This window comes from Microcebus murinus, chromosome 9, assembly GCF_040939455.1.
Source record: "Microcebus murinus isolate Inina chromosome 9, M.murinus_Inina_mat1.0, whole genome shotgun sequence".
NCBI lineage: Eukaryota > Metazoa > Chordata > Mammalia > Primates > Cheirogaleidae > Microcebus > Microcebus murinus.
The window spans coordinates 79,927,832-80,975,182 of record NC_134112.1 but is presented as its reverse complement, the minus strand read 5'-3'; the positions used below and the strand labels follow the sequence as shown (position 1 = coordinate 80,975,182).

At 44.4% G+C, this 1,047,351-nt stretch overlaps 17 protein-coding genes, 2 long non-coding RNA genes, 2 other non-coding genes and 2 pseudogenes across 38 annotated transcripts; 9 read left to right on the top strand and 14 right to left on the bottom strand.

Moving 5' to 3' along the window:
* Nucleotides 1-3,953: 3,953 nt before the first annotated feature.
* Nucleotides 3,954-31,513, bottom strand: FLNC (filamin C). 2 transcript variants are annotated; one of them, XM_012789164.2, is made up of 48 exons: nucleotides 30,921-31,513; nucleotides 26,642-26,890; nucleotides 25,006-25,103; nucleotides 24,734-24,884; nucleotides 24,529-24,647; nucleotides 24,263-24,340; nucleotides 23,914-24,076; nucleotides 23,545-23,745; nucleotides 22,103-22,240; nucleotides 21,666-21,792; nucleotides 21,373-21,509; nucleotides 20,965-21,158; nucleotides 20,754-20,867; nucleotides 19,977-20,120; nucleotides 19,650-19,773; nucleotides 19,397-19,557; nucleotides 19,040-19,130; nucleotides 18,782-18,951; nucleotides 18,470-18,587; nucleotides 18,124-18,386; nucleotides 17,135-17,732; nucleotides 16,318-16,491; nucleotides 16,057-16,219; nucleotides 15,622-15,782; nucleotides 14,733-14,900; nucleotides 14,533-14,656; nucleotides 13,881-14,037; nucleotides 13,615-13,804; nucleotides 13,490-13,513; nucleotides 13,129-13,376; nucleotides 12,605-12,703; nucleotides 12,185-12,284; nucleotides 11,876-12,016; nucleotides 11,471-11,599; nucleotides 11,203-11,376; nucleotides 10,394-10,555; nucleotides 10,112-10,315; nucleotides 9,488-9,640; nucleotides 9,272-9,394; nucleotides 8,904-9,146; nucleotides 8,461-8,730; nucleotides 8,226-8,363; nucleotides 7,873-7,988; nucleotides 6,568-6,700; nucleotides 6,303-6,479; nucleotides 5,886-6,104; nucleotides 5,027-5,236; nucleotides 3,954-4,869 (listed from the first exon to the last, which is right to left on the bottom strand). In XM_012789164.2, the coding sequence occupies exons 1-48, from the start codon at nucleotides 31,273-31,275 to the stop codon at nucleotides 4,682-4,684; spliced, it is 8,181 nt and encodes a 2,726-aa protein (XP_012644618.2). In that variant the 5' UTR covers nucleotides 31,276-31,513; the 3' UTR covers nucleotides 3,954-4,681. The 2 variants fall into 2 exon arrangements, with proteins under 2 accessions (XP_012644618.2, XP_012644617.2); XM_012789163.2 differs by lacking the exon at nucleotides 12,605-12,703.
* Nucleotides 31,514-37,884: 6,371 nt separating this feature from the next.
* On the bottom strand, nucleotides 37,885-66,292 carry CCDC136 (coiled-coil domain containing 136). 3 transcript variants are annotated; one of them, XM_012789160.2, is made up of 19 exons: nucleotides 66,145-66,289; nucleotides 65,325-65,432; nucleotides 63,493-63,744; nucleotides 63,327-63,401; nucleotides 57,645-57,968; nucleotides 54,800-54,911; nucleotides 54,041-54,209; nucleotides 53,628-53,768; nucleotides 53,169-53,327; nucleotides 52,703-52,873; nucleotides 52,115-52,276; nucleotides 50,205-50,399; nucleotides 49,444-49,674; nucleotides 47,595-48,065; nucleotides 46,978-47,196; nucleotides 45,602-45,883; nucleotides 44,592-44,912; nucleotides 42,652-42,758; nucleotides 38,134-38,221 (listed from the first exon to the last, which is right to left on the bottom strand). In XM_012789160.2, the coding sequence occupies exons 1-18, from the start codon at nucleotides 66,200-66,202 to the stop codon at nucleotides 42,657-42,659; spliced, it is 3,552 nt and encodes a 1,183-aa protein (XP_012644614.1). In that variant the 5' UTR covers nucleotides 66,203-66,289; the 3' UTR covers nucleotides 38,134-38,221; nucleotides 42,652-42,656. The 3 variants fall into 3 exon arrangements, with proteins under 3 accessions (XP_012644613.1, XP_012644616.1, XP_012644614.1); XM_012789159.2 differs by lacking the exon at nucleotides 42,652-42,758 and having other exon boundaries at nucleotides 37,885-38,221; XM_012789162.2 differs by lacking the exons at nucleotides 44,592-44,912; nucleotides 45,602-45,883; nucleotides 46,978-47,196; ... (4 more) ...; nucleotides 52,703-52,873; nucleotides 53,169-53,327 and having other exon boundaries at nucleotides 37,885-38,221; nucleotides 66,145-66,292.
* A 5,777-nt stretch (nucleotides 66,293-72,069) lies between these two features.
* TRNAP-AGG (transfer RNA proline (anticodon AGG)) lies at nucleotides 72,070-72,141 on the bottom strand. Its single transcript has one exon. It is a non-coding gene; the product is annotated as a tRNA-Pro (tRNA).
* Nucleotides 72,142-82,771: 10,630 nt separating this feature from the next.
* On the top strand, nucleotides 82,772-85,535 carry OPN1SW (opsin 1, short wave sensitive). Its single transcript, XM_012789156.2, has 5 exons — nucleotides 82,772-83,128; nucleotides 83,431-83,599; nucleotides 83,946-84,111; nucleotides 84,392-84,631; nucleotides 85,416-85,535. Exons 1-5 carry the CDS (start codon nucleotides 82,774-82,776, stop codon nucleotides 85,533-85,535), a joined length of 1,050 nt encoding a protein of 349 aa, XP_012644610.1. The 5' UTR covers nucleotides 82,772-82,773.
* A 1,092-nt stretch (nucleotides 85,536-86,627) lies between these two features.
* CALU (calumenin) lies at nucleotides 86,628-117,540 on the bottom strand. Its single transcript, XM_012789155.3, has 7 exons — nucleotides 117,384-117,540; nucleotides 108,227-108,458; nucleotides 102,436-102,629; nucleotides 97,075-97,241; nucleotides 96,104-96,164; nucleotides 91,094-91,293; nucleotides 86,628-89,410 (listed from the first exon to the last, which is right to left on the bottom strand). The coding sequence occupies exons 2-7, from the start codon at nucleotides 108,445-108,447 to the stop codon at nucleotides 89,306-89,308; spliced, it is 948 nt and encodes a 315-aa protein (XP_012644609.1). The 5' UTR covers nucleotides 108,448-108,458; nucleotides 117,384-117,540; the 3' UTR covers nucleotides 86,628-89,305.
* A 6,954-nt stretch (nucleotides 117,541-124,494) lies between these two features.
* Nucleotides 124,495-144,479, bottom strand: GARIN1B (golgi associated RAB2 interactor 1B). 6 transcript variants are annotated; one of them, XM_076006599.1, is made up of 9 exons: nucleotides 144,309-144,479; nucleotides 139,006-139,182; nucleotides 138,375-138,762; nucleotides 137,057-137,241; nucleotides 135,338-135,686; nucleotides 131,766-131,887; nucleotides 129,233-129,276; nucleotides 125,953-126,126; nucleotides 124,495-125,005 (listed from the first exon to the last, which is right to left on the bottom strand). In XM_076006599.1, the coding sequence occupies exons 3-9, from the start codon at nucleotides 138,618-138,620 to the stop codon at nucleotides 124,992-124,994; spliced, it is 1,134 nt and encodes a 377-aa protein (XP_075862714.1). In that variant the 5' UTR covers nucleotides 138,621-138,762; nucleotides 139,006-139,182; nucleotides 144,309-144,479; the 3' UTR covers nucleotides 124,495-124,991. The 6 variants fall into 6 exon arrangements, with proteins under 6 accessions (XP_075862714.1, XP_012644602.1, XP_075862715.1 ...); XM_012789148.3 differs by having other exon boundaries at nucleotides 135,338-135,644; XM_076006600.1 differs by having other exon boundaries at nucleotides 139,117-139,182.
* A 10,086-nt stretch (nucleotides 144,480-154,565) lies between these two features.
* On the bottom strand, nucleotides 154,566-162,225 carry GARIN1A (golgi associated RAB2 interactor 1A). 2 transcript variants are annotated; one of them, XM_076006190.1, is made up of 5 exons: nucleotides 162,202-162,225; nucleotides 159,220-159,404; nucleotides 158,125-158,374; nucleotides 156,749-156,867; nucleotides 154,566-154,926 (listed from the first exon to the last, which is right to left on the bottom strand). In XM_076006190.1, exons 2-5 carry the CDS (start codon nucleotides 159,381-159,383, stop codon nucleotides 154,731-154,733), a joined length of 729 nt encoding a protein of 242 aa, XP_075862305.1. In that variant the 5' UTR covers nucleotides 159,384-159,404; nucleotides 162,202-162,225; the 3' UTR covers nucleotides 154,566-154,730. The 2 variants fall into 2 exon arrangements, with proteins under 2 accessions (XP_075862305.1, XP_012644591.1); XM_012789137.3 differs by lacking the exon at nucleotides 162,202-162,225 and adding an exon at nucleotides 161,917-162,187.
* Nucleotides 162,226-164,916: 2,691 nt separating this feature from the next.
* On the bottom strand, nucleotides 164,917-171,017 carry HILPDA (hypoxia inducible lipid droplet associated). Its single transcript, XM_012789136.3, has 2 exons — nucleotides 170,848-171,017; nucleotides 164,917-169,963 (listed from the first exon to the last, which is right to left on the bottom strand). Exon 2 carries the CDS (start codon nucleotides 169,893-169,895, stop codon nucleotides 169,701-169,703), a length of 195 nt encoding a protein of 64 aa, XP_012644590.1. The 5' UTR covers nucleotides 169,896-169,963; nucleotides 170,848-171,017; the 3' UTR covers nucleotides 164,917-169,700.
* Nucleotides 171,018-171,081: 64 nt separating this feature from the next.
* IMPDH1 (inosine monophosphate dehydrogenase 1) lies at nucleotides 171,082-223,478 on the top strand. Of its 6 annotated transcripts, none has more exons than XM_012789134.3 (16): nucleotides 171,082-171,542; nucleotides 212,097-212,198; nucleotides 214,208-214,256; nucleotides 216,129-216,230; nucleotides 216,352-216,426; nucleotides 216,730-216,936; nucleotides 217,088-217,175; nucleotides 217,985-218,184; nucleotides 218,728-218,818; nucleotides 219,053-219,148; nucleotides 220,444-220,587; nucleotides 220,691-220,835; nucleotides 221,130-221,273; nucleotides 221,404-221,487; nucleotides 222,034-222,050; nucleotides 222,720-223,478. In XM_012789134.3, exons 2-16 carry the CDS (start codon nucleotides 212,101-212,103, stop codon nucleotides 222,818-222,820), a joined length of 1,641 nt encoding a protein of 546 aa, XP_012644588.1. In that variant the 5' UTR covers nucleotides 171,082-171,542; nucleotides 212,097-212,100; the 3' UTR covers nucleotides 222,821-223,478. The 6 variants fall into 6 exon arrangements, with proteins under 6 accessions (XP_012644588.1, XP_012644584.1, XP_020145331.1 ...); XM_012789130.3 differs by lacking the exon at nucleotides 171,082-171,542 and adding an exon at nucleotides 207,787-208,051 and having other exon boundaries at nucleotides 212,100-212,198; XM_020289742.2 differs by lacking the exon at nucleotides 171,082-171,542 and adding an exon at nucleotides 207,787-208,051 and having other exon boundaries at nucleotides 220,712-220,835.
* Nucleotides 185,511-185,614, bottom strand: LOC142873228 (small nucleolar RNA U13). Its single transcript, XR_012921268.1, has one exon. It is a non-coding gene; the product is annotated as a small nucleolar RNA U13 (small nucleolar RNA).
* A 19,737-nt stretch (nucleotides 223,479-243,215) lies between the features above and the next one.
* Nucleotides 243,216-254,573, top strand: PRRT4 (proline rich transmembrane protein 4). 2 transcript variants are annotated; one of them, XM_012789126.2, is made up of 5 exons: nucleotides 243,216-243,334; nucleotides 244,721-245,445; nucleotides 245,537-245,641; nucleotides 246,676-246,795; nucleotides 252,251-254,573. In XM_012789126.2, the coding sequence occupies exons 2-5, from the start codon at nucleotides 244,794-244,796 to the stop codon at nucleotides 254,068-254,070; spliced, it is 2,697 nt and encodes an 898-aa protein (XP_012644580.1). In that variant the 5' UTR covers nucleotides 243,216-243,334; nucleotides 244,721-244,793; the 3' UTR covers nucleotides 254,071-254,573. The 2 variants fall into 2 exon arrangements, with proteins under 2 accessions (XP_012644580.1, XP_075862304.1); XM_076006189.1 differs by lacking the exon at nucleotides 243,216-243,334 and having other exon boundaries at nucleotides 244,686-245,445; nucleotides 253,506-254,528.
* Nucleotides 254,574-259,951: 5,378 nt separating this feature from the next.
* RBM28 (RNA binding motif protein 28) lies at nucleotides 259,952-290,247 on the top strand. Of its 2 annotated transcripts, none has more exons than XM_076006598.1 (19): nucleotides 259,952-260,218; nucleotides 264,463-264,621; nucleotides 264,934-265,028; nucleotides 265,695-265,770; nucleotides 266,201-266,293; nucleotides 267,033-267,104; nucleotides 267,642-267,876; nucleotides 268,019-268,161; nucleotides 269,934-270,006; nucleotides 273,857-273,966; nucleotides 277,391-277,464; nucleotides 278,268-278,403; nucleotides 279,656-279,720; nucleotides 281,564-281,722; nucleotides 283,627-283,776; nucleotides 284,114-284,188; nucleotides 286,461-286,717; nucleotides 287,680-287,779; nucleotides 289,729-290,247. In XM_076006598.1, exons 1-19 carry the CDS (start codon nucleotides 260,101-260,103, stop codon nucleotides 289,861-289,863), a joined length of 2,325 nt encoding a protein of 774 aa, XP_075862713.1. In that variant the 5' UTR covers nucleotides 259,952-260,100; the 3' UTR covers nucleotides 289,864-290,247. The 2 variants fall into 2 exon arrangements, with proteins under 2 accessions (XP_075862713.1, XP_075862712.1); XM_076006597.1 differs by having other exon boundaries at nucleotides 267,639-267,876.
* Nucleotides 290,248-323,899: 33,652 nt separating this feature from the next.
* On the bottom strand, nucleotides 323,900-326,038 carry LEP (leptin). Its single transcript, XM_012789083.2, has 2 exons — nucleotides 325,883-326,038; nucleotides 323,900-324,259 (listed from the first exon to the last, which is right to left on the bottom strand). The coding sequence occupies exons 1-2, from the start codon at nucleotides 326,024-326,026 to the stop codon at nucleotides 323,900-323,902; spliced, it is 504 nt and encodes a 167-aa protein (XP_012644537.1). The 5' UTR covers nucleotides 326,027-326,038.
* A 143,740-nt stretch (nucleotides 326,039-469,778) lies between these two features.
* Nucleotides 469,779-895,303, bottom strand: SND1 (staphylococcal nuclease and tudor domain containing 1). The gene is made up of 24 exons (XM_012789123.3): nucleotides 894,989-895,303; nucleotides 860,480-860,629; nucleotides 854,150-854,270; nucleotides 850,028-850,106; nucleotides 847,248-847,408; nucleotides 846,009-846,100; nucleotides 845,222-845,380; nucleotides 843,812-843,918; nucleotides 841,494-841,584; nucleotides 828,196-828,309; nucleotides 739,687-739,776; nucleotides 704,775-704,875; nucleotides 663,278-663,388; nucleotides 648,328-648,400; nucleotides 625,704-625,845; nucleotides 569,109-569,218; nucleotides 485,723-485,911; nucleotides 479,586-479,727; nucleotides 476,292-476,415; nucleotides 475,377-475,446; nucleotides 474,135-474,248; nucleotides 472,370-472,573; nucleotides 470,491-470,535; nucleotides 469,779-470,382 (listed from the first exon to the last, which is right to left on the bottom strand). The coding sequence occupies exons 1-24, from the start codon at nucleotides 895,064-895,066 to the stop codon at nucleotides 470,317-470,319; spliced, it is 2,733 nt and encodes a 910-aa protein (XP_012644577.1). The 5' UTR covers nucleotides 895,067-895,303; the 3' UTR covers nucleotides 469,779-470,316.
* On the top strand, nucleotides 529,907-534,698 carry LRRC4 (leucine rich repeat containing 4). Its single transcript, XM_012789124.3, has 2 exons — nucleotides 529,907-530,711; nucleotides 530,908-534,698. Exon 2 carries the CDS (start codon nucleotides 531,008-531,010, stop codon nucleotides 532,967-532,969), a length of 1,962 nt encoding a protein of 653 aa, XP_012644578.1. The 5' UTR covers nucleotides 529,907-530,711; nucleotides 530,908-531,007; the 3' UTR covers nucleotides 532,970-534,698.
* Nucleotides 618,615-645,890, top strand: LOC105884835 (uncharacterized). Its single transcript, XR_001160395.3, has 3 exons — nucleotides 618,615-618,720; nucleotides 620,604-620,684; nucleotides 645,662-645,890. It is a non-coding gene; the product is annotated as an uncharacterized LOC105884835 (long non-coding RNA).
* Nucleotides 781,390-781,494, bottom strand: LOC142873120 (uncharacterized; annotated as a pseudogene).
* Nucleotides 895,304-901,613: 6,310 nt separating the features above from the next.
* Nucleotides 901,614-901,814, bottom strand: LOC142873097 (uncharacterized; annotated as a pseudogene).
* A 1,924-nt stretch (nucleotides 901,815-903,738) lies between these two features.
* Nucleotides 903,739-927,915, top strand: PAX4 (paired box 4). Its single transcript, XM_076006223.1, has 12 exons — nucleotides 903,739-903,842; nucleotides 905,266-905,359; nucleotides 911,996-912,074; nucleotides 924,120-924,250; nucleotides 924,535-924,750; nucleotides 925,062-925,137; nucleotides 925,714-925,839; nucleotides 926,059-926,141; nucleotides 926,473-926,542; nucleotides 926,788-926,843; nucleotides 927,115-927,256; nucleotides 927,779-927,915. Exons 1-12 carry the CDS (start codon nucleotides 903,739-903,741, stop codon nucleotides 927,913-927,915), a joined length of 1,314 nt encoding a protein of 437 aa, XP_075862338.1.
* A 5,303-nt stretch (nucleotides 927,916-933,218) lies between these two features.
* FSCN3 (fascin actin-bundling protein 3) lies at nucleotides 933,219-940,841 on the bottom strand. 2 transcript variants are annotated; one of them, XM_012789109.2, is made up of 7 exons: nucleotides 940,529-940,841; nucleotides 938,936-939,632; nucleotides 938,470-938,588; nucleotides 936,614-936,773; nucleotides 935,978-936,148; nucleotides 935,448-935,648; nucleotides 933,219-933,916 (listed from the first exon to the last, which is right to left on the bottom strand). In XM_012789109.2, the coding sequence occupies exons 1-7, from the start codon at nucleotides 940,670-940,672 to the stop codon at nucleotides 933,594-933,596; spliced, it is 1,815 nt and encodes a 604-aa protein (XP_012644563.1). In that variant the 5' UTR covers nucleotides 940,673-940,841; the 3' UTR covers nucleotides 933,219-933,593. The 2 variants fall into 2 exon arrangements, with proteins under 2 accessions (XP_012644563.1, XP_012644564.1); XM_012789110.2 differs by having other exon boundaries at nucleotides 935,448-935,653; nucleotides 940,529-940,836.
* A 56-nt stretch (nucleotides 940,842-940,897) lies between these two features.
* Nucleotides 940,898-970,550, top strand: LOC142872929 (uncharacterized). Its single transcript, XR_012921025.1, has 3 exons — nucleotides 940,898-940,982; nucleotides 966,026-966,142; nucleotides 967,064-970,550. It is a non-coding gene; the product is annotated as an uncharacterized LOC142872929 (long non-coding RNA).
* On the bottom strand, nucleotides 942,427-945,451 carry ARF5 (ARF GTPase 5). The gene is made up of 6 exons (XM_012789111.2): nucleotides 945,278-945,451; nucleotides 944,676-944,756; nucleotides 944,240-944,349; nucleotides 943,691-943,762; nucleotides 943,031-943,156; nucleotides 942,427-942,907 (listed from the first exon to the last, which is right to left on the bottom strand). The coding sequence occupies exons 1-6, from the start codon at nucleotides 945,342-945,344 to the stop codon at nucleotides 942,821-942,823; spliced, it is 543 nt and encodes a 180-aa protein (XP_012644565.1). The 5' UTR covers nucleotides 945,345-945,451; the 3' UTR covers nucleotides 942,427-942,820.
* GCC1 (GRIP and coiled-coil domain containing 1) lies at nucleotides 948,036-953,064 on the top strand. Its single transcript, XM_012789105.3, has 2 exons — nucleotides 948,036-949,486; nucleotides 950,353-953,064. Exons 1-2 carry the CDS (start codon nucleotides 948,452-948,454, stop codon nucleotides 951,646-951,648), a joined length of 2,331 nt encoding a protein of 776 aa, XP_012644559.1. The 5' UTR covers nucleotides 948,036-948,451; the 3' UTR covers nucleotides 951,649-953,064.
* Nucleotides 970,551-1,047,351: the final 76,801 nt, after the last annotated feature.

Below are 1,047,351 nucleotides of genomic sequence, written 5' to 3'. Positions count from 1 at the left end.
TGGAGTGGTGGAAGCAGTGAGAGAATTATTTAAAAGATTGAAGGAGGTTTAATTTATTCTGGGAAATCCTTGAGTAAAATCTAGTCTCTAGGCTGTAAGTGCTGCGGTCCCTTTAAGAAGCGGTTCAGTAAGTTTTACTGCTGGCAGGTAGGTGCCAGGTAGGGGTGGTGGAGAAAGACAAGGGAACCAAACCGAACATACTAATTTTTATCTCCTGAAATCAATTTTTACAATTTTATACACCTGTCTCTTTTGTAATAGCTCTTAGGCCCTAGAGAGGATATGTAAGGTTGGGCCAGGTGGAATCTAGTGGTTTAAATCCTGGAGATAACCCTGTTATTTACTTAATATTACTTCAGTGGCTTTGGAAAGCAAAACAAGAGAATTAATGTTTTAAATAAAAAGTCATAAAAAATTTTAGTTTTTTTCTATGACATTTTCCAAAGAAGCAAATCTTCAACTGTAGTTGATTATAAACTGTTGTTTAAGAAGAATTGGAGCAAAACAACAACCATCCATAGATGGTAAAGGTTCCACAATAGTCATGGTTACAGATATAAAGGAGGTTTGGTTATTTTTGTGACACACACACATATATATATATATATATTTTTTTTTTTTTTTTTGAGACAGAGTCTCACTCTTGCCCAGGCTAGAGTGCTGTGGCGTTAGCCCAGCTCACAGCAACCTCAAACTCCTGGGCTCAAGCGATCCTCCTGACTCAGCTTCCCGAGTAGCTGGGATTACAAGCATGTGCCACCACGCCTGGCTAATTTTTCCTATATATTTTCAGTTGTCCAGCTAATTTCTTTCTATTTTTATTAGAGACAGGGTTTCACTCGCTCGAGCTGGTCTCGAACTCCTGACCTCGAGCGATCCTCCTGCCTCAGCCTCCCATAGTGCTAGGATTACAGGCGTGAGCCACCATGCCTGGCCTCCATTTCTTAAATAAGCAGTCATTTAGAACAAAAAATTCCATACAGGATCCTTTCTTACCAAATATCTATTCCCACACTTATCGCCTCTTTACATCTCTTTCTGTCACAGGTTACTTTCTATTTTGTTTTTAATGAAATATTTGATGTAAGCCAATTAGTATATTCTGTCCTAAACATACTTTTCGGGTTTCCACCTGGAGCAAACCTAACAGACACGTAGTTAATTACTCAATACATATTTGTTCAATTATAAAGGCATGAACAAGTTAATGATACTGTCTAGTGAGGCAGAGTCAAGGGAACAGGCAATTACAAAGCCACGTGTTAATGTAGCACATGTGCGTGATGAGGGCTGATGGACCAGGAGGATGAAGGGGTTAGAAACAGGACAAAGGGTGTTCTAGGCGAGGAACAGCATATGCAAAGGCTTAGTGACTAGAGGGCATATGCACCCTCAAGTTAAAGAATCTGGAAGTTACCCTGAGGACTAAGTTATTTTGAAGCCACTGAAGGACTTCAAGCAAGAGGCTGCCATCGCCAGACTTATGTTGTAGAGTTGTCACTGTCACTGTTATGTGCAGAGGCAAGACTGAAGGAGGAGAAACCAAACTGGATGCCACTGTAGTGAGAGATGATGGTGGCCGCAACTCGGGTAGGGATAGTGGGGAATGTGGAGAAGTAGATGGAGTTGAGAGACATTTAGAGCTAGAATAACTGGTTTTTGGATCCTATGTGTTTGGGGAGTGAGGTAGAGATCTAGGTGACTTCCAGGTTTCCAGCCTGTGCAGCAGGTAGATGGGGTTAACATTACTGAGAGAGTGAACTCTGAGACAAACAGGTTGAAGGGGAAAGGGTCACTCTTTCTCCTCCTTTTCAAATCACTGGGGAAAACTGGGCACATCTGAGGCAAGGGAGGGAGGGCAGATGAGGGGTGTTCAGGTGGTGTGAGGGGAGTGGGATAGGCTGCTGGGTGAAGGGGTGGGGAGGACCCACAGTATGTGCTGAAATTCAGGGGATGGGTCTAGGATGATCAATTGAATGAAATGCTTCTTTGCCCTGCTCCAGCTAGTCAGTCGCTCATTCATTCACACCTATATTAACTTCCCAGGGTCAGGGAGCTCAGTCTGGTAGGGGAATGGTGAATACATGGTCATAGATCAGGGTAGTAAATGAAGCCAGAGTTGTGCCCCGGGGCAGTAAAGGAGCTGGGGGCACTGGTACAAGAGGGGCAGGGAGAGGTCCAGGAGAGTTTCCTGTTGGCCAGGAAGATGAGGGTGGAGAGGCAAGGGTGTTTCCGGGCAGAGGCCCAAACCGAAGCATGGGTGCCCAGGATACTAGAGGCAGCAAAGAGGAGTTGGAGGAGGAGGGTATGATGGGGAGTGGGTGCACTGCCTGTATCACATGGAGCAGGGGTGGGGATGGCTGCTGTCTGAACCTGGGGGTTGGGAAAATATGATTGAGGAATTAATGAGATAAGACCGTTATTGTATAACCCAGTATTGCTGTATTAAAGACAGAAACAGGAGTTTGCAGGGTTTTGCCCTGAAGGAATATGTGAACTCAGTGGTTCACTTATTAGAGGCTGCTATCATGGGAGAGCTCTCAAATCTCCAGTAGGGATGTTTTCCAGGAAGGCTTCCCCGTATCTCAAAATTTGTGAGCTTCCCTTCCCTGTGTCTTGAAAGACAAGACAAGGCAAGGCAAATATGGCCCACAGGATGGGAGCTGGAAACAGTGAGTGGCCTTTGCCCAGAGATGCACCCCAGTGGTTATAAACAACCTGTTTTATAGAGATGGGTTCCCTGCCATCTCCTGTCTGTCTACCTTTAAGTCCACAATAACTAATCAAAGAAATATAGAGTCACTATACCTCTTTTGTTATACCTTTGCTAATTGACAATTACCTCTTAAAACTTAGAAGTTAGCCCCTAAAAAACTTTGTACCCTTTGTTCACCTAGATAGAGTAGAAGCCCCTTGAGAGGACTTTTGACCCCAACCCACTACCTGTATCCCCTAGCAACTACTTTCCCAGATATGCAAATATATTACCTTGACAACTGGTTGATGTCTGTGATTATAAAAACCTGTGTGAATCTAACCATATTGCTGGCATTCATGGGGATACGCCAGTCTCCTGAGTACCCCACTGTGTTATATCTGATCTTTTTATATAAAACTATAAACTATACCTTAGTCTCTGTGTATTCTTTTATTCTATTTCCTATCTGTTTCCTTATCCTCTGTGGCGACCCCTATCATAGGGACTTGGCTCCTGTGGAGAAGTAGTTGATCTCCTGGAAGGCCTGCCTCAAATACTCTCCCCCTGCCCGCCCCCGCACCTGGGGGCCTTGGAGGTCTCATTAGGGAGAGGAGACTTTAGCCTGGAACAGGATGGAGCCACAGAGGGCCCTAACTGGAGAGGGGCAGAATTGCTCTAATGTGACCCCTTCTGGCTACAGCATGGAGGGTGCAATGGAGAGGCTGGCTAGGGCCAGAGAGGCTAGTTAAGAGGCTAGTGCAGGAGTTTGGAAGGGAGGCCCTGAGCAAGGTCAGTGCTAAAGGTGGGGGCGTAGCAGCCCAGGTTAGCCCAGGAACTGCCCGGAGGACAGGTTCCTGGGTTTGCAGATAGTTCTGCCTGCCTGTTGGTTGAGGAACGTTTTTGTTTGAGTCAGCGCTCACTGTTTTAAGGTCTTAATTTGAAAAACATCCTTGAGGTCAGGCTGCACTGAAACTCACCCTGTTCTGGTCCTAGGGCAGTCTTACAGAACATGGTGTCCACCCCTGTCAGCCACCAACCCTCCAGCTGTCTGTAGACCAATCCCTGAGCCCCCGCCCTTGGCTCTTTCAAGCACTGTGCCAACATCCCAGACCCCACCTCTGCCCCACGTCCTTCCACTAGGCCTGGGTCAGTCCTCCTGGGGACAGTCATCCAGCCTCCGCCTCCCCAGGGTCTCATTTAGTGTTAATGGGCCAGAAGGCAGCCCGCCAGAGAGAACACACAAGAAACAGCCAAGTCTCTGCGACAGGCCGTACTTTATTTGGAGTTTTCCACCTAAGCGGCTCCCAGCTGAGCCGCATGATGTGTGCAAAAGTCCCCCCAGAAAGCTGGGCCTCGCAGTGTGTAAAAAAGGCCCCCCATGGGGCAGAGCTGTGCAATGGTTAAAAAAAAGAAAAGAAATTAGTCCCCCAGGAAGCCTGGCTTGGGCGGCATATACACTGCTTGGGCCAGTCCACAGGCCACTCCACTGCCGCATGCTCTGGGTCTGTTTTCTTCTCTGACTGTGCTTTCTTCTCCAAGTCCTTAACACTCTGAGGTGTGGCCACCAGAGTGGCCACAAGGAGTCCTCAGGGGCAGGCGATGGGCCGGCAGTACAGTTTGAGGGAGAACTCTCTCTCACACACAGACACCCCAACACAATACTCCCCTAGTGGCCTCAGCCCCACCTGAAAATTGGGGTTTCTCTGGCCCCCAGGCCCCTGTCCAGCCCCTGACCCTGGCCCTAATCTGCTCTCATGTCACATTCCAGGAGGAGGACACTGCCCTGAGACAGACAAGGCCCTCTCCGAGGGCACAGTGGGGAGGGGAGGCTGTGCCATTCACTTCACCCCGGGCAGGTGTTTGTGGTATCTGATTCTGCACTAGCGCATCTGGGTGTGGCGTCTGTGTGTGTGAGTGTGTGTGTGAGTGTGTGTGTGTTTGGCCAGAGGTGGGGGCCGAGGCTGGGGGAGGCACTTCTGGGATTCAGGGCACGTTGACTTTGAAGGGGCTTCCAGGGACACTTTCGTCGCCCCACTTGACGATGAGGATGTAGTCTCCTTTCTCCTTGACAGTGTAGGTGACATTGTACACCCGGTTCCCCATGTGCTTCACATACACCTCCTCACAGGGGGTCTTGGGCCCATGCACGCCCACCATCATCATGTTGGTGCCTGGAGAAGGAGGCAGAGGGACGCGCTCACAGCAGGGCCACCTCCACCCCAGGCTCACACCCTGCTCCCCAATGGCTTCTCACTCCCACCTGCCCCATCCCTGCAGACAAGCCCACCCTGGGACAGTGCCCTCCTCTCCCCTCCCCCTCCAGCCTGCCTGCTTTGCTGCAGTCCACGGTGAAGGAGTTCTTCTGGCCCACAAAGGCCTGGGACAGTCCGGGGCCCCGTGTCACCACCTTGCTGGCATCTGAGGAGAACTTGGGGATGGAACTGTAGCTGGAGCCCCGGCTTGAGGATGACTTGGTCACAGTCTCCACCAGAACCGTGGATGTTTCGTGAAGGCTGTGGCCTCCAGACAGTCGGGGACCTGAGGGGCAGATCCAGGTGGTCATGAGGCAGGTCAGATGGGCTTCTTGCCCTTCCCCTGGAGTGGATCCTCGGTGGCACTGCCACCAGGTGGGACTCACTGCCTGCCTCCCTCCAAGGGCGCCCAGCCCATTCCCAACCGGCCCATTCCCAGCCAGCCCATACTGCCGGCTCCAATGCCTGCCTGGCTCTGGGGCTTGGGCCTTGAGGCTACGTCCCTCATCCTTGCAGGCTCTGGGAGCCCAGCTAACTCACAGGGCAAGGGTCTTGCTTAGGAAGGAACACGTGCCCAGCGCATCCTTCCAGCAGACTCAAGAAGGGGAGCTTGCTAATAAGCATTGACTCTGAGGAATATTTATTCTTGGAAGCGAGGACCACAGGTGGCCAGAAGGGAAGGAAGTGGACCTAAAGTTTGGGAGCCCCTGCGGGAAGAGCTGAATCGAGTGGGGGACCAGGATGAAAAGGACTAGATTTTTAAAATGGTCCTGCAGGACTCCACAGGATGGGTACTGTGGAAGGCCAGCCCACCTCCATTCCCAGCAACTGGACCATGATGTTTGGGGACAGACTAGGACCCAGAGGGGAGTGGCCACTGGAACCATCTGAGTTGGGCTGCAGGCTAGACAGACCTCCTCCCACCTGGCACTCACCTGTGACCTTGGCCTTGAAGGGGCTGCCCACGATGTGCTGGGGGCCACCATACTTGATGGCAATGAGGTAGTTGCCAGGGGCCATGGGAGTGTAAGTGACCACATGCCCCTCAGGACACTCCCGACAGTCCAGCTGCACCTTGGAGGGGCCATCGATGGTGACAGACAAGGCCCCTGAGCCCGCGTTCAGGGTGTTCACAATGAACTCTGACGACATGCCTGGGGGCCAGAGGCAGCAAGGCTGTAGGCGGCAAGGGCACGTGGCCCAGAGCGAGGCCGGGCCCCAGGATCCCCCAGGCAGCCCGTGCCAGGACTTTGGTGCTCAGGAGCATTGCCCCAGCCTCCAGAGCAAGGCAGTCCTGGACTAGTGGCCGAGCACCCCCAAAGGCACCCTGCTCCCCACCTCCAGGCACTCACCAGTAGTGCCTCCCTCGAGCCCAGGACCATAGGCTGACACCAAGCCTGGGTCCCCAGCCTGGCTCTGCTCTCCAACACGGATCTTGAAGGGACTTCCAGGGATGTGGGCACCATTGAACTTGACATCGATGGAATGGACACCATTCTCGTGGGGGATGAAGCGGATGGTATGCTTGTCTGTGGGTAGAGGGTTGGTGGGTGAGCCTCCATCCTCCCTCTCCCCTTCCCAGAAGGTCCTGGCGTGGCAGGGGCTGGGCCAGCTCACCACTGTCCAGCTCGGAGACGTAGCACTCCTCCACGGCTCCTGAGGGCGTGTGCACCCTGGCATCGATCACGCCCCGTGCACCATTCAGCTGCACCGCAAAGGACGCTGGCTGGTTCACCTTGAGCCCCGTTTCCTGCAAAGGCCACCAAGATGCTCAGACTCCTGGGAGGGCCAGACTGCAGTGGTCTTGGTGGAGCGCCCCACTGTTCTCACCTTAAGCCCAGCCCAGAGGCTCCACTGCCCCTCCCCAGCCCGGCGGCCCCTGCCTGCCAGCACACCTGGGCAGGGAGGAGCCAGGAGCTGGTCTGAGACCCTCAATGTCCACTTGCTGTGAGCGGCAGCGCCCTAGCTGTGCTGGGTACATGGGGATGAGAGACGATGTGCCCTGTCCTGGCTGACACTGTGTGAAGCAGGCTGACGGTGCAGGGCCAGTGCCTGACAGTGCTGTGTGGGCCTCAGGTGTTCTAATGAGGGAAGCAGCATGTGGCTGGATTGGCCTAGGAGGACTGCCAGGAGGAGGTGGGCCAATGGGGAGGACCAGAGTGAGGACTCTGGGGGAGGGGAAGGTGAGCCTTGTAGGGGGGAACCTGGTCCTGGAGTAGGGGGAGAAGATGCACAGGGCCTCTCCAGGGACTGATATGACCACCCTGAGGAGCAGCTGGAAGGTTGGGAGGAGGGGTCTGGGGCAAGGCCAGCTCTGTCCCCCTCGCATAGCAGGCTCCTTTACAGTGTGTCCCCTGAGCACACAGCCCCAGTTTGCACGTCAGTGTGACTTGTTGGGAGCCTGCCTTGCGCATGTTCCCCGTGAGAGAGTGGAAGGCAGACACCATCTCTCTGGAAATCAGCAACAGGAGAAAGCAAGGCAGGTCCCAGGGCCAACAGAGTACCAGCCCAGGCTCTGAAGGCCATGTGTGTGCACTTACAGATTAGCCCTTCAGGTACACTCTGCAAACCAGCTCACTCCTATTTTCTATTCATTTTATGCTACATTCTCATAATTTTGGCATCTAGTGTTAGTAGAACTTTCAGAAGGAGGTGGAACAAGAAATTACAGGTGGCAGTAAGGACAGGGAGACAAAACTGTAAAAGGTGGAAACAAGGCATGGAGTGCCTGAGTGCAGGGTCAAGCCCACAGGGATGGAGCCCACCGTCCCCAAGGGCCCTGCCTTATGCAGTTATAGACAGGAGAGGGGACTTCTGACTGGCCCTTCCATGGTCACTGCTAAGTCCCTGGCCCCGCAAGCCTGTGGTTTTTGACTCCTGCCCATCTCTCAGGTGACAGAGGGACCCACCCCAGGCACACACCTGGAGGCTGGTGACCGTGAGGCGGCGTGCATCATCCGAGAGGGAGGCCACAGGCACCACAAAGGGGCTGTCTGGGATGTGCTCATCGTTGAACTTGATGGAGACCTCGTAGTCACCTGGGGAAGGAGGCCAGTAAGCACAGCCCCTGGGGTGGGGTTGCCAGGGATGGAACCATCCCACCCAGCCTTGTCCCTGGAGGGGCTTCCTGGTCAGGCTCAGCTCTGGAGACAGACACATGTGTGGGGTCCTGGGGGAGGGGAGTTCTGTAGCCCTAGGGACCTTCTGCCTAGCCAGTAAGCAGGAGCCCAATCTGGGCAGGCAGGCCCAGCCCCATACCCCAGGTGGACACCTACCTGGTTCCTGGACGACATAGGAGACGCCACAGGAGCCATCTTTTCGGTCCTCAAATGCAATCTCCGCCTTGCTGGGACCCTCCACAGCGATGGACAGGCCCCCAGCACCTGCTTCCCGGGTCCAGATGCTGAACTCGGCTGCAGACAGGCAGGCAGGCAGGCAGGGCTCTTCAGCACCATTGGCCTCACGCGGGCCTCCCTGACCCATCTCTCCTCCCGGTCACCTGCCCCTCACCTGGCACTCCTGCCACTCCTCGCTCCAGCCCCGTGCCTCCGGCCCGCACCTTATGGGCACCACCTTCGCCCAGTGGCCCCACCGTGAACTGGAAGGGGCTGCCCGGCACGTGCTGGCCACGATACTTGACAGTGACTGTGTGAGGCCCCATCTCCTGGGGCACAAAGCGCACGCTGTACGCGCTGTCCTCTCCCTCCACGATCTCTGCGGCTTCCATCTTGCCTGATGGGCTGGTCACCTGCGCGGTCATGTCCTGAGAGCTGGCCTCACCTATAAGGTTGGGGTTGTCATGGCGACACTGGCACTCTTGCTGGTCCCAGCCCTTCCCTCCATCCTAGGTAAAACCCCCTCCCCTCTGCTCAGACCGGCCCTGGCCGTCCAGGGCCTGGGCACCCGCACCTCCCCCCCCTCCCCGTGAGGACCACCCCGCCATCTCTGCTCACCCTCCTGCTGCCGAGTGATGCTGCCAAAGGAGCCCAGGCGCTCCCGGCCTAGGAAGTCCCCGAAGACAGCGGGGAAGGGGTCCCCGCCAACCTGGGTGGACTCCTCCACCCGCACCTCACGCTTGGTCTCCCCGCCTCGAGTCTTGCTGATCTCTGTGCGCTCCGTGCGGGTGTACGTGTGGCTGCTGCGCGTGAAGGTGCGCGTCAGGCGCTCCTGGGCAGATACCATCTGGAACCAGTTTCCTGTGTGACCCAGGAAGCCAGGGTGAGTGGAGGGAGGTGAGGAACGAGTGAGCAGGACAGGGACCCCAAGAGCAGACTCGCTGGGGCGGCCCTCTCTGCCCCAGCCCAGCTCTTCCCCTGCACACCTGGGATCTTGAGGTTGAGGTCACAGGTGCTGCCAATGGTGGCGATGGAAGGCGCCTGTCTACGCCGGGTGATGCTTTCCTTCATGCGGCCCTCGCCAGTGACCTTCACAGTGAAGGGGCTTCCTGTAGGGGCAGTTGGGGTGGGTCAGGCGCCTCAGACTGCCTGCCTCCCAGCCTCTTGGCCTCTCCCCACTGGGCCTCAGCCCAGAGCCTTACCAGGTACGTGCTTGTCAGCAAACTTGATGTTGATGATGTAGGTGCCGGGCTCAGTGGGGCAGTAGGTGACTTTGCACGTGCCATCCTCCATGTCCTCGCAGTTGATGTCCACCTTGCTAGGCCCCTCAATACTCAGCCCCAAGCCCCCATAACCTGGGGGCAAGCGAGGGACACATCTCCCTTAGTCCTGTGCCACCCAAGCCACTCTGCTCTCTCCTCTCCAAACTACAGGCTCCGCCAAGAATGGGCCTCTGATGTGTACAGTGATCACTAGCAAAAATGCCTCAGTGGGGGCTGGCGGGGAGCCAGGCACTGTCCCACTGTCCCAGGCAGGGCCATGGGACAGACTACCTGGAAAATTCCCTAAGGTAGGCCTCTTGGATTCCAGTAAGCAAGGGAAAGACAGAAACTCATTTTCTTAGCCTCTCTGGGAGAAGTTTAAAAGTGAAAGAACTGGCATGGGGACATTCACTTTCTCCCAAAGGGGCTCTGAATGTGAATCCCAACAGAGACGGGGCCAGGGAGTTCAGGGAGGAGGGTATGGCCAAGGGGTGCTGGGCAGGAGAGGAGGTCAGTGCCCATGGGATGCACCAGCGCAATGGAGACCTCTGGGGCAAGAAGTACCTGCGTTACGAGTGTCCACGATGAATTCCGCCACCTGGAAGGTCTGTCCCTCGGACAGGCCCTTGCCCCAGACCCGCACCTTGCTGGCGTCCCCGATCTCAGACGGTCCCACCAAGATCTTGAAGGGACTGTTGGTGACGTGCTTGCCACTCTTGCGCACGCTCACCACGTGCTCCCCCACCTCCTTGGGGGTGAAGGAGATCCCTGTGGAGAGGGGGCGTCAGGCAGGCAGAGCCTCCCTCCAGGGCCCCCCACGCCCGGGCCGAGAGGCCCCCTGCTCACCGATGTGCCGGTTGGGCAGGCGCTTCAGCAGGCAGGGCTCCTCGTTGCCTGAGGGGGCACGGATGCTGGCCGTCAGCTGGCTCAGATCACTCTCGGTGATCTTCAGTGACACGTCGGTGGAGGTGCCCACATTCAGCTGTGAGGTCCGCATGGAGTCATCACCTAGAGGGGGAGTTAGGGCATCAGGCCGTTGTGACTTCAGGCAGGCCCTGCCTACAGGGCTCAGGAAACTTCCCAGGCAGACCCTGCTGAAGTCAGCAGAAACTGGGGACCGCTCCCAGGCACACAGAGGCCCAAGGCCCAGAAAAGCACAGTGTGCATTCACACCATAGCTACCAGAGACCACGATGGGCCCGCACCCAGTTCACCGTGCTGCCTCAGTCCTCATGGGCTCAATTCCCACAGGAAGCTTTGTGTCTTTGAATCCTGAGGCACATGGTGGTGTGGAAACAGAACACTAGCCTGGACCACACAGGCCCTTCCTGGCTGGCTAATCAAGTTGCTCAACCTCTCTGGGACAGGTTTCCTCATCTACCAAAAGGATTGTCAGCACCCTAACTTCTCAAGAGTTACTTTAAAGACTAAATGAGATAATGTCTTCTGAAGCACGGGGAGGGGAGGGTTGAATGTTTCTTAGCTGCTGTGGAGGATAGAGTATTCCTTACATTTATCCAAAAATGACCTCCTCCACCTCAAGGGGCCTCTGCCCTAATGTTCCAAGCGACATAAATAGGATGGGCTTGTGCTTACATCACGTGCAGGGGGTGTGTATCTCTCGTAGGTTTCACGTGCCTGTGTGTCCACCTCACCTGTGATCTTGGCTGTGAAGGGGCTGCCCGGGATATGCTTGTCATCAAAGCGCACGATGATGCTGTAGTCTCCAGGCGCTGTGGGCAGGTAGGACACAGTGCAGGTGCCATCCTTGTTGTCCTTGCAGGTGATCTCTGCCTTGGACGGGCCCTCTACGGCCAGCGACAGACCCCCTGTAGGTGGAGGTGGAGCTTAGATCAGGGGTCCTGCCCTTGCCCCCACACCTGGCTAGATCCCACCCCAGCCCCTGCCTGCAGCAATCCTCACCTTCCCCAGCATCCTTGGTGACAATGGTGAAGGTGGCTGGCTTGTTGACCATGCCATGGCTCAGACCTGGCCCATAGGCACTGACATGGCGGCTGTTGATAGCATCCACATAGAACTGCAGGGGGCTCCCTAGGGTAGACAGAGAAGGGGCTGGGTCAGCAGAGGGACAAGGCTTGCCGGAGCTCACCTTGGCCCCCAGCACCTTCCAGCAGCCTCCCAGCGGAGCTGTGAGGACCTGGCTCCTAGAAGGACATCTGCCTCCCACCAGGACATAAGCCTCCCAGGGCCTCACATGGTATCTGTACACAGCAGGTACTCAATAAGTATTTGTTGAAGAAAGGCAAGCAGGCTGGAAGTCTGTTGGCTCCTCTCACTGAAGCCCAAGCGTGCTGGCCCCCAACTCACCAGGGATGTGGTTGCCGTCGTACTTGATCCCCATCTGGTGCAGGCCTTTCTCCGTGGGCGCGTACCTCACCGTGATGGTGCCGTCCTTGTTGTCTGTGATGTTGGGCCTTGCCGTCTTCCCGGAGGGCATCCGCACCTCCCCTGCAGGGCAGACAGAGTTAGGGAGGCCCCGGTTTCTCCTCCTACAACCTCCCTGCTGTCCTAGGCCCGCTCCTGTGTGGTTCTGCTGCCGCCCAGTTTTCCTAAGACAAGCGGCTAGGCCAGGAAGAGGATCTCTGAGCCCGCATGCCTGGGGCCCCAGGAAAGTACCTGTGAGCTCCCCTTTCTGTACAGCGAAGGGGATGACCAGGTTGAAGGGCCTCAGCATGGACTCCATTGGCTCCACGGGCAGCACCGGCTCCTCTGTGGCCTGTGGCAGGCGAGAGGGAACGGTCATTAGCTGGGGAAGGCCTGGGAGCTCGGCCTGCACCAAGACTGAAGTCAGAGAGAGTGAGGAAAGAACAAGATAGTTGATGGTGAAACCAGAGTGGCAGGAAAGGTACAGCAGCTGCAAGAAAAGGGTACTGTGCCCAGCTGGGGTTCCATCTGCCCAGCCTGGCTCCCACCTGCTCCCCAAGAGGCCCCCAAACCATGCCCCAGCCCTGGCTGCAGAAGGTAGAGGGAAGAAATGAAGGAAGGGGAGGAGGAAGAAGAGGAGGTCGAGGTCTGCCCAGTGGGAGGCGGCAGTACCCAGTGTGTGGGGCAGGTGCCGGGCCGGGGAGGGGCGTAGGGCTGGCGCAGCTGCGGCACTTCAGAGGGCTCCTCCACATGGGGCAGGGGGTCACACGCCTGGGGAGGCAAGGCACAGGGGGCACAGGGTGTGGCAGGCTCTTGGGACCAGGAGCGACTTAGAGAATAGCCCAGGGACCTGAAATCCTGGGTGGACATCTCAGGTGCCTAACCCTCTGAAGGGCTTCATCCTCCTGCAGGGCCACCTCTGGGGAGATAGAGCCAGGGACACTGGGCCTGAGAGTCAGAGAGGAACACACCAGTTCCTCGAGAGCTGTGGCCACCAGGCCAGAGGTAGGGCTGTGCTCACCTCCCACTTTGGGAGGCAATGAGGAAGCAAAAGCTTGATTGTGGAACACTGTGGCCCCTGGCTCCATCCAATAGGTTTGGGATTCCCTGGGGACAGCTTCTGGGCTCCCCGCAGCTGTAAAGGGCGGGGCCCACCTCCTCCACCTGTCTAGTCCTGTTGTGGCCACGGAACTCACCAGCACGTGGAAGGGGCTGTTGGGGATGTGCTCCCCTCCGAAGCGGATGGTGATGACGTACTTGCCGGGCTCGGGCGCTGTGTAGTAAATGTCAAAGGTACCATCGTGGTTCTCAACCACATCCACGTCGAGCTCCGCCCCATCCGGCGTGGACACGGTGCAGGTCACCTTCCCCTCGCCAGCTGCCTTGGCATCCACAGTGATCACCGTCTCCTCCCCGATCTGGATGCGGGGGCCTAGGCAGGCACCTGCCATGCAGAAGAACCTGGTCAGGCGGCTGCAGGGGCTGGGCCCAGCCCTCTCTGTTCCCAGCGGCCCCTGCCACCCTGGGCCACAGCAAGGGAAGGGGAAGGGCACTCACCTAGGCCGTGGCCTCCAATGGACACTGGAAAGAGAGAAGAGTGTGAGTCTAGGCTGTGCTCAGCTTGGGTTGGGGGACTGGGGAGCAGCTAGGGGCGGGCAGGGCAAGGGAAGTAGGGTACCCACCTGTGACAAGGCACTTGCTGGCATCCCCAGTGGGCAGGGCATGGATGCGGAAGGGTGAGTAAGGGATCTCGTCGCCGCCGTACTTGATGGTGATGGTGTACCGGCCACTCATGTCCGGCAGGTAGGACACAGTGTACGTGCCGTCCCCATTGTCTCGAATATTGGCCTTCTTGGGCTTACCCTCGGGGTCCTGGGGGCAAAGCAGAGGTCAAGACCTACTGTGCCCAGAGCCTGAGCAGGGAAATCAGGGCTGCACGGGGACTCACCAGGATCTGGACGGTGAGCAGCCCCTCGCCAGCATCCCGCGCATCAATGGTGAACTCTACGGGCAGGCTGGCAGGGATGCCCGAGGCGTTGAGGCCGGGGCCGCTGGCCCGCACCTTGCTGGCATCATGGGCTGGAAGCACCTTGATCTTGAAGGGGCTTGGGGGGCAGAAGGGGTAGACAGTTGGCTGGGAGTCAGGGGTGAGGGGCTCTAAGTCATTTTGGGCCTGGAGTCCTCTCCAGACAGGGGCAGGAGGACTGACTCTGTGGGCAGGGAGTGGGAACCAGTTCTTGGAAGCTGTATGACATCCTGAATCTCAGGGGAGGGTCACTCCCCATCCTGGGAGCCCCGGACAGAGCCTGAGCGCTTCTCCATTCCCCAGGAAGTGCTGTGGTTTGTTTAAAGTGGAGGGTCCTAGGAGGGTGCCCTCACCCAGACCTCCTGCACTTTTTTTCCTAAGGCGGTCATTTTGGTGTAAAAGCCCCTGGGGCGGTGTGGCTTCCAGGCAGAGAGCCCTGGGGAAGGGTAGGATGGGGCCGCTGGAGGGATCAAGCTCAGACAGGTAGGGAGACTCTCCCCTGGGCCTGGCAGTGGCCCTGCAGGTGTGGCCCCGGAGCTCAGCCACAGCACAGGAGCCCAGGGCGGGTCCTCACCTGCGTGGCACCTCCTGGTCGGCATACTTGACAGCTACTGTGTAGGGCCCATCGGTTGCTGGGGTATAGTGGACGGTGTGGGTGCCATCCCCTTTGTCCCGCACCTCCACGGGCTCGGCCACACCTAGGCAGGGAGCAGGGTTAGCAGAGCCTCCTAACACCCACCCACCCGCCTCCACCCTACCCCAGACATTCTGTACCTGTGGGGCCCAACACGGCCACCTGCAGGGGGGCCCGGCCAGCTTGACTGCAGTCCACCGTGAAGGTCTGGGGTACCCGAGCCCTGACACCGGCTCCCAGACCTGGCCCTGAGCACTTCACTTTCCCAGGGTCTACCACGTCCTTCACCGGTACCCGGAACGGGCTCCCTGCAAGGAGGACGTCAGTTTACCCACCTGCCCAGGAGGGTTTCCCTGACGTTGGGACGCCATGGAGAAGGGGGCCTTCCCTGCCTTGCAAATGCCCACGGGGAGGTCAGACAAACACGTAAAAATGCTTAGGAACTTGCTCAGAAAACATTAATGAGAATAAATGAACTTGACCACAGACTGACGCTGGGTAAATCGCATTCATTTGGGCCTGGAGGAAGGCCTCCCTAATGAATAAAATGTGAAAAATGGAATACTTTTAAACAATAAAATGTATATTTGACATTGTGGCTGATATAATAAAAACTGTGTAATTAGATAAGTTATGGGGAAAAAATTTCCAGTCATGGCAGGCCTACGTCATGCCATATTTGAAGACGTGACACGTCCAACCAGCACAGCCCGCAGGAGGGCACAGGCTGTCTTCACGGAGCTCTGAGGGGCCTGGGCTGAGTGGTGGACCCACAGTGCAGTGGACCTGCACGACCAAGGTCTGGCACTCTAGGCCAGCGTCAGGCTTCTGGGGTGAACTGGGGGACTGTCACACCAGCAGCACCTGCCGCCTGCCTCCTCCATATCCTCCCTGCCCCTGGGCTCCCCCCAACCTGCTCTAGGGGGTCCCCTCTGTGAATTTTCACATCTGACTTCCAGTGTCCCTCTGGAAGCATGTGTCCTGCAGCCCTCCTTTACCCTCCCCAATGCCCCCTGCCCCTCCACACACCTGGGATGGGCCGCCCCCCGAAGGTGATGTTGACGTCGTAGTCTCCAGCAGTGAAGGGGATGTATTCCACGGTGCAGCTGCCATCCTTATTGTCCTTGCAGGACATCTTGGCTTCTGAGGGGCCCTCGATGGCTAGGCCCAGGCCCCCTGTGCCAGCTCCCCTGCAAGATGACACCCCCGTCAGCTCTGCTGGGACCAGTGAGCCGGGATGGAGGGGCAGCTAAATAGGAAGGAAAAGGAGGGCAGGCCACCGGGGCCCAGCTGAGGAGGGACGAGCTGCAGGGGCTGAGCTGGGCCCATGGTGGGGTGAGTTCCCTCGTCACCCGAGAGAGGATGTGGGACTAAGGCACAGACAGAAGGACAAACGGGGAGGGTAAGTTGGCTGGCAGCAGGGTGGCCACAGCTTCAGGTCAAGGTTAGGAAAGGGGAGGATACCTGGTCTCCACAGTGAAGCGGTTGGCCTTGTTAACCAAGCCACTCTCTAGGCCAGGCCCGAAGGCCCGCACGCGGCTGGGGTCACAGCCCTCAGTCACGCCCACTCGGAAGGGGCTCTTGGGCACAGCAACGTCATCATACAGCACCTCCACCAAGTGCACACCTGGAAGCCAGCCACAGAGAGTCAATCAGAGGTGTGTGGCGCCCGCCTCCCCTGCCCACCTGGAGGTGCCATCGTCAGATTCCGGCCCTGCCCCTCACCCTCTTCGTAGGCCGTGTACTGCACTCGGTAGGTGCCGTCCCCGTTGTCTGTCACATAGGTGTCTGTCTTGGCGCCAGAGGGGTTGAGCACGCGAGCCGTCACGTGATTCCCACCTGTGGCTGTTAGGGATCTCGCATCCACAGTGAACTCGGTGGTCACCTCCCGCAGGACACCTGGATCCCGAGAGGGGCGTGCTCAGCATGGGCTGGGGGCAGCCTCCACACAGGCCCTCCCCTGCTCCCCTCCCCCTGCTGACTCCCAGGCTGCTCTTCCAGGCAGAGCCCAGCCCTTCTCTGCCCCTCCGGGAGCTCCAGGTGGTCTCCCACGGTCTCCCACAGCCTCACCTCGCTCTCCAAGCTGTGCACCCTGGAGGCCGGGGCGGGTCCTGTGTCCCCTGCCCCACCCCATGCCCAGCCCAGGCTCTGGCCCCAGCAGATGGCCACTCACACATACTATCTCCTGCCTCTTGTCACCCTCTACCCCAGAGCTTTCCCTCTGCACCCTCCAGAGCAGGGTTCTTAGCTTTTTTGGATCAGGGATCCCTTGAGCTGATGAGAGGAAGACTCTCCCCATAAAAACACCCATGGACAGATGCGATTTTGCTCACGAGAGCAAAGCCCATCTCTGAGCCAGCTCTTCCCCTCAGCTCCTCCTTTGGGGTGTCTGGGCTCATAAGGACTCCGGGGCTGCCCCAAGGGCCCGCCCTTCACCCCAGGTTGCCCTCCTAGCCATCGGCTCTGCCTCCCTCCCTCTTGCTGACTACTCAAGCTCCCTGACCCACAACTTGACCCCTCCTGGCTCCTCCTGTCCACTCACCATGCGGCTCCACACCGGGCCCTGAGACCTTGACACCACTGGTATCGATGGCGGGCTGCACGTGGACGCGGGTGGGGAATTTGGGCACGGGGTGCCCGCCGTACTTGATGGTAATGGTGTAGGTGCCGGGGAAGGCGGGACTGTAGGTGATGTGGTAGGTGCCGTCGGCGTTGTTGTGGATCAGCACCTCGGCCTTGACGCCAGCATCTGACAGGATTTCGATGGTCAGTTCAGCCTCGCCGGCCTCCGAGCAGTCCACAGTGAAGGTGGCTGCCTCGCCAGCCTTGCCTCGCTCCAGGCCCGGCCCGCTGGCCCGCACCTTGCTCGGATCGAACACAGGCTGGATGGTGGCCTTGAAGGGCGAGCCGGGGATGTGGGCTTCGGCAAACAGGATGTTGATGGTGTACTCGCCCGGCTCTGTGGGCAGGTAGCTGACAGCGCATGAGCCGTCCCCATTGTCCTGGCACTCGATCTTGGCCTCGCAGGGGCCCTCCACAGTCAGCCCCAGGCCACCTGTGCCAGCCCCCTTGGTGTCGATGGAGAACGGCGCAGGGGTGCCCACCAGTCCACCCTTGAGACCGGGGCCATAAGCACAGACCTGCGGGAGGAGCAGATGTGTGGGTTCCCTGCACCCGGCCTCTCCCAAGCCCGGCCTTCATGGCTGCCCACCCAGCTAAGCACCTTCACCCACAGCTGCTACTGTGGACTGAGTACTTACAACAACTCCAGGTGAGGCCATGGAGGCAGAGAGATTAGGTAATTGGTCCCAATTGGTGAGCCCAGGATTCAAGCCCAGGTCTGATTCCAGGGCCAGGCTCTTAATACTAAGCTGTCTCCAAGGCAGGTCCTGTGGTGGGGCGGGCCTTGGCCCTGAGACCTCAACTGTGTCCACTCCAGGCACATAAGTTTCTCTGGCCTCTGCCCCTAAGACTCATCCATTTTCCCCACAAGCCCCCAACTCCCAGCTCCCACAGCCCCTCTCTCCTCACCTTAGATGGGTCAGGGGGCAGGACACCCTCTACGGCAAAGGGGCTGCCGGGCACCGGGTGACCATCATAGGTGATGTCCACCTTGTAGGGCCCCTCCTCTGGGGGCATGTAGCGCACAGCCTGGGCTTCAGCTCCACCCCCGGGCTCCAGCTTGCAGGGGATGGGTCGTCGAGAGGGCGAGGTCATCCGCACATCCAGCTGGCCCTGACCACCAGCCCCTCTGGTGTTCACAGAGAATGCTTGTTCCTGCCCCACGGCCACCTCTGTGTGGAGGGCAAGTGACACCATAAGCAGAGACTCCAGCCCACCCCACCCTCACTCCCAGGGTGGCTCCTGCTCCACTTACTGCTGTTGAGGCCTTGAACTTTAACTTTGCTGAGGTCCAGTGGGGGTGCCACATTCACCACAAAGGGGCTCTTGGGGACAGGGTCCCCACCATAGGTCACCGTCACTGCCATATTGCCCTATTGGGTACAATAGGCCAGAACTGGGTGTAAGACACAGCCTGGCAACACTGGCATGGCTGATGTGGACCTCTGAGGCTCAGAAATCCACAGCAAGAGGATGGAGGCAGGGACAGGGCCCAGGACCCAGAGTTGGTCCTTGGGGATTGGAGAAGGGCGTGAGGGGAGAAGGGCGTGAGGGGAGCAGAGCACACCTGCTGGACGGCCGTGTACTTGACAGTGTAGGAGTAGTCGTGGTTGTCTATGATTTCGAAGTCCCGCACAGCCTCGCCCTTGGCTGCCCCTGCAAACTGCACGTCCAGCTTGGCCTTGCCGGCCCCCTTGGTCAGCACCGTGAAGTGAGTGGGCTTTCCAACTTCCACACCTGGGAGCCCACCCAGAGACAGTGGTGAGGGCCTGCCAGCCACCGAGCCCCCACCTCACACCAGCCCCGGCCTCTGCCCGACACTCACCTGTGCGGTTCAGCCCAGGGCCCTCAGCCTTGACCTTGCTGGCATCGTGGGACGGGTCCACCTTGATGTGGAAGGGGCTGGCGGGGATCTCCTGGATGGGAAAGGCTTGGTCAGGGCTCTCCAGAGGGGACCACAACCCTGTTGTGGGCTAGGTACTGGGTCAGGATGCCCCCAAGGGACCCGGTGTGGACAAAGGAAGCGTCCCAGAGAGCCCCCTTTGTTTCCTCTGAGGCACCCTGCCACACACAGGAAGCGCCCCACCTGTGTCTGGAATTGGACTTCCAGCTGCCTGCTTAGACCTGGGAGGTGCCGGTCGCTGTGACTACCAAAAGCCTAAAAGCCGAGGGGCCGGAGTACCTGGTTGGCAAACAGCACCATGATGGTGTAATGGCCGGCTCCTGGGGGCGTGTACTTGACTGTGAAGGTGTCGTTGTCATTCTTGATGATGTCGAAGTCGATGTCAGCCTCTGCCGGGCCCACCACGCCAGGGGCGCACTTGATGCCAATGCTCACATCGCCTGAGGGGAGGCAGGCATGTGGCCATGAGTGGGGGCTCAACAACCCCCACCTGGGGCCCCACCCAGGCCCCGCCTATCCAGCAGCTGCACACCTTGCCCTGCCTCGCTGCAGTCCACTGTGAAGTAGGTGGGCTCGTTGGCCTTGAGGCCGGTCTTCTCCACACCGGGGCCGTACACCTTCACCCTCTCGGGGTGACTGCCTTCACCCACGTTGACCTGTGGGTGGGTCAATGCTCAGCCCGGGCCTTCCCTCAAGGCTCCTTCTGCACCCCAGCACCACCCGCCCCAGCCTCAGCTGGACCAGCTTTGGCCTCTTCCTGGGGGCCTTGAGGTGGGGAGGGTGGCAGTGGCATGGGACCCGGGACAGCCCTCCTTCTGGGACCCCGGCAGTGGGCACCGGGCAAGCTTGGAGGACGCACCCGGAAGGGGCTCTTGGGCACGTTGACGCCTCCCCAGGAGATGATGATGGTGTGCTTGATGGGCTTGGTGGGCACATAGGAGCAGCGGAAGGTGCCGTCTCCGTTGGGGATCACCTTGATGTCGATGGGGCAGCCGTCCGCGTCCTGTGAGCATTGCCCAAGTAAAGGTCCCAGCTGTGGCCTCCTTAGAGCGCCCTCTGCTGGCTCCAGGCCAACTCGGCGCCTCCCCCCTGCCTTCACCAACACACTCGCCCTGCCCCCGCCACTGACGTCAGGCCCCACCAGCCTAGTGCCACAGGCTCTGGTGGCCAGAGCCCACCCTGGAGGCCACCTGTGTGGCCTGCTCTCCCAGCCTAGGTTTCCTCATTTCTGAAAGGCCTTGGTCAGGGAGGGGCTGGGCTAAATCAATGTTCCTAAAATTGAATAACGAGCCTTTTCAAGAAGAATCATCCTCTTGGAGCCTCAAGAACATGGTCATTAACCTCTAGCCTGAGAAACTGACTTGGGAAACCAGTCTTATTCAATGAAATCATCTTTCAATTGCCAATTATCAGTATAAAAAGGAATTTTGGGTAAAATATGTTCTTAAGACTATCATCAGTAAAAAAATACAAAATTTAATTTCCATAGCACGTATAGGGCCATGAGAATCAGTCCTGCCTGACCTTCTGTGATGCTATAACTTCCTTCCTGGAGGCTCCAGCCTCCAGCCTGGCCCCACCCTCCTGGGGTCCCTGCCTTGGTGGCAAGGGCAGCAGAGAACGGGCAATGCCCCACCTGGGCATAGAGCTTCAGGTCTCCCTTGCCAGCCGCACGGGCATCAATGGTGAACTCAGCAGGCTTGTCCACGATGCAGCCAGTGGGCTCCAGGCCGGGCCCAAAGGCCTTCACCTGTGTGGAGACAAGAGTGGCGGGCTGGGTTGGGGACTGAAGGAGGCCAGTGCACCCCATCCCTGGGCCAGCTGGCATGCAGGAGCTGGGACCCTACCCTGTCTGGGAAGCAGTTGGGCGGGGCTGGCTGGATGTGGGCAATGAAGGGCGAGTCACGGATGTCCTCATCGTCACAGATGACGTGCACGGCGTACTCCCCAGGCTCCGTGGGCCAGTACCGCACATCGCAGGAGCCGTCCCCTTTGTCATCACACTCGATCTTGGCCTGTGAGGGCCCCTCAATGGAGAAGCCTAGGCACGGTGGGGAGGGTCAGGGAGCACAAGAGGCAGCTTGGACACTCAGGCAGGTCCCCCTCCCCCCCCCCCCCCCCGCAGCCACCCCCTTTGCCATGGCCCTGCTCATCCCAACACTCCCCAGCATGTCCATCCCCATCCCCAGTCACTCTGTCCTTCCGCCACACCCCTCCCCCACGGCATTCCCACCTTTGGCCACCCAGACACTTACCCAGTGTCCCCACCTCCGTGCCAATGGCCTCCACCACGAAGTCGGCTGACTTGCCCACCTGGCCAGTCTCTAAACCGGGCCCCCAGGCCCGTACCTTCTGCACTCCTGCCTCTGGGCTCACCTGTACCTCAAAGGGACTGGGCAGAAACGGAGCTGGTGTCCAAGCTGAAAAGTGCCCCTGCAGAGGCACCCCCTCCCCTCATCTCTCCAGTCCTCATGCAGCCTCCTCCCTTCCCCTCTCCCTGTGATGGCCCAGACAGGAGGGCATGGGGGCGGGGGCGAATGGTGCTTACCTGCGAGGGATGGCATAGCCGCCCCATGTGATGGTCACCACGTACTTCCCAGGGACCACGGGGTAGTACTCGCACTCGAACACACCGTCCCCAGCCTCCCGCACCTTCACCGGCTCCTCTGTACCCTCTGGAGAGATGGGGGGATCAGCATTCTGCAAGCCCCATCTCCTCAGTCCCCTCAAGGAGCCTGGACCTAGGCCCAGCTCAGGGCAGTGCTACTAGTGGGTGGTGCTGGGACTTAGGACGGGTTGTGTCTTCCCTGTGCACAGCAGCCCAGTGTAGCACTGAGGGCTGAGAGGATCATTCCCAGCTTGCAGACTGAGAAACTGAGGCACAGAGGAGACAGCATACTTGAGATCCACGGTGCTTCTGCTCAGAACTACTAGCCACATTTCCTCCCCGCTCCCCTTGCCCCCTGCCCTGGGTCTGCTACTCACTTGGCCCCTTGACTGTGACCTTGAGCTCCCCACTGCCAGCGCCCTTGGTGAACACCTTGAAGTCAGCCACCTCTTTCACGCGCACACCCTTGGGCTGCAGGCCCCGCCCAGAGGCACGGCAGGCGTTGGGGTTACATGCTGGGGGAGGAGGAGAGGGGAGGTTGGGGGGACTCAGGGGGCCTGGACAGAGCATCAGCCACTTGCCCCCAACATCACTGCTCAGTCCTTCTAACCCCTCACAGGTACAAGGCCATGGCCTGTAGCCCTGCTCTGGGACCCTCGCGCCCCCGCCATGGTGGGTGGAGAGCTGGCTACGGGCCTGGATCAGACAGGTTCCAAGAAACCCTTCTTGCTAGGCTCTCAGACCCAGTGCCACTGGGGGAACATATGGTAGAGCTCAGGTTGGGAGGGGGCTCAGAAAAACAGGGAAGGACCCTTTATCCACCCCCAAGGTCATCCACCTACAACCATCTGGGCCTTCTCAGAGCCACTAAAGCAACATAGGATCTAAGTCATGCCACAAAAAAGTCAGCAATGACACGGAACAAGAGCTATGCCATGTAACACGAAGCTTGCCATTGAACAGGCAATGCATAGAAATCAGCCTGTTGCAGAACACGGCTGGTGACAATGAGCCCTGACCTTTCCATGGAACATAGGCAAAAGAATGAGAATCTCAGCCTGCCACGGAACCCACAAAATGGCATGAAACCCACAGGGTGCCACAAAACAGGCAATGACACATAATGTAGGACAACCACGAATGCAGGCGATGGCCCCATCCAGGGTGTGTCATGGAACACAGGCGATGGCACGGAATTTATCACAGAAATCATCAAGCAAATGGCAAAGACACTAGATCTGCCACAGAACACAGACAATGGCATGGAACGTGGGGCCTGCCACAGAATGCCACGGAATGGGGGTGATTCCACATGGCCTGGGCCATGCCACCCAGCACAGGGTGGGCCAGTCAGCTATGGCCATGCCTGGCCCCACCTCTGCTGGAGAGTACCAACGTGGCACCACTCTCCCGGCCTGGTGGACGACGGCACTGAGTGCAGGGAGAGAACAAATAGGGGCGTTACCACCTGGGGTGCAGAGTTGGGGGCTCACTGTATATGCCCCCACCCAGGTAGCCCTGTCACTCCCCCTCAACCCTTCCAAGGCGGCACCTGCTCTGGTACCCTTCACTGTGGTCTCCTGACCCTCTATGGGTTCCAGCCACCTCAGAGTGGGGGTAGGGGTGATAAGGAGGAGCTCTCTCCCCATCCCCCACCCCCGCTGTTCCTCCCGCCCACCGCAGCCTCAGCCAGCTGCACCCCCGGATTGGATTTCGTGCTTCATTTCCTATCAATCCTCAGACCCAGAATTTGGGGGCAATTCTCTTTGTACCCTGGCTTTGGTAAGGGCTATTGTGGGGATCCATGTACGGTCCTTACCTTCTGACACGTGGACGGGGAAGGGACTACGGGTGATGGGGGCACCAGCAAAGGCCACATGCACCGTGTGTGGCCCCTCCATCACAGGCCTGTATGTGCAGCGGAAAGTGCTGTCACCCTTGTCCTCCAAGGCTACCTCCACTGTGTCCCGCCGGCCCTGAGGATCCACGATCACCACAGCAACATCACCAGTACCAGCCCCTGCCACAGACAAAGGCCATCAGTGCCACTCTGGACACACACAGCTGCTTAGGGCTCCCTCATCCTGAGACCACCCACCCTCTGGCTGGGATCTCTGCCCCAGCCCCCACCCATACCTGCCCACAGTCAGAGGCTGCCCACCTGACACCCCCTGGGGCCTGTCCTTACCCGCGGTGTAGATGTCAAAGTAGGTGGGTTTGTTGGCCACGTTGCCCACGGGTTCCAGGCCAGGGCCACGGGCTGACACTTTGTTGGCATCTCCCAGGGCCATGCCTACATTCACCTCAAAGGGACTGCGTTCAATGTTCTGGCCAGCAAAGAGCACGGTCACCTAGGGTCAGAGGTCAAAGGTTAGCTTCTGGGGTGAGTGGTTCTGAGAGGGTAGAGGGCACAGCAGAGCCGAGGAGGTAAGAGGTTGGGGCACCAGGCAAGGGTGAAGTGTGGCCAAGAGATGGGTCAACTCAGCCAGAGCCAAGGCTGTGCACAGCAGGATGGCAGGGGGCTCACAGGGAGATACCTTGTGTAACCCAGCGACCTTGGGCACGTAGGAGACAGCATAGGTTCGGTCCTTGTCATTGTTGGGAACCACCTTGGCCTGTTTAGAAGATAAAACATTGGAAGCCATTGTGGCTGCAGCTCCTCCTGACCCCACAGTCCCCCATGGTGACACTTTCCTCAGACTCTACAGCATGGGGTAGCTCTAGCAGCCATTCCTGTTGCTAGCCCCATGCTCTCTTGTTCCAATCCCAAGTGAATCCCTTTTCCCTAGAGGCCTCCCCATACCTCCTCGGTGTGGCCCTCAGGATCCTCGATGTAGACCAGCACCTCACCCACACCGGCGTCCACTGTCTGCACGGTGAAGTGGGCAGGCTGCAGCACAGTGTTGCCCTGGGGCTCGATGCCTGGGGGTGGGAGCAGAGCCCAGGTTACTCACAGAGATCCCACACGTGCCAGCCGCCCAGGCGGGACCACCAGGGGACACACATACCTGGCCCATAGGCGATGGCTTTCTTGGGGTTCAGCTGCTTGGAGCGGACAGGGGCACCAGGTTTGAGCTTGGCCTTGGGGAACTGGGACAGGTAGGTCATGACAGAATGCTCGTCCACGTTGGGGTCCACGATCTCCTCGGGAGCAATTACCTGCCATGGAAAGGAACGGTGTTACCCGGTGCTCCAGTTCCCCAGCAGGCCACTCTCACCTGCATGCTGCCAGGGGTCCTTGCGGCTCCTCCTGCTGCCCCTGCTCCATCTCAGTGTGTACCTGGGGCACCCCGAGCCAGTCGTCGGCCTGCTGCATGGCCTCCCGGGCATTCTCCACGGGCTGGTTGGGGTCCCAGGCCTCCCAGTCAGGACATAGGCCTGGAGAGTTAGTAGAAGGAGAGGATGATGAGGGGGAGCACCCAGCCAGAATGCAGAGCATTTGTTTTGCGACACCCTGGGAGGCTATGGCTTCACCCCGCTTCCCACCCAGCTCTAAGCCCCTGACCAGCCAGGTTCCAGTGCCCATCACCATTTAGAGGCACGGCAGCCCTCCCTGCGACCAACAATGAGGCCTTTCTGCTCCAGCTGACGCAGCCTGGCACCAACCCTACCAGCAGCCTCCTGCCTGCCCAGGCCCCAGCACAGACCCTGAACAACAGCCGCCGGGAGGACCGCCTTCCAGATCTGTCTGGCCTCATTAGATGCCTCAAGGGTGGGTGGAGGAGGTCAGAGTCCCTGTCCTACATTTGCCTAGGACCTATCCCCTAGAAGGTCTCCTCAGCTGCCCTACAGTCCTAGATCTCTAAGTACTTCCCACACCAGCCTCAGGGCATAAGACTCCCTCTCCCTCCCTAACTGCCCGCTTGGGGAAACTGAGGCATGGAAGGGCCTATGGGAGAGGATGAGTTCTCCTCCAAGGCCATCAGCAGCCCAGCCCTCCTTACGGGAAGAATGCAGAGGCAGCCCCAGATCACTCCTGTGAAGGGGTGCAGGGTGATGGGGTGCTTGGTCCAGGCTGGAGCTGGAGGAGGGGGACCACGCACATTTGCGGGGAGGGGGCCGGCTCACAGGCTGGAATCTGTGACTGGCTGGAACAGCTGAGCTCACTGCTGGCAGCCACACCAGCTGTGGGCAAGGGCTCAGCAGCTGGGAATGCTTCCCAGGCGGCCCTGCCCCCGCCTCCCACCCCCTGCTCCGCCGCTGACCCCAGGGTGGAGAAGGATTCTCCCAGGGGGCTGTGGCTCCCCCAGGCAGAGCTGAGCAACCCAGGAGGACCTGTCTTCTCAGGAGAAGAGGGTCTGAAAGGAAGCTGTCCGTGGGGCAGGGGTCTAGCCTGAAATGCCTCAGTTTTCTCATGGACCCTGGGCTGCCCCACCTGACCATGGCAGGGCCCACATCAAGAGGGGGCAAGGCTGGGTCACCTGCCACCAAGCAGTACCACAACAGCCTCAGCCCACACCATCCTAGGCCTCAACTCCTCAGATCTGTCCCAGGGTCCCACAGAGAAGAGCCTTCTCTGGGTGTGACTTCTGGCCTTCTTGCTACAGCCCGCCACAGTGGCCTTTTCTCAGCTCAGCGGGAACAGTGCCATGTGGCGAGGCAGAAAGTTCATGGGGCAGCGAGTCAAGGCCCCGGGCTCCAGGGGAAGTAGCGCCACAGATAAGCTGTGTGCTCCCGGATAAGTCACTGGCCCTCTCTGGACCTTGATGTCCTAGTCTATAAAATGAAGGGTGTTAAATCTTTTCCTGCCCCTGCAGAATGTGGCACACCCTCGGGCAGGGCTGACTCCAGCAGCAGTTCTTGGATGGAGGAGAGGCAGACCCTGCAGGTGACAACCACGAGCCTAGGCACCCCCAGCCCATCCCCACTGTCCTTCCAGGCTAAGGGCTCCACAATGTGCCCACTGGCCCACTCACCCGGGGCACAGTTGTCCACCAGGGCGCCCAGGGCTTTGCCGTCCTGCCAGTCGCGGTTGAAGTTGGTGATGGGCAGCTGCGGCACCTTGTTCTGGATCCAGCCGAGCAGACGCTGCTTGGGGGTCTGTTTGCGGGCATCCTCGTCGTCCTCATCCTCCCACATGGGCATGGAGATGGAGTAGTGCAGGATCAGAGTCCAGATCAGGCCCAGGATCAGCTTCAGGTTCCCATCCACGATGGCTTTGCTGTCTGCAGAGTGGAGGGAACAGCTGGCTCAGGGGCCCCACCCTCTGCTGCCCAGACAGCTTTGCCCCAGGGGGCCCTCCCTCACCTGCCCTGCTCCTGAGGCACCTGCTGGGGCCCAGGGCCCAGGCCTCCTACTCCTGAAGCCCACCCCTTCTCTGCCTACCAAATTCTCTCCCTCTTTCCCGGAGGCTGCTTCTCTCTGTGTTCTTGTGGTAGGTACTGTCACCTCTGCCATGGCACTTGAGTCTGTCTCCTATCCATGCAGTTATCCTGCATTTGTCTGGCCCTCCTGGGCTGCAAGCCTCTCAGGGGCAGATGCTATTTTGTTTTGTGATCAGTTTTATTGAGGTATATTTGACATGCTACAAACTGCACATTTTAGAGAGTGCAGTTTGAGAAGCTTTGACAATATGGATATATCCACAAAGCCGTCACCACAAATAAAACTATTCCTCACTCTCCAAAGTGTCCTTGTACATACCCCTTTGTAAGCCCTCCCTCCTGCCTGCTCCTGTCCTCCCTTCTAGGTAACAACCGAGCTGCTCTCTGTCACAGTGGATTAGTTTGTTTTCTAGAGTTTTATATAAATGGAATCATACAGTATGCTTTTGGTCTGGCTTTTTTCACTCTAGATACTGGGTTTTATCTTTCTACCTTGAGGGACTTGAACTTAGTAGGGTTTCAATAAACATTGGTTGAATGAATGAATGAATATTTTTAAAACTGAAGTTGGAGAAGAGAAGGACCACCCACATTCTATCCCGAATGCCATAAGGGCTTTTGGAATCAAGGGGTTCTGGGGGGAGCATGGGAGGGGGGGTCCAGCACATGCTCCATTAAGGCCTAAATTCACGTTGTCAAATGTTGGGGCCTGATGAGCTCTCAGCTGGGGCCTGATGGGAGCCAGGGGATAGGGCAACCATCTGACTCGAGTCTCAGGAGCTGAGACACACTCTACCCATCAGCCTCTCTGAGGAACACTTTGGACCAGAACTGCTTCCCTGGGATTTTGGGGGCCTAGTTCCCCTTTAACAGTCAGAGGGAAATATCCAGGAGCCCAGGGTGACCTAGTGTGTAGGCAGATCTTTGGAATACAGTTTCTTTGTGAAAGGCAATGCAGGCCTGAAATCCATCAGCTTCCCTGAGCACTGCTTTCAGGAGGTTGGGAGGGGGCGAAGAGTCTTGTTTACTGAGGTTGCCAAGAGATAGGAGAGGGTGGGGCTGGAGGCTCCCCTTACACAGCTTTTCCTACCCTGACTTGACTTCCCCAGATCTTGGGAAGGGTGTTAGGAGAGCACAGCTGGGGAACCCCAGGCATCCTCCTCCCTTCCCCCTGCCCAGGGAGGGGAACCTCAGTCTCCTGGTCCCTCTGGCTGGGGCTCTGGCCCCCTGGGCCCCCCCACCCTGCACTGATTCATCCTTCCTTCCCCAGCAGCTCCCAGCCCGCCCCTTTCCCCTGGCTCCACTGCAGCACAATGGTTTGGCAGCTTTCGGATTCCATGACACACTCACTCCCTGCCTCCCCGTGCTTTCTCTCAAACACACAGGCCCACAGCACTTTCACACAGCCTGGACGCCCCAGTGCCTCGGGCCTCTCGCAGCCCTGACAGCCGCAGTGCTCACACACACTCACAAGTGCTTCTTGCAAACCGAGCCAGACCTCTGGGAGGGAGGCCTTAAGGCTGTGGGGAGGTGCGGGGGTGGTCATTCATGTTTGCTGGAGAGAGAGGTTTCTCCCCAGCAGCTGGCCCTGGGCCAGCCAGCCAGTGGTCCAGGCTCCGGGCAGGAGGGGGGCAGTGGGGCCCAGGTCCCATTCTGGGAGCAATGACCCTCCTCTCCCTCCTCCCCTTTGGAGGCCGGCAGAGGAGGTTGGGCTCACCTCTTGGCCTGCCTGGGGATACCCCCAAAGGGGTGGGAGGAGCCAGACAGCTAGTCCCTGAGGCCACCCCAGCCTCAAGTGGAGGGGGAGGAGGAGAGAGGCTGGGCCTAGGGAGGTGCCTGGACAGCTGCTGCCCCCTCCAGCCCCTCCCTCCATGTTGGCTCCAGGAGAAGGAATAGCAACTGGGGAACAGCTGCGGGACAGAGCTGCCTCATAGGCCCCTTTGTTCGGAGGGGCTGAGGGGGCGGTGGGGGCCAGGACAGGGCGGTGAGGGTAAGCAGGGCACACAGCTCCTTCAGCCTGGCTGAGGACCCCTCTTTCAGGTGGACTTTCAGGTGGTCTCAGCTCCCAGCTCCCACCCCAGACCCTGACTTCCCTCTGGAAAGAGAAGTGAGGAGTCTTTTTGACACCCCCCCACCAGGTGTTCAGAAGCTCTGTCCCAGTCCTGAGACAATGCCCGGGGAGCAGCCCCCTGGACAGCCCCCTTCCCACCACTAACTGGGGTGCAGCGAGGGGGGGGCACCCCTCACCCTGAGGCCTAGCAGCCCAATTGTGACAGTTTATCTCATCAGCAAGAGTGAGCCACTTGGCTGAGTGGGGACGGGCTCCCCTTCCTCTCAGAAGGAACCGGGGCGCTTCCCTCCACCCCCAAACCAGAAGCATCTTTGGCCCCTTCCTCTCCACTATGAGCCAAGCCTCCCCCCCACCCCCAGCAAGGCTCCACCATGGGGGAGGGGAGAGGTGTGCTCAGGAAGGATGAGGCCTGGAGAGGGGCTGACAGCCAGAGGGAACAGGAAGAGGAGGCCTCCCCCGACCCCAACTGGGACTGTCAGCCTGGCCTTCCCAATCCCAGGTGCAGGGATGCCGCCAGCTCCAGGCTGACTTGACTGACCCCCCACCTCCACCCCCTCAGTGGCCCTCAGTACACACCAGGGCGCCCTCCCCCACCCCCTGCCCTCAGGCTTGTCCTTCTGGAAAGCTCAGAGGCATCTGCTGTGTCACGGAGGCAGGGCTATTTCCAGGCCAGGGCAGGCGGGTGGAGTGGGGGGGCAGTGTCAGGGCAGGAGGGGTAAGGCCTAGGGAGGGGACTGGACAGGGCAAAGGGCCCCGGACTGACCTCAGCTGCTAATTCAGGAGGCCTAGAGATGGCCCTGAGGGACAGTGGGGGTGGACAGACATCCCATTATCTGGGACAGCGTGTGTGGGGGTCCACCTGGCCCCATGTGAAACTCCCCTCCTGAGGTCCTGGGGTGCAGGGGCCAAACGGCCCCTTCCTGTAAATCCCAGCAGGACTCTTAAGACAGAGAGGACTACAGAGCTGTGAGGAGAAGGGCAGCCTCCGGCCACTCCAAGCCCACCCTTGGTTCCCGGCTATCCAGCTCTGAGTGCCGCCCCACCCCCACCCAGCACTACACACCTTCCAAATCTGGTTACACTCAATGACTTCCTCCCCTGCCCGGGCCTTCCCCTCCCTCCCTGCGCCCGGACCGTTAGCTGCAGCCAATCCCAGGCTTTGGGGGTGGGCTGGGGCAGGGCCTGGACATGGGGAGCCCCCTCCCCGCAGGCTGAAGCCGAGGAGGACTGGCAGGGGTTAAGGCTCCCTGCGCTCGCTCAGTGCCTTTTTAGGTTTCTGAGGCTGGGCCGTGCCTGCCCCGGCCCCGGCCTGAACCCAGCTGCAGAGCACATGCCTGCAGAGGGCCTCGCGAGCTGCGGCCACCAGCTTCTCGGCCTCAGAGCCCGTGGATAGGGTGGCTGGGACCTATGTTCAGCCCGCCTCTGGTCTGTGGAGGGTCTGGGAGCTGGGGGGCCATTTGCTTTGCTGTGGGGAGAGGCCCCCAGGAATCACTCGCTGACACTGGCCGCGTCCCCTCACGCATGGGCCGGGGGATTGTCCGAAGGAAGCGGGTGGGTGAGTGTGCGCGGGGAGGCTTTAGCGGGAGAGCTCGGACGCCGTCAGGTCTCCTCCCCCAGCGGGTGCTCGCTGTCCCGAGAGGGGTGTGCACAGGCAGCGCCCGTGTGGCCCGCGTCAGGGGTGCCGTGGGCCACTCTCGGCCCTAGCTCTCGGCTCCCCGCGCGCCCGCTCCGCACCTGTGTCCCCTGCCCCAGGGGACACCCCTCCCGCGCCGCGCCCATGCCCCGGCCGCCCGCACTGACCGATGGACACGAGCTTGATGTGCTCGCGCTCCAGGAACTCGAGGGCCACGGACACGTTCTCCAGCTTCATCTGGCGGAAGTTGGGGCGCGGGTGGAACTTGCGGTACATGCGCTTCTGGCTGAGCACCTCCAGCAGCGCGATGAGGCGCAGCCCGTCGCTGAGGTCGCGCTGCAGGTCGGTCAGGCGCTTGCCCACGCACTTGAGGTGCTCGTTGCACCAGCGCGTGAACGTGTTCTGCTGGATCTTCTTCCACGGCGCGTCCTCCGCCAGGTCCTTCTCCGTGGACGGCATCTCGTCCGCCTCGTCCGCCAGGCCGAAGCCGGCGGCGTCCGAGTAGCCGCTGCTGTTCATCATGCCGGCGGGCGGCGCGGGCTGCGGCGGGGGCGGCGGGCGGCCGGGCTGGGCGCTGTCGGGCGCTGTCGGGCGCTGTCGGGGCGCGACCGCGGGACTCGCAGCGCGGCGCGGCGCTCCTGTCTAACTTCTCTCGCGCCCTGCTGGCGGGGCTCGGCGGGGCTCGGCGGGCCTCCTCGGCTCCTCGGCCGCGGTCTCGCTCTCTCTCCCTCCGGGGGCGGAGCGGTGCTCGGGAAGTGCGCGCCAGGCCGGGGCGGGGGGTTTAAGAAGCCCCCGAGCCGCCGCCCCCCCGCCGCGCCCGCGGCCCCCGGGTCCACGTCAGAGCGCCGGCCTCCCAGGAATGCCGCCCGGGCCGCGGGTGGGGGCCGCGCAGAGCCGCACGCCCCGCCTCCCGCCGCCCCTCCCCCGCGCGGCCCGAGTGGAGCGAGCGGGTGGGGGGCCGCTGCGGGGGCTCGGGAAGGTGGGGGGTGCGGGCAACAGTTCCCCACCCGCACGCAACACCCCAAAACTAAGCACTGTAAGTCGGGGATGCAATATGCTCCCTCCACACCCCGCAGGGACTAAAGAGGTAAATGGGGAAACTGAGGCCAGTGGTTAGGGCTAAACCCACTGATCTGGTGTTGACAGAATTTTCTGGAGGAGTTAGTTAGTGGCAGGGCTGTTGACAGGACTTGAGAGTCCTGGCTCCTAGCCCAGGGTATTGTCCACCTGTAGACAGGGAAGGGAAGTGCGTGCACTTGTTCAGAGATGGCCTGAGAGGAAGCCGGGACATTGCCCAGGCCAATTAAGAAGAAGACTTGGAGGGGAGACTGCCTCCCCTCATTGCTCAATTTTACAGGTAGAAAAGCTTAATTCAGAGCCCAAACCCAGAGTCCTAGGGGAAAGACCAAGTCTGCTGCCCCTGACTCAGTGTCCCTGTCACCAGCCCATTTGGCCTCATCGCCTCAGAATGAAGCTGAGCTCAGGAAAAGGGTACCCAGTGACTCACACTCTGTGCCCCCCCTTGTCTGACTCAACCAAGGTGCTGAGAGGGGAGGGAGGGACTCTGGCCTGTAGTGCCAGGGAGCCCCCTGGGCAGCATGCCTATTTGGGCCACAGGGCGATCCTCCCGGGGAAAGGGTGGGTTAGCCAGACAGAATCAGGGAGAGCCCAGGCCACAGCAGCCAGGGGGAAACGTGACCAGGGAGGGTGGGCAGGGCCAGGGCAGAGTGGTCAGGGAGGGCTGCCAGCCAGGATGCCTAGGCAGGACTGGGCTCTGGGCAAGCCAGAGGCAGCTGGAGGCCTGGGGGATGGGGACTGCAGGGAAACTGAGGCACCCAAACAGGCAAGCGGGCCTGAGATGAGGAGAAAGAGCTACAGGATATATTTATATAAGGAGAAGATGTGTCTCATAATTCTGTAACATACGTATCTGTATCTCCAGCCCCCCACCCACTCCCACCTTTAGGCCGTGCTTCCTCAGCTTTCCCAGTAAGTTTAACTGAGTTGGGTAGGAGGCCATATGTGTGCCTGAGAAGTTTCTGCAAGCCAGTCCCCAACTCAAGCCATGTGATGATTAAGGTTTGGGAAGCTTCTGGGACCTTTTAGAGGAATCATTCTACCTTGTTGGTCTTCTCCCTCAGGCCTGGGGAAAAGGAAGGGAAAGCAGGCACCTTTGGGGGCTCCCTTCCCAATGGCCAATTGAGGGTAATCCCCATTATGGATCTGAGAAGGAAGCTTGTGGGTTTTGTGGGGGGCAGTGCTTATAGTGACAGGGGTGCATGAATAATTTCTTTCCCTTCTCATTTAATGAGACTGCCTGGTCTTAGGTAGGGAGGGGGAGGAGTAGAGAAGGGACCAGAAGCAGAAAAGGGACCTGCTGTGAGTGGCTGGGAGTGGGGGGAGCCCTGGGGGCCTTGATAGTGACAGGCGAGGTATAAATAGCTTGGGCCCTGCAGCTCATGTTCTGTCGGCTGCCTGTGACGAGGTGCTCAGGAATTCCACTCTCCTGTTGGCAACCCCCCTCCCTGTCTGTAGAACTCTCATTCCCCCCAAGCCACCTCCATCCCATGGCCAAAACCACCATCAGGGCCTAGTGCTGTCCATGTATCTGACAGGCTGAGTGCTCCTGTGGAGAGATGCCCAGCTCCTGGGACACATAGCTGGGTCTCACAGGGGAGCTGTGTGTGTGTGTATATATAAAATAGTAGACTTCTGGCCGCCAACCTGAGGTGCCAGGAGCTCAGGGTTCAGCAGTGTTGCCTCTGAGGCCCTGAGGAAGAAACTGAGGTACAGATCTGAGAAGGAATAGAGTCCTCTCTTTGAGCTGCTGGGGAGGAAGGACACAGGTAAGGTAGGTTACCTCGGAGCTGACAGCCCCTGTACAAACCCCAATGGTGGCTCCCAATCATGCTTTATGGGCTTTATCTGAGGTCGCCCAGTCAGCTGAAGGCCCCTGTTAAGGTGGGAGAGGGATGCCAGCACGTGGAGAAAGAACCCTGAGTATGGTCTCCCTTGCTCTCCCTCTTTGCTTCATTGTCTTGCTCCTGGAGAGGAGAGGCCGGTGTGTGGGCCCTAGGGGAGCGAGTGCATGGTCTCAGCAGAGGACAATGCAGAGTGCCAATGGATGGTTCCCGTCAGCCCCCTCACCCCCACCGCCCCCAGAAACCTGAGCCTGTTGCTCTCCAGGATAAATCGGGGCCTGACTCAGGCCCCAGCAGCCAGTCACAGTCAGCCTGACCCAGGCGCAGACTGGTGACTCAGCCCTCAATATAGCCCATGAGCCCAGGCCCCAGGCCCAGCCAGGCAGGCCGGAACAGACCGTGCGCAATGCTGGTCCTGGGGCCTGCCAAGTAGGGCCCCCTCCCTGAGGAGCCCACGTGTCCCTCCCCAGGCCAGGCAGGCACACAGAGAGGGGCTTACAGGGGGTTTCATCAGCTAGGAATTTGGGGCAGTGCTGGCTGGGGCTGCAGGCCTTTTATAGCCCCCTGACTCACTACCCGCTGACCTCTCTCAGGAGACCAGGTTGCCTGGCTCTTCACCTGGCTCTGCCCCTCCCATCAAGGGGCACCACTCATCAGCCACTAACAGTGGCCATATTTAACTTGGGCTGAGCCAAATGCAAGTGACAGGGTCCAGTGGGCAGTGTTTGAAAATCCTGTTTTTCTGGAAGCAGGGACACATTTCCATGGTCACCTCGGGATGATACTGGACTGGCCAGGCTCACAGCAGGCAATTTGACCAATCAGTGACACTGATTGTAGCTCTGACCCAGGTTCCAGGGACAGTGTGTTAGAGTGGAAAGATCCATGGAATAAATTCCAGCCGCACCACTGCTGGCTCTGTAACTTTGGGCAGGTAATGTAACTCTTTTGGGCATCTGTTTGCTCATCCGTAAAATGGAGTTAATAATACCCTCCTCATAGGGATTTTTTTTAATGTGTGAAGATGAAAGGAAATAACATGAAAGATGATTAGCATGGTGCCTGGCATCTAATAAGTGATCCAAAAAAGTCAGTTTGCTTCCTCTACTGGTATCTGGGAGACTGTGTGGGTTCTGGTGAGTGACACTCTTCCCCAAAGCTCCCTGTCCACAGCCCTGTAGAGACCACTGCCTGGATCTCCACACTGCTCCCTTCTCCCCTTTCCTGTGTCCTAACACTCCACCTGCCAGGATCTGAGCCAGCAGTACCTGTGATGCGTGAACCACCCGGCCTGCCCACAATAGCAGCTGGTTCTTGACAAAAGTGATAGGTGGCGGCTGCTCTACCATGTGGCCTGGGGAGGGAAAACAGGGAGGCTGGCTACAGGGAGACAGCAGAGAAGCAGCAGTTTGCAGAGGACAGTAACAGAGAGAGATGGAAGCTCCTGAAGTTGTTCTGAGTCCTTGGTTCCAGCTGTACCAAGGCCTGGGTGCATGCCTGCCTGTGGCTTCCAAGAGACACTCCCATAGATTTAAAGTCAATCCTTCCTGGCTTTTTTAAAGCTAGCTGAAGTCAATGTTTCACATTCAACAAAAAAGCCTCTTGAGTATACTTTGGAAACAGTGTATCACTAAGACAGAGGCACAAACCAACTGAAGAGGATGAGGTTCTAAAACTGTGGCCTCCAATCCCCAGGCTGCAGCCCAGTACTAGCCTGTGGCCTGTTAGGAACCCAGCCATGCATCACCACCTGAGCACCATCTCCCCTGCCCTCCAGCTCCCTGCTCTGTGGAAAAATTGTCTTCCATGAAACTTAGGAACAGGGGGCCACAGAGCAGGGGGTGAGGGGTGGGTGAGTAAGCGAAGCTTCATCTGTGTTTACAGCCGCTCCCCATTGCTGGCATCACCACCCAAGCTCTGCACCCCCCACCCCACCTCATCCGTAGAAAAATTGCCTTCCATGAAATCGGTCCCTGGTACCAAAAAGGAAAAAGGTTGGGGACTGCTGTTCTAAAATGAGCAGAGAGGGACAAGTGTCTTAAAGAGAAGAGCTCTGTGTTCCAAGCAAAAAGGCTGGGGAAGAGCAGGCCCACATTCCTGCCATTACCCAGGCTCTAGATTCAGGTCCTCTACCAGAATGTGGCCTTGGCTTGTAATTCTAAGTTAAATCAGCGATCCTTGGAGTCTTCGTCCATTTGGGCTGCTATAACAAAATATGATATACTGAATGGCTTATAAATAACAGGAATTTATTTCTCACAGTTCTGGAGGTTGTGAAGGCCAAGGTCAAGATGCCTGCAGATTCCGTGCCTGGTGAGGCTTTACTCCCTCATAGACAGCCGTTGTTTCATTGTGACGTCCCATGGCAGAGAGGGTGAGAGATCACTCTGAGGTCTCTTTTACAAGGGCAGTAATCCCACTCCTGAGGGCTCTGCTGTCATGGCCTAATCACCCCCAAAATTCTCCCCTCCAAATATTATCACCTTGGGGGTTAAGATTTCAACATATGAATTTTGGGGGAGACACAAATAGTTGGACCATAGCCCTTGGCTATAGGTAATCTTCCAGTCCTTTCCACTGCATATGTTCTTCAACTGGTGGCTGGAGTAAAGTGGATAAATACTAGGGTCTCATACTCAAAGCAAGTGGCCAGTGGCATCAGGTAGGTTGTGAAAGAATTTCTTTAATTAGCTTACAACTGAAAACACACAACCTAATTGACTAGGGCAGGGCTTCTGAAATTTTACTGTGCATAATAATCAACTGGGGATCTTAATAAGAATGCAGATTCTGCGACAGTAGGTCTAAGTTAGGGCTTGAGATTCTGCCTTTCTAATAAGCTCCAAGGTGATGCTGATGTCACTGGCCCATGGGCCACATGAAATAGCAAGGAGCTAGACCACCCTGAATCAGGACTCTCTTAAAAGGGACATGTGGCACTGTTCTCAATTTGCCTGGTTGTAGCCATGTTTATAGGGAGCTGGTCACAATTTCAGCACTGACCCAGGCCTGCTAGGATGGACTCTCAGTTCAGCCTTGTCACTTCTCTGGGCTGCATAAAATTTAAACATCTCCTAATTCTAAATGTCCTTACTACTAGCCCTAGGAAAGGACAGGGGAAGAAATGAACTCAGTGCTTGGCAGTGCCACCACAGTACACACTCTGCACACATATTGCTTTGGATGTTTGGTTGAATGGAACAAAGTCCTTTGGCATCAGGTATGAGGGAGGCGGAAAGAGGGGTCCCAAGGAAACCAGTAGTGATGGGGGCCACTCTGTCCACTGTGGTTGATGAACATACTTGGCATCTTTCACACCATACTTTTATGATGAGAACACCCAATCACAAAGGATTCCACAGCAATGAAAGTAAACAGGGGCACACAGAAATTATCTGAGTCATTTTGCTGTCCCCACCTAGATCCATTCTCAAGCTGCTGTTCTGCTCTGAGCTCCAGGAGGCTGACCTGGAAAGATTATATCACCTGGGCACCTCTGCTCTCTGGGTCCCTGCTGGGTTTAGCCAATGAAAGGTACCAATAGGAAACTGGCAGGAGGGAGGAGAGGGCAGGCAAAAAATGAACTTCCTACTTCATTATGATTCTGGCAGGGGCTGCAACCCTGTAGGTTCCTCCCCTTTCCCTTCAGCCTGTGATGGTAACAGCTTCCACTGCTGCCAGTGCTTGGTGCTTCACTATTCCATGCTTATTCTCGTAACTCTGCCTTTTGTACATAGTCCCTTCATTAAACTCTCTTCAGTTAAAGCGTGGGGTGTGCCACCTGTTTACTGCCAAGACCCTGACTGATTAAATAAAAGTCATCTCTGAGGACGGATCCCTTGAAAAGTCACAAGGACTAAGCCACAAAGGCTCAGGCGCAGATCTTCATAGGGCATCCTTCTCATATAGATGGGTGACAGCATGGAACTTAAGGGGCGGTTTTTTGTCCCCCCACCCCAAGGTATCCAGTTCATTCCATTTCTCCATGCTCAGGTGAGTTCCTTGAGATATGGGCTAACAGGTACAGACCAATTCATCTGTGATTCAGCTGGCTGCATAAGGAGCCAGCCTCATTTCTGAGGTCATCTGTAGGGTAAGAAATCATATTTAGGAGCTAGGCCCTTATGTGAAGTACTTGGTTAAACGGGAACTGCTTTGTTCTGGTTGTGTTGTGAGGCATTCAGCAAATAAAAAGCCACAAAGTCTCATGTAATTAGGTTGACATTTAATTACAAGGAACCCAGGTTCTTACACAAAGCAGGAAATGGGAGCCAGCTGCTCCCCACGAGCCTTTTCAGCCTGGGTGACTGAGGCTAAGGAGGTGGGGACACATAGAACATATGGGCAGGGTGAGGGTCCTGGCACAGTGTGTCCTGCCCAAAGCTGAGGGTGGTGGCCACTGGGGATCTGCCCTCTCGGCTGGCCCAGGTCTGCCATCACTCCATGAGGCAGAACTCTGGCTCCTGCGGTCGCATGTTGGGTAACACATACAGAGCCACAGCTGCAATAGCCAAGAATACCATAGGCTTCCATAACCCAAACATGTTCTGTGGGGACCAAAGAAAAACCGTGAGTGCCCAGCCTTCTGAACCCTTCCCTAAGCCAGAAATCACCTGCCTACTGGTGCCTGAGAGATACCTCAGGAACATCATGGATCAGTCACTCTTATCTCCTGGGTAGCCGGTGGAGATAATGGGCTCTCTTAGTCCTGGCACCACTAGACATGTAGCACAATAATGTATGCATCAGCTAGGTGACTGCCAGTAGTCCTGCCTCCATTGCTGCCCATGGGATGAGAATACTAGTTCCTAGGTGTAGAAGCAAGCTTGGAGGCCAGGCTTCAAAGAGTCTCCAAATGGTTGCAATGAGAAAGGACTGGATGTCATAGCAGGAAAGAAGATAGTAAGTTTGGGCCTCTGGGAAAAGCAGCAGTACCTCATTAGCTTTATGGAGGAGACATGAACTCAAGAGTCAAGAGGATGCAAAGAGGGAACAAGCCTGAGGGGGATGTGAATGGGCACTGTGGCATGCAGGGAAATAGGAGATTCTTGGGCAGCCAAACCTTTTGCACAGAAGGATGTCGGGTTCAAGGAAATTCCAAGAAAACTGTTACTGGCCCTGGGTCACTAAAACACCCCAATCACTAGGTGTGCTCATTTCCTGGTGCACATGCTACAGTGTACTAAGGCTTCTCGACACTACTGACCACTATCGAACCCTGCTGATTTGTGGGACAACAAAGACACCATGAGGGGATATCCAAAAAGCATCCTTTAGCAAGTATGAAAATCTTAGACAAGAAAATACATACTTGGGGAAATAGTTTGCATTTTTATTATTTTTAAACTCTATATATTACTTGAAAGGCAAAGTTTGGATTTTGTTATAAGCTATGGCATAATGTAACAGAAGGATGGTTTTAGGTAAAAATGGAGGACAGCCCATTAATGCTAACAACACATTTGCTCAGAGAATAATTAATCTAAAAGAGGATTTTAAGCCAACCATAAAGACCAAGGAAAATCTCCTGAATTTGTGGAAATAGTTTCCTAGAAGAACCAAAGATATAAAATGGAAAGGAAAACAATGTTAGAGGCCGGGCGTGGTGGCTCACGCCTGTAATCCTAGCACTCTGGGAGGCCGAGGCGGGCGGATTGCTCCAGGTCAGGAGTTTAAAACCAGCCTGAGCAAGAGCAAGACCCTGTCTCTACTGTAAATAGAAAGAAATTAATTGGACAACTAATATATATAGAAAAAATTAGCCGGTCATGGTGGCGCATGCCTGTAGTCCCAGCTACTTGAGGAGGCTGAGGCAGTAGGATTGCTTAAGCCCAGGAGTTTGAGGTTGCTGTGAGCTAGGCTGACGCCATGGCACTCACTCTAGTCTGGGCAGCAAAGCGAGACTCTGTCTCAAAAAAAAAAACCAAAAAAAAAAAAAAACAATGTTAGAGGTGGATATACAGAATAGTTCATGTAAATAAACTGAGAAGGGAGCTAGAAAAAATATTCACATGCTCAGATGTTTATATCCTAATGTACATTGCTAAAAAGGTCAGTATGATGCTCTTAAAGGAGGAAAGGGCTCAAATCCATACAGGAGAACTGGCGCACTTTACATGGGGCAGAAGCAAGCTTCCAGATTGGATGACGAAAGGGACAGTGTAGGTGTCCCAAAGGGTTAAGTCATGTCAGGCTTTCCTTTTAGACTGGGTTACCAAAGTGACAAATCAAGAAAATCATGTTTTTGGACTTGAGTTGATAGACAAGATTTTCCATGGTATCCTTACAGATAATATGAGGAAATAAGAGTAGGATGACAGCACAGTTCGTTGTATGACTGCTTATTAAATGACCAATGAGCTGAATAAAAGAACCTGGAGAGACAACACTCTAGAGGCTTTATCCTCACTTGTAACTTAGATGAAGACATGAAGGTAGGGTTTTCACTTCTGAGGATGATGTGCAGCTGGCAGGGGAAATGAACATTTTGAAACCACAGGGTCAAGATAAAATACACACACACACACACACAAAACTTCATAGGTAAGAACAATGGATTATATCTAATAGGGAAGAATGGAAAATTCTGCCTTTGGATCCATAAAAATCAAATGTAAGTACAGAATAGGGAGAAGATGCTTAATATATGTAATATGCACAAGGGTTTTATAAACAATATATGAAATAAGTTAGCCATATATATTAGTTACCAAAAGAGCTAATGTGATCTGAGGTTACATAAACAGAAGTATGGTGTCTTTCTAATTACTTGGAACTAACCATGGAAAATTACTCAAAATCAGGGGCGATGACAAGGAGAAACAAGATTGGAATTTTATCTGTTGCTAATATTAAGTTCTTATAATCTAATTCGCAATATCCTGGCTTTTACCTAACCTAGATATACCTTAGATTAATCATATATAAAATGATAATAGTACATAATAATATGCCCTTCCTCATAGGCTGTTATAAGGATTAAATTAGTTAATATATGAATAGTGATTAGAACAGTGACTAGCATATAAGATGCATTATATAAGTATATGCTCTATTTATTATTTATGTGGTATTTTATTTTATTTTATTTTATTTTATTTTATTTTATTTTATTTTTTTGAGACAAAGTCTCACTCTGTTGCCCTGGATAGAGTGCAGTGGCGTCCTTATAGCTCACTGTAACCTCAAACTCCTGGGCTCAAGAGATCCTCCTGCCTCAGCCTCCCAAGTGACAGGCTAATTGACACTGGCTAATTTTTCTATTTTTAGTAAAGATGGGGTTTCACTCTTGCTCAGGCTTGAACTCCTGACCTCAAGCAATCCTCCCACCTCGGCTTCCCAGAGTGTTAGGATTACAAGCGTGAGCTACCGTGCACAACCTATTTATGTGGTATTTTATAATTTATTAAAGTACTTTCATATACATTAACTCATCTGATCCTCACAAAAACCCTGTGAGGAGGGCAGAGGTTTTATCATCCTTTGTTTACAATTGAAGACACAAAAGTTCAGATTATGCATTTTGCTCACTGGAACAAAGCCTGTAAGTAGAGAAAGACTCAACCAAGTTCTTCTGACCACATGTCAGCCACACTTTATACTATGCTGCTTCAGTTCCGGGGTGAGGGGGCAGCATATCAGCGTTCACCAGAGCTCTGGAATAACAGGCTCCTCCAAAGGCCCCTTCACCAGCCGTTCTTTCCTCTCACTCTGATCAGGCCCAGCCGAATGCTCTGGGTCTCACCCATAAGGACTGAAGATGTCTGGGAGTGGACAGGGGAGGAACAGGTATGGGGAGAGGCCCTGGGCACTAGAGCAGTGAAAGACTGTCCATGGAGAGTAACTAGAATGCCTAAAAGGAGGAAGTAAGAAGAAGGGCTGAAGAGGAGGAAAAAAAGTGGGGGGGGGGACAGAAAAGGAAATGGTGAGAAGAGCCACCAACAAATGCTTCAGCTGTCACTCTAAACCTATGCATGATAGTGACTACACTTCGTTTACAGGGATGTGAGAAGAGAAGAGAGGATGGGGCAGGTGGCAGGGAGAGGATGAGAAAGAAGCCAGAACAGTATGACAGAGAATAGCTTATGGGTTCCAGAAGGCAGGTGGAACTGTAGGGTTCTCCCTTAGGCATGAAACCACATTCTGCCTCCTGAATTCAGTACCCTGTTGACAGGACAGATTACATGGGCAGGGGCCAACTGGAAAGTGCCTGGAATGTATCAGTCTTGATTTCCTGAGAACATGTACACTCTGGCTAGTAGAAACTTTTCATGAATACCACATTCACTTCAGAAAACCTAGCTTGGAAAGCCAATTACAATGGAATCTGGCCCCAAAAGAGATAAACAGAGAATAAACTATTTCCTGGCATTTTGTTTTGATTTTTCTGGGAACCAGTAGTCCTAAACCAGAGAACTTTTCAATAGAAAGTGTATGATATGGTAGGGGTTCAATTCCATTTTTATCAAGGTTGAAGGACCAATTGGTGTTGCCCTCACACAAATGCCCTTGGGAGGAATATAAGGATCAGAACTCTTAAGACCTCCTCTCTCACCCAACGGGAGAGTGAGTGATTCCTTATTATGCCATCCTGGGCGGCAACAATAATGAGAACTTGGCTCTGCAATTAAAGAAAGACCAAGAGAGCCCAGGCCAGCCTTGCAGACAAACATCGGCTCATCAGAAGGAATCAGGCAGCTTTGACTGTATCAACAGTGCTGGGCTCATCCAAGTTATTCCCAGCCAAGGACAGAAACTCAAACCATGTCTCTGCTAAGCATTCCAACTCCCTATGTGTTATGAAGACATGCTCAGAGATGTTACAGGAAAAGTAAGGACTAAACTCAGGCCTGAGCATCACCTGCTGTAAAATGGCAAAGGCAAGACGCAAGCAGCTAAGAGAAAAGGGAAAGAGGAGAGGCCAGGGCACCTGCACCCTCCCTCTGTCCCTCAGAAGGAGAGGAAGCAATACCAGTACCTGTGTTAAGACGACATCTCGGCCCACCAGCACCAGAGCAAAGCCGATATGACCACCAGGCCTACAAGAGGCAAGGAGAAGATGGGGGGGTCGGGGGTAGGGGATGGCTGCAACACATCAAATGAGAAAGAAGCACGAGGATGACCAGGAGATGAGAGACATAAACACATGAATCCAACAGATAATGAAGATGAGAAAACAAAGGGAAAAGAGAAAGGAATCAAGAGGTTAAAAAACAGGTAAGCTAGAGTTGTAACATTTCTTTTCTACTGCCTGGGCCTTGGTTCTTTCCACTGGCAGCCTGCAGAAATTGCAAAACTGAATGGGTTAAGCAGCAGCTAGGTCCAAATCAGGTGGTGAGTCCAGTTTTCTGTCTTGTCATATACCTCTCATATCCTGTCAAGCAGTACTCTGGAAAAGTGAAGCTCCAGAGAGCAAATAGCATTCTTAGAGATGCAGGGCGAATACTTTTCTTAGATCACTCTAGAAGAGCCAGTCTTCTACCAGGCCACCTGTCCCTTTGTTAACTCCCTTGTTCTGGTCTGCTGTCCATCAAATTTCTTAGTATTTTGGGTTCTGGTCCCTGTGATCCTCTAAGAGTCTAATGCTGCAGTTGTGAGACAGAATGCACTACAACAAGCTAACATGGAGAGAGGCTAGTTCTTTCACTGCAACAATCTTCCAGAGAGAAACTGAATTTGCAAGCAGTAACATGCCTGTAGAGCTACCCGCAAAAGATGTGGCAATGGGATGTCTCTGTATGTAGACACAAAGAACATACTTGACTTTGAGGTAGAAAAATCAGGTCTGGCTTTAGAAGTGTAGCACCCAAGGTAATGAAACCCATGAGGCCCTGCATCAGCATGTGGTGGAATCTGATGTGTTCAAGGACATTTAACACTGGGGAAGGAGCTGCAGTCGCTCCTACTTTTCACATCCTAAGTAATGGTCCCCTGGCACCGGTTAGCAGAGAACTACATGCTGGATCCTTAGCCAGTGCTGCAGACTGAACTGTGGAAATTCCAGATACCCTTACAGTTGACTGGGTAATCCCACAAGAGACTTATTGTCTTTCCTTTAGAGGGACAGAAAGAACCTGTTACTGTAACCTGAGGACTTAGGAAGTACTCAAACTCTTCAGGGAATCAGAGCCCCCAGTTAAAAACCCATGGCAGAATTTAGTTGAAACATACCCATACAGATGTACCAGTTGTTAAAATATGGAACTACTTCTGTGCAGTTGGTAAACTACCCCTGCCATCCTGGCATATCCCCAGGACACCTCCACCTCAACCTCTCAAAGCTCCAGCAACTAAAGGGTTAGGGGCTGGGGCTGGTCTCCCTGGACTAGCCAACGCCTCTGCTGCACAGACTGTGAAATATTTGACTATCACTCCTGATCACTCGCAGCCCCTACCCTCATGTTCTGTGACATACGGAAGCCAGTAGGTGACATGAGCCTACAAAGAGATTATCCCCCTCCCCACTCTCCTGACAGCAACAATAAAGGTTAAACCTAACAGGGCACCACAGGAAAACTAGACTGAGTGACTTGCTCAGGCTGAAAAACACCATGAAGAAGGCCTCACACTGTCAATGTCCTTCGTGCAGTGCCAAGGAGATGAGGAAACCTTCTTGACATAAGGAAGGTAAAAAGGGCTACTATGTAAATGAAAGGAGACAAGATTCCAAAGAGCCCACCGTGGCTCCCAGAAAAGGTGGCCTTTGTGAGATGGCTCCACAGCGAATTGGTCCCAGCCTGCCATTTCCCACGACTGCCCTCTCCAACCCCTTTTGCACATCCCCTTCCCGTGCACCATGCCTCAGAGCCTGCTGGCCTCTGCTCCTGCATATGTTCATTCTTGGCAGGGCCACCCTAACACTGGGGTGCCTGAGCCCAAGCCCATTTCCCACTTGATCTAGCCTTTGGCTATGGTTACCTTTTTGCTCTCAGAAAGTTTGAGGGGGTTGTTTTCTTCAAGAGTTTCAGGGCAAGAGTCGTCTTCTTCCTCCTCCTCTTCGTTGTCTTCTTCTGTATCTTCTTGGTCTTTGTACTCTTCACATTCTTTCTCCTGATTTTTCTTGGACTTAACTTTCCCAGGATCTGATGGCTCAGTAGCTAGTTGATCCTGGCACTTCTTTGTTTCCTCCTCTGTTTCTCCCTTTTTTTCCTTCTCCATCTCCTCTTTCTTTTCCTCCTCTTTTTCTAGCTCATCCAACTCTGTCTGGCTGGCCTTGTAGTACAGTACCACCTCCAGACTCTGTGGGGTGGGGTAGGGCAGGATGGGGCTGCAGTTACCTGTGAAGACTCCTACTCTCACAACAATGCTGTGCTATCTACAGAAAACACTGCTCCCAGCATGTTACCATGCAAGCATGCAGCACTGCGTTCCAGGACTGCAGGCCACTCACCCTGAGCATGTGGGGACAGTGACACCTCACCTCTCAGGACCCATACTCTATTTGGCCAGTAAGTCCCAACAGACAGCTCCCCCAGCTAAGGCTTTTGGGCCCCACACCTTGACTGTTCCTTCTCTCACCTATGGCGACTCGTCTTTACCCAATCCTCTTTCCCGTATTAGTACACAACTACTTTGAATAAATTCCTCTCTCCTTATCTATTTGGACCCTCTCTTGGGCATGTAACACAGGAAGAACAGCGGCCCCGGAAAATGGGGCTGGGCAGATTGAAGCAGTCATTCAGCCGAAGGGTTGTGGTCCTCTGGGGCTGCACCTCCAGCCATGAGCTGTCTGTATTCCTCTCTCCTCACAGCTTCATGGGAATGGGAGCACCAACTTTCCACTAAGATGGAACTACTGTAGACACTTTTGAGATCCCAGAAGCTTTTCTACAAATCCCTCACCTGGCTGAAAGGGCGGTAGAGACAATGTTCCTTCCCACGATCTCCTCCACCTTTCTGCTTATCTGGCTACTAAGGTTACTACTCACCTTTCCAGCCTCAAAGCTGCCCTCAGAACTGTCCGAGCATAGCTTGGTCACCTTTTTAACTTTAACCCCATTGGCATTCTTGTTCATATTCTTATTAACATTCTTCCCCCGGGCTTCTTTGGCAGCAGAGGGCTTCTTCTCCTTGAGCTGGCGGAGCTCTTCCTGGCAGCACTGCAGCTGCCCCTCTAGCTGCTCCTGCACTGCCAGGAGCCGCCCCTGCTCGTCCATGCTAGCCTGGTACTGCAGCTGCAGCTCCCGTAGCCTGGTCTGCAGCTCCTTGATCTGTGGGCAGTGGGGGGCCAGTTACCCGGAGCTGGGCCCATGCCACCAGCCTGGGCCCTGCTTAGGGGTCATTGCCTCAGAAATTTCTCTGCTGGAGCCCGTGGGAAGCAGACAATAAAGAAATCATCAAACTGTGGAAACTGAGCCTCTTAGACAGTTTTACAAGTAACTCCCTAACTTGAGGTACCTGTTGATTTACATCTAACAGGATCAAAAAAATGATCATTTGTTATGTTTTTTACTGTGATCTGTCTGGGGAACAACTACAGGGCTGCTACCACTTCTGAACCTCAGGGATTTATTATATGATTGTTTTTATGGGGACTCCTACTTCATCCAACCCATTTCCCTGATGGGGACAATTACTTAAGGAACTGTGTTACACACTCCTGAGTGCGCTGGGCTCCTGCCCCGCTCCCCGGAAGCAAAGGCTCGTTACAACCCTCCTCCCTAATCTCTGATTTTGTCTTCTTGGCTGATGGCAGCACAGCATGAAGCCCTCAGTACCTTAGTAGGTACCAACACTAATCCATCTAGGCCCACATGTTCACTGCCCTCTGAATCTTTCCCTGTGCATACACAGCGCCCCCACTGCACTGTGAACTACTCCTGGCCAGAGACAACGCCTTCTGTCCTACTCCTAGTGGATGCAGAGCACTCTTCCTGCCATTATGAGAGAACCGAAAAAAGGAGACATGGCCCTGTCCTTGAGGTGCTTACAATCTAGATGGGGAGACAAGACAGATATACACAAAATAACAAAAGAAAATTGGCAAGTGAAAAAATATAGCTCTACAGGAGTCCTTTAGGACACAAAGCAAAAGAGGAAGGGAAGTGGCAAAAAGGCAAAGAGAGAAAACTTATTCAAAGAGAGGAGTCTTGAGGACTGTAAATCCCAGCACCATGGGCACTTGGGAAATGTACTCCAGCCTGAGAAATGTCCATCAGCGATGGAGCAGACTGCCCGGCCCTCTGGGATATTCACTCTCCCTCCTCTGTGCCTCTCTCTTTAGCCTCTCTGAAACGGCCATGAGCTCTTCTGGCTCTCCCAGAGGGACTCCCAGAGGAGAGCATGCATCCCCAACAGCAGTTACCTCATTCTTGTCGCACTGGGGGGTCTCTTTCTCGCAGCAATCCATGCACTCCTTGAATTCCTTTTCACAGGCGTCCAGCTCTACCTTCAGCATTTTCTGCTTATCTAATAACTTCTTCATCTGCTCTTGCAGCTGGCAGTGCTCCTCCTGGCTCACCTGGTACATGGCCTGCACTGCCTGCAGCTTGGCCAACACCTTGGCAACCGTTTCATCAAAGTGCTGTGGGGGCAGGGGAGCAATGATGGCAACCAGAGAAGCACCTGACCTCTGCCCCACTATCTTGGCTGGGCCCTTCCTGGGATACCAAACAATGGCCACAAGGATCTGGAGCTGCCTAGGGGAATACTGTTTTTCTCCCTATAAAGAGCACCATGACTGTGTTGATGAAAAGTGCTGGAATCTCAGGCTTGTGTCCAAATGGGGGCACTCCATATGAGATGGGCCGAGGGGAGACAGGGCTGCTGTGGGGAGAGGGTCTTGCTTATTTCCAGGGGCTCCCCACGTCAGCTCTGATCCCATTCCCACCTCACTTCTTGTGCCCTTCCCCTGATGATTTATCTCTTAAAAAGATAAGAGCCCATCTTCCCCTGCCTGACCTGTCATCTGGTGACTTTTACCTCCATGTCTTCAGGCTCAGCAGGCTGATCGTCAGCGCTGCTACTGACATAACTCTTCTGAAAAATGTCAGAGCCACTGGTGCTGCCATAACTCTTCTTATAGGTAATGCTGCTGCTGCTGCTGCGGTAACTCTTTTCGTAGGCCTCGCCGGTACTGGTGCTGCTGTTGTAGCTCTTGAGAAAGCTCTCGTTGCTGGCCTGCGTGCTGGCGTAACTCTTTTGGTAGCTCTCGTTGTCACTGCTGGGGGCAATGCTACTACAACTCTTCTTGTAGGACTCAAGGCTCATTTTTATAGATGGGGACTGGAGCTGGAGTAGTTGTATTTCTTCCAGGCAGAGCTGCAAGTCTGCCTGCAGCCTCTTCCGCTCCTCTAGGAGCCTCCCCTGCTCTTGATGCAATAGCTCCTGCTCTGCCTGACTGCTGTTGTATAGCGCCTGCAGCGCCTGCATCTGCTCCATGAGCAACTTGGACTGTTGAAGGTAGGGGTGGGGAGACATTATCATTATTCTAAGACATTTCAGTCCTAGCAGCACCTCTCCTGGTGCAGATGTCTGAGAGCACACCTTAGAGAACCACACACCTACACTTCAGCCTCACCACAGCCAATGTCTTTGACTTAGCCTACAGGTAAGTGGCATGTGTTAGTTTCTTGCTCATTTGGGAAAATCTCCCCAGGGCATATGAATTCCATGATTTCCAGATTCCCATTTCTGCTGATTTCTGCACTCTGGTATATCCCTCTCCTTAGAGCAGTGCTGAGTGGGTTTTAAGAACACCCTAGCTCCCTACCGGACCCTCTTCTCAGTCAGGGGTACCCATTATCCTGACCATTAGGCTCAATCCCCTTCCCCACTCCCAGTCTAAAATCAGCTCCACCCCTAATGTGGGCATATGAAGAATCCTTTCCTTGGAAGATGAGGACTTGGAATTAAGGTCTTACTACCAGTCCCTGAATCTCCTGTCCAATTCTGAATCTGGCCTCTGGGTCTGGCTTCTTGGCTGCTGATACCCAGGATGAGATCTGATCAGTTGAGGAAATATTTTATACCTGGTTCCCAGTCTCTGTTACCCAGGCTTTCAGCCTGGATATCTGATGTCCCTGCAATATGATCAAGTCTCACAGTTTGGACTTCTGCTATTCCCTGGTTCTCCCTGTTCAGGCTATGATCTGAACGAATAGATTCAGCATAAACTGAAACTGTCCATCTGCTCTTCCTTGCCTACACTAAGACCTCAGACCAAATTTATCCCCCAGCCCTAAACAGACTAGAAATTTCTACCTCTGACACCTCATCTGCATAAGCCCCCCGCCCCCAACCTGGCTCTGTTATTGCCACCAAAGTTCCAATGAAAACAGTGTGGTCAGTACCAAGAATCCCATATACTAGGAATTCTCCCCTTAAAAGTAGACAGGCTCATTTGCCTCATATAGAAAACCATAAGATTACAGATTTTGATAATCGAGGAGTATACTTTCCCACTCTTAAGAAAAGGATGGCACGTTTAGAGTCAGTCTAAAGGAATCCAAACAAACACTAAATTGATATACATCCTGAAAATGATATGTTCAAGAGAGTGAGTCCAGTGATCAGGTTATAGACCTCTGGGTCATCCCAGCTCTAAGTGTCCACTGTGCTTCACTTGGGCATGCATTTAGGTGAGGTCTTCAAGCTGTATCTGAAGCACATCTTAATGAAGCCTGTGTGTGGTCATGGCTAGTGAAGGCAGGGCTTTAGCCTTATCCTTATTCCTGGCCAAATGGGCCTTCCTGACCCTGCTGTGAGCCCCCTTTCCCTGTGATGCTGTTGTGCTCAGAAGAAATGTCTCCCTACTTCTTGCTATGGTTACCTTGTTCTGATCATATTTTGAGGGCTTTTGAGCCTTTTTGGAATTCTTGGGATTCTCCAACACTTCCTGGAAATGAGACTCTTTAAAACGTTGCAGCTCTTCGTGTGCCTCTAATTGTTCTTTTAATACACGTTGTTGGTTCTGGACCAGTTTCTTCTGTTCATCCTGCATGCCTTGATAGAGCAGCTGCAGTTCACAAAGGTCTTGTAACTTTGTAAGTAGCTCCTGACCCTGATGGCATGGAGGAAGGAGGCAAGGGATTGTGGTGATTAAAAGGAAAGACCCTGCCTCCTGCCATGCCTCACCCCTGCTGGGAACAAGTCCCTAAAGAGCCTCTGTGTTGGCTTCACACAGCCCATCTGGGGATTGGGAGGGGGAGAGGAAGGGGGAGGGGGAGAGGTCTTCTCTGAAGACCTACTACTTAAGTGGTAATGATCTCTTACATTTGGATGTATTTTGTAGTTTCAAAGTGCTAACAGGTGCATTTTTCTCTAGATGGACTAAATATCTAAATATAAAATGCTACACAGATTCCAGAGTATAAAATGTATTGGAAGATTTTTTAAAGCCCTTATAAGAAAAACCCTAACTGGCTCTATAAAGCTTTTAGGTTTGAGGAGTTGGTGAAAAAGTAAGGAGTGGTTAGTTAGGAAAAGACAAAGGTCGATCCCTACCCTTTTATTTGTCCCCAGTATAGGCACACTGGGAAGCTCCTCAGAGCAGCTGCCCCACAGTTAGCAGCCACCCCTGGCTGGGGTTACCTTATGGAGGAGACCACATTTGGGCGTCGGGAACGTGAGCTTGTGCAGCTCTTCTTGCAGCTGGCCTTGCTCCTCTTGCAACCTCCTCTGATCCTCCAGGAGCTCGCACTGCTCCATCTGCAGCTGCCCTATCTCCTTCTGGCTGGCCTGGTACTTCTCCTGCAATTCTGTCAGTCTGGACAGCAGTGTGTCACACTGTGGTGGGGGTGGGGTGTGGAGGGGTGGTTACTCTGTAAAGAAGCTTCCTAGGTGGCTAGCAGAGCACTTCTGCACTTTCCCGCCTCTTAGGATTCACCAAGATCTCTCTGGCTGTAAATTCGCCTTGGAATGATCACTGCAAGCCACACTGCCCAGGCAGACCAGCGCTCCATGCTGAAAGGGGAAGCCCAGCGGGCTGCTCTTTCAGAGCAGTTGCTCTGGACTATGTTGGCTGTGCTCTAAATTCCCACTCCCATTCCCTTCTGAGAGCAGTTCAAGAGGGAGTGCTGTCCATGCCCCTCCCTTCGCACTTCCCATCTTCCTTTTCTCTGGGCCTTTCCTTTGGCACACCATTTTCCTGTCCTGATGAGAACTCTAGCTGCTGTTATTCTCACTAACCTTGGTTGTTTTTGGACCTAATTGTGCTCCTTGCCAATAACAACTTAATTTCACCCTAATTTTTCCCATTTTTGTTACCCTAATCATCTCTTAAAATCTTTAGAAAGGTATGAGCTATTGCTGAATTTGGGTTGAGAAGACTAAATCATCCCATGATCCCCAAAACCCAAATCTTCTAATAGCAGATGAATCCCAATGCTGTTTCATGACGAGAGAGAAAGCTGGCTCTGTATGCCAGCTTGCTTCTCCTTTCCTAGAGCTACTTTCACTAGGAGAAGAGGTGATGAGCAAGTCATGGTCCCTGAGACCCCCAAATTTAGTGGGAGTGAAGGAAGGGGTAAATGTGAGCCTGGGCATAGAAAGGCAAGTAGACTGTTGAGATGACCCAAATAACCTTCCCAATCCTCTATCTCCTGAAGGCCTTTCTCTAGAAACACACGGCTGTTAGCCTTGGCAGGAACTACTGAGTATTCCAGCAGAATGTGACCAGTTCCACCATCTTTTGAGACTCTTATGCCTTTACTCCAACATGCTTCAACACCTTCCACTTCCTATCAGTAATCAGGAACTGAAAATGCTCAATACGGTATATGACAGCAGCTTGTGTTTTACATACTATGAAAAAGAAAAAGGAATAAGGCCTTATTTATCACTACCAGGATTTATTACTAAAAGGAAATGAGATAAGAGTAGTATCTGTTCAATTTAAAGATGGCACAATTCAAGCTTCGAAGATTTAACTACTCCAAAGTCACAGAATAAATCCTGGAAAAGCTGACATCCTTCTACTACCCAATCAGCACTCTTGCCCTGAGACCTTGTACCATTATAAGAGCATTTGTTATTTGTCACAGAAAACTGGCCCCTCTCTCCCATCCAAGTACTAACCAGGCCTGACCCTGCTTAGCTTCCAAAATCAGGTGAGATCAGGTGTGTTCAGGGTGGTATGGCTGTAGACCCCCTCTCAAGTTCTAACAATAATAGTTGTGTACATGGGGCTATGTGTATGTTCTTCTCCACGAATGACTAGTTCTAATACCAACACATAAATGTCCACACATATGGAATCATGTGTAAAACCTTCAGGTGTTCAGACTGGGATCCAGATGTACTGATCCTACTAAGCTGTGGCTCTGGCTCAAACTCAAGGTAAGGGCAAACTGTTTTAAAGTTAACAGCATGTGGCTTGCCTCTACTTCCTGCCTAGGAAGCCCATCAAATCCCTCAGTTAGGCAACTTCATCTTTTGCCTCCTGTACCTCTTCTCTCCAGATCAAGTACCCAGGAGCTCTCACCTCTCTGAATTACAATTACCTTATCAGCACACTGGGTGGTCTTGAGCTGTTTCAGCTCCATCTGGCTGAGCAGGAAGTCCTGCTCAAGTTGGTCATACATGTGCTTCTGCCGCTCCAGCTCCTCCTTGCTGGTCTCGAACTGCCGCTTTATCTCCTGAAGCTGGGCATGCATCTCTGCATTCTGGGCAGGGGAGGCAGGCCTGGCTGTAACCCCAGGCGCCCCTGCTGCTGCATTCTCTCCTCTCAGGCAAGGACTAAAGGCACCCATTTTCCCCTGTCTTTCCCAACCCCAATTTCATCCCAGACAGATTTACCCAAGATTGACCCATCCCCAACAGGCTTGGAACATAGATCTTTTGGGGCTTCCTTTTTTGGGAGGTGGGTAGCGGAAAGGGCTTCTCTTTTATAGGCTGCTTTTATAATTTAAAATAAAAGGAAGCTGAGAGCGTTGTGTCTCCCTGAGATCACCTTTCTCCTAAGCACCTCTTTGGCCCCTTACCACCAGCCCTTCCACAGGATTCCTGCCACTCCCACTCCTCCTCGATGCACTCAGCCGCACAGAATATTCTGCCTGGCTATATTTTCCCTCACCTGGGCCTTCTTTTACCTTTTCTTTGGTTTCTTGCAAACAGGCCACCATCTTCCTAAGGTGCTGCAGCTCTGCCTCATGGCACCGCAGCTTCTCCTGCAGCTGCCGCTGCACTTCCAGCAGCTTTTCCTTCTCGCACATGATGTTCTGGTACTGGAGCTGCATCCTCTGCAGCCGGCACCGTAATTCCTACAGTGGAGGGGGCTCTGGGCAGTGCCTCTGGGTTCCTTAACCCACTTACTACTCTTCTGCCTGAGTCACTGTCAGACACTGACAGTCTAAGAATTTACTTCCCCCTGCCCTTCACTTACCGGTTGTCCTCTCATCTAACGAAGTACTTGAGGGGAGCTGGAGTTCTCAATCTGCAGTGCTGCCTATTTGGTAGCTGGAGTTATCTAACTTGCTAGTCTTATTCACCTTCCCCAAAACCTCAGACAAATGCTCTTAGTGCCTAAGTTGTCCCCTCACCTCTGGTTCTTGTTACCTTCTCACTTTGGCTTTCTACGACTGTGGATTGCGTGATTTTGAGCTGCCGGAGCTCAGTCTGAAGTTGTAGCTGCACCTTCAAGAGCTCATTCTGCTCATCTTGGCTATCATCATACTTTTTCTGCAGAGTACAGAGTTTGGTCTTCAGTTCCTCATTCTGTGGTGGGGAGGATGCGAGTAGAACAGTTACTCTCAAGAAACAGCATATCTCTCTACAGATCACCTTGGTTCCTTTTCAGAAGCAGACATCTTGAGGATGGTTTGGTTTGGTTTCTTCTGTGAGACATACACACAGTAATGGCTACTGTTTCTAGAATGCAATGCTATATGACTTCTAAATTGGTTTCCAGTAGACTGTGCCCTGGTTGTAAGGCAAGAGTCAGTGGAGCATCCCCCGGGAGCAGTGCCTCCACGAGGCCTTCTGCCCTCCCCAAGTGCCTCCCCCAGCAGGATTTACCTGGATGACACTGTGGGAGGTCTGAAACCGAAGCATTTCATTCTGGGCGCACTTGAGCTCCCTCTGCAGCCGCCTCTGCTCTTCTTCACTGACCTGGCGATGATGCTGTAGCTCTTGCAACTCACAACACAGTTTCTTGCACTGTGTGGGAAATGGAACAGGAAGACTGACTTACTACAGGTATCACATGCACTCCAAGAATAGGCTTGGAGAAAGTATGGCTTGGGGAAAGTATTCCTTTGTTTGGAATATTACATCAGGCAAACAAGCAAGCCCCACGAGTACTATCTCCTGTCACAGGGCAGGACTCCTCTGTTAGCCCTGTGCCTAAGGGGATGTTTCTACCACAGGCCAAGAGAAGGTGCAGGAGAGACAATGAAAGGTGCCCACCTCCCCACTCCTCTATCCCCTACCTTGCTCTGCATGTCATGCATCTGCTCTTCAGCTCCCAGGAGCTGCTGTCGCAACAAATGCATTTCAGGATCAGGCTCTAGGAAATCCATTTCTGAAGTCTGAGACTCTGTTGACATCATGCTCCTTAGTGTTTGGGACTCCAGCCACTTCTCTGTTGCTCTTCGTGTCCTGTAATCCAGAACACCAGAGCCATGCTGAGAAGGGGCTCTGCCTGGTATTACCAACCAAGTGTGCTCAGTCCTGATGCCTTCATTTTAGGCCAAAGATAGTAAGGGGCCTTTTATTGTGATTCACCTCTCAAATAAACATGTTTAGAAGATCACATAAAAAGTCTCCAGCATCTCAGTCTGCAAAGGTGTGTTGGCTCTGAGAGACCCTAAGAGTGCCAGTCCAGTTGGTTTTGAGGGTGGGCCTGGCATCAAGCCAGCTCCAATCTGGAAGCACTGTGCCAATAGACTGAATCAAATCTGTGCGGAAAACAAAGGAATCTCTTCTGAACTACTCTAGGGCAAAGCAAACCAAATCCCAATACCTAGAATGGGAGAAAATTAAACTTTAGAACTCACTCACTGTAGTTCTAAGACAACTAGATTGGATCCTCATGTCTGCTTCTAGGCAGTATCTGTATCCTCTGGATACCATAAAAAGGACTGGGTATCCGGGATCAGAGGAACATTCTTTACCCTGGCATCTGCCTTCAGGGGAAAGCCCAAGGCAAGGAAGAGTCCTACAGAACCCCATTAGCATCCTGGCTGTACCTGTCGCTCTCCAGATCTGCAAGCTGCTCTGTGAGGCTACTGTTGCTCTCCTGCAGGGTCCGGTATTCCGCATTCAAGAATTGGTAGCGTTCTCGCAGTTCCTGCAATTCTTCTGCAGAAGACAAGCAGAGAGAGATGAGACCCTCAGAAGGAAAGCAATGATGACAAGCCCCGTTTTTGTCTAGAAACCTGAGAGCAGAACGCTGAATAGCTTCTCTTTTTCTGAAGACAGAAAAGAGATACTACATGCAGAGGCTTAGAAGACAGGGCCCAGAAAATTTCAGTGCAACAATCTTTGTCCTCTTTCAGGTTGCTGTCCTTCTTCTCATCTGCCCAGATTTGTCCTGTGTGCTCATCTTCAAAGCCTTAACCAAGCAGGGTCTTGAGCTTTTGAGGGTTTAATTAACGTTTTGGTTTATTGTATTTAAAGTTTTTATTTAATTGTTTATCATTACCTTCCTGTTATGCTTTTATTTTATTTTTTAATTTTTTTTGAGACAGAGTCTCACTCTGTTTCCTGGGCTAGAGTGCCATGGCATCAGCCTAACTCACAGCAACTTCAAACTCCTGGGCTCAAGCAATCCTTCTGTCTCAGCCTCCCAAATAGCTGGGACTACTGGCATGCACCACCATGCCTGGCTAATTTTTCTATATATTTTCAGTTGGCCAATTAAGTTCATTCTATTTTAGGTAGAGACGGGGTCTTGCTCTTGCTCAGAGCTGGTTTCGAACTCCTGACCTTGAGCGACCCTCCTGCCTTGGCCTCCCAGAGTGCTAGGATTACAGGCGTGAGCCACTGCACCCGGCCCTGTTATGCTTTTAGTACAAAAAGCTGATAGATGTGAACTGTCAGATGTCATACTGCCAGTTCCTGCCTTTTAGGAACAACCCAGGCATTTTGAGTTTCCTTTTACTTCCTTTATCACCATATCAAAAACATTGGCCTGGATGTGGTCAAGAATTCTAAAGGTCTTTTATCTGCCGATAGAAAAGTCTGTTCCATCTACAGCCATACTACCCTGAACGTGCCCGATCTTGTCTGATCTCGGAAGCTAAGCAGGGTCGGGCCTGGTTAGTACTTGGATGGGAGAAAAGTCTATTCTAACCAGATCCACATATTATCCTCAAGCATTAGAAGAGATCTGGCTGAAATGCCCCAGCACATGTCCCTAAGCACCAGTCACCAATACTTTTTGATGCTTTGATGATACAAATACCCATATCTGTTTTGTTTCTTAATGATTAAAAATTATATCTCTTAGTTTGTCCACATGTGGTTTTGTAAAAAAAAAAAAAAAAAAAGACAAAAGTTAAAAAAATAAAAAAGAATATTAAAATAAAAAAAATTTAAAAAAAAAGAATTATATCTCTTAGAATACTAGTTCCACTGATATTTGAGGAACATTAACTTGCTCTAATTAGAAGACAAGACCTATCTTACTTGCTGGAAGATTCAACATCCTGAAAGTGACTTCTAATGTTTCCTCTTAATTCTAATCAGAACTCCTTAGAATACTGCAGATTACCATAGAAGGAAGGAAGGAAACTAATCTTTAATGAAAACTAACCATGTGCTAAGCATTAGACTTGATGGTTTCAGCCTCAGATTTGGTCAGTGTGCAAGTATGCTTCACATTTCATTTAATCCCCAAAATAGTAAGTTTTTTTTTCTTTAAATAAACTTTTAATTTTAGAATAGTCTTAGATTTAACAAAAGTTACAAAGAGAGTAGAGAGTTCCCAGGGAGAGTTCTCACCCAGTTTCCCCAATTGTTAACATCTTATATTACACTGGTGCAGTTATTACCACCAAGAAATCAACATTGATACATTATTATTAAATAAACTCCATACTATATTTGGATTTCTCTACATTTTCCCTAAGATCCTTTTTCTGCACTAGGATCCCATCTATCAGTAAGATTTTACTGACTAATTTTGACTCAATACTCCAGATATGGAAAGTGAGGCTGGTTACTGAGTTTATTCTGCCAATTAGTAGAGCTGAGATCCTGAACTCAGGTCTGTTTTGCCCTAGGCAAGCCTTCCCCCTGTGCTAGCCTCCTCCTCCTAGCACCACCAGTTCAAAAGTTCTTCTGAGAGGCTTGACACAGCTGGCAAAACTTGCAGTTCTTTGATTCCTTGTTGATTGCCTCTGCTTGACCTGGCCAAATATAGGGCCTCTATTATACTCAGATCATAAATCCAACCTCAGAATAAAGGCAAATTCTCTGATGTCATGAATCCTAGCAACTAGCTAGGATCCAAGAGACTCACTGTCTGAAAGCAGGGCTCTAAGCTTTTGAGTACCTCATGTATTACCAGGAATAACCTCTCTTCTTCTCCAGCTGTCTTGTGTTCTGATTTGTTGCCCCCTAAAGCTTCTACTTTGGGGAGGGCTAAAAGAGATTAAGAATTAACATGTGGGATTTGGGAAGCAGGACCAGAGGCTCCCCATAAAGTGGTCCAGGCAAAGTGCCATGATTCCAGAGAAGCAGGAAGGGCTTCCCAAGGTGACAGGTCCCAACAGGGGTATAGATACCCATCCTAGAACTCGAAACTTTCCTAGGAAGAGTTTTCTCATAGTCAAATCAACAAAGACCCAATGGCTTTCTGAAGAATTCCCAGGGTACATCTCCATGGTACTATTTCTTATACTACCATGAACTGGTTATATAACATCTGGTTATTTTTCTCCCTTACAGTCTCGAATTCAACATGCAGTTTTTTTCTAGAGGTTCCCAATTCATGGTCTAATGCCACCTTTTACCATTTTCCTATATATTAACTCTTCTTCTCTGCTTGACTTAGTACTGACAGACAAGGAGGAGGGCTTGTTCTCATACCTTGCAACCCAGAGAAATCTGAGAGACTTAAACTATTGGATTGTTGAGACATCTTCATTTCCATTTCTGCACGGAGGGAGGTGATCTCCATCTCGTAATCTCCCCGAATGCGATCCATGTCATTGAGTTCCTTCTGCATCCGGCAGAGATCCTCCTGCAGGGATGCTATGTCACTCTCATGTTCAGTTGCGGAATCCTCTGCTGCTTGTCGCAGAGTCAGGATCTCAGACTGGGCCAAATGCAATTCCCGTTCTATTTCCTTAAGTTCAGTTTCTTTCTCGCGCTCTAACAGGGAAATCTCCTCCCGTAGGGTCCGCAGCTCACCTGCAAAGCCCAAAGGTTGAGATGGTCAAGAGAAGTGAAATAATCTACTGTGTTCTGGAGACACAAAGTTAAAGGTAGGCTTATTGTCTGGAAACTCCTGACAACCTAGTCTCTATCCCATCAGAAAAGTATAGCATGATGTAGTATAAAATAAATAGAGTACCTAAGAAGGGAACAGAGAATGACTCCATGTAGTAAGGTGTGGTAGAAAAATAGATTTTGAGGCAACAACTTAGTCTATTATAAAGAAAAAGCATTAAGTGCTTCTAAGGAGTCACCCAACAGTTAAAGACCAAACCTAATTTACTGTATTAATATCTTGAGTCTTTCTAAAAATTCCGTGACTAAAAAAATGTATACAGACTATTTTCACCTTTTCAGTCTGGGAGCTCAGAAATTACGGAGCTCATAGTTCTCATGAAATCCTGTGGTAAGTACTGGACCCAAAACAATGTGCATTTAGAGTTCACAGCTGAAATGCAAACATAAGTTCACTGCATGATAACCAAACATGGGATAAAAACCTAAATAGTGATCAATAAGGGATTGATTAAATTGATAATAGTTAAATAGAATATCATGTAGCCATTTAAAAGAAAGTAGGGGACCTATAGTGAAGACATAAAAAAAGTTTCCCTATTAACTAGAAGGAAAAATAAGCTGTAAAATATACAGAATTATCTAACTTTTGCAAAAAATATTTTTATGTATAGTATAAAACACACAAATGTACAAAGATAGGAAAAGGCCTGGAAAGATCCATGCCTTGAACCATAAAGAGTAGTTGCTTCTGAGGAGTGGGATAGCATGTGATAAGGTCTTTTACTTTCCATATGTATATGTGCTGTTTGAATCCTAGCAAGCCTATATTTTATAATATACATATATATTTTTTTTAATTTACAAAAGAATGTGTCTGAACTCTCTGTATCTATGGAGCATCTCCGGGTTTCTGGACCCAGATGAGAACCTAAAAATGGAGACAGAACAAAAGGCACTGACAAAACAGTAAATTCAGGATTTGGGGGCCAGGATTAGGGAATTAAGCATTGAGTTGCTAGGGTCAGGACCTCCCATAAACCCACTGCAAGACACATTCTCCCATCCCTTGCCCCAAACCTCTGCTCTTTCTACTTACCATTCAGATTTCAACTTTTCCTAGCGCCTCCTCCCACCTCCTCAAAAAACTAAGAGAAGGCCTGTATTAAATGCTCTCATAGCACCCTGTACTTTGCAGTGTATGTGTGTATTTGGCCTCTCCTTCCTTTGGTTATAAGCTTCATGAAGGCAAGAACATGTCTGTTTCACTCACCATTACAGCTCTAGGATCTGGTATTGTGCCTGCATAAGGCAGTTCAATAAATATTTTCTATAGTCATGCATAAATGAGGAAGGGGTTCATCCATTCAACAAACGTTTACCGAGTCTATGTATACAGAATTACATGTTTGGTATTTTTTTAAAAAATTAGACGAGAACCTAGACATTTGAAGAAAAATCTGGACATGTTTCAGATATAAATGCTGAGTGGTCAGGGCATCCCAGGGGAAGGTCTCCTGCTCTACTCTCCTGAGGTCACATGTATAGCTCTGGGCACATCTTTTGCCAATTCTTCCTGCTCTAGAATGATCCCAGCTGCCCCCTCTCCCTGGTCTATTCAACTAATGTTAACTGATAAACGCTGTGCCAAACCCAAGCATCTCCACTTATATTCTTTGACTTCCTATTTGAAAGGAAGAAACTCCTTGCTTTGTCCCCACTGCTGAACAGCACAGGAGGTCCTGTCTTGGAGCTCAGTCAAATGGGGGAGACACACTGAGAAACTGGCCATCAGGATAAAGGCCCAAGTGTCCGTGGCAGGATTTCTGGGAGTCCAGACCAACCTCCACTTCCCTAATATGCCTTGGACCTTGAGGTTCAAATCTCCCTTAGGCGCGCCTCTAGAGGCTGGCCTTAAAAACCAGCATTCTGAGGCTCGCTGGGTAATGGAAGAAGGTGCAGGATCTCCGAGGCAGGGTGTGGGGCTTATTCGGAAGCGGGACGGGGCGGTCCGGCCTGCGGGAGTTGAAAAGGCCCAACCCGGGTTTTGAAGAGCGGGCGCCCGTTGACTGAGGGGCTGGGACAAAGGGCCCGGCCAAGGGCCCTGGAGTCGGGCTGCAGGACAGAGATGGCGATTCTCACTCACTGGTTATGGCCTCCATCTCGCCGGCCCCCCGCTAGCGGTCTCCCTGGGGGGCCTCCCCGCCGCCGGGCCGGTCCCGGCCCCGAGGGGCTGTGGCCGCCGGAACGGCCTCTCAACACCAGCTACCTCTGAGGCCGCGCGCGCTCCCTCTTGGCGGAAACCGGCAACGCGCGTGCGCCGGAGGCCTCAGTCGCCTGCCGCGGGGTGACTGGGGTGACATCGCGTCTTAGACTCATGCTGAAGAGGGAGGCGCTCCAGTTCTCACCAGCATCTCGCTTAGGCTACGACTTACCTCCTATTTGAAAGGATGAAATGTTCCTTCTCCAAGCAAAGGCCATTGTCTTTTTCTGCCCTGCTGGATCTTTCCTTTCATGGAACAAACGTGATCTAGCATTTCCTACATTAAACAAACTCTCCCTTGACCCCATTTCCTTTCCCCTTCTTTCCCTGCTTCTCTTCAGAACAACTACTGGAGTTATTTGCACTCACCTTTTCCATTCTACCTCTCATTTCCTCTTCAATCTCAATCCAGTCAGGCATCTATCTGCACTGAAATGGCTCAGGGTCCTCCATCTTGCCAAATCCAACTGCCATCTCACCTGACTTAGCAACTTTTGATACAGTGGATCATTATCTCCTTGAAGCACTGTCTGTTCTTGGCTTCCAGGGCATGAAATGCTTCAAGAGTTCCTCCTACTTCATTCAATCCCTCTTATTCATTTCTCCTTCTGGACTGGAACTCTAAATACTGGGCTGGACCCTTTTCTCTCCTCATCTGGTATCTCCCATAGGACTGCACAGTGATCCCATGGATTCTAAGGCCTATGTTAATGACTCCCAGATTTGTATCTCTAGCCCTGGTTTCTCCTCTAGTTCTGGATTCATATGTCCAGCTGCCTTAACATATTCATTTGGACGTCCACGGTCACTTCAAACTCAACAGGTAGAAAACATGCTTTCACTGGTTCCCTTAGTCCCCAAACTTCTTCTTTGCCAAGTCTTCCTCATCCCAATAAGTGACAGCATCATCTACCCATTTTCTCAGGATAAAGTCATCTTTCATGTCCATGTTATCTACCCATCTAATTCATCAGCAAGTCCTGATGGCTCCACCTTCCAAATATATTCTGAACCATCTGCATTTCTACTACCCTAATCCAAGTGACCATCATCTCTTGACTAGACTATTGCAATAACTTGGCGACAGGACTCACTGCTTCTAGTCCTTTTCCTCATCTGGTTTCCACACAGTGGCCAAAGTAATCTTTTTAAATGTAAAGCAGATCAGATCCCCCCCCCCCACCCACCCACCCTAGTCAAGACTTTCCTGTGGCTCTTTGCTACCTACATTTAAAATGAAAGCCGAACCTCACAGCTGACCCACAAGACCCATGGTAATCTGGCCTCTGCCTGCCTGGCCACATTCTCTTACTAGGGTCCTACATATGCTCTTTGCTCCTGCCACAATGGCGTTTGTTCTTTCCCACAAACACATGATGCTCATTTTCACCTCTGGGCCTTTGCAGCTGTTGTTCCTTCTGCCTGGTGTGCTCTTCTCTCAGCTCTCGGATGTCTGGATCCTTCTCATTGTTTGGGTCTTAGCTCAAATGCCATCTTCTAAAAGAGGACTTCTCTCACTGCCCTGTCTAAAATAAACTCCCATCCATTCCCTCTCTATAGGTCACATTATTATATTCATAGCATTTATTGCCACCTGCACACATGTTGTTTATTTTTTTACTTTCTGCCTCTCCCCTTTAGAATGTACTCTTCATTAAGGCAAGGATCTGGTTTGTCTCATTCATAATTGGTCCTCCAGGTATAAAGGCACTCAATAAAAAAGTGATAAACAAAAGAATGAGTCCTATTTTATAGATAATAAAGATATCAGAAAGATAAAAGTGACTTGCCCAAGATAACAAAGTTTGATCTCAGACGAAGTGGTAGAACGAGGTCCAAGAATCTAGGTGATTTGAGACCAACACCCACACTCTTCCCTGTGCAACCCATTTCCTATCATCTTCCTCCTCTGTGTGACTCCTTCACTGTCCACGCTTCCTGCATCTACCTTTGATACATCTCTGTCCCTTTCTCTTCTCTGTTACACCTCTGCTTGCTCCTCTCTAGGCCTGTTTCCCGGGCTTCCTTTTTTCTCCATTTATACTTTTCTTTTGGCTTGATCTCAGTTCTCCCTAGAGAGTCCCTGCTGTTTTCTAGGGCAGCTCCCCTAAACCTTCTGGAAGCCCATAGAAGTAACAAAAGCTGCCTCTTTATTTGCTGGTGCAGTGGAATGTGGGACACCTGACGTGCTGCTTCCCAGAGACAAAGGGACGTGGGTGTTGGAAGAAAGGGATTTGGGGGCCACAAGCTCAGGTCCTCAGGAGCAAGAGAAACACTCTCATTTGCCTCCCTTAAAAGATGCAGAGGCCAGGCAAGCAGTGGCTCATGCCTGTAATTCTAGCACTCTGGGAGGCCAAAGCGGGAGGACTGCTTGAGGTCAGGAGTTGGAGATCAGCCTGAGCAAGAGCGAGACCCGGTCTGTATAAAAAATAGAAAAATTAGTGGGGCCTGGTGGCATGTGCCTGTAGTCCCAGCTACTCAGAAGGCTGAGGCAGGAGGATTGCTTAAACCCAGGAGTTTGAGGTTGTAGTGAGCTATGATGACGCTACCCACACTCTAGCCTGGGGACACAGCGGGACTGTCTCAAAAAAACAAAAAGATGCAGAGAGGCCCCTCCAGTCACTTCTCATTGGCTCTCTGCTCTTCGCATGCTGTCCTTTGGAGGGACAGGAAAAAGAAATCTGGCTTGGAATTCAACTCTGGTGACCCATCCCTGGCACTGGCCAGGAGTACAAAGGAAAAGGGGTACAGTGTGAGGGAGGAGGCTGCAGGAGAGCAAGAGGAAAGAGCCAACAAGGGAGGAGGTGAGATGGCAGAGAAAGTGGGGGAAGGGAGGGCAGAAAAGCCAGGTGGAGATGCAAGGAAAGGAAACCGGAGAAAGAGGAGAGTGAGGAACAAGGAGAAGAGAGAAGAGTGAGAATAGTAGAGAAAAATGAGGTAAAAGTACTGAATTAGGTTATTTTTGTTTGCTATGCTTTAGTCAAACCCTCAGGACAAAAGTATTTGGGTGACAACTTGGATGGCCACCTCACTCCAGTCTGAGTCCTGGGAATTACCTTGGAGCTGCTGAATCTGCTTGGTGAACACCTCTGCCTGCTGCGCGCTGGCCAGCCGTTCATCCTCCAGAAGTCCTGCAGGGAGTGGGGGCCAGCGTCAGGCTTGGATCCAAAGGAGCACAGAACCTTTGGACCCAGGCCCCCTGCCCCCATCCCAGGCACTCACCCTGCAGCTCCAAGGAGTCGTCCTCATGCTGCCCTGCCAGTTCCCGAGTCTCCTCCAGCTCTGCCACCAGCTGGAGCACCTGAGCCCTTAGTTCCTCTAGCTCTGTCTCAGTGAGGCTCAGGCCCCGGTGCTTGCTGACTGACAGGGAGCCCACACTGCCACCTTTCTGCTCTTGTTCTTCTTCTTCTTCTTCCACCTCTTCTTCCTCCTCTTCCTCTTCCTCCTCATAGAGAGCTGGGAGTAATACCTCCCCTAGGAGAGACCCCAACCCATCTGGGAGTCAGCACCAACTTCCTTTCCACAGTCCTTCCAGAGCCCTCAAACTCACCATCCCCAGGCAGAGATGGTATTGTAGTGCCACCTGGTGTCCCCCAAGGATCCCCTGGGCAGGACCTGTACTCATGATGACTCCTCAGGTGTGAGGGTCACCTTTGGAGGCAGCCCCTCCCCCTTCCAGGCCCTTCCTGTGGTAGCCTCCTGCTACTTACTGCCTGGGGGCAAGCAGGGCAGCAAGTGTTGGGAGTGTTGGCTCAGCCACCTGTGGGACAAGCAGCCAAGAAAGGATTCAGACACTGGGTGGGTCTTTAGGCCAAATGGGGCAAGATATATAGTTTAGGGGTTTGTAGAAAGTCAAAAAATTATCCAGGTGTCTTGTGAGAAATTAGCCTTTCCATAACAAGAAAGCATTGCTTATCAGTACGTGAAAAAAAAAAAGAAAAGAAAACATCAGAAGGAAATTATTCTAGAGGTTTTACTGGACAAACACTGAGGCCCTTTCACATGTATATTAATTATCAAACACCTTTCTGAAATTTTCCAGGAGTCCACCTTGCTTTTCCCAGCTGGGTGCCATGAGGTCTCTTCCCTCACCAGAGCACTGTGAGGCGCCTCCTCCCCGCTGATCACAAGGCTTTCAGGGGAAGTCTTAGGTTGTACTTGTGTGTAAAAAGGAAGCCTGCCATTATAAGTGCATTAAAACACCGGGCTTTGGTGCTGGTCCCCAGCCTCTGCTTGGTGAGCACCCCCTCCTTTACTGCAATGCAATTCCTGTAAACAGCAAAATCTTGTTTGGATGGTGATTGTTTTACTTTGTTTTAAAATTCTGAGTCTCTGGTCTTATGTTGTCTAATATCAGCAACCTAAGGTTCATCCAGGAGCACTTTCTGATCCCCTGAGGAGGAGCAGGGTTGCCCACACTGAATGTGCAATGTGCAACGCTTCGCAGGAAGTCCTAAAAAATGGACCAGCATCCTTCCAGGGACCTGATTCTGGCAGCAACTGCTAAGTCACATGGGTGTGGTGGGGACACATGTGTGTTGGGAGGTTGGCCTTCTTACCAGGCCCCTCCTAGGCTCTCTCTTTTAGGCAGTAAGATATACTAGAGGACCAAAGCTGTAAGGCTTCCATTGGACGTTAATAGTGGTGGCCCCAGAAAGACAATCCACATGTCTCCTTCCTTGCTTTGTAAAACAAGAGACAGCTTGGGATCTGGGTCGTCGGCAGGCAGTGAGAACAAACCCCCTGCTGAAAGGCAGCTTCAAAGCTTTGTCCAATGAGGCCTCTTTCTCCGTCTGGCAGGTCCCCCGGGACATGCAACCTGGTTAGCTGGGTGATCAGGGCCCCAAAGGGATACACCCTGAACTTCTGTCAAAGCCTGAGCCCTGGGGAGGGCTGGAGCCCTGACTTGAGAGAGGAGGGGCTGAGGTGACCTGAGGGAAGGGCCATATCCTGGCTCTGAGCTCTGGGGGTCAGAAGGAGGAGGGACGGGAATTGAGGGAGAAAGAAGAAGGGAAGAAAGCCTTTTGGGGAAAGCACTCTGGAAAAGCACTCACCCTCCATAGCTTGCATGCCCCGCCGTTCCAGGGACCCCCAGCGTTGGCCCTTCTTCCTCTCACAACCCTCAGACGCCTCATAGGAGCCTAGAGTGGTCACTGTGGGTCCTGTAAACAGAGAGAGAGAGGGGAAGGGTTGTGGGATGCCCAGGGTGGCTGGGGTGCTGAGGAAGAGAGGAGGACATGCCTTCTAGCCCCTGGAGCCCTGGGGTTCGTAATCCCAGTGCAAGTGCCTGACTCATTCTGCTCCGTGACTCCCCTCCCTTGGCCACCTCTTGCCTCTCCTGCCTGTGCGGACCCCTGCCCTGTGGCTCAGCCTCCTCAGCACCCCCTGTTCCTGGCTCCTCTCCCTCACACAAAAAGAGGGGGTGTGTATATTTAGCCCAAGGGGACAGGAGGAGAGGGGCAAGAATGGAAGGAAGAGGGCAGGAGCCGGTGAGAGGCTGGAAGGGTGAGGTGGCCTGGGGAGGGGAGGAATGGGGGGCGTGCGGGAACGGGTTCTGGGCTGCGGCGGCCCCTTTGCTGTCGCTGGACCTGCCCACCCTGCCCTCGCCCGGAGCTCAGGGGCCTTGGTGGCTGGAGGGGTTGCAAGGCCTGGAGAGACAAGATGGGAAGGACTGCCAGGGAGGATGCGGCCGGTGTGGACAAGTCCCAGGCCGGAAAGATGGAGACCGCGCGGGGTGGAGGCCAGGGTTGAGGGAGGAAGACTTCGGGCGGAGAGGGGGGCGCAGCGGAGGCAGGGAGCCCTGGGGATCCGGAGGAGGAGAGATGGAGAAAGGAAGGAGTGGCGGTGGAGAGGTGAGGGAGGGGCGGCTCTGACCTGGGCCCGGGCAGCTCCAGCCCGCAGCTCCCGCGCCGGCCCCGGCGCCCGCCTCCATGGCCGCTCCCGCCGCCGCCGCCGCCGCCGCTGCCTCCCGGAGCAGAAGCCGCAGCCGCGAGCCCCAGGACCCGGAGCCGGGTGCGCAGGGAGGAGGGAGGGCGGGCCGACGGGGCGGGGCCTGGCTGCCACCTGACACCTCCCCCCGCCGCCGCCGCCCGGAAGCCCTCCCTGCTCGCGGCTCCGGTACGCCCCTGGCTCTCCCGGGGGGCGCGCAGCCGCCGGCCCACGTGAGCTACTCGGGGCTTAAGACTGCCCGGGGCAGGCGACAAGACCCACTGATTCTGGAGGTGGGCCCCGCCCGGCTGGGCTGTGCGTGAGGACCCCTCGGCACCAGGTGTTGGGCCCGGCCCTCTCAGCCGTAGGGGCGACAAAGGACTAGGATGACTGCTTCCCCAGACGCGCAGACACGCGCGCTCCCACCCGCTCCGCGGTCAGCCCTCCCGGCCCCACGAGGCCCGGATGTGCGAACTGTAGGGCCCTGGTCTCTGCTTTCCCCTCGCCCCCAGCAAGCCAGAGCCAGGGTCTTCTTAGGAGCGGCCCTCCGGTGGCCTCCTCCAGCCTCTAGTGCCTGAAGACCGCCCTGCCTTCCTTCCAGGTCCCACACCCTGTGGGGTGCCAGCCACCCCCACCGTAGGTTCAGGCTGGGCACTGCTGATTATCACTCACACAGAGGGAGATCTGGAAGCCCAAAGAGCCTATTTCACTTCTTCGATCATTCATTCATTTATTCATTCAAGGACTGTCTCCCGGTGCTGGCTATTGCCCAGGAATGCTCACATCTCTGCAGGTCTCAGCCAGGAGGGGAGTGTGTGCGATTGGGAACCGGGCTTCCCAGCACATCCAGACAATTGTTGGGAGATTCCGAAGCCAGGGACACACACCAGTCCTTTCTCTTGCATATCCACACACAAGTCGAGGCACGTACTGTCTGTGTTCACACCGCAGGCTCCCAGGTCCATAAGCCCTCCCTGTTCCACAGCAAAGAAGCCTTTCTGTGCCCAGACATCCTTATTTTCCTTCAACTCTCAGTTGGGGGTCACTTTTAGGCAGTCTTCCCTGATGCCAGTCGCTACCCCTGCTGTGGCCCCTGCCACAGAGGCCCCTGCTGTGCTTCCCCCTGCCTGCCTCTCTGTGGCAGCACCAGCTACTCTGGGTTGTCAGGTTCCGTCTGCCCAGTTTCTTGAAGGTTGGGAAGTATTTTAGTCATCTTTGTGGCTCCAGCATCTGACAAAGTGCCTAACACATAGAATAAATGGGTAAAGATAAATCTTCCAGCTACACAGTTAATGCTCTATCTTATCATTTAACAAATGACTTCATATTTGTGGAGTTAAATGTTGCCCATTAACAATAATATCGTCTATAAGTCTCTGTCCCTCCTGTACTCTCCTTCCCACCCCCCCCCATTCCCTGCAGCCTAGTGCTCTGAGAGATGATAAGCAGAGATCAAGGATGTTTCACTTGCTCCCCAGAGGACAGGATTCCACTCCGGATCCTGTGGCCCGGGTCACCCAGTCATGGGGAAAGGCTGTTGAATAAGCCAACCCCTTCTGCAGATGGTTTGCTGCAGATGCCAAGTCTGTCCAGACTTGGGGAGCAGGGCCTTTCCCAGAGATAGTGGAAAGGGGCTGGCATCGGGGATCTGAGGGATGTAGAGCTCTGGGGACTGGCAGAGACTAATTCTGGAAGCCCAGTGACTGTACATTCCATCCCAGCTCCTTCTGGTTCTGCTTCGGCCAGCAGGGTCAGGTCCAGCAGTTGGCCTTGACTGCTGACCTCTTGGTGAGTAGAGTTAGGCATGGAGGCAGGAGGAGTTGTCAACTGTGACATAAAAAGGTCCAAGCTCTCTTCATGGGGCTCTGATCCTGAGTATTAGGACTAATCTCTCCCTGGCTACTGAGGTACAGGTCACTATTTACTCTTGATTTTGGGAACATTCAAGAAGACCTGAACTAGTCCATTTTTGGAAGCCAAACTTGGGCAAACCCTGGCCAGACCAGTACCGGGTTGAGGGTTGGGGAGAAAGTGCTTAGGAGATATGAGGGAGGTGGGCTGTGGACCAGGGATGTGTCTCTGAAGGGCTAGGGGTGGTGGGCATGCCAGCTAGGTGATCAGCCTAGGGGGATGATCTGAATTAATCCACATAATCCCTGGGCTCGGGACTCAGCCTCCCTCCTAATCCCATCCCAGGAGATCATCCTTTCTGAGGACTGATGCAGCCATTTATCCCCCTTTACCCTTATTACTAAATGATCCTTTCATTAAAAATAAAAAAAAGAGTATTTGAAACATGCAAAAAAGTACAGCACAGAGAATAACATAATACATATCCATATACAGAACTGAAATTCAACAATCATTCCGATCTTGCTACATTTGATTCAGTGCTAGCCCTCTCTGTATGGTTTTATAGTCCTATTTTATATGTATGTATCCACAAACAATACACAATTTTGATTTGAATGCTTTAGTAATCCACGTAAATAGTGTTGTATTGTGCACATTCTTCTGCAAACTTTCTCTTGTCCCTCAATTTGTTTTATTTATTCATGTTGTTCCAGTTCATAGTTTTCAACTGCAGAACACTATTTCATTGCTGAATATACCACGATTTATTTATCCATTGTTCTGCTAATAGGCATTTAGGCTGTTTCCAGTTTTCCATATTAAAAATAGTGCAGCAAAGGACAGCTCTGTGCATGCCTTCTACGGTAGATACCTAGAAGTGGAATTTCTGGGTCATAGAGTAGGTGCATCTTAAACTTTACCAGTTCTTGCCAAATTGCTTGAAAGTAGTTGGACCGATTTATAACACCACTAACAGTGGCTTTATTTATTTTATTTACCTTGTTTATCCCTTGGCCCCCACTGATTTGGAAGTTATATATTCTATTTCTATTCTTTTAATGATTACTTCTTTATATATTTTCTAAACATTCTTACTTAAGTTTACAATGAATCAAGATCACCATACTTTTCCTGAATATAGAAAGTCCTTAGACATGTTAACTCTGATCTTCTTTCCCATATTTCTATTATTTTAGTTTCACCTTATTTCTAACCACCACCACCATCAGCAGCAGCATCCCAATGCTTGTTTAGATTGACTAACATATTTATACATTTCTCTGCTTACCATTCCTTCTTGCATTCTACTCCTTTCTTCTTATTTCCATTTCCTTCTTATGATGTATATCCTTTTGTGGCATTGCAGTGAAAGTCTTTGAGGAGTTAGCATTCTTGGTTTTTGTCTTAAAATGTCTTTATTTCATGCCCTTTAAATGGAAATTTAGTGGGCATAAAATTCTAGGTGACAGTTATTTTCTATTAGCATTTTGAAGATATTTTTGCCCCATAATCTTTTGCTGCTAATAAGCAGCAAAAAGATTTTTTCTATAATCTTTTTTAAAATAAATATTTTCTATAATTTTTTGTTGTCTATCAGTTTTTTTCTATAATCTGTTATTGCTAAGAAGTCAGCTGCGAATATAATTTTTATCTTTGTAGGCAAACAGGCATTTTTCTTTTGGGTTGCTTTAAAATTTTGTCTGTTTCTCTTCAGTATTCTGCAGTTTCACAGTACATTTATGAGCTCAAGACTTTTCAGCCTGAGGACTTGTATCTTTCTTCCATTTGGGAAAATTCTCAACCAGTATCTATTGGAATATTACATTTGCCCCATTCTTCCAGTTACTTTCAGGAACTGCTATTAGATATATATTAGTCTGTTTCATTCTTTCCCTTATGTCTTTTAAACTTATATTTTCTATTTCATCACTTTTCCCCTTTTTCACTGTGAACGATCTCATCAGCTCTGTCTTCCAGTTCACTAAGTCTCGACCTAAGTTCAGTCCACTGTTAAGTACATCACTGAATCTTTAATTTCACTGAATCTTTAATTTCAATAGTTATGTCTTTCATTTTTGTTTGTTTGTTTTATTTGAGGTTTTCCCCCTCAATAATCTGTTTTTTTCCCCAACTGCCCTGTTTTCCTTACAGTTTATTTTCTTATCTTTCATACTTTAAAGTATACCTTTATAATGTTTTTCATGTTCTTCCATTATGTGCAGTTCTTGGAGTGCTCTCTTGTTTGTTGTATCTGCTAACTCTTCCTTATGATGGATTGCTTATTTGTCTAGTTTTGTTACTTCCCAGCCAAATCTGTGGCTGGAGTCACCTGAAGAACAGCAGAAGGAAGTTCCCACAAGGAGTGCTCCAAACTGTCCCAAGATGGAGCTGATTGGGATCCCAAGAAAGAAGCACTAAAGGGTGATTAGCCCAAAGCATTTATTGGGGAATATAGGTACAAAGTGGGCTGCTGTATATCCTCAAGGTGGACTGTGAGACAGAGTATGTTCTACCTACACATGTCCACAATGAGGGGTCAGGTTGTGGACTTTATATGAGGGTTTAAGGAATTTGGCTGGGGACAGGGCTAGCTTCTATGTGCTTAGCAACATAGTTGGTCATTCAGTATTTTGAGCAAAAATCTAAACACCTTTATCAGTGCCTGCAAATATTCAAGGCCCTAGCTTGGGTTCAGGCCTACAGGGGAAAATGTGTGGCTAGCCAGGTCACAGAGCACTTAAGGCACTGTATGTTTCTCAGCCAGGACAGAGGAAAAAGTGGAGGAAGTTTATAATATTTTATTGTGAGCTCTTCTTCAGCAGATTTGGTGTTGTTTGTTTGTTTGGTTTGGGGGTTTTGTAGTTTTGTAGTTTTTTTCTTTGTTTATGAAGAGTCCCATATGCCCTGGGTTATGAAAATGTTCTTACAGAACTCTCTCTTGCTTCTGGATGCTGTGTGGTATTATTCCTAAGGATTTCAAGCATCCTGCACCAGGTTTATATTTAATTTCTCTGCTTGGATCCAGCACCATGAAGATCACATAAATGCAGATACAGCGCTGGTCAGGTTTGGGACTTCACTTTCTCAGGGTTGACTTGCATTTCCACCCCTTTTCTCTGCTTCCTTGGTCTGGTGGATGTAGTTTTTAGTCCTCTTTTAATGGATAAGGTAGATCTTTGATATTCTCATTTTATGCCGGGGGTTCAGTTCCAGTCTGTGGTGGGCTGAGGCTGGAAGGATTGAAACATAGTTCCAGGTTCGTGGGCATTTGTCTGTGGCATGGGCCATGGGTCCAACTCCTGATTTTGCTTTGACTTTACATTTCTTCTTCAATTCTAGTATCTGGGAATTTCCCTTTTTAAAAAAAGGTTGTGATTTCCATATTTTAATTTTTAAATTTGACTTTATCCAACATCTTTGTGTTTGGGGGGGCTCTGGATTTGGGGATAGCTACATTAGTCCAGTCTGTCATGTTGCTACAAGATTATTCCTGACAATCCCTATATCTGTAAGGTTGTAAATCAGTTTCTGATTTAATCTTCCCCACAACTCTGAGAAGTGAGTATTATAGTTCCCGTTTTAGTGAGGGAGAAACTGACACAGAATCATAGCTGTAATCCCAGTTTTCAGACTCAAGTCCAGTGTGTTCACAGCTCGGGCTCTATATCAAGGGCTGCTGCCTGTTCTTGACCTCCAGCTCAGGCCCAGCCCCTAACTTGTCCAGGTCCCTTGTTCTTCATCTGGGGCCCTCTGATAGGTTGTCTTCCTGCCAACTGAAATGCAGCTCTTTGGCTCCAGCCTTCCCAAGCTTGGCCAGATGCTATGCCAGTCCCCTCTTGCTCAGTTTGATCTCAGTGGAAATGATGGGGTACAGACAAGGCCTGGCTAGTGGAGACACTGACTGGCAGCTTGTCCTTAGCGTCCTTTAACCACACACCCCGAAGCCATCATTTTGCTGCCTCTCTGGAAAGGGCAGGCAGTGTATGTATGTATGTGGAGTGGGGACAAGAAAAGGTAGGGCTCGTCCGGGATTTGAACCCGGGACCTCTCGCACCCTAAGCGAGAATCATACCCCTAGACCAACGAGCCACCAGCAGTTCTTCCTGGCCAGATGTGTCTTCCCTGCCACATCAGCAGCAGCCGCAGCAGTTTGTGGTTCCTAGAAGCTGCCTCTCTCCTCCCAGTTCGTCTGGCTCCCGGCCCAGGCCGCTGGCACTCACCAGACCTTGCTCCCGGGCTCTCTCCTGCTCCTCCCAGCCCACTGCGGAGACACGCAGACCCTCTACCCGCATGCTCCAGGCGGGCCCATTCTTCCCCAGGACCATGCCAGACCTTGCCCAGGACTCCCAAGTGGGGTTTGCAGAGGAGCTGCTGGGCACCCCCAGGGCTGAGTGAGCCTGGCTGGGATCTCTTCACCAATTACGAACCACCCTTCCTTCTTAGCTCATGATCAGATCACCAAAAAAATTCTTCGAACCCATTAGACTCCTAAGTGAGGACCCAGATGACTGTCCCGGCTTGCTTTCAACTAGGTGACATTTGCTAAATTACTCAGTTTCTTCATCTGCCGGTTGGGGACGGTAACACCCGCCCTATCTACCTTACAAGGTCATTGGGCGGATCAGGGTGACAACTATGGGAAAGCACTCTGCAAACTGCGAAGTGAGGCACAAAGGACATGGGTTATGACGGCAACACGGGGCGGGGAAAGACACACCAGGAGAGCCGCTACTCAGCGTCCACCGTGGCCCGGGCAGCGTGCTCTGTGCTTTACAGATCTCACCTAACCTCAGAGCAACCCTGGGAGATCAGCGTCACCCCCGTGGTAAGATGAAGAAACTTGCCTCAATTCAGCTTATACTTCATATTTATCTGAATGCTTAAACTCTCCTAAATTCAGCTTATTCACATTTATCTGAATCCAAAGCCTGTTTTAAATGCAGCACACACTGCTGCTCAGACTTTCTAGAAGATGAGGAATAGATCCTGTAAATACCCACACGTGCTCCCCTACCCCAGCCCGCCCTGCTCACCCTACCCAGGAGCTGCCTGGGAAGAAGCTGCTAACAGCCTGAGTCGGTGATAGGTGGGGACCTTGAGGTTGGGGGGTTCCCAAAAGAAAGTGAAGGGGGAGATGTCACCTCAGACACTGGGGCCTTGTAGGAGACTCCAGTGGGCTTGGCCGGGCTCTTTCTCTTTTGTTTCCTCTGTCCCATATCATCACACCTAGGGACCCTTGCTCCCTTCTAGAAGGGTAGTCTCTTCTGTGAGCTGGGAGCTCCATGGGGGCAGAGGCCTGTTTTATTGGTCTTTGGGTCTAGTCTGGCCTTGGCGACTCTGCTGACAATGCAAGTGATTCCCAAGCATTTCTGTGTGCCCTGCCTTATGTAAGCACTCTACCAGGTTCATCTCACTTAATCCTCATAGCACATCTGCTGTTGTAGTCATCGCTCAGCAAATGTCTGCGGAATGAATGCATGAGCGAAAGAAAGAAAAGCTCAGGCGTGCGCACAAAAATCACTAGTGGCAGCAGATATTCAGGTGGATCTCACCACTTGGCTTGAAGGAGAAACCGTAAGCCTGGAGAAACTGTCCCATGCTCCACCCTTTTAAGCAGGCGTCCTCCTGAACCAATCCCTCCCTCAGATAGGCGGGAAGAACGGCCTTCACGTTAGAGGATGGCCAGCATTCCTTTGTACTCAAGGGATGAAGTTTTATTATTTCCATCCAGGAGCATCTGGACCAGACAACTGGCTCTGCTAACTAATCATGGCAACAGCTCGTGTATTCTATCACCAAAGAGACCTTTTAGGGTAGTTGTTCCCCAGCTTTAAATTGGCTTATAAATAACAGCACACTGGACATGCCCTTCCTTTCCCTCGGCACACATTCCCTAAATTGTTCCTCTTGGTGGGTGTGCCAGGGAGCGATGTTGCTCAAAGCTAGGGCTCCTAGGGGGACTTTGCCGAAAATGTTTCAGAGCTGAGACCAGAGTTGGGTCCCCGCCAGTGCTTCTCTCTGGGGGTGCTGTTGGAATTTGGGGCAGAATCATTCTTATTTGTGTGGCCTGCCTGGAGCAGCATCCTGCCCACTAAATACCAGTAATCCCTTGTCCGCTGTTGCAACAGCCATACCACGCCCCGCGTGCTTCCAAACGCCTCCCGGATGGTGGGGTCAGGGGAGAGGGGCACTACCCTGGTGGAAATCCACTGGGGCCCACCGTAAGATGACTTCCAGGCTAAAATTACTGTGGCCTTGATCCTGCAGTAGGAGTGTCGGCCTCAATGGCTTGTTTGTGACTGCATTTAAGAAGCCACAGATGGAATTTTCTAACGAAAATCATGGCTCTCCCTCCATTGCTTCCTCACTCTCCTCTGGGGCGAGAGGATGCTTTCAGTCAGGCAGGTCCTCGGGTGAGTCCTCCTGTTCACAAGAGCACATCGTCAGCTCTTGCCTATCTCATCCTAGTCTGGGGAGCCTGCTGAGTCAGTGTTTACGGGACAACACTGTCACACACATCAGCTCACGCTCACTGTCACCTCCTACATATCAAAAACACAGCAAAAAGCTACCACTAGTTGCTTCTGAGAGGGGGAGCTGAGTAGCTGGGAGGCTGTTTGGGAAAGAGACTTACTTTTCACTGTATATTCTTTTGTACTGTTTGAATTTTGAGCTCTGGGCATGTATGTGTATATTCCATTCAAACCAAAAAATAAATAATAAAAAACTGAGCAGAGAGAGGCAATAATCAGGGTGGGGAGAGATGCACTTCAAGCCTCCAGATGGCCGTCATTCCCTGTGGACCAGAGGCGCTCACAGCATCCGGGCCTCATCCCCGTGAGTGTGCAGTTTCCAGCTGTGGTTCGCGCTGGGCCGAGTCTCTGCTGAATCCTTGAAGCTGGTTTGTGTCCATTCAGGGATGTTGTTGAGGACGTTGTTTATTACATCACACCAGTGTCTCCTTTGTGAAGTCCCCAGGGGGCCTTCTTGTCTGTCATAATCCTAAAAGCAGTTGGTCTGCATTTTCTCTCAGGACACTGAATTATGTAAATGAGTAGCTGCTAGAAGGCATGAGGCTGAATGTAGCAATTCCACAGGGTTGGCGTGTTTCAATTTCATGCCTGACTCTTTAACTCCCTACTGTTTTTTCTCTTCCTTTTGTTCCTGCGTTTGATTCATGGTTTCTTATTGTGTCCCATATATTCCAGTAAGCCTCCCTTAAGACAAGGGAGGCTGGGGTGCTGTGGCTCATGCCTGTAATCCCAGCTCTCTGGGAGGCCAAGGAGGGAGGCTCGCTTGAGGTCAGGAGTTCGAGACCAGCCTGAGCAAGAGTGAGACCCCCATCTCGACTAAAAATAGAAAAAAATTAGCCAGATATCATGGTGCTTACCTATAGTTCCAGCTACTAGGGAGGCTGAGGCAGGAGGATCATTTGAGCCCAGAAGTTTGAGGTTGCTGTGAGCTATGATGATGCCACTGTACTCTAGCCCGGGCAACAGATCGAGACTCTATCTCAAAAAAAAAAAAAAAAATTCTGGAAAAACCCTGAAAATATTCATTCAGAAAATATCTTTTTCTGGACAATTAGAACTACTAGAAAAACAAATGTTCTCTTGAGTGTTTTCTATTTGGTTTTGGGTATTTATAAGTTTAACCCTTTGCACTCGCTTGCTTTTTTCTCGATTCCTTTATTCTACTCAGGATTTAATTTTTTAAATACCCCAGATTTTACAAAGCATGGCAGTAGAATAAAAAACTGGAGTTTCTTTTCATACAAACTTATTTATTTGGATTTTTTAATATTTCAAATTATTGATACATTCAAAGAGTAATTTTAATCTCTATAATTTTTGCTAATCATGTCGAGTCACACTCGACATCCGAGTGCAAAGGGTTAAATCTAAATCAGTGACCCCCTACCTGGAGGAGAGGGGAGGGGAGTGGGGAGAAGGGAATCTTGTCTCTCTGGGGACATTTGGCAATGTCTGGGGTGGTAGTAGTGATTTTGCCAGGGATGATGTTTAACACACTACAGTGCACAGGACAACCCCTCACAACCAGGATTCCCTGCAATATGTCAGTAGTGCCGAGGTTGAGAAACCCTAGTGTAAATATACCTCGTGTGGTCTCTGTAAAGCCTTACTGTGTTATAACGTTATAAATTAGCAAAGTGACCTTAAACCTGGAAAGAGCACTGTATACTAAATGCACTTAAAATGATTCCAGTTTTTATGTTGTTACCCTCTTCTTTCACCTCATGCCACCTCCTCAGAATCTTCCCTCCTCCTACTCCATGGCTTCAATGACTCTGGAAATTTCTTGTCCCTGGCTTAGGTGCCATAAGACTCTATGCTTGGGTGACTGGGTGACACCCCTTTTAGCCTGAGCCCCTCAGGGGGCAACTGCTCTAGCTCAGCTGGGGGGCTGTGTGGCCTGGGCCCACTGCCCCTCCCTCCGATGTGGGGTGGAAGGGGGTAGGAGGGCGCTGTCTGGGAAGGTGTCAGGACAGGACCAAGTGAGGCCAAAGACGTGGCCACCTGGCCTGCACACCGGGGGTGAGAGGGCCTGGGGTGCCTCGCACCCACACCAGTTAGACTCCGTCAGGACCCCTCGCAGGGGTGGCAGCACAGCAGCGTCCTGAAAATAGCTGAGACTGACTCGTTCCACTCAGACTATGGGCCTTGCTCAGGACAGGCACCTTACAGCGGCCTCTGGCCCTGGTCCAGAGGTCCTGCCCAGGGCAAAGGAGGAGCTGACTCAGTCAATCTGGTGGAGACCAAGTGGCCTTGCAATTTCTGGACCCTTAGCTGGATCTCTCCAGTAACTGCCACCAAAGCGCTATTGTGGGTGAGCGTCTGTGTAGGGCATGCACGTGGAACATCAGGCTTTCAGAAATGGCTGCCAAGTCTCCACCCAGCCCTTCTAGCTCAGCCATGATACGACTTTGCTTTCTTTCTTTTTTGAGACAGAGTCTCACTTTGTTGCCCAGGCTAGAGTGCCACGGTGTCAGCCTAGCTCACAGCAACCTCAAACTCCTGGGCTCGAGTGATCCTTCTGCCTCAACCTCCCAGATAGCTAGGACTACAGGCATGCACCACCATGCCCCGCTAATTTTTTCTATATATATTAGTTGGCCAATTAATTTCTTTCTATTTATAGTAGAGACGGGGTCTCGCTCTTGCTCAGGCTGGTTTGGAACTCCTGACCTTGAGCAATCTGTCCGCCTCGGCCCCCAAGAGTGCTAGGATTACAGGTGTGAGCCTGGCTTTGCTTTTATGAACCCAAATAAGTATGAAGAGACTATGAGGCCTGGAGAAAGGCCAGGGGCTCTGTGACAAGTGTAGCCAAGGCCCTGAGAGCGCCAGCTCATAACAGGGGACTGGCTGGCCTACTGGATTGGCTTCTATGCTCACACTGCTGTGAGTGTACAAAAAGGAAAAGGGGAGAAAGGGAAGGAGCCATCATGAGATCACTAAGAAAAAGTCACACTAAACTCCACTCATTTCCTTTAAAAATTTTTTGATAGGGCCAATAAGATGGCTTATCAAAGCAGCACCCTAAGACCGAGAGTATCTGCTTTTCGGGGAGGCATCTGACATGTTTGTTGAACAAAAGACAAATAAATATCAGCGGGATAATAGTAGGGAGATGGAGTGGCTGAAGAACGGTGCCCAGGGCTGTGAACCAGGGTTGAGGTCTCCCGTGGAGCACCACAGGCTCTGTCTCTGGCTTCATCGGACGCTCTCGCCCTAGCAAAGAAGGTTGGCACGGGGAGGAAGAGGCGTCTCCCTGTGCAGATGGCTTTCTTCTGTACTAATATGTTCTTAGAGGAGTAAGGCCACTTCTGTCATTCAGCTTGGGTTGGGTGGATAACCCTGCGAGTCAGCCAGGCTGGAGCTTTACCTGCGCCCTTGCCTGGAGGGGAGTGCGGCCACAAGGGTGGGAAAGGGGTGCGTGGAAGGTATAAATCGGTGGCCCAGTTTCCCTCGATTTCTAGCAAAGCACCTCTTGATGAATGCTTGCGCTGAGGGTGAGCAAGGCCGGGAGGGGTTTCAATCTTGTCTCTGCTTGGACTGAGGAGAAAAGGGAGCAGCAGAGCCATTCCTCTGTTTGCTGCGGGAGCACGGGAGACACCAGGGTAGGAGGACAGCCAGGCAGAGGCAGCAGGTAGGCTGGACATGCCTGGGGACATGCAGGACCACAGGGAGGCGGAGGCCCAGCACCACACCCCACCCCTAAGCACACACGCAGGGCTTTCCTTCCAGCAGGCGCTTCCCTCCTGCCTTGGAGGACTGGTGTCCTGGGATGTAGGTGGCCAGAGTTGGGAGCAAAGCCAACACACTGGTGAGACTCTGCAAGGGTCTGGCTATGCTGGAATGACAGGACACATCCAACCAGATGAAACTCAGAGTGAACACAAGGCCTGCACTTGGCCCCAATCCACAGGAGCACTTATGTGGCCCCATGTGTGATAAGGATTTCTTTTTATTGGCTGCAAGTTCACTGGGAGTCAGTCCACAATGTACATGGCTGCCAAAAAGTCCAGTGCAGGCTCAGAGCTGATGACAGTGGCCACAACACAGGGGAAGGCATGCTCACCCCTTGCTCTGCCCAGCCCCTCTGCAGGAGAGCTCCTTCTCTAGGCCCTGCAGTGTCAGGCAGCAAAGGGCCTCCAGGCCTGGCTTGTGCTTAGGCTGAAGACAAGGAAGTCCCTGGGGACTGGGGAGTCTCTGGAGAGTGGCTGTGATGAGGAGGGGGACGAGGTCAACGAGGGAGGCTCCAAGGGAGAACGAGAGTCAGCAGGGGAAAGTGCTAGCAAGAGAGGTCTGGTCTTGAGATGGAGCAAAGACCCCTCGGAGGGCTGCTGGTCCCCCAAAGCATGGGAATAAAGAAAAATCTTGAGTCCTTCTGGGGAAGTTTTGGGCACCAGGCTCGCCTTGAAAAATGACTGGGCAACTTGATGAGAACAATGGCCCTCTGATGGAGCCAGAGTCAGGAATATTTTGGCTCCTTATGGAAGCTAAAAGATATAAAAAATGACATCTTAACATATGGTGGATTTTTGTTTGTTTGTTTTTCAGATGGGGTCTCACTCTTTCTCCCAGGCTGGAGTGCAGTGGCACGATCATAGCTTACTGTAACCTCAACCTCCTGGGCTCAAGTGATCCTCCCACCTCAGCTTCCCAAGGAGCTGGGACTACAGGTGTGTGCTACCATGCCTGGGTAATGTTGAAAATTTTTGTAGACACAGGGGTCTTGCTACATTGCCCAGGCTTATCTTGAACTCCTAGCCTCAAGCAATCCTCCAGCCTAATCTTCCTGCTTTGGCTTTGCAAAGTGCTAGGATTACAGGTGTGAGTCACCTGTGCCCAGCCAGAATCTTAACATATGTTCTTAAGTTGTTTTCCAGAAGCCCCCACAGATGGAAAATGGAGATAAGGGGGAACTAAGGAACTGGTCTGTGACTTCATTCTTTGTTCTAAATTTCCACCCCCCAACCCAGGGCATGTCACACCCTTTTAACATTCCCTTCTGCTAATCCAAGACTCTTAGAAACCATCTATTATTCCATAACCCCCCCTCCCCCCACTTTCTTTCTGGGTCAGGCCAATGTATAACCTTCATGCATTGATTTGTAATTTTGCCTGCCTGAAATGTACCCCTGCCTTTAAAAACTCTGGATTGTAAACCATCAGGGAGTTTGGGTTTTAAGTATTAGCTGCCTGTTCTTGCGTGGTGCCATGCAATTAAAATGCCTTTCTCCCCCTGCAACTCTTGGCTTCAGTGTCTGGCTTTGCTTCAACAGGTGAGCAGACCCCAGTTCAGTTCTGTAACAGTCTCACTACAAAGGAGAATTTTCTGTCTGTTGGAGCTGTCCAGAGATGGATCAGGTAGCCTCAGAGGGGAGTGAGAGCCCTGATTATAACAGCAAGTGTACGTTTCACATGTCCTGTGTGCTAGGCCTTGGGCTGACAGCTTCATGAGGGATTTCTTATCTAATCCTTCCAACAAACTTGTGATGTAAGGCTATTGTCAGCCCCATTTTGCAGATGAGGGAATAGGCCTAGGGAGACCAGGTGCCAAGGCCACATGGCCAGGAAGTGATGGAGCGCAGCTTCCAACCTGGGCAGTCTGACTTTGGAGCCCCCGTTATTACTCACCATGATATTCTGCCTCCTTGGTCCTGAAAAACTAGAGCCTGGGCTGGAGAATGATTGTCAGAGACTCGTTCATATATTCAAGCAACAAAAACATCAAGGACCGGCAATACGCTGCAGGCGCCATGCCCAGAGCTTGGATAGAATGAATACAGCACAGATCCTGGTCTCAAGGAGATTATAGCCCAGCACAGTGTTGTGCTCACAGAACTCTGTGTCCAGCTTCTCTTTCTGCAGCTGGGTCTCCTTTGGGCCTGTCCCAGACCCCAAACACTGAGAAACATTGCCATTTTAAACCATCTTGGTCTTTTGGAAGCTTGAGGGAGGATTGGAAGACTTAGGGTGCATACCAGTCAATGTGACAGAAACTTGGCACAACCTTGACCTTTTGAGGGTGGTGGGTTGGGAATCAGGAGACCTGTGCTCCATATAAATTTGTCAGGCAACAATAAGCACCTCTATGGACCTCAGTTTCCTTGTTGGCAAATTTCTGAGGTTCCTTTCAAAGTCCAAAATTTGGTTTAATTTTGGAATGGGCTTGTGTGATATTGTAAAATATATATTTGGTCATTTACCTCTATTCCTGACACACAACTCTTAAATCCTTAGATTCTCCAAAGTGATGTCTTTCTAATGTGAACGAGTAGACTGGTGGCTGGCAGCCCCTAGTAGGGTATCTTCAGGATGGGTCCTGGTCACCTGGAAGACCAAGGTATGACTACAGGGTTAGGACTTTCAGCTCCAGTCCCCAACCTCCGGAGAGAGGAGAGGGGATGAAGTTTAAGTTGATCATGAATGACCAATGGTTTAATCAATCATGCCTATGTAATGAAGCCTCCATAAAAACCCAAAACGACAGCGTTTGCAGAACTTCCAGATGGCTGGACACATGGAAGTTCTTGGAAGGTGGTGTGCCCCTTCCCACATGGCTTATCTTAAGCATTTTTTCATCTGTGTCCTTTGTAATATCTTCTATAATAAACTGGTAAATGTGTTTCCCTGAGTTCTGGAAGCCACTTCTTTACTAATATAAATATGTAAAGCTATAAATTTCTAAGTATTGCTTTAGTTGCATCCCTCAATTTCTGATACACTGTTTTTATTGTTACTCAGCTCAAATTCTTTCAAATTTCTCTTATCTCTCTTTTGACCAATGGGTATTTATTAATAGATTATATTGCTTATTTCTAAGCAGTTGGGCATTTTTCAAATATCTTTTTGTTATTGATCTATTAATGGATCAATAACAAGTTCAAGTTCACTGATCCTTCTTCTGCTGTTCAGTCTGCTGTTAAGGCATCCAGCGAATTTTTCATTGTACATACTGTACTTTTCAGTTCTGGAATTTCCATTTGGTTCTTTTTTATTCTTCCCATTCCTCTGTTGAGATCTGTTAACTCATAACGACCATTTTTTCCTTTCAGTTGTTGAACATATTTATAATAGCTATTTAAAGTGCTTTCTGCAGATCCAACTTCTGGTCATCTCAGATTCCGTTTCTATTGACTGCTTTTTCTTTGGCTATGGGTCACATTTCCCTATGGGTTTTTTCTTTCTTTCACATGCCTTTTAATTTTTCATTATATATTAGACATTGTAGATAGTATACTTTAAAGACTGGATTCTGTTATCTTCCACTGAGGAGTTGATTTTCATTGTAACAGGAAGTTAAATTACTAGTTGATTACCTTGGACTTGTTGAAGCTTGGTTTTATCCTTTGCTAGTATGAGTCAGCTTTGATTTTGACCTTAGTCTCAGAAAAAAGTGTTAGTCCTGGGTTATAGATTTTAGCTATACCATGTGGCCTTTGGGAGTTTTAAATGGAAAGCCTTAAGTGTTTATCCAGCCTTTCTAATGTGGTGGCTTTCAAACTCAAACTCTTTCTCTGTTGCAGTGGGTAACAATTGAAATCTCTGTTAAGCTCTTTCAGACCTCCACTTGTTGCCTTTTGCTGGGCTTCTTGGAGATTCCTCCATCCATAGGTCAGCAGTCAGCCTACAACTTGAGGGGGGGTTATGTGTATATTTAAAGGCTTCCCCCCGTCTGTGGCTTCTTTTATTCCACCTAGTTTTCGGGTGTTCTGAAGTCTCAAACTCTGTCCTCTGACTCTTAAAGCCAAGAAAGACTGAGGCTTTCTGCTTGAGCTCTAGCTGTGCCATGCCACTTATACTGGGGAGTGCTCTCAGGAAAAAATCCATTTAGGTATAGAGGTTCCTTTCATTCAAGAGTTGAGTCCTTTTCAGTTTCTGCCTTCTTTTGGATACTTAGGTGCATTAAAATAGTTTTTTAAAAATATTTTGTGCAGAGTTTATAACTTATTACCCATAAGGTAATAAATCGGGCATATCCTGATTTTTTTATCCTCTGAAGAACACAATCGGCTTTGGGACCACAAAAGGAGGTTTAGGTAGGGGATTAGGGATCCCTAATCCCAAACTTCTTTGTCCTTGAGAGACTTAGGATAAGTACCATCATTCACAGAGCTCAAGTGTCTTTAGAGGAGGGGGGTGGAGATGGAAGGATAAATCTATAAGAGGAATCCAAGGCGGTGTGGGGCATCCCATGAGTAAGATGTCAGGGGAAGAGGAGTTTTATCTATTCAAGAACCTCTCCTCGGTGGGGCCGTGGGATGGGCCTCAGTACCACATTGCCCCTGTCTGGACCTTCTATCTCCAGGCAGTTTTCATGGGCTTTGTCTTCTTTGCAGGGACACCACTCAATGTCATGGTGCTGGTGGCCACACTGCGCTACAAGAAGTTGCGGCAGCCACTCAACTACATTCTGGTCAATCTGTCTTTTGGAGGCTTTCTCTCCTGCATCTTCTCTGTCCTCCCCGTCTTCATTGCCAGCTGTCGAGGATACTTCCTCTTTGGCCGCCATGTTTGTGCTCTGGAGGGGTTCCTGGGCTGTGCAGCAGGTACTGCAGGGGAAGGGGCTGGGGGAGGCAAAGGACACTACTCCAAAGGGGCAGGGTTTTGGGTTGGAGGGGGTCCCCAAAGGAGTCTGGGGGACAGGAGTTTGGTGCTCTTTTGAATACTGGGGTACAAAGCAGCCCAAACTAAAAGTTGGACCAAAGTGGGATGTTTGAGTCTTCACTACACTCCAGACATCAGTGCAACCCTCCCTGTCTTTGTGCCTGCTCCACCCCATCTGAATCGCACTCTGCCAGCCAGGCTGGCCAGGCTCTGTCTACCCCATTCTCCTCATGTTTTGCCACAGGTCTGGTGATAGGCTGGTCACTGGCCTTCCTGGCCTTTGAGCGCTATGTTGTCATCTGTAAGCCCTTCGGCAACTTCCGATTCAGCTCCAGGCACGCGCTGATGGTGGTCCTGGCTACCTGGGCCATCGGTATTGGCGTCTCCATTCCACCATTCTTTGGCTGGAGCCGGTGAGTATAGGGCAGTGGTGCTGACTTAGCAAGAAGCTCATGCTGGCGTGGGTGGAAAGAGAGCTCGGGCATGTCAGTGTTTGATCTCTATTTTTAAAAAAGTTGAGAGTTATAGGTGAGGTGAAAGGGCTGTGGGAGATGAGTGCTCATGTTTGCTATGCAGTTGGAATTGCTGTAGCCTCTGCTGGTCAGGACAAAATTCCCTAGCCCGAAGCCTGTTGGCATTCTCTGGGTTTTAAGTGGAGAACATGATCCAGGAATCTCAGCTCCCACTCCACTAATGCTTGTGGAGAGCCCACAGCAAGCAAGTCCTTGTCCCATGGCTGAGTGCCTTGGTCCTTTGCAGGTTCATCCCTGAGGGCCTACAGTGTTCTTGTGGCCCCGACTGGTACACCGTGGACACCAAATACCGCAGCGAGTACTATACCTGGTTCCTCTTCCTCTTCTGCTTCATCGTGCCTCTCTCCCTCATCTGCTTCTCCTACTCTCAGCTGCTGCAGGCCCTGAGAGCTGTGAGTGGCTTTTGAGAGAGTCAGGGAGAAGTGGGTCAGGGGGCTGCAGGTGAGGGAAGAGTGGGAGACTACTCTAGAACATAAGACATCTGGGCATCTAAAAGAGTGAGGGAAAGGGGGAGGAGGGAGAATGATTAAGGAAGGCCAGAGGAATTAGACCAGAACTGGGACGGAAGAGGGGCATTAGAGTGGATCCCCTACCGCCAACAGACAAGCATCAGGACACCTGGGAGCTAAGGGCCAGGAAGAGGAACATGGTGCTCTCTGCGCTCTGCCCCAGGTTGCAGCTCAGCAGCAGGAGTCAGCTACGACCCAGAAGGCCGAGCGCGAGGTGAGCCGCATGGTGGTGGTGATGGTGGGATCCTTCTGTCTCTGCTATGTGCCCTATGCTGCCCTGGCCATGTACATCGTCAACAACCGTAACCATGGGCTGGATTTACGGCTTGTCACCATTCCTGCCTTCTTCTCCAAGAGTGCTTGTGTCTACAATCCTATCATCTACTGCTTTATGAATAAGCAGGTAAAGCTCTCTACTCATATTCCTACGAGACCCTGTTTCTTTTCTCGCCAATGACTTTTAACTTGGAATACTCTGGACTCTACTCAGAGGGTTTCTAGGGGTGGGACAAGGGAAGCCCTGGGTAAGCACAGGAGGAAGATGTGATCAAGATAATGGAATCCAGGGAGGATAGAACTAGAGCCAGAAAAATGGAGCTGCTCCAAAAAGCAGGATGAGAAAAGGTTTCATTTTATTGAAAAACTTATAGATCAATAATTCTTGTACATTTCTAGTCCCTGCATTTCACGAAGTCTTAATTCTTTCCCTTCCAACTTCTAGCTTGCAAGTGCATGTGTGAATCACAGATACCACAACACATGCATAAATCTCTCAGTCTTTTAAGGCAAAAAACCCTACTTTCAGAATTGTTATTTTGTTTCCTCAATCAAAGAGACAGATTCAGAAGTAATTTGAGATCTACTGGATGAAAAAGAATCAGCAGTCCTTCCCAGCTGGGAGCACCTTCTAGTAATGGTGCAGTGTGGGGGGCACTGCTGGTTTTTGAAGTTTCCCAACAGTGAGGCCTCACTCAGCCAGAATGTTTGGGGATTATCATTGCAGACCCAGGAGTAGTGAGTAGTTCTAGACTCACTAGTCTACCTAGTTTTTGGGATGGGAAAGATACATTCAAAACCACCTGGGACTATCCTGGGTATGTGTGAGCTTTGGGGATACAAAGAATGAGATCTTTTCCCTCGTATTTCTCCCCTGCCAAGGTTATCTCCAATTCTGCCTTTCCCTCCAGTTCCAAGCTTGCATCATGGAGATGGTATGTGGGAAGGCCATGACAGATGAATCTGACACATCCAGCTCCCAGAAGACGGAAATTTCTACTTTCTCTTCTAGCCAAGTTGGCCCCAAATGAGGAGCCCATATTGACCTGTTAACAACAACTAGAATTTTACATTTAAGCAAGTTTTCACTGTCTTTTTGTCAGAAACCAAACTACTAATAACACAGAAAAAAGACAGGAAGGAAGTGATAGCAATTTGTAGTCAATTTTTCATTTTACTACTATTCCCATTCTGCCTAGAAGCTACTGTTCCCAGCTGGGTCTATTTCAGACCACCCAAAGATCATTTCAATAATCCTCAGTTCCTACCCCTAAGAGGAACCACTCACAGCACTTGGAGAACCAATTTCTACATACAAGGCAACTATAAAGGAGTATGGCTGATTTTTCAGTGTATAGATAACAATTACTTTCCTTTTTAGTAACATCTTTTTTATTCTGAGATGATGTACTCTGAATTAGAACTTAAGAAAACCCTCAGAAGTAGGAGAGATATAAAGAAAAAAGAAACAAAAAACCTTTAATAGGCCCCAAATATGAGTTTGAGAGAACTTTATGCTATCTCTGCCAATAATTGCTATAGCTTTGGCAGGAACAGCCATGTCCACAAGCCCCTGGGCCAGCATAAATTATTCCAGGTGCTTCCTTTTCCCCCTCCTCCTACTTGGCTAAACCTGTATTTCTCAAGCTGTGTATTTACTGAAGTTAATAGTTTAATTCCCTTGATGTTCTCAAAATGCATTTGTATATCTTAATGCCATTTATAAACTATACCAAAATGTTCAAAAAAAATTGTTCTTATACTCTATACTCTTCCTCCACTCCTCAAAAGAGACTTTTTGAAATAAAAATCAAGATAAATGTGTGTACATTCAGGAATGGCTTGTGTCTGGTATGAGATAATTATGTAATGAGCAGCTGGGGTCCTTTCCAGTTATACAGCCTAAGGGAAATAGACAAGGGTTAGAGCTGTAGTGAGAAGGATGCTAGAAGATATTAGAAAACAGGAGGAAAGAGTAACCATTTGGGAGAAGGCAGTATTTTTCTCTGGGGTTGGGAGAGAGAACTTCTAGGAGAGTTCCTTTTCTGTGTCATTTTATAGCACCCACGATTCTAAGATAGAGTTCCATTTTTTAGAGAATGAAGGTCACACATACCCCCATAACGAATGTAAACAGTTTTATTTAGAAACAGATAGGTACCTGTTTGCATTGCAGGATATAAAACTTGGTTTACACTCTATAAAAAATAACCAATATCCAAATTCAAGAGAGCTAGCATTCACAGAACACACAATATGGGTGTGTAGCTACTGTTCACCAGCCTCAGGCTTGATTTAAACAAATAAAAAAAATAACCGAAGGGGATCACTAGAGATTAAATTACAATGCTTGCTGCCGAGTCCCCAGCATTCTGAAGTTGCCATCTTGGCAGATTAAGTTTTGCTAAGTGAGTGATTTTAATACAAAGCCTGAGCTCTCTGCACTGAGTGAGCTTGGAAGCTCTCTCACCACACAGTTCATGATGCACCCTAACTAAGCCAGCGCTGATAGCGTTATTAATTATCTCTGGTTTTCTTAACAATAAAAATGGGGAATCCGGAAGGCAAAGAATTTCCATCACTTTATATTGGAGTTAAACTTCAAAAGAGTATATCTACTATCAAGAGCTCAATACAAAGGCTGAGGAGAAGTTACATGAAACCTGGCTTTTTACTATACCAAGGAGCCAACCTCAACATGATTGTGGAAGACCAAAGGATATACCTAAATTCAGATTATAATAATCACCCAGTGCCACCTGAATGTATTACCCCAAAAAGATACAGGAAATAATAAAGGTTATATATACGTAAGTTTATCTTGGTAACCTGAGGGCTATAAAATGGAATACCATAATTCCTCTCAAGAGAGATCCATCTGTAAGAAAGGAACCAAAAAGAACAGTGTTTGCGTTGCATAAAACATGGGTAAAGTGGAGGTGGGAACAGAAGGTGGTTTCTTCAGCTCTTTCTATAACATCCCTCTCTTTGGTTTTTTGAGACAGAGTCTCACTGTTGCCGGGCTAGAGTGAGTGCCGTGGCATCAGCCTAGCTCACAGCAATCTCCAACTCCTGGGCTCAAGCAATCCTTTTGCCTCAGGCTTCCGAGTAGCTGGGACTACAGGCATGCGCCAACATGCACGACTAATTTTTTCTATATATTTTTTAGTTGGCCAATAAATTTCTTTTTTTTTTTTTTAGTAGAGACAGGGGTCTCGCTCTTGGTTCAGGCTGGTTTCGAACTCCTGACCTTGAGTGATCCACCCACCTTGGCCTCCCAGAGTGCTAGGATTACAGGCGTGAGCCACCGCGCCTGGCCCTATATCCCTCTCTTTGATAAGGACTTGGCAACCTATAGATCCATGATAAACCACCTTTTTTGGGGGGGGGAGGGGCAACAGGTATATGGGGCTTGAGGGGATGGGGTCAAAGGCAGGAAGGGAGAACAATGGTCCTCAAACCAAAGAGCCCCTCTGCAGGTCCTCTCATCTCTGAGTGTGAGCTCAAGCTCTCCAGCGGACACAAAAAGAGGCCTGGTAGTAAGTGGTTTGCATTCTGAGGTATGAGGATCCCTGGTAAATTCAGCAGCATGTGGTTTTTGGAAACCAGCCCACAAGATAAGAATACTGCAACCAAGATTGTAACTAACACTGCTATTTAACTACTGTCCAAAAGAGAAAGGGAAGAAAAAAAAATCTCCACTATATTGGGAAGTTCTAAGCTTTAATAAAAGGTGTCCAAATAATCTTCTATTTTATCTTAGGGCTTCTTAAGAGAATTCCCATTCAATGACCATTTCTCTTATTAAAGGCACTTTCAATGATGTGATGGGAAAGGAGTGAATTTTAATTATAGTGAAACCAAGATTGAGTCCTTGGCACACCTGGGGAAGAAGAGCCGGATGGGGCACTTACAGTGATTTCAACAGGCAAATAATTACCTTGTGAGCATTTCAACAGATGCACACCCAGAAAAAATATATGCCCAGAAAACACTTGTATTTTTCCTTTAGTTTTCCAGCTGTTTCTATCTATAGTTCTTTCTGTAAAGAGATCACATTCACTACTTGATTGATTTTCAAAACACTGGCCCTAACTCTTCCCACTGCAGCTGTGCTTGATAAAATTAGCAAACAGCTAGTGTTTGGGGTGGGGGGGGGGCAGGGAATGAAATCAATTTGGGCCAAGCTTTCTTACATCATAGGGATCAGTTACCCAGATAACAGTAGGATCAGTTTGCTGGACCCATGATCAACTGAATATAATATGTGGCCCCTCCTACTTGTGAAATATCAGACTTTTTGATAGATAAGATTAAGTGTTATCTTTCTAAATATAAATTGTGGAGTATATATTTTTTTCCTTTTCTCTCTCCTGAACAATTGTTATTGATCTCAGGCTTAAAAAATTAGTTAAGTAAGAATTATAAAAATTGTATGATAAGGGTTGAGAAAGAGTAAAAGGCTAATGTTTGCCTACAAGTGTGAGTTGAGGATCTTGATCCTTCATATTATACTCCCAACCAGAGAACAAATACAAAAATAAACACACCATGTTATACATAATACAAAGTGTAAATCTATAAACACAAGTGTACTAATTAGAATTGTTCCTCAGAAGCACGGATTTCCTCCAGTCCCTCGGAGAGGAGGAGGAATGGGGACGGGATGGTTTTCATTACGCCTTTTCACGTTTTAAAAAGTTTGTAATAACAGTCTCAGTAGCGCAAACAATTTCATGTGAAACCAGAAGCTGTAAAAATAAATTACTTTTGAGGAAATGTGAGTTCCTCTGTCTGTAGCTCAGAACTCATCATGTCGTACTAGGGCCTCCCCGAAATCTGTCGCCTGGCTGCCAACAAATAAATCATACTTGTCAACAATCTCCTCCTTGGTAAGCTTGCCATCCTGAAATCAGAGAGATCAATGAATTGAAGCAGAATATATTTCTTATCACAAAATTAGAAACACTGCTAAAGAAAAATAAGGGGTTAATCAAGATTTAAGATTCTAGTTCCTACTAAATTTAAATGTAAACTCAATCCTTATCCTCCCCCTCCCTAATTTATAAAAAGGGAGGAAAATAGCAATTAATACACTTCTTTTATCAAGAAAGTTAAAAGTGGAAGGATGGAAATAATGCAACTCAACAACTCAATACTAGAAATACAGGTTTGTGTCCTGAGGAGAAAACTCTCCCTTTATATCAAAATATGGGACATCTCTTACCCATGGGTGAGAGATGGTCAATAATAGCTGGACAAATATTTCCAAATGGATCAAGTCATCCTCTAACAGGAACAGCAAATGCTGCCGATATCAAGCCTAGTCCACATCTCCACTCTGCCCTATCCACCAGTGAGGTTACAGACACAACCCCAAATGAAGGCTCAGACATTCATCTCAAAGACTATCTTGACTCCCTAAGGGATGACTATGTAAGTTTCCTTTTCTCACATATTTCAGGACACAGTACCTGGCTATTGAAGTGACTCCAAGCAAGAACAGAAAACAGATCAATGCTAAAAAGGCTCTAAGAAAAGAAACTGTATGTGAAATTAAGATTGGCCTAGATAGAAGAATGTTCAGAATACTAAAAATCCCTACCTTCAGATTGATTCTCAGCTTACTATAAGCACAACATTCAAATCTCTACAAAAGGTGACAGGGCTTAGTGATAATATTACTTTCTCTTTTCTTTTTGAGACAGGGTCTCACCGCTGTTGCTAGGGCTAGAGTACAGTGGCATCATCATAGCTCACTGCAACCTCAAAACTCTTAGGACCAAGGAATCCTTCCACCTTGAACTCCCAAAGTGCTAGGATTACAGGCATGAGACACCATGCCTGGCTGATAATACCACTCTTAATGAACAAATTGTCTCAGATAATTGATCAAGGACAATTTTAACAGACTCCAGAGAAAAGCTGATTTACAACCTACTGCAAATCTAATTTAAAAATATATATTTGATTTCAGAAGAAAATAACCAGCTTTGAGTAGGCAGAATGAGCCTGTAATAGGTAAAAGAACAAAAGAAATAACAAATAAAAAAAAATAGCAAAATTTCCTATTTCCAAAGATAACAGAGTATGCATGCTGGGCACAGGCTACATAAAGACACTCTTTTCTGAAGCCCAAGTTCCTCCCATGCTATGAGCACTAGGCAAAGGGATTTCTAAAATGAGATTAAGGCCAGGCACAGTGGCTCTCGGCGACAATATTAGCACTTTGAGAGGCAGAGACAGGAGGATCACTTGAGACCAGCCTGGGCAACAAATCTAGACCCAATCTCTATAAAAAATAAAAAAATTGGCCAGGCATGGTGGCATGTGCCTGCACTCCTAGCTACTTGGGGGAATCACTTGAGCCCAGGAGTTCAAGCTTACAGTGAGCTATAATCAAACCACTGCACCTCAGCCTAAGCGACAGAGAGAGAGATCCTGTCTCTAATCAACTGCCAAATATCGACCCTTACTGATTTAGATTAATTAAGGCCTTAAATGTTCTAAGTACTTTAACATTTTAAAGACAATCCTCTAGAAACAGACTTCTATCAAGGCTAGATTGTTCAGGCATGGCCAGACTTACCTTGTTTTGGTCTGATTCATAGACCAAGTGCCTGGCTTCTGCCTCTGCATGATCATAGTCTGAGGGGAGGATCCAGTCTTTGGTCTCTTCCTTGTCCATCTTCCCATCATGGTTCTTATCTCGAAACTCAACAAACTGCTCTCGCTCTGTCTTTACCCACTCTGGCTCATCAGCTTTTCCATTATGGCTGTACATGTCACCTGGGTATACAGACATACACACAAAAAAAGAGTTTGTCTTTTTCCAAAGATTGCCTTGTGCTAATCTGACCTAACCCTTCTTCCTCATCCATCTGTTTGGAACCTAATATCAGTTAAATGGGTATTTTAGGCCAGAGAGATCTCAGAAAGCAAGGTATTTTCCCAAGGCTTAATTTCTGAACTTGTAACAAGAATATTTCCAGATGTTGACTTTGAGTGACACGAGAACAAAGAGAGTCCTTACACCTTAAAAAAAAAATGCAGAAATAGGCTAGGTGAAGCAGCTCACACATGTAATCCCAGCACTGTGGGAGGCCGAGGTAGTAGGATTGCTTGAGGCCAGGAGTTCAAGACCAGCCTGTGCAACATAGCAAGACCTTGTCTCTAAAAATAAAAAAATTTAATTAGCCAGGTGTAGTGGCATGTGCCTATAGTCCCAGTTGTTTGGGAGGGTGAGACAGGAGGATCATTTGAGCCCAGGAGCTCAAGCTGCAGAGAGCTATGATCATATCACTGCACTCAAGCCTGGGTAACTCAGCAAAACACTGGCTCAAAAAAACCAAAACCAAAACCAAAACAAAACAAAAATACTACTAATGGGTTTTTTTACTCCACTGGAATAAGAAAAGACTAGCATCAAGAAAAAGATTAGTTGTTCCCTACATTTTATTTCACCCCAAGGTAGCTAATTAAACTGGACCACTGGTTTTCAGAAAGGTACCATTTTAAATTCTCAAGGAAGCTTGAAAAGTATGTGCTATAAGGCAAAGCTGTCCACCAACCAATTACTGCATAAAGTACGTTATACCAGTGGCCTTCACTGGGGTAACTATACCCCCGGGGAAACAAGAACATTGTCAAGGAGTACACTGGGAAAGGCTGGTCACAAGAGAATCAAATTCCAGATCCTCAATTCCACAGTTTTTCCTAAAAATTTATCAGTTTAAGAACGTATCCCTGGCCATCAAGCCTTCTTTCCCGTCTCCCCTTTCACAATTGCCCTTTCCCACTTTATAAGAGAAAGGCATATTCTCACCCATCTTCAAACTTACTAGAGTGTAAAAAGCCTCAAGATGACAAAAAAGAGACAATTAGAAATTTTAGTGTTGGTTTCAAGGAATAGATGTCTGAAAAAAATGAGTAAAAAATTCTTTTGGATGTCAAGAGGTTTCCAATTCTTTGCTTTTTGAAAAACTGAAAGAGGGCCTAATTGAATTTTAGCTAAGAGATTAAAAATAATTGATGATAGATCACATGACTTTTGGCATATAACTCAAAAGAAGTTCAAAGAACTAAGTGTGGTTATAACAAATCTTTCATTATTATCAACTTATTTATAAATTTATGTAAACAAGGTCTCTTAAGCACTTCCTTTAAAAATATGAAAACTAGGAATTGGTGAACCCTGTTTCACTCTAGTGATAAGTAATTGTCATCCATGGATAAAAAACTACTTAGAAAAAAAGTTATCAGAGAGATACATTTCTGTTTAATAATATAAACAAAATGTTTGCAATGTTTTGTTCAACTGTGTATTAATAATTGTAACTTAACCCAGAAGACTCTTTAAAAACACTTAAGAGCTTTATCACAGAAAACAATTACTCTCATATTTCAATTTACATACACAATGTTCTTGCAAATAAGTATGCTAAGGTGATTTAAAGCTTTCAAGATAAAATACTACTTATTGTCCATCTTGTGACTGATAAGTAGTAAATATTCCCAAATACCTATGAAATTAAACAAAAAACAAATGCAATTAAGCAATGGCCACATTGTTGCAAACCAAACACTATGCTATATTAAAATATAGTACTGAAGAACCACTTCCTTTTAAATTATTATGAAATAGAAAAATAATTGCTAACATTTATTAAGTGCTTGCTATATTCTAGGCATAATGATAAACATTCTACTTATATTATCATTTTTTTATTATGAAAACTTTCAAACATAAACCAAAGTAGAAAGAGTCCAAACAACTCTTATTTATCTATCACAAAACCCAAACAATATCAAGCTTTTGTCATACATGCTTTAGATTTCCATTTTATTTCCTTTTTATTTTCGCTGAATGATTTAAGACAAATCTCAGACATCACTTCACCCTTATATGTTTTAGAATGTATCTCTAAAAATTATGGGCATTTTCTTATACAGCCATAATGCCATTATCATATTTTACAAAATCAATTTCTTAGTATTATCTAATAGCCAGTCCAAATTTGAATTTCCTTACTATCTTTTTAAAGTTGGTTTGTTCATATTATTCATATGAAAACAGTAGATAAGAAGTTGCTATGGTGTTTAAATTTTATAGATTTAGTTCAGGACTGAGGTACTTTAAAATGTCAATATTACAACCAACAAATTATTCTTTACATTTTTTAAAACTTCTAATAAAATATTTTAGATGCCAACTTTAAAACATGTAAAGGAATACTGTCAAAATGTTTTTAGGAGTTCTGTGAATGAACAAGTCTGGAGACTCCTGAATTATAATACGTATAAGTGTACCTGCATTGCATGGAAGGTGTAGGAACACACCCAACAGAAGTCTAAATACTTCCTAGCAGTTCTAAGCCAAGGTAGTTATTTAGTTGGTACTGTCATTTTCCTGAACTTGAGGGTTAAGGATAGAAGTACTCCCTCTGTCTTAAACTCAAGGCAGAGAATGTTCCTCAGCGTAGGATTTGCCAATTTTTTCCCCATGCTATATACAGCACTTCCAGAAAATGTAGTATTTGTATGGTCCACTGGGCTAGGGCTCTGTCCTCACTGTCCTGAGTGTCAAGGAGACCTGTTCACAGCACACAGACTGGAAAGTTCTATATTAGAAAGGAAATTGATGTATTCTTAAAAGACATAGTTTTTAAAGAAGCTAGACCATACACTATAATGTACTTTAAAGATAGATGAGTAAAGATTAAAAAAAGCAATATTATGTAAATTTCCATTTAAAAAAGATTCAGTCTATTTGATGATATTAAGGAATTATTAATTTTTTTGGTTAAAATTATTTTTTTAGAAATACGTATGTATCCTAGAGATATATAACAAAATGTTTACAGATGAAATGAGATGATGATTGAGATTTACTTCAAAGTAAGAAAGGAGACAAGGACATGTGGCTGAGAAAGGACTGACTGTGGGCTGATGGTTAAGTGAGGCTGGGCACAAGTATGTGGAAATTCATTATGTGTGGGTTTACAATGCCCTCTAATAAATTTTAAAAATAAAAAGAATTAAACAGCATAACTCTGGGTGCTTCTTACTAATGCTGCATTTAAAAGCAAAGATCTTTTGTTTCTTTATGATCTCTTTCAACAGGGTAGAAACTGGCACATCCCTAGAAACTAGAAAGTACTGTTAGGGAGAATTTTAGGTTTCCAAAGCCCAGTACCCCAGCTGTAAAAGTGTGTGCTTTAGTCACTGACTTGCAAAAGAAAGTACCTCTCTCTCTCTCTCTCCTCACACCCTACTCCCATAGTTTTGGTTGCAAAACATAATTCTTCTGCCCTTGAATCTACATGATGTGGAGAGAGACAGAAATATCTCCTTATCTGGCCTCAATGCTTAATAAGTGGCAGTACTTAACAGTTATAAAACTTAATTCTTCTTCTCAGGAGGTTCAAATGAATTCTCTGGCTTCAGAAATGGTGATAAAATGGCAAAAGCCAAGAATGAAAAGATCGAATATTTAAAAGTAGAAAATTCCATTAATGGCAACCTGGGCTCAGTAAATGCACCCAGGCATTTATTAATTGTCCTGACGAACTCCACTAAAAAAAAAAAAAAAAAAAAAAAATCCTATCTTCCATTGCTCTTCCTTCTCTAAAAAGCTCAAGTATATCATTGAGCCTTAGAAGAGTGGTAAATATTCAAGAGTAATTCAATTGGAATAACTCTAGAATATAAATAACAAGTCTGATTAAACTACATCAAGGAGTGACTTGTTCGATGCAGTTTAATGACCAGTGATAGAGGTAGGGCTTAACTCTCTCATTCAGGCTTTAAATAAATACTTCAGGTAACTATCAGGTCTAAAAACAAATTGGCTTTCTGAAACTATTTACTGAGCACTTGAAATGTGGTGCACTCAACTGGGATGTGGTATAAGTATTTTAAAAACTCAACAGTTTATATTGGTAAGTGGAAAGTACAGTATTTTACAATATTAGGCTAAGTAACTTATATTATTGAAATTAATTAGTTTCTTTTTACTTAATGTGGCTATTAGAATTAAAATTATATATATGGCTCACATATATATATATATATATTTTTTAACGTTTATTTATTTATTTATTTATGAGACACAGTCTCACTCTCTTGCCTAGGCTAGAGTGCTGTGGCGTCTGCCTAGCTCACAGCAACCTGGAACTCCTGGGCTTAAGCAATCCTCCTGCCTCAGCCTCCTGGGTAGCTGGAACTACAGGCACATGCCACCATGCCTGGCTAATTTTTTCTATTTGTAGCTGTTTTGCCTAATTTATTTTTATTTTTTGTAGAGACGGGGGTCTCGCTCTTGCTCAGGCTGGTCTCGAACTCTTGAGCTCAAGCAATCCTCCTGCCTCAGCCTCCCAGACTGCTAGGATTACAGGCTTGAGACGCCATGCCCAGCCTACATTTATATTTTGACTGGACAGTGCTACTACAGATACTTTATCAAGACCCACTATTCATCACACTGGTCTGGCTTAATGATCTGGTGAAAGTTGACCATGGGGAAAATTGTTTCTATGGTAAATACATCTTCCAAAGCTTCTCAGCTCCTTTTAAGAAAAACACAGAAACAGAGACTTACCAATATACTCTTCTAGATCGATGAAACCATCAGAATTCTTATCTATATCCTCCATTGTTTCCTAAACAGCAAAGAATAAGAAGAGACTATTAGTCTCTGAGTGAATTTGCCAGAAGAGTGTATGGTATCTGGTTTAGGCAAACATTTATCATTCATTTAAAAAAGTACATACACACATATGTATATGTCTAGATGGTGAAAACCATAGGAAATTGATGTTTTTCTAGCTTGGAAAAATGGTAAAACATTAGCAATTTCTTATGCTTCAACCTAAAATAACTATGAGGATTAACACTAACATTGCTTAACGTTGAACTACCTGGAGGCTTTAGTCATGCTGAAGTCATACAGATAGGAGATACAACCAGTGATTATGTCTATAGCTATAGATGGTCTATGTCAGGCGTCCTCAAACTACAGCCCGCAGGCCACATGTGGGTGTTTTTGCCCGTTTGTTTTTTTACTTCAAAATAAGATATGTGCAGTGTGCATAGGAATTTGTTCATAGTTTTTTTTAAACTATAATCCAGCCCTCCGACGGTCTGAAGGCCAGTGAACTGGCCCCCTGTTTAAAAAGTTTGAGGACCCCTGGTCTATGTTATCAATAACTGCCTTCTGTGGAATTCTTCAGTCTCACCGTTATTACTACTCAGTGTCTGACCACTGGTCATTGGGATATTTAAAAAAAATAAGATTTCCCCCTTCTCTAATAATATGAAGCCACTAATGAAATGGCAAAATACATTACCTGATGGAAAGTATTATTGTGCTAAAAAGAAAGCCTAAGGCGCCTAAGAAAAATGACCTGATCAAGGTCACAGAAAAATGGTGACAGACTTGGACTATGAATCTGACCAGTACTTGTATATCAAGCCATCTTCCAAAATATACAGGAATGGCTACAGAGCAAAGATGGCATAAGCCACAAAAAGAGAAACTGTGTTCCTGTTAGAATCCTGGATCCCACCCACCTGCACTATTACATCTTTCATGTAGTCATACTCCTCGGGGTGTAGGAAAGCTGTGAACTCCTCCTTTGTGGCAATGAGGTCTCCATCCTTATTTGCCATTTGAAACCTCCGCTTGTCTCTAACCATCACCTGTTGATAGTTGAATTCATCAACAGGGTCAGGGTCATCTAGAAAACAAAAATGTAGGTCAAATCTTAAAAGGCTTTCAGAAAGCAGGAAAATGTGTGGGGTGGGGAATCAATTCCCAATAAAAATAAACCAAGCAATGAAGAAATAATTCTTTTTTTTTTTTTTTTTTTTTTTGCCCAGAAAAAAGCTGTACCAAAGAAGTAATTATTGATTACACAGGTAAAATTGAAGCAGTATGAAGACACTTAGTTTTGGGCTAAAGCTCCAGTAATCAGCCCTTAGAATCAGGTCCAAGTTCGGCGTAAATATTTGCCATTCAATATGGAACTCTGGCTTCGGTACTATTATAACTCAGTATTTAATGATTCATTATTATTGGTGTTAAGACTACTACAAGGTTTGAATTTCTTAGTTATATCTGGGAGGCAGTGGTGGCTCTAAAGCCTGTGTTTGAACTCTACCATTTTCTAGCTGTGTAGCCTTGGACAAGTAACTTAATTGTGCTTCAGTCTCCTTATCTGTAAAATGGAGATAATAATGGTACCTGCCTCATAGGATTGTTCTGAGGTTTAAATGAGAAAATAAACCTGTTCTTAGAACAATGCCTGGCACATAGTTGGCTGGAAATGTCAGTTATTGCTATTTTTATTAAACATTCAGAAAGATTAGAAAGATACCAAAGTGTCCCATATTAAGGACATTTGGATTCAAGCAACAGAATATCATCACTTTGAAAGGTCACACTTTGGGTTTTTTCAGTCATCTGAGAAATATACCAGGAGTTACAGGTATTGTTCATCCTCCATTTATGTAAAATACTAGAAAATGCAAACTAATCTAGAATTACAGAAAGTAGATCAGTGGTTGCCTACAGAGACAGATTTGGGGAGGGTGAGAAGGGACATGAGGAAATTTTGGGGAGTGATGGATAATGGTGTTTGTTATCTTGACTACAGTGGTGGTTTCTTGGTGTATACATGTCAAAACTCATCAATCCTACACTTAAATATGTACAGTTCATTGTCTGTCAATAACTTGAAAAAGCTGTTACCAAAACAACAACAACAAAAAAACCAACCAAAAAAACCCCAACCCATTGTATTACAACCAAATTGAATTTAGACCTACCCATCTGCTACAATGGTGAACTGCACAAGTAGCAGTTATCTAGTCTCTAAGAATCTAGAAAAATGAAATTTAGGTTTTTTGTTTGTTTTTTTGAGACAGGTCTTAATCTGTTTCCTGGGCTAGAGTGAAGTGACATCATCATAGCTCACTGCAACCTCAAACACCTGGGCTTAAGCAATCCTCCTTCCTCAACCTCCCAAGTAGCTGAGACTACAGGAGTGTACCACTATGCCCAGCTAATTTTTACAGTTTTTTAGAGACAGGGTCTCACTATTGCTCAGGCTGGTCTCCAACCCCTGGCCTCAAGCCATCTTCCTGCCTCAGCCTCTCAAAGTGCTAGAATCACAGGTCTGAGCCACTGCATCTGGCTAAAATTTAGTTTCTTTAAGCTGAAAAAAATTTGCAGGAGTTATATGCAGAGAAGGAATAAAAAAACTTTTTCAGGCCAGGCGTGGTGGCTTACACCTGTAATCCTAGCACTCTAGGAGGCCGAGGTGGGAGGATCGCTCAAGGTCAGGAGTTTGAGACCAGCCTGAGCAAGAGGGAGATCCCATCTCTACTAAAAATAGAAACAAATTAATTGGCCAACTAAAAATATATAGAAAAAAATTAGCCGGGCATGGTGGCGCATGCCTGTAGTCCCAGCTGCTCGGGAGGCTGAGGCAGAAGGATCGCTTGAGCCCAGGAGTTTGAGGTTGCTGTGAGCTAGGCTGATGCCACGGCACTCTAGCCCGGGTAACAGAGTGAGACTCTGTCTCAAAAAAAAAAAAAAAAAAAAAAAATCCTTTTCAATCTGAGTTGCTGTGTAAACCCAGTAAGATAATAGATATGAGATATTTTAAAAAGTAAAAGACATCACATTAAAGGTAAGAAATTATTGTTCTGCAACATATTGATTAAATAAAGAAGATCCAACACTAGGTTTACAAAAAGACCCACAGGGCCCTTTTAACAATAATGCTGCACTGCTGACCTTTGATACTGCAAGTCAGTCTTTAAGCTTAAACAAAACCAAAAACTATTGCTCTATTTGGAGAGTTGGGCTTGAAGACAGTTGAAACTTCATTCTTTGTTGAGTGTCAAAAATTCAGTAAGATAGTTTATTTAGTCATAAGGCTTTGGGACCCTACATATATATGTTCAAAGCCACAATAGGTTAAAGATGGAGAACTTAAGGAAAATACCACCTTTCTCAGATACTAATCTCTTCTAAACAAATACAAAGTTTCATTAACAACTATGTAACATTAATAAGAAAGATAACAGACGACAACTTATATTTTAAGACTAGATTCTTAGCTAAGAGCGCTCTTCTTCTCCTTGGGGATAAAATAGTGACTAGAATCAAGTAACCTAAGAGCAACATGCACATATATAATGATGGAAAAAGGAAATGCAAAACTTTATTTTTAATGACAAAACTTATACGCCCTGCTCAGAGTACTGTATCTGGCCTAAGCACTAGTTTTGGCCTTAGCTGGCCAGTACACAGCTTTGGGTAGGTTACTGATCTAGTTTGGCTATACGCAAGGTGGATCTTAGTATTTTGTATTTTACTTGTGGCAGAGACAGTGTTAACATTCTTCTTGTGGATAGTAGATTCATGGAGATAGACTTTAACTAAGAGCTATGAAGATTTATACCTGAACTCAGAACTGAATCAAGAACACACTCTCATAAAAACTGCCCTGCACTTCTCTAAGCCAACTCACTACCCCCTGAGCTCTCTTCACCCGCATGCCTCCAAAGAAAGATGCCTTATAAAGACATTGCTTCTCCAGCCAGTGCTTCAGCTTATGCGTAGTCTCAGGCAGTAGAAATACCCATTACACTGAATCATCTGCCCTGTGAGGCAACAGAGCTCTCAACAGATTTTTATGCACATAATCATACAGAGTTGAAGAATCACTCTGGGCAGCAAGTGAGTGAATAGGTCTGAGCTCAGATTTATTAACACATTATTTTGTTTAGATTATCAATAGCCTACCTTTTGCTTTATATTTATAATTAATTCCAAATAAATCAGGAAGGTATTGGGTCTCAGCCAAAGAGCAGGATGCCTCTCCATCTGTGCTGACTTTTTAATACATGTGTTCTTAATTGAGTGAAGGATATGTTTGGTTCCTGGCTAAGTGTCAAGCATTGAGAGAGATAGCCACTTTAGTCTTAGGAATGAGAACAAGCCTGACACAAAAATAAAAGTCTCTTCACCAGAAATGCATTCAGTCCAGTAATTAACAGAGACAGCTGGCTATCTAGTGGGGAAACAGACCATTTATACACTCACTATCAGTCAGTGGTGGAGAATGCCTGCTTTAACCCAGAAATTTGCCCAATTTCCAGACTAAAAATGCCATTTATACATTCTTATCTCAAATTGTAACCATGTACAATAGAGGAATCTCACTAACACTCTAGGTCATCAACTCAGTAAGATCACCACCTAGTATTCAGAAGCAGGAAAGTATAGTAAGTAAAAGAAAATTACAAACAGGTGGCCCAAGCATACAAGCTATCAAATCAACAGAAAGCAGTCAAAGTAACATTTGCCTTGAAGCAATTGCAAAGCGGGCTGATAAACTCATGGCCCAGAGAAAACAAATTGGAATTTTTTTTTTTTTTTTTTTTTTTTGAGACAGAGTCTCACTCTGTTTCCCGGGGTAAAGTGCTGTGGCGTCAGCCTAGCTTACAGCAACCTCAAACTCCTGGGCTCAAGCAATCCTTCTGCCTTAGCCTCCCGAGTAGCTGGGACTACAGGTATGCACCACTATGCCTGACTAATTTTTTCTATATATTTTTAGTTGGCCAATTAATTGCTTTCTATTTTTATAGTAGAGACAGGGTCTCGCTCTTGCTCAGGCTGGTGTTGAACTCCTGACCTTGAGCGATCCGCCCGCCTCAGCCTCCCAGAGTGCTAGGATTACAGGCTGAGCCACTGTACCCAGCTCAAATTGGAATTTTCATTTCTTCAGTAAGCAGACATGATGAAATAGTTAAATTTTATCAAGGAAAGCTATTTTATTTTAATTTTGTTTTATTAAGGAAAGACAGTAATTTTCCTCCTATTTTCACTAGTTATAAAGAAATCTAATTTGATTTGTATTTTAGGTCCAACACTTTAATGGGACCACATCAAGAGACATCTCAGCTGGGCGCGGTGGCTCACGCCTGTAATCCTAGCACTCTGGGAGGCCGAGGCCGGCGGATAGCTCGAGATCAGGAGTTCGAAACCAGCCTGAGCAAGAGCGAGACCCCATCTCTACTAATAGAAATTAATTGGCCAACTAATATATATATAGAAAAAATTAGCCGGGCATGGTGGCACATGCCTATAGTCCCAGCTACTCGGGAGGCTGAGGCAGGAGGATTGCTTAAGCCCAGGAGTTTGAGGTTGCTGTGAGCTAGGCTGACGCCATGGCGCTCACTCTAGCCTGGGCAACAAAGCGAGACTCTGTCTCTAAATAAATAAATAAATAAAATGATATATATATTAAAAAAAGAGACATCTCAAAGCCTCTTACTTTGCATTGTTGGAAAAACTGCAGCCTTTTAAATGAATCTATTCCAAAAATTATCTCTATAAGGGATGACAGAAAGAAAAAATGGCAAAATACATTTGAAATGCTAAAGATGTTAAGATGCCAGCCTTCAGAAAGCCAAAATTAAACAAATTAAAAAACACATAATATACAAATTTAAAATGAACAGAACAAGGGAAATCAGCTCAGCATTGACTATGTAATATGAGCACAATGTCTTCCTTTCCCTTACTGTGTGACCCATTTGTTTCTTTGACTCAAGACCATGGTCCTGTCGGGCTGACATTTTGCCCCTTACCCAGGTGAATGCCATAACTCCCGATTCTGTACTCATCCTAGGAGATTAAGCCATCTTGATTCACATCAAGCTCCTGCCACTGGTTTTCAACATTGTCATATATGTATTTCTTCTGGGCATGCTTAATCCAGGATTTCAGCTCCCCCTCCATCACAAACCCATCTTTATCCGTGTCTACTTTATCTACAATCATTCTACAAAACAAAACAGTTATGTTTCAAGGTGCCAGCTCCATAAGGCTTTTTCCCCCAGGTAGTAGGGACCTACCTAAAACGTAGCCGTAGGTGGCATTTTTATACTCCTCCCAGGAAACGAGGCCGTCCTCATTGAGGTCATGCCCCTTCCACTGTTGCTCTACATCCTCGTAAATCCAGCGCTTTTGTGCAAATTTAATCCAGTCTTTGAGCTCATCCACAGTGACAAACCCGTCCTTGTCGCCATCTATTTTACTTACAATCTTTCTGTAGAAAATGCAGAGAAATCCAGCAAGAGGTTAAAAAGACACAAAGCTCTGGACTTAGCCAGGTGTGTGCTGTGACCATAGGTGTTGCCCAGGGCTAATGCACAGAAATAAAAAATTATCTCTAAAACATTGCCAGAGTGGCAATTGAAAATTTTTCTACTAAGTGGTCCATTACTGGTCTATAGTGAGCCAGCTGAATAAGGTAAACACAGTCCATGGCTGGTGCCCTTGGATCTGAAAGCAAACCCAGCCTATCACTTTAGAGGTAGTTTTCAGCCTATGGTTAGAATTCGAGTGAATAGCCATTCCTATCTGGGTTCTTCACTCTTTGCATCAAAAAACATGTAAATCTTTATATGTTTATTGCTTTTAGAAGAGAATCTCCATTTCTTGGAAAATAATCACAACTACTGACTTCTTCTAAAAATTCAAAATATTTAAATCACACTTTAAAAAATTTAGCTGCTTTTTAAAAAGTAACACTTGTTAGAATATAAAGATAACAATGATAGTTCTGGGATCACTTATATCTCAAGGCAAGATTATTTAAAAGAGTATGCTTATCTAAAAAATGCCTAGCAGATTTTATATACTATGTTGCATTGGATTTTTACATATAATCATAAAAACAGAGAACTCTGAGGAAATGATGCAAGAATGTATATATCAGATTATGAAAATGTTAATAAGCTGAGAGGGTTAGTGTGTAGATTATAAAGCAAAACAACAAAGATAAAGAATCAATAACTTCTCCCTTTATGGATGTCTCTTCCAGATCTGTCATCTTAATTTAAGGATTTAATAATATGATATGAAAGCTCCTATTTAAAGATGCAATCACAGCCAGGTACGGTGGCTCATGCCTGTAATCCTAGCACTCTGGGAGGCTGAGGCGGGCGGATCGCTCGAGGGCAGGAGTTCAAAACCAGCCTGAGCAAGAGAGAGACGCTGTCTCTACTAAAAATAGAAACAAATTAATTGACAAACTAAAAATATATACAAAAAAATTAGCCGGGCATGGTGGCACATGCCTGTAGTCCCAGCTACTCGGGAGACTGAGGCAGTAGGATCGCTTGAGGCCAGGAGATTGAGGTTGCTGTGAGCTAGGACGCCATGGCATTCACTCTAGCCTGGGCAACAAAGTGAGACTCTGCCTCAAAAAATAAATAAATAAATAAACAAACAAACAACTAAATAAGCAAGCAAGCAATCACCTATACAGGGGCTAAGTCAGCCTATGCAAAATCATACAAGTAAGCAGCCCAGTTTGGAATAGGAACTTTTAATAAAAACTTTCAATAGAAGTGAAATCTTCAAATATTCCTGTTCTATTATTTGCAGGATTGAAAAAGACTGTCACTTGGTAGCAAATAATGTCTTTTCCCAGTTTGTGTTTACTTCATGAATACAACATGGGAAGTAATTAGAATCAAAGTAATTAGAATCATACTAGTGACACTACGAAAAGAGACCATCTTGATATTGATATAGTGTTAGCCATAACTATTACTTAAGTCCTATAATTACATTTTCCTTCAGAGAATGTGTGATCTTGTAGCTTTTGCTCTAAAATATTAACAGAAAAGGTAAAGCAGTAATATGTTCTCTTAATATCCACGTCTACCTACATAGACACAGGTACAAATATATATATATATTTTGAGACCGAGTCTCACTCTGTTGTCTGGGTGAGTATGTCGTGGCATCAGCCTAGCTCAGAGCAACCTAAAACTCCTGGACTCAAGCGATCCTCCTGCCTCAGCCTCCCAAGTAGCTGGAACTACAGGTGTGGACCACCACATCAGGTTAATTTTTTCTATTTTTAATAGAGACGGGGTCTCCCTCTTGCTCAGGCTGGTCTCGAACTACTGAGCTCAAGGGATCCTCCTGCCTCAGCCTTTCAGACTGCTAGGATTACAGCCATGAGCCACCAAGCCTGGCCAAAGACAAATTTTTTGCTGTAACTTTAACTCTGTAGAATTTTGACAATATTAATAGATTACATTATTCCAGTATTAAAAACTTCTGCATTATTTATAATGCGATCTAGTTTGTGCCCAGATGGTATTGGCTACCAATAGTGCCACTGTATGGTTAAGAAAAAAAGGGCAAGGTATCAGAATCCTTCCCATCCCCAAAAGATATTTTTAAACTATTATAAATAGCCTGAAGAAAGGGATTACCCAGATAAAAAAGGCATATGACTGTTCAAGACAGGCTTTTCTTAATGAAGTTAGCTGAACAGCATTCTATTTGACAGAAATATCCAAAATGCTTTAATCTAGGGGTCGGCAAACTTTTTTTGAAAAGGGACAGATAGTAAATATTTTTGACTCTGTGAGACACATATGGTCTGTCGTCCATATATATACACACGTAGGCATATATATGTGTGTGTATATACATATAAATAGCTGTCTAAAAATGTAGAAGCTATACTCCTGGGCTTAAGTGATCCTCCTGCCTCCGTCTCTTGAGTAGCTGGGACTAGAGGTGCATGCCATCAAGTCCAGATAATTTTTAATTCTTTTGTAGAGACAGGGTCTTACTGTGTTGCTCAGGCTGGTCTCAACCTCCTGGCCTCAAGCGATCTTTCTGCCTCGATCTCCCAAAGTGCTAAGACTACAGGTGTGAGCCACCATGCCTGGACAAACGCCATTCTTTTTTTTTTTTTTATTTGGGCATATTATGGGGGTACAGATTTTAAGGTTTCAATAAATGCCCTTTCCCCCCTTACCCCCACAAGTCTGATATCTCACTGACTCTCCAGCCTGCAGGCAGTTGTAGTTGTGAAAGTACACTGGAAGTGGGCACGATCTACTTTGGCATGAAGCTCTAAACTATGATGTTTAAAAGAATGTGTAAATTTGGCCGGGCGCTGTGGCTCACGCCTGTAATCCTAGCTCTTGGGAGGCCGAGGCGGGCGGATTGCTCAAGGTCAGGAGTTCAAAACCAGCCTGAGCAAGAGCGAGACCCCGTCTCTACTATAAATAGAAAGAAATTAATTGGCCAACTGATATATATATATAAAAAATTAGCCGGGCATGGTGGCGCATGCCTGTAGTCCCAGCTACTCGGGAGGCTGAGGCAGAAGGATCACTCAAGCCCAGGAGTTTGAGGTTGCTGTGAGCTAGGCTGACGCCACGGCACTCACTCTAGCCTGGACAACAAAGTGAGACTCTGTCTCAAAAAAAAAAAAAAAAAAAAAAAAAGAATGTGTAAATTTATAAAGCTAATGGTGTATGTAGTATTTTTATAACATTGGAGAGCCCTGTGGATATAGTTATTATGCCACTAAATATGCATTTATTTTTGGACAGACACAATGCACTTAGCAGACCTCGTATTGTTTCTCAAGAGAGGTAACGCAAGCCTCTACATTTCAAGGGGCACAAAGCAAACCCTTCAGTTTTTTAAGAATGTGGGTCAATAATTGGACTCTAGAAAGATACATAATATTTCTGAAATTTCTAGCATGGAAAATATTATATATGTTCATATGTGTGTACTTTCTGAGGAAAAGTCCTTAGCTTTCATTAGACTCCCACAGGGTTTGGGCCTGTGATACCCAAAATGGATAATAAGCTGCTTTGTTTATTTCTATAGCAAATAAATCAAGGATGAGAACTTCTTAACACTAAGAACCACCATCATAAAACAAACCGTTAGTTGAAGGACATAAATGAAAACTAAGTATATTTTTATGGGGGAGGGGATAATACACACATAAAAAATGTTCTATTTGTCAACATTCTTAATAAGAAAAAGAAACTGAAAATTGTATATTAAAATTGTTTTAAAATGCTTCCTGTGTTCTTTGAGATATTAGTAAGGATTTCAAAAATAGTAGTGAATCTTTGCAACTGCAGGTATAAACAATGACTTATACCTTAATAAGTACTTGCCTTATAGATAGATGGAAAAGGGGGAATCTGTTTTTCCCAACCTCTAGTGTACAGTCACCTACCAAAACAATGTTTAGAAATGCCACAGTAAATAAATTAAAAAAGAAAAAAGTTCACCTGGGATTCTTGCTTTCAACAGTATGGTACTGTATAAATTAGGGATATTTGTCACTATCTTCAACATTTAGGAGAAGCAAACAGTACTTAGTTCATTCATACAGTCCATGAAAAATAATTTTATCACCTTATTCTATTCAAATACAAAATCTGCTTATGTGCTATACTTTTGATAATATTTACTGATGACAAAAAGGAATACTTTCTACTGAAACCTCCCAGCAGAGCTACACTACCTGCAAGAGCAAGAACACCCTCATTAAAGTACCATGTACCCTAAATTATACCAGCCCTGAGTGCCCTTCATTATTTAAGAGTAATTCTGCACAGAAATACGTGCAGACCAAAACGTAGGTTGGACACGCACAGTATTATTAACAGACATGACATGAAGACTGAGAACACTCTCATGCATCTTTATTTTCAGCCTGGAATGTTAGTACAGTTATAAGATTAAAATGGAAAGTAAGGATGGTCTTTCAAAGTTAGAAAAGCAACCTAATAGAAGACAGACTTTTTGATATGTGTTTTCTATATCTACTTTCAAACGTTTGGGCACAGTACTCATTCTATATAGCAAAATCTTTTGATTACTTCTGCCAATGCTGAAGAATAAAATATTGTACTCTTCAGTCAGCAGATAACTCAATGAAAGAATAAATTTATTCTGAAGTATCTTCCAAAGCAAATCCTATAATAATGTTTTATAATCAAAGCCCTATCCATGATGGCAAAATAGTTTTGGAGATTGCTATGTGTGGTAAGACTTTCTATACAAATGTCTTGAAAACAATTCAGAAAACTGTACCAATGGTGCTCCTTGAGAAAATTTTCATAAAACTGATTTGCATTTTCTTATAAAGTGAGGCTTTGGAAGAGCGAAAAAAAAGACATTCTCAGACCCCCAGTTAGAGATAATCAACTGAGATGCTACAAAATCAATTCTTTAGGTAAAAAGCTGTCTGATGAGTCATAGAACCTGACTATGGCCCAGCTGTCACTGAAATTCACACTCTGACATAAAGACCATAACTGTTACAATCCCCTATTTTAGCTAAGGTTGGTTGTTTTGGTTTTTGGTTTTTAATTAAGCAAATACCTAAGCATGAAAACAAAGAGGGTGAAGGACACCTTTGGAAATCATAAACTTTATAAAAAATAATCCATGGGCCAATTTGCAGTTTATTAGCCACTCAAAGAGTTGGCTTGGGCAACAATGAATAAACAGGTCATGAATAGTTTTTAAAAATTAAAAGCAGCAAAGAAAAGATGCACCCCATGTGATGTTCTTCTAGGATTAAGATGATGCAGTTCAAGCTGGGTCCTATAGTATTTGGTCTTTTTATGCAAAAATGATTTTGCTTTGTAGAATGAGGTACAAACTGTTATTCAATGGAAAAATGTATGAAAGCAGGTACTTAATTAAATTTTAGTGGTAGCAATTCCATGGTTAGCTTTCAGAAGATGTAGTTGAACATAGCTTTTCTGGTGACTGAGCCAGAAAAGCAAAGCATTCACTGATTTATAAAGAATGTCATTACCCTAACTAGCCCCCTGAGAGCTGGCATCTTACCCAAGCCTTTCCTTGCTCTCTTCCGGTGTCAGCTGATCAAAGGTCTTTGCTTCTTCAGCACCCAAGAAGGCATCATGGTCATAATCAAAACTCTGAGCATCGTTGTGAACCTTGTCACTGAGCTGAGGCTCATGATGTACACGGTCCTTCTTTTCTGTGGGCTTGCTCAAGGCAAAGGCTGTGCACAGGGACAGGCACATAAGAAACTGTCGCAGGTCCATGACAATCAGATCTTAAAGAAAATGAAAAGTAATTCAGGAGGCAGTATACTTAATAATTAAACAAGAAATCAAAAGCTCACATCCCAGTTAAATTACTGATTTGATATGTTTATCTCAAATACTATTACTTAATCCATAAAATAAATATGGTGGAACATCAGACTTTCCAATTATGGTGAGAAATTTTCACTAGTTTCCTTCATCTTATTGTAGGCTGATAAGAAATTTATAGTTAAAATGTCTACTTTATAATTGTCTACCTTGAAAAGATACGGAAGAACTTTAATCTTTCTGCTCAAGATCATAAGCATTAAAAGTGAAGGACTAAGATTGAAATCCTGACTCCAAACCCTTTATTTTTTGTATATCAGTGGTCTGGTCTTCAAATGTGGCTGGTTATTAGAATCACCTGGGAAGCTTTAAGTCTGCCATATTGTAGAATCTCTGAAGCGGAATCCAGACATCTGCAGCATTAAATGCTTCTCAGGCATTTAGGAACCAGTGAAATACTCAGCAGTTTCCTTGGTTGATAGCACCAAGTTTCCCATGTCCTGGATCTACCTTAAATCCCCTTCAAAGACCAAACCATTCAGATGGTCATAAACAACAATTTCTTCATTTTTTTTTTTTTTTTTTGAGACAGAGTCTCATTTTGTTGCCCAGGCTAGAGTGCCCTGGCATCAGCCTAGCTCACAGCAACCTCAATCTGTTGGGGTCAAGAGATCCTACTGTCTCAGCCTCCTGAGTAGCTGGGACTATAGGCATGAGCCACCATGCCAGGCTAATTTTTTGTATATATATATTTTAGTTGGTCAATTAATTTATTTCTATTTTTAGTAAGACTGGGGTCTCGCTCTTGCTCAGGCTGGTCACAAACTCCTGACCTTGAGCGATCCTCCCACTTGGCCTCCCAGAGTGCTGGGATTACAGGTGAGAGCCCCCACCCAGCCAATTTCTTCATTCTTATGTAAAGTTGTATTTCCCAAACTTGTCTGGGCATAAAGAACCACCTGGAGTACTGTTCAAAGTACAAATTCCAACACCCTACTCTAGATCTTTAGAATAGCTGCAGTCACAAGTGATTTAATCAACAAGCACAGGGCTGGCACACTTTATTGAAAAATGTGACCAAAACCAAAAATAAAAACCCTGCAGAGAAGCTGCAGGATAGAAATCTGTTTAGTATAGACATCCCACAGTACTATCCACAGAGGTTAAAGTCTTAGAGAAAACTAAAATTAAAAATCAAGAGGAATGGTTTTCCCAAGCTTTCACATTTTAATTAATCTTTCACCGGTAGAACAGGGAATTCTGAATGCTTTTCCCTCTTCAGGTAAAATAAGTTTTTGCAATTTCATATTATCTCCTACTCATCTCCCTTTATGCCTAATCCGTAGCACCTGTGAATGTAACCTTATCTGGAAATAGGATCTCCGCAGATGCAATCAAGTTAAAGTGAGCTCAAAATGGATTAGGGTGGATCATAAAAATCCAATGATTGCTGTCCTTATAAAAAGAGAGAAATTTGGACACAGACACACAGAAGAAAATGCCATGTTATGAAAGTGGTCGACTGAAGAGATGCCTCTACACATCAGGGAATGCCAAGGATTGCTGACATCACCAGAACCTAGGAAGAGTCAAGGAAGAGTCCTTCCCTAGAACCTTCAGAGAGCATGGCCCTGCTGACACATATATTTTGAACTTTTAGCCTCCAGAACTGAGAGAGAACACATTTTTATTCTTCTAAACCACCCAGTTTATAGCAATTTCTTACACCAGCCCTAGAAAACTAATACAAGGCTATAGAACAGAGGGACACTGTGTCACATGAAAGTTAAATGCATTACCTTGTCCTAATGTGCAGATTAAACCAGCCAGACTTCACCTTCTGCAGGATGTCACTAATGGAACTAGCTAAACACTTACATTTTATATGTAAATCTTACAAATAAAGAAAATTCTTTCAGCATAGCTTCAAACTCAGTGGTTCTCAATCCAGACTGTACCCTAAAATCACCCAGGGAATTTTTAGAAAATAAGAGTACTAAACCTTACCCTAACCAATTAAATAGGAATGTCTTGGGATGCACCCTATTTTTTTAAAAGGCTCCCTAAGTACAGCCAGGTTAAGAACCACTATTCTAACCAAACTCTCAACAGCCATAGTAATATTTTAAGAAATCTGACCTGAGAGGGTACTTAGTATGAATAAACTGCATCTACCTGATCCTGCCTCAAGAGTTTTGGGAACTAGAATGGAGTGAATTGTGCAAAGGATGAGGAAATTAAACATGCCAATACATTACACATATTTCAATGCATCCATTTTTCTTATAACCCTCAAATAGTAGCTAAATGAAGTTATGTTGTATTAGTGTAGATTTGTAGCACCCTTTGGATTCAATAAACTAAAAGAATACTTAGCTCAAGTTAATGGTGAGCATGTTATATAAAGATCCTTAAAAGTAAAAGGAAAGTAAATAGAGGAATCCCAACACAACCTAGAAAGCTGATTACACAAAGGCACAGCTGAGGTCTCCATGAACAACTTTCAAATTTTGAAAGGGCACACAAGGGCACTGTGTGCAAACACTGGGAAAGCAGCTCAGTGGGGGAGGGCACATGGATGGACAGTAGAAAGTGTTCTAAAACAGTGGTCTCCAACCTTTTTGGCACCAGGGAACAGTTTCACAGGATGGGGTGGGGAGGTGGAGCTCAGATGGTGATGCCAGTGACGGGAAGCGGCTGTAAATACAGATGAAGCTTCACCAGCATCCCCACCCCTCAAGTTTCATGGAAGACAATCTTTCTTTCCATGGTGGGGGGTGGGATGGCGATGGCAGAGCTCTGCAGCCCAAGGAGATAATGGAAGGTGTTCACTCCCCAAGTGCTCATTCTCAAAAAAGTTACTGTTACTGATGATGCGATAGTTATTAAGACTTATTAAGACTTGAGAAAACCCATCAGAGGAAGCAAAACCACAAGACCCACAGAGAAAGGTATAGGAAGTGGTACTTTTCTTCAGCTGCTCTCACCAATGTTAGAACTTAGCTTTGTTTCTGACAAGTCCTCAACATTCTATTTCATTCAATCCCATTCAAATACTCAAATTTGTATACAAAGATACTTGTATTAAGATATTCAACGATAATAGTTTATAATGATTAAAAAATTGAAAAATTAAACCAGAGAACTGGTAAATTATATTAAATCTATATTATGGAAAAGTACACAGAGGTTAAAAAGAATGAGGTGGATCTATCTGCAGTGAAACAGAGAACTCATCAAGACATATTAAATGAACAAAAAAAGCAAGCTGCAAAACAATGCCAAGATCTCATTTATGCAAAAAACAAAGCAAAATTAAACGATCTCCTCAAGTTGTTTGTAAGTGTATAAAATATAACACATGCACAAAAATAGCATGGAAGTTACACTCATGTGTAAACAGTGGTAACATTTAGGTTCAGAGGAGAAGAGACAGGTAGAATGGGGTGGAGAGGCTAGTGTGGAAGTGAACTTTAGTACCGTACTCTGCTGTGTTGTCTAATTTTTGTAAATGGCTTACTCTCAGGCGCATTAGATTTTTGTGTATCTTACTTGTAATACATTGCTCTAGGCAAATAACACTCCAGCTGACCTTCCAATAATTGAATGGATTGATCAAATCAGTTAAAGAGTAAAGAGAAAATTGGAGATTTACTAGCTCTCTTAAATACAACATCAAAATGAGTATACCTTTATTTTAGGGCAAAATGACCTTCTATCTCAAACTACAATACAACCAAATAATTCTTTAGGTAAATAAAAATGTAGAAACAAGGAAGGAACAGGATTGTATGTTGTTGATGTTTTGTGATGCATCCAAACCATATCTATGTTAGAGGCATACAGAATCAAGTAAAATCAAGAGTCACTGTGACAAAAGACTTTCCTTATGACTAAGGGAACTTTACATTTGGAAAAATTTTATGAATGATTATATCCTCAGATAAAATACAGCATAATACCCTAACAACTCTTGTAAACTCCAAATATAACAATATGCTTAAGTCCCATACCACTATCAGGGCCTGGAAAGGATACTGTGCAAAGCTTTGAAACATGTAGCATAGAAACGTAACAGATTGATTCACTTTGCCATTTAGAGGGAAAACTACATTTATGTTTGAGGCTTAACATCTTGTTAAAAGGAAACAAGTATGCCAAAGAGTAAAGGCCAGGTGATTTGGCTTTCTCGTTATCCATTCTCTTTCCTTCCTTCTCTCAATTAAACTCCAACCCCACCCCTTGATGGGCATCTCCATTCTGTCAGTCAATACTTCTCAGGTCTCCACAACCTCCAGTCAGTCTTTCCCAGACTCTGCTATTCCTTCAAGCTTGCTTTTTCCTTTCCTTCACCCACACAGTTGTCTACACGGCTGCCTCACCATCTGTTGTTCCCCTGAAATCTGCCTTTCTATCTTACCATTGATGAAACTGCCTAAAAGAGTCATCAAGGACCACATGCTGGACAAAGCCAATGGTCCTACCTAGTCATCTTCACCTCTTTGCAGGTGATAATGAAAAATCTGCACTTTAAAAACAATTTCTACTTAAAAAAATATACTTCGTGCCCACACACACCAACTCCTGGTTATTAGAAACTTTAATAAAAGGCTGCTTCTTTTATGAATATAGAAACTAAAAACAAAACAAAAAAACTGTACCAAAAACTGACTTACTAGATTTATTCAAATTCATATATTATATAAAAATGTTCAAGTAGAAACAAAGGCTATCCTCCTAAGACAAAGGAAATTTTAGGGGGTAAGATGTGAAAAGAAACAGTACAAAATAACTTTTCATACAAGATTTTTGAAGAACTACATTAGGGCAGTTCATTTCTGAAACATCTTTCTCTTTTCAACCAAATGACAGAAAGCTAATGACGCTTCTCATTTCCTCACCCCCTTCAACGAGCTACACAACAATGGATAACATATTTTTAAAAATACGATATAAATTAAGGATATAAATTATAAGAGCTTTTCCATGTGATCTAGAAGGTAAACCAATGGTTGTGAAAAATGCACCTTCCTATCCCCATTTCTCAAATGATCTATATATTTTCTCTCTCTCAAATTCTGTTCCTCCCCAAGAGTAACAGCTAATATTTTTTCTTTAAAAAAAAAAGTCCAGGCTTGGCATGGTGGCTCACACCTGTAATCCTAGCATTCTGGGAGGCCAAGGTGCTTGAGGTCAGGAGTTTGAGACCAGCCTGAGCAAGAGGGAGACCCCCATCTCTACTAAAAATAGAAAAAGGTTAGCCAGGGCCAGTGGTCCTCACCTATAATCCTAGGTACTTGGGAGGCCAAGGTAGGAGGATCACTTGAGCCTGGGAGTTAGAGATTGCCATGAGCTATGATGATGCCACTGTACTCCAGCTGGGGTGACAGATTGAGAGACTCTGTCTCCAGGAAAAAAAGAAAAGTCTAGACCTGCACTGCACAGCAGCCACTAGCCACATGTGACTACTAAGTACTTCAAATGTGACTAGTATGAATTAAGATTGGTATGTGTTACATTTTATATTGAAAAATAGTATTTTGTCCTATGTATTAGATTAAATAAAGTATATTAAAATTAATTTCACCTGTTCTAGATTTTCACCTGAAAATTTAAAAATAATTCCACATGTGGCTTGTATTCTATATTTTATTGGACAGCACTATGTTAGATACAGAAACCAAAGGACTATAACAACAAAAAAACCAAGTAGCTATCATCCTTCTGTAGTATGTCACCAATCTTCTGCAAAGTTATTTCCATAAATTGTTCCAGTAATTTATAAGGAGAAAAGATTAAGTAAGTTTGATTTTAATAACAATTGTGAGTCTTAGGAGTCAGTTTATTTCAACCACGCAAAAATTTCCTTGAAAGCTCTAAATTTTTACCACCACTACCCTTCTTCCCCCAAACCTCATTTTTGGTAAAAATCCACTAGTCACAGAACACTTAAATTGTTTTAGAGAAATTCAGATGTTTGGATTAAATCCAACTTTTCAAGAATGTTAACACTGAGTGATCCCACAGTTATTCTGGTTGACCAAAAAGACCCATTGCTCAATGTTAGTAAGTGGAAGAAATGGGTGTAGTGGTAAAATTCCAGTTCTCTGAGCTGGATGGATATTCAGCAGAAAAGGCATTTCTCCATAATGCAGTAAAAGCAGGATCTCACTGCTTAAGTGTCTATTTCAGTTGGGGAATGGGGTGAAAAAACTGATAGCAATTTAAATACTAAGGCCCAGGCTATGACATCTAGAAGTGAAAGTTATCTGCTTATCTACTTGATATTCTTCACTCACAGACTTCGGTACAAATACCACCAATGGACTATCACATAAAAGTAATGTTATATTCTTCATGCTTTGAGAAAAGTTATGATACTGACAAACCATTTATTTAATGTTTCTCTACTGATGGAACAAATTTACATTAGTTCATTAATACATTCTAAATAAATTATTTGTGTGATACAGGGAATACATTTACAAGTCAGCTGAGTATATCCCAAATGCAAAATCTGGCTATAGAAGAAAAGCTCTAAGACTGAAACTACTACTTCATTAGTTCTACAACCAAAGCAACCCAGTACAAATTTTACATTTTTTGGCTATAAAATCAAAAACTTTTTTGTAAAAAAAAAAAGTTCCAGAAATTCTGGGAGAAAAAAAGTTTCTTTTTGGTTGATGAAACTTTAATACACAATTGTCAGAGGAATGTTATGCAAAATGCAGAGATAAGAGTTTTGGTTTCTAGTTGTAATTTTGCCATGCATGTGTAACATCCATGAAGCCCTTGAGAACTTGGTAGTTATTTTAGCTCAATCTTCCTTCAGTGTAAAATGTCTATAAATAATATTAAGATCCTAGACTAAAAGACCTATCTACTATGATCACTCTAGCTGGAAGTGATCTATACCTATTCCTCTAAACTTTTATAAAACTTGTACTACTCAATAATGATCATAGGCTACTTTAAGTTGTTATTCTTAGCTCTCCTATAGATTCTATATTTCTGGAAGAATGCTTACATCTTAGCTAATATAAATTATTGTCTCTCTATAGTCTCCAATACACTGTCTTATACTTTCTAGATACCAATATATTTTACTTGATTAATTGGGTGGTCCTTGGCAGCAATTTTGTGGTTCCTGTCTGCTTGTGCTTACAATCCCCAATTCCCCTTACCGGATCTGGCTATCAGCTAGCAACAGGCAAAGTGTTATTTCAGCTGTCTTAACTCTAATACTTAAATTACACCATCAACAACATCCATATTTAAGAGTTCATAGGGAGAGGATCTAGGCCCTTATGGCCTTGCAAGCATTTCCAATGGCTATCCCTGGCTACCTCTGTCCTTCCAACAACCTTGGCACATCCATGTTACAGAAAGTCCATGTTAACACCAAAGCAGTGATCTCCTATACTGGTGCAACGTATACTGGTGCTATCAGTAAGTAACTCTTGATACATCACTGGATGAATGGAAGTGAACAATGATTATATTGAGAGTGCTAGTGACTTGATTTCAAAGCTATATCGAGTACCATCCACTCAGGCATACTCAGTATATTTTTGTGAGCTCATGGTTCTCCTAGTTGTGATTCTCAAAAGAACCCCATTGGAAATCCCTGAATCATTGTAAAACCTCAGATTAGGCCTTGGCAAACCCATCCTCTTGACACACAAAGACAATACATAGGTTATCTCTGGTCCCTCATTTGGGCAATACCACATAAATTCTTCAGTGATAACTATTGTTTTGGTATTTGGTTAACTAAATCTACTCGATGAGTAGATTTAGTTAACCAAATATGCATTTGTCTTCCAAATTAACCAAACATGCATTTGTCTTCTGTCAAATTCCATTCTATGGCAAAAAAAAATAATTTATCAGAGATTCTAAGGTTCTCTATCTCCAAGTTGAATAAGCTACTAGAACTACTAGAAGTGACCTTATTCTCAATTCATTAACGTTGACTTTAAGGCCCATGCCAGGAAATGAATGCAATTCAATTTAAAAGACACTATTCTTGGACTTCATAGTCATGAATTTAGGTCAAAGGTCCAAAAGTTTTATTAGGAGACCCAGGGAGCTTTTGCCTTGATGCAAAAGCAGGTTTCAAAACTGCAAGCCACTCTACTATACTCTTAATCACGGCAGCTGTGGGGACCTAAGTTTACTTCTGAACGCTGCATGTCAAAAATCAGAACTAGGATTTGGGGCTAGAAGCCACAAACAAAGTAAACAAGCAACTAATCCCCTAATAAAGCTTTTAAAACTACTTTCAGTCGCTGACTCAAGTATGTAGCCAAGTATGGAAGCTCGAAACATGCACCTTTAAAAATTACAGATCTCACATAGTGTCTTCATTCGTTCTTTCCCCCCTTATTTCTACATCCTTTAATGCAGTGAACATGACTTTCTCGGCAGATGCACCGTACTGTCTGGATGTGGCCTTGGGGCGGGGCTGGCAGATAGGAAGCTGGCTGGTGAATGGGAGGTGGCAGGAGGTTGTTACAGTAACACTACCTAACTGCCCTCCGACCTTCAGGATGCAAAAAGTGACCATTCAGTCCCACGGACTCGGAGTGGCGAAGCCCAGGGACGAAGAGCAAAACAGGACCCAACAGGACGCAGAGCCGGGAGCCAAAGATTGAGGGGACCCAGCCCCCTTCCCGGAGCGCACGGGAAGGCGAGCGGCGGGCTCCATCCCTGGCTGCGCTCTGAGGGCCCTGGGATCTCGAGCAGGCTCAGGCCTGAGACCCCGGTGCCGGCAGACTCGGGCCGCGAGTGAGGTAGGCTCCTGCCGTGCCGAAAGCAAAGCCCGGGGACAGAAAGAAAGCAAATGTAGCGGCAGCGTAGGGGGTGGACACCGCCGTACTTACCTTTCCTCGTAGCCCCCGCTGCCCAGCCTGCCTTGGCCGCCGTTCACCCACCAGCTCTGCTCACGCGCGCAAGCACCGCCCAACCGGAAGCGAACCCTAGCCCCGCTCCCATCCGCCTCGCCGGCGACCTCTCGACCAGTCATCAGCAAACCCGCCGCTGCGGCGGAGCTTCCCCGGGCAGCCATTGGTCCCACAATCGCGTAGCCGGGATTGGCTGGAAATCGCCACGTCCCCGCGAGCGCGCCGAGTTGCGTGGACCGGATTCCCGCCCAACTCTGGTCCCGGGGCCTGTGGGGATGGCGGGCCCTAGCCTCCTACTTTGGGCTGGCGTGTGGGCGCGGCCGTGTGGCCGCCACGTCCCATTCACAGCGCATGACTGCCTCCACAGGGCTTCTTGTCTTAACCTGCTAGTTATCTTCATGCCCACAAGCCCTCACGGCAGAACTGATCCGATTGTATTAGTCACCAACTGTATTGAATACTCTCAATCCTCCCTTCCCTTCAGCGCTGCTGCCCTGGTGTGCTATCTACGGGAAGCTCTTCACTCTTTGGCGCCAGTGTATCTTTCAGCTTCATCTCCCAACATGCCACTCACATATCTTGCGGTCTGGCCACCACCATTTCTGTTCCTCGACAGCCTGTCCTTTCACATCTCTTTTTTTCATGAAGCAGCTTCCTCTGCTGTGAATGAGTGGCTTTCCTGATTCTCAGTCTTGTGAAGACCAGTAGAACTCTGGGTCTTGATGTTAGCAATAGAAGCTTTTCCTGACCCCACTAAGTATAATTGTTCCCTCGCTTGCCTTTACAGTTTTAGCTTCTACACAGTTTGCCACATTTTGCTATAAAACGCTACTTAGCCATCTGCTCTTAGACTAAGTTCCCGGGAAGAGATCTACCTCTTCATCTTTAAATCTGCAGCTCTATGTGTATTGCCCAGGTCAAAGTAAATGCTCAATAATGTTACGAGCACTGAATGGGTGGAACCCATTGCATGCCCCTGGTTTAAGAGGAACACAGGAAATCATCCATTTATTCACTTTTCTGTCATGAAGTTAAAACAAGTATTAAAGGCTATTATAGTTTCAGCACAAATGAAATATAAATCTACTGAGTTTTAAGCACATAAAGCCTCTATAGTTTAAAATCCAGGTGAGGCAAGTATTAACAATAAGCTCATGAAAGAGTTAAATACAAAAAATGAGTTTACTATCAAGATGAAAGCTTTCCAACTAGTGCTTCCGGCCTTCAAACAAAGGAGTGTCAGTGGCCCTTGGTGGTAGCCAGAGGAGGCTTCATAGGAAGATGTGACTCAGGCTGGACTAAGGAAGTTCCAAATGGACTATTCAGCAAGAAGAGTAACAGGAACAAGGAGAAGTGGGAGACAGAGTGAGAGGTAAATTCTCAGGCCAGGTAGGGGATAGGGAACCATGAAGGGAAAGTATGGATGGTAAGTTTGGGTAGGTGGTGGAAGGTCTTGTCAATATGAGGAGACTGAGCTAAAAGCAGTGGGAATTGTGGGTCTTTCTTTCGGCCATGTTGGGGGTGGAATAAAATTGAAAGTGGCTCTTTCATCTTCTAACAGGGATTAACAATAGAACAGGTTGCCTCAGGAGGTATTATTTCAAAAACCATTTTAAAAATACCTCTTTGAATTCAGGCACAATGCTAGGTGCTAGTGAACCCAAAGATAAATAGGACATCATCCTGCCCTCAAGGAACTGCAGCCTAATGTCAGAGCCACCCATCCTGGAAGTGTCCTAGTGAAGGCTGAACAGGTAGTAAGACTTTGCCAGGGGCCCTCCAACCCTGAGATTCCCTGTGGATAAGGAGGCAATAGACAAGGGAATGGAAATGAACCTAAGAAGGGAAAGAGAATGAAAATGAACCTTTATATACAAGAGAGCTTTTAAAAGTGGAAATAACAAGTCCTGGCTTTAGGGACCACTTGGATGAAAGAAATTAAGAGGGACCACTTAAAAATTAAGAGTTTTAATTAGACAAGACTGGGAGAATGAACTAGATCCATAGAATAAGGGAAATGAGTTAAGTTCAAGATATAATCTGGGTGATGGCAGAACATCTAAAACAAAAGAGCCAGAGGCTGGAGGAGATACTTAAAGATGGGTCCTTCGCTGAGAGGCAGCTGATGGAGTCACGAGAACAGATGAGCTTTTCTGAGGAGAGAAAAGCAGATTTGATCTCATGGGAGCCCCAGAATTAGAAGGTAGTTGGGGGAGGAAAAGGACTTAAGGGGTGACACCCAAGGCCACCTAGCCCTGGATTCTGTCTCTGAGAGAAGCATTGAAGGACTCTGCTTGTGGCAGGCATGATGGTGTCAGCTTCAAAAGGCTGATATTTTGCTCCAAGCATCCCAGCTCTGCTCATGTGGTACTCCTGAGCATTCACTCCGGAGTGTTTCCTGTGTGCAAGACACTGTTCTAGGTGCTAGGGATACAACAGTGAACAAAATAGATGAATCTCTGTCATGGTGCTTATTTTCTGGTATGTAAGTGTAGGTGAGGCAGCCCATAAATAAGATTTTTTAAAAAGCAAAATATATAGAATGAGAGGTGGTGATAAGTGCTAAGGGAAAAATTAAGGTGGGGAAGGAGAACAGGGAGTGTTGGGACTGTCAGGAATGGTGTTGCCATCTTAGAAAGGATGGCCAGGGAGGGCTCATGACAGAGTGACTCATGAGGGAACCTGAAAGTGGTGAAGAATTTTCCACGAAAAGGGAAGAGCAAGGGCAAGGCTCTGAGCTGGGAGTATGTTTGCAGTGTCTGAGGAGCAACCGGAAGCCAGTGTGGCTGGAGTACAGCAGCAAGGGGAGTAGAGGACATAAGGTCAGAGAGAGGGCAGCAGGGATGGAGAGGGGGAGAGTGACACTCTGTAGTGCCTTTAGGTTATTGCAAGGTCTTTAGCTTTTACTATGAGTGAGAGGGTATGGAAGAGATTGGCTATTTGCCAACCTGTTTCTTCTTTTTCCTGTGAACCCAGCTAGACTACATTTCCCAGTCTTCCTTGCAGTGTGGCCATATAACTGAACTCTGACCAAGGAGGGAGGGCAGAAAGGATGTACATGACCTCCAGTACTGGCCATGCAAAGCTGCCATGTGCAACTATCCAAGCTCTTTCCTTTCCTGTAGCTGGAAGGTCTGTATTGAAGATGGTAGAGCCACAAGGTAGAAGGAGCCTGGGTTCCTGTTAAAGAGCTACTCACCAGGAACACCATTTTTGGACTTATGAGACGTAAAACTTCTATTAGTAATTTTATGCCATTGATATATTAGTTTATCTCTTACAGAGATAGCATTGCCCTAACTTATGCAGAAGGGAAGCCATTTGGAAAGTTTTGAGCAGAGAAGTGACATGATTGAAGATTTTTAAAGGATCACATTAGACTGAATGGATACGGTTAGAAGCTGGCAGTGCATTAGAAGGCTTTTGCAATAATCCAGATGGGCAATGATGGTGGCGTTTTCCAGGGTGGTAGCAGTGGAAGTAGTGAGAAGGGTCAGACTCTGAGTATATTTTGAAAGTAATTTAAAAGGATTTCCTGGTGGGTTGGAAATGGGGTAGAGAGGAAGAGAGGAGTCAAGGATGACACCAAGATTTTGGGCAACTAGGAAAATGGAGCTGCCATTTACTTGGATGGAGAAGTCTCCAGGGAGAGCAAGTTTTGAGGGCTAACACTGAGAGATTAGTTTGGGACATGTTGAGATGCCATTTAGATGTTCAAATGGAGATGTTGAATAGGCAGTTGGATATGTATCTCTGGAGTTCAAAGTGGCCTGAACTAGAGGTATAAATCTGGCAGTAAGTGGTATACCTGTGGTATGAAAGCCATGCACTTTGATTAAAAGAGACCCAAGGACTGAGTCCTGGAAATTTCTAATGTTCAGAGATGGTGCAGGGGTGTTGATGAGAATGAACCAGCAAAGGAACTGAGAAGAAAAGCCAATGAGACAGGAGAAAAGCCAGGAGAGTGTCCTAGAAGCCAAGTGAAGAACAAGTTTCAGGATGAAAGGAGTAACCCTGTGTGTTGCATGCTGCTGACAGCCGGGTGAGGACTGGTTGGCCATGGGTCTTAGCAATGTGGGGATCTTTGACAGGTTCAATGGGGTTGAGGATGCAAAATCACTGGGCGGGTTCAAAAGAGAATGGGAGATAAGAAATTGCAAGCTTTCAAGGAATTTACTCTTAAGGGGGTGGGGGAATTAGGGGTGGGAGTGGGCAGAGGGGCCAAGAGAGGTTTTTCCAGGGAGGCAGGGCTGTGAGGAGATCAGCTGCTTCTCCCCATGAAGCTAGGTCCCTTAGATAGGCGTTGCCACAGAGGATAAAAAAATTGATGGGAAATAGAGAGAATAAAAGAATACACAGAGACTAAGGTATAGTTTATAGTTTTATATAAAAAGATCAGAATAATTACAGTGGGGGTACTCAGGAGACTGGACATATCCCTGTGAACGTCCAGCAATATGGTTAGATTCACATAGGTTTTTATAATCACAGACATCAATTATCGGTTGCCATAGTGACACATTTACATATCAGGGAATGTAGTTGCTATAGGAACAAGATTACACAGGTAGTGGGTTAGAGTCAAAAGTCCTCTCAAAGGCCTTCTAACAAATTCTAATCAATCTAGGTGAACAAACAAATACAAAGTCTTTGAGGGACTAACATAAATTTTAAGAGGTAGTTATCAATTAACAAAGCTATAACAAAAGAGGTATAGGGACCCTATATTTCTTTGATCTAGTTATTGTGGACTTAAGGAAGACAGTCAGCAGAGAGCAGGAAGCCCATCTCTACAAAACAGGTTGTTTATAACCACAGGGAGCATCTATGTGCAAAATGCACTCATTGTCCTCAGCTCCCATCCTGTGGGCCATATTTATTCTGCCTTGCCTTTCAAGAAACAGGGAGGTTCACAGATTCTGAGATACCAGGAAGCCTTCCTGGAAAACATCCCTACTGGAGCCATGAGAGCCCTCCCTTGATAGCAGCCTCTGATAAGGGAAAGATTGAGTTCACATATTCCTTCAGGCCAAAGCCCTGCAAACTCCTGTTTCTGTCTTTAATACAACAATATTGGGTGATACAATAAAATAATGGTCTTATGAGCCACCCCTAATTCCTCAATCATATTTATCCAGCAGGTTTTGTTTTAGTTTGTTCTGTTTTTAAATGGAAAATATTACAGTGTTAGTTGCTGATAGGAAGGATCTGCTAGGAGGATGAAACTGATGCTGTAGAAAAGGAAGAGTTCCTGGAGCAAGGCCCTTGGGGAGGTGAGATGGGATGGGGTCTAGTACAAAACAGGGGAGAAGCCAGAATCTGTGGGTCTGGAAGAAGGTAACTGGTGGATGTGGTGGCGAGAGCCTGAAATTCTCTTTCAACTGTGGCCATGTTCTCAGTGATATGGGAAGCGCGGTCACCAGGAGGCAATGGCAGCTTGAAAGGAGAGAAGGTGTGAAACACCAGTTCAGCAGAGTAAACAGACTTGAGGAAGGTAAGATAATTTCCAGACAACATTAAGGACCCTCTTGAGGCTTGTTTTGATGACTTACCAGTGAGATTGGTTAGTATATCACGTGGTTCTCTCCACTTTCTCTTGCAAGTTCAGCAGCAAGTTCAGTGGCTGGTGCAAGCATGGGGTTTGGTAGAGAGCTGGATTTAGCCAAGTGAATAGAAGAAAGTGAAAGAGACACAAAGATGTTGAGGGTGCATGCAAGAGAGTGATAATAATAGTGATTGAACTTGGAATCTAAGTTACAGGAGAAGAAAGTGAGGACATGAAGAGAGTGAGGGATAGTGAAAACCTGGTAGGAGCAATGGAGTGCAGGACTGGTGAGTGTAAAGATTATTGGACTCAGGGGAAAGGATAGGAGGTGGTATTGCTGGAGAGTGGGAATAACTGGGTCAGGTGCAGTTATTAATGACTCTAGGGTAAAGTCAGGGGCGTCAGTGGCTAAGGAGGGTGGATAACAGTATGATTGGAGGGCAGGAGTTCAGGGAACAGCAACCAGAATGTGGGGAGGATCATCTATGCACATACTGAAACAGGAAGAATTAGCACACAACTCGTCCTTGGAGCTTGGTGACCCAGGAGCCTACTTTTAAGTCCTCCAACCATTTCAGTCTGAAAACTTTTTCAGTGAAGTAAAAGACCTTCCTGGGATATCTTAAATCAAAGCAAAACATCCCAAAGATCTCCCAAACTGGAGGTTGGACAGCTTTCCTGAAATACTCATAGAATGGTTTTCATTGTGTGTGAAATATTGTGCCTTTTATTTATTTATTTATTTTTTTTTTGAGACAGGCTCTTGTTCTGTCACCCTGGCTAGAGTGCAGTGATGTCACCATAGCTCACTGAAGCCTCAGACTCCTGGGCTCAAGTGATCCTCCTGCCTCCACCTTCTGAGTAGCTGGGACTACAAGCCTGTACCATTCACACACATCTAAATTTGTATTTGTTTATTTAGGTAGAAATGGGGTCTCGCTTTGTTGCACAGGCCAGTTTTGAACTCCTGGCCTCAAGCAATCCTCCTGCCTCCCCAAAGAGCTTACCACTGTGAGCCACCACACCAGCCAGTGTTGCACATTTTAAACAAAGAGGCCAATCCATAGGCTATCTGACAGATGCTCCTTAGTGATTCTGTTGATCTAGAATTTGTGACCCCCTGATCTACCTATACTTGGAGACTGTATTTCCTCTCTCTGGAATCTCTATTTAATAAGCACTAGCAAGGTATGTCAACATTTCTAGGAGATGTCAAACATAAAAAAACAAAACAAAACAGAGCTGGTGTTTGTAGGGCTGGGGAACACCAAACTTAGGGAGTATGAACATAAAATAGAAATTCACCCTACCATACATGCCTATCTTACTACCTCCTGTGAGAACCATTCCTTTGCTCAAACCAAACCTCTATTCAGAACACCAGGGCTGGGTTAGCAAGTCCAAGTTAGGGAGCAGGCTAAGGAAGAAGGTGTAAAGCTAGAGCCAGAAGAGAGGAATTAGCAAGAAAAACTGGCAAAAAAGGAAATTGAAGGAGTCTAGCCCTTCATACTTGTCCAGAGTGGTCTCAGCAGAGGAGAAAACACGTTTCTATTTTTGGTTTATGGCTTTACTTTCAAGTTTTAAATTAGATAAATAGAAACTTGGAGGCATCTCTCAGGGATGTGTTTCTTCTCTTGTCCTCTTTATCTCGTCTACCAAGTCTCTTCTATTTCCTTCTGTTATCACTTCTCTTTGGGTCTCTCCTCTTCTCTGACTTCTTCCCGCCACCTTCCTCTTTACGTTGGTTCTGCTGTCTTCTGCCTCTCCTCTGGCCTGGTTCGCTTTCACCCCTGCCTCCATCTCTTGGTCCTGGGCCGGCTCTGGCTGTGGGATGGAGGTGGGCTGCGCTGAGGTGTGGCGCCAAGGGCATGAAATTACGCACCGCTGAATGAGGAAAGGCTCTGATGTCACCGGGAGATGATTCCAGTTTTCCCTTAGTTGCAGCTTTCTCCGCCCCTCCAGCCACTGAGCCCCTGGAGCTGAATACTGCAGAGTGGTGTTGTCGGGGGCTGAGTAGATTCTCCCCTGCATGACAAGGCGGCTCAAATGGAATTGCCTGCGAGTGTAGGAGAGAAAAATGTTTGATAGACTATAATTTACCTAAAAAGCTCTTTTATGGGCACATGCTTATGTTAATTAATTTTTTTTTTTTTTTTTTTTTTTTGTAGAGATAGGGTCTTGCTATGTTGCTCAAGCTGGTCTTTTTTTTTTTTTTTTTTTTTTTATTTTTTTTGTTTGTTTGTTTTTGGCCCCTGAGTACTTGGAGAGTCAAGCTGGTCTTGAACTTCTGGTTTCAAGTGAGGCTCTCATCTCAGTTTCCCAAAGTGCTGGGATTACAGATGTGAGCCACCACCCTGACAATTTTTAAAAATTGTCAACTATTAATAACAGGTATCTTATAAGAGTTAGTGGTTTATTAGTAATATTTTACTTTAGAAAACATACATCACCACTACCTTCTTTAGGAAGCTATCTCTGGTCAGACAGGCACATAGGAAGTACTTCACAAATGTTTATTAAATGAATGAGTGAGTGGATGAATGCACCTTGAGCATGGACAGAAAAGGGCTGGAACCCCAGGGAAGGCTGACTTTCCCCAGCCCTCCTAGCCTACCTCCTTCTCGCTCTCTGCACCCAACCCCAGCAGGAAGCAAGCTCTCCAAGAGCTCTGGGGGAGGAAGAGTGAGGAAGAATGCACAGGAACTCCCCAGAGCAGGCCTCTCCTGCCTCCCACATGTCCATTCTCGTCTGTCCCTTCAGAGCCACTTGTAGGAACTCTGGGGGCTCTGAAGGTGCCACACTTCAGGGTTTTGCTCAACCCAGTTGGTGGCAGAGAACAAAAAGGCAGGAAAAGAGAAGGTTGAGGTTGCTGTGGCCTGTGTCCTCCACCCCAACCCTACAAGCTTTCTGGAATCACCCTCAGGACCCCAGGACCTGACCCAGCCCTGAGGTTGAACTCCAGGGCTGCCCCCTGATGTCAGCGGGTTAATCCGGTCACTGTACCTATGGGTGGGGCCAGCTGTGGCCTGGTGGAGGCTGCCAGAGTGCTGAGGAGTGAGAGTGGCTGCGGCCCAGAGGGGTTCTCTCTTTCCCACTCTCCATATGTGAACGATTCCCTCCAACTGAGGTCTCGGGTACAAGGGATGCTGTCTTCGTCTTCGCGAGAAGTATCTTTCACTAGGTCAAGAGAAGGAATGCATTTATTTGTTCACAGAGCACCCACAGATTGCAACCAACATTTTGGGAGTGCTCATTACATGCCCGGCACTGCTCCAAACAATGACATGCATCCGTGTTCCCTCAGTCCTCACAATGACATTGTGAGGTCAGCACTGCCACAATCCCCATTGCAAGTGTGAGGAATCTGAGGCCCGGAGAGGGTAAGTGACTTACTGAGGAGGCAAGATCAGAATTCAAAGCTAGGCAGCTCGGCCCCAGAACTCATGTTCTTACTACATCCTGTGAGCAACACAGTGCCAGTAAAAGGAGAGACCCAGCATGGTTTGGAGAGATTAACTGAGTAGATTTCCCCAGGAGGTAAAGCTAGCTAAACTGGCAATGGTCTTGAACCCAGAAGGCCTTATGCCAGAGCCTGTTCTTTGTCCACTTGGCCCTGGCTACTCAAAGGGTGGCCCCCAGCCCAGCAGCTTTGGCAGCACTTGGGAGCATGTTAGACATGCACAGTCCCAATCCCAAACCTACCCGAACCTAAGGAATTAGAATCTGCATTTTAACAAGATCCACAGGTTTGCACATTAAAGTTTGGGAAGCACTTTAGTAGTAGGCCACTCCACCTGCTGGTGGGGAGTTGAAAGGTTCAGCCACACAGGTAAGCTGCTGGGTTTTCCACTGTAGCTCTCTCTCTTTTTGCATCCAAAATTTCCATGAGGCTGGGGTGTAACTCTCCTTTCCAAACTGAGAAGGTATGCTACCTGGCCCAATGAGAATAGAGGGTCCAGGGGCCATCCCAGGAGGGTTAATTGAAATCGACCTGGGAACATCTTGGGTGGCTCCCATGATGTCAGATATTCTGTGACCCTAAAATTCTAGCTCTTTTCTCAAGTGCCAGAAATAAGTTTGAAATATTTTTATTTCTGTTTTCCTCAACCCTAACCTCATGGGGTATGTTTTGAGTGTGTATGTTTGTTTATTTATTTATTTATTGAGACAGAGTCTCACTCTCTTGCCCAGGCTAGAGTGTCTTGGTGTCAGCCTAGCTCACAGCAACCTCAAACTCCTGGGCTCAAGCAATCCTTCTGCCTCAGCCTCCCAAGTAGCTGGGACTACAGGCATGAGCCACCATGCCCGGCTAATTTTTTCTATATATTTTTAGTTGGCCAATTAATTTGTTTCTATTTTTAGTAGAGACGGGGTCCCCGCTCTTGCTCAGGCTGATTTCGAACTCCTGACCTTGAGCAATCCTACCGCCTCAGTCTCCCAGAGTGCTAGGATTACTGGCTTGAGCCACCGTGCCTGGCCAAGTGTGTATGTTTATATGTGTGTGTGTATGTTTGAATGTATGTGTGGAAACTGAAATGAATCACCACTGTGTCATCTGTAGCATAGCATGAGAAAGCATTCCTAGACTTGGAGAAAATGTGGGGTAACTGCAGCTCTGCTCACCAGAGCTGGGGAGGCCTCCGGGCTGAATGTGACTAAATGTGGTCTGCAGATATGTTTTGTTTGCTCACTGTTAGCCTATAATGCACTTTCTTTTTTTTTATGGGGTGGGAGTCTGTTACATAAAAATCCAGATTTTGGGCTTATCTTGCAAAATCAGAGTATCTGGCAACAGCAGGCCTGGGTTCCAGCATGGTGACAATTAATTGAAGCCTTAATTGAAACCTTCACTTTCTGGTTGCCACTATCACCACCACTCCCTATTGTCTCCTAATGCTGAAACCAAGTGTCAGCTGCCATGAGTTGTTTTATTTATAATAGAATTTACAGAAAAGTGAATTATTGCTTATATCCATGTCACCCAGACTTTTATTACCACCTCCAGACATATGAGTTTGTAATCCCTTGTTTGGATGAAAGTTAGCAGAGTTCCCCTAGGATCTACAACCTCCTGGAAATTTCTAAATATCTAATAACGTGATGTTCTGACTGCTTCCTGAGGTGATGTGGAGAAATAATTTATTAGTGGCGTGGTATATGGATATTTGGTGAACTCTTATTGTGTTCCCAGCCCTGTGCTTGCTGCTGTGGCTAAGTGAGAGGTATGAAGACCACTTAGTATTCACTGAAGAAATATCCCTTTAACCTGTGAAACAACTAGGGAATAATGTAAGAGAGGTATGAGCAAGGAGAGATTAGTCGGGGAAGGAGAGCTTTGTGAGGGGGAGGTGAGGGTAGGTGAGAAGGGTAGGTGAGGTTGAGAGTGGTGCCTGGAGGAAGAGGGCGGAGCGTGGATGAAGGAGGCTTGGGGAAGCTTAGCTAAGGTTTGTTGGAGCAGGTTTGGGCTGCAGAGGGTGGCGAGGCTGAGGGCTCCTGTTAGAGCAGTGAGTGATCAGGTGAGATGGGTGAAACAGAAAGTCTGTGCAGCACCATGCATGCCAAACGGAGTAGATTTGTGCTAGAACCTGGAAACAGGGAACTGGCTGCTGTTTCCAGAATATGTCATGCTCCCTCATGCAGACCCTGTCTCTTCTTCCTGGAATGCCCTCTCTCATCTGCTTGGGCCAGCTCACCTGTACTCACCCTCTGAGGCTCAGCTCACACCTGTGCCTCCCAGGCCAGCTTCCTGGGAGAAGCGAGGGACCACCATCTCCTGCTTTGTGCCGCATGGGCACCCCAGGCATGCGCTTTGAACGCTGCCTGGAAGGAGAGGTTTTGTAATTTGGGGGTTTCCCCGCCTGACCCCACCAAATTGTAAACTCCTTGAAGGTGGTATAGTGTCTCTTGCCATGGTGAACCCAAAGCCTACAACAGTGATTGGCACTTGCAAGGTGCTTAGTGCCTGCTTTTGAATGAAGAAATGGATGAATGAACAAGTGGAAAATTGCTGCAGGTTGGGGTGAGAAAGGACTAGGCTAGGATAGCGTCTGTGGGGGCAGAAATGAAGTAAGGAATGTAAGAACCATTGCAAAGAGAGAAATTGTTAAGACTTGGTGGCAAAGTCACTAGGGTGGCCAGAGAGCCTCGAGGAATTCAAACTAAGGCATGGGAGACGATGGCAGTCCTGGCAGTGCCAGGAAGGTCAGGATGGGGAACTGCAGCGGATCTTATTCTTGCGTCCGCAGAGCAGAAAGCTCTCACGGCGCCCTGTGCCCTTCCTTACCTGAGCTGTCCTTCTTGGTCTCCATCTTTTTGCTGCTCCTGAAACTCCAGCCATTTCAGGATCAAGGAGATGAAGGTGGAAAGTAAAGGAAAAGAGCATTAAATTCATGTTTCAAATCTTGTTCCGTGTTATATTTTTCCTGATACCAAAGCTTTGGAGACAGATATAAGCATGAAAAGGCCAGCTGTGGCTATGCTGGGTGGCTGTAACACATACCAAAGTTCCAGAAGAAAGGTAGGGAAGGGGGAGGTGGAAGGGGGAGGTGGAAGGGGGTGGGGGGTGGGAGCAGAGTCCAAGGTGGGAGCTGATTCTGCTGCGGAGGGGAAGGTGGTGACTGCATCTGTCCAGTCCTGTATCTCAGCCATTTATTTTATTTGCTATTAAGTTGCATGTTGTTGCCCAATGTGCAAAAACTGATAATAATTGCAACCAGACTAGAACGTGTCTGAATGAGAAGAAAAATGGCCACCCAGGCCTTGGTTTTGGGAAACTAAAGGAACTAAAACGTCTGTCTGTACAAAGCAACTGAGATAACAGTGAAGTAAAAATTAATTCCCCCTGCCCTGTTTCTTGTATTCTTCCAATCCGCTTTGTACGTGACAGCCCAGACTAAGTTGCCATAGCTCCCTAGCTGGTCTCACCACATCTGTTCTCTCTCCCTCAAATTAACTGTCACAGCAACTGCTAGCATGACCTTTTCAAAATGTAAATTGGGTCACATCACTTCCCTGTTTAACATGCAGCTAAGGTTCCCATGACACTTAAAGTCTAAATTCCTTTGCATGGCTTCCCAGGCCCTGCCTGGTGCGGCCCCTGCCCACTGTTACTTATTCTCCTCCACCACTGCCTGCTCTCCCCGCTGGTCTTCAGCCGAGCTGCTTGCTCAGGGGGAAGCCTCAGCCTTGCACCTGCTTGTTACCTTAAACTGTCTGGCCCATTGCAACCCTTTTATCTGTGTGTTGCCTATTTCTGCTTCAGGTCTTAGCCTCCTCTGACCTTTAGGAAATATTAAAAGCTGTTGGTGCCAGAGAGTGCCAGGAGGCCCCCAGCAACCCTTCTTCCTTTCTCCCTCTGGGGCAAAGCAGCTGATTTTGTGTTGGGCACATGGCTATGCAGAATGGAGAGTACTTTTCCCAGCCTCCCGTGCAGCTGGGTGTGGCCAGGTGACTTGAGTTGTGGCCAGTGAGATAGAAACAGAAGCCGTCCTTTAAATATTAATTTAAAAATCAGTGATTTAGTATTTTGAGGCAATCAAGAAGTTGCTTCAAAATATCTTGCTATTATAGTCTAGTGCCCTCTAGCTCAGCAATTTAACATCTTGTCCAGAAGTTCCTTAATTATAGATCTCTGGTGATCTATAGAGTGACAATCTCCAGTATATATCCTTTACACTGGGCAACAGATAGTACTTTTTCTTGTGCTAATACTTTTCTAGCTCCAGCCTGAGTTGGAGTCAATACTACAAGTTAACATTTATTGACAGCTTACTTGTATTTGCCTGTAAATCTGCTGAGGAGTGTGCTAAGTACTTGATGCATATGAGAGCATTTGATCTTGACACTATCTGGATAAGGAGGGCATTATTATCATTTCTATTTTATAGATCTAAAAACTGAGGCCTAGAAAAATTAAACAATATGCTCAAGGATGCAGTTAGAACAGTGCCTTGGGCCCAGGTCTACATGAGCTCTTGGTCTCTATAAGAGATCCCTTCCTCTGAGGCCTACTGGTTTTGGTTTATTACCAGCACTCAGAAAGAAAGGGGCTTTGTTCTGCCTCTGGGTTGCTGGTCCACATGGTTCCCGTAGTGACAAAAATCTCCATGACACCTCATTTTTCTCTCCTGGTGACATTTACTAATTTATTTCTATTCTCCCTTTTCTATTAAACTGCAAATAACATGCACTAGGACCCTGGGTCCCACTTCACCTGGGACTGGTACTCTGGTTGTGGTACCCTCTGGTCTAAGTGTTCTCAACTCCTGTCTCTCCCGTACTAACCAGTCTTAAGACTCAAGGCTAAGTCATCTGTACATAGAGGCACATTTACTTAAGCATGAGGAGGATAGGTCTTGTGCCACGGAGCTTTGCAGAACAGACTATATATTTAGAAGCTCCATAAAGTCCAAGCAGGGACCAGGTGAGTGGGTCAATGAACCCAATAAGTAGATAATGTTTTGAACAATATTTTGGATATTTCTCTGTAGGACTAGGAATTGGATTAGAAGTTAGTTTTTAGAAATTAGGGTTTACTTTTCCACCTGTGTTACTAACTTATTCTCACTGTTGGAGATTTACTATTTACAGTTTATGAAATTCCTCCTCTGGAGTCAAGCCTACTATGCTTGCTCTGTGAGGTTACAGTGAGCTACAAAGCCACACACACACACACAAAAGGCTGGGTACTGAGTGGCAGCTTTCCATGCCCCCTCCCTGTGCTCATTAAGCAAGATACTTGGTTTCTGGATCTCACCGCCCAGACCATCTGGGCGCAGGAAGGAATGTCAGAGGCTGGCCTGATTTAAGTCATGTACCTGAACTGGTTCTGCTGGTGCAAGTCGGCAAAAATCTGAGAGAGAGCCTCGCTCTCCCCCTTGGCCATTAGCCGAATGAGGCTCTCACTGGGCTGGGAGGCTTGGGGTTTCTTCTGTACTAACTATATGGAGAAAAAACAAAACAAAACAAAACCAGGTGGTTAAAGCCTAAGGGTCTCTGCATAGTCCTAATACCATAGTCCAGATTCTAAATTGTTAGAACTCAAACTCTTCCATTGTGCAGCCATACCAGCTGCTCCTAGAGGCATTTCTGAGGCTGTAACTGTTTGTTTACACTGCTTGTATTGGTATAAATATCCTTCGGTGCCTTTGAACAATATATCACCATTGTATAATTTTGACATAATTTAATAGATAACCTATTCCTGTTAATATACCTTAATATAATTTATTAATAGCCTACTAATATAAACTTAATAAAGTTTATACTACATCGTTTTATACTTAAGTGTAGGGGAATCATATATTTATTATGGGAATTTAATGAATGTTTTAAAAATTAATTTGTCTAAGAAAAATTCTATGTTGAGCTGCTTTTTACACCTGGGTAAAATTAATTTCTTTCCTGTTGACTGTAATATCCTAAAGGTGCTTCAGTTGTGCATGCTGTCCATACTTATTCATTCATTCATTCAGTATCTACTGAATGCTAACTATGTGCCTGGTAATAGGGATATAGCAGTGAAGAGGACAGATAAAAATCCCTGCCTTCATGGAGTTTATATTGTAGTTCAAGTCAGGCTATGCTTATCATGCTCAAAGACCTTGGACAAAACGGCGCAGGTGGCTTCATCATTCAATTCTATCAAATATTTAAGGAACAAGTAATCAAAATTCTTCACAAACTCTTTCAGAAAATAGAGGAGAAGGGAACATTTCCCAACTGATTCAATTAGGCTAATACTAACTTGATATCAAAGCCAGGGTATCACAAAGATGTCACAAGAAAATTATAGACAAATATCTCTCATTAACATAGATGCAAAAATTCCTTAACAAAATGCTAGCAAATGAATTCAGTAAATATAAAAAACATTATAGATACCATGACCAAGTAGAATTTATTGCAGGAACACAAGGGTGGTTTAACATCATAAAAGCCATTAATGTAATATACTATATTCACAGAATAAAGGACAAACCACATGGTCATCTTAATATATACAGAAAAAGGATTTAACAAAATCCAATACTCATTTGTGATAAAAAAAAAAAAAGAAAGAAAAAGAATAACCTCAGTAAGCTAGGAATAAAGGGAACTTCCTTAACCTCATAAAGGGTATCTAAAAATATTCCATAATTAGCATCATACTTAATAGCAAAGGACTATTTGTTTTTTCCCTATGATTGGGAAATGGCAAGGATATCTGTTTTGCCTCTTCCAGCAAACATTATACTGGAGGTTCTAGCTAATGAAATAAAGCAACAAACAAACAAATTGATCCAGATTGGAAGTAAAGAAGAAAATTGTCTTTATTTGCAGAGGCATGAATGTATGTATGTATGTATCTATGTAGAAAATACCAAGGAATCCACAAAAACTACTATAACTAATAAACCAGATTAATATACAAAAACCAATTGTATTTCTATATACTACCAATGAATAATCCAAAAGTAAAATTTAGAAAACACAATTCCATTTATAATAGCATCAATAATAATAAAATATTTAGGAATACATTTAACAAAAGAAGTATAGAACTTATTTACTGAAAACTATAAAACATTTTTGTTAAATGTCAAATACTAAAAATTAAAAACATTTCTTTTAATTTAAGAGAAATTAAAGAAGACTGAAAGAAATGGAAAGAAATTCCATCTCCATATATTGGAAGACTCAACATTGTCAAAATGGCACTTCTCCCCCAAATTGATATGTAAATTCAACATGTGCTCATCAAAATTCTAGCAGGCTTTTTTCATTTTGCAGAAATTGACAAACTGATCCTAAAATTTATATGGAAATGCAAAATATCTAGAATAGCCAAAACAATTTGAAAAAGAACAAAATTGGAAGACATACCACTCATTTTCAACACTTAATATAAAGCTACATTAATCAAGACATTGTGGTATTGGCACAAGAATAGGCAAATACATCAACAGAACAGAACTGAGAATTAAGAGATAAATTCTTACATTTATGATCAATTGATTTTTGACAAAAGTGCCAAGACAAGTTAACGGGGAAAGGATAGTCTACTACTTAGATCCTTCCCTCATTCCATGTATACATATTAACTCAAAATGGATCATACACATAAATGTAAGAACTAAATCTACAAAACTCCTAGAAGAAAATATGGGATAAAATCTTTGTGACTTTAAGTTGAACAAAGAATTCTTAGATATGCACCAAAACCCTGATCTATAAAAGAAAAATTTGATAAATTACACTTCATCAAAATTAATTTTTTTCCCTCAAAAGATATCATTATGAAAATGAAAATTCACAGACAAGGAGAACATATTTGCAAACCATAAACCTGATAAAGGACTTGTATCCAAAATACACAAAGAACTTTTACAAAGCAATAAGACAAAACCCAATTTAAAAATGGACAGAAGATTTGAATAGACATATGACCAAGGAAGATATACAAACAACGAATAAGCCCATGAAAAGTTCTTCATCACTAGTCATTACAGATACCCCAATTTTTTTCTTATAGCAACCACGCAGATATCCAAATTAAAACCACACCTGCTAGAATGGTTAAATAAAGAACAATAAATAAGATAAACAATACCAGTACTGGTGAGGATGTGGAGAAACTGAAACTCTCATGTATTGCTGGTAAGAATGTAAAATGGTACAGCCACTTTGGAAAACAGTTGGCCAGTTTCTTTAAAAGTTAAACATAAACTTACCACATAACCTGGAAATTTCATTCCTTGGAATCTACCCAAGACAAATAAAAACATATGTCTACAAAAACCTGTACACACATGTTCATGGCAGCATTATTCATAATAGCCCTAAACTGGAAAATGTCCATCAACCAGTGAATGGATACAAAAATGTGGTAAATCTACATAAAGGGATACTATTCAGCAACTGAAAAGAACAAACTACTGATGGCTGTGCCTCTGCCCTGGGGTGGGCCCCATGCTACAATGTGGATGAACCTGAAAAACATTATGCTAAGCCAGACACAAAAGACTATTTGTTGTATGATAGGATTCCATTTATAGGAAATATCTAAAAAAGATGAATTTATAGAGGTGAAAATAGACAAATGGTTGCCTAGAGCTGGGAGTAGGAACAGGGAATGACTGCAAATGAGCAAGAGGGAATTTTTTAGGGAAATGGAAATGTGCTAAACTGGATAGTGGTGATGGTTGCACAATTCTATACGTTTACTGAAAGTGTTGAACTGTACACATACAATGGATGAATTTTATGGTTGTAAATGATACCTCAATAAAGCTCTTTAGAAAAGGCATAAGGCTGAGACCACCTTCCTAGGGTGCTCACATACCAGCAGGTCTAAGGTCTACCCCTCAGCTCTGGCCTTGACTGAAGGCTGGCAGTGGTGCTCCCTTACCTTGGAGTCTCCTGAGGGGCTGCAGCAGTTCTTGGGTACCAGGCAGTGAGAGACAAGAATCCTAGGGTCTTTGGTGGTGATGGAGAGACCCTTCTGCAGAATTTGAACCAGTCGGATCCAAAAGTGGAAGACGGTCGCAGGATGGTTGGGGTGGAGCTTTAGGTAATAGATCTTCTCAGTGACTGTCCTCAACCGCAGGATGCGCTGAAGACGGTCACAGACCTGGAGCTCCACAAACTTCAATGGGAGAATCCTGAAGCCACCAGGGAAGACACACATTGACAACCCCATTGCTTCTGATCCGACCCTATCTTCATTAAAACAAGGAATATCTCCTTTAGGACTGAGGCTTTGGACATAGAAGAAAGGGCACTTAGCACAGTGGTGCTGAAACATTGAGGAGATCAGATATACCTGGGAAGGTTGTTTAACATGCAGACACCTGAATACACCCTCATAGATTCAGATTTAGTAGGTCTGGGGTATGGTCCTGGCATGATTCTCATGCTGCTAATTCCTGGACCCTACTTGAGAGAGACAGCGTAGGAGAGTAAGGTGGTTGGAGTCATAGGGTTTTGTAATTTCCTTCTTGATAGCACCAAGGGAGCTGGCCCCACTGTCCAGCTTGTCCATTCATTGACCTTAATGCCTTAATTACTCTTCCCAATGGAGGTAAGGTCTAAAGAGCTGGCTTTGGATCTAATACTAGCTGGGACTGGGCTGTCCTTGCTAGAGGTATACTAATAACATAATGAAGAGGTTCGTTACTAAGGTAGCGTGGAGAAATGAAGGGTTTTCCTGGACTTCTGGGAATATCTAGACATTCTTGAGACATACTACAGATTATTCAAAGAGACTCAGGCCAGGTGCGGTGGCTCATGACTGTAATTCTAGCACTCTGGGAGGCCAAGGCGGCGGATAGCTCAAGGTCAGGAGTTCGAAACCAGCCTGAGCAAGAGCGAGACCCCGTCTCTACTAAAAATAGAATGAAATTAATTGGACAATTAAAAATATATAGAAAAAATTAGCCGGGCATGGTGGTACAGGCCTGTAGTCCCAGCTACTCAGGAGGCTGAGGCAGAAGGACTGCTTAAGCCCAGGAGTTTGAAGCTGTGTGAGCTGGGCTGATGCCACAACACTCTAGCCTGGGCAACAGAGTAAAACTCTGTCTCAAATAACAACAACAACTAAAACAAACAAACAAACAAAAAGAGGCTCACACATTAAAAATTGCTGTTTCAACCCAGATAAGCAAGATGTCATTATACATCACAGTTCTGAGAGTCCCATTCACTTTACCAGTAGAAAAAATGAGGTGCAGCAAGTGACTTGTGACTCAAAAATTGAGTTTAATCAGTTGCATATGAAGGACTACAACCAATCTGCCTCTCTCAACCCCTGCTCCATCTGCCAGAGCTCCATGCCTCCTTGCCACTCAGCCAAATGCCAAGAGCTTTCCTGAGTTCAGCGGGGTGAGTGTAGCGAGAAGGACAGTGGGCATGTAGACTGACCCCTCAACTCCTGTCCATGTGACACCTCCCTCAGCCACTTGACCTCTGTCCTTCTAGCAGACCATCTGTCTCGGATTACGGTTGACTACAACAATTAATGTCACTGCTGACTTCTCTTTCTCTCCACCCTGATTTTAGTCACCATGCAGCCTCCACTTTGGGTCTGCCCTTCACTCATGTCCTCCATGTTCCCATCTTTGTTGCTTACCTTTTCAGGATGATGTTTGGGGCTGTAGATGGTCTGTTCCATGTCTGGCTCTGCCCCCGGTGCCATTTGACGCTGGCCATGAGGAGGATGTTGGGAAGGGGCAGGCAGGGCACAGAGGAGGTCACCCCAAGGGCCATGGTGTTGGAGGCCTTGTAGATGTCTATCCAATTCCTGCCCCTTTTGACCTGCAATGCAGCCCCCAGGCACAGCCTGAGCATTTAGCACAAGCAGCAGTATGTTTCAGCCAGGGATTCTCAACCTTGGCAATGTTAGCTTTTTGGGCTGGATATTTTTTGTTGGGTGGTGGTGTCGGGGATGCTGTCATCCTACTCATTGTAGAATGTTTAGCAGCATCCTTGGCATCTACACACTGGATGCTAGTAGCACTCCCCCCCCAATCCAAATTGTGATACCCAAAATATCTCCAGACATTGCCAAATGTCCTTTGGCAGTGAGAGACAAAAATAGCTGCTTGTTGAGAGCCACCTGTTTTAACCTGTATTGGTCAAACAACTGTAACAGCATTTAAATGACCTACTATTAACAATTGTCCAAAAGAACTATAACCCAGGAGTTTTCTGGTATCTATTATATTCCTATAAATCCTCCCTGGACTGTTTTCTGGCCTTCCTTTGGAAAATTTGTCTTCTTAGCCCTTCTCTGAGGGGTCCTATTATTTCCTGCACCTTCTCTGAACAGGAATGTCCCTTCCAACTCCAAAGTTCTGTTTGTCTGGGTTCCATCTGGCCTGAGGAGAGCCCAGGCAAGGAAACAAAAATGCACTGGGTGCCTTTGCTTGCTGTATGTGCATTCAATTCTCAGGTCAATCCAACCCTTTTACAATAGAGGAAATGATTCAGGGTACTCTGGTTACTTGCACAATGATGCCTCCCCAAGGGGAAAGAAGAGGACCGGAATCTGAGCCCAGGTCTTTCTAGGTCCTGAGGACCTGTTTTTTCACTAATCAGCATTTCTGTTCCTAATCCTTAAAGGGCATTTCGTTTCACTGCCTTTTTGTTCATCTGCTTTGGATGACAACCTGAGGGATGAAAAAAACTGGGGATTTGAATACTAAATCCTCTGCTTAGAGCAGAGAATGCCTGGCCTCTCTCCCCAGGAGACCACTGTGTGCAGGAGTAGCCCTGTCTGCGGCTCTGCAAAGCCCAGGTAAATGAGGCAGCCTTGCATTCCAGGCCCGATAACTTCTCCTGGCCTCCATTCTCACTCCACTGTAGTTTCAGGGATGAACTCTCTTGGTCATATTTGGGAACAGATTTAGAAGAATCAAGAAATGCTATTCTGAGCCACCCAAGTGTACCTGGACAAAGTTGCTTTCAAACACCACGGAGTCAGGAAACAGGTTGAATTCTGGAGAATGAAGCAGCTGGCAGAGCAGTCCCTCCTCCACACCCAAGGTCACTCCAGGGTTCTGTTCCCTATCCACTGGCAAGAGGCCCCTGAATTCTTCCCAGGCATTCAGGGAAGGGAAAGTTGGATAGGATCTTGTGACTTTTACTGTCTTCTTCGATTTCCACCAAGTGTTTCTATGTGGAATTGATGACATTTCTACACATGCTCAGGGGCCTGCTGCACATTTGTCCTGGGATCTCTCTCTTCTCTCTTGGCCTTGGGCAGCTGGCCAAGCCCTGGGACCACCAGTCAGCTCACAATGATGAATGGATGACATCATGAAAACCAGCGCAGGCCTTCAGGAAAGGGAAATGCAGAGGAACCTCCCTTTTCCTCCAGAGTGCTTTTATGCCTTATTCATGCCCTGACATTCCCCAGGCCTTGTCGGGACCCCAGGACATAGCTCTCCCAGAACTTGCTGAGAAAGCAGTGAGCCAGGCAGACAGCAAGGAAGGACGGCTGTCAGGAAGCTCCTCTACCACTAAGAGGAAAATGCCCTCCCTGCCTTTCAACCCTCCCTTACTCTGAATGCAACCTACCCCAAATGACTTCCAGGACTGCCTGTCCATGGGAAACCCAGCCTTCCTGAGCTCTGCATGAGGCCGGCCCCCCCACACCCTGGTGGATCTGCAGTAGCCTTCTCTGCTTACGGAAACAGTTCTTGCCTGCTCTGTGCTCTGCTACAGTGGTCTGGTTCCTTTTGCAGGGTTTATTTCCTGTAGGAGGTCAAACAGAAGGAGCAGGAGAAGTAATTAGTTTCTTGCCCAGAGGCTGGCCTTGTTAGGGCGCCAGCTGGGAGGAGTAGAACACTGATGAGCAGCTCTGCTGGGATCAGCAAGCCATGCCCTCTCAGAGTGACAGCATCCCTCACCCTTGAGCCAGAGGAAGAAAAAGCCCAAATCTTCAGGTAGCTGGATCAAGGGCAAAGAACCAAACAGGCTGACCACTATCCTAGCCCATTTCTGGGAGAAATTGTATTCTGATTTGGACAAAATTCCAGACTTTACTAACATAAAGTATTAACCATCAAAGACAAATGTGACAGATTTAGAAGAACAGTTTGACAACCCTTATGCACAAAGGTCAAGCTGAGAGTTGATTTTTGCATCTCATTGTAAAGTCAGGGAGAGGGCTGACGCACCAGGACCTTTCTCATCTGGTTCCGTGGGCCCTCACACCTGGTCATTTAGATCATGCCGCTGCTCGAGCACCTGTTACAGCTCCCCGGTCTGTGAAGCAACTTCTGAGCTCACTTTCCACATTTTCTTTTGTTTACTACGTGGGGAGAATGTCCTCCAGGGTCCCATTCTCTAAGAATAGGGTCAGAGACCACATCCTGTGGTTTGCATTTCCCTAGAAACAGCCTGGAAAGGGACACACAGTATAAAATGATGGTAATTAATAAACAGATTCTTTGCTTTTCATAGTCAAGGCTTAACCACAACAATAAAGCTTATTGGTTTAGATAATGCAGTTTGGATACATTTGGCCAATGCGATATCCCAAAGTTAATTGAGAAGAGGATTTTTTTCTCTTTTCCATACAGGTGTGTTAAGCCCATTTCTGTGGTATTCATTAACCCTCAGTGGAAGAAGGCTTGAGTACCCAGTCTGGAAAGCTAACTGTAAGCAGGAGAGTTTTGGGCTCTAAACAAGATGCTAAGCAATTGTATAAATGATGCTTTAAGATGTCTACCCCTTCCTCCCTGCCCCCACCAAACCTCAGAAATCAGCACATGGAATTTTTTTAAAAACGATACAACAGATGCTTAGTTGTCTATCCCAATATCTATTTTCTCCAGTCTGTTAGCAATAAAATACCTGATTTTCAGTTGGGCACAAGCTTTTCTGGAAGAAAGATTATATTTCCTGGCCTGCCACCTTGCAGCTAGGTAAGGTCATGTGACTATGTTCTGGCAAAAGAGATGTAAACTCAAGTGTTAGGTACAATCTCTGGGAGGAATCCTTGTGCATTCAGTGATATTGATGCTGCCACAATCGCTGCTCTTTGCACATTGAGACCTTTGTTGACAATCTCCTCAACTATATTGACTGTCTTTTGGTTTGAGGATAAAGCCACTTTATCCTCAGTGCAAGGGGTCATTTCAAAGCTTGCACAGGAGTTACCAGGATATCTGGTTGTAAGGTTGGGCTGGTCCCAGGTTTTGAGGAACTTGAAACTTATAGAATTTTGGAAACCCTTAAAAATAAGAAGACTGAGTGGAGTGAGGAATGGGGAGTTGCTGTTTAATGGGTACGGAGTTTCAGGTTGGAAGATGAACAAGTTCTGGAGATGGACGGTGGTGATGGTTGCACAGCAACATGAATGTACTTAATACCACTAAACTGTGCATTTAAAATTGTTAAAACGGTACATTTTATGTTATATATATTTTGCCACAATAAAAAGGTGCTAGACTTTTAAAAATAAAATAAAGCCACCACAAAAGTATGACACAAAATTGCTAGAGGTCCTCCTGGAGCCTTGTACGGCCCACCTGAATTAGAGGCTCTGAAGCTTAAACTGTATCATCTTCACGGTAAGTCCGTCCCATTTAAATCTATGTCACTATTTATTCCTTATTTTTTATTTTTTTTGAAACAGAGTCTTGCTTTGTTGCCCAGGCTAGAGTGAGTGCCGTGGTGTCAGCCTAGCTCACAGCAACCTCAATCTCCTGGGCTCAAGCGATCCTCCTGCCTCAGCCTCCCGAGTAGCTGGGACTACAGGCATGTGCCACCATGCCTGGCTAATTTTTTCTATATATTTTTAGTTGTCCAATTAATTTTCTTTCTATTTACAGTAGAGACGGGGTCTCGCTCTTGCTCAGGCTGGTTTCGAACTCCTGACCTTGAGCCATCCGCTCACCTCGGCCTCCCGGAGTGCTAGGATTATAGGCATGAGCCACCACGCTCAGCTGAGATTATTATTATTATTATTTTTTTTTTTTGAGACAGAGTCTCGCTTTGTTGCCCAGGCTAGAGTGAGTGCCGTGGCGTCAGCCTAGCTCACAGCAACCTCAAACTCCTGGGCTCGAGTGATCCTTCTGCCTCAGCCTCCCGAGTAGCTGGGACTACAGGCATGCGCCACCATGCCCGGCTAATTTTTTTTATATATATATCAGTTGGCCAATTAATTTCTTTCTATTTATAGTAGAGACGGGGTCTCGCTCTTGCTCAGGCTGGTTTTGAACTCCTGACCTTGAGCAATCCACCCGCCTCGGCCTCCCAAGAGCTAGGATTACAGGCGTGAGCCACAGCGCCCGGCCTGAGATTATTTTTAATAGTGAAAAAAATTACAAAATAAGAGTGTACGTGGGCCTCTATGTCACTATTTAAAACACTCTATTTTTACATAAGCAGTGCATATGCTTTGTTGAACATTAGAAAATACAAACAAGTTAAAAAACAACCACCTAGAGAACACCGCTATAACAACTGTGTGTGCGTGTGTATAAAACCAAATATATTCTGAAGTTGTTTTATCACTTTTTAATAATCTGTTTCATTTAGTTAACACCCTCTGCTTTTGTATTTCAGTATATTTTCATCTTATCTAATTTCCAGGTCATATTATAATTTCTCCAGTTTACTCAAATTATTATTACAGCTGGTTTATATAAACCCATACCCAATCTAGGACCACACATTTCCCCTTAGTTTATTTTAATCTAGTATAGTCTCTTTTTTAGGACTCTGATTAGTGAAAGCAATTGAGTTGTCCTACAAAATGTTCCACCTTCTAGATGTGTGTTTGCATCCTTGTGGTGATGTTTAGCTTACTTCTGTAAGCCACTAATTTTCTGTAAAACAGAAGTTATATCTAAAGGATTTTTAGATTGAAGGTAAATATTTTTCTTTTTCTTTCTTTTTTTTAGACAAAGTCTTGCTCTGTCGCCCCAGCTAGAGTGCTGTGGCATCAGCCTAGCTCACAGCAACCTCAAACTCCTGGGCTCAAGTGATTCTCCTGCCTCAGCCTCCCAAGTAGCTGGGACTACAGGCATGTGCTACCACACCCAGGTAATTTTTCAATTTTTGGTAGAGACTGGAGTCTTACTCTTGGCTCAGGCTGATCTTGAACTCCTGACCTCAAGCAATCCTTCTTGGGCCTTGGCCTCCCAAAATGCTAGAATTATAGGTGTGAGCCACAGCATCTGGCTATTTTTTTCTTTTTCTTTTCTTTTCCCTTTCCCTTTTCTTTCTCTGCCCTTCCTCCCTCCCTATCTCTCTCTTTCTTTCTGTCTACTTTCTTCCTTCCTTCCTTTTTTCCTTCTCTCTTTCTTTCTCTCTCCTTCCTTCCTTCCTTCCTTTCTTCTTTCTTTCTTTCTTCCTTCCTTTCTTTCCTTCCTTCCTTCCTTCCTTCCTTCCTTCCTTCCTTCCTTCCTTCCTTCCTTCCTTCCTTCCTTCCTTCCCTTCCTTCCTTCCTTCCTTCCTTCCTTCCTTCCTTCCTTCCTTCCTTCCTTCCTTCCTTCCTTCCTTCCTTCTTTCTTCTTTCTTTCTCACTCTGTCACCCAGGCTGGAGTGCAGTGGTTCACTGCAGCCTTGAACTCCAGTCTTGAACTCCTGGGCTCAAGGGATTCTCCTATCTCAGCCTCTCAAGTAGCTGGAGCTACAGATGTGCACCCCCACATCCAGTTAATTTTTACATTTTTTCTAGAGATGGGGTCTCACTATGTTGCCCAGGCTGGTCAAGATAGACACTTTTTAAAAACTAAAATATAGTCACTATTTTTAGTAAAGATATACCATGGTATCTATGTAAGATACTACTTCCTCTCCCAAAGACTGTCGGGAAGAAAATATGTATAATGACTTCATATTGTAGTGAAATGATTCCAGGAAGAAAATATTTGACAAGAATCCTCTCTGTACTCTCAAGGAAATTAAATATAATATGGACCCTGTGAAAGAAAAATTAGAGAAACCAACATAAGATGAAAAGGGGACTGGAAAGAGTAAAGAAAGAAACAGAAAGAAAACCCCACTAAATATCTGGAAGTCACAAGAAGTGGAGTTGACAGGACAGAAAGCTGAGTCAGTGACTTGGATGATATGCGTAAGACTGTCACAAGATAAAGGTGATGTGAATATCACACAATGAAGCTGGGTAGAGAAATGAGGTGACTGGAGAGAAATCATAGATTGTAGGACAGTTATGTTGAGCCAACATACAGATAGAATCCCTGATGACAAAGGAAAAGATAGAACTCCAAAAAGTAGTCAGAAACAAAAGAACAGAGTTATTTCTGAAACTTAAAAGACTCAATTTGGTAAAAGAACAGAATTTACTGTATTATAGGTAAACTGAGTTAAGAAATCATTGAGATCAAAATAGCTCTAAAAAAAAGCATCCTACTACAAACGTCCAGGTAGGAAAAGCAGACAATCTACTAAAGGGAGTAAAATGAGACTGGCCTCAGACTTTTCCCCAGCAATTTTAGATGGCATAAGGCAATGGAACAATGTAGAAAGAATGTTGAGGAGAAAAGGCCGTGACCTCATAATTCTATAAATGGCTTAAAATTCATTCAAATGTAAAGGTAGCAAAAATAATCTTAAAATAATAAACACACTAAAATAATTAACTCCCACTAAAATAAATAACTCCATAAGCTGGTTCTTCGAAAAAAATTAAACCACTAGCTAACAGTTTAATTTTTAAAAATCTGGGCATAAAACATAAAATTTGAAATAAGAAAGCATAAATATACATAAATAAAGAGGAGGTACAGGTTTCTGGGTAAAGGTAGTGGCATGAAGCTGTGCTACTTAGGGTATAGTCTAGGTAGTCAAAGACCTCGAAACTGTTGTGACTTAAACAAAATAGAATTTTGATTTTCTCTTACATAATAGTTCAAAGGCAGGTAGTCCAGAGCTGGTACAGTGTCTCTGCCCTCCTCCACATGTGGCTTCCATCCCTAAGTCCCAAGGTGGCTGCTCCAGCTCCTGCAATCATGTTGGCATCCTGGCCAGTGAGAAGGGGGAAAAGAAAGGGGAGCACACAGTCATGCCTTTTAAGGGCATGACCTAGAAATGGCATAATCACTGTTGCTCACCTCCCATTGGTCGGAATTCAGGCACATGGCCACACCCAGATACAAGGGAATCTGGGAAATGTAGCTTTGAGCTGGGTGGCCATGAGCCCACCTAGAACTGGGCAATTATTTATTATTTAAGGATGAAAGCTGTCGGTGGACAATTAGCTGCCTCTGTGAAGAAGCTATGTCACAGAACTACTCCCGTGGCATACACATTAAGTACATAATAACTTTTTTAATAGCAAAAGAGTATCTATTGACAACTTGACAAAGAAGTTGACTCAGGCAACAAAGGGAAGGGAGAACATAAAGTCTGGGGATGGCCTGGTAATAGAGGAAAAAGGCTAGTTATTAAATTGTGCATGTTTTCACAAATTACCTGCCCCCCCCCACCAAATTGGAGAGAGGCAGTCTGAGGGAGGGAGTAACCAGCTCAAACAAGCCAAGAAAAACTTCAAGAGTAGAAGCCCCTATAAATCACAGCACTGTCTCAGCAGAGGCAGAAAAACTCAGCTGGGCTCACTATTTTGCAGATTGTTAGCCCAAGTTGACAGAAAAATTACCCCTCGAGAATAGGATGCACCCCCAAGTAGAACAGAGGACATCTTAGCTGGGCATGGTGGCTTACACCCGATATCTTAGCACTTTGGTGGGGCTGAGGTGGGCGGGTCATTTGAGCTCAGGAGTCTGAGAGGAGCCTGAGCAACAGCAAGACCCCGTCTCTACTAAAAAAAAAAAAAAAAAGAAGAAGAAGAAAAAAATTAGCTGGACAATTAAAAAAATATATATATATATATAAATTAGCTGGGCATGGTGGCACATGCCTGTACTCCTAGCTACTCAGGAAGCTGAGGCAGAAGGATCACTTGAGCCCAGGAGTTTGAGGTTGCTGTGAGCTAGGCTGATGCCACGGCACTCTAGTCCAGGCAACAGAGTGAGACTCTGTCTCAAAAAAAAAAAAAAAAAAAAAAAGGAAGGAAATCCTGCCATTGGCAACAACATGCATGGGCCTGGAGGACATTATGCTAAATGAAACAAGCCAGGCACAAAGAGACAAATGCTATATGATGTCACCTATATGTGGAATCTAAAATAGTCCAACTCATAGGAACAGAGAGTAGAATAGTGGTTTCCAGGAAGTGAGGGAGGGGACAATGGGATGATGGTCAAAGGGTACATAGAAAGTTCCAGTTATGCAAGATAAACAAGCTCTGGAAAGCTACTATACAGCTTAGTGCTAATAATAATGCTGTCTTGTATAGTTAGAATTTGCTGAGAGGGTAGATGTTACGTTGAGTGCTCTTACCACACACACCCAAACACACACGTAATATTATTACTGTTACAAATAATTATAATAAGAGGGCAAGAGAAAACTTTAAGAGGTGGTGGGTATGTCTATGACCTTGATGGCAGGGATGGTTTTATAGGTGTATACTTACCCCCAAACCCATCAATTTGTATACATTAAATGTGTACAGCTTTTTACATATCAATCATACCTCAATAAAGTGTTTTTTTAAAAAAAGAAAACTTTCAAGACAGCATAGCCCATGTTCTCTGAGCAAGGCTACAGACAGCCCCACTGAGTCCTCATCAGCCCATACAGCCCGTACCTTCAGGCTACAGAAGAGTAGCTGTAAATACTACAGCCCCCAGCCTTCAAAACTCTTGGAGCCCTTTGCATTTTCCCTTCCCAGAGTTTGATGCGGAGCTGCCCTACTGCCTGCTGTGTGGCAGCAAGGGGGGCAGGAGGCAGTGGTGTGCCCGCCAGACCCTGGGAACACAGGATGCCAGGAATGGAGATGAGGTAGATCAGAGAGCTTCCCAAAGGCAGAGGGCTTGGCTTGCTCAGTCAGGGGAGGCGGCAGGTGACAGAGTCAGCCAGTGTGGTTGGGAGACTGGTTATGTTGAACAGAGAAGTAAATATATAGAGCATAATGGTAACCGGGTTTCTCACTATTAGAGAAAGGACTTATAAACATGGAAAGTTTGGGAAGGCTAGAAAGAACCCTGAGATAGTTACAGATGCATGAGTGTACAAATGTGTGTGTATATATGAATCTATATGGGTGTATTTTTTTTCCTAAATCTGTCCATTGAGAAGGCCTAGAAGCAGGGACACCACAGCACAAGGAGCATACCACATGCCCAGATTGGTTCTCTAAATACCATCTTCCACTAGAAGGAACCAGGATTCCTTGAAGAAATGGCTGATTCCAAGATTGGGGCAAGGAAAGTACAAGACAAGACTGGAACCTCCAGCTTGCCAGCAAGGAAGGAGGTGCTCAAAGAATGAAGGGGACAAAGCAAAAGAATGTAGAAGCCAGCCTGGAGGGGCTCCCACTGGCCAAATCTGGGGCATTTTGAGTATCAAAGCAAGTAACAACAGTAATGAATTACAAATCCTTGAATAAACTCATGAGTCATACTGATGAGAGAGAGAGAGAGAGAGAGAGAGAGAGAGAGAGAGAGAGAGAGAGAGAGAGAGAGAACTCTTCTTTACAGTAGAATCCCAACTATCAATTGTAGAAGGGGTTCCAGAAAGAGAAAATCACTATTTGGCACCATCAGTCGTGGCTGATTCAGGCAGGAGCTTTCAATAGAGGCCAAGGGTGGTGAATAGAGAAGGTTTGCTGAAGAACTGGGTATTGACGCATTCCTGAAATAGCTTCCCAGAAAATCCTACTGAATTATAGAGGGGGAAATGGTGATGTTATGGTGGAAAAATCTGGCAGACAACAAAATCAGACCCTCTGCTGTGATGCTCTGAGAATAGTATAGCACCATTCCCACTGTATTCCTGCCAGCAAAACATGACCCAAGTCTGATGGTGAGGATGCATCCGACAAACCCAGGTGAACACGTAAAGCCTGTACCATCTCAAACTGTTGAGAATATGAAAGAAAAGGCAAGGCCAAGAAACTGTTCCAGTTTTGAGGGTGGGGGAGGGTACTGAGGACACAGAGAACCTAAAGTCCATGCACGTTTACGAATGTGAATGTTTATAGCAGCTTTGTCACCCCAGACTGAGAACAACCCAGATGTCCTTCAACAGGTAAATTGATAAACAATGTGACATCCACACAATGGAATACCATTCAGCAACAAGAAGGAACAAACTATTGGTTCATGCAACGACAAAGCTGAGTGAAAGGAGACAGAAAGCTACATAGTGTATGATTTCATTTATGTATGTTGAACTTTTCTCCTGGCAGTGAGAAAGCCAGCACTCGTCACCCGTATAGGAAACTATATGTTTCCTCATTTGTTCAACTGTGATATAGATGTAATAGAGTTTCAGAGCTAACCCATACCCTGGGAGAAACAAATTTAGACTAAAGCAGTGTTCCTACACTTCTTTGTCCTTTAGCTAATCACAGTTTCCCAAAGTCTCTTAGGTCAGCTCCCTTCTTCTCCACCCCCTTCAGTGGAGTTGTGCCATTCAATTGTGACACAGATTCATTTGTCATAGTCTGCATTCCACTCTGGGTTCCCCTGACATTCTGCTTTTTTTTTTTTTTCCCCTCTCTTTGCATACATTGACACTCACTCTCAGTGGCAAACATTTCTATGGGTTTTCACAAATGCAGAGTCATGTAACCACCAACATTAGGGTCACCCCTGTGAATTCCCTTGTGCTGCTCTTTTTTAGTCAAACCTTCCCCCCAACCCCCAGTTGGCACCACGGAACTGCTTACCATCCCAATAAGCACTGGCTGGAGCAGGGGCTGTAGAAGGAGTGGGTGTTTGAACTTGGTCTCATGGACGGGAGAGGACTGTTGGCAGGAACCCTCATCCCCACCGAGGGCCCAGCAGAGATTGGCGAGGAGGACCCAGTCACCAAAGCCAACAGAGAAGTGCTGAGAAGGTCAGTGCTCCAGGATACTGGTTCTCAACCCTGTCGGACCCAAGTCCTCTTTCTATGGCAAATATTTTGTCACACCCTTTCACCAGCCTGAAATAAAATTCATAGTGATTATACCCTATCTATGCATATGTTTAAAAAAAATTGATGTGCTGTCCCAACTGTAACATAAAAGGAAAAATATAATATATATGTCAATATGTAAATATAATATATATAAATATGTGTAAATATAATACAATATATATGCCAATACGTAAATATTGGCATACATATTGGCGACTCCGTTCTAAGTTATGAAATATAATCAGAAGCTTGAACCCAGCATGCAGTAGTGGCAAAAATAGACCCGTAAAGGAGTATTGAATTGGCTACTCAAAAACAGTAAAGCTCCATTACAGATTGATAAATAGGATTCAAAATAGCCAGTCGGGGTGGCGCGGCCTTACCGCGCAGTTTATGAATGGGGCCACCTGCCGCGCCCAGGGGCTGGGAGGGGCGGAGCCAGTCCCCTGGGTCCCAGCGGCGGCGTGGCGCCACCTTGTGGCCGCTTCTGCTCTGCTTACGTGGCCGTGGGAAAAAATGGGGTCTTGGGACCCAAAAGAGTGGCCCTCCACTTCCAAGGCTGGTTGCCTGCTTTCCCCTGATGGCTTCGCCCTTCCCTCCAAGCCCCACTCAGAGTGAATCCCGACTAAAATCAGGGTTGGGTAGGGCATTTGTATCCACTTATTATATAGGTTTTACTGTACTATGACCAACTTTGTCATGATTTTCCAAACTGTGAACAACTTTTGTTCAAGTGTCGAACAAAACGAAGTACCATCTTCCCCAGATTTACATGATGGTTAGTTATATTCCTGGAAAAGTCTGTATATATTAAAGTGAGAGTGGTGGGGGAGACTTTTGGCTTACTGAGTTAGGGTCTAGAGCACATCTCTAAATAAGATCGTGCAGGATCTCAACTTGGTGAGGGGTAGGGAAGGTCAGGACATCCACGTGCCACCACAGGAACATGGCTCATCCCAGACTGCACCTGCTGAAGGTTGAATACCCATAGTACACCTTTCCCTGGGGTGTGCTGGCTTAGAGGCTAGGCTGGGCTAAGCCTGCAATCCGAGGACTCAGTGATGACAGCTGAGAGCAATGGGCACAGTGGGGCAGACCCCTAAGAAGAGGCCATCGCCCCACTGCCTGCTGCACTCTGAGAATCACAGCTGCCCAGAGCTCACGCCTGCACTCATAGGGCTTATTAATCTGGGTTTTACTTCTCTCATCTGTGAAGTATAGTTAATAATAACAGCTATTTTACACAATGATGAGAATCTCATTAGATTGTAGATCTGCAGACACTATAAAAAATGCCAACCATTTATAAACAGAATGTCCTGATATGTGTGGATGACAATCCCCTACCACATTCTTTTTGCATCTAGATATGGCCTTTGAATGGCAGGGAGGGAGAGATGGCCATGACAGACGTTCCTTTCCTTCTCTGTCCAAGGCAATGTGCTTAATTGGAGACTTGAGGCAGGTTATAAAATCAACCTAGAATAGGCCATCTATGAATATTTATTTGCATATCATGGATACATGGTGTGTTTCTGATCACTATGGCAATTATTAACATCATAATGAAAAATTTTTAGTGATAGTTTACTAAAAAGCATTATCCATATCCCCCATGGAGAAAGAAACTGATTTATTCTAAGTCAGACAGAAATCAGAGACAGCAAAAACTGGAACTGCCTTCTCTCAGAATCTCTAGATTGCTGTACCTCTGGTCATTTCCATTGGAATTATATTCCTGTAAGTGGCTTTAGCCTTTGTAACTCTAAATGTTCATTTTTTGTGAAGCATTACCACTCTCAGTAGTTGAAACCATTTGTGAAAGCATGGTCTTGGATTTTGAGACTGGCCTTTTGTGTTTTGTTTTTTCTAAATCAATGGCCTGTGTGTGGCTCTGAGAGTTCATTAGTGAATCCCCAGGAGCCCCAGGGTGCAGGTCTAGGTATTCCCTGCACTCTTAGCTTCTCTGCTTCCCCTGCGGGCTGCCTCATCACCACCAGCAGAGTTCTAATGAACCCCATGTTTATTCTTGTTCTCAAGACTTCCAAGGGCACTTGTGAAGCTTTGATCTTATTTCCATCACATATTTTTAAATGGTATTATTCCCTGAGGGCATTTTCTCTTTTCTCTGAATTCCACCTCAGGAACTTTAAGATGCATTTGTACATTGTTCTGGGGATTGTTTTCGCAAATGGCCCTTCCTGGTGGATTTTAATTGACTCTGGATAACAATGTTTTGCTTCTTTTTTCTTTCAAATGGTGTGTTTACTGGTCATTAAAAGCTTTAGCAATCCCTCCTATGGTGCTATTTTCATCTGGGAAATAGTCTCTGAGAAATCAATTTCAGGGACAAGCCTGTTCAGGAGAGGTTGTAGTTTCTTCCTTTGTTTGGGGAGAGAAGGAAGAGAGTGGGGCAGCCAGCGCTGGCTGTGGCAGACGTGGGTTTATTTCACAATAAACAGACGCTGGAGGATGAGCTGGCACTGGAGGATGCACATATGAATGAGACACATGTGTTTGGCATGTTTGCCTACATGGCATCCACTTTTCTGGGAAGAGCACATGTCAATTAGACTTCATGGTTGCCCACATAGAAAGCGGCCAACCTGAGCCAAAGTGAATTTATTGGAAGACTACTGGGGGCTCTTGATGCCAACTGAAGCTGAAGGAACCAGGCATGGAGAATCTGCCAGAACCAAAAGAGAAGCAATAAGCTTCTGTCTCACAGTAGGATGGCCTGGGCAGGATGCTGTCCCCACCGCCACACCTGCATGGAGATGAGTAGCACCCCTTTGCATGATGTGCAATGCGGGACTGGCGAGGGGAGGGAGTGGTTACTGGGACCCGAAAACAGTCCACGAGAGGAACCCACCGAGAAAGGAGAGTGTCCAACTAAGGAAGAGGAGGATTTAATCTTCACTCCCCTTCCCCCTACACGCTTGCCCCTCACCCACCCTCCAAATACAGTTTTTGTACCCTTTGATTAAGTCTATGTTCATTGTTTGCAATATTATAAATAGTCACAGATATAGTACATACTTATACTCCTTTTTTGTACAATCTTTTCCCCCTGGAGTTCATAGTTAAATCACTTTTTTGTTTGCTTGGTTTCATAGCCCGATCCCTAACACGCCCCTAAACTCTGCCATACACGTGAGTCTCCTCTCGGTGAGTTCAGACACGTCAGGGGTCCCACCGGTGTGGCCTCTGCCAAGATGTGTTTAGTAGAGGCCTGGCTCCTGCTGCAGTGAGAGCTGAGTGCGGCCCACGGCCACTGCCCTGCTGTCGCTCGGGCTCTCCCTTCACCGACACCCTGGATATTCCCTTCACTTCTTTCCTGCATCGAACCCATCCCTTTCCTGGGTCCATGTTTTCCTTTTTCTGAATTGGCTTCTTTTTTTTTTTTTTTGACACAGTCTCACTATGTTGCCCAGGCTAGAGTGCCGTGGCGTCAGCCTAGCTCACAGCAACCTCAAACTCCTGGGCTCAAGCGATCCTCCTGCCTCCCAAATAGCTGGGCCCAGCCTCCCAAATAGCTGGGCCTACAAGCATGCGCCACCATGCCCGGTTAATTTTTTCTGTATATTTTTAGCTGGCCAATTAATTTCTTTCTATTTTTAGTAGAGACGGGGTCTCACTGTTGCTAAGGCTGGTTTCGAACTCCTGACCTTGAGCCATCCGCTCACCTCGGCCTCCCAGAGTGCTAGGATTATAGGCGTGAGCCACCACGCTCGGCTGAGATTATTTTTAATAGTGAAAAAAATTACAAAATAAGAGTGTACGTGGGTTTGCACAGTATCAGAGAAGGATCTAGGTCTCACAGAGATGGCAAAGAGTAACAATACTTTAAAACAATGACTAAGCAAGCAGGTTGACTTACTACAATCACATAGGTGACCAAAGCAAGACAGTCCATTGCTAGCGGCCCAGCAAACAGCAGAAACATCATGATGGCAGTACCAGTTGCCCGGCCCCCAGGAAACACAATGGCCAGAGGAGCACTGTGCATGCAATGGACCGAGTTACGGCTGAAGCACCCAGGGACGAGAGCCCAGTGCCCTTCACAGCAAACAATAACCAAACCAGTCCCTTCCCCTGGAGAGCAAGTAGTCATAAGGTAGTCATGCTTAGTCACCTGGACCTACTTAATTGCCTATGTGACTAGCTACAGAAATGGCTCCGAGTCAGAGGACATTTAGGTCTTGAAATTTGGCAGACTTAGCAAGGACGTGTAGAGATGCTAGAGGCTCACACTGAGTGCCTCTCCCAAGAGACAGCAGAGTTAGACTTTTATCGTCATTATCAGTCACTAGATACCCACTCCCCTATTTGTTCTTGTGTAACACCCTCGGTTTCCTTTGGGGAAGCCACCCATCCCGCTGCAGTGTTCGATGAGATGGTCGATTAGCCACCCTACTTGAATTCCTGGGGCCGTTCTGGTGTCAGTGCATCCAAAGATGGCTCTTCAGTTGCCCTTCGATTCTGTGAGCCAACCCACATCCTTCCAATGAATTCCTTTCGGTTTAAATTAGAGTGAGCCTCTCTCATTGGTAACCAAAGAACTCTGGTATAAAACGGTATCTGTTCTCAATGAATTCCTAGTTCCACCAAGGAGATAGGTACCTAAAGAAATAACTACGGTGGTGTGAGCAATGGTATCACACATGGCACATGCAGGGCATGACAGTAGCATAGAATAACTCCATCGATAAGGACAAGGGTCATGAGTGCAATGGGCATAGAAAACGAAAGCTGGACAAAGTGGTATATACTTGTAGTCCCTGACACTTGGGAGACTGAGGCCAGAGGGAGTCAGGGAGACCTGCTGGGCTTGCACAATAGTCTAGGTGAGAGCTGATGGAGGCACAAACCAAGGCAATAGAAGTGGGGGTGGAAATCCTTTAAATGTTCCTAAACACATTACATTAGTAGAGTGGCCATGTGATTTGCCATTCATACAGGGACAGTTCTGAGAGCTAAATGGGTATATCTTAATAATAACACTAAGACTACAGGCATACGTTGGGAAGTATGGTCACCCTTCTCACTAATCTCTCCTAAGTCCAGCTTCCAGATGTCCCTCACCAGCATCAACAATGCTCAGCTTATTTGATTGTAACATGTTGAAAGGAAATTTGTTTTGTTTTTTATTTTTACTGGGTACAGGAAGAAACCCACAAACATAAGACAGCCTCTCAGCTCAGATGTCTTTTCTGGCCAAATCCAGCCCAGCTGAGCACACACAAGGAGGGCAATCCTATTTTCTCCCCACAGCCCACAGGGCACGAGCCAAGGGATAGCAAGTCCTCCAGCCTTTGCTTACAGACTAGGTGGCTGAAATAACATGTCAATCTTAATGGCCACCCCATATCTCCAAAATAGGGCTTGGTATTTCTCCCATGCTCTCCCTAAAGGCAGATAATTTGTCCATCTGTCTTGTCTTCACTAATATACTGAGCACTGGCCAGGCAAGGTGGCTCGCGCCTGTAATCCTAGCACTCTGGGAGGCCCAGGTGGGTGGATTGCTCAAGGGCAGGAGTTCAAGACCAGCCTGAGCAAGAGCAAGACCCCGTCTCTACTATAAATAGAAAGAAATTAATTGGCCAACTAAAAATATATATACAAAAAATCAGCCGGACATGGTGGTGCATGCCTGTAGTCCCAGCTACTTGGGAGGCTGAGACAAGAGCTTGAGCCCAGGAGTTTGTGGTTGCTGTGAGCTAGGCTGATGCCATGGCACTCACTCTAGCCTGGGCAACAAAGTGAGACTCTGTCTCAAAAAAAAAAAAAAAAAAAAAAAAAATATATATATATATATATTGAGCACTGAGCACATGTCTGGCCCCTAGCAGGAGCTTGATAAATATTTATCAAATATTGTTTGGTATTTTCTGAGTAAATACCCCATCCTTGTTTAAAGGTTGGCCAAAGCTCCTTCCCCCCACAAGATGCCCGTTTCCCCCTCCCCTGTGAAACACAAAGTTGGTTTCTCCCCAGAGGCCCTTTCCTCCGGACTGGCTTTCTTGGCTTTGCTTGGCTGCTTTGTGGTTCCCACTGAGCAGATAGTAACTTTTTCCCCACTTATTTTCCCCATGAATGAGCTCCTGTTCCCATGGTACAACCTACAACAATTAGGGACTCGCTTGGAGGTTTATTGGTGGAAGCACAGAAGCACCTTGTTATAAACGCCATCTTACCTCTCCCAGGGCCACTCCGCCTGCAGTGGGAAAACAGCAGGATAGGAGGTGGTAGCAAGTGCATGGGTGCCAGGGAAGATCACCCCATTTGGCTAGGTGTCAGGGTCCCAGAAAGTGCTCTCCTAGGGAACTGGCTACAGGAACGTGCAGGAAGTGCTCATCCGGGTCCTCTTGTTCCCAGAGGCTGTGCTGCAAGGTGGCTCTCATGGGTACTTTCAAATTGACTGAAGATACCACTGGCAAGGGTGTCTTGTCCCTGATGGAACTGGATATTCCAATGGCAGTGTCGATGCTTCTGTTGGAGCCCAGAAATTTTGGGGTCATTGAAAGCAATAGAAGAAAAAGAAAACATTGTTAAAATCTAACTTTAAAACCATTTGTTTAAATCATGTCTTTTCCAGCATGAGTGCCTTGAACATAAATGGAAATATGGAAATGAAAGGCAGTGACAATATGCACATATGGAATGATGTATCTAAGAGCGACCTGCAGAGAGAGGACTAGGAGGAGGAACTGGAGCTAAGAGCTGTCCTACAAAGGAGAGCACGCAACTCTCCAAACCTTAAGCATTGCTTTGATGAGTTGAGAACCTAAGGTGTGTTATGACTCGAAGGCGAAATCCCAGGGACCAAAAATTCAAGATGAGAGAAATGAGTATGAGCTGGGGCTGCCCGAGGGATTGCCAGCCTTGGTAACCAAGGGCTGAGGTTGTCACGCATGGAGAGAGTCCTTTGTAAAGAGCTGCTGTCTCCTTCTCCTCAAGCTGTAAGAAAGGGCCTTCCTGGGGCCACCCAGAGAGCTGGAGCTGTGGCCCCTGGGCTCTGGGAGACCCAGCAGATGGGGACACAACTCCTGCCCAGGAATGTGGAGGGCAGGAGAGAGGGGACAGTGGGTTTCTCTGCTGGTGCAGTGAAGAAGAATCGCTTCTGTGTTCAGGAAAAATGGCCTTCCTCTCCAGTGGCTGGCCAAAGTAGAGAGGACATTTCTTGAAGACAGGATGTGGACTATGCCAGAGAGAGAGAGAGAGAACACACCAGCCTGGAGCCACTGTAAGGCCTACCCAAAAGGACTCCTTACAGGGGAGAGGGGACTCTGACAGTTAGTGCCTGGGGGCAGGGACCCCTGCAGAGCCAGGGCCCAAGGGAGGTGGTGGCCAGATAAAAGGAAGGTGTCACAGCATCGCCAGAGTTGCAGCTGAGTGGCCAGGGAGGGGACTTCAAAGAATGCAAGAAAGTTCCTAGAAGAAAAAGTCAGCTTTAAACATCAGGAAACAGAAAGAGAAGAAAGTGACAACACAGTCCCCCACTAAGAGAGGCTGTCTTGACAGGGGGCCAAGCTGAGAGTAAGGGATAAGATGTGATAAGTTCAGAGTTTTGGTAATTTTCAGGCACTAGACATTTTAACTTCAGAATTGAGGCTGATTTTATAATTTGAAAGGACAAAAGCACCTTTTTTTGTCTAAGAGGGGGCCCACATGCTATGGAGTCTGCCCAGAGAACCAGCTTTTATCTGGGAGCAAGAAGAAAACTTCTCCCACTGAAAAATTACAAAGGGAGGACAAAAATAAATTTGCATATGATGACCCCCTGCAAGTTGTACTTGTTCAGTGTGTTGGTTGCACTACCTTCCTTTAGGTTTCTATCCCTTGTTACAGAAAGAGTCTAACATAATTGGTTAGCAAATGAATAATACTTTGGAGCTAGTGGCAGTGTCCCTTTGTCCTGTCTTCTCTGTCAATTTTACGGAAGAGGCAGGTGAGGCAGAGCACCAGGGTATTATGCAAGGGAGCTTGTGGGCTGGGGTGGGAGACAGTAGCTAACCCCACGAATCTGTCTGGGCCACTTACACTTCTTTGAATGAATGCACTCATCACTCATTCCTTTTACTGAGCAACTGTTATTAGAAAACACTGCCATTTGCCAAGGGAATGAACACTTAGATCACGGATCCCCCCCTTTTTTTCAAGGACAGGCTTACAATAAAGTTGACAGAAAAAGTCAAACACATGACTACCTAGAATAAAAAGAAGAAACAGAGATAGGTTGACAGGGTGTCACTGACCCCATGACTTCACACTAGGGAAAAGGACACCAGAGCCAACCCCGTGGAGGGCGCACCTGTCTGCTGTGAGCTGGGGCCTTGATGAGAGTTGTGAGAAGCTGCCACTGGTCTGCTCGGCCGCCTGCAGCATGAGGGTCTCGCTGGGCTGGGAGGATGACGGGAGGCTGCTTTCAGGCTGGGTGGAGAAATTCAGAGTCAGAGGGCCAGGTCTGCTCACCGAGAGTTCTCGGCCTCCTTAGGGCAGGACTTTGAAGGAACTCGTGGGCTTGCACTTGAATTCCACAGCCCGGCCCTGGGAGCCTGCGTTAAGCAGTAAGCCCCAGAATCATCAGACCAAAAATTGGGACCCCTGGCAGGACCACACCCTCTTTCAGGGGCTGCAGTGGCTACTCTGTCCAGACAACAAGATCTGGACATTCAGAATCAGAGCAGCTGGGCTAATAAAACAGCTGAACTTTTCAAAGTCAATAATAACAAACCTAAAGCATACAACTTAAAATGAGAGAAGAAAAGCATCTCGATTCTGAAATCTGAAGGTGTGAGACAATCCCCATCTATCAAGCTCCCCTCCTTGTGCTTCCACACATGGCAAGTCCTCAAAAGGCCCTATCTGTGTCCAAAAAACACCCTAAATAAATTGGAGGGGAGGAGCAAATCTTTGAGGAAATATTTATAAAAACTTGTAATTAAAGGGTCAAAAATCTTGATGTATAAAAAGCTTTTTTTAACAAATCAATTTAGAAAAACACAAGATTGGCAATAGAAAGTTGGCCAAAGAACACAACGACAAAAAAAACCAACTATATATATATACACACACACACACACATATGTAACAATATTCGAATTCGTTGAAAATCAGAGATGTCTTGATTGACTATCCTGACTGGGGAAATAAAAAAAAAGATGTCACTTTTTACCTGTCACATTAGAAAATGTATTAAAACTTATACTACTCAATTGTGATAGGATACAGTGACACAGACACATATTATTGGTGAGAGCTTAATTTGGTGTGAACTTTATGGAAATAGTCTGGCAATATGTGTCAAGTGCCTTGAAAATGTCCATGCCCTTTGATTTCTACTTCTAAAAACCTAGCTGAGAAAGTAATAAGAAATGTGGATGATACATACACATGCTTATTTTAGCATTATTTATAATAATAAAAAATTTAAAACAACCTTAAATGTCTAATGTTAGGGAATGATTTTAATTTTAATTCATACAACTGAGTAGTATGAAATTATCAAAATGCTATTTACAAAGAACTTTTAAAGATATGGAAAGGTGTATAGGATATAATCTAAAGTGAAAAAAACAGCATTTTGAAATATATATATATATATATATATATATATATATATACATGCACCCATACATATACATGTATGTGTTTCTTGGCTGATCTTGGTGACAGGGCCCCGCTTACTGTTGTCTCGGGGCAGTTGCTGGACATCTTGGGCACCAGGCAGTGAGTGAATTGGATTCTCGGGTCTTTGGTGGTGATGGACAGGCCTTTCTGCAGAATTTTCACCAGGCGTATCCAGAATTGAAAGACAGCCTCTGGGTGTTTTTCGTGGAGCTTCAGGTAGTAGATCTTTTCTGTCACTGTCCTAACCCTCAGGATGCGTTGGAGCCGGTCACAGATTCGTAGCTCCACGTACTTCAGGGGAAGAATCCTGGGCATAATCAGAAAATTCCCATAGCAGAGCCTGCGACTTTAATCAGCCTTACAGGTGCCTACCTGGAGCTTGGCCTCCCACCTCTGATCAGGGGATGGCAAAGGGAGAAAGCTCGTGTGCTAAGACTGACTCTCTGGTTTCCAAGACCTCAGTTATTAAAGAATTTGCCCACTTCAGTAATAACGGCTGATACTGATGTATGATACCTCTTGTAATTCTCACACAACCATTTCATGAAGGAAAAATAAGTATTATTAGCTCCACTTTACAGATTTTGAAGCTGAGGCTCAGAGAACCAAGTGATTTGCCAAAGTTTAGATCTAACTAAGCAGGCACTGGAACTGCGGTGCCCTGCCTCCATTCCTAGGCCTCCTTCTCCCTGTGTCCTGATTCACCGTGTGGACAGGGGAAGGATGATGGGCGTCTTCCATTTGTGCAATATTTTTTCTCAATCTTAACACCTCAAAGCCCTATTTGACTTTATATCCCCACTTTTTCTTTGGAAACTCCCTACATCTATACTGACAAAATAAAAGCGCACAAAAGCTTCTCAGTCTATCAGTTCTACATGAAAAAAAGTACACAAAAGCCAAGATCCTCAAAATCTAGGCTTGACATAGGGATAGTGTACTGCTCTGTCCCAGCATGAAGCACAGGGCTTGGCACATAGAGATATTAAACAAGCATTTGTTAAAGGAACGAATGAATGAATTCTACATTGTTTATACACTAAAGAACACTGTCCCTTCTTTTGATCTAAAGTCCAGCTGTCATATTAATACCAAGCATATGCCAGTCAATCATCTTACCCCTTCTGACCCCTCCCTCAAGCTTTTCTTTACCTGCGGAGTGTGATGACAGGAGCATGACCAGGTGTGCTCTGGGTGGAAAACCGACTCCGGGGCCAGGTGACATTGGCCATCAGGAGGACATTGGGGAGTGGTAGGGAGGGCACTGAGGAGGTCACCCCAAGGATCATGGTGGTAGATCCTTCACAGACATCCATCCAGTTCCCGGGCTCAGTGACCTGGAAATCAGCCCCAAGTACACAGGTCAGAAAGGAGCAGGAGACAAGGGGTGAAAGGACACAGGTGCTAGAAAGGGGCCCTTCATCTCAGTGACAGGTGTGCAGCAGGACCCCAACCTGCTATTGATCCTTTTTGTTGGTCTCCCCAGATAGACTTTAAGCTCCAATGGCAATAGGCACTCTGTGTTGCATTTCTTCATGACCTCTGTTTTATCTAATTGTGAAAAGATGCACTAGTAAGAAAAAGCTGAGTGGCCCTGAAATCTTTATTACCTCATCCTTGCGTAGGAGAAGCCAGCACTGGTTTCTAATGGCCAGGACAGGAGATTATGTGAAGAAAGTTCTGGAAGGGGAGGAAAGTGAGGAAAGAGCTACTGAATGGGGAAGATCTGGACAGCCCAAGTTAAGGAAGGTTGAGGCACTTCCCCCAGGGTGAGAGAGGGCCCATATCTTGTCGCTGGGTCTTGAGTGGAATGAGGACTGTTTTCTTGAAGCACCTGTCGGCTGTGGGAGGGCAGGGAGACTGGCTGCCTGGGCACTGGGCCCAGTGTCTTGGCTAAGACACCCCCACCTCATTGTCCAAGACTGGCAGGAAATCACCAGAGCTGTGGCTACGAAGGAGCCACAGGGAGCAGGGTAAGGAATAGATGAGGAGAGACCCCTACTTTTCCCAAGGCCAGAGCACCTATTCCCAAGGTTCTAGACTTTGTGAGCCCATCGGCACCATTGCACAGCCCCTGGTGGAAGTGGGGACAGGGAAGTGCCCCAGGAATGATTGGAATTGAATTTCCTATCAGCCTGCCCAGGGGGTGCTCCAAGAAAAGTAAATTTTGATTTTTAAAAAAAGTGACATTTCTTGGAGCCCATGTTGTGGAATGAAATTCATATTCCCTACAAAACATAGAGGATTGCACACACTGAGAGAAAGTGCTCAGTGAATGTGGGTGACACTGGTTTGAGGTGATGACAGTGACGATGATATGAAGGAGGGGAGAGAGGAAGCTGTGTGACCACACTGTGACGACAACAACTGTGACCATGGGGGCTGCATCATCTCCAGCAAACTCTGGACTCTGCTTTGAGTCCGCCTCTCCCTGGCAAGCTCTGTGTTTCCTGCTGCCTGGGTCACTTAGTATTCATTCAGAGAATCCAGACAGTTTTAACATTAGGCCAAAAAGAACATTAAGAGAACAAACCTGCTGCCAAAACATCACACCCAAATAGAAATGACTAGAAATTGGATCCACGTCTGTATTTCTCATGTTACTGCTCCTTCTTCACCAAGAATGTGTTAGGAATGACTGCACCCCCAGGTTTGTCACACAACCACCCAATTACCAATTATGCACCCTCCTCCGTCCCCGATAGAGGCAACACAGGGACCACAGAACACCAGGAGCCGTGGACACAGCTCTCGGAAATCTGGGAGCTCCATTAGGCAGTCGCTCACTGCTCTGTGGAGATTTGCCAAATTAAGCCCAAGACCCACCTTGAATTGTTCCCACCTCTCTCCTACAACTCCTCCCTGCTTTTCCACTCCATTAGAATGAATTCCTGTCTGCAGACATCTCTCTGCATTCCAGTCCCCCTACCTTTCTGTACCTACATCCTTTGAAGTCCCTCTGTCTGGGGTATACTTGCCTCCACCTCCAAGTCTTCCACTTTCCAGGATCTCAGCACTGTCTCAAAGAATGGCTTACAACCCTTCTGGAAAGCCTTCAACTACTAACGTCCAGAAGGCTCTGAATGTCCCAGTACCCGCTCTCTGTACTCATGTCTTGGGGATCAGCTTGTCCAAACTAACCGACATACAGTTTGCCTAGACAGTTACCATTTTATACCAGGCAAACCAAACTTATAAGCTTCCTGGCCAGGGACACTCTCTGATCTTTCTTTGCACCTCCTGCCCTGCACACAGGTGTTTAGTATGTGCTTGCTGGATGATTAACGGGTTATGCCACGCATGCAAAGGAGCACAGGTGCATGGATTCAAGCTAGGCTGCTAGAGGGAGGCAGGCAGCACCTGGGGAAGATTTCACACATATGAAAACGACCACCCCCCCCTACTCCCAGTGGCTCCACCCCAGGCCACAAATGCTCACTTCCACTGGTAATATCACCACCCCCTGGGGAATGGGCAGGAGCTGGGCAAGGCTGATTTACCCGAATGACTTTGCTTTCATATAAAGTTGTTTCTAAACCATCCCAGAAAGAGGAGGTTGGATTTCAGAGCAGGGTTTCTACCTTCACTCCCTGTAACCACCCAATTTGGAGACTGAGCTCTATACCTTTTTGTAAGGTATAAATCCATTTCCTTAAAGCATATGACCTGCAGGGAGCTCTATCACGCTGTAGGCATAAACAGAGGTGAGCCAAGGCCCTCTGGTGCTCTCTAGCCTTGGTGGCTTCTTTGACCTCCCCAGGGCTTTCAAAGGCCACAGCATTTCCTCACCAACCCCTAGGAATAGGATTTGGAAAGGCAGACAGCTGGCCCTGAGCTGCACAAGGGTACCTGGATAAAGTAGCTTTCAAATACCACCGAGTCGGAGAACAAGTTGAATTCTGGAGAATGAAGCAGTTGACAAAGAAGACCATCTTCCACCCCAAGTTCCACTCCAGGGCCTGGTTCCCTGACCTCAGGTGGGAGGCCCCTGATTTTATTCATTGGTTTTTGGAGAAAAAGGGCTGGGTAACATCTCTGGGGCCCCACACAGACCCAGCCCAGCTCCAAGCTGTTGATGTTGGTGTGACCACTGCCCACCCCCCCGCCCCAGCTCCTCCTCCCCTCCTTACTTACAGGCTGTCCCCCAGGGCTGGAGGCCTGTCAGCTCACAATGGCAGGAATGACATCAAGGAATGTGATGGCTAACAGCAAGGAAAGGAAAAATAGAAGAGGAGAGGGAGGAGAGAGGATGCGCAGGGCTCTTTTCTCCCTGTTTCTACCAGTTACAAACCAGTAGTAATATAGCCTATCCCACTTTTGAAGCGTTCGGTCTTCCCTCAGATGGGAAAAATGACCTTCTTCAGTTGTACCAAGGCAGCAGTGGGCTGGCCAGACTGTAAGGAAGGCTCTCAGGGAGCACACAGGCTCTAATCCTCTCCCCTCGCAGCGAAGCCTCTTACAAAACTACCTCTGTAAGTGTGACTTGTTCACCTAAAGTCAGGCCCTGACCTGCCCAGAGGAGTCTCTGGGCAGGGGAATGGGAATTCCTCTTCCCTACATCATCTCATGAGATAGAAGAAGAATTTTATTTTTAAACATCAGGTTGTTAGCAAAACCAAAAGGCTTATTTATTTGGAAACAGTGGGCAGAGGAGGAGGTAGTAGCACAGTGGTACCCTGCAGCCAGCTCCAAATATGTCATGAGAACTGGTTGTTAATGTTTCAGGAATTTTACAAGCCAGTGTCAAACACAAGTGTTATAAAAATTTAAATGCTATGAACTTATAGTGAAATAACATACCAAAAACAAAGGTAATAAATTAATTTCTTAATTATTTTACTGCTTATTACTCTACATTCTTGAGGTTTTTTGCATCTATTGTATCTACATGGTAGAGATAGTGTATAATGGTGTGCTACTGTGTGTCTGCACAGCGTGTTCAGGAAGCTCCTGGTGGCAGCTGGCTGGAAACATCAGCCATGTTGGGAGTTATTTACACTGTGGGAACTGGCAAATGCTGCAAATCAGGGCTTGCTTTATTGTTTTGTTGATTGTCTAGACTAAAATGACAGAGAAAACGTTAATGATGCAGATTAAACTTGAAAGTGTCTATAGCTATTATACTGTGTGTGGGCACAGAAAAACCTGAGGAAATTGTCTTCCAGTATTTGAAGACTATTATCTAATTTTGTAAAGAAGTTGCTCATGTCATTAACAGATGCATAAAGTTCCAACATACAACTTTTTTATTTCATTTTTGCCTTGCTCATTAATGTAAATGAAAATATTAACCAATATTCATGTCAGAATTACACTTGTTTGTCAGTTGCAATCATAGGTTGGCTAGGAAAATAAGAGTTTGATGAAAATCAATAAAAGCTTTCTGTGAGAATCCACTGGCCTCATGAAATCTGCAATAAAGAGTATTGTATATTTATTATTATTTATTGTCTAAGTGTGCCATACACATTTATAACATCAAAATTTATTCAGAGAAAACATATATACTTATATGTATGCATACATAATATATATTAAATATATACATAATGGTTTTTCCCCTAGGAGAGCTGGTTGTTAAACATTTATTAGTATGCCATTATACTTTATACATTATACAAGCACCAACTTGTCCCCTTTCCCTGCTACTATCTCTTATCTTGTAACAGGACAAGAAGCTTTCATCTGAGGACTTGTTCTTCAGGTTGCACGAAGTTGCAGAAGGATTAGGTATTAGTTAATCTTCCCAGACTATGGCTGGACAGCTACCAGTCTCTCTCACCTTGGTACTTATTCAAGGAGCAAGCCAAAGGGTACAGTCAGTTCTTTTAAACTCTCAAGACACACCCTGCTGCGGTTCTGCCAGTGATTAGGGTTAAATCTCCTCAGTGATACTATCTAAGTCACTTAGTCTTCTTTCATCAATTTCATTTCAGTAGTGAAATGAAAGATTGGGCCAGATCTGTCCAATGCAATAGCAACCAGCCTACCACATGTGACTATCGAGCACTTAAAATGTCACTAATCCAAGTGGAGACATGTTGTAAGTGTAAAATGCCCACCAATACAAATACACACTTAGTACAACAGAAAAAGAATTTAAAGCATCTCATTAATAACACACTATGTTAACTATATGTTGACATGATAATATTTTGAATATATTGGCTTACATGTGTTTTAAAAATACCTTCTGTTTGTTTTTACTTTTTAATGTGGCCACTAGAAATTTTAACATTATATGGGGCTTGCATTATATTTTACTGGACAGCGTTAGACTAGATCATATCTTCCAGCCCTTACTATTCTGATATCTATCTTAAGCTTTAGAATCACAGCCTTCCAAATTCAGAAAGCATTACACAGCATAGTGTATGAAGTATTCCCTTCTTTCTTAGAGGCCACTAGATGGTACTAGAGGTCAGGCCTCAAGCTAATAATAAAGATTTAAAATTTGTATTTGTAGTTTTCTAAATGTGCTGTGCATAGGCTCATTTCCATGCCTTTGCTCACATTGTTCCCTCTACTTGGAAACTCCTTCCTAACTTGGCCAGCAATACCACAAACTTACTCATTTAAAAAAATTCAGATCCTCTTAAGAAGCTTTTCTTTAATATCCCCCTCCTGCCTACAAATAACTTAATGTACCCACTGTCTTACATTTCTATTATAAAACTATGAAACTTTATTTGTTCACATTTTCCACCATGTACACTGTCTTGTGTACATTACCTGAGGTAGGTAATGATGAGGTCTTAGCTGATGCCTGGCATCTAATAGGTGCTGTGTCCATTATATCAGTCAGGATAGGCTAAGTTATACTGCAGTAACAAAAATCCTAACTCTCAGTAGTTTAACACACAAAAAAGTTTATTTCCCACTCATTCGGGATCAGTTGAGTGCTCTGCTCCATGGCATACATACTCCACGATCTATACTAATGGAACAGGTCCTTATGGAGCATTGCTGGTCACTGCACAGAGGGAAAAAGAGGCCAGCACTGAAATGCTCTGACCTAGAATCAACACAAGTCACTTCTGCTCACAACTCATTAGCCAGAACTAATTACACGGTCTCACCCAACCACAAGGGGGGTCAGGAAGCACCTAGAAGGCACGGGCAGAAATATTTGGAGAACATCAATGACTACCACTAATGACCCTTCTCATCAATAAGCATGGAATACATTCACTACATCTCCCCCAATAGAAACAACCCAAGAATTCCATTTAGCTACAACATAAAGTTCAAATTTAAGAATCTCTGAGTGGAGTTTGAGGTTGCTGTGAGCTAGGCTGAAGCCATGGCACTCTAGCCCAGGCAACAGTGTGAGACTGTCTCAAAAAAAAAAAAAAAAAAAAAAAATCTGAGTGATGCACAAGTTTCTATACCAGTTTCAGATGCAGCTTGAGCTGGAGATCTATAAACCAAAAACATAAGTCATGTGTCCCAGCCGGGCGCGGTGGCTCACGCCTGTAATCCTAGCACTCTGGGAGGCCGAGGCGGGCGGATTGCTCAAGGTCAGGAGTTCAAAACCAGCCTGAGCGAGACCCCGTCTCTAAAAAAAAAAAAAAAAAAAAAGTCATGTGTCCCCACACATTTAATACACAGCAGCGGAATAGGACAAACTAAATGCAATAAGGGAGAAGGGGAAGAATGGGAGACATAGCAGCCTAGTAATTATGACATCCAATGAACTGAGCAGAGGTCATGTGAGCCCCTTTCCCTGGGGGATGGACTATGCTTTGCTCAGGCCCCCAATTCTGCTCCCTGGGAGGGGATCCTTAGGGAATTGTTTTAAGCTTCTGAGATTTTAGGGTTCTTGCTGCAACATAACCTAACCTAATGTGTCTTTTTTTTTTTTTTTTGAGACAGAGTCTCACTTTGTTGCCCAGGCTAGAGTGAGTGCCGTGGTGTCAGCCTAGCTCACAGCAACCTCAATCTCCTGGGCTCAAGCAATCTTGCTGCCTCAGCCTCCCAAGTAGCTGGGACTACAGGCATATGCCACCATGCCCGGCTAATTTTTTCTATATATATTAGTTGGCCAATTAATTTATTTCTATTTATAGTAGAGACGGGGTCTCACTCTTGCTCAGGCTGGTTTTGAACTCCTGACCTCGAGCAATCCACCCGCCTCGCCCTCCTAGAGTGCTAGGATTATAGGCGTGAGCCACCTCGCCCGGCCCCTAATGTGTCCTTGACTGATACAGAAACTGGAATCTGGAAGGAGGTGTTACTTGTTAAAAAACACACAACAAACTCTAATGTGTGTGACGTAACTTACATGAATGGCAACAAAGAGATCTTACTGGAGCCTGGAAGGAGGGCAACCCTGTTATGCAAAATATTGTGAAATATTTGGTAGAACTGTAGCCTGCAGTAACTTAGAAGACAGAGACTTTATTCAGTATATTTGTGTATCTAGGAGAGTCAAGAGAACAGAATTTTAGCGGCATGAACTGGTTACTGTTGGTTGCCATTGACAAAGCACCACAAGGAAGGAAGAGCTCAGAAGAGAACTGGCCGGCTTGCAAGCAGGCAGAAGGGACCTAGGGAGACTACGGAAATCGGTGGGTTTACAGGGCTGGCAGAAGCAACTGCTTCTCATTAAGTAACAGATAAAACTGAGAACTGTTTGGAGTGACACAATCCAGTTCAATCTCAGCTTTGTATGTAGGGGGACCAATTATCCTGATTTCCTCAGGACTGTCCATTTTGGCACTGAAAGTTCTACATCAGGGAAATCTCTTCTGGGCAAACAGGGATAGCAGTTGGTCACCTTACTTGCAAGAAAGACAAAAACAATGATATGACCACCACTTCTGCTGAAACCTCCAAGTGTATTAAATTGTCTTAGTGCAAAGACCTCACTGAGGTTGTGGCACACAGTTGACCACTTCACTTAAACCAAATCACTTGGTGAAGACTTAGGGTGAACCTCTCCAGTTGAAAGTTCAAAAGTACCCCCAAATTAGTCAGACAGGCATGAGAATAAGAAAATACATCAAATCTCATAAATACATTTAGAAAAGGGCAGCTACTGGCACATGAAACTGCTTGAAGTCAGAGAGAAAAAACCAACTATATATATATATATATATTTTTTTTTTTTTTTTTTTTTTAGACAGAGTCTTATTCTGTTGTCCGGGCTAGAGTGCCGTGGCGTCAGCCTAGCTCGCAGCAACCTCAAACTCCTGGGCTCAAGTGATCCTCCTGCCTCAGCCTCCCGAGTAGCTGGGACTACAGGCGCTCACCACCACACCCAGCTAATTTTTCTATTTTTTTTTTTTAGTTGTTTGGCTAATTTCTTTCTATTTATAGTAGAAATGGGGTCTCGCTCTTGCTCAGGCTGGTCTCGAACTCCTGAGCTCAAGCAATCTGACTGCCTCGGCCTCCCAGAGTGCTAGGATTAAAGGCATTAGCCACAGCACCCAGCTGCCAACTATATTTTTATGCTAACAAAGAAAGAGTCACGTAAACCCAGCTAGCCACAAAGGGACCAGCTTACCATGTGCCCAGTAGGCGGGAAACTTGAAATATTTAATAAACAGCAGTAATGACTACCACAGTGCAATACATAAAAGTGATGCCTAAACCACTGGCTTTCAAGTAGTGACACTTTTTAAAGTTTAAGAACAGTTGGGGGCCGGGCGCGGTGGCTCACGCCTGTAATCCTAGCTCTTGGGAGGCCGAGGCGGGCGGATTGCTCAAGGTCAGGAGTTCAAAACCAGCCTGAGCAAGAGCGAGACCCCGTCTCTACTATAAATAGAAAGAAATTAATTGGCCAACTGATATATATATAAAAAACTAGCCGGGCATGGTGGCGCATGCCTGTAGTCCCAGCTACTCGGGAGGCTGAGGCAGAAGGATCGCTCGAGCCCAGGAGTTTGAGGTTGCTGTGAGCTAGGCTGACGCCATGGCACTCACTCTAGCCTGGACAACAAAGCGAGACTCTGTCTCAAAAAAAAAAAAAAAAGAACAGTTGGGAAGCAAAACTGGTTTAACAGAAAACATTGTACTCCATTCTTTCCCTTTGGCAAACGTCAAATTCATTAAATGATGCACACACCCAGATGGCAGTGTAAATAGCTATATTGCCACAGGCAGGAGAGTGAATACTTTGTACATGGGACAGGGGACAGAGGAGTGGTGGATACCAGAAAAAAATTCCATTTTTAAGTGAAGGCCAAGTTGCTTAGATCTGGGAGAAAGAGTAGAAATATTCACCTGTGAGGTGTGGCCATTTTATTAGCTGACTTTGAAAATAATCAGAATCAAGCAGTCATTTTGGTAGATAACGAAAAGACATTGACAAGTACAGAAGAAAAAAGCCAAGGCTTCCTAGACGGATGGTCCTCTTTCCCACAGAGACCCAAGGTGAAGGGCTGGAAGAGGTGATCATTTTCTTCTTTACAGATGGACAGTCATGGGAGGACTGTAATACCCTTGGCCTAGGCTCAGACAACTGGTTGATACAGGGCAGACCCAATTGCTCTTGCCCTCAAATTCAGGTTTGTTGACACTTTATTTTCTTGGAGACAAGAGTTTCACTTTGTTGCCCAGGCTAGAGTGAGTGCTGTGGCGTCAGTCTAGCTCACAGCAACCTCAAACTCCTGGGCTCAAGTGATCCTACTGCCTCAGCCTCCAGAGTAGCTGGGACTACAGGCATGTGCCACCATGCCTGGCTAATTTTTTGTATATATATATTTTCTTTTAGTTGGTCAATTAATTTCTATTTTTAGTAGAGACAGGGGTCTCGCTCTTGCTTAGGCTAGTTTTGAACTCCTGACCTTGAGCGATCCTCCTGCCTCGGCCTCCCAGAGTACTAGGATTATAGGCGTGAGCCATCGTGCCTAGCTTATTGACACTGTTTTAAACAAAGTGATTAAAGCACTTTCCTTCCTCAAAGTTTTAAGATGTTAAACCTCAGATCTAGGAATTAAGACCCTTCCCTACCACTAATTTCAAGGGCAGAAGTCAACATGACACGTAGTAGAAATATGTACTCAACTTTACTGCATTAGGAAAATTAAATTAAGCCACATGGTGGCCATGATGCCCATGTCCTGAGCAGGCTTTGTCATCCCACCACCCCTTCAGTCCACACACACACATAAACACACATGCTAAGCTAGAGGAAGGACTTAAAAATGTAAAACAATGAAAACAGGACATTGAAAATGCCACCTTCCCTCTCCCTAGAGCCAACCTACACACCCTACCCCTCAACTGCTTTCCAAACATAAAGCTGTCATGAAGAGAAGCTGAACCCTTGGCAGATGTTTAGGAAACAGGGTTGAAAACATCATTTCCCAACAGCTGAAGTTGCAGCCCAAGTCCTCATCTAAGAGTTGTCAGAGCCATGCTGCTGAGCACAGCAAAACACATAGCAGATGCTGGAGAGAAGAGTGAGATCACTCCATCCCACAGCCATAGGTAACCTGTGCACACTTGTGTGTTAAATAGGTTCTTTTCCCAGGACGAGGAGCATCCAGTTGGATGGGTTCTGCAAGGCCCAGTAACAGTTACTTCCCTGGAAACACGAAAGTTCAGTTTGCCTGCTAGGAAATGGGACACCTGGCTGCACAAGTTTGGGTCAGTGTTCTAAGGTATGGCCAGTGCAAGGAAGGTCTTTATCCCACTCCTCTGACTAGATGGTCTGGAAGGCCCTGGCGGGGCGCTGGGTTGGCCAACTGACTTCTAGTGATCCAGGAGCTCCCAGGTGATGGGCTCTTCAGTAAGCTCCCCAGGGACTCCATCAGTCTAACGAAGATTGAGAGCAGGGTCAGCACCACACCCAAGAGGTAGAGGGTCAACACGTGCCTCATGGCTGAAAGGACCCCACTCCTTTGCGGAGCAGTAGAGTTGCCTTCTGCTTCCAGAGGGCTTCCGGATCCTGAGGAAAGAGGAAAGGATTAATCCACCACTTTGGAGATACGCATACATCCAGCCCTGACCCTTCTGTCTCCCCAGAGAGCTAAGGAGAGGCTCAGCCAGCCAGGGAGACAGGGACCAGTGGATGTTCTTCCACAGCAGAATCTCCAGGTACATTTACACTACAAACCCCATGCCTTCGGAGCCAGTCTTGCTTCTTGGACTAATTCAAGAGTGCTTCTTAAAACTTGTACTTCTCTTGAAGACTTTGTTTTTGCCAGGTGCAACGCACAATCCCTGTGCTACAGAGCAGGTACCACTAACCTTCCTGAGGTATAGGCCGAGTCCTTTCGTGGAGGGGGGGGAAGAAGGGAATATAAGAACGTGCCCTAGAGAAAGCAAGCTGCCTAGAAGTCTCCTCCACACCACAGTCAGATTTAACATTTCAAAAGTCAATATAAGTCTTTGAGGGTCAAATCCATGAAATTCATTTATTCAACAAATATACCTTAAATAATTGCAATATGTTAGGCACTCTGGAAGGTATTAGGGCCACACAGCAAACCTTGAAGCCATAAACGCTGCCCACATAGGGTAGTTACCACACAACACGCTGTGGTAGGAAGGAGATACTTTGGGAGGACATGCAGGGACGCCTAACTCGCCACAGGTGAGCATGGGATGAAAGGGCCACGTGGATCCTAGTTATGGCAGCCCCAGGAGAAAACTAGGGCTAGGGCGGCTGGCCGGGGAACCCGAGTGGAGGTGGGGACCAGGAAGGAGGCTCCGGCAGCGCAGCCGCAGCCAGGGAACTCCTGGCGACCGACCCGCCACAAATCCCGAGGCATGGGGGCGAGAAGCCGGGGAATCGGACCTCAGTCCGGGGAAGCACACAGGGCCTCTCACCTCGAGGAGGAAGAGCCAGGAGTGGCTCGCTCTCTGTCGCAGGAGGTCGTGCAGGAGTCGGGAGGAAAGTCGGCCAACGAGCAGCAGCGCTGGAGCCCGACCGACGCCGCCGGGGTAAGACCAAAGCGAAGACCGCAGGGCCGCCCGCGGGCGCCGGCTTATAGCCGCGGCCCCGCCCCCGCAGGCGCGCGCACGCGCACTCCGCCCTCCCGCACCCGCCGGGACGCACGTCCGCGGCCCAGACCGCGACGGGTCGGGGGACTGTCCGAGGTTGCGCGCGGGCAGAGCTGTGTGCGAAAGCACACGGTTCTGAGTCACTGCGGTCCGGAGTGGGACTAGGCGTGTGTGTTAACTGCCACTGCCTTCCCCCGATGTAGGAAACATTCGAAGGAGTCGGCCCATTTACACCCCTCAAGGTGGGGGAAGACACCCGAGGTGACCCCAGTCCAAGGGCCTTCGCGTCGGATGAAGTCCCAGCCGCGAGGGCCGGGTTCTTCGCCGGGCGTCTCAACAACGCGCGATTGTCAGGGGGCGCCAGACCTCTGGCCCTCCCCGTTTTCTCCATCTCAGGGACTGAAGAGCGGATTTTGTTTCACTTCTGGGAGATACCAGGATTCCAGACGCCACCCTCCGTTCCAAATCCCAGTTTCATTTGCGTACATGTCTCTGGAATGGTGAGGCCCTTCTGCATCACAGTAAGCTCTGCTTTTCTATGAGAGTTTGTCACGTTATCTTAAGAAAATGAGACATATTCCTGACGCTGGTGTGGGCTCCTGACTGCATGTGGGCAGGTCACTTTGTATTCACTGGGCTTGAGTTTCCTTATCTAAAATGAGGGCATTGGCCACTAGATGATCTCCAGGGGTGTTTTCGGCTTGACCTAAAGAGCTAGGAGGCCACAGTCCAGCCTAATGCTCAGATTTGGGGGCTGGGCTGCCTTACTAAGCACCACCCACCCTCCCCAACCCAGGCCATTAGAGCCAACGCAGTGGGGAATCTCAGAAAATAGAATCCTGGGGAGACCTAGGAATGGAGAGGAACGTCAGTTGCGTGAAGGGAAGGCTGTCGGTGGCTTTTAGGGTTGGCCGTTCCGTGTGCCCGGGTCAAGTGCAGGGGCTGGATGGGTGGGAACCGGGCGATCCCACAGCTCTGCGGGCTCGGCGGCTTTGTGCAAGGGACTGAACGTACGCGAGGGGAGGAGCCAAATCCCGCCCCCGCCCCGCGACCTTTCCCCTACTCGGCCGCTCTTGCAGCGGGTCGGGAAGGAGAGGGTGGGGTGGTGTGCAGGCAGGCAGGCACTTGGAAACCAATTTTCCTGCTCAGCCTGCAGCAGCTTATGGTCTTTCATTATATCAGAGTTTCGTCTGTTTTTGTACTTGACCCTGTGACTCTCAAGCTCTAAAAGCACGCTGCCAGGTGTCCCAAACGCCACCACTTGCGTGTTTGGGGGCCTTTGGTGAATCCTTTAACTTTCTTGTGCTTTTGGTTTTCTTAGCTGTTACATGGGATAGTAATAGCCCTTACCTGAATATGAAATGATGTATTCCATATAAAGCACTTAGAACAGTGCATGGCACATAGAAAACATCTATATCATGGATTACAAACTCCCAGTGGGAGACTTTGCTCATTAGGAGCCTGTGCTGGGTGAATGACTGCAGGAATTCTGCAATGACCCCCTTGGGCTCTACTTATTGTGAGCTAAATTTATATTTTCACACACTGGAAGGAACAGTTTTCTTCCTCATGTTCACTGCCATTGTCTAAAGGTCATGCCAGGTGCAGATAAGCAGGTTTTGGGTCAGTGTAGCCTGTGCTTTCTCCTCTACTAACTACAAGTGGCAGGTACTGGGACTACATGTATCAGGATTTTAGTCCTGTGTTCACCGCCTTGGCCAAGTTAATTAACCCCTTTGAGCCTTAGTTCCCTTATCTGTAAACTGAGGAAAGTAATATATAAAACCAAGGTTCTTGTGAGGATTAGAAATAATGCAGGTAAAGTGTGTCACATAGTAGAGACTCAGTAAATAGTAGCTATTATTTGACTAAAGAGTATAAAGCCACCTTCTTGTCCTAAATAAGTCTGTCATATGGTTAGGTAAACAAGACCTAAAAAAGATAACTAAGGCTCATGCCTGTAATCCTAGCACTCTGGGAGGCCGAGGCAGGAGGATCATTTGAGCTCAGGAGTTCGAGACCAGCCTGAGCAAGAGTGAGACCTCTGTCTCTACTAAAGATAGAAAGAAATTAGCTGAACTAAAAATAGAAAAAATTAGCTGGGCATGGTGGCGCATGCTTGTAGTCCCAGCTATTTGGGAAGCCGAGGCAGGAGGATTGCTTGAGCCCAGGAGTTTGAGGTTGCTGGGAGCTAGGCTGATTCCATGGCACTCTAGCCTGGGCAACAGAGCAAGACTCTGTCTCCATAAAGAAAAAAAAGATAACTAACAACTATGGCAGTATAGGGCAGTGGTTAGAAATTAGTCAGACTTGAGTTTGCATTCTGCTCTACAGTTTGCTAGCTATTGTCCTTGGGCTGTGCTTGCTTAAGTTTCTTCATTTTTAAAATGGGAGTAGTAATAGTTCTTACCTACTAAGATCGTTATGAAGATTAAATTAAATAATGGATATAAAGTGTTTAGTATATATTAAGGGCAAATTTAGTGGTAGTTGTCAATCTAATTAGCTCCTAAAGTAGACTGTGATTAATGTACTACCATGCTTGGGAACTCAGAAATGGAGGAAGAGAGAGAACTATAGAGAAATACAAAGCAAGAACATAACAAGGGAGTTCGTGACTAGCCTGAGCAAGAGCAAGATCCGTCTCTACTAAAAATAGAAAAACATTAACTGGACAACTAAAAATATTTAGAAAAAATTAGCTAGGCATGGTGGCGCATACCTGTAGTCCCAGCTACTCAGAAGGCTGAGGCAGGAGGATCGCTTGAGCCAAGGAGTTTGAGGTTGCTGTGAGTTAGGCTGGCTGACACCACAGCACTCTAGCCAGGGTAACAGACTGAGACTCTGTCTCAAAAAGAAAAATAATAAAAAAAATAATGAGGGTAGAAATACTTTGCTTGGGGAACTGGAATTTTAGCATTCACCATGGTAAGTAAAAACAGAAAGAGTAGAAACAGAATAATCGTTCATCAAGTAACTGACATGTACCAAGCATTTTGCTAAATGCATTACATGCATTATTTAATTCTCATAACATTGAGAATTTTCATAACAATGAGAATAATAAATGTTATGAGAATAAATTCTCATAGCAATGAGAATGTATTAATTGTCATAACAACACTGTGAGGTAGGACTACAGGCCCTTCTTTGTTTGTTAACCATGCTTTTTCCACCAAAAGAAAAATAGACTTCCCTTCACCTAGTCTTTTACTCATCCTTCATATCTCAACTCAACATATTTCCCCTGGCAACCTTTGCTAACCCTGAGACCCCTGTTACAGGCTCCAGTGGCATGATACACATTGCCTCCCACAGTGTTATTTACCAATAGTTGTATTAATGTTTGTTCCCTTGAAAAACCCGAAAACATTAATGAAAGGAGTGTCTGCTCTGATTTATTTCTTTTTTATTTTTCAAGCACTAGGACTAAATGATTTGATTTTCATTCCATCCCTAACATAGTAGGCTTTCAATAAGTATTTATTGAATAAGGAATAAATGATTATCTTACCCAATATCTTCTGTGAGTATTCATTGTTCTACCAAGGAAAGATGAATAAGGGCCCCAAGACAAACCCTTTTCATGTTCTGCCTCCTCTGGAGCTGCTAACCAAAAAAATCTCTTAATGAGCTGCCCTTGCTCCAAAGTTCCTAAAAATAAGTGACTCTAAAGTCTGCCCAGGTAGGCATACCATACTAAAAACACACTATTTTCACAACTTTGATCTAATGATTCAGTGGCCATTTAAAAAACATGTCCCTACATTATTCATGATTTTAAATAGGTATACTCTGTATGGAAATCAATTTGGCAATATCCATAAAAATAAAAGCATACACATGCCCTTTAGCTCAGAGTTTCACTTTTACGTATTATACTTACAGACAAACTCCTATGTGCAGAGAATGGAGTATGTAGAGGTAGTCTTTGTAGCACAGTTTGTAATAACAAAAGACTGGAAAAACAGCTCATCAACAGGGAATTGGTTAAATAAGTTATGGTACATTCATACAGTGGATTACCATAAAGTCAGCAAAAAAGAATAAGCGGTTCTGTGTTTACTGACATAATCTCTACAATATATTAAGTGATAAAAGTTAAGTGTGTAGTGTGTGTATAGTGTGCTACAGTTTGTGTTAAAATAAACACAAAATAAAGTGTACAGAGTGAGATACCACCTCCCACTGGCTAGGATGGCTACAATAAAATGAAAAAATAAACACACAAAACCAGAAAAGAACAAGTGTTGATGAAGATGTGGAGAAAATGAAACTCTTTTTTTTTTTTCTTTTTTTGAGACAGGGTCTCACTATGTTGCCCAGGCTGAAGTGCAGTGGCATGATCATAGCTCACTGCAACCTCAAACTTCTGGGCTCAAACGATCCTCCTGCCACAGTGTCTGCAATGAAGAGGAGGACCGGTGACCCAGAGTGGAATGTCTCTCTTATTCACTGCTGTGTACTGAACGTCTGAAACACGTTCAGTAAATAGTTGGTGAGTGAATGGAGGGAGTAATGGCTCACTCTCTCACTTCCTCTGGACTCTGGTCAAATGTCATTTCTCAGGGAGGCTTTCCTAATCATCTTATTATACAGCAAAATTCACCATCCTCTCCATCTCCCTTACTCTGTTTCATTTTTTCTTCATAGTGCTCAACATCACCAAACCTAGTTTTTATTTGTTTGTTGATTATCTGTCTTTCTCCCCTAGGATGTAGCTCCTCGAGAACAATGACTTGGACTGTTTTGTCAATTACTATGTACCTAAACCCAGACCTGTGCCTGGTGTATAGCAGATGCTCAACAAATATTTATCAAATGAATGAATCATTTTTATATATCTCATATATTTTATAATTTTTTTTTAAAAAAAGAACAGCCGCTCAATGACAAATTCTATTTATTGACATTTGTTGTGCAACAGTGATCTTCTCGGGGTGATATGATGATGAACTCTTTTTTTCTTTTCTCCCCCCAATTTTCTCCCATGTGCATCTGTTAACTTTACTATCAGAGAAAATAATTAAACCTTAATTAACATTTTATAAATTTATTGCTTGAGCAACATTGTGACAACAACAGTTATGCAATGAAGGGAAAATAAGGGAGTTTGGATGGGGAAATTGTGTTAAGAGTTTAGGGCATCTGGAGGTGGGAGTGAAGTGGGCAGGCCTGGCAGTGGGTACTCCAGAGGAAGTTGCCTCATGAGAGTTGGGTCCAGCCCTGAAGGATGGGCAGAGGGCACCCAACATAGGCAGTGGCTTCTTTACTCGCAGCCTGAGCCAGCAGCCTCAATTCTGAGTCTGATTCTGGCACTAACTAATCACCCACCTGGGGCCAGTCACTTCTGCAGGCTTCAGTTTCCTCATCTGTGAAACACAGTCTGAGGGACACGAGTTATCTCTCTCCAGGCCTTTCTAGATCAGAGGAGTGTGGGTCCAGCACTTGCACTGAGAGGTTGCAGTGTGGGTTGGGGGACTGGCTCTGACACTACAGGCCTCTCTGCTCCTGAGCTCCATTTGGGAAATATTGGATGAACAATGCAGAGTTGGAAAAAAACAGCATTTCAAACTATATGGGCCCTATAAGGTATCCACCTTAAATGTATGTATATATATAGAGAGACTGACAGGATATTTACTCTTTTTTTATTTTTTGAGACAGAGTCTTGCTCTGTTCCCTGGGCTAGAGTGCTATGGCATCAGCCTAGCTCACAGCAACCTCAAACTCCTGGACTCAAGCAATCAATTCTTCTGCCTCAGCCTCCCGAGTAGCTGGGACCACAGGCATGTGTCACCATGCCCGGCTAATTCTTTCTATATATTTTTAGTTGTCCAGCTAATTTCTTTCTATTTTTAGTAGAGACGGGAATCTTGCTCTTGCTCAAGCTGGTCTTGAACTCCTGAGCTCAAATGATCCTCCCACCTCGGCCTCCCAGAGTGCTACGATTACAGGCATGAGCCACTGCGCCTAGCCTAGAATATTTACTCTTAAATACTAACTTTTGTTTTCCTGTTGGGCAGGTCCTTTTTTTCATTACTCACAATAAGCACAGTTCCTGGGGCCTAGAGGCTTTTCAAGGACTCTCAAACCTATGTTGAAATATACAAAACAAAATATATTGGTTTCAAAATTTTTTTAAAGACAAATTTAAAATCAATAAACATTGAATCAATCATCTGCAAAATATGCCATATGTCAGCTGGACAATTTCAACTAAGTGCAGTAACTTCTGATGGGGGGGACCTTAGAGCAAGCATGTGTGGGACCTGTGGAATAAAGTGAGGTGTGGAATAAGGTAGATTATGGAAGTTTTATGGTTTCCTGAATTTCAAATTTTCTACTATGAACATGTATTATAAAAAGAAGAGAAAAAATTCAATGAAAAAACATGTTAATGAAAAAGCTTAGGAAAGATTTAGAGCGAAGAAGTCTCTATTTCCTCATCTCATTAAAGGCTTATGGACAGCACTGTCTTGTGTAGGTATTAATAATAAGAACCAAACAGGTTATGAGTTCACTCACTCACTTTGCTGTCTACTTCCTTCATGGACTCATAAAGCTATTAAATGTTAGAACCTCGAGGGGACTGTCCTCCTTGCTGTCATCTCATCTTGGTGGTCACAGTGGGCTCCATGGGTGTGGGAGAGCCCAGGCCAGGTGCAAATGGGCTAGGCCTGGAATGAGCTCTGTGCTGCTTGGAAAGTGGCTGAGGGAGCTACTAGAGGTGGCAAATGTCTTGCTATCCTGGCAGAGAGGTGGAGGCTGGGGTCGAGGAGTGGGAAGGCAGTGGGGTTTCTCGTGGTTTCTCTACTGCTTTCATTCATAATTACAACAGCTGCTTCGCGCTCTTCTGCCCGTGGCCACACCCACATGCCCTACACTGACAGACGTGTGTGCACGCACACAGGCACATTCTCCCTCTGCCTCGCCGGCTGGCACCTCTCCCCCTCACACAGGTGCCCAGACATTTCTGCTGCCTGCTGACTAGCTCCATGGCTCTGTTGCAAGTCAGCTAGTGCAGGGCAAGGGGCTGTCCTGCTGCCTCTTATCCCAGCCAAGGACAGGGGCTGCTGCTAGCAGAGGTGTGAAGAGGGGAAGAGGACAACCAGCCTGTGAGGAAACTTCCACCCTCTTTTCCTTTTCCCAGTTGACCTCTCCTGCTTTGGCTGTAACTAGAGGACCAGAGAAAAAGGCTGTCCAGTCAGAATCCCTCCCTTCCCTGCAATGATGATGGACCTCTCCTTCCTAAGCTCTGTCCCCACCATGCCCCTCCGCCCCTACCCTGACAGATCCTGAAAGGCAGCTAAAACTGCTTGGTGTCTCAGCTCTCAGCTCTCCCATTTTGCCCTGGAAACTTCCCCAGTTCCCCATCCCTGGTTCTTTTGCATGTTGGGTATCACTTGCTGATGTCATAACATTCAATGTTTATGCCTCTCAGTTGATGAGCATGTTCTGTCTAGGTAACCTCTTGTATTATTCTTTAAAATTATTACAAATATTTTACTTTTTTAAAGAGATGGGTCTTGCTATGTTGTCCAGGCTGTACTCGAACCCCTGGGCTCAAGTGATCCTCCTGCCTCAGCTTCCCAAGTAACCGGGACTGTAGACTACACCACTCGTTCATTCATCTCCTCTGTTAGATTGTGATTACTTTAAGAGGGCTATTTGAAGATTTTAAAATATATTATCTTGGCTGGCCATGGTGGCTCATGCCTATAATCCTAGCACTTTGGGAGGTCAAGGTGGGAGGATTGCTTGAGGTCAGGAGTTTGAGACCAGCTTGAGCAAGAGGGAGACCCCCCATCTCTCCTAAAAATAGAAAAATTAGCTGTGTATGGTGGTGCATGCCTGGTGGACTAGCTCCCAGCTAGTCAGAAGCCTGAGGCAGGACGATTGCTTGAATCGTACCAGGAGTTTGAGGTTGCAGTGAGCTTTGATGATGCCACTATACTCTAGCTGGGTAACACAGTGAGACCCTATCTCAAATATATATATAATATATATATATTATATATATGTATGTATGTATATATAAAAAATATCCTTAGTCTGTGCCCTGTATAGACTAGACACAGTTGTTATCTGTTGATCGATCTCTATTTTTTCATTTTTCTTCCTTTTTTAATGTTTTTAAATTTTTTTCTATATTTTTTTAAAAGTATTTTTTCCTTTTTTTTTTTCTTTAGAGGAGGTTTCTTTAGAGAATTGATCAATCCTTTATTGCTCACAGCACTAGAGATCAGTAAACACCCTGAGCTAATGAAACCCTTCAGCTAGACTGAACCTGCCAGACCTACCTGGTCACCAGGCTCTGGCATCACCACCTGGCTTGGAGCACTGGGCAAATCTCTTCCCTTCTGTAGCCTCAGGATCCTCATGCTGAAAGCAAAACTGACTGAGCTCGATAATGGCTTTAACATTCCCTCTAGCCCATTAGATTCTACAACCACAACCAAGTGCTTCTGTGGAGTTCTAGCAGCATCCCTTCCTCAGTTTTCTGGAATACATTCATTCTTGTCCCCTGCCTCTTCTTTCTCTGCACAACAGGGAGAAGTCAGTGACAAGGAGGATGAGAGGGATGTGCAGAGTCTCCTCTCATAGCAAAGAAAATCAGCAGCCTTGGGACTCGCTCAAAAAGGGGCTTTACCCTAACTGATGAGCTTAGAGCAGAATGGCATGTGTATAGCCCAGGGGGCTCTGAGTTGTAAATTAGGACAGATGTGTGTACGTAATAACAGGTGTGTGTACACTAGGAACCTTTGCACCTGTCAGTGGCTTGGGCCTGGGCTTTCACAGCCTTCTGGCAGGTCTCTGAGTCAAGGGGCATGTGATTGTTGGCGGCTTTGTGGACCTGAGCCCGTGTGCTGCCTCATCACTGCAGGAAGTTCAGGTTCTTTGGTTGGATTAGTGAATCACCCAGGAAACAGCAGACATGGGCTGCCTAAGCTCCCTTACTTTTTCCAAGCCGAGAAAGGAGGGAAGTCCCCCCAGCCTCTGCTCCCGAAGGCCAGCATACCCTTCCCACGATGGCAGTGCACTGTGAAGAGTCACCTTGACGCCTGAGGATGAGGCTTCATTGTGAGGCTGCTAGAGGGAAGGGCGTAAAGTCAAATTGATTCCAAGGTCTGGAGACAGGTCAAGGGCCAGTAACCAAGTGCAGTAACCAGTCCTGCAGTTGCTACGCCCCAGAGTCACCTCACCTGGTGGACCAAGGAAAAGACATTTTCATGTGTCAGACACGACTGAGAAGTTGCTGCTATCGTCAGAGCCCAGGTTTCAACTTAACCCTACTTCTAAGGCTGGGTCACCCTGACCCGTCAGGGCAGGATGGAGAGCTGACCCTGGTCTGGGAAGGACGTTGCTTTCTTCCTCCTTCTCCATCTCTTGCTCCTCCAACTCTCTTACCAGACTGCTGTCTACTCACAGAATTGGATTTCCTCCCCAAAGCGTTGGCTTATCCTCCAACCCCTTCCCAGCAAAGCCATATTTCTGCTTCCAAAGCAGGAAGTTCCCCAGTGTATAATTCTTGATTTTTCTGTCTACTTTCCCCAACTTGGGACATCTGATTGTCCTGTCAGGCCATGCAGCCATCCCTCTCCTGCCCTCCAGCTCATCTGAAAAAGGCTTCAGCTGTGCAGCTGAGTCCTTTTGCATTTTCCAACAAAGTCCTCCTTCACCTACCTGACGTCCGCTTGTCCCAGGTGGTTCCCCATGCTCTCTTGCAAAATTAGTGTGCGAAATTCCAGGAAAGGTATCTTACCAGTAGCCTCCACCCAACCATTCATTCATTCTGTATTTAGCTCTGTCATTTTTTAATTAAAGATTTCATGTTTCTTGTATCACTTTTCCAAGTTCTTGATATATTTAGGAGTTGAGCCCTTCCCTAAGGTATGTATGAGAATATTTCCCTACCTATTTGCTTTTAATTTTGTTTATGATCCTTTTCCTCTTTTTTACAGTCATTTATTCAACAACTATTTGTTAAATGTCAACTACCAAGAAGCACCAGGCAAAGCATTTTGGAGACTGAACACATGCCTTTAGGACTCTTCCTCTCTCCTAACCTACAATTATTTAACTTACTGGTCTGGTAGCTTGATAGTATCTGCCTGCCCTTAGGTGATAAGGCTCTGGGCCTTATCGCTTAAATCACTTAAACATATATGACTCATTATATGTAATAAAACCTCAAAATTAATAAAAATATACCTTATGATATCTATAGTTATAATAACTCAAAATTAGTAAAATGCATACAAAATTGGCATATGAATATGTACTAATTAACTTCCATTTATTAAATTACAGTGAAAAATAAACCTTCCAGGTCTTGTACTGATTGGTCAGTGAGTGTTTTCTTTCCTTTGTACAAATGTCCACTTCAGGACCCAAAAGAAAATAGGAAGTAGTTTAAGCTATAGAATCAGAGCTGGGGGAGCTGGCTAGGGGATCACGGAGGCCAGTGTCACCAAGCTCCTCCAGCCTGCTGTTCTCACTGTCCCTACAAGAAGAGACCCACCAGGAGGACTGGATTTTTCAAGTTGGTGTTTCAGGCATCCTGGTTAAGAGCAGCAGCTTCGGCCAGGCGCGGTGGCTCATGCCTGTAATCCTAGCACTCTGGGAGGCCGAGGTGGGAGGATTGTTCAAGGTCAGGAGTTCGAAACCAGCCTGAGCAAGAACAAGACCCTGTCTCTACTAAAAACAGAAAGAAATTAATTGGCAAACTAAAAATATATAGAAAAAATTAGCCAGGCATGGTGGCTCATGCCTGTAGTCCCAGCTACTTGGGAGACTGAGGCAGGAGGATCGCTTGAGCCCAGGAATTTGAGGTTGCTGTGAACTAGGCTGATGCCACGACACTCACTCTAGTCTGGGCAACATAGTGAAACTGTCTCAAAAAAATAAATAAATAAAAGAGCAGCAGCTTGGAGGACAAATGGACCTGGGTTCAAGCCCAGCTCCACACTTACCCACTGAGTGACATTGGTTAAGTTACTTAATCTTCCTGAGGTTCAGTGTTCTCATCAGTTTTCTCTCAGTGTGGATGACAGTGCCCACCTCATAAGACACTGTTTTTTATTTGTTTGTTTGTTTGTTGAGACAGAGTCTCACTCTGTACTCACTCTGTACTCTCACTTTGCACACTTGCCCAATTATTTCCTTAAGATTAATGCTCAAGGCTGTGCGTGGTGGTTCACGCCTGTAATCCTAGCACTCTGGGAGGCTGAGGTGGGAGGATTGCTCAAGGTCAGGAGTTTGAAACCAGACTGAGCAAGAGTGAGACCCCATCTCTACTAAAAATAGAAAGAAATTAATTGGCCAACTAAAAAAAAAAATATATATATATATATATATATAAAATCATCTTGGTATAGTTCACATGCCTGTAGTCCCAGCTACTTTTGAGACTGAGGCAGTAGTGTGAGGTAGGCTGATGCCACGGCACTCTAGCCCAGGCAACAAAGTGAGACTCTGTCTTGAAAAAAAGAAAAAAAGATTAATGCTCAAAAGTAAAAACCCGAGGCCATGCCTTTTTTAGGCTCTTGCTACATACTGTCAAATAGCCCTGCCGCCTGCACTGTATGGATGGGCCCATTTTCCAATGTCCCACGCACACATAGTCCAAATAGTATTATGTCAATTTGCAAATGAGGAATGGAGGGAGGGGAGCTGGATTAGGGTGGGCCCTCATCCAGTGTGACTGGTGTCCTTATAAGAAGAGGAAAATTTGGACACAGAGACAGAGGGAAGGTGGACATGTGACAACAGAGTCAGAGGTGGGGATTATGCTGCCACAAGCCAAGGAAGGTGTGGGGCTAACAGAGACTGGAAGAAACAGCCTCTGTTTCTTCTGTAAGGCAGGATCCTCCCCTACAAGCTTTGGAGGGAGCATCGTCCTACCAACGCTTGATTCTAAGCTTCCAGCCTCCAGAACTGTGAAAGAATAAGTTGCTGTTATTTTTAATCACCTATTAGTGGTGCTTTATTTCAGCAGCCCTAGGAAACTGATACAGATGGGGTGGAGTGGTATGGACAAATAGGGAGGAAAAGGATTCCTATGTGAACTGGCACCGTTTACACATTTGCAGGGATATGTCAGATTAACTCATTTTAGGACACCAGAGGCTGTGTTGGATCGTGGGGAGGGGGATGAGAGCAAGGCGGGTTGGGTCGGGTCAGGCAGGGGGACAGTACACAGGACACTAACAAGGGTGGGTGTCCTCTGGGCTCTGAGGGGCTGAAGGTATCTGGGTCCAGACCAGAGCTGAGCTCGGAACAGAGGCCCCAGGGACCAGAAAGAAACAAGGCCTCAGAAGAGCAAGTCTTCCAACAGTATGACCCAGGGAGTAACTCTGGGGACAGGCCACACCTCTGGATTCCCCAAAGGCAAGATTCCTACTCTTCTCCCACCAATGACTCCTTTAGTCAGCCTTCATTTTGTCTCAAAAAAAAAAAAAATTTACCAATCAGAGATTTAGGTGAACACTTGAGGACTAATATATATTCATTCGTTCACTTCCACGTTTGCCATATGCTGGGTTTGTGCTGCCAGATCGTGATAAAACCCGAGGGCAGTGACTTCTCTCTGTTCATAAGCAATTAAACTTAATTCAAATAATTCTAGTCAAAATCACATCACTCGACTTTTTGGTGCTAGGAACCCCATTGAGAGGGAGTGTCTGGATTATATCAGGCATTTTGAAATATTGAAAATAGCTCTGAAAAATAGCCCAGGGGAACTGGGCTAGAGTGAATACGCTGGTCCCTAATTCTCATGGGGGAATAGAGGCAGAATCTTTTGTTTTCCAACCTTGTGAGCCCCACACAAAATCACAGACCCTATAGATGCAAGTAAGACCAAAGCAAGGCTTAATGTCACTTCCCATAGACCTTCAGACCCGGGGGCAATTAAAAAAAAAAAAAGATGACGAGTGTTGACAAGGATGCTGAGAAATTGGAACCCTCATATTGCTGGTGGGAATGCAAATGATGCAGCCACTTTGGGGAAAAGTTTATTAGTTCCTCAAAAAGTTAAAATCAGTTACCATTAGTGACCCAGCAATTGTATTATTTAAAAGGGTGAATTTTATTGTGTGTGAATTACATCTCAATACTTAAAAGACCTCTCCAACCATCTCTGCACTAGCCATGGACTTCCCATTTCCAAAGGCAGCCACTTCCTTTTTTTTTTTTTTTTGAGACAGAGTTTCACTTTGTTGCCCAGGCTAGAGTGAGTGCTGTGGCATCATCCTGGCTCACAGCAACCTCAAACTCCTGAGCTCAAGCAATCCTGCTGCCTCAGCCTCCCGAGTAGCTGGGACTACAGGCATGCGCCACCATGCCCGGCTAATTTTTTCTATATATATTAGTTGGCCAATTAATTTCTTTCTATTTATAGTAGAGACAGGGGTCTCACTCTTGCTCAGGTTGGTTTCGAACTCCTGAGCTCAAACGATCCGCCCGCCTTCACCTCCCAGAGAGCTAGGATTACAGGCGTAAGCCACTGCGCCCGGCCAAAGGCAGCCACTTCTAACAGTCTGGTGCGTCCTGTCAGAGTGGGGAGAAACACACACACACACACACACACACACACACACACACAGACATATTCCCTTTTTGAGTACAATTTAAAAATTACTTACAAAGGAATGTTATTCCTTTCATATAAATGAATAATGTGACATATGGCCTATGTGTCTGGTTTCTTTCACCTAGCACAATGTTTTCACGTTTCATCCATGTTGTAGCATGCATTAGAATTTCAGTTCTTTTTATGTACAAGTGATATTCCATTGTATGGATATACCACATTTTGTCTATCTGTTCATCAGTTGATGGGCATTTGGGTAGTTTCAACTCGCTGGCTATTATAGATAATGCTGATATGAATATTTGTATACAGGTTTTTGTATAGGCATATGTTTTTAATTTTCTTGGGTATCTAAATGGGAGAATTGCTGGGTTATATTGTATCTATATTTAATATTTTGAGGAATTGACACTATTTTCCAAAGTGGCAGCATCATTTTATAATCCTACTAGCATTGCATAAGTGTTCTGATTTGTCTACATTTTGTCAACACTTGTTATTGTCTTTCTCTCTCTTTTTATTTTTTTATTTTAGCCCCCCTAGTGGTTGTGAAATAGTATCTCATTGTAGTTTTGACTTGTATTTCCCTAATGACTAATGATGTTGGGCACCTTTTTATCTGCATATTGGCTATTTGTAAGTCTTTTTTGGGAAAATGTCTATCCAAATCCTTTGCCCATTCTTTTTTTTTTTACTTATTTATTTTTTGGTACAATGAACACTATATTCAAGTGAAGCCCATTCTTAAATTGAGTTATGTGTCTTTTTATTGTTGAGCTGTAAGAATTCTTTATATTAATATAATCTGGGTACAAGTCCCTTGACAGATACTTGATTTGCAAATATTTTCTCCTATTCCATGAATGCTCTTGTTTTGTTTTGTTTTTCACATCAGATAGGTAACGTGCCAATGTAGTAACAATGTTTGAGGGAGACACATCTCACATGTGACTGTGAAAACTCCCTCATCATGCTTATGAACTACAAAAGGATCAATGTTCTTGATTTTAAATGCCAGTTTGACTAAGTATAAAATTCTAGTTTGCTAGTTATTTACTCTTAGATATTTAAAAATATTATTCCTTTGTCATCTAGCTTACATAAATGATAGAAAATGAGGATTTCCTGTCATTCATCATTGTTTCTAGACAATTCTCAGCCACTACTTCTTAGAATATTGCCTCTCTTGGGCGGGCATGGTGGCTCGTGCCTGTAATCCCAGCACTCTGGGAGGCCGAGGCGGGTGGATCGCTCAAGGTCAGGAGTTCGAAACCAGCCTGAGCAAGAGTGAGACCCCTGTCTCTACTAAAAATAGAAAGAAATTAATTGGCAAACTAAAAATATATATAGAAAAAATTAGCCGGGCATGGTGGCACATGCCTGTAGTCCCAGCTACTTGGGAGGCTGAGGCAGGAGGATCGCTGGAGCCCAGGAGTTTGAGGTTGCTCTGAGCTAGGCTGATGCCACGGCACTCTAGCCTGGACAACAGAGTGAGACTCTGTCTCAAAAAAAAAAAAAAAAAAGAGAGAGAATATTGCCTCTCTCTATGCTGTTTTCGCTTACGATTTTCCAGCTTGATGAATGTTAGTCCTATTCATTTTGTTCTTCATTTTTCCTTCCGATTTTCCAAATTTTTAGCGCTTTCTGCTGCATTCTGCATAATTTTTTAAATCTTAGAGGTTTTTTTTTTGAGATATAGTCTCACTCTGTTGCCTGGGCTAAAGTGCCGTGACATCAGCCTAGCTCACAGCAACCTCAAACTCCTGGGCTCAAGTGATCCTCCTGCCTCGGCCTCCCGAGTAGCTGGGACTACAGGCATGTGCCACCATGCCCAGCTAATTTTTTCTACATATTTTTAGTTGTCCAGCTAATTTCTTTCTCTTTTCTTTCTTTCTTTTTTTTTTTTTTTTTTTAAATAGAGAGGCGTCTCACTTTTGCTCAGGTTGGTCTCAAACTCCTGACCTCGAGCGATCTCCCACCTCAGCTTCCCAGAGTGCTAGGATTACAGGCGTGAGCCACCACACCTGGCCCCCTTAGAGGATTTTTCAGTTCATTAATTCTGTCTTCCATTCTATCTAATCTGCTATTTATCTTGCCCATTGAGGTTTTTTTCCCTCATTGAGTTTTTGATTTTGATTATCATGGCTTTCATTTTTAGATGTTCTATTTGATTTATTTTTCAAACCTCTCTCATCTTTTTTTTTTCTTTTTTTCCCTACTCTGATCCCATAGTTTTGGGGAAAATTTCATCTTTTTTTAATAGCATATGGTCCCTTTCTCATATTTTCAGTTTCTTTTTATTTTTCTTTGAACATTTTAAAAAATTCATATTTTTTTCTTCATACCTAATAATTCTGTTATAGGAAGATGGAAAGGATCTTGTGCTGCTTTTTATTGGGTATGCTGATATTTGCTCATGTAGACTTGTTTCCATATTTTTATTTATTTATTTTTTGCATTTCAACTCTACTTGTTCAAACTTTTTCTGTGAGAATCTAAATCTAAATCTGAATTAAGAGGCAGCTTCTCCAGAGAAGATTTGTGCAAAGCTTCTTGAAGGAATGAACACTCCACTACTAATCATTGTTAACGTTTCATTTTGTGTTTTCCCAGACCATGTATCTTATGCATTCTGTTCTCAAATGTCCTGAAGCTCGGAATTGTAAATTCTCAGGGGAAACTTTTATTTCAGGTCCAGAATTCGATTGAGACACATTTCCCTTTCCTCTCCTTTTGCAGATGGCCAGATTTCTTCCTAGCAAGTATTGCCTTGAAAGCAAAGCCTTGAGGGCCTGGCTTAATGGTAGCCCTTGGTTATCAGGATTAGGCAGCAACCCCAGGAAGCCACAGCTTCTGGGTCCACTCAAAACAACTTTGGTTTTCAGGCTTTTCTTTGTTTCCTTGCTTTGTACGTTTGTTTCTTGTCCCTGTAAGATTTTCCTTCGTTTCCCACCCTCCCCACCCCCAGCCCCCAAGCTCTGCTATGAATTTACAAGAATGTCATGTTGTAGGTGTTCTGTATGAGAGCATTGTCCTGTTACCTAGTTCCCATATTGCCTGAAACAGAACTCCCAGGGGGAAAAATGTGTTAACACAAATACACAAGCATATAATTTCCAGCCTTTTCTGGATGCATGTGCTCCAAAAGATGAGTTAATCAGGTAATGCAATTCCTATGCTCTTAGATATTTGATGTGTGACCTCTCTGGGTAATTTAGAGCCTCGACCCAATCAGAATGCATTATTTTTAAGAGGGGTCTGAAAAAGGGAAATTGGTGCTCTAAATCTTGCGAGTAGTCCGGAGGAGGGATGTTCGAAATAAAGGTGGGTTTTTCTGAGACCCTTCCATCAAGCACCTTCTGCCTAATTCTCCTACATGTGGTTCTAGGGGAAGCCCTGTGGGACATGGTACCTGCCACACAGTAGTGGACAGCCAATATTTGTGAACTGAATGTTGAAGCAAAACTGAGTCATTGTGTCACAAGACAGCTCCTTGATTTTCTGCAGTAAACTTCCCTCTACATTGATGTGACCGATCCACACCCCTGTGCTGGAGAGTAAGTTTGTTAAAGCATAGATACAGAGAAGTGAGAGTAGGTGAGTGCATGGGGTGATGTGCAAAGAATAACCATTTCAGATTAATCAAAGAAAGCTTCTTGTACCGGTGTACTTAGGGGTGAATGGTGAAAGAAAGAGTGGGCTGCTCCAGTGCTTGAGTATGAATTCAGAATAGTGATATCTAACGCTATGGAGTACTAGTACATCCCAGCACCGTCATTCTAAGTTCTCTTCATCTATCAACTCATTTAATCCTCCCAACAACCTTTGGAGGTGGGTACTATTATGACCCTACTTTACAGATGGAATCAAGGCACACAGAAATTAAGTAACTTGCTAAGAAGTGATGGAGCTGGAATTCAAACGCAGGCAGCATAGCCTGAGAGCTAGTGTGCTAAGCTATTACGCTGTATGGCTCAGTTTGGACCTTGGCTCCTGTACACAGAGCTGCATATTTTTCCACAGAATACCACAGCACTCGGGCATGGTGGCTCTCGCCTGTAATCCTAGCACTCTGGGAGGCCTAGGTGGGCGGATCATTTGAACTCAGGAGTTCCAAACCAGCCTGAGGAAGAGCAAGACCCCGTCTCTACTATAAATAGAAAGAAATTAATTGGCCAACTGATATATAGAGAAAAAAAATTAGCCGGGCATGGTGGCTCGTGCCTGTAGTCCCAGCTACTCGGGAGGCTGAGGCAGTAGGATCGCTTGAGCCCAGGAGTTTGAGGTTGCTGTGAGCTAGGCCGACGCCATGGCACTCTAGCCTGGGCAACAGAGTGAGAATCTGTCTCAAAAAAAAAAAAAAAAAAAAAAAAGAATACCGCAGCACAGGCAGCCTCTGAGCCTTGTCTGTTCTCAAGACTTGAAATGACCCATTCTTTCTTTATCTGGTGAACTCTTATTTATCTTTTCTGCCTCTGCTGAGATTGTTGGAGCTTCTAGAAGTTGACTAGTTTGGACAATGGTATCAAGGACAAAGAAGAATGGAAGAATCTATACTCTATGATTCTATGATTTTTTTTAAATCAAAAACTTTGATTATGTGAAGGGAACAAAGAAACATCCAGGTTGCTTCCTGGCCTGTGGCTTTGGAGGAGCAAGATGCAATCTTGTGTGTGTGCATGTGCGTGTGTGCGGGGATGAGGTGATTGATTAAGTCTTGTTTAGGAGTTTTCAGAAATACTATTTGCATCCCAGTTCCCAGCTTGTCTTTGATTAGGACTGTTTTATCCAGAAGGGAAACAGAAGTGATGGGTAGGCAGCATGCTGTAGTCTATTCAACACAATTTGGGTGACAATACAAAACCTGCCTGCCCAAGCATGTATTCCTCTTTGTGTGAAACCCCACCCTCTGGGATTAAGTGTTGTCCCAAGAAAGACATATTTTAAAGCCATGTACTGAGCTCCTACTATGTGTCAGTTGCCTTCATACTTAAATCGTTTGTTTGTTTTAGAGAGAGGGGGTCTTGCTATGCTGCCCAAGCTGGCCTCAAACTCCTGGGCTTGAGTAATTCTCCTCAGCCTCCAGAGTAGCTGGGACTACAGGTATGAGCCATGTTTTGTGTCATTTAATCCTCACAGTAATCCTAAGAAACATGCAATCATAAATATTAGACATTTTATTAGTTCAAATGAGGGAACTGGCCTCTAAGAAAAGGAACTCACCTAGGGCAACATAGCTCAAAAAACAGCATAATCAGGACTCAAGCCCAAGTTAGGATGCTAGAATCTGTGCTTTTTACCTATTTCTCATACTCTCTTTTATAGTTATGCTTTCCCCAAGCTTCTTGAGAGTGGAAGGGGAACCTCATGGGAGAGAATTCCTTCCTCTTTGCAATAAGTAATTGCTTTACTAGGAAAGTCCTGAACTGGGGAAGTATCACCCCTAATGCAAATGCCTGGGTGACACGTTTTGTCCCAGGAAGGAGGGGAGATTGGGAGATCTAAGCGGGTGCCCTGACATGCGGGGGCGGGGGGCGTGTCAAGGAAGGATCAGGGGCAAGCTCTGGCACTGGGGACCTGGCAGGAGCTGCCCACCCCGGAGGGAGTGAGCAGGCCAGTGCCTGAGAGCCTGGAGCTGCCCCAGCGGTGCTCTCCGGAGAATCTGACTCAGCCGGAAGCTGCCCAGGGCTGCCATAACGGGAAGGGTCTGTTCTCACCTTTGCCCTCCAACTGAGACATAGAGGCTGGGAGAGGCCGGGATGATGCAAGAACCAGAATTCCTGCTTGTGCGATAGAGGCAGGGCAGGCGCGTTTGCAGGTGATTTTGGGATACCAGGCCTGCCCTGTCCTAAAGCCAGGGACAGTCTCCCTGTCACCCCAGAAGCCACTTATTCTCAAGTCTTAGCAGAGGGATCTGTAGGTGCCTTCGGGGTCCTATTATACATTGTGCTCTGGGTGGAAGCACTTCCAAAAGGGATGGTCCCAAAACTCAGGGAGGCAGCTGCTCCACCCTTGTTCCTGCAGATGGCCACACCGCAGCCTGGGATTGCTGCAGGTAAGGCCAGGGGCTAGCAAGCTGTAAACCTCCTTAGGGTGGTAGAGCCCCATACAATTCCCCTGAGTCAGAGAGGAGTCAGTCTTTGTGTGGCAGCTTTCTACCTACACACTGTAGGGACCTACGGTGCAACAGGGAAGTGGTGAGTGTGAAGGAGGTGAAAGGTCCTCTCCAGCTAGACTGCCACCTGCACCCCTGAGGTCAGCAACCCGGGCAGGGCAGGGACGGCCAAAGGCAATGAGTGTTTCCCAAAAGCTGGGAAGGGGATTAGGTCTTGCCCTGGTCACAATCAGCTCAAGGACTGAAAGGACTGAGCAGTCAGCTCAAAGACTTCTCTGAATTAGTGTCTTTTTGGGGACGGGGCCATTTCTATTCTAATCAATTTTGCTTATAATAATCTTTGAAGAAGGTGGTGAGGCTGGTGTTTTGCATTGGGCAACTCAGGAGCCCGGAGTGGGAAAGGATGTAGATATCAGGACTTGCCTGGGACATCACACCCTGATGTCATGCCACCTGGACATTACATAGCAAACTTGTTCAGACTGACTTTCAAACACCTCCCACTCAACCGTCTATCTTGCACAATCTGGGGGCACCGAAGGTTTAGACAGAATATGCCAATCACCTTCTCAGCTGTGGTCAGAATTCTGGTGTCCAACCTTCACCTATAAAGCAAATATCATCTCTCCCACCTTTCCCTGCACTCAAGTTTCCGATGCGATCCGCAAGAGGTCTCAAGGCCCCCAAACTCAGAATGGGTGCAGTGCCACGTTGCTTTGCTGCTTCACCTCTGCCCCACCATCCCACTGCCCTCCGTCCCTGGCCACTGAGGGTTTATCACAGGTCTGACCTAAGGGTGAGACTTTTTCATCAGGGCTGCTGGAATTCAAAGCATGTCCACGGTTAGGGCACATGACGGCCAAGACTCAAACAAGTCCTGCCATCAAGGTAGAGCGCAAGCCTGGCATCACTGGAGTCTTAAGAAGGCACGTCCAGATGAGGCAAGGTCATGCTGTCGTGGTTTGCATCTGTCCTTACACACAGCCCATGCAACCCACGTGGGCAAAGGGTCCTTACACAACCCACGCAAAGGGTCTTTACACATGGAGGAGCTCAGTAAATAGTTGTTCAATGAACATTTTTGGCTAAATTTTGGACTTGAAAAAAGCGGTCCTAACCATGCTTCAGCCCTTCACACAGTTGTGAGGTGTACCCGAGTCCCATACGCCAGGCGTCCTCACCCTGCGACTTCCGCTTCTGTCTTGCTTCTCTACCTGGAATGGTCTTTCGTGGGCCTAACTCCTCCTCATCCTCTAAGTTTCATCTAGATGTCACTTCCTTCAGGAAGTCTTTGCTGACCTCTGGGTCTGGGTTCGGTGTCTCTCCTGTGTGCTGCCATGATACTGACACTTCCTTCCCGTGTTAGCATGTACCGCAGGGGCCTCGTTTCCTAGCCCGGGGCCTGCATTAGACCATAATCCTGAAGGGCAGTGATTGCCTCTTGTTCATGTCCGTGCCCTTGTGCCTAGCACAGAGTAGCCACTCACTACATATTTATGGGATGACTGTGCCAGGGACACTGTTGCTTCCTGTACTTCCTCCTGCATAGCTGACCTGGAGTTCACCCACCTGCTGGGTGAGACATGGGATTTACCTCTTGTAGAGAGAGGTCTGTTTTGTAAAAGTCTTAAAGCCCAAAGCAATAATAGCTAAAGGTAAAAGCTCAAGCACCTCGGCTGGTGTAGAGGCCTTTCTCCTGCACATAATGCCTGGGAGAGTGTGGTAACCTGTTTTGGGGCCGATGCTGTTAAGAGCCAATGGTAGGGCGTGTGTGTGTGCGTGCGTGTGCTGAGATGAATGGAGAACATTTTCAGGTCCTGAGTATCCCTTTGGTCTGGTGGCATGAGGTACAGGGATAGGATGGGCAATTGGAGACGGAGGCAGATGTAGACGTACTGAGTGTGCACAGTACTCTGGGGCTGGCAGAGGATCTCTCAATAGCAGTAGCTATTCAGTGAGGACATGCGGGGAAAGGAGAGTCAGTCCAAGAGCTCATTTTTCCGGGCGCATGGCTCACATCTGTAATCCCAGCACTTTGGGAGGCTGAAGCAGGAGGATGGCTTGAAGCCAAGAGTTCAAGGCTGCAGGGAGCTGCGATCGTGCCACTGCATTCCATCCTGGGCGACAGAGTGAGACCTCATCTCTAAAAAAAGAGAAAGCTTATTTTATTGGCTTCATTGTTCTGTCCATTTATTTTGTGCTGATCTAACCAGCCAAGATGCTGTGATTGTATGTGTATCTGAGAGTATGTATGTATAAATAATGTGTTGGAGGTTTAAGATTGGGCATAGACAGATGGTCAGATTGTGTGGTGTGTGTGTGTGTATTTCACACCTCTGTGGACACTTGTGTGTCCCTATGTCTTCAGATTTCTCATGGAAGTTAGGAAGGAAAACAGGGAGACAACAAACACTTATTGAGTACATTTTCTAAACCAGTTACTTATCTTGTTTAATCTTCACAACAACCCTGTGCTGTAGATTTTGCTATCCTCATCTACAGATGAGGAAACTGAGAATCGGGGACATTATATAACTTTCCATATGACATTGTAATAATTTGTGGTCTCAACAGTAATATTTAATTCATGTCTGCTCTACCATTTTCAGGTTGACCCCTAACTCAATGTTTAGAGTTTGGCATCTAGAATAGAACACAGAATAAAAGCCCAGATTGAGCCCAGTTCAGAGGAAGGATAAGCATTCGGGCTCAGGGGTCAGACTGATGAAAATTAAATCCTGCCTCTGCCCCTTTATTGTGTGACATTGGCATTAGGAAGGTGCTTTTTTTTTCCCAAAAAATGCCATAAATGTACCTTTTTTTTTTTTTTTTTTTTTTTTTTTTTGAGACAGAGTCTCACTTTGTTGTCCAGGCTAGAGTGAGTGCCGTGGCGTCAGCCTACCTCACAGCAACCTCAAACTCCTGGGCTCAAGCAATCCTCCTGCCTCAGCCTCCCGAGTAGCTGGGACTACAGGCATGCGCCACCATGCCCGGCTAATTTTTTTATATATATATCAGTTGGCCAATTAATTTCTTTCTATTTTATAGTAGAGACGGGGTCTCGCTCTTGCTCAGGCTGGTTTTGAACTCCTGACCTTGAGCAATCCGCCCGCCTCGGCCTCCCAAGAGCTAGGATTACAGGCGTGAGCCACAGCGCCCGGCCAAATGTACCTTTTTAAGTAAATTAAGTTGGGTCCAAACAACATAATAAGTATTTATGCCCTAACAACTGAGCCATTAAAAAAATAATGAACATACATTTAAAGAAAAAAAATACATTTTTATTTTATTCTAAAATTACTGCAATTACTTGTTAATGGGATAGCTGTGCCTATTGGGCATAGTACTACTTGTCCAACTTTGGAATGAGATGGAATACCACCACACTCATACCCTGTCCACACTGATTTTCATGCTGAAAAATCCAGGTTTGCAAAGGCATTGCATCATTGGCAGGAATGTAGCACCATCTACTGTACAAATGGTGAACTACGGTAAATTAGTACAGTAGTTCGAGTAGTGTCCCACTTATGCCAAGTATTGCTGTTTTTCCCTGAAATTTTTCAAATATCATGTGGGATCCCTTTGAATTCACTGTGGCGACTGGAGCACCTTAGCAAACAGTTTGGGGATTGTGGTATTAGGAACTATCCAGAATCAATTTATCCTTTCTGTGCCTTGGTTTCCTCACCTGTAACATGTGGATATATATCATAAGACTTAGCTGATGGGATTGTCGTGAGGCTTAAATGAGGAGGTGTTTCTATAGCCTCTACACAATGTGCTTGATGTGTTACGTTAGAAACACCCAGGGAAGATAATAAAAATACAGATGTCCGGAACCCAATTACAGATCCTGATGTAATTGGTTGGGGAGGGGCCCAGGCAGGAGTAAACTTTTTTAAGTACTGCAGGAGATTTTAATTGGGCAGCCAGGGTTGAGAATCACTGACCTAACACATATTAAGACAAAGGTAATATTTTTATTATGGTTAGGCAGAAAGAATGCAAACCCAGGTATCTTGAAGGCCTGGGTTCTAGAATTTCTTTTCCATGTACTGGCTGTGTGGTCTCGAGCAAGTCACTGTCTCTTAACCTAAAAGTTCTTCCACATGCAATGAGGACAATAATTTGTGTCCAGTTTCAATTCACAGGATTCTCATGGCCTGTGAAATAATAACTATTCTTTAAACTGTGTAGCACTGTACTGATGTAAGGCATTGTTGGGAAGTAGATGTGGTCTCTTTCCTCAAGGAGTAATCCAGAAACCTTCCAAAAAACCAGGACCACTTCCCTTTGTTGGTCTGTATGCCATGGAGACTCCTGCTCACCCCCAGCGTGAAGAGGGAAAGGGATGCCCCTGGCTCACCCAGGGCCCCTTTCCGGTGGGTGAAAGCTGAGAGCCCGCCTGGATAAGGAGTCGCTGCAGTACTGAAAAGTCCCAGAAGGGGGCAGCCCTGTCTCAGCCCCAACATGCGTTTGGGTACAGCCAAGCCAATTTGTTTAAGTGAATGTTTACAGATCTAATTTATTTTTACTAGGCACTGTACCATTATACATAAAGTAATTAAAAACTCAGGAATTAAAGCCAGAACCATAATGTAAAAACTGTACATTGTAAAAATTGAAAGCTAATTTTGAATTTGCTTAAGGTTCTTTGGTAATAGATCTTAGCAAAAAGTTTCTCTAGAGTTCTTCTTTTTATTTTTATTTTATTTTATTTTTTGAGATAGAGTCTTGCTCTGTCTCCCAGGCTTATAGTGCAGTGGTGTTAGCATAGCTCACTGCACCCTCAAACACCTGGGCTCAAGTGATCCTCCTGCATGTATCACCACACCTGGCTAATTTTTTCTATTTTTAGTAGAGACCGGGTCTCGCTTTTGCTCAGGCTGGTCTTAAACTCCTGATCTCAAGTAATCCTCTCGCCTCGGCCTCCCAGGACCCTAGGATTATAGGCGTGAGCCACTACACCTGGCCAAAGTTCTTCTTTTTAATCAAAATTTTGACTTTGATTATTACATCTATATTCATACTGGGCTTATATTTCATCCATGCAAATTAGATATGCACATGTAATGAAAATAACAATAATGAAATAGGAGAAAAATCACAAGTTATACTGAATTAGCAATAATACTTCATTCTTTTACTCTGAACATAGCCCAAGGTCAAGGGAAATCAAGTTCCAGGTCCCCAGAGCTCACTCTCTGCAGAGTCTTATGAAAATGCACAAGGCTTCTGTTTAGCTACAGGTATCAGGGCAATAATAGCACTGTTCATTAAGCGACTACTATGTGCCAGGTGCTTCATTTACAAACTGCTATTTCTCATAGCATGTTTTTAAAATTTTTATTTTTTTAGACAGAGCCTCACTCTGTTGCCCAGGCTAGAGTGCCGTGGCATCAGCCTAGCTCACAACAACCTCAAACTCCTGGGCCCAACCAGTCCTCCTGCCTCAGCCTCCCGAGTAGCTGGGACAGGCATGTGCCACCATGTCCTGCTAATTTTTTTCTATATATTTTTAATTGTCCAGCTAATTTCTTTCTATTTCTAGTAGAGACAGAGGTCTCACTTTTGCTTAGGCTAGTCTCAAACTACTGAGCTCAAACGATCCACCCGCCTCGGTCTCTCAGAGTGCTCGGATTACAGGCGTGGGCCACCCTCATAGCATGTTAACAGCTATGAGGCGCCCGGCCCCCTCATAGCATGTTAACAGAGGTTACTTTGCATCCTCATTTTCCAGAAGAAATCACTCAGAAATTCTATCCACGGTCACACAGCTGATATGGGAGGAAGTGAGAGTTTCAGCCAGGCCTTCTGTCTGCCAAGCTCCTGGTCATTCTGGCTGTTCTAGTCCCAAAACCTTTGGCTGAGGGACTCTCTGAGACCTAGTCCAAGGCCTCAGGAAGGACCATGCAGAAGTGCCTTTACCCGCAGCTCGCTGCCTCCTCCCACATGATCTGCCCTGTGGTTTCGTGACCCTGAAGTTCAGGGTGTAGCTGCTACCTACTCCCAGAAGTGCAAGTCGGGTGTGGCTGAAATAAAAATATGAATCCAAAGAATTGAGTAAGGGGCGGAAAGGGCTGAATTTTCAGTCCATTTGTTGCCAGATGTAATGGGAACCACGTTACAAGGCGTGTGAGTCCTTCCTGACTCTAGGAAGAAGGGCAGCTGGAGGGCCCGTCTGTACAGTTGTGGGGCCTCTGAACCCAGCCATGGTGTTCTGTGGCAACTGTGAGGAGGGTGTTAAACATCCTGGACAGAATTAATCTTTGGAATAATGCAATCTTTTATAAGAACCCCTTTTCACTTAGTGTTGCCCTGCGCCTCCTAAATAGCCAACAGTGATTTGTAATGCACACAGTAGACATTAAAGCTAGGCACCAAATTCCCCCCTTTCCGCCTTCTAGCCACTTGATAGGATTGCACTCTCTGACCGCTCGTGATTGGGTGTGGCCATGGACTACAGCAGGTATGGCCAATGGGATGTTAGTGGAAGTGACATATCACTGCCTGGCTGGAACATTTGATGACTTTGTGAGACCTTCAGAGCTCTCTCCCCCTCTGCCACAGCTAGTGGTAATGTTCCAGATAGTGGCTGTTCCACCAGCCTGAGTTTTGGGGGTCCATCTGATCCACAGTGGACATGCAGAATGCATGCGAAATAAACCCTTGCTGTTTTAAGCACTGAGACTTAGGTTTTGTTGTTGTTCTTACTGCGCTATAACCTAGGCTGTCCACTAGTGGAGCGTATTTACAAGCTACCTAGCAATGAGCTCCGAGTTAAGGTGGAGTAAATTAATTGAGGATTGGCGTGTATAGTAGAAAGAGAATAGATTCTGGAGACAGATAAAGTATCATTAAATATCAGCTCTGCCATTTGCAATATGTGATTTTAAGCAAATTTTAAAACCACACCTATCAGAATGGTAACAAACAAACAAACAAACAAAAACCCCTGATCCTACCAAATGCTGGGAAGGATGCAGAGCCACTGGAAGTGTGGGTGCAAAATGGTGATTACATTGGAAAATAAGCCGGCAGTTTCTTATAAAATTAAACATATGCTCACCCTATGCCCCATCAGTCCCACGCTGACTTACCAGGTGAAACAAAAGCTTCATTTTACACCAAAACCTGTATGTGAGTGTTTATACTACAGTGGCTTTATTCCCAACTGCCCCAAACTGAAAACCCCTCACACGTCCTTCAGCTGTGAGTGGTCGGACAGCCTGTGGCACAGCCATATGATGAGCTCCTACTCAGCAATGCAAAGGAAGGCCCTGCGGGTACAGAGCAACTCGGGTGACCTGCAGGTGCCTTACACTAAGTGACAGGAGAAGGCTCAAAAATCTTTGTTGTGTGATTCCACTTATAGGACTCTCTGGAAAAGACCAAATTATAGGAACAGAAAACATATTAGGGGTTGCCAGGATTAGGGTCGAGTGGGGGGAGGGTGGCAGGACTGTTGACTATGAAGGGGCAGTGTCAGGTAGTGGAGACTGTTTTATATCTCATTTGTGTTGGCCATTACAGGACTCTATACATTGTCAGAACTCAGAACTGCATAGTAAAAGGAGTGAATTTTACTGCATGTAAATCAAGAATTTAAAATGCATTAAAAACCAGACATAAAAGGCCACATACCGTTTGATTTATATGAAAAGTCCAGAACAAACAGATGCATAGAGACAGAAAGTAGATTAGTAGCTGCCAGGGGCTTGGGGGAGGTGGGAGTAGGGAGTGACTCTTAATGGGTGTGGGGTTTCTTTTTTGGAGTGATGAGAATTAGACAGTAGTGATAGTTGTAAACCTTGTGAACATGCTAAAAACCACTGAATTATACACTTTAAACTGATGAATTTTGCTTAATCACTCTGTGTGGCATTGGGAAAACCAGTTCACTTCACCGACCCCCACATTTCTTACTTGCAAAATGAAAGAATTGAATTAGACGAACTCTCAGATCCCTCGAAATCTGGTAAGGCCCTCTATAGCACTCCTTGGTCATGAAGACTCTAAGAATCATGGCTTGTGTTTATGTAGTTCTTGTCATTTTTCAAAGCACTTTCAAGTAACTTACTTCATTTGTTATTTCGCCCCACATTTCATATATTCTATCCTAATGACAGTCTTCAGAAAAGTGGGTGAGCTGAGGCCCAGGTGTGACAGGGCCGGAGCGGGGGCAGTGGACACGCTCGCACAGCGGGTCCCCTGTAGAGAGTTGCTCCAGAAGCCTGGTGTGCTCACGAGCGCCCAGCCCAGGCCAGGACGCGGGCCAGGCCCTGCTCCTGTGCAGCACTCAGGGAGACAGTGGCAGCCGCCGGCGCACGTGGGTGGGCTGGTCCCAGATGTCCATTCCAGACCCTTCCCCTGCCGGCTAGGATGCTAGGGCCATGGAAACCCACTCTTGCAGGCCACCACGTCCTACATCTGCTCTCAGTCTTAGGAGAATTTTCTTGGTTTTGTTGGCTAGCAACTAAATAGGGCAGTATCTCACAGAGCTTCGAGACTGCAGATATGAAGTCCTTTTTCCTTTCTTCAGCATATGAAGGGAGAGTGAGCCCTAGGGCATCCTCCCTCCTTCCTGCCTTCTCTCTCGCTCATTCTCTCTCTCTCTCTCTCTCTCTCTCTCTCTCTCTCTCTCTCTCTCTCTCTCTCTCTCTGTCTCATTCTCCTCTCAGGCCTGCCTGGGAGGTGAGGTGAGATTGTGCCAGGGTCCCACACCCCTGATGGGGGTAAAGACCACGTAAGACATACAATGGAAGGGTGACAGCAGAGTGAAGGATGCTTCTTATTTATTTTTTATTTTTTTGAGATAGAATCTCACTCTGTTCCTGGGCTAGAGTGCCGTGGCATCAGCCTAGCTCACAGCAACCTCAAACTCCTAGGCTCAAGCAATCCTCCTGTCTCAGCCTCCTGAGTAGCTGGGACTACAGGCATGTGCCACCATGCCCGGCTAATTTTTTCTGTATATTTTTAGTTGGCCAATTAATTTCTTTCTATTTATAGTAGAGATGGGATCTCACTCTTGCTCAGGCTGGTTTCGAACTCCTGACCTTGAGTGATCCACCCGCCTCGGCCTCCCAGAGTGCTAGGATTACAGACCTGAGTCACTGTGCCGGGCTGAAGGGTGAAGGGTGCTTCTGATGATCCCAACAAGATGTCACCTTGCCTGGGGCGGGCCCACCCTTCTCACCCCCAGGTGGCTCTAGGCTGAGCTGCAGGCGACCTGAGGGAGGAGAGGTGGTGCTATGGACTAGCCAAGAGGCCCAGGTCTCCAGGCAGGAAGCCCTGAGCATCCACTGACACCTGCCCTGAGGACCAAGGGGTGGAGACAGGAGCACAAGTAATTCCCCTTGGGTGTCCCCTCGAGGGTGTGAGTAGGTGCAGCAGGAGGGAGACATGTCAGCTGTGGGAACCACTAGGGTCTCAAGGCCTGGGAGCAGGGTAGGAGGTCTCACTTCTAGATGTACCTTTGGGCTGATTAGGTGAGTAGGAGCATTGTCTGGGGTGGAGGGAGGCTTGGGGGAGTGACATGGGCCTGGGACTACCCATCCCGTGGCTGGAACTGTACCCTTCTTCTCCCTCCCCCAACAATGGGCTTTCATCCCAGAAGGAAGCCCCAGTCCCCCTCATTGTCCCTGCCCTGTTCTAAAACACAGCAATCTGCTTGTGCGATTCAGTCTGGCAGCAGGCAGGGGGAGGTAGGGGCTTAGGCAGGCAGGGAGGGCGTGGGGCTCTTTCTAAACCTGGGGCTCAATTACCTTCCTGAACCAGGACCAGAACATCTTCCCCTCTCTGCCCTCCAGGCACCCTTTGGGCTGAAAAATACCCCCAGCAGCCACTCCTAGGCCAGGCAATGCAGGGGCCAGGCTGGGGCCTACCCCGGTGTCCTGGGCCCACACTGCAGCACCAGCACCCCACGCCCCTCTGCTTTCGAGCCCTGTGCAAGAGGCAGGAGTGGGTTGCGGTGAAGGCCAGGGTTTGTTGTGGCTCTGATAATGTCAGGGCCTCCTAGGCCAGAGAAAAGTGCAGCTTGCACATTGCTTACATTTTTCTTATGAGGCCGCACTGGGAACTGGTTGAAAATAAAAGGGGGGAGGGTGGGCACTCTGGCCTCGGAGACAGGCTGTTGGTGCCCCCTGCACCCCTAGGGGCCAGGGCAGGGCGTTTCAGTGGGGATCCAGGGCAGAGGGTGCTGTGGGCATGGGTGGAAGGAATTGCTGCTCTCGGACTGGATATTTCCTGGACCAGGGACCCTCACGGCTGCCCCAGCTCTGCCTGAGCCCAGCTTCCCTCAGAGGAGCTGCAGAAGCATGTATGGGCAGGAGACGCCTTCAGGCTACCGTGGTCCCTTTACCCTTGGGGGATACGTTCCAAGCCTCCCAGAGGATGCCTGAAACCGAACCCTATATATGCTATATTCTTTTGATCTAATGACCCAGATGGCTCTTAAGTGACTAATGGGCAACCTGTAGACAGTGTGGATATGCTGGAAAAAGGAACAATCCACGACCCAAGCAGGATGGAACAGGATGGCTTGAGATTTCATCCCGATACTCAGAATGGCACACAATTTAAAATATACACATTTTTTTAATGGAATTTCCCATTTAATTTTTGTTTGTTTGTTTGTTTTGAGACAGAGTCTCACTTTGTTGCCCAGGCTAGAGTGAGTGCCGTGGCGTCAGCCTAGCTCACAGCAACCTCAAACTCCTGGGCTCAAGCAATCCTTCTGCCTCAGCCTCCCGAGTAGCTGGGACTACAGGCATGCGCCACCATGCCCAGCTAATTTTTACTATATATATTAGTTGGCCAATTAATTTCTTTTTATTTATAGTAGAGACGGGGTCTCGCTCTTGCTTAGGCTGGTTTCAAACTCCTGACCTCGAGCAATCCGCCCGCCTCGGTCTCCCAGAGAGCTAGGATTACAGGTGTGAGCCACAGCACCCGGCCCATTTAATATTTTTGGATGGACCTTGGTTGGTCGCAGGTAACCGAAACTGCAGAAACTGCAACTATGGATGGTAGGGGCTACTGTATTTAAGCCTTACAGGCCAGGGCCCAGACAAGGAAGGGTGAGGGAGAAGAGTCATCAGGCTAGTGCGTGGGACCCTGCTCTCTCCCATCCTTGGATGTGGGTGGCTTCCAGGGGTGGGAGAGAGACCCAGGCTCGGGCCCCACCTGCTGCGTGGCCCTCTCATCTCTGTCTGCTGAGCAGGAGTGGGTGGGGTGGGGCCTGGGGGCAGTCCCTGGCAATCCACATCTCTCCTTCCCCAAATCCCATTCCTCTTTGGCCTAGAACACCTGCAGTTCCTCTTTCTTTCCTTCTGCCCTTCATTCTCCTGTTCTCCCTCTTCTGACCACACTCCAGGCAGTTTTACCTCAGGGTCCATAAATGCAGAGTAGAGAGGAGTGACACCAGGCAGTCAAAGAGACTTTCAGGAACTGAGATTGTGTAATAATTCCCCAGGGACCTTGACTGCTCCCTGCTTCTCAGATTTGCAGCAGCCTGTGCCTCCAAGTGTCTGAGTGGGACATTCCCAGGTCTCCCTTCACTCCGCCAGGGGATGTTTCTCCCCATGGCGCTGCCCTGGCCATGCTGAACATGCCTGATTTCTTCATTTACGGCGACTGCGGCCGGAAGCTGTTGTGTTGCTATTGCGTTAGCAGCTTCTCTTCCTAACTGATGTTCCACGCTCCCTGTGTGTCTGTGCTCTTGAGGCTGTGATCCATTTCCCACCAGCCTCTCTCCATCTCTTATTTAAGAAGCGCACGTGTGTGTGTGTGTGTTTCCATAGGGTGTCCTTTCAAATAAAGAGACAGTGATGTTTCAGAGTGGGACAGAGAAGAAAGCCTCTGTTTGGCTCCTGCTGGCTGCTATCAGCACAAGGTGGAGGTCAAGGCTCAGGTGAGGTAGATTCCACTGGGGGAAGGTCAAGGCCTGGGCAACAGGTGGACTGGCTTCTAGCCCCAGCTCTAGGACAATCACAGGACCTTCTCTCAAGCTTCCTGCACTTTGATTTCCTCATCTGTCACACGGAGATAACATTACCTGCCTGACCCAACCCATAGGCTGTGGTGTGAAGGCGACACTTCACCCAGGGAGGCCTGCTCACTGCTACCAGAAGCCTCCGAGTCGCTCCACCTCAGCACCTTGCCCACATTCCCTTCCTCCAAGCCCCCTCCCTTCCTAGATGCTAACACTTCTTCCAAGACTCAGTCTAATCTTTTCTTCTCTATGGAACCATCCATGAATACTCTGGCTGATAGTTTTGTGTCTCTTCTTCCAACCTCTATTACATTCATAGTTGGCACTACCCAGTGAGCATGTAATTCTTACATCAGGATTTCTCATCCTCAGCACTATGGCCATTTTGAGCTGGGTAATTCTTTGTTGTGGGGGTTTCCCTGTGCATTTTAGGAGGTTCCACAGCATCATTAGATGCCAGAAGCACCCCTCCAGTTGTGACAACCAAAAATGTCTCCAGACATGGCCAAGTAAATCCTGGGGGCAAAATTGCCCTCGGTTGAGAACTGCTACTTTGTATTGTTATTTATGTTTATTGCTATTAATGTTTCATTTCCCTGGCTAGATGCTGTTGAGTGTCCTCACCTGCCTAGTGCACTGTCATACATGTCCTGTGCTCCCTAATTATCTGTTGAACAAATCAATACACTCTTTTCAAGCATTAAAAGTGCAAGTAGGCTGGGTGTGGTGGCTCATGCCTGTAATCCTAGCACTTTGGGAGGCCAAGGCAGGAGGATTGCTTGAGATCAGGAGTTCGAGACCAGCCTGAGCAACAGTGAGACTCTGCAAAAAATAAAAAAAAATAGCCAGGCATGGTGGCACATGTTTATAGTCCCAACTACTCAGAAGGCTGAGGCAGGAGGATCACTTGAGCCCAGGAGTTTAAGGCTTCAGTAAGCTATGATCCTATAAGTATATTTGATTCAGATACTTTTTTCAAGCTGAAAAGGATTTTCTACATCATCTAAGCCAATAGTCTCATTTCTCAGATGAGGAAACTGAGGCCCAGTGAGGATACATAGTTCTTTCATATACAAAAGATTGAAACAGTCCATTGTTCAGATGCCTTTAGGAAGATGAAGTAGTTTTGCTTGAGTTCTAGTTTCTTCCAATAATTCCTCTAGACCAGGATTTCTCAGTCTTAGCATTATTGACATTTCGGGCTAGATAATTGAAGGGCTGTCCTGTGCATTGTATGATGTGCAGCAGCAGCCCTGGCTTCTACATACTAGATGCTACTAATACACGATTTCTCCCCGTAGTCTTGACAATAAAAAATGTCTGCAGACATTGCCAAATGTTCCATAGAGAACCACTGGTCTAGACATATCTGTAGATAAAATCCTTTTATATGAAATGTGGAGGCCCTCAGGTTATTTCTTTGTAATATGTTTGTTTTAATGAATAGTTTGCTAGCAAATCTCATTTGTAGCCAACAAACTCTGGAGATAAGACAGAGCCACTCTATAGTGAGTGCCACATCTCAGTCACTACTCGAGCCCTCTCATTATGTCATTATGTGTGTATGTTCATTTATTTACTGTATTCTGCCTGCTTTCAGGGGCCTTTAAAGTAGTCCTGACTCATTTCTTTCTCAGAGCACCTGGCCCTGTCTGTGCATTGCCCAGGCATCTGCGCTGTGTGGAAAAGTGTCCTTCCCGGTCGGAGCCCTTCTCACGTTGTATTCTGATTGCCTGTTGTCTCTCTGTCCCACTGGGCCCATGACAGTAAACACAATGGACCATCTTGTTCACCATTGTACTCCCAGCATCTAGTTGGCACATGAGAGGTGCCCAATAAACATTTGTTGAATGAATCTATAATAGTAATTATATATTGTATTTAACTGTGGGTCAGAAGTACAGAACTTAGCTACAGCTTACAGCTTATTTAGTTTAGTTTACAATAATCATTTCTTGTGTTTATTAAGAGCCCACTATTACCTTACATGTGTTATCTCACTAATCACAAGGCAGCCTTATTAACTCCATTTGAAAGATGAGAAATTGGGCCTCAGACAGAGCTTATGACTTGGACGATTATATAGTAAGAAGCCCCTATTTGGACCTAGGCCCACCTAACTGCAGGACCGAGCCCTAGTCTGCCTTGATATATGAGGGGTATTTGGGTTGTTAAAGTTGATGCAAAATGCATATTATGAAAAAACCATGCATGGATTTCAAAAATATTTTGCACCAAAATAAACTACTAACTTGTTATAACATGTCTGAATTTAGTCTGAGGCACTAAGAAGGATAAGACATCAGTTTGAAAAGAGCCACCAGAGCAACATGAATTCTGCCAATATTGAAAGCAAGAACAAACATTAAATGTATGGTGAATCTTGAGTGGAAGAACGGTGAAATCACTCATGCTTTAGAAAAAGTTTATGGGGACAATGCTCCAAAGAAATCTGCAGTTCACAAATGGGTAACTCATTTTAAGAAGGGACAAGATGATGTTGAAGATGAAGCCTGCAGCAGCAGACCATCCATATCAATTTGCAAGGAAAACATTAACTATGTTTGTACCCTAATTGAAGAGGACTGATGATTAACAGCAGAAACAATAGCCAACACTGTAGATATCTCAATTGATTCAGCTTACACAACTCTGAGTGAAAAATTAAAGTTGAGCAAACTTTCCACTCTGTGGGTGCCAGAACCGTTGCACCCAGATCAGCTGCAGACAAGAGCACAGCTTTCAATGTAGATTTTAAACAATAGATCCTGAAGCACTTCTTTGAAGAAGTGTAACAGGACATGAAATATGGCTTCACCAGTATGATCCTGAAGACAACACCCAAAGTGCTGGCTACCAAGAGGTGGAAGTGGTCCAGTTGAAGGAAAAGTAGAATGTTCAAGAATAAAGATCATGGCAACAGTTTTTTGTGATACTCATGACATTTTGCTTGTTGAGGAGGACCAAAGAACAATGACATCTGCTTATTATCAGAGTGTTTTGAGAAAGTTAGCCAAAGCTTTAGTAGAAAAATGCCCAGGAAATCTTAACCAAAGAGTCCTTATCCACCACGGCAATGCTCCTGCTCACCTCTCTCATCAAATGAAGGTAATTTTGTGGACATTTCCATGGGAAATCATTAGGCATCCACCTTACAGTCCTGATTTGGCTCCTTGGACTTCTTTTGTTCCCTAATTTTAAAAAAAATCTGTAAAAGGAACCCATTTTTCTCACTGCATTATCATGGGTAAATTCCCAGGATCCTCAGTTCTTTAGGGATGGACTAAATGGCTGGTATTATCATTTACAAAAATGTCTTGCATTTGATAGAGCTGATGATGAGAAATAAAGTTTATCTTTTTATCTTTTTTTTTTCTTTTTTTGAGACAAGGTCTCATTTTGTTGTCTGGGCTGCAGTGCAGTGGTGCCATCATAGCTCACTGAAACCTCAAACTCCTGGGCTCAAGTGATCCTCTTGCCTCAGGCTCCTGAGCAGCTGGGACTAAAGGTGTGCACCACCATGCCCAGCTAATTTTTCTATTTTTTATAGAGACAGGGGTCTCACTGTTGCTCAAGCTGGTCTCGAACTCCTGGTCTCAAGCAATCCTCTGGCCTTGGCCTCCCAGAGTGCTAGAATTACAGTCAGCAGCCACTGTGCCTGGCCTTTAATGAACTTTTTGAAGTCTCTTTGTACTACCTCTTCTGTCAAGAATCATAAACCTGTGTGATGGCTCTTTTTGTGTATGGAATGATCACTTTATGAACTGGGACCAGAAAAATGACTTTATCAATTGTGTATAATTTAGATCAGTCCATCTTTGTCTCTTTGGGAGATCTGCAGAGACATGGTAACGATCTTGTTATACAAAATTTTGTCTATAATGGCTTTCACTGTGACAAGATTCCACCTGTAGCTGGGAGTCAGAGAAACTATGTTCTAATTCTGATTCTGGGGAGTGGGTGTGTACATGTATAGGAAACTACCACAAAGGATAAAGTCCAAGATCTTACCATTGCACGAACTCAATTTCTTTTGGGAAATAGTTGCTGAAAAGTCTGACCCATAACTGTGCCTCCTTGGAATGCGTCTTAGCATCCATAAATCACTTAGTATTTACCATTTGTTCCCTCAGATTGCCAGATATTGTTTTAAAGTTCAGATGCTCCTCAACTTACAATGGGGCTACAGCTGGATAAACCCCTCATAAAGTAAAAAATCTTTTTTTTTTTTTTGAGACAGAGTCTCGCTTTGTTGCCCAGGCTAGAGTAAGTGCCATGGCATCAGCCTAGCTCACAGCAACCTCAAACTCCTGGCTCAAGCAATCCTCCTGCCTCAGCCTCCCAAGTAGCTGGGACTACAGGCATTCACCACCATGCCCGGCTAATTTTTTGTATATATATTAGTTGGCCAATTAATTTCTTTCTATTTATAGTAGACACGGGGTCTCGCTCTTGCTCAGGCTGGTTTCGAACTCCTGACCTCCAGCAATCCGCCTGCCTCGGCCTCCCAGAGAGCTAGGATTACAGGCGTGAGCCACCACGCCCGGCCAAAGTAAAAAATCTTAAGTCGAACTTTGTCTAAGGACCGCCTGTACATGGTATGAGAATTATCAGCTGTTTATTTTCTATTCACTCTGTCTCCTCAAATAAATTACCCGAGGGCGCGGACTCTTACTTTTCCTTGCCGTCTTTGCTAGTTGCTCAATCATTGTTGACAATGATAAGAAAGATGCAATAGGAGAAGGTGCGCGTTCTAGGCAGTAGATGGACGAGATCGAGTTGATCGTGCGCTCTGCCCCACTCCCTTGCTTTGGGGAACTCCCATAACAAGGCACGGTGTCCCCGCCACGAGGCAAGACTAGGTCGGTCCTTTTCCTTAAGGATGCTGTAGCCTTGGGCGGGGAAGAGGCAGGGATGGGAGAGACTCGCCCAGCCCGGGCGGCCGCGCAGCGGGGCGGGAAGAACGCGGAGCCAGGGGCGGAGCCGGGCCGACTCCCGGATCCCCACCCGGCCGCCCCGCCCCCGCAACACGCCCCGCCCCGCGGCCCCGCCCCCTGCCCGCGACCCGACCGGGCTGCGCTCACTGCCCAGCCGGGGCCGGGAGCCTCCAGGCGGAGAGGCTCCCGCCCGCCCTGAGCCGCGGCCTCCGCATGGAGGGGCCGCTCGCTCTGCCACCGGGGTCGGGGCCGCTCTCGCCGCCGCTGCTGGAAGGCGGAGCAGCCGCTGTTGTGGAGCCCGGAGTCCGGCAACACTCGGGACACGAGACGGCGGCGCAGCGGTACATCGCCCGCCTGCTGCAGGCCGGCTACGAGCCCGAGAGGTGACGCCCAGGGCAGAGCGCGCGGGGCGCATCCGGGGCGGGCGGCCTAGGAGGGCGCAGCGGCTCCGGGAACCTGCGGCGCTGCGGGGGAGGGGAGGGGCAGGCCCCACAAACCCTTCCCCTCTTACCGCCTCAACATCTAACTTCCTGAAACGCCACGCTCCGGGCTTAGGTTGGGGGATCCAGGCGGGCACCGTGCAAAGGATTCGGTGCTGCGTTGCACAGGAGAGCAGGGGAGAGGGAACAGTTCGTTAAAACATTCCCTAAAATCTTAGCCCTGGATCGGACCTCGATTACACACCCGACGGCACCCAGTCCAAGTGGCTCCAACTCCTGGGGTTCAAACAGTGCTTGTTGGAGTCCCTGGCCGACTTTGCTTACTCCTCCTTAGCTGTTTCCTCCTAGAACTATCTTCGGTAGTCTTACTGGCAGGTGTAGATGTCCAGAAGGGTGGCCTCCACAGGGCTAGGTGAGGACACTGTCCCCTCCTCACCATGCACTGAGGTCAGATGAGGCTGCTGTGACAGCTTACCTCAAGCTCTCTCCAAGACTCAGGCCCCCATGCTGGGGTCTGTATGGCAGTGAGGGGCACTGGAGGGAGAGTGGGGTAGTGAGCTGGGCCCCACAGGGACTGGCTGAAAAGGAGACAGCAGCTAATCTCTGGATTGCATCGCAGCTTGAAATGCAATCCCACTGTCCTTCCGGTCCAGAGGATTTGGACTTCTTTCTCTGCCCCATCTGCTGGTGCTCAGCAGCTTGGGGAGGTGACCTGGCAGCTGGGTTTGGGGGGGGGGGTGGTCTGAGGGAATTAGCCAGGCAGCTCTGCCCAGGGGCTGGTCTCTTATGTAAGAACTTTTAACGGCTTAAGGGCTGTCGGGCAGCCAGGCTGCCAGGTGAAGCCTGGCCCCTCCTGTCCTCTCTAGAATTGACACAGGTTTAGGCAACCCCATCTTTCCTCCTATCCTAGAAGTCCAGTTCCTGGGGCTCAGGGCCCAGGGGGATAGGGAGGGGCCCTGGGGGTGAGGGAGCAGGCTGGGGCACTTGCAGGCTGGATGGAGGCAGTGCCTTGGTTAGAGCAGTTATTGCAAAGGTATCGATCACTTCAGAGCTCAGGCCAGGGCCTTGCAAGCATATCCCTTGTCCAGATTGTACTTCTGCAGCAAGAGCCATCCCTACCCCCACACCCTACTTAGGCTCAGAAGAGCCTGTGTAAACCACCTGGCCTGAGCTGCAGCCAGGTGGTATGAGATTCAAAACCTGCTGGCTAGACTTCTATCTGCTTTCGCCAACCTGGAGCTGTGGGAAGAGGGCAGGGTTCCATGGGAAGTGCTGGGTTTGAGACCAGTGTTACCACTCTCTAGCTTGAACTTGGGCAAGCCATGACCCTGCCTCAGCTCAACAATGCTAATGTTGTTGTTACTTCTTTCTCCCTCAAAGTGTTTTGAAATCTTGTTCCTTGAAACAGCCCCAGGCCAGATAGAGACCCCTAGCTCCCTGCCTGGCCCTGGGCCTTATCGCCCTACTGCCCTGAGGAAGGGGCTTAGAACGGCCCTCCCACCCTCACAGCTGCTAGGTGGGGAGTCTCAGGGGACCGACAGCCCTGCCTCAGGCTGAAGAGGCCCCCTGGTTGCCTTGGTGTCTCCTCCCCAGGGAGGAAGCAGCTGGGGAAGATCAGGAAGAGGGAGGAGGCAAGTAGGGGGGGGGGAGGTGGATTAACAGAGTCTCTGGAAAAGGACAGCCTAACTCAGGGCTGAGCCCAGCAGCTTAGAGTGATGAGGAGCGCTGACACAGGTCAAAGCAGGAGGGGTGGGGGAGCAGGAGAAGGGGAGTGGGGTTGTGGAGTCTGTAATCTCTAGGAAGGTGGCCTTTCTCATACTCTGCCGGGAAGCCGCCTCGCCTTGGTCCCAGAGTTCTAGGCTGGGGCATATGTTACATTAAGGTCACCTGAGATGGCAGAACCTAGCTGTGTGCCTGAGCTCCAGCCCTGGCAGAACCCTGAATAGTAACCTAGGCATACCTGACCCATGCTGTAGGGGGTAGTGATCCAGAGCAGGTCCCTTAGAGATCCAGAGAGACCACTGGAGCAGCCTCTGCTCTGTGCCTGCAATTGGCAGAATGGCCCTGTCTTTCTCTGGCAAGAAAGGTGCCCTGGGCAGCCGTGAATGGCCAAGGCCTCACTACTGTGCTCCAGGCGGCCAGTGAAAGGTCCTAGTGCTGGTGCACCTCAGGATACTCCCTGCCTTTCCCCCTATGGCCTTGGCTCCCTGGGTGGGTCTATGAATGCTGAAGGTTTAGAGGTTCTTCCCAGGCATCCTGGCAAGCCGGCTCCAGACCCCCCTCCCTTCCAATGCCAGTGGCCCCCATCAAGAACACTCCTTTGGGCTCCATTGGTGGGGAGGGATGTGATGTCCCTGTCCTGCATACTAAGGGCAAAGAGGACATCTGTGAGTCTTTAACACTCTCTGCCACTCCAGCCTTATGGCCTGAGCTCTGTGGGAAGCCTCCCCTCTGCACACAGATGGAACAGTCTGTGTTTTCCTGGCAGGGTCCCGGGGGCATCGTGGAGGGGGGGAGAGGGGAGGCTGGGATCCCAGGGAGCCCTGTGGCTTGGAGGCCAAGCCTCCCCTGGGCCTGGCTGTCACCACACTGCTGAGAGGTAAACAAACCCAACCTCCCAGGGCCACAAACAGCCACCATGCCAAGGAGAGGACTGTGTCCCTGCCCTGCCTGTTCTCTCACCTCACCAAGAAGTAAGCTGTGGTACCAGAGGACACAGGGAGGAGGCTGTGGAGTTTGGGTGGGGGACTCACTCTCTAGCTTTTGGTCAAGGGGGAACACTGGCAGTTCTGGCATGTGAGAGGGAAAGGTCTGCCTCCTACCTTCCACCCTGCCCCATGTGAATCAGTTTGCTGCCTAGTTTTACTGCCCCATGTAGAAATCTAGGTCTTGCTGGGCACTCAGGGCCACCAAACTTCTGCTTTGGGGATTTTTCAAAAGTTCCCTAGCCTCTGTCCTCATTTCTATGCATCCTCACTTGTCTCTGCCAGGCCCATGCTCCTCCCCTCATCTAACCACCAGACCACCCCCTCCCAAATAGAAACAAACTTTCCTCTTTGGGGTTAAAACCCCTGGCATGCACACCATTTTCTGAGCTGGGGACAGGGTGGTCAGACTGAAGCATTGGGCCGGGAGTCAGAAGCAGTAACCCTCCCCTCTTCCTGAACTGTAGGTTTTGCATCTGTCAAGGGGGGATACCTAGTAATTGGCAATTAATAGATTGTAGAGTAAATGTGATCCATTATGAAAAATGCTTTGTAGACTGCAGAGGGCTCGAGGGCCCCCAAAGGTCAAGGAGTGTCACTGTTAAGAATGCCAACCCCCTAGGAATGATGTCCTGATGGCCGTAGGGGTCCAAACTCAAATGCCTGTGTGTTGGGGAGCCCAGACCAGTTTCTCAGGAGTCTGGGCCTTGATAGGATCCAGGGAGGGATTAGTACTGCAGAAAGAATGAACCACGTTAGAGGTACCCCTGGGGTTGGGAAGTAGAGCAAGAGAGACTGAAGCTGGCAGGGGCCCAGGGGCCTGGGGCGAGCCAGGCTGGGGGCGAACGGGGGGGGGGCCCGCGCTGAGGGGGGTCCTGGGACGCTGCCAAGAGGAGCGGCCGAGGGGGCGTGTCCCGGCCTGGCTCAGTCCCCTCCCCCTCTGGATAACAGCCCCCCAGCTCCCAGCCTACCTGGGCCGGCAGGGTAGCTGTGCCACCGCAGGCCGCCTAGTGCGTGCGCCGCGGCGGCGGCCGCAGGGCCAGACTCGCGGGGCCCTTTGTGCGGCGCGGGGCGGACGCGGCGGTGCCGGGGGCGGGGCGGGAGGGGAGGGCGGCGCCCTGGCCCGCCCCGCCGCTGCCGCAGCCCCCGCCCCCGGCCCGCCCGGCCCGCGGCGGCAGCGTGGCCGCGGCGCGGCGTCAGCAGCAGCGGCGGCGACAGCAGCAGTGGCAGCAGCAGCGGGGCTGCCCGCGCGGGTGTTTATGTCGGGTCGCGGGGTCTCCCAGCAGCATGGCGGACTACCTGATCAGCGGCGGCACCGGCTACGTGCCCGAGGATGGGCTCACCGCGCAACAGCTCTTCGCCAACGCCGACGGCCTCACCTACAAGTAAGCGCGGGGGTCGAGGCCCCGCTCGGTGCGCGCACCCCGCCCGCGATCTCCCGGCCCGGCCCCGGGAGCACGCGGCTCCCCCCAGCGTTCCCCGGCCCAGCAGAGTGACTAGGGGAGGGATGGCCCCGGAAGGAGGGAGGCCTGCGCTGAGAACAGAGGGACGTGGCACAGCGACATCGTGGCCCTCAGTGCCCTGACCTGTTTCTGGCCAGGTCTAGGTTCGGCCTGCCCCTTTCTCCTCTTATGGGCATGGGGTGGGGGATGGGGGCCTTGGGGGCGTGTGGGTACTCGAGGTGTGGGCATTGTGGGGAGACTTTCCTCAGCCCTTGGGCCAAGACGCCCTCTCCTAGCCCCACCCCGAGGGCAGAGGGGGCTGTGGAGCCTGCTCCGCCAGCTGCTGGAGTGTTGCCCCCAGGAGAGGCCCAGCTGGGTGGTTGGGATAGCTCCTTTTTTCCACTGTCCAGTCCAGCCCTCCTTCCACTTGTGACCCTGCCTGCCCACGGGTTGGCACTGGTACCCCCACTCCCTGCACAGTATTCTGTGACTGCCACCCCCAAGCTCACCCCATATGGGATTTTGGAGGAGCATGAAGACCTACCCGTCTGCCTCTGGCTTAGTTTGCCTTTTCTTGTGGGCCCCAGGCCAGTTGTCTTGCCGGCTGCAGCAAGGCCTGGCACTAGCCCTGCCTCCTGGCTGCAGGACAGTGTCCCTGCCAGGAAGGAGCATCAGGACTGGGCAAAGAGGGGATGCTGGCGAACCGAGAGCATCCCTGGCTTGCCTCCTGCCATCCCTACCCTGGCTTGTGAGCACTCCTGCTTGGCAGGCAGTTTCCCTACATGCCAGGGTACCCCATCACTCTTGAGGAGCGTCTCCTCTTGCCTGCCCATAGATGAGGGTGGTATATGATACCTAGAAAATGCCAAGAGTTCCAGACACCAGCATTTCTTCTCTGGCCTCTAAGTGAGCCACAAAGGCCTCCTTGCTATACAGAAGGAGGACTGCCAAGGGGTGGGAACAGCTGAAATTCTTTGTTTCTTTGTGGTTTTGGTGATGGGAGAGAGTATATCTTTGTATATTTTTCACTGGAGCCTTCTAGGGAAACTCCTAGGAGTTCCTCTAGGCCTTGGAGCAGATTAATGACCCCATTCCCATCCACCCTGTGGCTTTTCCTTCCTGCAGTAGGGTTGCCTGCTGCTTTGCTTAGCCCAGTTCAGAGTGTTCCTGAAGTGTGGGCTATTTGTTTTTGGGTGTGTCTGTCAAGACCTGCTGTGATTTCAGACAGCTTGAGCTTGTTGAGGCCCCTGGGATGTGGCACTGCACCTAGACGCACCCATGCAGGCCTCCCCTTCTGGGGTGTGCCATGACCATGGCCCACCTGAGTGTTGGCAACTGCCATACTTTACCCCCATGTCCTGGTCCCAACTGCAGGGCCTCCCTCCCCTTTCCCATTCCAGCCATATCTGTTGGCTACCCAGTCCCCAGTGCCTGCTCTGTCAGAACACACCCTGTGCTTAGCCCCCTGGGGTCTCTCCATGCTGTTCTGAACCTTGTGTGACTCAGCAGCCCAGGAACTGGGGTGTGCAGCTTGTCCTGTGCTGGGTCATGTTCATGCCATGTTGCACTACATGAATTGTTCTCAGGTTCCTTCCCTGTGTTTACTTGTCTCTCCCTATCAAGATTGAGAAGTTTTCAACGGCAAGCACTGTATTTGATGTGTATGGCACTAGACAAACTTTGAGCCCTGAAGGCAATGAATATTTTGGGCCAGCTGCCTTGCTGGTGGCCCAGGTCCACAGACCTTCACTGTCTCTGACTCTAGATCTCTGGGCTGGAGTCTGCACTAGTGAGGGGTATGGGGTAGGTTCCACCCTTATGGGGTAGCAGGGATCGGAGGGTTCCAGCCCCTGCTCCTCTGACCTTTCCCCACCCCCGTGCTGCCTCTCCTGGCGGGGCAGACCAAGGGCCTCTCCTTCCCACCAGTAACATTCCCTTTTCTATCTCCCCAGCGACTTCCTGATTCTCCCAGGATTCATCGACTTCATAGCTGATGAGGTGGTGAGTACCTCTTCCTTTCACAAGGGGGCAAGGGGTGTGCATGTGGTGGATGAAGCTGACTTCTTGCCCAAGGGCAGGGTGTGGGGAGACTTTCATTTGGAATGTGGGGGACATAGCCTTTGCTGTTGCTAGAGACACTGCACGGTGCAGTGTTATGCTTGATGGGCAGTGGCAGCTGTGGGGAGTTGGGGTGTCCTCAGTGGGGTCCTGATACAGAAAAGGCCCTAAGTGGGGGCTTGGGTGTAGCTGCCTTATTGTATAGACCATAAGGATTGAATTTTGTCTGAAATGCTGACCAAGGACATAATAGAAGCCAGTAAAAGTACAGAGACTTTGAATGCAGTGGGCAGACTTGTTCATGGATCCACAGTGTAGCAGAACTGGTGAGAGGGTGTGAGGGAGGCAGATTTTGGACAAATACAAGGAAACACTGCCTTACTTCTCATTAGGGGCTCTGCAGTGAGCTGACTCAATGAACAATTAATGTATGATAAACCTATAGAAGCCAAGGGGAGGTAGTGATGATGGCATAGGTCATTTCAAGAAAAAGTTGGATGGTTCTATAATTAGTTCATGCACATTTTGAAGAGCCTGTTTCTTTTCTGTTGCTGTTATTATCAGTATTTATTCTGGTCTCATTCTCACGAGAGGCCAGAGGGCCGAGTGTGCCTAGATCACTCATGTGTTGGGGGAACTCTGGATCAGCTGACAGAGCTGACCCAGGCAGATTTTTAGAGGGAAATTTTCACTATTCTGGATATTTCCTTTATGACAGCAACCAGGATGCCTTCTTGGTTCAGCTGTTCAGTTAACAGAGTTTACTGAGCACCCTGACTTTGTGCCAGACCATGGGCTGAGTGCTAGGAAGAAAGGGATGGAGGAGACTCTGCCTGGCCTGTGCGGTCTGTCTGTCCTGTAGCCTCTGTCAGGAAGTTTGGATCTCTTCTCCTATGGATGCTGAGGGAGGAGAAGGTGGTGTTTTCTAAATGACAGGGCCAGGGTTCTGAACCAGGGTCAGTGATGGACTTAAGGGGCCTGTGAATCTCAAAAATTATACACCTAATTCAGCGTCTGAGTGTGTGGGGGACTAGGATCCACGACTATTGACATGAATCTCAGAGGGGTCTGTGACCTGCCTTCCATTACCGTTCATGGGTAGATGACGACTAAATGTATATTTGCAATTCCAACCACTCTTGAGTGCCACACCCTTAGTCACCTACTTTCCTGGATGGCCAGGAGACTCCTTGCCCTGCCTGCCCCGCCACAGGGGGACCTAGAATCCATTCTCCACATCAAAGCCTGCATGACCTCTTGGAAACATAATCAGATAGTGTCTCTCCTTTGCCTGAGACCCTCCAGTGGCTTCTTCCCTCAGAACAGAACCTGAGCCCCTCTCCATGGCTTCACAGCTACCCTGCCTGCCTCCTGCTCCCTCCTTTCCCTCCACTCCACTCGCCTGCTCTTTCTTTCCTAAATGTCCCCAGGAGGAACAGGCGTCAGAGGCGGGCTCACACACACAGCTCCCCCAGCCTGCATGACAGTTCCGCACACTGTTCCTTCACTGGCTCCCGCCTCTCACCTCGCAGGAAACAGGCTCTCCCTGACCACCTACTTTCCTGGCGGTCACTGGCCTTGTTGTTTTTCTTCATAGCCTTTGTCCTAACTGTAATAATCTTGTCCCTGTGTCTCGTGTCTGTCATCTTTCTTTCCAAGTAGAACGTAAGCTCCGTTAGACTAGCAGGGACCTCATCCTCCTTGTTCACTGCCGTATCCCCAGGCCCGTCCTGGTGCCAGATACATGTAGGAGCTTGGTGAATGTTTGTCCACTGGATGCTAAACTCTTCACGTGGACTGTGCCTCCATCCTCAGGACCTGACTTCAGCCCTCACTCGGAAGGTCACGCTGAAGACGCCACTGATCTCCTCCCCCATGGACACTGTGACAGAGGCCGACATGGCCATCGCAATGGCTGTGAGTCCCATGCCCGGGTGGGGACTTCAGGGCAGAGGGAACTGAGCAGGGTGGGCCGTGCTGAGAGACAGGGGCGAGGAGGGTCGGCCCCAGCTCTGACCACACTTCCCTTCTACACCAGCTGATGGGAGGCATTGGTTTCATTCACCACAACTGCACCCCAGAGTTCCAGGCCAATGAGGTGCGGAAGGTCAAGGCAAGTACTAGGCCCACCCCCAGAAAGATGCCACCTGCTGCCCCCACCTGAGACACCCTCCTGGCCTCCCTTGCCAGCCCTGCAGGCTGCCACATTCCCTGGCTGATTGCTATGGGGTCCTGCCTGCCTTTCCTCTCAGTGGGGGTCACAGGGCTGAGCCCTTACTTTCCCACTGGCCCTCACTCCATCGAGCATCCTGGCTTCTCTGTGGCACAGCCAGGCCACCCTCTGTCCCCTGTGGCCAGGTTGGACACCATCCCTGGCTTTCTCCCAGCCTTTTCTTTCCCCTGTCTCTGCCCGCAGAAGTTTGAGCAGGGCTTCATCACAGACCCCGTGGTGCTGAGCCCCTCGCACACTGTGGGGGACGTGCTGGAGGCCAAGATTCGCCATGGCTTCTCCGGCATCCCCATCACTGAGACGGGCACCATGGGCAGCAAGCTGGTGGGCATCGTCACCTCTCGAGACATCGACTTCCTTGCTGAGAAGGACCACACCACCCTCCTCAGTGAGGTACCTGCAGGGCAGGGAGAGTGGGACTGGGGTGCAGGGAGGACCCTTTGCCCTGGGGCCTCAGGCTGGTGCCTGTGACCAGGACCAGAGGGAGGCCTGGCTCCTTCTCTCTCACCTGCCAACCTGCAGGCAAATGTTCCTGGCCCCACAGGTGATGACACCAAGGATCGAGCTGGTGGTGGCTCCAGCAGGCGTGACATTGAAAGAGGCAAATGAGATCCTGCAGCGTAGCAAGAAAGGTACCAGGGAGCAGGCAGGAAACCCAACTGCCAGTCCTGACTCTGTACCCTAGGCTCCCATTCCTTCCCAGCCTTGCAGCTTGTACAGCAGCCACCCTGGGCCTTAGGGAAGGTTTTCTAATAATCTCAGGCAGTCAAGAACACGATTCCTAACATCCTTCTCCTGGCTTCAGGAAACCTGTCCCTAATTTAAGCCTCTCCACAGTATGCTTCTCAAAACTAGTCCTGTGAGATACTTATGAAAAAGGTCTCTGTGGTCTTAAAAGGCTGAGAAATACTGCTTTCTCTATCCCCCATCTTGTATAAAGAATTGCACATTCGCTTGTTAAAAGCTCTGAGAAGTCCTGCAGTTAAATTTATTTGACATTGGAGCTGTTTACATAATATTCACTAGGGCCTTGTGGGCTATGTGGGAAATGCTTCCCTGGTCCATACTGGAGAGTTCTTTGGAGTTTGTATTGGCCAGAGTACACGTTCCCCCTACAAGATAGCCTTACATTTGTGTCCTGGCTAGGAGTTTTCGACCACTGTGGCCTATGGCCCAGCAGGTGAAAGGCTGCCAGCGCTCAGGGGCTGCCCATCCCACCATGGCCAGGCCGCAGGGTGGGAAGAGCCCCAGGAACCTGTTCTGCTAGGAGGTTTCTTTGCTTTCCTCTTCCTCAGGGAAGAGGGCCAGGTCCCTAGGAGTACTTCCCGGGTGGGTGCTGTCACCTAGTGGCTGGTTTGGATACTTCAGTGGAATTCTGGCTTGAGCCACTTTTATCTTCAGGGACCACGCTTGCCCATCTCACCTCTGCATTCCTTACCAGGGAAGCTGCCTATTGTTAATGACCGTGACGAACTGGTGGCCATCATTGCCCGCACCGACCTGAAGAAGAACCGGGATTACCCTCTGGCCTCCAAGGACTCCCACAAACAGCTGTTGTGCGGGGCAGCTGTGGGCACCCGTGAGGATGACAAGTACCGCCTGGACTTGCTCACCCAGGCGGGTGCTGACGTCATAGTACTGGTAGGGACACTGCTGGGGGGGTATGGGGGTGGGGGGGAGGAGTTCAGCAGAGTAGAGGGTTATGAGGACCCAGGTTCACCTCTACTAAAGCCTGTGACCCTCCCTCACTAATAGAGCTCACATTCAGTGACAGAACCTCCCCCCTGCCAGGCACTTTGCTAAGACCTTTGTGTGTATCAGCCCTTTGAGGTGCGGTTCCATTCCTGGTTGTCAGACGAAGAACTGAGGGTCAGAGAGGTTAAGTAATCTCACTGGATTAGGGAGTTAGTGGGAGCAGGATACCATCCCAGGACACCTCCTTGTGGACAGCGTCAGTCCGTCCAGTGGGTAGGAAAGGGCTGTCTGCTCCAAGGCTGTATGTGAGTGGTATTAAGCAGGCCCCGTTGAGAATCAGCTGAGGGTTGTCAAGTGACTTTTCAGAAATAAGAGCATTGTCATAACAGTTTTCATAGAATTTTAGGGGGTCTGTCCACTTGGAACCACCCTCCCCCAGCGAGGATCCTTAGCTGTCTAAGCCCTGGCTCTTCTGTCCCCTTCTCACAGGACTCATCCCAAGGGAACTCGGTGTATCAGATTGCCATGGTGCACTACATCAAGCAGAAGTACCCCCACCTCCAGGTGATTGGGGGGAATGGTGAGTGCGGGGTCCCCTCTCACCCCCTGCTCTTGTCCCCTCACTGTGTAACCCCTCTCTGTCCCTCAGTATTCCTAGGTCATGGCCTTTCTGCAGGCATGGAGGGCAGGGAGCATGATGGGCTTTGGTCATGGAAGGGGGACCAGGGGACTAGGCTGGGGTCCCAGGAAGCCCCTGGGCAGGACAGGGGGACCCCATCCTCACATTGTTCCTCTGCCTCATTCCCACCCTCAGTGGTGACAGCAGCCCAGGCCAAGAACCTGATTGACGCGGGTGTGGACGGGCTGCGTGTGGGCATGGGCTGCGGCTCCATCTGCATCACCCAAGAAGGTGGGTGTCGGTAGGAGGATGAGTGCTGGCCCCTTAGAACCCCTGCGGGCCCACACTGCCCCAGGGCCTCCCTCTTGCTCCACCAATGCAGGCCGAGTGCTCTCTCTGCCAGGTCCCTCCCAGGGTGCTGGGCTTGTCTCATCTGGTGCCTCACCTGAGGGAGGGAGGTGTAAGCAGTCAAGGGTACTGACAGGTGCTAGCTGCTTCTCAGATTCTGCCCAAGGACACCTAGGCTGGTGTGACAACCTTTCACAAGGTCTTGTGGGAAGCCAGCTCAGGGTTTGGATTAGATTTGGGACAAGGTAGTTACTTAAGACATGGAGGCAACATGTCCCTGCACACGTAAGGATACACACCCACATTGCCATGTGGTGACAGTGGGGGATTTCCACTCAGTGGCAAAGCCCTTTTGTGGGGTGGGTTCCTGATGGGGAGGGAGGAGGGGTGACCCTGACATGGGTCCACCATGAGGTTGAGGGATGCTCCCTGGAGGCTGGTGTCTGACTGTCTGACTGGTGGGGTGGCTGCCTGGAGGAGGTGAGTCCTGGTGTGGCCTGAGGGGGTGTGTCTGGCCCTTCCTGAGAAGGTCATTTCTCCAAAAACACTGAGTGACTCATTTGGCCTTCCCCTCCCAAACATCTCTCGCTTTTGGTCTTTGGAGCCTCTGCATTGTAAGTTTCTACCCTCACCTTTGCTGCCACTGTGGTGAGATGTGGGCCCTCTCTCACTCACTTAGCAAATACTGAGCACCTACTAAGTGTCAGGCAGTGCTAAGCCTTGGGATATAATAGGGACAAAACAAATGAAAGGCTCCTTCCCTAGTTTATCCAGCCTTGCAGCCCTCCCTGGTTCCTTACAATTCCTACTGAAAACCTAACACTTGAGGACGTTGGACAATTAAACTCAAAGAAATGCAAACCAATATCCCAAAGGAGGCCATAAGTACATAAATCTAGTAACAGTTTTTGCAAACGAAGGCCTTGAAGGGGAACTTGAACACCGAGGGCAGGTGAGGCTTGGGACCTGTCTGGGGGTGCTGTACTCTGAAGGCCAGTACTGCTCCCCAATCAGAACCCCCTGTAGTGCTGTTATGGGTGGGGTGGCCTCAGACCCTGGAGTTGCATTCGCCCTGGTGTTATTTGGCGACACCTCTAATATGCCTTAGAAACCCTATCCAGCCCCATCCCTCTCCAGGGTAGAGGTAGGGCACAAGGAGAAAGGGCTGGCCTAGCCCTGGGCCTGGCCTGTGTGCTGTGTTGACTCTGCTCTGCCTTGTGTGTCCCACCCTCCTCCAGTGATGGCCTGTGGCCGGCCCCAGGGCACTGCTGTGTACAAGGTGGCCGAGTATGCCCGGCGCTTTGGTGTGCCCGTCATAGCCGATGGCGGCATCCAGACTGTGGGGCACGTGGTCAAGGCCCTGGCCCTGGGAGCCTCCACAGGTGAGGGGGTGCTGCTGGGGCTTGGGCAGGTGGGGGGCTGGGAGCCAGGTGGGGCAGCAGGAGGGCCGTGGGGCCAGAGGCACTGACCCCTTGACCGCCGTAGTGATGATGGGCTCACTGCTAGCCGCCACCACGGAGGCCCCTGGCGAGTACTTCTTCTCAGACGGGGTGAGGCTCAAGAAGTACCGGGGTATGGGCTCGCTGGACGCCATGGAGAAGAGCAGCAGCAGCCAGAAGCGATACTTCAGGTGCCTCAGCCCCAGCCCAGCAGATCAGCCCCACCCCTTGGCCCCAGTGCACCACTAACTCCCCCAGAGGGCGCCCACTCCCCATATTTGGAGTCCTGGAAACCGAGGCACAGGGCAGACACAGCAGATGAGGGACCTGCCCCTAACTCAAGGCCATGCTTGCGTGTGCTGTAGCCAGTGAGTGGCTGCCTGGGGCCCTGCTGTGTGGCTGTCCTCTCCCTGTGCCCATGGGAGGTGGGATGGGGTCCTGTGAGCATCGGGCTGTGGGGCTGAGTCTCCTCACCCTCCACACAGTGAGGGGGATAAGGTGAAGATCGCGCAGGGCGTCTCGGGTTCCATCCAGGACAAAGGCTCCATCCAGAAGTTCGTGCCCTACCTCATAGCAGGCATCCAGCATGGCTGCCAGGATATCGGGGCCCGGAGCCTGTGTGTCCTGCGGTGAGTGCTGGACTAAAGGGGGTGGAGAGCGAGGATACCTGGGAGGCTCCCAGCCCCCTCCTGCTTCCCTCCTCTCTCTCTCTCCTTGGCCCTTGGCACCCCTGACATGCCCCACCTACCTGCCTTCCAGGTCCATGATGTACTCAGGAGAGCTCAAGTTTGAGAAGCGGACCATGTCGGCCCAGATCGAGGGTGGTGTCCATGGCCTGCACTCGTAAGTGTGGTGGACTCCTTGCCCTCACCTGCTGGCACGGGGTTGGGCAGGTGGGGCCAGGGCTCCGAGGCCAAGCTGAGATTCCAGGGACCCCACAGACCATCTGCAGCAGGACCCATCACCCTCTCCTGCAGTGCCCAGCCCACCCTGTCCCTTGTCCTTTTGCCTTTATGCAGGCAGGCCCCTCCCTTGCCCTCGGGCCTCTCCCCGAGCAGGACACCGGAGGTGTAGCTGCTAGCCACAGCTGGACCCCCAGCCCTTGCTTGCTCAGGAAGCTTGGTGGCTGGTGGCAGGGGGCTGGTGGTGCTGGGCTCTTGCTGGTGGTGGGCCCAGGCAGGCAGGCAGAAGATAGGGGCATGAGCCCTCTGGTGGGAAGTAGGGCAGAGAGATGGATGCCAGGGCCAGTGCCGGTGACCGTGGGCGGGGGCAGTGCTAGTTGGCAGCAGTAGTCATAGCAGGCATGCGCCCCGCCCAGGTCAAGAGGCCCGTCTCCCCAGGCATCGCGGGCGTCTAACCTGTGTCTCTTTCTGCCCCACCCTCCCATAGCTATACCTTTCTGCCGTGTAAGTAACCTCGCTGCCCGGGCCAAGCGTAGAGTAGAGCAGGGGCAGTCTGGGTGGGACCTGGGCTGTGGGGGGGTGGGCATTGGGTAGGGGTGGTGCTTGGGTGTAGTCATGGGACATGGACCCTGGGATTGGGCCCTCCTGGCCCCCTGTGCCAAACACCATAATAGAGGAGGCCAGCAGTGGCCCCTCATCTAGCTGAAAGACAGATCCCCTTCTGTGGTGCAGAGATAAGCCCATGACCCCAGGCTTGAGGCTGCCTCATCTTACACTGGACCCAGTGACCACTAGGGGCCTAGGCTGCTGTGTGTGCAGGGATGGGGTGGAGACATGGCAGCCTGGTCAGAGCTTGCTCTGTGAGGATAGGCCATGCCTTCCTGAGCTGTCTCTCCACCCCAGGCCCTGAGGACAGTCTACTCAGATGGACCTTTGGACTCAGGTCCAAAGGAGCATGACTCTCTTTGGATCTGCACAGTTGTTCAAGGAGCCCTGGCCTGGGGAGCGCAGCGGCCCAGGGCCTGCTTGCTGCCCATGCCCTGCGGCTGAGAGGCCGAGGCTCCTGCAGCTCCCTGTCCTCTCTCAAGTCTTGGGGCCCTGGGCGGGGGATTTTGGGAAGGGAGCAGGGTCCACACACCTACTCTTGGTCCCCCTTTTGCCTTGTCCCCACAGTTACGAGAAGCGGCTGTACTGAGGACAGCGGCGGAGGCCGAGGTGGTGGAGGGGAGGCACCCCAGGGTCCCCCTTCGGGCACAGCCTCCCTCCATAACTGAGTGGTCCACAGATTTGCACTACGGGTTCCCCAGCTCCTTTCCAGGGAGAGAGAAGAGGAGCCCCTGAGGGGTCTGAGGCCCCTTCCTGGGCGTCCCCTGCAGAGTCAGGACTGTTCCCTGGGCCAGGCTGCCCTGTGAGCCCTCGGTTCTCCCTTCTTCAGCCCCCTGAGCCTAGCCAGCCCGGGCTCTCAGGCCCTGCGCCTGCCTCAGGTCTTTCTCGCTGCAGCCTGCTCCGGCCTGGCTCCCACCCTGGGGCAGGCGGCCCCTCCTGGCTTCTGTAGGACACCTCCCTCCCTCCCCTCACCCCAGGAAATGGTGCTCTCCTGGCCCTGCCTCTGGCCCTTCCCGGGCTGCTGCCCTCTCAGCCATGTGGCACTTCTGGGCTCCTGACCTAGGCCAGGGGGAGGTCTCTGCCCCCTTCCCCTGTCCCTAGGCTACCCTTGGGCTCTGCTCCTCAGGCCACTCCCCCATCCCTGGCCCTGAGGAGGAGGCTGCCCTGATAATGGCCGCCTGCCCATCATTCCTGATCACCACCATCCCCAGGTGCACCATTCCTGCCCTCTCCTCAGCTGCAGTTGAAGGCTTTAACTTTGCACACTTTGGGGTCACAGTTGCATCATTGTATATTAAATCTGAATAAATCAAGCAGGTCTCAACACCTCCACTGTCTTGTCTCTGTCCCTTGACCACTCAGTGGCTGGAGCCCCATCAGAGCCAGGTTAGTGGGGGCACCAGGCCCAGCCTCCCCAGGAAGGTGATGAAGGCATTGTGGTACTCGAGAGGGCGCTGGTGCAGATGGGCCACATGGTGGGAGTCTCCCAGGCCTGTGCCCATACCGGCGTTCCTGTCTGCTGCCCCTTGGCCAGCAGCTCCTGCAGCCGGGTAGTCTCACAGAGGGGGTTATTGTGGCTGTTGAAGACCAGCAACAGAGGCCTCATGACTGCCAGAAGCACCCAGTGCAACCTCATAATGCTGAACAGTGCAGCCCGGGCACAGGTGGAAGTACAGCTTGGCTGTGGCCCTGACCGCTGAGCCCAGGGCCTGTGGTTGCTGACACGCACCTGTGGGCACAGGGCCGAGCAGAACAGCTCCTGCTGTTCACGTGTGGCTCAGGATGTGCCTCCCAGCCTCAATCCCCCTGCTGGAGGGGACAGCACTGCCACATGGGCTGCTGAATACTCCCTAGAGGTGAGGGGTCTTAGGATACTCACATTGGCTTCCTATGCCTCTGTTGTAGTTGGGCAGTGGGCACAAAGCTGTCCCACCAAGGTACAGACACCACTCGAATGGGCAAAAGCAAAGAAGATGGCCTGGGAATGTTCTGGTGGCAGGAATGAGCAGAGGATGAAGAAGATCCTAGTTTGTGGGAAATGAGATCTGGAAACATTCCCATGACTACAGGGAGGGGCTCCCACAGTCCCTGTCCCTTGTTGGCATGCCGTGCTGACATCTGCCTTCTCGAGGCCCCTTTGACAGAGAGAGCCACTTGGTCAGAGGCCAGATATCTGTGGACAGTGTATCTGGGGCCAGCTCTTACTGTACCATTTTCCAGCTTTGCGTTGCTCCATGGGTGAGAAGGAAAGAGCTGGATGCCAGGACTGTCAGGTGGGTTCAGAGCTGGTTCAACAATTGCTTCAGAAGTTGTGGCAAAGGGAGTGGGTCACTGACAGTCCCCGGAGACCTTGTGTCCTGGAATCTTTGGCCTTGGTGAGAACCAAAGAGTCCGAGGTAGCCCAACTGGGAGGGTGGATGATGCCCAGATCCCAGGGGATGGTAGCAGATGAGAGGGAATGGGCCAAAATGAGGCCATGTTTTACAGTTTGTCTTGCACATTGGTTTACCAAAACCATTCGGGAAGCCGCTCGACCAGCCATTGATATGGGAAAGGTCTAAGGGTTCTCAGATAACTGCCAAGTTGTTCTGCATCAAGAGTGTGAATGGCTCAAAGGGAGAAGTTTCCTTTTGAACTAAACCTACTTGGTCAATGGAACTGACCAACAGGAAAGGCTACCTTGTAAGTCAGTGACCTCCCCATTACTTGAAGTATGTTAGTGTTAGTGTGGCTCCTCTAGAGGAAGTTTTAGTATGGTGGTTCTCAAATTTTGGAGTGTGTCAGAATCATCTGGAGAGCTAATACTGAGCGCAGAGGCCCAGGCTCACTGCAGTAGGATGGGGTCTGGGCTGCAGAATTGTGATTCAGCCTCAGATGCTGATACATAACGCAGCTATGGAGTCTCATTTGTGAATAAAGTTTGTACTATCAAAACAAATGCAGGTTGAAAATCACTGTTTTAGAGGAAACCTGTGCATCCAATTACATGATTTCTGAGACAATGTCCAAAGCATGTGTCCTAAGAAAAGAATTTCAGGTGCCAAAGCACCCTATCCCATGCCTCATCGTGAGGATTATGTGAGAGAACATGGTTACAGGCGCTCAGGAAATTAGTCTTGTCTTCTATATGCCCTGCTCTAGCCCACATGAATGGGGGTGGGCAAATGCACATAAGTCTGGACCCAACAGCATGCTGGGTTGCAAATTCAGCCACAGTGAAGGAGGCCCAGGTGGGACAAGGGACGGATGCTCTGAGTAGGAAGGCCACATCAGGTATTCAGAGGCAGCCCTGAGCCACATTTGGGACACAGACCAGAGACACCTTGTTCAGCGGAACTGCATGTCCACCTGGAGTCCAGCCAGGTCTGTGCAGCCCAGTCCCCACCCCCAGCACACTTACCCTGCACCACACTGCCCAGGCTGCCCACTAGCAGGCTGTCAAAAATGTGGGCATCCCAGGTCCCGGCTCATAAGATGTAGCCACCCAGGAAAAGAGTGTCTACCACTCGGGGGTGGCCAGCCTGCACCCCAGGGCCTTGCAGCAACCAGCACCTGGCAGCCCACACAGGAAGTGGCTCAGTACATCAGCGTCACCAGGCCAGGCAGAGCTGCTCGTGTTTGGCCTGGGCAGCCAGGGCAGGAGCAGGAGCAGCCAGTGGGGCCAGGGGACCCTGGGAGGCCAGGCCTATAGTACAGGTGGATGGAGCAGGAGAGTGGGTGGCAATGGGGCCACCTCTGGTGGACCCATGGAGGAGGAGCTGGTCCCTTCTAGGGCTGAGATCAGGGCCCCTCAGATGGCATGACCTAGCCGTCCAGGAGGGGCCCCTTTCAGCTTCTGTGGCTCTAGTGCCAATCAGGAAGTGGGCAGCCAGCCACAGGGAGGGGTCTGCATTCCAGCTGTGTGTGGCTCAGCACCCTGGATGATCCCTCCCTCCAGCCCCTCTCCTCACATCCGGAGTGTGGTCTGGAGAGGAAGAAGGACCCAGCCACCGGGTGTAGGGATGAGGGGCTCCTCCCTCTGTGCTTCCGCTGAGCTTTTTATTCTTTTAGCATCCCTCCAACCTCAGCCCCCTGAGCCCCACCCCAGCCTTACACAGAGACTCAGCTAATTAGGGGTTAGGGGACCAGCTCTGCCCACCTCACCACACCCCCTGCTGGGGAGAGTTTGGAGGCGGGGACTCTGGGCAGAGGGGAGTGGCAGGGTGGGAGCGCCCCGCCCCCCGCAACCTCATCCAGCCTCGGCGTCCAGCCTCGGCGTCCAGCCTCTTCCTCATACCTCTTGTCCTCAGGTCAGGGCCCCTCACCTGCGGGAGCGCAAGTCACCAGCCTCGTCCTCAGCCTCCTTCTCAGTCACCGTCCTTGCGGCTCAACTCAGGAGGGAAGATGGGCGGGACCGGGGACCCTGGAGACCTGGTCTCCAGCCTCTTGCTCCACCCCCTGCTAAGCCCACTGGTGACGTCAGCTTCTGGGCTGAGAGCCAAGGTGTCTGGCTCCTGAGTCAGCTATACCCCCAGCCCAGCTAGCGCTGGAGAGCGGGCATCTGGACAGCAAGGTGCAGGACCTGTCCCTCGCCCTGTGCCTCAGTTTCTCTACTTACGATCCTAACAGGAAGAGAAGCACCCCCACTCTCCGGCACTCCAACAGCTTCCTGCCTCTTGACGCCACGCCTCAGCTCTTCCACCTCACCCCTCACCCTTCAGGGCAGGCTAACCCCAGGGTGGCGAGGGGGCAGGGGCTGCCTCGGGCAGCGCTCCACGCTCACAGGAGGCGCCTTTCTGCTTCTCTCTGTGCTGCCTGCTGGCTGGGTGGCTGAGGCTCAAAGGGGTTCCTCTGACAACTGTCACGGTAGGTAGGAAGGTTCTCTCCAGAGAAGAAAAGGGGAGTCAGGACTAGGAGACCAGGGGCTGAGCGGCTCACCAGGAGGGAATGTTGAGTGGGGACTTCGCTGTGACCCACGTCACTTTCCTACCCCCGACTTTAACCTCTGCGTCCCCACAGCTCCCTCCCCATGGAAAGCGGGCTAGTGGGACACAAAGCGTGTGTCTGCGCTGCGGATTCCGGACTTCAGAAAATCAACTAAGGGGAGAGACTTTCTGGGACCCCACTCCCCCAGGAGTCCTGCTCCCTGCCCTCTTTCCCTCCATGAGGCGGGAAGGACATCGCTTCCAGCCCTCCCCGGGGTCACAGTGCTGCCAACTCCCTCCCATACTTCTGTTCTCTGGGAAAATCTGGGGACAAAAGAAGCAAAGAGCTTTTATGTGGAGATGTTGAGGGGAGAAATGGGGTCGAATCGTGCTCCCTGCTCCAGGCTGCAGCTCCGGGCCTGGGAGCTTCGGAAGCAGTGCGACTGTGCGCCCGGCAGGTGGCACCAGCGCCCACCGACCTGTGGACCTGAGGCACGCGGAGCGGGGCAGTTTCCTAGGCAACGGGCAGCACTTCCGAAAGCCCCGCCCTTGGCAACCATTCCCCGGTCGCTGAGGTCCGCGGTAAAATTTGGCTTCTGAAGGACAGGAGGGGAATGGGGGCAAAACAATCTCTCAGAAAGGAGAGGGGCTGGCTGTGATGCGGAGAGGAGCCTAGAAGACCTCATTTTCGGCGGCCATTTACGATCATACGAGGCGCCAGTCGCCGCGCTAGGTGCGTCTTATCCTCAGCTACCCTACCGGCAGCAATGCGTATTCTTTCATCGTGGATGGGGAAGACGAGGCTCGGAGAGATGGAGCGACTCGCCGGAGTCACCAGCTGGTGGGAACCTAGGTGCGCCCGGATGTCCTCCGGCATCCTGTTCTGCCTCCTGGCGGGCGTGAGGTGTCCCGGCCCGCGAGGGGAGCTGCGGCCAGGCTTGCTGCGAAACCAGCAGCAGCTGCAGCGGGCGAAGGGAGTCGAAAAGGAGGCCAGCCCCTTCCGGCTGAGTTCTTCCCTTGACCAGCCTGAGTGGAGGGACCTCTGCTCAGGGTCTCCCCCGACCTCGAGGTGGGGCTTCTCTCTGTCAAAGGACCACAGAGGTGGAGGGAAGGGGACTTAGGAATTCTGGCGATTGTGTGAAACCTCTGAAATCAAGGCCAGGCCAGCTGTCCAAGAAGGGCACGAAGCCGGAGTGCAGGAGTATTCTGGGGAGAGGCGATGCAGGAAAGCCTTTAGTTTGAGGGACGATGCAGAGGAGGAAACCAACTTCACGTGGGTCAAGGGACAGATCTGGAGGATTCTAATTCAGTTCAATTAACTAATCTATGCTCCCTTGAGATCTCATCTTCCTGCCCATGCCACATGTCACACTGAACATAACCAACACTGAACTTCTGGTTCCCTGTATTATTAGCCTGGGTTCTCTAGATAAACAGAACTAATTACATACATATATTTTTAAACACACACACACATAGAGAGAGCAAGACTTATTGTAAAGAATTGGCTCACATGATTATGGAGGCTGACAAGTCCAAGATCTGCAGTTGGCAAGCTGGAGACCCAGGAGAGCTGGTGATGATGCAGTTCCAGTTTGAGTCCACAGGCCTGAGGACCAGGAGAGCTGATAGTGTAAGTCTGAAGTCCAAAGAAGACTGATGTCCCAGCTCCAAGACAGTCAGGCAGAGCAAATTCTCTCTTACTCAGCTTTTTTGTTCTATTCAAGCTTTCAACTGATTGGATGAGGGCCACCCACACTGGGGAGGGCAATCTGCTTTATTCAGTCTGCCGATTCTCATCCAGAAACACCCTCACAGACATGCCCAGAAATATATTTAACCATCCATATCTGGGTACCCTATGGCCCAGCCAAGTTGTCAGGTATAATTAACCATTACACTCCCCACCATCCTCCCAGACCTGGTCCTATTTAAATCTACCCCATCTCAAAACATAGCAATTCTATTCCTCTAGTTGCTCAGATAAAGAAAACAAAATATTCTTGGTCTACTCTTTCTTCCACACTCCACGTTTAAGCCATCAGCAAATCCTCTGGGCACTGGCTGCAAAACTCATCTTCAGCCTGCACCTCCTCCATGCTCTTCCCAAGCACGACTACGCCAGCGCAGAGCACCACCCTGTCCCCCCTGGGTTACTGCAATGGGCTCAGATTTTCCCAGCCCCCACTGTTGCCTCCCTCTAGAGCTTTCTCAGCACAGTGGCCAGGGTGATTCTTTTAAATTATAAGTCAGAACATGACATTCCTCTGCTCAAAACCCTCCACTGGTTTCCGTGGGGTCAAAGTGAAAATCAGTCTTCACTTTGGCCCACAAGGCCCTTCATCAGTTGGCCCCCACTCTCTTGGGCCTTGTTTTCTCTAGCTGTCTCCTCACCCATTCTGTCCCAGTCAGCCCAGTCAGGACTGGCCTCCTGGCTGCCCTCAAACACTGCCCCAGGCCGGTTTCTTCTCACTCATGTCTCATTCCCTCGTGTTCTTTAGGCCTCTGCTCAAGGGCAGCATGTTAGATCTTCTCTCTACATCACCCCCCACAAAAGACCAAACCTCTCTCACCCCTCCCCATCCCTGCCACCCCTCCTGCTTTCCATATCACATCACAAACATGCTTTCTGCTCATATGCATAGTGTCCATTTTCCTTCACATGTCTTTATCCCTCAAAATGGTGTCACTCATAAATACTTGTTAAATGAATGAATGAACACAGAAAGCACATATTCATCACCTAGTGCACACCTGGAAGTATGGCAATGCTGACCATGCAAAGATAGAGAGAGGACACCTGTTCCCTCAAGGAACTTGGCACCAAGTAGGGGAAGATCAACTTTATTTTGTATTTGTGGGCAGAACAGCGTGTACACAATGGTAACACAAAGACCTGGTACACTTGGAGGGTTTACTCTATGCTGGACACTGGGTTTACATGCATTATGCCTTTTATTACAGCCCCAGAAGTGGGGACTATTACTGTCCCCATTTCCAGAGGAGAAAACAGGCTCAGAGGGGCACGTTCATTTGCCTAAGGTCACCCAGCTTTTCAGCACTGAGCTGAGGTTGTGACTGCAGCCTCACTCGCTAGCCCCAGGGGAGGTCAAGAGAGCCCTGGGATGGAGAAGAAGAGAAGAGGGGGACGGGGGCAGGGAGTGCTTCCTGTCCAGGGGAGAATAGTAGAGAAGGATGGAGCTGGCGGGGGGCCCTGGGCAACAGGGCACTGTGCCAGCCCTGTCAGCCTCCTCCCTCTGCCCATATGTGTTCTGCAGCCCCAGGGCTGATGAGGCTCCCTCCCTGGCATCGACTCTCTTTGCCACACCCCACCCTTGCTGCTGGACTGGCTACACAGGGATCCCTTTCTAGCCCAGTCAGGCATATAACCCCGGGCTGACAGGCATCCGGGTGCTGGGGCAGCTGTGGCTGGCCAACGGTGAGGTCACAGGCTGAGCACTCCAGCCCAGCCCCTCCTCCCTCTCATCACCCGCTCAGTTCTTGCCCTGCCTGTCTGCAAAATTCCCCTGACTCCCTCCTGCCCTACAGCTGCAACCTAGAAGGCTCTGGCCTCTACCTGGCGAGTCCTAGTGTATTAGTTTCCTGTTGCTGCTGTAACAAATCACCACAAATTTAACAGCTTAAAACAATAGGAATGTATTATCTTACTATTCTGGAGGTCAGAAGTCTAAAGTGGGTTTTCTGGGTTGCATTCCTTCTGGAAGCTGTAGGGGAGCTTCCATTCCTCGCTGTTGCCAGCTTCTAGAGGCCACCTGAATTCTTTGGCTCGCGGCCCCTTCCTCCATCTTGAAAGCCAGCAGCATGTCTTTGAATCTCTCTGTCTTTCTGACCTGCATACATTTTCACACGTGCTCTGACTCGGCCACTCTTACCTCTTTATAAGGACACTTATGATTTACACTGGGCTCACTGGATAATCCTCGATAATCTCCTCACCTCAACACCCTTAACCCAATCACATCTGCAAAGTGCCTTTTGCCATGTAAGGTAACATAGTCATAGGTCCTGGAGAATAGGATGTGGACATCTTTGGAGGGCCATCATTCAGCCTTCTAAGTGTACTTATAGCACAATTACTATGAGCCGTGCTCCGCCCTAAACATTGCCGACATTATCTAATGCCATCCTTTTCACGGGGGCTTGGATCCCCACTGTACAGATGGAAAGGCTGGCTAACTCCTAAACCTGTGCACTCGCACTCAAGGGCACCTTCCCTCCTGAGGAACCCCCTTCCACCTCTGGCCCTCTGCTTTGGCACTGTGTTCCTTGGGTTTGCATCTTGGATGGACCTGCAAGCTCCCCAAGGAAGAGGTTGTGTCTTAGGTCCTGGGGCCTTGGCATGAGGCAAGGAGGAGTAGGCATGCAGGCAACATCAGAATGGAAGGAGAGAGGGGATTTTGTGGGCTGGGGTACACAGGCGGGCTCTGGAGGATCTATGACACATGCCCACACCCCAGTGCTGTGTATGCAGCACTGTGTGTCTGTCCATTTTTCTGGGCAGAGGGAGCAGAGTTTCCACCATATTTTCAGTGGGGGTTCAACCTTCCCAGATGAAGAAACTCTGCTCTGGGCTGTCCCCACCCCTTTTCCTGGGCTCCCTTCCCTGAGCCTGCTTGTCACCAGGGTTCACTCAGCACCTGGTGCCAAGGCCAGGGAGACGGTGTTGAGGGCATGAGATGAGGGGTTGTTCCCTACTGCCCTGACTCCCCACCTCTGGAAGGACCTGCCCAGACTGGCTTGGCCACAAGACAGGGGAGCTACCTGGGCCTGGTTCAAGCCAGGGCAGGTCACCAAGGTGGCTGAATGTCTATAAGGAGACGCAGGTGGGGATGGGCGGTGCAACCCTGCTCTCCCCTCTAGACAGCTCCACTCACACTTGACTGAAGTGCAGATGCTTTTCTACCAAGCACCTGGGTAGTGCCCACAGCGCTGCTGGTCCACGGACCACACTTCGAGTACGAGGCCCTAGAGGACCTAGGCCCACCCTCATTCCTTTCTCCTTCTCTGCATTTGTTCAGTGAGTCAGTATTTTTGAAGCTCCCACAATATGTCATGCTCACCCCCTGATGCCAGCTGTGAGGGCCTGGGTGGGAGCAGCTGCCCCCTCTCCTTTCCCTGGCAGAGACTGGTCCCTTGGGGCCAGAACTTGGCCTTGCTTGGGTGCCAGGATGAAGCAGGGTGCTCCTCCCCTCAGCTTCTCAACATCCACCTCTGGGTTACTCATTACCTCCCACCCTCCTGCCTGCCCTGTAGCTCCATGGCGGTCTCCACCCTCCCAGCCTTTCCTGTCCCTGCCCTGCAGACATGACTTCACTCTCCTATCAGCAGTGGCCCAGCCTGGAAGAAGAAGGGGTGTGGTCCTCACAGCTTTGCCAAGGCGGAACTGGAACACAGCGCCGCCAGCTCCCAAGGAAGGCTGACCTAGACACGTGATTAGGATTTCAGAATCTGGGATGGAGTTCGACAAATGGCCTATTTTACCTTGTAAAACAGGAAGTGTATGTTGGGCAATTTGCTCTAATGGCCACAGGCACTTGTATTTCCAGTGTGCCCCTACACCCAGGTTCTCATTCCTGGGCAGGTGTTACAAAGCGGCTCCCCCAGCGCCCCCTGCAGTCCACATGCTCAGGAGCTCCACTTGTGGTGGGGTGCAGGGAGCAGAGAGCAGAAACTTGGAGAATACAAGCTGTTTGTGCCCACAGCCTGTACCCCAGATACCAAACTGCCCACCCACTGGAGAGGGTCAAGGGGGTGCCAGGGGGAGAGAAAAGGAACTGAGGGCATCTGGAAGGATTCCTTTCTTCTCCTTCAGCAGCCCCAGGCACAGGGCATGTCCCCTACCCCAGCCACTGCCTCAGCCTCCCTGCTTAGCCTAGGTAGGGGAGGGAGACAAGTGACTCCTGCATCACCATTGCCATTTAGGAATCTGCCACTTACACGATGAAGCCTCACATCTCAGGGGAAACAAGCGTGGGGGTAGACGTGGGGGGAGGCCTGAGACAAGAGTTGCCATGAGGTTCCTCCCAGCTGTTGGCCACAGGAGGGGGGATGCCTGCAGAGGTGAGCTGGGGGCCTGGATTGGGGCTCCAGAGGGGAAGGAGGATGTCTTCCCTTGTGCACCGACACCCTGACTGTGCCTCTCGTGCTGCGTGCTGACTGGTAGCTCTGCTGTCATCCTCCCTCCACCACAAGCCCCTCAGCTGCTCCTGTCCCTGTTCTCTGATGACCTGAGGGATGGGGGGCATGCCCCAGGAGGGGAGGGGTCACAGGCAGCGGTCTCCACTCCCCTGCTGCGTGAAACAGCTGCATTCTCCTGGCACTTGTGGAAAGCCTTCAGGCTGTCAAAAGCCAAAGCCCCGCTGAGGTTTGTTCCCACTGTTGATATTGGCATTTGTGCTGGAGGAGGGGCTTGGATCAGAGCCCCCAGCACTGCCATCCACCTATCTCCCCAGCCTCCCTTATCCTGTGTCTGGGTGGTCCATGGGTCTGCGGCAGGGTGGGAGAGGCAGGAGTAGGGGGCCTCTGATCTAAGTGGGCAAGTCGTGTGCTTTTTTACAGTGACATGAGAACCAAGACACTTTTCCCTGGGGCCCACTCTGTCCTACAAAGCAAACAGATTAATCTCTTTTTTTTTTTTTTTTTTTTGAGATAGTCTCACTCTGTTGCCCAGGCTAGAGTGCCATGGCGTCAGCCTAGCTCACAGCAACCTCAAACTCCTGGACTCAAGCAATCTTTCTTCCTCAGCCTCCCAAGTAGCTGGGACTACAGGCATGTGCCACCATGCCCAGCTATTTTTTTTCTATATATATATTTTAGTTGGCCAATTAATTTCTTTGTATTTTTAGTAGAGACGGGGTCTCGCTCTTGCTCAGGCTGGTTTCGAACTCCTGACATTGAGTGATCCTCCTACCTCAGGCTCCCAGAGTGCTAGGACTACAGGCGTGAGCCACCGCGCCTGGCCAAACAGATCAATCTTGCAAGTGGTTGGTTGCACAGCTCCTACCAGCCACCAGCCTTGTTGCCTCTACCTGCTAGTGAGAGTGTACCTTGCAGCCCACCCCCTCCTCTCCTAGCCCCGTTTGTCTCTTATTCCCTGCCTGTCCCGGTGTACCCACTAATCTCTTCTGTTCACTGACCCAGGCTTCTCCACCTCCACCATTCCCCCCAGTGGTCTCATTTTCCACTCCGGGAATCACAGCAGCCAGGTACAGATAGCAGCAAACACTCACACAGCGTTTCTGTATGCCAGGCACTGTTCAGAGCACTCTGTATGTATTGACTTATCCGGTGGTCACAGTAACTCCATGAGGGAAGAACTGTTATTATCCCCATTCTGCAAGTGAAGAACTTGATACACTGGAAACAGTAAGGTTGAGTTAAGCCCAGAGGGCTGAAGAAAGGAGGGGATAGAGACCCACAAAGCAGACATTTGGGAGCAGCTGCCCTTGACAAAAGATGAAAACACTGTTGTTGTTTTAATTACAAAATAATGTGTGCAGCAGACCTCCCTGACCTTTGCCCTACTAACCTCTAATCCACAGGAGCTAAAGACACAAAGAGATGAAAAGCAGGAACTCGCTGGAGGGCCCCTCTGCTGGCCTGTCCAGCTCCCCAGCCCCAGGAGCCGGGCACGATGGGAGGAAGGGGGGACAGGGACCAGGGAGGGAGGGCTCCTACTTCTCAAGCCCCGCCCCAACTCTGCTTCTCATTCACCCCAGTTTTCTTCATCTGTCTTGGAGAGAGCAGGCAGTCAGCTGCTGGCCCTGGACCTGTGGATGCTGGGGAAGGTGTTCTGACCTTCCTGGAAGGGGGCAGCCCCACAGAGGAGCTGTGTCTTCTTCCAGGCCTGTGTCTTCTCAGTATTCCTGCCACCGCCCCTCCATCATGATATCCCCTCCCTTTGCCTCCCTGGCACAAGCCAACTCCCCTTTCAGATGGCTGGTGCATAAACCCCATGATGTTCCTGGTCCACTGTCCCCTCCCATGAGGACTCAGCCCCAGGAGTATCCCTGGAATGTGGCCTCACCCTCTGCCCTGAGAGAAGGGGCAGAAAGCCTTGGTGCATGGTCGGAGAGGGAGTGAGAGAGAGCAGCTAAGCTCAGGAAGGCTAGACAGGGAAGTGGCTGTTGGGAAGATGTGGGCCAGGGCCACTGGGAGGGAGTGAGGGAAATCCTAGTCTGGGACCCAGGGAGATCACAGGATTCTTAGGTGATAGAGGTGCATCAGGTGTTGAGACACACACCTGGGTGATTTGTATTAAATTGGAATGGCCTTTTTCCCCCTGATTAAAAACTAACCTATGGACAAGCAAAGACTGGGAGAAAATATTTGCAAAAGGTATATCTGATAAAAGACTGTTATTAAAAATATTTTGAAAACCCTTAAAACTCAATAGTAAAAAAATGAACAACCTGATTTAAAAATGGGCAAAAGACCTGGAAGGATAGCCCAAAGATATACAGATAGTGAATAAGCACATGAAAGATTCTCAATATCATATGGTGTAAGGAAATTACAAACTAAAACAACAATGAGATGCCACTAAACACCTATTAAAATGGCAAAAATCCCAAACACCAAATGCTGGCAAGAATGTAGAGCTATAGGAATTCTCATTCATTGCTGGAGGGAATGCAAAATGGTACAACCACTTTGGAGGAGAGTTTGATGGTTAGTTACAAAACTAAACATAGTCTTACCTAACGATCCAGTAGTCATGCTTCTTGGCATTTACTCAAATGAATTGAAAGCACATCCACACAAAAACTTGCACAAGGATGTTTATAGCCGCTTTATTCATAATTGAAAACCTGGGAAGCAACCAAGATGTCCTTCAGTTGGTGAATGGATCACCTGTGGTACATATACATAATGGAATATTATTCAATGCTGAAAAGAAATGAGCTATCAATCCATGAAAATAAATGGAGGAAACTGAAATGAATATTACTGAGTGAAAGAAGCCAATCTGAAAATATACTGTATGGTTTTAACTATATGATCTTCTGGAAAAGGCAGAACTATGGAGACAGTAAAAGGATCAGTGGAGACCAGGGGTTAGGGAAAGGGAGGGATGAACAGGTGGAGAACAGAGGATTTTTCAGGCAGCGAAACTGCTTTGTATAATACTATAATGGTGGATACATGGCCTTATGCAAACCCATAGAATGTTTACCACTGAGAGTGAACCCTGGTGTAAACTATGGTCTTTGGCTGATATGTCAATGTAGGTTCATCCATTATAACAAATGCACCATTCTGGGGGCAGATGTTGATAATGAGGGAGGCTTTGCATAGGTGGGTCAGAGGGGTGATGGGAAATCTCTGTTCTTTCTATTCAATTTCATTGTAAACCTAAAACTGGTATAAAAAAATCAACTCTATTAAAATGTTTTAAAATATTGAGTGACAAAAGAAAGAGAATAAAGCCAATTATCCAATGTCATTCATGTAAATTAAAAGCGCAAATACAAATTAAACAGGTTTCATGTTAAAAAAAAAGTAATCTATGTTTGGGCCAGAAACTTAGGAATACACAGAAAAATGTAAATGTAAAAATGTTAGGAATATACAGAGAAAGTAAAAACTATCCATGATCTTAGCAGCCTAAGATAGCCACTGTTAAAATCTCATCGTATTTTCTTTCTGTCCCTTTTCTAGGCATTTATGTGTATAAATACATAAAAGTAACAGTTGTGAGGCTATTGTATATGTGCTTTTATGTACTCCTTTTCTCTCTCTCTTTTTTTTTTTTTTGGTTGATATTTTAGTTCCACATGGTTTGAAAAATTAACATTGTAACATATTTATTTTTTCATTTCATTACAATCTTTGACACTTTCTTTATGACAATTGCATTAGGGATGTTTCATAATTTATTTAGCTATTTCCCTATTGTTAGACCATACAGTAGCACCCAGTGTTTTGTTATTATAAATAGTGCGAGTTACTGCTATGCATCACATTTGCTACTCTTCTTTTTCAAAGATTTTAAAAGTATTTTTGCCTGTTATTCTTACAAATGAGCTTTAAAATAATTATTTCAAATGTTAAAAAATGATATTGATATTTTAATTGGAATAGTACTAAAAATAAAAATCAATTTTGAGAGAACGAATGACCTTATAAAATATTGAGGGGTTCTATCCATAAACTAAACAAGAGTTGGCTGGATGCAGTGGCTCATGCCTACAATCCCAGCATTTTGGAGGCTGAGGTAGGAGGATCACTTGAGGCCTGGAGTTCAAGACCAGCCTGGGTAACATAGTGAGATCCTTGTCTCTAAAAAAAAAAAAAAATTACTATTAGAAAAATTAGCCTGGCACAGTGGCTCATGCCTGTAGTCCCAGATACTCAGGAGGCTGAGGCAGGAGAATCATTTGAGCCCAGGAGTTCGAGGCTGCAGTGAACTATGATTGCACTGCACTCCAGCCTGGGAGACAAGAACAAGACCCTGTATCTAAAACACAAACCAACAATCCTCCTCCCCTCAAAAAACCACAGCATTGTTTCTCCATTATCAAGTCCTCTTTTATCTCTCTCAGTAAAGTTTTGTAGTTTTCTTCACATAAGTTCTTTTCACTTCTCGACAAACTTCTTTCTTTCTTTAAGGCATTTTGTCTATATTGAATGGGATTTTCTCCTCCTCATTCTTATGTAGAAAAGCTATTAAGCTATTGATAAGAATATTTAGCTTTAATCTAACCACATTTTTTCCCAATGGTTTTCCATTTTTTTCACAAAAATGATGATATTTTGGCTTTTCCTTTCCTCTTTTCCAATATTCTGTACTTATTATTTCTCTTGCTCCTCCTCTTCCTCTTCCGTCTCCTTAATCTCCTCCCCCGCCTCTTCTATTCTATTTGTCTGCTCCTTTCTTTTGCTTCTGCTCTTATTGCATGGGTTACAACTTGTCAAACAAAGTTCAATGTCAACATCGATAGCAGAATCTCCATTTCTAATTTAATGGGAATTCCTCTTATATTTAACTCAGCATGAGGCTAGCTGTTCTTTCGAAATAGACTTTTCATCAATTAAGGAAATGTCTTTCCATTATTAATTTTTGAATATGTCTCTTGAATATCTATTAAAATGATCATATATTTTTCTGAGTTGGCCTATTGACGTAATAAATTATATTAATGCATTTACATTTTTATTGAAAAGTGAATAATATATTCAGAAAAGTACATTAAAGTGTATTAAAAAAGAAAGTGTATGTATACTTTTTAAAAAATAAGAAAATAAACATCTATGTATCTGTCACATAGGTTAAGAAATGAAATATGACCTGTATAGAAACCTCTTGAGTTCTCCTCCCTTGTCATAACCACTCTCTCCTTGCCTCCCCTACCCCAGGGTATGATTGTCTTGACTTTAGGTTAATCCTTCATTGCTTTTGTTTATGGTTTCACCACATATGAGTATATTCCTAAACAATACTGAGAAGGAAGCTTCATCCTAACCATGAAAGAAAAGGACAGTTTTGTACCAGATGAAGACTCCCAGGAGAAGAGATGCTGACTGACCAGCCCCTCTGGCTCTTGGCGTAGCTTTAGCTCCCCCGAGATTTCATAAGAACCTTTTCTAGTGATGTCAGGGCAAGGTCATGAGGAAGTCTGGGAGACACAGAGCTCGCTGCAATGAGGGCATATGGCAGGGCTGTTGTGTTGACCAGACCTTGGACATCTGGATGGAATGTTGTCAGAGGCAACTGGCTGCTCTGTGCTTTCTGCTTAGGAGCTCACTCCTATCTCCTGTCATGAGCAGGGCAAGTAGAACATTTCCTGATCAGGCAGCAGGGTATGGGGGGAGAACAGGAGGCTCATAGCACTTGGTCAAGATAAGGCAAGTACGAAGAAGAATCAGGGTCAGGCTCACCAGACTTTCTGACCTGAGGTTTCCAGAAATGGTACACTGGCAGCAGGGATCTTGGTGATGACAGCTGTCGATGTGTCTGCCTGCTGAGTTAGTTACACTGCTCCAGTCTGAACCCATGTCTCTATCCGTGATGCACAGCTGACAACCCGGGATCCCCCTTCACTATCTTACAAGGAGCTTCCTTGGCCTCTTTCCTGTGGTGGGTCTCTGTTTTTGGCATCCCATGTCTTCTACTTTCCTGCTTTACTCTCTGGTTTTAGTGGAACACTTTCTTTAGTAACTTTTTCAGAAATTGTATATGGGAGGTAAGCCTTTTGAAATCTCATGTCTGAAAATGTATATACCTGTATTCTAACTTCTTACTTGATCAATTGTTTGAATTATAGGTTGAAAGTAATTTTCTTCAAGTATATGTATGCTTTTTTTTTTGAGACAGAGTATCACTCTATCGCCCAGGCTAGAGTGCTGTGGCATCAGCCTAACTCACAGAAACCTCAAACTCCTAGGCTCAAGCAATCCTTCTGCCTCAGCCTCCCAAGTAGCTGGGACTACAGGCATGTGCCACCATGCTCAGCTAATTTTTTCTACATATTTTTAGTTGGCCAATTAATTTCTATTTTTTTAGTAGAGACGGGGTCTTGCTCTTGCTCAGGCTGTTTTCTAACTTCTGACCTTGAGTGATCCACCTGCCTTGGCCTCCCAGAGTGCTAGGATTATAGGCATGAGCCACTGTGCCCGGCCTATATGTATGATTTTTTAAAAAATAAGAAAATAAACATCTCTGTATCTTCCACACAGTTTAAGAAAAGAAATATGACCTGTATAGAAACCTCTTGAGTTCTCCTCCCCTGTCATAACCACTCCCTCCTTGCCTCCCCTACTAGGGTATGATTGTATTTTGAAAGTATTACTTTTAACTTCCAGTGTTGCTGTTGAGAAATTCAAAGCCTTTCTGAGAATTGATTCTTTGCACATTAATTTTTTTCCCTTCTTCCTGGAAGTTTCTGGATTCTTCTCTTTAATTTGTCTTGGTGTGGGTTTATTTTCATTTATAGTGCTGGGGACTTGGTGGACTCACCTGTATTGCCTGGCAACTCATGTCCTTCTGTTCTGGAAAATGTCCTCACACTAGTTAATTGATGATTTCCTTCCATTCACTTTCATCTGGTTCTTCTTTTCTTTTTGTAACTTCTGTTATTTTGATGTTGAACTGGAATTGTCCTCTAATGTTCTTATATTTTCTCTCCTATATTTTCTATCTTTTAGTATGTTTGCTTTATTTCCTAGGGAGATTTAATCAACCCTGTCTTCCAATCTTCCTATTGAAGTTTTTGTTTCTGCAATCACAATTTTATTTTCTAAGACATCATTGTTGTTGTTCTCTGAATGTCCCTTTGTATAGGATCTTATTCTTGTTTTGTGCTTACAGTATCTTCTCATCTCTCTGAGGATATTAACAATGATCTTTTTGATGCCATCTCTCTATATAACTTGTTTCCTCCAAGTTACTTTTTCTCTTTGTTTGTTTTATCTCTCTCTTCTGTGTTAGATAATTTCCTGGGTGTCTGGTAATCTTTGGTAATAATTAAGATTGGGGGGTGGGGTGTGAAGTTGGTCTGAAACTCTGAACTCATAGGTTGGGTTCGGCACAGTAAGATGATCTAGATGGGCTGTTTTTGAAGAACCCCTTATGTCAGTATGTTTAGATCTTTCTGGTATAATGTCCCAAGATAAAGTCTTCCCATCTCCAGCCTGGTGAGCATAGGTCCTGCTCCCACCACTTTGGGAGCTAGTTGTGGGAGAAGGCTCAGAGTCTCTGCCTTCAGCATTCCATACGACATGGCCACTTAATACCCTTGTTTTCAGCATTTTCTCTCTGCTCACAACTGTACATGGAGGTTTCGAAGTCTAGATACCTTCCATCTTACCTTGTTTAGAGGAAAATCCCCCAGGCTGTGGCTGCTATATGAGAAGGACTGTTGTTGCCCGGTGATTTGGAGATAGAGATCTAGGGATTCAACTGCATTTCAGCCCAGTCCTGCCTTTAGCAACCTCTTCCACAGTTCTGGAGGGACCTTGGACTGCCAGTTTCTGTGCCTTCTGAGAACCTTTCAATATAAATTGGCTCTCAGTTTTCCCCACTGCCAGTTTGAGATGTCTTTTTCCTCAGGGCTGAGAAGTCAGTAACCGCATGACTGCCTGCCATCCTGTCTCAAAAATTCTGTTGTTGTCATCTCCTTTCCTGATCTCTCTATCTTTGCAGGTTTACTTCTTGATTTGAAAATCTCTTTACTGATGTTTAACGGGGTGTGAGGAGGGAGTGAAATTAGATGTATGCATTCAATCACCATCCTAACCCCAGAACTCTAACTTGCATTTTCAATATATTTTTAAAATTATAATTCCTGGGAATAACCTTACTTGGCCATGGAGAGTTGCTATTTTAATGTACTGAGATTTGTTTATTTCTGTCTTTCCATTTAGAAGTCTTTAAGTGAATGTGATTAGCAGGAAATGGGCTTTTCTATGAGGAGGATTCAAAGAAAATGTGTCCAGTGGGATAACTTTTATTAAGTATATAAGAAAGAACAGAGGCTGAATCCCAGGATGTAGCCTCCAGGCAGCCCCTAATGGACTGGGGGAGGGGCTGCTATAGTAACCCCTGCAGGTACATCGGGAGATGCAATGTTTTGTTTAGGGACCCAGAATCAATCCCAGACTTTATCCTTGATGAATACAAGAGGAGCTCCGTTGGTGGCCTAATTTGATTTGACATCAATTGGGATTCTGTGATAAGGAAGTGAGATCCCTATACCTTTCTGAAATGCAACCCAGGGCCCAGACGGTCCTCAGAATCCTTCATTCATTCTTCACTTATCAAATAGTCATCGAGCATCTACCATGGGCAAAGTGCTATGCTACATCTTGATAACTAAGACAGAAACTGCCCTAGGTCACTCTTTAAGCAATGCTCCTCCCCTCCTCCAAAAGCAGAAGGGAGGGGTGTAGATGGAAAGGGGGTTCAGGGTCACATCTAGGGCTGTAACATGGTGGCAATAATTTCTCTCTCTCTCTCTCTGAGGCTTGTGATGGGAAATGAATGAGGAGACTCACACAAAGCAATCTCCACAGTGCTCGGCACACAGTCGGATGTATGGATTTTGAGGGGAAACTTTAAATGGAGCAGGGAGCCTCAAGTGTTTAACGTTCTCTGCATATGTTTAAATCACTAGCATTTTGGGGAGAGAACATGAACGGATATAGACACTCAAAAACACATAAGTGAATCAGTACTATTTAAACCAGCCATTACTACAGCATAACAGGATCCACGCAGTATCCACAGTGTTGGTTCCTCTGTTGTCCTGGTCATCTTCCACATGTGTCAGCTTCCCCCCCCCCTCTTCTTTTCTCGCCAGGCTGCACGCTCCTTTGATTTTACTGTTCTCCTCTCACCTCTTACTAGAAATATTGTCATCCACCTCTCACAAGCAGCTTCACTCACCATTCTTTCCAGCCGACGTTTCTGAAACTGAGTATTTTTGAAAGATACTTTTTAGCAAAAAGAAATGTTACCCGGATTGACATTTGGCAGTTCACCTGTGACCCGTGGAGGCACTCCCGTGCAGTAGTACAACTGGTGAAAGCCTCCAGGTGGCGGAGAGGGCGGGTAGGGGGACTGGGTTCGAGTCTCTGCCAAGCTGTGCGATCGCAGGCAAATTCGGTAATTTTCTGAGTCTTACCTATCTGCAAAATGGGGACACACACGGGGTTGTGGTGACGACTAATGAGATAAGGAATGTAGAAGTACCTATTATACTTCTACGTGTGGTGGAGGATGAACCAACGCGGTGGGTCTTATGGCGGGGGGGGGGGGGGGGGGGGGGAGTTGTCATCCTGGGCCAGGCTGCCGTGTGTGTGTGTGTGTGTGTGTGTGTGTGTGTGTGTGTGTGTGGCGCGCGCCCTGACCTGCGGTGTGTTTCCTGGGGAAGGCGTGCGTGTGGACGTGTGTGCCGGGCCGCCCTGGGAGTGCGTGGCGCCCTGGCCAGGCTGAGAGCGCGGCGCCTGCCGCGGCTGATTGGCAGCGCTGGGTGAATGGGCGCGCGCGGGGCCACCGGCACGAGGCCGCCGCGGCTCGGCGCTGCTGCGCGCCCGCTCCGCGGCCGGAGTGTGGCGTACGGCGGGCTGCGAGCGGGGTGGGAGGAGGAGGGGGGAGAGGAAGGGAGGGCGCGGGAGCGGCGGGGGAGGGCGGGCAGTCAGAGCCGCGGCCGCGGAGCCCCGGCGCGGGCAGCTTCGCCGGGAGCCAGGCTCGGAGCCAGGAGGCTGCGCCGCGGGAGGGAGCGCGGAGTGCGGAGCGCGGAGTCGGGCGCCCGCCTGGTGAGAGCGCTGCGGCCCGGGGCCCGAGCCGGGGGCAGAGGGTCTGCGAAGCTGCAGTCGCCCCACGAGCCGCGGGGGCGTCGGGGAGTGGGGGTCCAGATCTCCAGTCGGGGCGCTGGGCGCCGCGGAGAGAGCTGGCGAGACGCCACGGAGCGTTGCCCTGCTGGCGCCCTGGCCGCCGCGACCGCCCCTTCTCGGGGGACTTGGCTGGGAGACCTGCCTGCGGGAGGGAGCGAGAGGAGCAGGTGGGCCGGTCCGGGGAGTGTGTGCGCGCGTGTGGCCTGCGAGGGGTGGGGGGTGACGATGTGAGGTGTGTGCCTCTACAGTGTGTGAATGCGTGTGGAGGGGGTGTGTGCCTCTCCGTACTGTATGTGCTGTGGTGCGCCAGTGAGAGAGACAGGGAGGCTGGGAGCTCTCAGAGCTTGGGTCTGAACCCATGCAGGAGGGAGGGGGTCAGCAGGACGGTGTGCTTGTGTGTGCAGGGGCAGGAGTGTGCGAAGGGTGAGTGGGTGAGTGTGTCACGAGTGCTAGGTGTGGCTGTGTGTGTGATGTAAGGGTGCCGAGTGCACGTGTGTCCCTGGCTCACCCTCCCTTCCTCCACCAGATGTGTGCAGGTGGAGGGGAGAGTTCTGGGGAGGGGTGGGAGCCTACCGCAGCTGCCCCTTGCGGGTTTGGCTCGCCTGCCTGGCCTTCTCCCCCAGGAAGGCTAGATCGCCAAGCTGCCCCTCCCCCAAATACTTGCAGGGCCCTGGAGAAGAGAGCAGGCCAAGCCCCAGAAAAGAGGGGAGGGGCTCAGGGGAGGGTGCTTCTGCCCCACTGGGAACCCTGCTTCTCTGGTGGGAACCTGGGTGGCCTTCCCGGCTCTACCAGGTCACTTGATGCTGGGCTCCACCCTCCCCAGGCCCTGTATGCCAGGGTTCTGAGAGGGAGAGGGCCAGCACCTGAGATTGGGGACAGAAATGGGGGTGGGGAGGGCTTGGTTGTTGGCAGTTGTATGCCCAGAAGGGTATGTGGCACTCTGTGGGCCCCAGTAAATATTGCAGGGAGGAGGGAAGGCTCAGGGAAACATAGGGCGTGAAGGAGGGAAGAAATCTGAGCTTGGGAATCCAAGTCCATCCCCTGTGCTGTCAGTTAAGAATGAAGGCCACTGGCTGCAGTCAGACCCCAGTCCCCCCACAGCAGGTTGGGGAGGAGAAACTGCAAGGCAGGGATTTGTGCTGGGGTCTGAAGGTACAGGAAGTACCCTGATCTCCTTGGGTGGAGCACTGCATTCTGTGCCCACCACCTGCTTCTCTGTGATCAGAAGCCTCTCTCTGGGGCATCCAATCCCAGGAAAGGGAAGAAGGTGGCAGTGGCCAGGGCTCATAGGGCCTCTCTTCTTTCCAGGACCTTCGTGCTCAAAAGGTGCTGAAGAACTGAGCCCACTGCCCACCAAGGGCACCCGAGGCCAGGTGGGGCCATGGCAGGGCATGGCTGTCTGGGGCTGGGGCTTTTCTGCTGGGCCCTGCTTGCTGTTCCTGTGGGCCCCCAGCCTGCCTCCTCTGTCCCAGGTGCCCCTCTCACCACTCTGACCCCACCACCTCAGAGTGAGGACTCTATGCTCTCTCTCAACTTGGGACTTAACTTCAAATTCCATCTTCGGGGACCTGCTGCTGTCTGGGGGAGCCCTGTCACAGAGACCCAGCCTCTCTCTCTTGGGCCAGGCCAGGAGCCAGGGGGAGAGGTGGTCAGTGGGCTGAGGACTGACCCACTTTGGGAACTGCTGGTGGGCTCTCCTGGGAACTCTCCCCCAGAGTGGGGCTCCGCTGAAGGCAGCTCTATGCCCTGGGCCTCCTCCCTGCCTCCAGAGTCCATATCCCCCCTCTCTGGGCCCACTGATGGGCCCACTGCTCCCTATCAGCCAAGAATGGGCACTGTGACCTGGGACACTGCTCTGACGGCTACAGCACCTCCATCCAGTGCTCCTAGGCCTCACCAGAGTGAGCTGGAGCTGAAGTTTGACATGGCACTGAGAGCAGGAGCAGCCCCGACACTTGGGCATCGGACACTGCCCCTGCTGCCCAGCCTGCGGGCCAGTCTGGCAGAGATTGCTGGGCGCCTGGGACCCTTTGGTGAGTACCCACCCCATCCCCATCCCAAGGGAAGCCCTGCTGGGCACCCCTGGCATGTAGGAGGCAGCTTCAGCCTGGGCTTCTTTTGCAGCATTCTTTGGCACTACTCTGTCCCCACTCCGGAACTTCTCAGGCCTGAGCCCCCCAGGTGAAACTACATCCCCAAGCTCTGCCTCTGGAGTTTCAGGTTCTCCAGGTGAGTGTTTATGTCATTGCAATAAAGAATTGTGGAATACCTCTCCATGCCAGGCTCTGTGCTAGGGACCTAACCAGCACCTACTGTTCTTTCTTTTTTAATTTCAAAATTTTACAGGGGTACAAACATTTAGGTTACGTATATTGCCTTTGTACCACCCGAGTCAGAGCTACAAGTGTGCCCATCCCAAATAGTGTGCACCATACCCATTAGGTGTGCATTTACCCATCCCCTCCTCCCCCCTCCCACCTGCCCAAAACCTGATGAATGTTACACACACACACACACACACACACACACACACACACACACACACATATATATCAGTTAGTACCAATTTGATGGTAACATGTGGTGCTTGTTTCTCAATACTTGTGATACTTCATTTAGAACAGGGGTCCTCAAACTTTTTAAACAGGGGGGCCAGTTCACTGTCCCTCAGACCGTTGGAGGGTCGGACTATAGTTTTAAAAAAACTATGAACAAATTCCTATGCACACTGCACATGTCTTATTTTGAAGTAAAAAAACAAACAGGCAAAAACACTCGCATGTGGCCGTAGTTTGAGGACGCCTGACTTAGAAGAACGGACTCTAGCACCAGCCAGAATAATACAAGAGATGCTAGTTCATCATTTTTTGTGGCTGAGTAGAACTCCGTGGTCTACATATACTACATTTTATTAATCCACCCATGTATTGATGGGCATTTGGGTTGTTTCTACATCTTTGCAATTGTGAATTGTCCCATTCTTTCTTGACTCATGGGATATCTCTATTGCTTCTTCCAGGCCCTAGGACATGGGCTTCTGCTCCCATGAGGGAATCATTCTCTTTCCCATATACTGAGTCTAGTTTGGTCTTTTTTTTTTTAGCTTAGCTCATGGTATACATAAGCTTAGCATGTGGCTACAATTCTTGGGACAGTGGCTTCCTTAGGGCCAGCTCTGGGGAAGGAGAGGATTTTCTCTAAAACCCCAGAGGCCAAGGCCAGCTGGTAGGGTGGCATTTGAGCCCCATGTGCTCCCTTTGCAGGGTTCTTTGGCACAACTCTGTCCCCACCCCCATATACCCTGGAGAGGAAGCTCTCCAGCCCAAGCCTGCTGGACCCAGCTGCTTCCCCAAGCTCTGCCTTGATTGTAACAACATCACTAGGTAAGTGTCCAGTTCATTTAAACTTGGCAATTATTTGCTGAGCACTTACTACATGTTAGTCACTCATCAGTGTTCTGGGACCCCTTTATTTCATTGTCATCATAATAATCACCATTCTCTTTATCATCACCATGGAGATATATATTAATAATAGTCTGAGAACAAGTGTTGCTGGGGAGAGTCCCACATAGAGTTAAGTAATGGTCCTCTGAGAGTTTTGCAATCACAGGCAGAGCAGGATGTAGACAGAGGTATCAGGGCAGACAGACGCAGGAATTCCTTCGTGGTTCCCACAGCCTCAGCGCCAACCCCACCCTCTACTCCAGTTGGCCTGCCCTGCCTCTCTGCCCCCACCCCCACCTTGGGGCTCTCTCTCTTGCTGTCTGATCTGACATGACATGCTGTCAGATGTGGGCAGAGCTGAGCACCTCATTGGGAAGACATTGAAGAGGAGAGCTTAAGCAGACAGATGCCACCTTCATTCAAGGGGGCCTTTCAGAACATGCGCATAGACAAGCTAGTGGTGCAGAGGAAAGACCACGGGCTCTGGAATCTTGAGACCTGGCTTTTTTTATTTTTTATTTTATTTATTTATTTATTTATTTATTTATTTATTTATTTATTTATTTATTTATGACAGAGTCTCGCTTTGTTGCCCAGGCTAGAGTGAGAGCCGTGGCGTCAGCCTAGCTCACAGCAACCTCAAACTCCCGGGCTCAAGCAATCCTGCTGCCTCAGCCTCCCGAGTAGCTGGGACTACAGGCATGCACCACCCTGCCCGGCTAATTTTTTCTATATATATATATTAGTTGGCCAATTAATTTCTTTCTATTTATAGTGGAGACAGGGTCTCGCTCTTGCTCAGGCTGGTTTTGAACTCCTGACCTCGAGTAATCTGCTCGCCTCGGCCTCCCAGAGTGCTAGGATTACAGGCGTGAGCCACCGCACCCGGCCTGAGACCTGGCTTTGAATCCCAATTCATTTATTTACTAGATGAATGGCCTTGAGCAGCTTATTTAACCTCTCTGAACCTAAATTTTCTCATATATCTAGGGTTTAATAACTACTTATTTTGCTGAGTAACTCTATATCTTCCAGATAATGTAAGTTCTTGGCATGATACTAAGCACAAAGTAGAAGCTCATTGAATAGTAGCTATTAACTTTGCCTCTTTCACCTACTGCACCCCAAATATATCCAGACCCTTCCTCTCAAACACACAACCCTGGCCCCACATATCCACCAGGGCAGAGGACACAGGTGCTCCAGGAGAGGTTCTGGTAGCTGAGGCCAAGGGAGCCATGCAGAGGGATTTCCAGGCCCAGCTTTGCTCCGCAAAGGGTTTATGTGGCTGTGAAACCTGTCAGCCACCCCACACTAGCCTCGGCATGGAAACTACTAGTCCCCCTGGCTTCTTACAGCTCCAGACGTAACCCAGCGCCCGATTCTCTGGCTCACTGCAGCTGCAGTCACTACCCTCCCTCAGAGAGTGGGTGAGGAGCTGCCATCCTCCCCACGCTATCCAGCCCAGTGTGCAGCAGTGGCAGGATCCGCTATGGGGTGGGGGGCAGGCTCTGTGCCTCAGGGGAAGGATGCTGGCTGGCAGTCTGTCGGCCCCAGTGACAGTGCTGGCCAGGCAGGTTTAATGAGTCTGGACAGTATCAGAGGCAGTGCAGCTGGGCAGGCTGGTGGCCCCACCCTCACTCCTGCTCCTCACTGATGGCTGTAGGAACCCAGCCTCTCTCTGGCTGCTCCTCTTGTATAAACCTGGGAGAGCTACAGGTCTCCTGGAGACAAGGCCAGTGGCCTTGTTCGTGCCAGCAGCGTGCACGTAAGGAGTAAGCAGTTATGAGACAAATGAGCTCTCTCTGTCTCCTCTAGGATCTTTCTTTCTCTCCCACTTCCTTTTCTTTTCTTTTCTTTCTTTCTTTTTTTTTTTTTGGAGACAGGGATCTCACTATGTTGCCCAGACTGGTCTCAAACTCCTGGGCCCAAGCAATCCTCTAGTCTCTGCCACCCTAGTTAGCTGGGATTATGGGTGTGAGCCACTGCACCCAGCACCTCTAACCTAGGTGCCATTAATGTTGGACTCCTGGGCCTTCCTTGCATTAGGTGTCCTTCACCTTGGACACAGCTCATATCTAGCCATACACACCAGAACAATTGTACAGGTCATAGCATACTGAAGGACTTCTATGCCAGTTGATCAGTATCTACTTCCCTTAGTCTGTTGAGTGTTCCCCTTCACTCCCTGACCACTCTGGCTTGTATCTGTTCTGAATGGCTGGCACCTGTGCCATCCAGTTGTTAAATATTTTGAGTGTCACCCCTACAAAGAGTATCAATCCTCCGTGATCCTGAAGGTGGGGGTGGGGAGAGGGACAGGGCCAGGCTACTGACCAGGCTGCAGCGTCCAGCATCCAGAGTGATGTGACTCTCTAGCCCTTTGATCTGGGCAGCTGGGGGATAATCAGGCCTGACTTTTCTCTGAATGGAGCTGCCCCTTCCCTGCCAGCTCCTGCCACACTAGTTACTCACTCATGACATCCCATGTCCTCCCTCTCCTTGGGTCAAGAGGGGCCACAGGGCCAGAGAGGGACCTCCCTATAGGGGAGGCCTGCCCAGGAGAGGGACTCTGGGAAAGGAAGACCAGAGATCACTATCTTCTGGTGGGAAACTGAAGGCTCTTTCTGGGGAAGCCTTCAATGGGGAGTCAAGAGGTGAGGTCAAGTGGGCCCTTCAAAGGCAGAAGCTGGGTTTTCTGCCACTTGTCCACACCCATTCCTGGACCAGTGCAGAGCACACTGGCCATGCTCTGACCCCAGGAATCAGTGCCTCTAATTCAGAACTCCTTTCCTGACACTTGAGCTGCCCTGTACTTTGCCTACTTTCTGGGTTTTCTTTTCTGGATTCTTATGAATGTTGAAATTTGCTCTAGTTGCCATAGTGCTTGGGGACAGAGATGAAAGATGGGGTTTCCTGTGGCCCATGGGTGAGATGTGGCGATGGAAGACAGTGAAGTGGAGCTGGCCTCTGAGAGCTGCACTTGTCTGTACAGTGAGCAAAGGAGGTGGTGAGGAGTGACAGGCTGGGGCAGACTGTGGGCTCCCAGGCAGGGTCTCCCTGCCTCTCTGCAGAGCCCACAGAGGCCAAAGAAAGACCAAGCAAATTCCTTCCCTTTGCAGAAGTGGGTTGGGCAAGGAGCAGAGAATGAGGAGTGAGGGAGTGTGTGCATTTGATCCTGCCAGTACCAGACTGATGCCATCCCTGACCAGCAAGCTCTTGGTTCCCAGCGGAGTGGTTCCTCATTTAGTTGAGGCCTGGCATCTTAATTTGTGTTCAGGGGTGCTTAGGCCATCAGAATGGTGTTCTTTAAACAGAGTTCATAAAGTGAGACAATGTGTTGATGTTCATTCATTTGACTAATTATTGTCTAAGCAAGTTTAAGATGTGCTAAAGGCTTTTAAAATAGACCACAGCCTTTAGTTAGTTAAATCAAGAATTCATTTGAGGCCAGAAGTGGTCACACACACACACACACACACACACACACACAAAATGATGATTGATCAGTGATGGACATTAGCTGGTAACAATGACACTGACAACAATCATATATTGAAGGATTATTATGCACTGGCCACTCCAAAGAGTCTTACCCACATCCTCTCACTTATCCTCATACTGTCCTATGCAGTAGGTGTTCTTACCCACTTCAGATTGGAGGAATGTGACGGAAGGGGATGGTCACATGCTGTCATTTGCAGTTGGCAGTGACTGTGTGTATTTTTTGGCTGCTCCCTCTCTGCCCTCCCACGTTGTCCATTCCATACTCCCCTGCCTTCTCCCCAGAGCTGCCTTCTGGCTCCCTCACTCCTTTTCCTTGTCCTCAGAACTGCTGTATTTGCATGTCCCCAGCATGAACTGGCCCTGCCTGGGAGTGGGGTTGTTCCTGGGGTCTTCCTGTGTTGTCCAGCTGGGACATGGCTGGGGTGTGGCTGGGGTATGGCCAGGCAGTTGGGGCAAGAGTCTGATTGTCAGGACACCCTTCCCTCACATTCTACATTTGTCTTTTGTCCACCTCCCCATCCCTGCCAGGCTGTCCCCGTCCTTCACCTCCATGCTTTCTTCCCCCATCCTTTCCTGTAGCTGCAGTCCTGCTAAGCCTGCTAGGTGGTGGTAGGGAGAGGTTTAGCTTCCAGCATCTTCCCTTGCTGCCTGGCTATGGGGAGAATCCTTGGGTCTAAATCTTTCTAACTCCTCTCTTGCTCTAGGAGAGTAGAGTTAGGGATCTTACCTCTCCCCCTCTCTTAGCTGACTTCCCTTTCCCCAAGGGATGTGGGAAGATGTTGGAACACAGGATGGGGCTGGGGGCCTGAGTTAACAAATCCCAGAGCACCTGAGAGGCCCACTTACTCATATGGCATTTTATCCCACTATCATCTCCCCACTTGTTCCTCCCTGGGACAATTCAAGGGCAGCTTCTGAGACTCAGGTGAGTCCATCTCAATGTAACCTTCTGTAAAATGGGGGGAGACCAACGGGGCATATATATTAAGAGACTTAGACTTGGCTTTGCGATTGAGTCAGGATGGGGACCACAGCCATGGGTAAGCCAAGGATTGGGGCATAGTAGGCAGGAAGGCCGGTGGTGTTCTTCTCAGAGTGCCCGGCTGTGTGTGTGCACTTGTGTGTTTACATGTGTATGTACACACAAGTGCATAGGCTTTTACTTGAGCCAGGGTCATGAGAGGAGCAGTTGAAAAACGCCAGGGGAAGCTTCTCTTGGCACCAAGTTGGGGAGTGGGAGTCAGGGATGAAGAACAAGAGATAAGCAAACTGGTATTATGAAGAGGCTTTGCAATCCTGGCAAGGGGCTTAGATCTGGATTTTAGTTGCAGCTCTGCCAATTTGTGACCTTGGGCAAGTCATTTTGCCTCTCAGCAGAGCCTCAGTATCTTCATCTGGCAAATAAGAAGGTTCATTTATTCAATGAATATCTGTTCTGTGCCAACTTTGTGACAGAAACCATTTTAGGCATGGATATTCAGGTGTGAGCAAAGCAAACAAAAATCCTTGTTCTCATAAAGCTTCCTTTCTGGTGGGAGGATTGAACTGGAGGTGGTGTCTAAAGTTCTTCCCAACTGTAAAGTTCTGTGACTTCTTAAGAAAAACTCTTTTCAGTAGAATCACAAGTGAACAAAGCTGGGAGCTGGGGCAGGAGGATGGTGGGGTGGGAATCCAGAGGAGGAAGAGGGGGAAGGATGAGGGCTGAAACTTCAGGATGAGGAGTTTGGGGACAGGGAAGGTGAGAGGCCAAGAGGTCTGATGAGTCCCTTGTAAGACAAGTGAGTCCTGGATACTTTAAGGGACTCTCGGACACTCAGGATACTGGCTGTGGGGTGGGCAGAGGAGGGCTGCCTAACTGCCTCAGCCAAACGTTCTTTGCCCACAGACCCCACCATCCCCACCTCTGGCTCAGATGACCCCTCTTCTGCCAGCCTTGGGAACCCTTCGGTGCAGCCAGAGTGTGGGCCCGAGTCCTGCAGCGTGGGAGGATTGCCTGAACGTGAGGGGCAGCCTCCTGCGGCCTCGCTGCCCCTCTTCTTCCTGACCCTGGAGGCCGACTGGGCAGAGGCCCGGGCTCGCTGGGGGGTGGCCTGGGAGGCCCATGTGTATGGGGTAGGTGCGCTCTTTGGCCTGGTGGCCCTGTTGGCGCTGCTGGCCCTGGCCCTCTTGCCCTGGCGCTGCCCGCCCGGCGCCCCCTGTCTGGCGCTGCTGGACCTGCTGCTGCTCTCGGCTGGGACCACTCGGGCCTTCCCGCTGTTCTACGATGCCTACGGGCACAGGGAGCGACTGCCCGCGCTCGCCTGGCTGCTGCTGCAGGACCTTCCACTGCCCTGCCTGGCCGCCGGCCTGGGGCTGGCCTGCTTGCTGCTGGCCCGGCCGCGCCCGCCGCGGTGCCCCGCCGGCCTGGCCGCGCTGCTGCTCCTGGGGCTGGGGCTGGCGGCCGCCGCTGCCCTCGGCAGCGCCGCACACCGCCCGCTGCGGCCTCTGCGGCTGGCCTCGCGCGGGCTGCACGCCTTCCTCGCTGCCCTTCTTTCGGGGCTCCTGCTGGCGCTCTCCTGCTGGGGGGGCCGACGGCGGCGGGCTGGAGCGCCCCTGGGAGGGTCTGGATCCAAGGGTGCCACTCCTCTCCCGCAGGCGCGCAGCCCCTTCGCCCCGCGGGAGTCCTGGCGGCGGGCGGCACGCACGGCCCCGGTGGCGGGCACCTTCGGACTGCTGAGCGGAGCCCTGCAAGGCTATGAGGTGCTGCACGCCCTGGGCTACGGTGGCCAACCCGGCCTGGAAGGGCCCTGGCCCTGGTGGGCGTTCCAGTTGGGCCTGCGCCTGGGCGAGGTGGGCGTCGCGCTCCCGTTGGCGCTGCTGGGCCTCTACCCGGCGCTCTGCAGTCCCCGCGTACCACCGCGCTGCTGGGCCAAGCTCTTCCGCTTGTCCCCGGGCCACGCGGCCCCGCTGCTGCCCGGAGGCTGGGTCACCGGGGCCCCTGACAAGGAAACCCTGCCTAGTGCCATCGCGCGTGGCGACGCGGAGCTGTTGCAGCTGTGCGCCCTGGCAGGGCCAGGCCCGGACCTCCTACTCCAGGGCTGCAGGGGCTTCGAAAGCGCCTCGGCCAACCCGGCCCCGTCCCCAGCCTCCTCCCCCTGCAGCGATTACACCGTGGACTTCCGCCCGCCATCCCCAATCAACCTGCGGCGTAGCATCGAGGAGGCCCTCTGCAGCGAGGCCCTGTTGGCGCCTGGCCTCTTCCAGGACCCTGCCTTCGGGGACGCCCTGCCTGGGCTCGGCCTTTACCGCACTGCCTCATTGGGAACGAAGACCGGGCCCGGGCCCAGTGAGAGGTTGGAGGAGGCCCCTGGCTCCCCTGCGCCCCTGGAACTCCCCTCCCCCGGGGCTTGGCCCGCAGGCAGCAGTGCCTCCTCCAGCTCGCTGTGCGGACTTTCGAGGGACAGCTCGTCCATGCTGCTATGCTCCAGCCCTGACAGGCCCCCGCGCTGCCCTCTGGTCTGCGTCCTCAGTCCCCCGAGGCCCTCAGGAAGCAGCCCCAGCCTCCCGGCCTCAGGGTCCTACCAGGCCCTGTCCCCACCCTCCCGCGACTCCCCAGAGCCTGCTCCTGAGCTGCAGGCGGAGGAGGCCTTGCTGCAGGAGCAATTTCTGGACGCCTGCCGACAGATCGATGAGCTGAGTGTGGGGAGCGACACCATAGACCTGTGAAGAGGCAGCCAGCTCGCTGCCACGGGCCATATGCCCCTTCTGGCGCCTGTTCTGCCCCAGACCTGCACACTGTAACCGTTCTCCAATCCTGCCTGGCTCAGATACCTCTCCCCATTCCTTCCCCATTCAGGGCCCCTGGGTAGGTGGGTCAGCAACCAGGCTCTATTGATTGGGAGTCAGTGTCACCTTCTCTGGAGCCCCGGGCATTGATACCCTCAGCTGCAATTCTAGGCTGGCAGGGGTCCCACTCTCCTTGGCATTCACCAGCAATAATGCTCCAAGGTGCTCCACTCCTGACCACCACTTCCTATTCTGGTGCTGAGTGAGAGGGGCTGTCCTCCGGCCCCATGCCCAGGAATCCCACCCCTGTGAGAGTGAGACTCCCTGCTCTCCAAGTGACCCTTCCCCACAGGGGTCCATAGCCCATCTAGGAGACTTTATAGCAGTTGGGTGGGAGGTGAACGCTTTCAGAGTTAATTTATCAATAAAATATTTTCAGAGGAGAACCGTCCGACCTTCTTGGGAAAGGTTAGATGGGGCAACGGTAGCAGTGATTCCACTGGAAGTGGAAGAGAAGCAGCTTTTGGGTGGGTTGGATATGCTTCAGACCCCAGGGACCTTCACACAAGACCAGGGAGTCTTGCCTTGTGTCTGGGATGAATGAGGGTCCTGGGAGCAGCCCCTTGAAGACCTTTGTGACTCTCTGGGGAGTGGCTTTTCACAGATATAGAACATGGCCCCGAGAAGTGAAGCAGAAACTCTACAGTCATTAGTGGGATATGCCTGTGTTGCTAGGAGCCTGGGTTCAGGTCCTGGTGTCCAGCTGGCTAGGGTCTAGTTCGTGGTAAAGTCCTTCATGAAAATGTTGATACACATGCACAAGAGCCTGATCAGTGTGAGCTGGGACCCCCATCACCACCCCCTCCCCTGCCACATTCCCACAGTTTGGGATTCCCAAAGAGGAAATTACGTTCTTCACCTACCAACAGGGCCTATTCAAGTTTGGAAGGTTGGGCTCACAACACTGTCTCCAGCTCCTCCAAAGAACTCTCAACTAGCATGGGTGCAGATCCTCCCTGGAGAAAGTCTGTCCAGCCTCAGCCAGCTCCCAAAGCAGAACTCACAGTGCAGAGACCCACAAACACATCCAGCCACCAGGCGCTCCCTAATCCTTCCCTTGCCTGGAGCATTTGGCTCTGAGCTCTATAGCATGCATTTGTCACTTGGCTAAAATGCAGTGGTTGAGAGTGGCACAAAAACAGCGTTGTGGATTAGGTTTGAAAATGAAAATCTGACAGTGTTTTGGCAGATGCCCTGCACATCACAGGGAGACCTGCAGGAGCACACACACGAGGCTCAAAGTGGAGAACAGGAATCTACCAGTTTTTCTTCCAACTCTGCCCATCAGCTTGTGGGGACTGCAGAAGCAAGGAGCCAAGAGGGAAGCAGGCAGGGAGGCCGAGAGGGGGTGGGGCCCTCAGCCAGACCAGGTCCAATGCACTAGGGAAGATTCGAGCACTGCTCTCCCTGCAGATGAACATCTGTCTTGGCTAGAGGAATGTTGGGAGCTGGGACCTCAGATGGAGGAGGGGAGTCAGCGACGTTTGGGAAGAGTGTGAATCATAGTAGGGAAGAGAAATGAGAGGAAGACGGGTGCAGGCACGGCTGAGGGATGGGCCTGGAATGGTTTTGATTCTGTCTCCTCCATCACCTGGCTCAGCTTGGCTCGGAAATTCTAGCTGCATCGTCACTCTGGGCTGAGGCCCAGAAAACTGCCAACCTCCTAATTACAGGCATTTCTCATTGGTGTCATAGTGACTGTAGTGGGCCCAGCATCGAAGTTGCTTTGTGTCGTGCAAGGAGTGCTTGCTGCTCTGAGAAATTGCTCTCTTTCTTCCTCACTTACCCTTCCAGCTGTCTCTCATCTACCCCTGCTCACTCTCAGCTCTTCTCTGCCATCTCTCTCTTCCTCACGCTCATCCTTTCCAGCTGCTCCCTCTTGCTCACTCCCCCCAAGGGTCCTTGGGTTCATGCACATACCTTCCAACAGAGCAGTCCAAGCCCAAATACTCCCAGCCAGTGTCTCTCTCTCCCTCTCTCTCACACATATGCACACTCCTTTTAGGTCTGCAAGCTCTGAATGAGGCTGGTAGGGGTAGGGGGATGAGGGAATTCAGCTCAGTGTTCACCAGCTCTAACAATTATCTGATTTTCCTCAGCAAGAGTTAGCTCAGCCCTTTGACTTCAAAAAGAGGCCAAGACTTTATTGAGGTGACTCTTCTTTTCCAACTCAGGCCTCATTCCTTACCCAAAGCAGATTTCCCAGAAGGAGTCCAGGTAGATCCTAACGCATACACCCTTCAGTTCTATATCTTGGTACTGTGGAGCACTGAAAGATATAAACTTGACTTCATTCATTCATTCAAACTCTTACAAAAAAAATGTTTTTGAGACAGGGTCTTGCTCTGTCACCCCGCTGGAATGCAGTGGTGCAATCACAGCTCATTGCAACCTGGAACTCTTGGGTTCAAGTGATCCTCTCACCTCAGTCTCCCAAGTAGCTGGGATGACAAGTTTGTGCCACCACACCCAGATAATATTTTTTAATTCTATGTTAGCGATGGGGTCCTGACATGTTGCCTAGGCTGGTTTTGAACTCCTAGCCTCAAGTGATCCTCCCATCTCTGATTATAGGCATGAGCCACTGTGCACAGCTTAAAAAATATATCTTTTTTTTTTTTTTGAGACAGAGTTTCACTCTGTTGCCCAGGGTAGAGTGCCGTGGCATCAACCTGTCTCACAACAACCTAAAACTCCTGGGCTCAAGCAATCCTTCTGCCTCAGCCTTCCAAGTAGCTGGGATTACAGGCATGCACCACCATACCTGGCTAATTTTTTCTATATATTTTTAGTTGGCCAATTAATTTCTTTCTATTTTTGGTAGAGACGGGGTCCTGCTCTTGCTCAGGCTGGTCTCGAACTCCTGAGCTCAAATGATCCTCCCGCCTTGGCCTCCCAGAGTGCTAGGATTACAGGCATGAGCTACCATGCCTGGCCAAATATATATCTTTTTTTTTTTTTTTTTTTTTTGAGACAGAGTCTCGCTTTGTTGTCCAGGCTAGAGTGAGTGCCGTGGCGTCAGCCTAGCTCACAGCAACCTCAAACTCCTGGGCTCCAGTGATCCTTCTGCCTCAGCCTCCCGAGTAGCTGGGACTACAGGCATGCGCCACTATGCCCGGCTAATTTTTTATATATATATATCAGTTGGCCAATTAATTTCTTTCTATTTATAGTAGAGACGGGGTCTCGCTCTTGCTCAGGCTGGTTTCGAACTCCTGACCTTGAGCAATCCGCCCGCCTCGGCCTCCCAAGAGCTAGGATTACAGGCGTGAGCCACAGCACCCGGCCCAAATATATATCTTGAATGCTTACAATGTGCTAGGTGCTGGAAATAGAGAGGCAAGCAGGGTGGACACTAGCCCTGAATTTATGAAATTGAAGGTCTTTTGGGAGAAGGAAGACATTAAATAACTAATCACAATAGTACAAGTAATTAATTACAGTTGTGAAGAGTGCTAAGAACCAGAGCTATACTATATTATAAAAAGGTTTGGCTTGTAAGGGGGAGTGGAGCCATAGGGATGGGATCTGGGAGAAGCCTGCTGAGAACAGCCCAGGCCTCTCTTACTTCCTTCTGGGCTCCTGTACAGTGATGGGTGAAGGGGAGGCCAGCAGTTTATTTCCCCTGGAAGCCACGTTGCTGGTGTGATCCAAGGTACCATGACTCCTGCTATTTAATAAAGAATGCTGCATGTATCCTGGGGAGATGGATGAGCAAATATTCTTGATTGAAGAACCATGTGCCCTCCCTGATGTAAATAGATAGGAGGGTGTGGGGCTGGGAGACAGATGGGGAACCAAGTCTGAACCATGGGAAGAGTAGAAAACATTAGCTAGACTGTTGTCCTCCCAGAGGACCACAGAACCCTGCACTGTGGGTGGCTGCTGCCCCCTGATGGGCATAGGGACACAGTTTGGTTTTGTTCTTTAAGGAAGATTTGGCTCCAAGGTATTTAAGGGATGTCAGAACAACCTTCTCAGGGTACTTTGTATATACTGCAGCCATTCCTGGGAAGACTTTCTCACATCTGGGGTCCTGAAGCTTGCAATTTAGCATTTAGGGATGGAATTTTAATTCCTAAGGAGATGGTGGTAGGAGGGAGGCTCAGGATGGAAGGAAAAAGAAGTAGAAGGAATATAGAATTCCAAACCAACTTTGTTCAAGTGACCCATTCCATTTCCTTTGTCTATTTGTTTCTCTTTATCCTGGATAGGATTAACCCAATAGCCTTAAAAATCTGTCCTGTATTTCAATACTTCCTCTCCTGAGTTATGTTTTTAACAATAATTGATGCTATCTTTTAAGAATGTTACTTACTTGGAGCTAGAGCTTCATAAATCTGATGTTTAGTGTCCCCCAACCCCATCACTACTAACCAGTCATCCATCCACCCAAAATGTATTCAAAATGGATGAATGGCTTGAGGAGAATGTGAAACTTACTTTTCAGTGTAGTACCTTTTATACTTTTTGAGTGTTCTGCCTACCGTGTCACTACTATTTGAAAGTAATGATTTAAAAAAATGTCTTGAGTACTTTTTTAAGCTAGGTGTTCTGCAGGATGCAGCTATCTGGCACACAGGTCCGTTCTTGAGCCCAGTGGGATGGCAAATACTCTCTGTGTTCCAGGATCCAGGAGCACCCAGATCTCCCCTTGGCCAAGTGAGACCTCTTAGCCTTGGGTCTGTCCGGTGAATTGATCTAAGGGAAGATCTTCTGTCTCTGTGTATAAGCTGGATGTTATGTTTGCTTTGTGTGCTCTGATGTGGTCTCACAGTGTGCATGGTATGATTTGCTTGTAAGATTTTTTTTTTTAAGACAGGGTCTTGCTCTGTTCCCCAGACTGGAGTGCAGTGGTATGATCATAGCTCACTACAACCTCAAACTCCTGGGCTCCAGTGATCCTCCTGCCTCCGCCTCCCAAATTGCTGGGATCACAGTCATGAGCCACTGCACCTGGCCCTATTTGAAAGATTTTTAAAATTGTCTATCTTCCCCTCTAGACTGTATTCTCTATGAGAGCAGGGACTCTGTCTTTTTTCAGCTCACCAATTGTTTTTAGTTAGTTAGTTTGTTTTTTGGGGGTGTTTATTTATTTATTTATTAGAGATAGGGTCTTACTCTGTTGCCCAGGCTGGAGTGCAGTGGCATGATCACAGCTCACTGCAGTCTGGAATGCCTAGGCTTAAGCCCTTCTCCTGCTTTAGCCTCTGGAATAGTTAGGACTACACAGGTGTGCACTACCACACCCAGCTAATTTTTAGCTTACCAATTTTATGCCTAATGCCTGACACATAGTAGGAGCTCAGTAAATATTTATTGAGAGAATAATTGTGTGCAGTCTGTGTCTATGTGTACTTTAGTAAAGACAGTTTGTTTCTGAGGTCGAGGTGACAGATGTCTCATATTCTTTGAGAACATGAGAATTGTCCGAATGATGTATGTGACATACTTGTATCTGTGCTTTCTGGCTGTGTTTTATGCACATAATCTGGGAATCTGTGGAGACACTTAGAAGGTATTAAACACCCTGGGTTAGGACCAGGGCAAAAACAACTTCTGCCTGTCCTGGTGAATTTGGGGTTGCTCTCCTGGAGATGAGATTTTTAGGAAGGTAGAAATTGTTGAAACCACATTTCACTACAGAGGCGGGGGCGACGCTGGGATAGGGGGTGGATCCCCGCTCAAAAAGCTCCGCCCCCGGGGCGTCATTATTTTTTTTCATCCCGGAACGCTTTTTCCTCCCTCACACAATGTTTTCCTCCGGACTCTTTAGAGCAACGAGCACTTCCGGAATTTCCCAGCCACTGAGTGGCAACGGCGTGGTTCTCCTGCCAAATTCAGTCTCTCGTCTCTCTTCCGTGGACACAGTTTGCTCTCGTCCTCGCTCGCTTTGTGTTTCCCGGTCTCATGGCCGGCCTGACCCTGTTTGTGGGCCGTCTCCCGCCCTCGGCCCGCAGTGAGCAGCTGGAGGAGCTGTTCAGTCAGGTGGGGCCGGTGAAGCAGTGCTTCGTGGTGACTGAGAAAGGTAGGGGCGGCGGGCTGGTGTTTCTTGGGCGCGGGATCCCGACGAGGACACCTTCCCAGGATTCAGGGAGCCATATAATTCTGTACCCTCCCCAAAGAGAGGGGATAGGGAATAGAGTTTCTTTTCTATGGGTCTATAGAGGTCGGTTTATGAAAAGCAAAGCATTTCCTGACGTTTCTATAGCTCTTTCTGTTATTATGCATGCTCACATATACAGTCTTATTTGGCAATAATGAAAATAGCTAACTTTTAGTAAAGCATTAGTAAGGCTTATTGGGAATCAGCTGATTGCTAGGCACGGTATTGAGTTTGACACAGGTTATGTCATTTAATTTTCTCAACAAACTTATTGGATGGAGAGTCTTCATCTCATTTTACAGACAGGAAGCTGGGACTTAGGGAAATTTAGTAACTTTAGTTTATGTTGGTATGGCTATTAAGTAGTACAGATTTTGATCATCAGTCCTGGAGCTCTTAGCCAGTGTACTCTTCATTCGTCCTTTTATTTATTCAGCAAATACTTATGGAATGCCTACTATGTGCGAGGCACTATTGAAGGTCCTGGAGAAACAGCAGTGCACAACACCAAAGCAATCATTGCTCTTATGTCTTCAAGGTGGGGAAACAGCCAATAGACAAATAAGCCACGTATATGGGGGTAATGATGATAAATGCCACGGAGAAAGATAAATCAGAGAAGGAGTTAGGAAATCTATGTCTATTTGTGGGTAGGGGAAGAGGAGGTGAGGAGTGGCAATAAAAACAGTGACCAGGGAAGACCTGACTGAAGTCAGAAAGTGAACATGTGCTTCCCAGGGGAAAGAGCAATTAGGCAGAGGAAGCAGCAAGTTCAAAGATACTGAAGCAGGAGTGTGCCTGGTACACTGGAGGAGTAGCAAGGAGGCCAGAGTGACTGGAGTGAAGTGAGTAAAGGGAAGAGAATTAGGAGATGAGATCTGGAGTAACAGATCATGTAGGTCCTTATAGGCTGTTGCAAGGACTTTGGCTTTTACTTTGAGATAGGAGGCCACTGGTTTTAAGCAGAGAGCAGTAAATACGACTTAGCTTACATTTTGAAAGACAGTTTGTTTCTGAGGTCGAGGTGACAGATGTCTCATATTCTTTGAGAACATGAGAATTGTCCGAATGATGTATGTGACATACTTGTATCTGTGCTTTCTGGCTGTGTTTTATGCACATAATCTGGGAATTTGTGGAGACACTTAGAAGGTATTAAACACCCTGGGTTAGGACCAGGGCAAAAGCAACTTCTGCCTGTCCTGGTGAATTTGGGGTCGCTCTCCTGGAGATGAGATTTTTAGGAAGGTAGAGGTGGCTAAGGTGTTCCAAATAGTCTGTTGGAGAATAGGATGGAAGCAGAGAGACCAGTTAGTAGTCTCTTACAGTAAGCCAGGTGAGAGATAATGATATTGGACCAGGGTGGTAGCAGAGGAGGTAGGAAAAGGTAGTTAGGATGTGGACATTTTTGCAGGTAGAGCTGAGAGGGTTTGCTGATGGGTCAGGTGTGGAGTATGAGAAAAAGAGGAGTCAAGGAGTCAGGTCTGACTCCAAGGTTTTTGTCTTGAGTCCCTGGGGAGATTTACTGACTTGTGGAATAATGCTATATACTTTACATTTTGCTTAATGCTCATTATGTCATTATGAAGTAGGGTTGGCACGTATTAGAGTGAGGAAGAATAATAAAGATTTTAATGTGGAAGCATTTTTTCATCTTACCTGGACCGTTGAGGGGCACCTGAGATAGGTACGTGATGTTACCCCAAACAGACATTAGCTCTCTTCCAAGTCACCAGGCTGTTTCTCAAGGTGGCTGCCTCTTTACCTCTGGTGGGATTGGCATCTCATGGACTCCTGCTTTCTCCTCATGATATCTGAATATGTGAGTAGGCAGACTAACGTGTTAATAATCACCGCGTCCTTAGCATATATTTTGTTAGTTACGAAAGTTATGCTTAGGATTGTCAACATAGCTTTGATTGCTATACAAGCCATGGTACCTGCCTGTTCTTTGTCATTTATGTATAGAAGTAGCTGAATGAGAGAATGATGTTTCTTAAACTGCAGATCATTACCCGTTAGTGGGTCTTGAGTGGGTCATGACTAGAGTTTTGAAAAAATGAAATAGGGTAGAAGGAGTACATCCATATATGGTAAAGGATGAGTATTTGTAAAACTTTTATTTCAGTTTCAAATAAAGAATATATATGTGTACCCAGTTTCACATTCCTTACTGTGAGTTGTCTAAACAATTTGAGAAACACTGCTATACAGTGCTAGGTGGTTGTATTCCAGGGAAAACAGGCCATTGTATGGGAATTCTCCTTTGAGTCCTCAGAATATTGGCCACATGTAACCTTACCTTAAGCCTTGTGTACTTGGTATATAATTCTTAACAAAATCTCTTACTCCCTTTTAAAAAAACTATGCACTTTTCTATCCAGACAGCGGAGATGTATTGGAAAGAGTGCTGCACTCAATGGAATTGGAGGGAGGGTATGTGGAGTGAGGTCTTTGTCAACAGTAGTGGCATGTCACTTAACCTCTTTAAGGTGGGAATAATTTCACAGGGTTGTGAAGGATTCTAAATGTATAGGGGAGTGCTTTGCAGAAATGTAAAGTGAATTGGTATTTATCGTATGTCCTATTTGGGCACTGAACTCCTTTACGTTTCAGCTGCTTTATTTTTGATTGTACTGATCAGGAAGGGCCCTGAGTTTTCTTGCTTTCATTTTCTGAAGGTGAGTGGGCAGGCTTTTGTGAGGAGTTCCAAGATCGGTCTCCACATCACAGTATGCTCTCCTGGTGCCAAGTGTCACCTTTACCCAGATTATGTGGATCAGCATCCTGTCAGGCTTGTACCCTTAAGCTGATTCGAGTGTAACTGAAAGGGAAGCAGAGCACATGAGCTTTATTTCTTCTTCAGGTAGTAGGCAGACTTCTTGGTCTGTTCTTTTCCTTTCTGATGCAATAAATTACTTAACATTTCACTATACAAAATGTTAAATCAAAAACAGGGCAAAGGTGGGTTATAGTTGATACGTCGTAATTTTTCATCTGCTTGGTCCTTATATTCCTCTCTGTGGAGTCCTGTGGAAGAACATGGGGCTGAAATGGAGGAATTAATTCAGCTACTAACACCTTGTGTGACATTCACTTGCTTTCATCTACCTCTATCTCAAATTATTCATTTGGAAAGAAGGGATGATGATATTTGCTTTGCCTACCTTGAGGTGTTCTGAAGATAAAATTAGATAAGAATTCACTGCTACTTTGGAAAGGTTTAATTTGATATTGATGGCTAAGGCATTGGTAATAATGGTAATAGTATCTACAGGCTCCTGAAGCAGTGTGTGTTCTTTGAGGTTCTTTTGTCAGGGCATTTATTGCTAATCTATTCTGAGGAGGGAACTGCAATCTTATATTCTTATTTTGGAAGCTCTTGTACCATCTTAATCCATTTTCTGTTGCTTATAACAGAATACCCGAAACTGAGTAATTTAAAAAGAAATTTATTTCTTACAGTTTTAGAGGCTGAGAAGTCCAAGGTGGAGGAGCCATATTTGGTGAGAGGCTTCTTGCTGGTGGGAACTCTAGCAGAGTCTCGAGGTGGTGTAGAGTATTACTTGGTGAGGGAGCTAAGTGGGGTAACATGCTAGCTTAGGCCTCTCCACTAGTTCCTCTCTCATAATAACCTGTTAATCCATTAACCCATTAATCCATGTATTAATCATGATCCAGTTATTTCTTAGAGGCCCCACCTTTCAATACTGCCGCATTGTGGAGTAAATTTCCATCACATGAGATTTAGAGGACACATTCAAACCATAGCTCATACCTTTCCTACCTTCTCTGGTGTTTTTTTTTTTTTTACAATCTGCATCAGCAGAAGTAGTTGTTCTTTTTGATGTTGAGTTCTTCTTTGAGGGCCTAATGTATGTTATGTATCCTCTAGATTCTTGAGATTATCAGGATGGGGGAAAAAGAAGTGCTAACAGCAAAGACACCAAATTAAAAGAGAAGGAAGCCTAACAGTTTCTGTGCAAAGTGGGGAAGGGACCACTGATACCGCCCTGTTTCTTTCTCTCTTGAGACTTTTGGCAAACTGATAACAGTGTGGCTTGGCAGTATATGTGCTAGGTTAGGCTTTGTGGATTTATTTATTCATTTAGTGTTCTTGGCTTATGATGCTCTCTCCTTTTCATCCCCCACTTGCATTATTCCAGGGAATAAGGCATGTCGAGGCTTTGGCTATGTCACTTTTTCTATGCCGGAAGATGTTCAGAGGGCCCTGCAGGAGATTACCACCTTCGAAGGTCGCAAGATCAGTGTGACTGTTGCTAAGAAAAAACTGAGGAACAAGACAAAGGAAAAGGGGAAAAATGGTGAGTTTCCAGTAATCGAAGGCAGTTTTCCCTCCGGCTTAGGAGGAGCACTGCAACAATGAGAGAGAGGCATGACCAGAGCTACTTGAACTTAAGCTTCCTATGTTTCTTTTTGATCATTTAATGTATTTTGATACTCTTTTTAGTTCCTTTCTTTCCATCTCAGTCTGAAAAATCTAGTGTTCTGGGTATTGTCACACTTAACCCTGTGGTAAATGCCATCTGTCACTAGTAGCTTTTTTCTGTGATGTTTTGGCCTAGAATTGGGTGATTTTGGAGCACAGACTAATTCCATTGCTTCTTATTTTTTAGAAAATTCAGAGTCCCCAGAGAAGAAACTACAGCCTAAAAAAGCCAAAGTGGCAGATAAGAAAGCCAGATTAATTATTCGGAACCTGAGCTTTAAGGTAAGTGAGAGAGAAAACTAACACTGCATGTTCTGAAAGCTGTTAGAGCTAAGGTGTGCTCACTGGTGGAAGTCCCCACCCAAGATGGTGTAATTTGTTTAATTTCTTTTGGGAATGAACCTTAGCCCTGTTGAATTCAGAAAGTGGGCCTGTATAATAAGAATTTATTAAGGACACTAAGTGTGAAGATGCCTTCCTTTTGGGGGAACTACTACTGAGAAAGAGGGGAGAAAAAGCTCTCTGATGTCTGTCTTTTTTGCCTCTTAGATACAAAGTAAGATGTCTTCTATTCAGAAATGTTTGATGTCCTAGTCTCAAATGTAGGCCAGGAGTTCAAGACTAGCCTAGGCAACATAGTGAGACCCCATCTCTTTACCAAAAATAAAATTAACTGGGTGTGGTGGCACACACCTGCAACCCTAGCTGCTTGGGAGGCTGAGGCAGGAGAATTGCTTGAGCCCAGGAGTTTGAGCTTATAGTGAGGTATAATTGTGCCACTGCACTTCAGCCTAGGTGGCAGAGTGATGAGACCCTGTCTGTAAAAAAATAAAAAAGAAAGAAAAGGAGTAAAAATATTCAAGTTTTTCCTAATGAACTTAGTGGTTGATGTTTTGTGGTTATTTGTTATGTTAATATTTCTCTTTTCTTTCTTTACTTTGGCTTCAGTGTTCAGAAGTTGACTTGAAGACAATATTTACTCAATTTGGAGCTGTCCTGGAAGTAAATATCCCTAGGAAGCCAGGTACTAGTAAACCTTCATTTGGTGTGGGTTGGATTAAGATAATTTAACATGTCTTTTTCCATATCACCCTTGAACTAAGTACCTTTTGAAATAGAAATACAAGGTTTATGTCATACTCTTTGTGAGCCCTGGATAATATGATATATATGAAGTATCTGGCATACTGCTTGACAAGTAATAAAAACCAAAATAATAATGCTATGCTGCCCCTGATGGTATTGTCAGTTAAATCAGAATTAGTTCTAGAATACTAGTTACAGTTTGAGAAAATGCATTGTGCTCTCCAAACCCAAGTCAAAGTATAGTCAGCAAGAGGCCATCCTGCTGAGGATTTGGACCATCTTGTCAGCTCAAGTTGCTGTAATTTCCTTCTTAGTGCTCTGTTAGCTTTCTGCTGTTGCCTCTAACTTCTCTGTATTTTTACACACAGATGGAAAGATGCGTGGTTTTGCTTTTGTTCAGTTCAAAAACCTCTTAGAAGCAGGTAAAGCTCTCAAAGGCATGAACATGAAAGAGATAAAAGGTAAGTTTTCTATGCCCATAACATTGACCCAGATATTTCTGGTGTTGTGGTGAATTAACAGAGTAACATACTTTCTACATTTTCAAAAAGGTGTATGCATTTTTGAGAGGCTCACTGCTAACACTGAAGCTGTTTTGGTAAAGTATTCCTAGTACTTGATCTTGGGGTTAAACTTGAAAGAACCCATGCCAATATTCTTTATTTGGTGAGAGTGTCCTTTTAAATCCTTAATGAAAAATGTCCCTGAAATAATTGCCGATAGATGCAGGTTGATGTCTAGGTTCCTCCTTTTGGCTACCATCACTGTTCAGCATCTATTGGCTATTAAACTGACTGTGATGCTACTCTAGGTATTGATTTATTAGGTATTGTGCCTAAAGAAGGGGTTGGCTGAGAGACTTCCTAACTTATGAGTAGGGTGCAGGTGGCTCCAGAATGCCTATTTTACTTCTTGCTATTCTAACTGGAAACACTGTTCTAATTATTTTTTTACTCCATCATATCCCAGGGTGGTGGCTGTGTAGAAAGCAACATTTCTGTTTATTGATAAAAAGGTTAAGGAGTAAAAAGAGTAGGCAGCTTCTGTGTGCTTTATTTAAGGGCCAGCATTCTCTGATTTGGCAGTTTCTTTGTCTCCACTGGTTCCATTATATTGTCTTTGTTGACTAGGGATCATTTACAGGAGGAAGGGATGTTAAAAAGAGGAAAGCCTTTCTGATGCCACTTTTTTGTTTGACAGGGCGGACAGTGGCTGTGGATTGGGCTGTGGCAAAGGATAAATATAAAGATACTCAGTCTGTTTCTGCCTCAGGTAAGATGTGGTAGTATTGGGTAGCGGGGAGTTCATTGTCCTCTCTACTTGCTGTCCTTTCCCAGCTTTTCATAATAGGATGTGATGAAACATTAAGAATAGAGAAACTTAAAACTTGAGTTTTATTTAGAAAATAATTGGCTTTTAAGCTACCAGAGTCTTAGACTGAGATCAAAGTTCATAGCTTGGCTTTTCCCTGGAACGTGCACTGTACTGGCTGTGGCATGCGGTGTATGGGTGGTAGGTTGTTTGCAGAGGCTCAGTGGCAACTTCTTTCCTCCTGGGCCAGATAACCTTCAGGCTTCTGGTGAATGGGACAAACTCCAAAGGAATCTGAGTGATGAGGGTTGGTTGTTTGTTTTTGTTTTTTACCCCCTCATACTTACTCTCTCTTACTATATTATATACAGTAAGAAAAATATATGAAATTCTATAAAATGAAAAAACCAGGAACTTGGAGTATTAGTTATTCCTGTTAAAATAACCTCCTGTTAAAATATTAAATGAATTCCTAACTTTCTTTATCTCCCTCAGGAGGTGAGGAAAAGAGTCACGGACCTAAACCTCAGGAATCAGTTAAAAAGAATGGCAGATTGAAAAAGAATATGAAAGAGGAAGAAAAAGATGATGATGAAGATGATGTTGAGGTTGATGGTGATGATGATGAAGAGGAGGTTGATGGTGATGACGATGACGACGATGAGGACGATGAAGAGGAGGAGGAAGAGAGTAAAGACTCAAAGGTGATGAAGCCTGTGCAGATTCAGAAGAGGTAAGCAACTCAGCCTGTCTGAGACAACAGAGGAAGATTCAGGATTGTCTTTTCTCCACCATTGCAGAATTGACATGTGTAGTTAAGTAGAATAGGCCCCTCTCTGAGCCCCGATTCTTTGTTCTGAACTGTGCCATTGCAGAGCAGTCAAGAGAGCAGCCCCCGCGGAAAGCAGTGAAGAAGATCATTCTGACGAGGACAGTGACCTTGAGGAAACAGACAGTATTGATGGAAGAGAGGAAATGGCTCAAAGTGATGCGAGCACTGTGGGGCAAGATGATGAAGGTTTGCTTAGATTTTCATAAATGCCTTGAAACTTTAAGTTACTGAGAAATGTGCATCGGTTCTGCTCAGGCCTCCTTTTAAATAGGACATTAAGGTGTTCTATCACATTTATGTTTAAATACTGAAAAGGAAACTGTCTTAATGGGTTTGTAGTGATGTTTGAGGGTTAAGATTCTTTCTTAGGGAATTTAAAACCTAGCTTAATGCTGAGGTCCTACCTCTCTCTCTTGATTGTCCAAGTTGAATGCGTAACTGGATAAACAGGATATTGCATCTTAACACCAAGGTGGATTTTAAGCAACTCTTTTGAGTTGAGGTTGGGGTAAAGGACTGTATTATCAGTTCAGGCCGCCATAACAAGATACTACAGACTGGGTGGCTTAAACAATGGAAGCGTATTTTGTCACAGTTCTGGAGGCTGGAGGTCCCAGATCAAGGTGCTGGCTAATTCGGCTCCTGGTGAGGCTCTCTTCCTGGCTCACAGCCTTCTTGCTGTGTCCTCACATGGCCTTTCCTCCGTGTTCCTGAGGGGAAAGAGAGAGAAGGAGTGAGAATGAGCTCTGGTTTCTTTCTTTTCTTATAAGGGCCTCAGTCCTGTCAGATTAGAGCCCTATCCTCATGACCTCCTTTACACTTAATTACTTCCCTAAAGTCCCTATCTCCAAATATAGTCATACTGGAGCTTAGAGCTTCAATATATGAATTATGTGAGCACACAATTCAGTTCATAACAAGGACTTCTTTGAGCTTTTTGTAAAACTTACCAATCCTTATTGCTACCTTTATTTAGAATAAATTCAGCTTGTTTATTGAGAAAGGAGGGTCATTACAAAACAAGAAATGGCCAATACGTATTTCTTTGGTTTGTCCTGGGTAGAAATTTTTATTCAGCTATTTTCTGCTTCCATTTCTGTATGTCTGGCATGTTGGTTTGACCATATAAGAAATCTGAGGAAATAAGATTTTTCCATGAGAACGGAATAGTAGTCAGCTTAGAATTGAAGAAGCTTTTATACTGAAGGGACTATGAGACGCTGTATTCTACAACCCACATTCAGCTGTCATGCCATTCTTTCACCTGAAAAAATTTATAGGACAAATACATGATAATGGGAGAAAATTAATAAAAAATACCAATCCTAACAAATCTCCCAAAGTAACCACGGTTGTTTCTGATGTTTCCTTATAGATATTTTCTATGTGTATATAAGCATGTATGTCTGTTCTTCAAAGCAGCATGTGTTCCTTATACCCAGATCTTCAGTATCTTAGGGTGCTTCCCCAGAGACAATCAGTGTGATATGTTTCTCATGTATCTAGAGATATTTAATAATTTAATAAGCAAAAACACACATACATGCACATTACATATGCACACATACAAAATATAGTGTTTTTCGTAGTTTGTGTGTGAATGTATATGTTTTTCTCCTCACAGTTTCTATGTATCCTATACAATATTTCCAGAAAGTTTACACTGTTACAGTAGTATATGGGAGTGCCTTTTTCCCACACCTTTACCTCATTGGATTTTATCATTCTTTTTAATTTTGTCAATCTGTTTGTGAAAAATAGTATTTCATTTCTTGTGCTGTGTTTTTCTTTAATTATGTGTGAGCATTTTTTTTGTATTTAGTTGCATATCCTTTGTCCATTTAAAAAATTTTTTCTTTTATCAATGTATGTGAGATCTTTATATGTTTAAGAAGTTAGCTCTTTGTCATATGGCTACACTAGTTTTTTTCAGTTTGTTGTTTTTCTTTTTACTTTAGATGTGCAAGTCTCAAGGCAAAAGAAGAGAAAATTACCATCTGATGTGAATGAAGGAAAAACTATTTTTATCAGGTATGCCTTTCTACAATACCTCAAGAACTGCTGTTTGTGTCACCTTCATAGGTTTCTTCTCCTCTCCTCTTTTCTCTCTCTCTTTTTTTTTGAGACAGAGTCTTGCTTTGTTGCTCAGGCTAGAGTGAGTACTTTGGCATCAGCCTAGCTCATAGCAACCTCAAACTCCTGGGCTCAAGCAATCCTGCTGCCTCAGCTTCCCGAATAGCTGGGACTACAGGCATGCACCACCTTGCCCGGCTAATTTTTTCTGTATATATTGGTTAGCCAATTAATTTCTTTCTATTTATAGTAGAGACAGGATCTTGCTCTTGCTCAGGGTGGTTTCAAATTCCTGACCTCAAGCAATCCGCCCGCCTCGGCCTCCCAGAGTGCTAGGATTACAGGCGTGAGCCACCCGCCCGGCATCTCTTTTTTCTCTTTTTTCCCTCCTTCCTTTCTTTCATTCCTCCTTCCCTCCCTTCCTTTCTTCCTCTCTTCCTTCTTTTTGGCACTAGTTCTTTTACCTAGCCCAGAATATTAGATGCCTCTAAAACCATTAGTACATCTGGTCCCAGGAACATAGGGAGAATCAGAACTATATCACAGAAGGTAGATAGCATGGGTTCTAGCTTGTCCTCATTTAGATTTCATTCTTTGTAATTGGGTATCATCATTTGTAACAAATCACTTCAACTGTTGGAAACATCTCACTTCTGGCCTTTGTTTTAGGGGGAGTGCTGGGGAGGGGTGATGCCATTTGTCCCAAATGATTTCTGTCTTTATGCACAGCTTACCATCTAAACCATGTCCAGGATAAAGTAAAACATCGGATTTGTTTCCAAGAAAACTGGGGGTGGGAGTCAGGGTGGAGATAGGTTGTGTTTCATGTTGCTCTTACTGTTTCAACCCCACTCACTACAGCAGATTGGCATTTTCAGAAGGTCAGCATGCCTTCTCACACTCTTTCTTTTTCTTATAGCAAACATAGCCTAACAGTTACCCTTTCTTAAGTACCAATGTAGTAGGGTCATTTGGGTCTGATTTTAGAGGTACATATTTTATCCTCTTATACAATCTTATGAAATTGTTTCTCTTTTATAAGTAGTTTATATTCATTGTAGGAAGTTTATGAAATACCTAAGCAAAAAAACCCCCAAATTAACCTGTTTTTGTTTTTGTTTTTGAGACAGAGTCTCACTTCTGTTGCCCGGGCTAGAGTGCCATGGAGTCAGCTTAGCTGACAGCAAACTCAAACTCCTGGGCTTAAGCAATCCTCCTGCCTCAGCCTCCCGAGTAGCTGGGACTACAGGCATGCACCACCATGCCTGGCTAATTTTTATATATATATATTTTTAGTTGGCCAGTTAATTTATTTCTATTTATAGTAGAGACGGGGTCTCACTCTTGCTCAGGCTGGTCTGGAACTCCTGACCTTGAGCAATCTACCAGCCTCGGCCTTCCTGAGTGCTAGGATTACAGGCATGAGCGACTGTGCCCAGCCTCAAAATTAACCTTAATCACTACTCAGAGAACACCTACACACATGTCCATATCATAAATATTTACAAAGATGAGTTTCACCTATACATGCTGTGCTGTAGCCCATTAACAGCATGTTTATTTATTTATTTATTTTTCCTTTTTTTTAATTTCAATATATTATGAGGGTACAAATGTTAAGGTTATGTATATTGCCCATGCCCCCCTCCCCCCTCGAGTCAGAGCTTCAAGTGTGACCATCCCCCAGACGTTGCACATCTCACTCATTATGTTTGTATATACCCATCCCCACCTCCCCCTCCCACCTGCCTGACACCCGATAAATGTAATTCCTATATGTCCACTTAGGTGTTGATCCATTAATACCAATTTGCTGGTGAGGACATGTGGTGCTTGTTTTTCCATTCTTGAGATACTTCACTTAGTAGAATGGGTTCCAGCTCTATCCAGGAAAATACAAGGGGTGCTATATCACCATTGTGCAAACTGGTTCAGCCTCTGTGGAAAGCAATATGGAGATAATTTAAAGCGATACAAGTAGATCTACCATTTGATCCAGCAATTTCACTACTGGGCATCTACCCAAAAGATCAAATGACACCTACAAATAGGACACCTGCACTTGAATGTTTATAGCAGCACAGTTCACAATCGCAAAGGTGTAGAAACAACCCAGGTGCCCATCAATATATGAGTGGATTAATAAAATGTGGTATATGTATACCATGGAGTACTATTCTGTTTTAAGAAACAGCATGTTTTTAACAGCATGTTTTTCCATGAATTTTTTAGTTATGTTACTTGGAACTGCCATATAAATAACTTTGTATTCATGGTAATAGGAAGGAAGAAATGTCACATATGGAAGTTTGTGACCTCAATAGTAATGATACCATCTCTTATACATCTTTTAATTAATAAAGAACTTGAGGAAATAAAGAGATGGAAGAGAGAAAACTATGTACATGATAAAGTAAATTAGAAGAGATAATGTAGCTAGGATATGTCTTATTGCAGAAAACCTTTTTTTAATCTGGATTACTTCATGAAATATAATAATTTATGGGGCTGTTATTGAGTATGAGAGAAGTAAAATTGTAGATAGCTATGAGGGACTGTTTTTCTTACCCCTGGAAGGATGTGCATAGCTGAGGAAATGAGGAATCTTTATACTATGTTGAAATTTGGGACATTTTTTAATCCCATTGAGAGAAATAAATAGTTTTCTCTTTTTGTAGTTAGCAAGTAAACTTTTGGTAAAGTTTGCTTTTATGTTATTATTTTGAAGGATTTTCTAACTTTTATAAAATTTTAACTGAAATCTTGATTTCATAGTAACTTAGGAGAAGAAATGACTAATTGAGAGAAGGAGTTATATTTGACTTTTCTCACTAGCCTGTTGTGAGTCTTCTGGTTGTAGTAAGAGAAACTAATTTTGGCCAATTTATGTGAAAAAGGGGGTTTGTTGGATGAACACTGGAGTGGCTCACAGAATCAGACTTTTCAAAGAACAAACATCAATAAGAGGATGAAAAACTAGGCAGTTCTGGGGCCCAGTTGCCGGAGGCTGTGGGTCTTTTCTTTGGGGCACTACTTTTTTTTTTCTTTTAGGTATAACATAAAGAAACTACATTAATGTAAAGGTACATCTCAGTGAAACTTTTCATTTGTATATATCCATGTAACTACCACTCAGATCAAGATATAGAACATTTCCAGCACCCCAGAAGTTTCCCTTTTTTGAGGCACTGCTATTTTGAAGTAATCTGCACCTACAAGTTCTGGTCTTTGTATATATCTAAGTTTGAAATTCCTGGGAGAGGGAACCTGATTGACAAAAAAAGGTCAGTCAGTTGGGACCAAGGGGCAGAGTCATGTAGCAGAGGCTTGGCCACTGGGGGTATCCCTATGTATTGGGGCTATTTCTGAACAAGGAAGGGTGGTTGCAAGCAAGGGAACCACTTCAGGTGATGTCTCACTTACCTTGTACCAAAACATAGGATCTCACTTTTGTAATTGACTTTTTTTTTTTTTTTTGAGACAGGGTCTCACTCTGTTGCTTAGGCTGGAGTACAGTGGTATGATTGTAGTTCATTGTAGCCTCAAACTCCTGGGCTCAAGTGATCCTCCTGCCTTAGTCTCCTGAGTAGCTGGGACTATAGGTACATGCCATCACACCTGGCTAATTTTTTAATTTATTATTTTTTGTAGAGATGGAGTCTCGCTATGTAGCCCAGACTGGTCTCGAACTCCTGGCCTCAAGCAGTCCTCTTACCTTGACTTCCCAAAGTACTGGGATTACAGGTGTGATCTACCTTACCTGGCCTATAATTGACCTTTCTTGTGACCTTCTGGTTCTCTTCCATAGAAATCTGTCCTTTGACTCAGAGGAAGAAGACCTTGGGGAGCTTCTCCAGCAGTTTGGAGATCTTAAATATGTCCGCATTGTCTTGCATCCGGACACAGAACATTCTAAAGGTATGTGCTGTCAACTGGCCAGGGTGGAGACCACTACCATGGGCATTAATTAGTAGGTTACATGAAAGCATAATATATGCCATATCGAGGGGTCCACAGTCAATCCAGGTCAAGTTTCTGGGTTCCATAAAAGCACTAAGGATGTCCTGAAGTTGTCTTCTCTGATGTCAAGCTCAGCATCTTTAATGGTGCTGCCAGCCATAATTTTGCCTAAGCTTTTTAAGCTCTTATTTACTTTAGGGTAAGAAATTCCCTTTGTTATTCTCCTTTGAATTTCAGATATGATAACATCTCATAGGTGGTAATCATTCCACATTGCTTGAAATTACTGGGATCTTTTTTTTTCCCTGTTGCTTTTGTTAGAGATGGAAGCTGACAGAGAAACTCTGTTGCACTGGCAACAATTGGAAGGAAAACTGTGTATTGTAGGAGTGCTGCCTTAGATTTTTTTTTTCCCTAAAGATATTTCTTTTGAGTTTCAAGAGTTGACCATTCTTCATTCTAGTATACTATTGTTAGGTAAGCATCTTTTCTTGATTCCTTTGAGATCTAGCAAAAGCTATGAACCCTCTCCCCAGAGAAGTACTACTTCTGAGGGTTTGTGGGATTTCTTGAGCCTATTCATGGATTAAGAACCTCCATTCAAAACCTCCTTGTTTTCCAAATTGGTGAGACCTGATAATTTTTATTTTTTACTTGGCTGAAAATAAACATGTAAATAAGGTAGTACTGAGGAAAGAAAATACTGACCTGCTTCAGGGCAATTAGGACCTAATCCCAGCATGCCAGCTGGGTAGTTTTTGGCAAATCGTTTAACAACTGTTGGCTTCAGTTTCTTACCTATGAAATGGATGGATTTGAGTAGAGTAGTAACTTAAGGTGTCTTAAGGTCTCATGTTTGATTATACTTCTTAGACCTCTATTTCCAGAATGTTTTCTAAAAATAGGCAATTAGAATTGCATAGAATCTTCCAAGTACTGGTGTGATATTGCTTTACTTTGATAATGGCCAGCATCTTTTATCCCTTTTTTAGTTCAGTAGTATATTGGGTTAATATTTTCAGAGTGAAGTCTACAGTTGACTTACTAGATGTCCTTTTTGGTCTATTAATGTTAACAGAGTTAATGATCTTAATAAGCATGGTTTTAATTATTTTTTTCTTAATGTATTTTCCTTCTCTAGCTAATTGAATTTTTCTGACAACTTTTTTGCCTGTTCATACAGCCTTTTATGCCTACAGTTTTTTCCTCTCAGCATGCCATTTCACTACTTGGAAGAGCTAAATATCTATCTGCAGATTTATAGGGAAATGTTAAGACTGAACCTAGTATTGACCCTGGAAATTCCAATGTAAAAGTATTATCATTTAGAGAGAAGTATTCATTTTTTTTCATATTGAGTGACTAGGCTCATCTTCCTGTTAGAAACATTTTTTTCCCATGTTTGTTTCTTTTTCTTTGTTTCTTCCTATTGAGTATCTATTAATGCTGTCTATACACTAGGAGAGGTGCTGGGAATTAGAAACAGCCGATTTATGTGGTCCTTCTCCCTGGGGCATTCTGTTTGGGAAGATGCCACCTGGCCTGTGTTATAATAGAGATGTGAGTGGAAGATGGGAGGTGTCTAGGGACACAGAGGTAGAGCACTCAGCTCTAGATGGTGACCCTTGGCTTGGCCTGCCATGTGTGTCCTTCCAGTTAGTCTGCTGCCTTTCATTCTTTATAGGGGGCAGAAGATCAGTGCCCCAGTAGTTCTAGGAAATATGGCAGTGCTTTCATATATGAGAGGATATTGAAAATATAAAGGAATACTAATAAAATGTTATGAAACTTATATATATATTTTTGCAATCTAAGGTGAACTAACTTTCTTTGCTTTTAAAAGTTGCTTTTTTATCAATAGCAGAAATTCAGACTGGTCGATTGGCCCTGCATCTAACCAACAAAGACATGCCTTGTGGAGATGCTAGAGCATGAGCCAAGAATGGAGCTCATGACTGTCTGGTTTCTGGCTGTATTTGTGTAGGTGAGGCCAGAGACTTTTATCTCAGGAGGCAGATCTGTCCTTATGCCTCCCAAGTGACTGTGACACAGTGAGATCTGTAACAAATTTCAGGGTTAAGTGGTTCCTGCCTCTTTTTTTGTTTGTTTTTTTTTTTGAGACAGAGTCTCACTTTGTTGCCCAGGCTAGAGTGAGTGCTGTGGCGTCAGCCTAGCTCACAGCAACCTCAATCTCCTAGACTTAAGCAAGCAATCCTCCTGCCTCAGCCTCCCAAGTAGCTGGGACTACAGGCATGTGCCACCATGCCCAGCTAATTTTTTTTCTATATATATTAGTTGGCCAGTTAATTTCTTTCTATTTATCGTAGAGACGGGGTCTCGCTCTTGCTCAGGCTGGTTTCGAACTCCTGACCTTGAGCGATCCGCCCGCCTCGGCCTCCCAGAGAGCTAGGATTACAGGCGTGAGCCACGGCGGCCTCTGCCTCAGTTTTTAGTCTTCTAAGAGGCCCTCCCTAAGTGATGCTGAGTGGTGTTAGGCTGGAATTTCTCTTACCATTTCATGTGGATCTTTCTTATGAAGGAGAGGAGATAATGAGATTAAAGTTCTAAGAAGCATTAGAAAAGATGAAAGAAGTCATAATAAAATTTCATCAAGAGCATGTGTAGTCTTTTATTTGTCTTTGACCTTTCAGTGCCTAACATGATGCCTGTCTCATAGTATGGTATACATCACTTATAATGGGGGTATGTTCTGAGGAATGCGTCCTTAGGTGATTTTGTTATTGTATGAACATCATAGAGCAGGCGTCCTGAAACCACGGCCCGTGGGCCACATACGGGCTGCCCAGCACATTTATCCGGCCCTCTGGGTGTTTTTGCCACCACTGCCTGTCCTGTTTAGCAGTTGACTCATCCCGGGCCCACAGTGTGTCCTCTCCAATGGTCTGAGGGACAGTGAACTGGCCCCCTGTTTAAAAAGTTTGAGAACCCCTGTCATAGAGTGTACTTACACAAACCTAGGTGGTATAGCCTGCTATATACCTAGGCTATATGGCATGGCCTGTTGCTCCTAGGCTACAAATCAGTATAGCATGTTACTGTACTGAATACTGTAGGCAGTTGTAATACAAAGGTAAGTATTTATATATTAAACATAGAAAAAGTATAGTAAAAATACAGTATGAAAGATTTAAAAAGGATACCTGTATAGGGCAGCTCCATTACAATCTTATGGGACCACCATCATATATATGTGGTTTGTCATTGACTGAAATGTCATTATGTGATACATGGCTGTACTTAATAAATGGATGCCACCTACCCCTTCTACTCTGTGTCAGGCTACTGCCATTTGTAGTGTTATCTTTGGTTTCCTGGTGGGCTGTTGGAGTTTGGGATCTCACTTAATTTTGTCTCTGTGCAGGTTGTGCATTTGCCCAGTTCATGACTCAAGAAGCAGCTCAGAAATGCCTTATTGCTGCTTCTCCAGAGAATGAGGTAAGGAAGATATGTCCTTGCCTTCAACACAGGAGATAGTGGCTCCTAGCGGCAATATCTAATGTTTATGCAAAGCCTTATTACTGTTGATAATGATAAAGCTAACACTTACTGAGCACTTAGTGTGTGTGTTAGGCAATGATCTTTATGTGTATTACCTTATTTAATCATTACATCAGCCCTATGAGGTAGATAGAATTATTATCTCTACTTCATAGGTGAGGAAACAGGAATAATAATAATATATCTGATAATTACTGGTTGCTGTCTGTGTGTCAGCTTCTATCCTAGATTGATAGCATGAAAGACTGGGACAAGAAGGTATTAAGGCCATTTATGAAGTAGAGTAAGTGTTTGAGAGGAAAAAGTGTGTGGGTGACGGAGAATTTTTCTGTGTATTCTATAATGAAGTATAAATTGTTTTGAGATAAGTTAATCTGTATTGCCATTATTTCTTAAATTCTCTTGAGTAAACACTCCACCATTTCATTAGCTTTCTTTAGAATACTAAAATTTTGCCTGTTTACAGATCATTTTTCTCAATTGGGACCTATTTTAAGGGGACCAACTCCCTTAAAATAAATTCTTTATTGCCAACTGCCTAAATACACACGTGGCCTTTTGTGCAGCTATACTAAATATTGTGAGGCTCGGTGATCCACTTGTAGCCAGCTGTGCTGAGACCTCCTGGGGCTTAGCTTCCATAGCATAATTGGGTTTGTTGTTTCCCCTTCCTTGGTGTTCCTTGTCAGGGGCTTAGTTTCATTATGTGTTTTAAAAGAGAGGGCTGCAATCTGTTGTAGGGTGGTGGGCTTAAACTGGACGGCCGGCAGCTCAAGGTTGACTTGGCAGTGACCCGTGATGAGGCTGCAAAGCTTCGGACAAAGAAGGTGAAGAAGCCGACTGGAACCCGGAACCTTTATCTGGCCCGAGAAGGCTGTGAGTAGTGGAAGGGAGATTGAACCAGGCTTTTCCAGTAGCCAGCTTTTTGCCGTTACAGTGATCCAGCAATAGCATGTTTTTGAGCATGTTTAAAATTAAAAACCCAAATGTCCTCTTTAACAGTGTTGTATTATCGTTCCTCTTTAGTAGATGTGGCTTTCTGTTAGGAAACCTTCACCCATTTTGTGGATTAACCAGTCCCATTCTCTTTTCTGCCTGGTTGCGTTTAGTTTTTTTTATTAAAGGATTGGCAAAGCAAAGAGAGAGGAAAAATTCAAATTACCTTTGCTTCTTGTCATCATTTCTAATAAGAGGTTTTCATTATGTCTAAAATTATTATTTTGGATTATTCATGGATTTAAAATGTACATTTGGTATTTTTCCCTTAATGTCAGAAAAATAATCAGAAATTATCTTTAAGATAAAAAAAAAATCCCTGGCCTGGTGCAGTGGCTCACACCTAAAATCCCAGCACTTTGGGAGGCTGAGGCAGGAGGATCATTTGAGGCCAGGACTTTGAGACCAACCTGAGCAATATAGCGAGACCCTGTCTCTACAGAAATTTTTTAAAAATTAGCTGGGCATGGTAGTGCCTGTCCATATTCTTAGCTACTCATGAGGCTGAGGCAGGAGGGTCACTTGAGCCCAGGAGTTTGAGGTTGCAGTGTGCTCTGACCCTGGCAACAGAGTGAGACCCTGCTTCTGTCTGAAAAAAAAATCCCATCTTCTAGGTCACAGTATTTATCAGCCTACTTCCTACATAGGTAGACAGCCTGTCTGTTAGTCTGTTTTCCTTTGATGCTAGGAATCTGTGGTGATGTGACTTTCTAGGCTGGCTTATCTCACTGATTAGTGATGGCCCCCAAGTATATAAGGAACAGCTAAGTTCCAGGGGCAGGTTATAGGTAGAACATTTTCATTCCAAATGCCCGAAATGTACTTATATTCAGAACTTCCCTCAGTCCTTTCCATCTGACTTTGGGCATGTACAGGAACCTTCTTTGAGGAGAGAGAAGGAGAAAAGGAACAAAATCCCAAAATGTTCAGAATTTTAGTCCTTGAGAGCAGGTTTGAGCACAGAACTTAGCCCTGTAGCCTATTTCTGGACCTAACCAAATGCCACCATGTCCTGGCCAACATAGTCCTCTGGGCCCTGTACAAAGAGTTTGCATCATTCAAATCACATTCCTCTTGTTGCTCAGTGAAAATTCCCTTGGTGATATCTTGGCCTTTTTCCCTCTTTCTGCAGTGATTCGTGCTGGGACTAAAGCTGCAGAGGGTGTGAGTGCTGCTGATATGGCCAAAAGAGAACGGGTGAGTAGATTAGGCACCAACCTTCAGGTTCTGCATGGCTTATAAATCCATCAGAAATAATTATTGAATGCTAGATGTGCTCACTGAAGAGCCAAGTGTGGGTCACATACCATACTTACAGCCTTGTTAGAGAGAAAAGAAGCACATAGGTGAAACAGCAAATAAACCAACATTATATATAGTATTGTATCAGCCTCATATGCCAGCCTAAGAACTGTATCTTATTCTGTTTCCCTAACACTCAGCGCTGAATGTTTGCTGAACAGAATGCTGCTAGATTATGCAGCAGACAGTTAGAGGTTAGGGCTGCATATAATTAGGTGTCAGTATAAATGCAGAATAACATAAGAAAGGAAGACCAGTGTGGGCTGGAGTTAATAGTGAATGAAGGAGATGTAGCTTTTGGAAGGGGTAGCTAAGATGTCAGTTGGAAGGGCTTGATATCTTCAGACTATAAAATCATCTTAGAAAAATTCTATCTTATGGGAGTTTCCACTGTTAACTGATACCATTAAGTTCCTTTGCTGCTTGGTAATGTGAGTTCTCAGTAATTTTTACTTTTGCCATGTAACTTACTTTCAAAATGCTAAGCCAGCCTAGAATGGTAAAGATATATAACCATTAACAGAATTAACTATGGAACCTTAACATGCAAAAGATGAAAAACAGAGGTGACAAGATAATGACAGCAAAAGACAGTGTGTCTTTTTTCAGTGTGCATAGGTTCTAGACTAGTGTTCTTTTTTGGTAGCAGGCATCTGGAAATCATGGTATTTGGGGAGCATTTTATACCCTTTTCTCACCATAATGCAATAGTGACATATTTAATTTTATAACTAATTTTGTTAGCAAAAACCTCACTAGATTATATGTGTGCATTATAAATTCACAGCAGGTACAGCTTTTCCTGAGAGAAAAATACTCTGGTGAACTTAGACACGATAGCCTCTTCAGATGTCCCTTTAATATTCATTTCCAGAGTATTTGTTTATTTTGTGATTCATTGGTATCTTTACCAAACAAAAAGCAGCAGGACTGAGAAGACTTATAAAAGAAAACTTCAATGTTTTTCTACTAAGTTAGTTTTTTCTTTTTCTAATCTTTTCCTTTTCTTTTTTTTTTTTCCTTTACACCCTCACCTTCAATCTTCAAACTTAGTTTTAAAGAACAAATTACGAGAAGAATGTTATCTTTCATTTCATTTTAGACACAGGTCACCTGGAAACTGGTGTTTTGTGCCAGCATGGATGTGGGTGTTGCTGGAAGCAGAGTATCTTTTTGTGGTCATGGACTTTTCTTTGCCTCAAGGTGGCAGAGTTGAGACGAGATGACATTCTATCAAGTATTCTTTGACTAAGTTCCATTTCCTTTTGGAAGGACCAGATAATTAGTTTGACTTGGTGGGTTGTCGAGGATGGAGCATAGATGTTAGCCACAGAATTAATTATTATTTGCTCTGGGCTGCATTTTGAGCTAGGGATATTTTGTTTATGATCTCATTTTGGCCTCATATCAGTGGTGAGAGTTCTTGATTTGCAGTTCCATTTTGTAGATGAAAAATTGAGGATTTAAATTTTCATGCAACTGTTCTGGTTGGGGCTGGCTTTCTCTTTCCGATCTGACTCGAGAGCCCAGGCTCTTACTACCCGCTTCCCACCATCTCGCCCCCTTGAACCTTTCTCTCCCTGTGCTGGGCATTGTAAGGCTGCAAGGTGGGCCATTTCCTTCCTTTTTCTATATGTATGCTTATGGGATGGGGGTTGTGATTCTTTCCTTTTGGAGAATTACAAGCCTTCCTCTTTAAAGGGTAAGTTGTACTGTTAACAATTTGTTGTTTTTTCAGTTTGAGCTGCTGAAGCATCAGAAACTCAAGGACCAGAATATCTTTGTCTCCCGGAGCAGACTCTGCCTGCACAATCTCCCAAAGGCACTGGATGACAAACAGCTCAGAAAGCTGCTGCTGGGTGCTACGAGAGGGGAGAAGGGGGTGCGCATCAAGGAGGTGAGAGTTGACCCTGCCCATTTGGAATTTTCCTTCTCATCCTGGTCAGATCAAGCATTTATCTCAGGCTGTTGAGGTGTTGTCCTGTCTCAACAGATTTTCTTTTGGACACGTCAGCATGCAAGGCTGAGTTCAGCGGTTTCTTGGTTTTATTTTTTTTCCTTCTTCTAAGAACTGTCTTTCACATCTGACCAAATTGCAGCAGAATGTGAGGAAGTCTCTGTCCTCATGAATTAATTTAGCAAGCATTTTTAAAATGTCTGACATGTGCTTAGCATTATACTAGGTGCTGTCATGTGAATTTTCTTACAGAGAAAATGATCTGTGTGCTTTGCTCTAGAAGAGCATTTCACTACCAGTTAGGCTCTTACCCTTTGGTCAGAGTCCCCCATACTCTATGGTGAGCAGGGAACCATGTAGGTCTTCAACAGTTGAATTAGAAAAACACTGGGATCACACCAAAACTTGTTAGACTCTGTGTGAATACAGACACTCCTCCTCTCCCCCCACAACCCCCTTTGCATATCTCTGTTGCAATGCTTTCTATTACACTGGCCTGAAATTATCTGTTAGTCATTTCTCCCAACCAGATTGCGCTCATTTAGGGCAAATATTATCTCGTTATCCTCAATCCTTGGCATAGTACCTGGCACATTGTAATCTCTCAATCAGTATTTATTTTAAAGGTACCATTGCCAATATTTTGGGTCTGCTTTGGTCTATTTATCACCATAAACTGTTTTCCTAATCCCTGAAATGTATGTATTGGTATTTGGGAAATTACATGAGAGAATGTGACTATATCAGCATATATCTAGCATATATCAGCATATATCACTCTTAGTAAAGCTGCTCAAAGTATTTTTGGCATAGTTGTGTAATTTATTATTATCAGCATCTATAATATTTAGTAAATGTCTACATATTAATATTTAAAACCTGTCATAATTTAGAGAAATTTATGTATATTCTATAATATTTGCATTATATTGAAGTTTTCTTTTAATTTTTTCATATGTTTAAGTATAGTTTCTCAGTAAGATATCAGTAAGATAATAAGTGTCAGATAAGATAGTATCAGATAAGTGTCAGATAATAATAATATCAGTAAGATAATAAGTGTCTTGAGGGCAGGAACCTCATTGTGTGATTCTCTTGATTCTCCTACAGTGCATGACAGTTCTAGGCACAAGTAGACACTGGACATAAACCAAATGTGGCATCCAAGTGTCCCCACTACCATTCTCCATTACATGGGAATGACAACTTCCTGGAGTAATTGCTTGTAAATGATCAGTTTTCTCAAAATATCCTACCATACCTTAACACTCTGGGCTGCCTGCTATGTCCGGCTTAAGGATTTAGGGGAAAATCATACCAGAGGGGATCTGAGCTCCAAGCAAAGACAACTGAAACTTCTTCCTGTATTTCTGAGGCTGTATGTTGGGGAGGCTTTTTCTCATGCTGGAAGTGTCTTTTTTATTTAAAGCCATCAGGCCTTCCTTTCTTCCCTTCTTCAATAATTTCTTCCAGAGGGCTTTTTTTTAGCACTCCGTCCTAATTTGCACGAGTACCATGTACCTATCAACTTGTATGTTTTATGAATAGTTAGCTATTATAAATTTTCCTTAGAAAGTTTTATTTCATTTGTGTGCTGATTTGTAGTTCTCTGTTGATGTCTATAAACTCTTAAAAAGCAAGAAAATATAAACTTAATTGTTTTGTGCACTTAGTAGATATATTCTAATAAAATGGATGCTCATTTTGTCAGTACAGTTTTTATGACAGTGATATAAATGATCCTGTTTCAGTAACCTGATTTCTTATTGAATCTATTAAAGCAATTCATGTCTGGCAAGACTTCTCATTCTGTAATTGTTGATTCTTTCTCGTTTTACTCATAGTGTAGGGTGATGCGAGACCTTAAAGGAGCTCACGGAAACACAAAGGGTCAGTCCCTGGGCTACGCCTTTGTGGAGTTCCAGGAGCATGAGCATGCCCTGCGAGCCCTCCGCCACATCAACAACAACCCAGAAATCTTTGGGCCTCAGAAGGTGAGACCTGTTCCCTGAGGGCCACTTGGAGAAAACCAATCTTCCCCTTCCTGTCCAGTGACTTCTGACATTTGAATAGTAGGAAAGAGTAGCAAGTGGAAGTGGAGGCTAATGAGGGAAGGAATGAGTGGTGGTTCTAGGTGCTAAGATGATTAGAAGGAACTCTAAATGTATAGACTGTTTGCAGAACTGGCTCCTTACCTTTAAGTAGAGGAAATAAGCAGCAACCTCTGATTTGGGGGAAAAAGGGCGGGGGGAGGACAATCCAGCTCATTGCATCATTACACTCATAGATAAAATAGTCTAATGAATGGCATTTTGTCTTCTGTTGACACAGAGACCAATAGTGGAGTTCTCTTTGGAAGATCGGAGGAAACTTAAAATAAAGGAACTAAGGATCCAGCGCAGCTTGGTACAGAACTTAAATGGCCTTTTTTTTTTTTTTTTTGAAGGAAATCACTAAAATCTTCTGTTTCTGTTTTGTTCAGTTTGTGCTTCTGCTGCCTTAGAGTAGTTCTCTACTTAATTAGGTTTTTTGTTACCCTTTACTCCCAGTTCCCTAAGCCTCTCCAGGCCAGCTTCTCCTCTGCTGGCCCATCTGTGATAGCACCACAGGAGAAGGGAAAGGAAGGCGAGAAGAGAAGCAGACTGATGTTAACCAGTCAGCAGTTCTTGTGCAGTGTTAGGTGATGGTACATGGCAGAAATAATGGCGAGGTTAAGGTTTTACATTGCTTGTAGATTTTAGCTACATAATTATTTTTTCTTCTTAGATGGCTCTAGAAGTATTATGTCTGATAGTTTTAGTGCTGCTTTTAAACTAGTATGATATAGAGGGAAGAGCAGGGACTTTGGGAACAGGCATACTCATATTCAAACTCTGGCTCTGCCCCTTTCTTGCTACATGTTCCTTGGCAAGTTATCATCTCTCTGCTCTTTAGTTTGTAAAATATGTTAACAACATCTGCTTCACATGAATGATGCGTATAAAATGAGATAATACATGTCAGTTGTCTAGCATACTGACTGCATGGTCAATACGCAGTCGATACTCATTTTCTGACCCGATTTCCCCTAGGACACAAAGGGCTAAATTATTCTTGACCCTGTAACACTTAGAGCTCTCATTGATATTATACCTTAACTTGCATATATAGCAAACATTTGTAGTCTTTGTGATGTATACCAAGAGCATGACCAACAGATGAGCAATTTCAGAATTTCATTGGCTAATATAATGATCCTGGGTTGGAAAACCTGGGATCTGGTTTTTGTTCAAGGCAACTTTGTTATCCGAGGAAGTAGAAGTGTGTGTTACCTTTAACCATTGTTTCAGAGGTGGTTTTAAAGCTACCAGCTTTTTTTTAATATCCAAATTATTTTATTTGTTGCTTATACTTACGTACATACTGCTCTTTCTGTGTAAAAATACCCCTTTCCTCTGACTGAAAAGGATAATTCCATATACTTTCCATATTCAGTTCAAATGATCTTTTTAAAACAGTATTTTCTCACTTCTTAAAGGAGATGAGGAGCCTTGGACTTTCATGAACTCCCCTAAACTGTGTAATTTTTTACTTTGCTTTATTTGTGTATGCATCTCTTCTCCACTAGGCTGAGTCCTGAAAGGTAGACACTTTATTCTTTCCCTCTGTGTCTCTACCACTTACAAACGGACAGGCACATGATAGGCATGTAGGAAACACTGGTTATATCGGCGTACATCTGGATTTTTAAGATGAAAGGGCAGAATAATAGACACTTAACATTATATTAATTTCACTTGAATCTTTTTTTTCCACTTCAGTGCAAATAGTCTGTAACATCCTTTAGGCCTTTATTCCTACACTGTCTTTTCCTTTTTCTTGTCTTCTTCACTTCATGTATTCCTTCTCTAATGCTCTTCCTTTATGTAGATCTGAGTTTCTGGCCTAGGTCATTTTTCTTCTCTCTGAAGAAACTCATTTAGCGTTTCCTACAAGACAGGTGTTCTGGTGTCAAATTCTCTCAATTTTTGTTTGTCTGAGAAAGTCCTTCACTTTTGCAAGATAATTTCATTGGTGATTTTTTTTTTCAAAATTTTATATATCTCTCTCTACTCTTATATGATTTCTGAAGAGAAATCCAATGTAATCTTATCCTTGTTGTTCTATAGGTAAGTTTTTTCCCTCCCTCTGGCTTCTTTCAAGATTTTATCTTTGATTTTCTGCAATTTGACTATGATATGACTAAGCGGTATTGATTTTTGCATATTTATCTTGTTTGATGTTCTCTCTGGACTCCTAGCTCTGTGGTTTAATGTCTGTCATTAATTTTGAAAATTTTTCAGTCCTTATTACTTCAACTATTTCTTCTGTTGCATTCTTTCTTCTCCTGTTATTCCCCTTCACATATTTTACACCTTTGTAATTGTTCCACAGTACTGGCTTTTGAGTCTTGCGCATGTACTCTACCTATTTCTGTGTTATGGGAAGGGGATGGTGGTTGTGTGTGCCCTAGCCAATAACCATCTGTTACTATGACAGGACTTGTGAACTGCTTATATTCACTTTTCTGTAATCTCCAACAGTGGGGGGTAGAATTCCCCTTCTTTCATCCAGCTCAAATAAAGCTCCTCTTTTGCTGAGTATTTGCAGCAAACAGACCTCATCCAGAAACCAGATGGCATTTTCTTGTTTTTTGCAGCAAAAAGTGAGATCTAAGCCTGTAACCGGTGAGCCCCAGAAGGGGCAACTAGAGTCTAGGAAAGACCAGCAAAAAAAAGCAGCTCAAAACCACACAAAGGGGCAAGGCAAGGCTCCTCCAGAGCAGAAGGGGAAGGCGGGCTCTACCTCATGGACAGGGTTCCAGACCAGGGCTGAAGTGGAGCAGGTGGAGCTGCCTGATGGAAAGAAGAGAAGAAAGGTCCTGGCACTCCCTTCACACCGGGGCCCCAAGATCAGGTGAGATGCAAGAGGGCAGCATAGTAGCTTCTAAGTGGGTTTGCTTTTGCTTAGCTGTTTACTTCTTTGTGGCATTTGTTTGGGTTGAAGGGATGCTAAGTGCTGTGCTGGTCCCATATAAAGGGTTAACACACAAGTCTCCCTGTGTCAACAAAGCTGTCACTCTTGGATCAACTGGCAAAGGGAGCCACAGAGGAGCCTTCTAGGGCAGGCTGTTGTGCCATTTTTTCCTTCTTTTGAAGATCTTCTTCCTGTCCAAGTGGCCATCTCTGTCAGTTATGAAGCCATGTGTTTGAAGTTCACCTGTAGTTTCTGTTTGGGGCAACAGATAACTTCTATGTACAAAAGTAGATCTTAGCTGGGCACGGTGGCTCACGCCTGTAATCTCAGCACTCTGGGAGGCTGAGGCGGGAGGATTGCTCGAGGTCAGGAGTTCGAAACCACTCTGAGCAAGAGCGAGACCCCATTTCTACTATAAATAGAAAGAAATTAATTGGCCAACTAATATATAGAAAAAATTGGCCGGGCATGGTGGCGCATGCCTGTAGTCCCAGCTACTTGGGAGGCTGAGGCAGGAGGATCGCTTGAGCCCAGGAGTTTGAGGTTGCTGTGAGCTAGGCTGACGCCACGGCACTCACTCTAGCCTGGGCAACAAAGCGAGACTCTGTCTCAAAAAAAAGTAGATCTTTACAAAATATTCGTTAAATAAATGAAGGTTTTTGAGACGTCCATGAGATTTTAAGCAAAAACAAAATAAAAAATAAAAAGCCACAAAGAAAATTAAGTACGCAAATGTTGAGCCTTATGATAGTCTTTTGCAGTATACTTTGTTAGAATGATTTAACGTATGGGCTTAGAGCTAGTGTACAAAAAGGAATTTTATCTCTTGGGCTTAGAGAACCTAGGGGTGGGATGCCAATTAGGGGTAGAACTCTGGGTGACACTTGGCCATCTTATTTCAGGTTGCGAGACAAAGGCAAAGTGAAATCCCTTCCTCCCAAAAAGCCAAAGCCCCAGATAAACCAGTGGAAGCAGGAGAAACAGCAGTTATCTTCCAGGCAGGTGAGTTCTGCAGGTACACAGCTTTGGTATTGGGAGGCTCTGCTGGGCTGGCAGCCACTGTTGTACGTTGGGTAGTTGGCCAAAAAGAAAGGGCTTCTGGATTACAACTCCATGCAGAACTGCAGCTTTTAGAGGATGTTGAGATCCACAGTTATAAAAGTAGAGAAAAAATTAAAATGAGCCCCAAATATATCTGCTGCTCTCCTTCAGTAGTTACCATGTTTTACCTATCCCCATACATGCTCTCCCCTACCAGAGTATATTAAAGTGAACCCTACTCCACATATAAAAATGCACCTGATGTGAAAATGAGTTATATTGCTCAGAAAAATCTCAGAATGCATCTCTGACTGATTAGGCCTTAAATATACACACATACATTATGCCATTATCATATCTAATGAAATTAATAAGAAACTTTTAGTATCATCTACTACATAGCCCTTATTAAAATTTCTACAATTGCCTCCAAAATATTTTTTTATAGTTAGTATGAATCAGGATCCAGCATCCACACTTTATATTTCTTAAATCTTTTTTCTATAATTTCCACACTCCCTTACCACCCCCCCTTTTCCCATGCTGTTAATTTATTGGAGAATCCAGGTAATTTGCCTTTTAGAATGTATTACATTTTGAATTTAGCTGCTTGCTTCCTTGTGGTATCATTTAACTTGTTCCTATGACATCCCATATTACCTGTCAACCAGTAGTTGTTTGACCTAGAGTCTTGGTCAAGTTCAGTTTTCTTGACAAGAGTATTTCATAAGTGGTACTGTGTGTCTCCTTGCATCACGTGAGGCACATACTACCTGGTTGCCCATTTTTAGTGATGGTAAGATTGATCAGTAGATTTGGGGTTGTCTGCCTTATTCCTCCATTGATAAAGTTCCCTATCAGCCTTTCACCTAATGGCTTTAGCAAACATTGATGAGTGTTATCTAGATCCATTATTTAATTATGGGTTACAGAATGGTGATTTTCTAATTCTATCCTTTTGCACTTTTTAGTAGAATTCTAGAAAGAAAAATCTTCCCTTATCAACCACAAAATATCATTTGTATAGGAAAGACAGGATAAATACTTGATTTTTTCCCCGTCTGTATCAGTTTCCAGAGTAATGAGCTATTGCCCTATTAACCTCCTATGGTGACCACTAAAATTTTTTTAGTATTATGAAATCATGAGGTTTTTATATACTTGATGTGCTTCAAATGCAGTCATTATTCTTATCCTATCTTAGGCCAGCAGAAGCCCATTCAGGTTGGCTCCTGGGTCCTTCTGACATGACCTTATTTGCCTTTGGTAGTGTCCTTGCTTTCTAGTACAATAGGATGTCCTAAGCCTATCTCATATATACTTCTCCCCCAGTTCTGGCATTAGCCAGTTTTCTAAGGAGCCCTAATTCCTTTTAGTAGAAAAATGGTGGCCCTATGTTCTTAAGTGTTTGAAGTCAACCTTTCTTCTCCCCTTCCCCAGTCCCTTTCCTTTAAAGGTAAAAGAAGCATTACCTTCCCTTCCCATCTTTCTCTAGAAATCTGTCTGTGTCGTTCCTGACCTATACCATACTATATTACAGAGATATCTGAAATCTCATAAGCAATATTCTTGGTGAGGGGATGGGCAAGTGAGAATGTCCAAACTCTGGGCTAGCTTATCTGCATTAATCTGAGATTAAAGTGAGCATTTGGGATCTGGAGTGGGAGAGGCCTCCTAATCACCCACACAGCATGTTAGGCAGGCCCTGCTTCTATGCATTCTTGGTCTGATTTCTTACCAATGGATGATCCTTTTTGAGCTCTTGTCTGTAAAAGTCTCTTTCTGGAAGCCCACCTCTTCCTGGTGGACATGATCTCTATACCTACTTATTTTCCGTCTTGGGGTGGCTTAAGGGTAAGGTGATATTTAGTGTTTGAAATTGATTATGTTTCTTTTCCTTCCATTTGTAGGTACCTAAGAAAAAAGCTAAGGGAAATAAGACAGAAACCCGCTTCAATCAGCTGGTCGAACAATATAAGCAGAAATTGTTGGGACCTTCTAAAGGGCCACCTCTTGCAAAGAGGAGCAAATGGTTTGATAGTTGATAATGCCAGCAGACTGGATAAGAGCTGGGTTGTGTACTTCTTGGTGAAGCTCCCAGGTTCCTCCCTAGCCCCCATGTCTTCCTAAAGGAAAGAAAGCCCCTGAGGGCATGGTTACTCTCTTGGGAGGCTCCTTGGGCTGTGCATATCTGAACTTTCCCTCCTCCGGTGTGTGGTTGGTTACCCACAAAGAGAAATACCAAAAAAAATCATGATGTTTTCATATTATCAAGATTATTATATGAAGTTGTATCTATAATTATGACCCATTTTTCTTTGTTTCTCAAATGGAAACAAATGTGAAAAGCATTTTAGAGTGCTGAATTTTTAAGATGTATGTTTTGTTAAACGTCTTCTCTAAATGAAATATTGTGTGGCTTTCTAATAACAGACTCTCTCTCATTTCTAATGTATGTGAATCCTTTATTATTTATGAACATTCTTGACATTCCTAACTAATTTGGTTACATAGTCCTACACACTGCAGGAGTTGACTGAGCTGGAAGAAACGCTAACTTAATCTGTGTGGGTGGGAGACACTTGGAAAGTAATGGAGGATGGTGAGGCCTGGCAGAGAGTGGTGCCTGGCACCTGATAAGTATTTGCAGAATGAGGGGGTGATTATTGATAGTTGACCAGAAATCAGTTTGCAGTGGCCAAAAGATACTACTAGCCTGGTGAGAGATATTAGCCCGGTGAGAGATACTAGTCTGGTGAGTGATGGCCTGCATTTCTCTCAGAGAGCTAGTGGGTATGGTGGGAGGAGCATAAGCTTGAGGCCCAGGCTGTAGCCTAACCTGCCATCAGCCAGTGGGTGGCCTTAGGCCACATGCTATTTCTTTGAGTGTTGGTTTTCTCATCTATAGAATAAGGAATTTAACTAAATGTTTTCTTTGATTCATCCCAGCTCTAAACTCTTTTTCTAATTCATTCCCATCCATATTCAAATTCTTTCCCTTTTCTAAATTTTAGAGGTATCTCAAAGCTGGGAGAGGTGGTAAATATTAGAGAGTCATGGTCCATTAGGATCCTGATGGCATGAAGGAAAGGTTGAGTCTGATAAGATGAAATCATTGAGACAAACATAAAGCCTTGTGCTTTGGTGTAAAACCCACCTGCACAACTTCTGATGGGAAAGTTTAAGTTGATTGAATTCACACTGAAGTACCAGCCTGGCTACTGTGTATATAATAGGACTGCCAAGCTGTATTAGTAGATGTGATATCTCAGGTAAGTGAGCTGCTAGTACCCTGAGCTGGCAGCCAACCTGTAAGACGATGTAATGACTGTGTTGGTGAAGGAAATCAAACTGTCAAATGGAAGCAAAATAGCAAAATTGGTCATGAGTTGATTGTTGTCAAAGCTGGTCTTGGGTTAGTGAAGATTTGTTATGCCATTCTCTCTGCTTTTGTGAACATTTCGAATTTTCCATAATGAAAAGTTAGAAATGTCAGATGAGTAACTGAAGAAATCTGATACTGACCTGCCTGAGAAAGGAATTCTTGGGGTATAGTAGCTGATGGTAGGGCCCAGAAGGGCACATGGAGGCAGATGCATAAAAGCCACAAGGAAAAGCCACAAGGAATTTTGGCTCCAGTATAAGGAAGAACTTTTTAATGTTGTCAGAGGGATATGAGTTTGTCTCTGAAACAGTCCAAGTGTAGATGTGCTAAGGCCATGATAGTGTCCAGGAGACTCCAATACCAGAGGATTGGCTGGAGGAGATGGTAAGGACTGGTCAGCTCATCAGTGTTTGGCCCCAGAGTGACTTGGAGATGTGCCTCATGTCTCACCCTGGTCCTTGAGGCCCCTTCCTGGAGAATATCTGGCCATCATTCTTTGTGTAGCAGCCTTCACGTGCTTGATCTTCATTAGGGCTGTCCCTAGATGGTTTAACCCCTGCCTAAAACCCTCCAGTGGGCCTGGCTCACGCCTGTAATCCTAGCTCTCTGGGAGGCCAAGGTGGGCAGATTGCTTGAGGTCAGGAGTTCAAAACCAGCCTGAGCAAGAGCAAGACCCCATCTCTATTAAAAATAGAAAGAAATTAATTGGCCAACTAAAAATATATAGAAAAAATTAGCCGGGCATGGTGGCACATGCCTGTAGTCCCAGCTACTTGGGAGGCTGAGGCAGAAGGATTGCTTGAGCCCAGGAGTTTGAGGTTGCTGTGAGCCAGGCTGACGCCACAGCACTCTAGCCCAGGCAACAGAGTGAGACTCTATCTCAAAATAAAATAAAATAAAATAAAACCCTCCAGTGGTTTCTCATCATGTTGATTGAAATCGCAGCATCTTCCCTGGACATGCAGTACCCTAGGTTCTGCAACCCCTGTCACCTCTCTAGCCCCATCTTCATCCACTCTCTCCTCTTCATCCACTTTTGGCCACTTTGTCTCTTCACTCTCTGCCCCTCAGAGCCCCTCTATTCCCTCTGCCTGGAGAGCGTTTCCCTCACATATTTTGCTTATTGCTCAGATCCTCCTCCCGGAGCTGTCACCTCCTCCTGGAGCTCTTCCCAGAATATCTAAAGTAGGGCTTTTCTTCCCCTCTTCTCTGTCCTGCCCCCTCACTGAATTCTTTCACCTTCTCTGTTTTCTTTCTGGTACTAATCTCTACCTGAAGTCCTTCATCTCCCCAATTAGAATGTATGTTCTGTGAAAGGGACTTTATCTCTCTCATTCCCTCCTGTAGACAGAGCACCTAGTACTGACCCTGGCACGCAGGTGTTGAATACATATTTGTTGAATGAAAAAGCAAAGGAGGAAGAAAGAGACAGTACTAAGTAGATAAGAGAAAAAGTTGGGAATATAGCCCACAGTTCTTGATTCCCCAGTCTAGTCCAGTGCTATAAATCTGCTGTCCCCAACACCCAGGGCCACAGACCAGTACAAATCGGTACATCACCACCTGAGCTCTGCACCTACCCTTGCACTTCTTCTGTGGAAAAATTGTCTTCCATAAAACTTAGGAACTAGGCACCTAGCAGAAAGGGAGCAAAGCTTCATCAGTATTTACAGCCACTCCCCATTGCTCACATCCCTGCCTAAGCTCCGCCCCCCCCATCTGTGGAAAAATTGTCTTGCATGCAACCAGTCCCTGGTGCCAAAAAGGTTGGGGACTGCTACTATAAATGATGCTTTCACAGAACCACTGCCTAGCTAGGGATATGACTATTTCATTGCAGTATCTTGGGAAACCAGTGAATGCTCCCAAATCCCCTTATTTGGTTTAGTGGTGCATGAAGAAGAGGCTATGATAATATTTAAACCTTTTGGAGAGATCCAAAGGACAAGTGCTTTATCTTCAGGGTCACCCTGAGACGGTGTGACTTGGGGATTTTCATAGGTTCTTGCAGTCGCCTGGCAACACATCTGTCCTAGCATGGTCTGTACAGTGTAGAGGAAGTCAGGGACTTTATTAAGGGTGATTTGTTTTCCTTTCGCCAACTCTGTGCCTGTTTACCAGTTACTTTTCTGTTTGGAATATAAATATCTTTAACATTGAAAAATATATAATGTATCTTAACATTTAGGATAGATAGAAATTAGTATTCATTTAGATAGTGCTGCCAGATTGTCTTAGATCCAGATATTTCTTGTAACAGCTTTAGTAACCTAGTGTGTTAAAACCTCATTGAATTGCGTGGGAAGTTACTGCACAGTTCCTTTAAGAGAGTAATGTGAGGAGAAATCATCTTTCTCAACAACCACATTCCACCTATAGTGTCCTCCTTTGGGACACCTCACCAGAGGTTATTTGGTCAGCTCCATTCCCTTGAGAGTGAATGGAGAGTGAATGGCTCTTCACTGCAGAGCCTGGTGTGTCAGGAAATGGAATTTTCTGAATTATTATGAAGGTTGAGATACTGCTTGGTTAAACAACAATGACAAACATTTTTGTTAACACCCAAGACCAAAGGCCACCAGTCAAAACTATCAAGTTTTGGTATCAATTACTTGGTAGCCTGACTCAGTGATGAGACTGTTAATAAAGAATTGTAAGACGGTATGCGGCTGTTTCTTTGCCTTTTTACTTATTTATTTATGTTGTTTAGTTTGTAGTTTTGGAGAATCTGCTCTGCTCCAGCTGTACGGTTCCTTCTAGAGTGGCAAGGATTGTGCTTCAGCTGTCACAGAAATGATATCCATGGTTTCCTCTATTATAAAGTTAGAGCACGTGATCCATTCTTCGAAATACTTCCAAATATCCTTTGGCATGTTTTTATCTTGAAAAGAGGTTTTCCAACTAGAAATACAGAGCCTCAAGACTCCAGAGATCCCCTTTTCATCATGTACTTGGCCTTCAGTTCTTGAGGAGGCAGGGGGTCAAATGTGTCACAATGTGTGCTCACCCCCCAGAGTCTGCAGTCCTAGCTCTCTAGCTGACCCAAGTAGCCAGTTCTGTGCCTGGTATCCTTGTGACTCACTGTTTGTGAAGTGACTGACAGGCAGCTGCCAATTCTGTCATATGAGAAGCAGCTCTGCCCATGTAACTTTGAAAATTCCTACACTTTTCCGAACAATTCCTTCATGGAAATAGCCACGTTGTCAATTGTGAAGATGCCTGAGATAAGTTTGTTTTCATTTTGTCTCGGGCAGTGCTCCACTCCTGCCTTCAACTCGGCTCTAACTGGGGCTGTAAGGGCCAGGATGAGGTTTCTCTCAGGCCTAGTAAAGATTTCCAAATTTCCCTTTGCCAAAGGTTAACTAATTTAGAAGTCATCCACATGCATTGCCTTGCTTTGGTTCTTTTTTTCTTGTCCTGGTACCTCTTCCTTTCCAGGATTATTTGCAGAGTCTGAGACCACTCATTGGTTGGGATGTTATTCCGTGGCCCAGACATGGGGAGAGTTACCAGTATAATCTGCAATTACTCTGGCTTCTGATTCTGAGCTGGTGACTGGCTTCACACAAACTTCTATGTGAAGGACTATGCCAGAAAGACTGTGGAGGACATAGCCTGGGAACTAATTCTGAGAAGAAAAGTACAGAGTCACTGAAAGACCTTTTGGACCACCCCCAAATGGAGCATCTTGATAAACAGCAAATCCAGTTTTCCTTAGACTTGTTCACGCTGCCCAGGCTTCTCTGCCAGAATCTTCTTCACTGAACATTTGATAGGACAAAAATCCTTTATGTCCTTGAGGGCAGGGACTATATTTCATGCTTTTCCACATACCCTGCAACACCCAACATTGATTTACTCATAGTAGGAGTTCATTTGATACTGTGAAACTCTCTGAAGGCCATCTGTTCCCATACTTAGCTGGGCTTGTGAAGGACAACAGTCATTTCCTGGTGGTGATGTGCATGAAAGGGCCCTGGAATACAGTGATAGGAAATGCTAATAAACTGTTGGCAGTGCCTTGACTACCACCTAGTGCTTTCTGCTGTGCCTTGTCCACACTGACCTGGACACTTTCTCTTGTCCTTCTTCTCCACTCAAGTGCCATCCAGCATTCAGGTTTGGGCTCAAGGCTCAACTTCTCCTGGGACCTCAACCATCCCAGGGCATTGTGATCTCTGCCCCTAAGTTCCTGGCACACTTCCGGGCTAGCATCCTCTCACTCGACAAAGCATGTGCTGCTGTGGCTTGCTTGTCATTTCTGTAGGTCTTGTCTGCCCAAGTGTGAGGCCCCTGATGACAAGAACTAGCTCCCTGTAGTCCCAGCTCTGGCCTGGCTCATGGCTGTCCTTAGTGATTGGCTACCCAGGATGATGAAGGTGAAGGACATACCAGTCATCTGCTGTAGCAATCTTGCCCCAGCCTGCATTTATTTTGTATATTTTCCCTTTCTTTTTCTTACTCAGCCTCATTCTTAGTAAGTGCTCAAAAAATGTCAGTTCCTCCCACTCTTCCACTCCTTTTCTTTTCCTCTTCTCCCCTGCGCTGTTGTCTGGGCCCCAGTTCACCAGCAACTCCAGTCAGATGTTGCTTAATCTGCCTTGTGACCAGAGCCAATCTCATTCCTGTCTCCTTGCTTCTCGAGGGACTCCCAGCCCGTGTGCAAAGGGCTGGATGTGCAAGAAACCCAGCGTCCAGAAACAGGTTCTCCAATGTCCCCTCCTCACTCTCAACCTGTCTCCCCAGTTCCTCCTCCTTTTCCTCTCCCCTGGGTCTGACACTCCATTGTCTGCATGCACTTTTCAGCTGAAAGTTACTCACATGCTGTACTTCTGATGCTACCACAGAAAAGATGCTTCGTATTTTGGTCCATGGTGGGAAAGATCCTGTCATAGCACTTGGCACCACAAGTGGAGGAAGAGGCCCAGGACATTATTCCTGTGCTATTTGCAATAAGATGAAGGGACTAAGGCTTACCTTTTCAATAATGGTCCTAAAAACACCCCAACAGACATCCCTCCTCCATTAGCACAGGGTCTATCAGTTGCCAGAGAATGTGAAGTTGTCCAGCTCTCAGAACAGCACCAGCTCTGCTGCAGGGTTCTGTGCAGCAGAGCAGGCCTGTGCTATTTCAGAGGTAGGTAACGTCACAAATAAAATGAAAAACAATTCTTGGAGGCAGAGCCCTTCGCCTCCTTCCAAGCCAGCAGTGCCCACTTGCAGTCCAAAGGTGGCCGCCTGCGCCAGATCAGCAAAGGTTGGCAAGTGCCCCTGGGAAGTGCATGTTCTACCTGTCTCAGGATGGCTGCAGAGAGGTATGTCCAGTGCCAACTCTGCTCACCTGGATGGTACGCCTGATTCTGACCCTGTCAACAGAAGGGAAACATTCTGGCGTTTTCTGTCAGAAGGATAACTCAGCACTGAACCATCTCACATGTCCTCCCACTGACCAACAACCCATATCCATTCAATGACATGAGCGACTTCTTTGGTGAGTCAGGTAGTAATCGAACATTTATTTGTGTTCTAATTGCATGAAATCATGGTGAATTGTAACCACAGATTCCCTACCAATAACAGCAGTCTGCAAAAATCAACAAAAGTATTCTGTAAAAATCAATTATATAGAATTATAAATGGCATTGTGTATTTTATTGTTATTTGTAAATTATGTGCTGCACATCCTTTTTTATCAATGAAATTTATAATAAACATACAATATACATACATATTCATATCAGAGAACCAGTTGTTAAGCAGTTACCAGCATATCACTGCCATAAACCCTTTTTGTCTCCTGCTTACCCAGGTTCTAGAAGTGGCCAGCCCACTACTTTGAGTGTCTCCACTCCCTTTTTTAGTTGCCCAAGTAGTGTTCTGTCCAGCCTTCTAGACTCTTTTTCTTACCCTCCCCTCAAAACTATTCTGTTCCTTATGCTCATATATGTGCCAGCCCCGGGAGCACCGCGTTAGGCCTTGGCCTTCCATGGTTAGCTCCTGATGTGTGCATGGGTCTTGATAAGAGGGAGCTGGCCCTGCTGGTAACAGTACTGTGGAGAGCTGGCCCTTTCTCTTGTAGTCTTTAAGTGACAAGTGTTATGGGAAGTTGAGGTCAGATAGGTCTCCACATAGAAAGATACTGTCCATAGGAAAGAGTTTTGAACCCCCTTTCAAACCACACCTAGGGACAACTGCCTACAGGTGGGGCTTTGCACAGTCTCCCCCTGGCAAGGGGAGGATCAGCCAAGGACTAGTTTTGCAGAGTTGTCAGCATGAGGCCCTGTGATGTGTGCCAGGCTTGGGCATTGCCCTGTTCCCAGGAAGACAGGCCGAGCTGGCAACCTGGCTTAGGCTTGGGCTTCTTCAAAGCCCTTTCACGTCTCTTATCTCAGGGGATCTTCACAACAAGCCCGGGCAAGTCAGAAGGTTGCTGAGGGGCAGGGATCACCACCCGCCTGGATGAAAGCAGGATGCGGGCAAGTCCAGACCCTCTGCTAAGATCACTTGGCCACCTGAGCTAGGACAGTCCCCACCCGGCCTGAGCTGGGTCTCCAGGGCCTATTGAAGGCACTGTCTTGTATTTGAAAACTGTTTTTGCCAGGTACACCAAATATTTTCAGGGTAAAAAATGGTTTCCTGTTTTCAAATTAAGTGGTAAGAAAAGGGCATTTTCATTCTCACATTCTTTGGATGGTGAAACCTTTTAAAATTTGCTTTGTGTTATCGGCAGTGGCAATTTTTGTGACACGTTATTAACTTAAAGCCCTTTGCTTGACCGGTCCTTTCTCCCCAGCCCAGAGCAAAAGAAACGAGTCATCGCATATTTTTGTAATTGTTTTGTTTTTTCTCTTTTTCTCTCCTGTGCTACCAGAAACCAAGTGTACTCATAACATACAAATAGGTGTAAAGAGAATTTGAGCAGTGCACACATTTATTTTGCGATTTCCTTGGCAGTCACCAGGGCTCCTGTTGAGGCTGCTAATATGGAAAGGGTAGACTGGCTCTGCCTGGTTTTCTAACTGCCTTTCCCCGAATTCTGCAGACATCTCCATTCCCCTGGAGGTCAGATAATGGCTATTTATTTTCCACAGTCATGGAAATCTCTGGGGAGATCCGTGGCAATTTGACGAGGGCTATTAAAGGGACATTAGGATTGAAGTGGCTGCTCAGGAAATCATATTTCCTGAGCAGCCACTGTCTGCAGGGACAGCTGCCAGCACAAAGGAACCCAGCCCGGCTTGCCTGCCCAGTGGCAGCTGCACATGGGTGTGGCTGGTGACCAGCCGTGGGAGTGAGTCCCAGGGAAGGGGACAGGTTTCTTAGAATGACCATTTATCTCTGCTTTCTCACTCAAATAATAGTTAATAATAGCAGTTAACAATTGCTGAGTTCCTACTATGTGTCAAGCATGTGCTAAGAATGGCCTCATTAAGTAAAATGGCTACCCCATCCCCATCCCCACACCCTGAGACCCAGATGGAGATGACAGAAGGGAAGTCTCTATGTGGGAAGGCAAGGGGTACCTTGTCCCAGGAGACTCACTGCCTGCCCTAAGCACCTCTTGCATTTTCACATATTCTGAAACACACATTCTGGGAATTGGGCTAATTGACAGAGTGGGTTTCCTCTGGAAGCCCAGAGCGCCTCAGGACCCCTCAGTAGGGCCATGGGAAGTCTATTTCTGGGCCCATCCTCCTTGCCTGAGTGTCTTTCCTTCTCTCACCTGGCCCCCAGGGAATCCTTGGTAGACAGCAGGCACTCAGTAGGGAATATAGTGAGAGTGGTCTCCAGGGGTGGTCCCGCAGGGAGCTGGGGCAGTCATTTCAGGAAACATAAATGTCCGTGGGCTGGGGGCTGCCTGTCTGGGCCAGGGCAGGAAATGCATGGGCTCCCAGGGACCTGCTACAGAACCTCTTGGTCTTGATAAGGGATTGGGTCCTTGATAAGGGTCCTTTTCTGGGGCAGTGAGGTGCCAGGGGTGGGAGGAACAATGAGCAGGTCTGAGCTGCTCTAGGAGGGTGAGGGACACAAGGGGGGAAACCAGAGAAAGGCAGAGGCTCCTCCCAAGGGAGCCGAAGTCCTTAGGGCAAGAAGCACAGTGAGAATCCTGGCGGCACAGGGAGGGGCTATGATGCTGAAACCCCCATTGAGGTTTTAGGGTTCTCCTTACATATTAAGAATAGTGGCCATGTGTCATTTTGTGGCAATTATATTTCCCAGTTTGCTGTTTACCTTTTAGTTTTGGTAAAGCTATTTTAAAAATCTTTTATATATATATATAAAAAGTATGATTTTCCCTTTGGAGTTTTTCCTTTGCTTTTATGCTTATAATGTTCTTACTGCTTTTGAAAGTACAACAGACACATTTTCCTCCTATATTTTCTTTGAATTTTTAAAATGCTTCTAAAGTCATACACTTGTATTAGTTTCCCAGGGCTGTTGTAACAAAGTGCCACAAATTGGGTGGCTGAGGACAACAGAAATGTATTGTTTCACAGTTCAGGAGGCCAGAAGTCTGAAATCAAGGTGTGAGCAGAGCCAAAGTCCTTCTGAAGCCTGGAGGGGAAGGATTCTTCCCTGCCTCTTCCAGCTTCTGATAGTCCCAGATGTCTTGGCTTGCAGCCGTATAGAACCCCAATCTCTGCCCCTGTCTTCACATGCCATGTTCTTATACAGGTACCAGTCATATTGGATTAGGGGGCCTACCCTGCTCTAGTTTGCCTTCATGTTAGCTCAATTACATCTGCAATGGACCTATTTCCCAAAAAGGTCACATTCTGAGGTGCTGGGGGCGAGGACTTCAACGTATCTTCTTTGGGGTGACACAATTCAACCCGTAACATTTAACTCTTTTATCCACCTGAAATTTATTAACTTGAACATGTAAGTGTGAACAAAGTATAACTTTTTCCCCAAAATTTTAACCAATTTTCTCTGTACCGTTTATCAACACCACCTCTCCTTGCAGGATTGTGAGTCTGCCTTTATAGGACACTAACCCTTGCACACTAACTTCTGCTTGGAGGTAAGTCCCACGGATGTGTCCGCCAATTCTTGCATTGTGGTACACTATTTTCATTATTATAGCTTTATTGTATATTTAATATATGATAAGGCAAAATTCCTCATCATTCCTCTTGAACTTTTTTCTCAGCTATTCTTGCCTGTGTATTTCTTCTAAGTAAACTTTAGAATAACTGTGCCATGCTTAACAGCAACAAACCAACAACTCTCCCTAGACTTTTAATTGGACTGTGTTCAATCTATAAGTTAACTGTACAGCACATTCAGTCTTCCCATTTGGGAACATGGCATGCTTTTCCATCTAATTAATTATTTAATGGGTTTTCAAAAAGTTAAAAAACATTTAAGACATAGGATTTCATTTCCAAAACTTATTGGTACAGTGAATCCTAGGTATTTTTGTTATTCTTATTGTTGCTGTCTCTGCCCCCCCATCCACCCACCCATGTAATATTTTCTAATTGGTTATTTCTAGTTGACGAGGAAGCTATTGAATTTTGCATCCAGCCACTTTATTAAATTCGCCTGTTAGTTCTAATAGCTTTTCAATTTATTCTTGTGGGCTCTCTGGGGCTTTTTGCACAAACCAATTCAAATGAATAATTAACTCTCCAGCTGAATCAGTGACCTTACCTAAATCAGGCCTCTTGTAAATTTAGGGAAATTTGGCTGAAGGAGAATGCTGTGTAAAGGAAGTGTAAAAGGGACCTTGGAAAATTCTGGTGGCTTCCAGAATGTTCACATTCTTTAGTGCATCATTTTGCTGCTCAAACTCTGTGATCAGAATTGTGGATAAAAGAGTTTGGGTATCAAGACATGTATGGCAATTATTTTTATTTATGGCAATAAAAATTAAAGACAAACTAGTGATTAACATTAGATCGCTTAAATGAATGTCCACTTGGTTTTCACTTAAACCTTGTGACCTTTACCCTGCCCACTCCCTCATGGGCCCAGACCTCTCCCCTCAGACCCCAGCCTCTCAGATCCTGCTGCTGCAGAACACTCCGATTGTGTCTCAGAGGCCACCTTCACTGCCACATTCAGAGCTCGGCCTCTTGGGGTCAGAATCCTGCAGAACGCTCTGGGACAGAGATTTAAGTGCAAGAGGCCACTGGAGAGGACACGAGGGACCATCTTCTGCAAGGGAGTGAGGAAAGTGGGCTCAGACAGTAGGGGGGCCTGGGCTGTGGTGCGGCTCCAACAGAGCCGTCAGCTGGTCCCTTGGGGAGCTCTAGAGCTGGGGTGGCCTTTCAGAGTTGTCCCAAATAGATGTCAGAGCACTAGACAGGTGCCGTGGTTTCCAGACTGGCCATCTCCAGCTCCACCTTGGCTGGACTCATCTCCCTAACATGCTTGTCACCCTCTCCCTTGCTTACACCCTCATAACTTCAGGGTAAGGGTTCGACATGGCCCTGAGGCACTAAGAGGTCTTCCTAGTTAGGTCCAGGCTTGCTTGACCAAACCTTTCCTGTTCCTCTAACGCAATACTTCAGACTTCAGCAACACAGAACTCTTGTGGTTCTTGCCATGCATGTGCTGTTTCTCCCTTCTGTGCCTTCTCTCCAGAATTCCCACCTTCTTCCTCCTCCTCCCAGCTGATTCTCAGCTCAGAAATCACCTATTTCTGGAAGCCTTTCTCCCTTCCGCCCCCAACATCTACCACCCATGCTGGGCGCCCTTTCTGGGCATTCATTGCTATTAGGCTGTGTGCCAAAGGAACAACAACCACCACCTCTGGAGAGAAATTTCATGTCCCCTCCCCAAGATAGATTAGGGGAGGTCCTGGAGGACTATCAGCTGGCTGCCAGGCCCAGACAGAGGACTCACACTCAGAGGAGGCATCTGGGGGCCTGCCATAGGCCCTGGGGCAGAGGGAAGCTTCTGGCCTTGCATGGAAGTGAGTTAATACCTTTCTCCTTTCCCCCTCCCTCCAGCCCCAACTGACAATGTGGCCACCAGGTAAATTCAGGGACCCAAGGCTGTTATTGTTTTAATAACCATTGATTTTCCTCAGGCTTGATCTATTGGAGTAATAATACTAGTATTTAACGTCTGAGGTATAGGGCTCAGTTGCTACAGTAGTAGTGGCTGTAGTATTTAGGACATGTCACATCTGTAGTTAGTGGCCCTGGTACTTAGTTTCTGTGGTATTTAGTGGCCATAGTACTCAGCAGCTGTCCTATTTGGAATCTATCACACTATGTAGTGGCTGTAGCATTTAGCAGCCTCCTGGAATTCAATGATTGAGAGTGTGCTCTGAGCTCCCTTTGCTGCCTCTGAACAAACTGTCGTCCCAGCAGTTCTGTCTGCCCTGTCAGTTCAACTGCTCCCTGAGCCGATGTCCTCCACTCATAAGCAATTTTTCAGTCCCTTGGCACAACTTCATTTATAAATGCACTTCTCTGCAGTGCCTGAGAGATTTTTCTTCTGTTTTTCAAAGTTCAGCTGTTTTTGCATCATTTTCTTTACTTCTGTCCTCCCTCCTCACCTCCCTTGCCCCCAAATTGAAGGTCTTTTCAAAGTGGGATCTGTGGATTTTTCCACGACCTGCCTCTACCTACAGGACAAGGGAGTGGTTCAGCACGAGCTTTGTGACCAGACAGGGCAGGTGTTTGTCCAAAGGGACCATGGATGCCAGCTCCGAGCAGGCGAGAGGAAGAGGGCGACTGGCTGTTACTCCGGTCCAGGGTCTGCGACGGGCAGCTGCGAGGTGGTAGGTGCAGACTCTAAATGCGGAATGAGAGTTTGTGGCCCAGGCCCACCCCCGTTAGTGGTGTCACCCGGGAGCCTCTCTGACCCCAAAGGTGCTGATTTGTACCCTGGACACAACACTACTCCCCTGCTCCGAGAGCTTTGTGAGGTTGAAACAGCACTGGCTACTTGGAAAGTGCTCGGCACAGTGGCCTGCACTCACTGGCTGCTGGGGCAACTAGTTAGCAGTGGCTTCGCCCAGGCCAGCTTGGGTGGGGGGGGATGGGGGACAGGCAGGGCCATTTGAGGAGCAAAGGAAGACTTTTCCCACCCATTCTCCACCAAGGAAACAGGAAACCATTCTCTGAGAGCTGGGAGGCCACTATTACAGAGTTAATTAAGCTGATACCTTCTTACTTCTCCATCTTAAATTTGAGACTATAATTTTCTCATTTCAAGTATGCTATACAAATAGGATCGTACAGTATAAAACCTCTTTTGAATGTATTTTTAAATTAAGCTTTTAATTTTGAGATAATTGTAGATTCACATGGAGTTGTAAGAAACGATACAGAAATACCTTGTACTCTACCCAGTTTCTCCCCATAGTAACATCGTGTATAACTAGAACACAATATTGCAGCCAGGATATTGACGTTGGTACCATGAAAATACAGAACGTTTCCATCACCTCAGGGATCCCTCCTTTCAAAGCCACACACTCCTTTCCCCCCTAGTGCTTGGCAACTCCTCATCTGTTCTCCGTTTCTGTAATTGTGTCATTTTGAGACTGTCAAGTGAATGAACTCATGCAGTGTGATCTCTGGGGACTGGCTTTTTTTCACTCAGCGTAGTGCCCAGAGAGTCTCCCAAGTTGGTGCATGTGGTCTGTGGTATGGACGCACCACTGCTGGTTCACCATTTCATCTACTGAGGGACATCTGGGTTGTTCCCAGTGTGTGGCTCTTACAAATAAAGCTGCTATGCACATTCATATACAGGCCTTGGTATGAGCATTAAGTTTTCATTCTCTGGGATAAATGTCTGAGAGGGCAATTGCGGGGTCATATGGTTAAGCATGTTTAACTTTGTAAGAACCTGCTGTATTCTTTTCCAGAGTGGCCGTACCATTTTTCATTCTCAATAGCAGTAGGTGAGTGGTCCAATTGTCCGCATCCTCAACAGCGTTTGGTGGTATCATTATTTTTTATTTTAGTTATTCTGGGAGATGTGCAGTGATATCTCATTCAGCATTTCCCTGATGTCTAAGGATGCTGAGTGTCTGCCGTCTGCACATCCTCTTCCAGTGAAAAGTCTGTTCTTGTCTTCTGCTTGTTTTCGAATTGGATTGTTTGGTTTTTCATGGTTGAGTTTTGAGAGTTCTTTACATAGTCTAGGTACCAGTCCTTTGTCAGATATGTAGTTTGCATATATTTTCTCCCAGTCTGTAGCTTGTTTTCTCATCCTCTCAACAAAGTCATTCACTGAGTGAAAGTAATTAATTTTGATGAGTTTCAATTGCTCACTATTCTCTACTGTATAGTTTTTGTACCTTTGTCAAAAATCAGTTGGGCATACTTGTTTAGCTCTATTATAATTTTTACTTATTTATTTTTAAATGTAACCTCAAGATCTTACTGTCTTTTCTTTCTCTTTTTAAGAGACTGGGTCTTGCTCAATCTCCCAGGCTGGAATGCAGTGGCACAATCAGAGCTCACTGCAGCCTGGAACTTCTGGCTTAAGTGATCCTCCTGCCTCAGCCTCCCAGGTAGCTGGGACTATAGGAATGTGCTATCATGCTCAGCTAATTTTCTTTTTTAATTTTTTGTAGAGACAGAGTCTTACTATGTTGCTCAGACTGGTCTTTTTAATAATAGCTGGCGCTGAAAATTCTTGGAAATTTAACAATTGGCTCTCTAAGCAGATTCTGACATAAGCTTGGTCAGCCCCTCCAATTTTGCCTACAGCCTCAGTATTTGACCTTGTCCCTTGCTTCAGTGAGAAAAGGGACCCATGAGAATTCCCTTTCTCCATTTCTGGGTCTACAAACCCCTGCCTCCCCCCCCCCCACTGCCTCATCCCTGTCCCTGCCTCCACCCTGCTGCTACAAAGAAAGACCCCCATCCCTGCTGCCACCTGAGGCCAGAGCACCTGCTGCTCTGAATTCTGGCTGCGCCCACTTCCTTAGAGACACCTCAGCTCAACTTTTGTCCCTCCTCCTCTCCAGGCACTCAGAATTTGAAAAGACGTGCTTCCTGCCCACGCTCAGCCCTGCCTCCCTGAGAGCTCCCCACATCATGCACCCTTCCATAGACTTGTTCCAAACCAGTTTCTGCTTCTTCCTCCTCCACTTGCCCTCCTCAATCTACGCTGGGCTCCCTTTGGTCCAGCCCCAGTGCCGAACCTGTCCCCGGATCCTCCTGCGTGATGGCCAGTGGCAGTCTAGCAGCTCGCCCTGCCCTGTGCTCATGACATTCCCTCCCCGTGCCCCCACGTGCCCCTCTCTCTGGTTGGCTCCTCATTACTTCATCCTCTCTCTTCGTCCTTCACCTACTGGGGCTCCCAGTAGGGCCCCAGTGCTCTGCCTGGCCCTCTACACTTTTCCAGGGCAGAGTGACCATACTGCTGCTTCCTCCTGGACCCGCCCATCTACCTAGGCTGTCTCCTGGGTTCCGTCCCTGGTGCAGACTGCATCCTCCTCAAGTCCCCTTGGGTCTCTTAGAGGCACCTCAAACTCAACCTGGCCAAGCAGATGGGGCCCGGTCCCTCTTCCCCCTCATCCCCCAGCCTTCCCCATCCCAACCAATGGCCCTGTCAGTTCCCATTTGCCTCAATCATCCATCTCAGCCCTCCCTCCTCTCACCCCTTCTCCTCACCCAGCATTCCCAGATGCTGTCCACTCTGTCTGCCTCTCCCTTGAATCCTACTTTTCCCCTTCTCTGCTGCCACTGGTTCTGGTCACCACACTCTGTCATCTGGACCATGGGAGCAGTCTCCTAACTGGTCTGTCTGTCCTCTATTCAGTGCATCCTCCACACTGCAGTCGCAGTGGCCTTCCTGTAGTGCAAAATGACCATGCCCTTCCACTGGTTTCCACAGCCCTCATGGTCAAGTCCACTAGAAGGTGGCCCTGCATGATCCAGCCAGGCCCAACTCTCTTTTCATCCAGGGGAGCTGAGCTTTGTTGCTCAGTGGGCTTCGGGCCTCTCTTTTTTAAAAAATTTGAGATATAATTCACATACCATGCAATTTACTATTTTAAAGTGTAAAATTCCACAAGACTGTGCAATCATTACCATTAATTCCACATATTTTTATCACCCCAGAAAGAAACCTGTACTCACTAGTAGTCATTGCCAATTCTCCCCTCCCAGTCTTGGCAGCCACCAATCTACTTTCTGTCTCATGGATTTACTGATTCTGAACATTTCGTGTACATGGAATCATACATGTTGCCCTTTACGTCTGGCTTCTGTCACTGCACATAATGTTTCTAAGGTTCCAGGGCCTTTCTCTTGCCCTGTAAACTTCAAAAACACTGTTACTCTGCCCCGAGTGACATCCCCCCACCCCAACCCTCCACCTAGAGAGCTCCTGCTCATCCCTCAGGTCCTGGCTTACCTCTTGGGGAGCCCTTTTCTGACCCAGACCCCTGGCCCCAGGCTTGGCTGGGACCCCTGCCTTAGGCCATAGCAGCCTCACTCTTCCCAGCGTAACCCTCATCACATCGTATTGTTGTTACTGATCTAATTTGTTCTCCTGCTACACTATAAACTCCATCAGGACAGGGACCCTCTGTCCTGTTTCCTCTTGTTCCAAGGGCCTTGCCCAGGCCCGGCGCATGAAAGGCCCTCAATAACCATGTGCTGCATGAAAAAAGTAATCAGGAGCTACTGGATCTTGGACAGAGTCCACCGGGGATTCAGCACAGGTACTGGGAGGCCTCACTGTAGCCTCTCATTCTTTCCCTTTCTCCTCCCTGACCACATCAGGGTGGAATTGGGGGTATAGAGGGAAGGGCTTTGGACAAGACCCTGTATCTCATAGAATATGGAATAGTGGGGGTGGGGGATAGGAAGGGGGAGCTGCCAGCTCAGAGCCTTGCAGAGTTTTTGCAGCAGAGGGACCAGGCTCTGAGCTCCTGAAGGTCATGCAGGCCATGTTTGTCCTTGTCACTCCCATTCCCCATCCCCAGTGCTGGAGGGGAAGGAAGTGTCAGATATGTGCCTGGTGAAGGAGTCAGTGCAGACAGACTGGCCTTGGCTCTGGGATTTTCGGTAAGAGCACCCTGACTCCACCTGCGCTCCTGCAGTGCCAGGGCGAGGTGCCCCCCAGGGCCTGGCATACTACAGCACAGAGTTTCTGTCCTTCCTGTCATGCTGGCATCTCTAGGCCTCATGGCGGTGTCCTAGGGAGAGCTGTGCCCCAAGAGAGACATATGCTGGGGCCAAGGAGGAGAGGATGGGATTCTTGAGTCTGGGTTAAGGGCTCCCCGAGTCTTCTGCCAAAAAGGCAGCTGCCTCCTTGGGGAGGTTTGCGGGATGTAGTCAACACTAAAAACTCCCACAGAGGCTGAGGCCTCTGCTCTTTGAGTCAGCAGTGGGTCAGAAAGTAAAACCGGGGGACTAATTTCCAGAAGTTTCTGTCTGTGGCCCACTTGGATCCTGACTGTTGTCATCCAAGGCTCTACTAAATGGTCAGTGGGGGATGTTTCTAACAAAGATGTACATGCTGCCCAAGCAGACGCTGAATTGGATGGTAGTGGTGAGGGAGCAGGAATGTTGAAAATTTGCACATTTTGTCCGCAATTCACCCTTGAGGCATTTACATTCTCTCATCTAGCTCTCACTGTGATGGGTTAAGCTGAGCATTATTTTCCCTATTTTACAGATGAGGAAAGGGAGGCTCAAATGTTTGGCACCGCCTGGGTACCCTGGGAGCAGTATTCAGCTGGCGCAGAACCGAGGTCTCTAGACTCCAAGTCCTTCCCTCTGCACCCTACCCCACTCCCCAGGCCGGCTGTGAGCAGGGTGGGCACACGCTTCAAGCAGGACTCTCATCTCCCTGGTGGGGCAAGAGAGGGGGCCTTGGAAAGAAGCTCAAGCTGCATGAGATGCTCATGCTCGAGGGATGGTCTCACTCACCCCATGCCAAGGGGGCTCTGGTTGCAACGTCCAAGGCAGCTGCTGTGGGGGGAGCTGCTCACCAGGGCAGGGGTGGGGAGCAGGGGTGGGGGCTTGTGAATTTGGAACCAGGCTGGAACATGGGGAGGAAGAAGGAGAAGAGACTCGGGGTGAGGGTGCCCAGAAGAACAAAGCAGAAACAGGGCTACCTGGGGCTCCTGCACAGCTGGGGGTTCTCAGCAGTTCTGGAAAGGGAATTTCCAGGTGGGAGAGGCCCCTCCTGCAGTCTGGCCATCCAGCCTCAGGCTGGTGGCCCTGTGAGACTCAGTGCAGGGCCCACAGTACTAGGACAGCCAGCTTCAGCAAACAAAAAGACAGGACACCCTGTTAAATTTGAATTTGATAAATGATGGATTTTTTTTTTTGGCATTAAGTATGCCCCATATAAACAACAGATACATTTTTAGTATAAATATATTTACAATATTGCATGGAACGTGCTTATAATCATGTAAAGTCCAGACAGCTAGACTTGTCTGTCCAAGTCTGATGGAGCACAGCAATTAATTCAAAGGAAGGAATCGTGAATGGCAGATTTTTAGGCCTGAGTGTAGGGTAATATTTTTGTGGGCAGGGACCTTCCAAATATTCCCTTTACATCTTAATGCTCAGCTGAAAAATGACTGGTTTGCGCTGCTTTGTTACGTTATTATTATTGCCTGGTTTGGCTGCTGACAATAACAGTGTGGGATGATAATAGCAGCTGCTCACAGAATTGCAGTGAGGATGAAATGAGTTAAACGCAAAGCGCTTGTTAAAGGGGCGGAAGTCATCCTGGCACAATTAGCCGGGGGAAGGGAGCCGGAGGCAGGCAGAGCGCCCGCGGCCACAGGTGACCCTCGGGGCGGGCATTCAGGCAGAAAAGAGGCCCAGAAGCGCGGTCCGCCGCGGGAGGCTGGCTGGGGGACCGCGGGCACCCTGGGGGCGTCTCTTCCCCTTCGCCCCATCTGCTGCGCTGTGCTCCGCATTGCTGACTCAGGGGAAGGAGGAAAAAGAGAAAGGGCGGAAAAGCCAACAGACAAACCAACAATAAAGGGAGATTTGCTGAGCGGGTGGAATTGCCTCCCAGCCCCAGGGAGGCAGCCGGCACGGGGCGGGCTCCGGGCAGAGTGGGCGGCGGGGGTCGCGACGGCGCTTGCTGCCACGGTAAATTCCCCCCAGGGCAAAAAGAAATGCACAGACAGGCGCATCTCTGCGCTTCCTCCGTGATCTCCGCAGACCCGTCCTTGGGAGATTCCTGCTCGCCTTCCTGGAGGAAGCGGGCGGGGGATGCGCCGCGGGCGGAGGAGCCGGCAGCGCGGAGGGAGCCCCGCGCTTCGCCCCCGCCCCTCCCCGCGCCGCCCAGGGGCGGGCGCCGCCGCGGCCCGTGCCCGGAGATCGCGCGGCTCGCGCCGGGTCGCGCTGCCGAGTTGGCGCTAGAACTCGGGCGGGCCTGCCTCGGAGCCCGGCTTTTAACCCCGAGTTACCCAGTCTCCTGCTGGACCCAGACCCCTCAACGAGCCACTCGGACGGCCACCACCCACAGACCTGGGCTGACACATGCAATAACACTTGTTTTCCAAGCTCGTTCAATTGGCGCGTTGGCTCAGAGGCAAACGCCTGCAGCCGCGGGCTGGTGTGACTGGCGGCGTCCCGCCCGAGGCACAGTCTCCGTCTGTGGAACCAGAGAACAGCAGATCCAGCACGGACCCAAGCGACGGAGTCTGGGCGTCGGTTTGCCGGTGTGGAAACTGAGGGCCAGAAACGAGAACGCGTTTGCCCAGGGCCACACGGCGTTAGGAGTAGAATCGGTGTCTGGCATCCCCAGGGGCCCTCGGTAGCTACCCCGCGGGGCTGCGCTCCTCACCCCAGCCCAGCCTGGGAAGCCGGACCCAAACGCCGTCCTGGGCCCCCGGGCGGGAACGCGGGGCCTGGCGGGCGGAGGAGCCCCAGACGAGGGGACGCTCCCAGCCTCGCGCCACGCAGAGAATGAGCCTGGGCTTCTGGGCCAGGCGTCGCCTGCGGTGGAAGCCCACGCAGGGCACAAGGCCCCGTGATCCGAACACATGTCGTGGGTGAACCTGGGGAGAGGAGGACGGCCAACGTTTTCTGTGTAGCCACGAGGCACTGGGCACACGTCGGGGATAAATCAGCGTAAAGGACTGGCAATGTCTCATGGGAGACCCAGGGCCTGACCTGCCCAGGTCCTGGGGAGATCTGGTTCCCGTCTTGCCTATTTTAGATGTTCCCGAAGCTGCCTTTGCAGATGCCCAGGGCCATGAAATGTGGAAGCCACCAAGAGCCCTCCCCCCCATACGCAGGCCTTTTCTGTTTAGTCCATAGCCCCTTGAAATATTGTATTATTTTATTTTCTTTCTTTTCTTTTTCAGACAGTCCAGTTGCCTGGACTGGAGTGCAATAGTGTCATCACAGTTCACTACAACCTCAAACTTCTGGGCCCAATGGACCCCTCTGCCTCAGTCTCCTGAGTAGCTGGGACTACAGGCACGTGCCACCATGTCCAGCTAATTTTTCTATGTTTTGAAGAGATGAGGCCTTGCTATGTTGCTCAGTCTGGTCTTGAACTCCTGGCCTCAAGCAATCCTCCTGCCTTGGCCTCCCAACGTACTGGAATTACAGGTGTGAGCTACCACGCCTGGCCCATTTTCAACAACTATTTACACACACATGAATATGAACAGTGACCATATAAAACCTGCAGCAAGCACACATTGGGTATGTATGGAGAGGGCCACATGCCACTGCAGGAGGAGGACAGGAAGACTCCCACAAGTGCAGGGGGCCAGGGTCTGTCTATTCCCCTTTCCTGCCATAAACATCATCTGCTCTAAGCTGCATAGAATCTTGGCAGGGAAGCTTGGAGAGCTTAGTGACTTGCCCCAGATCACCCAGCTCAAGTGACAGGGCATAGAGCAGACCCCAGATATCCTGACCTCGGGACAGCAAGTGATTTATTGGCTACCATCTTCCAAATCCTTCCTCTCCCCCAGATCTGTCAGGATGCCTAAAACTTGCTATTATAATCCTCTGGCCCCTTTGACTACTGGAGGGTTTGAGGGCGTCACGAATTTCCTCTTCAAATAAATTATCCTGAAAGTAACTCTTTATTAATTGCTAATATTGTAAAAGGATTATGGCACCTGCCGAGATGAAGAGGGCAGGGAGTGACCCCAGAGATGACCCCAATGTGTTTCCCACAGCCCAGGAAGCCTCTTCTCCCCATTGTGCTGTTGTCTGCCCACTAGGGTATGGGCACCTCCATGTGCTCATATTCAGTTTTCTTTCTCCAGAGCCTGGCACAGTACCTGGCACATAGTAGGCAACGAGAAACGTTTGCACAGCTTCTCAGATACCATGATTTAATCTGCCTGACGCAGGACCTTCCAGGATTGGCTGGAGGGCTGTCATTTGCTCTCCTCCCACCAAAACCCCCATCCTCCCGGCAGCCCAAAGATGAGCGTGGTGGCCGGGGAGGCCACAGGATTCCTCTAGAATCCTGTTTTTCATAATCTAGTCTCCAGCAAGGGATTTGGGAATTCCTCAAACAGCCAGTGTGCATTTGGCGTAAACACTTGGCCTGCCAGCTTCCCAGCATGTCTATGAAAAGCATTCACCAAACAGCCCTCCTGGCCAGGCTGGGCTGGGCAGCCCCAGACCTCCGGGATGCTGTCCGGAACCCCTTGGGGCTGCCCGATCTGTGCCAGCGCTTCATTCCTCTCCCCAGGTCCCCCTGCCAGCCACAGCTGGCCCCTGAGACAGCAGCTGCTTGTCCTCCTTCCTGGGCTGGGGACTCATCTGCGTCTGGCAGTGCCCAGATTAATCCCATTACCTTCCCTGCTGACTGCGCTGGGGCTGAGGAGTTTCTCTGCCCCACCCCCATCCCCTGGGAAAACAAAGCCGAATGTTCTCGCAGCCAATGTCCTCACTAACCGAGGAGATTGTGGCTGCGTGGGGTTCTAGGAAGAGCAAGGGCAGAGTGTGTTCTTGGGAGGGCAGGGAGGCACCGAGGGATCTTGCAGCTCCCCAAACGGGGCAAGCGAAGCAAGGCTGTGAGACGGAGTGATGCAATATGATTGAACGAGTGGAGGCTGGGGACAAGGCAGAGAGAGAAGGCGGTGAGGGAAGAGGAGGAGGACAGCCTCTTTTGCAGGATATCTGATTTATTTGTATTCTCTTTGAAGTCAGACTTCAAGTGGAATCAGGAGGGAACGGGAGTAAAGAAGCAAGGAAAGGTCGGGGTGTCAGGCAGCTGGTGTGTGCTCTGAGTCCTGCAGTGGGACTTGCTCTATGCCCAGCCCACGCCAAAGGCAGAATGCGGGAATCGCCACACCCTTAGGGCTGCAAACCTGTAACCACTGGAGAGGGGCTTCCAGGGCAGCATGTTGCTAGGAGACAATAATGTCGTGGATCATTTCTGTCTCTAGCACAGAGCCTGGTAGACAGTAATTGCTCAATACACAATAGCTACGTGCTAGGAGCTAGTCAAAGTTCTTTGAACAGGTTAATTCTGCTTATTCTTTCACCAGGCTATGAGGTAGATACTATTAATATTATCTTCATGTTGCAAAAAAGAAAATGGAAGCACAGAGAGGTTAAGGTACTTTCTCAAGGTCACACAGTTTGAAAGTTGCAGAGCTGGGATTTGAACCCGTGCAGGCTGACTTAAAAGACTGTGCTCTTATTCACCATGCTCTTTAGATTGTTGAAAGAAAGAGAGAGAGAGCAAAAAGAAAGAAAAATATATTAGTTGAAGAGTTGAAAGAGACCGTGGATGTCATTTAAATCCAATTCCTTGTTTTATCAACTAAGGACTAGAGAGGACAAGGGACTCGTCCAAGACCCTTGGCACTAGCCAGCTACAGGGGGAGCTGGGATTAGAACCCAGATCTCCTGACATCCGGTCCCAGAAGCTTTCTGCTCCACCAGCTCGTCTTGGAAGAGAACAGCAGTGCCCTCCATGGTTTGTAAACTGGCATTTTAACAGCATCAGTGTCTGCCAGGCTCGGGAAACCTTGGAACCTGGACCTCCCCTCTCCCTTCCCAGCCCTCCCGCTACCTGGTCAGGCTGGCTCCCTTGGGCAGACCCAAGTTCTTCAGGCCTCGGCAGCAAGAAGGCATTGGAGCTGCAGGTCCCCAGAGGGTGGGCAGGGAGTGGTCCTGAGGGAAGCTGCTGAGACTGGCCTCAGGAACCAGCTCTGTCTGTGGCACCCGCTCTTCTGGGGCCCCTCAGGAACACGTGGGTGTCCAGTGTGGACTTTCCGTGCTTGGATTATGGCCTGAATTCCCAGTTCTTTGGCAACCTGAATACTAATCATGTCCAGGGTAATTTTTCTCCCAAGGCATTTGTTCTGGATCTCTAACGTCTGGTATATAAGATATCAGTTTTGATTCAACATGTTTAAAACTCGTTTTTCCCCTAGACAAGACAAATAGAATTTGTAGTTTCCCATATGGAGATTTTCAGAAGATTGGCGCTGGGATGCAGTGCCTTCCCAGAGTCGTGCCATCTGATTAGTTCTGGTGTTTTCCTCCCCACTTATGGGGGGTAGGGAATTGCAGTTATTCCAACTGGGAGAAGGTGTGATTGGATTTTTCTCCTACGAGGGAAATGCAGATTCAATCAGATGGATGAGTTTCTGCCATCTCCTATTTTTCTGTGCTGCCTGGCAGAACCTTCCGGAATAGAATCCTTCAGCAGTGCACGGCTAGGCCATGCAGAGAAGCCGTCGCCCAGGCCGGGAGGGCCGTGTTTACTAAGTCCTGTGCTGGTCACCTTGGACAGTGCTGGGAAGGCACCTTGACCTGTGCACACTCCAGGGTGGGGCAGAGGCCAAGGCTGAGTGGGTTTCCCAGAGTGCTCTGGGGCTGGTTGCTTCCCCCTCACGGGCCCATCCTCTCAAGCGCCCAGGACGCCCACAGTGGGTCCTAGAGACAGCCCTGGAAGGGCAGGAGTTGGGGCCGCTTCTGTAGGCGGTGCCATTTGCCTTGTTTGTTCAGGACACAGCATATGTTCAAATAAGGGAAGACTGCCCGGGAGTTGTCTAGGGTCATGGCAAGGAAAGGGGCAAGGAAGTCCTCAGTGTCTTGTGTCTGCTAGAAGCTCTTCCTCCCATGACAGGAGAAATGGCAGAGATACCGAATCCTCTGGTGACCTTGCCTTTCTGATTTTCTTTGGTAATGAGTAGACTTTATGGGTCGTGTGGAAGCCAAGGAGGCCTGTCGGCTGCCTCTTTAATCAGGCTTTGCAGAGTGGGAGCTGGGCAGGGGGAGAGGCAAGGCTATGGGGGGAGAGGAGAGCCCTTGGAAGGGAAGCACCCAGCCTGGGGGTTCCGTTCAGGATTTGAGATTCCCCCAGCCCTCCAGGCCCTACACATTTGCCCCCTCCCTTGCCACAAAGCCCCATCTGTACCCATGGGCCCAGCCACCAGCCTCTCTGAGGAGAGAAAGAGCAGGGCAGGTGAAGGAGTCCCTGGGCAGGGCGGAACCAAGGTGCCCTGAGCCACTGTCTGCCCTCCAGGGGGCCAGCAGGGGCTGCACCTCCCGGATCTGCTTGTGGGTGAGCCCATGTGCTGACACGCTGGGCTGGGCTTTAGTCCCAGCTGTTGGTGGCCCAGTGTTGGTGTTTTTGTCCTTCTGAGTTCTGTAGTTTGTGCACTGAAATAATAAGTGGAGTTGGAGGGTTCACCCTGATTAGCTTTGCAGCATTAAAGCCTAATCTTGTTAAGTCAATCAAGTCTTGAATAAATGCTGCTTATTCCTTGCTGATATTCTCCTGCTACCTGAGGCAACATGGCTCTGTGACCTTTAGCCAGTCACTTAACCCCTCTGAATCTATCCACAGGTCCATAGAAAGTGAGTATAATACTATTTGCTCTCCTTCCCACTGGTTATTGTGGAGATGAAACACAATAATACATGCGAAAGTCCTTTATAGATGGCAAGGTGCTGTTCCACTGGAAGAAACCATTATGCTTATTATGCTTATTGTAAAGCGACCAGAACAGCTGTCCCTTACAACATGGGGTGTCGGCAACATGAGCTCCATTATAAGAAAGGGAAAAAAAGAGCCCATTTTCCCAGTGAAAAAGAGTGACCCCAGACAAAGCAGAAAGACCAATAAAGCAACCCCAATGAGAGCAATGACAATTTGGATGATTTACTACCAAGGCCCAATCCAGTATAATCAATAACAAAAGAGTTCTTCATTCTTATCAGAAGCAGTTGTCAGAGCCAAGGACAATCACTCCACCCTTTTCTAAACCCAGGGTCAGACATTATTTTTTATTTGATGCTATGTGGTTGAAGCGAAGAGCCAGTCAGAGCCAGTTTTGGTTCTCCGTACAAAAGGGTAAAACTGAGTCTCCTTTCTTCCCTCTCTCAGAAAGAAATGCAAACTGGGGCAAGGCTCTGGAGAGCTACTGGGAATCAGAGAGGCCAGGAAAGAAAAGCTCAGAGCATTCCTGGAGGGAATCTGTTGTTTCTTCTTTCCTAGGATCTATTCCTCCCTCTTTTTGGTAATAGAGCCCTCTTTTTCTTTGGGCAACTACCCTATACCCATGCTCATTCCAAGTGCAATTTACCCCTTCCCTGTTTTGACTCAAATCTGACCAATTAGAGTGATGCATCCTCCTGGCCACAGTGATTGGTTCAGCAATAGGCATGTGACCTAAGCCAAGCCAATGGGAGTCAGCTCTGGGACTTTTGCTGGAACAATTAGGAAGGAGAATTTCTCCTTCCTGGGGAGTTGCCAAGCTGGAAGGAAGGTATATGCCTAGAGTTTTTGGTGGTCACCTTTGCCACTGCCTAAGAATGAAGCCAATATTGAAGGCAGCAGAGCTGAGAGATAAAGAATAGTTCCTGTTGGCATGCTTGGAGCACTAGTTCAACTGCATGGGAAAGGCAAGGCAACCAGGGTAAGCAGGTCTAGGATGGGCTAGTTTGAATAATTTCAGCAGGCTCTGGGGCATAGGGGCTGTCTTTAATTGTCTGGTACCTGGCCCTGAGGTGATTAGGCAGGGGGATAGTGGCCTTGACTGTGAGAGCCCGATGAGCTGGCATTTGGGGTATGGGCTCTGGATTGGTTGGTTTGCCCTGGAAAGGCATGCTTCTCTTTCTGGGAATCAGCTCACCCTGGGAGGATCAATCCCTCCAGTGTCAACCAGGTCTCAAGATGTCAAAGCATCAGAAAATATAGAAAATAAAAAACATGATTAATATGGTCAGGATGGCTGAGGCCTCTCTCCACACAGTCACTCATCCTCTTGGAGGCTAGTCTGGGCGTGTTCCCACCGTGGCTGAAGGCTTCTCTGCAGTGAGACGGGCAAGCCTCGGCGTTTTGCCATTGTCCCATTGGGCAGGCAAGTCATATGGCCAAGCCCAAGTCAGTGTGGGAGGAGAGTGGAAGGTAGCACTCGTGCCTGGTGCCATCGCTGTGGCAGTCCACCCACCCACAGCCCTTCTGTCAGGGAGCAGCTCTGATGGTAGAGTTTAAGCCAAAGTTTGCCTTCTGCTAATCCTACCTGTTGATCCCAGGCTCTCCAGTCTTGTCCACATGACAAGGCCTTGGTGACCGTATCTGGCTTGGGACTATCTAATGGACAGACTGCCAAGAATTCTACCTCCTCTCATGCTTTTCCTTTTGTTCCTAAACTTAACAGCAGAAATGCAAAGTGTACACGGGCTTCTCAAGGTCGGACACCCATTCAGCCAACAAATATTTGTTTTGCACCTGCTCCACGCCAGGATCTGAGCTAGGTGCTGGGGATATAGCAGGAAACACAACAGACCAAAAGACAATCTCTGTCTCTGGGAGACTACCCTATATTCTTTTGGGGGAGAAGAAATAGCAATTAATAAACAAATATACAAGTAAAATGTATGGAAGTGTGGAAGTGTGAATGGGCAAGAAAGAGGAAACATGACTGTGATTTAAAGAGCTTGTCACCTCAGAGAAGAAGTAGGACAGGTGACAGATGGAGGGAGCTTCAGGCAATGCTGATGGGGAGTGTGTGTGTGTGTGTGTGTGTGTGTGTGTGTGTGTGTGTGTACAGCCAACCCAGGTTGCAAGCTCCTCAGCACTTGGACACTGACATGGCCAGCAAATACTTTTCCCGATGGTTGTCTCTCTGATGGAAGGGGTGGGGATGGGCTGGCAAAGAGAAGACAGCTGCAAATCTGTATGTGTGCATGTTGGGAGAGGGCATGGGGCAAGTAAGAAATATATATACATATATGTATCTGTCACCTGGGAATTGCAAATCAGGCTCAGGTTCTAACCTTCAGACGTGAGTTGTTTTGAGGACAAGTCTTGCAAGACTTTTAAGCCTCAGTTTCATCATCCTATTAATGGCATTAATAATAAACGCCCTCTCATGCTCCCCGAAGGGTGGGAAGGATCTTGAATCCCTCCATCCTGGAGTGTGGAGGGTGTTCCTGGACCATCCGAGTGGTCCCCAGATAACTGCTGAGCTGTGCAAACTGCTTCCAGATTTGGGGTCAAAGTCTAAGCCCCGGAGAGGAAGGGAGCCTCCCCGTTCTGTGACTGTCTCGGGCCTGTGCAGGGGGAGCGGCTTCACGTGGTGCACGCTGCACCTGCTAGTCCCCCTCAGCAGAATACACACTTTACACTCAGAACAGGTGAAGCTGTAATGGCTGGTGTTTCCTTAAGAATTTTGGCAAAAAAATAAAAGGGTGGGCAGTCATCGCAACCTCAGGGTTGGTTTTCTGATGTGTGACTGGGGACATTTGCCTGAGATGATGTGTTCAGCAGCCTTCAGTGGCAAAGGGCCTGACTTAGGCCAGCTAAAGGGAGGCCCAAAAGGGGACACTTCACACATCCTCTGAATAGGCGCGTTGGCCTGTCTGGCTCTGCACTCTCTGAATCTCCTGAATTCGGGGGAATTCTCTGGGGTGGGGTGGGGCTGGGGGTGAACTGTGGTCTGCTCCCGGCCCTGGGAGGCGTGTGAAGTGAGCACGGAGAGAGACAGGAGGAGGCTGCCCATCTCAGGGGCAAGGGAGCCCCTAGGGAGAAGGTTCGTTGTGCTACAGTAACTGGAGCAGGAAGCAGAGGCAATGCCGTCTTCCTGCGCGCAGGGTCTGAGTGCGTCTCTCCCCGCACGCACGGTGTGTCTGATAGGGACGGACGGCTGCACAGTGAGAACGCCACGATCCGCTCTTGGGAGACGGAGTTGGTTTCATGGGACCCGGCGAGGCCCAGCAGGATGGGGCCGGGCTCGAGGCCCTGATACCCGCTCCTTTGACTTTTTCCTGTGAGCGTCAGGACTCACCACCCCTCCTGCATCTTGCAGCTGGCTGTTACTACCGTCTCCCTGTTTGATTTGCTCAATTTCTGTTTAGCTCACTGTTTCACACCCGCACTGACAGTCTGCCGTCCCCCCAAGGCGCTGGGACACGTGCCAGGCAGTGAACTCAAATGTACAGTTAAATACCACTCGGCTCTGCGTCATACTCTCATTCTGCCTCTTCCTGGCTGCCCCGGCAGTGGGGGGCCGGGCTGAATTGGACCTTTCCTAGAAATGTTTATTCTGAAAATTTCACCCCAAAGTAGAAGGCTTGGTACAATAGACTCCCATGTACCTGCCACCCAGCTTTAACAATTCTCAGCATGTTGCTGATCTTGTTTATCTAACCTCATATACGTTAATATGTAAAAATATTGGTTTTTGCTGAAGCATTTTAAGGTACACCCCAGACATCATGCCATCTCACCCCAAACTACTTCCGTTTGCATCTCTAATGCATAAGGAAGCATTTAAAAATAACCAACCACCATGCTGCCATCGCATCTAATAAAATTAGCAATAATTCCTTATCCTCATCTGAAACGGAACCCACATTTAAATTTCCCTCCCTGTCCCAGAGTCTGTTTTTTTATAGTTGCTTTGATCTGTATCTTGGAACTCAAAGAGGTTTGCTGAGCAAATTTAAAGTGAGCGGAATTCTAATAAGAAGTTTAACCTTTATATTAAATAGTTAGGGCTGTTTTCAGGCTTTTTGGAGAATTGGCTGACATTAAATAATGGGCTTGTTATATAAGAGTCTCAATTCTTTTGGCCACCAGGTAAGAACGGAGGCCCTACATTGTTCCCAATGCTGCACACGACGGTGGTCATAACTTTGAATATGTTTCTTCTCTCTTCATTTCCCTCCTCCCTCTTCCTTTGGGAATCTTGTACTTCCCCCATCTCAGAGCACGCCTCTTCCTGTCCTTGCTCTCTTTCCGTGTCCACTTTCTCTGGCTCTTGGTGGTTCCTGTGCCTCTCTGCGACTTTGCTTCATAGCTCGCGCAGCATCCAAACCAGTCTCCGTTTTCTTTGCGGTTGCCTCACTCTGCGTACCTCCAAGAGCAAAGCCTGAGACGAGGAGGTACAGGAGGTTTACGTGGGAGGGCTCCCTGGGAAGCAGGAGTGAGACTGGAGACAGTGAGGCGAGGCAGGGGTAGAGCCAGCAAAGAGTGGGAGAAGGCACCTCACAGCTGTGGATAGTGGGAGGCTGGGCATTTGCCCACAGACCCCAGTCCGCACTGGTGGGGACTCGCTGCCCAGGGAGTGGAGGGTGGACCTGAGAGCCCAGGGGCCAGCAGGACGAGGCCCACGTGGTGGGAAGAGATGGGCAGTAGCAGGGACTGTCCAAGAGTGAGAGGTGGGACTCAAGATCTTCCCGCGCTAAGCCATGCACTTCACGGGACTCCAGAGAGCAGGAGATGTGGTGGTGGGTATATGTTTTCTATTTTTTTTACACATTTGTTTTGTTTTATTGATCTATTGATTTTTCTGAGCGTCTCATGGTGGGACTCTGGCTCCCACAGTCTTAGCCCACGCGCTTTACATGGGGCTTTCCCATCCTTGGCAACGGGTGAGCACGTGACGCAGGCCTGGCCAGTAAGGGCCCTCGTGGACATGTTTGCTGGCACTACTGGCCGACAGTCACTGTCTCCCATGCTCCCGGAGGTGCCGGAGGCCATCTCCACCACTGGGAGAGGGAGAGGCTGCCTGAGGAAGAAACAAGTGCAGAGTTAAGAGGGTAAGAGATGGACCAGGGCCTGGACTTCTTAGCAACGTGGGCCAATGCATCCTCTCTGTTTTAATTTAGGTTGGTTGCCTTGGGTTTCTGTCACTTGCGGCTAAATGAGTCCTGACTGTTACAGAGGCCAGCCATGTCCCCAACCTGCCAAGTAACCCACTGAGGCTGCTCCACCCACACCCAGCAGCCTTCTGTGGTCTCCCCTCATGCAGGAACTTAGGGCCCCTGTCCCCAGCTAGTACACAGGTGCAATGGACTAAATGTGTCTCCCCAGAAATCACCTTGAAATCCTAACCCCAATGTGATGCTATTAAGAAGGGAGGCTTAGGGATGTGTTTGGGTCATGAGGGTGGAGCCCAAGTGCATGGGATTAGTGACTTGAGAAAGGGGACCCCGGAAAGCTCTCCTGCTCAGTGTCTTCCACACTAGGTTACGAGGAGATGGCACTCTCTCTTCTGTAATCCCAAAGGGGGCCCTCGTGAGAACCTGACCAAGCCGGCATCCTGCTCTACGACTTCTGGCCTCCAGAACTGTGAGAAATAAATGTCTGTTGATTAAGCCACCCAGTCTATGGTACTTTCATAGCAGCCTGAACTATGACAGCAGGAAAGGATCGAGAGCTGTTATCCATACTTATTGTGAGTTGACATCCATGTGTTCCTTGGTCCAGGGTCACTGACATTTAAGCCTGTTGCTAATTGGAATGGGAAGGGAGGAAACGGTCACTCAAATCCAGACATTGTGCTGAGTCATCTCATTTAACCCTCAGAGCAACCAGCAACTTTTTGGAAGAGGGGAGGGTCTTTGAAATTGCTCACGGAAATGATTGCCTTTTGGGGGGGCAGCCCTCCAAGTTCCCCGATTTGGGAGACACTGTCAGATCCTGTGTGCAACTGCAGGGTTGGCTGTGCTCTGTGCCTGCAGCAAGGAAAGTTCCCTCTTTTCTTCCACTCTACACGCCTGCTTGGGTCTATGTTATTGGGCTATGTGGGGTTTCTTTGGTTTGATTGTTTGCATGGATTTCTGTTGTTGTCGTTGTTCTTTTTTTGTTTTATAAATAATTTGGTGCTTCCCAAGGCTGACTCGCAGCACGACACTGACTGGTGTAGAATGTGCTCGTTGCCAGCTCTGGCTCCAGAGTAATCCTTTTGCCTGAATAACTGGCGGCTGGCTGTGGCCAAGCCCGGGCGGAGCTGACCCCGGCGGTGGATGGGGGCCAGCCAGGCCTTGCCCTGTCACACACAAACAGCTCTCCCGAAGCCCCTCTATGAAAAGCAACAGGAAACAAAGACTAGGGGGCAAAGTTAATTTATTTAGATTTTTTTTTTTTAAATAAAACAACAAAAAAAATGTAAGTAAAAAAAAAGACAATCATTAACATTTGGGAAGTTTCACACTCTGAGAATGAGCCATAGTGTCAGGTTTTGTGAGCAAAAGGCTTGAGACATCGCAGCCTGATTAGGTGGCCGTGATGATCTGCCGCGTTTCCCAGAGCAGGTCCCACCCTGACCACTGCACAAGCCTCTGCTCCTGGCCTTGTGACTTAACTCTTTTAGTGTCACACTTCTTTCCCCTTCAACATGTCCCTTTATCATGTCCCTTTCTCTCCCATCTCTTCTGTCTCTGCCTTTCGACATAACTCGGTGCTCACACCTTCACCTCCCTGTCTCCACGTACCAAAGCTTCCAACAAAACAGCCTCCACCCTGCAGGCCGTTCACATACCTCACCTCCTTCAAAATCTGCCTCAAAACACCTCTGTTCTAGAAAACATTCTGGTCTTCCTTGCTTCAGCCTCTCTCTCGAGAGGATTACCTGGCTCGAGGGTTGCTCTGGTGGGCAGCAGACGGGGGCTGTAGTCCTGGTCCTGCCGCCTATCGGCTATGACAGTCTTAAATATTTTCTTAATTGTAAAGCCTCAGTTATCCTGGCTACTCAGTAATAGATGCTAACGTGCCCTGAAAAGTAAAAATGCTACGATGTGCAAGCGGGGTTACCTGTGGGCCCCTTCAGCTCATGCCATCTCCCAGCTGCCGACGGTGCTCGGTGCTTGCAGCGCTCCGGCGGGGTACCTCAGCAGCACACAGGTGAGTGAGGTTTGAACATTGGGAATGCAAAGTCCCTGAGGGCAGGACTCGTTTTTAATGTTTACTTGGTGAGCTTCTCGAGCCCATAGCACCAGTCAGGGCTGAGCATGAAGCAGGAAGCAGGAGCTCAGTCTCAATGTTTATTACTTTGATTCAAGTTTCCTTGGACAGATCCACCACCCACAGCGTGACGGCTTCATCACGGCAGCAGAATGGTGGAAAAACCCAAGCCTTCTTGTCCGTCCTACTGAACGTGACCTCCAGGGAAAAGGGGGATCCTGGTGGCCTGGCCTGGGGTCCTGGCATTCACCCAGCAGTGCCTGCCTGTCCTGTCTCAGGACCAGTGGGATTTTTCTTTCCCACTGGAATAAAACTCCCCCCCAGATTGGGTGGGAGATGTGGCTTTGCTTTGGATGAGCCAATCAGACGAGAACTACAATTTGGCCTGCAAACTCCAAGCAGGGACACTGTCAAGTAATAAACCCATAGTGGATCAACCCTGGACCATTTGGAGGGTCACACCAAGGACCCTGCTCTGAGGATCACTGTCTCGAGAGTGGGACCCTCTGTCCCTGATAGGAAAGGCCACTCTGCAGCAGTGAGAGTGGCCAGATCTCACCTCCGTCCCAACGAATAGCCTTTAGCCTCAGCACCTTCCCTCCATGGGGGCTCCCCCAGACTTCAGTGCCCCCGAAAGAGTTATCCTTTGCTACTTACATGGAAAACACCCTAAGTGGTTGCAGATCAGAAAACGACCTCACCTCTTCTAAAGAACCCAACACATAAATATTATTCAGAAAACACATTCTGGATCCTTCTCCTGCCTGCCAACCCCTGGGTGCACATAGCTACATTACAGTTGACAAAATTATCTTTCTTCTTTTTAAAATAACCTGGCCCTTGGATATCTGCTCAGGGCAATGCTATTGCAAGGACTGTGACTTAAAATGCATCACAGTAGAAACAAAACCAGTTACAAGAGAACTAACTTGAGAGCCACCTCTGCCAGCTCTTGCTCAGACAATCCCAGCCCTCAAGTCACTCAAAATGGGTTTGTCTCAGCCAGACCCATTGATGAGATTGAAAAAGCACCCCAGGAGCAACCTTATCCTGGATGGCCCCCAGGAGCCTGGAAAAGCTGATGCTTTGCTTCAAATCCACTCAGAATAAAATACATAATAAATAAATAAGTGCTTCCAGCTTGCATTGCTTGGGAGTTTCCAGCTGTGCGTGGATGTAGCCTTCACGGTACTCCCCAGAATTCTCAGATGGAATCTTGTTCAGATCGTCCAAAGGCTCTGAGCCCCTCCTTTGAAATCACCCCAGGTCACACTGAAGCGTGCAGTGAGAAGGAGATGGCATGGGGAGGGGCTGAGACAACTCCTGTTGGTGGCTGAACAATTTGGTGAGAATCACAGACACAATCCACTTTTTGCTGGACGGACCCCCCCTTCCTAGTGGGAATGGGATCAGGTGTATGTATCTTTGGTTTCAAGCAACATGGAGGCTTAGAGTCTCATGCCTTTCGAAGGGTTAGAGGAGTGAGAGAAATGGACAGAGTCCTGGATACGGAGTATCCACACAAGGCTCTCTTCTCCTGGAGACACATGGAAGCCAAGATTTCCTTCCTCAACGTTGTCCTTGGGGGAAGAGCAGCCTTGAAGGCCTCAGCACCCGGGGCTGAGGTCTAGCTGCTGCAGCATGTCCTGCAGAGACCCCTGCAGCCTGCTAAGGGCCACCACCTCCGTGGAGTAGAGTGAGGCTTCCAGGACACTGCCAAGGCTCGCCAGGGTGTCCAGGCCATTGGCCCAGGGCAAGGGACAGCTCTTAGAAGAGGCCAGCAGGTGGAGAAGGTCCCGGAGATTCTCCAGGTCGTTAGATATTTGGATCACGTTTCTGGAAGGCAGACTGGTGAGGATCTGTTGGTAGATCGCCAACGTCTGGTCCATCTTGGACAAGCTCAGGACAGGGTGGACCCCAGGAATGAAGTCCAAACCGGTGACCCTCTGTTTGGAGGAGACTGACTGCTGTGCAGGAGGAAGCAGGACAGCAAGCACTCAGCATGACGGGGGGGTCATTCTCAAAGCCCTCTGCCTTCCCCATAGCCATGGAAGCTCCTTCTCTGGGCCACCTCCTTGCCCCCTTCCTCACCATTTTGGTCCAGGCCCTCATTTCCTGGGCCCAGGTAACTGCTGAGCCCTAAGCTGGCCTCTTGGACTCTTGCTCTTCCTAAACCATCTCACCCTCCATTCCAGACCAGTGTTCCCAGGCTGTTCCTTTCTCCAAATGGCCTCTGCTGAAGACCCAGCCATGATACCCTAGTTCTAGTTAGCTGAGCCTCTTCCCCAGGCATCTGCGGTCCTATGTAAGCAGCCCCTCTTCAGCTGTCCCACGCCCTCCACCCCAGCACACTCCTCCCTCCTAGACGGGATCTCACACAGCCCCTTCTCCCTGGGGATTAAGGCTGTGGCAGGGGCCACCTCCCCTCTCTGCCCATCCCACTGCCTGTAACCCTGAGGTGACTACCTCAGCAGTCACCCTCCTTTGCTTTCCTGACAGCACGTATCGATACTGCCCAAGTTGGGACACTCTGGTTCTATCACAGGCAGCCTTGTCAAATGACTATTTTGAAAGGAGACTTAAGAGTTGTTCTCTATGAGATGCTCAAGACTCTATCTAATTCCGAGCTGTCCCTGCTTCTAGACACTTCACTTCTCCCTGGCTGCCCAAGGCCACTGTCAGGCACCCACAGTGGCCAGGAGATACGGAAGTCTCCAGGTGGCTCCATGTGGGGTGGGGAAAAGGGGAGTCACTTGCTTTATCCAATTTGGGTCTCATAACAGCCTTGTGAAGACTATGCTATTCTCATTATCTAGATGACAAAACCAAGGCTTAAAGACATTAAGGAACTTGCTTAAGATGTCACAGAGAACAGAAGCGTGAAGATTCACACTTAGTCTTCCTAATTCCAAATACAGACCTCAGCTGGGAAATGGCTGGAAGTCTAGGCCTGCTGTTTGCAAGTATGCAGAAGGCTGAGTGAGAAGGAGGGTAGACTAGCTCTTCTGGCTGGCCTTGAGAGGCTGGGCTAGCAGGAATGGGGACACTTCATAGGGCCAGGGTCAGCTGGTGCTATGAGGACCCTAATGACAAGCACACCTAGAGATGGGGCAGAGGCCCAGGGAGGCTGAGACTGGGGGTCTGGGCACAGCTGACAGCACACAAGGGGTTAAGTCAGGGAGGAAGGCAAGTGCGGGAGGCAAAGTCAGAGTGGTGAGGAAAGAAGAGGCAGTGGGCACATCTCAGCTGAACTCTGAGGCCCGGTTTCCCCCTGGTAGAGTGAAAACGAGCACATGCAGCCTCCTGATACCAGAGAATCCTACGATGTTTACGTGGAAACACGTGGCAAGGTTAAATGCTCTTAGGGTGGTTTAGAATTGGAGCCACTCACCCCTGAATCCCAGCAGGAAGAGGGGCCAAAGGAAACACCCAGGGAGCCCTGGGCTTTCAAATCCTCCTCAGCTTCCAGCAGGGGCCTGGCATTCAGAAGGCGCTCAATAAATGTTTCTTGGACTATCTGGTTCCAGTCCCACTAGGAGCCAGTGCTGGGCTGGCCACAGTTCTACTTTGTCCCCCCAGGCCCTCCCTACCGTGTGTGAAATGTCATTGATCCTGGTGACAATTGTCTTGATGAGGGTTTTGGTGTCATCCTGGACTTTTCCGATGGGCACAGCTTGAACGTAGGACAGATAGGGCCAGAGCCACAGGAACTGGCACAGAGGTGCACAACGCATTTTCTTTCCCAGGATGTGCTTCTTGGGCCTGCAAACAGAAGGAACCACACGTTGCAAGGGGCTAGCATCTCAGAATACACCCAGTGGCCCCATTCCCAGGTGTGTCACAGAACGTGGGTGGAAATGAGCTTTGCTTTCTGCCCTGGCTGCCACCACCTCAAAGCCAAAGACACATCATGATCTAGATGTGCAATGATGGAATGCATCTCCTTGGGAAGAAGATTATGGCCTGGTCACTAAAACCTCCATGAGGTGTCCTGCAGAGCAGAGCAGAGCAGTGAGCCAGACTGTGACCAAAGGGACGTGGTGGGGACGATGAGGACTTCACTGTGTACTTCAAGGGAAAGATAACCGATCTGGTGTGCGTCCAGCCATTTACTCACTGCATAACTTCAGGCATATCACATAACTGCCAAAGCCCTGCTCCACCTTCATCCCTGTAATGTGCCTATCTCCAGGCTCTATGAGGACCAAAGTAGATGACACCTGTGACGAGCTGGAAGGTGTGAAATGTACTCTACCCCCACCCTATTACTGGAGATTATGTTCTTACTCGTCCTCTCCTTTACCGTCTCCCCGCAGCCTGCTGACACTGCGGTGGCCTTTACCACTGGCTTTGCTGCTCCTTGCTCTCCCTCGGGGAGCCTGAATCCCACCAGCACTCACCGGTCACCTAACACGTCGGACTAGCACTAGGAGCCACGACACCATGGTGAACACAGACGCTCTCTACCCTCGAGTGTCGGGCAGACGCGCTAAGGCAGGAAGAAAGGGCTTTGCAAGGAGAGCAAGATACCACCGGAGCACAAAGCGGGCTCCCTGGAAGAAGTGTCATCTGAGCTGAGTATCACAGACTGAGAAGGGGTTAGCACGAGTAGGGAGTAGCTGTCACAAGTGGCCGAGAAATCAGCGAGTGCAAAGGCATGGAGGCAGGAGACAGCATGACACGGTCACCCAGAATGTGTGAAACTTTCAGTCTTGGAACCATGAATTCTAAAATGAAGACTATGCAGATCCTTGATTAAGCAGCAAAGTTTTAATGAGATACACGAGGCAAAAGGTAATAAAGGTAAGTATAGGCAAGTCTGTGGCCAGTGATCCGTGCTAAGTATGCATGTGTGAGCCTGAGATGATAATAAAATGCAAGTAAATATTAGGACGAAGGTTCTGGAGATGGTAGTAAAGTTAATCTCTGATTTTTGTGTTCTTCCTCGTCTGGGTCTTGATGAAAACAGGTTAATACATTTTTTGTCCATAGGTGGCAATATTAGAATTCATTTTCTGGCAACATAATAAAAATGAGCAATCTTTTTACAGATTATTTGTAATGTTTGAACAAAGGCATTTTTAAAATCTGAATTACAGAAGAGAAAAAAATGAGAGGCGGGAGCCTTTGCAGCCCACCCCACGAGCCTCTGCAGGCTTTGTGGAAAAGCCCAAATTATAAACCACCTCAATTCCCAACCAAGGGCAGCTCCTGTGAACACGGCACTTGGAAACAAACACCCTGCTCTAGGGGAGGCTGTGAAATTGTACCCCCATATCAACTTTAAATATGAAAATCCCTTAAGTAATTTGGGAAAAGGCAGTTCAGATGTTTTTGTGCATGTTTTCTCTCTTAAAAAAGTGAAACTTCCTCTATTAACTACTTATTAGCTGAGCAATGCACCAAATGTTTGTGGAACAGAGCTCAATAGTGCTGCTCCCCAATACGACCCCAGGAGACCCTGGCGAAGGTGGTGGGGTAGTGGTTAGGCCCCGGGGCTTCAGCAGCAGGCTCTGCCCTCCTTAGATGCGTGTCTCTGGGCGAGATACTTAACTCCCCTAAAGCACTAGCTCCTATCAATGAAGTGGAGCTAATGCCACTGTCTGGCTCGATGGTAAATGAGTTGGACCCCTGGCACCCCAGCCCACGGTGTGTGTGTCCAGCACAGGGTGGGAACAGTAGATGCTGGCTTCTTTAAAATTATTACAATTTCCTGACAACACTACCTATAGCCAACTCCGAATCTAGCGTCTGGCCCGCTGCCTCCCACAGGCCATCTCAACAGGGTACTTCTGAGTCTGTCCCCAAACCCTCCTACCAAGGCACAAGATGGAGCTGTATCCTTTTCTAAGATTCATGTGTTGGTGACATCTTCCCTCCCAAGAGAATTTATTACCAGATTAACTCTGGTCATAGTCACTCTCATGTAATGGCCACCCTCTGGAAACTAAACCTAAAAACAGTTTTACAAGCCACCTCCATCACCACGGACAGCATGCTTCAGCGGGAACTGAAAATAAATTGCCGTTCCTTGAAAACACGGATACAGGAAGCTGCCGCTGAGTGAGTCTGCCTAAGAGGAGAGGCCAGGTTTAGGGGAGACTCCTGGGGGCTGCAGAGAAAACCGGTCACAGGTCCGTCTGAGATCAGAGCGCTGGCAAGAACCTGCCCCACCAGGACACGCAAACGTGCTGGTGCACACACAGAGAGAACACAGTAGAAGCTGCCAGTTGTCCCCAGTATCTAGTCCCCCTTCCTCCCCAGCAGTAGAAAATCCCAACCCTTAGGCAGGGCTGTGGCCACTCAACATAAACACTACACTTGTCAGCTTCTCCCAACCACGTGTGGTCATGCAACCGAATTCTTGCCAATTAAACACAAGTAGACGTGTCATGTGGCAGCTCTCAGGACCCTGTCGTGTGCCTTCGCCTCTTCCTTTTTCATCCCTTTCTGCATTCTGATGCCTGGAATGTGGATGTGGTAGCCGGCATTCTAGCGCTAGCTTGGACCGGGAGGACGAAGGCCGGACCTCATGGACAACGGAGCAGGGAGCCGCAGGAGCCTGGGTGCCCGAGGACCTCGGGCAGCCGAGACGCCATGCCGGCCTTGCACTGACTACTTGTCTCTGGACGTGCGCTGGGTGTATGTGAGAGACATGGTCTCTGCCTTGTTTAAACCACTGCTCTTTTCGGTGTCTGCTAAATGCAGCTGAATTTAATTCAAACTGACTTAATGCACCGCAACACGGGCATCAGAAAAGAGTGGACACCAAGCCTCCCTTCGTTCATTTGAGTCTCAGTCCCTGAGTGGGGCCTGGCCGTGGCCAAGAAGGGGAGACAGAAAGGCTGGGAAGAGCATAGTGTGGGGACTGGAAGAGGAAGGATAGCAAAAAGGCAGCAAATGCAACGTCATCGACACAGAAACTGAGACACCATGATTGCTCAATATGACGGTTGGCTGCTAATGTTCACTGATTGCCCATGATGGGCCAGGTACAAAGAATAAAGAGACATGGAACCACAGGAAAACGGGCATCAGGAGTGGAGCGGGACAGGGTAGAGGCTGGGGGTTTCCCAGGAAGCCTAGGCAGGGTACTACTATATTCGATTTTGTCAACTACTTACATATGGTATTTGTTAAAAATAAAAGTAAAGAACAAAATTGTGCCCTTAAGCAACTGGTTTAAGAATTTACATAATTAACCGCAATGCAAGGGAATATGTTTAAACAGATAAAATGCCTTGGGTAACTCACAGAAGGAAGTCATCTGCTTAAAGTTATGAATACTAAGGTTCAGCAAACTGTGTTTGAGTCTGGGTATAGGACGTGGGGAAAGTTAGCTAACCTCTCTGCGCCTCGGTTTGCTTAGCTGTAAAATGGGGGTGACAGAGTCACAATGCCCACCTGGGGCTGTTATGAGATAAAGCAAGTAAAGAGCTAACCTGTGCCTGGCACACAGCCAACCCCAATGTCAGCTGTCATCATTATTATTTCCAGTGAAGGAATCAGGGAGGTGGCGTGGAGGAAGTGGGATTTGATAAAGGCCCTGAGAGTGGGTAGGAATCAGGTTTGGGAAGGTGGAGGAGAGGGCCAGCCCTGGCAGAGGCAGAAGAACATAGGTGGGTTTAGGAGACGAGGCTCCTAGCGGGCAGGAGGGCGTGACACGAGGGTGTGATAGGCCACGAGGCGAGGCGCGGAAGGGGTTGGGCTGGATTGTGGGGCTGTGAGGCTGCCTTCTGCTCTGAGGGGCAAATGTTTTCAGCCAGTTGACTAGAGGGATGGAGACGGAAGTTGGAGGGACACGAGGAGAGGTTTGGGAAAGAGGAGGCTGGGACCTGCTGATCTGCGGGTACTGGCGGGACGTGCAGGTGGCCTGTCCAGCTGCCAGTCGGAACTGGAGTCTGAGCTCCTGGGATGTAGACCGGGAGCAGTGGCTGGGGTGGCCACAGGAGAGCTCGGGGAAGATAGGGGTGGGGTGGGCTATCGTGGGCAGGGAAAAAGGCTGTGGTCAGCGGTCAGCCATCTGCCTGGGCCACAAAGCCTTTTCTCCCCAAAAGTTTCCAAAGCAGTTTTGAACATTTCAGAGCTCTCCTTTTCTAAAACTTAAAAGCTGAACCCCTGAAATGTTGATACAGCATCTTTCTGTCCTCTGAGCACGGCTGAAGCAGAGTCTGGAGAGGGAGGGGCTCCAGGGCGGTGCGCAGCCCCTACTCTGCCATCTCCATCACGCCCTGTGCCTCTGGCTCCCCAGGGCCACCTCGCTCTAGCTCTTCCCGGGCTGTCTTCCTTCGCCTTTAATTAAGGGCCTGCTTCTCCCATCATCTCTACCATCATCCCCTGCCACGGTGCGCTGGAGAAGAAAAGAGAAAAACTAGGAAGAGAAGCCCCTGGGGCAGCCCCGGATAATGAAATGTAATCACAGAAAACAGGCTGGGGCCAGTGGGGCTGCTCAGACGGCTGCACCATCCACCGCCAGGGCTTCCGCCTCTGACTTCACCCGGCCCCACCTTTACTCACAGTGCTCCCCGTGACTCCCCCTACAGCCTCCACTTTGGCTGTTGTGGGCAGGGCTCCTGCCCCTCCCTCCTACTTCCCCAAGAAGCTGGTGGCCTCCAGACCCCGGCTGTCTGGCCTTCCCTCCAGGGGACGAGGCAGACCAAGTGGGGCCTCAGTGTCAAGGTGGGAGTGGGGGTGGACAGAGATGTCCACTCTTCTCCAGACCCAGGCCTGCCCCCAGCCTTCAGATGACAGCAGTGGGGGAGCAGGGGGGTGGGGGCAGGGGAGGGTTCTGGTCACAGGCATTTGCTGCCAGAGCCTGCTAGCCTTGGTTGAAAGTACCAGAGGTTGGCAAGCACCCAGGACACTTCTCTCTCTTCCTTCTTCTCCAGCCATCCAGTTTTTTACATCTCCCTCTCTGATAGTCCTTTGCATGCTAGTGTGAATTAAATTAGGGTAATGTGGTATTTGCTGCTAATTATGAGGAAAAAGCTTTGGCTAAGGTAAGTCCTCTTCCCACACAAATTCCATCCCCTCACCCACCTACCCCTACCACCCCCAGCCCCCACCGCCATGGGCTCCCTGCCTGTCCTTCCCTCCCAGCCTGGTGGTTAGGGAGAATTCAGTATGGTAGAGGGGTGGAGTGTGGGAGGCTGGAGAGGTAGACTTTTGGGGGCTTGATTCCACGTGTATTGGGGGACCACTGAGAGATCTGACCTACCCAGGACACACACACACACAGAATCTCTGGTGGCTGTGTTGGTATTTACACTCCAGCCCCCTTGGCCATAGCTGCCTGACCAGTGGTAGGCAAGAGACCAAGAGGCTCTTCTCTCCTGTGGTCTCCCAGAGACCACAGTCCACATGGCTACTGAGAAGTGGATTATAGTCACTGCCTGGGCTCTTTCCTGTCTCCATGGTTTTTGGTTCTGAGCCTTCATGAGACTTGGTGGCCCTCCCTGTCCTTAGTCTCCAGTATAAGATACTCTTTTCCACTTATACTAGAATAGCTTTCAACTTTCTACACATGTAAGAGAAATAAGTGTCAAGAAATAAAATTCACCCTTACTATGGGTGATGCACTATTGACAGTCTTGGTTCTTTTTTTCAAATATTGGTCACAATATACAGTTTGGAAAACACTGAGCTAACATGAATGATTTTTTCTCTTGTTTGCAACCAAAGCCTCATTTGAGAAATCATGTTAACATCCTTCACTGGTAGCCAGGCTCTGAGTATGGTGGTTATACCCTTCCTACTCATCGGAAACTACTCTCAGATCTGATCCCATTGGGGATAACAAATGCATTTCAACTCCTGTGTCAACTCTGGTCAATTGTTAGAGGCATCCTGGAGGCTGTGTGAGGGGCATCTGACACACTAGCCAGACTCAGAGGGACAGGGGGCCATGATCTATTAGTGACACCTATACTTGTCCCAGCACCTACCACAGGTCTGGCACAGAGCAGGTGTTCGTTAAATATTTGTTGAATGAATAAATGAGATATTTCTCATTCTTGATCTTCATCTGCTAACCAGGTTAACCTACCTCTATGACAGTTTACTTGTTCCCATCTTAAAGTCACATCCTAGAATTCACTTTTGCCCAGCAAAACTTCTTAATACGCTGTCTTAATTAAGACAGAAAAAGCTTCAGTGTCCAGGTCTCCCTTTCTTGGGGACCTTTGTCTGTTTCTGGCCCCTCCTATGTGGCCCCAACACCCTTCAGCTTCCTGGCTCTGCTCCATCTAGACTGTCATCCCTGGGTGCTCCCTGCCACGGACCCATTCACGAGCTTGGCTCCTGCCCCTGCCTCTGCCCTGTGCACCCCCTGCCCTTCCCAGAGACCTCTGCCCTGCTCTCCTGTCTTCCCCGTGGCTTCTCTCCTCTTCCTTGGCATCCCCCCAGCCTGGAGCAGCCCGGAGCACAGATGGGCACTAAATCTTCTCGGGTATCTGTGAAATGTCCGCATGGACACTGACTGCAGCTTCCCTTCTGGAGAGCTACCAAATTGAGCAGGAAAGGTGGAAACGTGCTGTTTGCTGAGAAAAACGACATATCCGTTGTCACAGGTGGAATAAGTGCAAAGGACTCTGTGGGCCCAGGCACCAGGTGTGTTGTTTTTAAGCAGAAACGACCTCTCTTCCTGGTTTTTCTGAGACAACTGTGTGGACAACGAAGAATTTCAAAGGTCTCTGCTGAGAGGCCAGAGGGAGCTGCAGCTGCTGGAGTTCCCAGCTGGGGACGGGGCCTACTGATTCATTGACTGACTGCTGGAGAATTTGGCTCAATTTTCCTTTAAACCACACTGCTGCTGTTCAGGGATGCCCGCACCACAAGGACGCTACCTCCCTGGAGCTTCTCTTCTCTCCATGATTCCAATGCTCCCCTGGGTGGCTAGGCGGAGGTGGGACAGTGACTTAGGAGGACAGCTCTCCCAGGCGGTCACCTTCTCGCCCTGCATGGGTCACTCAGACATGCGAGGAATCCGCCTGGGGCTCATGGACAGGAATTCACTGCAACCTCCCTGGCTCTGTCCTTGGCGCTTGGAGCCATTTCCTGGAACAGAGGGGGAGGGAAATATTTCCCCCAAATACCAAGAAGAGTTATTTTGAGCATAAGATGTACCAAATATGAGAAGTTCGCTCCTTTAGCCAACATGGAAACGTTCCCCTCAGCCCAATGTGCTCAGTTGCTTGAGAAAGGAAAGAACCTGAAAGCATCCCCTGTCCTTCCAGTCCCTCCTCCCCTGCCTAAGAGACGAATGCTGGGCGAGGCCTTTCTGGGTGTTAGAACGGGAGCGCCTGGGTCGGTAGAGCCCTCCTCTCCCCTTGTGGTTCCGGCAACCATCCTGGTGGGAAAAACATTGGTTCCCTGGTGGGAACTCTCTCCCTGGTCCCAGCTGCCCTCTGCCCGCCTCGGAATCCAACAGAACAAACACGACAAGCTGACAGAGGTCAATTCCTACACGGCAAAGCGCAGTCGGAGAGCTCGTGCTCCTAGAGTGGTGGACCAAGACCCTGCCCTCTGCCCACCTTCCCTGAAGCCCACCCTTCCCACAGGAATTAATCATCTCCTCTTCAAAGCTGCTATTCTCAAATGACAACCAGTCCATGAGTCTCACTTGGATCTAACTGTATTAGAGTCACTTTTCCAAAGTGCCACCATGGTTAAGCTATACAAACAGGAGTAAAAGGGTGACCATGCCCACTGTGAAATCTAGACCAAGCCTGGAGAGAAGGAAGGTGGTAGGTGGGCCTGAGGGTCTCCCCTCGAGCCCACATGCCAACAGTGTGTATTCATAGTCCTGGCTAGAAATTCCCTAACAGTGAGAAACACGCCAGTAACAGGCCTTTTCCATGAAACCCCATTTTATGCATCGTAAGGAAGGCAATTTGCATGGCTTTAAGGCCTTAAGTGGTAAGACCTGCCACAAGCTCTCTGAGAGCTTTGGGTTCTTCCTGACAGTTTTTCTCCCCACCTCTACTCCATTGTCACCCCCGTCCTGGGGCTGGCCTTATGCAGCCCCTCCCATTCAGGGGACAGGCCCCTCGCTGGAAAACGATGTCTGGATTCTTATCAGCAGCCCAAGGTGATGTCCACTCCTCAGAAACTGACCACTATCACCTGCATCCCCTGCACCCCCAAATTTATCCCCTCAAGATGGGGGTGGGGCACCCTGATCTTTGGGGATATGCTCGAGGCAATTTCCAAAGCATCTCGATTCTGCGGACTCGTCAAGGCAGGCGGGTCGGATGGTCTCCTGGGGCTTGCTGGCTCTACATGACAGAGTCCTAACTTTTGGACACTTGGCACAGCCCCAACCCCGAATCCAACGCTCCCCAGCTCCGAGCTCATTCCCTCTGGCTAGAACTCGGTGGAAAGCTATCACAGTCCAAAACCAAGCCATCCACCCTGCCTGCCTCAGTTTCCCCAGTCTCAAGAGTAGGGTGGGGCACTGTAGCCTGCCAAGAAAGACCAGTGAAGAAAGAAAAAGAAGCGCGCGCCGGGACCTTACCTCGCAGCTGTTGACCGCTGAGACTCCTCCGGGGCTCCATGCCTGCCCGCCCCTCTTATAGCCGCCCAGCGCAACTTGCGCAAGTGCCCGGCAGGCCGGGCGCACCCCAAGCGCCAGCTCCCGCCCCGCCCCACGAGGCAGCGTCAGGTCCAGCGGCTGCGGGCCGGGCCGCGGTGCACGCCTCGGGGCGCCTCGAGGGAGAGCCTCGGCTGCGCCAGGAGCCACGCGCTCACTCTCGGTACGTCCCGAAAGTGTGGGGGTGGCTGGCAGGAGCAAGAAATCCTCGAGGTCCCGCCAGAGGCGACTGTGGCACAGGATCTGCCGCGCGGGACAGTGCTTCCAGCAGCGCGGGGCACGGCCAGGGAACTGGGTGGCAGCGAGGGGCTTTGCGGAGCCGGCCGGGGGACAGCGCGGCGTTCCCACGGGCAGGTGGCGCACAGACGGCGAGCCCCGCGCAGCCGGCACTGCCGGGTGGTGGGGCGGAGCGAGCGCCGACGGTTCTTGGAGCCCGGGAAGCCCGGGTTAGAGGGAGCGCCCCGCCGTGCGCCCAGCATTGGGGGGGCGGGGTTCCGCTGTCCCACCCCTGCTCTGGCGGGCAGAGAACCTGGTTCCAAGGTTCACGCGGGTTGTCTCTGGCTGGCACCCCGGAAGACACGCGTCCCCTGGTTATGAGGAGTCTATCTCCAAGGCTGCGCGCAGCGCGCGCTCGGGAGTGCTCCCGGCCCTGCGGCCTTGGGGACCGCTCTGACACGCCAGGAGTCTCCCTCCTCAACCCAGTATTTGCTGTGTACGAAGGGGGGTGTCCCAGACATAGCGACATTTCCCTCACCACAGCCTGTGTGTAGGGTGGTGTTATCCTCAGGCTTCAGGGCATAGGAAACCGAGGTCCAGGGAGGTTCCGTGACTTTCCTTAGAACCCTCAGCTGGTAAGGAGTAGAGATCGTCCAGGAACCCAGGTGTGACAACTGGGTCAGGCCCATTCAAAGAGAAGCTCCCAAACCAAACCATTCGGTTAGAACCATCATACAAGGTAGGGGTCGGGGAAACTACGCTGGTGACTCAAATCCTGCCACCACCTTGTTTGGGTACAGCCCACAAAGTAAGAATGGTTTTTACATTTTAAAAAAGTTGAAATTGAAAAAAGAATAATAGTTCTGACATGTGAAAATTATAGGAAATTTACATTTCAGTGTCTATAAAGTTTTGAATTTTGTCAACAAAAAAAATGTGGAAATGTTTTCAGTCTTGTGTAAGTACCTACGTAACATCCTCGATTTAGCCTCTTGCCCTGTAAAGCCTGAAATGTCTACTACCTGGCCCTTTAGAGAAAAAATTTGCACTGGGGTCTCTCTCGCCACCACTGAAGAAACTTGTCGGAGTCACCCTCCAGCCAACTCCCCTCCTCCCGGCTGCTTTGGGTGGCTCTGTCGTGAGTGGAGGACAGTGGTGGGGCCAGCCACTTTTCAAGTGCTGGGGCCCTCATAGTGCCAAGGACACCTGGGTGCCCAGGAAAAGTTTGCCTGAACTGAACCCCGGAGGTGCCACACACCACAGAGCTAATATTTGATGTGTGTTACAGGAGTACACCGATGTTTGGAGATTCCTAGTCTAAACTCAAGGCCACTGGATTTTTTAAAAACTTGGGAAAATACATTTGCAGTGATGATGGTGTGAAGGGAACAAGGAGAGCCAGGCTCACACAGGTCTTGGAGCCTCTGGTCATACTGCGTTTGAGACTTCCTAATGGAAAGGTGATCCCCAAACCTCCGTGTTCCATGAGACAGTAGGGTCTGTTTCGTTCACTGCTATATCCCTAGTTCATAGCCCAGTGCCCAGCTCGAAGTATTTCATTTTTAAAACATATTTTACATGAAAATTTCAAACATTGAAAAAAGTAGGCAATAGTATAATGAACTACAATATACCCATCACCTAGATTTAACCGTTAGTATTTTCCATATTTGTTTTATTTATTTATTTATTTATTTATTTATTTATTTTTGAGACAGAATCTCACTCTGTTGCGTGGGCTAGAGTGCCATGGCTTCAGCCTAGCTCACAGCAACCTCAAACTCCTGGGCTCAAGTGATCCTTCTGTCTCAGCCTCCTGAGTAGCTGGGACTACAGGCATGTGCCACCATGTCCAGCTAACTTTTTATATGTGTATTTTTAGTTGTTCAGCTAATTTCTTTCTATTTATTTTGAAGTAGTGATGGGATTTCACTCTTGCTCAGGCTGGTCTCTAACTCCTGAGCTCAAAGGATACGCCCACCTCAGCCTCCCAGATGCTTCATTTATTTTTTAGCAAAATTATTTTGAAGCAAATTGCATACATCATGACATCTTATCCTTAAATACTTCAGTGCTTCATAACAAATAAGAATTTCTATATAACGGCAAGACTATTATCACACAATAATAATTGCTTAACATCATCAGATTTCTCCAAAATGTCTCTGAAATGACTTTTATGGTTGCTTTGTTTCAACTTGGTTGTTTCCCCCTTAATAATTATTTGTTGAAGACAGGAAGCAAAGCAGGAAGGAAGAAAATTGAGTTATATATTTGTGGAAATCAGAAATTGTTATGATTTATAACTATACTGCCACCAAAAAGGAGAAAACCACCTAAATGTCCAACATAGGAAACTGGTCTGACTATTAAAAAGCCACATCAGAGCAATATACAGACATTAAAATTTATTTTGTAAAATAGTATTTAATAATGTAGGAAAAAACAGTATTTTGTAAACTGGAAAGCAACAGATTACAAAGTGGTTATGTGTTTTCTGAATCTATCCATGCAGAAACACACACATGCACATCAAAATATAATGTCATTACTGGGAGTAAAATTAGGAATGATTTTTAATCTTTTCTTTGCACTTCTCTGCTTTTTAAAAATGTCCACAATGGAATTACTTTTAAAGTGAGATCTTATACACCCCACAGGAATGGTGGGGTTTGGTTTTGTTTTGCACATGTACATAGGCAGTGCAACTCACTAGGTACCAATGCTGGCTATACCCAAGTTTTCCCTACACCTTTGTAACTTTGCTTGAAGCAAAGACTTAGCTTATTTGCAGGGTTGGCAGCCTGGGGCTTGCCTGTCTCAGCAACACCTTTTCTGGGGTCACTGGGCAAGTTGGGACCTGGGGTTGTTGCCTGAACTCAAGCAACACTTGAGACCATATTGTGAGGATATGGACTGCCTGTCTATCCATACATCACCTGTCTGTTTTTTGCATTTGTTGAGTTTTAAAGTATTTTATTTTAAAAATAAATAATAGATGACAGGATTTAAAAAGTTCAAAAGGGACAATGAGATATGAAGACTCAGTTTCCCCCAAGTCCTCCTTCTCTACCTAGAAGTAACTGTTGTTACCAGTTTCTGTTGTCTTTCCAGGAATATTCTTTTTCTATCCTTGATATATGTATTTTCACTACACACACACACACACACACACACGCACACACACACACACACACATAAATGTCATACTATTCATACTGCTGTTCCTGCCCGTGTCTTTAAATTTTTTTACTTTTGAAATTTTCTCATCCCCATTATACATTTACAAGAAAAATTAGCATAACAAATCTCCATGTACCCATCATCCAGCTTCAACCATTATTAATCTTACTTCTTTCACTTAATATAACTAGAATACAATTTCCTACTGGTATACATAGAGCTGGGCAAACCTTTTTAAAGTCAGCATATATCCTATTTTATGGATGCACCACAATCCACCTAACTGTATTGTTACATACATAATATAATTAATATGTTTAAATATACTTATTTGAGCACTGTGTGAGTATACCTGTGGGAGAAATTCTGATAAGTAGAATTGAGTCAAAGGGTACGTGCATTCAAAATAGAAATATATTGCCAAGTTACAGTCCTTAGAGATTGCACCAATTTACATATGCAATGGCTGCAAGTATCAGTGGCTTAAGTATTAACAACGTGTAGTTATCTCTCCTAACCAGGAGTCTGGAGGGGGTGGATACAGTGCACAGTGGCATCATTGAGAGTCCTGCCTCACTTCTTCTATTCTGCCGTTGTGTGCTGGTGCTCATTGCTTTGCAGTTGCAAAATGGATGCATCCCATCTGCACACCAGTAGCAAAGGTGGCACAGAGGCAATAGGTTTCTCTTCTTGAAATTCTTTGTTTCGAGTCAGGGAAGGAAAGTCAGACTTTCCCTTATTTCTCATTAGCCAGCAGAACTAGGACATTTGCCCTCTGTGGACAAATCACTGGCAAAATGGAATGTGATTGCGTTGACTAAGACCAATCATAATTCTTCCCCTGGGGCTGGTGTAGATCAAACTACATCTATCCTTACTGTAAGAACTGGGGTTCCCTGAGCTCAGAAGAAGGAGAAGAGAAATGGTGCTTGCTGTACTCAACTATGATGTATTATCAAACTTCTGATAGACTTCACATTATTATTAAATGGCAAAACTTACAAACCCTTCCTGTTTAACACTGACAACCTTCACAATGGAAAAAAAAAGTAATTCTAGCACTTTGGATTTGAATGATGCCTTTTCTTTTATGAAGCACTTTCGTGATCTCATTCGATTTTGTCAGTAACCCACAGAAAGAGCCAGAGCAGGTCCTGTTTCTATGTTTCTATGATGGGAGCCTGAGATCCAGAGGGGTCAGGTGCTTGCCCAGCAAGTTTGTAGAAGAGCCTGGCCAGAGCCTTTGTTTTTGGTCACCTTTCTGGTCCCCACCTTTTTATAACATTTCCCTTTTCCAGACAGGAAAAAAGATCATTAGATGCCACAGTACTGAGCTGGTCACAGTGGAGAGTTACCAGCCTCAGCCATGAGTTGCTGCAACCTCTGGTGGGTGGTGTGGGGTCCGAAGATCATCTCATAAAGCCCCGTGCTTTGCGGAGTGACCGGTGGTGCCCTGTTGAGGGGGAGAAAGGCAGGCACAGGTTAAATCTCCATTCTGATTGTAGGCAATCCCAAGCAGCATCTCTGGTGGGAAATATGCCCTTCGACCCACACTGAGGTGGGATCTACACAGGCTTATAGATTGGACTAACAAGCAACTAGATAATTCAGTCAACTAATGGGTCTGTTACTTTTAGCAGTGCCTGGTGCTTAGTAAGCCCTTGATAAACATCTATGGGATAAATGCCCAACTAAATACTATAGTGGCTTCATGTTAAGACACTTCTGATGGGCTTGGGGTGAGGACAGCCGGTTGGCAAAGCAGAGTGATGCTTTGGGGGCCAGGCTGCCCACAGTGCCACAGACCGGGGGGGGGGGAAGCCCACCTAGAACTCCCTGCTTCCATGGGACACACCCACACTTGTAACCCCTCATCACTCTTGGTCTGACTTGTCAACTTTCTCTAGGTCTGCCTGATGGTTTTGCTCACTAACAAATGATCGATTGCATTTATTCAACTTCTCCAAAAGCTGATTTTCACTTCATGGTGCTGTGCTTGGGTGATTCCAGCTCAGGCCTGGAGTCTCCCACGGGCCTTCTGAGCGGGGGATGGTGGGGAAAGCAGACACGACCATAACCCAACCCTGACTCACTCACACTTTCTTAGAAAGGAGCTGCTTCTTATAGCAGAGAACTCTAGGGTTCCCCATTTTCTAAAGGCTCAGCTCATGAAAACATAAGGTTGCCAAGCCTGTTAGATGGTGCCCCCTGGCCCCCAGGCTGGGTCTGTTCCCTCGGAGAGTAGGGCACTGGGCTCGCTAAGGAGGGGAGGGTTTCCATTTGGTCTTGGGGCAAGTCAGTCAGCTATGACTGCTAGGGTCAGTGGGCATTACGAAAATGAGAAGCCGGGGCTTATCTTTAGGCTGTAGACAGTTCCAGCCACACCCCAGTCCTGGCCAGTCTTGCAACGGGGTTCGCGTGCATGTACACGGAGGAAGTGGCTGAGGGAGCCGAGTGGTCCCTTGGACAAATGGCCTGGTTCCTCCAGCCAGGCCCTGCTGGTACTTCGGGCTGGCCACCCTCCTGATGGGGCTCTGGGGTGCTCCCAGGAAGGGTCCTTGCTGGTTATGTAACCTTGTGCTCTCTCTCGCCCCTCGCCCTTGTCTTTTCCTTGGCTCCTTTCACCTATCCCCTCCTTCCTCCACTATGGACCTTCTTCAACAAAATAATAAAAAATAAACCACAAATTTTAGTGTGTATTTTCATATCTCTATCAGGATGTCTGTAGCTGTACCTGGGAAGTTTCAAAAGGTGTTCTTCATAGCATCTTTTCCTCCAGGCAACAAACATATAGTCTTACAGGCTAGTGAGCTATGAAACACCCTACCCCCAAAACTTGGTAGCTTAAAGCAATAACCACTTATTTAGGTCATAATTCTGTAGGTCCAGCAGTATGGCTCATATAGCTGACTCATACAGCTGACTGTCAGCTGAGAGGATGAGGGTAACCGGGATAGCCTGGATTTGGTTACATGGTGACAGTTGCTGGATTTCTAAGAGCAGCAAAAGATGGCAAACACCATGGACAAGCGCTTTTCAAGTCTCTGCTAACATCCTGCTTGCTGTTTCCCATTGATCAAAGCAAGTCAAGAGCAGAGTAACTGGGAGGAGACTACCCAACAGAACAACAAAGGGAGGCGCGATCAGATGGGGACCATTACGGTCATCAGCCCAGCACAGGAGAGGGGGCCATGCTGAACTCCTGTAAAAATTAGCCAGCAGTAAGTGCGAGCACAGGGAGCTCGCGAGGCTGAGTTGCTAAGCGGAGCAGAGCAAAGGAGGGGGCGGGGAGATGAATGCAGTTGTCCAGGACATCCAGCTGCAGGTGTTCCATGGTTAATTGGAGCTAAAGTCCAGGTGAGGGACCAAAGATGGAGGTACGATCCATACATCCTCTGAAATCAGGGCTGTGGGGACCAGCAGGCTCAGGCCAGTGAAGCGCTTTGTCATCTGCGAGGTCCTGAGCAGGTTAGTATGCAGTGAAGGGTGTGAAAGGACAGTGTGGGGATGGAATTTGCTGGTGTGAAGATCAGAAAGATCTCAGAGGAGGCCAAATGAAACAGAGGGCATGTTGGTGCTTAGCAGCCTACATAAGGCCAGGGAAAGAGTCCTGCAAGGGCCAGAGCAAGACGGTGACTTTCTTCTCCCTTTAATTATTTAATTGCTCAAATAGTCATGTGCATTGCAGAAAATTAGAAAAGGCAGAGAAGCAAAGCCAAGAAAAAAGTCATCTGTGATCACGCCATACTGAGATAACCCCTGTTAATATGTCTGCACTGCTCTGCCCAGACTTGGTAACAGCCTCCTACATCCTGGGTTGGAATCCAGCCTGGAAACCCAGAGAAGCAAATGACAGCTGAGAAGGAGACTGTGCCCAGCTCCCCCTCTGGGTTACATGCTCCTTCTCGCACAGGGTCTTTCTTCCCCATTGGAGTGGAAGGACTTGGGCCATGATCCTTTGTAGAGTTGGCTCCTGCCCAGGTACCAGGGCCTGAACAGGCATTTGGAAGATGTTCCGGAGAAGTGGCAAGAAGCCCTACAGAAAGCTGAGACCTAACACATCCTGAAGCTGTGAATAAGGTCCTCCAGCCTCACATTTTTCCCTAAAGAGGTGTTTTGCCAGACTGGTGGCATAGTCACTTAATAGACAAGCCTCTAGCAGCTAGAGTCTAGCTCAGTAGGATTCACCCACTTCTCTGCAGCTGAAGTAGTAAGGAAGGGGGGGGGGTTGGGTACCTACAGCACAAATCCCAGGGAAGATGCTATGTACCCAGCACTCTCTGGGGTCCTGGGTGGTCCCATGGAAGTAAAAGGCACAGTTCATACACTTGAGGAATCCAGTCTTCCAGGAAAGGTCTGAGCATCACCATGAAAACATGACCACGACAGCAATTGTCTGCCAAAGAGGCTGCATGGCATGGTGCCTCCAAGGCCCGATCCTGGGGCTGCACTGCCCAGGTTGACTCCAGGCTCTGCTATTCATTAGCCTGTGACTTTGAGCAAGTCGTTTATGCTCTCTCTGTCTCTGATGCCTCATTTGTAATAAGAACATCACGGTACCACCTCACAGGGTCGTTGGGAGGATCATTTGGGTTATTACGAGTAAAGCACTCTATAAGTGTTCATTATTAATTAGAGCAGGGCATCGGCAGCACACAGCATAGCGGGGCTAGCTGAGAAGGCTGCCTGAAGAAGGCACCTGCTTTGCATGGGCTGAACGGTCTGGGAGGAAAGGAGCTTCAATGTGCCTGCTCAGCTGAGTGGAACGCAGTGACCAGAAAACCCATCCATCCTGCTTTTACGCAACCACCAGGCCTGAGGTCTGGTTTGTCCCATTACAGCCTGTAACGGAGCTGAGGAGTCAGAAGATCTGTTTGCCCGGGGCTGGGGCAAGGCTGCCAGGCGCATTTCTCCTGCAGCTGGTTGCATAAGCAGGGTTGCTGCGTGGCACCCTGCGGAGGAGGGCAGGGCTGGGCAGCCTGCTCCAGCCTCCGGGGGCTCTGGGGGACTCTGCTGGCCTAGGTCTGCCCTGGGCAGTGCAGCAACTCAGCACCCAGCACCCAGCTCCTACCTTCACATGCCTCAAATAGGACTCATTGTCCTGTGTCCGGGAGATGTCATTTTAAAAAATAGACTATCTTTTATTCTGATTATATAAGCAATGAACATTTATTGTAGAAAACATCCAGAGAAGATCATTCCAATTTCTTATAATTCCACTACCTTGAATTCATAAATGTTTTATATTTTTGACCCATAACTTTTCTCTCTCCTTTGTGTCTCTAATATATGTAGATATATTTTTTTCTATCAGAAATAGGATCTTACAGCACACACTGTTTGGCAATTGTCTTAAGTTTCTTTTCATGTCATTAAATGTAATTTATAACGCCTGCGTGGTGTGAATATGCCATAAATTATTTAACCAAGTCTATGGATGAAAATTGAGATCATTTTCAATGATTTTTCCCCCTCTCATAAACAAGGCTCTCACGCGTATTCTTATAGATAAATCTTTGCAAATGCTCATGCATCATTTCTAAAAGCCAGGTTAACAGGCATGCATATTTTTAAGGCCTTGGATGCCCACTGCGAGGCTCCCTGATCATCGAGGTGATGGCTTTCTTGTCCGCGGGCCCAGGAAGGCGCAGCCAAGTCACTTCTAGGGAGTTGGGCAGATTCCTCCAAGCACCTTGGAAATTCCCCCAGTGCTAAAGGCAAGTGGCTGGGACAAGGAACGAGGCGGAAAGTGGTGTCAGTCACTGTGCAGCCAGGATATCTCCCTGCCCCCTGGAGAATTGGGGATGGTAGGAGAGCTGGTGGATCCGTGTGAATCATTCTGCAGAGGTGAATGAGGTGCCTCCAAATGGAAGAATCTAGAAGGGACAAAGTCTTCCCAGTTTAAAAACCTGCTTGTAGCTTTCAAGGGAGCCCTGGGCTTGCCCACACAGCTGGGCTATGGTCTGCTCTCCCAACAACCTGAGCTCCCCGAGGGCAGGAATGTGTCCATGCATCTCTGCACACCACACCCAGTCCAGTGATGGGCAAAGATTTGTTGAGCTGACAAGACAAACCCCACTCCCACTTCCAGTCCCTGCGCCTCCTCCTCCTGCATTTTCAGATCCAGGCTGCCGGCATCTTACTGCCTGGCTATGTGTAGATTGGAGCATCTTTTCTGGAGGACGCTTGAGCAATGTATACCAAAGGCCTTAAAATATGCATACCTCTTACAAGCAATTTCATCTCTAGAAACATCCCAAAAGTAATCCGAGATCTTCTGCCTCACATCCTGGGCTACTTGACATCCTTGACATTGGGAGAAGGGCATTCCCTGCCCCATTACCCAAACTCCGCGTCCCCTCACTGCACAGTTGAAATACTACCTCCTCGAGCAAGCCTGCTCTGACTCCCGGCCGGACCCCGTCTCTACTGTGTGTTAGAGTTAGTTACACGCATGACTTGTCTGAACTTCCACAGCTCAATCTATTGGAGGGCAGGCAGGCAGAATCCGTGTCTATTTTATCTTTATCCCTCTCTACACCTGGCTGAGTGCCCAACCAGCAGCGGTTCAGAAAGTTTGATGGAAGGGCGCCCTCAGGAAAAGCTGGTTCTCTTAAGGCCTCTGGGTCGCACCCTACGGTGCCGGTGCCGTGAAAACGCCTCCTCCTCCTGCCGATGTCTGCATCGGGTCTGAGCTGCAGAATGGCCCAGTCTTCACAGCAGCAGCAATTTCAACCTCACTCTTCAGAATCGCAATCTGAAGTTTAGTTGAGCAAATGGAGGCTAGAAGCGGGTAGGGGTGTTAGCGGCATGCGGATGGGAGAACTCAGGTGATCTGACATTAAGTTCCGGGCTCAGTTTCTGAGTTGCTTCCTATTTATACTGTGATACAAATGTGATTATTTCTAACAGAAATGAATCCATTTCCTTACAATAAGGTTTAGCATGCAGGACTTTAAATATGTGCAAAGAGTTCTCCTGAAACTCAGGGAATTAACTACAATTTGATTCACAAGAGCCAGTGTCCTGAAACAGGCTATTTACAGAAGGAAAGGAGCCTCTGTTCTGACACTTGCAGAAGCATCTTCTTATCCACACCCCCCAAAGCAGCACCTTTTAACTGACAAAAACTGAATTATTATTTGTATTAATAACATAGTTAATTACTGATGGTAAATTTGCATTTTTTGACAAGGGAAAATTACTGAGATAGTTCAATAGTTCTCAGTCAAATTACTGAGATAGTTGACTGCAGGGATAGTTCAACCCTGCAGTCAACCCAGGGTTGGCAATGAGACAGTTGAGGCTCAGAGAGGTTAATTAACCTGCTCAAAGTCGTGAAGCAGAGCTTCGATTGCAGTCTGGTCAGTCTGATTGAGGAGTCGGGGTTCTTTTCCCTGTCCTGGTGGGTCTCACCTTGCTACACGCTGGAGGCTCCTGATGCCCAGGTCTCAGTGCAGCCCAGTAAAATTGGAAACTCTGGGAGTGGGATCTGCATATTAGCATATGTACTTTTAAGCTCCTTGGGCGATTCTAAAGGGCAGCCAGTATTCAGAATTAGAGTCCAGAGGCTTATACCAAATCGCCTGTTCAGGCCTTCCCCTTCGGCCAGCCAGCTTCCAGCCTGCCCAGGGCAGAGCCCTGAGCCCCTCCCCCGGGAGTCCTTCACAGGGCTCCCATGGAAACTGCAGGGAGTGAGGATGGAGGAGAAAAATAATTGACATGCACCGATGTCGGTCTTCAAATGCTCAAAGAGAATTCCTGCTCTCAAGTCAATTTAATGGTTCTTAGCAAATTTGTTGACAAATTTACTTGACATAATCTGTCTTTACAGGAAAAGCAAAATATACGTTAGTCTTTGCTTAGAAAACTGATTTTTAAAATGTCACGAATGGAGTCCAGATGAATGAGGCTCACTGTGGAACAAAGGCAACCGGCAGACAGGTGGAGAATGGAATCTTGGGCACGTCTATTACACACGGGCTCTGTATGCAAAGCAGACAGGAGCTGCTGAAGGGGACAACAAAAGAAATTTAACAACCAATGCATAAAAGAGAGCAGGTGAACCCAGGGCAGAGAGCCCTGCTAAGAAGGCGAGCTGGGGTCAGGGAACCAGGACACTGCTGAGGCTGCACCTGTCGAGGATGGATCGAGCCTGTTTCTTCCAGACAACACCCAGGCTCCGCTGTTATCCTGGCAGGGGCCGACCTTGGCAGGACCTGTGTGTCCCTTCCCCCTCCTTCTCTGTTGGCCTCCCCGCTTGTGAAGGGCCTGAGCAGGGCATTGCCATATCCTCTCTTTAGAAGAGCATGGGAATTGCTGGGGAATTGTCATTACAAACAAAATCTGCGCCCAGTCCAGAAAATCGCTCCTCAAAGGTAGAAGAGAAAGAAAACAGTTTAATTATTGAATGAGCATTCAACTAGAATGTGATGCGCATGCCCAGCAGCCCACTAAGAGACTGCAAAGACAGAAGGGAGTCTCAGCCTTTTATACAGCCAAGCAGAGCCCACTCGCTACATATGTGTGTTCTCAGGATAAACAATAACTCGTCCTCAGGTACCAGGACTTGGCAGCACCATTTGTCACACATACTTTATCCTAGATTCACCTGGTTAGTGGGGTCGCCATCTGTGTTTGCTGAGTACCTTTATTCAAAGGAAAAATGAACTTCTCATCTCTTTGTGACAAAGAGGTAGTTTTGCAACTTATAGCTGAAAGTGGGCTCTTGCCTTCCTCCCCAAACTTGAAGATCGGGTCGCTGTGCTCCCTGATGATTGCCTTTCAGAGGAATGGTTCCCAGGTCCTTGAGAAAGACATACCTGGGCCCCAAGCTGGCAAGAGGCTTATTTAGCTTTTAAAAAGATTTACATGCCTTTCAAAGAGACAAGGAAAAAAACTGCCAGTTACGGGTTTCCTAAAGTAAGTGCCTTAGGAAAAGGAGGTGAGATGGAGCAGGAGAGTTTCTTCCATTACTTTTTTTTCTTTTTTTATGCGTTATTATCTTTACTATTATTATTATTTTAGAGACAAAGTCTTACTCTGTTTCCCACGCTGGAGTGCAGTAGTGTGATCATAACTCACTGTAACCTTGAATCCCTGGGCTCAATGATCCTCCTGCTTCAGCTTCCTGAGTAGCTGGGACTGCAGGCATGTACCACCACGCCCAGGTAATACTTTTTTAAAAATTTGTTGTAGAGACGGGATCTTGCTATGTTGCTCATGCTGTTCTCAAACTACTGGCCTCAAGTGATCCTCCTGCGTCAGCCTCCCAAAGTGCTGGGATTACAGGCGTGAGCCACCGTACTCGGCCTTTTCTGTTACTTTCAACAGGGAGAATTAAGCCTCTTATTTTTAATGTGTATTTGGTGTTACAGATTTCAGTTTTGGCTCTCACACAGTGCCTGCCTGGGAAGGGATGTGAATGTTTGGTCTCAGGGGCAGTCATCCGCCCATGATGTGAGAAAATCCAAAAGGTGGAATAGACTTAAATTGGGTTTGATTTTGTCACCTTAGGAGGGAATAAGTGTAGACTGAGGGCCTTTAGGAGCCTCCAAGTCTCGGGTAGTTTCTGGATTTGGCAAGGGTGTTAGCAAGGATGGAGTTGGAGCCCTCTGCCATCCTGCCCTTCTGGATCTCCTCTTTGTCCTGTGTGGCCCCCAGCCTCTCTGCGTGCCATCTTTCAGCTCCCTGTGGGGGAGGGGGGCTGTCTGGGGATGCTGGCCCAGTGTGGCTCCCCGGCCGTGGCTTCTTCCCTTCTCCGGCTGTGGCTTCTTCCCTCCCTCCCCTCTCCAGTACAGCTCACGGCTTCTGCTCTACTCCAGTGAGACTCTAACCCACTGGAAGCTACAGCCAATTCTGCAGAAAGTTCAGATCTTTAGGGACTTCATAAATTAGCCTTCACTGCTAAGTGTTCTCCAGAAGAAAAGAATTATGGATTGGGGGGGTGGGAGCAGTCGCAAAGCATAATTGTGTGCTTTGAGTGTTGGGGTTGCAAACAATTAAGGCAGAGCCTTAATGGGGGTGGTGGGGTCGATGCAGGGAATGCTGGCTGGCCGAGGGGCACTGGGTGGCTCTGGGCAGGTGGGGGGAGGGACAGTGCTGAGGAGCAGGTGCTATGATAGTGCTTGGCTCGTGTTGGCACATTCTGAGCAGCATCTTGAATTTCTAGTGTGTGTCTGGGAGCATGTTGGGCCTGTGGCCTTTCACGTTTATGTCAGGGAATGTAAAGCAGGAGCCTGCATTGCTGCACACATGTGTGTCTCTGAGAAAGCCTGCCGTTGTCAGTTGTCAGGCTTTCAACTGCTTGGATGAGGCCCGCCTACATGTGGAGGGCAATCTGCTTTACTTGAAGTCTACTAGTCTAAATGTTAATCTCATCCAGAACACCCAGAAGTAATGTTTGACCAACTATCCGGGCACTGTGGCCCAATAAGTTTGATATGAATGCATAAAATTAACCATCACAGTAAGGGACATAGGGGAGGGAAGGCAAATTGCTGAGTCCCAAACACTATTTCAGCTGTCCCAGCTCCCTTCATAATGAAACAGGAGTAAAATGGATCAATGGATAGATGGGAGGATGGATGGGTGGATGGGAGGATGGATGGATGAATGGGAGGATGGATAGGAGGATAGGTGAGAGGATGGATGGATGGATGGATGGACAGGAGGATGGATAGATGGGAGGATGGATAGATGGGAGGATGGATAGATGGGAGGATGAATGGATGGATAGATGGATAGGAGAATGGGAGGATGGGAGGATGGATGAATGGATGGAAGGATGGATGGATAGATGAGTAGACAGATGGGTGAATGGAGAGGTATATGGGCAGTTAAATAGATAGGGATAGAAAGACACTAAAATTGTATCTTTTCAGTCAGCATAAAACTGAAATTTTCAAAAATACAAAATCGGAGAATTGTCAACAGAGCAGAGAGGCCAACTTATCCAACTCTAAATTTCTGCATGAAGAAAATGACACCCAGAGAAGAAGAGTAACTTCTTCAAGGTCATACATGAGTTATTGGTAGAGGTTTTATTGTCTCCCAGTCTGGTGCTGGGATTGGCACAGGAATGAGGAATGTACATGCCGGGTCAGGTGAGGCCAAACTGCAGGAGAAAACTACCTCTGCAGTCTCAGAGGCCTTCCACCTCCCACACTTACCGCACACTCACACAGCTCGGCCCGCCCAGGTGGGGGGAGGAGCTCCCCCCTTGCCCTGGCATTTCAACAGTGGCCCCCGTGGCCCTGAGGCAGGGGAAGAGACAGGAGTAGCATGTTGGGTGACACTCTTAAATGCTTCAGCCCAGAAGCAATGCCTGTCACTTTTTCTCTCAGCCACATGGCCCTGGACTGATAGAAGAGAGCTATAAATGTGGGTGAGCACATGGATATTTGGTGAGAAATAAGTTTCTGCCAAGGGTAGTTTTTCATCTCTTTGTTGGGATCCCAGTGTTTCCTTTTCTATATCTTTGAACCAAATGAGTTGCCCCAGGATATCTCAGGATCCCAAAGATCTGCCTTGGGCTCTTGGAGCCTCCAAGGGGTCTGACTTACATTGCACAGAACAAATCTACTTTTTGCTATTGCAGAACTTGAAGTGCTCTTTGTGTACATGAAAGTCTGGGGGAACTCTTCCACCCTTCCATCTAAACAAGTGGAGGCTGAACCATTTACTGCCATTTTTACCCAAAGCACAGCAGCATTACCCCAGGCACATGCCGTGTCTGGTTCCCTCTCACTGTTACTCACTCACCTTTAGGACATTGGCTGTCCATATTTTCAGGCTTTGAAAACTTGCTCCTTCTAGGATGTGGTCTATTAATAAGTATTGATCAAGCATTATGACAGTTACCAGAATCTTATAAGTTCACATCACTAGTACCCCATAAACTATTCCTTTCCCTAGAAGCACCTTGCCTATACTTGGAAGAAACTACCACCAGGGAGTCAGCTGGGCTTGCATTGCTTGGCTTCCCAGAGGTATTAGTACTTAAAGCATTCTTTTCTAATGGCATTGGTGTTAAAATAAAATTTAAATAGGGCTTTTTATTAAAATAACCAAAACCAAAGAATAACACATTTTAATTTAAAATAGGATATGTAGTTGGAGTTAGATCTAAAGAAATATAAATACCTGGGCATATCCAGTATCTTCATTACTAGTGCTGTCATCCTTTATTTAGTTTAATCCTAGTTCCTCCTTAGGCTTAAGTAGAATTAATTGACTCTGAATCTTCTAACTTTCTTAGGTCTGTACCCAATCTGATCAGATGTGTCACTAGTGCTGGTCTACCGCTTCTCCCCAGCTTTGACCCCCGATGTCCAATAAAGGAACCCCTCCTGGCCCCTACAACTCCTCTGAAGAAGGCTTTGATTTATTCTGGATTTGTCTCAGCCCTGCTTCCTTGGAATCTGTGGAGAGAACGAGAGAGTAAATAAAGAGTAAATATAGTTTACTCTGATGTTTCCAGAATGTTTGAAACTTGTGACCGCCTTTTTTTTCCAAATCAGCAGGAGGGTTTTCTTTACCTGGATTCCTTTCTCAGCCTCAGCTCTTTGCTGAGTTTGTTATCACTAATCTCCACAGACCGGTCCCTTAGCAACCAGGTCCATGATAAGGTTAGGTTGTAAACTGACCCTTTATGTTGCCTGACTCTGCAAAGCCTGCTCTTTTGTAGGTACAAAGCAGGCCATTCCAGAACAGGATTTTTAAAGTACTTTAACCAGAAGGTGACACAGAGACACAAGGTGACTTCTTCCTGAGCATCCCTGTGTGCTCAGCAAGATCCCAGGGGATGGGAAAATAGAAAAGTGCTGAAGGAGCTTTCAGTCAATTTAGGTGGAGGCCCCTGGGGAGTTGGGTCCAAAGCACCACGGCCCAGATGTCACAGAGCTGACTCGATGAAGCAGACTCCCCTTGTCACGGGGTTCATCACTCCTGGGTTCAGACCACCTGTGAGCAAAGCCCTGTCTCCTGCGGCTTAAGCACGCGCTGTGGTCCCGTGCCTTCCCCAGGTCACCAGGTGCTCTTGCTCCTGAGTCAGGAAAAGACAGTTGGAAGGCAACGGGGCAGAGCCCTCCATCAGCAGATGTGGCGAGTCAGAGAGTCCTCAGGAAGGGAGTCAGAGGGGAGTCAGAGCATCGGGAAGGCCTGCCCTGGTGGGCTGTGTGTCTCCAGGCAGGGAGTCATTCTCAGGGCAGCTCAGCCTGTTTCATCCTGGGTATTTGGGAAGGGCTCGGAGAAGCCTTTGGCAGGAATCTCCATTCTCTTCTCCTTAGAAAAGCCGAACCAAGTTGGTTAATAAAGTTACCCAATACTGTTCCTATTGACAGTGTCCAAATTATGCCGCAGTTCTGTGGCCGCAGCTGTGCTGGGGGGTGGCGTGAAAACTGCTTGTGGGAGCTACCTACGTAGAAATCCTCAGCATGTACTGTCTGCGAAACCTTTCCTCATTATCTTAGGTATTAAGATGCACGGTGTTCTCCTTGAAGGGCTCATCCTGTTTGAGAACCACCAGGAGGGAGAAGAATTCAATGCGGGGGAGGTCTTGGTGCCAGGAGGAGCTGCTTAGTAAGGTGACCCCCTGCCCCTCTACCTCGGTCCCCTCCACCCACCCAGTGCCAGGGCAAGCTGCCTGTCTCTGAGCCAAGCTGGCTCTGCTTCAAGAGGGATTGTTCGCTGAGCACTGTGCCACTTTCTTGTTTTATCCTCATTATAATACAATGAGGGGAGCACAGTATTTTTGTCCCCATTTTACAGATGAGACACTGAGGCACAGAGAGGATGAGGCTTTGCTCATGATTCAGCAGCTAAAAGCTGGCAGCACCAAATTCTACTCATGTTCAATCTGACTGTTACCCCCTATGGTAACCTGCCAAGTTCTGACTCAGTCTACACGGCCCCACCCTTGGACTTCACAGTTGGGTGACTGGGCACATTGAGAATCTCAGGTGGCGTGAAGAGAGTCTGAAGAATGGGGGGGTCAATTATCCTGTAAAACCGATGGGTCTGGATTGCACATGGTGTTAGTGAGCTAGGGCTGCCTTACAGAGTACCACAGGGGGCGGTACAAACAACAGAAATTTATGTTCTCCCAGTTCTGGAGGCTGGGAGTTCAAGATCAAGGCGCCCACAGAGTTGGTTTCTGGTGAGGCTTTTCTCTTTGGCTTGTAGACACAACCTTCTCACCGTGTCCTCATGTGGCCTTTTCTCTGAACACGTGTGTCCCCAGTGTCTTTCTGTGTGCCCAACTTCCCTCTGTATAAGGACACCAGTCAGATTGGATTAGGGTCCCACTTTCATGACTTTATTTAACCTTTAATGCCCCTTTAAGGACCCTATCTCCAAATACGATCACATTGGAGGTTAGGGCTTCAACATATGGATTTTGGGGGACGCAATTCAGTCCACTGCACAGCGTATTCAAAGCTGTCTGTCCCTCCTACAGCAGACCCCACAGCACTGGGTACAGTCAGCTGCAATCTGAGTGTCAGCCCCTCTCTGCAAGGCAGGGGCCAGATGCCCCCCCCCCCACCTCCCACTAAAGCCACATCAATGAGAAACCACTGCTCCACTGAGAATTCAATAAAGGCTTTTTACAGAATATTACTACAGACTCCTACAGCTCTATACAATCCAGCATTTACATGTAATTTTCACTTCAGCTGAAGCTTTTAAACTTAAAATCACAACACAGTGACTGAAGCCGCAGCTCCCTATGCAATCAGAGTTTCTATCAATGCTAAAAGTTATCTTTTTAAAGAATCCTCAAAGCCATCTTTGGTTCCAGAGGGCTATGTTCTTCCCATATACAAAACGAATTCCTCCAATCCCATCCCTGGAATAGTTTTTCCAATGAAGGAATGGCTTTGCAAGAAGCCTCATGTACCTTAGTAAACTAGCTCTTAAAAAAAAAAGCCCTGGCCGGGCGCTGTGGCTCACGCCTGTAATCCTAGCTCTTGGGAGGCCGAGGCGGGCGGATTGCTCAAGGTCAGGAGTTCAAAACCAGCCTGAGCAAGAGCGAGACCCCGTCTCTACTATAAATAGAAAGAAATTAATTGGCCAACTGATATATATATAAAAAAAATTAGCCGGGCATGGTGGCGCATGCCTGTAGTCCCAGCTACCCGGGAGGCTGAGGCAGAAGGATCACTGGAGCCCAGGAGTTTGAGGTTGCTGTGAGCTAGGCTGACGCCACGGCACTCACTCTAGCCTGGGCAACAAAGCGAGACTCTGTCTCAAAAAAAAAAAAAAAAAAAAAAAAAAGCCCTGATTTATTCATAGGGTTTATCAATTTTCATGGGTGTCAATACTTCCAGCATAATAGATTCCAAGCTATTATACTAATGATTTTAAAATTGGCTTACAAAGTTCCAGGGTATTTTACTCTTGGCTCTCATGAGCCACTATCACATCACCGCTGGTCCTTCTCATGGTCACAGAAGCCCATTTTGTAGATCTTAACCTGAGTCAGGGGTACACTCTGAGATCTTGATCAAAATGAGGTTGACTGGCCCCTCTGGGACCCAATCTCACAATCTCATTTCCATTGTCATCATGCTTTAATCCCTGAGTGCAGGCCACAGATCCTTGTATATTTCATACATGCTTCTGAAACCTTCCTAACTTAGAAGAATCATCCATTTTCTGGAGATCAGAGTCACCCCACTGGCCATGGGAATTTCCATGGGACAGCGGTCTCCACGGGAAAAGTCCAAATCAATTAAGAGCAAATTAGGGTCAGATCAGATTGACGGCAGGTGTAAAAGCTACCCAAGCATGTGATGCTTTGTCCAGAACTGAACATCTTTTTGCTTTTTATTCAACCAGGGCTGTGGGGGCCTCACTAGTGCTTCCTGCCTGACCCCCTGATAATGACAAACAGCCAAAGTAGTGGTCAAGTTCTCCCCAGGCCCTGCGTGACCATCTGCACTCCATGTGTGTGGGTATGTTCAGGGAGCTTTCATCCCAGAGGCAAAATTGAGGAGTTCCAGGGGGGCAGGCTGCTGAATGTTCACAATTCCAAGTTCACGGCCAGGATGCGGTGTTTCAGAGGAAAACAGAGATCTGGGAGCAGACCTTGGAGAAAACTGGGCTTGGATGTAACGTACTCCACCAAGTTAAATATAAGTGGGAATTGCAGCAGGCTTTGGACATGGAACTTGATGGTTTCCAGAGCGATTGGCATAGAGAGGGAAGGGACACACAGAATTGGAATGGTCCCTGCCTCCCTCCCCGACTGTGCTCTTGCCCCTTGGTGGGAGCAGGAGCTGCCGTGAGCCGTCAAGCCCCTCCTGCCTCACAGTCTCTCTCCCCTCCTGTGCAGTCCCCTCTCCGGATTATTGCTGGGTCCCAGGCGAGCCAGCTGAAGCGGTCATGATAATACTAATAAGCTGATTTAAGGGAAGAGTTTAGCTCATTGGACCTTTGGGAAAGACCTTGGCTGGCGCTTTGCTTGGTAGGATAACAAGCTTCAGTGACTAACAAACGGGGATACCAACTCACTCCTCTGCTATATTCCTATTTCACATGCCGGAGGTGTCAGTAATCACTCCCATAAGTGAAATCTGCCTTTCCTCTGGCAATGGAAAGGCTAAATTGTAAATGTTATCTTCGAGGCTTCCTCTTTTTTCTGGGGCTTCTCTGAGCTTAGGAGGGAGGGGTACAGATGGCTCCACACGTTCCCTTGCCCTTGGGGTTCCTGACCAATGTTCTTCAGAAGGTTAAGTTGGCATTTGAAACATCAATAATGAATTATCCTTCCTCTTACTCTCCCATGTTCTGTCTTTACTCATAGGTCTATTTTGAAGAATGCATTAAATTAAAATAATTATAATCGGGCATCTACTAGGTGCCAAATGCTGTGCTAGGTATTTTATAAATATTATTTCCACACCTAATAAAAATATTATGAGAGAGAAATGATAACTGCCATTTTATAGCTGAAGAAGCTGAGACTCAGAGACATTAACAGATTTGCCCACAGTCAGTAAGTGTTCAGATTCTAGCCGAGGTCTTTTTAACTCTAAAGCTTGCAGTTTTCTACTATGTTACTATGTTATGTAAAACATTGCATCATTGAGCACAAAATTAGGTTCTGCTGCTGTTACAAGTGACCCCCAAATCTTAGTGGCTTAGACAACAAAGTTTTACTTCATCCTCACGTGTGACACATGATTCACATGCATAAAACCTTGGCTCAGCCTAGCACCCCGGGACTCAGGCTGGCGGTGCAAGAACCACCAGACTGTCACTGGTCCCCATGCTAAAGGGAGAGGGAGCTCTGGAGGGTCTAAAACTAGCAACAAAATGCCCTGGCACTGAACTGACACACGTCACTTCTACCCACAACTCCCTGGCCAGAATATTCCATTACTCTTCCAAACCACAAGAGGGAGGAAGTGCGATCCCGCTGGGCAGCTGAGAATAGAAACCTGCCATGAGTGTCTGGCACAGGGCTTGGCACCTACATGCTCAAGAAACACTATTTCATGATCCCTTTTCTTCAACTATGAACAGATTATGGTGGAATAATTCTTTTTGGACCAAGAAACAGTCTTTTTTTTTTTTAATTTTTTTTGATTTTTTCCTGGTCCACCTCAAATGGTATAAAAGGAGACAGTCTTAATACACAGGCCCTTCGTTATGTAGTCTGTTGAATGCGTTCTCTCTTCCTTGGCTTGTAACCGGATCATAGGATGCTGCATCAGATTCCTTCAGGGCCTGGGTCTCCAGTGCCTTGGTGTCTGACCACGTAACAGGGTTTCCATCAGTTGTCCTCAGTACCGTGTTGCAGATGATGGACGACAGTCACAACCATGACATATGACCCCCCCCCCAGGCATCCCATAGGCTCAGGGCTACAGGCAGTCCCTCACCCCTTCTTCTTCCTTTCGGGGAGGCATACCCCAAAGCAAGTGAGTGGCAGGAATATATTGAATTTGTTCTAATTGATAAAAAGATCATCAATCATTTGAAAAACTCAGCAGCTTGTTATCAATAGCCAATTGCCTATGACACACCTTGTAGCTGTTCCACAGGCAGCATGTCAGGACGCCACACTGAAGACCACTGGTCGACAGGATGCCAGAGCAGCCAGTTGTGAAATGAAAAATGGTGCCAATTAACTGGTTGTTTTATCTTTGTCGTGCCAAAGAATTAATTGAAAAGAACATTTTGTCCACACTCATTGAATTAGCTAGTGGTCTTGGCACCGCGTAGACACAGCCTGGGTATTAAGAATGTGAGTCGTGGTATCAATCATCAAATCACAGAATGTTGGCCTGGAAGGAATCTCGGGAGATATTTTTCATACATTCCCCTCATTTCACAGATGAGGAAACTAAGGGCCAGCAGGTTGAAAGACTTGCTTAAGGACATGCAGCACAATTGTTAACTATTGTTTTAGAAAAGAGGTAAATGCGGGCACATATTCACCCACTGCATTTTTAACATTTTCTGCAGCTATTTCAGAATCAAGATGCCTGCTGAATGACATTGCGTACTCCTTCTAAAAGTAGACAAGAATTTGAGAAACACCCCGTGGTGCAATTGGTCATTGCTTAAACTTGCTGCTGACTCATTTGCCCTCCACCCTTTCTTTACCAACTTCTTTGGTGACATCCGTCACTTCCCCTGGCTCTTTTCCCCAGCTTGTCCCATCCCCACTGGCTGGGCCGGGCAATAGGATGCAGTGACGTCACCACCGCGCGTCCTCATTGGCTGGCGGGAGGGGCTGGGGTGAGCCCTGGTGGGGAGCCCTGGGTGTGAGCTGCCTCCCAGCCTCCAGGCCAAAGCCAGCCACCTGTTGCCAGGAGGGCAGCCTGTTCTGGGCCAAAAGGAGACTGTGGAACAAGGCAGGCAAGATTTGCAGGCTTCACCTTTTTGATAAAAGACAAATGCTCCCTCCAAACAAACAACTCCTGTAGGCCACATTTTAAGTGTTAGGGGAAAAAGTCCCATTCAAAAATAGTCTTTCAGATCAGGGCCTTCCCTACTCTCACTTAGCTGTTAATTGCACTTTTTTGTTCACTTCAGGTGCCTGCCTCTGGAAATGTCTGGAGTTTGACACAGGCAATTTGGTGGTGGTCCCTGTAATCCTCACCCCTTTCTCAGATCGACTTCAGAGGGCTTGAAGGCTCCCTGCTTCAGGGCCTGCGAGGGGAGGATCTTCAGACCACCTCTGTGTGGCCCTGGGGCTGAGGGATCCAGCTCAGTGGCCAAGATGCTCTCCACGGTCACTGCCCAGCCTAGGATTTTGGCAGCTCTCCCAACCCACAGGCCCAGATGCAGGAGCAGTCTTTGGCATGGACAGAGAGCTCTTAGGCGTGGGGCCAAAAGTCAGCCCTTTACCCCAGATGAACACGTGGGGCTGCCCCTCCCCTGCTCAGCACACCTCTTTCCCTCTCCGTGGGTTTACACAGCTTAGAGAAGCGTTTGGAGTTTGGGGGCAGAGGAGCAGGGAAGATGGAACCGTAGGGTGGTATTCTGGGACAAATCTCCCCCTGACCCACACCAAATAAGAGGGGAAGAAAGGACCTATAGCTTGAGAGTAGATTCTGGGTCACATGGGTTACCCCCTCCCCTTTCCTGGGTTGGATGCACTGTTGAAAAGATGTTGTGGAAAGTCTTGCTCTTCCCAGTGCTTCTTTCTCGTTGGCTTTGGTACAAAGCTACAAATATAGACACAGACACAGACACACACTGCTCTACCCTATAACATACCAATCGTTCCTTCTTGGCCACTTGGCTGCTCTACCCTATAAAATACCAGTCATTCCTTCTCGGCCACCAAGGTTCACTAGCAGCTAATGCCATTTAGTGGGCACTGGCCGATAGTGAACCTTGGCCAGTAGGTTCCAGATTCTGGAAAACCCTGGTTGTAGAAGAACTCATGGCTGAGAAACTTAAGACTTTAAGGGAAAGTAGAGTTAGGAGAACAAAGGTCACCAATGAACTAAAGAAAATCCTTATAATTGGTTTTGCATTCAGGAAAGAACCCAATCCAAGAGCACACTGAATAAGGAACATTTTACGACGTATCACATGCTGCTGGTGGAAAGGTGAGTGGCTTAGTCAAGGCAATGAGCAAATCGACAGTGTGGTCCGCAACTGGGGATGGATGCATCCTCCCTACAGCCCGGCAACATCCTCACAGGGATGGACTCTAGAGAAACGTGGTCAAAGATGTTCACTGCAGAATCATTTGTGATGGTGAAACATCGAGAATAACTCAAATGTCCATCAGTAGGTGAGTGAATGAATAGTGGGTTCTTTGTACTGCTTAATGACATTCAGCAGCTAAAACCAATGGGCTAGCTCTATACCTATCAACATGGATAGAACTTGGAAACACAATGTCAGGTTTAAAAGAAATTCCAGAATGATAGGTTCAGTGTGATACCCCTTATGTCAATGAAGAAGCACTCAAAGCAGTGCTAGATATAATTTATGAGTAGTACCTATGTGGTAAAGTATGAACACATGTAAGAGAAAAATATCCACCAGTTTCAGGACAGTTTCTGTATCTTTGGAGGCAGGAAAAGGGGCACAATAGGGACTTCAGCAGTGTCTCTACAGTCTTACTTCTTTTTTAAAAAAATAATGTAACATAAATGTGACAATATGTTAGCATTTGCCATTTCTCGTGGTGGGTACAAGGCTTTTGTTATATTACTCTTTGTATTTTTCTGTATGTTTGAAATATTTCAAAAAGGGAAAAAGGAAAAAAATATTCCAGTGGCATTTTGCACACATTTACATGAATAGAAATGAGTATGGTACTGAGATTTTCCATTTTCATCCATACCCTGAAAGAATCTTAGGATTTCCATTCCTTGTGTTTCCAATGAAATGCTCATAAGCGTGTTTTTCTTTGTTGCAGAAATATGCACTCAGAGGGGCATTTTTCCAGCTAGTTATCCTGTGCCCTTCTGATCTCATGACTCAGAATAATTGACACCACTTCTCTGGTTCAGATACATGGAAAAGGGGAACACTTAAGGTGGGCTGCAGCCATCCTGCTGGCAGGTTCTCGCTCCACTTGCCATTCCCTGGGTTAGTAGGTCTGTCCTGCCAGAGGCCTCGTTGCTCCTCTCCTGGGAGGAAAGCCCAACGGTGTGGTTTAATTCTCTCTTCCTTCTTTGCCTTTCACTGAGTTTCCTTTGCAAAACCCTGCTCCCTGGGTACCCCAATATTTCTTTCTTTCTTATTTTTTCACCAGAGCTGACCCACTGGAAATCGATTCTCACGCTTGAGTGCATGTCAGAATCACCTGGAAAGCCTATTAAAACACAGAACGCTGGGCTTGGTCTTTAGACTTCATGATTCAGTGGGTCTGCTCAGTGGTGTGCTGGGAGCTGGGTTTTTTGTTTGTTTTTTGAAACAGGATCTGACTCTGTTGCTTTGGTTAGAGTGCAGTGGCGTCATTATAGCTCACTGGGCTGGGCTTAAGCAGTCCTCCTGCCTTAGCCTCTCAAGCAGCTGGGACTATAGGTGTGTGCCACCATGCCCAGTTGTGTTTTCTATTTTTTTTTTCTTGTGGAAATGGAGTCTTGCTATGTTGCTCAGGCTGATCTCGAACTCCTGGCCTCAAGCGATCTTCCCACCTCAGCCTCCCAGAGTGCTGGGATTACAAGTGTGAGCCACCATGCCTGGCCATGGAAGCTGTTTAACAACAGGCTTTCTGAAAGAAAAATTAGCAGTGATCCATGGTGTTTGCCAATTTCCACAGCATAAATATCCCCACCATGGCTGATTTCAAGCCCCCCATGTGACTATCACTAAATGTAAAGTTGGGGAGTGCAGAATTGGTTCCACTGAGATGATGCAAACCATCTCCAGCCCACCCTGGGCACTAGGACCTAAGAATGTGCATTTCTAATATGATGTCAGGCAATGCTAAACTGTTGGTCTCCAAGTGGTTCACACTTTGGGAACCACTACCCTAGAAGGCTGAGCACAGAAGTGCAGAGTTTAGGAAGGGATTCCTGGATTGTGTGAATGATCCCGAAACCTTGACCTTAAAAATCCCATCTCCTTAAAAGGAGGCCAGAAAGAGATTTCCTGCTCTCACAGCAAAAGGGGCTTATGATGTGGGACTGGCGCAGGTTACACTGAAGATAAAACAGCAACAGCCTGGGCTCCATCCTGCCTGGGGCACTGGCCTGGAAGTCCTGTCCCCTAGCCTGAGTGCTCCCATCCACAGACCACTAACAATGCTGCTCCCACCTCAGGCAAAGGTCACTCCCCAGGCCCACACCCTGCAGCTCATGAGCACAGCCCTGGAGGAAGGGGGCACACTGATCCCTGGGGGCTACTGAAAGAAAGAACCGTGTCCCTGAGAGTGTTCCTGGCAGAATGAGGCATCGATGCTGGGAGAGAAAAGGAAGGAAACAGAAAAGGAAGAATGGGAGAGGAGTTGGGGGCTGGGGGGTGAGAGAAGAGAGTCCAGAATAGAGATGCGGATGGGGGTCCACAACTCCCAGGGAACTTAGGGTACAGCCAGAAATGAAAGCACCAAATTGAAAGCACCAAACCACACCTGTCCGTTCCCCTGCTAGTGACATACCAGCTTCATTCTTCCAGATCTTTGACTTTCACTTCCCTGGTCCCTTCCCCCAGGCCTAGCCCAAGAGGCCACCTCTGGGGCAGAACAAAGGCAGCTGGGCTCGGAGGGCTCTGCTGGGATGAGAAAGATCATCCCGGGAGACAGACAGGATTAACACTCGGCAGTGCTGCCACACACACACGCGTGATATTATCCTGTTGGTATATAGGATTATATGTCATTAGGATTACAGGGTGTGACAACTCCAGGCGCGTTTGACATTTCTATTCAAATTGTACTTTGGGGAAACCTGTAGGGTTTCCTTGCTCGTAATTTCCCTGGCTCCTTCCTCCCCTCTTGACCTGCCTCCTGTGCCCTTGGCAGTTCCCACCCTGGAGGACAGCCAACAGCCCACAGCCGACAGCGACAGCGGACAGCGACAGGGGCCCCAGTCCTTGTTGCCTGTTTCAAGCTGAACAGCCTCAGGGGAGGAGATTGTAGCTGAAAGACCATCCAGCACCTTTCTCTTGTTCTACAGATGCAGAAGCCAAGGTCCAGACAAGGAAGGCGACTAGCAGAGGCCACTCCATCCTCCATCCGTGTGGCCCTGCCACATCCGAGTCTCAGTCTCCTGGGGGAGGGAACACCTTGCCCGGGTGCCTCTGCTGGCTTGTTGAGCAGTCAGAGAGGGACACATCAGCCACCTGGAGAGACTTCCCAATTGGCCTCTGGCCTTCCCCCCCCTTCCCTTTTGTTCTCATCTTTCCTTCACCCCCTCTGTGCCATCTCCCATCTCCTTCCTCCCTCCTTGAAAGGCCCTAATGACCCACAGGTGGGGACATCCCCTCCCAGCCTGTGCCTCTCTGACCCCAGGGCCTTGGGGGGAGGGGTTGGCAGAGTGAGCCTCTGACTTCCTCCAGCCTCTCGGCCCAAGGCCCAGGTCCTGCCTGCCCAGGTGGGCTCAAGGACTGGCGGCCACTCCTCCCCCTGGTGCCCTCAGCCCTGGGCGCACACGTGTGGGATCTTGTCTGTTCGGGTGGGTGAGGTGGGGGTGAACGGCCACGGCTGATTTCAACCAGACGACTCATTGCCAAGCGCCAGACACATCTGCACAACTGTGACACATACGCACACAGCCACGCACCGACAGCCAGGCAGATGCCTCCCCAGAGCTGACACCCCTAGACTCAGAGTCGGGGGCCCTGCTTTCTATAGTGGGGATAGTCATTCATATAGCTAGTCATTCATTGACTAGCACCCATGGCCCTGTAAGGCGGGCATTATTATCCCTGTTTCACAGAGGAGAGCACCGAAGCACAGAGAGGGTTAAGGACTTTCCTGAGGTCACACAGCGAGTGCACAGGGGATCTGAGATTTAAATCCGGATCTGATTGAGTCTGAAGTCCAGGTTCTTTCTATTAACTTTGGAAACCAGTTTTCTGAATAACTCCTCTCCCAAGCCCCTCTCCCTCCAATGGGAACAGGCTCCCTAGGGTGGCAGGGATTTGAGGGTGGGCAACGCCTGGGATATGGGCCAGGAACCGGCTTTGAGAGGCTGCCTAGACCCAGGAGAGCAGCCAGGCTGTAGACGAGCCAGCAACCCTTCCCCTCGCTCTCCCCTCCATTTCTCCTCCCCTTCTCCCACCCCTGCACTGCTCTGCACCCCTCAGGACTGCTCCTCACGGAGACCCCGGTTCTGTGAGGAAAGGTCTTCAGGACTCGCGGTCCTGGAACAGAGCCCAGCACACAGTCAGACTTCACATTCCTTGAGTGACTGCGCGGAAGGGAGCTCTCTGGGGGCTGTCGGGTGCGCTACCCATTATGACCACACGATGCCGCCCTTGAGCCGCATACACCGTCCCCGCCCGCCAGCTGACGGCAGGTGGCGGGGCGCGACCTGCTCTGCAGCTGGCGGGGACTGGGAGGTCAGGGTAGCATCAGGTGGTCACAGGCATTATTCAGCCCTCAGCTTTGCGTGTTGCTGTCCTGTCTTCTCCCCCTCCCCTGATCCCTGGCTGTCTCCAGAGGGGCTCAGTTTTCCTCACTGGCTGGGTCCGTGGGTCCAGGGATGGCCTCGTGACCCACACACCCAGCCCTCCTTCCTGAACCTCCACAGCGAACCCCCAGTTCCATCCAGGACACTTCAGCACCTCTGAGCTCAGTGCAGGCTGCGCACACACCCGCTCACGTGTTGCCTTAGAATTGCCCTCTAGTAGCTTCTGCAGGGAAGGAACCTTCCAGGGGCTTGTTTCTGAGAGCCGTGGCTCTGCTACAGGTAAAGGCGTGGGGGGCTGACACCACACCCCTCACCTTGTGCTGCCTCGGCACAAGCAGCCACCCAGGGCTGGGTAGGAGGGTTCCAGACAAGGAGGGCCCCAGAGCCTGGCCTTTTCCAAACCAGAGAGCACCAAGGTGTCCTGGGGCCCTGTCATCCAGCTCATCGTCAGTGGTGGACAATGACGTGGATGCCTGTGTGGCCATCCCCGACCTGCCGTGGCCTCACTGCAGCTGCAGCAGCGATCTCTCAGCCCCCTGGCCCCGGAGGAGGGACAGGGAATCCACAGCCACCTTAATAGGCATGACCCATCCTCTGCTCTCTTTAGAAGCAGGGCGCCCATTTACTTCTCTATTTCAAATCTCTCCGTATTACATAGGTCCTCTTCTGTGCTTTACCCGACACGGTTCTCATCTTTAGGGAAGTTTGCTTAGGCCCTAACCCCAGCCTTGTCTATGACCCTTGCCCTGGGCTCTGTCACCTGCCCCCTGGGGACTGACACCTGTGGGCTGCCCCAGGCGCGCCCCTCCCTCTGCTTCACAGCATGCAGTCCCACCTCCTCTCTCTAGAGGGCTCTGTACCCGAGGCAAGCAAGAATACCAACTCCTGAACTTAAGCAACCAAGGATTTTATTTGAAGGATTCAGGGGTGGTTCACAGGATGCAGGAGGCAGGTGGAGGTCCAGGCCAGAAAAGGGCAGGCACCAGGCAGGTCAGTCACACAGGCAGCAGAAGTTCGGATTCTTCTCCTCGCATGGCTGCTGGGATCAATCAGTGTCAGTCATTTTGTTCCCGATATTGTATCCTGCACAGGACTCCAATCCCCCGGCCTGCCTCAGGTCTCATGTCCACCCAGTGGGCAGTGGGAGGACAGGACATCTTGAGTGACAATCCAGCCAGCACAGACTGTCCACACTATGGGGGGGGGACCTTCTCCAAAAGGAGCTCCAAGGGAGGTCATCTGCATACAGAGGACTGAATACTGGGAGGGCCCAGCCACCTGAGGCCCCCACAGTGGTCTTCCCTGGCCTTAAATTGAGCCACTCCTTTTTTTTCTTACCTTGGGGAGTCTTCCAGTAGACATTGTCCACCTGTAAATAATTAAAAGTGGCACACGGAGCCTCAGCGCTTGACTAAAGTCGCTCAGCACCTCTAAAGGAGAGCCAGCTTCCCTCGCTGTCTTGAGTTTGTGTGCGACTCACCTGGAGCCCTGGGTCCCCTGTGGACAAGGCCTCCCGCAGATACTTTTTGGGGTAAGGGCTTCCTGACTACTGTTGAGAGGAACAGCAAGCCCAGACCGCAAAAAGATCCAAAGGAGACAGCAGCCACCCAGTGGCAGGAGGGCTGGCCCTTCAGGGCTCAGTGTGCACCTGGTGACCAGGTCAGGGAGGCCGAGCGGGGACCTAGGAAGGGAGGGAAAGAGAGCGAAGGGGAGATGAGCGAGATGGGAGCCCCAGGAAGCATGCAGGCAGAGGAGTCCCAGCTGAAATAGCCCCTCCACCAGCCAGTGTCACACCTGCATTCCTACCCACGGGGGACTCTCAGAGCCATAAAACACCAAGAGCCCTGAGAAGAAGATGCCATCACTCATTGAGACCTCTGAGGACAGACATGTTTGAACTCTGCTTCCAGCAGAGGCGACTCCTATGGAGAAGGCAGGAGTTCCCACGCCAGGCAGACTTAGCCTGAATAAACCTCTCCCGCCCATCTTAAACAGCTGCTCCTCAAAGGCGGCAGCTAAGCCTCCCATGTCACACAGCCGTCTCCTGCGTCCATACGCATGAGGTCCGCAAAGCTTCCTAAGTTCTTCAGCCAGCCTGGCCTGGGTCTTACCTGCTTTACCTGGAGGTCCCCCCTAGAGGCCACAGCCTCAGAGGAGGGGAGGAGGTCCCAGAAGGGTGAGCCTGGCAGGTGTGCTGGAATGGATGCTGTCTGCCTCGGGTCCACGGCAGAGCTCAGGGTGGGTTTTATCTCTCGCTTTTCTTTTCCTAAGGAGACAACAAGGCATCTGGGAGCTGCTGGAGGAGGCGGGCCCTCCCCAGACTCCCAACACAACACAGGCTTGTTGGCAGGGGCCGCCTGAGCCAGTGGCCCTGCTCTGCAGTCCAGTCCAGGGAAGAGACCAGAACGTGGAATGCACAGCCATGCATGAGAGGGTGCAGCCATGGAGCAGGCTGCAGCAGAGAACCTGGGACAGACAGGGCCCTGAGGGTACCCATGCCTGGAGGTGACTCCAGGCCAGCAGGCAGCTGCATTGTGAGGATGAGGACTTATTGTCTCCCACAGGAGGGAGGATTGCCCACAGCAGCTTCAAGCTCTGGATGCTCCCAGGGTCTGCCTGGGCCCACCCCCATCAGCACAGTCTCATGAAATCTCTTGGGACTCCAGTCTCTGGCTCCCTCCTGCCCCAAATTCCTGGCTGCAGCCTGTGCCAGCAGGAGCACAGGACAACATCGATTGGCAGGGGTGAGGGGAGGCACAGCCTCCTGGTAGGTTTGAGCGGAGCCACCTGGGCTGCAATGCCTCAGGGCAGGCCTGGCGAGGCCAGCAGGGAGCTCAGCTGGCCCCTGTCCCACCTGAACAGGTCCCATCTTTCTCTCTGGCTTCACAGATAGCCTCCTTTTCTAAGCTCCTCCCTCTGATTCTGCGTTTCTGGCACTTCCATTCATCAAGCGCCCACTACAAGCCCACACAGCCCTGTGAGCCTCCCCAGCAGGGTCCCTCTTCTTCCTACATCAGGAAATGGGAAATTTTACTTCCAGCTTTAGGGCAAAAACCTCACAGTCCTCTCTGACTCCTCCCTCTAACACTTCACCTCTTATTTCATCCTTTTTTTTTTTTTTCCTGAGACAGGGTTGCCAGCATGGGGCCAGAGTACAGTGGTGTCATCATAGCTCCCTGCAACCTTGAACTCCCAGCTCCCATCTTGGCCTCCCACATAGCTAGTACTACAGGCTTGAGTGCCACCACTGCGCTGGCTGGCGCTGGCGCTAATCAACTTTGAAAAGCTTCCCCCTCCAGGGCCCCCCCCCCAGGCTCCCCACAGTCTAGTCTCCACACAGCAGCCCCAGTGACCCTTTAAAAACAAAGTCAGGCTGGTCTCATCTTTGCTTAAACCCTCCTCCCCAGTACTTTCCCATCTGTCTCACAGTCCAATCCCCAGTCCTCACCATAGCCAAAAAGCCACAATCCTGCACTCCTCCCATCCCTGCCTCTCTGATCCAGTTCCCCACACACCAGACACACTGGCCTCTTTGCAGGGCCTCACACTACCAACCACGCCTCTGCCTCAGGGCCTTTGCACTTGCACTTTGCACAGGTGACTTTGCACTAGTCACCTTTGACTAGATGTTTCCTCCTAAATATCCCCACTGCTCACCCCCACTCCTCACTAGGTTTCTTCTCAAATGATCCCTTCTTAGATAGGCTGTGATGGTTAATTTTACATGTCAACTTGACTGGGCCACAGGATGCCCAGATATTTGGCCAAAGATTATGTAGAGTGTGTCTGTGAGGGTGTTTATGGATAAGATTAATATTTGAATTACTACACTGAGGAAAGTAGATTGTCCTCCCCCATGTGGGAGGGCCTTGTCTAATCAGTTGAAGGCTTGAATAGCATACAAAGCCCTGAGTCACAGGGCTGTGAGCCTGGCCATCTTTAAGCCAGGACATCATTTTTTCCCCCACTGGCTTCAGAACATCAACTCTTCCTGTGTCTCAAGCCTGTTGAACTGGGAGTAGAACTCCGGGTCTGGAGCTCACCCACTGCAGATTTTGGAACTTGTCAGCCTCCATATCTGTGTTAGCCAATTACTTATAACTTCTCTACACACACACACACACACACACACACACATCCTCATTCTTTGTGCCCTCGCTTGGTTAGACTTCACCATATGTATCACAACCAGACATTGCATTTTATAATTTGTTGCCATTATAAACCAAACTGACCTTACCAAATTTGTAAGGTCGTGAGGCAGGACCTTACCTGTTTTAATCGTTACTATATATCCTGTGCCTAGAGGTGTGCCTGGCACACAGTAGGTGCCCAATAAGTGTTTATGGATGAAATGAGACCACAGGTGAGGCTGTGCCTGGCAGACTACAGCGAGTGCTCAGATGTGCAGAGGAATTAAACACCAGCCCCACTATCTCCACGGCCCTTCCTTCCAGAGCTCACACACGCCCTTTCTTGGATGGTCACATACAAGCTGGCACAGAAGTCAGCCTGACCCACGTTTCTGGTTGTGCCATTAAAAGAACAGCTCCACCTGTGGGTCCTCCTGCTGCTAGAAACCTGTGCTCTCTGCAAACTGAATCTGTAACCTTTCCTTCCAAACTAGTGACCTCCAGAACTCCTCTGGCCACCTGCTTGACCCAGTCTGGGCATTCGTGGTAGGACTGGGTCTTCCTGCAAATCTGCAAGTGAGGAGGAGGCCACAAGAAAGTTCCATTTCTCTCTGCCTCTCCAAACTGCTCCCTCCTGCTGAATAGGAACAAAGCTTTCTTTGCAAAGGTAACAGGAAACACAGAACCTCAAACATCTTCCTGTTGAAGTAAAAATGGCTGATATCTGAGCCTTCCCCACATTTCACTGATGTGGAGCTGGGGAGGGGAGCAGGCCTTGCAGTGCTGAAGCAGGAGGAGGGGTAAAGGAAGACAGGGGAGGTGTGGGGGTCAGGGAACAGGGCAGGGCCACACTAGTCCAAACAGAGCCTTTGTGTGAAAAAGAAAGGTGTCCTGTCTCCCAGATGGCTGTGTGTGGCTGGGCCTGCAGCTCCAGAGCTGGTTTTAGCCTCACCCCTGTTCAAGGACAGTGGACATAGCCAAACGCCCTCCCTGAATGGCGAACCTGACTCACAGGCTTGGTCCTCAGAGTCTACTGAGATTTTCCCCTCCCTAACTCCTGTCTTGATCAGGTTTTGCCTCCCAAGGCTACCCGACCCCACCAGGATCGGTCGACCTCCTGACTGCGGCCGTCACCTCTGGAAAGAAGCTGTGTACTCTCTGCTGAGACACTCACCTTGCCAATGTCCTTCCGGGGACTAGCAAGCATAACATGAGCTGGCGCGTGGAAAGAGGTCTGCAGCGTCCTGCTCGCACTCCTGCTCCTCCCACACAGGCTGCTGCACCAGGTTCTGAAAAGGGCTTTCCTTGGGCTGCCCTCCTGTAGATGAGAAAGGGTGAGGGACCCCAACCAGCATGTATGATCTCATGGGCACAGGGGAGGTTGGATCTCCCTCTGGGGGAAATGTCTGCTCACCCTGTCCCCCCAGTGGCATCCTCTGCTTAGACAGGAGCCCTAGATCCTGCCCTGCTCCTCTTCCAAGCCCAGCCCCACGCCCTGTTTACCTCCCCCCCTCCCAATTCCTTCTTCTTCCCTTTCTCAGAAAGTCTTCATCATCACCCTCCTCCTCCATTTCCCTATCCCAACCTCTTCCTGTTCAGTCTCCATCCATTCCACCTCCTTCCTGGGGCTTCCCTTGGGCTCCTTCATCCCTCTCCTGAAATCCCTGCCACTGGCACATCTGGGCCCTTCATTTGCCCCTCAGTCGCCCACTTGCCAGACATCAACTGGTGCCTGCACATGCCAAGCCCTGTACTGGGTGCTGAGTCCACTGTAGACCCTGCCCTCCAGGAGCTCCCAGATCAGAAGGGAAGTGTGGGCATTTCCCCTGGGTGCTCCAGCCCCTCCAACGAGACATCCGGCAGCCCAGCCTTGCGCCAGGCGGCCTCTGCCAAAGGCACAGGCACAAACCATGATGGGGCAAGGCAGGCACCATGGGTGCCAGAGGAGGCCCCGGTGCCGTGGGGGTGCCCAGGAAGGGGAGACCTCCAGGCTGGATGGGGGCCAGCAGGAGGAGCCGGAGGAGAGCGACTGGCAGAAGCCAAGGCTCAAGGCGGAAGCACATTCAGGGGCCGGTTTGTAGGTACAGGAAGGGGAGAAGGGAGAGAAAAGGCGAGAAAGAATCTTCAGCCAAAGCTTGGTCGTCGGTGCCAGGCAGGAGAGTTGCATGTTCTCCCGCAGGTGATGGGCAGCCTCTGAAGGTTTCCGAGCAGAAAATCCGTGAAACTGACTGGAGGAGGGAGAGGCTGCTGGTGGGGTAGGAAACAGAGATTTGACAACCCTGACGAGGGCTGACCCGGAAGGAGAAGGAGAAGGAGAATTCGGAGGCAGCAAATTTATGGGGATATAATAGACGGGAAGGGACAAAGGTGCAGGTCACCTGGGGGGCGGGGAGAAGGGTCCCAGCGACGAGGACGGAGGGGCAGCCACAAGGGAAAAGTGAGGTGGTTGGATCATATCCAACCACCCAATTGCAGCCCAATTTAATAAGCAGACGTCGAAGACCCACCACGTACAGGGATGCTTTCAGCTCTCAAAATGCAGGACTTGATAATGACGGAGACACGTGAAGGGCAAAAGGGACAGGGGAGGCAGAAACAGAAGCTGGAGGAGGAAGGGAGACGTGCGGGCTTGAGGACCTGCTGCGCTGGGGACCCCTCCACCGTGCTCCCAGCTGAGCGCCACCAGCCGGGCGGGTGGAGGGGTGAGCAGGGCAGCCCGCAGAGCGCGACCTGAGGCGGGAAGCCCCGCCCCCGCGAGGAGCTGCGGGAGCCTCGAGCCACGCCCACGCCGAGGCCCGGACGGGGCGTGGCCTCCTGGGAGCCCACCCCCAGGGCCACAGCCCCCTGCTCTGAGCTGGAAACCACAAAGGGGCGGACACCTGGCCCAGGTAGAGAGCTCGGGGTTTCAGTCCCGCCTCTGCCCACTGGCGGGGCGACCTTGGGCGGCTCATTGCTGCTCTCTCAAGGGCCAGCCCTAACGCCCCTTTATCGTGAAACAGGACAGTTTCAGACACAAAGGAGAGGGTGCTCCATCTCAGTGGCGGGAGCCTCCATCCTCCTGGCTGCACCTTCCACTGCAGGCACCTCTACCTCCTCACCTCTCGTTTCTAATATCTCACGGTCAGACTTCTAAATGTCTTCTAAATCTACCCACCTGTCTCCTGCCACCCCACTGCCCCACACCGTAGAAGACCATTCTGTGACCGCCGTGTCCTCACGACCTTGTTGACCACAGTGGCATCATACCTGGTCCCCCCACACCCATGTTTGCCCCACCAACCCACACACGCCTCTGCATCCACGGTAATTTTAATTTTAATTTTTTTTGAGAGAGATGGGGTCTCATTATGTTGCCCAGGCTGGACCCGAACTCCTGGGCTCAAGTGATCCTCCTGCCTCAGCCTCCTGAGTAGCTACAATTTTTTAATGCAAATCTGCTTACGTTCCTCCACTGCTTAAAAAATCCTTAAATGGTTCCTTGCCACTCTTAAACTAACAGCATGTGATCACCTGCCTACTTCCCAGGCTCCTCTTGTGTCAATCTTTCCTTCTCTCCAGGTGCTTTAACCACACTGGCATCTTTCCAGCTCCTTGAACAGACCAAGCTTGCCTCGGGGCCTTTGCCCTTGCTGTCCCCTCTGCCAGGAACACCATCACTCCCAGTCGGCCTGGAAAACTCCCACGCAGCCTGCCGCAGGGAGTTTAATTATCACTCCCCGCAAGAGACCTTCCCAGCACCCAAATTCAATCCACCCTGTTAGTCTGTCACGTAGCACCCTGTGCTTCCTCCCAGCACTTAATCTCCTTTTGCAAATATATATGCACCACTGTGATCATTTCATCTGTTTAATGTCTGTCCCACTGGACTGTAAATCCATGAGGACAGAAGTTTCGTCTGTCTTGCTAACTGCCATGTACCCGACACCCACAGTCAGTGTTGATGGAATGAGAGAAGGAAGGAATTAAATAAGGAAGGAAGGATGGAAAGAAAGAAGGAAGGGAGGAAGGGAAGGGAGAGAGGGAGGAAGAGAAGGGAGAGAGGGAGGAAGAAAGGGATGAGGGAGGAAGTGAGGGAGGATCTGGAGGCAGGAAGCTGGAGGTCATCCCTGGATCCACTGTCTGCCACTATTCCAAGATTCAGGTGGACGAAGGTGGGTCAGTGTCTGATCCTTCCCCACTAGAGGACAGAGGCAGAGCAGGGGCACTGGCCCAAGCTGTAAGCTGGGTGCTCTCTCCACTGCTTCCTGACCATGCTACAGGATGGGGCAAAGAGCATCACACAGAGGGAGGCTGGGACTGGGCAGAAACTTGACCAAAAGAAAGTCACAAGCCAAAGAAAGTCATTGTGCTAGACTTCAGGCAGGACCAAGAGGGGGAACAGCAGCGAGGCATTTTGACCCAGGCCTCTGGGTCTTTTAGCCAAGTGGGCAAAGGCATGCAGAAGAGCAGCATGAGGTCTCATCACAAATGCTGATCTTGGCCATGTGTCTTATTCTAAGAGCCACATGGCTGCCACTCACTGCTCTTGGCCCCTCATAAGTGGCAATGGTTTTGCCAGCAGCGGTTGGCAGCTGAGCTCTCCCTGTAAGGGCCCTGTGCTCCTGCCATAACTGCTTCCACTTCCGTGACGCCCCCTGGAGAGCTCTGGGTGGGGGGGATCTTCAAATAGGCATCCCATCTCCCCATGCGTGTTACAACCCCACACACAGTAGGCATTTTACACTGTGACTTCATCGCCTTGTGAATTACTTTTACATTGTTCTTCATTTTAGCTTCATATTTCTTAATTTGACACCTACTTGGTGACAAGTTGTCCCTTGTAATTTTCTCCATTTAGTATTTATTTTCCTTAGTTCATGTTAAAACAGAAATATTTCTTATCCAAGTTTTACTCATAAATTTATAGGCCAGTGTTTATACTCTTTGTATCAGCTCAGTAATAATATTTTCCAGATCTATTGTAAGTTCTATTGTCTTCATCGTTTCATTAGCCATGAAATGAAACTAAATAGAGTTACGGTTGTTTTATTTAACATCTGAATCTTATTCTTGCTCAGGAAATAATTTAGATAAAAATAACTATTGTATACCCTGAATGGTGTATGAATCGACATGTGGCTGTTTATAGAATCCCATTCTATTATTAATTTTAGAGTTTCCTGGTTTCTTTCTTTCTGATGCTAATAAAGATCCAACCTCCCACTCCCACTCCACCCATCTGAACTTGCTATATCTGGGAATTTGGACTGTGAGGTGAGGAGGGACCTTAAAATCTGAAAGCTGTCATCCTTCCTGGGCCTGTCTGGGATCTGAACTCAAGGGAAAAGAACCCACATGCGAGAGAGAACTCTCTTCCCTATAGCAAGTGGAACCCAGCCCGGAAGCACCATTCTTGGTATTTGGGAGGAACAAGAAATGACAAAAAATGGCATAGCCAGAGAGCACATTGCACCCCAGGAGTGGACCTGGGAGTGGTGCTATTGCACCTGCCTGGAGAGGCCCTCAGAGATGGTCCAGGGCCTCAGAACTTTGGGTAAGGGGACAGCCAAGTAGTGGGAGCTGATTCTAACAAAAGCAGAGGAACTGGTCTGAAGTGGGTCAGGGCAGGGAGAAAGGAGCAGAGGGTCTGGGCCGGTTTTCCAACTCTGGCAGGGAGGCAGCTGGTCTAGAGGCGGCAGGCCCTGCCCCGCACACAGTGATCTCAGCCCACGCTGGCGAGAAGGTCTCTGGTGGTCAATGCAGCTTCCTGGGTTGTGGCTCCATTTGGAAACTGACTCGGCCTTGGGCAGCTGCTGGACAAGAACGTGGCAGCCTCCAGAAATTTGCCATGACTTCCTTCTACCCACAGTCAAGGAACAAACTCAACTTCAGGTTGTCTCTGCTGTTATTGAGCCAGGTCCCTAGCCCCCGGCCCACCTCTGGGAGACACATGGGGAGTTGTGACTCTGCTCTGCAAAGGCTGTTTCCAGACTTGGGGCCCAAAGCACAGACCCACGTGGAGCCCTGAAGAAAAGCCATCGCCACCCATCCTCCCCTCTTCTAGCTCCTCTGCTCTCCTCCCTGCCTTGCTTTTCCTTCTCTAGGTCTCTGTCTCCTTCCTTCTGTCCCTGCCTCTGTCTCTCTGCTGGTCTCCCCTTCAAATCCATCACCAGTGGAAATTTGACTGTCTTCTTCCTAGGGCAATAAATGAAGCTGAGGGAGAAAGAGATAGCAAGAAAAGTGAAGGTGAAGGTGGTTTTCACCCAATCCCTATCTGAGGTCTATAGCATGGGAGACCCGGGCACACTGGGAGGGAGACCCAGGCAGGCAAGGCCAGTGGCACCAGCCATTCGTTCAGTGCACAGCACGCCTGGGCATAAGGGCCAGAAAACCCGAACTCACAGACATGGTGAGGAAGGTCCATTTGGCATCAGGAGTGATCTTGACCACTGAGCCGGGGCAGAGAAGGGAAAAAGCTGGAGTTGGACTTTCTCTGCCAGGAGTGTTAGACTCACTAGCGCTGGACTTGCCCTCCTGGCCTGAGCAGCAAAACAGGGGAAGCCACTATTTCTAGTCATGGTCCACAGGCAGCACGGGACTGCCATTACTGAGAGAAGGAAAACACATGATGCAAGGCCCACACTTGCCCCAGAGCTCTACCCAGGGCACGTTTTAGATAGCACAGCTCAGACTGCAGGGCTGCCGGAGTGGCGGCCGGGATAGCTGTTATGGGCTGACTGTGTCCCTCCCTCTCCCCCATTCATCTGTTGAAGCTCAGAATGTGACCGTCCTTGGAGAGAAAGCCTTTAAGGGGGTGATTAAGTTAAAATGAGATGGCTAGGGTGGACCTTAGTGTAATCTGTCCTTCTAAGAGGATATGTGGACGCACAGAGAAACACTTTGACTTTGTACTTCCAGCCTCAGGACTGTGAGGAGACGGTGGCATCTACAGGGGGGCCCCGGGCGGTGACTGGCTGAGGGCTGGGTGGCTACGCCCAGGGCAGGACTTCGCAAGGCCCAGCGGAGGATGGCTGCCGTGGGCTGGGAGCGGAATATGGTCACCACAGTTCACGCACGCCCGGAGACGAAGCCGTGGTCTGGCAGCGAGCGGGGAGACCTCAGTCAGTACTTCAAGCATCCAGGAGTGATCCTAGACAAACCGCATTGTGGGTGCCCTACTCTAGGACCAGGGAAAAAACACCCAACAAAGGAAAAACAAGTAGTCTGCCAGGATCAAGATGGTCTAGATCCTTTCTTTTTTTTTTTTTTTTTTTTTGTTTTTTTGTGTTTTTTTTTTTTTGCCCCGTTTAAAAAGTTTGATGTCTAGATCCTTTCAAAGGAAGAAAATATAAACTAGATTCCTACAATGTCTCGTGCGCAATGTCCAGCATACAATCAAACCCTTTTGATGTAAGAAGAAGCAGGCAAGCACAATTCATAATTGCAAGGCTGTGGAAGCAGCCCAAGTGCCCATCAATCCAAGAATGGATTAATAAAATGTGGTATATGTGTACCATGGAGTATTATTCAGCTCTAAGAAACAACGGTGATATAGCACATCTTATATTTTCCTGGTTAGAGCTGGAACCCACACTATTAAGTGAAGTTTCCCAAGAATGGGAAAGCATGCACCACATATACTCACCAGCAAATTGGTATTAACTGAACAGCACCTAAGTGGACACATAGGTACTACAGTAATAGGGTATTGGGCAGGAGGGAGGGGGGAGGAGGGCGGGTATATACATATATATAATGAGTGAGATGTGCACCATCTGGGGGATGGTCAGATTTATGGGGGGAGGGGGGAATGGGCATTTATTGAAACCTTAAAATCTATACCCCCATAATATGCTGAAATAAAAAATAAATAAATGAGAAAAAAAAAAGAAGAAGCAGGCAAGTGTGACTCACGATCAAGAAAAGTAAACCCATAACTGCTTATCGTAAGCCAATAGAAACAGGCCCCTAAGTAACGGAGATGTTAGAATTAGTAGATAAGGACTTTAAAACAGCTATTATAAGTATGTTCAGGGAATTAAAAGAAAAACATATATATATATTTATATATATATATATATATAAAATGAGTGAACAAATATAGGAGTTTTAGCAGTAAAATGGCAACTATGAAAAAGATCTAGGCTGGGAACAAACAGTGGCTCATACCTGTAATCCCTGCACTTTGGGAGGCTGAGGCTGGGGGACTGCTTGAGGCCAGAAGTTTAAGACCAGACTGGGCAACACAGTAAGACCCCATCTCTACAAAAAATAAAAATAAAAAATTAGCTGGGTGTGGTGGTACATGCCTGTAGTCCTAGCTATTGGGAGGCTGAGGCAGGAGGATCCTTGAGTCCAGGAGTTCAAGGTTACAGTGAGCACTTCAGCCTGGGCAACAGAGTGAGATCCTGTCTCTAAAAAAATTTTTTTTTCCAGTGCTACAAGAAAACAAACAAAAAACCCTGTTAACCCAGAATTCTATATCCAGTAAAAATATTTTTCAAAAATGGAGGAATATAGTTTCAAAAATAAAAGCTGAGAGAATTCATTGCCAGCAGATATGCATACAAAAAATGACAAAGGAAGTTCTTCAAGCTGAATGGAAAGGATACAGGTGAAAGCTACAATCTAGGAAGAAGTAAGAATACCAGCAAGGAAAGACATGGGTAAATGTACAAGACTGTGTTTATTTCTTCTCTTATTTTAAAGACTACTGTTGGGGGCTTCCCCAGGCTTAAAAAAAAATTAAAGACTACCCTTAAAAATAATAACATATTATTGAGTAGATAGCATATACACTCCATGAAATATATGACACGAAGGATGAGGGCACCTGGAATCATTTCATTGTAAATTCTTGCATTTTACATTAAGCAGGACAATATTAAGCAAGCAACTTGATGTATTAAGAAAGTAAATTATAATTTCTAAAGCTCATTTTGAGAAATCTCAAAAACTTTATGCTAAGTAAAAGATGCCAGTCCTAAAATAGTACATACCACATGATTCAATCTATGTAAAATATTTTAAAAAGTGAATCCATAGTGACAAAAGCAGATTGGTGGCAGTCTGAGGCTACCCTGGGACCAGGAGAGGGTGTTAGCTGCAAGGGCGTGTGAAGAAATTATTTAGGGCGATGAGCAGCTCTGTATCAGGATTGTGGTGGAGGTTACACGCCAAGATGCAATTACCAGAATTCATCATCTGTATACCTAAAATGAGTGAGTTTTATTGTCTTTAAAGTATACCTTGAAAAAGCTTAAAAAGTTTCAAATATAAAATTTGTACAAAAATGCAAAGAACTTAGACTATCCAAACAATTTTGAAAAGGGAAAACAAAGCTGGAGAACTGAGACTGGATTATCCCAGCATGTGGGAAGTATGGCCCCTCCTGGAGCAATGTAGTGACCAAACCCTGGGAAGGGCAGCTGCACCCAGATCAGAACGTGGCCTTCTTCTTGGGCCCTGCACGTGGCGTCCCAGCCAGGCTCACGTGTGCAGCAGTGGCTGCCCATTTCACTCCAAGTCCTTGTGATAGCCTAGAAGGCTGTGTTCTGCCCTCCCATGTTCTCCCCAACCTCCTCTCCTGCACTCTCCCTCCATCACTCTGCCCCAGCCACATGGGTTGCCTTGCTGTCCCTCAAACTCACCAGACCCACTAAGGCCTTTGCTTGTGCTGTTCCCTCTGCTGGAGTCTGTTCCCCCAGACATCCCGGAGTTACTCCCTCCCTTCCTTCAAGTCTTCGCTCAGATCTTACCTTCTCAACTCACCTTCTCAGAGGCCTGTGCTGAGCCCCCTACTACAAATTGCCTTTTTCCCCTTTACTGAGCTATATGTCTCTGTTTTTGCTATAGCACCGAAACCTCCTAATATACTTTCTTTATTTTATTATTTTTATATCTTTTTAAAATTTTAAATTTCCTTTCCAGTTAGCTAGAAGAGAAGTCATTCATATATGCTTTCTAATTTGCTTATTTCTTCTGTCTATTTTTTTTTGTCTGTGTTCCCTGCTAGAATGCAAGCTCCAAGAGGGCAGAGATGTTCATCAAACTTACTTATCAGTTTACCCCAGGAAGTAAACTACTGCACAGTATATATAGCAGGCTTCCACGCTGAACAATGAGTACCATTTCTTTCAAGTCTTTTGCCCATTGCACTTTTCATTATCTTTTTCTTATTGATTTGTAGAAGGTCTTTATATATTACCTGCACTTGGCCTTTGCTGGTTGAATACATCACCAATATTTTCTTCCAATTTGTGACTTTTCCTTTTTTTCACTCTTTTTATGATTCATTTGATGAACAGAAGTCCTTCATTTTAATGTAGTTTGATTTACCAATTCCCTCCTTTATTGTTTGTGCTTTTTTTGTGTCTTGTTTAGAAAATCTTTCCCTGCCCTAGATCATAAAGATAATCTCTGTTATCTTCCAAAAGTGTATATAATTTTGTCTTTTAAATGACAGTATTGCATATAGACAGATTTGAGGTTTGTGAAGGCAGTGATGTATGGGTACAATTTCATTTTTTTTTTCTATGTAGATAGTCACTTGTTCCCACACAATTTATGGAACAGTCCAACGCAATCCCAGTGACTCTGCAGTGCCCATCCTTATCATAAACCAAGTTTCCATTTGTCTATTCCTGTGCCCTGACACACTGTCTTAATTACTGCAGCATTCAAATAGTTCTTGATTTCTGGTAGGTCAAATCTTCCCTTATATGTCCATTTTCTACCTATGATGTTTTGAAGTTTTATACAATGTATAAATTGCTTATTTTCTTAAATTAAAAATATAGATGCAGTAACATACCTAACTAGAAGGAAATGTTGATGATATGTAGTTTTAAAAATCAGGTTACAAATGGTTTGAATAGATGGTTTTAAGTTGAAAGAATTAAAAGATTTATTTTATATTATATATATATGTATATATATAAATATAAAAGATGGAAAGGCTATCTTCCTAAATTTTAACAGTGCTTAAACAGTGCTTTAACAGTGCTTTCTCTGCTTGGTGAAATTGTGGGTGCTTTCTTTTTTTTTTCTTTGTCTTTCTATCTATTTTCCAAATTTTATACCATGAGCATGTACTATTCACCATGAGAAAAAAATAACCTTCGAACTATTTTTAGGCGGTGCTGTGTAACAGTAAGGAAGCCCAGCGGCGCGGTGCAGGAGGGAGCGGGCTCGTCTGGGCTGGGGGCGTGTGGACAGGCAGGAGTCCCAGCGGCCCAGATGTCCCTTGCGGCGCCCAGGAGGACAGAGCCATGGGCACAAAAAGAAACCAGGAGGAGGAGCTAATTTGGGGACAAGAAGGAAATGTTAAACTGGCATTTAGACGCGTCGATTTGGAAAGCCCGGTAAGCGGGGCAGGAGGAAGAGCTGGCCCAGAGCCAGAGCCCAGGCCAAAGCTCGCAGAGTTGGAGCGAGGATCCGGGAAGCTGAGAGCAGGGGGCCGGGAGAGCCCACTGCAGCCTGGGACAGGCCAGGGGACCATGAGGGGTCAGAGATTGGGAGCTGGCTGGTGACCCGGGGGTCAGATTAGGAGCGTGAAGGACTCCAGGTGGCGGGGAAGAGGAGGATGGGAGCCAAGCAGAGTGGGCACCAGGGAAGGACAGGAGCAGCCAGCCTGACCCCAAGAGAGCAGCCTCAGGGAGAGGAACCCTGCAGAGCCCACAGTCAGGGCTGGAGGAAGGGGAAAGTCTCAGTCCATCTTCAACATGCACTCTCCCATAGGTATAATTGTTCCCATTTCACAAGTGTAGAGACTGAGGTTCACAGAAGGTCAGAAACTTGCTCAAGGCCACTGGATCGGGAGTGGCAGGACAGAGTTTAGACACAGGCACTAACACCAAACCTCTTAGGTTAGGACTGGTGTGGGGGTTACACGATTGGAGGAGGTGGCAGAAGGGGAAGGGATTCTAGAGGATTCTAAAGGTCTAGAGGGAGGTTCCCTGACCTGACCTGACCTGGAGAGAGGCAGGATGTGGAGCAGGAAGGTAAAAGACCCTCAATCAACATATCCATTCAGGGGCTAACCCCAAGACTGGCCCTGATGGCTGTGCCTTGGTCAGTCCCCAGAGCCAAGCTTGTGTGTTCAAAGCCAGGCCGATAACATCGGCTGACAAATGCATTGGGGCATGTTGTGATGCACAGACTGGATCCCCTTCTACAACTGAAGGGCTTATTCCCCAGCTGCTGGGCCTGCCGCAGCCCACAGCCCTCATCCCTCTTCAGGAATTGTCCTTGGCTACAAAGAGTCATCTCACCCAGAGCTGGGTCTCCATCCCAGGGCAAGCCACTTCAGTGACTGACTCTGGAGAGCTCTGCAGGGCTGGCTGCACGGTAGCCCAGCGTCTCCTCCTGTCTGATCCTGTCTCCAGGGTCCCCTCTGCAGGTGTCAATCCCGAGAGCGCTCCCTTTCAGAGAAGTGACACACAGTGACACACAGACTCTCTGCTCTCATCAGGAAAGCAACTGGTGGGGGAAACATAATCTAAGTATTGTCATCTCATTTTTGCAGTTGAGAAAATTGAAACTCAGAGATGGCCATCTGCCCAAGGTCACACAGCTGGCTATGGTGCAGTCAGGGTTTGAACCCAGTCTTTAAGAAGCCAAATCCCATACTCTCTGTACCCTTCCAGCATCTGTGAGGGGGGCAGCCAGGAAGGGGACGCAGTCCTCTTGGGCCTGGAAGGGCATGCCGTCCCTGTGCTCCCCAGCTGCCTGGGCACATTCAGGGTTGGACACTTCCAGGCCACCTGGAGGCCAGCCCCAGGCAGGGGAGGAGGACGGAGGTGTCTGGGCTAAGCTGCACCACTGGCCACGCAGGCAAGTCTCCCGTCAATGCCCTAAGTGCCCAAAGTGGAGGCAGGGGCTCAGGTACCCCATCACAATGTGTCGTCACGTTAGAACACTCGTCCTGTTGTCCCAACATGATGTCCCAACAGCACAGACTTTTTGTAACTGTCAAGAACGTGGCAGAGCATGAAATCCGTTACATAAGTGATCTAGCTTAAGCCATGGTGCATCCTGTTTGTTTTATAACAGGGCAGAAATGGAAAATTTTGCCGCAAGGTGGAAATATAAAACAAAGACAAACTATGATAGCCTCTCGCAAGAGGCCTGCGTTGCTGTGTCCCCGTGTCCCCATGTCCCCTGCCCTCCCCCTTGCTGACGCAGGACCTGTACAACTCCCTGGCCTCACTGTCCTCCTTCCACACTTATCCATCGAAACCCCAGCCCAGATCGGCCCCACTCCCACAGCACCCGTAGAAAGAATAATGACTGAATCTTGCAAACTGATACCACAAAAAAATCATGGTCTTTAACTTCAGGGAGCCTCTGCGGCCTATGACAATCTTCTGAGTCATCCCCATGTCTCACAGCAACTGTTTTCAACTTTCATGACCTGACTCTGGTCCTCACCCGCCACCCTGCTCACAGTCTTGATTCCACGGCCCGAGGCCCACTGAGGCCTCCAACTCTTCCCTGCCCTGGCGTCCTCCTGTGCTCAGCTGATCCGGCCTATCTTACCTGTTCCATCCTCCTTCCTTCTGGGAGCGGACTGTCCCGTCCTCTTCCTGCTCATGCCACCCGGCCACTTGTGAGCTGGCCCACTGCCTCCTCTTTCCCCTGGCACCTTGTTGTCCCCCTTCTCTCATGTCCCCAAGTTCTTCCTGTCTCTTGGTTGCCCACCTCCCCAAAGCCCATGAACGTGCTGGCAGTGCAGGCTTCCTCCATTCCCAGTCTCTCTAGAGCTGCAGCCTTCTCTCCTTCCCTGCTCAGCTCAGCTTTCCAAAAAGCTTATGGGAGCAATCTCTGCTCTCATATACCAGTATTAATGGGAACAAAATCACAATCTTACAAACAGACTCCAGCAGAAGAGTAATAAAAATAATAACATAAATGACAAAGTGAAGTTTATTGCAGGAATTTGAAGACTGTCAACATCAGAATACCTATTAATGTAATTTGTCTCATGAATAGATTGAAGAACAGAAATCATATGATCCATTAGATAGATGCCCAAAACACATTTGATAAAATTCAATATGCATTTTTTAAAAGTCCTCTTAGTAAACTAGGAATAAAAGGATAATTCCAAAGCAGGATAAAAACAAATCTAAACCAGGAACTGATGTCATTCTCCAAGATGAGACACCACCCTAGGAGTGCACAAGGACGTCCTTGTTCAGAGCTGTCATGAAATATTGTTTGGAGGTAAGTTCTAGTCAATGTAATCACAAAAGAAAAATAAAACATGATCTAATTATTGGAAAGAGAGAATCAAAACCATGATTGGCTCCAAAGCACATTCAAAGGTCAAGTGAAAATTATTATAATTAATAAGTTTAATAAGGCAGGTAGTTACAAAAGAAATATAGGCAATTTCATTAGCTTTTCTATATAGTGGCAACCACCAGCTAGAAAATATAACCAGAAACAGGATTTCATTCACAATAGGAACAAAATACAAAATATCAGGGAAAAATCTTACCTACCAAGAAGAGTGCACACCTCAGAAAGAAAAGCACTCATACTTTACAGAACAATTTGAATCAATAGGAGCCCACACTTTGTTTCAAGATAAGACTCAATATTGTAAAAATGTCAATCGTCCCCAAATTCATCTATATAGTTCCCATAATTGCAATCAAAATCTTAAGTGAAGGCCGGGCGCGGTGGCTCACGCCTGTAATCCTAGCACTCTGGGAGGCCGAGGCGGGCGGATTGCTCAAGGTCAGGAGTTCAAAACCAGCCTGAGCGAGACCCCGTCTCTACCATAAAAATAGAAAGAAATTAATTGGCCAACTAATATATATAATATAAAAATCAGCCGGGCATGGTGGCTCGTGCCTGTAGTCCCAGCTACTCGGGAGGCTGAGGCAGGAGGATCGCTTGAGCCCAGGAGTCTGAGGTTGCTGTGAGCGAGGCTGACGCCATGGCACTCACTCTAGCCTGGGCAAGAAAGCGAGACTCTGTCTCAAAAAAAAAAAAAAAAAAAAATCTTAAGTGAGTTTTGAGTAGAATTCAATGAAACGAATCTTACATTAATCTGGATGAATAAGTATGAGAAAATTCATAAGAAAATTTGAAAAAAAAGACAATTAGAGCAGGGCACACTGGTCATACCAAATATGAAAAAATATATTTTAACCTCGTAATAAGATCCTGGTGTCAGAATAAACAGACAGATCAAAGGAGCAGAATAGAAGAAAATCCTGCTGGCATTTTGAGTCAGAGGGAAAGAACATGCTATTCAAGAAATGGTGCTGGGATAACACAAAGGCTGTTTTCTCCAGATGATTTGATTTACTGAAACATTAAAAATTTCCATATTTAAAGACAGAATATAACTGAAATCTTTACAGGAAACATGATATGATGTCTAGGATTAGCTTCAAAATAACTGGGGGAGATGGCCCCGGGTGCGGTGGCTCACGCCAGTAATCCTAGCACTTTAGGAGGCTGAGGTGGGTGGATTACTCAAGGTCAGGAGTTAGAAACCAGCCTAAGCAAGACCCCATTTCTACTATAAATAGAATGAAATTAATTGGCCAACTGAAAATATATAGAAAAAATTAGGCGGGCATGGTGGCACATGCCTGTAGTCCCAGCTACTGAAGAGGCTGAGTCAGGAAGATCGCCTGAGCCCAGGAGTTTGAGGTTGCTGTGAGCTAGGCTGATGCTATGGCACTCCAGTCCCAGCATGAGAGTGAGACTCTGTCTCAAAATAAATAAATAAATAAATAATTGGAGGAGCGTCAGGTAGGGTATTAATGAAATGAAATTGACTATGTGTTAATAATGGTTAAGGTGGGATGCTGGCTATGTGGGGGTCCATTATACTATCCTGCCTTCTTTTATATGTGTTTGACATTTTCCATAATAAAAGTTTTGGATATCATACAAATTAAAAAGCCCAACTAGGGGCTGGGCATGGTGGCTCATGCCTGTAATCCTAGCATTCTGGGAGGTTGAGGTTGGAGGATCGCTTGAGGTCAGGAGTTCAAGACCAGCCTGAGCAAGAGCAAGACCCCATGTCTACTAAAAACAGAAAAAATTAGCCGGGCAACTAAAAATAGAAAAAAAATAGCCAGGCATGGTGGCACATGTCTGTAGTCCCAGCTACTTGGGAGACTGAGGTAGGAGGATCACTTGAGCCCAGGAATTTGAGATTACCATGAGCTAGGCTGACACCATGGCACTCTAGCCTGGGCAGTAGAATGAGACTCTGAGTCGAAAAATAAATAAATAAATTTTAGAAAGCCCAACTAGGAAAATATTTGCACACAAAGATAAATGTCCCCTTCTAGACATTGGCCTAGGCAAAGAATTTATGAAGAAGACCCCAAAGGCAATCACAGCAGCAACAAAAATAAATAAATGGGACCTGATCAAATTAAAAAGATTCTGCATAGCCAAAGAAATTGTCAAGAGAGCAAACAGACAACCCACACACAGAATGGGAGAAAATTTTCGCAAGCTACACATCCGATAAAGGGCTGATAACTAGAATCTATTTAGAACTCAGGAAAATCAGCAAGGAAAAATCAAACAACCCTATCAAAAAGTGGGCAAAGGACATGAACAAAAATTTTTCGAAAGAAGACAGAATAAAGGCTAACAAACATATGAAAAAATGCTCAACATCTCTAATCATCAGGGAAATGCAAATCAAAACTGCAATGAGATATCACTTATCTCCAGTAAGAATGGCCTTTATCAAAAAGTCCCCAGACAATAAATGTTGGCATGGGTGTGGAGAGATAGGAACACTCCTACACTGCTGGTGGGACTGCAAACTGATTCAGCCTCTGTAGAAATCAATATGGAGATACCTTAAAGTGATACAAGTAGATCTACCATTTGATCCAGCAATTCCACTACTGGACATCTACCCAAAAGATCAAATGACACTCTACAAATGGGACACCTGCACTCGAATGTTTATAGCAGCACAGTTCACAAAGTTCACAGTTCACAGTTCACAAAGATGTGGAAACAACCCAGGTGTCCATCAATACATGAGTGGATTAATAAAATATGGTATATGTATACCATGGAGTACTATTCAGTTTCAAGAAACAATGGTGATATAGCATCTCTTGTATTTTCCTGGATAGAGCTGGAACCCATTCTACTAAGTGAAGTATTTCAAGAATGGAAAAACAAACACCACATGTCCTCACCAGCAAATTGGTATTAACGGATCAACACCTAAGTGGACATATAGGAAAAACATTTATTGGCTGTCGGGCAGGTGGGAGGGGGAGGTGGGGATGGGTATATACAAACATAATGAGTGAGATGTGCAATGTTTAGGGGATGGTCATGCTTGAAGCTCTGACTCGAGGGGGGAGCGGGGCATGGGCAATATACGTAACCTTAACATTTGTACCCCCATAATATGCTGAAATTAAAAAAAAAGATAAATGTCCTTAGATATAACTTGCTCTTACAAAGCAATACAAATGTTCAGTCTCAATAGTAGTCAAAGACATACAATTATTTTTAATTTTCAACCTTTAAGAATAGCAAAGACTAAAAAGGATGATAATGCTTGGAACAGGTGAATGTGTGAAGAAGTGGGCCCTCTCATATCTTGGGGGGGGGCAGTAAACTGTTCCAACTTATTCTAGGGGCAAATTGTCCATGTATGTCAGGAGCCTTTAAAATATGCTTACACTTTAACTCACCAATTCAATTTTTAAGAATTTTTCTAATGGATATACTAAAATAAGTTCACAGAGACATTTATGCATATGTGTTTATCATAATATTGTTTATAACGGTGAGACATTGGAAAAATGCCCCAAATATAATGAATTATGGTGCAGCCACACATTAAAAATGATGGTGTAGCAGAGGGAAGTGGCTCATGCCTATAAATCCCAGCACTTTGGGAGACTAGGGCTGGAGGACCATTGAGGCCACCAGCTCAAGACCAGCCTGAGCCACATAGCAAGACCCTGTCTCTACAAAAAATTTAAAAATCTGTCAGGCGTTGTAGGGCGTGCCTGTATTCCCAGCTACTTGGGAGGCTAAGGAAGGAGGATTGCTTGAGCCCAGGAATTGGAGGCTATAGTGAGCTTAGATTCTGCCACTACACTCCAGCCTGGGTGACAGAGCAAGACCCTGTATCTAAAACAAATTTTTTTAGTTAAAAAAATTAAAAAAAAAAATGATGGTGTAGATTTAAATTTAATGACATGGGAAGAGATGCTATTGAGTGAAAAAAAATTGGATTAAAAGTAGTGTGCAAAGTAAGATTCCATTTCAAAAATATCAGAAAAAATATTGGAAAGAATATACATCAAAATGTTAACAGTGATTTTTCTCTAGGTGATATGACTGAGGGTGGTTTTGCTTTCTGTTTTTATCTCTTCTGTATTCTCAGATGTTTTTTATGAGAAGAAAATATTTATAATTTGAAAAATAAAATTATTTCTATTTTTTTAAAAGAAGAAAGGAAGGAAAAAAGAAGGGAGGGGAGGGAAGCGGAAGCGAAGGGAAGAAAAGGAAGGAAAGAAAAGATACCTGTATCTTGTGTGTTCTTCCAAAGATACTCTGTATCTATACAAAATATATGGCTTTTTTTAAACACAAATATAATAAGTAGGTAGTGTGCTCCACACACTGTTCTATCCTTGCCTTTTACACTTAACAGATCACAGCAAATTACTCTCCCACCAATAGTGCACGAGTATACCCCCCTGCCCCCCAGCTACACCCTTGTCAATACACTGTGCTACCAATTTTTTTTATCTTTGCTGAGTTTTGATGGAAACTGACAGCTCATTGTAACTTGAGTTTGCATTTCTCTCATTATAAATGAGATTGAACGTCTTTTCACATGTGTAAGAGCAATCAATTCTTCTTTACCTGTGAACTTCATTCACATTCTTTGCCCATTTTTCATTTTTTTAAATTGATTTGTAGTTGCTCTTTATATAGAAAAAAATGGGCATTTGTTTTGTTTTATGGCTTCCTAAGCACAGAGCCCTCTCTACTCTAAGATTTTACATATAGAGATTGTATATATACATATATATAATGCCCCATGTTTTCATCTAGTGCTTTTATGACTTCGGTTTTAACTTAAACATTTTCTCCATTGTTTGACTTAAAGAGTGAAGTGGGAATCACCTTTTCTCTTAGACATGTCCCCAGATGTCCCAGCCCTAAAAATTGAACCACCTGTCTTTTCCCCTCTGATATGAGATGCCTTTTTATAATACACCAAATTCCCATATTAATTTGTCTATTTCTGAGCTCTTTATTCTGTTCTGTTGGTCTGACTGAATATTCTCTAGTACTTCTCTATTCTGTTTCCACATACAGTAGAGCTGATCTTTTCTCATGACTCTTTTTAAAGAGAATTTTTTTTATATTTGTCCATGTTTATTTTTTCATATAAACTTGACAATAAGCTTGTCTGGTTCCAAGAAAAAAAGTTATCTAGGTATTTAAGTGTGAAGCATAATTTAAGAAGAATTAATATCTTTATAATACTTAGAATCAACATTTTCCAATTCAGGAATTTTTTCAGGTTATTCATTTCTATTTCATGAATTCTTCTATTGTACTCCTCAACAGTGCTTTAAAATCTTCATATGGACTCTGCATGTTTATTGCTATTACACTAGTTTTTCCCTTGCATTGTATTATTATTTTTTTTTTTGAGACAGAATCTCACTCTGTTGCCCAGGCTAGAGTGCCATGGCATCAGCCTAGCTCACAGCAACCTCAAACTCCTGGGCTCAAGTTATCCTCCTGCCTCAGCCTCCTGAGTAGCTGGGACTACAGGCATGTGCCACCATGCCCAGCTAATTTTTTCTATATATTTTTAGTTGTCCAGCTAATTTCTTTCTGTTTTTCAGTAGAGATGAGGTCTTGCTCTTGCTCAGGCTGGTCTCGAACTCCTGAGCTTAAAGGATCCACCCACCTTGGCCTCCCAGAGTGCTAGGATTACAGGCGTGAGCCACTGCGCCCGGCCCCTTCCATTGTATTCTTAAACTTCTTGTTGTTTTATAGAGAAATGACATTAATTACCATATTAATTTTGTATCAGCAATCTAATAGAATCTTACTATTTGCAATTTTTTCCATTTATTCTCTTGGGTTTTCAAGTTATGCAATCACCTCATTTTACATTACTGATACAGATTTACTTCCCATTTTCTAATTTGGTGCCTTATTTCTTTTTCTTATTTAACTGCTTTAGTTAATATTTCAGCTAACTGTTCCTTACTCTAGTGGGAATCTTTCTATAGTTTTATCATTAAGCTAGACAATTAATTTAATTTAAAATAAGTAGAAATAGAAAAATAATCAAAACACAAAATAGGTATTTCACAGAAGAGAAAATAAAAATGACTCATGAACACATGAAAAGATGCTTAACCCTATCTAAAGTGTTATTACCTTCCTCTTCTAATGCTAAAACCCAGACTTTTGTCCTTGGTCCCCTGCTTTTCTCACCGGATGCTCTTTGGGTGGTTGTCCCCACTGCCTACCACAGGCCGATGGCTCCTAAGTCCATAGCCTCAGGACTGACCTTTCCCCAGAGTATCCAGTCTGTATGTTCAACAGGCTCCTAGACATCCTCATCGTGCTTCCTGCAAGCACCTCGGACTCAACACATTCAAAACTGAACCAATCGTCTTGACCACCAAACCTCATTTAGTGAGCTGCACGCTTGTCATCTGCCCACACCTCCCAGGTCAAGCCTCTTCCCACTTCCTCATCCTGTCCGTGCAATCAAGTCTCACCACACATTTACCTTCCGAACATTTGCCTTAATTCGCCTCCTCCAACCCCCACCTATTGTCTTGGTTTGGACCCTCCTATCCTCTCCCACCTGGGTTATTGCAATGGATTTTCCAGAATTATTGCTGTCAAGGTGTATTTCCAAAACCCAAATTCGATCATATTGTTTTCCTTCTTAAATCCTCTAAGTGGCTCCGTGTTGCCACCAGGATCAAGCTCAACACCCTAGCAGGGTCTACAGGGCTCCAGTGGCCTGGTCCCATCAGCTGTTCTTGCTTTCCTGGCAGCCCATCCTGGTCACTCTGCTCTGGGGATACCAAAGCCTCCTAGTAATACTGTGCTGGTCCTTTCAACCACCAGCAGCCTCTCAGGCCAGGTGATTCCATCTTCTCCCAAAGCATGCTGCCTGCTATTTACTAGATTTCTATTTGAGGGTTTTGTTTATCAAACCAATATGTGCACCTGGTTTAAAAAGTCAAATTTTATCAAAAGACTGAAAATGAATAAAACCTATCCCAGGCCTACCTCTCCCATCCCTATTCCTACTTCCTGGAGGCAACCACTTTTAATTATTTTAGCTGTTTCTTATGATATTTACTTTCATATCTCTAAATAACATATTTATACAGTTATTTCCTGATTTATCAAATTTATACATGATTCCCACTTCCTATATAACAGGTGAGGATTTAGTTCTATTACGGTGCTCATACCTTGCCTCTCCTGTTCTATCACAATCTTTGGTTAAATGATGTTTACACGATTGTGACTGTATAACCATTGTCATTACAGAATCAATTAAGGTATAGGGATTAAATTTTGTGTGTGCAGATTTTTGGTTTTCCAGGGATTTCTAATTGCCTTTATTTTACTTTTATCGTGGTTTTCTTTAAACACTCCTCTATGCTTTCCTAAGCAGCTCTGGCACATAGGTACTTTACCAAGTCTTCCTTTCTTAGGGACCCGCCCTGCTATGAGCCGTCTCTGCTCAGAGCCCACACTGGGCCCAGCTCCCTGCGCTCACTCTGGCCTGGGACTTCATCCAACCGCTTTCCGGAATGGAGCCATTGTTTCTGGAGTTTTTTGTCTGCCTTTCTTGGCTTACTGCTTTATTTTGCTGGAACACATTATTAATAATTTCCATAAATAGGGTGCTGAGTCCTTACATATCTGAAAAACATCTTTATTCTACCCTCATGCTTGGTGACAATTTGGGTATTGAATCTGGGATGAGATTACTTTCCCTCTGGGTTTGGAAGGCCAGGTTGCTCTGTATTCTAGGGCCTGGTGCCACCAGTGAGAACTCTCATGCCATTGCAATATTCATTGGGGTTTTTTATTTTCTCCCTGGAAGTTTTTTTGTTGTTCCTGGTATACTGAGATTTTCAGCTGACACATTTTGTTGTGGTTCCATTTTCATTCTTTGTGAAGGACAAAGAGTGGACTCAGAAGACTTGTTAAAGATCTCTAAACTTCAGGTTGAGAATTTTCCCATGTTATTTATTTGATCATTTCCTCCCCTCAGTTTTCTTTATTCTTTCTTTCTGGAATTCCTAGGAATCCAATATGAACCTATCAAATTGATTCTCTTTTTGGTTCTATTATCTTTTCCTTTCATCTGGCTACTCTGCTTTCCAGAAGAGTTCCTCAACTTTATCTTCCAATTCTACTGACTTTTTATCTTCTACTTTCTGGGAGGTTTCCTTAATTTTATCTTTAATTCTGCTGAATATTTTATTCTGGCAGCCATTTTTAAAGTGTTTTAATTTACAAAAGCACTTTCTTATCCTCTGAGTTTAGTTCTTTTCTATTCCTTATGCTATTTCCATTTTCTTCGAGTCTTCTTTTTCTCTGTTTCCCTCAATCTCAATTACCCTGGACTCTCTTTTGGGGTGGATTAACTTTGGCTATATCTATTTATATATTTAAGAACAAGGCATTGATCATTTAGGAGCCGCATGTAAGTGAGTGGGGTTTTCTTAGTAGGTGAGCTTGGCTTGGGGGTTCTCAGTGAGAGCTGGCTCACTGGGATCCTCAGGCCCTGTTCTTTGGGGCCCCTCAATATTCCTTAGAAGGAACTTCCAGTCTACTGACCGAGGGGTACAGCCCTCCCTATATTTTGTCTGGTGTAAGGGTTGACTGTTATACAAGTGGACTTTCAAATCCTCCCTTTCTGGTACCAGAAAGGGGGGACCCCCTCTTGGGTGTTCACCAGGGGCAAACCAGCTTCTCCTTCCCATGCTGGCTTTTCCAAGCATCTAAGCTAAATCTTCCTCCTCTCTTCTACATGGCCATCCCCTACCTCTACCTCCCCCTGCTCTTAGTCTTCTAGAATTTGGTGGAAGCTTCTCATCTGCTGATGGCCTCTCTTCTTCATTGCGTGTTTTTTTTTTCCTTAAAAAAAAAAAAAACCCTTCCTATAAGTTTAGAGGGGTCTTGGGAGGGGAGGAAGCGAAGATGTATTTACTCCTCTGTTTATGGGACTGTTTCACTGCTGGCTGAGCTCCCGGGGACAACGGCTGTCTCTAAATCACCCCCGGAGCTGAGCACAGTGAATGGCACAGGTCAGTCAGCAGTGTGTAAAACATCCACCGAGCGGGACTGAACCTACTGCTCTGTCTGAAGCCTTCATGCTTTGGACAATGCCTGGATTGGCCAGGATGACAAGGGGCACACAAGTCATGTCATACACAGAATGGTGAAGAGCCCGTGGACTTCTGTCTGGAGAAGCAGCAGCAGTGGTGGTGGGTGGGGGCGGAGCATGGAGTTTATGGTCATCCACAAACATCAGGGAGTTCTCACATGGAAGAACTGACACTTTCTGGAGGAAAGACCAGGAAGTCAGAAGTGGGCGATACTCAATGACAGGTCAGCACCTCATGTGCAATCACTTTTTAATAGCCAGCTCCCTGATGACAGAGCAGGTGGCCTGGAGAGGTAGTGAGTTCCCTGCCCTGGAAGTATACAAGCAGAGCTGGACACCTGGTTACTAGAGTTGCCGTAGAGAGGATCCAACTCACTGATTGAGAGATTAGCACGAGATCTTTTTTTTTTTTAACTCTACCAGAAATAAAATACCCACATTTATAGCAAATATTTAATATCCCCTTTATTTTGCTGAAATAAAACAAAGTAAAACCTACTTTTAAAAAAATAACATTTTTTTAAAGAATCAATACAATTCCCTAAGGGATATATAAAATAAAAATGACCTAATTTGTAAGAATATGTGTTTCAACATGTAAATGTTCGTGCATGATTTCACATCATAGAATGAAATGAGATACTTGCACATGGAGAATCATCATGAATGCAACTGGTGCAAATGTAGACTGACACAGGTGTGATGTTTCAATGACTCAATTACTCTGGGGAGCCTTGCCTTCAGAGATGTGATTTTCCAAAATGACACACAACTTTTAGTAAAGTTCTGAAATACAGTCTCCTCGATTTATATACAGAAACATTCCTAGATAATTTAACTGTATCTGTTAACAATAGTTCATAGATAATCTGAACAGGTTTCTACTGCTTGGCAAAGGCGTTTGAAAGCCATGAAAGATATGGGACATATCTTTGCTGTGCAGGACTGAATTACACATTGCAAAAGGCCACGCATACCTGGCCTCTACCTACTAAACGTAGTAGCACTCCTCTAATCATTGTGACTAAAGTGTCCCCACATATATCCAAAATGTCCCCAGGGGTCACTACTGCCTGAGAATCACTGGACTAGCTGATCACTGAGGTCCCTTCCAACCCGAGGGTCCCCATTCCTTCAGGAGCTGAGGAGTCAGTGGGGGGCAGGTGAGCCTGGGTCCTAATCTCTAGAGCGACTTGGGGTGGCAGACACAGAGCAGCAGCTGCTGATGGAGGCATCTACGTGGCTTCCTCTTTCCAAACAGATCCAGGGAGGCAGCAGTGCATCCCCCATGAAGGAAGTTCGATTAGTGGGTGTGACTGGTGACTGTGTCCGACCCTCCTGAGACAAAGGGCAGAAAACACGACTCCAAAGATGAGGCCTCAATGGCGTTCTCACAGCACCCTCAGCGACTTTCCTTTTGTGCCCTTCAGCTTGGCTAATCGCCAAACCTGAAGGAAACTGGCCGCCTTCACTCTCCTCACCTCCTGAGCCTCTGTGGTTGGAAAAGAAATGCAACTGCCATGCAGGCTGCTGGGACACGTGGGTGGGGGCCACAGCCTCACAGCTCTCCTGCCCCCTGGAGCCTCAGCCCTAGGCAGGCTGCCCAGCCCGGTTTTCCCCCATGGCTGTCAGTGGACGCTTTGCCCCTTGCCAGAGCACTGGCCGGAGCTACTTTCACACGCTTCTCCTCTCTGCTCTGAATCGCATCTCCTCCCAGCACCTCTGAGATGCAACTGTGTAGTTACCTTCTCTACCTCTGAGTCTTTAACTGCTTTTAACTCTTGCCTCTCAGCCCAGAAACCAGCTAATGGCCTAATTATCAAATCCTGTTTCTAGTTATCATCTCATTCCACGAGTCACGCTCTTTTCCCTGAATGTCTGTTTTTGTTTTTGGGTTTCTGCTTCCTCTCCTGATTCATTCTTTCGAGTTTTTCTTTGCTGGCTCATTCCCACTTCCCCGACCTCCATCTCCCCTTCTCCTTTTCCTTTCTCCGCACTCTCCCTTTAAATAATGAGGCCCCAGTGTTCCGTCTCTCCTCTCCCCTCCCTTCTCTAAGTCCCACTCACTCCTGTGGCCGAAGCGACCCCTGGGAAGTGCTGACTCCTAGATCTATATCCAGCCTCCACTTCCTCAGCTCCTGTCCCAAAGACACACCTGCCTGCTCCACCTGGCCAAGCCTGCCCAGCCTCCCGTGATCTTGTCTCGCTGAAGGGAGCCACCTCTGCCAGATGCCTGCACTGCACACCGGGGGGCCCTGCTCAGCTTCTCCCCATCCCACCCCGCGTGCAGTCTGCCCCAAGCCCTGTGGGTCCTGGTCCTCTCTCAGAACCATCTCTTGGACCTGGCCCTCCCCCAACCCCTCTCCCACCCTCTCATCATTAGGCCTTTGGATTCTAAGAGTTCCAGCTCCTGGTGTCAACAGCCGCCAGGCTTTCTCTATTCCATTCTTCCACCTGCTCTTCTAGCATTCTCCAGGCAAAGGCCAAACTGACTCATGATATTCTCCTTCTTACTTAAAGCCTACAGAGGCCCCTCATTGTCCACAGCTAAAGCTGAGGCTCCCCTGAAGGGCACAGAAGTCTTTGCCATCCCGCCCTGCCACCTCTGCTGCAGCCATTCTGAGTCTCTGTGAGCCCCAAGCACCCCAGGCCCCGAGAGACGATTCCTCTGCTCTACCAGGCGATGAAGGGCACATTCGCTGCACCTCTCGTACAGTGTGCCCTTCAGGCCTCCGTGGGCACCGGCATGGCCCTTATGTCACCACTGGCAGCTGTGTGCCTGCCTGGCCCTCACCAGCGTGGCGCAGGCACACAGCAAGGATGCCCTCAGCGGTCATCAGCAAAATGACTGAATAAATGAATGAGCAGAGGCAATGACTCAAAAATTATGACCTTTTCTGCTTCTTTATCATATCATTCTCTAGGCCAAATTTGAATATGTACACAAATTACCTGGAAATCTTGTTAAAATGCATATTCCGATTCTATAGGCTTTGCATTTCTCCAAGCTCCCAGGAGCCCTTGACGCTGCTGATCTGCAGCCTGCACTTAGGGGGCAAGGCCCCCCGCCGGTCCAGTGGTTTCTCAGACTTTGCTGGATATTGGAATCACCTGGAGAGCTTTTACAACTCCAGATTTAATACTATTAGCAATTGAATCAGCACGTCTGGGGAGCAACCAGGTGTTGGTATTTTCACAGATCCCCAGTGATTGCACAGATCCCCAGCGCAGTAAAGTCTGGGAAGCCCTGGCCATGCCATCACTCCCTTCCTCAGTGGTGATCGAGAACCCTCACTGCTCATCAGAGCCACCCGGGGAGCTTTCGCTAACCACCGTTGCCCAGGAGGCACTCAGAGCAATTAAATCAGAGTCGCTGGAGGCTGCCCCTGGGCGTCGTTAGCGCACCCCAGGTGACTCAGATGTGCAGCCAGGGTGGAGCCTGTGCTTTCAGGCTGTGCTTCTAAGGAACAGCTGCACGTATGAGGGGCGGTGGGTCCACAGTAAAGAGCAGGAGTGCAGTCAGACCTGAGTACCCGCTCTCCAGCCATGCACTGTGTAATCTTGGAGAAGTTAATTTAGCCTCAGCTCCAAAGTGAGATTAAAAATACATGCCCCTCCCACTCCAATTTTAGTGGAGACTTCTGGAAGTCATCAAGCCCCAAATGGAATTTGGAAAGTTACCCCATCGGAGCCTCTCTTCACCTCCCTAATATGTGGAGACATACATGCGTCCCCACCCTTCCGGTTGGCTTCCAAGGCCCAACACTGTTGGGGAAAGTCTTTATCATGCATCAACTCCCAGCCGAAAGCCCAGCTAGGGAGCAGATGGTTCGGTAGCAGCCCAGGCCACCAAAGGGGAAGTCACGAGGACTTGCAGACGCAGAGGTGGAATCAAACACAACCCCTGCAAAGCAGTCTGGCCTGCAGCCTGGATGCTGCGTGGTGGGCTAGTTGGCCCTGTGCAGGGACAGGGCACACCCGCTGTTCCCAGCACACAATGAGGTGCTGCCACCTGACCCACTGCAACGAGCCTGCATGTTGCACCAGACTCCTCTCTTTGAGCTGTCTCTGTAAATCCACCCTGGTGCTGAGCCTTCCTTCACACACAAATGCACAAAATAAACACAAAAAACTTAGGTTCAAATCCAGCCTACTCCCAGCTGTATGAACTTGGCTGTTTCCCTGGCTGTTATTATTATTTTCTATTTTATCAGCAGCAAGATCTGCTGTCAGGGTCTCAGCCCCTCTCTGTGAATGGAAGCCCAGGCACCACAATTCCAGAATACAGAGCTGGCACAATCCTGTCCTCCCTGGAGGCAGCAGAAGCCCAGGGCCTCAAAGTGCAGGGGGCTGGGGATGGAAAAGACAGATCCCAGTGTGGGTAGGTTCTGGGTCCTAGGGATAGGGAATCTTGAGATATATTTATATTAACAATGATTTGTATTTATCTGAAATTAAAATTGAACTGGGCATTTATCTGCTAAATCCAGCAACCCTACAGGAGGGGAAAGAAGGAGTTAAAAGGCACAGCAAATGCCCAAGGCCGAAGAGCCAGGCCTGGAGGGGGAGGGCCCCCCTGGCTGAGCTGGGTTTGGGCTGAGGGCTTCAGGGCTCTGGAAAGCAGATGACAAAATTACATAAACTTTTCTGTCCCCAAGCATCTTCTGGAAATAGGCCTTGGCCAGCAAGGTCCAGTCAATTCCTTGAGGCTGGTGAGGCTGGGGACTAGGGAAGGTTCTTGACTCACACTCTCCCCATCCCACCATCTATTCGACTCAAAAGACTAAGTCAATGTGACTCTCCTGACTCCACAGGAACAAAACTGCCCACCCACCACTTGCCTTCAAATCCTCAGCCTGCATGGACGAGGCCTTTTAGTTCCACAGGTAGAATCCTTAGGATTCACAGCACAATAAATTGGAAAGAGCCTTTGAGCTCATCCAGCCCCTTCTGGTTACTGCTGAGAAGTCTGAGCCCAGAGAAGGACGAATCTGCCCAAAGCCACACAGTGAGGGAGGGGCTGCACCCCAAGTCCCCCCACCAATCTGGTCAACTCAACTCCATGCCCTTGAACCTACCCTGACCTTCAGGACAGAAATGGCAATGACTTAACATGCAGATCTATTCACCAGCCCCCCCCCCCCCAGAATAAACCAAAGAGGGCCTGAGGTCCTCTCCAGTTACATCCCAACTAGAAGCACAACTGCGGAGAATCCTGTCCTGAAAGGGGCAAAGACCTTTCCAGGGCGTCTGGAGACAGCCCCACTCACTGCACCACTGTGAGAAGCAGCCACAGTCCGTAGTGCTCTCGCTGGTGGCCGTGCAGACGCAGCTTGTGCTGTGGAGTCAGGACACCTGGGCATGGAGCCTCAGCTGGGTGGTCTTGGCTCATACCCAACCTCGGTTTCCTCATCTGTGATATGTAATTATCTCACAGGGCTGCCATGAAGATTAATGAGATTGGGCACAGGGTCTAAAGCATTGTGTCACAAGGCCTGCAAGGCCTGCAAGGGCTGCCTTGACCTCTTTTAGTTCCACTGGCCTAACCGTGAGTTCCACTGCTCTCTCCAGATGGGCCCCTCCCGCCCAGTGAGAAAGGTCCCCCACCTGGCTAGGTCCCCATCAGCCAGGCCAGCTGCACGCCACTTGGGCTCCAGCCTGAACCACTGAACCTGGATCAGCCTTTCCTGTACCCCAACTACTGCTTCCCCTCCCCATCAGCCTACGAAATTATTCAAACAAGCCAATCGCAACCTTCTCCAGGAGCCAGGGGACACCTCACACTCTTGTCACCATAAAGCTGCCACCAATAGCTCCTTGGTTCACTCAGCTCCTGGTGTAGCTCCTGAGTGCAGTGCTCTCCTGGACCTGCTTGGTGTCCTGTGTCCTCCTCCTGTGGGCTGTGACTGCATGTGACGAATAAACTGTCCCCAATTGCATCTGTCATTGTCAGGTGTTGTGTGTTCAGCCATCTCTTACTATTTAGAGTAAAGGATCCTCCTTCGGCAAGAGAGTGAATAGGAGGTGGCCAGAACAGGTAACTTGATGAGATTGTGGACTCCAGTGCTAACAAACACACTAAATCCCCGTCCTTCTCGGCAGACGGTGGTGCTGGGCTTCCATTCACAAGGGGAGGTGGAGACCCTGACAGCAGGACAACTTGCCAGGAGGGGAGAGCATGTGGGGTCTTCTTGGGGTCTCAGGGTCAACAGTGTGCACCCACTCCTCTGACACACTCTTCACTGTTTCTCACTGTACTCCACTACTGCCCCATCAAGGTCTGTGGCAGATGTTCCAGCTATTTTCATGCAGTGAGAAGAAATGACTAGTCTAGGCTGGGCATGGTGGTTCACGCCTATAATCCTAGCACTCTGGGAGGCAGAGGTCAGGTCAGGAGTTCGAGACCAGCCTGAGCAAGAGCGAGACCCCATCTCTACTAAAAATAGAAAGAAATGAATTGGCCAACTAAAAATGTATAGAAAAAATTAGCCAGGCATGGTGGCACATGCCTGTAGTCCCAGCTACTCGGGAGGCTGAGGCAGGAGGATCGCCTGAGCCCAGGAGTTTGAGGTTGCTGTGAGCTAGGCTGACGCCATGGCACTCTAGCCCGGACAACAGAGTGAGAAGAAAGAAAGAAAGAAAGAAAGAAAAGAAAGAAAGAAAGAAAGAAAGAAAGAAAGAAAGAAAGAAAGAAAGAAAGAAAGAAAGAAAGAAAGAAAGAAAGAAAGAAAGAAAGAAAGAAAGAAAGAAAGAAAGGAAAGAAAGAGAGAAAGAAAGACAGACTAGTCCAAGATCAGACAGACATAGACAGGAGGGACAGGGCTGGCCCCCTCCCCATCAGTGCCATCCCTGCACCCCGCAAGCCTCTGGAAAAGCAGAGACACTGCCCCTTATGCCGACGTGACACCCTCCCCTGCTCACCAACTTCACTCTCAGTAAAATGGCTATAGGACACCTTCAGACCCCACTGTGAGGTCTGCACAATTCAGAGGGTGGCCTCGGTCATGAGATCCAGGTCTCCTGGAAGCTCCCCATGGGGAAGAGAGCACAGTTGGTTGCCTGTCCCAGCTCACTTGGACCTTGGCTCAGTCCCCACTGGGCCCCAGGGTCCAGCTGACAGGCAGTGAGGGCGTCAGGAGGCCTCCACGTGATTTCTTGCAGGGGGGAAGACCCTGAGCTTCTTGGCCCCAAGAGCAAACATTAGGACTATTTCTGTGTTGCTGTAGAGCCTCCTGTCCTTTGGGGGCTGGGGGCTGCTAGCTAGAGTCCTGAGCTGGTGGTCAGAGCTAGGTGGCTTTGGCCAGCCTGGAGCTGTTCCTCACACATGCTTCCTGTGGGCACAGTGAGTCCCTGGTTTCTGAACAGTGGGATCTGGGCTTCCATCTACAGGGAGAGGCTGAGGCGCTGGCAGGAGGAGAGCTTGGCTAGGAAGCAGAGAAGTTACCACTGAACCTGGATCAGCCTTTCCTGTACCCAAGGCACCCTGAGCCTCTCAGGAATTGAGGAATTTTAGTGAACAAAGGACCCATCTCTCCTGGCAAGTTCTGACTTCAGATGCTAATAAAATGTTGTTTACACATACTCAGAACAAGCTCTCAGGCTGCTAGAAGCCACCTCTGCTTCAACGAATCCCCATTATGCAGATGGAGAAATTGAGGCTTGTCTTAAGGACTTGCTTAAACCATGAGCACAGGCCTGAGGGAGAATTTGGTCCCCTGTGCTCGGACCATATTCTCCTTCAGCCCCAGCTGGGTCAGTCTAGCTCCCTGCTTAGTAGCTGACCAGGTGACTTCTGAGAACAAAAGCTCTCTGGCCCGTGATGTCTGCAGTCAGGCAAGGATAACTGCAGAGGTGAGGCCTGGGCTCTCCCTGCAGTTCAGTACAATGTCAAGTGCTAGCTTCCTGCAGGGCAGGGGGCTGCATCTTCTCTGGCTCTCCTCTCCAGGGTCCCTGCTGTGCACAACCAAAGGAGAAGACAGGCTTATATCCATAAGGCAAACTTCCTTGTACCTACCTGACCTTGGCCAGCTTTCCCCTGAGGCCACGGCCAGATGTTACCCAGCTGAGCACAGAGGAAGGTGAGGGAGTCAGGTGAGCTTGGAAAGGGGCCAGGCCGATCATGGCATCTTTGCACTCCCAGAGGACCAAATTTTGGCTGAAAGACCCAGGGGAAGCCACTGTCCTTTAGTAGGAGGCACATCTCTTTGCTCTTTGTGTGTTTTGCCCACACTGCCACCTCCTTAACCAGATCACACACAGCTCTTTTTTGTCATGAAAATTAATTCATTTAGAAGAACAGCCATTTCCAGATTCCCCTTGAGACCTCTGGAAACTCTGAGAATGTCAGAGGATCTGGGCTTAGGCTTCTACCCTGTCAGAAGGAAGTGCGACTGGACTGGGGTGGCTGTCCTCCTCCACTTGTCCCCAGCCCAGGTTTTTTTTTTTCTCTCCTCCCTCTGATAGCTCAGCAGCAGGCAGAACAATGGCTGCTTCAGAGAAAAGGCCATTTCCTGCTGACAGTGTGTATATGCCTCACCCCAGGTTCCAGAGCTTCTGCAAAGAGGCCCTCTCCTCCCCAAGCCCAGATCTCCTCTAGGGCTCTGGCCTCAGTAGGACAAAGACAACATGTGGGTCTGCCCCTGGGTCACATCTGACAAGGACAGTCTATTCTGTGCTGCTGGAGAGAGGAGAATGTCTAGAGAAGTGTCATCTGATTCCCAGGCGGAAAAGGGGTGCACCAGCTCCAGCTTGCCAGGGTCCTCTGAAACAGGGTGGGGCAGGGTGGAGAGAGGTGATTTCCCTCCACTTCCTCCACCCATCCCTGAATCAGCTCCTTTCTGCTCTTCCTGGAGAGCTGGGATGACAGCAAGAAGACACATTTCCAAGGCGGAGAAGGTGTCTGGAACAATATTCCATCAACATCTCTCATGTTTTATCAGCTAAAGGAGCCAAGTGTAGAGAGAGCCACAGGGAGAGTTGCTGTGTCCTGGCTTCCACTTGGGTTGGTGGCTGTCTCAGAAGTCTCTAAGTAGCCACAGTCCAGGGAGTATGGCCTGCATGAAGCCCTTTCACCATAAAAATCACTTTTGGGGGCCTCTTGGACAGTCCAGGGCACATTTCTGGTGACAATCTACATAGACATCATCCCATCCAGAGCCCCCAAGTCCATGACATTATCTGAACCCTCTCTGACTGACACCTGAGGTGGAGACTGTTGGATTCATCCCCACCCCTCTCCCCTGATGAGGCATCGATTTAGGGAAAGAGGAGGGAGGGGCTGTGGGAATGTCTAGAAGGGGATCTCAGGGGCCACCAGTTGCATTTCTATAGGAGAATCCAGAATAGCCTGGAATCCTAGGGCCTTCTAAAGGCCAGCTTGCCTTTTGGGCAAGGAATCTGGCTTTATTCACTTATTTCAGTGAACGAAAGTGGGAAAGGGGAGCCTGTGGCAGAGCCGTGGCAGTCTCTCTTCCGAGTCACTGCCCCTCCAAGGAAGCCAGGCCTGGATGTGGTGACGCCTGCCAGTCAGCCTCAGGGACTTCCCAGGCCACCCGACAGAGGTCAGGGATGGGGAGGCAAGGGCCCAATTTGTATGTGTTGAGGGCAGGGAGGAAGGTTTAGGATGGGGTTCTGGACCTAGTTGGAAGTTGTAAAAGCCGGGGCGGGGGCGTCCCAGTCGGGTGCTCAGCGCTGGCAAAGAAACAGGCCGCTCAGGGCCAGGCGTGGAGCTGTCCGGACTACGGTGCTGAAAAGGGAGAGCGGCGGTGCAGGGGGCGGAGAGCAGCGGCAGAGCTTGCGCTTGAGCCCCAGGTGAGAGGGGGGTGGACGGAAAGGGATTCCCCCCAGCCCCTCTTCTACTTACTCTCCAAGGAGGGAAGGGAACAAGCAAGTTGGGGGGACAAGGTGAGTTGAGCATTGAGAAGTAGACAGCTGCCTGAAGCTGCGGCCAGAGTGGGGAAAATGGGCCACGACCCGGCAGTGAGTAATCTGGGCCAGCTATAGGGTGTGAGCAGGGAAGAAACCCTGGACTTGGGCCTGTCCCTCGCTGGCCTCCTACACTCCGGGCAGTTACCATGGGTGCATGGCAAGGAGGAGTGCGCGAGGGGTTCCCACGCGTATGGCACAGTCATGCGTGCACAGCAGACTTCCATGGGTACATACACGCCCCATGGACACACGGGATACGCTCCCAGAACGGGCATACACCAGGCACAAGCAAGCAGTCCCGTACGCGCCCAGCACACGGGCTCTGGCTCCCACCAAGCTGCCCAGGCTCCCGCTGTAGCTTCGCATTCCCTGGTCTGGACGTCCCTTCCGCCTTGCTTTTCCCGGCCTCAGATGGCGCCCCTAAGGGAGGCACAGCCAGTGGGAAGCCCCAATTCTAACCTGAGACCGGGGAGGGTGCTGGAGAGGAGCAGACAGCCAGCTCCTACGCCCAGAAAGAGGGGGGCGAGACAGGCGGAGCGGGTAGGTCTCAGACACCCATTCTTCTTTCCCCAAAGTCCCAGTTACGGTGCCAGGACATGAGGGGAGTGTGAACGGGAGCGAGTGTGAGTGTCTCCCTCCCAAACTGGGGACACCCCGAGGACCAGCGCATACCTGTGCGTGGGAGGCCCCGCGTGGAGCCCCCTCAGCGAGTCCGGACCTGCTGGCTCCTCCGGCTCCCCCTGGATAAAGGTGGGGTGGGAGTGAGGGTTACCCCGCCTGCCCTCCACACGCCTCCCGGATGTCCGTAGGCAACGGAGAAACTCCGTCCCGGGCGGCGGGAAGTTGCCCGGGTTCGGGCGCTGGGAGGGTGCGCCCTCCGGTCCCAGGGCTTGGCCGGGGCCTCCGCGCCCCCGCGCCCGCCGCCCTCGCCACCTCGCCGGCGCCCTCCCGCCCGCAGACTGCGCCGCGCCTGAGAGCCGGGAGCCCGCCCGCCCTCCCGGAGAGTCTGCCGCTGACCTGCATTGACGTCATTGCGTCATTAGGTTTCCCCTGGAAACACTGGCTCGCCCGAAATAGTAACACATTAATTCAGGCCGGGGGAGCAGGGAGAGACTGTTTGTAACCCTGCAGCTAACTCGGCTCGCGCGAGCGGGCGCGCGGCGGCCCCCACCCCTCGCGAGGGCAGCGCCGGCCGCGCTCGCCTACTATTTTGAGAACAAAGAAAGGCAAAATATAGAACCCTGGCGAGAGGGTGCGGGGGACGCCGAGACCCTCTCGCCTGGCTCGCCCGCACACCTGAAGACACACGCACGTATGCACAACACCTGGGACTGCCTGCGCTCGGGCGGGCGCTCCCCGCGCCCGGGCTCTTTCACGGACCTGCTGGGGTGTGTGCCCAGATCCCCTGCGCGCAAAGACCGGTCTGAATCGGGGCTCCCTCTCACCACCCCCGAGCCAGCACACCACCCTCCCTTCCACCCACTGGTGCGGGCGCAAGCGGGCGCTCCTCTCCCAGACTCAAGGGGCACCCTGTCTTTCTTCCTCGGCCGCGCACCCCGCGCATGGGGGAACCCCGCGGGGATCCAGCCGGCCACCCGCGGTCACTGCCAGCCCTCCTCGGCGGCGGAGGGCCAGGCTATCCTGCGGCGCCCCCGCGCCTCATGGGGGAGGAGGACTGATGTGGGACAGGAAAACTGGAGGACAGGATTGCTGTCGCAGGCTTCAGAATTTGGGCCGGGGAGCGACCGACTTTTCTTCTGTTGGCTCTCTGGGGCCTTCGGCCTGGCCCACAGGCGGGGGGATGGGGCAGGCGGAGCGGGCCGGCCGAGGGGGAGCCCTGGGCTTCAGAGGCTCTTTCCTAGCTGTCCATCCTCCCCTGACTGCACCCTCGACTCAGTCTCCCTGGGAGAGTGAGGAGAATGCTCCTCTGGATCAAAATGGCACGCGCTTAGCCTCGGCCGGCAGTCCGTGGAGGCGGGAGGCGGCGCAGAGCCGCGGAACCGCGGAACCCGAGCCGCGAAGGTGGCGGCGCCCGCGGGGCAGAGCAGGCCAGGCGGGCTCTCTCGCTGGCCCCTGCGGGTGTGGGGAGCAGGGAAAGGCACTGGAGGGACGTCGCGCTCCCCTGCCTCTCATAGGCCTCTCGGGAACCGGTGAAGGACGCAGAGAGGTTTCTGCTATTTCATTCCACCTTAGGCTGGTCTCACCATTCAGTGTTCTCTCTGGCCAGGGAGAGGGGTGTGCCTGGGACTTAGGGATACGTCCCCAAGGTCTGTCTGTGCGCACAGACAGCCCACTTGCAGTGCCTTGTCTCACATAGCTCCAGGAGAGATGGCCCCTGACGGTGGCCTTTGTTCCTTGTTGACCACAGAGATGATGAACAGGCTGAACTTTTTGGACAAATAAACTCGGCTGTTCCCTCAGGCAGTAGCCAGACCAAAGAACAAGTTTTGGAGAGGACAGGCTGGCCTTGTCCCCGGTGGGAGCTGTGTGTGCTCCTCCCTCTGCATGTGCTGTTCTCTTGCTGGGCTGCAGTGGCCTCCTCTGTAAAACTGGGCGCGAAGCCTGTTCCACCGGCTGCCCTGAAAGCGACAAGAGATGGTACCTAGAATGTGCTGGAGAAATGATCTGCCCTATTCTTGCCTCTGCCCTGTGGGTGGCTCTGTCAGAAATGAGTGAACCCACACTCCCCAGTATATAAGTCACATTCCCTGCTGACTTATTTGGGGAAAGCTGATCAAGGGACATTTAGGGAACAATGACATTAAGGGCCTGGCCCTCCTGTGCTCCTTCCCTGCACATCATTGGACTCTGACGAAATCCCCAAAGCAAGCTCTCTGCTGCCTACAGATTCAAGTCTGACCAAGTGGCAGGTGGAGGGGGTGTCATGATATGGCGCTGCCTCCCTCATTCTGGGCTTGTTTCCCAGTGGGACATCCACCAAGGCTGCCCTCCCTCATGCTGGCTCCTGTCCCTGAGCTGCAGCCATCCTCTACCGGTTGGCTCCCCATCTGGACCATGGCAGGGGCCACATGATACTTGCCTCTGTTCCCCCAGCTCCCCCTGGCACCGTGCCTGGCACAACTGATGTTGTTGTTTGTGAAAAAGATTGATAGTCCCTCTTTCGGGAGACTACTACCCTAGTCCCCTGCTCCCATCTGCTTCTCCATGTCAAAGTCCACATGGCCCCTGGTCAAATGCCGACTCCTCCATGCAGGTCTTTCCGGTCTCCAGGGGTATGAGCTCACCTGCCATTAGTCCTGAGACCACTTGGGAGGGCTCTCAAGACTTCGATCATATTCTGTCCTGAATTGCCTTTCTCTTACTGTAAGCTGCACGTCTTCCTCCTGCTGGGCTGCAATTCCTTGGCGTCAGAAGTGAGTCCTACCCATCTCTATGTGCTCCATCCACGTGGCTCAGCTGTGGCAGCCAAGTACACAGCAGGTGCCCAGGAAAATTGGCCAAGCTGAACTCTGCAGGTCTGCTTGGTGCTTCTCAGCCGAGGGCCTGGTCTGAGCTAGATGGGGCCATCGCTGCAGACCTGGGCTAAGAGAGACCTGGCCACGTTGGCAGAAGATGCCCGAGTCCACTCAGCCCAAGGCCCTAGGAGAGCCACGTTTCTACTTTTCTTCTGTCCTGTAGGAAAGTGCAGTGTGTGTGGCAACCTGGGAGGACAAGGGGGGAGATAAGGGGGGAGGAAGAAACACTCCAGGGTCACAGCCACAATCTGCCCAGTGAGTCATTTGGCAGGAAAGCCAGTGTCTTATAATCACAGGTCAGACCCCTGTGTCATCCCAGCCCACAGTGGCGTCTTGTTACTCAATGAACACAATGAACTAGAGACTCAGAGTGAGCGAGGGCCCCAGCCAGCCCCACCCACGCACACGCAGGCCTGGGACCAGTTCCCTGTGGCCCAGTCCTATCCTGCTTCCCCAGACTGTCTGCACATCGATGTCAGCCTGCGTCCCCAGGTACTTGAGGGTCCCCTGATATAACCCTCACTATCCTCCAAGGTGGGGAGTGGGGGGTTCTCTGTGTGGGCAGGCCCAGCTGTGCCCTGCTGCAGCCTACTGGTGTCTCTTCTGCCATCAAGGAGGCCTTTGGGAAGGGGCCTCAGGCTGCTTTGGTGACCTGGTCTATTGTGAGGAGACACGGGCAGTACAGGGGCCGGGAGTCTGGATGTGTTCAGATATGGTCATTGAGATGTACAGGGAACACTCAGAAGGCTGCTTGGGATCCAGGGGGCTCCATTGACTCCTGGGTTCTCTGCAGCTCCGAGGCAGCAGGGGCTGCCCGATCCCAGGCTGGAGTGCTGTGTCGAAGGGTGCTTGTACTCATTTGTCCCTGCTTCCTTCTGGCTTTCTCTCCACATCTCCAGCTCAAATTACTGTGAAGGGGACATTCTAAATGACTCAGGTAAGTACTGGAGTCCCTCATTAGCCAGAGCCTCTGTCCCAGGCCACCTCTAGGCTCTTGGGATATCCATATATCACAGCCCTTGGGTCAGGCATCCCCCACTGGTCCAGGCCACTGGGCTGGAGCAGGACTGGGAGACAGGAGAGGGCTGTTGCCTGAACTGAAGTGGCCAGGGCTCGCCCTCAGCAGAGCTGCAGGAAGGGAAAGGCTCTTTTGATGTGTTGAGCACCCTGGCTGGCCTGCCCAATGCAATTACGCTCTGGAATCCATCTTAAACTCCCCCTCTACTCCAGCCTGGTGAGATCAGGGTGCTGTGATCGCATGAGCAGCCAGTTTCATTGCTGAGCTGATCTTACACCAGTCTTGCCATGGTGTAAGGCAGGGGCGACCTTACTGCAGGGTGTTGATGGCCGTGGGAACAGAAGGGCCCTCATGTAGTGAGGAGCCCACCAGACTGTCACCCCAGAGGCTGCTCTGTGCCCCGCATCAGCCACTACGTAGCATGCAATATGAGGCTCAGCCGGAGAAGACCAGGACTGCTGCTGAACGCAGGTAGGCAGCCAGAGGGGAGCCCCCAGTGCCCCACCAGAGGCCTGTTCTGAGCCCCACAAAGGCAAAGTGATTAACTTGGGCAACAGAGTCAAGAAGAAAGAGGCTGGTCTAGGAATTAGGAGAACTGGCTTTTAATCCCAGCACTGTCATTAAGTCAGGGTATAACCCAAGATAAGCGACCATCCCTTCCTGGGACTCTTTTCACCACCTGCTTCATATACTGGTGGAATGGGATGACCAAGCAGTTACCAGCATGGATTGGAGACCCTCAACTTCAGTGGAAATTGGCCCAACAGGCACCCAAGCTCCTTGAGCCCAGGGGCACAGGTGGACAGGGGGCAGAGTGGGCTGCTCTCATGGGATTGGGCTCTGGCTAGCTGGGTGTCTGGTGGCCAGAGACCCTCTACTTCTCAACAGGCGCTCCATCTGACACCTTCTTTGCTCCTCTTGCCTGTCAGCAATGGTGCTGCAGCCCCTTAAGGTCTCCCCAATGATACAATGAATGATACAGTTTCTTGACAACCTCAATTGGCCCAGTGCCACTTATGCCCATATTATTCCCCTCTCAGTTGCTGTTCCTCAGACCCAAATTCTATCCCAGGCCCTGCCCAGGCTTTGCTCTCAGCATTTCCCAGCCCACAGAGCCAACTTGTCCCCTAAGGCACCATCGCCCCCATCATTATCTAGGTCTGTATCTGAGTGGCCAGGAGGACCCTCACCACTCTCCTCTCCTCCACCACACCGGTGCCTGTGCCCCCCAACCACAGTCTGTTTTCTCAAATTCTCCCCACTTTCCAATCCCTAGGAGGGGGGCACTGAGCCTAGGACACCAGTTGGCAGGACCATGAGTCCAAGTCTTCCTTTCAGTAGAGCCACAAGTGTTGCTCTTTGGGGCAGGGAGGGAGGCAGCTGAGCGGCAAATGACTGAACGTAGGAAGCCTGCCAAGGACCCCACCAAGGATCAAAGCCAAGAGCTAGATTCAAATTGAGGGGTGGGAGAGACACCAGCTTAGCTGGGGTGGAGGAGTTTGCAGGTGGTATTCAGAAAAGGGAGCACTCGGGCAGGCTGGAGAACGCAGGCAGGGCCACACAGGGAGATGACACCAGGACTGAGCCCCAAAGACAAATAAGAGGTGGGGAAGAAAGGGAAGGAGAGGAAGATAGGTGGGAGCATCCAGGAAAAGCAGCGTTCTCATCTCCAGCCGTACATTGGCATCAGCGGATTAACCTGGGCTCCACCTAAAGCTAATGGAAAGATACTCAGGCCCCACTGCCCGAGGTTCAGATTTCACTGGTTTGGGGTGATGCCCAGGCACTTATATTTTTTAATTTTTCATTTGTACTCTGTGATATGTTGGCAATTATGTGGCATGCTATCAGAAATTATTTTTAATTTGTATTTAATAGTATAGTTCAAGAGACGACAGAGTAGTGGTTTAGAGGGAAGTCCTATCTGCTGGAATCCTGGCTCCCCATTCACTGGCCATGTGACTAGAAATGATGTCCTGAACTTGCTAAATTTCATGTTTCCTTCCCTGTGGAATGGTGACAGTAATAGTCCCTACACCGCACTCGAGGGAATGCCTTCGAGCATTGAGCACTGACTCACTGGCACCATCCTGAGCAGCTGCACCGCTGAGTCTCACGTGCAACTGGGCGGGAACCTCTAGCATAGAGCAAAGGCACAGAAGTCAGGACAAAAGGGCCTCTCGGGGACTCTCTTGGGTGTGGGGAAGGTGTATATCAGAGAGAGGAGAAACCAAAAAGTTGGGTCAGATCTGTGTTACTATGGAACAGTTTAATGACATGGTGAGAGGTTGGGATTCCATCCTATTAAAAACAACAGAAACCCAAATTTGGGGGGTTTGAGGATGAGGAGTGACGTGATGAACATAATACCTCAGGAATCAGGGGGCTGTGCAGGCTTGATCGCAGGGATGGAGAAGGAGCCCAGGGAATATCCTGGGATCAGAAGGGCCGTGCAAGCCGAGAAGCAGGGATGCGTGTGAGGTGAAGTGTGAAGGAAGAGTCAGCGGGGTTTAGGGACTTGGAGGATGAAAGAGCTTAGAGAGATTGAGGGAAGAAAAATGTATGCAAGCTTTCAAGTCTAGGGGGAACTAAGGAAATAATTCCTGTGTTGGTTAGGTTATATTTAGCTGTGAATATCAGGCAACTCAAATCAACAGTGGCACAAATAAAATAGAAGTTTATTTCTCTACCAGTTAAAAGTCCAGAAGTACGCAGTTGCATGCTGGTAGGGCTCTTCTGTCCCATAGACACCTTGGAGATCCAGGTCCTGCCAGTTCACTCACCTGCCATCCCTTGGGTGTGATCATTATTCTCATGGCACCAGGTGGTGGCTCCGGGGTTCCAGCATCCATATGGAGGAAGGAGTAGAAGAGAACTGGCAAAAGGTAAGAGCCAGGTCTCTTGAGGGGGTTCCTTGTAGCCACTCATCATGTTCACTTGTATTCTGTTGTCCAGAAATTAGTCTCATGGCTATGCCCAATTGCAAGGGAAGCTAAGAAATGTCGCTTCTTAGCGTTGTACCCAGTGTTGTACCCAGCTAAAAATGCTGTCTATGGCACCTGCTATGGCAGAGGTAGGTTCTGTTTCTACAGATAAGAGGAGTTCAGATGCTGGAGGAGAGCCAGCAGTCTTCATCACTGCCTCATTCCTTAAATGGTGAACTTCAACATGGAGTCAATCTGGGAAACTTGGGCAACAAGGTGCAGACCTCTGGGCTACGGTGGGCAGAATTCTAAGACAGCTCCAGGACTCCTGACTCCTGTGCACACACTCACCCATGGGTGGGATGTGGGAGTGTGAGGGGAGCTTTTAAGGGAACATTTGGAGTGGCCTGATGGGGATCCTAGTGAAATGTAGGGAGTCAACGAGGAAATGGCCAGTGAGAAAAAGCAGGCGGCGACAACATGGAAAAGCCTCTGCACTGTACACAGAATCCTCCGGGAGTTGGCCGCTGTCTCCCTCTCCAGACTCTACTTCCACCAGTCTCTTCCTTTGAGATCTTTTCAACTCTACCCAACTGCTCCACAGCTGCTGGTCTCACCTCTGTGCCACTGGAATGCCCTTCACCTGTCCCCTTTGCTGTGGTTAACTCCTATTCAACCTCCCAAACTCAATTCAGATATTGTCTTACCAGGAAACCTTCCCTGACGCAGAAGGGCAGTTAGGTGTCTCTCTGTGGCACCCCCATGATGTCCTGACCCTCACTCCATCCCTGAATTGATCACATTTTTAGAACATTACAGCTATTTATGAGTTTGACTCCCCTCTGAGCTCCTGGAAGGCAAGTGCAGAGCAGATTGTCCTTGTAGCCACAGAACACAGCACAGCCCCTGGTGTACCGTCAGCTCTCAGGTATGTGGGCAGCAGATAAACAGAGCTCCCTCCAGAGCTGGGATCAAGGGAACACGGGGCAAGGAACGTGTATTCTGGGACTAGCAAACAGAAGGAGAGGACAAATGTGGACTGAGACCCTTTAACGAGGAATCATTTTAATCAGGCCCTACTACCACAACCAAGTAAGGCTAATTCTTGGCATTTTTAATAATTAAGCTCTAGTGAGAACTGGTTTAGGGAGTTAGAGATGTGATCTTAGTAACGAGATAGGATGGGTGGGTGTGAGGCAAGGACATCTATTTCCACAGCAAAAAGAAAATCTGAACTGACAAGAGAAAAACAAACACACAAAACCAAAGCAACATTCCATCCATACATTAACTGCAAATCTCAACTGGTATGGAGCGCTGTCAGGTTCTGAGTAGAACTTCAGGGCTCTTTCTTCCTGGGCACCCCTCCCCCAACCTCAGCTCAATTCAATTCAATTCAGCAAATATTAACTGATTACCTGCTGTGTGCCAGAGTGTTCTCTGCTGCAGCAGGCCAGGCATCCAGGATGTAGCCATGAAGAAGACAAACACTAAGCAGGTGCAGCAATTGCCAGTGCCACGAAGATGGCTGGAGGAGACTATTTGGTTCCTTGTGTTGGTTCCTCTGACCCACCTCTGGTTTCAGCCACAGCTGTGGTGGGCAGTTCCACGGGAGCCCAGACTCATCCTTGCTGGAAGCGTTCCCCTGGAACCTCGTGTACTGCCAGGTTTTCATTTTCTGCTGCAGGGTCTTCTCCAAGTCTCTGGGAGCCCTCTAGAAAGGTTAGGGGAGGGAGTCCTGGAGAAGCCCGGCTCCTTGTACACCCAGCAACCTCCATAGCACCCCCTCCTGCGGGCTCCCCCCCCCTGCACTGCCGCATTCTTGGTCTCTGTGCTCATCCCCAGTACATGACCTGCACCCAGTCAGTGGCTCATGCCTTGTTTTGGTGGCTCTAACCTGAGACAATGGAACTACAGGGTGCTCAGAGAGGATAGAACAAGGGATTTAACCTGCTGGACTTCCTAAGGTCTCCTTAGTAAGGTCTTCTTAGGAGGTGATGTCTAAGCTGAGATGGGGAGAATAGGTGGGAGATCGCCCGGGGGAGGGGCGGAGGACGCTTGTGCACAGAGGCTGACCGCGCAGAGGCCCGGCCCACACTGGGCCTCCTGTCTTTGAACAGACACCAGGGGGCTGCAGCAAGACCGCAGGAGGGAGGGGGTCATGAGGTGGGACTTGGGTGTGGAGCAGGCCTATCCCAGAGAATCTTGCACTGTAAACAGGGTAAGAACTTTTGATTTCATCCTAAGACATTGGGTAGCAACTGAAGGGTTTTAAGCAGGAGTAAAACAGATTTTTTTTTTTTTGAGACAGAGTCTCACTATTGCCCGGGCTAAGGTGCTGTGGCATCATCAGAGCTCACTGCAACCTCAAACTCCTGGGCTCAAGCCATCCTCCTGCCTCGGCCTCCCAGAGTGCTGGGACTACAGGTGTGAGCCACCGTGCCCGGCCAGATTCATATATTTTTTTTAAGATCATATTGGCTGCAGTGTGGAGACTGGATGTGAGCAGGGCAGATATAGAGACAAAATAATCCAGGGTGGTGTGGACAAGAAGCATGGCTGAGGGGACTGACTCAGGAGGCGGAGTTGGAGCACTTGCTGTTTGGTTAGCCCGGGTGGGTGGGGCCGGGGTGAGTCAGGGACGCTCAGGCTTCTAACTTGAGAAACTGGGTGGACGTGGTAGAAAATACTGGCAGAAGCATGCATTAGAGGAAGAAGACAAGGAGTTCTGCTTTTACTGAGTTTGAGGTGTCCCTGAGAATACCCAGGGGAGAGATCCCAAAAACAGCTGGAAGGAGCTCAGAAGGATGGGAAGAGACAAATCCTGATGGCCTCAAAATGTCATTTCCCCATTTTTGTACATTAGCAGTTTGCTGGCTCCGCTGGCCTGATCCGTCCAGGGACAGAAGCACAGAGGATCCCTCCCAGTGTGGCCACCACTGCCCTGGCCAGGGAGCATTCGCTGTCACAGGGTGGCACAGATGTTTCTGCCCACCTCCACCCCCGTCTCTATAAATAGGTGAGCAAGGGAACAGAGTCCCTCCCGACCAAATGGCTCCAGTCTCATCTTTAGATGTCTCCATCAATATCTGTGAAACAGAGTCTAGGAAAAGGACTAAAAAAGCTATCTTTATTTAGCCTGGAGAAGAGAAGGAGGGAGAGCTGTGATGTTGCTAGGAATAAACTGCTGCTCTTATCTTTTCCTCCTAAGGAGGCCAGAGGAGGTGGACTTGGGATACAGTCAGAGAATTGGCTCTCAAGGCTGGGGAGGGGGTTGGTGGAGAGTTTTGTCCCCGTCCCCTCCCGCTCTGGGGACATTTGGCAATGTCTGGAGGCATTTTGGTTATCATGACTGCTGGTGGCTGGGTATGGTTTGTTGCTGGCATCTAGTGGGTAGAGGCCAGGGATGCTGCTAAACATCCTGCCATGAACTGGACAGCCCCCACCACAAAGAATTCTATGGCCCAAAATTTCAGTAGCACAAAGGCTGAGATACCCTGAGTTAAAGGAATTTTAGTTGTTTAATTTCTTTTGAAACAAAGAACAAATGGCCACTCAGACCACCTTAAGGGAAAGGGTATTTGTGTGTTTGTTTGTTTTTAAGGATGTACACAGTTGGGAGCTGAGACTAGGACAGGACCGCTGTCAGGGACTGTCTCTACCATAATGTCTTTGTTTCTATTTGTGCCCCCCGCCCCGCCCTTTTCACTGCCGATTGGCCAAACCTTTTAAAATTCTAAAGGAAGCAGCCAGATGGGCTTAGCCAGTCATCACCACTCCCACAGAGACTACACCATGGGCCACTTTCCTGGGCTCTGGCCAGCCTGGGGGTGGAAGAATAGCCTTTGGCCAGTGGTCCACTTCCCCATCCAGTTAGAGGCCACTCTTATACAAGGAACAGTCTAGACATCTTACCTGGATGGGAGACTGAGCAGGACAGTATGAGTCAGAGGAGATTTTGGAATCAGACACACCATATCCGGCATTTATATTGGTCTCTCTGGCACACAGCTGTCTTATTCTTGGCATAGCAAAGATAGGGGCTGAATGCAAAGCTATGGTTTTCCTTCATATGCCCAAGCTGCGCTGTCCAATGTGGTAGTCACTAGCCACATGTGGCTATTTAAATTTAAATTATTTAAAATTAAATAAAATGAAAAACTCAGTGCCTCAGTATTAACCACATTTCAAGTGCTCGGTAGCCACAGGTAGCTAGTGGCTACCATACTGAATGGCGCAGACAGGGAACATTTTCATCATTGCAGAAAGTCCTGTTCCACAGCACTGCCCCAAAGGAAGACACTGACCAAACTGGAAGGTTGGACATGAATGAAAAAGACATTTTAGGGTTAGCCCTAAGGAGAAATCTGAGTCTTCTTTGACTTGCTCCTGGTCCTTACTGCTAGGTGTGTGTGAAATACTGTGAGCAACTGTGTTTGCTGCAGAGTTTGTGCCTTGGCTTGGTGTTTCCCCGGAGAGGCTATGTCCCTGCTCACTGAAGCAAGAGCTGGGGCAATGGTTTTACCTGAGCAGGACTGCGGTAGCTCGCCCACGCAGAAGGTGCTATCTGTGTTTAAGAGCAAAGAGTAGTTAAAAAGCTATATATGGCGCATAATCAGCTTTTCAAACACCATGACAACAGATGACACACAGAAATTTACAACTCAGGTGAACAGTGAACAAAAGCATGTGACCACAGTGTTAGCCTCACCAATATGCCTTTAAGAGCCTACAAGGTCTTTCTTTGTCAGCTCCCATCTTTCTTGCCCTCTCGGCTCCTACCCTGGTCTTATTTTGCATCTAAAGAGAACACAGTTTCTTCGCCCCATGTGGTTGCCTTCACTGCTATCCATCAGATACTCTTGACCACTCTGCCTTCCAGGCACAGGACCCTTGTGACGGGAGCCTGAGCCCACGAGACTAGCATGGCTCCCCGCACTCCTCCATCAGAGCACCCGACTGCCACTGTGAGACCAGCCGGTGGTCTCCTCCCAGCACGGCAACCAGCAACATTCAAGAAAGAACTGTCCCACCATCATGAATCCCTGAGTGACCACCATGTTCAGTGGCCCAGTCAGCTCATGATGGTGTACAATGTGAGCATGAAACAAATCTATGTTGTTTTTCAGACACCAAGATTGGGGATTTTTAAAAAATTGTAGCATAATATAGCCAATCCAGCCTGGTCACTGTGTCTTTCACATTTTCATACCCCCAGCCATACAATCTATGACATTGCAATCGGCTGTGCTTATTAGCTGAGGCTGTTTCCTGTTACTTAGAATAACAGGTGAGTGGAAACTTTTTATACTTGTACCAATCACTAAATTCAGATGTTGACATGACTAATCTTCTTTTGTAGATTGGGTCTCTTGATACTAGAAGAAGGAGCCTCTTCAGCTGCTGAGAAGGGGGCACATGTCTTCTTTAACTGGTTAAGTACCAGCTGTCACGTTGGTTCCTTGCAGAATGACCTTAAGGCTGACAACGTCTTTAGAAAACAAACTCATGGTGGTGAGCCCAAGAGGAGAATAAAACACTGAGGAGGAGTCGATGGGAATGATCTCAATCCAGAAGACAGAAGTCACCCTGCTAGGGAAATAGACACACAGCTGCTAGCCCAAGAAAGGCCTCATTCATTCGCAAATATTCATGGAGCATTTAATATGTGCTCTGCCCAGATGCGTATGCCCATTGGTGGGGGCGATAGGCAATAAACACGTAGACAAAAGTGCAGTGAAGGAAAGAAACAGGGAATGAGATGGAATGACTGGGGAAGGAGGGGACAGGGAAGGAAGGCCTCTCTGAAGGGGTGACACTTAAGCTAAAATCTGGAGAAAAAGGAGCCAGTCATGCAAAGAGCAGGAGGAGAGCATGCCACACAGAGACAGCAGTTCAGAGGCCTGAGGAGGAGAGGGCTTGGTAGAGACAATGAATGGGGGAGAGGGGACCCCAGGCCAGCAGACTGGGGTGTGGTGATGAAGGAACAGGGGGGAGATGGTCCAGAGGCAGCAGGGCCTGTGGGCCGGAGCGAGGACTCAGGGCTTCCCTCTGGGAGGAACAGGAAGCCCGTGGGGGAGACGAGAGGGGTGATGTCAGCAAACTCCTCTGTAAAGGCCCTGGTTGTATTTCCGACTCTGTAAGCCACGCATCTCAGTAGCTACTGCTCAGCTCTGTCGAAGCAGACACAAGATACCACATAAAGAAAAAGTGTGTGTGTATTCCAATAAAACCTTACTTACAGAACATAAAATCTGAATTTCAGAGTTTCCTGTGGTGAAAAATATTATTCTTCTGATTTTTTTTCAACCATTTAAAAATGTCAAAATCACTTGCAGTTCAGGAACCATGCAAAAGCAGGCAATAGGCTGGCTTTGCCTGCAGGGCCTACTTTGCAGACCCTGGACTTACATGCTCGGGCAATTCAACCGTAGAGGCAGAGAATCCGTTTAGGAGGCTTTTGCAAAATAATCCATCAGGAGGTGATGAGGCTTGACCTGGGTGGTTGTGCTGGAGGTGAGGAGAAGGATTCCAGATGTGTTTTAGGGCCAGGGTGCAGGATGTGCTAATGTACAAAGTGCAGGGGTGATAGACAGGGGATCCGTGGTGACCCAGTGCTGGGGCCATTTCCAGCTGGAGGAGCCAGGGGTTCTGCTGGGCCGCCTTGAGTTGGTTTCAATCACATCTCGATGGATTCAGCCAGACTTGATGTGTAGCCCAGGGAGTTGATAGCTCGCACCTAGATTTCCCAGAGCTTGTTGCTTACAAGCTGTATGGCCTCAGGCAAGTCACTTCTGTTCCATCTTTTTTCCTTGTCTCAGTAGGAGATAATGTTCCCTGCCCATCCCCTATCAACATAGTGGTGAGGATCAAGTGAGATGCCTCTTGAACCTGGTAAGGAATTCCTATCAGACTCAGCACCTTGGCACCCCCACCATGCACCACCACCACCAAATCCAACTTCAAATGATTGATGCATGATTGATTTTGTAAGTTAATAGAGGAGGAGTCATATCCACTCATTGCGCAGCAACACTTTCTGGAAATCTCCTTTAAATGGCTCTGCTGCAGGTGCCTCAACCGTCAGGGGTTGCCTCATATTTTTCTCCTATATTCACCCTCTCCTTGGCGTTGCCCACTCAGAACCCCCTGACTGGTGTTGAAGACATAGGGATCCTCTGGTGATGGAACTGTTTTGTGTCTTTATCAGGTTTCAGTCTGGAATATCAGTACTTAGCACGGACAATGACCAGACATGCCAAAGTAAAGCAAGCACGAAAATGAGGTTTGTTGAGTAGAGAAAGATAGGATTACAGGACAAGAGCAAAATATATATAGGCTTACAGAGTGTGATGCATACGCCACAGATAATGACCAGACCCACTGTCAAGAGCAAAAGGAAGGGTCTGTGTCTTGTTTTATGGTGCCTGGATTGGGACCTCCCTCGAGTGTCAGAGGTCACCATGGAACCACGTTGATTGGACAGTTGGCAGTTGCATGACCTGAGTCTTACTACACACACGGTGTGTTCTGGGTCTCTTCCAGACTCTATGGTACCTGTGCTGCTTGGCTCGTGGCCTAGAGGGTCCTCTGCATTCTTTTGCAGCTGGCGCACTAAGTTCTAACTGGCAGAAATGCAGGATGTTCCCTCCTCCCCCAGGTATGACAGTCACTCGGGAGAGGATTAGGGCGGGGCAGGACCAAGATAGAGGCCTGGGTCCCACTCTGGTCTTTCTTCCCAGGTAGAGCAATTGCACCAAGGCAACAACACCCACTTTTTTTTTTGAGACAGAGTCTCGCTCTGTTGCCCAGGCTAGAGTGCCATGGCGTCAGCCTAGCTCACAGCAACCTCAAACTCCTGGGCTCAAGCAATCCTTCTGCCTCAGCCTCCCAAGTAGCTGGGACTACAGGCATGCGCCACCATGCTTGACTAATTTTTTCTATATATTTTTAGTTGTCCAGCTAATTTCTTTCTATTTTTTTGTTTTGAGTAGATATAGGATCTCACTCTTGCTCAGGCTGGTCTCGAACTCTTAAGCTCTAACAATCCGCCCGCCTCAGCCTCCCAGAGTGCTAGGATTACAGGCGTAAGCCACTGCGCCCAACCAGCAGCACCCACTTTTGTCCCTAGGAGACCCGGAATCCCTTGCTATCTACCTAACATCTTGACTGTGGTGGTGGATACACAAGCCTACACATGTGATAAAATGGTGTAGACCAAGCCACGTGCACATGTGCACGTGCACACACGCCCACAGTACAAGCGAAAGTGGGGAAATTGAAAAAAGATTGTTAGATTGCGTCAAGGTCACTTGCCTTGTTATGGTATTGTATCTATAGTTTTGCAAGATGTTACCGCTGGGGAAAGTGGGCAAAGGGCACATGCAATCTCTTCATATCATTTCTTACAATGATCTCAAAATAAAAGGTTCAATTGAATAAGAAAACACAACTAAAAAACTCTGGCATGTAAACCCCACTCAACAAGTTAGAAACAGTCTAACCTTGAGAGCAAAATCCCCCCTTTGGGTTCATTGAAGGATTTTCTTTAACAATGTCTGAAATTGTTTATGAAATAAAAGTTAACAAATACATCCCCTCACTGGCCAAACATAATCACCATTTTTCAAACCTGAGGAGCTTTAATACTCACCCTAGAAATACAAAAATCCTTTTAAAAATGTTCCCAGAACTGTGTTGTGGTTAAACCAGCATGAATTGCGCACCAACTTATACCAGACCCTATGCTAGAAGCTAGGGAGAGTCCAGGAGAATGCAGGTGAGAGCAGGGAGGTGCAGGTGGAGGTGGAGGAGATGTGGGTTGGGAAAGTTCTCCAGGTGGTTAAAATATAAGATCCCTGTCCTGCCCCCTGTTCCCATGATTGATGTTGAAACTGGGTGCTTTGGGCTTGGGGCACCCTGTCACCCTGGGTCCCAGTCTAAAAGCCCTTGGCTTCAGATAGCAAAGGACGATAATAAAAATAACTATAATCCAATCATACAATATATTTACCTACAATCCGATTTCTGAAATGGTGTTCCTCAGACTCTTGTTCCACAAGAGACTTACAGGTATTCTTTGAATAAAATCCCCGGAGTCCAGGAAGTTTAGGGAACTGTGTACAGTTCTCCTGTGTAAATTTCCCCTTGGAGATTCACAAGGTGCACAGAACTGAAAAGTACAGACAATTCCTGCAATAAATCCATGTAACTTTGTTTATGTCAGCAATTCTCCAATTTGTTAGGTACCTATTAGTATATTGCTTACCCAGTGTTTGGAGGAAAGCACTTTTGCTGTAATTTAACAGGCACCTGCTATGCGCCAGGCATTGCACCATCTCGCTCCCTTTTGCTGCAGGAGCGAGAGTTCAGAACATCCTCCCTTTGCCATCCCTTTCTCTGCTGCTCTAGAGGGGTTGCAGGTTTAAGCCTTTCCAGAAAGGAGAACTAGTTTTAGGTGGATTCATGCCCCAGGGTTAAGGAGCCATCAAGTATTATCATGAAATAAATGAGGTGGGAAAATGGAGTTCCTAAGCAGGCAATTTCCTAAGAAGAGGAAGTGTCCTGCTTGAAAAGAGCTCAGAGGGGTAGACATGACTAAAGACCACTAAGGAGGATTATTTGAAACCCCAGCCCTCATTACCTGTGCAGGCCTCCCCTCTGCTCTAACAGTTATTACCGCCGTCTATACCCAGCCACCTGCTCGCTGCCCTTCCTGCAGGCGGTCACCTGGCCCACTGAGCACCAGCAGACGAAATGCTTTGTGCTACCCACATTTTAACTTCCCACACAGCCTCCCCACTCCCTACTTTTCCCAACCCCTCAAACCCCAGAAAAGCAGGTTTTGATCCTAAACTCTTAATGGGGTGGAAGGCTGGGGTGGGTATTTGGAGGATTGAACTAAACCAGTTCAAGATCTCCAGAGCTAAATCAGTGAGTACTAGCACCTCTGCAAGGTTAACATTACTATCCCCATTATATGGATGAGAAAACTGAGGCCCAAGCAATTTAAGTGATATGCCTGAAATTTATATAGCTACTCAGAGGCAAAAGAATTTGAACTCAAGTAGCTCTTACTCAAAAGCCTGGGTTCTTGACAGCAGTCAACCCCGCCCCCCACCCCCCTGCAACCCCCACCTGGCTGCGGCACCAGGCCTGTCCCTCATCACACTTATCCATACCCCTACAGCCTGTCCCCAGCACAGCAGAAGCCCAGCGTCTGCTCTACTTCACAGCAAGACTTCTCCAAAGCAGTTGTCGCCACATCTCTACCTCCACTTACTTGTTTACATCAGCAAATATTTACTGGGACTCTGTAATCACAATGCACTGCTTAGTCTGCAGGCCAGTTTATGTGTAATACTTTACTTGATCTTCACAACCTCCCCAAATGGCAAGCAGTTAAGAAAGGTTTAAATTGAAATAATATTTTAAAAAGTACAAAGATAAAGATGCCATTATCTATATTCTCACACCCAAGAAATCACCTCTGTATAACATTTTGGCATTTTTGCTCTTCTGCTCTATATTTTATATTTATACTTTTAAAAATGGCATAAATAATGAATGCAGTGTCCCTTACAAAAAAATGTTAGGCATAATGAATAAAACTGACCTCTACCACCATCCCATGCTAATCCCCTCCCACCACCAGAAGAAACAGTGTTATGAATTTAATGAGCATTTTCCAATCGTTAAAAATACATTGCATGTGGGACTCCAGTGACTGTATAAAATAAAAAAAAAAATACATTGCATGTATATAATTGTGTCCACAGAAAATATGTAGCTTTGTTTTGTGGTTTTTATTTACATAAACCAGTGTAATGCTGCACACATCATTTGGCGCCATGGTTTTTTACTCATTGTTATTTTTTGAGATCTACCCATGTTGATACACATCGTCCTCACTTATTTCTTATAACTGCTAAGCAGGGCGAGAGGCCAATCCTCAGGGATCTGCCCAGGTTCAAGGATTGGAGAGAAGAATTTAGACGTGACTGTTTTATTTCAAGGCTTCTTGAGGGTGCAAATGCACAGAACTCACTCATCTCCACAATCCACATCTGCCCCCTGCCCCTGCCCCTGCCTCAGTGGTAGTGTGGGGATGCCTGACTTTTGCAGCATCCTGTAAGGAGTGAAGATTCCACCTGGATGGAGGATACAGGGACCTTGGGCTCGCCATTTGGAGGTGGCTACATCTGCTCCAGACACCCAGACCCAGCATTCTGGCTTGTGGGCTCACAATCATTTTCTGCACCTTAGAAACAGGCACTTTCCTGTTGTACTTCGTGTGCCATGAGCACTACTCAAGATCCCAAGGCATCAGTTTAGCAATGAAGTAAGGCAAGTATCCTAGGATGCCAGCCCAAGTAAGTGCCATGGTCTACTTATCCATCCTTCTCTGATGGGACACTGAGACTGCTGCTGCGCTGAATGTCCCTGCACTCGTGTTTGGCTAGCATTGGAGCCACCACTGAATTGCCAACAAAGCCCCTGAGCCCATTTACACCCACACCAGCACTGGTAAGGGTGCTGTTTCCCCACACCATGACAACACTGGAAATTGCCACACTTTACAACTTTTGACTTAGGCTCCTCCAGCCACACAGCTGTTCAAGATAAAAACAAAATAAAACAATGAAGACAAACTCACATCCACAAGGACAAATTTAAAATCCATCTTCCCTCCCCACCCCTCCACCACTGCAAAAGCCACCAGTGTGTCTTGCTCCCTTCTAATCCACTCTCCACACAGCTGCAGAGTGCTTCCTTTAAATTAAACATTTCAAAACTTGAAACGAGTAAAGAGAATAATATAATAAAAAGCCCATGTACTCACTTTATCAATTATTCAGCTTTATCAATTTTTGACATGTTGTTGCATTCACTTCCTACCCAGGTTTTTATACTTTTCCAAATTTATATAATAACTATAATCATAAACAACATTTAGAATTGTTTTGCATATTTTGAAACTTTTTATAAATGGCATTATACAGTATGCATTCTTCTGCAGCTTGGTTGATTTAGATCCTGTGGTTTTAGAGGCATCCACAATGATATATGTAGCTCTTGTTCATTTACTCTAACTGCTGCAGTGTATTCTATTATATGGATCCATCACAATTTATACATTCTCTTATGATTCTGGTTTTCATTACTGCAAACAGTGCTCCAGTAAGGGTAAGCATTCCTGCACACAGTCTCCTTATGCATATGTATGGTGACTTCCCTAGGGACATGCCTGCAAGTGGAACTGCTGGGGGTGGAGACATACCCCTCAGCTCCGCTTCATTTTGCTGAATTGCTCTTGAAAGTGTTTTATACCAGTTTGCACTCCCAAACATTCATTAATACTAAATGTTTAATATCCAACAATACTATCTCGATGTGTATCTAGTGAGCAATTTCCTGATTACTATTGAGGTCAAGCAGTTTTTCAGATGCTTATTGACCATGTGGGCTTTCACTTCTGTGAACTGTTTGCATCATTTGTGATGAAACTTGTATCTTTAAAAAATATGATTTGTCAGACTTTTTAGTATATACTATTTTTTTTTCAGAGATGAGGTCTCACTATGTTGCCCAGGCTGGAGTGCAGTAGCTATTCACAGGCGCAATCCCACCACTGATCAGCACTGGAGTTTTGACCTGCTCTGTGTCCAACCTGGGCCAGTTCACCCCTCAGGCAGCATGGTGGTTCCCCACTCCTGGGAGGTCACCATATTGATACCGAACTTAGGGCGGACACCCAATCTGCATAGTGCACTACAGCCCAGAGCTCCTGGGCTCAAGTGAGCCTCCTGCCTCAGTCTCCCCAGTAAGTGGGACTACAGGCACCCACCACCACTGTCTGGCAGACTTTAAAACTCATTGGTTATTTGCATTGCAAAAATCTTCTCCAGTCTATGTCTTGTCTTTAACTATGTTAATGAAGTCAAATTTACCAATCATTTTCTGGAATTGGGAGCTTTTACATCTTGTTTAAGAAATCCTTTCCCTTCCGACTTGAGGTCACAAAGATGCTTTATTGTGTTTTTTTCTAAGAATTATAAAGTTTTGCTTTTCACATTAAAGCCTTTAATCCAGAGTTTTGACATGGTATCTGGGGAGATTTATTATCCCATAAAGATAATAATTTGTCCCAGCATTATTTATTAAATAGTCCTTCTTTTCTCCACTAATGTAATGCAACCTCTCTCATATATCAAGTTTCCAAATATGAGTGGGATTATTTTCTGGACTCTAGTCTATTTTAATTCATGGGGCTACTTTTCTATCTCTGTGCTAATACCACACTGTCTTAGTATAACTTTATAGTCAATCTTCATGTCTTGTATAGAAAAGTCCCCCTCCTCTCCACTTTACAATCATCTTAGCACTTCTTTTCCTCTTGTTCTTCCACATTAATATTAGAATAAGCTTGTTAAGTTCCACAAAAAAATCCACAGAAATTTTCATTTACATTGCATTAAATTTATAGATTAAATTGAAAAGAGCTGACACCTTTATGATAGTATCTTCCAACCCATGAATATTACCCAGGAACATTTAAAAATCTCCATTTATTCAGATCTTCTTTTATGTCCTTCAATAGTATTTTTGTGATTTTTCTCCAAAAAGATCTTGCATATCTTTTGCTAGATATGCAAGCATATTAAAGTTTATTATAATTATAAATGATATTATTTTCTATTATGTTTTCTAATTGGCTATTACGTGTGTATAGGAATAGAATGGATTTTTCTATGTTGACCTCTTTCAGCAAACTTGCTGAATTCTCTTTATAGTTCTATTTGCTTTTCTGTTTGCTTTCACAGTAAAGAATTCCTGGGACTTTCCTTCTGCAAGTAGCAGCCTCAACACTCTGACAAGTCTTGTCACAGTCATGTTTATCCTGCTGGAAACATGATTCCTCTTGTACAACCAAGATTGCAGGAGGTATGTGAAATCTCCAAGGGACCAAGTGAGCTGAAACCAAGTGAAGGACTAACCATACAGGAGAGATGGAGTTGCCCTATATGCAAATGTTCAAATGTATAAGAGCAGCAAGATAAATTTTGCAAGGCTAACCTTTGGGCCAGCAGCAAGGAGAAGCTGAATCAAAATACATGCAGTAAGCTAGTATCTTGGATGATGGCTAGAGTGATCAAGTTGGTCCCTTGGCACCCAGAAAAAGCAAATGTGAATTCTTCTCTGAAGAAAGTCATCTTCGATTAAGGCCTAAAGATTTCTACAGATGAATATTTGCCAATGTGAACTCACAATAAAAAATCAGAAGGGGGTGAGGGATGGGTAAAAAAATCAGCAAAGATACAAGGAAGTAAACTCCCATAATTGAGAGGCAGGAGAAACAACCAACAAAAGAGTTAAGTCCCCAAGGATGCCAGATGTTGGAATAATTAGATAGAGAGCATAAAATAACTGTGTAGGGAGTGTGTAAAGAAATAGAAGATTGAATCACAAAAATAGACTAGCAATGAAAGACTATCAAAATTGGGAAGAACTGATGCACACTGAAACAATGTATAACTTTTAGAAATTAAAAATATAATTTTAGGCCGGGCGCAGTGGCTCACGCCTGTAATCCTAGCACTCTGGGAGGCCGAGGCGGGCGGATTGCTCGAGGTCAAGAGTTCGAAACCAGCCTGAGCAAGAGCAAGACCCCGTCTCTACGATAAATAGAAAGAAATTAATTGGCCAACTAATATATATATATATATATATATATATATATATATATATATATATATAATTAGCCGGGCATGGTGGCACATGCCTGTAGTCCCAGCTACTCGGGAGGCTGAGGCAGAAGGATTGCTTGAGACCAGGAGTTTGAGGTTGCTGTGAGCTCTGACGCCATGGCACTCACTCTAGCCTGGGCAACAAGCGAGGCTCTGTCTCAAAAAAAAAAAAAAATATATATATATATATAATTTTAAAATTAAAAAGTCAGAATGTGGTGAATGGCATAGTAGATCCAAATGACTTAGTTGAGGAGATAATTTGTGAACTGGAAGATAAATATGAAGATGCCACCAACAACTTAGTACAGATGAGGACATAGAAACTAGGAAAAAGGTTAAGAGATAAGACAGTCTCATATATGTCTAACAAGAGTCCCAGAGGAAAAAATAGAAGAGACTTGAAGAGACAATGGCTGAGAATTTTCTAAAATTGATGAAAAATATTAATCTTAATTTATCTCAAGCAGAATAGATTCTTTAAAAATATCCACTCCTAGTGTGGTAGATAGAATATCCACAAATTTGTTGACACCTCTCCCTTCAAAAGGTGGAGCCTAATTCCCCTCCCCTAAATGCAGGCTTGGTTTAATGACTTCCATGTCTCTTAGTTTTTCTTTTCTATTTTCTACTTTTTGGTCCTTTCCTTCTTCCTTCTTGAGGATTTCCTCATAAGACCCTCCAGTTCACTCCTCAGCCTATAATTATCCTAACCATTTTGTTCATTTTAACTATCATATTCTCCATCCTAATATTATATTTCAACTATATTACATTTTTCATACATAATGCTCTGTTTCTGCTTGGTTTTTTGTGTCTTTATTTTGTTTCCTACTGCTTATATCTATCTTCCTTTATCTTTCTTTTTCTTTTTTTTTTATTTCGGCATATTATGGGGGTACAGATTTTAAGGTTTCAATAAATGCCCTTTCCCCCCTCCCCCCACAAGTCTGAGTTTCCAGCATGACCATCCCCCGGATGGTGCACATCTCACTCATTATGTATGTATATACCCACCCCCCTCACCCCTGCCCAATACCCTATTACTGTAGTACCTATGTGTCTACTTAGGTGCTGCTCAGTTAATACCAGTTTGCTGGTGAGTATATGTGGTGCTTGTTTTTCCATTCTTGGAATACTTCACTTAGTAGTATGGGTTCCAGCTCTAACCAGGAAAATATAAGATGTGCTATATCATTCCTTTATCTTTCTCTGCACGTGAGACTAATTTAAAAACTTTGGTCTGTCTGTTCTAATATTTATGCTTCTCATGGAATCTGAAATCCAATATTTTGTTTTCCTTTTGAAATATTTGTGCTCCTCAGTGCTCATTTGAACTGGCTACTCTGTCAGGCAACACGGAAGGCCAGACCTCTGAGCTGGTCAGTCACGGTTAGCTCTGTGGGCATGGGGGTGGAGCAAATGCGACTTAGGATGGAAAGCCCCAGATCTCAGAAAACCTCAGTCCTCACCCACAAAACAACTTCTTGTGCCAGGGCATCATTCTTCATACCCTCGTTCCTCTCTGCTGGGAAAAGCAGCGTTAGGAGGTGAAACTTGATGATTTACCAGCCTTGAGGGTTTGTAGAGTGAAAAGAAACTACCCAAAGAAAGTTAGTCCCTCTCTTTTTCTCAGCTCCTCTCAAGTGCAGGGCTTCTAATTTTACTCTTGGTGACCCATGGACCAGCGGTCTGAGTCATAGCAGCTGTGTTTAGAGCAGGTAGTATTTCTCCCAAAATAATGACAGAGAAGAAGCAAGAAAACAGTTCCAACCATTCCCAGAGATTCCTCAGAGCTTTCTTAGTGTTCCCCAGCCCCAAAACTTCCTCTGGCATTGATCTCTAGAGAAGGAGTCAGAAGTTGTGATAGTTCAGCATCTTGGTAAGAAACAGAACTGCATCCTGTTCTCATTTCATGGATACAAAACTTCTCTTTTGCCTCTAAAGGTATGTATATGATAGCTCAGCTTTTTTTTTTTTTTTTTAAGTTCTCTTCTGCTTTCCCAGTCTGTTTGTGCCTGTGTACTCTTTCCTTAATGTTGTTTTGGCTCCTTTCTTTCATGCTAGAGGCTTTCTTCAGATGCTGATAATCCTTGGTTGTTTGTTTATGACCAAAAGCAGCAAGCCACAAAGCCGTTGGAGAGCTCTGAGCCCATGGGAGGTGTGGGGAGGGCGTGGGGGTGTCAACTCTGAGCTTCTTCGTGGAGCCATCTGGATGGACTGTGTGGCGTGCCCCAGTGGCAGTACTTTCAGGGCTTTCTTCTTGGGAACCTAGCAGGGAAGAAAGCTAGACAATTTCAGTCGTCGTGAAGCATATATTATATAATAACTTATTTTCCTCTTTCTTGGCTAGTCTTCACAACTGATTTTCTCAGTCCAGAAAAACAATCCCCCAGACTTCTGCCAGGGAGGGAGGGGGCAATGCTCAGCAGTGTGGAAATGGGGGAGGGCTGAGATCCTGGGGCTGACTGCCTCCTAAATGGCTTTCAACCAATGATCCCGCTTATTATCATGGTCTTCCCCGGCACACCCTGCCCCAGCAGTAGCAGAGGCTGCCAGTTCCCGGGGCTGGATGGGTCAGCTGGTGCCCGCTTAACCAGGGTCAGGCTGGGGTGCGGCTTTCTTGCACCTGCTAAGTCAGTAACGTTTTGTCCATCTGCTTCCCCCTTTCTAAAATGTTATTGCCGGTAACTTCTCTCTGGTTTTCCTTGTCCTTGTAGATTTATGTCTAATTTTTAAAAATCCCTTTGCTATAGTTTTAGTGGCATATCAGGCGGGAGAAAAATTAAATTCATGTGTTCAATCCATCAACCTTACCTGGAAAGCTAAATTTTCTATATAGAAAATCATTATATCTGCTACTGGGAACATTATTTTCCATTTCTCTCAATTCTTACACTTTTTTCTCTTTTTCTTTTTTGTCATTTTGCATAGGCTATAAAGTGCAATGCTGAACAGATGTGGTAGTAGGAATTTTTGTCTTGGTTCTGATTTTTGTAGGAACAATTCCAAAGTTCCTCTTATGCTGTGTTTGCCATAAGTTTTTGATAGATCCCTTTTATCAGTTTTATTACACAGGTTTATATTTGACTATAAGTAACAAAAGAGCAGCTTAAACATGTTAGAAGTTTATTTCTTCTTTTTATATTTTACAGAGATGAGATTTCACTATGTTGCCCAAAGTAGAGAGAAGCAACTATTCACAGGCATGTTTATAGCTCACTGCAGCCTCAACCTCCTGGGCTCATGCGATCCTCTTGCCTCAGCCTCCCAAGTAGCTGGGACTAGAGGCGAATGCCATCACGCTGGGCTTAGATGTTTATTTCTATCAGGGTTTCAAAGCTGGATTGGAAGTTCCTAAGTCCTCAGGGACTTGGGCTCCCTCCCCACCTTCTCCTCCATCTTCAATATGAGGATCACTTCTCACGTTCCAGAATGGCTGCTCTAACTTTAGACAGCAAGTCAGCATTCCAGGAAATAGGAAAGGAAAAAGAAAGGGAAGGGCACAGCCCCGCCCTTGAAGGACTTAGATCAGAAGTTGTAACATCATTTCTGTTTACATCTCATGGACAAGAACCTATTCATTGGGCCATGCCTACCTGAGAGAGAGTCTGGAAAATGTAGTTTTAAATTTTAGACTGCTATATGTGTGGTTAATCTGATGAGTTTTAGTCTTTATCCGTTAGTGATACTAATACCGTTTTTCATTTTTAATATAACTTATGCCTTTTCTCTTATTCCTCAACCTGTTTTTATTTTTGATTCCCTTTATCATTTATTTTCTATTTCATTAATTTCTACTCTTGTCTTTATTTTATTTTCTTCCATTTACTTTTTCTTCCATTTACTTTTTTTTTTTTTTTTTTTTTTTGAGACAGAGTTTTGCTCTGTTGCCTGGGCTAGAGTGCCATGGGGTTAGCCTAACTCACAGCAACCTCAAACTCCTGGGCTCAAACGATCCTTCTGCCTCAGCCTCCCGAGTAGCTGAGACTACAGGCGTGCACCACCATGCCCGGCTAATTTTTTCTATATATTTTTAGTTGTCCAGCTAATTTCTTTCTATTTTTAGTAGAGACGGCATTCTTCCTCTTGCTTAAGCTGGTCTTGAACTCCTGAGCTCAAACGATCCACCGGCCTCGGCTTCCCAAAGTGCTAGGATTATAGGCGTGAGCCACCGTGCCCTGCCAAACACTTAATTTCATTACTGATGTATTTGAACTCATTTCTACAATTTATGTTTACATCCTTTTTCTTTGCTTCTTTTTTTCTCTTTTATTGCCTTCCATTAGATTGATCAAGTTTTCTACATTTCTTCTGCTGATTTGAAAGATAAGGATTCTATTTCTTTACCTTTAATAATTACTTTTACATTCTTAATATGCATACTTAACTATAAATGTTTCTGACATTATAAAAATTTAATAGTTCTATTCTCCTTCCAAACAGAAGTCCATTCATTTACTTTAATCACCAACTGAACATCATCCCTCCCTATGTTCATATTATCTTTTTAGAGTTTCTATCTCACCTTTTTTAAATGATAAAAGCTTTCTTTTTAAAGTTGGAAGTTAATTAAATTTACTAACATTTTATCAATGTCTATGCTCACCATTGTTTATTACAACCCACATCTTCCTTCTGGGTTCGTTTCTCTTCTTGCCAAATGACTTTTTCTTGGAATGAACATCTGTGGGAGGTAAATTCTCTCAGTCTTTGTTTGTCTGAAAATATCTTTATTTTGTCTTTGTTCCTAAATGATAATTTAGCTGCATGTAAACTCAGGGTTTTAAAGATATTACTGCATTGTCTTCTGGTATTGCTGCTTATGGGAAGTAGGTTGACAGTCTAACAGACATGGCTTTAAGTGGATTTTATCTTTTCCCTATGATGCTTTTCGATTATTTCGTTATCCTTCATGCTGTGCAGTTTCAGTACAATGTGTCTAGGTGTACACTTATTTTTATTAATATTTACCTTGCTTAGCACCTCGAGTGCACTTATAATCAAAGAATTCATGTTCTCTTCAATCCAGCAAATTCTCAGCTTTATTGATCCTAATATTACTTCTCTACTCTCTTCCTCTGAGACTCCTATTTTCTTACCTTGGAGCCTCTTTCAATCAATCATTCACATATCTTAATTAGTCTTTATTCTAATCTCTTCATCGGTCTGTGCTGCATTCTAGGCTAATTCTTTCTTACTATATTCAAATTCATTAATACACTGTTTGGTGCCATTTTAGAATTTATCCTATTGCATTTTTTTCAATAGCTAATTTTTTCCCCATTTCCACTTCTTGGTTTATTTCTGCTTATTTGAATGTCTTGTTCCTTTTTTATTTAACAGAACTATTTCTTCAGTTATTTCTTTGAGCTCCTTAAACATATTTATTTAAAGTATTTGTCAAACTATTTTATAAAATTATTGTTACCTGCAGTGACTTCATCTTCTGATTGTAGATTTTGTTGTCTGTCTTTCTTAACATTAGAATTCTTCATGTGTTTTATAATTTCAGTGGAAGATTTCAATGGTTTGTTTGGGGTTTTTTCCTCTTTCTTTCCATGTCCACCTCTCTGTTTGGCTTTTTTTTTTTTTGAGACACAGTCTTGCTGTGTTGCCCAGGCTAGAGTGCAGTGGCTTCATCATAGCTGACTGCAACCTCCAATTCCTGGGCTCAAGTGATCTTCCTGCCTCAGCCTCCTGAGTAGCTGAGACAACAGTGTGTGCCCTAGATATTTTAATATGTCATTGCCCCTGTCTTTGTGGGGCTTATATGTTAATGGGGAAGGATAAACAATAAACAAATCTACATGGCAAGTAGTAATAAGTGCTACAGAAAAAATAAAGCAGAATAAGGGGACAAGGATTGCAGAGGTGGGAGTTCATTTGAGCAGAGACCAGAAGGAAGTGACAGAGCCATGCAGCTACCTGGAGGAAGGGCACACACAGCAGAGAGAGGCAAAGGAGTCAGGAGTTCCTGCAGCCACAGCACTTAGCACATAGCACGCACATGCTAGATGACCCCTCAACATCTGCTAAATGGTTACAAGAACACAGAGGAGGGGCCTTTAAGAGTGGGGTTCTGTGTGATGTTTTTTCATGGCTGAAGTTTATGGCCCAGAGCGCGTACAATTCTCCACAAGGCAGTGATGACCGCTCACAAGGCTTGTACCACTTCCTACCCAAGCAGGAGAGGCCACCCCACAGCTGGGCCTCCAGTGAGTCACATGTCACAGTCATCTAGAGGAAGGCAGCCCATTAGAGGGCCCGGCAAGGCCAGCTCTAACACAGCCCAGGGGAGCCCAGCAACCCAGGCTGAGCTCCCAGCCCAGATGGCTCCTTCATTCAAGAGCTCTGAGGTACAGAGAGGACATTCCCTTTCCAGCTGCCTCGCCAGTGGCCTCCAGGACCAGGAATGGTCCAGGGACTCTGGGGAAGCTACTGGACAGATGAAGCAAAGGCTGCATCTCAAAGTATCTGTTTCCACAGCAACTTGGGAACACTCCGGGCCAACCTGGGGGCTGTAGCTAAACTGCTGATGTGGCCAGACTCTGGGATCCATAATGACAGGATGGGGGCTGAAGCGAGCTGCAAGGGTGCTGGAAAGTGGGGTCCATTCCAAGGGGCCAGCTGTGCCCTCTGCCTCCACCGCACTCTCAGACTCGCCACTCTTTGCTTTTGAACTTCTGGCAGTGCCCATGTCCAGATTTCTGCCAGGACCATGAGCACCCAGAGCATGCAGAGAGCAGAAAATCCAGTCCTCCATAGTATTCACTTTTAAAGTGGAGCAAGGGCACCAGCAGTGAGGCCTGGGGGAGACGGAGCAGCCCTTCTGGGTGTGGGTCACCTGCTGGCACCATCTGCATGCAGAGACCGGCAGCTGCTTGCAAGGCCAGGGCAAGAAAGCCTCACGGTGACAGAGGAGCTGCCCAGCCCAGGCTGTGCAGCTGGCTGGGGGCAGGAAGAGGGGAGAGAGGGAGAAGGTGTTCCCAGGACCCCAGCAGGGGCCGGCAGAGCCTATGGGGGAGGGGACTAGGAAGGAGCTGGGCAGGTTCCCTCTGAGAACACCTTGTCAGCCTGGCTCAGGTGGGCACACCGTCCCCAGTGAGCAGGTACTGAGCCCAGAGGTCTGTCAAGAGCCTGCTATGTGCCGGGTCAAGTTTGAAGGTCTTTACAAAGCCTCTCATTAAATTCTTACAACTACTCTTGTAGCAGGTGCCTTCAATGGTCCCATTTCTCAGGGTAACTGGGAAGAAAGACAGATCTAGAAGGTTAAATGATCTGCCCCAAATCCCCAGCTGGTTGATGGGGATTTGACCTTGAGTCTGTCGTTGTCATTACCACACACAAAGAGGAGGGGTCTTCACTCAACCCAACATCACGGGGAGCTGGTTAAGGACCCCTCCTGAAGAAGTGACGCCCAAGACCTCCCAGAGGCATGAGCAGCCAGAAACAGCCTGAGTCTGAGCCAGGAGGCGGGAATGGGGGGTGGGGGGGTGCGCTGCGGGGGAGGGTCCCCCACCCGAAACACTCCCAGGAAACTGGCCCAGCGCGAGGAAACTCCCTGGGGCCCTCCTAGCGGTGCCTTGGAGCAGAAACGGGGACCCCAGGGCCTGTGGGCCGGCTGCTCCCCCCCGGCCCCACCGCGCCCCTTCAGTGATTTCCTCCCCAGACAGAGGCCTGGAGCCAGCGGGCTTCCTTTTCCCGTGCAAATCTCCGCGAGGGACTCGGTGGCTGTAACTAGCAGCGTCTAATGCCGCGGTGACACTGGGTGTGGAGCGCACTCATTCAGCCGACGAAGACTTGCTCAGGGCCTGCAGCGCTGCAGGGGCAAAGCCCGCCCCGCCCAGGGCCGCGCGCGGCGGGGAACCCTGTGCTGCCCGCGGCCTCCCGCGCCCGCCGCTGAGCTCGCGCGCCCCCTCGTGGGGGCTCCGGGCACTGCGCGGCGCCGCCCCAGCCCGAAGGACCCTGGGTCCCCCCAGATCCGTGTCCTCAGGCCCCTCTTGGTCCCCAAGACCCCTTTCCACGCTCCAGGAACCTGGCCGCCTCATCTCCCTTCACGGAGGGGCCCCCAGCCCCCCTCTCCCGCGCCGCCGCCGCTGTGTCCAAACTGCCCTGGACCTTTCCCGGGCTCCGGTCCGCGCGGGCGGGGGCGGATCGGGGACCCGCCCGGACCCGCTTGCAGGGGAGCGTCCCACAGCCTGCGCCCGGCGAGAGGGGCTGCCGGCGGGCGCCTGTGTCGCCGCTGGAGCCGGGGCTTCCAAATACGACCCCAAAGCGAGGCTCCTGCTTTGGGCGTCTCGTTCATATTCTCTCCCCTGTCCCACAGAGATGGAAAGCGAGCGCCGACGGGCCCACCGCCAGCTTTCCCAGGAAAGGGGGCTGAGGGACGGTCGTCCAGCCTTTCCAGACTCACCCCAAGGATAATCGTGGACGAGGGCGAGGCCTTCGTTAAGAGGATGTTCACTGTGGTTGTTTCTGGAGCGTGGGTCCTCCCTGCTACGTGCATCAAATGAGGATGATTAAGATAAACCAGTAGTACAATCCACTTCAAAGAAAACCGACATAATTTGGAGAACAAAATAAAAATGTTTATATGTATATAAAGATAAAAGCTCTAGCATCCTTTGAAAGATTCAGGAAAATTTTACAGCCATAAAACAAGAACGGAATGCCATAAAGGGAATACGAGGTAAAGATTTAGGAGATTAAAATTTTAACTGCAAAAATAACAAGCTCCAAAATCCACGTAGACAGTCTATCCAGTTCTCCAACTTCTTGATCCCTCACTTCTTCTCCAGTAATTTCCACCCACCTAGGACACCTGCTCCACAGCCATATTGTAGATGTTGTCCTTGTTAATTCGCACATCCTTCCCCAATTCCCATTTCAAGCCTCCCACTCACTCATGTATTTTCAGCAAATTCCCTCTAATGTTCTGACCAACATGATTATAATCAGCTCATCTTATAATCCTTCCTTTGCATGCATCCCTCCCTTCCTGTGTTCCTTGCCCTCATTGTATTTTCCTGACCAAACTCCAACTTTTATTAAACCCAGAGTGCCCTGTCTTCCACGTCCCTGCCGGAACTCACTGTCAGTGTTTTAAATTCATGAACATAACCCTCAGAAGGCTCCCTGATTCCTGGCATTGCCTCTCCATTTCCCTGTTCATTTCACTTTCTACTCTCCTGACTGAATTTCATGCTTCTCTCCCCTCCTAGAATCTCCAGCACCTCCTCACTCTTAGCTGACAGATGCCCTTGCTTTGTACCTTACTGGGAAGCAGAGGATTCCACAGCTGCCTCCTGTAAGGTTTTTCGGGAGTGGTGAAAAGAAAAGACAGACAGAGAGAAAGAGTGGGGGCCAAACCACATGGCTTTATTATACACTCCTGGACGAGATTCTGGGGCCCCAAGAGAGGGGCCCCCAAGAGAAGTCACCTCAGTTTGAAGGGGCTGAGGCCTTTTATACCCTTTGGGCCTAGCTAGGGACTTTTGGCAGGAAGAGCTGGGGATTTTCCATTGTGACCTTGGGTGGTCATTGAGAAATAGCAGGGGCTGGAAGTATTTGTGGAATTCAGGAGCCAAAACTTCCTTATCTGGGTGGACATCTGGGGGGCCTGGCAGTTTTGTCCTTGGCGGGTCTGGTCTCATGAGCCTTTTCTTTTTTGATATAGCGAAGGGAGGGGTCCCGCCACCAGCCTTACACGTCCCCCAGCCCTTGCCTGATGGGCAGCACCCCTGTTTGTACCTACGTTCCATGCCCTCCTGCCACCTGAAGTCTTCCATCTGCATCCATCCCCTCTCTCCCTTTCACTGGACACACATTTTTTCTCAAGTAGTAGATGCTCTCTACTATCATCCAAATATGCCACCATAACAGTCATTTTAAAAGAAAAAAACTCCGTTGACCCCAGATCCCACCTCCAGGAATGATCCCATTTCTCTGACGTCTTCTGCAGCTAAACTCCTCAAAAGCTCCGACTGCAGTGGTGATCTCCACTTACCTTCCTGAATTTATTTTTATTATGAAAAACTTGTATTATGCAAATTAAATATTCCCCAAAGTGAGAGAATGGCATAATAAACCCCCATATACCTGTTATAGGGTAAATTGTGTCCCCTAAAATTCACATGTTGAAGTCCTAACCCCCAGTACCTCAGAGTGTGGCTGTGTTTGGAGACAGGGCCTTTAAAGTGGTATTATAATTAAGGTAAAATGAGATCAGATGGATGGGACTTTATCCAATATAACCGGTGTTCTTATGAGAAGAGGGAATTAGGACCATGAACAACACAGACTGAGGGACGACCATGTGAGGACACGGTAAGGAGGCAGCCTTGAGGTGGAGAAACCAAACTGGCTGACACCTGGATCTTGGACCTCCAGCCTCCGCACTCCGCTGTTTCAGCTACCCAGTCTGTGTGTGGTGCCTTATTACACAGCCAGAGCTAATTCAACACCTATTACCCAGATTTAATAATTCTCAAATTGTCTTTCTTTACATCATCTCTCCCCTATTTTCTGAAGTATTTTAAAGCCAAGTCCAGACCTCATGTCATTTCATTTCCACGCGCCTCAATTTGCATTTGGGGGAAAAAGCACATTTTCTTACGTCATTGCAATGGCTTTTGCACACTTAGAATATTAGCAAGAATTGCTTGGTAATATCTAATACTCAGCCTGTACTCTGATTACCCTGATTGCCTTTGAAATGCCTTTTTAGAGCTGGTTGGTTGGACTCAGGATTGCACTGGTTTGTTGTGTCTTTTAGATTAGTCTAGATCAGCTCCTCCTCCATTCCTGCGCTTTCATTTCTCATCTCACTGTTATTTTGCAGAGTGTGCCTCAATTTGCATTTGTCTGACGTGTCCCCGTGGTTAGATTCTGGTTTTGCACTCTGGCAGGGTATCGCAGAGGTGATGCAGCGTTCTTCTTCGCACTGAGTCCTGGCAGGTGGTACCTGACTTCAATTTGTCCCACACTGATGATGTTACCCTTGATTAGTCCACTGAGGTAGGGACTGCCAGGCACTGAAAGCCACTCTTTCCCCGTTGGTAATCAATATGCATTTTGAAGCTCTGTAATATCCTGTTACTCTTCAAACTTCCACTCACTAGTTTTAGTACCCATTGATGTTTCTTGGCTGAGTTCACTATTACCAGGAGGGCTGCCAAATTTTCTAATGCCATCATTCCTATATTTATTAGTTGGTGTTCTATTATAAGAAAAAGCTTTGTTCTCTCTCTCTCCCTCTCTCTCTCTCTCTCTCTGTCCTCCCCTCTCCCTTTCTATCAGTATAGGTTCATGGATGGATTCCTATTTTATTTACTGGATTATAATATGTTATTTTTATTTAAGTTGATGCCAAAATATACCCAAATCTGACCAGAGAGCGCCCAGCTCTCAGAGAAAGGCTGGCTTTCTGCGTCCCTGGGCACTTCCTTACTCTCCAGAACAAGATATTCCAGGTTTATGTTGTAATTTTTCTGCCTTAGCCCAGCATCAGTCATTTCTCCAGGGAACTCTGATTCCTTTTAGAGGAAAATGGCATTTGGGGACCAAGATCTGAGTACTCAGGGTGTTGTTTGCTATTGGATGGCGCTGTTCCCAGGCCCTGTCTCTCCCCAGAGATTTTCATCTATATTTCTCTATCCATCTATCTCTCTGCATGTGCGTGTACACATACGGCCATTAGTTTACACTGGTGGGACCAATTCCATCATAGGAGTCTTTCTAATTTTCTCCTTTTTATATTTATAACTCTTTTTCTACCAGCGAGAAGCTCAAACCCCATGATGCTCGCTGCATTTGCTTTTTGAGCAGTCTCCATATGTGACCCACCTCCTACTGATGCTGCCATCACACAGACACACAGATGCCCTCCTCACCCACTCAAGCTCCAGCCCCGGTCCCAGGCTGTCCCCTCAACACCTGACTTCCAGCCATAGACACTGCCTGGCCCAGCCCCAACCAATGGCTTTTGGACTGAATAATTCAGGGAGGAAGGAAAGGAGGGAGGGAGGGGGGGAGGGAGGGAGGGAGGGAGGGAGGGAAGGAAGGAAGGAAGGAGAGGGAAGGAATGAAGGAGGGAGGGAAGGAGGGAAGAAAGGAAGATCTATTTTTCTCTCGAACCCCCTGAAATCCGGAAACAGTACAAGTCCCCCAGGCCCCTCCCTATGGCCTAGTCCCCCAGTCCTGGCCTCTTGGCTCTCGCACAGCCTCCTGTTTTTCCGGCTTCAGGGGCTGCTGCTCATCTTCGTGAGCTCCAGATGCTGGAAGGCTCCAGGGGTCCTGCTCACACCTCCTTTCTTCTCTCCCCCCTCACCCTGTAGGTCAGCCATCCCTAACCTTTTTGGCACCAGGGACCATTTTCATGGAAGACAATGGCAATGGTTTGGGGATGATTCAAGCAGATTACATTTATTGTGTACTTTATTTCTATTATTATTACATTGTAATATATAATGAAATAATTATACGACAAACCATAGCAAGTTGGGGACCCGTGCTGTAGGTGGTATCTTCCAGTCCCAAGACTTTAAGTACCATATGCTGAGGGCTTCCAGACTTTTCTCTCCAGCCCCAACCTCTCCCCTAACTCCGCACTGAAACGTCCATCGCCTTCTCTCAGTGCATGTCTAATAGAAAACCCAAAGTTAACACACCCCAAACCACACTCTTCATCTTTCCTCTCAGAGCTGCTCCTTCCCCAATGTTTCCCATTTCAGAAAGTGACACCTTCATCCATCTAGTGTTTCAATTGCTTGATTTCTCTGTACCTGTATCTCTAACCTTATATCTTTTTTTTTTTTTTTTTGAGACAGAGTCTCGCTCTGTTGCCCAGGCTAGAGTGAGTGCCATGGCATCAGCCTAGCTCACAGCAACCTCAATCTCCTGGGCTCAAGCAATCCTCCTGCCTCAGCCTCCCGAGTAGCTGGGACTACAGGTGCATGCCACCACAATCAGCTAAGTTTCTCTATTTTTAGTAGAGACGGGGTCTTGCTCTTGCTCAGGCTAGTCTTGAATTCCTGATCTCAGGCGATCCTCCCACCTCAGCCTCCCAGAGTGCTAGGATTACAGGCCGGAGCCACGGTGCCCGGCCTCTAACCTTATATCTAATCCAATAGCACATTGTGGCAGTCATACCTCAAACTAAATCACCAAACTGCTACTTCGCACAGTGTTCACCACCCCCCCACATCCAAGCCACCACGTTGTCCTAGGACCCTAGGACCCCTGCACGAGTCTCCTCACTGGCCTCTCTGCTTCCTCTCTTGCTCCCACATGCACACGGCAGCCAGAATGAGGCTGTAAATATGTAAATCCCACTTCTATTTCCAGTAATAGAAATGACAAAAACCATTTTAGAATTTAAGACTATAGGACAAACAGCACAAAGGAGAATGGACACCATATAAATGAGAAAATAAAATACAATAAAACAAATAAGCAAGGTGATTTTAAAAATTAGAGAGAAAATGACAGATGGATAAGACAGGCAAAGCTTGCATAATTGTAATCCTCAGAGGAGAAAACCAAAACAATGGAACTGAAAAATATATTTTCAAATGTAATTGAAAACAATTGTTTTAAATAAGGGGATACTTGCATCTATGTATTGAAAGGACAAATCTATTCAACACGATTAACTTGGAAACATGACCTAGCGTGGCTCCAAGCACCAGAATGAGCTTCGTGACCAGAGGAAGTGAACCCTGGGAGGAGAAGACCCAGGGCCAGCTGACTGGGGGTTGGTGGAAACTGCCGGAAGGTGAGGGTACGGATCACGCACTGCACTTTGGGTCAGGCGGTCATGACTTGGGTATTTGTCTCAGGTGAGACAACGCACGTGAAAGCTCAGATTGTAAAACTAGGGCCATACTCCAGCCCTTCTGTTTGGGAGGAATAGAGAACAACTACATCTGAAGACTAGAAACCCCATCTGTGTGTCTGAGTCCCCTGGTCCCCAGCTGCACTCACTGCAAGCAATTGTACCTGGCCCGCTCCTCAGGGCAGGACGTTCATACAGACACAGAAGGTTCTCCTCCGCATCTGAGGAAAGCCATGCTCATTGACTACAATGACACATGGAAGAATTATCCCTGAGGAAACAGTTAAGAGAGTGGGCAGGAGAGAATTTAAAAAAAAATATATATATATATATACTTTTTCTTTGAGACAGGGTTTCATTCTGTTGCCCTGGCTAGAGTGCAGTGCTGTCAGCCTAGCTCCCTGCAACCTCAAACTCTTGGGCTCAAGTGATCCTTCTGCCTTAGTTTCCCAAGTATCTGGGATGCCCAGGTATTTATTTATTTTTTCTTTCCTTCCTTCCTTCCTTCCTTCCTTCCTTCCTTCCTTCCTTCCTTCCTTCCTTCCTGCCTGCCTGCCTGCCTGCCTGCCTGCCTGCCTTCCTGCCTGCCTGCCTGCCTGCCTGCCTGCCTTCCTGCCTTCCTGCCTGCCTGCCTTCCTGCCTTCCTGCCTTTCTTTTTTTTTTTTTTTTTTTTTGTAGAGATGAGGTCTTGCTATTGCCTGTGCTGGTCTTGTGCTCCTGGCTTCAAGAGATCCTCCCACCTCAGCTTCCTGAAGTGCTAGGATTATAGGCGCGAGTGCCAGCCTAAAATTAATACTAAAAATACCTTCAGAGACATGAAAGTTTATGGCATCCATGAAACAAGAACAGCTTATTTTGAAAAATATTCAGTAAGAGATCAAAGCAATTAAAAATATACTTTAAGATAAATTCAGTACACGAGAGTAACATAATGGACCTAGTTGAAGAGAAAATGAAAGATAGAGATGGAGAATTCTTCTGGAATGCAGCAAAAAGATATAAAATTATGTAGATAATGAAAGGAAAGATATAAGACATGGCGAGCAGATCAAGAATTATCATCCATTTACTAGGTATTCAAAGAAGAAAAAAGGGATTTGAGAAAAGGCTAATGGAGTATAAAGTAGAAAAACATTTAAAAAATTCCTGAAACTTTTCAGATTGAAAAGGCCTGCTGATGTTAAGTAACCTAATGCCCTAACACTTTTTTGTATAATTTAAGAACAACAAGAATAAAAATTCTAAAAAGAAAATCTATACGAAAACAATACATTACAGATTGAGCATCCATAATGTGAAAATCCAAAATGCAAAATGTTCCAAAATCCAATACTTTTTGAGCACCAATATGACACCACAAGTGGAAGATTCCACACCTGACCTCATGTACAAGTTGTAGTCAAAACACAGGGCTGGGCGCCTGATTGTGGCTCACACCTGTAATCCTAGCACTTCAGGAGCCCAAAGTGGGGAAAGATCGCTTGAGGTCAGGAGCTCGAGACCAGCCTGAGCAAGAGCAGGACTCTGTCTACTAAAAATAGAAAAATTAGCCAGGTGTCCTGGTGTGCACATGTAGTCACAGCTACTTGGGAGGCTGAGGCAGAAGGATCATTTGAGCCCAGGAGCTTGAGGCTGCAGTGAGCTATGATGATGCCACTGTACTCTAGCCAGGACAACAGAGCAAGACCTTGTCTCAAAAAACAAAAACAAACAAATAAACAAACAAAATACTACAGTCAAAACTTTGTTTCATGCATAAAATTATTTAAAATATTGTATTACATTACCTTCAGATTGTGTGTATAAGGTGTATATGAAACAAATGAACTTCATGTTTACACTTGGGTTCCATCCCCAAGATATCTCATTATGTATATGCAAATATTCCAAATCTCAAAAAAAAAAAATCTGAAATTCAAAACACATCTGATCCCAATAAGAGATACACAAGAGTAACAAAAGTAGAGAAAAAAAGAAAGAAGCTCAGTTTCTTGTCAACATTATGGGGTCTCTACATTATGGTCTGCATTCCTTTGGATTTACTAGTTAGGTGAAACTAAAATTCCTGTTTTAAGTGTCTGTTTGTCTCTGCTAGCTCAAAGCTGATATAGAGCCCAACTAAACTTCAATAAGATTTTTTGTGGAATTTGACAAACTAATTCTAAAATTTTTATGAAAGAATAAAAACATTCATATACCAGGCAGGAAAAGAGGGAAATGAGGAAGAGGAAAGAGTGGTGCCCACAGCAGGAAAGTAAAACTTTCCCAGAAATCCCCCATAGACTTCCACTTGCTTCTCCTAGACCAGAGCCAGGACACATGGGAGACTGGGAAACATAGTTTTTTCTAGGGCATTATTGTCACAAAAGTATACTTCAGGCCAAGAGCAGTGGCTCACACTGCTGGCAGCAGTTTAGGAGGCTGAGGCAGGAGGATCACTTGAGCCCAGGAGTTTGAGGTTGCAGTGAGCTAAGACGAGGCCACTGCACTCTAGCTGGGGCAAAAGAGCAAGACGCTGTCTAAAAAAAAGAAAAAAGTACACTCTAGATGAATTAGAGCCCTATATGTAAAAAAGAAAAACTTTACAGTTATTAGAATAAATTAAGAAGACCATCTTTTTTCACTTTGGAGTAGGGAAGGCAGGCTTATTTAAACAAGACACAAAATCTACAAACCAAATCATAAAAGAGATTTTTACATAAAGGAATTTTACAAATCAAAATTCAAAATCCATGTAGGGTATGAGATACCATAAACACATTTATTTAAAGGGCAATCAACAGACTGATGGCAAACATTTTAAATATATAAAAAAGGAATTAAAATCTAGCATTCATAGAGCACCTACACTTCAATAGGAAAAGGAAAAATGACCCAACAGAAAAAAAATTAGCAGTGCATATAAGCACACAATTCACAAAAGAGAAAATATAAATGGCCAATAAGCATATCAAAAGATGCTCAGCTCCAGGAGCAACCAAGGAAATGCAAATCCAAACTCCTGAGGAGATACTATTTTTAATCACCAGCTTGGCAAAACGTAATTTTATTATAATATCAAGTGCTAGTGGGGGGTGTGGGAATTGGCTTGCTCCTGTAACTGTTGGGGGAAGGGGGTTAGTTGAAACAGCCGCTCCAGAGAGTGATTCGATAGCGTAGTGAAAAGAGAAAGTGTGCACGTCCTGTAACGGAGTGATTATGCTTCTGTGTGTCACGCTAAACACTCACACGTGTATACAGGGAAACATGCCCGGGAATGATCATTGGAGTATTTCTTTTTTTTTTTTTCGAGACAGAGTCTCGCTTTGTTGCCCAGGCTAGAGTGAGTGCCATGGCATCAGCCTAGCTCATAGCAACCTCAAACTCCTGCCTCAAACTCCTGGGCTCAAGCAATCCTACTGCCTCAGCCTCCCGAGTAGCTGGGACTACAGGCATGTGCCACCATGCCCGGCTAAATTTTTTCTGTATATATTAGTTGGCCAATTAATTTCTTTCTATTTATAGTAGAGACGGGGTCTCACTCTTGCTCAGGTTGGTTTTGAACTCCTGAACTCAAACGATCCGCCCGGCTCGGCCTCCCAGAGAGCTAGGATTACAGGCGTGAGCCACCGCGCCCGGCCCATTGGAGTATTTCTGAAATAGCAAAATAGTGGGATGGAGAAATGCAATGTGGTATGTTTTTAGGATAGAAGATCATGCTGTAACCAAATGAATGAACCAGGTTTAAATCTATCAATGTATATAGATGTACAAAAATATCATTGAGTGAAAAACACAGTTGCAGAATATATATGATACTACTAATATTTATATAGGAGGGTTGCCGGAAAGTATCCAGCCATTGTTAATGTAACGAGAACGGTTACATGCCTCGTATATATTTTTAAAGCGCACACCCAAATAATAACTACCTATTTTCTGTGGGCATATCTAATAAATTTTAAAGTGTTTTTAAATATCTGAAGGATCCACACCAAAATCATAATAGTGGCTACCTCTGGAGATGGGGGAGGGGCAAAATAGTTGGGCCACTGGAGACATTAGATTTATTTTTGATAATTTTTAAGAGGAATAGATTCATGTATCTGTGTATTAATTTGTAAGTGCAACAAATTCAAACTTCAAATCATAAAAAATATAAATTTATATCAGAGTAGTTTGTATGTTGTGCATAATTGTGTTTAATAGGAGCAAACTCATTCCTGTAGTTTTCAACAAATCCTTCTTTTGTTGTCTTCATAAAGGGCCCATTGCAGCTCTCCCTTCATAGAGAGGCTGGGCCCTTCGCTCCCCAGAGTAGGCAGAGCTGTGACACAGGGTCTTTGGGGAGCGTTGATATGACAAGGCATGCTTTAAGAGGCTGCACGGTGGGGGTGCCTGCGGGAGCTCGCTTTCCTGATCTCCACAGCTCACATCCCTTGGATTCTCTCTGCCAGGGTTCTCCAGTGTCACCGGGTGTGCCTGGCAGCTGAGAAGATGGGGCCCGGGTTGTAAGTGGGGTACTGTGGGGTTGACGTTCACAGTCCTTGGGGCTCCTGCTGCTGTGTGCACGGGAAGGGCTCTGGCCGGGCTTGGGAGTGGCTTGCACTCTGGTCCTGCTCTGGGCCAGCTTGGAGGGGTCCCTCCCCACTGCTGTGGGCTCAGGGGCCACCTGGGGGACCTGGAGCCCGGTGGTGGCGGTTGCGCTGCCTGGGCAGGGAGGCCCTGTCGGCGCCCCACTGTGCCCCCAGAACCTCGAAGCTTCTCCTCTCTGCCAGGGACACAGGCTCATCTTGCCTGACGCACCCCTGCCAGCCTGTGGAGGGGTAGGGAAGGGGCAGACAGGAAGGCAGGGCTGGGGGGGCGGTGTGAGCGCACCATGCTGGCACCACTCAATGTGTCCCAGCTCCCGTGACAGGCCTGGCACACCCAAGTCACCAAGGTGTACTCACAGTCTGATGAAATATGGAAAAAGAGGTGCAAAGGGAAGGGGTGCTTCACAGAGGGGCACCCTTGTAGAATGAAAGCCATAGGAAACAGGTCTGTCCTTGTCTCTAAGTCGAATTCCCCCACTGCTCGGCCAGGAAGAGCCTGCCCCTGAGGAAGAGTCAGAGCCTGGAGCCGAGGCCACCTGTGTGATCACGTTGCTGCCCACCCAGCCTCCCTGGCCCATCCCCCCCACACACACTCTAGAGTGGGCCTAGTGGGGGGGAATCCAGCTCCCTGGGCCCCCCGCAGCCCCCCCTTGGCCTGCCCGCCCCAGCCCATCCCTGGCGGTCTTAATTAACTTCCAGAGACACTCCGTAGCCCTGGGTGATGGCAGCCATAAATCGCATAGTCTGATTAAAAATAATAATGAGACGCTTATTGCCCATTAGCCTGTGCCTGAGCCCTGAACTAGGGCTAGTTAATTAATCCGCCTGCCAGCGGCCTGAGGAGGGGGCAAGGGTTACTGCTGCCCTTTTAGAAGAGGGCAGGGGTCAGCGAGGGCTGGTGCCGGGAGGAAGGGCTTTGCCTGACCTCCACTGGACCTCTGTAGCTGCCGGGTCACAGGAGAGAGCTGGGGGCCGCCATCACATACCACCCTTCTAGGGTGGCTGCCAGCTGTGTGACTTAGGGAGGTAGCTCCCCCTCCTCCACCCTCAGTTTCCTCATCTGTAAAATTCAGACCTTGGAGTGAATTGCTGCACCTACTGTGTCTGCTGCCACCTCCCTGGGGTCTTCCTGGGGGGGGGGAGAGGTGGACCAGCCCCTGCCCTGCCCTGCAGTGACACCCTGGCTTGTTAACTTAGCCTAGCCATCTCCCGCCCTGATGCCCGCATTTTTGCTTCTGTTTCTCTAAATTGCAATAAATACATAACATAAAATTTACCATGTTAACTATATTTAAGTGTACAGTTCAGTGGCATTAAGTACATTCACATTATTGTGCAACCATCACCACCGTCCACCTCCAGAACTTTTCATTTGCAAAATTGAAACTGTCCCCATGAAACACTCGCTAGCTCCCTGTGCCCCTCCCCCGGGGCCCCGCCCGCAGCCGCCATGCTCCTTTGCCTGTCTCTGAACAGGACTGCTCTGAGCGCCTCATATGAGTGGAGTCGCACGGTATTTGTGACTGGCTTATATCACTTACCATGGTGTCCTCGAGGTCCGTCCTCGCTGTCTGTGGCACTTTCCCACCTTCCAGGACTGCAGCCTGGGTGGGTGGGGTGGAGGCTGGTCGTCGTGAGGGGCTGCCAGGCCACACATGGGCTCCTGCAAGACCTGGATAAAGGGGCACAGCCTCCAGGCTTGTCAGTTTTACTCATTGGTAGATATTGTAAGACATTGCACATTAAAATAAACACGAATACATTATAGAGCAGAATGCAACATGCACATGAATTTTAAAACTGGGGCTTGAAAGAATCTTGCGCCTGTGGCAGATTTTCTTCCACCCTTGGCCCTGGGGGAATTTGGTGGGAAGTTAAAGGAAGCACAGTTCCCAAGCCCCGAGTCCCAAGCCAAGCCTAGACACTGGTTTGCTTTGGCCTGCAGTTTGCCGGGCAGCCTAGGAGGGAGGGGGCAGCCGGAGGGGCTGTGCCTGCAGGGTGGCTGGGACCCACCCCCACTCCAATTTAGGCCTTGAGATCACGGTGGTCCTAGTGGGCAACCTCCGCCCACCGCTGTCAATCAGAGATGTTCGCTCCAGCCAAGGGGCCTGGGGCTGGGGACTGTGCATCTCGGGCTCACGGTGCTGTGCAGGAAGGATCTGGGAGGCAGAGGGGGCGGGGACTCCCCCACTAGGAGAAGCCGCCAGAGGCAGCAGCCGGGAGGGCTGGTACCCCACTGCTGGCCTCTAGGGGAGCCGCCAGGACCCGCCAGAATCCACCGCCAGGGCCCTCTCCTCAGCAGCCAGAAGCACTCCACAATCATTTGGCCTGAGAGATGAGCACCGGAAAGTTGCCGGTTTAATTTAATTTATTTCAATTTAACTTTAATTTCAGCTATTCCACATTTGCTCCCCCAGCTATCTTTTCATTCCTGAGGTTGTTAAATTACTGCAGCTCGTGAAGAAAGGGAAGATGGAAAATGGTCAGAGAGCCAGGAGGAACCAGCCCCTATGCCAGGCCCCCCACGTGTCCTGTGTCCCCTCGGGACTCTCAAAATGCAAGGCCAGACTGGGGCAGGGGGTGGCGGCCACCTCTGAGGCACCCGGAGCCCCTCACCCACCCCAGGGTGAACACGGTGGCAACACCCACAGCTCCCCAAGCATCTGCTGTGTGCCAAGACTCTGCCTCCGCTCTTCTCCGCTCACCCTGCTGGGCAGCGGGTGTCATTTTCACGTCTCAGAAGAGCAGCCTGAGGCTCTGAGGCCGAGAACACCCAGTCTCTAACTGCAAAGGACAGGGGGGGACTCGGACCGCGGGCGTGAGATCCTGTCCAGCTGCCGTGAGGAGGCTGTGGCTGGCTCTGGGCTCAACAGAGCGTCCAGGGCCACAGGGCCTGTGTCCAAGGGCCTTTCCCAACCACACAGGCAGCCAGGCTGGGGCCCTCCAGACCCTCTGCCTGAATCCCACACAACAGTTCTGGAAAGGGCACACCGTCAGGAGGGACCACAGAGGAAGCACGCCAGATTCACACATCAGCGCCCTTACCAGCTGGCTGTGTGTCTTTGAGCATGGGAATTACCCTCTCTGAACCTCAGTTCCCAAATTGCAAAGTGAGGTAATAATAATTGTACCGAAAAGGGGTTTACAGGTATGCTGGCCTCAAAAAATTAAATAAGGCCAGGCGCGGTGGCTTAGGCCTGTAATCCTAGCACTCTGGGAAGCCAAGGTGGGAGGATCACTTGAGGTCAGGAATTTAAGACTAGCCTGAGCAAGTGCAAGACCCTGTCTCTACTAAAAATAGAAAAACTTAGCTGGTTGTGGTGGCATGCGCCTGTAGTCCCAACTACTTGGGAGGCTGAGGCAGGAGAATTGCTTGAGCCCAGGAGTTTGAGGTTGCTGTGAGCTAGGCTGATGCCACGGCACTCTAGCCCGGGAACACAGTGAGACTCTATCTCAAAAAAAAAAAAAAAAAAAAAAAATTAAATAAGTGCAGAGAGGTTGTCCAAGAAAGACTGGACTTAAATGTTGTAACACTGGCAAGATTGTTCTTTTTGGATTAACAGAAACTTCTTTCTTGATGGGCAGAAGCCTGAATTTGTCTTTGAGACCAACTTTTCCTTTGTTCTGAAATGGAGCCCTTTGGAAAGCCATTTGGTTGTTTGGTGTGAGACAACGAACTTGTTGGGGGTCCAGGATGGGTGGGCACCTGCTGGGGCCTAACCCAAAAGTGGAAGTATTCCACTTGATTGATGTATTCCCACACAGGCCCTCTGCTCTGCTTCAAGATTTTACTTAATGTCACCCCCTCAGTGAGGCCCTCCCTGACCACTCCTAACCTGCAGCTCAGCCCCCACCCACAAGCTCCACCCCTTTGCCTGGCTTGGCCCCCCCACCTTGGCCCCCCCCCGCACCTCACGATCTACCTACCGTATCACGTAGTAGAGGTGTCTTGTGTGTCCCCTGTCTTAGCTCAGGCTGCTATAACAAGGTACCATAAACAGAGCGGCTGGTAAACAACAGAGATTTATCGCTCACAGTCCTGGAGGCTGGGAAGTCCAAGATCAAGGCACCAGCAGATTCAGTATCTCGTGAGGGTCACTTTCTGGCTCACGGATGGTGCTTTCTCATGTGTCCTCGCACAGTGGAAGGGCCGAGCGAGCTCTCTGGGTCTCTATTATAAGGACACTAATCCCATTCATTAGGGCTCCATCCCCATGACCTAATCAGCTCCCAAAGGCATCTTCCAAATACCGTCACACCAGGGATTAGATTTCGACATGTGACTTTGGGGAGGGGCACAGACATTCAGTTCACAACACTCCCCACTACACTGCAAGGGCCACAGGGGCAGGGATCTTGTCCGCTCTGTTTACTGCTGAGTCGCCAGTGCCCAGACTAGTGCCTGGCACGCCGTGCAGGCTCAGGAAACGCTGGGTGACTGGACTGAAGAGGAGCCTTTGCTCATGCAAGGCGCTGTAGCTGGGGGGCCAGGGGGCCCAGGCAGGCCCGGTGTTCTTGTCACCTCACACTGGAGGAAAGACCTATCTGAGAACTGGGGTGGCCTCAGCCCAGCACAGCCTGGGATGGACGGTTGGTGACCCCACGCAGGGGCTTAACTGCATAAACCAGGCTCTGGAAGGGCATCGCTGGACTCTGGGGATGGGTTTGTCAGGACTGGGACCTCCCACACTGTCCTGGGGTTACCTTTAAAAGGTACAGCTAGCCCCATGGGAAACGAGGCGGGCCCAGACCCGAGAACAGGGAGGTCCTTGTTGTGCCGGGCTTGGCTCGGCTTGGAACACTCTTGGGCAGTGAGCTGGTCTTGGCCCTGCAGAGGCGAGCTGTGCTAGGCAGGGACCCGCCCGCTCAGAGCTGGCTGGGGCGGTGCGCTCCACGGAGGGCTGCTGAGGGCGGCTGGGAGGCCTGGCCGGGGATTCAGAGGAAGAGCCAGAGGAGAGAGGAGGGAGCCCTGCCTGAGGCTGGAGCAAGGGAGGGGTCCAGGTCACCAGCAGAGGCCTGGTGTCCAAGAGAGCGGGACTGGTGACTGGAAGGAACAGAGGCAGTGACATGTTGACATGTCAGAAGTTGAAGTCGGAGCCAGAACACCCGGAGGGGCATGTGTTGGCCACATTGTCCATGAATATTCAATTCTGATATAAAACATAACAGAAGCTACTTAGAGGAGTAAATAGCTGTTGAAATACGGTAAACATCAAATACAGAATATATGCCCGTTGAGCAGAGATACAAAAAGAATGGGACAAGGCCGGGCGCGGTGGCTCACGCCTGTAATCCTAGCACTCTGGGAGGCCGAGGTGGGCAGATTGCTCAAGGTCAGGAGTTCAAAACCAGCCTGAGCAAGAGCGAGACCCCATCTCTACTAAAATTAGAAAGAAATTAATTGACCAACTAAAAATATATATACAAAAAAATATATATATACAAAAAATTAGCCGGGCATGGTGGCGCATGCCTGTAGTCCCAGCTACTCAGGAGGCTGAGGCAGTAGTATTGCTTGAGCCCAGGAGATTGAGGTTGCTGTGAGCTAGGCTGACGCTACGGCACTCACTCTAGTCCGGGCAACAAAGTGAGACTCTGTCTCAAAATAAGAAAGAATGGGACAAATAAGAACAGATTGGGTGGATTGGGTAGCCTGGTTTATGCAGTTAAGCCCTTGCGTGGGGTTACCAACCATCCATCCCAGGCTGTGCTGGGCAGAGGCCACCCCAGTTCTCAGATAGGTCTTTCCTCCAGTGTGAGGTGACAAGAACACCGGGCCTGCCTGGGCCCCCTGGCCCCCCAGCCACAGCGCCTTGCATGAGCAAAGGCTCCCCTTCAGTCCAGTCACCCAGCGTTTCCTGAGCCTGCACGGCGTGCCAGGCACTAGTCTGGGCACTGGCGACTCAGCAGTAAATAGAGTGGACAAGATCCCTGCCCCTGTGGCCCTTGCAGTGTAGTGGGGAGTGTTGTGAACTGAATGTCTGTGCCCCTCCCCAAAGTCACATGTCGAAATCTACTGATGGGTGGGAGGGGTGGAAAAAGCGGAGAGGCATTGATAGGCGAGGCATTGAGGCATTGATATCCATGGTACGAGAGGCACCTAACACGTTCCATATTCATGAGATCTTAAATCGGCCACCCACTGGCGACACTCATTCTGGCTCCACGTGTCTTATGCCCAAGAAAATTAGTAAATGTTTTACTTAAAACATCCTAAATGCTAACTTCTGTGAGCTCTTACCGTGGAAAATCCCTTCTATAATCTAAGTAAAGCACCAAATGGATTTGAATCTTTAAAAGAACTAATAGCTGCTATCAGGCTAATTGGCAAGCCAGCCTTGCTCCCCGAACCCCTCTGCTGGAGCATGCGAGTGCTGGCTCCAGGCGCCTTCAGTCTGCTCACCTCGACTCCGGTCCTCGGAACCCTACCGCCAGCTAAGAGACTGACGCAGCAGAGAGAAGGGGGGCATGTCACATCGGGCACCCCCATTCAGTGGTGCCTGCGCTCCCTCCACCCCGAGGGCACTCCAGCCGGAGTGAGTTAACTTTCCCATCTCTTTCCTCTCGCTTCTTGCTGTGTGTTTTTAATTAATCTAATAAGCCATGTAATTCGAGAATCTTCATTTAATCTGTGAGCCTTGCAGTCCAGTGACCTCAAGATAGCTCACACACAGAGGCTACCATTGCTTCAAGGTCACTTCCCACAGGACAATGTGACATGGAGGATCTTTGGGACACTCACAGATATACCTGGGTGCTAAGGTTTGAATGTCCCCTCCAACATTCATGTTGAAGTTGAACTGTCGATGTGGTGGTCCTGGGAGGGGATTAGGTCAGGAGGGCTCTGCTCTCGGCAATGGGTTAATACTGTTATCTCGGCATTAATGGGTTAATTAATGATTAAAGGGTTAGTTATTTGGGGAGTGGGTTCCTGATAAAAGGATAAGTTTGGTCCATTTCTTCTCAGTCTCTCATGTCTCTCATGCGTGTCTCTAGTGTGATGCCTTCCGACGTGTTACAGTGCAGATGTGCCCCCCATCTCAGCCTAGCCTGCAGACGAGTGAGCCAAACAACTTCTTTATAAATGACACGTGTACTCAGGATACCTGTTAGAATAGCAGGAAATGGGCTGAGACGCTGGGGGAGGGCTTTCTGGGACTCACGCCATGATAATGTGGATATGCAGGGAAGGGTTACCCTATTCTGTGGGCGTAGCCTGGTATGGCAGGACGCCTTTCAGGGATGCTATGACACTGTCTCCCATCCCATTCACTCTTTGCACAGCGTGACCTTGAAAGGTGTGAGAGAGTGAACCTGGGTAGCCCTCTGTGGCTGGCAGGGCTAGAAGGTGGCGCTGGTCAGGACGGTGGAAGTGGTGCTGTGTGACTGCTGAGGCTCTCTGAGGCTCCCTGCCAGACGCAGGGGGAGGATGGTCCCAGGACACTGTGCTGTCCTCCTCCTCTGCCCGGCTCCCTCCCGCCACCCTAGCTCTCAGGTGTGAGAAGAGTCCCGGGCAGAGTGTGCCTTCTCCTAGGGAGGCCCCAGGGAGGCTGGAGTGCCAATCTGGGTGAGCCCAGCCTCTCCTGTTGGGCTGTCCAGCATGGAAGGGACACTTTTGCCCAGGTGATCTGAATCCCTCTCTAAGCCAGCCCACAGGGCTGGGTCTGTTGGTCCTGAGAGGAGGCATTTCTTGGGGAAGACACCTGTGGTAGGTAGGTGAGCGGCAGGTGACACCTGCCCCCAGGCCTGGCCAGCAGCCCCCGCTGCACCAGGCGCCTCTCACGCCGTCTCATCCCAGTGACCAGGGCCTTGGCTAAAAGGTTGTGCAGATGGCACTGGGGTTTACCAAGGACCTCTGGAGGGCAGAGGCAGCATCATGGCCTTGGAGCCAGACTCCCAAGGCAGTCCTGGTCAGGACATGGCCTTTACTGACCCTCAAGGCAGGTGGTGCCTCCGTGAGGGCTGAGGGGGCAGCCGGGCTGCTTGGTGCCCATTTGTCAGTTCCCGTCCCTCTATCTCTCTCGGGTCCTTCTCCCCTTTCCCATCAAAATCCTTTTAACAGGAGCATTTCCTCCCCTCAGCATCCAGCCCACCTCCGGGCCTGTGGTTGCCCCCAGTTCCAGGTGGGCCTGTTGGTTTCAGTCCACTTACTTTGCCTTGAGGCGTCTCTCTGTCCCCAGTCCCGAGGCCGTCTCAGTCACCGGGAATGTGCCTAGCACAGTGCAGAGGAAGCTGTTTCTTGGCAACCCCTGGGGCCTCCCCCATCTCGCTCATCCCAGATGCCAGGGTCTGGGGTAATAGTTGTTTAGTGGGTCTCAGGATTTGCCAAGGAGCAGAGGCACCGTGGTGGGGCAAGTTACACAGCCTCGGAGCCAGACTGCCACGTTCAACTCAGGCCTTACCACTCGCCAGCTATGTGACCTCGGGCCAGTTCCTCAGCCTGTCTGTGCTTCAGTCTTGCCTGCAAAATGTGGTGTAAGGGAACCTGCGTCATAGGACGATGAGCACGTGTGCGTGACACTTGGAGCAGGCCGTACCTGCGGACGCCGAGTGTCGCTGTTAGTATTGTGTCCCGGCACTGCCAGCGGCAGGGAGCACAGACAGGGCTTGCTTCCTCCCGCAGGGGGCTGTGTGCTGGGATTCTCTCTAGAAGAGCAGGAAGGCACCCTGCTTTAACACCTGCCACAGACCGGCCTCCCCGCCCTGGCCCTCCAGCACATGCCCCATCCCAGTCTCTGTCACAGCTCTGGCCCCTGGGGAACAGAGGGGTGGTGCGGCAACCGGCAGTGCCCTGCTGCGAGCCTTCGTGGCCACCTTCCATGCCCAACACTTCTAACCCAGGCTTCCTGCTGTCACCCCATCTCTTCCTGTGGCCTCTGTGGGACGCAGGGGTCTAGGAGGCTGGGAGCCACTGGCCACGCCAGCACCGGATCCCAGAGACACGGGTGTCTACAGGACTCAATCCCCCCTCCTCCCCGATTCTGGATTTAGGGTGCTGGGAGCCCTGGGGAGTGGCAGCCCAGGAGGAGCTCTCTGCTTGGGGCCATTTGTGGTCCAGCCTGGAAGGAGGCCGCTGCCAAGGCTGCCCCTCCTGGGAAGGGCCGTGTGGTCCCCAGGTGGCCACCAGACGGTTGCAGCTCTCCACACAGAGCGGGCCATCTGGAGAGGCAGAGGAGCGAGCCCGGGGGAGCCGGGAGGTCTCAGCTGCCCCTTCCCCGTTTGCCCAGGCCCTCACCATCTTTCCAGGCCCTCTCAGGCGTTCCCTAAATCTGCGGTCCCCACCCCCAGGCCCCTGTTACTGGTCTCTGGCCTGCTAGGAAATAGGCCACGCATCACCACCTGAGCTCTGCACCACTCCCCACGACACCTCCCATCCCCAGTCCGTGGAAAAATTGTTTTCCATGAAACCGGCCCCTGGTGCCAAAATGGTGCTGCTCTAGAAGATTCTGGCATCCCTTCTTCATGGGATGTTCTATTGGGTGCTTGGGGCCCTGTCAACACATGATGCTATAACTTGCGCAGCTATTTCCTGTGTCCCTCTGGCCAGCCAAGCCAGACCAGAAGCTTCCAGAAGGCAGGGCCCTGCCACCCCCATCTCTGAATCCCCACAGTCCCTGGTTTTCGGGGATGTGGTTAGAATGACTTTCTGCTGATGTCACCAACAAAGAGGAGACTGTGGATTCTTAAGACTCTCGTCCGCCTCTGGCAACTGGTGGTCCTGGAAGTGGGTCTACACGATGCACAGGAGCTGGGAAATGAAGTTGTCACTACTGCTGCCTCCCTAGTTTTTGTCAAGCCCTTCCTCTCTGAGATGTGACTTCCTCTCCACGCTCCACGGAGCAGCTGGAGTCACGCACACTTCCTCGGGGGAAGGCAGGACACGGGCTGCTGCCAGCCCCTCGTGGAGTGCTGGAGCTGGAGAGGAGACGTGGGAACCAGCAGAGGAACGTCGCCTCCCCCACTCTGCGCTCCTCTCGGCAGACGCAGCACACCCTGCACAGAGCTGCGCAGGGAGCAGGGCCAGGTGATAGTCACGTGCAATGATTCCTGGGTGTCCATATCTAGCACTCGTGGAGCCCTCGCCATGTGCCAGGCACTGGGCTGGGCACCGTCTCCCTTGTCTCCCAGAGCAGCCCTGTGGGACAGGTCCTTGCATGCTCATTGACATCTTGTAGGAAGTCAAGAGGTTGAGACACACACAGCAAGTGGCAGTACCTGGACTTGAACCTGGCAGTCTGGCGAGGCAGCCGGACCATAGCCCTCCATCACCGCATCAGGAGCAACCTCACCCTCGCATTCAGTCCTCGCCACACCTATGGAGCAACATTCTGCCAGTGCTATGTGCTTGGTCCCATGGGGACAGGCTCCCTGGGCCCATTTGTCTCAGCCAGCTGTCGGCACAATGACGCTGTGTAACAAAGCAGAAAATCTCAGTGGTTTGTAGCAAAAATAATTTCCATCATGGGTCTGCAGGTCAACTGCAGTTTGGCTGCATTTATTAGGCCCCTGTTATGTGGCCAGCTCTGTTCTCAGTCAGACCGTCAGGGCCCAGCCACCCAGCAGGGGAGACACACAGGAAACTGATTGTGACGAGAAACGCAGGCACTGTGACAGAAGCTGTCCAGAGTGCTGGGGGACACAGAGAGAGGGAGGGACCACGTTTTCCTTGGGAAGAATTGGGAATAGAAGGTAACATGTGTCTGGGCTTCGAAAATATTCAAAGGATTTCAAGAGACAGTGACGGTGGAGAAGGTGTTCTAGAAAGTGGGAACCGACTTCAGCAAAGGCATGGGGGCGTGAAGACACAAGGGGCATTTTGGGGACCACAGGCAATTTAGCTTTCTGAGGAACAGGACACACAGGCAGGCACGGGTGAAGCAGTAGGTTGGCTGTGGCTTGGAAAGAGGCAGGCCAAGCAGTTTGAGAGGCCCTTGAACTTTTTTAAGCTGGAAAATGGACTGACCAGCTCTCAGCAGGAGGAGGCAGGAAGATGGTTGGAAGGCTTTGGCAGTTCTCCAGGTAAAGGACATTGCGAACCCAGAGCAGGTGGACCCAGGTGGTGGGGCGGGATGTGCATGATCCCAAGGGGGAGGGGACAGAAGGGTCCCCCCAAGAGTTCATGCAGCATGTGACCAAAAAGCAATATGAGGAATATTTCTGTGAGGCTCACATTCAGACTCTATTTCAAAAGAAGCGTTATGAATGTTTTCTCATCAATGGCAGCAGAATTGAGAGAAATTCATGTCTCGACCCCGAACCCCAGGTGGATGCTTTGCAGAACCCAATTCCTTACTGAAACATTCATTCTTAGTTTTTGTTGTTCTTAAGCAAAACCCAGCTCGTTCTTGGGAGGCACAGGGATCACATGCTGCACGCCCGGGCCCACCCTGGGGTCTTCTCTCTGTGGGTCACAGACTGTGCTCAAGAGCCGGTGCCAGGTGCAGACAGATGGGTCCCAGGTGCCCAGCGCCAACACAGTGCTCAGAGCGTCCTTCTCTAGGGACAGTGGGATGCTCACTGCTGGCAGAAAGCAGCCTGGCAAAGAATGACCCAGCCAAAACCCCATCTTCACACCTTTCCCTTCGCTCATCCTGCAGCCTGTACTCCCCACTTTGGGCGCCCCCACCAAGACCCTAGTCAAGGCCTCGGAGTAGACAGATACCTGCCGGGACATGAGAAGCCCACCCAGAGTCTGAGGGCCCCCCCGAGGCCAGCCTGAGTCAGGGAAGGAGGGTGCCGCTGGAGCTGGGAGATGCTGCTTATTTTTAGTCCACTTATTGGCCGGGGCTTTGCAAACTAAGACGCGCTCCTGCTCCTCGCTGATGCTGTGATTTCTCCCCACCGCCGCTGGGAATTAGTTTATTTTCCAGGCAGCCACCTCAGCAGCGGCCTGCTGCAGCGCCAGGTTGGTGTGTGTCTATTATTTTTGATTGCCCGTCTTATGGGGCATGAAATCACCTTGGGGGTGTGGGCTCCACGCCGCCCTCAAGGCAGCTCGGGAGGTGGCAGGAGGCAGCCCCTCCGCCCAGGCCACCGGGTGGCTCCAGCCAGGAATCCTGGCCCGTCAGTGCCCCCACCCCGCTTTGTGTATGATGCCTCTGGCCCTGGGGGGGCAGCGTGAAAGGCTGGTGCCCAGCGAAAGGGGAAGTCTTCAGTGGAGAGGTGGGATGCCCGGCTTCCAGCCCATCTCTGCCCTGCCTCGGTGGGCCCAGCCTTCCGTGCTTGGTGTCTCTGTTTCCCTTTCCTGCAAAATCAGCAGGGCCACACGCCCTTCAGGGGAAAGCTCTGGGGGAGAATGCCTTGCCTCTTCTAACTTTTGGTGGCTCCTGGTGTTCCTTATTTCGTGGTCACGTAACTCTAACCTCTGCCTGCCTTCTTCGTGCGGCCTTCTCCCCGGTGACTCCCCAATCCCCCGTCATTTCCTTATAAGGACACCAGTCACTGGATCCAGGCCCCACCCCACGAGTCCTGAATCCAGGCTGATCTTCCTGAGATCCTAAGTACTGCTTTTGTCTGAATGTTCGTGTCCCCACAAAATTCATATGTTAACACCTAATCCCCAATGTGACTGTGTTAGAAAGTGGAGCCTTGGGCATTGATTAGTGCCCGTGTAAAAGGGACCCCAGAGAGCCAGCTAGCCCCTTCCACCATGTGAGCACACAGCAAGACAGTGCCATCTGTGAGGAAGAGAACAACCAGCCTGAGCAAAAGTGAGACCCTGTCTCTACCAAAAAATAGAAAAAATCAGCAGGGCATGCTGTCGCATACCTATAGTCCCAGCTACTCGGGAGGCTGAGGCAGGAGGATCGCTTGAGCCCAGGAGTTTGAGGTTGCTGTGAGCTAGGCTGACGCCACAGCACTCTAAGAAAGCGAGCCTACACCAGACACCAAATCTGCCAGCGCCTTGATCTTGGACTTTGCAGCTTCCAGAACTGTGAGCAATAAATTTCTGTTGTTTATGAGCCGTCTATGGTAGTTCATGATATTTTTGTTATAGCAGCCTGAATGGACTACGACAAGTACTAACTTAATTATATTTGCCAAAACTCTATTTCCAAATAAAGTCACATTCATAGGTACTGGGGGTTTGGACTTGGACATATCATTTTTTGTTTTGTTTTCTGCTGGTGGTGGTAGGGAGGGCACTATTCAATTTGCTACAGCCAGGTATGTGTGGAGATGCTTCCTAGTCCTCTCCCCTAGCTGCAATGGGACACCGCTGGAGGGCACGAGGCCCACAGAAGAAGCAGTTTCCCAGAGAGCTACTTCCATGCTGGGCTGTTCGCTCACCTCCCAGTCCTGGTGTAGACAAGGAGTTTGGCCCAAGTCTGAGCCTGGCACTGAATAAAGGTTTACATCCAGCCCTTCTCCCTCCCCCTGCAGGGAAGTAGAGAGAAAGGGGGTTGAACCAAAGAAATCTGAGCCCTACAGAATGTGGGCCACCTGGGCAGAGAAGGCAGGGCATAAACAAGGTGACAGGTTGGGTGACACTTCGGGACCCCCAGGCAGCTCCTGGCAAACTCAGATGCTTGCCTTTAGCTCTCCTGCCTCCATTTTGGACCCTTTTCAAACTGAGGTCCTTCCCTGGAGAGCCCAGGCACCGCCCACCTCCCACCCCTGCCAAATCCAGCGTCCCACCCGCCTTGTGTGGAGGGAACCACACTCCCCTGTCTCCCATCGAGATGCGTCAGGCACCTGCCTCTTCCCTTAAGCCTTCTTTTCTCAGCTTTTCTGGTGATAGGGAGTTCATCCTACAAACAAATTCCAACCAGCTTGGAGTTAATGACTGCAACTGCTAATGACTGCTAACCACAGAGGGGTTGATGGGAGGGGAATACTTTGCATTTGTGTGCAGAAAAGGCTCTCACTTGAAGAAAGGAGTCCCTAATAGTGGCTTGTCAGTCCTATGACCGGCTGTGGGACATACTTTTGAGTGGAGGGGCTGTGTCAGAGCTCTGGACATCCTCCCACATGCGGTGACCCCACTCGCACAGCCCTCTGAGCAGCCGAGGACCCGTCCCCTCCTGCCCCGTAACAGGGCTCAGTGGAAGAATCTCAGGCAGGCCTGGCTAGGCCACACTAACACGCCTCAGGATCTATTTATTACCGTTTCCTCCTGTTTTAAAGACGGAACAGCGAGCAATGTGCCTGCTCAAGGTCACACACAGTAAAGCGTCTTTGACCTGAGCACAGGTGTTCTTCTGTCTCGAGTCAGTGCTCTCCTCTTTTCACTTACAGGGCTGTTTATCCCCTTCAGTGCCATTCCTCCCCTCCCTCTCCTCTCAAAATGACACCATCCTAACGTGTTTTGGTTTGTAAGAGCGCTTGCAAAATGGCGTGTGTTTGTGTACCTGTGCGCGTGCGTGTATTTTTATTGTGTGCCTGTGCGTGTGCATGTATTTTTAATCTATTTGAGGGGTTCGGAATTGAGAATCTCATTCTCTTTCCTACTCTTGCTACTCAGCACTGCTTTGAACTCCTCCATTTCTCTGTGAGCAGGGATTTCCCTCCTGCTGCCGAGAACCCGTGGTTTACTTCTGGCGCATCTTACCCGTCCAGCCTCTCAGGAATGGGCCCTCCGCCGCCCTCCACCTCAAGGAGTATTGTCATAGATGTCCTCACACCTGGCCCCTTATGAGAGCAGGTGTGAGGGTTCCTTTGGGGCACGTGCCGAAGGAGGAATGCTGGACCGCAGCGTGGGCATGGCCTGCACGCGCCTCCGGACCGCATTCCACTCGCCAGGTGGAATGGTCCACACCCCACCTACACTGCCTTGCAGAATTCTTCCCCACCATTCCACACAGGCTCCCTGGCTGTGAAACAGAGCATGGTGCCGTGTGAGATTGTCAAGGCTGACACTGAGTATAAGTTCTGGTGAGCCAAGAATGTGAGAAGAGAAAACCTACAAAGCTGCACTGTGTAGACGCATAAATCAGAATCACTGGTGTCCTATTCCATGGTTGCCAAATGACCAGACTGTCCAGTAATTCCCAACCTGTGCGCGTGCTGGAGGTCACCTGTCTCACCACCAGGCCTGTTCTCTCTGCCCTGCAGGCAGATCTGCCGGGCGCCACCCACAGCCCCCTCCACCTCTGACCTCCAGTTGCGATGGCCATGGAGAGGCCCCTGCAGGGGACAAGGGGGCAGGAGAGGGACGTGGGCTTTATTCCTTGGCTCGGTTCTCCCATCTCAACATGTCTCCTTCCCTTAGGCCTTCTTTTCCCAACTTTTCAGATCACCTGTCTTGGCTCTTCAGGTGCTAGCAAGCCAGGTCACCTATCTGATGCCTTCACACAGCTCCTCTCTCGGGATCTGCCAACCGTTCCCACACCTTGCCCCTTCGGGACTATGGATAGTGCAGACTTCTGTGTGTCCATGGCCCTGGGCTCCTGCACCATCTCTGTTGATTTCCCTAAACTCTGCCCACGTACCTTTGTGCATGTTCCTTTGTTGAATGGACAAGAGTGTGTCACCTGTTTCCTGCTGGGACCCTGCCGGATGTCCAGTATCTGATACTTTAAAGTAATACATAAAATGATGCGCCAGACTAGAGGATATTTAAGGACAGTATCAGCACTAACATTCTGCCTTTGAGGACAGCTACCGTGTCTTCCAATATGCCTGTCTCAATGCTCTGACCAGAAACATTGCCTGAGCTGAGGCCTTCCCTCTGGGACACACTTATCTTCATACCTGCAACTCAATAGAGGCTTCAGGACAATGCTAGGCTCCACCCACCCTACCACACCCCACACGCCTCCTTTGCACTCCCTGGACTTAGCTCTGCCATAGCTTTGATGTCCTGTCTACACCATGACTGTGAAAAGATTGTGAGCTCTCAAAGCCTGGCATGAGGTCCCAGGTTCCTGGCGCAGTGCCCAGCCCATAGCAGACACGCAGTGTGTGGAGCACTGGCTGGCCCTGCGGTATTTTCTCGGAGCCCACCACCATCCTCTCTGGCCCAATGGAGATAGTGTCATTGTGTGTCTGGCACCTCTACCACCTTGTCCTGAACCCACGGCCTGTCCCATCTTTGAGAAGGAGCTAGTGACAGAGCTGGAAGATGTGGTTGGAAGATCCTGGGGGGCTGGAGGGCTGACACTTTAATTGCATAATTATTTCCTCAATAACGATGGTGCTGGGGAAGATGAGGCCTGCTGCCTGCAGGATGGATGGTGTGAAGATGGGTGAGCTATATTTTCCCAGATAAAAGCACCGATTGCCTATAAACTCTGATTCTGCCTGATGTAAAAGCCACTTTATTGCACATCCAGAAATTACAACCCGTATAAAAGCACATTATTGTGATGTAAAAATAGATTTTTATATAATTTTTTCATGCTGCTACCTTGTAATTCCTCATTTCCAAGCACCCTGAGATTGCACTGAGGTTTATTTTTCTCTTTTAATTGTTTGCCATGGCATGCCAATTTATGGTGAGATATACTCCCTGAGATCAGAGTGGGGCCAGAGCATAAATATCAGCCATCACTGCATGGCAGGCAGGGGTCTGGGGCACTCAAGATGTCATCAAACATCGGGTTCCATGTGATGCCACAGTTTGGGTTGGGGAGGGCTGTGGTTTCACACTCATCTGAAGCCGTTCATAAGGGTGGGAAGAGGGAGGGGCTCAGTTCCCTCGTCCCCACCCAGGGAGGGTATAGTTTAGCCCTACTTTTCTGGCCCCCTGCCTGTCCGAAGGCAGCCAAGGAAAGCTGGGCTCTGGGCTGCGCCTAAGCCCCAGCTGCCTGAACCATCTGGCAGTGGGACTGCTCCTTTCCTGGTCGTGGGTAATATGGGGAATCCCCCACCCCATAAAGCTTCCCTTCCAGAACTTTGACCTTTTCCACATTGACTCTTTGCCTGGGTTCCTTTGCGGGTGGACAGCCTATGGAAGCCCTTACTTTGGGAGAGATGAACGAATTTTCTCCCCTGCAGACCTGGGGTTCCCTTGGTTGTCCACCCAGTCAGGGTTCCTTGTGCTGCAAAAAGCAAGACGCCCCTGGCCTTCCAGAGACTCTGTCCTCACTTACCAGGGGCAGAGGAGGGTCACTTTCCTGTCCTTACAGCTTGGAGGGTGGGCGCTGTGAGTGCAGCACTGTCAAGTCCAGGCAGCTTCTCCCCACCTCCCCCACCCCCACCCCAAGGGAACCTAGGGCCTCCTTTGCAGCTCCTCCTTCGCAGTCTGCACTGGACCAACCTGGAGAGCCTCTACTTGCCGTGGAAAAGCTCCTGGGAAGCGTCCTCAGGGTGGTCAGCTGGTGGGGCGCACGGGACTGGCGCTTCCCGGTGCCCCTCCTCCACTGGCAGCCCTGGTAGGTCAGGTGAAGAATGATGAGTGAAAGTGCTTAGATCAGTGGCTCCCAAACTTCGGTGTGCACCAGAATCCCCCGCGGGGCTCCGCTGAGTTTCTGTTTAGACAAATCTGGAGTGGGCCCCGAGAATTTGCACTTCGACAAGTTCCCAACTGACGCTGATGCTGCGCCTCCGGGAACCACGCTTTGAGAACCACTAGCTCGGATTATTTGTGTCTCTGTCACCCAGATGGAAGGGGGATCATTGAGAGGTGTGTGTAGTGTAGCCCGGTGGGAGGTGAGGACCAGTCAGGTGGCTGCAGGCGAGGTGTGGGGGGAGGGGAGAGTAAGAACAGGTGATAGAAGTTCCCAGAGACCTCGGGGTGGGGCAGGGACTGATAGAGGAACCAGGAGACAAACCCACGGGGAGTCAGATCCGGCGGGCCGAGAAGCGGTGGGCCTCTGGAGCTGGGGTCGTGGCACCCCGGCCGCCCAGGGCATGTTGGCTTCCGCGTCTCCTAGCGGCCCAGCTGTCCCGTGCGGTAGGAGCAGGCGCCAAAGTTAAGCGGCCTCGGAGGGTCGGGCCACGCCGCGCGGGTGCCGCCCCAGACAGCCTGCTGCCTCCGGACTGCTGCCTCCTCCCGCGGCCGCCGGACCAGGGCGCAGGCCCGCGTGGCGCCCCCGCAGCTGCACGGGCGCGCGCAGCACAGTCGCCGCGAGCGACGGCCCGTCGCGCCCCGGCCAACTCCGTGGCACGGGCCCCGGGCGCGGATGCCGGGAGCCAGACCACCGGTTCCAACCCTGGTCCTGCGGCCTTGGCCAAGGCACTTCCACTCCTCGGTTCTCAGTTTGCTCAGGTGTAAAATGGGGGTGGGGACGATGATTTCCGGCTCTGAGGCTCTGTGAGGTGGAAGGCACCGAGAAGCTCCTGCACAAACCATTCAGGGAGCCCCTAACCTTTGCTACACCCCAGCGGCGGGTGTCCTTGGAAGAACCGCCGCTCATCGCCTCCCTCCTCGGTTGCCGGCGCGGCCTCTAGGGGGCGCCGTCTGCGGAGCGTGGGCGTGGCTGCTGGCGTGAAAGACCCGCCTTGGTCCCCGACAAACTCGGGAGTAGGGTACAATTCTGGACCACAGCAAGGTGACCGTGGGATGCAGTCATGTGATGTGTGTGGCACAGAACCCAGCACAAGGAAAGAGCTCCATGTATGAGGCCATTTGGATAACAGGGTGCTGACAGCCCTAACTTGCCAGGCTCTGCCCTGCCCCTCTCGGCACAGTGGTCAGATTTAGCGTTTTCCAAATAGAATGGGGAAACATGGACCAGGAGCAATACAGGGCTTAAGTAAGGATCGCTCCTTTCCAACTAGTGAAGGCTGGCCACAGGTTTCCAGGCCACCCTGTTCCTACAAAGCCCCGCCTGGGCCTGGTGGTCATATGAGGAGGGTTGGCCTGGAATCTGGGTCTGGTCCCATGCAATGCCCTCTGTTGGGACTGAGCTGCGCTTTCCTCATTCATTCATTCATCCATCCACATGCACTGAGTACTTGTTATTGGTCTTCCAGAGGGTGTCTATAAAATTGGGGGCAATAGGTCTCACCCTCATAAGGTTATGTGAAGTGCTTAGCCCTGTGTCGGCACATAGAACTCCACACGAAACTGACATCATGATCATATTGGGTGCTAACAGTCTAGATAGCCTACACTCCGGAGGGTAGCTCTGCAGCGCTGCGCTGTCCCTGGCACTCCTAGGGCAGAGAGAGTCCTAACCAGCCCTAGCTCCTCTCCTTCAGGTGAAACTGCAGAGCTACGCCAGGGGCTCGCTCATTCCCTGATTTCTGGCTCTATGCAGCATGTCGTGTTCTTTCCCAGGCACCTCTGTGGGGACCAGGTGGGCTTCTCTGCCTCCCTATCTTCTGCTGGTAGCCTTGGGCCTGAAAGGGGGTTGGGGAGGGTCTAGCTTCTCACAGGATGGTCCTGTGGCCCAAAGAACCTTGGGGAACTGGTTAGAAATGCAGATTCTTGGCTTTGTCCCAGACTTACTGAATTATAATCTGCATTTTAACCAGATGGCCAGACGAGTCATGAGCATTGACCAGTCCTGCTCCCACCATGGAAGACTGGGCTGGGCTTCAGGAAATGCCCACAGCCTGAGGAGCGCAGCCACCTCCAGGTTCAGGGCAGTAACTCTTCTTGCTTCTGGAAAACACCCTGCCCCTGCCTTTGGGGGTGTCTCTCTTTCCCCAAGAGAATTAGCCTTGCTGAGCCAGACAAATACCTGCAGATGGTATCTGGCAGACAGGGCAGGGACTTGGCTGGCTCAGCTGTGGGTCCTTTGCCCCAGCAGAGAGTAGGTGCTTAACTCATGTCTATTGAATTGCAAAACATTCTTTGCAACTGGAACACAATAGCTGTTACAGGGCAAGAACTGAGAGGGAGTTTCCAGTTCTCTCTTGAAGCAGAAGCTGATGCCTGCTGTCAAGGATGCTATGGAAGTGACCCCTGCTTTGATGGAGTTAGATTCCAGAACCTTCTCCCCAGGAAAGAACCAAGAGAAGGATGGCATATATATGGGACACATATGACCATCCCCCTTCCCCACACTCTTGGTAGACAATAATTGATTACAGCTGACTTTCTGGCATGACCTTAGAATCCTTTTCTACATAGCGCCCCAGGGAGCCACTGTCAATTGATCAGACATGGCACCATTTGTGATCTCTGCCTCAGGTCTCCCCCTGAGAGCTGTCCTCTACCGATCAGGCCAGATGAGACAAGGCGGCCAGGCTAGTTCCCAAGGACACCATTGCTCCTCCCATCTCACCAAACGGCCCAGAATGGGTGTGCTGCTGCGTGTTGGGGAGCCCCCTCTGTAAATGGCCCTGCCCAGCTGTTCACAGCTGGCTGGGTGAAATGCAGCCCCAGATCTTTCTTTGCCCACAGGTCCTTCTCACTAGCGGTCAAGGAGATCACATAAGTGGCTCACCGTGCTGGGCCTCTGTGCAGCTCACGCCTTCCCTGCAGTTTACTAGGTTCACACCCTGTGTAACTTGGGATCAGGCACTGACTTCTCACGGTCTCTGTCACCCTGTCAAATGGGAATTCCCCCCCACCCCACAGTCATGCATTGTGGTGTCTCAGTGTGCCCCTCAGACCCCAGGATTCCAGTGGACATGAGGATGGCCTAGGACATGCCCCTACACTGGTGTCAACATTTTCTGCCTGGCACGGTACCCTCAGCTCGAGCCTGGAGGGCTCCCTCTCATAGATCTGTTCTGGCACCCTCCTCCCTCCTGGAGAAGGCTGAGAACCCTGTTTCCCCTTTCACAGCCACTGAGGCTGTGTGCTGGAGCCCAAGAGGCAGGAGTGTGGCTTTGCTGGTGATGGCTTCCCCTGCATCGAGGTGCCAGTGACCTCCAGCGTGGGGCTTCCCATTGGGGGTGGGGTGCACAGCAGCACACTGCCCTCCCAGCACTGCCCCTACTCCTCACCCCACTCTGCCCACTGCCCCCTCAGCTGCCCCACCACATGGCTTTCCAAAGAGCCACACCCAGAACAGGGGGAAGATTCATTTTCTGCTGCAAGTTATCAAGGCTGCTAATCAGAATGGCTGCTGCAAGAGACATCTGCACACACAGAGAGCTAACACCTACCACCATCTTTTCTTTCTGCCTGTGAAGTCCAGATTTTATAATAGGTCCACAGGAAGGTACCCCCGTGCAAGTTGTGGCTGGGTAAGGCATCCTTCCATGCTGAGCTGAGCATGGGCGTGTGCCCTCTCTCTAGTCCATGTGGTCAGGGACTCTGTGCCTTTTGCTGCTGCATCTTCAGCACCCAAAGGGTACCTGGCACGTGATCAGTGCTCAGTACGCATGGGCTGACTAGTGGCAGCCCAGCAAGATGGAGGGACCCAGCTCCTTCCCACCCATGCCCTGGGTGGGCATGGCTCCCACCTCCCACCACTCCACAGCTGGAGACAGTCAGGGACTCCACCAAGCGACCCCAGCTCCCTCCTCCTCTCCTGACACCCTGGCTCCTATCTGTCCTCAACTCTAAAATGCTCTGAGAACAGGGTGCTTCCACGTCTTTGATTTGATAGCATCACGAGGTCCCTTTACTAGCAGTTCTGGGTCACCCATGCTCCTACCCAGTAGGTCAGCCTGGTTACACAGGGACAGGCAGGTCGCCTGCACTGTGTCCTCCCTGAGCCGTAACAGCAAGCACTGAACACTGAATCTGTGCTGGGCCCTGTGCAAAGGGCTTTACAAATTATCTCTAAATTCTTTCATCAACCTTAAAAAGTAGGATTTTTTTTTTTTTTTTGTCTTCAGTCTACAGATGAAGAAACAGCCTCTGAGAGGTTCAAGAGAGCTCGCCTGGGGACACTTGGCCTGTGCACGGCAAGCTGGAGCTCAAACGCAGCCTGTCTGCTGTCAGAGCCCATGTCCTCAACCACTATGCTGCACAGACTCCTTGAAATAAGTCTCATTTCGAAGTTCTCTGCCAGCATCAACTCAGCCTCATAATTACTAATCTGGTTGACATCTCTCTATCGACTCAGTCCCTGAATGCAGCCTAAGGCTCAGCAAGAAATTCTTTGAAAGCCAAACTCCTGATCACCCACAGCAGAATAGGCTGGAGACAGGCAGTCAGCTCTGGCAGGGCGGCTCCTGCGGGTGCATGTGTGTGTTTGTGCGCGTGCATGTGTACTGGCCCCACCATTTCCTCTTCTGTGAACCCTCTGAGCTTGAGACACTCTTGACCACAGGTGAGCAAAGCATGTGAACGCATTCCAAAGCCAAACAGAAGTATCCTTTAGAATTGTAGCTCTGGCTTCTCCTTCCACACAATTGAGAATGTGAGATGTTAAGACCACAGGATTTGTCCCTGGGCCACACTCACTGGTGGAGTGGACCTATAGCATCTGGGTGGCTGCAGGAGCCAGCCTGAGATCTGCCCTGGAGTGGAGGGGAGCTGGCCTATCTCCTAGGTCCAGGAAGCCAGATGACTCCTATAGATCGAGGCCACCTGCTCATTGAATTGCATGAATATCATGGGCCCAGGGCCTAGGATAATGACTCCACAGAGGTGGGATGCTAGATCTGTATTGCCAGGCTGGACACAGCCTCGGCCCTCAGGCAGCAGGGCAGGGGCCTTTGTCTTCTGCTGGCCTTATCCAAGGTCCTGAGGCAGCCACAGTGGGCTGAGGCCCCTATCCTACCCAGTGTCAATTCAAGCCCCAGATTTAGGTGCTTTAGCAAAGGTACCTAGAGATTGTGTGGTCCCATCACACCCCCAGGACTCTTTCGGGGAAATTAAAGACCCTGGCACCAACAACAGCAGAAATTATGGTGAGAGGGGTAAAAACTGTCATTATCTTTCTGGGGTGCTGATGTTCTATAGCTTGATCTGAGTGGTAGTTTCAGAAGTGTATAGTTTTGTCAAAACCCACAAGCTGTATACTTAAGATCTGTGCACCTTACTATAAGTTACACTTGAATTTGAAATGTGAGGGACTTTGAAGTGTCTCCTGTAGGCCCTGCCAACTCTCCCCACCCTCACTGGTGACTTTTTCCAAAAGGTGGGGCTTCAGCCACTCAGCCCCAGGGCTGGTGAGGACAGAACCCTTACTTCTGTGGCCACATACTACACTAGAACACGGGCAGCCTTCTCAAAAGAGCCCTACCAGCCAGGAGAGGGCTTTGCTCAGTGTGTCCCCTAAACTAGACCCATTCCTCATCTGGTAATTTGTTGGAAGTTGTCACCTTGTGTCATTGAAACTTTCCACAGTCCCTGGAAGAATGAAGTGCTTCACCCCCGACTTAAGTCCCAGGAAAAGTTTTCTCCTTTGAGCTCCCATATCACTGTTAATTTAATAATGTAAAACCATCTATGGTCTTCATTTCCCAGACCAAGACACAGAACACTGCCAGTAACTTATGATTCCCCAACATCCTTCCTTATGCTGTCCCTGGGCCCGACCCCTTACCCCACCCAGAGGTGACCACCATCCCGATTTGCAAGTCCATCATCCTTATGTTTTTGATTTTATCATAGCTACACAGGTGTCTGTATGTCCCAGTTTACCCAAGACAGTGCTGGCTTACGTTTCTGGACCAAATGTAAGGATTTAAGAGTGCCCCTTGTCACTCGCAAACATTCCAATTTGGACAAAATGATCACGCAACATGTATGTATGAAGCAATGTATTACTTGATATTGAACTTTATATAATAATGGCATCTATGATACAATACCAGCCCTCTGAGATGTGCTTTATTCACTCAACATTATTTCTAAGATTTATCCATGTTTTGCGTGGCCACAGTTCATTCATTTTCATCGTCGAGTGATATTCCATTGTGAATACACCTTGTCCTGTCTGTCGTGCCCAGTTTGTTAGTAGGAACAAAGCAACAATGCCCATTCTCACATATGACCTGGTGGGTGTGTTCTTACATGTGCAGTAGCCCTGGGCCATGGAACCAGGAGGGAGTTGCTGGATAATGGAGCATGCACGTTGCCAACTCGACGAGCTAATGCCACAGCATTTGTACATACGTCAATCACACTGCTCAGATTTTTCTGTCACGAATGTTTTTCTCAGTAGACTGTGAGCCCCATGAGGGATCACTCCCCCTTTCTCCCCAGACTTTAGAATGGTGTGGAACTATTAGCTCAGTAAATGCTAAATGCCAGGAGGCTTTGGTGGCTCAGGTTAGACCCATTCCCATTCTGGGAAAAAAACTCAAAAGATGTTGCTGCTGGCAGGGCCGCAGGAGCAGCCGCATTTTTCCATGTGCCAGTTCCTGCAACGGCTCTGCACAAATCCAGGGCACTGTAAACACTCTGTGGTTGGAAATATCCTGAGGGCTCTGGGCCTGCGGCAGGAGGCGTGGAGACCTCCTCTGCGCCTGTGCAAGGGCACCCCGGCCTCCAACTGAACCAGGACCCCAGCTCACCCCAAAGGTCCCTGAGGGCCAGGCCCGCCGAGATGGACACCCACCAAGGTGAAAGCAATGATGTAGAGAAAAATCACAGGCCTGGGGCCAGGAGACCTGTTTTCTATTCCTGGCTCTGCCATTAATAAGCTGGGTGACCTTGGGCAAGTCACTTTGTCTCCTTTCTCAACTTGTAAAATGAATCTGGACAGTGATAGCTAATGCTTGAACTTGAGAAGCATCAGAAGTGCCCAGGAAGGTTGTTAAAGTGCAGCTGCTCAGGCCCCACCCCACAGGGACTGAGGTAGCAGGTCTGGAGTGGCACCTACATACCTGCATGTTTACATAAGGAATAAAAAGACCACCAGAAACCCTAGCATGTGGTTAAAAAATTCAACGGCAGATAAGGAATTAAAATAAAAAGCAGCACTCTTCACCCCTACTGGTGCTACCCTACAGGCAACCATTTTTAATCATGTTTTTGATCTGGTGGTTACCACCTTATCGCTAAATAACAAGCTAGTTTTTATCAATTTCAAACACTACCCATTGTCTTTCCTGCTATGATAGATGAGGACTTTGCTCACTTTCCCCACCCTCACTCCCAAGATAGTTGGTACTATTTCTGGAAGCTGCATTTTAACGAGCACCCAGGTGACTGATGTAGGTGGCCTGCCAGCCACACTTAGAGACTCCTTGGTGGAGACACTGAAGCTCCCACAGGGGTCTCTTAGGCCCCTGGTTTAGCTTCTGGGCTTGCTGACAGGTTCTCACTCACCTCCAGAAGCTCTGAGGCTGAGCCCTGGGTTGCATGGACCCATGCTGTTCTGGGTCGGCTGGGGGTGGAACTGCCTTGTCCTGTCATCTTGCTACCCCTTCTTGTCTACTGCCACCTCCTGTCCCCCAGCTGCATAATTAGGATGAGTAGATTTCTCCTTTAGGGCCTGGCATAGCTCTGGCCCTAGCAGTTTGTTGAACGTCTGACTTCTTTGTAAGAATCGAGGAGCGGCATACTCACACCGTGCCCCACACAGAAACCAGAATGCACAAGCTAAAACTAACGTAACCACATGGATGAATCTCACAGATATGCTGAGTCAAAGAAGTCAAGCACATAAGAACAAGTATGGTATGAGTCCACGCATGGAAAATTTAAAATCAGGCAAAACAAAAACACATCAACACAAAAACATAATGAACAAACAAAATAGGCAAAACTCATCTACTGGGATAGAAGTCAAGAGAGGGTTACCTTTGGGGGTGACAGCGACCATGGAGGGAGCTCATGAGGGGTGGAGCTCTTTTTTGGTGTGTTGCTGTTTACGTGGGTAATGGTCACTTTGAGTGCCGAGTTGCACCTTTAAAATTTGTGCACATTTCTGAATATCTATTTCCTTATAGACGTTACCCCCTAAAAAGGAATGGAGAAAAATCAGGCAGCTCCTCTTCCTCCCTCCTAAAGCAGCCCTTCCCGGGATGGGCTCAGGAAGGTTGGGGGAGCCAGACACATGCCTATGTGGCATGGAGGGGCAGGTGGAGGGGCTGGAGCCTGGAGCCCTAATCCTGCCGGTCTTGATGTATTTCTGAGTTCCCGCCTGGCGTCCCACGGAGCAGAGCCACCTGCTGGGTCAAGAAAGTGGCTGGAAATGAGACCCAAGCATGTTCCCTGGGAAGGATGACAAGATTCTAGCCAACCAAGACTCATGTGCCTTCTTCCCCACCTGCTAGCAGCCAAGCTGTCCGGGGGGAGGGTGGCGTATGGGCCCCCAGCCCGCCTCCCCAGGCTGCTGGCCAACCTAGTGTAAATATTATTACACTCCTACGCATCTGAAGGACGTTAATTATTAAAACACATGCCACCCAGGGTAGTGCACTGTAATTAGGTTCAAATTAAATTAGCATCCTCTTGTAATTAGGATATCAATAACCACTCTTGAGGCACCAGCTCTCCAGCCCCTCCCTACTGCCTCCCAATATGGGCTGATGCAAGAAAAGGGGTCCATCGACTCTCCCCAGGATGCCGAAATAATCAAACCAATAAATAAACTCGGGCAGCCACGAGAGCCCTTCTCTCCACTGCCTGCCTTGCATTCCCTACCGATCCTGCACACTAACAGGGAGGAGGGAGATGCTGGGGAGGGGTCCTGCACATCCACACTTCCCAGGTGGCTGTACCAAGCCCAGGGCTCTGCTACATCCACCTTGGAGACTGGAGACTCCTAAACGTGCCCAGAGACAGCAGTGCTTTCATGCCACCTGCTAGTCCCAACTCCTGCCTTTTTGCTGAGAACCTTCCCAGCCTCCCAGGCCAGGGCCTTGACCCCTGGAAGTCCGAGAACAATGGCCACTCTCATGGCTTGTCACAGATGTTATGGCACTTGCCGACACCTCCACACCTAGCCAGCATGCCCCTGAGAACCCAGAGATGGCTCGGTACTCACTGGACCCAACTCTGTACTTGGTGTTCCCTGGGTCTTAATCCCTGTTTGGTGGATGCATGGATGGAAGGACAGCAGGTGTTCAAGAGATTTTGTTGTTCAACTGGAAAGGTGGTTGGGGAAGCAGAACCCATGATGCTGAGGCCAAGGAGCACGTTTCTATAACTCAAGGAGAAAGGGAAGAACCTATGGAGAGCTCTGTTAGTGATCCTGGAGCAACGGGATGCTGACCGGACAGCTTTGGATGGAAACACAACGTGCACGTGCACACTGAGTGCCTCCTTCATGCTGCACCCCAGGCATGTGGCTCGCCTCACGATGGTCCCAACGTTGCCCCCATAAACCTCAGGAACTCAACAAATGTGGTAGGGAGAGAGGAACACCAAGCTGGGGCCAAAACCAGACAAACTGCAACAGAACCTTTCTGCCTGGTGACTGCTCTGACCTTTGTCTAAACCAGCCGTGGAAGAGAAAGGAAGTAAGAAGTGGGAAGGCTCACGCATAATTTCAATTGGAAAACTAAGGAGGGTTTATTCTTGGGTGCAGATGTAACCAAGGCAACAGTTAAGACCGTGAGATGATTTCAGACCCTTTTACAAAAGAGTGGGCTGGCATCTTGCCCTCTGCCGACTGTGTTCATGAATGCGCACCGACCTACCTCTGGGCCCTCTGCCTGGGCCCCACCAGGAACACCTTAGAGGTTGAGAAGTGGGTGAGATGGGCATTCTCTTCTCCATGGATAAAAATAAAAACGAGCCCATGATAAGAGTATGCTCGCCTGCTGGGGGTGGGACAGCTTCTCTAGGAGCAGGGATGATGGAGAGACTCATACCAAGTCATCTCCACACTCCTGCTGACTTCTCAGGGCCCCCCGCAGGGCGGCATGGAGTCTTGAGAAACACAGTTCACTGGACCATGAAGGGTTTGATTCAGGGAGCGTGAGCGCTTGCTCTCACCAAACCAGAGGAGCTGCAGGCAGAAACCACGAGTCCTCAAGAGGAGGAAGGAACATAGTGGTTTCTGGAGCTGAACTGACCCAACATTTCTCCCCACTGCCCCTCCTTGGTCCTTTTCACTTTCAACTCTTTTAACCAGTACCCCTGAGTACAAGCAGCACACATCTTTTTGCCTGAAAGGAGGAGTCCTGGGCAGAACCCCATGTGAACCCTGGCCAGAACAAGTGTACGTTGGGGCAGGACCTCTGGCTTAGGATCGAGAGTTAGCCAGCCAGGCCCTGCTTCCTCCTCTGACTCCCCCTATTCTGAGATCAAAGGACCAATCTTATACCGCAGCTTACAGTATCACCACAGATGAAAATGTCAGGATGGAACACGAGGCTGCCAGAAAGATGTGCCACCAGGTTTCACCAGAGTATGTGCCTAGGAAGGACAGGGCCACACAGATGATGCTATGGAGGGAAAATGAGGGGCTGGACACTAGGGATGCCAGGAGTGGTGACCTCTACCTCACATGCCTGACTTGTCTCTCCCTGGCAGTCCCTGTGTATGACAGGCCCTCACTGCACACCACAGTGGCTGTCAGGGGGCTTTCTCCTCCCTCAGGGGCTAGAAGTAGCCTGAAGATTCTAAGATGCAGGGCCAGCCCTACCCTAAGGACCTGTGAGGAGAGCTTATCAAGTCATACATAAGCAAGAGCTAACCTGGAGTATACAGGCCTCTCCTTGCTTGGGGCCCAGGTAGGTCCCTCTTGGAGAAACTTGTTGTCCCAGCCCTGTTCTCCAGTGAAGGACAAAGGGCTGTGTTCTAGCCCACTCTGTGCCGGCCCATGGCAGGGATTAGAAATCGCATCATTTCCCTCACCTGATTCCCCTTTAGATCCTCGTGGGGCTGGCAGGCCTGCCTATGGACAGGCCCAGCAACTCCCTGCCTGGGCCTCTCGTGCCACGCACATGTTCACAGTGGGTGAACAGTCCTGGGCGCTGCTGGCAGAGCTGCTCTAAATCTCTAAGGTCCTTGAGGACAGCCACTTGTGATGAGTCAAAAAAAACATGCAGCCTCTGTATGACAGCCACAGTGCCAAGCGGTGCCCACCAGGCCCCAGGAATCGCTCACTTGGGACTCTGAAGAATGGGCTTGATTTCCCCAGCAGGTTAGGTTTTAGGAGGTGGCCAGACATTTGGATGACTACCTTGGGAGTCATTCAAGTGTCTGGGTCTCCTCCTGCCTAGGACTGCCAGGACCCCAGGCTCTGGGCTCCACTATGACCAATAAGGGCTACAGACAGCATGTACTATTTTATTGGGCCTTGAAAGCTTTAAATACAGAACGGACTGGCCAGGGGGTGGAGGTGGAGACGCTGGCATTTGGGAATGGACATATCAGAGAAATCACATAATCAACAGCTGGACAGAGAGCTGGGGAGGAAGGGCAGTCTGGGGTAGAGGAGGTCACCAGCTGGCAGCTGGCCCGGGTGTTAGGATTACGCCCTCCACTGGGGACAAAGTCTTTCATGTTTCTTCCTGATTTGAGTACAATTTTTAAAAACCACAAACCCCCAAATAAAAATACAAAATCAGCTGGGAGAGACTGTGGACGGCAGTGCCCATCGCCCCAGAGGACAAGGGTCTGCCCCTAGAAAGCCTTGGGGCTCCCCTGCCCTAGCCCCAATGCCACCCTATGAGACATTTCCACACACTGAAGCAAAGCTGGACCCAATCTACACCCTTCTCTGGGGTCCGGAGTTGAAAACACCCTCCCGGCAGAGAAAGGGGTACTGGCGTGAGCGGTGCTGGGGACCAGACCCGATCCCTTCCTTAGCGGCTGTAGCCAAACTCATCGGCGTCATCGGCTCGGAAGTCTCCGTAGCGCCACAGGTTCAGCTGCAAGAGAAAGCAGAAGACAGTTCTTAGGGACGTGGGGCCTGCTGGAATGCACAGGACCAAGTCCCTCAACTCAGCACCCGCTGGGCTCGAGAGGCAAAGACTCACCCTGGCGCTCTTGGCTGACTCCTGGGCATTCAGGTACTCCGTGATCTGCAGGGGCGGGAGAGAGGAAGGGAGTGCTCAGGATGGGGACTCTGCACTGGGGCCCAGCTGACCCTGTAGGATGCCCAGGGCAGGTGCACACCACTCCTGCTCGGCCCCTCCCACAGAGTCCCCATTCCCTCACACTGAAACCCGCAGTGCACAGTCACGTTTGTCTCCTTGGTGTTCCCTCAACTCTTTGCTGTTCCATCTGCCTGGAACACTCCTCCCCTCAGGTCCTCCTGGTTCCCTGAGGCCTGAGTGTATGACAAAGTGTCTCTTCCTGATGAGGACTCCCGTGAACCCATGTAACATGAAACCATCCCCTCCCACCTGCCCTCATTTCCTTGACTCTTTTTTTTTCCCTTTTCCACTGCAGCTATCATTTTCTAACTTTCTGTTTAGTTTACTTATTATATTCATTTTTATTGTTTCCTCATGCTTGAAGGTAAGCTCTATAGGGCAGGGATGCTGTCTTTTGCTCACTGATATATGGCAGGCCCTCTGTAGGTGTTTGCTGAGAGAATGGATAAATGAATGAATGTTAAGTATTTATCTTAGGGATTGGGAAAAAATAAATTTTCTAGATACCAGAGACATTATGGGCAGCTCCATATGGGGATATATTAAGAGCTCCAGCTCTAAGGGAAACTTAAGCTAACCTCATAGGAGCCATTTTAGGAAACTGGGGGTCTTCCATGGGGGAGCCAGGGGTCAGGCTTCTCCCAAGACACAAGAGCGTTTCACACTGGTGTCTTGTTCTGAATGATTCATCAACATGCACAACCAGTGCCACTGATCCCCAAACCAGCAGTGTGCCATGGGGGCCTGAGGTGCTGTGGGCAGGAGAGGCACACTGGGCTGGGGAAAGGGAAGGCAGTGGGCACACAGAAGAGAGACAAAAAGGAGAAGAGAATCTGGTTTTTCAGGCCCCGCCTTTCTCACCCCTCATTGCTGAGGGAGTATTGGGAGGAGCTGGGTACATCCTGTTGTCCTCCTACCTGTTCCTGCCATGAGGCGGTGGCACCATGGAGGCCACGAGCTTCCCCTAGCCTGGCCCTCTGGAGGGCTCCCTGGGGAACAGGGCTGGTCTGCAACGGGGCCTTAGCTGTGGCTTGGTGAGAGGCTGGGGAGGGCTCAGATATGAGCGGTGCTGAGTGAGGGGCTGCCTAGTGTCCAGAACCCAAACTTCACTATCAATAGCTGCATAGTGCATGGGGTTCCCAGGTCGTGGCTCACTGATTGTCATGATCAGCCCCGTGAAGTGGCAAGGCAGTGAGTATTCTCATTGCACCAGGGAGAGGTAGGTCACAGGAGGTTGACTTCTCCATCTGGCAAATAGTGAAGGCAGGACTTGTGCCCAACCCCAAGTCTGAGGGTCTTTCCAAACAGACTGGAGATGTGCATGGCAGAATCCTTTTGGGTTATTTGGGGCCACTTCCTGGACAGTTCTGGCTCCAGCTGGCACTGGGGCTAGTAGTTAGTTGTGGACTTGGGAGTTGCATTTTGGAGGACAGGAGTGAGGCTGGGACATAAAGAGACAGGCTTTGACCCTCTTCACACCACCCCTGGCAAAGTTTTTGAGCCTGTCACCTGGGTGCACAAGGGAAGGGAAAGTTTCTGCTCTAGTTTGCAGCTGCATTCTCAGCCAAACCCGTAGCCAATTAATTTGGGATATAATTAGCTTTTTTTTAAAAACTCTAACAAACCCAAATCCATTATCTTTCCCCAGCAGGAGCAGCAGGATGGTGGGTTCCCTGTTTCCTGCCTGGCTCCTGGTGCAGTCCCCAGTCCCCTCATCTGTGAGGCGTCCCCACAGCGGGTGGTGCCTCTTATCACGTACCACTTTCTGGAACTGCTTCTCCTTGCGCACCTCCACCATGACCAGACCCTCCTTCACCAAGCCCAGCCCCACGTCACCCTTGGAATCAGCAAACTGCAGGGTGACATGGGGGCAGCTGGCGCTCAGGTGCTCCACGTTGAGCAGGCACTGAGTGTTCTGGATGTCCCGGACCACGCTGTCCACGGCGTCCGTGCGAGCATCATCCTGGAGCAGGGACACACACGGGATAGCAGACGGGTCAGTGGCAGCTAAAGAATAGTCACTTGGGCCTCAGGTCCTGTCCACAGAATTCCAAGAAAGCCTGGCCAGCAGGGGCCTCCAACTCACTCCCCTTTGGACCCTAATGAGGGGAAACAGACCCTGCACAGGAAGGGTCCCCTTCCTCTAGTTTGCTTTCCTAAAGCTGGAGCCTATGTGCATGTGAGCCCATTCTTCTTCTCTACTGTCACACCCCTCCCATATGCCAGTGTTTCTGAGAAGTGGATTTTTCCCACCCAAAGCTCCCCTACCCTTGGCAGCCTGGCTGGCCCTCTCACCTTCTACCTCTCTCTCGTGGGACCTTGCTCTGGCACAGTGAGCCTGTCATGTCCCCATGTCTGTCTTTACAGGGATCTCTCTCTCCCCATCCCCATAGACTTCCCCTGACCTGGTCTGTGATACTTGCCCTCAACGTCTTTTGTTCTTTCTCTCTTGCACTTCGACAACTTTGTGAAAAGGTAGGGAACAGTCAAAGGTGCTGATTCCCACTCAAGCTTTTTTTTCATTTGCACCCACCCTTCATCCGGAGGCAACGCTGACCACACTGCTCGCGCAGCTCTCACTCCTGGCACCAGGCACCTCCTCGAAGCTAAAGTCAAGGGCACCCCCACAAGCCTCAACCTGTGTGAGCTCTCTGGGGAGATGGACACTGCAGACTGGCTGTCTCCTTCTGGGAACTGGGGGCATCTACAACCTTGAACACAGCTTCCTCTCTGGCTGCACACACTGCCTCTGGGTTCTCATCCTCAGGTACTGGGACCCCAGCACTTCTTAAGGCTCTTTCCTCCCCATGGCGCTGTCCACAGACTTGCTCTGGGTAATCTTTTAACTACTCAATTCCATAATTCTAGGTCTCATCTTGCTTCCAGATTGAAAACTATAAAGCCACCTGGAGGTCCTACAGCCCCAAATTCACTCCTCCTTGTTCCCCTTGGCCAACAGCAACACATCTACACGTAAGAAATCCGGCACCATCTAGTCTCCAGCACAAACGGTCGTAACTGTCTCCCACCCATTCCTCCTATCCACAGCGCCACCAGAACCAACTTTCAGAAACCCACTGGACCATGTCACACTTCTGCTGAAAATCGTGCCACATCCCTCCTGCCTACAGCACAGTGAATGAACTCCGCACCAGGGCAGACAAGCCCATGACACTCAGGCCCTAACTTCCTTCCCTTCTCACCTCCTGCCACTGTCCGCAAGCCCCCTGGAGTTCAGCTGCAGTGGCCTAGTCTTTGCTCAAATACACCCTGGCCACCAGGCCTACCTGTTTTTGCTCAAATACACCCTGGCCACCAGGCCTACCTGTTTCTGATGAACTAGCTATAAGGCTCTAATGTTACCTCCTCGGTGGCACCTTCTCTCACTTCCCATCTCTTGAGTCCTATTACTAACACACCATCCGTGATTGTTTCCATCTTCTCCCATCAGCCCGTGAGGGCTGCAGCAGTGGCTGAGTGTCAGCACATAGTCCCCTTTGCAAGGAGGAAGGCTCTAGACTCACGTCTTGGGGCACCTGGATGAAGGCGAAGGCATACTCTGTGGCTTGAGCTGGCAGCACCCGAGTGCTGAAGGCAGGTGGCAGGGTACCCAAGCGGGTGGATGGCAAGATCTCTCTCTGCAGAGGAAGCACCAGGTCAGCAGCATCAGACACTCAACGCCCCCTCGCTCACACATGACAGTGCTGTGGCCAGGCCCCGGGGAATGCTAACTGTGGGCCTCCCCCACTCACCCCACGGCTCAGCTCCACTTCACCTCATACATAGGCTTCCCCAGCTGGTGAAGCCAGGGGAGAACCTGCCCTGCTGCTGCCAGCAGTAGCTGGGGAGCTGTGACTCACACTTTCTCACTTTGGGACTGGTACGGGCATACCTGGCGGCTCCCTTGAAAACAATCACAATGATAACTGGGTTTTAACTGCTATTTGCATTTTCTCCCAATGCCCTTCTCTGTGGGGTTGGTTCCCTGACTACTTTCCCAGAGCTGCTGGCTGGGAGATCACACCAGGACAAGGGCCCCTGCAGTCCCCAGGCCTGCCTGTAGTGCTGGCCCAGGTGTGTGGGGTCACCCAGTCTGGCAGGACCTTTTCCTTTGAGTACTCCCAGTCGGGAGCAGGGCCTAGTTCTGGGCTCTCTGCTAACAGATCTTCAGCTCCGGTCCTTGAGGAGGGCATGGGAGGAAAGCAGACCACAGCTACACCTCAGGAGTGTCAAGTTCCTCAACTACAACTTTCTCTGCTCCTCGCTGCTGTACCTACATGGAATCTCCCAGAAAATGTCAACAGACTCCCAGGCACAGCCCGAGAGACTTTTTCCCCAAGGGTACCAGTTAGTAACTGTTACCCTGTGGCTGTCCCTTCCCTGCCAATCTGGGTTTGAGGATGTGCTGGGGATTAGCAGATGGAACAAACACCTGGTTCAGCATGAACACCAGGAGCTGTGGGGCGTAAAGGGCCTCCACATGCTGTAGATGTCCTGCACCCCCTGCTGCAGGGATGTTAGGCAGAAGAGCAGTGGTGCCTGTGGCTGGGCCCTCACTTGGGGCCTGGAGGTGGGACCTATCAGGTGGGACCTGCTTGTAGCTGCTGGCCACAGACACCAGTTTTGCCTGGTCACTCAGGGGGCCTGGCCTGTCATGTACACAGCCCAAATGTTCATTGTTCTGTCGGTAGCTCAGAGGAACCTTCCAGAGATCAGACAGTTTGATCCAGGGTCCTCCCACCCCCCATCCTGGTCCCAACACTCACATTGCCATAGTCGATGTAGAAGACGTGTACTTTGGCAGGAGACTCGACTTTCTCTACTCGGGCACGATACCTGCAATGGCAGCATGAGCAGAGCTCAAGGGACAGCCCTGAGGGGTCTGGGATCCCAGGGCCTAGGTGATGGCAGGGCAGGGGGCAGAGCACCTCCCTGTCCGGGCTTCGAGGGTGTCAGAGGACAGTTCCTGGACTCCATCTAGGCCCAGCCTCGGGCACTGTGGCCACCACCTAATGGAATCAGAGCATAGCTGGGAGCAGAGGAGGGAGCAGGGAGCATGTGGAGCAGATTAATGTGTCCTTGGGGCATAAAGCAACAAGACTAATGACTAGATTGATGTCTGCTGTTTAAACCCAGCACACTAAACAGCAGCTGTAATTAGCCGGCAGATCTGTCTGGGAGGCCGCAGCAGGGAACACATCCAAGTCACTTCGTCACCCTAGGAAGGCCATGGGCCCTACCCTTGGTAGATTACACGTAAGTGACCTTCCTCCAGCCTGTGAGTGCTGCTTCTCATGTTCTAGACAGCTGGGGTGGAGGGTCAAGTGGCTGGTCTGTGCTTATTGTGGACCAGCCTCCCCTTCAGCCCCTGTGACATCATTCTTCCCACATGGGAGGGGGAGTGTGCTGGAGAGGCCTGGCCAGACAGCCGGGGCTCCCACCCTGGGCTTCCCCAGGAGAGAGGGAAGGATGTCACTTCTGTCCTTTGGGGGCTGGCTGCACTACAGAGGGCTCACAGGTCAAAGTGCAGGGCCCCAGATGGCTGTGGCCACGAAGAAGACAGCCAGGAGAGCTGGTGAGGGCCGTCAGCAACAATCCAGGGGAACTAGACTGCTAAGGCAAATGTCTGGGGCTAGCCTTAGGACAGCCTGCTATCACTCCTGCCATCCCAGGTGGCTTACCATTCTCCATCTACAAATTTGGCAATGCAGAACTCTCCCCGGCGGGGGGCGTAGGAGCCCTCTACAGGAGGGTGGCTGGTGATGTCATTGCGCATGTTCTCCATCAACTTCTCCAGCTGGGTGCCTGTTGGGGAGGAAGAGGGCAGTGAGGTCTGCAGCCGTGCTCTTTGGAGCCTCATCTTTGGGAGGGCCTGGGGAGTGAGTAGGATGTGAAATTCTGGGGGACATTGTAGCACTGGCTCTGCCCCCAACCCACACAGGGAAACCTTTTGTCCTCACTCAGGTGGCTCATGAGGCTTCACACTGCTGTCTTCAGAAGTTGGATGGGTGACTTGCTAACACATCAGGCTTTAAAGGCCCACAGAGCCTTCTAATCTCAGCGATCCAGGCTACTGGCTGGGCCCTGGGAGCCCTGGGGAATGTGCCTGGGCTTTGAGTAAGGAGGTGGAGAAAGTGAGGGGACATGAAGCAAGGCTGAGGCCAAAGAGGAGCCTCGTGTATGGGGAGAAATGGCCAGCCCATACCCCATTCCCACAAGCACCAGCTCCCGGCCTGGGAGGCGCAAGGCCTCCCAGGTGCATGAGTGGGGATGAAGGATGGGGCCCACACAGCCCTGGGTAAGGAAAGGGCCTCAGAATTTGGATCCACGAGAGATGGGGAAGGAATTCTGGGAGCAGGGCCTACAGCCTTAACTTGGCCTTTCTGACTCTTGTCACCCTGTAGGATACATGCCGAGCAGACCTTCCAGTGCCGAGAGGCTGGGGCTTCACCGTCCCATCCCTCACTCAGTGCCTCTCTTTAGCTGGGGATGGAGTCCCCTTTCCTGCCTTGTCTTTCCCTACTCACTCTGACCTCGGGTCAGCTGTCTTGCTTGTCTGCTTGTTTTTTGCCACCAATCCTCGAGGCCCTCCCCAACCCACCCTGCTAGGCATCAGTCCCTTCTGGGCCTGACTGTAGCTCAGCTTCAGACTGTTTTTGCCCCCCTCTCTCTCAGAGGCGAGGGTGACTATGAATGTGTGGTTTATCTTTGGGGCCCAAGGCCACGCTGTAACTGGTGTACAACATGTGTTTCTGTTGCTACACTTCCACAGTCAGCCTTGTAAGCTTGCTGCCATTACACTGTGAGCTCCTTCAGGGCATACACCATAGCTCACCTGTTTCAGTTTACTCAAGGCCTAACAGAATCTCCAATATATGCAGGGTGCTTAATAACTCAACTGTACTGCAAATAAACTCTGCATATGCATGCCACAATGTGTGTCTACTTCAGGCTGCGGCATGGGCCAGCAGCCTGTGGTACCGCATTCACACAACTTGTCTCAGAACAGGGACTAGAAGGCAGCAGCTGCCCTTCCCCTACCCAAAGGCAAACCCTCTATACTTGTCCTTAGCAAGTGCTCCTGGCCCACAGAAGTCAAAGTCCAGGGACTAGGAAGAAGCCTCGATATAGACAGTTTCTCTGTAACTTGGTCTACTTTTATTTTTCTGCTCCAAGGCAACAGAAGCAGGACTTTGTCTCCTGCAAACAGACAAAGCCCTCTGGGATGTCCTTACGCAGAACCTGGTTGGTCATTTGTAGCAAATGGCAGTGTTTTTGTCAGCTTCTTCCAGAAGGCAGGCTTTAATTGAGAGAAGGGACATGGAAGAAATGATGTCCCTCAAGAGCAGATAAAAGGTTTCTGAAGAGGGAGGCTGTGAATTCCAAGGTTCATTTTCATGGATTTGACGGAGCCACCCGAGACCCCACAACTCCCCAGGCACTGCCACCAAGTGCCTTACTCCCTTCTCTTCCAATATTCTAAGAACACATGGTTTTCTCTAGTTTTCTTTCTTTCCTTATTTTCTGCCTCAGACACACTCACTTCAGGGTCTTGCCTTCCTAGAACTGCCAGAGACAGTCAGGTGGGGTAGAGGGCTGTCCCATGAAGCCTTATACCCTTAGGCTTTGTCCCCTGGAGATTCAGGACACTGTTCCTATGCAAGGCGGGTCCTCTCCAGCAGGGCCCAGTGTCCAGGTGGAGCCTGCCTGGGAGTCATCGCACCCTTCTCAGGGGGCCCTTCTAGTTGGGTCCTTTGTTCAGGAACAGCTCTCATTCCCACCTCAACCACCACTGCAAGATTCCTCTCTGTCACACAACCCAGACCTGGAGGCTGCCACCCTGGGTTCATTTCCAAGGCAACTGCTGGGCTAGCCTTCATCAGGACATCACGAGAACCTAATTCTGAAGGCTCATCAGCCCTATTCCTCCTCCTCCCCTGCATTTTTCCTTCCTAAGCATAGCCAGCTCAAGGCCAGGAATGGTCAAATTTTTCCTGGTGAAACAACACTGCCACAGAAACAGCTGCCTGGGAAATATCATTAGAAGGGAAGTGGCTGAGACAAGGCTGTTGGCAATCTGGAGTGGGCCTGGACGGGGCTGTGGAGGCCAGGCGTATGTGCATCCTGCCATCCTCGGGGCTGTCCTGTCCTGATGTGACACCTTCAGCCCCCTCTGCCAGGATTAGGCTCCTTGGACCCAGAGGTGGCTTTAAGAGCTTTTTCCTCTGCTCCCAACTAAATTGTTTCCCTGCACAGGGTGGCAATGAGAGGAGGTTGCCAGGCTGACCTCCCCCAGTGGCACAGCAGGTGGAGGAGGGAAGTTGAGTCAGCTGCCACCAGCACTCTCTTCTGTTCCCTGGTCTCTAGAAGCCTCTGCCTAGAAGACCTTGGCCACAGTGCACAGCACTCAAGGACAGGAGGGAGGAGAAGGTCCTTTAGAAAGATGGCCCAGGGATGACTTTCCCTAGAGCATTGCATGTTTCCATGGAAACTGGCTACCACTCAGGGCTATGTTAGCCTCTAGAGAAGGAGAAACCCCAGCAGACAGCCCAGCCCCTCCTCCTCAAGGAAGCTGGGAGGGAGAGGGGCTGAAAGCCCTGCCTGGCTGGTGCTTCCTGACAGACTCTGGGGCTAGAGCCTCAGGCCAGGCCCAGCCAGCCCAGCCGGGGATATATGGGGGCAAACCATGACCCAGGAGCCTCAGAGCACCACGCAGACAAAATCTGTTACCTCACTGGGCCTTAGAGGACCTGCTCAGCCTCACCTACACGCCTTAGTCTACTGTACACGTGGGTTCATAAAATGACCCTCCGGCCCAGGGAGCAATGTGACAGACTTGGGGTGGGGTGGCACCAGTGTGGGCTCCCCAGGGGAGACTCTTGGACCACCAGGGCTGTGCTCCTCCCTCCCACTGGCAGAGCCCCCAGTCCCAGGTGAGGGGGGCTAGACCAAGCCAGCAGCTCCTGGGCACTCACCGGTCTCCACATCCTGCACGTAGAAGTGCAGGTCGTCAGTGATCTCTGTCACAAACACTGGCTTGTAGCTGGCTGACCGCTCCTTCTCCTCCAGTACAGGCATCACCTCCTCCACCGGCTGCTCCTCATAGTGGGCCCAGACCTGCATGTCCAGTCAGCAAAGGTGAGGGGGGACTAGGAAGTGAAGTTGAAAAGGACACTGGGAAAGAGGCTTTGGGCAAATGGGGTCACCCCAGGTGAGTGTTGTGTGGGGGTCACTGCAGGGCACTTGAATCACACTGGGCTGAGCCCCTGAGCGGGGAGGCATGCTCACTGAAGTTCTTCTCATCCAGTGGCTCTCAAATTCTGGCAGGCATCATCAGAAACAACTGGGGAACTTATTAAAAACGCAGGTTCCCGGGGCCCACCCTGAGCCTACCAAATTATAATCCAAGGGTCCCAGAGAGAGTGAAACAAGCAAAAGCAGACTCCAAGTTGGTCCTCATGCATACCAGAGTGTGAGACCCTGTTCTAATCAATTGCCTTGGCTTGGGGCTCCCCACTTCACCACCCCTGGTGCTTCGGTCCCCATCTCCCTTCCTCATGGCACTCTGTAGAGCTTACTTTGAACGCTTCAGGCCCTCTCAGTGACATAGCGCCACTGGCACTCCTCAGGCAGTCCAAGTGACAGCTCTGGCTGGGGTGGGCTCACCACTGTGCAAGAATGCCTGTCTGCAGTAACTTTTCTTCTCTCTATCCTCCTCACCTCCAGCAGGTTGCTGTGACCTCAGCTCAGAAGCTAGGCCATCCCCTCCCCACCCTTCCCTCTCTCCCCTCCTTCCTAAGCCCCGCGCTGTCAGGGCTGCAGTGGCTCAGAAGATGATTCGAGGTGACAGTGAGTCAAGTCCAATCCCGAGGCCAGGAGATTATCTAAGTAGTGACGCCTGTCAGAGCAGGGGAGGGAGGTGGCTTTCCAGTTGAGCAGCAGGAAGGGGGTCGGGGATGTGGGAGTGTGGAACCAGACCACACATGCGGTCCCCTAGACACATGCACACAGGAACAGGGGTGATAAAAGTATTCTCCCCAAAATTCCGTGCTTACTAGGTGGCCAGGAGCCATTCTAAACATTCTCCAAGTATTAATTCATTTAATCCACACCATAGCCCTCTGAACACATATTGACATTACCCTTGTTTTACAAATGGGCAAACTGAGGTACACAGGCTTGCAGCTAGAAGTAGTGAAACCAGGATCCAAACCCTTGCAGCCTGGCTCTAGAGTTCTTCCAGGGGCATTTCATTGACTGGGCATCCTGGAGAAAAAGGCGGCAGTGAGCAGCAGGAAAAGCTGTGGAGGCCTTGTGTCCCTATGGCCCTTGAAAATTAGGTCGTTACTTTGACTACCTGATCACTAAGATGATGCCTTTCAGGGAATATGTAGATTTAGATTCCTGGGGGCTGAGGAAGCACGGGGGGGGGGGGGGGGGGGGGGGGGGGGGGGGAGGGGGGGGCAGCTGTCTGTATAGGAAAGTGGGTCTATAGCTTGTAGACTTCCCTGAAAGGGCCTTAGAAGAGAGCCACAAATGTTCCACTTCCAAGGCCTATGTCCTGATGAGGGTGAGGCTTTGCCCCTGGGCCTGGATGGAAGTTCTCCAGGTAAGTGTCTAGTCAGTCAGTCATTCCAATTGACATCTGGGCCCCCAGCCCCTGTAGCTCCGAGGATCCATGGGATGCACTGCCTCTGGGAGCCCCTGAGCGGGGAGGCATGCTCACTGAAGTTCTTCTCATCCAGTGGCTCTCAAATTCTGGCAGGCATCATCAGAAACAACTGGGGAACTTATTAAAAACGCAGGTTCCCGGGGCCCACCCTGAGCCTACCAAATTATAATCCAAGGGTCTTATGGGAGACAAGACTGTCAGCCCTACCTTACAGGAGCTGGAGCTGAGCCCTTCCTGTGCTACCCCTTCTCTCCATAGCACCCACCTTTGCAATCCTGCAACCCTGCCTCTCTCTGCACACCCTGCCCTCTCCAGACCATGTGGTCAGCCCTTCCCTCTGCCCCTCTGGCTGTTCCTTCTAGCTCCCTCCTTTCCCAGCACTCAGCTGGTTCAAGGGACAGGACCCCTTGCACTGGTTCCAGAGTGGGCCCACCCTGTTTCCCCTGGCTGTGGGGGAAGGCGGCTCCTCAGCTGTGTTGATGAAATGGGAACAGTTTGACAGGCTGAGAGCAGAAACTGCTAATGACTCCTCAAGTGAAAGCGCCTTAGGCGACAGCATCAGGTTTCCTCCTGGGGGAGAGGGGGTGGAACTTCTTTCTCTGGCAGGCTCAGGTGGACAGCAAGCATGCAGTCACAGAGGATGCAAACAAAAGCCTCAGGGATGACCCTTTGCCCCTAACAATGGGGCTGGCCCTATGACAAGGTCCCAGAGCTCATGTGGGGGGAGTAGGGGAAGTGCACGCTGCCTTGAGAACTGAGACGACAGGCACTCCACACAAGGTGGCTGGCTCCTGAGGCTGCCAAGAAGCATCCAAAGGGTAGGAGACAGCTCAATCCTCAGATGAAGGAACTCTGTTTCTAAGAGATGTCTGAACTTGGCCCTTTGGACAGTGGAGCCATGAAGGTTCCTCTTCCCCTTTGGGATGGAGGTGACCAGCTGCTCCCTGGGGCTTGGCCTGCTTTAATGGCAAACTGGTAATGCAGCCTGGCCAGGTGACTTCCTGGTGGTAAGGAATCAGTCAGCTAGGCTTGGCTACCCATGTACCACCCTTAAAACAAGGGAGCATTTTGCCCATGTTGACTTACATTGCTCTTTGGCAGAGCTGGTACAAGGAGGAGACACACATGTTGACAAGATACCTACCAGACACGTGCCACTTTTCCATAGCCATTCCAACCCTCCTACAGCCCAGATCCCTTACAGGAAGCTTGTTTGGGGGAAGCACTATGAAAGATACCTTTTGAAAAGATGCAGTGATTGTGCACACAGACACAGAGCCTTCTGGCTCCACCCCCAGACTCTTGGCCTATGGAGAAGCTGGGCAGAGGACAGGGGTACTGGACCTGAGAGTTTTATGAGCCTTTGGCAGAGCGAAGCCTGAATCTGGCCTAAGTAGCAGGGCCCGGGATGCTGGGAGACCCACCCATGGAATGGGTCTGTTACTGCTCTTGGTCCACTCCAAGCTGTGTCACTAGGGAGGGCTGTCCCAGCTCTCTGACTGATGGTAGAGTTGTGGTCAGGTTGGGAACAGTGTCTTTTCTGCTTCAAGGCTGGGCCAGGATAGAGCACCTCCCTGAGGCAGGGTGCTGCTGGCACCCTCCATGGCTCTGGCTACAGACCAAGATTGAGAATGGGCTGTAGGCTGCTCTGCCACACAAGTTCCTGCCTTGCTTGGGTCGCCTCTATACTCTGGGGCTTCTTATGTCCCCGTTGCTACAGCTGCCCAAAGGGAAGGAGCCTACCACACCAGCCACAGGCAAGGCCAGGTTGGGAGTGGAGGCTTTGTCTCCTCCTGTCCTCTTCCCAGCCCTGGCCCTCCCTTCTCCCTGTACTTCCTCCTTGGGGAGCCCCAGGTCCGCCTTTTGGCAGGAGATACAAAATGTGGATTGAGGATCCGCTGGCTAGAGTCTTTCCTTTCTAAATCCTATTTAATATCGCTGCTCACAAGGCTCTGGGGGTGGGGCTGGCACAGGGCCAGGATGGCGGAGGCCTTCAAGCCTGCAGCAGGGAAGCCAGGCTCAACACAAGCCAATCAATGGCCAATCCAGCCCTGTCCAGGGCTCTGCTGTGCTCGAGTTTGGGGATAGGAGGGAGGGGGAAGGAGGACAGGCGCTTGCCATCTGTAGCTCCCTCCTTGGTTCTTGGGTCTGCCCAGGCCCCCCCCCCCAGGTGGAGGCGGGGGTGGGGTGGGGGGGGAGGGTACCCTCCTGCAGAGGAAGGGAAGGGCTCCTACCAGTCTTCACTGAGGAGGAATCCACAGGGTACAGGGAGGAATTAAATCTAGCAGGGAGGCAGCTAAGCCACTGTAGCTGGGAAACCAGCACCGTCAGGTTCCCTAGACAGACTCACTCACAAATGCACGCACACATAATCACATTCCCTCAGGACTTCTGCACGCTCCTGGTTTCACACACCCTCTCAATGCTACCTTCTCTTGGTTGGCTAGCAGGTAGAAATATTCGTGCATCCTGATGCTAATGTGATCTCTCAACCCCTGTCTTTTGACAGGTAAGGCAGCCTTCACTGCGGTCACAAGTGAGGCAAGGTTGGGCATATCTCAGATACTCAGGTTACTGTCCCCCAGCTGGCCACCAAATGCTCTCATCTGGGTCCAGCCAAGTCTGAGGGCTGCTAGGAAGTCCACCCCCCCGGAAGCAGCCCTGCTAGGAGGAGGAAAGCCTGCTTAGGCTCCTTAGGATCCTTGAGGAGAACAGGGATTTGCAGGAGAGGGACCCAGGAGGCAGCAGGCCCAGCACTGAGAGTTGTGCACTGCATTTTAATTGAACTGGAATAAAAACATGCAGCCCGTGTAAGTAATTAATCACTGGTAATTACTCCTCAGCGTCATCAAGTGGCACCAGCAAAATGGTGACTTGGGCTCTTCCAGACAAACCTAGTGTAGTAAATAATGATGCCCGGTTCAGCGGAGCACCTGGCAAGGAACCCACCCCTCTGTCTCGGGCCAGATTCCCCTCCCTGTCCTATGCTGGGTCCCTTGGATCCAAGAGGCAGCTGCGAGGCTTACTTGCTGCAGAGCCAGGAAGCAAGGCCTGGAGCAAAGGTGCTTTCAGAATCTAGGCCTTACACTCAGGTGCTTGCAACTCTGCCCCCAGCTGCTAACTCTTCTGTGAAGGTTCAGCCCTATTAACAGGAGGCCCCAGCACCGCCTCTGCTCTATCTCCCTGCTGCAGGCAGAGGACACAGGGGTGGCAATCATAAGTTCAGCTGTCACAAGCAGGAAATCCAGGAGGAAGCCGTGTGACTCCTTTCCTGTAGGAGCCAAGGCAGCCTGCTTCCCTCATTGTTCTGAGAAGACAGAGTTTAATGTCAGCAGGAGGTGGAAACCTCCTCTGAGGCCTCATGCGGGCTCCCTCCTCCAGGGCCATGGACAATCACCTCTCACCTCTCCTAGCCTTTTGGTCCACCTCTCCTTGGAGTCCTTCCATCTCCATTCTCCTGCCACCACCAAAGGGCTGGTTGTCTGCCCTAATATCCAGGGGACAGAAAGAACAGATACAGAGAGGGACTGCCCAGGAGGACAGTCCCTGGGGGAAGAAGAGAGGCCCTGAGTGAGGAGGTAGCAGCTCTGGGCTGGGGAAGAATATGGTGCTTTGGGGGCCCCAAAGCCCCCCACTCTTTTTGGCAGGTGTCTGGGCCTTGGCTTTGGGAAGTGAGTTTTGAGCCAGATGGATGCCCCATGGGGAAGGAAACATTTATTCCTGGAGCAAATTTATGGCTCAGCATGGCTGTCCCAAGAAATCCTGCTCAAGCCCAGAGAAGCTCTGACAAATTGGTGGCCGGCTGATTTATCCCCATTATCAGGGCTGGGCTGTAAGTCAACAGTGACAGGTTGAGTGCAAGGGGTGCTGGGCCCAGCTCCCACCACCAAACCACTGGGTTCCTTAATTGTCAATTGGTTTCCAAAAGCTGCTTTTCCAAAACCACCCCCCTTGTCTATTCAATGCAGTGTCTGCAGAGACGGAAGGGCTGTACACCTGCTGCCCTAACAGCGCGGTGCATCTCCTGGGGCTGTCTCCCAACGGGACACGTGAAGGAAATTCCTAGGAGGGTGCTGATGGAGAGGGGTCAGTGCTAGGGAGGGAGGGACATCCCAGGCATTTCTTCCATGGCTCCAAGGTCACCTTCTAGACAGATTTCTGCCCCAGATCTAGCCAAGCAGGCCTGTGGATCCCTGGTGATCTTGCAGGCTGGCAGCCCAAGCCCACCCCAGGTCTGCAACAGGCTACGGCTGAGGACACATGCGCTGGTAGCCTCTCCCTTGGTTGTGCGTGGCTCTCTGGTGTGGGGTCTGAGACCAGCACTTTCAGGGCTGCTCAGTGAGGGGATGACAGAACCACGTCCACTGTTCTCTGGAGCAGCTAGTTAGTGTGGGGGGTAGGGGATGGCGAGGGGAACATGCATGGGCTGCCACACTCTACCTTCTCTTTCTTCTGCTTGGCGGCCTCCTCGGCAGACAGCAGGGACTTGTAGTAGGAGCTGCGCTCAGCGGTGAAGTGGACCTTGGAGAGCGCGTGCTCCACCAGCAGGACAGACAGGTTGGCTCCGTCGATGTGCAGCCAGCCGATGAAGTTGCCGGCCTTGTCCATGCTCTCCACCTCCACTTCCACCTGGACAGAGAGACACGCGTCAGTCTGCAGGAGCCAGTCTGGGTGTGTGGGGGTCAAGTCCACGGGGAGGAGAGCAGCACCAGGGCCTTGGGCTCACAGGCCTTGGGCAGCTGCAGCCATACTCATTCCGTGGGGCAGTAACAGCTGGGATGAGGAAAGAAGAAGAGAAGGAGCCTGTTGGGGCCCCTGCACAGGGATCCTGTCTTAGTACCTTCACTTCAGCTCTGAAAAATGTTTCTAAGTATACAGCTACTCACACCCAGAATCGCCCTTGACAGACATGTCACTGATGAAGCAACCTCCAAACTCCCCTTTGTTCTCGGATCTCTTTCCCTTCCTTGTGGCAGAGAGCTACTGGGGCAAACATGACTGTCCTTACCCTATGGATGTGTGTGTGTGCGCAGCTGGAGATCAGGAGAAAGAAGAGAAGAAGGCAGAGCTGTGGGCACCTGCTCTCCAGCGCCCACTCCCAGCTCTCCAACATAGGCAGGCCTGCAGGGCAAGGCAATCCCCGGGGACAGGGAGACTGCTCTTCACAGAAGAGCTGAGTGAATTCATGTTTAATGAAGGTAATTACAGTGGCTGTATGAAAGCCAGGAGAGGACAGGTGAGGCAGAAAGACGTGGCAGGAACTGCATTAACAGGGGGCAGTTAGGGCCACCCCGGAAGGGTGTGGTCACTGCCACAAGCCCATCCTTGGTGCCACAGGCTGTGGCTGAACCTCAGAATCCTCAAGAATCCCTACAGGGCTCAAAGGCTCCTGGGCCTCCTCCACTGAGGGCCTCATCTGCAGGACCCTGGACCTCAGCAATGACTGAGTCTCCAAGAAGGCAGCCTCAGGGTCATGGCCCTGGTGGTGACTCATCTGCTCCCACGCCACGAAGGCAATGGCCCAGTATAAATTCCTTCTTTGATACTTTCCTGACCTCTTTCTTCTCCTGCTAAAGGGGCCTATAAATGTCTTTGCTGCCAAATGTAAAAACTTGTATTAATTTAAACAGCTTCAAGCTCTATTAAGCAATAAAATGAATATCTAAATACCTGGGAATTCTTGAAGTCTGGGCTGGAGCTAGTGGCACAAGGTTACAAGGAATGAGGGTGGGAAGCAGGGAGATGTTGAGTGTCTTGGTACACAGAGGTGGCCTGGGTATGCAGAGAGAAGGTAGCAGGGAGGAAAAGAAGGGGCCGGGCCAGGGAGGCGGGACTCTTACTTCCTCCCATTCTTAAACAGCATCTTCCTACTTAAGGCCCACAGTTAATCCTTCCAGAGCAATGCAAGTTCAACAGCGCCTGAGGTTGCAGTGCAGGACAGAAAGGGGATATGTAGAGTCTATTAGGGTGCTGATCTTGGAGGTGGCATGGAGAAGGGAAGGGCAGCTAATAACAGGCAGAGATGAGGGCAGAATCCAGCTTTCCCACTGCCTTCTCTACACTGCCTCCTGGCAGAAGAGACTGTCCCCTAACCCCCTTCCCCATAACCACAGCCTTCTGTTTCAGGTGCCCCCCTTCCTCATTTCCCACTGCCACTACCCAGGACTGTGGGACCTTTCAGCTCCTGAGCACAGCCTGGCAAAAGTACTGCGACTCAGTATGCTCCCAAGTTCTCTGCTAAGCTGGGCCAACCTAGTGTCCGCACCCCACTGCTGAGGGGCAGAAGCGGGACGCCTGCATCTAGTGCAGGCGTCCTCAAACTATGGCCCATGGGCCACATGCCGCAAGCTGAGGACATTTATCCGGGCCGCTGGATGTTTTTGCCGCCGCTGCCTGTCCGTTTAGCAGCCGACTCGTCCCGGGCCCACAGTGCGTACTTTCCAATGGTCTGAGGAACAGTGAACTAGCCCCCTGTTTAAAAAGTTTAGGACCCCTGATCTAGTGCCTGTAGATGTTAAAACAGGCTTCTTCTTCCTCTAGTTCAGGTAATTGACTTAACTGAAGGACTTGCATTTGTGGGAGAGAAGGGCAGGTGAAAAAATCTGAGGTTGCTCAGATTTCAACACCTCTGATCTACCCTGCAAACAGCCAGGGTGCTAGAGCACAGGGGAAGCTCGGCCACTGGAAGATTGGTCACCCCCACCAGGGTGGACAAGAACTGTGATGGGCAAAATGACACACAGAAAAACCACCTCTTATTTAATTTGCCAAGCTTTATCAAACACACTAAAGTCAAGAAGCAGCAGGTTCCAGAGGAGTTCTGGGGAAGCAGAAGGAAGAACACAGAGGCTGTCTGCCTTGTGCTGGGGGAGACACATGCCTGATCAAAAGCAAATAAGGCTAGTGCTCTTCTCAGCTAACACCAAGCCCAGACTCATGCCGGTTTCCCCACTCCCTAACCTCTTGCCTTCCACAGATGTAGGAGCCAAGAGTCCTTGCCCTAAAACCGAAGGTGGCTTCCCTGCTTAGATACAAGGCCTCTTGCCAGGCCTGGCAGCCCCCCAGACAGCTTGTGGTAGGCCAGTGTGGCTCTTGGCACTGGGTTGCTGGGATAGATGCAAGAATCTCAGAGACAGGCTGCAGAGGCAACCAGGCAGGCACTGTCATTGTCATCCTATAAGGTGCCCATGCTTAGACCTCACTCTAAGCAAACCCGAAATTCACACTTTGCCCTGGGAAGCCAGAAGCAGATGCTTGCCCCTCCTCTCTCTAAGGCTTACATTAGCGAGAACCCAGCAACTAGCAGCCACACCTGGGGCCAGCACTGCCAGGGAGCAGCCAGGTTCTCTTGGGCAGGTGATCACTGACTTCACACTTAACTAGCCTCTCCTGTAATCAATACGCTAACTTGGGTTTGACAAGTCCCTAGGCCCAGCCAGCCACAGAGGAAAGACATCTTTGGCCTTGGGCACTGTGCCGCCACCAAATCTGTAGAGAAAGATAAAGCTATTGCCTGTGGGGCTCTGTTCCCCTTTTATTACAGTTGCCATAACCACAGTAATTTCTCAATCAAATAAAGGCAATCAGGGGAAGGTGGGTTGGGCTCCTTTTTAGACAAACCCTGTGCTGTGCCTACCCTTCTGGACACACCTCAGCCTGGATGGCTGCATGGAATTCACTGTGATTCTTTTCCAGCCTGGGGAGAATTGTGGGAGTTGCAAGCAGAGGGTTGCAGGGAGCTCCCAGGTTGGTATGTATGTTCATCCTTCATCATGTTCTCTTTTACACTGCCAGGAACCTGCAGCTTACCTATAATGTTATGTGGTTCCAGGTCTGTACAAGTGTTATTTCTGTTCAACTCTAAGACTCAAATTTTTCTGGCTTTTTCTCTCAATGAAAAGATATACTGCTTTTGCTATGTCCCATATATTTTGGTATGTTGTATTTCTATTTTCATTTGTTTCATGAAATTTTTAAATTTCCTTCTTAATCCCTTCATTGACCCATTGGTCATTCAGGAGCACACTGTTTCATTTCCATGTGTTTGTGTAGGACCTGGGGGGTCACTATGTTAAGTGAAATAAGCCAAACACAGAAAGACAAATATCACATGTTCTTACTCATATGTGAGAGTTAAAAAAGTGGATCTCATGAAGACAGAGAGTAGAATGGTGGTTACCAGAGGCTAGGGAGGGTAGGGGCAAGGGAGATGAAGAGAGGTTGATTAATGGGCACAAATATATATTTAGAAGAAATAAGACCTGATGTTCCACACATCACTAGGGTGATTACAGTTAACATTAATTGACTGTATGTTTCAAAATAGGCAGAAGACAATAATTCGAATGTTCCTAGTATAATAAAATATAAATATTTAAGGTGATGGATATCCCTATTACCCTGACTTGATTATATAAATATATCAAATTATCACATGTACCTTGAAAATACGTATGCTTAATATGTATCAATAAAAAGATATACACACACAAATATATAGAGATACAGTCTATTTTTGTTATTTGTGGTAGTTATGGTCTATAAAGTGATCACAAATACTGAATTAGCAAATACTGAACCACTGTTCCTAAGGGAAGTACAGGGTTTGAGTTCCTCTGAGCCTCTGGTCATAATATTTTCATCTAATCAATATATAACCTTATTCCAATGTGTCTCTGTATAAACATACCTTATTTAATGTATGTCCTTGATTCAGTAACATTAAATTCATGGCTAACAGCACGTTAACTCATGCCTGAATGAAACTTATCTAACACACGCACTTTCTCCATAATGCGCATACCAGCCTTCTTGTACAAGCTCAGGAACATTAGACAGCACTTCAGCCCAATGCTTCAGGGACATTAAAACCGTAAAATCACCCACCCCCCAAAAGCAAAAGAAAAGTAAAGAATATGGCACTAAATAGACCATGAGAAGGATACTTGTTTATGAGAGCTGAAACTAGAAGGTGGATTATTGTCTTGTTCAACCTAAGATGGAAATGTGCTCACCAGGTGACACAAATTTTTTTGTCACTCTGTATGTGTCCATAAATGACAAAATTACCACAAGTATTGATTTTGGTGTTACAAATAATCTTGGCAAGTAGGTGAATATGCATGTACATAATCCACAGATAATGAGCATCAACTACATACCATATGGATGTACAGAGAGAGCCCTTTCCCACAAGTTACCTCAAATTGAAGATAGGAGTTGGGGGAGGGAGCCTCATTCCTGTCAAATATGCAAGAAACCTTCATCTTGCCCAACTAGATATTATAAGCATTAAATGAGATACTATTAATGGAGTGCTATATAAGTTACAGATTGCTATACAATATAGCTACTTGTCTCTCTCACATCTTACAGTGTTTCAGGAAGAGATCTGGACTCAACAGCTTCCATGGGCAGTCTCCTGCAATGGCAGGTGACATGAGGGAGCTTGGGTGACCATGGGCTGCCAGAAGGCTGGGAGTGGGCTTCATATGAGAGTAGGCATGGTGTGTACACATGTGGGTGGACATGACCTTGAAGGTACCAGAGTATGTGTATGCATGTATACAAGCAGTATTCTTTATTCTCCTCTGTTCAGTGTACATGCTGAAGCTGAGACCCAGGAAGACATGTGGCTCTGGGGGAGGGGAGTGCTTCCTAAGAGACTATGAGAAGGGGCAGGGGCGGCTTGGTGGTAACTGGTTAGGACAGAATCGCAGCCTAAATGCCTGAAGGTCAGCTGTGACCCTCAGGTGCTGAAGGCCATTGTGGTGCTGCCTCACTTGCAGCCCTGGTCAGCTGGTCTGCCAGCATCTCTTGTCATCTGCTCCTGATGCTGGCAGAGTGGCAGGGATTCTGTGATTGCTGAATACCTGGCCTGCGCTCTTCCCAGCTTAAATGCCTCTTTCTCTGTGAGGCGTCCTTCACCCCCACCTGCTGTGAGCCGCCCTCTGAATGCCTATGGGCCCACTCTCACTGTGGCTTAGGGGCCAGTGTACAGCACAGAGTTAAGAGTATGGACTCTGGCACTAGACAGCCTGTACCTGTACAAACTCTGGGGAGTCACTTAACTTCTCTATGCCTCTGTTTACTTTGCTGTAAAATTGGGATTGCAACAGTGCCTACCTCAAGAATTTGTTATGATTAAATGAGCTAATATAAATATGTCAAGCATTTAGGAGAGTGCTGGGCACATAAACGCTTCATCATAGTCATCACAAATTATTTACTTCCTGGTAGGGGCAGTTATTTCATTTCCAAATGTCTTTATTCACCAGCTACTGGACTGTCAGCTCTGTGGGAAATGAAGCTTGTTCTAGACAATGAAACTTCTCCAGAGCTGGGCAGGTGTACTGACTGGGCCACGAGGTCATAGAAAGAACATGGGTTTTGGACTCAGACAGACAGGGCTCCACTCCTCCTAGCTCTAGCTATGGATTTTGGGGCAAGTCATATGACCTCTCAGACTGTTTATCTGGAAGATAAGGACAGGGTCCTGTGTATTAAATGAGGTAACATAAAACTGTTTCCTCTTCAACAAATGCCCCAGTACCCTGGTGGTCCTGTCTCTCTGGGATGGTTACATCTAGCCACTGTCCTGCTTTGTCAAGCTGCGCACAGGGGTCTTCCCATCAGAAATGACCAACCCCTGCTTAATAAGCCCCTTTATTCCTCTCTATCCTGAAAAGCTTTGTGTTTCTTACCCGCTGGGGTCCTCATACAAAATACAAGAATGAAAGTAAGGCAAGTGGGGGCTCACTGTCCCCACACCCCTCTGAATAGATAGATACCTTTCTGCTCAGTGTGGGGATCTTTCCCCATTGCAGGGCCAGAGGAGTGGGTGCCACCAGCCAGCCATGCCCAGCGGGAGAGCAGCCAGACACACTGGACCTGGCCTGTCTGTGGGCCGGGGCAGCCAGCGGGCCCTGCTGCCTCTCAGTGGGACGCGTCCTCCTGCTCCCAAGTACATTAATGTGCCACTAATGAAATTGTTCTGGCTTATTTACCAAATTAATACAAACGGCACAGGCTGTTAATTTGCATGTCTTCTAATTACTGAGGAAGAGCTCCCAGTGCCCAGGCAACACGCACACCTCAGTGATCACCCAGCCAGGCTGCAGTCTCGCCCTTTCCAGTTGAGGGTGGTGAGGAAGGGGAGAACTGAGGCAACCCCCAGCTCCATGCTGGGAGCAAAGTGGGGGGAACGTGTGGCCAGGAATGTTTTCATTTCCTAGAGCCCCTTTCTCAACAGCCTTAGTGCCCTAGCCTCAGAAATACCCACCCCTTCTCCCCAATTGTCCCCCTTCTCCCTATTGTCTGGATTCTGTCCTGTTCCTTGAAGCAGGAACTACTCAGGCAAACAGGCAGCAGGGGCCAAGTCATTCTCCTCCTCTAAGTGAGGCGCATTACCTGCCTGGGGTGCAACGCAGGGCTGGGGAGGCACTTGGGGTTTGCTGAGGGCTTTGAAGGAAGGAAGAGAAGTCAAGGTTGGGCAAGGGCTCGTGGTTTTATAAATGTTAACACACCTCCCACCTTTTCCTGGTCCTTCCAGCCAATCAGCCTTCAGATTCTGAAATCTTTCCTAAGTGCCGTGTGTGTATGTGTTTAGGAGAGATGTAGAGGAGTAAATTCTGACTGCCCTGGGGCTCATTTAGCTGTGTCTGTCCTAACTCTTGTGGTCTGGGGGCCAAGCTGGAAGCCTAGAGGCTCTAGAGAGGGGCAAAGCTGAGGGCCCAGCTCCCCCTTCTGCAGCCTCCTCTGGATCATGGGGAAGTGGGGGTTGGGGAGGAGGGAGACCGTGCACTGGAGGCTGCCTCCATGGAAAGGCCAGTTTAAATCAGGGAGCCAGGGGCACTGAGGGAAAAGAATTAGAAAATGTAGAACAAGGGAAGACAGCAGGGGGATGCATGTTTCTTTTGAGAACTCAAGGGCAGCCAAAAGAGGTAGTCCACACAGGGGATCTACTAGCAGTGGGGGAGGGAGACCCCCAATACCAGCCTTTCCTTTTGGATTTACCAGGAGGATGGAGAAGAGGTAGCATCTCCCCCATGTGCACAGGAGTTGCAGCTATGCCTGAGGCAGCACAGGAAATTACTGAGCCTCAGCCAGCCTCAACCCCATGGGAGGCTGTGAAAGCCTGAACACAGCTGCGGAGGACGCTCCCTCCCTCCCCAGGGGAGGTGGGCCACCTCGGGCAGGACAGGCCACCCCTGCCTGGGGGCATCTGGAAAGGGAAACTTCCTGCACAAAGTGGGGTGCTGCCTGCAAGTTCCTCCAGATGGTGAAGCAGGACTACCTCAGTCTGGGCTACCCCAGGGGAGGTGACATCAGGGGCCCCAATGACAGGCTTTAGAGGCAGAAGGTTGGAAGTCTCCAACCTTCCACATACTATTTGGCCACACACCTGCTTTAAATACTTCCAAAGAAATCAGCATCAGGCACAGTAAGGGGCCTGGATTGGGGGACAGCACTGCGGAGCAGAGACAGCCCTGGACTACAACTGAGACCAAGAACCAGTCTCTCCCTCTCCCTCCTCTCCCTCTCCCTTTCCCTCCCTCCCTCCCTCCCTTCCTTCCTTCCTTCCTTCCTCCCTCCCTCCCTCTCTCTCTCTCTTTCTTTCTTTTTATCAGCCCCAAGACCTCGAATCATTTGCTTTCCTGAATAAAGCTGTGGTGCGGGGGTGGGGTGGGGTTGCAAGAGCACCAGCTATCCTGAGGCTTCTAAGGTTCTCTCTGCTCTGAATTTCTGAGGTCAGAGGTAGAGGGTGGCAGAGCTGAGAGCATAACAGGATGAACAGGAAGCTGTACCTGGAGCTGATGAGAGAGAAGAAAAGCAAGTGAGGAAGCCCCGCTCATTAATTGTCAAGTCCCGTGGGAGACCTTCCCACGGGGCGGTGGGAAATGGAGGGAGAACTGAGTATTAACTCGGGGCCCAAGGCATGCCAACTCCTCCCAACCCACTCATCCCATCCGCAGCTTTTGGTGAGACTATGAGTCGTGATCCAGAGCAACCCGCGTGGCACTGAGGTCCTTTCCTGCCATGCAGAGGAGCTGGATTTTCTGCCATCACTGATGCTGCATAAAGGCTGTCGTGTGCTGCCACAGCCAGAGCTGTGAACTCGAAGAGACACCTCACCTTAACACAGTAGCAGTTTAACACAGCCAGCTCATCCCCTCCACTCCTGGTCACGCAGAGCCACACCAACATCTTTCAGAGATGACGAACACAGAGCAATTAATATTAATAATGCAATGCTCCGAGAGCTAAGAGGCAGTGCCTATGAAATGCCTCCTGGGTCTCATTACCATCATGGGAAGTGGGCAGGCGAGCGGCACAGATCTTCTATGTGCTGCTGGGCAGTGTGGCCCCTGATCCCCCATCACCTCCAGACCAGATGACTCTTTCAAGTCCAGCCCACAGAGCAGACTAGTTTTCCAAAAAACCTTTTTTCTGACATTTCAAGCACTAGGAATGCCTGAAAGTCTGGCCTGGTTGGCACACTAACAGGAAGGGCCAAGAAGCTCCTGGAAATGGAGGGAAGGCCTGGGCAATGAGCAAGATGGCTCTAGAAGCTCAAGGTATCTTTCTCTCTCTCCTTGAATGCGTTTTCCTTACCTCAGGCATGAGGGGTGTGATGACAGGGGTGGGAATGGGGGACAGCTTCTGGTCCTGCCTGAGGCAGAGAGGCAGCAGCCAAGGCCATCAGCATCATCTGGGTCTGCTGGGAAATGTAAACCTGCTGACTCCAGGTCTTTGCAAGCGGTAACACAGTTTACAAACTGACGCAATCTGTTCCTTTGGTGCAGACAATAAGGAAAGCAGACTGTTCATCTTCCCAGGAAAGCCCTGGGCTGGAGGCTAGAGGGAGATTTAACTCTCTCTCTTCCCTGAGGTTTATGCTGGGAATGTGGCTGGATCAGGGGGCCCTCATTCTGCCCCTAGCTCCCACCTAGGGCACCATTGCTGGAGTCCTGTCTTGAAGGTTTCCTGGGCCTTAGGCAGGCTCTGGCACGTCTTCCTTCTAAGAACAGGCACACCTGAATGGCCCAGCTCCTCCTCATGCTCCTTGGCTGCCATGGAGAAGGGCAGTCTTAGCCAACAGGAGGAGTGAAGAGTGCCTTCCATCAGGTACCTGCAGACAGCATCTTTACCTTGAACACTGGCTTGAGTCAGGGAGTCAGCCACACTGGTGTTCTCCCAAGCTCAACCAGTGTTATCTCTCTGGCTTCAGACCGAGTACCTGAGCCCTAAAGTTATGGAGCTATGAAGAAGACGGTTGGCCTCTTTTCTTGGGGAGAAATCAGTGCATGACCTGGTCTGAAAATATAATAACCAAATGCTGATTGGGTCAAGTTCAAGTGCCAGCTCCCCTCCCTCTGTAGGCACCTGTACCTATATAACTGACCCCAAGGCCTGCTCTGGGGACTGGTGCAGACCCCTGTTCTGTGTACTCTACTTTGCTGACCTCAACTCTCAGGCTCCTCCTCTACCTGAACCACTGTGGGTTTCTATGCAGATCCATACTTTGCCATTAAAAAGCACTTAGGGCCAGGTGTGGTGGCTCATGTCTATAACCCCAGCATTTTGGGAGGCCATGGCAGGAGGCTTGCTTGAGCCCAGGAGTTTAAGACTAGCCTGGGCAACACAATGAGGTCCCAACTCTAAAAAAAAAAAATTTTTTTTTAATCGACTAGGCATGTGGTGTGCACCTGTAGCCCCAGCTACTTGGGAGGCTGATGTGGGAGGATCACTTGAGCATAGGAGTTGGAGGTTGCGGTGAGCTCTGACTGTGCCACTGCACTCCAGCCTGGGCAACTGAGTGAGAACCTGCCTCTAAAAACTACAACAAAACACTTAGGTTGGCATCCACAATTACTTTCCCTTCCATCCATCTTGGAGAGAAAGAAATTACCCTGGCTCTAGATCACACCCTCTCCTGAGTCCTCAGGTACCGTTTCCATAACTTACCTTATTCCATAGCATCCACCTCTTCACCTACAAGCATCTTGCCATCTCAGGGAGCCTGGCTTTGCCCTCACGCCCCCATCAAGTCTGCCTCTTTCTTCTCAGCCAGAGCATCCCACGCTTGCCCAGCCCCTTTACACTCGGGTATCCAATACGCTGGTCACCAAGGTCAGTACTCCTATGTAATCATTACTTCGAAGGTCACTCAGGACCTCTTAATTGCCATTTTAATAATCCCTTCTCAAATTTCATCACTTTTGACCTTTCAAATCATCTGACAAAGCTAAGCACCCCCTTTCTTTGGTGAAACTTTCTTTTTTAAGGCCTCTGTCATTCTCAAGCTTGGCTTTTTCTCCCTGCTTTTTCTTAGTCTGCATTGTGAATTCTTCCCCAACAACATAGCCCTGGAATATGGCTATTCCCCAGGGCCCCTTTCAGGCTGCAGACAGGCCCTGCACTTCACCACTCTCTGAGTTACAGGACACTACGCAACTTCTGCCTCCAGTCCAGCGCATTCTTCAGAATTCAGCTCCACAGGTAAATCTCAAATGTAATGAGTCTCATCCTGAATCTCTTGCTCTTGCTATGAAACCCCTGGCTCTTCCATCTGTACTCCCTAAACCAGGTGGCAGCATGAGCAGCATAGGAATCATCTGGGATCCTTGTACATTCATAACCCATCTCCAGAGCACACTGGTTCTACTTCAGAAATGTCTCTTGGATTCTGCCCCCATCTTTATCCTTATTGTCACTCTCCAAGTTCAGGCCCTTGCTTTGAGTAACAGTCCCCTCACTGTGTCCCTGCCACCAGTCTTGCCTCTCTCCTGCATAGTGCAGCCTATCACAGGTGGTACAGCACAGTGGTTAGATGCAGGCTCGGGAGCCAGACCAACCCATTTAAATCTTGCTCTTCTATTTATCAGCTGTGTGACCATGAGTCTAGGTTTTACTTTTTATCAAATGGAGATAAGGAATGCTACGTACCTCAAAGGGCTTTGGCGAAAAGTAAACTGATTCAAGCTAAACACTTAAGAAGAGTCTAGCAAATCTTAAATACTCAATAAATGTTGTTACTTTTCCCCCAAATCCCAGTCTGATCACTTCACCCTTCTGCTGAAATGCTTTCCTTGTTCTCTGCTAACATTCAGATTCCTCCGCACAGAAGAGCATAAGCTCCTCATAGCTGGGCTCTTCCTGGTCTCAGTCCCTGCCATCTGGCCCTCATTATCTTGCTCTAGTCATGCCACACGGCACCCAGCTCCACTCACATGCTACATGGTTCCAGGCCTTGGCACATACTATTCCCTTTGCCTGGATGCTCCTTCCTACTACTTCATCTGCAAACTCCTACCCAACCCACGTGTTAAGGTTTTGCACAGATGTGATTTCATCCATTTCCATTCCATCATTTCCTTAGGTAGGGCTTTTCTCCACAGCATATTGTTCAATTACCATGGCAGTATTATAATGGTCAGTTATTAATGGCACTTGGTGGGCATTCAACAAATTGATGATGAAAAGTATTAATAAAAGGTGCTAGCTTCTCCAGATCCCCAGCAGTGAATGTGAGAAGGAAAGGCCCTAGACAGAATACCATCTGGGCAAATGCAGGGACACCAAACTGACTGTGGAAGGCCTATTTTGAGAACCCCTCTGAGGTGAGTGGACTGTCTCTCAGCTGCCCCTGCTACAGCAGGCTGGCTCACAGGAGCCCAGGGGGCAGAAACCAACTCTGGTCAGCGCAGACAGCACCGATGACTCAGAGGCAGCCCAGACTTTGTGAGCAGAAGGGGCTGTTTCTCACTTAGCTCTGCTGGTACCGACCATAACTGGAGTGAGGATGGCTTCCTCTATTTATTCAGGCCTGAGCTCAGGCAGCAGCTGTGTGTGCCTCCCTCTGGTCTCCCACACATCCACCACCTCCTGGCCACCGATGCCTCAGTAAAGAAGAGTGAAGAGCAAAAGCAGACATGAGACAGCCTGGAAGGAGCTATGAGGACAGGGCAGGAGCTGATGAGATTCAGTAGAGGCAAGGTGAGGCCACAGATGCCAGGAAGCTTGGACTCCTGGACCCCAGATCACTGTCTAGTACAAAACCCTCCAACCAAGGGGTTAGATAGTGCTGCAGGCCACTGTCACCTTAGGAAACATCTGAGTACAAAGGCTGAGAAAGCCTGAAGCTATAAGTCATTTGCCAAGAGATAGAAAGTCTCAGACCCCTAGAACACAGAAACCTTTGAGGAAAGGTAATTGCTATTGGGTTTGACAGAATTTGGAGCTTGGATTGGGGAGCCAATCTCAGGTTCATTAACTTCAGAATTCTCAAAACTGGGCTGTGGCCATGGGGGCCAAAAGCTATCAGGATTGGGCAGGAGTGTAGCTATGTATGTGGGGGGCAGGTGGGGGTAGGTTGGGGGCAGGGACACTGAATGCCTTCTTTTCTTTACCATCCTGATCTCTTGGCAAAACAGACACAGACACTAATCCTTCTTGCAGGCCAGAAAAAGGCACCAGACAAAAATTATATACTTGCAGCTAGGGATCAGGCAATTTACTTGCTTTATTACACTGAATATATGAAATGCCAGAGAATTTCAACACAAAAACGTGAAATGCCCATCCCACCCCTACCAATGTCAGATCTACTACAATGAAAGGCACAGCTGAATGCATGAGAGGATGAAGAAGTGCTGTCACCAGAGGAGACTCCCCTGCGCCTCCCTCTTTTCCTTCCTCCCCATGTCTCCCATATCAACAGCCTGGCTGAGACGGTACCATCTGCTCTGAGCCTCCTCCGAGGCAGGCCCCTGCCCCTGTAGTAACCCCTACCCTTCCTTAAATCCACCCTGCAGGAGGCCTGGCACAGGCTGCTTTCCTTGCCAAGCTAGGCACCGTGTGTGCTGCGCACAACTGCCCAGGGAGGGGACCCTTGTCCGATTCACACAAAGGCACTGTTGCAGGCTGGCAGCAGCCCTGTTGACCTACACCTCTGGACAGGACACAGAAAAAAAGTCCCAGCTTCTACTTTCGCCCCACTAAGGAGCTGCTCTTAGGCCTAGTAGAGAGGAGATCTGGGCATTTTGGACTGTGCATGTTCCCAAACTGTTTCAAACCTATTAGAACACAGCAAGGAAAGTGAGCAGCCTTTGCGATGATGCTGAGCCTGAGACTGGTCTCTGAGTCCAGTGGCGCCTGTGCTAGAGGGCTGTTCCGCAGTCACTCTCCTGCACACAGGACCACTGGATTCTTGCTCACTGTGACCTGGAGGGCCTGGGATTGCTCTGGTCTCTCAATAATACAAAGAAAAGCCTGTGGGTAAAAGCCACCAATTATAAAGTTTGAGTGTTACACAGGAAGTAAGTATAAATGCAGCATGCCAGAGGCCACATCAGCCTGGTTAATGACCCTGGCCCACGTCCTCTACTGTGTAGAGGTTGGGCTTCCTTGCAGCTGACTTTTTATTGCTAATGACAATTAAAATATGGCATCGCTTACACTCTCAGAGTGGAGCTCTAATGTGCAACGACCCTCCTACATGCCTAGTGCGGGTTTGGAGTTTGTACCTGGGGACGTCTGGGTCACAATCAGCAGCCCTGCCCCATCTCCTGCCCTCCTCCCTCTGCAGTGGGCCCCGGTAGTCCCCAGTGTAGAGAAGCACTGGGGTCACATTCCTTCTTCCTCCACTTTACCCACTGCTCATGGCACAGGCTCTTGATGCTCTTGTGGCCTTGTGTTCAGCTCATAAAAGTTCTCAAAGCTACTGCAGTGAGATCAGAGGCAAGACAGGTAGAAATATTAGTGACAGGAAAGAATAACATGTAGGATTGGTCAGCAGCTTGGTTGTTGATGTGACTCTCTGCCCATTTGCTTGACAGAAGCCAGGGCCCATTCATCTCAATTACTGCACTCTCTCCCATTTCAACCAAATGTCCCAAATACAATTCAGCATAATGAGGCCCCGGAAGCCAGTGGGTGCCCCTCAGCCCTACTATTTGCCCAGGTTGATTTTGCCCTGTTCTAAGGCAGGAAGTAGCTGTCTTGTGGTCCCGTAGTGGGGCCAGAGTAGCCTCCTTTGCCCTGCTCCACCTCCCAGTTCTGTTGTGCTAACCAGAATTCCACTGACGCCTGCTCTGCACTCCACATGGGGAGCACTCCTCCAAAGTAGGTGTGTTCTGAAATGGAGAGAGGAAGTGAAGATGCTCAGTGTCTCTGGCTAAGATTTCCCAAAAGTCACAATTGAGCTTTTAAAGAGAATCCCTTTAATTTGGAAGAAGAACACTGACCTGGCCCTCGCATAAGCTAGCTGCCTCTTTTGACAATAGACACTTGGATGCAGCTACTGCTGTTGCCGTGGCTTCTCCCACTGTGGACTTCCTGCCGCACTGCCCATGGAAAAAGCTTCAAGACACCTACCACCACTGCCACTCACTGTAAATACTGTTTAAGCAATATGATTTCTTTTAATGCTATGTGGAATTGTTCTCAATTGCCCACTGCTCCTGGGCTGCTGCCTGGAGTCACTAGGCAGGAAAATTCAGAGTGGGAAGGTCAGGAGCAGCAAGTAGGAAGAAGCCAGGCCCTTCCTTTATTTTAAGCAGGTACTCACAGAGAAGTTACAGGGAGAATAGGGAAAAAAAGGCCTCAGAGGAGATTCTCAGCATCTTGTATCTTCTCAAAGAGAAAGTATATCGGATGTTGCTCATGCTCCCATCTCACCAAACTCACTTCCACTTACTTTCCTTCAAGGTCCTTCTGCTGTGGCCAGCTGATCTGCTTGTTGTGTGAACTGCCCAACCCACCTCCTATAGCCTCGCCAGTCCCTGATGCCACGAACCTGCATCATGGCCACAAAGGCAGACAAGCCATGGCCCCTGCATTGCCAAGGGAAGCAGAGCCCACACAGAACGAAATCTATCCATCTACCAGTAAAGGAGCGCTGAGGCAACCTCCCTTAGGAAGATGTTGCTCAGGAATGCAGAATGAAAATATGTGCAATTGCTCGCAAGGCATAACTGACAACTACCATTTCTGTATTCCAGGAAGCCTTCCCTGATTCACTCTTCCTAGCAAATAACTCCACCTTAGTGCTCATGCTCTGTGCTACACCAACTTGCTTTTGTTAACCCAATACGTTTTACATGTTAAGCCCTCTAAATGAGGCTGTTTTGTTGTTTCTTTGAAACCCAGCCCCAGTCCCCACAGCCTGGGTCATGTGCAGCAGGATCCTAGGTGGAGCTTGATAAAGAAAAGGTGTTGAATGCGGAAGGATCCTGGACTCCCGGGGAAGACTACTTGGCAGGGCTCTTTTGTTTCTGGGCAGCACCTTCCAGGTGGCTATATTCCTGGTTGCTGTCCAGAGCTCTCCTAACAAAGACAGCTTCCAAGGCCAGGCAAATGGCAGGAAATGCAGGCTAAAGTTACAATAGAGAACAATGTACACTGCAAGGGAGGAGGGTGGTGGTTCAGTGTTGCATGTCCAGAAAGATACAGCAGGGCTGGAGGAAGACTAGGGATACCTAGTTGAGCTGATTAAAGAGATGGGAATATCCAAAAATGATTAGGATTCTTCAAAATGAAAAGACAAATAAATGCTGAGGGAACTAAAATGCATATAAATCATTAAGAGTATGTAAAGAAACTGAGGACTCATTGTAACCAATCAACCAAGAAATAGTTATTTGGTATCTACTAAGTAGAAAAGCATTGCATTAGGACTGCAGTAGATCTAAAAGGAGAAAAAAACCACCTGTCTTCAAAGAACCTAAGATGGATAAAGCCACATGTCAGTTAGTGACAAAAATGCCATGTAAAACACATAATTGCTGAGTGATATAGCCAGCAACTGCTACATGGGTTCAAAGACGAGAGACAGCTCTCAGGTCTAGAGGGTTGGGACACTCTTTAGGGAGGGGCCTGGCCTTAAAGGATGGGACTTCACAGGTGGAGAGACAGGCAAACACATTCTAGCATAAGGAGTGGTGTGAGTGACACTTCAGAAGCAATGCATAACTGGCAGAAGGGATGAGGGTGGAATTTGGGACAGAAAGCGATGTTGAGGTCAGTGGTGGCGCAAGCAGACATTAAAGAGATGATGGAGAGAGGCCAGGAGGAGGTGCGAACAGCTCAGAGGAAAAGCTGGAGAGGGCGGACCTTGAGGGATGGGTAAAGGGGCAAGCCACAGCCCAACTCCCTGCTGGGACAGATCAATCAGGGGCTGGATTCTGTACATTCTTAGGAAGGCAGGAAGGAAAGATGGAAGGAGAGGAATCCTGTTATAGTCATGATGTTTGGGATAATGGAATGGAAAGAAATGAAAATGCATGGTGGTAGTCTGTTAATGGACCATGCTGAACTAGAGTCAGAAGGTATAGAAGAGAGATCAAAGGAGTCAGAAAAAGGAGAAAAAGGCTGAAGGCCCAGCTCTTTTCAAACCTGGCAGGAATTTTCACTCCTTCCCTGCATAAAAGAACAATGCTTTCTGCCTAGTCCCACCTTCACCCATCTACCTTAATTCCAACAGTTTTCTCCTGGTTTTGGGGTCCACAGTCATTGGCAGAACTGCACAGTGGTAACCAGTGAAGGCTCTGAAGCCAGGCTATCCAGGTTGAAATTTAACTTCTGCCATTTAGTGACCATGGGTGAGCTATTTTAAGTCGCTTTCTTCAAGCTGTAACATGGGAGTAATAAGGCTGAGTACCTCCCTCACAAGGTTTAAATGAGTTAGTACACATAAAGCTCTTAGAGAAACATCTAGTGCACAATAAGCACTTAATAAACGTTGGTTTTTCTTACTGGGTTAAGCACATGTAGTGAGAACAGAAATGTATGTTGAGTGTACCCAGGGCACAGAGTGACCAAGCTCTGTGGTTCTCCAAAGGAAAAACTGTAGGCCTTTGGCTAGTGTAAAGCTCAGCTTGCTCACTCCTAGCCTTGGCAGTGGGTCAGGCCTTTGTGACTTCTAGAACCACCTGGGAGCCTTCCCCTGAGAGAGGGGAGGGTGTGAACTAGAGGCTTTGAGTCCTGGCCTGGCAGCCAGGCTAAGGGACTGGTCCCTTGGGCAGATGCTGCCTGCCCAGCCCTGACCACTGCACTGTTCAGCAGCAGCTTTCAATACTTAGATGGAAATGTGGATCTGCTTCTCTGCTCTCATGTCCAACACCTCCTGTCTGTCTTATGCTGCATGGTCTCTTTGATCTGGGCTAACCAAACTCTGTGTTCCTTTAACAGACACTGGAGTTTCATGTCTCTATGACTTTGGACGTGCTGCATATGGTAGAGATCTGTCTCCCAGTATCCATTCTGTCCTTTTACTTTTCCTTTTATTCCAGGCATCTTTTCCTTTTATTCTAGGCCTTTTATTGGCCAGCTAACAGACTACAATTCCCAGTCTCCTTTCTCTTTGGTCACACCAGTGAGATGTGGCAGAAATTTCTGGGTGAGGCTTTTAGGAAAGCATTTGCTATCTTTGTGTTTTCTCCCTGTCTTTTGGCTTCCTGACTGAAAGGAAAAGGTGAATGGCTGGAGCTCCAGACACCTTGGACCTTGAGAATGGAAGCCATGCGCTAAGACTAGCTGATCAGGAGAATGAAGGGGCTTGGATCCCCACTGACACCACGGGTCAGTGTACCAGTTCTCGACTGTGTATCTCTGGACTTTTTTTTTTAATGAGAAAAAAATAGGCTGGGTGCAGTGTCTCATATCTATCATCCCAGTACTTTGGAAGGCCAAGGTGGGAGGATTGCTTGAGGTCAGGAGCTCAAGACCAGCATGTGGAATATAGTAAGACCCTGTCTCAAAAAACAATTTAAGAGCCAGTTGGGCATGATGGTATGCACCTGTAATCCCCAGCTACTCAGGAGGCTGAGGCAGGAAGATTGCTTGAGCCCAGGAGTTGGAGGTTGCTGTGAGGTATGATTAGGCCACTGCACTCCAGCCTGAGTGACAGAGTAAGACCCTATCTCTGAAAAAAAAAAAATAAAATAAATAAATAAATTAAAATTAAAATGAGAAAAGAGTAAACTTCAGTCTTTGTTCAAGCAAATGCTGTTTTTGATATTTATCACCAGCAAGTGAATGCAAATTCTAACTGTTGCATTGGTATCTCTCTATGGAATGCATCCTTCTTCTACCCTAGCCCAGGCAGATGTCTACTGCTCCTTGTAGACTTGGCCTAAGCAGTACTTCCTCCAGAAAATATTTTTTGAATCCCCAGTTGTGCACCACGGATCTTACAAAGCAGCCCTCCCTTATCTGCAGTTTTGCTTTCCACAGGTTCAGTTACCCATGGTCAACAGTGGTCCAAAAATATTAAATGGAAAACTCCAGAAATAATTTATAAGTTTTAAATTGTGTACCATTTTGAGTAGTGTGGTGAGATCTTCTGCCCTCCCGCCAAGGACATGTATCATCCTCTGTCCAGAGTGTCCAGGTTTAGACACTATCTGCTCAAGTGGCTGAGTCACTTAGGAGCCATCCTGGTTATCAGATTGACTGTCATGTTTTGCACTGCTTGAGTTCAAGTTACCTTTACTTAAGAGTAGCCCCAAAGTATAAGAGTAGTGATATTAGCATATTGTTATAGTTATTCTATTATCATTGTTAATCTCTTATGTGCCTAATATATAAATTAAACTTTATCATAGATGCATATGTATAGGAGATGTAGATGTAGAGTTCAGTACTATCTGCTGTTTCAGGCATCCACTGAGGGTCTTGGAACGTAGGCGGACTACTGTACACCCTGTACTCTGATTGTTGATGAGCTCCTGAGCCTGCCAATTCCTTGATGGCAGAAAACATGGCTTGACTTTGTAGTCCTAACTCTAAGCATGGTCCCTGACACACAGTAGAAGGTCAATACATGCTTGTTAAGTGAATCTAATGAAAAGGAAATACAGATGCCAATCACTGGCACTTATCTATTGATTTGTCTTTGCTTTCAAGAATGTTTGATGCAAAGAACATAAAAGGAAGATAATCTCTGAGAAACAAGGCCCTTTCTTCTTTTGTTACCAATCCAAAAGCAACCCCATCATACAGCATCTGGGACAAAGGCCTGCTCATTATGGCTGTACCTTTCCCACTATGGCCCCTGAACACAAGTTCTGTCCAACAGCCAGGCTTGGCAGGGGGTGGATCATAAATGCTCTATACCAAGGCTCTGCAGTTGTCCAATTCCACATCTGAAGGAAAGACCAGTAGTTTCTTATTATAAGGAAGAGAGAAGAGAATTAACATTTATTGGGTACCTGCTGTGTGCCACACATTGAATTAGGTTTGCAGACACACATGTTCTTTTACTTAATCCTTATAGCCATTTTGTGAAGTGGTTAAGTCTCATTTTACTGATAAGGAAATGGGGCTAAGAATAACTAAAGAACTTGCCCAAGGTTATTCAGTAAGTGAGAGGCCAGAATTTGAACTCAGTCCTGCCTTATTCCAAAGACAGGCTCTTGTCACTAACCAGTGGGCAAAATGATTCTGTTGACATCTGGGAGAATAATCACTCCCTGATGTCAAAGTTTTCTGAAGTAGCCGAGGGGGAGGGAGGCTCTGGCCCATGGAGGGGGATGAAAGCATGCTGAGCGAGGCCAGGAAGCGGACCTGGAGAAAGTCATCTATATTCCTGGTGGCCGTGGTCACTGTGCCCTCAGGCTGAGGGGTGATGTGACACTATAAAGGAAAAGTCATTAAGAAAGCCCCGATCCCCCTCAGCACAGATTTGCCTGAGCACCTCTCCCCAATGAGCCCACGCTGAGCACTCCAGTTAACAGTGTTCTGGGCTCATTACCCTCTGGGATTCGTTGAGTCTCTTCTCTGTTGGTTGCGCAGCATGAGCCCAGCCCCAGGAACTCATTGTCACTTCCCTGACTGCCTGGGAGTGGTTGGCTGCATTGTCCTCCTTGGGCCTGCATTGGAGGTGGTCAGGCTAGGGCAGCCCCTTGCCATGAGGCCTAGAGGTTCCCATTTCATTCCTTCCCGCTGCCCTGCCCTGCAGAGGACTGCTACAGCGTATGTCCAGAGAGGAGCTCCTTTACATCCCTGTGGTGGGAAAAGCTGCCACACTGAGATAGATGACAAGAACAAGGGAAACTGTGGTCCCATGGAGCTGCCTGGGGTGGGGGTGCAGGCTGTGGAGAAGGCAAAGCGGAAGGATGAACAAAACCTGGCACATCTCCCTGCCTCCCAACCCTGACTGCATCTGCCTTTTTTTATACTTTGACCAAAGCAAAACCTTCTGGCTTCCCCAACTGAAAAAACTATGTTAGTAATTGAAAAGCCCAGATAATTTATTGCTGTGGAGATGAGGAAATGTAAAACTCATAACCATTCTGCAGGCCAATAGATCAGGCAGATATCCCTCCTATTAAAATAAGTCCACACTGCAGATATCCATCTTATTCAGCCACGTGGTTAAGAAAGCCTTTCCCCACATCACAGAGATGCTGCGGACAGTTTTCTGCTCACCTTCCCGAGTACATTCATCAGCCCATTTTGCTTCCTCTGTTGAGATCAGCCTCAGAATTACAAACTGCTGAGAGCCAACAGAAGTTTTAAATTAAGCATTCATGGGCGTAGGTGAGCTTGGGAAATGATGGTGGGTCATGAGGCAGGCAGGAAGATTTAGTGCCTCATGTAGGGGAAAGGCTGAGGCTCATCAACAAGTCTGGATCAAGCCTGGGGATGTAGCAGCCACGGAGAGGAAGAAAGAGGGCTGGAGAGGAGGAGTTTAAAAGCTCTTTGGTCAAAGGGCCAGACACGCCACATGACAAAATGAAAATTATTGGAGACTTTGAATCACTGCTAATGCCAACCTCCATGCAAGGCATAAATATCTGCTATGCAGAATAATCTATGTGTGAGGTGAGAACCTTCATAGGACAGTCAGCCAAATGCTCGTGCTCCCTCCTCTTCCCTTTGGGCATTTCCAGACCCCACCTCTTCCAGCTATTCTACGTCACCAGCACTTATCACAGATATAGCACAGCCACAATTGTCTTTAAGGAACACCAACCTCTCTTCCGCTGCTACCTCTGGGCGGGATTTCTTTCCACCCCTCTCTGGTTTGCCTTAGAGGGGAAATGTCTCTCTTTGTTCCCTGCTTTCCTGCCACTGGAGGGCTGTCCCCTGGACGAGGCACCGAGTCCTGTGGTATTTGGAGCTCTGAACAAGCATGCCAGTATACATGCTGCTGCTCCATCTGACCACCACATGGGTCACTCACTCAGACCCAGAAAGGACGCCCAGGAGACCACAGACGACTTACTGACAGCAGCCTTAACGGTGATCAGTGGTGCTGGGAAGATGGACAGCAGCAAGCCCAGTTCTCTGGGGGCCCGCCCCCTGCACCAGCCATTCCCATTACCTTGTTTTATTTTCTTTTATTACAGAGCAGCTCCAGTGTGTGGGCAATAAAGCTTTGACTGCCGCACACACAGGTCTGGGGCAGGGGAGAGCTCAGTTGCTGAAGTAGGGCAACATGGAGAAAGGAGGCCCAAGCAGGGGCTGATTCTAGCAAGCGTATCCCCAGGGAAGCAACACCAGAGAATCCTTCTGTAGTTTGAAAGGCCCTTTGAGGACCAGAGGAAAAAGAAACCACTGTGAAACTAGGGCTTCTCCCCGGTCTCCCATTCATCCAGGTTCCCCATCCTCCGCTTGGGGTTTTGCAAGGTTCCCAACCCCAGGAAAAACCTCACATCTCTCAGCTGCTACGTTCCACACTCTTGGTCCTGGGTTGACCTCTTTTCCCCACTGCCCAGACATTTCACTTCTGTCTTTTGAACAATTTTGTGTTCTATAGTCTTCTAAATAGTGGGGGGAAAATATTACCCTCCAAAATGACTGGCTTCCTGCAACAGCTGTCCTTGAACCCTGAGAGTCCTTCAGGCCTTGAAGGGACGGCAGGCAAAGGGGAGAGAAGTAGCTGGCACAGCTTTTGACAGAGGTGGGAAGAGGCAGCTCTTCACTTAAGCGCCAGCAGCCTTGGGAAATGGAAGTGCTGGAGTGGCTGAGGCTAGAGAGGGGCTTCTTGAAGTTTCAGGTACACGCTTGTAGGGGATAAAAGAGGCTTTAGGGAGAGGAAAGAGAAGCAGCTAGCTGGCTTACTGCCAAGACACAGGGTGACAAACTTCTTGCAGCCCCAAATGGTTTACAAACATAGAACCTTTGCCAAAACTTGTCCTTGTCAATTTTGAAAGCCTTAAAACCCCATAATTGCCTCTCTAATGAGACCCACTAAATACACCCTTCCCCACCAATTGTCTACAACACACTTATTTAAGCTGGCTACTCCCTACTCAATATACGCTTGAAAATTTTTTTATTAAATTCATTTGATTTATGCTCTGTTTTATACCAATCAGTTTAAGATAATTATGTGTCAATTCTATATGCGCTAGACCTGCACTGTCCATAGAGTAGGCACTAACTCTAAACTGGAAGTTCCTAGAGAGTAGGGGCTGGGTATTGGTCTTTTCCACATAATTTTCATGACTGTAATTCTCCTGCCTCAGGGGACCCATCAATGTAACACTGAAGTCCTGGGGGGATTTTCAGGGCACAAAAGTAGGGTGGGATATGAGACTGGCATTCCGGACACAGCCCATCAGCCCAGCCTTCGGACAAGGAGATGAATTTCGTCTGATTTCTCTTGACGGACGAGTTGTGTTCAGCAAACAGCTCGGCATGCAGCTGTCACTCCGATGCTGAGCTCTGACAGGCATCGATCAGGCTGCAGTGTGAGCATGCAGATACACATACAGGCCTCATCAACATCCCCGGCTTGGAAGACAGCTCTGTTTGGGGCCAGGATGGCTACACCCACTCAGCGGATGCTACTGAGAGGAGACTGCACCAATGGGGAAAGGGAGACAGGATGGAGCTTCTTCAAAATGCCCATTCCTGGGTAGGAAGACAAGCTGTGACAATAAAGTGGAGTCAAAAAGGGAAGGAGAGACAGATCCAACCTTGACAGACAAGTTGCCAGGATGGGAGCTTGTTCAAACAGCTGAGATGAGCAAATAGTGGTGTTAGGCTCAAGCTGGACATAAATGGCCTGTGATCTGTAAGCTGATCAAAAGGAATGGACCACTGGCAGCTCCCCTGTGCCTGATGTACCCTACTTGAACTAAAGGTCATTGTTACCTCCCTCCTCACAACTCTGATATCAGCTTCTATCAACTTCATCTAATTCAAGAAGAGCCCATTTCGCTGTTAGGAAAGTCCTCTTTCAAGTGAAAACCCTCTAACCTGAACTTCTTCCTACTGGTCTAAGCTTTGCATTCTGAAGCAATTTGAAACAAATCTGATCCTCTCTTTTCTTACTTATCAGTGGGTGACTTTTGGAAAGTTCTCTGAACCCAAATATCACTTAGCTCAGAGGGCTGCCTTGAGGACAAAATGACAAAAAGACCCGTTAAATGGCATGGGGACAGTGCTTAGCAACAGCAAGTACACGAAAAGTGTTCATTCTCTGCCTGCTTCCACATAACAGCCATTGGTATTATTAATGTTTGCTCTGTCTTTTCTTTCCATTGCTAGTGATTTCCATTACTCACGAGACCTGAATCCCATATTCCACACCACCCAGATCCCTTTCTAGGAATGCCCTTCCATTTAACAAGAACCCTCTAAAAACACAGTGGTTAGAACTGATGACAATATTCCAGATGCTGTTTAGGCAGTCCAGAATAATTACCTCCTTCGATCCATACTATTTCTTTATTAATGCAATTTTTATCAGTCACTTCCCACTGTTGTTAGCGCACAGTTTGTAGTAAACAAAATCCCCTAGGGTAATTTTCAAATAAATTGCCGTCAAGCTAGGTCACCTTCATCTGGTAATTGTGTAGCTGATTTTTGAACTTAAACACAGGACTTGGCATTTGTTACAACTGGTAAATTACATTTCACATTGTAAGTTGCAGCCCATCTCTCTCTATACTTGCAAGAAATTTTGAAGCTTGATTTTCTCTTTTAAGAGAAAATAGTCTTGTTCATCTCAAATTCTTTTCTGGACCTCTGCCTCAGTCTTGGAAAAGGTGGGCCCAGGGGCAGAAACAAACTTGCACGATGGGTCCAAGATGCCCATGTGTAAGGATCTGGTGAGCACTGCTGAGAAGGAGGATCCCCATGCTGGTTACCTGAGGGAAACCCCGGAGGCAGATCACGCAGGCAGAACCTGGGAAGGACCAGGCCTGAACTCTACCCTCTGGGGATGCTCACCCACCTCCCTTCATACTTACTGGACCTGAGGCTTTCACACAAGTGCAGCTACTGCTGTTTACATGGACCCAGGGATGGAACTGGCACAATCTACACTCAGAATGGAGACAAGGCGGAGAAGAGCTCAGAAATATCTAGGAAATGGTGTTGCCTCCCAAAGTCCCTCATCTCAGCAGTTCTGCCTATCTTCTTAGAACAACGGTTCTCTCAGATAAGTAGAGAAACTCTCTGGAGAAGACTGGCTGGGCCACAGGTAGATGGCTGTGAGAACAGAGAGAAAGATCTTGGCAGAAGCACAGAAAGTGGATTTGCAGGTGATAAGATAAATGGAAGAGGGATTTGGACTCAAAGACCAGGAGAAAATTGTGAGGGGGGGGATCAAAAAATCAACCAGAAACTTGAAGCTAAAGTGTGCTTTCCTCCTTAATTGCTTCAATGACAAAGCTGCTGGGAATCTCAGGAACACATGTGACTTATTTGGGGTCCAGCTCCTCAGATTTTACATGGCAGTAAGGCCCTCTTTCTAGATGGATCAGCAGTAATGAACTCCCTGCCATAGTGTGGTAACTGAATTGTTCAAATCAGTGAAGGGAAAACTAGCAGAGGTTTTCTTTCTTGCTATCAGAGTTGATGCTGTCAGCGTGGGTTACGTGGGGAAGAGGGGTATTGGGAAAAAACAATGAGGTAGAGGATTCTTATTGCACCTTTTTCTTCACAACCTGCTGGATCACACTGACTCCATTTGTCTACAAATTATATAAAAATGGAGTAAAGAGGGCCAGAAAACACTGGCTTTTGCAAAAATTCTTTGTCTCCATAGGGACAAACAGAAAAAACCTCCACATGCAGAAAAGGAAGGTGGAAAAGAAAAGGGATAACTGGGTATACTGAGCATTCCATGTCTCATCCTGGAATTCCTCCTTTACCCACACCGGCTCAGCCTTCTTATGAGTACTGGGGGAAGCAATCATGTGGTCCCTGTGGCCACCTACCTAGGATAGAGAATGTCACTGAGGTCAATTCTTTGTGATTCAGAATGCAGTGTTCTCTGGGAAACCCTTCCTTTGTGTGTGTTCATCCCAGCCCCATTCAGCCCAGCTTCATTTGATCCTAAGCTATCGGCTCAGAATTTCATTCACCTTCACATTGGCCCAGAGACCCTGTACACTGTGGTGCTCTGGCAAATTCTCCCCCCATAATTCTACTTATTATTATCATTCCCATTTTATGGATGAGGAAGCTGAAGGTTAAAAGAGTTAAGTGCTTTATGTCTAGGGCCATGCAGCTAGTAAGTGAAAGGGCCAGAATTCAAAAGTAGGTCTCTGATTGCAAAGTCCATGCTGCTAACTCTATCATGCTATCTTGCTGCAATGACATGTCATTAGACTTGAGGCTCCTCAAGTCTTCTGGTCTTATCAAAAAGAGGTTCCATTCAGCCTGGAAAGCTGAATGTCCTTAGAACCATGGTGGACCTGAGGGGCAAGGAAAGGAAAAGCGGAACTGTGGGGCACTGTGTCATGATGGCACCTAAAAGAGACTGTCCTTGCTGGGAGGCCTTGGAGGCCTGGGGTGGAGTGGGGGCAGCTTGGGGGGAAATGAGCAGTTACGAGAGGAGGGGATGGGAAGAAGGAAGCTGGGACATAACATGGAGGAGCAGCAACTTGTTTCTTTTATCCAGAAGAGAGAAAACCTTCTGGTGGACTTGACAGAGTGACATATCAATCATGGAGCCATCCACAGCATTGTGAAACTCAAGCCTGGAGGGAAAGGCAAGAGTGAACATTGTGCAGGTTGAAAAATACTGTCGGTTTTGCTCCTGTAACAGTAGCAAAGAAAGAGGGGTGACACGGGAGGACTAGGGAAGGAGAACTTGGAGGGGAAAGGCTCTGGCCCCACTTCCACCTCCTGCAATGAGTGCAGGGTCAAAGTATCTAAGGCTGCTTAGAAGAAGCTCTGAAAGACTCTGCAATGCTGTTAACCCAAAGGTCACGCTCTTTGGCAGACAGAAAGATGGATAAAAACCCATGTGAATAGTTGGAAGGAGGAGCTGTTAACCAGAGAGAACATAGTCTCTCTACTAACTAAAAGTGCACTGTGCTGAGCCAGTGGGGTAAAGAAGGCACACAGAGGAGGGATGGATATTTATCTGGAGAAATGAAGATCTCTTACAGCAGCAGGGATGATACATGTACACCCTGCATCACTTAAGAACTGAATGCAGACCCTCTCCTAATAACCTTCTGCTCTCTTGCCCTCCCAAACAAAAACTAGTCCTGGCAGTGCTCTCCCTAGCCATGCAGCTGGCCAGGCGGCCACTGAGAAGCTGTTTCCAGGGGCAACACCCTCCCCTCCCTTCCTCTGTTCCCAAGGCTGTTACCAAACAGGTTGTGTTTCCCCAGTTCATCCCACTCTTTCCAATCAGTGCTAACTGAACCATTTAACTCAAAGACAATAACATTTGTCGTTTCAAACCATTAAGAAAAGCGGCTCAGTTGAGGCATCGTGCATGAGGCCTGCTCTGGCACTGTAATACACACTCACAAACATGCCCATGAATGCCCACAACTCACATGTAAACGTGCACATAGCTAACAGAACCCAAGGAGAAATTCTGCAAAGCATAGTCAGCGAGTGTCAGACTGTCTTTCTCAACAGGGTTTCCTGAATTAAAGGAAAAAAAAATTGCTGCCAGTTCTCATTTGGGGCCTGGAAAATGCAGTTGTGGTCTCATGGCCCTCTAGAGCTTCTGCTTCTTACATTCTCTGCAGTCTAGATAAGAACTGTGAAGAGGACAAATGCAGACTTCGGATCCCACTGTACTTGGTGGCAGGAGAATGTTTAGGAGTGGAGGAAAAAGGGGGGAGAAGGAAGAGGTCCTCCCCCAAGCCCCTGTTGGGCACTGTTTCCTTCTAATCTGTCCTTATCAGAAAGGGTACCTACAAGCAACAGTAATGCAGAAAGAGAAGTCGAGGGGACACAAAGGTTTACTAACACCAAAAAGAACATCCACTCTTGCAGTTTCAATGCAAGGTCCTAAGGTTCAAGGAAGAAGAGGAGAAGGCTCTGGAGGAGCAGAGCTACAGGCAAGGACAAGGTACCTGAGACGTGCCGCTCTGGTCCTCATGGGCTTTGGCGAGAGGAAAAGTAAGAACAAGAAGAAAGAAGGGGTAGAACAATGACCAGTGATGAAAGAAGAGAAAAAGAGAAGGTAGGAGGAGGTAGGGAGGGACTCCAGACTGATGTTAACACTCTGGGCAGAAGGACATACTGTATTTTCCCCTGAGAATGACTTAATATAATAAGTGGAAACAGCTCAGGGCAGATGTTAGCTCTGTGACTTCCTTATGCCCACGTGACTTTAAGGTAAGCCGTTTAACTTCTCTGGGTTTGTGTTTCTTCATGTCTAGATCGGGAATGGGATTAGATCTCTGTGCTTTCTTCCAGCTCTCAAATACCTGATTCTGATCCTTGGCTCTGCACCTTGAAGTTGCATGCTGAGTTCCATCCACACACATGTTCCTACCTGCTGGCACCAGGGCCGAAACTGCTTGGTGCAGCCCTCTGTTGTCTTTTAAGGGCTCTGCTCATCTAATTTGCCTCTTTTTGAGCTCTGAGGTTGTGTCAAAAAGGGCCGCCTCTTCTGCAACAGGGTTCCAAGACTGATGTTGTCCCTCTTAAGGTCCCGTAGTATAAGACCAAGCTAATCAAGTAACCAATAGTTGCTGGATTAGTCTGTATGCTTTGGGGGATCACAGAGAACAGAAGAGAAGCTGTTAGGATGAAGACAGGCAAATGCTGGCCTGAGCTTTAAAAAGGGGAAAAAGGAAAGAAGCAAAAGGAAAGGTAGGATGGTGAATTCCCCACAAACCACGCGTAAGAAAGTGTGCAGGTTGTCCCAGATCAAATTCCAGATCCATTTGTTGAAACATAGTTTATGAGCTCTTAGAAAATGAAGGAAATAGTGGTTAAGAGATGACGCGTGTTTATAAAAATTAAGTCTAACCTCATTTACTTTGTAGGTGGGATCACTAGTCTGTAAAACAAGGAGTCTATCTTGAACCTGCTTTTCTCTAGTGACTGAATTATTTTCGGTGTGCCAATGAGACGGCACAAAATGAAAACCATAAACTGACTTATTCCCTTTTCAGTTATCTCTCAACTGATTTTGTTAGAGAGAAAGTCTCAGTTTGCAGCAATCTGTCTTTAGCACCTCTTTAATGCAAGAGGGTTGGAGCCTTGCAGGCAAATAGGATTTAACCAGGAGTCAGTAACACTATTGTGTATTCTATGTATTTATTTTTAAGGTTTTCATTTACGGTTAGTGATACTTTTTCATTTAAGGAAGCTTCGGTTAAAAAAATTGTTTTAGAAAGAACACATGATTTAAAGAAAAATATTAAGGAGATATGATAATATTGTATAGGTATACCAGGATTTGGCAAAAGCACATAGTTGGTACAAACATATCAGAAGTTTAGAAGATACTGCTGTAAATGAAATGGAGCTGGGCAATAGCAGGGAAGGGACCACTTGGTGGCACTCAGGCTGCCTGAGTCTATGGGTACTCATTGTGGAAAGGGCCACGGGTTGCCCAATCAACAGCCATTTCCCCCTGCTCCCTGCTGGCAGGTCCCCATTCTTTTTTTTTGTATGTGACTCAGGAAAATGTTAACTGGATTATATTTTGTGCCCCTCTGGCAATTGAGGAAAGCCTATGGACCTCTTCATAGAATATTTTTAAATACATGAAATAAAATACTTAGGATTACAAAGGAAACCAATTACAGCAAAACAGTTAAAATATTTTTTAAAACTCATCAAAATCAGGATATAATAAACACATGTTTCTTTACTAACACTCTAAATGAGATCTAGCAGCAGGTCTAAAAACTACTACACTTTCAAAGCAGTGGTAACATTAAACAATATTTTGAAATTCCTGCAATTAATGTAGTATAATATGAAAATAGTTTGGATTTCTATTGATGGTAAAGTGATATATATACTAGTTTAATGATTTGTTCCATACATTCATTTCCAAAGGAGATGCTAAATTTCAGTTAGAGGTTAATATAAACAATGATGTAATTTTTTTTTCTTATCCAAATTCATGGACCCTACAAATCCCTGGTCTCAGCCAATCACTTGGGTTGGGGAGGAGAGTTCCCTTTCCTGGTCTCACATATCAGCTGAGGAGTGGGCATGTAATTGTCCAGATCTACATAATAACACATAAAACGAAGTCAGCTGAGAGGCTCATGGGGAAGGATTTTTTTTTTTTTTTTTTGCTTTTAAAAGTGCACAAAGTAAGAAATTATGCTCCTACTGACTTTGGAGATTGGTGTGTGAGTATGCAATGTCTGGAGCTATGGCAACCATCTTGCAGCCAAGAAAGGTACTTGTGGGCACAGGGAATGAATGGCAGAATAGAAAGATGGAAAGAACCAAGGTATCTGATTCTGACCTGGGGCCCTCTCTCTCAGTTAAACCAACCTTCCCTGGAGCTGTCCTACTTTGGGACTGACTTTTTATGTGAGATGATAAATCTCCTGATTACTTAAGTTCATTGGATGTTTTGTTACTTGCAGCATAAAACACCTATAGCCTAAAGTGATCCATGAGTCTTTACTACAGTTACATGTCTTTTTCAACCTCCAAAACAAATCCAGGTGGCTGGATCCTCTAATATTTGTGTATCACAGGAGTGGACAGAGGAGTGGCAGGGGTTCCTCTGTGCCAAGACTATCTCTGTCCTTTTTTTTTTTTGTTAGCCTCGCAGGCTCCTTGATATAGAGAAGAGCTGTCTAATGAGAACTGACTGGACAGAGGCCATAGGGACTGTTGACAACAGGAAAGAGAGCTCTTAGCAAAGGATGCCACCCAGAGGGCTGGAACACTGGCTTATAGCTCCATTTGGGTGCAGCCACCGGATGGGGAGGAGGCAGAGTCAGGGGCCATGGAAAGTTAGTCTAGAAGGAATAGGCAGCTCAGCAGAGTTGTAAAGTCAAGAGATAGACAAGAAGTTGACGTTTTCATGTTCTCAACTGGTTCTGATCCAAAGATCAGGGCTGATCCATTCCAATTCTTTATAAGAGCTCTTTTTTTCCTTCCCCCATCGGTCCATATCTGCCTCTAGTTTCCACGCTATCAATGTGCAAATTTCTCAATTCATAGCCATAAATCTGATAGGAAGCTTGGAGAAGACATCAGACAAACCCTATAATCCTAATCTGCTAATCCTATAATCGGGAGCTAAACCTAGGACACAAATGGATTTGCAAAAATAAGGATTTTAAAACTAAACTGGCATCAGCAGACCTCAGAGACAAATGCACACAACACCAGAATGAGATCCATCAATAGAGAAACAGATACAGTATACTGCTTCTACTCAATATGAGCTATCTGGAAAAATAAAAGACCAAATGGGAAAAGGCTGTTATATTTCTGAGGATGAGAACAAAGCCATCTCAACAAGTCCATTCTTGAAGGTTCTCTCAAACTGCGTTGGAACAGGAATAAGAGGAGGGATAAAAGGTGGGGGAAGGTAGAGAAAGGGAAGATAAGCTCCTTTTTATTATCTTCTTTGGTGTAAAAACAATGAATGATTTCAGCAAGGTAAGAACAAAGAAGGATTTTAAAAATAAGTGTGTTGTACATGTATGGGGCCCATGCAGAAAATTCTGCGGTAACCAGTTTTCAAGTCACTGATTTCACATTTTCTGCTCACCTGACCTATCCTAGGGGAGAAAGTCTCTGGGAATCACGCAGGACTGCATTTGTCTACAAAGCCTGATTCTTTAGGAGCCTCTCTGTCCTTTTGTGGACTCAGCCTGAATAAATCTTTCTGCGCTACATGTCAGGGCTGCAAAGCTCCTTGACCACATTGAGTGGAGAAGTGATACGACACACACTGCAAGTGCCACTGGCCCGAGTGTGGCAACGGAGCACTCAAGATAGAAGGTGGGCCTGAAAAAACCTTTCTTTCTTTCAACTGAATGGAAACATTTCCTTGGGTTTTCTTCTCCTCCAGCTACCCAGATGTGAAAGCAATGAGTCTGGGGGCCACATCTTTGTTCCTTTTGGGGAATAAATGCTCCTCAGGGGAAGGTGAATGCAGACAAGTGCAGGAAACCCCACTCTGATAGCTTTTGTCCTCCGACCCAGGTTCTCTCAGGCCCACAGCCCTTCCCTCTGCACTATCCTTCTCTTAGAAGCTTCAAAAATAAAATGGGGAAAATTGATTACATTATTGTATATAACAGACACTATTTAAAAAGCATTGCAATGTTTACTACATGTATGTTATTTATGATGGACAAAATATAGGCAGCTAAATATGCTTGTCATATGATAGGGGCCTATCGTAAGGTGCCTTGATCAATATATTCTGAATAATTAGGGCAAATGAGATACAAGAGAGTTTTAGCCTGGCAAAGGCGAAGGCCAGCATGAACAAACCAGCATCACTGAAATAAGATGGGGCAGGGAGAACTGGTGTCACCTCTGAGATGCAGACATTCAGAGGGCCAAAAACTGAGACCAATTCTCCACTCATTTGCCAGTGCTAATGTCCTCTAGGCTCACATGTGAGTGTGAGACCTTAGAAAATTCTTCAACACCCACTTAATTCTTTTCCTCCCTAGAGAAAATAGTACTTAATGAGAATGGTCTTGTTCACCTAAGCAAGTGAGTCAAGGTTATATGTTTAGAAAACTCATTAATAACAAATAACGTTTTAAAAGAGACAGACTCGGACAGCAGCTGGCAAGAGAAAAGTCCTTAGGAGGCATTTAAAATGGGGCAGGGTTGGTGCTGCTGGTGCTGACATGCCTGGGATATGCCTGGCCTCCTATCAGGGCAGGCACGTCTCTTGGTCTCAATTTGATAAGAAATTTTACCCTTAAGCTGCCAGATGTTCAGGAACTGAGGGTCTAATTTCTGTCCCTTTTCAGACTATAGGAGCAAAAGATGGCTTTTATTGGTTAGGAACTCAAACTGGCTTGGGCTAACATAGGTCCTGCTCGGGGAAAGAGAGAAGGACCAGTCTGGCAGGATGAGCAGCAGCAGAGTGTTGAGCACAGGCTACGTCCTTCTCAGGTGTCTGGGGAGAATGAGAATATCTCCGATTTGTTGGTTGCTCTGTTCAGGTTCATATTCTCTTTTTTTTCACTTACTATCTCTCTCACGTGCAGACAGACTTGAGCGGATCCCACTGACTGGCATTTGGAGGCAGACTGCCAGAGCCAAGGTAGGAAGGATGGAGCCTACGTTGCTCCGTGTGTCTGGGATCCCAAGATGGTCTCCTCTTGGGGAGGCATCCCCAAGGGCTCTGTGCCAGCTCCAAAGCACCGCCGAGTTGCTGGGGCGGAGAGGCCATTTTGGGGGGAGGGAGGGGAGCCTGATTCAGCTCAGACACTGCTCACTTACACAAAGAATCCTTTCAGAGTTATTGGTTGGCAGGGCTCCTCACAGGTTTTATTCAGGGTTTGTGCCCCGAATACAAATTAAGCAGCTTCACTGGGCTGTCACACAAACTGGCCACATTCACCAAGAAAGTGATACAGAACGAGGGCTCTTCTAGCCAGGCTATCAGTGTCCAGGCATCATGGTAGAAGACCCCAGAGCCCCAGCTGGTAGTCCCACAAGGTCTGGGGCTATAGGGGCTCTGATAAGAAGCAGAGCCATTTCAGTCTGGTGTCCTTCAGAGAAATAGTTTAAGTAGACCAAGATAAAAGGTTCCCTTGAGCAGCCTGCTTAGCATTCTTGGCTGACAGTGAAGCAAAAATTGAAAGATGGCGATTCATGGTAGGAGGGTGGTATTCTGGGGTAAAGGAGAATAAGGTTCAAGGTAGTCATGTCACCCATGGTTAAAAAGAAATACACAAATCTACAAATCTACCTATTAGTTCTGGCCAAATTCAGAATTGTATATGAGAGAGACAGAAAGTAAAAACCAGAGAATATGTATATGAACAGAATTTACCAACCAACAAATTGGGAACATTCTAATCTTCTCTAAATCTGATAGAGGAGCTGAGGGCCCTAGATCCTTTAGTTCACGCTCACCTATCTGCAGTTCCTGTAGACATAAAGGTGATTTCCCACTAAAAGCATTTGTAATAGAGCTGTGTCTAAAAACACGGACCAGAAGCAGGCTGAGGCAGGTACATCTAACTCCTGAGGAAACTGATATCACAATGGAAAGGAACACAGTACCCAGGAAACTGGGTGTCAGCCAACCTACCCATCGATCATTTGGAGACTCATGGAAGCCAGTGGTGTGGGGCTTCAGGCTGGTGCCCTGGTGTTCCGAATGCTGTACTCCCCTCTACCTCTAAGGTAAAGTGTTTATCCTTTTGCTCAAGGATGGGATACGGTGGGGTGAGAATGGTCACATCAGCAACCGAGAGACAAAATTCAAGCCCACATTTCCATTTTGAGTCCTTTAATTCTCCCTCTGAAACCCCTTAGATGAGACAAATGAACATACTGAGGAACTCATATTACTAGGCCAGTACTGGATGATGGCCAGAGGTCATACCAACTGGAAGTGGGAAGACCCCAGAGATAACTACTGAAAGCATATCATTGAAAACTGTTAGGAAATTGCACAAGACAGCTTGATGGCCATAGATGCTGATGCACAAAGAAACTTAACAACAGATGAAGAAAGCTGGCAGAGAGAAGGCAATGCCAACATGGCACTGCTCTACAGACCAAGGGGATTAGAGTGTCTTGGAGGCCATGGAAGAGATGCAAAAGAGACCACAGAAAAGGACACAACAGGTTTCAGGCCAAATTGAATAGATTAACAGTATGGAGAAAATTCCAACCTGAGTAGATGTCTTAAATTTAGTCGGAAATTCCATGGGATAAATATAAAAGATATGTTCCCATTTTTTCACACTTTCTAAATGCTAAGTTTTTCTCTGGAGCACAAAGTTGCTCAGTAAGGGACCTTAGGACATTCCTAGGAGAATGACCATAAGCCATGTGACTTTTTCTTACAAATAATTTCTGTGACACACCCATGGTTGAAGGAAATAGGGTCACAACATGAAGAAACATCTTCCCTCAAGGCAAAAGGAAAAGAAAGTTAATGACAAATCTGGAGAAGGACTCAGGTGGCTTGGGCTCCCAGTCAGACTCACCACACAGCTGTTTGCTCTGCTTCCACCCCCTCCCACCCTAAGTGTTTTACATTAAGAGTTTGTTGATGGAATTGTTTGTTCTTCAGTCAAACAAAATTTGGAGACTGACAGCTAATAGAGATGAAGACCCTGGACAGAAGCTCTGGACTCCTCTGCTTGCCCAGCCGGGTGCCCGCCCACTGTGCTACAGCTCAGGCACTCAGTGGGATATTTATAGCAGCCTTTAAATTTACCCAGCTCTCCATAAAGCGAGGTAATGGGGCGCCCTTTACTGCTGCTGGTGGTGATTGTCCTAACATTCTTTAATTAGCAAAAAGCGTTGGCACAGCCACTTTCAAAGCATTTGATCTTACTGTCCTGGTGTTCCCTATTTCAGGAACAGCCCCCACTCCATTTGGAGAAAATGCACTTTAGCAAATTTGAAAATGACAGGCATATGCATACACAGGCCCAGATATGTGTATTTGTGTACCTATGCTCATTCTTCACATATTCAAAACTGCCAAGAACCTGTGAGTCTTTGTAATACCTCCCTAAAACTCTCATTCATAAATTTGTCAGCAGGGGGTAGAATTCTAAAAATTGAGGACTGGAGACATCTTAAGGTCATTAGGATCCTCCTCCTTAAGTTTTCCAGTATTAAAAAAAATAAGGTTGGCCCCACATAATATGCTGAAATAATAAAAAAAAATAAGGTTGGTAATTTTTCACCTACCTTTTCAAAGAATATAAGCAGAGTAGGGGTGGGGCTAAGGCTATCGATATACCATCAGGGAGGCCTGCGCTCTTACCCACATGGGACATCACAAACAGTCCTCAACCTTCTGAAATAAGTAATTCACTACTATGATCGTGGTATCAGAGACAAGATGGAAAGGGCCTCTGCTTTCATGGGGGTATGCAACAAAGTAAACAAACACATAAACAAGATAATGGTAAATAAAATAATAAAACTGGGTGATCTGACCATGATTGGTGGGGCTATATCAGACAGGGCAGTCAAGGAAAGTCTCTCTGAGGAGAGCTGCTCCAGCAGCAGCCAGCCCCCTGAAGATATGAGGGAGAATGCTCTAGGTAGAGAAGAAAGCAAAAGCCTTGATTGGGAGACCACCTTAAGAGTATTCCAGGAGAATAAAGATGACCAGTGAGGCTGAAGTGCAGGAAATGAAGAGGAATGTGATAAAATATGAGGGCAGAAGTACAGACAAGGGATGAAGGGCCTGTGAGCCATGGTAGGCAATTTAGTTATTATTCAAATTATCAGGGGAAGACACTAGAGTATTTAAAGCAAATCAATAACATAATCTGATCTAATGTCACAAAGATCACTTTAGTTGCTATGGAAAAGAGACTGTAGAGGGCAAGAGTAAAAACCTATGTCTTGAATAGATTTCTTAGTTTTGAATAAATGTTCTATGGTCACATAAGATGTTAACATAAGAGGAACCCGGGGTGAAGGGTATACGGGAACTTAGTATTATTTGATCTGCTTGTATCTAAAATTATCTCAAAATTATAAAAAAAAACTGCTAAAAACAAACAAAAACCACTTATACCTTGAATAAAGAATTAAAAGTTCTAAATTAGGTATAATACCAACAGCAGATGAATCTAAGGGGAAAGAAAAAAAAAAGAAAAAGGATTCTTACAATAACTGACTTTGAATGAAATAGTGCCTTTCTATGGTAGTTTCCATCTTAGAAAATGATAGGTGCTACCACTACTACTGTTTGCTGACAATGACTGTGATTTCCCTCACTTCCTTCTGGTCCAACACCACCATGAAATAAGCACAGTTATTAATCCCACTTTACCTATGATGAATCTGAGGCTTCAAGAACTAACTTACGTAAACACAGTAGGCAAGAGGTTGAACTGGGATTTGAACCCAAGTTTGTCTGACTACAGGGATACTTCATACCTACCACTATGCTATAATGTCCACTAGCATAAACATACATACACACACACTCACTCTCACGTCACAAATTTTGTAGAAGTCAATTTGGGGAAAAAAACATTTGGGCTTCCCTTAACCAAAATACGAATGAATTTAAACACACATTATGCATGCTTTTGTGATAAGGCTAATAGTAATTATAGGCATGATTAACAATCAAATTTATGTTTGAGATACTTGAAAAGCCATTTTATTCATAACTCTCAGTTCCACATCTATACCTGACAGCTCTCCTTTAATCTCCAATGAACACAAAGATCAATGTCTCTAAGGACAGTTGAGCCAAATTTTGTAGCAATGCCCATGAGGTACTTTTAGTGTTGCTGGTAAATGCTTAATGTTCCAAGATCTATGGGATAAAATCTAGAGACTATGTAAAGAAAGAGAAAATCATTAAGAAATGGAATTTGAAAGAAACAGAAAGAAAATAAGAGGACTCTTTCTCTTGGAAGAGTCTGTCCTTATTGGCCTGCCCCCTTCTCTCAGCTCGTGTGATGTTTCCTGATTGACAGACCCTCTCCCATCCCAGTGGGAAGACCCCATGGCTGTACAGCTCATGTGTGGCTCCTCAACCCCTCACAAGCACAGATGTGTGGAAGAGTCACCTGCTGGTTGTCAGATGTACCCTCTCTCTTAAATGGCACATCACAACATCAGAGTGGTCTAAAGTTGGGCTCCGAATGGAGAATAAAAGCTGGCTCTATGAATGCAGAGGCTTGAATGAGCCCCAGAGAGACAGGTGCACGTCCTGATCTCCAGAATCTATGACTGTTACTCTATTTGGAAAAAGTGTCTTTGCAGACATAACTAAGGATCTTGAGATGAGGAGATCATTCTGGATTATCCAGGTGGGCCCTAAATTCAATGACAAGTGTCCTCATAAGTCATTAAAAGGAGAGTGGCAGACAGAGAGGAGGTGACAATATGACCCCGGAGGCAGAGACTGAAGTGACACAGCTACGAATGAAGGAATGCGGACAGCCAGCAGGAACTAGAAAGGGCAAGAGGCAAGGAATGATTCTCCTTGAAGGCCTATGGAGGGAGCACAGCCTTGCCACATTCTGAGCTGTTAACCTCAGAGCCGTGAGAGAATACATTTCTGTGTTTTAAATCACCAACTATGTAGTGATTTGTTATGGCAACCTCAAGAAACCAATTCAGTCACTCATTAGTTCTGTGATGCTGAAAAAGCTTCTTAGGCCAGGCGAGGCGGCTCACGCCTGTAATCCTAGCTCTCTGGGAGGCCGAGGCGGGCGGATTGCTCGAGGTCAGGAGTTCGAAACCAGCCTGAGCAAGAGCGAGACCCCGTCTCTACTAAAAATACAAAGAAATTAATTGGCCAACTAATATATATATATAAAATTAGCCGGGCATGGTGGCACATGCCTGTAGTCCCAGCTACTCGGGAGGCTGAGGCAGAAGGATTGCTTGAGCCCAGGAGTTTGAGGTTGCTGTGAGCTAGGCTGACGCCACGGCACTCACTCTAGCCTGGGAAACAAGCGAGACTCTGTCTCAAAAAATAAATAAATAAAAATAAAGAAAAAGCTTCTTAAATTCATCTGCAAAATGGGAAGTCTAATGGTACCCACTTCACAGAACCGTTGTGAGGATTAAATATGTGTAACTTAACCCAGTGCCAAGTACTTATCAATACTGCAGTGAAGGTTGCTATTAACATCATTATTATTGCTGCTATACACAGGCAATTAGAGAGGATAAACCAGAAGAGCCTGGAATGGGCCAGTGCACCTGCAAAGGTACATTTTCAAGGCTCCTGGCTGGACCTCTCTGGTCTGTTTGAACATGCAGGTGATTGTGGCTAGAAAGGGTACCAAACTATTCCAAAAGAGGTGACAGTGTGGCACTTGGGAAGTTTTCTCTATTAATCAAGCCTGGCAGCCCTTAAAGAAATTAAGCCCTGAAACTAACCTCAGAAAAGAGGTTATATTATAGTTCTTTGCCATTCATATTAAGCATCTTGTTTTTTCTTAGTCTAGGTTTTTAAAAATTGCTCTTGAAGGAGAGGATTTTTTTTGTTGTTATTGTTGTTGTTTTTGTCCACTCTTCTGATTTCCTTAAAGAGGCGAGTCCTTAAGGGAAAAGAACAATGGAGTCTGAGAACACTGAGAAGAGTGGGTAACTTAGAACAGCTGTCTTGCCCTGAATCAGTGGGCTTGAGGAATAAAATTCATTCCCTTCATGACTGTGGGTAGTAATGGTACAGCCAGGCTCACTATGGGACCACAGACAAGAATTATTAACCTTCCTTTTGCATTTCTGACTTTATCTATTAAACAGAAAGTTCAGGACTAGTTGACCCTGAGAGGTATCTGCACATGTGGGTGGAGGTGAGAGAGATACACAAACATACATATACACACAAAAGGTGTTCATTACCTTGGGAAGAAGGGGAGGTGACTATTTCCATGCAGATGATTTCTACTACTGTTTTGTTATTACTAGTTTACCGATCAACTGATATGTTTCCTTCCCTTTGTGCCAATTTCCATACTATCTTTTTCTTTCTTGTCTTTGCACTTGTTCTATTCCTGCCACTGACAGACCTACCTTAAAGGGGCCCAAAAGTCTATTAGAGGCAAAATGGTACCCTCTGGAACTGCTCATTCCCGGCACACCCAGCAAGCCATTATGGACATCTAGTGGCTGCTCAGGATAATGCCTCAGGGATACATTTCAGGTTGGGAGTGGTCTAGCCCTGGCCTATACCAGGAGCCCAATAATCCTAGCAGGGTGGGGCAGTCCTGAGTTCTCCAGATGACCATTTCTGTCACTTTCTATTAGGGGCCCAAAGTCACTTGAAATGGCAGACAGGCTCTATTGAAGACCCATCTTTATCCCAACTTAGCAAAGTATAGTAGCATTTACATACACGACCACAGAGGACAGGCATTTGGAACTATCTTCAAGCCTCAGGTTTAAATGCCAATTAGCTATACACTGTCATACTGACTGAGGGACTGAGCTCAGAAAGGACAGACTCTGATACTAATTAGTCACATAGCTTTACATAAGTCACTGTGCCTGTCTGAGCTTCATTAGTGATATCTGTAACATGAGAGGTTAAATCCGGATAATCTCCAAGGTCTTTTTAGCTTTAACATTCTGTGATCTATGAGCCTTTTTAGTAGCTAGGAAAACATAGTCTGATCTGCTCTGCTCTGGCACAGTGGATCTCTAGATTAAACTGAGAGAAGCATCCTCTCGTCAACTTTGTGGCCCATTTCCACGACTTGGCTATAATCCCAAAGGGTCGACCTTCTACACAGAACTATGTATCTGAGAAGTGGTAGGAATCATGGACTAAGAGAGTTGCAAGAAAGTTCCTAGTCCATTTCCTTAATTTTATAAACGAAGAAACCAAGGTTTAGAGCTATTTTAAGATTTGTCACATGTCTAATCAGTGGCAGAAAGGGGAGTTGAACTCAGGTAGGTATTCCAATCTTAGGGCAGGACCCATTCTATAATACCAAACTCCTGACACAGGCCTTGTCCAATCATTGCTGGATTCTTTAGCTCACTCTGGCTTTATCACAGCAGTCTCTCTGTGTGAAACTACAAGTGAAAACCTTCTCAGCTGGGCATGGTGGCTCATGTCTGTAATCCTAGCACTCTGGGAGGCCGAGGTGGAAGGATAGCTTGAAGTCAAGAGTTCAAGACCACCCTGAGCAAGAGCAAGTCTCTTGCTTTAGTCTCTACTAAAAATAGAAAAAATTAGCTGGGTGTGGTGGTACACGCCTGTAGTCCCAGTTACTTGGGAGGCTGAGGCAGGAGTATCGCTTGAGCCCAGGAGTTTGAGGTTGCTGTGAGCTAGGCTGATGCCACAGCACTCTAGTCCAGGTGACAGATTGAGACTCTTATCTCAAAAAAAAAAAAAAAACCAAGCCCCCCAAAAAACTCAATCCAGTGTTTTTTCTTCTCCTTTTCTTAAGGTTTAAGTTGCCTTCTTCCCTTATTCCTTGGTGGCATCACTCCAAATCATGTAACAGACCACTGCTAGATGGTACTTAGGCTACCAAGATAAGAAGCTGCAGCCCCACTTTCAGTTCAAAAGGGCTGTGTGCTACAATGGCCCCACTTCCTGGCTGCAGCCCAGTCCCTAGGTCTGATGGTGCTTTCCTTGCCCAGCTGGCCTAGAGGGCAAAGCAGCCCCATGCAGAGCTCTATGAAGCTCAGGCATATTCACTCTCACCAAGAGCAGTCACAAATATTTACTGTGAGACAACCTCATTACTAAGTCCTGATCTGATCCCAGTCAGCCCACCCTCCCATCTACCTCCACAGGGTTGGGGCAGCAGCTTTCATTCGTTGAGCATGGAGCTGAACAGATGTGGTCTAAGTTTGTCTACAAGGGCAGGAAACCAGCCCAGGCAGAGCTCTTCTTTTGCATGAGGGAGGGAGGGACAGCTACATGCCAATATGACATCCAGACCCTGGCCAGGGGTCTCCTCAAGTACTAGACCACTGTTAGGTTGGTGTCTGCTGTGGCAATGAGCAGAACCTTTCAGCAGAAAGTTTCTGATTATCCTTCACATATGCTAGTCAGTCTAGGTTTGTATTTCCTGGGTCTGTAAGTTTGAAGCTGAGAATATGCAGATGAGACTTTAGTTAAGAAAGAGTCTTGACAGAGCCCAGATGGAACTAAACTCTAGTGTCAGAGTTTGACTTGCCTCCATTTTTCTCTCATTCTTTTTCGTGATTAGACATCGTGAGTGAAACAAGTTCATTTTCTCAGCCCCTGTCCACCCTTCATCCTATCTCCTAGACACTGCACTGAACTCTCACAGTCTTCCCTCCCTCCTTGCCTCCACTCATTACTCTATGCAGAGTAGACACAGTGGACTCAGGGCTTGAAGACTGCACTGAAAGACTGGCTCTGTCACTTTTCCAGTGTATGAACTTGAGTAAGTTATTTGCCTGCCTGAGCTAAGTGCCTTCATCTGTAAAATGGAGACAAGTGTGGCAATTACTTCACTGGGTAAATAAAGATCGAACAAGAACAGGTTAAGTTCTTTTAGTATGGTCCACAGCACACAGTAGATAAATATCTGAATAAATGACTAATGAAGTAGATGAATGAAACCTGAGTTCTCTTCCCACTGGGAGAATTCTTTTGGAAAATCATTTTCATATCCAAGTTCTTTGACATCTGAGGTCTGCCAGGATTCCAATCCACTAACACTTCGCTAGTGACCCTAGGCAACATATTTGACCCATAAAAATGGATAATACGGTTGCTGGGAAGATTAACAGTGGTACACACAGAGAAAGGGTTCAATAAATATTAATTATTAATGTTATTATGTGGCTGCAAATGCAAATTGAAAGGTCTTGGCAAAGAATGGGGAATCCAACTTGCCGACAAAGGAACTGTTTCTCAAGGACTTCAGGGAATTCCATGGCATATTTAAGGAGGTTCAGGTTACTAGCCAACAGACACTGCTGAGATATGGGTGTGTTGGAATCCAGAGAGCTGAGAAATCCCTGACTTCCTTGTTCTTAGGTAACAGCCCACGTGTAGGTGTTGAGAGTTTAACAAGTGCTTGTCAGAAATCACACAAGGAAGGGGTGGGCAGTGAGGAGTCTGGAGGCAGTTCCTACAAGGAAGGGATATTAAACCATGCCATTTTCTACTGGACCTGCTTCTCAGGGCTTAGACACAGATTGTGTCACCCCCACTCGGCAGAGAAAGGGGCAGTCTTTTTCCGGGGTTGGAAAAGGCTGACTTAGTCCTATTCTCCACTAGTCTGTCAAACGCCCCAGGGTCTTCTCTAATCAGAAATAGGAGGAAGAACTCCCTTTCCAGTAAACTGCTACCCTGGGCAGCTACTTTAGTCTTCTCAGTAAGAGGGGCTGGTGAAGCTCACAGACCAAGAGGCTTATCCCCCGCCCCCGCCATCATTTTACTGGTGCAGGGAACAGGGGAGAGGGTAGAGGCAAGAGGCGACGCAGGGCTGAAAAGAGTGAGAAACCACTGATGTAGCTCCATGAATGAACGGGTTGTGCTGTGGGAGTTCACCTCAATCCTTCCTACCGGCCTCGATCTTGTCCCAGGTTGTCATTCCCCCACGCTCCTCGCACTTGGTCTTTCCTTCCACTGTTTCCCGCCCCCGCAACCCCCATTAAAGAAACTATCATTTAAAGCCCTAGGTAGAGCCCAGGAGGGGCGAGGAAACGAGCAAGGGACGGGGCAGGCAGGGCAGGCATCAGTGCAGCAGCGAAGCCCCATTCTCGGTCCTCTGGTTTCAAACAGCCCCGGCCGCTAGCCCCCGAGCCCCCACCATGCAGCTCCGAACTCCCGGTACGAGTGTGCTACCCGGGCGGTGCGGCGAGGCGCCCCATCAGCATTCACTGGGGGTGAGGATGACGCGGTCCGGGCGGGAGGGCGACCAACTGCAGAAGCCCTGCCGCGGACCGCCGCGCCTCCGGCCTGCCGGCCCCTGAGCCCAGCTCCCCAGGGCCAGAGGGTGCCAGGCAACTGGGTGCCGGTCGAGGGCGGGGGCCGGCGCGGCCTCTCCTGCGGCAGCGCCGTGTTGGCTCCAGCCTATCAGCGGTCACCCAGCGGCTCCCTCCGACCGGACCAAAATAGCTGCGAACGCCTGCGACTTGCGCGCGGCCCCTCACTTGACGCTCACTCCAGCTTGCTCGCCCGGGCCCGCTCCCCTCGTCTCGAGGGGGCGGGGAGGAAGCGGCCGGGGAGGGGGGAGGGGGGTGGGGGAGAGAGGGAGGAAGGGAGGAGGAGGAAGGAGGAAGGGAGGCGGACGGGCGGACGGAGGCGCGGGGCTGCGCAGCCGGCGCAGCGCTGGAAGGCGCTGGCGTTAACCCCTCGAGGGCAGGCGGCGGAGGGGGAGCTGTGTTAATACATAAGAGCACTGCATCACGCTAATCTTCTCCCCAGAACAGTATGCGTCAGCAGTACATTCACGTTCTGACTGAAGGACAAAAGGATGAGAGAGCAGTCTGCGTGGCTGCTGCCTGCAACACCGCGAGCCCGGCGCGAGGAGGAGACGGTGGGCGCGGAGCGCAAGGGCCCCGCTGCTGCCGCCGCTGCTAGCCAGCAGGGACCATGTTCCCCGGCTCCGGAGCGTTTCCTGCAGCCGCGACCCCCGCTGCTCACGCCGCTGCAGCAGTCCGCGGGCAGCGCAGCCACTGAAGGCGCCAGGAGCCAAAGCTGCGAACTCGCTCAGTCCGCACAAAGCCGGAGCCGGCGGCGCGCCGGGGGCCGGGCAGCGGCAGGCGGAGACGGGTGGTTGCGCGCCGCCGGGGGCTGCGGCCGCCGCCGCCGGACCCGCGCCCGCCCCCGGACTCACTGAAGGGGCCTGCGGTGCAGGCGCGACCGCGGGCACCTCGAGTTCCTCCGGCTAGCCGACCTGGTCCCGGCGCAGCCACCACGCCGCGGCCCCTCAGGGGGCTGGACGGATTACCGCTCCTCGAGCCAGCAGACGGCGGACTGGAGAACTAAGCTCAGTTTTTGTCTTTTTAACCCTTCTTAGAAGAGGCCAGGAGAAAAGGGGTGTGTGTCTGGGGAAGGCGAAGGCCCCGCGAACACCTCTTAACTCTCGCAGCCCCGCGAGCACACGACTGCAATCAGCTGCCGCTGGCCCGGAACGGCCGACGCTGGGAGAGGAGAGCGCAGCACCGAGCGAGCGAGCGAGCGCGGCCTGGGCGGCTTTGGGGCGCCCCCGCACCCCACTCCAGCGGGGACCCAGGGAGTGGGCTGGGGGCGCCGGAGGCACACTTTGGCAATGAGGAGCATTCCTTCGTGGCTGGAGCGAGCCGGTGCCAGGGTCCAAGGACAAAGCAGGGAAGCGCTGGTGGCGCCGCTCCTCGGGCGGAGGGGGGGGCATGCACCTGCATAGCCCGCCGGGCCTTGGCTCTCCCCGGCGCGCCTCAACTCCGCGGCTTCGCTGTCTCCTGCTCCGGATTTACTAGAAGCCATTTTGTCTCCCCCACCCCTCCCCTCCCCTCCCCTCCCCTCTGCCCTCCCCGCCCCCACTTCTTCCCCCTTTTGTTAATTAAAACTAAGAAGTCAGAATGGGACCGAGGTGCCCAGCTCCCGTGGAGAAAGCTTAAGGACACCACGCCAGTTCTTTCCTGCCTTCCTTCCAAGGTAGGTGACAGCAAATTGGGTGGGGATGGTTGCAGTGTGGGTGAGAAAGTCGTAGCTTTCTGAGGGTTTGCCTTGAGGGGGGTGCTGGGAGATGAGGGGCCGCTCTTTAGTTTGGCAGGCTTTTTTTTTTTTTTTTTTTTCTTTCGGCCGATCTGCTCCGTCTCTCTAATCGCCCCCTCCCCACCTCCTTCTCCAGATGGAAAGAGGAGCTCCTAGCTCACTTAAGCCGGGGTAGGGCTGGTTCTCCTTTCCAAGCCAAAATCCCAGGCGATGGTGAATTATGAACGTGCCACACCATGAAGCTCTTGTGGCAGGTAACTGTGCACCACCACACCTGGAATGCCATCCTGCTCCCGGTCGTCTACCTCACAGCGCAAGTGTGGATTCTGTGTGCAGCCATCGCTGCTGCCGCCTCAGCCGGGCCCCAGAACTGCCCCTCCGTCTGCTCGTGCAGTAACCAGTTCAGCAAGGTGGTGTGCACCCGCCGGGGCCTCTCGGAGGTCCCACAGGGTATTCCCTCCAACACCCGGTACCTCAACCTCATGGAAAACAACATCCAGATGATCCAGGCCGACACCTTCCGCCACCTCCACCACCTGGAGGTCCTGCAGCTGGGCAGGAACTCCATCCGACAAATAGAGGTGGGGGCCTTCAATGGCCTGGCCAGCCTCAACACCCTGGAGCTGTTTGACAACTGGCTGACAGTCATCCCCAGTGGGGCCTTTGAATACCTGTCCAAGCTGCGGGAGCTCTGGCTTCGCAACAACCCCATAGAAAGCATCCCTTCTTATGCCTTCAATCGAGTGCCCTCCCTTATGCGTCTGGACTTGGGGGAGCTTAAGAAGCTGGAGTATATCTCTGAGGGGGCTTTTGAGGGGCTGTTCAACCTCAAGTACCTGAACTTGGGCATGTGCAACATTAAAGATATGCCCAATCTCACTCCCCTAGTGGGGCTGGAGGAGCTGGAAATGTCTGGGAACCACTTCCCTGAGATCAGGCCCGGCTCTTTCCATGGCCTAAGCTCCCTCAAGAAGCTGTGGGTCATGAACTCACAGGTCACCCTGATTGAGCGGAATGCTTTTGATGGGCTGGCCTCACTTGTGGAACTCAATTTGGCTCACAATAATCTCTCTTCTTTGCCCCATGACCTCTTTACCCCATTGAGGTACCTGGTGGAGTTGCATCTACACCACAATCCTTGGAACTGTGATTGTGACATTCTGTGGCTAGCCTGGTGGCTTCGGGAGTACATACCCACCAATTCCACCTGCTGTGGCCGCTGTCATGCTCCCATGCACATGCGAGGCCGCTATCTGGTGGAGGTGGACCAGACCTCCTTCCAGTGTTCTGCTCCCTTCATCATGGATGCACCTCGAGACCTCAATATTTCTGAGGGTCGGATGGCAGAACTTAAGTGTCGGACTCCCCCCATGTCCTCTGTGAAGTGGTTGCTGCCCAATGGGACAGTGCTCAGCCATGCTTCCCGCCACCCACGGATCTCTGTCCTCAACGATGGCACCTTGAACTTTTCCCATGTGCTGCTCTCAGACACTGGGGTATACACATGCATGGTGACCAATGTGGCAGGCAACTCCAATGCCTCGGCCTATCTCAATGTGAGCACGGCCGAGCTGAACACCTCCAACTATAGCTTCTTCACCACGGTAACAGTGGAGACCACGGAGATCTCGCCTGAGGACAAAACTGGAAAGTATAAGCCTGTTCCTACCACGTCCACTGGTTACCAGCCGGCATATACCACCTCTACCACGGTGCTCATTCAGACCACCGGTGTGCCCAAGCAGGTGGTAGTACCCGCGACAGACACCACTGACAAGATGCAGACCAGCCTGGACGAAGTCATGAAGACCACCAAGATCATCATTGGCTGCTTCGTGGCAGTGACTCTGCTAGCTGCCGCCATGTTGATTGTCTTCTATAAACTTCGTAAGCGGCACCAACAGCGGAGTACAGTCACAGCCGCCAGGACAGTTGAGATTATCCAGGTGGATGAAGACATCCCAGCGGCAGCATCTGCAGCAGCAACAGCAGCTCCGTCCAGTGTATCAGGTGAGGGGGCAGTAGTGCTGCCCACAATTCATGACCATATTAACTACAACACCTACAAACCAGCACACGGGGCCCACTGGACAGAAAACAGCCTGGGGAACTCTCTGCACCCCACAGTCACCACTATCTCTGAACCTTATATAATTCAGACCCATACCAAGGACAAGGTACAGGAAACTCAAATATGACCCCCCTCCCCCCAAAAACTTATAAATGCAATAGAATGCACAAAAAAAAAAAAAAAAGAGACAGCAACTTTTGTACAGAGTGGGGAGAGACTTTTTCTTGTATATGCTTATATATTAAATCTATGGGCTGGTAAAAAAAACAGATTATATTAAAATTTAAAAACAAAAAATCAAAACAAAACTATTTTCTAACTTGTAAGTTCTATTTAAAGGGGGAGGGGGAGGGGAAATCTTGGGAATGTTGTGGGGAACAAGCCACAAGTCAACTTGCCATGCTGCCAGAAGGGATTTCTGGTATAAGGTTGAAACTGCTAAGATAAAACAAACTAAAACAACAAACATCCCTAAAGAGATAGGGTGTAGGCTGCTGAGGGGGTAGGAGGGATAGACTGAATCTGTCATTTTTTAGAAGCTGCTTCATAGGATACAGGAATACCCATTTCTACAGACATCTTTCTTAAGCTGAGAGCTGTCTTTGCAGAATTATCTTATTTAAAAAAAATACAAAAAAAAAAAGCACCATGAATTTGTACTGTGCCAAATGTTAGAGGCAATAATTTTTTTCTTCAGAGGCCAAGGGGAAGATAGATTTGCAAATGTATTTTAAACAGGAAAACCACCAAAATTCAAATGAACCTATCTAGGGGCTGAGTCTTTGTCTATGTGCACAAGTCCTCTGGGTTTGTGCACTGGGACATGCATGTGCCTTGTCTGACACAGTGCTTCAGGAAGGAGCGAAGAAGGGAGCTGGCGTAGCTCTCAGTGTAATGCTTTCACATTGCACCAGATTCCTGCAGTTGGGCTTAACCCACTCTGCAAGGCATGTGTCTATTTAGGGTTTCCCACAAGAAAGAGAAGGCCCCTGAAGGGGGTGCGGCAACAGGGGAGGGAGGGGTAGGAAGAGAGGGCAGAAGCAGAGAATGTATTCACAGGAGGCCATAAATTTGCATTGTGCCATGTCCACCTGTTGTTCCTGGTATCTGACAAATGATTGTAGATGGCATTTTATGATTTTTAAAAAAGGTTTTGTTTGTTTTAAGGTGGAGAGCAAAGAGGCTGGGAATGGGGAGCTTGGGGGAGTGGAAGCTTTTCTCATGCTTGTGATTTGGTGACTACTCTAAATGCTGATTCATTAGGGATTATTACAGCTGATATCAACTGGTTATGGTGATGGGGTTGGGCAGAACATGAGTAGAGAAGAGGAGAAATTTCAAAAAGGGCACAGGCTCATTTAAAGTAATGAAGCCTTTCCCAACCAGGATGGTTCACAAAAAAGATGTGAGATCCACAATTACAAGTGACACGCATGCACATGTGAATGAATTTTGCATGGAGTACTGTTGAATGGAACACACTGGGGGGAAGCTTCCCTCTCCCAGGCCCACCTCAGGAGGAGGTGGAAGGCAAGGGGTGGGTGTGGGTGGGGAAGGCAGAGATCTGTGTTATTCTGGTCCATTTACTGATGTAACTTCTTTCAGTTTTTATTTTAGCTTTAAAAGGAAATAAGGGGCTCAGATTTGAAAGGGGGTGGTATGGGTGGGGGGAATTGCCAACAAAAGAACACTGATTGTAATGTGAGAAAAGTGTATTTTTGTATTTTAATAAATATTGTTCAATTTTTAATTCAATGTCCCCAAAGGGTTAAATTGAGTAAGACCCTGAACCTATAGATTCTTATAAGCATCAACCAAGTCATTTCTATTTAAAGAAAAAAGGGGGTAGGGGAGGGGAGAGGTACAATGGGGGGGAAGACAAGTGTTACATTTTTTTTCAAGTATGGGAAAATGCTAAAGCTGTCAACAACCTTTCCTTAGCTTAAATAAAAGCACCCCAATTCTAGTGCACCTTCAATGAGCTAAATGTGTTAGTCGCTGGCTTTGTTGGGGGTACAACCAAATTCCCTATGCCCTGGAAGAGCAGGGGAAATGGGTCAGCCTCAGCAACTGGGAATGGGCCAAAAGTTAAATGCCACCTCAGCAGAAGCTGGTCAGGCAGCACCAGCTCTATCCAAGGACCCTGGGGGATCTGGATTTAAGAGGTCTGCAATAATGCAGTTTGGCTTAGATTTCCCACAGGCAATGCTGCTTCTGTTCTCTGGGAGCTAAACAGTCAAACATGTCTTGGTGGTGGGTGTCTGTCTCCTGATGCTTACCGAGTAACGATGGCCAAGGAGGATGCATGAACTTCAGCACTATTATTTATACTAATGCAGGGAATCAGGACTGAGTGGGTGTGAACTCCCTGGCACTGAGGAGGGAAAGAGAGGCAGGCAGCACTTTGCAGAAGTTGGCTAAGAGAGGGCCAATTCTAATCCTCTTGGGTACAGAGATCATTTCTGGGATTCAGTGTTTGTGGCAGCACATATGCATGGACACACAGTATAAACTGCCACTCATGTTTCTAGGCAGAAAACTGCAGCAGAGCAAAGGGTGGGACTTGGCTAGGACCAGTTGAAAAAGCAAGAAATTATTCCCTTTCCTAGTGCCACAAGCATTGTTTTAAATTTGGGCTGTTTAAAACAGCTTCCTGAGTATGCATTCAGAAACCACTGTGGAGGATGTTGCTGCTTCAGGATAGAGGATGGGGAGCCAGTTTCCAACCCCTCACCCCCCTTTTTTTGGTCAGCTATTTGGGCAGACAAGGAATTGTGCAGTAACTCTGCAATGACTAAAGGTCTGTGGCTAATGGTCTGAGGGGAGAGGTAGAGAAATGGGCCCAAAACAATCCTGGGGAGGAATCCCAAGAACAAGTGCCTTTGTCCTGGGGAAGAGCATATTCAGATCTTGGAATCTGTGGGAGAAGTACTTTCTAAACGGAACCTTAAAGAAGTCAGGTGAGACTAAGAATATGGATCCTAGGTGTAACTATCCTTGGAGCTGCAAGGGTAGTTCCTTTCCCCATTGGGCTTTACCCTTTGACCTGGGCACTGTTTCAGCCCTCAAAGCAGTAAGCTTCCTTTGCCATAATGTTGAGTATATCCAGGCATTTGGGACAGTTTTTCAGAGGAGTCCCATGAGCACCAACGTGCAGTTATTAATGCTCTGTTGGTGACTCATCCTTAGGCATGGCCAAGGTTTGTTACCTGGGAATGGAACATGGGTTGGTAGCTCTTGAGAGGGGTAGTTATAGCAACACGTTAGAGGTAAAGACTGTTGCTGAATACATGGAGTTAGAGAATTTTCATTATAGAACTGAAGGCTGTGAAAAATCATTTAGCCTAATCCCTTCACATTTTATGGTTAAGGAAACTGAGCCTCAGAGAAACTGGCAGGCATATCAAGGTCTCACTACTAGTTAGTGGAAGAGGTGGGACTGAAATGCAGAACTCCTGACTTGCAAGTCAATGTGCTCAGGCTCTTATTGGCTATCAAGAACATATTTCTTTTCCTGCCAACACGCAGTTAAAATGGGATCTTCCTACAGATATTTTTGTGTTCTTTTCTTCCTCTGAGAGCTGTTCAATTTCCTTCAGAACTGATTCCACTGCCCTCCAAGGCCTGACCAAAATTCTGACCACAGGGGCTCCACAGCTGGCCCAAGGGCCACATGTGCTCACTAAGGGGTTAGATTCTTAGGATTGTACATAATAGTTTCCTGATTGTTAGGCCCATTGGTAGACAGAAACTGCAGAGTCCCAAAGAGGATGATAGCTATAGGGGAAAGGGTAAAGTAGGTAAAGATGGAGTGTTTACAGTAGGAAAGGTGGCTTGGCCTCTTCTCAACCTCAGACTTGGAAGCTTTGCAAAGTGGAGGATTGACAGAAGTCTTCAAGCACCTACCAGAGTTGTTCTCCATAGTTGAGTGGTTTCTGCTTATTTGGTTCAACAGTGAGAATATTGGGGGCTCCTTAACTGCCCCCTTCCACTGTATTCACCCCAGCTCTAACTCTTTAAGTGCCAGGCTGTAGCTGTCACTTCCATAATATGCTCCAGGGCTTTTTAACACCCTTCAGTGTAATGCTGCATCCCATTACCAATGAAGGTAAAGGTAAGACGCTAGTTTCTAAGGCCTAGAGACATTAGCTTTATCATGGCTATTTAACATGTATTGAGGCCAGCAACTTGCTGGGTGGAACAATGTACAGAGAGTCCCCTGCAAGAGGGCCAGAGTCCAGGGTCTCTGGCTTCCTTTAGTGGCAATGGGTAGAGTGTGAGAGAGAACTCAGTGGGCCTTACTCACTCCAGGCTTCTACCTCAGGGGGTCACAGCCCACAATTAAGGCACCACCATTTCACTGCAACAAAGCAGCAGGGGCTTAAAATTAAAAAGAAAGAGAGAGAGAAAGAGAACATTTATATCCAAACATATGTCTGATTTTATCTCCTCTGCTGGCACTCAGCACTCCATGCCACCGGCTAATGCAGGCACTGTTCACGCGATTTCTAAATCCTGCCTCAGCTAAACTGCAAGGCAGCTTTTGGCTCAAAGCAACTCTCTTGGTCTCCATCCATTCAGAAAGCACCCTATTCCCCTGCAGGGGGAAGAACAGTTTGGGCAGTGGATTAATGTTTTCATCTTTGCTTTAAATTAAAATGAAGTAAATTACTTCTTGGAGCGGGGATAAGGGCTTTAAGAACTAGATCAGTGAAATATATACACACACATACATACACACATACACACACACACACACATACACACACACACACACAGCAATACAGCGTAGTGCTTATAAGCATAGACTCTGGAGCCAGTCTTCCTGGGTTGAATCATAGTTCTATCACTTACGAGCTGTGTGACTTTGGGCAAATACTCAGTTTTTTCATCTGTAAAGTAGAGACAATATTAGTCTATCTCACTATTTCACAGGCTGCTGTGAGAGTTGAAATTATATATATCTCACACACATACCGATATGTCACACTTAGAATAGTGTCCTACATCATATAGTAAATGCTGTATAGTGGGTAGTTATTTGACAGTATACGCAAAGGTACAAATCAACAGACAAGCCCCTATCACCCCCTCTATTCTTGAACCTTGTATACTTCCAAAGAGAGAACATGTCTGTTGAGTTACTCGAGAGAGGAAGAATGATTATATAGAGATACCACTAGAGATAGTGGTATCTATAAGCCCAAGCACCATGAAAAACATGATTATACCTTTCTTCCCAGGAAAACCCTGCCTTGTGCCCCGATCCCTAAATCAGCACTACAGCTGGCCCAAGGCACTGTCTTAGCCCAGGAATGGATTACTTTTTCTTGTGAACCAGAAGAAAGTAAAGGTGCCAGTACATAAACTGAGGGCTGGGACAAGAAATATCTACCTAGGAAGCCGTGGGCTTTTACCAAGAAGGCAAGCTTCCTAGAGTCTTCTCCACCTACTCCTGTTTCTCTATCAGGGTAAAGTTAAAGCATTCTTAAGAGGGTCAATGATAAAATCCTTCCTGATCACAGTGTGTCACCAGGACTGCGAGTGGGGAGGGGTAGGTATGAGGAGGGAGAAGGTAGCACAGAGACGGCTGTTAGGGCTTCCAAGCAGTATTGGAGAGCTTGGAGAAAAGAACGGCAGGAAAAAAAAAAAGCCCCATAATTTGAGCAAATGAGAGAGACTGGAGCTATGAGGCAGATACACAGGCAAAGGGTCTGCAATGCAGTTAAGAAGGAAAGCCAGGGAGATTCTTCTGTCTTAGCAAGCAAGAAGCTGGCTGGACCCTGGATGGGGGAGGACTTTCATGTCACGGAACAGAGCAAAAGAAAAGCAGGGAGATCAACTCTCCAAGAGAGGTGAAGAAAGAATGCATTTTGATTTCCTAATGAGAGGCTAGAATTAGATTTTAGGATGATCACAGGTTTTATCCTCTGGTACATGCCAGCTTCGCTGTCAGTACTTGGGCCAAACCACCTACCCACAACAGTCCTGTTCCCTATTCTGGAGGCTGTCCACTGCTTGGGGAAAAGGGCTGTAATCTAATTCTGGCTCTGACAGGCTCCCTCAGTGATCTGCTCTGAACCCATTCCCTCATTTCTATAAAGGTATAGTCATGGGAGAGACAAGAGGTTGCAGCTTGCTGTTTGTCCACAAAAAGAGCATTATTCCAGAGGAAGAATGTTATATAAATTGTGTTTTCCAGTAAAAATAATGATGACTATGAGTTCAGTGCACATGGACCCTTGCAGTGAGTCAGAGAGATTAGGCCTAGGCCTGTGGGGATATCCCTGGGAGAAGCTGTCTTGTCAAAGGAAGTTAGCATTTGGGAGGATGCCGTGATCTCTAGCTTATCCCATTAAGAAGAGTTTTGAACCTATAGTAGGGAAGCACTGAGATGAGAGGCTACTCTACTGCCAGGTGTGGGGGCTAGATGGACCAAAGTAGCACTTAGCCCTTCAAGTTCATTCATCCTGTGTACCCAGGAACAATGCTAGAGCAACTACTCAAGTTTAGATCAGTTACAGAATGCCAAAGCAATAGTCCTTCATTTACTTTTCTTCTATAACTGCCCATCTTCTTGTGTCTCCACTAATAAAAAACACCCTGCAATTAATTATCATACCAACATCAGCTTTTCTTTCCCATAATCCCCATTTGAGTACATTCATCTGTCATTACAGGATCTAGGAAATACTGTATGATTCTTCCATTTTGAAGAATGATGGCTTTCTCCCTTCTAATGGTTTTCATGATATTTCCTCTTCAAGGCAACTCCCTTAATCTGCAGTCTCTCTTATGGTTCCCTTTAAGATCTCAACCCTGGTTTCCCTGCATCTCTAAGCTGGTGCTGATTTAGTCACTAGGTAAGTCACTCTACCTGCTCAATGAGTCAGCAAGGATAAGTGAGAAGAGCTTTCATGCACTAACTGTTCTCTGTGCAAAGTTTGGTTTCCTGGCCTCGGGCTATTCCTACCCAGTCTTCAAGGCCCTGGCTTCCTCCCTCCACCTGCCCACTCATCCAGGTTCATTAAAACCATTCAGATAGCTTCTCCCTCTGTAGGTGAACTGAATAAGTTATAGGCAGCTTTCCATGGAGGCAATTCTAGCCAGGAACCAAGTACCAGTTCCCTGGATTATGCAGCTATGGCTGGGGGAATGCTCAGTGCATCCTTCACAATTGGCCCAGAAATGGAGCTGAGGCCACAGATACTAACAGCCTGGTTCCTGCAGCCTGCCAGCCAGTGGTTACAAGTTATAATCTATTACCATTGCAGGAAGACTTAATTTTTGGACTTAAAGGAAGTCGGATAATACTTTATCCTATTAGTGTCTGCCTGTGTGAACTGACAATGGCTTCCTTCTGATGTGACAGCATATACTTCCAATTCATCTCTTTAAGGCTGGGGGGGGGGGGAGTCTGGAATAAGAAAGGAAGGAGGAAAAGAAAAACCTAAGGGAAGAGACTGCTAAAGGAACCAGGGAAAGGGAGGACTATTTTTTCCATTAGAAACAATGAAAGGGGACTCAGAAGGATAGGACAAGACTGGCTGTTTCAAAGGATGTCTGCATTTCACTTTGTTTCTCTCACCAGCAAAGTGATTCCAAGCATTAGGGGGTGTTGTGTGTCAAATGAAATGTTCTAAAGCCACCGAGAAGTATGGTCACAAGGAGAATAAGGCACTGGCCTATCCTGTGCTCTTCCCATTTCAGTCCATTATGCCCACTGGGTAGCTTTCCTTTTCCTCAGTCCCCCTTCCCCCTTCTTGTTGGAGTCCACATCCACTCTGACTAGTGGTGGTACCATGTCAGGAAGCATCTTCACATCTTGGGTGTGTTAGCAAGGCTGGCTGACCTTGGGATGGCAATGGACACTTAGATGGAACGTGGGTTCGTGGCTTATAACTTCCAAGATGTGGAGTCAGTGCAGAGAACTTCCAAGTTAATTCAGAAAATCTAGTTGGACCTCTCATGTTATTTATGAAAAAAATAAATCCCAGGGAGATGTGACTGGCCCAGTATCACACAGCTGCTGGTATAGAAACCAAATCTCTGATCTCTGGGTTCTCACCCCAACACTGTCACTGAGCACCAGCAAGGCCACCATGACTGTCACCTCCAGGGGGCACTGTTTACAGAAATGGCCAAGTGATCCGTGCCCCTGGAGTCTGCAATTCAGTGCAATCCCTTAGTTCTCTTCCAGGAGGGGAGGGGAGAAAGGGGAAGGCCTTTCTCCCCAGCACTTTATCTGTGCTTAATGCTTTGAGACAGATGGTGCCCACTCATGATTTCATTCAAACAGCTAGAGCTAAGAAATCAGGCAACTTTTCCTTTCTCTTCAACCACAAGTGTTCCAAAGGCATGTGGGTTCTGACTGTGGCCCAAAGAGCTAATAAATCAAAATGGGCATTTGTTGCTTACACAGCCTTCTCCTTCTCCCTTCAAGAGTGCAGGATAGTAAGGTAAAGAACATCTGTCCCCATGTAGGAAAGCCTTACAGAAGCCTTTAGTAGTCTGTTCAAGGTCATGAGGACTACTGGAGCCCCGCTCCACCTCCCTTGCCTTCCCTGGTGTTGTGTAAGCAAAGGGACTCTCAGAGGAAAAGTGTGGACAGCCCAGGCTGACTCAGGGGCCCTCTCTGAAACAGGGGTCCCAGAAACTAGCAAATTGTCTCTTCCTCCCATCTCAACAAACCCTCTCTTGGGAGTTGGAGTGGCCCTGGCCATAATTTTATCACATACATTTAATTAAAATTTGTCTCCATGATTGTTTCAAGTGAAATCCCAATAGAAACATTCTAAAAGAACAGCCGCTTTCAGCCAAGGATCTCTTTTAACCAAGTTAATTTAGCAGAAATTTGCTGTTTTGCACTGGGTGGAGTTACCTCTCTTTTCAACTTCAAAGCTGAGCAGCAAAGGGAGGTGGAGAATGTAGAAAAATAAAGAGGAGGGCGGGGGCTTCAAGCAAATGAGTTTCCATCTATTAAGGAGCAGTAATTTCTGCTAGCTCCCCTAGAGACCAGTCCCCTCCAATAATGGCCTGACTCTAATGATTCCCACTCCTAAGCAACAGCCTGTGTTATGCTGGTGCTGAGACGAACTGTGCCAGAGAAATTCCCTTTCTCTCAGAGGTGCTGCTGTCATTCCGCAGGAGAGATTAGCCAGCCAGGAGGATGTGCTCTTGGTGGGGAGAGAGAAAGATAACCAAAGAGAATGCTCTTCTCTGGCAGGCTTGGTTACAGCTTACCTAGGACAGAAAAGGCTGAGTGAGAGATAGGTCAGAAAGGATTACCTATCATGGGCAGATTCTCTGGACAAGGGGGTGACGACAAGACAAAGTAAAAGCCTCGCTAGGTGCCTTCTGATGAGTAGATGAACTCAATGCAAGAGAAGCACCGGCTGGCTGGGAGGCAGGGGCAGGTCTTTGGGGCATGCAGTGTGGGTTAAGCTCAGGCATAATGGACAAAACTGATGAACATTTGAAATATGAAAAATGGTGATAAGTTCACTGGAAGCAAGAGCAGAGGAATCTATTTTAGGTCCCTAAATGTCAGTCATTTCCAGGGCAGAAGTGCAGGGATATGGTCTAACAGTTCTGAAGTTAGGGCTGTGCCTGTTACTGAGGCTTCAGTGTCGGGTGGGGGTGCGGGTGGGGGTGGCGGTTGGGTTTTCTCATTCTGCCTTCTCCATTCTAAATGTACTGAAATCTGTGGTAAAAGCTATCATCGTGGCTCCAGTTACTGCTGAAGTTGCTGCCAGCAGATCTAGAGTAGGGGGTAGGGAGTCCCCTTATTTTGCCTCCAGTGGCTTCCCTGTGATGAAGACGGACTGCTTCCAGAGGTTGCCTTGCCAGATGTGCCAGCAGGCAGCACGGCTAGAGAGCCTGCAGTGCAGACAGATGCCCTGGGCCGTACTCAGGATGGTGAGACCCTTTATGGTACTGCGGCTCGGCTCTGGGGCAGTGCCAGAGCGGCAGGGTAATGTTCCTCAGCCAGATTCATTTCCCCCCAAACCTCTTCAGATACACGGGCCATGGAGGGAGGCACATTTAATTAAATTACTGTGTTGTGAACTGGCCTTCCTGGGCAAAGGCTAGAAATGGGCTCATGCTGACATGCAAACCCATCTGTGTACACAGAGCATGCGTTTTCTTTGTGCTGGGCTGTCAGCAGCTGGATGGGCTTGGCAATGCCCAGGGCTGGACCCAGTGAGCTGGCTCCTTTGTTGCAGCAAGGCAGAGTCAACAATAATCCAACCGGAGCCCCACACAGCTCTTGTGACCTTTTCTTTTCTACTTAAAAGATGACTGAGTGGCACTCCCCCTTCCTACATCAATTCGTTTCTCCTCAGATGCCTCTCTTGCTGATACCCAGGACTTTCCCTGTGCTGTACCGGGGGAGAAGGAACTAAGCCACAGTGAGGTATGATTCAGAAGAGTGCCCGGGCAGGGTTTGTTTGGCTTGGCAGGAGATGGAGGGGTCTCCCGGGTGATTCTCTAGAGTGCTACTTCAGCAGTTCCCCACTGGCAATGCCAATGCTGGATAGAGAACCCTTGTCAGGTGCCAGGGTAAAGCAGCAAAGCTTCCTCTCCCCTGTTCCCTGCACGGATGCCACAGTGCATATGGGACTTGACCAACAAACAGAGGCAAGGAAGGTCAGGAGCAACCAGAGGCCTTTAACGTGGAAATGCTGCCTGTGTTGAACCTGTCACCTCACAACCCCAAGGTCATTTCATTTCCCTCTTGGAAGTTGAGGTCTCACTACTCAAGCCTACAAAATATCACAAGGGTAAAGATTTTGCCCCCCAAGACGTGATGCTGCTGGAGCTGTAAGAGGGCTTCCCCCTGCTGAGAAATGGCCTGAGATGAGATCAGGTGTGGGACGGGGAGTAGCAAACATTGAGGGCCATGTGGTAGCCTTTCTAAAGTTTGGAATAGAGACCCAGGAAAAATCAGCTGGGTAATGTTTTTCTGACTTGTCCCCAGACAGAACAGAGCCACTTCTCATGTCTAGAACTTCAGTGGATGCAACACATTGAGACTGTGACCTAGCCCTGTACTAGGACAACGGGAAAAATCTTCCTGGGCGATTACTAGTTGTACTTATACAGCCCCCTCATGTCCAGGGCATCCTTGCAGCAAGCAGATACCTACATGACTTGAGCAGTGCAGAGAGGTCTGAGCGCCATGCAGCCTTCTATAGGTCCCTATCTAGGCAGGTTTGCAGGCAATGCCATGTGAGAACGGGGGCAGAACCTCCCGACCCCAATCTCCGAGCCTCTGACCTGCCATGCACTCTTCTGAATCACACCTCACTGCAGGATGAGGAAGGCAGTATCCCTCCTGGAACTCAGCAGTCCCCTTGGCACTGTGCTGAGCAACTCCAGGGCGGTGCTCTGACATAATGGGGGTGTAGTGCGGTAAGGCAGTAGTGTATCTGCTACATGTTGCTGGCTAAAGTTTTTGGTTATCAATCTGATGGTTACTCTAAGGACTAAGACAGATATTGTCAATTCAGGTTCTTGGGACCCATGCCTCAAGAACCTGGACTGTGCATGTAGGTCACTCAGTCTAGCACTTCCAAATGACTAGAATTTCTGGATCAAAAACAAAAGCAAGCAGGTCACTAAGATTTGGTCAGATACAAGAGAATGGACCCAAGAGAGTAAGTCTCCTGTGGTTAAGAGGTTAAGTAATAATTGTAACAGGAAGAGAAAGTAATATATAGTTCTACATAAGGAGGACAGAGGCAGTTATGAAGAACACAAAATTGACTGCTTTTGGGACATCTATCATGTGGCTTCGGAGAGAAAAGGTTCCTGGGTGCTCTACTATAGTAAATGATCTTTCTTCCTTACCAAATTGAGACCCTGGCCGTAGGCCTAGGTAACCATGACATTTCAGTGGAATAAGGTCCTTCAATCCATGCAATCCACATGGTCTCATGTCCACTCAGGCATGCAAGAGCTCACCAAAATGACTGGCTTTAAGTTCTAGGGATAGAAGCAGATGCCTCTTCAGGCCTCTCTGTTTTCTTTAGTTAGTATATTATTGGTCTTGGATGCTAATAAAGATATTTTATCATTATCAAAGGTTTAAAAATATTCTTATCCTGAAGAAAAGACTTCAAGTTGTATAGAGAGTGGATAATATATCTCAATCCTAATATTCCTCTATAAAAAAAGTTTGCTTTGGGGACTTATATTCTTCCCTATTTAAGCAGGAAGAATTTTCTCCAAGGGAGAAAAGGCCTCGAAATAATATAATAGCTAACTAAGCATCAGGGTGAATAATGTAGATACTGGTATGGCTGTACCAATGGCATTTCAATAGCTGCTGGGATCCCTTCGGGTAATAGATGACCCTAATGAGCCAATGTGTTTGCGCTGTATGGCCCCATCCAAAGTGGAACAAGCAGTGTAGTAGGACTGCTGCCCCAGGAATCCCTCCCTTACACAGGCTGTTGCCAGAGTAGATGGCTACTACGAGATGGGACATCCGATTCCTGTGCAGCTCCGAACTTCTGCTGCTCAGCATATGCCAGCGCGGGGAAAAGCAGAGTGGTGCCTGAGGGCTGCTGCAGCCTATTTTTCTCCTTTACAAGGTCATCTACCACCCCTCTCACACTTGTTAGCAGTCACTTCATTTCTATAGAAAAGGGATAAGGAGAAGGGAAACTGATTACAGTGGTGTATTATAGGGCACTGCCTTTCAGAACCTTGAACCACAATGGAAAAGTGAGGAGCAGTACTTTGAGGGTTGCCAAAGTCTATATTAAAATAAGGAAAGGGTAGGAAAAAAAAGAAAGGTGGTCTCTGACACCTGCTCTTTCCTCTGATGCTCTCTCAGCTCCTAGTAATTAATACTCAGTGAAGCAAAATGCATGGTACTAAGGCCATCTGCAAAAACAGATTAACTCTGATGCTGGCTAGAAAGTGTTTTCTGCAAAATATGAACATAAACCTTGCCCTATTCTTCTCCTATGAGTTTCAGATAAATTCTTTTTATCATGTCCCCTAAGTTAATATGCCAGAACATGAACTAAGAGTGGTCTTCATCTTAGCTCCAGGTTGACCTGCAGGTGAGGCCTGGTCCAGCCCCTTCATCTTGGGAAAGCAGGGCAGGAGAGGGGATGGGAGTGGCAGACATCGCTGGGTACGGCTGGGGCCATCTGCACTACTGTGAATCAAGGTTGGCTCAGACAGAAGGCGCGAGGGAAGAGGTACAGCTGCTGATGGCTCAGACAGCTTGGACCTGTCCAGGCAAACAAGCGGTTCAAGTGCAAGAACAACCAGCCAAGTAGGCAGAGCACAAATACGAACTTAAAGCTTGAAATATCTAACAAGATATGGAGGGAGGGTAGGAAGCTGTCTGGAATTTCAACTGATGTCTGGCCTTGCCTCTCCCTGCTAAGGCAGGCTCTTCTGCTACCAATGGGTGGGATGTGATGCTTGGGAGCGGGTGGCATGGATACAGGCGAGCATTCCTTGAGCTAGTGTTTTTAAAAACCATCTCTGGTAACAAACTGCAGACATGGCTGTGGATTGTTCTCCCTCGTTAATGCCCCCCAAAGCAAAACAGAACCCCTGTCCACAGATATATATCTATCTCCCCTCCACTTATCTGCCCACGGTTAAGAAGAAGTGTGGTTTATGTGTGTGGGGGGGTGGGAAGCTGCACAACCAACTGCACAATGTGGGAGTTCTGTCTCAGAACTAGCTGCAGAGGGTGACACCGGTGCTCTGGTCTCCCTCCCTCCTTTGGGACAGGGAGGCCAGCAGTATACTGCTCAGGAAAGACAAGTGCTACTCCAGCTCCTCTGGTGAAGACTGAGACAATGCCTCTCAGCCTGAGGTGCATATTACCAGCACAGAGGGAACTGTTAAAAATACCAGTGTCTAGTCTCTAGGTCAAATACATCGCAATCTCTGGGGAATGGTGACAAGACTTCAATACACTTTGAAGAACATCCAGGTGATTTGAGGTTACACTCAGGATAAGAACCTCTCTCTGCTCTACACTCGAGAGGGAGGCAGGGAGAAGACTCAGTGGTTAGACTGGTGTCTGATAGACAGAACAGTCCTGTCACTAACTCCACAAGCACTTGTACATGGTTTTGCTTAAGCTGAGGTACTGTCCCGGAGGTTTCAATCATGGTCAGGGAGAGTACGTTCCAAGACAGCTGGCCAGGTGTCAACTGGCTGACTGCCTGGGACAAACAAAGAGAACCCCCTCCTATAGAAACCCCTTCTATAAACGAGTCATCCTCCTCAGAGCCCCAGGCAAGGAGGGAGAGGACAGATTGCTCAGAGACCCATCAATATCAAATGGGAGAAACCAGGGCACAGAGAGGCCACCCTTTATTCCAAAGGCAAGAAGGGAGAGTACTAAGTAGCGTGTTTCTCTCTAGCCATTACCAGCCACAGACTGTTCTCAGTCATAGGCTGCTCTCCAAGATAACTTAGGCAGGGCACTAGATCACCATATAGTTTAGATTCATACGCCCAAAAGAATGAGAAACTCATTTAAATGTGAGGTTTCTGACCCTTAGCACAGTGGCACTCGCTGCCATAACCCTTCCGTGGTTCCCTTATGCATGAGTGTGCTTATTTAGAACCAGTACAGTGGCCCACACCTTGCCAGGTACTGTGGAACAATGGAGATGAAAGATCTGATCTTGCCTGCGAGGGGCTCAGCACCCAGGGGCAAACAGGTATGACGGAGAGTCTAAGAGTGGCGACAGTAGAAGCGTGTGCAGGGGGGCACTCTGGAGGGGGCAAGCCAGAGTCAGGGAAAGCCTCAGCCTCCTCTTGTCCAAAGAATCCTGGGAAGAAATGCAGATAAAGAAATGCGTGCTTAGAGTTTTAAATTTTAGTGCCTTGGAAGTTACATGTTGTTAGGACTGTGCTGAGGAAGAAAATCCCCTAGTTTGGATTTTATTTATTTTCTTTTTTCTTTTTCTTCTCCGCCCTGGTTTATGTGGCAGTTTGGATTTTAGACATAGGCACAGGATGGTGGTGGAACCAATACTGACTCTGACTCTGTGCAAAAGAGAGAGATGCCCCAGGCCTTCCTACAGAGGCACGGGGTGACTTTTACACCTCTTTCAAGCAGGCATTGGCTGAAAGGACTGTCTCAGGGCTCCCTGAGAGTGGGAAGGAGGGCAGCCATGCAAACCTTTGGGTCGGATGTGTGACCTGGGCAATCCATAGCCCTCCCTCTGCTTCCGCACCCCTGTGCAACACACAGACTAGCTTAATGTTCAGGTATAAATCACAAAGCCCTCTGAATGAAGAAGAGCTAGCAGCCTGCCCCTGAATGAAGAAGTGCTAAGCCAGGGTCCTAAGCATGGCTGTGGTATATAAATGTAGCATAGAAGCTTCTAGCTTGAGCTCCACAGCTCCATTTACTATGGCTGCAGCAAGCTGCTGTTCATCCTACCTGCTGAGCAGCCAGAGCAAAGTAATGCTTGGGAAGTGGAACAGGCACTGAGGACACAAAGGAGCCCTCACACACATGCATGCAGAGCTGAGAGCATGAGGACTCCTGGGAAGGTGGGAGGTACAATCTTCAATTCTCTCTTCCCAGCTTTAGCCAAATCCCACCTGGTAAAGTGCTTAGCACTCCTGGGAGATCAGAGTTCTCTCATGGCATGTGTCACAGTGAAGCTGCAGCTGTCTTCCATTGCCCTAGTATAGCCAGAGAGGGCCATAAAATGGGGCATGCAGTGCTGGCAGGTGACAAGGCAGGTAAACTCGAAAGCACAAGAGCTCTCAGGGCCAGTTACAGTGAAGCCACTCTCGAATTCAGAGTCTAGATACAGGTCTAATTTGATCATTGTGACCATCTTGTCCCTTACCTACCAAGAGTCTAAATTGCTCATGGGAACTTATCCAGAAAGATCAGGCTTAGGTTAGACAAAGTCCAAAGTCAAAGTTGATCTTTCAGGGTATGGTCATCTAACTTTAATCTCTTAAACCAGCAGTTCTCAATCTTAGCTACACATCAGAATCACCTGGGGAGCCATAAACTCTTTTAAAAAAAACATCTGTAGGCTGAGTGTGGTGGCTCATGCCTGTAATCCTAGCATTTTGGGAGGCTGAGGCAGGAGGATCGCTTGAGGCCAGGAGTTTGAGACCAGCCTCAGCCAGACCCCATCTCTACAATAAAATGCAAAAATTAGCTGGGCATGGTGGTGCGTACCTATAGTACCAGCTACTCAGGAGGTTGAGGAAAGAGGACCACTTGAGCCCAGGAGTTTGAGGTTGCAGTGACCTATGGTGACACCACTGCACTCTAGCTCCGGGTGATAGAACAAGACCCTGTCTTAAAACAAAACAAAACAAAACAAAACAAAACCAAACCCCCCAAACAAGACCAAAAACCCATTTGTGTTATTAAGAAAACTTTTATGATATGAACAATTTCAAACACCAAAAATAGTAATTAATGCCCATATATGTACCCATCAGCCAGATCCAACAATTACCAAAGTTATCATATTTGCTTCATCTATCCCCTTTTTATTTGGGGAAGTATTTTAATGTATAGCTTAGACATGATATCATTTCAATGTTATATACTTCAGTATGCATCTCTAAAAAATACAGTCATTTTCTTACATAACTACAGTGCTGTTATCATACCTACCAAAATTAATGAAGTTTTTCCTTGGTATTCTCTAATATACCTGGGGAACTTGAAATAAAAAGCTGGTGCTTGATGAAACCAGAATCTTTGGAGGGGCCCCAGGCGTTAGTAGCTTTCCTAAGCCACCCTGGCCCATGATTCCAATGTGTAGCCAGGGCTTAGAACCACTGCCTGGACCAATCCAGGATCCTGCCATGGGGTCTGAGGCAAGCTCCGTGAATGTCCTCTAGCTCCTGATCACATGGTGGTACACAATACAAAAGCCAAGGAAAATGTGACAAGTCACAGACAGGATGAAGAGAAGGAAAACAAAAGCATTAACAAGTCAGCAAGGCACAGAACTGAATCCTTTGTACATTGCAAGGCTGCCCTCTCCTCAGAAGTTGAACCCCACTCACTTGATCCACCAGATCCACCAAAGGTCTGAAAGGCCTGGAATGAGGGTAGTTCCCAGCTGTCCAGGCTGCTCACAGGGCCCTTGGCACCTCTGCACTGAGCCAGTCTGTATCATTCTCCTCTCTATTTGTAGCTCTTCTTGCTTCTGTGCACACTGTCTATCTGGCCTAATATTCTGACAAACTCTGAGCCCCAGCACCTGATCTTAGAGAGGATTAATTACATTGGCCTGTGGTGAGGGGGGTGCACCAAAACTTCTTGGGTGTTAGCACTGGGGTGTAAGTACCACAGTCTTCCATTTTACTTATTTATTTCATTTAAAAAATAACCAAACAAAACATCCTGCAAAAAAAAAAATGAGGCTGTATCATTGCAGCTAAAAATACCTCTACTGAGGGCGTCCGTTCACCAGCTCCTCAATTAGAGATGCTACAGGGCCCTTTGTGAGCTGTGCAGTGTTGGCAGCTCCACAGGGGCTCTGAGCGGCTGGGGACAATCCCTGGAGCAGTGACTAGTGACTGCTGGGTGGAGGGGGGCTGGCAAACAGCCAGTGAGCCAACAAGCTCTGCACACTTCAGGTAGCTCCCAAACCCCTCTTGCTGTATGGACCCACTGCCCAAGCCAAGAAACCACTTGCCCTCTTCTGCAACAGGCCCAAATGGGATCTTGGAAATGGTTCTTGGCTTCCCTAGGGTTCATATGAGTACAAAACTGACCAGGGGCAATAATGCCAAGCAGTCTGGCTCAGGGTGTGTCTATGTTGCTGGACAACATGTAGGTGTGGGTGAGTGGTGACTAGACCCGCTTGAAGCCTCTAGGTGGCCTCAGGAAAGGGCTGCTTTACATGCAGGCTGACATCTGCAGACGGAGACTATGTGGAGGCATAGGGCTCTTTCTACGTCCTCTCAGTATCCACAGGCCATTCAGTCTAACACACTCATTTATTGGGGAAGATAAAGATGAAGCCTCAAGGAGGTGAAATGATTTTGTCAAGGTCACTGAGTTAGTAAATGAAGAAAGTCAGGACTTAAACATGGGATTTCTGATTGCAAACATGGTCCTTTGTTCCACTATACTATGTCTTCTTAATGAGCAGATTCATTATAAGCATTCAACAAGTGTTGAAAGGGCTATAGGGAAAAAGTATTTTCATTTCAAGAGCCAAAAAAACAAAGAATATCAGGAGAGTATTGCCTGGATGACCTGGGAATTCTGCAATCCCTGCAGTTCTGGGAAACTCTGGGTGAGACTCAGCAACTGAATCAGATGTTCAGTGGGAACGGTGACAACTCCGTAGATCTGTGATCTTCCGCCACAGATCTAGAGCCTTTCCCTTCTCTTCTGTCTGGGAGAGTGGGAGACACCTAGTATTAGCTTGACTAGGGGCCATGAGGAAAAAGAAGGCAATGGTAAGGCCAAGGCTGTCTGATGTGATTCAGGGATTGACCTTCTTTCTCATTTCTTGGCATTGTGTGTGATCCTTATCAAAGAATTTGGAAGTTTAGGTCAAGGGCGTGGGGGTAAGGGTAAAAAAAAAAGTATTGAGAAAACACACTCACTGGTATGGGGGAAGGTATAGATTTGTTCTGGAATCACTATGGAAATCACATTTTCAGAGTGCCCAGTGGGCCAGGGACTGTCTAGAGTCCTGCATTGTCTAACATAGTGGCCACTAGCCACATATGGCTATTAAAATTAAAATTAATTAAATTTTATTAAAGATTCTGTTCCTTAGTTGCACCAACCACATTTAAAGTGCTCAATATCTGTATGTATTGGACAGTACAGATAAAGAACATTTCCATCACACAGAGGTAGACTCGGATTGTCCTCTCTCATATCTTATTGGCTACAATGAGTAGTTTCTGAAACCCCTTTAAGGAAGGACTTAACTTGGAAAAGTTAGAGGGTACCATATTCACTCTCCAGCAAACCTACTAAACCTGGTATTTCACAGAGGCTAAGAGCACCTAGGCGCATGAATCCACAGTGTACTAGGCTCACCAGGTTCTAACCATTCTTTTCCCAGTGCCTTGTCTATAAGTATGTTCACAGCCACTCTGACCTTTGTATATTTTATTCAGATTCTATTTTACGCTGTCTTAATTGATGTTTAATATAGCTTAACTTGCGTGGTGTTCCAAGCCCCGCACCAGGGGGCCGCTCGCAGGCAGAAGCAAAATTAATAGCAGTCCCAGGAAAATTATGGCCTGTATCAAAGTTGTCATTGCACCATATAAATGCTTATTATCACTATTGAATTCTCTAGCCCTGACACCTCCCTGTGTTTACTAGGTAGCAGATAAACCTCTATGTTTGTGCCTTTTCTACTCTACCACACCATCAGGACTAAATATAGCCCTTGTGTGTATGTTTAGCTCCATTTAGCTGTGCTTTGGAAAAGGGGGTAAAAAAAAAAATCAGAGTTAATAAAATTAAATTGCCGGAAAATGTAATTTGTTCCTCCCCCACTTGACAACCCCTTAAAAGACAAACAGACGTCACTGCTAACAAGATGGGTAACCAGCTTCAGCTACAGAGTGTGAGAGACTCCCAGCCCCAACAACACAGCATGGCTGCCGAATCAGCCTCCTGTGAGGGTGGAGGAAATAGGTCCAAGAGCACAAGATACTGGGGTTCTCCAAGGGATGGCACCCGTGGGCCCACCCTGTGCCTGTCTGAATTTGACCAGAACAGAGTGCTTGAGCTGCAGTCCCACCCAGGGAGTTCAAGGGCAATCCCAGCTGGGCAATTTGACACACCCCCCCTCTCACAATTAAAAAAAAAAAAAAAAAGAAAAAGAAAAAGAAAGCAAAGAAAAGAAAAAGAAAAACACCTCGACATATAACAATTTAGCACTTTGGTTGTTTCCTTCGGGCTTGTCTGAGGCTTAGATTTGGCATGAATAGGCAGCAGCTTTTCTACAACTGCGTATCAGGAAAAGCAGTGGAAAATTCCAGGTCTGTCAGACACCTGTACTCCTCCCTCTCTGGCATGCCTCTCACCCTGTGTGTAGGTATCTTTGCCTAGGAAGAGTCTCCTTACAGAAGGCTGAGGCCCGGATGACTTCTTCTGACTTAGCCTCCTGTCCTTTTCTCATTAAAATAATACAATTTAAAGAGGATTCACTTGTTTACCTCTTCGGTTTGCCTCTGTCACATCACTTACTCCCTTTTATATGTCACTGTCATATTCTAAAATTATTGCTTGTACTTCAAGTGGATGATCAGGGGGTGGTGGCAGTTGTCTGGGAGGCACTGTGGGGATAAAGGGAAGAGCAATACAATGAGAGACTTCAGCTCTCCGAGGAATTTACTAAGTGAATGTGCCTCAGTTTCCTCAACTACTGTGAAATGTTTGTATTCGGCTATGTAACCTCTAGAGCCCTTATAGCTATAAAATGCTCTATTTCAGTATTATGAAGGCTGTATCCTTAAGTCCTTGGAAACTGAATGGGTCATACTCATTTCTATTTATAATCTGTTTATTATTTTTGCACCAATACTCTATGGAGAAATGTAGATTTCTATTCTAAATTCTTCTAGCCAACAAAGGAAATGCTCTATTTTAGTTTGACAGGGAAACGTTTGTAACTAGATTGAGTTTCCCATATTATATTTGCTTGCCTTCTTCCGTCTTTGCCTAAAAAAGGAGTTTCTAAAAAATCAGAAATGCTTTCTGTATGCAGGCATAGCAGGAATGAGGCTGCCTTGGCTGAAGGAAGAAGATGGTTTGTATCTCGAGCCCCAGTGGAGTAGGACTATTTGCCATCTGCTGCACTGGTTTGCCTTGTCTCCAAATCAGGCCTGGTCTGTAGTTTGCTGCAAATATTAGGAGCCGAGCCACTAGCACTTCCCACCCATGGCAAGCCTTGAACCCTTTGTACTCTGGCTGCCAAGATGATCTGAAAGCAGGGGGCCACTTTCCAACTTAGGAAAAAACATGTGCATTAAATGGAAATAGATTATTCTTTTCCCTCCCTCTTGCCATTCCCAGCCATTTCTAAAGCTTTAGACTAAAAGGAGGAAGACCTGTTCGAAAAAGCTGAGGAAGATGATGGAATTGTCAGGCCAGAATGGTTTATTAATGATCCATGGGAAAAAAACAATCATCCTGCTGGCAGCGTCACATGTAATTAACCAGCTTCACAGAGAGCTGGCTGCCTTCTCCAGCCCTGGCATCTGCAGACTGCAGAGCTACCTGACACAGCGACTGGGTTTCTAGCGAAACCTGCCTACTGGGAGAGGGGCATCCAAAATAGTGACCTCAACCCACTGGGCACTCAGGAAACATGACTGAGATGGCAGTGCTCCTCTGCAGAAGCCTGGCTGTGTGCTGGGGCTGACATAAGAGACTGCAACTTCCCTGATGAGAAGAACCAGCTATGGGAACTGCTACTCCCACTGGTCACATTAAATGCCCAGTCAGGTAAGTAGCTGAACAGGGTTACCCAGGTAGCCCTCCAAATACTACCTCTCCAACAACTCTCTACACAGGCAGGAGTTTCTGGCAATTGGCTCACCCTATGCTATGAAAGCAAACTTCAGCACTGATGGAGGGGTTAAGAGGCCCTTTATGGCCACACTGGGCATGGTAGACAATGGTTGCTTCTGTGTAAGAAGCAACAAAATTCAAAATAAAATACATCAAAGAGAAGTAGATGCTGGGTTAACGACGCTTGGGCTTTGTAGTTAGTGCTACATCCCTTTTAAGAGTCCTGAGATTCAAAGAACCCTTGCCTTTCCACCAGGTGAGTGAACTAGTAAGTATTTGTAATGCACAGTTTCACAGCTAAAATAGCATATTTTAGGGGATGGGGGAAAGCTCTCCATCACCTTTTCTAAGTGAGAGTCAGAGGGTGTTCCCAGTGAGAGTGAACAAAACATACACACATGTCCTCCCTATGCTTATTTCTAGGGTAGAGAAAGAACTTTTTCCACTCTTCATCCCATGGTAGATCAGAACCCTTAAGAATAAAAACCCTTCCTTCACCCCCACCCCTCCTAGGCCTGACCCTGAGAATCTCATATTCCCCCAGGGTGTGCCAAAGCTACTACTAGAAAGCTCATGAAGGGAATGAGAGAACCTTTGACCCTTCAGCAAAAATGGAGCCAGTTCACAGGGGGCATGCACTTTTCACTCACCATACTCAATTTACATTCTGTGGAAAAACAGACAACAAAGGAAGTCTAGAACAACAGACAACAAAGGAAGTCTAAAGTTCCTTTAGAAAAATGTCATATTGGTGGTGGTGGTGGAGCTGCTGGGGAAGGGATGGGTGAAACATCAACTTCCATATTGCCTCGGCTAGAGGGCACAGCACATGTGGTGAGCCCCTCAAATAAAGCCAAAGACTAGGCTCCACGCCAATTTTCCTGTTCAGTACTTGCAGTCTCCTTCCTCACCTTGCTTCGATTCCAAGGGCCAAATATGGTGGTTCTCTCATCCCTACTAAAGCAGCTTGGAAGTGGGAGTAATCCCAACTGCAGATCAGCAATGTAACAGGTAGGGGGAGAGGTCGCTGGTGGCTTGGTAGGAAATGGATGGCTCACGATAAATGAATTGGTATGGCCTGCCATTTTTTTTCTTGCCATCACTTTAATCGATAAGGGAAAAGGTGAATTGCTATTGATCTCTTCAACACCTCTCAATGATACTGTGCAAATTACAGAAACACAGGGGGGTGGGTGAAAGCATGAAAGAGAAAGGACAGATGAAAGAAAGTCTGGGCAGTGTGAAGCTGCTGTATTTTCCTGGAGGTCGCCTTCCCGTCACTGGGGGTTAGGCATGCTTGGGTGCACCTGTGTGGCAGGATGAGCCCTTTCTCACACCTGGGGGAGCTGGCCATGGAGAGCAGTCTCAATGCCTCCCTCTCCACCTAATGTGCTGATGATGTGTCACCAGGGCCACAAAGCATTGGAGCCATATGACTTCTCTTGATGTAAGGTGAGATGCTTATATATTGAGAGGTACTGTGGATCCCAAGGTCTCATAAATTTTTGAAGCTGCCACACTTTACTGGTGTTGGGCTGGGCTATGTCAACAATTGACTATAATTGTGGACAGGAAAGCAAGAATCTAAAACTTCAAGGGTAATCTCTAGCTACACCGTTCTAACCCTGCTCCTGGGTCACATGCCAAGAAAATATAGACAGGTAGCAAATAAGGTAAAACTATCTTACATCATACTTGAAAATAATGAAGATCATGACTTCTGGGGCACATGACTGTCCTTGGAAACACTTTGGGTTGGAAGACATGGCATAAATATCAGAGGTCTGGGTCAAAATGTTAGAGGTCTGTTGAAAATTTCAGGGTGAAAGGGATACTGACAAGTACTCAGGCAAGAGGATAAACTGTATATGTAAATACGGTCTTATCCAGACAACCAGGAAACAGGACATAGTGTTATGATAGATGGGCACAACAACCCATAACACAAAGACATAACATTTAACGCCTGATTTTCATCTTCAAGTCAGAGCTTAGTCCAACCAGTAGGCCACAAAGATGACTGAGAGAACACCTAATTCCTCTGGGACAGATTCTATTTAGGATATGCTGCTTATCAGAAACCAAATTCAGGACCCTGCTCCTATTAAGAAAAAGGCAATGCAACAGACAGATTGCATGGAAGAGAGAAAAGGGAATACTGACCAAAGTTAGCCCAACAGAACAGAATGGTCAGATGTTAGGGTCCCAGACCAATAGTTCTCTTACTCTACCATTTGGGCCTAATTATTCAGATGCTGGTGAGAGAAGAAACTGTGTAACCAGAGTTCCCTCACCAGGCCACACAGCACACTCAGCATGTCATCTGGGGCTGGGAACTCCTCAGAAACCTCCCCACCACGTTTGAGTATTCACCTTTCAGCATTCTCAAGGCAGGAAAGGGCTTAGAACACCCATTTTGCAGCTGGTGAAACCAAGGCAGGCAGTCACTGGTGTGTGAGAACGAGAGGCCTTCAGAACACTACTGGCACTCTTACTTAAAGCAATCTCCAGAGACAATGACTCAGGATGTAAATGTATCATTCTGAAATCAGTGACACCACAGTTTGCCAGTCTCCCCACCTTCCTCCCACAAATACCTGCTGAAGGGCTGAAATGGAGCAAAAAAAAAAAAAGTAAGTTACAAAGCTGCTGATGTGTTTAGAGTGGAAGTGCTGAGATTAGAAGGAGGAAGTGGTTAAGTGCACCCTGGGCGTTTGGAAATGGCCACGTCTGCAGCCCTGGAAGCTGATGAAGAAGGAGCTCTGGCCCTTTCTGCCAGGCAGGCCATGAGACTGGTCCCCACTCTGGAGGTGGGGAGCATGGCTATGAGAGTACATGACGATAAGAAGCAACTATTTAGCAAACACCAGTCTCCTCCTACAAGGAATCTTCCAATTCCAAAAGTGACCCTATTCTAAAATTACCAAGTGGCATGCGGCCAGGCCAAAAATCCATATCCAATCAGTGGTAATGGACTATTTCTTGCATGTCCTCATATAAGGCTGCAGCACTGCTATAAAAACCCCTGGGTCAGTAGTTTTAGATTTATTTAACTGGAGAGGTAACAGCATCCCAGCACTGCAAGAACCGTAAAGACTTGTGAAGTAACGTGGCCTACAGAGGCCTCTGGGAGGGAACGGAGCAACCTGCCTGTCTTATTTGCGTGATCTGCTACCTCTAGCTGTACGTCCAATGTCAAGACTCTTTTCTGGTAATCATTAAAAAGAATTCCACTGCATCACAAGAAGGGAAAGGGAGAAGAGGAAGGCATTATGCTAAACTGGGAAGAATAGTGGCACAGTGAGGCAGTTTCCAGTCAACCTTTCATTCCTGGTTCCATGGACAGCTGTTCTTGCTGCAGTGACCTTCCTGAACGATTCTTCTTGGGGTTCTTTTCCTATCCTTTTCAGTCCTATTTAACACCTAGGTCTTTCTTTAGGGCTCCTGCTGGCACTGTGCTGTCTTCCAACTCTCCAACTTAATGCAGATCAAAGATAGACCCATAGCAATCTTAAATTGCTGTGGTTGTGGTAGGAAGTATGGGGACAAAAAAGGGCACTGCTGCTCCATCAGAGGATAAGGAAGCCTGGGCCAGCCAGAGATCTAGATAGGTCATACAGGTATCCCTCATTTTCAAGACACAGTGACAAGGGGAAAGTAGACTGTTATAAATAGAGAAAAACCATAGAGAGCCCCTGGTGCTGGCAGATCATTCTCCAAATATCCTCATGGCAAATACCCCCTGAGTACATGGCAAAGACATTCAAGCCATTATTCCTTAGTCATCTGTGAGGTATCTGTGAAGTCCTGGCTTTATCCTCCTGCCCCTTGGTGATGGTTGGCTTTATCAGTCCATAGTCAAGTCTAGAAAAGGTTTTTTGCATAGGTTAGGACTCACTGGCATTACCTCCAGATCTTTGCTTTTCCGCAGAACGTGATACTGCCTAATGTGTAGGACCATACAGAATAAAAGGATGAGAGATGGTCTTATCTTATTTTATAGAAAAAGAGTGGCCCTGAAGGTACTTAAAGAAATGCTCTTTGGTGAACTTAGACCAAGGATGGCAAATAGGTTTCCATGCAAGTGCCAAATCCATACAACTGGTATCGGTTCCGATGAGCCCTGTTTTGAGAAAGATCTGAGCCCCAAGCTAAAGTAGCGCTGTGACTGACTAGCCACGTCTGGCATGGGTGGATAGATGGATGGGGCAGCGTATATGTATTTGCCATCACTTGCTTAAACAGACAGATCTGGGGAGTGAGGAGGACTGGAGAGGACTGCTCTTTGCTGATTCTAATATGAATGCTGTTCACAACACACATACCTATAGTCAGCCTACAACTCCATTAGGGTATAGTGTTTTGTCTACAATGAAGTTCAAATCCTAGATTTTAGTTCAGCTCTGAGAGAATATCTGTTAATAATAAAAATGATGCCATAAGCTGCTATTAACTGAGTGCTTAATATCTATCAGGTTGTGTGTTGAGAATTTTACATGCATACTTTCTTTTCACAATAACCCTGGTGAGAAAGTACCCTCTTTACACAGACAAGGCAATTACATTTAGCAGGGCTGCTGCACTGCACAATGCTAGGGACACCTTTCATATTGAATCCCAATAGGCGCCAAGACTGTCCTGGCTTTAGAGAGGCTAAGGACTGTGTCCCAAGGTCACAAAAGAAATGGTGAAGCTAGAATGAGAACTCAGATCTGACTCTTCACATGTTACTAACAGAGTTTCTGTTAAATAACCAAGAAGGAAAAAATGCCCTTACATGTCCTGAAGAGGAGTCTAAGAATGAGCTATTCCTTTCTGACTATGTGACACATGTTATTTGAGCCAGGTTAGGCTATCTGCTGTTAATTCTCAAGCTTGCTCATAATCTTATTTCATGCACCACAGCATTTCATAACAGACCATTGGTCACTTTCATTTTCAAAATCCATTTAAGTTCAGCTGACCAGAAACCGTCAAGGGTGGAGAAGCAAGTGAGGAGTTCATCAATAAAGCCAAGTTTGGAACACAGGGGTTCTTTTTAAGTCCTTGGCAACAGACATAGGGTGTGAGCATGCAAGAGGAGGGCAGGGTTAAGGTCGGCTCATCCACCAGAACAGTCACTCCTGGTGTCCTTGGGGGAGTCACATGTGAAACCAGAATGTTTGTGTTACCTGGAGAGCAAATACTGTATATAATCTGCTTATGCTTTGCTGGTGGCTCAGGTAGCCTAGCTATTGTATATTAAGAGCTGTGTCCTATAAAGATGTGAGTTGAATTATGTAACTCCAAGAAGGAAATTCAGACAGTGGGCACAGCCTACAATGTTTAGGACAACAGAGGAGGGAGGCGTAAGGCTTGCAGACACTCCGAACAAATGAAAGCTCACACTCAAGGCTATATGGCTGTTAGCCAATGGTTGGGTTCAGAAGCTCTTCTGAAAACAGGTAATAGGCAGGTCTGTATGAGGTCATCTTTAGTTTGTAAAAGTAATATCTGCTTGTCAGAAGGTATTTCCAAATTAGGCTTCCAGAAGGAAGTGGACAGACTTCACAATATAGTATTTCACCTGAAAAACAAAAGTTCTCAGCCTGGGCAATACAACAAGACCATCTCTCTATAAAAAGAATAATTAGAAAAACTAGTGTAGTGGTACAAGCCTGTACTCTCAGATACTTGGGAAGCTGAGACAGGAGATCACTTGAGCTGAGGGCAGTGTGGGGAGGGGTCAAGAATGCAGTGAGCCATGTTAGTGCCACTACACTCCAGCCTGGGTGACACAGTAGGATCCTGTCTCGAAAAAAATAAAATTCTGCACTGCTTTTCTTTAGCCCTTTGTTATACACTAAGAATATTAGCTTCCATTTTTTTTTTTTTAGAGAACCCTCACCAAAGCTCAAGAAGCAGTGAATATTCAGGATGATTGAAGAGGTAAGAGAAACAAGGAATTATTGTTACTAGGAGCATTTGATATATCTAAATGAAATAAATGGCACCCAGCTCTCCTAGCACAAACCTTACCTCTGGGGGACTCTAGCAGCCTCTTCTTCCTGATAACATTTTTCCATTTGTTGTGGGTCATAGGCCCTACACAGGTATAAGGAAAGTAGACCAGGAGTCTGAATGTGCCTGGCAATCGCCATCTTCCAGAGGGATGGCTCATAAAGAATATCATTTCATGTAAGATGGGTAGACAGTAGCAAATAGCATGAGCAACAAGGGTTCTGCTTCACAAGGCTCTGTTTGGAGGATTTTCATGACCATGTATGAACAAGTAAATGCAATGGCATTCACTGTCCACTATGCTCATGACCAGGCCTCAATTTAGATGAGGTATAAAGTACATACTGTGGACCTTTCTAGTAGAAAAATGCAAGAGGAAATCATGTTTGAGCATTTCACATCTTTACTTTGGAACTGAGCTGAGTCAGAACTAAAGACGGAGAGGAAAAGTAAGTGCCAGGATAGTCTTGGCACTGCCAAGGTTTCTGCTACTTCCACTTAGAGGAAGAAAGTGAAATTGTCAGGTCTAAGGACTGTATTTCTTTCTTGCTTTTTCTGATAGGAACAATAGTAAGAAAAATAAATTGACCTGGCAGAGAAAACATATGTCTCTTAAGAAGAGTTTACAATAGTAGGGACCAGTTCCCTAGGGGAAGGGAAGAGATGCTTCTGCTGAAAAAGATTTTCTTCCCTCGAATAGAATTATATCCTTGAGACCCTCCTACATGTCCCCAGGAAGCCAAATCTCTTGTGGTCCTGAAGCATACATTATTCTACCCCCAATCCCAACAGCCAGCTTGGGATGTGAACACTAGCCTCTGGAGGGCAGTGAAGCCTATCAAACCTACACCAGTCATATGACATAATTACAGGTAATAGGATCTTGGTCAAGCCAATGAAAAATTAGGCACAGTAGCTATTTCAGAAGAATGGATGCACTTCTATGCTTGACTGGCTATGAAAGTTCTAAGTGGAAGAATATGGAAACAGACTAGCTGAGCCAGCAGCTTTGCAAAGAGGAATCCCACTGGAGCCAGCATACTGTTGGGCACCCATCAGCACATGCTGCTCAGCTTGCTTGGGGCAGGCCACCATTGACTGGAGGCTAAGCTACCTTACAAGGGAGACCCAGGGGCAAAAATGGGGAGGATGGGACAGCATCTTCCATTCTAAATTTTCCTCTCATTTCTTCTCATTGTGATGCCCCGTTCATTTATGGTCTGGAATGGTATTCAAGGGCCCTCCTTCTAGGGCTTTTAGAAGTACTTGGCAAGGGCCAAGAGAGAAAAGAAAAGGGGCTGTGGGTAGGCAGATAACAGTCTGGTATTCACATAGTGGTTATAGCCCATCTCCAAACAGGAATTTGTTGACCTAAACTTCAAAATAAACTCTTTATCTCATTTAATAGACTACTCTATGAAAGCAGAGGACAGGAAAGATACCAGGGAGGTAAAGACAGGTAGCCTATATTAGGAGAGTGAAGGGACACTAACAGTTTCTATGTGAACACTAAAATGTTTTCAAAATACTTATACATCATTATCTTATTACCTTTAAACCAATAGGGAGAACCAGGGAGGTCAGGGTCCCATAGTAAGTGCACAGTCAAGTCTTGGTTATGGACTTTTTCAATGAGAAATTTCTGAATTAGTAGCCATGTGTCCATCCTCAGCACTCTTAAAGCCTTCTTCCCTCCCTCCCCCAACAAATGCCAAACTTAGAGAGCTTTCCCAAAGAACCACAAAGAACAGAAGAACAGGCCTTCCCCCCCCCCCCAATCTCTAGAATTAGGTCACAGGGAATTGATTAGTTGATTTAACAAATACTTATTTACTATGCATCTCTTATATACTAGGCACTGGGAATACAAAGACAAAAACATGGTTCCTGTCCTTGAGGAGGTTACAGTCTAGTGGGGAGATATTTGGGTCATAGATCCCTTCAGTACTGTTGGTAAGTGTATGATAGATGTATGCACAGGATGCTGTGGGACCAAAGGAAGGACATCTTACCCATCCTGGGAGAGCGAGGGAAGGCTTCTGAGGAAAGGCGGTGGACCTTAAGGAACAAGTATGAATAGGAAAGCAAGGAAGGTGGATGACTGATGTACTGGGTGGAGAGCATAAGTCTACCTGAGAGATAAGACAAAATGTAATGACATATAAAAGGAACTGCAAGGATAATAGGTCTGTTCTGATAAGGTACAAATTATGAAGTGAGTGATAGTAGTGAGACACAAGGTTGGAGAGGTAAACAAGGATATATGTAAACTAAGGAGATCAGACTTTATCCCAGAGGCAATGGGGAGTTATATCTTTTAAAATAAATCCTTATACATAGCCAAGTTTGTCTTCTAGAAAACACTAGAAATAAGAATATGGATACACATGAGCAAATGGAAATTAAGCAGTCATTATATAAAAAAGTAAGGCCCACAAAGGCCAAACAATAGATGAAGAAGGAGTCAGGCAGTCACAAGATACAAGAACTGTGACAATACCTCAAATCCCTCTGTAGTCTTGCAAGCACTCATGATCAGAAACCAGGCATTATAGAACACTGACTCTTCTTGGTGAATGTGGGACCTTCAGGGAGGTCCTCTACTAGCCCTTTCATTAGTTTCAGATATTCTAAAGTTGAAAAATGATAAAATATGACTAAAAGAATGACCACCTTCTAAGAGCAAAACTGGCAAAATTTGGGGGAGAAACAGCACTTGATTTGGCATGCAGACATTTGAGTTTTAGTATTTGTCTTAACACTAGCTATGCAAATAGAGGCAAGTTATTGTGCATCTCTGTTTCCTGAACTATAAAACTGGGATAGCATTTTTCTTATAGGTTTGCTGTGAGATTAAAATGAAATATATATGAAAGCACTTTTAAACTAGAAAATGCTATATAAAATTAAGGTTTGATCACTATTAAGACAGGATTTTTTTTTTTTTAACATGAGTCCTCTTCAAAGAAAATAGCATTTAAGAACAAACTCTTTGAATTTAAAGACCACTGGTAAATGATGAACTGTCAAGCATGTGTGAGGACGTAAGAAAGGCCTTAGCCCCCAAATAGCCTTTAAAACCTCGAGGGATAAGAGAGCTGTTTAGAAAGCTGACCATAATGTATTCTCTTTTTCCTGGGCAGTGGCTGAAATAATCCGGAATAAGGTGCCTTTGTGCAAATAAATGAAACACTGCCGGACAGCCTGCTTGCTTTTCCAGCAGGTAATTATTACTGGCTCAGCCAGGATTCCCAAGGGACATGGCAATCAGGGAGAGTCCGAGAGCAGGTTTCACTGGCTTCACCCACACCAGGTGTCCTTTAACCTCTTGGAATTCCCTGTGGCTTGAACAATCCTCATCACTTTGATCCAGAGATAAAACTTTGCTACTGTTCCTCCTCCCATGTGTCTACTCAACAGGGAAGGGACCCGCACAGACAGACGGAATAAAAAGGGCTAAGAGCATATAGAACGGCACTTACGGAAGGAACAAGGTGAGGAAAAGACAGAGGGGGTGTGGGAAGGAACACAGATTTAGATCAACTTTAAACTGCTTAGACCAGGTTATCTTTTTCAGACAGGATGCAGAACATTTGGAGCCAAAACAAAGGAGACAAAAATCACTTTTTCTTTTACTCTAAGTTTTCTTTCCCAGACATACCCCCCTTCATAAATATATACCAATATTCATGGGGGCCACATTCCCCTGAAACATAAATATACTTTCTTCAAACAGCAACAGTTACTTGTAATGTTTTTATGTATTTTTTTTTTTTTTTTAAAGCAAGGGGTAGGGGAGAAAGAGGAAATCCAGGACTGTGCCATGGCCACTGTAGCCTGCAGAATGAGCTCCCCAGGGGGACAGTCTCCCTTTCAATGACAGCAGGAAGAAGGGAAATAGGTCAGGGCAGCAGTCTGAGTTTTCAGCTGGGGCTATCCAGCATGAGGATGTCATTTTCAGGCAGCAGCAAAGAGCAATTTCTGAGGTCTTGGAAAGGACAAAGGGGTCATCCTAAAAGGTCTTGGAATTGATCACCAAACCCCCATATATCATCCCTGGCCCCTGTCCTCTGAGAACTGTACCTCCTACAGCCTTGAACTGTGAAGAGAGTTAAATTGTGACACTGATCATTTAATAATACCTTATGGGTCTTTCTCTAAAAGTTCAGGTTTCTCTTACACAGTTCTGTCCGTGCAGCCACCAGTGTGTGCTGACAAGCTGGCCTCCTGGAGGAAGGCAGGAAGAGATCTCAAATCACTGTTTTATTCAAAACAGGGCTTAAGAGGGGAGAAGATGGCTTGGGATTGCTAGATAAGTGTTTTAGACAGGAATACCAAGACAGGAAAGAATCACGTAGCCAGGACCACATAAAAACTAGAGTGTGAAAACCTAGGAGTTTGCACTTTTAAGTCAGATATCTACCCATTTGCTAATGCTATCTCTCATCACTATTTCTGAGAAGATGCTAGCAACAGGCACAATTCCCCATCTGGGAAATCACACCAGATCTTCCTGTCCTGGACAGTGTGGCAGGGAATTGCCTTAAAGAGGCAACTGTACACGGGGAGGGGGTGCCACCAAGCACATGCTATCCAATGGGACACAGCACTTGGCTCACAGTGACAACTATAGCAGCAGATACAACAATCCCATGTAGTATGGTCCAGAAGTAATCTAGCCTCAATGGCAGGGGACAAGGAAGCCAACTTGCACTTTCGGGTCATAACAAGCCATCTGAACCCAATTCAGCATACCCTATATAGCAGTGGCCAGCAAATGCTTTTGGAAAAGGGATAGACAATGAATATGTTAGGCTTTGCAGGCCATATATCCTCTGTCACAACTACTCAACTTTGTTGTTCTCATCTAAGTGTGGAAATGTGAAGGCAGCTACAGACAATACATAAAAGAATTAGCATGGCTGTGTTTCAATGAAACTTTATTATGAAAAACTGGTGATGGGTGAGATTTGCCCATCCCTGCTATACACCAACTGAGTCAGGCTGGAAAGAAATGCTGAGATTACTGGATTTTCTTTAAGTAGAAGTAAGTGTTTAGTCCTCTGTCAAGTCCTTCCTTGGCTGCTCTGGGCTTCAAGGTCACAAAGAGAATCAGGTAATGACACTGTTCTTCCTGCCCCGAGGCTAGCAGCACCACCAGAATGTCCAGACTACTGACCTGGAACAGTCTTCCCAGACTTCCAACTCAGGGAAAAGAACAAAAACCAATAGGAATCAATGGATGAGGAGAAGCAACATGTAAATGATGAAGAAAAAGAAGAAATGCAATGAAAATGTGGCAGGAGAGTGAGTCAGGAAAATGGAGCCGAGTGGTGGCCAGAAAAGTAGCTCTGTGCTGACTAGTGTCATTGTAAAACAAATTTAAGGAAACCAGGGTTATGAGGTCTCAAGATAATAGGGGGCCACCCAAAACTGCAGAGAAACGACCTGCCTTACACTTGTGGGCTCCACATGGGGACATGGGATGGAAAGATTATAATTCTCTCTTCACCCAAAACAGAGGAAGAGACAGGCAGGAATTCTTACAGTGCTCCCGAAGCCAGGACAATGCACTTAATAAATATGGTGTCATTTTTCTAGCATCAGTGACCATCACACAGTCCTGCCCCCATTCTAGATCCTCCTCAAATCAGTTGATAGTGTCACAGAGTGGAGTCCAACTTGACAATCAGGCATCTCTGGGATCACACAGAGGGGCCCAGGAAGCACTCTGAAATCATGAAATCTCTGTGCTGCTTTTCCATGATAATGCAGATGTATGGTAACCAGGGAAAGCATTCAGGGGATAGAGAAATCCTGGAGGAACATAAGATAATATGAACAAAATTTTAAGGGAAAGAATGGGGCAGGGTCGAGGACAATCAATCACATCTTCAAAATACCTGGTTATCTGAGCTAAATCTGATTATAAGGAGAACAGACACAAGGTGCAAAAAATCAGTTCAACTGTGGCCATTCCAGCAGCAGCTTGGCTCCGGAAGAGTTCCTGGAGTGCACGTGGCACAACAGAGGCTGACCTGAAGGTAAGAGCTGCATGAGGTGGGAGGCTGTGGGCCCACGTGCAGGTATTCATGCAATCTCTTGGTACTTCAACTAAGGGCAGGAAGGACTCTGCATCCAGACGTACCAAAGCATCATGTTGTTCTCCTTTGCTGTCTCTTTGTGGGGTGAGGGGAGTAGGGCAAAGAGAACTGTTTCCCAAGACAACTTATGAAATGAAAATGAAGATATACTACACAGGTAACAGTAAATGAATAAACCTGCAACAAAAGGAACACTTTTCTTCATTCCTACACTGTTCAGAAAAGAGTTTTCATATGTTATATGAAGGGAAATGTCCAGAACAATAGCTGCAACTAGTTCTTTTAGTGAAAATCTTGAATTATTCCTAGATTAGGCTATATTCATGTTTTCTTTGGATAATACCTTTCAAAATAGCCAGCCCAAGTAATCATATAAGCAGCTAGGAAAATGCAGAAAGGTTCTTTCTTTTAATTTAATTATCTCACCCAAAATGTCAAGAAAGGTTCTTTCCTGAGAGACCCTCAACATAGGCACATGAAAAACTGGGTCACTATAATCAAGGAAAATCAACTTTGGATTAGACTCAGACACTTGCCAGGGGCATCAAAGAAGGTGGGGGAAAAGCTTGATCTTTTTCAACAGTCAAACATTAGCAAATATACAGACAAAGGTAAGGTCTCAATAACCATGAGCATGAAGGAGATGGTCAGTATTCCCTTTGACCCCCTTATAATTTTGGATATCACCAGTGGGCCAGAAACATAATCAGGAGGAAAAGTGGCAGGGAAGACAAGCATTGAAAAAGAAAGGGAAAGAAACTTTTGGACAGTGGTCTCCAACCTTTTTGGCACCAAGGGCTGTTCTCATGGAAGACAATTTTTTTCATAGACCAGGGCTGGAGGGTTGAGATGGTTTCGGGATGATTCAAGTGCGTTACATTTACTGTGCAATTTATTTCTATTATTATTACACTGTAATATATAATGAAATAATTATACAACTCACCATAGCTTGGAGACTGGTGAGATGTGAAACTTCAGGAGATGTGAAACAACAGGAAGATGACTATTGTGAGAAATTTGATTTAGATAATAAATGGTGAGAATGCCACTAATAAATGTCTCAGGCAATCCAATGACTAGATTTCCTCCCTCTATCCAAAACATAACAAAAAACCCAAAATCTGGTGCTGCATCTTCTGTAATGTCTGTAAGTTATAAATTTGAGTGGGCTTTCCTGCTTTTTCCAACATAGTTACTCTGCAGTTCATCATCCAAAGGCCTATAAAGTCAGAGGCAAATATTTGCCGTTCACCTAATTCCTGGGCCACTTCAAAAACTGCAACAGGTACTGATAGATACGTAGAGTGTTTAAATTCTTGAACTACTTCTCTAGCAGGGGGCTATCTTTAATTGATAAGAATTCAAGCTACAAAATGGGAGAGAGGGAGGCACCTTCCATGTCAATATAAGGATTTCTATTCACAAGCATCTTCACAAAAACAAAAGAGGAGCCAACGTGAATCTGACCAAACAGTTAAGAACCACAATACCCCCGACCATTGTACAGATGGCTAACAAAGCAGATGTAGTACCCAGGTATTTGCAGTTGATGTCTGGGAAATGGAACTGAGAATTCAGGATTTGTTTTGCCACCTTCTTTCACAAAATGAGAAGGCAAGTGCTAGAGAGATCCCAAAGAGGTAGCAACTGACAGGAATAATACTGCTTTGTTAGAAGTGAAAGCTGTGGTTCTCTCAAGTTCAGAGTAGTCCAACACAAGCATCTTGGGCTGGCTTGTTCTGTACCTCTCACACCTAATGTACTTGCTAGAGATATATATCAAAATGAGATGCTGAAGCTTATAAACAGGTATTTGTATCACTGAAAATGGTAAAGAATTCCACGCATCTGCTCTCGAGGATGTACAAAGACCCATGAGAGAGATAACCTCTAGGACCCCATATTCTTGTAATTCTGTGCATATTATGATACTGCATGAAAGCTGGAAGGATTCTATAGATTGGAGTGTAAAACAAAGAGGGACAAAGGCAGATCCATAATCCTAAGCCTGAGCCTAGTACACTCCCCTACCTAGTGGGATGAATGGCTGGCATACTCCAGGAAAGAAGATGGATCTGTTGATGAGGCTTGAGCAAAATTAGCAGGTAGAAGGGCACCACAGCAGCTGAGAGCCTAACTCCTGCCTGCAAGAGCCAGCCCAACAGGCAGAAACAGAAATACAATTAAATTAAGTCAGAAAACCCGCTACAGAAAATGCAATTACTCAAAGATACAAATAAATGTTCAAAGAAAATTGGCCCCTGACAGGGTTAGTCAAGCTTCTAAATCCAGCTGGAGGCAGGCAGCTCAGGCTAATTCACCAAAGAGGAGGAATGCAAAGCTGTAGGCTCTGTGCATTAGGATCCTGGCTAGGCTGGCCTGGGGTTCACCACACATCCCAGGCCACCAGTGGAGAGGAGCAATTTGGGGGCAGCTGGCCCGGCCACTGATACAGGGCTCTAGGAAATAAGATGTGGGCAGACACAGAATGGATCATGGATGTGCAAGGCTAAGCAATGGAAAAAGCAACAGACTGATCTCTGACATGGCAGAAAAGCATTAGACCAAGGCAGCCTTGTTTCCTCACCCCTCCCCATACAAGAATCAACAGGAAGATGTCCTACCTCTCGTTGAAGCACCAGTTCCTTGGTAAAAAGCATAGCTTCCTCGCTGAAGGGTTCTCCTTCCTGCACCAAGCCTGGGAGGTTTCGGGCTCCTCTGGGGCATTCAATGCCTGTGTCAGGAAAAAAGGAGAATTTGTGATGAAAAGGCATCCAATAGGCCTGCTGTCCAGGAAGGACAGTCCCTTGACACCTCCAAAGAAGCAGGTGTTACATATAACTTCCATCCAATTCAAGACTAAGTTAGAGGCAGGGAGTAGTGGAGGAGGGGTTTAGTTCTCCCCAGATGGAAAAAACCAGCACTGTCACAGCAGCAGCAATGGAGATGGACTGTCTGCCACAGTCCCTGGGAATTATCAAGAACACCGGTGGGAAAGGAATGTTCCACATAAGATGAGCGGAAACCTCCCCTCCTAAAAGAAAAATTCTCAGTTTGTACCACTCACTCCTTACAGTCCATAGTTGCGCAGCTTTATGATCACTTATGGAAATGGCTCTTACCTAAATGTAACTGATGTCCCAGCCATTTTGCCTCCTGAGAGCCATCCCAGCTGACTCCTAGGCATTTCCTCCTTACTATCTGCCCTTTACATCACATTCAAAAGGAGTAATTCAGTGTCATTTTCTTCTTCAAATAAGCTTCCCCGCTCTGTCCTCTGGCTATATTTTGGACAATAGTGCCATTAGTTTTTCATTCAGAATGAGAGACAGTAAAAAACAGAATACTGATTAAGTGTTAGGTGTTTGGAGCCCGAAAGACCTAGATTGATATCTTAACTATCACTTATTAGTTTTGTGACCTTGGCCAAATTACTGAACAAAGTCTCAGTTTCCCTATTTGTGAAACAGACATTTATAATATACCTACTTCTTCAGGTTGCTTTGTGAATCAGGAGAGATTTTGAATGATGTCTGCCACATAGAAAGGTTTAATACATTTTAGCTATCATTAATATAATCTGTATCATCCTTATCACTTCTAGCAACTCCCATGCTCAAAATCTCAAAGTCTTCTTGAATCCTATCCTTCATACTTTTTTGTATCCAACCACAGTATTCTGTGAAAAATAAGTACACACAGGCCAACTTAGTCTGCCTTTTCTTTCTTTGACTTAATCATTCATTTTGCAAATATACTTATCACTAACAGTAATCATCTGTGACAGATGATGACATATATGTTGCATTTTTTTATCTGAATAAAACTTACAATATTTCAAAGAAATTCATACTATAGCTATAATTACGAGACAAAAAGTTGAACTGGGCTAGAGACACATGAAAAGAAATGTGATGAAAATTCAGGGGGAGGATGCATTTAGTGTCCATGTCTCTGAATCACAGGTGGTATCTCCTGCTGCAATAAGCCAGAACTGGGAGGTGCTACCAACTTATTTACAAACAGCCTCAATGGAAGGTAAAAGAGATCTGGCACAGGAGGACCAGAAGCAGGGTGTTTAGCTGATTGCAAACACCTACTGGGGGCCACAGGGAGAAGAGATCTCACCACTGCTGAGACAGAAGGTACATCTCTTTATGTATGAATATAGCAAGGTGCCTGCTAATGTTTCTGGCCAGGGCATAGTTTCAAGATGAGACAGCTCAGAAGAAAGGGAGTAGCCTATATTTTGGGCTTTCACAAGATGAAGAACAGAGCTCTCTCTCCCTGACCCTCACTCAAGGCCTCACAAATGGAAGATGCCATATCAAATGAAATGCTAGGCCAGGAGAGAGACTGCAGCAGGAGAGAAGCTGGCAGCAAGAACCATTCTCCCACCCTTGCAAAGATGGGACAGATGAAGGCCCTACCCAAGTGTCACATGGGTAAGATCACTAGGGCTGCCTGGCACTTCAGTGCCAGGCTGCAGGGGAGGAGTGAAACTTATTTTTGTAAAAGACAGCAATAAACTCGTGAGCCAAAGAGCTTGAGATTAACCCTGCAGGGAGAGATGAGGCAAGAGAAAAATGGAATGAAAGATAGCCCCTGTTTTTCACATCAACAGCCAAAAATATTTTTCGTTTTATATCTGCAAACTAAGCAAGAACAGAATTGTCAGAGAGAAAAATAAACAATTCTATTGAACTATCTTGCCACGTAACCATTGAAAAAGTATTGCTGTGCAAACAAGAATAATGCTGTCCCACCAACAATGTATAAGCGTTCCTTTCTCTCTGCACTCATGCCAGCATCTATTGTTTTTGGACTTTTTAATAAAAGCTATTAACTGAAATAAGGTGATAGCTTATTGTGGTTTTAATTTGCATTTCCCTGATGGTTAGTGACGTTGAGCATTTTGTCATATGTTTATTGGCCATGTGTCTATCCTCTTTTGAAAAGCTTCTGTTCATGTCTTATGCCCATTCTAATGTTTATTACCTCACAATTCACAATTGCAAAGACGTGGAATCAACCCACATGCCCATCAATCCATGAGTGGATTAATAAAATGTAGTATATGTATATTGTGCAATACTACTCAGCCATGAAAAGGATGATTTAATGCCTTTTGCAACAATATGGATGAAACTGGAGACCATTATTCTAAGTGAAGTATCTAAAGAATGGGAAAACAAACACCACATATACTCACTATTAAACTGGAACTAACTGAGGAGCACACATGTGCATAGAGGGAAATATAATTCCATGGAAATCAAACGGGGGGAGTGGGGAGGAAAGGATAGGCAAAAACCTACCTAATGGATACAGTGAACACTATCTGGGTAATGGGCACACTTATAACCCTGACTCAAGCATTATAAAAGCAATCCATATAACCAAAAACATTTGTACCTCCATAATACTTTGAAATAAATAAATAAATAAATAAAATAATGCTAAAATAAGTGTTCAGTTTGTTTCTGACTCTTAGCAGCCATTTGGGAGGGACAGGACTGGGGTGCTGCTGGGTGAGGCTGCTATGAACTGGGGACTAGCGCTAGGGCGCAGCTAGGGTAATCCACTGGGCAGCAGGAACTAGGGGGGAAGAATTTTCCCTGAGGGCACAAAAGATTGCTGACTCTCACTGGTTGAGTACCCACTCCTTTATCACTCACTTGGTATTCTGCAGTAGGCTGTTTTTATGCCCTTTTAAAGTGGAAGTAAGTAAACATCCATTCACATACATTCATGTCAGGCAGGTATAAGAAAAAAGAAAGGAACTTCTCTTTGACATGTCTCCTCTGAAGTAACCCCTTCCCCTAAGGGATAATGAAGCCCCACACAGGAAACCAAAACAGGGACTTAGAAACATGAAGTGAGCAGGAGGAGGCAGGCTCTATTACCAGACCAAAGTGCAAATTCAGGGCCAGGAAAGCAGGAAGGGTTTTATGATATGTGAGTGTCTGAGCATTAGAAATGTGCCGAGCCAAGTTACATCTGCAGATAAAGGATAGTGTAGATCTACAGATCCTTTTTCAAACTTTTTATATTATGACCCACATACACATTTACACATATATAGGTATAGACACCTATATAACACAAAGTTTATACAACACAATGGTTGATCTTGACTATATGTGTTATACTGATAGTCTCCTGTTCCACTTCATTAAAGAAAAAAAGATGGCTATTGACACCAAATTAAGACCTCTAGTGGGGCACAATACTCAGCTTGAAAAATGCTGGTATAGATTGAGGTGTGAAGACAGAAGGTTGGAAGCCTGGGCAGGTCCTGATGATCTTAGACAGTTCAAAAGTTGCTCCAGCTGAGAATTTATCAGTTTCCAAACTTGCTTTGGTGTCCTAAGGGATCATGCTTTCTACTAACAGAGAGAAGACCACACAAATGTTAACATCTTAAAGCTACAAAGTTACTTGTTGCTGCTGAAAACCAGGTGAAGACACATGCTGGCAGCAAGAAGAGCTATGCCCTCCTCTCCCACAAGCTCAGGGAGCAAGTCAGCCCAGCCCATGCTGAACCTTTACTCAAACAATGCCTGCACTGCTGGGCTGGCATCCCTGCTGTGCTGCTTTCTTACCAATAAAATGGACTTTAAGAGAATAAAAAAAGTTAAAGAAAATAGATAAAGGGAAAAAAAGTTGAGTTCTTAGGGGGCAATCCTGAGTCTGCTACTGCTGAGCTGGGCAGACTGACAGGCAGCAACAGAGAGCTACAAAGCCATGTGGGGCCTCGGACTGTAAATATAAAGTGAGACATCACCGGAAGTTCTCCCCAGCCAGTTGCGGAAGTGCCCATAATTCTGGATCCTGCATATTACCACTAATAAGCTGTCTTTTCTGATAATGTACCAGTACAGTGCTGCCTGCTGATAAGGACATATTAACCCAGCTGTGCTTCAAATGCCACAGGTGCACATTAAATGGCGAGTTTACCTCTGACACAAGCATTTGAGAAACAAAACTATTTTGTTTTAGTAAAAAACAAAACACACTACACCTAAAAAATCTCAAAGATTCTTGAGCATTTTCCTTCCCTATTATGAGGTGTTCCAGAACAAAGAGAGACCCCCTCCCCCTTGGGGCCTTCTCAGCTGAATTCCACTAGGGCACATACAGAAGAGGCAGGCAAGGCACATGCCCACCCTTGTGCTCCATGTGGCTCCCTGACCTTTTAAAACTTCGGGCCCATCTGCTTATTATTTTTCAAACCTTTTCTAGACATTCTGGGATGTGAGTAGTTGACCAAGATTACTTAAAACAAGACAAAATTAAATTAAATTTAAAAAAGAGGATTTTGCCTGACTTTGTATGGTTTAGGAAGAAAAAGTTTTTTACTAGCTGTCAACACATCATGGTTCTAGTTTCTACTCTGCCACTGACTATTAAACTTCTCTAGGCCTCATGGTCTCTGTCTACAAAATGAAGGATCTGCAAAATCTCATGGGACAAAAAATGTTACAGTTTCAGTATGCACTTTTGTGATTTCTCACACAGGCTTAACTCATTGAAGTACAGGGTGCCTGTCTTCAAACTTAAAATGCTGGGCTATGGAGCAATCATTCTATTAAAAAAATTATACACTTAGAGACATTGACTAACTAGGTCAATTAACATAAACACTTTGGTCAGTCAGCTTTGGAACAAGAAGTGCAAATTCTTGTTAATGACAAGATAATGGCTGTATAAGAGATTCTACTGATGGCTATTGTGAGAGTTATGTATCGCTCTGAATATTTTACACTCTATGTTGAGTTTTATGCTAATTTAGCCTCAGGACTCTAAGTGTGTTCACTTTTTCCTTTATTGGGCAGTGGGAGCTAAGGGGAAGTGTGGCAAATCTGCCTTGGCTAGAAGTACATGGCAGCTTCCCAATAGCACTTAATCCAGCAACAAGAGACCAGGCATTAGTTGAAGGAAACAAAACTATAGTGGGAACAAAAACCAGTTTGAAGGATCAGTCAATAGTGTTTACTGTATGTCCACTGTGCTCCCACCAGTGCATCGGATATCACAGAGGGAAGGGCACAGGTGGTGTGCAGAGTCTGCCTCTGCCCACTTAGCATTCTTAAAAACCTCATGGTTCACCTAGAAGACTTTCCGTAGCCCCATTTAACTAAACTTGCCAGTGCCTGCTCTGTGCTAGGCGCTGTGTGGGAAGGTGAGGATTCAATGATGAAAAGAATGCTTTGTGTTCATGAAGCTTAATAACCAGCTAAAAAAGATTATTTTCCCATACTATTGTGTAAGGTATTTACAGTGACTGACTTTGCCATTTGGCCTATAGGTTGTAGAATGCTAAGAAATAAGATGTGGTAGATAATTGGATTATGTGAGGCAGATGCATGTGTGTCTGGGAGATGCTGGCAGAACGGAATGGAAAAGTCAATGATGGGGCTCACTAGGACACATCCCTTGCGAAGGAGATAGCCTCTGGCAGCTATGTTTTCCAGCACATGACCCTGGCCTCCTTCCTCTCCCCTCACCGCAAGCTGGGAATGGGAAGTCAGAGCAGCAGGTAGGGGATGGTGGGAGGGGAGGGACAGGTGCTGCAGTGTCAGAGTCAAGGATAGCAAATCTGCAGTCAGGACGGCAGGGGGGTGGGGGACGGACATTCCATTCAAACAGAAAGGTACCAGGTGAGCCAACAAGAGTCTCTTTTTGGAATTTGAACTGGGCAGTGTGGAAAACATAAGCCCATCAGGAGTCAAAGGAAGGAGGCAATAAGCAGAAGAGACTAAGTGGCGTTAACACTGGCGATTTACGGTGAGTTCCCTGGAGCAATCTCAAACCAAGAATCTCCCTCCAAGTTCCAGGAACTGCAAGACCTGCCCCTAGCTAGAATCCTGTTAGATTTTCATGGATATTCTCTGCTCTCTCCCCTCATTACCACCATGAGCTATAAGCCAGTCTGTGAGAATCTCATATTTTCAACCAAAATAAAACTAAAGCTAAAATAGAAATTGCTTCTTAGGGAGGGCACCGTGTCATACTCAGATTTTATTCTTTCTAGCACCCAATATACTATCTAGCACACAGTGGCATTGTAGAACCTCAATAAATGTTGAATGAATATCAGTGAAAAACAGTTCTGGAAAAAGAAATGGTTAGAACTGTCAGGGTTGCAGACCTTAAATGAGGTCTAAGTCTGATGCATTTGGAGTATAAGGGTGTTTTATGCAAATACCAGCAGAGGGGCTTACAGAATCCCTAACTACATATATCTCACTTTCCCAGGGTTATATAACACTTCAAGGGTGAAAAAATACAGCACAACTACATTCATATACCCCACATTTACCCCTACATTCATTTACCCCTTAAATGGACACATGTGGAGAATGTGGTTTAAATACAGAGATGAAGCGGTCAACACTGGTCAGCAATGTCAGAGAGATCTGAGGCTAGAGCGCAGCAGAGATGTTTAGCTTCCAGTACAACAAAGGAGACAAACAATTCTAACTCGTGACCTATGTTCAGCTCCAGGAAGCTATGTGGCCACATGGAAATGCAGAAAACTGGAGCACACTTAAAGAGAGCAGGAGAAAATGACTCAGGGGCGTGGAGGCCTGCCTTTAAAGGGAAGATAAAAGGTGCTAAATCTGTACAGCTCGGCTAAGTGGTGACTAAGAGGGTGACACGATAACAATCTGCAAATATTTAAAAGGTGTAAACATGAGAGAGGAGGGAGAATGCTTAGCCTGGAAACAAGGGGTGTAATTATTAGGGTAAAGAAAATCTGGACGAAATATCAAAAAAAACTTTGTGTGGGGATGACTACTGGGATATAAATAAGTTTCCCAATGGAAAAGAAAATGTTATTTGGTCCTAAAGCTGAAAAGTGGTCACCAAGTCCACCCCTCCGCTTATAGTGAAGCTGCCCAGATCAGTGAACTGCAATTTTATTTTATATTTAGGCAAAGACCTCTTTGATAATATTCAAATCTAAATACCTCTGTTTTAAATACTGCTCCCTGAAATTTCAATATAATTTTTGTTGATCGAACCACAGAGGAGACAAAATGGATGTTTTGGTGGGACTTTCAGAACAAAAACAGGCTTTATGTGCTAGCCACATGCCTGTTAGCAGAGTGGGTCTGAGTGTACACACATGGGGAATACACAGCTGGGAAAGGGTCAGGCGTCTAGATCTAGACTATCCCATCTAGCTTTCATTTTCCTTCCTGGTCCCTAGGGCCCCAGGCAGGAATGCTGTAAAAAATTCCCAATGGGAAATTATGAGCATGTCTCCCTTCTTTCTATACACTGTACACAGTCCCCTGGAGTAACTGTCAAGGACAACTCAAGGCACTGAAAGAATACCAAAATAAGTTTCCTGTCACACTGACTGCACTCGGATACCTTCGCCTGAGTTCCTGCTGCTGCAGCTACTCAGTTTATAATCCACAGGCTCTCTGCAGAGTTTTTTTTTTTTTTTTTTTTTTTTTTTTTTTTACTCAGATTCAATTAGTTCCATTTCTATACTTTTATCCTGCCATTCTTTTCCCCACCAAAAAACAAAATTTTGAAAAGCTCCACTACACAAAGAGAGTAAGCCACTTAAACTCTCCATATAGGCTAAGAAAAGCAACACTTTTAAGCCTGTCCAGGCTGATTTTAAAAATCTCTTGGTGGGCCCAAAATGGTGGCTCTCACCTATAATTCTACCACTTTGGGAGGCCGAGATGGGAGGATCGCTTGAGGCCAGGAGTTCAAAAGCAGGCTGAGTGAGATGCTGTCTCTATGAAAAAATAGAAAAACCAGCTGTGCATGGTGCCATGTGCCTGTAATCCCAGCTACTCAGGAGGCTGAGGCAGGAGGATTGCTCAAACACAGGAGTTAGAGGTTGTAGTGCGCTATGATGATGTTGCTACACTCTAGCTCTGGGCGACAGAGAGACCCTGTCTTAAACAAACAAACAAAGGAACACCAAACCCTTTGGCAATAACAATATATAAATAGATATTCCCTTCGTAAGCATCAAAAACACAATCACTCTTTCTCTCTCTTTTTTTAAGAGATGGAGTCTTGCTCTGTCATCCAGGCTGGAGCACAGTGGCATGATCATTACTCACTATAATCTTGAACTTCTGGGTTCAAGTAGTCCTCACCCTCCAGAGTAGCTGGGACTATGGCCCATGCATGACACCTTTTTCTTATATTTGTAGAGATGGGGACTCACTATGTTGCACAGGCTGGCCTTGAACTCCTGGCCTCAAGCAATCCTCCCTCCCTAGGCTCCCAAAGTGCTAGCATTTCAGGCATGAGCTACTATGCTCCTGGCCCCAAATCAAGAATTCTTAACCATCAACCATGAAAGGCAGAGGCAGATAAACCATTTGCCTAATTTTAAGGAATGTGGTTATCACTTAAATATACAAAGCCAAATCAGTTCACATTGTTGGTTCTCAAAACTGTAACATCTCACACACTGAAAACTTGCTCTCAGTTCTTGTTCATAAGATTTAAAGCAGAAAGGATTTTGAGATCTCAAGTTGCAAATGCTGTCAATGAGTCATTTGACAATTGAAAACTGCAAGCCATCTTACTTAGGACTTTTCATGTTCTTCAGATGGCCCAAAGAGAAAGGCAAGTGGTAGACAAGTTGGTTCCTAGGAGTTAGTTCTACATGTTATAAGGCTTCGATTTGTATTAAAAGTTTCAGAAGGGTTTTGCATTGTCTCAAATTCTTTATTCTCTCTCTCGTTCTCTAAACCTCTACTTTGTTACCTCAGGGGAGGTAGCACCTTGTGTGCCAATTTTGGAACATGTCACTGCTAAAGCTCTTTCAATGATCAGAATAAAGGGATAAAATAAGAATGAAGGGCTCCTAATTAAAGGGATGAAACTCTTCAGGTAATTGCAGTCATGGGAGTCAGAACTGGGCAGAAGCTGAGACTGAAGCTGTTTTTAGTTCCTAGCTCTAGCTTTTTAGGATAGACTTTTATTAGGTTGTTCTGATTTTATAATGTCTGATGCATCTGCTGAAAGTCCAGGAACTGAAGTTAATTGGGAATAGGAACAATAAGACCAAGTCTTCACCATGCAACAGGAACTGCAGCTCCCTTTGAAGCAAGAAAGAGGAATAGAGGGAAGCATGTATAGAAAGGAAGTACAAAGTGCTTGGCTGTTAAACATACTTGAAATTTCTCCAATACAAGTCATAATAGCTGTTAGCCTGTTAGTAGTAGATCCTGAGAACAGTAGATTTTGCAGTTATTTAGGTTTGTTCTACATCCCCAGTATCTGGCAAACAGTAGATGCTCAATAATTGTTTGCTATGACGTGAGTGCCAAAGAGGAGAAAACCTAACAAAACCAGATACACTGAACCTGTTACAATAATTTCCTTTCCTGAGTTCCTTATGCATATGAGTTAAGACATGGAGAGTTGGTGAGGAATTCTAGTACTGTTTATTTGCACTTATTTCCAGGAGTTTAAGGTGTGTATTAAATGTACAATCACTGACCACAGTCAGTGGAAGAGACAAGGAAGGGATGGGTTGGATTTCTTGCTCTTAGTCTAGCTGGACAGTGTGCAAAACCAGCTTTACCAAATTTGATTTACTGTTAGCTTTAGACACCACAAAATCACTCCCAAATGGGAGAAAACCTTCTTCAGATGGAGATGGTACAACAGATAACAATCAGGCCAGTGTGGGAATAACCTTTTATAATTCGCCCTATTGCAGAGCAAGATCTGAAAACAATGATTTTTAAAGGGAGAATAAACTCTCACTGATTAACGAGGCCTTTCCCTTCCTGTGGCATCCCAAGAGCAGGCCATAAACAACCCCGCCAGGCTGTCTCTGGGGGTGTGTTTGGGAAAGGGGACTGGAGATGGTAGGCTGTCTGCTTCCCAATACACATGTTCATTTCTGGGTTTGCTATAAGCAGCAGCTGCAGTAATGTCAACTAGTAGCAGAATAAAACTACCAGGCACAGGGAATATCTGTGCCCTCCAAATTTTTTTGGTTTCTCTTCATCATCCATACCAAAACAATAATCTCATACCTTCAGCAACAAACTCACAGAAAGCAAAGGATCTGAGGTCAAAAGCTAGAGATACATGGTCTTTTTTGAATGACAAGAAAGCTCCTACATGGCTCAAGCCTTTATGTAAGATAGCACCCAACAAACACTATGTCTGAGCAAGGAGGGGGAGTTGGTTTCTATGAGAACCTCAACTTTTGCTTTTTCTGACTTATTTTAAATATAGAATTTTATCTTTATCAAATAAAACTTAGACTTTTTCCCCTTTTTCATTTTTGGCACCAAATGTTTCCTAATCTTGGTCTTTTTTATTCCATGTTAATGGATAAAGAGAAAAATGTCAGTCTGCTGTCCAGGCTGGTGCAGATTAGCTACAATGTAGGGAGAAAGTCACTGGAAATGCCCACGTGGATCTTGCAAGTCTAGGCTTCCAGAAGGTGTTCTGGCACACACCTGGCAGCCAAATGTAAAAGCTACTTACTTGCATAAATTTAGAGTGACTTTTTCTAAACCAAGCTGTGTTGTTATTTGAACAAAATGGTTCTGAGATGTGTGCAGTATACTTCCAAACTACTGCCTTTTTTGAGCTTTTACTCAAAGAAAATTGCTCTGAGCTCTTCCTCGTGAGGCAAGTGAATTCCAAATGTCTAGAGATAAGTATACTCAGGGACAGGAAAGGAAAAAAACCAGCTAGTGTCAGGTATACTTAGACCCAAGAACCAAAGAAAATGAATACATAATCTGGGAGCTGAGAAACTCTTAGTAAACCCTTCACCTCACTAACTTTAAACAAAAAGCAAACAAAAAAAGATGGCTATGAGCCTTTAAATACAAAAACAAAAACAGGAAAGGAATCCAAGATTGCAGACCAATCTTAATACATCCAGTCCTGGTGAGCACTTTGAATTCTGGGCTGTGGGTAAAGAACAGCATTCTTTTTGGTTACCTGGTTACCATACTCTAAAGTAGGGGTCGGTGGACAACTTTTTGAGGACTAAGTCTGCCTACTGTCTGTTTTTGTACAGTTCATAAGCTAAGAATGTTTTTTTATATTTTTGAATGGTTGAAAAAAAATCAAAAGCATAATTGTGACATGAAAATTATATGAAATTCAAATTTCAGTATCCATAGTTAAGTTTTATTTTTATTTTTTTTTTTATTTTTTTTTCCTTTTTATAAGCAAATTCTGACTTGTAAATAGTTAAGTTTTATAAGAACACAGCAGCATGCATTCAATGTCTATGACCGCTTTCATGGTACAAGGGCAGAATTGAGTGTTTGTGATAGAGACCATGAGGCCCACAAAGCCTAAAATATTTACTATCTGGTTCTTTACAGAAAACATTTGCAGACTTTTGCTCTCAAGGATGTTGCACGTTGATTAAAAAAAATACAGGCAAGGCAGAAAGTTCAACTTCCTATAGCTATAATATCAGTGCAGGTGACAGCATAAGAATACCTTAAATTATAATAAAAATAATACTAAAAAAACTTATGGTCATGTAACCTAGAAGGTAAAAGGAAAGGAAAAGTGTCTGAGGCAAGTGACATTAACTGAAGGTATGTGACCTCAACCTTTTTCTCCTGGGCCCTGTCTTATGAATGTCCCCTTTCCTATTCCTGTGATCAGTCCCCTTCATTCCCACTCTCCCCCCACAGACTCATATTTCCCCAGTCAAAACATACACCCCATCAGCTCAAACCCTGAAAATGCCAGAGCTGCCATTCTTTGTTCCTTATCATAACTGCTTTCCCCACTCCCTGACAATATCCCTTCACTCTCAATACTTCTTGTGCAGAACTCCTTTGCTCCTAAGATTCTGTCCTCAGACTTTACCTTTTTAATAAATGACATTTAGAAGTCCTACTAGATCTCTCTATGGCACGTACCACTGCACACCAACTCCTTAGTGAGATTCTTTCCTCCTTTTTGCTTCTCTCTGTTGGTTGTCCTATCTCTCTGGGCGCTTGTGTTGCCTCCTGCTGATGCCCTCAGTCATGTCCTTTCTTTTTTCTGTGTTATTGCTTGGCAGGCTCATCCAGTCTCACATTCTTCATTACCATGATCATGTAGAACTCACAGACATGGAATGGTCAACTATCCTCTAAGCTCGACACCCAAGTCCCAAATGCCTACCAGAGATCTCCCCTTGGATGTCCTGCCAATACGTCAAATCCAAGAAGCCTTAAAAACCAAACTCATCTTCTTCCTCCGAAATCTGTACCTCCTTCTCCTCTCTCCTGGAGTTCCCTATTCTGGTTTCAGCACTACCATCCTCCCAGGCTGAAAGCCTCACTTATCTCTGAATCTCCCTTACTCTATCCACATAACCCAATGAATGCTACATGCTATCAATTCTATTAATTTAACCTCTATCATGTTTCTCTATCTGCAACATAACTCTGCTTGTTTGGGCTCTTGTAAGTTCTGGCCAACAATCTTCTTATCTACCTGCCTGCCCTCCATTTTCCCCTATATTTATTCTGCATATACACAGCTACCAGATTAATCTTCCTAAGGTACAATATTCTGCTATAGTTTACAAATAAAATTAGAACTCCACAATCTGACATTCTAGGACTTCTAAGATCTAGTCCAATTCCTTGGGACCATATAAAACATTCATTACCCACTTGACAGCCCTTCAAGTATTTGAAGATAGTTGCAACATCTATTTCTTCTCATGTTCATGTCTTATTTTCTCTGGGCTGAACATTCCCAAGGTCCTCATGAGACATGAGTTTTGATTTCCTACCATTCTACTTTTTCCGTTTTAAACCAACATAATATGAAGGGAATCTTGAAACGGAAAATAACTTTCTAGTTGATTTAATTAAAAAAGGTCTGATAGGGGTGGTGGAGATCCTGCAGCGGGGAGCACCCTGCTTCTGCGCTGCTGAGAGCCAACTCTGGAAGCCGAGGCAGTGAATGTGCTGCTTTTGTTGGATAAATGGGCCAGGGTGTGGAGCAACTGCCTATCAGTCTGTGACCAGGCAGAGTTACACATTTACTCTAGGCAGGATGCTGTAGCAAGAGACAGCTCCATTAGTGCAGGAGGTGTCCCCAGGGTGAGAAGAAAGGGAAACCCTCAAGAGACTATGGGGGGGGGGGAAGGAGGAAGGAGGTGGAGGTGTCCTGGGGAAGGTTCCTGGCTCTATGGCCTCCATCCCAGCCCATTTTCATTCTGTCTCTCAGCAGCAGCCCCAGGCACTGTGGAGACCCCAGTGGTGTTGTGACAAGCAGTCTATTCATTTTCCTCACTCATTCAACCAGCTCTTGGGGATAAAAAGGAATAGCAAATCCAAACCATTGCCTAGAATCCACTTTGCAGAATTCAGGGAAAGACTGTTCTATTAAAGTGATTATTTTCCCCTATCTGGGAGACCTGAGGGGAACAAAAAGGACTTCTGCATCCTTTACTTTCCACTGAGGCAATACTGCAGAAACAACTACTTCAGTCACCATGTGGCTAGTGAACAGGGAAGACAAGGCGTGCGTTTAATTGAGGCCTTTATAGCCCCTGACCGTGTGGCAATAGGGCACCAAAGCACCAGGACTTGAACCATGACGCTGGACACAAAGTTTCAGCTGAAAAGGAGGAGAGAAGGGAGGACAGCAAGAGAAAAAAATCAGGTACCTGACAGAGCAGCATCCTGGGTTTTTTGCAGCTGCACGGGAGATACTAACCTGAGCCGTCAGGCTGTGCCTGTCTTCCGTAGAGAGGAAAGCTGCTCTGATATGCTCTGCACAACTGAAGGCCAGCACTACAATGGGACACTTGCCAGGAATCATGATTCCTAATAAGGGCAGGGTAGCGGAGGGAGTGGTGAGGCGTGATTACGGAGGGTAGGAGAAGAAAACGTCCTGAACACGGCTCTCAACCAAACCAAGCACATGCCCTGACTGTGATTCCTGGTGACTGTGACAGCTGAGGGGTGTGTGCGTGAGTGTGCACACTGGTGAGTGCTCACTCACCCAAGGGAAAAGGGTGGGGAGGTGGGAGAGCAAAGGAGGGGGGAGAAGAGGGAGGAAGAGGGAAGGAGACGGAGGAAGAGGAGGAGGGGCTGAAGAAACCACAGTGGCCATCTCCAAGGGCTTAGCTCACATGTATGAGCCTATGGCAGGAGACAGCAGCTGTCATAATGACCCAAATCAGAAACTGATATTTGGGAAGAATGTGGGAAGAATGATCCTGAGGCTGTACTGACCTGCCGACAGGCACAGACACTCTCAGTGGGGGCGTATGAAGTGCAGTACAGCAGAGATAGGAACAGCTGAGCAGGTGAGCGTATTCGGCATAGCTCCCATGAGAATAAAGTCTCACTCCAGGGAAAAGGAGAGGAGCCACCCCCTCTCCTGCAAGTGATCTGCCCACCTCACACCCTTTGCATTTCTTCCAAAGCTCCCGGCTGTCTGTCTGCTCCCTTTGACCACCCTGTAAACTTCTGTAGATGCTGGCTTGTGAGTGCCTTCTCATTCACTTTTGTTCTTGTTCACTCTTCACCATATCCTAGCCCCACCCTCTGTCAGGCCACTCTTGTCCAGCACTAGGAGCACAAAGAAACTAAGCTGAAGCCTTTTTGACCGTGGTTACTGGATCCTCAGGGGTGCAAGTGGAGGAGGAAATCAATCTCTCTTTCTCTCTCTCTCACACAAACATGTGCACGCATGAGAACACCAGCAATGTTCCTTCCATGTCTCCCTACCATGCCCAGTGCTGGCGTATACGTAACGGGCCTGTGAAAAGGAACCTAAATTAAAAGAAAAATGTAGGGCTGTACCTCACCTCCTTGTAGGGAACTTGGGGGAATCTAGGAAAGCTGTATGGTTTGTGTCTGTTTTACATAATGATATATTTTTGTTTCCACAGTTTTTGTCATTAAAGTAACTGGATATCTTCTAAAAACATAAGAAAAAACAAAATAAAGTGGTGGGTCATGGACAGGGCTCTTTCTTTCTGGGCACTCCCTCTGCAATCTGTCAAGTGCCTGGATGCCCTCTGGCCCAAATGGATCCCTACAGGTCAGAAGGCAATTAGATCTCCTGGCACAAGAAACACTTTGGCTATTCAACTGTGGACCCAGGGTAAAAAGGAAGACAGCCTTTTCCATCTCAGCCAGCCATCCTAGGGAGACACCAGCTCCTGAATGGCAAAGAGGACAGCTGTCACCAAGAGGGCGGGGGAGCAGTGAGGCAAATTTCACAGCCTAACAGCCAAGAGAAAAACAAAAACAAGAGAAGGATTTCATATGGAGGCTGTCTCTCCTAATGCCACTAAACTGGAAAATCCCACATTCTGTATCTCACCCACCCTTGGCAGACAGTTCAGGCTTGAGCCGGAAGGAAAGGTAAATGCTCTGGAAGGGGATTTCTCCTAGCCAGCCTGGAACTTCAAGATTAATCATCTAAATAATGTATTTTGGGCTGCCACAAAAAGTGGGCTCACTTCTCTATCTCCTAGGAAACCAATTTGCTCCTTAGGTAGTGAGTGAGAGGGCAATCAAAGTACTGCTTCAGAAGGAGCCGGGCCAACCCCACGGAAGGCAGCTCTGTATTCCGAGTATCTACAGGGCCCACAGGACCAAGGCAGGAATACATAAGAATCCTGCGGGACCAGGTTTGACCCAGACCACTGGAAGTCCCCTTGTGTGGACTGCGAGAACTGGCATCTATAATTTGATGGGGCCCTAAGATTCTTATTACCTTTTTACCAATGTTCTAGCTGAGATGCTGTAACATATTAATCTTTGTAGAAGAGTGATGTGGTTTAAAATACCACAGGCTTTGGCTGCCATTCCCTCCCCTGGGGTCTCAAAATAACTCCACACAAATCATTTTTGCTAAACACTCACTCAGGCAGCTCTTCCCTGCCAGAACACACACATCTTATGTAACTGAAGAAGCCACCTAGCTTGCTGGAAGACAACAGTGTTCCCAGAGAGGCAGTACTGCTTGCTGCCCCCGAGACTCTGCAAAGCTGGGTTTTCAATCCATCCCTGTCTCCTGTTAAAAAGCAGGCAAACAGCCTGGCCTGTGCAAGCTTCCTCAGCAAGAGAGCCACCAAGGAGGTTCAGTCGGTCAGACCAGGGGAGGTTATCCAATTCAAGGCTGCCTTAGAAACAAAGGCAACTCAGACAGTTAGTGACCAATTACTATGTAAAAGATCTGTCTGCTAGATTTTGGAAGGTAATGAAGAAGGGAAGTAACATGGCTTCTCCTTGAATCACGGCTTAGTGTGGAAGACAGGCACATTTATGGATATGACATAATACAAAGATACAGGAAGAGAACTGAAAGAATTAAGTCAGGGAATAGGAACAGTGAGTGGCTAGGGAGAGGTGTTAGTGACCCCCTCCTCCTCTTAGGTGCTTTGAAGCCTCCTCTTCCCAAATCTAAGGAGCTGATTGATGGCCCTAACCTAAGGGCTTCTGTGACATACTATGCTGCCCTTGGCTTGGCTTCTTTGTTAACTTTCTACTGGTGCCCCCTTCCTACTTCTTCTGTCTCTAAGTCTCTGCTGTCAGATCCTCTTCTGACTGTTCCAAAGCCTCAGAGCTTCACAGTGGTCTGTTCTTAGCTGCTTCCTGCTTGGAACTAAGTCCCTAGGCAATCAGATTTACTCCCTGTGCTTCAAATTCTACTATAAGCTGCTGACTCTCAAAAGTTTTAATCTCCATTTCTGACATTTCTATTGAATTCATCTGGACCTGCAAACATCCACGGCATCTAACATCAAAGGTGTCAAAATTGACCTCATCAAACCTTATATGATTTACAAGCCAGAAAACCTGATCTTTCTCTTCCTCACCCTCTATTATCAAATCACCAACAGAGTTCTGTAGATTAAAGCCCCCCTAAACAGTTCTTACGGCTGCCCTTTCCTCTCCATTCCCACTCTGCAGACTACTTCAGGCTACCACACCTCCTCCTCTCAGGTCCTTGGCAACCAATTCCCAGCCACACTTCCTCACCTCAGTTTGGGCCCTCTCTAACCTAGTCTCCATACTGTGGGCAAAGTGATCTTTTAAAAATACAGAATGCAATGAAAAAGGAGGAGCTTCTGCTATATCTAGTAACATGGATGACTCTCACAGACAAAATTTGGGTAAACTAAGATTATGATTCCATTTTTGAAGTTCAAAAACAGGCAAAGCTGGCTGGGCACAGTGGCTTACACCTGTAATCCCAGCACTTTGGGAGGCTGAGGGAAGAGGATCGCTTGAGGCCAGGAGTTCAAGGCTACAGTGAGCTATGATCATGCCACTATGCTCCAACCTGGGTGACAGAGTGGGACTCTGTCTCTAAAAAAACAAAGCAAAACTTGTATCATGCTATTTAATACTTAGAACAACTCTTATTCATATTGGAGAAAAACTAAGGCCAAAAAGACAGGTTAAATAACTTGTCCTAGATCACAGGGATTATAAAGGACAGATTAAGAATTTGAGTCTATTCTTGTAATTCTAAAATTTACATTTGAAATGAACACAGTAAGGTACATCCCTAAAAAAGTGATATATCATAGAATTTCCAAAGCTGGAGTTATTAAGAGACCATTGATCATCTCTTCTCAACATTCTCATTTTATATATGAGGGAGTAGAACCAGAACCAGAAACTGAGCAGCCTGTCTCTTAAATAATTTTCGTTTTCCTATACAACACATTACCTCATTACCATACCAGTACTTAAGGGGACATAGAACACGTTAGCTTGTTCTGTCTGCATGTGTGTGGGAGAAGCTCAACACATGCTCTTACCTTCCCTGGTTTAAGGCGCTCACAATGACTGACTAGAGAAATGTGCACTCTACTATATCCTCTTGCTCAGGACTCAGTGGTTGGGTACGTTGATCAACAGATCATGAACTTACCTACCCACCAACTATTTATTAAGTTTCCACTTTGCTGTGTCAAAACTTCAGACAAAGGAACAGCTACAAGGCAATGGACTCATGCAATGACAGAGGCAGCAGAGGATGCCACGTGAGCACAGAGGAGGTAGGGATGACTTACAGGGGAGGCCAGCTCTTTAGGAGCTGAGTCCAAAAGAACATAAAAGCTGCCCAAAGGACCATGCTTTGAGCAACTGTGAGGGCACTAAATGATGCTCCTGGTGTTTACAGTAACAAAAGGGAGCAAAAGCAATATATGTGTCCTGGCAGAGCAGCTGAGTTTCTTTTGAGAACAACAGCCCAGTTCAGGAGATGTCAGATCTGCTGCGTTATCCTTGGGAGAACACAATACTGAGTCTTCCTGCTACATTCTTGTTTCTAAGCCAGAAAAGGAACTGGCTCCATAAAACACAACTACATCCTCCTATGTAATCTTTCCCCCTAAAAATTTGTTATAATTTCAAAGACATCAAAAAAGGTAATAATTATTCAGACTGTGTGTATAACTACTATATGAACATAGCATTTCATGTTAGCAGTCAGATTTAGTTTTCATTAAATTGTGATCTGAGAACCATTATCACAGTGTTCTTCCCTCTGTCAATGTCTAATCATTAAACCTTCTGAATAGAAATTCAAAGAGAGCTAAAAGAGTAAAAAGTGGACTATTTCATAATTCATCCCCACTTTACAAAAATCTTTGACTTCCTACTACTATGGAAATGGCTTTTCTCAACATTATATACATATATCAGACAACATGGACCACAGGTCTCTGTATTACTGAGACAACTTTTAAAACCAAGAGTAGAGTGGTTAAAAGGGGACAGAGATATTTGATTGACAGTAGGTCACAATTCACTAGCAGAAGAATAAAGAACTTGTCTCAATGGAAGACTGGAATTGAAGAGCTTAAAATATTCCTTGAAAAAAAGAAACATTGTCTGACATCTGAAGAGGACAAATCAAATTGGTTTCCTTCCTCAGTCCCTGAAAAGGAAGAGGGAGGAAATGGTAAAGTGCCAGTTCCATTCCTTAATTAAGCTGTATGACCATGGACAATTAACAGCTTTACAGGGCCTTAATGTTTTCACTTGTTAGATGGCTATAACAGCCCCTCCTATGTCACAGCATTGTAACAAACATCCAGGGGAAAAAATATATGGGAAAACACCCGTAAAGTATGTCTTATTATATAAATCAATACTTATGGAGGATAATCTTCCTGGTAAGTTTATTTAACCACAGTCTAAGCCAGTGCTTAAAAATGGCCACGATGGTGATAAGAGAGCTAATGACCTCACTAACTTCAAGAAATACCTCTTGGAAATATTTTTATGAACTGTAGTTTCCTGGCAAACACAAAGTAACCATATCCTAATGCAAAAGCAGGGTACTAGAAGAAAAATCAAGTGTGGATAAATACATACAATGCAATTAAAGAATACTTTTGATTCTAAAGAGCAAACCAGGAGTAAGGATGAGCCACCAGGGGTAGGGTGCTAAGTAGGAAGAAAGGGCCTGCATCTCTAAGATCCCAGGACCTGTTTTGGGCTGAAGTTTGTGAAGCATGAAGAACAGAGAACAGCTGGGAAATCAGGAAGGAAGTAAATCAAGCTGCAGTTATTCATGCTCTCGGAAAGATACAGCACGGATGGCAACAAGTGATAGTTACATGAAAGCAGAAATTACATTCCTTGCTGATTCTCTCCATCATGATTTTGGCAAACACATTTTTTTCCACCACCCCTATCCCCGCCACTAACTTGTACATGAAGCATCAAGGAGGTATGAGAGTTTTCTCTCTGGATGCCATGTCAATAAATACCAATCCTGCTGGAAAGGAGAGTACCGATTCCTGAACCAGGAAAACTATTTTTCAGTGGTCCCTCAATTTCTACCTTCTGTCTTCTCCAACACTCCTACCAACCAACAGATCTGATGATTGTGCAACACCCCCTTGGGAGTATGTGGAAAACAGTGAGGGTGATTTATTGAGGCTCTCAATGTTTCTGATGGAAGAAGGATGCTATGACATTTGGGAGGGGGAGCTAAGATGCTATACATCCTGCAATTCATAGAAGTCCCCCATAAGAAGGAAGCATTCCACCCCAAATGCCCCTAGTGCCCTCTGTTAGAAACGTGCAACTGTGGTTGTACCTGTCAGTACTCAGACACCATCTACACTTCATACAAAGTGAACAATGTGCTGCACCCTGTCCATGCTCTGCATTTTCACACAGCTTGTAATAAAGTTGTCCCAACTTCCTTGTTCAGATCAGAACATAATGATTTTGGCTAAAGGCTGTTTAATATAGAGAAAAATAGATAAAATAGAATGCAATTATCATAATAAACTATAAAGTAATTGTTGACTTGAGTTTCTGAGAAGGAAGAAAATATGTTCTACTCCAAAATGTTCTTTAGACTCTAAGAGATTATGGTGTCCTCTGAACTGATGCTTAATGTAGCCTTTGCTCTGAGTTGAGAGCTACTGGTATAGAAAGGGCAAGTGAAGTTAAGAATATGTTATGCCTGAGTGCAAGTTGTAGAGCTGAAAGTCCAGTAGACAAGGCCCCTGCTTTGCCACACAGTTTATGACTATCACAATGCCACTCCATTTCTTTGTGCTCTGTTCCTCATCTACAGCATGAGATGGTTGGATAGTTTTCAACACCTGCTCCCAAAATGCTGTCAGAACTGCCTGCAGGGCTGAAGAATTAACAGACTAGGCTTGATTGTTTTCATCCACACCATGACCTAACCTCCCCGACTTATATATGCTAGCTAGAAAAATGGTAAGAAACAAAACTCAAATAGTTTTAAAAATTAAATATGGGAAATATGGGGACCCTTAAAATATAAAAATCATACACGTTCTGCTGCCTGTGAGCAACAGGCTTGTCTACAGTTGATAAAGGTTACCCTTTTCCATTTGAGAGATATATATTCTTTAGTTTCCTTCTTCATATGTATAATACTTTTTGCCAAAGAAGTCTGAGACCAAGGGAGTGGAAATGCAAAGACTCTTTGCACACATCAAGAGAAATATACACATATGTACAAAGAGCCTGGTTTTGTTCAGCCTCAACTAGGATCATGTATTCTTTAGCAAACACTACTCTATTTGATTTGTAGTCAGCTTCCTTACACAGCACTATTTGGGTTTCAAGGCTTAATTTATTTGACTATATTCATTTCTTTTCCCCATCTTCCTTCCAGCACAGCAATTGCAAGAAGTGAGAAAGTACATCATACTTCCTTTATGCAAAGAGTACTTCAGCTTCATATTACAACTCTCTGGAATTACTTTTTCTTTTTAGTAACAATAAAAAAAGGCATAAATTATGTGCACCAACATAGCTATCCTACCGTTAAACTCTCTTTCTAATTTTTAAGAGTTATGCAATATGATCTTGATATGCTTATAGGATCAGATCATTGCAATGCACAGGGTAGGTGGTGAAAATGGTCAGGTCAGCTCTCAAAGGCAACGGTAAGATGTCCTCCTGCCTCTTCTTCTAAAAGGCAACTATGTTATTTGTAGGAGGGTGTCCTGTTTGTTAATTTTCACATAGTTTGATAAAATGTACCCCTTTTCTTCCAACTGGGTCTCAAGGCCTGGTGAGGGAGTGGACACTGGCATTTGCACTGATTTATTCTGGTTGAGAATGGACACATAGGAAATAGCAGAAAAACTTGTTCCAACTCAAGCAATCTTTCTGCTTTCATAAGCCCATAACGATACTAAAAATGAAGCATCAGAACAAACAGAAGTTGATGATGGCAATAGAAGAAAATGAGGCTGATTAGACAATTTCACATGGCAAAAGTAGCATTTAAATGTTGGTTGTTTTGGTTTTAGGTTATGCTTTTTTCTTCCTTTCTCGAAAATGAGTGCTTTTGCACGTGTTTCTTACAGTGGCAAACAATCAAAGAATTTAATTTTATTTGTTTTGCTATCATCCTATAGTTTTTTCTATTCTCAAGTTTCAGCTTGTTTCTCAAGTAGCTCAGAACAAAGATGCCTGCATCTAGATCTCACTATCATGTAGCTTTATCTATAAAGAAGAAAATACATACAAGTAAACATCATTTGTAGTAACTGTATGAAAAAAAATTGCCATTATTTTAGAAATACACATGTCACATATTATAACTTTATCTTCCTAAATTAACCAAGTAGTATAGTTTTATTTTTGTAAAGATGGTATCTACAAATTGGATAACTATCTGGCTAATATGCTATGGCTGTAGAGAAACCAAAAGTGGGCTGGGCCCACATATGAGTGGGTTTACATGGTCTAAAAGGATAGGGGTACATTTAATTAATGTCCTCTCTTGATAGAAAGAAGGAAAGTTGACCTTTTTCGAGCTGCCTAAGCTTCCCAAGTCCAGATAGAAAGGAAAGGTCACATTTGGCACTAGAAACTCTTCTCCCAACACCTAACTTTCCTGGGGATTTCCCTAAACTTCACCCTAGGATGTTCCTAAGCAGCTGGCAGGACAGTATTGAATCTCACAGAAGTAAGTTTTCATTCCAATTTCACTGTAGCACTGCAGCATCTGATATAATCCCTTAAAGGCTCTCAAAATCTGGTCCTAATCTCTCTCCTAAAATATAACGTAGAGATGATCTGAATATAGATGGCAACCTGGTCCATTTTTGCTTCGTACATCAACAGAAATGGATCATGGTGAATACAGATTTAATGTCTATTTTCTCAGCTACTGATGTGCCTGGGGCTGTAGAACACAGCTGAATGGAAAAAAATCATCTAACTAGGCTGATTGCATTTTATTATTAAGTCATCTTTACTTAACCCCAGCTGGGGCCGCAAAGCTCCCCAGCAAATATTCTGCACTTCATCCCTTTCTAGATGACTGCAATAAAATGTTTTCTTTCTTTTACCAGAGATAAGTGATTCTCAAGGAGGTGCAGTATCAGCCTCCAAATGATGTTAGAAAAATGCGTACGCATGTGTGTGGGGGGTCATTTTTGGTTGTTGTAATGGCTGAGGCTGGTGCTAATGGCATTTAGTGAGGAAGGAGGAATGATGCTAATGGGGGCAGTCCCACACAATGCATTTACTGCCTGTGGTAGCTCCTACTGCCTATGCCTCTCCCCGCCCCTACATGGCTAGGAAATCAATAATGAGAACCTATTCTAGAAGCTTAAGAAAAACAGGGTGTCTGTGCCAGCAATTATGATATTGGCCGAGATATTGTAATATGAACCTGAGAAAGAAACAAGAGAAGCAGAGCTGCTGTTGGACCTTATCTTGCCACCCAGCAAGTATTTCATTTAGAGGACAAATGAGTAACAGCTAGTGGAGTGGATCTGTTTCTACTTCCTTCTCCACCTGAGTGAAAATAGACAGCCGATGAGAAGGGACAGGAGAATGAGAAGTGGAACAAGAGGGACCATGAATGAACTCTTCTGTTGGTTGATGTTTGCTAAGTACTAAGAATGAAATGGAAACCTACATGTATAACATACTTTTCTAGATTTCCATATCACTGGGGAATACTGTGGCTACCAGTTAGAATCTGTTCATTGAATATTTATCAACTGCTTACTATGTGCCAAGCATTATTCTACATGCTGGGGATATATACATAGTAATGAACAAAACACAGAAAAATCCTTGCCTTCTTGCAATGTAGCATCCTGGTGGAAGGAAACAAACAAACCAGTACAAAGTGTACTATGTTAGATGGTAATAGTGCTATGAAGGAAACAAAGTGTGAAAGGGGAGAGGGGACAGAGGTGGTGTTGCAGTTTTGAAGATAAGGGTTAGGGTGGACTTTACCAACAAAGTAAGATTTGACCAAAGATCTGAAGGAACAGAAGGACTGAGCTATGGGGATACCCAGGAGAAGAGAGTGCTTAGTGTGAAGGCCCAAAGGTGGGAATAGAGACAGTGAAGTGGGAGAGCAGGAGATGAGAGAGAAAAAACAAACGGTGGTGGGGGGACAGGCCACATTCTAGGCCACAGTAAGAACACAGTTTGTGCTTGAGTGAAATAGAAAGCCATTGTTAGAATAGCATCTGGTGATGAATAAATATATAGACAGCAACATGTGGGGGAATCTGTATATAAAAATGATTGCAATGTAGTCCGCCAGGGAAACACTGCTAAGTGGTACCAGGACAATCCATGGAGATCTGGCTAGCACACTGCAGAGTCCCAAGGGCCATGGCCAGCTGATGTCTAGCTATTGTTTATCCCATTTCCTCACAGAGTAAAGACACAGAGCATGCAGCAATGCCTGGGAAGGCTCTGAAGGAAATCACCCCCACCTTCTCCTGAACTCGTGGGCTGCTGCTATTACCATCACTACCATTCTAGGGTGGTGTTAAATTAGCCAATTTAACAACAACAACAAAAAGCTCCACACAAATGTAGCTTCCAATGGTATATTCATTTTTATTAATTGGCTAATTTAACACTGCCTTAGAACTGTAATAATAACAGCAATCAGTGAATATGCCAGCATGATATATGCTCTCTCTCATCATCCCTGCACCCCCCAACTCTCATCACAGGTCATATTTTTCTGTGTGTACACAGAATTCAAGGAACAGAGCAGTGACTGTTTCTACTTTCTATTCCAGTACTTGTACCTAATGCCTCTAAAGTGTTGTCTAGTAGTTCACTCTTCAACAGCTCTTGCCTCTCCATGTATTCTACAGTGGCCTAGGGCAGGGGTCCTCAAACTTTTTAAACAGGGGGCCAGTTCACTGTCCCTCAGACCGTTGGAGGGCCGGAGTATAGTTTAAAAAAACCTATGAACAAATTCCTATGCACACTGCACATATCTTATTTTGAAGTAAAAAAACAAACGGGCAAAAACATCCGCATGTGGCCCGCAGGCCGAAGTTGAGAATGCCTGGCCTAGGGGAAGGCAAGAGAGGCAACTGCTGATGCCAGGAGAACCCCACTTGCTTCTTTCAAAATGGAGTGGGCAGATTTCCATAAAGAAGGGGCAGGCACTTGGGACATATAAGTTTGGATGGAAGTGAGGTGAAATTGTCAACCTCAGATGCATCATCTTTATCCAGGGCTTCACATACCTTCACACAGAAGCCTGAACTTCTGTGGTGAACCTGAACCCTAGCCTTACAAGTTCTCTGTTATTAACTTTCCTGCCAAGCTTCACATGCGAAGGCAGAGTAAAGCACCTCAGGGTTAGTCCCAGTTCTGTGCATCTCAGGCCAACATGCTTAGCCACGTAGTACATTGTAGTACATGCAGTACACACAGGGGTAACATGTACATAGACGACTGGGCTCAGGTTCCTTACCAGTAAGATAGAGATAAAAGTGAAAATAAAAATAGGGTTAGTTATTACATGTACTAAATCAGATAATTTACTATAAAGCATGTAATAGTATTGGTAAACATCAAGGCCTTCAAAAGTAACTCACACGAGTTTCATCCTAAATTACTGGTGGCAAGGACCAGTGAGATTTGATAGGGAAGAAGCTTCCAAGACCCAACCTGAATCTTGAATCTACACAGCTTTCAGCACATTCTACTGGGGCTTTTGGTTCATATAGTTCACCTTGTACCCTCACGCCCACTAGCCTTCAACATGAATCCCTGTACGAGCCGAAGAAACAGACAAACACTTGCTGATCACAGCCCAATTAACTGCAGCCACAGTTCTTAGTCTAAGAAATCTGGCTCTGGAAGATCCAGAACCTTTACTGCATAGCTGAGGCTGGCAAGGACAAGCCTATATCTTGTTGTTGTTTAAAAGGTATATAACTAGTGGAATAGAAACAATAGCTTTCCAAGAAACACAATGATCAGAGACAGAAAGTTAGGAGGTGATAGTCTCAGTTCCCTTTTGAATCAACAGGATGGAAGTTTTGCCACCAGAAGAACAAGATGAGGGAACAGGTTTCAATTCATCAAAGGTACCCTCAAAATGATATGGCTGCCTAACTGGCTACAACTGCCCACACAGGGTCAGATTTTCATCAGGATGTTGAGAACCTATGCAGGAGAGGAGTCTAGTTAGTGAATTACCAACTAGCATTGTTAGTCTCTAATACCACCATGTTATTAATAACATTGCCATTTCTCTATTCCCATGGTTCAGAAGCAGCAGGGACAACATGGTAAGAAACTTTTGAAGAAAAACTGTACTTGGAGTTATCTTCTTGCAGAGCTGGGGACAGAACTATAGGATCATGCACTTTGATAATTTGTTGTTCCACTGGCCACAGAACACTGAATAGCAGACTAATAAATGCTAGGTTTCCAGATGGCCTCTCAGGATTTCCCTGTTTAGGGTAACGGTCACTACTGATTCAACACCCACTCTGACATAGGCAATGTTCTAGGTGCTGAGGATATGGCAGGAAATGAAACAGACAGGAATCCCTGCCTCCATGGACCTTACAATCTGAAGAGGAAAAAAGATAATAAAATAAACAAGTAAATTATACAGTGTGATAGATGTGTTAAGTGATATGCAGTAAAATAAAGAAGAAAGATAGTATCAGGAAGGTGAGAAAAAATTACACAGATACACATATGTATCATCAAACTGCCTAAACCACAGTGCCCATGGCTGGGATAATGAGATGATTAATTTGTCTTAAATTGTGGTTTGCTCCCTTTTTTTTGCAACTTAGCCATAGGCCAATAGTAATCATTGGCAGACCAGGAAACAGCCTTTAGGGCTCTGCTGAAGCTCTAGGCCCTCCAAGGAACCTCTCCTGACCACTGCAGATCTGTCTCCTCTTTCTCACGTGAACTTCCAGAGACAACCTATAATCACACCTTCAGATGCTCACTGCCTTAAGTATTTAATCAGGTTTAACAAGTACACCATCTTCTCCAACTCGGACTTACTTTTATGGATAAGGTATCTGTATATATCCTTTATAGTCCTACCATATTTTCCCGAAAATAAGACCTACCCATAAAATAAGCCTTAGCAGGATTTCTAAGCATTTGCCCAATATAAGCCCTATCCCGAAAATAAGACCTAGTGATGGGCATGGCTACGCAGCATATCTACACAACCCATGCATTTCTTCGCGGAGTGGGAAAGAAGAAAAGCAGCCCTTCTCATCTGCCCCATGAGAGCTCTATTGCTCGACATGAGAGATTGGGGCCAATGGTTCTAAAGGAAATAGAGTCACAAGAAATTTGGGATGGAATTTGGGGTTTGAGAGTTACGATGATGTTCCAGAAGAAGACGACTTAACTATATTTGAATAAATGTAGATTGTTGTGCTGTACTTAAAAAAAAATACATCCCCTGAAAATAAGACATCCCCTAGGGTGTCTTCTTGATGAAAGATAAATATAAGATCCTGTCTTATTTTTGGGGAAACATGGTACTATAAAAAAGAGGGAGGGGGGAGGGCAACTGGAGCAAGTGGAGTACCTGGGCTCTGGATTTCAGAGAGCATGCAGGGTCATGGAGGAAGGAGATGGGAGCAGAGACCTGGCGGGGGATCACCATATACAAATCTGTGTTCATTCAGCATACAAAGATGTAATACCTGCTATGTGCCAGGTATTGTGCTAAGGATTGTGCATACAGAGATGAACCAGGCATATACAGGAAGCAACAGACATGTATGCTAAACCAAGGATTCTTTGGGAACACATATCTACACCAGGTTCTGAGTTGGGGGGAGATGATGGTAGAAAGAGAGAAGGGAATGAACATTCTAAGTGGAGAGAGCAGAATACATAAGATACCCAAGGCCAGCATAACTCTTCAAGTGCCTCTGCTCAGCAGGAGGGCTTGTTAAGTGGTGCAGGTAGCAAAGCTAGAAAGATAAACAGGGTTCGGATCATGAAGGGCCATGAATGTTTTATTTTGAAGCAAAGGATCTGCTGAGAAGTTAGAAGTGGTAGAATGATGTGAGCAGATGTGTGTTTTAGGATGGTTTCCCTGGTACAAGAAAGACAGACCAAAAGGGTCAGGAGAACAGAAGCTGGAAGACTGGTTAGGAGATAGGAATCCTGTCTGAGCAGGGAGACGGGCATAAACTGACTCTATAAACACCAGACATTCCTAACAATATGCTTGAGAAAGGGGGCTGGGGGGAGTACACCAGGAAGCAGGTCAAACAAAATACGACATCCAAAGGAGAGCTTATTAGAAACTACATTTTTCTCTCTCCTGTTTTAAATCCTAGATAATTTTATCACCAAAGGCTCCCTCATATGCATAACCATGTGCCACTCCCCCCACACCACTGGCTGGGAGAGTGAAGCGGCTTTCCACACTGACAGTGCCAGTGCCCGTGCCCGGCAGGATGAGTTATGGGGATGCTCTCATCTCTCTCTCTCAAGATAAGGTGCAGCTCTCCATGGGAGATGCTGATATATATCAGTGCCCTAACCAACACAGATAAATGTCATAACTCCAGGCCCTGTCCATAAATACACAGCGGCAGAAACAACCTTAAACAGCCCACTGTGCCCAGAAGAGGCAGGATTTAGTGGGCTTAGTTACTTGCTCATGTGCTGAAAAGCGCTTTCAGGAGGGTGTTAAATAGGCACATTACACAAGCTCGTGGACCCAAAATAAATAAGGCATTCTCCTTAAGTGGACGTCGCCCACACGGAGAGGCTGCACATGCCCTGCTCAACAAGAAAGGAGAGGAAGAGACTTTTCCAAGCTGCCAGATACTGCTCTTAAGCCAGTGTCCTTCAAACCAGTGCCAGCAAGAGGGCAGGGGAGGAGAATCTTTATTGGCAAGATCCCACTGCAGACACTAGGGCTACTTATGCTGGATAAGACATGGGTCTGAACAAGAGAACTGCTCCCTTTTATCTCCTCCACACTGGCAATTTCCTGAGGTGTAACTGGTGGGAGACTTCTTGGTATCACACCCCTTATGATTATGGTGGTTGTGCTTTATTTACCCCCTTATCACCTACTTGCTGTCTCTAGGTTCAGGCCATCAATCTGGCTTTTCACACAAAGCAGGCAACTGGCTTATCTCTCAAATCAACAAACTTCTCCAGCTCCCTGGAGAGGGATATATTAAATATCATTCATGCATACTATTTTACAATATAATTAGTTTGGCAATTAATCCATAAGAAATATTGCTGTCCAGATCCTAACTTCTGCCAACACAAATACAAAGTTCTTGAAGAGTGTCACATGGATGGAGCCTGAGTCTGCGGGGAGGGTGATGGGGGATGGGGGATGGAGGGGTGGGGGGGGGTGGCTGCTCCACACAAAGCTGAAGATATAAGATGTTAAAAGATGATATGGTCTCCCCAGAGTCTCTTTCAACTCTGCTTTAAGAGATCATCAGAGCCAATGTATAAACATGGAGAAGCAGAAATCAAGCAGAAATGGGGGAGGAACTATCCTATCCAAACAGATAATAACAAAGGCTCTTCTCGTAGTCATGAGGTTTACATTCTGCATTTTGGGGGGAGTAAAGATATACATTGTCACAGCTAAAATCTTCATCATAGCACCTCCATACGAACCCCACTGTTCGCTTAATGAAGGTGAGTTTTTGTCTTGTTCCCTGCTATGCTCCCAGAACACAGTGTACATTCAACAAATATTTGCTGAAATACAGGTGGAGGGAAAGAAAGCAAGTTCTTCCAGACTCATTTCTTTGGGAGGCACTTACCTAGCCACCCTATCTACTGTCTAGTCCGCATCAATACATCTTGGCCCACAATCCCAGGTGGAGCTTGTAAGATAGCAGATTTCTTTAAAAAGCCAAATCAATTTCCAAAGCCTAAATTTGATCTGTCCTAAATCTAAATGTAGCTTTACAGTAATTGACTGACCAAACTGAAAAATAAGTAGCTACATTTACTGTTTAAATTTTATTCCCTTCCCCCTCTCCTTCTCTATGGTAGAGGAGGAACAGTGAAAAGGCTAAGAGTAGCAGAAGGAGAAACCAGAGAAGGAAGTGATAATTGCCAAATTGGATAAGCAGCCGGTGAATAAATGAAAATTAGTTAATACTTGTTTTCCAATAGCTTCAAATCTAAGTGAAAAAGATTGGCTGATGGAATAGAAGAGGGAAAAAATTTCATTCCATCAAAAGCACCTTTCTTTTTTCCTTGACATTTCTTTTACTGCCCCAATTAGTACCATGACAGTAAGCTAAATAAGGGGCAGATTGAGAGTTAAGGGAGATTAAATGAGTAATCCATGTAAAAGCTGTGAACACTAAGACTAACTGGTTCAGTCCACACACACACACAAATATTTACTTACTACTTGCCTCCTTTCCCCATTAGAGGGAACAGGGGGAGAAAAAAAATAGGGGCAGGAAAAAATGGAGTAAGTGGGATAAATAAAGAGGAAAAGGCACTGAAACTGAACAGGACTGGAAGAGAACAAAGGAATGAGAGAGAGTGTGTGTGTGGCAAAGTAGGTGGGAGGAGAAGTTCAGGGGAGGGAAGACAGCAATCCTGCAGAGGCCTCTGCTCCCCCTCAGCCGACTCCTGGGCTGGTGGGTGTGGAGTCAGACACCTCACCACAGATGCTTTCTCTTCTAACCATATATCCATAATCCTGTCTTTCTTGTGCTACACTCTCCCATACTAGGGAAAAAAGGTCGAGAGTCTACCGATAAAAAAATATGTTTTACAGGCATCTACATTATGTAAAAATGTTCTAGTTAATTACTGGCCTCAAAATATTGGGTAACTGACACTTTCAATTTTGATAAGCAACTTCAGAAAGAAATCTAGATTGTTGTAAACTGTCATGTCAAAAATGAGTTACTAGCACAGAAAGCTAAAGCAAACAGCCATAAAAATCTAACATAGTTGTTTTACTCGGTGGCTGATGGATCTACTGAGGAATCTCTAGAGGCTGTTAGCTCTAGAGGTCTGAAAAAAAAATACAAGCAACCTAAGAGTTCCTAATTTTCAGCCTACAGCTAATAGTTTCTCAGAGAAGTTTGCTTTCTCCTCTTCCTTGAGCTTGTTCCATCAATTTGCACCCTTTGTGGCTGCTGTCTGCCCTTTGGAAATTAGAGATGATCTCTATTTTTGTACAGTCTTCATTCCTGGAGGTAGAATATACTCTCAAGAGACTCTTAGAAATGCATGTTGGTGCCACAAATATAACTACGGAATGAAATTCCATGAGCATCTTGAAAATGCTACCCAATGGAAATCTAGATCAAAAGCTGCTAAAGGAATGAACTTTTATGTAAGAATATATATAACTTTCTTGTTCCTTATTTTCTGCTAAAGAATGCACAGCTTTGAAAGTATATGAAATCTCCACAACACACATTTATTGAGTGCCTACTATGTGACAGGGACTGTTAGGCACTGGGGATATAATAGAGACAAGCAACACAAAGACCTCGGGGAGTAGAGTCTGCCAGACAAGGCCTACTTATTAAACTAAGAAACGTAAGTAAGGGAGGAGAACTACAGGAACATGCAATGGGGAGGGGGGGGAAGGCCTTGTTCTACTCTATAAGCCAGGAAAGTTAAAAGTTCTCTAGGAAAAAGTGGCATTTAAACCAAGAGGTGAAGGATGAGTGGGAGCTAGCTCCTTCAATGTGGCCAATGTGCATTTTCTAACATGTAGGTCCCAAAGAGGGTCAGGAAAAGAAATAAAGGATTTTCAGCTAGAGAGAGAAAGTAGCTTTTTTTTTTTTTTCCGCTTTTTCGGATGTGAGACAATACCTGAAGCCATTTGCTGACGCTCCCACCTTACTACTAAGAGGGGGCCAGGGACCAGGATTTGTGAAAGGCCCCCTTTGTCAGGCACATTCTTCGATCAATCCAGCCTCACATTTCCAACCCCCACTTTTGACCTTCACATCCCATCCTAAACAAATTAGCTTTATTCCCTAGAAGGAATTCCTTTTCAGAAGCAGAATTTCTCCCTGCTTCCCCCTTTTAATGTGGTAAGAACACTTGAGATCTACCTTCTTAAAAAATATATGTACAAGATAGTTCTGCTAACAATAGGCATAGTATTGTACAGCAAACCTTACAATTTATTTGTCTTGCATAACTGAAACTTTAGACCCCCTCATTGAACAGCAATTCCCTGTTTCTGTCTCCTCCCAGTATCTGACAATCACCATTTATTCTATTCTTTGTTTCTATGAGTTTGACTATGTTAGCTACCTCATGTAATTGGAATCATACAGTATTTCTCTTTCTGTGATAGGCTTATGTCACTTAGCATAATGACCTGCAAGTTCATCCACATCGGCACAAATGGCAGGATCTCCTCCTTTTTTCCTAAGGCTAAATAACATTCCATTGCAGATATATACCACATTTTCTTTCTCCATTCTTGGATGGTCATTTAGGTTGTTTTCATATATTGGCTATTGTGAATAGTGCTAAAATGAACATGGGATTGCAGATATCTCTTTGAAATTCTGATTTCATTTCTTTTGGATATATACCTGCAAGTAGCATTGCTGGATCATATGGTAATTATATTTTTGAAATTTTGAGGAAACTCCATACTGTTTTTCCACAGAAGCTGCACCATTTTACAATCCCAGTAAGTGTGCACAGGGTTCCAATTTTTCCATGTCCTCGCCAATACTTGCTATCCTTTCTTTTTTTGATAGTAGCCATCTTAATGGCTGTGAGGTTCAGAATATTTTAGAGTCTGTAATCTTATATACATCTGAGATTTAATCAGCAACCACCATTGCTACTGAAAACCCTTCATGGTTGGGGGCTAATTGCCCTCCTACACCACACAGAGGACCTGACTATAGGCATCAAGGCAGGAAATGGCCACCACAGCTCTGTAAGATGTGACCACAATGACAGACTAGCCTAGTATACTCCACTAAAGGCCCAGCACCTTTGACCAAGCAAGGGCTAACCTGGGCAAGAGGAAGGGAAATGTGATAGTAGGACCATGGTTTTGTTTTCATGGATAGGAGGGAAAGCCACATACAGTGCTAGTTCAAGGGTATGTCCTAAAATGTCGCAAGGCAGAGAGAGGCCTTCCCAGATAATGGCATTGTATGTGGACAGGATTCAAGTCACGCATCAAGTTTTGGCTCAAAATGGCCACTTAGGGTTTTGCCTGCATGATACAAATGTTATGTCATCAGATGAGAGGCACCTCATAGGGATGATGTCCTGATCACAATGACAATATTCCACTTTCAATTCTTTAATGCAGAAACAGAGTTTAATGTATCTAGCAAGTGGGGAGCCTAAACTCAGACTAGGTGGAGATTGGCTCCAAAACCTGTTCTCTTAGCCACTAAGGCTTGGTGTGTGCAACGGATATTTCATAATTACCAAACTAAGGGGAAAGAAAAAGAAGGGGGAAGGAAGTCTAGATCCTTTCTACTCAAAAAAGGGGTCTGCAAATCAGCAGCATTGACATCACCTGCAAACTTGTTAGAAATGCAAACTCTCTTGGCCCTTTTCCAGACTCATTAGACACGTTTGGGAAGCACAATGCTAGAGCTCTTCAGGGTCCTGGTGACATGGCCCCTCTACAACTTTTTTGCTCCAAAGTGTAAACCGAGAAGTTCTGACCCAACATTCCAATTTTCCTTCAAGTACAGTAAGAGCAGGAGAACTGGGCGAGGGTGGGGAGGATAAGCACTCTTTGTCTTCTATTCAGCATAAAACCTGGCCCACCAAATAACAAGGGAAAGAAACAACCTAAAGTGTTAGAGTACTAAACACAGTCGGCTGACAAATTAGCCCTGATGAAGGCTGAGGGAAGCACCTTTTCCTTCTTTAGAGGATCTAACCCACACTTAACCCTGTGGCAGGCCCAATCTTGAGCAGGGAGGGAGCTTAGGGGGAGGAGGAGGAGCTTGGTTTAACAGAAATTTTGTTCTCAGGTGAAGTTCCAAACAAGTAAAGATGACTTCCGATCTACCAAGTAAAGTGTGTTTTTTAAATTCAAGATTCTACACACAGGCACACACTGTAGATGAGATGCTTTTCTGCCCCCAAAACAAAACAACAACAAAAAAGGAAACCCACGCAGTTTTTTGGTTCTTAAATGCTAAGACTGATTCAGTTTTGAATTTAATAGTTAAAGCTGTAAACTTACTTTCTCAGTGTGTATGCACATATCATCTCCTTCCAAACCTTAAGAGATTAAAATCCAGCTCTTCTAAACTTGGCTCATTAAAGGCAATCTTCCTGCTAAGTACTGAACTTGAACTGCTTGTAAGTTTGATGCAAATAAAGGTCAAACTATTTTACTTTCTTCTTAAGGATTTAGGGAAAACAAACATGTACAAGAGCAATAGGTGGAAGAACTGAATGAGCACTGAGAACCTACCATTCAAAGTAATTTAAGAGAGAAGATGGTTTCATTTATTTGCCAGCTCCCTGTCTTCTTTTCCTTCCCCTTCAAACCTGTTCACATTTGCACTGTTCATGTAAAATGAGTCAGGGAACGCAAAAGTTAAGGTTCTCATAGCAACTGTTAACAATCCCACAGTGCACATAAGCAGTATTGGCAATTACTAATTGGGCTGTTTCTAAAGGTGAACCCTTAATTTACCACATGTGTGAAGTGGGCGAACCCAGTGTTCTAAAAGAATGTTAAACTTATGTATTTCTCAGCTTATTAGTTTAAATCTGTAACCTTAAAAAAACAAGCACCTGACAAAGAATGACAAATCCTAGATAAAGCAAATGGTTAGCACAATGAAACTATAATCCCAACAAAAAGAGAAGTAGGAACAGAAGAGGGTTGGGCTATGCAAGGGCCTGGATCTTACACAAACATCTGGGAGACATACGAGCAAAGTGTGCACCGTGAACAAGCAGCTTGCTCCAAAGAAGTTGATAGGACCGGACTGTTCAACACAGCTTCTCAACTCCTCCCTGGTGCTATCGCAGAAGCCCAAAGTCCTCATCTCATTAGGACCCTAATTGCTCTTCTGAGAACTTGATCGATGGTATTAGCATTAGCCCTTGGCTAGCTCACCTCTCAGGATACTTTAAAACTGAGCTCTGTCATCCAATTAGAGTGTTTATCTGATGAACTGAGGGAAGACACAAGCTGTCTTCTGAACTGTCACCTCCTACTCATACAGATTACATTTATGTCAGGGTAAAAATTTAATCAACTCAATTTACTGATCAACTGATTTGATTTGATTTTCAATATGTAAGCGAGTAAGGAGAAGAGTTCATAAGATCATGGCATTTTAGGCCTTGAAAGAATGTCAGCTACCATTTACTATCCAAGATCACATAGCTAGGACTATAACTTGGAATTAATGATGGGGGATTGAGGATGTAGAGCCTATAGAAGCATAGATAATGAGACTCAGAGAAGTGGAGACAGACACCTGTGTGAACTTTGTTTTAAGGCCATACAGGAAGCAGCAGAGTCTGGTTGGGAAACAAGGTCTTCTAATTTCTTATTCAGTACACTTTCTATTACCAATTTTCCTTTAAAATATTTCCAGCTCATCTTTCATGTATTTTATTCCCCTAGAATTAGGCTTCCTATGCTAACCCTACTACATTGAGTACCTTCTGCTTAACTGCAAGTCACAATCTCCTTGTACTCCTCATCTACAGGATCACAGAAAGCAATGGGGGCAAAAAGAAGTACAAATGTGAAGAATGGTGGGGTCATTACTGGCACAATGCTTGCTGTTTTAAAATCAAGATAATTCACTGAAGAATAGGAAAACAGGGCTGAATGAGGCTAAAAGAGACAATCAATGAGGACAAATACACACCCCAACATGGTATTTGTTTCAATGAAAATTTAGGACATAAGACACAGAAGCGGATGGGAAAGAGCAAATATGATAGGAGTGACAATCAGCCCACTGCCCTTGGGTACTAGTTGTCATTCATGCTTCTTTAGCTGGAATGTTGGGAAGCAATGGCCTTGAGATCCCTCTTCTATCTGTGGTGTCCCTCTGTTTCCAGCAGGTTGAAATTCAGCCAGTATTTATAGTTTATCAGGAAGTCACTGATATTCTCATAACATCATTAAATAATAAAATCCAAACATCCTTTGAAGTGTATATGAATGAATCATTTTTCCATACTTCTAACACATTATTTCCTGAAATGTAAACTAGGATTATAAAACTCTTATCATATCTAGAGGCACCATGAAAAACTCAGACAGCAAACATGTGGATATCCTGGATGTGCACATTCCTAGTGGCTTACAGACAAGGCTGTAAACTATATTACTTAAATGCTCTCACCCCTGGAAACATCTGGGCCTGAAGGTGCCCCAAAGCTGTTGGAATGGTATCTTTTGAACCAAAAAGACCCACTGGCCTCACACTTGGCCTGAAATTTGAACATAGGACTTAAAAGCAGAATTTTTGCTGAAAAAGCCATTATATATAATTGCCATGGTCACCTTCCAAACTGGGGCAATATGATTGCTGAGGCCACAGAACTAGTTTGGTGACTATTTGAACTTTTTTTTATGAATATGAGAGGCCATCTGGCCAAAATCTTTTAATTCTAAAAATATGTAGAGGCCGATACGGTGGCTCATGCCTGTAATCCTAGCACTTTGGCAGGCCGAGGAGGGAGTATCACTTGAGGTCAGGAGTTCAAGACCAGCCTGAGCAAGAGTGAGACCTGTCTCTATGAAAAACAGAAAAATCAGCTGGATGTGGTGGCGTGTGCCTGTAGTTCCAGCTACTCAGGAGGCTGAAGCAGGAGGATCGTTTGTGTCCAGGAGTTTGACATTGCAGTGAGCTATCATGATTCCACTGCATTCTAGCCAGGGTGACAGAGTAAGACTTTGTCATAAATAAATAAATAAGAGATGACAAATGGGGAAATACATTGACAATTCAATTAAGGGTAAATGGAAGATCTTTGTACATGTATTCTTGTAACTTTTCTATAAAAAGTTATGAAATTATATCAAAATAAAACGGCATAAGAATTATTTTTTTTTAAAAAAAAAACTTCTGATGCTTAAATGTTGGATCTCCTGGGACATTTAATCACCATAATCATGGCACTCTGTGAAAGGTGCATCAGATGCAACAGTTCAGGAAACCTCAGCAGCCATACCTGCAGAGGAAAGCTCTTTGTTAGCAGAGGCTGTTAGCATTTCAGCACCAGTTTTATGCATTCTCCCTCAAAACTCTGCTACTCAAAGTAGCCCATTTAATCCTTTCATCTCCAAATTATAAAGGAGGGTTGGTTCCTTGGTGGTTAGTAAATATTCTGTTCCTCTAACCTGTTTTCTTTAAGCCATACTCTTAAGTGTCACCAGGACCAGGCAAGTTGCTTGGCTCTTTATTAATAAAGCAGCTGAATAATTTATAAGGGTTGCATAGGGCCCATTAGAAGTGCCAGAGCAATAATAACTGGTTTAGGACTTTGCTTACTCAGGGCTAAAGTTTAATTTGTCCATAAATGCCTTAGCTCATAAACTCATCCCACAGGTCTGACCTGCTCACGCGTGCTCTCTCTCTCTCTCTTCCTCTTCCTCTACCATCATCACATGTCCCAGTCATGCTCTCATCTTGGATATGTTTTCCTATTGGTGTCATCTCTGGGGCCAATAAAACAAATCCAAACCCCACAACAATAACTAAAAATCCATACCTCCATTACTACATTTCCTAAATAGGGCCACTACCACTGCCCCCTTCTCAAGCTTTCCTTTGGTCATCCCAAAAGAAAGGCAGTGCCAGGGTGATTCCTAGTCAACAAGAGAGCATAGGCAGATGCAGTGAATGAAGGGAAGACTGGAAATATAAGAGGTAAGGCCTGGGTAGGAGTATGTTCAATGTCAATACAGGCACTGCATTCTAAATGGGGGCACATACAATGAGATCAGGAAAATGTGCTCTGCTATTTATTTATCAAGTTGATTAACTTTTCTAGGCCTCAGTTTTCTCATCTGCAAATGAGGATTTAATGGTACCTACCACATAGGACTATGATAAGGATTAAATGAATTAAACCACAGCATATTATTATTCATTAAATAAAAGCTATTATTAGAAATTCAGACCTGGAATGAACCCTAGAGAAACCTAATCCAAACTCTTTATTCTATGAAAAAAATCCAGGCCCAGTGAGGCTACGCGACCTACTCAAGGCTCTGTGACTTTGGGGGCAGATCCAGGAATTAATCCAAGTCTCCTGAGAGCCATCCAGCTTGGTGCCCCGTGATTTCATGGCTGCTATGGTTCCAGCACTCTTTCTCTACAGGAACAGTAGGGTTATTTTGGTTTCTGAATTTTAAAATGATCAAATGTTGGCATAGAAATATCAGTGCTCATTCATTCATCCAAGAACTAGCTACTAAGTGCTGACTGAGTCAAGTACTATTCTAGGTAGTTATGGTGGTTCCAGTAATGACAAAATAGACACAGTCCTTACCCCAAGCATCTTACATGCCAGTGATGGGAAGAGTGACATGGGAGGGAGCGATGGTGGGGGTTGGAGGCAGGAGGGTGGATGTCCCTTGGCAGAGGCCATTTCTTTGCAGTGTACTCTCTAGGAAAATGGCATTGTAACACTTGTTTCAGTGTATGCATATATAAATGTGCATGGATATATGTGATAGGCAGAAATTATACAAAGGGATGTCACTCTCTAAAAATTTCACTCTTGGGCAATTATATCAGAAACATACTATTACCCATTAATGACTTTATCAGAATAGACTTTTTCTGGTCTTTGGGTCTTTCCTCCCTGGCTATTCAGAGCAGATGGGTGGGTTAAACCAAAAGGGCACCATGGTAATGGAAGCAGGTCTTATTTCACTATCTTTCAGGTAAAGTTCCTTTCTCCACCCTCTGGAGGTTGGATTCTTAGCCTTTAGCATTTGTGCTATGTGCCACGAAATCCCTGCCCCAAAAACCAGTTCAGGGGTGATCAAAGAGCTATTATTAATGTCTCAGTTTAGGCCAACTGAGAGCGGTAATGGCGGCAGAGGCAGGCCACTCACCCCTCCATTCAGCCGTCCTCTTCCACAACAGGGCCATTGAGCAGGCGCCACAATAGAGGGCTGAGAATAAAAGGCCGAAGGAAAGCATACAGAGTCCCCTTGCACAGACTCGGTCATTCATCACCAGGCAAGTGCCAATATCTGGGAACAGCAATCTCAATTTCTGCAAATCCTCCAACTTGCAACAGCTGCTAGTGACTCTGGTGGGCGGCTTTGCTGCTTACACGAGTTTCCAATACCAAGCACTGGCCCAGAGCCAAGTAGACATTACTTAGGTTAGAGACACGCTGGCTGCAGAGAGCAGCAACAATGGACTTCACAGCTTATAAAGTAGCTTACAAAGGGCTCCCGTGTATTTCAAAAAGCACTTCAGATAGCTGGTGAGAGAAGCTATCTGCACAAATGCATTCAAGCAGTTTATTCCTAACCCACTTAATTCAAGGTTTCTGTCAGGAGCCAACGACAGAGTGGAGGTAGGTGCAGAGGACTGCAAGAGGGCTGGATGGCTTGGCAGCTGGAGGAAGGCAGTCAAGGCACATCCACCTCCCTCTGGAGCACCAGCTCAGCAGGGTGAGGAGTGACTGGCAGCAATCAGATATAATGAAAAAATGAAAGATAATCCATCTGATTCCACAACTCTTTAGTGAGCTGTTTGTTAAAACTGCTTTCTTCAGTATCGTTAAATAGCATTTCTAAATGTTACTGAATGAACTCTCAGAGTGCCATCTAGATGCCTGCTGCCACACCATCCCAGTGTACCTACAGGTGACGCCAGCCAATAGCATCTCCTGTACTGCCTTACCACTCTGAAGTATCTGGGGCCCAACTCATCTCCACGACATCTAGGCCTGCCCTGTTAGGCATAGCTTATTAGTTTCTAGAGGACAATTTCATTAGGTAACAGGCACAGAGACCAAAAGAAGCTAACGACTGAGGTATAAAGGCCTATGTTTGGAGCCTGGAGTTAATGGAAGCCACAAAAGACTCAGAAAACACTGAATGTGCCAAAAATGGACCATCTCACAAAAGAAATACAGAGGTAGGTGACAATTCTTTATCAAATTTCTCTTGCCCACTAACTTTTCAAAAGAATTTCAAGAGTATTTTATTTATTAAAATGAACTAATGTGAAGATGTGAGGTGGGAAGCAGCCCTGCCTGAACTCTTAGATATGCAAGAGGAATGACTCCTCACATGACTTGGGTGCTGTTTGGAAATCTGACCACATATACTGTTTATAGTGCTGGGTGTGGGTTTCTTAGAGAACTCTGAGTCAACAGATTCCAGGATAAGAAATTATAATAATTAATAAAGTCAAAAGAAATATACAAAGCTGTATCAAATGTAAACTAGAATCTGGACTGTGAAGTAGCACAACTCAAGCGCTAGTATGTTGCAGGAACAAAAGCGATCAACCCCTAGCCCTCATTCCAATGAGTAAAACCTATTTTCTAAGGGAATAGAGAGTGAATAGAACATGACAGTATTTACTGTGAGGCCAACTTCAAAGCATGAAATGGGTCAACATCAGAGTAGGCTTAGAACGCTATTACTCCATAACCTGTAATTTCTTTTATTATTGTAGGATATGCCATGTGTAGCGATGAGATGCCTTAATGGGATCAGTTTCTGAATTAATCTATCATCTGTACTTGGATCATCAGCCTCAAATGCAACTCATCATGTCTTATTCCAACAGCTATTAGCAGAATGAGGATTATATAGGAGAAAATCTTTAGGGAGAAGGTGGAAAAATAAAAATAGTTTTTATTAATTGCAGAATTTTTGCCTGCCTACCCACAATGCACATCTATTTCTAGTGTGACTTCCCTAGATTTTTCATGTTATGTTTTAAAAATTAGAACTTGGCCTGGTGCGGTGGCTCATGCCTATAATCCTTAGCACTCTGGGAGGCCAAGGTAGGAGAACTGCTTGGGCTCAGGAGTTCAGGACCAGCCTGAGCAAGAGCGAGACACTGTCTCTACAAAACATAGAAAAGTTGGCTGGGTGTGGTGGCGTGTACCTGTAGTCCCAGCTACTTGAGGAGGCTAAGGCAAGAGGATCACATGAGCCTAGGAGTTTGAGATTGCAGTGAGCTATGATGACGCCACTGTACTCTAGCCAGGGCGACAGTGCAAGACTCTATCTAAAAAAAGAGGAGAGGAGAGGAGGGGAGAGGAGAGGGGAGGGGAGGGGAGGGGAGGGGAGGGGAGGGGAGGGGAGGGGAGGGGAGAGGAGAGGAGAGGAGAGGAGAGGAGAGGAGAGGAGAGGAGAGGAGAGGAGAGGAGAGGAGAGGAGAGGAGAGGAGAGGAGAGGAGAAGAAAAGAAAAGAAAAGAAAAGAAAACAAGAGTTAGAATTCACCAATAGGAAGGATCCCTGCAACAGAAATCAAAGGATCAAAATTAGAGATCACAGAGGAAAAGCACAATGACATGACCACAGACCTATCCACCACAGCTTGCTTTTTTGGCTCCCATCCTGCTACCAAAAACCAGCCAAAGACTACGTTATGCAGAGTTGAGTAAGCCTAGGAAGGCTCCAATCACAGATTCATGATCCATGACTGTGCATTTCTGATTTGCTTCTTGTCCCCTAGATGCTGAAGCTACCATTTGCCAAGAGCAATGGTTGTTCCAAGAGGACTTGAGTATTGGCAACTCCCACTTAAAAAGCCTACCTATAACCTAGTATTTTGTATTTTAAAAGCTTTTTGTCAAAAATAAACTCGTTAAAGACATACACTATTTCCTTTTTTCCCCTTGCAGTGCCAAGCAATTAACAAGTGTTAATAAATAACCACTGATTAATCAACTATTAAAAAAAGAGGGACATGAGCACAAATACTAGCAAGAACAAGTATCCATTACCATATCTTCCCACCCTCCACACTCTGGAGGAGAAAATTCCCTCCTCTCAAATCAAGGCAGGCTGCTTACGAGGAGCACCACGTGCAAGGGAAAGATGGCCACTCTACGCAATATGCCTATTTTCATCTGAAGGGTTGGACTGTCGTTAGCACTTCCCAATCAGTAGCACTCACAAATAAGTCTAAACTTGGAAAAGAACAAACAACAAAAAAAATTTCCCCATCAAACAATGAGAATCAAGAGTAAAAAAGAAATAGCAGTTTGCTGAAAAACAAACTAAAATAAATCAGAGCCTTAGAAGAGTTATTTCTGCATTCCCTGCACATACGACATCATTCATGAAGAAAGCAATGGTACAAATATAGCATAAATGTCGTCTGCTCTAGCTTGTAATTTAAAATGCAAATGCTAATGAGCGAACTGGTATATCAGTGGAGTTAATAACCGCATGCCTAGCACAGGGGCTGCATCCAAAACACACACAGAGAAGAGACAGACACCATGTTCCAATTTAAAAATAAAAACACCCAAATTAACCCCAGAAAAATCACTAACAGATGTACAAGCTCAGGAAAAGGAGGCACACAAGGGCAAGGAAATAGGAACTTCTCCATCAGTCGCAGACTAACTAGTTGATTTAAATATTTTCCTACATATAGTAAAGGTAAGCATGGGAGTTACTAGGGTTTATTGAGGAATGCTATTGTAAAAGCATTCCAGAGTATAAAAGTATAATAATGAAAAACTACAGGGAATCCAGAAAGCATGAATAGAAAGTTTTCTCCAAAGCCCACTTTAGAAGCCTATAAGCTAATCTTGCAGGGAGCCATAGGAGATGTAGGTCTCATTTGCTTTATCATAGGCAAAGGATGAAGAAGCTTTGGTTAAAAAAACCTAAAAACTTACAAGGTCTGGATTAAGTGGGTAATTTAAATAAATGGAAAAAGCTCTAATGATGAAATAACACAACTGAGAGAATACAGTTGTGTCTCAGATGCCTTCCGAATATGAAAGGAACTTCTATGGATTGTTCTTGCTCCTACCATGTCTGTGGTTGGCAGTCCTGCAGCAGAATCTGGGAACGCTCTGCCATGCTGAGATGAGGCGCAGCTCCTTGGGCTTCCTCAGAGCCCCCCCATGCTTGGGGTGTGAGGAAGTCTACTCTGTGGCCAGTGGCCCTGTCCAGTTCCAGGAGTGAAACTCTGTGACACCCCCCAAAGCCAAGAGATGGGTGTGTTTGCACTGGTTGCCCAGACTGGACACCTAGTGAGTTCTAATTCCCATATTAGTGCTATTTATAGAAATTTTATACAAAGGGCCAGGCTCAAACTCAGGCAAATCTAGTAAAGACTGGACAAGTGTCAGAAAAACTTTAAAAGAAACTTTGAAAGAAATTCAAGGTAAGCAATGACTTGGGGTGTGGGGGGTCAAACAGTTTTTCAAAGATGAAGAATGATTTTGTTTTTTTTTTTTTTTTTACACCCAGTTAAATCTTTTTGAAAGGGGGAGAGATGTGAGAGGTGGTTTCCACAGCAACCAGGATTAAGTCTTCCAGCACTGTGCACTGTTCACCCCAGGGCTGCCCATTACCAGATTTCAAAGCATTAACCTTTAATTTCGAATTACCAAACCATTTACATTCCCTCTCCTGCATCCAGGTTCTGCCATTTTCTACTATTAGTATGGCCAAATGGGCTCCCCCTACAGAGCTGGAACAGTGGTGAGAAGCCCAGTAGCTTGTCAACATTACTGCTAAGTGGCTGCTGGGAAATACCCATAGGTGGACAAGATGGTGTTGAAAAATCTACACTGAAATGTATTCATCTGGGAAAGCCACACGAATGGAATTAGAACAGAGGCATTTGGGCACAACCAAAGACACAGGTGCTGAAACTGGAAACAGTATAGCAGAGAAAAACCATTAGATTTCTGTAAGCTGCCCATTCTTCCCCCAATACCCACAAGGTAGAAAGCAGCCTAGACAACAACTAAACAGATGCAGAAATAACATTAAAGTATCAGGGAAGGAGATGGATCTAATAAGGAATGCTTGGGGAGAGCTCACAGGTCTGACCTTCTGGACCACTCTACTTACTAGCTCTCATTTGCTCTGTACAGAATACACCTCATTCCTCTCTAGTATACTTTCCCCCCTTGTCTCATCCATATTAAAACTCAAAACTAAGAATAAACAGTACTCGTAGAAGGCTTTAGAGTAGAAGAGTAGAAATGCTAGTCAGAGAATTTAGGAGGAAAGAATTCTCCTCACTTACCTATCCATCCAGAGCCAATCCAAAGGCCTATCATGTAACAGCAGAGGATAAATCAACATCTATCTTTTCTTGGCACACAAAACCCAACTGAGATGGTGAGGAATGAAGACCCAACAAGGAAGTCACACCATCCTCATCAGTCTGATTCCACAGAAGGTGATGCCACCACTAGGACTATCTTTCCCTCAGATACAGGAGGACCTAGATAGGCTGACATATAAATGCCATATGGGCCCTGCTGTCTCCCTCACTTCCAGGTCACCAGCATCACACCAAGATAAGCAGGCCAGTCTGACGGAAATAATTAATTAGAAAGCAGGAATGCAAGAATTCATCTTTAAGTGTTTTAGCTCCAAGGTCTGTGACTGCCATTAAACCATGCTTAATAACTCTTATTTTTATTGACAGTTTTATTTATTACTCTGCCTCAATCAAAAAAATATTTGAAATTGCCACTGAACAAATTGAATCCTTCCCTATTAAACCGTGGAACACTCCATTATGCCATGGAAGTCTCTCCTTTGATTCCTACTATTAGCCTTCAGGTATAGGCAGTTTTAGGCTACAAAATCCCTCCTGTGATCTGATCCACCTGGAGTTTGCTGATGTCCTTCATAAAAGAATGGACCTCAGATGGAACACCACGCTGCAGGCTGGCTCTGACCCCGACTGAGCCAGCACTTGGCCTCACCCCATCTGGATTATTTCTGGGTTATGGACCAAGACTGCTGTAGACTTTTTGATAGTAGAATAATATTTATTCTTATTGTTTTATAAAATCTGACTTGTTTTCATTTGTATGGTAATTAAAACATGTTTCTCCTATTTTTATACTTTCTAAAAATATTTTTTCTCCATGTTTACACATTCTTTACATCAGTAGACACAATTACTTTGCTTGAAGGCTGGAGCTATTATCATGCATTTCTGTATTCCTAGCGTTGTGCCCAGTGGATATAAAGAAAATTATTAAGTAATCATTTGACGGAATGACCCACAGTATGATGAGGCTCATTCTGGGGATGATTTGTGATGTAAATATGGGAGATAATCAGGCCATAATTGGAGCTTTGCACTTTCACCCACCATGAGCATTGGGTATGCCTGCAGAGCCTGGGAGTGGAGGGCAGAGCAGTGAATGCTCAATGGGAAGACAGCTGTGATCGAGATTTACACATCAGCACAAAAGCAGAGAGAAAAATGATTGATGAACACATCCATTTCTGTTAGGCAGCTCTTCCTGAAATCTGATATAGGCAAAGTTGTTCTGTCCAGACGAATCAAACCCAGCCTAACCAAAGAAAACGTTGCAGACCTTCTAGGAAGCCCACATGCCATCTCCCTAGGGAAAGCTTGTCCATTTAATAATTAATTGCACTCTTTCCTTTGTGCTCTCATAGTGTGTTGCTTATACTTTTGATAATTGCTCTTTTGTTTTTCCTTGTTTATGTTTTTCTTATGGCTGTATGTACCATTAGACTAAAAGATATTCAAGGCAGAAGATATCTTATTAATTTATGTATCATCCACAATTTGTCTTTTAAAGACTGTTTTTTGTATAGTATGCTTGCAAAAATCTTGACCTCATTAAAAAACTCTCCTTGAATCTGTTCACTGTGTTAATTCTTTCCTATAAGTGACCCTCTAGGATCCCCTGACATGAACATAATTCTTACAATTCCTATAATGATATATTTAAAAGTAGAGAACTAGAGCAACCCCAAAAAAGTCTCAAGTTAAGCCGCCCATTTCTAGTAATAGGACCCAACTGAAAGGAAGCAGGCAGTGGAGACAGAATCAAACTGGGAATTCCCAAGAGAATACCCCACTTTACAAATATCCATTAAGCTGCAATTCAATTAAAGCATCTGAAAGGAATTCATAAGTATCAGCAGACCCTGTAATTGCTTAATTAAGGATAGAAGCCTAGCAAACACACAACCACAATAACAGCCTGATTCATTAGCACCTCTGTGATAGCAGAATGGGATTTCTCACTTAAACATACACTGGCTTTAATTGTGTAATTTAGTTAGGCACTGGTAATCAATGGGGACCCACCATTCCTGGGGCCAGGAGATGAGGAGGATATTCCTGTTCACCTTCCCTCCCTTCCTCTCATTAGAAGTTTTTGGTCTATTAAAATAGGCAGTTGATATTCCAATTAGGATTGGCTAGAGAAGAGGCCTTAAAGAGAAAGAAAGAAATGAAGCACTTTATTCAAAGGCATTCAGGATGGAAGGACACACAGCCAAACCTTTAGTTTACCAAGCACAAAACAACCACCATTTATCAAATCCCAGATACCTAGAACCTTTCCCATTGCTTACAACTCCAGTGGGGAGTTGTAAGATAGGGGAGGGGAGGGAGGCGCAGAGAGGGCAAGAGGGCTGGAGGGCTAGAGGGAGGGAGAGTAGGGGGAGAGAGAGCAGAGAAAAGAGAATAAAATTAAAGAAAAAGAAAAAAGCTGCAGGAAAAGGAAAGTTTTATATTCTAGTCTTATTTCATACAAATAGGTAACTGGTTAATTATAAGTCACCTGCTGTGATCCACATGGGAACCCCCTGCCAAGTGGCTGCTGCCTTCTAAGTGTTTTGTACCATGAGTTTCAAACAAGGTGACTGACATCCATTCCCCAACCCCCTACCTGCCTCAGTCTGTAATTCATCATGCTTATTGCTGTACCACCTTTAAGAATATGAAAATGCAAATGGGTGGATTCACTCAGTGAGTTGGCAAAAGACTTTAAATATCTGATCTAAGACTCTTTAGATCACTTTGCATTGAAATCTCAGATTATTCTCTTCCAATTCAGGAGAAAAGCATTTGGTTTATAGGCACCATACCTTGAGACCTGCTATGCTTATCCAACAGGACAACTTTCTAAACTATGCCCACAGCATGACCCTGATACCAAGAGCTAAGAAGATAATTCCAAATAAGGAAACTTAATAGAAAGGTCATAGTAGTAAGACATACTCCATGCCTACTGGTGCTATTAAATAAAAATGTGAATCAAGGGCCAAGTGATTTCCAAATATGTGACTCAGTCTCCCGTTAGACAAGATACTCAAGTGAAGTCTGACACATATGACAAGTGAAAGTAAACTAAAAATAAAGATTGTGGATGAACTGCTTTTACTTTCATGCAAAGCAATGTATGGGGCTCACTACATGCTAGTTGAGGAAAAAGGAGCTTTTTTAACAAATGCAGGCTGCCCTGCTAACTCAGGACAAGAACTGACTGTGATTACCTGCTAGACTGAAATAAGCATGCATAGGAAGCTGCCACAGCAGCAGGCAGAGAGACCTTGGTCGGTCTCAGCTCTGATGGTGTAAGGTCACCTGCTCGCCAACCAAACCTAAGCCAGGTGCTCGAAGGACCAAAGGGCAAGAGCGCTCAGGAGGCACTGACCTGTTAGCTACAGCTGACTGTCCCCGGCCCCACCTGCTAGCCCATCTGACCACGCAATCACTCCACATACAGGGGTGCAGGAACCGTGACAGATAGGCCAGCTGGCTCAGGCCAAATGCCACTCCCTATCAAGCTGTGGGGCCGTCTGCCCAAAAAAGGCCACACAAAAATGGAAAGTGTCCACTCCACCTTGAAGTACAGAGGGCTCTCCAAAAGGCTGGGATTAATGAGAACAGCACATAAGGGACCGCTCCCAACAATTATCTGGACTTTCCCCTTGAGAGTCACAACCCTAACTCACTCGTTGCTGCAAAGAGACATCATTTCCAGCAGAATGCCATGTGTACATAATGGGGAGTGCATACCACAGGCATCTGCAAAGCTGTACTATGACAATCACCATCCCGGTGAACAATCCCACATGAATACTGACTGTGTCTGTGCCTACACTCAGTTTTAGCTTTGTAGTTCACCTCAGAGGACCAGGGGGCCTTCTCTCACTAAGGCTACTCCCCCAACCCATGTTCTCTGTCCATGCCATTCATTCTGTCTCTTCTAGGTCATTGCTCTATTAATTAGCCCCTACAGCCTTTCCTAGTTTCTTCTCAGAATTCAAACCAGTGCTTCTTAACATTTTTAAATCTTATGTTCCCCATGATATTCTCTCACTCCATCTTTTTTATAACCTCATTTGCCAAGAAGATTTTGTTGAGTTTTACATTCTATAATTGGTATTATGAAAACAATAGGTGTATAGAATAGCTTTTTTGACTATACATGCCACCTTCTTCATTCCTGAATTAAGAATTACAGTTCAAAAAGTACTAAAAATGCTGACATCCTTACAATGTAGTTACCTTGACCCTTTAGCCTTTTTTTTTTTTTTTTTTGAGACAGAGTCTTGCTCTGTTGCCTGGGCTAGAGTACAGTGGTATCAGCCTAGTTCATAACAATCCTCCTGCCTCAGCCTCCCGAATAGCTGGGACTACAGGCGAGCACGACCCTACCTGCCTAATTTTTTCTATTTTCTGGTAGTTTCTGGCTATTTTTTTCCATTTTTAGTAGAGACGGGGATCTTGCTCTTGCTCAGGCTGGTCTTGAACTCCAGACTTCAAGTGATCCTCCCTCCTCAGCTCCCAGACCCTTTAGCTTTCACTTTTCTGTACTTTTTTTTTTTTTTTTTTTTATTTATTTTTTTTTTTTTTTGAGACAGAGTCTCGCTTTGTTGCCCAGGCTAGAGTGAGTGCCGTGGCGTCAGCCTAGCTCACAGCAACCTCAAACTCCTGGGCTTGAGCGATCCTTCTGCCTCAGCCTCCCGGGTAGCTGGGACTACAGGCATGCGCCACCATGCCCGGCTAATTTTTTATATATATATCAGTTGGCCAATTAATTTCTTTCTATTTATAGTAGAGACGGGGTCTCGCTCTTGCTCAGGCTGGTTTTGAACTCCTGACTTTGAGCAATCCGCCCGCCTCGGCCTCCCAAGAGCTAGGATTACAGGCGTGAGCCACAGCGCCCGGCCTTCTGTACTTTTTTAATGTTAGCTATTTGTGAAAAGTGATCTAAATTTCGTAACTCTTTTTTAGCCCCCACATTTACTTCCCAATCTGTAATCTGCCTTTAGTTGACTCAACTTTGGGGAAATTGTACCAACAAAGGTTACCTGTGACTTACTAATTGAAACTAATAAATAATATCACTTCATAATTTTCATATATTTGATCTTTAATGTAAAACCTGACATTGCTGATGCCTCAGAATTTTCTGTTGCCTTGGCTTCCAGAATACTAACTACTCCATGATTCTACTATTCCTCTAATCGTGCCTTCTCTGCCCATATATGAATCCCTAGCCTGCTCCACCCAGGTTGGTGTTTTCCAAGTTGTATACTCCTTGTAAACTTGTCCTCTAGGCACTGAAACAGTTTTAACCACTGGCTCTATGCTGATGACTCCCTGACTTGAATATTGTGTCTGGCTTCTCTGCTGAGCTTCAACATTCCCATGAATATTCCAAAACCAAACCCCAGAGAACTGTTCCTAAAACCTGTTCTTAACTTCTGTGTTGCTCTTGATTTGTGGACATCACCATCTATCTGACTGCTTGAGTCTAGGGCACTTCACCTTCTCCCCGGTACTCAATATCATCTTCAATCCCTGACCAAAAAAGTCCAATCTCCAAATCCTGTCAAGTCTACTTACTACTTGTCCAAATCTCTCCACTTGTCTCCACTGTCAGATTTCAGGCCTTTACTCTCTTGCCTCAACTGTTCTCCCAGACTCCTGCCTCATTTATTCCTATGTACCCACCAGAATGAACTTTCTTAACCCAAGTCTGAGCATGTGACTCCCATGTTTCATACCATCCAGTGACTTAGAGGGTCCACAGCATAATTCAAGGAAGAAAGACTAGCTCCTGAATGTTTAGCTTCCTGCCAACCTCCACCCTCCCCACTCTTTGTACTCCACCAATAGTATGTGGTGGCCCAGAGGCACACATGTGTATCAGACCTCTACACCTCTGTACATGCTGCTACCTTTACCTAGAATGTGCCTCTCCTCCTAGTCCCCTTTCTCAACACAGCACACTCTTGCCCTTCAAAACACAGCTCAGATACCAGCACCTTGGGAGGTGTTCTTTGATCTCTATCTAAATAAATCATCATTCTCTCCTCAGTGCTACTTCCGTATCTTGTCCATAATTCTATTCTTTCATCAAGTGTCTAACACTACCATTTGCTTACATGCCTGTATTCCTTGAAGAGTTCCCTGAGACCTAGAACTGTGTCTTACCTGTGTATTCTTTGTGACAAGGTGTTAGGACAACACAGACTTCCTTGCTCCAAAGTCTCAAAGGGAAAAACCAGGAGCCTTCCTTTCAGTGAGCTTAGTTTGAAGGAGGCTGGCACAATTCCTTACCCTGATTTACTTCCATTAATGGAAAAGTCAAAATCTCCATGGTAGAGCCATAGCTATATGCACACATGGTACACAATCATACCATTCCAAATTGAGAGTCAATGCAAAATCCAGTTATAGAAACACTAATTCTTTGCAAGGGGAAGGAAGCATACTTATTATTTGCTTTATGGTAGGCTTGTTCTAGATTCATCTCATTAAAACCTCCCAACAATCCTGAGAGGCAGGAAATAATTTCCAGTTATAACTAATGTGTAAACTGAGGCTTAAAGAGGGTAAATAACCTCCCTAATGTCACTTATTTATATACAGTACAGCCAGGATTCAAACTGAGATCTGCTTTCTCTTAAGACTTTTCCATATCCTACATCTTTGCTAGACTTCTCAAGAAACCAAAAGATGCATGATATAACAGCATATACTATGGCAGGAGAAAAACGTAAAAGCTTATATTTTTATCATGTATTTGCCTCTGTGTAATCTATCTGTCAGAATGTAAGTTAACTCAGGCAATGCCTTTGGAATTGCTAAGCTGAGAATAACGCCAAGTACATAGAGGAATTGGCTGATGCAGAGTCGAGTGATCAGACTGCTTGTGTCTATGCAAGGTAAAATCAGAAGGATTCCGCAGAAAAACTCCAGCCAAGAGAGGTCTGTGCTCTGAGCTGATTCCACTCAGGTAGTTTTGAGTTTAAATGCCGGAACTTCAATGTTTTCTTTCTTTCCCCTATAGATCTGTGTCCAAGTTTCCCCAGAAAGAATAATACTGTTTCTCTTTTTCATCTCTGGTATAAAGCCCTACACTACTAAAATAATGCTTTTGTTTTTCAGCTACATAGCAGAGAATGAGGTGAATATATACAGGCATACCTCAGAGATATTGCAGGTTCAGTTCCAGACCACTGCAGCAAAGTGAGTATGTGAAAAAGCGAGTCACAAGAATTTTTTTAGTTTCTCAGTACATGGTAAAAGTATACAATATACTATAGTCTATTAGGTGTGCAATAGCATTATGTCTAAAAAACAATGGGCATACCCTATTTAAAAAATACTTTATTGCTGAAAATACTAACAATCATTGGAGCCTTCAGCAGAGGACAGTAATCTTGCTAGTGGAGCAATCTTGCCTCAATGTTGAAGGCTACTGACTGATCATGGTGGTGGTTGCTGGTAGACAGAATAGCTATGGCAATTTCTTAAAATAATACAACAATGAAGTTTGCTGCACTGATTGACTCTTCTTTTCATTAAAGATTTCTCTGTAGCATGCAATGCTGTTTCATAGCATTTTGCCCACAGTAGAATTACTTTCAAAATTGGAGTAAATCCTCTCAAACCTCTGCCTGCTGCTTTATCAACTAAGCTTATGTAATATGTAATAAAGGCCAACAAAATCCTTTGTTGTCATTTCAACAATGTTCACAGCATGTTCACCAGGAGTTGATTCCATCTCAAGAAATCACTTTCTCTCCTCATCCATAAGAAGCAACTCATCTGTTCAAGTTTTATCATGAGATTGCAGCAATTCACTAACATCTTCAGGCTCCACTTCTAATTCTAGTCCTCTTGCTATTTCTACCGCATCTGCAGTTCTTTTCCACTGAAGTCTTGAAACCCTCTTCAAAGTCATCCTTCAAGGTGGGAATCAACTTCCTCTAAACTTTTGTTAAGGTTGGTATTTTGACCTCCTCCCATGAATCACAAATGTTCTTTATGGCATCTAGAATGGTGACTCCTTTCTAGGAGGCTTTCAATTTATTTAACATCAGTATAATCGCTATCCACAGAAGCTATAGCCCTGTGAAATATATTTTTTAAATACTAAGACATGAAAGGCAAAATTACTCCTTGATCCATGGGCTACAGAATGGATACTGTGTTAGCAGGCATGAAAATAACATTTATCTCCTTGGACATCTCCATCAGAGCTCTTGTGTTACCAGTTGCACTGTCAGTGAGCAGTAATATCTTAAAAGAGATCTTTCTAAGCAATAGGTCTCAACCGTGGACTTAAAACATTCCATAAACCATGCTGTAAACCGATGTGCTATCATCCAGACTTTGTTTTATTTTATAAGCACAGGCAGAATAGGTTTAGCATCATTCTTTTTTTTTTTTTTTACTTCAAAGTATTATGGAGTACAAATAATTTTGGTTACATGAATCGTTTTTATAATGCTTGAGTCATAGTTATAAGAGTGCCTGTCACCCAGATTGTGTTTGTTGTATCCATTAGGTAAGTTTTTGCCTGTCCTCTTCTCCCACCTCTTCTCTGGTTGATTTCCATGGAATTTGACTTCCCTCTACACACGTGTGCTCAGTGGTTAGTTCCAATTTAGTAGTGAGTACATGTGGTATTTTTTTCCCCATTCTTTAGATACTTCATGTAGGAGAATGTTCTCTAGTTCGATTCAGATTGTTGCAAAGGCATTAAGTCATCCTTCTTTATGGCTGAGTAGTATTTTATCGTGTACACATATCACATTTTGTTAATCCATTCATGAATTGATGGGCATTTGGGTTGATTCCACATCTTTGCAACTGAGAATTGTGCTGGGGTAAACATTCGCATGCAGATGTCTTTTTGATAAAATGACTTCTTTTCCTTTGGGGTAAAGACTCAGTAGTGGGATTGCTAGATCAAATGGTGGCTTGACTTTTAGTTCTTTGAGGAATCTCCATACTGTTTTCCATAGAGGTTGTACTAATTTGCAGTCCCACCAACTGTGTATAAGCATTCCTTTCTCTCTGCATCCACACCAGCATCTATTGTTTTTGGGCTTTTTAATAAAGGCCATTCTAACTGCGGTAAGGTGATATCTCATTGTAGTTTTAATTTGTATTTCCCTGATTAGTGACATTAAGCATTTTTAAATATATTTATTGGCCATTTGTCTATCTTCTTTTGAAAAGCTTCTGTTCATATCTTTTGTCCACTTTTAATGGTGTTTGATTTTTTCTCGCTGATTTGCTTGAGTTCTTTGTAGATTCTGATTAATAGTTATTTCTTGGATATATAGCTTGAGAATATTTTTTCTCATTCTGTAGGTTGTTTATTTGCTCTGTTAATTATTTCCTTGGCTGTGCAGAAGCTTTTTAATTTAATCAAGTCCCATGTATTTATTTATTTTTGTTGTTGCTGTGATTACCATTGGGGTCTTCTTCATAAATTCTTTGTCTAGGCGTATACCTAGAAGTTTTTCCACCATTTTCCTCTAGAATTCTTATGGTTTCATGCCTTACATTTAAGTCCTTTATCCATCTTGAATTAATTTTTGTGAGTGGTGAAAGATATGGATCCTGTTTCATTCTTCTGCATGTGGCTATCCAATTTTTCAGCATCATTTATTGATTCTTTCCCCCCGTGTATATTGTTGTCTGCTTTGTCAAAGATCAGTTGGCTATACGCAGATGATTTTATAGCTGGGTCTTCTGTTCTGTTCCACTGGTCTATGTCTCTATTTTTGTGCCAATATCATGCTGATTTAGTTACTATAGCCTTGTAGCATAGTTCAAAGTCTGATAATGTGACAGCATCATTCTTAAGGACCCTAGGATTTTCAGAGTGCTCAATGGGTACCCACTTCAACTGAAGGTCACCAGCTGTATCATCTCCTAAGAAGAGAGTCAGCCTGTCCTTTGAAGCCAGGCATTGGTATGAATATCTATGAATATCCTAGATGACATCTACTTCCAACAGAAGGCTGTTTTGTCTACATTGAAAATCTGAGTTTAGTGTAGCCACCTTCATCAATGATCTCAGCTAGATCTTCTGTATATCTTGTTGCAGCTTCTACATCGGCACTTGCTAATTCACCTTGCACTTTTATGTAATAGAGATGGCTTCTTTCCTTAAACCTCATGAATCAACCTCTGTTAGCTTTGAACTCCTTATTCATCTCTCTGAGCCTTCATAAAATTAAAGAGAGTTAGGACCTTGCTCTGGATTAGGCTTTGGCTTAAAGCAATGTTGTGGCTGGTTTGATCTTCTAGCCAGACCACTCAAACTTTCTCCATATCAGCAATAATGCTGTTTTGCTTTCTTTTTTTCTTTTAAGATGGAGTCTCACTAAGTTGTCCAGGCTCACACAATCCTCCCATTGCAGCCTCTCTCAAGTAGCTGGGATAACAGACATGCACCACAACACCAGGCTTTGTTTTGCTTTCTGATAAGTGCGCATTGCTTGGTTGGTGGAGCAGTTAGAACACACACAACATTTATTAATTAGGTTTGCCATGTTATATGGCTGTGGTTCGTGGTGCCCCAAAACAATAGTAACATCAAAGATCACTGATTACAGATCCCTGTAACAGATACAATAATAATAAAGTTTGAAATACTATAAGAATTACCAAAATATAACACAGAGACATGAAGTGTGTACATACTGCTGGAAAAATCATACCAACAGACTTTACTGACATAGGGTGTGTGACAACCTTCTATTTGTAAAACACAGTATCTGCAAAGTACAATACAACAAGATATGCTGTATATCAAACTATGTAATAAGAATTCACTGCTAAGAAACTTCTCAGGTACAGAAACCTTAGGAAAAAGGCACAAAAGTCTCCATGAAAGAACTCTCTCCCACACTGCCATGCTATCCCTTGGTTTTACTACAACTTACATGTGCAGAAACAAAAGCACAGCCTTCCAATAAGGAGAGGATTTGTTGTGGTCCTTCTTTTCAATAGCTGTCCCCGAGCTTGCTGTCACACTTCAATTAGTCTCTTCAGAAAGCTTGTAGAGCTGCGTAGTGATCAAGTTCATAAGAGTGTGCAAGAGAGCCTCAATGAGAAGTGACAGCCAAGCAGCAGCAGCAAGCTTCACGGTCATGTATTCAGGGAGTGATTTATCTCACATAACTCAATCCATTTAGTTGGGGCCAGAGGGAGACCCTTATCCAGACAAGAAACTACCGGTGCCTTCTAGGAAAAGGAGACCAAGGCAATCTGGCAGGAGACAGCAAGCATGGCTCCCGTTTCTCTTTCTCCATAGCAAACTCTATTCAGGAATTCAACGCAAGTGCTGAGTCAACAGAAAAGGCAATGTGCATCTGGGGACCACAATGGAATATGTCCTTTGTGAGTGAATGAATGTTTGTGTGTGCAGGGCTAAGCTGGGGAGTGTGGAAGTGAAATGACAGCTTCCCCTCAAAGACCACAGTTTTTGCGAAGTACTGAGTAGAAATAAATAACTGTTATTTGCCAGCAGCGAAGAAATGAAACAGTTTCTTCCTTGAATGCATAAATGTAAATTGCTCAAAGAGCACAGTGCATACACAGCCTTGCTGGCTTGTGAAATATTAAACTACCAGAAAAGATAGGATAGAGAGATGTACATTTAGTCAGCAAAGAAAGGAACAAGGCTTGCCTTGGCATATCAACCTTAGTGCAACTAGAAATATTACAGACGTAGGAGCCTGTGAAAGTAATGTCATGGCTGGGATCTCATAAAGGATTGAGATCCTAATGGCATTTGAAAAGAATAAAACAGAGAGCTATGGTACTGCCTACAGAGCTACAAGGGCAGGTTTCCTCAGCTTCTCTGAGGCCTGCCCATGACTATCATGGCAGGAATGGTCGATCTCAAGTGAATAATGCCAAGTCTGAGAATTCCATCATTGAGATTTTCCTAAGTCTGGAGTTCCCTTTGCTTGAGCTATATGAGGTAATGTGCTGCCCTTTAAGCTGCTCTATTTCTTCATTCTGTACTTGGTGAAAATGAGGAGAGGGAAGAGGGTGCACCGCTGGGTCTGCAGCAACAGTGGGCTCCAATCTACAAATTGTGTGTTCATATCCCAGCTAGAGAGGAAAGCATCTCATTGGGCCCTAGAGCCTATCTAGAACACAGGAAAGGAGGTGTGTGGAATGACTTCTGAGCTCCAGGAAGAATGTTTAGAGTAGCATGTAACACACAAGACTTACCTGCAAGCAAGAAGGTGATAAGGCAAGTTTCCTTTGGCAAATAGAGTTTGAGGCGAGAACCACTGAAGACATATTCCACCACAGCTTCAGAACGACCTGCCCGCTGCAGAAAGGGCAGGAATTGCTTTGCTTTTTGGGTATCCTGATGGAGAAAAGAAGAAAAGAATCACTGTAAAGTAATGGAACCCAAGTAAATGTTTCCTTCTCTGTGGTCTAGGACAAAAAGTCTGGTAGACCACAGGAAGCTAAGCAGATAACCCTATAAAATCAGACATTTCTGAAACCATGACATAGACATGATACTCATGTGACTCAACAGAAGAACTATAATCAACAGTTTCCACAACATTCTCATTGACTCAATGCTTCCCTCTGTTCAGTTATTAAGTAATATGAATTAGGAGGGTGCTTGGAAAATGAGACTTTCACACCTTCTCCAGACAGGAAGAACAGCTCATCTTCTTTTAACAAAAATTGAGATAGGAAGACCAGAACTAGCTTTCTATGGAGGTAAATTTCACCTCTAATTTTCATTTTAAAATAAAAGTGATGCCCAGGCTGTCTCATAAAGCTCCTGAAACCCTTTCCCAGGAAACCAAAAGTAGTTCATCTTCAATTTTAAATAGGTTATGTAAGATTCAGAGCTCACTGTTTCTAACCTTGAGAAGTGGTCCGTCTTCTCTGGGCACTAGTACAGCAATTCCTGCTCTATGTGCATTTTGGGAATGTGATGGTACCTGGGGCGTACTGTTCCTACCCGGGGAAATCTATAACAGCAGGACGTGCTCCATGGAGACAAACAGCATGTCATGTCAGCATGAATAATTATAGAAACAATAAAAACACATGAAACGGCATAGCACTTTTTAAACTTTTTTCATGCATCAACACAAAGTCCATGAATTCTATCCTCATGAATACCAAATTGTGGACATTTTGGACCACAGAGCTCTCAGCCACATAGGAGCTAAGGGCCTTCAAATCCTTTCAGTCTCTCAAGCTAATTAAACAGATGATAGAGTAAGCAAACATCAAAATATCATATCCCATATGCTGGGGGAATAGTCACCGGATGTCAGAATTTTAGATTTTCAGCCCAGCCAGCAGAACTGTAAACTCCCTCTAAGGACAGCAAGTTCTACACACTTTCCTGACTTCTGTGACACAAGCAGGCTGCACTCAGCCAAGCTCTTCCTTTCTCACTCTTCTCCTAGCAACAGAGCTATTGTATCTAAATTAATGCACATTAGATAATGAAAATTTAATAAGCCATCAAGTATTTCAAGAGTTTTCACACAGCAGCCAAAGGGACTCCTCTCATTCAGAAGCAGTGAGGTAGGCTGGGCTGAAAACAATATTTATAGTAATGAGATTCATCCTTCCCATCAAACAGATTCTCAGAGAAAAAGAAAGACAGTCATCTATTCTCAGTGTCTTGAATGGCACAGTAGTAAAAGGTAAGAAAACAATGAGCTTGAGTGGGTTGGAAACTTCCTCATTGAATACTTAAGCAACATACATTCTACTCTACATATATAGCATGAAAAGTGCCTTTCTGGCAGTTGGCTGATGTCCAGAACAGTCAAGCAAGACAAATGCTCCGCGGGATAGAGCACTACCTGATTAAAATCCTTTTGTCACACTAGTCTAAATCTGGGACGTTATTCATGAGCAGAGCCAGTAAGTCAACAACAATTATCAAATTGATTATTGCAAATCATGAGGCAACCTAACGTCTCTGAAGAGAAGGCCTTTTTCAAGACTGGAGTAATCTAAATTTTTTTCAGAAACAGACTTTTGCTCATGATTGTCCTTCAGATATATTTATCTGAAAAAATGCTTATAAGAATAGCAGCAGCACACACATACACAGAGGCATGTGTTTAATGTTAACACTAACATTAGTTATAATGATATAACTAATCTCACCCCTTTTTGCTAACTATTACCTATTTTATAAAGAAAGATACCTCCCTAGACTGAGAATAATCAAGGAGAATCAAAGGGACCTTACTACTATCCATACGTAATAAAAATCAATAGATGCTCCTGATTCCTTCTAAGTCTCAAACCACAACTCAACAGCCCTATTCCAGAAATGACATATAGGAAGACGGCAAAGAGACTGACATGTCATTGATTATGACAAAGATCAGAAGTGAAAGGCCACTACAAAAATCAAAGGCATAAAAACAAATTTTCAAAGCCTACAAGAACTGGCAATGTTTATTTCCTGACATAAAATTATAAGGTAAGACATGGAGCTTCCCATCTTCTTGAGCCAAAAGCCCCAAGGCTTAGATGAGATGATATGCCTGTGGACCACCCATTAAGAGAAAAGAAGGACATTTCATCCAAGCTGACAGAATTTTAAGTTCTTATTAAGTCAACTGAATTAAATGTAATCACTAAGAGATGTCAGTTCTTTCAAATCTCAGTCACAGCCACAAAATGGTGCCTGTCTTTCCTTGTCATCTCAAGCACTGTTGGTTGGGATGTTCTTTTTCAATACAAATATTCTTAAAAACTTTAATAATTTGTTTCAGTAGCTCCAAAGAAAAGACTGGTAAGGAAGACCTGCAAGCTTCTTCAGGTGATGTAGCCATAAGTAATTCCCTGATAATTTAGATAGGAAAATTATTTATTTTAAGTATTCTGATTATATCATTATAAAATTCACTGAATGTGGTTAAGTAATGTGCCTTCCAAAGAGCCTATGCAAGTATGGTAATGTGCTTAAGTCTCTTATTCTCATTTCTAAGGCTAAAAAGAGAAAGGTAAGTAGAAGGTAAATAAGCAGGGCATGGTGGTATGCACCTGTAGTCCCAGCTACTTGAAGTCTCAGCTGGGAGATCCCTTGAGCCCAGAAGTTTGAGGTCAGCCTGGGAAACATTGAGACCTCACCTCCCAAAAAAATGTAAGCAAAAGAAAACTTGATTATGAGGAACAAGTTATAACGGAGACCAGTTTAGGTCCTACTTAGAAGGTGAAGATGGCAGATGGATTTTAATGTGATAAAGTATAAAAAAAGTCATTAAGAGGACTTTTCTAATTCTTCTCCAATAATCCTGAAGAAGGACTCCGTGACATTTAGTGAAATTAAAGATTTCTTTAGAAATTTTTCACCCCAAAATGTACTTTTAAAAATAAAGATAAAAGGCCTCATAATTGAAAGAGATAACAACATTGGGATTTGTTAGGCAGAATGCTCATTTCAAGGTAATATCAAATATTTCTTTACACATCAAAATTTCTGCTTAGACAACTACATGCAGAAACTTTCACCCTCAGATTTTCTATATTGTAGCTTATTTACATAAGGTCTGGGATTCTATTTAACATAGTTTTCTGGCACTATGTTGACGCATAGCTTTGAGAATTCAAGTAGATAAATTAGCTATGGTTTTCTGTTATCTAGAGTAATATTTCCCTCCACTGGTGTAAGTATTAATAATCAAGAAGTAAATGCATTTCTGAGCAGAGAAGTCTTCTTTTGTTGTTGTTGAACTGGTAGTTTTCACATTACCTGTGCTCCAAAACAAATCATACATAAACATTTTCCTGTATTCTTAGAAAAGCTCATTTAAGGTTGCATTAGCTACATTTAACCTGCTATTGTGGATGGCAACTCTTTAAGGAATGTTTCTGGCTCTTCAATGCACCTTGAAATTGAGAAAGTAATGATGCAACAAATGTGCCTGGGGTGACTTCATTTCCAAGGATGTTAATATCTGTATCTCAAACTTAGAGGAACAGGGTTTTGAATGACCCTCCAGAAAGGCAAGATCATCCTTAGACAGAGGCAAAGGTTACAAAGACACCTTAATTATACATTCCCACTCTGCCCTCACTTCTGACTAGTCAGGCCAAATCTCTTCCAAGCATGGTTACATCTGTCCATAGCTATAAGAAATCCCCTTCAGCAGTTAGATTGCAACTTATCTCCACAAAGTACCTTACTGTGTATACAAAATACATGCTTAAAATAATTTAGTATAATGAATTCTCAAGTGTGAGAGAATGGGAAAGTTGGTTGAGTAGGTGGGAAAGCAACAGAAAAACAATCCTTACAGAGCAGGCGCAGGTAGAAGCGGAACACTGTTTAGACAGGTCAACAGCATCCCTGAAGAGCAGAACTTACACAAATCAAAATTCTGTGAATTCTAGACCAGGGTTTTAGGTCGTCAGTGTGCATAAGATGTTTGCAAAGTGAATCCTGTGAGTTTTCCAGTGAAAATTTTCATAAGTAGGCATGAAACTATAACAGAAAGGACTGGTGAAAGGCAAACATCATAGCATACAAAACTGCATGGGGAAATGGGAATAGAGGAATTCTATTAGTTAACAATTAACCACTCAGGATTATCATGTGCAAGTCTCCAATGGGAACTGTTAATAATGAAGCTCACTAATTAGTCTCATCATCACAATCACTCTTTGATTAACATCATCGGAAAAAGAACTAAAAGCAAATACCTACAGAACTCATTATGTTACTGTGGGGGTATTCTGCCAGCACTTGAGAAAGTCAACTGGAGAGAAGCCCACCCATCACGATGAACCTTCCTGGAGGTCCAACCATCCACCCAAGAATGTTTCTTCCCTGTGAAAGCTGACTGTACTGCTAGGTCCCACCAGGGCCAACCTGAGGATAAAGGACTCCAGAGCACAGTGTTGTTTGGGTCCAACCAATCTTAACGTTGAAGTAACAAAATCCTTGTGAACAAGAGGACAAATACAGATGAAAAAGAGTGTGGGGATCAGAACTAATCGCTAAGGATACTGAAGCATATGTGCTCTCTCATTTTAAGGTGTACTGTGATCATTCATTGCCATAGTTATCTATCTTTCCAGGGCTCACAGACCAGGAGAATTACTTTTGCAGCGAAGTGGAAGACAAATCACAACTATATCCCCTACCAACAAGGCAAAAACATCATCCATCACTCCACACTCTTCCTCCTTTCTACATCCTGGGCTCTATGGCCCCAAGTGACATTTTAATTCACAGAATGAGCTTATGATTCTTTGTGAGGAGGCAGCTGTACAGCATGATAATCTCTTGAAATAAATGGGACCCTGGGTAGACAGAGTGGGGAGAACATTTGGGAATGCCCTCCAGCTCCAGCATAGCCACCAAACACTTAAAAACGGGAAACCAACTTTCCCTTGCTAGTTTTCAATGTTTCGTGGTGAGAACTGTGTGGCAGAGCCTGGGGGAGGGCATAAGCTTCAGTGAATTTAAAATTTAACAGGAATGAAGTGAACATAGGAGAGAACTAGAAAAAAAAACAAAAAACACTGACCAAAAAACTCAAAAAACACCAAAAAAATTACAACAGGAAATAAAAGATGCTGAAGGTACGCCATCAATAATCCTTCATTAAGTGTTGTCTGTGGTTTACAATTTCTCACACTATTTCCTTAGCTGGCACAGCAACTTGCTCAGGGCTCCACCATGTCCAAGCGAAAGAGTAACTACAGTGCCCTGAGCTCTGCTCCTGGGAGTATGGATTAACGCCACATTTGTAGGACCACTAAACTAGAAGAAAGCCCTGGGGTTGAGAGGCTAGCATTCTAATCTGTGATGCCCTCAACAGAGTACAACCTTTTTCTTCCATGATTCTACTCTTTCACCAATTATTAAAAGAGGATAGCCGGCTAAGCAAAGTTTCCAAAAAGGCACTTGCAAGATAAGGACAGGCCAAAGGGCAGAAGGGGCAGGAATGGCGTGCTTCCCGAACTGGAAGAAGGAAGCTTCAGAGCGTGTTAGCGCACATGTAGCTTCATCTTCCAAATATGGAGGAAAACAATTATTCTGCAATCAGACTTGCAAGAAACTAAATCTACAACTTAAGGAGCCCTACATAGGACAGGCATCTATAAATGTTTTTATTTGGTTGATCCTGCCTACTACCTGTTTCCTTTCTGTAATATACAATACTTAGAAAAGAAACCAGGACTTAGCAAATGCTATGAAGAGATGACACTTTCTTGTGTTTACAATGAAAATACACCGCACAGCATTCTGACTGATAATCATGGCAGTCCAACTATAAGAGAGTCAAATCATGTTACAGAAATAGATCAGGGACACTCAGAAAATGGCCTGGGCTTCATTTGTAATCACCGAAATCTGGAAATAACATAAGTATCCTTCAACTGGGGATAAACAAACTATAGTATGACACACAATGGAATACTAATCTACACTAAAAATAATATAGGCAACAACACAGATGCATCTCAAATACATGATTCCATTTATATGACATTCTTACAAAGGTGAAATAATAGGGACATAACAACAGGTCATTGGTTGCCAAGATGATAAAACAATCCCATTATCCTTTTTTTTTTTTTTTTAAAGAAACAGGGTCTTGCTCCATGGCCTGGGATGGAGTGCAGTGGCACAATCACAGCTCACTGTAACTTCGAACTCCTGGACTCAAGCAATCTCACCTCAGTCTCCTGAGTAGGTAGGACTAAAGGTGCTCACCACAATACCTGGCTAGTTTAATTTAATTTTATTTTTTGTAGAGACAGGGTCTCACTATTTTGCCCAGACTAGTCTCAAACTCCTTGGCTCAAGCAATCTTCCCACTCAGCCTTCCAAAGTGCTGGGATTACAGGTGTGAGCCGCCACACTTGGCCCAGTTCTATTATCTCGACTGTGGTGATGGCTGTATGTGGACATGATTCTCAAAATGCATGCTTGTCAAAACTCATAAAAAGTTAGATGCTGAAAAATGATATATATTATGCATAAAGTATACCTTAATTTAAAAAATATACAATGCAAAAAATGATCAAGACATAAAGAATATATAATATTTTATTTTTTAAACTCAAAAATCTTTTATTCCCCAATAAACTAGTCTATAAGTACCTCAGAGAGAATAACAAGTTCAAAATTAACCATTCAATAATTATGTTTTAGATCAACTACTTTCAAGGTATTCAAGTACTTTAAAAGATTTAAATAGAAAGTGGTTTAGATGTGAAAGCAAGGGGTTAGAGAAGAGCATAGAAAAAAAATCTTATTGGTTCCTTAATGTAGCACAAGAACGTCTCAATTCTTGGACAGTGGCTAAAAGAAAGCATCAGGAACATGAGGTCATCCTCAATTGGCCATACAGAGGACATGTTTTGTTTAAATAAAGAAAAAAGTTCTACTAAGTACATATGCCTACTAACATTTATTTTCTACCTTGAAACAAAATCATGTGATACAGCAGCTTCACATGAATAAAGAAATATCCAATTCTCAATAAAAAAAAATTCTACACAAGGTCAGATACTTCTTTTATTGAATGACTTTCAGTTTCCCTCATTTAACCAGCTGAAATTATGCTGTGAGAACCAATCAATTTAACATTTAGAAATGAAGTCATTGCCTTTTAATGGTACAATCTGCTTTTTATCATCAACAAGAAATATAATGCCCTTGGTAAGATAAGTTAGGCATAGAAAGTGTAGGGGATGGTATATCTATGTCTCATGTAAAAAGGGTGGAAGTAAGTATATACCTAGTTAAAGTATCAACTACATAAACTTGCTTTCTTCCTATCTTCAAGCCCCTTTCTCTAACTTGTATGAGATGTAGCCATCAAGGCAGTCCCAAAGGTGCAAACTAATGTCCCTCCTCAGGCCTGCCAATCCATAGAACTATCTGAAAATTGTGGCTCACAATTCATGGTGTCCAGAAAAGTTTCCCCAAGTAATCTCTACCTCTTCCTGCTCCCTACTTTACCCCAAAATGTATAACTTCTCAACAGATTATGATCATAATGTTTGGTTAAATTGATACTCAGAGTATATAACATCTTTACTTTGAAAATAATTGCCCTCCAAGTGGAGAGCTTCCTCTTGAGAACTTGTCAGTTTTCCTCCTGACCTCTATATGGTGGCTTGCTAGGCATTCTCTTCACCAAGACCCTGGAAATTCCCTTCATTTCCTTTCTCTGATCGTTTTTTGGACCCATGCCTTCTCCTTTTTTGGTTTACTCCCCTTTCCTTTTGTAAAAAATAAAAATAAATTTAAAAAATCACTCTTATTTCATAGAGAAATTGTCTTACCTCTCTGAAGTCAAGTAAGTAAATATAGAATTGCTGTTGCAGTTTTATCAGTATTTAGAAGAAAGACTATCGTACGTATGAGTACTTTGAATCAACAAATTCCTTTTAATATTCATCAGCAGAGTAATACACTACAGTTTGATATGACTGAATGCTTTAATAATGATGTCAAGAAAACTTATTTTAGTGTGAAACTTAATTGTATTTACTAGAAATACAGGCATAAAACACAGTGATTCAGAAATATCAATCTGTAAGAAGAAAATATTTATAACAGAGCTTAATACACTGGGAGGTATACCTTCCAATTATTTTCAGGTAAAATATTCTCTAAAATCAGGTACTTTATTCAAATTATAAGCAAACAATTTATGTCAAATAAACCATTGAATTCATAAGAAAATAGTTAAAGGTAGCATTTCTACTTTGAACTGGTAAAGATAAACACAACCAATGGGGATATAAGAAAAAGGGCATTTAGACTTTTAACATCTCTACTGTTACTTTTCTAAGACTCAAAAGATAATACATTTTTACAGGACTACCACAATGAACATCTTAGACATTTTCAGAATTGAGACATGAGACTAGTCTAAAAACAATAACTTACACATGGTATGTGGCATTGAGAATACTGAATACCGCATATCAACCAGCGTCTACAACTCTGGATATCAATTACGAGGCTAGGATTAAAAAATAACTTACAAGTTTGAAATGCTATTTTTTTCTTTAAAAGTTTTAGATCAATTTTTATCACTTGAAAGTCTCTATAGGCACGAGGTAAGAATTTATTATAGAATCAGAAAATAGCTAGAAAGATAATTAAAATAAAATGTGTAGAGTAAAGAATTTAAAAGATATCTAATGAAGCACAAGTTTCATTTCATGGGCAAATCAAAAACTCAGGGGCAAGGAAATTGATGTCATGCTAAACTGTGTTCCACCTAAGGCAAGAATGCAACTTCAGAAAAGGATAGAGGAAAAAAATGTTAGCAAGTAACATATAATAAAAAAAATGTTTTTAAATCAAAATAAAAATTAGTAAATGTTAGATGGCTAAAATAGTTTCAACATACCCTAGAAGTACTTTGAATATTCAATTTTGCCTGCAGATACACCAGTGTAGCTTCAATAAACCTTAAGTAAGTAAAAGCTTTTTTATTACATCTAATTAATCTTTTTAAAGCTCTACATTTTAAAGAGTTAATAAAAATAGATAATAATACAATTTGGAAGAGAAAGTTCTAGTTTTTTCAACATGGAGAAAAATGGCAACAGTTATGGTAGAAATTTATTAGTAATTAAAACAGAAGGTGGTCATTGTTTTGAATAACAACAAAGGCATCACATTAAAAATTCAATCAGTTTAGTCAGTAAAGATTTATAGAATCTTATTAAAAAATATATGCTATTCTTTGGCCTAGGTTTCTATTTCATGGACATGTTCTCAAAAAATAATTACAGACTATGATTTAGCTAAAGAACCAATGTTGTTTATGATAGGAAAAACAATACAAACAAGCCCAATAGCCAATAACAGGAGGCTGATTAAATCAATCATAGTAGGGTAATTTGCAACATTCATTCATCTAACAATATTTGCTGAAAACCTACTTTGTGCCAAACACTGTTCTAGGCACTGATTGCATAGTTAAGACTAACACACAGAAAGTCCTTGTCCAGAAAAAAGCTTGAAACAATTAAAAAAAATTTTCACTTCTACTTATAACCTGACCACAAAACAAACACACAAACCACAAAACAAACAAACAAAATACCTCCAAACCCCCACCTTCTGGTAAATAGAAGTACTAGCATAAAACAATGTCTAGTGATGGCAGTTCAGATGATTTCTGTTTTCTTCTTTTCATTCACTTATATTTGATATACTTATAAACAAAAATTTTGACAGAAATTTTATGTAAAGAAAAATATGTGCAAATTTTGTTTTTAAAAGAAGAAAATAAGTCTGGGTGTGGCGGGGTGGGTCTGTAATCCCAGCTACTCTGGAAATCCCTTGAGACCAGCCTGGGCAACATATCTCAAAACAAAACAGAGCAAAACAAAACAAAATGAAATAAATAAAAGAAAAAAAACTAACATTCAATACGTCTATACGTTCATGGATCATTTCTATATCCATGTTAATATTCAAGGCTGATTCAGCTTTGCCCAGATAAACTTACAAATTATTGAAGGTCAGATAATTATCCCTCCAGTTTGTTAATGCTAGCACTCAACATTCTCTACAGTGAATTAGTTCTTTTTAATTGTTCTACATATTCTGAGACAAATAAATATTATTGACATGCTAATAAAGTCTATAAATTGATACAGAAAACATCTTAATCTGAAGCTACATATGAAATTTGCTCCATAATTGCATCAACAACAGATCTAAGCATGGTGTTCTATGGGGCTGATGATATCAAACTAAGTAGTTCTTTCCTAAGAAATAAAAGTTTAATGTAGATAATTATCATTCAGAGCCAAAAAGAGTGTGGGCAATAGGCAGAAAATAAACGAAATCACACATTAGTATGATGAAAATAAAATTAAAAAAATAAACAAAATCACACATTAGTATGATGTGAGAATAAAAAACACACTCCTAGTAAAGATAGCAGCATGCTCTAAAAAGCCACAGAGTCAGGCTCAGCAAGGGATTTGATAAAGTGTACCAGACTTCCATGCATATGTAAAAAATGTGATAATAGGGTTAAATAATAACAAAACTAATTTTACCAAAAAATACCTTTAAAGTAGTTAGAAATGTAGTGTATTAGGGAATTCTAATTCTTTTTAAGGAAAATATAGACTTCACCCTAACCCTGCCCAGTGGCTTTACAATTTTAGTATGATGTAACCACATGTGGATATTGTAATGGGATTCTAGAAATGAGACTTTAGGGATCTAGTCTATCAGTGGAAAACCACATACCACAGAGTGCAGGAGTGATGGCAGATAATTGAGACAGAGTGAGTTTTGGTGATGATAACAAAAGTTAGTTTGTTCAATCAAGGACCTCACATCATTGTTATTTCTTTCTCCATCAGTGCACATGTAATTATGGATGCCTTCAAGATTTTCCACTCATTCAGAACTACACAGGTATCATTATTATGGACATCTATGCATTTGCTATTGTTAGGAAACTCCTAAAATTGTAGGTCTAGAGATGTAAGACATAGCTCCTGCTGATAACCCAGCCGGGAAGATATCTAGCTTTCACACATCCCCACTACCACTGCTTTCCTTCATTCCACAAAAACTGCTCTAAGGTCACTGGTAACCTGTGTAGCTAAACCATCCACTGGACAGTTCTTAACCTTCATCTTACTTGATCTTGGAGCAGCAGAGTCAACTCTTGTGTTGTGAAGCTCTCTCTTCTTAGTTTATATAGCACACTTGCCTGATTTTCCTCCAACAACTTGGGCAGTAACTTTTATAGTTTGGCCAGTGGCTCCCCATTCATATATGATCTTTAAATAAAAGGCTTGGTCTAGGGACTCCTCTCTTTTAATATTCTCTGGGCAATTTTGTATACTTATATCTATGTGTCCAATAGTCTTAAATTCATGCATTAAGCCCAGGCCAGTTTTCTGGGCTACTAACATTTCATCAAAAGGTTCATTAGAATGGCTCTTGAGTGCCTCAAATTTAACAAGTTTACAAATGTTTAATTTTCCTCCCAAATCTAATTTTCCAGGTGTTTACCATATTGGGTCACTCATTTTCTTATTGTTGAATTTTTTTTTTTTTTAATAGAGATGGGGTCTCACTATGTTGCCCAGGCTAGTCTTGAACTCTTGGCCTCAAGCTATCCTCCTGCTTTGGCCTCCCAAAGTGCTGTGATTATAGGTGTGAGCCACCATGCCTGGTCCCAGTGTTTGTCATTTTGGAAAAGGAGCACCATCATCAGCTGGTTATTTGTGCCAGGTATTTAGGATGCTCATGCATGACACCTGATTTCACTTCTCCTCCATGATCCCTGATCTAATCAATCACCCAATTGTAGCAGCTCTTCTACCAAACTAGAGCTCAAATTTAACTTCTCCACTTCTATTGCCACAACCTTTATTCCAGCCTCTATTCAGACATCACTGAGTATATTGCAAATTCCACCCTAACCACTGTCCTGGAGACATACTTGTCAAGTCTATCTCCACATAATGGGCAGAATGGAAAAAAATATACAGATATATACATAATATATATGTAATTATTATAGAGCTAATTATTCTACTCCCATATCAATGATTTTTCATTGCTCTTCAGACAAAATCAAATCCTTGTCAAGGACTACAAAGTCCAAATGATTCAACCATTCACTGTTATGCCTCTCATTATTATCCTCACATTGTAGCAAGACTGGCAGTAATTACCTGTTGAATCCAAGCCACCTCCCTACCTCAGGACCTTCCTATACATACTTTTATCCTTCAGACCTAAACAAGATCTTCTGCTAACTCCTTCTTTGTGCCTCATTTTAAAATCATTTAGAAGATTTTCTAGGACCACCTAGAATAAGCTGTGGCCATCAGTATATACTCTCACAGGACTCTGTACTTCTACCACGATTGTAACCATATAGCAAATTGTGTATGCCACATAAAGACTTTATCTGTCTTGTTTAATATTATATCCTTAACACCCAGCATTGTGTCTGGCATATAAAAAGCTCTCAATAAACACTTACTGTTTGATCATTCATTCACTGATTCAACATGAAAAATGCATTTAAAAAACAAGCTAGAGACGGCATATGTTAAATGTCAAAAGAGAGATAAAGAGGCAGTAAAGGAACTCAGGAGAGGGAACAGTATGATTTGGGACTTGAATTGGATGAAGGGTTTGCAATATAAACACTACCAATGATGATAATGACAGCTATCATTTATAGAGGACTTTCTTGTGCAAGGCAGAATGCTAAGCGATTTAATAACAATGAACACTGCCATGTGAATCACTGCTCTCTGCTGAGCTCTTACTATTCAACTGTTCTAAACACTTTGCATGTATTCATTCATTCACTCATTCAATCACACCATAACCTAATGAGTTAAGTACCATTATCATACCCACTTCCCACATGGGAAAATTGAGGCACAGAGAGATTAAATAACATCCCCAAGGTGACAAAGAAATAAGCAATGGAGCCACGACTTAAACTCCAGTGATGCTAGAGCCTGTGCTAATAACCATGATTCCAGACTGCCACTAAATTCTAGAACACAAGCACACTTTCTGCTATATCCCTTTACCAGCCTGTCGACTTCTATTAATAGTTACTAACCAATAGTCAATCCTGCAGCTGCAAACCAGGGTCACTTTTTACCAAAACCTAAGTTCATCTTGCTTGATCCCATCACTTGGTAAATCAAATGTAAACTTTGTACTGTAAAGAGATATAAGAAAAGATTCCTTCTTTCCTAGGAGTTTAGAAACTAGTAAGGAAAACCAGTCGACATGTAATTAAACAACCTGAGAAGTAAAAAGTTACCAATCAGTTTACCTACAAGGACAGAATGGTAATATGACTATGTAAATACTGAAGAAAGACATGATCAGAAGGCAGGGGGGATAAAAAGGGGAAACTGCCTGGAAGAAGAGGCATGTGCTGAAGGAGGAGAAGGCCTGGTAAGGAAAGGAGAAGACACAGCGTTCCAAAAGGGAGAAATGCCACTTCTTTAACACAACAAGTGCTAATTAGCAAGAGGGTCAGTTGCTGAGAACCTTAAATAGTGAAATAGATAAATATGATAAAAAAGAAAATAAACAGGCTCTGCTGTGGGTGAAGTTTCCTGGCTTGTTGCTGTTATGCACAATCAAAAGAAGATAGGTCTTCCTTCAAATTAGAAACCCTGGTAACAGCTTATACTCTTAGGCACCTTACAAATACAGTATTGTATGAGGAATTCAATTTCTTTCTCAGAACACTATTTCCTGAAGAACTGAGGCAGAAAACTAGTAGGGCATTCCAAAGCAACTCTGAGCTCTAATTCAAAATATCTGGATGTCAACACTGCAAAATTCTGTCCAAAATTCTATATGACATCTTCTTGTAGGGAAAATGTTGGGAGAATGCTAACTAAAGACTTAAAGTACAAGTAAGCAGAATGTCTATGTTAGTAAAATGACTTACTTTGAGATGTTTACATAAGCAATAGCCACAGGACAAAACAAGTTCAATCCAAGGCTAAGTTGTGTTACGACAGTGAAATGGAGAGTGAGACTGGGACTATGCAGAAATATTTCAAGTTTTATCACATCACTCAGCATTCATGGGACAGATCAGACAACGCAATCATACACCTCAACCTGGGAAGCCAGGAATTCTGTCAACTGCCTTCATAGTACACTTACATTCATCCTAGACAAGCCTGTAATGGGCTCATTTAACCAGTCTGGACCCATGAAATCACAGAGCAGTATCTACATCCACCCAGAGAATGAGAAAGAGAACAGGAGAGCATGAACCACTATAGCAGAATCTATGCTACATGGAAATCTCTTTGGAAAAAGATGTCACTTTGTTTGGAAAAAATGTTCCTGAACTCAATTCCCTTTCTCCTGTCTTTGAACAAAAGAAGAAAGGCAAACATCATTATCGCTCAGTACACTTAAATAAAACCTAGGACCCTGTTGCTGAGGAGCTCATTTGCATGCACACTCATCTGTGAAGTCATAGTTAAACAAAGAATCAGAAGGGAACTAGAAAAATTTATAGCAGAAAATTTCCTGATAACAGAATTCATAGCAATGACATACCAAGGTTACTGATTATTTTGGGATGATTTCAAACTTGACATTTTTACTCTTATAGTTTCACTATGTTTTGCATCTTTAGCAAATTCACTTCAGCATTGCTAGTAACCTATCTATGTTTGTTTTTCAGTTTCCTTTGAATCTTTCTGGTTCCCCCACTAATTAGTGAGTTAAAATAAAATTTTTGACACGTGTTCATTTTATATTTGTATAAAAGTCATGATTTTACCTTAATTGGAAATTATCTTTTACGTGGGTAAAAGTTACACAAGCAAGAGAAATACCACACTGTTTATAACAGTGGGCAATAAATGATAACAGAATTATGTACTTTGAAAACCTTTGTTTTACTGTCTCCTCTGTACCTAGAAACATGAAGACTAATTTGGATGTGAAAGGTTTAAAAAAAATAAAAATAAAAATTTCTAAAGTAAATATGTCCTTTCATTTGCAGAATGTTTGCTTCTAAGCCTGTACCTTACTTGGTCTACCATTTTGTTCAAAATAGTCCTGTTTTGGAATATTCAGGCACCGTAGCAGATAACCTTGAGGTAGTGAGCTTGTAAAGGGAAGGCAGGGCACAGTGTCTTGCCCTTTGTGGAGAGTGTCCCAGTTCTCAATTCAATTCCTCTGAGGACATGTTTGATCAGGTGACTTGCACAACGTGGAACACTATTAGAGACAGGGCTATTGCCACTTTTTATAAGAAAACAAACCACCCAGCAGCAGAATCTCTACAGAATCACATAACTACAAAGGTTTACTAGGCAACACCCAGCACTTCATTGGAAGGATACCCAGTAACCTTCTTGATCTTTTCAAAGTCCTGAACAATTTTTCTGAGACTCCCAACTAAAGAAAAGCGAGACACCATGTCCTAAATTTGGTGCACTACAAAAAGAACACAACTCAGTTAAAAGGTGGATTAAGATTTGTAAAAAGAGGTACTTAAATACAACCACCATTAACTGTAATAAATGCCAAAAAATGCAATCTTAAAAAAATTCCCATGGTACTCATAACTGCTTCCAGATTTATTTAGGAGAAAAGGATGTTCCTGCAGTTCTGGGAAGTTTGAAGAGGAGAGCTTCAAAAACCAAGAACTGGCCACACAGAACTCATGTGAACAAAGAAACTATGAACAAAAAGATAATAAAGCAATGACCTTCACCTGGAGAGTGAGGGCTACTGGCTAAAGCAAACCCTCTGGCACAAAGTCTTAATAACACCCACCTCTTTTGCACACAAGGGGTTTTATTAATAGAAGAAGGGAAAGGGAAAGAGAGAAGGAATAGCAAGGGGAAATAGAAAAGAAAAAGAAAGAGCCTGGTAGAAACTTCCAAGTTGGCTGCCACTTTGGCATCAGAGGTGCTGTGTGCATGTTTCTGTGCAGAGAATCCAAGTCAATTACCTGCACATTGCAATTCAATTGGAGTTCAAGAAACTTTAGTTGAGGGAAGAGGAAGAAGGGAATATAGAGAGAAATATCTTTTCCTAAATTAGCAACAACTTGATCTACCAAATGTAGCAGAGATGCAAGAAAGCCACCAAGAGAACCTGACACTCCACCAACCATGGCTTCCCAGCAAGAAGCCAACCATATGCAGGTAGCATGTAAGTGCTTGCTCTAGATAGCAAGTTCACCAGTGAGCTGTCTCTTTCAGAGTTCCTTTGAGATTTCCTCAGGGTAGCAAATGCAGAAAGAGCCCAGCAGTGGAGCCAGTGGCTAGTGTGTGAATGGTGCTCCAGTGCTAGGCCACCCCTACAGGTCACGGAAACCCACCAAGCAGAACCACAGGCCTTGACCTTGTGCCATCTGTATAGTAACTGCAATTGGCACAAGAGATAAATCAGAGCATCATGTGGGGCCAAGGGAGAATAAGAAACAGAAGAGCTATTAAAAAACAAAATGGTGGCTCAGCCTGTAATCCTAGCACTTTGGGAGGCTGAGGGGGGAGCATCATTTGAGGCCTGGTATTAGAGACCAGCCGGGACAACATAGTGAGATCCTGTCTCTACCAAAAAATATTAAAAAAAAAAAAAAAGTTAGCCAGGAGTGGTGGTGAACACCTGTAGTCCTAGCTACTCAGGAGGCTGAGACAAGAGGATCTCTTGAGCTTAGGAGTTCAAGGATACAGTGAGCTATGGTGACACCATTGTGCTCTGGCATGGGCAAAGACTGAGACTCTGTTTCAAAATAAAAACAACCCAAAATAACACTTAAAGAAGTAGCATTTGTGCCACCAAATACCAGAGATTAAAAAGAACAGAAAGGTAGTTGAAAGGAACTTTAGATTCATAGAAGAATAAGAAGGAAATCTAAACTAAGTGGGCCAGAGACATACAAGGGAATATGCAACTTAACACAGACCTAACTTATAAAGCCCCTGGGTAATTTTGTAGCTTTTACCTTCTTCACACTTAGTGGGAAAACCACTTTTTTTTTCTGTGTTTAATTCTCTTTAGCCAAAAAGAATATTAATTTTTTTCTTATTCCTCCACCGAGCCCCAAGTCCATAAGTAGCTAAGGAAAGGTAACTCCTTTAAAGGTCCCCAAGCCTCTTACAGAAAGGAGGACTGCTTCAGAAATTTCAAAGAAAGGAGCACAGTGTTATTCAAGTGAAAAACCAGAAATCGAAGGAAGAAATCAGGAAAAGAGGCTAAAAAAATTCCTACCCTGTCTGTCTCTAGATACCTATCTCTTATCAAGCTATCTAGTCTTACCTATCTAACTATTTTAAAGGAACACTTCTATCCTTATATGTGCAAGATAGTTAGAATCCTGCTGGTTACTTCTATAAATGTTCATTTCATGACTCACTTCATTTCATGAGTAACAGGGACCCAAAAGTCTGACGTCCTCCCCTTGCACCTCCCAGAGGTAGCCGTTGGATCAATCCAGGCCAATGGCTTAAGCATATTTTTATCAGTAATACTATGCATCTCCAACAAAATCAGTCATGGAGAGAGAAGATTATAAAAAAGTTGGTATGTGACACAAGCAAGAAATCAAGTCACAGCATGATAAATGTCTAAGAGAGCACAGCAGTAGTTAAAAGAAAAAAAAGACCCACAGATGAGGAGAGTAAATACTGTAAAAAGTGAAATTAACAAGTGAGTTGTCACAACCAACTAACATGAAAAGGCAGAATGTATTCAAAGAAAGATAATCCCCATTCTGAGATTTTCAGAATAAGACTGAAGTGGATGCTGGCCTTAGGCTCTACTTTTTGTGCCATCAACAAACAAACAAACAAACAAACAAACAAACAAACAAACAAACAAACAAACATCATAACTCCTCATGCAGAGGAAAGAAACGGAGAGAAAAACTCAAATAGTCACTCTTACCAAGTACAAATGGAAGAGGAGTGGGGTAAAGGAGGAAATCAGCACTTGCAGGGATGGCTGCAACCTGAGGAGTGGGGAGCTCGCTCTAATCTCAGAACCATAATTGATTTGTCTGAGCTACCAAAACAACAGTAAGCCATGTACCAGCCCTATTTTATTGCCTGTTTTACACTCTGTATCTGCAGGAGATAGTATTTATTACAGAGCCGCTACAGCAAAAACAATAATAAACCTAAGATAAAGAACAACTGAGAAATCTAAGATAAAGAACACTGACACACACATTCCAACTTTTTCTATGCTGGCAAAGGAGGGAGTTGAGACAGAATCAGGGAAAAACAAAGTCAACTAATAATGAAAACATGGGTATATGAAGTAAAGCAGTCATCACAGAATCATCCTCCAAAGCAAATCAGATCTATTAATAGTACCGAGCTGGTCAAATTCTTAGTTGGTTCCACATACATAGGAACATCCTGGCCCAAAAGGAAACCAGACTGTAGAAATGACAGCACTGGCTGGTACTTGTAATAGCTCACTTCCTATATCTTGAGAAACTGGAAATAAAGGAGAACTAGTTACTTCTTCAGGATCTGAGTTACCAGTTTGGCAATAAGTACTTTACTTCCTTAGTAGTTTCCCTGAAAATAGGTGCAAAAGATGCAGATGGGCCAAGTTTTATCAAAGCCCTAGACAAGCTCGGCTTTCATTCAGTTGGTGTTACATGCGCATGCTTTGTCCATCTTATGGAAGACACAACACTTAGCTGACATTACCATAAAAAGCCATTTGTAATAACAAACAAACAAACAAACAAACAAACAAACAAACAAACAGCCTTGCAGGTTTTGGCTACTGCAGAGGCTGGTGTCACCTGCCAAGGCAGGCCATTAACCGCTCAACCCACGCGTGGGTTACTTACTTCCCACCATGTGCAGTCAGCCAAGCAGGTCTCACACTTGCCAAATCTCCATAAAAAAACATTTTTTTTTTTTTTCTTTTTTTGGAGATAGAGTTTTACTCTTTCACCCAGGGTAGAGTGCAGTGGCATCGTCATAGCTCATAGCAGCCTCAAGCTCCTGGGCTCAAGTGATCCTCCTGCCTCAGCCTCCCAAGTTGCTGAGACTACAAGCAAGTGCCACCATGTCTGGCTAATTTTTCTTTCTATTTTTCACAGAGACACGGTCTCGCTTGTAGTCAGGCTCGTCTCAAACTCCTGTGCTCAAGTGATCCTCCTGCCTCGGCCTCCCAGAGTGCTAGGATTGTAGGCATGAGCCACCTGGCCAGGCCTATACAAAAATATTTTTAGTTTCTGTTTCTTTTACAAGAGAAAAGATATGGAGAATGGACAGAAACTCAACTCCTAAAGATACAGGCAGTTAACACTACAACAAAGTTATAGGTCATTTGCCTTACAACAATGGTATAACTTCTTCGATACAGCACATTTCTTGACTGTGTTTAGGAGAAAAAATGTGTGCTTATCCATGTCATTTTTTTTTCTGTCTTCAACGATGTATACTGGGTGAAGAAGAGGATGGTGAGAGGTATTATGCACAAATACCAGTTCATAGTAAATTATTTTGCCAGCATATTGGCTACCCTGTCAGCTCAGCAAAACCTCCATTTATCATGACCCACCATAAGAGGAAGATCAATCTGGGGCACTGGGGAATACAATTAAAGATTAAAAAAAAGATTAAGACGCCTTTATGAAAATATTACATATGTGTATACTATACTGCCTTTATTCCAGGTCTGACCCCACCACATGTCTACCAGTCTCTCAGATGGCGGAGTGACCAGCATGCTTTGGAAAGTGGAAAACCCATACATCTCACTTAAATGGGACAAGGGTGCCCAAATATACACACAAACTTAACACTATCGTGGAGAGGAGGGAAGGTTAGAAGGGGAAGAAAGACAAAACTCCTCTATTACAGAGGGCACAAAAAATTGCAATTCTTCGCTGAGTAATTTGTGATTTAAACAGACAAGGTCATATATGACATCTATTTAAATTGAATAGCTTTTTCACTTTCAGTCTTCCACTTGTTCAAGCTTTCCTCTTTTATTTATGTGGTAAGTGAGGGAAATTTAAGTGGCATTTATTTTTAAATAACTTAAGAACAAACCAATCCTCCAATATCCAGATGGGTATGAAACTGAGCTACAGCTTACAGGGTAGTTGGTGGGGTAGGAGTAGAAAAAAAAGAAGACAAGTTTCATGAGTCCTATTACTACTAACAACAAAAACAAAGGAATAAGAAAGCACCCGAAAACATGAAGTTAAAAGGCAGCATAAGAGTCAGAGAAAGCAATGAGGATCTTCTAGATACTACACTGGGAGGCGCTGTCCAGTTCTGACAGAGGTGCCCTTTAACCTCAAAAACCTCCTAAGAGTCACTTTACCTCACTGCCAGTGAGAAACTGGAGCAACATGAACTTGCACGAGCCAAAAGAGAGCACATATCTCCAAGATTGAATTCAGCTTCTGGAAGGCCCTGGAGTGTGCGCCCTTACATGGGCATATTTGGCCCTCACATATCTCCAAAACAGGTATTTATGACTTTTTCCCCTGCAGCTGAATAGCCAAAAAACTGCCCTCTGATTACATCTCTACCAAAAGAACATTAAGGAAAGTATTGTTGAGAATGCCATATCACACACATATAAAAGCTAATAATATATATGCAAAGAATAATTCAGCCAGGTAAGCCACAGAGAAAATAGGCTAAATAACATTGCACTGGGTGAGACCTTTTAAAAATGAGACTTAGCAGATACATCAGTCACCTGTGCCTCAAAGGCCATTAGCCACAGGTTTCTGAGCTTCTCAGTCTAAGCCACAAAGAATGCCTATCACAGTACCTCATCCACTCAACAGAGGGCCCAGCTTCTAAACTGACATTCAACTGATGCATGGTAGGTAAACACTGTTTAATTTGTACTATGCAGTGAATAGCTATAGAGAAAGAAAAGCTCACTAGAGTCCCATTGCTTAAAATGAGCGGGGTACTACTATACCTAGTTAAGGGTGAGCTGGCCAGACACATTTGTAATAAGCAATCACCAGGAATAACACAAAAAGCCTCAGCCAGGCCTGGGCACACGACAGGAAGATAATAGACTGTAATTCATCACTGCTATGGGCTAGGCTGAGCTCTGGAACCTTTTGTTTATAATAGTATAATATTTTCTTCTCAGTGCCCAAGGCAAATTCCCTGAGTGTCCAAGCTACGATTTACTAGCCCCTCCTCCTCCATCTTCCGTGGGCTATGTGGTCTTCCCTACCGCTGACACATACCTGATCCCTTCCTTAACCATTAATGACTACGGGAGTTGAAATGAATGACGCTCAGGAACACACCTGATCAAAATCTTGTATTACTCACCCATCAGCTGGTTTTATTTCTCTTCACAGTAGTTGTTACAGCCTGACATTACAATTGTCTCCCTTTCTCATTTGAATAGGGACTTTATCAGTTTTCTTCATTGTTAAATTTGCAGGGCCTAGAGCAATTCGTGGCATACAGCAGGCACTCAATAAACACTTGTGGAATAAATGAACAGACCTACTCAACTAACAAGGGGATCTATTTGGCAAAAGAGATCCTAAATGTGCAAGGGTAAAGCAAAGCCCTTATTGCTAAATTGTCAGATGGACATAGCCTTTTGGGAACTTTGTGTCACCAACTCTTCCATATAATCTACATCTATTATTGCAAAGGATGTTTACACATTTTTCCATTCTCTTCCACTTATTACAGGCAAGCAGATGAAAAAGAAGTCATAAGGAAATCATGATGAATTCTTACACTTGTCCTAAAACCTATACTAGACCTTCTACCACTAAAACTTCCCACTCACAGTGAGAATTAAACAGGAACTTAAAAACAGATATTTTGATTCTGCCTTAGGAAGTGAAGAAAAAAAGAAAGAAAGAAAGAAAGAAAGAAAGAAAGAAAGAAAGAAAGAAAGAAAGAAAGAAAGAAAGAAAGAAAGAAAGAAAGAAAGAAAGAAAGAAAGAAAGAAAGAGAGAGAGAGAGAGAGAGAGAGAGAGAAAGAAAGAAGAGGTAATTTTATTTTAATATAACAGGGAAGAAGTACCTTCTAATCACAAATTAGAAAATAAATTAGTAATTAAAAGTAGAAAAATAATCATTGACTTAGGGATCCAAAAAAAAAGACAAGCAACATAGAGATAGTTCATAGTTCAGGCAGAGAAACAGAATGAGGTTTTGAATTCTGTCTTTTCAGATCCCTACAGATTCTGAAGTGGATGCCCTGGAAAAATTCATATTCAATGTCTGAAAAAGAGTAAGCTGGAAAACACACATAAGCTGACGTCCTTCAGCAAATAACACGCACATGTTCTTGAACCCTCAGAGCTATACAGCTCCACTCAGGGATATGACTCACCCCAGATATATCTGCGACCCGGTGGATAGGCACTTCCTTCTTGCTATGCAATCCTTTGCCATTCTTAATGGCTCTGTAAAGGAAGAAGAGAAAAACTGATTAAAATAAAAATCACAATGTTTGAAAAGGGTAGAACAGTGGGAAAATGGGGATGTATGACTACACAAGTCACACTGCACAATGCTGAGTAGCCAGTCTTTGCAAGAGGATTTGCTAGAGGGAAGAATATAAGGCTGCTCTTCTTCTAAACTCAGTTACTAGTACTTGGCTGCCAGTTTTAGCTAACTGTGTACTTGATAATCAGAGGGCTCCCTTACTTGTTTCCAAATTAAAGGCTTTTGTTCCAGACACAAAAGCCTAAGAAACAGAAGTAATAACGTTTCTTTTAGTGTTTAATCACATGAAACATTTTAAATGCAAAATATGTAGCTAGTGTTCCAATTCTAATGGAAAGAAGCTCCTCCTAGGTAAAAAGTTGCATTGAATGGAGCAATTATTGTTCAGAAAAGTCATTTAACAGTAGGCAAAAAAAAAAAAAAAAGTAAATGCTACAGAACTGACAGGAAGCCTCAGTTTCAGTCAATCGTAGGTTGTAATAACAGAGATTTAACAAAGGACTCTGGGACTCCGCCAAACATTGGATCACGGGTTGGTTTGCTCCAATGTCCCAATCCTTTCAGTGGTCGTATCAGGGACAGAAGCCTAGGCAACACTGGGCATGATCACTGGTGTAACAGTGAAGGACCACAGGATAAAATGACTGGTAAATCACAAGGTTCCCACATTATTAGACAAGGCCTTCCTATATATACTGCCAGCCTGCAGAGTCTAGTAGGAAAGAGTTTCTGAGTTCAGAGATAGAGAAATATAGATTCAGGGTGTTTCCACTTTGTGGACTAAACTTTAGGGTTTTTGAGTTCCAGAGGAAATACAGAGAAAGCTGCTCAGACCAGACCAGAACAAAGTTCAGTCTGTGGGACACACGAGCAGCCACATTTCCACCTTCTTCACACGCAGGCACTCACTCAAGGACCAGGAGAAGAGCACACCACTCTGCAGGAGTGTTACTTTCAGGGTCATCAGTTTTTAAACCAAACCCACATTAACCAAATGGTGTGGGTGTTGCTCAGTGCAAAGTAGAACAGTCATATTTCTTACCTACTTGTTTTTTATCATCCACCTGAGCCCCTTCCTCCATCCCAGGGGATCTCTCACCCAGCTGATTCGAAACACTTTTGGTTCAGAAATAACAAAAGCTTTCCTGACTATCTAGTTTCTACTCCATGATGAGGTAAGTACAGAATTAACAAGGAAAAAACCAAACAAACCATACACTCTCTCATTCACTCTGATGTGAAAACTAACTCATATAAAGCATTTCCAAATTCTGTGAATCCCATGGTTCCTCCTGAATATGAATCAAGGGCTTCAGCTTTAGAAATTGCAAATGAGTCAGACTATTTCCCTTTACAATTGAGTCTAGTGATTTATCATTCAGGGGATCCTGATCGAGGCTGATTCTCAAGCTTTGCCCCTTGTCCCTTGGAATTTGGAAGCTACGGGTAGAGGACTAAAAGATGGTTTATATGGGAAACCAAAGGCTAGAAGCCAACAAACGATATAACTCTTCCACCTCCCAAAGCCCTGCTTATGTCTTGGCTGCGTCCTATTTCTATAACCTCATCTGCCACCAACAGGGTCTCTCACTTTTGCTACTGTAAACTGGAAAACACAGACTTAAGATGCAAGCCTCTATGAGACAAGGCAAGCTCCCTCCTACCCTGACAGTGCCTTACCTCCCTCAAGCCAGGCCTGCACAACTTTCTATAGGTCCTATGGGGCACTAAATGCCTACAGCCTTATCCTTTAACAACAAGGACAACCAAAATAAATAGATCTGCAGGTTCTATAAACAGACAGGTTCACGTTAGAGCACTGCTGAATTCTTGGCTTTTCCTGAGGGCTAGAGAACATCTCATACACTATGAGGAAAAATAACAGGGTCTGAACAACAAGTTAGAAAGCAAAGGTCCTCTAGGCAAAAGCAGTGAGGTAGTAAACTACAATTCTTCTTTCTTTCTGTCACCCCAAAGTAGCTCTGTGCCATAAACAGAAATCCAGCACTTAACCAAGACTGAACATGCTACCAAAGGGGGAAAAATATAACACCAAAAACTGGAAAATATGGATAATAGTGTATTTGACATTTAAAACAACAAAAATCTTGAAAATTAAATCTTAATATTAAAGAAAAATGTATTTATGCTCTACCTTGTTCCTGAAAAGCCTATTATCAGATATTATTTGCATTCAGGTATTAATTTTGAAACAATTTTCAAAGACTTAAATTTTTCACACTTAAGATATTAAATTAGATTAGATCTGATTTAAATTAGATCAATTTCCGGTACATTCAAGAGGCAGCAAGAAAGCAGCACTGTAACATCATATCTACGTTGAGAAATAGTTTTTATTTTGTTAACAGAAGAGAAGTAACATTGAAAGTCAACAAATAAGTAGTTAACTACTAAGTTCAAATAATGCCCGTCTAGGAAGCACTCCCAGGTTGCAGTGGTACACCAGACCTAGCCTACTAAGTGTGAGAGATCTGTGAGAAATAAGCAAACTGACCCATTTCAGCTTGAGACTCCTTCCTTGTGTTGAGGTTGCTTTGATTCTTGCCCCCATGTTGCTGCAGAAATGACCCCAAATGAGCTATCTGCAGAAGACTTCCCTCTGCTTGATGCAAAGCTCATGCTCTAGGGGAACTGCCCAGGACAGAAATCCAGGCCTGTATCTTAAAGAGGAAAGGAACAAAAGCCAAGATGGGCAGGCCTACCACAGCTCTTCCCCAAAGGGAGTGTACATCTATGTTCCAGGATTGTGAGGACACACGCAATGACTGACTATGAAGAGTTATACACATGAGAAATAAAATGTGGAGGTCCAGGCTCTGCTGAAAACAAGGTATGCTGCCTGGTCATCATTTCTCAGTGGGGCTCTCCTTTGCATCTCACTTAACCCAGTTTCTCTGGGATAGATTTGTGGAGCAATGTCTTTGCGACATGGGAGGGTAGGCAGATAGCAGGCTTGGTTCTATGATACCTGCTCCACAGAGCAAATCCCAACTCCCTCCCAAAACTGCCTATTCCTGCAGGCCACAACCACAGCTCTACATCCCTTTTCATTAGGCAGGGAATGAAACTCCTGACTTCTAAACTTCTCCTGCTGTGTTTGCTTGATAGCTGCTTCCTCACAAAGGCAGGCTGGTGTTCAGCCTGGCCAGGAGAAAGGAAGCAGTGGGGCAGAACACAGCCTGCTCCTCTCAGAAGCTTTCTTTTCCAAGATGCAGCAGTACAAAGACAGCAAAGACCACTAGTGTCAATAATGGACAAAAATCATCACCAGCCAGGAAAAGTGAGTATATATTCATATACATGCCAAGGGATGACAGGGCACAGAGAGATGAAAACTCAGCCTTCTAGGTGGCTTCTAGGAGCCCCAGAATTGTAGGGTGTTACAGTGCGAGAGATGAACTCCATTCAAATAAATAAAAAACTCTGTTTTCTTTAAACAGCAAAGTTTGAAATTCTAACGTATTAGATGTGACAGTCTTCCCTCTAGAAGATAAAACCTACAACTCTGCAAAGAAAGATGAGGACCTTGTTATAGTGAGAGCACCCCCATGGCCTCAGCACAGCAGGATTAGAATCTCCACACACACTTAATGCAAAGGAATGGAGTTTGCTCTTAGATTTTGTGGTCCCTAGCTCAACCAGAAAAATCTTAAGACTAACCCTTTCCACGCCAGAAGACTCAGCATCACAGTCCCTCCTGTGCCAGCACACAGGCCTTGGTCTTACTGCCAATTCAATGATGGTGGCTTATTATTCTGAACAAATATTTTTGTGAGCTTACAAAGAAACTCAAAGGATTTATGGTTAGGTCCAACCTTATCACAGTCACAAAACAGTTGTCCCATCAGGAACTCTTAACCTGGGGACATAGGAAACTACAGCTAGGATGCTAGAAATATCTGTGAACCCCCCGAAAGTATATGTGTGAATTTTCCTAGGGAGCAGGAACTTTCAACAGAGTTTTTACAAAAAGAACTACTTTCTCACATAAAAGAGATCTAAGGAGATGATGGGACAAAGGAGGCTACAGAGCTGAGAGAGATCAGGAGCCCCTGAACATGTCCCCTCATTAGTAATCTCCCTTTAACAATGCTTTCCTGGTAAACAGGGTCCAAGATGTCCCTTAATTCTGCTTTTGCTTTATCCTTACATCCAATACCTTCTTCCTTCATAACTGTGCTCACCTGACCCTTTGGTAACCTCTCGGTCCAGGCCCTCACCAATTTATTTCAAGATAACATCAGGAATATTTTAAATAAATTCAATCAATTATTTTTGATACTGCATACCACTTTGATTCAACATTGCACAAGAATGCCAGAAAATTTCTGAATAAAAATCTACTTTGTCAATTCACTCCCCTACTTATACACAAAACAAAGACCACCAACCAGCCCATGAAATCAAGTGGAAATTCTATGTTTGGCCCCAGCCTATGTATTCACATGATTTCCACATTACTCCCTTGAATTCAATTAGGCCCATTTTCTCCATGCAAGTTACTGATTATGTGTGCCCCTGGGCTTTTGCTTCCCTTTGATCCTACCTGTCCTTCTAGGTGAACACTATAGAATGAAAAGAGTTATCACATATCTGTAGCCACAACCTCACTATAATCATACAATACTTATCATAACAGAAATTCTTAATATGGGGTCATAGGTAAACTCCTTTGAATTGGTAATAAAATTATATATGTGAAAGTGTGATCATTTAGTTCAGTATATAATTAATTATAAACTAGAACATATGACTTTAAATTTGCTTCATATGTTAATGTTTATTTCTATAGCTAGACTAGAGGCCCCTTGGGGGTTAGGATTGTCCTTAGTATATATTATGGTACTAACCACGGAGCTATGTTCCCATAATTATATTAACTCGGGGCCATCTCGTTCAGTTAAAGTGTGCCTAGTAAAGCTGAATAGTCTGGGTGTGGTGCCTCACATTTATAATTCTAGCACTATAGGAAGCCAAGGCAGGAGGTGGCCAGGAGTTTGAGACCAGCCTGGACAACACAGCGAGACCTCATCTTTAAAAAAAGAAAAAGAAAAGTTGAACAAATGCCTGGTAACTGACTAATGTAGAACAATGAAAATATTTCAAACTGGAGACATGGACAATGCCAAAACGACTATATGGCAAAAGAATGAGGTCTGCTGGACCTCCTGGATCCAGTCTCATAACCTGTGCTCCAGGGCAGAAGAGAGGTTACAGCCTGGCCTCTGAGCAGAAACAGAAACAGAGGAGTGCCCAGAACAAAAGCATCACATCCCACATCAAGTCTACAGGAACAGGAGGAGATGGGGAAGCATCTGAGTGGCAGTGAGTGGGAGCAAAGTTCTGACCACATGAACAATAAAACAGAACCCTTGTGGCAGGAATGTAAGGAACTCCTACTAGACAATAAAGGAGAAATGACTCAGAAAGAAAGAAAAATTAATTCCAACACAAAAGGTTAAAAGGAACAAAGACTGAAAAACTTGCTAAATTTCTAATGTACTTCTCATTGTGTTTCAGGTCATATTAATGAACATGGTGTTTCACATGAATCAAATACAGTTATCAATGAAACAAGACAGCAATGAACAATTCCTTCAGTCTTTCTTCCACTGGTTCCTTGGCAGCTGGAGGGAGCCACAGGGTCCTGTCAATCATAAAGTCAGACACAGAGCAGGAGCAGGTGCAGAATGGTAGGTGGGAAAGGTAGGGTTATGCAGCTGCAATTCCAACGAAAATGAGAATTACTGATAAGACAGACAGAAAATATGGAAAGCGCATAGACTGGAAAAGAGGAAATTGAGTCTTACGGTCAGGAGGAGGTGGGCGGACTAATGAGTCAGTAGGTATTATGAGGCAGTGAAGCAAATAACAAAGAACTCTAGGTCATCATCTTGTCTAAAACTAATGTAAGAGAGAGATGAAGACACATGCTATTGTGCCAGTATGACAATGGATGCGCAGTGGAGTGGATCATGAGCTCCATGGCAGGGAACAACGAACCCAATGTTAGAGATGAGGGAACACAGTTGCAAAAGAAAAGCAAACTCTACTGTCCCAGATTAGGATCAGAGGGATATTGGAGCTAGGCAGAAATGGTCCTTAGTGGTCTAAATCTTCTTGAGAGGACAGGGCTTCTAGAAGATGGGATTACTCAAAACTGCCTCAACATCGATTTTATAGTTTTGGCTGCCCTGATCACAAAGTCTGTCAGAAAAAAAAATTTGAGGAAAACAATGATTCATAATCTTATTCCAAGATAAAAGCACCCTTAACATGTTTTAAGAGTGCTTACACACACATACCCACTTATATATTTAAAGAACCGTACCACGGAGGAAAAAGTTTTGCAGACCCTTTTTTCTTTTACGAGAAACAATAGCTAAATGAATACTTCCTTATGTCATTAATTTCTTTACGTCATTTTAAATAGGTGCACAGTAAATCCATCACGCACGGATGCATGTTTCAAAATTTAATCATTCCTCTACTGTGAGATATTTACGTGAATATGATACTTCTACTATGATAAATAATGCCACGAGGAATAACTTTTAAACAAACTGATGGACACCTTGCTAATTGCCTCCTTAGGATGAATTCATAGAAGTGGAACTGCTATGTTATCGGGCAAAGAAGTAGTATTTGTTTTCTATTTCCCTTTGCCAAGGCAAACCAAACAGAATATGCCTTGCCTCGTGGACTCTATTTGTGGATAACCTTTTGATTTAGGTGCTCCTTTCCCTCTGCATCACAGCTACCCATATCTATCTCCACTTTCGCAATTATTTGCAATATTTATCTGTCACCCCAATAACCAGTAGGTCATGAATTTTTGTTTTTATCCCCCAATGCCTGATAAAATATTTGTTATTATAACATAAACAAATCAGTTATAGAAAAATTTAACGTGTCGTTTGACTGAGTGAAATGTAACAGTTTTGTGACATTCAGTTTGGAAAACCATTTTCCAATGTGAGCTACATTTACTTGGACCTACTGGGAAAAATTCATTGCCATACTCCAGAGATTGGCTCTCTGGACTTGATGCAAAAGCAAGAGGAATGGGAAGTAATCATTTTCAACTTCTGGGCCCAAAGCTGGAGGAGGAGGAGTCAGAAGCAGCTTAGGATAAAATAGAAATGCACAAGGGAGTTTACAAAACATGTAGATGCAAAGAATCTTGCAAATGAAAGAGCTATGAAGCGGATTTCCCGTTCACAAGCAGCTATAAAATTCTGTGCATTGATGTGTGAGTGATTAATTATTCGAACTATAGTCCTCCTGAGAGATTTCCAAGGATTAGAGCAAAAGTAGGTTAGAGATATGCCTAAAAGAGACTGTGCTCTCCGACCCACTCAGCCACCTGACACTGCAGATGAACCAAAGCAAGAAAGCACTGCAACATGATTTCACATTAAATTAACCAAGAGCTGGTGGAGGCTACTCAGAAAAAGTTGAATTAAGGAGCCACCAATGCAGGGTATGAGGCAGAGGAAAGAGACAGGAGTCAAAGGGAATAAAAAGCCAGAATATACTATAGAAATCCAGAGCTGGTCAACTCCATGCCTTGCTCTGTTACTTACAAACATGACATATAAACACGATTAAAATGAGGACTAAATGATTAACCTGCCATAAAAGGACACAAATGGAGTTGTTTTCACAGTGGTCAGGAATTGTTTAGGGCAATGCCTTTCAAAATTTAGTGTGCATCAAAATTACCTGAAGAACATGTGGAAAGAGAATGTGGTAGGAGGGAGGGGTAGCAGCTGAGAATTCACATTTCTAACATGTTCCCGAGTGACAATGATGTTGCCAGTCTGAGGCACAATGGTTTATGGAGTCAAGTAATAAGACATTCCAGAAAGTCAAGGGTCAAGAATTATCACTTTAGTGTTACAACTTATTTTGGATTGAAATGATATTTCCAGTATAAACCAGACATATCAAATATTTTGGTGGTATGTGAAAGGAGCCTCTTACCCCAAAGAATAGTGACATGGGACAGAACAGACAAGTTGCTCTGGACAAATAAGAGGTTGTAGCTGAACATATTTCGGAAGGTGGGGTTGGAAGAGGACACAATGACAAACAAATCACCTAGGAAGGTAAATCTAGAAAAATTTCCTACAAAGGAATACAACCAGCACAGGCTAACATTACAGAAAAATCAGGCAAGGAGGATTTCTTCCCATTAGATCATCACTTGACCATGACCTGCAGAACTACTCACTGCTTGGTATGCAAGAGAGCAGATAAAGCTAAAGAGCTCCAACTATATCCCAGGCCCCTCACACTAGTCAGCAAGAAAAGTCTCACAGCTGAGTTACGTCAGAGGGAACTGGGGGTGGGGAGGGAAGAGAAGGATAGGATGGAGGGAGTGAACAGATCCTCTTAATATCCTGAAGAAGAAAACTATTTGGAAATGGAGACATTATACAGCTCTCCAGAAGTGGCCATTTGTGCTGCCTTAAATGCAGATTGATTACTGCTATTTGGATGTTGAGTGCATCATCTTTTCTGAAGAAAGGGAAAAGCTAAATTTCCCCACATTCAGCTGCATCGTCAAATCACTTCCCCCCACCAGCTCTTTTAGCACATTTTCCTGTTATCATATCCACTTGCAATAGCTGATCTTCCCTACTCCCTAACAGTGAACCCCCAACACACAATGACACGTGCTGGATGCAACTAGCAACCTCATGACCGTGGCAGCCAACTGCAAGTCCCAAATATAGTGGGGGTCTGCATTTTCAGAGTTAAAACAGAAAAGAAGCCATTAGGATATTTAAGAGAAAGGCCAGTCTCCTTTCTCTGTGCTGGCTTCCAACCTGTACCAGCATGATGTAATGCAGCTGGGTGAAGAGGGCAGCAATAAGTCACCCAACTCCTGCTTGCTATGATGCTTGAGCTCAATATCCAACAATACCCTGGTGTTACAGGAATCTATGATTAAACTTCAAGTAAAAGCTCTGTTTCTAACAGTATTCAGTAGGTTCCAGTTTTATTCAGAAAGAATTTTCTCTTGTTGAGGTCATTAGATTGAGAAATCTTGCTTTATTTAAAGCTGTACCATTAAACCACTGAGAAGATAAGAACAGAGGCCAGACAGAAAAGATGAATTTCAGGGAGATGCTCTCATGGGAAAATTTAATAGAAATGAGAGATGGAATAAAAAAGGTGTTAAGGCAAGCAGTGTTAAAAATAAGCAGGAGAAAAGAGGAAGGGCTAAGAAAACAGGTAGAGAAGAAATGGGAAAAACTGCAATATCCAGAGGTACTATTAAAATTATTTAATGCCTGTCCCTCTGAGACTGCATGCTTTGTAAAGGGTTGAGTCTATTACCTTTTTCTTTCACCACTATTATCCCCAATGCCTGGGACCCAGGGTATACTCAAGAAAATGAGAAGATATGACTGCAAAGCCATCACATGGAACCGGGCTTGAACAACTGTTCCTGACAGAGGAAAGATTTGATTTCTTGGAGAACTGATTAACCCATGTAATCTATACCTTGAGATAAGATATATTAGTTTTAAAATTTCAACACACACACAAATTTAATGCCAATTTTCTCAATGGATTGGTACAGATGAAATCTGCTTCTTCTTACCAAGATACTTAACAAATCAGAACTGTATCAAACCAGTATACAGACCTCTTCCATTTAAGAGTCTTAAGTTGTATCTTTTAACATACCAACAGAAAGTGCTAGAAGTAATCCTATACAATCTGTTCATACTTCAGTATGTGAATGCCAGTAAAACTGAAGACACAGATATGAGGTACCCTAGCAAATTTTTAAAAAGGCACAAGTCACTTCCCCCTTCCTTGAAATTTTATGGAAAAACTTTCTTATAAAATCAGAAGAAAAGTAAAGCTCCTGTGGTTAAGTCAAGACCAAGAACACTCCCCCTTCCTAGTGGTATCGAAAGTACTTCAGTGAAACTGCAAAATATATTTACCAGCTATGAACATATGGAAATCAGAAAGCCCATCAAGTCCCCAGTAACTGTATCACCAAGAGAGAGACATGATTAAAACTCTATCCCTCTTAATAATGACCACTGATATGGGTTTAGTAAAGAGTTATCAATAAGTTTATAGCCTTGAGAACAAAGTCTGTGATAGAAATGACAGCACAGATTTCCTAGATGTTCAAGCAGAGAAAAGCCTGCAAAAGGAGGGTGCCATCAACCACACTGAAAAAAAGCGAGACTGACTGGTGCTTATGGGGTTTGCAGATTAGAAGTAGAAGTCAGAAAGGCAGGAACACCAGTTGTTTGGGCTTCCTCAATCAGAAAAATGAATCCTTGAGGGGAATGGGAGGAAAGGGAGCCAAGGCAAAGCTGAAAAGAGGGCAGGTTCATGCTTGCCTCTCAAAGACAGAGGACAACACCACGGATTTCTGAATCTGCAGTCTGCAAGGCAAGAAATAGAATACACATGAAAAGATAAGAGAGAGTCTGCCCTTTTCTCTTCTCCTGAGATAACCCTAACCTCATTAGGTATGTCCAGAATGAATCTAAATTCATTTAAATCTGCTCAGACACCAGATTGTTCAATACAATTGCTTTCCCACAGTCAAGCTGTGGCATCAATTTCTTTTCTGAATATATACATCCTATCTTGAAATTACAAAATCTTAGAATTAAAAGGTGCCTTAAAGGAATAAAGCCCCAACTTCTGAACTTCTGTATTTTCTTGCAATGAGCCATAGATTCTAACAGTTTCTAGGGATTCACATAGATGATATTCCCCATATCTAAAGAAAACAGCACACAGCCAGGCTTTGATCTGACTCTGATCACATTCTGGCCTCTCCAGAATCATACTGGATGTGTTATACCAAATACATGGGATAGGGTATATGAAAGATTGTTAAAGCACCTTAGAAAGAAAGAAGGGTCCCAATAATGACTATCTTGGAAATACCTCACAAGGATATGAGATATTCCCTGAAGGAGTCAAAAACTCTACCTTAAGTTTAGAACACGTATCAAAACTAAGAATGCAGCGGGCCAGCTAACTGGGAAATACTGAAGTAAAATGAGAATTGGAAATGGCAGAAAGTCAACAAGGAGAAAGAACATCAGTTTCACACAGAACAGAAATGATGTGTCACACACCCTAAGGAGTCTACATGATGCCTCCAAAAGGGGGACCAAGTTCAGGAGTGTCACAGAGAACTGTGGGTCAGCCGCACGTAAATTCTTCCTGTAAAAAATATGGAGGATGCACGTACTGGAGCTTTCAGAACTCTGGGACAAAATCAACAGCTTTTCAATGGAGCCCATGAGAGAAACAAGACCTGAGAGTATGTGAGAGAATTCCAAAACCTTATCTTACCAGGACACAAGGTAATGAGGGAAGAGGCAGCTGATGATAGACAACTGAACTAGAAAGAAAAGCTACCTTTTGGGAATTTGAGTTTTTTAAATCTTTTAAACAAAAAGATGTGGCTTCTTCTACATGGGCTATGTACCTGAGACATAATGAGGGTTTCCCAAAAGCAGACAGGTATCTGAATGAAGGAGCCTCAACGGGTCAGCAAACTGGGCAGAGCTGCTGAGGTGGTAGAGGTTGTTTCTAGCAGGTTGTTTCATTCAGCAACAGCCAAACTGCAAATTGGTATTCTCCCCCTTCTGTCTCATCTGGTCTCCCAAAGAGCACCTACCACATCACTCCCATCTGATGATCTATAATAAGAAACGCCAGCAGATCGTACCCCCTTGCAAAGTAAGTAGGGACTGCAGAGCCCTGGGAAAGCTCATCAACTCCTCAGCAGGCAGCTGCGCTGACCTGAGAAGTCAGAGGAGTTTAACAGGCTGACCTTTCCATAAAGCTTACGATGTTTCTCTAAAGGGATTAACAACCAAGCAGAGCACTGGAAAGCAAAGTCTATGGAAGAGCACACTGCACCACTGCCAATATCACTAGTGATAACCTGAAAGATGAACAGGTTGGAGTCAAAAATAGCTATTGAAATCAACACCCTTATGGGGAAGAACTAATTAGAATGATGGGATTGCTTTGCTATCCCACCCACCTATAATTTACCTAGAGTTTGAGAATGAATGATTGATATGAATGCAGCAGATGTTATGAATTTGGCCTCTGGCAAAGCATTAGATACAGTACTTCAAGAAATTTTACTTGGGAAATTAATTCAAACTGGCTTGGTTCGATACACAATCACTGAAGATTAAACAGTGGCTCAGGGATGATAAACAAAAGACAGTTTAGTGACAGTCCATGCAGTGAGCGACTTGGGGTCAACACCAAAGCTATTCTTGTTTAGGGTTTCTATTGAGGGCCCAGAAAAGGAGTAAACAACTCGCTAATGAGATCTGCAGAGGACATGAAACTGGGAGGTAGAAAAACCGCATTGACAGGAGCATAAAATCACAAAGCAGAGTTCAGCTGGAAAAAATATAGCTAATCTATCTAGGGGAAAACAACCCTTAACTCAGATAATATTCAATAAATGACAGGATAAGGGGCAGAAGAACATGTCAAAAAGCTCTGATGTGCTGTAACGTGAGAGCAGGTAAGAATGCTGAGGGAACACAGGGAATATGTCACAAGGGAATGAAGTGCTTCAAACTAAAGGCAAACTCAAATAGAGCACTGTCACAAGATAGGTGGTCATGCAAAGGGGTCGACATTATCATTTTAAAAAGAAGGGGTACATTCTACACTGAAAATCTTTTTTAATGGCTACAAAACCACCATTCCTATGTAACAGGTGTTCTGATCTTTCTTGAATGTGACTTCACCTCCCTGGGGGTTAGCATCTAGATGATGGCACTGGGCCACCATACTGGGTCTTGCTGATGATACTGTTCTAAATGAAAACCCACTCATAGTTCATGCTGGATATTTCTCCCCATTTATGAGGCCTGTATTGCCTTATGGCAATGCCTCACAGGCTTAGGGAAGTGGTTAATTTCTCTCCATTTATTCAACCTGCAACAGTGCAATGACCCCAAAGCCAATTTTTCCACCATCAGTCTGAAAGCAATGGCTCAACACAATTATCTCTAGGCAGCTCACTGCTTTAGCAAGCAAGCATCTTGTTATATGACTTCAGCACAAAATGAGCACTAAAGAGGCTGTTTTCTTCTTAAAACCTAAAACTTAAAAAAGTTCACTATCTATGCATATTCATTAAACATTATAGCACGACATGGTTATTTCTAACAGGATAATAAAAGAGCTTATTCTGGCCTCACTTTCTGGAGCTGCTTTGCAAATTATTTCCATGCTTACCTGCCTGTCAGAATTAAATATTCACTAGTGACAGGGTGAACCCAGCATGTAAACACGACTACATATCCCACTAGACTGTAAACTGCTCCTGTTACTCTGGAAATCCATTACCTATTCTTTAAGTTTCCATCAGGTCAGGCTGAACATGACCACTATGGATCCACCCTCTGAATCCCACCTATATTTTAGTAATTGTCCATTTCCTAGAGGAGCTAGATGATCAAAAAGTACCAAGAAATGTACCACATTTCTCATCATAGGTTCTTTGGGCCTACCTGGCGTAGTGGTAACATAGGTAGGGAGAGAAGAAAATAAGTGAGGTTTATGAGAAACACCAATTATGGACTATCTATCACATTACTTTTACACGGCCATTAACGAACCTTAAACAACCAAGATATGGGTATTTTCACTGAACTCTTTGTACTTAAGAATCAGGTCCCAGATGGGCCTACTAGGAAAAGCCCACAAGAAAGAATCCAAAAAGCCATAACAGCTTAACAGACTGATTTCTCAGCTGACATTCTGTGTGATATTCTGGAGATGCTCTATCCATCAGGATGTGACATGGTGTTAGAGGTAAATGTCACATATCTGGGCAATGTTCTGGGCCAAAGAGCAAGAGAAGTGATCTCCATGACAAAGTCTGAAGTTGAGATTAGATACCATGTGCCTAAACTCATTCCTCCTCTAAATGTGGGATAATAACCTGACAATCACCAAACTTCTGGAATTAAATGGGTCCTGGAGACCAGGGTGAATTGCTGGGTGAGGCAAGCTCGTTGAAACAACAGACATATTTTGGTTGAGTTCAGTCTGCTGAGTTATCCAAGTCATAAATAGATCAGTTCTTGCTCTGCTTCCCAGGAAGTCTGGGAATCACTCAACTACCGGACTGCCCAGTAACAAAAGTCTCCCTGAGTAAAAGCCTTGAGGAATGTCAATGGCAAGAAATACTGCTGAGCAGTATGCATGTCCTTGGGGCAACTAGCCACGGGGATGAAGGACAAAAGTAAAATGTCACAGGGCTTCTCAAGTGCTCTCCTGCCAGCTGTCAGAAGTGTTTGAAACCAAAACTCATTTCCTAATAAATGTTTTCATTTCCTTTGTACATGACAAAAGGTCTAGAGGTGATTAAAGGGAGGGGCTGGGAGTAGAGGTCTCTGGAGGTAAGAAACAGGCAAATGTACTGCTCACATAAGTAGGGTTTCACTGTTAGTCCCAAGAATGATGATAAAAATATCTTATTGAGTGCTCTCATTCATGTCTCCTTTTATAACATCTATAGAAGGAGATCATATCTAATATATACCAATTTCGCATATTTAAAAAAATGGAAGCCCAAATGCACTTAACCAAGGTTAGACAGCAAGTTCACAGTGTGCCCTTCTTTTCATGGGGAAAAACTGGAATAATAAAAGGATATAAGCTTTCTCAGTATATTATTTTCTAACACATTCTGCTCAGGTAAAGGCACAATAGTGGGAAAGAAAGAAGTGGGGCTGTGGGTCCCAACGTGTTTAGTAATTTTGTCTCACCTGGCCTCTGCAGCAAGCAGTTCATCATAGTGTGAGGATCTCTGGTCATCATCCTGCCGGTATCTGATCACCGTGGCTAGACCTTTGCTGACAAGAGCCTCAGCGATGTTTCTGCAACAGAAAAGATAGGTCAGTGCACACTAGAAGTGCATATGGGGCTCAGTCAACAGAAATAATAACAGTTAGCACCTGGAGGTCTGAACGCATTCTGGCAGAGGGAGGGAGAAGCCAAGGATTTCAAGACCAATGAGTTGCTAAGCCAGAAATCCAAATAAAAGGTTGAATAACAAAGTTCCCTAGCTCAGCATTTTTCTGCTTAGTACAGTCAGATGCTATATCAATCCACACATAAAAACTAGCAGAAAATGTCTGTAAAAAGCCCACATTAGGCCAGGCTATTTACAGAATGTTAAAAACAGGCCACTACCCTCAAGAAAAGTCTGCTCTAAAATTTAGGCACATCGATAAAAAACTGAGCACATAAAAGCATGGTATAAATTTTCTCAAAATCTCCTTTCTAGCCTTTACAACTACTAGAAAATGTCTTGTTTTATTTTATTTTTTGAGATAGGGTCTTGCTCTGTCTCCCAGGCTAGAGTGCAATGGCATCATCATAGCTCACTGCAATCTCAAACTACTGGGCTCAAGAGATCTTCTTGCCTTAGCCTCCTGAATAGCTGGGACTATAAGAGATGCCACCACACTCGGCTAATTTTTCGTAGAGACAAGGTCTCACTCAGGCTAGAAAAATGTCTTGTTTTAGTTTGGCAATGTTACAAACATCAGTTTTTGGGTTTTTTTGTTTTTGTTTTTTATTCTTTTTTTATTTTGTTTTATTTAACCAAAAACATTTGTAGAGAAACATCAGTTTAATGTGACAAAATGTTTATCTTCTCATCAACTCTTGAGAGTGAATCTCCCACCCAAAGTAGGCTTGGAGAAGGCAAGAGTCATGAGCAAATGGAGAGAAGGTAACAGGTGGAAGAGAAACATTATAGTACAAAGGAAATTCTTTCTGCAAAATGAATTGAGATGGGGAACAAAGAAAGTATAAAAACTGAAATGAACAGTTTTGGAGCAACACTCCAAGGAGGCTATAGATCTCAGGTTAGAATCTAACTTAAAGCAATTCTCAAATGCATTGAGTCTTCTTTTTTAACCAGAAAAAGTGCATCCACTTTGGAATGAGAGGTACCATTACAAGTGGTACTGCATCTACTAGCTAGAGAAAAGTGCATGGGAGATGACACTCAGATGACTAAAGAAGCAAATTTGCATAGTTTCTCCCCAGCCTGGAAAGGGAACATTGATACAAACAAACTGCAAATCCAATTTTTCAAAAATTAACTATAATTAACTATAGCAAATACTGAAAAGCAAGAGGAATAGTATTACTGAGGGAATGTGGTGCTTATGTCTTTCTTTGTGTCTGTCATAATTACATGAAAGGCCCCACTCTAACCATCTGGTTCAGTGCCCTTTAGGGAGAGGGTACGGTAAGCAATAGGCTACTGTGCCATATGCTATGATTTACTATTGTTTGAAAATGTAGTTAACTCTTAACACACTATTGGTTCTTAGAAACTCATACTATGGGGATGCTGGGAGCTGAACTAATCAGTATCTGTGTATGTTTAAGCCATTTAAGAGTTCATCAAAACCCAGGAGAGTACACTTTTTTAAAAAGAAGAAAAAAATGTGCCAGTAGAGAAAGGAAGAAAAGATGCTGTGGCTGAGTATCTTCTCATTATATGCCCCTCTGCTGCCTGTTTATCTACTGCCAGCACGATATTAATATCTCCAAACTGCCACGGAATTAGCACTTCTCAAAATCCACTCCCACAAAGAGGCTGCTTTGCTGGCCACCCTGTCTCCTGAGTCACTGCATAAGCGTGCTGGCAAATGCTGTCATTATCACAGAGTTGTGTTTGGCAGCATGGAGAAGGCAACAGCCCCAAATCAGCAGATGTAGATGCTGATACATAATGAGGATTTAACTAAGATGTCACCAAGGAGCCCTAATGGGGCAAGGGGAGGGTTCTACCCTCCCAGAAAGCCAGCAAGAAGGCTGGGAGTGGCATGGGGGACAACTCCACTTTTGACAGCTTGTGATGTCCTGGCGATTTTAAATGCCAAGAGAACAAAGAAATATTTGTTGCTGTATTTTTAATAACCGAGCATTGACATTTTATAGGCAATACATGAGGTATGCAGAAGAAAACTGGAATGGCAAAGCAGGCAAGGAAAAATTCACACAAACAAGCCTCTGTATGAAAAGCTAGAAAATACTAAGCAAACCAACACAAATGTTTAATGATCCCCTACTGTTAATGCTGCTCAGATCAATTCACATAATTACTGAATACCTACCTGCCTGGACAGCAAGGAACCAAGGGCACAATCTTTCCTTATTCTTCCTAGTCCTTGCCCCTTTAACCTATCAGCAAATGTTACAGACCTGTTAAGACCTGCCATATGGAGTTCCTAAGGCCTTAGATTCCCAAATCACTCCACACCCTGCCCACTACTTTCCTTTCCCTTTCCTTTAAAGCTTATCATCTAAGCCATGTTCTCTTAGCTTCTTATCCCTAATAACAGATTTCTCCTGGAGGAACTGTTGTGGTGCTGGTGCTTAGTGGTAAGGAGAGTAAAAATACATGAAATAACAATTATCATTATGGGGCATTTACTATGTGCCAGCCATGTCAAAATCACAGGTACTGTCTTCTCCATGTGACCCCCATGTGATAAATCATAATGCAATAATATATTGTAATTATTAATTCATTATCTACCTTCCCTGTTAAATGATGAACTTCTGAGGGTATAGGTCACATTTTTCTTGCTCTGTACCCCAGTGCCTAGCAAAGCACTTTGCACAAGGTAGACAGCAATTATTTTCTGAATGGAATTATGTAGCTCATCTAGGATAAATAAAAATTAATATTTTAAAGTTAAAGCAAGTTCTTTTACTTTTGTTTTCAGACATCCAGAAAAATTTGAGATATTCTTTTAAGTATAAGAAAAACACCTAATCATTTTGGAAATATAGCCTTGGAACATAATTTATTTTCCTAGCCAAGTTTGCCCAGCATAGAATCAAATACAGTAACTTTCTATATTCCTTCACAGCTTTTGTCTTTTTCCTACCAATTATCTGAGACTTCAATTTAAAAAGAGATGGAAAGGACGAGAGACAAAATGAAATTAGCCTAGATCCATATACTTGACTGTCTCATTCATTTCTTTTGGCTGTTAATGAAAGGTCAGGAGATTTTCCCCTGGCTAAAGATGGCTCAGAACCTGACACTAGTGTGTTGATTAGTTGCCCAGTAAGAAAAGAGAACATTAAATTGTGTGTCATGACATTATGCTACTTTGGACAAATTTGTAAGTTCTGCTTTCTTGAGTGTATCAGTAATTCTACTCCAATTACAAATGTCTAGCTTGAATGGATAATTCATAATCAGCATATAAAAAGGGACCTAACAGCCTTGAAGTCTAACAGTAAGTCATTTCTCTGTACCAGTTTGAAACACAAAGAGAATTAGTGCTGGGATTAAATGCTTCTCCAAACCAAAACAGAAATTTAGGGTTCTATTAAAAGTGAACAGTTTCCACTAGTCATGATCAGGTGTTCCTGACACAAACACATACAAGTGACATGGGTCTCACCTACAGGCTTTCTCAAAAGATCTATAAGTAGTTGACATCTTCCCCTCCAACTCCTTTCTCCAGGAATCAGGCTGTAATAAGCTCATACTTTCCCAGTATAAGACAGCTGTGAAACCGTGCAGTCCTGTATTATGCCAACATGGAGAAAAGGTGTTCTATGCCCAAACAATAGAATAAGAATCTTAAGGACTAAATTTCAATTACAGTAGGCTATAATCATTTGATCACAATTTTGCCTGCTTTTTCCAGCTCTACCAATATTGGAAGTAACAAACAATATATCAATAGGTCAGATAATTATCTAAAATGGCATAGATTACTTCACAGTGTATGTCTGTACCTGCGTAATTTTGAAACCATTTAAACTTACAGAAAAGTTACACATACTGTACAAAGAATGTGCCCTCTTCTTTAAACTGAGAACAGGTGGCTGACTCACAGTACCATCACCCCAAATAACTTACCATGCATTTCCTACAAGCCAGGACATTTTCCTGTATGTTCAAAAAATGAGAACTAGGATATTAACAGACAACATTACTACCATCTAATCCACAAACCTGCTCAAATTTTGCCTCCTGTTCTAATGGAATACTTAGAATAAAAGGATCTAGTTCAGAAACAGATGTTACCTTTGGTAGTCATATCTTTTTAGTCTGGAACAGTTCTTCAGTCTTAATCTTTGACTACCATTGTCTCGACACGTTTGAAGAGTACATACCAGTTATTTTGGCATGTTTCTTAGTGACCATATTCAAGTTATGCACTAATGTGTAATTTACTGACAAAGTTAACTTTAATGACTTGATTTGAAGGGGTCTACCAGGTTTCTCCACTTTAAGGTTACTTTTTCCCTCTTTGTAATTAAAAGGCATTTAGTGAGGAGACACTTAGAACTATATAACTCTCTTCCCTCAACAAACTTCCAAGTTATTCATTTATTTACTTGTATGAGAAAAATTCATGGAATCTCATTATATTCAAATAGTTATAATCCACCAACCTCATTTTTCATTTTGATGCTCAAATTGATGCTCCCAATTTGGCCAGTAAAACTGGCTTCTGTTTCTTTTGGACATGTCTCCCTTCCTTCCTTGAACACTTCTCTGTTTTTTGGTACAACATGTTCCAGGGTCATCTTGTTCTGTCTTCCCCAGCTCTGGAATTAGCTATTTATCTAAGGATCCCACATGTACATCTGTATTTATTTCTATACATTTATTTCTATGTCTATCTGTAACTACTGAAAACCATGTGTGGCAGTCATGAAAGTGTGCCTCTTGGATCTCCAAATGCAAGAAGCAAAATTGACTGACAGTCCAGCTGTTGTGCTCTGAAATCCATCATTGCTATTTCAGCCAAAGCAATGCTTCCCACCAGCTGCTTCCAGCCAATAGCTGAGCATAGCAGAGATACCAGGACAGGCTTATTGCTGAGAGACAAGGGATTCTTCTGATGGGCGAATTTGACTCCTTATCAGTTTTAGGGAAACTTTCTTTAGAACTGCTCTACAACTTAAGGCTTTTCCTAACCCAAACCGCCTTCATTCCCTTTCTTCTCCATGTTGGTTTGATCTGCACTGCAGTCTGATGGCAATCTTAGCCTCCCGTGGCTCCCTTCCTGTTTTCTCTCAGATGAGTTTTCTCCAATTAGTCTCTTGCACATCTAATCCTTCTTGGAGAACCTGAACCAACATAACATGAATCCACACAAATACTTACAATTCAGTTCACCAATATAGGGTTCTTTCTAGTTTTCCTCTTTTCTATAATTGTAACTCCTTTCTCTGACAGTGAGAACCCTGGTTTATCCTTAGTACTTTTAATTACAGGACCAGTCTTCCTGAATATAACCAATCTTGTATCACTGATGTTACCCCCTCAAAAGTGGACATTCAGGCTCTAATGTCCTGCCACTAAGCCACCTTGCCACGTGGATATTTGCACCCAGCTTAGACTCTGATATCTTGTGTGAACACTCTTAACATCTTATGGGGCTCTGATACTCTAAGCCCAGACTACCCCTTTGAGCAGACAGGCCTCCTTTGATCTACCCGAATTGCTTTAAGACTGAATTGTTTCCATCAACACCAAACAACCACCACCAACTAATCTTGTATACAGCCAAACCATGAAGAAGCAGAGAAAGCTTCTCAAGGATGATCTTATTTCTTCATGAGAGAATCAGACTATGTGTTATACATTTGCCTATCCATATACTCATAGCCAAAAGTAATATATATTTCAACAGTGACAATAAAGATAAAACCTTCTCCATGTAGACATATATACTCCTTTCTCACTCAACTCATACATTTTGTGATTTCACAGATTTGATGCCTATATGGAGAGCTAACTTAAGTGAACATACTACTTGATAAAATATTAGAACCTGGATTAATGGATGAAGATATCGTAGGGGCTAAGGGGAATGCTCTCCTTGCCCTCTGAATGTTCCCTGAATATCAACTGACAAAAGGCAGATTAGCATGAGATAAGGCATACAAAATTTTATTTTAAAATGCACAGCATGGAGGAATCACAGGAGAGTGATTACTTAGTAACCTAGTGTGGTAGACAAACTTTTATATCCTTTTTCATAAGGGACAGGGGAGATAGGGAATGTAGACAACTCTTTGGAGGGGCAGTAAATCATTAGGGAGAATAAGTGGACCCAGGAGGTGGGAGGCAGACATTGCTGGAAGGTTATAAGCAGAGCTGCACTGGAACAAAGGTTGCCTTGTTTTTGGGTTATTTTATTTTGTTTATATTGAGCTAAAGTTGTCTTCTTAAGTAGATAAAACTTCCCAAGTAATCTCTTGGAGCTGACCTCAGAAGAACAGAGGAAAAGTGTCTGAGTCTAGTGATTAGTCTCAGTCTCTCCTGTACTCCAATGGTCTATCTTTCTTGGTTGTTTGATAAGGTCCCTAGGGAGGGAGTTGAAGGCAAATGCATTTCTTTGAGAAAGAAACTTTCTTAGATTAGGAAATTCCAGAGAACCTGCCCTTGGGTTGGGGGAGCAAGACAAGGTTAGAAGGACCTTGATTCTAAGGCAGCTCCTAAGGCCTCTCAGCGTGTCAAACTGTTAGTCTTTGGGGTATCACATCTGAGCCCCAACAAAATATCAAAATAGTGGACATAGGGAATAATACTGCAACCCCTTCACATACCCACCCCTTTATTCTCCATCTGAAAAAGGCAACAGATAACTCAGTGGCTATGGCTCATAGATCTTTATCTAGCTCTTTGAGCTTAACATTTTCCACTTAAAAACTATCTACATTTTATCAGTCACTAGGGTGTCCATGGAGATTATAAAAGCAGAATATTTTTCTTAAAGCAGACACATGTGGGCACATATTCAGAATAAAGTAAACCTATAAAGAAATGCTTTTGCAACGTATTTAAGTCAAAGTTAAAGGACCGGTCTAAAAGATAACTGACAGCACAGTATATTCAAAATACTAGTCTCCCCTCCCCCCTTATTTGCAGGAGATATGTTCTAAGACCCCCCACAAATGCCTGAAACTGTAGATAGCATGAACCCATATATATACACTATGTTTTTTCCTATACATATATGCCTATGATAAAATTTAACTTATACATTAGGAACGGTAAGAGAGCAACAATAATAACTAATAAAAAATAGAACAATTTGAACTATATGCTAGCATCAACAGCCAGTTGATATAATAACCTAGATGGCTACTAAGTGACTAAGGGACAGGTAGTGTACACAGAGTGGATACTATGCTGGACAAAGGGATGGTTTATGTGCTGGGCTGGATGGTGGGAGATTTCATCATTGGATGGGGGGGTCCTCAGAAAGGTGTGCAACTTAAAACTTATAAATTATTTATTTCTGGAATTTTCAGACCATGATTAACCATAGGTAACTGAAACTGTTGATAAAGGGAGACTAGTGTAATAATTTTATCTATATAGAGGTACATATCTCATGTAGATGTATGCATGCACACATATATACTTACTGAATGATTTCTTCAGAATGATTTCAAGGCTCTGGGGTCCAATTCTACATACGAAGCACAAAAGGCTGTTTTCTGTAAGACATTAGGTATGCATCCTGGGCCTCCCTCCATCAGCCATGACCCTAAAGGCTCCAATGTCTTAATGCTAAAAAACTGCCTCTACTTTCTTTACATATTGGCTGTACTTTTGTCACAAATACAGGCATTCTCACAAGTGCTGAGATGGAGATCCCCAGTTGACCGAGTTCCAATATTGATTTTTGACATACCATATGGCTGATCTCACTTCTTGTCAGCTATTCAGGGGATGTTCTACTGTGGAGCTGATCTACAAGGGAAGCTACAGGGCAGGGTGCTGGTGTCTTTCTCTGCAACTAGGTTAGAGATAAGGAAGGAAGGAGAGGTCACTGCAGGATTCAATAAGGAAGTAGAAAGCTCTGAAGACTGAAAAACTATTGTCTTCAGAATATTAGCTCCACTTTTGCACATACACACACACACACACACACACACACACACACACACACACACACACACACACACACACATACAGAAGACGTGGGCTCCCTATCCCAAACAGTTCAATGGCTAACAGGCCCAAGGCCAGGCTCCCTTTAGATCTTCTCTATAGGTTAACACTAAGACCTCTGATATCCATGCTCTTTGAGGCAGGAACCTGACAGTTTTAGGTTTAAGACAGACTAGGCTTTTGTAAGCCAACAAAATAAATCTGTAAAGGATGAGAGCAAAATTCTAGATGAGAGAGATCTAGGGATAATGGGCAATAAGCAAATATCTTCTATTAAGTTTGTATTTTCCAACCAGGCCTCAAACCAGGAAAAAGTCCTATGAAGCAATAGGTAGCTTCCAAAAGCTAGTAAGATGGCATCTCCAAGGAATTACATTACAGTTCTCCTACTCAATGTTTTTTATTGCGCAATCTCCACTGGCTAAATTTCTGTGAATCTGGATCACTGCTTTTTTTGTCCCTACTTTTTTTTCTTCATATACATCTAGGAGACACTTCTCACATAACCAAGCAGCATCCGTAGACAGGAGATTCTGTTTTGGAAGCATCAATAATTGGAAACATTTTAGGTGGCACACATCCTTTATATTAATAGATTTACTAAATCTCTCTCCTATCATTTTCACTATTTTTTTTTACTTCTCCCTTAAACTTACGTAGTTCTAAAAATGACTGAAATTGCTTTTTTAAATCTTTTCACACTGAACGGCTCCTCTTTCTACTTAAAAAGTCCTGTCACCAGGACTGCCACCAGAGGATCTAAATAGTGGCTAAAGACTTTGCAAGCATTCACAATACAGATTGAAAACAAAGGGGAAGATTTAAATGCTTCTATATCCATTTAAAGTTAGGCTTTAGTAACTAGGGTGAACTGAGGGGAAAATCCAGGATCATTAAGAGCTGCATTAAGGCACAGGAAGTCCTGGGGCAGAGCATCCTAATGCCAGGCTCTGAGAGTCAAAAGTCCTTATATGGCAAGAAAAGGCACAGCCTGGGCCACAGAGAGCATGACCCTAAAAAACCAAACTCCATGAATGGGCAAGTATGGAATGGAATTTAAAAGCAAAACAAACAAAACAAAACCAAAACATCACTCTTCCAAACAAATCTCCCCATTAAGTTTTAGTTCATATTTAATAGCATTCAAAATACGTACAGGTCTGTGATTCTAAATATAGCTGTGAGTTGAGAGCATTTTCTAGATACTAGAGTTGAGATAAGAAAATCAACAACTCTTGGGAAAATGACTGTGCTTTAATGAATCCTAATCATTCTTCCTTATGGGGAGGACAAGGTGGAAAGAAAACAATGAAGACTGATATGGACTTAGTCCTATTTTTAAGAACTCAAAAGGATGCACAGTTAGAATGAAACCAAAGGAGACCCATAAACAAGACTGGTAGAAATGCTTAATTAAAGAAACAATAGAAAGAGGGAAAGAGAAAGGGGAAGATAGCAGGGGAAAGAGGGGGGGAAAAAGAAAGTCATTCCATGAAAATATTACTGCTTTATGGGCATATAAATCCTTGAATCCCTACAGCATATATCCATCCAAACTTCATTATTAATAATGAACTTACACTTGAGCACCATAGAGGCCACATCTCAGTGAGCACCAAGAGCACCATTCAGTTTGGAAAGAGAAGAAATAAAACCAAAGATATCTATGGACTTAGGTTTTAAAAGTGGGTGACAAAGAGGTATCATTTTATATTCACCTTGCCAAAATAACTGTCTATTCTGAGATATCTCTGAGTCATATCCTACACATCATCTTATTTCCACTCATGTCCTACCTACCTAGGTGAGCATACCTAGCCTTGGTCTCCCGAAAGAACAACAGACAGACAGACAGAAGAAAATAAGATAGAAACATATTTGGAAGCAGAATTAAACAACTAACTCACTTCATAAATCTGGCTAGTAGAGAATATAGTGTGGAAACTATGGGTTAAAGTGATTAGAAAAAGAGGGGGAAGAAGCATAACATCAAATAGTTATATCAAACAGTTATGCTTAGTAAATAGACAATTTTATTCTGCCCTCAGGATTTCTGTAGTGCTGTAATCTTATTGCCACCTCTTATGTGATAGTTTCATTTATTCAGCAATATCATGGTTATGGCTTTATAAGACAAGTAAAACTGTGATATTATACTCCATTATGCCAGCTCCTCTCTGAGTACCACTGCACTTTTAAGTCAGCAAAATTTGTGGAGAAGTTAGGACAATGATGAATGTTGGCTGAAATATGCAGGGCATATTAAATGTAAGTGGCAATAAAACAATGTCCACCTTTAAATATCTAACATTCTCCCTGCTCCTCAACCATTACAATAAAAGAAAAACAGTGGGGAAAAAAAATGCCTGTTTCATAGATGGAAACTGCATGGACTCGTCTGAATCTCGCTATATGACAGAACATGGGATAATGTCCCCAAAGTGGCACTCCCTCTAAAAATGCTTCTCTCCCAGACCAAATAGATCCTTCAAAAACAGTAAGATCACAAATTAAATACTGGCTCTAGCTTGAAGAAAGTAAACTGTCTAATAAACATGCACTTCCAATCTAGCCAAATTGGTTCACTCATTGCTAAATATGCTATGAATTCACATTTCCAGCTATTTGCAGGACATGTGAATCTGTATGATTCATCATGTAAAACTCAGCATTTTAAAAATAAAATTCACTTCACTAGACTAAAGCTTTTCTGCATCCTACCAAATAAGCTCCTCCTCCCAGCAGTCCCATCTGTAGGACTGATGTCTCTCTCATTCCTGTACAACATATCTGAGCTCAAACCTATGTTTCCCATGAATATTTTCTATTCTATTCTTTTTCTCTACCCCAGTTAAGCTTCTCACTGCCTCCCACATGGACTATCACAGTCTCCCCTACCTGGTCTCCTTGCAATGGTGACCAATCCCTAACACCATTAGCTTAATCCTCATAAAGCATTAGGCTGAGGTAAATCTCATTTTCAAATACACCACCACCACTACACAAAACTTGTTAGAAATACTCCAAATATTAACTTATTATATCTGAAATGATGCTGGAGAAGGAAGGAGAGAAGAAGGGAGAAAAGGAAATGGGATGGAGAGAGAGACAGAGGAAGAGGACAGAGAAGCAGAGGAGCACAGGGAAGGGAAAGGAAAGACCTAGGGGACTGGGAGGAAGACTAGTATTTACTGAGCACTATTCCAAATGCTTTACATTTATTAACTCATTTAATCTTCCCAAAATTCTGATGAGACAGGCACTGTTATCATTCTCTACTTTACAAATGAGAAAGCTGAGGCACAGAAAGGTTACAAAACTTGTAAGTAACAGAGTTATAATCAACAAGAAGGCTACATATAAGGTTTTTAGTTAGCAATGTGGCATTTCAGGGATGAAAAGGACTTCGCCAATCACCTCATCCAATACCTAAATGAAAAACATCTGATGACAAAACTCTTTCATTCATTTTCACTCAAAAGATAATTTCAGATTTAATGACCATCTATTGAATGTTTACTATAGGATAAGCATTTTAATACTCATTAGCCTAGCCTAATCCTTCCAGCAGTGCAAAGGTAGTTAGTATATATTGCTTCCAAAAAAGAGTAAACCATTGCAACTTGCCACAAGTAATGTTTTTGTAAGAGTTAGAGCCACATTCAGCAGTCAGGTTTCTGAGTCCAAATCCAGATTTCTTTTGACTTAACAGCGCCACAAACTACAGGGTAACAGACTACTAAAGGCATTCTACTAGCTAGCCTTCACATACCTCTAACCCTGCTACATTAAATCCCTTCCAACTTTCCATTTTAGCCCAAATAGGCTACTCCTTAGGCACCAAACAAGCCCTGCATTCTCCCCATGTCTGTGTCTGGCTGCATCGCTCATTTGGCACTTATCTTTTACTACTGTATATTATTATCTTCTCTCTGTACGTATCTTATCTTCCCAACTAAATCATATTCCCTGCTGGTCCAAGAAGAGCAAAACACTTAGTAGGCTCACAATAAATATTTATTGGCTAGCTGATTGACTTTACTCACTGAGTTCTCAGGAGATTCTGTGGGCTGTTGGATGAAAACAAAATAACTGATCGAGCCATAAAATTTTTGAGCAAAAAGAGTCCACAGAGATAAACTAATCCAATGCCTCCATGTACAGATAAAGACAGATCCACAGAGAAACCAAGAAAAATTTTAAACAAGTTGTCTAAGAGAAAAACAGTAAGAATATCACAATGGTCATCGAAGAACCTTCTGATTCTCAGCCTACTTCCCTTTATTATACTGCTGTCCTTTTAAAATTCTATAAAACAGAAATATACTGTGCACAAAATTATCTAAGATTGCCTTAATAAAAGTAAAATGTATCAGCACATTAAAAATAATCTATCCACATTACATTATAAATTTGACCACTCTAATACTAATATGCTAGCTAAATTATATATTAAACATTTAATTATAATAATTTGTAGGCCTTCTGGGAATTCAGTGGATTTTTTTAAGTGGTGAGGAAGAAACGGTTTGAAAATGTCAGATGACTTCTCTTTTTCTCTCAAAATACACTCCAACACAAAGTACAAATGCTCATTGTAGACATATAAGCATGTTTTCTTTATTCCTGATTTTCTCTGCCCCACTTTCCTTTGAAAAATAAAAGTTCACAAAAGAATGATGTGAAGAGTATGAATAGAGGTATCAAAATGTCCTGGGCCAGACACAGTGGCTCACACCTGTAATCCCAGCACTTTGGGAGGCCAAGGAGGGAGGACTGCTCCAGGCTAAGAGTTTGAGACCAGCTTGGGCAACATAGCAAGATTCCATACCTACAAAAAATTTTTTTAAAAAAATTAGCCAGGTGTGGTGGCATGCACCTGCTATAGTCCTAGCTACATGGGCGGTTGAGGTGGGAGGTTCACTTGAGCCCAGGAATTTGAAGCTGCAGTGAGCTATGTAATCTCACCACTGCACTACAGCCATGTAATCTCACCACTGCACTACAGCCTGGGGGACAGAGTGAGACCCTGTCTCTAAAAAGACAAAAAACAAAATAAAACAAAATCTTCAATTTCTCTCAGTGATGGTGGAGAGTACGGTTACTCAGGGAACTCTTTCTTTACCCTATGGTCATCCTAGACTTCTGACTGAAGTCACTAACCTATGAAGGGTGCTGAAACAAAAACTGATTGCAGTTATTCCATACTTTTGTGCATAATATGGTCTTTAAATATATATTTGAAAGCCAAATATTTACGTATTAAGCAATGGATGTAACAGAAAATAGTCATCTCCCTTTCAGCATATCCTACTGTTGTAGTCTTAATGGAAAGCAATGCTAAGCTATACACTATGGAAGATGAAAATCATCAGATGCTCACACTTATCCCTGTCCTAGCAGATGGGGCAGAGACACAAGACAGAGCTTCCGCCTATTAAATGCTTCTGTCTGGGAAATGATACAAAATAGAGAACTCAGAAATCATCGGCTCCGGTTTCTTGGCCCTTTGCAGCTGCCCGAAACTTCATCTATTATTATCTTCCAAGCCTAAGATTCCAGCTTACATCAGTTCTATCAGTTTTTCCCCACATATCTTTCTTTTGTTTAGCATAGTTAGAATTGTTGTTGTTCCTTGCAACCAAAAACATCCTAACAGTTTTAAATAACTCATTATGAAGTTTCATTCCCCAGAGTTTAAAAATAAAAGATCCAGCTGGAAGTGGTGGTGCAAACCTGTAGTCCCAGCTACGTGAGAGGCTGAAGCAGAAGTATCGCTTGAGCTCAGGAGTTTGAGGCTGCAGTGCACAATAACTGCACCTGAGAATTCCAGACTAGGCAACATAGAAAGACCCTGTCTCAAATAAAATAAAAATTTAAAGGTCCCTAATATGGGCTACATAGGCCAAGCTTTCCTTTAAACCAGAAAACATGGGATCCCAGGCCCAGGGTGAGACAGACAATCTGGGCTCTTATCCCTGCTCGCTCTCTAGCTGTTTCACTACAAGTAAACGTGCTAAGCCCGTGTCAATTTCCATACCTATAAAATGAAGTATGGTATCTAAATGCTCTGTAAAATAACTTCCAGATCACAACGTGAACTAGGATTTACTGCTCAATCATCATGGAGTACATATTCGATATACCTTTGTCCTTTTATCCATATTTTTGAACAACACTTGATGATAATATTTGAGGCCAACAAGATTGCATAGCGTCTTAAGCATTAACCGTAACTTACAGTTTATATACATTCCTGGCTATAGAGTAGCAGTCCTCAATGCTTGGGCTGCAGATCGGTATGGGTCCGTGGCCTGTTAGGAACCGGGTTACACTGGAGGAGGTGAGCAGCCGGCCAGTGAGCAAAGCTTCATCTGTATTTATAGCCACTCTTATCACTGCCTGAGCTCTGCCTCCTATCAGATCAGCAGTGGCATTAGATTCTTATAGGAGCGGGAACCCTACTGTAAACTGCACATGTGAGGGATCTAGGTTTTGTGCACCTTATGAGAACCTAATGTCTGATGATCTGAGGGGGAGCTGAGGTGGTGATGCTAGCGCTGGAGAGCAGCTGCAAATACAGATTATCATTAGCAGAGAGGTTTGAATGCACAGAGACCATAATAAATCAATTGTTTGCAGAATCTTATCAAAAGCCTATCAATGAGTGGCAAATGACAATGGAATAATAATACAAATAAAGGGCACAATAAATACAATGTGCTTGAATCATCCCAACCCCGCCCCCCAAAAACACCAATCTGTGGAAAAATTGTCTTCCATGAAACCAGTCCCTGGTGCCAAAAAGGTTGGGGACCGCTGCTGTAGAGCACTATGGCAGCAGGAAGAATTTCTTTCAAGTCTTCCACTAGTGACTCGAAGGGCCCTATGGCCATGACCACACATAGTGCTAATAAATGGTGGAAAGCCAGGCTGCTTGGCAAATATCACAGAAAATATTTATTCTCTTCAACTCCTTAATACAAACCATTTCTTTAAGATACAATGTATTGCCAAAATGCTCTGGAGTATAATAAAGAAAAGGAAGGCATGAGCAAATGAAAAAGAGTGTAGTATATTTTCTATCAGGGAAACTAAAACCTTAACTTTTGGATTCTTTTGCTAAATACTTTTTTCATCTGCAACAAACTGACTTGGTGGATTAGCAGAAACATGTTCAAAGAATTGATTTGAGAATGAAGAACTGATTCAAGAGTAGGGCTCACATTTAATAGCGATTTACCACATGTCTTGTACTACTGTGGCTCACTCTACTATGTCAACTAGGAAGTTTACTTCTTTATCTTAGCACTGAAAATAGTGAAAAATCAAGCATTTATCATCACATTTATATACAGTCACGCGCAGCATAACGATGTTTTGGTCCATGACAGACCACATATACACAGGTGATCCCATAGATTATAATGGGGCTGAAAAAATTCCTATTGCCTAGAGACTCTGTTGTCATAGCCATTGTAATGTCATAGCACAATACATTACATGTTTATGGTGATGTTGGTGGAAACAAACCTACTGCACTGTCAACTGTATAAAAATCTAGCACATACAATTATGTATGGTACTAATACTAGAAAATAATAAACTGCTACATTACTGATTTATGTACATAATATACCATACCCCTTGTTATGTTAGAGTATACTCTTTCTGCTTTAAAAAAAAAAAAATAACTGTAAAAGAGCCTCAGGCAGGTCCCTCAGGAGATATTGCAGAAAAAGGCATTGTTATCATAACAGATGACAGCTTCATGCCTGTTAGTGCCCCTGAAGACTTTCCAGTGGGACAAGATGTAGAAGTGGAAAACAGTGATATTAATGATCCCATCCCTGTGTAGGCCTAGGCTCATGTGTGTGTATGTGTGTGTTTTAGTTTTAACAAAAAAGTTTTAAAAGTGAAAAAAAAATGTTAACAGAAAAAAGCTTATATAGTAAGAATATAATGAAAGAAAATATTTTTGTACAGCTGTACAATGTGTTTTAAGCTAAGTGTTATTAATAAAACAAAGTTTTAAAAATTTTTAAGAATTTATAAGTTACATTAATCTGAAGTTAATTTATTATTGAAGAATGAATAATTTTAAAAAATAAATTTAGTGTAGTCTAGGTATACAGTGTTCATAGAGTGTACAATAATGTCCTAGGCCTTCACATTTACTCACTGACTCGGTGAGTCACCCAGAGCAACTTTTCATCCTGTTAGGTCCATTCATTATAAGTGCCCTATGCAGGTGTACCATTTTTTAACTTTTATACTGTATGTTTACTGCATTTTTAAAATGTTTAGATGTTTAGATATACATATACTTTTCTATTGTGTTACAACTGCCTACAGTATTCAGTACAGCAAAATGCTGTACAGGTTTGTAGCATAGGAACAATAGGCTGTACCATATAGCCTAGGTGTATAGGAGGCAATACCATATAGGTTTGTGTAAGTATACTCTGTGATGTTTGCACAGCGACAAAATCGCCTAAGGACGCATTTCTGCCTAATGTTGAGCAATATATGACTGTACATTAAATGCTATATTGGCCTATCAAGTTGACACTTAAAAAATATAAGTAGCAGCAACATGTCAATAAAGCCATTATGAGATGCTTCTTAAGTAGCATTATGAGCTTGACAATATCCTAATGGCCATAGGAGATTACTGCACAGAAGTATTAAGAAGGCAGATGGACTTCATTAATACATCAGGAAAAATCAGAGTTTATTACTGAAAGAATCTTAGTGTTCTACTCCAATTCCTTCATTTTACAGGTGGCTAAACTGAGATTCAGAGACAGTGAACAATATTTCGTGATGAATGTAGAGTAGAACTCAGGTCTCAAGTCATAAAACAGGTGTCCTTCCACCATGACAGCCTGCCTGCTGCTTTCATATACAGATTAGAAGTCAACAGGAACAAACTACTGATATAAGCAATGACATAGATGGATCTCAAGGGCATTATGGTGAATGAAAAAAGCCCATCTCAGAGGATCACATACTGTACAATTCCATTTACGTAATGTTCTTGAATGACAAAATTATAGAGATGGAAAACAGTTTAGTAAATTGCCAGGGATGGTAAGAGGGGAAAGCAGTAGGAGAGGTAGCACAGGGAGAATTTTGTGGGGACTGAATAATTCTCTAGCTGGACTGTGGTACATGTGAATCATTATGTATGAAAAAAGGATAAGGAACTATACCACACACTGTAGCAACATCAAATTACTGGTTTTGATAGCACATTATAATTATGTGAGATACAACCATTAGTGAAAACTGGGTGAAAGATACATGGGATGGACCGCTCTCTACTTCTCTCACATCTTCTGTGAATCTATAATTATTTCAAAATAAAAAGATTTTAAAAAAAGTCAATAGAGCTGGGTGCAGTGGTTCAGACCTGTAATCCCAGCACTTTGGGAAGCTAAGACAGGAAGATCACTTGAGCCCAGGAGTTTGAGACTAGCCTGGGCAACATAGCGAGATCCAGCCTCTACAAAAAATTAAAAAAAATAAATAAATAAAAAAAAATAAATCAGCTGAGCATGGTGGTGAATACCTGTAGCCCAAAGAAGGAAGGAAGGAAAGAAAGAAGTAGGACTTAAATTTACTAAAAAGAGAGAAGAAAAATACAGAAGACCCTAAACTCCATTCTCAACCAGAATAATCAGAGTAATTCTCAGCCAGAATAAATCTTTGAAGATGAAAGTAGACAGAATGTGTCACTACTCCTCTACTCCAAACTCTGTAGTGACTTCTGTCTCACCCGAAGTAAAAGCCAAGTTCTCTCCACACCCACCTCTGCTCCAGCCATGAAGACTTCTTTGCTATCCATGCACACCTGCACCAGCAGGCCTTTGTCTTGGCTGTTTCGTTTGCCTTCTCCTGCTTGCTCCTTCCCATCCATAAGGTCTTTGCTCATGTGATCTTGTCACTGAGGCCTCCCTGACTCCTCCCAATTACCCTTTTGAAAATTTCCTCCTCCCAATCCCGGAATACTCCTCCGTCTACTCTTTTTAGCTTTATTTTTCTCTATAGCACTTTTTATCATCTATGTATTTCATTGTTTCTTTATCTGATTGCCCTCATCGGAATGTAAGCTCCACAAAAAACAGATTTCGCTCCACTATATTCATTGCTTTATCCCCAGTGCAAAGAACGGCACCTGGCAACATCATGTACTCAACTCAGTAAATAATCTGTTGAATAGAGGGGTAAAAAGAAGAACACAAACTAAAGCACAAAAGTGTAATGATTATGTAATGCTCATGTGGCCTAAGAAAAAGGTATAGGGGTATTGCTTGTAAATGAGGTTGAGTTTCACTTAACTGTAGAATCATGAGATTCTAAATTTCAATTCTGGCTTTAGTTAGACGAAACTCTGAGAAAGAAATTTGCCTTTTAAGTCATATTTTTCTGTTCTACCATACCAAGAGGGCTAACCTGAAGGAATCCAGGGTTCCAGACAAAGCTCAAGTTCTAAATCATGCTACATAAGGCATAGTACATCTGTATTTTAGACTCAGGCCAAACCTGGAAATAATGACATAGCCATGGAAAGAATTTGAATAGTTGTCAACTCAAAGACCCTCGATGTGACAGGAAATGTATTATATGCTGGCAATAAATTAAGTACGTTTTGTAACCTAGTGTTGTAACTGCAACGAACCTTAATATAAGTAAGCACAAGGGTAGGGGTCCTCAAACTTTTTAAACAGGGGGCCAGTTCACTGTCCCTCAGATCACTGGAGGGCCAGACTATAGTTTAAAAAAAAACTATGAACAAATTCCTATGCACACTGCACATATCTTATTTTGAAGTAAAAAAACAAACGGGCAAAAACACCCATGTGGCCTGCGGACCGTAGTTTGAGGACACCTGCACAAGGGGCTGGGGAAGGATATACACGAGGTGCCCAATTCAGATTTTAGGCAGTATACCTAAGGTAAAGCCTTCCTGAGAAGTGAGTGCTGAAGGGTGATTAAGAGCTAGCCAGGTGAAACGTACGTTCTAGGCAGAGAGAGCATAATGAATTCAAGAGTAGTGCATTTATGTTGTTTTTTACAGACATGAGGGATGAAAACAGGGAAAAGTTAAATATAAACATAGAGAGGCAGGCAAGGGCTGGATCATGGGTTTATATAATCCTAAAGACTGTGGAATAATTAATGAAGACTTTTAAGCAAGAGAATAATATTTAGATTTGTGTTTCAGAAAGAGAATTACAGTAGTAACACAGAAAATGATTGTTAGCGAGTAAGATTAGAAATAGAGAGGCCAGTAAGGAAATTGTTGAGTTATTCTATGCTGACAGCATAAACCAGAACGTGAAGAGAGAAAGGATGACATGAACCTGAGATATACCAGCAGAAATAAGGTACAGGGAGTAACAGAGGAGATAAAAATGACACTTCAATCTCTGAACTAAAAGACTATGTAAATGGTGACACCATCAATCAAGATGCTATCATCTGAGTGAACAAACAGCTTTTAAAGAAGAGATCATGAGCCCATTTTTAGCCATGTTGTGTTTCAGCATTTAAGTGATGATGTCTAGTCGACAGATGAATACTGGTGGGACACTTGGTAAAAGACTTGGGCTAGTGATGGGGATATGGGAATCAGCAGCATCTACATGCAAACTGAAGACATATGATGAAAGAGATCATCCACAGAAGAGCAGAGGGAAGAAGAGGCACAAGGACAGATATTTAAGTAGCACTCAAAACAGACTGAGAAAAAGTAAGTAGAGTTGTAGAAGGAAATCCAGGAAAAGATAGGAGAAAAAAATTTCAAAAAAGATTGAGATAAATATTAAATGCTGCAGAAAGAGCAAGTAAACTAAGGATTGAGAAGTGTCTTTGAGGGAAGCATTGGTGAATGATGTGGAGGGGTCAAAGCCAGAGGTAAAGGAATGAATAGCAAATGGAAACAGAATTAAAATGTATTTCTTTTTGTAGTAGAGACAGAGTCTTGTTATGTCGCCCAGGCTGGTCTTGAACTCTTGGCCTCAAGTGATCCTCCCACCTTAGCCTCCCCAAAATCTCTTTTAATTCTTCTAATTTACTTGGCTATGAAAAGAAGGCAAGAAGAAGAAGAAAAGTGATGTAACAGGATAGAGCACTGAAGAACAATTTTTGAAAAATTAGTTAAAAAGGAAATAACTGATGGGTCAAAATCCTGAGACCAAAAGAACCAGAATCCAGAGCATGTAAGTTAAAAAAATCAAGTTAGAAAGGAAGAAGGTAAAATCTTCTACAGAGATGGGAAGGCAGAAAATAAGAAAGTAGGCAAGAGAGCTAGGCATGGTGGATCATGCCTGTAATCCCAGGGATTCAGGAGGTTGAGGCAGGATCACTTGAGCCCAGGAGTTTGAGACCAGGCTGGGCCATCTCTTTTTACAAAAAGAAAAGGAAAAAAAAAAAAAAAAATAGCAAGCACAAGGAAAAAATCTTGGGATTGACAGAACAAGAAATTAAAGGCATTTCCCTGATAAGCCTATATTTTCTTCATAAAGAGATGATATTATGTTCTGACAGTGAGGGGAGACATAATTGAGTAGGGGGCTTGATTGAAAACAGCTGTCAGAGTCAAAAATAGCTGTTGTAGTAAAAATAACAGCAAAACGAACAAACAAACAAACAAACAACAACAACAACAACAACAAAAACCCTGACATTATGCAGGAAGATTTGCAAAGGGGAAAACCTACAGTTAGAAAAGGCTTAGATCTGACTTGCTGAGTGCCATGGAGTACAGTAATGGCAAGAGTAATAGAAAAGAACTGATGAGAGAATTGTTTAACATATAAATAACTAAATGACCACCCTTCTAATTCAACTGTTTTCTCCCAAAACCCCAAGGATCAAACACCCTCAATTATTTCGGGTCCTGGTAGGAACCAAAGCTATAGATGAGCAGCCCCCATGTTTTAGGTTTACCAGTCTAAAATGCTTAATATGCTTCTTGAACCATGGCTCATAATCCAGCTTACTAACCCATTAAATCTGAATGACCATGTCTATGTAAAGCACATCTAGAATTGTGGCCTGATCAATTCTGATAGCTGTCCAATCAACCTGTGCAATCCTTCAAAATGCCCCTTTGTCTAGATTCTTGGCTTCTCTCCAAGCTCAATGTGTCGATGTCTCATATAAAAAGGAATAGAATCTGTTGAGAGAAGACTATTTTTAGTGAGTACTATAAAAGGTGGGTCCAGCCCATGCCTAAGATATGTTTCAATAAGATACATAGGTGAGTCTGAAACACACTTGAGTTTGAAACTTTCATTTTAATCAACATTAGCATTAAGCATGATTAGCATTAACCATGTTGGCTTTGAGATGAGAGTTAAGACATATAAATGAAAATAAAAAGCAGGTATGTGGAAAGTTGAGAGTAGAGATAAGATAAAGAGAAATAAAAAAACTGATAATTCGTCAGCATACAGAGGATAGGTAAAGCTATGATTTAACAAAATATGTAAGAGTAATCATTTACAGAGAAAACATTTCAGGATCTTGACCAATCCTTAGAGAATGTGAAGCCAAAGGACTCCATTTTTAAAAATCTTGTACCAAAGGTAAAATATAGCACTTAGAGCATATTCAGTTCCTGCATTTCATTTAATCTCTTAACTTCATTTCTAAAGACAGACAATAAATGATGTTTCTGACATCTTTCTTTGAAGAAAAACTATATGATACAGTAATGCTTTGAGCTACATTTATCTAACCTATTTCCAATGTTGATCTTCCTAAATTAACCAAATGGAGAGGAAACAGTTCAAATTCTTTATAGATACAAGGAAAGAGGTCCTGTAACTTAGAAAGAGTCATGACCAAGGATTTGAAAACTATAGAGAAATTCAAGAAACCCAGCATATGTGACAAGGCCCTCAGAAGGAGACACTAATGTAATCACCAGTAGTGTTTATCTGACAACGGAATTCCTGCCTGACTGCTGATCTGGGTGCAGGCTAATTTCCCCCATGGTGAATATTGCTGTTGAGATGCTGAATTCTCTTCTATCTGTTACCCAGAATTAGCATAATGACAGATTATCTAATCCCTTACATTTAACAGATACAACTGGCTCTTCTATAACACCAGTTTATTCATATCCTCATTCCTATGATCTACTCCCACCTGATAAAAATTGGTCCTCCCACCCAGCTGGTGATGGATCTGATCTGAAATTTACCCCCAATCTTGACAAAGAGTCCAGGTGTTTTGCCAATGAGTAGCTTTCCTAACCCATTTTATTGTAGTGGAAATGCAGCTGTCATTCCAGATGCATCTGAAAAAGGGCATGCTGAAAATAAAGAAAAACTGTCTTCAGTAGACCAGCAAAACTCACTGCACAAGGAAGTGCCTTCAGCTAGATCAGATTAAAAACTTCAACAAGGTAGAAAAAGAAAAAGTTAACTCAGTACTGAATGGTGAAAGTAACAAGAGGGAAAAAGACACCAGAAAGAAACTGGAAAATTAAATAGACAGCAAAGTATTAAAATTCTAACAGGAAAGATTCTGCTGTTCTACAGATTCAGAAGTATTCTAGATAGCAAGATTTAGGTAGCATTAACCACAACGAGAATCAGATACCCAGAAAAACAGGGACATACTCACAGAATCAAATAACTAAGAGCAGAGCACAATCAGTGAAAAGTGGATGGATGGTTCTTGGTGCCATCACCAGAGGAAGTGGTGAACTGTCACATCCTCAGTGACCAGTGCAGAGCAGCTCAATGAGAGGGAAGTGAAAAGCCATCAGATTGTACCGAAAACAATTTCCAAAACCAGCCATTTTCTCATAAACTGAGCTTTTCTTGTAATCTTGCAAAAAGATTACAAGAAAATGCTAACTACATTAAAAAGTGCTATCAGATTACCTTTTAAAAGACTTAGATAAGAGAAGGAAAAAAAAAAAAAAAAGGAAAAAAAAAAGGAAAAAAAAAAAAGAAAAAAAAAAGAAAAGACTTAGAAAGTGGGGGCAATTTCTTGTTCATATCAAATATCTAACTTTTCAGATAAGTGAAATCATCATATATTTATTTATAATATTTACAAATCCACAAGTATTACTTCTGTTTAAACCATTATATTTCAGAAAAATTTCAGTCAAGTTAAACTCTGTATGAGCATATTCGACACCAGAGTATACATCATCATTAGAGACATTTTTTCAGAAAGTTTTCTCTCATCTCCTCATCTTAAAATTTTATTATTTATTCCACTAACATCCACAGAATGGGGTTGGAAAACTCATCTCCTGTTTTTGTAATTAAAGTTTTATTGGAACACAGCCACACAAGTTTATTCCCATAGCATCTATGGCTGCTTTAGTACTACAAAGGCAGAATAAAATAAGGAGACCATATGGTTCTCAAAGCTGAAAATATTTACTACCTGGCCTGCTATAGAAAAAGACTGCCAACCTCTACCTTAGAGCACTGCCCTTTAAGGTGAGCTTTAAAAAGGTCACTTTCCATGAAACTTGTAATTAGAGGATCACAATCACAGGAATAATCACTGCATTTGTGAAAAAAAAACTGGCTCTTTTTTTATGATTTTCCCATGTGCACTGGCTATGGTTGTATCAGGCTAATTCATATGTTTAAAACAAAGCACTCTGTAATATGATAGCTTCTGGAAAGACTGAGTAAGGTGACTTCCTTTCTCCTCAGCAGTTTTTTTTTTTTTGAGGGGAAAAAAGAACCTGGCATTTATTCAGGGTATTAATACTCTGGCCATAAGATTCTATAGTAAATAAACTAGTACCTCTCTTCCAAGGAACACTCACAGTGCTTCCATTAAGAGTAAGGAGAGCAACCAACAATGTCATCTCTGCTTTTAACAGCAGCAGGAGATACAGAGAGAAGCTGTGTGGAATACTGGACTTGCTATGCAGTGTTACCTCCTGAAGCTTTTGTGAGGAAAAAAGAATGATGACATTTAGATACTGCCTGGCACACAGTAAGCTGGTGGTCATTGTTGTTAATAGTTTTCATTATTATTAACACTGGCCTAGTTGTGTCACTCCTCCTGGACTCAGCTTCCTTGTTTGCAAAATGAGGGAGGTAGACTACATAGTCTTATAGGAGTCTTGCTACTATAAAATTCTATGACTTTATTAGAAGAAAAATAAGTCCAAAATACAGACATTAAGGTACATGTTCTCAAAGAAAGCATCTTTTAGGAAATAGTTGAAAAGGTGAAGCCAGACTTCACAAGTCCAGAGATCTGTCGAGTAGACAAAGCTGTCAGTGAGGATTCTTGCTTCAAATCCAACTGTCCTAGGAAGAGGTCACCCTGAGCTGATAAAGATATCATGTTCACCTCTTCAGCAGCAGTGCATGGCCTGGGAGAGCACCCATCCATCCGCAGCACTCTCAATCATACATGCCATTGCAGAAACAAGATTCATGGCCTGGGCAACAATCCAGTGTTATACAATATGCATGAAATCAAAGTTTTCATCATTTCCAATGGTCAAAGGCCAGTGAGTGTTAAATCCCAGAATACCAGGATTAATGAAGGAGTCATTAAAAATCCAGCATTAAATCACTTCCGTAGCCAATGCTGAGAGTGATGTCTATAATACATTACAAGGCTGATTAAAAAGAAACAAGTTCCAATTTAGAAATGAATTACCTAATTTTTTTAACTGGTTGGATGGCTATCACAGCAATTTTGTTATTACAGAGGTTAGAGAGACTGGGTAACATATAAGTTATGCCATGAATAGGGAATTATCATCCTAAAATCACAGCGCACAGAATTCCAGAGCAAAAAATATCCTAGAGACATATAAGGAGGGAAAAGAGAGGCCTGGCAATCTGGCTACATTTTACCTCTTTTAGAGGGTACAGTCTCTCAACACTGTGTCCAGGAAATAAATTTAATCTAGAAAAGTTTTAGAATAATTACAGTGTGAGTTCCACAATTCAGGACTTTCACAGACTCTAGGAAAAGTGAACGTATTTTTCAGCTCATGCTTTTGGAGCTGTTATAACATAAAGTATACTTTCCAGAAAGACTTCTCAGCTAGTAAAATCAAGGGTAAACTGTAAAGACAGTGAGGGGCAACATGGAGATTACCTTCTAATCCACGATAAATACTACTGCTTTATTGCTAGACATAATCTATCAATGTGAAAAAACAAAAGCTCTCAACAAATACATTAAAGGACAGGCATGGTGGCATGTACCTATAATCCTAGTACTTTGAAAGGCCAAAGCAGGAGGATTGCTTGAGTCCAGGAGCTCAAGACCAGGCTGAGGAACATAGTGAGACTGTCTCTACAGAAAAATTAGCCAGGCGTGGTGGCGCACACCTGTAGTCCCAGCTACTCAGAAGGAGGATTACTTGAGCCTGGGAGTTTGAGGCTGCAGTGAGCTATGATGACACCAGTGCACTCTAGCCTGGGCAACAGAGTAAGTCCCTGTCTCCAAAACAAGAAAAACAAATGAATTAAAGATAAAGCATGGTGACAAACAAAAAACTGACACAGTGGGCCTGGTCATACTCAGCCTATATATTCTTCACTGTTTCCCTGAGTTTCTATATGTGAAAATCACAGCCTTCAGATACTTCTATTTATTGTTTTAGGTTCTATCCTAGGATGGTACACTGATTAGAAAAATAAAGGACACCAATTAGATGGTCAGGCTGAGAGAATCCCTTTACAGGCAATGGTTCACATCCACACTCTCAACATAAAAACTTCAACAGTGCAGGGCAATGTACAGAAAACAGTTTCAATTAAAACCATTCAAATCAAAATGGGTGTATTTGTTCTTGACTCTCTCCTCTCTGCCAACCCATTATAAAAATAAGATTTATGTCTCTCGCTGAAAAGCAGCCTTGAAGGATTCTCTAAGATCAGGTGATATTACATGTTATAAACATGAACAATATTAAAAATATTACATATGGCACTGGTTAATTTGTTATATCCCATATTTACTAGCTGAATAAGAGCCCTTGTTACAAATAGAAAGGTATGAAACAAAACAGCCAGGGTCATAAGTGAGGTTATATATAGAAGGGCATCAACATGAAACAATGAATCTACCCCAGGATGGATATTAGTTTGGATCAAAGGCTGCCAAATAATTATGCTTCAGTCACCAAAACACATATTAATTTCAGATACATTAGTCTACCCCTCCTCCATGGAACATAATAAACCAGGGCTTCTATTGGCTTAAGTCTTTATAAGCCCCACAACTGGCACTATCGAGCCTGAAAAATGGACAAATTATTCTTGAATTTCTTTTGTCTCCAAAGGTATTTATTACGTGGAGATACAGTTTTGATTAGTTAGCAAAACAGGGACAAAAAAGAGGTTAACACTTTTTACTGCTTAAGAATTCCTATTGAGGGAGAAATTTTAAAACAACAGTAATACAACAGTTACTAATGAGACAAAATCTATAAATTTGGTAATCAGTTACAGGTAGAGTCAAAAAGAACCTTACAGGTCAAAATTCACTACACCACTATTCCACTACACCACCGCTCTCTCAAGTAAGCAATTTAGTTGAGATGATGTCAGTGGCTACTGGCAATAAGGCCACTGAGCCAACTGGCAGAGATCACTAAGAGTTAACTATTCATGCCTTCAATTACTACTAACAAGAAAAAAAAAGTTAACTGTTTGGGTAAAGTCTAATTACATTAATAAAGAACATGCATCTTGAGCAGACTTAAATCTACAGACTTAAAGCAAACCTAATTACTTTATGATCAAGAGTTTGGAAAGGGCTACAAAAGGAAAAATCCATAGTTAGATATTACAGCCAATGGAAAACTTGTGGCTTCATTGTTACTTCTTGCTACTCTCACCCACAAACACACCCACCAGTGAAAGACCCCTCAATTATGAACCTGGGAAGAGGCTTAAAGGAACTGTAGATTACTAAAAACAGACACATTAAGGAAGCATAATATTAACAGTACTGTTTATGCCACTTTAAAAAAAACAAAAAAAAAGGACAGATAAGGGCCTTAGGAAAAGAGGTTAAATGACTTACAAGGTCACTCTTTAACCTGGAGGCAGAGCTAGAAATAATCATCATACCCTCAGCCTCTCCACTGCTCTGCCATTACGTACATTTTCTAAACAGAGTTGGTACAGGAGAAATTAATGGAGTTGTAAAAGGCTGGGCTTAGGAACTGAAAGTGATCTGAGAACACAGACATTTGCATAAAGTCTTTGTTTATTCCTCCCATTACCTATATCTATGCTGCAGACATAATCGCAGAGGAGAATGTTGTTGGTTGAAATCTCCTGTTTCCACTAGACTTCCTTTCTTATCAATACTGGCTGCACATTAGAATCACCCTTCAAACCACCAGTGCCAGACCCCACACCAGAACAGTAAAACAAGAAACTCTGGGGGTGAAGATCTGTATTATTAAATCACTAAGCATCCGTACTTGGGTTCTAAAGTTGGGCTCCATTATTTTTTGTAAGTGCCCCAAGTGAGTCTATCAAGGTTTGTGAAAAACTTCCCAGACAGAAGACTCAACTAATATACTGTCCTTCTCAAGAGATCAAGGGCCAAGAATAACCTCATACAACCTAAGGCCCTAGCATCATAAATGTATCAAAACACCTGGACTTCCCAAAGAACAAGAACCTGAGAATTGTGGGTAGGTAACAGAGCAAACTTTGGAAGTATGTCAGGAACAGCAATCTCATTCTTATTGGTACTATTTGGGTCACAGGAAGCCAAGTAATCAGTTGTGGTGGCAACCAGAGAGGAAGATTCCTCATCTTTGTCTCTTCAGAATAGAACTGCCAACTGCCATGCTGCATTTCCTAGGCAGCTGTGATGACAAGAGCCCCCTCCAAAATGTAGACATCCCCTGGGGGTGGGAGAGAATAGCTCTCCATTTCTCTAAAGAATAGGGATAAATAAGCTGACTTGTGGCCATTATGACAAAACCAGGCCTACGTACCCAGTTTATTATTAGCTTGACATTAACCACCACTTAAAAACAAAACAAAACCACCCACCCACACAAACACAAACCCTAAGACAGAAAATTACATAATGGCATCTGGAATGATCTGCTCTGACAGTGAAAGCAAAACCAGCCAAACCAGAGAGGTCTAGTAAAGTGCAAAATGGGGATGGGGCAACCCCAAAGAGTCATCCTAATATCCCCTACAGTTAAGGTAAATGCTGATGTACATAAACAATGCTTTGTTTAGAGGAAGAAACTCAAATAGTAATAGTCTAGATTCTAGAAGGCTGTCATTCTGCTCAGAGAAATACCGAGATGCTACTAATTGGAAATACAACTCTTCGTTCTTCTACCAAGCCCAATCATTGTAGAGAAGTCAGAAGAAATCTGATTTAGCACACATTGCTTCTTAGGGTGGAAGCTCAAGATAAGTTTTATTTTGTATAGGTCAGAAAGGAAAAAGAGGTCCAGTAAGAGGAATTCCACTACCTACCCCATTATGGTTTATGACCCACAATCCAGCCAGCTGGCACTATGGAAGCAGGGGAGTGGTGTTTTTGTTCCCCAGAGTCCATTAGCAACTGAACCAAACCCAGTGTCAGTATTGCTGAGGTCTAGATTATGGCAGCTGCTGTAGACTTTCATAGTATAAACAAAGTACAGAACTTCTTCAGGTAAAATCTCTAGAGACAGGACCCCACTTACAAAACTAACTTGGTGAAAATAAAATGTGCAAAAAGTGGTTAACATTTTTCCTAAGAACTGGAAACCAGAATATTTTTTAACTGAACAATTCATAGTTCTGGTATAAGCAACAAATGAACCCGGCAAAAGGTTAAGGTTAAGGTTTTGAAACTTCTGAGTATTCTCTCCTTCCCTTTGGGGAGGAAGGGGTTGGTTGGGTTCCTTGTTTTGGAATAAGCCATTACAGAGAGTTTGTGGTCAATCCTTACTCAATGATCTGATCCTTCCACAGCTGCAGACTGTACTAAGTGACACATGAAAGAACTCAGACATTTCAGAGGGAGGTTTCGGAAAAAGTGGTGACAGAAATAAATGCATGTATAGTTGCTTCTTGTTTTTTTTAAAAAGGTGATTTTGCAGTCAATCCAAGATGATCCCCTCCCCCACCCCCTTTTTTGGGGAAGGAAAAGGAATGGTGTGAGAACTATAATACAGTTTCCCTTGCTACTAACCTGATGTGATGGCTTATAAATCATGTGCTTAATATAACAGAAGCTCACATTAAAGCATCAGTATCCTAAATGACTGTTTATATGTAAGCAAATATAGAAGAAAGTCAAAAAGCTCCATGTAAAACTCACACTGGAAATCCAACAGAAGGCAGTCCTATGTCCCTTTATGAAGCTCATGACCTTAAACATATCCAAATTCTACCATAAATACACACCTCCAAGGTCCCAATATTTGCTAAATCCCTCCAAGTTCCACGTGTTTCCCTCTTTTAAACACATTTTCACTGAAGGCACAAAAATTCACAAAGGCATCACAGCAGAGAGAGTCATTCTGAAAGCTCCACAGACCATGACTTTGAGTAAGCCTTTTAAGGTGGAGGTATAAAAAATTCCCTAAAATGGTAAGTTGGTAGCACTCGGCTTTTTTACCACGTCGGATAAATAGGTAGCAAGTAGACAGCTAGCTCATTAGCTACAGTAAGCACATCCAGGGAAGGAGCCGGCTAGCATACTTCTCGGTTTGAAAGGTTTTCAATAAATTGTTTTTATTAAGAAATAAATTTTATGCCTACTAAATGGTAAATGTATGTTAAGCTTCTTGAAACATTAAGAATTACTCATGAATATCCATTATTTCCACTTTTATGCAAGTACTTATCAATCATTACTATCTTAAGGGAGCATAGTATACATTCAATATTTAGGGGGAAAATGGATGTAATTTAGCCATTGTGACAATTGAAAAAGTAAGAGAAGAGATAAATCTAAACCAAAGTGCCTCCAATGGAACAATAAAATGGCTCAATATGACAAAATCTGGACCATAATCCAATGGGGCATTTTGTTTCTTTTTAAAAAATTAAACACTGGGAAACTACCACTTACTAAGTTCATCCACAGAACAATCTGCTAGATAGAAATACTATCAGTGGAGGAATCAGCCATAGAGATGGTGAAAAATCAGAAGAGAATGAAATATAAAAACACTCAAGAAAAGTCCTCACAAAAGGAAAAAGTCTGAGGTGAAAGAAATGGCCAGAAATGTAGGAGAGAAGTGGGAGAGAAGAAAGAGAAAGGATGGAAAAGAGCACTGGATCTGAAATTAGGTCAACAGTGACCACCAGTTCCCTGGAGAGGCTCAAGGCTCATTTAAGTATTAATATTTGATTATAATGTCTTAGTCACTGTGCTAAACATTTAAAATACCATATCACATTTAATCCTTACAGTAGCCCTATGATGTTCTCTAACTTATAGAAAACAACAACAACTAACACTCAAGATTACAAAGTATCTAATAGTAGAGGTGAGGTTTTACCTCAGGTCTGTTTACTTCCAATGTCTACATTTTTAAAAAAAATCCAAAGAACCTTATGATTCAACAATAGTTTGCCTTAGACTTCATCTCAACACTATGCCCAGTGGTCAAAGTTTTTCTGCTCCTAAATTAAGTTCTTAAAAAATAACCAGCACTCAAAAGGAGTACCCCAAAAATAGTAGCTATTATTATAGTAGGATGAAATAATGGGTAATTTCCCCTATTTTCTAAACTTTTTGAAAATGTTACTACAAGTTTTATTACTTTTTAAAAGATCACTCAGCATGAATTGGAGCAAATCCTTTTAAGTAGCATCACTACTGGGAGTTAGAAAAATCTATAAAAACTCTCTTCCTATTTCCCTTAACACTTTGTACTGTGCTGACCACAGGAATTACAAATAGAAAGGGGCTGAGAAATGGCATATAAAAGACCCAGAAGTTTCACTTATTGATAACCATGTCAAATGTTTCCTCTCCTTATCACATCAATTGTACGATTCAAAGAAATAAAGAAAGAATGCTTGTGGGAGGTCAGAAAGGCCAACTGAGAACTTAAGTCCACATGCCATCAAGGTCCCACTAAAATAAGAGAAAAGACAGATATGGAAAAGCATAAGCTCTAATGATGCTGAAAAATAAGAAAGTGTGTTAACAGCATATCAGAAAGTTTATGCAAACCAAAAAAGCGTATCAGAAAGCAGATTTGTTTTTCTTTTCAATTTTTCTTTTCTTTTTATTTTTTTATTTCGGCATATTATGGGGGTACAGATTTTAAGGTTTCAATAAATGAGAAAGCATATTAGAAACAGCATATCAGAAAGTTTTTGCAAACCAAAAAGCAGATATGATCAGATTGCTAGAGAAACAGTAGCACAAACACTTAAGAAGTAAGAGCACTCCACGGACCTTTATCAACAAATACAAAGCACCACAGTGAGTGGGCTTAAGGGACATCATCCCAGCAATTAATTAGGAACCACATTCAGAAAAGCTGGGCTGGGCCAATGCAGTGGCTCACACCTGTAATCCTAGCACTCTGTGAGGCCGAGGCTTGACGTCAAGAGTTCGAGAACAACTTGAGCAACAGCAAGACCCTGTCTCTACTAAAACCAGAAAAAATTAGCCAAGCAACTAAAAATAGAAACAAAAATTAGCCGGGTATGGTGGCGAGTGCCTGTAGTCCCAGCTACTAGGGAGAATGAGGCAGGAGGTTTACTTGAGCCCAGGAGTTTGAGGTTGCTGTGAGCTAGACTGATACCATGGCACTCTAGCCCCAGCAACAGAGGAAGATTCTGTCTAAAAAAAAAGAAAAGCTGGGCTAGTCAGCCAGTATCTCCCCTTCTTCCCTGTGATGCCTACAGAACCGCCAGGAGCAGAGGTTTTGACCCCTGGTAAAACCCAGGAAATACTCTTATGAACAAGTATAGGCAGTGCTGCTATCATATACTTGTATGTGTGTTTCCCAAACAATACACAGTCCACACAACTGCACAGAAAACTCCAAACAAATAGGGATGTGAGAAAAATAGGGTTATGGGTCAATCACTTAAATAAACCCTATGGAACTTTATACTAGTAAAAACAAGCCTAATAAAAATACAAACATAGGCTGGGCGTGGTGGCTCACGCCTGTTATCCTAGCACTCTGGGAAGCAGAGGCGGGCGTATTGCTCGAGGTCAGGAGTTCGAAATCAGCCTGAGCAAGACCCTGTCTCTACCAAAAGTAGAAAGAAATTAATTGACCAACTAAAAATATATATACAAAAAATTAGCCAGCCATAGTGGCACATGCCTGTAGTCCCAGCTACTCTGGAAGCTGAGGCAGGAGGATCGTTTGAGCCCAGGAGATTGAGGTTGTTGTGAGCTAGGCTGATGCCATGACACTCACTTTAGCCTAGGCAACAGAGTGAGACTCTGTCTCAAAAAAAAAAAAAAAAAAAAAAAAACACAAACACAGTAAAATCTCTACTGGCAGAGCAGCCTAAAACCCTGGGCCTCTCATGCTTTCTCCTCCTTCTAGATGAGGTACTAGAGGATTTTGGCTTCTAACAGAGACAATTTTAATCAGAAGATAAAATCTGATGCCTTCTTAATTACCCCATTGTTTTAACACTAAATGTGTCTTTCACAGCTCTTCCAATAACACTTGCCACTAGGTACCGAACTTGCCCTTAACATAGCAGAAAGCACTAAGGTTCTTGAAGCCACAAAATATTAACAGCTCACAACTTACACTAGCAGAAGTTACTGCTGTACACTTCCCAACTTTACATTTTCAGATTTTTCTTTTTTAAGTTTTTACATATTGCTAAAGCTCTCTCTTTAAATGTGAGAAGGCATAACCTTTATTGTTTAAACTTGGGAATATTCCTTATAAGCCAACATGACTTCAACTTTACATCAACATCAGCCCCCAAATTATCAATGTCATAAATTAATTCACTTCAAAGAAACACATGTTATAGAAGAACAGACGATAGGTATTTAACTTGGGAAGAACTTAGACAAGCAAGCTGAAAGAACAGCAGGGGCAAAGCATTTGAGATAGGCTCATAAAGCTTATCCCAGCCCACCCCTGTGTCCCCTCTCATACCAGGATCCTGGGAAATACATGAAAGCTCTTTACCAGACAGCCCCCCTTCCCTTGACATTTTAGTACGGTCTGTAATTTGCTTGCTTCCTCTATGCTCCAGGCCCTGCTGCTTTTAGGCACCCTACAAGGAAGCCTGCCTCTGCTACTCCCTGCCTACTGACTCCCTTTCATGAAAGAAATGTCATGGAAAGCAGACCTACACACCTGCACAGGAAGATCAGGTCTTCTCCAACTAGTGAGAGACACAGTCGTTCCTTCATAAATATATGTGAAGGCTTACAAACATTTGAGGACTTTTGAAAGAAAAGGAATAAAATAAAGAGAATATCTAATCATGGAAGAAACATATATCAGATAATAGGCAAGGATGCCATTTCTTTTCATTTTAAATGTTCTCAGAGACATTAGAGAAAATATTGTACTCATAAACTAGGAACAGGATGCTATTAAATCAATTAAAGAACAAAAAATTTAAATTTAAGTGCTAAAATTTTTAAAAAGGTAAAATGGGCTAGATTAAAAGAATAGCCCATAAATTTTACAAGAGGTGAAAATTCTTTCAGTTTTAGAATTACCAATTTATTCATGATGCCTAACACATTGCTTACTACATATCAAGCATTCCATAAATATTTGATAAATGAACTAATGACTTGAGTGAGTAAACGAACAAGAAGGATGAATGAACAAGCAAGAGAGTGAGGATGAATAAAAATAAGTCAATATACATGGCTGGTTGGCTAGCTAAGCAAATAATCTGGAAGATTAAATTGAAGGTATCTTTTTGACTATAGGACAAAAATGAAAAGGAAGTTTTAAAGCAATTAGAGAAATGTTACAATGAGACATGAAGCAAAAGTTATAACACAAATAGATTTGGAGAAAAGCCTTATTCTCTCCCAGGTTCTTCATGGTAAGGGGGAGCTTCCCAAGGATCAGCTCAGTAAATATTCAAGTCATCCATCTAGAGCTTGGCACTCTACTCAAATGATGTCGTAAAAAAAAAAAAAAGGGAAAAGAAAAAGCTCTCACGTGCCTCAGCAAAGGATTTGCTGATTTGTAGGATTCAAGGGTACTATTATAAAAAGCTAAATTGAACTTCCATCCAGAAATGATGATAATAAAGTAATCTGAAACCAAGAATTTTTAAAGAAATAAGACTTGGCAGCATGAGGTTTCCATAGATAGACAGCTACAAAATATTTGAACAAAAGAGACAGATTTGTCTAAAACTCAACAGTATTTTCCTGACTGCAATCCTGAACCCTGTGCAACAGCCAAGTTCTTTCTTACAGTGCCTTATGGGATAAGTCTCTTAAAATGATTGCTATACTTGAGCTAGCAGAGGATAGGCCCTGTTATTTAACTACTTCTTTATAAATTTTTGTTAACTAAATGCCACACATGCTTCTGATGTTCTCAGAATGGACAGGCATGTTTCCACTACTCACTGTAAGAGAAGTAGCACAATTATATGAACCAAGCAGCCCATGACTTCTGGGAAACCATCTAAACTGCTTTTTGGGGGAAGGGGGAGAAGCTTGGTTTGGGTTGGTTAGCAGCTTATTTCTGATTTAAGTAGGAGGGGAGGATCCTCATTCCAGTGTCTTGTTTTTCTTCAAAGCAGCGGGGGGGGGGGGGGACTTACCACCATGTTTCATTAAATATGATAAAGTGTAAGTGATCAATCTGTGGGGAAAAGGGGTGGCTATCTCTCAGAGCCTACCTCCTGGCCGAGCTGCTGCCATTAATGCTCCCACCATACTTCCTTGAGTGCTGAAAGAGAACTTTCAGGTTGTTGTGGGCCTCTCTGGATAAGAAGGCTAGGCCAGAAAAGGGGGATTCAAGAGGCCACTTTCTACCAAAGTGCAGCTTGAAAGTGAGATATTATCAGTATGTTTTAAGATTTGAAAATTCTGAGAAACAGGAGGTTTGGCTGATAGTAAAAGCCTCAAAGCCACAGAACTCTAGTCAGAAAAGCTGAGGGTAGTAAGATACTTATTCTTACTGTGACTGAGAAAAACCAAACTAGGATTTAAAAAAGATGATTTTAGCATAGTAAAGATAAGACCTAACCTAAGGCTTCAGTCACTAGTAGAACAACTAGAAGAAAAAAGTATCCTTGCAAATTAGAACCCTCCCGAAAAAAGGAAAAAAAAAAAAAAGAAAAAGAAGTCCTTCCTTGCAAGTTTAATATAGTCTGATTCATACAAATATAATAAAGTTAAGCACTATCTATGAGACAGAAAGGAAGTTCATAAAAACAGCTCTGAATCTGTGGGATGATAATCATTAGAGCAAAAAGGTCACCTAAGATGTTCCAAGCCCCACAGAATGTGAACAGTACCTCTGGTAGCAAGGCCCTATTCTCAGGCAGACATCAAGGCGGGTGGCAGTGGTGATACATGGTTCAAGAGAGATGGACAATGCAAAGAAGTGGTTGAGAAAAGAATAAATACCAGTAAAAAACAAATCATCTCTCCAAAAAGATGTGATCTCCTGCATAAAATAAACAGGAATTTTCCAAATCACTAATATTCTATAGTTCCATCTCTGTGCCATTCTTTAACTTGCCCCAAAAATGGGCCATGTCTATTGTTTTCTACCACTGTGAAATATTTCACATAATGGGAAACAATGAAGAAGTGCCTTAGTGACAATGTATCTTCTAGATATGTGACAATTTTCCAGGGGAAAATGGTAAGGTGTTGGTGAGAATGCATGTCTGTATGTGTGTGAGGGTTGATCCTAGTCATATTTTGTAGGTGCCACATTTAAAATCTGAACACATTTTCTTCCAACACTTTTCTTTGAAAATATGATATGCAGAAAGACATGAGCAAGGAGTTAATAGATTATATGGGTTTGCCAAATTGGAGATCAAAGTAATTGGGAAATCCAGCACAAGGAAAGGTCACCCCAGAAAATCTCACTCTTCAAGCAGGCTCTGGCAAGAAGGAAAGAAGATTTTAATCACTGCAGCTAATTACAGAGATGCCTACATCACAAGAAGAGTTATTTAAATGTCTTAAATACAATAAAAAGTAATTAACAGGAAGCACCATCTTGACAGCTTCATGTCACAAACCAATCCTAAAAGGATCAGCTAATTCCCAACCCAAGAGCCAGAGAGTGAGAAAAGACTCAAAGTTTGATCCTTTTTTTTTTTTTTTTTTTGAGACAGAGTCTCGCTTTGTTGTCCAGGCCAGAGTGAGTGCCGTGGCGTCAGCCTAGCTCACAGCAACCTCAAACTCCTGGGCTCCAGTGATCCTTCTGCCTCAGCCTCCCGAGTAGCTGGGACTACAGGCATGCGCCACCATGCCCGGCTAATTTTTTATATATATATATCAGTTGGCCAATTAATTTCTTTCGATTTATAGTAGAGACGGGGTCTCGCTCTTGCTCAGGCTGGTTTTGAACTCCTGACCTTGAGCAATCCGCCCGCCTCGGCCTCCCAAGAGCTAGGATTACAGGCGTGAGCCACAGCGCCCGGCCTGATCCTTTTATTTTTTATTTAAACTGTTTTGATTAACAGATATCAACTCTTGCCAACTCCACAGTGAAGTTAATAAAAAAATTTTTTTTAACCTATTAGAGGAACCATGAACTTTTGTTTTGTTTCCATTGATTCCCTTGAGGGCAAAAATGAGGAGCCATAGCCTGTGTCATACAAGCAAATCCTTTCTAAGTTCTTGTGACTCAACTACCCCCATACAGCAAGAGAAACAAAAGGATTGGACTGAACCTTCTTGGGGATACATACAGAAAATTCACTCACTTGGCATGTGAAATGCATCTAAAAATTGGCTTTGAAATAACCCTTTAAGAGATACCATCTCATCTGCCTCTTTTTTCTCTTTTCCCTAAAATCACCAGTTTCAAAGAAGTTCTTCTACATTTAGAGAAGTCTGCTGTTTTCTTTAAAGCTACTAGTTCTTTAAAGCCACTAGGTGTTGTGAGGGCCTAAATGTAGTTATATAAACCCACAGATTATGACAGACATAATTTAGATGGGATCTCATCTTAATTCCACATTTCTTCGAGCTTGACCAAAGCTCACCTTTCAGAGAGGCAATGCATATCACAGAGGCTCTCTACTAACACTTCCCTTCACTGACTCATACATTCTATGATCCCAGCAAAATCTATGAGCTACTGAGGACCACTCTAACACACCCTGTGCACTTCTGTCCCAACCAGACAAGCCATTTGTTTTTGTCCTCAAATCTAGTTTATACTGGTTGTGCTTGTTGTTTTAATTACATACTTCATTAAATACTGTATTAATCATTGAAATATTAGCACGCAAAAAATGTGTGCTTATGAAAACACTTGCATGCTTCAAAAATTTTAATAAAGAGAAATGGCTTTAAAATGGTTACAAAATATATATGAGTGGGACAATTTTAACAGATGAGGAGGATGTAAATCACAAAGATACAGGGTTCTATAATTAGTGTTTTGAAGTTCTCATTCTAAATAAAGTTATGTAATCCACCAGGATATCATATAGGTGGTCCATGCTGCACAGATAGCAAAGATTTAGAAATATATTCACATTTTTATGTTTAAAATAAATAAAATATTTGAGACATGTCTTTTAAAAGTTCCCTTGTCTAAACAGTGTTTATAAAAAACTGACCATTAAGATAGAAGGCTACGGGCCAGGCACGGTGGCTCATGCCTGTAATCCTAGCACTCTGGGAGGCCAAGGCGGGTGGATTGCTTGAGGTCAGAAGTTCGAAATCAGCAAGAAAAAGACCCCGTCTCTACTATAACTAGAAAGAAATTAATTGGCCAACTAATATATATATAGAAAAAATGAGCCGGGCATGGTGGCGCATGCCTGTAGTCCCAGCCACTCAGGAGGCTGAGGCAGCAGGATTACTTGAGCTGAGGAGATTGAGGTTGCTGTGAGCTAGGCTGATGCCACTGTACTCTACCCAGGTGACAGAGCGAGACTCTGTTTCAAAGAAAAAAAAAAGATAGAAGGCTAGGGTGGCTCACGCCTATAATCCTAGCACTCTGGGAGGCTGAGGTAGGAGGATCACTCAAGGTCAGGAGTTCAAGAGCAGCCTGAGCCAGAGTGAGACCCTGTCTCTACTAAAAATAGAAAGAAATTAGCCGGACAACTAAAATATATAGAAAAAAAATTAGCCAGGCATGGTGGCACATGCCTGTAGTCCCAGCTACTCAGGAGTCTGAGGCAGTAGGATCGCTTGAGCCCAGGAGCTTGAGGTTGCTGTGAGCTAGGCTGATGCCACGGCACTCTAGTCCAGGCAACAGAGCGAGACTCTGTCTCAAAAAAAAAAAAAAAAGATAAAAGGCTATTAGTAGTGTACCTTAATTCTGAATATAAGGTGAATATTTGGAGATTATTATTTATTAATACTGCAACTTTTATATAATATTATTTGAAGTTGGTTTTTATGGAGACAAGGTCTCACTTTGTCACCCCAACTACAGTATAGTGGCAACCTAAAATTCTTGGGCTGAAGCAATCCTCCTGCCTCAGCCTCTTGAATAGCTGGGGTCTATAGGTGCCATGCCACCATACCTGGTTAATTTTTCTATTTTCTGTAAGACAGGGTTTCGCTCAGGCTTGTCTCGAACTCCTGTTCTTAAGCGATCCTCCTGTCTTGGCCCCCCAAAGTGCTAGGATTATAGGCATGAGCCACCACACGTGGTCTGGAGCGATTCTTGAAGTATAGAAAATTCAGAGAAAAGATAAATGACAACAAAGTCAAGGCAAAGGGAAAATAAACAGAAGCTATGAGTAAAATTAGAACATAAAAAGCATGCTACTAAGTCCACTTGCTGCAGATGGCCTATCTTTGGTAATAAGCTTCCAATCACTAAATAAAAGAGGAAAACTATTAGTTACAAGTTTTATAGTATTGATTAGATAAAAACAAACTTGCAGCTATCCCAGGTAATGAGACATCCAAGTATTCCTGGTTATGCTTTATAAGGGGATTATTTGCAATACAGTGAACAAATCATTCAACAAATTCATTGACCTCCTACCATGTGCTGGATACTGGGGCTATAATAGGGAATAAAAGAGACAAAATTCTCCATCTTTAGGGAAATAATAGTCTAGTCATGGCTGGCTTCAACCAGTAAATTCTTTACATGTCTAGTGACTGCAGCCTAGCAGTGAAGCCACAAAGTCTAGCTCAGTAGAAATAACCCTATGAAGAAACATACAGTGTAATTCTTTCCAGATACCTGCCAGGCTGATCTAGTCCAAGGAGACAATTTAAATATCTAGAAGAATACTTCTAAAATTCTTCTAAACTTTTATATGCTTCTATAATTCGAAAAAATTTACTTCAGTGAATCACAAAAATAATATTTCATACAATCCAATTATAAGAACTAGGAAGCAGAAAACTCAGGGTTATATCCTGTCTGGCAGGAACCTGGAGTACAGATATTGGATTAAGACCAGACAACTTGTGTTGTTAAACAACCAGATGCAAAACAGGGTTGACACCTTCTTACAAAGGCTCAAGAATGTAATCAAAACCCAGAGTGGAACACAGAGTGACTCCACCTCCACAGAGAGAAAGGCTGAAGGAGCAATTTCAGTACACCAAAACAAATGCAGTTGAAACCTCAAGGTTTTATGGCACACATGGCCACAACACTCTACTCTGGAAATTTTAAAAAGTCATCTGTCTCAAATTATTCTAAAAACAAAAAAAATCCTAATAAAATACTTCCTGAATATCTCCTTTAATCAGCATAAACTTATTTTAAAAATATACCTATCTCAGTGGTAACTAAATGAGATAATCCACTCTAATAGAGAGTTAGATAAACATTGGTGGAGGCCATCTGCCAAAAATAAAGGGATGTGTTTTTTACAATAGTGAAGTTGTTTTCACCAGTAATTAGTGACTGCAAAAATTTTAATATAGGGGAATACTAACATTCCAACTCTTTACAGTAGAGAGGCAGGCATCCAGTTCCTAAGATATGGTGATAAACTGGTAATAAATCATTATTGCAAGTTATACAGATAGAAGAATGACCCAAATATGTCCTAGTTTTTCCCATTTTAAAAATATCATTTGATTTGTCAAGAACCTGCCCTGCTCCTAACAAAACCTGATACCTGTGATGGTGTGAAGGTAATAACATCAAAACTCGATATTGAGCTCCTCCTGGCAAAGACGAAACCTCACTTTGTTGTGTGAACGTTAACAACAACATTAATAAATATAGGAATGGTAATAGTAGCTAAAAATAGTAATTTCCAAATGTGAAAGCAAGAACAAGGGGGAAGAGGCTCCTGTGTGATAGGAGAGTTTCTAGAAGCTAAATAGCTACAAGATCCTCATTCTTTTCAGAGGCATGCTGTGGCTTAGAGGTATTTCTTCTAATGGGCTTCATTGTACTTTCAATAAGACAATCTTTGTTTTGATGAGAAACCTATTCTTTTCTTCCCCTCCACTATGCCCCCTTAAAAGAAAAGAAAAATAACAGTTTGGTAACAAATAGCATTTAAGGCTGTTAAATAGAGAAGGAAACAATTACAGCACTGGTATATTTTATGCAAAGTAAGAACTGCTACTGGGGTCTGACTGATTGTTTTAATATTTATTGTGGAAGCACAGCCCAGCAGGATTCCTCCTTCCCCTATCAGATACCTCCCTTGATAGGCCCTTTATCAACAAGGCTGCCAAGAGACCTTGGAATAGAACCAGGTTATAGCCAGTACAGCAGAATAGGAAGACTCTACCATCTACTGACTATATTCCTCTATACAAAGAAAATGTCCAATTAACCTTACCTCTTCTTCCCTCTTCCCCCACACCCCAGCCCTCCACAAATGAATTTCCTAAATCAATATGCAGAGAATCTTTTTAACTAGTTTTGGATAGTAGCTAGGGCCTACTTGATATTCAATAAATGGCATTATTAATAGTAATAATGTGTACTTCATAGTGCCAAGCACACAGAGCCCAATAAATCTTAAATAACAACAATAATGAAAGTATATGATTACCTAATGAGTGATTATAAAGTACTTTGCAAATGTAAAGTGCTACACAGGCATATAATTATAAACCACTGGGTTAAGAGCAACAGAAAGCAATGCAGAGTGAAAGGAAGGAGAAATTTGAATGAGTAGAGAACCCTTATCCATTTAAGAGACAGCTGAGTCCCTGCCAGCCAGAACACTCACATTCCTCCAATGGTGACAGTGGCACAGGTACGCTCTGAAAATGCAGGCACTGTCTCTGTGGCTGGGCTGGCTGGTCTAATGTAGTCCACCGTCACATTGACCTGGAAATAAAGAATCAAGGCAGTTAGGGTTGGGAGTTTGCAAGAGAGCTCACTAGTAGCCACATATGCCTGCATAATTGTGAAAGATCAAATCACTCAGTTTGACTTTCTGGGTCTAGGATTTTAAAAAACAATAAAAAACTGAGCAATAGACAGGCAGAAAATATTTGCAAAAGATATAACTGATAAAGGACAGTTATCCAAAATATACAAACAACTCTTAAAACTCAACAATAAGAAAACAACCTTATTAAAAAATGCAAAAGACCTGAATAGCTCACCAAAGACAAGATACAGATGACAAGCATAGGGAAAGATGTTCCATATCATATGTCATTAGGGAATTGCCAATTTAAACAACATTGAAATACCACTACACATCTATCAGAATGGTCAAAACCCAGAACAATAACACCACCAAATGCAGGCAAGGATGTGGAGCAACAGGAACTCAAATTCATTGCTAGTGGGAATGCAAACTGATGCAGCCACTTTAGAAGAAAATTTGGTGGTTTCTACAAAACTGAACATATTCTTACCATTTGATCCAGGAATACAGCTTGTTTTGTTCTTGATAATTCTTAACCTGGTTCCTGAGAAGCTAGGACAGACTGAAATTACATGCAGAAATTTACCTAGAGGAGTTGAAAACTTATTTTCACACAAAAACCTGTCCACAGATGTTAACAGCAGCTTTGTTCATAACTGCCAAAACGTAGAAGCAACCAAGATGTCCTCCTCTAGGTGAATGGATAAACTGTGGTACATCCAAATGATGGAATATTATATATAGTGCCAAAAACATATGCGCTATCAAGCCATGAAAAGACATTGAAGAACCTTAGATGCATATTACTAAATGAAAGAAGCCAATCTAAAAGGTGTCATATATGATTCCAACTATATGACATTCTGGAAAAGGCAAAACTATGAAGACAGTAAAGATCTGTGGTTGACAGGAGTTGTGGGTGGAGGGGGGATGAATGGGCAAAATACACAGGATTTTTAGGGCAGTGAAACTATAATATATGACACTATAACAGGGTATACATGCCTTAGACATTTGTCAAAGCCTACAGACAGGCCGGGCGCTGTGGCTCACGCCTGTAATCCTAGCTCTTAGGAGGCCGAGGCGGGCAGATTGCTCAAGGTCAGGAGTTCAAAACCAGCCTGAGCAAGAGCGAGACCCCGTCTCTACTATAAATAGAAAGAAATTAATTGGCCAACTGATATATATATAAAAAAATTAGCCGGGCATGGTGGCGCATGCCTGTAGTCCCAGCTACCCGGGAGGCTGAGGCAGAAGGATCACTCGAGCCCAGGAGTTTGAGGTTGCTGTGAGCCAGGCTGACGCCACGGCACTCACTCTAGCCTGGGCAACAAAGTGAGACTCTGTCTCAAAAAAAAAAAAAAAAAAAAAAAAAAAAGCCTACAGACAGTACAACACCAAGCATGAGCTCTATGTACTTTGAGTGATGTGTCACTCTAGGTTCATCAATTGTAACAAATATACCACTCTGGTATGGGACTTTGTATGTATGGTGGCAGCAGAAGGTGTACAGGAAATCTCTCCACTTTCTGTTCAATTTTGCTGTGAACCTAAAACTGCTATAAAAAAATAAAGTCTATTTCAAAAAGAAATAAAAAAGCTGATAACCAAAAGAGCAGGACAATTGGCTAAACACATAAGGCCTCACAGAAATTCTACTTGACAAAGAAATGGTTTGCAACATTCCTGCAGGACTGCTAGACATTATGATAAAGCAGATCTTTAACCTTTTTTGGGTCTGTTTTTAAAAATATGAACTGCCTCCATAGAAAAACTGCATGTAATTTCAGTCTATCCTAGCTTTTCAAGGACCAGTTTAAGAATTATCAAGAACAAAACAAGATGACAATCACAAAGATGCTTGGTTTCACAGTACGTAAATAAAAAGATACAGCTACTAGGTCTAATACCAACACATATGGAGTTCTGAAGTTTGGGGGTAGTTTGGGGGTGGGGTGATCAAATAGACCAGAAAAATCTTTAGGTTTTGAATTAATAAAGGATACATATACAGATAGGAAGATAGGAGGATAAAATGGAAAAACTGTTTAATCCTAGCACATATTAAATAAATGGATGTGGATGCATTGAGCATGCTTTTTCTTTACAAAGCATTTTAAGATAAACATGTTTAACTTGTTTCAAGAGAAACAAGTATGTGGTATCCTTTATCACTCTGCTATAGGCTTGCCAGGAGTCCAAGGCTGCAGTGAGCTATGATTGAGCCACTAAACTCTAGCCGGGCAACAGAATGAGACTCTGTTTCTAAATAAATAAATAAATAAAAACTTTAAAAATTAAAAAAAGAATTTTAAAAACTACATTTAGCTGGAGGCAAGAGGACTGCTTGACATCAGGAGTTTGAGACCAGCTTGAGCAATAGTGAACCCCCATCTCTACAAAAAAATAGAAAATTTAGCTGGGTGTGGTGGCGCATGCCTGTAGTTCCAGCTACTAGGGAGGCTGAGGCAGGAGAATCGCTTGATCCCTGGAATTAGGAATTGCAGTGAGCTATGATGACACCACTGCACTCTAGCCTGGGAAACAGAGCGAGACCTTGTCTTTAACAAAAAAAAAAAAAAAAAAAAAAAAACAGACAGCCACAGTATAGTCCAATTTGGGGGCATTCAGTGGGAAGTTAATAAATATGTGGAGATGAAGGAAGAGGGCCACATATCTTTTGAGTTTTCACCCAATCCATCTAACAAGTCTTCAATTCTATTACCAGGGGAGAAAAATCATCACTGCATAAAAATAAACTAAGTGATTCTCAAGGTTACCTTACAGCTGCCAATGCCAACCTTCCTCCTCAGCACGCACACAGAGGTGGGACAGCAGCTTTCAGCACAGAAACACTGTGTAGAGGAACACAAGCTCTACCCAGAAAGAGCACTAATTCATCAAGAAGGCCATATGCGTGGTGGTGATGGTGGAAATGATGAGGGGAGTAATGGAGCAATAACAAACAAAAGTGAACACATGTGCATCTTCAGGCCAGAAGGCCAAACTGGTGTGCTATTCCAAAACTGTCTTCCAAGGAAATCAGTGAGAAGACAGACAAACTTAATCTTCAATAACCAAAAGAAACAACTATATTCATCTGCCAATAATTAACTGGATCCTATATCTAGAGAGAGAGAACTGCAAATAAGTCAGAGATTAAAGAGCTCTTTGTGGATACAACATTATTAAAGAAAATCTCAAATACAAATGAGGCCCTGAGAATAGTCCACAGCCAAGAAACACACCTGCAGGCAGCTATGACAAATCAGGAATTAAAGTCAATGTGTAATTAGCATTATGTCCCTCTCCTGTGGATTCCAAGATCTGTTCCTCTATCTTCGAGCTTTTCATCTCTAGATACTCAACTGACTGTCAATCACTTGAAAATTAGCCACAGTTTAAACAGTTTCAATTGAAAACACTGTAAATCATATCAGTGTCTTCATCTGACTAAACGAAAACCTGAACTTTGTGTTTTGGGGTTAAGTACATATGGAATGGCATGAGCTTGCAGGCTTCCTTAAACTATGGCCCACGGGCCACATGTGGGTGGTTTTTGCCCATTTGTTTTTTTACTTCAAAATAAGATATGTGCAATGTGCATAGGAATCTGTTCATAGTTTTTTTTAAACTATAGTCTGGCCCTCCAACGGTCTAAGGGACAGTGAACTGGCCCTCTGTTTAAAAAGTTTGAGGAACCCTGAGTTAAAGAGAAGAAACATATTAATATAGATGTGTTCTTCCTTTTTAAAGCAGATACTCCTGAAATGTTTGGTATTAAGTATTTGACAAATACATGACCAAAAGGCTGACCCAGAGCCTGATCGTTGTTTATAACAATGACCAACACAAGGAGCCCTGACACTCTCTTACAAATGACTCACACATCATCTTTGGATCTCAGTTTCCCCTCCCCTAGAAAATGAGAGACTAGATTAGAACTTTAGAGCATCATTTAATTAGAGTTCTAAGAGATAATGTAGCCAGTCATAGTATACTATATAGTGTTTTCTTACACTTTTGTTTTCCTATCTTACATTTATTACAATCAACCGGGACACAGCTTATAAGCTCCATGAGAGTTCAGATCATGTCTGTTATTCACTGAATGAGTTGGCATAGCACCTGCAAAGTAGAAGAATATGCACTAAACATTTGTTGCATGAATAAATATTTATCATCAGAAACTCTTTTAAGACAGAACATTCTGAAGGACATTTTCAAAGTAGGCATTTTGAGGCCCACTTGGTCAAGCTGTTGACCATTCTGCTGTTTTATATAACAACATATTTATTTAAACCATGGGTGTGGTGATGGTAGGGGCAATACTGAGGGAGAAGTACTTTGAAATTGTTATAACGCTTTAACACTTTAATCAAAGCAAAGACTATAAAAGATTAAGCAAGCAAAATTATGTAATTCCTCATATTTTTTTTTCTCAAAGAGGTTCTCAAAGATAAGTAAGTAGCAGGCAATCTGATCTATCCTTGGTTCATCAGATTATTCCTTGCAAACAATTTAAGAATATTCCTTGAAAGCAATTTCAGTGACCCTTCAGAGGAACTAAGATAGTAAATTAAAACTAAATTTATATCTCAATCGGTCGTAAAGTCTGACACTAAATTAGTACAATAGAATAAGCTGTACACATTTAAGGAATTCCAAGGATCTCTGAATATTCTTCATAACTAGAACAGTATCAAACCACCAAAGAACTTCATAGACTTTGATGTTGCTAATGAAAAAGAAATAACAAAATGTGCACTACCTAAGCATAAAGATGAGATGAAGCAGGAAAAAAAAACAACTATAACATATATCCACAACAACTCGAGGTCATACCCTAAGTTTAGTGTTAATATAACTAGAGCTGTTATATGAGGCTATTTTGCATAATTGCCACATAATCCCACCATTTCACATGGCCACTCATAAATTTACAAAGAGCCATAATAAATACTTTGTCTCTCAAAATAACCCCTTTATAACCCCTCTCATGACACAATGTTCAGGCAGTTGCAGAAAGCCTTTATGCACCCAATACAGAAAAGATAATGTCATCTGGTCTAAGTCTGACTGATGCTGCCTAGAAACAAAAGTAAAACAAAGTATGTCACACAGCCTCAGTAAGAGCATGGACACTTTGGAGCACCATGATGCAGGGCTTGGTTCCCCCATCAAGTCTACATGGCAACTGTGTGAACCAGGATACATTGTCTAGCAGCTCTGTGCTTCTGTTTAACGTGGGTAACAGTGCCTATCTCACTGCTATGGGAAGAAATTCATTAATATACATAAGGCACTTAGAACAGGGCCTGAATCACAGTACACACTATGTAAGTGTCAGTTATTTTTAGATAAACATGTACTAGTTTTCTCAGAACAGTGCCTGGCACAGAGAGCTAAATAAGTATCCATGAGATAAAATAAATATACATATATACATATATGGATAAATAAGATACATGTTGAATTAAATCATTAGATTACTGAAATCATTAGGCAAAAAGAATAAATTAAATACACTTTTCTCTTTAAGAAGCCACAGCAAACAAAAATATGCACCTCGTACATATTCATCCCAACTTAGAGCTAAGTAGGGCTTACTTTAAAGAATGATGATATACTATTTAGTATTTATTCAGACATTTTACAGATTAATTTTGTGTTATTGGATATTTTATTTACTGAAGATAACTGAAGCAGAGTGTTGTGAAACATCTCAATTAATAGAGGTATTTTAGGCAGGGTATTTCTTGCCTTACTAAATTAGGAAGACAATGAACAACAAAAATGACCAAGTTTCTGTTTGCTTGGGACTTAACAGGATCTTCCATATATACTACTCCTCAGTATTGAAATTATGTATTCCTGATCTTTTTTCCCCTGTTAAAAGTACTTTATGTAATTATTCTAAAAATTTACCAGTGATATATATTTTTAAAAATTTTGAAACACATCAATCATCCATTCATCTAGGTACAGGAAGAGCCTCAAAACAAAATGCTAAGGAGCATCTTGGTCCTGCCTCTGGGCATGCTCTCAGCTCACCTCCCCGCTAAGTGATCTATGCAGACACAAGCACTTGTAAGGCTGTGTTATCTGTGACATCTCTCACAGGAAAATGTCAAACTTACCTCCTTCTAAACAAGCACTGTGTAATAGAAATATAAGGAGAGTGACAAATGAAAGCCACATGTATATGTTCAAATTTTCCTAGTAACAATATTGAAAAACTAAAGGGAAATAAGTAAAATTAATTTTAATACTATTTTTTAACTCAAAATTTTCAAAACATAATATCAACATGTAATGAATATTTTTAAAGTACTGAAATTATTTTTTGTACTAACCTTTTAAGAGCTGATGTGTACTTTATACATGTACAGCACATCTCAATTTGGACCAGCTACATTTTAAGAGCTCAAAATCCACATATGGTGATGGTCACCATATGGGACTGTGCATACCCAGACTTCTGTTAAGGCATAAGATTCCTAGCCTCATTCATCTATCACATGATCTTACTTTTGTGGTTCAAACATTCTCCCTTTATTTTCCCCTGTGAACTCAGTTTTATTAAATGCTCTTAGACCAAGTATAAAACAATATGGTATGAAAAACCAGATATTTAAAAAAATGTTTATCATTTATTTTCTTTTTCAAATCTATTATCTGAATATATTAGAAAGATAAGCTATATACTTTTTCAGTTCCAAAGAAACAATTTCAGGTGTGATAAATTTATACATAGGGAGGAAAAATCCCCTACTCTGTAACTGCTATTATAAAATATATTCTATTCAAATGGTTTAATGAAGATACTTTTCAGTGCCTTCTACCAATTCAATAGCCAGATTTTATTAATTCTTTTTTTTATACTTTCAAAAAAATTTATTGCCACCGCTTTCTCGGATTTTTATCTTTTATACTTTTTAAAAAATTGTACCTAGGGCCAGGTGCAGTGGCTCACGCCTGTAATCCTAGCACTCTGGGAGGCCGAGGCGGGAGGATCACTCAAGGTCAGGAGTTTGAAACCAGCCTGAGCGAGACCCCGTCTCTACTAAAAATAAAAAGAAATTAATTGACCAACTAAAAATATATATACAAAAAATCAGCCAGGCATGATGGCGCATGCCTGTAGTCCCAGCTACTCGGGAGGCTGAGGCAGGAGGATCGTTTGAGCCCAGGAGATTGAGGTTGCTGTGAGCTAGGCTGACACCACGGCACTCACTCTAGCCTGGGCAACAAAGTGAGACTGTCTCAACAACAACAAATAATGATAAAATAAAAATTGTACTTGGATTTTATTAATTCTTGATTTATCAATATAATTCTAACATTCTTTATCTTGTGTTTGAAGTTCACTCTAATGTACGGATGGTGAGTGGATAGCGGCCAGAAACTCAAGTTAAAGAAATATCTGCTTTTGTAGTTAATAATCAAGGCTTTTGCTGATTACTTATATTATTAAAAAGAAAATGAACAATTGGTAAATATAAACTATTTATTTTCATAAATTTTTATAATTATAAAACACTGAAATTTACTTGTTCCATTAGGACATTTTTGAGCTGATATGTCTTAAATTAAAACATTACAGATACATTCACAAAAAATTATACATTTTGTTGTCTCATCTACCCTGCGATGATTAGGAGACATAAACCAATGCTCCCTTCCTACCTCACCAATGCAGCCTACATATATTCTGTAACACCCCCTTCCAAATCACTGTAATTAGGTGCTTAGGCTGGTTGTTTGTTCACATGTATTTATGTTGCTTTCTCTCATCTATAATCACACTTCCCACCTCCCCCCTAGAAAGTTGGAACTATTTTGAGCATATTTCATTTTCATCAATGGAATTTTAACTTACAGTGCTTACAAACTCTTACAAGCACAGAGTCAAACAGCTTTTCTTATTTGATAAACTAAGACTCTTTTCGACAAAATGAGTCTCCTATCTCAACCCTTCCTCTGGTTCCCAGTGGATGGGCAGATGCTTTTATCTGTTTGGAAAGGAAAGGTAAAATATGGCTTGATAAAGGGCCCACGGAGATACTAAGAATCTCTTCCTGACATTAGGCATTCATTTAAGTGGACCTCACTGCTCCCTGATAAACCTGCGCCTTGATAAATATTTAATTAGAGGCATACACAAACACAAGATCCACAAATATACATTAAAACATTTTATGTAAGGGGCCATTAGAGAATGGCAAAGATTTCTAGAAGTAGTGATTATAACCTAACAACAGATCTGAAAATATAATGCAGTTTATGTATAGAGGTGAATAATAGGCATATATAAAAATCTAATTTTGACAACTGAAAATATTTGAAATAAATATGACGGGTAGAGAAAAGCGGAGATCACTATTTCAAAATAACCTCACAGCTGCCAGAAGTTTCATTAAACCTCTTGATTCCTAAATCCTATACTCCTACAAATATATTTAAAAAGTATAACCTGTGTTTGTGAATCATTATCTTATTATTTTATCACTGGCATAACTCATATCAATACATTATTTTAATAGAATGCTGCTTATCCCTAAGAAGGAATGACAGAAGGCCTCAGAGGCACTACTGGAAACTGTCCCTTGTGTCCCCTGCATGTCCCTTCTTACTCTTCATCAGAGCTGCCATCTCACACTGCCTTCCTCTAAGGATGGAAGTTGAGTGTGGGTCTTTTTTCTCCTTCATACAAGTGTCAATCACAGTCATCTGTGGCCAAAATTTCCAAGGTCACCAGCAGTCAGGGGAAATTAAATCACTTAGTCCAGAACTCTCCCTGGAGGAGTTCCAGCCACACAAGCAGCACAAATACATGGAGATACTTATGCTTTTGTGTAGAATACACACAATGTCACCCAGTCTTTAAAACAACAATAATAAAACTATGATGAAAGGCTTATAGAGATGAAGAAAGGGGATTTGTTTCATGGCTTCTAAGAAGAATTACTGGGGGGAAGGGGATATTATTAAGAAATGGATAAAAATAAAAGGTTACTTTACATTTGCTCTGTCTATGAAGATTTGGAATGTCTATACTCACAAAAGGTGAAATCTAAGTAATAAAAGTGGAGAATAAAGTATTAGCCCTGCCAAGAGTTCCAATAAATTCCTATTGCTCCAGGAGCTAGGTATTGCTTGGGTGAGGAAAGCTGGTACAGAAAAGCCATCCTGCATTCACTGCAGTTCAGAGCACTCCCATTTCTGCAGCATGCCCACGATCTGGCATTAAGAAGTCACACAGAGGCCGGGCGCGGTGGCTCACGCCTGTAATCCTAGCACTCTCGGAGGGTGAGGCAGGCGGATTGCTTGAGGTCAGGAGTTCGAAACCAGCCTGAGCAAGAGCAAAACCCCGTCTCTACTATAAATAGAAAGAAATTAATTGGCCAACTAATATATAGAGAAAAAATTAGCCAGGCATGGTGGCGCATGCCTGTAGTCCCAGCTACTCGGGAGGCTGAGGCAGTAGGATTGCTTGAGCCCAGGAGTTTGAGGTTGCTGTGAGCTAGGCTGATGCCACGGCACTCACTCTAGCCTGGGCAACACAGTGAGACTCTGTCTCAAAAAATAAAAAAAAGAAGTCACACAGCAAAGGAAATGTACATTCAGGTAAGTTAACTAGAGGCCAAAGTTAGACTGGTGACTTGGCCTCAAGGAAGTATATCATGACCTCAAAGGAGAATTATGGAGAAAACTACAATAATTCTTCAGCAATATGTGCCAGTGACCAATAGCCTCCAAAATACAGCACCTGTGTATATAAATTATTCTTAGTTTTGTTGCTAAGTAAGCATTCTAAGATATAACCATGTGTCAATATCCTAGGCCTTTCTTCCTGTAGACATGCCACCCTCTCCCTCTATTTCTCACAGTAGAGAATTTATTTGTTTACTAAATAAAACAAAGTTCCTTGATCAAAGGCACAGGGTAAACAGAGCAATGACACCTTAAGTCAATGTCAGAAATTACACACTGATCAAAGACTATCCTGCACTGCCTCTCTGTGTCCACCTCCAAATTCAGGTCTCTTGAGTTGTAGCCACTGTTTTGAAAAACAGTATATATATGCACAACCAATCCCCTAGACCACAAACACTCTGCTACAGCTTCCACTCCTAACTTATCAGAAATAGGAAGCAAACGTTTTGCTTAGCTTCTTAAAAAAAATTAAAAATAGAATTACCATATGATCCAGCAGTTCTGCTTCTGGGTATATGGCAATGAAATTGAAAGTAGGATCTCAAAGAGATATCTGAATATCCGGGTTGACAGCAAAAGGTGGAAGCAACTGAAATGTTCACTGATGGATAAATGGACAAATACAATGTGGTATATAAATACAATGGAATATTATTCAGCCTTAAAAAGGAGAGAACTTCTGCTATTACATGGATAAACCTGAAGGACAATATAAGTGAAATTAAGTCAGTCACAAAAAGACTTAAAAAAAGAATACTGTATGATTCCATTTAAATGAGATACCTAGACTAGTTAAATTCATAAAGATAGAAAGTACAAGAGTGGTTGTCAGGGGCCAGAAGGAGAGTCTCTCTCCCTCTCCTCTCTTTCTCCTCCCTAAGATGTTTTCCCACACATTCCATAAGTCAAGAACAATTTAGCAGCATGAGCTGGGCAACTCTAAGATTAAACCCACCAAATTCTGGAATATATTGGTTACTCCAAGAGGACAGTTCAATCACATTCCCAGGAAACTAGATGGTTCCCCAAAGACAATAATAATCAGGAGTCATGTTCAGTGATCCATTAGTAAAGAAAGAGAGGTCTCTGGTAGTCATATGGGACAAAACAGTCCACTTTTCTTAGGATATAAAATACATTGGCCTATTTTTCTACTTTCTAAAAAGAAGAAGGCACAAACCGCATGTCTAGGTACCACAAAAGTCTACCTGAATATACCTTCTTTACCATTTTTCAGAAGCAGTTATAGAAGAGGGATAAGAATAGTCTATGGGTCATTGACTTCCTATAATATTGACAAATTTTGATGTCTTGTGCTTTAAAACATTCCCTTTATGAGGAATAGCCCTCCTCAGAGATCTGTCACCTACAGATCTATAGAATTTTCAGTGCATTCCAACATAATTTTCCTACCTCTATCTACTTCTCTAGTTGCTGGATTTAATCACTGTAATCTGTGCTTTTTATCTAATGAACGTTCAATTTTCATGTGCTTCTCTAAGTGGTATTTTTCACTGTTGGCAGGAACCTAAATTATTACATCTTTGGAGGTCAAGCTAGCAATTCTCCTAACATTTAATATGTGGATGTGCTCTGACCTAGCAATTCCACTTCTAGGAATTCAGTCTATAGAAATAAAGATGTATGTATAAGCATTGTGTCCTTTGCACACAAATGCATAATTACAAGCTGAGCTCTAACCCATAAGTTCCAGGGGTGGCGGAGACCATGTCTGTTTTTTTCACCAATTTATTACCAGCACTTCTCAATAAATGTGATGCTGCTGTTGAAAACAACAAGGGAGATCCATGCATTCTGCTAAGAAAGATGTCCAAATAAAAAAGCAAATGCACAATGGTGAGTATAATATAATCCTATCAGGGGAACAAAAGTGAGAGAAGCAAAGAAACAGAACTTGGAGGAACATACTTGATGCTGTTAGAAAGGCTTATCTTTGAAAATACAATTATAAGGCACTTTCTATTTTTCACATCGTACATTTCCTGAATATTAAAATTTTTAAATTATATTTGCAAAAGGGAAAAATAAGATTAAGTTTTAAGAAAAATAAATAATATGGTAAGATAAGTAAACAAAAAAAACCCCATCTACCTTTAAAAACAATAATAAAAACCCCCAAAAAAGTCACAACCAGGGTCTTCAATGTTGAGCATCTATTTCATCACAATAGTTCCCACGCTGAGGCCACAGTCACTCCTCAGTTGTGTCTGCCAACCAGTAAGGATTATGCAGGGCAGGCTAAACACTGTTAGAAGGACATGATCACAAAGGCTTCTGGGTGCCCAGTGGTGTACTGTTGCCATGGCAGGTGGGCATCACTATCTGCAAATGAACTGCCAATCTCACTCTGAGCTGATAATGATCCTGCCTCCACCACCTGCCTGCCATATGTTTTCTCTACTTGTCACGTAACAAGGAACTGCATTTTGGCATGCTGATCACTGACAATCTGATACTACTGGTTGATGTTTGTTATACCTAACTGCAGCCCTTCACGGAGCTGGGAAAGAGTGGAAGGATATAAAATATTGCTTTGCCAACTGACCATTCACTAAGACTCAACATTTTGCAACAGACTAGCCAGCTGTTCTTCCTTTAGTCTTAAAACTAAAACCTGCTACTGTGTGAAGGGCTGTGCCCTATCCCCATTTTGTGCTCTGTGATACTGTTCCTCATTAGTAGAGTAGAAAGGGAGCCCAGACTTCCCACTACAAGAAACTGAATTCACTCTGTCTCCCTGAATCATCAAGGTAAAGTCAATAAAAACTGTTGCCATTCTATGGGGTTTTGTTGTGTACTCTAATGGAATGCATTGGTGAGCACAGGGTATGGCATCAGGAGTCAAGAATTCTTGATGATGGAGCCCTGTCTCAGAGCAGCAATCTGGTGAAGAGAATAAAATATGGAAAAATATGGTTCATATACCAATCAATTGCCTCCACAGTCTGCGTCTCTTAGCAGAACTCTAACTCATATATTCATCACTGTATATCCCAGAGAATCTCAACATATAAGGCTTGTTATCTACTCCCAGCCAAAAAAGTAGGAACTAGTTTCTGAAAAGAGGGAGAGCAGGAGAGTTTCAACACAGAGCTTAGGTAAAAGATAGTAAACACACATGAGATTACAAAAAGGACTAGAATCAATTAAGCATGTTACCCGAACCCCTTGTATTGCCATTGACAGAGAGAATGTAAATATGATTATCCAATGGCACTTTCCATAAATTGGGAGTCACTGTGTTACCAAAAACTTGGCCACTTGGCCACGAGGCAGTCAAGTACATGCTTCTCTTAATGAGGGGATCCTCATGCATTCCAGTTGCCAGCCCATTCTTACTCCAATAGCCACCTAACACGCTGAATAAAATGCCAGCCAGCATTAGCACCAAGAAACACCAAGGACTTCTTCATTCTGCAACAACACCACTAATATGCAGATGTACTTTTTAATTGAGATAACATTTATGTAATATAGACTGGATGTGGTAGCTTACGTCTGTAATCCCAGCACTTTGTGACAGCGAGGCAGGAAGATTGCTTGAGCCCAGGAGTTTGAGACTAGCCTGAGCAACATAGCAAGACCCCATTATCTACAAAAAAATATAGAAAGAATTAGCTGGGTATGGTGGCATGCACCTGTAGTCCCAGCTACTAGGGAGGCTGAAGTGGGAGGATCACCTGAGCCCAGGAGTTTGAGATTACAGTGAGCTACAATCCTGCCACTACACTGCAGCTTGGGCAGCAGAGTAAGACTTTGTCTCAAAGATAGATAGATTTTTTTAATGTATTGAACATAAAATTCACAATTTTAACCACTTTAAAGTGTACTAATTTAGTGGCTTTTAGTATATTCACAATGCAATGCAATCATCTTAATTATCTAATTCCAAAATACTTTCATCATCCCCAAAAGAAACTCTATATCCACTAATCAGTTAGTTATTCTCCATTCACAACTTTCCCTAGCCCCAGAAACCACCAATCTAGTTACTGTCCCTATGGATTTGCATATTCTGAAAACTTCATATAAATGGACTCACACAATATGGAGTCTTTTGTGTCTAACTTCTTTTACGGGGACAATACTTTCAAGGTTCATCTATACTGTAGATACTGGCAGAATGCACTGATTGTAAGGATATACCATATTTTGTTTATACATGAAGATGTACTTTTGAGACTGCAGCTATAAGAGAAACTGTTGAAAACCACTTTAAAAATAAGATCTAATATTTTTAATAATAGAAACTGTATTGACAATCAGTTGAGAACAACCTGTGGCAAAGTGAAAAAAAGCTATCATTAACAAACACAAACTAAGCCACTAGAGTCAAATCACATAAAAGGAATGTTTTCATCTCCTAATCTCAACCAAATCCATTTTTTTTTAAAAAAAGGCTACTCTCATCATAAGGAGGAAATCTTTCAGTGTCTCAAAGTAATGTCCAAACCAACAACCAATCAACCAGCCACTTCAGAAGAATGGACACTTCCTCACAGCAATTCTTTTGCTTAAGATAAAGACAACAGCCACTGTTTAGGAGCAAACATGATCCAGAGATAAAATGGGGTGAAAAAAACTAATTCCTACAGGCTTAGGTGACCCTCACCTGCTGCATTTGCTTCCAAGTTTCCTTGCACACACTCATTCACTTAAAATGAACCAGATTACAATTCAGGTTTTAAGGACTCTCATATTTTGATTACATAGCCTTTTGAATATATCACTGGTATACACACAGTAACGAATTTCTCCTGGATGCACCACCTATAGTAATTTCTATGCAATGATCTTCAGATCAGCTAACCTAACTCCTCTTTTGCCCCTACCTCTAAGAATTCACAGTGGAAAAACCAAGGATAAATTCTTCTACAGCACAGTAGAATAAACAAAAATGGAAGTAAAGGAATAAACAAAAATGACCCAGTAAGCTCTGTTTCATAATTTATTATGGAAAGAATTTTTATTCTGTTGCTATTAAAGTCTCTGTGCCTTTTAGCCCAAGAGATAAGTCAGTATCTAAAGAATAGAAGAGCTGATTTACTCTTAAAGTAATGTTTTGAGCTATAAGTTTATTATCCTGGTTGTTAAAAAATCAGCCCAAGAAGAAAAGGATGATATTTAATAATATTCTGACACCACAGAATTGCCAGAGAATTTTAGACAACTCTATGGGAAAGAAGAACAAAGCCAAAACTTCTAGCAGCTCTAGAGAGTAAAGGGAAAATAACCAGGCAATGACAGAAGCATCTCCATTCAACAATCAAAATTACACGAAAGCACTAACCTCCAAACACTAGAAAATGAGTAAGTGAGGTTTCCAACTACAGGCTAGAGTTTACTGCAATACTAGTCAAGATCTGCAAGCAAATCACTGCAAATGAAGAGTTCTCAAACAATCTCAAAATGCAAAGTAAAAGAATGATGTAAAGCTCAATCGCTTAAAGAATACATATCAGAACAACCAGGAGGTATAGGAAATAAAAATAAAACTTAGTTTACTAGAAAAATAGCAAGCTAAAGTGCTAACTATATATATCTTTACTAAAGAAATCCAACAGAATAGTAACATAAATAAATATATTAAGGAATAACTAAATGTCAGGATAATTATCTACTGAAATATAAAAAATAGGCCCAAAATATACTCTCTCTTTATTTGCTCCGTAAAAGACAAACCAAACCACATAGGAATGTTTAGATTAAATGATATAGTTACAGCTGTATGAGATCTAATAAAATGAGCACATATTTAGTGATATCTGCTATAATTCCTGTGAATAAGCATGACAATAGGCATTAGAACATAACAAATAAAGTAATATTCAATGCTAAGTTGGGGGCTAAAAAGTCTAGATAAATATCCTATAGTTAATAAGACTTTGTAGGCATGTTAGAGATAGTCTGTGATCTGGAGTAAATGGGGAGAACAGAGAAGAATCAATTGGTATTGGTCTAACAAACAACTCCAAACCTGAAAAGAATGCATAAAACCAAGTGTTAATAATCTCCAAATATGTTAGTAATCAATTTTTATCAGTAAGTGGGAACTCTGTATTGCTTTTTGTTGTTTTACAGTTTTGCTTCTTACGAATGTTTCATGAATTTTTTTTTTTAGATGCTTAGGTAGGGATGATTAGATGGGAAAGCAGTAGGAAGACACATTAACAACATATACAATAACAATTATTAGTATTTGTAATTTAGAGAGGTTAAACAATTTGTCCCAAAATTATAAGAAGGGGTCTTCTGCAAGAGAAATAAAATATAAATGGCCAAGTCATACAATTTAGAGTTAGGCTAGATTATAAAAGAGTAAAAATAGAAACTGAATCTGTATATTAATAGAAAAAATATTTTAAAATGATTAATGTTTACATTTTAATTATTTAATTATTTGATGATTTCCTTTCTAATTCCAAGTCTTAAATGGTTAACTGAGTTTTTATGGGATTAATTAAAATGAATAACTTATTTTATATTAGAATGAAAGGGACTACTGTTATTACCCAGATCAAGCATACATTACAATATACGAAAAAACAGATTCAGAGAAGTTATGTGACTTCTCTAAATTTAGATATCTACTAGAATCCTAATTATCAGGAAAAAAATATCTTTTTTTTTTTTTTTTTTTTTTTTTTTTTTGAGACAGAGTCTCGCTTGTTGCCCAGGCTAGAGTGAGTGCCATGGCGTCAGCCTAGCTCACAGCAACCTCAAACTCCTGGGCTCAAGCAATCCTGCTGCCTCAGCCTCCCAAGTAGCTGGGACTACAGGCATGTGCCACCATGCCCGGCTAATTTTATATATATATTAGTTGGCCAATTAATTTCTTTCTATTTATTCTAGAGACGGGGTCTCGCTCTTGCTCAGGCTGGTTTTGAACTCCTGACCTTGAGCAATCCGCCCGCCTCAGCCTCCCAGAGTGCTAGGATTACAGGCGTGAGCCACCGCGCCCGGCTAGGAAAAAAATATCTTAAGTAGGAGAATAGGAAACCACAGTAAAAGGTAAAGTATCAATATCACTTCAATAAATTAAGTCTGTTATATACCAGGATAGAATTACAGTCCAGGAGACCTAGCCAAAGGATCCTCAAATATGTGTATTTAGAAGCTGCCCTTAAAATAAGTGGATGACACAGTGAGTGAGGTGGTTGAGAGGGTAGTTCATGAGAAGGTTGACATACAGAGACCTCTAACTTCTGTTACTGATTCTAGTTCTCTCTAAAACTACTCACCCTATAGCCATATCTCTTGTTGATCTATATGAAAGCATATTAAAAATTTTTTAAATTAAAAATTAAAATAAAAAGGGGGAATATTTATTGCTATTTTAAAATAAGGGATTAAGAAATTAGCCATTAGACTTAGACTCAATGATATTTAAAATAAAGGAATAAAATTAAAGCTTAAAATCTCAGGAACCATAACAGGTTGACTTTTTAAGGGGAATAAAATACACTGGGCTTAAAAAGGAAAAATGCTAATATCCTTATTAAATGACCAAGTCCTATCTAAGAAAGTACTGAACACTGTCAATAAACAGACACAGAAACCTCTTGTCTTTAACTCTTCTAACCTTTACATCCTCCCAGATGTAGAAGACTGTGATATGTAAGGCTCAGATAATCTAGCTGATATCATTATGTAGTATGGCCAGTTTAAAACATAAAATAAACCTCATCACCACAGTTAACAAAAATTTAAGATGAACATACATAGTTTACATAAATTATGCAATCATGGAATGAAATGACATAGTCATTAAAATCAATATATAAATGTTCATTTATAGATGTGGAAAGATGTTTAAGTTTTATTGTCAATTGTTAAAAAAAAAAAAGGACATATAGATTGAATCAAATATAAAGACATATGTATAAGTAAAAGAAAATACCCAAAATGTCATTTGAATTACTTTTATTATTCCTTTATACTTGCCAAACTTATTATAATAAACCTATAGTTTTCATAATCAGAAAAAATAACTATGAAAGGAACATGAAAGATCATCATAGTTAAGGTATGTTCTAAGGTAACATTAGTTATTGTTATTCCTAAAAAGCAGTAACTCATATATTACCAACAACAGGGAAGACTAGATTCCCTGTGTGTAAATTCTCCAAAAGGCTTATAATCAACCAACCATTTTTTATTTGGTACCCCCATGTTCCTACTTCCTTATTTTTAACCAATAAAACTATTGTAGCTGTGTATACATTGCAAAAACAGACCAAAAATTTGGCAAATAAACCACCTGAGATGGAAGTCAATGGGGTTACCCACAAAGAAGAAAGATCAAGACCAGAGGTTTGCAAAGCTTTCCAAAGTCAAGAACTAAGAAAATAGGATAGTAAACAATAGCAAGATGATTAGAACTACCCAAAATGAAGACATTCCATTTCTCATCAATTATGTTTTAAAACAAGCTTAAGATAAAAAAAAAATGCAGGAGGAGACATGTATATGGACAAATTGCAAAGGAATCACCCCCATTTTCTTACCACTGTGAATGTTATCCTTACTGAAATGAGGGATAAGAAGGAAAGATAAAGTGATAAAGACAATAAAAATGGTTAAAAATCAGAATTTGCTTTCTAGGCTAGAGCTGAAATGAATCTTAAACCTAACTCACTTTAGTCCTTAAAATAAATAGCTAATGAAAAATCAAGTAGCAAGAAGGAAGATCATAGAGGTGGTTTTGAATACTTTTTCTGGTCCAATGAATAAGGAGAGAAAATAGATTTTATCTACATCAGGGAATTTAGTTTAAATGCTTATAAATGCAAAATAAAACATCAATACTTTCCTAAAAACGAGGCACTGACTTTCCCTGACGAAATCAAAGAACTGGCAGGTAATTTTTCTGAGATGACAAATGATACTATTGCTGAGGATGTATATAAAATCAGACTTTTTATCAAATATTTTGGTTAGTGTGCACTTAATTTTGAAAGGGATATCATTTAAAATCAGTGGAAACTTAAAATGTAACAACATGTTATATGATAGTATGACAATATGGCATTGCAAGTGTACAACCAGTTTGCTTAATATTTTTGTTTTACACTTTGCCTACCTTTTAAAGTAAAGCAGCATTTCTACTTCATTTTGTTTTCAACATACTTCATATTTAATACCAGAGTAAATCCTTTATTGCTTAAATGTTGATTTTGATATGAGTAAACAAGAAGCATCACTCTATAATACAAATCATAACAAATCTTTCACTTGAAGTATCAGGTACTTTAAACAAAATATGCTACCTATGGGATTAGAAATAAATTCACTGCATAATATTACCTAAATTTAATCAATACCTGAATTCATCAACACCTCCTCAATTAACAGTCCAGCTTCTAAAAGCTAATGTGTCAAATTGGGCTCAGTGCTGGAGTGGGGGGAGGATATTTTGAAATGCTGAATTAATTAGTTGAGCATTCATTGGGGAACTGAAAAGTAGGCCATCCAACATTTGATTCTAGCTGATGATCAGTTATGGTTAGATAGGTAAGTTCAGGAAACTGAGATTCTTTGATTTTGAGTTTTAACTTTGAGTCTTTCAGAGAATTTTGGGGTTAAAAAAAACACTGCTGGTGGGGGCATACTTTGGCCTTTCCTTAGCTTCCTTTGGCTCACAGTAAATTAAGTTCTCCTCAGATGTCCTGCCAGTTCCCATGGGAACTCTGGCTGTGCAAAATGTGCAAAAAAAGAAAACCTCAGCAAAGAAGGAAATAAGACGTTAAGAGTTCTCTCCCAACTTCCTCTCAGATTCAGGAGATCTGGGGAGCTCCTGGGGATGGAAAAGACTTTCTAAAGAAGCAGAACAAGCTGCACACTGTAATCTTGTTAGACTGGTTTTGAAAGCAACCAAGGGGGCGAAAGAAAATAAAATGCTGGCCACTTTCTTCTTTTTTCTTCATAAAAACTTACTCTATATATTCCCCTATCCCACCCTCACCCATTGCACATTTTACCCTTCCCCTTCTCTCTCTCACTCAGCCTCATCAGGACATAGAATAGAACCAGTTTATTTATTTGTCATACTGCTTCCCTATTCTTAATTTTCCTAAGCCCTGACTCAGTAGTTTGCTGTTATCGATTGAACTCTCATAATATGCTGAGCATTGCACTGAATGCTTAGCATATATACTTACCTCAGTTAATGCTCATGACAGGACTCAGGTAATGCTACCCTAGAGATTCAAACTCATGTTCGTTTTGTTCAAAGCCCATACACTAAACCCCTACAAATAGCCAACAACAGGATATTGATTAAACATTCACTTGATATTAAATGATAAAAATACTTCATGTAGAAGACTATTTAATGACACAGAAAAGCCATGATATTGAAGGTTACAAAACAGTAACATATAATTACTAGCTAAGTTTAAAATTATGCAAATATCCAAATGTATATAGAAAAAGACTGGAATAATATACATTCAAGTATTAACAGATTTAACAGATGCTACCCTGGGCATATGTTTTTCTTTTTCTTTTTCCTATGCTTTCCTGTTTTTTCAAAATATTTTTTTAGAATAAACAAGTGCTGCTTTTATGATTGATAAATCGTGCAGTAAACATTATTTACAACAAAATAGCAAAAACAAAATACAGTATCATAAACAAGAATAAAATGGACAGTATCACTAGTATTGGCAGAATTCATAATTGCCTTTTCAAGTAGGAAAATTATGGCCAATTTTTCATACAAAAAATTTTGTAGGAAAACTGTAAGCTTGCATGAAATTATGCAGCTCAAATATGGTAACCCTTTAGTACCTGTAAGCACAGAGAAGTGAAACACAAATGCAATGATACTATTTTTGGTGGCACATATGAAATTTTAAATTTATTTATGATGCGATGCTAGCGTTTGTGTAAAAAAGGAAAATACACACCCACCCACAAACACATCTTCGTATATAGGCCTAAAATATCTCTAAGAGGATTCACAAGGAAATGGTAATACTGGTTGCTTCTGGAATGTAAGCTTGATCCATGAAGGACCAGGACCAAAGAGAGATCTTCACTTGTATATATTAGCATTTGAATTCTGAATGAAGTGAATGCATTAACTATTCAAAATAGTGATTAAAATAAAAAATCAACACCACATCAAGAGAGAAACTTAAAACAATGATACCGGTTTCCCATTAAATAAAAAATGTCTAAAAGATATGTTAAATAACTTAAATGTCTGCCTATTTTACATAATAGTTTGTCAAAAAATATCCTATATTTCCATACTGGCTTTCCTGCCAAATGACGTCAAAATGTCTGTTTCAGCAAATTAAAACAACCAAATTCATTTACTTTCTTGATTTGACTTTAAAAATCTTTAGGGGAAAATTTTAAAAGAATCACTGCTTATCCATATACGTACTTTCTACACATCTATTTTTTTTCACATCCTTTCTACATCTATTTTTAAAATGTAAAGAACAAGTTATGTTATATAAAACAAAATTTTAAAAAATTATGTCTTCCTGTCTGTTTAAAAATTAAATGAGAAAAAATTCTGTAAGGAAAGTAGCATTGCCTGGCCACAGAAATCATCCCAAGGCAAAAAGCAATCCCTGCAAGAAAAGAAAAAAAAACAAGGATGCAGAGAAATCACTGCTGCACTGCTACCCTAGACACACAGAGGTGGAATACAAAGATGATGACATGGAGTCAAGGAAGACACAATCAAATCCAAATGTAAATTATAGGAAGCTGGATCAGGAAACACACAGACTCTGAAGCAGGTCAGAATGTTACCCAAATAATTATTCTTTTACTAGCTGATACAATATCCAAGCTCCCCACATGCTACTTGCAGCATCCAGCTGACACATCTTTATAGCACCCAGCAAGGACACACATTCCCTGGCCCTGGACCCTCAACTAGAATTCCTTAGGGAAGGGAAATCCAGACTAAATGGGGTGACTGACATGACTTCTTCCTTGTCCACGTTTTCCCTTCTCCAAAACCAGCAGGAAATGACAGTTAAACCAGGTAGAGAGTCTTTAAATGTACCACAATATTATCTAGCTTGGAAAATTCTGAATGTTCAAGGGAACCCAAGCCCAAAAAGAAACTGGGACCATCAAGCAAAACCTAAGTGGACCCTGTTCAGAGAGAAGCTAACACTCCATTAATTCTGGTACTGAACCAAGCTTCATGCTGCTGGAAAGAAGAACAGAAACAAGAAAAAAAGGCATTCAGCAAATCATTTTTTTCTTGTTAAGGCCAGAAAGGTCCCAGGGATCCACTGCAATAGCCAAGTCAAACATTAAGGCAGATGGAGTGTATATATTAGAAAATAAGAGCTACTATAAGCTTAGCATTTTGACATGGTTCATATTGAAAGTCTAAGAACCTTTGAGGAGGGGGATGGAAAATGGAAGGCAGAGAAAAAGGAGAAAAAAGGAAGGATAAATAAAGAAGGAAGAAATAAAATAAGAAGGTTAGAGAGACAGAAAGGAAGGGGAATTTGTGTCTGTGAAGTAGAGGATGTAAAAGACTATCAATACGACTCTCAGTCTCTGAATGGTGAGAGAGACATAATAAATCTATGTAGACTTAGTGATCTTATTACCATTTGCCCCTTGGAAAGCTATGATTAACTACCACCAAAGCAGAAATACCAGTGAACAGCAACATGACTCATCTTTGTCTTTCATCTTCAAAAACTCTCCCATGCTGTGGAGTTCAAACTGCATGCTGCTCTTCTTCCATACTGCTGGGCAGCAAGCAAACTCTACCACTGGCAATAGGAGAAACTAGGGGAAAATGTGAAAAAGTACCTGGCTAATGTCACTGAATTAATCATTCTGATGGAGTTTGATTCCTAAAGCCATTATTTCAAAATTTAGTGAACCAACGAATGATGGAGGGAAACAAATACCTGTCCTCTAATGGGAGAAAACCATTAGGAATCATAGGTCCTAGAGAAGGAGCAAAGAGGTTCTTGCTCCAATAAATAACTGGACTGTAACCCCAAGCATAACCATTTCAACATTTCAGGTAAAAAGTCATGCTTTGACCATAACTCAGTAACATAAGCAGAGGTGAGGAAGAAAGAATTCAACCTCTTAGCTCTGGGGACTTGGGGGGTGGGGAGTCAGGCATAGTGGGCAATTAAGATAATTAAAGCCACTCTACAAAAGTAGTAGAAATTTGTATTATAGCATTCTCAACAAACAGGCCTCTAACATTCAGTGTTCACAGTAATAGTAAGTACAAAGAAGCACCCATGGTCACAGGACTCAGAGGTCTGTGTGTGACACACATTCATCACGCCAGGTATTCACATTCATTGATACTTAAAATGGAACAAATCTTTGATGACAAGAACATTAAACTTTCAGAACTGCAAGAGTAGGTCAATGAATGCGAAACAGGGCAACAAATCTTCAAAAAAGGGTTTATAAACAGATCCTTGGAGACTGCCAATCTCTTCCCTTTTTAGAGCTGAATTAAACTAAGGGCCAAAATAAAAATGGAGTGAGGTGAACAACAACTAGAGCACTTCAGGTCCAGAGGTCCCAGCTACTGAGCTTTTTTCTAGCTCCAGCCCATCCTGTGAGGGCAGCCAGTGTCCTGCAATGAAATCTGCCTCTGTGCAGTGGCCCTCCTTAGAATCAAAACTAGGAAAACTATACATTTATAAGTAAACGTTGTTATATCAGAGTCTGATTAGAGATACCAAGATAATTAACTGAGCCTTTCTGCATCCTTTAGCAAGATCATCTTTTTAGAGGATGACAAAGTTTCCACTGGATTTTTTAAATTAAGAAAATAAGGAATACTGAAAGAAATGAATTCATCCCAAGTATAAGAATTTAAACATACACAATCTTTAACTGCATATCTTTCTGTCCCTGAGGACACAGAAATGTCCCACTTCTTCATTTTGATGTAGCCTGACAAATGTGGACAAGGCTTCAGGTCTGCATTTGAGGTGCTATCTTCTATTTGCATTCTGAGGAACTTATACACAGTTCCATCCAACTGCCCCACCCAAAATCCATTGCAGCTGTCTGCATAGATTCCCTCCCTATACTATTATATCTAAGGAATCACAACTGTCCAAATATTGTGCCCATTCTACAAATGAAGAAACGGGGCCACCATGAACATGCAGACCATAAATTTATGATGTTCTCTCTCAGATGCTGAGATCCGACCAGGAAGCTACAGAAGCCCCACCAGTTTTCTAGCTGCATATGGTACCATCTCAACAAATCATGGTCATCTAACTTCTTATAAAAGACCAGGTCACTCATGATTTCCTTCCTTTCTTTCTTCTATTCCTTACTTTTCCTTTACTTTTCTTTTTAGTTTTTTTTTTTTTTTTTTAATAAATAAAGGGGAGTTAGAGGTTGAAGGTGATAGAAATGTGGCCTGGTTGGGGGAAGTCAGGTGTTTAACCAGCTACTCGTTTCTCAGTACTATACTGTGCATCAAAGTCTACGATGACAGGGTCCAAGGGACTGGGCTCAGCAGCAACTTACCAGGCAAAAAGGGACACCATACATTGCAGACATGGCAAAATGGAGCAAGTCACTGATTTATTTACTTCCACTTCATCTGGACTACTACTGGGGAATAGGAACATTATGAATCCCAAGTCAGTGGGGAGATGGAATAGCGGGGCACAGTCAGGATCTATCAACCTTTGTCACTTAGAATTTTAAAATAATAATGGAGAATTCAAACTGAAAATATTAGTTTACTGCCTACTAGTTGAGTAGGTTTCTGTGGTTTTTAAAAAGAACAAATTATAAATGCTGCACATTCTCAATTATGGGAAAAAACCACAACACAGAAATAGCCTCTAACCAGACATACAGCACTAAGGAGTGCCTACTTGAGTTGCCCTCATGAAGACTTCAAATATCAGCCAAACAATGGGGTGCTGACCACATCATCAAGCATGCTGCCAATCAAATGGAGTGACAAGCTAATAATTATAATTTGTAAATAGCAAAACGTAAGAAAAACATATGTATCCTCCTTATGTTTAAGGTCTTGGTTTGTATTACAGTCAAATAATGCTATACATAAAGTCTCCTTGAATTAGGGCTCCAAGTCCATATTAGAACGAGGAAATTTAAAAAGCAAGTGACAAGGAAACCATTTCTCCAGCTCAGAGATACATCATGAGCTTTGTTCATTCCTTCTCCATATATAAATATGCCTGACCATTCTTACGACAAGGCACAGGACCTTGTCAAGGCTTATTGAGGACCCTAACCTGATTCTCAACATCAGGCAAAATCTCAGGAACTGTGAACTGAGGAAAAGACAAGACAGGCTGTTTGCCCTATGGAGCTGGAGAGGTAAGTCAGACCTATAACTACTACAGAAATGGACACGAAACTACAGGAGGACAGAGAATGCCAGACTTTACATGGGAAGCCAGGAATATAGAATCAGGGTAAGATTCCTGACAGAAAAACAAGTGCAAAGGCAGGAGGCTGTGAAACGGTTTGGCATGTACATAGTGAGTACACAGTGAGTTCTTTGTGCCATATTATAGGGAGAGTAAAGGAGGAAGTAAGACTGGAAATGGAAGCAAGATGCTCACTTGAAATTATGGTATTGTACATCCAGCTGCGTTTCTTTTGATTGTATATTAATTTAGTGAGTTAGATTCTTTTCTGCAAGCAACTGGGTATCACTAGAGTTGGTGATAAGATCAGGACTATGCATTCGAAAGCAACTGTGACAGCAACATGCAAGATGGCACAGATTGAGGGAATAGGGCAACTAGTTAAGGTGAAGTTGCAATAATTAAAATGAGAGATAATGAACACAGAGACTAAATGAGATTCACTGGAAAAACCACACAAAGCAGGATGACTAAGGCAGAATCTGGTGAATCTGGTGAATGAGAAGTTTGGAATAGCAGTTGGCAGATTGCTGGCTCTAAAGTTTAGCACAATGGATGGGTGATGACATTAACAAAGATCAACAAAGCCACGTCACTTTGTGGGTAGAGAAAAAAAAATCATGTGGAAACTCTAAACTTTATTTTGGACATAATAAATGTCAGCAATCTACTATAATCTGTAGTTGAGTCTCCAGTAGTCAGAAGCTGGAAAGAGAGATCTGTAAGCAGAGAAAGAAGATAGGGGTGAAAATATTCATAAGTAAGAGTCAGCAGTATGTCTGGTAGCTGAGGCCGTTAAGCATTAATACATAAGGTCACACAGCAGGTGAGACCTTTCCTATCTGTGAAAGATAACCATGATCTGTACCATTCACATTAATATTAATCAAACACTGCCAACTGACACATTCCTGTTATCTTACCAGTTATTCAAATCTGTTCTTATTCAACTTCTCACATGACAATCTTACTGTTAAGATAGACTGTAAGCAACTTGCAACAAAGATGATATTTTATTCATTTTTATTTTACCTCCACAAAGGTACTCAACAACTCTATATGCCTTTCTCAAATAGTAGTTCTATGAGAATAGGCTCTATCCCCAATGACTATACTATGATTTGGCACAGATTAGTTGCTCAAAAAATAATAGAAATGAATTGATTTTACTAGACTACTTCTTAACATGTTAAGGCCTTCTTAACATAATGTTTATGCATGACCAAAGCTTCAGGGACTGAGTCCTAAAGAGAATAAATACACCAACTATTGACAGTCATTTTCAGAGGACTACCTGCTCACCAGCCCAGACCAGACCATTGCAGTGCAGCCCGCTTGTTAAGGCTAGAAGAGGTGAGAAGGAAAAGTTGAAGAAAAAAAACACCGTATCCGAAAATGCCATATTGAAGAGAAAACCTGGGATTCCTATAGTTGCTAAAGAAAATTCCTGCATAGCTCCACATAATGCTCACTCTAAGCAGGCAGAACATTAGAGACGGTGTTCCATAAGACAACCTTGTGCTAATAATTCCTAATGTTCTATTCATCAACCTTGAATGGGATAAGCACGCCTCATCAAGAGCTATACCCGGGAATGATTTCTCCCAGGGTGTGTCATATTTCAAAATGCTAATTACTGAACAGAAGTGATGGGGGCCTTGTGACTAGGATGGTCATGAGACAGGGCAGCCTTCTTAAGTGGACAGCAGCACTCATTCCTCAAGGAAGGAAAATAAGGCAACAGTCTGAGACTGAACTAACAACAAAACTGGAAATGTGCTTGAATGTATCAATTCCTCCACATCAACTGTCGGCTGGTCTGAAGGAGGGAAGGCATTACCACCCAGGAAGAGTATTGACAGAAAGAATAAACACAAATAAAGGAAGCAAGACAAGACAGACAGGGAATCGGAGATGAATGAACCCTGACATTATCAAACACTATCCCACAGATTACTTTGGCAAAAGAATTACTGAAGTATAACCCAGAAACAAGAAGTCTGGCCAAGAATTAAGTGGCCAGATACAAGAGGAATCCAAATTGCTTTCTTACTATATTAGTTTCCTAGGACTGCCGAAACAAAGTATTACAAATTGGATAGCTTAAAACGACAGAAATTTACCCCCCCTCCCCAAAGTTCTGGAAGCTTTAAGCCTAAAATCGACATGTAGGCAGGGTCATTATACCCCCGAAGGCGCTAGGAAGCATCCTCCTTTGCTTCTTCCTAGCTCTGATACATCCTGGCAATCACTGGCATTTCTCGGCTTGTAGCTAAATCACTTAAATCTCCAAGTCAGTTTGGACTCCATTGCCATGTGGCCTTCCTCCCTCTGTATCCAATGCTCTTCTTATGAGGATACTGGTCATTGAATTTAGGCCCCAAGATAACCCAGCATTAGTTAAGTTTTAACTTAACTAATTAATTTAACTTAACTGATTATATCTGCAAAGACCTTATTTCCAAATACAGTCATATTCTGAGGTTCCAGATGGACAGGTATACTGGAGGGATGCTATTCAACCCACTACACATATCATCAGGAAGCCAGCAATACTCATGGGGTAAATTGCTGCATTTTAGGAATACCTGAAAATTTGCCAGAAAAAAAGATAACCACATAAATGAAAGTAAAAAGGGCAGCTCTAGATATCAGTAAAAGAACTTGTTTCTGAGAAGAGCAAAAATTGTCACTCAGATTTTAAATACATTAAAACAAGTAGCTCCTATTTTTAAACTTATAAATGCATGATTCTAATTATGAAGACATAGCCTTAAAATATCACTTCCACCACCCGGCTATAAAGACCTGACAAATGTCAACATTAAAACCAACAGTCACATGTGTATCCTTACTTCACACACAGGCACAAAGTATTCATACCCTTGGGAAAGAAATATTCAAGCAACTTAGATGACTGGCCTAACTTTACTGACCATAATAGAGAGGCCACACAAAAAGAAACCCTGGAATGTTGGTGCTCTCTAATTGGACTATTTCTGAATGATATGTATTATTTTACAAATACATAAGAAAAATTTTTTCTCATTAGGAAAGTTGCATATATTATTGCTACATAGACCCTTATATATAGATAAAATTGCTTATGGAGAAAAAATATTATAAAAAGATAGCAAGTCAGGTTTCCTTTCCAAATAAGCACATCTGCATCCAGTCTTGCTTTACACTCTTGTACAACTTAAGACATTCTACATAGTATCATCAAGCCCAAGCTCAAAAGAATCTATTCTCTGTAAACTAGGAGGTACAAGAAGTTTGAAGATTTGCAATTTCAGCACATTTTATAGGGTTTTTTGGCACATAAGGGTTATTTTTAAAGTGGGGAAAAAAGCCTGTCCTCTCCCTACCCCCAAACACAGCTGAGCTGATTCAGCACAAACCTCCCCCTAAAATAAAATCTCAGTTTGCAGAGAATAAGCATGGAAAGTTCCAGCCCCAAGGACGACATTTCAGAAACCTAGCTAAAAAGATCAGGAGTAGGTGGCTTAAGACAAGTAGACCACAAATCATGTTATAAATATAAGAACTTTCAACAGAAAGCTATGAGCAACTTGGGAGTCCAAGGAAGAAAATCTTTAATAATAAGCAAAGTAATATAACAGTATTACCCAGAGATATAAGAATCTCGAGGATTCTGGTAGCTAATAAATCATTTCCCACAGGTGAGCATACAGAAGAAATCTGTGGGAATGCAGTTGAAAACTCTACTCTTCATTTAAGTTAGAGACACTTTGCTTTCTGAAGAGGGTATTACAATATACATCATACAAATAACACACTTCACCAAAGAGCTGTGTGCTCAGCTCAACACCCTGATGGCCCCCAAAGCGCAGAGGTACTTCTCACAATCTTCAGGGGGGAAAAAAACACCAAGAACTCCTTATCAAAAAGAGCTCTTAGGCAGCAGCAGGAAGAAAGGCACTTGCTGAGTTTCCAGCAATAGGCAACTCCAGTCATTTCTGTTAATCAACCTTCACCGAACAAGGGAGTTAATGACTCTAGGTGTAAAAGATTAGGATCATTCCCAAAACCCAAAGGGTAAAGGGCACATGCAATGAACCTTAGTCTCCAATACATACTGACACATTCTTATTAACATACTAGTGGGAGAACTCTTACTAGAAAAACGCATTGTCAGAAATTATAAGTCATTCAAAACATCTCTCAGATTTGGTGAATATAGTCAGTCAATTATTCAAAACAATTTACAGGCACACTGATGGTAACAGCTGGCACTGAGAAGGCAAGGACAAGCAACCTTGTATACACCTGTCAATTTAAATCACAATACATTCACAACCTTAGGGCCTGTTTTCATCATTAATGTAAAGGAATTTTCCACAGTGTGAATGAATCAAATTAATATGAAGTAAAAAATGTGGAAATGACAAAAGAGATGTTTATAAAATCCAAACTAAAATACATCAGAGGTAATTGAGAACAAGAATCTCTAAGCTTTATACTTTACACAGCTGATCAAGTAACACACTGCAACAGACAGAACTTACAAGTATTTGTAAAGAAAAGAACAATCCTGTTAAATAGCCAGAGAGAACGGGGGAGTCCTCCATAGGAAAACTCTGTGCCCTTGAAGAGCTCTCACTAGCTGAGTGAAAAACTGCTCCTGGTAAGCAATGTTGCTGCTGGTACCTTCAGAGATCTGTCCTTGTACAGTAGAACAAGCACCTAGAGTGCTCCTCAACTTCTCCCTGGCTCTGGGCCAAGAAAAAAAGTAACACCTGTCCTTCCTTTCTCCCTGATGCTCCCAGAAGCCTCATCTATGCCAAGGGATTGAAGAGAAAAGGAAATCAAGCTTCAATATTGGCTTAGCAATGCTACCTATGATCTCACATTGTCTGTATAACTAGGAGCAGAACATGTAATCTGACACTGGTTTCTCTGAAGAACAATTTAATGAAACACCACCTCACAGGGACACCTCAAAGACTAATGAGATAATGTCTAGAGGGCTAAAAGCACTCGCAAGGTGGATATATGGTGCTATTTCCACCTCCTGATAGTTGTAGACTAGGACAAAGAAACTGAAGAATCAACTTCCTGTAGCATGCAAAGTATGTTATATATGGGAACAGACATTATCCCCAAAAGTACCTTGACCCTGTCTACTGTCTCAGTCAGTATACCCATCGGAAAACTGGACCTTTCTGGATGGCCTTTAATTCAGCTTAGCAATTAAAAACACTGGTATCTGGGTAAAGTACTTAATTTCTATGGACTCTGGTTTCTGTAAACATAGGAACAATATATAGATCTTGCAGGGCTGAGGTGAAACTTAAATGTGAAAAGAATGCTCTTAGAGTTCAGTGTTTACCACAAAGAAAGAGCTCAATAAATGGCAGTCCTAACCCTTTAAGATATAATGGGCATTATATAAAGTGCTTCAAAACACAGAGTCTGTCTAATTCACAGAACAAATTTGAATGGTATGAAAATCATACAAAAGTAGCTCCCAAATTACAAATGAACCATATCTCCTAAAGACCACTTAGACATTTAGAAGATTTTATTCCATAGAAACAAGCCTATAAACAGTAGCTTGGTTGCCAACCTAGTTCACAGAAGTACATTTACCCAGAATAGAGATAATATCATTACATATAATATTAACTGTTTCCAGATTGATTTCAGACGACTGAAATGAGGAGTCTACCTCACCCCGATTCTTGTGGCAAAACCAGTAAGGTGGCTACAAGAGTCCAAGCAGAAGAGATAGAAGCAAGGCTACAGTGGTTCGCTGGAAGAGGAAGAAACATTCAGACATACATACAGCAGGCCTTGGGGGTCTCAGAGATGTCTCTGACAGCAATAGATAATGGAATAACTCCCAAAACACTGGAGGATTTAGTCTTGGGCATGCTGGATTTTTAATTCTGGTGTATACATGGAGATCATTCCCATCTCCATACCCCACAAGTACACACTTCAGGAAAGACAGATTCTGAAAGGAGAAAAACAATCTAAAGCTACCTGGATTTGAAATAACTCACTAAATGATTTATAGCCCCATCATTTCACAAATGCCTGCACTGATCAAGAAAAATGCCTAATTTTAAGTGCCTAAAAAAGAGCCAGGTTTGTTCACAGGACAAATTTCAATTGCATGAAAATCATACAAAGGCTGCTGCTAGTTTACAAATGAAGACCATCTCCAAAATTTGCTTATTCAAAAGAAACAGTAAAAAAGACATTAAGGGAATAGGCATATATTTTGGGAGAAAGGTCTCTGATGATAGTACAGTCTGCAACGAGGCTGTCTATTGCCAGCATTGAAGCATGAATGCACTCTAGCTTCTTACAATTCCATCTCTTCCACCATTTTGACCCTCCAATTGTCCAAACGAATTCCAACTTTAAATACAATGGTTCCCATGGTGATAGAAATCCTGCAATTAAGGGACTGAAGTTATAGGAATGATTCATATGTCATTTTTAAATGCTGTATTACATGGATAAAAAAATAGTGAGACTCAACTTTAGATATTCCATGTTGGGGGGAAATTCCAATGAATATCCCAGTTATTACCTTATTCTGCTGAAAGCAAAATGACTAGGACACAAAAACTCTTATATTCCATGGGCTGACCTCTAAGCATTAAGGAAAAAAAAATATTGACACAGAAATAAATTGCTCCTGCTATTATTAATACAAGAGGACTGTAGCCCTGGTTCTTTTAGAAAGGCATGAACCTCACCATCTTACATATTGAGAAGGTCATTTTGGAAAACTAGAAGACATGTTAAAGTTACCAAGAATTCCATTTCCATGATAAACCCCTAAAGAAATTAATAAGAAATTTTTTTACCATGAGTATTCCTTAGTCAAGATTTTAGTGGAAGGACGGCAGATGGCAAACAGGGGGATGGGAAGGGCATTCTACCAAGCAGGATGGCAATTTAGGCAGCTGCTGAAACACTTCAAAAATAAACACGTCTTCTTCTACCACTCCTTCAATTAGAAAAACACACACACACTCTTTAGCACTAGCACATACTCATTTTGTGCAATCTAAAGCCCTTAAGCCACATCTAACTAGATAACACTTGAATCCAGGACTACCACCATCCTGGATTCTCACAACAGCTCCATTAGAAAGAGAAGGCAAGTAATATTTCCAGTTTACAAATGATAAAACCAACGCTCCTAGAGTAGTATGGTTACTTTACTTAAGGCATTTATCCAGAATTAAATCTTGGGAGTGAATCAACATGAATTTTCAAAAATGGGATAGAGGTCATCAAAATCAACAACCTTAGCAGTTTACCTTCAATCTTATTTCTCTACATTCTAGAAACTCCTCAAACTTGTCATATTATGGACTCTCTAGGAAGGTCAAATTATTGTCTAGGCAGAGAAGATGATTTCAATGCCATTAACTTCCTTAAGCTGTGTCAGGGTGCCCTAATCAGCTTTTGTGCACACAGGCACATAGACGCACATGCTCCCTCGCCGTGCCTCTTAATCACCACGTGCCACGCTGAACAGCTGCAGAGGTCTGAAGGGAATTGGCAGAAATGTGCAATGATGTGCTAGCCACCCCCCTGAGGCAGCAACTGCCCTGCCTGCTCCCATACACCAGAGCACATGGGCATTCACTGTCGCAACTGTTGGGCCCAGAAGACAAGCAAGTGGTTTCAGGTGGTGAGTCAGAAAAAGCAGTTTGCATCAGGAATGTTCCAGCCCAGCAGAGCTGAGCTGCATCCTACTCCCTACATGGGGATATGATATTCATCATTTATACAGTGTCACTGTGGGGGATAAAACTTGGGCTCAGCACAAATAGAATCCAATCAACTCGGTTGCACAGGAAACAGTAAACAAGGCTTCTCCCACTAAGAAGGAAACTAATTGCTTAAGAATTGACACCATATCTGACACTGGAGGTCAGTCCTTTTATGCTGTGATAGAAGACTTTACAATAGCCTGGCACACAGTCCTTGAGAGCAGAGGTTTGGGCTAACCTCCCAGGACCATTCAGCAGCTGCTGCAATAAGTTATGATCTATGTTCCCAGGGATGAAACAGGATCAGGGTAAGGCAATATTCAAAGAAACCAGGTGGATGCCATAAAACATGCCACACAACTGGCTGCACACAAATCAGATATGTGCTGCCACTCCTTTCAATGTGATTTCGGATGGATTTCAATAGAAATCTACACTTGTGAGGCAATTCCTCCATTGTCTATATGCAATTGTTTATGAGCCAGTAAATGAATAATATGATACCAACTTGGTGAAATAGACATGTCAGACATTAGATCAGATAACAGGAGATCTAGAAATTGAAAGAGGCTTAAAGCCATCATTCGCACTACACTTCATGAATGAATATAGCATTCTGTCAGGTTTTATACAATGACAAATGAGCCTATTCTCTGAAGAAACCTGAGAAGATTTAATACTCATTTTAGGGAATCTAGTTTCTCTACCTCAAAATTAGCAATTTCACCTTATATCCAACTTCAAAATCTTTTATTATAATTTAACATACTAGTAACTATGATATATAATAAAATAGGTTATATTTATATTTATAATATACTATTTTGGCATTAGTTCAAAAGCTAGAGTCTTATCAAACCTGTCACAACATCAATAGTTTAAGGAATGCTAATATGGCTTTAATGTGCTAGGGCCAGACAAAAAAAGGAATGGCCTTACCTTTCTGAGGATATTATTTTCAACCCAAAACTCCTAGAATCCAAACTGAAATTAAGTCAGGAAAAGATGAATCACAGTCCCTCCCTGAACTGAGTTCCCTCAATTACCATGAAAAGAATCATTCTATTCATTTTCTTTGTTCATCCAGGACACAAGGAACCACCCAGGACTTTTACTGGGGGGAATGGGAAGCCAGGTGTCAAGAAAAATAAGCGTATGCTCGAAGGCTCACTATCAGCTTCCCACAATGCAAATTCTGTAGCTGGTCACAGAATATTATGCTTTAATGTAGGTCACAAGGAAATGTACTCTAGGGTCTCCGAGCTGTTACACTAGACTACAAAGTCAATGTGCTACACGGAAATCTGCACAGGAACTACCTGGAAGCCATGCATACCTTCTTGACAAAAGGCTCCCAGAATCTACAGTAGAGGCTATAGGAAATTTTATAAGCCAGAGGAATACAGGTAGCATTCACATCATAGTGCATTCCAATAAGCATGCTCCTATCCCAGGAGAGCCCCTCTTCTCCTCCTTATAGACGGCCTATCCCTCAGAAGTAGAAGCATGAAAAAGCAGCAACCTTCCCTTACTAGTAGATTTTACAGCCCCAGACTTTTAATGAAGGTGGCTGGAGAGAACAAAATAGCCAAGAGAATCGAGCTCAGGGCAATATACAATTATTGAAACTAGACCGAAGCCTGGACTCTGTCATAAGAGTGTTAGCAAACTATGGTCAGGGCCCCAGTTTTAAACCTCTCCCAAGGAGTATCACTTCCTGACACACAGACACATCTCTTTTCATATCAGCGTAATTCTACTTGACTTGATGGAAGAGTTGGTAAAGGGCCCAGCTTAAAATAATCATCTCCAAAGGATTAGTTTAAGCCCAACCATTTGCAAATGTTTCTGTCATCACTTACTTACCTTCTTCCCAATAAGCTTTTTTCGAAGAAATTCCCGGGCCTCAAACATGTAGGGAATGTCATACAGGGGGCGTAATTTCTTGTTCTTATCCTGAAAACAAAATACCACATTAGGAATTTAAAAAACCCAAAACCGAAAACAAACGAACACTGCCAATAGCACAAGATACTGGAATGTATCTGAAATTGGCTATCTCCTAGTATCACAAATATTAAGTAACTGTGAGACACATAAAAAGATTAATAAATATTTGGTTGAAATTCTTTATTAGAAGAGGATTATCTTTTCCACAAGACAGGCTCAAAAATAAGCAATGAAATGTTTGTAATTACGTAAACAGGAATGTTCATCAACAGGGAAATAGCTACATAAACTATAATATAGAAGCAGCTCAATAAGTATTACGACTCTTCAAATATTCAGAGACACTCTATAAATCTCATTCTACTACTACAAAGCCTTACTGAGCACCTACCAACTATTAGCTCTATACAAAGCCTTCTGTAAATATATGTATATATTGATACTCAAGAAACTTGAAACTTAACATAGTAATAAAAGAAATCCTACAGATATGAAATAGCAACATAAAGCAGTTTTGATTAAGTTCTAAATTATGTGATATAGACTAGGGACTAAATGCTATAGGAGTTCAGGGAAGTGGAAAGAAAGAAGTAATCAGGAAATGTTTCATTGACAAGGTGGGATTTAATATGAGTTTGCAGGATAGGAAAGAACTATGAAGATAATTAGAGTTGGAAAAAAACAGAACAAACAGAAGGAGAGAGGCAGGAAGGAATAGTATGCTCACACACACACAAACAAACACACAAACTTTATTATCTCATAGGCCCCCTGGACTCTTCCTCTTCCACCTCAGATAAGGTGACTGTTCTAAGTAATGTCATTTTGAAATGATGCAATAGGGTCTAAGATAAAGGTGACATAAGTGGGAACGGATAGGAACCTGAGAGATATGAGAACCTTTTGAAGAAATGAAGTAACAGGAACTGGCAATGGAATAGAGAGAGGGAATAAAACAATAGGAATATTGAATCACCATGACATGCACAGCAAGTCAAGAGACGTTTGGCTTTTGGCGGGAGAAGAGGAAGAGTGGAAGATGTCAGTAATAAATATGAGATCTTGGCTAGACCAGTTGGTATTACTTTAATGTCTCTCTCCCACTAGCCTATAAGTTCCAAGATAACAGAGACACTGTTTTTAACTCTCCACAACACAGTATCTCCCTCATAGCGCATACTCAATAATTACAGTTAGACTAAGTAGCTACAAAAGAAACATGCAGAATGATATACAAAGATAAAGTATGCTAGAATAGGACTGCATGTACAGACTTGGGAATCTCCAGGAACCAGATAATATTTGGAAAAAAACAAAGACAGGAAGGAGAAAATCAAAGACTAACTCCTAACCTAGATGTACACCACAGATCAGATCCCCTGTCCTCTGTGGTTATCCATAGGTCACACCTTTGCCATCTATTACACACCTGACAAAACCAGACACCTCTGTGTAATACATTCTGTACTCAAAAATATAAGAATTTTTTTTTCTTTTTTCTTAAGTAGCCACCTACTCTTAAGTAAAGAACTTTCATCATTTTAATGCCCCATTTAAAAATTTGTCCTATGGTCAGGGCCTTATTTAGATAAAGGGGATTGAAATAGATGTTTCCTTCCAGATGCAAACTAAGCCTCAGTGTACTGAACACATCATATAAATATTTCAATTCATTGATTATGACTAAGAAAATCTCTTATGAGAATGTAGATAATTTTGTCAGTTGCAAGGAAACTTGAGCTTCACATTCATTATCCAACTATTTTCTACTTCTTATTTAAAAAAACAAAATGAAGTCCATTGTCGTCATTAGTCCAGTGCCATTCTAGGAAGTTAAAGCACCTCCTTCTCCCAGATGATGTGTAGGAATCCATATACTGTGCACAGAAAGAACTGGGGTGGTCCAGCTCTGATCAAGGTCCTGGGATGTCATAATCACTGTCTATTAGTGGGCTATGATCCGAAACATGAGATTCTTTAGAGGAACAAAATAAGGCTTTCTTATATTAATAGAAGTAACAATGAAAATGGGATGCACAAAAGTTTCCCAGGGTAGGTTAGCGCAAGAGACAGATGTATAGGATAATAGATATTCTATAAACATCCTGGAAGCCACGTGAAAACAGAAGGTCACAAATTACAGATTTATTTTGGAGACAAGTGTAACATAAAAGCCATAAAATAGTTCATGGTGACATGTGATACAGTAAGAATGCAGAAAACGCTAGATGCCAGTAATAAACAAGATTTTTAATAAAGACAAAATCAACGGTTATCACAATCAGCCCTCAGAAATAAAGAAGTGCCAGTGTATTCATATTCACCAAGCAACAGAGGACAGTCTATTTACAGAGAGTAGCTGTGTGATTACAAACGCCTAAGTGAACATTTCCAAAAATGAATTGAATGAAATAACAACATTGACCTTACATAGCCTTTATAATGTGTCACAGAACCTGGAATTCTGCACCTTACCCTACATATTCTGAAACAATGCCTTCAAATGAAGATCATGGGGATGAGGTTCTCTAAATAAGAATCCTGCTTTTAAGATACTCCATAAGACTGGGCCAAGCCAAAATACCCTTGAAAGAATGAAAGAAAATAGTGTACCAACAAACACCCCAATAAAAAACAGGACAACTTCAGAGTCTGATTATATGTCTCTCATGAAGTTAGGAAAGAACTAAATAGCACAAGCAGAAAACAAGATATCACAAGTGAAAACACAATGATCTTGTTACTCTAACCCTTCAGAGCTAGTAGGTATTGACATCTGCAAACATCTTACAAGAGAGATATTAGAAGTCCCTGAGAAACCACAAAATAAAAGCAATTTCTCCAAATTACCAGGTACATAAAAGCCTTTGAAATCTCTAAGAGGCAATTGAGGTATGGAATGTATTCCGAGAAAACAGGACTTTAGCTGAATCTTGCCTGCTTAAAAAGAACTGTTTACATTCTAATTTACATGAAATTTTTTTATAAAAAAATAAAAATAGAAAAAAATGCTTGCTTTATCTGGTGGGCAGATAATATACAAACCAAAATGTGCTGTAATCTCTATTCATCCTGAGACATGACATTGCACGTAAGCCCTGCAATGACTCACATTAGAGACAGAAGAGATAAAGTCAGTCATCTATATCTGTCACCAGTTTCAGAGAGAGGTCCAGTACCCACATCTCAGCATCTAAAGACATGGCTGGCATTTTTATAGAAAGACATTTTTGGCTGGCTGCCAAAATGGGTGGTCTGGTCAATGTTCATTAGGAGGGAATGAAAGGGACTTCTGATCAAGTCTCCATTCTCAACCCCTGTTCAAACCTAATTTTACCTAGCCTATTCTTAAAAATTGTAGGCATAAAGCTTAATGACCTTGGGGTAGTGCAGGATTTCTTAAACAAGGCTGAACAGACACAAATTATGAAACAAAGATTGATAACTGTGGCTCCATTAAAACTTAAAAAAGTTCTTTGCTGAAAAGACATCATGAACAAAGTGAAAGGTCAAAGCACAGACTGTTGGTAGGTGTTAAGTGAAATGCAGAAAGAAAAAGTAGAGCAGGAGGAGAAGGAACAGAGGTGTAAAGTACTCCAACTAGATGTTAAGTATGGGAAAAAAGTATAACTTTGATAATAATCAGAGAAAAATAAATTGAGATACTATATTACATCATATTGGCAAAAATTTTAAAGGTAAGAATGTTGGGAAATGGGGATGCCCTTTAATTTACAGATAGGACTATAAAATGGTTTAACTATTTTGGTACTTGTATATGGGACTACGTGGCAGTTTGATTAAAGTTGAAGATATATATATATGTCTAACTAGGAAATGCTACTTATAGGTAGGTACACATCCTAGAAAATTCTCACCATGTACAAGTATAACAATGTCCATGTTAACACTGGGTATGGTATAGTCACATAATAGAACACACAGCAGTTAAGCTGAATTACAGCAACCTAACACATGAACAAATTTAGAAAATGATATTGAGCTGGAAAAGCAAGTTATAGAATGACATGGTAAAATCCCATATAAATGCAGTCTAAAACAAGACACAAACAATAGAGTACTATTCATAGAGTTTTGTAAGCAGCAAAAGTATAAAAATGCACAGAAATGAAAAACAAGATTACTGATGTGGGATGGGCTGGCAAAGAAAGGGAGAGGAGGAAAGAAACAGAGTTGAGGACAAATATGCAGAGACTTAATGTTAAAAAGGAAAATAAAAGGATCTGAAACGAACAGGGGATAATATAAAGGTTGAAAAAGGAATCCAAATGTTCGTTACATTATCCTATAAATTTGGAATTTTTTTGAAGTCAAAAATATTCAAGGAGAAAAAAATCTCAAAACCTTGTTTGATCATCTTTTCCCATTTCTCAGAGTGTCTTATACTTTCATTCCTCTCTTTAGCAGAATAAGTAGCCATTCTTTTCCTTACAAGAAATGCACTAAATTCCATTTTTTCACCCAAAAAAAATTCTCTTTCATAGATATGTCCTGTGAGGCAGAGGAAATAATTTAACTGCAAACATGCTATTTTTAAACAGGGTCAAAAACAAGTTTAATTTTTATTTTTAAAAGGAGACTCAAACTATAAATATTAATTAATATAGCCAAGCGGAATTATACTCCATGGTGATCTTAAAACTGACTGTTGAATTAAAATAAGAACTACAGACATGATCAGATTAAAATGTATAAAATTTCAAACAGTAAATAATGGACCAGTCCCAGTTGCCCTGCCACACATGCCATTTTAATAAACAAAGGCTGCAATTTCCATTTCAATTATAGACTTAAAATAGGAACATTACCACATGCCCTGGGCATATTTACAATTAAGGACCTTTCAATTCCCTTGGCAGCCAGGAGACAGAATACACAGGGATAGGCATTGTTTTATGGTGCTTAACACATACAGTAGCACAATTCCATAAAAGGCAAGTCTGCTAACTAGAAAGCCACAAGTCAGCAGCTGGGGGAAAGTTTAAAATTGTAATCACCTTGGCCAAATGGAAGATATCTTTTATCTTTCTAAGATACCTGAAAGACCATATGCAGATGCTTCACATAGCCAAATTCCTCCTCAGGAGCTGTTTCAAAGAAAAAGCAGCTTTATTTCCCAACCAGGTCTATTTCATTCTCCACTCAAAATAACTCTTAATATTCAAAATAGAGTATATCATAAAGATGTAATCTAGGAAAGTGCCAAATTCACAACAATGTGATACATTTAGTATATATTCCAGGAAGCAAAGAAAAAAATGATAAACAATAAAAATTGAAATCATATTTTTTTTAAAAAACTAAAGTCTACTTAAAAAATTTATAGGTGTGGGCTTAGTTAAGTGTTTCATTGCTTTATAGGACCCTCAAATTTCTCTATTTTTCTGACAATCCTATTTGATCCTGTTGATCTCATGTTAAAGGATCTATCAGCATGTTTAGAAAGCACTAAAATTTAAAGCGTAATAATAGCTACTGATAACAACCCTATCAGGTAGATTTAATGCTGACAGCAGTCCTACCCAGTAATGAAGAGGAGCCCCCTTTTACAGCAAGGAAGAGGTTTAAGGTTGAAGTAATTTGCCTGATGTCACATAAGTAGTAATGGTAGAACTGGGATCCCAGGTCTCCCAGAGGCTCATCACCTGTAGGACAGACACTGCACTCTCTTGATTTGTTACTGCCAAAAGGCAATCACCACCTGTAAGTGGTTTAGTGTGCCTAGGAATCACCTGGAAACTTACAGTCACGCAGACTGCCAGGCTCACACAAGATACTCTGATTCAATAGGTCTGGTGACTCCCACAAATCTGTATTTTTAAGTAGCAAGGAGGTCTGTGAGAAATGCTGTTACATACATATGTTTTTGAGTACCTGGCCCCATGACTTTTAAGTTAATGGCAATAAAAGAAAAAGAAGAGTGGTAAGAAGTTTTAAAAAGCCAGAAAGCCACACTGGGGACCTTGACTGATGTCAAAATGATTCAATAGGCTGGGTGCAGTGGCTCACATTTGCAATCCTAAAACTCTGGGAGGCTGAGGTGGGAGGATTGCTTAAGCTCAAGAGTTTGAGATCAGGCCGGCATGGTGGCTCATGCCTGTAATCCTAGCTCTCTGGGAGGCCAAGGCGGGTGGATTGCTCGAGGTCAGGAGTTCGAAACCAGCCTGAGCAAGAGCAAGGCCCAGGCTCTACTATAAATAGAAAGAAATTAATTGGCCAACTAATATATATAGAAAAAATTAGCCGGGCATGGTGGCGCATGCTTGTAGTCCCAGCTACACTGGAGCCTGAGGCAGGAGGTTGCTTAAGCCCAGGAGGTTGAGGTTGCTGTGAGCTAGGCCAACGCCATGGCACTCACTCTAGCCTGGGCAACAAAGTGAGACTCTGTCTCAAAACAAATAAATAAATAAAAATAAAAAGAGTTCGAGATCAGCCTGAGCAAGAGACCCCTTCCTTGCCCCCCCTCCCACCCCTCACCCACAGTCTCTACAAAAACAATAGAAAAAATTAGCTAGGGACATGGTGGCACGTGCCTACAGTCCCAGCTACTTGGGAGGCTGAGGCAAGAGGATCACCTGAGCCCAGGAGTTGGAGGTTGCAGTAGGCTGTGATGACGCCACTGTACTCTACTGGGGTCCACAGAGCAAGACCGTCTCAAAAAAAAAAAAAGATTCAATAAAAATTAAACAAAGAAGTAGGGAGGTTATTAACAACTCAGGAATTCAATATTCCTCAAATTTCTATATAGATAAGACAATTGGAAACATTCTAGTAACAGTGGCAAAACGAGATTTCCAAACAGTCCTTGGCTCCAACTACCGGAAAACTGGATATGGGATCTGACAAACTAAGAGGACAAACCAGCCTGATCATGGCAAGGAATAGCAGAAGTAGGCATATCCTCTCTCGTTCCCTGCCCATTTCCACACAGGCACCCAGAGGTCTGGATTGGACCTATACTGGCCATGGTGACAGTAAAAAAGAAAAGGAAGTGGCAATTCTAAGAAACAGTCCTGGTTACAAATGTCTCCTGGCAACCTGCCAGTAGAAGAAGAGATTCATGGTATAAAAGAGGGAAAGAAGTAGAGCAAATTTAGGCAGCCTTGTGTCCTTGAAGAGACTGACCCGTTATCTCCAGTGCACAGCATATGATTATATTCCACAGGAACTTGCACATCCCAAAATTAAAGTACCATTTTCAAGACCATCATGTAAGAAAGAAAAAGTCTGACTCTGGAGACTGCTCTTCTACTCAATTACATTAGCCAACTAAGAGCATTTTCTGAAGTACTTGCTATTTATTGCTCAGATCCAGTAAGGATGGGGGAGGGAGTAGGACAGAGAGAAGAGAGGGATGAGAAGGAAAGCAAGAGGAGCCAAGCAAGTATCAGGTCTTTTTCCCCCCAAGACCCTGTCAGGACTTTAAAAATAAATAGCTTAAAGGAGCTAAGGACTCCCAAACCATTATCCACATAGCAAACCATATGTGATCTGCTCACTCAGCTACAAATACTTCTGCAGGAACAGGAGAAAGACTGTAATGAAATAATAATGCTAATGGAAGCAAAGGCTCACAAGAAGCTGTACAACCAGCACAAAGCACCTCTCATACACACTGAAGAAAACGGACAATAAAAAAGACGCTGGGGCCCTGCCCCATCTTCCCTGCCCTGCACAGGTACGACTTCCAACATGGGCACAAACTTTTTCCCACCCACGAAATATTCTGGAAGTAAAAATCTGCTCCAAGAGGGAATGAAGTCTGTGATATCTTTCTTAGAGGAATAGTAAGGGTTCAGCCAGAGGGCCTGGGATAATGAGACAGAAAGGACATCAGATCCTTGAAGAGAACAAAGATCAGGTTCAGTACTCCTGAAGTCAATGATGAAAAGAGCCATCCTGGACCTCAAAATCAAACATTCTCCAAATATTTCATGGCACCAAACAATCAAGAGTTAAGGCCGGGCGCCATGAGCCACGCCTGTAATCCTAGCTCTCTGGGAGGCCGAGGCGGGCGGATTGTTTGAGGTCAGGAGTTCAAAACCAGCCTGAGCAAGAGCGAAACCCCATCTCTACTATAAATAGGAAGAAATTAATTGGCCAACTAATATATAGAGAAAAAATTAGCCAGGCATGCTGGTGCATGCCTGTAGTCCTACTCGGGAGGCTGAGTCAGGAGGATTGCTTGAGCCCAGGAGTTTGAGGTTGCTGTGAGCTAGGCTGACACCACAGCACTCACTCTAGCCTGGGCAACAAAGTAAGACTCTGTCTCAAAAAAAAAAAAACACAAAAAACCAAAGAGTTAAGTGAGCAGCTTTTTGCTGATCTACACAGAAACCTAAGTTCCACACAGTGATTCTGGCACAAGCAGGCCTCCTCCTACCTGGTCACCTGCCTCAGTTTCCTCTTAAGAATCAGCAAAATAAGAATTATCTGACCTTACATATGACTTTGCAGTGAAAGCCAAGCAAAATTATCATAAAACTTTGTAAAAAATCAGAAAAGGACTATATATATATTAGCACAAATTAAGGCAATTCTAAGTTCACACTTGAGCATTTCAGCAAATATTAAACTCTATGGGAAAACCAATTCTACACTTTTACTGTTTCTAAGAAGCAAGGCTACTTAGTTGTGTTACGTTTTACAACACCTAACGTGGATGTTAACAAGAGCTAAAATGTTGAGACAGAAAAAGAGATAAGCCAAACTTACAACACTAATCACTTTCTGCCTTGTATTACCATAATTGAATTACTTCACATGTTTCACACAGGTCTTATCTTCTCTACCAGACTACATGACTGAAGATCCATGTGAGAGAAAAAAAGATATTTAGGGTACCTAGGAAGTGCCCAGCATAGTGCCCCATTCCTAGAAAATGCAAACATACTGCGAGAATACATGAGGAATACAAAAAGGACTATCTCAAAGATTTTTGACAACCCAAATTTATCTCTTGTGATTATGGAAATAAATGAAAACTGGGTAATAATCTCTTAGAGAATTAAAAAGGGGGGAGGGACAGTAAAACCATTGTTTCATTGTTAGCAAATTTGTTGAATGAAAGCCACTTATATTGTGCTGGTTGAATACAAACTATTCCTCAATCTTCTGGTTGCTATGACTAAATATGATTCTATGCTATACACAGACAAATTCATTAATGAATAAAGATCAAAAAGACTAGAAATCTCATTGTACAACTGCAAAACCTAGGCTGTTCGTAAGCAGTACAACTGGCAGTTTGTGTGTAATATCAGAAAAAATCCAAACTTACAACATTAAGGTCTCTTTACCTGGCTGAGACTTTAAAGCAACTTCTGTTCTCTCTATAACTGCAAGTTTGACATAATGAATTCTATTACTTATGATCTTTGAAAAAACACACCCTCAATCTATCATTAGCAAATAGCAGAAATCCTAACAGAACACATATAATACTATTCTGAGTTCAAGTATAGCTGAACTATATACTAAAAATATCTCAAGTGTGACAGTTCAACACTAAAATAAATATGATATTAAGCTACACTATAAAAAGGGGTAATTTCCTAGCATAGAATCAAAAGAACTAGCTTTCTCCGAAAAACACCCATGAATTTGAGGCAGGGAAGTTACTGCGACAGTATATTTTGGGGTTAAAATGAAGGAAAAGAAGGAAAGGGTAGTGAAAGATCGTACAGCCCTTCCTTTGTTCTGGAAAAACTGATCTACATCAATACTTACAGGCGCAAAGTTTTGCTGAATTAAATGTACTCATCATATGCTGTTTAAATGAGCAAATAGAGTTGAGAAGAAATAAAATATAGTATCTCTGCAGAAGAGCCTCTTTCTAACACGCTAATAGTTCTGAAGAGTAATTGGAAATGCGAATCAATGTTAAAAGGGGAAACTCCTTTGTTGCAAAGGACGTAAAAAAAAATCTACAAATAAGAAACCGGAATTTAAAAGCAGTAGGGAAAAAGGAGTGAACAGAAAGAACTATTCAAAGACAAAAGCAGGCCTGGAGGTTTGGGAGGTAATGGAAACCGGTGTGGTATATAGCGGCAGCAGGGACCGGTATATCACAACTGGCTCTGCCCTTCTGGCACTACTTTCCTCCTCACTGGAAGCTCATAATTAACCAGTTGGCCCCAAATCATGTTTTCTAGTAATGGAGAAGTCTTCTCTCACATTTCTTACTGTTCATACGCAGACTAAAAATGGAGAGCCAATGCCCTCCACAGAGACAACCCCATTACTTAAAGTGCAGGCTCCAGGCCAAATGAACCCCATCCAGCACGGTGATGTGACACCAGCCCGCCCACAGTTCTAGAAGAGGGGAAAGGAACAGGAGGAAAAGAAAATAAATCTCTGACAATAGAAAACCAATTTTCTCCGTAACAGACAGCAGGAGCGGGTGAGACCATTCAGAGGATAATATCATTTTGTTAGAGAAATGCTTCTTTGTGAATGTCTTCCTTTCTTCACCATATTAAAAAATAATAATAATTATTAAAGTTCCTTCCTAAAATAACAAAGAAGTGAAAATGATGCTGGATATGACACCATTATTTAGCTGGTGCCAGTGGAGCCTTCAATTGAGCCAGATTTCCAGTCAAATTTGTGCAATAAATTGCTGTGCAGTTCAAAAAACAAGACTGAATTATGTAAGTGCACGGCAGAAAGGTCTCCCTTTAGATAGTGGGTTTCTATCTTGCCAGTTGCATCCCTTCAAGGTCTAAATCAGGCTGCCAGGTCTAGGGCCATATATTTTTTCCAGCAAATTCAAAGTACTCTCAGCCTGTGCGTAAATATTCAGTAAAATGAGGCCTGTACCTTTTAAGGACAGGGATCAGTCTAACCATACAGAACAAAGATGACTTTCTTTTACTGTATAGTCTACTTGACATCAATCAGAAAACTCCAACATTTATCACCTACTACCACCATGGAGAAATGTGAAGAAATGAACTTAAAAGAACTATGAATAACACAGACATTTGGTTTCAGCACTCAGCTGGTACAGCAATTTCATTATGTATACATAGTATGCCTTGCCCTACCGCAGTGGTCCCCGACCTTTTTGGCACTAGGGACTGGTTTCATGGAAGACAATTTTTCCATGGGACCAGGGTGGTGGGGGTGTATGGTTTCAGGATGATTCAAGCACATTACATTTATTGTGCAGTCAAACCTCTCTGCTAATGATAATCTGTGTTTGCAGACACTCCCCAGTGCTAGCATCACTGCCTCAGCTCCACCTCAGATCATCAGGCATTAAATTATTATAAGGAGCACACAACTTAGATCTCTTGCATGTGCAGTTTACAGCAGGGTTTGTGCTTCTGTGAGAATCTAATGCCAACACTGACCTGACAAGAGGCGGAGCTTATGTGGTGATGATGAGGTGATGTGAGTGATGGGGAGCAGCTGTAAATACAGATGAAGCTTGGTTGGCTCACCCACTGCTCACTTCCTGCTGTGTGGCCAGTTCCTAACAGGCCCCAGACTAGTACTGGTCTGCAGCCCAGGGGTTGGGGACCGTGGCCTGGGGTTTGGGGATCACAGCCCTACTGCATAAGGGGACGACCTTAACGAGCCTGAAACAGTGGAGGTTGCAGCTGGGAAAGAAACTGTCCCTTTGCCCAGTCTGAAATGAACATACTTAGGCATTTGTTGGGGTTCTTTTCTCCCCATTGGTTGCACCTAGTGAACAAGCAGGCAAGTAACAAGAGCACACAGTAACAGTCAGGTGAGAGTGGGGGCCAGAGGGTGAGAATAGAGAGCTTCTTACTCTGAAAACATGGTTGTCATCATGCACAACTGTTTCCTCTGTGTGGGGAATGACACAGGACATGAGATTGGTGCCTTGATCTGTTAGAATACAGTTTTATCTCTTGCTTTATGTAATGTCACCCTGAATTCTCTTGTTCTTCTAGCCATAAAAGGAACTGAAATGGTGCCTTTTTAGCAACGTTTTTATGTCAATCCTATCACCATCGCATGTGACAACCATAGTCTCCCTGCTTTTCCTATTGCTAGCCTCCCAACTTAATTTCTTTAACAGCACAAAAGGGCTGGCTCTAAATTTCTACACTCCACTAAAAAGCAAAAAAAACCAAAACATTAACTCTCTGAGTGTCTATGTGGTTGGCAGGTTAAACATATTACTTCTGATCCCGATAACAAATAAAGCTGGAATTATTAGCTTTACTTCACAGAGACTGGAGAAGCTACATGCCCAGAGAAATAACATGCCCAGTATCAGGCATGTCAGAGCAAAAGACCCCAACAAAGATTTGTCTGATCTAGAACCCAAGTTAGTTTCTCTCTATCACTTGCCCCCCAACTGGGATGGTAGCAAGCGCTAGCCAATGACCCACTGGCTTTTTACTCACACCTGGTTCCACCCACAATCCACCACAGATCTGAAAAGGTCAATTAATTTCAACATGCAGTGCCTGCATGCCTGTCTAAGGCACAAGCTCCTGGGAAGCTCACCAAAGTTTAAAAAGTTGGAACCAGTAGTTGTGCCAGTTATGAAGTTATGGTCATTCAGTTTCAAAATTGATCTTTTTAAATTTTTACTTTGTGATGCTGTAGCAGGGAACCTGGAAACCATGTTTCTGCTTGGCCAGCTGGTTCCCCCTGTTAAACTCTGCCAATGGAGGGGGCTAGAGGGAGACAGGACAGGATGAAGGGACAAACTATTTCTGTCAGCTTCTCCAGAGCACCACTTCTTCCTCCTCACAATGGCGGTTTATTCCAGTAGCAGCAGTTGAGTTCAGCCTGCAGTTTTCCCAACACTCTCAAAAATAGGTTCACCACACCTCCTCATATTCACCAGAACCAACCACTGGCAGCGCTCCTGAGAGCTCTGGGTCTCAGAACCATGGAGTTGCAGTCCCAGCTCCAGTCTCCAAGCTTAGAGACACAAGCATCAGCTGAAAAAGATCTGTGTCCCAGTTTCAAGGGGTCTACTTCCAAAGTTCTAAGTTTTCACATTTTCTATCTCTTTTCTTTATTCCCCAAACCCTCCGTGTGGGAGCTATGTCTTATAGTTATTTCCTCCATGCTATCCTGGGGTTCTCTTTTCACCTTGTTAGTATTCCCATACCTGGTTAATAAATTCTTATGTTAAAATAACTGGTGTGGTTTCTGTCTCCTGACTGGATCTTGACACAGTAGCCAAAAGCACCCTCTCCGACTGGACAAAGAAAACTGACCATCAAATAGTAGCAGCCCATGTCTCTTGATAACAAACAATCCACATAGAAAACTTCCTCTTACCTATTCCACACCACCTTCACCTCCACTTGGCTTGTTCCAACATAGCATGGCCATTTATACTGTGCAAATATGCACAAAGGACCCAATAAAAACAGAACAAATGAAAATAAAGAGCTTCTATAATTAAAATATGTGACCACAAAGAAATGCTCAAAAGATTTAACAACTGGTAACACAAAGTAAAGAGAAGATTTTCAAACCAGTATGTGTCTAATCCATGGAGTCTGAAAGATACTATATAAAAATTACATGACAAGAGAACAATATAACCTACAATTTTTTTTTCATCCGATATGCTATTGAATATTCTAGCAGACAGTGGGATCATTTTGTGGTTTTAAAGCCCAACGACAGGGAAGCTGTGTTCATGGCTTTGTAAATAGCAATCATGGTAAAGATGGAAAACTAAAGTTAGTTTAAATATGCCATGGTCACTATATTGTATAAAGCAGCATATAAATAAAGTTAGGGTTAATGGAGATGGCAAAACCCACAGGAAGCTCAAAATACCAACAAAATGTCATTTTTCTACTATAGGAAGATGAAAATCCTAGGTTGCTATCACATATCTTATCATATACAATGTTACTAAATGAATTCTGAAAAGTTCTCCCATGCCTGCATTTAAAGAAGTAGAGTTGGGTGTATACCCAGGGCTAGGAGAGTGGGAAAAGGGAAACTGTTGTTTAATGGGGATAGAGTTTCAGTTTTGCAAAATGAAAAAGTTTACAGATGTTTCACAGTGTGAATATACTTAACACTTCTAACTGTACTTACAAATGGTTCAGATATTAAATTTTATGTTATGCGTGTTTTACCACAATAAAAAAAAGTAAAGCTTATTCAAGATAATATTCCACTGGTTTCTTTAATCTAGGAAAAGCATCCGGCATGCTATCAAATTCAATTTCCATGTTAATATGAGAATTTTCAGATATGAATCCTGATCTTTGGTTAACTACAAAAAGAGATTGCTTAAGTTACTATTTACGGACATAATCAAGCATGCCAGCTCAGTTCTGCTCCCAACAACTATATTCCAAACTGCTTCCTGGCTGAACAAGCTCCATGAATGAATCCTCTAGTCCTCATTTTATGTTATTTCTTCTGGCTGGATATGACTGCTATCTCAGTGTGAAAGATTTTGTTTAGTAAAATGTCAAACGGTCTGTAAGTCATGCTCAACTGCCATCCACTGCCTCCAGGAAGCCTTCTGTGAATTCACTAATACACTCTCTTGCACACCTGACCCAATTCAGTATATATGCATCTTACATACCATAGATCATTAGAAGCCATATGGTGTTTTTTTTTAAAAAAGCATCTTACTACTGACCTTTTTGATACCACTATGCTCATTTAATCCTCAAAACAATTTGACAGAATAAGCAAATATTATCTATATTTTTACAGATGAAGAAAAAGAGGCTGAGAGAAATTGAGATCCTTGGCCGCACCACTAAAACTGGTAGGTAAAAAGTGAATGCCTGTAATTCTAGCACTTGGGAGGCCAGTTTGGGAGGATTGCTTGAGGCCAGGAGTTCGAGACCAGCCTGACCAACAAAATGAGACTCCATCTCTATTAGCCACTGGATGGTGTCACTGAGTATCTAACAATCCAATGCTGCCTCTCTAACAGCTTAGAGCAATAGAAAAACTGTCATTTTCCTTCCCTCCAAGCACTTAACTCCTTGTGCTAGAGAGGCAGAACTCATATATATAAGGAAAAGGGAAAAGCACAGTCAGCCTGAGCATTCCCTACAAACCACCTCCTACCCCCAATCCCTCCTTCCCTCTCATGACGGGAGATGTGCACAAAGTGACCTTCTCACCTGAGTCCAAGCTCTGCCTCACCACCAGATGACAAGGATGCTGGGCAGCTCCTAACAAATGATGCTAAATTTGAGAAAACTATCCAGGGTCACTGTTAATGAGAAGTCAGAACATCTTGCCACCTAGGTACAGAATGGTCACCTAATAAATCTTACAGATTTGAACACAACCAAAGACCAGGAGGTTGTAAGAAAAAATAAACAAACAAACAAAAAATTCAGAACCGTCAACCTAAAAATGTACATTACTACCTCTAAACTTCTAATAGTACATTATAAGGTTTGATATGAGAACTAATCAGAAATAAAGGCTATAATTAAAAAACACAAATATTTCTTTCTGAATAGTTTCATGGCAAAATATAGTCACTATTTCTTTTGAGTATGCTCCTCTTTTTACCTTTATTTAGTTTTATTCATCTAATTTTGATCAGGTACAAGTATATAACAACAAATGAAGGGTTAACAACCTAAATGAAATGGAAAAATCAAGAGAAAAACATTCTAGCTCAGCAAATGAACCAGCATGCTAACAGGCCCAAAAGAACTACCATGACCACATAACAAGATGATTAGGCATTAGGGAAAACCAACCTGTATGCCTTTTATACTGCAGTACGATGGATTTCCTTAAAGGCAGACATGGTGTCTTTTGCTTGTCAGGGTGCTGCCAGCACACTGATGACCGTAAATGTTTAGGTTACAATTAAGTATGGAAACATTACCATTATGTAGCATATTCTCTCTATCATAGGGGGAGATGTAGAATTAACTTATTTTAGTTATAAAAAATTTCAATTATTTGTATTTATCTGATCAAATCTGAGCTAATTATGAACTCAGATTTAATCAGACAGGGCTAGGCTCACTTTTGCATGTATAATTTATGAATTTTTTAAAAAAGCCTTGGCAATTGATTTGAGTGTAACTAACGGTTATGTTTAAGCTTCTTAACTGAATTAATATACTGACAGACAATTGATAGAACTATAAATCTACCATTAACAGCAAATCACCACAGGCTGCTTCTTGGCAGCAATATACTGGCCTAGATCAGAGAACTAGTAGAGATGAGGGACTTAGTGCTGAGAGGCTGGGGAGTGAGGGACCAAGAAGCCTTTACACATATTTGCCTGAAGTCATTTGGGGTAAAACCACATTTTAAAAAATGTATGTGCCAGTCACTAGAGAAGTTATCCCTGGTTCTTGAGAGAGAAAAAGTTAAAAGCAGCTGGACATATGGACCAAAAAATTATAGGATTGAGAAATATATACAAGGTACTACAAAAACAAAGAAATGCCTACATTTTTGCAAAGGTCAAATATGCATTATGAGGAGATGATATTGAGGTAAGTCTTGAAGGATGGATGACCACTCACTACAGAGATGTGCAAAAGTATGGCCCACTTGGGGAATAAGAGGTAGGCAGCTGAAACTCTAAGGAAAATGAAAACCAAAAAAGGAAAAGAGGCAGGAGAATTAGAGCACCAGTGATCCAAGGCAGAAGAGAGTTTGAAGGAAGGTATGACAACAGTCACAGAGGTTACAATAAACACTGAAATATGTCCACAAGAGGTATTGTAAGATACTTGGCTATAAGGACAATGGACACCTTCCACCTTCTGTTTACTGCTTGTTTGCTAACCACAAGGCATTATGAGTACATCATGGGATGCAGAGGAGAAAGACAAAGAACGCAGAAACCGGAGTCTCTCAGCTAGGACCCGGAACAGGTTAGAGCCTATCAGGGGCAGGATGAAGTATCACTGTGGGGGTGGATGCATGATCAGTATGTAAACAACTTAGCTATAAAAGGCTCACTAACACACAAAGGGGGGTCCCTGCCCAAAGAAGAGGCCACTGCGCTGGCACTCTGGGGGCTCAGACCCTAGCTCAAGCTAGACAATAAAACTCCATTTGATAATTATAGCCTCAGTGACTCTGTCTCTCTGTCCTGTGGCCCTGCAAATCTCGAATATAACAGTATAGCTTCATCAGGAGTAGTTTCAGTCAGATTTTAGTGGGTTGAATAGTTGATAAAATGTAGATGGCTAATCTTTTAAGAAAGAGTAGTAGCTAAAAAGGGGTAATAGATCTAGGGAGAGCACGATTTCATTTTTAAAAATAAGTGAAAGTCATCTTTATTGAATGATTGTATAAATTAAAAGGTAAGGAAAGTGACAAACAGTTGAGGTAATTTCTGTCACATCAAAATAGAAAGATTTCATCATGAATGATTCATAAACATTCTATTCCCTTATCTGTTAATCACAAACTGAGTGATCTGGGAACTATGTGTTTGTCTCCATCAGGGATTCAAACTTATTCATCTCTGTAGCCCCCAGAACCTAGTACTGAGTCTGACACATGGTACATGCTCAATTAATGTTTGTTGAATAAAATTATTTAATCTCTCTGGACTTCAATTTCTTCCTCTGTGGGGAAAAAAAATAAAAAAGAATTAACCAGATCTAAATGATGTTCTTTCTAGCTCTAAATGCCCATCAGCTTGTAAATGTTACATAAAATGTGTCAATTCCCAGTGATTCCTTTAAAAAACATGTCATGCCGTAACATTCGCATTCAACCAAGAGCATGAGAACATCAAAGCAGAACCCATTTGTCTAATAGTGACAATATATGCATTCTCGAGATCCTGCTTTGAGGTGGAAATGCCTCCATTAAATGATGTCACAGAAAGGAAACAGAAGTAAATTCACTTCAGAAACTATTTGATGAGTATAACTTTTCTATTCTTCCCCTCCCCCAATGTTAACTGTCAGCCTACACAGTTACTGGCAGGACTTGTAAACCTTAAAAATGGAAAAAAAAAACCTTTAACAGTTCATTTTCAAAAATTCAAAGGTAATAAATCTACAGTTGTATAAGTGTCGCATGTCTTCTAGGCATAAACTCTTTAAGTTTTAATCCAAATTGGGAGCTAGGGAGGAAGGAAAAGGAAGAACAGGGAGAGAAAGAAATGGAACAAAGATAAACTTCAAAAGCCCCTGTATCTGCAGCAGCTAACAGGAAGGAAATACTTGTGACACATTAAAACGTCAACATTAATCAATAGATCCTCAAAGCAATCACATGAATAATCAGCTTCCCATTATTATCAAGAAAGCCACAGGGCCATAAAATCAGAAGGCAACTGTGTCTGATATTGTGAAAAGCTAGAAATGCCTGATAGAACCAGATTCTAATGAGATAATGATAAAAATCTATGCCCTGCCTCCACAACCACCAAAATTAACAACTTGGTGCGGTGGGGGTGGGGGCAGGGGTGCAGAATAGAATAAACAGCCAAAGAGCTGCAGTTGTCTTAAGACAAAGCTACTGCCTCATTACCACACCAACTCCCTACCCACAGTACCTCCAAATGGTCCTCTAAATCATTGCAACCTTTTTCTAGAACTTCTATTTAACCTGCAAAATCAGAATTTAAATATAAAATAACTGGACCCTATCCATAGGGATTTTGAACAGATGGAACAAGTATCAACAAGTTGACCTAACTTAATCCATTAGTTTTAGCAATAAAGATTTTTCCTGGGATCATTTTCTAAGAACATAATGTAAGTCCTCAAATGGCCTTGTGTTCATACTTAGTAAAATACATTACATTGTCTTCTCTATCTTCCATAATGATCAGCAAACATTTAGTTGTCTATTGTGTCAATCAATCCAAATAGAAATACAAAGTAGCACGGTTTAAATTCCAGCAAAAAAATACTGCTGTGATTATGCATGTTATAATATAAAAGACTCTTCTTCCTATATAGAAATCTTAAAAACTGTTTATTTAGAGTTATTTTTCCAGTGCTTTTAAAACATAAATTGATTTACCAATTTTATTTGCAGCATTCCAGGAACACTACAATAAGGAGCTACACTTTTTTCCCTTTGTGGTTCCAATGACTTCAAAATAACTCTTTTCTTTATTTAATTTAGCACCAGTAAAGCTTAACTCTCCAAAAGAGAAGATGTAAGAGATGAAGAAAACACTGAGGATTTTGCTTATTTTCATTCCATTCTCCCAAGAGCTTTATGTAATACTCAACGATTACAGATATTATCCCTCCAGATTCTCTGTCTAGGTTATAACCTAAGAGTTATGAGTGGTAGCAGCTAGAGGATTAAGTAGAAAGTGTTCCAATGAGCAGATGACAATGATTAGAAGCTTAAGATGTGTACCAGAGGTTCCCTCAGAAAGAGACTGGCGAAACTACAAGCAAATATGCAAACTGGGCCAATTATAAAGAACAGGCTTCTTATTCAGGCAGCTCCTATGGGTTATGTACATGATATGATAGCCATTTAATTGTTCTAAACTTCCTTGTAGTTTCACTCATGTGCTCATTCTTTTCTTTAAAAAATGAAACCCTGCTGGAGAATCAGACTTGTGGGGGAAGGGGGAAAGGGCATTTATTGAAACCTTAAAATCTGTACCCCCATAATATGCCGAAATAAAAAAAAAAAATGAAACCCAAGTAGCTAAGAAACCTATAGCAAAAAGGTCCAAGAAAACTAGAAACAGGTCAAAGGAAAGTGAGAGTAAAGCAAACCATTGTCTTGTCTTGAGGAGAGGGCTGTTACCCCAAATCCTGATCTCCATTGTTTAACTCTTGTGAAAGTTAAGCACTACACACTGACAGAATATATGGTTAACAAAGGGTGGGCAGAGAAATTGTTCCTAATGAGACTGTAAGTGAGTCATGCTCAGTAAGCCAGACGATTTCATTTACTTATCTAACTGAACAATGTACTTCATCCAAGAAGCCATTAAGAGGATGTTGCATATGTCTAAAATACACAGTGATCAATTTAAAATGAAATTCAAGAGAAAATGATATGGGTATAAAACACCATCCTTTACAGAGCTCTAGATTTACCAAATTTACCCTCAAATTTTAAGTTGAAATGTGGTATAATAAAACCCTAAGTTTTTAAGAATAATTGAAGAGGGTAACCATTAGAAAAGGGAAAAGAAAAAAAAAACTCTAGTGTCAACAAATCACATAAAAATAGTCTGCTCCAGGGTCCAGGTCACAGGCTTTAAGAAGCATTCTGAATAACGTCTCTCTTTTAATTTTAGACATCTTGATAAATGCAAGTAGATGTGAAGGTAGAAGCCGAAATTGTTTTATTTTCTTCTGTACATGCTTAGAAAGCAGAAGGCACAGGAAGGTCCTGGGACTAAATAAACATGCAGCATAGCTGGTGTTATTAAGGCAGCCAGATCTTCTGCAATCTCAGTACAACTTAAATTCAATGATCTGTGCCAAGAGTCAGATAATAGAAAAATTTAAGTATCCAATACATATTGTCCTTAAACACTATCCTGTCAGCCACCATTAAATACCATTTTGCTAGCCTGTAAAATTGATATTTCATATCTAGCAAGTATGCAATGGATAACTGGGAAAGCGTTCCAAGGCTTTAGATACACATTTGAGGTTTTGCAAATAAACATTAAGAATCAATTCAACAGCAAGGATGCTAACTAAATTTCATGACTATCGAACATCTAGCATTTACAGTCACCCAGAAAGATACTGAATTGTTAAATTATTTTTAGGCCAAAAGGCTTAAATGGCTCAAGTTCCCCAATGGCCATTATGGATGATATTTCTTAAAAATGTCATCTTACCACTAATAAACTTGTATAAGAATTTTCTTTTTTTTCTACTTTGAATAGCATGCATCAAAATTCTCAAGATGAATCAATATCACTTTTTTCTCTGCATAATCAGGAATCAACCCACAAAACAGAAGCAGTCATTAAAGAATCTTGAAGGAGGACTTCATTCATTGCCCTTGTTTTTCTATGCTGTTCATCTTCCAATTAATTTCTGCTTTGATTTCCCTACTTCCCTTCAACTGGTCAATCAAAATGCATTCCATTAAGTCAGCCCCCCTTTCACGATTACCAGAATTCTTCAGGCCATTGTGCTCTCATATTGCTCATGGCTTTCTCTAAAAACCATTCTTTATCAATACAGTCTGCATTTCAATAAATAGAACCTTTTCATACTTTTCCTGCTTTGCTCACATCCTCACAATTCCAACCTCTCTGCCACTTTCACTACCTAAAGGAGAGGTTCAAAGACACAGGTCTGTGATGAACTAGGGACAACTGTGGACTATTCCCCAATTCTCACACAATGAAAAAAGGGAAAACAGTGAAGTGAGCCTGGGTTTGGATGAATTTACTATAAATTACTTCAGATTGAAGGACTGTCTACTACTCTGAAATTATGTCTTTTTAAAAAAATCTTTAGAATAAAGTTGTTCATTCTTTTAAGAAAAAAGGATGTCACAAGTAGAAGGGGGGAGAGACACTTTTCTCAAACTTTCCAATTTAAAAGATGAATTCGAGTTTTCCAGGGAGGGAAGAGACAGAGGCAGTAGGAAAGAATGGAAAGTTCAATGACTAGAGATAATTCTGGACAGGGAACCAGCAGACAAATCTGTAAGGGCCTAGCATTGTTTGCCAGGCAGAGATGTTAACCTGCAGAACACAAAAACAAAGAAAATTTCAGGAAGGGGAGTGATGTGATTTCAATTTTACAAAGACCAAATGAGCAGCTGAGTGGGACAACAGATTGCAGAGGATGATATCTGAAACAGAGAACTGAAAAGCTTGTGCAATAAGTGAGACAAGAGGTAAAGGCTTCGACGGAAGGGGGATAGAAGAATTGTGAGATAATATTCTGAAGCTTAAATCAGTTAATGTGCATAAAGCACCTATTACAATATAACCCATGTGTAGAAACTGAACAATAGTAACTTTCTATTTACTTTTCTTTATACCTTGGGAAATTCATCGAGGTGTGGTGGCATTGACCCACGAATATCTAAGAACCCAAAGATTTCCATTTAACATGCTTGCTAGCAACACAATGAAAATGCCAACGTAAAAGCTGTTATAGCTTTTACCTGTTATAGCTTTTACCCCACCTTAATGAACAGTAATTATCCAAGTACAAATTATACTATTTTATAACATGACTAAAGACATGACCAAACTAGTGGACATTTTATAAGTCTTCAACACAGACCATAAAAAGATCTGAGTACACACAGTAGGTGCTCAATACATACTTAATGATTAAAGAAAAAAAAATTTTTTCTCATGAAATGTCTCATGGAACAAACGAGCAAAGAAAAACTCAAGCTAAACTACAAGTACAGCTACTACAAGGGTCCAAGAAATGAGCAAGTATGCCTGGCCCATAACCATCCCCTTTAGCCTGGAAACTTTTATCATCAATGTGATAAGAGTACCCAGCCTCTCTATCATAGGTACAGGCACATAAAATCTAAAATTGAAAGGAAATCTATTTCTCTATGCCATCAAACGACTCTGCTGTAACACAAAGCTGCTGTTAGTCTGTTAACACAATATTCATCAGGGGAAAACAATCACAGCATTCTGCTAATCACTGTCTGCTGACCAGTATCTTGTCAATCACCAAGGAGAGAAAGCCTGTTTCCCATGGGCAAATATTGTTCATATCTAATAAATCTTTGAAAAATCTAAAATGGCTGAAGTAAATGGAATAAGGAACACTGAGGAATTTAGGTAACAGCTGTCAGACTTCACTTGTATAATAGCAGGCACATCTGGTTCAACGTCTGCTGGGAACAGTAAACCATAGCTCTACATATCCAAATGAGAAGGGGCGGCATACTGGAAGGCGAATCACATACGCCTCAGAAGGCATGTGAAAACTACCCTTTAATGGAAATATATCTGGAAGTGATTCCCCTCCCCAATTTCCAATGAACAGAATCTCATCATGAGTCCTTGCTCTCCTGCAATATCTTTGTTAGATTTAAGAGGAAAGCACTGGGCCACACACATTACTTCACCTGCTGGGCAGTTCTTGTTTTTAGCATTTCTATAGCAAATAGACTTAGGGCAGTTGAAAAACTCAGTCCAGGCCACTAAAAAAGATCAGTGGTAGGGCAGACATCCCTGTCCATGCCTCCCCCTGCCATGCTCCCTTAGCTACTCATGATGGCCAGAATGCATACTACCCACAATCACACACAGAGGTCTATGGCCCTGGTTTGCAGAGGGAGGAACAGAGTGTTCCAAGTGAGGTTTTAGCTACTTTCTCTAACTTCCATATGACTTTAAAGACCTAATAGGCTGATTGAATCATGACTCTCTTGCCAAATTAAAAATCATTACTCTGTACAGTAGCCAATTAAATTCTATTTTCAGCAAACTAACAATCCATTTCTGCCCCCATAGTATTGTAACCTATGACAGAATGAGGTTTAAATGGAAAAATAAGCTCCTTGGGTTGCTTAAAGATGTCTTAACCTCAAAGGAAATAAACATCTCACCTGAAGACCACTATCTTATTAGAGTTCCTGGCAAAGGGCAGTGCAGGCCAATGTGAGAATGTAGGACCCCTGGATTGTTTTTCAAACTCATGCACATATATCACAGAAACCACTATTCTGACTAGATCCTATTAAATTAACTTCCCTTTTCCCCCTAGAAAACAATCAGACCTCAACTGTGATCATCCTCAATAACCACAAAGAAGGTCAATGTGTTTAAATTAATCTCCCTTCCTTGGGAGAGACAATCAAGAAACAACAGGAAATCAGACAGGTAAATAAAGTACTGGGCCAAGAATAGTTACAGGGTATCCAGCCAAGCATGGCATGAAACTATTCTCCACCTCCTCAAAGATACACAACCTTGAGTAAAATCACAGACATGACTGCTTGATTGTGAAGACATCTAAAAGGAACTGCTCATCACTTGGATAAATGATATAATAAACTCAAGCTAAAATTTTGTGGGAACTTGTCTTAAATGGAAGGAAGAAATTGGGACTGGGTTCTGCAAATAGTTACCTGATTTCAGTATCTTAGGTTTCTCTGTAAAATGATTATTATGAATAATCCAGGTAATTATTCCCATATTTCTATAAGATTACAAATCTGAACATGCTTTAGAACATTTTCATTATTACTGGAATGACATTTCATTATGATTGCTTTTACTTTAATTATTAATAAGGAAAAGCTCTATCAAATACATAAGCATCTGGCTAACTTGCTCTAAAGCTAGCCAAAAGACATTCCTTAGATAAAAAGTAGGATTTATAAATCAAACCATGAAATAGGTTCAGACCTGGATTTCTATTCTAAATGAAAAAAAATCAAAGTTTCTTCCTTTCTTGACTCCTAGGGAGTCAAACACTGCTATTATGGCTGCTATTATCTCTATCCCAGCAACCTGGCATAACTGGGATGAGTTACAATTATAAAGGAAATTCAATATCATAGCCAATAAACCAGTTTTCCCTTTTTTTGATGAATTCTGTAGTTCAATTACATCAATTAGTATGATGAATAAGGTGGAAAAAGGAAGGATCACTGCCACACGGTGTAGGCAGCTTCAACAGGAACCACCAGCTAAATCACTTGTAATCAATGTACGAAATAAAGCATTATTCTTTAGTGAACTCATTGGTCTCTTCCTTTTTGTAACACCATAGACTCAGAGTCTGTGGGTTGGATAGGAACTTGCAAGTCTTTTAAGTCTGGCTTCCTATGCATTGTCAAATCCCCTCCACATTCCTACCATATGGTTTAAGTATGTGGCTCATACTTAAACATCTTCAATGAAAAGAAACTATAAATTCCTCTTGGAGCAACTGACTCTCTCTCTCACTGGACACCTTTCTTAGAAAGTCCTTTTCTTCATGTTAAATAGAAATATGTTCCCATATATCTGATCCTAGTTTTATTTTTTGATGTCCCACAGACCAAACCTAGTAATCTTGCTTACCGACTAGGCAATATTAGTGTCTTTGCAGTGCAGCCTAACAATGAGGTCCTAAAACTTCAGTTTTCTATAGCTCAGTAGAATTTGAAATGCTGCCAAAATCATAAAGAACTCACTTTTTAGCCATTGGACACCTTAGGCAACTAAATCCCCAGTGCACAGTGAAACCCATTCTTTAGGAACTAGACTGCCTATTGCTCTAAATGACCACACCAGATAAAAAGGAATCTAAAATGAAAAATTTCTTCTTCTCATTGTCTAATTTGCATGTTAAGGCATTGAAACAATTCTAGCAAAAGACATAAGAAAGACTAATGGTGTCATTATGATTAGTGGGCTAAACCCTAAACAGAGAACACTAAGACAAGCTTTCATTATGTCAAGAAGAAAAATTATAAAGGAAACTATCTCTGAAGAAGCAGGTGATTTGAAGCCCAAATCTGAGATGTCAAAGAAAACAGAAATACAATAATGCTGAAATTATTTCTATTGGGATTCATATTGTTGCTTTGGATAAGTTAGTCTCACTAGGCCTCACATGATATCTTTAAAGGAGGTTGGACCCATGTACTTTAAAAGGCCTAGACAATTTTGACACTGATACTCCCTTATCCTAACTGGTAAAAAGAATTTTGACTCAGGCACCCATCCTACTGCTTCTTCCAAAGAATATCATCCCATTCACCATGAAATCTTCTAATTGTTATTCATGTTGGCTAGAGTTCACAATTGGAAGCTACCATACTATAGTCGGTGTGATGTGAAAGTACGAAATATATAAAACATATGAGAAACCAAAACTACCACAATTATTCAGTCCCCATGGTGAGAATTTTCAAGTAATAAAAACAATTCCTAAACTTATCATGCTTCAAAAGCAGGAACAGACCTCTTCATCGACACAAAATAAATGTCTATGACCTATAAGGCATCATGCTGGGGATACAAAAATGAATCAAACAAGAGTCCTACCTAGAAAGGAGTTCGAAGTCTAGTAATGGAGATGAGACATGTGCTTACAATGCAAAACAGAAAAATGGTACCATATAACAAGATATGGCTAAAGTACTATGGCAGCTCAGCAGGAGCGATTACTTCTGACACAAAGGATCTGAGGAAGCTTCAGGGAGATGGCCCTGCCTCCCTGAATATTGAAAAGTGGATAACACTTATACATAGATAAGGGGAAAGAGCAATCCAGGCAGGAAGCAGATTAGGAAAAGTAAAAAGAATGCATGAAGCATGTATGGAAAACCACAAATCCAATTTGGCAAACTTGTGCCAAACTGCTCAGTGGGAGTACCACTGCCCTTTTGGCTAGGTCAAATCTCCAATAGGCAAGACGCCCATTTAGCACTTTTGGTCCCCACCCACTAAGTGTCCCCAGTGACATGCATGCAAAAAATGTTCCTACACATTTCCAACCTCCTCCTGTTAAGCACTCTAAAAGTAAACAGTATATAAAGAGCATTGTAAGAAATAAGTTTAGAAGCTTAGGCCACACCATGGGACTTTAGGAGTTTTGCCTTTTTCTCTGTGAAATAAATGAGAAGCCTTTTAAAAGTGGAGGATAAGAAGAATAGCAGAATCAGAAGTATATTTCAGGGAGATTAACCTAGCAGCCATATATAGAACTGGATTAGAGGGGGTAACAACTGGAAATAAGGAGGCCAGTTAGGAGGCCATTATAATGGTAAAGACCTAATTAGGACCATAACTACTCAAAAGGTGTTCTGTTCAACAGCACACAGTCCAAACCAATTTTAAATGACTCCAACAACCATGTATTCCTTGCTTTCATAATTTACTCCAGTGTAATATGTCACTACCATTCGTATCAGAGAAAGAACAGATTTCTGTGTGTACTGCAACAATGCCCCCCATGGTGCAAAGCTTAGCTGAGGGTTTTTGCATAGAAAATTTTGTATGCAAGTATGCAAGTAGGTACCTTGCCTTATTACATATGGACTAATTAGGAAGCACATTATTTGTTAAGGCATTAGCATTACAAATCAACTTAAAGTAACAACTGAGAATAGGTGATTCAAAATGAAAGCCAAGATTATTAGTATAAGTCTTTCAACAGGAAAAAAATCCATCAGACCTAAGGGAAGCAGCCAGCAGCTCTCAGTTCCATGAGGTGGATGTGCAATAAATGAAAAGCTAGAGCCTGCTTTTAGGCACTTTCTTATTTGGGGATCCAAAATGAGCTCCTTGGAGCTACTAAATAAGCTTTAGTGACAATAATAAGTAAATAACTATGTAACATTTTAATGCCTAATGTGCACAGGCACTATATGAGACCATTTAATATTCACACAGACTAAGAACTCAACAATAACATCATTCTACAGACAAGGAAACCAGAGCTCAAAGATGTTAAATAACTCATCCAAGGTTAGTCACCCCTAAGTCACAGAAACTCAGGTCAGTCTGACTGCAAACTTCTTTTTCTATGGTATTCAATTCAGAAATCACTATGTGACGACAAAGCAAGCATTTAGAAAACACAAGTAAATGGGGCTGGCAGATGGGTGGACAAACTTGACCAGTTATGGTCAAGAAATCCTACGTGGAGAATATGGAGCATAATATAAAGCCAAATGCTAACTTCTGAGAAAGCCCAACAGAGCCACTAGGATGAGCCCGTGTGGCTGTGAAGAAATAAGAGCACTTCACTTTAGCAAGGTCTTTGGACTATCTCCCAGGTAAAATACAGAGGTACAGATAATGGACAACAAAAACACAGTATCTTTCTCTTTCATTCATGAACTGTCTAAAAGTTTACCATGTGCTCTGCTATAGTGAAAACTTCAATACTATAGTGAAAAAAAATCTCAAAATCAAGTGATTTTCATTTGTAACTAATAAATATATTGCTTTCTTCCATTGCATACCTTGAAATATTATACTTTCTCTCTAGAATATATCGTAGTTATGTGTTTTGGAAATCAACAGGTACTATCCAACCTCATCTAGTAACATTAGCTACTACTGCTCCTTCCCAGCCCTGCCTTCATCCCCAAATATGGACAACAAAATACCCTCTTCCATTTATCCAGTTAAGAAGGGAGGAAGAAGAGTAGATATCCAAGTCTGTGCTACAAAGCTAAAAGAATCTATTTGCTCTACCAAATCCTCCCTAATGTTGAACAACTTTATTAATTCTTCTGGAGATTTTTCAACATTTATTTCTGCTGACTCTAAGATGATATTTGGCATATAGTGTAAAGATATCAGTATAACAACAATATAGTTTTTTCTTAAATTCAGTTTCTTCTGCCATAGAAGACTCCATTTCCTCTGTTCAGCGATTTGTTTCCACTCGTTATGGGGAGGTAGACCAGAGACTGCAGTAAGCCCTGATCATAAAACGAAGCAGCAACAATTCTGACTTTCCTCTTAACAAGCTGGGTCAGTGAATAACTTCTTAACCTAACAGTTATAAAATTCACTATTTGTGAATGAGGATGAAAAGGGCCCTAATGACTAAAAACCAGGAGGTGAGCACGCAGTAGACTACAGAAGAAATGTATCACAATTCTGTGGGTGACAACAGGAGTAAAGGGGAATGTGCATTCCTTGTATCAACAGATCCCAAAGGGCAAAAGGCCATGAAGTTCTGAAAACTAATTGGTCCCCTAGCAGAAATTTCTGTTCTGAGCTACAGTTAAATGGGGCCTTGTCTATATAAGCACCAGCCTTTGAGAGTGAACACAACCCCAACATCTTTATTCCTGTTGCTGGCCATTAATATAAATGCTTTGACCCTTTGGTTATAAGAAATACTCACAGTTTCTTACCACCCCCCATCCTTGGATGTCTAAATGACACAGTACTTGGATTCACATGCAAAAAAGGCTCTCTCCTTTATTTCTTTACTACACCCATATGTACAGGTACTATCATGTTTATACATTTTACAAAATACTTATAATTATAGTATAATTATAGACCTTTGCTACACTACTCCTGAGAAATGCCCAGAATGTGGAGAGGAGCACAATTGTTTGCTGGGTAATAGAAATATTTTATAAAGTTATTTCTGTTTTCTTCAGGAAAATGCATACTGCATGATGTGGCCTCCATGATAAAAAAAACTTTAGCAAGCACATGTTTTTTAATCTAAAGTACTGCCACTCATATATTTCCTTTCTTTTTAAAACCAAAACAAAATAACACTGGATTTTAAACCAAAGAAGAAAAGTTAAATAAAAATAAACTTTGGTTTCAAAGGGTAATTAAATTTGGCATATAAAAATCATAAGAAAAATTAGCTGCTCCTTTCATTAAAGCAAGTTCAAGAGCTATGTCATGTATTTAAGGTCAATTCAAACAAATTAATTACTCAGATTCTACCAGGTTTTGCCCTAAAACAAACAACACGACAGGAGTCAATGAGATGAGGACTTCGTGCCAGTCTGGCCAAAACATGAAAGGGTCAATATAAATTAATGCAGTGATTATTAGTAGAAAGTAGAGTTAGAAATGCCTGATCATTACATAGACCAGTGAGCTTCTATTATGTACAACAGTAAATTTATATTAAGATGATACAGATTATAATCCTAACAATGTTCAATTTCCTGTGAAATAGTGTCTCAGATTTTAAAAGAAAAGCTAGCCAGTATGAGGACAATTGTACAGTATCATTTAAGGTTAACAATGTGTCAACAGCATTTTTTTCACACCTAGAGGTCAGGACATTAGGCAGAGTCCTATCTGCTTATGCTCATGAAACCTGTTCTCTGTGACTACTGTTAACTTTTATGACTAGATTTTAGCTTCAATAAACACATGGTTTTCTAGCTATTCATCCTCTTCTTTACACTGCAGTTACAAACTGAAAACGGAACAGTCTCGGATAATACATTTTTTCTCCAAAGTTAACTAACTTCCACTTATTACTGTCATTATCCCGGGCAAGTTTACTGAACTATTTGTACCTCTATTTTCTCAGTCTGTAACTGGAAATAAGTCCTTTCTGTCACATACTATTAGAATTAAATCTACAAATATTTGTCAAGTACTTATGCTATGGTTTGTCTGTCCCCACCAATACTCATTTGAGATGAGGCATAGTGGAAGCTGGTTGGGTCCAGGGGTTGGATCTCTCATGAATGGCTTGGGAGTCCTTCTCTAGGCAGTGAGTTCTCTGGCAAGACTGCATTAGTTCTCGTGGGAATGGACTAGTCCCCTCAAGAGCTGGGGCTCCCCTCAGGTTTTACCTCTTTGCACATGTCCACTTTCCCTTTGACCTTCCACCATTTTGTGACACACCATGAAAGCCCTCACCAGAAGCTGCGTTGATGACAGCACCATGCCCCTTAAACTTCTCAGCCTTCAGAACCTTGAGCTAAATAAGCCCCTTTTCTTTATATATTGCCTAGCCCCTGGTATTCTGTTATAGCAACACAAAACAGAACGCAACTTAAAAGTAGTGTGTGGTACCTAGGGAGCACCATCAACAGATGTTACTGCTATTCAGACCTAGGTCCACAAACACTTTGCATATGTATTTACATATAAATTAACAAAGGCATTAAACTTAAGGAGGATTCCAGCCAGATCTTTCATACTTCACAGAATGTCCACCAATGTCCATGTTAAAGCCAATTTTCATTTTCAGAGATTATTAAACTTTTATAATAAACAACACTAGGAACAAAGTGTTTTGTGACTAGGAAACATTTAAACTTCAGTAGGCTTATAAGTATCTATATGACTGATTCAGAGGAGCAGCTTGTTGAAAGAAAACAACAAGCTTTTAACAAGCAGTTTTAAAAGGATACTTTAGGCTGGACTAAAATAAGACAAGACACCAATTATGACTACATCAAGAGAGTTGGTATCTAAAAATAACATTATTTGTTTCATGGCACTGCAATAAATTTCCACTTACTTGTATCACAGACTGAAGCGTTAAACAAATAAACAAATGGTGAGAGGATGGAGAAAGTAAGATTTAAGGAAGATTTAAGCCCAGCTATGGAAAAATAATAAAATTACCATGTAAACTGGTAACATCAGAGGCAAGACTAATGTTCTAGAATATAAAAATAAAAAAGTTCTGGCCAGGCACGGTGTCTCACACCTGTAATCCTAGCACTCTGGGAGGCCAAGGCAGGAGGATCGCTCAAGGTCAGGAGTTCGAAACCAGCCTGAGCAAGAGTGAGACCTCAGTCTCTACTAAAAGTATAAAGAAATTAATTGGCCAACTAAAACTATATGGAAAAAATTAACTGGGCATGGTGGCACATGCCTGTAGTCCCAGATACTCGGGAGGCTGAGGCAGAAGGATCCCTTGAGCCCAGGAGTTTGAGGTTGCTGTGAGCTAAGCTGACTCCACGGCACTCTAGCACAGGCAACAGAGCAAGACTCTGTCTCTGAATGAATGAATAAATGAATGAATGAGTTCTACAAAGTGAAATGTATTTTTAAAATAGAATATCCAAATATAGGAAAGTAAACAAATAATGAAACTCATATAAAAGCCACACAAGAAAGATGAAACTACATAGCCAATAAAAAATAATAATTCTGCTTCAATCAAAGAAAAATTGTTTATACAAAGTAAAATAAAATGTGGTAAATTAGTACATAAAAAACATACATCCTTACTAGCAATATTATAGGCAAACTAAAACAATTTTAAGGTCTTATTGATGTAAGAAATCTAACAAAACTAGTGGCAAAAGAAAACCAGATTATGGCCAGGCATGGTGGTTCACGTCTGTAATCCTAGCATTTTGGGAGGCCGAGCTAGAAGGATTGCTTGAGGCCAGGAGTTCAAGGCCAGCCTTAGCAACATAGTGAGACCCTATCTCTACAAAAAAATAGAGAAATCTGCAAGGCATGGTGGTGTGCACCTGTAGACCCAGCTACCTGGGAGGCAGGGGCAGGAGGACTACTTGAGCCCAGGAGTTTGAGGCTACAGTGAGCTATGTTGTCACTACTATACTCTAACCTGGGAAACAGAGTGAGAAATCCTGTCTAAAAAAAAAAGAAAGCTGGATTATATATAAAAAAATTTTTAAACTTATGAGGTATAACATAAAAATTAGCATATACCCTTTAACCTATTAAACTACTTTGGGGATACAGTTCTTTATTTTGTTATTATAACTGAAACATTTCATAAACCATAAAATTTTAATACCAAAATATAAAGAAGAAATTAATACAGTCTCATTTAAACAAAAATTGAGAATAGTTATTGCTATCAGATCTGTCCTACAAGAAATACTAAAGGAAATCCTTCAGGCTAATATGAAAGGACACAAGATATTAACTCAAACATACATGAAAAAAATAAAGGTTAGCAGTATAGGTTAACTACATAGGCAAACATTTTTCTTAAAAAGTATAAATACATTTTGGTTGATCTCTTTTTCTATTTGTTTAAATGAAAATTTAAAAAAAATTATATCGCAATAGATTTAGGGATACAAGTGGTTTTTGGTTATGTGGATGAATTAATTGTGTAGTGGTGATGTTTGGGTTTTTAGTGTACTCATCACCCAAATAGCGTACATTGCATGGGATATAGTTCTATAATAAATAATCCAAACTAGGGGGGTAAGTACATGTTTAACATATTAAGAAAATTAAAATCTAGAATAAAGGAATAAGGAAATAGTATATTAACCTAATATACATACATATATGTGTATATATATATATATGTACATGCATAAAATTTAAAGTGCAGTAGTTCAAGAAAAGTGTTGAACTTCTGAACTTCTGTTGCCATCCAAAATGTACACCCTCCTGCCTAAATGGGGTGTGTGTGGAAAGCATATGGTTTTCAAGGCACTGGATAATAGGCCACCAAGGACAGTGATCCTTAAAAGATAGGAAACAAATGTACCCTGCAATTGTCCCAGCTTACTGCCTTGTGAGAACCTCTAGTGGGAACAGACATGGTGTGGGGAGAGGAGACCACGATGGCTAGAGTTCATGGCAAAAAGTAACAGGGAGAAGAGTGTAGCATAGAGAGAGAGAATCTCTGAGATCTGCAAAGGGCCCTCCCTTAAGCAGAGTACTGATCAGCCCATGAGTGTGCAAAAGTCAATCAAGTGAAGCCAGGGAAAGACCCATCAGAAAGAATTAGAAAGAACAGTGTCAACACCTACCACATGATCCAACCATTCCACTCCAGGGTATTTACCCAAGAGACAAGAAAAAATATGTCCATGCAAATATTGTACACAAATGTTCATAGCAGCATTATCTGTAAACAGCCAAAAATTGAAAACAACTGTAAAAAGTCCAAATAACCATCAACGGGTAAATGAACAAACAAACTCTGATTGGATTCATACAAAGGAATAATACTCAGCAAAAAAAAGAAATAACTATTGATACACATGCTACAACATGGATACATTTCTAAATTATAATGCTCTGTGAAAGAAGCCAAATTAAAACAGTACATACTGTATGATTCTACTTATATAATACTGGCAAATGTAAAATAATCTATAGTGACAGAAAGCAGATCAGTGGTTGGGGAGAGTACAGAGGGCAGAAGGGAAAGAATACAAAAGGATCTAAGAAAACTTCCGGGAGATAAAGAATATGTTCGCTATCTTTTTTGCAGTGATGGATTCATGGTTATATGCATTTCTAAATACTCACCAAACTGTACACTTTAAATATGTTTTGTTGTCTTGCATATCAATTAAATCCCAATAAAGCTGTTTTTAAAAACAGGTGGCACATGAACAGTTGTAAATGTCGGATTACATTGTAATGTGTATATATTGGCCACAATCATCAGAAGTTTAGAGTCATCTACATAAAGTTTAAGATCTTTGGAGTTTTGCTTAATTACCTTTGTTGTTTTTTAATTTTGACACCCACAGAGTTAGTTAATATAAAGGGACATTCTTATTTACTAGAAACAGGAGCTGGAAGAGAGTTTGGCCATGATCATATGAAAAGACGTTTTCATACATGTATAGTAATGTCCTAGGCCTTCACATTCACTCACTACTCACTCACTGACTCATCCAGAACAAATTCCAGTTCTGCAAGCTTTCACTCATGGTAAGTGCCTTATATAAGTATACTACTTTTTAACTTTTATAATGTATTTTAGATACAGTATAAAATACAAGATGTATATACATGCAATACATGTATACAAAATGTACGCAACACATACAATACAAAATAAGATGTGTACATCTCATAAGATGTACATCTCCGTTCTAAATGTATCATTCTCAAGCAAAAGTCTCACCAGCACCAACATAAGAGAATATACTAGAATAACAAGATACTTGGAAAACAGGAACAGATACAAACAGAGATAGTAGAGAAATGTTTTCTTAATTTTATGAGGGCAACTAGAGTGCTCCCAGGGGTGAAACATGAAGGGAAACCTTCTACACATGAAGGATAACAGTGTTTGGAAATTAGCCCAGTCTAACAATTTCCAGAAACAACAGTTCTTTTATGATCTATTGAAACATTCAAAGCAACAATTTGGACATCCAAATGAACACCTTTCACATATGTGATGTTCACTTAAAAATCCTGTATGGGGTGTGTGTGTGTGTGTGTGTGTGTGTGTGTGTGTATTTACTGTAGTTGCTATAAAAAGTTAAGTCATTATTAATCACAAAAAGTAAACTGTTATTAAAGGAGGGGGGTGGCTCACACCTGTAATCCTAGCACTCTGGGAGGCTGAGGCAGGATTGCTTGAGCTCAGGAGTTTAAGACCAGCCTGAGCAAGAATGAGATTCCATCTCTACTAAAAATAGAAAAATTAGCTGGGCATTGTTGCCTATGCCTGTAGTCCCAGCTACTCAGAAGGCAGAGGCAGGAGGATCCCCTGAGCCCAGGAGTTGGAGGTTGCAGTGAGCTATGATGACACCACTGCACTCTACCCAGGCAACAGACGGAGACTGTCTCCAGAAAAGAAAAAAAAAGTGGGGTGGGGGAAAGACTGGTTTCCAAGGACTGCCACAACAAATTACCACAAACAAACTGGGTGGCTTAAGTCAGAAATTAAAGTGTTGACAGGGCCATGCTCCCTCTAAAGACTCATGGGAAGTCCTTCCTTGCCTCTTCTAACTTATTGTGGTTGCTGGCATTCCCTGGCTTGTTAATGTATCATTCCAATTTCTGCCTTCATCATCACAAGCCTCTCTTCCCTCTGTGTATCTCTGTGTCCTACTCTATTCTTAAGAGGACAACTATTGGATTTAGGGCCCACCCTGGGCCAGTATGACCTCATCTGAATGTTATAACAACTGGAAAGACTCTACGGTGCCAAATAGTTGTCACAGAATGGCAAATATATCTAATAATGTGTAAACCTAAAAAATGTACAGTAAAAATACAGTATAAAAGATAAAAAATGGAGCACTTGTATAAGGCACTTAACACGAATGGAGCTTGCAGTACTAGAAGTTGCTCTGAATGAGTCAGTGAGTGAGTGGTGAGTGAATGTGAAGGCCTAGTACACTACTACACACTACTGTAGACTTTACGAAAACTGCACTTAGGCTACACTAAATTTATTTTTAAAAAAATTCTTTAACAATAAATTACCCTTAGTTTACTGTAACTTTTTTACTTTATAAACTCAATTTTTAAAAATTTTTTGACTCTTTCATAACACTTAGCTTAAAATACACATCATACAGCCATACAAAAATATTTTTGTCTTTATAGCCTTATCATATAAGCTATTTTATATTTTTCAAATTATTTATTTTTTACTTTGTACACATTTTGATTTAAAACTAAGACACAAACACATACATTAGCCTAGGCCTACACAGGGTCAGGATTATCAATATCACTGTCTTCTACCTTCACATCTTGTCCCACTGGAAGGTCTTCAGGAGTAATAACATGCATGGAGCTGTCATCTCCTGTTATAACAAGGACTTCTAGAATAGAATACTTCCTGAAGGATCTGAGGCTATTTTACAGTTAACTTTTATATAAGTATATATAGTAGATATGAGTAGATAGAGTACAGTCTAAAATAATAATAAAAAGTATAGTATATTAAATGCATAAACCAACAAATAGTTATTTATTATGATTAGATGACTGGCAGTGCAGTAGAACTAGCATCACCACAAACACATGAGTAATGTGTTATGCTATGACATTACCAAGGCTACAACAATGTCAGTAGGCAATAGGAATTTTTCAGCTTATTATAATCTCATGGAACTACCACCATATATGTGGCCAAAATGTTATTATGTGGCTCATAACTGTATTTCCAAATAATGTCCCAATCACATGTAGGATTTTAACGTATCTTTTGGGGGTGGGGTGAGGGGAGCGCACACACAATTCAACCCACAACAAATACTTCAAGGAGGAAGTAATGAGGAAGAGTGACAGCTCAGTTAACACAGCAAGAAATAGCTTCACTTCTAAATACTTGGTGATGGTCATTTCACATTGAATCAAGAAACCTCAAAATGGCTGACAAAAATGCAAAAATTGGTTTCCTTTTTGTTTCTTTTTTCTAATTTCAAAATTACATTTGCAACAAACACCCCAACTATTATTCCATCTTAACTCACTCTCATTAATAATTTTCATTATCAAATATACTACTTAAATTTTGGAAACTAAAATAAACGAAAAATATAGCTCGTTTAAGTCAGAAGTGAATTGCTTCTAAAGGGGTATTAGTCTTGTCCTTTCAAAGTATCATTTTAAAGGTATTTTATAATCTTTAATATAATATGTTTATGTATACACTTATTTACATACACAGACAACACTACTGTTAAAATGTATTCTTAGTGCAGAGCTGTGGCTTCTCATTCAGTGTCTAGTGTGTGCTAATCAAATAAAAGTAACATAATGTGGAAAATAAAAACTTAGCACCCATTCTCTAGATTTTGAGGGGAAAACAAAATGTTTTGTTATTAAACAGTGAAATATATTAATACCTATTAGTGAAATTAAATAATGATACCTACTCTATCGATAAGGAAGAAAATGAAGACAGTTTATATTAATCATTCAACATTCAAATAAACTCAGAGATTGACACTTTGTGACAGATGACTGAGGGTTCATTCTGCTACCAAAGCAAATGTATCAAACAAATGTCTTTCGTTCATAGAATTTGTTTTGTTTTTTATTTTTTTAATTTCTATTTTTATTTAATAAAATGTTTTATTCTTTTTTTCTAATGTTCTAACACTGCCAGAGTGTCTCTGCAGATCGTTCACAGAATTTGTCTGCAAAATAGTAGCTGGAGATATTTGTTTAGAATATTATTTTATAATTTAAAAAAACCAAACTACATGTTTCACAATTTGTTTAATTTTATGCAGCATGTAAACAAATGTCAGAATGGTTCTCTAATATACCCTTTTAACATTCTGCATTGTGGTAGCACAGATGAGAAACCAGAAGAATTTTTTGTTTTATAATTTCTGATAATGAGCCAAAATATGTTTATGTTTTAGGAGCAGATCTAGATCTGGTACAAACACACACCAAATCTAATACACTCCATTTCTTCCAAACTTAAAGATTACCATATATAAGGGGGGGGGGGAATTAAACACAGATATTATACCTGATTTTAAAAAAAAGATAATAAAGAAACATCTCTGTAGAACTGAAGGCACCACTATCAACAGTAAAGGTTTTGTGAGTACAGGAAACTATTCTTACAGAATGGGTGAGGAAATACTACATTTTTGTTCACATGGAAAAGCGCCATTCATCTGAAGTACTTAAACCTAATTTTGATTAGTGAGAAAAAAAAAAACATACTCTCAGGATCTCTTCCACGTTTAAGTCTCTAAGATTCCAGGACATAGTGACTGCTCTTTCTTTATCTTGGTGAATGCAAACAGCGTTAGATCTAAATGAGTTTTCACTAACATATATTCTGTACTCCCCTCTTCCAATGCATTTAAATCAGCATCTTTTCTATCACCCACAACTCTCAAATATTACATAAACTCTGAAGTGTTAATGTACATTATCTGATGGGTATAAAAGTAACAGTGATAAACATTGAATAACACATCTTTTAAATACATGGTCAGGTCAGAAGCAATAGAACTCTGGTGGTGTTCTAAATCTGCTGAACAATCTACCAAGTCACTATAAATAAAGATGAAAGTGGGGACTAAAACCAAATAGAGCCATCATATTTAATTATATCTAAGGCTCCAATTTTTTGTAAGACACATTATCAAACCTAGATTCCACTTATTGTAAAACGCACTATTTTGTCATATGCCACCATCAATTATGACTTTAAGTTTTATCACAAATTCAGAGATGTTAAGGGGGAGAGGACTATTTTTAAGAATTAAAGAAATGCGGTATTTATCCAGTAAGGACAAGAAAGCAAGAGATACAAAGGTTTTTCTTCATTCATCATAGTTGAAAAATCTTATTGGCAAAAACTACTTCATATTAAATAGTTAATCCCACTCTTTAAATGCATTTGTTATGATTCACATTAACATTGAGTATAATTAATCTACCTGTAAGTGGACCTCAAAGAATTAACAGTATAAAGTGCCAACCATTTGGAGGAACACAAACACATAAGGCACCTAACTAGCTTACTGCTTGGCCAAACATCACCCATTCAAGTTAGTTTTACCAATCCAGGGAAACTTAAAAAATTTAACTTTGGTCCCTTGAAAAACCAATAGTATACATATGCCAAGAATTAGCCTGTGGCCCCCAAGCTGATCATTTTATTTGCATTAACTCAGGGTGAATAATGATCAGAAGGCAATTGGCAGAGACACACAGCCCCCAGCTCTGTTTGATGTATGATCCTGTGACAACACGATTAGCAAGAACCATTTCTCTTACACCAAAATACTGAGTCCAGATGTCATCCTGGTGCCTGGAAAAGATGCTACATAATGACAGTTGTTTGATGCTTCCATGCTGAATAGTTGCATTCCAACCAGACACATGCTTTGACCAATGAGATATCAATGCACTCATAAAGAAAACATTGCCAAAAATAACCTCTGGCCACCAAAATTAAAAACTAGCACTCTCTTGCTTTTGGTCTCCCTAAATCACAGTAAATAAGGGGCACTTTTGCAGAAAGATGATAAAGGGACTACTGTATTTTATGTAATTAAGCAATATGCGTATAGAAGCAATTAAGTGTATAGCATAAAATAGCAATAAGCATTGAGTACAATACAAATTACTCAACACATTCATTCCACCACAGTTTTTTAATTGAAAGAACTAGTGACCTAGATAAAGCACTGAAGTGAAAATCAAGAGAATTTAGAGAATAAGATGTAGCAGTTACAAGTATAGCCTTTGGGCCAGAACTGGGTTCTATTCCTAAAGGTTCCACTTATCAGCTATTTGACCCTGTGCAAGTAACTTAACCTTTCCAAGACTCAGTGCCCTGACATGCAAAAATAAAGATAATAAAACCTACACCTCATAGTGCTTTGACTTTGTCAATAATCAATTAGATAGTGCAGGTAAAGCTCTTAGCTCAGTACCTGGCACAGGATAAACACGCAAAATGGTATGTGTTATTTATCATTAGTACCAACTATAGCACTGTTAAGCTATAGGAGGATAGCTTTTTCTTTTCCCAATGAGGAAAAGAAAAATTTTCTTCTTCTGAATTTCTTTGGTATTTTGCTTTTGTGACTCTCCCCAAACACTTTTATTTTACCTTGCTGTATTTATTTGTATTTAATCCTGACTCATCCACCCACTGTCCCCATTTACTTTAAAAAACATCTTTGTATTCCCATCCCTTGGAAGCTAACATGGTACTAAAAAATATTTAAGTCCTACAGAGGTGACACAGAAATATATGAGGAATGAAAGCAACAAATTATGCAGGTTTAAGATCTTCTGGGCCTTAGTATTCACTGCCTGCCACCCTGCACACTGGTGACGTTGAGTGGCATAAAGTTGGAAGGCTAGGTGGCAGCAAGAGGTCCCTAAGCATTTCCATTTCCCTCCATTCAGAAGGATGCCTCTACATAAATGCATCCACTCAAAAGAGACACTAATGTGCTTCTGTGGAATTCTGCCAGCCTGACCCATAAATATTCTTATCAGGAAGAGTCAAAAACTATTTAATTCATTATAGGCTGAGAGTTTAAAAAGCAATAGAGGATTAAGCAATGCACACTCTAGCACTGGGCTACAAAAGGGCACTGTTCCGGTTACTATAGCTGCCTTTGTAATGAAAAAGATAAATATATATGGAATTCTATATTAATACACGCAAACGCACGCACACGCACACACACGCGCACATACACACACACACACACACAAACCCAGGTTAAAAGATTCCATCAACATTATGCAAGAGGGAAAAAAAGGACACATTTCAAAGAACTCCACTGAGGAATAAGATACACGGAACACAGGCCCAGACTAGGAACCAAAGATGCTCAGAATATACCTAACAGAAGAGAAACCAGAGAGGGATTGCCAGAAAAAGAAGTAACCAGACTGATGGCTAAAGAGAAACCAAAATAGGTAGGAGAAGTCACTGTGTAATTACACAAAGAATTCAACAGGGCTGGGTGAACATGTTTACATCCTGCCCTGTAGCAAACATGAGCATCCACCTCCCTGACCTGGGGACAAATAACCTGGGCTTCTGATTAATCACCACTCTGAGGAAGAGTTTAGCACTGTCACTTCTAAAAAACACCACCTGGTACTTCTGGGACTCAAGAAACAAACCCAAACTCTCTTGACCACTTTTAATTCTGAATCTGCAGCAGACATATTTTTACCAGCAGTATCAAGACCCTCTCTATCCCCAGTTCAATCTCCTAATACCTACACAAATCATATGGTATTTACTTCTTCGGAGGCAATTAATTATAAACTCCAAAGGTGTAATGAAGACAAAAGAATTTACCATACACACATAATTAACTCATTGGTGTATAACTGTATTCTCTCAGAGAGAAAGACTGTGGAGGAGGGATTGAGGAAGGAGGCAAAATAACTTTAAATATTGCTGGCTATCAATCTATACAGCCCTGCCTCCTTCTAGTTCCACTAGAAAGAGAAAGGACTTGACTATAAAGTGTTCCTGGTCCTAGACAATGCATCTGACCACCCTACCCTGAAGCATTTCAGTCTGAGCAAAATGAAACTGAATGGATTTTCATCGGTAATTTTCACTATATACAATTTTCATCTCATACTCTGACCTTAAACTCCACAGTAAGATACACCTCTACTGTAATTTGTCATTTTGATATTTAAATAAAAAACCAAAACTCCCCCTATTTGATTAGCTACAGACAATATGAACACTATCTATACAAGTTTGAAACCACAGAAGAATAGCTCTTCCAACCATAGAACATTCACACACAGACAAGACTCATCACCTCCAAATTTTCAGTCAGTTTTATTATTTCATTTGAAAATATTCCTACACTATCGAAATCATAGAAAACTTCTCTGTTCTGTAATGGTCCCAATGATTCCATTCAGATGGCTACACTGACAAGGCCACAACTGTAAGATAAGAGATCATGAACCCACCATAACAAAACATGCTTGGTGACCATTCTGAGACCCTGAGCATACCCAAAGCAGTTACTTGCCTGTCTAATCCCTCTGTAATCCTCTCCTACTAGAGAGGCATACTCTGCCTTACAAGTGTTTGTTTTTTTATACTAGCCCTGCCAAAGCAAGGGCTCAAAAAGCTCATTAAAATCTCCTCTCCATGAAAATCTTTAGTAAAAGACGAAAGATTTATGCGCTCTGAAGAAAAGCCAGAGTATCCACAGGTTTTATTAAGGGAAAAGTATAAGGTCCTTTGAGAATGAACAGTGAACAAGATTGAAAAGACATTCTTTGATTACAATCAGAGAACACAAACATTGCCTCTAATAAGGAAAGATGGAGGGTGACAGGCTGTTAATGAGGTGCTGAGAGATAGCCCAACCCTGCCAACTATTCTAGCTCAATACACATCCCAGATTATGCTGGCTGTGGAGCTATAGCATATTCAATTATCCAGCCCACTTTTACCAGAAAATCCTCTTCCATGCTGTTCCATGGGGCTGTCAGGTATGTATGGAAGGGGTTGAACAGATGGAATGTTCTAGAAATTAACTTTCAGATGGTGCCTAGTGTTCAGTAAATTCTGTGGATGCATTTATTCTGCACCCCCACACCCTTCACACCAAAACCAAAGTGTCAAGGTCTATTATAAATTGCAGGTTTTGAGGGTAATTCCAAACATAAACAATGATAACCCATATAGGTTTGGCTTTACTCAGACCTAGGATGTACCTAGATTGCAGAATTAAAGGACAATAAACCTTTCTCCTGTTGATTCCTTAGAATGATGGAGAAAAGGAAATTGATGGCATTAAGTACCTTATGACACTACTATCCAGTAACTGGGTCCTTCTGGTCCTCAGCATTGATCACCAAAGAGAACTAATAGATTTGTTAGAATCATTATTAGCACCTAAGAGATATTAGAACCTCATTAGCAGAGTCCAATTACAGACAGAAAGCCAAGCTATTTTAGCTGAACATTCATACCAATGGGAAAAAATAGAGCCTTCTTAATCACTTTCATTATCAAAACAGACTCCCTGCTGGAGCCTTTTAATTGGAACTCTACCATTTTAAAGACATTTGCATTTTATCATACTATATTGACAGGGCTAATAGAAATAGCTTCTAGCTCCTAGCTTCACATCTCCCAAATATAAGAAGGCAGCTGTGGTGATCAACTGAAACAAAACAGGAAGACCAGGATAGGAAGCTGGGCCTCCAGCAGGCAAGCATCTGGTTGGAAATCTCACCATACTGTGAACCAACTTTTCTCTTCTTCATCTCTACTACTTTAAAATGGAGGAAGGGACAGGGACAAGGCAGTGAGAGAAGGGAACAGTACCACATCTAGTTTCTATGTATGAAAATATCCCAAAGATAAAGGGATGTCATCTATTAACAAATGAACAAAAATCAGAAGCAACATAGATAAGTATGTGATGATGAATAGTTTTGCATGCTAGACATTTTGTACTTGAGATATTTGTCTCTCTCCCCCCATCTTTTTAACATACACTATCTCTAAACATCTAGGGTGCCACAATGTTATTGCCATGAGCTATATTTTGTTATTTATAGAGGCTATAAAAGTACACAGCACTTTACAATCCACAAAACATAGGACTAGAGCCTAGAGGAACTCAGCCTAAATTAGATACAAACAGTGGTGGGGAAAACAGGAAAATATTTAGTTGCACCAAATTTTTGGCAAGAACAATTCTGACATAGTTAGAAAGGGACTATTAAATAGTGATCAGGAGGAGAGTTCACACAACCCAAAATAAACCCATCAGTAATCCAAAGCCTTAATTCCTGGAGGGCAAAGAGATGATATCATCATAACAAATCTATGGTAAGTTCCACCTTTAGCATTGTCTTAGTCCATTTGTGACACCATAATGGAATGCCTGACACTGAATAATTTAAAGAACAGATATTTATTTCTCACAGTTCTGGCAACTGGAAGATCAAGATGAGGGCACTGGTGGGTTCAATGTCTGGCAACAGCCCAGTCTCTGCTTCTACGATCCTACCTTGTTGCTGCAACCTCTGAAAACTGTTGCTGCCCTCACATAGCAGAAGGAACAGAAGTGTCGAATAAGAGACCAAACTCCCTCTGTCAAGCACTTATACATGAGCATTAATCCACTCACAAGGGCAGAGCCCTGAGGATCTAAACACTTTCCAAAAGGCCCTACACCTCCCAGTGTTGTTAACGTTGGAAATTAAAAGTTTCCAGCACATGAATTTGGAGAGACACATTCAGACCATGGCTGGTATTATACATGACTTTTGGTTTTCTAATCATATCATTCTAAGTTCATCCAAGTAATAGTAAAATGTGAATGCTAAGTAAACATCCTAATGCTTACAGATAAACAAACAAGCGCCAGGTACAGTGGTTCTCACCTGTAATCCTAACACTTTAGAAGGCCACGGTAGGAGGACTGCTTGAGTCCAGGAGTTTGAGACCAAACTGAGCAACCCATCTCTACAAAAAACAGAAAATTAGCCAGATGTGGTGGCATGCACCTATAATCTCAACTACTCAGGAGGCTGAGGCCAGGAGTTTGAGGTTGCAGTGAGCTATGATGACACCACTGCCCTTTAACCCAGGGAACAGAATGAGACACTGTCTCAAAAAAAAAAGAAAGAAAAGAAAAAAAAATGAATGAGAAATAGGGCAAAATATGATTATGATCTTATAATGGGTCTGGGAGAGCTGCAAACCTATTAATTATATTAAGTTCAGCCCACACATGATGGACATACAATTCTCATCAGCTACAGGAGTCATCATATCCACTACAGGAGTCATCATATCCTTTATTTTCCTTGACAAATGAAAGACTTGATCTTCTAAAACTTCTAAAAAGGAAGAATTTCCAAGAGTTGGGGAGCTAAAACATAAGACATTTTCTCCAGATCTCACCCTTAAAATCATTAATTGAAAGATTTAAAAAGCTTGGTCTCTCATTCAGTAACTCTCTGCACTTACCAGAGATTGAGAAATAGGTGTTATGTTAGTATCAAGTTTTACCAATTACAAAGGCTCTAACATTGTCACACAATTCTGTGACACTTTATTAATCCTCCTTTTGCACAGAGCTTAAGGGACTTCCTAAACACAAAGTAGATGTCTGAATGAGACATAACCCAAGTCATCAGAATGCCAATCACAAACACTTGCTTGGTGACCTCTATTCTAACATACCACCACAAACAGTCAAAACTAGCCAGGTCCATTTTTTTTAAGTGCAAATAAAAAATGCTCAGTAGTTGATTGTTAAATAGAAATTCAAAAGATCCTAGGCAATCCTTCAACCTCTGAGCACACTGAGGGTAACCACCAGAAAAAGTCTCTTGGTGCTACTTTTCTACTACCAACCACTAGAGTCCATGGCATCATGGTGTGTTCTCAGATGTCATTTGTAGCCAATATTGAAAATAATCACCTAACTGATTCTGATAGTCTTCTCATAAATTTCCCTTTAGTCTCCCAAAGAGCATGTTACCAATTCATTGCAAAAATCAGACTTCAATCTCCTTCCATTCATCAACAGGGACACCAATCCCTTTCTCTATTCAAAGGGGAAACCATCTGCAATAGTTCTGCCCGATTTCCCCTGAAATTTTAGCTTTGACTGCCTGGTTTCAGAACCCTCAGCAGTGGGAGCAATTTACCCCGATCAACTTCACCAGTCACCGTTGCAATTTAGCTAAGACATTTCCCAGGGGCCCATTAGAAAAGGTTCCAATTTGAAAAACTCACATCTGATCCTACAAACCAGTCCTGGAAACATCATTTGGTACCAACTTAGAAATTATTCTTTTTCTGATTCCAAATCCTTCACTTTGACACAGAAATGCAAACATGAAATTTAAAAAAACAAGATTTTTAGTGAAAATCAGCTCAACGAAAGCTCAAATATACAAACATTAAAAGACATTCTGATAATAACCACAGTCTGCTACATGTATATCAAAGTTCTGCTTTGGTTTGGCTTTGTTATTCTAGTCTACACCAAGCAAACTGAAGATGGCGGCCCAGTACAAAGGGAGCCTTCAGCAGCATCTTCAATACAGCAACATCAGAAGCCTAATGAGAATGTGGAGTTCCTTTCAGAGTTAAGGATCACGAAAAGCCAAATTGCACTATTAAAATACTTCATACTGTCACACACATTGCACCTTCTCAATGGAGCTAACCAAAAGAAATGTGGAAGCACACATTATGTAGCAATGGGCCCAGCATAGGAGATAGCTCCTCTGGCAAAACAAATGAAAAACATTTTTATTATCAATAGGTAAAATGTCAGTAGCAACCTTCAGATTAGCGTCGTGAAAGCCCCAATATTCAGTATATAATTACTTGCTATGTAAGATGTCTGTAAGGAATGAAAAAATGATACACTGTCCCACAAATAATTGTATCAGTATTTGAAATTAGACTTAATAGGTCTTGACCATGTATTTCAGCAAGTCTAAATCTGTGCCTTTCTAGAATACTGGTCCTTCTAAAACAGAATGCAGAAAAAGTATCCTCATCACTACTTAAAAAAATGTTACCAAAAATTAAGCTAATAAATAGAATAGTCTCTGTTTGGAATTTTTGTCTATAAGTTTTTCCTTAATAAAAAAGACCCCTTTGCTATCAAATACCAATAACTCAATGAAAAATATCAAATTACTATTGATATATTATGCTTACTTTGACTGGATGCATACATCTGGTGTGCATATACACTAAAATTGATTTTATTTTGGATAACATACATATATTTTATACCAGGAGAATTATCCCAGATTAAAATGACAACATTAAATATTTTTTATGTACCATGAGTTCTAGGAGTTTTGTCACCTAAACATGTTGACTATTCCGCTATTTATGGCTACTTATCCTACTTCTACTTTTCCTGAGAGACTATGCTACAGTGAACATCTTTAGACACACAGCTTGCTTTTTTCTTTAAATTCTTTCCTTAGAAAGAGCTTTAAAAGGGGGACTACTCTGATAAACATTATGTACATTGGATGAAGTCACTTACATATTTAGCCAGTTTGCTTGCCAATAGCAAAGCATATGATGCCACTGCATATAGTTTCTTTCATGATTATTCCTTGAAAATAAAATGAAGAGAATTTTACAAACGTGTAACAGCTATGAATTTAATTTAGAAGTTATTTAAGAGTGTCAAGTCTACTTCAGACATTCTGAGACTCATTGAAGTCAGCATAATGTGTCATGACTAACTTGGGTCTCAGTCATAGCTGTATACATAAAGACAAGGGCAAAGTCATCTCTCTGTTAGACAAGGCTGCCTAATATGTACAGATAACTGTTATGGACTGAATTATGTTCTTCCAAAAGTCATAGGTTGAAGCCCTAACTCCATGTAAGTATTTCAGGATGTGACTATATTTAAAGACAAGGCCTTTAAATAGGTGATTAAGTTAAAATGAGGTCATTAGAGTGGGCTCTAGTTTGATTGGTGCTCTCATAAGAAGAAGAGATTATGAGAGACATTAGGGGTGCCATGTGCAGAGAGAGAGCCATGTGAAGAGATGGCAAGGGAGCAGCCATATGCAAGCCAATGAGAGAGGCCTCAGAATAAACCAAACCCCAGACCAAGGAACACCGAGACACCTTGATCTTGGACTACCAGCCTCCAGAACTGTGAGAAAATACATTTCTGTTGTTTAAGCCAGTAGGTCTGAGGTATTTTGTTATGGTAGACCTAGCAAACCAATGAAGTTATCAATCTGACCCCTGAGGACATTTCCATGTGTCTTCCCAATCTACTCCAAACTTTCTCATTTATAAAAGTGAAATCAAGCTCAGGAGGGGTTATGTTTTCACCTGTGACCACAAAGCAATTAAGTGGAAAATCAAGCAAAAAAATCTAGATCTCATTCTCTTATACCCAAACTCCTCCCACGACATTACTACAACAATTATAAATGAGAGTCCTAGATATTTCTGAGCATCAATACCAAGGACCCACAATTTAACCCTAAATCAATTAATTTTTGAAACACAGTTCTTGAGAGCCAATTGTTTTGAACAAAACATAATTTTGAAGAAAAATATACCAAGGTACAAACCTTCAGGGAATACTACAACAATCACAGCTGCTATACAAATGTGTCTTCAAAGAAAAACTAAAACAGGGTAATTTAAAAAGACAAGAACTATAATAAGAGGAGGGACTTGCTCTGGCAGGGGGATCAAGCTCATTTTAACAGCTTTCAAGGAAAGATGGGTATTACAAGAATGAGGCCAAACAACCAATAAGACCACATGGATGCCAGCTTAGAACTATGGATAATAAAATTAAATAAAACAATAACTCTCAGCTTTTCAAAGCTAAAGACTTCTAGAAAAAGATGGAAGAGACTGTTGAGTGTTACAGAACAGTATGATTATGACTGCATGTTTACTTAAAAGTTTCTGTCTCTGCAGATCACCTTTTATCTTTCGCATGTAATTTTTGTTGCTGTTGTGTAGCCTTCCTCCCTTAGTTGATACTTTCTCAGCTAATCTATTGGGTAAAATACCCTGATATACCAGGTAAGACAATGACCACAGCTTTCCCACCTTGGAATTTTAAAACAAATCCACCAAACTATAGCTGAGAAAACAATAACCGTGGACAGCTTTAGATATTAACCCTTGAGTCTAGGGATTTCTTTTATAAAGCAATTTATATATGGAGATATAAAGTGCTATCCTCCCCAAAACTCTCATACCCCTCACACAAAACTTTTTGATTCAGGAATGATTAACTTAGCTGACAGGGAAGCTGAATTGTAATTAGATGCAGGCAAAATATTCAAAATTCTTCAGCATGTTAATTTTGTACTTGATGGCCAAACTGATAGAGGTAGGTGGCCTAGAAAACCATATGGAGATGTGCTGAAAACTGTGCTTTCCCAAGTCCTAGTTAAGGTATATATGGAGAGCAATATACCACTTGAAATCTATTTTTGAAACCTTTTTATACAGTTTAAATGTTCTCTAAAAATTATGCTGTAAACTGGAATTCTGAGGATCTAGAAATTTGTTCAGAATACAGTTTGCAATTATAATGTAGTTTCTATTTCATTATGTCCAAATTCTTGCAATGCCAGCAATTAGGGAAGCCTGAACACATAGTAGGGTTTCAATGCTTGAAAGCAAGACTAAACAACTAAAAAAGGGAAAAGTCATCAGACAAAAAGCTAACACTAATGGGCCACAGGATAATTAGGTTAAAAAAGAGAGTTCACAGAGGGTTTTCCTTTAATGATGGCAAAGACAGAAAAGCAAAACATATGGCACAGTGGTATCTTTTGAGAATCTTACAAAGTTATATATTAACTTCACAACTAATTTTTCTTGTTGTCATGGAGGTAAAATAATGATTTTCCTAAGCAAAGCTAGGAAAGTTCAAAATTAATAGTGTTATTAAAGTCAAACAAAATACTTTGACCTTATTTGGCTATGAGCAGATGATCAGATTCCTCCAGAAAGCAAATAAAAAGATAGCAATGTTTGTTAAATGTCTCCTATGCATTCTCTTATTCAACTTCATTTACTAAACAACCACCATGAAAAGTCATCATTATAGTGTCCATTTTACACATTCAAACACAGATTTAAATTTAGATTTAAATATCCTCTCACTATATCTCACTATTTCCAATGGTGGGGCTGGTTTCAGACTCAAATAGCCCAACCCTTTAAAGTCCATTCCTTTTCCATTCCCCAGCCCATCTCTCAAGTAATATTAATAAACAAACAGGACAGATTAATGATTAATGAACCCAGTATGTCAAAGAAGCCCAAATGCAAATCATGAGTGGACTAAGGTGACATTTCTAGTCCAGGTCTGGCATTTTGGTGCCAGAGTCCAAGTGGGCTGGGGAGTATCCATAGGGAGATCAGGCTACCAGGAGGAGTCAGAACCAAGCCAGGTAAGGAGGGCAGAGGGACACATTGGGGACAGAAGAATGTTGAGCAGGTCGTCCACATGGGGAGGGAGGAGGGGAACTGACTGGAACACTACACGGGTATCTACCTAGAGGAGAGGCTGGCTACAGAATTTGTTATACAAGGGGTAGGGGGGATGATTAAATTGGTAAATACATTAAAGGTGGTAGAAGCAAGGCTCTCATTGTTGTCAAAGGTAGTTTACAAACACAGAGAGGGGAAAAAACAAGATGAACCCTGTGGTGTTGAAGTAGAATTAGAGGTGTAGGTGTGAATAAATGGTTTTCAACATAAATATGTAGTTACAGAAATAGATATAGACATAAATATATGTATGTATATTCATATCTATATTCTCTAGCTCTTATCAGTTGAGAAGGTTTGGGAGCAGCAACACTCCAGTAACAATGAACACACCTAATGCCCAGATCTTGACTTTTAAATATCGTTTTCTACTAAAAGGAACAAGACTCCTTGGAGAACTGGCTGACTCTATGGCTTCACCTCATTTGTGAAGTAGGAGCAGTATTAGGAGTACCTATTCAATGATGCTGTTTTATGTCTTAAATAAATATGTATTTAAAATGCTTAGAAATTGCATAGTAGTGTCTCAATACATGGCGATTACTATCATTTCTATGGAGTAATGCTAATTTAACTTTCTCCAAAGTGAATTTGTCTGGATTCCTTATTAGGAAATCCTGAGCTCATCTGAGAGTAGGAAGATCTTATAGCAGTTTAAGATAAGCTTCATTCCAGAAAGCAAGGAATTAATCAAAGAATGATGGGGACATGTCAAAAGGACACAGGAATCAGGTTAAAGAGCTCTCAACTGGCAAAATCAGGACAGTTTGAGCATTTAAACAAAAAATATTGATGGATTAAAACTCATTGAATAAAGTATAAAACCATAGTCTATACTGATATAAATTAATGCAAGCTTAAATGGTTTGAAAGTACCTCCTCACAAAATATTTATTAATGGTAAAGAGGGAGATCCTCTACAGTAGAAAAGCCTGACAGATATTACCTTAAGTCACAAACTACATTCTGACAATTCTTACCTAATTATTCAACTGGTCTACAAGTTGTCTACTAAGCAATATGTACCTGTTACTTTAAGAGTCTGAAAATAACAACTCCATTTTGAAAATTGCTTATTTCAAATTTCCACTAAATCAAAATGGATTGTATGTCAGTTAAAAATATTAGCATGTTTCTACTATAAAAATTTATATCTCAAAATCACATGACTGGGTAGTTTCAACACTTTTGCCATACACATCAGAAATTTTATAGTAAAGAAATTACAGGAACAAAATAACTCTAGCCGTGTATATCCCTTAATATACTATCAACCTTCTAACTCAATAGAGGTAATTCACAGTAGGGATAGGACATGGAATGTAAATCCCCATCAGGATAGGTACTGTTTCTTTTACAACTTACTTTCTATGGTTGTGCTTTAAACACAGTAAAAACTCACGAAAATAACTATGGAGGACAGATCCCCAGCTGTCAATGAAATAAGGACACGACGCTGCAAGATCCCATCAAGGCCATGCCTAGTGTACTATCTATCCATAGGAGACTGCTGTGAGCTTTAATTTCCTCATTCGTGAAGTAGGAGCAGTATTAGGAGTACCTATTCAATGATGCTGTTTTATGTCTTAAATAAATATGTATTTAAAATGCTTAGAAATTGCATAGTAGTGTCTCAATCAATACATGGCGATTACTATCATTTCTATGGAGTAATGCTAATTTAACTTTTTCCAAAGTGAATTTGTTTGGATTCCTTATTAGGAAATCCTGAGCTCATCTGAGAGTAGGAAGATCTTATAGCATAACAATTCTTCTACAGTTGTATAATACCTCTATTCCAGCATGGGAGGAGCATAAACGGTAGAGAAATTTTCAAAATGAAAGTGAACAGAAAAAAATGAATGTCCTCGCAAACATAAAATGAGAAGGACACAGGAAACATCTGCAGAAACATTTAATAAACATTATCAGCTATTAAGAGAGTTGAAAGGCCAGCCACAGATCAGAAAAACATATTCACAAGACACTTTTAACTAGAAAGTCACATTTAGAATATACAAGGAACTCCTAACAATTAATAAGAAAAAGATGAACAACTCAATTTTATAAACTAAAATCATCAGAAGACCTGAACAAACATTTCACAAAAGATATTCAAATACCCAACAACCTTATGAAAAGTTGCTCAACACATTAGTCATCAGAGAAATGTAAATTAAAACCAAATGAGATAGTTTTAATTTCTTATATCAGAATAGCAAAAATTAAAAACATGAGAACACCAAGTGTTGGCATGGATGTAGAACAACTTTCCATACAGTGACACTGGAAAAGTGTTTAGCAGGATTAATTCAAGTGAAATAGTCACCTACCCCATGATCTGACAATACCATTCCTAGGGATATGCAAACAGAAATGAATGTGCATGTCCACCAAAAGGATTACACAAGACAGTTCATTAGCAGTTTTATCATAATAGACTCAAGGTGAAAATGATCTAAATGACCATTAATAAGAAAATGGATAAACAAATTGTAGTTCATTAAAATAATGGAATACTATACAGAAAAGAATCTCTACTGACACAAATAATAGCCTGGATAAATCTCGCAGACATTACTTTGCACGAAAAAAGGCAGACATTAAAGGATACCTACTGTATGACTCCACTTAATAAAGTTTAAGAATAGGCACAACTAATTAATGATGATAAATAACAAATGGTTATTTCAAAGCATAAACAAAATTGGGAATAGACATGAGGAAATCTTTTGGATGCTAAATATATTCTATGTCTTGGGTAGATACACTGGTGTATAAGTATATAAAAACTGTACATTTAAGATTATTGTACTGCATACACATGACTGGATGCTGGTCTCAATAAAAAATTTTTTGTTACAACACGTAGAGTAATACCATTTACATATAAAGAAAGAATAACTTTTATTAGTATTGGGAACGGAATCTGAATATTACTTTCTAAAATTTGTACCACTATGCAAAATAATTGTTAGTCCTGGTAGCAGCAGGAAATTCTGCTTCTTAAGAAATGAAGAAGCTGTATGTCTTATATCTTATTTTTCTGGAGGCAGGTATATAATTTGGGGAAGCTCAGATTCTATCTTGCCACAGATCCTAGCAGATGATAAACCATGGAGGGCAAGAATCCCAGAGGAATGGCTACAGCAGAGTCTGGTGACAAGAAGGAATTCAAGACATGCAAGAAGATATAATAATGAACAGGGCTAAGGACAGTACAAGGCCTAGAGGCTCTACATTCTAGAACACAGCTTCTGCTTCAGAGGAATGAATCTAAAATGGAAAACATACCCCCAACTATTCTCTAGTTTGTGATTTTTAAAATTACACAAAATGCTCTTACAGAGCTTGGCTGGAGTCCCCCCCTCCTCCCCACCCTCATATGTTTTAAAACAACACACAGGTCTGAAGTACATAAGCTACTATTAAAGCAAATGTTGTGAGGGAGGTACCAGGGAGAGAGAAAAGGAAGGCTAACGGGCAGAAACATCATAATTGGTGGGGTGCAATTAGTGCACCTATGGTTGCAAGACATACCAATACATAAAGCTGACACTATTAAGGCCAAAGGCTCACTTACTTGCTGACTTAGATCTAGTAAACATAATAAAAGAAAAAAAGTCACTTTTTAAATGCCTGTGCTCTGAATTCTTGACTGCCTGCCACATTAACTCGGCACAGTTTACAGCCTGCACTCTCTAAATGTCCACATGTTGGTAGGCTACATAAGTGACAAGGGCCTGCTACACTGTTACACTCCTTATCCAATGTCCTCAAAGAACAAATTCACTGTTACTGTGTCTGAAGCTCTGAAATATAACCACTCTTGCTGAAATTATCCCAACATCTGTATAGTCTTACAGGTTCTGAATCTCCCTGGTGCTTATCCTGGGTCATTGTCCCTGCTGGGAACACAGTTCTCAGATCCCAGAATCAGATTACACAGAATTCATAGAAAAACCTCTTTCCTATCCACTTGGACTAGCCCAGTTTCTCTTGGATGATAAATTCACTTCATAAACATAGTTAATCAAACCTAGTAAACAGTCTAAGATTCAACTACTTCAAATTATCAAGTTCATATATAAGAACATATATAAAATTTAAAATTAAAATATTGCAGATCAACGGCTATAAACTGAAATATAATCCATCTCCCTGTGGGCTCTAGTACTCTGCCAACTAAAGATCAAACTCTAGAGATATTTAAGACAAAAGCTCCTCTAGTTATAATTGGTTTGTAACAATCAAAAGTTTATCTACTGCCCACTGGCATTTATCAACTCTAATATTTCAAAGGCTGATACTATGACTCATTTTACTTAAGCTCCAGAAATCCCCTAAACATTTGTAAGTATTTTTCAATTCAAACCCAACTGAATTTTATTTTATTGAAGACAAATGGAAATGCTAAACAGTGTTTAAAAAAATTAATAGACTATTCCCATTACCAAACCCAGACTATAAGTATTTATGGAGTAGCACACCCTTGTATTTGTATATAATACTCCTATATTCATATAGCACTGCAATCCTATTAGCAGCAGGCTTAAATTAATAAAATTGTTTGTCTTGTCAGCTTGTGTTACACGTTGTACAAACTTGTTAGATAATCAGCAGAGGCATGACAATTCATTATCCTACAGGGAGCCAGCCTGAAACCAGCAGCTTCCGCTTTCAAACGGAGCCACCACATCAAATTAGACCATCATTTGCAGCCGGCTGCTGCATATTCTGAAGGGCACAGAAACAGAAACTCTGCATACATCCTACCGTTCACCAGCAGCAAAAGAGATTTTAAACTTCACTCCCAAATGCAGGGCACCTATGGCTTCCCAGCATTAGCAGGATTATATTTTGAGAAGTCTCTGAAACAAGGCAGATTCAACTTTTCTCAAGTCCTCAGCTTGGCTGGCAAGGTCAAAAGATGTGGTCAGATTGTACACTGGGTTTTAGCAGCAACACTTGGCTTATATCAAACTACCAAATGTTATTCTTCTCTGTCAAAGAGGGGGAAAGAAGGAAGAGAAATGAACCCTTCCTGAACAGAACCCCCTTTTATTTCAGCTTTAATCAGATGCCTCCACATTATAATTGCACAGTTAGGGGCATTTAGTTGCCACTCCATTGGTTATAGAAGAACAAGCTGTCACTCTCCTCTTGGGCTCCTTGCTACCCCGTAGATAAGTAATGACATAGTGAATTAAGTTAGCATGAATCTACTCAGGTATTTTAGGCAACAGGAAGTAGGTGTCAGTTACAATATATACCTCTTGGCATCCTTTACCCAAAATACAAACTGGTGGCAGGTGGAAGACCATGTGCCAAATGTTTCTGTAGGTTACAGAGATCACCCCTATAACTTGGCCCCTGAGCTAAGTATAGCTATGCAAATTAGAACAAGTCCATGGACCTGAAGGGATTTATTTAGGTCTAAATGAAATGATGCTTTTGGAAACATGAAAATGAAAATAAAAATAAGACCCACAAATTGAATACTATATTTCCTTAGGCTTTAATGCTGATTACTGACCCATCAGACCAGTAAAACTTTTTTATAGGCAAAAAGCAATTTTTAACCTTTTTCCCCACTGGAAGGAATATGGGTTTCCTATTTGGGACTGGATAAATTTCACCAACCATCAAATCTGTGGTATTGTTTCAAAATTTTGTCTGCTCCTCTCTGGGAGAGGATAAACCTGCCAACCCACTGTTGGGCCTGGCCACTTATAGTATCCTTCTGTGAAGAAGGATCACACATACATCCCTGCTCCGGTGCATTCAGGGGTGACCAGTGAAACCAGAATGAGTCAGCTCTTGATTGCCATCTCTCTCTGTTGGCCCCACTGTGATATGGGTTAAAGGCCAGATAACAAATGATCTGTCAGCCTGAAGCCCAAAAGGAGGACAACCTGAAACAGAGCTATAGCCTACCTATGATGCACATGTGAGTGAGAAATAAACCTCTATTGTTATAAGCCACTGACCTTCTGTTACTGCAATACAGCTTAGCCTCAGAGGACTGAATAAAGCCTATAGGAAATTTGATCCCAGTGAGGATACTGATGATAGTGAAAAGCAACAAAACATCCAATCAGAGAGGCAAAACAGGATCTTTCAAAGTATGATATGACTCACTTTAAGAAAGAAAAATTATTTTATTCTACCTGACCTTCACAACCTGAGCCCCATTTTCACACTAGAAGATAATCTGTATAATTCCAACAGAGAAATCATTTTCTATTCCCCAAATAGAAAATACTATGATACAAAATGACACATCATATTCAGAGTTTAATATCTGTTTTATCTTTCTTTGCTTATCTTGCTATAAGGATAGTAGCTCCAATTCACTTCTAATTGATAATCTACTTTGGGCTAAATGTGAATAAAACACTAATAAACAGGCTCTGAGAGTTCAAGGGGGCTCTAGTGAAAGCCAATTTTGGAACAGAGATCTATTTTTGTTCTCCAGATATCAAAATTTTACTCTCACTTAATCCAGATAGGTAAGACACTGACAGAGGGAGGCAACCATTTAGTAGCAATCAGCTGTTACAAAATTTTATCAGCTAGGCAGGCTTCAAGAGATAGGATATAATAAGAGTTGAAGTGTATTTCAGGGCCAAAAAAAAATTCTTCAGAGCCCTAAGAAAGCAGAATAGACAGTGTCCTAATGAACATAATAAAGAGGCAAGGAAAACCACAACACCACACTGCTCCATCTTACTTTGTTTATACATTGTGGATTTTCTGTCAAAGCATCAAATGATTTATCAGAAATTAGAGGTGCACTATGCACCTAAGCACCCCAGGAACAAGACCTGTTATGCGACCAATAATAATGCGACCACTATGCGACCAGAATAAGCAAGGATTTGGCAGCTGGGGACTGGAGTTTCATCTCAAGTGGCAGGAGAGAAAAGAAGAGACTTTTTCGATCAAAAACAAGTGGGGCAGGGTTTAGGAAAAATCAACATCTGAATTGTCATGCCAAACACACCTACAACAACATCTGGCTCCCAGAATCCAAAGTTCCAATGGGCCTATTCTGCACTGTCTCTGCTTTTCAAGAGATGAAAGTATACTGTTTCCTATTATCATTATGGCTGTTGGTAAAAATTTCCATTCAAATCATCCTCCTCAAAGCAGAAATTACTCCAGTAAGAATCTAAAACATCTCCAACTGAACCTAGTCTCTTCTACATCAAACTCTGAGTCAAGATGCTAAGTCAAGACAGGAATTCATTATCCAAGAGCAGGCACTGAACTTTCAGCACGCTGCTGCTCTGAATGAGGACACTAAAAAAGCCAGGAATGAATTAAGATCACTAGGTCAATACCATGTTTACCACCATGCTGCCAAATTACCCAAGAGTTCAGGAAAACACAGCACCCAATCAATGCTAAGCTATCTGTCGTAGAACAGACACTCCTGAGGTAACAATGGAAGAAAAGTAGGAGAGTTGGATACAGAGGCCAATGCCCAACGCTTTATATCAGAGGTCAGTAAACATGGGCCCACAGGCTAAATCTGGCCTTTTTGTGTGGCCAAGAGCTGAAACTAGTTTTTATAGTTTTTAATGGTTTGAAAACAAATGTATGAAAATTTTATAAAATTCAGATTTCAGTGTTTAAAAATAAAGTTTTAACTGGAACACAGCCATACCCATTCATTCATTCAGTGTTACATGGGTGCTATCTGCCATGATGGCAGAGTTGAGTAGTTGTGACAGAAACTGTGTGGTCTACAAAGCTTAATATTTGCTTAAATATTTACTGTTTAGACCTTTATAGAAAAAAAATAGTGGAACCACCCGGGCACCTTATACTCTCTAAATCCCTCTTCTGCTTTCCCCAAAGGAAACAGAGCCTACAACTCTGGAGCCCACTATTGGAATAACCAAAGAGCACAGCAGAACAACCTGTCTGGTAGGGAGAGGCTGGCTGGGTCTCCGAAGGAAAGTGGTCATATTCATCTTTCTATTTCCCATGCCTGGCACACCACAGGTATTTAGTAAATATATGGTATTGGTTCACCACACGGGTTTACCAACATACCCTCCCTCTCCAAATTTCCACATAATCATTTTGGGAAACCATAAGACATCAACATAAAGCAGAATGAAAACTACTCTTATAATTTATATGGAGACCAGCATGTTCAGTATAATTCCTGCTGGAATAAACTCTCCAGTTCTATTAGGAAGACAATATCTTAGGATGTGACAAAAAGGAAAAGATGAGAAGAGGAGAGGCAGAAACGCTACATCTAACAACATGGCTGGCTTAGCTGGATCCCAGCCAACACCCAGCCCCATCGATCAGATATTCACAGAGCAGCAAGCAGAAAGGAAGGGGAGAGGGGCAATCGCTAGCCTTACACTAGGATGCTACTTGGGATTCAGGCAACAGCTGCACAGTGGGTAATGCCGTGGCGAGCAGTCAGCTGGGGAAATGCTGTGCCTTATCCTCACTAAGAGCTACGGCTGCAAACCTGTACACGCTATTTGGACAGCCAATTGCCCATGACTAGGCCAGTGTCCAAAGTGTGCTGAGTAGCCAGGGAATGCAATAGGGTCATTTGTTAACAACAATCCCGCAAAACTGCAAGGTCTCTCCTTATTTTCCAAATCGTGTCCTACCCACAGATTTGCTAGAACAAGGATAGTGCTATGAGTCACACAGAACCCCACACCATGATCTTTCAATCAAATGAGGACACTGAGGCCTATCTCTCTGGAAAGAATGTCCCTAGGCCAAATGAAGGCTATAACCTAAGGTTTCCTCCAGCCAACTTTCTTTCTTTATTGGTAAACTTCTCTGCCTTGGAAAACCTTCCTCATTCTAAACCATTGCTCAATTAATTTATTTAAAACAAAGAAAAATACCAGGAGTGGTATGGGTAGTTTAATGTGGGCAATGCACAGGTGGAAAGGCAGCTTCCATTCCTCACCTAACATTCTAAACAATGCATACCACTCTACCATGGAAAGGGCCAAGACTTATCTCGTGCAACTACACTGTCCCAATTAATGGGCCACAATACCAAATGAATCATGCACTCAGATCCATGCCAAAATCTACGAAAGCCCATTAGAGAAGCTAAGAACGCGTTTTTAGAACCAAGTTTGGCTATTCATAATCTGAAGTCTAGCTAGGCTTTTCCACCTTCCAACAAGATGGGTAAGAGCAAACAGGTTCTGACAGAGAATCCTGCCATACAAACAAAATATCAACGACATTTAAAATGACACTGTTTGCTTATATTGTCTAATTTTCTAGCTCTGCCTCAGTAATATCAACAAAGTATGTTCTACCTCTTCAGAGCCATTGGTAAACCAAAGGTACATATTACCATTACATACCTCTCAGAATGAAGACTAGGTTAAGTGGAAGAGAGAAAGAATTATTTCATACTAGTCCAAAAAGACTAATATAAACTTATTCTTTCAAAGGAATTTCCTACATTTGATTTTCTGCCTTTCTCCTTTCCTTGTCCATCTCTTGTCAAAGGTTTCTAACAGACTAGCCTCAAACTACTAGTCCAAAAACCCTTATCCATAACTGTGAATTTCAAAAGCTCTGAAAAACAAATGATTATTCTTGTAACACACTTGGTAGTAAATTTAATCTAATCTGAAATTATGTGCAGCAAAACCTCATGTGAACAGGTGTGAGATTAAAATCTTCATCCCATTTAGTATGAATACAGGTTGACTATCTCTAATTTGAGATCTGAAAGGATACAAAATCTGAAACTTTTTGAGCATGTTCAAAAGAAATGCTCAATGAACTATTTCAGATTTTCAATTAGGGATACTGAACCAGTAAGTAAAATGCAAATACTCCAAAATGGGGGGGGGGGGCAATTAACACCTCTTGTCCCAAGCATTTCAGATAAAGGATATTCAACCTGTATACACATGTTTCACTGCAGAAATATCAATATGTTTAATTATGGGGTTGCCATCTACAACCTCACTGAGGATAGCATGCAATTAATACACCACACATACCATGTAGCCTTCTAAAATATACAAACTTTTGAATTCAATCTCTAAGGATTTCTGTCAAGAGACTATGGACCTACATTACCTTAATCTTCCTCATCACTCCCACCAGTGACTCAGCTGTTAAACTTTCCACTCATGAGAACCAGCACACTGAGGGCCTCCAAATCTCCTCAATTCTTATTTTATGACCCATCTGCAGCCTGTGCAACCTTATACTACTGGATTAACAATAAACCTTTATGCAATTAAACTAAATTTTTTTGTTGCCACATAAAACTTTGTTTAGCTAAACCTCATTTACTTTCAACTTCCTCTTTGAACCTTCCACTTGTGGGCTGTGCTTCCAACTCTACATATTTGAAGCTGAACTTCTTGTGGCTACCTAGAGTCTCCCAAACCAGTTCCACCTATTTTTATTAACTAAATATCTACCTTCCTGAATCAAAATCTTAAATCTCTTTATAAATTCGCATCCACTGATCTACAACTTGACCACCCCATTCCAATTTTATTCAATCAACAAACCTTGCTGACTCTTCTTGCTGCAAACATTCTCGCATCCTTTCCTTTCTTCTCATGTACACTACCTAATTAAGACTGTCCACACCTCATTACTAAAACGACCAAAAGTGGCCTCACCACAAGATGAATATTCCTAAGACAACATTTCAATCACATTAAATCCCTGCTCAAAAACCTTCAATGAATTTTCATTCCACAGAAAGAAACCAAACTACCCTTAGGGTAGCTTTCAAGGCTTTTCAATTTTGGTTCCAAACTGCTTTTCCAGGCTTATCTTCTTAAGGCTAGAAATACATCTGAATCATCAGGGAAGCTTTTAGAAATATATCCATGTGTGTACATATCCCTCCCAAACAGATATTCTTGGGAGGAAGGGGGTCCAGCAGGATGCTGTTTTGTTATTGTTGCTCTTTCTTTCTTTGGGGGCTATTTCTTAAGTTCCTCTGTGAGTCCAGCGTGTACTCAAGGTTTGGGGGCCACTGGTAGAAAACTTTTTTTTTTTAGACAGAGTCTCACTCTGTCACCCCAGCTAGAGTGCAGTGGCATCATCACTGCTCACTGCAACCTCAAACTCCCAGGCTCTAGAGATCCTCCTGCCTCAGACTTCTGAGTAGGTGGGACTACAGGCACATGCCACCATGCCCAGCTAATATTTCCTCTTCTTGGTAGAGACACAGGGTATCACTCTTGCTCAAGATGGTCTCAAACTTCTGAGCTCAAGCGATCTTCCCGCCTTGGCCTCCCAGAGTGTTAGGAGTACAGGTGTGAGCTACCACACCCAGCAAGAAAAACTTTTTATTCCCAGCACCCACTTATGCTTTGAACCTTCCCCTCAGCTACCCTTCAAGGCCTGCTCAAATGCCATTTCTTCTACTAAATCATCAAGTTCCACCCCATCTTGAAGTACTTTCTCCTACATCTTAACAGCTATAGAAATTTCTAACAAATTCTTGTAACTTTATTTTCTATTGAAGTAGAAATATGATTTCTAATTCATATTTTCCTTCTTACTTTTTAAAACTTTTTGTGTATATAAGCTTATCACTCAATTAGGTTATAAACTCTTTAGAGGAAGAAGAAATATTTCATCTCTTTTCTACTCTCAACAGATACTTAGCATAACTCACATGCATACTATTAATATTAGGGTATCTTTTGATTTTAAAATCACTTCTGCCAAACATCGGAGGGTTAACAGACCTCATGTCTACCAATTCAGACACACACGACAGTGTACACCTAGCTTATATGGCTGTGATCCAGAACGTAGAGGAGGGTGGGCATGCTCCTGAAATATAGTATCTTGCACACAAGCTTTGCTCATAGAAGAAGCCTAAGAAAAGGTGAAAGACCTAGTCTGAGTAAGCATATTATGGTCAGTATTTGATTAGTTTGCATGGAGTCAAAGGCAGGAAACATGATGTCAACAGGAAGGAAGATACAGGAGACTAGGTCTGGGATACAGAAAAAAGAATCATAGGCACAGTCCAGCCAACACTGAAAGATTCCCATGAGCAACAGATTCTCATTTCAGTATCCTGTTTTCATGCCAATTTGTATTTGCACTTGGCCAGAAATAAGGTCAACACTTACTTGGGCAGTTGGTAACCAAATATATATGAAAGACATAAAAAAACAAGATGTTTCCTGGTCTAAAGGAATAATACATACAAAGAGAAAGGGTTGGGAAGGGGGACAATAACTACATTTGGGCCATCATCATACAAAAATATATTAATTCTATAGTGATCAATAAACCCTGCTCTCCTCTGTTGTCTTTTACAGTCTATTCCTACATTAGTCAAATAAAAGGCGAAGAAAAGAAAGCAAGCCCAAGTAAGTGACAATACAACATGGTAACATTGACAATGGAAAGATACAAGCTGCCTTTAGCTAAAGCACTGCCAAAAATTATTACAGTGGCATGTCCTGAAAAATTAGTCCTTATAAGAAAACAGCATGCTGTGGGCCTATACAAGCAAGAGTCATTTCCTCAAAGCACTGATGTTCAATGTTGTCAAATATGTTATAACTAGGCATTGATAACTGCTGTCAGTAGAAAAAAAATTTCTCTAAAGGATCATCCAGGCTGCACATGTTTTTGGATTATCTGCTCCAGTTTCTCTCCAAGATTGCAGCTAGAGAAACCATTTCTATCCACTCTCACAGAAATGTTCCTCAATACCTGATGCCAATTCCTTGTAATCCCATCTGAGCCTTGAATGAAAACAATGTATTGCGGCAATTTGCCACTTTAGCGCAACTGTTGGTGATCTACATGAGTGAAAAGCAGAAGCAATGAGTAGTCCAAGTCCATGATGATCCCTCAGAGAGGCAAGGGTAGGAATTGCCACAGGCAATCCTACACTTAACAGAGTCCTTTCCACAGACACAAGTGCTATTTATATCCAAAGCATAGGATCCAGGGCCTTAGACAATTACATTTAATGATAGGGCACACCAGCATGTCTGCAATTTTCAAAGGAACAGAGATGTTTGTCACTTTGAAGAACTTGGTCAACCTGGAAAGTAGCCCTGCAAATGACATTATTCCTTAATTTCTATATACAAACTCTAACTATGCCACCCAAGCAACATCATCCACATACACAATTAGAAAACGTGTACTGAATGCAATGTTATTCGTAAGGCATTGATTCAGTTATTCCCACATAAGTTTTTTTTTAAAAAATTACTTTAATAACAAAAAAAATACAGAAAAACAAAATGTTCTAGCAAAGAAGTACAGAATATCTTGTTTCCAAGTCATACTAAATATAATAAAACATTACTAGCATAGGCTGACTACTCAGATGTCTCAGACTGAATGCTAGCAGCCTTGCTTAGCCACATTTGCAGCTCATTGACCATAGGCTCAAAGTGATTAGTCAGTATTATGGACCGAACGACTGATGGGGACCAGACTAGACAGCAGTGAAGTCACATAAGTTAGGTATTTTTGTACTACAAAGGGCAGATATCCGTTTTCTAGCCTAAGGCACCACCATACTCAAAAGATGAATGTTCATAGGAAGAAAGGAATTAGTAAGAAAAGGCCAGTCACATAAACCAATCTGAAATATCTCCCAATGAAATAAGGCACAAAAAACTGGAAAGGAAGGAGATATTTCACTCTACCAGCAGGGTGTCTGTGTTTCCATTCTTCCTTTCCTTCTCTCATGCCCTCCTCTGATGAGTCTGTGACATTACTAACAGATTTCTCATTTAAGTATTCATTGGTTCCTGCTATTCACTCCAACCTCAAATTATTACCCTTAGAGTTTGAGGCACAACTGGTTGTTATGGAAATGAATGTAAGACTGCACGGGCTAGGGCACAAAAAGCTGGTATAGATGGCAAGAAAACTGAATGAAATCTTCAATCTTGCTTCTGCAAGATAATTAAATTAAATTAAGACCCCCCCTGCCTGTTTCTGAGACAATGATATGATCAAAGCTGTATATTTTTAAAAAATACTTCTAAAATTACAATCCATCATAATAGCAGGCAGAGATATGTTATGAAATAAAGCAAAAAAGGAGTCCTAAAGATGCATATCTTCCACGACCATTCCCTCCAGATACTCCCTACCATTTCCTCAGGTGCTTATGGGTAATAAGCAACACTGACACAAACAGGTGTGCACACAATCACAGCCTCCTCACCAGATAAAAGAGCTGACTACTCCAAAACGGCCTCATAGTAAGTAGTGTAAGCAACCAGACAGACAGCAGTTCAAGTTAAGAATCTCTGCTGGAGAACCCTTGGCATGATACCTACCTTAAACTCTCAGACCCTTAAAGGGCCCAGGCCACCCAGGACTATCATTGATAGTCAGCATTTAATCAGACTACATAAGATTTCAGGAGTTGGGAGGGTTTTCACAAACCAAGTCTATGATAGAGCCACTCAGTGATCAAAAGAGGATAAAACCACTTTTAAGTAACTTTGTGGCAACCTTTGGAAAGAGAGGAAGAAGCTTGTATCAATCATAACCTTACACACAGGCAAATGTACCTAATCTGAATTCACTTTCTTGTGCTAACAAGATGCCTCTCTGTAGCATCATTACTTGTCACTGATGAGGGCATGCTATAGTAGGCATTTTAATCAGAGAAAATTCTGGTAACCAACTAGAATTCTGAAAATAAGACACAGCAACATCCTTAAAGCTGTCTACAAAAAAATAAATAAATAAAAATTCTGAATCAAGTCCCCTGTTTCCATCCTTTTCCCAATTGTTGTCACTCAGTTAAGTCCATGCTCCACATGACATTTCAGCCAGTGATGTATCACATATATGATGGTAGTCCCATAAGATTATATCACCATATTTTTACTGTGCCTTTACTATGTTTAGATACCCAAATACAACTGTGTTACAATTGCCTACAGTATTCAACACTGAAACATGCTCTATAGGTCCGTAGCCTACGAGCAACAGATCAAACCACATAGCTTAGGTGTGCAATAGACTATACTACCTAGGTTTGTATAAATATCATGTTCAACGAAATCACCTAACGATGCATTTCTCAGAATGACTACTTAGAACAGAATAATCAGTTGCAATTGTGGTCATCTTAAAGTTTACTCCAAGCAGCAATCCTAAGAATTCAGGGGAGTTCTGAGTGTGTCTTTATTAACAGGAGTATTTATCTCCAAACCCTCTCATCCCACTTTTTATTTTGTACTCTTCAAAATCATTTCCCTTTCTTCACTTACATTTCTGAATTTAGGCCAAAAGGACCAAGAGTAAAGGTTATCATCTGACAAGGGACTTTAGCAAGTACATTACCTTCTTGAACACAAAAAAAGAGAAAAGATGATCACATATAGGTGGTTCTTTTGAGAAAAAGCATGGGGCAGATAAGGGGAAATGAGTACCTCGTCACGTAATGATGGCCCTGTTCAAAATGTCTCTTGGGGACAGGATAGGCCACAAGACATAGAAATATGTGCCCAGTCAGGCAACAGTATTTACTTCATGCCCACTGTACATGCAACATCTCTAACCTTGGCTAAAGTACACTGGTTTTTTAAAAAAAAATCACAGTGTATTTATACAAAGGGAAGTAAACATAAGCAGAGGTCTTTGGGGTGGTCTTTAAATCCACCAAAAAAGACAAAATGAACAAAAAGAACATGGAAGAAATAGGGGAGAACAAGAGCCTAAATATATTTAGCACACCTTCAATATCTATTAATTATAAATATAGATCTTGCCTAAATCAGTGTTAATTGCAAAGGGAATATTCATGATCACTCTGCTAAATAAACAGATGTTTGACTAAACTTACAACTTAATCACCATCATGAAAGATATATTAAAATCTAGTATCATTAAGAATCACCACATACAAATTAATTTAAAAGAGGTTTTACAGCAAGTCTAGGTTCTTCATTAGAACTAGTATCATTACACATTTGAAAAATATTTGTGTCTATGTGCAATTTACATGCTGATCGATAAAAGACAGGTGCAAGGCCTGCAAAGTGAAAGGGGACCCGAACAGCAGGTAAGAATTCTACCATTAAAACCACCATGATTGCCCTAGTAAATCTCAACAAGAAAACTAGTCAAGAGTACACTATGCTCATGCTGTGAAATAATCCAAGAATGATAGGCATATATGGTTCAAGTAAAAATTACTCTTTAACAGCAACAACACAAAAATCACAACTACTTTCTTCCAACAGAAACCAGCCAGAAACCATAAATCATGCACTTCCTCCTAAGGAACAAGGTGACCATCTCCAGCTCATCATCAACACTAGCACCTTCAGACTCACTAAAACCAGTCTCTTTAAAACATGGCTCCAAAGCTTTTCACAAAAACAGCTTTCAGAAGGGACAGGTTATAAAGATGACAGTGAGGACAGAGGAGGCAAGAGAAGGAGAGAGAGGGTAGTGACCTTTAAATGTAGTGCTACCAAAAGGCCAGGGGCTATTTTGCTAGAAAGTAAAAGCATCACCTTCCTCCCTGACATCAAAGCAGTGACAGTAAATGCTTGCTGACATTCAGGAGAATGACAAGGGCTGCCTGAGGAGTGGCCTTCACAAAATGTCTAGGTAAGAAGCAAAGTTTTAAGGGAAAACACCTTGCATACGGAGGTTCCTATAAACTACAAGGGAATCTCTTCAAATTTAAAACATTCATATATAATGACCAATACCTTGCATGTTCATAGGGTTTGCACCAGTTTATGGTTTAGCTCCATCCCTAGTATCAAGCTCACCAGCAACCTCCACCAAAAAGTTAAGTTTGAGGCCGGGCGTGGTGGCTCACGCCTGTAATCCTAGCACTTTGGGAGGCCGAGGCAGGCAGATTGCTCAAGGTCAGGAGTTCGAAACCAGCCTGAGCGAGACCCCGTCTCTACCAAAAATAGAAATAAATTAATTGACCAACTAAAAATATATATACAAAAAATTAGCCGGGCATGGTGGCACATGCCTGTAGTCCCAGCTACTCGGGAGGCTGAGGCAGGAGGATCGCTGAGCCCCGGAGATTGAGGTTGCTGTGAGCCAGGCTGACGCCACGGCACTCACTCTAGCCTGGGCAACAAAGTGAGACTCTGTCTCAAAAAAAAAAAAAAAGTTAAGTTTGATTGTTTGGATTTGAGGTTGGCTTCTACAACATTAGGGATGATAAAAGGGTTTAAAAGGAGAAAACAGAGGCAAAAATTCCCAAAGCAACGATAAAATGGGGGCAAAGGGAGTTAACATGTTACCTCCACAACTCTGCCCAGTGATAAATCTCAGAATGCCCTATACTTTGGCTTCTGCCTCACAAGAGATACAACTAAGAACAGCACTAGAATCCAAGTGGTGAAGTACAAGTCAAAGGTGATTTCCCCCTCCTTTGAAACCCCACCCCATTTGGGTTGTGTCCCTCTCGGCATGTATCATACGCTGCCTTAATTAACAGGTGCTTGAGTTATTACCACTACCAGACAACAGGGGCTTCATCTTCCATACCTTTGTACCCCTCCTCTTCCCCAACACAATACAGTGCTAAAGTAAGGACTAAGAAACCAACTGATACACTAAGCTGTTAGAAAATGACTAGATACTTAAAACATTCCTATGTCCCATTCTTTGTGGAGCACTTTCATAAAAGAAAAGGTACATGGTGCTTGCCACAATCCCTCCACCATCACCCCCAATACTTTCTACCCTGTTAGTATGACAGGCATTACAAAGAAGTTCTTCTTATTCTAGATTTAAAAAGTAAAAAAGCATTATAGGAAAAAAAAGATGAGTAGGGACCAGTGGACCCAGAAGGATAACTCTTCCTAAGAAATTCTCCAACAGAGAAGTTTCTTGCCTTTTCAGAATGTGAAATACTCACTGAGTTACTAACCCTACTGACTCTCAGGAAGAATGACAGTTGCAGAAGCTCAAAACTGCTGAAAATGACACTAATTCTGCCCTTTTGTGACACCACAATGAAGAATGAAAAATACCCTTTAATTTGATGCAATTTAAGCATCAGCCAAAGAAACATCTTGGTGGCATATGCTGTCCTCTCAACTCATTGGTTCTGCCTTGGATCAGTCCAGCTTTCATACCCACTTTCACATACTAATGCTAACATTATAACATCCTTCTAAGACTACCCGCACCCAACCAACCACCAGCTGCCCATCAAGTAGATCTCTTCACCAAAGATTAGAAAGAACACATTTCTGAAGTACTTGCAAGACTTACTTTCTGGCTAAGAAAAACTAAGTGGTAAATCTTACTACTCAGGTTATCAGAAAGGCATCCTGAAACTGATCCAACCCCATAGGGAGAACATTCAACTTGAGAACGAGATAACAGAGCCCAGCAACTTCAGGGTATTAGATTTAACAACAAGGAAGCCCTTATATGACTCTAGGGAAACACTCAGGTAATTAATAATAAGATTTTTAAAGAGATATGAACTACCCCAAAAGAAATAAGCACACAGTATTGTCATCTATTAAAAGCAAAGTTCAAGAAGTAGAGGTATCTACTGTGCTCCATTCTAACAGGTGGGCCTTTTAGAGACACCTGCAGAAGTGCAATGTTGAGTCTCTCTCAAGACAGCAACATAGTTGAGGGCAACCTTAGCAAAGAGTGAGGAAGAAGGAGTAAGGGCTGGTCGGGAAGCACACTGTCAAGTAATGCTAGCAATCCTGTTTGACAACTAGAATCACTATAGCATAGCAATTTGCTCAGAGATCTGGTTTAATTATTCTCATTGAGGCCTGGGCATTGGTTGATTTTTTATTTTGTTTTTAAGCTATCTCCAGGTGACTTGCCACAATCCCTCCACCATCACCCCCCCATACTTTCTGCCCTGTTAGTATGACAGGCATTAAAAAGAAGTTCTTCTTATTCTAGATTTAAAAAATAAAAAAGCATTACAAGGAAAAAAAAAAAAAAAAAAAGATGAGTAGGGACCAGTGGACCCAGAAGGATAACTCTCCTAAGAAATTCTCCAACAGAGAAGTTTCTTGACTTTTCAGAATGTGAAATACTCACTGAGTTACTAACCCTACTGACTCTCAGGAAGAATGACAGTTGCAGAAGCTCAAAGCTCAAAGCTTTAAGGTAATGGTGTAAGAGATAAATAGCATTAAAAAAACAAAAGAACAAGCAAACAAATATAAAATAAACAGGTAAAGGAGAAAAGGAGCATTTCAAGGATCCATCTTATAAAAGAGAAAGCCAAATAATAATAATAACAACACAACATATTTAAAATTTAAAAGTCATTTTAGTTTTTATGTCTTGAGAGAGTTAACTATATACAGGACAAATGAAGCCAGGAATGAAACACTCACCTAAGTATCCTATGTTACAGGTATACGTATGACAGAATAAAAATTTCATAAATCAGGCCACATTATGGCTTTTAAGGCAACTACCGGCTGAAACCATAGGACAGGAAAAAGAAGTCAGATGCTATTACAAAGTTAATGATTTTCTCTCACTACTTCTAGAAGAGACAGATAAGTAATAATGCGTTATAAGGGAAGAGCTTTCCAGATGGGAAATATTTAAACTCATCATTTAAAAAATTGAGTGCCGATGACATCTTTATTATGGAACAAGTAAAAATTCTCCAAACTGTAAAAGAATATGATTACTTCATTCAAGTCTTAAGGCAGGCTAAACAACATCTGCATCTACAAGATTTTATTTGGGTTAGATGCCATCACTTTCAATCATGAGAACCCCCACACACACAGAATCCATCCCACCAGATCTCCACTTCTACCACAGCCACCCAGTACACACACAAAAGTGGTTCTCAACCCTAGCTGCACATCAGAAGTATCTGATAGCCTTGGGGGAGGAGGGGAGGGAGAAACAAAAAAGCCATTTAGGAGCACCCCTCCCCGCAGAAATTCTGATTAAGTAGACCTGGACCATGTATGCTGATTAAGAGCTCCCTGGGTGATTTCTGATGTGCATCCAAGGGTCTAGAACCTCTGTATTAAAAGCATTGACGCTTAACATTTTTCCTCTGCATTACTCTGCTGATTGAGCCATGTTGCTACAGAGTCAGACCCAAAGCAAGCAATAATCGTTTCTGTTCCTGTATACACAGATGAGTTACCGTGACTCTTTGGGGCTCTAATTTAGTCGAGTTGAGACACTGATGAGTTCATGGCTTTGTTTCTCATTAATCTTTTATTATGTTCCAAGTTGTGTGTGCTTTTCATTTCATGATACTAAATTAACACATATAAAAATAAATGCTAAAAAATACCCAAGCTACTTGCTAAGTGACTTTTTTTTTAAACCTTATTCATTCAATAGCTGCTTGATGAATAAAAGAAAGATAACACCCCATACACTCACAGCCAGGCATGTGTCAATTACAAACAAATGCAGCCAGTTACCCTGCAAGCAGGAGAGAGTACAGAAACCTGTTTTGCCCTAAACCTTCCAACAACACCTGAGATCTGTCCTTGCAGGCAGTGTGAATTTAATCATGGAGAACAACCTGAGTACAGGCTTAGCAAGGGAAAATTCGGCAGAAAATGTGTAACTGCTTTATGCTGGCAAAAAAAGAAGGGGGTGAAGGTAACAAGCTTTGTGCAAAGGGAATCTCTCCACTAAGAGACTCTGGGACTAATCTTTTACCACCACAGCTTCAAGATTTGGGCCAAAAGGTCTGTTACCTATGACCAGCACAACATCTCAGAGGCCATCCTCATCAGCAACTGCATGATTTCTTGTCCAGACAGGGGCAGGTGCTTGAGAATGTCTAGAGTACCTTGGCCAGCAAATTAATCACCACGGCTGTCCTTGGGAATCGGGGGCTCAGGATGCTGAGTCTTATCCACTGCTGTGCCATATACCCTAATATGAGCTACACTGTCTTGCTGGGGGCATTCTGGGTAGATTTATTTCTACCCACTCAGGGGACAGAACAGCCAGAGCCTTATTAAAGCTAGTAGAGCCAACTAGTCCCCTGAGAATGCAGGTTTGAGGAGGGCAGAAGATTATCACCAAAGAAATCATGATGGTTATCTGAGCCTCAGAAAGCACCCAGCACTAGGAAGAATCAAGTTATTAAAAAAAGACAATAAAATAAGTAAATCAGGCTTCTGGGTTCACATAAATATTTCACTAATCAGTAAAAGGACAGTAAAGGCAATATAGAAAGAATGCCTAAATGTAATGGGATTTAGGTAAAATATTATACGTTCCAAAAGTTACTCAAGTGGAACAGGGGTCTATGAGCTAAAATTACTTTTTCAAATGACCAAGATACGAATTTCTTCTTCAGAACTATGGGGAATGACCCACACAAATGACGCAGCACATCGCTGAATGATCACCAGTCCTGAACCTATTCTTTCCCTTCCTGAAACTGCAGACACATTTCAGCATAAACCCACTGCTCTGTTTCATCAGAACTGAACCAGAGGGAGCCAATGTCGCTTCAAGCTACACACCTGTGCACAAATTAAAATATCTCCACTCACACTTCCTGTGCATCAAACACAACTAACCCTCCAAGTGCCCTTCCAAAGCCCTCTACTGGCTTTTATAGCCAGCTCCAGAGCCAGTAAGAATGTAACAGGGAGAAGGTACAGCAGATGGAGGCAGGAAGGTAGGAAGAAAACAACAGGAGACCACCCCCTGGGGTCATACAGGGTTACCCCCTATAGTGAACCAGCAACTAGTAACTCAGCTTTTATCCCTCCTCCTACTACCCTGGAGCATGTTTACCTGAAGAAATGATCCTCTAGGAAGGGAAGGGAGATTAAAAACAAAAAAAACCCAAGTAAAAAAGAGGCAAATACAGGCAACTTTCATGTGGAGCCCTCTCCCCTCCTGCTGATGGACTTCTTCCAGATAAACAGGTGATCTTTAAAGAAACAGCTTTCAGCAAGGCTAGAGCTAGACTGCCAGTGGCTGAGAGAATGCACTAGGAGTAAGTAATGTGCCAGTCCTTGGGGCTGGGGGTAGAGGCTGGCCATAGCCTAGAGAAAGGACACACAAAATATAATCAGAGAAAAGAATGCAAATTTGAGTGTTTGAAAGTATCTTCTAATTATGTCATACAAACGTTAACCATATAAGGAGTTATTATATTAATACTAACTTCTGGGTTTGATTATTAAGATCATTGGTTGATCATCTGCTCACTAAGCCAGTAAAGAGTGAGCAGCTCAACTGCTGAGTGACATGGAACACAAACAGTACACTGTACTGGGTCTGCATTTGTCAATGGATGCCTTCTTGCTTTAAGGTATATTTGAGATGCTAGGTTCTACAGGTTGAGTTATCCCTAATTTGAAAATCCAAAATGCTCCAAAATCCAAAATCTTCTGAGGATTGACATGATGCTCAAAAGAAATGCTCACTGGAGCATTTCTGATTTTCAGATTAGGGATGCTTACCCAGTAAATACATGCAAACATTCCAAAATGCAAAAAAAAAATCTGAAATCTAAAACACTTCTGGTTCTAAACCAGTTTAGATAAGGGATATTGAACCTGTAGCACTCTCAACAATTTGAGCCTTAATTCCCTGTACATACCACTTCTTGAGATCAAAGACTAATGTTGTCAGTGCTTAGATTTCATGCACAGTAGACAGAATGGCTGTGGAGAACCCTCATTTCCTGCCAACTTTGAACTAACACCATCCTCCTCCTCAAGGTGGGGATGTGGTATATTCCTTTAAACTAGCAGTAGTGATTTTAATTATCTACTGGTCACTTATGTTCTTATACTTCAATTAAATACAATTGCTTTACATACACTTACTTGGGAGGGATTGTTTTTATCACAATAGGGTGCAATTTAATAATCAGCAATGTAATCGTGCAAACACACAAAAGTGCACTGTGGAAATATCAGAACAGCACATGTAAAGAAATAAGTAAATACTGCAGGCTGCATGCGCGAGGCTGCCATGGGAGCATTTGTGTCCCCATTAAAGTGTCTCACAGTCTCCCAGCCAGGACAAAAGAAAAGAGTAGTGGTCCCCAGGAGAAGATTTACCCATTTGCTTCGCCCTTTATTTCAAAAGCGACACATTCAGCTATTGGGGGGTGAGGAAGAGCCATTCTGGCAACACAAATGGCCTGGATCATAACTTGCTCTAAATAACAAACAGATAAGGAATTAGCTGATTAGAGACTGTACTGCCAGCGGGACTAAATATCAGCCCCTTCCTTAGGGATCATGTATCTGTGGTAAGAATTTCACACATTGTACTATAGCACAACTTATCTAAGAGTTACCTCCAATCTGAATGGAGCTTTTAATGCTTTCTACTTCAAGGAAAATTTTCACTTTAAGAATGAAGATATTATCCAAAAAATTGTAAATAATTTATATATCCAAAAATAGGTGGAAACTGGTTAAATTATGATAAGTCCACATTAACAACTACATAGCCATTAAAAATCATGTTTTAGAAAATTATGTAAAGGCCAAGGGAAATGCTTGGTTACAAAACATGAACAGAGAAGCTGGTGAAAAGGCCAAGATTAACAACAGTTGTGATGCTGCCTCTAGGTGGTGAGATGTAAGTAATTTATATTTTCTTCTTTAAATTTTCCCAAATCTATAAAATGATTATGTGGTATTTATAGTCAGGAAAAAATTTCTAGGGTAGAGAAACATAAGCCATCTATCTACTGGGGTTAATGTATAAAAATAATGACTGAAAATTAAATTGATAATGAACTATCTAGAAGCAGGTGCTCACAGGGCTCAAAAAGCTGTACAAAAGTGACTAGCACTGAGACTTAAGAGGGAGAATTTAATACCTTCATAGGGTTGGCTGACTATTCTCAATAGTGAGATTATTGCCAGGAAAACTTCACACAGGAGATAAGACTATTTAAGAGGTACAGGTTACTCACTTATCTGCAGTTAAATACCCATTAGAAATATAAATTAGATTTCCTCTTGAAATAAATTATGGTACCTCCAAAAATGGTTGCAGGAAATATTTTAATTTGTAAAAATGTGTTGAAATAAGAAAGCATGTGTTACAGTAACAATCAGCTATAGCTTCTGGTAGACAGCAGAAATTCTGAAAAGACAGGAGCTCGAGGAAAAGTCCACCCAATACAGCAGGAGAAGGTCACCCACCCAAGTCCATGTGGCACATTTGGAGGCGATTAGAATCCTGGTTCCTCTACTTACCAGAGAAGGAACCTTGAGCAAGTTATCAAATCTTCCCAAGCCTCTGTTTCTTCCTCTAACAGTGATGGTTGTGGAGATTAAAGAAAATATAGTGCATGCCCAGACCCTCACACTCTGCCTGGACCATGCAGATACTCAGGGGCACCTCAGGCTTTCTCAGTATTCAGCAACTTCCTTTACTCAAATTCTGTAAATAATAAGCACACTTCCTCCACAAGAAAGAGAATGTCCTTGGCGCATCAAAACATTCTGGTCTGTTTAGCAGCTGGAATTCACATCACACACTGACTTTTAAATCACATTTTTGTGTATTTATTTAACATAAATCAGATAATCAGTCTAACATACACCATTTCTCAGCCTGTGAAGCTCAGAGCTGAGTCCTGAAAAGAACTGAGCAGGAGACTACTGGAAAGTCTTTAAAAAAAGGAGAAGCTCTCCTCCACATCAGTCTTAACAGAGTCATCCCCTAACGCTAAACCTGTACCGTGTACTTTAGTGTGCCAGTCACAATTCAGAAGGTGCTTAAAGATTTTGCTGTGCTGTGTCCTGAATTGCTATCAGGCTCCTGGCTTCTCTGTATGTATCATAAAGCACCTGTATTTTCTTCCAACCATTTGAGAACTGCTTGCACACGCCGGAGGCAAGCACCTTCCTTAACTTGTACACTTTTCTCTGCCTTACCGAGTTCAGCTAATATAATCGCACATGAGGTGTGACCCCGGATCTAACAAGGCACCACTTCATAAACCTTTTCCCTTTTCAATATGAAGTCAAATTCACCCTGAAACTGTAAATAACAGGCCCCACCTAAACATCAGCTCAAATAGTAAGTTATAAACCCTAAGAAACTCTACTATTCCCTGGAGAACCCTGTTCTCTGAAGCAGATAAATTTCTTCAGGCAGAAATCTCATATCTCCTTTCACTAGAATCCTCAGGAGATGTTCTAAGCTAAGAGGGACATGTCTGCTTAGCATCTGGCTCTGAGACCTGGAGTGGGGAAATCTTATACAGGAAATAGCAGAAATATTACCGCGTCTAAGCCTGGCTCAAAAAGGAAAAATGGCATTGCCAGAGAACAACATCCTGAAGAGAGAGCTTTAGTAACCCCCTACTCTTCCACTGCTAACAGCAACAATCTAGAACAGCGGTTCTCAAGCTGAAGTACAATAGAAATACCTGGCAATTGTGATTAAATGAACATTCCAATCAGAGATTTTAACACAAGTCGGTTATAAAAACTACATCTTGTGAAAAACTGATCTGGCCTCTACTCTAGGGGAAAAGCTCAAGTGGATTTCACTGTGAGAGCCAACAGGGCATACACCTGTGTCTCTGAGCTAGGGGCAGGGGTCCTCAAACTTTTTAAACAGGGGGCCAGTTCACTGTCCTTTAGACCGTTGGAGAGTGCACACTGTGGGCTCGGGATGAGTTGGCTGCTAAGCAGGATAAGCAGCGGAGGCAAAAACACCCAGAGGGCCGGATAAATGTGCTAGGCGGCCTGCGTGTGGTCCGCAGGCTATAGTTTGAGAATGCCTGGCTTAGAGGAAAGAATGGGGGAGAGAAACCATGGAGAGGAGGGCAGTGGTAGTCAGTGACAGACCCTGAATACACACTGCAACTCTGCTGTGCAATCAAAATACATGGCATCAACAGAAACCCACTTAATCTTTGTCCTCAGAGCAGTCCTAGTAAACCCAGAAGGCTTGGAGCTCATTTGTAGCAAATGAGAAGCAACAATGTTGGGCAGCCAGATTTGCAGTGAATTTAATAGTTAACAATCAAATGATTTGCCCTTGCAGAACTTTGCATCAGGGGATACCTTAGAACCATATATATGAGCATCATTTCCCTGGCAGGGAAGGGGACCTAGGTAAAAGAAAGATGCACCAAGGTCAAATAGCAGTCAGAAATAACAATGAACACCTACTCCCCAGCTTCAGCACCCCAAGTCATCTCAGTGGCACCACAAAGCTGAAAGCTACACAAGCATGTGGAAAGAGTCAAGAACTGCTTCTTTAGATTTTTAAGTCTCCTATTGCATTAAGATCAGTTATCTCAAATACCACAAGGGACTTTACATCCCTGAATTAGCCATGGCAGAGGGTTACAATTAGGCAGAAAAGATAGAGTTAATGTAGATTTAAGAAAAAGGGAGAAATAAGGGAAATAAAACCAATCCAATCTCTTCATTCCTCATTCCCTCATATTAATCCTGATTAACCCCAAGATAGTAACAATGAGGACCAAGCTAGGAGGAGGGAAGAGAGGGAAAGATAAAGATGGAAATGAAAGATGGAGTGAAAAAGAAGCAAGAAAAAGTATCTTGAAGCTGTGACTGTCTATGGCCTGCTTCCTGACACAGGCACCGAGGAAGTAAACCTTACAGTCTCTACACAGCTGTAGTTTTGAAACTTTCCAGCACTAGTTACAAACACCAAGGTTGAAAACTGACATTGCAAACAAGCCAGAAAGAGAAGACTATGCCACACCATGAGGATGCTACACACACTCACTTGTTTAAAGGCAACTCCACTGCAATCAGTAAGGTGCCTTCTGTAAATCAACACCTACGAGCTACAGATTTAGAGATTTTATCAATTAAGATATCAATTTAGGTAACTTCTAAGAACAGAAGGATATTAATCTTGTCTGAACTATACAAATGTAGTTTTCTAGAACATAAAATTGTATTTAATAAGCAGCTTTAATGTGGTTGCTCAAAAAAACTAGAACAATACAGTTTTGTTTTTGCCCATGTTTTAAGCAGTGAATTCAGGTTAAAGATGCCACTGTCTTTGGCTGAATCCAAAGCAAAATAGCTAAAGGGCAACAGTCCACTTCCACAACACCAAGCATTCATTTGCAGGCTCATGTAGCATCCAAAACACAGCATAGAGGATTTAAGGGCAACATAAAACAAGGGGGATATAGGCACAGCAACGAGCTGCTTTGTAAGGTCTGTAGTAACAAGTAAGAGAATGAACAAATTGTATTGGCCAGAAATGACCTCACATTCAAACCCAAGTTTACAAACTCCCTCTCTGCACTCCAGGAGGAAGGGTAGCAGGTGGAAATGGAAGGAACCACAGTGTGGATGGGGGAGGTAATTCAAAAAAATCCAGATGGAACACTAAAGTAGCAGGAGCTCATATCTATACTCTTACCATTCAGACACTGCCAGAAATATTTGCAAGCCAAAACACAAAAGCAAATAAATGAACAAAGAAAACTTTTGAAAACCATGAGGTGAGGAAGACAATGTGCTTGGAGAAAAGGGACCAGAATCAGGTCACAAATCTCCAAATCTACCAGCTCAGGGGTGGGCACAAGAGCAAAGAGAGAGCATGTTCCCACCTGAGCACATTCAATTATATTCCCAGACAGAGAGGGAAGACAGAGACATTAAACACCATCAGCTTCTGCCCTCAGAATTCATTGCTTGTTGGGTGGTACAGGTGAGAGATGAAAGGCTATGGGATTTTATTACACTGAATTGCCAGTTTGTCAGGTTCCATCTACAATATCAGGTACCCTGGAACTACTTTGTATCTTTTAGGATTGAGACATATCTCTCCAGCAGAGCTCCAATGACTATTCTCTACCTGCTGTATTTTACGGAAATCTAATAACAAGGGGCCCAAACACTTTTACAAACTGAAGCCATTTACTGGTTTCTCAATTGAGGAGCTTACATTTCCTGAACACTGACTGACACTACTGAGTCCATGAACCTCCAGAAGAACTGTAACTTGGTATGCAAACAGGAGTGTCTCGGCTGAAAGAATCAGTCACTTCTCTGGGAGAAGAGGAATGGGAAAGGGTGGAGGAAGGAGGATGAATCCAAAAAACTTGAAGAGGGAAGAAGTGGGCATCACAGAGCAAACTGAGAAGGCAAGACAGAGCCTGGCTCAAATGGCTGGGAGGAATCCTAGACGTTTTCTTGAGGAAAATGCTGAGCTGGTGGTTTACTACGCTCTGAAAGAAATAGCAAAAGGCTGGGATAATTTCTTTTCCTTTTATAAGAAATAGAAATAAATAAATAAGTTGCTCTGAGTGACATCCAGTCTCCTTCCTCTTAAAGTACAAACTGCCCTAATAATCCTGGATGCACCAATGGCCAAAACCAGCAAAAGGAGCTGTCTGCCAAATTTCCCATGCAGAACACAGTGCACTAGCTCACACTCCTTTCACAGAGGAAACAAGGTCCAACAAGAATAGGGCAGGTAGTACAGTCTGCACTGCATCCTCAGGGACCAGGCCTCAGGCCAGAGCCTGAGGGAGCCGGGAGGTTGGGAAGGACCGCCCTGGGCAGGCAGCCCAGCAGCAGCCCTCTGCAGAGCTCCACCTCCAGCTTCTGCACGCCAGTCTTTCTAAAACAAGCCCCTCCAGCTGGAGAAGCAGATGCTAAAGGCAGCTAAATATGAATAAAAATGTGGCTTTCTCCTAAGTGCAATCCACCTTACAAAAGACAAGAGCAAGTGAAGTAATGATGAGGAAAATGTCCTAGGAATGGTAGAGTGGTAGGATCAGAAAGTCAAGCATTAGTATACTCTTCATGTCCCCCATCTCCAAATTATGAACAATGAGGAAAGATGGCCAATGAGAATGCAATGAGACATTATATAATACCTGAGTATCAACTATGTGTTAGGCAGTTAGCTAGCAACAGATGTGAAGAAATGACAAATCTACTTGACCCAGAAAATCAAACTGAGTAGGGAAGGAGAAAAAAACACAGGAGAGGAAAAAATAATTTAAAGCAGAAACTAGGAACTACAGACATCCATCATGTGGGTTATCCAGAATCAGCAGGACAGCAGAAGCAACCAAATTCTGGGGACCAGTATCTGAAAACACATTTCTGCTTAGCCTCACTAAGTGCCCAATAAAGTGAAACAAGGATGAAGGAGATTACATCAAGTGGCTTCTAGCAGAGAAATGAAAAGGTAAGGAACACAAAGTTTCCGGAATGTCTTAACAGATAAAATGAACAGAGATCCTACTGTGCAACAGTAATACTCCATGGTGGCCACCAATATACTACTGAGCTAGGCAAAGGCATTTGTAGCCCCAAACAGACAAATATCACAGTAGATGGTGAGATTAAGGACTATAAAATGTGAACAACCTATGAACTGACTGTAGATTTTCAAAGGAAGTCTAAAATGAAAAGTGACATCAAAAATATGCCTAAGCAATAGGCCTATCATTTGCTAGGGGGAAAAAAAAGCAACAACAAGGATTTGTGTCCTTCAGCTTCCCCTTCTAGTCTCATTTCTGAAAAGCCTTTGCTAAAACACTGGCATGAACTGATGCTGCTTCATCCCTAATCCATCATCCAGTCTAAAGGCCACCTGGTGACCAAAACACACACACACAAACTGGTCAGGATTCGAGATTTGGTTCCTAAAATTATAAACACCTTACTCATAAAAATTACCCAGACCCATAGTGCCTATATAGTACATGCAGAACTTAAATGTTTAGTGTTTTGAACTGAACAAAATTTTCCCAGTGCAAAGCTAATTAGCCCACCAAGGAATGAAACCTACAGCTCTGGACTGCAAAAAATGCAAAGCACTGGATGACTGCACTAAACTTGCCTTGAATATAAATGTTATGCAAAATTTTTAAAAAGTAATTTATCTAAATACAGTGTAGGTAGCTCTGCAATCAGCACCTCATAAATAAAGAGAGAAAGATGAAGGGAAAGCTCTCTAATTGATTTTAAAATTAGTTCCAAGCAAAGAAATAATCTGACAACCAACAAGGTCGACAACAGTAAAATATAAATATATCTATATCTATATATATCCCTCAGTAAAAAGTGCAGCTAAAAACTTTAATGAATCAAGATACCTGAACTACTATGAAAGGAAGATATTCAGAAAAGCCTGAATCAGACTAGAGGTGTTGAAAGAATGTCAATTGAGGACCAATCTTCAAAAGCACTTAAAATCCTGAAATTGACCCCTCTGGTAGACTTAACTCAGACTGCACTGTGCTAATAGAATACACATTATGAGGAAACCATCATACAGAGAGAGGCCAGGCTAGTCAACCCAATGGCAACAACCAGATTAAAACTGGAGTGGGAGAGGAAGTACCTACAGAAAACTAAGTCATGTGTGACCTAGCCAGCAGCAAAATAAGCAATCCAATTAGGAAGCAGAAAAAAATAGGATTACAAAAACTCCTCCTGACACCAGTATACACCAGCACATTGGCTTAAGCCAGAATGGCTATCAGAAGCAGTCAGGGAGGTTAGCAGTTGTTGCGAGGTGGTAAAAATGAAGCCCACTCAAAAGGAATACATGGAATTAGGTCTTAACATTTATTAAATGCCTACTATATTCACAGCACTCCACCAGATTCAGAAAGAAGGGAAATGAAGCTGAGAAAACGATGCCAATCCTAGCCTCAGCGGAGTTTAGCCTTCACAATGGAAAGTCAGCATGTACATAAATAAATAGTACAAAATGTTATGGAAAAGGGAAAGACTGTGCCTACGGACATCTCTGGCCTAAAGGGGCCTTCAAGAACCAGGGCAAGCAAGAGTGTTACCTCAGCACAGCAAATATGTTAAATGCTCACAGGACAGTGACTATGATAGTGCTGTCAACTCTGGAAAAAGCAGAGAATTACTGCAGCTCACAGGACTGAGAAGAAGCAAGAAATATGAACATACCAGCACCAGGAAGATTTAGATAAATGGAAAGTGTAGAACTATGTGATAGTGATGATTAAAGGAACTGGGAAGAGACAGAGAAAGAGAGAGAGATGGATTGAAAGAGGTAAATGCACACGGTTCAGGGAAGGATTAACCACCAAGATTCACTAGGAGATTGTTAAAGTCCCACAAAAATTATTTGAAGGAGATAGGCAAGATCATGGGGGAGGGAATACATAACTAAAGGAAATGAAAGAAAATACAATTTCTAATAGAGAGAAGAAAGCAAATCAAAGAGCAATAAGACAGGCACCTGCTGTCTTCTCCAGTTTAAAATTCACCGAGAGCGATGAGTGGAATGTACATTTTAGTAAACTCTGCTATCTACCCAAATATCAAATGTCTTGACCTCAACACAAGGAGTCAGGTGCCAAACCAACCACTTCTCCAGCTAAGGAACAGGTCACAGCAATGTTTTAAGTGGCGTAACTAGATATTAATCTTTAAAAAACAGGACCTATACATCCTGGAATCTTAAATAGATGAACTAAGACCCACCCATAGTCTCCTAATAGTAATTTTTTTCAGTCTTCTAACAAAGAAGATTTCAAGTGTTCTTCTCAAAAATGCCAAGATCAAACAAATCTGAAACTGGTACAGAATGCCTCTGCCTGCCTCTGACATATTCTAAGTCTTTTGATCTCATTGCGACAGTCCCAAAATCTCTCCATTGGAGACTGGTAAAATGCTATATCCATTTCAAAGAACTTCTGATTTTCTCCAAGGTCCTTAATGCTAGGCTGTAGTCCCTGTCTAATTTGCTATTTGCCTTATGCTCCCAGTCATGGTGCAAGATCATAGTCAGTGGGTTTATTGGCCTGCCCCCACTTCACTTAGGGACTCCAACCCCACAGGGTGCTGTTGGTATGCACCTCAGCATTGGCAAAGTCTGCTTGAGGATTTAGAGGGACCAGTTGTCTTCCTTTCAGAAATCTTAAACTGGAAGGAACAGGTTGAGGACCACTTTTTTTTTTTTAATTATTTTTTTTATTTTGGTATATTATGGGGGTACAGATTTTAAGGTTTCAATAAATGCCCATTTCCCCCCCTCCCCCCAAAAGTCTGAGTCTCCATCATGACCATCCCCCAGATGGTGCACATCTCACTCACTATGTATGTATATACCCGCCCCCCTTCCACCTGCCCAATACCCTATTACTGTAGCACCTATGTGTCCACTTAGGTGCTACTCAGTTAATACCAGTTTGCTGGAGAATATATCTGGTGCTTGTTTTTCCATTCTTGGGATACTTCACTTAGTAGTATGGGTTCCAGCTCTAACCAGGAAAATATAAGGTGTGCTATATCACCATTGTTTCTTAGAGCTGAATAGTACTCCATGGTGTACATATACGAGAACCACTTTTAATGGCAAAGCACCCTGGAGCCCTGTACAAGGAATGGAGTTATCAGGACCCCACACTACTCTGCCTCTGACAAAAAGTCCTTAAGAATCCAGGGCATCATTAATAGTGTACCTGACTGCAGCTCCTCTCTATCAACTGCCTGTACAGGAAACCCAGGTGGGTCAGGTCTGGGCGATCAATTCCCAAAACAAAGGCAGCAAAGACACTGGGAGATTAGGCAGATTGCAGCTTTAACAAAACTGATTCTCTAGTGTCCAGGTCTGAATATTTAGAGGCCTTGCGGTGAAAGAACCTTTATGTGGTAAATAAATGCACAGGCTGCAAGGACAGAGCGATGGAAATGAATAGAAGTTGATAGAAGGGGACACTACCCACTAAGCAGAAAGACTCGACTCTACCTTTGGACCTTTGGGTTTCCATACTTCCTGGGAGTACTAAGCTGGGGGGGAGAGGGAGGGTCCAGTCCAGAAACAGAAAACAGGGAGAAACAGACAAGCTATTGGACAGGAGTTTGAGAAAAAGGCCCTGTAACTGAGAGCAAATTTATACACATAACACCTGGAGGTTGGGTAAATTATGTACCTGTTTTCAAGGTAAATTTCATTTCTGGTTCTCTTAGTCAACTACAATAGCACTGCAAGAACAGACTACATAGGGGAATAAGTCAGCTCCTTCATCAGAAGCCTGGGGGCTGTTTCCTTTGTCATTAATACTCTAAGTGTAACACAAAGCCCACAGCAGCCCTGGGCAATAGAGCAAGCGGCTTTCCAGTTTCAGATCAAAGCCTGGAGCTCTCTAGGAAGTCCTGAGATTGCACAATGTGTTTTCTCCTTTAAGGCACCAGCTCAGAAAACCCATAGCCTTTCTCCAACACTTAGCACTTAACTTCTTTATGGCAAACAACTGGATAAAACAAACTGTACCTTTAGAGAAACCCTTACACATGGTCAGGTTCTCATGCCAGTTTTCTAAACTGGCTCAGTCTAAAGAAGTTAAAGTCTCCTAAGAATTGACACTGGATTAATCCAGAAGAGTGATGCTGCAGAAACACAATCAACATCAGACACAGCTGATGGGAATCCTTCTGAGGGAAATATTACACGCCCCTGCTTTTAACTCTCCCCATTAAAGAAGCTGTAAGAGGAAAAATCACCAGGGAATCCCAGCATGGCTATAACTATATGTGTGTAAAGACTGGGCAACAGGCCCGGCGAGGAGGCTCACGCCTGTAATCCTAGCTCTCTGGAAACCTGAGGCAGGCAGATTGCTCAAGGGCAGGAGTTCGAAACTAGCCTGAGCAAGAGCGAGACCCCATCTCTACTATAAATAGAAACAAATTAATTGGCCAACTAATATATATAGAAAAAATTAGCCGGGCATGGTGGTGCATGCCTGTAGTCCCAGCTACTTGGGAGGCTGAGGCAGAAGGATTGCTTGAGCCCAGGAGTTTGAGGTTGCTGTGAGCTAGGCTGACACCACAGCACTCACTCTAGCCTAGGCAACAAAGCGAGACTCTGTCTCAAAAAAAAAAAAAAAAAAAGACTGGGCAACAGGCATCCTCTCGGAGTCTTGGGTTTCTAGTTTCCTTTACTACATAACAACTCTTGCTGCTGACACTAGCCAGTAACAAACCAAGCTCTAACCAAAATCCAGGAGCAGTGGCTACCCATGAATTCCTGGGTAATTTTTGGAAAGTCTAGGGTGAAAACAGTTCCTTTGTTCACGGTGTTTTGTCCAAGCGCTTTCCCTGGCTCTAACTAGAAAGTAACCAAAAAAGGAGAGTGGAAGTGTACAGTTAGCCAAGAGCAAAATCTCATCTTCCTGTATAATTTAAGAGAAATGGACATGTCTCTGTGTACAAAAATGAAAAATCCAATTTGCCCTATTATTCCCCAAATTTATAGATGTCTCAAAGGAAAAGAAACATTAAAACATTAAAAGACTCTCTCTAAATTTCCTTGAAGTGAAAGTTCCCTGGGGTCCTAATCTGAGAGCTCATAGGGAGCCCTGCCCCGCAGCAGAAATCTCTGCCTGTCATCTGGCCACAGACATCCCTTCTTCACCTACTCTTCCAGTTCCTGAATCCATATCCTCTCCCACTTTGTTCTTTGGTTTAGAAAATGCTCCAATATAACAAGCTATCAGATTATCTTCTTCATTTCAAAGCCACTGACCTTCAGAAAAATTCCCATAATTAGAGAGTCCTAATCTACTGAGTGTTTCTTTCAAGGCCCTCCCAATCCATCCATCACATACCTTCATCTCTAAACAATCCTCTGTACTCTGTGGTTCTGTAACTACAAGACCATTCCACAATTCCTAAATGTGCCCTTGATGTTTTCCTTGGAGATTCTGCCAGCCCTGTTCTAACTAGGGCAGGCATACATTCTTGTGCACACTGTGCCTTGCAGAAGGGTACCTACCCAAGGGGACAAAGGGAAAACAAGAGCTGAAATTCAGCCTTCTTCTGCTTGCGAAGTCATATACCCTGATATGAGGCTGCCTAGAGGAAGGAGTAGCCCTCTCTAAACTATGGTACCTCATAAAGGTACCATATGTCCTGGCCCCAACATATATACCTTGAATGCTTAACTGGCTCCCCCTATCACTGTAAAAATAGTTGGTATGCAGTAAAGGAAACCAGAAACCCAAGACTCTGAGGGGATTTACTTACATGTAGTTGCTCAGTCTTTATACACATAGTTACAGCCACACTGGGATTCCCAGGTGATTTTTATTCTTCCGCCCATGTTGTAAATCTCTATTAACTTTAAAATAAGCATAGAGCAGACTCTCGCACTCTTCATAAGAATTCTGGAGAATTCTTTAAGAAGAGAGGCAGATACTCTGACTCCTCCAGGATAAAGAAGGACTAGTGGAGCAACATCCACAGTTCTCATTCAGCACACCATTGTCCCCCAGTCCTCAGTCAACTGAGGCTCACCAAAAGAAACACCAGCACTTTCTTGCCACAATCAATTTTTATCTAGTATACTCTTCTTATAAATGCAAATTACTTTCACATCTTGTAAATGCAAACCACCAAAAACAAGAGTGCTTAAATCCAAACATGCCATTCCCCAGTTTAAAATTCCTCAAAATAAAACTTAAAAAGCATGGCATATAAGTCTTCAACACATGGCCCCTGCCTAACTCTCAAGCCCATTTTCTTACCACTCCCTAGCATTTATTAATAACTACCCTCGATTCCAGTAATACAAAATCACTTCCAGTTCATCATAGGCTCCATTTTCTCTCTCCTGTCATGAGTATCCTGAGATGTTCGCAGGGCCAGTGTGATCTGGCCCCATCACAGAGGTGTCATAACACTCACGCATCATTCACAGTGGTCATCCATTCCCTAGTCCCCAAACTCACTCCTAATTCTTGTCATTGCTGCTCTCTGTGTCAGAAATGTCTTTCTCCCACTTTTCATCTAGCTAACTCCTAATCACCCTTCAGGCCTTAAATTTAGGCCTTAAATGTCACTTCCTCAAAGAAGCCTTCCAAGATTATACACTCTCCTAAACTCTAAAGTTTTCTTTCATAGCACTTAGGATAAATGAAGTTATCTGTATATTTCCCCTACTAGACTTTAAAGTTCCATTAGGGCAGAGAGAGGGCAGTATCTGTTCACTCCCTGTTGCGTCCCCAGCACAGGACCTGTGGTGCAAAGTAGGCACCCAACAAATATTTATCAATGATGACTGCCCCATTCAGAGCTATGTTGTCCATAATAGTAGCCCTCGCCTTGTGTGGCTATTGAGTCCTTGAAATGTGCTAGAATGAATTAAGATGTGGTACAAGTGTAAAATACATACAAGATTTCAAAGACCTAAAAAAAAGGAAAACATCTCATTAATTTTTTATATTCATTAAAATGTTGAAATAATTTGGATATAATAAGTCAATGAAAAACATTAAAATGAATGTTTCTTTTTTGTTTTTTAATGCAGCTACTTGCAAATTTTTTTTTTTTTTTTGAGACAGTCTCACTTTGTTGCCCAGGCTAGAGTGAGTGCCATGGCATCTTCCTAGCTCACAGCAACCTCAAACTCCTGGGCTCAAGCAATCCTTCTGCCTCAGCCTCCCGAGTAGCTGGGACTATAGGCATGCGCCACCATGCCCGGCTAATTTTTTCTATATATATTAGTTGGCCAATTAATTTGTTTCTATTTATAGTAGAGATGGGGTCTCGCTCTTGCTCAGGCTGGTTTCAAACTCCTGACCTCGAGCAATCCACCCGCCTCGGCCTCCCAGAGAGCTAGGATTACAGGCGTGAGCCACTGCACCCAGCGTACTTGCAAATTTAAAATAACAAATACAGCTGATCTAAGTGACTCACATTACTTATCTACTAGACAGTGCTAGCCTAGGAGCCCTTCCTCCCATCTGCTAACGTTTCGTCCTTGAATACTCAAGATGTACCCAAACTGGCTTCTCTTCAGTGTATTCTCCACCATTGTATTCAAGGCACATGATACTGTTTCCTAGGTGGCCCCTCAGTAAATTCTTCCAAAGTAATTTAATGAACAAATAATGGAAATCATTCCTCGTTTCCCTCACAAGCCATATGCTATAGACTGTTATAGCTAAGCCTTACTTAGAACTTTCTTAAAATGGAGTAAGAGCTCAAGAGTGAACAACAAAGAAGAAAAAAGAGGTAACACACTTTGGTAAGAAACAAGAAATTTTAAAATCAGGATCCGGCCTAAACTAGGAAATATATTTCAACAATTTCCCATCAGCCATTAGGCTAAAAGAATTGCATGTTTTACCCACTGAGGAGTTCCAAAGGATCCTGGAAAAACCAAAAATACTCAGTAGTAGGTTAGCTCTTACTGCAGAAAACCTGCTTTTATCCTACCTAAGCTATAACACCCCCCTAAAAACTGCTTAAAATTCAGCTACATAGTCTATATTAACATAATGCTGTGGCTGATGATGCAGGCACAAAAATTAACGTTCAAGAATTTCAAAGTTGTAGTTGCTGTGGGAACCTTAATTCCAACTGTATGGCACAGATGCAGAAGTGTGGACTACTCCCAATACTGATAAAATTGGAGATGTGTATTTACTCTGTGCAATGAGGCAGAGCTACAGTTACTGAGAGAACCTTATTTTGGCATTTCTAGGCTCTCATGCATTTAAATTCTCAACCCCTCCACAATATTGTTTGCTGCATTAAACTGCCTCCTCCATTGGGAAAAAAGGGAGAGAATAAACTGATTGGCCAGACATTCAAATCACCCATCCAGTATGAGTTTTTTATGCATGATCTGATTCAAAAGACAATCATGATATTTTTATTTTACTCTTACGGGCTTGTCTATAAACTCTCACACAAATGAAAACAGAACATGAATTTCAACTTGTGAATGTACCAAGATATGTATACGTGCAAAACATCAGAAAAGCAAATTTCACATCTTGAGAACTACAAAAGGAATAAAATAAAAAAGGTAGATAAGCCTGGTGCAGTAGCACATGCCTATAGTACCAGCTACTTGGGAGGCTGAGGCTGGAGGATCTCTTGAATCCACAAGTTCAAGGCTGCAGTACATTCTGATCATACCTGTGTATAGGTACTATGCTCCAGCTTGGGCAAAATAGCAAAATCTTGTCTCTTTAAAAAAAAAAAAAAAAAAAAAAGTAGACGGTACATAGCACTAACTTCAACCAAAATATTTAAATTCCTGAAAACTGTCCAAACACTCCTTTGGCACTAACTGGCTCTAGTGAGGACCTACTTCCATAACTAGTCAACACTGTTAGACACTTTAGTTATCACAAGGCAAAAATAGAAGAGAAAAAGATGTCTATAAAACAAGACATAACCAAACCTCCAAGAAGTTCAACATCAATTCCTGTTCCCAATCTCTCATAACTCATAAAGATAGAAAGAAAACCACCACAAAATTCAAAACAAAAAACCTGTTTATCTACATGCTGAATACCAATTCCTATCAGAGTTTTCATCCAAAGCATAATTTCTCAAAATTAATACACCCAAGTTGATACAGTGTACTATTCTGCAAAAAAACCAAAAAATAGCACACAAAAGTGTAAGTAACAATTATAGTTACCACCTGCAAAAGATGAGTAGGTGACTCTAGTTAACATATACACCAAGATTCCTTTCTTCCTAGAGCAAAAACATAAGAAACTATCAAATCAAAATGATCAGCAGAAACAGACCCTGTTAACCAAGTATGTGAGATACAGACCTTCTCCTTTCTTTACTTATTTATAGAGAAATAAGACCTTGGTAATAAATAAAACTCACCCACCATCTCACATATCCCAACTCTAAACTGCTCTAAAGATCCCTAGGGAGAAGAGCCAACAGTGCCCATCTGAAATGGAGCAGAGCAGTGAGTGTGGTTCACAAGACATTGAGACCTGCCAGCCAGGCTACAAATATTAGAAAATAATACTCAAGAGATTTGAAATACTTGTTCTTTTGTATTCTCGCCTGTGTGTAGCATATTTAACTAATTTCTCCAGCTCCTTCCCTTTGGCTTTTGCAAAGAGGCTCGGCTGCCTCCCTGTTCTCACCTGAGTGTTCTCCCCCTCCAGTCTAGGTGGTCGGATGCTAGACAGGTGGATTGTCTTGTAGTCTCCGGAGTTCAGCTTCACAACAATGGCATCAGCATTCAGAACCTGCATCACCTGTGAGCAAGAAGGCAAAAATGCTTAAACCTGCTTCGAAGTCCCCTAACACATGCCTACCACAGTCACAGGTACAGAGTGAAATCAACAGCCATCTGAGGCACATACAATAATATCCTTCACGATGCAAAAATGTCAGAGAAAACTATGCTATGATTGCCAGTTCCGAGACACCTTATTATGATTCCTCAGTGAGATGAAATCTGTGTCATTCATAAAAGTGGTCAATCTTTCACCTTTTGCCCTGACCAAGACATGTGGTTAACTACAAAGCTTAAGAACTGGAAATCCAGTCTCTACATGTTATTAAAGATTTTCCTTGAAACAGTAGACTAAAATCAAAATCTCAATGTGAACCCAGGAAAAAAGGCAAGGGTTGGATTAAAAGAAGATACCAGCACTAGATGAGAAAGAACCAAAATAGGATGCCCTAGTAGAGACAGGAAAAATCAAAGGCAAGTGAAGGGCAAAAAGAATTGTCATCTCAGCACAGGAAAGGAGATGCTCAGCTGTTAATCTCACAGGCAGGAACATTAAATTACTAAAATATTACCTCAGGTACTCTGAAAGCCACCTTTTTGGAGCACTACTATAGACATCTTTGCTTTGGAACCCAAATTCAGTAACACTGGGCCCCACTTTCAGCTAAAAAAGATTAACTTCCAGTCTGGGGTGACTTACAAGGATATCTGTTTGAAGGGCAAAAGCACAAATATTCCTCTATGAAAGTTATTAAAACATTCCACCAGTGTGTACATAATAAAACTCCATTCAAAGTAGGAGAATACCACATCAGGGTTATAACAAGAACCCATAATACAGCCAGTAGTCTACAATTCGCCCAATTACATTCAGAGTCTGTTGTTTCAAGGCTGTTTGGGTTTTTTTGCAAGCAACACTTTGCTACAGGTGCCTGCTGACTACAAAACACTGTCACCATCCACTTCATCTGCACGATCATAATCAAACTCTTCTAGGCTTCAAACAGGACCCTCTAGGAGCGACCAAGCAGAACAAACTTACAGGGTCAGTTGCCACACAGTGAGGGTAGACTGGCAAAATTTCCCTCCTATTTTATGCATGAAACAAAAGGAGCTAGACTATTCTTTGCCATCATAGATGTCACATCGATAAGTATCTTAAAGGAAGCCTCACTATTTCTTGAAAGGCCCCAAATCTTTTAGCACAGAATATACCTATTTTCTTGCACCACCCTCCAAAAACAGCAATTCTTTATCTTTTTTATTTTTTAAAAATAATTTTCTAACTTAATATTTAAAAATGTTCTTTCAATATCTTTTTTCTATTTTATTTTCTTTTTGCCACTGTTAATTGGATATGTTATAAATTCTTTACCTTTTTCAAAGAACCAGCCAACTACATATCAAAAAGAGTAAAGAATGCTTTAAGGGACAATCTGAAGAAAGACAAAAAAAACAAAAACAAGTGAGAAATTATACATAACAGGAAACAGCTTGAGCTAAGTGCCATCAAACAGAATGAATGAAAAATGAAAGGCAACAGTTGGAATCAAGCAAGTCCACGAAAGGTTGACTACAGCTGGTGAAGGGGAAGCTATTCCTGGGTTTTCCACTGTAAATAAGGGAAGCAGTGTAGAGAAGAACAGCCCACTGGTCAGAAAAGTAATTAAAGGGCTGAGAGAGAAATGAGTAGATTAGGAGAGGGGATTTTTTTTTTAATTTTCTACTATATATGATTAACTTGTAATGCAGAAAGCAGCAAAAAGACAGTCTCAAACAACCATAACCAGTTTCCTACAATCTTTTGACAGATCTGAGAATCTGTCAGACTCTACTAAACCAGAATTAAAATCCAGAGTCAGAACCCAAAATTCATCTGGCCAGAAAAACCTAAAGATCAAGAGTAACAAAAGGCATAATTAATCACACCAGAACGCTGATCAGTGCTGGTTACCTAGGTATAGGTGGCACCAAAGGGCACAGTGTCCTCCAAATCAAAAGTAATACCAGCCCAATCACAAAAACATGTCATGAATTTGAAACTTAAAAAGTACCTGGAAGGTATAACCAAAAACCTATTTTAGTGACATATTCAGTCACTAAAAGGAAGAAAATAGTACATCTTAGTCCCATTACTATCTAGACACATAATGCCAGGTAAAAATGCACATAGTAATAGAATCCCAGTAGTGGAATAGACAATTGACCAAAATAGCCCCCAGCTAATGATATCCCTATCCTTTCAAAATTCTGTATTTGGGTAAAGGGGAAAGTATAATAAAATGAATACTAGAACATTGGTGGGGGTGGGTGGTGGTGGAGAGGTTTCCACGATATGGGCTATTCTGCTACTCTAACTTCAAACAAAAGAAAGCCATACCAACAAAATAGCTAGTAGAGCAAATCAATACAGCTCCTCCTTCAAAAGGATACCCAAAGGATAACAGGGTAATTGGCAGGCATCTCAAATGCACACACCTCACAATATTTCCAAAATCTTAATGCTGGGCAAGATCTATACCTTCTCTCAAACCAAAACTAACTCTTATTAAATTGTCACTTGCCCAAAAATATAAGGAAACTCCTACAATCAAGACATGAGAAATATGTAGACACTCTCTGCTCCCTAGTCATGCTCAGAGAGGAATAAAACCAACGAAAGTATCACAGTGCTCACACCTTCACCCCCTGATTACAAAACACGAAGCTCTAAGCAGACCCTATGACAAGTTACTGGTATTCATCACCCCTTATAATACGTTAGCAGCAGAGGCAGCGAATGATTCGTGGAGCTGTAAATTTTAGGCCCCAGCAGCAGACTCTCTCTGCTCAGCAGCTCTCCCTGATTAGAAACCTCCTCTTCAGGAACTGCGCACTCTGCCGCTGCCAGCTAAGCGAGGTTTAGCTTTCTGGTGAAGTGGGGGAGGTGAGGGCATGTGTGCATGTCTGTGTGTAAGTGGGGTTTATAGTTCTTTATTCCTCTGTAAATTGTGTCATTACTGTCCAGAGAACAAGCAGCTCCTGAACAGAGACATGGAATATGCAATAAAATACTGGTTATAGTCACGTACTGTGCAATAAGTAAAATGCAGAGTGGATTATTATCCGAAGCCTGTTCATCACTGTTACAGACTGCATTTTAACAGTGACATTTCTTATGATGCTTTTCATCAAGATAGCTGAAGTATGCCCACATTGCTCACCTTCCATGAGCTACGAATCCCTAATCAAGCCAAGCCTACGCGCACTTACCATACCACACATACCAAGAGATAACCTGAGGTACAGGAGCTGAAAGTCCTCACGGAAAAGTCACTAGCTAGACTCAAGATACATGGACTCAGTCCAATTCCCTCCCCATCTCTTGAAGCCCAACTGTAAAACAAAAATTGATTTAATGATGACAAGGTGTGGGCTAAGGACTGCCACAAGTTAAGAAAACTACAGGGTTCTGTGAGTGGCAAGGGACATTCATCCCTATCTCCAAGCTCGTCCACAGTGCTCACTGGGTGGGAGAGCTGCTGCTGTTTGGTTTCTTAAAACCCTGCAGCACACATAAAATAAACAAAAAGAGCCATACAACAGCCTCCTGAGCTACAGAGACCCTCAGAATAGCTCTCTAGGCACAACCGCCAACAGGCCCAATGCTGCCAAAATTTTTAGTACCAGATAGAAACAAAAGGATCCTCAACCCAAAAGGGCTTCTACAGGCACCACTAGGGAGCGTCCTTTGATGAGGTCACTGGGAATGAGACACAATTGCCCTTTCTCCTCTCTGAAATCATGGCACACCTGGCTGCTTTTCCTGCTCTCTAAGGTTGTGTGCTATGTCTATTTTCCCCATTCTCTCCCGGAAAGTACAGCTGCCACCCTTGTCCTCAACAAAAAACCATAACAATATCCTGATGCAAGCACCTCTAGGCACCTAAGCACAGTCACACCAGATACTATAATATGCACTTGAAAGGGAATCAGGCATCAGACAAATTTCAACAGAGGGTCATCCTAAAAATACCTGACCAGTATTTCTCAAAACTGTCAAAGTCATCAAAAATAAGCAAAAGTCTGAGAAACTGTCATATCCAAAGGAGCCTAAGGAGATATGACAATTAAATGCAATCTGGAAACATGTAACAGAAAAGGGATATTAGGGAAAACTAAGGAAACCTGAATAAAGTATGGACTTTAGTTAATAATCATATCAATATTAGTATATTAATTATAACAAATGTACTGTACTCATGCAAAATATCAATAATAGGAGAACCTGAGGTGGGGCTGGATGGGTAATGTGGGTACTCTGTACTGTCTCCTTAATTTTTCTGTGAATCTAAAAAGTTCCCTAAAAAATAAAGTCTATAATAATAATTTTAAAAAACATAAAAAAAATTTTTTTTGGAAATGGAATCTTGCTTTGTCACCAAGGATGGAGTACAGTGGAGGTGTGATCTCGCTCACTGCAACCTCAAACACCTGGGCTCAACCAATCCTCTCACCTCAGTCCCCCAAGTATCTGGGACTACAGGTATGTGCCACCATGTCCGGCTAATTTTTTGTAGACACAGGGTCTCACTATGTTGCCCAGGGTGGTCTCCAATTCCTCGTCTCAAGTGATCCTCTGGCCCTGGCATCCCAAAGTGCTGAGATTACAGGCATGAGCCACTGTGCTTGGCACTCAGCAAACTTTTTTTTCCATCTTTTCTAATTTAATCATTTTCTTTTTCTTAACAGCAAATTGGTTTATGAACAAAGTTGTAAATCAAATCTTGACCTCTTTTTGGTGGGTGCAGCAAAGGCCACCTTACTAGTCAGGCCACCCACCCCTAGAAATTTCTTTTCACCTAAAAGCCATATGACAAGTCAAAGAAGTCGCCTGTATTTTTAGTTCTCTCCACATTACCACATGGGAGTACACTGGAAAAATCCTAAAAATGCAAAAAATATTAAGAAGTATTTTTGCTTAAAAACCATGTCAGAGAGCCACTTCCATATAACATAGAACTCAAAGTCCTAGCCAAAGCAAGTAGGCAAGAAAAAAAATAAAAGGCATCCAAATTGGAAAGGAAGAAATAAAATTATCACTATTCTCAGATGATATGTATATAGAAAATCCTAAGGATTCCCCAAAAACTGAATAAATATATTCACAAAGTAGCAATACAAAGTCAACACATAAAATTAGTTGCATTTCTATAAACTACAATGAACAAGCCAAAAAAGAAAATTAAGGAAACTTCCTTTCTAATAGCATCAAAAAGAACAAAATACTTAGAAATTAACTTAATCAATAAAGTGAAAAACTTGTCAAATAAAACCAGGAAATTACTGCTGACAAAAATTAAAGACAACATAAATAATGGAAACACATCCTGTGATAATGGATTGGAAGACTTAATATTGTCAAGATGTCAATACTACCTAAAATGATTTACAGATTTAATGCAATCCCTATCAAAATCCCAATGACAATTTTTAAAGAAATAGAACCACCCATCCTAAAGTTTATATGGAATCTTAAGGGACCTCATTAGCTATAACAATCTGGAAAAAGGATAAAGCTGAGGACTCACTTCTTGATTTAAAAACTTATTACAAAGCTACTGTAATCAACACCATATGGTACTAGCATAAAGTTAGATACACAAGCCAATGAAATAGAATAGAGTCCAGAAATAAACTCTTGCATATATGGTCAAATGATACTCAACAAGGGGGCCAAGACCATTCAATGGGGAAATAACAGTCTTCAACAAATGGTGCCGAAAAACTGGACATCCACATGGAAAAGAATGAAGTTGGACCCTTACCTAACACCATAAACAACAATGAACTCAAAATGGATTTATGACTTAAATATAAGAACTAAAACCATAAAACTTTTAGAAGAATACACAGGCAAAATATTTGCAACACTGGATTTGGCAACCATTTCTCAAACATGACACCAAAGGAACAGGTAAGAAAAGAAAAAAATAGATAAATTAGATTTTATAAACATTTTAAAAATGTATATATCAAAAGCACTATCACAGAGTAAAAGGCAACCCACAGAAAGGGAGAAAATATTTTCAAATTATATATCTAATAAGGGATTACCATCCAAAATATATAGAGAACTCCTAAAACTCAATAAAAACTACCACCACAGCAAAAAAAACAAACAACCTGATTCAAAAATGGGCAAGGATCTGAACAGGCATTTCTCCAAAGAAGATAATACAAATAGTCAATAAGCACATGAAAAGATGTTCAATATCACTAATCATTAGGGAAATGCAAATCAAAACTATAATGAGATATCACTTCACACCCATTAGGATGACAACTATCAAAAAGAAGCACACACATAAAAAACCCCAGAAAATAACAAATGTTGGCAAGAATGTATAGAAATTATAACCCTTGTACACTGTTGGTAGGGATATAAAATGGTATATAGTATAGCAGTTCCTCAAAAACTTAAAAATATAATTACCATATGATCCAGTAATTCTACTTCAGGGTACAAACTCAAAATAGAGTCTCAAAGATATCCGTATACCCATGTTCATGGTAGCATTAGTTCCATCAATGGATGAATAGATAAATAAAATGTATAGACATACAATGGAACATTATTCAGCCTTACAAAGGAAGAAAATTCTACACATCCTACAATATGGATAAATCTGGAGGACATTATGCTAAGTGAAATAAGATGGTCACAAAAAGACAAACATTGTATGATTCTACCTACATCAATTACTTAAAGTAGTCAAAATCATAGAGGCAAAAAGCAAAATGGTGGTTACCAGAGCTGAGGGGGATGGGGAATGAAGAATTACTGTTTAATGGTTATAGAGTTTCAGTTTTGTAAGATGAAGAGTTCTGGAGATGGATGGTGGTAATAGTTCCACAACAACACGAGTATACTTAATACTACTGCACTGTATACCTAGAAAAGGTTAAAATAGTAAATTTTATGTTGTATGAATTTTATCACAGTAAAAAAATAGGGGTAAAATATCTCAGAGATATGATAATTAACTCCATCCAGAGCTGTGACTGAAAACATAGCAAAAAATGATCAGGGCAAAACCAAATACATACTAAAAACTACTGCATCCATGATAGCTTATAACCTGATCTCTAAAACTGGACATGTCAGTTAACCACTTAGGACTCGCAGACCAAAGCCCTAGAGGGTAAAGTCCTTGAAGGCAGGAACTACTACTAGTTCTTTCATATATTCTCAAAGCACCTAATTCAGGGGTCTGTTTAAGCTATCTCATAGTTACAGAGAACTAAGCAAGAGGCTCTAACTAGGCAGGACAGTAAGAAGACACTTCTTAAGGACATGCTTCCAACCCAGCCCTCCTCCCTGCCCCAACAATGTTATTCAGGTCTGTGAAATCTGCAATGCCTATGGATCCAGCAGCAGGAACAGGGAAGCTAAGCCACGTGCTCAGGGGACCATATGGCTACAAACAGCACAGATCAGCTAAAACGCCACAGGGAAGGAAGGGAGGGAACTGGCAGGCCACGACAGGCACAAAAGTCTCAGGCAGGCTCTGCTAATCGCTGTGAAGTGAACATGCTTCTCTGCTAACCTGGAGAGACAAGGAGAGCCCTCCCTTGCATTTCACTTCCTAAGAAATAAAACTGCTTAAGCATACAATGGAAACCAGTCTTTCAGTGTAGGCCACTTAATATCAAGAGAATACTCTGTTGAGTTTCAAATTTCTTGGGAGTGAGCCTCTTGGCAAACACTGATCTATAGCTTTGCATCATTTAGAGAAATCAATGATAGGGCCCCAGAGGAACCAGTTAAAGAGGTCAAAGGTTACACTTTGCAGGCTTTTCAGACTATTTTAGGTATCAATTGTACGACTGACTCCTAAAAAAACATGGTGACTGCTATTTGTTAAGGCCTTACAATTACATGATCCTTAGAGCAGAATCACTCAGCAAGGACATGTAGAACTTTCAGACCATGTGTGTGAGGGTCCTGGGTACCTTAGGACTTTTTTTAGGTTTCCCTGAAAAAGTTGCTTTGCATTAACAGACATTTTAATCAGGTAAGATGACTACAGAAGTGCAGTTGGGTTCTAGGTTATAAAAAGTAATGCACATGATTTTTTCTTTTTAAATATAATGCTCATATATGCTGTTCTACAACAGAGATTGGCAAACTGGCCCAAGCCACCTAGCTCATTTCATACTGTTACATAGTTGTGCTGGAATACTGCCACATTCATTCACTTACATACTTGTGTGTCTGTTTCCATGCTGCCATGGCAGAGTTCAGTGGTTACAACACAGACTACATGGTCCAGAGCCTAAAATATTTATTATGTGCTCCTTTAAGAAAAAGCAGGCTAACCTGTGTACTACAACATATTAGAAAATGAACACACTTAGGGATATATATTAGTTAACATTTCTGAAGAGCTATGATCATGATCCAAGTCATTCCTAAGGAAATAACTGCCATTTACTTGGAGATTCATTCCATTTTCTAAATAATGGAAAAATTATCAACTATGTGAATATCAACCGATTAGGGACTGATTGACTAAATTATGGTTGAGCCTTATGATGGCATGTTATGCATCAATTAAAGAAGTAAGCTCAAACATTCCCTTCTCTAAAAACTTCTAGATAAAAATAAAGGAATTATCTAACCTTTCCATCCACCTGTCTATATAAGCCCAAAAGGACAAAAATAATGAAAGAGAAGAATACTGCAACAAAACTTCAGAAGCTAGAAAGCAGATGGATGATAGTACCTGACGCCAGAGAGTCACAAAGGCAAAATCCTGAGCTAGTGGTGATAAAACACAATAGTCAAACTGATTTATATACTGCAAAATCCCCCCTCATCTTCCCCAACTTGCTAAAAGACTTGAGAAACTGTTAAATCAAGCATCTCAACTGGCAATGAAAATGTGTCCAAAAACTAAGATTGGTTTCGAATCTCTGTAAGCAGCAGCTAGATTTTATGATGTATACCCTAAATCCCACATACAGGTTCATTGCTTCTAGGTGTTTTAATAGCTCATTCTTAAATAAGAGAGACAACCAAGGATTAGCAAATATCTGAGGAAAGCCTCTAATATAAAAAATAAGGAACAAAATAATCAAAGGGGGAGAAGGGGGAGAAGTGGGCCAGGGAGGGGGGCCTCCAAGAATATAGAGAGTATTCAAATAAAAGAAAACTTATAAAAAAAATTAATTCTTCAGAGAGCTAAGAGATGATATTCATCTCTGAAATAAGTATTTAATGTTAATTTTCAAGACAGTAATAATAAAAGAGAAATATCCAGAGAATGAAAAAAAGAGCACTTTGGAAGTTAAAACAGTATCACATCAATAAAAGTGCTGAAAGATAAAGAACTCCAAAAAGAACAAAAGATGGGACACAGAACAGGAGAAAAACATTGGAAGACCAGCCATAAAGGCCAACATCCAAATTATAGGAGTTCTAGAAAGATGAAAACAGAGAAACTAGATGAAAACCAACAAAATAGTTGGGGGAAAAAATTCCCAAAACTAAAAACTAAATATTGAGGCATAATATGCTCACATATAGATAAGCAAAGCATATCATTCTGAAATGTCATAACACCAGGATCAAGAATTATTTGCTAAAACCTTCCAGAAAGAATGAAGAAATTATTTAAGAATGAGCTATCAGAATGGTTTCAGACTCCTTAAAAAACCACAAAAACCATCCAGATGGAAAATAACTTCCAAAATCAAATTCTATATCCAGATAAACTATCAAGGGTAAACAGAGAATGAACATGAAATGTCTCAGAAAATTTACCTCTCAAGTACTATTTTTGCCCTGAAATTAAGAGAATGCATGTCCCCAAAATGAAGTAGTAAATCATAAAGAAGCAGCCACACTATCCAGTAAGCCTAGTTCCAATCTAAAAGTCGAGCAAAGAAACTCCCTCAGGATAATGGTGAAGAAATCCAAAGATGACAGCTCTAGAACTGGCAAAAAGAGGAACTAGTCGGATTGGTGTGGGTCACAGGCTCCAAAAAAGTATTATTGAAGATCAGATTAAAAGACTGAAAGAGTCTCCTCTTGAGAGGAGACTTAGACAGGCAGAGAGTTTAAAAGTTGAATTAATAATAAGTATATTTTAAAAATATAAATTTAAAAAATTATTAACTTCAAGGAAAACAAAAAATTGGAGAGGAATTAGAAATGACTGTAGTCATAGAATGCTGCATAGCATAGTCCTAACATTTACAAAGTAAACACTGAATATTAACCAAAATTATGACATAATCATATTGGAAAGATTGAGAAAGAGCATGTGTGCCCTTGTAAGTATGCATGTTTCAAAGAAAAAACTAAATCTTCCTCTTTCATCGTAAGAAGGAAAGGAGTTATGCCCCAAACTGAAAAATTAATAGCCATATAAACATTTTACTCCGAGATATGAATTAGCCAAGAACTTAAAGTGGCTGCCTCAAGGGAGAGGGAAATTGAACTATTATATATTTTAATAAGCCTATAGAAATTTTTAAATGTTTCTGTATTAAAAATAAAAATGTACAAACTTAAAAATTATACACAAAAGTGGGTGCCAGACTGCAATAAGATAAGGAACTTGTACTAGACATTAATCAACTACATCACTAAGAACATTGCTGACAGGTTTCGTTGCGTGTTTTTGTGGTAAGCTTCCCTTGATGAAGGAAGCAATGCCTTCATTTACAACCTGGCCCAAGCGCCTCATGTCATATCAATACACTTTAAGTATGAGTAGTATAGAACAGGGATAATCAAACTTTTGGGAAAAGGGCCAGACAGCAAATATTTCAGGCTTTGCAGGCTATCCATTCTCTGTCACAACTACTCTACTCTGCCATCATAGCGTGAAAATGGCAATAGACAAACATGTTAATTAACACACATGGCTACATTTCAATTTATTCACAACAATGAAATTTAATTTCCCATAATTTTTACATGCCACAAAATATTTTTAATCAATACAAAACCTACATTTTAATGTCAAATCCACAGGTCACACAAAAACAAGTGCCAAGCCAGATTTGGTCCATGGGCCATGGTTTGCCAACCTTGAGATAAAACAGTATGATCAACTTTATTTTTCTTTAAAAAAAAAGCTATGTCATAGTGTTTCACATAGTATGAGGGTTTTTGCTTACCTTCTTTATGCTTATTTTTCCTGTTTTAAAAGCAAAAATAATGCTGAAGGCTTTTTAAAACTCAAAAAGTTTTAAAACCCTTTATCTACGTATGAATACATTTTTCTCTCTACTTTCTATGTAGGCCTATATCCAAATAACCTAAATTTATGTTTCAGGTTCTACAAAAGATTGGTTATTCCTCATAATTCCCAATCAGATGATTTATAAGGGCAATCTCCTCTACTTTGGCATTATAATGAATAAAACTTCATTGTAATGATAAAAGCCTCACCTTGTTGTTTAAAAAAAAAGATTCTAGGACTCTAAATTTTAAAAAACAGAGAAAATGCTCCTATAGGCAGTTCTCCCTTTCCTAGTTGTCAATAAAGTCATATTTAAGATATATGTAAAGCTATCAGCACAATTATCTAAATCCTTTGAATTTCGTGATTCTGCAATGCCTTAGTTCCCCAACCAGCAAAGGCCCAGAATTCTCCAAAATACTCTAGGTTTTTCTACAAACTCAGTTTCAACTGAGGAGAAGCGGGTAGGAGCAGGGTAGAGAACCCTCACAAGCCTCCTCTACATCACTAAAATTACAGACCCTCAAAACCAAGATGGTGAAAAATAGAAGGCCCACCTCCCTTGTTGAGTGAATAATTATCCTTTCATTGTCTAGCTAAATTCTTACAACAAAGAACATATTAGAGGAAACATAAGCACAGCTAAGTGAGTTCCGAGTAGGTAGAGCAACCCAAGTGCAAGTTTCCACATTAGCATACTCCTCACACAGAAAGGAAGGAGAGGTCTGTTCTGGTCTGCTTCAAAACCTGGAAGATGCGATGATATCACACCAGGGACAACTTCCACTCATGTCCACTAAAAGGGGTGATTATGGCTAACCTCACAGCTGCTTGGATACCACCTACTAAAAGAAGGAAAGAGGCCACTTGCCCACTCTAAGACCTAAAACATCATAAAAAAGAAAGTGAAGAAATTCAGCCAGTTTCTCAGAGACTTTGCTAAAATTTTACAATTCTAAGACAAACAGCTTCAGTATTTTTCAGGCTGACAGTGCCACCTAGTGGCTTTCCATCCTAAACTCATGGTTAGCAGATAAGACAGCCATCTCACAGTTCAAGAATATGAACACCTAACTACTTTTGGCCCATAAAGAAGATGACCATTCAAGTTACCAAAACCTGCAATTAAGAAAGAACATTTTTATAACACTGATATAACCAAGGAATCTATTTCATAGCTCTAGTTCCTTCAAAGCAAACCATCCCAAGATATATCAACAGCAAACTCTCAGAAAAAAAAACAAAATCACAAGACCTCCTAAACAGAAAGAAGAGAAACTTGAGGCCTACAGATGCTCCTCAATTTACAATGGAATTACCTCCTAATAAGCCCATCATAAATTGAAAATATTTTAAGTCGAAAATGCATTTAATACAACCAACTGAACATCATAGCTTAGCCTAGCCTACCTTAAACATGCTCAGAACATACATAAGCCTATGGTTACCAAAATAATCTAACACAAACCCTATTCTATAACAAAGTACTGAATATCTCATGTAATTTATTGAATACTGTACCAAAAGTGAAAAATAGAATGGTTGCATGGGTACTTGATGCATGGTTTCTACTGAAAATGTATTGCTTTTACCCCATTGTAAAGCCAAAAAATCATTAAGTCAAATCATCTTAAGTCAGAATGGATTGTCTGTACTTGGGCATAGAAAATCTTAGAGAATGTCATTTGCTAAGCAGATAGAAAAAGAGCCCCTAAAATATGAAAGATATTTCAAGCTAGCTTGAAGTTATGATAATTTACAATGAGAAATTTAAAAGTTCTTATGCTTTCTAAGCCCCCTACAATAAACAAACATACACATGCACACACACACACACACACACACACACCCATTGGCTTGCCTTGATATATTCAAGAGCTGCAGCATTCCTAATTGTTCAAATCCTTCTATTATCCCTTGCCTGGCGATGTCCACTATGCATATCAAGATGCTGAGAATGACTCACCTTGGCAACAAACTGCTTGTCCTTTTGGTCCAAATTAGCAGTGGGAGCCACATAGTCTCTCCATATTCTCAGCCTGCGCTCCTTGGCAAACCTAGCAAGAAAGCAAGGATGCAAGATCATTCAGACAGACTAAGTCGGCAAATGAAATCCACCACCACCATGAGAGCACATAATTAGTGCAGAATCCTTCCCTACCCTATAGACACATCCAGGAGAAAGACCACCAGTCAAAGCAGAACAAAGAGTGACAGCAAATGAAAACATCCAAGATGCATATATACTATAAGCCCATGGCTGGCAGACTAGGGTCCAGGCATGCAATTTTTTGAGCCTGGATGGTAGAAGTCCACCTTGACAATTAACTCTGGTTTATCCAGCATCTTCTTAGTGACCACTACAAAATTTCAGTTAAAAATACAGAGCAACTTCTCTCTTAGATGGAAAAAATACACACATCTAAACAAACTTTTATGAGGCATGAGCATGTTCAATTTCTATTTGAATCATAAAAAGGTTATCAGCAACCAAATCTATGCAGAGCAAACTGTCACCATAGTGCATCTATCTCAAGAATAGTTGAAAAATGGACAAAACCCCTATAGAAGTTCACTGACTAGAGTTTAAAAACCAGTTAGCCAGAAATTTATTTTTAAGTATTACGTCCAGCAGATATTTTCTGAGTCAGACTAAGAATGGGGAATGGAATCTATGCAAAAATTATTTAAAAAAGCAATGAACAGCTGTTTTAAACTACTTATAAATAAGTGTATACATGCTCAGTGAAAAGGAACTATTATTTTTGAAAAGTGAATTGCAATCTGTTTTTTAGAGAAGCACTAAAATGAGAAAAACACAAAGCAGGATGTAGTAGTTAAAAAACACATTAATTCGATAGAGGATGCAATTTTATCTACAACACAAATAGCTCAAATACAGCATGCAAAACAGCAGACAAGTAATCACATATTATAGAAATATGATTTGCATTCCCTAGTCAAAAGCCTATTTTTTAATGATGAACACTGAAAAAAATCTATAAAATCTTCTAAAGATGTTATAAAACATGCAGATATTACATTCGCTGTATTCACTTTATAAAAGAAAGGGAGGAACTTAATGCAAAAAAAGTTATCAACCAAAATAATAATTTAGACTACTTAACAAGGTTTTCTGAACCACAAAAGAGAAATTGAGCATCACAGAATTATGAGAAGTATTTGGAACACTGTACTTGATAAGGGTATTATATCTTTCTAATTTAACTGTGGAACAACATAAAACTAAAACAAAATTTAAGTAATCACTGTTTTTTTCATCAAATGATGTACATTTGTTCAATGTGCCATATCAAATGGCCCAGATTAAAATCTAATTTTATAAAAATTTGCAAATATTTCTGGTTACAGGTACAGAAGGACGTAAAAGACCTAAGAAAAGGAATGAATATAGTTATTCAATTCACACTATTGCATATCTCTTAGCTGTATATCTCAATGGCAAAAATGTGGTTATCAAGACCAATATAATTTTAAGATTCTGAAACAAGCCATACAATAAGCCTTGACAGTGGACCACCGTCATCAACTGTTTGTTGTCTTCTGTTTAAATGAACTCTGGGAGGTGGTGATTGATTCAGACTTTCCTGAACATCATTTCCATTCACCTACTCTTGCTATCTGCTTTATTTTCTTCCATCTACCCCATCAAATGGAAGAAGTTCACCTACATCTAGAAATACTTGACCTTGACACTTGAAATGGCCACCAATCTTTAGAATTTCCACCCTTGGTTTTCTGGAAATTATTTAGTTTTACATTTGCTTTAACCATAAGGCACCAAACTAAAAACACAATAGCACGTTGGAGTTATATTAGCACTTATAATTAAAAATACTTTTAAATAAACTAGGCATTAAGCCTCATAATATCAAATGGTCCTGTTTTACGACCCACAGGCTCTATCTTTCCATCATACCCCTGCTCCAGCCTGTTTCATCTTCGTCAAATGAGCTTCAAGTTTATTTCATTCCAAATGCTTAAACCCAGAACTTAAAAGGGATTGAGAAAAAATGACCTGAAAACATTAAAAAAGCAATTCAAGTGAAGAATAATGTCTGAGTGAAAAATCTAAGCCCTTACTATCCAGCACTGAATTAGACTGAACCTAAAAACTAATATTTAATTCACTCCTCTATGAGGGATCCCCCTATTTCTTTATTGAAATAAAATGGACATAACATACAAGGGTGAGAGATCACTAGATTTCTTTCTCTAAAGATCCTTAGCAAGATGTTAGCCAGAAGGACCCCCTGACCTTACCTCTCAGCCGCCCTCAGCTTTTCTGCACCCCGAGTGTAAACTGCAATCGACCAATCCACACAGCGCGCAAAACCTTCCTTCAGGAGGAGCTCTGTGATGTTGCCATTCTAAAAAGCAAGGCACATGAGAAGGCAAGCACAGATTAGAATCTGTCACAAGAGAATCCATTCTCTTGAATTCTGACAAAATTAGCATAGCCCCAATCTATTCTGCCGTTTGTTTTTGTTTTTAAAGTTGTTTCTCTCATTAGGAAACCATCCTTAAGATGGGAAACACCACTCTGAGACTCCTCTGAACAGCCTAAGCTTCTTGTCCCCACAACACCCAGCATGGTAATTCTACTTAATAGGAGTAGGATAAATGCTAGTGGCATTGAATGGAATTGGCATTTCAATAGCTCTTCTCCTGGGCAGAGGAGAATGTTAATCTTTAGTCGAGATTATACCTTATTCTTCCCCTCCCCTAAGATCAGCATTTCCTCCCTTTTTCATAAGGGGAGAGCTGAAGAACAGGCTGAATAGGGAATAAAAGCAGCTACATTTTGCCCAGTGAATTAGAATTCACATTCCACAGTGACACAGAGCCATCTGGCAGGGCACAGCCAGACATTCAGTACTCCAGAAGAAACAGACGTGACCTTGGCACACTCCAAACCAAGCCTCCCAACCTCCCACAATTGCCACCATGAAAGAATTATCCGGCCAAAGAATAAGTAACAGTAGTTTAACTGTAGTGGACATAGGTTACAATAATGGAAATCCATTCAAACTAGGGTGTTACAAAACAAGGTCATATCAGGTCTAAGAATAATCCATCTGCCTAAGTATATGATAGGGTAAAACTCCCAGTAGAACTACAGGAACATAAAGAACCTATTTCCCGCTAAAAGCAGAGTAAGGAGATATCTGGATAAAGCCTGGAATACACAAAATAATTTTTCCACACAACAGTTTCCTCCTCATTGGTTTACCAATACTCCAGAAAGCTGACTTCATGACCTACATACAAACCTCACCAATCTTAATTTACAAATTTCAGTTCTACTTCTAATGGATGTGGCAACCTCTAGCCTTTCCTATCGGCAAGCTCTAGGACCAAACACTTGGAAAAATAAGTGATAAAGTTCTTCTTTCCCTTATAAACCCAGTAAGATTGGATATTAATTTTCTAAAGGTGAGAAATTATACAGATTTGTCCAATTCTTTAAGACAAATGATATCTCCCTAGAAAATGTCTCAAAAATCAGTAGATGATAATCCTGCCAAAATATTTAAATTGATGGGGGAGGGGAGGGGAGGGGAGGGGAGGGGAGGGGAGGGGAGGGGAGGGGAGGGGCGGAGCAATCTCCAGCTCTTTAAACCCCAAAAGCACCCTAACCTATTACAACCCAGTCTATACAGGCACACTCACTGGATGAAGGATGGTACCCAGGATGTTCTGGTTGTGGCAGCTTTCCAGAATGATCTGAACATCTCTCTGAAGCAGTCTCGACTCAGTGAAAAATTTGGCTTCTGCAGCAAAAGGCTCTGGTGTTTCACTGCCATCTGCTTCCCGTCGAAAAGTTGGGCACTAAAGCAAAAGTAAGACAGGTGAGTAATGCAGCCTAAATGTAAGTGCTAGGCACTCTCACCCCACAGTGAGCTTTCCAAATAGCTAAGCTCAGGAAGGTTTCAAATCAGGTCTTCCTATCCTTTTAAAAACATACTGATAAAAAAGGCACTGGAAATATTTCAGATTTCTTGATAAAGGCAAATAAAACTCACATTACCATGAAGAAAATAATTTTAAATTAAAGTTGAGAATGGCCCCTTACCAAGAAAAGATTTGCCAGTGCTTAGCTTTTAATACTTCACATTTTTAAAAATCAAAATGAATATTTTATATTAATATATGCCATATTCAGAAAACTTCAGAGTCTCCCTCATCTCTCCTTTTCTAGGCTTATATACTCAACAATCTCTAAGCACAGCCCATTCCAAACAGACCCAGAGTACTTAAAAAAAAATTCTATTTGATACAATTAGAAATCTCCCACTGTTGGTTTAAACCAAAGTAAGTATAAAGTATTCTGGTCAATGTTAATGGTCCATACTAGGAAGAAACAGTATATCTGAAATCCCCAAGTAAAAGAATCTACCTATCACTGAAAACTTCCATAAACCCTATACCCACCACATAGCCCAGTGTATGGTCTGACCTTGATCCCTGACAGCATGACCGTGACCAGGTAGTAATCTGGGAGGAGCAGGGCCCTGACCACACTGCCGTCCCGCACATGCTCGATGATGGCTGCATGACAAAATAAACATCTTAAATCATTAACAAAAGTTGTGCCAAGGATAAACAATGTCCAATCAAACTGCATTTAACACAGATACTCTCCCCAAAACCCTGAGAGAGCCTCCCTCTGAGAAGGGAGGATGCACTGGCAGATCATGAGGTTTTGCACAACAGACACTTGAGCAAATGATTCCTGGAGAATATAGATCAGACCTGCTTCTCTGTCTTCCAAAACTTCTGGGACCTTGTGGTTCACACTGAAGCTTTGAAATCCGCGAACTAGGATGTTCAATTGAGTATCAGGTGGCCAGCAAAAAATAATTCAGGATTGATAATAATTTCATTTTACTGTCTGTAGTTAACAAGGTCTCAAAGTAGGGCCGAAAATCACAGTGTATAAATACACACACTCACACACACACACACACACACACACACACACAAACACACAAGCGCACACACACATACAGTAGGCCCTCCATACCTGTGGGCTCCACATTCATGGATTCAACCAATCACAGATTGAAAATATTTGGAAAAAAGGAAAAATTTCACAAATTTCTAAAAAGCAAAACTTGAATCTGCTGCACACCAAGTATTACATTGAATCCAAGAAAATAAAGAGAGGTACAGGTACCGTATTAAGTATTATAAGTAATCTAGAGATGACTTAATGTATATAGGAAGATGTGTGTGAATTATAGGCAAATGCTATGTCATTTTATATCAGGAACTTGAGCATCCTCAATTTTGGTATCTGTGGGTGATACTCCTCCCCACAGATACTAAGGGATGACTATATGTGTTTAGATATATATGGCATACATGTCTCTAACTCTAAGTTTTAGGGGTGGTATTTAAGTAGCCTTATTTTAGTGAACAAAACATCTCCAAAGTGCAAAATACCAGTAATTTACTACTAATACTTTGAAACAGCAAAGGACTAGCCTCTGCAAAATGCATCTGATATAACCTATGTGAACCAAATTCAAATTCCTTTCCAAAATACCATGTTGTTGTTTCACTCTTAAAGATTTCCTTTGGATACTAAATAAGTAAAAGAAAGGCTTACTAGATTTATAAACCTCGAGAAGCAAAAAGTGCAAACAGAAAGAAATGACCCTGAGTCACATCTGTCTTTTCCCTTCAGCCTCACCATTGACAGGCTTCTGGTGGTGTGAGTCCACAAAGTGCCTTGGGTTCTCAATGGTATACTTGAGGTCCCGGATAGTATGTGAACCGTTCCCCTCACTCCACATCCCTTTCTTAGCTGCCTTTGCTTGTTCCTCACATTCCGAAAGCCGGTTCTGCTCAGGACTGGAACATGAAAAAATAAACAAGTGGGGTTAGTGAGTTCACAAACAGAAATATGAGGCTCTTTGACAAGCGGTTTCTTCAGCATCTTCTCCCCTTGAACAGACCAAAGCATTTGTTTCAGATCTATGGCTTAAGACTCAAGCCTATCATCAGAAAATCACCATGAGTGCAATTGCCAGACTCCAAACTTGTTCCTTCAAACAACAGATTAAATTGAAAGAGTATTTAATGAGAAGATCTAAAGAACACACATCTCGGTACTGCCACTATTAGTGATTAGAAGAGAACAAGTTAGTGGCTCAGAGGGGAGCTGCTCCAGGGGGTACAGCTTCATTTAACCATCCCAGATTCAGAAACCAGAATCCAGACACAGCTCAGCAGGACACAGTGCAGGGAAGATGACTAAGAACCAACCTTACTCTTTCTCAGTCTACAGAACTAGGCTGGGGAATGCTGAGTGAATGCTGTTATTACAGATAACATTACCTCAAAACTACCTATACATTCAATAAGGCCAGCTAAGCAAAAGCAGTTTGAAAATGAAAGCCTCCTCCTTCATTAGGCAAGAAACCAAACTACATAAAAGAATAGTGCTAGAGAGGAGACCAACCAAAGCAAGTTGAAAAAAAAAAAAAAAAAGAAGCTAGAAATGGGTCTTCTCTCTGAGCCAAAGGGAACAGTGAACTGCAAGGCCATGGCACAGTCTCACACACCTGGAACCACCAATGGTTGGCTGTATGCAAAATTTCCTCCCACCTTCACCAGTAGGGATTTCTAAGCAGGGATGACCTACCATTTTTCAAGCCAGGAGTCTTCATGAAGTACCTCTCTTCCCTCCCCTACCCTGAAAGGCAACCATATCCTCAAGGATCCAAATTCACAGTCAGAATAAACAAAGAAATGTAGTGTAAGAGATAAAAGCAAATACAAAACTAAGAAAAGCAGACTTTAGGTCAAGATAATTTTGGAGAAAAAAGAATGATGGTACTCAAGGGGAGATTTCCTTGTTTAGATACCAATAATGCTGTGGAATTTTATTATTCATTCTGGTTACAAACTCAATTCCCAAAAAACACTGTGATGGTAATCAAGCCAGTAATTGTCCTTAGATACAACTTGGACATGTTTCCAAAAACACCACCTAAAACAAATATCTTAATTCAACAAATTCCCACATGCACACACCACAATTACAAAGTCTAGCAATATCTCCTTGCAGTCAGAAAGGACCACAGAAGTATATGGTGAAAGACATGACTATGAAGGCAGAGAGAATGCAAAAGGTGAATTTTTGCCTTTGCTCATTCTCATCATTAGCACATCTCATGCAAATATTTCTCTAAAGCCTTTTCTAGAGCTACAACAGTCATATAATATAGGACTTAATGATTTAAAAACAGCATGTTTATAGACTCCAAATTACTAATGTAGCATATCACTTTTCAGAGACTGAAGTGTTAATTAAAACCAGCTGCAATCCATCCTACTGAGAGCCAACACTACTGAACTTGATCATGACATATGTGCTATAAACCTTACATATCTAACACTCCTTTCTAACAAGTTCACATTGCCATTAGCTAAACAAATACATTTTTACCTACTAATTAAGTATCTACACATTCATAAACCAACACACACTTAAAAGACTTTGTATATAAATTTTCCCGGCTGGGCGTGGTGGCTCACGCCTGTAATCCTAGCACTCTGGGAGTCTGAGGATCACTCAAAGGAGGATCACTCAAAGGAGGATCACTCAAAGTCAGGAGTTCGAAACAAGCCAGAGCAAGAGTAAGACCCTGTCTCTACTAAAAATAGAAAGAAATTAGCTGGACAACTAAAAGTATACAGAAAAAATTAGCCGCGCATGGTGGTGCACGCCCGTAGTCTCAGCTACTCGGAAGGCTGAGGCAGGAGCATCACCTGAGCCCAGGAGTTTGAGGTTGCTGTGAGCTAGGCTGACGCCACGGCACTCTAGCCTGGGCAAGAGAGTGAGACGCTGTCTCAAAAAAAAAATAAAATAAAGACTTTGTATATAAATTTTCCCTGAATCTCAAAACAGCTGACATCTTGTCAGTTCCCCCAGATTCTAAGCAGGTGATTTTGCTTTGTCTTCTACTTATTCACCCACTTAATTTTCACTGCACTTATTCCTTACACTTGATAAAATATTGTGTTATCTGTTTATTGTCTGCCTCCCCAGTAAAATGTTAACATTTCTCATTGCTATATTCTCAGTGCCTAGAACACAGCCTGGAACACAGTGATTGCTCAATAAATATTTGGGGATGAATGGATGGATAAATACTCTGGAGCTGAATATCTATGATTTAAAACCTGTTGACCCTTATGAATATGAGTAGAATTGCCTATTCTCAAAGCCTGTTGTTAAAGGAGCTACACATGTCAAACACCATTAATGAATTCTGAATGACCTCCTGGCTTAGAATAAGCTATACCTGGACAAGAATGTCCTAGAATCTATGAAAGCATCTGAAGATAACCATTTTATGTCAAAAGGCAAGAATGAAAATGGAGAAAAGCCAATTTACAGTTGACTACCAAGCAGCCCTGACATCTCAAGGAAGTTGGAGGGACAGAAGAGTAATCAATACTTACTTATTAGCTCTCATGCCTTCTCTTCGGGTGGCTAACCCCTCTGCAACCAGTGACTCTGCAATGTTTTCCCCATTGGTATCTAAGGAAGAAAAAAGGAATTTAAAAACAAGATTCAAACCTGCCTCCAACAGAAACAGAGCTCAAAGGGGACCACTTTCACACTTAGCTCTTTATGGAGAATAATCTGCCAGAGAAGTGGACAAGGCAGCGACATAGCATTGGGTTTTTCAGAAAACCTCTTCTACCAATATGTCTAGTCTCTAGGACCCAAAAGTCTATCAGTCTTCTTCTCAAGACTTTGTTTTTAATTTTCCAGTGTATCTTCCAGGCCAAAGGCAATCTCAGGAACCACAGGAGACTGACAAGAAAGCAAGACACATGCAGCTGGCAGCTCAGGAGAGTATAAAGCAGTAACCAAAGAATTAGAGACCTAGAACTGAACACAAATTCTGCCCCTTAATTGCTTAGACATGCTCTCTTACCACCTTAATTTACTCATCTTTAAAGTGGGGAGAGCTCATGCCTTGATGGGTTCTTATGGGAATTAAATAATAATGTATATAAATTACCAAGCACAGTATCAAGCACATGGCAAGAATTAGGAAATGTTAGTCCCTTAACCCTGTAAAATCAGAGATTCATTTAGGATTGTTTATCACACTTTATACCAGAAAGTCAAATTCCTCTCCTATTCTGTGCTCCAAGAAGACACTACAACAAGGTACATTATTTGACAATGACAATGACTTTCTCTTGTTCTCACAAAGATACTGAGAGAACACTAGCCAGATTTCTGCTCTCTCACACAGCAGCCATCAGAACTGGTAAGAAAGATGAAGTTAAACATAAAACCCAACCTGATTAGGTTCTATCCAGGCACTTGAAACATTAATTGCATTTCCATACTATTGAAAAAGCTTTTAGGCTCAGTGTTTTCTCTTAAATCTCTGCTTGTCAGCTAAAACTATAAAGGAAGACATCTATGAGGGAATCATCACATAAAAATCTTTAATATGGAAGAGAACAAGCTCCTAGATACATTGAAACACACCAGTCTAACGGATAAGTAATATCAGCAGAGAATAAAATTCTCTAAGATTTATATCTGTACACTACACATTGACTTCTGTAAACAGTAACAAGTACACACACCACCCCCAAGCCCAACCTAAATGTCTCCCCATTAGCATGCCCAAATTTCTGCAGAGATAAATTATAAACCTCTCTTCCTACCAAGAAAAGTTGAGATGTATGATATTTATAAAAAAATGCTCAGGTTCTGAGGCTAACTATAGCTCCCCCAATTCTTTCCATTGAGATTACTGCTGAGGGCAGAAATAAACACAATAGTAAATTTTACATTGGTTCTTTCAAAGCAACAGAAACCCCAAAGATTAGAAAGTCTAAAGGAAAAATTCAACAATTAAGGGAAAAGTTGAGCAGGTCAGGGGTGAAAAATAAAGCCCAGCTACAAGGCAGGCATGATGGCTCATAGCTATAATCCTAACACTCTGGGAGGCCAACTTGGGAGGACTCCCTGAGCTCAGGAGTTCGAGACTAGCCTGAACAAGAATGAGATCCCGTCTCTACCAAAAAGACATAAAGAAAAAAAAAAAAAAAAACCCCAGCCAGCTGGGACTACGGGCACACCTGTAGTCCCAGCTACCAGGGATGCTGACACAGGAAGATCCCTTTGGCCCAGGAGCTGGAGGTTGCAATGAGCTACAAGGACGCCACTGCACTCCACCCAGGGCAACAAAGACTCTGTCTCAACAAAAAACAAACAAGGCAATGGAACACCCCTCCTCATAACTCCCCTTTTTAAAATAAATAAAATAAAAAAATAAAATAAAATAAAATAAAATAAAATAAAATAAAAGCCCAGGTACAAACAAGGTGAGTGACCATAAAACCAGCCAAATCAACAGCGTACCTACTAGCTCTCAGACATTTTCTTGGCACAGAGCACTCTGAAATGGCCCATTTCTAAAGAGTGAGTTCTGATTATTCCTGCAAAAAGCAGAAAAAATGTATCTCCCTAGGCTGAACCCTCAAAGGAGGCAACCAAATGTGACAGATGGGATAGTGAGATAAGAATTTATAGGCCAAGGATCTCCTTCCTGCCTATTACTTACAAAATTATGAATTTGATCAAGTCACATTTGGGGATAGTATTCAGAGCAGGTGGGTCAGAAGGTTAGTCAGAAGACTAATCATTTTTTTTTTAATAAGTTCAAGGGTAACCACAAATTCTCAAATTTTACCACTCTTCCCTGTCATAAAAAGTGATTAGCAATGAAATAGGATAAAAAAATAAGTAATAATTATCTAAGCCACTGCTTTCTTTCATTTTGGCATTAAGAATTGGCTAAAATACCTGAGTGAAAATACTAAACATTAAACCATTTCCCTACATTTAAAACTGAAAGATATAGGTAATTTCAATCATTGCTTCAGTACATAGTTACTGATCACCTACTATGTGCCAGGTTTTATCGTAAACACTAGTGTGTTAGTGTACTAAATTATATCCAGTTTGTAATTTGGGTCAGTTTTAAAAAATAAACTTTTTAAAAACAACTTTAAAGATAATTTAAAATATCAGCTTCTCTTAACATAACCAAGGTTATTAAAATGAACTCTTCGAGGTGGTTTCCTTACAGAATATCTGTGCTGGCAACGATCTATGGTCCACTGAGGTCCCTTGCAGGGTAATAGAAGACTGACCAGCTGTTACAGAACTGAAACTTTTTAGGTAATGAAATCCTTGAACAACTGTATTTTGAAGATAGTGCACTTCATCTTGCCTTATGTTCTTTCTAACCAATATTCACTGAACAATAATTCTTAAGTGTTTGATTTCCTTCTATATTATTAGAATTAAGGGTAAAAAGCAAATTTATTTATTTACTAACTTCCCTTTTTGGAAAGATTCCTTTTATTTCCAGAATTTTCCGTTCAATCAAGAAGCAGCCATTTTCTGGCAGGCTAAAAAAGGGGTTTCTCTTCTAGGTGGGAAATTGGACAAGGCACCTCCAAGTTCATTTCTAACTTATTTTTCTAACACCTCTACAATTAAACTCAAAATCTTAACAGAATGTTGTTTGCATTTCCATTCTACCCTGTTTGCTTACCACTAGCACTGACTACCGAAGTCAAGTAGATTAATTTAAAGCAGCTCAGTTATATGGGCTATCAGGAAGGATTTTTTAAATCAAAGTATCACAGAAAACCTTTTAAAAAATCTGCTCCCCAAATAATTCAATGAACATTGACTATTCATATTCATCTGGATGCTTTTTGGAAAACAACCTACCAATTCTTTCAATGTCCTATTTCTGTTCAAACTTCATTGCTCAGTTTTATTTTCCTTCTACCTAATTCAAAAAGAGACCAAAAACACCTAATATCCCATGAGCCATGTGGCTCAAATAAACAATAGGTATATGTGTGTACACACACAAATGTATTTATTGAGTACATTTTCTGTGTCAGAGCTAGGTGATTTACATATACTATCTTTTTAAACACTCTCAATAACTTACAAATGAAGAAACTAAGGCATAGAGAGGGGATGGGCTAAGGGTACATGGTAGAAAGTGTCAGAATTCTAACTAACACATATCCACACAACTCCAACATCTGTGTTCCTTCCATTCCAATACAAAACACATAGCCTGCAAAAAACCATAGGCCCTAAACAAATCTTCCTTTCCTAAAGAGAGTTCCCAAGAGGAAAAGAGAAGCTGCAAGATAGATAAAGGAAACAGAAGATGCAATAGGAAATCTATAGGAATTCAATTAGCACTCTGACCTAGAAGCACAGAGCCACTGAGTTCCACGAGCTGATGGCCTAAATACAAGGAAGAATGCAGCTCTGTACTACACATACCTAAACTAAGCCAAGAAAGCGGGCAAAGGAGTAAACAAGGAGCAAGGGGTGTCCCTCTGCACTTATGTGCCTTGTGCCCAGTACCCAAAGCATTTCCAATTACACCTTCTGCCAACTGTCCTAGACCTATCTCCACCAGCACCCACACTGGCCTTCCACCACATGAAAACTGATCTTTAGAGGAACTTGAGACTCAGAGAGAAATGAGTCCTCTCCTCCCTGCAGCTCACCTTTTCCAAGGTAGATCATGCCATACTCTCTCCCCTGGGGAGTCCTGTTTTCTATCGTGAAACAGACTTCCTTCCCAATCAGCTTCTTGCGAAGGAACTCTCGAGCAGGAAATGCCCAGGGCTGAAAGACAAAACAAATGTGTCACAGGAGAACTGCCTAGATCCAGACCCCAATTAGCATTCAACAACTTCATTCCTTCAATAAATGTCTGAGTACCTACCATGTCCTGGCCCTATGCTAGGCCATGAGAATATAAAAATGAAATGCACACAACACAGATCACACACTTAAGGGGCTCATAAAAAAAGAGGGTCCAGTGGTTGGTTTAACTAGCAAAGACCCTAAAAACAAGCCTGAGAGTTTCTCAGACACTGGCAGCAGCACTTCTTCCCCATCACTGTCTGTTCAGAGTTATAGCTTACTTTGTGAATAACATTTGCCAACACTTTTATAACACTTACCATGTGCCGGCCACTGCTCTAAATGCTGTATATATATCAACCCATTCACTGAAATGAAGTCCAGGCCCCAGGAACCCACCTAGGCAGAGGGAAGTCATAAATAATGACAATACCTCCATTTGTTCACCTCTTTCCAGTTTACAAAAGCACTTTCACTGACAATTAAACTAACCTGAAAACAGTTCAAGGCATTGCTGGAGAAAAGACAAGGTTCTACTGCTATTATTATTTTAGGGTGAATCTGCTGCTCAAGTAAGAGCCTTATTTGTGTCATTTCCATCCCCTTTTCAAAGATCATCAACAGTTTAGAAGACATTCCCAAAATGTCTTCTCTTATGTTCTAGTCTGAAGCCTTTACAGGTCCCAGAATCCTGGGGGGGATACCAGTAACAGACCCTGGATAAAGGATTACCTTGACAATGGCAATTCTTCCCTCTCACCCATTCAAGACAAAGACACCGTAGGAATTAGAGTTTCCATGTTATGTCAAGATAATGTGCAAAGGGGTGGTTTTGCCTCATCCCCATCCCATCATTACTAGGATGGTTTAAACCAGGTGTCCTCAAACTACAGCCCGAGGGCCACATGCAGCTATTTTTGCCTGTTTGTTTTTTTACTTCAAAATAAGGTATGTGCAGTGTGCATAGGAATTTGTTTATAGTTTTTTTTAAACTATAGTCCGGCCCTCCAACGGTCTGAGGGACAGTGAACTGGCCCCCTGTTTAAAAAGTCTGAGGACCCTTGGTTTAAACAAAGGGAGATGTCTCCTTAGAAGCAGCCCTGTCACAGCGGCCACTGGCACTTGAGTTTACGGTCTGGACCTAGTTCAGCATCCCAAGTTACTTTAGAACAGAAGTAAGTAGGGATGGTGTAAGAGTTCAAGGAGCTTATGTGATGAAAAAACTTAAAGTATAAAAGGGGCAAGTGGTACTAAGTATGCATATGTTGTGTATTATAATCTCCTGAAACCACAGAACTCAGTCTACATATAGTAAAGGCACAACAGTACACTGGTGGCCTAAAAGGAAGCCTCTAACCTCTTTGGTCCACAAAGATTATGCCATGGAGTCATCCAACAAGCTTTTCTAGAAAGCATCCATATGACTTCCCAGAAACCAGAAGCCAATCAAAAGATGGCAAGTTCACCAATCCGTTGGACTGGTATTTGTAAAAATAGTACTGTCACATAACATCAATCATTAATGGTTCTAGGATGAGCTGATTCTGAGGAAGGGCTTTCAAAGACACAAAAACAAGCATATCCTCACTAACCTGATGCTCTCTCCTCAACGTACCAACAAGCAAAGGAGCACTTCACTCAATGGCAATATTGAGTTCATTTTATTTTTATGTCCTATTTCTACCTTGACCACTCTCAGAAAGTCTGATTGTTGATAAATCATCTCAATTATTGAACACATTACAGATATAGTACTGAACACAACCTCTCACATTTTTATAACCTTAGTGATCAACTTATTCTAAGAACATCCTCAGCTATAGATACATTTAAGATTTAGTCCTAAATACCATACTAATATTTAAAATTCAGTAATAAACAACTTTCCTTAATACTTGTAAAAACTCTGACAAAACAAGTGCTCCTAAAGGAAACCAAGGCTTTGGTGAACACTCACTTATCAATGGTCAGTCCACCAAACTAGAAAAGAAATATCTAGCCTCTGTGGGGAAACCTCCAATGGCTACCAACCAGGCAGAACATCTCTAAAACCTTTTAATGCTAGCTCAAGGAATATCCTCCTCTTGGAACCTCATCTTTACAGCTAGTCAGTCACTGGTCACTAAGAAGCAGCCATACTGGAAATCTTGAAAAGGACATATGCCTAACCTTATTTTAAAAATAATCTAGTTTCTCTAATCTTTCTTTCCTAAACCAGTCTTCTCAGGTTGTGCTTCATCCAGGGTTGTGCAAATTCAGCAACTGCACAAGATATCAGCTAAGACAGGCAACCAGGAGACTCCAAGAGATATGCAGGAAAGTAATTGACCACATCATTCTTCACAAGGGCAAGAGAGTACTCTGGGAGAGAATTCTTAGGGAAGTGAGACCAGTATTATCCATGTGTCCACACAGAGGACAGCCAGGCAGAAGGACAGGGATATCTATCCCAATAGAATCTCTCAAAACAACTCTTAAGTTTCAAGTATAGGAAATTTTGCTCATAGCATTTATCAAAAAAGGTTCAGAAGGTCTAAGAGGAAGAGTAACTGTGGTCTATTCAAATTATACCCCAGAACTTCATCTAAGACACAAGTGGCCTTTAAGTAGTTGAGATTCAAAAGTACCTCTTTCCTTTAGAAAGCCCAACACAGCAGGCAATCTGGTAGCTTACAGTGCACTGCAGGACTCAAGTAAGGTTGTGATGTCTGCCACAATGAAATGGAACTTTTAATTCCAATCTTCTCTTTGATCAGGTAGACTCCTAAAACTACTGGGACAAGATTAAACCCCAAAACAATGCAAAACCTTAAAGCTAGTTATTCTTATGCATGGCCCAATTGCTGAATACCTTCTTGTCCCTCCTTCTCTTCTGACCGTCCCACTGTATCATCTGGAACCATAACTGATAATCCTGCTCTGCCATCTCTCCCCCAGCACCCCTATCCTCAAAAGCTCCAATGAACACAAGACTGTGACATTCATTACTATATTTGTCATGAAACCAATGTACAGCTTTACACACAGCAGGAGCTCAATAAATCTGTGAGAAATAAATATATAATTCCCATAGTTCTCATCAATGCAGTATCTAGGCTGCCTGGAGTAGCTAGGCAACACTTGGGATTAGCCTGAACAGGGCAGGGACGGCTGGGGACATACAGTGGAGCTTCTTTCATTGCCATAGGACTTAAGAGAGATCTGAGTTTCTTTGAAAGAAATATCATGAGGGAAAACACAGAATAATCAAATGTGATATTTGAGACAGTGATACAAAGAGAAGCAAATGAACAGTAATGTCCTTGATTCCTCTTGAATGTAAAAAAACTAGACAACATGCTCCAAGCAATGGAAAGCCACAGGGAAGGGTAGTGCCACCTTGTATAATCCACAGACACTCCCCCAACAAGGAGATACATAGTTTCCTTTCCTCATTATTCACTGTATACCTGCACTGTGTCAGGTATTGACCAGGGAGAGAAAGGCTATGGAGAAAAAGGGTTTCTCCCATTGAAAAGCTTACAGTTTAATAGCAAAAGACACATAAACATAGAATGAAATGGTGTGAATGCTATGACAACACAAAGATGGAATGAAGAAAGGAAATATCAGGTGTGATGTACTGGGCCACACAAGGTGGGGAAGGAACTCCTGACAGAGGAAGCAGCATGAGGAAGAAGGACTCAAGCAGCCTGTGAGAAGAAGTACTTAAGTACTTCAGCATGGTTGAGGCTTAGCAACTCAGAGAGAGTTCAGTAAGAAAAGTCAAAAAGTCAAATCACAAATGGGCTTGTATCTCAGGCTAAGGCATTTAGTTTTGTCACAGAGGTAATGAGGAATCACTTTAGAGTCTGGGAATAACACTGAGCAAGGGAATAAATGAAATTATGTTTCAAAAAGATTTGGGAGGATAAAGAAATAGAAGGAGGGGAATGAAGGCAAAGGGACTATTATTTCAACGTTCCAAGTACCCTATCAGAGTCAAACAAAGAACAATAGCAGTATTAATGAAATGTCAAAGATGGGTAAGAGAGGTTTTGAGGAGGCAGAATCTCTAGGTCTTGATAAAGGCCTGGATGCTGTCATGGGGCAGGGGGGAGTGGGGAGGTGGTGTCAAAATCAGGTTTTGGGATCAGTTGGCATTACTGGCAACTTACATCAGAGCAGCTTTCAGGGCATGGTAGGAGGAAAACCAGATCACAGCAGGGCAAGGAGAGCTCGGATTATTAGGAAGGAGAAATAATGACTGTTGGCTAGGAAAGAATGAAATCTCTGGCTATCAAATATATCATCTCACAGGGATCTTTGAAGAGTTACTAAGAGAAACTGAGTTGCTCTAGAAGAGACAAAAAGCACCAGACTGTATATTTATATGGAGCTAAATATATAATGCTGGGATCAGACTGCATAGTATCTGCTCACCTAGGATAGTTCTGGTAAAATTTTATTGTCCTGTTAACATGGGATACAGTTGTGATATTTTAGAATAAGTTCCCACTGGCTTTGTGTTTCTCTGCTGAAAATTCTCATCCATGAAACAGGAAATTAAAATCCAACCCCTCTTTCTTAGAGGCTCCACTACTTCTTACATCTAGGGAAATGAACTTAATCAGCTCCAAGAAAAGTCAGCACTCTTCTCTCAGAAATAGTCAAGCTATTACACACATAACTGAAAGGAAAAGAATTATTCAAAATGTTGGTTCACCCATTTGGTTAGCACTCCAAATCTGAAAAATGCTAAAAGAGATTTAATCTTTTAGTCTAACAGTACTAGCACTAACTGGAGTAAGAGAAATTAACAGGCAGTAGTGACTACCACAACTAACATTTATTAAGTACTTCATAAACATGCACTAACTACTTCACATTATGTCATTTAATCCTCATTAAATAACCCTGAGGTATACACTATTATTCCTAATACCTGTGGTCACTAATGGAGGACCAATGAAAAAGAACTGATTTTAATCTATCTAAACTTATTTTAATCTATTTAGTCTGATTACTGTTGGTAGCAGAATTATGGGTGATTTTTCTCTATCTCTACCATCTATAACATTGCTTCTCTATCTTCCTAATTCCAACAAAATGCCCTTTATTATAGATGAAAAAACTAAATGCTTTCCATAAATATAAGACCTCCATGAACTCTTGCCTTTTCTTCACCTCCTTGACAGGGCATAGCATAGGAAAGCTGAGGTACCAACCTGCCCAATGTCACTAAGTTGGGGTAGAGGACAAATAATTACAATCCAGAAACTTCATTTCTGATAGCCAAAGTACTACTAAGGGAGAGCCACGCGCTGATGTTTCCAATTGTAGAGGAGCAACAGGAGCCAAGAAGACTAACAATGCCAGATGGACTCATAGCAGCTGCCTAAAAAGGCAGAAACTTAAGGAGTTGAAGGCAGACCACAATGAAGCCAAGGTGGCCCAGGAGATGGCGGGGAGGAGGGAGAAATGGTGGGAAACAAGCTCAGTGTCTCAATTCAGCATAACACAATGGTTCTGAACTACTCATGAACCACAAGTTGCCTTAAGAAACTGATAAAAACTCCTCTAAAAAATCCAGGTTTACACAAAATTTTGCAATTTCTTAGGGTTCACAGATGTCTTTAGAGGTACATGGATCCCAGATTAAGAATCTGCAATAAAGTATGGACCTAGCATTTATAGTATGCTACCATTTATAAAAATCAAAGTGTCTGCTCTTGTAAGTGTTAAATATCTCTGGAAGGAAACACAAGATCTTAGTAACATCAGTTATCTCCGGGAAAAATACTATTTAATAGAATTTTCACTGTATATCCTTCTGAATTTTGAGCAATGTGAATGAATAAAGAATTCAAAAATAAATTAATAAAAGAGCTCTGCCATAACCAATGGTGACTTTAAATGGCTGAGACTACCGAGGAAATATTCCTAACATATTCTAAGACATGAAGTAGTGAAAACATGACAACCTAAGCCTATGGGAAAGGGTATGAGAAAAATCCCCCAGACTGCAACTGCTGCTAAAGGTAGTAAATGTGTACACAACAGATGGAAGCTGCTGTGGGGACATCCGGAATCATCAGTCCTAGCTGCAAAAATATTCAAAATACACAGGAAAAAAATACATCAAAATTGCATCAGTGAAGGAAGAGAGTGGACTGTCACCTAGGTCTACAGCCTCAGGAAGCACGTACCTCATCGGGGGTATCTTTTGCATCGGGTTGTGTGGCAGCTGCCCGGCGGGCAAGATTTCCAGCGCGAATGTTGCTGAGGTTGATCTGCCGCTCAGGAGGAGGCCCACCACGAGGCTGCCCTCGGACAATGATGGCACACCCTGAGAGGACCTAAGTGGAGGGGGGAGGGATGAGAAAATTAGTGGTCTACAGGTAATATCACCATAATGTAGATTGTCTACTACTGTATCCCCAACATCTAGAATGACATCAGAGGCACTCAAATATTTGAATGACTGAATGAATAGGATTGTTTTTAATTTTGTAACTGAAATGCCTATATTAAACTTTAGGTCAAATTCTGAAATGATGGACCCAGAAATATAAGTAGGAATTAAACAATAGAAAAGTCATAAAATAAATAGACTGAGGTGAAAAGGGATGTGAGACATGGACATTAATGACCTTTGTAATTTCATCCCAGCAAGCAACACTACTTGTGTTCTTTTCAATTATTAAAAAGTTCGCATCTCAGGCCAGGTACCATGGCTCATGCCTATAACCCCAGCACTTTGGTAAGCCAAGAGTTTGAGGCCAGCCTGGCAACATAGTGAGACCTCATCTCTATAAAAAAGCAATTTTTTTTTAATTAGCTAGGCATGGTGGTACAGGTCTGTAGTCCCAACTACTCAGGAGACTGAGGTAGAAGGATCAGTTGAGCCTAGGAATTGGAAACTTCAGTAAACTACAATCATACCCATGAACTCCAGCCTGGGCATCAGAGCAAGAGACCCTATCTCTTAAAAAAAAAGAATGTAATTAAAAAAAAAAAAAAGAAGTTATTATCTTCAGCCACACTTTCTATTCTAGGATTGAAACAAACAATGCAAGGCTTAAAAGAAGGGAAAGCTGAAAGAAGATCCCACATACCATCCAGGAGGAACTGAGCATGCCCAGGACTAACGTGGAAGCAGTAATCCAGAGCTCAGTCTTCATAGTTCCCTGGTGGACAGCTCTTATGTTCAAGGCCAAGAGAAAGATACAGAAGTAATCTAGAAAATCCATGCCCTAGAAGATTAAAACAGAAGACTCTAACAAGTACCTTAAGGCACCCAAGAGTAGTAGCTCTTTTCATCTCACCAACTAAAGGTGCCAGGCATAGTGTCCACTTGCAACTATAAAGACGAACTCTGAAGCCCATGGGCATTTAACTTGAAAATATTTACAGGAGAGAAGAAAGGAGGATTTTAAGTGAAAAAAGAGAAGAAGGGGCCTACAGAAAAAATGACCCAAATGACCTAAGATATTCAAATTCTTTGCTCAGAGGGCACAATAAAACCAACAGATTGTGAGAGGTGCTCTCAGCATTGGATTTACCAAACCTGAAAGACTTGATTCTACACTTCAAAACAAGAAATAGCTGGCTGGCACTGCGACATATACCTGTAGTCCCCACTACTCAGGAGGCTGAGGCAGGAGGATCACTTGAGGCCAGGAATTTGAGGCTATAATGCACTATGATCATAACTGTGAATAGCTGCTGCACTCCAGCCTGGGCAACAGTGAGACCCTGTTTCTTAAAACAAAACAAATCAAAACAAAAAACAAAACCAAGAAATAAGAAATAGCTACTGAAAGGTTTAGTAGATAGAAGGCTAGAGGATTCTGTCAATGTAGAACATTGCTTAGACAAGACCATGGAGTTCTCTGTACAGGAATGATCCCTATAAAGGAAGCTGAATCAAAGGAAAGGAAAAAGGAGTACAAAGGGAAGTTATGCATATACATCCACTTTCCATTTGATTGACATTTCTCCCTCACCTCTCCATCTTAACTAATGCTATAAATTGTGAAATATTAATATAAATACAGAAGTGCATTTAAACCTATATGTACAAGTTAAAGAAGGAAAGTAAACAATTGAGTAAATACAACCCAGGTTAAGAACTAGAACACTGCCAGTACCTTGGACTCCCTCTGGGCCCCTCTCTAACTAGCCCCTTCTTCAGACCCCCACCATTATTCTGACCATGGTGATAATCCCTCCTTTGCTCTTCCCTCTGTACAGTTCATCTACATACATATCCCTAAGCAATGTGGTTTTGTTTTTCCTATTTCTAAACTCTATAAAGTCTACTGCATGTACCCACCAATGATTTGCTTCTTTTGCTCATCTGGTTTGGTGAAACTCATCCATGTTGATATGAAACATTATACAAGTTGAACTTCCCAAATCCAAAAATCTAAAATCCTCCAAAATTTGAAACTTTTTAAGCGCTGACATGAAGCTCAAAGGAAATGCTCTTTGGAGCATTTCAGATTTTGGATTTTTGAATTAGGGATGCTTAACTGATAAGTATAATGTAAATATTCCAAAATGTGAAAAAAATCAAAATCAGAAACATTTCCAGTCCCAAGCATTTCCAATAAGGGATATTCAACCTGCCTGCAGTTCATTCATTTTCACAGCTGTATAGTATTCCATTGTATGACTATGGCACAATTCATTTATCCACTCTTTTACCTTTTTATGAAAACTGTATCAAACAAATATGCATATTCCAATTTTCAAAAACTAGTGGTTTGATTCATGTCTAATTATCCTCAACAGCCTAAGTACATAGATCTTGGCCTAAATCACTTCTCCCTGGCTATACTATGACACATGCACAAAAAGACTGTCTTCCTAATCCAGTTAAAAGGCATGCTTTTCATTTTTACCTTTTCTGATCAAGTGTTATCAGCAATTGGACCCTCAAACTTCCAACCAAACAACATTGCCAAAAGCCTATCCTGAGGATCCATACCCTAGCCATCATCCCAGGGAACTGATATTCTCAAAAGATAAGCTCTCAAACAAAAACAAACCAGAAGAGTGCAGGTATACTAGAGTAGAGGATGCCTGAAGTTCCTGAATGAGAATGGCCAAGGAAGATAAGCAAAAGAGCTTGGATCCGACTCATTTATAGTCAATTCTTCCTTATAAGTGGCAAAAACAAAACACATAGCAATAGCACAGTGTAAAATTTCTGCACTTTAAAATCATTCAAGCACAGATTCCAAATGGGGCTGAGGAGAGCCAAGTTACATACAGCATACAAACCAGATCATCTGTCTCCAGTGCCTGTTCTTTGCCTTTACTAAAGTTTTCACAAAAAAGAGTAAAGCATTCCAGGAGACCTCTTGGTAAAGTCCAATTGGAAAAACAAAGACCCACTTACAAGATAACTCCTATTTACCTTGGTTGACCAAAGTAAACTCTGATAAATAAGCACTGACCCAGACTGGGAAACTATCTTTGTTTCTCAAGCCTGCCAAACACTACAGAAAAGCTCAAAGACACAGTGACTGATGAGGAGAGCCCCTTTTCACCTCTAAATATCAGAAAGGTATTACTTCTAATGCCTCTGCCTAGTAAACTAGATCCCTGGGGACAAAGAGTCTACCACTATTATCCTGGTCCCACTAAGGGCTTTGGCAAACAACCTGTAGGTAGTAATTGTGAAAAACTCTTTCATATGCCCTCCCTCTCCCTGAATGCTATTCTAAAGGCTGCTGTAGGAAGTTCTTTGCATTATTCCATCAAAAATGCTGTTCAGACAACAGTCGATGCTTGCAAGAATAGATTCATTGTGGCAGGCATTGCTATTCCTATTCCTCCAGGAGGAAAGGACTGGCATGCAAATCTTTCCTCTTAAATCTCTTTCCCTCATTTGGTCATTGCCTTGGTGGTGACCTATGAAGATAGGTGTCTGTAGACCATTATAGAAGGAAGAGACCTGTTTCTCTTAGGGTAGAACTAGTTTCCCTCCTATTATTCATAGGAACTGAAATCGTTCAAAGCACACTACACCTTTTCACTATCTCCATTTCATCTTCCAACCACTGTCAAACCTCTCCCACCTGTCTTACTTGTCAATGGTCTTTAATCAAGATTTTCTCTTAATAAAAATATTATAATGGCCTTCCCATATCTAAGGTTCTCCACTAGATAAAGCCAAGAAAAAGTATCTTCTGGGGGAAAAATATTTAAAATGTCCAAGTAAAATATGAAAAAGGCCAAGAGTCTATGACAGACAACTTATATCTCAGATGGCACCAAAATAAGTCATTTTTCTTCTCTGAAAGACTTTCCTTCTAAATTGGACTATTTTTATGATTTTCTTCATTAATTGATTCATTTATTCACTTACTTACTGAGTGCCAACTATGTGCTAGGTATTGAAACAAAACAGACATAAATTTCTGTTCTTGGGGAGCTGCCATTCTAGTGGGGGGAGATGGACAAACAATAAACATCATATATAAGGGAAATACATTGTTTATCATAATTTTAATTTCAGGCAAATAATATTAAGATTCAGAAGAAACTGTCACGGGTAATTGGTCTGCCAAAGCTGTACTAAGTCATGTTGCAAACTTTCATGGATGTAGTAATTATACTTAATTGCTAATTTATAGAGCATAGAAAGCAAGTCAAATGGTTACTGCTTTATCCAATTATATTAATAAAATGACATTCTAAAAGAATGATCATAGGACTACCTGATAAGCAGGATGTTTGTGAAACCAGCTGTCACAATGAGTCAGTTTGAGTGAGGTTATGGATTAGACATTTCTCAGCTCTGCTGATAAAGGTTGCAGAGGGACATGGTGTGATTCAAAGGACCTGGCTTCAGGGCACAAGTCAGACGGTTACAAAAGCTGAAACAAGGCAGATGAGAAGGAAAATGGGGACTCAAACTGTTCAAACCCACTTATAGGTTTACTGGGAGATTTACCTACAGTGAAACACTATATTGGCAGCCACTAAAATGTTGCCCAGCAACAGGAACACCACATTAAACCTTCACTAGATTCTGATTAATGATTTGGTATACAAGAAGACAGAAAATTTCTTATACAAAAACCTAGCCATACTACTCTTAGGGCGAAAAAGTGATGGTATAGAAATTTGTCAATAAAGCCAATATTTTTTCCCAGCCCAAGAACAAAAATCATCTTGGCCTGAGCATGGCATCTTATCAGCCCTGTAAGGATTGGCTTAACAGGCACAACTACCCCATAAGTTATATATAACAGGTATATTGTAATGGCAATACTGCCAATATGAAGAACTAATATGAGGAATGAGGGCAGACACCTGATAATAAATATTACAAAAGGTCCAAAACAAATCCATACAATTATGGCCAACTGATTTTCAACAAGCATGTCAAGATAAGTGAATAGAGAAACAGTGCTGGGATAACTAAATGTCCATACCCAAAAGAAAGAAGTTGGACCTCTACTTCACACCTTATACAAAAGATAACTCAAAAAAGGATCAGAGAACTAACTGTAAGAATTAAACTATAAAAGTCTTTGAAGAAAACAGATGTAAATCTTCATGACCTTGCATTAAATGGTGGTTTCTTAGATATGACACCAAAAACACAAGCAACTAAAAAATATAAATTGGACTTCATCAAAATTAAAAACATTGTGCTTCAATGGACACTATCAAAAAAGTGTTGGCCGGGCGCTGTGGCTCACGCCTGTAATCCTAGCTCTTGGGAGGCGGAGGCGGGCGGATTGCTCAAGGTCAGGAGTTCAAAACCAGCCTGAGCAAGAGCGAGACCCCGTCTCTACTATAAAATAGAAAGAAATTAATTGGCCAACTGATATATATATAAAAAAAATTAGCCGGGCATGGTGGCGCATGCCTGTAGTCCCAGCTACTCGGGAGGCTGAGACAGAAGGATCACTGGAGCCCAGGAGTTTGAGGTTGCTGTGAGCTAGGCTGACGCCACGGCACTCACTCTAGCCTGGACAACAAAGCGAGACTCTGTCTCAAAAAAAAAAAAAAAGTGTTAAAAAAAATTTGCAAAGCATATATCTATCTGATAAGGATCTAGTGCCCAGAATAAATAATTAATATAACTCAATAATAAAAAGACAATCCAATTAAAAATGGGCAAAGGAGTTGAACTGACATGTACTCAGGAGAGAAATACAAATGGCCAATAAGCACATGAAAAGATGCTCATCATCATTAGTCACCAAGGAAATGCAAATCAAAACCACAATGACATACCACTTCACAACCACTAGGATGGCTACAATCAGGAAGACAGACAATGTAACAAGTGTTGACAAGGATGTGGAGGCACTGGAACCCTCACACATTGCTGGTAGTGCAACTGCTTTGGAAAACAGTCTGGCAGCTCTTCTAAAGTTAAATATAGAGTTACCATATGACCCAGCAATTCCACTCCTAGGTATAGATCCAAGAGAAATAAAAATATGCCCACACAAAAACTTATACACAAATGTTTACTGCCACATTGTTCATAACAATCCAAAAAACAGAAAACCCCAATGTTCATCAACTAATGAATGGATAAATAAAATGTGGTATATCCATACAACATGAATATTATTCAGAAACAAAAAGAAATAAAGTACTGATTGATGCTACAACATGGGTGAACCTCGAAAACATTATGCTAAGTGAAAGAAGCCAGACACAAGACGCCACATATTGAATGATTCTGTTTATATGACATGTCTGGAATAGGCAAATCCACAGAGACAGAAAATATAGTGATTCCCAGCAACTGATGGGAGGGGAGAATAGGGAGTAACTATAAGTGAGTACAGGTTTCTTTTGAGGTGAAAAAAATGTTCTGAAATTAGTGTGGCAGTAGTTGTGTGAAAATGGTAAAAACCGTTGAATTAGATACTTTAAAAGGGTGAATTATATCTCAAAAAATAAAATGTTTTAAGGCCCTGTATGTAAGTAAAAAACATAGGAATATAGATGTATATTTCACTACAGAGATTTCCATATTCTTGCAGGAGGGTTAGATGCCTAGCTGAACAACATTATCAACACTTTTAAAAAAGGAAAATAAAGCAGCTGAGAACCAAAAGTCAGGCAGAGTGTGACTCACCACAAAAGAGGCTGTAGCATAAACCTTTAAGTCTTCTAGAAATAACTAAGTAAGAAGCCACAGGAAGGACACAGAAATTCAGTGAAATCTATAACGCTCTAAAAAGGATTAAAATGGCCAGAAACAATATAAGCTTTTTCTCAGAAACAACACAAGTATTCTGTGTGACACAAAGAAAGAAGATCCAGCAAAGTCATCGAGCTGAGAGGTCCATAGTGCCATCTGGAAGCTTCCAGCTACCACAACCCAAAGACTGCATGTGGACTGCAAAGGTTCTCTATGACAGGGTGGCGGAGAGGCAGGCCAGGAACCCTCCCCTGTACAAGGTATTTTCCACACCTGAAAATACCATCAGAGGATTGGGAAGGAGCTGCTGTAGAATGGGGAGGCAAGGTTTGGTCCTACTAGACCCACTTTAATAAAGCAAAAACATCTGAAGAAACTAAATAAAAGGAAAAGTAACTGAAGAGAAATTCAATTGGGGAAAATATCCAAAAGTATGCCAGGAAAAAGATTCCTGGCAGCCAGGGCTGTTGCTCCACAGGAAGAATCATCTCTTGAAAATTAAAAAGTCATCTAGACAAAGCAAGCAATCCCCAAAGAACATAAGCTGTGTGGTCTGGGAGGTCTTTCCCAGAATATTCACCAATGTGGCCAGTTTTTGTTTTGTTGTTGTTGTTGTTGTTTTTTCCTTTTTCTGGCAAGAGCAAGAGTCAAATCTAACTTAGAGAGCCCAACATTCAAAGTCAATGAAGTGGAAGCCCAGAAGCTCACGGCATTGCTCTTTCACTGGCTCCACTGGCTCCGGATACACCAGCAGAACCAGCAGATGCAAACGCAAGCTGCTGCTCCTGAGCCAGCTGTGCCATGAATTGGGACTCAGTTTGCAAATGGACAGTTGAAATCTCAGGAGAATGAAAACAGTCATATACAGAGTGGGGTCAGATAAAAAGAATATCTAATCTGGGCCCTTTTCTTTTTTTACAGCTAAAAAATCTGAAAGCAAGACAGGTAAAGTAACCTTTGTCTAAAACAACAAGGTACTGAGAGTTGAGGAGGGACTGGAATTGAAGTCTCCCAATCCTAATATCCTACTATGTCAACACAGAAACAAGCATTTGGGAGCTTATTTCTCTACTAAAATGGTATCTGAAGTTACCTACTGATTAAATCTTTTTCCCAATTAAAATCTCCATTTATATGTGCCAGAAGAGCAGGTGCTGGAGACCAAATCACTAAGCAAGTAAAGCTTCCTTAAGCTGGCTGCCCCAAATCAAACCAGCATTTATTAAACACTACCATCTGCAAGGCAAGCAGAGACTAAGAGTCCAATATTACAAAAGAACACCCAAAAAGAAGACACAAGAAAGAAAACTTCAGAATTACAAAAAGCAGGATTGGCAAACTACAGCCCACTGGCCAAATCTAGCCTGCCGCCTGTTTTTGTACAGTCCATGAGCTAAAAATGGTTTTTACATTTTGAAATAGTTGGAAAAATATCAAAAGAATATTATGTAACATGCGAAAAGAGTACGAAATTCAAATTTGTTCCATAAATAAAGTTTTATTGGAACATGCCAAGCTCATTCATTTATGTATTGTCTACGGCTGCTTTCACACTCCAATGGCAGAATTGAGTAGTTGCGACAGAGACTATATGGCTGGCAAAGCCAATATTTATTACCTGGCCCTTTATAGAGTAAATTTGCCAACCTCTGATAGAAAGCATTATGACAAGGGAGTGAGATGAAAACTGGTTTTATGGTAGTCTAAATAGCAAGTACATGGCAAAAATAAATTCTGGACTACTTCAAGTTACACAAACTGCTTGTGTTTATAATCAAAGCAAGAGCAACAGGATATGGCAACGAGAATTTAGTTTCAGAATCAAATTGATGTCAGCAGTAACTTTTGAAAGTTACTCAATTGGCTCCATTAGCCTCAGTTTCATCACTAACAAAATTAAATATATAAGAATATCCCTAAGAGTTGTTATGAAACCTAAACAAGAGAGCCCAGCCCAAAGACACAATAAATAATAGCCAACATTGCTAATATAAAGAAATGGCTCAAACTGTGCTCTAAAGTAAGATTAGAGCAGTATGTACAATAGAAAAAGATGAGATATTTCCTCTGGGGATATGAAAAGTAAATATCAAACTCACCAAAATTCTACTGCCACTGAATTCAGCCAGAATTAATAGATAACCTGTAGTCTAATTCCCCTGATTTACCAGTTAAGATACATACTCTCTAGGAAAACAATTTAAGTGCCTATGTCAGAATCTTTGTCCTCAGAGGTAATGGTAGTAAATATCATCTCTTAAGTTTGTACTGAACTTCATACTTGACAAAATGTTTTAGCAATCATAGCCTCAGTTGGTGTGGCCAGCTGGAATGACCATGAGCTCTGAAATTAGATAGTCTTGAGTTTGAACACAAACTCAAGTGAAAACCATTCTGAACACTGTGATAGTCCCTCATCTATAAATGAGGATACTACTAGTATCTTCTCTGGGTTGTTTGACTATTAACATGCCTAACAGTGCCTGAAACCTAGTAGGTAACTCAATAAATGTTAAGGGAACATTGCTCTCCCTTCTCTACTTTCCACCCCTCTTCATCCTCACAACAATGCTCTCAGGAAGCAGGGCAGGCACACTTACCCTCTTTTTATAGACAAGAAAACTATGGCACAGTAAGATGATGGCATCAGGGCTAGAACACAGATTTTCCCTGTATACTTTCTAATAAAGCCCAAATACTAACCTATGATACAAGAACCATGAGCCAAAATATTGGTAACTTACATAAAAGAACACCACCAACCCCGTAGCTTAGCCTTCACAATCAAAGCCTTACCATGAAGGAACTAACTCAATCTCCTAGAAACCAGTATCAGGACCATCTCCAAGAAACAGTCCTCTGCAAAGCCAAGTCCTCACTACCTCATCTTAAGCTCTACCATTGCCAAAGGTCTGGGAGATCAAGGTATATTTACTCAGAAATAAGAGAGAATGCAGGAAGCCACGTATAGCAGACAAATGTGAAGGGACATTTCAGAGACATCGCCCAGTTGTCAAAAGAAAATTTTTCAAAGTGGTTAACAGTCATGTGTTGACTTACCAGAGTAAGAACCAAAAATTAACTGACTCCAGAACATAAAAAAGAACATCACTACAGAGAGTACTTTCCCCTCTACTAAATGGCTGGGGTCAAGCATTCAGATTATATTAAAGGTAAAGGAAAATTACTACAGTGATCAGGGCCCTTTATTCTCTTCCCATACTCCCTTCAGAAAGGAAACATTTCTGTATTTTCTTTGGTATTAAAATCTGGAAACAAAGCGTAAAGGATGAATAGAGCATCAAACTAAACCATTCAATAAGATTTTTTTTTTTAATTTCAGAATACTACAGGGGGAAAAATGTTTTGGTTACATAAATTACTTTTCTAGTTTCAGTCAAAGTTATTGTACCCGTTAGGTATGAATTTATCCACCTCCTCCTCCTGCCTTCCACCTGCTTGATTTCTGATGAGTGTTATTTCCATATGTGCACATAAGTGTTGATCAATTAGTTCCAATTTAATGGTCAGTACATGTGGTGTTTGTTTTTCCATTTTTGTGAGACTTCACTTAAGAATGGTCTCCAGTTCCATCTAGGTTAATACAAGAGGTATTAGTTCACCATTTCTTTTTATGGCTGAGTAGTACTCCATGGTATAAATATATGACATTTTATTAACCCACTCCTGTATTGATGGGTACTTGGGTTGTTTCCACTTCTTTGCAACTGTGAATTGTGCTGCTATAAACATTCAGGTGTGTGTCACATAAACCAGGGTAGAGAGAAAAACTAAGAAAGGAAAAGTAAAAATATATAAAGATTATAAAATATTTATATATTTAAATTTTTAAAATTCAGGTGCAGGTCTTTTTTTATAAAATTTCTTTTTTTCCTTTGGATAAATACCCAGCAGTGGGACTGCTGGATCACATGGTAGATCTACTTGTATCTCTTAAAGGTATCTCCATACTGCTTTCCATAGAGGTTGTACTAGTTTGCAGTCCCACTAACAGTGTATAAGTGTTCCTATTTCTCCACATCCATGACAGCATTTGCTGTTTTGGGACTTTTTGATAAAAGCCATTCTCACTGGAGTTAGGTGATCTCACTGCAGTTTCGATTTGCATTTCCCTGATTATTAGAGACGTTGAGCATTTTTTCATGTTTGTTGGCATTAGCCTATCTTCTTGTGAAAAATTTCTTTTTACATCCTTTGCCCACTTTTTAATGGGGTTGTTTGATTTTTTTTTTCTTGTTGAACTGCTTGAGTTCTTTGTAGATTCTGGTTATCAGCCCTTTATCAGATAGACAGTATGAAAATATTTTCTCCTATTCTGTACATTGTCTGTTCACTCTATTAACTTTATCCTTCACTATGCAGAAGCTTCTTAATTTAATTGGCTCCATTTATTTTTGTTGTTGCTGTGATTGCTTTTGGGATCTTCTTCATAAATGCTTAGCCTAGGCCAGTGTCCACAAGAGTTTTTCCAACATTTTCTTCTAGAATTCTTATAGTCTCATGCCTTATTTAAGTCTGTTATCCATTGTGACTTAATTTTTTTTTTTTTTTTGAGACATAGTCTCGCTTTGTTGCCCAGGCTAGAGTGAGTGCTGTGGCATCAGCCTAGCTCACAGCAACCTCAACTCCTGGGCTCAAGCGATCCTTCTGCCTCAGCCTCCCAAGTAGCTGGGACTTCAGGAATGCGCCACCATGCCCGGCTAATTTTTTCTATTTTTGGTAGAGATGGGGGTCTCACTCCTGCTCAGGCTGCTCTCGAACTCCTGAGCTCAAACGATCCACCTGCCTCAGCCTCCCAGAGTGCTAGGATTATAGGCATGAACCACTACACCCAGCCTGAATTAATTTTTTTGAGTGGTGAGAGGTGTCGATTCTGTTTCAGTCTTCTGCATGTGGCTATCCAATTTTCCCAGCACCATTTATTGAACAGGAATTCTTTTCCCCAGTGTATGTTTTTGTCTGCTTTGTCAAAGATCAGATGGCAATATGAGAATGGCTTTATATCTGGGTCTCTGTTTTGATCCATAGGTCTATGTCTCTCTTCTTGTGCCAGTACCATGCTGTTTTGGTTACGATACCCTTGTAGTATAGCTTGAAGTCTGGTAAATTGATGCCTCCCTATTTGTTCTTTTTGCTTAAGGTTGTTTTGGCTATACAGGGTCTTTTCTGGTTCCATATTACCACAGAATTATTTTTTCCAGATCTGCAAAAAGTGACACTGGTATTTTAATGGGAGTTGTATTGAATCTGTAGATCACTTTGGGAAGTACAGACATTTTAACAATGTTGATTCTGCTGATCCATAAGCATGATATATTTTTCCATTTGTTTACATACTCTGTGATTTCCTTCCTCAGTGTTTCATAGTTCTCCCTGTAGAGGTCCTTCACCTCCTTCCATAAATATATTCCTAGGTATTTCATTTTCTTTGTTGCTTTTGTGAAAGGTATTGAGTCTTTGATGTGATTCTCAGCTTGACTGTTGTCAGCATATAGCAATGCTACTGATTTGTGTACATCATTTTGTAACCTCAGACTTTGCTGAATTTATTTATTAATTCCAGGAGTCTCTTTGCAGTCTCTTTAATAACTATGTATTATTTTCTTGAACATTAAAAGTACCGGGTCAGAGAAACCAGAAGTCCAAATGTAGACACTACATATCACTGAGGTTTAACACTGAATAGCCAGTGAGAAAGCTTGGGTCTAACAGCGATCACAACTCCTAAATTCAATGTTCTGACAGGAAAAACACATACAATAGGAGTGAATTTATAAACTTCTGGTGAAGAAACATGTTTTAATTAAAAAAAAAAAAAGATTTTTTTCAAACACAAAAACACAGAAAAATTGGAGGTAATTTTTTTAAAGCGCTTTATTTCAGTTCCAGATAAATACCAAAAGCACATGGAACTGGAAGAAACAACCCAGCTCAAGCCTTCTAATAAGTTTAAAAAGGAAGCTGGAAATATTTCAAAGAAAAAAAGCCTAAAGGCAAAGTATTTTTTTTCTCCAAAAACAGAAGAGATGTTATATTTCTGCTATGATACTAGGCACTCTTTATTTTAAGGGTGAACATTTTATAAGGCCAAATCACCTTAAGTTACCAACAGATCAGAAAAGCTCTAAACCCTCCTTTTCCTTTGTCAGTGCAGGCTGGTAGGGAACTGGGGCCTGCAGAGTCAGCAAGCCCTTACTGGCAAGTCATTAAAAGCTGAGGATTCATGTGTTGCAAGCAGGAAGTTGGTCACCCATAGGTGAATTGAGCAAATCATATACTGAGGATAATGAGAGATAGGTTTCTCAGAGCAGAGTTACAAACATAGAAAGTCTAGGAAAAAAACCCTCTTGGATTATAAGTAAAGGTAAACCCCCGCTTTTTAATATATAATGATTAATATAAAAATAGATGGAGATGTGTGTGTTCATACATATTTCCTAGCCCCATCAACTAAGAAAGAGGGCCTAAAAACTATGATACTTTAGTAGCAATGAGCACACCTGGTACCCAGATCTTGGCTTCTAAGCACTCTTCCCTGCTTATAAGAATCAAGGCTCCTTAGAGAAAGAGTCAATTTCAGGGCTGGAACAGGGAAAATACAATATGAGCCTGGAACATCTTGCTGTGTCAGGAAGTAAGAAAGTGCTCAAAGAATGATGGGGACATACCAAAATGAGAGGAGCCAGCTTACAAGAGCTCTCAATGGCCAAAACTGTGACAACTTGAAAATCAAAAATAATTAAATAAATGAATAAATAAACTAATGTGTAAGAGAAAGTTCTATAAAATTCTTATTGACTAAAATTACACTGGAGAAACCAGACAGACACCATCTTAATCAAGTAATAAAAGTTATCAGCACCAGCAATCGGATGATATGGTATGGCCTCATTGATATGATGCACTGAGAAGAACCTAGCATCATTTATGTGGTATTCCTGTCAAACATGCATAGCTTTAAATCTAATAATAAAGAGACAACAGACTAACCTATAATGAAGGACATTCTATAAAGTAGCTCTTGGGAAATGTCAGGATCATGAAAATCAAAGAAAGACTGAAGAATTATTCCTAACTTAAGGAAACTAAAGAGACATGACAACAAGTGATCCTGGATTGGATCCTGCACTAATCAGGGCAAATAGCAAAATCTGAAAGGAGTCTGTAGGTTGGATGGCAGTATTATATCCATGATAATTTCTGATTTTATTATGTCATATAGATGAGGGACCTTGTTTTTATGACAATACTTAGTATTAAAGCAGGGGTCCCAAACCTATGGTGAGTTGTATAATTATTTCATTATATATTACAATGTAGTAATAATAGAAATAATGTGCACAATAAATGTGATGTGCTTGAATTATCCCCACTCCCCAGTCCATGGAAAAATTGTCTTCCATTAAAATGGTCCCTTCGGATACTGTCCCGATTTGAAAAAAAAAAAAATGGTCCCTGATGCCCAAAAGGTCGGGGACCACTGTTTTTAAGAGTAATGAGATATTGTATCTGTGGATAACGATGAAATATTTCAGAAAAAAAATATAGAAGATCCTCACTATTCAGATTCTACATTTGCAAATTCACCTACTTACTGTAATTTATTTGTAACCCCAAAATCAATACTCTTAGCACTTTTGCTGTCATTCACAGGCATGCACATACAGAAAACAAAAATTTGAATTGTCTGATGCCCTCATTCCCAGCAGAGGTCAAACAAGGCAATGTGCTACCTGCCTTCTTGTTTCAGTTCTCACATGCTAATAAAGTATTCTCTATGTGGTCAATTTATTGCCACGTTTTTTAAATTTTTGTCCTTTTTGCTGATTTCACTGTTTAAAATAGCCCCTAAGGGTAGTCCTGATGTGGTATCTAGTATTCCCAAGCACAAGAAAGCTGCTATGATGTACATTACAGAGAAAACACTGTGTTAAATAAGCTTCATCTGGGCATAAATTATAGTGCTGTTGGCTGTAACTTCAAAGTTAATGAATCAATAATATATATTAAACAAATTATATTATATATTAAATATATTTATATATTTTATATATTATATATGTGTATTTATATATTAATAATATAAATATATTGTCTTTAAACAGAAACACACAGAACAAGGTTATGTATTGATCAGTTGATGAAAATGTTGTAACCAGAGGCTCAAAGGGACCTAAACCCTGTATTTCCCCTAGTAGCAATGTGAACAGTATTCACTAATTCAGTGTTTGCAACCTTATAAAACATAACTACTGTGAATACCAACTGTATATGCATAGTGGATGATAAGGCAATTGGGGACTCTGGGGAAAGGCAACACAGGAGTTGTATTATTCTTCCACCTTTTCTTAAAGTTTGAAATTATTTCAAAATAAAAAGCTTTAAAAAACACCTTTGAAGATGCTAAACATACTACAGGCTATTTTAAAGCCTCAATGATAAACATATCACTAGAAGTAGGTCTCATTGGTGGTTCTGAAACTTTGTCTCTCGCTACCCCTAATCTCCCTCTCCATGCACACACAACTTCCAAGAATGTGAACGTCAAAACTATTATCATGTTGTAGAGCCTATATCTTTCAATGTGACTCATTCATTGTTTCATGTTCTTTTCCAAATGAAATAAAATGTTAGATGTTTTCAAATCAGAGAAATCAAACCTTCTCTGAGCATACCATTCAAAAAGTCTATCACCCCAAAAAAGACCTTGGGTTTTAGGGAGATCCCTTTTCCTTTCTATGCCAGTTATTTGGTGGAGATTTTTAAAAATTACATATAAATATGATCTAATTAGGTTTTATACTCAGAAAAGCCAGAAACACCTTAATGTCTCAAAATTTTGAGAAAGAAATGATGAAAGTTCAGAGTTACAGGGATTAAGAACTTTCACTATATATATTTTTGGTTTAAGTGAAGCTTTATAATCTTGTTTACAATCCCTTTACTTCAAAGAGTTGGCCTTCATTACCAAAAAGGTATTCGTTTATCAAAAATAAAGACTGAGTCCTCCACCCTAATCTAGAAACACAAAAGATGCTTTGGAAAATATCAAGAGAAATTCTGTTAATTTGTAAGACACTGGGTTTTATTTTCTTTTTTCCTTATCAAATCCTAAGATTTCCTCCTCCTGCCCCCATATCTATGGCCTTCTCTACAATGTAGGCTGTCTGGATCAAAATGCAAGGGCAGTAGAGTAATATTTTCAGCTAGCATGACACATAGAGGGGACAGCAAGAGCTTCTACTGCTTATAAACTACAGTTTGAAAGCACTGAACAGTTAGGTTATATCACTGCAGCTACCACAGCTGTAGACTGGAGGGGAGGGAAAAATGAAAGTTGAATTCCATCATCTTTCAATAGAAACAAAAGGGAAAAAAAGGCAGAGTGAGGCCGGGCGCTGTGGCTCACGCCTGTAATCCTAGCTCTTGGGAGGCCGAGGCGGGCGGATTGCTCGAGGTCAGGAGTTCAAAACCAGCCTGAGCGAGACCCCGTCTCTACTATAAATAGAAAGAAATTAATTGGCCAACTGATATATATATATATATATATAAAATTAGCCGGGCATGGTGGCGCATGCCTGTAGTCCCAGCTACCCGGGAGGCTGAGGCAGAAGGATCACTCGAGCCCAGGAGTTTGAGGTTGCTGTGAGCTAGGCTGACGCCACGGCACTCACTCTAGCCCGGGCAACAAAGCGAGACTCTGTCTCAAAAAAAAAAAAAAAAAAAAAAAAAAAAAAGGCAGAGTGAGAAGCATGCATAGGAAGCTTCTGAAGGAGATTACAGACCAGGAATCACCAGAGAGCTTGTTAGAAATATGAATCCTGATTAGCCAGGTATGGTGGTGTGCTCCAATAGTCTCAGCTACACATTTGGGAGGCTGAGGCAGAAGGATCACTTGAGCCCTGAAGTGAGAGGTTGTAGTGAGCTGTACTCTAGCCCAGGCAACAGAATAAAACCCTGTATCAAAACAAAAAAAGAAAAGCAAAACCTGGACCGGACCCCAGACATACTGAATCAGAATCTGCATTTCACAAGGTCCCTAGGTGATCCTTACACAGTGAAGTTTGAGAAATGTTGACCATTAATTCCCTGCCTCTATTCTCCACCCTAAATGCCATATGAGCATCAGCAAATTTGCTCACTTTGGTCTTCCTCCAAGAGGTCTTCCCCAGTCGCCAGACTTAGGTCAGCTGCCCTGCAGTGTATGCTCCCTGAACACTACACTTCTCTCCCATAGAGCTCATCACAATATTAAATAATAGTATAATTGTTTAGTAACAGTCTTCCTCTCTATGCTGGAAGTTCTGTAAGGGCAAGGACTATGTTTATCTTGTTGACCATGGTAAGCCCAGAGCCCAGAACAAGACCAGAGACAAAGCATAATATTTTCATTGAATAAATGAATGGCCCTACTATATATCAAGTACAGTGCTAGACTCTGGAGAAAGACGATAAGAACAATTAAGACAGGGTCCTTGTCATCAAGCAGCTCAAAGCTTAGTGGATTTCTGAGGCTAGCAAGAGCCGAACCCCTAAGAGCATGTGCTATATTCACAGGTACTTTATCCATTTCTCTGCTATAATGACTGAGGTGGCCCAAATGTTCTCCGAAGCCGTCTGCCCCCTCAGCATAACCTATAGGCAAGCACGCCCTCACCTACTCCTTCCCTCACTTGGATTCTCCATCCCCAGAGTGTAATTCCTTGTCCAACCTTCTGTCTCTGCCTTCTCTAATACAACTCCTAGGAAGTGCATGTTATTTCTGGCAATATACTTTCTGGCTTGCTTCCCTCATCAGTCCTCTTTTTACAGAATGTGGAATTTCCCTTGTTACCTCTTTCAGTAATGTCTTACCTTACTCATTTCTGACCACTCAATTGATTATTTCCTGTGAGCTGTCAAGCCTACTCTATTCTCAATGGAAACCACTCAAATCTATATCCCTAACCACATTGGAGAATCTCCCAATTAACTGTTCGATATTCAACTGTCTTCCCACTTTTCTCAGTCACTTCCTATATTCCCCAAAGGGATACCTAGTGTCTGAGCGAATGTTATCTCTTCTATGATTATATTCTCCATAATTCTTATATTCATTCTTGCTTAAAAGACAAGAATCTCTCAGATTTATATCCCAAAGCCTATATCCAAATACCATGGTAACAAAAACATATCCAAATGCCTAAACTAATAGCAATGACAGAGTAACATAATTTCCTTTTATCTTTGGGAAAGAAGCTGAGACAGAAATGTAAGTGGATGGGAAAAGAACACACTGTGACAGGGAAGGAGGTGCCCAGAGTGGCAGGCACAAACAAGCTTAGGCTACTATCAAGCAAGGTCACAGTCTCTGACATGCTCAAAATCCAACTCCACCCCTATTTGCCAGATCCCAGCTGGACAAAGTTAATGTCATAGTTTACATAATGGAATATAATGCAACTCCTACAAACATCAAGTCATCATTCTAGACTCTATAACTTTGATGTAAAGGTCTAGTCTAGGCAATGTATGTGCATATGTATGTATTACAGATGTCATCTTGCACCCAGCAGCTGTACAGTTAACAATTCCAAGGACCAGGCCTTCTGAATATTTTCCAATGCCCAATCAGTAACAGTGTTTACCAAACAATGATGGACTGGGGTCCTAGTCCAAAGATTTGGTGTTGGTACTACCAGAAATTTTAAACCACTTAAAGCATTTTAATAAGGCATCAACTATTTACTATTTCTTACTTCAAAATATATACTTCTAGGGTATGTGGCCTCAGCCTATTCTGTGGGTTTGAAATAACTGATGAAGTCTTTCTGTTCATATTTTGGAGACACATTCAGAATATATAGTTTCAGAACCACGCCATGTGGACACATACTAGAGAGGAAGGTTGAGGCTCTTATTTCTCTTGAATGTATGTTATATTACGGGTATAAAAAGCAACTGCCAAAAGACACTACTGGTCTTCTGTTAAGGAAACTGAAGATGATGAAAGAGTCTGCCTGGCTTCAGGAGTGGATGGAGGAGAAGCAGGGTGGAGAAGCCTGGGATCCCATTCCAGAGCTCAGCTCACTGGACCCAGATGTCTAGACCAAACTTCCTTTAACTGTGACTCTTTCCTCCTCCTCAACTCCTATTCCCAGAGAAAGGAAAGAAGTGCAGCTACTCCTGATCCAGAGGAAGGGAGTACAGCTGCTGTATTACTTACTAACCCCAGTGACTGAGAGCCATCACCTCTTCTCCTCACAGCAAACCATCATTGAGTCCCTGAGTGAAATGTACTGTACAAAATATCAAATGATAATAAAATGATAAAAAGGGGATGGGGACTGTGTACCAGATACAACTAAATGAAAGCATACCAGAGATCCTGAAATATCTTAGAGAAATGAAAAATATTGCATTTACTGTTCCTCAGGTTTGTTTATACAAAGTCATGTACATTTTTCTTAAAATTAACCTACAGCAATTGGGATGCTAAGCATAATACATAATATTATTCAGAGTGAATCATCTCTAAAGAATGTCTAATATATTTATTTTGGTTTAATGCAGGACTGATCATAGAACTTGAGAAAATAAGACAATTTCTATGCTACCCATGAAAAGCATTAATTTTCCCAATTTATTTTCCAAATTTGTTTGGAAACTTTTTATATTTAAAATGTTGATAGTCAATTTTCAATGTCAAAGTACAAAGCATAAATCCACCAAAAACATCTCAGCGTCCTTTACTGCTGAATTAACACACTTTCCAGGATTCTCCTTACCATTAAAATTCTAGGGAGACTATCATAAAGGAATAAAAGCCGAAGTCCCCAGTCATCTAACATAGCTGGAGATTACAAGAGAACTAACTTGTCATTCCTTTCCATTGTGCTGCTGGTGTCCCAGGCAATGTCCATCCTCCACCATAATATACAAATCTAGGCCAGGCACAGTGTCTCATGCATGTAATCCCAGCACTTTGGGAGGCCAAGATGGAAGAATCACGTGAGGCCAAGAGTTCAAGATCAGCCTAGGCAACATGGCAAGACCCTCTCTCTACAAAAAATAAAAATAAATAATTAGCCAGGTGTGGTGGCACGTGCCTCTGGTCCTGGCTACTTGGAAGACAGAGGTAGGAGGAACACTTGAGCCCAGAAGTTCAAGCTTACAGTGAGTTGTGATCACACCACTGCACTCCACCACGGGCGACAGAGCAAGACCCTGTCTCTCTCTCTCAAAAAAAAAAAAAAAAAAAAAAAACAAAATCTGCGTATCTCTTCAAGAAGTTAAACCAAAGGCTATTTGGCCACAATTCGGAACTTGTTTATATCTTCACTGCAAGCACTGCCAATAAAAGAGATTGCTCATCCATTTTCATTAACAACACCCACAATATTCTACCTACCCTAGTGCTATCACTAAAGCACAGCCTTGTGATTCCCTATACCTCTTTTTTTTTAATAGGACACTTTCTCCAATGAATAACAAGTCAATTAAATTCTTTACCATATAAAGTATAGAGATTTCAAATGAAAGTTTATGGACAGCTCAGATTCATGGGGCACCTTTAATATATGTTTAGCCTTATGCCATCACCACCTTCAAAAATCCATTTTCTGAGTTCCTTTTCCTCGAGTAATCTGACTCCTGAGCTTATCACTCTTTCTACATTGCCTTCCAGCTTCTCCTGTTGATAATCAAAGAAAGACATTTTCTTCTCACCCGAGAGTAAGAGAGGTATGTACTTTCATTAAAAGCATCGATTCAGAAACGCTTAAGAATTTAATGGAACCCAAGCAGTCCAGACTAGCAGCCCCACATTGCCTTGCTATGTATGTAACAGAAAGTTATTTCTTTAGAGCTGGAATTCCGTTGCCTAATACAAGGGCAGGGCTGGGCCTGTGCTCAGCAGAGAACCTGCGGGAAGTCTCAGGAGATTCTAAAGCTCTCCTAAGAGAGGAGTTTAACAAGATAACTCAGCTTTTAAATAACAGGGGCAGCCTCCTGGCTTCTATGCAGTGAAAGGGCTCACCTGCAATAAATGCAAGTAATCACTGCACACTTGCAATAATACAAGTAATAATACAAGTAATTACTGCACACAGAATAATAGATCTCAGCGGGATTCCAGGACCCAGGTACTCTGGAATCTCCCTCTACTTTCCACACAGGCAGGAATAGAAAGCACCACTTTTCTCATTAAGACGTGGGATAGACTCCTAATAGGTAAGTACATAAATTTCACTTGGCATAGTCATTGTGTTTTGGGTTGTTACCAAAAATAAAAATGCCCTTGTGTTAAAAGCTATAAAGGAGTGGATTTTCCCTCTCCTGGAACTGAATTCATAAAGTTGAGAAGTTCACTAGCATCACATTAGTATATTCCAGAGACTGGAAACAAAAACTTGGACACTCATTTCTTTTTCCTTTCTCTACTACAAACATCAAGCCACCCTTAGACACTTTAGGCATGTCAAATCCAGATTGCTCAAAGCTGTTTTCAAGAACATCTGTGTGTACCCTTCTAGAAAGAAAAAATTTTCTTAATTTAATTAAAAAAAATCTGTTAGTATTCCTACCTATACTTCTCCTGTCTTTTATCTCAACCATTTTATTTATTCCTTTGTCTCTGTCAAGTCACCCACCTGTCACTTTCATTCTCTCCCCTGAAAAGATTTTTTAAACAAATAAACTGATCCCAAAATATCACATCTGAATTTTCCAACCCATCCATTCTCTAAGAAAACCATCAGTATTAAATTCACAAGTTGCTCCTTCCACAAAAAAACAAAGCTACTCGCTTCTACCAGCAACATAATTTGAGACTGACAACTAAAACCTCATCAGCCCAAGCTTTACCCAGAATCAAACATATAGCCTAGGGTCCCAAGCTTAACCTAACTCTCCACAAAAGGCTCTCTTCTCAGCTATGAGGCCCTCTTCCTCTCTGGCCATCCCAGCAGTGAGAATTTACAGAGATGATCGACCTTCAGTTTATACTGGTCTCTGAGGACTGTGCCACCTCACACTCTTCTTCCTCCCTAAATTTGTTCTTACTAAACCCATAAAGCATACATTTTATCACTCAGATCAGGACACTTCTGAGAATAAAATAGGGTGTTACCAATTTAATTATGCCATGACAACAGGTGTGAGCCACAACAGTCCTGAGCAGACCAGATGTAAGTCACCCTGTCCTTATAATGGTGCTGAGGCCAGGTAAGGGGTTCTTACTTACAAAGAATGAATTTCTGCTCACTGATCCTATTGCTCTTCCCTGGGAGACATCCTTGGCGGTTTTGGGAGTCAGCAAAGAAGAACAGAAAAACAAATTGGAATTACCGAGTTCCCCCTTATAGCAAAGAAAAACATACTACACTGTAGTAAAAATTTTGTTCAAAATGTATTAAGTTTTGATAAGTGTTTTTCTGGGGGGGGACAGGATAAGGGTGCTAGAAGAGGGGGTAGGACAGAGAGAGCCTGTTGTATATTTGCTTATCTAGACATACTGAATAATAGCCAGTATTCACACACACAACTGCACTTAGTACCTAAATTTGCTTAATCTTTCCTAAATAACAGTTTAATGGATGATGCCTCTGAACTCAGAAGAGTTAGTTACACATTTGCCAGTTTCTTCTACGCCAGGGATTCCCACACTAAAATTCACAAACCTGTGAAGTCTCCCCCACCTCCAATAATTTAGGGACTGACATGTTTTCCATTGTTTATATTTTGCCAAAGACATTAAAGAAAATATATTTATAAAGGATATTTACTGCTACTCCCCCTTGAAAAAAAAGGGCAGGAATAATATAATCTCAAAACTAAAGGAAGTCCTTCAAATTGAATAGCATCACTAAAACTTGCTGTGTCTGTATATCTCACATTTTGCCTCAGTTCCATTTTCATCCTCATCTGACTTGGGGTCTGTCTGGACACCACTGGACTACTAAAAACAGCTAATGTTTACTGAGCACCAGTGTGCTCAGACACTGAGCCAGACACTGCACTGAGTATTTTACAAGCATTCTCTCATTTCATCAGCAACAGCCCCATGAAGTGAGTTCTGTTATTATCCCCATTATACAGGTAAACCTGGAACTTTAAGGGGTAAAATTACTTGCCCAAGGCTACACAGCTAGTCATCAGTGAAACTAATGATTTAAACCACAGCCAGAAAATCAGTTCAGTTCTGCTCCAAGACATAAAGTATGTGTTTCCCTAAGCATGGACTGGTTTAAAAAAAAAAAAGTTTTTAGGTGGTACATGATCACTGTATGTACTAGCATTTAATAATATTTTCACATACATAAGAACTATTCCCTTTTCAATTCTCTTTCAATCCTTCCTTTTAAATCAAGAAGAAAGTTTCAGCATGGTGCTAGGAAGACTCTAACTTCTTTGTTGGAAAGTAGAACTCAGAACTCTCTGCAAAATGACAACACCTAGATAGAATTTAGTAATGTTTTATTTTCATTATAGATTATCTAACAGTACTTTCTACTTATGTCAGGTAACACTAGTGACAAAGATTCCCTCCTTTGACTAAAACTTTAGCCAAGCTTCTCTGAGTCCTCTGCTTACCTAGGCATGACTTTGGCTTCCCTCTCTATCCTTGTAGAACCCAGTTTGGAAAGGAATCCTGCTAAGTTAGTTTAGAGAAAATTCTCTACCTTTGGTATCTGACTACCCTAGATATCTTATCACCCTGGCCAGCCTTCAGTAAGAATCTTACCAAGTCAGTTTAGTCAGAAACTCCTTAGGATTGATATTTCCTCTTAGTAATTTCCCACCACTGACCTCCACCCTCCCTTCTCCTTGGTTATAAACTCCCACTTGACCTTGTTGGAGTCATAGTTGAGTTGATCTCTAAATCTCCGCCCCCCACCCACTGCAAGACCCCATTACAATGGTCCCTATACCTATCGCCACAGCTTCCCTTGAACTAAGTCTAAAGTCTGCCTTACCATCTTTAACAAGTGTCATGAATAATTTTTTCTTTAACAATGATTTTTCATTGTCAATAGTAAAATTAAGTTGCCTTTTAAAATAAAATAATTTACATTTTATAAACAGTTGACTGCCAAAAAGATTTCCAAAAATTCAATAAAGTGATATATCAAAAAACATGGTAGAAGTGAGTACACACACATCTGAAGCCAGGTAAACCAATACCAGGATTGGGATGAGCACTTCCAAAATCCCAAAAGCCTGCAAACCAGATCTCCAAGCCCAGCAGTTTTTCTCCAAACTCTAAAAATGACAGGGTTACCCATGCTGGATGTTGTAATGTTTACTATCACCTACCACCCTAAAAAGGAAAAATAACTGTTTTTCATCTGTACTCACACCAACATTTCTGATACCAAATGTGTGGGATTCTTCCCCACACCAAGCCAACTGGATGTCCTACAATGCAATTGAATTCAGACACTGTCTTCCTGGAGTTAGCATCAGATCCACAAGTTCAGGGTACAGTTCTACAAGACTGCCCCCACTGCAGATGCCAAGTCCAAGCCTCCCTTATGACTGACTGGCTAGAAAATGGGGGACCTTGTAAGCCTCTTCTCAGGTTTGTTAATTTGCTAGAATGGCTCACATAACTCCAGAAAATAGTTTACTTACTACATTACTGGAAGTTTTATGCACCTCCCTGGGTTCACCAACCCCAAAGCTCTCCAAACCCTCAAATCCCCATCATTTAAGGGGGTTACCTTACACAGGCATGAATGATTACATCACTAGCCATTGGTGATCAAGCTCAATCTCTATCTAGCTCTTCTGTTCAGCCCTTCTACCCTTCCTGGAGAAGGGGCAGCGTGAGGCTAAAGAGACCAACCCCCATTCTTTGGAGTTTTCCAAAGTCACTCATTAACATAAACTCAGGTGAGGTTGCAAGGGAGAAATTAGGAGGGTTTTTTTTAAGAGCTCTGTGCCAGGAAGACCAAGACGAAATATACATTTCTTATTATATCACAACATCACACCACCCCCACCTTCTTATCCAAGAAGAAAAAGAAAAAAGAGGAAGAACTATGTGCCAGCCAGTAGGAAAAAAGTCAGACTTCTCTCCCATGACTTTGCTTCTCATCCATCTGTCATTGCACCTTAGGTAGTCACAAATTTCCTTAGTCATGGAGCTCTCCTGAACTCAGAAAGCAGACAAGGACAAAGCTGAAAAGGGCCTACCCCACCTGTCAGTACAAAGACCTTAAAATACCTGGGGTCAAGCAATTAAGAAGTACAGTAGGCCCTCATATCCATGGAGTCAACCAACAGGAGATCAAAAATATTTCTGAGGGGAGATAATAAAAAATACAATTAAAAAACAATACAGTATAATAACCATTTACATTTTATTATATTAGGTATTATAAGTAATCTAGAGATGATTTAAAGTATACAGGAGGATGTGCATAGGTTATATGCAAATACTATGCTATTTTATATAAGGAACTTGAGCATATCTAGATTTTGGTATCCAAGGGTTGGGCGGAAAGAAACTGGAACCATATGGCTACAACTGTAGTTATTTATCAAGGCCCAAGTGCCAGGCTCTGCTCTCCACCGAAGAGACAAAGTGGCTTTCAAGCATACTCTTACTGGGGAAATAAAACCACAAAACATGTAATTAATGAGTAATGAGATGTTAAGCTGTGTTTTGCCCTAAATTTGATCTAAGATGATACTTCAAAGAAATAACAGTTAAAAAGTACCCCAACCACCACCAAAAACACTAAATGATTATAAAAAAGGTATCAGTGATTACACTTTTACAAATTCTATCTTATAGAAATCTATCTTATAGCACAAGAGTCAGTCAATGCAGCAATATTTAGAATTATGAAAAGCTAAAAACATGTCAATAAAAGATAAATGTCTAAACTATGGAATACTGCTCAACCATTAAAAAAGAACGAGGTAGATATATAAATATGACATAGAAAGATAGCCATGACAATTAACTAAAAAAAAGAAAACTGCCAGACACATAGACTATAACTCCATTTCTGTTTCTAAACAACATGAGGGGAGGGGCCGGGCGCAGTGGTTCATGCCTGTAATCCTAGCACTCTGGGAGGCCGAAGCAGGCGGATCACTCAAGGTCAGGAGTTCGAAACCAGCCTGAGCAATAGCGAGACCCTGTCTCTACTAAAAATAGCAAGAAATTAATTGACCAACTAAAAAAAATATATATATATATATTTACAAAAAAAAATTAGCCGGGCATGGTGGCGCATGCCTGTGGTCCCAGCTACTCGGGAGGCTGAGGCAGAAGGATCACCTGAGCCCAGGCGTTTGTGGTTGCTGTGAGCTAGGCTGATGCCATGGCACTCACTCTAGCCTGGGCAACAAAGTGAGACTCTGTCTCAAAAAATAAAATAAAATAAAATAAAAAATAAATAAATATCAATTATTAAATTACTAATATTGGATGTCATCCACCTGAGCATTTTGAAGGAATTCCAGAATAAACTGGAAAACCATTGGCCAAAATGATGAAAGGCCCCCAAGTAAACTGCAAATGTGACCCCTAATCATAAGGACTTCATAAGACCTGAAATGTTCATAAGGACTTCATAAGACCTGAAACAAGAAAAGTTTATTTCCATATTAGACAAGCTAGTGAAATTAAACGACTAAGATCACTGAGTAGATCATTTTGGATTGTAGTTGTTTTTGTTAAGAATGGAGCTTATAAATAAGACAGGACAGATCTAAATAGACCATTAAGCCAAAAGGCCCAAGGATGAGGCTCTTCAGGATTAAAAGAACAGAAAGTGAGGAACATAGAATCTTTGTATTTGTAACTGACACTAAAGACTTCCATAGCAATAATGTGCCAAGTTATTGGTGCCAAATTATAGGAAGATGCTAGGAATCTATGCAAATAGAAGGAAAAGTGGCAGATGAGTGTTAAAATGAACATATGGCCTAAATCAGGCACACAAAACAACAACTCAGCTGTCAGTTATGACCCAGGAATAGTATCTGAGAGTCACTGTAAATGGACCCTAAGGACACCAGCCCAATAAAGAGCTACAAATTAAAAGGAATATAAAGTACACTGGGAATTATCAAGGCAAATGCCAAAAAAGAGAGAGAAACAACTCTACTCGCCTCATAAAATTCTGGTGCACTCACCTCCACAAACATTCACCACTTCATTTATGATCTATGTCCTACCCCTTCAACTACATACAGCACAGGAGTTAAACAAGATCAGTGGGTCTCAATGCCTGCCTCAGATTAATCCCAAACTGATTCATTCAGAATTGCCTAGCAGTAGCTTTTATGAAAACAGATTCCCAGGCCAGCCCCAGAAATCCTAATTCAGTGCCTATAAAACTGTGGTCCCCAAACCCCAGGTCACGGCCTGTTAGGAAATGGGCTGCACATCACCCCCTGAGCTCCCCGCCCATCCCCATCCATGGAAAAATTGTCTTCCATGAAACTTAGGAATAAGGCAGCACAGCAGGAGGAAAGCAGTGACAAGTGAGTGAAGCTTCACCTGTACTTACAGAAGCTTCACCTGTACTTACAGCCACTCCCCATCGCTTGCAGCTGGCTCCCCCATGATGATGCAGCTTGCATCACCAACTGAGCTCCACCTCCCCCCAGCCCCCAATCCACACCCAGTCCATCCCTGAAAAAATTGACTTCCATGAAACCAGTCCCTGGTGCCAAAAAGGTGGGGACAGCTGATATAAAGGGTCTCCTAGATGGTCCTGATGCAATGATTTAGGAATTCACTGGATTCTTCTCTCATTCTAAATCTACTCCCAGAAAAATTTAACAAGTCTTACTATAAAAAATAAACTCAAAAAGAAACCACATGAGGAACTACCAAGAATAGGCTAAGATGACTGCCTATACATGTTGAGCATCTCTAATGCAAAAATTTGAAATGCTTCAAAATCCAAGTATTTTTGAGCACTGACATGACACTCAAAGAAAATGCTCACTGGAACATTTCAGATTTCAGGTTTTCAAATTAGGGATGCTGAACTATAAACAGAATGTAAACATTCCAAAATCCAAAAAAATCCAAAACAATTCTGGTCCCAAGCATTTCAGATAAGGAATACTCAACCTGTATTTGCACATTAAATGGAAGGGGAAAAGACATGGAGGAAGAAAAAAACAAAAAGATCTGGCTCCACGCAAGAAAAGTAGAACTCAGAACCCTATCATGCCCCACACTCCCGCCTGTGTCTCCCAGTCAAGAGCAGGGCAATAGACTCTCCCCATGAGCTAGAGGATCCCTAAGTTCCCTCCTCATCCCCACCTTTCTCAAGTCAGGACCTGCTGCCTCCAGGAAAATGTCATGGTCTGTGTGTTCTGAGATAGAGATAAAACTGGGTGAATAAAATCCACTGGCACCGTGTTCCACTAGCTTACAAACAACCATTCTCAGTAGTTTATCCTGATACCACTACTGAAAAGAAGCCAAGAACCCCCCTTATTTCTATCTACCCTCTACCCACTCCACTATCCAGTCATTCTAATTCAAATTCTAACCCTCTGGCCTTCCATGCTAGAAAAATCTACCTTCTCCAAAAAAACAAAAAAACCAAGCAGTGGAAATAGAAAACATGCTTCATGCAGGATAAGCAGCAATTCAAAGTCAAGCCTGCCATAAGGTATGACATTTCTCAGCTTTGTTTCAGCATGCCTAAAAGAAATGTAACACAGGGTTTCTTATAGAATCACAGCCTTATGGGACTGGAAGATGCTTAGAGACCAGCCACCTCACTTCGGAGGAAAAGAGAGTTTGAGGTGGAATACCTTACTCAACACTACCCAGATGGAGAATGTCAGCACCCAGGCCAGAACTTGTATCCCAGCTTCTAGGCCAATGATCTCACATCTCTGCCATGCTGCTTCTAGGAACAATGTTCCTGGAAATTAGATTTATTAACTTTAATATATTAGATTCCCCAAATCTCCGTGATTCCTATTACAAATGAAGGTGGTGTTACAAAACCATCCCAAGAAGAATACTTCACACATAAAGAGAACTTAAGCACTTCAAAATTTGTTGATAGAGAGGAGATGGTGTCTTAAGTCACTCACTGTAAGCATAGAAACTGAGAAAATGTGCCAAGCCAGGTTTATATCATAGATTAAAATTTCAAAAATGGCATCTGAAAATGACATCAACATTTTCATTAGTTTTATTTTTCCTATAAGTTGCTGAACTTCCTAATTTTTAAAAAATGCCAACTGCAACCACTGTTCATTTTTTTCTTAAACATTAGAGCTAAGTGAGGAAAAACATAACATTAATTTATCATACTGAGTCTCATGAAAGTGAAATCCCGTAACACTCCATCTGTATCAAATGTTCACAACCTGTGATTCTGCATCAATTTCTGCTGTAAAAACAAAAAGCATATGTCAGTCTCCCAAGAGAGGAAGCAGCAACAGAAACTGGGTGTGTATCCACCTCCCAACAAGAAATAAGAGGAAAAGCTACATAAAACCAGTAAGAGTTGAGTCTCTATTTTATTCCTTTCCCCTGATAAGGTACAGAATTTCCTACAGTTTTAGCTATGCTCTTCTTGAAGAAATGAAATAAATCCAAAAACCAGACCCCAAAAGATATCCACTGTGCCCTGCTAGAACCACATCTGTCATATGGATAGTTAGCCCATGATGAGAAGTGAGTGCTTAACAGGCCTCAGATAACCTTACCTGAATTAAAAACCTGGCCAACTTTCTCTTTTGAACCTACAAACAAAAACTAAATTTTTACTTGTTTCCCAAATTTCACTCTTTAAGTAAACTGGGGCATAGACTTCAACAAATCATTTGCCCACTATTGCCATCACTGGTCACTAGCCTCAGAAGTCCCGACCCATGTTGATGAGACACACCGTATATGAGCTAGTTCCTTCCTGACTATTAGTTTCAAGCCCTGAAGCATGCTACTTTGCTTTTCACCAGAGCCAGAGCAGCAATAAATTCCATGTAGTAACAAAATGCTACTAGAAGTATACACACTGACAAGTTCTAGATCAGGGGTCCTCAAACTTTTTAAACAGGGGGCCAGTTCACTGTCCCTCAGACCGCTGGAGGGCCGGACTATACTTTAAAAACAACTATGAACAAATTCCTATGCACACAGCACATATCTTATTTTGAAGTAAAAAAACAAACGGGCAAAAACACCTGCATGTGGCCCGCAGGCTGTAGTTTGAGGACGCCTGTTCTAGATGCTATTTAACTTTTATTGAGCCTGCTCTTGGCATTTTTCATGCATGTTCCCTCTACTGGAAGAAAAATAATGATTTGGGAACACACAGGACTAGCTGATAGTAAGTCTGAAAACCTTAGTCTTAGCCCTGTAAGCAAGCAAGCATATGATTAAGACCAAGTTTTTTTTTTTTATCTGTCTCCCATTCTTTATATTTATTCAGTAGGCTTAATGTCAGCTACTAATCTCACCAGGGTACCAGAACAATGACCACCTCCACTACCTATCTTCCTTTTAAGACCCTTAAACGTGTATATTACATAATAACTCAGGTTAAACCCATACCATTTATGTGGGACATTGAACTTGAAGAAATTAAAGAAGTGAGAATCATTCTTAGTATAAAACAGAAGACTGGCAGAGGGATTCCTTTCCCCTTCTCGGGCAATTAAATGGGTGAGGGGAGAAGGTGGGGGGAAATGGGAACTGGGATTTGGCAATGGCCTCCTTTTAGCCTTCCACACCATAGGCAAGACAAGATAGGCTGTTTCCATGGCTGCTTGTGATAAGCACAGAAGATTAAAGAACTGTGGCCAATTCATTCTGCTGTTGAAATGTTCTCCTGCTTGAAAAGACATGCAAACATACAAAATTAGAGGAAAAGTAAAAGCAAAAAGACATAGAAAAGGTTTCTATCTCAAAAACAGAGAGTAAACCAGGTTAGTAAAACCAGAGAAAGTAGCCATCTCTAAGTAGCTGCCAGTGGGGTAACTGAATTTATACTATTTAATAAGTACCCAACGATTTCTCCCAACCTCATCAACTTAACATCTGCTGTCAATATTCTGTTGCAGCTACAGAGGCCTAGCAAATTATTCAAAGAAACCCAGAGTTGGAATCCTTCACAGTTTTAAGGCAATAAGATCTAACTTGATAAAAAGACATTTATTTAACCAGGTTATATTTTGTCCACCCACATTCTTGCTATCTCATCCTAACTCAGAAAATATAAATCTGTCTTCAGTTTTTCCATCATCCTCACTGACGTTTTCCATAACAGAACAGCTCCAAAATGTTTGAATCAACTTACTGCCCAATGTTTAAGGAGGTCTTAAACATTCCAGAACCAACTCTGTCCCTTCACCTCTACTCTCAATAGCAGACACAGGCACTACCATCATCAACATGTTTTAAAAACTGATAAAAGTGTTTTACAACTTGATTCCCAAGTTGTTCAACCTCAAACAAAATAATACAGGATTAGAATGGCAAAGCAGAGACCAGAAGAAACTTATGCATTTCGTGGCCATACAACACTTTGCCAAAAGAAGAAGGACTATTCCCCCCACTTCACTGTGGCAAACCTCAACCCTAGATCATTCCAGACCTTCAGCTCAGCCCGAGTCCAGACAAATCTGGAGGGTTCACACTGAAAAGCACACCTACCTGTGGTTAGTCAGTGTTCCGATTTCTGCCCCTTTCCCAAAAAGCAGAAAAGTAGTATCTCCTGGGCCGGGCGCTGTGGCTCACGCCTGTAATCCTAGCTCTTGGGAGGCCGAGGCGGGCGGATTGCTCAAGGTCAGGAGTTCAAAACCAGCCTGAGCAAGAGCGAGACCCCGTCTCTACTATAAATAGAAAGAAATTAATTGGCCAACTGATATATATATAAAAAAAAAAATTAGCCGGGCATGGTGGCGCATGCCTGTAGTCCCAGCTACTCGGGAGGCTGAGGCAGGAGGATCGCTTGAGCCCAGGAGTTTGAGGTTGCTGTGAGCTAGGCTGACGCCACGGCACTCACTCTAGCCTGGACAACAAAGTGAGACTCTGTCTCAAAAAAAAAAAAAAAAAAAAAAAAAAAAAAGTAGTATCTCCTGTTTTCCTACTCATCAAACTCTTTCTCACTTTCATCTGTCATAGAGCTCCAAACTCCTTTGTACTTTTACAAAGCAGTTTCTAGTACCACTAGAAACGATTACTCTCCAGGAAAATACAACTTTGCTTAGCAGAAGAGCTTCACACAGAGCAGTTTGCCAGTGGTCGATTTTTCGTTCCAGACAAGGCTTCTAAGCCTGGCACAAATCTGCCTGTCGCTCTGCAGTTCACTCGGCTTCCCTCCCCTAATCCCTGCCTGTAACTCACTCACCCATCCTCTGTAGTATGGTTAGAGAATGCAGTGCAGTCTGCTCAACGCAGACTGCTCAAATCACTGAATTTTAAATGCCACCTCCCAGAGTCAACCATCTTCCACACCACACTCCTATGCACACAAAAGATCACAGCACCAAATGAAGTCACTTACCACAATAGCAGCTTCCGGACAAGACAAGGAGTAACATCTAATCTTTTCTCAACTCAATTACAGTCCACTTTACTTTCCTGCAATTTGCAGCCATGCATCACTGGTCATGCTCTCCATGTTATAAAGTAATACCCTGGAGAGTCCTGGAGTCAGAGGCATCATAGAATGATGTTGAAGAGTGTGTGCTCTGGCAGATAGGCCTGGGTTCAAGTCTCAGCTCCTATTACCAACATAAAGTATCTGCCCTTCAGTAAACCAATCCTTCTAAACCTCAAATTACATATCTGTAAAATGTAGCCAAAAATCATATCTACTTGCCAGGTATTATAAATGAGATAATATAAACAGAATACCTAACACAAGAGATGACAATAAAAAAGCAATTGTTGACATTCAGTATCCATGGGGGAAATTTGTAGGCAGTCACCTCATAGAGAGGTGACTTCCAGCTGCCCTGGAAGTCTCCAGTATTGGTAGAAGTAAAAATACATTCTGCCTCATTCCATTCCATCCCACAAATGAGAGGTAAGACTTAGCAAGGAAAAAACTTCAAAAGATCCATTTGGTGCTGCCAATCCCAACACCAGACAGCCAAGCGATGCTTTGTTCCCATGGTGAAGAGAGGATCAGTGCAACTGAAAAAGCTAATGAAAGAGGAGCAGCTTCAGGATAATTCTTTCATGAGTCAGGTCAATATCTCAAGGGGGGAAAAATATGTGGATGTTGGAAATTCCCTTCTCATTCAGTTTCTGCTAAATTCTGAGTCTCCATTATGTATAAATAAAGAGAAAATGCAATATTGAAAATCCCATAATCCCAGCTGATGGCAGGATATTACCTAAGCAAAGAACACATAGGAATAGGAGGGGAAAAATATTGAAATTGAATTTACTCACAACCTGCAGAACATTTTAATCCTGTGAAAAACAATGGGACAATAAAATAGAATTTTAAAAAACTTTCTACAATAGCAAAAACCGTGAAGCTTGGGAGGAAGTATCATAAAGGATATTTGCTGTTCCAGATGGAAAAGTCAAAACTGCAGTCTGAAATGAAACCTAGAAGTTTAGTCATTGCAACCAGAAAAGCTGGTAGTAACTAAGAAATGTCAGGTTCCAAGAATTGGGAGGGTTGGGAGAAGGATAACAACGAGAGCAGGTGGTAAAGCAAGTTTATAATATATTACAAAATTATCATGGTACTAGGGGTAAATTTTTAAAATGAACCTTGCAGGGTTAAATTCAAAATTCAAGAATGTAGAAAGTGAGGGGATATAAAATCAGGCAGAATTTATGGTATTAAGAGCCCTGGACTGGGAATCAGAACACTTAGGTTCTTGTCCTGGCTTCAATCCAAACCACCTTGCAACCTTAGGCAAGTCACTTGCCATCTTTAAACCCGTCTCCTTATCTGTAAGATGTAAAAGAACAACAATGATTACTAAGATACTGCCAGCCTAACGTTTTAAAAGTCAAAAGGACACAAAGATCAGGAGCTCTCAGGCCTACTGACTATAAACAAGAGGTGGAGGGGAAAAGGAAAAGAGGGCCAGAGAGTGAGAAAACTTCAAGTAACTGAGCGTCGGTGGTAAGAGAAAAGCTTCAGAATGGCCAAGTACTCCTGGGGTTCCAGGAGCAAGAGCAGATGTTAGGATCTCGAAAAACTGCAAACTGTTCAGCATATGTCAAAATGGACAGAAAGACGGGGGATGGGAGGAGAGCTACCAACGAATTATCTCCGTTAATCAATCAGTATTCAATCTGTCCTGGTAGACAGCCAGGAGATTCGAATGCCACGGCCACGGAAATCACTGTGACCCTGATGCCAGGGTGTCAGGAAGCAAGGAGTCCGTGTCGGGTTCCGTCTAGTGAGGGGATACGAAGAATGGGTGAAAAGTGAAGAAGGAGAGAGGTAAGGGCATCTGGGAAACCACGCAGGCTGGCGGGAGGTGAAGAGGACTCAACGCCTGACTCCCGCCCGAAGGCAAGCAGAGGGGTCAGTGTCCAGGGCCCCGTTCTCACCATCTTGACGATGCCCCGCTGCACGGTGGGGACCGCGGGTCCCCCGGAGGAGCCGCCGCTCTGCGCGGAGGAGGCCATGTGTGGAGATGCAAAGGCAGCGAACGAGGCGGCCCGCCCGGCTGGAGGTGTCAATGTGGGTGTCGGTGTTAGTGAGAGGCCGCCGAGGCGAGGGGCAGGTTGGCGACCAGCTGCGGGCAACGGACGGGACGGACGCTCTGGGCGCTCACAAGAGCAGTAGCGGGACTAGGAGCGAAAGAGGAGACGCGATCTCCGCCACCGCCACACGTTCTACTCGCCGCGCAAGCGTGCCAGAGCGCCACCGTTCTCTGGCCAATTAGCGCCCAGAGCCCGCCGGACCTCAAGCCAATAGACACCCTGTTTCCGGAGCCCCGCCCCTTGGTCCCAAAACGGGTGGCGAGCTCCAGGAAGCGCTGAAAGAGCTGATTTGCGGTGACGGGCTAAGTGTGGGGCGGGACTTCCGGGGCAGCCGGAGTAGGTAGTGTCGGGAGGTGTAGTGGAAAGGAAAGGACACGTCAGCATCTGGCCTTGGGGCGCGGGGGGCCATGGGAGCCCCGTGGGCGGGGCTAGCCGCGCCCTCCCGCCTAGCCCCGCCCATTTAGCCCCGCCCCGCGGCCGGTGGGGAGCCCACTCTGACGCCAGCGGGCTGGGTGGGCTCACCTGCATTGGAGGTTGCGGGCTGGAAGGAGGGATTCCCGCAAGCTAGGTCCTGAAGGAGTCTTCGTACCGGCTGCACACTGACTTCCGACATTTTACCCTGCTAAAAGAAGGGAGAGAAGAACTTGGAAAAGTCAGAGCATGGTGAAACCTCCCACTGATACTGGCCTTGACCGGGAACGCGGCCGCGCGCCCTGCCTGCAGTCGGGAGTCTGTCTCGCTTGTATTTGCTTACCTGGGGTCTAGCACTGGCGCTCCATTAAGGTTTGTTGCTGGAAGGAGTAAATAGCTCTTGGAAGGATCACGTGCCCTCTATTCGGCCTCTTCCCGGCTGCTCCAGTGAAGTTAGGAAAAGCCTCGCTTCATGCTTTCCCAGGGCCAGAAGGAGGCAGCCCTCACCGATTGGGAAGCACTTCCAACCGCCTGATCTCACCTAGCCCCAGCTTTGCGAGTAAAGGGGTGGGGGAAGGGACGGAAGAACCAGGGCCTACAAATATTTAAGTGAAGCCAAAGACCCTTGCATGGGTTATCATTTAGTCCTAAAAGCTGACTCTATACTGAGGATACCACTTCCCCTGCAGCTTTTTTGAGAAAAGCTTTGCTTATTCTCCCATACTTCACATTCCCCAGAGTCAAGTTTTAAGGTCAGCATCTTCCTAGATCTCTAGTGCTCTTTCCGTGCCATGAATTTGCTGCCATCTTCCAAAAAAAAAAAAAAACTTTGTGGGGGCTCATTTCATGTGATTATACCACTCTCCATCTCATTGAGATTGTTGTCTACCCTGCCCTAACTCATACCGTGTCATTCACTGAAATTGTTGACACCTGGTGCACACTCTTCTCCATCCATTTATCCCAAAATACTTTAATATTTCTGGCCATGACTTATCCAGTACCCTGGTCTCTCAGCTCCTTGACCTCATCTTCAGTAAACTTGACCTCTGCACCAGGTTAGCCACCGTTTTCCAGGACAGATAAAGCATTATAACTTCATGGCCAAAACTGTAAACTCAAACATCTCATTCTGTGATCCTAATTGCTGTCCTTAGTGGCTCAGTTTCTTGCTCCGTGGGTCTCTCTATAGGGCAGCTCACAGCATCGCAGCTGGTTTCAGAGCAAACAAGTGAGAGAGCAGAAGAGAACAAGTTTACCTGGAACATAAAGTCCCTGAACCCCTCTACCCTCTCTTTGTCGGCTCCCTTCTGCTTTCTCCTGGATCCAATCCTGGGTTAGACTCCATACACTGGCCATCATATTAGCTCCTGTCCTACCAATATCCTCATCTATAATCCCCAGTGGTTTTCATTGTATTCACCTGTCAAAACCTCAACTCTAGACCTCTCTACCTTCTCTAAAACTACCACTTAGCTAGAGAAAACACTCAACTATGCAGGTTGGTGCCACAGCGAATTAATGGATCCTCACACATTGCCTGGAATTTCTTCTTTTCCTCAGTTTGATCTCCAACTCCACTGGGTCTGTTTTAAATATTCTCTGTTCTCTTAACTCCAACTCCACTCTATCCAACACTCTCAAATATTTATAAGGCCTCCTACTTAGGAGAGAAAAAGTTGTCAAGATCTCCTTCCATTTCCTACCACCAAATCTAAAATTTTATCTTCCTTCTCATTCCTCTCTTCTGCCTTGTTACAAAGAAAACACTCCCTCCTCCTCAGGCTAAACTCTCCATCTATGTTCTGGATCTACCTGTTCAAAGACCTTTTTTTTTTTTTTTAAAGATATGGTCTTGATATGTTGCCCAGGCTCAAACACCTGGACTCAAGCAATCCTCCTGCCTCAGCTTCCTGAGTGGCTGAGACTACAGGTGCACACTACCATGCCCAGCTCTGAGAACTCTCTTAATAGATCATTCCTTCTCCTGTTTCTTTTTTTTTTATTTTTATAGATTTAGGCGGTACAAGTGGGTTTGCATACATGAATGAATTGTATAGTGGCAGACTCAGGGCTTTTAGTGTACCTGTCACCTGAATAGTATACATTTTACCTGATAGGTAGTTTTTGATCTCTCACTCCCATCCCATCTTCCCCCCTAGTCCCCAAAGTCTGTTATCCCACTCTGTATGACCATGTATGCCCTCCATTTAGCTCCTTATAAGTGAGTATATATGGTATTTGTCTTTCCATTCCTGAGATACTTCATTTAGGATTATGGCTTCTAGTTCCATCCAAGTTGCTGCAAAAGACATTATTTCATTATTTTTTATGGCTGAATAGTATTCCATGCTGTATATGTACTACGTTTTCTTTATCCACTTATCAGATGATGGGCACTTAGGTTGATTCCATAACTTTGCAATTGTGAATTGTGCTGCAATAAACATACAAGTGCATGTGTCTTTTTGATGTAATGACTTCTTTTCCGTCAAGTAGGTACCCATTAGTGGGATTGCTATATCAAATGGTAGGTCTACTTTTAGTTCTTGAGGAATCTCCATACTATTTTCCATAGAGGTTGAACTAATTTACCCTCTCCTGTTTTTACAGACTCTCAGTTTATCCTGGATTCTTCTCTTTAGCCTTTAAAATTTCTCCAATTTCTTGCATTATAGAAGTAAATTAATTAAATAAATATTTCTTTACTTCACATTCCTCTCCAGAGATCTCCCTTCACAGGCAAATCTTCTAAGTGAAATTCTTTGTTGCCACCACAACTTCACCCCACATCCAATCTTCAGCCCACTGCACTCTGACTATTGCCCTTACCAATTCACAGAAATACTTCTCTCCAAGGTCATTAGTGACCTTCTTGGTACTACTTTCAACGGATGTTTTTCAGAGCTCACTTTGCTGAGGTCTCCATAGCATTTGACACTGCTTGAAATGTAGTTCTCCTTCCGAGATATCACATACCATACTTTTTGTATTCTTTTCCTAGCTGCACCTTCTCATCTCAGTTGGGAAAGACTCCTCCTTTGCCTGCCCCTTAATGTTGTTGTCCCTCGGGATTCTTCTCAAGGCATCTTCTTTTCTAATTCTAAACATTCTTCCTAAGACATCCTATCTACTCCCATGGCTGTGTGCCAATGATTCCCAGATACATAGCTCATGTTAAAATCTCTCTTGAGCTCCAGACCATATGTCCCTCATTACTCTGGAGACCTGCCTATGACTGTCACCTGGAGAACTGAAATTCAACATGTTTCAAAAGGAACTAATTTTCTTTCCTCTCAAACCTGCTCTTCCCTAGTGTATGTCTCAGCCCAAACAATGACAACAAAAACTACCCAGTTGCCAGCCAAAACCTGGATGTCATCTGTGATTCCTCCCTCTTCCTCATTCCCCACTCCTGAATCAATCTCTGAAATATGCAGGATCTACAGCAGCACAGTCACAGGCCCTGAAAGCACACTGCCTGGGTTTACATCCCCCACACTGTATAACCTTCAGAAGATTGTGTCATATCTCTGTGCCTTAGATTTATCACCTGTAAAATAAAAATGATAAAAGGACCCACCTCTAAGGGTTGCTTCAGTTTTCAGAATCGTATGAGTTAGTATGTATTAAAAACTTAGAACATTGCCTGAATCTATGTGTTAAATTTTTTATGATTACTGATAGAGAAAGGATTTGACACTAGCTTCCATGACTCTAAATCACATGATCTTTCCATTGTGCCTTTAAGGAAGGAACAGGACTTTGAAATCCTTAAAAAAGACTTCTTTTGTGCAGTGGACAACACTGCACACAACTCGTGCGCGTGCGTGTGTGTGTGTGTGTGTGTGTGTGTGTGCAATCTGAAGATGGACAAGATTCATTGAAAATAACAAGCAAAACACCCTATTTCCTGAACTTCTTTGAAAGTAAATTTAGGAAATATGCTCCTAGCAGTAATAATGGCCTAAATATTGAGCACTAAACATATGCACTAAACAGACTCTATGCTTTTACGTACATTACATAACTTAATCCTTAGAACAACCCTACGAAGTAGATATAATCAATCTCTTTCTACAAAGGAGAACATTAGTGCATAGAAAAGGTGAACCACCAACTCCAGCTCAACAGCTAATAAGGATGGAATCAAAATATGAACCCAGAACTTTCTACCATAAATAGTCTGCTCTTAGCTATTTGACTAGCCTTCTTCTAAGGTGTCCAAATATGCCCCCTTCGGCCTGGGCCTGCACCTGTAGAATTCAGAAGCTGGCCAAAGAAAGTGTTTTTAATGCTCTGGTAAGTTTCATTTGGGAATACAGGAAAAAACTCAACACTATGAAGTAATTTCCTGCCTCCATTCTCCCCAGCCCACCTCCAACTTCAACCCATCCTCCATACTATAAATCTGATATTCTTTGTAAAATGTAATTTTCAATCACATTAACTCTCTCCTTAAAATTCCAGTGGCTCCCCACTCTTCAATATAAAATGTGAACTCCTTGACATAGCACCCTTACCACCTGGCCCTGTCCTACCTTTCACCTTCTCCTTCCTTTCCTCCTCCTCCTCCCCCGCCTCCTCCTCCTCCTCCTCCTCCTCCTGTTTTGAAGCGTCACTGTATATTTATTTAAAAGAAAAGCTTCACAAACCCAAGTTGTCTAGATCAATGCTATCTAAAAGAACTTTCTGCAGTGATTAAAATGTTGTATATATGTTCTGTCCAAATGGGAGCCACCAGCCAGACATGGCTAATGAACCCTTGAAATGTGACCAGTGCAACTGAGGAAGTGAATTTTTAATGTTATTTCATTTTAATTAATTTAACACGTGAGGCTAGTGGCTTTATTGCACAGCATCAGCCTATGTGATTAAATCTGAATATTGCTGTCATATCTGTTATCGTACTCTTCTATGTAGGTTTTTAATCTTCTGTATAAGCTTTGAAATCATTTCTATATGCTTTGCATGGTCTGAACTTGATTAAAATGCAGAATGGTATAAGCTATCATTTAAAAAAACATTTTAAGGCCAGTATAGTGGCTCACACCTATTATCCTAGCACTCTGGGAGAACAAGATGGAGAATTGATTCAGGCCAGGAGCTTGAGACCAGCCTGAACAACATTGTAAGACCTCATCTCTACAAAAAAAATTTTTTAATAAAAAAATTAGCCAGGTGTGGTGGTACATACCTGTAGTACCAACCACTTGGGAGGCTGAGGTAGGAGGATTGCCTCAGCCCAGGAAGTCAAGGCTGCAGACAACAAAAGTTTATAATTAAAAGCAGAATACAAATGTCGTTTAAAAAAGAAAAGTAAAATAAGGCTTAGACATTATTTCTCAAATGTCATAGTAAAACAAAATTTATTTCAACTTAAGGAAGACAATGCATTCTTCCTCCCAAATTGCCCTATTTATATAGCAACTTGATGTAAAGGATTTAAGAAGTTATAATGTGTTTTTATAACTATATGATTTGAGCAATGGTTATAAAACTTTTAGTTAATGGATCGACTTTATACCTTGGCTTGTTGTCATTTAATGGCAAGGTCAACCTTCATTCTATTCTCCCAAATGCTATTAATCAATGCTTCTGGGTTCTCTCAGTGGCCTTAGATAATTGTATATTGATTTGCTGCTGCTAAAGCTATAAGTTTTGACTACTGTCGTGTTTCATCACTCCAGACCGTGCCTGCCACACAAATTTTTAATAAAAAGAGTCATAAGGAAAACTCCATCCAATGGTACCACCTTTATTATATGGCAGCGTGTTGTTCTGGGTCTCTGTAAACTGAGATGATCAAGAAAGGATGAAATTGAGGATTCCTTCCTCTCTATTCCCAGAATGCTGAGGTCAGCAAATTCAGAGTGAGGAAAACTTCAGCAAGGGACAGCAAACTAGATTACTCATGAGATAAACAGACATTAGTTCCCCCCTATCTGCTGGGGATACGTTCCAAGACCCCCCAATGGATGCCTGAGACCTTGGATAGTACCAAACCCTATGTATACATTATGTTTTTTCCTATACATACATTTTTTTACATACAGGAGCCACTTAGACTGTGTCCTCTCTCTCTGAAGAGAAGAACAATTATCAATGGCAAGTGGCAGTTGCAGCAAAGCAACACCAAAAGCCAGCTTCACGCTTAGGAGAGAACACGGCACCTCCTCCTGATGGTTTATCGTGCTCTACACACTCAGAAATTTCCCTAGTAACAAACTACAGAAGTGATCCCTGAAAGTATAGTCTTTATACCTATGATACAACTTAATTTATAAATTAGGCACAGTAAGAGATTAACAACATTAATAATAAAATAGAACAATTATAATAATACGCTGTAATAAAAGTTATATGAATGTGGTCTCTCTCTCTCTCTCAAAATATCTTAATACTTTTGGACCACAGTTGACTACCGGTAACTGAAACTTCAGAAAGGAAAACCTCAGATTGAAGGGGCGGAGGGTTGTAGAGACTATTGTACATTTTTCTTTCACAGATCAAGAAGTTGAAAGTATTTGTTTAGAGGCTCAAACATCTCAGTGCATGCATCTCTGCAATTTTCTTGGCTTTTTCCTTTGTAGTTGCAAAATAGCTGCTTCAGTACCAGACATTGGAAGAAGAAAGAGGAGGAGGAGGAGGGAGGAGACAGGCAGCGAGGGGGAATGGGGGGGTGGTGGAAGTGATGAGGAGGAGAAGGGAGGAGTCTTCAAGAAGAAGAAAAATACCAGTCCCAGAAATATCTGCACATTTTTATCAATTTTCCCAGAAGTGCCTGTCCTAAAGCCTCTCCTCACTGCAGGCGAGGGCTGGGAAGGCCTTTAGATTGACAAGGGAGAGGGAATCAGAAATGCATGCTAGGGTGACCTGAGCACTGTACTCCTTCTTTGCTTCTGGCCCCATTCTACCCTTCTAAAACTCTGGACTATTCCCAAGCCTCATTCCCTTTTATCAAGGCAGAATCCTGGCCCCTCATTCTCTCCAGACTGAAAAAGCCTAAAGCAGGCAGCCTGTGTTGCATCAATGCAGTCTCTAGACCAGGGTCTCCACTCCTAAAAGCCGGCCTCCGCGGAGTGTGCAGGCCAGGGAGCATGGGCTTCCTCCTCTTCTCCTGCCTGTGGAAAGGCCTTCTGTCCGCAGAAGGACATAACCCTGTGCGCATTGCCCTCTGCTGCTCACTGTAGGTCCAGCAGCTCTAGCCACACTGGGAAACTCACCCCAAACACACCTAGCGCTTCCTGTCCCTGTGTTTTTCCCTACACCCAATTTCCTCTACTTGGAATGCCCTTCTTCAGCTCAGGTCAGACACAGCTTTTCCCATAAAATCTCCTGGAGATACCTTCAACTAGAAGTTAGTCCTCCCTCCCCTGGATCCCCAGCCCCTTTCCCATGGTGTGCTGTACTCTCCCTGTGTCACAGTTATTTGTGTAACAATTGAACTGGCCTGTAAACTTTTTGATAACAAGCTCCTATGAGTCTTGTTAATTTTTGTGTTCTCCATAAGCCTGGCACTGCCTTATAAAGAATAAGCATTCAATAAGTATATGTTGAATTAAATTGAAATATTCAGTCTGTTTGAATGTCTGAGATGACTTATTTACCTTCTCTTTGCATTCTATATATCCTTTCTGTTTTCTGGAAATTGAACTAAGAATGTTGAGGGTGTTTAGGGTAAAAGTTGGGGATTAGAGTAAAGATTACAATCATGGGACAGGTCCCAATATAGGATAGTTCATTGAGTCATAAATTGTATTTAACTTCTGCCAACAATAGAATGTATCTCATCTCCTCCTATTCCTGAACCCTGGAAACCACACACACCTTAACTTTAGCTTGTCAGCAATTATTCAGTGGCTTAAATAATATAGCTGTGTATTTCTCTCTCACATAACAGCCCAGGATGTTGACTTTCCTCTTGTAATCATCCAAAGACAGAGGCTGGCGGCAGCTGTCCCATCCATTAACAGGGATTCTAATTAAACAAAAAAAAAGTTCTCGTTTAAAGTCAAGAGCAAAGACAGAGGGATCATGTGATGATGCAGAAATGTTTTGAGGAGAAGAAAAAGGTTGAGATGGTCACATTGGATATTCTCAATCTTCTAATTAAAGTAGGAGGGCTTAGCAGTCAGAAGAATGGATGAGTCCCTGTAGAAGCAGTGATCTCAGGATTAAAGATGAGGCCCTTTCCAGGGAAGGCAGTGCCCTGGAATCACCAGGAGCTGATCCAAACTGAAGCCAGACCTCTGGAGTGCGTGGGTATGGTGTCAGCTGCCAGCGCGTAGGGACCACAGCAATGAAAATGAAGCCAAGCAAGAGGTCAGGACCTGAGTGGATGGCAAAGGTCGGGAGTTCAGAGGCAAGCCCAGAATGGGAAAATGGGCCCCAGGTGTTGTGAACAGACACAGGGTAGCCGGAATGTTGTGTGTGGAGCAGCCGGTGTGGTGAATGACCAGAGTCCAAACAGACATGTCATTGCTGGGAGTCAAGGGGCAGGGCAGAGCTGAGGCAAGAGGCCAGGGTTTAGGTGGCAGCTTGAAGGGTCACAGTCCACTCGGGGGGTTTTCAGGAGGGTCTGTGCATTTTTCTCAGGTGCCCTTTTCTGGATCTTCTCCAGATTAATTCTCCCAAAGGATAACTATTTTAGGTGGAACAATACCCTATTTCAGCCACATTCCACACAAATACCACAGAGACACCAAAAAATGGAAAGTCATCTCTCTTTCCTCTTTACCCCAAGCCTTCATTTCATGCGTTTGAGAGTGGCATAAATTCCAATAAGAAATGATTTTATGAAATGGCATAATAATTCTAAAATTATTCTACACCCATTGTTCGGTGGAGAACACTTAATAGAGTTTGCTCTCTTATGAGTGCTTCAGAGGATAGGATGCTGCTTTATGCTGCAATTGAAACAGGCTAAGCAACCAAAGAGTTATGTGATTTTTTTTTTCTTTTTTTTGGGGGATCAAGTAGAACTGAGAGTTATGTGATTTTATATGCTTCAAAAAAAAAAAAAAAAAAAAGAGAAAGAAAGAAAGCTCTTTCCCAATGCCACAGGTCCCTTGTGCTCTTTCCCTTAGGCGGGAGCTCTGTCCCTAGAACAGTGAACAAAAATGGACAAAATCTCTGCCTCCCAGGAACTCACTTTCTAATATCAGAAACTCAAGGTAGGATCATTATGATGGTTAAACTTTAAATTTGGATTAGAAGTACTTGCAATCAAGGTAAAAGCAAAAAATGCACATTAAGATTATGTAATTCTCACTGCCTGATCAAAGGAAGCATATTATTTAATGGGAAGAGACAAACATTTCCCTTGACATTGAATTCTAGAAGGCTTTCATTACATGACTGTTTATCTAAAGAACAATGAGTAATATAATGGGCAATGTTTTTAACAAAGATTTGTAGGAGATGCAGAAGTGTGGCTATTTCTTATAAAAGATCACATAAAACCTCTGTTGATGGACATTTGGCTTATAGAAGATTGTATCTTCCAAAGATAGCTGTAGCAATATCTCTCAAAACAAGTTCTTTTTACAAAGTCACTTTGACATTCCTCCCACTAGGAGGTGGAATCTATATCTTTCTCCCTTGAATCTGCGTGGGCCTTTGCTCTGCTTTAGCCAATAGAGTACGACAAAAGTGACTTCTGAGAGTATGTCGTAAAAGTGCAATGTACTTCCCCCTTGTTCTTCTAGGATGCTTCCACTTGGAACCCACTACTTTGCCTTGAGAGAGCCCAAGCTACAACATGGAGAGGCTACATACCCGTGTTCTGGCCAACAGGCACAGGTGAGTTCCTGGCCAACAGCTGGCATTCACAGCCAGATGTGTAAGTAAACAAGCCTTTAGTTGACTTCAGCCCCTCACCACGAGTCAGAGCCTTTGAGTCTTCCCAGCAGAGTCCATACACATTGTGGAACTGAGACAAACAATCCCTTCTAGGCCCTTTCTAAACTCTTGATCCACAGAATCCATAAACATAATAAAATAGTGGTTGGTTTATGTCATTAAGTTTGAAGTGGTTTAATACACAGAAATAGTATCTGCAACAAGGTTGTATACAGTTTTTAGTCATTACAAATAAACATTCATGGGCATGCATTTCTTTGGGGAATATATAAGGGTCATAGGTTATGAATATTTTTAACTTAGGCAGATAATGCCAAACTTTTCCCAAAATGATTGTAGCAATTTTGACTCCCACCAGCAGTATATGAGAGTTCTAGTTCTGCATCCTCACTAACATTTGATATTGTTAGTCTTTTTAAATTTCAGCCATCTGGTGGATGTGTAGCAATATCTCATTGTGGTCTTAATTTGCATTTCCCTGATTTCTAATGAGGTCAAGCATTTTATAATATCTGTATCTGGCATATGGTTATAAAGATATTCTCCTATATTATGATTATCTTCTAGGAGTATTATTATTTTGCCTTTAACACTAGTAGCAACAATTCCAGAAAGCACTTTGATACCATTTCATTTGTCTTCCCTCAAATCATTTTCTTGTAGCCATTTATATCCTATCTAATACAAAATGAAGTAAGAAAGTGAGAGAGGATTGAACCTTGAAATAGTCTCTTGTTTCCAGAATTTAGAATTTCTTAATTACAAACCAAATAATAAAATCAAAATCCTAAGGCCCTAGAAGAGTAAAACTCTTTATTCTTCAAGCAGTCTAATCCAAATCATTTGGGACCCAACCTCTAAAGAAGAGGTCTACCTATATTGCCTACTCACTCTGGGCTCCCCATCTCAGGCCTCTCTTCCAAACCAAGTTCCACTTGAAGCTGTGGCTTTCCACCTTTCTCACTGTGATAGCCAAACAAGCATACACTTTTTCACTCCCGTCTGGCCCTGGTGGCCAAGACAATGTGTCTAAGTGGAGTGCCTCTTCTGAACACTGGATCCCCAGATTCAGGGGCAAATGCAAGATGTTAGTTCATTTTCACTGTAACTTTAGACATTTCCATCTTGGTATTTAGTTCCCATAGAAGGATTAGGATGGATTCTCTTCCTGGGGGTTGCTACCCATGGAATTCCAAGGAAGTGAGATTTCTTGCTTATTCTTTTCTAAGATATGAGACCAAGTTCTTCTTCCTAGCCAGGAAAAGCAACTGGGAAAATATGTTCCATTATCCTAATGTTTTCTGCTACATAGACTCTACTAGTCATTCACTTCCCTTCCCCTTCTTTCTTCTCTTCTTCCCATTTATGTTCCTTCTTGCTTATGACTTCTCCATATTGTTAAATGGCTTTGTCTCTTCCTGCAAAGTAAAAATAACCAAATTATAATTAAACAGCACCCCCCAAAAAGATATTCCACCTTCATGCATTATTTACCTTATAGATTTTTAGCCTCCATCTCATATCAGTGTAAAAACTTTCTAGGGCCAGGAAATGCAAGAGAGAGAAAAGGAGTCAGAACATAATGGTAGCATAATAAAGGCTCACAGAAAAGGTTGTAATTGATTAGGAGGTAGGTGGTACTGATGAACTTTTCTCCAACAAGGTGGCCCCGAAGTGTCTGGGTGCTCACAGAGGCCTTCACTTCCCTCCTTCTCCCAATATCCATAAGGAGGGCATTTCTCAAGGTCACTTCCCCACAGAGGCAGAACGGGAGGGTGGTTCTGGTTGTATAATGCTAGAGAAAAGCCCAGAAGTTCAGTTTTAATAACTCATTCAGAGAATAGTGTTGCTGCTACTTTGAAAGACTTGGTCCTACCAGCCCTGGGCACTGGCCAATACAATCCAGCGTGCACTCTGGAAGGAGAGCAAATTGCTTCTCGTCAGTGCCAGCATGATTGATAACTATACTCTTCTTCACCTAGACTTCACCTAGGTGAGAAAAATGAATAGGAATCAGTCCCAAGTGACCATACAACAGAAGCCCAGAAAAACAGCAAAGACTCTTTCCTACTTTGAGTTTTTTGCTTAGCTTTGTTTTGTTGTGCACCATTTCAGTATACCTGTATAGTCCACATGCTTTTAAGTTCTGATAGCTAAGAAGTCTCTTGTTGCCTTCTATTGGTGCTTAAGTAAGTTATAAAAGCTACCATTTATTCAATCTCTACAATGGAGCAGGCACAGTACTAGATACTTTATAGATTAGCATATTTTCTCATAAAATTGCTATAATAATCCTATAGGGGACATGTTATTTCCATTTTAATGGCAATAAAACTGAGGCTCAGGAGGAAAAGATTCCAATGCAGTCTATTTGACTTCTAAATTCAAGCTCCTAGTCCTTCTACCAGTTAAGCTATTCATGAGACATTGTTTTTGGAAGCCTCAGAGACCATTCCACCCTGCACAAAGCCTGGGATCATTGCCAAAGACCTCTCCCATAACATTCACCGTGTATGCCCATTTTTCATACTGTCCATTCATCTTTGTTTTCCCCATGAGATGAGTTCTTTTTTCCTCCAGTCCTAGAAACAAAATGTTGGGCTGGATGAATCACTGTTTCAAGCTACTGTGGCAATTCTCTGTGTTCCTCCTACAGAAACTTTTATCCAGAACCTTAGTAGTTTTTTCCGTTTTATCCAAGTTGATTGTCTGTCCTTTAGCTGCCAAGAAAATTTTTGTTCCTATAAATTAGAGATTAGAGGGAGTCACCTCTAACCTCCTTACTGGGTTAAGACAGAGCTGACAATATCTTAGAAGTTCTGAAGACCTGGGAATGATTTTTAAGAAGGGGATTTACTTTAATAGTAGTCCTTGATTATCTCAACCTCAGATTCATTTGCAGGGCCTTTGTCCCCTTTTAGGGATTTCTTCCTCCCAGGTCCTTCATAGCCAAACACTGCCCAGAGGCAGCAAGTAACTTGGGGACTGTGTTTGTCAGATGGGCCCTGGACAGCTCCTGATCTTCTCCTTACCCTGGGACCTCGAATTTTCAGTGAAATATAGGATGAATTTAAATTAAGATCTAAAAGCACCAACAGGAATATGATGACCAGTAGAAAGTGGTGTTGGTTCCATGGAGTGGTCCCAATAAAGAGCTTGCAGTGAGGGTGAAAGGAGAAATGGCACATTGGTGAGAGCCAGGAGAATTACTGCCTTGCTGGGCACTCCCTCTACAATCCCTGACCAGGAAGCAAGGTAGGACCTCAACCGGGGGGGCAGGCAGGAAAGGGCAGAGCAGAAGGTGCTCATTTCTTGGGATGTGGCTTGGAAGGGGCCTCATTCTCCAGGTCTCAATGCTAAGGGATTACCATAGGAGAGGTGCTAATGGAAACAATGGAATCATTCATGGTGTGGGTTGAATTGTGTCTTTCCAAAATTCATGACCTCCTCATCCCCAGTACCTCATAATGCGATTATCTTTGGAGATAAGGTCATTATAGTTGTAATTAGTTAAGCTGAGGGCATATCAGCATAGGGTATGGCCCGAATTCCAATATGACTGGTGTCCTTAGGAGAAGAATGCAAAGATAGAGTGAAATGAGTTATGCTGCCACAAGCCAAGGAACTATCTATCAGAAGGTAGTAAAAGGACTGGGACAGATAATATCTTAATCACAGACTTCTAGCCTTCAGAACTGTGAGACAAGATAAATTTATGTTGTTTAAGCCACTTAGTTACAGCAGCTTGTAGCAAACGAATATAATTCCCTATAATGAAAAGAAAAAGGTGAACTAGGGTTAGTTTATTCATTAGATAGCTGAGATCTCACTGCAAAAAAAGTAGCAGGGTTTGGCCTAAGTCTCAGTTTTTCTAGGCAAGGTGCTCCCCTCCACATATTGGACAACGGTGTCTTCCCACAGTCCCTTGATGGAGCAGGGCAGAGGCAGCCAGAAGTCCAGAGGATGGAGCTTCCTGTTCCTTCTTTCGCCATTCCCCTCCCACACACTCCTTCCTCCTACTTCAAATTTTCTCCCTTTGTTTCCTACTCCATGAATGAGATTGCAGCTTAAAGGTCTTCTAAAAGATGAGAATGGATTGGGAGAGCAGGAACTTAGAAACTAGCAGGCAGGACTCACTCTGGCATCTTTATTCCTGTTTTGCCCCTTATCTCTTTGTTGCCTTTCTGACAAGATCAGAGCTCAGGGGTTCTTACTCTTCAGTTCAGAGAAACTCAAGCATCTGGGGTGCAGCATCTCCCAATTCACCCAACTTTCTTTCTATGTTCGGACTGAGAATCACAGAATTCCCTGATCACTTTGTGACCCAACCAGCTGCAGGTTTTTTCTAGCAGGCTTGAACCCAACATGGGGCCTTGAACATTCTCATAGGCACTGATAAAGGTATCTTGGTTGTTGCTCAAAACACTGAAAGAAACTGGCCCTAGTCATGAGCTAAATTCCTTAAACTCTCATATAAACTCCATACCCTGACCACTTGCTGTGGACAGACCTAGGTGGAACATGCCTTTTCTCTTGCTGTCTGTCTTGAGGATACACTGCAGCCCACTCTGCGTGCAAGTTCCCCTAATAAATGCTTTGGACTGATTCCCCTGGCATTTAGTGCTTCTCTCCCTGGAATCCCAGCTGGCCCCGTCTCAGGATAGTTTGGAGCACTCCCTTGTGGGAACCTCCTTGCTCAGTTTGGTGGGAGGAAACAACGAGGAGAGAGGCCAGGTGCCATTTCCTATTTGAATTGTCTCTGTGGGCTGGCTAATGAATGTCTCTTGCCTTGTCTTTTCTCTCATGTGGGGCTCTCCCAAAGCTCCAGATATGTGAACTCTGAACTCTAAGGACGTCTGTTCTTATTTCATAGACTGAAATCTTTGCACACTTGCTTTGCTTTTACCATTCAGCTTCATAGACTGACATCTTCATTATTGCCCAAGGCTCCACCAATAGCTCCAAAAGCAGCTTTCATTTTTTCTTGAGACCAGGGTGTTAAAGAGGAGGAAAGTGAAAGCATGTGTAAGAACTCTATCATGCCTATAATCTCAGCAGAGATTTCAGGAGGCTGAGATGGGAGGATTGCTTGAGGCTAGGAGTTTGAAACCAGCCTGGGCAACATAGTTAAGACCCTGTCTCTACAAAACTGGAAAAAAAATAGCCAGGTGGGGTGGTGTGTCCTTGTAGTCCCAGCTACTCAGGAAGCTGAGGAGGAAGGATCATCTGAGCCCAGGCATTTGAGGCTGTGGTGAGCACAGATTGTGCCACTGCACTCCAGCCTGGGCAACAGAGTGAGACCCAAACAAACAAACAACAACAAAACCTCCCATCATGCTAAGTGAAATAAACTAGACACAAAAGGACAAATTCTGCATGATCCCACTTATATGTGGTATCTAGAATAGGCAAATCAAATTCATAGAGACAAAGAGTAGAGTAGAGTTTACTAAGGGTTGGGGGGAGAGGCCTGGGGAGTTATTATTTAATGAGTTCAGAGTTTTTGTTGGGGATGATGAAAAAGTTCTGAGATGGATGTTGGTGATGGTTGTACAACACTGAGAATGCACTTAATGCCTCTGAATTATATGCTTAAAAATAGCTAAAATGGCAAGTTTTACTGTGATGTATATTTTACCACAATTAAAAAGAAAAGAAAATTCTAGAGGTAAAAATCAGCATTCTTTACTACCAATCCAACATAATTACTATTCTTTCTGAGTTACTAAGATCAGCACCTTTGGGCAATTGTGTTAGATAATTTGATTGATCTTTTTACTGGCTGTTTTAAAATAAATTCTTTGTTTTTTCAAGAAGAATAATCCCATTTTCAGACCCAGCTTCCTCTAACAGTGCCAATAACATCCAAAGGATTTTACTCTGTTATGTTTGAGTCTGTCTTTTCAACTCCATCCCTAGAAAAAGTCCAACACATGGTACGGGGGCTGGCACCCCCAGAGCGCTAGCAGCAGCTCTTTCCCAAGCCTGCATCTCCTTTTGCCCTTTCTGTTCCCGTGCCAACTCCCCTTCCAGTCACACTCTAGGCTCTCCTGAGATGTGGAGAAGAGGGAACCTGGGTTGCTAACAATGACCCTCCTGCTCAGTGTCCCTACAAAATACAGCACACTGGGCAGACTGCAGGGGGCGCTCCGGTGCTGACCCAGTGGGGCTGTGGGGGTTTGCCAGGCTCCCAGGTGACTGATCCAGGTGGTTGGGGTCAAGCAGCTCTAGTGAGCATTCTCTCCAAACACTGGTTGTTGGAACAACTATAATTAAACATTCAATTATGAGAAATATTACATAAAGACAACTAAGAGAATTCAAAATACCAGAGACTGAAGAGAAGCCAGCATAGTGGGTGGAAAAAGTGTTGCTATGAAAGGTCTAAATGCTGAAGAGTGGGAGAAGAAAAGAAAGAAAATCAGAGAGTAAAAAAGAGGTTTCCTCTAAAGATTAGTATTGGGCTGTCTTCCAGGAAAAAAAAGAGAGACAGAGAAAGAAAGAGGGGGGGGGGAAGAGAGAGAAAGAAAAATAAATGTGTAGCCTCTCAGGGAAGGCTAACATCACTGATTTCAGGTAGTGGAGACTTCAGAGAGTAAGAGCTGTTTTGATCTAGAACCAAGAAGTGGACCTGAGGACCCAGAAGAGGAACTGGGTGAGCTGAGGGTTAGTGGTAGAGGAGAGGCCAGCTGGGCTGATCATAAAACCTGGGACAATGGATCAGTCAAAGTCTGGTTATTGTGTTTAATGGTGCCAAGCCAAAGATAGTAATGAGACTTGATTTATAATTATCTATCTTTACATAGCTTGTTCTCTGGGTAGTGTAGGGTCATGATTCTGTTGGGCCAAGCAGGTGTTGCTTTGGGGGCCTTTGTGGGCATGGTAAAGATGAAGAGCTCTGGGACAGAGGTAGGACCCTTATCCTCAGGGAGTGAGTTTTCTTTCCCATTTCCTTTGGGTCTTGTTAAGCAGTAGAAAGGTACCCAAGCAGAAGTACTGGGTTTTCCTATGTGGGGCCTGTTATACACTTATTTTCAGTGATGACTAGAAAAAACCAATATGGTCCCCTTTACTCTAACCTAGGACAGGACAGGTCTCCATAACCTTCAGAAAGCATACAGGTAAAGACCTTAGATCATTGGTGACTTATGATCCTCATCCTCTTCCCTTTAAAACATGCAAAAGTTTTGGTGTATTTCAAAGGCAGCAGGAAGATATCCACCCAACTATTTCCTGGGCAAGGTAACCTTAGTTCAGAGAAGGAATTTCATATAATAGGCTAATCAGCTTGAAGATCAAGAGGGCCAGCTGAAGAAGCAGAGAGATGGACAGGACAGCAGCACAGAGTCAGGGCAGGGAGGGTGGCCTGGCAGTCTCCTAGACTGTGACTACTGAACTCAGTCAATAGATAATAATGGTAACTATTGGTGCATAATAGTAGTAATAACATCAAATACTTACATAGAATGTTCTTATGTATGTTAACTTATATAATTCAACAATTCCATGAGGTAGCTACTATTGTCATTTCTATTTTATAGATGTAGAAAAATGAAGTACAGAAAGTTAAAAAATATAAGCTTTAAAAAAAGGATGTAAGCTCAAAGAGGGCAAAGTTTTCTGTCTTTTTTATTCACTGCTGTTATCCCAGTGCCTGGCACATGTTCAATAATTATTTGTTGAATTAGCAGTTAACTGATCCAAGATCATGCAGATGGCATGGCAGGTCTGGGATAAAAAATGAGGTTTGATGGCTCTGGAAGTCCCACTGTTAATTACTGAGCCATACTGTCCTAGATGCTGTTACAGGAGATGAGCTTTGTGTGTCTCTTGGGCTGAGTTATATCTGCTTAATAAACTGCTCTCACCCTCAAAGCTGGCTATGAGGAAACACTCCTTAACTCATTTTATGAGGCCAATGTTACCCTAATATCAAGAGACAAAGACATTACAAGAAAGGAGACTACAATAATCTCTCGTGAGCATAGATGCAAAAACCCCTAACAAAATATTAGCACATCAAATCTGACACTTATAAAAAGAATTATAAGCCATCACCAAGTAGGATTTATTCCAGGTACACAAAGCTGGTTCGATACTAAAAAATCATTCATTGTAACCATGTGAACAAGCTAAAGAAGAAGAAATCATGTTATATCATTGATGTAGAAAAAGCATTTAACAGAATCCAGTACCCATTCATGATAAAAAGTGTCAGCAAACTAGGAATAGAGGGAAAACTTCTTCAATTTGATAAAGAACATCTACAAAAATCCTACAGTTTAAGTTCATCAATTGTAACAAATGTATCACTCTCGTGGGGGATATTGATAATGTGGGAAGCTATGCATGTTTGGGGACAAGGGGTATATGGGAAATCTCAATTTTGCTGTGAACCTAAAACTGCTCTAAAAAATAAATACATATTGCCTTGGATAGGGAGTCTTGATATTATAAAGATGTCAATCTCTCTAAATTGATTATTATAGACTCAAAACTTTTTAACTTGACAAAATACTAATGTTCAACTGAAAACTAAACTTAAGCAGGACAAATAAAAAATTCTGAACAAAGGGTAATGTAAAGCGGAGTAGCTCTTTCAGCTATTTAAAATATATTATAGCACAATTATAAGTTTGAAAGTGTAGTAACCACATGGAAATAAATAATAAAGCTGAATAAAATTTTCAGAAGATTTAGAAAAACCCTACAATTAGCATCATACTTAATGGTGAGAAACTGAATACTTATCCAAGATAGGGAACAAGGCAAGGATGTTCTTTCTCACCACTTCTATTTAACATCATATTGGAAATCCTAACAGGTACAATAAGACAAGAAAAGGAAATAAAAGATATATAGATTGGGAAGGAGGAAATAAAACTGTCTTTGTTCACAGAAGACATGACTGTTTATGTGTAAAATCCCAAAGAATCAATCAAACAAACTTCCCAGAATTAGTAAGTGAATATAACAAATTCTCAGGATATGAAGTTAATTTACAAAAGACAATTGCCTTCCTTTATACCATCAGTAAACAATTGGAATGGAAATTTTAAAATGATACCATTTACCAAAATGAAGCATAAAAAAAGTAAAATACTTAGATATAAGTCTATCAAAACATATTAAGCTTTATATGGGGAAAACTATAAAACTCTGATGAAATAAATCAAAGAAAATCTAAATAAATAAAGAGATAATCCATATTCATTAATTTGGAAAATTCAATATTGTTAAAATGTCAATTCTTCTCAACTTGATCTATAGATTCAATGAAATCCTAATCAAAATCCCAGCAAGCTTTTTTTGTAGATATAGACAAATTGATTCTAAAGTTTATATGAAAAGGAAAAGACATAGATTAGCCAACACAGTATTGAAGAATAATAATAAAGTTAGAGGACTCACATTACCCAATTTCAAGTATAAAGCCACATAATCAAGAAGACAATATGATATTGCTGAAAGAACAGATTCATAGAGCAAAGGAACAGAATAGAGAGCCCAGAAATTGATCCACACAAATGTAGCCAATTAATCTTTGATAAAGGAGCAAAGGCAATTCAATGGAGAAAGGATACATTTTTAATAAAAAAATGAACCTAGACATAGATATTACACATTTTATAAAATTAACTCAAAATGGATCATAAATCTAAATGTAAATTTCTTTTTTGAGACAGAGTCTTGGTCTGTTGTCTGGGCTACAGTGCTGTGGCATCAGCCTAGCTCACAGCAACCTCAAACTCCTGGACTCCAGTGATCCTCCTGCCTTAGCCTCCTGAGTAGCTGGGACAACAAGTGTGCACCACCACGCCTGGCTAATTTTTTTCTATTTTTAGTAGAGGTAGGGGTCTTGCTCTTGCTGAGGCTGGTCTCCAACTCCTGATCTCAAGTGAACCTCCTGCCTCAGCCTCCCAGAATATTAGGATTATAGGTGTGAGCCACTGTGCCCAGCCCTAAATGTAAATATAAAACTATAATACTTCTAGAAGAGAGCATAGAAGAAAATCTAGAGGACCTTGGATTTGGTGACAAGTTTTTAGATATAAACCAAAAACATAATCAATAAAAAGTTGATAAATTGGACTTTATTAAAATTAAATTTTCTTCTCTGCAAAAGTCAAACCACAGACTTAGAGAAAATATTTGCAAAACATATATCTGATAAAGGACTTGTATCCAAAATACACAAAGAACTCTTAAAACTCAACAATAAGCAAGGCATGGTGGCACATGCCTGTAGTCCCAGATACTTGGGAGGCTGAGGTGGGAGGATTACTTGAGCCCAGGAGTTTGAGACCAGGCTGGGCAACATAGTGAGACTCTATCTCTTTAAAAATATATATATAAATAATGAAAATTTTTTAAAAAACCCACAATAAAAAAATGAACAATCCAATTTTTTTAAATGGGCAAAAGTTCTGATCGGACACCTCACCAGAGAATACATACAGATGGTAAATAAGCATATGAAAAGATACTCAATATTATTTTTTACTAGGGAATTACAAATTAAAACAACCACCAGATTCCACTACACACCTAAGAGAACAGCTGACATACAAAAAAAATGAGGCAAGTATGCAAGACAACCATTGTTGCTAGGAATGCAAAATGGTACAGTAACTTTGGCAGACAGTTAGACAGTTTCTTACAAAGTTGATATACTGTCAGCATACAATCCAGTATTTATGCTCCTTGGTATTTACCCGAATTAGCTAAACATTTATGTCTAAATAAAAAGCTGCACATAAATGTTTATAGTGGCCTTATTTACAATTGCCCAAACTTGAAAGCACCCAAGATGTCCTTCAATGTCCTTCAATATGTGAATGGATAAACTGTGGTACATTTGTGCAATAACATATTATTCAGCAATAAAAAGAAATGAACTATCGAGCTATGAATAGACATGGATGAATCTTAAAGGGAAAGAAACCAGTCTGAAAAGGCTGTATACTCTAATTCCATTATATGACACTCTGGAGAAGGCAAAACCACAGCAATGGTAGATAAGTCAATGGTTACCAGGAGATTGAGGGGAAAGAGGAAGGGTTGAATAGGTGAAGCACCAGGATTTCTTAGGGTGGTGAAACTATTCTATATGATACTGTAATTGTAGATACATAACACTATATATTTGTCAAAACCTATAGAATTTTACAACATAAAGAGTGAACCTTAATGTATATAAAATTTTTAAAAATCATGTAGGAGGTCAGGGGAAATAGAATAACAGAATGTGACAAAATAATCAAACTGTATTACAAATGTATAAAACCACGTCACTGAAGGGGGTGGGGTAAAGGTGCTGATTTAAGTAACTTTGGGAATGAGTGGAGTCTGTAAGACTAAAGATAAAAGAAATTGTACATAAGCATTATAATCTAGTTGATAAAGTTGTTTCCTATGATGGTTTGTGTTAACAATTCTCATGCTACAAAAATGTATACCTACCGGAACTGAACAATCAAGTAGATAGATGGTGGATTATGGGAGCCAGGTTTCCTACTGTTGGAGTACGGAGTTTATAGATAAGCAGAGAGGAAACTAGAATGATCCATGTAATAATGGATTAGAGCTGGAGACATCAGTATGAATTTTTGTTTAGTTTAATATAGATACAAATGGTTACAGATGGAAATATTTATAGATATGTGTATATACACAGGCTAGTATACACACATATATTTCTTTGCTCTGTCAGCTGAGAGAACTGAGAAGCACTGACATCCCAGTAGCAACCAGCACAACTGGAACCCAGATGTGGGTTTCTTATACCACTTTTCAATAAAAGGAGCCAGGGCTCCTTAGAGAAATGGCTGATACTAGGACTGGGACAGGAAATATACAAGGTGAACTTTGAGCATCTGGTAGTATCAGAAAGTAAGGAAATGCTGGAAAAAAACCACAACAACAACAGCAACCCAACAAACGAACAAACCAAAGCCCACAGTACTGGAGACATGCCAAAGGTCAGAGGAGTCATCTGAGTTTCAAAGTTAGAACAATTTGAGCAATAAAATAAAGTAGTATATTGGATTATAACCCCCCCAAGTAAGTTTCCTTATAAAAAAATAAGTCCATACTGATATAAATAAATTATTGAATCAACAAATGAATGAATGAATGAATAAATGAGAGAGAAGAGACAAATCTCCCCAGCAGAAGACATCCAAATGGTTTATGTAGATATTCCACTCTCAAGTAAATGGAGCATAACTCCATACTTCTTAAGTGTGAGTTGTGCCTAATGACTTCCTTAGCAAAAGTACTGTTTGGAAAGGGAGTGGGGGAGAGTAACTTTAGTGGACAGACCTAACAAACACTATCTCAGCCAAGTGATCAAGGTCAATATCAATAGTGATAAATCATGTTCACAGTACGTACCCTTGATATGATGCGGTAAAAATGATATTCTACCTCTTCGGTTTTCTTCCCCTAAATCCGTAAGTCCAGTCTAATTATGAGAAAAGCATTAGACAGATCCCAATCAAGGGATATTCTACAAAATACCTGACTCCTCAAAACTGTCCAAGTCATGAAAAACAAGAAAAGTCCAAGACATTGTCACAGCCAAGAGGAGCCCAAGACGATGATTCATGGAAAGTGGGCTCCTGGAAGGGATTCTGGAACAGAAAAATGACATTAGGGAAAAACAGAGAAAATCTGAATAAAGTATGGACTTTACTTAATACTAACATATTAATATGAGTTTATTAATTATAACAAATATACTATACTAATGTGAAATGTTAGTAGTAGGGAAAACAGTGCGGGGTGCTGTGGGAACTATCTGTACTGTCTTTGAAATTTCTCTGTAAATCTAACATTATCCTAAAAAATAAAGCTCATTAAAATAAAGTTTACTTAAAAACAATCAAACAAACGACTGGGGCTATCTGCCTCCCCAGACCAGCCAGTGCAAAGTAGGGCCGGGTGGGGTGAGGAAAGCTTCCGGAGAGCAGAGCTGGCTGTTTCCAGGCAACAGAAAGAACTTCGGGTTTCCAATGTCCAGTTCCCGAACCTTCCCCACACGGTCAGGGTGGGTGCTCACACGGACCCAAAACGGCACTCTCCAAAGGTGCCTGGCAGAGTGCCTTTGGACCGCCCTGGTCGGCTGTGGTCGAGGCACATAGTGCCTGCCTGTCCCGGTGACTCTGGGCTGGGCTCTTTCTTCACAAGCTGCCCTTCACACCCCATGGGCTTCCTCTCCCGGCCTCCTTAGGTTCTTGGCTCCGGCCCCTGAATCCCCCAGCTCTGCGGGATTTAGTTTAGGGGTGTGCAACTCACCACCCCACTCGACTCTCAATTCGGTAGTCTTGAGAGGAACAGGAGGCAGGGTTGAGTACAGAGGTTAGGGGCTCACGGTGCGAAAAGAGGGGAAAAGGAGGGGGTTTTGTGCCCCAGTTCAAAGCCACGGTTGGGAGGGTGTGCTCTTCACTCCCTCTGGGGTGTTCAGAGGGAGGGAGCCGGTTGCCCGCTTTCCAGAAACTGAGCTGAAAGCCGCAGGGATTTGCAGCGGGAGAGAGTTTTGGTTTTAGAGCAGAGTTTGGGCGGAGAGAGTAAGGTAACTGTATAATTTGGGGTGGAGGTGTGTGTAACTTCAGCGTGAAGGTCCCAAGCTCAGGAATATCCGTGGAATATCCATGTTTTTGTAGCAAGGAAGCCACTTTGACTTTAAGGTGGGAGGCGCCGGCTGCCTGAGAGTGGTTTCTCGGACAGGTGGCGCGTGCGCTCTGGATAGCTGAGGGTTGGCTTGAGATGGGGCTCTCTGGAGAGAGGAAAGGGGGCTAGGACCCCACAGCCTACTAAAAGGCGCCATAGGAAGGGGTGGAGGCAGCCTAGAACTGGTGTCACCTCACCCCGTGGGTGCCTAGAGCCTGCGGCGAGGTGTCAGACAAAGCCGGCGAGTCCCTGCGCTGGCCGCGCCCTCTCCTCTCCAGCTTTACGCACGGGCTTTGGGTCGCCTTCTGGCCCCGTGAGGAGGGCAAGGAAACTCTAACCGCCTCTGCTGAGGACAGGACTTTTTCCACAGCCACAGAGCTTTATACTAGGGGCTTCCAAGGGCTGAAGAAGCCAGCGCTCAGGGCTCTACATCAGGGCAAAGGCAGGTTGGAATGGCCACGGCTGGCCCTGGAGAGGGGCGCACAGCCTGGCTGGCGGGTGGCAAGACCTATGAGTTAATGTATAATTGTGAGCAGATGGCGGGGGCTGGCGGCAGCCTGGGGCCTGGGCCCAGCTAATGAGGGACAATTAGCCCTAGACTCGGTGGGGGTGGTTGAGAGAGTCAGACAGTGAAGGTAGATATTTGCTCCTCAAACAGTCTGGCGCGCTGGGCAGAGGGCTGAGTGGCTGAGCCTTTGGGCTGGCTAGGCCCCCCTGCCAGGGCCCTTTCCCCATTTTCCCTCCCCTCATCACTTGTGGGTCTAGAGCCTCTGTTTGTTCAGACCTGAGAGCACGTAGTCATAAAGGCGGAGGGAGAGGGTAGTTTATGGGGGAAATCACTGCCACCACCATCTGCCAGGGCTTGTCCTTTCTCCCCCCTGACACCCCTATCTCCGCCCTCATGCAGCTGTCTATGGGAATAGCTGGTCAGGGCATGAGCCATGAGCCCCCAGATGCAAGGGCAGATCCAGGGGGGAGGCATGAGGCAGGAAAGGGGGACTAAGAGCAGGGCCACCACAGGCCTTGCTGGGGACCTGCTCTCACCGGGGCATGGCTAAGCAGAGTGACCAGCAGTCCCCAGCTGCCCTGGGATGGAATAAGCTCTACCCCCTGGGAACATGTGCTGTCCTGCCTGCTGGTGCTGAAACCACTTGCTGCAGTCTCCCCTGTGCCCCTGTGCCCCGGTGCGCTGGCCCAGCCTGAGGAAGCTGGAGTAGGTTGGAAAAGGAAGGAAGTATGTGTCTGAGTAAAGTAGGAAACCCACTTTTGTGAGACATTTGGCTTTTGAGAACAAGAGTTCCTAATTCTAGGATCAAGTTGAATGTATAACACTCACTCCCATCCCCCCAAAACCCAAAGCATTTACCAGTGGAATCCAGTCTTCTCTTCTTACTTCTGGATCTAGTCTTACTGTCCTGCACCCTGCTTACTTTCTGCCTGATTTCTGCAAGTGTCACAGAATCCGAGATATGGAATGGACCCAAAAGGCTTTCCATGTTGGCTTCTTCACACACACCCCTACCAGGGATCTGCCCAAGACCATACTGACAACAAAGCTTCCATGCACTGGAGGTCGTGTTTCACTTTCAGCATCCCACTCTGCAGGATCCACCTACCCAGCAACGGGGACCCCTCATCCCACCAATGGCCCAGATAACCTGTGGCATCTTTTGTGGGAACAGCAGTGCCATTAATAACTTGGAGAGTCTAAAAGCACCAAATCCCTAGTGAACAGAGCCTGATAACATATAGAGATGGCAGAAGGAAAAACAGACTGCATGCCTCCTCATAAACACCCCACATACATGTCTAACTACCCTTGGAGGCTCATTCCCACCACCACTACCAGTTTAGTGTTCTGAAGTCCAGGATCCCCCTGTTTCCAGGCAAGAACTCAGCCTCGGTGTCACCTCAGTCAAGGAGTCCATTGGAGAATTGGTGAGGATATTCCCCAGGGAGAGCCAATGCCATGTGACATACGTTCTTCTCCATTTACCCTCATTCTCTTGGAGTTTTAGGTACCAGCTCAGTCAGTATTTAGGTAACGGTCTGTATACCCATCTATCTTTTAGAGTAATACACACATGACACAGAATTTGACACCAAAGCCCAGCCATGTGTGTTCTGGTTAGGAAGCTATGCTGGTGGTGGTGCTGGAAGGCTCCTTGTGCTTCTGTGCATTCAAAGCAGTACGGACACAGTCTGAAGTTCCCCATCTTCCACATCCCTATGCCTTTCAGGAGTACTGGTCCCTATGTGGGTGCTCTCTGGCTCCAGGGAGCCTGCATGAGAATGGCTCAGTTCCTGCATCAGGGTGGTAGGTGGATACTAAGTGGGCTCTAAGAATCCCCATGGAAGGACACAATGGGTCATTGGCTGTGGTTTGCCCTGCCTCAGCGCCGGTGTCAGTCAGCCCATGCACACCTCCCTCCTCCTCTCTCCTCTGCTCATGGCCTGTGACATCACTGGCTGCTCCCAGAAGGCTGCCCTCTGTTCCAGAGCACGGGCTCTCTGTAGCTCTGGACCCCCTGGCAGGACTGAAGCAGGAGCAGAGTGGAGGCTGTCACCAGGACCAGAACACCACCCACCCTGGAGCCTGCAGGGGTCTCAGGAGCCCAGCATAGAAGACTGAGACCTCCCACTGACGCTCCCACTTCATTTCCTCCACACAGGTAGCTCACCTGCAGGCTCATTGTCTGCTCTGTCTCCCATGCTGTCTCCATGTCTTTGTGTGGCCAAGCCCAACTCCCCTCTGTCTTTGCATCTCCCACCCTCCTTCCCCTTCCATTCTTATCCTGCTTTCCCATTTTGCCTGCACTGGTTACTTTTTCAGACAAGTTAATGTGAGTGTTGGGGATGTGTGGGGTGGCTGTTGGAAATGGGGTTTCTTCTTGTGAGTTGAGGCATGATGATTTTAGGTTTGGAGATTATTTAGGTTTTGATATTGAACCTGCATCCCCACTGCTCCTTTGAGTTCTGGTCACTTGGGAGGACTAATCCTATCAGGGGTTCAGGGTTTGGCTGATATTCTCAGCTCCTTCTCCTTGTTCTGGCACAGCCCTTTACATTCCCAGCTTGACTCTCCTCTCCCCATTGTTTTGGTGAAAATTACACAAACATGGAGCAGGGGTGGGTGCAGAGAACAGAGAGAGCCGAGGATTAGAAGCCAGAAATTTTGGCTTCTGGTGAGGAACTGGCTTCCAAACCTTGAATTTTACTCTCTGGATAGCCCCCAACTTGTGGGAACCCCAATCTGTGCCTTGGTTTTCTCTTTGGAAAAACCTTTGCCTTCCTTCCCTACTTTCTGGAAAGATGAGAGTTTAAAGGGGATTGTATCTCTACCTGCCTAGAAAGGAGTGAGTAAAAGCCAATTTAGCTCCTGAACTGAAAAAATAGGCTCTGATTTCCATACTCTTTGGAATTCAGTGTTGTTCTGCCTGTGCTAGTCTCCTCTCCTGGGTTGTATTGTCCTCTCTTGGAGAGCAAAGACCTTGTTCCTTTTCTTTTTACTTCCTTCATCCTGAACAACCAGCAGTGAGCTGATGCTTAAAACTTTATTCAGCAAATAGTTGTAGGTGAATTAACTGAGCCAAGATGGCATGGTTATTATAAGAAAGTTCTATGCATAAGCTGTTCCCTGGGGTGATCTCCAGACCTGCCAGGGTTCCAGACATGAAGGGAGGTAGCTTTGATTCCCATGAACTTCTGATGAAAGCAGGAAAGACATGGGGTCCTATGACCTGTGTCCCTTGCTACCCAGAGACTCTCTTGTGCTCATGATGGTTTCTGCACCAGTCACAAACATCCCTCTCCTACTTCCCATCCCCTCCCTTCAGTACGCTTTCAATAAATGCTAGTTGAATGAATAGGTGTGGATCTGAGAAAGGTGGTCTCTGAAACTGAAGCTTCACTGTGAGATCTAGAACTCCTCAGAGCCCAGCAGGTAGAGATGCCATGAGCTGTGTCTTCTAGGAGAAGCCAATGCCTCAGGCTTGTTCATCTCTACCTCCAATTGTGGGATCAGACCCCCAATGCCTTGGGGATAGAGCTGAGCCCTGCATTTCCCCAGGGCTTCCTGGAGAGTATAAAAAACAGGCGAAAGCCCTTCTTCTGAAGTGCTCTGAACCATCCAGCTGGTGGTTTGGAGAACCTAACCCAGGACTGCCTGATAGTGAAGGTAGAGCCCTGAACTTGGGGACTCTGGGATCTCTGGCTCCAGTGTGTCAGCCACGACTGAGAAGGCTCATGAGTGGTCAGAGACGACAGTCACCCGCTTGGAAAAGGGAAAGCTTGAGCATTTGGAAGCATCATCCCTTTCTACCTCCTTGACCTTTTGTAATGGATGTGTGGGAAATGAGAACCCTCCCAAATCTCCTAGCCCCTTGTCAGGACATCCAGAAAGATCCAGTCCTCAGCCACCTTTGATGTTTTAGTTCATCACTTAAGAGTTTAAGTAAAAGGAATCCTGATTTGCTAATGTTAGCCAACCTCTTGGCAAATTTTGGAAACTTGACTCTATCATAAAACACTACATATCAAGACCATTCCAAGCAAGAGATTTCATCCACATAACTCCCTATTGTTGCAGACCCAGCCACCAAACCAGAAAAGAAGCTCCTAGAAGGAACTCCCTTTCCCAGTCTTCCCAGTTAGTTTCCTGTCCCTTTGTGGAGGGCCAGCGTGGAGCATGCAGCAGGACGGTAAGGAGCCTGGAGATGGGGGATCTCAAGGCTTGGCTTCCATCAATCCAGTTTCATCTGCCATTGGTCAACATTCTGGGGGAAGCTTTTTCCAGACACTCCCTCTGCTCCACCCCGCTTCCCCAAGATCAGGAGAGTTGCCCAAGAGCCAGCTGCCAAAGAAAGTGGCAGGCTTTCAGAGCCTGGGAGCAAAAGGCAGGCATCCTCCTAGGGCAGGACTTTCGCCGTGGTGGGAAGGCAGGCTGGAGGGGCCTGAGTGACCCTCTCCACATGTGGGCAGGGCAGTGGGGAGAAGTGGGGTGTGGATGTCTCTTTCTCATGCCCAGGGATCAGCAGCGTGAATCAGCTGGGCGGGCTCTTTGTGAATGGTCGGCCCCTGCCTTTGGACACCCGGCAGCAGATCGTCCAGCTAGCAGTCAGAGGAATGCGGCCCTGTGACATCTCACGGAGCCTTAAGGTAGTGTGCCAGGGCCTTAAGAAGCAAGGAGAAAAGGCATGTCTGAAGGCAAGAGTCTGGGATGTTGCAGACTCTGAGGGTCTTTGGGGCTTGGGCTACTGTCTAGAAGACCCTCTTGAGGCCTGGATGGGGAGCTCCAGGCTCTAAAAAGTGAGGTTACATTCTCCACCTCACAGCCTGCTCCAGTAAGTCTCACTTTGCCTTGTAGCCTTCTTCTGTCCCAGGGATACTCCCTTTCCTTCTGCCCACCTGCCTTACCTGTCCCTGCTTCTCACCTGACTCAGGTATCTAATGGCTGTGTGAGCAAGATCCTAGGGCGTTACTACCGCACTGGTGTCTTGGAGCCCAAGGGTATTGGGGGAAGCAAGCCTCGGCTGGCCACACCCCCTGTGGTGGCTCGAATTGCCCAGCTGAAGGGTGAGTGCCCAGCCCTCTTTGCTTGGGAGATCCAACGCCAGCTTTGTGCTGAAGGGCTTTGCACCCAGGACAAGACTCCCAGTGTAAGTACCCTCCCCTGCCTGCGCTGGGGCTGGTCAACAGGCTGCCTGGGGAGAATGGGAGCCCTTCTTACTTGGCAGTGTGGGCATGCCAGGCTGAGGGGGGAGTTCCTGAGCCCTTCTGAAGGCCCATAAGGTTCTCTTCTAAAAAGTGAAGGTGGAGAGAAGGTGCAAGCATGGTGAGAGAGAAGAGGCTGCCCTTGGGAATGATATACGGGTGGAGACAGAGGGGAGAAAAGATATTGGAAGGGATATCTTGAGGATGCAACCCTGAGACTGTGCACCACGGCCCCACTCACACCCTGACATCCTAGGTCTCCTCCATCAACCGGGTCCTGCGGGCACTACAAGAGGACCAGGGACTGTCCTGGGCACAGCTCAGATCACCAGGTGGGTCTTGGAGTTGTCCCCAAGGACAATCAGAGCCAAATCCTCAGCATTCTACAACTTTCAAAGCCCTTCTCATTCTTTCTTGGATCACCTTCATAACAACCCAGTAAGGAGGGCCAAACGGGGAGTCTCATTCCCACCTAGCAGAAGAAAACTGAGGCTCAGAGAAGTGAAGTAATTTACTCAAGGTCACCAGCTAGTTGATGGCAGGGCCTGGAACTGAGCACAGGTCCCCTAGCCCCTTGCTTCTGCTGAGTAAGAGGCAGGACTAATGTTTCAAATCCTCCCTTGGCCTCGTGCACAGCTTCTTAGAGCATCCTTCGTGTTCTCTGGGATCACACAAACCTGGACCAACCCTGCTGCTGTTTTCCCCCAAACAATAAGCGTGACCCCACCAAGATATTAAATGCACTTCCCACCAGGTGCCCTTGCAGCGATCTCCAAGTTACCTGTGAATGCCCCACCAGCTCAGCTCTGCCCTTGCACCCATGCTGTCCCCTGGGCACAGGCACAGACCCCATCTGACCAGAGATATCACTGTCACAAACTGCCATAAGCTATTGTCCTCCTTTGCAGCTGTCTTGGCTCCGGCTCCTCCCACTCGCCAAAGTGGCTTTGAGGCTCCTCGGGGTCCCCACCCTGGGACCGGCCACAGGAATCGGACTATCTTCTCCCCAGGCCAAGCAGAGGCACTGGAGAAAGGTGCTGGGCTGGGGCAGATGGCAGATCAGAGGGTGCTTGGTGTGACATGGAGGCAGGGGCCTGAGGCCCGGGGGGCAAAGGTGGAGAGGTGTAGGCTGTGGGTGGCCCTGCATGGGGAGGAAGGCAGTTTAGGGTGTGGCAGGTGGGGAGTGAGATCAGGGAAGACCCCTGCCTTGCTCCCCTCCCTGTGCCCTTACTGCATGAACCTGATCTCTGCAGAGTTCCAGCGTGGGCAGTATCCTGATTCAGTGGCCCGTGGAAAGCTGGCTGCTGCCACCTCTCTGCCTGAGGACACGGTGAGGGTGAGTGAGCTCTGCCACACAGTGTGCACAAACCACAAGGAGGAGGAGTCTGTGCCACCAGGGATTTGGGTTCTGATGAGGTGTAGTGGGGGGCAAGGAGGCAGAAACAAATTTGTTTGGTGCAAAAACTGGAGATGAGACCCTCCTCGTTTCCCTTCTGCTGCTTGCTCTCCTTTCTTCCCCACCCCAAGCCTCTGAGTTGAGGAAGGTGCCAGAGAGCAAGGGTTAGAGCAGGGAGGGAGGATGTGAGCACTGAGGAACACATGATGAGAGCAGCAGGTGCCGGACGGCAGAAAGTACAGCCAGCTATAGCATCCTTGTCCTCCCTCAGGTCTGGTTTTCCAACAGACGAGCCAAATGGCGCCGGCAAGAGAAGCTCAAGTGGGAAATGCAGCTGCCAGGTGATTTCTCTGCACATTCATCCATCCAACATTTATGCAGCACCTCCCATGTGCCAGGTCCTGTGCCAGATGCTGAGCACACACAGTCCCTGTTCTTAAGGGCTGCACAGTTTAGGGTTGTAACATCCATCTCCTCCCAACCCTGCCAGAAATTGCTGCCCTTCCCGGAACCTGCCTGCCTCTCACTGCACTCCCCAGCCCCACCCCAAATCTTCCCTCTAAGCGGATCTACCCTCGCCTTACAGGTGCTCCCCAGGGTCTGACTGTACAGAAGGTCTCCCCAGGGATCGTCTCTGCACAGGTACTCTGGAGAAGAGGGAATTTGTGCGCTGGGAAGACGGGAGGGCTCCCTGCATCTCCTATTTCTGGGGAAGGCCTGAGCTAAGATCCATGAATCCCCAGGGCCCCATAGTGCACACTTCTAGAATGTGCCATCCCCATAGTCTACTATGTGAATGGTGCCCTCTGGAGTCGTGCAGGATACAGCCTGGGTGGCAGGCAGCCTTGGGGTCCCAGGCCTTCAGAAGAGAAGGTGCCACTAGCAGATAAGGATCTCCTCTCACTTTTTCTAGCAGTCCCCTGGCAGTGCGCCCACAGCGGCCCTGCCTGCCCTGGAACCTCTGGCTGCCCCCTGCTGTCAGCTGTGCTGGGCAACAGTACCAGACAGGTTTCTGAGTGACGCTCAACCCCAAGCCCCACTCAAGCCCTGCTGGGGTAAGAATTCAGGCCAGGCCTCAATCTTGAAGTGTGTGGGGAGGGCCCATGGACTCCTTGGCCCCCACAGACACAGATCTCCAGATGGGATCATCAAATGAAGCTTCGTACAGCTTTCCTCATTCCTTCCATGGCCCACAAAGTTGGGGGAAACTAGCACCCCCTGAGTCTGTAGCACCACTGATAGCCATAGCAGGTAAAGGGGGGTAGAGATTTGAGTGTGTATATCTAGGGTAGGAAACTGAAGTCTCAGTCCCTTCCCTAAAGCCACTTTGAGGGGTGGGACAGGAATGATAAGCCCTAGCTCCTTTCTCCTTGTCCCTGCAGGCTACTTGCCCCCGCAGCCGAGTTCCTGGGACTCAGTACTACTTTGCTGTCCTTGTCCTTCCTCCTCAGTCTTGGTGCCCCTCAGGCCCTGCCCCCACCTGGCTCCGGGCTTCTGTAAGGCCTGGGAGGAGGCAAAAGGCCCTGAGTGGGAGGGAGATGGGCTAGGGGGCATCTAATACTGTCCTGCCCATGCAGACTGTGGCTCCTTCCTCCTTCCTGTGGTCTCCCCATCATTCGTGGACCTTGCCTGGCCCTGCCTTGCTGCCCCCTACTCCGTGAACCACCTGACCGGAGGGCCTGGAGGAGCAACACCCACCTGCTTCTCACACTGACCTTAAGAGGCCTTCACTCAGCAGTAATAAAAACATTTTTTATTAGCAGTGGTTCTTGTGTCCATCATGTTGTCCCCATGAGCATCACTATGTCCACCCGTGTTTGACAATCATAAACAGTTTGCCCTGTCATCTGTATATATCTGTCTATCATCTTATCTGTGGGTGCACGTATCTAATCGATGTATTTATCTATGTATCAATGCATCTATCATGCATGTATCTATATATGTATATATGAGTCTATCTGTCTTGGTGTTTGGATGCTCATATGCCCACACATATGCTTGTATGCACAGACACATGCTAATATTGTATCATGGCACTTCACTCCTAAATCTTCCAGCATGCATCGTCAAAAAATAAGGAATTTTTTTCCATAACCACAATACCTCATCCACCTCTAAGAAAATTTACTATAATTCCTTTATCTAAGAAAATAGACACCAACTCCCTAATTGTATATGTATTTTTTGCCATAGCAGCAAATAGAGTGAGATGTCACTTTTCATATTCTGCTTTTCCATTTCTACATGCTCCAGGGTCACGTTTGCTTGGTTCTTCTTGGCAGCAAGTTCCAAATCATCTCAATTCTGTCCTCCTGCAAAGGAAGCTGTAGGCCCCTCCTGGGAAGTCTTAGGATGGGGTTGGGGGAAGGAGGTGAAAAAGGGGATATTCAGAAAGGAGGACTGGCTCATCCCTCCAGATTCTTTTCCTTTTGAAGGGCAGGGGATGGGTGATGATGGTTCAGAGAGGGGGGCAGTGTGGAGTGGGGGCATGCTTGTTTACTCATATCTGGAACAGGCACTGACCCAGATGTCCTTCAAGAAGTCTCTTTATTACCAAATACTCTTGTGCTGTGCTGGTCAATAAGCAGCCACCAATCACCTGTGGCTATTTAAATGTAATTCAAATTAAATAAAATAATTTACCTACTCACTGGCCACACTAGCCACATTTCAGGTGCCCAACAGTTACACGAGGCTCCTGGCTACTGTATGGGATGGTGAGGATTTTTGAGCATTTCCATCAGTGCAGAAAGTCCTGTGGGACCACACAGCTCTAGAGTGAAATTTCCAGGGTAATAGAGCATACTCTGCTCCTGCCCTGCCTTCTCCATTTCAAACTGGATGTCCTGCTAGGCAGAACTGTCCAGGGAAATAGTTGAGGTTTTATGGGTGACAAAAATAAGACAGGCAGCCTGAGAATAAGCCATGCAGTTCAGCGACAGGGCTGATGGCGTCAACAGAAGGAGCTACTCAGCTGAGGCCCCATGGCTGGCCACTTTTGGGAAACACGGCGTCAGATAGTGTGTGTGTGTGTGTGTGTGTGTGTGTGTGTGTGTGTGTGTGTGTGTGTATGCACGTGCTTGTATATCCCCATGCACACACGTGCCCAGGCATCTGAGTGTGTCCCCTTTATCTATGGTTTGGCTTTCTGGGTTTTAGTTATCTAGGGTCAACAGCAATCTGAAAATATCAAATGGAAAATTCCAGAGATAAACAACTCATAAGTTTTAAATTGCATGCCATCCTGAGTAGCACGATGAAATCTCACATCTTCATCCTGTCTACTACAATACCCACCTGCTAGTCACTTGAGTAGCAGTCCTGGCTAACAGATCAAATGTCGTGGTATCACAGTGCTTATGTTCAAGTAACCCCTATTTGACTTAATAATACCCAAAGCACAAGAGTGACCATACTGGCATATTGTTATAATTGTTCTATTTTATTATTGTTGTTAATATCTTACTGTGTCTAATTTATAAAATAAACTTTACCACTGGTATGTTTTCTTAGGAAAAAAACCTAGTATATATACTGCTCGGTAATATCTGTGGTCTCAGCATCTGCTGGGGGGCTTGAGACGTAGCCTCTGTACATAAGGGGGGGACTACAGTTTATGAATTTACAGAATGCTGAGAAAGAGATTCTGCATTAAATAATCCCCGAGGTCCTATCTCTCTGAAGAGTGCATCCCAACTGCACATCTTTGATATGTTCTTAATGCCCTTGAGGAAAGGAGATGCCCTAGTCTCTATTTTCAACCTTCACTTATTGGATTAAAATTATTTTAAAAATTCTTTTCTATCTCTAGAGAAGCAATATAACCTTGAAAAACTTGAGGTCATTTTCCTCCATCCAAACCAGATCTCTCTCATGTTCCAGTTTCAGCCCTCTCTTCTCAGTGGATTTAAAAATCAGGCATTTATTATGACATGGGGCAACTTTTCCAAAGTGGGGAACGGGCATCATTGTTGGCATTTGAGAACATTTTAGGAGGCAATGTGGATGCTACTTTAAATAATATTGAGTCAGAAGTGAGAAAATCATCCCCTTTTCAACTGCCTTTTAATTCTAGTTGCACCAAGGAGACAGTTTCATTTTGGTCATGGTCGTTAGTGTCTCTTTAATCGCTGTTAATCTCCTTCATTAACAAAGGGAAAGGGAGCCTCAGGCCAAGAAGGACTTTGTTTTCATCATACAGGCATACCTCGTTATATTGTGTTTTTTATAAATGGAAGGGTTGTGGCAAGTCTATTAGCATGGTTTTCCAACAGCATGTGCTCACTACATGTTGCTGTATCACATTTTGGTAATTTTTGCAACATTTCAAAACTTTTTCATTATCATATTGTGATAATCTGTGATCAGTGATCTTTGTTGTTACTATTGTAATTGTTTTGGGGAAGATATGACCCACGCCCATATAACATGGTGAACTCAATCGATAAATGTTGCATGTATTTTGACTGTGGCACCAAATGTCTGTTCCCACTTCTCTCTCCCACTCCTTGGGCCTCCCTATTCCCTGAGATAAATGAAATTAGTTCAATTAATAACCCTACAATGGTTTCTCGGTGTTCAAGTAAGAGTCATATTTCTCTTACTTTAAATCAAAAACTAGTAATAATGAAGCTTGGTGAGGAAGGCAGGTTGAAAGCCAAGATGGGTGGAAAGCTAGGCCTCTTGCACCAGTTAGCCAAGTTGTGAATGCAAAGGAAAAGTTCTTGAAGGAAATAAACAATGCTACTCCAGTGAACACATGAATGACAAGAAAGAGAAACATTGCTTTTAGTTGTCTGGGTAGAAGATCAAACCAGTCACAACATTCCTTTAAGTCAAAGCTTAATCCAGAGGAAGACCCCAACTCTCTTCAACTCTATGAGGGCCAAGAGAGGTGAGGAAGCTGCAGAAGAGAAGTCTGAAGCTAAAAGAGGTTGGTTCATGAAGTTTAGGGAAAGAAGCCATCTCCATAACATAAAGGTGCAAGGTGAAACAGCAAATGCTGATGTAGAAGCTGCAGCAAATTATCCACAATATCTAGCTAAGATCATTGATGAAAGTGGCTACACTAAATAACTAAATTTTCAGTGTAGACAAAATAAATAGCCTTCTATCGGAAGAAGATGCTATCTAGGACTTCTTGTTGCAATGAGAAGTCAATGCCTAGCTTCAAAGCTTCAAAGGACAAACGGACTTTCTTGTTAGGGGCTAATGAAGCCAGTGACTTTAAATTGAAGCCAAAGCTAATTCTGAAAATCCTAGGGCCCTTAAGAATGATGCTAAATCTATTCTGCATGTGCTCTATAAAATGGAATAATAAAGCCTGGATGACAGCACATCTGTTTATAGCATGGTTTATAGAATACTTTAAACCTACTGTTGAGACCTACTGCTCAGAAAAAAAGATTTATTTCAAAATATTACTTTTCATTGACAATGTACCTGGTAACCCAAGAGATCTGATGATGATATACAGGAGATTAATGTTATTTTCATGCCTGCTAACATAACATCCATTCTGCAGCCCATAGATTGAGGAGTAATTTCAAGTCTCATTATTCAAGAAATTCATTTTGTAAGACTATAGCTGCCATAGAAAGTGATTCCTCTGGTGGATCTGAGAAAAGTAAATTGAAAACCTTCTGGATAGGAGTCACCATTTTAGATGCCATTAAGGATAATTGTGATTCATGGGAGGAGGTCGAAATATCAACCTTAACAGGAATTTAGAGGAACTTAATTCCAACCCTCAGGGATGATTTTGAGGGGTTCAAGACTTCAGTGGAGGAAGGAAGTAACTGAAGTGTGGTGGAAATAGGAAGAGTACTAGAATTAGAATTGGAGCCTGAAGATGTTACTGAATTGCTGCAATCTCATGATAAAACTTGAACAGATAAGGAGTTGCTTCTTATGAATGAGCAAAGAAAGTAGTTTCTTGAGATGGAATCTACTCCTGGTGAAAATGCTGTGAGCATTGTTGAAATGACAACAAAAGGATTTAGAATATTCCATGAACTCAGTTCATAAAGCAGCAGTACAGTTTGAGAGGATTGATTCCAATTTTGAAAGAAGTTCTACTGTGAGTCAAATGCTACCATTTTGTAAAAACAGCATCACATGCTACAGAGAAATCTTTAGGGTAAGGAAGAATCAATTGATGTATCAGACTTCATTGTTTTCTTATTTTAAGAAATTTCCATAGCCACTCCAACTTTCAGCAACCACTATCCTGATCAGGCAGCAGCCATCAACATCATGGCAAGAGCCTCTAACAGCAAAAGGATTACAACTCCCTGGAGGCTTAGATGATTGTTAACATTATTTAGCAATAAAGTATTTTTTTTCTTTTTTTTTTGAGACAAGGTCTTTCTCTGTTGCCTGGGCTAGAGTGTAGTGGTGTTATCATAGCTCACTGCAAACTCAACCTCCTGGGCTCAAGCAATCCTCCTGCCTCAGCCTTCTGAATATCTGGGACTACAGGCACGTGCTAACATATCCAACTAATTTTTAAAACTTTTTTGCAGAGACAGGGTCTCACTATGTTGCCCAGCTGGTCTTGAACTCCTGCGCTCAAGCCATCCTCCCACTATAGCCTGCCAAAGTGCTGGGATTATAGGCATGAGCCACCACATAATACCTGGTCTTCAAGTATTTTTAAATTAAGGTATGTGCATTGGATTTTTAGACATAGTGCTATTGCATACTTAATAGACTACAGTATAGTGTAATCATAAATTTTATATGTACTAGGAAGGCAAAAAATTTGTGTAACTCATCTTATTGTGATATTTTCTTATTGCTGTGGCCTGGAACTGAACTCATGATATCTCTGAGGTATGCCTGTATTTATTTCTATAGTCACTTTCCATTTATGGCAAGTGATTCTGGTTTTCCATTTTATGATAATGATAAAACTATTCCTTTCTAAATAAATATATTTAAGAGTCTATGTCAATAAAAACATTAATAAGGCAGGTGGTAGGTAGCTAACGGCCGAAATCATGAAGACAGTGCGAGAATGACAGGCATTCTTTGATGAAAAGAATAACGGACATTAGAGTCAGAAGACATGGGTCCGAGGCCTAGCTCTGTTGTGATTAGTTGTGGAACCTTGGGCAAATCCCTCCAGCTCCCTGTAGAAGATGAGAAGTAGTGGAGGAAATACCCACCTCACTGGGTCAAAGGTAATGACAGTGTGGGGAAGTGTGGTAGGGGAGGTGGGTGTGAGTTATATAGGCATAAAGTGTTACTGCCATTACCCTATGCCCACAGGATTAATAATCCTTCCTTCTTTCTAAACCAAAAAGGTATTTAAACTCACAACTGGATTCTGACTCCTTCAGGGCAAAGCTGACTCCCTGTGAAGTCCCTGAGAAAAGGCTAGTGGTTCTAGGTGAGGATGGGGGAGGATTGGTGGAAGAAATGGGTACTATTTAGTCTCTGTTCTTCTGGACAGAACTTAGAGCCGTGGCCTGGGGCCTCAATCTCCACCGCATCCAGACCCCTACTCCATACTGAGTCAGGTGCACACCAGGATCTTGGGGGTGGCCTGTTGTGCTGTATTGTTCCTTGAAACAGGTGTTTTGCTAAACTGGGTAGGAAAAGTGTAACGGATATTCTTCTCTTGGATCTTGACTCTGGGGTTCCTGCTCTGTTTGATGCAGTAGTCTTTCCCGGAAGATTTGAATTTTGGTAGATGGCCTCCCATTGACCTGGAGAGGAAACAGGAAATAGAATCCTTCAGTCATTAGTCATTTGCTGATCTCTGGCTTTTAGAACACTGGGCAATATCCTGTGGGAGGAGAGAGAGTAAAGTGATTTGTCCTATTCTTGGTGAACACCAGACATATTTTAAGTGAATTTATAGGAAAAGGCTTACTAGCTCTTTTTGTTGTTGTTTTTTTGAGACAGAGTCTCACTCTGTAACTTGGGATAGAGTGCCGTGGTGTTATCATAGCTCACTGTAACCTCAAACTCCTGGGCTCAAGCAATCCTCCTGCCTCAGCCTCCCTAGTAGCTGGGACAACAGGCATGCACCACCACGCCCTGCCAATTTTTTCTATTTTTAGTAGAGACCGGGTCTTTTTCTTGCTCAGGCTGGTCTTGAACTCCTGAGCTCAAGAGATCCTCCCATCTTAGCCTCCCAAAGTGCTTGGATTACAAGTGTGAGCCACAGTGTCCAGCTGCTTACTAGCTCTTGATTCCAGGTCTGTGGAAAGCACTTCAAAACGGAAGTGCTTTCCACAACAAGCAAGGTTGTAAAGGGACAGGACTAAGAGCAAAGAGGTGCCCTGAAGAGTGTGAATAGGGAATGATGGAAGGGAAGCAGTATGTTAGGAAAGCAAACTTGGTGTGGGGATGATATTGGATAGGGATAGATCTGGTGGCCGTGTGCTGCTGGGGAGGCGTGGAAGCCATACACCTGCTGATGAAGAGCCTGGAACCAAGTGGCAATGGTGATAATCAGGAAGGAGCAGGTACTCAAGAGGCATTGTTAGGGAAGTACCCAAGGAGTTGCAGGGTCTGGTGAAGGGAGAGAAAGGGAGGACAGAGAGATGGCACTGAGGTCTTGAGCCTGAGCATCTAGGAGGGTGGAATGACTGGGGATGCCTGGGGATGGCAGGAAGAAGAAAATTACCTTAGCAGGGGAGGATGAAGAGTCTGACTTCAGCTATGTGGATTTTGAGGGACTGGCAGGACGTAGTCAAGTCAACTGTCCATCAGGAAGTTGGAGAGAGATGACATTAGGGTTCAGGAAGAGGGACAGGGCTGGAGATAAATGTCTGAGAGCCATCAGCTCCCCAGGGTCCCAGGGGTAGGGATAGAAAGCACATAGGATAGAAATCACATCTTTTTTTCACTTATACACATAGTCAAAGTCATCTATATTCCCTGAAAATGGGGAAAAATTATGCATCTTAGTGGAGAGAAAGAAGGGCAAGAACACCTCACTCTGTCCCCTCCAGGCTTGCTTGCAAGCCCACGTGCCAGTGCAACATAATAGCAGCAGACTTAGGTCCTATTTCTTCTCTTCTCTCTACCAAGTTTGGGTTTAGAAGCCCTCAAGTAATGGTACAGATTTGGAATAAATGTCTGGAGTCAATCAAATTGTGGGACAGAAGTCATCCCCAGTGTGCATTTTGGTCTTCCCATCACATGTCCCCACTCACTTCCCTTCTCCTCTCACCATCAGCTCCTCTCCTCTCTCCCCCAGCTCCCAGCCCTTTACCCTCTTTCCCTTACCTAAAATTCCCAGATACACTCTTTGGTAATGTTTTCGCTGTCTGCCAATAGGGTGCCACTGCGGTCCGATCGAATGTAGAAGCCATTGGGTGCCAGCACGGTGAGCAAGTTGCTCCCCTGGAGCTCTATACAGAAGTTGAGGGCAAACTTCCCCCATGGGCGAAAGGTGCCAAAAGACGTTATTGACCAGAAGGATCCACCCTGTGCTGGGGAGGGAAGAGCTCAGGTTCGTGGGCGTTCTTTGGAGGAGAGTGCTCCAGCAGTTAGGCTGCCTGCAGGGCTTGCTGGAGGCAGGCCATCCTCCCCTGGTGCCCCATCCTGCCAGTTGGCAGGTCAGGTCTATGGAAATCCAGAAGGATCAGCAGGCTTCCACTGGTTTCTGTTCTGCTAACCCACTCTGGGACTTTGAAGTGTGAAAACAAACAGAAGCCTTGTTTTTCCTTTTATGATAAGCAGGCCTGAAGTCTGAGCTGGGACTAAGGCAGGGGTCAGACTGTGAACCCCAGGAGCAGGTAAGAGGAGCCACTCACCCTGGAAGTGGTAGATTCCCTGGCGGCAGGGTAGTAAGTGAATGCAGTCGGGCTGGTCCATGTTGCACTGTATGAGGTCACGTTCTGAAGAGGAGCCCACGTACCCATGCCGACCTCGCAGTACAAGGAAGGGGCGGTTGGCTAATCGAATCCCAAATTCCTCATTGGGGCCTGAAAGAAGCAGGAAGGAGTTTTCTGGCTGCCCATAGATGTTTTCTCAGATGGAAGCAGGTGAGGGAACACTCATTGCAGAAGGGTATTGTCAATATTTTAACATTTAACAAACACCTACTATGTGTCAGGTCTAATGCTAAGTGCTTGTGGAGTATTTGTGAGAGCACCTAGCACAGTGTGGAAATTTTAATATTCTTCCTTAGAGATGTGTTGATCTATTCGATCCTCATGACAACCGTGTGAAGCACCAGGATGAATATCATCTCTGCTTTTACAGACAATGAAACTGAGGTTCAGAGATGGTTTGTTCAAATGACAACAAAAATTCAGCAACTGAGAGAGTATTCAGACCTGACTCTTCTGACTCAACTCCAGTGCTTTTTTTTTTTAAAATCATATTCCACTTCCCTCCAAAAGCATCCCTGACTTAGAACAACCTGGCAGGATGGCTGCTTGGCTCACCTGGAAAGGTGGCAGTGGCCATCAGCAGGCCATTGGCTGCAATGCCCAGGAAGCGCCCACTGAGGGACTGCAGGATGATCCTGCCACAGTTCCACTGCATACGGAAGAAGGTATCAGACTCCAGGTGGTGCCCATCAGCCATCACTATCTTGTGACGCCTCTGGAGAAAATATCAGGAACAGGGACAAGGAATGAGAATTAACAATCTCAGCCCTCTTCCCATCATTATTCCCAAACCCTCTTCCCACATTCCCTGCCCCCCACCTCAGCCCTTTTCATTCTCCTAGAGTCTGCTTTATGCTTTCAGATCCTTTTTGAAAAACATGCTGTGGCTTGTTTTTCAACAAGTGGGTGAGAATTCCCCCAGTTGGTGTCACCCCCAGAGACAGCATAAAAACGGGGCCAGAATATCCTATGGAGAGAAAAGAACCTTAGCCCTAACTCCAAGATTATTTTGCAGTGTATATAAAAAAGTGAGAGCTAAACTATAAAATGTCTAGAAGAAAACATAAGAGAAGTTCTTTGCAACTTTGGAATAGGCTATGATTTCCTGGGGTAAGAAAAGCAGTAACTGTTTAAAAAGTTGACAAATTCAACTTCATTGAAATTAAAAACTTGCTTCTCAAAAGATACCATAAAACAAATAAAAAGGCAAGCCACAGATGGGGAGAAAACACTACAATACATATATTTAGCAAAGGACTTGAATTGAGAACATATAAAGAACTCTTACAACTCAAAACACCCAATAACAAATGGCAAAAGATCTGAACAGATACTTCACGGAGAAAACATACAAATGAGCAAGTAGCACATGAAAAGATGCTAAAATGACTAATTATAAGGTAAATGCAAATTAAAGTGATCAAAAGAGGCCATTACACACCCACTAGAGTGGCTAAAATGATAAAAACAGGCAATACCAAATGCTGGTGAAGATATGGAGCACTTAGAACCCTCATACGATACTGGCGAGAATGTAAAGTGGTATGGTCATTTTAGAAAACTGATTTTCTTATAAAGTTAAGCATGCATCTATGATATGACTTATTAATTCCATTCCTACGTATTTACCCAAGATAAATGAAAATGTAGGCTCACAAAAAGATTTGTTCACAAATGCTCATAACAATTGTATTTATAATAGCCCAAACTAGAAACAACCCAAGTGTACATCAACAAGTAAATGGATAGATAAATTTTGTTTATGAGTAGTATTATAGAATACCACCCAGCAATAAAAAGGCATGAACTACTGATACATAGAATGTCACAGATGAATCTTAAAACCGTTGTGCCAAGAAAAAGGAGCACACGTACCATACATACTGTATGTTTCTGTTTATGTGAAATTCCGAAGCAGGCAAATCTAGTTTATAGTGAAGAACATAGACTAGTGGTAGCAGGGGTGGGGGTAAGGGTGGGAAGAAGGATGGAGGGAAACTGCAAAGGGGCAAGAGGGAATTTTTGTGGTGACAGAAATATTCTCGAACTTGTGGTATTGTTATGGCATGGTTACATGAGTATATATATTAATATTTGTCAAAACTTACAGAATTTTATACTTAAAATGGGTGCATTTATAAAACAAATTCACATAGTATACATATTTATACATAATATACATAATTATACATATGTATATTATATAATTTGCATATAGTTAACTCATGCCTCAATAAAGTTGATTTTTTTTTAAAAAAGAAGCTTCATTGGGTGAAAATGAATGTGTATAGACAAGGGCCTCCCAGCTCATCTCACCATCTGGTCATCTGCCTTGAAGAAGGAGAAAGGGTGTATAGAGAGGGAGAGGTCAGAGCTTAAGGTTTCTCTTGCTCAGAAAACCAAGGTCTCACCTGAGCTAGGTAGTAGCCAGTGGCTGCACGAAGCTGCAAGGTGGCAGTCTCACTGTCGCATTCAAACTGGAACAAGGACATCGGGGTTAAGCGCTCAGAGGTAGCATGTACCTCAGATTCTGCAGAGGAAGAACATGTCAGTAGGAGCCCGAGTCTGGCCTCGCCTGCAGTCTCAGCCCTTCCTCCATGCTTTATAACTGGGGCTTCCTTCCCTCTACTTTTCCTCCTCAACCTTCTTCATCACCTTATGTTGGACCATGGTAGTCTGCAGAAAACCCAGGTGATTTCCCCCTAAATCCCATATCCCTGCTTTTCTGTCCTTCTCCATGGCACAAAAGGTCCCCTTGGGACCCCAGAATCTTCCTTATTAGTAGATCCAAAAATCCCTGCTGATCCCAAATACATTTTCCTCTTTTTGGCAGCCAGCCCTTCCTCCCTCCATGGCTGTGTTGGACCCAGCACTTGCCATAGGTGACTGAGATGAACCTCCGAGTCTTTGACTTGAGGCTGACCCAGGTGGGGCAGTGCTGTAGGACGAACCACTCCTCACCCCTCACGGGATTAGAGCCGAGGCCCAGGAGCAGATGTGTGCCCTGTGCATATAACATGCCTCCTTCTCCATCGCACAGTGCCACCAGCCCTCCAGGCCGCACTTGCATATGAAAAGCTGTCTGCGATGAGGGTTGGGTGACCAGCCGGTCTACGTGAGACAAGAAATGGTGTGTCGAGGTCTCCAGGTGGTAGCATCCGTCTTGGAAATGCAATAGGAATCCACATTCCTCCAGGCAGGGGACTGCTGCGTCCACCCAGATGCGGCCCATGGTGGGGTCAGTCCGGGCATAGCAGCGGTGGATGGGGCTATAGAGGATCACATGGACGTGCAGGGCTGGCCGGGGTGTCCACATGTGGTAAGCTGAGAGGACCCTGGAGTTGCAGAACACATCCTCACCATTGGACTCTAGATAACGACCAGAGATTAAGCACTGGAGGGTCCACTTGCTGTTACGGTGGAAATGGAGTAGGAAGCATCCATGGTGGCTGTTCCTTGGCCGGCCGTAACACACAGTGCCATCTGCCTCACACAGCAGGTAGAAGCCCTTCAAGCTCTTTAGTCGTACCACAGCTTCTGTCTCATGCTCATTGCTCACCAGGAGCTCACAGGTCTGCAGGCATTGGGAGAAGAGGGAAATCAGTACTGCTGAGTGACCACCCAAGGAGCCCTGCAACCATCACCCCTATCGTCACCCCAGCACCTTCATCAAGACCAACCACCTCTGCCTCCACATCAGCCCTGGTGTCTCCTTGCTGTCAGCTCTTCCACCCTCCCACCCAACAGTAATTAAAAGATCTCTGGGCCCCTCCACCATGGAGCCATAGGGCTTCTCAAGGTCCAAAGAGAAGTTCTAGATGCGTACCCCCCAACATGACAAGAGAAAAGAGCTCTCCTAGGCAGGCCGGGGCTCCAGGGAAAAAGATCGGAGCACACACAGTTGAGATGCAATTGTCTGGTTCAGCTGATCAACCTTGTTATGAGTGAGAGGACTTTGCTTCTGCTTAACTCTGGCACCCATTCCAGAGGTGCCTACACTCCTCTCTCAAATGAAGACCAGCACTGCTAGGGCTTCTAGAGTTCCCCATTTTCAACCAGAACAGAAACAGAGGCCTTGCAATAACTCCACTGGTCCAATTTCCCCTGGATGTGCACAATTCTGCCTTCTAGCCTGGGCTTTCCACCTTTCGTCTTTGTGATGACACAACCATCCTGTGCTCAGATGGAAGGCAGGGAGCAGCCAGAGGGACAAGACAGCAAAACCAGGGCTGAGGTTTTACCTTGTGGCATATGTTTAGAGGGGAGATGGAGCAATGGGGACCTGTGAGCAAAAGCCTGGAGTAGAAGGGTCTTGGGCTGGCAATGACAGAGGCTAGGAAACTGATCGGGTTGAGAGTGCACCCCTGCTGCCACACACACACACACACACACACACACACATACACACACACACACACACACAAAGAGCTTGGCCACTAAACTGATTCCAGTACACGTTTGCCTTGTTACCTGTCTCCTGCCCAATCTCTTTGCAGTAGCAGTGACTGTATTCTTGTATGCCTCAAAGGTGAGGTAGGTTCCTGCCCAGCTGATGAGCCCAATCCTTAGTTCCTCAGCCTTGGGTTGCCTGTGTATCCATTCCACCTCATCCATGGGGCCGGCGCCACAGGTGATGACTCTGTCCGGCCCAGCCTTCCCCCCAGTGGTGAGGTTCTACAGGCCATAGGGCCTGGAATAAGGTCTGTAGTACCCACCACAAGACGTTCCCAGAGGGAATTTCCAGGCAGAGGGTGGCTGGGGGCCCAGTGCCTCTGTGACCCGGGAGCATTGTGACTGTGAGGGCTGCGTCTTATCCTACCACAGCAGGGACAGGGCCCTGGCCCAGCAATGTCAATCCATGACGCAGAGGAATCGGGTTCAGAGGCTCCGGCACCCACCCTCCTACGCCACTGCGGGCACCAAGGTAGGCTGAGCTGAGACTGGAATCAGAACTTCAATTTGCAACTTTAGGCAAATCCCTCCCTTTCTTTACCTCTGTTTCTCATTTTGATAACCGTATAGAAGTCAACTTCTTTCCTCCCTAGGAAGTGGGTTCTGCCTGGCTCTTTTCTGGCTCAAGTATTTTTTTAAGTGCAATATCCAAGGAAAATCTATCAGCTTTTATGGCCCTTGGGAGGATGAGGCCAAAATGTCCAAAAGTTACTTTGCAGGGAATGTGAGGAAACCCTAGAGCAGGGGTCCTCACACTTTTTAAATAGGGGGCCAGTTCACTGTCCCTCAGACCGTTGGAGGGCCAGACTATAGTTTTAAAAAAACTATGAACAAATTCCTATGCACACTGTACATATCTTATTTTGAAGTAAAAAAACAAACGGGCAAAAACACCCCCATGTGGCCCACGGGCGGTAGTTTGAGGACGCCTGCCCTAGAGAGATAACCAGTGAAGACCAAATTACCCATATTAATTGGGAAGGCTGGCTCAGAGCCAGGGTAAGGAGGGTGGCTGAGGTGGAAAGAGCATGGAGCGCCCCACCTCATCAACCCCCAGCTGCACTTCTGGTGGGTAGGACAGCTGGCTCCTGTAAGAATACCAGCCTTTCCCCTCCAAAAAGTCTCTGTTGTCTGATAGTCTCTGGGACTCTCTTCCTGCAAAGCTCAAGGAGAGAAAACCTAGCCCAGAACCTGAAGAAACTGACAACATAAAAAAACAGAGAAAGGCAAAAGTAAATAATGGGTTTTGTTTAAGTTTTGCTGGGATCCAAAGGCAAATGGGTAGAGTCAACCACACTTGGTAAATAGGCCCTGGTCCCTTACGCATGCTTTCCTATTCCCTATAGATGGGGTCTTCCTGGGTAGAAAGAACTCCAGTGCTGCACAGTGAGGAAATAATGCCCAGGCTCCACCAATGTTTTGTAAAATAAGGCTAACAGACTACTAGTGCCAACATCATCTGGGTAATTTTAAGTATGCATATTGTTGGGCTTCACACTAGTCCTGATGAATCACATTTTCTGAAGCATACCTCAGGACCATTTTAAACACACATTCCCTCCCCCTCAAAATTTAATGTGCAAAGCAATCATTAAGAACTACTGCTCTAAGTAGCTAGGAGAATGACGAGGAGTGGAGCTATATCTTTTATGCAGCCATGAAGGTAGATACTGTTGCCTTCAGCAAAGGTTCTTTGGAACTGGGGAAGGAATGAGATTTCTATCACTGGAAACCCTATAGAATTTCCAGCCCAAGAATGAGGAGGGAGAAGCTGAGCTGGGTGAAGGTGTGTTTATGTGTGGTGGGGGTTGGAGGTAGGTGGTCCTGCAGCTTTAGCTTCTTTGAGCCTCTCCCACATTGTCTCTTTGCACCCAACAAACCCAGACTCCCATTTCTAGGCTACAGACAACACCATATACAAACCACAGCAAATTTATTACTCAATATCCAGTGCCACGTCATAGCACCACCCGAGCGCTCACCTTCCCCCACCAACCTGGCCCCAGGGTACACCCAAAACTGAAAAAACAAAAGTAAATCCAGATCCCTGCTCCTCCTCTGGAAGAGGGGGCCTTGGCCAGGAAGCCCCTTCCACAGGTCCCAGCAGGCAAGGAGAGTGGACCCCTCTGTGGCCAGAGAGAGAGGCTCCAGGCTCCAACAACAGAAAGAACATGCAGGCAGGAGCAGAGGCCTGTGTCTGTGGGGGTGGAAGAGTGGGAGGGAAGGGCACTGCCTGAGGAGTCCGGGAGTCTGGTCTTCCCGGGGATGCACGCGGGAGCTTCTGGGCAGCAGGGGCCTGCCCCTGGCTGGTTAGCGTTTCGACAGCTCATGGGACAGCCAGTCCAGCCCATCATACAGGCCTGTACCTTGAGTGGCACAGGTGGCCTGGACGTACCACTGTGGGAGGAAGGAAAGAAAGAGGTCAGCAGCAGAGAAGAAAAGGGGATGCCTTTATATCCTTGCCCCAGCCGGTGGCTCCCTGGAGAGGCAGGACCCAGTGTGAAGGGGCAGGACCCTTACCGTGCGGCTGCGCAAGTGCTGTAGCCCCAGCTTGTCTGTCAGCTCGCTCACGGGCATGGCGTTAGGCATGTCTTGCTTGTTAGCAAACACCAGTAGCACCGCATCCCGAAGCTCATCCTCTTGCAACTGAAAGGGGAGAAGAGAGGGTGGGACCTGTGGTCTCAGCTTCCAGCAAGGTCCCTACGCTCCTTTTTCCCTGCTAATTTGGGGAGCCCCCTTCCTACCTTCTAGCTTCTCTGTGGGAAAAATACAGTATCATGTAGTTTATTGCTAAACACAGACATAGAGTTATCAATGAGCTTGAGGTCACCTAAACCTTAAGTCCAGAAAACGCCTTTTTCTAATTTGAATACTTGTCTTAGGTAAAATGACAAAATTTCCAAATGGAAAAAGCAAGAATATAAGATGACATTTTTCTCTATCACATATAATTCTCCTCTCCCCAACAACTTCTCAGACTCAAATGTAAAGGCATGAGAATTAAGGGAAAAAGTCAGTCCTATCCTTACCAGGTGAGATACACAACGTGTTTGCACCCACAAACACAAACTCACATTCCTGGCCTTTGATGCCTCTAGGTGGTTCCCTGACTCCATACCACCGCCAAGATCTCTCTGTCCCCAAGCCAACGGCTCAGGTTCCAGGACTCTGGGTACTCACCATCTTCTGGAGTTCATCAGCAGATTCCTGGACCCGCTCCCGGTCATTACTGTCCACCACGAAGATGAGGCCCTGGGCAGGGAGGAAGGAAGGAGAGACAATCACTCCCACATGGGACAAACCCTAATCTGGCCCTTTCTCTCTTCTTCCCATGTTTAATTGTGCTGACCCTTCTCATCTGGTAAACTTCTAATAAGGCTTTGCAGAAATCCTAGCACAAACTAGAGATGCCACTGCAAAGGATACAGCCTCCACCCTCAAGGAGAAAGCAGTTTATCTAAAGATGTGCAAGGGAAAAGAGAGATATGTGATGAGGGCTAAATCAGGCAGCATGGCCTTAGAACCCTGTTTCTCAGGAGAAGTTCCAGGTGGCTAAGCCTACAAAGACTAAGGCGAATTCTGAAGATGAGTAAAGGCAGGCCAACCAAAGGAAGCATAAGCAGGGAAGAGTTTTTTCCTGGCTTGGGGGCCCAGCCTCTGCCAGTATCTCAGTCCTCCCAGCCCTAACACCTCTTTCCCTGGCGTTGGGGAGTCCACCCCACACCCCACCTGAGTGTTCTGGAAGTAGTGCCGCCACAGAGGCCGAATCTTGTCCTGGCCTCCCACGTCCCAGACTGTGAAACAGATGTTCTTATATTCCACTGTTTCTACATTGAAGCCTGCAGATAATTGGAAAATAAAAATATGAGAAAAAGTCCCGAAAGGAAGGAGCTCACTAAAACTACTAGGATCTAAGCAGGGACACAAAACCAGAAAGCAATGATCAAGGCCCAGGAGAACAGAGCCCCAAGAGGACCAGCAGCCAACAGACAGGGCGGGGCTAGGTCACATCCACCCGGCAGGCACGTAGAGATACCTTGACCCACTTCTCAAATTGCCTTATCTGATGTCAGGGTCAGCGCCAGGAAAAGGGCAGAACCCGCAGAGGATCCCGAGAAGGCCCGCCGCGGCGCTCCCTTCCTCCCTGACTCGCCCCTGGGCTCACCTATGGTTGGGATGGTGGTGACAATCTCCCCCAACTTGAGTTTGTACAGGATTGTGGTCTTGCCAGCCGCATCCAAACCAACTGCAACAGAGAGGGGCACAAGAATGGAGACGGGAGCGAGGGAGCCCCCTAGAGACCAAGGAAAGGGAGAGGCCAGGACAGCTGATGGTGACCGGGGTTGAGAGCGGGAGCGCCTCCAGGTGCGCGCTCCTATCTACCTTCGGGGCCTTGAGGGCGTCTGGGTGGCGTGAGCCAACTCCTGCCCCCAAAGTGGGCGAGGGACGGGAGAGGACTGGGAGGTAAGGGGCGAGGGAGGAAGGCCGCGCTCCTTTTAAAAGTCGTCTCCAAGGGCGGAATCCTCCCTTCTTACCAGCCGGGTTGGGGCGGAGGGAGCTTCACCCCACCCAGGCCCACAGCTCCGGGTCTCAGGCCCCGGCGCAGCGCTGCGGACTGGGACCCGCCCGAGAGCAGAGGCAGCGGGGGGTTAGGAAGTGGGTGAGTCGGGGTCAGAGACCCAGGTGAGCGGGGCTGGAGGGACGCGGGGGCGGGAGGGCTGCGCCGGGGCCGGCGCCCCGGTCCGGGCCGCGCTTGATATGCCTCACCCATGAGAATCCGCATCTGCTTCTTCCCGAAGATCCGCGAAAAGAGCGCGGACACGGTGAGGCCCATGGCGGGGCCCGGGGGAGGGGGCGCGGGCACGGACGCGGGGTGCGGGCTGGAACCGGGCGGCCGCGGGGGGATGGGGCGCAGCAGCAGAAGGCGGAGGCTCCGCCGCCGCCTCCGCGCGTCCCGGCCCGCCCGACGTCACCGCGGGCCCGCCCCCGCCGGCCCCGCCCCCAGCTCGGGCCCGGAGTCGCTGGAGCCGGGCGAGGCTCCGCAGCCAGGCGGGTCCCGCGCGGCCTCCGGGAGCGAACGCGTCTGGGTCAGGCCTGGGGCCGCGGCACCGGCAGCCCGAGCGGGGCTGAGGAAAGGCTTCGTCGCTGCACAGCGGCCCCCGCCCCCAGCGGCCGGCCTCGGGCTCTAGTTCGTTGCGTCCAGCCCACTGCGGGCTACGGCTTAGCCCTTGGGAACTAGCAGCACCGAGTCTGTGCGCCACCCTCCTCACGGGAGTGGAAGCTGCGTGCAGGGGTCTTAGTCCTTTTGCCCTTTCGGCTTCCACCGAGGGCTTTTCGCGAATAGGTGGTCGCGTGAGTGAGTGTGCCGGAGGTAGGGGCAGAGGATGCCCGAGAAGTCTCTGCTAGCTTTCATGGATCCTTAAAACGTCTACCTCATAGAGCCCCATCAGCAGAACCAGTGGAAGATCCCCAGCCTTGGGCGAGTGTCACAGACCCATTCCCGGACTACTGGAGAACTCCGCCTTCCCTCGATCGCCCTGTGGACGCCGTCTTTCAGTGCAGGCGCAGGCTGCCTTTCTGAGCTCCATTTTCACTTTGCTACAGGCTTGCGGACCCGGATTATTAATGCGCACCTATTCAATTTTTGAGGATTTTTTGAGTCTCGCCTCTCTAGAGCCAAAGAGCTTCACATGTAATTTCCCCCTTCACTTTAGCATCTAGAAGAATAGTAAAATAGGAATTAAATTTCTCCTATAGTGGGGACGAGCTCAATGCCAGGCATCTAACGAATATGCTTAACAGGTGCCTGTGGCGTTGAACTGGATTGACAGGTTGCTCAGTGGAGCAAGGGCAGGCGTTTTCCATTCCGGATTCCAACTGGGTTCCAGGATCCATGGCTTTTGGGTTAGAGGTGAAGCTGAGCTGAAAATCAGAAAACTTTCACTCATTCATTCACTTTTTCAACAAATATTTATTGACCATGAATAAATGTGAAAGGACTATTTCTGGCCTTAGTTCAAATCTCAATTCTGCCATTTCTTGAGGATTTGGCTTCAACGGTACTCACAACCCTTCCATTATTTTCTCAGGTATAGAAGAAGACAAATTTATTCTAACTCAAGGGGTTATGGTGAATATTAAGCTGATGAAATAATGTAACTGCATGTTATGTATAGTGCAGCTGAATGTTATTTGGGCCACTAAGAAACTGAGTCCGAACACACCTCTTGGGCTTGCCCCATCCTACTTGCAAAGTCTGTAAGGAGAACAGACTTTGGGAAGTGGGTGTGAGTGAGGGCATGAATTTCTTTTGCTCTTCAGTCATAGACTTGCATTCCTAAGAAGGCTTTTACAAGGTTGAAGAGTACATCTTAAAGGGTCCCAATATAATAACAGAACCAGTGACTACCAAGTCAGGTCAATTCTATATTTGGCTTTCTTATCAAGCCTCTTTCTCTCCATGTCTGTTGTCATTACTTTATTTCACTGCTTTCTCTTCCATATGACTGAAAGAACCTCCTTACAGGTCTTCTGTCCCTTGGTATCTGCATCCTGTCATAAAAGTCTTGATGGTGCCTCACTCTTCAGATAAAAATCCTTTCAGGCCTTAGTATCACCCAAGATCAAACCTAAATGCCATAAGTTGGATCCCCACCTCTTGTGCCATCCCCATCTGTTGTCACGTCCTTCACATACCCTGAGCTGCTGCTGATTCTTAATGATTCCTGGGTGAGTCCCTTCTCTTAATTGTCATACCACTTTGAATATACCCATACATACTGGTGTGTGTGACAGCAGGACTTGTTTGAATGTCTGGTTCCTCACTTTGTGAACTCCTTGAAGGCAATGCCATGTCTCTTCATGGTGTTATGACTTGGCACAGCACTTGGTATTTTCAGAATCGGACTAATTTGGATAGAATTCCTAAACTTACTAGCTGTGTGACCTTGGGTATGTTTACTTAGCTTCTCTGTGCCTCGTGCTCCCATATCTGTAAAATAGTGCTGAGGATACCCCCTGAGCAGAATTATTGTAAAGACTAAACAGCAAAATTCTTGTGAGGCTCCTGGCATATATATATCTCATGGCTATAGCGTGCTCTCTATGAATGTTTATTGAATCAACTCAGCGGAACTAAGGATGGGTGCTATTTTCCCATATGCCTACCAGGTGCCAAGACTCTGCTAGAAAGGGCTGCAGTTTTTGTAGTCTAAATGGGAGTCTTAATTATTGCCCTTTAGGGGCATAGGTCCTGAGCCCCAAATAATTGGATGCCTCCTTCACCTGGGTGTTTGGTGAGAACGCAATGCGACGTCGCCCTCTGCCGCTCGCTGATCGTAGCCCGAGGTCAAACCCAGGCGCTCTCGCCAAACCAATATCACTGCCGCATCCTCGATTTAGCTCGCTCAGCTCTTCCCAAGGTGGGTCCCCTTCTGTTCGCCGCGGGGTGGGTACTCTGCAGGCCGCCTCCCACCCACAGGCCGAAGTGGCCCCACACACCTCGCGCCCGCTGACGTAGCGCTGACGTCACTTCCAGCGAACCCGGAAGCGCCGTTGTCGCTGGGTGGCTGTAGTTAGGAAGTCGTGATGGAGCCGCGCTCGGCGTAAACCCTCGGCGGGCCGCGGGGTCTGGCCCGGGCTGCTGTGGCCCGGACGAGCGGAGAGTGCGGAGCGGCTTCAGGGCCAGCGACGGCGAGCCCTGGCGGCGTTGCCCGCCTCCCGGGTACGCCCCGGTCCCGCCTTCCGGGCCCGGGACCCAGCGGGCGCCTTCGCCAGGCTGCCCCACCGGCCTGCTTTTGGTCGCCGACAGCTGGGTAGAGCGGGTGTGCGGCCCGTGGCCGGACGGCCCCCTCCCTGTCTCTTTAAGCCCCAGCCCCCGTCTTTGCGACCCTTTCTCGGGCTACCGGAACGCTGACGTGGAGCAATCCGCTCAGAACTCCCATGGAGAAGTTTGGGATGAATTTCGGGGGCGGCCCGAGCAAGAAGGACTTGCTGGAGACGATAGAGACGCAGAAGAAGCAGCTCTTCCAGTACCAGGCACGGCTCAAGGATGTGGTCCGCGCCTATAAAAGCCTGCTGAAGGAGAAAGAGGCGTTAGAGGCCAGCATAAAGGTGCTGTCGGTGTCCCACGAGGCAGATGTGGGCCTCGCAGGTGTCCAGTCGCCAGGCCTCCCCTTTCCTGACTCAGTGGATGACCGGTGCTCCACTCACAGCGAGGATAGCACTGGCACCGCCACCAGCTTGGATACTGCGGCCAGCCTCACCAGCACCAAGGGTGAGTTTGGGCTGGAAGATGACAGAGCTGCCCGTGGTGGACCACCACCTCCAAAGTCTGAAGAGGCCAGTGGGTCGGAGAGTGGCGTTAGCAGTAGCAGTGGGGATGGGCCACTTGCAGGTGGGGAGGTAGACAAAAGACTGCACCAGCTGAAGACTCAGTTGGCTACTTTGACCAGCTCTTTGGCTACAGTCACCCAGGAGAAGTCCCGCATGGAGGCTTCTTACCTGGCTGACAAGAAGAAAATGAAACAAGACTTAGAGGATGCCAATAAAAAGGCAGAGGAGGAGAAGAGCCGTCTGGAGGGAGAATTGAAGGGGCTGCAGGAGCAGATAGCAGAAACCAAAGCCCGACTTATCACACAGCAGCATGATCGGGCCCAGGAGCAGAGTGACCATGCCTTAATGCTTCGTGAGCTCCAGAAATTGCTACAGGAGGAGAGGACCCAGCGCCAGGACTTGGAGCTTCGGTTAGAAGAGACTCGAGAAGCCCTGGCAGGGCGAGCATATGCAGCTGAACAGATGGAAGGGTTTGAATTGCAGACCAGGCAGCTGACCCGTGAGGTAGAGGAGCTGAAAGGTGAGCTGCAGGCAATTCGAGATGAGAAGAATCAGCCAGACCCCCGGCTCCAAGACCTTCAGGAAGAAGCCTCCCGCCTTAAGAGCCATTTCCAGACTCAGTTGCAGCAGGAAATGAGGAAGGTAATTATTCTCATCTCCTTTAAGTATTAGTCATTTGACTTAAAGTGGAAAATATTAGTTTTTATTTTTCTCTTTTGATAGTTAGAACTAAGTGGCTGCACTGTCATTTTTGATATTACCTGAAAAGTTCCCCTACTGAGTCCTGGGAAATCCTGTTCTAGATAGTGTCAATGACACTGTTTGGAGGGCGTGCCTCTAGCAGGATGTGGAGTTTCTGAGTGTGGGTTGGGTTGGAGCCAGGCAGCTCTGAGCTCTTGGGCATTGGCATCTTACCAGCTGTGCTCTATGAAGCAATATAGTGGCAGCTGTACAGCGAAAGGTGGTGTGTATGCCTATAGGTATGTACCCATAAGTAAGTTGGCTGAAGGCAAAGGAGATTTTGTCAGAAGAAACAACCTCTTGTAATCGTTTTCAGTCAAGATTTGCCTGTTTTAGAAAAGTGCTATTTTAAGGTGCCTCCTTTCGATGTGGAGAGAGAGCTCCAACTCCGTTTTGAACTTCCAGGAATATTGGACTAGGAAAAGAATGTCCTATAATTTTTTATTTGGATTTGGGGAAGCACATGATAACCAAGAGCTATGCACTTCATGTGTGAGTTAGGGGGAAAGTGGAAGCTCTAAAGCAAACAACAGCAGATAGACAAAGGTGCTTAACATTGTTTGCTATAATATGTCTTAGAGCAGAACCCAAGCAGGTTATAGGAACTTTTGTTAGTTCCTGAATCAATAGAAAAATCTCCAGTTCCCATTCTTGCTAGGCCATCCCAATCCTGTGACCCTTTTGCTCCCCTCGTCTGCCTTACCAAAGTTTTCTATGGGCATTGTGGCTTTTCTGGGTGCATTTTTGTCTGTTCCCATGTTTTGCAGACGGCCCTTGCAGAGGATCAACTCCGTCAGCAATCTCAGGTGGAAGAGCAGAGGGTAGCAGCCCTAGAGAATCAAATATCTGAAGTGTCTGAGCTGCTGGGTACCTACGAGAAAGCCAAGCAGAAGGACCAGCTGGCCATCCAGAAGCTGAAGGAGCGGATTCTGCAGCTGGACCTGGAGAATAAGACACTGGCTCTAGCAGCCTCCAGCCGATCCTCTCTAGACAGCCATGGAGACGAATCCAGTCTTGATGTCAATGTTCTGAAGGATAAGATGGAGAAGCTGAAGAGGCTGTTGCAGGTTGCAGCCAGGAAAAGCCAGGTGACCTTGGATGTGGAGAAGCTCTGTGACCTGGAGATAATGCCCAGCTCGGAGGCTGCCGATGGGGAGAAGGCTACTGCACTGTACTACCAACAGGAGCTGAAACAGCTGAAGGAAGAGTTTGAGAGGTACAAGATGAGGGCTCAGGTTGTCCTCAAGAGCAAGAATTCCAAAGATGGTAACCTGGCAAAGGAGCTGGAGGCAGCCCAGGAACAGCTTGCAGAGTTGAAGGAGAAATATATCTCCTTGCGGCTGTCCTGTGAGGAGCTCGAACACCAGCACCAGCAGGAGGCTGAAGACTGGAAGCAGGAGCTGGCCCGCCTGCAGCAGCTCCACCGGCAGGAGCTAGAGCGAAGTCAGCTGGACTTCAGGGACCGCACACTGAAACTCGAGGAGGAGCTGCACAAGCAGCGGGACCGTGCCCTGGCTGTGCTTGCTGAGAAGGACTTGGAGCTGGAGCAACTGCGTTCTGTGGCCTTGTCCTCTGGGCTGCCAGGACGCAGAAGCCCTGTGGGTGGTGGGGTTCCTGGGGACCCAGCTGACACATCTTCCCCAGATAGCCTGACTCAAGCGCTACAACTTGCTGCAGCCAACGAGCCCACTTTCTTCCTGTACGCTGAGCAGCTGGCCCGCAAGGAGGTAGAGATCACATCACTGAAGAAGCAGAAGCACAGGCTGGAAGTGGAGGTGCATCAGCTGCAGGACCGGCTGCTGGAGGAGGGTGAGCAGCATCGAGAGGAGGTTGGAGCCCTGCAGAGCCGCATCGAAAAGAACATCAGGGACCAGAGCAGGGAGGGAGCCAACCTAGAGTACCTCAAAAACATCATCTACCGCTTCCTGACCTTACCTGACTCCCTGGGCCGCCAGCAGACTCTCACAGCCATACTGACTATCTTACACTTTAGTCCAGAGGAGAAACAAGTGATAATGCGGCTCCCAGCCAGTGGTAGCTGGTGGCCTTCTGGCAAGAGATGATGCCATTTTCACTAACTCCTGAAATTTCTGTGCCTCTTTTATGTGGGAAGGGGCAGGCTCTGGTTTCTACTGCTTATTCTCTTGGATTATCATTTATTACTTTACTGTGTTGAAATTGGGAGGAGTTTTCAGTGTGGGATGGGATGTTCTGCCAAATGTCATTAATGCTGCTTTGTGTTTGGGCCCTATTGATACTGAAAGTGTTAGGACAGCATCTTCTAGAGTGTATGTGAGGGGAAGTGGGAGAAGAGGTTAGGACTGAGAGGTGCAAAAGTTGGGAAAGTAGTACAAATCCTTTACAATTTTTTGTTTTAATATTATGTTCCTAGCACAGAGCTAGGAGTAAATGTGACTCCAAAGGGAGTTCAGGTAATTTCTGAACATGCACAATGACCAGCTGTTTTCTCCATCTCATCACAATCTGAGTCTGGTCCATGCTGCCCCAATTCTCTGGGGACATAAAGCCAGGCTAAAAAGGGACCAGGAAGTTTGAAATAGTGACAGATTGTCTACTAGTCCAAAGGGCCAAGGAATAGAGTTCATTCTGGAACTGGAAAGCTTGGTCTAGTTAGGGACTAGGGACAACCTATGTTATCTAGACTAAACATACCACTTGTGACCATCCTAGTGAGGTCCCTGAGCATCAGTTTGATCTTAGGGATCTTGGGTGACCTGCTTCTGGTCTGGATAGGGTTAAAATAGATCTCTTGCTTATCCCTGCCTTAACCTGTCTACCTAAGGTTGGCCTGAGATTGTGAGTGAATGACTTTGCTATCTTTTCCACAAAGTTGGAACTCCATGAAGAAATAAGATCTTAGCTTCTTACAGAGAAGAGTCTGAACAGTAACCTCTGATCCTGCCTCGTTAAAAGGAGTTAGCTCAGAGATTTGCTCCCAGCTATTTCTGCCTTTGCAGGGACAGGAAAGAGGAGGAAGATTTGCTGCAGAAGATTCCAAAAGATTCCTGTTACTCTAGCTGGAAAGTAGTGGAAGTTCAGCTGAAGCTGGGCTGGGGTACTTTTTGCCCTCTGGGTCTTTACATAAGTAGATCTACTCTGCTCTTTAAAGAAAGGCAGCTTGTTATTCAGGCAGTCTGGAAAGGAGGTTCTCAAGAAACTTGGGTTCAAATATTATCAGTTCCTCTGTTCTTTCTCCTATCTGTTCTTACTGTTTATAGAGGTTTCTGGACCCTAAAGACAAATGCTTGGCCACTAACTGGATTAATATGTATCTTTCTGTTATTTCATCTTAGAGGTCTGTTTTATGAGGCTTTGGAATCCAGACAACTTTAAGTGTTCTGAACGAGAGGCTAGGTGACTGACCTGGATTATCTACAGTGAGCAGACTTAAATGGAACAAAGATGTGTTCAGATGATAATGATATAAACCATGGAATCATTAAACCTAAGTGACTTGACTTGTGTGTTTCCTTAATGCTATCTATATCTACACAAAAATAGAGTGAATGTAAATGGTGAGTGAAAAGGATGGACATATTTCCATATATTAATTCATGAGCTTAAATCTGTCAGTTTTAACCGCTTCAGTTACAAGTTTCTTAGCCTGGAATGGTATATGTATGTGTTTGTGTGTGAGCAGCTACACTGGAAAAGGCTTTTTCATGGGTTTAGTGGGTGGGCTTAAAACTTCTATAATTACTGCTTCAAACTCCACAAGTAATATTTATGAAAGCTTTATTATCCTTAAAATCAGGATTCATGGTCTCTTGGAAAAGCATCTCAGGACATCAAGCTAAACTAACTAATAATAATAGACTTAGTGTTTTTGCCTTGTTCCCTCTAAATGTATTAATAGAATACCTTGTGACTGTTACTCCTAGGTGGCTGTGGACAGAATCAAAATATCCATAGTCCCAGTAACCTTCCTAGAAGTAATAATTGCTGTGCTTTTGACTTTTGAGAAGATACCAAACAGGCAAAGAATCAAGTCAATTTCTGACTAATAGTTTTAAGTATCTGGATATATTAAAGCTGTGAGTGCTCCCAACCAAACTAAAAGACTTGATCCCCTCCTACCCCTAAGGACACTTAGAGCCTAGAAACAGGCAATGTTAATGCAGACATGCTAAACTCAACATTCATTGTCTCCACACCCTCTTCCCCAAAATAAGTTTTTCAGTTATTTGACTGGTTTGCCTTTGATAGATACTTTAAGAAAGGAAAGGGAGAGCAACAATGAAAGAATTGAGATCAGAAGCAGTCAGAGAAAAATAAATTTTCCTTGGGCCCTGGTCCCAGGATATTAGTGTAAGAGGTGTGTTAGTGAGGTAATGAGACTGAGCCTTATTTATTTAACTATTACCACACAGTTCAGAGAGGATCACTGTGAAGGAGATGGAGGGAGAAAGTGGAGGTAAGGCAATCTGACCACTCAGCTGTAAGGGCTTTCTGCTCTCTTTTCTTCCCTTTTGGGTACCTCCCATCTAGGGAATAAACATGTCCATATATCATGCTGTAGATGTTAAGATCCTGTCTATTATCCAGAACTCTGAGGCTCTCAGTGTTGTCTCGTGAAGCTGCTATAAGGGTTCTTTTTGCTAATTCTTGTCAAGTGTACCAGCATCATGTTGAGCCATTTACACTGTTATGTTATTAACTCCCCTAGGTGCTCTTATGCCGCATTTTACAGATGTTAAATTTGCCAAGGATCATGTTTGAACTAGGTCTCGTTAGCCCTAAAGCCCACTTAATCTGGGTGTGCTCCTGCCTCCTTAGCACTTGGGAGGGCCAGGGCATGTCTCCATAGACTTCTAGGGAGAGAGAGGCTGATCTCTAGGTGAACTGGGCTGGTTCAAGTGGAGAGAACGACTCCAGCTATAAATTTCAGCCAAGCAAAGTTGCTACACTGTAGATTTGAACAGGCCACAGTGCTTCATAACAGCCCTAAAGCTGCTCTGTCCCCAGTTTCTAGTTTATTGCTAACTTTTGGACTCAAATAATTCTAACGAAATGAAAGGAGGACTGAGTACTAGCTATTGCTACAGTGTGTTCCAACTGTTACCTCTGGTAAAGCTGGGAAACAGCTTTAGGAATTGGAAAGCATTCTCATGGATAGGTCATTTTACTTCTGTCCCCCCACCCTGGTTTCCCACCTCAGGCAGCTTGGTCACCTTAAATAGATGGTTTTTGGAGCAAGGAACTAGTTGAAATTCAAGTCCAACCTCCTGTAAGCTATGTGACCTTAGTAAATTTCTTAATCTCTCTGAGCTTAATTTTCCTTTTTTTAAAAAACTTTTTTTGTTTTTTGGAGACAGGGTCTTACTTTGTCACCCAGGCTGGAGTGCAGTGGCATGATCATAGCTCCTTGCAGCCTCTAGCTCCCATGCTCAAGTGCTCCACCTCCACCTCCTGATTAGCTGAGACTAGAGGCGTGTACCATCACGCCTGGCTGATTTTTAACTGTTTTGTAAAGATGGCATCTCACTATGTTGCCTAGGCTAGTCTTGAATTCCTGGGCTCAAGTGATCCTCCTGCTTTGGCCTTCCAAAGTGCTGGAATCATAGGTGTGAGCCACCATGCCTGTCTGTGAACTTAATTTTCTTATAATGGGGATACTATTAATAATACCTGTTTCAGGGGTATATCTTAGGTCCTCAGATTAAAGAAAAACTAAGTACATATAGAGCCAGTATAGTATCTGAAACAAAGTAGGGGCTAAAACACATTCACTCCTTTTTTTTTTCTTTGAGACTGAGTCTTGCTCTGTTGCTTGGGCTAGAGTTTAGTAGTGGTGTCATCATAGCTCACTGCAACCTGAAACTCCTGGGCTCAAGCAATCCTCTTGGCTTAACCTCCTGAGAAGGGAAAGCCTCCTAGGCTGGGAAAACAAGTGCATGCTAGCATGCCTGGTTAATTTTTCCATATTTTTGTAGAGATCAGGAAGGGGCTGTTTCACAATGTTGCTCAGGCTGGTCTTGAACTTCTGGCCTCAAGCAATCCTCCTGTCTGGGCCTCCCAAAGTGCTAGGATTACATGATCCACTGTGCCCAGTCCCCCCCTCCCCCAGAATGTTAAGTGGCAGAATGGAAAACCAGACTGAGGTCTTCTGGATTTAAATCCAGTGTTTCTTAATCACAAATTTTGCTGTAAACAAAAGGAAAAAGAAACACAGTCTTTTATCAAGTACCTATCATGAGGGAGACAGCATTTTTCCAACATTATTTTACTTGACTCCCACAACAGGTTGTAAAGTCTTATCTGTTTTGCAGTTGAGGAAATAGAGGCTTGGTGAGATGATATGGATTGGCTAAGGCCCAGAGCCAGTCACAGCAGAATCAGAAATCAAACAGGTTTGTTTATGTGGACCAAATGACCCAGGCCCTTTCTGCTGTCTGTGCTGTCTCCCAGCAGAGGGCAACATGGAATACTGAAAAGACACTGCTCGCTGAGAAACGTAGGGGGCTGTTTCTGACACAGGCTGGGGAAGAAGGGGTCCTTGTCCAGGTAGTGCTCTCTTTGGACGCAACTGACTGTCTCATAATTGCTCAGAAGCCTTACTACTCTCCTAGCAGCAGAGCTATTTCACACCGAAAATTATGAAATGGACTCTCTTGTAAGTCAGTTTATGTGAGTTGAGTAGGCACAGCTGTTTTTCCTGGAACCCAGATCAGGATAACCTAAGTATCAAAGGAGCTGGGGGAGTGGTGTCGGTCCTGTGCACCGACGTGGGGGGTGTCAGGCCATGCGCAGAGGTCTCACGTGGGGGGGTGTGGGGCTGTGCGCAGAGGGCTCACGTGGGGGGGGTGTGGGGCCGTGCGCAGAGGGCTCACGTGGGGGGTGTGGGGCCCTGCGCAGAGGGCTCACGTGGTGTTGGGCTGTGTGCAGAGGCCTCACGTGGGGGGTGTCGGGCCGTGCGCAGAGGGCTCACTTGGGGGGGTGTCAGGCCGAGTGCAGAGGCCTCACGTGGGGGGTGTGGGTCCGTGCGCAGAGGGCTCACGTGGGGGGTGTGGGGCCGAGTGCAGAGGGCTCACGTGGGGGGTTGTGGGGCCGTGTGCAGAGGGCTCATGTGGGGGGGTGTCGGGCCGAGTGCAGAGGGCTCACGTGGGGGTGTCGGGCCGTGTGCTGAGGGCTCACGTGGGGGGGGGGTGTCAGGCCGAGTGCAGAGGGCTCACGTGGTGGTGTTGGGCCATGTGCAGAGGCCTCACGTGGGGGGTGTCGGGCCCTGTGCAGAGGGCTCACGTGGGGGGTGTTGGGCCGTGTGCAGAGGGCTCACGTGGTGGTGTTGGGCCGTGTGCAGTGGCCTCACGTGGGGGGTGTGGGGCCGTGCGCAGAGGGCTCACGTGGGGGGTGTGGGGCCGTGTGCAGAGGGCTCACGTGGTGGTGTTGGGCCGTGTGCAGTGGCCTCACGTGGGGGGTGTGGGGCCGTGCGCAGAGGGCTCACGTGGGGGGTGTGGGGCCGTGCACAGAGGGCTCACGTGGGAGGTTGTGGGGCCGTGCGCAGAGGGCTCACGTGGGGGGTGTCGGGCCGTGCGCAGAGGGCTCACGTGGGGGGTGTTGGGCTGTGCGCAGAGGGCTCACGTGGTGGTGTTGGGCCGTGTGCAGTGGCCTCACGTGGGGGGTGTGGGGCCGTCCGTGCGCAGAGGGCTCACGTGGGGGGTGTGGGGCCGTGCGCAGAGGGCTCACGTGGTGGTGTTGGGCCGTGTGCAGAGGCCTCACTTGGGGGGTGTCGGGCCATTCTCAGAGGCCTCGTGTGGGGGGTGTCTAGCCATGTGCAGAGGGCTCACTTGGGGGGTGTCAGGCCGTGTGCAGAGGCCTCACGTGGGGGGTGTTGGGCCGTGTGCAGAGGGCTCACTTGGGGGGTGTCAGGCCGTGTGCAGAGGCCTCACATGTGGGGTGTTGGGCCGTGTGCAGAGGGCTCACGTTGGGGTGTCACCGGCTTGCAGAGAATGAGAAGCAGAGAAAGACAGTGAACATTTAGTACGGTGTATAGTGAATATGGTATTAGAAAGGCACATGCACAGTACGTTATATTTGATAGTTTGGAAAATAAAACAAAAACAACTAGAGGAGCTGACAAACTCACTGTGCAGGGAGCCCAGAAAAGCAAAGGACACTTGGAGGTCAATAACCCTTTTAAGACGGAAAACCCTGTCCCTTGACTTTAGCAAGGAGACCATCTCTGGTTCGTTGTAAATTCGTCTGTCGCCACGGTCTACTGCCGAGGGACCAAAAGGTATCTCTTTCATATCTGAGAGGAGGAACCTGAATATTGATACCACCTTACACAAATGTGTTTCAAAATGTAGATTTACAGATAAATTTTACATTAATTGAGGCTGTGCTGTTCAGAGAAAATAGTTGGAAGCTGCTATTTAAGGTAGGGTCTGTTGTCCTTCCCTTAGTTGAACAGCTACCAGGCCTTTGAAAATGAGGCCTCTTTCTAGTTATTTTCACAGGTCCTTTGGGGACATCCTGCCCCAACGTCCTGGTTACTCCGCTGGGGTAGGTGCCCAACAGGGAGCCTCAGCCTGCTGAGATGAGATTTGAGATGAGTGGGCTGGGAGGCCTAGGGAATCGGAGGCTGATCTACCAAACTTATTAATATTTGGTTTGGTGTCATTTTAGAATGCCTGCATTGCATCACCTGGTGAGTGTACATTTTTCAAATCTAAGCTACTTAGGTGCATTGTTCCCTCCACCTTCAAAATCCTGACCCTCTGTAGTACAATCCTATCCTTTAAGTCTCAACTGAAATGTCACTTCCTCCTTGCTGATGCTTGTGGAACCCAGGGATGCTCAGGTGCTTCGTTCTCTGAGGTCCCTCAGCATTTTATTCATACTGACCTCGGTTGCAGAAGTGATTTGTTACACTTTAATTTTTCAGTTTACTTCCTGTCTCCTTGACTATTATCCCCTCCAGGTCATGCCCATGCCCCATTTGTCTTTGTGCCCTCAGGGCCTTTCATAGCCTCACATGCAGTAAGTGCTCCATAAACAGCTGAATGACCAAGAGACTGACAAATATCAATACTAATCACGTCCTCTCAGAGCAAAAGCCTCAGTCTTTGCTAGCATTTCTGTCTCCCCCTAGTCATCTCTTTATCCATATTAGTGGATGTGCTTTGCTTCTCTAGGTCTCTGGGAATATGACTAGATTGAACTTTACGTAAGATAGCTTCCTTTGGTTGTTAGAGGAGTTGAGGGGCTTGTCTTAGTCCCGTCTCGGAATTCTATTCAGAGCTAAAAGGAAGATCACTGAGAAAAGGACAATATAAGATGTGACAAGTGCTTTAGGCTCAGGCACAACGCCCCGCTTTGGGCTGCAGGTCTCACTCCTGATGAAGACTCCAGCAGGAAGCCTCCCGTCGGCGTGAACCTGTACTTGGGGGCCCTGTGCGTGAGGGCTGTGTAGAGTGGACACCTCCCTTACCGGGGCCCTCCATGGGATTAGGAATCTTACTTTCCTCTTATGTCCTGTGGCTGTGGCAAATGGAATTTGTTCTTCCTCTCTCTGGTGCCTAGGCTTGGTCATAAACAACAAATGTTCTTTTTCTATGAGTCGACACTTGGTCCTTCAGACCAGCACCCGGCTTCTGGAGAGGGACCAGCCCCGGCATGCTTGCTTGGCATGAGGTAAGAATCAAGAGTGGCACAGCCTTTGTCTTCTGAATCTTACCAGTGAGCCTTCTGGGAGCCCCTTGAGCACCGCGGTCAGTACTCGTGAAAGGTTGGTGGTCAGTGAGTCCCCTGGGTATGGAAGGAAACACCGTTTTCAGGGATTAGTGAACCATGCTTCGGAGACACCTGAGGCAAAAATCACTCAAGCCAGCGGCCCCTGGTCCTTCAGCCCTCAGGGTGACTCAGTCATATCTCAGTGTTGTATGAACCAGGAGGATGACTCCTGTGATTGTTCCTGTGATCCTTTCGAGTTGTGGTGGCTGACTTGGCTGGGAGGCCTAGGGAACCAAAGGCCGATCTACCAACCAGAGTGGATCCACTAACCTTGCATGAGTGATGGTGCCACTGCACCTGTCTCCTCTCCTCTCCCCTCTCTTCCCTCTGCCTCTTCCACTCTTCCTCTCCCTTTCAGCCCCGAATCTTCCCCAATATAAATCGTGATTCCTGTCCTGAAGTTGCTCACAGCTTGTTGAGGTTCACACATCATTCGTCCTGCAACTCTAGGAGGACTCTGCACCAAGAGTGGGATGGCCAATGGCTCTTGTAAGGGTAGGGGGGCAGGAGCGATCCTGGGTGAGGAAGAAAGGCTTCAGGGTATGCGCCTGGCCGTAAATGATGATCTGACCTTCATAAGGTGGATTAGGTGGGGCAGAGCATCCCCCACGGAAGAAAAGCAAGCCCATGGTAGGTTTGATATTGAGGGAGGGTAACATTTATGTAACCACAGAATGTTAGATCTAAAAGGGATATTATTGCTTGTTTAGTCATGCCCCTCTCTTAACAAAAGAGGAAGCCAAGACCCATGCAGGACAAATTGGATCTATCACAAGTGGGGCTTAAGAGTAAAGTAGAAGGTCTTGTCCAGAGTGCCGTCCAGTGGCTGGATGGCTGGCAGAGCAAGGCACCAGATGCATGGTGGGCTTGTGCACTGTCAGCCTGGGGAGGGGACACTGAGGGAGGCACTGAGGCTACATCCACAGGGCTGTAGGCAGCAGCTCTCTTGATGTCTCCTGTCCCTGCTCCTGGGTCTGCTAGAGAGATACAGGAAGGGAAAGGGAAGAGACCAAAGGGATGGTGCTGTAGACTGGCCAACCAAGGATACCTTGCCCAGGAACTCCCACCTGTGAGTGCTAGTGTCTGGACTAAAGTGTTAACCCTATAGGTGAAGCTTGGAACATTCAGCTTATGCATATAGGTTATATAGTCATGTGTCACTTAACCACTGGGGGGGTACATTCTGAGAAATGTGTCATTGTGTAAACACCATGAAATGTCCTTACACAAACCTAGGTGGTATAGCCTATTATACACCTAGGCTTTATGGTATATCCAATTGCTCCTAGGCTACAAACCTATATAGCATGTTACTGCACTGAATACTGTAAGCAATTGTAACACAATGGTAAGTATTTGTGTCTCTAAACATATCTAAATATAGAAAAGGTACAGTAAAAATATGATATATAAATATACATATACCATATAAAACTATGGTACAAACAATAAAAAACAGGACATCTGGGCTGGTCACAGTGGCTTCTGCTTGTAATCCTAGAACTTTTGGAGGCTGAAGCAGGAGGATCACTTGAGGCCAGGAATTCGAGACCAGCCTGAACAACATGGCAAGACTCTGTCAGTACAAAAAAAATAGAAAAATTAGCCAGGCATGGTGGTGCATGCCTGTAGTCCCAGATTCTTGGGAAGCTGAGGCAGGAGGATTGTTTGAACCCAAGAGTTTCTGATTGCAGTGAGCTATAATGACACCACTGCACTCTAGCCTGGGCAACAGAGTGAGACCCTGTCTCAAAACCAACCAAACAAACAAATGGCAAATATGGAGAGGGCACTTACCAAGAATGGAGCTTACGGGACTGGGAATTGCTCTGGGTGAGTCAATGAGTGAGTGGTGAGTGAGCGAAGGCCTAGGACTTTACTGTATACTACTCTAGACTTTATAAATGCTGTATACTTCAGCTATACTAAATATGTAAGAAAATATTTTTCTCTCTTTAATAATAAATTAACCTTAACTTACTTTATAAACTTTACATATTTTAACTTGACTCTTTTGTAATACACTTAGCTTAAAATGTAAACACATTGTACAGCTGGACAAAAATATCTTCTGTCTTTATATCCTTAGTCTATAAGCTTTTGTCTATTTTAAAAATTATTTTTTAACTTTGTATACTTTTTAAATTTAAAACTAAGACACACACACATTAACCTAGGGCCTAGGCCTATGCAGGTTCAGGATCATCAATATCACCATTTTCCACCTCCACATCTTGTCCCCTATAAGGTCTTCAGGGACAATAACACAGAGCTTTCATCTTCTATGATAACAATGCCTTTTTCTGGAATACCTCCTGAAGGACCTGCCTGAGGCTGTTTTACAGTTAATTATTATTATTATTATTTTTTGAGACAGAGTCTTGCTCTGTCACCTGGATTAGAGTGCTGTAGTGTCAGCCTAGCTCACAGCAACCTCAAAGTCCTGGGCTCAAGCAATTCTCCTGCCTCAGCCTCCCAAGTAGCTGGGACTACAGGTGCACACCACCATGCCTGGCTAAGTTTTCTATTTTTAGTAGAGACGGGGACTTGCTCTTGTTCAGGCTGGTCTCGTATTCTTTTTTTTTTTTTCTTTTTTCCGATGTGAGTACAGACATCTAATGGTCTCGTATTCTTGAGCTCAAGCAATCCTCCTGCCTTGGCCTCCCAGAGTGCTAGGATTGCAGGCGTGTGCCACTGCATCCAGGCTTTAACTATTTTTAAATAATTAGAAGGACTACACTCTAAAATAATGATAAAAAGTATAGTATAATAAATAACTAAACTGGTACCATAGTCATTTACTATCATTATCCAGTATTATATACTGTACATAATTGTATGTGCTATGTACTTTTATATGACTGGCAGGCAGTGCAGTTGGCTTGCTTCCACAAGCATCACCACAAATCCGTGAGTAATGTGTTGCATTAAGACATTATGACATCACTAGGCAGATAGCAATTTTTCAGCTGCATTATAATCTTATGGGACGACCACTGTACATGTGATCCATCATTGCAGAAACGTTATGTGGCACATGACTATATTGCTGTTTATTCAGCCATTCAGTGAACATATGTGAGCCCCTATTCCATTCCAGGCACTGTGCTAGGCAGTATAAATGCATCCTATCAATGTTTAGCACAGGATATAGACTCAAAGATTAATGATTATAATTCAATGTGGCAAGTGTTATAATGGAGGAAAACAGGGGAAGGAAAGGACGTGAAATTCAGTCTACAAGGAATCGGGAAACTAAAGTGAAGGTGACCCTTGCATGGAGCTTTGCAAGACTAGGATCGACTGGTATTAGTCACATGGACGAGTAGCAGTGGTGACAATGGTAAGGGGACATGTAGCAGATAAGTTCATCCATTTGTTCTGATCTCCTTGTGATTCACACTTCCTGAACTGCAGAGACTAGCACATCAAAAACAATGCTTGTCAGTTCCTCTTGCAACCAGGATTCCAGAGGTAATTGAAGCTATGTCAGAGTTTATAATCAGGAGCCAAGTTGAGGGTGGGAGAGGGGTGGCGTGTTAGACGTCCATTTTTCTGATGTGGCCCCAGCAGGTACTGTGTCTTTCCTGTTCCCCAGATATGGCAAAGGGGGTGTAACTTCCAGGCTCCATCCTGAGCAGCTGGGGTAGAATGGTGCCTATCTCGGAGAAGAAAGAAGATGCCTTCAGGATAAGTATATTAATTCTGGGCACATCTGGATGGAGCTGTCTAGAAGTGAGTTGGAAACAGAGTTTGGGAACTTAAGAGTACTGCTTGGAATAGAGATAAAGATTGACATAGTGTGTGACACAGACATTAGTGTGGATGCGATTGCTCAGGGAATGTGTAGAGTTTGGCGAGAAGTGGGCCAAGAGTGCCACCTACCCCCTCTAAGAAAAACTTTTTGGAAGTAATTTCATGTTTACTGAAAAGTGCAAATGATAGTAGTACAAAGAGCACTCATGTACCCTTTACCCAGACTCATCTATAGTTAACCTTTTCGTCCATTTGCTTTATCCTTTGCTCTCTCTGCATGCATGTATATTTTTTTCGGAACCATTTGATAGTAAATTGCCTACATCGTGGCCATGTACCCTTTATATCTTCAGTGAGTATTTCCTGAGAACAAGAATACTCTCTTATATAACCACAGTACAATTATCAGCTTTAGGACATTTAACATCTGTGCAATCCTATGATCTAATCTGCCATCTGCATTCCAATTTGTTAATTAACCCAATAATATCCTTTGCAAGTTTTTTTTTTTTCCCTCTCTAGTACAGAATCCTGTCTAGGATCACATATTGCATTTAGTTGTTGTCTCTCATTAGTCCTGTTTAATGTGGAACAGTTTCTCACCTTTCATTGTCTTTTATGATATTGACATTTAAAAAAAGACTATAGACCTCTCCACCCCTTTTAAAATAGAAGGTTCCTTATTTGAGGTTTGTCTGATGTTTCCTAATGATTAGATTTAGGTTGTATGTTTTCTACCAGAATATTACATGAATGATGTTGTGATCTTCTCAGGGTGTCACATCTGGAAGCAAATTATATCCATCTGCCCCTCCTTGGTTTTATTATGATCACTCAGACAACGTATCTGATTTCTTCACTATAGATTAATAGTTGATATTTTCTGCTTTGCTACTAATGAGTCATCTATGGGGAGACACTTAAGTCCATGCAAATATCCTGCTTCTCACCAAAATTTCTCCCCTAAATTTAGCCCGTACTGATGGTAATCTGCGGGTTATTGTGACGGTTGCAGAATGACGATTTTTCAACTCCAGCACAGTGTCACATTTGCCTTTTGGTCCTTTGCATCCTCTAAGCAAGAGGCCTGCCTTCTCCACCACTTTTAATCTATATATCTATTTATTGTGAGTTTGGACTAACAGATTCTTATTTTTCAATGGTTTATAATTTGTTTTACTTCACTATTTTGGTGCTCAAATCTCCACAGATTTGGAGAGTAAGCATCCCTTCAAACCCCCATGGCCTTGTGACATACCTCTGTTACTTGCTGGAGCACTTTGTTACTTTCTAGCAGAAAAACATATTTCTGGCTCATCTTATACCTTCTGTGCCCCAGCTCTGGAATCAGCTACTTGTCCAGGGATCCCTGGTTCCTTTTAGCAGCCAGTATCTGGGTGCTGCATAAGCTCAGTGACACTGAGGTGTCTTTGTTTCTAGGTTCTTGTAGTAAAGCTGAGAAATATATGTGTGTATTGCATATACACACATACATACATACGTAGCTATACATACACACATACATCCACATACACATTTTAGAAATAAATCATGCACTTACACCAATGTCTCCCATTCGAATCCACTTTCACAGGGTTTTTCCTTGCTGCCCACTATTCCATCTTTGTTTTTCCTTTCTTCTGTGACAAGAACCCTGGGATGGAGCCCTCGATGTGTTTCATTAATATTAAATGTCTCATTAACACTTAAAATGTAGGCAGTGAGAAGAGCACATAGAAACAGACAAGGGACAGCCAGAAAAGGAGGAGAAAACCAGCAGGGGGAATATCACGGGCATCCAGGGAGAAACGAGTTTCAGCCCTGTCACATTTCATTTCCACTAAAATAAGGGACAAAAGAAGGAAGAGCACATTTTGGGGGAAGATTTTGACCATACTGAGATTGATTGTGGATATATCGAGCTTGGTTCTACTGCATGTGAGAGGACCATGGGGGATCGAGGTGAAATTGTCCCGAAAACAGGCTCAAGGATAAATCTGGAACTCAGGAGAGTGTGCATGGCCACAGATGTGAGTTCTGGATGCTCTGTTCGTTCTCTGAACAAATATTTATGAAACGCTCACTCTGCAGGTGCTGAGCTAGACATTGTGGTGATACTTTGAGTGGTAAATGATACAAAGCTACTTGCTGCACGGAGCTAATCCATTGCATGGATGGTGGTGGGTGGCCAGGGAGACAGGCCATAAACATGTAAGTAAATATACAGGATAGAATTTTAGATGGTGATAGTTACTATGAAGAAAATAAAAAAGAATATTTGATGAGGGGTTAGATGAAGGGTGAATAGGAGGGTTGAATGTTTTCTTAGCTTGGTTAAGAAGGAGCTTTTAAAAAAAAATCTTTTTATTTTTATTTTTTACTACTTTGTATCCTGCTGGGTTTTTTTTTTTTTTGTTTGTTTCTTGTTTTTAGTAACATAATTATTGAAAAAATATTTACTGATCATCTACCCCGTGCCAAGAACTGTCTTGGGCACTGGGCATAGAACAATGAAAAGAGATGTAGTCCCTCTCAAGGTAACTGTCTAGTGTTAAGGGAGGGACATATATTAAACAAATAGTAAGACATAAATGTGTAATTATCACAATGCTATTAAAGGGAAAGATAAGTTGCCATGCAAACATCTAGCTAAGAAACTCCTGGTGGACACTTCTTGTCTGCCTATCTGGGAGGCATTCCCCCAGCTTCCTGTAATTCAGTTTGGGTTTGGTGACCCACCTCACATGTAATCCATCAGCATCAGGGGAGACCAGTCCTGCCTGGTCCATCAGATCATTGCTTTCCCGCTGCATTGAGGACTGGTTTTAAAACAGAAATATGCCCAGAGTCAAGTCATTTAAGCCAATAAGAGTAAATTCTGGGTCTTTTTTTGAAACCCTCTTGGAGAATTAAACCCACTCTGCCTTCTAGGTTTGAATGTGAAGGGGGAGGCCAGAGTCACCGCAGCTGTCTTGCCACCATGAAGGATGAGCCTCTTTGAAGATGGAGCCAACACAGAGGAAACGTGGCCAGGAGATGGAGGGATAAGTAGGTCCTGGTGACACTTCTTGAGTCACTAAGGATCAAGCTTGAAGCTGTCTGTGGACTTTGTGATTACCTGAACCCATTTGGGCTGTCACTTATGACCAAGATGATTGGGAACATAATCAGGGAAGGTTTCCTTAGGGAAGGGACATGAAACCTGAGACCTGAGGGATGTGTAGGAATTAAGCTGGCCCAGAGCAGAGAAAGGTGAGGAGAGAAATAGAAGCAGAGGAGATCGCACCACGTGCCCAAGGGGCCTGCATCAGGTGAAGCAAGGAGTGGGCCTGCATGCAGAGAGAGGATGGGTTCTTGACAAACCTTTTTATCACAAAACCCTTCAGATGTATTAAAAATAAAGAGAATAGAATAACAAACACCCATATTCCATCACCCAGCAGCAATCATTATTAACTCAGGGCCAATGCTGTTTCTTTGAAACCTATATCTCTGACTCCTCCCTCCTTCCTGGCTTGATTATTTTTAAGCCAAAGACTCCAGTTCCTCCAAAGTTCTGGCTTTGGAGATGATGTTCTTAGTCATTATGCTACAATGTCTCTCTAGAATGGCATCACTCAGCTTAAAATGACCAAATCAATGTTGCCAGCCTTGCTGGGTACTGGTGCCCTGTGCTTCTCCCAGTTTAGAATCTGTTGTTTAATGGATGTGTGCATTCCCCGAGAGCTGTGAGCCTCTTCTTCACAACTATGTTCCTAGTGCCTTGTATGGTGTGTAAAATAACTATGCTCCTTAATATTTACTGCAGGAAAAAAAGAAGGAAGGAAGGTGGAAAGTGGAAGGCGGGAGGTGGGGCATGGGTTGGGGACCAGAAAGACAGGTGAGATAAATTGTCGAAATGCGTCTGTTTGACTTGTATGGGGATTGGGCTTTAAGGAGCCACCAACAGGGTGGTATCTTCTATTTCAGGTGTCCAGAGTAGGACAGGCCAGAGGGATGAGCTCAAGCCAGAGATTCGTAGTGTCAATCGACTGGTGAACCCCAGCAGGGCTGAGGCTGGAGTTCAGAAGAAGGTGGAGGTGCTGTGGTAGTGACGAACCTGTGGAGTCTGAGGGCTCCCTTTGGCCCTGGGAAGTGTGTATGGTAAAAGGTATGTCTGGAACTTGTTAGACCTGTCTGTCTACCAGACTCCAGGTCATTACCTGGAAGCCTGCCAGTGGAAAACTCTCAATATGGGGCAGAATGCCTGCAAACACAAGTGTTCTCATGAACGTGGGCTTTTTGTTTCTAGCGCTCTGGGACTCAAGTTCTTTGAAAGAGTAAAATAGAAAAGGCCAGGACAGCTCCTAAAAGAGATAAAAGCAAGATGCTGATTATGCCATTACCTATCTCTGGGAACTTCCTTGTGACTCATTGTTTCTTACCTATGGGAAAGGGAAGCTATGCGTTTACATAGCTTCTCAATGTTATTGAGGTAATCATCATTATTACTGCCTGTCATCGTATACGTTAGATAATGTCATAGAATGATAAATTAACTGTATGTTGGTGAACTGTTGCCTAACCCTTCCTCCCTCATCCCAATGTCTTCATAAGAAGTAGGTTCATGCTTTCAAAATGAAGTGGGAAAAACTTTATTAGTATATGTATTCATTTTCTATTGGTGTCATAACAGATTACCACAGACTTAGTCAATTTGTATGTTTTAAATTCACTATCTAACAGTTCTGGAAGTCAGAAGTGTGACAGGGTCTGTCTGAGCTAAAATCAAGGTGTGGACAGGGCTGCATTCCTTTGGGAGGCTCAAGAGGAGAATCTGTTTTCTTCCCCTTTCCGTCTTCTAGAGGCCACCTGTGTTCCTTTCTCCGGGGTCCCTTCCTCCAAAGCTGGAAGCATTGCACTGCCACATCACATCCTCCTCTCTCTTCTGCCTCTCTTCCACTCCTAAGGACCCTTGTGATTACATTAGGATCACCCAGATAGTCTGGGATAATCTCTTTACTTTAAGATCAGCCAATTAGCAACTGTAAATTATCTTTGCCATGTAACCTAATGTAGTCACAGGTGCTGGGGATGAGGACATGACCCTCTGTGGGGGGCTATTAGTCTTACTGCGACAGTATATGTTTTGTAAATTTATATGTTTTGTAAATCTGAAAAGAACTTTGGAAAAAGCAAAATTCCCAATTTTGGAAAATCAAAATTCTTCCTAATTTGCTCCAGGTACTGCTGAATGAATCCTAGCAATATTCTCTTTCATGAGAAACCAGCAACACCTAGTGTCTCTTTAGATAAATTTCAACAGAAAAGTTACTGAAAGTATACTGTAATTACGCTCAGTGACTGATGGAGGAGAGAAGAAATTCTCACCGTGTAAAGAGGGAGACGGCTGGCGATTCTCCTTCTATATGTTCTTTAGATTTATTCTGAGGCCCCCCATCTATGCTTCTATCCAGAAGTATTTATGTTAATTCTGTTTGCAGCATGGTACCATACTGGGCTCTATAGTAGATGCAGAAAGATAAGAATGTGATCCCTATCCTCAAATTGCTTATAGTCTCATAGGGCAGATGAGACACATTCTGATTAAAGCACAGGTACTCATTTACAAAGACTTAAGGGCCAAGTGTACCAGTTATAATTAGGTTCAGCTGTACATAAAGTGAAACCTAAAAGAATAGTGAATTAAATAGCAGAGAATTTTATTTCTTGTTCCTGGGAAAGAACTGGTGCAGCTACTTTGGAAAACACTTTGGCAATTCCTCAAAAAGTAAAATATGGAGTTGCTGTATGATCAAGCAATTCTACTCCTAGAATTGAAAAATCCATCCACACAAAAGCTTGTACATGAATGTTCATCATAGCACTATTCATAAAAGCCAAAAAGTGGAACCAACACAAATGCCCATCAACTGATCAATGAATAAGCAAAATGTGATTATATCCATACAATGGAATATTATTCAACCATCCAAAGGGATAAAGTATTGATACATGCTTCAACTGGATGAAACTTGAAAAGCTATACTAAATGAAAGAAGGCCACATATTATATGACTCCATTTACATGAAATGCCCAGAACAGGCACATCCACAGAGGCAGAAAGCAGATTAGTGTTTGCCAGGGTGCTGGGGGATGAGGAAGGGACAATGGGGAGGGACTGCTGATGGGTACAGTGTTTATTTTTGAAGTGATGAAAATGTTCTGACTTAGTGATGATTGAACAACTTTTTAGAGGAAATAGGAACCCTAAAAACCATTGGATTGTACACTTTAAGTGAGTGTTTTGTATGTGAACCATACAATAAACTCAATAAAGTTACTAAAAAAATACCAAGAGGATTGAGGAGATCAAAATGGTAATGAATAATTAGAGGACATGAAGAGGAGATTAGAAAAGCATCTCCTATTAGTGTTTTGCCCCCTGAGTTCCTTCTCTGGGTCTCACAGTGACCACTCCTTTCTTTCCCACCTGTTGGGTCTCTCCTCCTCTCTGCTCCCCTACGACCATTGGCAGAATGTTCACTGTGTGAGGCCAACTCTGGCCCCAGACAAGGAGAGAGATGACAGTTTTGTTCCTTACGGAGATGAAATGGAGAATGTGCTGATGGAAACAGAGAAAGGAATGGGATTCTCGCTCTTTACTCTTGAGGGTGGCCCCACGTTAGAGGAACCTCTGAGGCACTTCTGGCTCTGTGGGACAAATGTCCTTGGCAGTCCCTGGCCCTGATGGCATGGGGAGGGGCTCTGTGGGCTTGGTATAGCCTGGCGCCCACACGCACTTTACACATCTCTTTGGAGAATGAAGAATCTTGGGGCAGGAATGCTCTAAGCTGTGTCCCTAATCTCCACAGTGGACGGGAACTATTTGAGTCTTTCCTTGCTGCCCTGGCTGGCCTGTGCTCAGGGCCGTCCAGCTACCCACCTTTCCTTCTGTTCCCTTTGTTAGAGCAGTTCCTCATTAACACACATTCTGATGTCCCCTCACAACTGTGGAGCTTTATTCTTGACCTGTTTCCTGTTGCTTGTCTTGTGCTGTACAAACCATAGTACTGTTTCTCACAGGGCAAGGCACCACTCCTCATACCACGGTAAGAGCTATTTCCTCTGTTCTAGTAGGCCTTTATAAAGTGCAGTTGGGATCAGGCTCCATGCCTCTGTGACCTTGGGTTCCTGGGTTCCTGCAGTGTGAAGATGCTTGGGAGTCGATTCTGAACTGAGATGGCCCAGCCATTGTAAAAATTAGCATCCCAACTGTACAGCCAAGAGAAGCCCAAGTAAACAAGATGACCAAATGTAATATGTACCCTGGGATAGAAAAAGGACATTGGGTAAAAGCTGAAGACATTCAAGTAAAGTAAGGACTTTAATCAATAGTGATGTATCAATATCAGGTCATTACTGGTGACAATGTGTTATACCATTGTAAGATGTTCATCATATGAAGAACTCTGGTTTGGGGTGTATGGGAGCTCTTGGTATTGTCTTTGAAATTTTTCTATAAATTTAAAATTATTATAAAATAATAACTTCATTAACTCTCCCTCCACTTCTGCCCCCCTCACAAGAGAATGTCCCAACTCACATCACAGCATTCAGCTCTGGGCCAGCTGGACCATTTTCAAAGAAGAATGTCATCCAATATGCCTCCTTTGAAGGGTAGTTATCAGATACCACCTGTACCATCAGTGCAATCTGGAAATTTTCCATTTACCTGTCTAGAAAGGAGAGGGCTTTAAAGTCTTGCATGGGTGGATAGGAAGATGAGAGTAATGGAGCGAAAGTGCACGTTCTGGTCCAAGAGTGATGGTGAGTGAGCCTGCGGTAACCCTGGGCCATGTCCAAATGGCTGTTAGGGAAGGAGCAATCCGTGAGGACATCATCTTGGAGAGCTGCAGCAAGTTGCCAAATAAACATCAGGAACTGAAGGTGTAGGCACTCTTTCTGCCAAACCTGAGGGTTTAGTCTGAGAATAAACAGGGGCTAAAGCTTGCACAAGACAGTGTGACTGAGTCGGTCAAGGATGAGTGCAGGAGCCCTGGGTCCCGGGAATCTGATCACGTGCACAAGGGGTCAGCATACTTCCTGTGATAGACCATTGAAGACAGGTAGTCAGGCTGAATGAGATACCCTCAAAAGTACTGCCCACCCTCCAGGGGCCCTGAGGAGGAGAAAGAGGATTGGCAAGGTAGAGCGAGGGAGGGAGATGACCTGGAAGTCAGTCCTATTCTTCAAGCTGAGACTAGTTTTCCCAGGAGCTGCTTCTACATTCAGTCTAGTAAGTTAAATGGTATCCCCCCTAAATTTGTGTCTAACCTCATAATGTGACCTTATTTTGAGTTGGGGTCTTAACAGATATAATCAGTTAAGATGAGGTTATACTGTCCTTATAAGAGGAGAGGACACACAGGTACGACAGAGAAGAAGGCCATGTGAAGACGGAGGCAGAGATTGGAGTGATATGGCTACAAGCCAAGGAACACAGCGATAGCTGAGGGCCAACCAGTACTACTAGGAAGAGGCAAGAAGATTCTTCTCTAGAGCCTCAAAGGGAGCATGGCCCTGCTGACGCCTTGATTTTGGACCACCAACCTCTAGAACTGTGAGAGAATACGTTTCTGTTGTTTTAAACCCTCCAGTTTGTGGGACTTTGTTGGCAGTCCTAGAAAATGAGAACTTTGCAAACTACATTTGGTGAGGACGATGCTGAGAGGTGTATGCTACTTAGCCACTTACGTCCCTTTGAGGCCTGGGCTGTGGGGATTCCTGTTTCCTGGAAGTTCTGAGGCCTGAAGTGGGTGCCTTATACTTGTGGGATCCAACACGGCCCCCAAATTAATTAGTAATTAGTATAGGTGATAAAATGGGTTACTTCTTGCCTTCCACTCCCCATAGTGAAGGCTCCTTTGGGGGGATTTCTTTCTGAAATCCTTGTTCTGAAGGAACCAAAAGGTATAGATCCCTCCTGTAAAGACTGCTTCAGTTTCCATGGCATATGCCACGGTTTCTTCTCTAGGGTTACCTTTCCTGCAGCTCCAAAGAGAAATATCTCTCTTTTTAGATTCTTGACCTACTTAATCACTGTGGCCTCTGATACTATTAACTATCCCTTCCTGAAGTATCTCCCCAATGCAGAAATACTTATTTTGTCTCCTGTGGCTTCCTCTTTTCTTAGTTTGGTGACTTAATTGTCTTTTCTTCCTCTACCCTGCTAAAAAACGATGATGTTTACTTGGGTTCTGTATTTGGTCTCCTTTTAGCACTTTAAAACTGTCTTGGGTAACCACCCAGTTTCCTTACCTTAGTCTCCACCCACCGTGTGACTCCCAAGTCTGTCCCAGTTTGGAGCTTTCCCTGGAGCCCCAGCTTCATGTGGTCAGTGCAGCACTGCATGTCCTAAGCCCTTTGCTGATTTATCTCTTCCCTCGGCTAAAGTGACAGATTCTCCTCTTTCAAAATGAAGAGTTCATGCAGAGTTTTTATTAAGTTTAAAAAGATAGATATTGAGCAGTTTTGGAGGAAGCAAAAGAACAAAAACTAAAAAACCATACAAAAAGTTGGTTGGTGGCAGTGCAGTTGCTCAGTTAACAGACTATCAGAGCTCATCTGCATGAACTTTTAATATGATACAAGGGGCTTTTAGGACACAAAATATACATGGTTGAGAAAGTTATAGGCAATGGTATAATGCATTTAATACCTCTTCCCAGATCCTTTAGTCTCTCTCCTTTTTGGTTCTCAGATCTGACATAGGGGCTTCTCTTGTTGGCTACCTTGTTTCGTCCTAAGGTCAGGCTGAGCCCTGTGGAGTCTCCTAAATCAATGGAAAAGCAGTCTTTTCTTGTGCCCCTCCTCAACTGCAGCTGGATTCTGCCCTTCCTCTCTGTAATGTCACCTTCCTGGCCTCACTCTTAGTATAGTCCAGCAGGTGGATGAACCTAGAACCTCTGTTCTCATTTGCTGTCCTGAGTCCTGTGCCTCGGGGCCACCACACTTCTATCTCCATCCCCTTGGGTAGTCCGGACCAGCAAACATGTCCATGAAATCGTAAGAAAGATTAAAAGGCTACAGTGTCTAAGGGCCCCTCTTTTTAACTTGAAGTGTTCATGGATCCAGAAGTGAGCTGGAGAGTTGAGAAGTGGGATGAGAACCCGCATAAGATTTATTCCCAAATGTGGTATAACATTACCTAATTCTAATATTCTGTTGCTAAAGATGTTGAAATCCTGACCCCAGAGTTCTCAGGATTGTACTGATGAAGATTCTCACTTGGATAATATTGACTCTTTCTCTGGGTATATTAAAGCATGGTTTGTTTTTGAGACATCCAGTAATGATTAGAAGTGTGCCCCTAAGCATCTCTGGGCACAGTTCTGGCACTCATGTCTTAATTATGTGGGCTTTGACTCATCATTATTTAGTTACCCATTTTTCCTTAACAGAGTATTTTAGTTGTTTTGTGCAATTAGAAGGAAGAAGCTCACAAAAGTCATCACATTACAGAAGAGATATGACAGGAAAAATCATTAACTCTACCTTACTGAACAAATCTTAGAAGTAATTAGGGACTTACGTAAATAGCACAGCTTAAATTATTTAGTTGGCAATCTCTAATAACAATGCCAGCAGTGTGGTATATTTTATTCTACATTAAAACAAAGCAGATTAGTCTGCTATATAACCTAATCATCTGAAAAATGTAATTCTCATCACAACATTTGTTATTACAACACTGTAAAAGGGCAGACTAAAGACAGAATTTTGACATATCAAATAGCAGTACAGCACGAAAGTGAAAGTGTTTCCTCCACTAGGGGCTGGTGCCTGCACTTTCTTGGAAAGTCCTTACCCTGGATGGTGGCAGGTGATGGAATTGCGCAGAATTTTCAGCAAGTTTTAATTTTTTCACTAACTGGATGAATTCTAGGAATAAATACTGCATAAGTTAATTCTTTTGGGGGAGGAGTGGTTCTTGAAAGATGATTGATTTGATGAGATGATTTGGGGGGATTTTAAAACTTCCATTGAGCAAATAATTCTTCATTTACTGGGGTCATTAGATATAAAAGTAATAAGACATTGTTTCTGGCATCAGGGAACCTGGTACATTAATCACCAATGTTTCCAGATCTCCTCCTATACACTTGGTCACCTGCTCCAAGTCAGGCATGGTCATGCTTCTTACTTTGACTTACTAAAAGCAAGAAGATCTGATCTGGCACATAAAAGGTGCTGACAAAATTCTCCTCTCACATCATTCAAATTAGCTCTGCCGTCTCATTATGTCTGTCTCTCACATTATAATATGTGGCCTTCCTTTTCATGATGCAATGTTCTCAATGTTCTCTCAATATGTCTTCCCTTAGAAAGTAGGTACAAGTTTAATTATTCATAGAGTCTTCTTCAAGATGGTGGCTAGCTACAATTTCTGAAAAGATTTATAGTAAGAGAGTTACCAAAATGAACTACAGTCCCTGATGCCACAGATGGTCCTTTGGCCGTAATAGATATTCATCATCATCTCTCTTCTACCATTCATTCCATATTTTCCTCTCCTTTGGTCGATACTTTGGCTGGCCTGTATTTCTTTACTGGTAGAGTGACCTAGACCTTCATCCTTGAGGGATCTGAATCTATAGCCTTAGCTCAGTCAGGCACTGGTTGCTCAGTTGTCCATTTATTGATATCATTGGGCATGAAAGCACCAAGAGACACTCCAGTGAGTCCCCTGGGGTTTCATATATATTCCTTCTTGACCCCATTGCATAGCATCACCTAGCTTTTCATGATGATTAGAAATAAACTCATATATTTGCTGTTGATCTACTAGAATGAAGAGATGAAAGTGAGCAAGGAGGAGTTGAGGCTTCAAGGCAGTAGCGCTCTTACTGTGTTCCCTGGTGGACATATCCCCACCCAGGACCAGGACCCCTAATGCAGCAGAACCTAAACAGATTCTGTGAGTCCCTGGGAGCAATGGTGATGAGGGTTAATCCTACTTTCACTCATTGGTTCTTGGACATTAGTATTCTAGCTATTGTAGACACAGAATCATGTACTACTGTCTATAGGTTCAGTGCCTATACCACAAACTGGAAAAGAGCACAATAACTTTCCAGAGTGTTATTCTAACGCCTTCAATGAGTCCTAAAAGGTCATTACACTGTTCTACTAGGCAGGATGTTTCAGGATGATGAAGCCTATGGTAAGACAGTTGAGCCCACAGTCATATGTCCATTGTCACTCTCTCTTTGCTATCAAATGGGTCTCTTTAACCAGGCAATATTATGTGTGCTATAATGCCAAAATAATAGACATTTGTAAGCCTTGGATGGCTTGGATGTTTGAGGCATTGTGGAGAGGAAAGGCAAACCTTATCTAAAGCAGTTATCAAATCTGGAAAGGACAGCTGCTGTTCTGTCTAAGGTGGAAGCGGATATAAGTGTAATTCTTTGAGGAGTATCTCAGTATCTTATGTAAGTCTCTGCTGTTGGAAGGTTGGGCATTAAGCAGTGATATGAGCTATGCTGACCTTAGTGAAGGGGTAATTCATACTATTTGGCTGTCCTTAGCATGGTAACATGGACAGACTATGAGTAAGCCAAATAGCATAGGTCCATTGCAGCAGCGCTGGGCAATAGACCTAGGCTGGCTCATGCCTATAAGATGAGTCACCCTGTCCATCCAGGTTGGTGAGAGCCTTATCTGGGAGGGACACTCACTGGTGGGACATAAAGATTTAAGCACACAGTGTCTACATGCATAGGTCCATCTGGTCATCCCCAGACCTCTTTATTCCCAATCTTCCAATCTTGGTCCTTTCAGGACCTTAACCAAAGAGTTAAACCATCTTCCACTGCCCAGGAATATATGTATATCTGTATTCAGGCCACTCCATGTGGAGTAGATGACCAAATATATTGCTCAGAGCTATGCCTACAGGGAGAATTTTCCTTTATCACTGTCCTCTAAGCTCATTCCTGGATAATTCAGCTGCAATATAGTTTGTTTTATTTTACCACCAATATATTGTATTGACCCATTGAGGAATCATGCCTGAGTTCTTCCTTCCTCTGTTAATTTGGGTTAAGGAATCCTTTATGAGGCTAGGACTGATTGAGGAAGAGGTATTAATTTAATAGATATAGGTGAATGGGAATTTGGGCTGTCTGTTCATGTACAGATGCTCATACCTTCTAGACCTGTTCACGTATAAATACTTATACTTCTGGACTTACACAGGCCCAATCCTGAATATACCATTTCCATCACACAGAGAATTGCTGCTGTGCTTGCCTGAATTCATGAGTCAGCAAATCTGTGCTCAGATCCAGCTTGATGGGCAATTCCAGATGCACAAACACTTGGTGTCCCCAAGTCAGGTTCTCTTACTAGGTCTTGGTAGAATATCAGGAGCTGGTTTTCAAAAGCAAAATAGTTCTTGGCCACAGAAGATGTGATCTTGCTCCATGCCCCTAGCATTTAGTGCTAAGTCTCCTATTGAGGCTTTCCAGACCCTCCACGAATCATTCCTAACCACCACAGATACTTCTCGCACCACAAGATCTGGATGGCAGAGCAGCACCTCTGCTTGGATGTCTGTCTTCCAAGTGCAGTCAAGGAGGGGGATGGGGGTGTGGGGGTGGGGGAGGGAAAAGGGGAGTGAGGCAGAAGAGGAGAATGGAAATACAAGCATGCTATGATTCAACTGGCTACCACTTGGTTTTAAGAATGACAGATTTCTCAATCTTATGGGATCATTTTCTGACAGGCTTTGATTTTTTCCATTAGGGCAGGCCATATGGAGGTGGAAGGGAGAAGAATTTATCTGTCAGCTACCATCTTGCTTCAGTCAAGGATTCATGCCATGGGGCATTAATTTCCTCACACTTCCCAAACATGCCCTGGAGGAAGCTGAGTTGGTCAGCCTCAGCTTTGGATGTCTTTGGTATTAACAGGGAGGACCCCAGGAGAAACCTGAGGGATGGACGTGAGAGATGTGGGATATGGGCACAAAGGTAGGTGCTGTTGTGTTGGCAGCTGGGTACAGAACAAGTGACCCAAATCCCTGGATTCAAGTGAGACCAAGAGCCTTTGACTTATCAATCAACTACAGGTCTCAAATGAATTGGATCAGAGAGATTCACTGCATTTATCTCCAAGATGAATTGTCTTGATCTGAATTATTAACTGTGACTGTCATTTACTATATCTCAATGACTCTAAAGTCTCATCTGTAGCTCTAATCTGTCCCTATAGCTCCAAACTCATGCGTTCAACTACCTATTTGGTCTCTCCACAGGGAGCAGCATCTCACACTTAACGTATCCATAACAGAGCTCTTGTTCCTTCTGCCCCATCAGACTTGCTTCTCCGCTGAGTTGCTCAGTTTCAACACCTAGAAGTTGCACTTGTTCTTCTCTTTCCCTTAGTGCTCTCCCCTTCTAATCACTCCCATTTACCCCAGTAATAAATCTTCCAAGACACATCTTGAATCTGTTTGCTTTTCTCCATCCCAGTAGAAGCCACTTTTACCTCTATTTGCACTGGTTTGATAACTTCCTAAAGTTCTCCATTATTCTACACATGCTCTACTTAGAGTCCATTCCTCACACAGCAGCAGTAATCATTTTTTTTTCAAAATGTAAAGTAGATCATGTCAACTACCCTGCTTAAGACTCTCTAATATGCCCCGTCCTGTAGTTGGTGGGAAATCCAGTGATGTGCATGGTCTGGTTCCTGCTCGCCTCTCCCACCCTATCTGATGCCACTCACTTCCTCCACAGCTGCGTACTGGCTTGCTTTCTGTCCTCAGTTTTGAGGACTTTGCACTGGATGTTCCCTCTGCCCAGAATGCTCTTCTACCTGATTTGTGCATGTCTCATTTTTGTGATTCATAGCTCAGCCCAAATGTCATCCCAAGAAGTCTGCCCAGCCCAATGTAGCCTACTTAGTATCTGTCATATCCCCCTATTTCTAATTTTATCTTGTTTATTGTCTCTGCCCTGTCCCTATTAGAGTGTGAGCTCCATGACAGCAGAGAACTTGCCACTCTTTTTCACTCTTGTATAATACTTCTGCACCTAGAATAGTGCTTGGCATGAAGTAGGTACTTAATAAATATTTCTTGAATGAGTGCATGGATACTGATATGTATAATGGAAGTATTTATAACAAAAACAAGACTTCCTCTTTATAAATACAAAATGCCCAATAAATGATATTTGTTGAATAATTTTTTAAAAATAGCATATAGTTTTCCCATTTGACTAAGGAAAATGTTGAGTCTATTTCCAGAGGACTAACAGTTTGAGCCATGGTCTAGATAGGAAATTTATGCTTTCTTAAGGAGGATTTGGATTTTGGATCAGTTGATTCAGCTAGCCATGACTAACATGGATGAAAATTTTAAATTTACCATGTTGAAGTTAATTCATCTGTGTAGAATAGAGATGACTAGAGCCTTTAGGAGGCTAACAGAAAATCTTGGAAACCACAACCTGTACCGGTGAGGTTCTTTTGTGGAAAGCACACAACATAAGGCATGTATTTTAGAACCCTTACATTACTATTATATGAATTATCCAGAGCAACACTCTTATCACTCTTTGGTGTTACTTTTGGGATGGCCCTTGGAAATCATCCAGTTTAGTATTCTCATTTTATAGATAAGGAAAGTAAAGTCTAGAGAGAGAAAGTGACTAGTCTAAGATCATTCTGTTACATAGAGGCAGAGTCAAGACCAGAATTCAGAGCTCCTAAAAAAGAGTGCAGACTTTTACAATATACTATGGTGTCCATTTCTTTTTTCTTCTATCCCCCTAAAAAAACCACTGAAAACAAAACAACAAACGCACTAGGATTTGCCTTAGACAACATCCACGTGAGTCCTGGCGGAATCACCAGGGTTCTTCTCTGAATCCTGCAGTGGTAGGAATGAGGGCAGTACTCATCTTCCTTTCCAGTTTGTGTAGACTTTTCTTGAGTCAGAATCAGGCACATATTTGTTATTAAAGGAAGTCATTGTATTTCCATCTAGGGCTCCAGTGAGACCTAAAAGGTCACATTAAACATTCTCATTCCAATCAGTTATTAGTCTATTGAAATTCACTGGAATAAACTACATTAGGTGTGTTTTCTCACAGTGACATAGTTTGTTTCATAATGAATCAACAAATGTGGTTGTCTTTCCTCCTTTCCTTGACAGGTTTATTTATTTTTTATATTTTTCATTATGTAGTAACAGGCACTTTTTATTTTAGCGTATTATGGGGGTATAAGTGTTAAGGTTACATATATTGCCCATGCCCCACTTCCCCTTTGAGTAAGAGCTTCAAGCATGTCCATCCCCCAAATGTTGCACATCTTACTCGTTTGGTTGTATATACCCATCCCTTCCTCCCCCCTACCACCCTTTCGACACCCGATAAATGTTACTCCTATATGTCCACTTAGGTGTTGGTCCGTTAATACCAATTTGCTGGTGAATACATGTGGTGCTTGTTTTTCTATTCTTGAGATACTTCATTTAGTAGAATGGGTTCCAGGTCTATCCTTGACAGGTTTAGGTTTGCAAAATTTCAGAAAGTTTATACAGCTCTCAAAAAAATTAAAACCATGTTTTGGATACTGTATTGCTACAATTAATAGTTAGGACCATCAGGACTCCAAATAATTTGTTTGGAAGATTTGGTGGGAAAACTGAATGTTTTCCTTCCTTGAAAACAATTGAGTTCTATATTCCCTTTCCTGTGTATGTGTTCACCATTTACTTCTTTCCCTGTCTTTCTGACTTTAGGGGGGTGGGTAGCATTTCCAATTTGCAGAGTTTTGCTATCCATATTTGTCTTCTCTACACAATTCTCAGGATGGTTAGGTGGATTTGGTGGATGGAGGTGGTGGACATCTATGTGCAATTTGAACAACTTATTAGCTCTCTATATTTCTAGCTAAACATGTGACTAAGAAGTTTGGCACCAGTGTCTTGTGGGTGGAGCTCCTTGATAAGCATGCCCTTTCTAAACATTGTTTTTGATGCTTAGAGCAGCATGATGCTCTTTTGTTTCCAGGATGGGTTTGGAGAACAGCAAACAGCCCAGAACTTTGAGTTCATCTCTCCTGGAGCAAATATTGATCCCAAACAACTGGCTAAAATCACCCCTGGTTGCTTCCTCCTGCAGATGCCTTTCATATTTGCTGTAGCTGCCTGTTTTCAGCGCTGTCCCGGCCCTGCTCTGTCCCTGAAGAGGCAATTGCACATCTTGCTGCACGCGTCCTGTAGCCTTACCTTTGTGCAGCTGTTCCCTCCTCAGTAAAATGTTCTCAGCATACAAAAGCAGCGGCTGAAGGGAAGAGCTTCGGGCAGAGAGTTAAGGGGAGCTTGCCGGCTGCAGTGCACTGCTGCACTATCTCCAGCGGTGATGGACGCTGCTAACCCTGCCTAGGAAACTAATGGAGCGTCCCTAAGAAACCCTAACTCCAGCTTGGCTCACCCAGCATTCTCCCCCACCTCCAGACTTCCAGGTGAGACTAAAACAAACCAACAAAGCCAGCGACCAGCAGACAGCTCAGTCAGCATTCCTGTAAGAATGTAGGCTGGCAGCATGCTTCTAATCCCAGAATTCGACCTGAATCCTAGCATGTTTTGTTTTGTGCAAAGAAATGCCGCCATCATCGTTTTTCTTTGTTTTCCAGCAATTTATTTTCTTGTGGTAACATAAAACATGTCCTCTGGGACGGGGTGAAAAAAGTCAGCTATAAATTTTGACAAATGCAAAGTACTTTGGCTTGATTCAGTGTACGAGACTTCAGAAATGCCTCCTACTAACCAGGTTACCCATGCAAGGCTTCGAACTGCCTCCTGAGAAGGGTGGCTAAAAGCCCATGGTGCAAATGGGATGCTGCAATTTGTAGGGGTCTGTTTCAGCATTTATATTTAAATACATTTCCCTCGAAGAATTTTTAATTGGGGATTTCACCTTGAGATGCTCAAGTAAATCAGATAGAGAGCCAAACCTAGTTATTTCGCCTCATAACCAAGCTTTATTTCAGGGCTTTCTTTCCCCTGCAGTTCTTGCCCCGAAGCGATCTGTAAGGCGAACCCACTCTGATACAGTTTGAAAAGTGCATTTTGTACTTGGCTCTTTCTTTGATCGAATTAATCTGGGCTTTTTTGTAGTTCTAAATGAGGCCTATGGGCTGACAATGTAGCTGTTTAAAGGGGATTTTAGGGGATAATAGCCAATGCAAATAGTGCCATGAGAATGGCAACTTGCTTTTGCACTTTCAATCACATAATAACAGCAAAGAAAGCTTTTAAAATGAATTGAAATTTTGTGGCATGCCATCTGGGATTATTTGGGGGAAACAGTTCTGAATACTGCAGTTGGGCAAAAGAATGGAGAGACGGTCTGCTCTTAAGCTGACATGTTTCAGATGGCAACCTTATGCTAACTGGTGCAAAGTTGGCTAGCATTTTTTTTTTTTATTTTCTTTCTCTCGGATTATCTGCAAAAATTCTCTTTGATTGCTGGTATTTGGGTCTGAAAAACTTTTCTATTGTTGAAGAATTCAATTCAACCCCTTGCAGCTGCTGATCCCCTCATTGTTCCACTCGTTATGTGTACGCGTCTCCGATGAATGTAGCCAAGCCTTTTAGGGCCTTAATAGGTGTCTACATAAAGGTCATTTATTCTGCCGTACTTGTTTTAACAAAAGTTTATACACAAACAACAACCACAGCTAAAACATTCACATTAATCAATTTCCTCCTGATGCAGAGTGCAAAAACTGCCCCAAGCCATGGCTGAGGCATGAAAAATGTTTTCTGTATATGATGTCGCAAAGCAGTAAATAGTCTAAGCAGTTCCGTCAAGGGCAAAGCGTAATTGTTTCAGCACAGTCTCTAGCCGAGATCACCCGTTCTGGAGCGTCTGTGTCTGTGCCGTGGTACTCAGGTTAGGGTTGGGAGCAGAGAGGGGCTTCGGAAGGCATTTGTTGAGGTTTTTAGCTGTCTCCCTGATGTTTACTCTGGTTTGGGAGCTGTTCTCCATAGACTTCTGGTGGGCGTCAACTCTTGTCTCTGCAGGAAAGGATGCACAAGTGATACCAGAATCTAGAGGAAACTGCATAAAGGGCTACAATCAGATATCTAGAATTCTCAAAAAATAAATAATTTCCTTGCAGGTATGCATTCCCCTGTAATACAAAAGAAAAGACAACCTCAGCTATCCCTTTCTGTCTTCAAATCCCAGAGAAGGCTGCTTTTACAATGAAGTAAATGAGGAAAATAATAGCTACCTATCGTAAACGCTTGTGAGGATGCTGATGCGCTAACTAAAATACGAAACGGGACAGAGACAAAGGTTTCTAAGGGAACCTGGTGTTCACTGGTGCTGTGAAGGGATTGCCTGGCACTGTGGACGTCATGTGGGAATTACTAAACTCTGGCCACGTGGGGGAGGGAGTGAGGAGGCCCACCCACCCTGCCTGCTAGGAACAACCCCAAAGGGCTTGCCTCAGCTGCAGGGTAATTCAGGGACACGGCCACATTCTACGATCCATCTCAGGGTGACACTTAGTACCTGTTCATGGCTCTGTTTTCACCCAAACAAACATACTACATGGTATTTGCTGGTTATTCTCCTTTGCTATGTAGGTTTGTTTGCTCATTAATCTCCCAAGTTCAAGGCTTAGACTTGAAAGGTTAAGGATTCAAGCTGTAAAGATACCTTAAGGGTTTTGTGAAGGCTGAAACCTCTGTGATTTGACCTCTGTGTGTGGCTCCACCCCTTCCCCATCCTCATCTGCAGTCTCATCCTGCACACCCTGGGCTGTGTGTGTGTGTGTGTGTGTGGGGGGGGGGGGGGCTGGTAATAGCTGTCCCAGGTGCTGAGGACTCTCCCAGTGGAGCTACTGGATTCTGTTCCACAGTGCTTCCCAAGCTTCAGCGAGCGTGTGGCTGACCTAGGCTCTTGTTACTGTGCAGATTCTGGTTTAGTTGGTTCAGAATGGGCCTGACAACCTGAATTTTTAACACGCCTGATGAGGCCAATGCTGCCTGGGGTTCTGGGTTCTAACTTGCCTGGGGATGAGGTACAGCTCTCACTGTCCCGGAGCCAGAGTATTAATATCTATTCAATGATGGGGATAAAAATGCCTATTGATGCGATGAGAGATTTTATTTTTTCATTTTTTTTTCTCTGTTTTTTAGGAAAAATAACTCAAGGTGGAAATTTCTTGACTTTTCAACTCCAGTAGCTTTTTGGGAGATGAGGAGAGCTTTGGGGACAGTCTAGTTTTAGGGAGGCTTATCTTACAGTTTGTCTAGCACCTGATTTGATTCATCAATTTCAAGCAGAGGGAACAAAGTAAACGATATTTGGTCCCAATCTTTGATCATGTCTGTATTATTCTCTCTCATTTTAAAAATTGCCAAATAGGCTGGGCATGGTGGCTCACACCTGTAATCCTAGCTGTCTGGGAGGCTGAGGCGGGAGGATTGCTCAAGGTCAGGAGTTCGAAACCAGCCTGAGCAAGAGCAGGACCCCGTCTATACTATAAATAGAAAGAAATTAATTGGCCAACTAATATATATAGAAAAAATTAGCCAGGCATGGTGGGGCATGCCTGTAGTCCCAGCTACTCGGGAGGCTGAGGCAGTAGGATTGCTTGAGCCCAGGAGTTTGAGGTTGCTGTGAGCTAGGCTGATGCCATGGCACTCACTCTAGCCTGGGCAATAAAGTGAGACTCTGTCTCAAAAAAAAAAAAAAAAGAAAAAAATTACCAAATAAACATCGGAGGCCTACTGTGTGCAGGTACTGTGCCAGGTGTTGTGGGTGCAGTGGTAGCAGGCAAATCTCATCCCTGCTCTTCAGTGGGTTGCACTCCTAAAGCCCAGAGCAGTGGGGCTCAGCCCTGCCCACACACTGGAATCACCTGGGGAGTTTTTACAACTAATAAATGCCTGGGCCCCAGGCATTCCCACTCACAGGGAATCAAATTTAGTTAGTTTGGGAGGGGGCTCAGTCACCAGCGTTTTTGAAGAGCTCCTCAGTGGAGCCAGGACTGAGGACCCCTGGCCCAGAAGATTGAACTATATGTGGGTGGATGTGAGTGGGAATTGTGAGAAAAGCTGCCTCAGGTCCAGACCCCAGAGCTGGGGCAACAGTGGGAGGACCAAGCAAGGGACATCCTCTTTCCCTGCCTGCCCATTTCCCAGAGCATCAGGCCCATGTCGTGAGGGAGGAAACGGCCAAGTTATCATGTGTGCACGTCATAACTGTAGTGTCATATCATGCTCCTGTGTGGTTACGTCACGTCCTGATTCTAAGTCACAGGATATGGTGTCTCCCTGGCAGTAGCTCCATTTGTTCAGCTGAGGTTTCTTTGGTACAAAAGAGGGGCAGACTCTATACAGGGTGATCAACTGTCCTGGTTTCTCTGGAACTGAGGGATTTCCTGGGATGTGAGACTTACAGTGCTAAAACCAGGAAAGTCCCAGGGAAACCTGATGAGTTGGTCACCCTACTTCTAGTGCAATGACTCTTACTGTGGGCTTCTCTTTCCTTTTTTTTCCTCAGTAATTGCATTAATTACTATGGGGTTCTCAAATTGATACCCAAACTATGTTCATAAAAGGAAATAGATTCGACCTCACTAAATTAAAACTTTTGCTTTAAGAAAGTCTATTTGAAGAGGATGAAAAGATAAGGTATAGGCTGGGATAAGATATTTGAAAACCATCTATCTAATAAAGGACTAGTATCTAGAATACATACAGACTTTTCAAGACTCAACAGTACAAATCAAACAATCCAATTAGAAAACGGGCAAAAGGCATGAACAGACAGACATTCACTGAAGAGAATACACATCTGGCAGACAAGCACATGAAAAGATGTTCTATATCCCAAGCTGTTAGGGGTCTGGAAAATTAAAACCACAATGATATATCACTCCATGCCTATCATAATGGCTAAACTAAAAAACAGTAACAATGATGACAAATGCTGGTGAAGATGTGGACAAAATGAATCACTCCTGCATTGCTGGAGGGAATATAAAATGGTACAGCCACTTTGGGAAACAGTTTGACAGTTTCTTGTAAAACTAAACATGCACTACCATATACCCTAGCACTTACACTCTTGAACATTTATCTCAGAGAAATGAAAACTCATGTGGGCACAAAAACCTGTACATTAATGTTCATAGCAGCTTTGTTTGCAATAGCTAAAATCTGGACTCAACCTACATGTTCTTCAGCAAGTAAATGGTTAAGCAATGATTGTATTTCAGTAGATAAAGCCTTTCAAAATATGCTGTTTGTGGAGAAAGAAAAGAAAAGGAGTCTTTAGAGGTGAATATGTTGGTACTTACTATTCCAGTGCTTACTAGGGATGTGGTTTCAGTACTAAAACCAGGAAAGTCCCAGGGAAACCTCGATTTCAGGGAGTAATCAGCCCATGTGATGTGGTGGAGGGCTGGGTAAACAATACCTTCTCATAGTAAAAGAAGACACAATAAATAAAGTCCTTATTGCCCATGACCAAGTGACTGGAAAAAAAAGTAGAAAACACGCAGTAGGAAGTAAACATACTGTATCAAGGAATTAGTGTTAAAAAAAAAAAGACTACTTCTAGGATATAGTTGATACAAGGTCAACTTATTATCTTTCTATGTCTATGTCTCTACAATATAGTGATAACTAAAGCTTATAATAATAATTCTGAAATATTATTGAATCTTGAAGTGCTTTTATATCATTAAAACATTTTATAAATGTTATTATAGGTAGACTCTACTATACCACAGTTTTCTGCAAAGTGGTAATCCATGGATGGTTTCCTAATGGCATCTTTTAATTAATTAATGTTTGTAGATCCAGAGCGTGTTCTTCCCCATCCTCTGGATGTTCAGAGATTGAAGGTACCTGGAAAAAAGAGAACTCATGAGCTACTCATTGTGCTGCTAATAGAAGGGCTCATTTGTTAGCCCAGATCATTAGCCAGATTGCATTTTGGGGTCTAGGCATCCTGAAGTATCAAGCTAAGGGGCTTGTTTGTGTTGGTCATGCTAAAATGGCACCGCACCAGAGCTCCCACCCTGGGTATCATAGAAATAAGAACAAGTGTCAGAAACCTTAGCAGAGCAGAACTCGGTTCACTCTGTGGCTGTGGAGGCCAGTCCCTTTCAAAAAACTATGTAAATGTATAGGCTTTATAATAGGTCATCTATTTGAATGCCAAATATTTTTATTTTAATATGCCCAGATTTTCTGGAATTTATTTGGGTTCTTTTTACTGAATCAATTTATCCATTAGATGTCTATATCACAAAGCCTGTGGACCTACATGCTATATTCCAGTTTGACGAGATAGTAAAGTCACAGTAGGATGTATTAACTGTAGAGTCTTTCAGATGGCAAAACAAGATCAAGAGGGAGTAATGTTATTTCCAATGTCATTGTGCGTGTTATCTGTTTTGATGAGGCCTGAATAATTTACTGGTACTAGGAAATAATTTGTTGAATTGTATCATTTTCATTCATTTGAGATTATGATTCAACATAATGTATCATTTGTTTGTGTTCACTGGTTGTTATTTTCCCAAGAGACCTTTGAAGATGAAGGACGAGCTTGCTGTAGAAACCCTAATAAGTTTTAGAGGAATTATCTGCAGCATATATCTACTCTTCCCCCTTTCCCAGGTTAACAAATGCACTACAGATGTGCTGACCTATGAACACCAGAACATTTAAAATTTTATGGGATGTTCATAGGCTTGGAGGGATTTGAATGGCTCTACATTTAATCACAGGTGCTGTTTCTTGGCGTGGTGTGTATTCATTTAACAGTAAAATACGGGCCAGGCATGGTGGCTCATGCCTGTAATTCTAGCACTCTGGGAGGCTGAGGTGGGTGGATTGCTCAAGGTCAGGAGTTTGAGACCAGCCTGAGCAAGAGCGAGATCCCATCTCTACTAAAAATAGAAAGAAATTAATTGACCAACTAAATATATATATATATTAGCCTGGCATAGTAGTGCATGCCAGTAGTCCCAGCTACTCGGGAGGCTGAGGCAGAAGGATTGCTTAAGCCCAGGAGTTTGAGGTTGCTGTGAGCTAGGCTGATGCCACAGCACTCTAGCCCGGGGCAACAGAGTGAGACTCTGTCTCAAAAAAATAAATAAATAAATAAAATAAATAAAAGTAAAATACAGCTTCATTATCTCACAACCAGGTCTAAGGTAGTTTTTTTGCAGGAATTAATTGTTGTTGTCACTGTTATTACTATTATTTAGAGACAAAATCTCGTTCTGTCACCCAGGCTGGAATGCTGTGGTGCAATCATAGCTCACTGTAACCTTGAACTCCTGGGCTCAAACGATCCTCCTGCCTCAGCCTCCTGAGTAGCTGGGACTATATGCAGGCACCACTATGCCCAGTTAATTTTCTTTATTATGGGGTTTGTGCTTTATTATGGGGTCTATTATGGGGTCTTTATTATGGGGTCTGTGCTGTCTAGGTTGGTCTCAAATTCCTAGGCTCCCAAAGTACTGAGATCCCAGGTGTGAACTACCTCAGTGGGCCACATTATTATTATTAATGAGAGTCTCCTCTAGTCTTATTTCTGTTTCTCTATTTTCTGAGAAAAAACAGTGGTTGCACTGGTGGTAAGTTATATGATTTTTGCTTTTTCTTCACTCTCAACTTAGATTGCTAGCTTAGCTCAGTGGGGGAACTAATGGTTGGTAACTAGCTTTTAGATAAGTTACTGCCTGAAGAAAAGGGAAGACACCTTGAGAGCTAGAAGCCAGTCTGTCAAAACAGTCAGTGGAGACATCCCTGTAATTTTCTTATTTTACAAATGATACCAATAATGTTTACTTGATGATCTAACAAATAGCATCTCAAGCACAGAGGCATCAAAATTAGCAAGGAAAAAAATCCCGAGCCATCATCAAAGTATCTTCTCTCTGACTCAGAACATAAAGGGCAGAGAACAGTATCTGTTCAGGTGGCTTGCCATAGACTTACACGTGCTCATCTACCGATTTTGTGACCCACTAGAGCAATCAATCTTAATTATGATAAGAAAGTCATGGCCCAGGATTTAGCTGGATTATGGAAAAAAAATGCTTGTATATTCAGGAACAACTGAACTACCATATCAAACCTTATGGGACACTCGATTTTATCTGAGAAATCAGGAAACTGGCAGAAGATGGGAAAAAGTATTTAAGCACACACTGTTGTAACGGGAGTGTTTGTGCAGAATGACCAGAGGATGTCTGTGTTTTCTTACTATTTCAAGCTCTGTGCCATGTCAACTTAGATGTTATTCTATGTTCATTACTATTTTTGTAGTATATATGACTTAAAATGTAATTCTGTTAGACATCTGAGAGAATTTTAGAACTGGATGGAGGCTTTGAGATTGATGGCTGCAATTACAGAGTGTTCACTGCCCTTTAGGGACCCGGGTTGGTGCAATGTAGATTGTTTCATTCTCTACAATCTGTGAGGTGGATATAATTATTCCTCACTTTACAGTGAAGATAAATGAGGCCAACAAGGTTAAATAACATGACCAAAGTCTCCCAGCTGGAAGAGTGGGATTAAAATAGTGGCCCTTCTGACTCCAATGTGTGAGCTTAATGTCTAGATTAACACTCCCTTGGGTGAATACTTTAGAAAACTAAAGTCAGGAGATGTTAATTTACCTAAAGTAACATCAATATACCACTGATTTTCTTCTGCATTAAAAAGGGGGAAAACGATAAAGGGCAGGGTGAAGAACCTTGTGCTCTGGAATGGAGCTCTACCCCTGCCAAGGTTTAGGACCCCCCACACTCCAATTTCTGTCTCTGGGAACTCCTTCACCAATCGGAATGTAAACCTATTCCTATTAATAAGCATTTACAGAGAAATAACAGCTTTATTGACAGATAATTTAAATACCATAATGTTCACTCTTTTAAAGTATACAATTCAGTTGTTTTCAGTGTATTCACAGAGTTGTATAACCATCACCACTTGTTAATTTCAGAATATTTTCCAGAAAGAACCGCACACCTGTTAGCAGTCAATTCCCATCACCCTGCTTCTGTATCCCCTGGCAACCACTTATCTATTTTCTGTCTCTATGGGTTTGCCTTTCCTGGACATTTCATATAAATGGAAGCACACAATATGTAGCTTTCTGTGTCTGGCTTCTTTCACTTAGCATAATATTTTCAAGGTTCATCTATGTTGCAGCATAAATCAGTTGCTTTTGAAGGCTGAATAATATTCCATTGTAGGCATATTGTTTTTCCATCCACATTTTGTTTATCTGTTCATCAATCAATGGACATTTGAGTTATTTACAATTTACACAATTGGATATTGTGAATAATGCTGCTATGAACATTCATGTACAACTTTTTGTAGGGATATGTATTTTCACATTTTTTGTATATACTTAGGATTGGAATGGCTGGGTCATATGGTAACTCTGTGTTTAGCTTTTTGAGCAGCTGCCAAATTGTTTCCCAAAGTGGCTGCACCATTTTACATTCCCACCAACAATGTAGGAGGGATCCAGTTTTTCCACATCCTTGCCAACATTTGTTATTGTCTATCTTTTTGATTATAGCCATCTAGTGGATGTGAACTGGCATCTTGTAGCGGTTTTGATTTGCATGTCCCTAATGACTAATGATGTTGAGCATCTTTTCATGTACTTATTGATCATTTGTATATCATCTTTGGAGCTATATCTATTCAAATTATCTGACCATTTTTAATTGGGTTGAGTAGTAGCAATTCTTTATATATTCTGTATATTAGACCCTTATCAGTTATATGATTGGTAAACATTTCTCCTATTCTGTGGGTTGTCTTCACTTTCTTGAAGGTATCCTTTAAAGCAAGAAGTTTTTAGTATTCATAAAGTCCAATTTATCTATTTTTTTCTATTGTTGTTCATACTTTTTATGTCATATCTAAGAAAACATTACCTAATCTAAGTCACAAAGATTTATTCTAGTGTTTTCTTCTAAGAGTTTTGTAGTTTTAGATCTTACATTTAGGTCTATAATCCATTTTGAGTTAATTTTTCTATATGGTATGAGGTAATGAGCATTTCTTTTTTATTTGGCTTGCATAAATTTATTTTATTTTTTGTTTCAAAATATTATGGGGGTACAAATGTTTTTGGTTACATGGGTCGCTTTTGTAATGCTTGAGTCAAGGCCGTAAGTGTGCCCATCACCCAGATAGTGTTGATTGTACCCATTAGGTAGGTTTTTACCCATCCCTTCCTCTCCCTCCCGTCTGCTTGATTTACACTGAGTTTTACTTCCCTCTGTTCATATGTGTGCTCATTGGTTAGTTCCATAGCATGTAAAGGTGGTATTTGTTTTGGATTCTTTAGATACTTCACTCAGGATAATGTTCTTCAGTTCCATCCAAAAGGATAAGACATCCTTTATTATGGCTGAGTAGTATTCCATGGTATACATTTACCACATTTTGTTAATCCACTCATGAATTGATGGGCACATGGGTTGATTCAACATCTTTGTAATTGTAACTTGTGCTGCAAAAATATTCGGGTACAGGTGTCTTTTTCATAAAATGACTTCTTTTCCTTTGGGTACATACCCAGTGGTGGGATTGTTGAATTGAATGATAGGTCTACTTTTAGTTCTTTGAGGAATGTCCATACTGTTTTCCATAGAGATTGTGCTAATTTGAAGTCTCACCAACAGTGTATAAGTGTTCCTTTCTGTCTAAATCCATGCCAGCATTTATTGTTTTTGTACTTTTTAATAAAAACCATTCTAACTGGGATAAGGTGATTTTGGTTTTAATTTGCATTTCCCTGGTGATTAGTGATATTGAATACTTTTTCATATGTCTATTGGCCATTTGTCTATCTTCTTTTGAAAAGCTTCTGTTCATGTCTTTTGCCCACTTTTTAATGAGGTTGTTTGTTTTTTTTTATTGCTGAGTTCTTTGTGGGTTCTGGTTATTAGTCATCAATCAGACATATAGCCTGTGAATATTTTCTTCCATTCTGTAGGTTGTCTATTTGCTTTGTTAGTTTCTTAGTTGTGCAGCAGCTTTTTAATTTAATCAAGTATCATTTACTTATTTTTGTTGTGCTATAATTGCCATTGGGGCCTTAGTCATAAATTCTTTGCCTAGGCCTATATCTAGAAGAGTTTTTCCTACATTTTCTTCTAGCATTCATGCTGGATTCATGCTTTACATTTAAATCTTTTATGCATCTTGAATTAATGTTGGTGAGTGGTGAGATATATGGATCCTATTTTATTCTTCTGCATGTGGCTATCCAATTCTCACAGCACCATTTACTAAATAGGGCTTCTTTTCCTGAGTGTATATTGTTGTTTGCTTTGTCAAAGATCAGTTGGCTGTATTTGGATGGTTTTGTATCTGAGTTCTCTGTTCTGTTCTATTGGTCTATGTCTCTATTTTTATGCCAATACTATGCTGTTTCAGTTACTATAGCCATGTAGTATAGTTTGAAGTCTGGTAATGTGATATCTCCAGATTTCTTCTTTTTGCTTAAGATTGCTTTGGATGGGCTCCTTTCTGGTTCCAAAGGAAGCATATAATTATTTTTTCTAGATCTGTGAAAATATGACATTGGTATTTTGATGGGGATTGCATTGAACCTGTAAATCACTTTGGGTAGTATGGACATTTTATTAATAACAATGTTGATGCTACCAATCTATGAGCATGATATGTTTTTCCATTTGTTTGTGTCATCTGCGATACCTTTCCTCAGTGTTTCATAGCTCTTGTTGTAGAGATCTTTCACCTCCTTGATTAAATATATTACTAGGTATTTTATTTTCTTTGTAGCAATTGCGAATGAGTCTTTGATTTGACTTTTAGCTTGACTGTTATTGGTGTATAGAAATTCCTACTGATTTGTGTGATTTTGTAACCTGAGACTTTGTTGAATTTATTTATCAATTCCAGGAGACTCTTGGTGGAGTCTTTGGGGTTTCCTAGATAGAAGATCATATCATCAGCAAAAAGTGATAGTTTGATATCCTTGTTCCCAATTTGGATACCTTTTATTTCTTTCTCTTGCCTGATTTCTCTAGCTAGGACTTCTATGTTGAATAGAAGTGGTGACAGTGAGTAAATTTGTCTTATTCCAGTTCTTAGTGGGAGTTCTTCCAACTTTTCCCTATTCAGTATGAAGTTGTCTGTGGTTTTATCTCATATGGTTTTCATAATTTGGAGATATGTACCTTTTATGCCTAGTCTATTGAGGGTTTTTATCGTGAAAGGGTGCTGAATTTTGTCAACTGCTTTTTCTGCATCTATTGAGATTATCATACGGTCTTTGTTTCTGCTTTGGTTTATGTGGTGAATCACATTTATTGATCTCTGTATGTTGTACCATAGTTGCACTCCTGGGATGAAGCCAACGTGGCCATGGTGGCTTATTTTTTTGATGTGCTCTTGAATTCAGTTTGGTAGTATTTTGTTGAGAATTTTTGAATCTATATTCATAATGGATATTGGGTTGTATTTTTATTTTTTGTTGTGTCCTTTACTGGCTTTGGTATGAGGGTGACACTGGCTTAATAGAATGAATGGGGAGAATTCCCTCCTTCTGGATGTTATGGAATAATTTTTGCAGTATGGGTACCAGCTCTTCTTTGTAGATCTGCTAATATTCAACTGCGAATCCATCTGGTATGCGGCTTTTACTTGTTGGAAGATTTTTTTTTTATTACCGCTTCAATCTCTTTGCTCATTACTGGTCTGTTCAGGAGTTCTATTTCTTCCTGATTGAGTCTTGGGAGGTTGTGTGTTTCCAGGAATTCATCCATTTCCTCTACATTTCCAAGTTTATGGGTCTGAGATTTTCATAGCATTCATAGATGATATTATGTATTTCTATAGTATCTGTTGTAATATCCCCTTGTTCATTTCTAATTGAGCTTATTTAGGTCCTTTCTCTTCTATTCCTTTTTAATATATCAGGAAGTCTATCAATTTTATCTTTTCAAAGAACCAACTATTTCTTCCAACGATCCTTTTTAGTGTTTATTGTTTTCCATTTCACTTAGTTCTACTCTGACCTCAGTTATTTCTTTTCTTCTGGTGGCTTTGGGTTTGGTTTTCCCTTCCTTTTCTGATTCCTTGAGCTGTGTCATTAGCTTATTACTTTATGATCTCTGCCTGTCTTTTTGATGTAGGCATTTAAGGCTATGAATTTTCCCCTTAAGACTACTTTTGTTGAATCTCACAGATTTTGGTAGTTTGTGTCTCCTTTGTTGCTCAGCTTGAGGAATCTTTTGATTTCCATCTTAATTTTATTATTGACCCAATAATCATTAAGCAGCAGGTTGTTTAATTTCAATGACTTAGTGTAGAATTGAGTGTTTATCTTGGAGTTCATTTCTGGTTTTATTCCACTGTGGTCTAGGAAGATACATAGTATAATTTTCATCATTTTGAATTTGTTAGCCATGTTTTGTAGCCTAAGATATGATCAATCTTGGAGAATGTTCCATGTGCTGATGAGAAGAATGTATATTCAGTAGTTTTTGGGTAAAATGTTGTATAAATGTCTGTTAGGCCATTTGTTCTAGAGTCCCATTTAAGTCCAGTGTTTAATTATTTTCTGCTTGAATGATCTGTCTAGTTCTGTCAGTGGGATGTTGAAATCCCTAGAAATTATGAGGCTTCTGTTTATCTCTTTGCTTAGATAAAGCAGTAGAATTTGCTTTATGAATCTGGGTGCTCCTGTGTTATGCTCCTGTTAGGTGCATAAACATTTAGGATTGTTATAATCTTCTCTTTGAGTCACTTCTTTTACCATTATATAATCACCATTTTTGCCTTTCTTTACCATTGTTCATTTCAAGTCAATTTTTTCTGATCTGAGAATGGATATACCTACTTTCTTGTGGTTTCCATTTGCATGGAATATTTTTTCCATTCCTTCACCTTGAGTCTATATGAGTCCTTGTGGGTTAGATGTATTTTCTGGAGACAGCAGATAATTTGGTTGTATTTTTTAATCCATTCAGCCGACCTGTGTCTCTTGAGTGGGGCTCAGACCATTCAGGTTTGTGGATAGAATTGATATGTGGGAAGCTGTTCTGTCCATCCTCTTGAGTATTATCTTATTGCTTTGTTTTACCTCTTGTACTTGCTATTGCTTTATATGAGGTCTGAGCTTCAGCTTTTGGGTGGTTTTACACTGGTGGGTGTCTATTGTGCTGATCCATGTATAATGTGGTTCTGAGTATTTCCTGTAGGGCAGGTCTGCTCTTTGCAAATTGCCTCACTGCTTGCTTGTTTGAAAAAGTCTTTATTTCTCTTTCATATATGAAACTTAGTTTTGCAGGATATAAAATTCCAGGCTGACAGTTCTGTTTAAGAAGACTGAAGATGGGGCCCCTTCTGGTTTGTAAGTTTTCAGTTGAGAAATCTGTAGTTGGGAAATCTTTGTGTGGGAATGAGAAAGATGAAAACCGAGGGGGTGAAGTACCCTGGGAAGGACAAAGGCACACAGTGGGTGGAGAAACAATATGGTGTCTGTTGTCTCAGCTTGGATCTTTCCTGATGGGAAGTGACCCCAAGGGGGCTGGTGGGCTAGTTCTTCATCCTCAAGAAGCTCCCAGTTCCCAAGTAGTGGCAGCCTTGGGGCTTGTGAGTGTAGAAAGGCTCTCCAGCAACTCAGCAGCCTGCTGACTGCCAGAGACATGGGGGAGGGAGAAACAAACTGCTCCACCTACTCTTCTGGTGGGACTTCAAGTCTCTTGGGGGTTGATCTCTGCCAGTATCTTGCTCCTTCTTGTTCTGCTCTGCAACTTTTTCCCATGGAATCTCTTATGGGTTCTGGCACTTTTCCCTCAGAATTGCACCCAATTATGTTTGTTTATTTGTTTTCTCTTTTTCATCTAAAACTTTTGCTTCTTTCTGAGAGAATCTGGCAGCTGATGTCTGGTCAGCCATCTTGTCTCCACTCTGAGCATTTTTTTCTATATAAATTTATGTCTGGGTGATGGGCACACTTTTAACCCTCACTCAAGCATTACAAAATTGATACATGTAACCAAAAACATTTGCACCCCCATAATACTTTGAAATAGAAACAAAATTTATGGGAGTTAATCAAGTTGGCAGGTATCACTTGATTACTAAATTGATGTGTATTAAACAATGTAGTAAATTGCTTGCAATTATGATAATCCATTAATCTGATAGTGAAAAAAATAGGATTTTGTCTCCAAACTGAAGATAGATTTTGTGTTTTCTCACTTAATTTCTTAAAGGTGATAACAGTAATTGTTCTATGATTATTCAATTCACATCTGTTAAGCCATGGTAATGGGGATGGGAAAGCATTTTCTATTAAAGATCTTTTACTAACTCACAGTAAAAAAAACCAATTCAAGAGTTAAATGTACCTTTATCATTTTAAAGAAAATAACAAGATTAAAGAAAAAGAGTCCACTAATCTAGTTCTTGCATTAGGAACAGGCAACTGAAATCACTATTTAAGTACTTAAGTGTTTAAGTGCACTGTAGTTCTATACATTGACTAACTACTGAGCAAAAGAAAAAGATAAGAAGGATTGGGAGGCAGAGCAAGGTAAAATGAAGACAGGAGAGAGATGGATATTTAGGAAGCCACCAAGATGGCAGTTCACATGGTTTGGGAGGTAACAGGGGTGAGCAACAGGGAGTGAGGACTGCAGCAAAATGGAGAGTTCCAGTGAGTGGCACTCAGTTACAAACATCGAGACACTCCTGGGCTGGTAAAGTGCAAAGGTAGACAGAATAGAGGAGGAAAGAAAGAGATTGGAGTAAACACAGGCATTATACACAGTGATGAAGAGAAACCAAGTTTCATGACATGATACATATTTTGAGATACTGTGATTAAGTCATTTAAAGGAGGGTTCTCTTTACACGATCAAAAGTATAATTAAAGATGTCCTGTCTTGGTCCTGTCACTGTGGGTAGGATGATAGTAACAGCCACTCCAGACCCCATCTTTCTTTATCCTGGAAGGGTTTTTCTCTTGCATCACAGCTAGACCACAGTGTAGAGAGGATGGGGATTTCTTCTAGATTTTAAGCATCATTGTTGTATATTATTTTGTTTATTTAATATATTTCATGCAACCTTAGCACACCAGACACTTAGGATCATATATAAATAACTCCCTTTTATTTTACTTTATTTTTTTGCTTTCAAGAAACTCACAGCATTAAACATGTAATATTACTATGGCAAACACTAATCCAGATTGTAAATATACTAGAATTCAGTTGTACTGAATTGGCACGGGCTGTAGGCTCTGCAGTTTGATAAAGCAGTCTGAAATGATTAAAATAAAAATGTTGATAAATACCCAACAATGTGAGACTCTATCAGTATGTGACAAGTTTTTAATTTAAGAACATTACATTCTTTTGTATCAAGTCCTTAGATAATATTAATTTTCAAGAACATTAAATTCTGTCTAGTGTACTGAAGCTGGTAATTATAATGCATAAAAATAGCTGAATAACCAGGGTAGTGCCAATTACTCTGTCACTCATGAGTAATCAATTATTTTTGTGCAGTACAATATAGATGATGCCTCCATGCAAAGTAATAATGTACAGCACATAAATGAAAAATAATTTTTCAAAAGCAGGGTGAAGCATGCCTGAAAGCTTTAATGAATTTACTGGCGAGCTAGGTTATATCTCTTTGAGGAAGACTACATTGAATGGTTTGAAGAGATTCGGGTCCTGGGCTGGCCCGTGTGTCAGCGTCCCAGGAAAGCTCATGACAACTGGGCAGACCAACTGTCGGACGTTGGTATATAGAGTTATGTGCCAAGTGGAACACAGGGACAGGTGGCTTATGGTCATGATAACAGTGGCTTATGGCAGCGATAATGGTGGCTTACAGTATTAGGAATAGGCCTCTCACCTCAGGATTCCCCTGCTGCTTCCCAGCAGCCACCCTGGTAAGACAGGAGAGTCTTCTCCCCAGCTAATCCCTCTGGTTCCTCTTCAGCTGTGTTCCGGCACATTCACCAAACCCCTTATCTTTTGAACCCCTTGGCAGTGAGACTTTCAGATGTCTCGAGCACAGCCCCTTACCTGGTTATGAGCTCTTTCAAGAAAGGAAGCTCAGGAAAAAGCTGATAAAAATAAAAATAGCAAGAAGAACACTTTATAGGGTTGCTGTTGGAATTAAATAAGATGTTTGTAGAGCACTTACTGTGTGCTAGGCACTGATTTAATAGACATTAAATTATTATTAATTGTTATTATTGTTAATAATTGTACTTTAGACCTAGTTGCTTATTGCATACTCTAACAATCCATTTCTCCTTTATGGAAAACTACATAAGCACAAAGGAGGTAATAGAAAGATACTTTTCTTTATAAATATGGTGTTTCATTTTAGATTTATGTATAATTTTCCACTAAAAATTCCTCACATTGATGTATACTCAAAAGTGGCTGGACTCAGAAACACCCCAGAAGATGTAAGGCAGAGTATTATACAAAGCAAATTATTGGATTCAGTAGGTGACATTTATTGAGCATTCACAGAAGAGCTCTATAAGAGTGAACCTCAAGTCTTCCCTAAGTGAGTGTGTGATCTAGCCAGGGAGATGCGAAGGAATACACAACAGACACAAAGGGGTTATAACAAATGCACGTGGAAGTCTAGGACAAGGTACATAAGCAATGTGATAACTGTTAGAACAATCAGTCCTAGATGAAGTCAGGGGAATGTTCATGGAAGCTCTGCTATGAGCAACTTAAAAGAGGGAAGACCTTGGTAGAAAGGATGGGGTGGGGGGAGGTTTGAGGGAATTGTCAGCAATGGGGACTAGATGGAAGTCTCACATCAACCCTCCATGAGAGTGTGTGTGTGCGTGTGTGTGTGTGCACACATGCACGTGCACATACGTGTGTTGGGATAAGAGACCAGAAGAGGAGCGTTAGGTAATAAAAACCAGGAACGGAGGGTATGAGATAGGGAGTTATTGAGAAGAAAAGATCCTAGTTATTTTTATTGGATACTAGTCACTGTGCCATGTGATGGGGGTGCCCCATGAACCAGGAAGAGCCAGCCTCTGTCTTCACAGATATAGATAAGACCAAAGGCACAGAGATCAGCTGGGAGCCACCTATAATAATCTGGGGAGGAACGATGGTGACCCGAACTAGGTAGTGTCAGAGTGCAGTAAGTGCTGTAACGGATAAGTCCAGAATTCTCTGTGGCTTGACACAAGAAATGTTTGTTTCATGCTGTGTCATAGCCCAATACAGGTATTCCTTGTAGATGGCCCTCCAAGGGCTCCTTTGCAAACCCAGACTCTTTCTAGCTTGTGGCCTCCTGGTCCTCTAAGACTCAAGAGTCCACGCCATTCAGCTGGTAGATGAGGAAAGAGCCTGAGGAAGGCCCACCTGTTTTGTTAGTACTAAGCAGTACAAGTAACATCAGCTTAAATTCACGAGCAGGAACTACTCATATGCCCTCTTCTCCACCCCAGACACTAGGGACTTGGAAGCAATAGTTCCTGGCTGGACAGCTGTTTCCACGTAACACTTCCACACTACAGAAAAGGAGCATAAATCTTGGGTGATTGAATAGCAGTCTCTGCTATGGTCAGGTTGGTGAGACATGAATGAAATAAAGAGTGACTCAGAAGCCAGAATCAACAGACTAATTAATTAAGCTTCTGTGATTGGTTGGATATGATATCTGCAGGACAGGTAGGAGTTGTAGATGACACTCAGGTTTCTAGCTTGGACAGGAAAGTCACTGGTTTTTCCATTTACAAAAATAGGGAACAGAAGAGAGGGAGGCAGGTGTGGGGGAGAAAGAAAAGAACAGAAATTTGATTTTTGATGTGTGGTGTGTCATATATCTTAGGATATTCAGGAGAGGATGACCAATAGCCATTTGGATTGTGTGGGTCTGGAGGTTAGCTGAGAGTTCTAGACTGGAGACAAGGATTTTCAAGTCATCATGCATAGAGAGTGATTGGTGTCATGGAAGAAGATGAAGCTCTGTTGTTTTTGTCCAGGTGAGAGGCAGTGGGATTGGAGATCAGAACTCTTGCTGCAGGAATAGATAGAGAATGTTCTATGGGAGAAGAGAGAGGAGCCAGCCACAACATCAGTGAAGGGGCTAGGAAGATTTGATAGAGATAGGGGAGTTGGAAAAAGATGATGAATCAGCAGGGAGATAATTTTTAGTTTTTAGAATGCTAAAGCTATAAATATCGATAGGGTTTAAAATCATAGCATCAAAGAAGAGTCTTTGAAGGTAATTCCTCTGATTCTAAGTCTTTGGGACATCAGGAGATACAGACTAGGAGAGAGGAGGGAAGGCCAGGGCTGAAGGTTTTGATTTGTGCATTCTTATTGTATGAGATTAAACCATATGCCTAGACGCAGTCCCCTAGATACTGAGTAATGGAAGGAAAACTCTGAAGGGGTAGATAAGGAGTCTTTGTGGATCCCTGCAGTTAGTGGGCAGAGGGAAAAGGGCAGTGTCAGTCACAGAGAAGAGAAGAACACTCAGCAGAGGATGGAGCCAAGAAAAGGGGATTAAAGGAGAGTCAAAGAGGACAGAGTAGTTACCAGTGTGAATGGCAGGAAGCATTATATGGGGACATGTGTTATGTCAGTAAACATGTTTGTGTACTTTTCCCCAAAATTTACATTTCAAAATTTTATCAGGAAACTGACAGTTCTTATTTGCGTAGCTTGTGCTTGGATTAATGGGGCTATTGCATGAACAGGTGTTTGATTTTGGTTTAGAAAAGAGTTAAAATTGCATAAAATCTTATTTCCTAAGAGAATTAAAGGTTAACACAAGAAACCATGAACATTGAGTTTGTAATCTGTTAGAAATGAAGGATTACATATGTTAAATGAGTAAGAGATTTGATTTAGTAGGAGCTATGAAAGCAGTACCAGACGAGGAGAATTCAGTACACTTGTAGCCAACAGATGTCAGTGTTGTGATACAATACACAGCAGGCTTTGGGAGTCTCCTCTCCTGCAATACTTCAAGCTCTGATTTAATGCATGAGTTTTGTCAGCTACCTCTCCCCCTTAAAAATTGTCAACACAAGTACATTGTAATGAAAGTTCTTCTATATACAGAGAATAGTTTCTTACACCCTGGAAATTCCATTTGATTGTGAGAATGAAGGAAAGTTGATGCCATTTCAATGCATCTTTTTGCAACAAACTGCAAAATGATAGCACCTAGGCTAAACTGTATCTGACAATGAATGTCTTAAAAGGACCAGCGTAGGTAGGAATAGTTAATGGAAAGGACTAAGTTGGCTAAATGTTAGCACAGATCTTTTTGTTGACACAGCCACTGGCTCTTAAGAGGGCCATATTCACTCTTCTATTAGGCTTCATTATATCCTTTGAAAATTTATGCTGATTTATGATATTCAATGTCTCTGTAGTTGCTGTGTCCTTCTTGTCTTGTGCCTAGGTGTTACAGAGGCTTGGGCCCAGTTGTTTTGCAGGGTTTGAACAGCCTGAGAGGACTAAGAGTGCAGTAAGCAGTTGATTTCTTCTTGCTCTTCAGACAGCTTGATTCTGTGACCAAAAGCACATTTTGTTAGAGGCTGAACCATACATCTCACCAGGCTGCTGATTTTTAGGCCTGTGGTCCCCAAGCCCCAGGCATGGACCAATACTGGCCTGTGGCCTGTTAGGAACTGGGCTGCACAGCAGGAGGTGAGTGGCGGGTGAGCCAGTGAAGCATCATCTATATTTATAGCTGCTCCCCATCTCTCACATCATCACATAAGCTCCACCTCCTGTCCAATCAGCAGAGGCATTCGATTCTCACAGAAGCAAGAACCCTACTGTAAATGGCACATGCTAGGGATCTAGGTTGTGCACTCTGAGAATCTAATGCCTGATGATCTGAGGTGGTGATGCTAGTGTTGGGAGTGGCTGCAAATACAGATTGTCATTAGCAGAGAGGTTTGACTGCACAATAAATGTAATGTGCTTGAATCATCCTGAAACCATCCCCTACCCTGGTCCGTAGAAAAATTGTCTTGCATGAAACTGGTCCCTGGTGCCAAAAAGATTGGGGACTGCTGTTTTAGACCATTATCCAAGTGGTGGCTTGGCTATTAAACTTTGAATCAAATGAGGATAAGCTTGCAGACTTAATTCTTTTTGACCCAGTCTAGTCTCTTTTAGGTGTTATTCCTGTGGCCCTGACAGAGTTGCTGACAGTATAAGCAAGTGTCTGGTGAAAGCACAGCTGAGGAGAGGGGATGCCATGGGCCAAGGTCACAGGAAGACAAGCCCCACCTGTGAGAACTGACAGTACCCCAGCCATTCTGTATTCTCAAGTTTACATGGTGATTTGATCTTTCTGGTTGTCTGCCTTCCTAGATATGGCCAACTGTTCTTTTGAATAAAATTCTGTCTGAAAGGAAGGAAACCTGGACTTTGATTGTTGGTACTAGAGAAAATAAACCTGATTTCCAGAACTCCATTTACCTAGTTATAACATAGAAGTAAGACTGACTTCCTTAGCAGTTGCAGGAATTTGCACACAGTTACAACTTAGCCCTGATGACTATTAAACTGCTTCGTGTAGTAGTAAGATTCAACCTTAGAGTGTAGGAGGCTAATTCCATCAGCACACAAGATGGATGCTACTGACACCTCAGTGCCTTCTGAGATATTTTACTGCATGTGACATTGAGCCTCACTGTGTCAGTCTCATTGTCAATGGCTGTGGCTAAGACAGAAGCCAGAAGTCTGACAGGTGGATATATATATGTGTGTGTGTGTGTGTGTGTGTGTGTGTGTGTGTGTGTATTAGTGTATTATGGGGGTACAAGTGTTAAGGTTACATATATTGCCCATGCCCCCCTCCCCCCTCGAGTAAGAGCTTCAAGTGTGGACACACTTGATAGGTGGATATTGAAGGTAGATCTTAATGTTACAATAGCACATATTTGGCACCAATAATTTTGCTAGAATAGTGCTAAGAAAGTCCAGTGGCTCACCAGAAGTTATAGAAGATGTGCCCAGATGTGATTATGACTCAGAAACCCCAAACCAGGAGACACAAAGTAAAGAGAGCTCAGATTAGATCCCAGTAGTTGAAGGCCTGCTGTGAGTGGCAAAGTAGTCAGTATTGCCCTGGTGCCTTTTGAGCACCAGTTAGCAACTGGGATGGTGGTGTTCTGGGATGTGGGAGTAGGGTAATCAAGATTTACATATCATGGTTCTAGGAGTAGATTTCAGAGAGGAACTGATGCTAATTTGCTCTTGTGCTTGTGAGTGTTATGGTCAGGTTCAGGGTCACAGTTGATGGCTGTCATGGCTGCCAAAGCACCATGGTCACTGAATTCAACCCACAAACTTTCTGTTGATCTAAGATCAGGATCATTGTTAAGCTGGAAAATATTGGGGCATTATTTCAGGAATTCCAGCTCAAGGAGATAGTATTAGTAAATGTGGACTGTGTGGGAGAAGGAAGGTTGTCTAGCCTTGCAAGGTGCAAGGTACTTAGTTGGAGGTACCCTGAATTCAATTCAATCAAAGAGATCAGTTTGTATCCTCAGAATGTGGGCAATGGATATCCAGACAGGAAGGGAGACAGCAAATTGACTTCTGAGTAGAAAATACAAAGGAGATTTCAGGAAGTAGTCATTTGACTGGCATTGAGGGGTTGCATTCATGCCATCACAAGGATGGATGCTCCCTCATTATGGAATGGGCTGCACCCTATAGTTTCTTCTCATAGAAACTATGGATCCTGTCTGCATGCAATCCTCGTGTGCACTTTGATGGTGATAAAATTGCATGAATAGTGGTACATACTAGAATTATAAGTAACATTTATTAAGTGCTTAATCTGTGTAAGACTCTGTGTCTTTTATGTATGTACACATTAACTCATTTAATTACCACAATGACTGTTTCAGATAAGTATTAGTTTTTACCCAATTTCTCAGTTGAGGAAACTAAGTCATAGAGAACTTAAGGACATAAATCATAAATAGTGAAGCTTGGATATGACCCAAATAATTTGATGTTAGAACAAAAAATCTTATCTACTGGAGATAGTAGAGACGAAGGATTAAGTAGAGTGGGGCATTTAGAAATAAATGGCAAAAATAAAAGCAAATGTTTGGAGTATGAAATCATATCTGACTTAAGAGTTGTTTTCCTCTATTACTAAAAATTTCATATATATCAGTATATAAATATTTGTAAAAGATACAAAGTGTAGCTCTACTAAGATGCTCATAGTATTTGCTTCTATGAGGGACATAAAATGCTTACTAAGGGGGAAGAGATTGTTTTAGTATTCTATTAGTAATAAATGCCTTTTAAAATTATTTTTAACTCAACAAATAAAAATTATATATAGTATATTTATCAACACATCTCAAAATATGTATACATTGTGGAATGGCTAAATTGAGCTCATTAACATTTGCATTAGCTCACAGACATTTTTGGTGGTGAGAACACTTAAAATCTACTCTCAGTGGATTTTCAAGTATTAATACATTGTTATGTTATTAAGTATAGTCACCATGTTGTACAATGGATCTCTTGAAGTTGTTCCTACCGTCTAAGTGAAACTTTGTATCCTTTGACCAACATCCTGTGACTCCTTGGTAACCACCATTCTATTTTCTGCCTCTGTGAGTTCCTCTTTCTTAGATTGCACATATAGGTGAGAACATGACATATTTGTCCTTCTGTGCCTAGCTTATTTCACTTAAAATAATGTCCTCAGGCTTATACATGTCCCAGATGATAGGATTTCCTTCTTCAATAAGTGCCTCTTTCAATTGAAATTTTATTGAGATAATTGTACATGCACATGCAATTGTAGGAAATAATACAGAGAAACCCCACTTACTCCCCTCCTTAGTTTTCCCCAATGGTAGCATCCTGCACAACTGTAGCATAATATCACAACCAGGATACTGACATTGATATTACCTACCTTTCTTATTCAGATTTCCCAGTTTTGTGTGTGTGTGTGTGTGTATTTTGTTCTCTCACTTTATCATGTGTAGGTTTGCATATCCACTACTACAGTCAAGATCCTGAATACTTTCATCACTACAAGGATCCTTTCTGTTGCCCTTTTATAACCATACCCACCTCCCTCCCTCCTGCCACACTTTTTTGTCCCTAATCTGTCTTCAATTATATAAGTTTGTCATTTCAAGAGTGAAAAATGAAATTATACATCTATAACCTTTTGAGATGGTTTTTTTTCCACCCAGTAGAGCTTTCTTGAGAGTCATCCAAGTTGTTGCATGTATCAATAGTTCATTCTTTTTATTGTTTAGTAATAATTCTGCAGTATGTACATACTGCTGTTTGTTGAACCTACTTGTTAAAGGACATCTGGGATGTTTGCAGTTTTGACTATAATTTAATGCAAATAAGGCTGCTGTAACTACTTGTGTACAAGTTTTTGTGTGAACAAAAGTTTTTCATTTCCCCGGGGTAAGTGCCCAAGAGGGCAATTACTCATATGGCAGTTGTGTATTTAGTTTTGCAAGATACCGCCTGTATTACTTTTCTGTTGCGCTGCAAACTTAATGGCTTAAAGCAACACAAATTTGTTCTCTTATAATTCTAGAGGTCAGAAGTCTGAAATAAGGCTTATAGGGTCGGCAGGGGCTGATTCCTTTTGGAGGCTCCAGGGGAGACTCTATTCCTTGTCTCCTGTAGCTTCTAGAGACTGCTTATTTAAAGCCAGCTTCATAGCATCTTTTCTCTCTGACCTCTGTCCTTCCTCTTACAAGGACTCATGTGATTATATTGCACCCACCTAGATAATCTAGGATAATATTCCCATCTCAAGATTTTAACTTAATCACATCTGCTAAGTCTTTTTTGTCATATAAGGTAACGCATTCAAAGGTTCCAGAGATCGGGAGTTGGACATCTTTTGGGGGCCATAATTCAGCCTCTCACACTCCCAACTGTTTTACAGAGTGACCGCACCATTTTACACTCTCACCAGCAATGTGGGAGTGATTCATTTTTTTTCCTGCATTCTCACCAGCACTTGATGCTGCCACTATTTTTCACTTTAGATTTTCTGATTGTGTGGTGATATGTCATTGTGGTTGGTTCTCATTTGTATTTCCCCGATGGCTAATGATGTTGAACATCTTTTCATGTGCTTATTTGCCACTGCATATCTTTTTCATTGAAATGTCCATCCATGGTTTTGCCCATTTTTTAATGGATTATTGTTTTATTATTGAATTTGGAACATTATATATATATATATATATATATACATATATATATATATTTTATTTCGGCATATTATGGGGGTACAGATTTTAAGGTTTCAATAAAGGCCCATCCCCCCCCAAAAGTCTGAGTCTCCATCATGACCATCCCCCAGATGGTGCACATCTCACTCATTATGTATGTATATACCCGCCCCGCGCCCCCCTCCCACCTGCCCAATACCTTATTACTGTAGTACCTATGTGTCCACTTAGGTGCTACTCAGTTAATACCAGTTTGCTGGAGAATATATCTGGTGCTTGTTTTTCCATTCTTGGGATATTTCACTTAGTAGTATGGGTTCCAGCTCTAACCAGGAAAATATAAGATGTGCTATATCACCATTGTTTCTTAGACCTGAATAGTACTCCATGGTATACATATACTACATTTTATTAATCCATTCTTGGATTGATGGGCACTTGGACTGTTTCCACAGCCTTGCAATTATGAATTGTGCTGCTATAAACATTCGAGTGCAGGTGTCTTTTTTGTAGAGTGTCATTGGATCATTTGGGTAGATGCCCAGCAATGGGATTGCTGGATCAAATGGTAGATTCACTTGTATGGCTTTAAGGTATCTCCATATTGCTTTCCACAGAGATTGAACTAGTTTGCAGTCCCACCAGCAGTGTAGGAGTGTTCCTCTCTCTCCGCAACCACGCCAGCATTTATTGTTTGGAGATTTTTTTTTATAAAGGCCATTCTCACTGGGGTTAAGTGATATCTCATTGTGGTTTTGATTTGCATTTCCCTGATGATTAGGGATGTTGAGCATTTCTTCATATGTTTGTTGGCCATTCTTCTGTCTTCTTTAGAAAAGTTTCTGTTCAAGTCCTTTGCCCACTTATTAATGGGGTTATTTGATTTTTTCTTCCTGATTTTCGTGAGTTCTAAGTATATTCTAATTATCAGTCCCTTATCGGATGCATAGGATGCAAAAATTTTCTCCCATTCTGTAGGTTGTCTGTTTACTTTCATGACTATTTCTTTGGCTGTGCTTTGTAGTTTAATCATGTCCCATTTATTTATTTTTCTTGCTGCTGTGATTGCCTTTGGGGACTTCTTCATAAACTCTTTGCCCAGGCCGATGTCTAGGAGAGTGTTTCCAACATTTTCCTCTAAAGTTCTGATAGTTTCATGCCTTAGCTTTAAGTCTGTTATCCAGCGTGAGTTGGTTTTTGTGAGAGGTGAAAGGTGTGGGTCCTGTTTTAGCCTTCTGCAGGTGGCTATCCAGTTTTCCCAGCACAATTTATTGAAAAGGGATTCTTTTCCCCAGCGTATGTTTTTGTCTACTTTGTCAAAAATTAGATGGCTATATGAGGATGGTTTTATATCAGGATTCTCACATCTGTTCCACTGGTCAATATTCCTGTTTTTGTGCCAATACCATATTGATTTAATTACTACAGCTTTGTAGTATAGTTTGATATCTGGCATATTAATGCCTCCCATTTTGTTTTTGTTGCCTAGAATTGCTCTTGAAATTCGGGGTCTTCTTTGGTTCCATACAAAGCGTAAAATTATTTTTTCTATATCTGTGAAGTATGCTGATGGGATTTTAATAGGTATTGCATTGAATCTGTAGATCAGTTTGGGTAGTACAGACATTTTGATGATATTGAGGCTGCCGATCCACGAGCATGGTATGGATTTTCATCTGTTTACATCCTCTGCTATTTCCTTCCTCAGTGTTTCATAGTTCTCCCTGTAGAGGTCTTTTACCTCTTTGGTTAAGTATATTCCTAGGTACTTTAATTTCTTTGTTGCTATTGTGAAGGGAATTGAGTCTTTGATTTGGTTCTCAATTAGATTGTTGTTGGCGTATATGAATGCCTCTGATTTCTGTGTATTGATTTTGTATCCTGAGACTTTACTAAATTCATTGATCAGTTCCAGGAGTTTCTTGGTTGAATCCTTGGGGTTTTCTAGATACAATATCATATCATCAGCAAACAGTGAAAGTTTGATCTCTTCTGCCCCTATTTGGATACCTTTGATTCCATTTTCCTGTCTGATTGCTGTAGCCAAGACTTCCAGCACTATGTTGAACAGAAGTGGAGATAGTGGGCAGCCTTGTCTGGTTCCAGTTCTAAGTGGGAATGATTTCAATTTTTCCCCATTCAGTATGATGTTGGCTATGGGTCTGTCATATATGGCTTGTATCATTTTTAGGTATGTCCCTTCTATGCCTATTTTCTTAAGTGTTCGTATCATGAAAGGGTGTTGAATTTTGTCAAAAGCTTTTTCTGCATCTATTGAAAGGATCATGTGGTCTTTGTTTTTGCTTCTGTTTATGTGGTGAATTGCATTTATAGATTTACGTATGTTGAACCATCCCTGCATCCCTGGGATGAAGCGCACATGGTCGTGGTGGATTATTTTTTTGATAAGTGTCTGGATTCAGTTAGCTAAGATTTTGTTGAAAATATTTGCATCTATATTCATTAGGGATATTGGTCTGTAGTTTTCTTTTTTTGTTGCATCCTTTCCTGGTTTTGGTATCAGAGTAATATTCGCTTCATAAAAGGTGTCGGGGAGGTTTCCGTTCTTCTCGATGTTGTGGAATAGTTTCTGCAAGATAGGTACTAGTTCTTCTTTGTAAGTATGGTAAAATTCAGGTGTGAAGCCATCTGGACCGGGACTTTTCTTTTTAGGGAGATTTTTAATTGCTGTTTCTATTTCAGCTGTTGAGATTGGTCTGTTCAGGGAATCTATTTCTTGAGCGTAGGGTTGAGCCTAGGGAGGCTGTGTGTTTCTAGAAATTTGTCCATTTCCTCCACATTTTCCAGTTTGTGTGCATAAAGATTTTTGTAGTATTCATAAATTATTTCTTGTATCTCTTTGGGATCAGTTGTGATATCTCCTTTTTTGTTCCTGATGGAGCTTATTAGAGATTTCTCTTTTCTGCTTTTCGTTAGCTTAGCCAGTGGTGTGTCAATTTTGTTTATTTTTTCAAAGAACCAACTTTTTGTTTTATTAATCTCCTGAATAGCTTCCCTGTTTTCAATTTCGTTTAGTTCTGATTTGATCTTGTTGATTTCACTTCTTCTGCTGGGTTTGGGGTTGGTCTGTTCTTCTTTTTCCAGCTCTTTGAGTCGTTTCATTAGATTGTCTATTTGTGATCTTCTTGACTTTTTGTTATAGGCATTTATGGAGATAAACTTTCCTCTCAGAACTGCTTTAGCTGTGTCCCAGAGGAGTTGATAACTTGTCTCTCCATTGTCGTTTTCTTCATAGAAGTTTTTTATTTCCATCTTAATTTCTTCATTTACGAAGTAATCATTTAGTAGGAGGTTGTTTAATTTCCACGTTTTTGTGTAGAAATGTGAGTTTCTGTTAGGGTTAATTTCTAGTTTTATTCCACTGTGATCTGAGAAGGTACACGGTATGATTTCTATTTTTTTAAATTTCTTGAGATTTTCTTTGTGTCCTAGGATATGGTCAATCTTAGAGAATGTCCCATGAGCTGATGAGAAGAACGTATATTCAGTGGATTTTGGGTAGAATGTTCTGTAAATGTCAGTCAGACCCAATTGTTCTAGAGTTTTGTTTTAGTCCATTATTTCTTTATTAATTTTCTGTTTGGAGGATCTGTCTCATGCCGTCAGTGGGGTGTTGAAATCTCCGGTGATTATGGAGTTGCTGTTAATCCATTTGCTTAGATCCAGTAAGGTTTGCTTTATGAATCTGGGTGCACCTAAGTTGGGTGCATATATATTTAAAATTGTTATCTCTTCTTGTTGAACTGTGCCCTTCACCATTATATAATGACTATCTTTGTCTTTCACTACTTTTGTTGGTTTAAAAACTAAATCGTCTGAAATTAGAACTGCCACACCAGCCTTCTTTTGGCTTCTATTTGCTTGGAATATTGATCTCCACCCTTTTATTTTTAGTCTATATGCATCCTTGCAGGTTAGATGTGTTTCCTGAAGACAGCATATACTTGGCCTGTATTTTCTTATCCATTCAGCCAGCCTATGTCTCTTGAGTGGAGACTTGAAGCCATTCACATTTATTGAGAGAACTGATAGGTAAGGTAGATTACTGATCATTCTGTTGGGTTGGATGTTGTTGCTATGATTTCTGTCTTGAGCCATTGTAATATCTGGCCTTTAATATCTTTGGGTTTTGGTTTTATATTCGTGGGTTATTATTATGATGTTCCGTGCGTAATGCTGTTTTGAGTACTTCTTGTAGGGCTGGTCTTGTCTTGGTGAATTCTCTGAGCCTTTGCTTGTCTGAGAATGTTTTTATTTCTCCTTCATGTATGAAGCTTAGTTTTGCAGGGAATAATATTCTAGGCTGGGCATTGTTTTGTTTCAAAAGAGTGAGAATGGGGCCCCAGTCTCTCCTTGCTTGTAAAGTCTCATTAGAGAAGTCTGATGTTATTCGAATTGGCTTTCCCTTGTATGTTACTTGCTTCTTTTGTCTTACAGCTCTTAGAAGGGCCTCTTTGGTTGATACTTTGGTCAGTCTGATGACTGCATGTCGTGACGTCTTCCTGTTTGCATTGAATCTCCCAGGGGTCCTCTGAGCTTCTTGAACTTGTATATCAAGATTTTGAGCAAGGCCTGAGAAATTTTCCTCTATTATATCTTCGAACAGCTTGTCCAACCCTTGAGTGTTGTCTTCTTCCCCTTCTGGTAAGCCTATGACCCTCACATTAGGTTTCTTCACATAATCCCACATCTCTTGTAGGCTTTGCTCTTTTCTCTTGTTTCTCTGCTCTATTTCTGTTACTGATTTATTTAATTGGAGGGTGTTATCTTCAAGCTCTGAGATTCTTTCTTCTGTTTGATCTACCCTGTTCTTGAGACTTTCCACTGTATTTTGTAGTTCCTTGAATTGATTCTTCATTTCCAAGAGTTCGGTCACACTTTTCTCCATTGTGTCTATTTCTTTTCCCATATCCTGGAGGCTTTTTGTGGTTTCTTTGTGTTGGTTATTGAGTTGTTGTTGCAGCTGGGTGAGTGTTCTTATGATCCACATATGAAATTTCTCTTTTGTCATATTGGTTGCCTGATTTTGGTTGGTGTCCATTTCTAGGGGGCTGGTGCTCCTCTTTGGGGGTGTGTTTTCCGTTTGGTTCTTGATATTTCCTGAGTTCTTTCGCTGATTTCTTCCCATGTCGATCAGTTGTCGTTTCTTTCCTTATGTTATTGTTTGGGTATTCACACACCTTGTTTAGTTTCTGAGGTGTTAGGTGGTGTCTGTGGGTGTAATTGGACCACTCCCTGTATATTGAGTCAGTGGGTGCCGTGAAAAGGCTGTGCAAGATGCCATCCCTGTCAGTAGGTGGCGTTTGCTTGGAGGAACAGGCTATGCTGTTGATTTTGTGTCCTGTTATCAGCTCTTGCTCTGGGCGGAGCTGGGTTGGGTAAGCCTGCCCTCAGGCCATTAGCAGGGCTCAAAGTTCTGTGCTCTGCTTCCAGGGAAAGCTGTCAGGGCGGGACTGGAATGGTCCCGCTCAGCCAGAAAGTCTGCGTTTGGGGATGGGTTGTCTGAGACCCGCAGTCTGGAGCGGGCCTGGCTTTTTTCCACCCTCCCCAACTCCGCAGCTACTCCTGGGCCTCTGCCAGCAGGCCAGACCACAAGCCACCAGGCCTCCCCGGACTGTGATGCCGGCGGGGAGGTTCCCTGCACAGGAATGCCACCTGGGTTGGCGCACGGCCTCCTCCTGGGAGGAGGGTTGCCCTCTAGGACGCCGATCCGCCCCTGGAGGCACACACACCTCAGTAGGCTGTTCATGTATAACCCTTCTGTGCCCCGGGCAATGCTAGCCGTCAGTGCAGGGGATCTGATCTGCAGGTCTGACCTCTGGGTCCCAGAGTTCAAACTGTATCCCCACCAGGGAGAGGATTTCCGGTCCCAATTCACCCACAGGGGGCCCAAGCTGGGTCTATGTCTCTCAGCCTCTGAGTCAGCACCATTCTCCTGGGACCACCGTGCCAGCAGCACCTGAGAGGGCTGGCGGGTAGGGAGCTCACAGTCTGAGTTCCCCTGAATCAGCTGTAGGGTCCCAAAAGGGAAGGTCCCCTTCCCTGGAGGTGCCTCTGGCTGGTGGCTGTATTGTCTCTGTGGGCAGCCGCGGGTAGGGTCGGCGGAGGGGAGGAGGAGGCAATATGGCGCCTGCCGCGTGGCTCGGGTCTGTGCACAGGGAGGTGCCCAGAGGAAGTTGGGAACCTGGTGCCATGTCTGCTACAGGCTCACTGCTGGTTGGTGGCGGCGGTCTCTGGGCTGATGTCCGCAGGTATCTCCACCCACTGAGGAGCCCACCAGCAGTCCCAAATGCAGGGGAGGGTAAACAGCAAATCCACCTACCCTTCCCGCTGGTCTCCGGGCTGCTCCGGTGGTCTCAGCCTCCAGTTCTCCTCCGCAGCCTCCTCCCGTGGAGTCTCCTGGGGTCTCAGGTACCCCTCCTTCCGGCCCTTGTCCACTGTATGCTCGTCTTCTTGCTTCTTTCCTCTGATTTCTGCTAGAATCTGTCTTTTCTGCAGAGACACTCTGTCTGGCGGTGTTATTCGTCCGCCATCTTGCTCTACCGTGATATTTATATATTTTTTAATACCAGCCTTTTGTTGTGTATGTGGTTTGCAAATATTTTCTAACAGTCTATAGCTTACTTTTCATCTTCCTCACATGGTCTTTTGCAAAGTAAAAGTTCTTAATTTTATGAGGTCCAATTTATTAAGTTTCTTTTCATGGATCATGCTTTTTGTATCAAATCTGATAACTTTTGCCTAGCCCTAGACCTTAAATTATTCTCCAAAAATTTTGGTTTTCTATTTACATTGACATCTGTGATCCATTTTAATTTTTGGAGAAGGAATAGAAAAAAAATAGAATAGAAATAGAATATAATAGAAAAAAATTGGGTGATATGAGCTGGTTTCAGTGTCTTTGGCTCCCGAAGATGATATTCCTGGTGTCACTAGTTAAGTAAGACTGTCAGTTGGTGCTAAAACAGACATCTACTTTGCAGGCAAATTCTGCCTGATGGCAGGTTTTAATAGCAGAAAGAAATCTAAAATGTTTTTGATTCCTCAGGCATGGCCCTGGGCCCTTTTTCATATGTATGTATAAAAAGGAATACCAGACTTTGTAGTTCTTTTCTGAAGAAAAATAATGAAAAAAGATTTTATCACATTTTGAATCTATGACATACTGCTCAATTTGTTTTGGTATGGTTTTGAGTAATTTTAATTGATGCCTTATTAGTCAAGAGCTCTGCGAACTGGTTTAATTTTCTTGATACTGGTTGTTTTATTATCTATTCTTCTGGTTTTGGAAGTGGGAAATGACCTTTTCAGTGGTTAAGCATCTAATTAAGTTCCGTGTTATATCGTTGGACTATGGCTAGAGGGTACAGCTGAGGTAAGTGGTAGAGTGACTTTTGGAAAGGGATCAGGGAGAAACTTGTAAAAGCTTAAAACTATCATCTTGAAGGATGAGACAAAAACATAAGGTTTACATATATTAATGTATATTAGTATTAATACTGCATGGTAATAACAGACCCAAGGAGTGGAGAATCAGATGTCTCTGACTGCATCCCAGGTTATATACTGAAGAAGTAAACATAAACTTGAATCTCCCTCTGAAATATTTGGGAGTTTTCACTGTCATCAGTTCAGATAAATAATCCTTGTTCTGGTTACTTTATATTACAAATTTTATGATGGATTTCATATTCCACACATGGAAGGAATAAATCCAATAGAATATGATGTATGCACTTTGAGTTTCAAAAAGTCAGTGTGGAAAGTAGAGTGGCTTTTGTAATAAATACAGCAAGTAGATTGGTAAAGATAATTATGGAGTGGTTCTCCCCTTGGCCCTTGAAGATGGATTCCACTGAAATCAATGAAATTACATGCATGGATCAAAGATGGAATGTTGATTAATTTTCACATGTCAAATTAAATCAGCTCACAAACTAGTAGCTACATGTGCTGGAAGAGCTATTTTAAAATACTGTATATGATCAGATCTTTATGCTTGTGCAAAAATTATTAGTTTTAAAGAGAATATTTTATACATGTTATTTTGTTGTCAAAAGTGTGATAAAATAATATGAATATTATTGCTGCACACAAACCTTGAAAATGATAAATGAATAATTTAAAGGACCTTGGTGATGTATCTCTATAATTGTTGTTTGAAGGGAATAAATCTCCAAAAATAAAGATGATACTATTATGATTAGTGTTCTTTCTTTCAAAACAAAGAGGGGAATAAAGATATTAATGCAAGGCAGAAAACCTTGGGCTTCTTGAGCTAACAGTGCAGTTTCTTCCTTTTACTTCATCTCAATTTATGTGCTAGTTGCTCCTCATTCTCAGTCTCAGAGAGAGCACAGAAATGTCCTGTGACATGCAGACTCCTCTCTTACACGACAGCTTCCTAACACTACATGTCTAGGTCCTCTGGGACCAGATTGCACTTTCTAAATATACTATTTAAGACTTGAATCTAGAGCTAAAGAGGCCCAATGTAAAATATCATGTGTGAGGCTAATTACTTGACCAGGGTCTCTGCTTTTATCTTTTTGAATAACTTGATCACATTTTCTGACCTTGACTCACTATCTTCTGCTTTTAGATATTTCCAAGATAGTGATACATTTATTAATATTTATTTTTGAGAGCTTGTTTGGAGGTTCTAGCAGGGGAGCACAGCTACTCTATACCCTTGACTGAAGAACGGTCCTCTGTTGGGGAAGGTCATCCTCTTTGACTGAGAGCACAGCTTTGGGAGGGACTCACATGGAGCAGTGAGGGAGGTAGGGGACCTAGCCAGCCAGATCAGCCGAATCAACCCAGGTGATCAGTGGGGTGACAGATGTCGCAGCCAGATCACCTTCACATCTAATATTTATTTGTGTATAGTATGCAAACAGAGGTTGCATGAATGATGTGGGACTGCATCCCTGCCCAATAACTGAGTATGACAAAGTTCACTTTAGCCCTAAGGGCCCATCCTGAGGTCCATTCACTTCCATAGCATTATTTGGCCATTTGGTTGAGGGCAGTGTTTGACTTCTCTGGTCCCACCTTGCAAAAGTAATAGCTCCTTTCTGTGAATTTCCTCAGCATGTTGATTCTGTCTTAGGGATTTTCTACTTGACTTTAACATAATAATCACCTGTGCCCCAGTCATCCTTCTCAACAGACTGGAAGCCTCTGGAGGGCTCATGCCTTGTCAGAGTTACTTTTGCATTCTCACATGGCATCTGGTTGGGGTCTGGAGCTGATTTGACACAGGATAACTGTGTACAGGTTCTGTTTATGTTTTCCATATATTCTGAAATCTGAGTGAGGCATATCATGCTACGGCTGAGCTGTGTATGTTGTTACATTTTAAGAATAAAGCTTTTGTTGGTCTGGATCATAGCTTTCAGATCAGTGGATCTGCTGTCCTTATGACCAAAGTTTTTGCACTTACATTTTCAAAAAGAGAAATGGCTATCTTCTCTCTTTGCTCTCTGTTTTATCTCCTAGGATACAAAGCATGCTTATACAAGCACTTCTTGTTAATCACTACTTTGTGACTAATCATCAGAGACCTTAAATTTAGAAGAAAATGTGTAAAATTCATGCCCTGAATTTGTTTTTGAGGGTGTAACTTTGGTGTTTTCCTGAAAAAAGAAAATCACGCTCTTAATCCTCTTATTATTAATATTAGATGATCCTTAGAATCAATATATTATGTAGTGAAGAAATAGCATAATATTCTTACAGAGGAATTATCTTACATAAAATGCCTTTAGTTTTCATGCATAAGTGTTGTATAAATCCAAAGTATAATTATTATTGCTTCATATTTTTAATTATTATTACAAGTAAGTCTATAAAACCAGGAATATTTATGTTTTCTAGGAAAACAGGAAACAAATCTGGTTATACTAGTTATACCTAGTAGAAAGCTATTAATTTCTTCCAAGAATAAAATAGGATTGCAAGTGGGTGTTTAAAAAATGCATTAAAATGGCAATGTGCACATAATTTAAATTAGCCAAGAGCTGCTAATTATTCTGGCAAGTGTTCAGTTACTTTTGTACTATTTCTCCTCTAATGTAAACAAGAGAATTCCTCCTAATTGCCCAAAATAGCTTTCAGTAGATATTTTTTTTTTCTATTTTTGTAAGAATTGTACAGTTTTCATATTTAGGAACTAGATACAAACTGTGATTATTTAGAATATTTTTTTTCTAAAAGGAATGCACTATTATTTATATTTTTCAGCCTTTAAAATCAAATTAAGGTGCTAATTAAGCTATTTATTTACTAGAGCGGAAAATAATCATACAGTGTGTATCTGGAGGAATAAATGGCCTCATGTGCATCCAAATGAGGTAAAAGTGGGCTTGGACATACTCACGTAACATGATACATGAAGCACAATGTGTAGTGGAGAAGCCAGGGCCTTTGATAATTGATAATTCTTGATAATTGTTTTCAGAAATGACATTGATTTATGGCTACACTATTCTTCACAGCTCAGGGACTTCAGCATATGACTAAATAAACATTGCAGCCTTATTTTTAAGTTGGTTTATCTTATATTTATGATATTTGAATAAGTTACTTTACATTGAGTTTATTAGACCAGGCTTCTGCTTCTTCTAGAATCGTGAACTAAATACACAGCTATAGCTTGGATGAAACATTCTTTTGATGAGTCCAACAGGATGTTGGGTTGAAATTCTTCCTCCTGAGTTTTGACTGAAACACCAGTATGATGGGTACCAAAGACAGCCTGAATATTCTGAGAACCAGCCCCATGACGTAGTAGATCATTGATATGAAAAGGGTTTAGTGCATGGAGAGAGGAAAAGTATGTAGTAAGGAGTTATTTTTGGAGAAGACAGTGCTATAATTTCCACTCCTTTCCCCTGAACAGAGGAAGATACTTCCTTCTTTGTCTGAGGTCTAGTGAGGAGGACTACTATGGCACCTGGAGAGCTTTGATGTGTGTAAGCTGAGGTCTGACTGATGTTGGAAGTCCAGAGGGCAAAAGAAGAACTGACTAACCACTCTCTTGGCAGACGTGGGAAGGGATTGGCCGAGATTTTTTTTTTTTTTTTAAGCAAAGCTTGTCTCATTGTTTCAAAGTGACTACATGTGGGCACGTGGGAGAAAGAACCAGCATGATTTCTCTTAGGGTCTGCCCTCTGGAAGGAGTGACAAGATCTCAGAAGATAGAGGCTGGTTAAGTACCACTGGTATCCAAAGACTAAGTGAGGAATTAGAAACAACCACTCAGGTTAGAAATGCACCCATCTGGGGCTAGAAGTTGCAGGAGAAACACATCATTTGAAGAGTTCATTGCCCTCAGAATATGAGGATATCAGTTCATGTAAGATCATTTCCTCTTTGCCATCTTCCTTCTTTGATTCTAGGGACATCCAAAAATCTACTGGGGAGTGGGAAAAAGAAGGGAGAGAAGAGAAATACAAGGTAACAAACCAAGGAAGAAGCCACCTAACCTGTCTTTCTCACTGTAGGCTTCCAACTTGAAGAGAACCAAGGTGGGAGAGAAGATTGACTGCTAAATCAAGCCCAGAGTTATTATACAGAATTGGACATTTTAGTTTCTAAATCAAGACTTTTTTTTCCATCCAGGCTCAGGGAAACATTACCCCTGCTAAATTAAGCCTAATGGAACAGTAGGCAGCAAAAATAAAGTTGTATTTTGATTATATCATAGTATGTGCTTGAGTAACAGTGCAACTTCAAATGCAGTGCTAGGTTTGTGGGAAATGAGGGAAATGTCCAAGGGTGGAAAAAATACTTTGTTGAAATATGAAAAAGAGATACAGTGAGCAGTAAGCAAATGCAATCAAGAGACTAAGCTTTAGCCTCAATGCAAGGCCAGTCAATGGAACCTGGAAGGAGAATAAAGCAGCCCCAGGTCTAGCGCCCCCAGTGGAAGCAAGGGAAACCTGCTCTAGAGGAAGGCAAGCTCAATTAGCCCTGCAGGATAACTGTAGATTAAGATATATCTATCTAATGTAAACTCACAAAGATCACCAAAATGACAGAAGAAAACGCCTCTGTCTCATATAAGGAGAGTCAGCAGAAACAATAAATGAAGGCTCTTAGAGCCCTAATGAATTCAGATTTTGGAATTATCAGATGTAGAATATCAAATGATTATGTATAAAATTTAAAGAAATACCCAGGTATCTCAAATAAATGAAAAAGCAATAAGAAAATCTCTAAAATAAGCAGTAATATATAAAATAAACCAAATATAATTTTCAAAATAGCAACATACTTGTTGATGATAAATTCTCTTTCATATTTTCCATCTCTTGTCTTTCTATGCCACCTTATGTGTAATTTCTTTTAATCTATATGTCAATAATTCTCTCTTTAATTGTTAAACCTGTTTCACCAAAACATTAATTTAAAAAATGTCAACAATTGTGGTTTCTTGCGTTTTGAAGATATTGTTTCACTGAGTTATGTAGATCTTCCAAACATTGACACAAAAAGTACATTCACCAACATCATCAGTGATCTCATTAGGAAAGTCCAAGTATTGGGAAGCTGTCAAGTTCATGGTGACAAATACGAGTTTTCTAAAATTCTTATATTTGCCTGAAAACATAAATTTTATCATTGGCAACAAATTCTGTCAGTTGTTTTCCTTAAAGTAACAGGCTTACTTTGTTCAATTTTGAGAAAATGTCCGCCAATTATCCAAGTCTCAATAGCCATAGTTCATCTGTCAGTCATTCTTTTAAGTAAAGATAGGGTTCCATGAAAAAAATGGTTACGTCAGCTTGCAGCTCAGTCACACAAGTGTTTTTCCTCGAGATAACCATCATACTTTGGTATTCAGCAGAAGTGCTTTTGTACTTCTCATTTGGTCACAGAGAATATTTAAAAGACATTGTTCAAAGGTCAAAATTTAATAAAATTAATATATTTTTTTCTGCTTCAGCAAGCACATTTCAGAAAAACTGGCATTTTGGAGATTTACTGTGAATGTGTGGCTGTGAAGAATACAGTGATTACCAGTATCATTTGGTACCACTGCCTTGATTCGTGCTAAGGCACCAAAAGTTTTATCCACTATTGCTTTTGTGCCACCAGTGTATGTGTTAATACAGTGAAAAAGACAAATAATATCTTAGCATTATTATGAAAGTAGTTCTAACCTTGTGGGCCCCTGAAAGGGTCTTGCAGTCCCTATAGCCCCAATAAACCACACTTTGAGTCTGCAGTTCTAAAGGAAAGAGAAAAAGTGCCTCGAGAAGTGGGCAAAAATATTGGTGTTCTAATGGATCTTATCTATCTAAAACAATAATGTCTTAGTTTGAGAAATTAAAAAAATTAGAATTAAATGGTAGACAATAGTAGCATATAAATTGCAAAGGGTGAAAATATCATAGTGGGGAGGATGTTTAGGAGGGAGGGTTATGGTATTGATTAACTTTAGAATTTAACTTCAATATGAAGGAAGAATTTTAAAGATGGGCAATTTTTAGTTAAAGATCATGAATTGAATGTATGTATTCATTTTCACTCCCTCCCCTAAATCACAAAAATGATCACAAATGAATGTTTTTAAGAGATATAAACCTGTTAGAACAAGTGAGGAGATAACAGCAGCCAAAATTAGGAAGTTGGAAAGTAGGTGAAAGAGTGATAACTGACTTAGACAAACTGGGAAAACTGAGCTCCAAGCTTGCATGAGAAGTCAGCAGAAAACATATGACAAATTCAAAACCTATTTATGATTTTAAAAAGTTACATGAGACTAAAAATTGAGGGACATTTCCTTAACCAGATAAAGGCTACCAAAACAAAACAAAACAAAATCCTACTGTAAACATTATTCTTTTTATTTATTTATTTATTTATTTATTTATTTATTTATTTATTTTATTTCGGCATATTATGGGGGTACAGATTTTAAGGTTTCAATAAATGCCCATTTCTCCCCCTCCCCCCACAAGTCTGAGTCTCCAGCATGACCATCTCCCAGATGGTGCACATCTCACTCCTTATATATGTATATACCCGCCCCCCTCCCCCCTGCCCAATACCCTATTACTGCAGTACCTATGTGACCACTTAGGTGCTGTTCAGTTAATACCAATTTGCTGGTGAGTATATGTGGTGCTTGTTTTTCCATTCTTGGGAAACTTCACTTAATAGTATGGGTTCCAGCTCTAACCAGGAAAATATAAGATGTGCTATATCACCATTGTTTCTTAGAGCTGAATAGTACTCCATGGTATACATATACCATATTTTATTAATCCATTCTTGGATTGATGGGCACTTGGACTGTTTCCACGGCCTTGCAATTATGAATTGTGCTGCTATAAACATTCGAGTGCAGGTGTCTTTTTTGTAGAGTGTCATTGGATCATTTGGGTAGATGCCCAGCAATGGGATTGCTGGATCAAATGGTAGATTCACTTGTATCGCTTTAAGGTATCTCCATATTGCTTTCCACAGAGGTTGAACTAGTTTGCAGTCCCACCAGCAGTGTAGGAGTATAGAATTTTTTTATTTCCATCTTGATTTCTTCATTTATGAAGTAATCATTTAGTAGGAGGTTGTTTAATTTCCACGTTTTTGTGTAGAAATATGAGTTTCTGTTAAGGTTGATTTCTACTTTTATTCCACTGTGATCTGAGAAGGTACATGGTATGATTTCTATTTTTTTTAAATTTCTTGAGATTTACTTTGTGTCCTGGGATATGGTCAATCTTAGAGAATGTCCCGTGAGCTGATGAGAAGAATGTATATTCAGTGGATTTTGGGTAGAATGTCCTGTAGATGTCAGTCAGACCCAGTTGTTCCAAGGTTTTGTTTAAGTCCATTATTTCTTTATTAATATTCTGTTTGGAGGATCTGTCTCGTGCCGTCAGTGGGGTGTTGAAATCTCTGGTGATTATGGAGTTGCTATTAATCCATTTGCTTAGATCCAGTAAGGTTTGCTTTATGAAACTGGGTGCACCTAAGTTGGGTGCATATATATTTAAAATTGTTATCTCTTCTTGTTGAACTGTGCCCTTCACCATTATATAATGACCCTCTTTGTCTTTCACTACTTTTGTTGGTTTAAAAACTAAATCGTCTGGAATTAGAACTGCCACACCAGCCTTCTTTTGGCTTCCACTTGCCTAGAATTCTGATCTCTACCCTTTTAGTCTATATACATCCTTTCAGGTTAGATGTGTTTCCTGAAGACAGCATATACTTGGCCTGTATTTTCTTATCCATTCAGCCAGCCTATGTCTCTTGAGTGGAGACTTTAAGCCATTCACATTTATTGAGAGAACTGATAGGTAAGGTAGATTACTGTTCATTCTGTTGGGTTGGATGTTGTTGCTTTGATTTCTCTCTTGAGCCATTGTATTATCTGGCCTTTAATCTTTGGGTTTTGGTTGTTTTTATATTCATGAGTTTTTATGATGGTGCTCCATGTGTAACACTGTTTTGAGTACTTCTTGTAGGGCTGCTCTTGTCTTGGTGAATTCTCTGAGACTTTGCTTGTCTGAAAATGTCTTTATTTCTCCTTAATATATGAAGCTTAGTTTTGCAGGGAATAATATTCTAGGCTGGGCATTGTTTTGTTTCAGAAGAGTGAGAATGGGGCCCCAGTCTCTCCTTGCTTGTAAAGTCTCATTAGAGAAGTCTGGTGTTATTCGAATTGGCTTTCCCTTGTATGTCACTTGCTTTTTTCGTCTTACAGCTCTTAGAAGGGCCTCTTTAGTTGATATTTTGGTCAGTCTGATGACTGCATGTTGTGACGTCTTCCTGTTTGCATTGAATCTCCCAGGGGTCCTCTGAGCTTCTTGAACTTGTATAACAAGATTTTGAGCAAGGCCTGGGAAATTTTTCTCTATTATATCTTCAAATAGCTTGTCCAACCCTTGGGTGTTGTCCTCTTCCCCTTCTGGTAACCCTATGACCCTCACATTAGGTTTCTTCACATAATCCCACATCTCTTGTAGGGTTTGCTCTTTTCTCTTGTTTCTCTGCTCTATCTCTGTGATGGTTTTATTTAGTTGGAGGGTGTTATCTTCAATCTCTGAGATTCTTTCTTCTGTTTGATCTACCCTGTTCTTGATACTTTCCACTGTGTTTTGTAGTTCCCTGAATTGATTCTTCATTTCTAGGAGTTCGGTTAAACTTTTCTTCATTGTGTCCATTTCTTTTTCCAGATTCTGGAGGCTTTTTGTGTTTTCTTTGTGTTGGTTATTGAGTTGTTGTTGCAGCTGGGTGAGTGTTCTTATGATCCACATAAGAAATTCCTCTTCTGTCATTTTGGTTGCCTGATTTGGGTTGGTGTCTGTTTCTAGGGGGCTGGTGCTCCTCTTTGGGGGTGTGTTTTCCATTTGGTTCTTCATATTTCCTGAGTTCCTTTGCTGATTTCTTCCCATGTCGATCAGTTGTTGTTTCTTTCCTTTAGGTTTTTGTTTGGATATTCACAGGCCTTGTTTAGTTTCTGAGCCGTTAGGTGGTGTCTGTGGGTGAGATTCGACCACTTCCTGTATAATGAGTCAGTGGGTGCCATGAAAAGGCTGTGAAGGATGCCGTCCCAGTGGCGCTTGCTTAGAGGAACAGGCTATGCTGTTGATTTTGTGTCCTGTTATCAGCTCTTGTTCTGGGCGGAGCTGGGTTGGGTAGGCCTGCCCTCAGGCACCACCAATGCCGTTAGCAGGGGTCAAAGTTCTGTTCTCTGCTTCCAGGAAAAGCTGTCAGGGCAGGGCTGGAATGGTTCCGCTCAGCCAGAAAGTCTGCTTGTGGGGGTGGGGCTGTCTGAGACCTGCAGTCTGGAGCAGGCCTCACTTCTTTCCACCCTCCCCAACTCCGCAGCTACTCCTGGACCTCTGCCAGCAGGCCAGATCACACGTCACCAGGCCTCCCCGGATTGTGATGCTGGCGGGGAGGTTGCCTGCGTAGAAACGCTGCCTGGGCTGGGCGCAGGGCCTCCCTTTGGTTGTGAGGGTTGCCCTCTAGGACGCTGATCTGCCCCTGGAGGCACACACACCTCAGCAGGCTGTTCACAAATATCCCTTCTGTGCCCTGGGCAATGCTAGACCTTGGTGCACAGAATCTGGTCTGCAGGTCCGATCTCTGGGTCCCAGAGTTCAAACTGTATCCCCACCAGGGAGAGGAGTTCCGGTCCCAATTCACCCACAGGGAGCCCAAGCTGTGTCTGTGTCTCTCAGCGTCTGAGTTGGCACCGTTCTCCTGGGAACACCGTGCCAGCAGCACCTGGGAGGGCTGGCGGGTAGGGAGCTCACAGTCTGAGTTCCCCTGAGTCAGCTGTAGGGTCCCAAAAGGGAAGGTCCCGTTCCCTGGAGGTGCCTCTGGCTGGTGGCTGTATTGTCTCTGTGGGCAGCTGCGGGTAGGGTTGGCGGAGGGGAGGAGGAGGCAATATGGCGCCTGCCGCGTGGCTCAGGTCTGTGCACACGTAGGTGCAGGGAGGGATTTGGGAGTCTGGTGCTGTGTCCACTACAGGCTCACTGCTAGCTGGCGGCAGCCGTCTCTGGGCTGGTGTCCGCAGGTCTCTCCACCCACTGGGGAGCCCACCAGCAGTCCCAAATGCAGGGGAGGGGAAAGATGATTTATCCACCTACCCTTCCCGCTGGTCTCCGGGCTGCTCCGGTGGTCTCAGCTTCCAGTTCTCCTCCGCAGCCTCCTCCCGTGGAGTCTCCCAGGGTCTCAGGTACCCCTCCTTTCGGCCCTCGTCTGCTGTATGCTCGCCTTCTTGCTTCGTTTTTCTAAATTCTGCTAGAATCTGTCTTTTCTGCAGAGACACTCTTTCTGGCAGTGTTTCTCGTCCGCCATCTTGATCCTCCTCCTCTGTAAACATTATTCTTAATGGTGAAAACTTAGAAGCATTCTTTTTAAGAACGGGAAAATGCAAGAACACTCACTATTGTCAGTTCTCACCAACATTTTATTGGATTTCCAGAAAGGCAAGAAATAGATGAGTAGCAAATGAGTAGTCATTATATAGTCATCAGATAATATAATTGTCTACCTAGCAAGTTTAAAGAACCTATAGGCTTCCTATAGAATCAATAAGAAGGTGAAGCACAGACAAGATGGCTGACCAGAGACACCAGCTGCCAGATTGTCTCAGAAAGAAAGAAAAATTTTAGATGAAAAAGAAAAAGCTAAAAAACAGTCATAAATTGGATATAATTCTGAGGGAAAAGTGCCAGAACCTACAAGAGATTCCATGGGAAGAAGTCATGGAGCAGAGCAAGGAGCAAGATATTGGCAGAGGACAATCAGAGAGAGGCTTGGAGTCCAGCAAAAATGGTAGTAGAGCAGTTTGTTTCTCTCTCCCTTACATATATGGCAGCCAGCAGGCTCCTGAGCTGCTGGAGAGCTTTTCTACCTTCACAAGCCCCAAAGCTGCTGCTGACAGTGAACTAGAAGTTTCTTGAGGACAAAGCACCAGCCTGCCAGCCCCGTTGGGGTCCTTCCTGTCACCAGAGACCTGAGCTGATATGACAGGCACCATATTGCTTCTCCACCTGCCATGTGCCATTATCTTCCCTGGGAGCTTCAGCCCTGAGTTTTCTTCTTGCTCCTTCCCACACAAATATTTCCCAACTTCAGCCCAGACTACAGGAGACAAAGGAGGCCAATGGGTCCCAGGGAGATCTTTGCGACTCCAGAGCTGAACATTCTGAGCAGGCTTCCTTCCAGAGAGGGATAGAGATAACCAGAGTGCTAGTTTTCACCACCCAGACTATTTTCATCCCTTTTCCCTCCTCTGCCTGCAGCTGCAAAGAGAGACAATAGCCTGGGCTCTCAGAAGCTGCTGCTTCTCCCTATTGGTACATACACCACACTGGGGCTTCCACAGAGAGTGGGGCTCAAACCTTTCCTCTTAAGGAACTGCAGAGGACCAATGTTGTGCTTAGACTATGAGCTCCCTGCTCACTGGTCCTCCCCAGTGCTGCTTGCCTGGCTGCTCCATCAGAGCAGGGCACACCCTGAAGTGGAGGGACATCAAACCTACTTTATCACCATATAGACAACTTGGTACCTGCATACTTTCCCCTGGAACAGTCAGGGATTGATCTTCAGGGACCTGGGGACAGGCCTGCAGCCCAGATCCTGTACCTCCAGGACTTGACTCTGTTGCCTGGGGACATGGGGGTGTTGTGAATGAATCTCGGAGGGAGTCCTTATGGGCAGAACTGAAAATAGGGCACAATGTGGGTCCCAGCTGCAGGGGACTTTGCATCACCCCTTCCCTTACAGGGTCCCAGCCTGCAGTGCTATTGTGGGGGAGCCCAGATAGTTTGAGCTCCTACCTGCCAGCAGATGCCATAGGGAGACTGTGGAGCAGGAAAGGGGAAAGAAGAGCAAAACTCGCTCCTAACAGCCAGATTGTGAATCTCAAATGACCTTGCCTCTGTAAGCAGAATTTCTGGCTGGTTGGGGCCACTTCAGCACCTCTCTGATGGCATTCCCCAGAAGCTGGGAGCAGATGTTTGACCCCTGCTGAAACAGCTACCTTACCAGCTTTTGTGGAGTCTGAGCAACCTCATCTGACCCAGACCCACCCAACCTTACTCTCTCTCCTGCCTCTGCTGGGGTGGAGAATAAGAACTCACCTGGAAGTTCCAGGGCCCTGCCCACTCCCTGGGGTATTTGAGTGCTCCTCCTGAGGTGCCAGAGCTGGTCACAGGTGCCCAAAACAACACTAGAGCCTGTTCCTTCCAGCAAGTGCCACCTACTGAGGGAGGTCAATTTGCACAACACTTCACAGCATTTGCTGACTCAATCATAAAGGTGGGGTTGAGTCTTACCCACAAGCACCACCTTGTCTCAGAGATGAAACTGGGTATGTCAATACAATTCACACTGCTAAGAAGACCACAGGGCTGGGAAAGAAACAGGATTTCAAAGACCTCCATCCTCCCTTGTCAAAGAGAGAGAGGGAATCTTCCCTCACAAATAGCTCAACACTGCTACAGCCTACAAACAACTAGCAACTGAGAAAACCATCACGCTAAGGATATCTATAACCAAGGCATCCATCCAGAACTTAGATCACCCTCAAAGCACCCACAAGCAAAGCGAAAGGTTCTTACCCAACATATGCTACAGACAAAACTTTAGAAGTGTATGTGTGTGGGAAGCCCCATCTTAACAAAACAAAACCCCCAAATAGGTGACAGCTACCCCAGATGAGAAAGAATTAGTGAAAGAGCTCCAGAATTATGAAAAATCAGAGTAAAAGTACACCCCCAAAAGGGAACAACCAGCTCTCTAGCAATGGATACCAACCCAAATGAAAATATTGAAATAACAGATAAAGAATTTCAAATATTCATTGTAGGGAAGCTCAATGAAATCTAAGAGAAAATGGAAAACCAAGTCAAAGAAACCAGAAAAACAATTCAGGAAATGAATGAAATGAAATGAATGAAATTTCTCCCTTAGCTGTCTAATTCCATAGAATCTAGAGTATTTCCCTAAGATGAACACCTTCCACCTAGAATGTAGGATGCCGCACGTCCTACAAAAATGGATGATACGGACAGAATGATAAAGCTTTAGGTATTCAAATGTTCCTCCATGTTTCCCCACAAGTATAATCTATGAAGCGCAGCCATTCTTTCTATAGCTCAAGAGTCCCTGCCTGGAGATTACACCTTGTGTGATGTTTCATTGTATTTGAGATCTCCAGACTTGGGAAGAAGTTGCCTGGTGAGCTATGGCTCAGTTCAGGCTGAGATAATTTGATTCAAAGCCTATGATGGCTTTTAATGATAACTGAGTCTCCTAGAGTTAAAGGGAGAAACATAAGCCATATGGGAATAAATAGAAAAATTTAACAGAAAGAGCTATAAATATGCAAATAAATCTTTATGAAAGTTGTTGAAGTATTTTAAAATTTTGTCTTATATCCCTCTATGAATTCCTTCAGCCCCATTCCCACATCATTAACCTCCAAGCTCCCCAAAGTGTGTGATGGTGGTCAGACAGAGCACTATTGGCTTACCACAGCCTTCACTGTCTTAGGGAATTTATCCACTCAGTTTATGAAACAGCTTATATAGATGAATTGTATGTCTACATCTCTTACCCTAATATCTTATATTCTCTGCAGAACAAGCATTTTGGGTCTGTGAAGGACATTTCTGCATGCTCAAAATTATGTTAATTAAAATAAAAAGGTTACATTGCTTTTCCCCATCAAAATAAATGGTGCCATTAGGTCCTTGATGCTTTAGACCCATCCCATTGTGGCACTGTTAATCGACTGTATGTCTTCCTGATAATTCTTCATCTAGAATTTTACTGCCATCTACCATAACCACTAGCCACAAGTGGCTATTTAAATTTAAATTAATTGAAATCAATACAAAGAAAATTTCAGTTTCTCAGTCACACTAGCCATATATAAAATGCTTCATTGCCACATGTGGCTACTGGCTACTGAATTGGACAGAACAGGTATAGAACACTTCCATAATTAGAAGGATTAGAGGAAGTTCTCTTGGACAGTGCTGATTTAAAACATTTCTCATATCTGGCTTTTCTTTTTCTAGAGACAGAGTCTCGCTCTGTTGCCTGGGCTAGAGTGCTGTGGTGTCAGCCTAGCTCACAGCAACCTCTAAGTCCTGGGCTCAAGTGATCCTCCTGCCTCAGTCTCCCAAGTAGCTGGGATGACAGGCATCCACCACCATGCCAGACTAATATTTGTTTCTATTTTTAGCTGCCCAGCTACTTTTTTCTATTTTTAGTAGAGACAGAGTCTCGCTTTTGCTCAGGCTGGTCTCAATCTTCTGACCTCAAGCCATCCTACCGCTTTGGCCTCCCAGAGTGCTAGGATTACAGGTGTAAGCCACTGCACACAGCCTCTCATATGTCTTGAGCTTTTGATTTTCTCTACCAACTAACCCAGGCAGTATCTACAATATGCTTAGACTTCTGCACCAAATACTTTGTGATCTTCTCTTTCTGATTTTTCAGTCCTCGCAATCCACTTCCCTGACTCATCCAGAACCTCAGGGTCATACCCAGGCATTGTCATCCCCCAGAATCGCAGCTTCTGAGACTTTAAGGACTAGTTTTCAGCCGTTTTGCTCACTGGCACCCACAGCATCTATTCTTCAGGTACACTGAGACCTCCAATTCTGGACCTTTCCGTTTGTTCTCATTGGATTTCTTTCTTATCCAGCCTAGTGTCTATACATTTCTCTTGCCATTATCCTAGAATATAGCAATCCTTATCCTTCTAACATATCCCCCTTAACTTCTCCGGTTCTGTAGTGGATTTTTAAAAATTAATTAAAAAACAAATCACAATTGTGTACACCTATGGGTACAGTGTAGTGCTTTGATATATGTACACAATGTAGAATAATTAACTCAAGCTAATTAATATATCCATCACCTTACTTACCTATCTTTTTTCTGGTGAGGCATTTGAAATTTACTCTTAGTTATTTTGAAATATATAATACATTATTATTTTACTTTCTTTCTTTTTCTTTTTGCCTTTTGACCCTGACATGCTTCAGGATAATACCTTATTATTGACTATTGTCACGCTGGTTAGTAGATGTCAAAACTTATTTTTCTTGTCTTTCTGAATTTTTTTGCCCTTAAACAACAATTCTGCATTTTTCCCTCCCGATCCACCCCTTCCCAGCCTCTGGTAACCATCATTCTACTCTCTACTTCTACAGGCTCAACTTTTTTATATTCCACATATAAGTGAGATCATATGGTATTTGTCTTTCTGTGAGCAGCTTATTTCACTTAGCATAATGTCTTCCAGGTTCATTCATGTTGTCACACATGTCAAGATTTCCTTCTTTTTTAAGGCTGAATAGTGTTCCATTGTGTACATATACCACATTTTCTTTATTCATTCATTTTTGGTGGACACTTAGGTTGGCTCCATATTTTGGCTATTGTGAACAATGCTACAAAGAACATAAGAGTACAGATATATCTTTGATAAATTGATTTCAATTTCTTTGGATATACATCCAGAAGTGGGATTATTGGATCATATGGTAGTTCTATTTTTAGTTTTTTGAAGAATCTCCATATGGTTTTTCATAATGGCTGTACTAATTTACATTTCTATCAACAATGTACAAGAGTTCCCTTTTCTCTGCATCCTTGCTAGCCATGTCATCTTTCATCTTTTTAGCATAGCCCTTTTAAGAGATATGAGGTGATATCTCATCATAGTTTTAATTTACATTTCCTTAATGATTAGTGATGCTGATTATTTTTTCACATACCTGTTGGCTATTTGTATGTTGTCTTTTTGAGAAATATATATTCAGGTCTTTTGTAGGGGACTGACATATATTTTCCTAGTTTAAGAATTAAAGTTAGTGAGTAATGTATGTGTTCTGCCCAGAGTGTTTGAAAGTAATCTGTTCCGGACAGTCTCCCTGTGATAAACAAAGGTGTTGCCTAGAGGCATAACAAAGGACCTGAGCTGCAACTAGCAAGAGCAGCCCTGCCCCACGGCGGCATTGGGGGTCTGGAAGCCACACGATAAACATATTGTTCCTGTGATTGCTGCGTACACCCCATAAGATGGGTGGTTAGTCAGTGACAAGTAAGACCCCTCAAGGGAGGGGCGACCTAAGCCATGCACAGCCGCCGGGGTTCAGCTGAAGATCTTAGGGGGTCACCCTAAGAGAAGCTGGGGATGAGAAATGCCCCCTGTGGCTCACCTTGCCCACCCTGGCTAATCTCAGTCCTTTATCTATGCCTAGTGCCTAGAGCAACCACCTTGAAATTCTGAGTCAGAGGATATCTGCTTCCCTAAGGCTACACTTTACAGAATTTATGGCTATTGCTGCCACGCCTGGGTGGTTAGGTACAAGGAACTAACTTTAATCTTTTAGAGTATAAAAGTAAAACAGACCTGGTGTATTATTACTTGAGTCAACCATTTGTATGTGTGTCTATGTTTTTCTTTATATTCTGCGTGTTTGTGTTTTATGTTCTGTGTTCATCCTCCGTCCTGCAAACGGCCCATGACAGTCCTTTGCCCATTTTTAAATTAAGTCATTTTTTTATATTGCTATTAAGTTGTTTGAGTTCTTTGTATGTTTTGAATATTAACCCCTTATCAAACGTGTGGTTTGCAAATGTTTTCTCCCATTCTGTTGGTTATCTCTTCACTTTGTTAATTATTTCCTTTACTGTGCTGAAGCTTCTTAGTTTGATGCAATCCCATTTGTCTATTTTTGCTTTTGTTGCCCATGCTTTCTGAGTCATATCCAAAAAATCACTGTCCAAACCAGTGTTGTGGAACTTTCCCCATGTTTTCTTCTGGCAGTTTTATAGCTTCAGGTCTTATATTTAAGTCTCTAATTCATTTTGAGTTGATTTTTGCATATGGTGTGAGATAGTTTCCAATTTCATTTTTCTGCATGTGGATAGCCAGTTTTCCCAATAGCATTTATTAAAGAAACTGTCTTTTTCCCATTGCATGTTTGTAGCACTATTGTCAAAAATCAATTGACCATAAATGTGTGAGTTTATTTTTGGGCTTCTATCCCATTCCATTGATTGATGTATCTGATTTTATGCCATTACCAGGCTGTTTTGATTACATTTGCTTTATAATATGTTTTGAAATCAGGAACTGTGATGCCTCCAGCTTTGTTGTTTTTGCTCAAGATTGTTTTAGGTTTTTGGGGTCTTTTGTGGTTCCATATGAATTTAAGGAGTGTTCTTTTTCTATTTCTGTGAAAAATGACATTGGAATTTTTGTAGGGATTGCATTGAATCTGTAGATAGTTTTGAATAGTATAGACATTTTCACAATATTAATTCTTCCAATCCATGGACATGGGCTATCTTTCCATTTATTTGTGTTTTTTTAATTGCTTTCATCAGTGTTGTGTAGTTTTAAGTATTCAGGTCTTTCCTTAGTTAAATTTACACTTTGGTATCTTTGTTGTTGTTGTCATTACTAATGTAAATGGAATTATTTTCTTGATTTCATTTTTGTGCAATTGGTTATTAGTGTATAGAAACATTACAGATATTTGTGTGTGGATTTTGTATCCTACAACTTTACTGAATTCATTTATCAGTTCTAACAATTTTATCTCTTCCTTTTCTATTAGAATGCCTTTTATTTCTTTCCCTTGCCTAGTTGCTAGTACTTCCAGAACTATGTTGAAATGAAGTGATGAGAGTAGGCTCTATTGTCTTGTCTTTTATCTTAGAGGAAAAGAAAAGCTTTCAACTTTTCACTGTTGATAATGATGTTAGTTATGGGTTTGTCATATATGGCTTTTATTGTGTTAAGATACATTCCCTCTATACCTGATCTATTGAAATTTTTATCATGAGTAGTGGATTTTTTAAAAGGTAAAATAGAATAGAGTAGAAAACATTCATCTCAGAAAGCAAGTGTAAGTATTATTTTATAAATCTTTTGTGTTAGTTATATAGATATATGTATATGTGTGCTGGGCCATAATATAAAATGTATTTCTTAATGTAGAATAAAAATGTTTGATAGTTACTGCTCTATACTGTTTAGTAATTCCTTAATGTGTCCAGTGTCTTCAGTAGCTATTTAAAAATTTATCTTCAGTCCTCAAGTCTGTTCTCTACTACCTCCTTCATGACTCTCTGAGACTTTGCCTTCACCTCACATTGCAAATAGAGGCTATTAGGAGAAAACTGGAAAAGTCCTCCTCCTTCAAGAAATGTACATCAATCTGCCCTGTTCTTTCCTCTTCTCTTCTGTCTTAATAAGAGAGATGGCACCCTTTTCTTGTTAATTTGCATCTCATCCTTTCCTTTTCCTTGAGGATTACTATGATTTGAATGTTTATGTATCCTCCAAATTCATGTGTTGAAGTCCTAACCTTCAAGGTGATGGTATTAGGAGCTGGGGCCTTGGGAAGTGATTAGGTCATGAGGGTGGAGTATTCAAGAATGGGATTAGTACCTTTATAAAAGAGGCTTGAGAGAAACCCCTTGCCCCTTCTACCATGTGAGGACACACCCAGAAGATGGCCATCTATGAACAAGATGGCAAGCCCTCACTAGACACCAAATCTGCCAGTGTCTTGATCTTGGAATTCCCAGCCTCAAGGCTATGAATAATAAATTTCTGTTGTTTATAAGCCACCCAGTCTAGAGTATTTTCTTATTTTATCCTGAACAGACTAAGACATGGATTCTGCCCTTCTTCAACAGCCATCCCCATGGAAGCCTCTGTGGCCTGCTGTCAGCTCCTCCCTTTCACTAAAGCTGTTCTTGTCCCTCAACAGTGATTTCTACACTTTTTGGGTCTTTTTCTCTTGGTACTAGAAAAGCATTGTTGACCATTTCTTTCTTCTTGAAGTTCTCTCCCCATTTAACTTCTATGTCACCCCTACCCTTGATTTTCCTCCTCCACCTCTCTAGTCATTCCTTCTCAGCCTTCCTCATGATTTTCTCTTCCTTTGGTCACACCTTTAAAAGTCAGTGGGCATTGGGCATTCTCTTGGATTTCTGCTTTTCTCACTCTATATGCAGTTTCTAATGGATCTCATTTAGACCTATAATTTCAGGCCCCATTTATATGCTGATTATTATTATTTTTTTAATTTCACCATATTATGGGGGTACAAATGTTAAGGTTCTTTATATTGCCCATGCCCCCTCCCCCCCCCCCCCGTTCCTTTCTACCTGCCCAACACCTGATAAATGTTATTCCTATTTGTCCACTTAAGTGTTGATCCATTAATACCAATTTGCTGGTGAGTACATGTGGTGCTTGTTTTTCCATTCTTGAGATACTTCACTTAGTAGAAGGTGTTCCAGCTCTATCCAGGAAAATACAAGAGGTGCTATATCACCATTGTTTCTTAAAGCTGAATAGTACTCCATGGTATACATATACCACATTTTATTAATCCACTCATGTATTGATGGGCACCTGGGTTGTTTCCACACCTTTGTGATTGTGAACTGTGCTGCTATAAACATTCAAGTGCAGGTGTCTTATTTGTAGAGTGTCATTTGATCTTTTGGGTAGATGCCAGTAGTGGAATTTCTGGATCAAATGGTAGATCTACCTGTATCGCTTTAAGGTATCTCCATATTGGTTTCCACAGAGGCTGAACTAGTTTGTAGTCCCACCAGCCATGTAGGAGTGTTCCTATCTCTCCGTATCCATGCCAACATTTATTGTTTGGGGACTTTTTGATAAAGGCCATTCTTACTAGAAATAAGTGATATCTCATTGCAGTTTTAATTTGTGTTTCCCTGATGATTAGAGATGTTGAGCATTTTTTCATATGTTTGTTTGGCCTTTATTCTGTCTTCTTTTGAAAAATTTCTTTTCATGTGCTTTGCTCACTTTTTGATGGGGTTGTTTGATTTTTTCTTGCTGATTTTCCTGAGTTCTAAATAGATTCTAGTTATCAGACCTTTATCAGATGTGTAGCTTGCAAAAATTTTCTCCCATTCTGTGGGTCGTCTGTTTGCTCTCTTGACAGTTTCTTTGGCTGTGCAGAAGCTTTTTAATTTTATCAGGTCCCATTTATTTATTTTTTTTGCTGTTGTGATTGCCTTTGGGGTCTTCTTCATAATTTCTTTGCCTAGGCCAAAGTCCAGAAGAGTATTTCCAACGTTTTCCTCTAGAATTCTAAAAGATTCACACCTAATGTTCAAGTCTGTTACCCAATGTGAGTTGATTTTTGTGAGAGGTGAAAGGTGTGGGTCCTGTTTCAGTCTTCTGCATGTGGCTATCCAGTTTTCCCAGCACCATTTATTGAATAAGGATTCTTTTCCCCAGTGTATGTTTTTGTCTGCTTTGTCGAAGATTAGTTGGCTATATGAGGATGATTTTATATCTGAGTTCTCTGTTCTGTTCCACTGGTCTATGTCCCTGTTCTTGTGCCAGTCCCAAGATATTTTAATTACTATAGCCTTGTAGTATAGTTTGAAATCTGGTAAATTGATACCTCCTATTTTGTTTTTATTGCCTAGGATTGATTTTGCTATCCAGGGTCTTCTCTGGTTCCATACGAAGCATAAAATTATTTTTTCTGTATATGTGAAAAATGATGATGGTATTTTAATAGGGATTGCATTGACTCTGTAGTAGACATCATTTGGGTAGTATAGACATTTTAACAATGTTGATTCTGTTGACCCATGAGCATGGTATGTTCTTCCATCTGTTTACATCCTCTGTTATTTCCTTCTTCAGTGTTTCATAGTTCTCCCTGTAGAGGTCTTTTACCTCCTTAGTTAAATATATTCCAAGGTACTTTATTTTCTTTGTTGCTATTTTGAAGGGAATTGAGTCTTTGATTTGGTTCTCACTTTTGCTGTTGTTGGCATATATGAATGCCTGATTTCTGTGTATTGATTTTGTATCCTGAGACTTTACCAAATTCATTTATCAGTTCAAGGAGTTTCTTGGTTGAATCCTTGGGGTTTTCTAGGTATAATATTATGTCATCAGCAAAGAATGAGAGTTTGATCTCTTCTGTTCCCATTTGGATGCCCTTAATTCTGCTCTCTTGTCTGATTGCTGTAGCAAGGACTTCCAGCACTATGTTGAATAGAAGTGGAGATAGTGGGAAGCCTTGCCTGTTTCCAGTTCTAAGTGGGAATGATTTCAATTTTTCCCCATTCAGTATGATATTGGCTGTGGTTTTGTCATATATGGCTTGCATCATTTTTAGGTAAGCCCCATCTATGCCTATTTTGTTGAGCATTCTTATCATAAAAGGGTGTTGAATTTTGTCGAATGCTTTTTCTGCATCTATTGAGAGGATCATATGGTCTTTGTTTTTGCTTCTGTTTATATGGTGAATTACATTTATAGATTTGTGTATGTTGAACCATCCCTGCATCCCTGGGATGAAGCCCACTTGGTTGTGATGGATTATTTTCTTGACAAGCACATGGATTTGATTGACTAGGATTTTGTTGAGAATTTTTGAATCTATATTCATAAGGGATATTGGTCTGTAGTTTTCTTTTTTTGTTGCATCCTTTCCTGGTTTTGGTATCAGGGTTATGTTTACTTCATAAAATGTGTTCGGGAGGATTCCATCATTCTCAATGTTATGGAATAATTTCTGCAGGATAGGCACCAGTTCTTCTTTGTAGGTGTGGTAAAATTCGGGTGTGAAACCATCTGGTCCAGGACTTTTCTTTATAGGAAGATTTTTTTATTGATGTTTCAATTTCAGTACTTGATATTGGTCTGTTCAGGAATTATATTTCTTCCTGGTTGACCCTAGGGAGGCTGTGTGTTTCTAAGAAATTGTACATTTCCTCCACATTTTTCAATTTATGTGCTGCATTCATAAATTAGTAAATTTATGATTATAAATTTTTCCATTTTATGTGCTGGATTCATAAATTAGTATTCATAAATTATATCTTGTATCTCCGTGGCAACACTTGTAATTTCTCCTCTATTGTTCCTGATGGAGCTTATTAGAGATTTTTCTTTTCTGCTTTTCATTAGTCTAGCCAATAGTGTGTCAATTTTATTTATATTTTTCAAAGAACCAACTTTTTGTTTTATTAATCTTCTGTATAGTTTCCTGTTGTCAATTTCATTTAGTTTTGATTTGATCTTAATGATTTCACTTTTTCTGCTGGGTTTGGGGTTGGTTAGTTCTTCTTTTTCCATCTTTTTGAGATGATTCATTAGGTTGTCTATTTGTAATCTTTTTGAATTTTGGATATAGGCATTTATGGAAATAAACTTTCCTCTCAGGACTGCTTTAGCTGTGTCCCACAGGTTTTGGTAACTTGTGTCTCCTTTGTCATTTAGTTCAAAGAATCTTTTGATTTCTATCTTGATTTCCTCGTTTATGAAGTGATCATTCAGCAGAAGGTTGTTTAGTTTCCATGACTTTGTGTAGAAATGAGAACTCCTGTTGGGATTGATTTCTACATTTATTCCATTGTGGTCTGAAAAGATACATGGTATAATTTGTATTTTTAAAAATTGTTTGAGACATGCTTTGTGTCCTAGGATATGGTCAATCTTAGAGAATGACCCATGAGCTGATGAAAAGAACGTATATTCAGTGGTTTTGGGGTAGAATGTCCTGTAAATGTCAGTCAGGCCCATTTGTTCTAGAGTTCTATTTAAGTCCATTATTTCTTTGTTGATTTTCTGTTTAGGGGATCTGTCCTCTGCTGTCAGTGGGGTGCTAAAGTCTCTGACTATTATGGAGTTGTTGTTTATCCATTTGTTTAGATCAAGTAGAGTTTGCTTTATGAATGTGGGTGCACCAAGGTTGGGTGCATATATGTTTAGAATTGTTATGTCTTCTTGTTGAACTGTACCCTTCACCATTATATAGTGACCTTCTTTGTCTTTTATTACTTTTTTGATTTAAAAGCTAAGTTATCTGTAATCAGCACCGCCACACTAGCTTTCTTTTGGCTTCTGTTTGCTGGAAATATTGTTCTCCACCCCTTTAACTTTAGTCTAACTGCATCCTTGCAGGCTAGATGTGTTTCCTGAAGGCAGCAGATACTTGGCTTGTGTTTTTTTATCCATTCGGCCAGCCTATGTCTCTTGAATGAGGAGTTCAAAGCATTCATATTTATTGAGATAACTGATAGGTGGGGCAGATTTATGTTCATTATGTTGGGTTGAACTTTGTTGCTTTGTTTTCTCTCTTGAGCCATTGTGGTATCTGGGCTTTGATCTTTAGCTTTGAGTAGATTTACATTCGTGAGTGTTTATTGTGCTGATCTGTGGGTAACACTGTTTTGAGTAACTCTTGAAGGGCTGGTCTTGTCTTGGTGAATTCCCTCAGTCTTTGCTTATCTGAGAATGTCTTGATTTCTCCTTCATATACAAAGCTTAGTTTTTCAGGGAAAAAGATTCTAGGCTGGGCATTGTTCTGTTTCAGAAGAGTGAGAATGGGGCCCCAGTCTCTCCTTGCTTGTAAAGTTTCAGTAGACAAGTCTGGCGTTATTTGGATTGGCTTTCTTTTGTATATTACTTGCTTCTTTCATCTTACAGCTCTTAGAAGGGCCTCTTTAGTTGATATTTTGGTCAGTCTGATGACTGGATGTCGTGATATCTTCCTGTTTGCATTGAATCTTCCAGGGGTCCTTTGAGCTTCTTGAATTTGTATCTGGAGATTTTGAGCAAGGCCTTGGAAATTTTCCTCTATTATATCTTCAAATAGCTTGTCCAACCCTTGAGTGTTTTCTTCTTCCCCTTCTAGTAACCCTATGACCCTCACATTAGTTTTCTTCATATAATCCCACATCTCTTGTAGGCTTTGCTCTTTTCTCTTGTTTCTCTGCTCTATCTCTGTGACTGATTTATTTAATTGGAAGGTGTTATCTTCAATATCTGAGACTTGTTCTTCTGTTTGATCTACCCTGTTCTTGAGGCTTTCCACTGTGTTTTGTAATTCCCTGAATTGATTCTTAATTTCCAGGAGTTCAGTTAGACTTTTCTTCATTTTTTCAATTTCTTTAGTGAATTTTTGTTCCAGATCCTGAAGTCTTTTTGTGTTTTCTTTGTGTTGGGTATCCAGTTTTTCTTGCAACTTGTTGAATTTTCTTATGATACACATTTGAAATTCCTCTTCTGTCATTTTGGTGGCCTGATTTTGGTTGGTGTCCATTTCTAAGGGGCTGGTGCTTCTCTTTGGGGGTGTGCTTTCTGTTTGGTTCTTTATATTCTTGGAGTTCCTTCACTGATTTCTTTCCATCTGGATCAGTTGATGCTTCTTGCTTTTAGGTTTTCATTTGGGTATTGACATGCCCTGTTTAGTGTCTGAGCCAGTAGGTGGTGTTTGTGGGTGAGATTTGACCATACCCTGTATGATGACTCAGTGGTGCCGTGCAAAGGGTGCAGAATGTCTTCCGTGTTAGTAGGTGGTGTTTGCTCAGAGGAACAGGCTACATTGTTGCTTTTGGGTCTTGTATCCAGTTCTTCTTCCTCTGGAGAGGCACTCTAGTGCATCAGGTGGTCAGTGGGGCCCTGGGACTTCCAGGTGTATCCTTTTCTCCCCCTCAGTGAGGGCTGGTCTGGGGTGAGTCTGGGCAGAGCTGGGTTGGGTAAGCCTGCCCTCAGGCACCACCAATGCTGTTATCTGGGATCAAAGTTCTGTTTTCTGTTTCTGGGAAAAGCTGTTCAGGGAGGCTAGAATGGCCCTGCTCAGCCAGAAAGTCTGCTTGTGGGGGTGGGGCCATCTGAGACCCACAGTCTGGAGTGGGCCTCGCTCCTTTCCACCCTCCCCAACTCCACAGCTACTCCTGGGCCTCTGCCAGCAGGCCAGACCTCATGCCACTGGGCCTCTCCTGGCTGTGATGCCAGCTGAGAGGTTCCCTGTGCAGGATTGCCACCTGGGCTGGGCACACGGCCCCCCTTTGGGAGTGAGGTTGCTCTTAAGGATGCTGATCTGCCCCTGAAGGAACACACACCTCAGTAGGCTGTTCATGTATATCCCTTCTGTGCCCCGGGCAATGTGAGACCTGGGTGCACGGGATCTGGTCTGCAGGTCTGACCTTTGGGCCCCGGAGTTCAATCCCTAACCCCACAAGGGAGAGGAGTGCCAGTCCTAATTCACCCACAGGGAGCCCAAGCTGGGTCGATGTCTCTCAGCCTCAGGGTCTGCCCTGTTCTCCTGGAGTCACTGGGCTAGCAGCACCTGGGAGGGCTGGCGAGTAGGGAACTCACTGTCTGAGTTACCCTCAGTCAGCTGTCCCCAAAAGGGAAGGTCCCATTCCCTGGAGTTCCTCCGGCTGGTGGCTTTATTGTCTCTCTTGGCAGCCACAAATGGCGGGGGGGGGGGGGGGATGAGGCAATATGGCTCCTGCCACGCAGCTCGGGTCTGTGCACACAGAGGTGCCCCGAGGGAGTTGGGAGCCTTGTGCTGTGTCCTCTACAGGCTTACCACTCACTGGCGGTGGCCATCTATGGGCTGGTGTCCACAGGTCTCTCCAACTGCTGGGGAGCCCACAAGCATTCCAAGATGCAAGGGAGGGGAAACTTAATCACTACCTACCCTTGCCGCTGGTCTCCAGGCTACTCAGGAGGTCTCTGCTTGCAGTTCTCTACAACCTGCACCCATGGAGTTTCCTGTGGTCTCAGGTGCCCCTCCTTCTGACCCTCCTTTGATATATGTTCGTCTGCTTGCTTCTTTCTTCTAATTTCTCCTAGAATTTGTCTTTTCCGCAGAGACACTCTGTTTGGCAGTGTTTCTCGTCTGCCATCTTGCTCCACCCCACCCCCCGATTATTTGTATTTATATCTTCAGCCTAATGTCTAAAGAACATCTCTGCTTGAGTGCTCCACAGCACCCCAAAAATGTGACTAAACCTGAATGCATTATATTTTCTCCAAACCTGCTTCTCTTCCCAGGCTTTCTATCTCAGTAAATGCTACCATACATCTATTAAGTTGCCCCATAAACTTACATATTTTTAGTGTTCCTTCCTCTTCATGTCCACACCTGAACAATCACCAATTCCACTTCCCTATCTTTCTTGAATGCATGTCTTCTTTATCCCAAGTGCCTCCCACTCTGGGCTCCCATGCCTTCTTGTTTACATGATGACAGCCTCCTCCTCACTGTTTCTAACCTTGCTCCACTTTAATTTTTCTGTACTTTGCCATTGGAATGACTTTTATATTTTGAAAATTGTAATAAGAGCATACAACTAGATACTAGCACATTTTTGTTGTGAAAATTTTGAGCAAAACAGTTAACAAATGAAAGTTTCTTTTCTCCAACTCTACTCCCTTTCCCCGAGGTAATTATCATGAACAATTTGGTTTGTATCTTTCTGGTTCTTTTCCTGTGCATTTACATATACTTATAGGTTCATAAACAAAAATAGAGGATTAAATTTTTACATAAATGGGATCATACTGTTGACTCAAGTTCACTTTTTCTCTTAATATATCTTAGCACACTTTCCATATCAGTATATATGTCCATATAATTCTTTCAAATGACTGTATAATTTTACATAGTATAGGTTTAATTTTCCTTTCTCCTACTAATGGACATTTACATTGTTTTTGCTTTTTGGCCATTACAGACAATGCTGCTATAAAAATCTTTGTACATATATTGTATCATAATTGAGAAAGTATTTCTGTTGGATACTTAAAAGTGGAATTGCTGGGTGAAAGAACATATGCATCTAAAATTTCAATAGATACTACCAAATTGTCTGCAAAAAGTTCTAGCCAATTTATATTTCCATAAAGACTGTTTCCTGGCATTCATATGTCAACACTAAATATTTAAAATTTGGAAATCAGATTGTAAAAAAATCTAATTATTGCTTTTATTTGCATTCTTTTGACCAATAGTAATACTAAACATCCTTTCACAAGCATAGTGTGAAATGTTTTGGTAAAATGCTTATTTTATTCTTTGCCTATTTTAAAATCATTGTTTGTCTTTTTCTTACTGATTTTAGGAGCTCTTACAAATATTTTCTCACAGTCTGTTGCTTGTGTATTTTTTTCTTACCTTTTTGAAGGGTCCTTTTGTTACATAAAAGTTTAACATTTTTATATAGTCAAATGCTCAATATATGGCCTCTGGGTTGGATAAAAACCCTTTACCTGAAGTTTATGTTAAAATTATCATGTATTTTCTTAGGATGCATTTATAGTTTTGATTTTACATCTAGCTCTTTAATATATTTGGATTTATTTTTGTGAAACACAGGTTGTAGGGATCTAATTTTGTTTCCAAATGGTCAGCCAATTTTACCAATTCTATTTGATCACAACAGAAATTATGAATATATGACTTTCTAGAATCTCTTTTGTCCTCTGTTGGCTATACCACATGTTAAATCATTAAAGCTTTCTGTGTTGAAACCTGGTTTGGCAAATGTTCCCTCACTATTCTTCCTTTTCACTATATTCACATTTTCTCTTCTACATGAACTTTGTAAAAAGCTTGTAAGTTCCATAAAAAATCATGCTTTCGTCTTGATTGGGATTGTATAAATGAATGTATAGATTGACTGAGTGGCTTTACAATGTTAAGTTTTTCCATTCAGGAGCATGGTATATTTTTTCATTTACTCAGGTCTGCTTCAGGGTAACCTTTGGAAAATTTTCCTATTTGCATTTACAGGTTTTATGCATTTGTTTTTAGGATTGTTCCTGGATATTTACTAGATTTTTTCATTCTATTTTCTAATTGGTGATTGCTGGTATATATAAGAGTTATTAAATTTTTTTTGTTCGATCTTGGATTCATCCATTTTAGTCACCTTGCATTAATTATGTATATAATATACCAATAATTTTCAGTTGATTCTATTAAAATTTCCAGCTTGACAATTATATTATCTCCAAATAATGAATGTTTAATTTATTCCCTGGGGTTATTTATCCTTATTTTATTGTTCTTAAGAATTTTCTTTAACCTAAGAAACTGGCTAGGATGCTGTGGTGGAAATTTTGTTCTTTGTGTTCCAGCATTCCTTTCTCCTTTTAACAGCAAATTGATTGATTGATTATTTTTATAGAATTATCTTTCTTCCGTTGTAGGTAGTCATGAATAAATGGTAGATCCAGGGACTCTATTTCCTCATTATGGAAGGAAGGGACGTTGGCATTTATTTCATTAGATCCTTCCCATCAGTGCCCCTGCACAGCAAAGGGGCAGGTCCAGGACCTAGACTTAGCCAACTGGACTTACTGTCCTAAGACTTTGGTTCTTGAAGAAAGTGACTTGTGGGAGCTCAATTCATTGATTCCAGAGACCAAGTAATTCCATGTCTGGTTTTTTTTTTTTTTTTTTTCCATGTCTGTTTTTGAGCTAGTTCTCCAGTCTTCTGGTTGATTTTGTGAGCTTTCTAAAAACTTTCCAATAAATCCTCCTTTGGGGAGATGAAATTAGTCAGAATTGGTTTCTGTTGCATGCAACCCAAGAACTTTTATCTAATCCATTTTCTTGGTCCTGTCTTTAATTTACAATGCCTCTAATATTTCACCTTCAAAAAGATTTACATGTCTCTGGTTGTTAACTTTTATTTAGAAAAGGAAAATTTGTTTCTATTCCTATCTCATAAAAGGTTTTCTAAAACTCAGAATGTGATTTTTATTTCAAAAAGGTTGCTGTATTCACAACACATTTTGATATCTATTAAAATGGAGATAGCACACCAGGATGCATTAAAAAAAAAAAAAAGAAAAAAAAAGAAAATAAAATAAAATGGAGAAAATCCTAATATTTTCTCTTTTGTTAATGAGATTTTCTAATATTGAATCATCCTTGCATTCTTGTGGTAAGCCTTATTTGGTCATAATGTATTTTTTTTATTTCAGCATATTATGGGGGTACAGATTTTAAGGTTTCAATAAATGCCCATTTCCCCCTCTCCCCCCACAAGTCTGAATCTCCAGCATGACCATCTCCCAGATGGTGCACATCTCCCTCATTATATATGTATATACCCGCCCCCCTCCCCCTCCCACCTGCCCAATACCCTATTACTGTAGTACCTATGTGACCACTTAGGTGCTGTTCAGTTAATACCAATTTGCTGGTGAGTATATGTGGTGCTTGTTTTTCCATTCTTGGAAAACTTCACTTAATAGTATGGGTTCCAGCTCTAACCAGGAAAATATAAGATGTGCTATATCACCGTTGTTTCTTAGAGCTGAATAGTACTCCATGATATACATATACCACATTTTATTAATCCATTCTTGGATTGATGGGCACTTGGGCTGTTTCCACAGCCTTGCAATTATGAATTGTGCTGCTATAAACATTTGAGTGCAGGTGTCTTTTTTGTAGAGTGTCATTGGATCTTTTGGGTAGATGCTCAACAATGGGATTGCTGGATCAAATGGTAGATTCACTTGTATCGCTTTAAGGTATCTCCATATTGCTTTCCACAGAGGTTGAACTAGTTTGCAGTCCCACCAGCAGTGTAGGAGTGTTCCTCTCTCTCTGCATCCACGCCAGTATTTATTGTTTGGAGACTTATTGATAAAGGCCATTCTCACTGGAGTTAAGTGATATCTCATTGTGGTTTTGATTTGCATTTCCCTGATGATTAGAGATGTTGAGCATTTTTTCATATGTTTGTTGGCCATTCTTCTGTCTTCTTTAGGAAAGTTTCTGTTCAAGTCCTTTGCCCACTTTTTAATAGGTTTATTTGATTTTTTCTTCCTGATTTTCCTGAGTTCTAAGTATATTCTAGTTATCAGTCCCTTATCGGATGCATAGGATGCAAAAATTTTCTCCCATTCTGGAGGTTGTCTGTTTACTTTCATGACTATTTCTTTGGCTGTGCAGAAGCTTTGTAGTTTGATCATGTCCCATTTATTTATTTTTGTTGCTGCTGTGATTGCCTTTGGTGACTTCTTCATAAACTCTTTGCCTAGGCCGATATCTAAGAGAGTGTTTCCAACTTTTTCCTCTAGAATTCTAATAGTTTCATATCTTAGGTTTAAGTCTGTTATCCAGCGTGAGTTGATTTTTGTGAGAGGTGAAAGGTGTGGGTCCTGTTTTAGCCTTCTACAGGTGGGTATCCAGTTTTCCCAGCACCATTTATTGAAAAGGGATTCTTTTCCCCAGCGTATGATTTTGTCTGCTTTGTCAAAGATTAGATGGCTATATGAGGATGGTTTTATATCAGGATTCTCACATCTGTTCCACTGGTCAACATTCCTATTTTTGTGCCAATACCATATTGATTTAATTACTACAGCTTTGTAGTATAGTTTGATATCTGGCATATTAATGCCTCCCATTTTGTTTTTGTTGCCTAAAATTGCTTTTTTTTTTTTTTTTTTTTTTTTTGAGACAGAGTTCGCTTTGTTGCCCAGGCTAGAGTGAGTGCCGTGGTGTCAGCCTAGCTCACAGCAACCTCAAACTCCTGGGCTCCAGTGATCCTTCTGCCTCAGCCTCCCGGGTAGCTGGGACTACAGGCATGCGCCACCATGCCCGGCTAATTTTTTTATATATATATCAGTTGGCCAATTAATTTCTTTCTATTTATAGTAGAGACGGGGTCTCGCTCTTGCTCAGGCTGGTTTTGAACTCCTGACCTTGAGCAATCCGCCCGCCTCGGCCTCCCAAGAGCTAGGATTACAGGCGTGAGCCACAGCGCCTGGCCTAGAATTGCTTTTGATATTCGGGGTCTTCTTTGGTTCCATACGAAGCTGTATTTTTAAAATATACAACTGCATTTGATTTACTAATATTTGATCTAGAATTTTTGCATTTAAACTTTTGAATAATTATCTCATTTAGCATGTAATTTTTGCCCAGTTTTGGTAGCATGGTTATGATTACTTTGCAAAATGATTAGGAAACTACCTTTTCTACGATCAAACTGGAATTGTTTGTATAAAATAGAGATCACTTTTTTCCTTCATCTTTTTTCTAGAACTCATTTGTGAAGCCACCTGAATCTTCTTAATGCCTTCTCAGGGATAGACTTTTAAAATTACATTTGTATTTTCTCCAGTGGTTATTGATCTCTTGGTGTTTTCTATCTTCTCTTGACCAAATTATGTTATATTTCTTTAAAAACATCCATTTAATTTAGGTTTCAAATTTATTGATAATAATCTGCATGTAATATTATTTTAAAGATGAGAACTCTGTCTATAGTTATATCCCCTTTCTCAATTTAAAGGTGTGTTTCTTTTCTCTCTCTCTTTAATCAGTTTGTCTGTCTTGTTGGTCTTTTCAAAAATCAAGTCTATCTGATTTTTATTTTCCATTTTTTTTTTTTTTTTTTTTTTGAGACAGAGTCTCGCTTTGTTGTCCAGGCTAGAGTGAGTGCCGTGGCGTCAGCCTAGCTCACAGCAACCTCAAACTCCTGGGCTCCAGTGATCCTTCTGCCTCAGCCTCCCAAGGAGTAGCTGGGACTACAGGCATGCGCCACCATGCCCGGCTAATTTTTTATATATATATCAGTTGGCCAATTAATTTCTTTCTATTTATAGTAGAGACGGGGTCTCGCTCTTGCTCAGGCTGGTTTTGAACTCCTGACCTTGAGCAATCTGCCCGCCTCGGCCTCCCAAGAGCTAGGATTACAGGCGTGAGCCACAGCGCCCGGCCTGTTTTCCATTTTGTTAATATTTCCTTTTGTCTTCATTAATTGCTTTCTGCTACTTTATTTGGGCTTATTTTATTCTTGAGTTCATGAGTCTTGATGGGAGGAAAAGCCTGCTTTTTCTATAAAAGCTGAAAATGTCAGCCTTTCTTGCAAGCTAGCATACAGACATGTGATCTAGGCTCCATAGGTATATTATCTTGCTTTTGAATTGAGTTAGCTTTTAAGTTAGCAATGCACAGAAGTGACAGCAGTGGCATTTGCAGCAAGACTATGTTTTTGTGACAGCACAGGTAAGTCAGGGGAAGTCTCAGCAACTAGGGTTGTCAGGATGAGTAGTACAAGATGCAACTGCTGGCACCTTGTGATAGCAGTAGCATTGTTCTTTCCAGGTTGGTTCTATGTCTCTCCAGATTGGCACTATGGTGGGCGTTGTCCTAACTGTGGAGCTCTGAGCCTAGTTCTACTGCCAAACCAGTAGTTCTGTGAGATAACCAATGCCCTGTTAATACCTTTTCTGTTTAAGTCAGACCTAGTTGGTTTTTACTGCTTCCAACTAAGAATCTTAACTGAATACATGCTTTCACTGTTCTTCCTTTCTAAATGGTGTGTAATTGCATTTTCATTGATTCTTTTATCCCGGGATTTCTTTAGAAAGGTGTTTACGATATTTCTAAGTTTATAAATACTTTGGTTCTCCTTTTATTGTTAATTTTTTATTGTTGTTGTTTTATGGTCAGTTAATGTGGCTTATAAGATTTCTGGTTTTTGGAATTTATTGAAATTTTACCTGTGACCTAATATGTCACGTCTTGTTACTGATCCAAGAGTGTGTTTTTTGTTTGCGAGTATGAAGTTTTCTCTCTGGATGTAACCTTTCCTGATTCATCAATTTTACTTTACATCTCTATGAGTTATCAGTCTTTATGATTGATTATACATTTTATTACTATGAAATGTTATTTTTTGTTTCATTTGCTGTTTTTAACCTTGAATCCTATTTTATTGAATGATGTATTAATATTGCTATACTTTATTTTTGTTAGTAATTGTATATATTCTCAATAGCTATCTAAAATTTTTCTTTGTAGTTTCATTCCTTCCTCCCCTTCCTCCCTCCCTTCCTTCCTTCCCTCCCTTCTTCTTTCTTTCCTTCCTTCCTTCTCTCCTTCCTCCTTCTACCCAATGTACAGATTTCTGTCTTTTAAAGGAGGAATTTAACATATTTGTGTTTATTATGATTGTTGATATGGTTGATTGATTCTATTGCTTTATTTTATTTTTATCATTATTTCTTCATGTTTTTTTCCCTTTGGGTCTTTTCTTCATTCAATTTTTATTTATATTTTCTTAGTCATTATCCTTAAGGTTTTTGTCCCACATATTTAAACAAAAATTGCCTTCAACTTCTAGAACAGCATTGTCTGATAGAAGTTTCTGTGATGATGGAAATGTTCTATATCTTTAACACTGTCTGGTACAGTAATCCCTAGCTACATGTGGCTATTGAGTACTTGCCAATGTGGCTAGTATGACTGAGAAACTGAAGTTTTAATTTAATTTCAATTTTAATGTAAATTGAATAGCCACATGTAGTTACTGACTACTATTGTATTAGTTTTCTTGGGCTGCTATAACAAAATACCTTAGACAGGGTTGCTTAAACAATAAAAATATATTTTCTCACAGTTCTGGAGACTGGAAGCACAAGATCAACTTGTCGGCAGGTCTGGTGTCTTCTGAGGTCTCTCTCCTTAACTTGCAGATGGCCTCCTCTCTGTCTTCACATGGTCTTTCCTCTGTTCTTGCTTCCTTGGTATCTCTTTCTGAGTCCTAATCTCTTTTTATGAAGACACTAGTCATATTAGATTAGGGCCCAACCCAATGGCCTCATTTTAATGTAATTATCTCCTTAAAGGCCCTATCTCCAAAAATAGTCACCTTCAGAGGTGCTAGGGGTCATGACTTCAACATACAAATTTTCTGGGGACATGGTTCATCTATAACTACCATATTGGACGCACAGACCCAGAGCTTATTTGTATTTATTTTTTCATCACTGAATACACTGCTACTAATGTTTAGACACTTTATGTTTATCTCTTTCCCATTCCTCACTATCTGCCATATTATAATCATCTGGGATTTTAGTTTCCAATTTTTTCTTGCATTCTGCATTGTCAGAAACTAGAAATTAACTAGAAATATTACATGTTTCCTTGTTCATCATTTTTGCTTGTGTATCATGCATTCCTCTTTCTTGAATTCATTTATCTTGCTGCTAAAGCACTGCCCTCAAGTAATTCTTTCAGAGGAGCTTGAGGGCTCGATATATGATGCTAAGTTCAAAATTAAGTTCTCTTAGTAATTTAAGGCATTTTATACAGTGCTGGTGCCCTACTCAGATCCCCTTTACCAGTGTAGGACACTCCTCCCTCAGCTGGTGTGAGCTTAGCTACTAACAGCTCATTCATGCCCACTTGTCTGAAGAACTACTTTATAACTCAATGAGCACTAACTCATTGGTAAATTATCCACTTCTCCTGGGGGCAGGCTACAGCCAATTGCTGGCAGATAGGAGAGTACAGGAGGCTTTTCCCATTGCCTCAACATGGGAGCAACTTTGGGGTAATGTTCATGCTCTGGAGCTCTCTATAGTATCGGGCTAAAGCTAGATTCCTGCTGATTCCACTTAGTTCCTTCCTCTGTCCTATTCTGTTTCCCTGATTCACTCTCCCTGCCTTAATAGATTATGTGCACCCAGATGCCTGTCTCAGGTTCTGCTTCTAGAGAACCTAACCAAAGACAATATTATTTCAGTATTTTCTATTGTCTGATGCCCTTAA

Coding starts and splice junctions, on each gene's coding strand:
- FLNC (XM_012789164.2), bottom strand. CDS start 31,275: ATGATGAACAGCAGCGGCTACTCGGACGCCGCCGGCTTCGGCCTGGCG. Junction 16,220..16,317: donor GTACACGGCCTACGAAGAGG/GTGAGGGGCAGG, acceptor GCTGGCTTCCAG/GTGTGCACTTGGTGGAGGTG. Junction 15,783..16,056: donor CGCTTCACTGTGGAGACCAG/GTATCCTCCCCT, acceptor GTCATCTTGCAG/GGGAGCTGGCACAGGGGGCC.
- CCDC136 (XM_012789159.2), bottom strand. CDS start 66,202: ATGGAGGCGGGCGCCGGGGCCGGCGCGGGAGCTGCGGGCTGGAGCTGC. Junction 48,066..49,443: donor CAAAATATGATCAGAACAAG/GTAACCATAGCA, acceptor TACCTTCAACAG/TCCAAGTTGCTCATGGAGCA. Junction 45,884..46,977: donor CCCAGTGCGACAAGAATGAG/GTAACTGCTGTT, acceptor CACTGCCCACAG/ATCAAGGAGCTGCAGACCAG.
- OPN1SW (XM_012789156.2), top strand. CDS start 82,774: ATGAGTAAGATGTCAGGGGAAGAGGAGTTTTATCTATTCAAGAACCTC. Junction 83,129..83,430: donor GTTCCTGGGCTGTGCAGCAG/GTACTGCAGGGG, acceptor GTTTTGCCACAG/GTCTGGTGATAGGCTGGTCA. Junction 84,112..84,391: donor TGCTGCAGGCCCTGAGAGCT/GTGAGTGGCTTT, acceptor GCTCTGCCCCAG/GTTGCAGCTCAGCAGCAGGA.
- CALU (XM_012789155.3), bottom strand. CDS start 108,447: ATGGACCTGCGACAGTTTCTTATGTGCCTGTCCCTGTGCACAGCCTTT. Junction 96,165..97,074: donor TGAAAGATGTAATAGTGCAG/GTGGGTGGGATC, acceptor TTTGCTGTTTAG/GAAACAATGGAGGATATAGA. Junction 91,294..96,103: donor CGATCTAGAAGAGTATATTG/GTAAGTCTCTGT, acceptor CTGTATACCCAG/GTGACATGTACAGCCATAAT.
- GARIN1B (XM_076006599.1), bottom strand. CDS start 138,620: ATGTCATCAATTCCACATAGAAACACTTGGTGGAAATCGAAGAAGACA. Junction 137,242..138,374: donor TTGAAAGCAACTTTGTCCAG/GTACACTTGGGT, acceptor GCTGCATTGCAG/GTCAAAAGGGGCAGGAATTG. Junction 126,127..129,232: donor GACCAAGAAGGACAGCTCAG/GTAAGGAAGGGC, acceptor CTCTTGACCTAG/TGAAAGATACTTCTCGCGAA.
- GARIN1A (XM_012789137.3), bottom strand. CDS start 162,069: ATGAATAAAATCAGGGGCCTCCCACCTGAGGTCAGGGAACCAGGCCCT. Junction 159,405..161,916: donor TTGAAAGCTACTTTATCCAG/GTACCCTTGTGC, acceptor GCTGATTTCCAG/GTCACTGAGCCCGGGAACTG. Junction 158,375..159,219: donor CCTGTCATCACACTCCGCAG/GTAAAGAAAAGC, acceptor GATTATGCCCAG/GATTCTTCCCCTGAAGTACG.
- HILPDA (XM_012789136.3), bottom strand. CDS start 169,895: ATGAGGCACGTGTTGACCCTCTACCTCTTGGGTGTGGTGCTGACCCTG.
- IMPDH1 (XM_012789129.3), top strand. CDS start 207,882: ATGGAGGGGCCGCTCGCTCTGCCACCGGGGTCGGGGCCGCTCTCGCCG. Junction 216,231..216,351: donor ACATGGCCATCGCAATGGCT/GTGAGTCCCATG, acceptor CTTCTACACCAG/CTGATGGGAGGCATTGGTTT. Junction 216,937..217,087: donor ACACCACCCTCCTCAGTGAG/GTACCTGCAGGG, acceptor CTGGCCCCACAG/GTGATGACACCAAGGATCGA.
- PRRT4 (XM_012789126.2), top strand. CDS start 244,794: ATGGCAGGGCATGGCTGTCTGGGGCTGGGGCTTTTCTGCTGGGCCCTG. Junction 245,446..245,536: donor TGGGCGCCTGGGACCCTTTG/GTGAGTACCCAC, acceptor CTTCTTTTGCAG/CATTCTTTGGCACTACTCTG. Junction 246,796..252,250: donor GATTGTAACAACATCACTAG/GTAAGTGTCCAG, acceptor CTTTGCCCACAG/ACCCCACCATCCCCACCTCT.
- RBM28 (XM_076006597.1), top strand. CDS start 260,101: ATGGCCGGCCTGACCCTGTTTGTGGGCCGTCTCCCGCCCTCGGCCCGC. Junction 260,219..264,462: donor CTTCGTGGTGACTGAGAAAG/GTAGGGGCGGCG, acceptor GCATTATTCCAG/GGAATAAGGCATGTCGAGGC. Junction 267,105..267,638: donor TCAGTCTGTTTCTGCCTCAG/GTAAGATGTGGT, acceptor TATCTCCCTCAG/GAGGTGAGGAAAAGAGTCAC.
- LEP (XM_012789083.2), bottom strand. CDS start 326,026: ATGCGTTGTGCACCTCTGTGCCAGTTCCTGTGGCTCTGGCCCTATCTG. Junction 324,260..325,882: donor TCAATGACATTTCACACACG/GTAGGGAGGGCC, acceptor CCTCCTGCACAG/CAGTCAGTCTCCTCCAAACA.
- LRRC4 (XM_012789124.3), top strand. CDS start 531,008: ATGAAGCTCTTGTGGCAGGTAACTGTGCACCACCACACCTGGAATGCC.
- SND1 (XM_012789123.3), bottom strand. CDS start 895,066: ATGGCCTCCTCCGCGCAGAGCGGCGGCTCCTCCGGGGGACCCGCGGTC. Junction 648,401..663,277: donor CTGCTTGCTGCAGAGGCCAG/GTGAGACAAAAT, acceptor CTTCCTTTACAG/AGCCATTAAGAATGGCAAAG. Junction 472,574..474,134: donor TCATCCAGGTGCCCCAAGAC/GTGAGTCTAGAG, acceptor TCCCTGCTCCAG/GATGATGCTCGCACGGACGC.
- PAX4 (XM_076006223.1), top strand. CDS start 903,739: ATGAGGCCCTTTCCAGGGAAGGCAGTGCCCTGGAATCACCAGGAGCTG. Junction 912,075..924,119: donor GGACCCAGAAGAGGAACTGG/GTGAGCTGAGGG, acceptor TCTCATGCCCAG/GGATCAGCAGCGTGAATCAG. Junction 925,138..925,713: donor GGCACAGCTCAGATCACCAG/GTGGGTCTTGGA, acceptor CCTCCTTTGCAG/CTGTCTTGGCTCCGGCTCCT.
- FSCN3 (XM_012789109.2), bottom strand. CDS start 940,672: ATGGATGAGGTGGAATGGATACACAGGCAACCCAAGGCTGAGGAACTA. Junction 939,633..940,528: donor AGAGATTGGGCAGGAGACAG/GTAACAAGGCAA, acceptor CAATGCCTGCAG/ACCTGTGAGCTCCTGGTGAG. Junction 936,149..936,613: donor GGCCACTGCCACCTTTCCAG/GTGAGCCAAGCA, acceptor TGCTTCTTTCAG/GCCCCAATGAGGAATTTGGG.
- ARF5 (XM_012789111.2), bottom strand. CDS start 945,344: ATGGGCCTCACCGTGTCCGCGCTCTTTTCGCGGATCTTCGGGAAGAAG. Junction 944,350..944,675: donor CACCACCATCCCAACCATAG/GTGAGCCCAGGG, acceptor AATTATCTGCAG/GCTTCAATGTAGAAACAGTG. Junction 943,157..943,690: donor CTGATGAACTCCAGAAGATG/GTGAGTACCCAG, acceptor CTCCCCTTTCAG/TTGCAAGAGGATGAGCTTCG.
- GCC1 (XM_012789105.3), top strand. CDS start 948,452: ATGGAGAAGTTTGGGATGAATTTCGGGGGCGGCCCGAGCAAGAAGGAC. Junction 949,487..950,352: donor TGCAGCAGGAAATGAGGAAG/GTAATTATTCTC, acceptor CATGTTTTGCAG/ACGGCCCTTGCAGAGGATCA.